The 1,153,433-nt window shown below is 45.0% G+C and overlaps 6 protein-coding genes across 9 annotated transcripts; 3 read left to right on the top strand and 3 right to left on the bottom strand.

Annotated features, from left to right (window-relative positions):
- Positions 1 to 12,716: 12,716 nt before the first annotated feature.
- CACNA1S (calcium voltage-gated channel subunit alpha1 S) lies at positions 12,717 to 605,713 on the bottom strand. Of its 2 annotated transcripts, XM_069739077.1 has the most exons (43): positions 605,533 to 605,713; positions 531,635 to 531,843; positions 515,555 to 515,660; positions 453,090 to 453,229; positions 440,524 to 440,663; positions 401,683 to 401,835; positions 372,004 to 372,203; positions 365,339 to 365,442; positions 365,096 to 365,244; positions 363,872 to 363,953; positions 363,624 to 363,784; positions 348,126 to 348,351; positions 345,647 to 345,854; positions 327,855 to 327,975; positions 300,174 to 300,288; positions 297,233 to 297,326; positions 293,951 to 294,020; positions 268,783 to 268,915; positions 267,956 to 268,085; positions 240,363 to 240,422; positions 240,129 to 240,235; positions 228,940 to 229,027; positions 228,718 to 228,825; positions 204,122 to 204,174; positions 203,850 to 203,996; positions 203,085 to 203,286; positions 202,826 to 202,984; positions 174,400 to 174,510; positions 173,620 to 173,703; positions 161,868 to 162,020; positions 151,272 to 151,337; positions 122,773 to 122,864; positions 115,465 to 115,624; positions 115,260 to 115,387; positions 109,298 to 109,394; positions 108,226 to 108,328; positions 67,292 to 67,393; positions 64,142 to 64,266; positions 63,912 to 64,043; positions 45,401 to 45,600; positions 29,041 to 29,131; positions 17,493 to 17,598; positions 12,717 to 12,904 (listed from the first exon to the last, which is right to left on the bottom strand). In XM_069739077.1, the coding sequence occupies exons 2-43, from the start codon at positions 531,784 to 531,786 to the stop codon at positions 12,834 to 12,836; spliced, it is 5,229 nt and encodes a 1,742-aa protein (XP_069595178.1). In that variant the 5' UTR covers positions 531,787 to 531,843; positions 605,533 to 605,713; the 3' UTR covers positions 12,717 to 12,833. The 2 variants fall into 2 exon arrangements, with proteins under 2 accessions (XP_069595178.1, XP_069595187.1); XM_069739086.1 differs by lacking the exon at positions 17,493 to 17,598.
- A 35,803-nt stretch (positions 605,714 to 641,516) lies between these two features.
- On the bottom strand, positions 641,517 to 766,240 carry USHBP1 (USH1 protein network component harmonin binding protein 1). 2 transcript variants are annotated; one of them, XM_069739098.1, is made up of 14 exons: positions 766,182 to 766,240; positions 760,144 to 760,293; positions 734,106 to 734,275; positions 714,409 to 714,567; positions 691,578 to 691,718; positions 678,816 to 678,943; positions 678,545 to 678,685; positions 659,192 to 659,292; positions 658,157 to 658,289; positions 657,748 to 658,006; positions 653,493 to 653,675; positions 652,444 to 652,535; positions 645,565 to 645,687; positions 641,517 to 641,887 (listed from the first exon to the last, which is right to left on the bottom strand). In XM_069739098.1, exons 2-14 carry the CDS (start codon positions 760,205 to 760,207, stop codon positions 641,707 to 641,709), a joined length of 1,875 nt encoding a protein of 624 aa, XP_069595199.1. In that variant the 5' UTR covers positions 760,208 to 760,293; positions 766,182 to 766,240; the 3' UTR covers positions 641,517 to 641,706. The 2 variants fall into 2 exon arrangements, with proteins under 2 accessions (XP_069595199.1, XP_069595206.1); XM_069739105.1 differs by lacking the exon at positions 760,144 to 760,293 and having other exon boundaries at positions 766,182 to 766,222.
- Positions 766,241 to 817,428: 51,188 nt separating this feature from the next.
- On the top strand, positions 817,429 to 882,287 carry BABAM1 (BRISC and BRCA1 A complex member 1). Of its 2 annotated transcripts, XM_069739128.1 has the most exons (9): positions 817,429 to 817,534; positions 819,054 to 819,394; positions 820,060 to 820,118; positions 825,563 to 825,683; positions 846,529 to 846,607; positions 853,250 to 853,274; positions 855,127 to 855,256; positions 878,925 to 879,005; positions 882,000 to 882,287. In XM_069739128.1, the coding sequence occupies exons 2-9, from the start codon at positions 819,140 to 819,142 to the stop codon at positions 882,201 to 882,203; spliced, it is 954 nt and encodes a 317-aa protein (XP_069595229.1). In that variant the 5' UTR covers positions 817,429 to 817,534; positions 819,054 to 819,139; the 3' UTR covers positions 882,204 to 882,287. The 2 variants fall into 2 exon arrangements, with proteins under 2 accessions (XP_069595229.1, XP_069595237.1); XM_069739136.1 differs by lacking the exon at positions 878,925 to 879,005.
- On the top strand, positions 820,297 to 825,553 carry LOC138649033 (uncharacterized). The gene is made up of 4 exons (XM_069739115.1): positions 820,297 to 820,921; positions 822,654 to 822,774; positions 822,898 to 823,008; positions 823,456 to 825,553. The coding sequence occupies exons 1-4, from the start codon at positions 820,763 to 820,765 to the stop codon at positions 824,754 to 824,756; spliced, it is 1,692 nt and encodes a 563-aa protein (XP_069595216.1). The 5' UTR covers positions 820,297 to 820,762; the 3' UTR covers positions 824,757 to 825,553.
- On the top strand, positions 862,484 to 864,110 carry LOC138658139 (uncharacterized). The gene is made up of 2 exons (XM_069745676.1): positions 862,484 to 862,917; positions 863,070 to 864,110. Exons 1-2 carry the CDS (start codon positions 862,571 to 862,573, stop codon positions 863,953 to 863,955), a joined length of 1,233 nt encoding a protein of 410 aa, XP_069601777.1. The 5' UTR covers positions 862,484 to 862,570; the 3' UTR covers positions 863,956 to 864,110.
- A 50,174-nt stretch (positions 882,288 to 932,461) lies between the features above and the next one.
- INSR (insulin receptor) lies at positions 932,462 to 1,104,649 on the bottom strand. The gene is made up of 21 exons (XM_069739150.1): positions 1,103,990 to 1,104,649; positions 1,017,614 to 1,018,165; positions 994,302 to 994,623; positions 993,614 to 993,759; positions 979,677 to 979,821; positions 978,766 to 978,980; positions 951,692 to 951,818; positions 949,161 to 949,414; positions 948,878 to 949,045; positions 947,547 to 947,748; positions 946,485 to 946,759; positions 945,686 to 945,828; positions 945,441 to 945,600; positions 945,169 to 945,268; positions 943,452 to 943,519; positions 941,824 to 942,053; positions 936,183 to 936,293; positions 935,808 to 935,967; positions 934,984 to 935,113; positions 933,968 to 934,102; positions 932,462 to 933,358 (listed from the first exon to the last, which is right to left on the bottom strand). Exons 1-21 carry the CDS (start codon positions 1,104,117 to 1,104,119, stop codon positions 933,031 to 933,033), a joined length of 4,101 nt encoding a protein of 1,366 aa, XP_069595251.1. The 5' UTR covers positions 1,104,120 to 1,104,649; the 3' UTR covers positions 932,462 to 933,030.
- Positions 1,104,650 to 1,153,433: the final 48,784 nt, after the last annotated feature.

A 1,153,433-nucleotide genomic window follows, 5' to 3' on the forward strand; every position in this document is an offset into this window, starting at 1 on the left:
ATGCCCATCCTACCACAAAAGACTCGCCAGAACCTTGAAACAAACTGGGAACCTCTGTCAGAAACAATATTCTCAGGAATGCCATGCAACCGAACCACATGCTGAAAGAACAAAGGTACCAAATCAGAGGAGGAAGGCAATTTAGCCAAGGGCACCAGATGGACCATTTTAGAAAAGCGATCACAGACCACCCAAATGACTGACATCTTTTGAGAAACAGGAAGGTCAGAAATGAAATCCATCGAAATATGTGTCCAAGGCCTCTTTGGGACCGGCAAGGGCAAAAGCAACCCACTGGCACGAGAACAGCAGGGCTTAGCCCTAGCACAAATCCCACAGGACTGCACAAAAGTACGTACATCCCGTGACAGAGATGGCCACCAGAAGGATCTAGCCACTAACTCTCTGGTACCAAAGATTCCAGGATGACCAGCCAACACCGAACAATGAAGTTCAGAGATAAGTTTATTAGTCCACCTATCAGGGACGAACAGTTTCTCTGCTGGACAACGATCAGGTTTATTCGCCTGAAATTTTTGCAGCACCCGCCGCAAATCAGGGGAGATGGCAGACACAATGACTCCTTCCTTGAGGATACCCGCTGGCTCAGATAAACCCGGAGAGTCGGGCACAAAACTCCTAGACAGAGCATCCGCCTTCACATTTTTAGAGCCCGGAAGGTACGAAATCACAAAGTCGAAGCGGGCAAAAAATAACGACCAACGGGCCTGTCTAGGATTCAAGCGCTTGGCAGACTCGAGATAAGTCAAGTTCTTATGATCAGTCAATACCACCACACGATGCTTAGCTCCTTCAAGCCAATGACGCCACTCCTCGAATGCCCACTTCATGGCCAGCAACTCTCGATTGCCCACATCATAATTACGCTCAGCGGGCGAAAACTTCCTGGAAAAGAAAGCACATGGTTTCATCACTGAGCAATCAGAACCTCTCTGTGACAAAACCGCCCCTGCTCCAATCTCAGAAGCATCAACCTCGACCTGGAACGGAAGAGAAACATCAGGCTGACACAACACAGGGGCAGAACAAAAACGACGCTTCAACTCCTGAAGAAATAGAAATAATAATCAAAACCTGTTGAATAGGATTACCAGAAGAATGAGGTTTCAAGGCCAGAAATAGCTTACAATTATTTTTGAAACTTAGAAACTTAGTTCTATCTCCAAAAAACAAATCAGGAATAGGAATTCTTGGTTCTAACATAGATTTCTGATCAATAGTATCTTGAATTTTTTGTACATTTATAACGAGATTATCCATTGAAGAGCACAGACCCTGAATATCCATGTCCACACCTGTGTCCAGAATCACCCAAATGTCTAGGGGAAAAAAAAAGTGAACACAGAGCAGGAAGAAAAAAAAAATGATGTCAGAACTTTTTCTTTCCCTCTATTGAGAATCATTAGTTTGGCTCCTTGTACTGTAATGTTTGCTAATGACAGGTGTTATGAAGGCAATCCAGAAACACAGTGTGCTTAGCGATCAGAGCGCACACAGTGATCTGACAAATACCCAAAAATACAAGAACGAGCTCTGAGACGTGGAAACTCTGTAGACTGCACACCTGATCCTATCCTAAACACAACTAAAAGCGGCTGTGGATTGCGCCTAACAACTACCTAGGCAACTCGGCACAGCCTAAGAAACTAGCTAGCCTGAAGATAGAAAAATAGGCCTGACTTGCCCCAGAGAAATTCCCCAAAGGAAAAGGCAGCCCCCCACATATAATGACTGTGAGTAAGATGAAAAGACAAAACGTAGGGATGAAATAGATTCAGCAAAGTGGGGCCCGATATTCTAGGACAGAGCGAGAACAGTAAAGCGAACTTTGCAGTCTACAAAAAACCCTAAAGCAAAACCACGCAAAGGGGGCAAAAAAAAACCACCGTGCCGAACTAACGGCACGGCGGTACACCCTTTGCGTCTCAGAGCTTCCAGCAAAACAAAAGACAAGCTGGACAGAAAAAAAGCAACAAAAAAGCAAAAGGCACTTAGCTATACAGAGCAGCAGGTCACAGGAACAATCAGGAGAAGCTCAGATCCAACACTGAAACATTGACAAGGAGCAAGGATAGCAGCATCAGGCGGAGTTAAGTAATGAAGCAGTTAACGAGCTCACCAGAACACCTGAGGGAGGAAGCTCAGAAGCTGCAGTACAACTTGTGACCACAGGAGTGAATTCAGCCACAGAATTCACAACAGGTTCTGCTCCGTACACCTTGTACACACGCGGCTCTGCTCCGTACACCTTGTACACACGCGGCTCTGCTCCGTACACCTTGTACACACGCGGCTCTGCTCCCTACACCTTGCACACACGGCTTTGCTCCGAGAACCCCGTACACACGCGGCTCTGGTCCTTACACCTTATACACACGCGGCTCTGCTCCGTACACCTTGTACACACCCGGCTCTGCTCCTTACACCTTGTACACACGCGGCTCTGCTCCTTACACCTTGTGCACACGCGGCTCTGCTCCTTACACCTTGTACACATGCGGCTCTGCTCCTTACACCTTGTACACATGCGGCTCTGCTCCTTACACCTTGTACACACGCGGCTCTGCTCCTTACACCTTGTACACACGCGGCTCCGCTCCTTACACCTTCTACACACGCCGCTCCGCTCCATACACCTCACACACAGAGCTCCGCTTCATACACTCCATACACACGCTTCTCCACTCCGTCCACCCCGTACACACGCGGCTCCGCTCCATACACCTCTTAAACACGCAGCACCACTCCATACACCCCATACATACACAAATCCGCTCACCTCTTTCACCCTTGACTCAGCTTTGTAGACCTTTGTAGACCTCGTACACACCTGACTCCGCTCCGTACAACTCGTACACATTGCTCCACTACACACATACACGGCTCCGCTCTGTACACCTTGTACACACACGGTTCTGTTACATAAACATCCCCTCATTCAGCACCATGACAATCAAGCACAGCAGAGTCCTGCATAGTGCATACACTGAGGCCACTGATCATGTGACCCCCGACTCCTCCCCTCCTGTGACCTCATCACAGGTCCTGTGCGCACAGAAGAGGTGTGTGTCTGTGTGTGTGTGTGTGTCAGGTGTAAGCAGCACATCAGCACTTTACAGCTGCGACTGTACTTCACTCACCACCTGCTGCCTTCCATCTCTCAAGCTTCAGTCAGTGTCACGCCCAGCCCTTCTGCTAGGTCACATGTCCTTCACGGACACGCCCACTCGCCGCACACTGCTGAAAGTCTGGGGAAGCTGTGGACGTGGCCAGCAGGATGCGTGCGTGACTTGTCTCCTTTGTTTCCCCTGCTACTTGTTTGCTGGACTGGGCGGGCCCTGAAAACACTGCGGGCCCAGTCGCAGTCACGACCCCTGCGACCGCAGTTGTTACGCCCCTGATTGTATATTCCGGATGCCCACCGAGAAATCTATAGCTCATGGAAATTGCTAGGAGCTAAACCCAATGAGTGCAAGGAGTGGCTTTATCCATAAGTGGATCATGTAACTATGCCATGTTTACACTTAAAAGAATCCCCCTGATGTGGTGCACATCCTGATCATTGTGTAATTCGTATACGAGGTTCATACATGAGCTATGTATAAAAATGGTGTGTCATAACTTTCAGAAAGGGGAAGATCCAGCCTCTGAGTGAGGTCACCACAGGAGGAGTGGTTTGGGCTGGGAGATAACGGAGTGGGACACGAGTCTTCCAGTGTCTTTTGTCCAGGGTCTGGCTGCTAGACAGGTGTGTGATATGCATCTAGATGTGTCCCCTGAGCACATGGTCAGCCAGGAGATGAAATGATCTGAACGAAATGTAAGTGGTTTTTTTTTTTTACTTTAAACCCATTTTATTTGTAATTGTACTGTACATACGATACTTGTCTTCTTCATAATATCTTTTTATACTTCTGTAACCACTGCCTACCTTTTTTGGAGTAAAATATATAAAATTACTAGCTTTGTATCTCCTTGCTCTATAACGTACTGTCATGTCCTCTGAAGTGAATTATGCTACTAATTTGGGTGGGCTCTGGACCCTTTATTAATTAAGAAATCGGAGCTGGTGGTAGCAGATTTGTCCTGTGCATTTTGGAGAGTTTGTAGCGACTGGCAGTGTTGATAATTATTGTTCCCGCCTGAGTGGGTGTAGTTATATCGCCCTCGCTGCAATGTGCCCATTAGCCAGTACAAAGTAAGGCAGCCTTTCTGGCGACTAATTATCCTAGGTGCAGTACCCGGTCTGACATGAGGGTAAGGGGGCACCAGAGAGTCTTACCTTCCGGAACTGGGAAGTGGGTTATACATAAATTCCATTCAGAAAGAACCAGGGGCAACCAAACAACCCCGGTTCATGACAAATTGGTGTGGATGATAAGGGTATCCTCCCCGTGAACCATGACAGGTACCTACGTGTGTGAGCACCTTTCTTAGGGTACGTTCCCATATGTGAGAAAAAAAAGTTCCAATATCGTGCGATTGCTATCCGATTGCAATGCGATTTTAACATGAGCTTTTACATACAGCAGTTCTCTGTCATTTACACATCGTTTTCAAAGGAAATATTCGTCAAAATACATATATACAGTTAAGTCCACATATATTTGAACAGAGATAACATTTTTTTAATTTTGGTTATAGACATTACGACATTGAATTTTAAACAAAACAATTCAGATGCAGTTGAAGTTAAGACTTTCAGCTCTCATTTGAGTTTATCCACATTAAAATTGGATGAAGGGTTTAGAAGTTTCAGCTCCTTAACATGTGCTACCCTGTTTTTAAAGGAACCAAAAGTAATTGGACAGATTAAATAAAATGTTCATTTCTAGTACTTGGTTGAAACCCCTTTGTTGGCAATGACTGCCTGAAGTCTTGAACTCATGGACATCACCAGATGCTGTGTTTCCTCCTTTTTGATGCTCTGCCAGGCCTTCACTGTGGTGGTTTTGAGTTGCTGTTTGTTTGTGGGCCTTTCTGTCTGAAGTTTAGTCTTTAACAAGTGAAATGCATGCTCAGTTGGGTTGAGATCATGTGACTGACTTGGCCATTCAAGAATATTCCACTTCTTTGCTTTAATAAACTCCTGGGTTGCTTTGGCTTTATGTTTTGGGTCATTGTCCATCTGTAGTACGAAATGACGACCAATCTGTTTGGCTGCATTTGGATGGATCTGAGCACACAGTATGGCTCTGAATACCTCAGAATTCATTCGGCTGCTTCTGTCCTGTGTCACATCATCGATAAACACTAGTGACCCAGTGCCACTGGCAGCCATGCATGCCCAAGCCATCACACTGCCTCCACCGCGTTTTACAGATGATGTGGTATGCTTTGGCTCATGAGCTGTACCACGCCTTCGCCATACTTTTCTCTTTCCATCATTCTGGTAGAGGTTGATCTTGGTTTCATCTGTCCAAAGAATGTTCTTCCAGAACTGTGCTGGCTTTTTAAGATGTTTTTTTTAGCAAAGTCCAGTCTATCCTATTTATTCTTGATGCTTATGAGTGGTTTGCACCGTGCAGTGAACCCTCTGTATTTACTTTCATGCTTTCTTCTCTTTATGGTAGATTGGGATATTGATATGCCTACCTCCTGGAGAGTGTTGTTCACTTTGTTGGCTGTTGTGAAGGGGTTTCTCTTCACCATGGAGATTATTCTGCGATCATCCACCACTATTGTCTTCCGTTGGCGCCCAGGTCTTTTTGCATTGATGAGTTCACCAGTGCTTTCTTTCTTTCTCATGATGTACCAAACTGTAGTATTTGCCACTCCCAATATTGTAGCAATTTCTTGGATGGATTTTTTCTGTTTTCGCAGCTTAAGGATGGCATGTTTCACCTGCATGGAGAGCTCCTTTGACCGCATGTTTACTTCACAGCAAAACCTTCCAAATGCAAGCACCACACCTCAAATCAACTCCAGGCCTTTTATCTGCTTAATTGAGAATGACATAACGAAGGGATTGCTCACACCTGTCCATGAAATAGCTTTGGAGTCAATTGTCCAATTACTTCTGGTCCCTTTAAAAACAGGGTGGCACATGTTAAGGAGCTGAAACTCCTAAACCCTTCATCCAATTTTAATGTGGATACCCTCAAATGAAAGCTGAAAGTCTGAACTTCAACTGCATCTGAATTGTTTTGTTTAAAATTCATTGTGGTAATGTCTATAACCAAAATTAGAAAAATGTTGTCTCTGTCCAAATATATATGGATTTAACTGTATATAAATTATATATATACACACACACATTACTCAAAAAAATAAAGAGAACACTAAAATACCACATCCTAGATATCTCTGAATTAAATATTCCAGTTGCAAATTTTTATTCATTGCATACCGGAATGTATTCAGAAAAATAAAACAACAATTATCAATGTAAATCCAAATGAATATTCCATGGAGGTCTGGATTTGGAATGATGATCAAAATCAAAGTGGAAAATCAAATTACAGGCTTATCCAACTTCAGTGGAAATGCCTCATGACAAAGAAAACATGCTCCGTATTGTGTGTGGCCTCCACATGCCTGTATGACCTCCCTACTGTACAACAACTGGGCATGCTCCTGATGAGGCAGCAGATGGTCTTCTGAGGGATCTCGTCCCAGAGCTGGACCAAAAGTATCTGCCAACTCCTGGACAGTCTGTGGTGCAACGTGACGTTGGTGGATGGAGAGAGACATGATGTCCCAGATGTGCTCAATCAGATTCAGGTCTGTGGAACAGGCAGGCCAGTCCATAGCTTCATTACTTTCATCTTGCAGGAACTGCTGACACACTCCAGCCACATGGGGTCTGGCATTGTCCTGCATTAGGCTTCTTTCACACTTCCGTCTTTTGCAGACCGTCACAATGTGTTGTTCTGTGGAAAAAACGCATCCTGCAAAGTTGCCCGCAGGATGCGTTTTTTTCACATAGACTTGTATTACTGACGCATCGCGACGTATGGCCACACGTTCCATATGTCGTGCACTGGATGCGTCGTTATTTGGTGGGCCGTCGTTGCGAAAAAACGTTCATGGGAATGTTTTTTCATACATCCTCTCCTGCATTTTTTAATGCACATGCCCGGCCGGAACTCCACCCCCACCTCCCTGGGATTTTACAATGAGCAGCGGACGCATTGAAACACTGCGTCCGCTGCTCACATCACTCAAAATTTCATATGCTTCTGTCGGTACGTCCCGCCAATGCCTGATGACGGCCGAGTACTGACGGAAGTGTGAAAGAAGCCTTAGGAGGAACCCAGGGCCAACCGCACCAGCATATGGTCTCACAAGGGGTCTGAGGATCTCATCTCGGCACCTAATGGCAGTCTGGCTACCTCTTGCGAGCACATGGAGGGCTGTGCAGCCTGCCAAAGAGATGCCACCCCACACCATTACTGACCCACTGCCAAACCGATCATGCTGAAGGATGTCAGAAGGAGTTAATCAGCCGCACTCAAATGGATGCAAAGTGAAACATTTAATTCTTGTATGAAAAAAGTCACACCACGAAATAAAGTAATGTCAAAATTGATGAATGACAATATGTTAAGCAGCGAGCGTAACGTTTTCACCTAGTCCTGGTCTTTTTCAAACATCGCTAAACTTAACCTTGGGCTGGAGGGTATAGTTGTCAATCCCGGAGTGGAGGGAAAAATGGGGAGGGGAGGCTTAGACTCCTGTTCATTGAGTTACTGCCACTCTATTTTTCAGGCGGGGGGCTGAGGTATGTATCCGGTGGCTGAATAAGGCTATCCTGCAGAGTGATGCAGCGGTGGTGGTGCACAAACTGTGGCGAATTTGCTAATCCTGGTGTTCTGTGGCAAATGGCAAGCATCCTGCACTGTGTTGGGCTGTGAGCACAACCCCCATCTGTGGACTTCGGGCACTCAGACCATCCTCATGGAGTCGGTTTCTGTTTGTGCAGACCCATGCACATTTGTGGCCTCCTGGAGGTCATTCTGCAGGGCTCTGGCAGTGCTCCTCCTATTCCTCCTTGCACAAAGGCTGAGGTAGCATTCCTGCTGCTGGGTTTATTGCCCTCCTACGGCCCCCTCCACATGTACTGGCCTGCCTCCTGGTAGCACCTCCAGCCTGTGGACACTACACTGACAGACACAGCAAACCTTGCTACAGCTCGCATTGATGTGCCATCCTGGATGAGCTGCACTACCTGAGCCATTTGTGAGGGTTGTAGAGTCCGTCTCATGCTACCACGCGTGGGAAAGCACAACCAACATTCAAAAGTGACCAAAACATCAGCCAGAAAGCATTGATACTGAGATGTGGTCTGTGGTCCCCACCTGCAGAACCACTCCTTTATTGAGTGTCTTGATAATTGCCAATAATTTCTATCTGTTGTCTATTCCATATGCACAACAGCATGTGAAATTGATGGTCAACGAGGTCAAGCAAATAGTGTTGCTTCCTAATTGGATAGTTTGATTTCACAGAAGTTTGATTTACTTGGAGTTATATTCTGTTGTTTAAAGGGAACCTGTCACCTCAAATTGGCGAGATATTTAAATGACTTTTTACCAGTCCGATGGGCGGAGTTTCATCTTCTTTTCTCCAACCTGTCCGTCCCTGTTGTCCGCAATATGTTAGTGAATTAGAGTACGTGTGCTCCATAGTTGGCGCGTGCACAATGCAATTTTCATTCGCGCACGCGCAGTATGGGGGTGTCTTGATAATTGCCAATAATTTCCATCTATTCCATTTGCACAACAGCATGTGAAATTTATTGTCAGTGTTGCTTCCTAAGTGGACAGTTTGACTTCACAGAAATTTGAGTTACTTGGAGTGTTCCCTTTTTTGAGCAGTGTACTAAAACATTAGGCAAAGGAATACACAAAAGATCTTCATGCTCACACTAGAAATTGCTTATATACATAGAGGTGAGTTTCATAGATCCTCCAACAACACATATATATGGTCTATATGCTCCACTAAATTAACAGGTGATGCTTGCTGTTTCTACTAAAGTGCTTTTGTGCAAATATACAATGATAATGTGCCAATGTATCCTGGTAGGTTCAGCCCAGTGTAATGACCTCACCTAGGATATCAGCCAGTTATGCTTAGTGGCAGTAAAGGCAATGATAAGGGTAAGTCCAGTTACTGTCATTAGGATGAACCTCCTTTCCTTTCCTTGGGAGTTCATCAAGGGACTGTACATTCAGGAAAACCTTGATAGGTCTATGAGCTGATAGACTGTGTAAATCCAAACCTTACAGATAGTCTCTGTGCCAAGGGTCTCAAGTCCCTGTGCTTATTTATACCAGGGCCCTGTTCAAATTACCCACATGATTGTGTCCGGAAATGCAAACCCTGGAACGCACGCTGACTATAGAGCGGAGTATGGTGCCATTTCCCGCTCTAAAGAGCACTTCCGGCCAAATCGTGACGTCACATCTGTCACGTCTGGAGCGATGGAGCACATATGCATTCCAGCCAGCTCCTCAATCATACTTCCGGTTCGCTGCATGTCTGGGTGATGACATAATATCTTTCATGTCCAGAGTGCTGGAACGCACATGCTCTCTAACCACCTCCCTGCTGACACTACACAAAATCAGCCTCTGTATGCTGCATCATTGTTTAGTCTTATAAGTAGTTGTGGTGCGCTTCACAGTCCATATGTCACATCAATGTCATGTTGTTTTAACAATATCATAAGGTGGCTCATGGTTGGCCATCATCTCAATCTGCTATGTTGAGGCTGATTAGATACAGGGTAATCACCCCATATATTATTATACATACACAAAAGAAGAAAGCGTGGGGGGATATTCGAATATGACCCAGACGACCACTTCATTCATGTAATAATAATAATAATCTTTATATAGCGCTAACATATTCCTCAGAGCTTTACATTTTGCACACATTATCATCGCTGTTCCCAATGGGGCTCACAATCTAAATTCCCTATCAGTATGTCTTTTGGAATGTGGGAGGAAACCAGAGAACCCGGAGGGAACCCACGTAAACATGGGGAGAACATACAAACTCCTTGCAGATGTTTTCCTTGGTGGGATTTGAACCCAGGACTTCAGCTCTGCAAGGCTGCAGTGCTATCCAATAAGCCACCAGTAACATGTGGTAATAAAGCATGATTTTACTCAAATGAAGTTCAATAAAGAAATTTCAATGTGTATGTAACTCAAAGGATATGTTATGTACATATGTACATAAACACTGTCAGACATACAATACATCTCATAGTAATATCCAATAATATGACTCATGGGTCCCCCCTCCCCACCCCAGGGTGTCATCTTCCCAATATCAAAGATGTGCTCAGGAGTTTGTGTATTATTGCAAAGTTGTTACGGTAACAATAACCCCAATCACTATTAAGGTATGACTATCACTGGGGCTCACAGACATACTTGATCAAATTCCATAGGTCGAAGTTAATCTGTATCTTTGTTATTTTCTGTGTATACTGTATATACATACAGTTTTGGGATTGGCAGGTATTGAAGGGATTGCCATTGTTGAGGGCACCAGATCGCAAATTTAGGGTGCCAACCTCCACTGACAGGTAGGCCATCAGATTCTAGGGCCTACGAGGGGTTGATAGAACTAACCCAGTGTTATACGCATTGACAGACCTCTACCCTGATTCCCTGCTATTACCCTCAGTTTGATTTGTTTTTGAACACTTGTTCTTTTTAAGTAATTATTAATAAAATTTATTTTTTAGTTGTTTATTTTTTTCTTTGGTTGAATTTGTAATGATTATGGCCTGGATCTTCCCGACTCTCCTTGCAGTTGTTATGGCTGCTAAGAAAGCTGCTTTCCAGGATAATCCATCCATCTGAGTTTGGTTTATTGGTTCAAAATATAGCATAGTCAGACCTTTAACCACCACATTCAGGTCCCAATATGGAATTATATTAGATTTCCTAGAGGCTGCTGACATGAATCTTTTTATCCATTGGTGATCTTTTTTCTTTGGTTGAATTGGTCTTTGGACCCCTTCTTAGTTCATTCATTGTGTAGTTCTATGCTTATCCATTATGGAACCCTATCTGAGAATCATGGAAGACAGGGTAGTACTCTGCCTAGAAATATTTTTCTTGCCCAAGGTGGCAACAAATTTTCAGATGTCCCAGAAAATAATCCTTCTTCTTGCCAAAATCCAAAGGACAACAGAGAAATAGAGTTTCATTCATCAGACGTCCAGAGAACTACTCTCTATCTGGAGTAAACAGAAGCTTGTTAGAAGGATCTGAACCTTTGTACAGTACTATAGATCAAATAAGGGGAAAAAAGCTTCAAAAAGTTCTCTGGCAAATTGGACAAAGAAAGCGATCATAGTCTTATAGAAGTCAAGACCTGTCTCCTACTAAATCACTGAAAGCTCATTCCAGCAGGGGTATGTCTGTCTCCTGGTCAGAGAAGGCTAGTGCATCCATTGAGCAGATTTACAAAGCCGCCACCAGAGCCTCAGTCGATACCTTTACTAGTCATTTTAGATTATATTTAATGTCTATAAAAGATTTAGCCTTTGGTAGGAAAGTCCTCCTGGCAATTGTCCCTCCATAGCATTATTCTTTGGTATTTATCCTGTGGTGCTGTCGTGAAATGGATTCGAGAAATCAGAATTAGACTTACTGGTAATTCGGTTTCTAACAACCCTCCATGACAACACGGGTAGTCCCTCCCCCCCCCCCCCTCCCTATTTTTGTTCTTTATAATCATTTGATTCCTTTGTGTTAAATAAATACTGGAATCATACTGGTGTGGTCCTTTAGAAAAATAAAAAGGAAGGAGTGAGGGAAGAGGCTATTTAAACATCTTTGTGTTTCCTGTCCCTAATTAGGATGGGGAGACAGCCTCATGTGGTGCTGTCCTGGAGGGTTCTTAGTAGGGTTGAGCGACTTTTACTTTTTTAGGGTCGAATCGGGTTTCGCGAAACCCGACTATCTCAAAAGTTGAGTCGAGTGAAATCGGCCGATTATGGCGAAAAGTCGGGAATCGACTGAAACACGAAACCCAATGCAAAGTCAATTGGAAATCTATCTTTTTTTTTTTCTTTTCTCTCTCTCTCTCTTTGCAAATCACTACAGTGCACAAGCGAGAAGATGGCGATAGGCGTCAACGCCCCTAAGACCTATGTCATCACTCTGCCCACGGTCCTTCATTGGCTGAAAAAATGGCGCCAAACGTGTCATACGAAACGCGACTTTGGCGCGAAGATCGCCGACCGCATGGCCAATCCCACACTAGGATCGGGTTGGGTTTCATGAAACCCGACTTTGCCAAAAGTCGGCGACTTTTGAATTTGTCCGATCCGTTTCGCTCAAGCCTAGTTCTTAGAATTAGACTTACCGGTAATTTGGTTTCTATTTTTCTGTTTTCGTAAGATGCAATCCATCTCCACCAAGGAAACCATCATACAGGTAATTCAGTCCACAGTCAAGAAACACAAAACGCTGCTAGTCATACTCTGGGCATGGTGAACATACAGCCCAAAGTACAACAACCAAACCGTCATCTGTCATTATTGCAACCCTCTGATGCTAACGTGGTTTTATTTACATACTGCAAAATAGCCTCCAGAACCCCTTCGACAAGCATGCATCATGTATTGCATGTATCATAGATTAAATCCCATCACTGTATCTATTATTCTTTATCTACAGTCAAAAGCAATTTTAACAGTAGCAAAATTAAAACACTACATATAAAATTAAATTGCTTTATTTTACTTAATGAGTACTGGATCGAAAAGGCATGGAAACAATTCACTGTGTGATATTAAATCCAGTATTGTGAAATTGTAAAATGTCCTTTTGTAAATCTCAAGCTCCCTTTATCGTGATGTAGTTAGCTTGCTGTATTTTCACATTTTCAAGGAATGATGATTCAGCTCCTAAGGAAAAAGAAGATTTGTATTAGTGTTCAATAATTCCTTTTATCAATTTCCATATCCACAGTGATTATAGAAAGGGAATATTGCCATACAAATAACTGTGATACTGCAGGAGGTTAACGATTTATACAACAAGCATTCACAACACTTTCAGGGCATTAAAAAAAGATATGTATCATGGCATTATGTTTTCTAAGGAAAAATGTTTACATGGGGAATAATGTGTTGTTATGGCAGTTAATGAGGTGCTTTATTTTGCAGAACCCGGGCGATTATGCTAATGACACTTGGCTCAAACTCTGTTAGATTCTGATCTGAGTGTTATATGAGTGTTATATGATTTTCTTGCATTAGAGAATTGCATCACAGGGTGTGGAGAAGATTGAGAATTTAATTTCTCCATCTTCTCCATTATCTCTGTGAATGTACATCAGGCTCCATTCGGATGACATCCAATAGCAGTGCAATGTTTCACATGCGCTCATAGACTAGTATGGGTGCACATTGTTATGATTCTACTCCTCAGTGTATCTTGGAAGCAGTTACTGACAGCTCAGCCATCAAAATATCGTGCAGGGGCAGGCTGAAGCTGTCAGTACTTTGACAGCTCAGTTGGTCAGTTTGGTGCAGGGGCGTGCTGAGCTCTCGGTGTTTTGATTGACAGCTCTGCCATCCAACCTGAGACTAGGAAGTGCTGGATTGCCTTCATTGCCTGTTCCCTGTCCCAGGTGATTGCTCAGCTCCTCCTTCCAGATCTCTGCCAGACGTAGATTCAGCTCTGCGTAGTTTGTTTCTCTGTGCCCTGTGCTTTGCTACAGATCATTTGCTACCTGACCTTGGACCTTGTCCTGACCATCCGTTTTGACTAGCCCCTTTGCTTTGATCTGCTATCATTCTGGTATTCTGACCTTGGACCACTACCTGACTACGTCTTTGTCTCTTCCCTCTGTTTATGATGTACTCTTCTGGCTCTTGACCTCTGACTCCTTGACTTCTCTGACTCATGGCTTGTTTATGAAAAGTGAATCAGCATCACACATGATCCAAATATCAAAGCCACCCACAGCACACTGTTATTGTTTTTCATGCCCCATAGTATAAAACATCGGAGAGAACGTGGCCATGTTATATGCCAGTGTGAGTGTACCCAACTGAAATGTCTGCAGGTGTTCTCTCCTAGCGCTTCAGATTCCATCTCACAGCCAGCCAGTGTTGCAATACAGCAGAGTTAAAAGAGATACAGAAAATGTGTTTGTAATAATACAAATTTCAGTTCTACTGTTCTGTTTTAGTGACTTTTCTCACACTGGTAACTCCACCTTCTATTTGCTGTAATCTCTGGAGGCAGATTCTAATGCAGATCAGTGTCTTGCCCATACCCGGAAGCAGCGCATTTACATACAGTCATGGCTGAAAGTTGTTCCAGAAGATTAAGAATTTCTCCCAAAAAATGATTGCAATTACACGTTTTGTTATACACGTTTATTTCCGTTGTGTGTATTGGAACACAAAAAAAGATTTAAAAAAAGACAATTTGAATATATCACATAAAACCCCTGACACCCTCAACTTAATATTTGGTTGCACACCCTTTGGAATAAGTATCTGCAATCAATCTCTTGCAATAACCATCAACAAGCTCCTTACACGTCTCAACTGAAAATTTGTACCACTTTCTTTTGCAAACTGAAGGTACCGTCACACTAAGCGACGCTGCAGCGATACCGACAACGATCCGGATCGCTGCAGCGTCGCTGTTTGGTCGCTGGAGAGCTGTCACACAGACAGCTCTCCAGCGACCAACGATGCCGGTAACCAGGGTAAACATCGGGTTACTAAGCGCAGGGCCGCGCTTAGTAACCCGATGTTTACCCTGGTTACCATTGTTAAAGTAAAAAAAACAACCACTACATACTTACCTACCGCTGTCTGTCCTCGGCGCTGTGCTTCTCTGCTCTGGCTGTGAGCACAGCGGCCGGAAAGCAGAGTGGTGACGTCACCGCTCTGCTTTCCGGCTTGCCCGATGCTCACAGCCAGAGCAGAGAAGCAGAGCGCCGAGGACAGACAGCGGTAGGTAAGTATGTAGTGGTTGTTTTTTTTTATTTAACGATGGTAACCAGGGTAAACATCGGGTTACTAAGCGCGGCCCTGCGCTTAGTAACCCGATGTTTACCCTGGTTACCAGCGAAGACATCGCTGAATCGGCGTCACACACGCCGATTCAGCGATGTCAGCGGGAGAGCCAGCGACGAAATAAAGTCCTGGCCTTTCTGCCCCGACCAGCGATATCACAGCAGGGGCCTGATCGCTGCTGCCTGTCACACTGGACGATATCGCTAGCCAGGACGCTGCAACGTCACGGATCGCTAGCGATATTGTCCAGTGTGACGGTACCTTTAGATCTGGACTCATTGTGTCACAGGGATATCGTGACAGCGAGGGGCCAGAAGATTGCGGCATCTGGTTTCAAGAACCGCTGCACTTGTTAGACGTACTTCACCATCTTATTAAACAGTGCAGGTTTTTTTCTTTGATAGCAGTGCAATGGTTAATCTGTTCAGTTGAAGTTCCTGGAGCTTTCCTATCTGCATTGTCTCAGCTTGTCTCTGGCACTTAGGATTTGCCAGTGTTCTTACTGCCTGGCTTGGAGCTGTAGTTGTATTTTGCGGTTTGAGTAGGTGTTTAGAGATTTTGTTCAGGAGATTGTTGCTTGGAGTTTTGTTACTGTGCACAGTCCCATCCTCTCCTATTTGGTTTCTACTTCATTTATCTCTCCTGTGTTCCACTCTGTTTGGTGAGTGTATTTTGTATGATTGTTATTTTAATTTATCTCTGTCTGTCTTCCATTGTTTGCCTGTTAGTGTATTTCTAGACACTTTGGCTTCCCATCTTCCTGGGAGGTGGGGACAGATAATGGTTTATTTAGGAGCTTAGTAAGGCACGTGAACCTGGCATCTTCAGGAGTAATCCAGGGCACAGGGATAGACCAGAGCGCCCCTAGTTCCATGGACCTGGTTAACACCACAGTTCCAAGGTACTGCGTGGCACAGCCCCAGCTTCATGTCAGATGTGTGCATGCGTCGGAGCTACTCTGACTCAGTGTCTACATGAAGTATGAGCTCGCACGATATGCGCATCACTGTGTCCCCCTCTACTCTGGTCTCTGGCACATGCGTGCAACTGATATAATTCTGGGGCTGTACACTCAGATTCCGTGCACATAATCGAGGAGCGGATGGGCAGTGCGCACACTCGGGATTTGTTATATGGTTGCCGTGACTTCAGGCCGGTCATGGCAATCAAATGCAATGCTGTGGGCGTGCTTAATTTCAAAAGTACGCTGAATGATCCGTGACTGAAAAGAAAAGTCACTACCCTATGACTGAAATAAAAGGTATGTGAGAGATTCCCCTAATGATCAAAATTATTTTTTTTTAAGCATGGAGATTTTCTTTGACAAAACATGTTAGCGATGCACAGTGCAGGTTCCTTTTAATATATTGCAATCATCATATTAACACTGTGTACTTACAATTGAGAAGAATTAACTGAGTAGAAAGGCAAAATGAGCAATTGTAAGTACACAGTGCTATATAATGTGATGATTGCAATATATTAACCCTGCTGTTCTGTTGGTCAAAAATGACCGACTTTGAACTTCAATATTCTTTAAAATATTCAAGATGCGGCTCTGAAACCCGTGGCCGACCGACCCATCCTCATTTAAGTCAATCAACCACAAGTTTCAGAACCGCATCTTGAACACCCCAAAAAATACCAAAGTTCAAAATAGGTCTCCCCAGACCGAACAGAACAGCAGGGTTAAGAGGATAAAACTTTGATGGGGGTGCTTCTTTTAGGATCAGGCTATTTTGAGCCTTCAGAGCATAGTGACTTTTTTGTTATTGTCATTTTCTGAAAGCTGTAACTTTTATTTTTTTGTGTATGTACCCATTTTTGGGGGAAACAAATTGTAGTTTTCAATATAATTATTTTAAGAAACATAAAACTTATTGATTGCATTTTACTTATAGTGATGAGAGAAGACATTCAGCATAATTTGTTACTCGCACAAATAGTACGTCTGTACCAGATTGACAAGTCCCACACCACATCGTACCACTCTCAAGGTAATGGTGCTTGTGAACGATTCAACCGTACATTGATTCAGATGTTAAGAACTCTAGAGGAAGATCGGAAGGCCCGTGGCCAGACGATGTGTCTGACCTGGTGTGGGTATACAATAATTGGATACATCGAACCACGGGGTATACACCTTACTCGCTTCTGTTTGGCGGAGAAGGAAAAGGAATCACCGAGTTGGCATTGGACCCAGAAGAGGACTACCCACGAACGGGGGTGTCCTCCTGGGTTCGAGAACATTGACACCGCCTGCAGACCTTACACCGGTTGGTTTAAAAGAGATTACAGGAGCTAGAGCATGCAGAGAGGACCGGGTTTCAAGCTGGAGACCTAGTCTTAGTGCAGGAGAAGCGCCCTCGAGACAAGCTGGAAAATTGTTGGGAGAAAGATCCGTATCGGGTGAAGAGAAGAGTTGGTCCAGAGAGACCTGTCTACGAAGTCCAACCTGAAGGAAAAGAAGAATTCTTCATTGGAATGTGCTCCGACGCTGCTTGTCTAAGAATCCTGTTCGAGTAGAAGAGGAGCCCGAGGTGCCTGAGATGATCCATACCCTGGTAGAAGCGGAGAACGAAGAAGTGGGTTAAGGATTAAGCTCCGAGAGGTTAGAACCAGAGGATGCAAGCTCCCCCATAGCTCCTCCCGCACAGCTGGATTCGGCCCCACAAGAGAGCTCCACCACGTTTCCTGATCTGAGACGCTCCGAACGAACAATAGCTGGCAAGCCCCCCAATCGCTATGACCAAGAGAATTTCATCTGGCAACAATTCACACAGAGAAAGAGAAGACGGCCATACACTTCTCGAAGAGTCTCGCCCATGGAATGGCGAGGAAAAAGAGCGGGGGAGTGTAAGGAGGAGAGCCAAGCTAACCGTCTCTCCTGTGTGTCTGGACAGGAACCGTCTGCGTTGTCACCAGTGTTGCAGAGGAAGAGGTTGCTGACCAGTGCAGTTCAGGGGACCTGACTCATGGGGGCGAATCCGACATAAATAGCAGTTTGGGAGGGAAGACTGGACACTTTGCAGGGACCGAGCTTGTGAGTAGTAAGATGGTTAACTTCCTCTTCACGGACCCATGCCTGCTAGTTGTGCCTTTACCCCAGCTAGCCAGACTGCCGACACAACCTACACTCGGCTCAGAAAGACTTCCGCATCGGGTAGTGACCAGCATAGGTACTTTGGCTCCGCTCACCACCGCGGAGGCACTGCTTAGTCCCATCCTTGTGGTGCCTGCTGAGGACCGGCCCATGCCTGTTCAGGACCGGCCCGTGCCTGTGGGCTGTCTCTGCTGGACTGTGTGCTTCTACTGTGGCCTTGCTCACTGAACTCTGTGCTTACCATAACTTCTACCCCACCATGCCATAACCTCTACCCCACCGTGCCTACGGATCAGAAGATCGCGTGCCGAAGAACCCGGAGGATTCGTCGTCACAAGGAGAAAGTGCATCGCTCATCTGTGGGACCGGATCGCCGCCGAGGGATCTTCCAGCCACCTTCCTTCAGCACACAGAGACTGATAAGTTAACCTGTTATATTTTTGGGCATTTGACTTTCCCCCATTATATCACATCCTTCACCCCCTTGCTTGCATCATTACTGCTCCTATACATAAAGAAACTGTTAACCCTTGCTCTGCCTCCTGTGTGTCACTGCATTCTACACCATACCTCCAAACTTTTGATAAGGCAAAGAGGGACAAAGGTAGCAGTGTGCGCGTAGTGAATTTTAAGCCACGCCCTGACCACATCCATTTCTAACTAGTCACACCCATATCCAAGCCCCAACTACACTCATTTAGCACTGTTGATCACACTGTTTCATAAACAATAATTATAAGCAGTAAAAAAATATGGCCACACAGTGTTCCATACTGTATAATGGCCACACATGATGGTCAATACTGTATAATGGCCACCAGGGCTGGACTGGCCATCTGGCACTTCTGGCAAATGCCCAAAGGGCCTGTCTGGTCATGGGCTGCCTTGTCTGCTACGTTGTTAACAGAATTTGTGTTCTCACAATACCCATACTGTTAAGAGTTGTGATGGATCACAAAGTTACTGACTCCGTCACTTACCCCAGCAGGCCATGGGTATCATAAGAAATATTGGTCTTGTAGAAAATCTTCCTTTCCTCCATCCAGGGTAATATTATTAATATATCCCATCTGGTACATGGGGAAAGGGACAACATGGGCCTGTGTGATTTCAAATGCCAGGACTGAATTTCAGCCCCAGTCCATACCTGATGGCCACACATGATGCTTCATACAGTACAATGGCCACACATGATGCTCCATACTGTATAATGGCCACACAGTGCTCCATACTGTATAATGGCCCCACATGATGCTCAATACTGTATAATGGCCCCACATGATGCCCAATACTATATAATGGCCACACAGTGCTCCATACTGTATAATGGCCACACATGATGCTCAATACTGTATAATGCCCACACAGTGCTCTATAGTGTATAATAGCCCCACATGATGCTCAATACTGTATAATGGCCACAAAGCCCTCCATACTGTATAATGGCCCCACATGATGCCAAATCTACTATATAATTGTCTAAGGGTCACTTTCATCTGTCTGTCACAGAAATCCCAAGTCACTGATTGGTCGCGGTCAAACCTACTCTACTCCCCTGCCGTCAGTGCCCACTCCATACTCCCCTCCAGTCAGCGCTCACACAGGGTTAACCGCAGTGTTAACGGAACGCGATTTGCCGCGGTGTAACGCACTCCGTTAACGCTGCTATTAACCCTGTGTGACCAACTTTTTACTATTGATGCTGCCTATGCAGCATCAATAGTAAAAAGATCTAATGTTAAAAATAATAAAAAAAATTAAAAAATAATTATATACTCACCTTCTGTCGGCCCCCGGATCCAGCCCAGGCCTTTTCCGCTCCTCGTGACGGTCCGGTCCATGCATTGCGGTCTCGTGAGATGATGACGTAGCAGTCTCACGAGACCACTACGTCATCATCTCGCGAGACCGCAATGCACTCTTAGGACTGGAGCATCGCGAGGAGCATCGGTAAATGCCTGGGCTGGTTCCGGGGACCGATGGAAGGTGAGTATATAACTATTTTTTATTTTAATTCTTTTTTTAACAGGGATATGGTGCCCACATTGCTAAATACTACGTGGGCTGTGTTTATACTACATCTCTGTGCTATATACTATGTGGGCTGTGCTATATACTGCATGGCTGTGGTATATATTACGTGGCTGGGCGATATACTACATTGCTGTGCTCTATACTATGTGGCCTGGGTTATATACTGCATGGGCAGTGTTATATACTATGTCTCTGTGCTATATACTACGTGGCTCTGCTATATACTACGTGGCTGTGCAATATACTACGTGGCTGTGCAATATACTATGTGGCTGGGCAATATACTATGTGTCTGTGCTATATACTACGTGGATGTGCGATATACTACGTGGCTGGGCAACATACTATGTGGCTGGGCAATATACTACGTGTCTGTGCTGTATACTACGTGTCTGCTATATACTACGAGTCTGTGCTATATACTTCGTGGCTGCGAAATATACTATGTGTCTGTGCTATTCACAATGTGCGCTGTGCTATATACTACGTGGCTGTGCTATATACTATGTGGCTGTGTCATATACTACGTGGGCTGTGTTATATACTACGTGGCTGTGCTATGTACTATGTGGCTGTGCTATGTACTACGTGGCTGTGCTATATACTACGTGGCTGTGCTATATACTACGGGGCTGTGCTATATACTATGTGGGCTGTGCTATATACTACGTGGGCTGTGCTATATATTACGTGGCTGTGCAATATACTACCTGGCTGTGCAATATATTAGGTGGCTGGGCAATATACTTTGTGTCTGGGCAGTATACTGCATGGCTGGGCAATATACTACGTGGCTGGGTAATATACTACGTGTCTGTGCTATATACTACGTGTATGGGCAATATACTACGTGGCTGGGCAATATACTACGTGGCTTGGAAATATACTACGTGGCTGGGCAATATAAAACGTGTCTGTGCTATTTACTATGTGTGCTGTCCTATATACTATGTGGCTGTGCTATATACTATGTGGCTGTGCTATGTACTACGTGGCTGTGTTATATACTACGTGAGCTGTGTTATACGCTACTTGGCTGTGCTATATTTCTCTTCTGTATCTGTGCATCATGAATCATGGTATGTGTTAAAGAGGGGGGCCCACTGAGACTCTTTCACCTAGGGCCCTCAAAAACCTGGAGCCGGTCCTGGCTTCACTCATTGGTCATGCCCGGCCGCGAACAATCAGCGACAGTCGCAGTCTGTCCGCGAATTGGCGCGGAATTTGAACCACGCTTCGCTAATTGGTCACGCCCGGCTGGCCAAATCCTTTGTTTAAATTGCATTATTCTGAAAACTTCATAAATAAACTACATACATATTCTAGAATACCCGATGCGTTAGAATCGGGCCACCATCTAGTACTGTATAATGGCCACACATAATGCTCCATACTTTATAATGGCCACACAGTGCTCCATACTGTATAATGGCCCCACATGATGCTCAATACTGTATAATGACCACACAGTGCTCCATACTGTATAATGGCCCCACATGATGCTCAATACTGTATAGTGACCACACAGTGCTCCATACTGTATAATGGCCCCACATGATGCTCAATGCTGTATAATGGCCACACATGATGCTCAATACTGTATAATGGGCACACGGTGCTCCATACTGTATAATGGCCACACATGATGCTCAATACTGTTTAATGGCCACACATGATGCTCAATACTGTATAATGACCACACTGTACTCCATACTGTATAATGGGCCCACATGATGCTCAATGCTGTATAATGGCCAATCATGGACCACAATGCACAAACTGGCCGTGCATCTCCCGACCAGAGCATGACAGACTCACAGAAATATCTGAAGCGGTTATGGTCCATTTGGGAGACCAGAGGGCATTCCGTGATTAGACAGATATCCATGGATGTCTCCATGAGTCCTAATATTATGGGTTAGTGTGATTATAGCAATACCACATTTATTATCTTTTATTGCACAATAAATATACTTAAAATGTTTTTTTGTGTGTTTTTTTTCTAAGGCCTGGAACCTTTTCAAATGACAAAGATGTTTAAAGGGACACTGTCACCTGAATTTGGAGGGAAGAATCTTCAGCCATGGAGGCGGGGTTTTTGGGTTTTTGATTCACCCTTTCCTTACCCACTGGCTGCATGCTGGCTGCAATATTGGATTGAAGTTCATTCTCTGTCCTCCGTAGTACATGCCTGCACAAGCCAAGCAAAAAACCAGTGTGGGATTGCACTTTTTTGCAATTTCACCGCACTTGGAATTTTTTTCCCATTTTCTAGTACATGACATAGTAAAACCAATGATGTCGTTCAAAAGTACAACTCGTCCCGCAAAAAATAAGCCCTCACATGGCCAAATTGACGGAAAAATAAAAAAGTTATGGCTCTGGGAAGGAGGGGAGCGAAAAACGAACACGGAAAAACGGAAAATCCCAAGGTCATGAAGGGGTAAAGAGTTCTGGCTCCTACTGACCAGTTAGATGCTCCTAATCAACTCGTTACCTGCATTAAAGACAGCTGTCTTACATCGTCACCTTTATAAAAGACTCCTGTCCACAGACTCAATCAGTCAGACTCTAACATCTACAACATGGGCAAGACCAAAAAGCTTCACATGGATGACAGAGACAAGATCATAGACCTGCACAAAGCTGGAATGGGCTACAAAACCATAAGTAAGACGCTGGGTGAGAAGGAGAACTGTTAGTGCAACAGTAATTAAATGGAAGAAATACAAAATGACTGTCAATCGACATCAATCTGGGGCACCATGCAAAATCTCACCTCATGGGGTATCCTTGATCATGAGGAAGGTGAGAGATGAGCATAAAACTACACAGGAAACTATTTAATGATCTCAAGGCAGCTGGGACCACAGTCACCAAGAAAGCCATTGGTAGCACATTATGCCGTAAAGGTTTAAAATTCAGCAGTGCCTGCAAGACCCCCTGCTCAAGAAGGCACATGTGCAGGCCAGTCTGAAGTTTGCCAATGAACACCTGGATGATTCTGTGAGTGATTGGGAGAAGGTGCTGTGGTCAGATGAGACAAAAACTAAGCTCTTTGGCATTAACTCAACTCACCGTGCTTGGAGGAAGAGAAATGCTGCCTATGACCCAAAGAACACCATCCCCACTGTCAAGCATGGAGGTGTAAACATTATGCTTTGGGGTGTTTCTCTGCTAAGAACACAGGACTACTTCACCACATCAATGGGAGGATGGATGGAGCCATGTCCCATAAAATCCTGAGTAACAACTTCCTTCTTTCCGCCAGGACATTAAAAATGGGTCGTGGCTGGGTCTTCCAGCAAGACAATGATCCAAAACATACAGACAATGCAACAAAGGAGTGGCTCAAAAAGAAGCACACTAAGGTCATGCAGTGCCCTAACCAGTCTCCAGACCTTAAACCGATAGAAAACTTATGGTGGGAGTTGAAGCCCTGAGTTGCCAAGCGACAGCCTCAAAATATTAATGATTTAGAGATGATCTGCAAAGAGGAGTGACCAAAATTGCTCCGGACATGTGCAAACCTCCTCATCAACTACAAAAAATATCTGACTGCTGTGCTTGCCAACAAGGGTTTTGCCACCAAGTACTAAGTATTGTTTGCCAGAGGGATCAAATACTTATTTCTCACTGCAAGATGAAAATAAATTTATATAATTTAGACAATGCGATTTTCTGAATTTTATTTTTGATATTCTATCTCTCAATGTTAAAATTAACCTACCTTTAAAGTTATAGACTGTTCTTGTCTTTGTCAGTGGGCAAACTTACAAAATCAGTAAGGGATCAAATACTTATTTCCCCCACTGTATATGTACAACCCCTGGCAAAAATTATGGAATCACCGGCCTTGGAGGATGTTCATTCAGTTATTTAATTTTGTAGAAAAAAAAGCAGATCACATTTTTGTTCTTGATTTCTTTTAGTGTTTCTTAAAGCCAGAAAGTTGCCATTTGAAATGACTTTTGTTTTGTGCCATGTCTGTGATCTGCTTTTTTTCTGCAAAATTAAACAACTGAATGAACATCCTCCAAGGCCGGTGATTCCATAATTTTTGCCAGGGGTTGTATATAAGAAAAAATGGAACAGCACTGTATAGATTAATTCAGGGTGCAAGGCCCTCCTCGCAAATATAGGCTGTGACCAGCTTGAGAAAGGCTGATCACAGCTGAAACATTGCCACACCATATGGGCTAATAAAGTCCACTTTTTTTTAATCATTTATTGGAGTGCTGCCTCCTTTATATTTATAATGTATATCAGAGGCTGGGTTCCCATTGCGTTATGGGACCGCGTTAAACGGACAGCGTTGCACGGCGAAATTAACGCCGTGCAACGCGGCCGTTAACGTGCCCATTCACGCTAATGGGAACGCGCTACACTAGCGCGTGCCATGTTCGGCACGCGCTAGCGCCGCGCCGGAGATTCCTGGCGCGCCGCGGACGCTGCTTGCAGCGTCCAAGGCGCGCCCGCGGTCCGTTCCCCGCTCTCGCAGATCGGGGATCTGCGAGAGCGGGGACGTTACCGCGACCCCGAACGCGGCCCCATAAAAAACATTGCGTTAGCGCAATCCGCTAGCGCTAAACGGATTGCACTAACGCAATGTGACCCTAGCCTTACATATGCACACATACAGGAAAATAAGTGTTTGATACACTGCAGATTTTGCAAGTTTTCCCACCTACACATAATTGAGAGGTCTGTAATTTTTATGTTAGGTACACTTCAGCTGTGAGAGACAGAATCTAAAAAATAAATAAATCAGAAAATCACATTGTATGATTTTTTTTACATAATTAGTTTGCATTTTTTTTGCATGAAATAAGTATTTGATACAATAGATAAACAGAGCTTTATATTTTGTACAGAAACCTTTGTTTGCAATTACAGAGATCAGACGTTTCTTGCAATTCTTGATCAGGTTTGCCCACACTGCAGCAGGGATTGTGGCCCACTCCTCCATACAAATCTTCTTCAGATCTTTCAGGTTTCGTGTCTATAACCTGGTAATTTTGACATTCAGCTCCCTCCAATGATTTTCTATTGGGTTCAGGTCTGGACACTGGTTAGGCCATTCCAGGACCTTGAAATGCTTATTACAGAGTTACTCCTTAGTTGCCCTTGCTGGGTGTTTTGAATCATTGTCAGGCGGGAAGAGCCAGCGATGACCCATCTCCAATGCTCTTATTGTGGGAAGGAGTTTGTTGGACAAAATCTTGCGATACATAACCCCATCTATCCTCCCTTCAATACTGTACAGTTGTCCTGTTCCTTTTGCAGAAAAACAACCCCAAATTATGATGTTTCCCCCCAACCATGCTTCACGGTTGGGATGGGGTTCCTGGGGTTGTACTCATCCTTCTTCTTCATCCAAACACAGAGAGTGGAGTTGATACCAAAACATTCTATTTTGATCTCCTCTGACCACATGACCTTCTCCCATGCCTCCTCTGGATCATCCAGATGGTCATTGGCGAACTTCAAATGGCCCTGGACATGTGCTGGCGGGAACAGGGGGACCATGCATGTCCTGTTGGATTTTAATCCATGACGGTGTAGTGTTACTAATGGTAATGTTTGCGACTGTGGTCCCAGCTCTCTTCAGGTCATTGACAAGGTCCTTGCATGTAGTTATGGGCTGATTCCTGACCTTTCTCAGAATCATCCTTATCCCACGAGGTGAGATCTTGCATAGACTGTGTAACATATTGTCCCCTTAAAAAATATAATTTTAATTAGATTACCATAAAAATACCAATACCCAGTGAAACACAAAAAATACTCAAAGAATCTAGTAATGCACCTAGCCTAGTACAATGACCCTACGCTTAGCTGCTATCCCTTCCTAACAGTGGAGGTTGGCACCCTGATAGAGTTTTTGGCGCCCCCACTCTGTGGCGGCTCTCACCTGCTCACCCTGTTAAATAACTAGCAAACTGTAGGTGGGAAAACAATGAGCATATAAAAGAAATGAAAGAAAGCGTAAGGTAAGAAAAACTAAGGTGCACAGAAAGTATATATAACAACCCCCTGCAATCAAATCCCGTATAGAACAGTCAAAAATGCTGAAAAGATTAGCAAGACATATAGATCTATATGCTCTTAACGTTTATGCTCCAGTCCTACTGCATATCACATAATGATAGAGCTGTATGCATAATAAACGGGAAGATAGTAGCAAGGGGGAAATACACTAACAAATGACCTGGTTCAGTATAGGATAAAGCTGTGCATTAATGTACATTCAAAAACATTCAGCGATGTTAGCATAATTCAGCATAACAGCCAGCCTCTATAGTCTCATAGAGATTCATAACACTGCACAAAAGGTGAAAAATAACAAAGTGCACTCAGCTGAAACCTGATAGATAAGATATTAATGGCTGAGATAATGAGTGAATACTGATGGCTTCAGGGCACCTGCATCTTTGGCCTCTGGTTCGACATCTTTGCCCCCTGAGGAACCGTATGACGGGGAAACCTCCACTGTTAGGAAGGGATAGCAGCTAAGCGTAGGGTCATTGTACTAGGCTAGGTGCATTACTAGATTTTTTGAGTATTTTTTTTTGTGTGTTTCACTGGGTATTGGTATTTTTATGGTAATCTAATTAAAATTATATTTTTTAAGGGGACAATATGTTACACAGTTTATAATTTCCCTATTACATATCTGATTTTCTTTGACATTTATAGAGATCTTGCATAGAGCCACAGACCGAGGAAGATTGACCGTCATCTTATGTTTCTTCTATTTTCTAATAATTGTGCCAATAGTATGCTGCCAAGCTGCTTGCCTATTGTCCTGTAGCCCATCCCAGCCTTGTTAAAGTCTACAATTTAAAAAAATAGAAAAAGAGATTGGAGCGCACTTACCCTGGTGTGGTACACATCACTTTATTAGGACATTAAAAACGAACAGCAGGGAGGGACGGGATCAGCTACGGACAACGGCCGTTTCGTGCTTACTGGCACTTCAACGGGTCCTAACGCTAAGTGAGTCGGGGGAGTGTTGAAGTGCCAGTAAGCACGAAACGGCCATTGTCCGTAGCTGATCCTGTCCCTCCCTGCTGTTCGTTTTTAATGTCCTAATAAAGTGATGTGTACCACACCAGGGTAAGTGCGCTCCAATCTCTTTTTCTATTTTTTCATTGGACTCCATGTGTATTTTCTGGAAGCGGCACCCCTAAAGCTTAGTGTGGAGGATATATACAGCCGCTACTATTGTCACAGGTGCCAGACCGGTAGCTGTATACGGTCAATGGGTTCGACATATTAGTGGTGCGGATGTGTGTTTTCTTATTGAAAGTCTACAATTTTGTCGATAGTGTCCTTAGACAGATCTTTGGTATTGGCCTTGGTGGAGAGGTTGGAGTGTAATTGATTGTGTATGGATAGGTGTCTTTTATACAGGTAATAAGTTCAGACAGGTGCAATTAATACAGGTAATGAGTACAGAGGGCTTCTTAAAGAAAAACTAACAGATCTGTGAGAGCCAGAATTCTTGCTGGTAGGTAGGCGATCAAATACTTATTTCATGCAATAAATTGAAATTTAATTATTAAAAAATTTATACAATGTGATTTTCTCCATTTTTTGAAGGTGGGAAAACATGCAAAATCGGCAATGTATAAAATATTTATTTTCCTCACTGTGTGTGTGTTTTCAAAATTGTAATCAACAGTAACACAACGTGTTTTAATTATACATTTTAATTATTGATTGCAACAGAGTGACATCATAAAACAAAAAAATGGACGCTCGTGTTTAGACATTTACTTCTTAAATATACTATTTAAAGCTGATAAAAAGAAAAAAACACTAATGTCCCAGCATAACCTGACAGAAAATAAATGTAAAAAATACTTACACCCATTCGCAAAACTCAATGCCATCATTATTCACTATATCACTAAAAGTACATATAGAGAAAACTGGACCCATGAACACACGCACATACACGAGAAAAGGGACAGCTGTGATTAAGGGAACTGCTCCAGAAACTGCCAGTGGTGGGGTTTAGGGTGGAAAAGGGGTAGGTAGGGAATTGTGTTTCTGCAGGACTGATATAGGTCAGGAACTGATAGCGAGGGGGAGGGAGGTGAGCAGCTAACTGCTGTCTAGAAATAAATGAGATAGAGAGAGGTGGCTGGTTTCTCATGAGTTAACTCCTCAGCTTGGAATTCAGCTACTGTGCATACTGGCCAGCCTCTGGTTGTTTATCTCCATCACACTAAGTAAGGTAAAAGCTCTAGTCACAGGAGAACAACAGCAGATAGAAAAAGAAAGTCAATTGCAAGCTTGTTTATTTTCATGCTAACTGAAACAATTTAATAAATGGTATACATCTTTAAGCTTAGCAAAAATTGAACACTATATATAGCACACTGTGTTGGCTGAGCTTTCAAGATTGCTAAGTTTATTAAAGGTACGTGTCCACGTTCAGGATGGCCGGCGCTTTGGACGGAGCGGAAAACTCACTCCGCCCAAAGCTCCGCCCCTTCTGTAGGCGCGATGATGCCGGATGTGTTCATTGCACACATCCGAAATCATCGCACCCCACACATAGGGCCCTGTGTTATACCTTGCGGCGCAGCGTCGCCGCAAGGTAAACGGACATGCTGCGTTCTAAAAAGACGCACCGCATGTCCGGAATCGCAGGGCCGCCGGATGCGTGTTACCACACATAGTGGAGACGGGATGTCATAAAATCCCCTCCACTATGCTGTAACATCTGGACGCTGCGGATTGAACGTTGCGGCTCCACGCAGGGTTCAATCCGCAGCTATTCCGGGTGTAATACGGCCCGTGGACACATACCCTTATAATCTCAACAGACTCTTTTTATGTAGTATTTGTTTACCTCTTGACTGCTGGTACTGACAGAGTTCCACTGTTCTTCTTTCTGTTGTGCTTTTGCAGCATTTAAAGTAGTAAAGCTAAGTTCAATTTCACTAGAAAATAAGAATCAATGTTATTATACAATGTTATTAATAAATATATATATACATATATATATACAGTAATTTGTGGACTATTATACACACGTTTTTCCCCCCAAAATTTAGGAGGAAAATGAGGGTGTGTCTCATAGTCCAAAAATAGCTTACTAGGGGGCTGGTGGCGCCAGGTCACGGAAGGCAGGGTCGCTGCTGCAAGAAGCTGGTAGGAGTGGGGCGATGCGGAGCCGAGATCTCAATTTGCACATGCGCCACCTCTGGCTGCCATTTTCCTGAAGGCCACTGCTGGAAGGGTAATGTGCAGAGCAAGGATTCCGCTTCTGTCTGCCCTGCCAACAATTTATTGACACCCCCTCCTCCCAGCCCAGGGTCCACAGCATGGACCCACTCCTGCCACAGCTGACTTTCAGCAGTGGAGACCCTGCCTTCGGTGACCACGCTCCACCGCCACCACACCCCTTCCCCCCTGAAGCTAAATTTGGACTATAACACAGACCCATTTGACAAATTAAAATATTTTTTCCTCTTTTGGGGTGCATCTTATGGTCCAGTGCGTCTTACAGTCCACAAAATACGATGTATAAGATGAAATGATCTCTAAAAGGCCAAAAGTTAAAGATGACACATTTTCGTTTGTATTTTAGGCAAAAAAATTGTCATTTTTTTTTACATTTTAACCCCATTCTGACATTAGTCGTAATGATCCGTTCATGTGCCTTGGACCTATTAAACCAGGGACGGATCATTACATCATAGCAATCGACCGCGCACACGGGGGGTGTGCTGGCGATCGCCACCGGGTGTCAGCTGAATCTGACAGCTGACACCCAGCACTAAGTGCAAGGAGCAGTAACAGACCCCTGTTTTTAAAAAAATAATAATAAAAAAAAAGAAAAAAAAGTCAAAGTACACATATTTGGTATCCGCAACAACCCAACCTATAAAACTGTCCCACTAAGTTAACCCGTTTAGTGAACACCATAAAAATAAAAAAACAAGGCAAAAAAATAATGCTTTATCATCATACCGCCGAACAAAAAGTGGAATAAAATGCGATCAAAAAGACGGATATAGATAAACATGGTACCACTGAAAACATCATCTTGTCCTGCAAAAAATAAGCCACCATACAGCTCCATCAGCAGAAAAATAAAAAAGTTATAGCTCTCAGAATAAAGCAATGCAAAAGTAATTTTTTCTTTAAAATAGTTTTATTGTATAAAAGCGCCAAAACATTAAAAAAAAGATATAACTGAGATCGCTGTAATCGTACTGATAAAACTGCCTTATCAATTTTACCATACACGGAATGGCATAAACCCCCCCCCCCCCAAAAGAAATTCTTGAATTGCTGGTTTTTATTCATTCTGCCTCACAAAAATCAAAATAGAAAGTGATCAAAAAATGTCATTGGCGCGAAAATGGTACCAAGAAAAACGTCAACTCGGTCCACAAAAAACAAGCCGTCACATGACTCTTTGAGCCAAAATCGGGAAAAATTACAGCTCTCAAAATGTGGTGATGTAAAAACTATTTTTTTGCAATAAAAAGCGTAATTTAGTGTGTGACAGCAGCCAAACAAAAATACTTGATATAAATCTGGCATCGCTGTAATCGCACCAACCTGAAGGATAAAGTCGCCTAATCACTTATACTATACGAAGGACGGCGTAAAAAGTAAATAAAACCAATTCTTCATATGCTGTTGAGTTTTTTAATTCTGCCTCCCAAAGATCGCAGTAAGGCTTGGCACTAGTGATGTTCGGGATCGGCGAGTTTTTTGTAAAGTTCAAGTTCTGGGCTGGACATGACACAAACTTGCGTTCGAATCCCGAACTAGGACTTTACATATATAGGATGGAGAGGGGGAGCTGTAAAAAAAAGCAGACAATTAATAATAAACATTAGAATTACACTTATCTGTCCAGCGACGCGTCCTCCCGTTCTGCTGTCTCCCGGCTGCATCTGCTTCTGGGGCCGCTCATTAACTGCCGGTGTATTCATTGCAGTCGGCAGTCTTCGGCATTTTCGGCAGTGTTTGTGTGGTGACGTTACCGCCCAAACACTGCCAGAAAAAGCCGAAGACTGCCGAGTGCAGTGAATACCCGCAAAAGGTAATGAGCGGCCCCGGAAGCAGATTGGCTGTGAGACAGTGGGACCGGAGTATGTGTCGCTGGACAGGTAAGTGTAATTCTAATGTTTATTATTAATTGTCAGCTTTTTTTTACAGCCCGAACTGGTCCATGTTTGGCATTTTTGATGAGATGAGAGCCCGTCTATCTTTCAGGAGCATGCCTCCAGAAGCATGGGCTGGGCATAACGTACTGGTGACTGCAACGTGCTGGTCACCACAGCGTACTGGTCACTACACTGGCAGTTTGCAATTTTCAAAGTCGTCACTACACCTGTAGATAAATTCCCCAAGGGGTATAGTTTCCCAAATGGGGTCACTTGGGGTGGGGGGGGGGGAATTCTGCTCTTCTAGCAATTAGTGGCTCTGTTTATGGAGTCCGCAAACTGTTCTAGGAAAATCTGCCAGGGGGCAAAGAGTGCTCCGTTCCTCTTGAGTCTCTCCGTATGGCTAAGTAGCACTGTACAGCCACATATAGGGTATTGCCACGCTCAGTAAAAATTTTGGGACACATTTTGCTGCCATTTTTACCCACTTCTTGTGTGAAAATGTAAAATCTGGGGCTAAAACTAAATTTTGGTGGTAAAAATGTAGTTAATTTTTCTTCACTGCCCAATGGTATAAAATTCTGTGACACATCCGTGGTGTCAATATGATCACTGCATCCCTAGATGAATTAATTGAAAAGTGTAGTTTGTAAAATGGGGCCACTTATGGGGAGCTAAGCTGTTTTGGCACCTCATGGGCTCTCCCAATGGGTCATGGCACCTGCAAACCATAAGGCTATGTGCACACGTTGCGGTTTTTACCGCGGAACCGCGGCGATTTTGATGCAGTTTCCATTGCGTTTACAGTAAACATGTAAACCAATGGGAAACCGCAAACCGCTGTGCACATGCTGCGGGAAAAACCGCGCAGAAACGCAGCGGTTTACAATCCGCAGCATGTCACTTCTTTGTGCAGAATCGCAGCGATTCTGCACACATAGAAATGCATTGATCCGCTTACTTCCAGCATGGGGCTGTGCCCACCATGCGGGAAGTAAGCGGATAATTTACGGTTGCTACCAGGGGTGGAGGAGAGTAGACTCTCCTCCAGGCCCTGGGAACCATTTTTGTGGTAAAAAAAAAAAAAGAATTAAAATAAAAAATAATGATATACTCACCTCTCAGCGCTGTACGCGGCCGTCCGGTCTCAGGTTGCTATGCGAGCAGGGCCTGCGGTGACGTCGCGGTCACATGACTGTGACGTCACGAAGGTCCTGCTTGCATAGCATCTTTGGAACCGGACCGCCGCGTGCAGCGCCGAGGAGATCGGGACTTCAGAGAGTGAGTATAACCATTTTTTTTTTTATTATTTTTAACATTACTATTGATGCTGCATATGCAGCATCAATAGTAAAACAAGTGCAGGAGTAAAACCCGCAGCGGAAACCGCAAAAAAAAACGGGATAAATCTGCAGGGATAACCGCAGCGGTTTTGCCCTGCAGATTTATCAAATCCACTGCGGGAGAACCCGCAGAGGACCGGCCTACGTGTGCACATAGCCTAACAGTAAAATCTCCTTGCCTTCTGAGCTTTGTACTGTGCCTGAAACAAATGTATCAATTGTATGTAGGGTAAAGGCGCACTCAGGAAAAAATGGAATTCAGTTTGTTTAAAAAAAAATCCTATTAGCCCTTAGAAAAATTAAAAACTTGGGGCTAAAACAACATTTTAGTCTTAAAAATGTAATTCATTCTTTCTTCACCGCTCAGTGGTATAAAATTCTGTGAGGCACATGTGGTGTCAATACGATCACTGCACCATTAGATGAATTCAATGGGGAGCGTAGTTTGTAAAATGAGTTTACATTTGGGGGTTTCTGTTGTTCTGACACCTCAGGGGTACTGCCAATGTGACGTGTCACCCTCAAACCATTCCAGCAAAATAAGAACTCCAATATGGCGCCTCTTCCCTTCTGGGCTTTGAACTGTCTGTTCCTCAAAAGTAGTATTCCCCCACATATGGGATATCGGTGTACTCAGGAGAAATTACACAACAATTGTATGTTGCAATTTTTCCTGTTGCCCTTATGAAAATTCAATATTTTGTGCTGAAAACATATTCGTGGTGATTTTTATTTTTACGGCTCAACGTTATGAACTTCAGTGAAGCACCTAAGGGTTCAAAGTGCTCAACACACATCTAGATCAGTTCCCTGAGGGGTCTAGTTTCCAAAATGCTGTCACTTGTGGGGGATTTTCACTGTTTAGGCACATCAGGGGCTCTCCAAATGTAACATTGAATCCGCCTAATTGTTCCAGCAAATTTTGCATTCAAAAAGTCAAACTGTGCTTGTTCCCTTTTGAGCTCTGTAGTGCTCCCAAACAGTGGTTTTCTTCCTCATATGGGGCATCAGTGTACCTAGGAGGAATTGCAAAACAAATTTTGGAGTCCATTTTTTCCTGTTATCCTTGTGAAAATTGGATCTGAAGTCATTTTTTTGTGAAACAAAGTTAAATGTTCATTTTTTGGGGGGGAAATTCCTGTGAAGCATATGAAGAGTTAATTAACTTCTTGAATGTGGCTTTGAGTACCTTGAGGGGTGCAGCTTTTAGAATGATGTCACTTTTGGGTATATTCTTTCATATAGAACCCTCAAAATGACTTCAAATGTGATGTGGTCCCTAAAAAAGTTTTTAGTATCTCAATTCGCAGACACGGTGTTTTGGGCTGTTGGCAGAGGCAATTTGCATATTATATTTCCCAGAGGAGCATTGTACTGCAAATAAGCCTCCTTACCTTGACAAGCCAGAGATGGTATGTCACTCTCCATAAGGAGAAACGATACCCCTTAGACCCCAGTCCAGAGCCTCTCACCTAGCCAAATTAGTTCTCATGCTTCGCACTGACGAGGGCCAACAGCCCGAAACACCGTGTCTGCGAATAGAGATACTAATTTGGCTTTTATCCTAAGTCATATTGCATGACTCGTTAAAGAGTTGATTGTGACTTGTAGGATCGCTACTTCCAACAGGTGGCGCTATAGAGTTTAAGTCCTCTTTTTCTCAGAAGAGGCAATTTGCATATTATATTTCCCAGAGGAGCATTGTACGGCAAATAAGCCTCCTTACCCTGACAAGCCAGAGATGGTATGTCACTCTCCATAAGGAGAAACGATACCCCTTAGACACCATTCAAAAGCACTTTCAAGAAGTTTATTAACCCTTTGGGTGCTTCACAGGAATTTTTGGAATGTTTTAAAAAAATGAACGTTTAATTTTTTTTTCACAAAAAATTTACTTCAGATCCAATTTGTTTTATTTTACCAATGGTAACAGGATCATTGAACCACAAAAGTTGTTGTACACTTGGAAGGGAAGGAGCGCCGTTTGTCTTTTCAGTGCAAAATTGGCTAGAATTGAGATTGGATGCCATGTCGCGCTTGGAGAGCCCCTGATGTGCCTAAACAGTGGAAACCCCCCCAAGTGACACAACTTTGGAAAGTAGACACCCTAAGGAACTTATCTAGATGTGTGGTGAGCACTTTGAACCTCCAAGTGCTTCACAGAAGTTTATAATGTAGAGCCGTAAAAATAAAAAAAAATCATATTTTTTTTCACAAAAATGATCTTTTTACCCCCAATTTTGTATTTTTCCAAGGGTAACAGGCGACATTGGACCCCAAAAGTTGTTGTACAATTTGTCCTGAGTATGCTGATACCCCATATGTGGGAGAAAACTACTGTTTGGGCACACGTTCGTTAGAGCTCGGAAGGGAAGTAGTGATGTTTGGAATGCAGACTTTGATGGAATGGTCTGCGGGCGTCATGTTCCATTTGCAGAGCCTCTGATGTGCCTAAGTAGTAAAAAAAAACCTTACAAGTGACATTACTTTGGAAACTACACCCCCAATGAATTTATTAGATGTGTTGTGAGAACTTTGAACCCCCTGTTAGGGCTGGCGGAACGCACCGAGTAAATATAGAGATGTTATTTGGTGCGTTCGCAGCCCGGGGAAAAGAACCTGCTGCTGGCAAACGGCAGCACTATATGGCGGTAGAAGTGATCTCTATAGCGACTCTGTGAAGCAACAAAGAAAGGACTGTGTCCTGTTAAACTCCACAGGAATACACACTAACTGCTGAGCAGATAGCAGCTTGTGGTCCCTGAATCCACACAAGTGTGACCACATTGGCGCAAAACTCATAACATGCATTGATACTAGCTGTGCGGCCATGCGAACCTTATATAGCTGCAGCAAGTACAAGACCTTCCTAGAAGGACCAATGAGAGGCTGCCACAGAGCCTGAGCACCTTCAGGACCTTCCTGGAGAACCAATGGGCTTTGCTGCAGTATCCAAGCATGTGACACTCGATCTCCAATGAGAGATCGTACCCTGGGCATGCTCAGAAGGAGAAAAGCAGGACTTAGTCCCAAAAGCATCTGCTCGCTGCTGCCCAGCACTGGGTTCAATGGCAGAAGCTGGAAAAGCAGCAGTAACCCTTTGCACAGAGTCAGACTGAGCGAGACGCTGGGACCGACGTCTCCGCTGAGCAGGCTCCACTGCGGCAGGAGAAGAATGGGAGACCGCAGCGGAGATGGCCTGAGATTCCCCCTGTGCAGAGGAGGGAACTTGACCCCTAACATTACCCCCCCTAGGGCCCCCCCTCCCTGGACCTCGCTACGCTCGAAGGCAGCAATGAGCTGCGGAGCCTGAATGTGCTCAGCAGGCTCCCAGGACCTCTCCTCAGGACCTCATAACCTTTCCTCATAACCCTTCCAGTCCACCAAATAATTTTTTTTGCCACGTACCACCTTGCACCCCAAAATAGCGTTCACCTCGTAATTGTCCGTAGACTAACCCGATGTCCCGGCAGATGACTCGGAAAACCGAGACATTTATATGGGTTTCAAGAGGGACACATGAAAGGTGTCGGTGATACCCAGGCGTGGTGGAAGGACTAAATGGTAGACCACAGGGTTAACCTGTTCGAGGACCTTGACAGGGCCCAAGTAGAGATGTGCACACTTAGTGGACTCAACTCGCAGCCTGATGTTACAGGCGGAGAGCCACACCAAGTCAGGAGCAAAGGTCGGAGCGGGGCGCCGATGTGCATCAGCGGAGGACCTCATTCTCTCCTTGGAGGCCCGAATGGCATCCTGAGTGCGGTCCCAAATATCCCGTGCCTCCACAACCTAGTCTGCCACCCTGGAGTCAGCGGAAGACACGGGCATAGGCACAGGTACCCGCGGATGCTGACCATAGTTAAGGAGGAATGGGGTTTGTCCAGTGGAGTCGGCTACGGCGTTGTTCAGCGCAAACTCCGCCCACGGTAGCAAGGATGCCCAGTCATCCTGCCTGGCTGAGACAAAATGTCTCAGATATGTGACCAAGGTATGGTTGGCCCTCTCTACCAACCCATTCGTCTCGGGATGATATGCGGAAGAGAGATTCAACTCAATGCTGAGAAGACGACAAAGCTCTCTCCAGAACCGAGACGCAAACTGGGGACCCCGGTCACTGACAATTTTGTCCGGCATACCATGTAGACGGAAGATGTGTTTTATGAACAACGCTGCCAAGGCCCGTGCAGAAGGTAGCTGTGGAAGGGGCACCAAATGCACCATTTTAGAAAAATGATCGGTGATAACCCAAATGATGGTACAGGCACGAGACTTGGGCAAACCCACCACAAAGTCCATCCCGACCATCTCCCAGGGCCTGTCTGCCACTGGCAAGGGATAGAGTAACCCTGCTGGCCATTGTCGAGGTGACTTATTTTTGGCGCAGTAGACACACGCCCAAATATAATCTCCGACGTCACGGACCATATGTGACCACCAGTATGTCCTCGCCAGCAGCTCAGATGTCCTCTTTGTCCCAAAGTGTCCACCCACCCTGGACGAATGAGCCCAAGAGAGAACCTCCGGTCGCAAATTAATGGGTACAAAAGTTTTGCCCGGAGGTACAGACTCTAGCAAAACCAGAGCTACGATTCTCAAGCTTTCAGAAGGGACAATAAGCCGAGGCTCCCCTTCCTCCTCCTCACATGACACAACGGAGCGAGAAAGGGCGCCAGCATGAATGTTCTTCTCCCTAGCAAGATAATGGAGGGTGAAGTGGAAACGGGAGAAGAACAAGGACCATCTGGCCTGATGAGAATTTAGCCGCTGGGCTGTTTGTAAATAAACCAAATTTTTGTGGTCCGTGAAGACCTGGAAGGGAAAGCGAGCCCCCTCCAAAAGATGTCTCCACTCCGAGAAGGCTAACTTCATTGCTAGCAACTCCCTGTCCCCGATGGAATAATTCCTCTCCGCTGGTGTGAAGGTCTTGGAGAAGAAGAAGCAAGGATGCTTCCAACCTTGAGCATCCTTTTGGAACAGGACTGCTCCTGCACCAGCGGATGAGGCATTCACCTCCATTATAAACGGCTTACCAACATCGGGACGATGTAGGATGGGAGCACTAGCAAAATGAGACTTAATAGAAGAAAAAGCCTTGGAGACCTCTTCAGACCACAATTTGGGATTTGCTCCCTTCTTGGTGAGGGCTACCAAGGGAGCTACCAAAGTTGAGAAGTGGGGAATGAACTGACGATAGTAATTTATGAACCCCATAAAGCACTGCACCGCTTTAAGAGAATAGGGTTCTTGCCAGTCCATCACAGCCTGTAGTTTGGCAGGATCCATAGCCAATCCCTGGGCGGAGATGATATAGCCCAGGAAAGGTAAAGACTCCTGCTCAAACATACACTTCTCCAACTTTGCATAGAGGGAGTTTGCTCGTAAGAGGTCGAAGACTCTGCCAACATCTCTCCGGTGGGAGTCAATATCTGGAGAGAAGATGACAATATCATCCAGATAGACTACGACCGAGGTGGAGAGCATATCCCGGAAGATATCATTGACAAAGTCTTGGAATACGGCTGGGGCATTACAGAGCCCGAAGGGCATCACCAGATACTCATAGTGCCCATCCCTGGTATTAAACGCCGTCTTCCACTCGTCGCCCTCATGGATGCGAATCAGGTTATAAGCACCCCGCAGATCTAATTTGGTAAATACCCTTGCTCCCTGTAGCCTATCAAAGAGCTCAGAAATCAGGGGCAATGGGTATTTATTCTTAACGGTGATGGCGTTAAGACCCCTGTAATCTATGCAAGGACGTACTTCTCCGTTCTTCTTTTGCACGAAGAAGAACCCCACCCCTGCAGGTGACACTGACTTCCTAATGAACCCTCTTGCCAAATTCTCCTGGATGTATTGGGACGTAGCCTCCGTTTCCGGGAGAGAGAGGGATAGACCTGTCCCCGAGGAGGTTCTGCTCCAGGCAAGAAATTGATGGGACGGTGAGGCGGAAGGGTCTCCGCAGCCTTTTTTGGAGAAGACGTCTGAATAGGACCAATAGCATTTGGGAAGGGAAGAGAGATCTGCGGGTATCTCAGTAGAGAAAACCTGAACGCACTCCCTCACACATCTGCCCTTACATGAATCACTCCAACCCAATATCCTCCCAGAGGTCCACTCAATATGTGGGGAGTGGAAACGGAGCCAGGGTATTCCCAGCAGAATCTTGTCCATTCCCTCGGGAAGAACAAGAAGGGAAATAATCTCCTTGTGGGAAGGGGGCATAGATAACATGAAAGGGACAGTCTGGTGTGTGATTTGTGAGGGAAGTGTCGACCCATTCACTACTCTAACAGTCACCGGTTTGGCGAGCATCACCAGAGGTATTGCATGGCGCAGAGAAAAAGCAGAGGACATGAAATTCCCCTCTGCTGCAGAGTCCACACAAAGCTCGACTGTTAGAGAGGATGAGCCTAACATGATTGTCCCTTTCAAGGATAGCTTGGAGGAAAACGCCGCTGTGTCTAGTGAACCTCCTCCAATGGTTACTAGATGCGATCTTTTACCCGATCGCCGTGGACATTTATTTGCATAATGTCCTTGTTGGCAATTTCTACAAACCATGGGGTACTCGAGCGGTCCGAGACTTAGGTCCCGCTCGAGAAACCTCCATGGCCTCATGAAAGTCGGACGCCTGAACGGAAGATTCTAGAGGTCTGGCGAAGGTGGGAGCCAGCCGAAACCTCTGCCTACACTGGGTCCGCTCTAACCTCCGCTCGTTAAAACGGAGGTCGATGCGGGTAGATATAATAATGAGCTCCTTCAGTGTGGCGGGAATCTCCCTGGTGGCCAAGGCGTCCTTCACATGGTCTGCCAGTCCTTTGTAGAACACCGGAATAAGGACTTTATCCGGCCACTCCAGCTCAGAGACCAGAGTCCGGAATTGGACGGCTTACTGGCTGACCATGGACGAACCCTGTGCTATTGCCAACAATTGGAGCGCGGTATCGTGAGTGACACGAGGTCCCAAAAAGACCTGTTTCAGAGCGTCCAGGAAGAGAGGAGCACTCTGCACCACACTATCATTACGCTCCCATAGCGGCGTTGCCCACTCCAACACCCTGCCCAACAAAAGGGATAAAATAAATCCCACTTTCGCCCGTTCCTTAGGAAAACGTGCAGCCAGGAGCTCAAGATGTATGGAGCACTGACTCACGAATATCGGACATTGCTTACTGTCACCAGCAAACTTGTCTGGAAGCGGGAGATGGGATAAAGTCGGAGCAGGGGTGGCAGAGGACAAACTGGCTGCAGCTACACTGGCAGCCTGAGCGGCGACTACGGTAACATCCACAGCTGAGGTTGTGCGCTCAAGAGCCGCCAACCTACCCTCCAGCTGCTGGATGTACCACTGTAGATGCTGATCGTCCACCATTTACTAGCCAGACGGTGGCGCTAGTATACTGTTAGGGCTTGCAGAACGCACTGAGTAAATATAGAGATGTTATTTGGTGCGTTCGCAGCCCGGGGTCCACCGTGCAGGAAAAGAACCTGCTGCTGGCAAACGGCGGCACTATATGGCGGTAGAAGCGATCTCTGTTGCTTCACAGAGTCGCTATAAAAAAAGGACTGTGTCCTGTTAAACTCCACAGGAATACACAGTAACTGCTGAGCAGATAGCAGCTTGTGGTCACGCAGTCAAGGAGGCAAACATACAATCTCCTCACCGGAGGAGCCGGTATTCTAGGTGGCTTATTTCAGCTGGGGCCCTGAAACCATACACTCAATCTCCTCACCGGAGGTGCCGGTATTCTAAGTGGCTTATTTCAGCCGGGTCCCTGAATCCACACAAGCGTGACCACATTGGCACAAAACTCATAACATGCATTGATACTAGCGCATGGCCGTGCGGCCATGCGAACCTTATATAGCTGCAGCAAGTACAAGACTTTCCTAGAAGGACCAATGAGAGGCTGCCACAGAGCCTGAGCACCTTCAGGACCTTCCTGGAGAACCAATGGGCTTTGCTGCAGTATCTAAGCATGTGACCCTCGATCTTCAATGAGAGATCTTACTCTGGGCATGCTCAGAAGGAGAAAAGCAGGACTTAGTCCCAAAAGCACCTGCTCGCCGCTGCCCAGCACTGGCTTCAATGGCAGAAGCTGGAAAAGCAGCAGTAACCCTTTGCACAGAGTCAGACTGAGCGAGACGCTGGGACCGACGTCTCCGCTGAGCAGGCTCCAGTGTGGCAGGAGAAGAATGGGAGACCGCAGCGGAGATGGCCCGAGATTCCCCCTGTGCAGAGGCGGGAACTCGACCCCCAACACCCCCAAGTGTTTCACAAAAGTTTATAATGCAGAGCCGTGAAAATAAAAAATATTTTTTTCCCCACAAAAATGATTTTTCAGCCTCGAAATTTTTATTTTCCCAAGGATAACAGGAGAAATTGGACAACAAAAATTGTTGTCTTATTTATCCTGAGTATGCTGATACCCGATATGTGGGGGTAAACCACTGTTTGGGCGCACGGCAGAACTCGGAATGGAAGGAGCACCGTTTTACTTTTTCAAAGCAGAATTGGCTGGAATTGAGATCGGACACATGTCGCGTTTTGAGAGCCCCTGATGTGCCATAACAGTAGAAACCCCCCAATTCTAACTCCAACCCTAACCCCAAAACACCCGCAACTCTAATCCCAACCCTAACCATAACAACACCCCTAATCTTAACACACCCTTAACCTTAATCCTATCCCTAACCACAACCCTAACCCCAATACACCCCTAACCCTAATCCCAACCCTAACCACAACCCTAACCCAAACACACCCCTAACCCCAATACACCCCTAACCCTAATCCCAACCCTAACAATAACCCTAACCACACCCCTAACCCCAACCCTAAACCTAATCCCAGCGGGAAACATAATCCAAAGTCTAACTTCAACTCTAGCCCCAACCCTAACTTTAGCCCCAACTCTAACCCTATCTTTAGCCCCAACCCTAACCCTAACTTTAGCCCCAAAACTAACCCTAACCCTATTGGGAAAATGGAAATAAAAACTTTTTTTATTTTATTAGTTTTCCCTAACTAAGGGGGTGAAAAAGGGGGGTTTGATTTACTATTTATAGCGGGTTTTTATATCGGGTTTTCATGTTTGGCAGCTGTCACACACAAAAAGACGCTTTTTATTGCAAAAAATAGTTTTTGCATCACTGCATTTTGAGAGCTATAATTTTTCCATATTTTGGCCCACTGAGTCATGTGAGGTCTTGTTTCTTGCAGGACGAGTTGACATTTTTATTGGTACCATTTTCGGGCACATAATATTTTTTGATTTTTTTATTACGATTTTTGGGAGGCAGAATGAACAAAACCCAGCAATTCATGAATTTCTTTTGGGTGGGGCATTTATACCATTCCACGTGTGGTAAAATTGATAAGGCAGTTTTATTCTTTGGGTCAGTACGATTACAGCGATTCCTCATTTATATCATTTTTTTATTTTTTGCCGCTTTTATTCAATAAAAGCTATTTTATATAAAAATAATTGTTTCTGCATCACTTTATTCTGAAAGCTATAACTTTTTTAATTTTTCACTGATGGCACTGTGTGGTGGCTCATTTTTTGCGGGACAAGATGATGTTTTCAGTGGTACTATGGTTATTTATATCTATCTTTTTGATCGCGTGTTATTCCGCTTTTTGTTCAGCGGTATGATGATAAAGCATTGTTTTTTGCTTCTTTTTTATTTTTACGGTGTTCATTGAAGGGGTTAACTAGTGGGACAGTTTTATTTATAGGTTGGGTCATTACGGACGTGGCAATACTAAATATGTGTACTTTTATTTATTTTTTTTATTTACATATAGAAATGTATTTATTGGAACAATATTTATTTATTTTTTTATTTAATTATGCATTTTTTAAAAATATTTTTACACAGTATAATATATTTTGTTATTTACTTTTTTACATTGTCCCAGGGTGGGACATCTCTATATAGTGTCAGATCACTGATGTGACACTTTGCACAGCACTGTGTCAGATCAGCGATCTGACACGCATTGTAGGTGGCATCTCAGTGCCTGCTCTCAGAAGGCACTGAGAAGCCACCTCCCTGCAGGACCCCGCGGCCATCTTGGATTCGGGGGCCTACAGGGAGGAGACCGCAGGAGACCCTTGGAACAACGTGATCGCATTTCGTTGTTCTGAGGGTCTCAGGGAAGCACGCAGGGAGCCCCCTCCCCGCGCAACACTTCCCTATGCCACCGGAACGCTGCGATCTTGTTTGATTGCTGTGTTCCGGGGTTAAAGTGCCGGGGGTGGTCCATGTGCCGGGTGTCAGCTGTGATAATCAGCTGACACCCGGCCGCGATCTGCCGCGCTCCCCCCGTGAGTGCGGCTGATCTCGTATGACGTACTATCCCATCGATGGTCATACGGGCCCAGGTTACCTTGATGGGATAGTACGTCTGATGTCAGAAAGGGGTTAATTAGCCTTTTAGGATTATGGCTTGTTCACTATCATTGTTAGGAAAGGCCAGGTGATGCAATTTTCCCACCTTTATAAAGACCCAGCCTTTTGTAACCTTGTGGCAATAATCTGCAGCCATGGGTTCTTTTAAGCAGCTGCCTAGCACTGTGAAAATGAAAATGGCGAAGGCTATAAGAAGATAGCAAAGTATTTTCAAGTTGCCCTTTCCTCAGTTCGAAAAATAATTAAGAAATGGCACTTAACAGGATTAGTGGAGGTCAAGATAAGGTCTGGAAGACTAAAGGTACCGTCACATTAAGTGACGCTGCAGCGATATAGGCAACGATGCCGATCGCTGCATCGTCGCTGTTTCGTCGTTGTGTGGTCGCTGTCTGTGTGACAGCTCTCCAGCGACCAACGATGCCGAAGTCCCCTGGTAACCAGGGTAAACATCGGGTTACTAAGTGCAGGGCCGCGCTTAGTAACCCGATGTTTACCCTGGTTACCATTGTAAATGTAAAAAAAACCAAACACTACATACTTACATTCCGGTGTCTGTCGCGTCCCTCGCCGTCACCTTCCCTGCACTGTGTAAGCGCTGGCCGTAAAGCAGAGCGGTGACATCACCGCTGTGCTCTGCTTTACGGCCGGCCGGCGCTGACACAGGATGCAGGAGGAGTGCAGGGAAGCGGACGCCGGGGGACGCGACAGACACCGGAATGTAAGTATGTAGCGTTTGTTTGTTTTTTTTACATTTACAATGGTAACCAGGGTAAACATCGGGTTACTAAGCGCAGCCCTGCGCTTAGTAACCCGATGTTTACCCTGGTTATCAGTGAAGACATCGCTGAATCGGCGTCACACATGCCGATTCAGCGATGTCAGCGGGTGATCCAGCGACGAAATAAAGTTCTGGCCTTCTAGCTCCGACCAACGATCTCACAGCAGGATCCTGATCACTGCTGCGTGTCAAACACAACAATATCGCTATCCAGGATGCTGCAACGTCACGGATCGCTATCGTTATCGTTCTAAAGTCACTCAGTGTGAAGGTACCTTAAGCTAAATTTCAGTGAGCGCAGCTTGTAGGATTGATAGTAAGGCAAATCAGAACCCCTGATTAACTGCAAAAGACCTTCAAAAATATTTAGCAGGAGTTGTGCTACATTGTTCTAGTGTTCAGAGACACCTGCACAAATATGGCTTGATGGAAGAGTCATCTGAAGAAAACCTATCCTGTGTCCTTGCAATAACATTCAGCACCAGAAGTATGCAAAAGAAAATCTAAACAAGTTTGATGCGTTTTGGAAACAAGTGCCGTGGACCAATGGGGCTAAAATAGAACTGTTTGGCCACAATAATCAAAAGCTATGTGTGGAGAAAAAAAGGCACAGAATTTCAGGAAAAGAACATCTCGTCAACCATTAAGCTTGGGGGTGGATCATTCATGCTTTGGGATTGTGTTGCAGTCAATGGCACAGGGAACATTTCACGAGTAGAGAGAAGAATAGATTCAATTAAATTTCAACAAATTCTTGATGCAAACAACACCATCTGAATTCAATAGAAAACTTAAGGAAGGAACTAAAGCTCAGAGTTCATAAAATGAGTCAACCGAACCTTTAGGATTTGAAGAATGTTTGTGTGGAATAATGGGACGTAATCACCTGAGCAATGCATGTGGCTAATTTCTACATAAGGGAGGCATCTTGAAGCTGTCATTACCAACAAAGGATTTTATACAAAGTATTATATACATTTCAGTAAGCATGTTCAATATATTTTCACTGGGTCATTTCTCTTTATTACACATACGGTAACTTAATTTATGGACACCGAAGGTTTGATTTCTTTGCCTATGTGGATTGAATGGGATGCTACCGACATCTGGTGAGAATTTCATGTTAATTGCACCTTTTTAGAAATGGATGATGTGTTAAATACTTATATCAATCACTGCATGTGTGTGTGTATGCATATATATGCGTGTGTACGTATGTATGTTTATGTATATACACACATACATGATCAAAGGGGATGCTATATACTGGGTGAAGACCAGGTCCGAAGACCCCCATTGATTGGTCAAAATACTACTTTGAAATAAGCTGCTTGGAGAGCGATGTGTGGACTCACAGAGCACTGTTTTATTCTATCTAGTGGGGTATCTGCAGCCTGGAAACCCACTGAAAGCACTTAATTTCCCTTTGACATGAAATTTTTGTTTTATAATGACAGTTACCTTTTGACTTATTCTTGCACCACTGAAGAACAAAGGATAGGTATTATTTACACCAAACTATGAGCCACTAGTACTTGCCTTACAATTTTGCTATTATTTGTGTTGCGGTTTTTCCTTGGTGGTGGGAAAAATACAGGATCTGGTAGAAAAACGGGAGATTCTAGGTCATCACTAGCTTCAGAAAAACGTAGAGGTCGCTGGCTGGTAATAGTAGTGTGCATAGGGCTGACAAGCTCAGTGTGAAAACCGTCTTCTTGCCCAAATAGTCCACCCGTCCTCTGGAATACAAAATTTAAGCAAAGGAATTAAAAGTCAAATAAAATTATATATGATTATGTTATATGATAAATATCAGAATGCGCTAAGGCATAATAACGTACATTTTTATTTCATTTGATGCAAAAATAAAAAAGGGAAATGTTTTCTTTTGTTTTTATGAGGCATAGCTATTTGTATCCTTAACTCTATCCTGTCACAGTATTGCCTTTTCATCTTCACCCAGTATCACAATCCCAGGGTCCTTGCTCCTCCCCCCCCCCTTGCTTTTTGACCATGCTTCCTTCCTAATGTTAGCAGAAGCAGCAGCAGGGAGAGAGCAATGTCAGAGATTGCTGCCTTTGCCACTACACTGACTCCCAGCAATGCAATTGTGGGGAGCCGATGATTGCTATGGCAACTGGAGGCCTAACAAAAGCTTCTGGGTCTGCAATAGATCAATGCCTAATGAATTGTGCCAGAGGCACAATCTTTTAGACCAGAGGTCCCCAACTCCAGTCCTCAAGGCCCACCAACATGTCATGTTTTCAGGATTTCCTTAGTCTTGCCCAGGTAATAATTGCATCACTTGTGCAATGCAAAGGAAATCCTGAAAACATGACCTGTTGGTGGGCCTTGAGGACTGGAGTTGGGGACCTCTGTTTTAGACTACCTGTCAGGATAAGGCCAGCTACAGATGAGCATAAGAAAAATTGTTGTTTATGCTCTCGTCTGCATGAGCCCAAACACTGACGGGCTGGATAAGCAAAGCAGAGTATTATCTATGCGATCCAAGGATTCCATGTTTAAGTCCTCTTGTGGGACTAATAATTGTTTCAAAAAGTAAAAATGTTTTAAAGTGTTTAAAAAAAATTCTGAAAAAATATTTTAAAATAAACTGTAGTTTAACAAAAAAAAGTCCCCGACATGACACATATCTGGTGTCACTGCGTCTCTAACGACCCATGCTATAAAACTATATATTTATTCCACATGGTGAACGCTGCAAAAAATGAAAAACTATGACAGAATTGTCAATCTTGTTCCTACCAATTCACACTAAATTATCAAAAAGTCTTATATATCCCAAAATGGTACCAATAAATACTACAACTCATTATACCATAAACACACTCGGACAGTAAAAAAATGAAATAAAAAAGTTATGGACCTGAATATGATGACCAAAATGAAAAAAAAAAGTTTTTTAACCCCTTCATGACATATGACGTACATGTATGGCATTTTACGTACATGTACGTTATATGTTGTGTCACTGCCTGCACAATACAGCTGATTTAATCAGCCACAGTTCTGATGAGCAAGTCTCTCTACCTGCTCAGTCCTGTTTCTTCCAATAATGGGACCCAGGATCTACCGCTCGGTACCCCGCTAGTCCCACAAACTCAGTCCTGTTTAGGTCGGTTACCTTTGGAGTTTAGCAAGCTCAGGCTTTCTCGTGACACGTCATCCTATCCAAGGACCCCTTAAAGGTGGAAGTCTACTCTGCCTCTTCTTTAGTCAGTTTAAGGTTGTGCTACTCCCTTGTCGCTTAATCTCCATTTTTTTAGTAGCTCACCGGCATTGGCAACAATGCTCACAGACACTTCCTACTTATCTAACTGTCATTAAGCAGTCACTTGTCATAACACTAACACGCTCCCACTATGGGTTAGTCCTATTCATTAACTCCTAACTTACTCTAACATCATTATCCACCTTAGGCTATGTGCACACGTTGCAGATTTGCCTGCGGATTTTTCTGCACTAAAGCCGCACCTCTTGGCAGAAAACGCAATTGTGCTTTTTTATGCGTTTTTGGTGCGTTTTTTGTTGCATTTTTTGCGCGGTTTTGATGCTTTTTTTTCATGCGGATTTGTATGCGTTTTTGAAAGCTTAACAAAGATCTCTTATTGAACAAAAAAAAAGATTTGTGATGTAATTTCTTGTCCAACCTCCTCTTTTACATTTGTCCAACCCACACTCCATTACACACAGACAGATAGATAAAAGGAATGAGATAGAATAGATAGAAGGAATTAGACAGATCGCTAGATAGATAGATAATGGATGGATGATGGATAGATAGATAGATCGATCTATGGATAGATGTAGATAGATATATGGATAGATAGAGCTATAGTTAGATAGATATAGCTACAGATATATATATTCATATATATCTCTATAGATATATTCATAGATATATAATAGCAAGGCTTATGTTTATTAAAAATTTTTGGAAAAAAAATGGCATGGGCTCCCTCACAATTTTCTGCACCAGAGGGGGAAAGCTGATGGCCGGGGGCATTATATCTGTAGGCTGGGAATGGGGTAATACCCATGGCCCCTTCCCAGGCTATGAATATCAATATATGCAATTGTTTTATTGCCATATTTATGATTCTCACATGCATAAGATTAAGCATTGTACAACTGTTGTTAAATAGTTTATGCTCCTTGATATCTTTGTCTTTTTTCTTCTTGTTAAATAATGCAGGCTGACATTAATAGCCTAAGAAGGGGCCATGGATATTGTCCCCCCTGGCTAAAAACATCAGCACTCAGCCACCCCAGAAAAGGCGCATCTCTAAGGCCTCTTTCACACTTCCGTCTTTCATTTTCCGTCATAATGCGTCATTTTGTGAAAAAAAAATGGATCCTGCGAATTTGCCCGCAGGATGCGTTTTTTGTCATAGACTTGTATTAGCGATGGATCGCAACGCATGGCCACACGTTTCGTGAAATGAAACGTTTTTTGTCTGCGTCGGAAAAACGTGCCACGACGGATCATGCGGCATATGTCGTTGACTAGAATGGAAGCCTATGGGTGCAGGATCTGTCGTGGTACATCACATGATGGAATCCAGCGCTGGATTCCGTTTTTTTACACTGTGCATGCTCCAAATCAGTATTTAGTAGCCAATTGGCCAGACAGACCCAAATTTATATAAACCTGCCATGTGGCTTAATTCCTCAATGTGCCAGCAAGAAGCATACAAGCAACAAGAAGCCTGCCAGCAATCTGCCTGATGGATAAATGCATAGATGGGCACAATATTTGCTATTACTCCTTCCATTTCTGCCACTTGCTCTAAACTCTCACAAAGATGGTGTGTTAAAACACTCAATATATAGGTTTCCATTATTTTCCAGTAGCCAGTCACATTTGAGAGCCTCCCATTTGGAGGTATGGAAAACGGATCCGTCAAAAAACGAATGGAAAAAACAGATCAGACCGATCCGTTGCATCCGTTTTACACTATTTTTGATGCATCCATCAATACGTCGCGCCATCGGATTGTGTTGGCAGCCAGATGACAGAAGTGTGAAAGAGACCTAAGATGCGCCAATTTTGGCATTTAGCCTTGCTCTTCCCACTTGCCCTGTAGCGGTGGCAAGTGGGGTAATAGTTGTGGGGTTAATGTCACATTTGTATTGTAAGGTGACATCAAGCCCGGCTTAGTAATGGAGAGGTGTCAATAAGACACCTATCCATTACTAATCCTGTAGTAGTTATAGGTTAAATAAAAACACAGCCAGAATAAAGTATTTTAATGAAAACAAAAGACTAAACACAGTTTGCCATTTTTATTATCCAGATAATCCATGCAACGCCCTTAATCTCCTGTAATAAAAATGAAATAATAAACCAACAATATACCATACCTGTCCATCGTTTTGTCCCACGCCGTAATCCATATCTGGGGTATATACAGTTTTCATCCAGGATGGTGTGAAGATGCGACCGCCCCGGCTGAACGGTGCCGTCACTGATGCTGCGCTGCCTCACATCCTGACCTGAACTGAACTCTGGAGCGTGGGAAAATGAACTGTTATTTTCCCACGCTACAGAGTTCAGCACAGGTCAGGCTGTTTGAAGCTGCGCTGCCTGTGACAGCACTGCTAGTCACTGAAGCTGCACTGGCAGAATCTCCTCATTCACCGGTAGTTTTCAGCTGGGGCGGTCACATCTTGGCACCGTTCTGGTTGAAAACTGTATACACCCCACACACTGCTCAAAAAAAATTAAGGGAACACTAGAATCCCACATCTAGATATCACTGAATGAAATTTTCCAGTTGTAAATCTTTATTCATTACATAGTGGAATGAATTTATATCTATGTATAGTGAAAATCACTATATGGCTGGAGTCACACCAGCGATTTTAAAATCGGTCCGAATTTGATGCAGGAGAGTTGGACGAATGTAGTCCAAGTATCATGCGAGTGTAATGCGTTTTGATACGAGTACAATCTGATTTTTCACATGTAGCATCCGATTTACATCAGAATGCAGTGCGATTGCTATCTGATTGCAATGTGATCTTAACATCAGCTTTTACATACAGCAATTCTCTGTGATTTACACATCGTTTTCAAACTAAATATTTTTCAAAACACACATGTGTATATATATATATATTGTAGTGTGGCTAAAGGTCGTATAGTCGACGGTAGGTATGAGTCGCAGAGATGGCTTATCTCTGTGATGTAACCCGCAGTGTTTTCTTTAATGTACATAAGCACTAAGGGATCATTTAGTACACTTGGGTCCAGGTTATGGGTAGCGGTGAGAGATGGGAGGGTCTGGCTACCCATATACCTTACCCCTGGGTAGGGGCATCACCATACCTCTATATGTGTTTAAGGACCTGCGGTGATGTCACAACCACGTGATTAATCGTGATGGGTTCCTGGGTGTGGTTAGAGCTATATAATGTAGCCTAATGCTTAACACAGGACCTGTATGTGGGGCGGTGAAAGCCCCCAATGTGTGTTGAGGCTCCAGGACTGAGCCTGAAGTACTGGACACTTGTATTTTCTTTTGCCTAAGCTAAAGGCTATTTGCTTTTCTGTTTTGTTATGTGGGTTTGTTGAGCAATAAACCCTGTGAATTTTTAAAGGAACGTGCCTCATGTTTGCCACCCACTGCACCTGAGCTACAATATACTGTATATACTGCTCAAAAAAATAAAGGGAACACTTAAACAACAGAATATAACTCCAAGTAAATCAAACTTCTGTGAAATCAAACTGTCCACTTAGGAAGCAACACTGTTTGACAATCATTTTCACATGCTGTTGTGCAAATGAAATAGACAACAGATGGAAATTATTGGCAATTATCAAGACACACTCAATAAAGGAGTGGTCCTGCAGGTGGGGACCACAGACCACATCTCAGTACCAATGCTTTCTGGCTGATGTTTTGGTCACTTTTGAATGTTGGTTGTGCTTTCACACTTGTGGTAGCATGAGACGGACTCTACAACCCATTCAAGTGACTCAGGTAGTGCAGCTCATCCAGGATGGCACATCAATGCGAGTTGTGGCAAGAAGGTTTGCTGTGTCTGTCAACTTAGTGTCCAGTGGCTGTAGGCACTACCAGGAGACAGGCCAGTACACCAGGAGACATGTAGGGGACCATAGGAAGACAACAACCTAGCGGCAGGACTGCTACCTCAACCTTTGTGCAAGGAGGAACAGGAGGTGCACTGCCAGAGCCCTGCAAAATGACCTCCAACAGGCCACAAATGTGCAGGTGTCTGCACAAACAGTTAGAAACTGACTCCTTGAGGATGGTCTGAGTGCCCGACGTCTACAGATGGGGGTTGTGCTTACAGCCCAGCACCATGCAGTACGCTTGGCACTTTCCACAGAACACCAGAATTGGCAAATTCGCCACTGGTGCCCTGTGCTTTTCACAGATGAAAACAGATTCACACTGAGCACATGTGACAGATGTGACGGAGTCTGGAGATGATGTGGAGAGCGATCTGCTGCCTGCAACATCCTTCAGCATGACCGGTTTGGCAGTGGGTCAGTAATGGTGTGGGGTGGCATTTCTTTGGAGGGCCACACAGACCTCCATGTGCTTGCCAGAGGTAGCCTGACTGCCATTAGGTATCGTGATGAGATCCTTAGACCCCTTGTGAGACCATATGCTGGTGTGGTTGGCCCTGGGTTCCTCCTAATGCAGGACAATGCCAGACCTTATGGGGCTGCAATGTCAGCAGTTTCTGCGAGATGAATGCATTAAAGCTATGGACTGGCCTGCCCCATCCCCAGACCTGAATCCGATTGAACACATCTGGGACATCATGTCTCACACCATCTACCAACGTCATGTTGCACCACAGTTTGCATACTCTGCTTCAGGAAAATGGCCGCAGCAATCTCTTCTGCGCACGCGCGGCATCCCGCGGCCATTTTCCTGAAGCCCCGTGCAGATGGCCGCCCCCACCGAAGACAGTAATAGCGCAGATCGCGCGCTGTTTCTTAACGTGTGCGCAAGTGGATTCGGCACTGGGACATGCGCACACCACTACGCCACCAACGTAAAGCTGGGGAAGAAACAGCGCTGTGACCACGCCCACCCGACCTGACCAGCCTGATTTGACCACGCCCACCCGACCTGACCAGCCTGATTGACAGGCGAAAACGGCGACTTTGGTAATGTATTTCACAGCATAGGTGGGGAATCAGGGTACACTACATACACTATTGTAACGCACAGTGCAGGCCCTATTTAACAGTATTTTTATCTCAATCTGAAAAAACGGGGTGACAGGTTCCCTTTAAGACAAATTAAATGAAGATAATACCAAATAATTTGTGATTGCAATCATTTTCAGGAAGAAACTGAGTATTATCTGACAGAATTGCAGGGGTGTGAATACTTTTGGCCATGACTGTATTATCATTGCTGTCTTCTGATTCTTGTCTACTATCACAATGTCGGGTTGGTGAGCCAACACCTGCTTATCTGTCTGGATCTTAAAGTCACACAGTATTTTAGCCCTTTCATTCTCCACCACTTTCTCTGGGGCCTCCCACCTGGACTTAGGGGGACTTAGCCCATATGCTGTGCAGATGTTCCTGTATACAATTCCCGCTACTTGTTTGAGGTGTTCAGTTTACACTGTTCCTGCTTGCAGTTTGCATCCTGCCACTATATGTTGGACTGTTTCTGAGGTTTGTTTGCACAGTTTGCATCTTGGGTCTTGTGTGGTTGATTCCTGCCACTGGACTTTGGGGACTTATTGGGGATTTATGAGTGTGATACAATAGCGGCGAGCGATCAGAGGTAGTTGGACTATGTTAGCGGCTAGTATATATAGGGGGCTGGCAATGTGGGACTGTTTTTATATGTGTATATGTATGTTGCACTATGATGTATTTTTTCCAGGTATATGGAGCCATACCATTGGTTGCTTGTTAATTAATGGGTTTGGCCTAAGGGTATATAATGGTGGTTGTATTGTCTTTTCACTATGCTTGAAAAAGGTCCACGGACCGAAACGTTACAGATGGCAGAATAAATACGGGAGCTGTTTTTTCACAATTGCTGTGGTGCTGTCCTTCTCTTCATGCGCTTCTGGATTTACCTACTGGGATGGATCCCCTGGTGAGGACGTGCACTCTGCTGTCCATAGAGACATTGCCATTATAGGGTGCGGCTTTAATATTAATATCTGATAGTGCCTCTGTACTGTCTTGGTGTCCAGCTTTCTCCAGCCATTGGTAGGATTTCTCCATGTCAGCCACCTCCATTATCTGTCAATGGTACGTCCCATGCCGCGGCTTGTTCTGCCATGGCGCTTCATGTGCCTGTTCTTCCTGCCAGATCTGTTGTTGTTGCTGCCCTAGGCTTTCTCTCAGCATCTCATATTTTGGTGCAATTTTTCTGATGTATTCCTGGATACTCCTGGTTTCATCCATGATGGTGGTTTGATGCTTATCAAGCATCGACCACCCTCCTTTCTGTTGGTATACAATCTTTGGGTGTTAGACTTAGGGTGGGCACCTCCTTGCATTGTGAGGAGCTTTCATGTCTTCACATCTGCAGCTTCCATCTCTTCTTTTGGCCAGCACACTACGCCAGCAGGGTATCTGATAACTGGCAGGGCATGTGTATTGATGGCGCAGATTTTATTCTACCCATTGAGCTGGCTCTTCAGGACCTGTCTTACCCTTTGATGGTATTTGGATGTTGCTGCTTTCCGTGCCTCCTCATCATGGCTTCCGTATCCCTGTGGGATGCCGATGTACTTGTAGCATGCCTTTACATCTGCTATGTTCCCTGCTGGTAATTTCACTCCATCAGTCTTGACTACCTTCCCTCTCTTTACTACCAACCGGCTGCACTTCTCCAGTCCAAAAAACATCCCGATGTCTTCGCTGTAGATACTTGTAAGGTGGATCAGAAGGTAGCTGATGGAGCTTCCACTCTTGAACTTGTATCCATAGCCAGATTCTGTAATTATCTGACTGAGGGGGTTCAAGCCTATGCAGAACAGCAATGGGGGCAATGCATCACCTTGGTATATTCCGCATTTGATAGTCACTTGTGCTAGTTGTCTTGAGTTGACTTTCAATGTTCTCCATAGCCCCACTGAGTTTCTGAGGAAGGTTCTTATTTTCCTGTTGACATTGTAGAGAGCCAAGCGTTCACAGATCCATGTGTGAGGCATTGAGTCATAGGCTTACCTCTAGTCAATCCAGGCTGTGCTGAGATTGGTTTGTCTGGATCTTGAATGACTGCTCTATCAACTAGGAGCTGGTGCTTAGAGCCTCTGGTGTTGGTCCCAATGCCTTTCTGAGCTGGATTCATGTACTGGTTCATATAGTTCTGTAGCTTGGTGGCTATGATGCCTGACAGTAGTTTCCATGTTGTTGTAAGGCAGGTTATTGGGCGGTAGTTGGATGGAACTGTTCCTTTGTGAGGATCCTTCATGATCAGAACTGTTCTTCCTTGTAGTGGCCTGGTTCTAGCAGTTGGGTTATCTGCTTTGCCATGCGTTCATGTACCGCTGTTAATTTCTTTAACCACTGGATCATGTCTGGGCCAGATGCTGTTCAGCTCTTCATGTTCTTGATCCACTCTTGGATGTCTGCTTCTGTAATGGTGACTGGTTCTTGCTCTAGGTGGTTGCTGTGTTTCCTTCTCAGATCTTGTAGCCACATTGCACTGGTGTTATGTTTTTTTCCTTCTCCCATATGTTCCTCCAATATTATTCAGTCTCTGATATTGGTCGAGTTTCTGCCTTTGTGCTATTACTCTGTACAGTGGGTAAAAAGAGTATTTACTCAGTCACCAATTGTGCAAGATCTCCCACTTAAAAAGATGAGAGAGGCCTGTAATTGACATAATAGGTAGACCACATCTATGAGAGTCAAAATGAGAAAACAAATCCAGAAAATCACTTTATCTGATTTGGCAAGATTTATTTAGTATATTATGGTGGAAATTAAGTATTTGGTCATTAACAAAAGTTAATTTCAATATTTTGTATATATCCTTTGTTGGCAATGACAGAGTTCAAACGTTTTCTGTAAGTCTTCACAAGGTTGGAACACACTGTTGGTGGTATGTTGGCCCATGAGGCTTAAATGCTCTGGGTGTGATCAGAGCACTTTTCAAACCTCTGCCTCCCTGGTGCTATTCCATACCAAGCCCCACCTTCCTCTGCTTGACTGACAGCTCACTGACTGTGAAGGTGTGGCTGGGTGTCAAATGGAACCAGGGAGGAAGAGGCTTGGGAAGTGCTTTGATTTAAGCAGCACAATTTATTGGAACCTGTGGGAAACGCTATTTATCTATTTCTAAAGGGGTTAATCTGGGTTAATAGCGTTATAATTATGCTTTACTGGAAGCAGCGGCTGCATGGAGAAAATTTAATTTGTAACCTCTATGAAGCTGCTGATTTTCAGTGATAGGGGAGTGCACTGAGTGGTGACTGTAATGACTTCCCAGCACTTTGACTGACTGTCCTCTCTGGACACAAACGCTGAAAAGCAGGCTATCAATCAAAGTGTTGGGAGTAATTACAGTCACTGCTCACAGTATAGAGAGCAGTGACTAACCACTACATGCATAGCGGAAAGTGAGCAACTACAGGAAGGATATGAATTAACTAGATGGTAGCCAGATTCTAACGCATCGGGTATTCTAGAATATGTATGTAGTTTATTTATGAAGATTTTAGAATAATACATTGAATACATAGGATTCGGCCGACCGCGACAAATTAGCGAAGCGTGGTTCAAATCGCGCACCAATTCGCGGCCAGACTGCGCCTGTCGCTGATTGTTCGTGGCCAGCCATGAAGTATATAGCACAGCCACGTAGTATGTAACAGCCCACGTAGTAAATAGCACAGCCACGTAGTATATAGCACAGCCACGTAGTATATAGCACAGCCCAAGGAGTATATTGCACAGCCCACGGAGTATATAACAGCCCACATAGCATATAACAGCTCACGTAGTATATAACAGCCCACGCACGCAGTATATAACACAGCCCACGTAGTGTATAACACAGCCCACGTAGTGTACAACACAGCCAACGTAGTGTATAACACAGCCCACGTAGTATATAACAGCCCATGTAGTGTGTAACACAGCCCACGTAGTATATAGCACAGCCCACGTAGTATATAGCACAGCCCACGTAGTATATAACAGCCCATGTAGTGTATAACACAGCCACATAGTATATAGCACAGCACACATAGTATATTGCACAGCCACATAGTATATTGGACAGCCCACGTAGTATATTGCACAGCCCACGTAGTATATAGCAATGTGGGCATCATATCCCTGTTAAAAAAAATAATTAAGTTAAAAAATAGTTATATACTCACCTTCCATTGGCCCTGGATGCAGGCGAAGCATTTACCGATGCTCCTCACGCGCTCCGGTCCCAAGAGTGCATTGCGGTCTCGCGAGATGATGACGTAGCGGTCTCGCGAGACCGCTACGTCATCATCTTGCGAAATCGCAATGCATGGAGCAGTCACCGGAATGTCGCGAGGAGCGGGAAAGGCCTGTTCTGGATCCGAGGGGCCAACGGACAATGAGTATATAACTATTTTTTATTTTTTTTATTATTTTTAACATTAGATCTTTTTACTATTGATGCTGCATAGGCAGCATCAATATTAAAAAGTTGATCACACAGGGTTAATAGCAGCATTAACGGAGTGTGTTACCCCGCGGCATAACGCGGTCCGTTAACGCTGCCATTAACCGTGTGTGAGCGGTGACTGGAGGGGAGTATGGAGCGGGTGCTGGGCACTGACTGTGGGGAGTAAGAAGCAGCCATTTTGCCGCCGGACTGTGCCCGTCGCTGATTGGTCGCAGCAAAACAGCCACGACCAATCAGCGACTTGGGATTTCCGTTACAGACAGAAAGACAGACAGACAGAAAGACGGAAGTGACCCTTAGACAATTATATGCTGTAGTAGATATTTTCCCTGTAGCCATGCTTTCAGTAAGGCAGCGCGCGTAATTTTAATGTTATGTAAAGATTAGCCCTATATTTACAGGAAAACCCTAACCCTGTATATACAGTGACCGCTCTGCACTACCTCATTCAGGCTTAGGGATATTGCAGAGCAGTCAGACAGACTGATCTGTCTCGCTGTGCTGGGCCTTGTAGTGCCACATACTTTTTGAAGCATATGCATCACTGCTGTTCGTGCTCCTGCTGCTTCTAAACAAAGAAGAAAGATTCCTGATTCCTCCCTGATCCTTCCTAGTCCACAACAATTCCCTTGTCCCCACCTCCCCCCTTTTCCTCTTCCCCCTTATGCCACCGTGCACGGATTAGTACTTGATTGCTCATTTTTTGGTAGGTGAGTATATTCCTATTAGGTATATACTCACCCTCAGACGCGCCCTGCTTCTTTCCGGCAGCCTTCCTTCCTAAGAATCAGCGCTTCCAGGACCTTCGGTGACGTCGCGGTGACGTCACGGCTTCTGATTGGTCGCGCGGCGGTCACATGGGCGGTCGCGTGACCAATCACAAGCCGCGACGTCACCGCAAGGTCCTGAAAGCGCTGATTCGAAGGAAGGAAGGTTCCCGGTTAGTACCAGGGCGTGTCAGAGGGTAAGTATAGCGATATTTTTTATTTTTATTCTTTATTTTACACTTAAATCTGAATTCCGATACCAATTCCCGATATCTTAAACATATATCGGGAATCGGTATCGGAATTCCGATTCCAGATTCAGAAGATCGCCGACTTCATGGCCGACCCCACGCAGGGGTCGGGTCGGGTTTCATGAAACCCGACTTTGCCAAAAGTCGGCGACTTCTGAAAGTGGCTGACCCGTTTCGCTCAACCCTAGTAGACACTCCTGGTTGGGTGTCCATCTGCTGGATTGGGTGTAGTGGAAGACCTGTGAATCCCTATTATACTATCTATACTGTGGAGAAATTGATGCCACTTTGGTATTGCCTGTCAATAATTTTGGGAAATGTGAACACTCCTGGTTGGGTCTCCTTCATGCATGTTGCCTGTAGCAGTAGGCCTCCAAGAACATCAGGCCTCCACTTCCTTGGACTTATCTACCCATGTTAATATCCTTAAATTTTTCTGAAAATGGTAGTCTACAAAACTGATATTTGTGCCACCTGAGCGTAGCTCAGCATAAAAGCAGATAGACGTATTGCATGTGGTATCAGGGCTCCCAGCAAAGGAGGCCTACACTGATCTTTCACCCACCTCATCTTACTGTGACATTCAATTTAAAGCAGTAAATGCTGTCCCAGACCCCGATACCTCATGCATGGCTGATTGCTACCGTGCCATGCTACAATTAGTATTGTGGGTGGATTGAGGCCACTTTCCTGGTTTCTCCCCATAATTTGATGTGTCAGCAGCATTTGGGGCCATTATAAAGTGCTGTGCATGTATTTGTTTTTGCCTCCCATTGAAATGAATGGTGTTCGGCGAATATTTGACGAATTAATAGGCGAATATTGCAAACTTGGCGATCGTAATCCGAACTGAACATTGAAATATTCGCTCATCTCTAGTCATAAGACTTGCCTATTAGAGCCCCTGTCACATGACTGCAGGGCGCCGATGGATTGGCATGACAACTCGGGGTCTGTAGGAGACCCCTGTTGTTATCATTGCCGATCTGCTATTAACGTCGCCCCGTGGCCGGCATTCATAGCATATTAGCATTTTTCTACACATAGCAGGGCTGAAGCTTTGCTATGTGTAGCATAGGTGATCAGGTGACTATTGAAACATGTAAAAAGTTTACAAAAAAATAAGTTTTTAAGGAAATTAAAAAGATATAAAAGTTCAAACCAGACCCTTTTGCCCCATTCAAAATAAAACAATAAAAAATTCAAAACTACACATATTTGGTATCACGTTCAGAAACTACCGATCTATCAAAATATAAAAATAACTAATCCATTTAGTAAACAGTGTAATGAGAAAAAAATCAAAAAGCCAGAATTACGCTTTTTGGTGACTGCAACATTGCAATAAAATGCAATAACAGGCGATCAAAACATTGTATATATCCCCCCCAAAAAAATAAGCCCTCAATCAGCCCCAGATCATGAAACATAGCGTTTTTCCAAAATTTGATTTTTTTTTTCACCACGTAAATAAAAAAAGAACCTATACACGTTTGGTATCTGCGAACTCGCACTGACCTGGAGAATCATGGCAGGTCACTTTTAGCATTTGGTGAACATGGTAAAAAACAAACACAAAAACCATTGTGAAATTGCTCTTTTTTTGCAATTTCACTGCACTTGGGTTTTTTTTCCGTTTGATATATGGTAAAAATCAATGATGTTGTACAAAAGTACAACTCGTCCTGCAAAAATCAAGCCCTCGCATGGTTATATTGACAGAAAAATTTAAAAAGTTATGGCTCTGGGAGGAAAGAGAGCAAAAAATTACAAGGCAAAAAAACAGTAAATCTCCAGGTGGTAAAAGGGTTACATGTAGAGATGAGTGAACTTGTTCAGAAAATGTTTGCCAATCTCAAATTCAGCACAAATGTAGGACATTTGGATTAGTGTTTGGACATTTTTACTAAAAATCGTTAAAATTCGGCCAAAGTTAGTTACATGATCGCTTTTCCACTCATGCTATTGCTAGGACTTTGGCTAGAATAGTGGTGCTGTATGATGAGCAGGGGGCAAGTGTTTGATGAGGAGAAGGTGTGGGGAGAGGATAGAGAAGCAGCGGACTGTTATTGTTAATTTTTAACTTATTTTTTCTTAAATTAATGTGTGGAGATTCCAGCAGCCAATCAAGGCACAGAAACCATATACAACGTTCAGACACAATGGCTTGTGTCATTGGCTGCAGAAGTCACATTTCCCTCTCCATAAAAAGAGCGGACATGTTGTTTTGGTGCCATTTTGTCAGTGCCGTTTGGTTTGGCATTGCATTGAATGTAATGGGGTTCGGGTTCGTTCGTCTAAATGTTTGTCGAATCGAACCACACCGAACCTTGAAGGGTTCGATCATCTGTATCTGTGACCTAGTCCCCTGGTACTTACCTACACGCAACCTCTGATCCTCATAAGATCTCCTTCTCTACTTCCCTTTTATCTCCTCTTCCCACGGTTGCATACAAGATTTGCCCCATGTATCATACCTACTCTGGAACGCTGTTCCCCAACATACAATTAGGGCCAGAAATATTTGGACAGTGACACAAGTTTTGTTATTTTAGCTGTTTACAAAAACATGTTCAGAAATACAATTATATATATAATATGGGCTGAAAGTGCACACTCCCAGCTGCAATATGATAGTTTCCACATCCAAATCAGAGAAAGGGTTTAGGAATCATAGCTCTGTAATGCATAGCGTCCTCTTTTTCAAGGGACCAAAAGTAATTGGACAATGGACTCTAAGGGCTGCAATTAACTCTGAAGGCATCTCCCTCATTAACCTGTAATCAATGAAGTAGTTAAAAGGTCAGGGGTGGATTCCAGGTGTGTGGTTTTGCATTTGGAAGCTGTTGCTGTGAGCAGACAACATGCGGTCAAAGGAACTCTCAATTGAAGTGAAGCAGAACATCCTGAGGCTGAAAAAAAAGAAAAAATCCATCAGAGAGATAGCAGACATGCTTGGAGTAGCAAAATCAACAGTTGGGTACATTCTGAGAAAAAAGGAATTGACTGGTGAGCTTGGGAACTCAAAAAGGCCTGGGCGTTCACGGATGACAACAGTGGTGGATGATCGCCGCATACTTAATTTGGTGAAGAAGAACCCGTTCACAACATCAACTGAAGTCCAGAACACTCTCAGTGAAGTAGGTGTATCTGTCTCTAAGTCAACAGTAAAGAGAAGACTCCATGACAGTAAATACAAAGGGTTCACATCTAGATGCAAACCATTCATCAATACCAAAAATAGACAGGCCAGAGTTAAATTTGCAGAAAAACACCTCAAGAAGCCAGCTCAGTTCTGGAAAAGTATTCTATGGACAGATGAGACAAAGATCAACCTGTACCAGAATGATGGGAAGAAAAAAGTTTGGAGAAGAAAGGGAACGGCACATGATCCAAGGCACACCACATCCTCTGTAAAACATGGTGGAGGCAACGTGATGGCATGGGCATGCATGGCTTTCAATGGCACTGGGTCACTTGTGTTTATTGATGACATAAGAGCAGACAAGAGTAGCCGGATGAATTCTGAAGTGTACCGGGATATACTTTCAGCCCAGATTCAGCCAAATGCTGCAAAGTTGATTGGACGGCGCTTCATAGTACAGATGGACAATGACCCCAAGCATACAGCCAAAGCTACCCAGGAGTTCATGAGTGCCAAAAAGTGGAACATTCTGCAATGGCCAAGTCAATCTCCAGATCTAAACCCAATTGAGCATGCATTTCACTTGCTCAAATCCAGACTTAAGACGGAAAGACCCACAAACAAGCAAGACCTGAAGGCTGCGGCTGTAAAGGCCTGGCAAAGCATTAAGAAGGAGGAAACCCAGCGTTTGGTGATGTCCATGGGTTCCAGACTTAAGGCAGTGATTGCCTCCAAAGGATTTGCAACAAAATATTGAAAATAAAAATATTTTGTTTGGGTTATGTTTATTTGTCCAATTACTTTTGACCTCCTAAAATGTGGAGTGTTTGTAAAGAAATGTGTACAATTCCTACATTTTCTATCAGATATTTTTGTTCAACCCTTCAAATTAAACGTTACAATCTGCACTTGAATTCTGTTGTAGAGGTTTCATTTCAAATCCAATGTGGTGGCATTCAGAGCCCAACTCGCGAAAATTGTGTCACTGTCCAAATATTTCTGGCCCTAACTGTATCAGACTCTCACTTACTGTGGAAACCTTCAAAAGGAACCTGAAGACCTACCTCTACCGACAAGCGTACTGCATTATGGTTGATTATCAACAGAATGGTTAGTGTCTTATAAAAAAGTCTGTTTAAGGGTATGAGTACACAACCTCTTTTTTCCACTCTGAAAACCACCTGAAAAAAGTGCTAAATAAATGCTCAAAACAATCAGCAAATGCATTTCTATGTAAAGCAGCAGTTTAAAAAAATGGCAGTTAAAAGATACACAGAACCCTGATGGAAAAATGCTCCCCCCTTCAAAAAAATACATACCAGCAGTTAAACATGTTAAAAAGTGCTCAGAAAACAACCCAAAAAACACTGTCAACATTTACTGAAGTATCTTCCTCTAGGAAAACTCAGTGGGTTTGTCCACCTGAAAAATACATCATGTGCAGATACCCTAAGTGAATCTGTCACAAGTGTTTTCTGCCTCTTCTGAGCAGTATAAAGTCCCTACTTGATTCTTGATATAACTTTGCTAGTCTTCTCATTCTGCTTCATCTACAAGGGCTTGTCACAAAATTAGAATATCATCAAAAAGTTAATTTATTTCAGTTCTTCAATACAAAAAGTGAAACTCATATTATATTCCAGTAACTGGCACACTGCTGCAATCATTGTCTTTTTCCCTATATTATACTGTGCTCAGATTAAGGGGCAGATTCCTTTTAAGCAGCTCATAGACTACAGGAGTCAATTTCCCATTTATACACATTTCCGCCCCAAAACCCAGAGCCCCCTATTACATTTTTAAAATCGATGTATACAATGTAGTGTTTGTATTTGAATTTCATTGAAGTTTCCAAATTAACCCTAGGGTATGTGCAAACCGTGAAACGGTTAAAAGAAGTAATGTCCATTCTTCAATATTCACTATTCACTAGCTATAGTTTAAAGGGAACCTGTCACCCCGTTTTTTCAGATTGAGCTATAAATACTGTTAAATAGGGCCTGCGCTGTGTGTTACTATAGTGTATGTAGTGTACCCTGATTCCCCATGTATGCTGAGAAATACATTACCAAAGTCGCCGTTTTCGCCTGTCAATCAGGCTGGTCAGGTCGGGTGGGCGTGTTCACAGCGCTCTTTTCTTCCCCAGCTTTCCGTTGGTGGCGTAGTGGTGTGCGCATGTCCAATTTCCGAATTCCCTGCGCCCACGTGAAGACACAGCGCGCGATCTGCGCTGTCATCCCTTTCATCGGTGGGGGCGGCCATCTTCCTGGGGCCGCGCGTGCGCAGATGGAGTGCTCTGCTGCACGGGGCTTCAGGAAAATGGCCGCGGGATGCCGCGCGTGCGCACAAGAGATCGCGGCGGCCATTTTCCCAAAGCCGAGTTTGCATCTCGGCTTTGGGAAAATGGCCGCCGCGATCTCTTCTGCGCACGCGCGGCATCCCGCGGCCATTTTCCTGAAGCCCCGTGCAGCAGAGCACTCCATCTGCGCACGCGTGGCCCCAGGAAGATGGCCGCCCCCACCGATGAAAGGGATGACAGCGCAGATCGCGCGCTGTGTCTTCACGTGGGCGCAGGGAATTCGGAAATTGAACATGCGCACACCACTACGCCACCAACGGAAAGCTGGGGAAGAAAAGAGCGCTGTGAACACGCCCACCCGACCTGACCAGCCTGATTGACAGGCGAAAACGGCGACTTTGGTAATGTATTTCTCAGCATACATGGGGAATCAGGGTATACTACATACACTATAGTAACACACAGCGCAGGCCCTATTTAACAGTATTTATAGCTCAATCTGAAAAAACGGGGTGACAGGTTCCCTTTAAGTTACAGGAAAAAAAGATGCCAGCAGCAGAAAAAAGCATTGGCAAAATCACCAGTAAAGCCTCTTCAGAAAAAAAGACAGTCTGCTTTTTTTCTGAATTGGCTTTGCCTTGGAAAACTTTGTCAGGTCCGCCGGCATCTTAAAAATTCCGTGTGCACATACCCCTAGTTTAGAAACCTACCACATTAAAACTGCATGCATTCATAAGTTACATAGCAGCAGCTCCCAAATCTGTATTAACAAAAAACTGAACCACTTCTAACACTTATGAATATAGATGCAGATTTTTTATTTTTCTTATATATTTTTTTTTGTTCCAGTAGATTCCTTACAATATAAAATAAAGATTACTTTTCACTTGTTTTTCTAACTGTAAAAAAAAATTGATTTAGGTAATTCTTACCCGATATATTCCTTCCTCAATGGCTGCTTCAACCATGGCCCTCTCTAATTCCTCCTCAGGTGTCAAATCACCAGATATTGCACGTTTTAGTTCACCTTCCGCGCCATCTTCATTTGCATTGCGCAAACCAGCCTGTAGCAAATCACTCAGGTTACACAGGTATTGCCACTCGATTATTTGTCATATTGTATAATTAAGAAGTGTATAATTTCATACAATTATCCCATTACCTGAATCTCTACATCACTTCTTTTAGGGCGATATCCATAATATTCCTCCTGACGTTTCTTAAACTTTCTGAAATGTTCTTGTATCAGGAAGATGGCATAAAACTTTCCAACTGTCACTTCATCATCTTTTAGAGAAAAAGAACAAAGAAACAGAGTTAAACATATGGAAAAAGAGTAAAAACAAAACATTGACATGCATCTAAACTAATTCATGACCAAATCAAAGTTCAATTTTGATTTGGTCATGAATTGGCTAAGAAGATCATTTAGGGAAGTCAAGACATGGGTTTACAGAACCAGTAGTTAGATAACCTGACAGATTTCGATGTTAACTCACTCTGCTGCCTTACTGCAAAAACTGGCTTTATGCATCTATATGATTGTAAAGTTGCCACTGTTGGACCCTATACAGCGTGAAGTGTGGTTCATCTGGAGGATGTCATCCCACTGTGGAGAACAGCCACAGAACTGAGGTAACCCACTGTGACCCAGGGCAGGGATGAGAACTGTCTATTTCATGTGCAAGGGGCCGGGGTGCTCACAGACTGTGACCTAGTGTATTCGGCTATGACTACCACCTTGTTACATTTTGGCGTAGTCGGCAGGATGGACCCCTGCAACCCTGAGAATAAGGAAAGAAATGTCTGGAACCTGTGATTTTGAACTTGGGACTTGTGTTTTGTTGCCCGCCGTGACAGCATTGCAGACGGTGGCTGGCAGAGACTTTGAAATGTTGACTGCTATGGAAAAGAGAACTAAGATGGCGCTGACTGCTGCTGAAAAAATGATGGGCCTTGGCCCTGAGGAATGGGGCTGCCTGTCGTGGGCATCAAAGAAGCATCTTGGTGCCAAAAAGAAGAAAGCCACGTCCCTTTGTAAAGAATGCCCACCCTAAATGGGTACAGGCGAAGAAGGAGCTGCTGCCCTCCCTGTTTGACCAGATGAAACGGGTGGATGAGCAGGAAGTGACCCCACCCACGAATGGGTGGAACCCAGGAGGAAAGACGCCATTACCTGCTGAGGAGAGAGAGGAACCCGCGAGACTGTAGGAGCCAAAACCGTAAGGAGTCTGGAGGACATTACAGGCTGCGCTGAGGGGAATTGTTGCAGCTGCCATCCCTGGTTCCGGCGACGGCACAGGAGAACTGTCACCGGAGGCAGCGGTGGAAAGTAGGAAGTGTCCAACTAAATGACCTACCACCCCGGCTGCTGCTGTTTACCCTCCTGTGATCCCAACAACATCTCCGTCTCGGGGGCCCCATTTTGAGGCAATCACTTCAATCAAATGATTCCTGTAATTGTCAATGAGACTTCTGCACCTCTCAACATGTATTTTGGCCGACTCCACAAGAGCAAACTGCTCCAGTGGTCTCGTGTTTGAAGATTGCCTTTTCCAAACGGCATTTTTCAGCTCTTTCCAAAGATGCTCAATAAGATCTAGGTCAGGGCTCATAGACGGCCACTTCAGAATAGTTCAACGTTTTCCTCTTAGCCATTCTTGGGTGTTTTTAACTGTGTATTTTGTGTCATTATCCTGTTGCAAGACCAATGACCTGCGACTGAGACCAAGCTTTCTGACACTGGGCAGCACATTTCTCTCTAGAATCCCTTAATAGTCTTGAGATTTCATTGTACCCTGCAAAGATTCTAGACACCCTGTGCCAGATGCAGCAAAGCAGCCCCATAACATAACAGAGCCTCCTCCATGTTTCACAGTAGAGACAGTGTTCTTTTTTTGATGCGCTTCATTTTTCCGCTGATGTTCCTTGCCAAAAAGTTCCATTTGTGTCTCATCTGTCCATAGGACATTCTCCTAGAAGCTTTGTGGCTTGTCAACATGTATTTTGTCAAATTCCAGTCTGGCTTTTTTATGATTTTTTTTCAACAATGGTGTCCTCCTTGGTCATCTCCCATGAAGCTCATACAATGACTGATGGTGCAATCTGACACTGATGTTCCTTGAGCTTGAAGTCCACCTTTAATCTGTTTAGAAGTTTTTCTGGGCTCTTTTGTTACCATTCGTATTATCCATCTCTTTGATTTCTCATAAATTTTCCTCCTGCGGCCACGTCCAAGGATGTTGGCTAAAGTCCCATGGATCTTACATTTCTGAATAATATGTGCAACTGTAGTCACAGGAACATCAAGCTGCTTGGAGATGGTCATATAACTTTTACCTTTAACATGTGTGTCTATAATTTTCTTTCTAATCTCCTGAGACAACTCTTTCCTTCACTTCCTCTGGTCCATGTTGAGTGTGATACACACCATGTCACCAAACAGCACAATGAGTATCTGTAGCCCTATACACAGGCCCACTCACTGATTCTAAGAACCTGTGATGCTAGTTAGTGGACACACCTTGATTTAACATGTCCCTTTAGTCACATTATTTTTAGGGGTACCATCATTTCTGTCCAGGCCTATTTTATGAGTTTTATTTTTTTTTTATTCTTTGGAAGCATGGTTGAAAAGCAATGTCTGACTTTCATTTGTTCATTTTCATAGATCTTTTATTTATTATTACTTTTGTCAGATTCAAGTTATTTCTCAGACCATTGTGGGTTTTTCTGTCATTAAACGAGGGGTACCAACAATTTTGACCACGTGTGTATGTGAAGGAACCCTGGACACTTGCTCAAGCTTTTTAGTGAGGTTAGTGTGCCAGAGTTGTCTATTGATTCATCACACCCTGTCATGCACGAGAGGGCCAACCAAGTCAATAGATACTGCAAGTGTGGTGTTGTAGAAAATGGTGGCACTCTCTGTTTAATGGAGTGAAGGTCCAGAGGACATTGGTAGAATAGAGTCAGAGAGTGTGTGAATGTCTAGGTGTGCGAGGTTTCTGCAGGGGTGTGCTAGTTGCTGGACATAGAGGGCATATGTGTAGGACAGAGTGGAGAAAGTGAGTAGATGGTGGTCAGAGAGTGGGAGAGGTGAGGTTGTGAGGTCAAATGGTGAACAGAGGTAGGTGAAGATAAGGTCTAATGTTGGTCCGGTAGATGTGGAGGACCACTGCATTTTGGAAGTTTGGAAGTTGCCTTATCTTTATAAATAATTTGAATGAGGATCTAATATTAATACTTAAAAAAATGACGTAAAATTTTACATGAGAATAAATAAACTACATGCTGATATAAGCATACTTGCCTCCAATTGGTGGAATAACCTGATCAAGGAGTTTCATGCTTGTTCTTTTCCAAATCTTCTTTATAATCATTCGCAGTTCTTCATTGCTTTGTTCAAAGTTACCTAAAAGGAATGTAAAGCCAAATAAAATGAGTATCTGTTTTTATTTTCATGTACTAGTTTAAATGTTAAGGCTTACTTCAAACTAGTTTTACTCAATCATTGTGTTCTATCATAATAGAGAAGAGAGAATGGGATCAAGGCAAACTGAATTTACCAAAAAACTTGGAGTCAAATGAATCAAATTTTTTTGTGGTTAGCATTTTTCTGATTTGAAGAGGGCCAGAAAAAGGAGTGAAAAAATGATCACTTGCTCTGCTGCTGCAGCTCCTCTGTCTTGTCGTCTGCACTAGGGTTGAGCGACCTTGACCTTTTTAGAGTCGAGCCGTGTTTCGCGAAACCCGACTATCTTAGAAGTCGAGTCGAGTGGAATCGGCCGATTATCGCGAAAAGTCGGGTATCGCCCGAAACACGAAACCCAATGCAAGTCAATGGGGGAGCATAGTCGGCAGTGAGTGGAGGCCAGGAAAACACCTACACTGCCCATTTTAATGGCAAAAACATCCATTCTTGTTAAAGAAGCTTGTCAATCGTAATTTACCTTATAATAATTGGAAGGCATTTGAAATTGGGGGTCATTTGGCTAAAGTTGTGGGGGGTAGGGCTGGTTCAAGTAATTAGTGGGCCCAGTAAATCTGGACCACGTCACGGCAGTGGAGCAGGGAGAGGTAAGTATTTCAACTTTGCAAGTGCTGTGATCCTGAGCAAGCAGGGGGGGCCCACTCGTTGGCATTGGCACTGGCACAGGGCCCCTCAAAGTACAGCGGTGTGTTTGCACGGCGGGGGCGCCTCCCACCGGCAGCAACACTTTTGCGTACTATGAGAGGCCCTGTGCCAGTGACGTTGCCAACTAGTATTCCTCCCCCCACCTGATGAAGGAACCTGCACTTTCATCTGCACCTTCCTCTTTGTCCCCGTGTAAGGTGGTATGGTATGCGGGAAGAGGAACCTGACTTTCAGCAGGGTCACAATCTTGCTGTGTAGCGTGCACGGGGAATTTTGCGTTATGGGTCAATGTACCAGCAGATTCATCTATCACTGGCTGGGCAATGGGCAGGATGAGGAGGAAACACAGATATAGGCCCAAAGAATAAAGTTGGCTAAATGCAGTTCAAAATTGGTAACACAGGACTAACCAGGGGGCATTGCAGTGGAGGACAACTGGAATGAGAGGCTGACACAGAGAGTAGGCCCAAATCAGTAAGTAGTCGAAATGCAGTTCAAAATTGGCAACCGTAATAAACAGGCGGCACAGCTTTGTTCAGTGGAGGAGAACAGCAAGGAGTGGCAGACACCGATAGTAGGCCCCAACCCAACTAGTAGGCCAAATGCAGTCTAACATTAACAACTACTTAACGAGAGCCTGAAAATGGAATTTCAGGACAGGAAACCAGGAGAACAGCAAGGAGTGGCAGACACCGATAGTAGGCCCCAAACCATTTAGTACGCCAAATGCAGTTGTTCCATTTAACCACAATTTAATGAGAGCCTGAAGATAGAAGTTCAGGAAAGGCAACCTGGAGAACACCTTGGAGTGTAACACACCATCTCTCTACACCCCATACCCAATTTGTAGGCCTAATGCAGCGTAGTTTCCAACAACTACTAAACGAGAGCCGGAAGATCGAAGCTCAGGAAAGGCAACCTGGAGAACACCTTGGAGTGGAACACACCATCTCTCTACACCCCATACCCAATTTGTAGGCCTAATGCAGTGTAGTTTCCAACAACTACTAAACGAGAGCATGAAGATCGAAGCATTGGCGAGGAAACCTGGGGAACACCTTGGAGTGGAACACACCATCTCTCTACACCCCATACCCAATTTGTAGGCCTAATGCAGCGTAGTTTCCAACAACTACTAAACGAGAGCCAGAAGATTGAAGCTCAGGAAAGACAACCTGGAGAACACCTTGGAGTGGAACACACCATCTCTCTACACCCCATACCCAATTTGTAGGCCTAATGCAGTGTAGTTTCCAAGAACTACTAAACGAGAGCCGGAAGATCGAAGCTCAGGAAAGGCAACCTGGAGAACACCTTGGAGTGGAACACACCATCTCTCTACACCCCATACCCAATTTGTAGGCCTAATGCAGCGTAGTTTCCAACAACTACTAAACGAGAGCATGAAGATCGAAGCAATGGAGAGGAAACCTGGGGAACACCTTGGAGTGGAACACACCATCTCTCTACACCCCATACCCAATTTGTAGGCCTAATGCAGTGTAGTTTCCAACAACTACTAAACGAGAGCATGAAGATCGAAGCATTGGCGAGGAAACCTGGGGAACACCTTGGAGTGGAACACACCATCTCTCTACACCCCATACCCAATTTGTAGGCCTAATGCAGCGTAGTTTCCAACAACTACTAAACGAGAGCCAGAAGATTGAAGCTCAGGAAAGGCAACCTGGAGAACACCTTGGAGTGGAACAAACCATCTCTCTACACCCCATACCCAATTTGTAGGCCTAATGCAGCGTAGTTTCCAACAACTACTAAACGAGAGCCAGAAGATTGAAGCTCAGGAAAGACAACCTGGAGAACACCTTGGAGTGGAACACACCATCTCTCTACACCCCATACCCAATTTGTAGGCCTAATGCAGTGTAGTTTCCAAGAACTACTAAACGAGAGCCGGAAGATCGAAGCTCAGGAAAGGCAACCTGGAGAACACCTTGGAGTGGAACACACCATCTCTCTACACCCCATACCCAATTTGTAGGCCTAATGCAGCGTAGTTTCCAACAACTACTAAACGAGAGCATGAAGATTGAAGCAATGGAGAGGAAACCTGGGGAACACCTTGGAGTGGAACACACCATCTCTCTACACCCCATACCCAATTTGTAGGCCTAATGCAGTGTAGTTTCCAACAACTACTAAACGAGAGCATGAAGATCGAAGCATTGGCGAGGAAACCTGGGGAACACCTTGGAGTGGAACACACCATCTCTCTACACCCCATACCCAATTTGTAGGCCTAATGCAGCGTAGTTTCCAACAACTACTAAACGAGAGCCAGAAGATTGAAGCTCAGGAAAGGCAACCTGGAGAACACCTTGGAGTGGAACACACCATCTCTCTACACCCCATACCCAATTTGTAGGCCTAATGCAGCATAGTTTCCAACAACTACTAAACGAGAGCCGGAAGATCGAAGCTCAGGAAAGGCAACCTGGAGAACACCTTGGAGTGGAACACACCATCTCTCTACACCCCATACCCAATTTGTAGGCCTAATGCAGCGTAGTTTCCAACAACTACTAAACGAGAGCCGGAAGATCGAAGCTCAGGAAAGGCAACCTGGAGAACACCTTGGAGTGGAACACACCATCTCTCTGCACCCCATACCCAATTTGTAGGCCTAATGCAGTGTAGTTTCCAACAACTACTAAACGAGAGCATGAAGATCGAAGCATTGGCGAGGAAACCTGGGGAACACCTTGGAGTGGAACACACCATCTCTCTACACCCCATACCCAATTTGTAGGCCTAATGCAGCGTAGTTTCCAACAACTACTAAACGAGAGCCGGAAGATCGAAGCTCAGGAAAGGCAACCTGGAGAACACCTTGGAGTGGAACACACCAGCTCTCTACACCCCATACCCAATTTGTAGGCCTAATGCAGCGTAGTTTCCAACAACTACTAAACGAGAGCATGAAGATCGAAGCATTGGCGAGGAAACCTGGGGAACACCTTGGAGTGGAACACACCATCTCTCTACACCCCATACCCAATTTGTAGGCCTAATGCAGCGTAGTTTCCAACAACTACTAAACGAGAGCCGGAAGATCGAAGCTCAGGAAAGGCAACCTGGAGAACATCTTGGAGTGGAATACACCATCTCTCTACACCCCATACCCAATTTGTAGGCCTAATGCAGTGTAGTTTCCAACAACTACTAAACGAGAGCATTAAGATCGAAGCAATGGCGAGGAAACCTGGGGCACACCTTGGGGAGGCAGACACCGTTAGTAGGCCCTACCAAAGTTGTACCCCCAATGCAGTTTTAAAATTCCTAGAGGCTGAAAACAAGACTATTGACGCTCAGCTTTTTTCAAAGGAACACAGCTGAATTGAGTGGCGCAGACAGACACAGGTAGTAGGACTTAACCCAAAAATGTGGCTCACTGCAGCTTAAAAAAGTTACAGGGGTACACAAGCAGCAGTGCTCTGGGCAGTGGAGGACAATTTCAATAGTGGACCGCAGACAGACTTTGTACGCCTACTATTAAAAAAAGGATGCTCTATGCAATTAAAAATAGGTTCCAGGGGTCCACGGGCAGCAGTGGTGTGGTCAGTGGACGAGTATTGGAAGGAGGGACCGCAGACAGGCGTAGTAGGCCTAACATAACAAAATTAGTCTGTAGACACTAAAATTGGTTCCAGGGGTACACGGGCAGCAGTGGTGTGGTCAGCGGAGGAAAATTGGAATTAGGCACTGCAGACAGACTTTGTAGGCTGTCCCCTGTGGACCATGCATCCAACACATTAACCCAGTGCGCCGTAATGGACACGTAACTTTTTGTGGACATGCCTACTGGTCCATGCGTCTCTTGTCAGGTGCACCTTTCTACTGTTTGATTGCCTGAGTGCTATGACAATGCAGACTTTTTCATGCCGGTGGAGGGCTGGGATGGCTTTTCTCGCAAAAGAAATGTCGACTGGGTAGCTTGAACCGTTGCACAGCGTAGTTCATCTGGGCTTTCTAAATATAAAACAAAGAAAAAAAGGAGGCTACATGCACTTTCAGCTGGGTTCCAGGGGTACACGGCCACCTTTTTTCTGGTCAGTGGAGAACTATTGGAAGGAGTGACCGCAAACAGGCATCGAAGGCCTAACATAATAACACATTGCTGTTGGCAATTTTAAATTGGTTCCAGGGGAACACGGGCAGCAGTGGCCTGGTCAGTGTAGTAGTAGTAGAAAGAACGGACCGCAGACAGGCATCGAAGGCCTAAAATAAAAAAATTGGGCTGGCTGTAGGCAATTTTAAATTGGTTCCAGGGGTACACGGGCAGCAGTGGTGTGGTCAGTGGAGGCATAGTGGAAGGAGTGACCGCAGACAGGCTTCGAAGGCCTAACATAACAAAAATGTCAATACAATGGTATTGTCAGTGGCAGGCATTGAAGGATGTCAGTGCATAGACTAAACATTGGTGGAGCTGTGAGATAATTTTGCAAGTGGTAGAGCACTGTTTGAGCTGGGGGGGGGGGAACTGTCTTGTGGCCGGCGGTACAGGCCCAGGGCCCCTCATATTACAACGGTGTGTCTGACGTTGGGTGCGCACCACCACCGCCAGAGACACTTTATTGTACTAGGAGGGACCCAGTGGCAGTGCCGTCGACCAAAAGCGGGCACACCCACCTCTTCAGACAAACAGCACTCTCACGGGTGCTGTCGCCAAGTGTCGATACCACGGCCCCGTGTGGGGAGTTTGGCCATTTAGTGAGGTGTAAACATGTCGTATGCTGGACAATCAGGTGCAGAAAATTACGAGATTGGAAAAGGCATTCAGAATAGTCCACAGGCAAGACCTTTTCATAGGAAAGCTAGGTGTCAGCCGGGCAAGGTGGGGCAAAAGATTTCGAAATCCAGTTGTGGTTCATTTTAATGAAGGTTAGATCATCTACATTTTGGGTAGCCAGACGAGTCCTTTTTTCTGTTAGTATTGAACCTGCAGCACTGAATACTCTTTCTGATAGGACACTAGCTGCCGGGCAAGCAAGCTCCTGCAATGCATATTCTGCCAATTCTGGCCAGGTGTCTAATTTTGATGCCCAGTAATCAAATGGGAATGACGGTTGAGGGAGAACATCGATAAGGGATGAAAAATAGTTTGTAACCATACTGGACAAATGTTGTCTCCTGTCACTTTGAATTGATGCTGCAGTACCTGTCCTGTCTGCGGTCATAGCAAAATCACTCCACAACCTGGTCAGAAAACCCCTCTGGCCAACGCCACTTCTGATTTCTGCCCCTCTAACTCCTCTGGTCTGCTGACCCCTGCAGCTCGTGTGAGAACGATCATGGGCGCTGTGTGCAGGGAATGCCAGAAGCAAACGGTCAACAAGAGTTGATTGTTTGGTTGCTAATATTAGTTCCAAGTTCTCATGTGGCATTATATTTTGCAATTTGCCTTTATAGCGAGGATCAAGGAGGCAGGCCAACCAGTAATCGTCATCGTTCATCATTTTAGTTATGCGTGTGTCCCTTTTGAGGATACGTAAGGCATAATCCGCCATGTGGGCCAAAGTTCCAGTTCTCAAATCTGCGGTTGTGCTTGGTTGAGGGGCAGTTTCAGGCAAATCCACGTCACTTGTGTCCCTCCAAAAACCAGAACCCGGCCTTGCCGCGCCACCAATTTCCAGTGGCCCCGGAAAAGCTTCCTCATTAAAAATATAATCATCCCCATCATCCTCCTCGTTCTCCTCCTCCTCTTCGCCCGCTAACTCGTCCTGTACACTGCCCTGGCCAGACAATGGCTGACTGTCATCAAGGCTTTCCTCTTCCTCAGCTGCAGACGCCTGATCCTTTATGTGCGTCAAACTTTGCATCAGCAGACGCATTAGGGGGATGCTCATGCTTATTATGGCGTTGTCTGCACTAACCAGCCGTGTGCATTCCTCAAAACACTGAAGGACTTGACACATGTCTTGAATCTTCGACCACTGCACACCTGACAACTCCATGTCTGCCATCCTACTGCCTGCCCGTGTATGTGTATCCTCCCACAAAAACATAACAGCCCGCCTCTGTTCGCACAGTCTCTGAAGCATGTGCAGTGTTGAGTTCCACCTTGTTGCAACGTCTATGATTAGGCGATGCTGGGGAAGGTTCAAAGAACGCTGATAGGTCTGCATACGGCTGGAGTGTACGGGCGAACGGCGGATATGTGAGCAAAGTCCACGCACTTTGAGGAGCAGGTCGGATAACCCCGGATAACTTTTCAGGAAGCACTGCACCACCAGGTTCAAGGTGTGAGCCAGGCAAGGAATGTGTTTCAGTTGGGAAAGGGAGATGGCAGCCATGAAATTCCTTCCGTTATCACTCACTACCTTGCCTGCCTCAAGATCTACAGTGCCCAGCCACGACTGCGTTTCTTTCTGCAAGAACTCGGACAGAACTTCCGCGGTGTGTCTGTTGTCGCCCAAACACTTCATAGCCAATACAGCCTGCTGACGTTTGCCAGTAGCTGCCCCATAATGGGAGACCTGGTGTGCAACAGTGGCAGCTGCGGATGGAGTGGTTGTGCGACTGCGGTCTGTGGACGAGCTCTCGCTTCTGCAGGAGGACGAAGAGGAGGAGGAGGGGGTGCGAACGGCTACAGCCAACTGTTTCCTAGACCGTGGGCTAGGCAGAACTGTCCCAAACTTGCTGTCCCCTGTGGACCCTGCATCCACAACATTCACCCAGTGTGCCGTGATGGACACGTAACGTCCCTGGCCATGCCTACTGGTCCATGCATCTGTTGTCAGGTGCACCTTTGTGCTCACAGATTGCCTGAGTGCATGGACGATGCGCTCTTTAACATGCTGGTGGAGGGCTGGGATGGCTTTTCTGGAAAAAAAGTGTTGACTGGGTAGCTCGTAGCGTGGTACAGCGTAGTCCATCAGGGCTTTGAAAGCTTCGCTTTCAACTAACCGGTAGGGCATCATCTCTAACGAGATTAGTCTAGCTATGTGGGCGTTCAAACCCTGTGTACGCGGATGCGAGGCTAAGTACTTCCTTTTTCTAACCATAGTCTCATGTAGTGTGAGCTGGACTGGAGAGCTGGAGATCGTGGAACTAGCGGGGGTGCCGGTGGACATGGCAGACTGAGAGACGGTGGGAGATGGTATTGTTGCCGCCGGTGCCCTAGATGCAGTGTTTCCTACTACGAAACTGGTGATTCCCTGACCCTGACTGCTTTGGCCTGGCAAAGAAACCTGCACAGATACTGCAGGTGGTGCGGAAAATGGTGGCCCTACACTGCCGGAAGGGATGTTGCGTTGCTGACTAGCTTCATTGGCCAAGGGTGCTACAACCTTAAGGGACGTTTGGTAGTTAGTCCAGGCTTGCAAATGCATGGTGGTTAAATGTCTATGCATGCAACTTGTATTGAGACTTTTCAGATTCTGTCCTCTGCTTAACGTAGTTGAACATTTTTGACAGATGACTTTGCGCTGATCAATTGGATGTTGTTTAAAAAAATGCCAGACTGCACTCTTTCTAGCATCGGATACCTTTTCAGGCATTGCAGACTGAGCTTTAACCGGATGGCCACGCTGTCCTCCAACAGGTTTTGGCTTTGCCACGCGTTTTGGGCAAGATACGGGCCCGGCAGATGGAACCTGTTGCGATGTTGATGCCTGCTGCGGCCCCTCCTCCTCCGCTTCAGAACTGCTGCCGCCTGCACCCTGTTCCCCCAATGGCTGCCAATCGGGGTCAAGAACTGGGTCATCTATTACCTCTTCTTGTAGCTCGTGTGCAACTTCGTCTGTGTCACCGTGTCGGTCGGTGGTATAGCGTTCGTGATGGGGCAACATAGTCTCATCAGGGTCTGATTCTTGATCATTACCCTGCGAGGGCAATGTTGTGGTCTGAGTCAAAGGACCAGCATAGTAGTCTGGCTGTGGCTGTGCATCAGTGCACTCCATGTCAGATTCAACTTGTAATGGGCATGGACTGTTAACTGCTTCACTTTCTAAGCCAGGGACGGTATGTGTAAAGAGCTCCATGGAGTAACCCGTTGTGTCGCCTGCTGCATTCTTCTCTGTTGTTGTTTTTGCTGAAGAGGACAAGGAAGCGACTTGTCCCTGACCGTGAACATCCACTAACGACGCGATGCTTTGACATTTACCAGTTTCACGAGAGGAGGCAAAAGAGCTAGAGGCTGAGTCAGCAAGATAAGCCAAAACTCTTGCTGCTCCGGCTTTAAAAGCGGTTTTCCTACTCCCAGAAAAGGGAGCGTTCGAGGCCTTGTGTAGCCAGACGACGAACCTGGCTCCACAGCTCCAGACTTAGGTGCAATATTTTTTTTCCCACGACCAGATGATGCTCCACCACTACCACTACCCTCATTACCAGCTGACAATGAACGCCCCCGGCCACGACCTCTTCCACCAGACTTCCTCATTGTTTTAAAAACGTAAACAAACTAACGGTATTTGTTGCTGTCACACAACTTACACGGTGAGCTATAACTTCAGTATGATTTAGCTACCCCTTTACAGGTGAGTGAGACCACAACGAAAATCAGGCACAATGTTACACACTCTGTTGTTGGTGGCAACAAATGAGAGAGATGCCACACACGCAGGACTGTCACTGAAGCACAAATGTAAATGTTAATCTCCCACTGATTTGATTTTTTTTTTTTTTCAGGGAGACTTTAGGAAAAAAAAAAATAGAATGAAATGATTTTTTCAGGAAGAATTTAGAAACCAAATAAAATAAAATGATTTTTTCAGGGAGAATTTAGAAAACAAATAAAACAAAAAAAGGCTTTCTATGGCCCACTGAGTGAGAGATGACGCACACAGGAGTCAGGAGTGGCACACAAGCCCAGAGGCCAATATTTATCTCCCACTGATTGATGTAGTGATTTTTTCAGGTAGATTTTGGAACCCAAATCAAGCTAAAAAAATAATAGGCTTTCTATGGCCCACAATTGGAGAGAGAGAGAGAGATGGCACACCCAGGAGTCAAGACTGGCACACAAGCAGAAAGGGCAATATTAATCTCCCACTGATTTGTTTTTTTGTTTTTTTTCAGGGAGACTTTAGGAAAAAAAAATAATAGAATAAAATGATTTTTTCAGGAAGAATTTAGAAACCAAATAAAATAAAATGATTTTTTCAGGGAGAATTTAGAAAACAAATAAAACAAAAAAAGGCTTTCTATGGCCCACTGAGTGAGAGATGACGCACACAGGAGTCAGGAGTGGCACACAAGCCCAGAGGCCAATATTTATCTCCCACTGATTGATTTATTGATTTTTTCAGGTAGAATTTAGAACCCAAATAAAGCAAAAAAAAAAAAAAAGGGCTTTCTATGGCCCACTGAGTGAGTGATGATGCACACAGGAGTCAGGAGTGGCACACAAGCCCTGAGGCCAATATTTTTCTCCCACTGATTGATGTAGTGATTTTTTCAGGTAGATTTTAGAACCCAAATCAAGCAAAAAATAAATAGGCTTTCTATGGCCCACTGACTGAGAGATGGCACACTCAGGAGTCAAGAGTGGCACACAAGCCCTGAGGCCAATATTTTTCTCCCACTGATTGATGTAGTGATTTTTTCAGGTAGATTTTAGAACCCAAATCAAGCAAAAAAATAAATAGGCTTTCTATGGCCCACTGACTGAGAGATGGCACACACAGGAGTCAAGAGTGGCACACAAGCCCTGAGGCCAATATTTTTCTCCCACTGATTGATGTAGTGATTTTTTCAGGTAGATTTTATAACCCAAATCAAGCAAAAAAAATAAATAGGCTTTCTATGGCCCACTGAGTGAGAGATGGCACACACAGGGATGGCACTCTAGCAGAAATGTCAATCTTAATCTCCCACAAAAAAAAAAAAAACAGGGAGTGTCCAACAATTACTATCTCCCTGCAGTAATCTCAGCCAGGTATGGCAGGCAGCAATAAGGAGTGGACTGATGCACAAATTAGATAAAAAGTGTGGACAAACAAAAAAGATAGCTGTGCAGAAAGGAAGGAACAAGAGGATTTGTGCTTTGAAAAAAGCAGTTGGTTTGCACAGCGGCGTACACACAGCAATGCAGCTATCAGGGAGCCTTCTAGGGCAGCCCAATGAGCTACAGCGCTGAGGGGAAAAAAAAAAAAATGTAGCTTCCACTGTCCCTGCACACCGAAGGTGGTGTTGGGCAGTGGAAATCGCTACAGCACAAGCGGTTTGGTGGTTAATGGACCCTGCCTAACGCTATCCCTGCTTCTGACGAAGCGGCAGCAACCTCTCCCTAAGCTCAGATCAGCAGCAGTAACATGGCGGTCGGCGGGAACGCCCCTTTATAGCCCCTGTGACGCCGCAGACAGCAAGCCAATCACTGCAATGCCCTTCTCTAAGATGGTGGGGACCAGGACCTATGTCATCACGCTGCCCACACTCTGCGTTTACCTTCATTGGCTGAGAAATGGCGCTTTTCGCGTCATTGAAACGCGACTTTGGCGCGAAAGTCGCGTACCGCATGGCCGACCCCGCACAGGAGTCGGATCGGGTTTCATGAAACCCGACTTTGCCAAAAGTCGGCGACTTTTGAAAATGAACCCTAGTCTGCACAGTTCCCTCCAGCATTGCTCACAAGATGTCCCCTGCAACTCTTTGGGCATCTTCATTTTGCGCTGGAGCTTCTGGTGCCATCTAAACCATTTTCTATCATCACAACATAAGCTCTTGAAGGTATTAACTAGGTCGGAGCAAACACATGTCATAATATCATAAGGAAATAAATCTACTCGATGCTTGAAACCCAGAGGCTGAGTGAAGATACTGGAAGAGTCACAGAGGACTTTGTGTGCACCGTGCCAAAGGGAGCTTTATAGACATATTTTTTGAACATTTTTTCGTTTGAGTCAAAAGAACTGCCAAATTCACTCTTCACTATGTCATAATTTTAAACGGAAAACATGAAGATATGTTTCTATTGACATCAATACCTTTTATTAATATGAATTTTCCGATGTCAAATAACATCAGTTGAAATGTAGTTGTTTAATGTTTTGGTAGCCACAAAACTCTGACATCCTATTTTACGCAGTAACTTGTAATCTGATGGATACAGTAGTCCTGCAAAGCTTGATTCACTGTTTAGTTGCTGTTCTTGCTTGAATGTGAGCTGAGCTGCACCACTTGAGAGCAGCAACTACATAGGGTCATATTTTCCACTAGGCACAGGAGGTCCAGCTCATATCTAAAACTCAGTGGTCTAGTTCCCTACATTTGATTGTAGATGCATCTTTAAAACGCAAATGCAATAAAAGCAACAACTGTAGGGGCAGTAGAGCACTAATCAGCTCCCTTCCCCAAAGCGCAGCGGCGTAATGAGACTTCATTACATTGATGACGTGGCTGCAGTACAGCAAAGTTGGCAAATGGTAAGTGCACCATAGTACTCAAGCTCAAGATACAAGGGACTTTTATAGTAGACTTCATGAGGGCGAGTTGTCAGTATAACAGGGGTAGGGACAGTCTGGGGCACAGTATTGGAGGGAGGATAAGTCTACAAGGGCACAGTATGGAGAGGGGGTACAGTGGGGTGGACAATGTGAGGAATGCACAGAATGGGGAGGGTACAATGTAGACAGGTGGCACAGTATGGAAAGGGGCTTTGTGATAATGGAGAATGGGTGTTATAGTTCATAAGGGAAGACAGTGTGGCACTGTAGTTCATAACCAATGACAGTGTGGTGGTTATAGTTTATAAGGTGATGATAAGCCAGTCATAGTTCTTAGAGATGGATGGTGTGATATTATTCATAAGAGTCAACAGTGTGGCAGCCATAGTTCATAAGAGAGGAAACCGGCATGGTATAAAAAAAATGTTGTTATACCATTCCTGAGTAAGGTACCTAATAAGTCTCAAAGCTTGCTTTGTAACATCATTTATTTTATTTTTGTTAGCCATTAAGGCATTCTTTTTTTCAATTGGCTAACATGGCACCAAACCGCTTTTTTCTTTTTTGTTCTATTTACAAGTACAATTTGCCTTAAATGTCCCCTGAATTCCTCAAACCGCCACCATGAGTTTATTCTTATGTCAACACACTGCCTAACAAGCTTATTGTACAGTATAAATGATTGCAAAAAAGAAAGGTAAAAATCCATTTCCAATATGCTAATTAGTTTGACTAGTAGAGGGGGCATTGGTTTCCCCAGACTATTCGCCTAGTAATAATGTTACTGCTTCCCTGTGGGCATGAGTGCAGTAAAGCTGAGTGTACATTCCTCTGCTTCATAGCACGTCCACAGCAGTGTGAATGACATCCCAGCTTGTGCAGGGTGGAAAAAAAGAGGAAAAACCTAGTTTTTAAACACATGTATACACACTGCTCAAAAAAAATAAAGGGAACACTAAAATCCAACATCCTAGATATCACTGAATTAAATATTCCGGTTTTAAATCTTTATTCATTATATAGTGGAATGCATTGAGAACAGTAAAACCTAAAAATGATCAATGTAAATCACAACTAATATCCCATGGACGTCTGGAGTTGGAATGATGCTCAAAATCAAAGTGGAAAATCAAATTACAGGCTGCTCCAACTTCAGTGGAAATGCCTCAAGACAAGAAAATGATGCTCAGTAGTGTGTGTGGCCTCCACGTGCCTGTATGACCTCCCTACAATGCCTGGGCATGCTTCTGATAGGGCAGCGGATAATCTCCTGAGGGATCGCCTCCCAGACCTGGACTAAATTATCCGCCAACTCCTGGACAGTCTGTGGTGCAACGTGACATTGGTGGATGGTGTAACACATGATGTCCCAGATGTGTTCAATGCCTTCATCTTGCAGGAACTGCTGACACACTCCAGCCACATGAGGTCTGGCATTGTCCTGCATTAAAAGGAACCCAGTGCCAACCGCACCAGCATATGGTCTCACAAGGGGTATGAGGATCTCATCTCGGTGCTTAATGGCTGTCAGGCTTCCTTTGGTAAGCACATGGAGGACTGTGCGGCCCTCCAAAGAAATGCCACCCCACACCATTACTGACCCACTGCCAAACCGGTCATGCTGAAGGATGTTGCAGGCAGCAGATCGCTCTCCACGGTGTCTCCAGACTATCACATTTGTCACATGTGCTCAGTGTGAACCTGCTTTCATCTATGAAGAGCACAGGGCACCAGTGGGCAATTTGCCAATCCTGGTGTTCTGTGGCAAATGCCAAGCGTTCTGCACGGTGTTGGGCTGTGAGCACAACCCCCATCTATGGACGTCGGGCACTCAGACCATCCTCATGGAGTTGGTTTCTAACTGTTTGTGCAGACCCATTCACATTTGTGGCCTCTTGGAGGTCATTTTGCTCCTCCTATTCCACAAAGGCTGAGGTAGCAGTCCTGCTGCTGCGTTGTTGCCCTCCTACGGGCTCCTCTACATCTCCTGGTGTGCTGGCCTATCTCCTGGTAGCACCTCCAGCCTACACTGACAGACACAGAAAACCTTCTTGCCAAAGCTCGCATTGATGTGCCATCCTGGAAGAGCTGCACTACCTGAGCTACTTGTGTGGGTTGTAGAGTCCATCTCATGCTACCACGGGTATGAAAGCACAACCACCATTCAAAAGTGACCAAAACATCAGCCGGAAAGTATTGGTACTAAGATGTGGTCTGTGGTCCCCACCTGCAGAACGACTCTTTATTGAGTGTGTCTTGATAATTGCCAATAGTTTCCATCTGTTGTCTATTCCATTTTCAGAACAGCACATGAAATTGATTGTCAGTGTTGCTTCCTAAGTGGACAATTTGACTTCACAGAAGTTTGATTTACTTGGAGTTATATTCTGTTGTTCAAGTGTTCACTTTATTTTTTTGAGCAGTGTATAAGAGTTAGGGATAATACAGGAATAATTATAGAGGTTATTAGAAGGCTGATGAAGTGCTCCTTTTAGTGTTAAACCATGATGTTAGGTTCCATTACGTTAGTGAAAAAAATGGGAATAGGCCATAGGTTGGACTTCATCTATGAAGAGCACAGGGTGCCAGTGGGAAATTTGCCAATCCTGGTGTTCTGTGGCAAATGCCAAGCATTCTGCACAGTGTTGGGCTGTGAGCACAACCCACATCTATGGACGTCAGGCACTCAGACCATCCTCATGGAGTCAAGTTTCTGTTTGTGCAGACCCATACACATTTTTGGCCTCCTGGAGGTCATTTTGCAGTGCTCTGGCGGTGCTCCTCCTATTCCTCCTTGCACAAAGGCTGAGGTAGCGGTCCTGCTGCTGCATTGTTGCCCTCCTATGGCCCCCTCCACATCTCCTGGTGTGCTGGCCTGTCTCTTGGTAGTGCCTCCAGCCTTTGGACACTATGCTAACAGACACAGAAAACCTTCTTGTCAAAGCTCGCATTGATGTGCCATCCTGGAAGAGCTGCACTACGTGAGCTATTTGTGTGGGTTGTAGAGTCCGTCTCATGCTACCACTGGTATGAAAGCACAACCACCATTCAAAAGTGACCAAAACATCAGCCGGAAAGTACTGGTACTGAGATGTGGTCTGTGGTCCCCACCTGCAGAACCACTCTTTATTGAGTGTGTCTTGATAATTGCCAATAGTTTCCATCTGTTGTCTATTCCATTTTCAGAACAGCATGTGAAATTGATTGTCAAACAGTGTTGCTTCCTAAGTGGACAATTTGATTTCACAAAAGTTTTATTGACTTGGAGTTATATTCTGTTGTTCAAGTGTTCACTTTATTTTATTGAGCAGTGTATAACAGTTAGGGATAATACAGGAATAATTAAAGAGGTTATTAGAAGGCTGATGAAGTGCTCCTTTTAGTGTTAAACCATGATGTCAGGTTCCATTACATTAGTGAAAAAAATGGGAATAGGCCATAGGTTGGACTTCACAGGAGGACAAAGAAGGCAGCATTTAGCAGGCACCTGTCTACCATGATAAATCATTGGCACCCTGCAATCTCAGGGGGAAATGGAAGCTGATGCACATTTGAATTGGCAATCAGATCATTTAAAGGGAAAAATCGCATATGAGCTAAGGCCACCGGCATCAGGGCCTTATCTACAGCATTCTGTAATGCTGTAGATAAGCCCCCGATGTAACCTGAAAGATAAGAAAAACATGGTATATAATACTCACCCATGGGCGGTCCCGCTGTGGTTCGGGTTTGATGGGTGTAGAGGTCCGCCTCCCATCTTCATACGATGACGTCCTCTTCTTGTTTTCCTGCCGCGGCTCCGGCGTACTTTGTCTGCCCTGTTGGGGGCAGAGCAAAATACTGCAGTGCGCAGGCCTCGGGAAGGTCAGAGACAGGGCAGATAAAGGGCAACAGGGCAGATAAAGTACGCCTGTGCCGGAGCCACGGCAGGAAGACAATAAGAGGACGTCATCGTATGAAGCTAGGAGGGGCCGGACACAGACCGCGACGCCCATCGGACCCGCAGCACAGCGGGACCGCCCCTGGGTGAGTATAATATAACCTGTTTTTCTTACCTTTCAGGTTACATCAGCGGCTTATCTACAGCATTACAGAATGCTGTAGATAAGCCCCTAATGCCGGTGGCCTTAACTCATATACGATTTTTGGGGTGACAGATTCCCTTGAAATAGTTTTGTCAGTATTTGACAGCAATATTTAATTGGTAAGACAGCAGTAATCAGGGTAAGGTACAGTTGCTAGTGTTATGGGCAGATGTCAGCTGTGTATTGATGGCTTGTGCTGCTGGATATGGTGCAGGCTCAGCTCCTGAGCCTCCTCTGTACATGAAGACCCAACCTAGGACATAATATCATCCACTAGGTTGCAAAAGGGTTACATTTATATAAAGAGTTTTAACAGTTCTGGCTATCTCATTCTCATTCAGATGATTGTATATTCGGTCTATGAGCTGTGCGTTGACAATAATACCATTAACAGACGACGGACCTGAGTGGGGATTTGTTTTTTTGTGGATTGAGTTGAAGCTTTTGATGGGAACGTTTTACATAACATTTGGAATCATATTTATTCAGCGCTCCACGATGAGCACTTACATTAGGGTTTCCTTTTAAATCTCCAAGTGACATAATTCAGATGAAACCCCTGAGGAATTCATTCACTATAATGAGGCAGCAGAGTTACTTTGGACTCTGTTTGGCCTACGTTCAACAGTGTCCTTTTTTTCAGAGGTGCACAAAACTGTGGCTTTTTATGCACTCCTAATAAAAAGATTTACACCGCCAGATCACAGGCCAGACAGAGTCCACAGTGCCTCCAACTGCCTCATTTTTGTCAGGAGTTCCATCTGAATCACATATTTCAGATATTTTCACAGAAACCCTGGTGTAAGTGCTCAGCCTAGAGCACAGGATAAATATACGCCAAGTCTTACTGAGAGATTTGTGAGGCAGTATGAACAAATCAACAACAGGTGAAAAATTGTTTATTTATTTCTTACACTGTTCCTCGTGCGATATAAGTGATTAGATAACTTTATTCTTTGGGACGGTGCGATTAGAGAAATACCAGATTTATATAGTTTCTTTATGTTTGGCTGCTCTCACACACTAAAAGACGCTTTTATTTTCAAAAACTAATTTTTGCATCACCATATTTTGAGAGTTATAATTTTTCCATATTTCGGCCAACAGAATCATGTGAGGGCTTATTTTTTGAGGGACGAGTTGGTGTTTTCTGTTATGGACCTGGTGGTTAAGAGCACCCGGAACGACCTGATGGTTAAACTCACACAGGACAAGCTCTGGGAAGTGGGAACTCTGCTGACCGCAACCCCTAATCCTGTCACACAACTAGAAATAGCCGTGGAGCGTACCTAACACGACCTAGACGCCTCTTCACAGCCTAAGAGCTAACTAGCCCTAGAGATAGAAAATAAAGCCTACCTTGCCTCAGAGAAATTCCCCAAAGGAAAAGGCAGCTCACCACATATATTGACTGAGTTAAGATGAAAGTCACAAACACAGAGATGAAACAGGTTTCAGCAAAGGGAGGCCAGACTTACTAAACAGATTGAGGATAGAAAAGGTATCTTTGCGGTCAGCACAAAAAACTACAAAAAAACCACGCAGAGTGTGCAAAAAGACCTCCGCACTGACTCACGGTGCGGAGGTGCCACTCTGCATCCCAGAGCTTCCCGCTAGCAAGACAAAATCATGATAGCCAACTGGACAAGGAAACAATGAACAAATAATTAGCCAGCAGGGACTTAGCTTCTGCTGCAGTAGACAGGTCACCAGAAAGATCCAAGAGCGAACTGAACCAGTACAAGAACATTGACAGCTGGCATGGAGTAACGATCTGAGTGGAGTTAAATAGAACAGCCAGCCAAAGAATAAACTACGTCACCTGTGGAAGGAACCTCAGAAGCAGCAGCTCCACTCACAGCCACCAGAGGGAGTCCATGGACAGAACTCGCCGAAGTACCATTCATGACCACAGGAGGGAGTTCGAAAACAGAATTCATAACAGTACCCCCCCTTGAGGAGGGGTCACCGAACCCTCACCAGAGCCCCCAGGCCGATCAGGATGAGCCAAATGAAAGGCACGAACTAGATCGGCAGCATGAACATCAGAGGCAAAAACCCAGGAATTATCTTTCTGACCATAACCCTTCCACTTGACCAGGTACTGGAGTTTCCGTCTCGAAATATGAGAATCCAAAATCTTCACCACATACTCCAACTCCCCCTCGACCAACACCGGGGCAGGAGGATCAACGGAGGGAACCATAGGCGCCACGTATCTCCGCAATAACGACCTATGGAGCACATTATGGATGGCAAAAGAAGCTGGAAGGTCCAAACGAAATGACACAGGATTAAGAACTTCAGAAATCTTATATGGCCAAATGAAACGAGGCTTAAACTTAGGAGAGGAAACCTTCATAGGAACATGACGAGATGACAACCAAACCAAATCCCCAACACGAAGTCGGGGGCCAACACAGCGCCGGCGGTTAGCGAAACGTTGAGCCTTCTCCTGGGACAATGTCAAATTGTACACCACATGAGTCCAAATCTGCTGCAACCTGTCCACCACAGTATCCACACCAGGACAGTCCGAAGGCTCAACCTGCCCTGAAGAGAAACGAGGATGGAAACCAGAATTACAGAAAAAAGGCGAAACCAATGTAGCCGAGCTGGCCCGATTATTAAGGGTGAACTCAGCCAAAGGCAAGAAGGACACCCAATCATCCTGATCAGCAGAAACAAAGCATCTCAGATATGTCTCCAAAGTCTGATTAGTTTGTTCGGTTTGGCCATTAGTCTGAGGATGGAAAGCCGAAGAAAAAGATAAATCAATGTCCATCTTAGCACAAAAGGACCGCCAAAACCTCGAAACAAACTGAGAACCTCTGTCCGAGACGATGTTCTCCGGAATGCCATGAAAACGAACCACATGCTGGAAAAACAATGGCACCAAATCAGAGGAGGAAGGCAATTTAGACAAGGGTACCAAATGGACCATCTTAGAGAAGCGATCACAAACCACCCAAATGACCGACATCCTTTGAGAGACAGGGAGATCTGAAATAAAATCCATGGAAATATGCGTCCAGGGCCTCTTCGGGACCGGCAAGGGCAAAAGCAACCCACTGGCACGAGAACAGCAGGGCTTAGCCCGAGCACAAATCCCACAGGACTGCACAAAAGAACGCACATCCCGTGACAAAGAAGGCCACCAAAAGGATCTAGCCACCAAATCTCTGGTACTAAAGATTCCAGGATGACCCGCCAACACCGAACAATGAACTTCAGAGATAACTCTACTAGTCCATCTATCAGGGACAAACAATTTCTCCGCTGGACAACGGTCAGGTCTATCAGCCTGAAACTTCTGCAGCACGCGTCGCAAATCAGGGGAGATGGCAGACAAAATTACCCCCTCTTTGAGAATACCCGCCGGCTCAGGAACACCCGGAGAGTCAGGCACAAAACTCCTTGACAGGGCATCAGCCTTCACATTCTTAGAGCCCGGAAGGTACGAAACCACAAAATCAAAACGGGAGAAAAACAGCGACCATCGAGCCTGTCTAGGATTCAACCGTTTGGCAGATTCGAGATAACTCAAATTCTTGTGATCCGTCAAGACCACCACGCGATGCTTGGCTCCTTCAAGCCAATGTCGCCACTCCTCAAATGCCCACTTCATGGCCAACAACTCTCGATTGCCAACATCATAATTGCGCTCAGCAGGTGAGAATTTTCTAGAGAAGAAAGCACATGGTTTCATCACCGAGCCATCAGAACTTCTTTGCGACAAAACAGCCCCTGCACCAATCTCAGAAGCATCAACCTCGACCTGAAACGGGAGCGAAACATCTGGCTGTCACAACACAGGGGCAGAAGAAAAACGACGCTTCAACTCCTGAAAAGCCTCTACAGCCGCCGAGGACCAATTGACCACATCAGCACCTTTTTTGGTCAAATCAGTCAATGGTTTAACAACACTAGAAAAATTAGCGATGAAGCGACGGTAAAAATTAGCAAAGCCCAGGAACTTCTGCAGGCTCTTCACAGATGTCGGCTGAGTCCAATCATAAATGGCCTGAACTTTAACAGGGTCCATCTCGATAGTAGAAGGGGAAAAAATGAAACCCAAAAATGAAACCTTCTGAACCCCAAAGAGACATTTCGACCCCTTCACAAACAAGGAATTTGCACGAAGGACCTGGAACACCATTCTGACCTGCTTCACATGAGACTCCCAATCATCCGAAAAGACCAAAATATCATCCAAATATACAATCATGAATCTATCCAGGTACTCTCGGAAGATGTCATGCATAAAGGACTGAAACACAGATGGAGCATTAAAAAGCCCGAATGGCATAACCAGGTACTCAAAATGGCCCTCGGGCATATTAAATGCTGTTTTCCATTCATCGCCCTGTTTAATTCGCACAAGATTATACGCCCCTCAAAGATCTATCTTGGTGAACCAACTAGCCCCCTTAATCCGAGCAAACAAATCAGACAGCAGCGGCAAAGGGTACTGAAATTTAACTGTGATCTTATTAAGAAGGCGGTAATCAATACAAGGTCTCAAAGAGCCATCCTTCTTGGCCACAAAAAAGAACCCTACTCCCAACGGTGATGACGACGGGCGAATATGACCTTTCTCCAAGGATTCCTTTATATAACTCCGCATAGCGGCGTGCTCTGGCACAGATAAATTAAACAGTCGGCCCTTAGGAAACTTACTACCAGGAATCAAATTAATAGCACAATCGCAATCCCTATGAGGAGGTAAGGCACCGGATTTGGGCTCTTCAAATACATCCCGGTAATTTGACAAAAACTCAGGGACTTCAGAAGGAGTGGAAGGCGAAATTGACAGCAATGGAACATCACCATGTACCCCCTGACAACCCCAGCCGGACACAGACATAGATTTCCAATCCAATACTGGATTATGGACCTGTAGCCATGGCAACCCCAAAACGACCACATCATGCAGATTATGCAACACCAAAAGCGAATATCCTCCTGATGTGCAGGAGCCACGCACATGGTCAATTGAGTCCAGTATTGAGGCTTATTCTTGGCCAAAGGCGTAGCATCAATTCCTCTCAATGGAATAGGATACTGCAAGGGCTCCAAGAAAAAACCACAGCGCCTGGCAAACTCCAAGTCCATCAAATTCAGGGCAGCGCCTGAATCCACAAATGCCATAACAGAATAGGACGACAGAGAGCAAATCAGAGTAACGGACAAAAGAAATTTAGACTGTACCGTACCAATGGTGGCAGACCTAGTGAACCGCTTAGTGCGCTTAGGACAATCGGAGATAGCATGAGTGGAATCACCACAGTAATAACACAGCCCATTCCGACGTCTGTGTTCTTGCCGTTCCGCTCTGGTCAAAGTCCTATCACATTGCATAGGCTCAGGCCTATGCTCAGAGAATACCGCCAAATGGTGCACAGCTTTGCGCTCACGCAAGCGCCGATCGATCTGAATGGCCAAGGACATAGACTCATTTAGACTAGCAGGCGTGGGAAATCCCACCATGACATCCTTAAGGGCTTCAGAAAGACCCTTTCTGAAAATTGCCACCAGGGCACACTCATTCCACTGAGTAAGCACAGACCACTTTCTAAACTTCTGACAGTACACCTCCGCTTCATCCTGACCCTGACAGCAAGATTTTCTCTGCCTGATCCACTGAATTTGGTTCATCATAAAGCAATCCAAGCACCAGAAAAAACGCATTAACATCACGCAATGCAGGATCTCCTGGCGCAAGGGAAAATGCCCAGTCTTGAGGGTCACCACGCAACAAAGAAATAATGATTTTTACCTGTTGAACGGGGTCACCAGAGGAGCGGGGTTTCAAAGCTAGAAACAGTTTACAATTATTTTTGAAATTCAAGAACCTAGGTCTATCCCCAGAAAACAAATCAGGAACTGGAATTCTAGGCTCTAACATCGGATTCTGAACCACAAAATCTTGAATGTTTTGTACCCTTGCCGTGAGATGATCCACACAAGAGGACAGACCCTGAATGTCCATATCTACACCTGTGTTCTGAACCACCCAGAGGTTAAGGGGAAAAGAAAGACAAAAAGCACTGCAGAGAAAAAAAAATGGTCTCAGAACTTCTCTTATCCCTCTATTGAGATGCATTAATACTTTGGGCCAGCTGTACTGTTATGGACCTGGTGGTTAAGAGCACCTGGAACGACCTGATGGTTAAACTCACACAGGACAAGCTCTGGGAAGTGGGAACTCTGCTGACTGCAACCCCTAATCCTGTCACACAACTAGAAATAGCCGTGGAGCGTACCTAACACGACCTAGACGCCTCTTCACAGCCTAGGAGCTAACTAGCCCTAGAGATAGAAAATAAAGCCTACCTTGCCTCAGAGAAATTCCCCAAAGGAAAAGGCAGCCCCCCACATATATTGACTGTGAGTTAAGATGAAAGTCATAAACACAGAGATGAAACAGGTTTCAGCAAAGGGAGGCCATACTTACTAAACAGACTGAGGATAGAAAAGGTATCTTTGCTACAAAAAAACCACGCAGAATGTGCAAAAAGACCTCCGCACCGACTCACGGTGCCGAGGTGCCACTCTGCATCCCAGAGCTTCCAGCTAGCAAGACAAAATCATGATAGCCAACTGGACAAGGAATCAATGAACAAATAATTAGCCAGCAGGGACTTAGCTTCTGCTGGAGTAGACAGGTCACCAGTAAGATCCAAGAGCGAACTGAACCAGTACAAGAACATTGACAGCTGGCATGGAGAAACGATCTGAGTGGAGTTAAATAGAACAGCCAGCCAAAGAATAAACTACGTCACCTGTGGAAGGAACCTCAGAAGCAGCAGCTCCACTCACAGCCACCAGAGGGAGTCCATGGACAGATCTCGCCGAAGTACCATTCATGACCACAGGAGGGAGTTCGAAAACAGAATTCACAGCAGTTTTCATTGGTACCATTTCTGGGCTAATAACTTTTTTTGATCGCTTTCTATTCTGATTTTTTGGAAGCAGAATACACAAAAACCAACAATTCAGGATTTTTTAAATGCCAAAATTGATAAGGCAGCTTATTCTTCAGGGCAGTACAATTATAGTGATACCCCATTTATACAATTTTTTTGTGTTTTAGTGCTTTAACACAATAAAAACAATTTCATTAAAAAAAATCATTATTTTTGCATCAATTTATTCTGAGAGCTACAACTTTTGTATTTTTTGGCTGATGGAGCGGTATGGTGGTTAGTTTTTTTGCAGGACAGCTATACCAGTTTTATTTACATTTGTCTTTTTGATCGTGTTTTGTTCCACTTTTTGTTTAGCAATATGATGATAAAACATCTTTTTTTGCCTTGTTTTTTGTTTTTTTATTTTAACCCCTTTCTGCCATTGGGCGGTGTTTCATCTTTATTTCTCCACCCCATCCATCCCTGTTGTCAGCAATATGTTAGTGAATTAGAGTACATGTGCTCCATAGTTGGCGCGTGCGCAATGCAATCTTCGGTCGCGCACGCGCAGTATGCTTTGCCCAACTACGGGCAAAGCCGGAAATCATTACTGCGCATGTGCCCGCGCACTATTTCCCGGAAGTATTTCATTGTGTTGTGGGACATAGTGCGTGGGCGCATGCGCAGTAATGCTTTTCGGCTTTGCCCGCAGTTGGGCAGAGCATACTGCGTGTGCGCGAATGAAAATTGCATTGTGCACGCGCCAACTATGGAGCACACGTACTCTAATTCACTAACATATTGCGGGCAACAGGGACGGACGGGTTGGAGAAATGAAGATGAAACGCCGCCCATCGGACTGGTAAAAAGTCATTTAAATATCTCACCAATTTGAGGTGACAGGTTCCCTTTAAACAACAGAATATAACTCCAACTAAATCAAACTTCTGTGAAATCAAACTGTCCAATTAGGAAGCAACACTATTTGCTTGACCTCATTGACCATCAATTTCACATGCTGTTGTGCATATGGAATAGACAACGGATAGAAATTATTGGCAATTATCAAGACACACTCAATAGAGGAGTGGTTCTGCAGGTGGGGACCACAGACCAGATTTCAGTACCAATGCTTTCTGGCTAATGTTTTGGTCACTTTTAAATGTTGGTTGAGCTTTCACACTCATGGTAGCATGAGATGGACTTTACAACCCACACAAGTGGCTCAGGTAGTACAGCTCATCCAGGATAGCACATCAATGCGAGCTTTGGCAAGAAGGTTTGCTGTGTCTGTCAGCGTAGTGTCCAGAGGCTGGAGGTGCTACCAGGAGACAGGCCAGAACAACAGGAGACATGAAGGGGGCCATTGGAGGGTAACAACCCAGCAGCAGGACCGCTACATCAGACTTTGTTCAAGGAGGTACAGGAGGAGGACTGCCAGAGCGCTGCAAAATGACCTCCAGCAGGCCGCAAATGTGCATGTGTCTGCACAAATGCTTAGAAACAGACTCCTTGAGGATGGTCTGAATGCCCGACTTCGACAGATGGGGTTGTGCTCAAAGCCCAACACTGTGCAGGAAGCTTGGTATTTGCCACAGAACACCAGGATTGGCAAATTCACCATTGGTGCCCTGTCCTCTTCCGTGGAGCCGTGGCAAGAAGAGGACGTCATCGCATGAAGATGAGAGGCAGACCTCTACACCCATCGGACCCGAACCGCAGCGGGACCGCCCCTGGGTGAGTATAATATAACCTGTTTTTCTTACCTTTCAGGTTACATCGGGAGATTATCTACAGCAATACAGAATGCTGTAGATAAGCCCCTGATGCCGATGGCCTTAGCTCATATACGATTTTTGGGGTGACAGATTCCCTTTAAATGATCTGATTGCCAATTCAAAGGTGCATTAGCTTCAATTTCCCCCTGAGATTGTAGGGTGCCAATGATTTATCATGGTAGACAGGTGCCTTCTAAAGGCTGCCTTCTTTGTCCTCCTGTGAAGTCCAACCTATTGCCTGTTCCCATTTTTTTCACTAACGTAATGGAACCTGACATCATGGTTTAACACTAAAAGGAGCACTTCATCAGCCTTCTAATAACCTCTTTAATTATTTCTGTATTATTCCTAAATGTTATACACTGCTCAAAAAAATAAAGTGAACACTTAAACAACAGAATATAACTCCAAGTAAATCAAACTTCTGTGAAATTAAATTGTCCACTTAGGAAGCAACACTGTTTGACAATCAATTTCACATGCTGTTCTGAAAATGGAATAGACAACAGATGGAAACTATTAGCAATTATCAAGACACACTCAATAAAGAGTCGTTCTGCAGGTGGGGACCACAGACCACATCTCAGTACCAATGCTTTCTGGCTGATGTTTTGGTCACTTTTGAATGGTGGTTGTGCATCATACTCATGGTAGCATGAGACGGACTCTACAACCCACACAAGTGGCTCAGGTAGTGCGGCTCATCCAGAATGGCACATCAATGCGAGCTTTGGCAAGAAGGTTTTCTGTGTCTGTCAGCGTAGTGTCCAGAGACTGGAGGCGCTACCAGGAGACAGGCCAGCACACCAGGAGATGTAGAGGCAGCCATAGGAGGGCAACAATGCAGCAGCAGGACCACTACCTCAGGCTTTGTGCAAGGAGGAATAGTAGGAGCACTGCCATAGCACTGCAAAATGACCTCTAGCAGGCCACAAATGTGAATGAGTCTGCACAAACAGTTAGAAACCGACTCAATGAGGATGGTCTGAGTGCCCGACGTCCACAGATGGGGGTTGTGGTCACAGCCCAACACTGTGTAGGATGCTTGGTATTTGCCACAGAACACCAGGATTGGCAAATTTGCCATTGGCACCCTGTGCTCTTTCCAGATGAAAGCAGGTTCACACTGAGAACATGTGACAGACGTGACAGAGTCTAGAGACGCCGTGGAGAGTGATCTGCTGCCTGCAACATCCTTCAGCATGACCGGTTTGGCAGTGGGTCAGTAATGGTGTGGGGTGACACAGCCCTCCATGTGCTCGCCAGAAGTAGACTGACTGCCATTAGGTACTGAGATGAGATCCTGAGACCACTTGTGTGACCATATGCTGGTACGGTTGGCCCTGGGTTCCTTCTAATGCAGGACAATGCCAGACCTCATGTGGCTGGAGTGTGTCAGCAGTTCCTTCAAGATGAAGGCATTGAAGCTATGGACTGGCCCGCTCATTCCTCAGACCTGAATCCGATTGAACACATCTGGGACATCATGTCTCGCACCATCCACCAACGTCACCTTGCACCACAGACTTTCCAGGAGTTGGAGGTTGCTTTAGTCCAGGTGTGGGAGAAGATCCCTCAGGAGAACATCCGCCGCCTCATCAGGAGCATGCCCAGGCATTGTAGGGAGGTCATACAGGCACGTGGAGCACGCACACTACTGAGCATCATTTCCTTGTCTTGAGGCATTCCTACTGAAGTTGGATCAGCCTGTAACTTCATTTTCCACTTTGATTTTGAGCATCATTGCAACTCTAGACCTCCATGGGATATTAGTTGTGATGTACGTTGATCATTTTTAGGTTTTATTGTTCTCAACACATTCCACTATGTAATGAATAAAGATTTACATCTAGAATATTTCATTCAGTGATATCTAGAATGTGGGATTTTGGTGTTCCCTTTATTTTTTTGAGCAGTGTATATTTTTACTTTGTGATTTTCAAAAAACAATTTTTACAAGTTTTGTTGACTTTTTTCAGTTGATCATGCACTGCACATGATCTAACTGACTTGCTAGTGTCTGGTGATCCGGATGTCGTCAAAACATCAGGTTACTATGACATCGATCGGGATTCCACGATGACGTTGTGGGGTCTCTGATCCAAAGGCTTTCTTCCCTCTGCCTGATTGATAAATGCTGCAATCGCAGCATTTAGGGGTTAAACTGCAAGAAGTCGCCCAAGGTCGTTACCAGTCGACCTGGACGTATGGATATGTCTAAGGTCATTTTTATGGTGAAAAATCACAATCTCCTGTGAATGCCTACTACAGGCTGGCTTTCAGAGGAGAATTGTCATGAAAAGCATGGAGGTCTTCAGCAGACACCTGCCTGTCATGGTGACCCATCAGCACCTCGCAATCACATCACAGGCGCGTCGATGGGAGCGTGTAATGATGTGCCCTCCCTGCCGGTACATTTAAATGCAGCTGTCAGAGAGCAGCATTTAACAGGTTAACACGTTAGCAGCCATGGGTGGAACCCTGCTGCACCCGCTACTGTTAGACGCACATGATGGCTGATTAAATCAGTCTTCATCTGCTGGAAATGATGCAGACTCTTCATGAGAGCCGTAAGTCATACGTCAGGAAGGGGTCACAATCAGTGAAGTTTTATTTTGTTATAGAACATTTATAAGAATTTTATTTAAGAGAAACTAAAATTGTCCTCCATCAGACTTGTCCACAGTCCTCTTCTACAGCTTCCTGATCTAGGTTGTGACTCTAAGGAAAGTGGAGTTTGGGATTGGCTGATAGAGGATGAGATTTCTGTGCCACTGTACAGTGCCTGTAACTATAAGGGGCCCTCTCCAGATTCCTTATAGTGGCTGTAGGTAGTGTTCATTTCACACTGAGGCACTAAGCACAATTATCTCTCCTTCCTTATCAGCCCCCCTCTCACCCACCTTGTTCAGATCGTTATGAGGGCAAATTGCATGCTGTGAAGGCTAGCATCCAGGGCACACCCAACACGTCCCACCCATCTGCAAATGACTAAGGTTCGGCCCCATCCTCTTCACTTAATTTTGATGCTGCTGCTTGCTCTAGGATGGATTGTGAAGTTGCAGCAGCTGATCGGGGCCCTCAGCTTCATGGTCAGTGCAGCTGCACCAGCGGTATGTCCGCCTCGGTGGAGGAAAATGTGACAGTCATAGTACATAAGGTGGCGTTCAACGTACTTAAGGGGGGATGGTAAAGAGACAATATTTTATTGGATAAGATAATTTGGAGGCCTTGTATTATAATAGGGACAGTTTAGGAGTCATTTTTTGTACAGAGTGAGGGGCAATAATTTATGCAAGAGCACAACGTTGGGGTACAGAATGGGTGAGTATTTTTATTCATGGGGATATTTTTATTCATTTTATTCAATAATGACAATGTTATGACAATTGGAGCTTTAACTCTACTTTGGGTAAATGTACTGCAAAATTAAACTAAATGACTAAATTAAACACCACATATTATATTATCCCTACCATTAAAAAAATTAATATGATAGAAAAAGGACACTTAAAAATTAGAAATCTGAAAGGGAAACGCTAGCCATTGAAATGTTTTAAAGAGCTTAAGCACTCCCAGAAAAGTTTTTATCCTCTTAATATGCAAGTACTTACAACTGCTCATTTTGCCTTTCTACCCAGTTAATTCTTCTGTTTTCTTGTGTAGAAATAGGAAGCCTCTTTTGCCTACATTTAATATTGCCCTTTTCAATTCTGTGATTAGAGTCTATCACAGTGATCAAAAGGAACTAATAGGTAAAATTCCCTATTGTTGCTGGGTACCGGCTGGCAGATCTCGGCGGGCATACTGTGCATGTGCCCGCCATTTTGTTTCCATGAAGATGACGCGGAGGGCCGGGGAACAGATCAGGAGGGCCGGGGATGGCAGAGATATAAGGGGGTATAATTTCTCTCTCCTTTGACCTTCGCCACCGTCATTTTAATGTGTATTGGCGGTCGTTAAGGGGTTACTCTTTCAATGTGTAAAATAGCTAGGTAATGTAGGTAGTATCAGTGCTTTTAATACATCAAATAAAGTGAACATCTATGCTGCCTGAACCAGGCAATATAAATCAGACTGGCTGTGTTATGGCAGTTATGCAGGTGTTAGTTTGAAATGATGCAGCGTTTCAGAGAGAACATATTGTGAAAAGCCAGAAAGGGATCATGAATAGTGTTGAGCGATACCATCCGATACTTGAAAGTATCGGTATCGGATAGTATCGGCCGATACCCGAAAAATATCGGATATCGCCGATACCGATATCCGATACCAATACAAGTCAATGGGACATCAAGTATCGGAAGGTATTCTCATGGTTCCCAGGGTCTGAAGGAGAGGAAACTCTCCTTCAGGCCCTGGGATCCATAGGGATGTGTAAAATAAAGAATTAAAATAAAAAATATTGATATGCTCACCTCTCCGGCGGCCCCTGGACTTCACACTGCTAACCGGGAGGCTTCTTTGTTTAAAAAGCGCGCCTTTCGGACCTGTGAATGACGTCGCGGCTTCTGATTGGCCGCGTGCCGGTCACATGGGCGGCACGCGGCCAATCAGAAGCCGCGACGTCATTCTCATTCACAAAACTGCTAATTCTAGGAATTGAGGACCTGCGAATGACGTCGCGGCCTCTGATTGGTCGCGTGCCGGTCACATGGGCGGCACGCGACCAATCAGAAGCCGGGACGTCATTCACCGGTCCGAAAGGCGCACTTTTTAAACAAAGAAGCCTCCCGGATAGCAGCGTGAAGTCCAGGGGCCGCCGGAGAGGTGAGCATATCAATATTTTTTATTTTAATTCTTTATTTTCCATATCCCTATTGATTCGATACCGAAACCCGATATCACAAAAATATCGGATCTCGGTATCGGAATTCCGATACCGCAAATATCGGCCGATACCCGATACTTGCGGTATCGGAATGCTCAACACTAATCATGAATCTTGGATGAATAGTCTGCCTCTGAGGCATGTCCTCGGCAGGGCCGGATTTAAAAGGTGGGTGGCCCGGGGCCCATTTTGGAGGGAGGCCCATTTTTCAAGGTGTTGCAATATGTAATGCAAAAACATAAAATGAAACGAACGCAAGTTTATTTACAGAATCATTTACACAGAATAATTGAGGTAAAATCATTCATTTTTTACAATCCAGGCACTTTCCTTGATTTTCGAGCTGCAAAATGATGTCTAATGATGTCACTAAAGTCCAATTCACGCAGTATATCTGACTCGATGCTCATGATAGCCAAATTTACAAGTCGTTCCTGCTTCATGGATGTCCTTAATCGGTTTTCAACTAATTTGAGTTTTGAGAAGGAACGCTCACCACTGCAGTTTGTTACCATCAAAATTAGATATATCCTTAGAGCTATCTCAATGTTTGGGAAAGTTTCCTGCACACCCTTTTCCATGATAAGCTTGTACATGAAAAGTTCAGTGCTGATATCTTTTGGCTCCTCGTCTGTGAATCAATTGGAAAATGTTACAAACTGATACAGTTCATCGATAAATGTAATGTCCAAGTCATCTGAATAAGACCTGACGACTTGCTCTGCTGTGGCCTTAAGCTCTTCTGAAGACAGTTCTTTCATATGGCTAAAAAAGCTTAATTTGCTTGATATATATATACGTTTCGGCGCCTGTGTTGAGTTATCGCCTGAACATACTCAGATGAACCAGACAGCTCTTCGCCTTGCTTCTCATAAATTTTCAAGGAGTCACGCATTGATGCGACATAGTTTTTTAAGCTGGTCAGTGACGCCACAGGAGTGTTTAGATTGAGTATTGTGTGTTGAATATTTTTACTAGTAGCATCTGTTCTTTGCAGGATATCATTCCAGAAGGTCGTGTTAATACCAATTTCAAGCTGATTCATTTGTCTTAACAGTCCTTCTGCTTCACACCGTACACAGCTTTTTTCTTCAAAATCTTCAGCAATCTGTGTAAGTACATCTTTAATTTGCTGATAGTCATGCCTAAGGGCCTTAGTAGCGTCAGCTCTGCAGGACCAACGCGTTGTTGTGACATGTTTGAGCGTCAATGCTGTTGCTGAGTCAATATTTTTCAAAACCTCAGTCAGGAGCTGATGCCGATGCGTTGAAACTGTGAAGAAGAGGAACAGCTTTTCAAGGAAGTCAAAAAAATGTACAGCACTCAAACAGCTTTCTACAGCATTTTTAGCAGCCAGATGTAAAGAATGTGCCGTACAAAGAATCCAGGATGCAAGATTGTTCTTCTCTCTCACTTTGGCTTGCAGGCCGTTGTATTTGCCACTCATTGCAGATGCATTGTCATAACTTTGACCGTGGCAATTTCCCAGGTCTAGGTCATGTCTCTTCAAAAATTCCAACAAGGCATGGAACATGTCTTGAGCGCCATGGCCTTTGTTTGCCATGAATGTTACAAAACGTTCCACAGGGCCATCTTTCTCCATATACCTCAATACAAGGGTTAGTTGGTCAAAGTGAGCTGCATCGGGTGTGGAGTCCAAACAGATGGAGTAGTATTTTTATTTGTTAACTCGAGAAATAATTTCTTTGAGGACTTGTTTGACCATTACATTGATAATTTCTTCCAGAATTGTAGATGACAGGTAGTTTCTATGACCCTTGCTGCGAACGATTGGCTTGCGTTTTGATATGCTGTGCAAGAAAGTCGTCCTAGTGGCTGATGAGTTCAAGAATGCCCAGAAAGTTTCCATTTCTAGGTGATGCAACCAATTTGTTATCTCTTCTAAATGCAAAGCCACGCTCGGCAATAAACTGAATAACATTTACTACTCGTTTCAATACTGACCTCCAATAATGCTCTTGAGCCTCGATCTGTTGTGTTAGCTCCATATCAATTCGCCGAATTGCTTTTAACCTCATATTGAAAGCAATTGTAGAGTACAGATGTTCCGCTGACTGCCCATGACTTTTTATACGTTCTTGTGAATGTTTTCAATCACAGAATCGATTAGACGAAAGCTGAGAAGACTCAGATGCTGTAATAGAGCACATCAATCTGCACGTGAAGCACTAAATGCATCCTTTAGAGGGAGAGAAGCATAACCGATTCCTCATTATAACTTCTCCATTATGATTTTGACAATGGAAAAGACCAAGTGTGCACATTCTTGGAATATTGCGGTCCTTTCTAGGTTGCAGAACCGAGTGTGCAATGAACGAACTTTCACCACAGTGCTGGATTGTTGCTACACCCCTTTTCAGCCAGTAATCTTGCATCTGTTTCAAAATAATGGATGGCCAAAGTCCAATGTTATCGCCCCTGGTGGGCCCACAACTTCACCTTCTTCATAAGATGTGCCACTATCAGTCTCCTTTTCTTTGTGTTCTTCAGTTGTACACGTTACTACTTCAGCCTTTTCTTTGCCAGGATCAACAACCATTTCCACTGAAGCATTGTCAGGTTGATCAGATTCTACAAGGTCATTACTCCTTTCCGACACTTGCCTTGAATGAACAGTGAAGAACTCGTCCAATTTTCTTGTCTTCACTATCTCTTCTGTTGATTTCAATTTTTGCTTCTTTTGCCTTAAGGTACCTTCACACATAACGATATCGTTAACGATATCGTTGCTTTTTGTGACGTAGCAACGATATCGTTAAGGAAATCGTTATGTGTGACAGCGACCAACGATCAGGCCCCTGCTGGGAGATCGTTGGTCGCTGAACAAAGTCCAGAACTTTATTTCGTCGCTGGATCTCCCGTGGACATCGCTGGATCGGCGTGTGTGACACCGATCCAGCGATATCTTCACTGGTAACCAGGGTAAACATCGGGTAACTAAGCGCAGGGCCGCGCTTAGTAACCCGATGTTTACCCTGGTTACCAGCGTAAAAGTAAAAAAAAACAAACACTACATACTTACCTACCGCTGTCTGTCCCCGGCGCTGTGCTCTGCACTCCTCCTGTACTGGCTGTGAGCGTCGGTCAGCCGGAAAGCAGAGCGGTGACGTCACCGCTCTGCTTTCCGGCCGCTGTGCTCACAGCCAGTACAGGAGGAGTGCAGAGAAGCAGAGCGCCGGGGACAGACAGCGGTAGGTAAGTATGTAGTGGCTGTTTTTTTTTACTTTTACGCTGGTAACCAGGGTAAACATCGGGTTACTAAGCGCGGCCCTGCGCTTAGTAACCCGATGTTTACCCTGGTTACCCGGGGACTTCGGGATCGTTGGTCGCTGGAGAGCTGTCTGTGTGACAGCTCTCCAGCGACCAAACAGCGACGCTGCAGCGATCTGGATCGTTGTCGGTATCGCTGCAGCATCGCTTAATGTGAAGGGGCCTTTACGTCTTTTAGAAGCCCCAGACTCCCAAATTTTTGTGCGATGTCTTTGCCTATCTCCCTCACGATTGTCCATTATGGTAATCTAAAAGCAACAAAATGACCTTGTCAACCCTTGAAGTCCTGAAAGGGAATTAAAGATTAAAATATGTACATATGTATGTTTGTATATGGTAGAAATTTGGGCTGTCCATATCAAAGACTGTTGCTGGGCTCTATATATCAGAGGCTGCTGCTGGGCTGTATATGTATGAGAGGCTTCTACTGGGCTGTATATATATGAGGGGCTGCTTCTGGGCTGTATATATGAGAAGCTGCTGCTGGGCTGTATATATATGAGGGGCTGCTGCCAGGCTGTATATATCAGAGGCTGTTTACCTGTATATCAGAGGCTGTTGCTGTGCTGAGGGGCTGTATAAAGTGTATGCACAGCACTATACTGTAAACAATTTCACCTTATATACATACAGTATACACAGACACACTGTAATGCAGGATACAGTGTGGACCTATATATACAGTATAGTACTGTGTAGGACAGGAGCTACAAGAAAGATACACAAATAGACAGACTGACACACACAGACATACACACACACAGACAGAGATCATACTCACCCACCGCGACACTGTGAAGACTGATCCACTTCAGCTCTGGATCTTCTGTGACTGAAGATCCAGAGTGAAGTCCGGCCGCACTCCGCGGTGGAGAATCCTCCTCTCGCGCTGACATCGTGGCTCTGCCACCTTCCTCGAAGGTAGCTGAACAAACTCTCATCTGATCTAATCCAAGGGAGCGATCATATAGCTGAATAGGTAATAATAATAATAATCTTTATTTTTATATAGCGCTAACATATTCCGCAGCGCTTTACACACATTATCATTGCTGTCCCCATTGGGGCTCACAATCTAAATTCCCTGTCAGTATGTCTTTGGAATGTGGGAGGAAACCGGAGTGCCCGGAGGAAACCCACGCAAACACGGAGAGAACATACAAACTCTTTGCAGATGTTGTCCTTAGTGGGGCTTGAACCCAGGACTCCAGCGCTGCAAGGCTGCAGTGCTAACCACTGCGCCACCGTGCTGCCCAAAAGCGCCTAAAAGCTTCTGTTGGGATCAGAGAAGGCTGCCGCATGCCATTAGCTAAGCATTAGGTACTGGGAGGGAACTAAGGAAGTCTGGCTAGGCTAGCCAGGTCAGTGGATGCTGTCGCAGGTCAGGTGCCATGACTCTGCCGCTCTGCACCAGCCACTGAGATGTAGGACCATAGCCAGGTCCCTACACTTTCAATAGTTTCTCTTTTGTTAAATGTTCCTTATCATTAGAAAGGGTTCACAGCAAAAGAGACGTGTATTTTACATATTTTGAGATATTTATCCCTATATTGGTGGGAGGCCCCTGCTTGGTGGGTAAATAAATAACTTGGCACTCAACTTGGTGAATAGTGGTAGTCAAGAAAAAATTTTTATTACTTAGGGTAGCAGTCCAGCAAATTAGACGTTTCGGTCAAACATTAAGACCTTCTTCAGTAAACCGACTGCTGTGATGTATGAGTATAAACGGCACTTTATGTGTATGATAGAATGGTCCTATGATAGATCCAGTAGGACCTAAATGATGGCGGCAGAAAGCCGAACAAAAGGATATCTGTTCCTATCCACAGAAGATATATGCAAGGGATAACCTAGAAGAAGGAGTAAGGATAACTGTGGCTACGGAAGTAATGTCACTCTCATAGGGACCGATAGTGTCCAAAGGGTAACTATAATATAAAGTATTCAGGAAAAATCCATATAAAGATGCAGATATCAAGCAGCTCCGAAAGGACGTGGGCAGGAGGAGAACATCAACGCGGTGTCCACCGCTGATTCAACTAGCGGTGGACACCGCGTTGATGTTCTCCTCCTGCCCACGTCCTTTCGGAGCTGCTTGATATCTGCATCTTTATATGGATTTTTCCTGAATACTTTATATTATAGTTACCCTTTGGACACTATCGGTCCCTATGAGAGTGACATTACTTCCGTAGCCACAGTTATCCTTACTCCTTCTTCTAGGTTATCCCTTGCATATATCTTCTGTGGATAGGAACAGATATCCTTTTGTTCGGCTTTCTGCCGCCATCATTTAGGTCCTACTGGATCTATCATAGGACCATTCTATCATACACATAAAGTGCCGTTTATACTCATACATCACAACAGTCGGTTTACTGAAGAAGGTCTTAATGTTTGACCGAAACGTCTAATTTGCTGGACTGCTACCCTAAGTAATAAAAATTTTTTCTTGACTACCACTATTCACCAAGTTGAGTGCCAAGTTATTTATTTACTATATTTACTGGTGTGGGAAACCTCACTTGAGCACCGACACAGCTGTGCCACGCTATACCTTACTCCTGCTTGGTGGGTGGCCCAGGGCCCACCCCCAAATCTGGGCCTGGTCCTCGGGGGCATCTCCCTCACCACACCCTTTGATTTACAAGTTTCTCCCTATGTGTGAGTGTCATAGAAAACATTAAGATCCATAAGTCAACTAAAGAAGAAGAAAGAGCTCATAATCTAAAACCCTCTATGAAATAGACCTCATTGGACATATGGGGCAGAAAATAAATTAGTGGTAGCTAAGAAGTGACTAAACTAATTAAAACTCCTTTTGAACCTCCCCAGACATTGTGTTTCCAATGTACAATTATGAATATTGGGGTTAGTATTGATCAGATATTGATGGGGCATTCATTTTCAGCTTCAGGACTAATAGGGGAAGAATATGCATATTTTCATCATAACTTTGAGTCATGCCAATCAGCCCCAAATTAATAGTGGCTAGATAAGAAACATGTCATGGCTGTTGTCAGCTATCTATGGCGAGATAAAAATCCTGATAAAAATGACGGCGATATTGAATGTCTGTGATCATCAGGAGTGAAGATATCGAGAATCTTGGCAATCTCATAATTTTCTGAAACTGAAGCCACATCCAATGACCAGCCCTGTTATAATTCAACAAGGGGAGGTGCGTCGATGTAACTTTTCAATTACATTACTTCCATCCTCTCAGATCTGAAGCCATTGCAGTGATGTCAGGATTTGTTATTTTTTTATCATTTCATTTTATGTAACTGTTTATGCTGTATTGTTTTGTCCTCTTTGTAAAATCTTTTGTATATTTTTTGTAAACACTGCCTATCTTTCTGCATTAAATTTAATAGTTCTGTTCCTTTTGTTCTGTAAACTGCACACCTGAAAGCCATATACTACCTGTAAATGATTGGTGGTGGCAGTGAGTAGTTAGTTTTGTTATTGCAGAGCTGGCAGTGACCATACTTGGGGAATAAAGATACATTCCATGATTTGGAATCATTAGGTATATATACCATATGTTCACTGTTAGTTCTCCAATAACCGGCCTATTAGTGGAAACAGGCCTGCGACCTCCTCCATTAATCGTCAGTCAATTGTGTAATTGTCCTGACGATAAGGGGCAACAGAGGGCTGACAAAAAGGTAACAGACAGGGTGATTCAGCATGACCCCACCGGCTGTGATCTTTGACAATTTGTAGCAAGTGGTGGGATATTACAGATCATCAGTAACTGGATTAAGCAATCATTCCTGTCACTGAAAACGTGCACGGTTCTTGTGAAGATTCTGTGCAAAGTTGTAAGCAATCAGTGTTTTTATTATTTTTTTTTTATCTGGGACAATACTGTACGTGTAGCAGTTATATCCGTCTCCCTTCTCTTGTTTTTCTGTCCTATCTTTTGTTTGGCAATTATGACTTCAGTTAGAGAGCCATGGTACAACCAGCAGACTAATGATGTTCTTATTGCCATCTATATGATGAAACAGATTGACTCCACTGGCAAAACCAGGCAACAAATGATTGCTGAACTGTTGCAATGTGACATAGAGCAAGTCCGCCATCTGAGCCCTGTTGAAGGTGAGGCCAACCAAGGCGTAGGCGGCACTGCTGCAGAGGTCCCACCTGGGAATGCCAGCCAGGGTAGCGTGCACCCCCACTTGCAGATGGCCTTACAGCAACTTCATGCAGATGATCATGAGGGACGTCTAAACCTGATTCAGCGATACCAAGAGGCTGAGAGAGCTAAGCGAGAGCGACAAGCCAAGCAAGAGTGCCATCTGATGTTACCAGAATCCAGAAGGAGCCATCCACCCCACTGAGCAGTGAGTCATTAAACCTCATCCTGAGCATTTTCCTGTCATGGACAGTGACTTGGACATATTTCTGCAGGGGTTTGAAAAGACCTGCGGACATTATAAGCTGCCTGAGACCAGTGGGTATGATATTTAACCCCAGGGCTCCAAGGCAAAGCTTTGGAGCTGTTTGCCTCTCTCCCTCACGACCAATACAGAGACTATGAGGCCACCAAATGGGCCCTGATAAAGTATCAGCTGACTCTTGAGAAAAAATTCTGGGCCCTCCAGTGTGGACCACACAACAGCTATAGTGATGTGCTGGAACGGCTCAAAACCAATTTTGAGTGGTGGGTTTGTAAGGGGTTGAGTGTTTTACCCCTTTAAACCCTCCTGCTGCTGTTGATATTTATTTATAAATATATATACTGTAGTTACATTGTTTACATATATCTCATGCTGCTGTATTGTATTGTATGTTACACTACATGTTGATAGGGACAAGGCAGTTTGGGAAAAGGACACTAGATGGGGCACTGAGCTCACTCAATAGCAGGTTTAGCTGTAAGACACTGAAGGGTTAAATTGTAGGAGGGGATGGTTGGGGAATAAGGCAGGGATATATTCCTGGTTAGACCCAATCGGGGCTAGACCCCTGTGTGCTCGGGTAGCCTATGGCCCGAGCTGCTTAACTACCCCCGCAATGTTTAAAGTAGATGCCCAGCCATCCTAGGAGAGGATTTGGAGAGTAGAGTGAAGAAGAGAACACATTATGAACAGCAGGAGAGAAGAGATTGAGGAAGCTTAAATAAGTGGTTACCGTAAAAGTGTACAGGCAGGTCATCCCAGTAAGTGGTGGAAAGCTATGGAAGTAGTATATTTGATGTCTGGTGCGAAACAGGCAGAAGATTGCTATATTTAGTGACGTTCTACTGGGGAGACACTGAGGGGTTGCAAGAGGCACTCCGACCTGTGGAAACACTTTGTGACGTAGAGAAGAGAGAAGGGACAGATAAGGAGATGTGCTGTCTTAACTGAGAAGATAATGTTGGAAGTCACGTGGATGTGCTGTGTCCTGAAGTGAGTAAATCCGTTTTGTTAGAAGCTGCTTTGGACTGTGCCAATATTCCTTAAAAACCGAGGAAGGCTGTCAGTCAGAGCATTGGAGAAGAAGCTGACAGCACCGTGAGTACTGTATATGCTGGGTCAAAGAAGGGACCCTGTTATCTAATAGGGAAAAGCTTGGGTGAGCCATACCCTAAATGTTCAGCCACAGCTGCTAGCCTGCCCGTTTATTACAGGTCCAAGGACAGTCACCACCTATGATGCTCTGAAGGACCTGTTGGTGAAGAACCAATATTTTCATCTTTACACTGTGGAATAGTGAGAAACTGTCTCACAATTGGTCAGAATGATGGGAACGTAGATTCCACAGCCTGTCAGGAGAGTAGGAATGTGGTAATCACAGCCTATTGGGGGGACTGGAAAGTAGGCTACCCAGTCCGTCAGGGTAGTGGGAAATTTGGGTCTGCAGCCTGTCAGACAAATGGGAAAACTTTGTTCACCTGGGGAGACAGCCTACATAACCTCTGTCCCTAAAGTCAGAGTGCCCAGAATGCAAGAAATGCACTGCCTTCTGGACCCTCATCAGCCAGCAGGATAACAGGACAAGTTACTGGCACAGAGCAGGTCCCAAAGGGTTCCTGTGAGTATGGGACCATAGTGTCACTTCTGGCTACCTCTAGCCAGGAATCTCAGACCTGTCTGGTGGCACTGAGTAACTTCTCAGAGAAGCCCATCTTTGAATCTCAGAAGAAGAGGGTACTGTGGGATCCAGGAAGGGGATCCAGAGACGGTAGGCTTGGGAGATTATCTGTCTCCCACGTAACCTCAAAAAGGGGAGGTGTCATAGAAAACATGAAAATCCATAAGTTAATTCCAGAAGGAGAAAGAGCTTAAAATCTAAAACCCTTTTTGAAAAATAGAGATCCCCCATGTTTTTTTATTATAGGAAGAGATTGTGATTATCTCAGTGCTCATATATTTGTGATTAATTATGCACTCCCACTGTGTCCATAAAAGTCTTAGAAATGTGATTTTTTTTTAATCATAGTCAAAAACAAAGAAAAAAAATGTCAGGTTGGCAACCCTGCTTTACTTCTTGTAATATTTTGAGATTCTCTAGTGACTGGTATAGTTGTAAGGGTCTATCACAAGGCAAACCTTGATGTCTACTGGTGCTTTGTCTACACCCTCAGCTGAAGAATGTTGACTGTGGCAATGGAAATATAAAATACTAGATGGCAGCCCGATTCTAAAGAATCGGGAGTCTAGAATCCATATATACTTTATTTATTCAAATGTAAGAATAATACAATTAATAAATAATAGTAAGAAAGAACAAAAAATGGCTGCACTTACCAGCTCTTGACAATTCTTGTTATTTAAGAAATTGCTGGGCAATAATGGACAATGTCCTTATGTGGCAAATAATAGAGCAATATACCCAATGTGGCAAAGAAGAGGTTAATAAACGGCAGCCTCTCAGTATAACAGTCAGTGAATAATAGGCAGTATATGGAGAAAACACCAAACAAAAGTTCAAAATTGGTGTGAAAATGTCACTGAACCACTTCACAACTAAATATATATAGTTTTGGTAAATGGTATTATCATTTTTTTGACGAAATTCGGCAGGAGCTTGAAGAGCAACGTCACTGGGCCCGCCTCCACGCAGTAGAAACTTGCTGTGAGGTAAAAATTCAAAAATCACACCAAAATGGCGGGCGGAGTGTGTCACAGTACGGCACGTTTCTGATTGGTCGCTCGCAGCAGGCGGCAACCAATCAGACACTGGACACTGTTGACGTCACTTATCTCCGGACATTAGCTCCGGACATTAGCTCCGGACATTAGCTCCGGACAGGAAGTTGGCACAAATTGCAGGAAGTAGTATTCTAGGCAATTATATATTAGAAAATATAGCATGGGCAAAATGTACTGTGAAAATATGAAGACAAAAAATAAATAAAGCGAACTTCAGTTGTACTGTTTAGTGCAGTATGTTTTCAACTATCTAAGAATGTGTTAGGCAGAAAATCCCTTTATAGTGTAACTACAATTTCAGTTGAACTTGCAACAACATATCCTCCTGCAGCAAATGTAATCTGATCCCATGGTAATTGCATAAAATCTGCCATATTTTAGACATTGAATTGAGAAACAATTATCAGTCCAGGAGGCAGAAGAATAAAAACAGCAATTTTTGGAGTCAAAAGAAAATGTTACAAAGCTTATTATTTACACTTGTGACATTACTTTTAAACTACATGTGTTATTTTTTTTTTATAATGTAATCTCCACTACTTTTAGGTAACAAATTTGTTAAGGGAAGGAAACAATATTACCTTTCCAATGCAAATTAGATCACAGTCCCTAAAGAAGCAGAACAGTAATACAATAAGAAACGTTGAACAAGTATCTTACCTTCAGTTTTTATTTTTAAAGCTGTCCTCACAAGTGAAAATAGCGTAGCATTGAATGTAACAGTCCCATCACTATTTAATGGCATGTTCATACTGACTAACCTCTACAAAAAAAACAAACAGAAAATTAAAGATAGTTGTACTTCAAAAATAATTTACTAAAGCATCACAAGCCGAAATGTTGGTGAAATGTCTGTCACTGTCCTTAATAAGAAAGAAAAGCTGCCTATTGAATGTACCATCTGTTGAAGGTATCTACTTGGTACATCATTTAATGATTTCCAACCCAAGAGCCTTGAAGGGCTTCAAGCCACGTCAGAGCGTTAATTAAAGTTAAGTTCCCACAATAAGTTTATGGTGTGTTTTTGACGCTGAATATTTTCACTGAGCATAAAAATGCTGCGCCCTAAAGTTACAGCAAAGCAGATGGGATATTATAGAGATCTCATGCACAATGTGCTTTTTTTTATAACTCCGCATAAGCTGGCATGCGATACATGTTTGAGATCCAAAAAAAAAACAATTTCTCTTGTTGGTATGCTGAACATTATCTGTGGATTTTTGCACATAGAACCTCATTAGATGCGGAAAACCACAGGTAAAGCATAGTTTCCATTGTGGATGGGAAAGCACTAAAATCACATATAAACCACTTGTGACTGTATCAATAAAGATTTTTCAAAGCCAAATGCCAGGAAGTATCAAACATAACGCAGCTGTATTTAAAATATGGCATACCAACAGGAGACAAAATCGAGGTGTCAAAAATGAGATTCAAAAGCGAAAAAAAAAACCCCGAAAACACAGGCAACCTAATTTATCTAATAGGTACAGAAATGCTGTAGAAAACCAAAAAATAAAGAAATACTCATTTTGTGAATGAACAAAATTACAAAAAACAAATCTCATCTGTCTACACCCATTTTGTGGTTTTGGTATCTTGTCAGTAAGTAGCATGGTACTTACGGTTTGGATAAGAAAATATTGACTTGGTTTATTATTACCTTAAAACCAACCATGCATATATTTTTAATTTCACGGTCTGAGAACCCCTTTACAAAATGAAGTCTTACCTTGCAAGCCACACGATGAGGACAGAATTTTCCAAAGCCTAGAGGTGGCTGAATTCTTCTCAGAAGAGTGACAACATCTAAATGTTTGATTCTTCCCCTTAGTGAAGGATTAAAAAGAAAATCATTTTATGTTGACTTACTGGTTTAAACCCATTTCCATGAAAGCCAATTTTTATTTTTGCACTTTCGTTTTTTCCTCCCCTTCTTTCAAAAGCTATATCTTATTTTCCATCAACCATATGATGATTTCCATTTTGTGGGACAAGTTGAATTTCTGAATGACGCCATACATTTTACTATACAATATACAGGAAAACAGAAAAGAAATTCTAAAATGTGATGAAACTGAATCCTCCCCCACAATTAATCAATAGCTGATTAAAAAGATTATCCAAGTCAGAATAATTACAGAGTTACCAAGCTTTTATGTATATATATATATATATATATATATATATATATATATATATATATATACAGTTAGGTCCTTATATATTTGGACAGAGACAACATTTTTCTAATTTTGGTTATAGACATTACCATAATGAATTTTAAACAAAACAATTCAGATGCAGTTGAAGTTCAGACTTTCAACTTTCATTTGAGGGTATCCACAATAAAATTGGATGAAGGGTTTAGGAGTTTCAGCTCCTTAACATGTGCCACCCTGTTTTTAAAGGGATCAAAAGTACTTGGACAATTGACTCCAAGGCTATTTCATGGACAGGTGTGGGCAATCCCTTCGTTATGTCATTCTCAATTAAGCAGATAAAAGGCCTGAAGTTGATTTGAGGTGTGGCGCTTGCATTTGGATGGTTTTGCTGTGAAGTAAACATGCGGTCAAAGGAGCTCTCCATGCAGGTGAAACAAGCCATCCTTAAGCTGCGAAAACAGAAAAAACACATCCAAGAAAATGCTACAATATTAGGAGTGGCAAAATCTACAGTTTGGTACATCCTGAGAAAGAAAGCACTGGTGAACTCATCAGTGCAAAAAGACCTGGGCTCCCATGGAAGACAACAGTGGTGGATGATCGCCGAATAATCTCCATGGTGAAGAGAAACCCCTTCACAACAGCCAACCAAGTGAATAACACTCTCCAGGAGGTCGACGTATCAATATCCAAATCTACCATAAAGAGATGACTGCATGAAAGTAAATACAGAGGGTTCACTGCACGGTGCAAGCCACTCATAAGCATCAAGAATAAAAAGGCTAGACTGGACTTTGCGAAAAAACATCTAAAAAAGCCAGCACAGTTCTGGAAGAACATTCTTTGGACAGATAAAACCAAGATCAACCTGTACCAGAATGATGGTAAGAGAAAAGTATGGCGAAGGTGTGGTACAGCTCATGATCCAAAGCATACCACATCATCTGTAAAACACGGCGGAGGCAGTGTGATGGCTTGGGCATGCATGGCTGCCAGTGGCACTGGGTCACTAGTGTTTATTGACGATGTGACACGGGACAGAAGCAGCCGAATGTATTCTTAGGTATTCAGAGACATACTGTGTGCTCAGATCCAGCCAAATGCAGTAAAACTAATTGGTCGTCGTTTCATACTACAGATGGACAATGACCCAAAACATAAAACCAAAGCAATCCAGGAGTTTATTAAAGCAAAGAAGTGGAAAATTCTTGAATGGCCAAGTCAGTCACCTGATCTCATCCCAATTGAGCATGCATTTCACTTGTTAAAGACTAAACTTCAGACAGAAAGGCCCACAAACAAACAACAACTGAAAACCACCGCAGTGAAGGCCTGGCAGAGCATCAAAAAGGAGGAAACACAGCGTCTGGTGATGTCCATGAGTTCAAGACTTCAGGCAGTCATTCCCAACAAAGGGTTTTCAACCAAGTACTAAAAATGAACATTTTATTTAAAATTATTGAATCTGTCCAATTACTTTTGGTCCCTTTAAAAACAGGGTGGCACATGTTAAGGAGCTACAACTCCTAAACCCTTCATCCAATTTTAATGTGGATACCCTCAAATGAAAGATGAAAGTTTGAACTTCAACTGCATCTGAATTGATTTGTTTAAAATTTATTGTGGTAATGTCTATAACCAAAATTAGAAAAATGTTGTCTCTGTCCAAATATATATGGACCTAACTGTATATATATACATATATATAATTTATTTTATTTTTTTTACTTACCGGTAAGTGGTTTTTACAATTTTTTTAATTTGTAAAAAAAAAACACTTTGGTTTGTGAAGCTAATTTCTGAGACTTGTAACTTTGTTATTTTTCCATTGATGGGTCTTGTTTTTAGCTTGGTGCACTAAAGGTTTTTGTAGTAACCATTTTGGTTTGTATTTTGGGGGTACAGGACGTACGGCAGCAATACAAACGGTAATTCTGGCATTTCCATTCTTTACTGTTCATGTTTATCGTAAAGGTAAAATAATTTTAGATTTTGATAAACAGGACTTTTGTGGCCATAGTGATACCAAATATATATTATTTCTTTACTTTTAAAGAATAATAAGGAGACGGTAATTAGAATTTTTTCTTAAAAACATTTTGCCCTCATGGTCCCTTACAGCAGCAATGGTATGGCAATTTGCATGCCTTGCAAGAAAATAAGACATTAAATGTTTTAATTAACTTTGCTTAAACTCCATGCCTTTGTGATTTTCAGTTGAACAGGTGTTCTCACCCCAAACTTTAAAGTGTAACCGTTGTTTTCATTTTTATCTAATAAATCAATAATACGCATAAAAATAAGCAACTTTGGAATGTATCTTATCAGAGAAAGCTGCATCTTTCTCCACCATGGTTAATCGGTCATTATCAAGATTCTCAATTCTGAGATTAAATCTCTATTAAGTGAAGACATTGTTACATTACTAAGATAGAATTGTATCCATAGCAAAAACTATCTCCTATGTAGACGGGAAGAGGGAGAAGCAAGAGGCAGAGCTCTCCTATCGTAACCTCTGAATACAGATTTTACCAGTGAACAGAGAATTCTGAGAATGAATGATGGGCCTGGATAAAATCTGATAAGATATACTACAAAGTGTCTTATTTTCATGTGTAGTATTGGTTTATTCAATAAAAATCAAAAGTTACTCTTTAAGCCCATCACAATCTTGGACGTACCCAGTACGTCATGGTCAGCTGGTACTTACTGACCTTGGATGTGCTGGTTACGTACAGGCAATTTTGACCTGGGCGCGTGCGATCACCACCCGGTGATCAGCTGATATCACAGCTGACACCTGGCTCTCATTGTCAGGAGCGGTGCCCTCACCGCTCCAGGAACTGCAACCCCAAAAATGCTGCCGTCGATATCCATCACAGAATTTATAAGACAGGCAGAGGGAAGGAGATCCCACTGCCCTCCGATCGGCGCCCCCCGACTTCATCATGGGGACCCGATCGTTGACATGTTGACCTGATGTCATCATGGTGACATCTGGGTCACCAGGCTATGGCAAGCCCCTCAAACCATGCGCAGAACACAAAGTAAAAACAAAAAAAATATTTTTTTTATAAAAAAGAAAAAATATATTGTACCGATAAATTTCTATTTTTATGTAAAAAAAAAAAATAAGCAAATAAAGTACATGTTTTGCATCGCTGTGTCTGGGACACTACTTGTTAAAACCTTCACTGTACACAGTAAAAACGGGGCAAAAATATGCTTTTTCATCATATCGCAAACAAAAAGTGAAATAAAACCCTATCAAAAAGACAAATTTAAATAAAAACGGTATAGCTAAAAACATAATCTTGTACAGCAAAAAACAAGCCACTATACAGCTCTGTCAATGGAAAAATAAAAAAGTTATAGCTCTCAGAATAAAACGATGCAAAAATAATTATTTTTTCTATAATATAGTTTTTATTGTGTAAAAACACCAAAACATAAAACAAGATATAAATGTGATATCGCTGTAATCGTACTGACCTGAGGAATAAAGCTGCCTTATCAATTTTACCACACGCGGAACATTTTTTAAAAAAAACCAAAACTATTTCTAAATTGCTGGTTTTTGTTCATTCTCCCTCCCAAAAATCATAATAGAAAGCCTGTAAATTAGGCGGGCTGTCATCGCTACAGAAATGCCAAACATGTGGATGCTAAGGGTATGTGCACACGTTGTGGATTTCCTGCGGATCCGCAGCGCTTTTTACAATGCAGAAATGCTGCAGATCCGCAAGTGTTTTACAGTACAATGTAAATCAATGTGAAAAAAAAAAACGCTGTGCTGATGGTGCGGAAAATTCTGTGCGGAAACGCTGCGGATTAAAAGAAGTAGAATGTCACTTCTTTTTTCGGATCTGCAGCGTTTTTGTTCCCATTCCATTATAGAAATCCACAGGGGTAAAAAACGCAATAAATCCGCAAAAAATCCACAGCAAATCCGCACCAAAAACGCACAAAATCCGCACAAAAAACGCGACAAATCCGCACCTGCGTTTTCTGCCAAGAGATGCAGATTCCGCACCAGAAATTCCTAAGCCTAATCCGCAACATGTGCACATAGCCTAAATGTGGTTTAGGCACACTGGGGCTCAGAATGGAGGGGGACATTTGGATTTGGGAGCCCAGAATTTGCTGAATTTCTTTTGGCGGGTGGGGAGCAATTTCGCTTTTCCAGATCCTTTGTGCTACCAGTAACATGGAAGCCCCTATATTTCTTTTAACACATGATGGACCTGAGTGGGAACTTGCTTTTTTGTGGATTGATTTGAAGCTTTTTTGGGACATTTTACATAATACTTAGGAACACATTTTTCAGGCGCTCTACGCTGAGCACTTACTTTGGGGTTTCCATCTAAATCTCCGAGTGATGTGATTCAGATGAAATCCCCGAGGGATCCATTTGCTATAATGAGGCAGAAGAGTTACTCTGGAGTCCGTCTGGCCTCAGTTCAGTATTTTTCAGAAGTGCACAACACTGTAGTGAAGCGCGCTTTTATGCACACCAAAAAATACGGACATCGCCGGATCGCAGGCCAGACAACATCCACAGTGCCTCCTTCTGCCTCATTATAGGGAATCTTTTGCAGGGGGTTCCATCTCAATTACATATTTCAGAGATTTACGTGGAAATTCATGTGTAAGTACTCAGCGCAGGATAAATATGAGCAAGCCTTACTGTGATCTTTGGGAGGCAGAAGGAACAAATCAAAAGCAGGTAAAGAAATGGATTTATTTATTTTTTACGCCATTCCTCTTGCGGTACAAGTGATTAGTTAACTTTATTTTATGGATTGGTGCAATTAAAACAATACCAGATTTATATTGCGTTTTTATGTTTGGCTGCGGTCACACTAAAAGACACTTTTTATTGCAAAAACAAGTTTTTGCACCGCCATATTTTGAGAGCTATAATTTTCCTATATATCTGCCGACAGTCATGTGAGGGCTTGTTTTTTCCGGCATAAGTTGAAGTTTTTATTGGTATCATTTTCGGTCACATAACATTTTTTGATCACTTTAGAAAACATGGAACTAAGGGTATGTGCACACGTTGTGGATTTGACTGCGGATCCGCAGCAGATTTGACGCTGCGGATTCGCAGCAGTTTTCCATTCGGTTTACAGTACCATGTAAACCTATGGAAACCCAAATCCGCAGTGCACATGCTGCTGAAAATACAGCGCGGAAACGCTGCAGTTTATTTTTCGCAGCATGTCAATGCTTTGTGAGTTTTACACCTGCTCCATAATTGGAATCCATAGGTGTAAAAACGCATGTGAAAACCCCACAAAAAACGCGGTAAATCCGCAGGTAAAACGCAGGGTGTTTTACCTGCGGATTTTTCAGAATCCAGAATCTGCACGGAAAAATCTGCACACGAATCCACAACGTGTGCACATACCCTAATAAGAAAAAAGAAGGGTGTCATTAGCCTTTATAAGTGCATATGTAATAGTTTTTCACACGTCATACCACTGTACACAGGTTAGAAGTATGTATACAGATATAAGTACATACTTTGCCTCTGGATCATACTCAGCCCATATCCTTTTAAATTCATCCAAGTGATGTGGACCAAGAATTGACCAATCACGGGTAAGGTAGTCAAAATTATCCATGATGACAGCAACAAAGAGATTGATAATCTGCAAAACAGTACGATTTTTATAATTATCTTCACCACTCATATAGTGGTAAAATGGGAAAAAAAATGTTTACTTACCAAAAATGCGCACAACATGTAGAAACTTATAAAATAGAAGTATGCAAAGCCTGTTCCACATGTATATTCCTCACCCGGCAAGAAATCTGACTCTGGGTCACACATTTTACCATAAGAACAGGCCAAAAGGATCTCATGCCAGGCCTCTCCAGTAGCACACCTGAAACACAAGTTGCAACGTAAAACAGTAGCCCAGTATATTTTTGGCAATATTTATAGATGTAGTTAAATGGCTACAAGTGACTTTTAGCTCATATCTCCCCTTTCACTGACCTATCCAGAATAGAGATGGGCGAACCCGAACAGTAAAGTATCATACTGTGACACCATTCTAAAAACTGCACCCGTCAAACTACCTTGAAGAAGTTTATTAATCCTTCAGATGCTTCATAGGAAATGAAGCAATGTAGAAGGAAAAAATTAACATTTAACTTTTTAAAAACATTTTTTTTACTTTAGCCCCAAATTTTTTATTTTCACAAGGGTAACAGGAGAAAATGAACACAAAATTTGTTGTGCAATTTCTCCTGAGTACTCCAATACCCCATATGCGGGGTAAAAGTCTATTTGGGAGCACGGCGAGGCTCAGAAGGTAAGGAGCACCATTTGACTTTTTGAATGCAAAAATGGATAGAATTGAGAGTGGATGTCATGTTGCGTTTGGAGAGCTCCTAATGTGCCTAAACAGTGGAAACCCCCCACAAGTGACCCCATTTTCAAAACTGGAGCCCCCAAGGAATGTATCTAGATGTGTGGTAAGCACCTTGGACCCCCAGGTGCTTCACAGAAGTTTATAACTTATTCAATAATCACATTTTTCCAACAAAAATATATTTTAACCCCAAATTTTTAGGGTAACAGGAGAAAATGGACCATAAAATGTGTTCAGTGAATTCTCCTGAGTACGTCAATACCCCATATGTGGGGGAACAGTACAGTTTTGGTGTACAGAATGGCTCGAAAGGGAAGGAGTGATGTTTTGAAATGAAGATTTTGATGGAATGGTCTGAGGGTGTCATGTCGTGTTTGGAGAGCCCCTCATGTGCCTAAACAGTGGAAAAACCCCACAACTGACACCATTTTGGAAACTAGACCCCCTCAAGGAATGTATCTAGATGTGTGGTGAGCACCTTAAACTCACAGGTGCTTCACAGAATTTTACAACGTTGATCTGTGAAAATAAAAAATACATTTTCCCTACCAAAATGTTGTTTTACCCCCAATTTTTTTTTAATTTTCACAAAAATAACAGGAGAAAATGGACCTCAACATTTTTTGTGCCATTTCTCCCGAGTACGCCGACACCTTATAATTGTTAGAAGCTACTTTTCAGGCACAGTGCAAACTTCTGAAAGGAAGACGAGCCGCATTGGAGTTCAGATTTTGCTGGATTGGTTTGAGAGTGCCATGTCACATTAGCAGAGCCCCTGACGTGCCAGAACAGCAGAAAGCCCCCATAAGAGACCCCATTATGCAAACTACACATCTCAATGAATTCATCTACACCACTCAATGAATTCATCAATGTGTTCATTTCTTTCAGTTTAGCTTCGGGTTTCTGCATTTAGTACAGGTAAAGGTATGGCCTCTTTTCTTTTGAGCTGGATATCAAATTTAGCAATCATACCCATCTGCGAGAAAAAAAATGGTCCGATTAGCGGCGCCGTCACTGAAGCTGCGCTCCCTCACAGCCTGAACTGGGATGACCTCTGTAGCATGGGAAAATGCTAGTTCATTTTCCCATGTTCAAGAGTTCACCGCTGGTCAAGCTGTGAGGCAGCACAGCATCAGTGACGTCAGCGCTAATCACTAATGCTGCCGCCGGCAACTTCTCATTCATTCACCAGTAGTTTACAGCCGGGACGGTTGCATTAGCACCGCTCCCAGTTGTAAACTGTATATCCCCTAGATATGGATTATGGGGTGGGAGTGACTGTATGCTGGACAGGTATGGGTATATTGTTGGTTTGTTATTTTTTCATTTATTACATGAGATCGAGGGCGTCGCATATAGAAGCAGTGACAATAAAATGGTCAAACTGTGTTCAGTGTTTTATTTAATTAAAATACTTTAGTCTGGCTGTGTCTTTATTTAACCATTTACCAACTATAGGATTAGTAATGGATAAGTGTCTTATTGACACCTCTCCATTACTAAGCCGTCTTGATGTCACCTTACAATACAAAGGTGACATCAACCCCACTACTATTATCCTACTTGCCACTGCTACAGGCAGGTACAGATTGGGGCTGAAATTCAGCCCTGGCATTTGAAATCACACAGGCCCATGTTGTCCCCGTCCCCAATCACCAGATGGAATATATTACTAATATTACCCTGGATGGAGGAAAGGATGATTTTGTATTAGACCAATATTTCTAATGAGACCCACGGCCTGTTGGGGTAAGTGACAGAGTCAGCGACTTTGTGCTCCGTCACAACTCTTAACAGTATGGGTATCTTGAGAACACCGATTCTGTTAACAACATAGCAGACAAGGCAGCTCATGACCAGAAATGCCAGATGACCAGTCCGGCCCTGACTACAGGGCAAGTGGGAAGAGCGAGGCTAAGGGCTATTTGACCAAGAAGGAGAGTGATGGGGTGCTACGCCAGATGACCTGGCCTCCACAGTCTGCAGACCTGAACCTAATCAAGATGGTTTGAGGTGAGCTTGACCGCAGAGTGAAGGCAAAAGGGCCAACAAGTGTTAAGCATCTCTGGGAATTCCTTCAAGATTGTTGGAAGACCATTTCCAGTGACTACCTCTTGAAGCTCATCAAGAGAATGCCAAGAGTGTGCAAAGCAGTCATTAAAGCAAAAGGTGGCTACTTTGAAGAATCTAGAGTATAAGACATATTTTCAGTTGTTTCACACTTTTTTGTTAAGCATATAATTCCACATGTGTTAATTCATAGTTTTGATGCCTTCAGTGTGAATGTACAATTTTCCTAGTCATGAAAATACAGAAAAATCTTGAAATGAGAAGGTGTGTCCAAACTTTTGGTCTGTACTGTATATCTATTCCATCTTTTCTACTTTTCTAGTATAACCTGTAAGTGTGATTTTTACAGTAGCGGCATATGAATTACCGGCTTTTCAAAGGACACCGGTGCGTAAAACACGGACAGCACTTGCATGGTGCGAGTGTTGTGCGTTTTTTTCTCGAATCTATTGACTTGCATTGGCGAGTCTCGTTCGAGATACGCAGCAAATCGCAGCATGATGCCATTTTTTTCTCAGTCCAATTTCAGATGAGAAAAAAATCGCAGATGAGATGTCACCCATTGAATAACATTGGTCCAAGTGCAATCCGATTTTTTATCAGATTGCACTAGTCCGTTTTTCTCGCAATTAAGTATGAGCCCTTAAAATGCTCCCCCTCTAGCTGCGTGTCCATGATTGGGACCAGGTCCTGCTCAGCCCTTATTCACACAGGATGTCACTATGATGCAAGGTAAGGTTTTAATGTTACAGGTTAGGACCATCCTGAACTTGGGTACATCTTGACGTTGGTGGGATGGCTTTTATGCTTTTTTGATCAAAAACAGTGTTTACGAAGTATCCAATGCTACAGTGTATTTATATGCACTACTGCTTTTACTTATTTACTTAGTTTAGTCAAATTTACAAAATAAGTGCAAAAATGGTGCAAGAAATTTGCAATGTCAAAAGCTCATTGTGGGTATGTAGCCTTAATGGCACCCACAGACGTCCATGAAACTCAGTCCAAACACAGACCACAATGCACAGACTGTCCACGGGTCTCCCACCCCGAACTCGACAGCCTCATATATGCCTATGAAACTTTTGAGTTCAGGTCAGGAAACCCCCAGCCATTCCGTGCATTATGGTCCGTTCATGAACAGAGTTTCATAGATGCCTGAATGGTGTACTTAATTTGGTGATCAATTTCATTTCTTTCTTTCTTTTTTCATGTGAGCTTTCAATGGTCATGTAAATATAACAAAAAACGGTGTGATCAAAGAAAAACATTTAGCGAATGAGATTGGTGATACATTTTAAAGCAAATACAGCTGAATAGAATTAACTAACATGTCTGAATGCAACACTGGATAAATCCAAATGAATCCCCATGTCATAGTCATGGGAAGATTGGCAAGATTGCTCTCATGTGTAGTGGGCAGAGAGAGATCCCTGTAGCTCCGCTACCTACAAGAGAAAATGGCAGTGGAGCTGCAGCAATCCGTCCTGCTTCCTGCCCAGGCTTCCTGCCTCACACAGCAGTCAGCGGCAAGGCTGGATGACATCATCATTCAGTGCCGTGGCCGCTGTGGCAGTAAGAGGAAGCTGACGGTGACTGTGATGCTGTGGCTGCGGGAGAGCGTGTGGAGAGGTGAGAGGTCTGCTGTGTGTGTGTGTACGTACGTGTGTGCATGTAGAGATGAGTAGTGGTGTGTGTGCGTGCGTATCGCTGCGGGGGAATGTGCAGAGAGCTGAATGGTGCTGTGTGTGTTTGTGTGTGTAGGTGGCGGAGGGGGCAATGATGGGGGTGATGGGGAGAAGGCAATGATGGTGGTAGTGGAAAGGACAATGATGGTGGAAAGGGCAATGATGGGGTGATAAGCAAGGAGGACATGATGGAGGTGGTGGAATGGGCAATGATGGGGTGGTGAGGGAGAAGGCAATGATGGGGTGGTGGGGAGAAAGTAATGATAGAGGTGGTGGAAAGGGCAATGATGGGGGTGCTGGGGGAGAAGGCAATGATGGGGGTGGAAGAGGACAATAATTGCATGCAGGGGGGAGGGGGACAATGATGGGTGGGGGTTGGGAAGGGAGGAAGGGGGATTTATAATGGATTTAGGAACAGGGGGAGGTGGAGGAAGACATTATTATTGCTTATTATGTTTAACACAGTCCCTTAGTATATAGTGAGCTCATTTATTATACATAGCACAGCCCATTTGTATATAGTGTACTCACTTATGTATAGCACAGTCCCTTAGTATATAGTGTACTCGCTTATTATATATAGCGCCATCCCTCAGTATATAGTGTAGTCACTTTTTATGTATAGCACAGTGCCTTAGTACAGTATATAGTGTACTCACTTATGTATAGCACAGTCTCTTAGTATATAGTGTACTCACTTATTATGTCTAACACATTCCCTTTAGTATGTAGTGTACTTGCTTATTATGTATAACACCATCCTTAGTTACATAGTTTCCTCTTTTATCATGTATAACCCTGTCCCTTATTACATACCATCCTCTCTAGTTATATATGGTGCCATCCCTTATTATATAGCTTCCTCTGCTGTTATGTACAGTGCTGTCTATTACATAGTGTATTCTTGTTTTTTTTGTTATTCACAGCGCCCTCTTTTATTACATAATCCACTCTCTTGTTAGATATAAAATGACTGCTGATGGTGGGGCTGGTGACCAGACTACCAGTCCATCATTTCCTCCATTAGAAAAGAAGCTTTCCCATGCTCCATCAGCCATCATTGCATTATATATTTAAAAAGAGAGGACGGTATTTAATAAAAAACAGGGTATATAATCCAATATGTAAAGGACAGTGCTGTACATAGCAAGAGAGGGCACAGCAATATGCATAATAAAGGAGACTATGCAATATACAGGGTGGGCCATTTATATGGATACACCTAAAAAAAAGGGAATGGTTGGTGATATCATTTTCCTGTTTGTGGCACACTAGTTTATGGGAGGGGGAAAACTTTTCAAGATGGCTGATGACCATAGCGGCCATTTTGAAGGTGGCCATTTTGGATCCAACTTTATTTTTTCCAATGGGAAGAGGGTCATGTGATATCAAACTTATTGAGAATTTCACAAGAAAAACAATGGTGTGCTTGGTTTTAATGTAACTATATTCTTTCATGAGCTATTTACAAGTTAAATATCAGTGTGCAAAGAGTGGGAGAAGAAGGTTGCATTGACAATCCAACACAATGGGCAGCACTTTGAACACATTTTATAAGTGGTCATAAACTTGTAAATAACTCATGAAAGAATAAAGTTACATTAAAACCAAGCACATCATTGTTTTTTCTTGTGAAATTCTCAATAAGTTTGATGTGTCACATGACCCTCTTCTCATTGGAAAAAATAAAGTTGGATCCAAAATGGCCAACTTCAAAATGGTCGCCATGGTCACCACCCATCTTGAGAAGTTTTTCCCCTCCCATATACTAATGTGCCACAAACAGGAAGTTGATATCAACAACCATTCCCATTTTATTTAGATGCATCCATAAACATGGCCCACCCTGTATATACACATGTATGTGTGTGTATATATATATATATATATATATATATATATATATGTATATACATATATATATACATATTTATAGATACGTAGCTTTGTTGCCATAAAAGGAGGGGACCAGACACATTTCTTGCATAGGGGCCCCAAGTTGTCAGTGTCCGCCCCTGACTGAACTCTATTACTCATGTGTCAACAACTCAGGTTGGTGGAGGTGGAATAATGGCATGGGCTATGTTTTGTTTGCATGACTTGGGTCCTCTGAATCCTGTGAGTAGATATTTTGAATAGTAGAGCTTACCTGAGCATTGTGACTAACCAAGTTCATACCTTCATGGCAGCTGTTTAATCAACATAATACGAACACTTTGAGCAGGACAATGAATGATGGCGCAAGGGTCAAATTGTCATGGATTCGCTCCAATAACAAAACAGAAAGTTTTCCTTGATTCCCTATCTTTCACAGTCTCCAGATATATTCCTATAGAGTATTTGTAGAATGAGGTAGAACTGGCTGCTCAAAGAATGTCAGTTCCTTCATCATACATTCAGTTCTGAAAGCCAAAGGAGACTCAATGCACTACTAGATGGGTATATCTAATAAAATGGCTATTCAGTGTACATTGTCTGGGTTTGTTATAGATACTGATAAAGTTCCTATGGTCTACTTGTATTAACTTTTAACAGGGTTTCCACTTTTAGAAAATGGGACCTCAAGTGGTGACATCGTATGAACAGATCACATCACCACTGCAGCCAATCGCAGAGCTTAGTGACTTGGTATAGTGATGTTAGCTGTCACCATTATGTCAATGCTGCAGACAAAACACTGAGACATGAGCAGCAGGGAGAGTGAGCACTATCTGTTTCCGTTATTTTACATGACAGGTAACCTTTGGGGTCCACTTTTTCTAAATGTGGAAAATTCCTATAAAGGACATCATGTTACAGAAGCACTTTAGCATTTACACAAAACTTTGGGAGATGTACAGGAATCCAATGCAATATGCCGTATAATTTACTGATAGATGACAAAATGAAAATCACCTGAAAAGTAGTAATACTGCCTGTGGAAAGGTCTGGAAGTTATTGTTTCGATTTATTTGGGTTCCATCAACCATGGCAATTTTACCAAAGACCTGAAAAATAAAACATTATCATGTTACAAATTTATAATCAGCATCAAGACTGGCTGTGAACGATTATTTCTTAATGCAAAGGCAAAGTGTAATTTACTTTTTAAGTTAAAAGTAGTTATCAAAACATGATATGTAAAAATGTAAAACATGAACTGCTGTAATTGCTTTTATTTTTCAATTTCATTTTTAAGCAGCCACCGAGGGCTACCATTTTGAGTGATGTGTCGCACCCCAACACTCACACAAGGCAAATACGGCACACACCGCATAGGTGAAGCTATGTTGAAGTGAAGCCATGGACTTTTCAGAATTGTGCATCCATTGGATCACTCATGTATGAACCCCGAGTGTGTTAGCCCTGCAACATAGGCATGAAGCTTGCGGTAATCTAATGAGAGATTAACTCATACCATGATCCTATCCGGTTATAGGATGTTTCGCCCCCAGCAGTTCGCCCCCAGCAGTTTGCCCTGGGTACATTTCCCCCTGCACATTTTGTCCCCAGCATTTAGCCCCCAGGATGTTTCGCCCCTGCACATTTCACCCTCACACAGTTCGCCCATTTCGCCCCCAGCAGTTCGCCTCCGGATGTTTCGCCCCCGGATGTTTCACCTACAGCATTTTGTCCTTGGATGTGTCACCATCTGATGTTTCGCACCTAGCATTTTGACCCCAGATGTTTCACTCTCAGCTTTTGAGGTCAATATGCAGGAACAAAACATCTAGGGCTGAACATACCTGGGGGTAAAATATACAGGACCAAAATTGCTGTGTATTCCTGTGGCTGCCTTTTCAGTAGCTTACCCAGTGTCTCTTCTGGCTGGCCTTAAAGGAGTATTATCACCCTAGAACACAAAAAAACTGACATACTTAGCTGTCGCAGCTGCAGCTCCTTGGGTCATGGAGTGCAGTCTAGCGGTTCCCGGTGACGTCTTCTCCTGCTTCTGGCTGTCTTTTCATCTTGCCTTGATCACTGATCCATGAAGCATGATAAATGCCGCGGCAGTGAGGCCGAATATCTCCTGACCGCTCATTGACATGACGTCACTCCTGCCCCATTCATCAGTCAATCCAGGGGGCAGGATGCCTCTCCTGTCACCAAAACACTGCTGCGCATGCGCAGTGCCGTGATGAGATCAGGCAGAAGAAGAGGATGCTGGGAAGAAGGAGAGGACTTGTGGTGGCCTCCGGATCCAGCATGGCAATCGCCAGCCCATACTGAATTCTTACTTATAGAAAGTGAATTTCTGTGGAAGCTGACTGATTTTTTGTCTAGTACACCTATCTCTTTGTAGAGATTTTAGACACTGCTATATTCTGATGTAAAGATGGAATAAGAGCTAGTCTAATGTAACTTGCAGGACACCTGACATGAAAATTGCAACACACTTCCCACCCCCTAACAAATGTCCTGCTGTACTATTCTTTAAATATTGTGCTTTTTTTCTTATTAATCTATTTGTAATCTTGCCTGAAGAAAGAGCCTCTGTGCTCTGAAAACTTGCAAACATATTATTTTCTGGTTAGCCAATAAAGGTATCACTTCTAGAATACTTCTGTCATCATTGGGCAGAAAAGTATTCACATTACATCTGCAACAAAACTTGCAAACAAGCAGACCAGTGCTGGGTCAGGTAAAAGTTCACAAAATGTTTTGATTTTAGAGTGGTTTACATTCCCCACCTAAATCAGGCCTCATTCACAGTACATTTTTTTAATCCATTTATTTTTTCGTGTTATGTTTTTGTAACACAAAAACGTTTTAGAAACGTTTTGGAAAAGGTCTTGTTAACCCCTTTACCCCCAAGGGTGGTTTGCACGTTAATGACCGGGCCAATTTTTACAATTCTGACCACTGTCCCTTTGTGAGGTTATAACTCTGGAACGCTTCAACGGATCCCAGTGATTCTGACATTGTTTTCTCATGACATATTGTACTTCATGACAATGGTAAAATTTCTTTGATATTACCTGCGTTTATTTGTGAAAAAAACGGAAATATGGCGAAAATTTTGAAAATTTCGCAATTTTCCAACTTTGAATTTTTATGCAATTAAATCACAGAGATATGTCACACAAAATACTTAATAAGTAACATTTCCCACATGTCTACTTTACATCAGCACAATTTTGGAACCAAAATTTTTTTTTGTTAGGGAGTTATAAGGGTTAAAAGTTGACCAGCAATTTCTCATTTCTATTTTATTTTAGGGACCACATCTCATTTGAAGTCATTTTGAGGGGTCTATATGATAAAAAATACCCAAGTGTGACACCATTCTAAAAACTACACCCCTCAAGGTGCTCAAAACCATATTCAAGAAGTTTATTAACCCTTCTGGTTCTTCACAGGAATTTTTTGAATGTTTAAATAAAAATGAACATTTAACTTTTTTTCACAAAAAATTTAATTCAGCTCCAATTTGTTTAATTTTACCAAGGGTAACAGGAGAAAATAGACCCCGAACATTGTTGTACAATTTGTCCTGAGCACGACAATACCCCACATGTGGGGGTAAACCACTGTTTGGGCGCATGGCAGAGCTCGGAAGCGAAGGAGCGCCATTTGACTTTTCAATGCAAACTTGACAGGAATTGAGATGGGACGCCATGTTTCGTTTGGAGAGCCCCTGATGTGCCTAAACATTGAAACCCCCCACAAGTGACACCATTTTGGAAAGTAGACCCCTTAAGGAACTTATCTAGATGTGTGGTGAGCACTTTGACCCACCAAGTGCTTCACAGAAGTTTATAATGTAGAACCGTAAAAATAAAAAATCATATTTTTTCACAAAAATTAACTTTCCGCCCCCCATTTTTTATTTTCCCAAGGGTAAGAGAAGAAATTGGACCCCAAAAGTTGTTATACAATTTGTCCTGAGTACGCTGATACCCCATATGTGGGGGTAAACCACTGTTTGGGCGGATGGGAGAGCTCGGAAGGGAAGGAGCGCCGTTTGACTTTTCAATGCAAAATTGACAGGAATTGAGATGGGACGCCATGTTGCGTTTGGAGAGCCCCTGATGTGCCTAAACATTGAAACCCCCAAGTGACACCATTTTGGAAAGTAGACCCCTTAAGGAACTTATCTAGATGTGTGGTGAGCACTTTGACCCACCAAGTGCTTCACAGAAGTTTATAATGCAGAGCCGTAAAAATAAAACAAAAAATTTTTCCCACAAAAATTATTTTTTTAGCCCCCAGTTTTGTATTTTCCCGAGGGTAACAGGAGAAAGTGGACCCCAAAATTTGTTGCCCAATTTGTCCTGAGTACGCTGATACCCCATATGTTGGGGGGAACCACCGTTTGGGCGCATGGGAGGGCTCGGAAGGGAAGGAGTGCCATTTGGAATGCAGACTTAGATGGAATGGTCTGCAGGCGTCACATTGCGTTTGCAGAACCCCTAATGTACCTAAACAGTAGAAATCCCCCACAAGTGACCCCATATTGGAAACTAGACCCCCATGGAACTTATCTAGATGTGTTGTGAGAACTTTGAACCCCCAAGTGTTTCACTACAGTTTATAACGCAGAGCCGTGAAAATAAAAAAAAAAAATTTCCCACAAAAAATATTTTTTAGCCCCCAGTTTTGTATTTTCCCAAGGGTAAAAGGAGAAATTGGACCCCAAAAGTTGTTGTCCTATTTGTCCTGAGTACGCTGATACCCCATATGTTGGGGTAAACCCCTGTTTGGGCACACGGGAGAGCTCGGAAGGGAAGGAGCACTGTTTTACTTTTTCAACGCAGAATTGGCTGGAATTGAGATCGGACGCCATGTCGCGTTTGGAGAGCCCCTGATGTGCCTAAACAGTGGAAACCCCCCAATTATAACTGAAACCCTAATCCAAACACACCCCTAACCCTAATCCCAACAGTAACCCTAACCACACCTCTAACCCTGACACACACCTAACCCTAATCCCAACCCTATTCCCAACTGTAAATGTAATCTAAACCCTAACCGTAACTTTAGCCCCAACCCTAACTGTAGCCTTAACCCTAGCCCCAACCCTAACTTTAGCCCCAACCCAAACTGTAGCCCTAACCATAGCCCTAACCCTAACTTTAGCCCCAACCCTAACTGTAGCCTTAACCCTAGCCCTAACCATAGCCCTAACCCTAGCCATAGCCCTAACCCTAGCCCTAACCCTAGCCCTAACCCTAACCCTAGCCCTAACCCTAGCCCTAACCCTAGCCCTAACCCTAGCCCTAACCCTAGCCCTAACCCTAACCCTAACCCTAGCCCTAACCCTAGCCCTAACCCTAGCCCTAACCCTAGCCCTAACCCTAGCCCAAACCCTAACCCTAGCCCTAACCCTAGCCCTAGCCCTAACCCTAGCCCTAGCCCTAACCCTAATGGAAAAATGGAAATAAATACATTTTTTTAATTTTTCCCTAACTAAGGGGGTGATGAAGGGGGGTTTGATTTACTTTTATAGCGGGTTTTTTAGCGGATTTTTATGATTGGCAGCCGTCACACACTGAAAGACGCTTTTTATTGCAAAAAATGTTTTTTGCGTTACCACATTTTGAGAGCTATAATTTTTCCATATTTTGGTTCACAGAGTCATGTGAGGTCTTGTTTTTTGCGGGACGAGTTGACGTTTTTATTGGTAACATTTTCGGGCACGTTACATTTTTTGATCGCTTTTTATTCCGATTTTTGCGAGGCAGAATGACCAAAAACCAGCTATTCATGAATTTCTTTTGGGGGAGGCGTTTATACCGTTCCGCGTTTGGTAAAATTGATAAAGCAGTTTTATTCTTCGGGTCAGTACGATTACAGCGACACCTCATTTATATCATTTTTTTATGTTTTGGCGCTTATATTATTTTTTATAGAAGAAATAATTATTTTTGCATCGCTTTATTCTCAGGACTATAACTTTTTTTTTTTTTTGCTGATGATGCTGTATGGTGGCTCTTTTTTTGCGGGACAAGATGACGCTTTCAGCGGTATCATGGTTATTTATATCTGTCTTTTTGATCGCGTGTTATTCCACTTTTTGTTCGGCGGTATGATAATACAGCGTTGTTTTTTGCCTCGGTTTTTTTTTTTTCTTACGGTGTTTACTGAAGGGGTTAACTAGTGGGCCAGTTTTATAGGTCGGGTCGTTACGGACGCGGCGATACTAAATATGTGTACTTTTATTGTTTTTTTTTTATTTAGATAAAGAAATGTATTTAGGGGAATAATATATATATTTTTTTTTTCATTATTTAGGAATATTTTTTTTTATTTTTTTTTACACATTTTGAAATTTTTTTTAAAACTTTTTTACATTGTCCCAGGGGGGGACATCACAGATCAGTGATCTGACAGTTTGCACAGCACTCTGTCAGATCACTGATCTGACATGCAGCGCTGCAGCCTTCACAGTGCCTGCTCTAAGCAGGCTCTGTGAAGCCACCTCCCTCCCTGCAGGACCCGGATCCGCGGCCATCTTGGATCCGGGGCTGGAGGAAGCAGGGAGGGAGGTGAGACCCTCGCAGCAACGCGATCACATCGCGTTGCTGCGGGGGGCTCAGGGAAGCCCGCAGGGAGCCCCCTCCCTGCGGGAAGCTTCCCTATACCGCCGGCACATCGCGATCATCTTTGATTGCGGTGTGCCAGGGGTTAATGTGCCGGGGGCGGTCCGTGACCGCTCCTGGCACATAGTGCCGGATGTCAGCTGCGATAAACAGCTGACACCCGGCCGCGATCGGCGGCGCTCCCCCCGTGAGCGCCGCCGATCGCGCTGGACATACTATCCCGTCCGTGGTCATGGGGGCCCACCCCACCTCGACGGGATAGTACGTCCCATGTCAGAAAGAGGTTAAAATTGCAGGCAAAATGCTCTGACACTATAATGCAATACGTTGTGAGGTTTATAGATGATAACAGTTGATTTAACATGTCACAAAAGTGCAGCACTCTGTACAGTACTTTTGTGACATGTGGATTGATGACGGATGGGAATTCATGAACCACAAGGATAAACTGGCCAATCATCCAAACACAAAATTTTGGGGGCAAAACAGGGTACAAACATCCGGGGGTGAACTGCTGGGGGCGAACCATTGATGACGGATGGGAATTCATGAACCACAAGGGTACAAACATCCGGGGGCGAACTGCTGGGGGCGAAACATTGATGACGGACGGGAATTCATGAACCACAAGGGTACAAACATCCGGGGGCGAACTGCCAGGGGTGAACTGTTGGGGGTGAAACATTGATGGACAGGAATTCATGAACCACAAGGGTACAAACATCCAGGGGCAAACTGCTGGGGGTGAAAAATTGATGATGGACGTGAATTCATGAACCACAAGGATAGAAACATCCGGGGGCGAACTGCTGGGGATGAAACATTGATGACGGACAGGAATTCATGAACCACAAGGGTACAAACATCCGGAGGCGAACTGCTGGGGGCGGAACATCTGAGGGCGAACTGTTGGAGCAAAATGGGCGAACTGGGGGGAGCAAAATGTGCGGGGGTGAAATGTGTAGGGGCAAAACATCCTGGGGGCCAAATGCTGGGGAAGAAATGTGCGGTGCGAAATGTACCCGGGGCGAACTGCGGGGGCGAGCTGCTGGGGGCGAAACATCCAAATCCCCAGGAGCCTAGTATCAACTACATAATACTTTCTATGGAATTTCCTTGCACATACAGTAATTGAACCTTAATTCACACCAGTGAACTTAACCTGGATACAATGAAATTGCTGGCAGCATGCATATATAGCTACCTTAACTACTTAAAGGCAATTTGTGAACAGGTTTCTGCTACATCATCTGAGAGCACCATAATTTAGGCAAGGAGAAGCTCATTCCAATGATGTATCACTTAGACTACTGGGTGCAGCCGTTCTGATACAATCAGAGCTTTGAGCTTTAGCAATGAAGCAGAGCTGAAAAGCAGTCCGCCGCCCTCTACAAATACAATATCCATAGACAGTGAGCTGCTAATCACAGCAGGAGGCGTTGTCAGACCAGGAGGCACAGCTGCTGTTTCACAGCAATGATAAGCTTCTGGGGACAAAACAATCATTTTAGGCAAACAAAAGCCAAGTTTAATAAGAGAGGCATTGCTGAAATCTGTGTTTTAACCCCTGCAGCATGCTGTCTGCAGCTTACATACCAAAAACCTGTTGACAGATTCCCTTTAAATTAAAGAAATTACGATAGTTATCTTGCTACTTCATAAAGATGTGTGGTCTACCTGTGTAAAAGTAAAAGAGGTTGAAAACAGAGTAAGCACATTGCAAAACGAAGCTACATCTTTGACTGACAAAATAACACAAATATCTTGACCAGGAGAACCGACTTCGCTGGTCTAACCTCTATTGTCAGACTCCCTGAAAAGCCTGACAATTGGAAGTCTTCAAATAGAGGCTGGACAGACAACTGAGATGGTTTAGTGAATCCTGCATTGAGCAGGGGGTTGGACACGATGACCCGGAGGTCCCTTCCAACTCTAACATTACGATTCTATGACTCTTTATCTTGGTCATCACAACAGAACCAGACCCCAATCAGAGGACAATAAAACATTCCTTATCTAAGAACTGGCCCAATATTTATGGACATAATTGTTTATCACTCATGGTAATTCTGCTTCATGTCACCTGTCTTATCCCTGGTTTTTTTTTCTGTGCTGTGTTGTGCATAAATATGTGATTCTTCAGAATTTGTTTTAGTCTTTGCCTGATGAAGAGACCTCTGTAGTCTCGAAAGCTTACAATTTGTTACCATCTTTTCAGTTAGCCATTAAAAGGTATCAACTACTAAGGACTCTCAATTCTAAATATTTTTCTATCTACTGGCTAACACGGTACCAAGATATATATATATCTTTCCTGTATTTATCTTGGTGTTTACTTAATATAACAGCTATTAGTTGTCTTCTTGCATCTCTGCTAAATGTCCGTGGTTTAACTCCAGGCACCACTTTATAGATAGGTAATATAGAACAAAAGGGTTTCTTCAAGACTGCCTGAGAAGATATATGGCAACATATATACAGGAGGTACAGCCCCAGCTCATACTGACCACGGTAAATGCTATGTAAAAATGGTCCCCATGATTACACAGACAATAAAGATGAATTGAGGACAATACCTTGAGACATTGTATATGAGAACCGTACAGAGGAGCACAGATTGGGGCACACAGGCACCTCGACATGCGTTTCATAGTAACATAGTAACATAGTTAGTAAGGCGAAAAAAGACATTTGTCCATCCAGTTCAGCCTATATTCCATCATAATAAATCCCCAGATCTACGTCCTTCTACAGAACCTAATAATTGTATGATACAATATTGTTCTGCTCCAGGAAGACATCCAGGCCTCCCTTGAACCCCTCGACTGAGTTCGCCATCACCACCTCCTCAGGCAAGCAATTCCAGATTCTCACTGCCCTAACAGTAAAGAATCCTCTTCTATGTTGGTGGAAAAACCTTCTCTCCTCCAGACGCAAAGAATGCCCCCTTGTGCGCGTCACCTTCCTTGGTATAAACAGATCCTCAGCGAGATATTTGTATTGTCCCCTTATATACTTATACATGGTTATTAGATCGCCCCTCAGTCGTCTTTTTTCTAGACTAAATAATCCTAATTTCGCTAATCTATCTGGGTATTGTAGTTCTCCCATCCCCTTTATTAATTTTGTTGCCCTCCTTTGTACTCTCTCTAGTTCCATTATATCCTTCCTGAGCACCGGTGCCCAAAACTGGACACAGTACTCCATGTGCGGTCTAACTAGGGATTTGTACAGAGGCAGTATAATGCTCTCATCATGTGTATCCAGACCTCTTTTAATGCACCCCATGATCCTGTTTGCCTTAGCAGCTGCTGCCTGGCACTGGCTGCTTCAGGTAAGTTTATCATTAACTAGGATCCCCAAGTCCTTCTCCCTGTCAGATTTGCCCAGTGGTTTCCCGTTCAGTGTGTAATGGTGATATTGATTCCTTCTTCCCATGTGTATAACCTTACATTTATCATTGTTAAACCTCATCTGCCACCTTTCAGCCCAAGTTTCCAACATATCCAGATCCATCTGTAGCAGAATACTATCTTCTCTTGTATTAACTGCTTTACATAGTTTTGTATCACCTGCAAATATCGATATTTTACTGTGTAAACCTTCTACCAGATCATTAATGAATATGTTGAAGAGAACAGGTCCCAATACCGACCCCTGCGGTACCCCACTGGTCATAGCGACCCAGTCAGAGACTATACCATTTATAACCACCCTCTGCTTTCTATCACTAAGCCAGTTACTAACCCATTTACACACATTTTCCCCCAGACCAAGCATTCTCATTTTGTGTACCAACCTCTTGTGCGGCACGGTGTCAAACGCTTTGGAAAAATCGAGATATACCACGTCCAATGACTCACCGTGGTCCAGCCTATAGCTTACCTCTTCATAAAAACTGATTAGATTGGTTTGACAGGAGCTATTTCTCATAAACCCATGCTGATATGGAGTTAAACAGTTATTCTCATTGAGATAATCCAGAATAACATCCCTCAGAAACCCTTCAAATATTTTACCAACAATAGAGGTTAGACTTACTGGCCTATAATTTCCAGGTTCACTTTTAGAGCCCTTTTTGAATATTGGCACCACATTTGCTATGCGCCAGTCCTGCGGAACAGACCCCGTCGCTATAGAGTCCCTAAAAATAAGAAATAATGGTTTATCTATTACATTACCTAGTTCTCTTAGTACTCGTGGGCGTATGCCATCCGGACCCGGAGATTTATCTATTTTAATCTTATTTAGCCGGTTTCACACCTCTTCTTGGGTTAGATTGGTGACCTTTAATATAGGGTTTTCATTGTTTCTTGGGATTTCACCTAGCATTTCATTTTCCACCGTGAATACCGTGGAGAAGAAGGTGTTTAATAGCTTTTTCCTCGTCATCTACAACCATTCTTTCCTCACTATTTTTTAAGGGGCCTACATTTTCAGTTTTTATTCTTTTACTATTGATATAGTTGAAGAACAGTTTGGGATTAGTTTTACTCTCCTTAGCAATGTGCTTCTCTGTTTCCTTTTTGGCAGCTTTAATTAGTTTTTTAGATAAAGTATTTTTCTCCCTATAGTTTTTTAGAGCTTCAATGGTGCCATCCTGCTTTAGTAGTGCAAATGCTTTCTTTTTACTGTTAATTGCCTGTCTTCTTTGTTTAGCCACATTGGGTTTTTCCTATTTCTAGTCCTTTTATTCCCACAAGGTATAAACCGCTTACAGTGCCTATTTAGGATGTTCTTAAACATTTTCCATTTATTATCTGTATTCTAATTTCGGAGGATATTGTCCCAGTCTACCAGATTAAGGGCATATCTCAGCTGGTCAAACTTTGCCTTCCTAAAGTTCAGTGTTTTTGTGACTCCCAGACAAGTCCCCCTAGTGAAAGACAGGTGAAACTGTACAATATTGTGGTCGCTATTTCCTAGATGCCCGACCACCTGCAGATTTGTTATTCTGTCAGGTCTATTAGATAGTATTAGGTCTAAAAGTGCTGCTCCTCTGGTTGGATTCTGCACCAATTGTGAAAGATAATTTTTCTTGGTTATTAGCAGAAACCTGTTGCCTTTATGGGTTTCACAGGTTTCTGTTTCCCAGTTAATATCCGGGTAGTTAAAGTCCCCCATAACCTGGACCTCATTATGGGTTGCAGCTTCATCTATCTGCTTTAGAAGTAGACTTTCCATGGTTTCTGTTATATTTGGGGGTTTGTAACAAACCCCAATGAGAATTTTGTTACCATTTTTCCCTCCATGAATTTCGACCCATATGGACTCGACATCCTCATTCCCTTCGATAATATCCTCCCTTAAAGTGGACTTTAGACAAGACTTTACATAGAGACAAACCCCTCCACCTCTCCGATTTTTACAATCTTTTCTAAACAGACTGTAACCCTGTAAGTTAACTGCCCAGTCATAGCTTTCATCTAACCATGTCTCGGTAATTCCCACTATGTCAAAGTTACCTGTAGATATTTCTGCTTCTAGTTTTTCCATCTTGTTTGTCAGGCTTCTGGCGTTTGCGAGCATGCAGTTTAGAGGATTTTGTTTTGTTCCAATCTCCTCGCTGTGGATTGTTTTAGAAATGTTCTTACCTCCCTTCTGAGTATGTTTTCCTGGGTCTTCTTTGTTCGAGTCTAATGTTTTTCTTCCCGTCCCCTCTTCTTCTAGTTTAACGCCCTCCTGATGAGTGTAGCGAGTCTTCTGGCGAATGTGTGTTTCCCAGGTTTGTTGAGGTGTAGTCCGTCTCTGGCGAGGAGTCCATCGTACAAGTAATTCACACCGTGGTCCAGGAATCCAAATCTTTGTTGTCTGCACCATCGTCTTAGCCAGTTGTTCGCATCAAGGATCCTGTTCCATCTCCTGGTGCCATGCCCGTCTACTGGAAGGATAGAAGAAAAAACTACCTGTGCATCCAGCTCCTTTACTTTCTTCCCCAACTCTTCAAAGTCCTTGCAGATTGTCGGTAGGTCCTTCCTTGCCGTGTCATTGGTGCCAACATGTATCAGAAGAAATGGGTGGACGTCCTTGGAGCTGAAGAGCTTTGGTATCCTATCGGTCACATCCTTGATCATCGCACCATGTCACGGTGCCACCTGCCGCCGTGCCTGCCGCTCACTCACTTGCCGACATACTTACCCGTCCCGGCGCTTCCGGTCTCTTCTCCTGACTCGCCGCCGGTCCCAGGCTCTTGTCGCGTGCGCACCTCTCACTGCGCACGCGCACTTCCTCTCTCTGGTCTGCAGATGCTCCGTTCCTCCACTCTATGATTCTGGAGGATCTTGACCCGGAAGTTCTGCAGCACTCGGTCTATTTAACCCTCCGTCACATACAACTGATCTGACAGGCGCTTCTCTTTTACTTTCATTTCTCCTTCCTCACCAGATTGTGAGGAAACCCCCTCCCTCCAGGTAGTCTCCTGTCTCTTGAAGGTCTGTGAAACCTGATATCACAGTTGAATTTCAGAGCTTCAGGGGAGAGGATATGGCTGCACAGATCTCTCAGGCTCATTGTATGTGAATCCGTCACATTCAGTAAGGTTGGTATTTTATGTTTTTATTCATCACAACAGTTTATTTAGCTTGTTTTATGAATGTATAGCACAAAATGTGAGGATATTTCATAGAAATAAGGGAGATTTTATAAAAGAAAGTGTGCTGCTCAGGCATATACAGTAGTTCCCTAACATATTCCTTCTCTTGCTTCAGATTAACTGCTGAAATGGAGAGGAAAATGTACAATTTATCCAAACAGCTTGATGTTGAGGAAGTAACAAACATGCTGTTAGATGATAGAGACCTCACACTGAATGAGGATTTAGGAGAGGAAAGTGAGATTGATTCTCATGATGAGGTGGAAGAATGTGTCCTGGATTCTGAAACAGAGCAAGATGGTGACAGTGGTGAGGATGAAGAAGTTGGATCATATTATATTGGAAAAGATAAAAATACTAAATGGAACAAGAAGCCATTCCATAAAAAACGTAGGGAACCTTTAAACATTATTACTCACCTTCCTGCAGTAATAGGAACTGCACGTAATGCAAAAACTGCAGTTGAATGCTGGAACAGTATATTTACAGATGACATTCTGGACTCTATTGTCACATATACCAACCAATATATAGACATTATAAAGGACAAGTACATCTGCAACAGAACCATCAAGCCCACAGATGAAATAGAACTGCGTGCTTTTTTTGGATTACTGTACCTTGCAGGAGCTTATAGGGCAAATAGACAAAGTTTGGAGGAACTTTGGGGTAAAGATGGGGATGGAGTTGAAAAATTTAGCCTTGTTATGTCCATAAACAGATTCAAGATTCTAATTCGTTGCCTTCGGTTTGACGACAGAACTACCCGAACCGAACGCAAAACACATGACCGACTTGCTCCAATTCGTGATATATTTCAAAGATTTGTTGTAAACTGTAAACAAAGTTATTACCCTGGAGAGAATCTCACTATTGACGAAATGCTCCCTGGTTTTCGTGGTAGATGTGCCTTTTGTCAATATATTCCATCAAAGCCAAACAAATATGGAATAAAAATTTATGCCCTTGTTGATGCCAGTAAGACCTACACTTACAACCTGGAAGTTTATGCAGGAAAACAACCAGAAGGTCCTTACTGTGTGAGCAACAAACCCATTGATGTTGTAAAAAGACTGGCTGAACCCTTATTTGGATCGGGTCGCAATATTACAGCTGACAATTGGTTTACAAGTTGTGATCTGATTGATTATCTGAAAATTCAGAAGCTGTCATATGTGGGAACTGTAAGAAAAAACAAAAGGGAATTGCCGCCACAGTTTGTAAGTGTGAAAGAGAGACAACAGTACAGCAGTATGTTTGCATTCCATAATGGAAAGGCTTTAGTTTCCTATGTACCACATGCCAAAAAAATCGTACTTCTTCTATCAACACTTCATGATGATGCTGCCATCGATCCTGGGACTGGGGCAGAAAAAAAACCGGAGATAATTACATTTTACAATGCCACCAAAGGGGGTGTGGATACAGCAGATCAGATGTGCTCCACTTTCAACGTCAGCAGAAACATCAAACGCTGGCCAATGGTCATATTTTTTGCTATGTTGAATTTGGGTGGTATAAATTCACAAGTAATTTATCTTGAAAACAAGCTTGAACCACTCCGTAGACGATTGTATCTGAAAAAATTGGCCCATGAACTACTACTTGGAGAGCTACGCAGGAGAAGCGTGAAAACAATCGGTATCCCCTCTCGCCTTCAAGTTCAGCTCAAAAGGTTCCGCCCAGAAGATGATGGTGAAAAGTCACCATCTGCACCACCTCACAAAAGAAGGAGATGCACCACCTGCCAAACGGAAAGCAGAACCAGAAGGCTTTCAAATTATGAATGTCTCAAATGTCATAAAGCAATTTGCCTGACACATGCAAAAATGGTGTGTAATTCTTGCTATTTGCTCTGCAAGTGTGACTTTTCTGGGGAAACCTCAGCATCTACTTCTGATTGAATATGTTTTTAATAGTACTTAAGGTACCTTAAAATTAAGTTTGTGTTCAAAAATTTTCTTTGTACATTTTTTTGAGAGAGTCGAACTGGGGACTATTTGGCGGGAGTTTTGAAAAGTTTGTATTTCATAGTTATTAGTTTTATGTTAAGTAAATGTTTTTTTTGCAACTGATTATGTGTAGTCTCTTTTATTACATCCCTATGAAGGTCACTGATCACTTTTAGAGCACTGAAATTGCAAACATTAGATATTATAGGTATTTTTCCAGCAGGCGCCTGACAGGCACATTGTATGTGAACTCGTTAGTCCGAATATTGTATGTGATGGAGGGTTAAGGTAACTCCTTCCTCTGCTCCATGTCTGATTGTCATTTGTCCTCATTTGACCCAGGTCCCTCTGTGCCTTGCTCTGTCCTGTGCGTCCGCCATATCCTACCTGTCCTGTGTTTCCGCCATACCCTGCCTGTCTTGTGTTTCCGCTATATCCAGTCTGTCCTGGGAGTCCACCATATCCTGCCCATGCTGTGTCTCAGTCATTGCCAGTTTGTCCTGTGTTTCCGCCATATCCAGTTTGTCTTGGCCATTCGCCATAACCTGCCTGTCCTGTGTTTCCACCATATCCAGTCTGTCCTGGACGTCCGCCATATCCTGCCTATTCTTAGTCTCAGTCATTGCCTGTCTGTCCTGTGTGTCCATCATAGCCAGTTCTGCGTCTTTCTGCTCCTACTTCCTGTCCCTGGGTATCAGCTTCTGCGGCAATAGTCTCCCTTGGGCCTGCCCCTAACACTCCCTGTATTGGGGGTGGTCCACCAGGCCAGCTCACCCTTGGGAGGTTCGTTGTCATGGTTCTGCTGGTTCACTTTAGGAGTTCCAAAAGATCTGACACACCACGCTGGGCTTTGTCAGGATATACTACTTTAAAGATCGGTATCTGTATAATTATTTATATCTTGCAATGCTGAATGTCAGTTATAGGGATGAACAGAGCCGTAGATGTTACAGTTCGGCTGAATTGTAGTTCAAAGTTCGGTTTAACATCTGAACTTGACGCGGACCTGAACCTAATAGAAATCAATTCTATTAGGAGTAGTATACTGCACCAGAGTATCCTGAAGCATAGTTGACATACCCTGACAAAAATGGCTCCTAAGGGCAGGGTCGTTCAACTGTGTGACAGTGGCCCACCTCCTAAACTCTGAGCAGTACTCCTCAGCCAGCCGGCCCCCCTGCTTGAGTTTTCGGAGTCTAGACTCAGACAGGGAGACGCCATCAGGATCCCGATACACAGGTGCCAATGCCGTAAAAAACTTGTCCACTGACCGCAAAGATGGTGAATCAGTCTTCAGGGAGAAGGCCCAGGATTGGGGATCACCCTTGAGAAGGGAGACTGTAATTCCCACACGTTGTTCCTCACTCCTTGAAGAAAGAGGGTGAAGTCTTAAATATAACTTACAGGCTTCTTTAAATACAATAAATGTATCTCTCCCTACAGAGAACCTGTCAGAGAGAGATATCTTTGGTTCCGGTTGAGCCAAGACATGGGCCGAGACCATTAACCCAGACACATGCTGAAGCTGCTGCACCACCTGGGACCGCAGCTTCATTTACTCATCCGTGAGAGTCTGGATCAGGTGAGCCAAAGCCTCTGCTTGCACCTTAAGTTTACCAGAAAAAATATGTATCGGTGATAATGTCATGAAATGTAACGACCCAACGGGGGTCGGTAGGCAGACGGCACAACATACACACAAAGGGATGGAAATGGGGAGAGGAAGGCCCTACCGATAGGGAATGAGAGATGGACACCTCCTAAGCTCCAACCTGAGCCTGTCCCTGCACACCCCTAACGTCCTAAGCACCCTAAAATGGATCGTGACACCAGCCTTGGTTCTACCTCTTCTACCTCATACAGTGGGGAAAAAAGTATTTAGTCAGCCACCAATTGCGCAAAAAATACTTTCACCCTAGATCCCAGAATCTAAAGGCTCTTGCCTGACTTTAAACCACTTTGAACTTAGGAACTCTCAAACGGTTGAAGGGTGCTATTGATTCTACCTGCGCTTCTTCTTTTGAATCAAGATAAAGGAGTACATGCAACTAGCCTAGTGTTAAGTGCCTACTAGTTTTGTTTTGAAATGATAACAGCCATAATGTGCATTTAATTATTCTTCTTTGATGGTATCCATAAATTCATTAAAAAAAATCTGTTTAAAAATGGCGCTGGCTGCGCCTGCGCAGTAGCAGCTATTGGCGATCTGATAACTGCTACTGTGCAGGGGTTGGTGGTGCATATTGCTAGATAAAAAAAACCCTCTTCCAAGATGGTGTGATGGAAATATATATATATATATATATATATATATATATATGTATATGTATATGTATATATATATATATATATATATATATATATATATATATATATCATATAGATCTCACTTGCATATAAACTCATATATACTCACACCTAATATATACACTATAATCAATTGCTTAAAATGGCTGACATAAACTGATATAAGCCAGATAGACTGGGGCTTTCCAGGAAAAAGCAGAACAGCACTAGATGTACTAAGTGATGATCAGATGTCTCAACTTTGTCCTAGATGCAGAAAAAGGAAACAGCAACACTTTAGTTGCTTAATCAGCATTTATGTGTGCATTAATCACAATATTCCATATATATTTAGATAACCAATAACAGAGGAGCTTGACAATATGGTAATTAACTAACCATCCCTAACCACCCCCTTTCTGTATGCAATTATGAAACCATGTATGTACAATAAACCTTCAGTATTGGTGGAATGTTATTCTGTCACCATGGCGTACAGTCTCATTCTTGATGAGCGCTCAAAATACTCAGTCTTATTGGGAATGGCCACAGCACACACAGGGATAGATTTATCTAAACCAAATTTCCATTACATCGGCACCACCGGAGCTGGTGAAGTGAGTAAAATATAGGCATAAATTATTTTTATGGAATCAAATAACTAAAAATTGGCATGTGGACATAAATTTACCCTTTTTGCGATGAAGTACTTAAAAATTTCTGGTGCAAGCAATTACCTTCATAAGTCACATGCTTAGTGAAAGGAAGTCCAACTGTGTACAATCTAAGTGTCACATGGTCGGTCACTATATACAAACACTTTCTGAAAGTCCACAGAGGCTGCAACACCATTAAGCAAGAGGCACCAATAACCAGACAACACCATGAAGGCCAAGGATATCTACAAACAAGTGAGGGACAAAGTTGAGAAGTACAAGTCAGGATTGGGTTATAAATAATATCCCAATGTCTGATGATCCCCCAGAGCACTTTCAAATCCATTATTATCAAATAGAAAAAACATGGTACCATAACAAACCTGCAAAGAGAGGGTCGCCCACCAAAACAGCAGCACAAAGACCTAAGGGCCGCAGCACAAAGACCTAAAGTAACCCTGAATAAGCTGTAGAATTGCCAAGCAAGACTGGAGTATCTGACCATAAGACCACAATAAGCCGTAAACTCCATAGAGGTGGCCTTTATGAAAGAGTGGGTATAAAAAAGCTTTTGCTTACACCTAAAAATTGTAAGCCACTTCAAAGGTTTGCAAAAATACATGTGGGAGACTCACCAAATGTATGGAGGAAGGCGCTGTAGTCAGGTAAGATCAAAATTGAACTTTTGGCCATCAAGGTAAACGCTATGTCTGGCGCCAAACCAACACAGCTCATCACCCGAAGAACACCACCCCCAGAGGGAAATATGGTGGTGGCAGAATCATGCTGTGGGTATGTTTTTTAGCAGCAAGGATAAGGAAAATAGTCCAAGTCAAAGAGAAGATGCATGGCATGAAATACAGAGATATTGAGCAAAACCTGTTTCAGTTTGTCAGTGATTTGAGACTTGGATGAGGGTTATCCAAAGGGACTTGCAGCTGTAATTGCTTCAAAAGGAGGCTCTTCAAAGTACTGAATTTAGTGGGGGTGAATAATTAAATGCACTGAAGTTTTCAGTTATTTTGTCCTATTTGTTAATTAGTTCACATTAAAAAGAAAACCAAATGATCACAGTTCTAGACATCTTCTTTAAATTAACTGATGCAAACACTCCAGGTGGTGAGGTAGAGAAACTTGAAAAATGCCACGGTGAATACTTTTCTTATAATGTTCTTAAAACTTTTGCACAATACTGAAGTCAGGTTTACCAGACGATAGTTGTCTGGATCCACCTTCTTATCTTTCTTGAATATTGGTACCACAGAAGCTATCCTTCAATCCTGTGGCACCACCCCTGTTACAAGAGAGTCTAAGAATATGAGATACAGTCGTCTGTCAATTATTGAGCTCAATTCCTTCAGTATCCGTAGATGAATGGCATCTGAGCCTGGGGATTTGTCAATGTTTAAATTGCTCAGACGTAGATGTGTTAAACTAGTTATATCAGGTTGTAAATTTTCATTTTTGCCTTGTTGAATGATCCCTGTAACACACAGTTCATTGGTGAACACGGATGAAAAGTGCCTGTTTAATATCTTAGCCTTTTTTTTGTCCTCTGTAATTATGTTGTTATTGTCATCTTATAAGGAGCCGATGTTATCTGTTTTTTTTCTTTTTGACATTGATGTATTTATAAAAATAGTTGCAATTTATTTTAATGTCGGTGATTTTTTCTATGTAGATAACTTTGCTAGCTTGATTTTTGTTTTACATTTCTTATTTAGATCTTTATACTCCTGAAATGCAATTTCAGTATTCTCGGTTTTCAAGATTTTGATTGCCCTTTGATTTTGTCTTATTAAACTTTGCACTGTCTTATTTATCCATAATGGTTTCTTTTTATTACTTGACATTTTATTACCAGAGGGTATAAGTTTTCTGCAGGATTCTAGTAGTATTTCCTTAAAAATGCCCCATTTACGTTCGGTATCCCAGTTACCATGACATGGTCTCAGTCTACACGATTAAGTTCTTCCCTTAATTTGTTGAAATCAGCTTTCTTTAAGTTCCAGGTTTTGGCATTTCCCCTTTCGAATTTTTGATTGAAAATTACATTGAAACTTACCATGTTATGATCACTACATCCCAAATGCTCCCTGACCTGTAATCTGAAATTGTATCTGGTCTATTTGACAGGAGTAGATCCAGCAGATTACCTCCTCTGGTTGGTTCATCAACCAGATGAGAGAGGTAATTGTCCTGAACTGTGGATAAGAAATTGTAGCTTTTAGTACATCCAGAAGATGATATGTCCCATTGAATGTCTGGATGGTTAAAATCCCCCATTAAAAGAACCTTATTAGTTTGCTGCCTGTTTGCTGTTCAGCTGTATTAGGAGGCTTGTAGCAAAATCCCAATTAGCCGCTTTCCATTATTACCATCCCCATGTACATTTACCCATAGTGACTATACATTGGTGTAACCCCCTTCAATGTCTTCATTGAGCACAGGTTTTAATGTGGATTTAATGAAGATTCACACCCCTCCACCTTTTTTTTATCTTTCCTGTCAGTTTGTAAATGTAGTGTAACCCTCTATGTTTGTTACCCAGTCATGGCTTTCATAAAGCTAGGTTTCCGTAATGCCCACCACATCGTATTCTGTGACCGTCATAAGAGTCTCCAGTTCATTCATTTTGTTTGCTAGACTTCTTGCATTTGCCAGCAGACATTTAATATTATTAGCACATTTGTTACTCTTACTCAGCTCCCTGCTTTCCTTACATATCCCATCCCCCCTTAAATCCTCATTTACCCCTACTGCAGCCCTCTCTCTGTCTACTCTATCTATCCCCTTATTAGCACAACTATCCTCCCTCCCCTCAGATACTAGTTTAAGTGCTCCTCCATCCGTCTTACCATTTTTTCCCCAAGCACAGCTGTACTCTTCCCACTGAGGTGCAACCTGTCTCTATCATAGAGCCTGTAGCCAACAGAGAAGTCGGCCCAGTTCTCTAGGAACCCATCCCCTTCCTACCTGCACCAATTTCTAAGCCACTTATTTATCTCCCTAAACTCCAGCTGCCTATCTAGCAACGCTCGTGGCATTGGCAGTAATTCTGAAAACACCACCTTGGAGATCCTATCCTTCAGCTTCTCTCCCAGGTCCCTGTAATCATTCTTAAGGACCTTCCACTTACCCCTAAATTTGTCATTGGTACCGATGTGTACCATGACCGCTGGGTTTTCTCCGGCAATCTGTCTGTCCGATTCGCAATATGTCGAACCCGAGCCCCGGGCAGACAACACACTGTTCGGCATTCACCGTCTCGACGGAATATTACTCTGTCTGTCCCCCTAATTATAGAGCCCCCACCACCAATATCTGTCTGGCATTTCTTGCACTTCTATTTCCATCCTTCCTACAGCAGTCATTTTCCTGGTTGCTAGGAGCAACATCCTGCTGCAGTGATCCCAGTCTTGGGCTTGCATTCCTAATATCAGCCAAACAGGCATATTTACTAGGTTGTGCCAGATCAGGACTGGGCTCCCTGGGACTTTCCCCCCTACCCCTTCTTTTAACATTTACCCAGCTGTGCACTTCGCTGTTCTGATCTTCCCCACCTCCATATCACTGGCCCCAGCTAGCGCAAGCTCGGGGAGCTCTAAACTTGTCTCCAGGTTTTCAATGCTCCTAAGTGTTGTAAGCTGCACATTTAGAGCCAGTATCTGGGCTTCCGAACATGTAACTCGCTGGCATCGAGTGCAGACATATTCACCCTTAAACTGTTGCTCAAAGCATGCATACATCTCACAAGATGCAGACCTGGTTGTCCAGATCTTCCACACCTCCATATCACTGGCTCCAGATAGTGCAAGCTCGGTGAGCTCTAAACTCGTCTCCAGGTTTTCAGTGCTCCTAAGTGTTGTAATCATTCCGACACATATATATATGTATATTTATATTAACTTCAGCGCAATATAGCAGAAAAGCCGGTAATTCAATTACCGGCTTTTCATTTCTCCTGCCAAAACCCGACATGATTTGAGACATGGTTTACATACAGTAAACCATGTCATATCTCCCTTTTTTTTGCATATTCCACACTACTAATGTTAGTAGTGTGTATGTGCAAAATTTCAGCGCTCTAGCTCTTAAATTTAAGGGTTAAATCGCGGAAAGAATTGGCATGGGCTCCCGCGCAATTTTCTCCGCCAGAGTAGTAAAGCCAGTGACTGAGGGCAGATATTAATAGCCTGGAGAGGGTCCACGGTTATTGCACCCCCCTGGCTAACAACATCTGCCCCCAGCCACCCCAGAAAAGGCACATCTGTAAGATGCGCCTATTCTGGCACTTGGCCACTCTCTTCCCATTCCCGTGAAGCGGTGGGATATGGGGTAATGAAGGGTTAATGTCACCTTGCTATTGTAAGGTGACATTAAGCCTGATTAATAATGGAGAGGCGTCAATTCTGACACCTATCCATTATTAATCCATTTGCATTAAATGGTTAAAAAAAACACACACACATTATTAAAAAGTATTTTAATGAAATTAAAACACAGGTTGTTTTAATATTTTATTGTATGCTCAATCCACTCAATGAAGACCCTCGCTCTGTAACAAATAAAAAATAATAAACCAACAATATCCATACCTTCCGTAGATCTGTAACGTCCCACGTTGTAAATCCATCTGAAGGGGTTAAAATATTTTACAGCCACAAGCTCTGCTAATGCAGCTGTGATTGTGGCTGTAAACCCCAGCGAATGAAGGTAATGAAGGTCAATGACCTATAATTACCTTCATTCGCGGTGATGCACCCCCTGCTGGATGTCCTCATATGACCTCGAGCCTGGGAAATTTTCCCACTCTCCAGGGACATCCAGCAGGGGGCGCATCACCGCGAATGAAGGTAAGTACAGGTCATTGACCTACATTACCTTCATTCGCTGGGGTTTACAGCCACGAGCAGTGCTGCATTAGCAGAGCTCCTGGCTGTAAAATATTTTAACCCCTTCAGATGGATTTACAACGTGGGACGTTACAGATCTACGGAAGGTATGTATATTGTTGGTTTATTATTTTTTATTTGTTACAGAGCGAGGGTCTTCAGCGAGTGGATTGAGCATACAATAAAATATTACAACAAATGGTGTGTTTATTTAATTAAAATACTTTTTAATATTGTGTGTGTTTTTTTTAACTCTTTCATATAATTGGATTAATAATGGATAGGTGTCATAATTGACGCCTCTCCATTACTAATCTGGCTTAATGTCACCTTACAATAGCAAGGTGGCATTAACCCTTCATAACCCCATATCCCACCGCTACACGGGAATGGGAAGAGAGTGGCCAAGTGCCAGAATAGGCGCATCTTACAGATGTGCCTTTTCTGGGGTGGCTGGGGGCCAATCACCGTGGACCCTCTCCAGGCTATTAATATCTGCCCTCAGTCACTGGCTTTACTACTCTGGCGGAGAAAATTGCGTGGGAGCCCACGCCAATTTTTTCCGCGATTTAACCCTTAAATTTAAGAGCTAGAGCGCCGAAATTTTGCATATACACACTACTAACATTAGTAGTGTGGAATATGCAAAAAAAAGGGGGATATGACATGGTTTACTGTATGTAAACCATGTCTCATATCATGTCGGGTTTTGGCAGGAGAAATGAAAAGCCGGTAATTGAATTACCGGCTTTTCTGCTATATCGCCCTGAAGGAAATGTAAAAAAAAAAAAAACCCATAGACTTACATTGGGTTTCGAGTTTCGGCCGATCACCAACCCCGACTTTTCAATAGGATCTGCCGATTTCACTCGACCCGACTTTTGAGAAAGTCGGGTTTCGTGAAACCCGACTCGACCCTGAAAAACTAAAAGTCGCTCAACCCTACTCCTAAGTGTTGTAAGCTGCACATTTAGAGCCACTACCTGGGCTTCCAAACATGTAAGTCGCTGGCATTAAGTGCAGACATATTCACCTTTAAACTGTTGCTCAAGGCATGCATACATCTCACAAGATGCACACCTGGTTGTTCTGATCTTCCACACCTCCATATCGCTGGCCCCAGCTAGCGCAAGCTCGGTGAGCTCTAAACTCGTTTCCAGGTTTTCAATGCTCCTAAGTTTTGTAAGCTGCACATTTAGAGCCACTACCTGGGTTTCCGAACATGTAACTCGCTGGCATCGAGTGCAGACATATTCACCCTTAAACTGTTGCTCAAAGCATGCATACATCTCACAAGATGCAGACCTGGTTGTCCAGACCTTCCACACCTCCATATCACTGGCTCCAGATAGCGCAAGCTCGGTGAGCTCTAAACTCGTCTCCAGGTTTTCAGTGCTCCTAAGTGTTGTAAGCTGCACATTTAGAGCCACTACCTGGGCTTCCAAACATGTAACTCGCTGGCATCGAGTGCAGACATATTCACCCTCAAACTGTTGCTCAAGGCATGTATACATCTTACAAGCTGAACACCTGGTAGCATTTTCCATGGAGCACATATTCAATGGGGATAAACCGTCGGGAAGGAATTTTTTTCCCCAAAGTGGAGCTTACTATTTGCTACATGGTTTTTTTTTGCCTTCCTCTGGATCAACATGTTAGGGCATGTTAGGTTAGGCTATGAGTTGAACTACATGGACTTAAAGTCTTCCTTCAACCTTAATAACTATGTAACTATGTACAGATAAAAGTAGAACAAAAACAATGGAAAGAAAACACCAAATTATGCTCTTGTGTTAAACTATGATATTTAACTATGGACTTATGGACTTATTTGCAGCCCTGGACTTGAAGACAGACCCCTCTCTGATCAGCAGCCATCGCTTAGAGTGTCTGAAATTTGTTGTCCACCCAACAGCACAGACAGGTCTTTCTGCTAGTAGGTTCTGGAACAAACACTTACCTCACAGATACTCGATTATATGCACCAATCACAGCCTTTCTTTTTGTTTTCTTTAACCCCTTCAAGCCGCAACCCTTTTTCGTTTTTACGTTTCTGTTTTTTGCTCCCCTTCTTCCCAGAGCCATAACTTTTTAATTATTTCATCAATATGGGCATGTGAGGGTTTGCTTTTTGTGGGACAAGTTGTTTTGTTGAATGACACCATTGGTTTTACCATGTCGTGTACTCGAAAATGGGAATAAATTCCAAGTGCGATGAAATTTCAAAAAAAGTTAAATTCCACCACTGTTTTTTGGATTTTTGCTTACCATGTTCACCAAATTCTAAAACTGACATGTCATTATGATTCTCCAGGTCATTACGAGTTTGTAGATACCAAACATGTATAGATTGGATTTTTTTCACCATTTAAATAAAAAACAAAGTTTGTTAAAAAAAAATAAAAAATTGCTTCATTTTCCAAGACCCATAGTATCTCCATTTTTCGTGGTCTGAGGCTGGTTGAGAGCTTATATTTTGCTTGCTTAGCTGACGTTTTTAATGATACCATTTTGGTGTGGATATGATTATTTGATCAGCCGTTATTGTCTTTTAATGCAATTTTGTGGCGACAAAAAAAAGTAATTCTGGCATTTTGACCTTTTCTTTGCTACGCCGTTTACAGTATTTTTTTTACCTTTCACTTGCTTCAATAGTCTCCACAGGAGACTAGAAGCTGCAATAACCCGATTGCCTCTGCTACACACAGGCGATGATCAAATTGCCTGTGTGTAGCAGAAATGCTCACTTGCCATTAGCGCTGACCACCGGGTGGTGCTCATAGCATTCTGACTATGGCATCCATAGACGTCTGCTGGAAACCTCTGGTTGTCATGCCGACCCATCGGTTGCTTGTGATCATGCGATGGGGTCACCGATGGGCGGGATTAGTTAACGGGTTAACAGCAGCATGTGGATCGCAATTCCATTAGGGGCACATGTCACTTGTTCAAAACAGCTGACATGTGCCTGGAAAGATGTGAGCTCAGTGCTGAAGCCCACATCAAAGGGAGAGACAAGACATGCGCAGTACATGTACGGTGCAAGTAGTGAAGGGGTTAAACAAGCATTTACCCGCCCCCAGACAGACAACAATTACAGATCATTCCCCAACAATACCACAGTTGCAAGGTTATCACAGCTATGATATTGTATTTAACTATTTGACACTCCACTCTACTCTCAAGATTGCATCTCACCACATGTGCACTTGACCCGATCCCATCCCACTTCATCGCAAACCTCGCCACAGTCTTCATCCTAACCCTAAGCCATCTCTTCAACCTATCACTAACAACTGGTGTTTTCCCCTCAAGCTTTAAACATGCCTCAATCACACCTATCCTCAAAAAGCCCTATCTTGACCCATCCTCTGTATCTAGCTATCGCCCTATATCACTTCTCCCCTATGCCTCAAAACTACTGGAACAACACGTCCATCTTGAACTGTCCTCCCATCTCTCTTCCTGCTCTCTCTTCGACCACTTACAATCTGGTTTCCGGTCACACCACTCCACTGAAACTGCCCTAACTAAGGTCACCAATGACCCATTTACTGCCAAGAGCAAGCGACACTACTCTGTCCTCCTCCTCCTGGACCTGTCCTCTGCCTTTGACACAGTGGACCATTCCCTATTACTACAGACCCTCTCATCCCTTGGCATCACAGACTTGGACCTATCCTGGATCTCATCATACTTAACAGACTGGACATTCAGTGTCTCCCACTCACATACCACCTCCTCATCTCGCCCCCTATCTGTCAGAGTCCCGCAAAGTACAGTTCTAGGGCCCCTGCTCTTCTCCATTTACACCTTTGGCTTGGGACAGCTCATAGAATCTCACGGTTTTCAGTATCATCTCTATGCTGATGACACGCAGATCTACATCTCTGTCCGCTATTTCATGCTTCTTCTCCGCTAGATTTCTAAAACTTAACATGGACAAAACAGAATTCATCGTCTTTCCCCCATCTCACGCGACCCCCCCAACAAACCTATCCATTACAATAAACGACTGCCCACTCTTCCAAGTCCCACAAGCTCGCTGTCTCAGGGTAATCCTTGACACTGATCTCTCCTTCAAACCACATATCCAAGCCCTTTCCACTACCTGCTGCCTTCAACTCAAAAATATTTAATGGATCCGTACATTCCTCAACCAAAAATCTGCAAAATCCCTAGTCTATGCCCTCATCATCTCCCGCCTCGACTACTGCAACCTCCTGCTCTGTGGCCTCCCCTCTAACACTCTCGCACCCCTCCAATCTATTCTAAACTCTGCTGCCCGACTAATCCACCTGTCCCCCCGCTATTCCCCGGCCTCTCCCCTCTGTCAATCCCTTCTCTGGCTCCCCATTACCCAGAGACACCAGTACAAAACCTAACCATGACATACAAAGCCATCCACAACCTGTCTCCTCCATACATCTGTGACCTCGTCTCCCAGTACTTTCCTGCACGCAACCTCTGATCCTCACAAGATCTCCTTCTCTACTCCCCTCTTATCTCCTCTTCCCACAATCGCATAAAAGATTTTTCTCGCGCATCACCCCTACTCTGGAACTCTCTACCACAACATATCAGACTCTCGCCTACCATCGAAACGTTCAAAAAGAACCTGAAGACCCACCTCTTCCGACAAGCCTACAACCTGCAGTAACCCTTTTTCCACCAAACCACTGCACGACCAGCTCTACCCTCGCCTACTGTATCCTCACCCATCCTTTGTAGATTGTGAGCCCTAACGGGCAGGGTCCTCTCTCCTCCTGTACCAGTTGTGACCTGTATTGTTTAAGATTATTGTACTTGTTTTTATTATGTATACCCCTCCTCACATGTAAAGCGCCATGGAATAAATGGCGCTATAATAATAAATAATAATAATAACTATGGACTTATTTGCAGCTGCGGACTTAAAGACAGCCCTCTCTCCACTCAGCAGCCCTCACTTAGAGTCTCTGGAACTTGTAGTCCACCCAACAGCACAGACAGGTGCTTAGAGGCCAGGATCTTGCAATACCCATCAGTGGCCAAGTTACCATTACTGTATTAATATGTATGCCCCCAATCAAAACTGGGCCAAATTTAATACCAATTTGGTCGACAATGCCATCCTTTTGATCTGAGGAACTGTACTATCATATTTAAAAGCCATTCTTAATACAGTTTTAGATAATTCTAAAGGTTGTTCCCATCTTTCATAAAGCATTACTACAACTTCAAGTGTGTGATACTTTTTCAACAAATCCGATCCCCAATAATGCGGGGTGAAATAACAACGAGATCCATAACATTAAAATATACAATTTTTATTAGATCATAAATACATAAAAAAGAATCTGAAAAGCAGGAATGCCAAATAGGATCATGTTGCGCATGCATTGAATCGCGGTGTGCGCACGCGCGGTCCTTATCATGGACGCTATGTACACTTCCGCTCTAGGACACATTCATGCTGATGGCGCGCCTTCCTTTTCTCTTGCTCCATTTCATTCCGGACACAGCAGTATGTGGTTTACATGATTTTCTCTGATATTTAACCCGGACATACTCACCTCCAGGCCCCTTCCCTGACAAAGCTGCTGCGGCAGCGATACGCATGGGGCCTGTCCTTCACTCGCCCCTCTTCTTAGGGTTATTATACCCTGCACTCTCTATATGGAATCTTACTTCCTTGAGCCCTTTATCAGATGACTCTGGTGTGCGCTCATTCAGTGGTCTTAGGAACACGGGACTCTGGACCATGACTTTGTGATCCGGAAAAATTCAGGTTGTATTCAGCTGAACAACATTTTGGGGTTTTTGTGATACCTAGAGGATACTCTAGAAGATATTTATCCAGAGTGCTCTTTTTGTTCCAGCAATTAGGGGTATTATACATTCATGGGCCCATGACATACAGGTTCTTCCTGGGCCAAATATTGATACTATTTTGGTGCACACAGCGTCTAGTATGATATTGTATATACAGTATTGTTTGTGATATTCACCCTCTCATTGTAACTTTAGTGGACTCATGTTTTGATTCAAACCCGTGAGTGGGGGTGTGACTTTTTGTATTGTATATTTTTTAATGTTTTTATGTATTTTGTGAGGTGGCAATAAAGGTTTTTCGATACTTTTATATATGATGTGGTTGTGCATACCCTAAATAGTCTAACTTTCTTCTTGTTGTCAGATATTGCTATATGTAGACTAGGTAGTGCACCCCCTTTTTCGATTATTGTTTTTATACCAACGAGTAGTGCACCCCTTTCCATTTATCTATGATTACACTAAAAATGAGCCATGGTTAAGACTATAAATATTACAGCTAAATAAAAAGGTTTATAAACCGTATGGTAGATTTAACAAAATAAACAGAAACACACACAAAAAAACTGAATATTCAGTGGAGCATGGGGAATAAAATAACAGCAAAAACAGATTCTTTTGACCTATTGACAGGTCCACCTTAATGACAAAAATGTGTTGCAAACCTTCATACATACCTGCATTCCAATGACAGCATAGATAAAAAACAGCATTACAATAAGCAGAGCCACATATGGTAGAGCCTGTAAAAGACAACAAAAATAAAAGTGAACAAAACTTTTACATTTCTAAGAAAGGAAATACTGCACTCTGTACAAATTATAAGGTAAAAATTTGGCAGCGATTTTAATCGCTAATCCTAATAGAAAAGTACAGAAAAGTACCAGTTACTTTTTAGAATAAAACCAAATTCAAGGTGCATAATCTTCTTTCATTCAAGGACCACAATGCTAAATTGTAATACTTTGACACCATAATAAAAAAAAGCCCAATTAGTGGGGAGCGAACATGCTCCGATTACGTATTATCTGAACCTGCTTAGGTGTTATCTGGGTGTGCTCATATTATGGAAAATAGAAAAAATTGGAGTCCGGCTCAACAGGACTGGATTTGCCTTTTTTTTTTTTTTTTCAAAAGAACATATGGTGCATACAAAAGAAAAATTGACATGGTCGACATGACCCAGTCTAGGCGTTTCGACTGCACTAGGCAGTCTACCTAGTGCAGTCGAAATGCGTCAACTGGAAAGAGTCATAAGTAAGACTGCCTAGTGCAGTCGAAACGTGTCAACTGGGTCTTGTTGAGCCAAACTCCAATTTTTTCTATTTTCCTTCATGTGAGGCCAGAGCGAGGCTAACGTCTGAGCCCCAGGTGGATGAGCATAGAGTAACTGGATGAGCTGGAATCAAGTTTCTATAAGTGGTCATATTATGTTCGAGTCCATCCCCACCACTAATCCCACCTGCGTCTACAATCCCCACATGTGTGCAGGCTGCCAACAGTCGCAAATCATGGGACTCAAACATAATTAAACATAATAAATGAGCACTCCCAGATTCACGTTCGCTGATCTTTCTTCTTAATTTAAAATATGCAATGTAAAAGTTAAGGATCAATTTATCATGAAAACCTGCACTCATGTAATAACCACAGACAGGATACAGATCCATAATGCACAGCAGGACTAAAAGATTCCCGGGACATTCAAATGTTGTTCTTCCAATGTGGTGTACTTAAATCTGTGCACTATATGTCCTCTTGGGGGGCCTCTATGTGGGAAAAACAGGACCGAAACTGAGAGCAAGGATGAGGTCACATCGCCACACAATTACTGAAAAAAACCAAACCATTTACCAGTGGCCAAACATTTCTGTAGTCCAGAACACAGCATAAACCATTTGAATGTTATCATATTAACCTCTTAAGGACCGAACCACTTTGTACATTAATTTCCGAGCCTCGTTTTCCAAATCTGACCAGTGTAGTTTTGAGGTAATAACGCTGGAACGCATCAATTTTTTTATGCTCTTAAATCAGATAGTTATACCACATAAAATAGTTAATAAATAACATTTCCGACATGTCTACTTTACATTTTCATAATTTTTTAAACATAACTTTTTTTTTAGGAAGTTAGAAGAGTTAAAAATTTATCAGCAATTTCTCATTTTTCAAACAAAATGTACAAAACCCTTTTTTATGGACTACATCACATTTGAAGAGACATTGAGGGCCCTATATGACAGAAAATACAGTGACACCATTATAAAAACTGCACCACTCAAGGTGCTCAAAACCACATTCAAGAAGTTTATTAACCCTTATAGTTCTTCACGGGATTTAAAGGAATGTGGAAGGAAATAATGAACATTTTACTCTTAGTCACAAAAATGTTACTTTAGCTAATTTTTTTTATTTTCAAAAGGGTAACAGGAGAAAATTGACCTAAACATTTGTTGTGCAATTTCTCTCGTACGTCGATACCCCATAAATGGGGAGAAACTACTCTGTGGGAGCACAACAGGGCTCAGCAGGGAAGGATCACAGTTTGAGTTTTATGCAAAATTGTCTGGAAGCCAGAACAGGAGCCATGTAGCTTTTGGCGAGCCCCTGGTGTGCCTATAGAGTAGAAACCCCCAACAACTGAACCCATTTTGGAAACTAGACTCTTCAAGGAATTTAACTAGATGTGTTGTTAGCACCTTGAGCCCACAAAATTTTATAACATTGGGGAGTAAAAATAAAAGATCACATTTTCACAAAAAAAATGTAGTTTTAGCTCACAAATTTTTCATTTTCACAATGGTAACAGGAGAAAACGAACCATGCAATGTGTTGTGCAATTTCTCTTGAGTAGGCCAACACCCCATACGTGGTGGAAACTACTGTCTGTGCGCACGGCAGGGCTCAGAAGGGAAGGAGTGCTATTTGACTTTTGGAATACACAATTGTCTGGAAATGATAGCTGATGTCATGTCGCAATTGCAAAGCCCCTGATGTACTTAAATAGTGGAAATTTCTAAAACAGCGAAGAGCATAAAAGAAGTGACCTGACCATTGTTCTAGAGTTTGTTGCTTGGAAGATGCTAAGTTGCTTTACAATACAAGTCAATGATAAATCTCAGATACCCAGAAGACAATTGGAAATTTTTGGGAGCGTTTTGTTGTAGTTTTTGCTTAAAAAAATGCTAGTGATTTCTGTAGTATTCAATAGAGTGAAAAAAATTTACTTTAGCGTGACAGTAAGGCCAGGATCTCACTGGCATATGTTGTCTCATGCGAGAGAACTGGGCCGATTATGCTAATTTCACTCAGATCAAAAACTCTGTCAGAGTTTGAGCTGAGTGTGAGGGCACTGTGCTCCGATCCTCTGACATCAGAGAATCACAGCACAGGTGCGGAGAAGACAGTGAAAGTAATTTCTCCATCTTCTCCATTGCTGGCGGCAATCAGACTTCACTAGGATGACATCTGAGTGCAGTCCGGTGTTTCATAAGCACCCATAGACTTGTATGGATGAGTGCAATCTGATTCTTGACATTAGAAAATAATCACAGATCTTAGCTGCCCCATAGAATAACACTGGGCCGAGTGCTGTCCGAATATCGCATGGCCGTGTTTTAAGCTTGTGTGAGGGAGCCCTAAAAAAAAACAAAAAATCCTCCCAAAAAACGCCAACACCCAAAACCTTTCAAAAAATGCTCAGGGAACGAATGAAAAAATGACACAAAAGATGCTTCAGAAAACCCTCTGTATTGAAGTAATTGACTTCTAGGGATCCTTGTGGCTCTAACGATCTGATCATCAATGGAGGTGGGGTGGTAGCCTTGGTTTAAAACTGTCTTTTTAAGAGGAGTTAAGTATTCATCCCTGTATGTCGGGCTTTAACATATACGATTATAACAAAAGGCCTGGCTGTAGACTATGGACTGTTTAATGTTTTTCGAGTGGAAGCTGTCCCATCTGAAGTATGTATGACAGTCAATTTGGTTTCCGAAACACCGATGTCTGGATTGAACCATTTTGACATTTTATGGTGGTATCCAGAAAGTTGATTTCTGTTTTTGAGAGGTCCATTGTTAAATTTATGGAGGGATGAAATGTATTGAATTTGTTATGGAATCTTAGACGTTCTTGTTCAGACTCCGTCCAGATTATTAAGATGTCACAGATGTAATGGAAATAGACCACAGTGTGATGGAGCATGATGCGAAAAAGTCATTTTCCAGTTTAGTTATTAAAAGGTTGGCATACTGCTCTAGATCCTTGCCGAAAGCGAAAAAGTTGTGTGAGGATAAATGTCAGGACTCTGAACATTTTTTATTACCTTTTTGTGCATTACTTCCCTATTCCAAGATGGCGTGTTTGGTCTCATGTGCACTGTGTCTTCCTGCTATAAAACTCCTCCCCAGCCTTCAGTCTGTGCTAGAGTATTCTGCCTTGCATCCAGCTCCTGACCTCTGGTGACTCCCTGGCTATATACCTGCTCCTGTGAACCTGTGTGGTGATCCTGCTACTCTGCTCTGAGTTCCTGCTGCATACACCAGGTCCAGTAATCCTCCTTCATCGGCTGCTCGTGTTTACTTCCATCTGCATTTGCTGGACATGTAAGCTGTTTCTGCTTTGCAAGAACCTGAGACTATTACCCAGACCTCCCTGATTGAGCTAAGATATTATTTGAACTGCCTTATAAGCATATCTATCTGTGTTTTGGACTAAGCAAGGACTTATTCGTGTCAAGTATCTTCAGGAATAATTGTGCTTCATAGACTTTCTGCATGATTGTATTTTCCTCTGAAGTTTCCTATAGACTGCTGAGCTGCATTTGATATTTGCACCAAGTGTTGTGGACTTGAGTTTCTCTCTGCACCTGTTTGAATCACCGTGTGATAATAGGGTTACCTGGCTTATGAATCTTGGGAGGCATATAGAAAATTCCTATCTTGGGATTCTCAGGTGTAAAGTCCAGAAGTCAAGAAGGCTTGCGGAATCTGTACATAGACCTCTGACTCTTTTCAGCTCCCCCATATATTTCAGAGTTGGAATTTGGTGTAGTGTTTAGTGTTGAGCGATACCTTCCAATATTCAAAGGTATTGGTATCGGATGGTATCAGCCGATATCCAAAAAATATCGGCCATCGCCGATACCAATACCCGATACCAATGCAAGTCAATGGGACACAAATATCGGAAGCTATCCTGGATGGTTCCCAGGGTCTGAAGGAGAAGAAACTCTCCTTCAGGCCCTGGTATCCATATTCATGTAAAAAATAAAGAATAAAAATAAAAAATATGGATATACTCACCCCTCGGACGAACCCTGGCTGTCACCGCAGGAGGCAGACGCTCGCAGCGGTGACAGCCAGGGTTCGCCGGAGGGGTGAGTATATCCATATTTTTTATTTTTATTCTTTATTTTTTACATGAATATGGATACCAGGGCCCGAAGGAGAGTTTCCTCTCCTCCAGACCCTGGGAATCATACGCACCGCACACGCCGAAGATGACTGGGAACACTTCCGATTCCAATTTCCGATATTGCAAAAATATCAGAACTCGGTATTGGAATTCCGATACAGCAAATATCGGCCGATACCCGATACTTGCAGTATCGGAATGCTCAACACTAGTAGTGTTGTATGTCCGTCAGATTTCTGTGTGCTTCTTTAATGTAGTCAGTAGAGATGAGTCAACTTGTTTTTTTTAAAACGTTTGTCAATCTCAAATTCGGCATGAATGTTGCTCATTCGGATTCGCGTTCGGATTCCAAAGCATTTTTCCCAAAAATCTGCAAAATTTGGCCAAAGTTTGGTAAATGTTTGGCCGGACTATAAGATGCACCGGACCATAAGCACCTAGATTTTAGAGGAGGAAAACGGCAAAACAAATTGAAGCAAAAAATGTGGTCATAACGCACTGTTATGGTGGGGGATCTGCAGCTGACACTGTTATAAGTGTAATATTCCCCATCTGGGTGAATATATGGTATATATCCCCATCCTGATACATATGCACCCCTCACGCTGATATATATTATCTGATCCCCATCTTGGTATATATTGCCCACAATCCTGGTATATGTGGCCCACAATCCAGTATACATGGTGCCCCATCCTGGTATACATAGCCCCCCATTCAGGTATAAATGGCCCCCATACTGGTTTACATGACCCCCATCCCCATCCTGCTGTATATGATCCCCCATCCCATCCTGGTCTACATTGTCCCTCACCCCCATCCCGGTATACATGTCACCCCATTCTGGTATACATAGCCCTCCATCATGGTAAACATGGCCCCATCGCCATCCTGGTATACATGGTCCCATCATCCCCATTCTGGTATGCATGGCCCCTTCATCCCCATCCTAGTATACATGGTACCCTTATCTCCATCCTGGTATACATAGTCCCCATCATGCTGCACACATAAAAAAATAAACAATTCTACTTGCCTTTCCTCTGCTCCCTCGTGGCGTCTTGTTCTGATGCCAGCAGCTGATCTCCACATGTAAGCAGCACATGACGTGACTGTCATGTGCTCCCAGAAGCTGAGGTCAGCTGCCATAATATTCACTCCCCACCCCTGAGACTCTGGGAGTGGAGAGCAGTGAATATTCATTCTCTTTAATAGCGGGCACACTGTTAGACGCAGTCGCCGGCTCCTGCAGCAGCTGGGCGATTACGTGTGACTGCTATTAAAGAGAATTAATATTCATTGCTCTCCACTCCCATGGTGTGGGGAGTAGTGAATATTCAATTTCTTTAATAGCGGGCATATGTGACCACCAAGCAGCTGCAGAAAGCCCGTGGCTGCGGCTAACAGTGTTAAAGAAAATGATTATTCACTGCTTCACATGCCCTTTGTCTCTCTCACCGTTAGTTGGCAGCTTCAGTGCATAGAAGTGGGAGGGACTATGGGCGTGGGGAGCAGTAAATATTCATTTTCTGTAACAGCGGGCACACGTGTTAGCCGCCGGCTCCTGCATCCTGTGAGCCATTCCTTCGCCACGCTACCCTTCCCATCCACAGCCACAGGAGACATAAATATAAAAGCCATAAGGTACATCCGGACTATAAGACGACCTCCCACTTTTCTCCAAAATTTTGGAGGAAAAAAGTGTGTCTTATAGTCCGAAAAATACAGTATATATTAGGATTAAAGATATTTAAAATTATGCATATCGCACTGCTATGAATGAAAATTGCATTGAGAAATTTAATCTCATTTGGTCCACTTGGGATACTTTCTGGTAACCCCTGAATATTTGAACATTGATTCAGGCATTCCTCTCTCCATTTTTCTATCCTAAATTTTGTATTCACCCCTTCCCTTCTCTTGTCCATTGTAAAGGTACCTTTACACTAAACGATTTACCAATGATCACGACCATCGATACGACCTGGCCGTGATCGTTGGTAAGTCGTTGTGTGGTCGCTGGAGAGCTGTCACACAGACAGCTCTCCAGCGACCAACGATGCCGAAGTCCCCGGGTAACCAAGGTAAACATCGGGTTACTAAGCGCAGGGCCGCGCTTATTAACCCGATATTTACCCTGGGTACCATTGTAAATGTAAAAAAAAAAAACAGTAGCTGACGGCGAGGGACGTGACAGACACCGGAATGTGAGTATGTACTGTTTTGGTTTTTTTTTACATTTACAATGGTAACCAGGGTAAATATCGGGTTACTAAGCGCAGCCCTGCGCTTAGTAACCCGATATTTACCCTGGTTACCAGTGAACACATCGCTGGATCGGCGTCACACACGCCGATTCAGTGATGACAGCGGGTGATCAGCGACCAAAAAAAAGGTCCTGATCATTCCCAGCGACCAACGATCTCCCAGCAGGGGCTTGATCGTTGGTCGCTGTCACACATAACGATTTCGTTAACGATATCGTTGCTACGTCACAAAAAGCAATGATATTGTTAAAGAAATCGTTATGTGTGACGGTACCTTAAGTCCTGTATGTCTTTCCCCCGCTTTCAGAACTTTAAAAATGTAGAATCTTTGAAGAATTCCATAAACCAATGCATATCTGTTAAGTATCAGGTTTAATATGTTTTTTATTTATTGAAACCTTGTTATATGTTCGTACATGTGCTTCTCTTAAAAAATTATATTTTGTGAAAATGAAAATTTCCCCCAAAAAATACAATCCTAAAAAAATAAGTTATCCATCCTCAGCCTCTTCCTGTAATAATATAATAATATCCCCTGTCCTGAGCCCCTTTTTATAATAATGTCCCTTGTCCTAGCCATTTCTTGTAATATTGTCCTCTGTCCCCCATTTTGCAACAATGTCACCAGTCCTGAACCCCTATTCTGTAATAATGTCCCCCATCCCTGTCACATGCTGCAATAATGTCCCGCATTCTGTAATAGTGTCCATCGTCCTAGGCCCCACCCTGTAATAATATCCCCTCCATGCTGGTGATTTTCTCCAACATATCTTCTTTTTTTTTTAAACTGATTCTTTTTACCTCTCCTCTGTGCTATGGTGAGAAAAGTCCTGTTCCTCCTCCATAGCTATTGCAAGGTCTGGGACATGGCAGTAATATCACATGCCCGACCTCAATGGGCATGCCAAAGTCAGACACCGGCCCCTAAAGGGCTTGTGGCTTGTATAGCTATTGTGGTGCAGGGAGTCGATGGATCTCTGTGTCACAATACATTTCAGCAGAATAAATAATAATTTTATTTGTATAGCAACAACATATTCACAGCACTTTATAATTAAAGACACTTACAGAGAATGAAAACAATGCAACATAACAAATGGTTCAGTTACAGGAGTGAGGGCCCTACTTACAGTCTATAAACAAATAGGGGTGACACAATAGGTAAAAAATCCTTGTTATGTATGGTCCATCCATCATTATAATAAATAAAGGTTTTCATATAAAGCTGCATGATCCGGTCATCAGCCAGTCTCTAAGTGCAGTTACCGTGTGCTATTGGGTGCATGGAGGATGTGGAAGCAGATAAATAGGAGGGAGCAGATTATCATTAACATTTAGAAGGAGGGAAAGGGAGATTTAGGTTAGTGAAGTGAGGTGATAAAAAGACCTGTCTAAAGACATGTGTATTTAAAGCATGCTTGAAAACATGGGGGCTAGCTGTTAGATTGTTTAGGGTAGTGCATTCCAGAACACTGGCGCAACACGAGAGAAGTCTTGGAGACACAGGTGCGAGGTTCAGATTATGGTGGATGTTAGTCATAGATCACTTGCAGAACGGAGGGCATGGGTAGGGCGATAGACAGAGATGAGGGAGGAGATACAGGGTGGTGCAAAACTGTGGAGGGCTTTGTGGATGAGAGATAAGTTTGTATTGTATTCTGTAGCGAATGCGCAACCAGTGCAATGACTAGCACAAAATGGAGGCATTGGTGAAGTGGCTGGACAGAAATATGACCCTAGCTGCCACATTCAGGACAGATTGGAGAGGAGAGAGTTTAGTAAGAGGGAGACCTATTAGTAGACAGTTGCAGCAGTCCAGACGAGAATGAATAAGAGCGCCAGTAAGTGTATTTGCCATTTCAAAAGTGAGAAAAGGTTAGATTCTGGAGATATTTTTAAGATGCAGGTAACATGAGCGAGTGAGTAATCAGATATACGGAATAAAGGAAAGTTATGTGTTAAATATAACCCCAATCAGCAGGCGTGCTGATTGGGAGTTATTATTGAACCATGCAAGGCAATTCTAATATCGGGTATAGGTAGTTTAGTAGACAGAGGAAACACGAGAAGGACACACATTTGGCCATGTTTAGACATTCAGTATTTGGTCACTTTTTTACATCAGTATTTGTAAGCCAAAATCAGGTGTAGAACAGTCAGAGGAAAAGTATAATAGAAACCCGTCACCACTTCTGTATTTATCACCCACTCCTGGTTTTAGCAGAGAAATACTGATGTAACATACTGACCAATTACTGAACGCGCGAACGTTGCCTTCAACTGTAAATGGCATACAAGAGCTCCCTGACTCCACGGGTGTGGTCGCACCCTTTGCAAATTTGGTTGTTACACCCCTGGTGATAAGTGAAAGATAAATTTGAATGGGCATTGTTTTGTACAGATGTAATGTGAATCAGTATTACTAGTAGGCTTTTTGCTTCTGCTAGCTGAGAGTAGTGTCAGAATGGGGTGCAAAGTCCCATTTCCTCATTCTGTGACCCTTCTCTGTTTCTCTGTTAAAGGATTTGACCTAAGAAGAGACAGTGGACAGCAAGTTACAGAGGACAAATACACCTAGTGACCATACTTTTTTAAAGGAATAAGACAATATTTTCTGTAAATAAAGTGTCATGATCCAGGCTGGGATTTTGTTTCATGTTATTGTCTCCCCGATCTGGTCATGCTGGGGTTAACCTTCTCTGTCTTGTTTTTGGGTCCGGTGTGGCTATTTCAGTCTGCTGTGCATGCAGATCAATGTCAGTGATAGATCGTGCTCCCAGGCTAGAGCACCTGACCCCTTGATACCATGTTTTTGTCATCTACCCATTTACTCTGTTCCCGTGACTTCCCTTTCCTACCACCCCGCTTGTCTTATTCGCTGCCTGTGCTTGGACCTCTTGGCATGTGACCCGGCTTGTCTTCTGACCTGTTTGACTGTCTCTCATCTCTGTTATCTCTGCTCCCTTCTGGCTCTGACTTCTAGATTGTGTTTGACCACGTGTATTGCTGTGACCTCTGGTACTTCTTGTCCTGACTGTTTCTGACTCGTCCCGTCTACCACTCTCTCTCTCAGTGGTGTTTCGCTGTGTGTGCGCAACCTCTCTTCCCTCACCAACATCCCCTGGTAGAGGTTGCACTACACTGCACTACAGCAACATTACATAAAGTAATTTACAATGTAGCTATTTGTACACTTGCTTTCAAATAGGGATACGCCTATTGAAATGACAGTGACAGCCAAAATCCCAAAACATAAAAATCTAATAAGAGTTGTGTTTTGACTCTACACAAGTCTTTCTCAAATGTACATTGCATTCAATATACAACATTCATTTAAACAGTCCATTTGGCATACACTTGTGACATCACTTCTCCATAGTTACAACTGATTAACAATTAATTTTTTATGTGAGAAACAAACAAAACTGCAATTGAAATTAACACCAAATAATCAAAAGTGTAATGTGTGTTTAGTGACCCATTTACCAACAATTGAATACTGTGTAGGATTAAGAAAGGCTCAGGCAGAGTTGATATATTTCATGTTTTTGATGTTTATTAATTAAACTAATGTGGCAGACTTTTTACCTGAAAGGATTTGATAAAGGTCCAGAGCAGAGTTCTTACTCCCTCACCACGACTCAGCAGCTTTACTAAGCGCAAGACCCGAAACAATCGGAAAAATGTAATAGAGATCCTGGAAGAATCGTCAGCTCCTGGTGTAGCTGGGATGACCGGTGTCTGTCACAAAAAAATTAAGGTGAAACACTTAGGATCCCATCACAAGATGTTAACACAACATTGCTTCTTTCCAAAGAAAAATTAACATTAACATGCTGCTTTAGTTAAAATATATATATATGTATAATATAAAATATATGTATATTTGCAAATACAGCAATAGGGTGTGATACAGTTTGCTAGCCACAGAAACTCAGGAAATCCATTTATGATTAAAAAAAAGTTTACCACAAAATGACCCTTCCTCATTTGATTTGAAATTTATCAAGCACCTTAGGACTGAAGGAGCTCAGGAGCAGCAGGAAGTAAAGTCTAAACTTCTCCCCTCTACTTTTGTAGCAGTAACAAAACTTCTCCTACCCCATTCCATTGGTAAGAAATTAGTCAGGAGGATAAAAAAGACAAGTTTAAACAAAGTTTTTTTGTTTTAGCAGATGCTGCGTCAGAAGGGCTAAAAAAGAATCGCATTGTTAGGTGACCAGTAGATCTATATAGCATCAGAATCCTACCTCCCAACTTCTGAAAAATAGAAAGAGGGACAAAAGTTGCGATGCACGTAGCACACTGCGGAAAATTTTGGCCCCTTCCCTGGCAACACTCCAATCCACGCCCATTTATGATTTCGTTCTACCCCGGCAGGATTTATAATTGTCACACAGCACTAAAATAGCAGAAATTTCCACAGAGTAGAAATAGTATAATAGACCTCTGACACACCTTCCACCACAGGCAACCCACCAGATGGAGACCCAATTTTGAGTCTCCACATTTCAAAATACAGTTTGTAATGTGAGATGTGTGTCGGCTCACCAGGGCAGTATAATTGAGATGAAATGAAATTGTACTCATGCCTGAAAAATCTTTATACGTATTGTCAATAGATTTGTTTCTTTATAGTTAATGTTGTTAACTCGCCACAAAATGTCGCTCTTTGAGCATGGTTAAGAGACTGTAATATGCCTGTATGATGTAAAAGGGAGGATTTTATAAAAGTGAAAGACAGGAAGAGGAAGGACGGCCATCTTGGGGAGAGTCTGCAGCAATGTGGAGTGCATGAGGTTGTGCTGGAGGGGAATATTATGACATCCCCTTGTGACAGCACCCAACTGAGTAAAGAGCAGCAGCAGATTGAAACTGAACTGAACCAGTATCCAAACCTGTCCAGATGTGAGGGAATTAGAGCTGTAAAAGCTGTTAAATAACAGAAGAGACCCGGGACATGTGAAGTGAAAGGTGCTGCATCAAGCACAAGCCTTCTCGGCATTGCTCACCGGCTGGAAGAAGCATCCACCTAAGTGTCCTGATTGTATCATCGTAATATTCTCCATACGGTCAAGGATGGACTTTTCCTCTAGTTTCTTGAGTTTATGTGGGGAAGGGAGGGGAACATTTGGTTTGGAAATAGGAATAGAAATATATATGTATATATATATATATATATATATATATATATATGTGTATATATAAATTCTTAAGATTGTGAATCACTGTGCAAGACCTCAGGCGAGCCTGTGCTTTGCACTCACTTAATTAAACCAGTTTTCTCTCAGGCTGTAATATGGTAATGGCAGCTGGCGCATACAGGTATGCCAACAGGTAAATTCCCATAAAGAAAATAGCAGAAACAGTTCTCTTGGGTGCCGAGCTGTCCACCACAGTGGATATAACCTTCAGGAAAAATGTTTGTTTGATGTGTTTTCTTTGTGGGTTTATCAAAATAGTTACTAACATTGGACTGCGTGGAAATTAGTTATTTTCTCATCTATGACTCTGTTGTATCATGAACAACTCCATCGGTTCATGATTTACAGTAACATCAGCAGCAGTAGCAACAGCAGGCACAGTAGACACTACAAAGATGGCACAAACTGCAATAACGCAAGATCAATACATGACACTAAAAATGACACCATCGCTTAGTCGGCCTCTAGGGGTGCAAAAATCATCGGAGATCCATGAGCTGAAGGCTAGGTGGTCTACACTTTGAGGGGACAGCCGGATGTAATAACGTGTGAGGACACCACCAGCAGCGCTGAAGACGTTCTGAGAGAATGCTGGCTGCTGGGCATGAAAAAACCTCCCCAAGGCATGACAAGCTAGCTCAGGCCACTCTTCCATTTTTGAAGACCAAATTGTAAAAGAATCCAAACCCCCCCGATGGCATTGATATGGAGTTCCAGATACTCTTGCATCATCCTCTCCAGAGGTTCACAATGTATCAGACTTGTATTCTGTTCTGCTGATGCACAGGCTGGTCTAAAAAATGTGTGAAACGGGAATTCAAATTATAAGAAAAAGTTGGAGAAAGGGCGACTTCATAAAACAGATGTCCCGCGGTGAGAGCCAATGGATCTTCAATCTGGATTCCCTAGCATCAAAAGGGTTAAATTGCGAAGTTAAATAGCTTGCATTCAATTAAAACTGGCGTTAAGGGTTAAAGCTGTAATATAAGAAGAGACCAATTCCCTCTACGGACCATCCCTGATGAAGGAAACCGTGTTCTTTCCAAAACTATTTGGAAGGTATGGGTCCAATACACGCCCCAGGTATACAACGTGACCGCTGACTTCACGGAAGGTCCTGCAGCAATTGCAGACCGAGTGAGTCTGTATCACACAACTGAATGCTAGCTTAACATGGGAACCAGGAGCAGTGGAGCGTCTGTCACCGGCCGGGGCAGCGCTCAGGAAGATTTACAAACAGATGGCTGCTGCAACCAGACGGCTTTTCCTCTCTCATTACAACTGTCATGCCACTCAGTGAGCTGTTCCAGAGCTACGGATGCCTATTCAGCAGTAAGGTAAAACTACTGGACTTTTTACTCATTATTAAGGCACATTTGTGGCATGATTTATAATCACTGTTCTGAGTGGCTAGTCATGTGAGGGGTTTGGATTTTTGGTACTTTAGGGATACTATTTGCGTAAATAATTAAACATTTATATAGACTCACAGAAATTGCTTATGCTACATACACTACTGATGCTCTGATGACTTTTGCACCCCAGTCACAGATTGGACAGACTAGGGGTTAATATCAGTTTCCCTCACTGGCAATCTGTTAAAACTGCAGAGTTGTTGGGTCAGCTGATGTTGGTGGTGACCCCTCCCACCATCCTTTAAATGGTCACCTGAAGCATCAGCTGACTGTCGGTGATACAGCAGTCTACAGTGACCAAGCCTGGAGTAAGGAGCTTGCTGGCTGCTGTGGTTTATCAGCTGGTTTCATGAGTTTGTGATCCTGTTGCCTTTATTGCTGCTGTGCTGTGCTTTGCAGCAGAGGAAGTTGTAAAGCTAAGTTGTGTTATTACCCCGTCTGTCTCGTGTTTTTTACTGTCCCTTGTGTTGTACTATCTGCAGTGGTGAGACTAGTGCCATTGCCGGCCAATGCACTAGCTAGGGCAGTGTGAGGCAACAGCGAAGGACGAGGTTCCTGACGGCAGTGAGAGGAAGGACCCACTTAGGGCATTGGGGGAGTGCAGGGTAAGGCTCAGGTATGATCAGGAGGTGACCATTTCTCATTTCGCTATTGGTAGGGCCTTCCTCACCTCTTTATCATCCCATTGTGTGCCGTGCTGTCTGCCAACCGACCCCCCCATAGGGTTGCTATATATGTACAGTATTTTGACACTACTGCTGCTGATGTTACAAACTATTTTTTTGAAATGTGAGGACTCCAATTTGGGTCTCCATCTGGTGGGTTGCCTGTAGTAGAAGGCGTATCAGAGGCCAATTATACCGTTTCCACTCTGTGGAAATTGAAGCCAATGTAGTGTTGTGTGACAATTTTGTTTTTTAACTGTGCAGACTCCGAGTTGGGTCTCCATCTGGTGGGTTGCTTGTGGTTGAAGCTGTGTCAGAGGCCTATTATACAGTTTTTACTCTGTGGAAATTGATGCCACTTTAGTGCTGTGTGACAATTATTTTTTTGAAATGTGGAGACTCCAAGTTGGGTCTCCATCTGGTGGGTTGCTCATGTAAGTAGGGCACCCAGACAGGCAGGCCTGCATTTACTTTTACTCAACTACCTGTGTTACTTTTCTTACATTTTCTACCAATATTACTGTATGAAACTGATGTTTGTGCCATCTGAGTGTGGCTGGAATAAAGAAAAAAATTGGAGGTGTTGCATGAGGTATCAGGTCTCCCAGCTAAGAAGGCTTAAACTGTTCTCTTAACCATCAGGTCCTCATTGAAACTTCAATTTCAAGCTGGTAATGCTGGCCTGGACCCTGATACCACATGCATGGCCTATTGCTGACATCTGCTGTTTTGTTATAAAATGTTCTACTGTGGGTCAATTGATCAGTCCTATCCTGCTACTATCCTTACATCCTAACATTTACCGATAGTAGTCTGTGAAACTGATGTTTGTGCCACCTGAGTGTGGCTGACAAACTTAAAAAAAATTGAGCTGTTGCAAGAGGTATCTGGGCTCCCAGGTAAAAAGGCTTACACTGCTCCCTTAACCATCAGGTCCTCATTGAAACTTCAATTTAATGTTGCAAATGCTAGGCCAGACCCTGATACTTCATGTGTAAGGTTGTGTCTGGATTAAGCCATGCCCTGCATCCCTTCCTGGTAAAGTGGGTGTGTTACATGTAAGATGGTGTATTATGTGTTAATGCTTTATTGTGTAGTAAGATGCTTTAGAATGTAATGATGTATGTGTAATGTATAGTTTTGCATCTTTATAGTCTAGGTATAGAGCTTGGGAAATGCAGTATAAGTGTAGGATTTAGTGAGAGTAATAGTAACAGTAAAATATGGTTTAGTACAGTGGGTGGCACTGTAGATTAGGAGATTAGGTAATGTTAGGATGAGAACTGGTTAAGGAAATAGGGGATTTCCAGGTTAGGTATGGTCAGGGTAGTGATATTTGAGACACTTCCTGGGTTTAGTCAGTTAGAGAGTGGGATGAAGAACAGTAATGTTGTTTCAAGAACAAGTTTAAGAAGAGGAGGCCAACAGTTCAGGGCCTTGGGGCTGGAAGTCACATGAGCACGAGGGAACAAGAGCAGCATGTGAGTGGCAGCGACTAAGTTCAGTGGGAAATCCTGGACCATCTGAGACCTACGGTCTAGAAAAGGTTGGGAAGCACCATCCTTTCTTTCACCCTCAGAGGGGAAAAAGGGCAGGGAGCCCCAAGCATTAGTCTGGCTAGTCAGGAGGCTATGGTACCTGAGAGGGTACATTACCGGAACAAAGATTACCAGGATAGCAAGGGACAGCACAGAGGAAAAGATCTATGATCAGTGAGAATTACTGGGCAATGTCGGTGACTGAACTAAACTTGCTGAGTAAAGTTGTTGTGTTAGAAATGGACTTGGAGTCTGTCAATCAGTGTGTGATGATATCTGCAATCGGGACTGTGCAACTTGAGGAGAACGCCAACCTAAAAGTGAGTGACTTGCATTGCACACAAATCACACAACACATGGGAAATTGTATTTTCTTTACGGGGTGCCAGGGTGTGCCGGAGCAGCAACCTCTCACTATGACTACCACCCTGTCCACCTCACACATGCATGACCCATGGCTGACTGCTGCTGTGCCATTTGCAAATTTCTACTGTGGGTCAATTGATGCCACTTTTAATGGTGTCTGCCCCTAATTTTAGCTGTTTAGGAAACTTTTTGCACCCCTTAAAGTGTTGTCTATGCATTTGGTTTTGCCTCCCATTGAATCTAATAAGGTTCCGATACGTTCGGTGTATTGTACGACGAATAGAGGGCCATTTGGCGAATCTGAACCGAACCTTGAAAGGTTCGTTCGTCTCTTGTCACCACCGGTCACAGGCAGGCAATGCAGTCTTATAGGCACTTCTCAATTACTATTCTGCGGGTTTGATGTCAGCTGACATTACAAAGCTGACATCAACCCCACAAAGCAAAAATAGTCTAAATTGTTTTTTTTAATTTATGCATTGCACAGGTGCCGGCTGATGAATACGCTCATCAGCCTTGCCTGCTCTCGCTGCTAATAAACTTACTGCTGATCAATGCTGGTGTTTCTCATGGTCACACAGATGACAGTGTGGGATACGCAGGATGTTTGGGTTGCCAAATCTGAACAGTAACATGCACTTCCTGGGGCTCTGTTCACGAACACTAGGTGTTTGGTACGGACCTTGAACTTTACCGTTTGGGTTTACCCACCACTAGTATCCAGTGAAGCACTTTAAAAAAAAAAAAGAAATAGGAAATTCCTGCTTAGTCTGTGTAGTTGAGCACAACTTTACTTTTAAGGTACCGTCACACTCAGCAACTTTGCCACGAGAACGACAACGATCCGTGACGTTGCAGCGTCCTGGATAGCGATCTCGTTGTGCTTGACACGCAGCAGCGATCTGGATCCCGCTGTGCCATCGCTGGTCGGAGCTAGAAGTCCAGAACTTTATTTTGTCGTCAGGTCGGTGTGTATCGTCATGTTTGACATCAAAAGCAACGATGCCAGCAACATTTTACATGGAGCTAACAACCAGCGAGAACGATTAGGCTACGTTCACATTTGCGTTGTTGTGTGCTGCGTTGGCAACGCAACGCACAACGCATGCAAAAACGCATGCAAAACGCAGCAAAACGCTGCGTTTTGTGACACATGCGTTAATTTTTATAGCGCAAAAAAGTGCAACAAGCAGCGTCCTCTGCGCCCTGACGCTTGCGCCCAAAAAACGCATGCATCACAAAACGCAACAAAACGCATGTCCATGCGCCCCCCATGTTAAATATAGGGGCGCATGGCGTATGCGTCGCCGCGGTTGCGCCCGACGCACCGCAAATGTGAACGTAGCCTTAGTGAGTCGCCGTTACCTCACTGGATCGCTCCTGCATCACTCAGCTGTTGCCATGTTTGACGTCTCTACAGTGACCTAAACAGCGACACTCCAGCGATCGGTTCGTTGTCTATATCGCTGCAGCGTCGCTGAGTGTGTCGGTACCCTTAGTTTGAAAGCTGACAGACAAGATGCTAAGATCCTTCCTAAGGTATAAGAACTACTACTTGTAAGCTGTTCTCTTTGTTCCTGAATAAATATATATTCATTGTTGAACGGCTAGACAGTACAGAGATTAATCTGCTGCCAACAGGTTATGGGCCCATACACCCAGAAACCCAAAGAAACAGAGAGATCAACAGTGTACTACAAAGAAGAAGCTAAGATGGCCACCAGCAGCAACTTTCCGAAGTTCACAGTGCCAAATCTGACTAATTAGAATTACCAATCCTGTAAATTCAAGGTAAAGGTGCTGCTGATAACAGAAGGTATGTGAAAATACATAGAGGAGTCTAGGCCTGACCTGAAGACTGGGTAGAAAAGGATCAAAAAAGCACAAAGTACTACTATCTCAGTATAGATGATGATCAGATTTTGTATGTATGTAAATGTTAAACTTCAAAAGAAATGAGGGAACAGCTGCAGAAAGTGCATCAGTTTAAGCTAAATAAGGGCCAAGATATGCAAGATTACATAAGACATACTCTAAAATTGTGGAGCATTGTGAAGATATAAAGGATCTCCATGTTGCTGCACTACTACTAAGCCGTCTCCCAGAAAGCTATGATAAACTTTTTACTGCACTAAATGTGCGCCCAGATTATGAGATTGGAGTATATTAGAGGAAAGCTTGTAGATGAGTATAAGTGAAAGACAGAAGGTGAAAGCAGAATCCACTTTAAAAAAACAAGATCTACCCAAAAATAAAAGTACGGTAATTTGAAAGAAGCACATGTGTTGTGTCTGCAAGAAATCAGAGCACCTAAGGCTGACTGCAGTATTGCGAGATTTTGGCCAACAACCTCCTTCCCGCAGTAAGTGCATTGAAGATGGGTCGTGTGTGAGTCTTCCAGGGCAACTAAGGAGTGGTTCCGTAAGAAGCATTTTAAGGTCCTGGACTGGCCTAGCCGGTCTCCAGACCTGAACCCAATAGAAAATCTTTGGAGAGAGCTGAAACTCAATGTTGTCCAGTGACAGCCTCAAAACCTGAACAATCTGGAGAATATCCATATGGAGGAGGGGACAAAGTCATTGCTGCAGTGTGTGCAAACTTGGTGAAGAACTACAGGAAACATCTAACCTCTGTAATTGCAAACTAAGGTTTCTGTACCAAATATTAGGTTCTGTTTTTCTATTATATCAAATACTTATTTAATGCAATAAAATGCTAATTAATTATGTAAAAATGATACAATGATTTTCTGGATTTGTTTTAGATTCTGTCTCTAACAGTTGAAGTGTGCTGCCGATAAAATTACAGTCCTCTCCATTGTTTGTAGGTGGGAAAATGTGCAAAATCGGCAGTGTATCAAATACTTATTTTCCCCACGGTAGTCTGCCTAACCGTATATTGTGGCTGGATGGTGTTTTTTTTAACCCTGCTGTTCTGTTCGGTCTGGGGAGACCTATTTTGAACTTTGGTATTTTTGGGGGTATTCAAGATGCGGTTCTGAAACTTGTGGTTGATTGACTTAAATGAGGATGGGTCGGTCGGCCACGGGTTTCAGAGCCGCATCTTGAATATTTTAAAGAATATTGAAGTTCAAAGTCGGTCATTTTTGACCAACAGAACAGCAGGGTTAATGTAGGATAATGGCTCCTGTTACATTTTGTAGGCTGATATTGTGTTAGAGTGTACCCGGTCTTTTTGACTAGGTGTCCAGTCATTTTTTAGATGTTTGTATTTATATTTATACTATATAATAAAAATATTATTATGCTTGGATTACACTCTATTTGGTCTTTTTTGTACCAGATTTTTGTCGTTAGTTCATTTCACAACTGTGCAGAAGGCTTCAGAGGTCCTTCATCTTTCCTCACTCCGCAATCATGATTTGCACCACGTCCGGACTGCGTTGGCCCAGGCTATGCAAAAGGAATACTGCATCAGATGGCCTGTTTGCACAGCAAGTGCATGCAGCTAATATTTCCAATATGGGCTTGCAACCACCACCAAGATAGAATAGCCCACCACTGGAAGCATGTACAGTCTGTGATCAGAAAAACACAGCAAGACTTAACAGATAAAGTTATGTAGCAACAGAATGGCTTGGGAGGGGCAGGAATAACTTTAGGCAATATTGAAACTGTGTGAGAGAAGGTTAAAAATGTCTTGCTGTAATGTAGCAGGAGGTAAAAATAGAAAATGCCACCATGGACATGTGCACAAATGGGAGCCACATGCTTGCTATTGCTGAAACTCATGATCTCCTATCATGTTCTGAACTTTGCAGAGAAAAAAAAATGAAGAAAAACACTAATTAACATACAACATTTAAAAAATGTGACATATACTTTCTATTGCAATTGGAATTCCAAAACTTGTCAGGCATGTTTGGTTCTAAAAGCCTATGATATAAAGACTTGGCATTCAAAATAGGGCTAAATGATATAACAATCAAGCAAAAAATAAAGAATGTCAAACATTGAAGAGAATCATTGGTGTCAGAGGGGGTCCACAATAATATTAGTCAACATTAGATATGTGGTATCAAGGTCAAACACATCAGCTCTATAGGGATAACCTCAAAACCATCCATAAATAAATATATAGAACTAACCTACCTGACTGCTCAGGTAAGGAGAAGAGAAGAAATAAGAGAGGACACAGTGGTTCTAAAAGCCTTAACTACTAACATTGGAATGCAAGACTTAGAACGTGGTCTCTTTGAATTTGGAAGTGCTTTACATATAATTATGATTTACTGCACACTGAAAAGATACCAAGGATAAGAGTTGTCAGCAATCAATGACGAGCTAGCCGACTATATTAGTATTCAATCATGCAGCTTCTTTTATTGTAAGGACAATGATTAATTACTACAGCTTTAAATACTTTATCAATCTACTATATAATTGTCTAAGGGTCACTTCCGTCTTTCTGTCCTTCTGTGTTTCTGTCTGTCACGGATATTCATTGGTCACGGCCTCTGTCTGTCATGGAATCCAAGTCGCTGATTGGTCTCACCAGCTACCTGTTATGGCTGCCGCGACCAATCAGCGACGGCCACAGTCCGATTAGTCCCTCCCCTGCAGTCGGCACCCGCTCCATACTCCCCGCAGTCACTGTTCACACAGGGTTAATGCCAGCAGTAATGGACCGCGCAATGCCGCGGGTAACTCACTCCGTTACCGCCGCTATTAACCCTGTGTGACCAAGTTTTTACTATTGATGGTGCCTATGCAGCGTCAATAGTAAAAACATCTAATGTTAAAAATAATTAAAAAAATAACAAATCATTATATACTCACCTTTTGCGATGCTCCGGTGACCTCCGGCAGGTTCCGGTGCCAAGGATGGTATGGGAGAAGAACCTGCCATGATGTCACGGTCATGTGACTGCGACGTCATCACAGGCCCTGCACGCCTGCGCAAGAAGGACCTGCCATGACGTCACGGTCATGTGACCGCGACGTCATCACAGGTCCTGCGCGAGAAGGACCTGCCATGATGTCACGGTCATGTGACCACGACGTCATCACAGGCCCTGCGCGCCTGCGCAAGAACGACCTGCCGTGACGTCACGGTCATGTGACCGCGATGTCATCACAGTGCCTGCGCGAGAATGATCTGCCATGACGTCACGGTCATGTGACCGAACTACAAGGGGCCCTCGGAAGGTGAGTATATGTTTATTTTTTATTTTTTAACCTGTGACATACGTGGCTGGGCAATATACTACGTAGCTGGGCAATATACTACGTGGCTGGGCAATATACAATGTGGCTCTGTGCTGTATACTACGTCGCTGTGCAATATACTACGTGGCTCTGTGCTGTATACGTCACTGGGCAATATACTATGTAACTGGGCAACATACTAAGTGGCTGGGCAATATACTACATCGCTGGGCAATATACTACGTCGCTGGGCAATATACTACGTCGCTGGGCAATATACTACGTGGCTGGGCAATATACTACGTGGCAGGGCAATATACTACGTGGCTGGGCAATATACTACGTGGCTGGGCAATATACTACGTGGCTGGGCAGTATACTACGTGGCTGGGCAATATACTACATGGCTGGGCAATATACTATGTGGCTGGGCAATATACTACGTAGCTGGGCAATATACTACGTGGCTGGGCAATATACAATGTGGCTCTGTGCTGTATACTACGTCGCTGTGCAATATACTACGTGGCTCTGTGCTGTATACGTCACTGGGCAATATACTATGTAACTGGGCAACATACTATGTGGCTGGGCAATATACTACATCACTGGGCAATATACTACGTGACTGGGCAATATACTATGTGGCTGGGCAATATACTACGTGGCTGGGCAATATACTATGTGGCTGGGCTATATACTACGTGGCTGGGCAATATACTAAGTGGCATGGCAATATACTACGTGACTGGGCAATATACTGTGTGACTGGGCAATATACTACGTGGGCTGTGCAATATACTATGTGGCTGGGCAATATACTATGTGGCTGGGCAATATACTACGTGGACATGCATATTCTAAAATACCCGATGCGTTAGAATCGGGCCACCATCTAGTCTTATCTATAATGAACTTTAAAGCTGGAAGTACTTGGCCCTTATGATAGACCAAACTAGATCAGTTGTTGAAGAGGTTACTTACATCAATCTCACTCAGGATTACATCTATTACACTGCCTATAACAATTAGAAAGTCAAAGACATTCCAAGGGTCCCCGAAGTATCCCTAAAATAAAAAGAAAGAAAATTGTGACTTAATACATTGTGTTTAATTTAATATAAATGTAATAAAGCTTACTTTTACAGACATATTCGAAAGCCATAATAAGTCATTAAAGAAGCAAAATATTTATTCACTTATTCTTTCTAAACATGTATGTGACGTAATGTAGTTGTAATAAAATGCTAATCGATTGTTGTCTTTCCTGGTTTCCAGTGTTGCTCTGGTCCACTTCTGGATCATGTAACCTCTCCTTATCATGACTGTTGGGTGGAGCGATGCTACTTCCACTAATGTAAGCCTAGTAAGCCTCAGAACAAATCTCCATAGAGTTAAAGAGTTGTGAAAGTGACTTCTGGTCCACACATAACCCTGTGTGATCTGGCTAGTCTGGTTTGAAGTCACAAGACCCAGAAGGGGACCGGGTGGACTTCAGACCAGAGCATGACAGCTTCATCTATTTCTAATAGATTATCAGGCTCAGATCAAAAGGACCCTGGTCACTCTGTCCCTTGAGGTCTGTGATTGAACAGATGTGTGCATGAGCCCTTACAGTCATATTACTCTGTGCAAGTTTCTCCAGCTTTCAAAAAGTCAGTTGTTTTTATGGACGAGGCATGCCCTATTTTTATGTACTGTCAAATAATGTCTGGGAGATAGGTCAGCAATATAAAAGTACTGGAAAACTCTGTACACACTCACCTTGGCTTTAAATGCTGCTAATTTTAATAGCATTTCCACAGTAAATATTCCAGTAAAAGCTACATTGAGGATATCTGACAAATGAATAAATTCAGCAGTCTGGCCATAATGCTAAAAAAAATGAGACAGATGAAATCCAGTTTGCATATTAAGTATGGTTAAATATTACATGCCTGCATAGATGCCATTTCCTGCTCACCAGTTTCTTTCAATTTTTTAAAAGAATTTGCGAACTGTACTTTAAAAACTCACACAGATTTTTCCATGCAGGTGAGATTTGAGGTGAAACTGCACATGCATACAAGTGCTTCTCTGTAAACTACAATGTCATCAAAAAGTTCATTTATTTCAGTTCTTCAATACAACAGATTGATCTATTTCAAGTGTTCATTTCCGTTAATGTTGATGATTGTGGCTTACAGCCAATGAAAACCCAAAAGTCATTATCTCAGTAAATTAGAATACGGTACTTTATAACACCAGCTTGAAAAATGATTACTGCATCAATGCGGCATGACATGGAGGCGATCAGCCTGTGGCACTACTGAGGTGTTATGGAAGCCCAGGTTGCTTTGATAGCAGCCTTCAGTTCATCTGCATTGTTGAGTATTTTATCTCTCATCTTCTTCTTGACAATACCCTTATAGATTCTCTATGGGGTTAAGGTCAGGCGAGTTTGCTGGCCAATCAAGCACGGTGATACTGTTGTTTTTAAACCAGGTATTGGTACGTTTGGCAGTGTGGACAGGTGCCAAATCCTGCTGGAGAATGAAATTTCCATCTCCAAAAAGCTTGTCGGCAGAGGGAAGCATGAAGTGCTGTAAAATTTCCTGGTAGATGGCTGCGCTGACTTTGGTCTTGATAAAACACAGTGGACCTACACCAGCAGATGACATGGCTCTCCAAACCATCACTGATTGTGAAAACTTCACAAAAGACCTCAAGCAGCTTGGATTGTGTGCCTCTACACCCTTCCCAGACTCTGGGACCTTGATTTCCAAATGAAATCAAAATTTATTTTAATCTGCAAATAACAGCACCTTGGACCAGTGAGCAACAGTCCAGTTCTTTTTCTCCTTGGCCCAGGTAAGACGCTTCAGGCATTGTCTATTGGTCATGAGTGGCTTTACACAAGGAAAGCGACACTTGTAGCCCATGTCCTTGAAACATCTGTGGGTGGTGGCTCTTGAAGCAATGACTCCAGCAGCAGGCCACTCCTTTTGAATCTCCCCCAAATTTTATAATGGGCTTTTCTTAACAATCCTTTCAAGGCTTTTTCTACCACACTTTTTCCTTCCACTCATCTCTCCATGGACATCTGTCAAGTCAGCAGTCTTCCCCATGATTGTGAAGCCTACTGAGACAGACTTGTTAATTATTCTATATAATCTGAGATAATGACTTTTAGGTTTTCATTGACTGTAAGCGATAATCATCGACATTAACAGAAATAAACACTTGAAATAGATCACTCTGTTTGTAATAGTATAATATATGGGTTTCCCTTTTTGTATTGAAGAACTGAAATAAATTAACTTTTTGATGATATTCTAATTTAGTGAGAAGCACTTGTGAACTGTTCTTTAACTGTGCAAGCAAACAGTTCATTTAAATGTGAAAACAGCTTGGTGAAGATTGCTGAAGACTTGTAGGAGAGTGTAGATTATTGCAGATGTGCTGCGCCTCTCTCTGACTTGCCTGTTGCTAGAGAGACTCCTTTGTGAGATGCAGCTGCGCTCTGGTGTGCAGGCATAAATCAGACACATTCACTGGACTCTAATACAATTTCTGACTGTTCTATCTCCACATTAGGCAAATGGAGATATAGCTGACTGATAAAGGAGTTATAATATTCAAATTGCCTCTTCAGAGAGAAAGAAGACTTGAACTCTATAGCCCCACCTGTTGGAAGTAGCGATCCTACAAGTTACAATCAACCCTTTAATCTTGTAATATGACTTAGGATAAAAGCCAAATCAGAATCTCAATTTGCAGACACGGTGTTTCGGGCTGTTGGCCCTCATCAGCGCAAAGTATGAGAACTAATTTGGCTAGATGAAAGGCTCTGGACTGGAGTCTAAGGGTAAGGTTTCTCCTTGTGGAGAGTGACATACAGGCTCTGACTTATCAAGGTAAGGAGGCTTATTTGCCGTGCAATGCTCCTCTGGGAAATTTAATATGCAAATTTCCTCTTCAGAGAGAAAGAGGACTTGAACTCTATAGCGCCACCTGTTGGAAGTAGCAAACCTACAAGTCACAATCAACCCTTTAACGAGTCTTGTAATATGACTTAGGATAAAAGCCAAATCAGAAACTCAATGTGCAAGGTGTTTTGGGCTATTGGCCCTTGTCAGTGTAAAGTATGAGAACTGATTTGGCTAGGTGAGAGGTTCTGGACTGGCGTCTAAAAGGTAAGGTTTCTCCTTGTGGAAAGTGACATACCAGCTCTGGCTGGTCAAGGTAAGCAGGCTTAGTCACCGTGCAATGCTCCGTTTGAAAATGTAATATGCAAATTGCCTATTCAGAGAGAAAGATGACTTGAACTCTATATCCCCACCTGTTGGAAGTATCGATCCTACAAGTCACAATGAACCTTTTTAACGAGTCTTGTAATATGGCTTACGATAAAGGAGCTGTGAGGTTTTCCTACCACCATATCCAAAATGAGAGCTGACAGACTCAAATGTAGAACCACAATTCAAGATTTGGTTTATTTAACCCCTTAGCGATCGCCGATACGCCTTTTAACGGCGGCCGCTAAGGGTACTTAAACCACAGCGCCGTTAATTAACGGCGCTGTGGAAAAAGTAAATAGCGCCCCCCAGAGTCAGATTTTCTCCGGGGTCTCAGCTGCCGGGGGTAGCCGAGACCCCAGAGAACATGATTCGGGTTTTTTTTTACCCACCCCGCATTTGCGATCGCCGGTAATTAACCGTTTACCGGCGATCGCAAAAAAAAAGCGATCTCTTTTTAATTTCTCTGTCCTCCGATGTGATCGCACATCAGAGGACAGAGAAAAGGGGTCCCAGGTGGCCCCCCAATACTTACCTATCTCCCCCGATGCTTTGGGGACCCTACAATACTCACCTGTGTCCCTGGATCCTCCTGCTGCTCCTCCTGGCCGCCGGCAAAAGAAAATGGCGGGCGCATGCGCAGTGCGCCCGCCATCTGTCTCCATCTGCTGGCCGGCAGGAGAACAGCAGTTGGGGCTAAAATTAGGGTTAGGGGTAGGGTTAGGGGTAGGGGTAGGGTTAGGGCTAGGGTTAGGGTTAGGGCTAGGGTTAGGGCTAGGGTTAGGGTTAGGGTTAGGGCTAGGGTTAGGGCTAGGGTTGGGGCTAAATTTAGGGTTAGGGTTGGGGCTAAATTTAGGGTTAGGCTTCTTTCACACTTACATCGGTACGGGGCCGTCGCAATGCGTCGGCCCGACATACCGACGCACGTTGTGAAAATTGTGCACAACGTGGGCAGCGGCTGTAGTTTTTCAACGCATCCGCTGCCCAATCTATGTCCTGGGGAGGAGGGGGCGGAGTTACGGCCACGCATGTGCGGTCAGAAATGGCGGATGCGACGTACAAAAAAAGTTTCATTGAACTTTTTTTGTGCCGACGGTCCGCCAAAACACAACTGATCCAGTGCACGACGGATGCGACGTGTGGCCATCCGTCACGATCCGTCGGCAATACAAGTCTATGGGCAAAAAACGCATCCTGCGGGCACATTTGCAGGATCCGTTTCTTGTCCAAAACGACGGATTGCGACGGATGCCAAACGACGCAAGTGTGAAAGTAGCCTTAGGGCTAGGGTTAGGGCTGGGGCTAAAGTTAGGGCTAGGGTTGGGGCTAAAGTTAGGGTTAGAGTTGGGATTAGGGTTAGGGTTTGGATTAGGGTTGGTATTAGGGTTAAGGTTGGCATTAGGGTTACGCTTGGGATTAGGGTTAGGTTTGGGATTAGGGTTAAGGTTAGGGTTGTGATTAGGGTTAGGGTTAGGGTTGTGATTAGGGGTGTATTGTGATTAGGGTTAGGTTTGAGGTTAGGGTTGAGATTAGGATTAGGGGTGTGTTGGATTTAGGGTTTTGATTAGGGTTATGGTTAGGGTTGACATTAGGGTTGTTTTGGGGTAAGGGTTGTGATTATGGTTAGGGTTAGTGATTAGGATTATGGATAAGGTTGGGATTAGGGTTAGGGGTGTGTTGGGGTTAGGGTTGGAGCTAGAATTGGGGGGTTTCCACTGTTTAGTTACATCAGGGGGTCTCCAAACATGACAGCCAATTTTGCGCTCAAAAAGTCAAATGGTGCTCCCTCCCTTCTGAGCTCTGCCGTGCGCCCAAACAGTGGGTTACCCCCACATATGGGGCATCAGCGTACTCGGGATAAATTGGACAACAACTTCTGGGGTCCAATTTCTCTTGTTACCCTTGTGAAAATAAAAACTTGGGGGCTACAAAATCTTTTTTGTGGAAAAAAAATAAATATATATATATATATATATATATATATATATATATATATTTTATGACTCTGCATTATAAATTTCTGTGAAGCACTTGGGCATTCAAAGTTCTCACCATACATCTATATAATTTCCTTGGTGGGTCTAGTTTCCAAAACGGGGTCACTTGTGGGGGGTTACTACTGTTTAGGTACATCAGGAGCTCTGCAAACGCAACATAACGCCCACAGACCATTCTATCTAAGTCTGCATTCCAAAACGGCGCTCCTTCCCTTCTGAGCTCTGCCGTGCGCCCAAACAGTGGTTTACCTCCACATATGGGGCATCAGCATACGCAGGATAAATTGGACAACAACTTTAGTGGTCCAATTTCTCCTGTTACCCTTGTGAAAATAAAAACTTGGGGGCTACAATATCTTTTTTGTGAAAAAAAAAATATTTTTTATTTTCACGACTCTGCATTCTAAACTTCTGTGAAGCACTTGGGCATTCAAAGTTCTCACCACACATCTAGATAAGTTCCTTGGGGGGTCTAGTTTCCAAAATGGGTTCTCTTGTGGGGGGTTACTACAGTTTAGGTACATCAGGGGCTCTGCAATCGCAACATAATGCCCACAGACCATTCTATCAAAGTCTGCATTCCAAAAAGGCGCTCCTTCCCTTCTGAGCTCTGCCGTGCGCCCAAACAGTGGTTTACCCCCACATATGGCACATCAGCGTACTCGGGATAAATTGGACAACAACTATTGCAGTCCAATTTCTCCTGTTACCCTTGTGAAAATAAAAACTTGGGGGCTACAATATCTTTTTTGTGGAAAAAATTTTTTTATTTTATTTTCACGACTCATTCAAAGTTCTCACCACAAATCTAGATAAGTTCCATGGGGGGTCTAGTTTCCAAAATGGGGTCACTTGTGGGGAATTTCTACTGTTTAGGTACATCAGGGGCTCTCCAAACGCGACATGGCGTCCGATCTCAATTCCAGCCAATTCTACATTGAAAAAGTAAAACGGCACTCTTTTTCTTCCAAGCTCTGCGGTGCGCCCAAACAGTGGTTTACCCCCACATATTGGGTATCAGCGTACTCAGGAGAAATTGCACAACAACTTTTGTGGTCTAATTTCTCCTGTTACCCTTGTGAAAATAAAAATTTGTGGGCAAAAAGATCATTTTTGTAGAAAAAATGCGATTTTTTTTTTTTTTTTTCACGGCTCTACATTATAAGCTTCTGTGAAGCACATGGGGGTTCAAAGTGCTCACCACACATCTAGATAAGTTCCTTAAGGGGTCTAGTTTCCAAAATGGGGTCACTTGTGGGGGGTTTCCACTGTTTAGGCACATCAGGGGCTCTCCAAACGCGACATGGCGTCCAATCTCAATTCCAGCCAATTCTACATTGAAAAAGTAAAACGGCGTTCCTTTACTTCCAAGCTCTGCGGTGCGCCCAAACAGTGGTTTACCCTCACATATGGGGTATCAACGTATTCAGGAGAAATCGCACAACAACTTTTGTGGTCTAATTTCTCCTGTTACCCTTGTGAAAATAAGAATTTGTGGGCGAAAAGATCATTTTTGTGTAAACAAAAGCGATTTTTTATTTTCACGGCTCTACGTTATAAACTTCTGTGAAGCACTTGGGGGTTCAAAGTGCTCACCACACATCTAGATAAGTTCCTTAAGGGGTCTAGTTTCCAAAATGGTGTCACTTGTGGGGAGTTTCCACTGTTTAGGCACATCAGGGGCTCTCTAAACGTGACATGGCTTCCGATCTCAATTCCAGCCAATTCTGCATTGAAAAAGTCAAACGGCGCTCCTTCACTTCTAAGTGGTTTACCCCCATATATGGAGTATTGGCGTATTCAGGAGAAATTGCATAACAAAATTTATGGTTACATTTCTGTTTTTACACTTGTGAAAATAAAAAAAATGGTTCTGAATTAAGATGTTTGCAAAAAAAAGTTAAATGTTCCTTTTTCCTTCCACATTGTTTCAGTTCCTGTGAAGCACGTAAAGGGTTAATAAACTTCTTGAATGTGGTTTTGAGAACCTTGAAGGGTGTAGTTTTTAGAATGGTGTCACACTTGGGTATTTTCTATCATATAGACCCCTCAAAATGACTTCAAATGTGATGTGGTCCCTAAAAAAAATGGTGTTGTAAAAATGAGAAATTGCTGGTCAAATTTTAACCCTTATGACTCCCTAACAAAAAAAAATTTTGTTTCCAAAATTGTGCTGATGTAAAGTAGACATGTGGGAAATGTTATTATTATTAACTATTTTTCGTGACATATTTTTCTGATTTAAGGGCATAAAAATACAAAGTTTGAAAATTGCAAAATTTTAAAAATTTTCGCCATATTTCCGTTTTTTTCATACATAATCGCAAATAATATCGAAGAAATGTTACCACTAACATGAAGTACAATATGTCACGAAAAAACAATCTCAGAATCAGCGGGATCCGTTGAAGCGTTCCAGAGTTATAACCTCATAAAGTGACAGTGGTCAGAATTGCAAAAATTGGCTCGGTCATTAAGTACCAAATTGGCTCTGTCACTAAGGGGTTAAACCCAGATACAGAAATAATACTTGTTGGCATGATAATAATACATTTAGCAAGTAACAAACAAATGCAGAACTTATTTTCTACGATATGCAAAAAGAACAGCGGAATAGTAATTCTATCTGGGGGAACAGCATACTCTGGGGGCTCGTCTGGGATGTTTTCTGTGAGAACTTGACACTGCTGGGAACGCACTGCAGTCCGCACCAGCACCGAGGACACAGCGAATCTATGAAGGGTCAAACAAGCATGCCATGATGGAGACTGCCATGACTGAGCCTGCGGACACTGTGTCTACACTAGTGCTGTCTGCTCCTCATCTTGGATTCAGAGGTAGGAAAATCTTAGAGCACCTTATCAGTCAGCTACATCTCCATTCCATGTGGCGACAGAACACTAAATTTCAATACCATGCATCAAAAATTCACCAAACAGTAAGCCAAGTTATAGATGGTGCAAACTTAGGCTATACAGTATAAAGGTGCATCAGACTTATCAAACAGCATGAACTTATTTTAATAAATCTGGCATATTGTAATCCTTTAAGGAAGATGTCCCCAACCTGCAGCTCGAGAGTCACATGTGGCTTGCGTGACTGTGATGTGTGGTTCGTGGCTGTCTGCCAGCTTGGTGCATTAGCACCAGGTGTAGCAAAAAGCTATTAAAGCGAATCTGTCAGCAGGATTTTGATAAGTAACATACAGACACTGTCAGGTTGGCAGTGTTAAAATGATTAAAATGATACCTGAGGTGAAGAAATCCATCTTGTGGTTCCTGTGTAATCAGTGTTAGAAGTTTGCAGCTATTGAGATGCTCATGCTCCGGGGCAGGACTGTAGGCAGAATCTTATCTTCCTGCCCTAAGCCACAGAAACCAAGGAAAGACCAGCCCAAAGGCCGCCCGAAGCACAAACACGTTCCTCATTATAGAGACAGACTGTTTGTGCTTCAGGCTGGGCATGTGGGCAGGTTTCTCTGGCTTAGGGTACTTTCACACATCAGGTTTTCAGTGTCAGGCTAAATCCGGCAAATGTTGGAAAAACTGGATCTGGCGCAGATTGTAAAAAACTGATGCGACGGATCCGTTTTTTTGACGGATCCAGCTAGCATATCTAGATTATTGGCTAAAAAATTTTTTGGAGCATGCTCAGTTTAAAAAACCGGATCAGGCCGCCGGATCCACCTTTTTCCGGATCCGGCACCTTCCGGCTCCCATAGGCTTCCATTCTAGCAAACAGCCGGAAGCGCCGGATCCAGCGCTTCCGGCTTTTTCGCTGGAGACAAAAAACGTTGCTATGGACGTTTTTTCAAGAAACCAGAAGCGGCAGATTTGCCGAATCTGGCGGAAACCGGACAAAACTCAATGTCATCCGGTGCAATCCGGCACTAATACAAGTCTATGGGAAAAAAACCTGATCCAGCAGCAACATTCGCCTGATCCGTTTTTTTGAAAATTAGCCGGATTTAGCCTGACACTGAAAACCTGATGGGTGAAAGTAGCCTTAGAGCAGGATGTAGCAGGAAAATAAGACTCTGCCTAAAGTTCCGCCCTGGAGCACGAACATATAATTAACTGCAAACTTCTAACACTGATTACAGAAGAATCACAAGATGGATTTCTTCACTCGAGGTGTCATTTTAATCAGTATAACAGTGCCAACCTGACAATGCCTGTAGGTTACTTAGCAAACTCCTGCTGACAGGTTCACTTTAATAGTAGATCTCTAGATGTAGATCTAAATGGGGGTAAAATAGGAAACCCTGGAGCTTGGAATACTGCTATGGTGTTTTTTCAGTGGAAAAGCTTTGCCTATCATTATACCAGTAATAGGGGGCTTTGGGTGTTACTACTGTGTGGGGCAGAAGCTGGATGTGGCTTGTGCCCCTCTTTCATAGCTGAATATGGTTCTCAATGTCAGAAAGGTTGGGGACCTTTGCTTTAAGAACGAGAATATTTTTGGTTTTTGCGCATTTATTTTTCTCCTTTTCTTTTTCCATTGCTATAGCCAAGAAAAGTTGTGGTTTTGAATTAAACCATTCATTTTACCATATAATGTACTGAAAAATTGGAAAAATGTAGGTGAAATGGTTAAAAAGTAATGAAATTCAGCCATTATTTGGGATTTTATTTTTACATCGTTCTTTGTGGGGTGAAAATTACCTGGCAATATAATTTTTCAGGTCAGTATGATTACAGCTATGCCAAACATAGATGTGAAAAACTGTCACATTCCTGATTTCCAATTCTTTTGAATGTTTGTCACACTCAAATGTTTCAGATCACCAATCAAATATTAAACAAAGATAACACAAGTAAGCACAAAATGCAGTTTTTAAATGAAGGTCTTTATTATTAAGAGAAAAATAAATCCATACCTACAGCTCCCTGTGTGAACATGTGATTGCCCCCTCCCTAAAATATAAATTGACAGTGGTTTATCACATCTTTGGATAGCTGAATTCAAATTCCCTAGCCATACCCAGGCCAGATTACTGCCACACCTGTTCTCAATCAAGAAATCACTTAAAGGGACACTGTCACCTGGATTTGGAGGGAACAATCTTCAGCCATGGAGGCGGGGTTTTGGGGTTTTTGATTCACCCTTTCCTTACCCGCTGGCTGCAATATTGGATTGAAGTTCATTCTCTGTCCTCCGTAGTACACGCCTGCACAAGGCAAGGCATGTACTACGGAGGACAGAGAATGAACTTCAATCCAATATTGCAGCCAGCATGCAGCCAGCGGGTAAGGAAAGGGTGAATCAAAAACCCCGCCTCCATGGCTGAAGATTGTTCCCTCCAAATTCAGGTGACAGTGTCCCTTTAAATAGGATCTGCATAAGGCTGGTTTCACATTTGCGTTTTTTTGGGTGCGTTTTTGCGGTAAAAAACGCAAAAAAACGCATGGTGAAAAAACACATGTAAATGCGTGCAAACGCTGCGTTTTTTTGACGCATGCGTTTTTGCATGTGGTGAAAAAAATGCTGCGTTTTGACGCGTTTACATGCGTTTTTTCATGCGTTTGCATTTTTTAAACGCATGCTGAGAAATGTGTGACAGCTGCCAATCATCAAAATAAAGTAAAAAACACACTATAAACAGAAATAGTTAGGGTTAGGGTTAGGGGTAGGGGTAGGGTTATGGTTAGGATCCCTTAGGGTTAGGGGTAGGGTTAGGGTTAGGGGTAGGGGTAGGGTTAGGGGTAGGGTTAGGGTTAGGATCCCTTTATCACCTTTATGTTGGGGGGTGGCATATCAGTGTGTTTTCTGGTTTTTTAATATAAAAACGCATGCGTTTTTAACGCAAAAAAACGCATGCACAAAAAAAGCATGCATCCCCATTGACTCCAATGTATTTTTTGACCAAAAAAAACCGCATGAAAACGCATGCGTTTTATTTGGTCCAAAAAACGCCTCTCAAAAATACTACAAGTTGCATTTCTGAAAATGAACGCATGCAGTAAAAAAACGCATGCGTTGCAAAACGCGACCAAACGCGTACAAACAAAAACGCATGCGTTTTCAATGTTAAATATAGGGGAAAAATGCATGCGTTTTTTTGAAAAAAAAAACCGCTGCAGACAAAAACGCAAGTGTGAAACCACCCTAACAAAGTGAAGTAGACCAAAATAACAAAATATCCTCAAAAGCTAGATATCATGCCGCAATCCAAAGAAATTCTGGAACAAATGAGAAACAGAGTAACTGAGATCTATCAGTTTGGAAAGGGTTATAAAGCCATTTCTCAAGCTTTGAGAATCCCGCGAACCACAATGAGAGTCTTTATCCACAAATGGCGAAAACATGGAACAGTGGTGAACCTTCCCAGGAGTGGCCTGCCGACTAAAATTACCCCAAGAGTGCAGAGACGACTCACCAAAGAGGTCACAAAAGACCCCACAACAACATCCAAGGAACTGCAGACCTAACTTGCCTCAGTTAAGGTCAGTGTTCATGACTCTACCATAAGAAAGAGACTGGGGAGGAATGGCCAGCATAGCAGTGTTCAGAGACGAAAACCACTGCTGAGCAATAAGAACAGAAAGGCTTGTCTCAGTTTCGCCAGAAAACATCTTGATGATCCCCAAGACTTTTGGAAGAATACTCAGTGGATTGACGAGACAAAAGTTGAACTTTTTGGAAGGAGTATGTCCCATTCAGGGCCGTATTTGCCACTAGGCACTTGAGGGCACGTGCCTAGGGTGGGGCGATGTGAGGGGGCAGCACCTGAGCAAGTTTTAAAAAAAAAAAAAATTTTTTTTTAGGACCGGTGTCACCCCACCCACCCACCTACCTCAGCCCCGGCTGCTGCGGGGGGAGGGGGTCTTGGGCGCATGGCCGCCCGCTATCAGGGCATTACTTGTTAGTGTGCATCTGGCATCCAGAAATGGGTGCTGTACCTTTAAGCAGCAGCAGGCAGGCCCAAGTGGGGGGAGGATATGAGAGGCTGGAGAGATGAGAGGGGAGGCTTCAGGAAAATGGCCTCAAGAAAATGCAAACTCGGCTTCAGGAAAATGGCCGCCGCGATCTCTTCTGCGCATGTGCGGCATCCCGCGGCCATTTTCCTGAAGCCCCGTGCAGCAGAGCACTCCATCTGCGCACGCGCAACCCCAGGAAGATGGCCGCCCCCACCGAAGACAGTAATAGCGCAGATCATGGCGCTGTTTCTTCACGTGCGCGCAAGTGGATTCGGCACTGGGACATGCGCACACCACTACGCCACCAACGTAAAGCTGGGGAAGAAAAGAGCGATGTCACCACGCCCACCTGACCTGACCAGCCTGATTGACAGGCGAAAATGGCGACTTTGGTAATGTATTTCGCAGCATAGGTGGGGAATCAGGGAACACTACATACACTATTGTAACGCACAGCGCAGGCCCTTTTTAACAGTATTTTTATCTCTTACCTAGAAAGCTCCCTTGCTCGAGATCATAAGAGGCGCCCTCTGCTGGTTGTCCTCATATGAACTCGAGCAAGGGAGCTTTCTAGGAAAGTTCCCATGATCTAGGAACAGCCAGCAGAGGGCGCCTCACCGCAAATGAAGCTAAATATATGTCATTGACCTATATTTAGCTTCATTCACCGGGGTAATGCAGACATGAGCAGCCTGCATTAGCGGAGCTCGTGTCTGCAAAATATTTTAACCCCTTCAGATGGATCTACATCGTTGGACCTTACAGATCCTCGGAAGGTATGTATATTGTTGGTTTATTATTTTTTTTTAATTTACAGATCGAGGGTCTTCAGTGACTGGATTGAGAGTAGAATAAATGAATACAACAGCCTTTGTGATTTTTTCAATAAATTATTTTTTAATAATGTGTGTGTTTTTTTTTAACCCTTTACTAGTATTGAATTAATAATGGATAGGTGTCATAATTGACGCCTCTCCATTATTAATTAGGCTTAATGTCACCTTACAACAGCAAGGTGGCATTAACCCTTCATTACCCCATATCCCACCGCTACACGGGAATGAGAAGAGAGTGGCCAAGTGCCAGAATAGGCGCATCTTCCAGATGTGCCTGTTCTGGGGTGGCTGGGGGCAGATGTTTTTAGCCGGAGGGGGGGGGCCAATAACCGTGGACCCTCTCCAGGCTATTAATATCTGCCCTCAGTCACTGGCTTTACTACTCTGGCGGAGAAAATGGTGCGGGAGCCCACGCCAATTTTTTCCGCCATTTAGCCCCTTATTTTACTAGCTAGAACGGCCAAACAGTGGCGTAGCTAGAGCTTTTGCCGTTCCCGAGTTTGGCGCCCCCCCCCCCCCCCCCCCGCTGACTCAATACACACAAATGTTACCAAAAATAGTCAGGACAACACGCACAGAAAAAAAACTCTTTATTGTTTAACTGAAACTTTAAATTGTCACTTTGGGAGTAAAGTTGATTTCAAATATTTTAGAATTTTACTTTTCTTGCCTTTCTGTTTGCAAAATCGTTGATAACATCATCAAAGTCTATTTCTTCACTCAGCTGATGTTCAATAGACAGAATGGCCATATTTCCTAAACGCATGGCGCTCATTGTGGATCTTAGGTAATTTTTAATCAGCTTTAACTTGGAAAAACTCCTCTCACAAGTAGCAACACTTACAGCAATAGTAAGAAAAATGCGAAGGAGTATGACAATATTTGGAACTGAGTTCTCTAGACTGTATTTTACAATAAACTGCAACAACGGACTGTCCTCCTTCCATGTCTCTTTTTTGTCTTGTGTAACAGCAACATAAAGAAAACTTTTAAGCCTTTTTCTCTCAATGAGGAACTCTTCCTTATTAATATCATCGTGATCTTGATTTAGCTGACACTCATACTTATCGTCCAAAAGGTGTGATGGAGTAAAGAAGGCATATTTTTCAGCAAGAGCATGAAGCTGTTGAAATCTTGTGATTTCTTGGATCACTCTCTCCAACGAAAGGTACATTTCTCTCATCAACTCCGTTTCATATGGCAATGCAACGTCTTGCGATTCTTCACCTGCCATCTTTTTCTTCTTTCTAGAGCGGCGATCCATATCTATTACCAAATCTTCACAAATTTCTTTTGCATAAGCTACTGAATGCTTAACTAATTCCTCTCTGTTTTCTGTTAAAAATGCTTTTAATGCTCCAAGTTTTGTGTCACATTGTTGGATATTTAATCCTTTGGTCTGTAGGTAGACCTGTGTGTCATTAATTTCTTTAAGCACAGATTCCCACAGGCCAAGAAAGCACAGGAAGGAAAAAGATTGTAATGCAACAAGCAACACGCCAGCATCTGACCTGGTAACTCTATTTTCTTCTTCACCAGTTAAATGTTCTACAGCCTGTAAAATTTTGGAGTAATTTTTTTTCACTGCACTCACAGCATCTCCCCGTGCACTCCACCGAGTTTCTAATACACGCTTGACACTTTGACCAGTGACTGAAATCAGAACATCCCAGCGATGGGTAGAAGAAGAAAAAAATGTGAACAAACGCTCCACAGTTCCAAAAAATGTAACCGAACTCAGTGCAACAAAGCTGCATGTACACCTGCCAAATTCAGAGAGTGATTTGTACATGCAACAAATTCAGCTTTTTTGTTTATTTCCTTAATGCGTCTCTGAACGCCAGTATGTTGACCAGCCATTACAGCAGCATTATCATATGCTTGTCCTCTACAATTTTGGATGTCAATTCCGTATTTTTCTAATTGTTGCAAAATCACAGTTGAAATACTCTCTGAAGTTTTACCTTTTATTTCAATAAAATCAACAAATGATTCCACAACCTTAACTTCATTTCCATTTATCATAACGTAGCGTAAAACTTGGCACATTTGATCCTTATGAGAAATATCAGGGGTGCTGTCAAATATCATAGAAAAATACTTTGCTATTTTTACTTGCTCCACAACTTTGCTTCTTACTTTCCCTCCCAAAATTTCTATAAACTCATTCTGAATTGTAGGAGAGAAATATGATGTAGCAAACTTTTTTCCAAACTTGATTCTTAGAATATGTTCACGTAGCACTGGATCATATTTCGCCAACAAATGAACTAATTCTAAAAAATTTCCCTTTTTTCCAGTTGATTCAGGTTCGTAATCAGTCTCATGATGGATTACTTCTCTGTGACCCCGTAAAGCCAAATTTTGTTTAGCAAGGAATCTAATGATATCCAACAATCTTGAAAGTATCTCCCTCCACTTCTTCACATTATTTTCTACTTCTTCCTGTACTTTTTTATCAATTGTTACGCCACGTTGGAGTCCAATTTCTAACTCCTTCCATTTTGTGAAACATTCTACATGGGCCACACTAGATTCATGGTTGTATACTTTAGGATTAAGTTTCCACCATGTGTTGAATCCATTCACTGAATCAAAATTAGACTGACTTGTTTCTGCATCTGCAAATAGTCTGCAACAAAAGCAGTAAAGGGCTTTTTTGGAAGGAGAGTACAGCAACCATGACCTCAACATTTTTTCATTATTTGGCAGAGTTTTAAAAAACCAGTTGCAAGTTTTCTGTTTTGTCCTTTGATTGATGCTCCCTCACGAACCACTTCAGCAAAGTCTGAGTCTAGATGCTGAACCACTGATGCACCTTGACGTACCAGTAAGATCCTTGTATCATCATTAATTTTACTTGGCCAAAGACCAACATCCTTTAAATCAATAGCAGGAATATTTTGATCGTCACACTCCTCATTGCTTCTTGAAGTTGAAGGAGCACTTGGGTCAATGTCTTGGTCATCACACTGCTCATTGGTTCCTGAAGTTGAAGGAGCACTTGGGTCAATGTCTTGGTCATCACACTGCTCATTGGTTCCTGAAGTTGAAGGAGCACTTGGGTCAATGTCTTGGTCATCACACTGCTCATTGGTTCCTGAAGTTGAAGGAGCACTTGTGTCTGATGCTGTGAATTTAGGAATCTCCTCAGCAACAGGAGTAGTAGTATCGTGGCTGAGATATTTTAGTAGTGCACCTTCATTTTTTTTCAATTCTTCCTCCTTAGCCTTTTTCTTTTTTCTAAACATTGCACCACTTTCTTTTCTTCGCTTCATTTTATCTAAGCCTAACAAAATAACAAAAAAATAAAGTTAGGTCAGACCAGGGCCCGGGCCACCAGGATGGCACTCCTGTAGCCGGCATAAGAGCGGGACTGGTTGCAGACACTCCAGCATTCCCAGAATGACATCACTTTCTGCCTACGTCTGGGTGCTGCTACACACAGTCCCGTCCTCCCACCAAATGACCAATCGGCCCGGCAGCGGAGTAAGTTGGTAAAGCCTGTACGCTGAATTTGAATTGTCTATGATGCATTTTTTAGAATAAAAAAAAATGCAACAGAAATAAGACCTCAGATGGACAAGTTAAATTCTTTCGCCGGTGAATGTTACCATCACATGATCGGGACTGCAAAAAAAAAAAAAAAGTTCTGCTTACCACCAATGTGACCGCTGGGACCACAACGCGATTGCTGGGACCACCAACGTGATCGCTGGAACAACTAAGACCTCTGGGACCACCAACGTGACTGCTGAGACCTACAAAGCTTTTTTTGCTCAACTCTTTTTTTTTTTGCTCACACAGGGTTAATGCTGGCGGTAAGGGACCGTGTTATGCCGCGGGTAACGCACTCCGTTACCGCTGCTATTAACCCTGTGTGACCAAGTTTTTTACAATTTACAACAATAGTTAAAACATCTAATGTTAAAAATAATAATAAAAAAAAAAACCATTATATACTCAACTACGCCGCTTTTACCGCACCTCGCGAGACAACCGCCACGTTCCGTTGGCATAGATCGTCTGGCAGAAGGACCTGCCGTGACGTCACGGTCATGTGACCGCGACGTCATCACAGGCCCTGCGTGCCTAAAGTATAAAGTATAAAGTATAATGGGGAACACCTCGTCCCCCCCCCCAAAAAAAAAAAAGTATAAATAGATAAGAAAGTCTGAAGGACCCTAAAAGTGGTGTGTAAAGAGAAACTGCAAATACATAAATAAAGTGCATAAATGCGGCCTCCCCCTTATCACCACACCGGGCGGCTGCTGTCCGGCGGTTGCTCACCTCAGCCCGGTGCGATCCTCTCTGCCTCTGATCTGATGTGATCTGCTGCTGTGCGGACGCTCAGAAATCCCCGGTGCTTCCTGGAATCGCTGCAGTGACACTGACAGGAGATCGAAAGTGAAAGTTACGGGTAATATAATAAAAGATGCGAACTCGGCTTCAGGAAAATGGCCACCGCGATCTCCATCTGCGCACGCGCGGCATCCCGCGGCCATTTTCCTGAAGCCCCGGGAAGCCGAGCACTACCATCTGTGCATGCGCGGCCTCCAGAAGATGGCCGCCGCCAGCGATAATCCGTGGTATAGCGCAGATCGCGCTCGTTTTCTTCAGCCAGCGCCGGCTGCGGCCCAGTGACCCACTCCCGCATTGTGCCGCCCGGGGCGGCCTGCCCCCCCTGCACCCTCCTTCCTATGCCACTGGGAGTATAATAGGGAACCTGAGTGTTAGCTTTCGGCAGATTATGGCAGGACCCAGTTTTAAAGTCATAATCACAAGCATTTTATCTGGAACTCAATCTAGACCCAAAAATATTAAATTAATGTACACCGTATTTATTTTCTCTTAAAAAAAAACAGAAAATGCAAGCTAGGTTGTTATAAGTAGAACTAAGGGTACCGTCACACAGTGGCATTTTGATCGCTACGACGGCACGATTCGTGACGTTCCAGCGATATATCTGTGACGTTCCAGCAATCTCGCTGTGTCTGACACGCTACTGCGATCAGGGACCCCGCTGAGAATCGTACGTCGTAGCAGATCGTTTGAAACTTTCTTTCGTCGTCTAGTGTCCCGCTGTGGCGGCATGATCGCATGGTGTAACAAAGGTGTGCACGATATTGTATACGATGTGCGCATAGTAACCAACGGCTTCTACATCGCACATACGTCATGAAATTATCGCTCCAGCGTCGTACATTGCAAAGTGTGACAGCAGTCTACGACACTGGAGCGATATTGTTACGATGCTGGAGCGTCACGGATCGTGGCGTCGTAGCGATCAAAATGCCACTGTGTGACGGTACCCTAAGGGTAAAAAGATAATACCCCGCACTGCTGTTGTAGTTAGATCCTATTATCCAAACAACCCTTTGTTCAAGAGAGGACCGACAAAATTCCTTTATATAACAACGGGGTGCAGCTTCTGCAGAACAACATGAAAGTCCAAGAGAAAAAGCCAAAAAAAGTGCACTTACCCGAGTGTGGTGGTCACAATTTTTATTCGGACATTTTTCAAAATATGCAGGGAGGGATGTGAACAAAGCGGACAACGGCCGTTTCGTGCCTCAGCACTTCAACGGGTCCTACCAATATCTGGAACTCAATCTAGACCCAAAATATTAAATTAATGTACACCGTATTTATTTTCTCTTAAAAACAAAAAAAACAGAAAATGCAAGCTAGGTTGTTATAAGTAGAACTGTTGTGAATTCTGTGGCTGAATTCACTCCTGTGGTCACAAGTGGTACTGCAGCTTCTGAGCTTCCTCCCTCAGGTGTTCTGGTGAGCTCGTTAACTGCTTCATTACTTAACTCCGCCTGATGCTGCTATCCTTGCTCCTTGTCAATGTTTCAGTGTTGGATTTGAGCTTCTCCTGATTGTTCCTGTGACCTGCTGGTCTGTATAGCTAAGTGCTTTTTGTTTTTTTTTGTTGCTTTTTTTATGTCCAGCTTGTCTTTTGTTTTGCTGGAAGCTCTGAGACGCAAAGGGTGTACCGCCGTGCCGTTAGTTCGGCATGGTGGTTTTTTTTTGCCCCCTTTGCGTGGTTTTGCTTTAGGGTTTTTTGTAGACTGCAAAGTTCGCTTTACTGTCCTCGCTCTGTCCTAGAATATCGGGCCCCACTTTGCTGAATCTATTTCATCCCTACGTTTTGTCTTTTCATCTTACTCACAGTCATTATACGTGGGGGGCTGCCTTTTCCTTTGGGGAATTTCTCTGGGGCAAGTCAGGCCTATTTTTCTATCTTCAGGCTAGCTAGTTTCTTAGGCTGTGCCGAGTTGCCTAGGTAGTTGTTAGGCGCAATCCACAGCCGCTTTTAGTTGTGTTTAGGATAGGATCAGGTGTGCAGTCTACAGAGTTTCCACGTCTCAGAGCTCGTTCTTGTATTTTTGGGTATTTGTCAGATCACTGTGTGCGCTCTGATCGCTAAGCACACTGTGTTTCTGGATTGCCTTCATAACACCTGTCATTAGCAAACACAACAGTACAAGGAGCCCCACTAATGATTCTCAATAGAGGGAAAGAAAAAGTTCTGACATCATTTTTTTTTTTTTCTGCTCTGTGTTCACTTTTTTTTTTCCCCTAGACATTTGGGTGATTCTGGACACAGGTGTGGACATGGATATTCAGGGTCTGTGCTCTTCAATGGATAATCTCGTTATAAATGTACAAAAAATTCAAGATACTATTGATCAGAAATCTAGAATTCCTATTCCTGATTTGTTTTTTGGAGATAGAACTAAGTTTCTAAGTTTCAAAAATAATTGTAAGCTATTTCTGGCCTTGAAACCTCATTCTTCTGGTAATCCTATTCAACAGGTTTTGATTATTATTTCTTTTTTGCGCGGCGACCCTCAAGACTGGGCATTTTCTCTTGCGCCAGGAGACCCTGCATTGAGTAGTGTCGATGCGTTTTTCCTGGCGCTCGGATTGCTGTACGATGAGCCTAATTCAGTGGATCAGGCTGAGAAAAATTTGCTGGCTTTGTGCCAGGGTCAGGATGATATAGAAGTATATTGTCAGAAATTTAGGAAATGGTCAGTACTCACTCAGTGGAATGAATCTGCGCTGGCAGCTTTGTTCAGAAAGGGTCTCTCTGAGGCTCTTAAGGATGTCATGGTGGGATTTCCTATGCCTGCTGGTTTGAATGAGTCTTTGTCTTTGGCCATTCAGATCGGTCGACGCTTGCGCGAGCGTAAATCTGTGCACCATTTGGCGGTACTGCCTGAGGTTAAACCTGAGCCTATGCAGTGCGATAGGACTATGACTAGAGTTGAACGGCAGGAATACAGACGTCTGAATGGTCTGTGTTTCTACTGTGGTGATTCCACTCATGCTATTTGTGATTGTCCTAAGCGCACTAAGCGGTCCGCTAGGTCTGCCGTCATTGGTACTGTACAGTCCAAATTCCTTCTGTCCATTACCTTGATATGCTCTTTGTCGTCGTTTTCTGTCATGGCGTTTGTGGATTCGGGCGCTGCCCTGAATCTGATGGATTTGGATTATGCTAAACGTTGTGGGTTTTTCTTGGAGCCTTTGCGGTGTCCTATTCCATTGAGAGGAATTGATGCTACACCTTTGGCCAAGAATAAACCTCAATACTGGGCCCAGCTGACCATGTGCATATCTCCTGCACATCAGGAAGTTATTCGCTTTCTGGTGTTGCATAATCTGCATGATGTGGTCGTGTTGGGGTTGCCATGGCTACAAACCCATAATCCAGTATTGGATTGGAATTCCATGTCGGTATCCAGCTGGGGTTGTCAGGGGGTACATGGTGATGTTCCATTTTTGTCGATTTCGTCATCCACCCCTTCTGAGGTCCCAGAGTTCTTGTCTGATTATCAGGATGTATTTGAAGAGCCCAAGTCCGATGCTCTACCTCCGCATAGGGATTGTGATTGTGCTATCAATTTGATTCCTGGTAGTAAATTCCCTAAAGGTCGATTATTTAATTTATCCGTGCCCGAACACGCCGCTATGCGCAGTTATGTGAAGGAATCCCTGGAGAAGGGACATATTCGCCCATCGTCATCACCACTGGGAGCAGGGTTCTTCTTTGTAGCCAAGAAGGATGGTTCGCTGAGACCGTGTATTGATTACCGCCTTCTTAATAAGATCACTGTTAAATTTCAGTATCCCTTGCCATTGTTATCTGACTTGTTTGCTCGGATTAAGGGGGCTAGTTGGTTCACTAAGATAGATCTTCGTGGTGCGTATAATCTGGTGAGAATCAGGCAAGGAGATGAATGGAAAACTGCATTCAATACGCCCGAGGGTCATTTTGAGTATCTAGTGATGCCGTTCGGACTTGCCAATGCTCCATCTGTGTTTCAGTCTTTTATGCATGACATCTTCCGTGAGTATCTGGATAAATTCCTGATTGTTTACTTGGATGACATTTTGATCTTCTCAGATGATTGGGAGTCTCATGTGAAGCAGGTCAGAATGGTTTTTCAGGTCCTGCGTGCTAACTCTTTGTTTGTGAAGGGATCAAAGTGTCTCTTCGGTGTGCAGAAAGTTTCATTTTTGGGGTTCATCTTTACCCCTTCTACTATCGAGATGGATCCAGTTAAGGTCCAAGCCATCCAGGATTGGATTCAGCCGACATCTCTGAAAAGTCTGCAAAAGTTCCTGGGCTTTGCTAATTTTTATCGTCGCTTCATCTGTAATTTTTCTAGCATTGCCAAACCATTGACCGATTTGACCAAGAAGGGTGCTGATTTGGTTAATTGGTCTTCTGCTGCTGTGGAAGCTTTTCAGGAGTTGAAGCATCGTTTTTGTTCTGCCCCTGTGTTGTGTCAGCCAGATGTTTCTCTTCCGTTCCAGGTCGAGGTTGATGCTTCTGAGATTGGAGCAGGGGCGGTTTTGTCACAGAGAGGTTCTGATTGCTCAGTGATGAAACCATGTGCTTTCTTTTCCAGGAAGTTTTCGCCCGCTGAGCGTAATTATGATGTGGGCAATCGAGAGTTGCTGGCCATGAAGTGGGCATTCGAGGAGTGGCGTCATTGGCTTGAAGGAGCTAAGCATCGCGTGGTGGTATTGACTGATCATAAGAACTTGACTTATCTCGAGTCTGCCAAGCGCTTGAATCCTAGACAGGCCCGTTGGTCGTTATTTTTTGCCCGCTTCGACTTTATGATTTCGTACCTTCCGGGCTCTAAAAATGTGAAGGCGGATGCTCTGTCTAGGAGTTTTGTGCCCGACTCTCCGGGTTTATCTGAGCCAGCGGGTATCCTCAAGGAAGGAGTCATTGTGTCTGCCATCTCCCCTGATTTGCGGCGGGTGCTGCAAAAATTTCAGGCGAATAAACCTGATCGTTGTCCAGCAGAGAAACTGTTCGTCCCTGATAGGTGGACTAATAAACTTATCTCTGAACTTCATTGTTCGGTGTTGGCTGGTCATCCTGGAATCTTTGGTACCAGAGAGTTAGTGGCTAGATCCTTCTGGTGGCCATCTCTGTCACGGGATGTACGTACTTTTGTGCAGTCCTGTGGGATTTGTGCTAGGGCTAAGCCCTGCTGTTCTCGTGCCAGTGGGTTGCTTTTGCCCTTGCCGGTCCCAAAGAGGCCTTGGACACATATTTCGATGGATTTCATTTCTGACCTTCCCGTTTCTCAAAAGATGTCAGTCATTTGGGTGGTCTGTGATCGCTTTTCTAAAATGGTCCATCTGGTGCCCTTGGCTAAATTGCCTTCCTCCTCTGATTTGGTACCTTTGTTCTTTCAGCATGTGGTTCGGTTGCATGGCATTCCTGAGAATATTGTTTCTGACAGAGGTTCCCAGTTTGTTTCAAGGTTTTGGCGAGCCTTTTGTGGTAGGATGGGCATTGACCTATCCTTTTCCTCGGCTTTCCATCCTCAGACTAATGGCCAGACCGAACGAACCAATCAGACCTTGGAAACATATCTGAGATGTTTTGTTTCTGCAGACCAGGATGATTGGGTGTCCTTTTTGCCGTTGGCTGAGTTCGCCCTTAATAATCGGGCCAGCTCGGCTACCTTGGTTTCTCCATTTTTTTGCAATTCTGGGTTCCATCCTCGTTTCTCTTCAGGACAGGTTGAGTCTTCGGACTGTCCTGGTGTGGATTCTGTGGTGGATAGGTTGCAGCAGATCTGGACTCAGGTAGTGGACAATTTGATCTTGTCCCAGGAGAAAGCTCAACTTTTCGCTAATCGCAGACGCCGTGTGGGTCCCCGACTTCGTGTTGGGGATCTGGTTTGGTTATCTTCTCGTCATATTCCTATGAAGGTTTCCTCTCCTAAATTTAAACCTCGTTTTATTGGTCCGTATAGGATTTCTGAGGTTCTCAATCCTGTGTCTTTTCGTTTGACCCTCCCAGACTCCTTTTCCATACATAATGTATTCCATAGGTCGTTGTTGCGGAGATACGTGGCACCTATGGTTCCATCTGTTGAGCCTCCTGCCCCGGTTTTGGTGGAGGGGGAATTGGAGTATATTGTGGAGAAGATTTTGGATTCTCGTGTTTCTAGACGGAAACTCCAGTATCTGGTTAAATGGAAGGGTTATGCTCAGGAAGATAATTCCTGGGTTTTTGCCTCTGATGTTCATGCTTCCGATCTTGTTCGTGCCTTTCATGCGGCTCATCCTGGTCGGCCTGGGGGCTCTGGTGAGGGTTCGGTGACCCCTCCTCAAGGGGGGGGTACTGTTGTGAATTCTGTGGCTGAATTCACTCCTGTGGTCACAAGTGGTACTGCAGCTTCTGAGCTTCCTCCCTCAGGTGTTCTGGTGAGCTCGTTAACTGCTTCATTACTTAACTCCGCCTGATGCTGCTATCCTTGCTCCTTGTCAATGTTTCAGTGTTGGATCTGAGCTTCTCCTGATTGTTCCTGTGACCTGCTGCTCTGTATAGCTAAGTGCTTTTTGTTTTTTTTTTTGTTGCTTTTTTTCTGTCCAGCTTGTCTTTTGTTTTGCTGGAAGCTCTGAGACGCAAAGGGTGTACCGCCGTGCCGTTAGTTCGGCACGGTGGGTTTTTTTTGCCCCCTTTGCGTGGTTTTGCTTTAGGGTTTTTTGTAGACTGCAAAGTTCGCTTTACTGTCCTCGCTCTGTCCTAGAATATCTGGCCCCACTTTGCTGAATCTATTTCATCCCTACGTTTTGTCTTTTCATCTTACTCACAGTCATTATATGTGGGGGGCTGCCTTTTCCTTTGGGGAATTTCTCTGGGGCAAGTCAGGCCTATTTTTCTATCTTCAGGCTAGCTAGTTTCTTAGGCTGTGCCGAGTTGCCTAGGTAGTTGTTAGGCGCAATCCACAGCCGCTTTTAGTTGTGTTTAGGATAGGATCAGGTGTGCAGTCTACAGAGTTTCCACGTCTCAGAGCTCGTTCTTGTATTTTTGGGTATTTGTCAGATCACTGTGTGCGCTCTGATCGCTAAGCACACTGTGTTTCTGGATTGCCTTCATAACACCTGTCATTAGCAAACACAACATAGAACTAAGGGTATGTTCACACTATGCGGTTTTTACTGCGGAACCGCCGCGATTTTGCCGCTGCGGGTCCGCAGCTGTTTTCCATGCAGGGTACAGTACAATGTTACCCTATGGAAAACAAAAACCGCAGTGCACATGATGCGGAAAATCCCGAAAAAAACCGCGCTGAATTGCTGCGGAAAAAAAGAAGGACCATGTCACTTCTTTGTGCAGAATCGCAGCGATTCTGCATCCATACAAATGCATTGATCCGCTTACTTCCCGCATGGGGCTGTGCACACCATGCAGGAAGTAAGCGGATAATGTGCGGGTGGTACCCGGGGTGGAGGAGAGGAGACTCTCCTCCAGGCCCCAGGAACCATATTTGTGGTAAAAAAAAAAAAAAGAATTAAAATTAAAAATAAGCTATACTCACCTCTGAAGTCTCAGCGCTGCACGCGGCAGTCCGGTCTCAGGTTTGCTATGCGACCAGGACCTGCAGTGACGTCGCGGTCACATGACCGTGACGTCACGAAGGTCCTGGTCGCACAGCATCTTTGGAGCAGCGCCGCGGAGATCGGGACGTCAGAGGGTGAGTATATAATTATTTTATTATTTTTAACATTACTATTGATGCTGCATATTGCTGCATATGCAGCATCAATAGTAGGGGTAAAATCCCGCAGCGGAACCCGCAGGACAAACCGCGATAAATCTGCAGGGATAACCGCAGCGGGTTTGCCCTGCAGATTTATCAAATCCGCTGCGGGAGAACCCGCAGGACAGAACACAACGTGTGAATGTGGCCTAAGGCTACTTTCACTCTGGCGTTTTTTTGAATACGTCGCAATGCGTCGTTTAGGGGAAAAAACGCATCCTGCAAAGTGGTTTGCAGGATGCGTTTTTGCCCCATAGAGTAACATTACCGACGCATTGCGACGTATTGGCACACGTCGCAACCGTCGTGCGACGGTTGTGCCGTGTTGTGGCGGACCGCCGGGAGCAAAAAACGTTAAATGTAACATTTTTTGCTGCCGACGGACCGCTTTTTCCGACCGTGCATGCGTGGCCAGAACTCCGCCCCTACCTCCCCGCACCTCACAATGGGGCAGCGGATGCGCTGGAGAAATGCATCCGCTGCACCCGTTGTGCGGCGCATCAAACGCTAGCGTCAGAATCTCGGCCCGACGCAATGCGACGGGCCGAATCCGATGCTAGTGTGAAAGTAGCCTAACTGCCTTAGTGTTGCACTGGTCACAACAAAATACAGTACCATAAGGAAGTGGTACATAAACCCTAGATGCCTCTCAGTCTCTAAAGTCACAAACCAATATTACCTAACATTCCATATAAACTGTGCTTAAATACCTGCTAGGAGTAGGGACTGCAGTCTGCAGTGCAGCGCAGCATGCCTGAGAGGGTGAGAGAGTCTGCCTCTGATCTGATCCGACCGATTCCGATGTGAATGTGATCCATCTGAGTGACTCAGTCAGACTGACTGTCTGCAGCTGCTGTGCACTGCAGTGCAGAGATCCCCGGCGGCGGCGCTTCCTGGAATCGCCTCAGGAGATCGAAAGTGAAAGTTACGCCGGGTAATGCGAACAGGGCTTCAAGAAAATGGCCGTCGCGATCTCCATCTGCATCCCGCGGCCATTTTCCTGAAGCCCCGGGAAGCGCTACCATCTGCGCACGCGCGGCCTCCGTAAGATGGCCACCACCCGGTCCCCACCAGCAATAATGGTATAGCGCAGATAGCGCCGCTCTCCTCTTCTTCTTCAGCCAGCGCCGGCCCAGCCCCCGCATTGTGCCGCCCCCCGCTTTGTGCCGCCCCCCCCCCCCCCCCGCACTCCCCTTCCTACGCCACTGCGGCCAAATTTTGCACATACACACTACTAACATTAGTAGTGTGGAATATGCAAAAAAAATGGTGATATGAGATGGTGTACTGTATGTAAACCAGGTCTCATATCATGTCGGGTTTTAGGAAGGAGAAAGCAAAAGCCGGTAATTGAATTGCCGGCTTTCTGCTATCTCGCGCTGTATGAAGTAATAATATATATACATTATCATATATGTGTCTCCCTGACATATATATATATATATATATATATATATATAGAGAGAGAGAGAGAGACAGTATATATGTTTTTTTTTAATTTTTAATACATGGATCCCTTGTATAGCCGTATGTCGGTTTTGCAAGCCTGCAGTAAAAACACGCATTACGGCTGACATACGGATTACATACGGAGGATGCCATGCGCAAAAAACGCTGACACACCCTGCCTACGGAGGAGCTACGGACCACTATTTTCGGGACTTTTCAGCGTATTACGGCCGTAATATACGGACCGTATTTTCATACGCTGTGTGTGACGCCGGCCTAAGTGTGACAAACATACAAAAGAATAGGAAATCAGAAAGGGGCAAACACTTTTTTCACACAACTGTACAGTATGTAGTTTTTTATATTGTTGTGGTTAAAAAAAAATCAGAACATTGTAAAAAACAATTAGTTGGTGCAGTTATATTCTGCGACCCCTAACTTTTATATTAATTTGTCACAGGAATACCACAACAGAAGGGTGTCTGATTACCTAAACTCCAGCACTGGTTAAAACTGCTTCACCATCATAATAAACACTGCAGGTTTTCTTTTCTATGGCATTGCTAGGGTTAATCAGTTGAGTTGATCTCCTGGAGCTCTCCATCATGGATTGCCTCAGCTGATCTGTGTTGGACACTCTCCTCTGGTATATATACTTGCCACTGGCATTTGTGAATTGTCAATGATAGTTCATTCTGCCTGGTTTGGAGTTGGAGGAGTTGTTCGGTGTTTGGAGTTGGTGGCTGGAGATTTGTTCCAGAGATTTCTGTATGGAGTTTGTTTGCGTGTTCACCCTCATTGTCTCCTATTTGTTTTCACCTTCCAATACCTCCCATCTATTTCACTCTGTTGTTTAGTGAGTATATTTTGTATGATTGCTGTTTTCAGTTCCCTTCCCTTGTCTGTCTGGTTAGTGTATTCCTATACTATTCGGCCTCACACCATCCTGGGTGGGGAAGGGAACAAATAAGGTTAAGTCAGGAACATAGCAAGGCACGTGACCCTGACGTGTCCACCTTCCCGGGTTATCAAGGTGACAGGGATAGACTAAGGGGCCCCCAAGCATGATAGGGAAGAAAACCCTTGCCCTGAGAAATCCTGCAAAAGTACTGTGACAGCTGCTGTTTTATTGATACCTCTTTGGGGTACCTGTGACAGTTCAATAATTTTTATTGCATCATATAGTGTGGAAAACAAAAAACATCAATTCTGGCATTTCCATTTTTTTTTATTTTGGCATACAACTTATGGGATTAATACTTAGAAATGTTATTACTTCACGAAACTATACAGTCGGCAATGCTAAAATGCCATTATATTTTTTTTACATTTTGCTATTTATATTTTGCGAAAAGGGGCGACGATTTAAACTTATATTTATTTATTTTCATTTGTTTTTCATCTCTTTACAATTTTTTATGTAAAAAACATTAGGCTTGATCACCTATTCAATATTGTAATGTGAAATTGCTCATCCGATATGAATCCCAACAGTCGGTTGGGCTTCATACGATTGCTATCATGGCAGATATGGGGGCCTTCAGGAGGCGCTTGACTGCCATGGCAACTGATTAGTGTGCAGAGGGCTGCCAGAAGTGAAGGCTTCAATTTTGGAAGTTTTTTTAATGATGCTGTCGTGCTTGACAGCAAGATCTAAGAGATTCATCTGTTACGATCAGTTCCTGAGCCCGATTCATAGAATGATTGTGCCATTCCTAAGAGGTTAAGACTGTATAGTCTAAGGGTACCGTCACACTATACGATTTACCTACGATCACGACCAGCGATATGACCTGGCCGTGATCGTAGGTAAATCGTAGTGTGGTCGCTGGGGAGCTGTCACACAGACAGCTCTCCAGCGACCAACTATGCCGAGGTCCCTGGGTAACCAGGGTAAACATCGGGTAACTAAGCGCAGGACCGCGCTTAGTTACCCGATGTTTACCCTGGTTACAAGCGTTAAACTAAAAAAAAAAAAACAGCACATACTTACATCTGGTGTCCGTCAGGTCCCTTGCCGTCTGCTTCCCGCACTCAGTGACTGCCGGCCGTAAAGTGAAAGTGAAAGCACAGCTGCTGTGCTTTCACTTTCACTTTACGGCCGGCAGTCACAGTGCGGGAAGCAGAGACGGCAAGGGACCTGACGGACACCAGAATGTAAGTATGTGCTGTTTGTTTTTTTTTAGTTTAACGCTTGTAACCAGGGTAAACATCGGGTAACTAAGCGCGGTCCTGCGCTTAGTTACCCGATGTTTACCCTGGTTACAAGCGAACGCATCGCTGGATCGCATCGCTAGATCGCTAGATCGGTGTCACACACACCGATCTAGCGATGACAGCGGGAGATCCAGCGATGAAAGAAAGTTCCATACGATCTGCTACGACGTACGATTCTCAGCAGGATCCCTGATCGCTGCGGCGTGTCAGACACAGCGATATCGTAACGATATCGCTGGAACGTCACGAATCGTACCGTCGTAGCGATCAAAATGTTATAGTGTGACGGTACCCTAAGTTTGCACCATTTAAGAATTAGACAATAGATAAATATGTCCCATTGTGTTTAAAAGTAAATAGTATATTCAAATAAAAATGTGCTAATAGATTAAGTATTACCTGCATTCCGAGGCTAATGGTATTCAGCATGATGAGAAAAAACATCAAGTATTCAAAATAAGAAGATGTAACCAAATACCAGACTTTATATTGGTAAGGGTTTTTTGGGATGTACCGTCGTAAAGGACGGGCCTTCAGGGCATATTGTACACACTGTCTCTGTTGGACAAAAAAGATGCAAGTATGTCACATCGGTGATCAATGTATATAGAACAGGAATTGTAAAAAAAAATACTGAAAACATATTTCTCTTTCTTACTTGATTTTTGTTTAATTCACAATTTTTATACTCCTGCTCTCCCTGCTCTTGAAAGGTTACAATGACAAATCCCACAAAAATATTCATCATGAAGAAAGCAATGAGAATTATGTAGACAATGAAATAGACGGCAATTTCAATGCGGTAATTGTAAATAGGTCCCATATCCTCTTTGTGTGAGTCTATAGCTCTATACAGTAACCTGTGTGGATAAAAATATAGAAATATCAATTTTAACCATTTAAATGTGACAACACATAATAGAAGCAAATAAATGCATTAAACAAAAGTTATGTATAAATGATCTAAAACGATCAGCAAAATGTGTAGCATAAGTACACCAAAACTTCAGATTTAAAAATGCTAACTAAATTTATACTCATTTTATTTACAGAAACCCTCCACCCTGGAAACAAGAAGTGACTTTCCATTTTTCATATAATCACCCACCCTGGTGTCCTCCATTTGCCAACCTAAGGCTGCCGTCACACTATCGGTATTTGGTCAGTATTTTACATCAGTATTTGTAAGCCAAAACCAGGAGTGGGTGATAAATACAGAAGTGGTGCCATGTGTCTATTATCCATAGATAAGAGCAGTAACTTACAACTCATGTCAGGGAACTGAGAAAAATGAATAAAGAATAATGCTGCATTTTGAATATATATCTACTGTATATATTTGTGTGTGGCAAGAAAAGGTGTGCACCATGATATTATGACTATAACATCAATATAAGGCATATACAAAATTTAAATTTCTTACTGTGGCCAGCCCTCAAAGGTGGAGATGGTAAAAAGAGACATCATTCCTGAGAGTACATTATCAAAATGAAAATCACTATGCATCCACATTCTGGATTTTAATTGCAACTGAGTTGGGTCGCTATCATCAGCATCAATATAATAACCCCTAAGGATGAAAAAGCCAATGTTAAAACATATTAGCAGAGTTAAATGTATAGGAAGAATTTCTTCCTATTAAATGAAAAAAAAAAAAGCTCAGACACTTAGAAATCACCAGTACAAGGAGCATACCTGCACTCTTGGTGTGTCAGCTTTGTTTTATCAGTACAGCTGAAGAATTTTCCCTAAAGATAGATAAGTACAACAGTCATACACTTTACTGTTAAAGATTCAGATTTACAGACAGAAAGAGAAACCTCCAGGGAGCTCACTTTAATGCTATGAAACAATATTACATATCTCCAAATGTTGACTACCTATGATCCATGGAAGCAGCGTCAAACTGGGCTGCCAAAACCACACCAATAGCATTGACTCTGGAGGCCCTCTGTTCAACTACACATGTAGGAGAGGTGGAGGTGATGTTCCACTCCTTGACACCCCAAATGGTTAAATGTGGCTAAATGTATTTTATATTGATGTATGTTATCTGAGAGTAAAACCCTGAGGAGCTGCAGTCTAGCCTAGATCGGGTTATCTGTTATCTGTAACGACCAGCCCAGATTAGGAAGGGGGAGCTAGAGTTAAGGTACCTTCACACATAACGATATCGTTGCTTTTTGTGACGTAGCAACGATATCGTTAAGGAAATCGTTCTGTGTGACAGCGACCAACGATCAGGCCCCTGCTGGGAGATCGCTGGTCACTGAGGAAAGTCCAGAACTTTATTTCGTCGCTGGACTCCCTGCAGACATCGGTGGATCGGCGTGTGTGACACCGATCCAGCGATGTCTTCACTGGTAACCAGGGTAAACATCGGGTTACTAAGCGCAGGGCCGCGCTTAGTAACCCGATGTTTACCCTAGTTACCAGCGTAAAAGTAAAAAAAACAAACAGTACATACTTACCTACCGCTGTCTGTCCCCGGCGCTCAGCTTCTCTGCACTCCTCCTGCACTGGCTGTGAGCGTCGGTCAGCCGGAAAGCAGAGCGGTGACGTCACCGCTCTGCTTTCCGGCCGCTGTGCTCAGTCAGTGCAGGAGGAGTGCAGAGAAGCTGAGCGCCGGGGACAGACAGCGGTAGGTAAGTATGTACTGTTTGTTTTTTTACTTTTACGCTGGTAACCAGGGTAAACATCGGGTTACTAAACGTGGCCCTGCGCTTAGTAACCCAATGTTTACCCTGGTTACCCGGGGACCTCGGGATCGTTGGTCGCTGGAGAGCTGTCTGTGTGACAGCTCTCCAGCGACCAAACAGCGACGCTGCAGCGATCGACATCGTTGTCGGTATCGCTGCAGCGTCGCTGAGTGTGAAGGTACCTTTAGTGCCAAGTTCAGGAAGTATCAAGGTCAGTTGGGATAAGTAGTGAAAAGTGACAGCAGCAGTCACAGGCAAAAGGCTGCTAGGGACAATGTGGGCCTAATAATTAGAGCAGTGGATTGACAAAAAATGTGAATCTGTCTGTCGGCCTGAGAACCTCGAGATGAACATAGGGGCCCTTGGGCGCACTCAGCCTGCGAAGCTACAGGGAAAGATGGACTCAAACTCTAAGAGGTTGGAGGTGATGCACTGCGGGTGCACTGCTAATGGAGGTGAAGAATTCCTAGTGCTGGATAAGTTAGCAGGAGGGATACTCTACCCACACCAAGAACCAGGACTGAAGTTGTATCTTGATTGCTGCTGTAGATTGATTGCTGCCAAGGTTCCAGAAGAGGAAAATATGGAGCCAAATGAGTCCTGCGGACCAGAATTAAGTGTGATGTACCCCACACACAGCAGCACACAGGGACGAGGGCACATGTTGCCTGTAGAGTGCCGGAGCGAGTGGGAGCAGCAGCTCGCCTACAACTACCTCGCTTTGGCACTTTACACATGAACACATTACATTACTATTATTCACAAATTTACCTACGTTTCTATATATACTAATAAACTGGTAGCTTGTACATTTAGTGATCAGATGCTCCTTTTGTCTGTATGTAGTGAATCAAGTGTATTGGGCCATTTACTGTTCCTAGGGATTGGAGGTAGACTCCTGCACAGGGGCAAACATGGGGATTCACCTGTTCCCCTGTGGGCCAGTGTGATCATGCATTGATAGACACAGGGTTGTCTGTTTAGGATGCCAGTAGCAAAATTACATATATAATAAATAAACAATATGCATTCAACAAGTATGTTAATGGATCGCCCCATCAGGGCAGCGGGGTACTCGGTACCAGGTCCTTCGGTTCACAGGGGGATGTCACGGTGGCTGACCCGGTCCGTGGCCCTGGGACGTCGGTGTAAAAGGGAAAGGTCTTTAAAGGGGAAATGTTCGTGATGCCACCTGTGGTATTCGGTCAGGGTGACCAACGCTGCTTTAAGGGGTCCGCTGGGGTGACGTTATGGCAGCTAGATGGTATACCTTCCCACAGGTGACGTATGTCCCCAGGGCTTCCCAGTGTGTAGATGGTGGTATGGTGAGAGGCGCAGAGAAGAACAAAGACAAAAGTTTGCAGTCTCTTTACCAGGGCTGTGGAGTCGGAAAGCCACAGTTGCGACTCCGACTCCTGGATTTTATCAGGTTCCGACTCCGACTCCGGCTCCGACTCCGACTCCTTCATAAATGGCCAATTCGTAACAATAAATTTACTGTTGTCAAATATTAACATTGTGCTTATTCAGTTTCTCACCATCATATAAGTAATCAGACCACGTAGAGCAAAAACTATATTTATTAGAATACAATTAGAATATAGCAAATAACTTTTATAAACTTTTATAAACTCTTGTAAGTAAATATGCAATAAACACTGTTATGCAGTTAATAAGAAGAAATCTATAAATTTGTCCTCAGAAAAAGTATTGCCTCTGTCAGATCCTCCTTCATGGATGCCCTCAAATTTGATCTAATTATTTTGAGAGCAGAGAACAACCTCTCTACACTAACTTGGGTTGGTGGCAAAGCAGTAACCACTCGGGCAACATCTCTGACAATGTCAGGATACAGAGGAATCGCTTGTTGCACTGTTATTTTTGATGAACGGTCAAATTTCTCAATTTCTTTTAGTGCACATGAAAAATTCTGCTGAAATGTACTGGCTGTGTTCTTTGATGGGGATGACTCTTCTATGCGGGAACGCTTTGCACGGTCCTTGTGATCCAAATATTTTTCTAAATTAAATTCTTCATCAGTTGATGAGGCTGAAGATGTGGCAGTACGACCAAATTCTTCTTGTTCCTCCTGACTGTTCTGCAACCCTTTCATCCTTACTGCTATTTCAAACAGAGCTTCTTTTCCTTTAGTTAGCTGTTGATCATCTAGAAGAATCCGATGCATTGGGTCTACATAAACAGGTGCCAAAAGAATGTTATTTTGTAATAGTAGCTCCTCTCTTCGTTTCATTAATGTAGCAATGCCACTTGCAATTAACCCTCCTCTTTGGGACAGGCGAAACATCAGGTTCTTCCACTCCTTTAAGAAAATACCTGGAGTTAAGTCCTCTGCTTGTAATTTTTTAGTCACTGTAAATGGGTGCTCTAGCAATTTTTCCAGCTCAGTCACCTGATTCCACTGACTTTCATTTAGCGTCAGTTGAGAGCCATGTCTACAAGAAAGGTTTTCAGTTCAACCAAGCGCTGAATCATTAAGTAAGTACTGCCCCATCGTGTGGCTTGATCAATAATTGCCCCTTTTCCAGCACGTCTCTTCAAAATTGAGTCAACTTTAGGAGTTCTGGCAACAGTAGCCAATTTTCTCACCTTGCCAATCAGTGCAGCAGCATGTCCTTCTTGCAGACTGTCTCTTATAGCCAGCTGTAGTGTATGCAAAACACAGCGCATGTGATGAATGAAAGAACGTATTGACACAGTTTCAACAAGATCATCTAAACTATCATGTTGCTGTTCATCTGAAGCAACTTCAGTTTGCTCCTCAGTTACAATACTGTGTTCCTCTATTTCAAACATTTCTGTGTCTGTGGACCCAGAATGTTCTTCTAGCTGCTGGTCACCATCATTACTCTCATTCATTAGCTTAATAGTACTTATCATATTTGAAGCATTGTCAGTTATGACAGAAAGAACTTGCTCTTTTTTAAGTTCATAGTTTTGCAGAACCTTTTCCACCAAGACCTGGAGAAACTCACTGGTGTGATGAGCTTTGGTGTCTTTTACTGCCAATGTCTTGGTAACTATTTCATTTTTGTCACAAACAAATCGGACATTGATGGCAAAATAGTTCACTCTGTGACGTGTGCAGGCATCCATTTTAAGAAACAGAAAGCGTCCTTTGAGAGTTTTTTTAAGTTCTTCCTTTTGTTTAAAAGCTTCTTCGATTACTAATTTTCTAATACTCTCTCTCTCCAGAGAAACACCAAGCTTGCGGGCCATTTCCCCATTCAGACACATAAAAGCTGGTTGTGAAATTAATGAAATAGGCACACTATCCTTTACAACAAGCTCTATGAACTGTTTTTTAAATGTATCTATTGTCAATGTCACAGTAACTTTGTCACTGACAAAATATCTTGCAACTGATGGCTGCAAAGTTCTCTGCTCCTTTTGTTTGGCTGGAAGAGCTGGGCACTGGTTCATTGGTTTGGATGCAGTCTTTCTCATCCACTGCTTTCAGTACTTCTGGATGAAAGTGCTGTAAATGTCTCTTTAGATTAGAAGCTCTGGTAGGAGCATTTTTATCTTTGCCTGAATATGCACTGATCTTGGCTTCACAGCATTTGTTTTCGCCTGCATCATTTGTCATACACTGACAGACATAATGTTTTCTATCTTGAGTGATGGTGAAATGTTCAAATACAGCTGATTTAATGTGACACTTCTTTGACATTCTCAGGTTTTTAATTCTGCATTCACAATCCAAATGACAATTGTTTTTCCTAAAAACAATTGTACAAAATTATTGCCAGGTCGTACAACTGATATAGTGGTCAGTACTGTTATTCCTCATGTACTCACAGTTAACTGATGCAAAGTTTATTGAAAGGATAATACTTCTTACAGTCTTCCTCTTCTGAGTAGCAGCTGTGAGATGCTTGGAAGAAGCACACCAAACATCTAGTCTAGAGGAGGAGCTTTACTACTAAGAATTTGCAACACATTTTCACTTTCAGTTTCATACATTGTAAGTAAGGGGGTTGGGGCAGCATGAGGTTAACCAAGTATAAGATTAGATAACGGCAGTGGAGAACAGTGAAACACAAGAAGTAAGAAATGTCTCTATCTCCAGCAGAACTGCTTATTACTGTTGTTCATAGTTTGATAGAACATATATATTTGAGTAACATTTATAAAATTCATATGAAAGTTCTATTATGAAATATTAATACATTTTTTTAAAGCTGGAGTCGGAGTCGGTACATTTCTACCGACTCCGACTCCAACCAAAACTAACTCAGACTCCGACTCCACGACTCCGACTCCACAGCCCTGCTCTTTACCTTTACTGAAGGCTTCAGCATCCACAATCCAGAGCACTAGACCACAGGGCAGGCAGAGTCCAGCTGGTTTGGAGGCAAGTCCAGAGTTCCCTTTGTCCAGGTGGAAATCAGTAGCCTTCCCTTGCACTGCAGTGTTGTAGTTCCTTACTGCTAAGCTTCTCATAAGGTCCTCACAACCGTTGTAGATGTTATGTCTCTCTCTCTGTCCCCCGGATAGGATAGGACAAACCCATATGACTGGTGGCTTGAGGCGGTTTATAGGGACTCTATCATGCCCCAGCCTCTAAGGGGTGCCACCGTGCCTCTTGGGTGTAGGGCGGACAGGTAACGTGAAATTAGCTGTCCTGCCGGTCTCTGGAGCAAGGCATAAAGGTCGTTACTCCCTCGGTGTTCCAGCTACTGGGCTTCTGCACCTCAGAAGGAGGCAGCCTGTGTAGGGCTGGTCCCCTTCCAATATCCACTCCTTTGCCATGACTTCTTTGCACGCTCGCTGAAATACATTTCTGCCTTCGATGTCTCTTTCTAGGAGCTGCAGCTCTGAGGGCATGCACAGCTCCATGTCCTTCTCCCTCGATCTCTGACAGTATCCCACTCCTGCCAGGGACCAGCTGAGCGCAGCTCAGCCAGCAACTGACTAACTTTCCCTACAGCTGACCAGTTTTACCAATGTGGGCAGTGACCTAATAAATAGGAGCAAGAGCTCCCCCTGATGGCATGGAGTGTGAAATGTGTTGCATGTTTGTGATACCTGGATGCAGTTATCCTTCATTGCCTCCAAACGTAATATCACTCTCCCTGAGAGGAAAGCAATACCACTGCGATGACCAGGACCCTTGGGCGCCGCATTAACCCTTAACTGGGACCTGTCACATGATTCATGTTGCCCAAAGAATAAATTGCTGTTTTAGTAGACTGTAGTTTTGCTTATCAAGCACAGATTTTGCTGGAATGCTGCCTGCTGCATAAAGGAACCCAAATAACCTTATTTCAATTCATTTCATGACTTCTCTTGCCTCTGTGCTCATGAACTCCCAGTTAGTACATAACATACCGTATATACTCAAGTATAAACCGAGATTTTCAGCCCAAATTTTTGGGCTGAAAGTGCCCCTCTCGGTTTATACTCGAGTCATGGTCGGCGGTGGGGTCGGCGGTGGGGTCGGCGGGCGAGGGGGACAGAGGTCTGAGGCATACTTACCTAGTCCCGGCGCTCCTGGCGCTCCCCCTGCCATCCCACGGTCTTCGGGTGCCGCAGTTCTTCCCCTGTTCAGCGGTCATGTGGGACCACTCATTAGAGAAATGAATATGGACTCCACTCCCATAGGGGTGGAGCCGCATATTCATTTCTCTAATGAGCGGTAACGGTGACCGCTGATAGAGGAAGAAGCTGCGGCACCCGGAGACCAGCTGTCCTGGGGAAGGAGCGGGACGCCGGGAGCAGGTAAGTATCGCATATTCACCTGTCCCCGTTCCACACGCCGGGCGCCGCTCCATCTTCCCGGTGTCTCTCCGCTCTGACTGTGCAGGTCAGAGGGCGCGATGACGCATATAGTGTGCGCGGCGCCCTCTGCCTGAACAGTCAGTGCGGAGAGACGCCGGGTCCGGACGCTGAGGAGCTGCAAGCAAGAAAGGTGAGTATGTGTGTTTTTCTTTTTATTGCAGCAGCCGCAGCATTATACCAGTAGCACAGCTTTCTATGGCACATCTATGGGGCAATAATGAACGGTGCAGAGCACTATATGGCACAGCTTTATATGGCACAGCTTTCTATGGGGCAATAATGAATGGTGCAGAGCACTATATGTCACAGCTTTATATGGCACAGCTTTCTATGGGGCAATAATGAACGGTGCAGAGCACTATTTGGCACAGTTTTATATGGCAGAGCTTTCTATGGGGCAATAATGAACGGTGCAGAGCACTATATGGCACAGCTTTCTATTGCACATCTATGGGGCAATAATGAACGGTGCAGAGCACTATATGGCACAGTTTTATATGGCACAGCTTTCTATGGGGCAATGATGAACGGTGCAGAGCACTATATGGCACAGCTTTATATGGCACAGCTTTCTATGGGGCAATAATGAACGGTGCAGAGCACTATATGGCACAGCTTTATATGGAGCATATATGGGGCCATAATGAACAGTGCAAAGCATTATATATGGCACAGCTTTATATGGAGCATCTATGGGACCATAATGAACGGTGCAGAGAACTATATGGCAGAGCTTTCTATGGCACATCTATGGGGCAATAATGAACAATATGGAGCATTATATGTGGCACAGCTTTATACAGAGCATCTATGGGGCAATAAAGAATGGTATGCAGCATTATATGTGGCACAGCTTTATATGGAGCATATTATGGGGCAATAATGAACGGTATGGAGCATCTATTTTTATTTTTTAAATTAACCGGTAGCTGCTGCATTTCCTACCCTAGGCTTATACTCGAGTCAATAAGTTTTCCCAGTTTTTTGTGGCAAAATTAGGGGGGTCGGCTTATACTCGGGTCGGCTTATACACGAGTATATACGGTACTCGATTATATTCACAACTTCTTCCTTTCATATGATCTTTATTACCCCATTATAAATCATTGGTGAGGCCACATCTAGAATATGGGATCCAGTTTTGGCCTCCACATTTTAAAAAGGATATTCAGAAGTTAGAATCAGTTCAACGACAGGCAACTAGATTATTACAAGGGATGGAAGGCCTCTCATATGAGGAGAGGTTGGAAAAGTTGGGATTGGAGCACTCAATACGGGTGGAAGAAAGGCGATTCTGACAGCTAAACAGGAAAGGGTTCTTTACAGTTAGAGCTGTCAGACTGTGGAATGCCCGAACACAAGAGGTAGTAATGGCAGACACTATTACAGATTTTAAAAAAAGGGTTTGACGATTTCCTCGATACACATAACATTGCGGGTTATAGCTAGATTAGTGACGAAATGTACAGTTGGTGGAGAAAGGTTGAAATTTGATGGACCTAGGTCTTTATTCAACCAACATAACTTTGTAACTATGTAATTATGACGCCAACCCAAACACACTCCAGTTTGCAGATTTAGAAAAAGTAAAATATCCTATACAAGGTGATGATTATAACCCCTATCTGACCTCGGATGGGATAGTACGTCCGAGGTCAGATCCCCTGCTTTGATGCAGGGCTCCGCGGTGAGCCCGCATCAAAGCCGGGACATGTCAGCTGTTTTGAACAGCTGACATGTGCCCGTAATAGGCGCGGGCAGAATCGCGATCTGCCCGCACCTATTAACTAGTTAAATGCCGCTGTCAAACGCAGACAGCGGCATTTAACTACCGCTTCCGGCCGGGCGGCCGGAAATGACGTCATCGCCGACCCCCGTCACATGATCGGGGGTCGGCGATGCGTCAGGATGGTAACCATAGAGGTCCTAGAGACCAAATGCTATCATTAAAAACATCATCTCGGCACGTAAAAAATAAGCCCTCAACCGACCCCAGATCACGAAAAATAGAGACGCTACGAGTATCGGAAAATGGCGCAATTTTTTTTCTTTTAGCAAGTTTGGAATTTTTTTTCACCACTTAGGTAAAAAATAACCTAGTCATGTTAGGTGTCTATGAACTCGTAATGACCTGGAGAATCATAATGGCAGGTCTGTTTTAGCATTTAGTGAACCTAGCAAAAAAAAGCCAAACAAAAAACAAGTGTGGGATTGCACTTTTTTTGCAATTTCACCGCACTTGGAATTTTTTTCCCGTTTTCTAGTACACGACATGCTAAAACCAATGATGTCGTTCAAAAGTACAACTAGTCCCACAAAAAATAAGCCCTCACATGGCCAAATTGACGGAAAAAGAAAAAATTTATGGCTCTAGGAAGGAGGGGAGTGAAAAACGAACACGGAAAAACGAAAAATCCCAAGGTCATGAAGGGGTTAATAGACTGTTACTAAAATGAGAAGCCAAATGAATTTTAGATGTAGATAAACAAGGTCCCATAGGTTTAAATGAAAAAGTTCATTTGTTTTGTAGAATTGTGTTTTATATGTCTACTTATGTGCATGAAGTGACCCCCTATTAAGGAAGGGTAGAAACGTTGTGGAGACACAAAACATCCATCATCCTCAGTTCTCCCTCTCCCAGCAATCTGATGGATTAAAGGATTTAAGAAAAAGGATTCAATGAGTGACGCTTTTCTTCTTGTTGCTTCAGATTGGTTCATGAATTTTCAAATCCTCGGGGCTGCCTGATGCCCAGAGACGGCATAGGAGGAACTGCCGCCAAGCTTAGCTAGAGCAACATTGGAGTTGGATGCCAGAAGGTCCTTGTTGCGCCAGTTGTAATCTGAGTAGTCTCCTCAAATCCGGGACTCCTTCTTGTTGGCCACAGAGGTTCCACTCCTAATAGTAAATGTTTTCTGAGGCGCTACTGTACGTGTTCCAGGGTGTATTGGAGTGCATATGCTTTACCAGTCTAGTAGTCCCACTCATTCCAGATGGGGAAAATGTTTTCTGAGGCCCTCCTCTATGTGTATTCTAGGGTGTTTTGCAATGCCTACTTTCAATTGTTGATAGGCTTCACCAGTCTAGGAGTCCCATTCCTTACATGTGGGAACAAATTTCAGAAATCTCATGCACACGATTTCTTTTTTATCTCTTACTGAAATGGAAAACTGCTGAATTTATGATAGACGGAGCCTGTCATTTTTGCAGCATTTCTTCACCATTGAAAGCAATGAAAATGCAAAAATTATATGTGTGAACATAGCCTAAGGGGTGGAGGAGGCAGGTTTTCTCTCTTTTTTAATTTTCCATATATACAAATCATTGTAGAGGAAAGAATGTTTCCTAACATTCTTTCTTGTAAAATCAGTTTTATCTTCAGTTTGGTATGTTTAATTGTTCCTAGCAGCAACCATGTAGTCAGACATGCATCCACGCATCTTCCCAGTGCTGTTCCTATTCCATTTGAGCACTTTCCCCAACCATTTCAGAGATTTTATTGCCCCTGAGACCTCTTGGGAGTATCTGCCAGAAAAATGCTCAAGTTTCACATTGACTTCCATTATACTCGTTACTAGAGATGAGCGGTGTTCGAGTCGAACTGTTCGCCAATTTCAAATTCGAGCTGTTTTGGGCAGTGTTTGAGTCGTTCGATGAACTCAAACAATTTGCTTAAAATTCGGCTGTTCGAGTTTCTGTTCGATAACTGTTCGTTCACCAAAAGCTTAACTTGATTTGCACATTAAAATTGTTTATCATTGTTAATAGACTGTTTCAGTGTATAGTGGGCGAGGGGGCGGGGGATAGATCTGTGCTGAAATAATGCCGATCTCCATTTTATTTTTCTTTCCCGTTTTTTTTTTTTGGAGCGAATTTTCAGAGAGATAGGTTTAGGGAGTCGGGAGGAGTCGGGACTAGTTGTAATATCAGCCCTTTTCAGGATGGGTTACAGCAGTTCATAGCACTGTTTGCCAGGCAGGTCTGTGCCAGTGCTGTGCAAGTGTTTGTCACAGCATTTGGTGTAATCTAGCTCAGCCAATCCTTTTGGGCTAGTAGCATTGTCTGATAGTCATCTGAGTAGCCCCCTGTGAAGCTAGCTACAACGCCTATGTATCTCAATTTTTACTGCATCTAACCCAGTTAATAGTTTTGGGCCTAGGAGCAGTGTCTGCACGTCAGCAGAGTAGCCCGCCTGTGAAACTAACTACACCGCCTGTGTATCTCAATTTTTACTGCATCTAATCCAGTTAATAGTTTTGGGCCTAGGAGCAGTGTCTGCACGTCAGCAGAGTAGCCCGCCTGTGAAGCTAACTACACCGCCCGTGTAGCTCAATTTTTACTGCATCTAATCCAGTCAATATTTTTGGGCATACGAGCAGTGTCTGCACGTCAGCAGAGTAGCCCGCCTGTGAAACTAACTATACCGCCTGTGTATCTCTATTTTTACTGCATCTAATCCAGTTAGTAGTTTTGGGCCTAGGAGCAGTGTCTGCACGTCAACAGTTTGCCCGCCTGTGAAACTAACTATACCGCCTGTGTATCTCTATTTTTACTGCATCTAATCCAGTTAATAGTTTTGGGCCTAGAAGCAGTGTCTGCACGTCAGCAGAGTAGCCCGCCTGTGAAACTAACTATACCGCCTGTGTATCTAAATTTTTACTGCATCTAACCCAGTTAATAGTTTTGGGCCTAGTACCCAGGGCCGGCGTCAGCACCCGGCGCACCTGGGCAAATGCCGGGGCCCTGGGGAGAGAGGGGGGCCCACTCAAGCTGTCATAGATACAGCTGGGAGAGCAGAGCAGGAGAACTCTCCGCCCACAAAGTCACACTGGCTGCGTTCTCTTAACCCCTATGTGCCAGCTCTGACACAAGCATCTTCTCATTCAGTCAGTGCAGCCAGGCAGGCACACATAGGGGTTAAGAGAAGGCAGCCAGTGTGACATTGTGGGTGGAGAGAGCAGTTCTCTGCTCTGGCCCCTGGCTGGCTGCAGTGCTGAAGTTTATCAGGCAGATTCCGGAGCTCCTACCAGTGACTGAGTGAGTACTATGGTATCCAGCAGAGCAGTGGTTGCAGTTGGTCTTGTGGCTCAGTCTGCTGCTGTCTGTCTCCGCTGCCTAAAAATGTGGGTGATGTCTGGAGGAGCAGCTGGTGGGGTGCAGCCTGCAACCTGCAGCCACCCAGCTCTCCCAGAATACATGCATGCTGCACCAAACCTGCACCAGTGGGGTAGGAAGAAGCTTAACCCCTTCCCATCTGTATGAAGGTTATTGCTGAACCTTAAAGATAACAATCCGACCCGCATAAATGGGGTTAACCAGATGCCAGGAGGAAGGGGAGCTGCTGCCATGGATAAAACTGAGCTGTGGGCTGTACGTTGGGGCCCCGTGGCCCCAGGCTGGTGACTGGAGGGACTCTGCCCAGTGCTGGCATGTGGGTGATTTCTGCTCCGGAGTCTCCGCTTCTCTCCTCCAGGTCACACTGTGCAGTCACAGCAACATTGGTTGTGTCTGTCCAGGTCCCAGCAGCTGCCACTGCTCCCACCAAGGACATGGCATCACTTAACCCTTCCCCTGCGGCCACCGGCAACAAATCCACATTATTCCTTGATTAAATCAGGTTCCAACCCAATAGAGGAGCAGACATTTCCTGCTGCCATTAGGGTCCGGGAGGGGGTGACATTGGCTGCCCGGCTACTCTGTAGTGGGGGTGACAAGTGTAACATGGGGTAACGATGAAGGAGAAATGCACAGGATAATAGTGAGAGCGACAGAGGGCAGTGTATGGTATGGAGCAGTCAGGGGGTGGGCTGCAGGATCCCCTCGTACTGTACATGACTACTCAGGACAAGGAGGTGTTTAATGAGGTTCTAATGACGGGGCACTAATTGGGTCATTAGGGTTTGTGGAAAGGATTCAGCATCAGGTCCCTCATTAATGCCCGAGCCGCCTGTTACTTTGTAGCACAGATCTGTTGGGGCCGCAAAACCAAACAACGTTGTTTATGTAGAAAAGTCTTTGTTTCATAGAAAAACTCAAAACAGAAAAGATTTTCTGATACAACAACGCCCTGCTCACGACACTGCACAGCACCTCTCCCCCTGTATATATACACTGCACAGCACCTCTCCCCCTGTATATATACACTGCACAGCACCTCTCCCCCTGTATATATACACTGCACAGCACCTCTCCCCCTGTATATATACACTGCACAGCACCTCTCCCCCTGTATATATACACTGCACAGCACCTTTCCTCCTGTATATATACACTGCACAGTATCACTCCTCCTGTCCTGTATATATGCACTGCAGAATTTACAATAGCTGTCACTCATGTAAGAAGTTAAATCTGGCATTGTACTATACATTTCTCTGCCGTATCTGTGCATCATAAATCGGGGTATGTGTTAAAGTGGGGGGCCCACTGAGACTCTTTCGCCCGGGGCCCTCGAAAACCTGGAGCCGGCCCTGCTAGTACCACAGTTTGGCCACTCAGTTCTGCTCGGTTTTCATCCATCGGTTGTTGTGCCAACAACTACAGATACAGAGTTGCCAATTAGTTAAGCACTAAAATGAGTGGCAAAAGTGTTGTGAATTCTGCTTTTGGGCTCCCTCCGGTGGTTGTAGGTGGTAATGCAGTTGTCCCTGGGTTGCAGTCCTGGTCAGGTGTATCTGCTGATTGCAGTTCTGACTGGGGTATTTAGGTGTGCAGGATTCATTAGTTCTTGCCAGTTGTCCATGGTTGTTGGGAGGTGTTGGACCTCTGTCTGGTTCCTCCTGCCTTGCTGCCAAATCAGCAAAGATAAGTGTCTGGTTTTGTTTCTGTGGCACACATGCTGTGTGCTTGATAATTCAGTGCTATTCATTTGTTTTTTCTTGTCCAGCTTAGATTGTGTCAGTATTTTCTCAGTCTTGTTGGATTCTCAGGAGTTGCAGATATACGTTCCACGTCTTTAGTTAGATGGTGGAATTTTTTGTATTATCTGCTGTGGATATTTTTGGAAAGGTTTTAATACTGACCGCTTAGTATTCTGTCCTATCCTTTCCTATTTAGCTAGAGTGGCCTCTTTTGCTAAATCCTGCTTTCTGCCTGCGTGTGTCTTTCCTCTCCTACTCAGTCAATATTCGTGGGGGGCTGCCTATCCTTTGGGGTTCTGCTCTGAGGCAAGGTAGAATTCCTATTTCCATCTATAGGGGTATTTAGTCCTCCGGCTGTGTCGAAGTGTCTAGGGTTTGTTAGGCACACCCCACGGCTACTTATAGTTGCGGTGTTAGTTCAGGATTTGCGGTCAGTACAGTTTCCACCTACTCCAGAGAAAGTTTCATGCGGCTCCAAGGTCACCGGATCATAACAGTACAACTGGCCAATAATCAGATAAATGCATCTCAGAAGAAGGGAAGAAAGGTGTTGGGCCATTTTTTTTTCTGCAGTCTGCTTTGTCTTCTCTTCCCTCTTTTTCTCTGGGTGGCTGAGGAGTCTTGTGCTAGCATGGATGTTCAGGAATTAGCTTCTCGTGTAGACCAGCTTGCTGCTAGGGTGCAGGGTATTTCTGATTATATTGTTCAGACTCCTGTTTTAGAGCTGAAGATTCCTACTCCTGATTTGTTTTTTGGTGACAGGTCCAAATTTTTGAGTTTTAAAAACAACTGTAAACTGTTTTTTGCTCTGAGACCTCGATCCTCCGGTGATTCCATTCAGCAGGTTAAAATCGTCATCTCCCTGCTGCGTGGCGATCCACAGGATTGGGCATTTTCCCTGGAATCTGGGAATCCGGCTTTGCTTAATGTAGACTCCTTTTTTCAGGCTTTAGGATTATTATATGACGAACCGAATTCTGTGGATCAAGCGGAGAAGACCTTGTTGGCCCTGTCTCAGGGTCAAGAGGCGGCAGAATTGTATTGTCAGAAATTTAGAAAATGGTCTGTGTTGACTAAATGGAATGATGATGCTTTGGCGGCAATTTTCAGAAAGGGTCTTTCTGAATCCGTTAAATATGTTATGGTGGGGTTTCCCACGCCTTTCGGTCTGAGTGATTCTATGTCTCTGGCCTTTCAGATTGACCGGCGCTTGCGGGAGCGCAGAACTGTGCGCTCTGTGGCGTTGTCCTCAGAGCAGATTCCTGAGCCAATGCAGTGTGATAGGATTCTGTCTAGAACAGAACGACAAGGATTCAGACTTCAGAATAGGTTGTGTTATTATTGTGGCGACGCTTCTCATGTCATTTCAGTCTGCCCTAAGCGGACAATGAGGATCGCTAGCTCATTTACTATCAGTACTGTACAACCTAAATTTCTGTTATCTGTGTCCTTGATCTGCTCACTGTCATCATTTTCTGTCATGGCGTTTGGATTCAGGTGCCGCCTTGAACTTAATGGACTTTGAGTTTGCCAGGCGTTGTGGTTTTCCCTTGCAGCCTTTGCAGAACCCTATTTCTTTAAGGGGCATTGATGCTACACCTTTGGCTAAAAATAAGCCCCAGTTTTGGACACAGGTGACCATGCGCATGGCGCCAGCCCATCAGGAAGATTGTTTATTTCTGGTGTTGCATAATTTGCATGATGCTATCGTGCTGGGTTTTCCGTGGTTGCAGGTACATAATCCTGTGTTGGATTGGAAGTCTATGTCTGTGACTAGTTGGGGTTGTCAGGGGTTTCATAATGATGTTCCTTTGATGTCAATCTCCTCTTCTTCATCTTCTGAAATTCCAGAGTTTTTGTCTGATTTTGAGGATGTATTCGATGAGCCCAAGTCCAGTTCCCTTCCACCGCACAGGGACTGTGATTGTGCGATTGACTTGATTCCAGGCTGTAAGTTTCCTAAGGGCCGACTTTTCAACCTGTCTGTGCCTGAACATACTGCCATGCGGAGTTATGTTAAGGAGTCTTTGGAGAAAGGGCATATTCGGCCATCTTCTTCACCGTTGGGAGCGGGATTTTTTTTTGTTGCTAAGAAGGATGGCTCCTTGAGACCCTGTATTGATTATCGCCTCTTGAATAAGATCACGGTCAAGTTTCAATACCCTTTACCTTTGCTTTACGATTTGTTTGCTAGGATTAAGGGGGCTAGTAGGTTTACGAAGATTGACCTTCGGCGGGCATATAATCTTGTTCATATTAAGCAGGGTGATGAATGGAAAACTGCGTTTAATACGCCCGAAGGCCATTTTGAATACCTTGTGATGCCATTCGGGCTCACTAATGCTCCATCTGTTTTTCAGTCCTTCATGCATGATATCTTCCGGATACTATATACTATATTGATAAATTCTTGATTGTATATTTGGACGATATTTTGATTTTTTCCGATGATTGGGAGTCTCATGTGGAACAGGTCAGGATGGTATTTCAGATCCTTCGTGACAATGCTTTGTTTGTGAAGGGGTCTAAGTGTCTCTTTGGGGTGCAGAAGGTTTCTTTTTTGGGCTTCATTTTTTCTCCCTCATCTATGGAGATGGATCCGGTTAAGGTTCAGGCCATTCATGATTGGATTCAACCCACATCCGTGAAGAGCCTTCAGAAATTTTTGGGTTTTGCAAATTTTTATCGCCGTTTCATTGCTAACTTTTCCAGCGTGATTAAACCCTTGACCGATTTGACGAAGAAAGGCGCTGATGTGGCGAATTGGTCCTCTGCGACTGTCTCTGTCTTTCAGGAGCTTAAACACCGATTTACTTCTGATCCGGTGTTGCGCCAACCGGATGTTTCTCTTCCGTTTCAGGTTGAGATTGACGCTTCTGAGATTGGGGCAGGGGCCGTTTTGCCACAGAGGGATCCTGTTGGTTCCTTGATGAAACCATGTGCCTTCTTTTCCCGTAAGTTTTCTCCTGCTGAACGCAATTATGATGTCGGCAATCGGGAGTTGTTGGCTATGAAGTGGGCGTTTGAGGAGTGGCGACATTGGCTTGAGGGAGCTAAGCACCGTATTGTGGTCTTGACCGATCATAAGAATCTGATTTACCTCGAATCTGTCAAACGGCTGAATCCTAGACAGGCTAGATGGTCCTTGTTTTTTTCCCATTTTGATTTCGTGGTCTCGTATCTTCCGGGTTCTAAGAATATTAAGGCTGATGCCCTCTCTAGGAGTTTTTTGCCTGATTCTCCTGAGGTCCTTGAACCGGTCGGCAGTCTGAAAGAAGGGGTGGTCCTTTCTGCCATTTCCCCTGATTTACGACGGGTTCTTCAAGAATTTCAGGCTGACAGACCTGACCGCTGTCCAGTGAAGAAACTGTTTGTTCCTGACAGATGGACTAGTAGAGTGATTTCTGAGGTTCACTGTTCTGTGTTGGCTGGTCATCCTGGTATTTTTGGTACCAGAGACTTGGTTGGTAGGTCCTTTGGTGGCCTTCTTTGTCACGTGATGTGCGTTCTTTTGTGCAGTCCTGTGGGACTTGTGCGCGGGCCAAGCCTTGTTGTTCCCGTGCTAGTGGGTTGCTTTTGCCATTGCCGGTCCCTGAGAGGCCCTGGACACATATTTCTATGGATTTTATTTCTGATCTTCCGGTTTCCCAGAGGATGTTGGTTATCTGGGTTGTTTGTGACCGGTTCTCTAAGATGGTTCAATTGGTGCCTTTGCCTAAATTGCCTTCCTCTTCAGATTTGGTTCCGTTGTTTTTTCACCATGTGGTTCGTTTGCATGGAATTCCGAAGAATATTGTGTCCGACAGAGGTTCCCAGTTTGTTTCTAGGTTTTGGCGGGCCTTTTGTGCTAGGCTGGGCATTGATTTGTCTTTTTCTTCTGCATTTCATCCTCAGACAAATGGCCAGACCGAGCGAACTAATCAGACTTTGGAGACTTATTTGAGATGCTTTGTGTCTGCTGATCAGGATGATTGGGTGGCCTTCTTGCCATTGGCCGAGTTTGCCCTTAATAATCGGGCTAGTTCGGCTACTTTGGTTTCGCCTTTCTTTTGTAATTTTGGTTTTCATCCTCGTTTTTCTTCTGGGCAGGTTGAGCCTTCTGACTGTCCTGGTGTGGATTCTGTGGTTGACAGGTTGAAGCAGATTTAGGCTCATGTGGTGGACAATTTGGTGTTGTCTCAGGAGGAGGCTCAACGTTTTGCTAACCGTCGTCGGTGTGTTGGTTCCCGGCTTCAGGTTGGGGATCTGGTCTGGTTGTCTTCCCGTCATGTTCCTATGAAGGTTTCTTCTCCTAAATTTAAGCCTCGGTTTATTGGTCCTTATAGGATTTCTGGGATTATTAATCCGGCCTCTTTTGCTATCCATAATGTCTTCCATAGATCTTTATTGTGGAAATATGTGGTGCCCGTTGTTCCCTCTGTTGATCCTCCGGCCCCTGTGTTGGTTGATGGGGAGTTGGAGTATGTGGTTGAGAAGATTTTGGATTCTTGTTTTTTGAGGCGGAGGCTTCAGTACCTTGTCAAATGGAAGGGTTATGGCCAGGAGGATAATTCTTGGGTTTTTGCCTCTGATGTCCATGCTGCTGATTTGGTTCGTGCCTTTCATCTGGCTCGTCCTGATCGGCCTGGGGGCTCTGGTGTGGGTTCGGTGACCCCTCCTCAAGGGGGGGGTACTGTTGTGAATTCTGCTTTTGGGCTCCCTCCGGTGGTTGTAGGTGGTAATGCAGTTGTCACTGGGTTGCAGTCCTGGTCAGGTGTATCTGCTGATTGCAGTTCTGACTGGGGTATTTAGGTTTGCAGGATTCATTAGTCCTTGCCAGTTGTCCATGGTTGTTGGGAGGTGTTGGACCTCTGTCTGGTTCCTCCTGCCTTGCTGCCAAATCAGCAAAGATAAGTGTCTGGTTTTGTTTCTGTGGCACACGTGTGCTTGATAATTCAGTGCTATTCATTTGTTTTTTCTTGTCCAGCTTAGATTGTGTCAGTATTTTCTCAGTCTTGTTGGATTCTCAGGAGTTGCAGATATACGTTCCACATCTTTAGTTAGATGGTGGAATTTTTTGTATTATCTGCTGTGGATACTTTTGGAAGGGTTTTAATACTGACCGCTTAGTATTCTGTCCTATCCTTTCCTATTTAGCTAGAGTGGCCTCTTTTGCTAAATCCTGTTTTCTGCCTGCGTGTGTCTTTCCTCTCCTACTCACAGTCAATATTCGTGGGGGGCTGCCTATCCTTTGGGGTTCTGCTCTGAGGCAAGGTAGAATTCCTATTTCCATCTATAGGGGTATTTAGTCCTCCGGCTGTGTCGAGGTGTTAGTTCAGGATTTGCGGTCACTACAGTTTCCACCTACTCCAGAGAAAGTTTCATGCGGCTCCAAGGTCATCGGATCATAACACAAAAGGCCTGCTGGTGGAAAGGGGAATAGGCATGTTAAAAAGGGAAAAAAAGGTTGTGTCCGTGGGATAGGTGGTAAAGCAACAGTAACATCTGCAGAAGAAAGACCATCTTTAAGCCAAAGTAAGATGTCTACTTCTTTTCGTGCACAATCTGATATGATCCCTTTCTTATGATCATCGCTACAAGCATCGCCAAAAATTCCAGATGAGGCACAAAAACAGCAGGTGCTTGAACGCATATCAAGTGCTCGTTCAAGTGGGCTCTCCTCCATGTCAACTTCAACATCACAACTACTCCAGTCCTCAGAGTTGTCACCCCAATCGCACTTGCTTCCTCACAGCTCCCAAGTCTCCAGCTGCCTGTCTGAGCATGGGGTAACACACATGGTTGAGTCTGTAGAGCTGTTTACGCATAATATAGCCTGGGAATCAGAGGTCTGTTCCAGAGCTTCTGTGAATCCAGACGAGGAAATGATCTGCACTAATGCCCAGAATTTTTGTGAGTCGGATCCAGGCCCAGATGAAGAAGGTTCTGAGCATAATGTAGACCCTCGTTCCCAAACTGTAACTCCTGTTGGTGGAGACAATGAGGAAGATGATGATTAGACTGAGATACCTGATTGGAACGAAAACTTGAGTTTTCGGTCAGGGCAGTAAGAGGTTGGCTCTGAGGATGACTGGTATGAGAACACACAGGATGATGATGACGAGGTTGTAGACCCCACTTACTGTCAAACCCCCAGTCCGCCAGTCCATGAGGTCAGCAGAGGAGGTGGAGGAGGATGCTAGTGACGGAGTCTGACGACGAGGTAACGTTGCGCCTTCCTGGACAGAGACGGAGTACTGGAAGCACGTCAACAACTGCATCCTCAACCTCAACTGTGCGTCAGACCAGAAATCGTGGTGGCTCTTCAGGTCACATGGGTTCTAACCCTTGCATAGCCTGGGCATTTTTTGACATTGTAAAGGATGACCCAACTCATGTTGTCTGTAAGATTTGTCAACAAAATCTCAGTAGAGAACAAAAAATGACTAGCTTGAGTACTTCATGCATGAACCGTCACATGGATATGAGGCATAAGTTGCAGTGGGAAGCTCACTGTGCTACAATGCGGCCTAGTGGGCCGGGTCAACCACCATCTGCCCCATCAAGTGCATCCGCGTCCTCTTCATCCTCTGTGACTGTGGGGACAGCAGTCGCACATGGTTTTGGACGCAGACCTTACACCTTTTTACCCGCAACAGCCAGTGTGATTGGCAGGTCATCAGGACATTTGCAAGTGGAAACACCTGCTGTTGTTGAGCGCTCTCTGACATCGACACCACATTTTGATCAAGGCAACATAACATCTCAGTCTGCACCTTCCTCACAGACCAGCAGTTTGCCGGGGACACCCTACTCAACTCCGTCTAAGCATAGCAGCCAGCCCTCAGTCCCTCAGATGTGGACAAGTAAAAGACCATTTCCTCCTAGCCATGAAAAAGCTAAGAGGTTGAATTTCTCCATCTGCAAGCTGTTGGCTATAGAAATGCTGCCTTTCCACCTGGTGGACACAGAGGATTTTCGAGACCTTATGTCCGTCGCAGTGCCCCAGTACCAGATGCCCAGTCACCACTACTTCTCAAAGAAAGCTGTGCCTGTGCTACACCAGCATGTCACACACAACATCACCGCTTCCTTGAGAAACTCTGTGTGTGACAGGGTGCATTTCACCACAGACACTTGGACGAGTAGACATGGACAGGGGCGTTACATGTCGATGACTGGGCACTGGGTAACTACGGCGACATCAGGAGAAGGGGCTGCTGTCCAAGTCTTGCCGTCCCCATGAGTTGCTCATCGATCCTCTGTATCTAGAAGTTCCTCCACTGCTTCTGCCTCCTCAACCTCCTCTCGGTCCTCCACCTGCACCCAAAGCCTGTCTGGTAATGCCACCCACGTTGTAACTGCTTAGAAGGAATCCTGCACACCTCCTCACTATGCTGTCACCAGCGCTCAACCGCATCAGGCAGTGTTTACATTGAAATGTCTGGGAAATGTGAGTCACACAGCTGAGGAGTTGTGGTCAGCTCTGGAGACCGAGTTCCATCAATGGTTGTCTCCACTCAATCTGTAGCCAGGGAAGGCTGTGTGCGACAATGCTGCAAACCTGGGTGCGGCCCTTCGCCGGGGCAATGTCACACACGTGCCTTGTATGGCTCACATTTTGAACCTGGTTGTCCAGCAATTTTTATCCCACTATCCCGGACTAGATGGGCTTCTGCAGAGGGCACGGTTGCTGTGTGCTCCCTTCCGCCATTCACATCCCGCAGCTCAACGACTTACATCTCTACAGAAGTCATTGGGCCTGCCAGTTCACCAGCTGAAATGCGATGTGCCCACATGGTGGAATTCAACTCTGCACATGTTGCAGCGACTGTGGCAGCAACGGCGAGCCCTGGTGCAATACTTTATGATGTATAGTCTGGGCCAATGAGATCAAGAAGTGGGGCAAATCACGCTGCAGGAGTGGTCTCAGATCAGGGACCTATGCACCCTTCTGCACAGTTTTGAAATAGCAACAAAGATGTTTAGTGCTGACGATGTCATTATCAGCATGACCATTCCGGTGATCTACATGCTGGAGCACACCTTACACAGAGTTCGGAGTCAGGTGGTGGAACAAGAGGAGGAAGAGGAGGAGGAACAGCAGGAGTCATATGCAGAAGGGATAATATCTCCAAGGTCAAGAAGGTTGGCCGCACCAAGGCGGCTGGCATTGGAGGCTTGGGGAGAGGGATTACCGAGGGCGCATGGTAGCAGCCAAACTGTTGAGGAAGGTGCAGGAGGCGAGGAAGAAGTGGAGGACAAAATGGCGCTGGGCATGGAAGACTCATCAGATGAGGGAGACTTGATCAAATATCTGTTTTCCAAGGTTGAGGGGAAAGGGCAGACGAAGGAAGCATGATTCTCACCTCGCCACCACCAAGACAACAAGGACTTGGTCCTCCTGGATGCGCAAGATACATGAATGCCTTCTTGCTGCACTACCTGCAACATGACCTTCGGATTGTCAGAATCCGAAGTAATGCCGACTACTGGGTTGCCACACTCTTAGCTCCCCGGTACAAAAGTAAATTTGGCGAAATAATTCCTGCCATAGAAAGGGATTCACGAATGCAGGAGTATCAGCAGAGACTGTTACAGAATCTAACATCTGCTTTTCCACAAAACACCATTGGCGCACGTAGTGAATCTCTGAGTTCTAACTTGCCGACCGTGGGACTATTAAGTCATCACTCATCACTCAAACCATAACAGTAACATCGTATCTGGTGGTAACAGCAATTTTTTCCAATCGTTTCAAGTTTTTTTTAGACCATCCTTTGCAAGGCCACAGGAGACAAGAAGTCTGATGGGTAGCCAACGCCTAGAGAGGATGGTACAAGAGTATCTCCAAGTTAACATCGATGCCATGACTGTGGAACTGGACCCTTGCTCATTTTGGGCTTCCAATCTTGAAAAATGGCCTGAGCTCACCACTCACGCCTTGGAGATCTTGTCGTGCCCCGCAGCCAGCGTTCTCTCTGAACGTGTGTTCAGCGCTGCTGGTGGTGTGCTGACAGATAAGCGCACGCTGCTGTCCAGTGACAATGTAGACAAACTAACGTTCATCAAGATGAACAAATCCTGGATCCGCAAGGACTTTTCTACCCCTGTGTTATCTTGGGGAGACTAAAAGCTTGATGATTTTTGAAAATCATCTCACCAACCATTTTAAAAAAACTCTGGTGAAATTGATGCCACTTAAGTGGTGTCTGTGGCGGAATTTTTGGAAAAAATGGAGACTCTTTTATTTAGTCCCCTTGCTGAGTTTTACATGATGTTGCCATCGTCAATTCCAGGTGGGTGAGGTCATCTGCAGAGTTGTTTCCTCATACTATGTCCTGGGATTCAGAGGTCTGCTCCAAAGCTTCAGTGTCTGCTAGTCAGCAGAGTAGCCCAGCCACCCACCGCCTGTTTACCTAAGTACTATTTTTAACAGCATCTGGCCCAGGAAATCCTTTTGGGCCTAGTAGCAATTTCTGCTACTCAGCAGAGTACCCCACCCATGAAGCAAGCTACACCGCCTGTTTACCTAACTACTATTTTGTAACGGCATCTAGCCCAGGAAATCCTTTTGGGCCTAGTAGACTTTGGTGCTACTCAGCAGTGTACTTCACCCACGAAGCAAGCTACACCGCCTGTTTACCTAAGTACTATTTTTTAATGGCATTTGGCCCAGGAAATCCTTTTGGGCCTAGTAGCAATTTCTGCTGCTCAGCAGAGTACCCCACCCATGAAGCAAGCTATACCGCCTTCTTTCTTTCTCAATCTAACCCCTCGGCTCTGGGGTGTCCACTCTCCCTCCAGCTCTCTCCTTCTCACAGGTGGACTGCCGCGTGTTTTCACACTGTGGCAAATCTTTTGGACCCAGGCATAAGAAGTCGTCTAGGTAATGGATAATATGCGCCGCCTTACAAACATCCATGACGACACATTCGAGGAAGCAACTAAACGCCTCAAATAGTGAGCAGGATATGGAGCACCCCATGGGCAAACAGCGATCTATGTAGTATGCTCCTTCACAGAAGCAGCCCAATGGGAGGACACTATTCGGAGGCACAGGTAGTAACTGGAACGCCCTTTCAATGTCTGTTTTGGCCATTACGGTGCCCCTTACCAACTTCTTGACCTGCCTGATTGCCTCGTCAAAGGAGGTACAGTACATAGTACTGTACTTGGTTCCGCGCCGATGTTGTCGTTTACTAACCTGCCCCTTGGATATGACAAAATGTGGATTAGTCTGAATGTATTGGGTTCATTTTTTGGCACAACACCCAACGGGGGTACCACTACGTCTTCTAAGGAAAGTGTTCTGAATGGACCCACCGCCATCCTACCTAAATATATTTCTTTTTATATTTTTTTGTCAAGACGTCTGGGTGTTGGTAGAGTGATTTTAGATTTTTACTCCAGCCTTTCTTGATTTTAGAAGGGCATGACATGCCTATATCTGTGTCTCCTCCTCCTTTCACTCCTCCACCTATTTTTTTTTCGCATGACTATATGTAGTTGTGACTTTTCCATGTGTTTGCTGTGTCTTCTGAGCAGTTTGTCAGCTTTTGGTCACCTTTTAAGGTGTTTTCTATGTGTTTTCTATCTGTTTGTATGTGTTTGTGTTTGCCTGCCATTGGATTCAATGGAGTTCGACAGTGTTCGTCGAACGTTCGACGAACATTTCGCTGAACACGTCCCAGTTCGACGAACCGAACCCGAACACTAGGGAGGTGGCTCAACACTACTCGTTACTCGATTCGAGCACTTGAGCATTTTAGTGCCTGCTTATACTGTAACTACTAGTGATACTAGGACCCTGGTCCTCACCCATCTACAGCACGTTTTATAGACTTCAAATGACAAGTAAAAACATAAATGAAAATAAAAGCTCTCAATTTATCATGGAAACTATAAGTAATTAAGATAAAAATAGAAGATGCATTTATAAATTGCATACCTTGAACAATTGTACACCAATGCAGGAAAACATGAACTGTAGAAGCGTTGTTACCAGGACAATGTTACCAATGGTTTTAATTGCTACAAATAAACACTGGACTACATGCTGTTGAAGGTTAAAAAAAAAGAAAAGAGAGATGTAAGTGTAAATGCAACTACAAAAAAATCAAATGTGGTGGAGAATCAAGCATAAAAAAAATGACTACTGCATTTTTCCTACCTTTAAACCTTTAGCACGATTTATGGCTCGAAGAGGACGTAAAACTCTGAGTACCCTAAGAATCTTTACTACAGAGATAGCACTGGACCTTGGATTAAAAAAGGCAAATTAAGAGAAATATTAAACATTCAAGCTATGCTCTTAAATATGTTGACAGCAAATCTTGTAAAAATGTAGAATTATAAGCTGTATATTTAAGTAACTGATATAACCACTTTGATAACATTCATTTTAAATACAGAATTTCCTAAAACAAAAAAAATATACATGTGTATGTATTAGGGTTGGTTTTAATGGATTTGCATGTACCATTCCATCGGCCACGACTGAGGCCCTGCATGGGAGTGGGTGTACCACCTGATACCTGCCAAAATCCTTAGCTCTTCTTTTGATTAGACAGCCTGATGCAACATCATTGCAGCATGACACACGTGTCTTTGCTGATGCTAGTATATATGCAGAAATGTCTCCACAGTAACCCAGGAGAAGTTTTTTAACATGATGCCAGACAACTTGTTGCCTGTGCTACTAGGAGCAGCCTGCATGACGTAAACTTGCTACCATGGCCTGCAGCATCTCTGGACTTATCTTCCATGACGCACATCTGCTACGTCATTGCTTGGCAATTGAAAAGGGAGCTGCCAGCAGTGAATCTTGATGTTTTGCGTGCTGGACATCGTGCTCATATTCAATACTGAATAAATTAATTAATTGGAATCCGATCCTGTAATTTTCATAATTACAAGACTTTTCTTTCTTGGTATTGCAATTTCAATGTTGAGGAGTGTATATACAGTTGAAATCAGAAGTTTACATACACTATATAAAAAGACACATATGCATGTTTTTCTCAATATCTGACATGAAATCAGAATAAACCTTTGCCATTTTAGGCCAATTAGGATTACCATAACTATTAATATTCGCCTAATGACAGAATAATGAGGCATTTTTATTACTCTCATTATTCCGGCATTTGGCAAATATTAATAATTATGGTAATTGACCTAAAACGGGAAAGGTTACATTAAAATTGCTATACTTGTTAACCCTTGCTCTGCCTCCTGCCCGTCACTGCATTCCACAACCTGCTTACATTAACTTCTGTTCGTGTTATCAGGCCAAGATCATCTGGCTTTGTGAACTTTTGATCAGGGTCATTTGGATGTTTTAGGTTGTCGTTATGATTTTAAAAGAGAAACCACTGTACTTTAATAAATGGATTTACCCAACCACTAACCATGAGTGGAGAAAAAGTTTTGGTTTTATCATTCATGATCTCTGAATAAAGGCCAAGAAAGCAAAAATTCTGCCGGGGTATGTAAACTTTTGAGCACAACTGTATCTGCATGCAACCTCTGATCGTTACAAGATCTTCTTCTCTACTGCCCTTTTATCTCCTCTTCCCACAATCGCATACTAGATTTCGCCCATAGATCTCCTCTACTTTGGAACAGTGTACCCCAACATATCATATTCTCGCCTACCATGGGAACCTTGAAATGGAACCTGAAGAAATACCTCTTCCAACAAGCCTACAACCCACACTAACCATCGCTACACCATACCATGCACAAGCAGGTCTACCCTCACCTATTGTACCCTCACCCATCCTTTGTAGACTGTGATCCCTCATGGGCAGGGTCCTCTCTCATCCAGTAGCAGTCAATGACTATTATTGCACTTGTTTCTATTATGCATACCCCTTTTCACATAAATGGTGCTATAATAATAAATAATAATAATAATAATAATACTGCTGTGGAGCTGCTAAAGAAAGGGAGTTAAGTAGACTGTACAGTAACTGAAGTTTTCAAAAAACTGCGCAATAATAAATATTTCTACTCTGGGAAAATGATGATACTTTAGAGGTGTGTATCAATAATTTGGGGAAATATTTGTACTCCTAGTTGGGTGTCCTTCACGTGTGTTGCCTGTGGCAATAGGGATCCCAGACTGGCTGGCCTGCAATAACTTTCAGTCAACTATCTGTGTTATTATCCTTAATTTTTAGAACATTTGTGGTATACCAAGCTGATATTTGTGCCACTTGAGTGTGGCTGATCAAAAATCACATTTAAGCTGTTGCATGAGGTATCAGGGCTCCTAGCACAGTAGGCTTACATCTGTCCCTCACCCACATTGTCTTAATTTAAACTTAAATTCAAAGCTGTAAATGCTGGCCCAGACCCTGATACCTCATGCATGGCCCATGGCTGACTGCTGCTGTGTCATTATTAAATTTGTACTGTGGGTCAGTTGATGCCACTTTTCCTGGTGCCTGCCACTAATTTGAACTTTTTGGGCAGCTTTTTGCCCCCCCCCCCCCCCCCCCCCGAAGGTGTTGTCTATGCATTTGGTTTTGCCTCCCATTGAATTCAATGATGTTCGGATAAGTTTGATGAACTCCTTGGTGAACAGCAGTTCGATCGCCGAGTCCGAACCAAACCAAACCTTGAAAGGTTCGCTCATCTCTAATTATTACAAGAATGGAAGACCTCTCTTATAATGGGTGGATGGAAAAGTTGGACTTGTTTTGCTTAGAAAAAAAGACACCTCAAATGAGATCTCATTTACATGTATTAATACAATGACGATCAAGAGAGTAACAATGTTTTAAACTTTTGACTTTCAGGTTCCATATCTCACCATCCACTACTGCTTCGAACGTGAGACTACCATAATTTTATAGACAATCAGCTTGGCTAACTCATACATAAATTTTACTTGCAACTATTCAACATATGATTAGTTATGCAAATTTGCATCATGTAACTGCATTATTACTCTTTTTGCTCCTAAAAATCTACATTTTAAGTTTTAATATTTTGTCAGTATTTTGTAAATTCACCCTTGGCTTTCAACACTGCTTGAATCCTTCTGGGCATGCTCTCGTTCAGATTCAAACATGTCTCCAATGAAATCTGATCCTAAATTTCTTCTGCACTTTTTTTTCTGTGTTCGATTGGGATGAGGTCTGGGGACTACATGGGCAATCCAGCTCCTCTACTTCAATGTAATTGAACCATTTTTTTGAGAATCTCGATGTATGTTTCGGGTCATTGTCCTGCTGGAACACTATGTCATCCTATGTTCTATTCATACCCATAGTACACGAGCGTACGAAGTAACTCATCTTGTGGGATACTCACATATAGCTCAGCATTGAAACTACCCGATCAAGTATTCAACACCTTTGGCTGTGAAAAAAAGCCATATTGTCGCCATCTTCACTCTGTTCTTGTCTGATACGTTACTTTGGGTAGGGCCTGTCAGTCTGTTTTGATTGTGCTGGGTCTGTGATGCAATTATCTGTGTTCACTTTCCTTGATTAGTCTTCTACTTAAGCATGCTAGCTCCTTCATCCAGTGTCAATCATACACTTGCTGCTGCCCGTGTAAGCCTAATCCCTCTGTGCTCTGTGCCTGCTCTGTGCCTAACCCAGCCTGACTTTATTCCCTTCCTGGTTTTAGACTCTTGGCTTGTGACCTGACTTCTCTTGTGCCTGATCCCTGTAATCAGTCTTGTCATTCTGGTTTTCCTGACCTCAGCTCGTGAATTGGATTTTGTCTCTAACTTCCCCTGGTTGTACTGCGCCATTTCCTGGACCTGACCTCGGATTGTTTGACCTCCCTTAACTTACTCTGTCAGTAGTATATATTTTTGCTATCTGTTATTGTAGTCCTTCTCTCTACTTCTGGGGTTAATATTTACTATAGTGACTCGTGTGACACTTATCATCAGGTTTCCTCCACCTTACTTAGCAGTTCCTTCAATTTCTTGATTTGTTAGCCCCTTTTCCCCATGTTTTTTCCAGACCCATTGCACCCATCATAGCTTAGTCCATTGACTTTGGTCTCATTACTCTAAATCACCTGCTTCCTAGCTTCTTCTACTTTCCACTGTAAACTCGAGTCGACACTTCTTATGACCATATTGAAGTTGAAGCTTTTCACTTTTTTTCGAACCATCATTCCTAACTTGTCTAACATGCATTGCATGATGCTTGCATGGACTGCTGAGATCTCACTATTATGAAGCATACGAGCCACCTCCACTGCTGTGTTTATCTCGTCCAGAACTGATAGACCTTGTGATGAGCCGACTTGCTGACTCCGATATTTTGCCTGGATGTCCACCTTTTGGCTTCTGAGTGGATGGACGGACTTCATTTTGTATTCTTCCAATTGGCATGGCACTCACATGATATAGTTTGGCAAACTGCCCGCTCCGAAACGCGCGTCGGGGTCAGGCCTGCCGTTCCTTGTACTTGTGCTGCCTGCCAGAGGTATGTCGCCCGCTATAGATATGCTGATATATGCATAAATCTTGCTGTGTATCCCCTATGTAAGGGCACTTGCCCTATATTCGTTAGATTACGTACCATTTACCCTGTCATGTGTGGAGATGCTGGCTAACACTGTATTAGCATAGCAGCACGGTCTATGGATCGGCTTTCTGGTCTGTTTTCCGCATTGCCATTTGGATGTACTTGCATCCCCTGCTGTACCCCTGTTCTATGTCTGGTGTTGTTTTATGTATTCTAATAAAGAGTTAATTTTATGGGACCATATGGCTGCCTAGTTCTCCTTTTTTCTTCTTTAGTTTATGTTGTTTGGCAGCTGGCCCCCATTTATCCATTTAGCATATTCTACTTTTCATGATATTTCACCTTACTCGATCATTATTGATTCTATAATATGCTGGCTTCAGTGTTATTATGCCATATCACATTCGAAACAGTAGTGGATGGTGAGATATGGAGCCAGAAAGTCAAAAGTCTAAAACATTGTTACCCTTTTGTTTGTCAGTGTACATGTGTTATCAGTACAAAGAATTAACATATGACTTATTAATTCCAAAAATTTTAAACAGGACCTGGGGGCATTCGCTATGTGTGGAGGAAAGGTGACCCCAGCAGCTAAATAGGAAAGGGTTCTTTACAGTTAGAGTACTCAGAATTCTTTACAGCAAGAGGTAGTTATGGCAGACTGTATAACGGCATTTCAAAAGGGCTGGATACCTTTGTCACAACAAATGGCTTTGTGTGTTATAAATAATTTTGCAGTAGAGAATGTATTACTGGTGGAGTAAGGTAGAACTTGAAGGACCTACAGTATGTATTTTTTCAACTTATATAACAATGTCTTATAGGAAGGCCTAGCATCTATCAATTAATTAAAAAGAACCTGTCACAGGTAGTGATGAGTGAGTATGTTTGGTACTCGGGTTTTCCCTAGCATGCTCGGGTGTTCTCTGAATATTTTGCCGTGCTTGGAGATTTAGTTTTTGTCACCGCAGCTGCATGATTTGCAGCTGCTAGACAGCCTGAACACGTGGCGATTTTCTAACAAACAGGCATTCCCCACATGTATTCAGGCTGTCCAGCAACTGCAAATAATAAATTCTCTCTCCTCATGTACTGTACAGTGGGCATGGAAAGTATTCATACACCTTTACATTTTTCACTCTTTGTTTCATTGCATTCATTTGGTAAATTCAAAAAAGTTATTTTTTTTCTCATTAACCCCTCTGTGACCTTAGACGTACTATCCCGTCGAGGTGCCCTGGGCCTATCTGACCCTGGACGGGATAGTACGTCATAGCGATCGGCAGCGCTCACGGGGGGAGCGCCGCCGATCGCGGCCGGGTGTCAGCTGCTTATCGCAGCTGACATCCGGCACTATGTGCCAGGAGCGGTCACGGACCGCCCCCGGCACATTAACCCCTGGCACACCGCAATCAAAGATGATCGCGGTGTGCCGGCGGTGCAGGGAAGCATCGCGCAGGGAGGGGGCTCCCTGCGGGCTTCCCTGAGCCCCCCGCAGCAACGCGATGTGATCGCGTTGCCGCGAGGGTCTTACCTCCCTCCCTGCTTGCTCCAGGCCCGGATCCAAGATGGCCGCGGATCCGGGTCCTGCGGTGAGGGAGGTGGCTTCACAGAGCCTGCTCAGAGCAGGCACTGTGAAGCCTGCAGCACTGTAAGTCAGATCAGTGATCTGACAGAGTGCTGTGCAAACTGTCAGATCATTGATCTGTGATGTCCCCCCCTGGGACAAAATAAAAAAGTTAAAAAAAAAATTTCCAAATGTGTAAAAAAAAATTAAAAAAATATTCCTAAATAATGAAAAAAAAAAAAATATTATTCCCATAAATACATTTCTTCATCTAAATAAAAAAAACAAAACAATGAAAGTGCACATATTTAGTATTGCCGCGTCCGTAACGACCCGACCTATAAAACTGGCCCACTAGTTAACTTCAGTAAACACCGTAAGAAAAAAAAAAAAAAACGAGGCAAAAAACAACGCTTTATTATCATACCGCCGAACAAAAAGTGGAATAACACGCGATCAAAAAGACAGATATAAATAACCATGGTACCGCTGAAAACGTCATCTTGTCCCGCAAAAAACGAACTGCCATACAGCATCATCAGCAAAAAAATAAAAAAGTTATAGTCCTGAGAATAAAGCGATGCAAAAATAATTATTTTTTCTGTAAAATAGTTTTTATCGTATAAAAGCGCCAAAACATAAAAAAATGATATAAATGAGGTGTCGTTGTAATCGTACTGAACCGAAGAATAAAACTGCTTTATCAATTTTACCAAACTCGGAACGGTATAATCGCCTCCCCCAAAAGAAATTCATGAATAGCTGGTTTTTGGTCATTCTTCCTCACAAAAATCGGAATAAAAAGCGATCAAAAAATGTCACGTGCCCGAAAATGTTACCAATAAAAACGTCAACTCGTCCCGCAAAAAACAAGACCTCACATGACTCTGTGGACCAAAATATGGAAAAATTATAGCTCTCAAAATGTGGTAACGCAAAAAATATTTTTTGCAATAAAAAGCGTCTTTCAGTGTGTGACGGCTGCCAATCATGAAAACCCGCTAAAAAACTCGCTATAAAAGTAAATCAAACCCCCCTTCATCACCCCCTTAGTTAGGGAAAAATAAAAAAAATGTATTTATTTCCATTTTCCCATTAGGGCTAGGGTTAGGGCTAGGGTTAGGGCTAGGGTTAGGATTAGGGCTAGGGTTAGGGCTAGGGTTAGGGTTAGGGCCAGGGTTAGGGTTAGGGCTAGGGTTAGGGCTAGGGTTAGGGCTAGGGTTAGGGCTAGGGTTAGGGTTAGGGCTAGGGTTGGGGCTACAGTTAGGGTTGGGGCTAAAGTTAGGGTTAGGGTTTAGATTACATTTACAGTTGGGAATAGGGTTGGGATTAGGGTTAGGGGTGTGTCAGGGTTAGATGTGTGGTTAGGGTTACCGTTGGAATTAGGGTTAGGGGTGTGTTTGGATTAGGGTTGCAGTTATAATTGGGGGGTTTCCACTGTTTAGGCACATCAGGGGCTCTCCAAACACGACATGGCATCCGATCTCAATTCCAGCCAATTCTGCGTTGAAAAAGTAAAACAGTGCTCCTTCCCTTCCGAGCTCTCCCATGCGCCCAAACGGTGGTTCCCCCCCACATATGGGGTATCAGCGTACTCAGGACAAATTGGACAACAACTTTGGGGTCCAATTTCTCCTGTTACCCTAGGGAAAATACAAAACTGGGGGCTAAAAAATAATTTTTGTGGGAAAAAAATTTTGTTTTATTTTTATGGCTCTGCATTATAAACTTCTGTGAAGCCCTTGGTGGGTCAAAGTGCTCACCACACATCCAGATAAGTTCCTTAGGGGGTCTACTTTCCAAAATGGTGTCACTTGTGGGGGGTTTCAATGTTTAGGCACATCAGTGGCTCTCCAAACGCAACATGGCATCCCATCTCAATTCCTGTCAATTTTGCATTGAAAAGTCAAATGGTGCTCCTTCCCTTCCGAGCTCTCCCATGCGCCCAAACAGTGGTTTACTGCCACATATGGGATATCAGCGTACTCAGGACAAATTGGACAACAACTTATGGTGTCCAATTTCTTCTCTTACCCTTTGGAAAATAAAAAATTGGGGCGAAAAAATAATTTTTGTGAAAAAATATGATTTTTTATTTTTACGGTTCTGCATTATAAACTTCTGTGAAGCACTTGGTGGGTCAAAGTGCTCACCACACCTCTAGATAAGTTCCTTAGGGGGTCTACTTTCCAAAATGGTGTCACTTGTGGGGGGTTTCAATGTTTAGGCACATCAGTGGCTCTCCAAAGGCAACATGGCGTCCCATCTCAATTCCTGTCAATTTTGCATTGAAAAGTCAAATTGCCCTCCTTCGCTTCCAAGCTCTGTCATGTGCCCAAACAGTGGTTTACCCCCACATATGGGGTATCGGCGTACTCAGGACAAATTGTACAACAATGTTTGGGGTCCATTTTCTCCTGTTACCCTTGGTAAAATAAAACAAATTGGAGCTGAAGTAAATTTATTTGTGAAAAAAAGTTAAATGTTCATTTTTATTTAAACATTCCAAAAATTCCTATGAAACACCTGAAGGGTTAATAAACTTTTTGAATGTGGTTTTGAGCACCTTGAGGGGTGCAGTTTTTAGAATGGTGTCACACTTGGGTATTTTCTATCATATAGACCCCTCAAAATGACTTCAAATGAGATGTGGTCCCTAAAAAAAATGGTGTTGTAAAAATGAGAAATTGCTGGTCAACTTTTAACCCTTATAACTCCCTAAAAAAAAAATATTTTGGTTCCAAAATTATGCTGATGTAAAGTAGACATGTGGGAAATGTTACTTATTAAGTATTTTGTGTCACATATCTCTGTGATTTAATTGCATAAAAATTCAAAGTTTGAAAATTGCGAAATTTTCAAAATTTTCGCTAAATTTCTGTTTTTTTTCACAAATAAACGCAGGTACTATCAAAGAAATTTTACCAGTATCATGAAGCACAATATGTCATGAGAAAACAGTGTCAGAATTACCAGGATCCCTTGAAGCGTTCCAGAGTTATAACCTCATAAAGGGACAGTGGTCAGAATTGTAAAAAGTGGCCTGGTCATTGACGTGCAAACCACCCTTGGGGGTAAAGGGGTTAATGTGTATTTTGCTCTCTTTACTTCCATATCTGCTTTTGTGTTATAATTGGTGCCTGTTATACTCCATGCATTTTGATGTTCATTATGCTCACCATTGCGGTGTTTTTCCTTTTCTTTATGTTACTTTGTGCTATGGTCATGATTTTGATTGACTCATTATTCAAACTGTATATTTATGTTCATTTTTTTTGTTTCATTCTAGCGATTATATGATTAAAGTGAACCTGTCACCTGAATTTGGCGGGACTGGTTTTGGGTCATATGGGTGGAGTTTTCGGGTGTTTGATTCACCCTTTCCTTACCTGCTGGCTGCATGCTGGCCGAAATATTGGATTGAAGTTCATTCTCTGTCCTCCGTAGTACACGCCTGCGCAAAGTAATCTTGCCTTGCGCAGGCGTGTACTATGGAATACAGAGAGTGAACTTCAATCCAATATTTCGGCCAGCATGCAGCCAGCAGGTAAGGAAAGGGTGAATCAAACACCCGAAAACTCCGCCCATATGACCCAAAACCGGTCCCGCCAAATTCAGGTGACAGGTTCCCTTTAAGGCTCGGGAAGAGCCGAAACGTCATTTTAAACTTCTGGTCGCTTTCAACGTATGGAATCCTATGTTTAATGTCCTTAATAAATTTCTCACTATTATTGCATTATTAATGTATAGAGAGTGCGGTGTATTCTCTTTTCATACAATGTGACTATGGGGTTAGTAATGGGGCTGTCTTATTGATGCCTCTCCATTACTAACCTCGGTGTTTGATGTTCCTGACAATACAAAGGTGACATCAACCCCTCCAACTATCTCCCCACTCACCACTGCTACTGGGCAAGTGTGAAGAACATGGCTAAGTGCCAGAATTGGCACATCTTAGAGATGTGCCTTTCCAGGGGCGGCTGAGAGCTGATGTTTTTAGCCTGTGAAGGCCAGTATCCATGGCCCCTTTCTAGGCTATTAATATCAACCCGCAGCTGTCTGCATAGCCTTTGCTCCTTATTACCGTAATTATAGAGGGACCCCACATCATTTTGGGGGGTCTGCCATTTTAGTAGCGAGTAAAGGTTAATTATACAGCTGTGAACTGATATTAATAGCCTGGTAAGCTCCATGGGTATTACCCCCTTCCTATGCTATAGGCATCTGCCCCCCAGCCATCTGCTTTCCCTCTGCTAGTTAACAAAATTATGCGGGAGGCCACACCACTTTTTCAGAAAAATAATCTTTTATGAATTAAATTAAATACATGTACAGTAAGCTGCACACACCACTGTAATAATTGTATATTTCACTGACATCTATGTACTGTATCTACCTATTCTATAAGTATTTACTGTATGTAATCCATCTCTTCTATCCTGTCGGCTCCTGCTATGATTTTACAGTATGTGGCTGCTGAATTGCCAGCTTTTATTCTGATGTGAAAATGATGTGTAAATGATTTAGAGAATTTCTCTATGTAAAAGCTTATGTTAAAATTGTATTGCAGTCGAATAGCAATCACACTGCATGGAAATTGGATGCTAGGTGTGAAAAATCAGATTGTACTTGTATGAAAAACGCATGACACTCGTATGACACTTGCATTACACTCATCCGACTCTCCTGCATCAAAATCGGACTGGTTTTAAAATCGCTAGTCTGACTCCAGCTAAAACCTTGAGGATCCTGGAATGAAGTTCATTTTCTCCTGGTTGCTATGCTTTGAATAAAGCAAAGAGTTTTGTAAAGCTATTAATTTGCAGATTAATCCTATATCTGCAGGTTAATAACGTTTGAGGACATGACATGTTTCCTTTAATGTGTTAAAAGACACAAAAGTTGTATAATTTAAAAAAGGAGGAGACATTTGAACATTCTACAAGTAAAAGTTAATCATAGAGATTGTACTTAGAGATGAGCCAATATGTTCGGAAAACAATTGCCAAATCCGAATATGCCATATTTGTGCCGTATTGGTAGACTATTCGTGCCAAATTCATGTTTGACGATCGTTTCCGAACATACTCGCTCATCTGTACTTCCGTTCGGCGAATATTGCAAATATGGAGATCGTAATCCGAACCGAATATTTAAAAATTCGCTCATTTCTACTTGTAATATAATGAATAAGAATGAATTGTACAGCTATGTTTTCACATAAACAGATATATACAAGGCTAAAATTGTACATATATTGGATAAAACAAGCCATTAATAATTATTGCTCACTGTATGCCACTTGAGATCAGAGAGACTCCAACAACCAGAAGATCAAGGATGTTAAAATAGTTTCTGCAGAATGAACCTTTATGCAGGAAAGCTCCATATACCGTCATCTATAATGAGAAAGTAAACATGATTAAAGAACTGTTAAAACACCAAACAAAATTGTAGGTACATAAAAAAATGAACATAAATAAAGTAAGGATAAGAATAGAAGAATATTTCTAAATATGTATTTACCTTAAGAACAATTTCTGTTGTAAAAATGACAGTAAAAACGATATCGAAGTACGAGAGAATCTGAAATGAATACACAAAAGATAAATGAAAATCAACATATTATAATTTTCCCTTAAAGCCAACTTGTAAGCAGAATTTTGCTCAGTAAACTACAGACAGTGCCAGGTCGGCGCCGTTATACTGATTAAAATGATACCTGAGTGATGAAATCTGTTTTGAGATTGTTTAATCTGCATTGGCAGTTAAAGGGCATGTGTGACCCCCTGGATGTTTTTTATCTATTACTATAGGCATACAGGTAATAGAATGGTTAAACCAGTCTTACCTGTGTGCCTCATAGCTGCGGTGTAGACATTAAGAAATTGATTTATAATCTTTTATGTTAATGATTTCTTCCAGGCTCTAGGGCGTGCAGTAGGGATATAGTCAGGGGTTTATTATTGCTATTGTATACCGCTGCTACACCGTTAAAACAACAGTCCTTGTCAGGGAAAAAGAACACAGAGACCCTATTATATAACCACAATTCTAACTCATACAGGAGTCCAATAATTTGGAATATATCTCATAGGAATAGGGTGCACTGTGAAAGCTACAGTGAATAAACCACTGAAATAGAGGGACCAGAACACCTAACCACCACAAGATAGGAAATCACCAGAAAGTCATACAGCGTTAGGATCAATAATATGCCTTTATTAAATAAAGTGGCAATTTATACATATAATATAAAAAAATGTGTGTTTTAAAAAAAAATAAAAATAAAAACAAAACAAAACGCAGGAACAATATTGTATGGTACCCAGAAACTCCTAAAAAATATAAAGACATATAATACAAATAACTCCTCAAAGAGAATGATGTATGATATCACTACTCACTGTGCCATATACATATGTAAAAAGATAATGACAAAAAAATAAAAATATAAAAGAATATAAGTCATATATGACCCACATAAAAAATGTGAAATATAATGTACGTTAAATACAAACACTAAACTGGTGAAAAAAAAAAAAAAAGGGAAAAATCCAATCAAACACAGCAAAAATGTGTACATAAAGATTCTTTTATAAAAAGTGGAAGCAGTGTATATCCCTTTAAGGGGATGTAAAATAAGGTGACCGTTGACAACAGTGGTGTAGACACAGCGAGGTATATGGTCTGAATAGGAGAGTTATAGTAGCACACTATATTTAAACGTGCCCTGGTACAAATGACCGTATAATAATGCCCCCACAGCGAGATAGATTTCCTGAATGAGGGATTTTTTACATCAGCTCACTGCGAGGTAAGTGCTCTACATATGGAAGTTATAGCAGCGTATTATATTCAAAAAAGTGCCCAGGTGCAAATAATCATATAGGTAATAGTGTTCACATAGCAAGGTAGATGTTATATAACAGCTTACTGCATAGAAAGGTGCCCGAATACAGCAGACTATTATGGGTTAATAACCATGCGGGCAGATAATTACAGCAGATAAGCTTGTGTCACTACCTGAAAGGAGAGACTGGGTCCGGGACCTGCGTGCGCCCGACGCGCGTTTCGAATGTATTACCTTCGTCAGGGGGTAGTGAATGGAGATCTCAGGGGAGTTTTTATAGGACTTTCACCGAGCGCTGCGGCCCGGGTATGTGCGGCGCATGCGCAGTCCGGAGGTCGGCAATTTCCGGTCCCCGCATCACATGGTCTGTCAGCACAGGAACGGAGTACCCGGCGTGACCTAGCAACCATGGACGCAGAGCGCCGGGACTCACAGACACGGGCCGGGCATGCGCACCACCAGGAACGCAGTGTGGGAGAAGCGGTCCCGAGTTGTAAGTAAAGTGGATCGCACAAAAAGAGTTGAGGTATAGATCCCTCTTAATATTAAGAGCAATATGCACCTTAGGCTGGATAAGCATGAGGGAAATTGTGTAGTACTACAGCAGTAATGTGTATAAATCCGCTGCACCATAGATATATATAGAACTACACTGAACTCGGTGTACTACATGTTAACAAATAAATATCCATGTGTGTAAAAGTATATATTGTACCATAATCTTGGACACATCTGCTCAATTAGTTCCTAAATAACAAATATACTGAACCATAAATATATAAAAATCCATTAAATTCTGTGTACCATAAAGGTAACAGATATTATATTAAGGCATGTATAGGTATATTACCCCACACATGCCATAATGGTAACAGATACTATCCAATGGTGAATATAGATCAATCGTGTAGATATGCCCGTTTTACGCCCATAGGCATATGCACAAAAATAAATAAGCCATGGGCATATGCACAATAGTATATAAAAACAAATCGCATAAAATAGCGGATATATATATGACAATACATAATACAGTTATACACATGAATGATACACCAAATTAAAGATATTAGCTGTTATTCTTTTCTTCTTTCTCTCACTGTCATATAATTGGTTGTAGATTCCATCAATATATCATATTCTGCAGTCCAACCGTCCGACACAGAGACAAGAAAACTCCGCACAGAGTCCCAATCCATCAGAGGTAAGTATATAAAAACTACAAGTATAAATGTAATAAAAATTAGGGATCATAAAATCACAATTTAAGAAATATAAAAATGTTAAAATATAATTAAAATATAAAAATTAAAAGGTTACAGAGTGGTTATAAAAAAGGAGCAAAACTGAGGTTTTCATTTAACCCTTTCGGTGACACCGTCCCCAAGGTCCATATCCATTTTGTTTCTTTCCTAGCTAGAGCCGTACTTATTTCGCCCCCTCTCTCATTTATTTGAATCATGTCTATGCCAGTTACTTTCAACAAGGAGGCATCACATCCATGGTGCAATTTAAAATGTTTAGGAATTGTCTTTAAAGACGATATATCCTCCACTTCTTTGGCAGCTAAAATTCCCAAGACATGTTCCCTGGTGCGTACTTTGAGTTGCCTGGTTGTCATCCCTATATACACCAGGGAGCATGGGCAAGTGGCATGATAAATAACAGCTTTTGAGGTGCAAGTAATGGTCTGTTTGATTTTATATATAATAGTACCATTATGATTACAAAAAATATTAGTTCTTTTAATATTAGTGCAAGCTACACATTGACCACATGGCTTGCATCCCAGTATAGCTTTTGTGTTTGTGAGAAAGGATTGGATTTCTGCTTTGTAGGGGTAATGGCTTCTGACCAATTGATCCTTTAAATTTTTGGATCTGCGATAGGTAATATTGCATGTTTCACCGATGTATTGCGTTAAAATTGGGTCAGTTTTTAAAATGGCCCATGATTTATTTATATATGTCCTCATTAGTTCGGTTTGGCCATGGTACTGGGTGATATATCTCACTACCTTGTTAGATTTATGGGGTTTCGTTCCGTATAAAGCTTGATGTCTAGTTGTGTGTTTAGCACGGTTATACCCCTTCTTCACTGACCGCTTACTATATCCTCTTTCCAAGAACCTTTCTTTAAGGTCCATAGCTTGATTTTCAAAGTCTACTTCGTTTGTACAGATCCTCCGTAAACGTAAGAATTGTCCTATTGGGATCGAATTAATCATGGTGGGAGGATGTGACGAAGAGGCATGTAATAGTGCGTTCACCGCCGTAGATTTGCGAAAGATATTGGTGTATAAGCAACCACTCTCATCCCTGTGTATACCCACATCCAAGAATTCCATAAATTCCATGTCACACTTGGGAGAGGGACCTTTTTCATGCCAGACTTGAATCATCAATGGACCGCATCCCTATTTGGGTGCGGTTCATTGATGACATATTCTTTGTCTAGCAGGGCACTAAGGACTCACTCCATACTTTTATGGAACATCTGAATCAGAATCAGCTGAATATCCATCTAACATACAAGTGTGACATGGAATTTATGGAATTCTTGGATGTGGGTATACACAGGGATGAGAGTGGTTGCTTATACACCAATATCTTTCGCAAATCTACGGCGGTGAACGCACTATTACATGCCTCTTCGTCACATCCTCCCACCATGATTAATTCGATCCCAATAGGACAATTCTTACGTTTACGGAGGATCTGTACAAACGAAGTAGACTTTGAAAATCAAGCTATGGACCTTAAAGAAAGGTTCTTGGAAAGAGGATATAGTAAGCGGTCAGTGAAGAAGGGGTATAACCGTGCTAAACACACAACTAGACATCAAGCTTTATACGGAACGAAACCCCATAAATCTAACAAGGTAGTGAGATATATCACCCAGTACCATGGCCAAGCCGAACTAATGAGGACATATATAAATAAATCATGGGCCATTTTAAAAACTGACCCAATTTTAACACAATACATCGGTGAAACATGCAATATTACCGATCGCAGATCCAAAAATTTAAAGAATCAATTGGTCAGAAGCCATTATTCCTACAAAGCAGAAATCCAATCCTTTCTCACAAACACAAAAGCTATACCGGGATGCAAGCCATGTGGTCAATGTGTAGCTTGCACTAATATTAAAAGAACTAATATTTTTTGTAATCATAATGGTACTATTATGTATAAAATCAAACAGACCATTACTTGCACCTCAAAAGCTGTTATTTATCATGCCACTTGCCCATGCTCCCTGGTGTTTATAGGGATGACAACCAGGCAACTCAAAGTACGCACCAGGGAACATGTCTTGGGAATTTTAGCTGCCAAAGAAGTGGAGGATATATCGTCTTTAAAGACAATTCCTAAACATTTTAAATTGCACCATGGATGTGATGCCTCCTTGTTGAAAGTAACTGGCATAGACATGATTCAAATAAATGAGAGAGGGGGCGAAATAAGTACGGCTCTAGCTAGGAAAGAAACGAAATGGATATGGACCTTGGGGACGGTGTCACCGAAAGGGTTAAATGAAAACCTCAGTTTTGCTCCTTTTTTATAACCACTCTGTAACCTTTTAATTTTTATATTTTAATTATATTTTAGCATTTTTATATTTCTTAAATTGTGATTTTATGATCCCTAATTTTTATTACATTTATACTTGTAGTTTTTATATACTTACCGCTGATGGATTGGGACTCTGTGCGGAGTTTTCTTGTCTCTGTGTCGGACGGTTGGACTGCAGAATATCATATATTGATGGAATCTACAACCAATTATATGACAGTGAGAGAAAGAAGAAAAGAATAACAGCTAATATCTTTAATTTGGTGTATCATTCATGTGTATAACTGTATTATGTATTGTCATATATATATCCGCTATTTTATGCGATTTGTTTTTATATACTATTGTGCATATGCCCATGGCTTATTTATTTTTGTGCATATGCCTATGGGCGTAAAACGGGCATATCTACACGATTGATCTATATTCACCATTGGATAGTATCTGTTACCATTATGGCATGTGTGGGGTAATATACCTATACATGCCTTAATATAATATCTGTTACCTTTATGGTACACAGAATTTAATGGATTTTTATATATTTATGGTTCAGTATATTTGTTATTTAGGAACTAATTGAGCAGATGTGTCCAAGATTATGGTACAATATATACTTTTACACACATGGATATTTATTTGTTAACATGTAGTACACCGAGTTCAGTGTAGTTCTATATATATCTATGGTGCAGTGGATTTATACACATTACTGCTGTAGTACTACACAATTTCCCTCATGCTTATCCAGCCTAAGGTGCATATTGCTCTTAATATTAAGAGGGATCTATACCTCAACTCTTTTTGTGCGATCCACTTTACTTACAACTCGGGACCGCTTCTCCCACACTGCGTTCCTGGTGGTGCGCATGCCCGGCCCGTGTCTGTGAGTCCCGGCGCTCTGCGTCCATGGTTGCTAGGTCACGCCGGGTACTCCGTTCCTGTGCTGACAGACCATGTGATGCGGGGACCGGAAATTGCCGACCTCCGGACTGCGCATGCGCCGCACATACCCGGGCCGCAGCGCTCGGTGAAAGTCCTATAAAAACCCCCCTGAGATCTCCATTCACTGCCCCCTGACGAAGGTAATACATCCGAAACGCGCGTCGGGCGCACGCAGGTCCCAGACCCAGTCTCTCCTTTCAGGTAGTGACACAAGCTTATCTGCTGTAATTATCTGCCCGCATGGTTATTAACCCATAATAGTCTGCTGTATTCGGGCACCTTTCTATGCAGTAAGCTGTTATATAACATCTACCTTGCTATGTGAACACTATTACCTATATGATTATTTGCACCTGGGCACTTTTTTTAATATAATACGCTGCTATAACTTCCATATGTAGAGCACTTACCTCGCAGTGAGCTGATGTAAAAAATCCCTCATTCAGGAAATCTATCTCGCTGTGGGGGCATTATTATACGGTCATTTGTACCAGGGCACGTTTAAATATAGTGTGCTACTATAACTCTCCTATTCAGACCATATACCTCGCTGTGTCTACACCACTGTTGTCAACGGTCACCTTATTTTACATCCCCTTAAAGGGATATACACTGCTTCCACTTTTTATAAAAGAATCTTTATGTACACATTTTTGCTGTGTTTGATTGGATTTTTCCCTTTTTTTTCCACCAGTTTAGTGTTTGTATTTAACGTACATTATATTTCACATTTTTTATATGGATCATATATGACTTATATTCTTTTATATTTTTATTTTTTTGTCATTATCTTTTTACATATGTATATGGCACAGTGAGTAGTGATATTATACATCATTCTCTTTGAGGAGTTATTTGTATTATATGTCTTTATATTTTTTAGGAGTTTCTGGGTACCATACAATATTGTTCCTGCGTTTTGTTTTTATTTTTATTTTTTTTTAAAACACACATTTTTTATATTATATGTATAAATTGCCACTTTATTTAATAAAGGCATATTATTGATCCTAACGCTGTATGACTTTCTGGTGATTTCCTATCTTGTGGTGGTTAGGTGTTCTAGTCCTTGTCAGGGCTAAATATTTTCCTTTCTGGAGTGGAGGGATAGTTTTGGATAAGAGGCATCAAGGCAGTACAAAATAACAGTAATAAAACAACAGTCTTTTTCAGGCATAAAAATGTTCTTCTCCCTTTTAATACTGGAAAGTTTACAGGCATATACATATATACTTAATTTAAAATGCGCAAAGTGTACGGTAAGGCACATGTAATTGGACGTGCTGCTGATGCTGCATGCAGAGGTCGAGGCTGTGGAATAGGAGAAACTGTGCCGGCTGTGGGAGCACAACAAACACACTTACTCAAAAGACCTAGCTTCCTATCCCACTTTGCAAGGGGCAGTGGGACAACACTCTTGAAGCCGAAGCCAGATCAGTGTGATCAGGTGGTCGATTGGATGGCAGATAATACTTCCAGTCTGTTTCCCAGCACCACCCTGTATTCCACACAGTTTACTTTCACTAGCCAAGAGTCTGGACCACATAATCCTAACACGGATCCTCCTTCCTTCCACCATAGTGAGCTCCAGGTGACAAGTAATCCCACACTCGGACAGACCGAGGAGCTATTTAAATTTCCATTTATAGATTCAGGCCTCTCGCCCTGCGTGTTTCAAGAGGGATATGGGGACATCATGTATAGTGATAGCCAAATATTTGAGCAGCCACAGCCAGTTGACGGTGGGGAATGGCCATTAGTGTCTTAAGAGGTAGACGATGATGAGACACAGTTGCCAACAAGTTATATGGTTAAGTCAATAAGTCAGGAGGACCAGAGTGTGGAAGAGGAGGACAAGGTGGTCGACGATGAAAGCATTAACCCAACCTGGGAAGGTGCCATGCAGAGCGAGGACATCAGCGTAGAGGGGGAGGGATCTGCAGCACTACAACAGGCAGGAAGAGGCAGTGGTGTGGCAAGAAGGCGGACAACTGTTCTTCAGAACACTCACAAGCGAAAAGTTGCGAAGTGATGGGTTTGGTCCCAGTTTGGCGCATTTTTAAAGAAAGTGCCCATGATAAAATAACAGTCATTTGCAACCTGTGGCATACCAAGATCAGCTGAATCTTTTGTTCCCAGTGTGACGTCCCCACCTTACATCAGCACGTGTCCCATAGCATCACCCATTCCCTGACCAACCGAGTTACTGGGAATGACCACTTAATGACCGACTTGTGGACAAGTACTTGTTGCCAGGGACACTACATTTCCCTGATAGTAGTAAGGCAAACTGGGAAAAGAAAGAGCGCACAATAGGGTTTTAAATGTTAAAACAACACATAAACCAACATGGATCTGCTCACCTGGTGTGTTGCAACAAAGCAACATGTAATAAACGCATATACCAGTAGGTGCAAGACACGAGTCCAAAGGACTTAGAGAAAGAGCATATCCATGTGAACTGTCACTGGATGCGCTGCTGATAATTGAATTTAGCGAATATTATCCTTAGAAACTTTATTTTTTCAGTTTTACGAAGTCAACGCGTTTTGAGGTCAGCACAGGACCTCTTCATCAGGACAAAAACCTAGGTTCACCATTGAACCCACAATCAGGCTGGTTTTGTGTGATAATGGCCGTAACCTGGTAGCGGCTCTGAAACTTGTCAACCTCGCAGAAGTACCATGCCTGGCCCACGTGTTCAACTTAGGGGTTCAGCGGTTTCTGAAATCCTACCCAGATTTGCCAGCTGCTGCTGGTCTGGCAGTGCTGCAACAGAGCTTGCAAGTGCCAGCTCACCGAGTGGTGAGTGACCTGACCATGCACTGGAACTCCAAACTACAAATGTTGGCAATGCTTTGTGAGCAGCAGAGGACAGTAGTTAATTACTAGCTACAATATGCCCATCGGTAATCCAGTCAGTCTCTGCACATAACAACCGAGGAGTGGCATGCATATCTGTCATCTGTAAGGTTCTACAAAACTTTGAGCAATCAACCAAGATGGTAAGCAGCAAGGTTGCCATAATCAGTGTAACCATGCTGCTTCTGTGTCTATTCGCTGCTCACAATTAACCTTTGTCAGGCTACATAATTTTACAACGTTAACAGGCTGCAGAGGTACAATTGTACCTTCATATATATTTTATTGAAATTTGGCCAATATATTCTGGACCAAAACTGCAGAGATGTCACGAAATTTCAGCCCTCTACGGCTTTTCGAAAAAAAAGGTTATTGCAATTTTAAAAAGGAATAGTTACAATTGTACCTACTCAGCCGGACGAAGGTTAAAGAGGAAGCTTTGCATGTGGACCAGGTGGAGATAGAGGAAGAAAGTACACATTGTGATACTACCCAGCTGTCACGGGGGTATTGGGTAGACTAAAGCTGATTACCCGGGCCCCTGCGATATCCCTCAGACTAGGGAAAACCCTGTCTGTCCCTCTCCCAGAGTTTACACTGATGGTGTGCTTGTCTGGGCCGCCAGGCCTGACCCTGACTCCTGTTTCAGCCCTATGCTGAAACCTCCACCCGCCACCCAGTGATAAGACCACACACCAACCTACACAGAAAGTACAGACAGGGAAAACTAAAAACGCACCATGCCGCAGACACACAGGAAAACACAATAATGTGCACAGGGCAAAAATAAACACAAATATAGGAAGGAGAAATATGACAAAGGATAATACACCACCAGATACGATACTTCAACTCCTAGACCACCAATCCAGACCGAGATCACCAGGCACAAGACACAAGCTATAATCGGCGACGCCCAAAGTCCAGAATGACTATTTAAAGGCCACGGGCGTGACCCAGCCTCCAACCAGATTACCAGCCAGATTAACCCTGGAAAACCTGGATACAATCTAGCCGGCGCCACTGAGCATATAGTGGACAAATGTGGAATTACCGCTGTCTGTCGGACGCCCTAGTGTGAACAGCGTCCGACATGACAGTACCCCGCCTTCTACAAGGGACCCCAGGGCCCTCACGACTTATAGGACCCGGCTTGTCTGTATGGCGGCGGTGAAACATACTGACCAGTTGGTCTGCATGTATGTCCGAAGCTGGTACCCAAGACCTCTCCTCTGGCACAAAACCACGCCAGTGTACCAGGTACTGTAATGTGCGGTGCACTATACGAGAGTCAACCACCTTGGAGACTTCAAACTCCAAATTGCCATCCACCAAGACTGGAGGTGGCATCGGCGCCGCGTCCACGGAACCCACCACCTTCTTTAACAGAGATCTGTGAAACACATTATGTATTTTATATACTGTAGGAAGCTCCAATCGGTAGGCTACCGGGTTAATGATGGCGGCGACCCTAAATGGACCAATAAACCTTGGACCCAATTTCAGGGATGGTACTTTGAGCTTTATGTTTTTTGTGGACAACCACACCCAATCACCCACACTCAGGTCCGGACCTGGCACACATCTACTGCCAGCCACTCGTTTGTACCTAGCACCCACGCTAAGCAAGCGCTGTTTCACTCTCCTCCAAACAGATGACATTTGTGCTCCTAGCTGGTCTTCCTCAAGAATGCCAGCAGAGCCACCCTGACGCAGATTACAAAATTGAGGATGGTACCCGTAAACACAAAAGAACGGGGACTCCCCAGACGATCCCTGGCGGTGATTGTTAATGGCAAACTCAGCCAAAGGAAGGAACTTCAACCATTCCTCCTGGTTGTCAGAAACAAAGCAGCGTAAGTACTGCTCCAAATTCTGGTTCATACGCTCGGTCTGACCATTTGACTGAGGATGAAACGCCGAAGAATGCGACAACTTGATCCCCAGCTGTGAGCAAAAAGCTTTCCAAAACTTTGCCACAAACTGAGTACCCCTATCAGACACTATGAGTCTTTGCATTAGGCAACGAAGGCAAGGACACAAAGTGCGACTTCTTTGAGAACCGATCAACAACCACCAAGATGACCGTGTTCCCAGCAGAGGAAGGTAGGTCTGTAATAAAATCCATGGAGATCTCCGTCCATGGCCTACTGGGTACCCCTAGAGGATGTAATGAGCCAGCAGGTTGGGAGCGAGGCGTCTTAGCCCTAGCACACGTGGTACATGCTGATACGTACGAGACCACGTCCTGTCGGATTTTGGGCCACCAAAACCGATGCGACACCAACTCCAAGGTACCCCTAACCCCTGGATGGCCAGCCAGAACAGCATCATGATGCTCACCCAACAGGCGAAGATGGAGCGGTACAAATGATTTGTTAACGGGAAGCTCTGGTGGTACTTCCTCCTGAGCCTCGGCAATCTCCGCCTCAACCTCTTTCGTGAGAGCCGAGACCACTACACCCTTTTGGAGGATGGGTACCGGATCTTCCCGAGGTTCTCCCCCCGGAAAACACCTGGATAAAGCATCTGCCTTAGTGTTTTTAGACCCCGGACGGTACGTGACAAAAAATTGAAACGCGTGAAAAACAATGCCCAGCGAGCCTGCCTGGGGGACAGATGCTTGGCTGACTCTAAATAAAGCAGATTTTTATGGTCGGTGATAACTGTAACCTGGAGGACCGCCCCCCTCCAAGAAGTGTCGCCATTCCTCAAAAGCCAACTTGATAGCCAACAACTCCCTGTTGCCGATATCGTAATTACGTTCGGCGGACGACAGCTTCTTGGAAAAGTAGGTGCATGGATGCAACTCGCCCAAGGATGAGCCTTGTGACAGCACCGCCCTCACTCCAACCTCAGACGCATCGACCTCCACGGTAAATGGGTTTGATACGTCCGGTTGCACCAGAATGGGGGCCGAAGCAAAACTGTTCTTCAGAAATTCGAATGTGCGCACAGCAGCCTCCGGCCAGGCGGAGATTTTGGTACCCTTTCTCGTCATGTCAGTAAGTGGTTTAGCAATGGTAGAAAAATCTTTGATAAATTTTCTATAATAATTAGAAAGTCCAAGAAACCGCTGGAGTGCTTTTAGGTTATCAGGCCGTTCCCAATACAGCACCGCTTGCACCTTAGCGGCGTCCATTTTAAACCCTGAAGCAGACACAATATAACCCAAGAAAGGCAACTCCTGAACCAAAAAAACACATTTCTCAAGTTTTGCATAGAGCTTATTTTCTCTGAGTAGCTGTAACTCCTGTCTCACATGCTCTAAATGAGTATCACAGTCGCATGAATAAATGAGAATGTCATCTAGGTACACAATAATGAATTTCCCCAGTACATGCGAGAATACATCATTTATGAAATGTTGGGATACAGCAGGCGCGTTTGTCAACCCAAATGGCATCAACAAATTTTCAAAAAGACCCTCAGGAGTATTAAAAGCCGTCTTCCACTCATCACCTTGACGGACTCTTATGAGGTTGTACGCCCCCCTGAGGTCAGGCTTGGAAAACCACTTAGCACCAGCCACCTGGTTGAACAAATCAGGTATTAGTGGCATAGGGTATGGATCACGAACCGTAATCTGGTTTAACTCCCTAAAATCCAGACACGGGCGTAGTCCGCCATCTTTCTTCTTAACTAAGAAGAACCCCGCTGCCACCGGCGAGAACGAAGGCCTGATGTGCCCTTTGCTCAGACTCTCAGCAATGTAGTCCTTTAGGGCTTGCTTCTCAGGACCAGAGATGTTAAACATCCTAGCTTTCGGCAACTTGGCCCCTGGTTTAAACCTAATAGTACAGTCATAGGGTTGATATGGTGGCAATTCAGAGCAACCCTTCTCAAAGAACACATCTGCGAAATTCAGCAGTGACTCAGGAATGCTGGAAGTCACAGCAGACACACATGTGGCCAGGCAATTCTCCTGGCAAGATCGACTCCACTGAATTATATCCTGAGTTTTCCAGTCAATCACCGGGTTGTGCATAGACAACCATGGAAAACCCAGAACCATTTGTGCAGGAAGATTACTGAGCACCCTACATGTAACTTGCTCAGAATGTAGGACCCCAATGTGGAGTTTAACCTCAGCCACAAACTCAGTAATCTCCCCCTGTGGGAGTGGAGTAGCATTGATGGTGACCTCCCGGATAGGATGCGGCAGTTTATCGACCGTGAACCCGGCCGTGCGCGCAAACTCTGCATCAATGAGATTAGTGGCCGACCCACTATCCACAAAAACAGTGATTGGCAGCTCTCTGCCAGCGACCGTAACTTTGGCAAGGAGCATACATAGAGAGACCCCCATGGAGGATATGCATAAGCTCAGATTGGCCTCCTCCACACCCTCTGAGCTTAGAAGTTTTCCGCCGTTGCGCTTTTCTTAGAAAACAGAGGAGAAGCATTTACATAATGCCCTTTTTTACCACAGCAAAAACAGGCTCCCTGCTTCCTGAGTGAGGAGGCAAGATGATGTGACACCCCTGCGATTTGCATAGGCTCCGTGGGCTCACCTGCAGCAACCACACGTGCACATACGCCCTCCCCCATAGGCGGCGTCTCTTGCGCCCCCTGACGCAAACGGCGATCAATGCAGATAACAAGAATCATGGCAGACTGTAGAGAAGCAGGAGTCTCATACATCAGGAGGGCTTGTTTAACCCTTCTCGAAACCCCATGTACAAATTGACTCCGCAGCGCAGGGTCATTCCATTGTGTGTCCACCGCCCAGCGGCGAAATTCAGAACAGTAATCCTCCGCCATTCGCTCTCCCTGGTGGAGAGCACGTATTTTAGACTCTGCTAGAGCCAGTCTGTCAGGATCATCATATATGAGTCCAAGAGCAGAAAAAAAAATCTCCACTGAGTTAAATGAAGCTGAATCAGATGGTAATGAAAATGTCCATGCTTGGGGGTCTCCGTTCAGTAATGACAATACCAGGCCCACACGCTGAGCCTCATTACCTGAGGAAACCAGGCGCATACGAAAATATAGTTTGCAAGCTTCACGAAAAACAACAAATTTACTGCGTTCCTCAGTAAACCTCTCAGGTAAAGGGATCTTTGCTCTGCAACTCTACCTGCAGTTTCAGCTTGCACATTAGATACTAAAAGACCTTGTTGCTGAACTGCCCCCTTCAACTCAGTGACCTGTCAGGAGAGCGCCTCCAACTGGCGGGTTATGGAAGTCATGGGATCCATGGCATCCGAAATTTATTTAGGCTGATTATAATGTCACGGGGGTATTGGGTAGACTAAAGCTGATTACCTGGGCCCCTGCGATATCCCTCAGACTAGGGAAAACCCTGTCTGTCCCTCTCCCAGAATTTACACTGATGGTGTGCTTGTCTGGGCCGCCAGGCCTGACCCTGACTCCTGTTTCAGCCCTATGCTGAAACCTCCACCCACCACCCAGTGATAAGACCACACACCATCCTACACAGAAAGTACAGACATGGAAAACTAAAAACGCACCACGCCGCAGACACACAGGAAAACACAATAATGTGCACAGGGCAAAAATAAACACAAATATAGGAAGGAGAAATATGACAAAGGATAATACACCACCAGATACGATACTTCAACTCCTAGACCACCACTCCAGACCGAGATCACCAGGCACAAGACACAAGCTATAATCGGCGACGCCCAAAGTCCAGAATGACTATTTAAAGGCCACGGGCGTGATCCAGCCTCCAACCAGATTACCAGCCAGATTAACCCTGGAAAACCTGGATACAATCTAGCCGGCGCCACTGAGCGTATAGTGGACAAATGTGGAATTACCGCTGTTTGTCGGACGCCCTAGTGTGAACAGCGTCCGACATGACACCTGCCCTGCCTCATCTCATTTTCTCAGTGTGGATTGAGTGATAATGAAAAGGAGACTGAGGAGGAAGATCAGTTAATGTTTGCCTGCGCTACAGAGGGTACTACATACACCAACTTCATACCGTTTGTTTAGCATGAATGGGCTGAAGAGGAGGAAGAGATGGAGAGTCATCCTCTTGGTGAAGACAGGGAAGTTTTGGCTGTTGGCAGACTGGCACACATGGCTGAGTTTATGTTCCGCTGCCTTTCTCGTGACTCTTGCATTATACACTGATAACTGGTTGTTCACCCTTCTCAATCCAGGCTACAAAGAGAAATTTTTTTCTGTCCTTCTTGCGGCGGAGAGGGATAGTGAAATGGTGCAATATCAGGAGGCCCTAGTCGAACAACTAGTACAAAATTCCTATTTGACAACGCTGGCAGCAGAGGTCAAAGTTTCATTAGATCCTACCAGCACCCAGGTCGTTTTGTGCACGGTAGTCTGACCAGGAGGGAAGCGTTTTGGAAAATGGTGAAGAAGTGCCTAGCTGACCATACCAACATCCTCTGTGCAATTATTCAGTTTCCAAGCTGGACACAAGGCATGAACTGTCCCTCTACGCCTTGGAGGTGTTGGCCTGCCCTTCTGCTAGCATTTTGTCTCATAAATTTTTAGGGCTGCAGGTGGAATATTAACTGATAGGCACATCTGACAGGCTAACTCTTGGCCTGGACAAGTGCAAAGCTTGGATTGGCCCAGACTACTCAGCTCAACTGGATGACAACAGTGTAACATAAAGCCAATTCAAGTGTCTTTTTTTCAAGTGTATTCTCATGCACCCCTTCCCACCCAAAAAGGGTATATGGTTCGTGCTTTTTTCTTTTTCTTCTCCTCATCCACCATATCAACAGGGTCATCATGCGGCCCTTGTTCCAAAATTTAAGAGGGTCACCATGTGTCACTATCTCCAAATCTTTAGAGGGTCATTATGTGTCATGCTCTCAATTTATAGAGGGTCATCATGTGGCCCTCACCTCAAATTTTTAGAGGGTCATCAGGTGGCCCTCACTCAAAATCTTTAGAGGGTCATGATGTGTCGCTAACCCCAAATTTTTAGAGGGTCATATTGCGACATTTGTTCAAACTATTTGTCTGCCAGGATATATTGCAGTCTTTCCTTCTAATTTTTGGCAACTCCTACATTTAGTGCATAAGCTTTATGAGTGTAGACGTCCCACCACCTAACAATTTTAACAGAATGTATATGAGGCCCTCCTTTACGTCTTATACAGGGTGTATCAGAGTCCCTCTTCCTTCTAATTTTTGGCAGTTCTTGCATTGTCTGCATAAGCTTTGCGAGTTTCAGACTCCCTCCTTCATAAATTAGGCTAGGGTCACATTGTGTTAGGGCAGTCCGTTTAGCGCATAGTGCTACGGACTGCGCTAACACAATGTCCCAAAAGGGATTGCGTTAGCCGATCCCACTAGCGCAGATCCCCGATCTGCGCTAGCGAGGAACGGACCGCGAACGCTGCTTGCATCACTCAAATGACGGCACATCGCTAGCGCACGCCCAATGTGGGCGTGTGCTAGCGATGCGTTCGCCATTACAGGCGGAGAGAGGTGAGGAGATTGTTTTTTTTTAAATATATCAATGGGTGATAACTGGATTGCTGGGGCTGAATTACATTCTATGGGGGCTGTGCTGTATTACATTCTATGGGGGGGATTTATTACATTCTATTGGGGCTGGCTGCATTACATTCTATGGGGGGCTGGCTGCATTACATTCTATGGGGGGCTGGCTGCATTACATTCTATGGGGGCTGTGCTGTATTTCATTCTATGGGGGCTGGCTGCATTACATTCTATGGAGGGTGGCTGCATTACATTCTATGGGGGCTGCCTGCATTACATTCTATGGGGCTGTGCTGTATTACATTCTATGATGGCTGGCTGCAGTACATTCTATGGGGGCTGGCTGGATTACATTCTACGGGGGCTGGCTGCATTACATTCTATGGGGGCTGACTGCATTACATTCTATGGGGGATGGCTGCATTACATTCTATGGGGGGGGCTGTATTACATTGTATGAGGGCTGTGCTGTATTACATTCTATGGGGGGCTGTATTGCATTCTATGGGGACTGTGCTGTATTACATTCTATGGGGGGCTGTATTACATTCTATGGGGGGCTGTATTACATTCTCTGGGGGCTACATTTTATTCTATGGGGGCTGTATTACATTCTATGGGGAGGTGGGCTGTATTACATTCTATGAGGGGGCTGTATTACATTCTATGGGGTGCTGTATTATAGTCTATGGGGGTTCTATTATATTCTAGGGGGGCTGTATTACATTCTCTGGGGGCTACATTATATTCTATGGGGGTGATTGCATCATACTCTATGAGGGGGCTACATTATATTGTATGGGGAGCTGCATTATACTATTTGAGGAGCGCTGCATTGTATTCTATGAGGGGCTACATTATATTCTATGGGGGGCTGCATTATGCTGTATGAGGGGGATACCATATATTACATATGCAGGGGCTGCATTATACTATATGAGGGGGCTGCATTATATTCTCTGGGGGGTTACATTATACTCAGGGCTACAATATATTCTGTGAAGTGGCTGCATTATACTCTGGGGTGGCATCATTATCCTATATGTGGGCTGCATTATACTGTATTGAGGACTATGGGGTGCATTATACTATGGGAAGTGAATTGTACAACATGGATGACAATGGCAGGGCATTATACTATATGGAGCACTATGAGGAATGTATTATACTATTTGGAGGACTGTGGCAGTACATTATACTATATGGAGGACTGAGAAGTGTATTATACTATATGCAAGAATTGCAGTGTATTTTAATACATGGAGGACTATAAGGAGTGTATTATAATATATGGAGGACTGAGAAGTGTATTATACTATATGCAAGAATTGCAGTGTATTTTAATACATGGAGGACTATGAGGAGTGTATTATAATATATGGAGGACTGAGGAGTGTATTATACTATATGGAGGACAGAGGAGTGTATTATACTATATGGAGGAGTGTATTATACTATATGGAGGACTGAGGTGCACATGGAGGACTGAGGAGGACTGAGGAGTGTATTATACTACATGAAGGACTATGAGGAGTATATTATACTATATGGAGGAGTGTATTATACTATATGGAGGACTGAGGTGCACATTATAATATATGGAGGACTATGGGGTGTGTTATGACCTGGTGGTTAGGAGCACCCGACCTGATAGTTAAACTCATACAGGACGTGCTCTGGGATGTGGGAGCTCTGCTGACCGCAAGCCCTAATCCTATCGCACACACTAAAAATAGCCGTGGAGCGCTCCTAACGCTCCCTAGGCACCTCGTCACAGCCTCAGAGCTAGCTAGCCCTAGAGATAGAAAATAAAGCCTACCTTGCCTCAGAGAAATTCCCCAAAGGAATAGGCAGCCCCCCACATATAATGACTGTGAGTAAAGATGAAAGTCACAAACGCAGAAATGAAATAGGTTTCAGCAAAGGGAGGCCAGACTTACTAAATAGACAGAGGATAGGAAAGGAATCTTTGCGGTCAGCACAAAAACCTACAAAAGACCACGCAGAGTGTGCAAAAGGGTCCTCCGCACCGACTCACGGTGCGGGGTGCCACTCTGCATTCCAGAGCTTCCAGCTAGCAAGACAAAATCAGGATAACCAGCTGGACAAAGAAACAATGAGCAAAAATAACAATAAGGAACTTAGCTTCTGCAGGAGAAGACAGGTCACCAGGCAGATTCAGGAGCGAACTGAACCAATGCTAAAACATTGACAGCTGGCATGGAGTAACGATCTGAGTGGAGTTAAATAGAGATGCCAACCAAAGGATAAACACGTCACCTGTGTACGGAACCTCAGAAGCAGCAGCTTCACTCATAGCCACCAGAGGGAGCCCATAGACAGAACTTGCCGAAGTACCATTCACGACCACAGGAGGGAGTTCGACAACAGAATTCACAACAGTACCCCCCCCTTGAGGAGGGGTCACCGAACCCTCACCAGAGCCCCCAGGCCGATCAGGATGAGCCAAATGAAAGGCACGAACAAGATCGGCAGCATGAACATCAGAGGCAAAAACCCAGGAATTATCTTCTTGACCATAACCCTTCCACTTGACCAGGTACTGGAGTTTCCGTCTCGAAACACGAGAATCCAAAATCTTCTCCACCACATACTCCAACTCCCCCTCGACCAACACCGGGGCAGGAGGATCAACGGAGGGAACCATAGGCGCCACGTATCTCCGCAACAACGACCTATGGAACACATTATGGATGGCAAAAGAAGCTGGAAGGTCCAAACGAAATGACACAGGATTAAGAACCTCAGAAATCTTATATGGTCCAATGAAACGAGGCTTAAACTTAGGAGAGGAAACCTTCATAGGAACGTGACGAGATGACAACCAAACCAAATCCCCAACACGAAGTCGGGGACCAACACAACGCCGGCGGTTAGCAAAACGTTGAGCCTTCTCCTGGGACAATGTCAAACTGTCCACCACAAGAGTCCAAATCTGCTGCAACCTGTCCACCACCGCATCCACACCAGGACAGTCCGAAGGCTCAACCTGCCCTGAAGAGAAACGAGGATGGAAACCAGAATTGCAGAAAAAAGGAGAAACTAAAGTAGCCGAGCTGGCCCGATTATTAAGGGCGAACTCAGCCAAAGGCAAGAAGGACACCCAATCATCCTGATCAGCAGAAACAAAGCATCTCAGATATGTCTCCAAAGTCTGATTAGTTCGTTCGGTTTGGCCATTAGTCTGAGGATGGAAAGCTGAAGAAAAAGACAAATCAATGCCCATCTTAGCGCAAAAGGACCGCCAAAACCTCGAAACAAACTGGGAACCTCTGTCCGAGACGATGTTCTCCGGAATGCCATGCAAACGAACCACATGCTGGAAAAACAATGGCACCAAATCAGAGGAGGAAGGCAGTTTAGATAAGGGTACCAAATGGACCATCTTAGAGAAGCGATCACAAACCACCCAAATGACCGACATCTTTTGAGAAACAGGGAGATCAGAAATAAAATCCATGGAAATATGCGTCCAGGGCCTCTTCGGAATCGGCAAGGGCAAAAGCAACCCACTGGCACGAGAACTGCAGGGCTTAGCCCGAGCACAAATCCCACAGGACTGCACAAAAGAACGCACATCCCGTGACAAAGAAGGCCACCAAAAAGATCTAGCCACCAAATCTCTGGTACCAAAGATTCCAGGATGACCAGCCAATACTGAACAATGAATCTCCGAGATAACTCTACCAGTCCATCTATCAGGGACAAACAGTTTCTCCGTAGGACAACGGTCAGGTCTATCAGCCTGAAACTTTTGCTGCACACGCCGCAAATCAGGGGAAATGGCAGACAAAATTACCCCTTCTTTAAGAATACCCGCCGTCTCCGGAACACCCGGAGAGTCAGGCACAAAACTCCTTGACAGGGCATCAGCCTTCACATTCTTAGATCCCGGAAGGTATGAAACCACAAAATCAAAACGGGAGAAAAAGAGCGACCATCGAGCCTGTCTAGGATTCAACCGTTTGGCAGACTCGAGATAAGTCAAATTCTTGTGATCCGTCAAGACCACCACGTGATGTTTAGCTCCTTCAAGCCAATGTCGCCACTCCTCGAATGCCCACTTCATGGCCAACAACTCCCGATTGCCCACATCATAATTGCGCTCAGCAGGCGAGAATTTTCTAGAAAAGAAGGCACAGGGTTTCATCACCGAGCCATCAGAACTTCTTTGCGACAAAACAGCCCCTGCTCCAATTTCAGAAGCATCAACCTCCACCTGAAAAGGGAGCGAAACATCTGGCTGGCACAACACAGGGGCAGAAGCAAAACGACGCTTCAACTCCTGAAAAGCCGCTACAGCCGCAGAGGACCAATTGACCACATCAGCACCTTTCTTCGTCAAATCAGTCAACGGTTTAGCAATACTGGAAAAGTTAGCGATGAAGCGACGATAAAAATTAGCAAAGCCCAGGAACTTCTGCAAGCTCTTCACAGATGTCGGCTGAGTCCAATCGTAAATGGCCTGAACTTTAACAGGGTCCATCTCGATAGTAGAAGGGGAAAAAATGAAACCCAAAAATGAAACCTTCTGAACTCCAAAGAGACACTTTGACCCCTTCACAAACAAGGAATTCGCACGAAGGACCTGGAACACCATTCTGACCTGCTTCACATGAGACTCCCAATCATCCGAAAAGACCAAAATGTCATCCAAATATACAATCATAAATCTATCCAGGTACTCTCGGAAGATGTCATGCATAAAGGACTGAAACACAGATGGAGCATTAGAAAGCCCGAATGGCATAACCAGGTACTCAAAATGGCCCTCGGGCGTATTAAATGCTGTTTTCCATTCATCACCCTGTTTAATTCACACAAGATTATACGCCCCTCGAAGATCTATCTTGGTGAACCAACTAGCCCCCTTAATCCAAGCAAATAAATCAGACAGCAGCGGCAAAGGATACTGAAATTTGACTGTGATCTTATTAAGAAGGCGGTAATCAATACAAGGTCTCAAAGAACCATCCTTCTTGGCCACAAAAAAGAACCCTGCTCCCAATGGTGACGACGACGGACGAATATGACCCTTCTCCAAGGATTCCTTTATATAACTTCACATAGCGGCGTGCTCTGGCACAAATAAATTAAACAGACGGCCCTTAGGAAACTTACTACCAGGAATCAAATTAATAGCACAGTCGCAATCCCTATGAGGAGGTAGGGCACCAGATTTGGGCTCTTCAAATACATCCCGGTAATCTGATAAAAACTCAGGGACTTCAGAAGGAGTGGAAGGCGAAATTGACAGCAATGGAACATCACCATGTACCCCCTGACAACCCCAGCTGGACACAGACATAGATTTCCAATCCAACACTGGATTATGGACCTGTAGCCATGGCAACCCCAAAACGACCACATCATGCAGATTATGCAACACCAAAAAGCGAATATCCTCCTGATGTGCAGGAGCCATGCACATGGTCAATTGAGTCCAGTACTGAGGCTTATTCTTGGCCAAAGGCGTAGCATCAATTCCTCTCAATGGAATAGGATACTGCAAGGGCTCCAAGAAAAAACCACAGCGCCTGGCAAACTCCAAGTCCATCAAATTCAGGGCAGCACCTGAATCCACAAATGCCATTACAGAATAGGACGACAGAGAGCAAATCAGAGTAACGGACAAAAGAAATTTCGACTGTACCGTACCAATGGTGGCAGACCTAGCGAACCGCTTAGTGCGCTTAGGACAATCGGAGATAGCATGAGTGGATTCACCACAGTAAAAACACAGCCCATTCCGACGTCTGTGTTCTTGCCGTTCAGCTCTAGTCAAAGTCCTATCACATTGCATAGGCTCAGGCCTATGCTCAGAGAACACCGCCAGATGGTGCACAGCTTTGCGCTCACGCATGCGCCGATCGATCTGAATGGCCAAGGACTTAGACTCATTCAGACCAGCAGGCGTGGGAAATCCCACCATGACATCCTTAAGGGCTTCAGAAAGACCCTTTCTGAAAATTGCCGCCAGGGCACATTTATTCCACTGAGTAAGCACAGACCACTTTCTAAACTTCTGACAGTACACCTCCGCTTCATCCTGACCCTGACACAAAGCCAGCAAGATTTTCTCTGACTGATCCACTGAATTTGGTTCATCATAAAGCAATCCAAGCGCCAGAAAAAACACATCTACATCTCGCAATGCAGGATCTCCTGGCGCAAGGGAAAATGCCCAGTCTTGAGGGTCACCACGCAACAAAGAAATTATGATTTTTACTTGTTGAACGGGGTCACCAGAGGAGCGGGGTTTCAAAGCTAGAAACAGATTACAATTATTTTTGAAATTCAAGAATCTAGATCTATCCCCAGAAAATAAATCAGGAATAGGAATTCTAGGCTCTAACATAGGATTCTGAACCACAAAATCTTGAATGTTTTGTACCCTTGCAGTGAGATGATCCACACAAGAGGATAGACCCTGAATGTCCATCTCTACACCTGTGTCCTGAACCACCCAAAGGTCTAGGGGAAAAGAAAGACAAAACACAGTGCAAGAAAAAAAAATGGTCTCAGAAGTCCTCTTATCCCTCTATTGAGATGCATTAATACTTTGGGCCAGCTGTACTGTTATGACCTGGTGGTTAGGAGCACCCGACCTGATAGTTAAACTCATACAGGACGAGCTCTGGGATGTGGGAGCTCTGCTGACCGCAAGCCCTAATCCTATCGCACACACTAAAAATAGCCGTGGAGCGCTCCTGACGCTCCCTAGGCGCCTCGTCACAGCCTCAGAGCTAGCTAGCCCTAGAGATAGAAAATAAAGCCTACCTTGCCTCAGAGAAATTCCCCAAAGGAATAGGCAGCCCCCCACATATAATGACTGTGAGTAAAGATGAAAGTCACAAACGCAGAAATGAAATAGGTTTCAGCAAAGGGAGGCCAGACTTACTAAATAGACAGAGGATAGGAAAGGAATCTTTGCGGTCAGCACAAAAACCTACAAAAGACCACGCAGAGTGTGCAAAAGGGTCCTCCGCACCGACTCACGGTGCGGGGTGCCACTCTGCATTCCAGAGCTTCCAGCTAGCAAGACAAAATCAGGATAACCAGCTGGACAAAGAAACAATGAGCAAAAATAACAATAAGGAACTTAGCTTCTGCAGGAGAAGACAGGTCACCAGGCAGATCCAGGAGCGAACTGAACCAATGCTAAAACATTGACAGCTGGCATGGAGTAACGATCTGAGTGGAGTTAAATAGAGAAGCCAACCAAAGGATAAACCACGTCACCTGTGTAAGGAACCTCAGAAGCAGCAGCTTCACTCATGGCCACCAGAGGGAGCCCATAGACAGAACTCGCCGAAGTACCATTCACGACCACAGGAGGGAGTTCGACAACAGAATTCACAACAGCGGTTTAATATACTAAACAAGCAAAATGCTGCCTATTCATCGAGTGATTGGATTGTTTATGTGAGAACAGAAATCCTTGTTCTCAGCAGCACATCGCCGCTGTAAACAGTAGTCTGCTGATAACATGATACTGTATGGGGACAGATTGATCTAATTGTGATTGTTCTGTTCCCTTCATTCTTTCTCAGTTGGTGTAAAAAGGCCGGGAAACAAGCGAACGACTTCACTATTGTCGATCACACTCGTTTAGAGATCAGCGCATGTAAATACAGCAGAAATGCTTCGCAGGGAGACTAGGCAAGGATGATGACAGTTGTAGTTAGCACCCAGTGCCTGGGAATAGCGCTAACTCTGCTGCTTTTCCCAGCCGCTAGAGCATTTAATTCTGGTATGTGTAATGATTTTTAGGGTTGTTGTCAGCTGCGTAATGTCAGCTGCTATCAATCCCTGGTGTAAGTAATGGAGAGGTGTCTATCAGACACCCCCACAACTAGCCCAGACCTGGCGAGACCCAGCAACTCTGAAGAGCGGTGACGGTAGTAACAATACCGCTCTTCACAGTCGCCGAGCTCAGCGCAAAACCCGGAATATCTGAAGAGCGGTGACGTTACTGATGTCACCGCTCTTCAGAGTCACTGGGTCTCATGCTGCGCAGCGGAACCAAAAGTGTCTGTAGACAAAGTGTATGGAGCATCAGAATGAGGTTCCATAGCCTTTGGTCGTCTCATCCCTTCATTATCTACGAGATGCAGTTATGTAAGTAAAGTAGCGGCTTTTCTTGGTACTGCAACTAAAAGCAATAAATAGGACTGAGCTGTGATGCTGGATACAGCTGTGATTATATATTATATAGTCGTGTTACACTCCTCTCACTTCTTGTAACCTACAAGTGTACAAAGATATTATACAGTCACCACGTGACAAGTGGGCCTGTGTAACTTCAAATGCCAGGGCTGAATTTTAGTTACAGTCCGGCCCTGGTTGGCGCTATATAAATAAAATTATTATTAGCATTTTTAACATTATTACTGATTAGGACACTATTCATAGCTCTATATAGTTTGTGTAGAGGTGGGGAAATGTAAGGAGGGGCAGGAAAGCAACAAGCCAAATATTTTTCTGTGTTTTATTTTGCAGAGACAAGTTATGGATAGAAGCAGTGTTCATTATAGTCTGGGTGGAAAGGAAAAGAAAAGGGAAAATGAATGACTACTCTCATCAAGAATGTCACTGGTGAATTTCTGTACAATATACACATTTATGGCCTGCAGAGCACAGGTTGAGAACTGATATTACCATTATGTGGTCACTATATTTTGATATTAGTCCTAGCACAGTGGTTTAGGTTAATGATCAGTATGATGGTATTAGCCCTACAGAATTTGTTGATGGTTTGACGGTATTTGTCTGTTATTTTGCAATATAATTATTGCGGTATCAATATCATTATTATTAAATCTTATATAGAGGTATTATTGAAAATCGTTTTGCTTGTAGACAATCTTGATTTCCTCCAGGAAGGGTAATATTAGTAATAGAGAGGCCAATTTGGGGAAAGTGACGGGGACAGCATAGACCTGTGTGCTTTCAAATGCCATCCTTCTGTCCGTCACTGTATAGAGAAAATAAATAAATCCCTATATCCTTCCAACAGATAGAGATGGTATTATCTCTCGCTGTTTATGTGATTCTATACTGATGCAATAAGGTTTGATAAGGTTTTTTTTAGCAGACTATAGTGGAACAATATGCAAGATGAAAGCTAGAAAACAAGAAGGAAGCATAAAGGGGTGGTCCGTTACCTAAAATATTTCTAAATATTTATCTTTACACCCTAACTCTACTTCTATCTCCGCCATATCTTGTAACTTTGAAACAAGACATTGTCATGGTGCAGAGATAGAAGCAGTGAGTGACAACAGCGCTGCCCCACAGCTTCTAGGACTGCCCTCAGAATTAGTGAGTGACACTAGCGCTTGCCCCTGATGACAACTTGGTTGAAGGTGATGCTTGTTGCTGTGAGGCAGCACTGGTGTCATCCACAGCTTCTATCAGTGCACCCAGGGCCGGCTCCAGGCTTTCGAAAGAGTCTCAGTGGGCCCCCCCCCCCCCTTTAACACATACCCCGATTTATGATGCACAGATACGGCAGAGAAATGTATAGTACAATGCCAGATTTCACTTCTTACATGAGTGATAGGTATTGTAAATTCTGCAGTGTATATACACAGGGGGAGAGGTGCTGTGCAGTGTATATATACAGGAGAGGTGCTGTGCAGTGTCGTGAGCAGGGCGTTGTTGTATCAGAAAATCTTTTCTGTTTTGAGTTTTTCTATGAAACAAAGATTTTTCTACATAAACAACGTTGTTTGGTATTGCGGCCCTAACAGATCTGTGCTACAAAGTAACAGGCGGCTCGGGCATTAATGAGGGACCTGATGCTGAATCCTTTCCACAAACCCTAATTAGAAGCTCATTAAACGCCTCCCTGTCCCAAGCAGTCATGTACAGTATGGGGGATCCTGCAGCCCACCCCCTGACTGCTCCATACCATACACTGCCCTCTGTCGCGCTCACTATTATCCTGTGCATTTCTCCTTCATCGTTACCCCATGTTACACTTGTCACCCCCCACTACAGAGTAGCAGGGCAGCCAATGTCACAGGTCACCCCCTCCCGGACCCTAATGGCAGCAGGAAATGTCTGCTCTATTGGGTTGGAACCTGATTTAATCAAGGAATAATGTGGATTTGTTGCCGGTGGCTGCAGGGGAAGGGTTAAGTGATGCCATGTCCTTGGTGGGAGCAGTGGCAGCTGCTGGGACCTGGACAGACACAACCAATGTTGCTGTGACTGCACAGTGTGACCTGGAGGAGAGAAGCTGAGACTCCGGAGCAGAAATCACCCACATGCCAGCACTGGGCAGAGTCCACGGGGCCACGGGGCCCCAACGTACAGCCCACAGCTCAGTTTTATCCATGGCAGCAGCTCCCCTTCCTCCTGGCATCTGGTTAACCCCATTTATGCGGGTCGGATTGTTATCTTTAAGGTTTAGCAATAACCTTCATACAGATCGGAAGGGGTTAAGCTTCTTCCTATTGCACTGGTGCAGGATTGGTGCAGCATGCATGTATTCTGGGAGAGCTGGGTGGCTGCAGGTTGCAGGCTGCACCCCACCAGCTGCTCCTCCAGACATCACCCACATTTTTAGGCAGCGGAGACAGACAGCAGCAGACTGAGCCATAAGACCAACTGCAATCACTGCTGGATACCTTTGCACTCACTCAGTCACTGGTAGGAGCTCCTCCGGAATCTGCCTGATAAGTTCAGCCAGGGGCGGAGATCAGAGCAGAGAACGTGCTCTCTCCGCCCACAAACAATGTCACACTGGCTGCCTTCTCTTAACCCCTATGTGTGCCTGCCTGGCTGCACTGACTGAGTGAGAAGATGCTTGTGTCAGAGCTGGCACATAGGGGTTAAGAGAACGCAGCCAGCAGTGACTTTGTGGGCGGAGAGAGCATGTTCTCCTACTCTGCTCTCCCAGCTGTATCTATGACAGCGTGAGTGGGCCCCCCTCTCTTCCCAGGGCCCCGGCATTTGCCCAGGTGCGCCGGGTGCTGACGCCGGCCCTGAGTGCACCCCTGATGATGGTTTGTTTGAAAGTGGTGATAGAAGCTGTTGGGGGGACAGCAGGTGCTGGTGTCACTGCTGCTATCTCCGTCCCCTGATGACTTCTTATTTCACGGTTAGAAACTGACAGCAGAGATAAATAGGAAGGCACATAAGGTATTTCATCACAAAGCTAATCACAAAAGAGGGCAGGGTGTAAATATAAATACTTAGAAAGGACATTTTAGGTGTCGGACCACCCCATTAACTACATGGAAATACACCATATAAAAGAAGTGCAAAGTGTGATAGAACTTCAGGTGGATATGCATTAATGCAAGGAACAAATTGAAATGGTTCTTTAAGGAAATTCATTATTTTATAATTTTTATATAAATGCACAATCAATTGTATTGCTTTGATATTTTTATCACCTGGTTACGGAAGGAATCTGTTCTAATCGGGTCTTCAGCAGCCAAAGAAATACTACTTAATAAAATGAAGAGCAGGATGAAATTGGTGAATGTTGTAGCATTGATTATGCGATGACATAATACTCGAATTCTGTAGATAACAAAAAGGAAAAATAGTAACATAGTTATTATTAAGGTTGAAGGAAGACTTTAAGTCCATTTAGTTCAACCCATATCCTAACCTAACTTTCCCTAACATGTTGATCCAGAGGAAGGCAAAAAAAAACATGTGGCAAAGAGTAAGCTCCACTTTGGGGAAAACCCCATAGAATGTAAGTCCACAAGGACAGGGTCCTCTCCCCTCTACACCAGTCTGTCATTGTAAATTTGTTTACTGTAAACATTATCTATAACCCTGTATGTAACCCCTTTTCTCATGTACAGCACCATGGATTTAATGGTGCTATATAAATAAATAATAATTCCTTCCCGACTCCACATACAGCAATCAGACTAGTTCCCTGGATCAACGCCCTATCAAGGAATCTAGTGTATATAACCTGTAACATTATACTTTTCAAGAAAGGTATCCAGTCCCCTCTTACATTTTAGTAGGAAATCACTCATTACAACATTATACGGCAGAGAGTTCCATAGTCTCACTGCTCTTACAGTAAAGAATTCCAGAAAACATATATGTATAAAAGCAAAAGTTAAACACAAATAGTTAAACAAAATATGCTCAATAAAAGTATGTACTGTACATTTCTCAATCAAGCAAAACAGTTGATGTACCAGTTGTAAAACATACAGTAACCAAATAGTTTATTTAAAAGTAAAGAACATACTTGTTTGTTGGACTAAAAATAAAGAAAGAGCTGGCCTCTGGCATGGGCACAGCTTTCTCCTTTAACTGCAGCTCTGCTAAAGGTCGAGGACGAGGACTCAGAGGGATATCAGGCTCTTCTTCTTCATCATCACCTAAAACAGAAACAAATGTTTATGTAAAATACCAAAAGGAATAAATAATCAAGGAAACCATGGTGTGGTCCAAAATACACAATTAGGTCACATTTACATGAGTGTACTATATGTACTGGTGAAGAGCGAATACATTCGACACTATTTGTTACTCACATGAATAGTACGGTATTTGGGTTATTCGTTACTCAGCGAGTAATTAGGTATTCACCTCCGTATATTCGAGTGACCCGCCCAGCATGTTTGGTGCTTTATTTGCAGCGAATGAACATGCTAGGCTGGCTTGCCAATCACAGTAATGCCGGCGCCATCTTTGGTGTGATATTGCAGTGACTGGCTGGCCTTCCAGCATCATAGGGACTGTTTAAACGTTGCCGGCACCATCTTGCGCACATTGCAGCCGTAAACAGCATAGTGAGAGCGTAGTGTGAGTGTAGGGAGAGTGAAAGGAGCATAGGGACAGTGATATAAAGTTATACAGTAGTGAGAATTATTTATTTCAAAAAGCTCTTTTAAGAGCTGAAGACTGTCTTGATTACTTGTTTTTTTTGTTAGGAGGGGATTTAATAGTGAGAGATTTAATAAGAGTGAGGGAGGATGAGTGAAAGGCAAGCACCTGAGTGTTCTGATCATTGCAAGTACATGCTGCAGCTCTTTGCTATTTTCCACATAAATATCTAATATTTGTTTAGCAGTTGTGCGACTGGTGCAATACGGGTACAAATAATTGTACGTGACAATTTAGCAGGGGCAATAATCTTCATTACTCCACATTTGCAGTGTGTCAGCAAGCTGATTAAAAAAAAGAAAATTCTATTGTTCTAAAAATAGCGTATCTTTATCTAGCAGTTGTGTGACTAGCGCAATACCGGTACAGATAATCGTACGTGACAATTTACCAGGGGCTATAATATTCATTACGCCACATTTGCAGTGTGTCAGCAAGGGAATCGATAGGGAGCACAAGTCTCACCATTGCACAATGTGCCAAGTTTTCACAAAGTACTAAACATTAACCACATGGGGTATACATACATGACTACTAAGCAGGGGTGAACCTAGCCTCTCTGCTGCCTGAGGCGAATGGAAAAATGGTGCCCCCCCACACACAGTCCCTGCTGGAGGGGGGCGTGAAGGAGGGAGGGAGGAGGGGGGGCGGACACTTGACCCCGGAGTTTTATAAAAATAAAAAAAAACCTAGCAGCGCAAATCCAGTTACCGTATAAACTCGAGTATAAGCCGACCCAAGTATAAGCCGACCCCCCTAATTTTGCCACAAAAAAAAGGGAAAACTTAATGACTCGAGTATAAGCCTAGGGTGAAAAATGCAGCAGCTACCAGTAAATTTCAATAGTAAAAATAGATACCAATAAAAGTAAAATTAATTGAGACATCAGTAGGTTAAGTGTTTTTGAATATCCATATTGAATCAGGAGCCTCATATAATGCTCCATAAAGTTCGATGGGCCCCATTAGATGCTCCATATTAAAATATGCCCCATATAATAATGCATAAAGGGTTATAAGGGCCCCATAAGATGCTCCATAGAGATATTTGCCCTATATAGTGCTGCACAAGCACTATGGCCCCATAAGATGCTCCGTACAGTCACTTGCCCCTTATAGTGCTGCACAAGTGTTATGGCCTCATAAGATGATCCATACAGTCACTGCCCCATATAGTGCTGCACAAGTGTTATGGCCCCATAAGATGATCCATACAGTCACTGCCCCATATAGTGCTGCACAAGTGTTATGGCCCCATAAGATGATCCATACAGTCACTGCCCCATATAGTGCTGCACAAACGTTATGGCCCCATAAGATGCTCCGTATAGCCACTTGCCCCTTATAGTGCTGCACAAGTGTTATGGCCCCATAAGATGCGCCGCACAGCCACTTGCCCCTTATAGTGCTGCACAAGTGGCATTGGCCCCATAAGATGCTCCACACAGCCACTTGCCCCTTATAGTGCTGCACAAGTGTTATGGCCCCATAAGATGCTCCATACAGCCACTTGCCCCTTATAGTGCTGCACAAGTGTTATGGCCCCATAAGATGCTCCATACAGTCACTTGCCCCTTATAGTGCTGCACAAGTGTTATGGCCCCAAAAGATGCTCCGCACAGCCACTTGCCCCTTACAGTGCTGCACAAGTGTTATGGCCCCATAAGATGCTCCGCACAGCCACTTGCCCCTTATAGTGCTGCACAAGTGTTATGGCCCCATAAGATGCCCCGTATAGTCACTTGCCCCATATAGTGCTGCACAAGTGTTATGGCCCCATAAGATGCTCCGTACAGCCACTTGCCCCATATGCTTTTGCTGCGATAAAAAAAAAAAATACGTACTCACCTCTCTTCGCTCAGGACCCCCGGCACTGGCAATATTTACCTGCTCCTCGTGCGGCTCCGTCTTCTGCACTGACGTTCAGCAGAGTGCGCGCACTGACTACGTCACCGCGCCCTCTGACCTGAGCGTCACTGCCAGAGGACGCTGAAGACGGAGCCGCACTGGAACGAGGAGAGGTAAATATCGCGCAGCGCAGCGCTCCCCCTCCCCGTATACTTACCTGCTCTTGGCGCTGCATCCCTGCTTCTTCCACCGCTGCATCTTCTTCCTGTATTGAACGGTCACAGTTACCGCTCATTACAGAAATGAATATGCAGCTCCACCTCTATGGGAGGGGGAGCCGCATATTCATTTCTGTAATGAGCGGTACCATGTGACCGCTCAGTGCAGGAAGAATCTGCAGCGCTGGAAGAAGCAGGGACCACGCCGGGAGTAGGTGAGTATAATTACATCCCCACCGCCCCCCCTCCCCTGCCGAACCCCGGGTATGACTCGAGTATAAGCCGATAGGGGGACAAGAAAAAAATGGGCTGAAAATCTCGGCTTATACTCGAGTATATACGCAGGGTTGGCGTTAGGGGCAGGCAGACAAGGCAGTTGCCTAGGGCCCCCTCTGCCCAAGGCAGGGCCGGTTTTAGGCAAAGTGGGGCCCTAGGCAAAAGTTTAAAATGGGGCCCCAAATGCTAACAAATTGCACCATCACACAGAAATATTTCGGTTGTAGTTACATGCGCCGATTTCAGGCCACTAAACGAGTGTGATTAACAATATTGAAGTAATTCGCTGCTTGTTTCCCGGCCTCTTTACATCGGCTGAGGAATAATGATGGGCTCAGAATAATCAATAGATCAATCTGTCCTCATACAGCATCATCTTAGCAGCAGCATATCTACAGTTTTCACTGGGCGATGTGCTGATGAGAACAATGATTTTTGTTCAGGCATAACCAATCCAATCACTTGATGAATATCTTGCATTTTACACTCCCCCTAGTTCTCCATATAGTATAATACACTCCCATAGTCCTCCATATAGTATAATGTACTCCCCCTAGTCCTCCATATAGTATAATGTACTTTCCCTAGTCCTCCATATAGTATAAGGTACTCCCCCTAGTCCTCCATATAGTATAATACACTCCCCATAGTCCTCTATATAGTATAATAGACTCCCCCTAGTCCTCCATATAGTATAATAGACTCCCCATAGTCCTCTATATAGTATAATAGACTCCCCATAGTCCTCCATAGTATAATAGACTCCCCATAGTCCTCCATATAGTATAATATATTCCCTCTAATCCTCCATATAGTATAACGCACTCCCCATAGTCCTCCATAGAGTATAATACACTCCCCATAGTCCTCCATAGAGTATAATACACTCCCATAGTCCTCCAGAGTATAATGCAGTCCCCATATAGAATATAATACTGACATATAGTATAACGCAACCCCCCATAGAATATAATGCAGCCCCCCCATAGAACATAATGCAGTCCCCAACAGAATATAATGCAGTCCTACAGCATTATGGCCACCATGTACTCACTCGCTCACTGATATATATCGTATTCATGGGTGTGGAGAGCAGTGAATATTCATTCCCTTTAGTAGCGGGCACATGTGATCGCCCCCATAGCAAAAGTTCTATTTTGGGCCCCAAACCTCTAAAAAATATATATATATTTATATTTTTTCACTGAGATGGATATATATATATATTTATTACAAACACACACTATATATATATATATATATATATATATATATATATATATATATATAGTGTGTGTTTGTAATAAATACATATGTTACACATAGATACACATACATATACCTTATATGCAAACACACATACTGCAGTGTACATACATACAGATACACATACATATACCATACATACATACACACCCTGTACATACATACACACCCATAAATATACCGTACATACATACACACAGATACACATACATATACTGTATATGCAAACACTCACACATACCGTACATACACACAGATACACATATATATACTGTCATACATACATGTACTATACATACACACACATACCGTACACACACATACCGTACACACACATACTGTACATACACACAGATACACATACCGTCATACATACACGCATATACCGTACATACTCATACATATACCGTACATGCATACAGGTACACATACTCGTACAGTACATACATATACAGTTGTATACACAAAGTAAACACATACCATACACACAGACATACACATATACTGTACATACATGCACATAAACATACATACCGTATATACATACAAATATATCGCACATACAGATACACACATATTATACACACAGACATACACATATACTGTACATGCATACACAGATACACACAGAAGCATACACATAGATACACACATACTGTACATACACAGATGCACATACATACTGTACATCTACAAGCATATACAGTACATACACACATACTAATCCTGTATAGGTGATCAGAGGAGCCTTGGAGGAGGGCAGTTCAGCTGGAGAGGGCTGCAGAACTCACTGTGGGGGATGGGGCACAGAGCAGACTGATAACAGCCCCCTGGTGCTGCTGTGCTGTCCCGTGCAGTGAGCTCCTCCCCCATCTCTTCACAGTGAGGACAGAGATGCTGCAGCCTGCTGGGGACAGAGCAGTGGAGGAAGAAGACACACTGTAAGTCCTGCTCTTCCTCCACTGCTGTTCCTGTGTGCTGTGTGGCGGGGCCCCTGACTGTACTGTAAGGGAGGGAGTACTCACCAGTCACCAGGGACGCTCCATGCAGGAGGACAGAGACAGCAGCCAGTGAGCGCTCTCCTCAGTCTGGTGAGAAAAGCGTTCATTGGCCAGCGTCTCTCCCTGCATGACACGCCCCCCTTTTGAACTCCTGCACTTCCCGCGCCGCTCTCTCCCCAGCTGAGGGTGTTGGCAGGATTACAGGAGCGAGTGACAGGGGCCTGATGCTACATAAGGGGCCTGCCTGCAGAGACAACCCTTCACCTCTCAGCCCCAGAGCAGTGGCATTGGCGGTATGTCCACTCCTGGCTGGGGGCCCCCAGGGGCCGGGTACTGCAGAATCTGCCGCCCCCTCTCTTCTGCCGCCTGAGCCAAAGAGCTCAAATTGCCTAATGGTAGCAGTGTCACTGCCACTAAGTACTTGTTACAGGAGGAGGAGATGGTGATTTCATGAACAAAATGGGTTTGGATGGTGAGCGATGGATGTTAAAACAACTTACCAACAAAAAAATTGGCCTGCTTTTACATTACATTGCTGTCATCCGTAGGGCTTACAAAGTTACCCAAAATCTAGCCCTTGTTCAATTTTAGAAGAGTCAGCCTGTCTGCATTTTATGTTGACAGGCGTGAGTGCCTATACGTTATGATTGCACCAGCCAAACTAAAAACCCACTCAGACAACACACTTGCAGATGGGCATGGCAGCACCTCCAAGGCGTAGAAGGAGAGGTTGGGCCAAATGTAGAGCTTGGACAACCAATAGTTAAAGGGCACTGAAGAATAAGGAAGGATGCTGGCATGGTCACTTAAGTAGTCCTTCACCATCTTGGTCAACTTCTCCATCATCCTCATAGTTACACCCAGAGATAGCCCTTAATGATGTGATGGTCTCATGAAAATGTGTCAGTTGATGGACATTCCCTTCCTCCTGAGTTGCACCTGGTGTGCGTTGCCCTCCCATGTAATTCTTGTGGGTGAATAAAGCCGGTACCTCTGCCAGCAGCTTTTGTCTGAGGGTAATCTTTTTAGCAAGTGTTCCACAATGGCCCTCTGGCATACATGTACTCAAAATCGCACATCTGCCTCCGACATGAGAGAAGCAAAATTCTCCTTGTACCGTAAGTCAAGAATGTTACATAGCCAGTATTTCATGTTGGACAAAATGTGTTTCACGCAAGGGTCTTTAGAAAAGCATCTGGACATGAACTCTGCCATGTGTGGCAGACTACAAAGAGTCAAACCTTCAGTGTCCTCACCAGGAAGAACAGTAACCATCCTCTCCTCCTCACAAAGCATAGCCTCCTCCACCTTCTCATCTTCAGGCCATCCATGCTCGACAGGCATGAAGCTGGGATTGGGAGCCCCTCTGTACCGCTGACCAAAACCTCCTGTTCCGCCTCCTCCTCTTTCTGTTCCACGTCATGACTCAATGTGGTTTGAAAATATTGTGTGAGGCTGGGCTATGTGGTGTCAGCCACTGTAAAATCTTGCTCCATAGCCACCTGCTTGGCATTCAAAGCTTCCTCTTTGAGAATCTGCAGCGAACGTTTTAATAGACAGAGCAGCGAGATGGTTACACTGACAAAAGCGTCATCAGCGCTCAACATCTTGGAGCAGTAGTCAAAGTTTTTAAGAACCTCAGAAATGTTATCGATCCACACACACTCGGCAGTTGCTATGTGTGCAACATACCACCAAAATCCTAGGAGCCTTCTGCACACACAACTGGGTCTCATCATTCTCTAGCTGTCCCAGATACTGAGCTATCAAGACTGACTCTCTATAACCATTTAGCCAACCCAAGTTTGGATTCTATATATCGGTCAATCCCCAATGAACCAGTTGAGACGTCGGTTGTCCCGTTTGGACCTCTCACTAGGAAATGATGACCCATCCTAGATATTGGGAATTATTTCAGTTAAGAAGTCAGGAGAGGAGATTTCAGTTTGGCCCAGAGGGGCAGTGGGAAATATGGGAGGGGGTGAGCTAAGGGTTCAAAACTAGCCACACACCTTTAGCAGTGTTATTGTTCTGCCACGGAAGCCACATCATGTCACGCGTGGAGACGGACCAGAAACTAAGAAAGTACCTGTGGACTCAAGTGTTTCCCTAGATTCACATGATAAAGACCGGTATGTAACCCGTACAGCTAACTGCAATCCCATACTTGTACACTACCTTTATATGTACTTCTGGCTGTAATATCTGTAGATTGCTCTGTATATATTTGTATTATCTACTGTGCCTTTTGGCAATCAAAACGTCATTTAATTTTGGGCTGCTCTTTTAAATTGAATCATGATTTCCCACGTCTGTGAGTCCGGGTAGTACTTATACGATACCATGGGTTGATTTCTGACCCGATATAAGCTTGTTAATGGACCAGGTTTATATCTAACGAGGAACTGGTGACAGCATACTGTTCTGGTGTTATTAGGGGATCCTGGCAGTGATGGACCGGAGGATTATATATATACTAGCTGAAGAGCCCGGCGTTGCCTGCGCATAGTAAATATCTGTGGTTAGTTATAGCACCTCACTTCTCTTATTTTCCCATCATGCCTCTCATTTTCCCCCTCACATCTCTCATTTTCTCCCTTACGCCTCTCATTTTCCCTCTCACTCCTCTCATTCCCCCTTAACACTTGTCATTTCGACCTCACATCTGTCATTTTCTGATCACTCCACTATTTTCCCTCACTCCTCTCATTTTGCACTCACACCTTTTCATTTTGACCTCACACCCCTAATTTTCACCTCACACCTCTCATTTTCCCCTCAGTATATACGTTTGTCATCTCCCTTATATATAGTATACACCTGTATGTCATCTCCCCTGTAAATAGTATATACCTGCTGTATGTCATCTCCTCCTGTATATTGTATATACCTATGTGTCATCTCCTCCTGTATATAGTATATACCTGTATGTCATCTCTTCTGTATATACTATATACCTGTATGTCATCTCCTCCTATATATAGTATATACCTGTATGTCATCTCCTGTATATAATATATACCTGTATGTCATCTCCCCTGTATATAGTATATACCTGCTGTATGTCATCTCCTTCTCTATATACCTATGTGTCATCTCCTCTTTTATATAGTATATACCTGTTTGTCATCTCCTTCTGTATGTAGTATATACCTGTGTATCATCTGCTCCTGTATATAGTATATACCTGTGTGTCATCTCCTCCTGTATATAGTATATACCTGTGTGTCATCTGCTCCTGTATATAGTATATATCTGTGTGTTATCTTCTCCTGTATATAGTATATGTTATGATCCGGTGACCTTGGAGCCGCATGGAACTTTCTCTGGAGTTGGTGTAACCTGTACTGACCGCAAATCCTGAACTTAACACCGCAACTAGAAGTAGCCGTGGGGTGTGCCTAACAAATCCTAGACACCTCGACACAGCCAGAGGACTAAATACCCCTATAGATGGAAATAGGAATTCTACCTTGCCTCAGAGCAGAACCCCAAAGGATAGGCAGCCCCCCACAAATATTGACTGTGAGTAGTAGAGGAAAAGACACACGCAGGCAGGAAACAGGATTTAGCAAAAGAGGCCACTCTAGCTAAAATAGGAAAGGATAGGACAGAATACTAAGCGGTCAGTATTAAAATCCTTCCAAAAATATCCACAGCAGAAAATACAAAAAATTCCACCATCTAACTAAAGATGTGGAGCGTATATCTGCAACTCCAGAGAATCCAACAAGACTGAGAAAACACTGACACAGTCTAAGCTGGACAAGAGAAAACAAAAGAATAGCACAGAATTATTAAGCACACAGCATGTGTGCCACAGAAACAAAAACCAGACACTTATCTTTGCTGAATAGGCAGGAAGGCAGGAGGAACCAGACAAAGATCCAAAACCTCCCAGAACCATGGACAACTGGCAAGGACTAATGAATCCTGCACACCTAAATACCCCAGTCAGAACTGCAATCAGCAGAAACACCTGACCAGGACTGCAACTCAGGGACAACTGCATTACCACCTACAACCACTGGAGGGAACCCAAAAGCAGAATTCACAACAAGTATATACGTGTGTCATCTCCCCTGTATATAGTATATACCTGTGTGTCATCTCCTCCTGTATATAGTATATACCTGTGTCATCTCCTGTATATAGTATATATCTGTGTGTCATCTCCCCTGTATATAGTATGTACCTGTATGTCATCTCCTCCTGTATATAGTATATACCTGTGTGTCATCTCCTCCTGTATATAGTATATACCTGTGTGTCATCTCCCCTGTATATAGTATGTACCTGTATGTCATCTCCCCTGCATATAGTATATACCAGTGTGTCATCTCCATAGTATATACCTGTGTGTCATCTCCCCTGTATATAGTATATATGTGTGTGTCATCTCCTCCTGTATATAGTATATACCTGTATGTCAGCTCCTCCTGTATATAGTATATAGCTGTGTGTCATCTCCCCTGTATATAGTATATATGTGTGTGTCATCTCCCCTGTATATAGTATATACCTGTGTGTCATCTCCTCCTGTATATAGTATATACCTGTGTGTCATCTCCTCCTGTATATAGTATATATCTGTGTGTCATCTCCTCCTGTATTAGACCTCGTTCACACGTTATTTGGTCAGTATTTTTACCTCAGTATTTGTAAGCTAAATTGGCAGCCTGATAAATCCCCAGCCAACAGGAAGCCCTCCCCCCTGGCAGTATATACTAGCTCACACATACACATAATTGACAGGTCATGTGACTGACAGCTGCCGTATTTCCTATATGGTTGCTCTTGTAGTTTGTCTGCTTCTTAATCAGATTTTAATTTTTGAAGGATAATACCAGACTTGTGTGTGTTTTAGGGCGAGTTTCATGTGTCAAGTTGTGTGTGTTGAGTTGCGTGTGGCGACATGCATGTAGTGACTTTTGTGAGATGAGTTTTGTGTGGCGACATGCGTGTAGCAATTTTTTGTGTCGAGGTGCATGTGACAGGTTAGTGTAGCAAGTTTTGCGCGTGGCGGGTTTTGAGCGGCGACTTTTGTGTTTCGACTTTTATGCGGCGAGGTTGGTGTATGTGTGGTGAAATGTGTGCTGAGGGTGATATGTGTTCAAGCATGTGGTAGTGTGTGGCGCATTTTGTGTGTGTGTTCATATCCCCATGTGTGGTGAGTATCCCATGTCGGGGCCCCACCTTAGCAACTGTACAGTATATACTCTTTGGTGCCATCGCTCTCACTCTTTAAGTCCCCCTTGTTCACATCTGTGTTATGAAAGGCAATTCAGTACCACAATGGACATAGCGGTCAGAGCACATACAGTGATCTGACAATAACCCAAAATCATAGAACGAGCTCTGAGACGTGGGAACTCTGCAGACCGCAATCCCTAATCCTCTCCAAACAACACTAGAGGCAGCCGTGGATTGCGCCTAACTCTGCCTATGCAACTCGGCACAGCCTGAGAAACTAACTAGCCTGAAGATAGAAAATAAGCCTACCTTGCCTCAGAGAAATACCCCAAAGGAAAAGGCAGCCTCCCACATATAATGACTGTGAGTTAAGATGAAAAGACAAACGTAGAGATGAAATAGATTCAGCAAAGTGAGGCCCGACTTTCTTAACAGAGCGAGGATAGAAAAGGTAACTTTGCGGTCTACACAAAACCCTAAAGAAAACCACGCAAAGGGGGCAAAAAGACCCTCCGTACCGAACTAACGGCACGGAGGTACACCCTATGCGTCCCAGAGCTTCCAGCAACAAAATAGACAAGCTGGACAGAAAAAATAGCAAACAAATAGCAAAGAAGAACTTAGCTATGCAGAGCAGCAGGCCACAGGAATGATCCAGGGAAAAGCAAGTCCAACACTGGAACATTGACAGGAAGCCAGGATCAAAGCATTAGGTGGAGTTAAGTAGAGAAGCACCTAACGACCTCACCAGATCACCTGAGGGAGGAAACTCAGAAGCCGCAGTACCACTTCCCTCCACCAACAGAAGCTCACAGAGAGAATCAGCCGAGTACCACTTGTGACCACAGGAGGGAGCTCTGCCACAGAATTCACAACAGTAGCCCCCCCTTGAGGAGGGGTCACCGAACCCTCACCAGAGCCCCCAGGCCGACCAGGATGAGCCACATGAAAGGCACGAACAAGATCGGGAGCATGGACATCAGAGGCAAAAACCCAGGAATTATCTTCCTGAGCATAACCCTTCCATTTAACCAGATACTGGAGTTTCCGTCTAGAAACACGAGAATCCAAAATCTTCTCCACAATATACTCCAATTCCCCCTCCACCAAAACCGGGGCAGGAGGATCAACAGATGGAACCATAGGTGCCACGTATCTCCGCAACAATGACCTATGGAATACGTTATGTATGGAAAAAGAATCTGGAAGGGTCAGACGAAAAGACACAGGATTAAGAACCTCAGAAATCCTATACGGACCAATGAAACGAGGTTTAAACTTAGGAGAGGAAACCTTCATAGGAATATGACGAGAAGATAACCAAACCAGATCCCCAACACGAAGTCGGGGACCCACACAGCGTCTGCGATTAGCGCAACGTTGAGCCTTCTCCTGGGACAAGGTCAAATTGTCCACTACATGAGTCCAAATCTGCTGCAACCTGTCCACCACAGTATCCACACCAGGACAGTCCGAAGACTCAACCTGTCCTGAAGAGAAACGAGGATGGAACCCAGAATTGCTGAAAAATGGCGAAACCAAGGTAGCCGAGCTGGCCCGATTATTAAGGGCGAACTCAGCCAAAGGCAAAAAGGACACCCAGTCATCCTGATCGGCAGAAACAAAGCATCTCAGATATGTTTCCAAGGTCTGATTGGTTCGTTCGGTCTGGCCATTAGTCTGAGGATGGAAAGCCGAGGAAAAAGACAAGTCAATGCCCATCCTACCACAAAAGGCTCACCAAAACCTTGAAACAAACTGGGAACCTCTGTCAGAAACGATATTCTCTGGAATGCCATGTAAACGAACCACATGCTGGAAGAACAATGGCACCAAATCAGAGGAGGAAGGCAATTTAGACAAGGGTACCAGATGGACCATATTAGAAAAGCGATCACAGACCACCCAAATGACTGACATCTTTTGAGAAACGGGAAGATCAGAAATAAAATCCATAGAGATATGTGTCCAAGGCCTCTTCGGGACCGGCAAGGGCAAAAGCAACCCACTGGCACGAGAACAGCAGGGCTTAGCCCGAGCACAAATCCCACAGGACTGCACAAAAGCACGCACATCCCGCGACAGAGACGGCCACCAAAAGGATCTAGCCACTAACTCTCTGGTACCAAAGATTCAGGATGACCAGCCAACACCGAACAATGAACCTCAGAGATAACTTTATTGGTCCACCTATCAGGGACATACAGTCTCTCCGCTGGACAACGATCAGGTTTATTAGCCTGAAATTTTTGCAGCACCCGCCGCAAATCAGGGGAGATGGCAGACACAATTACTCCTTCCTTGAGGATACCCGCCGGCTCAGACAAACCCGGAGAGTCGGGCACAAAACTCCTAGACAGAGCATCCGCCTTCACATTTTTAGAGCCCGGAAGGTACGAAATCACAAAGTCAAAACGGGCAAAAAACAGCGACCAACGAGCCTGTCTAGGATTCAACCGCTTAGCAGACTCAAGATAAGTCAAGTTCTTATGATCAGTCAATACCACCACGCGATGCTTAGCTCCTTCAAGCCAATGACGCCACTCCTCGAATGCCCACTTCATGGCCAGCAACTCTCGGTTGCCCACATCATAATTTCGCTCAGCAGGCGAAAACTTCCTGGAAAAAAAAGTGCATGGTTTCATCACTGAGCAATCAGAACCTCTCTGCGACAAAACAGCCCCTGCTCCAATCTCAGAAGCATCAACCTCGACCTGGAACGGAAGAGAAACATCTGGTTGACACAACACAGGGGCAGAAGAAAAACGACGCTTCAACTCCTGAAAAGCTTCCACAGCGGCAGAAGACCAATTGACCAAATCAGCACCCTTCTTGGTCAAATCGGTCAATGGTTTGGCAATACTAGAAAAATTGCAGATGAAGCGACGATAAAAATTAGCAATGCCCAGGAACTTTTGCAGACTTTTCAGAGATGTCTGCTGAGTCCAATCATGGATGGCTTGGACCTTAACAGGATCCATCTCGATAGTAGAAGGGGAAAAGATGAACCCCAAAAATGAAACCTTCTGCACACCAAAGAGACACTTTGATCCCTTCACAAACAAAGAATTAGCACGCAGGACCTGAAAAACTGTTCTGACCTGCTTCACATGAGACTCCCAATCATCCGAGAAGATCAAAATGTCATCCAAGTACACAATCAGGAATTTATCCAGGTACTCTCGGAAGATGTCATGCATAAAGGACTGAAACACTGATGGAGCATTGGCAAGTCCGAATGGCATCACTAGATACTCAAAATGACACTCGGGCGTATTAAATGCAGTTTTCCATTCATCTCCTCGCCTGATTCGCACCAGATTATACGCACCACGAAGATCTATCTTGGTGAACCAACTAGCCCCCTAAATCCGAGCAAACAAATCAGATAACAATGGCAAGGGGTACTGAAATTTAACCGTGATCTTATTTAGAAGGCGGTAATCTATACAAGGTCTCAGCGAACCATCCTTCTTGGCTACAAAAAAGAACCCTGCTCCTAATGGTGACGATGACGGGCGAATATGCCCCTTCTCCAGGGATTCCTTCACATAACTGCGCAAAGCGGCGTGCTCAGGCACGGATAAATTAAACAGTCGACCTTTTGGGAATTTACTACCAGGAATCAAATTGATAGCACAATCACAATCCCTATGCGGAGGTAGGGCATCTGACTTGGGCTCATCAAATACATCCCGGTAATCAGACAAGAACTCTGGAACCTCAGAAGGGGTGGATGACGAAATTGACAGAAATGGAACATCACCATGTACCCCCTGACAACCCCAGCTGGACACCGACATGGATTTCCAATCTAATACTGGATTATGGGTTTGTAGCCATGGCAACCCCAACACGACCACATCATGCAGATTATGCAACACCAGAAAGCGAATAACCTCCTGATGTGCAGGAGCCATGCACATGGTCAGCTGGGTCCAGTATTGAGGCTTATTCTTGGCCAAAGGCGTGGCATCAATTCCTCTCAATGGAATAGGACACTGCAAGGGCTCTAAGAGAAACCCACAACGCTTAGCAAACTCCAAGTCCATCAAATTCAGGGCAGTGCCTGAATCCACAAATGCCATGACAGAATACGATGACAAAGAACAGATCAAGGTAACGGACAGAAGAAATTTTGACTGTACCGTACCAATGGTGGCAGACCTAGCGAACCGCTTAGTGCGCTTAGGACAATCAGAGATAGCATGAGTGGAATCACCACAGTAGAAACACAGCCCATTCAGACGTCTGTGTTCTTGCCGTTCAAAGTCCTATCGCACTGCATAGGCTCAGGTTTAAGCTCAGGTAATACCGCCAAATGGTGCACAGATTTACGCTCACGCAAGCGTCGACCGATCTGAATGGCCAAAGACATAGACTCATTCAAACCAGCAGGCATAGGAAATCCCACCATGACATCCTTAAGGGCTTCAGAGAGACCCTTTCTGAACATAGCTGCCAGCGCAGATTCATTCCATTGAGTGAGCACGGACCACTTTCTAAATTTCTGACAATATACCTCTATCTCATCCTGACCCTGACAAAGAGCCAGCAAATTTTTCTCTGCCTGATCCACTGAATTAGGTTCATCGTACAGCAATCCGAGAGCCAGGAAAAACGCATCGATATTACTCAATGCAGGATCTCCTGGCGCAAGAGAAAATGCCCAGTCCTGAGGGTCGCCGCGCAAAAAAGAAATAACAATCAAAACCTGTTGAACTGGATCACCAGAGGAGCGAGGTTTCAAGGCCAGAAATAATTTACAATTATTTTTGAAACTCAGAAACTTAGTTCTATCTCCAAAAAACAAAACAGGAATAGGAATTCTTGGTTCCAACATAGCTTTCTGATCAATAGTGTCTTGAATCTTTTGTACTCTTGCCGAGAGCTGATCCACAAATGAAGACAGACTTCTAATGTCCATCGCTACACCTGTGTACTGAACCACCCAAATGTCTAGGGGAAAAAAAAGGCAAAACACAGTGCAAAGAAAAAAAAATGGTCTCAGAACTTCTTTTTTCCCTCTATTGAGAATCATTAGTACTTTTGGCTTCCTGCACTGTTATGAAAGGCAATTCAGTACCACAATGGACATAGCGGTCAGAGCACATACAGTGATCTGACAATAACCCAAAATCATAGAACGAGCTCTGAGACGTGGGAACTCTGCAGACCGCAATCCCTAATCCTCTGCAAACAACACTAGAGGCAGCCGTGGATTGCGCCTAATTCTGCCTATGCAACTCGGCACAGCCTGAGAAACTAACTAGCCTGAAGATAGAAAATAAGCCTACCTTGCCTCAAAGAAATACCCCAAAGGAAAAGGCAGCCCTCCACATATAATGACTGTGAGTTAAGATGAAAAGACAAACGTAGAGATGAAATAGATTCAGCAAAGTGAGGCCCGACTTTCTTAACAGAGCGAGGATAGAAAAGGTAACTTTGCGGTCTACACAAAACCCTAAAGAAAACCACGCAAAGGGGGCAAAAAGACCCTCCGTACCGAACTAACGGCACGGAGGTACACCCTTTGCGTCCCAGAGCTTCCAGCAAAAAATAAGACAAGCTGGACAGAAAAAATAGCAAACAAATAGCAAAGAAGAACTTAGCTATGCAGAGCAGCAGGCCACAGGAATGATCCAGGGAAAATCAAGTCCAACACTGGAACATTGACAGGAAGCCAGGATCAAAGCATTAGGTGGAGTTAAGTAGAGAAGCACCTAACGACCTCACCAGATCACCTGAGGGAGGAAACTCAGAAGCCGCAGTACCACTTCCCTCCACCAACAGAAGCTCACAGAGAGAATCAGCCGAAGTACCACTTGTGACCACAGGAGGGAGCTCTGCCACAGAATTCACAACACATCTGGCAGCTGTCAATTTGCCTCCAACACTTTTCCTTTCACTTTTTCCCCATTATGTGGATAGGGGCAAAATTGTTTGGTGGATTGAAACGCGTGGGGTTAAAATTTCGCCTCACAACATACCCTATGACGCTCTCAGGGTCCAGACGTGTGACTGTGCAAAATTTTGTGGCTGTAGCTGCGACGGTGCAGATGCCAATCCCGGACATACATACACACACACACACACATACACACACACATTCAGCTTAATATATTAGATTCCTGGCCTGGGACTGGTGATATATATACCGTCCTCACTGCAGAGATCCTCGATAACCAGTACGTAACATGGCAGCCTCTCTGGCAACTACTTATTTTAGGTGCACTTCCCTGACTGACCTGAGGGTAAGAGGGCACCAGAGAACTGTGACTGTGTAAGCTTCATCACAGATTGGTGTCGGCGGTGGGATATCTATATCCCTCCGGCTCTCGTTCGTCACACCTGGCGTTCCGCCCACCTACTGGGGTGCTTAGCTGCCATGTGCTTTTGCATGCTGGTAGTGCTCTGCTCAGGTTTGCAGTGTTCTTGCCTCTCCTTAGCGTGGTTTGGCAGATGATGCAGATTACAGTTCTTTTGTCTGAAGGAATTTCAGAAAAAAACTGCCATATAGGGGAACAACACACCCTTGGCCTGTTATCTAGCCTAGTGCGTGGGGGTGTAATGTAAGCCCGTAAGGGCAGGGTCCTCTCCCCTTTGTATCATTCTGTCATTGTTTGTGTACTGCAAGTGATACATGTAATTTGTATACAGCCCCTTCTCATGTACAGCACTATGGAATCAATGGTACTATATAAATAAATCATAATAATAATAACAGTTGACCGAGTTCTCCCTCTGGTCAAACCACTACCTCTTCTTGCCTGTTTTTGTGCTACGGAACAATCCATGTCTGCACTGCTGTGATCACTAGGCGTGCCACTGTGCCAGGTTGGATCAGTGGCCTCATCTTCGACCATGTCATCTTCCAATTCCTCCTTCTGAGTTGCGATTTGAAGCTGCCCTAATGGCAACTGTGGCGGTGGGTGCTCAAATGTTTGGACATCACTGCACTCCACCTCCTCATGACCCTCTTTAATGGTGCACGTTGAGAGGCCTGACAAATTACAAGGGAACGTAAAAAGTTCCTCAGAGTGGCCAGCTTGGTGTCATATGCCTCCTGGGACTCTGGATGGTGGGAGGAAAGAGGACCAGGTTGAGTATGCTCAAGTGGAATGGGAATAGCATAGGGAAGATGCTTGGATGCATCTTTGACTCCTAGGCTGCTGCTGGTAAAAATGCGATCAGATTATTAAGCAACTTTTACGGACTGACAATAAAACATACAAAACCAAAGATAAAATGGATTATGCATAATGACTTCTATATAAGGAAAAATTAAAAGGAGAAAAAGTCTCCTCCACCTCTTAACCCCTTCATGACCAAAGGTATTTTCTTTTTTGCGTTTATGTTTTTCGCTCCCCTTCTTCAAAGAACCATAACTTTTTTATTTTTTCGGTAATATGGCCATGCCGGGCTTGTTTTTTGAGGGATGAGTTGTACTTTTGAACAACACTGTTGGTTTTAACATATCCAACACCATATTCCAACACCATTGGAAAACAGGGAAAAAAATTGAAGTGCGGTGAAATTGTAATTCACAATCATTTTTTGTTCACTAAATTCTAAAAATGACCTGCCATTATGATTCTCCACGGAGCAGGCTGTGACAGGGGATATCTGCTCTCCAATCCTCACCTCCAGTGTGCGGCTCAGTGCAGGACTGATGGCAGCGGGAGAGGCTGCAGCGCCCACTGCAGCACATTGTCAGCGAGGAGCAGTCACCTTCAATGTGACAGTGCAGCCAGATAGCAGGGCTCATCGGCTCCACTTGTTTGGAGTGAAGCAAACCAGGAAGTATCTGCTGACACAGGAATTGAGCCAGGAGAAGAGGAAGGGGCATCGTGAGGTGAACTCTTACCTGAGTGCGACATATCATGTCTTTCTAGGTGCCATGGCACGGGAGAATGGAGAAAATAGCATCTCTTGGAAAAAGCAAGTGGAGGACATAAAGAAGATTTTTTAATTCTAGAAGGTTCTTGGCTTGTAAGTACCGAATTAGGTGGTAGATGGTGTGCATGAGGCAATGATGTACATGGAGTACATGAGGGCAAGGATGGAGTACACAAGGGCAGAGATGGAGTACACGAGGGCAGGGATGTGGTGGATGAAGTACACGAGGGCAGGGATGGAGTACACAAGGACAGGGATGTGGTGGATGGAGTACACAAGGGCAGGGATGTGGTACATGAGGGCAGGGATGGAGTATATGAGGGCAGGGATGGAGTACACGAGGGGAGGGATGTGGTGGATGGAGTACACTAGGGCAGGGATGGAATACACGAGGGCAGGGATGTGGCGGATGGAGTACACGAGGGCAGGGATGGAGTACACGAGGGCAGGGATAGAGTACACGAGGGCAGGGATGTGATGGATGGAGTACATGAGGGCAGGGATGGAGTGCATGAGGGCAGGGATGTGGTACACGATGGCAGAGATGGAGTAACCGAGGGCAGGGATGTGGTGGATGAAGTACACGAGGGCAGAGATGGAGTACACGAGGGCTGGTATGTGATGGATGGAGTACACGAAGGCAGGGATGGAGTATATGAGGGCAGGTTTGGAGTACAGGCGGGCAGGGATGGAGTACAGGAGGGTAGGGATGGAGTACATGAGGACAGGGATGGAATACATGAGGGCAGAGATGGAGTACACAAGGGCAGGGATGTGATGGATGGAGTACATGAGGGCAGGGATGGAGTGCATGAGGGCAGGTTTGGAGTACAGGAGGGCAGGGATGGAGTACTTGAGGGTAGGGATGGAGTACATGAGGACAGGGATGGAATACATGAGGGCAGAGATGGAGTACACAAGGGCAGGGATGTAATACATGAGGGCAGGGAGGGAGTACATGAGGGCGTTGATGGAAAACACGAGGGCAGGGATGTGGTGGATGGAGTACCCAAGGGCAGGGATGGAGTACAGAGGGCAGGGATGTGGTACATGGAGTACTTGGGGAAGTAATGTGGTGCATGGAAAAAATGAGGGCAGTGATTTTGTACATGGCATACATGTGATCAGTGATGTGGTACATGGAGTACATGGGGTAGTGATGTGGTACATGAGGTACATGAAGTCGGTGATGTGGTACATGGAGTACATGGGGAAGTAATGTGGCACATGAAGTACATGAGGGCAATGATGTGGTACATGGGGTACATGTGGTCAGTGATGTGGCACATGGAGTACATGGGGAAGTGGTACATGGAATACATGAAGGCAGTGATATGGTACATGGGATTTGTGAGGCTAGTGATGCAATACATTGATTATATGATGGTTGGGATGCAGTACATGGAGAATATAAAGACATGAAGCGAGGAAGCACTATGGCCTCTACAGGACATAAAATGTGGGGACATAATTGCATGTATAGGACATGAAATGAGGGAGAACAGTTGTGCAGTACCTCAGGTGAGGGAGATCAGTAAGTCAGTAGTGTGGTACCTCTGGTGAGGGAGGTCAATAGTGTGGTCCTTAGGTGAGGGAGGTCAGTTTTGTGGTACCTCAGGTGAGGGAGGTCAGTAATGTGGTACCTCTTGGTGTGGAAGGTCAGTTGTGTGGTACCTCTGGTAAGTGCTTAAAAGTGCCTAGGGCAGCATAAACTCTACATATGGCCCTGATAATGCCCATTCACTGTATAGTACCACCCACACAGTATACTGACCCCTTAGTAGCCCCCAAACTTTTTGATGGCTCCAAGACTGTATGATGAATCCCTCACTGTAATCTCCACACTGTATGATAGCCCCTAGATAGCCTCCATATACAGTAGTATAATGCACCAGATAGTTCTCAATATAGTATAATGCACTCCCCATAAGCCTAGTCTACAGTATATTGTATAATGCACCCACATAAGCATACTCTATAGCATAAGGCAGCCCCCATATGCCGATTCTATAGCACAAGGCAGCACCCCATAGGCAGACCCTGTAGTATAAGGCAGCCCCCTATAGGCAGACTGTGTAGTATAAGGGAGACCCCCATAGGCAGACCCCATAGTATAAGGCAGCACCCCATAGGCAGACCCTGTAGTATAAGGTGGCCCCCATAGGCAGACTCTGTAGTATAAGAAAGCCCTCCATAGGCAGACTCTGTAGCATAAGGAAGGCCCCTCCTAGGCAGACTCTGTAGTGTAAGGAAGCCCCCATAGGCAGACTCTGTAGTATAAGGAAGCCCCCATAGGCAGACTCTGTAGTATAAGGTAGCCCCCCATAGACAGACTCTAGTTTAAGGAAGGCCCCACCATAGGCAGACTGTGTAGTATAAGGCAGCCCCCATAGGCAGACTCTGTAGTATAAGGCAGCCCCCATAGGCAGACTTTGTAGTATAAGGCAGCCCCCATACAATTAAATAAATACTCACCTCTCTTCTCCTCCTTTCTCCGCTGCTCTGATCTCCCACTGTGGGCGCAGTGACGTTATCGCGCCCCCTGTCAGTGTCAGCATCAGCATCAGTGTCAGCATCGGTGATGTCAGACACTGACAGGTGGATGATGGGAGAAAGAGCGTAACGCTCCCTCTCATGAGTGCGGTCAGCTGTATCGGCATGACCTTGCGATGATGGACGGGGGTCCACTGTGGATGGGTGGGGTCCCCCCGCCTGTTCAGGGGCCCCCTAGCGGCCGGGCAGCAGAGCAGGGAGAGCGATTGATCGATCGATTCTCCCTGCTCTGCTGCAGAATGTAACTGTATCGGCATGCTGTGCACATGTCGATACAGTTACAGTAGTGTAGCTCTGGGTGGGCCCCCTCAGAGTGCAGGGCCTGGGACAATGGCCCCCTCTGCTTTCCCGGTAGCTACGCTACTGGCTTAGGGTTATTGTCTTGTTGGAAGGTGAACCTTCGGCCAAGTTTGAGGTCCAGAGTACTCTGGAAGAGGTTTTCATCCAGGATATCTCTGTACTTGTCCGCATTCATGTTTCCTGCAATGATAACCAGCCGTCCTGTCCCTGAAGTTGAAAAACACCCCATAGCATGATGCTGCCACCACCATGTTTCACTGTAGATCTGAAATTGTATCTGGTTTATTTGACAGAACCAGATACAATTCCACCATTGTATTGGGCAGGTGATGAGCAGTGCCTGATTTTCTCCACACATACCGCTTAGAATTATTGCCAAAAAGGTCTATCTTCATTTCATCAGACCAGAGAATCTTATTTCTCATAGTCTGGGAGTCCTTCACGTGTTTTTTTTTTTTTAACAAACTCTATGCAGGCTTTCATATTTCTTGCACTGGGGAGAGGCTTCCGTCAGGCCACTCCGCCATAAAGCTCCGACTGGTGGAGGGCTGCAGTGATAGTTGACTTTGTGGAACTTTCTGCCATCTCCCTACTCCATTTCTGGAGCTCAGCCACAGTGATCTTGGGGTTCTTCTTTACCTCTCTCACCAAGGCTCTTCTCCCACGATTGCTCAGTTTGGCTGGACAGCCAGGTCTAGGAAGACTTCTGGTGGTCCCAAACTTCTTCCATTCAAGGATTATGGAGGCCACTGTGCGTTTATGGAACCTTGAGTACTGCAGAAATTCTGTTGTAACCTTGTCTAGATCTGTGCCTTGCCACAATTCTGTCCCTGAGCTACTTGGCCAGTTCCTTTGACCTCATGACTCTCATTTGGTCTGACATGCACTGTGAGCGGTGAGGTCTTATATAGACAGGTGTGTGCCTTTCCAAATCAAGTCCTATCAGTTTAATTAAACACAGCTGAACTCCAATAAAGGAGTAGAACCATCTCAAGGAGGATCACAAGGAAATGGACAGTATGTGACTTAAATATGAGTGTCTGAGCAAAGGGTCTGAATACTTATGTGATATTTCAGTTTTTCTTTTTTATAAAATTTTCAAAAATTTCAACATTTCTGTTTTTTCATTCAAGATGGGCTGCAGAGTGTACATTAATGTGAAAAAATGAACTTACCAAATGGCTGCAATGAAAGAAAGAGTGAAACCTTTAAAGGGGTCTAAATACTTTCCGTACCCACTGTGTGTATATACACTACATACTTCTATGTTCTGTTGTAAATAAAATATGGCTATAAGAGATTTCTACATCATTGCATTTGTGTATTTTTTACACTTTACATAGCATCCCAACTTTTTTTTAAAATTGAGGTTGTATATTGATTTCTCTTAAAAAAAAAACCCTGGGAAGCCCTTTTATATTTGTAAACAACCAGAGTTACAACTTCCCAAGTCGCACGTCTTTCCCATGTATTTTTAGCTACTAAACAAGTGATCGCTAAAGCATAGAAGAAACTCCTTGTCCCTTTCCAAGTGAAATTCAGACTGGGTGGATTTTCAATCAATGAAAAGATAATCAGTATTCTTAGAGATACCCTCGACACATTCACCATGATCTGGTCGATACGAGTAACATAATTCTCATGCATAATTTACAGCTGAGGCCTTGGTTTACCCCTGCCCCGCCCCCCCCCTCTTCATTTGCGCTAATCAACCCACTCTTGCTTGTTCCTAGTTTTCTCTTTTCCCTTGTATTCTTTTCCCCGTTACTTGTCATGAGTCATTCTCATTAGACCTCATTGATATCCAATGATTGTAATTTTACTATATCATTTACTTCTATGTTCAAAACCAAAGCAAATTTTGTTAAAGCAAAATGATGGTGAAACATGTTCAATAAAAGCATAAAAATAGTCACTGTATTTCTCTCTTTTCCTTACACACTAAATGTTCAGTATTAGATTTCATCCTATCTCTATGCGTAAACTGTGAGCTTGTCAGCCTTTCAGTGTCCAGATTCACTAGAAAATGGCTGTCCCCTCCTACTGAATTGTGATGTGATTTCTGCAAGGCATTATTGAGAAGCCTGCTCAGCCATGCCCAAGGTTATGTGTCATTTTCAGGCTGTTTCAATGTACTGCAATGTGCAAAATGGTGATGAACATTTTAGGCAATTTGTGAAAAGCAAATCGTACATTGTTCAAATTATTTGGATTTAGCAAATTCTTAAAAGCTGAACACAAATTAGATTGCCATCGAATCGGTTCGTTCATCTCTACTAATATATGGAATTCATATCCAGCATGCAATACCATCAGTGATGGCTTTAATCAGACACATCTATTCTGCAGCCACTAGAAGGATACAACCAATCTCATTAAGAACTATGTCAGGCCATGTGCACACGTACAGTATTTTTCACGTTTTTCGCTAAAAAACCGTGATAAAAACGCGAAAAAACGCAAAAAAAACGCTTACATATGCCTCCTATTATTTACAATGTATTCCGCATTTCTTGTGCAAATGTTGCATTTTTTTCCGCGAAAAAATCGCATCGCGGAAAAAAAAGCAACATGTTCATTAAATTTGCAGAATTGCGGTGACTCCGCACACCTAGGAATGCATTGATCTGCATACTTTCCACATGGGGCTGTGCACACCATGCGGGAAGTAAGCAGATTATATGCGGTTGGTACCCAGGGTGGAGGAGAGGAGACTCTCCTCCACGGACTGGGCACCATATAATTGGTAAAAAAAAAAAAGAATTAAAATAAAAAATAGTGATATACTCACCTTCGATGTCTTCCCGCCTCTCAGCGGTGCACGTTGCCGGTTCCGTTCCTATAGATGCTCTGTGTGAAGGACCTGCAATGACGTTGCGGTCCTGTGATTGGTCGCGCGACCGCTCATGTGACCGCTCACATGACCGCTCACGTGACCGCGACGTCATCGAAGGTCCTGCGTGCACCATCTATAGGAACGGACACCGCTGAGGACATCGTGAGTATAACCATTTTTTTTATTTTTTTTATTATTTTTAACATGATATCCTTTACTATTGATGCTGCTTAGGCAGCATCTATAGTAAAAAGTTGGTCACACTTGTCAAACACTATGTTTGACAAGTGTGACCAACCTGTCAGTCAGTTTTCCAAGCGATGCTACAAATCGCTTGGAAAACTTTAGCATTCTGCAAGCTAATTACGCTTGCAAAATGCTAAGAAAACCGCAAAAAAAAACAGGAAAAAAACGCAAAAAAAAATGCGGATTTCTTGCAGAAAATTTCCGGTTTTCTTCAGGAAATTTCTGCAAGAAATCCTGACGTGTGCACATACCCTCAAACTTAAAGAGGAACATTGGATGCGCGGATATGGTCTCAATAGAGCCCTAATCTCAGCATCATCATGTCTGTCTTTGATCACATAAAGAGATAGAAGGATTTCCACAACCCTACATCCACATAAGATCTGTGGTCAGTAATCCAAGATGTTTGGAACAACTTCCCTGCTGAGTTCTTTTAAAAACTGTGTGCAAGTGTAGTTACAAGAATGGATGCTCATTTGATAATAGAGGCTGGTCACACCAAATATTGATTTCATTTAGATTTCTCTTTTGTTCATTCATTCTTAATGTTGTTAATTGACAAAAATAAACTACTATTAACACTTCTATTTTTGAAAGCATTCTTACTTTTCAACATTTTTTCAAAACTTGCATTAAACTTTTGCATAGTGCTGTATCTCTCATTGTACCTAAAGCTGAGTAAAAAGATTTGCAGTCCATAGATGCTGTACCAGAGCGTTTCAGACCTCAACTTTTTCGGGTTAGAATGACCCTGCAATATCATAAATTTCTTCTGTTCATCATATCCTATCTGAGTGCCAAGTTTTCATCTATTCCTAGTTTTATTCATTCCTTGAAAGTTTCATGACTGTCCACTAGAGATGTTTTAACACGTTCAAAAAAAGTATCTTACCCGGGAAGTCTGCAGAAGGATAAGGATCCTTAACTTCATTTACATTAGATTCGAATTCATCTATCTTTAGCTGCAAATAAGAACGGAATAAATAAGAATGAAAGACAACTTTAGAAGTACAATAGCAGGCATATAATTCAAATGAAAGAGAATCTGTCACTACATTTTACAATATTAACTGTGCACATTATTAAACAGATTGGTTAGACCTGACGGGGAAGGCATAATTATTTAGAAAATCTAGCAAAATTGAACTTATAATTCTGATCGAAAATGACCATTTTATGAGTCCAGCTGAGAGCTCAAGAGTTTTTGTCTAATTTCTGCGGAAAAGTGGAAGGCACCTTGGTCCATTTTTTGTACTCCAAAATGCCAGAGGAAATGTTAGTGTAGTGTCAATGAGTTAAGGTACCGTCACACTGAACGATATTGCTAGCGATCCGTGAAGTTGCAGCATCCTGGCTAGCGATATCGTTCAGTTTGACAGGCAGCAGCGATGAGGATCCTGCTGTGCCATCGTTGGTTGGTGCAGAAAGTACAGAACTTTATTTCAGAAATGAAAAAGAAAATATAATCTCCAGCATGGATCTTCTAAAGAGTCAATTTATTGGAAACACTTTAAAATACAAACATTTGCAAAAAAGAGATGGGGGTCCCAGTTGGTCAACGCCGACGCGTTTCAACCATCAGGTCTTAGTCATGGCATGGCATGAATAAGACCTGATGGTCGAAACGTGTCGGCGTTGACCACCTGGGACCCCCATCTCTTTTTTGCAAATGTTTGCATTTTAAAGTGTTTCCAATAAATTGACTTTTTAGAAGATCCATGCTGGAGATTATTTTTTCTTTTTCATTTCTGGCTCTGGACTACGCCCTTGACCAAGGCGGCTCCGTGCATGGACATCATTGCACTGTTGAGGGATTGGTGAGCTGACTTATTTTCTTCCCATTTTTTCCTTTTTCCCTATTTTTGTATTTTTAGAACTTTATTTCGTCGCTGGACCTCCCGCAGACATCACTGAATCGGTGTGTGTGACGCCGATTCAGCGATGTCTTCACTGGTAACCAGGGTAAACATCAGGTTACTAAGCGCAGGGCCGGGCTTAGTAACACGATGTTTACCCTGGTTACCAGTGTAAATGTAAAAAAAAAAAACACTACATACTTACATTCCGGCGTCTGTCCTCTCCAGCGCTCTGCTTCTCTGCACTGTGTAAGCGCAGCGACCGGAAAGCACAGCCGTGACGTCACCGCTGCTGTGCTCTGCTTTCCGGCCGGAGCTTCGTGCAGAGAAGCAGAGGGCCGGAGAGGACAGATGCCGGAATGTAAGTATGTAGTGTTTGTTTTATTTTACGTTTACGCTGGTAACCAGGGTAAACATCGGGTTACTAAGCGCGGCCCTGCGCTTAGTAACCCGATGTTTACCCTGGTTACCAGGGGACTTCGGCATCGTTGGTCGCTGGAGAGCTGTCTGTGTGACAGCTCTCCAGCGACCAAACAGCGATGCTGCAGCGATCGGGATCGTCTAGATCGCTGCAGCGTCGCCTAATGTGACGGTACCTTTAACATATTCATCGATTGTTATCTCTTTGGTTTTCAGAGCTGTTTCTCTCCTGTCTCAATCTTGTGACTGTGATTAAGGGCTCCTTCTCACTTGCGAGAAATATGTGTGAGTCTCGCATGTTAAAACCAAGCTCTGGCGCTGCCACTCCAGAGCAGAGCGTGCAGCTCCATGTATTGCTATGCAGCTGCACGCTCCGCTCCCAAGTGCCGGCGCCAGAGCTTGGTTTTAACATGCGAGACTCGCACGTATTTCTCGAAAGTGAGAAAGAGCCATAAGACTCTCCAGATCACGCTGCACTCTATCTGACCTGGAAGTGGCTTTTACAATGTAAGACTATGGAGCGTCACAAGGGGTAACTTCCAGTTCATCCAGTGCAAAGTGTGATTCAGGGTGTCTTAATTACTGTCATGTTTTTTCAGAAGAGGAACAGAATGTCACTGAATACTGGAGAACCTATGAATTGGGAGTGAATGATCAGTCCTGGTGGAAAAAAGGCACATTTTTCTGATAAGACATAATACAGTTTCTTATTTTCTTGTGTGCTTTTGTACTATGAAAAAAATACAAAAGGACAGATTGCAATGAGTTTGTCTCGAAACACACTCCATAGTGTTCTCCATAGTGTGCTGTATATTACAGAATTGCTCTCTAGCAGCTAAAGTATGGTAATTCCATAATAGAGTACAGCACTTATAGGAATAACACATGGTTCATTGACAGCCCAACAACATAGGGCATCAGACGGCAACCAAAATGGTTGCTAGTGTGCACTACAATTTGTAAACGGCAACAACCAAGAAGTATCGTTTCTCCTTGCGAAGATTGACATGCTAAGCATGCGGAGATGAGGAGACGTAAAGCCGCAATGCTCCTCTGGGAAATATGCTAATTATGCAAATTGTCTCTTCAGAGAGGAATCCGACTGGTATCCAAGAAGTATTGTTTCTCCGTGCGGAGATTGACATGCTATGTATGCTGAGATGAGGAGACTTAAAGAGATGAATTATTGGTCATTTAGAGGTTTGTAACTCGCAAACTAGCACATTCACAGCTTTTCCAGTAGTGAAACTGCAAAAAAAAAAGCTACACAAACAAAGCACCTTTTTCCCTAGTGAGTACTAGATGCACCAAGCACCACACACATGTCCTACACCAGCTACTGATGCACAGAACCATGGACCTGAGCTGTATAGAAAGTGTGGCATGGGACCAGAGGAAAGAATTTCTGGGAGGGTGCAGTAGTCAATTGATTAAGCACTGCTCAAATTAACATCAAAGGCTTAACTGCCGGCTGTCAGATTGAATGGAAGAGTAGAAGCATGGAAGCACTTTTTATCTTAAAGACCACAATGATCAAACTCAGAAGGACCCCGTTATGAGTCACTGAGGTCCTTTGAGCACCTTTGGTGACCACCATGAAATGGAATTGGCACTTTGCCATGGTTTTGGTTAATATATAATAGTATTGTGACCACAGCTATAGACATATGCTACACTTGCGTGCTACCCTCACTATGCGGAGTCACACTGTTAAATGCTCAAGGCTAGGTTTACATATTGCAGCCAACACAACAAATCTGAAGATTGCTGCCTGATGAGAGGTACTCAAGTCTCATATTAAATGTTGTCCTGCATATTACATGTACAGTATGTGTAAGTTCATGGAAGTCGTGATCTTATTTTTAAATCTGGAGATACGTTTGATAACATTTTCTTACCTTAGCTGTCGTTGGTATTCCTTCCAGTTTGGCTTTTTGTTCTAATTTCTTTGCTAATAACAACTTTTCTTCTTCTGACTTATCTGGTTGTGTTCTGTAAAGAACTGCAGCTGATTAATGTCACCCAGAAATTGTAGATAAAATGAGATAAAAATGTGCTTGAAATTCAATATAGAAAAGAGAGTGTTGTAGTATACGGTAGTTAAGTAGAAAAAGCTTTTGGGCTTTTTCATTCTCACCTTTTCCTTCAGAATTGTAATTGAAATGCTCTAAAAAGACTCATCCTGGATTTTGAACAGTTTTAATGTAATGTTTTAGGTCGTGCTTTTATGTAATGTTTTAGAAAGGTTGTCCACTATTTAGACAACTCCTTTTATTTGCAGCAGTGCCTGATATAAACTAAAAACACCATATACTCGCCTTCAGTCCAGGCGATGTCCGGGCTGTCTCCCGGCACTCGCTAGACACTGCTATGTCATGTAAGCTCTACAACCTATCAAGCAAATGGACGACGTTTTCAGACGAAACACATGTTGAGAAAAGCACCATTCCCTAGGTTGAAGACAGCTTTGTGATACATTTTACTTGTGTCTTTCATGGTAGCGCACTAAATATACTGTATATACATTACTTTGCAAATTTATACTATTGTAAACTTTTGGTCATAATTTATATGTATTTATTCTACTATTCTGTATGGACCATTTGTTCTTAATTTTTGACACCTTAATAATGGTTTCAGTTGCTGATAATAATTAGATGTTATATTATTATTATTATTTATTGTTATAGCGCCATTTATTCCATGGTGCTTTACATGTGAGGAGGGGTGTACATAATAAAAACAAGTACAATAATCTTAAACAATACAAGTCATCATAACTAGTACAGGAGGAGAGAGGACCCTGCCCGCGAAGGCTCACAATCTACAAGATATACTTTATGCTTTATATTAATATGAACTTTTGCACATACAGTACATAACACATTTTATACATTTTGATTCCGCCATTGCATATTGCATATTTTGTTTCTAATTATTCACCTTAATAATGGTCTCACATTATTTATTTTTCAAATTAGTTCTTGTAGCTTTATAAATCTTATGTCTGCTTTTATTTTATGCTTCCAATAAAGATTGAGTTCATTTTTAAACAAACCGGGGTATGATACTTTCTGAATGTCATTCTTTTTGACAAGGTATTTATTTTCGAAGAACAATGGCAGACAATGTTACACTGTACAATATATTACAAATCTTCAGTGCACATTTAGGGTACCGTCACACAGTGGCATTTTGATCGCTACGACGGCACGATTTGTGACGTTCCAGCGATATATCCGTGACGTTCCAGCGATCTCGCTGTGTCTGACACGCTCCAGCGATCAGGGACCCCGCTGAGAATCGTACATCGTAGCAGATCGTTTGAAACTTTCTTTCATCGTCTAGTGTCCCGCTGTGGCGGCATGATCGCATGGTGTAACAAAGGTGTGCACGATATTGTATACGATGTGCGCATAGTAACCAACGGCTTCTACATCGCACATACGTCATGAAATTATCGCTCCAGCGTCGTACATTGCAAAGTGTGACAGCAGTCTACGACGCTGGAGCGATATTGTTACGATGCTGGAGCATCACGGATCGTGCCGTCGTAGCGATCAAAATGCCACTGTGTGACGGTACCCTAAGGGTGGGCTACCTGTGCAATCTATAGGATCATCAAGTGGAGAACCAATCAAAACAATCAAGTGGTACATTGTGATTACTTGATCATAATCTACCACTTTACTTTCTAGTGTCAATTCTCAAGAAAAGATAATGGCATGAGTTTGTTTTTCTGGGTTAGGAATAAGCTGCAACATTATTTCTCCTTGCTTTTCCATACATAAAAGTGTTCTTGGATTTGTAAGCCAAAAGCAACAGCGCAACAATCAGAGGAAAGTAACACGTCACCTCTTCTGTATTATCACCCACTCCTGGTTTTGGCTTAGAAATACGAAGGTAAAAAAATCACCACATACTTAATGTGTGCACGTGGCCTTAGAATTGCTGCCAGAATCTCAGAGATCAAAAGGATAGGTCATTGGAAATTTAACATGCTGGAGCCTTCTCTCCCCCAATATGGCTCCCATACAAACAACCACAGAAATAATGGTGGAAACCGTCCACAATTAACTTAAAGTAGAAACAACTTTATTGATAAAACATACATACAAGGGTATAAGACAGGGACAAGACTGAAACAGGCAGTAAAACCACATCACCACATCACCAGCGAGAGCTTCCCCTGAGGAAGGAAGTCCCGTACTTCCGAAACGCGTGTCGGGGAGGGCGGGAGCCCACACGTGCCGGGTCTATACACTTGGTAGGTCACACTAATGTCTCCATTTTACTGTGCTGCACACTTGTGCCTGTGACCGATCTTTACCCCTAAGTGTGGGCTCTCGCTGGTGATGTGGTGATGTGGTTTTACTGCCTGTTTTAGTCTTGTCCCTGTCTTATACCCTTGTATGTATGTTTTATCAATAAAGTTGTTTCTACTTTAAGTTAATTGTGGACGGTTTCCACCATTATTTCTGTGGTTGTTTGTAGTAGTTTCTGGTGGGTCCTTATTGTCCTAGTATATGGGTGTGTATGCCTCTTATCCACTACATTGGTAGTTACGCAGGTCTAATATGAGGTATTCCTCCCATTGTGTGCGTTTATCTGTTTATTATTATGGCTCCCATACACTCTAGACTGTCAGCCGATATTTGTGTAGTCTAATGTGTTTGGAGGCCTTACCATTGATGGTTTTAAACATACTGGCTTGTAGGATTGAGTATAGTTAGTTCATAGGTAACCCAGACTGTCTCACAACAAGTTCTAAAAAAGTAGTAATTAGTAAAAAAAAAAATAGTAGCAAAGTAACAAAAAGCTTGTATATGAATATCTTACCTTGCCATTTTTTTTCTTTTCCGTTCCTCTGCCTTGGCCTTCTGTGCCGATGTAAGGTTTTCAGCCTCAGCGAGGTTATCAACAGCAATAGCAAGGAAAACATTTAATAAAATATCTGTATTTTGTCAAAGAAGTATTGCATAGATAAAAAAATTGTAAAAACAAAATTAATCATTTACATCCAGCAAAGACTTCATGATAATACTGTACTGATAATGATCGTACTCCAGCCTGAATGAAAAATAAATCAGAATTGAACATCTGGTTTTACATGCTACAATCTCTCAGAGAGGAGTTAGGCCACATTCACATGTTGAGTATTTGGTCAGTATTTTACCTCAGTATTTCTCCGCCAAAACCAGGAGTGGGTGATAAATGCAGAAGTGGTGACGTGTTTCTATTATACTTTTCCTCTGACTGGTTCACTCCTGGTTTTTGCTTTTAAAAACTGGTGGAAAATACTGACCAAATATTCAACATGTGAACGTGGCCTTATGGATTACAGAGGGTGAACTCTGTAGTAAAAAATCTTTAGCCTAAGTTGTCAGGCTGCAGATGTCAGACCCCTTAATAAATGCTACAGAACCTTCTTCCAGGTGAATGAGATTTATTACACCATCTTATCCTTTAGGGCTCTTTTCCATTTGCGAGAAACACGTCCGTGTCTCGCATGTGAAAACAAAGCTGTGGCGCTGGCACTCCAGAGCGGAGCGTGCGGCCGCATAGCAACACATGGAGCTGCACGCTCCGCTCCCAAGTGCCGGCGCCAGAGCTTGGTTTTCACATGCGAGACACGGACGTGTTTCTCACAAATGGAAAAGAGCCCTTATAGTAATTACTGGATGCCCTATCACTGCATTGCTGCGGCCCCTGTAAGCATTCCAAAATTAGCTCTTGAATGACAGGTTTCTCACAGCCTCTGGTGAGCAGTGCCACTATCCAGCACTGCGGCCCTTCTATGACTAACTCCCTGTAGTGCCAGAAGCTGGCGCTACGAAAAATGCTCCCAGTTACAAGTCCTATGCAAAGTGAGTGGAGTCCAGCAAATTGTGCTGGGATTTACAAACATGGTGCCAAGCTCCTCCACTAAAATTCAGGCTGTGACCTGCACATACCATGGAACATGCATAGTGCCCAGCTGATAAAGCCACAGCATAGATGATAGGAGAGTAGGGACAGTCTGTATTTGGTTTGTGTAAATGTGAAGGATGACACCAGAGAGATCACGCAATATCCTATCGCTGCCACCACATGTGAAGGATACGCATCTGGCCACCCTGCCTGACGTCAATATTACGTCAGCAGGATCACGTGGTAAGGTTTCCTCACTTGTACCACACCCTTGGGGACACGTAAGGTCAGATTGGTACAGTTTTATATAGACACCCTATGTTCACATGGGCCCAGGGAGGCACGGGGAGTGAAAGGAAGTCGCCCACGCAGTCACTGGCATGGCACCACACTCGCCCACAACCCTGACAGGCTGAGAGGGACCTTTCACTAGCACCAGTGAAACAGCGCCTGGTCAGCCCGGTAGGATTGCCCACCAGTTCTTCATTCGGTATATGCCTGGTCAGTTAACAGGGCTTTATCGGGCAAAGGAACCAGCCTTGTAGCATGGAGAATTAAACCAAGAAATGGATGTGTGGATTCGTGGAACAAGATAAAAGAGTAGCCCAAGGTTAAATTATATCACCTTAAGGGTACACTAGACATTACACTATATACACAATGGATATACATATACAATGGTCAGATACAAAATATCGATATTTGCAGATGATACAAAACTATGTAAAGCAGTTAATACAAGAGAAGATAGTATTCTGCTACAGATGGATCTGGATAAGTTGGAAACTTGGGCTGAAAGGTGGCAGATGAGGTTTAACAATGATAAATGTAAGGTTATACACATGGGAAGAGGGAATCAATATCACCATTACACACTGAACGGGAAACCACTGGGTAAATCTGACAGGGAGAAGGACTTGGGGATCCTAGTTAATGATAAACTTACCTGGAGCAGCCAGTGCCAGGCAGCAGCTGCCAAGGCAAACAGGATCATGGGGTGCATTAAAAGAGGTCTGGATACACATGATGAGAGCATTATACTGCCTCTGTACAAATCCCTAGTTAGACCGCACATGGAGTACTGTGTCCAGTTTTGGGCACCGGTGCTCAGGAAGGATATAATGGAACTAGAGAGAGTACAAAGGAGGGCAACAAAATTAATAAAGGGGATGGGAGAACTACAATACCCAGATAGATTAGCGAAATTAGGATTATTTAGTCTAGAAAAAAGACGACTGAGGGGCGATCTAATAACCATGTATAAGTATATAAGGGGACAATACAAATATCTCGCTGAGGATCTGTTTATACCAAGGAAGGTGACGGGCACAAGGGGGCATTCTTTGCGTCTGGAGGAGAGAAGGTTTTTCCACCAACATAGAAGAGGATTCTTTACTGTTAGGGCAGTGAGAATCTGGAATTGCTTGCCTGAGGAGGTGGTGATGGCGAACTCAGTCGAGGGGTTCAAGAGAGGCCTGGATGTCTTCCTGGAGCAGAACAATATTGTATCATACAATTATTAGGTTCTGTAGAAGGACGTAGATCTGGGTATTTATTATGATGGAATATAGGCTGAACTGGATGGACAAATGTCTTTTTTCGGCCTTACTAACTATGTTACTATGTTACTATGTTACTATATGCAAATACAAATTGTGGTACGGCAAAAGATATAAGAAGAATATATGGGTCAGTTACCAGTAGATGAAAGGCCTGGCTTTTGGGCAAGGGGCTCACACATGGAAGGCTTGTGGTCCCCTCTGGTCCTTGACTTCCCCCCACACAATATGTTGTCACAACCTCCCCAGAGAAAAAAAAGCATTAAGGCTACTTTCACACTAGCGTTAACTGCAATGCGTCGTTTTGCCGAAAAAACGCATCCTGCAAAAGTGCTTGCAGGATGCGTTTTTTCCCCATAGACTTGTATTGGCGACGCATTGCAACAGATTGTTATACGTCGTATACGTCGTACGACGGATGCGTCGAAATTTGGCGACACGTCGTCTGGAAAAAACGTAGATTGTAACGTTTTTTGGCTCCGACAAAAACAGTGTTGCGACGCATCCTGCGGCATGCGTTGTTGGCTACAATGAAAGTCTATGAGCGACGGATCCGCCAAGACACGTCGTACGACGCAATGCAGCGCTGCAATACGTTTTTTTCTACTGAGCATGCTCAGAACCAGGATTTTGTAGCCAATTGGCCAGACATCCCCAAATCTATATAAACCTGGCCTGGGCCTTGAACCCCACATATGCCAGCAAGACACAGAGACAAGAAGCCTGCAAGACTGCCAGCAAGACACAGAGACAAGACCCCAGCCTGACATCAAGACCCCAGCCTTCCATCAAGACCCCAGCCTTCCATCAAGACCCCAGCCTTCCATCTTGACCCCAGCCTGGCAGCAAGAACCTAGCCCTCCTGCCACACCAGACTCCAGCCACCATAGAAACAGTGTGAGTATTGCCATTTTTGTGTGCGTCTGTGTGCATGTGTCTGCATGTCTGTGTGTGTGCATTTGTGTCTGTATGACGTACTGACTACAGCAAGAACTTAAAACCTGAATACAACCTGAGGCCTGCCATCGTCCTGCAACAGCCAGTGCCCTGCTAGAGTCCAAATCCACCCTGAGGCCTGGCACTGTGAAGACATCCAGCTCCAGCCGGAGGACTGATGGCCTTTTGTGTGTGTGTGTGCGTATGCGTTTCGTGTTTGGGTCCGCCTGTGTGCTTTTGTGCATCTGTGTGTCTTTGCATAGCCCTATGTGCTCTTGTGTGTGTGTGTGTGTGTATTTTTGTACTGCTGTGTGCTTTTGTATGTATGTCTTCACGTGCCTTCACCTTATTATGCCTTCGCCAATATTATGCCTGTTCATGTGTTATGCTTGTGTTATGACTGCGCCTGTATGCTTGCAGGCATGTTTGTGTGCGTCTTGTTGATTGCATGTGCATTTGTCCATGCCATATTGGTTAATGTCCTTTTCCGATGTATTTACTAAGTATAGTGGTTTGTGCAGCCTGCTTTACACAAGCATTTAACCCCTCTGAGTCACACCCCTCCTGCCCTCTGGGCTGAACCTAATTCCCCTCCCCTTGCCTCTTCAGCTGCAAACTCCCAAACATATGAAAGATCATAACACCTTTCTGGTCGGTCCTAGGGCAGTGGTTCTGGCACCATTGGATCTGGCTGGGCCCCTGCTATGCAATAAGACGAAACACAAATTTAATATCTATTTCCTACTAGCTATTCTGCATATGTCCCCACCCTGTGAGGCTAGAACTGATCGAGACCCTGGAGGATGTTCAGTCTGGTCTGGGGATCTCAGAAATATACACAATGTATGGCTAGGACATATAGTATCTCCATAAATCCTTATGGAACTATAGCTGCCTTAACAAAGCAATTCAGTGGCAAGCAAGTCTTTTGTTCTGCCCTGAGCTGGTCCAAGCTGTGAGATCTGTCACTCAAAGCCCTTTGACTCTAGACCCCCACTGCTGCTAGGTGTTACAACTCCACACTTTGAGTGAGTGAGTGAGTTTTTATAACCCCATGCCAAATAGGATACAAATGATTAACATGGAATTATATCTCCAAGATTCTTCACAGCTTCTTCTTTTAGAGGGCGCTAGCGGGGAGCACTTTACAGTGTGCCCTCGCGCACCCATCAACAACAACCACAAGACAGATTTCATCAGCCAAGACATAATTTTAATCAGTGTAAGGGCGTCAACCTGACTGCTGACAGGCTCACTTTAAGATTCTTTAATTTAAAACAGCCCTTTTTAACTTTTGCCCACAAAAGTGACATTCAGGCTCTTTCTATAGCTTCACCATGTACTCAAATCCTAGAAAACAGAGAAATTTTTGTGGCCCAATCCAGCCTACCTACCCAAAGTAGCTTCCCGATTTCACAGATTTCAGGAGGTTGTCCTTCCTTTCTTTTGCTGTAATCCCAAAAAACAGAAGGAGGAAAAATATCATACGCTGGATGTTAAAAGATGTATAGTCAGATACCGGTCCTCTACGGAAAACTGGCTGGATGTGGGTTCTTCTTCCGACCTCACATAGTTACATTGATTGAAAAAAGACCTAGGTCCATCAAATTCAACTTTCCTCCACTAATTGTACATTTTGTCACTAATTGAACTATAATCCACAAAGTTATGTGCATCAAGGAAATCGTCCAGCCTTTTTCAAAAGCTGTTAAAGTGTCTGCCATTACTACTTCTAGCGATAGTGCGTTCTGTCGTCTGACTACTCTAACTGTAAAGAACTCTTTCCTATTTAGCTGCCAGAATCGCCTGTTTTCCACCCGTAATGAGTGCCCCCTAGTCCTTAGTAAGGTCTTTGGAAGGAATTAGTCATGTGCCAGTTTTTTGTACTGGCCACACATACATTTAGATGAAAGGAGGGGTTGATCTAGCTTCCAGAATGTTCCTTTGCCAAAATGTTTTTTATTTCATAGGAGAAGGTGCAAAAAATATGTACAAAAATCAACAAAAGGACAGAATGTCAGCAAAGCATTTCAAACGCACATGGTGCTCTCTGACAGAGCTGCAATCTAACTGATCACACGACACATGGCACATAGTGAGTGCCCCTGGTCCATAGTATGGTCCTTGGAAGGAATAAGTCATGCGCCCATCTTTTGTACTGACCACACATATATTTATACATATAAATGAGATCCTCTCTGAGTTGTCTTTTTTCTAAGCCAATCAAGCCCAACTTTTTCAACCTCTCATCATATGAGAGGTCTTCCATCCTTTGTAATAATCTAGCTGCCCGCCTTTGAAGTGACTCTAATTTCTGAATGTCCTATTTTAAATGTGGGGCCCAAAACTGGATCGCATATTCTAGATGTGGCCTCACAAGTGATTTATAAAGAGGTAACAATATGTTGGAATCGCTGGATTTTATCTCTCTTTTTATACACCCTAACATCATGTTTGCTTTGGCAGCTGCTGCTTGACATTGAGTACTGCTGCTCAGCTTACTTGCAACAAAAATACCCAAGTTCTGGGCAGCAGTACTCAATGTCAAGCAGCAGCTGCCAAAGCAAACATGATGTTAGGGTGTATAAAAAGAGAGATAAAATCTAGCGATTCCAACATATAAATAATAGGCTTTCTATGGCCCACAACAACGGGTCGTTCATTTTCAAAAGTCGCCGACTTTTGGCAAAGTCGGGTTTCATGAAACCCGATCCGACCCCTGTGCGGGGTCGGCCATGCGGTAAGCGACTTTCGCGCCAAAGTCGCGTTTCAATGACGCGAAAAGCGCAATTTCTCAGCCAATGAAGGTAAACGCAGAGTGTGGGCAGCGTGATGATATAGGTCCTGGTCCCCACCATCTTAGAGAAGAGCATTGCAGTGATTGGCTTGCTGTCTGCGGCGTCACAGGGGCTATAAAGGGGCGTTCCCGCCGACCGCCATGTTACTGCTGTTGATCTGAGCTTAGGGAGAGATTGCTGCCGCTTCGTCAGAAGCAGGGATAGCGTTAGGCAGGGTCCATTAACCACCAAACCGCTTGTGCTGTAGCGATTTCCACTGCCCAACACCACCTTCGGTGTGCAGGGACAGTGGAAGCTAGATTTTTTTTTTTTTCCCCTCAGCGCTGTAGCTCATTGGGCTGCCCTAGAAGGCTCCCTGATAGCTGCATTGCTGTGTGTACGCCGCTGTGCAAACCAACTGCTCTTGTTCCTTCCTTTCTGCACAGCTATCTTTTTGGTTTGTACACACTTTTTATTTAATTTGTGCATCAGTCCACTCCTTATTGCTGCCTGCCATACCTGGCTGAGATTACTGCAGGGAGATAGTAATTGTTGGACACTCCCTGTTTTTTTTTTTTTTGTGGGAGATTAAGATTGACATTTCTGCTAGAGTGCCATCCCTGTGTGTGCCATCTCTCACTCAGTGGGCCATAGAAAGCCTATTTATTTTTTTGCTTGATTTGGGTTCTAAAATGTACCTGAAAAAATCACTACATCAATCAGTGGGAGAAAAATATTGGCCTCAGGGCTTGTGTGCCACTCCTGACTCCTGTGTGCATCATCACTCACTCAGTGGGCCATAGAAAGCCCATTTTTTTTTTTTTTTGCTTTATTTGGGTTCTAAATTCTACCTGAAAAAATCAATAAATCAATCAGTGGGAGATTAATATTGGCCTTTGGGCTTGTGTGCCAGTCCTAAGCGTGCCATCTCTCTCTCTCAGATAGTGGGCCATAGAAAGCCTATTTATTATTTTTTTTTTATTGGGTTTATAAATTTTCCCTGGAACAAAAAAAAAAAAGTGGGAGATTAATATTGGCCTCTGGGCTTGTGTGCCAGTCCTGAGCGTGCCATCTCTCTCACAAATAGTGGGCCATAGAAAGCCTATTTATTTATTTTTTTTGGGTTTTATAAATTCTCCATGAAAAAAAGAAGGAGATTAATATTGGCCTTTGGGCTTGTGTGCCAGTCCTAAGCGTGCCATCTCTCTCTCTCTCTCAGATAGTGGGCCATAGAAAGCCTATTTATTATTTTTTTTATTGGGTTTATAAATTTTCCTTGGAACAAAAAAAAAAAAGTGGGAGATAAATATTGGCCTCTGGGCTTGTGTGCCACTCCTGACTCCTGTGTGCGTCATCTCTCACTCAGTGGGCCATAGAAAGCCTTTTTTTGTTTTATTTGTTTTCTAAATTCTCCCTGAAAAAATCATTTAATTTTATTTGGTTTCTAAATTCTTCCTGAAAAAATCATTTTATTCTATTATTTTTTTTTCCTAAAGTCTCCCTAAAAAAAACAAACAAAAACAAATCAGTGGGAGATTAATATTGCCCTTTCTGCTTGTGTGCCAGTCTTGACTCCTGGGTGTGCCATCTCTCTCTCTCTCTCCAATTGTGGGCCATAGAAAGCCTATTATTTTTTTAGCTTGATTTGGGTTCCAAAATCTACCTGAAAAAATCACTACATCAATCAGTGGGAGATAAATATTGGCCTCTGGGCTTGTGTGCCACTCCTGACTCCTGTGTGCGTCATCTCTCACTCAGTGGGCCATAGAAAGCCTTTTTTTGTTTTATTTGTTTTCTAAATTCTCCCTGAAAAAATCATTTTATTTTATTTGGTTTCTAAATTCTTCCTGAAAAAATCATTTTATTCTATTATTTTTTTTTCCTAAAGTCTCCCTGAAAAAACAAACAAAAACAAATCAGTGGGAGATTAATATTGCCCTTTCTGCTTGTGTGCCAGTCTTGACTCCTGGGTGTGCCATCTCTCTCTCTCTCTCTCCAATTGTGGGCCATAGAAAGCCTATTATTTTTTTAGCTTGATTTGGGTTCCAAAATCTACCTGAAAAAATCACTACATCAATCAGTGGGAGATAAATATTGGCGTCTGGGCTTGTGTGCCACTCCTGACTCCTGTGTGCGTCATCTCTCACTCAGTGGGCCATAGAAAGCCTTTTTTTGTTTTATTTGTTTTCTAAATTCTCCCTGAAAAAATCATTTTATTGTATTTGGTTTCTAAATTCTTCCTGAAAAAATCATTTTATTCTATTTTTTTTTTTCCTAAAGTCTCCCTGAAAAAAAAAAAAAAATCAAATCAGTGGGAGATTAATATTTACATTTGTGCTTCAGTGACAGTCCTGCGTGTGTGGCATCTCTCTCATTTGTTGCCACCAACAACAGAGTGTGTAACATTGTGCCTGATTTTCGTTGTGGTCTCACTCACCTGTAAAGGGGTAGCTAAATCATACTGAAGTTATAGCTCACCGTGTAATTTGTGTGACAGCAACAAATACCGTTAGTTTGTTTACGTTTTTAAAACAATGAGGAAGTCTGGTGGAAGAGGTCGTGGCCGGGGGCGTTCATTGTCAGCTGGTAATGAGGGTAGTGGTAGTGGTGGAGCATCAGCTGGTCGTGGGAAAAAAATATTGCACCTAAGTCTGGAGCTGTGGAGCCAGGTTCGTCGTCTGGCTACACAAGGCCTCGAACGCTCCCTTTTCTGGGAGTAGGAAAACCGCTTTTAAAGCCGGAGCAGCAAGAGCAAGTTTTGGCTTATCTTGCTGACTCAGCCTCTAGCTCTTTTGCCTCCTCTCGTGAAACTGGTAAATGTCAAAGCAGCGCGTCGTTAGTGGATGTTCACGGTCAGGGACAAGTCGCTTCCTTGTCCTCTTCAGCAAAAACAACAACAGAGAAGAATGCAGCAGGCGACACAACGGGTTACTCCATGGAGCTCTTTACACATACCGTCCCTGGCTTAGAAAGTGAAGCAGTTAACAGTCCATGCCCATTACAAGTTGAATCTGACATGGAGTGCACTGATGCACAGCCACAGCCAGACTACTATGCTGGTCCTTTGACTCAGACCACAACATTGCCCTCGCAGGGTAATGATCAAGAATCAGACCCTGATGAGACTATGTTGCCCCATCACGAACGCTATACCACCGACCGACACGGTCACGGTCACCGACACGGTGACACAGACGAAGTTGCACACGAGCTACAAGAAGAGGTAATAGATGACCCAGTTCTTGACCCCGATTGGCAGCCATTGGGGGAACAGGGTGCAGGCGGCAGCAGTTCTGAAGCGGAGGAGGAGGGGCCGCAGCAGGCATCAACATCGCAACAGGTTCCATCTGCCGGGCCCGTATCTTGCCCAAAACGCGTGGCAAAGCCAAAATCTGTTGGAGGACAGCGTGGCCATCCGGTTAAAGCTCAGTCTGCAATGCCTGAAAAGGTATCCGATGCTAGAAAGAGTGCAGTCTGGCATTTTTTTAAACAACATCCAATTGATCAGCGCAAAGTCATCTGTCAAAAATGTTCAACTACCTTAAGCAGAGGACAGAATCTGAAAAGTCTCAATACAAGTTGCATGCATAGACATTTAACCACCATGCATTTGCAAGCCTGGACTAACTACCAATCGTCCCTTAAGGTTGTAGCACCCTCGGCCAATGAAGCTAGTCAGCAACGCAACATCCCTTCCGGCAGTGTAGGGCCACCATTTTCCGCACCACCTGCAGTATCTGTGCAGGTTTCTTTGCCAGGCCAAAGCAGTCAGGGTCAGGGAATCACCAGTTTCGTAGTAGGAAACACTGCATCTAGGACACCGGCGGCAACAATACCATCTCCCACCGTCTCTCAGTCTGCCATGTCCACCTGCACCCCCGCTAGTTCCACGATCTCCAGCTCACCCTACATGAGACTATGGTTAGAAAAAGGAAGTACTTAGCCTCGCATCCGCGTACACAGGGTTTGAACGCCCACATAGCTAGACTAATCTCGTTAGAGATGATGCCCTACCGGTTAGTTGAAAGCGAAGCTTTCAAAGCCCTGATGGACTACGCTGTACCACGCTATGAGCTACCCAGTCGACACTTTTTTTCCAGAAAAGCCATCCCAGCCCTCCACCAGCATGTTAAAGAGCGCATCGTCCATGCACTCAGGCAATCTGTGAGCACAAAGGTGCACCTGACAACAGATGCATGGACCAGTAGGCATGGCCAGGGACGTACGTATCCATCACGGCACACTGGGTAAATGTGGTGGATGCAGGGTCCACAGGGGACAGCAAGTTTGGGACAGTTCTGCCTAGCCCACGGTCTAGGAAACAGTTGGCTGTAGCCGTTCGCACCCCCTCCTCCTCCTCTTCGTCCTCCTGCAGAAGCGAGAGCTCGTCCACAGACCGCAGTCGCACAACCACTCCATCCGCAGCTGCCACTGTTGCACACCAGGTCTCCCATTATGGGGAAGCTACTGGCAAACGTCAGCAGGCTGTATTGGCTATGAAGTGTTTGGGCGACAACAGACACACCGCGGAAGTTCTGTCCGAGTTCTTGCAGAAAGAAACGCAGTCGTGGCTGGGCACTGTAGATCTTGAGGCAGGCAAGGTAGTGAGTGATAACGGAAGGAATTTCATGGCTGCCATCTCCCTTTCCCAACTGAAACACATTCCTTGCCTGGCTCACACCTTAAACCTGGTGGTGCAGTGCTTCCTGAAAAGTTATCCGGGGTTATCCGACCTGCTCCTCAAAGTGCGTGGACTTTGCTCACATATCCGCCGTTCGCCCGTACACTCCAGCCGTATGCAGACCTATCAGCGTTCTTTGAACCTTCCCCAGCATCGCCTAATCATAGACGTTGCAACAAGGTGGAACTCAACACTGCACATGCTTCAGAGACTGTGCGAACAGAGGCGGGCTGTTATGTTTTTGTGGGAGGATACACATACACGGGCAGGCAGTAGGATGGCAGACATGGAGTTGTCAGGTGTGCAGTGGTCGAAGATTCAAGACATGTGTCAAGTCCTTCAGTGTTTTGAGGAATGCACACGGCTGGTTAGTGCAGACAACGCCATAATAAGCATGAGCATCCCCCTAATGCGTCTGCTGATGCAAAGTTTGACGCACATAAAGGATCAGGCGTCTGCAGCTGAGGAAGAGGAAAGCCTTGATGACAGTCAGCCATTGTCTGGCCAGGGCAGTGTACAGGACGAGTTAGCGGGCGAAGAGGAGGAGGAGGACGAGGAGGATGATGGGGATGATTATATTTGTAATGAGGAAGCTTTTCCGGGGCCACTGGAAATTGGTGGCGCGGCAAGGCCGGGTTCTGGTTTTTGGAGGGACACAAGTGACGTGGATTTGCCTGAAACTGCCCCTCAACCAAGCACAACCGGAGATTTGAGAACTGGAACTTTGGCCCACATGGCGGATTATGCCTTACGTATCCTCAAAAGGGACACACGCATAACTAAAATGATGAACGATGACGATTACTGGTTGGCCTGCCTCCTTGATCCTCGCTATAAAGGCAAATTGCAAAATATAATGCCACATGAGAACTTGGAACTAATATTAGCAACCAAACAATCAACTCTTGTTGACCGTTTGCTTCTGGCATTCCCTGCACACAGCGCCCGTGATCGTTCTCACACGAGCTGCAGGGGCCAGCAGACCAGAGGAGTTAGAGGGGCAGAAATCAGAAGTGGCGTTGGCCAGAGGGGTTTTCTGACCAGGTTGTGGAGTGATTGTGCTATGACCGCAGACAGGACAGGTACTGCAGCATCAATTCAAAGTGACAGGAGACAACATTTGTCCAGTATGGTTACAAACTATTTTTCATCCCTTATCGATGTTCTCCCTCAACCGTCATTCCCATTTGATTACTGGGCATCAAAATTAGACACCTGGCCAGAATTGGCAGAATATGCATTGCAGGAGCTTGCTTGCCCGGCAGCTAGTGTCCTATCAGAAAGAGTATTCAGTGCTGCAGGTTCAATACTAACAGAAAAAAGGACTCGTCTGGCTACCCAAAATGTAGATGATCTAACCTTCATTAAAATGAACCACAACTGGATTTCGAAATCTTTTGCCCCACCTTGCCCGGCTGACACCTAGCTTTCCTATGTAAAGGTCTTGCCTGTGGACTATTCTGAACGACTTTTCCAATCTCGTAATTTGCAGCACCTGATTGTCCAGCATCCGACATGTTAACACCTCCCTAAATGGCCAAAGTCCCCACACGGGGCCGTGGTATCGCCACTTGGCGCCAGCACCCGTGAGAGTACTGTTTGTCTGAAGAGGTGGGTGTGCCCGCTTTTGGTCGACGGCACTGCCACTAGGTCCCTCATAGTACAATAAAGTGTCTGGCGGTGGTGGTGCGCACCCAACGTCAGACACACCGTTGTAATATGAGGGGCCCTGGGCCTGTACCGCCGGCCACAAGACAGTCCCCCCCCCCAGGTCAAACAGTGCTCTACGACTTGCAAAATTTTCTCTCACAGCTCCACCAATGTTTAGTCTATGCGCTGACATCCTTCAATGCCTGGCACTGTCAATACCATTGTATTGACATTTTTCTTATGTTAGGCCTTCGAAGCCTGTCTGCGCTCCCTCCTTCCACTAGGCCTCCACTGACCTGTCTACTGCTGCCCGTGTTCCCCTGGAACCAATTTTAAATTGCCTACAGCCAGCCCAATTTATTATGTTAGGGCTTCGAAGCCTGTCTGCGGTCCCTCCTTCCACTAGGCCTCCACTGACCTGTCTACTGCCGCCCGTGTTCCCCTGGAACCAATTTTAAATTGCCTACAGCCAGCCCAATTTATTATGTTAGGGCTTCGAAGCCTGTCTGCGGTCCCTCCTTCCACTAGGCCTCCACTGACCTGTCTACTGCTGCCCGTGTTCCCCTGGAACCAATTTTAAATTGCCTACAGCTAGCCCAATTTATTATGTTAGGGCTTCGAAGCCTGTCTGCGGTCCCTCCTTCCACTAGGCCTCCACTGACCTGTCTACTGCTGCCCGTGTTCCCCTGGAACCAATTTTAAATTGCCTACAGCCAGCCCAATTTATTATGTTAGGGCTTCGAAGCCTGTCTGCGGTCCCTCCTTCCACTAGGCCTCCACTGACCTGTCTACTGCCGCCCGTGTTCCCCTGGAACCAATTTTAAATTGCCTACAGCCAGCCCAATTTATTATGTTAGGGCTTCGAAGCCTGTCTGCGGTCCCTCCTTCCACTAGGCCTCCACTGACCTGTCTACTGCTGCCCGTGTTCCCCTGGAACCAATTTTAAATTGCCTACAGCCAGCCCAATCTATTATGTTAGGGCTTCGAAGCCTGTCTGCGGTCCCTCCTTCCACTAGGCCTCCACTGACCTGTCTACTGCTGCCCGTGTTCCCCTGGAACCAATTTTAAATTGCCTACAGCCAGCCCAATTTATTATGTTAGGGCTTCGAAGCCTGTCTGCGGTCCCTCCTTCCACTAGGCCTCCACTGACCTGTCTACTGCTGCCCGTGTTCCCCTGGAACCAATTTTAAATTGCCTACAGCCAGCCCAATTTATTATGTTAGGGCTTCGAAGCCTGTCTGCGGTCCCTCCTCCCACTAGGCCTCCACTGACCTGTCTACTGCTGCCCGTGTTCCCCTGGAACCAATTTTAAATTGCCTACAGCCAGCCCAATTTATTATGTTAGGGCTTCGAAGCCTGTCTGCGGTCCCTCCTTCCACTAGGCCTCCACTGACCTGTCTACTGCTGCCCGTGTTCCCCTGGAACCAATTTTAAATTGCCTACAGCCAGCCCAATTTATTATGTTAGGGCTTCGAAGCCTGTCTGCGGTCCCTCCTTCCACTAGGCCTCCACTGACCTGTCTACTGCTGCCCGTGTTCCCCTGGAACCAATTTTAAATTGCCTACAGCCAGCCCAATTTATTATGTTAGGGCTTCGAAGCCTGTCTGCGGTCCCTCCTTCCACTAGGCCTCCACTGACCTGTCTACTGCTGCCCGTGTTCCCCTGGAACCAATTTTAAATTGCCTACAGCCAGCCCAATTTATTATGTTAGGGCTTCGAAGCCTGTCTGCGGTCCCTCCTTCCACTAGGCCTCCACTGACCTGTCTACTGCCGCCCGTGTTCCCCTGGAACCAATTTTAAATTGCCTACAGCCCAATTTTTGTTATGTTAGGCCTTCGAAGCCTGTCTGCGGCCCGTTCTTTCCACTACTACTACACTGACCTGGCTACTTCCGCCCGTGTTCCCCTGGAACCAATTTTAAATTGCCTACAGCCCAATTTTTGTTATGTTAGGCCTTCGAAGCCTGTCTGCGGCCCGTTCTTTCCACTACTACTACACTGACCTGGCTACTGCCGCCCGTGTTCCCCTGGAACCAATTTTAAATTGCCTACAGCCAGCCCAATTTATTATGTTAGGGCTTCGAAGCCTGTCTGCGGTCCCTCCTTCCACTAGGCCTCCACTGACCTGTCTACTGCTGCCCGTGTTCCCCTGGAACCAATTTTAAATTGCCTACAGCCAGCCCAATTTATTATGTTAGGGCTTCGAAGCCTGTCTGCGGTCCCTCCTTCCACTAGGCCTCCACTGACCTGTCTACTGCTGCCCGTGTTCCCCTGGAACCAATTTTAAATTGCCTACAGCCAGCCCAATTTATTATGTTAGGGCTTCGAAGCCTGTCTGCGGTCCCTCCTCCCACTAGGCCTCCACTGACCTGTCTACTGCTGCCCGTGTTCCCCTGGAACCAATTTTAAATTGCCTACAGCCAGCCCAATTTATTATGTTAGGGCTTCGAAGCCTGTCTGCGGTCCCTCCTTCCACTAGGCCTCCACTGACCTGTCTACTGCTGCCCGTGTTCCCCTGGAACCAATTTTAAATTGCCTACAGCCAGCCCAATTTATTATGTTAGGGCTTCGAAGCCTGTCTGCGGTCCCTCCTTCCACTAGGCCTCCACTGACCTGTCTACTGCTGCCCGTGTTCCCCTGGAACCAATTTTAAATTGCCTACAGCCAGCCCAATTTATTATGTTAGGGCTTCGAAGCCTGTCTGCGGTCCCTCCTTCCACTAGGCCTCCACTGACCTGTCTACTGCTGCCCGTGTTCCCCTGGAACCAATTTTAAATTGCCTACAGCCAGCCCAATTTATTATGTTAGGGCTTCGAAGCCTGTCTGCGGTCCCTCCTTCCACTAGGCCTCCACTGACCTGTCTACTGCCGCCCGTGTTCCCCTGGAACCAATTTTATATTGCCTACAGCCCAATTTTTGTTATGTTAGGCCTTTGAAGCCTGTCTGCGGCCCATTCTTTCCACTACTACTACACTGACCTGGCTACTGCCGCCCGTGTTCCCCTGGAACCAATTTTAAATTGCCTACAGCCCAATTTTTGTTATGTTAGGCCTTTGAAGCCTGTCTGCGGCCCGTTCTTTCCACTACTACTACACTGACCTGGCTACTGCCGCCCGTGTTCCCCTGGAACCAATTTTAAATTGCCTACAGCCCAATTTTTGTTATGTTAGGCCTTCGAAGCCTGTCTGCGGCCCGTTCTTTCCACTACTACTACACTGACCTGGCTACTTCCGCCCGTGTTCCCCTGGAACCAATTTTAAATTGCCTACAGCCCAATTTTTGTTATGTTAGGCCTTCGAAGCCTGTCTGCGGCCCGTTCTTTCCACTACTACTACACTGACCTGGCTACTGCCGCCCGTGTTCCCCTGGAACCAATTTTAAATTGCCTACAGCCCAATTTTTGTTATGTTAGGCCTTCGAAGCCTGTCTGCGGCCCGTTCTTTCCACTACTACTACACTGACCTGGCTACTTCCGCCCGTGTTCCCCTGGAACCAATTTTAAATTGCCTACAGCCCAATTTTTGTTATGTTAGGCCTTCGAAGCCTGTCTGCGGCCCGTTCTTTCCACTACTACTACACTGACCTGGCTACTGCCGCCCGTGTTCCCCTGGAACCAATTTTAAATTGCCTACAGCCAGCCCAATTTATTATGTTAGGGCTTCGAAGCCTGTCTGCGGTCCCTCCTTCCACTAGGCCTCCACTGACCTGTCTACTGCTGCCCGTGTACCCCTTGAACCAACATCAGAAAATATAAAAATAAGTATTTTGCTTATAAAAAAGAAAATACTGGAGAGATATCAAATGCAGACATTTTAACATTAAAAACAAACACATACAACAAAAATCTGGTACAGTACTAAAAATGGCCACCAGCTACAATAACTTTCTCCTGCAAGTAGTTAACTGAAAGTTTTTTTCAATTTAAAACACAGATATGGCATCCACCGAGTGTTGTCCTGTCGCGTCTTCTTTATATTATTGCCAAGAAGATGCAAAACAATGAAAATAATAAAATCATTATTTACCAAAAAAATAGAGTAAGTCAAAACCACATTGCAAATAAACATTCATTACAAATAAAGAAGCAGGGCGCGTCCGAGGGTGAGTATATACCTAATAAGAATATAATCACCCTCGGACGCGCCCTGCTTCTTTCCGACAGCCTTCCTTCCTAAGAATCAGCCCTTCCGTGGTGTAGAGCGAGGGTTTGTTACACTCCAAGGTGTTCCCCAGGTTGCCTTTCCTGAGCTTCGATCTTCATGCTCTCGTTTAGTAGTTGTCGGAAAGTAGGCTGCATTAGGCCTACAAATTGGGTATGGGGTGGAGAGAGATGGTGTGTTACACTCCAAGGTGTTCCCCAGGTTTCCTTGCCATTGCTTCGGTCTTCCGACTCTCGTTTAGTAGTTGTTGAAAACTACACTGCATTAGGCCTACAAAATGGGTATCGGGTGGAGAGAGATGGTGTGTTACACTCCAAGGTGTTCCCCAGGTTGCCTTTCCTGAGCTTCGATCTTCCGGCTCTCGTTTAGTAGTTGTTGGAAACTACACTGCATTAGGCCTACAAATTGGGTATGGGGTGTAGAGAGATGGTGTGTTCCACTCCATGGTGTTCTCCAGGTTGCCTTTCCTGAGCTTCGATCTTCCGGCTCTCGTTTAGTAGTTGTTGGAAACTACGCTGCATTAGGCCTACAAATTGGGTATGGGGTGTAGAGAGATGGTGTGTTCCACTCCAAGGTGTTCCCCAGGTTTCCTCGCCAATGCTTCGATCTTCATGCTCTCGTTTAGTAGTTGTTGGAAACTACACTGCATTAGGCCTACAAATTGGATATGGGGTGTAGAGAGATGGTGTGTTCCACTCCAAGGTGTTCTCCAGGTTGCCTTTCCTGAGCTTCGATCTTCCGGCTCTCGTTTAGTAGTTCTTGGAAACTACACTGCATTAGGCCTACAAATTGGGTATGGGGTGTAGAGAGATGGTGTGTTCCACTCCAAGGTGTTCTCCAGGTTGCCTTTCCTGAGCTTCGATCTTCCGGCTCTCGTTTAGTAGTTGTTGGAAACTACGCTGCATTAGGCCTACAAATTGGGTATGGGGTGTAGAGAGATGGTGTGTTCCACTCCAAGGTGTTCCCCAGGTTTCCTCGCCAATGCTTCGATCTTCATGCTCTCGTTTAGTAGTTGTTGGAAACTACGCTGCATTAGGCCTACAAATTGGGTATGGGGTGTAGAGAGATGGTGTGTTCCACTCCAAGGTGTTCTCCAGGTTGCCTTTCCTGAGCTTCGATCTTCCGGCTCTCGTTTAGTAGTTGTTGGAAACTACACTGCATTAGGCCTACAAATTGGGTATGGGGTGTAGAGAGATGGTGTGTTCCACTCCAAGGTGTTCTCCAGGTTGCCTTTCCTGAGCTTCGATCTTCCGGCTCTCGTTTAGTAGTTCTTGGAAACTACACGCCTACAAATTGGGTATGGGGTGTAGAGAGATGGTGTGTTCCACTCCAAGGTGTTCTCCAGGTTGCCTTTCCTGAACTTCTATCTTCAGGCTCTCATTAAATTGTGGTTAAACGGAACAACTGCATTTGGCGTACTAGTTGGTTTGGGGCCTACTATCGGTGTCTGCCACTCCTTGCTGTTCTCCTGGTTTCCTGTCCTGAAATTCCGTTTTCAGGCGCTCGTTAAGTAGTTGTTAATGTTAGACTGCATTTGGCCTACTAGTTGGGTTGGGGCCTACTATCGGTGTCTGCCACTCCTTGTTGTTCTCCTCCACTGAACAAAGCTGTGCCGCCTGTTTACTACGGTTGCCAATTTTGAACTGCATTTCGACTACTTACTGATTTGGGCCTACTCTCTGTGTCAGCCTCTCATTCCAGTTGTCCTCCACTGCAATGCCCCCTGGTTATTCCTGTGTTACCAATTTTGAACTGCATTTAGCCAACTTTATTCTTTGGGCCTATATCTGTGTTTCCTCCTCATCCTGCCCATTGCCCAGCCAGTGATAGATGAGTCTGCTGGTACATTGACCCATAACGCAACATTCCCCGTGCACGCTACACAACAACATTGTGACCCTGCTGAAAGTCAGGTTGCTCTTCCCGCATACCATACCACCTTACACGGGGACAAAGAGGAAGGTGCAGATGAAAGTGCAGGTTCCTTCATCAGGTGGGGGGAGGAATACTAGTTGGCGACGTCACTGGCACAGGGCCTCTCATAGTACGCAAAAGTGTTGCTGCCGGTGGGAGGCGCCCCCGCCGTGCAAACACACCGCTGTACTTTGAGGGGCCCTGTGCCAGTGCCAATGCCAACGAGTGGGCCCCCCCTGCTTGCTCAGGTTCACAGCACTTGCAAAGTTGAAATGTAACTTTGACATAGTGGGAATAACCGAAACATGGTTAGATGAAAGCTATGACTGGGCAGTTAACTTACAGGGTTACAGTCTGTTTAGAAAGGATCGTAAAAATCGGAGAGGAGGAGGGGTTTGTCTCTATGTAAAGTCTTGTCTAAAGTCCACTTTAAGGGAGGATATTAGCGAAGGAAATGAGGATGTCGAGTCCATATGGGTCGAAATTCATGGAGGGAAAAATGGTAACAAAATTCTCATTGGGGTCTGTTACAAACCCCCAAATATAACAGAAACCATGGAAAGTCTACTTCTAAAGCAGATAGATGAAGCTGCAACCCATAATGAGGTCCTGGTTATGGGGGACTTTAACTACCCGGATATTAACTGGGAAACAGAAACCTGTGAAACCCATAAAGGCAACAGGTTTCTGCTAATAACCAAGAACAATTATCTTTCACAATTGGTGCAGAATCCAACCAGAGGAGCAGCACTTTTAGACCTAATACTATCTAATAGACCTGACAGAATAACAAATCTGCAGGTGGTCGGGCATCTAGGAAATAGCGACCACAATATTGTACAGTTTCACCTGTCTTTCACTAGGGGGACTTGTCAGGGAGTCACAAAAACACTGAACTTTAGGAAGGCAAAGTTTGACCAGCTTAGAGATGCCCTTAATCTGGTAGACTGGGACAATATCCTCAGAAATAAGAATACAGATAATAAATGGGAAATGTTTAAGAACATCCTAAATAGGCAGTGTAAGCGGTTTATACCTTGTAGGAATAAAAGGACTAGAAATAGGAAAAACCCAATGTGGCTAAACAAAGAAGTAAGACAGGCAATTAACAGTAAAAAGAAAGCATTTGCACTACTAAAGCAGGATGGCACCATTGAAGCTCTAAAAAACTATAGGGAGAAAAATACTTTATCTAAAAAACTAATTAAAGCTGCCAAAAAGGAAACAGAGAAGCACATTGCTAAGGAGAGTAAAACTAATCCCAAACTGTTCTTCAACTATATCAATAGTAAAAGAATAAAAACTGAAAATGTAGGCCCCTTAAAAAATAGTGAGGAAAGAATGGTTGTAGATGACGAGGAAAAAGCTAACATATTAAACACCTTCTTCTCCACGGTATTCACGGTGGAAAATGAAATGCTAGGTGAAATCCCAAGAAACAATGAAAACCCTATATTAAGGGTCACCAATCTAACCCAAGAAGAGGTGCGAAACCGGCTAAATAAGATTAAAATAGATAAATCTCCGGGTCCGGATGGCATACACCCACGAGTACTAAGAGAACTAAGTAATGTAATAGATAAACCATTATTTCTTATTTTTAGGGACTCTATAGCGACAGGGTCTGTTCCGCAGGATTGGCGCATAGCAAATGTGGTGCCAATATTCAAAAAGGGCTCTAAAAGTGAACCTGGAAATTATAGGCCAGTAAGTCTAACCTCTATTGTTGGTAAAATATTTGAAGGGTTTCTGAGGGATGTTATTCTGGATTATCTCAATGAGAATAACTGTTTAACTCCATATCAGCATGGGTTTATGAGAAATCGCTCCTGTCAAACCAATCTAATCAGTTTTTATGAAGAGGTAAGCTATAGGCTGGACAACGGTGAGTCATTGGACGTGGTATATCTCGATTTTTCCAAAGCGTTTGATACCGTGCCGCACAAGAGGTTGGTACACAAAATGAGAATGCTTGGTCTGGGGGAAAATGTGTGTAAATGGGTTAGTAACTGGCTTAGTGATAGAAAGCAGAGGGTGGTTATAAATGGTATAGTCTCTAACTGGGTCGCTGTGACCAGTGGGGTACCGCAGGGGTCAGTATTGGGACCTGTTCTCTTCAACATATTCATTAATGATCTGGCAGAAGGTTTACACAGTAAAATATCGATATTTGCAGATGATACAAAACTATGTAAAGCAGTTAATACAAGAGAAGATAGTATTCTGCTACAGATGGATCTGGATAAGTTGGAAACTTGGGCTGAAAGGTGGCAGATGAGGTTTAACAATGATAAATGTAAGGTTATACACATGGGAAGAAGGAATCAATGTCACCATTACACACTGAATGGGAAACCACTGGGTAAATCTGACAGGGAGAAGGACTTGGGGATCCTAGTTAATGATAAACTTACCTGGAGCAGCCAGTGCCAGGCAGCAGCTGCCAAGGCAAACAGGATCATGGGGTGCATTAAAAGAGGTCTGGATACACATGATGAGAGCATTATACTGCCTCTGTACAAATCCCTAGTTAGACCGCACATGGAGTACTGTGTCCAGTTTTGGGCACCGGTGCTCAGGAAGGATATAATGGAACTAGAAAGAGTACAAAGGAGGGCAACAAAATTAATAAAGGGGATGGGAGAACTACAATACCCAGATAGATTAGCGAAATTAGGATTATTTAGTCTAGAAAAAAGACGACTGAGGGGCGATCTAATAACCATGTATAAGTATATAAGGGGACGATACAAATATCTCGCTGAGGATCTGTTTATACCAAGGAAGGTGACGGGCACAAGGGGGCATTCTTTGCGTCTGGAGGAGAGAAGGTTTTTCCACCAACATAGAAGAGGATTCTTTACTGTTAGGGCAGTGAGAATCTGGAATTGCTTGCCTGAGGAGGTGGTGATGGCGAACTCAGTCGAGGGGTTCAAGAGAGGCCTGGATGTCTTCCTGGAGCAGAACAATATTGTATCATACAATTATTAGGTTCTGTAGAAGGACGTAGATCTGGGGATTTATTATGATGGAATATAGGCTGAACTGGATGGACAAATGTCTTTTTTTGGCCTTACTAACTATGTATGTTACTATGTTACTATGTTACCTCTCCCTGCTCCACTGCCGTGACGTGGTCCAGATTTCCTGGGCCCACTAATTACTTGAACCAGCCCTACCCACCACAACTTTAGCCAAATGACCCCCAATTTCAAATGCCTTCCAATTATTATAAGGTAAATTACGCTTGACAAGCTTCATTAAGAAGAATGGATGGTTTTGACATTAAAATGGGCACTCTAGGTGTTTTCCTGGCCCCCACTCACTGCCGACTATGCTGCCCCATTGACTTGCATTGGGTTTCGTGTTTCGGTCGATCCCGACTTTACGTCATAATCGGCCGATTTCACTCGACCCGACTTTTGAGATAGTCGGGTTTCGCGAAACCTGGCTCGACTCTAAAAAGGTCAAGGTCGCTCAACTCTAGTCCTGAGTATAGTCCCATTTAATGTATATGCAGCAAAAAGATAACTCCGTCCTAGATGCATTACTCTACTTTTATCTACACATTAAACCTCATTTGCCAAGTGTTTGTCCATTCAGACATCTTATCCAGATTGTTTTGCCAAATTGTAATGACAAGGTCAGATTTTAATATCCTACATAGTTTGGTGTCGTCAGCAAAGACTCACACTTTACTCTCAATCCCATCAATAAGATCATTAATAAAGAGGTCAATAAGAATTGGTCCTATCACAGATCCCTGCGTTACCCCACTGCTGACAATATCCCATTTAGAGAACTTACCATTTATGACATCTCTGTTTTCTGTCATTTAGCCAATTCCTTATCCATCTGCATATAGTTTCTCCCAGTCCCTGCATATGGAGTTTCAGTATAAGGCTGTTCTCTATTCTCGCCTTTCAGGATTTTGAATGCCCTTTGTTTTACTCTGATTAAACTTTGTAGTGCCTTATTTATCCGTAATGGTTTTATTTTATTCCTGGACATTATATTACCAGATGGAATACGTTTTCTACAGAATTCTATTAGTATATCCTTAACCCCTTTCTGACATTAGACATACTATCCCGTCGAGGTGGGGTGGGCACGTATGACCACCGACGGGATAGTACGTCATATGCGATCGGCCGCGCTCAGGCCGGGTGTCAGCTGCCTATCACAGCTGACATCCGGCACTATGTGCCAGGAGCAGTCACGTACCGCCCCCAGCACATTAACCCCTGGCACACCGCGATCAAACATGATTGCGGTGTGGCGGTGGTACAGGGAAGCATCGCGCAGGGAGGGGGCTCCCTGCGTGCTTCCCTGAGACCCCCGCAGCAACGCGATGTGATCGCGTTGCTGCGAGGGTCTCCTTACCTCCCTCCCTGTAGCAGGCCCGGATCCAAGATGGCCGCGGCATCCGGGTCCTGCAGGGAGGTGGCTTACCAAGTGCCTACTCAGAGCAGGCGCTTGGTAAGCCTGCAGTGTTCTAACTCAGATCGCTGATCTGACAGAGTGCTGTGCAATCTGTCAGATCAACGATCTGTGATGTCCCCCCCGGGACAAAGTAAAAAAGTTAAAAAAAAATGTTCCAAATGTGTAAAAAAAAAAAAAAAAAAAAATTCCTAAATAATGAAAAAAATATATATATTATTCCCATAAATACATTTCTTTATCTAAATAAAAAAAAACAATAAAAGTACACATACTTAGTATCTCCGCGTCCGTAACGGCCCGACCTATAAAACTGGCCCACTAGTTAACCCCTTCAGTAAACACCGTAAGAAAAAAGAAAACCGAGGCAAAAAACAACGCTTTATTATCATACCGCTGAACAAAAAGTGGAATAACACTCGATCAAAAAGACAGATATAAATAACCATGGTACCGCTGAAAACGTAATCTTGTCCCGCAAAAAACGAGCTGCCATACAGCATCATGAGCAAAAAAATTAAAAAGTTATAGTCCTGAGAATAAAGTGATGCAAAAATAATTATTTTTTCTATAAAATAGTTTTTATCGTATAAAAGCGCTAAAACATAAAAAAATTATATAAATGAGGTGTCACTGTAATCGTACTGACCCGAAGAATAAAACTGCTTTATCAATTTTACCAAACGCGGAACGGTATAAACGCCTCCCCAAAAAGAAATTCAAGAATAGCTGGTTTTTGGTCATTCTGCCTCACAAAAATCGGAATAAAAAGCGATCAAAAAATGTCACGTGCCCGAAAATGTTACCAATAAAAACGTCAACTCGTCCCGCAAAAAACAAGACCTCACATGACTCTGTGGACCAAAATATGGAAAAATTATAGCTCTCAAAATGTGGTAATGCAAAAAATAGTTTTTGCAATAAAAAGCGTCTTTCAGTGTCACGGCTGCCAATCATAAAAATCCTCTAAAAAACCCGCTATGAAAGTAAATCAAACCCCCCTTCATCACCCCCTTAGTTAGGGAAAAATTAAAAAAATGTATTTATTTCCATTTTCCCATTGGGGCTAGGGTTAGGGTTAGGGTTAGAGTTAGGGTTAGGGCTAGGGCTAGGGCTAGGGTTAGGGTTAGGGCTAGGGTCAGGGTTAGGGTTAGGGTTAGGGCTAGGGTTAGGGCTAGGGTTGGGGCTAGGGGTAAGGCTACAGTTAGGGTTGGGGCTAAAGTTAGGGTTAGGGTTGGGGCTAAAGTTACGGTTAGGGTTTAGATTACATTTACGGTTGGGAATAAGGTTGGGATTAGGGTTAGGGGTGTGTCAGGGTTAGAGGTGTGGTTAGGGTTACTGTTAGGATTAGGGTTAGGGGTGTGTTTGGATTAGGATTTCAGTTATAATTGGGCGGTTTCCACTGTTTAGGCACATCAGGGGCTCTCCAAACGCGACATGGTGTCCGATCTCAATTCCAGCCAATTCTGCGTTGAAAAAGTAAAACAGTGCTCCTTCCATTCCGAGCTCTCCCATGTGCCCAAACAGGGGTTTATCCCAACATATGGGGTATCAGCGTACTCAGGACAAATAGGACAACCACCTTTGGGGTCCAATTTCTCCTGTTACCCTTGGGAAAATACAAAACTGGGGGCTAAAAAATAATTTATGTGGAAAAAAAAGGATTTTTTATTTTCACGGCTCTGCATTATAAACTGTAGTGAAACACTTGGGGGCTCAAAGTTCTCACAGCACATCTAGATAAGTTCTTTGGGGGGTCCAGTTTCCAATATGGGGTCACTTGTGGGGGGTTTCTATGGTTTGGGTACAATAGGGGCTCTGCAAACGCAATGTGACACCTGCAGAACATTCCATCTAAGTCTGCATTCCAAATGGCGCTCCTTCCCTTCCGAGCCCTCCCATGCATCCAAATGGTGGTTCCCCCCCACATATGGGGTATCAGCGCACTCAGGACAAATTGGACAACAACTTTTGGGGTCCAATTTCTCCTGTTACCCTCAGGAAAATACAAAACTGGGGACTAAAATATAATTATTGTGGGAAAAAAATTTTGGTTTATTTTTACGGCTCTGCATTATAATCTTCTGTGAAGCCCTTGGTGGGTCGAAGCGCTCACCACACATCTAGATAAGTTCCTTACGGGGTCTAGTTTCCAAAATGGTGTCACTTGTGGGGGGTTTCTACTGTTTAGGTACATTAGGGGCTCTGCAAATGCAATGTGACACCTGCAGACCATTCCATCTAAGTCTGCATTCCAAATGGCGCTCCTTCCCTTCCGAGCCCTCCCATGTGCCCAAACAGTGGTTCCCTCCCACATATGGGGTATCAGCGCACTCAGGACAAATTGGACAACAAATTTTGGGGTCCAATTTCTCCTGTTACCCTCGGGAAAATACAAAACAGGGGGCTAAAAAATAATTTTTGTGGGAAAAAATTTTTGTTTTATTTTTACGGCTCTGCATTATAATCTTCTGTGAAGCCCTTGGTGGGTCAAAGTGCTCACCTCACTTCTAGATAAGTTCCTTAGGGGGTCTACTTTCCAAAATGGTGTCACTTGTGGGGGGGTTTCAATGTTTAGGCACATCAGTGGCTCTCCAAACGCAACATGGCGTCCCATCTCAATTCCTGTCAATTTTGCATTGAAAAGTCAAACGGCGCTCCTTCCCTTCCGAGCTCTCCCATGTGCCCAAACAGTGGTTTACCCCCACATATGGGGTATCAGCGTACTCAGGACAAATTGTACAACAACTTTTGTGGTCCAATTTCTTCTCTTACCCTTGGGAAAATAAAAAATTGGGGGCAAAAAGATAATTTTTGTGAAAAAATATGATTTTTATTTTTACGGTTCTGCATTATAAACTTCTGTGAAGCACTTGGTGGGTCAAAGTGCTCACCACACCTCTAGATACGTTCCTTAGGGGGTCTACTTTCCAAAATGTTGTCACTTGTGGGGGGTTTCAATGTTTAGGCACATCAGGGGCTCTCCAAACGCAACATGGTGTCCCATCTCGATTCCAGTAAATTTTGCATTGAAAAGTCAAATGGCGCTCCTTCGCTTCCGAGCTCTGTCATGCGCCCAAACAGTGGTTTACCCCCACATATGGGGTATCGGTGTACTCAGGACAAATTGTAAAACAACTTTTGGGGTCCATTTTCTCCTGTTACCCTTGGTAAAATAAAACAAATTGGAGCTGAACTAAATTTTTTGTGAAAAAAAGTTAAATGTTCATTTTTATTTAAACATTCCAAAAATTCCTGTGAAGCACCAGAAGGGTTAATAAACTTCTTGAATATGGTTTTGAGCACCTTGAGGGGTGTAGTTTTTAGAATGGTGTCACACTTGGGTATTTTCTAATATATAGACCCCTCAAAATGACTTCAAATGAGATGTGATCCCTAAAAAAAATGGTGTTGTAAAAATAAGACATTGCTGGTCAACTTTTAACCCTTATAACTCCCTAACAAAAACAAATTTTGGTTCCAAAATTGTGCTGATATAAAGTAGACATGTGGGAAATGTAACTTATTAAGTATTTTTGTGACATATCTCTGTGATTTAATTGCATAAAAATTCAAAGTTGGAAAATTGCGAAATTTTCAAAGTTTTCACCAAATTTCTGTTTTTTTTCACAAATAAACACAGGTAATATCAAAGAAATTTTACCACTATCATGAAGTACAATATGTCACAAGAAAACAATGTCAGAATCACTGGGATCCATTGAAGCGTTCCAGAGTTATAACCTCATAAAGGGACAGTGGTCAGAATTGTAAAAATTGGCCCGGTCATTAATGTGCAAACCACCCTTTGGGATAAAGGGGTTAAACATGCCACATTTATGGTCGGTATCCCCAGTTACCATGAGATGGTCCCAAGTCTACATGATTAAGTTCATCTCTTAATTTGCTGAAATCAGCATTCCTAAAGCTACAGGTCTTTTTATTTCCCCTTTTGAATGTTTGAAAATTACTTTGAAACTTACCATAATATGTTCACTGCATCCTAAATGCTCCCTGACCTGTAGATCTGAAATTGTATCTGGTTTATTTGACAGAACCAGATACAATTCCACCATTGTATTGGGCAAGTGATGAGCAGTGCCTGGTTTTCTCCACACATACCGTTTAGAATTATCCCCAAAAAGGTCTATCTTCATCTTATCAGACCAGAGAATCTTATTTCTCATAGTCTGGGAGTCCTTCATGTGTTTTTAGCAAACTCTATGCGGGCTTTCATATGTCTTGCACTGAGGAGAGGCTTCATTTCGGGCCACTCTGCCATAAAGGCCCGACTGGTGGAGGGCTGCAGTGATAGTTGGCTTTGTGGAATTTTCTCCCATCTCCCTACTGGTGGCAGGGAAAAGAGTTGCATTTTAAACATTTCAAAAGCATAATTATACGTATATGCTGCTAAACAATAAATAACAAAAAATTAATACCTGGCTTCAGATGCAATACCAAAACATATGGTACTTTGGCTTTTTAAAAGGATACAATTTCCACAAACAAATAGGATGATAAAGTAAATGCAGACAAACATTCCTGGGAAAGAAGGGCCACCATATGCCATAATTCCATTATACATCACAGAATTCCAGTCCTCTCCAGTTAAAATCTGTAATAACCAAAGTAACGAGAAGAATTAGATATATTGTACCTTCCAATAAAAAGGTACTGCACATAGAATCTTTTAGACATGCATAATGCAAAATGTGTTTTTGAAAAGTACAATGATCTTAGAAATCTTTTTCTCATACCTCTTATTAATATGTAGATCTCGTCTGTATTAATTGATAGACCATTTAAGGTAACGACAGGACACATAGTTGATCAGAGGTATGTATCACTGAGGTGGTTGTCATCTGTGATGTGAACCTGGAGTAATGCTCTAGTGTACATAGTACTTAGAGGCTTGTTTTTTGTGCATATGGGTCAGGTTTTTGGGCAGCCTGAGATATGAGCGGGTATAGCTGCCCACATACCCCACCTGTGGGTGTGGTTCACATGTTAAAATGGAGTTTGTTTGACACATGTATGTGGAGGTAAGAAGAGGAGGTGTGATGTCTCCAGATTGAGCCAGTACGCTAGATACTATCCAGCCTATGCGTCCTGGACTGTCTCTAAAGTGACTTTGTGGGAACTGTTTACTTTGCTTTGCTTGCACTGAAAGGACATTTATTTTCTTTTGCTTGTGTCATGGTTTCCAAAGCACCAATAAAGCAGTCTAAACATTTAAATGGAAACGTTATCTATGTTATCTCACTATGCACCCAAGTAAGTAGCATTCCTACAATTGGTGTTAGAAGTGTAAGCAGCGTTTCCAGGGAACACATGTGACTGCTACAAAAGTACTGCATGTCTTGGGCAAAGTCGGCTATGAGCCAGGCAGCAACGTCACACAGCAAGGAGGACCTGATTAAACACCTGCTGCAGCAGCAGCAAGAACAACACCTGGCACAACAAGACAAATAAGCTGTTTATGCAACAGCTCCAGCACCAGCAATACCAGTAAAGGTACCTTCACACATAACGATATCGTTAACGATATCGTTGCTTTTTGTGACGTAGCAACGATATCGTTAAGGAAATCGTTCTGTGTGACAGCGACCAACGATCAGGCCCCTGCTGAGAGATCGTTGGTCGCTGAGGAAAGTCCAGAACTTTATTTCGTCGCTGGACTCCCTGCAGACATCGCTGAATCGGCGTGTGTGACACCGATCCAGCGATGTCTTCACTGGTAACCAGGGTAAACATCGGGTTACTAAGCGCAGGGCCGCACTTAGTAACCAGATGTTTACCCTGGTTACCAGCGTAAAAGTAAAAAAAACAAACACTACATACTTACCTACCGCTGTCTGTCCCCGGCGCTGTACTCTGTACTCCTCCTGCACTGGCTGTGAGCGTCGGTCAGCCGGAAAGCAGAGCGGTTACGTCACTGCTCTGCTTTCCGGCCGCTGTGCTCACAGTCAGTGCAGGAGTGCAGAGAAGCACAGCGCCGGGGACAGACAGCGGTAGGTAAGTATGTAGTGTTTGTTTTTTTTACTTTTACGCTGGTAACCAGGGTAAACATCGGGTTACTAAGCGCGGCCCTGCGCTTAGTAACCCGATGTTTACCCTGGTTACCCGGGGACCTCGGGATCGTTGGTCGCTGGAGAGCTGTCTGTGTGACAGCTCTCCAGCGACCAAACAGCGACGCTGCAGCGATCGACATCGTTGTCGGTATCGCTGCAGCGTCGCTGAGTGTGAAGGTACCTTAACAGATTCAGTAACAGCAGCAGCACCAACAGTAACAGCAGATTGACATATTCATAGAGGTAATCCATGGCCTGAAGGGAGCTCCGACTCCAAGGTCAGCTGATCATTTCTGTGCCTGGAAGCCAGCAAGGAGAGCCTTGCAGAAAATGAGCCTGGGTGATGATATGGAGGCCTCTCCCAAGAAGGAGAAACTCCTGCAAGAGCAGTGGGTGGAAGTCCTGGTGCCATACTTAACAGAGGAGCCACAATAAACCTACTATGATTTAGCCTTACAAGACACCAAAAATATGCAAAATTGACAACAGAAATTTTGGCGTGCTTGGAGGTGACAATGCCTGTCAGGGCACAAAGGGTCCACCACTGGGCATATCGCTGTGACAATGCCCTTCGCTCCCAAATGTTTGATCTGCTGCAGCTCGTCCAAAAGTGGTTTCAGCCAGAGTTCTCTACCCCAGCGCAGATAGTAGAGCAAGTGGTAATGGACTGGTTTGTGCACTCTCTTTCAAGGCCAATGAAAACTTGGGTTTCCCATGGAGATCCAAAGCTTCTCCCGTAAAGGTGAATGCTCTGCTAGACTGCTAGACATGAGGGCCACAAAACCTCTCCAGCTGATCCCTGGAAAGGAGGTTGGCATCCACTGCCTTCACGGGGATGCTAAAGACTATCCAGCAGCCAGAGTGGACATTGAAATGGCCCAAAGTACTGATTTCCATGAGGTTGGAGTGGTCCAGGACTTATTGCACCCCATTATCATAAGCCGGGACTTTTGTTTGTTTTGGGTCTTGGGGGAATTTGACAGGGCTCAGTTGCTTGGATAAGAGACTGGTCATCCCTAAGGAAGTGTCACCACATCCAGAGTCTTATGTGTTTCCCTTCTGCCCTCTTGCAGAGGATGAGGAGGTAGTGTCTTCCGAGGCAGAGATTCCAGAGTTATGGGGGACCGGTGAAAATTTTGGGTCCACCCAATATAGGAACCTAACTCTAAAGGAAACATTCAATAATGTAAGCAACATAAACTGCATAGTTAAAACAGAAACACATGAGCCGTGCACACAGTGAACAAGCCCGTAGGGACATTGTTCACACTACCAAGAGAGGTTTTTAAATACAGATAGGGATTACATACATTAGTCAGGACTGCTCTAATACGGGTATACCTTGACGTTTCGTAGAGCGGCTTAAAATACATTTCTTGCAAAAAAACCTAGTAACAAAATACCCTGTGTTTTTCCATCTTTTTATTAGCACTGTTTACTGTTATTTTTTTTTTACAACAGAGTATTTTTTGGTTTTACTGTGCCATTTTTTGTGTGGTTTCATAAACGGCAAAGTGCAGGAGCCAGGGGCTGACACCAGGAAAAAAGGAGCTTTTATTTAGCTCATGACAGCGACGTTTCAGTTAGGACAAATGAACCTTTTTTAAGCAGCGTACAGGTGACAAATACAGAGTATTTAAGGAGTATACATAATTACATAATTTAACAATAATCATAAAAAAGGGCATAATCCCTCTTGATATGGAGTATACATCAAGTGTCAGATATAATTAATTTGTGCATATATCCCATAAAGTGCAGTGCAATAATAAATATATGAGGAGCTTCGTACAGTGCGCATTCTTGCGCTAATTAATAATCAACATGCAGGTGTATAATTTTGAGAAATCACAGTTAAATCGGTTCCATGGCTTACCTCATATGATACCAACTAAACCATGCGCCTGCTGGCGTCCTGAATCCTCTAGTGCGCATGTCAGGAGAGGCAGAGTTCAATGCAGGATGAAAGTGCTTGTTGGCGCATGCGCAATGGCGATGTCTATGATTCAGGTGCCATTTTGGTAAGTGGCAGTGAGCGCATAAACACAAATGTAGCGCTGGCTCTGGCAAGAGCAAAGTACATGTCATACATGCTGAAGAAGCATGTAAATAGAGCAACCATATGACAATATAGGACTCACTGTTATAAACAAATACAGAACATGAAAATAACATGCCATTTAGAGAGGAGTATTGAAATGCCGGACAATCCAGATAAAATAAAAATAATGATACTTAATAGTGGTGAATAGATAGGATTGATTACGGGTGCAGCTAATAAGGTGAGAATACCCCCCCCATTAGCACTAGTGGATACAGGATGCCAGCAGGCGCATAGTTTATTTTGTATCATATGGGGTAAGCCATGGAACCGATTTAACTATGATTTCTCAATATTATACACCAGCATGTTGATTATTAATTAGTGCAAGAATGCGCACTGTTTGAAGCACCTCATTTTTATTATTGCACTGCACTTTATGGGATATATGCACAAATGAATGATTTCTGACACTTGATGTATACTCCATATCAAGAGGGATTATGCCCTTATTTTTATGATTATTGTTAAATTATGTAATTATGTATACTCCTTTTTGCTTGTTGTGCTGCTATGCCTTTCTTTTTCTATATAGGATATTTAGTAAGTAGAGGCGAGATCAAACCTCAGATCAGTAAAGTGGACGCAATCCAAAACTGGCTGAGACAAAGAAGCACGTTTGAGCTTTTCTGGAAATCGTGGGGTACTACAGGAGGTTCCTCCCAAACTTTGCCATTATGAAGGCATTTATACTGCAGACAGAAGCCTGAGAAGTCGGATTAGGAGTGGTCCTAAATCTTTCTCAGGAGATGCACAAGGAGGAGCATCCATTTCTCTACCTGAGTAGGAAGCTGTTGGCACGTGAGAACAATTATTCCATGCTTGGCCATAAAGTGGGAGGTGGAAACATTACGATACTATCAGACCAAGCCCCACTCAGGTGGATGAAGGAGAAAAAGGGGAAAAATGTTCGGGGTACCCGTTTCTAGTCCTACAGGATTTCAGCTTCCATGCGGAACATAGATATGGGAAGCTACACAGTAATGCTGATGCCCTCTTGAGAATCCTGTATCTAGTGGTAGAAAGTGCCAAGCCCCACGGCTTTAGGGAGAGACTAGCTGAAGAGCCCGGCGTTGCCTGGGCATAGTAAATATCTGTGGTTAGTTATAGCACCTCACTTCTCTTATTTTCCCATCACACCTCTCATTTTCCCAATCACATCTTTCATTTTCCCCCTCACATCTCTCATTTTCTCCCTCACACCTCTCATTTTCCCAATCACATCTTTCATTTTCCCCCTCACATCTCTCATTTTCTCCCTCACACCTCTCATTTTCTCCCTCACTCCTCTCATTCCCCCCTAACACTTGTCATTTCGACCTCACATCTGTCATTTTCCGATCACTCCACTATTTTCCCTCACTCCTCTCATTTTGCACTCACACCTTTTCATTTTCATCTCACACCTCTCATTTTCACCTCAGTATATACATGTTTGTCATCTCCCTTATATATAGTATACACCTGTATGTCATCTCCTGTATATAGTATATACCTGTATGTAATCTCCCCTGTATATAGTGTATATACCTGCTGTGTGTCATCTCCCCTGTATATAGTATATACCTGTATGTCATCTCCTCCCATATATAGTATATACCTGTATGTCATCTCCTTCTATATATAGTATATACCTGTATGTCATCTCCTCCTGTATATAGTATATACCTGTGTGTCATCTCCCCTGTATATAGTATATATCTGTGTGTAAAGTCCTCCTGTATATAGTATATACCTGTATGTCATCTTCTATATATAGCATATACCTGTATGTCATCTCCTCCTGTATATAGTATATACCTGTAGGTCATCTGCTCCTGTATATAGTATATACCTGTGTGTCACCTCCTCCTGTATATAGTATATAACGGTAGGTCATCTCCTCCTGTATATAGTATGTACCTGTATGTCATCTACTCCTCTATATAGTATATACCTGTGTGTCATCTCCCCTGTATATAGTATATACCTGTGTGTCATCTCCTCCTGTATTAGACCTCGTTCACACGTTATTTGCTCAGTATTTTTACCTCAGTATTTATAAGCTAAATTGGCAGCCTGATAAATCCCCAGCCAACAGGAAGCCCTCCCCCTGGCAGTATATATTAGCTCACACATACACATAATAGACATGTCATGTGACTGACAGCTGCCGTATTTCCTATATGGTACATTTGTTGCTCTTGTAGCTTGTCTGCTTATTAATCAGATTTTTATTTTTGAAGGATAATACCAGACTTGTGTGTGTTTTAGGGCGAGTTTCGTTTGTCAAGTTGTGTGTGTTGAGTTGCGTGTGGCAACATGCATGTAGCGACTTTTGTGAGATGAGTTTTGTGTGGCAACATGCGTGTAGCAACTTTTTGTGTGTCGAGTTGCATGTGACAGGTTAGTGTAGCAAGTTGTGTGCAGCAAGTTTTGCGCATGGCGAGTTTTGCGCGTGGCGAGTTTTATGTGTGGTGCCTTTTGAGTATGTGCAAGTTTTGTGTGAGGCAACTTTTGCATGTGTTGCAACTTTTGTGCATGTGGCAATTTTTCCGCGTGTGCAAGTTTTGCGTGTGGCGAGTTTTCCATGAGGTGAGTTTTGCACTTGTGGCGAGTTTTGCAAGAGCCTAGTTTTTGCATGTGGCGAGTTCTGCGCGTGGCGAGTTTTGAGCGGCGACTTTTGTGTTTCGACTTTTATGTGGCGAGGTTGGTGTATTTGTGGTGAAATGTGTGCTGAGAGTAATATGTGTTCAAGCACGTGGTAGTGTGTGGCGCATTTTGTGTGTGTGCTCATATCCCTGTGTGTGGTGAGTATCCCATGTCGGGGCCCCACCTTAGCAACTGTACGGTATATACTCTTTGGTGCCATCCCTCTCATTCTTTAAGTCCCCCTTGTTCACATCTGGCAGCTGTCAACTTGCCTCCTACACTTTTCCTTTCATTTTTTCCCATTATGTAGATAGGGGCAAAATTGTTTGGTGAATTGGAAAGCGCGGGGTTAAAATTTCACCTCACAACATAGCCTATGACGCTCTCGGGGTCCAGACGTGTGACTGTGCAAAATTTTGTGGCTGTAGCTGCGACGCCTCCAACACTTTTCCTTTCACTTTTTCCCCATTATGTAGATAGGGGCAAAATTGTTTGGTGAATTGGAAAGCACGGGGTTAAAATTTCACCTCACAACATAGCCTATGACGCTCTCAGGGTCCAGACGTGTGACTGTGCAAAATTTTGTGGCTGTATCTGCGACGGTGCAGATGCCAATCCCGGACATACACACATACACACACACACACACATACACACACACATTCAGCTTTATATATTAGATTGGAAGTAAGGTGGCTACCGGACACATGGTTGATGGAAGGAATGGATCATGAAAGTGTTCTGTAATGTAAATCTGGAGTAATGCTTTAGTGCAAATAGTACTAAGAGGGTAGTTTTTGTGCATCCGGGTGATGTTTACGGGCAGCCTGAGAGATGGGTGGGTCTGACTGCCCACAAACCACACCTGTGGTTTTTTTTGCCTGCACTGAAAGGTCGTTTATTTTGTTTTGCTTGTGGCATGGTTTATGAAGCACCAATAAAGCAGCCTGGAAATTTAAATGGAAAGGGTTCCTGTGTTACCTTACCATACATCCAAGTGAGTGAGTAGCATTCCCACAACCTGCAGGAAATATATATAGTCGTGAAAATAAGTATGTCATATACTTCTGATCTTGCAAGTTTTCCCACCTTCAAAGAATGGAGAGGTCTGTAATTTTTATTGTAGGTATACTTCAACTGTGAGAGACAGAATCTTAAAAAAACTAGAACATCACATTGTATGATTTTTAAACAATTAAATTGCATTTTATCGCATGAAATAAGTATCTGATCACCTACCAACCTGTAAGAATTCTGACTCTCACAAACCTGTTAGTTTTTCTTTAAGCCCTGCTACTCTACTCTCATTACTTGTATTAATTGCACCTGTTTGAACTCATTACCTGTAGAAAAGACACCTGTCTGAACACTCACTCAATCTGTCACACTCCAACATGGCAAGACCAAAGATGTGTCTAAGGACACCAGGGACAAAAATTGTAGACCTGCAAAAGGCTGGGATGGGCCACGGGACAGTAGGCAAGCAACTTGGTGAAAAGGCAACAACTGTTGGCACAATTGTTAGAAAATTGAAAAAGCACAAGATGACTGTCAATCTTCCTCGGTCTGTGGCTTCTTGCAAAATCTCACCTCGTGGGGTAAGGATGATTCTGAGAAGGGTCAGGAATCAGCCCAGAACTACATGGGAGGACCTGGTCAATAGAGAGCTAGGACAACAGTATCAAATATTTACATTAGTAACACACTTCACCGTCATGAATTTAAATCCTGCATAGCATGCAAACTCCCCCTGCTTACTCAAGCACATGTCAAGGCCCATTTTAAGGTTGCCAATGGCCATCCGGATGATGCAGAGGAGGCATGGGAGAAGGTCATGTAGTCAGAGAAGAGCAAAATAGAACTTTTTGGTATCCACTCCACTCTCCGTGATTACATAGTTACATAGTTACATAGTTATTAAGGTTGAAGGAAGACTATATGTCCATCTAGTTCAACCCATAGCCTAACCTAACATGTTGATCCAGAGGAAGGCAAAAAAAACCCCATGTGCAAAGAGTAAGCTCCACATTGGGGAAAAAAATTCCTTCCCGACTCCACATACGGCAATCAGACTAGTTCCTTGGATCAACGCCCTATCAAGGAATCTAGTGTATATACCCTGTAACATTATACTTTTCCAGAAAGGTATCCAGTCCCCTCTTAAATTTAAGTAATGAATCACTCATTACAACATCATACGGCAGAGAGTTCCATAGTCTCACTGCTCTTACAGTAAAGAATCCGCGTCTGTTATTATGCTTAAACCTTTTTTCCTCCAACCGCAGAGGATGCCCCCTTGTCCCTGTTTCAGGTCTATGATTAAAAAGATCATCAGAAAGGTCTTTGTACTGTCCCCTCATATATTTATACATTAAAATAAGATCACCCCTTAGTCTTCGTTTTTCCAAACTAAATAGCCCCAAGTGTAATAACCTATCTTGGTATTGCAGACCCCCCAGTCCTCTAATAACCTTGGTCGCTCTTCTCTGCACCCGCTCCAGTTCAGCTATGTCTTTCTTAAACACCGGAGACCAGAACTGTGCACAGTATTCTAAGTGTGGTCGAACTAGTGACTTGTATAGAGGTAACATTATGTTCTCCTCATGAGCATCTATGCCTCTTTTAATGCATCCCATTATTTTATTTGCCTTTGTAGCAGCTGCCTGACACTGGCCACTGAATTTAAGTTTGTCATCCACCCATACACCCAGGTCTTTTTCATTGACGGTTTTGCCCAGAGTTTTAGAATTAAGCACATAATTATACATCTTATTACTTCTACCCAAGTGCATGACCTTACATTTATCCCCATTAAAGCTCATTTGCCATTTATCAGCCCAAGCTTCTAGTTTACATAAATCATCCTGTAATATAAAATTGTCCTCCTCTGTATTGATTACCCTGCAGAGTTTAGTGTCATCTGCAAATATTGAAATTCTACTCTGAATGCCCCCTACAAGGTCATTAATAAATATGTTAAAAAGAAGAGGGCCCAATACTGACCCCTGTGGTACCCCACTGCTAACCGCTACCCAGTCCGAGTGTGCTCCATTAATAACCACCCTTTGTTTCCTATCCCTGAGCCAGCTCTCAACCCACTTGCACATATTTTCCCCTATCCCCATTATTCTCATTTTATGTATCAACCTTTTGTGTGGCACCGTATCAAAAGCTTTTGAAAAGTCCATATACACTACATCCACTGGGTTCCCTTGGTCCAATCTGGAACTTACCTCTTCATAGAAACTGATCAAATTAGTCTGACATGAACGGTCCCTAGTAAACCCGTGCTGATACTGGGTCATGAGGTTATTCCTCTTCAGATACTCCAGTATAGCATCCCTTAGAATGCCCTCCAGTATTTTACCCACAGTAGAGGTTAAGCTTACTGGCCTATAATTTCCGAGTTCAGTTTTTGTCCCCTTTTTGAATATTGGCACCACATTTGCTATACGCCAGTCCTGTGGCACAGACCCTGTTATTATGGAGTCTTTAAAGATTAAAAATAATGGTCTATCAATGACTGTACTTAATTCCTGCAGTACTCGAGGGTGTATCCCATCCGGGCCCGGAGATTTGTCAATTTTAGTGATTTTTAGACGCCGCCGCACTTCCTGCTGGGTTAAGCAGGTGACATTTAATTGGGAATTTTTATCACTAGACATTTTGTCTGCCATGGGATTTTCTTGTGTAAATACTGATGAAAAAAAGTCATTTAGCATATTGGCTTTTTCCTCATCCTCATCCACCATCTCACCCAGACTATTTTTAAGGGGGCCAACACTATCATTTTTTAGTTTCTTACTATTTATGTAGTTAAAGAATATTTTAGGATTATTTTTACTCTCTCTGGCAATGAGTCTCTCTGTCTCAATCTTTGCTGCCTTGATTTGCTTTTTACAGAATTTATTTAATTTTCTGTATTTATTTAATGCCTCCTCACTACCTACTTCCTTTAATTCTCTAAATGCTTTCTTTTTGTCACTTATTGCGCCCCTTACAGCTCTATTTAGCCATATTGGTTTCCTCCTATTTCTAGTATGTTTATTCCCATACGGTATATACTGTGCACAGGTCCTATCCAGGATGCTAATAAACGTCTCCCATTTTCTTTGTGTATTTTTGTGTCTCAGGATATCGTCCCAGTTAATTGCACCAAGATCCTCTCTCATCCGTTGGAAATTTGCCCTCCTGAAGTTTAGTGTCCTTGTAACCCCTCTACTACACATCTTTTTAAAGGATACTTGAAAACTTATTATTTTGTGATCGCTATTTCCCAAGTGACCCCCAACCCTTATATTTGATATGCGGTCTGGCCTGTTGGTTAATATTAGGTCTAGCAGTGCCCCCCTTCTTGTTGGGTCCTGAACCTGATTGGAGAAAGAAAATGGATGAGTGCAACCCCAAAAACACCATCCCAACTGTGAAGCATGGTGGGGGAAATATCATACTTTGGGGAACAGAATGCAAAGGTGACAGGATGGCTGTCATGTATCGGGTCATGTATAGGGTCATGTATCGCAATATTTTGGCCAACAACCTCCTTCTGTGAGTAAGAACATTGAAGAGATTGTGGCTGAGTCTTTTAGCATGACAATGACCCAAAACACACAGCCAAGGCAACTAAGGAGTGACTCCGTAAGAAACATTTCAAGGTCCTGAAGTGGCCTAACCAGTCTCCAGACCAGAACCCAACAGAAAGTCTTTGGAGGGAGCTGAAACTCAATGTTGCCCAGCGACAGGGCCGAACTCTGAAAGATCTGGAGAAGATCTGTATGGAGGAGTGGACAAAAATACCTTCTGCAGTGTGTGCAAACTTGGTCAAGAACGACAGGAAACGTCTAACTTTTGTAATTGCAAACAAAGGTTTCTATACCAAATATTAACCCCTTAATCCCAATTGACATACTATCCCGTCAAGGTGACCTGGGACTTAATTCCCAGGGACGGGATAGTACGTCATAGCGATCGGCCGCGCTCACGGGGGGGAAGGCGGCCGATCGCGGCCGGGTGTCAGCTGACTTTTGCAGCTGACCTCCGGCACTATGTGCCAGAAGTGGTCACAGACCACCCCCAGCACATTAACCCCCAGCACACTGCGATCAAACATGAGTGCAGTGTTCCAGCAGTATAGGGAAGCATTGCGCAGGGAGGGGGCTCCCTGCGTGCTTCCCTGAGACCCTTGGAGCAATGCGATGTGATTGCGTTGCTCCAAGGATCTCCTACCTTCTTCTCCCTGCAGGCCCCGGATCCAAAATGGCCACGGGGCTGCATCCGGGTCCTGCAGGGAGGTAGCTTACCAAGCGCCTGCTCAGAGCAGGCGCTGGTACGCCAGGAGCAGTGCACGTCAGATCGCTGATCTGACACAGTGCTCTGCAAAGTGTCAGATCAGCAATCTGACCTTATAACATCATGCCCCCCCCCCCCCCCCCCGGGGCAATGTTAAAAAGTAAAAATAAAATATTTAGTTGTGTAAAAAGAAAAAAAAATTCCTAAATAAAGAAAAAAATATATATATCTTATTCCCATAAATACATTTCTTTATCTAAATACAAAAAAAACAATAAAAGTACACATATTTAGTATCGCCGCGTCCGTAACGACCCGACCTATAAAACTGTCCCACTAGTAAATCCCTTCAGTGAACACCGTAAAAGAAAAAAAAACGAGGCAAAAAACAACGCATTATTATCATACCGCCGAACAAAAAGTGGAATAGCACGTGATCAAAAAAACTGATATAAATAACCATGGTACCACTGAAAACGTCATCTTGTCCCACAAAAAACGAGCTGCCATACAGTGTCATCAGCGAAAAAATAAAAAAAGGTATAGTCCTCACAATAAAGCGATGCAAAAATAATTATTTTTTCTATAAAATAGTTTTTATCGTGTAAAAGCGCCAAAACATAAAAAAAGATATAAATGAGGTATCGCTGTAATCATACTGACCCAAAGAATAAAACTGCTTTATCCATTTTACCAAACGCAGAATGGTATAAACGCCCCCCCAAAAAAGAAATTCATGAATAGCTGTTTTTTGGTCATACTGCCTCACAAAAATCGGAATAAAAAGCGATCAAAAAATGTCACGTGCTTGAAAATGTTACCAATAAAAACGACAACTTGTCCCGCAAAAAACAAGACCTCACATGACTCTGTGAACCAAAATATGGAAAAATTATAGCTCTCAAAATGTGGTAACGCAAAAAAATATTTTTTGCAATAAAAGCTCTTTTAGTGTGTGACGGCTGCCAGTCATAAAAATCAGCTAGAAAACCCGCTATAAAAGTAAGTCAAAACCCCCTTTATCACCCCCTTAGTTAGGGAAAAATAAAAAAAAATAAAAAATGTATTTATTTCCATTTTTCTATTAGGGCTAGGGTTAGGGATAGGGTTAGGGCTAGGGTTAGGGCTAGAGTAAGGGCTAGGGTAAGGGCTAGGGTTAGGGTTAGGGTTATTGATAGGGTTAGGGTTGGCGCTAGGGTTAGGGCTAGAGTTAGGGTTAGGGCTAGGGTTAGGGTTTGCATAACATTTACGGTTGGGATTAGGGTTAGGGTTGTGTCAGGGTTAGGGGTGCGGTTAGGATTATGGTTGGGATTAGGGTTTGGGGTGTGTTGGAGTTGGGATTAGGGGTGTGGTTGGGATTAGGGTTAAGGGTGTGTTTGGGTTAGGGTTTCAGTTAGAATTGGGGGTTTCCACTGTTTAGGCACATCAGGGCTCTGCAAACGCGACATGGCGTCCGATCTCAATTCCAGCCAATTCTGCGTTGAAAAAGTAAAACAGTGCTCCTTCCCTTCCGAGCTCTCCCGTGTGCCCAAACAGGGGTTTACCCCAACATATGGGATATCAGTGTACTTAAGACAAATTGGACAACAACTTTTGTGGTCCAATTTCTCTTGCTATCCTTGGAAAAATAAAAGTTTGGGGGGCTAAAAAAACATTTTTGTTGGAAATAAAATGATTTTTTATTTTCACGGCTCTGCGTTATAAACTGTAGTGAAATACTTGGGGGTTCAAAGTTCTCACAACACATCTAGATAAGTTCCTTGGGGGGTCTAGGTTCCAATATGGGGTCACTTGTAGGGGGTTTCTACTGATTAGGTACATCAGGGGCTCTGCAAATGTAACGTGATGCCTGCAGACCATTCCATCTAAGTCTCCATTCCAAATGGTGCTTCCTCTCTTCCGAGCTCTGCCATGTGTCCTTGGGGGGTCTAGGTTCCAATATGGGGTCACTTGTAGGGGGTTTCTACTGATTAGGTACATCAGGGGCTCTGCAAATGCAACGTGACGCCTGCAGACCAATCCATCTAAGTCTGCATTCCAAATGGTGCTTCTTCCCTTCCGAGCTCTGCCATGCGCCCAAACGGTGGTTCCCCCCACATATGGGGTATCAGCGTACTCAGAACAAGTTGGACAACAACTTCTGGGGTCCAATTTCTCTTGTTACCCCTGGGAAAATAAAAATTTGGGGGCCTAAAAAAACATTTTTGTAGGAAAAAAATGATTATAAACTGTAGTGAAATACTTGGGGGTTCAAAGTTCTCACAACACATCTAGATAAGTTCCTTGGGGGGTCTAGGCTCCAATATGGGGTCACTTGTGGGGGGTTCCTACTGTTTAGGTTCATCAGGGGCTCTGCAAATGGAACGTGACGCCTGCAGACCATTCCATCTAAGTCTCCATTCCAAATGGCGCTCCCTCTCTTCCGAGCTCTGCCATGTGCCCAAATGGTGGTTCCCGCCACATATGGGGTATCAGCGTACTCAGGACAAATTGGACAACAAGTTTTGGGTCCAATATCTCCTGTTACCCTAGGGAAAATACAAAACGGTGGGCTAAAAAATAATTTTTGTGGAAATTTTTTTTTTAAATTTTCACGTCTCTGCGTAATAAACTGTAGTGAAACACTTGGGGATTCAAAGCTCTCACAACACATCTAGATAAGTTCCTTAGGGGGTCTACTTTCCAAAATGGTCTCACTTGTGGGGGGTTTCAATGTTTAGGCACATCAGGGGCTCCCCAACGCAACATGGCGTCCCATCTCAATTCCAGCCAATTTTGCATTGAAAAGTCAAACGGCGCTCCTTCCCTTCCGAGCTCTACCATGCACCCAAACAGTGGTTTACCCCCACATATGGGGCATCAGCGTACACAGGACAAATTGCACAACAATGTTTGGAGTACAATTTCTACTGGTAACCTTGGGAAAATAAAACAAATTGGAGCTGAAGTAAATTTTTTGTGAAACAAAATTAAATGTTCTTTTTTTTTTAAACATTCCAAAAATTCCTGTGAAGCACCAGAAGGGTTAATAAACTTATTGAATGTGGTTTTGAGCACCTTGAGGGGTGCAGTTTTTAGAATGGCGTCACACTTGGTTATTTTCTATCATATAGACCCCTCAAAATGTCTTCAAATGTGATGTGGTCCCTAAAAAAAGAAGGTGATGTAAAAATGAGAAATTGCTGGTCAACTTTTAACCCTTATAACTCCCTAACAAAAAAAAATTTTGTTTCCAAAATTGTGCTGATGTAAAGTAGACATGTGGGAAATGTTACGTATTAAGTATTTTGTGTGACATATCTCTGTGATTTAAGGGCATAAAAATTCAAATTTGGAAAATTGCGAAATTTTCAAAATCTTTGCCAAATTTAATTTTTTTCACAGTTAAACGCAATATCAAAGAAATTTTACCACTATCATGAAGTACAATATGTCTCGAGAAATGTCAGAATCACCGGGATCCGTTGAAGCATTCCAGAGTTATAACCTTCTTAAAGGACAGTGGTCAGAATTGTAAAAATTGGCCCGGTCATTAACGTGCAAACCACCCTCCGGGCTTAAAGGGTTAAGCTCTGTTTTTCTATTGTAACAAATACTTATTTCATGCAATAAAATGCAAATTAATTATTTCAAAAATCATTTTATTTTGTGCTTTTTTTTTTTTTTAGATTCTGTCTCTCATAGTTCAAGTGTACCTATGATAAAAATTACAGACCTCTTCATTCTTTGTAGGTGGGAAACTGCAAAATCGGCAGTGTATAAAATACTTATTTTCCCTACTGTACCTGCCGGGAAAGCTGTTGAATAGGTAGGTATCAGGCAAGTAGCCTACAGTATTTTAATGAACAAGGCAGGGCCACGATACAGCAATCGCTTGTACTAGTTTCATTTTTGTCTATAGTTATCAAGTATCCACAGACATACCGCACTCCTGTTTAACCCCTTTCCGACATCGGGCGTAATAGTATGCCAATGTCGGACTCCCTCCCTTTGATGTGGGCTCCTGCACTGAGCCCACATCTATTCCGGCACATGTCAGCTGTTTTGAACAGCTAACATGTGCCTCTAACAGCCGCCGCTGTTAACTAGATAAATGTCACTGTCAAACTCTGACAGCCACATTTAACGGGCACTTCCGGCAAGCATGCCGGAAAGCCCACCCATCGGTGACCCCGAAATGTGATTGCAGGTCACCAATGGGTTGGTATGACAACCAGAGGTCTCCAGCAGACCTCTATGGTTGTCACTGCCGGGGTGCCAGTGGTCGTTGCTCATAGGCTCATAGCAAATCAGCAATTCTGCTACATACAGGTGATCTGGTCATCGCCTGTATGTAGCAGAGCCGATCAGGTTATGGCAGCTTCTACCACTGAAGCATGCCAAAGGTAAAAAAAAAAGTTTTTAAAATGTAAAAAAAAAAAAAAAGTTCAAATCATCCCCACTCACCCCATTTAAAATAAAACAATAAAAAACAAATATACACACACATATATATATATATATATATATATATATATATATATATATATATATTAATAACCTGATGGCTAAATGGCGTAACGAGAAAAAAATCAAAACGCCAGAATTACGTTGGTCCCCGCAACATTGCATTAAAATGCAATAACGAGCAATGAATAGATTGTATCTACACCAAATTTATTTCATTAAAAATTTCAGCTCGGCATACAAAAAATAAGCCCTCAACCCACTCGAGATCATGAAAAATGGAGATGTTACTGGTATCGGAAAATGGTGCCATTTTTTTTTTTTTAACAAACTTTGGAATATTTTTCACCATGAGTCTGTCACCCCAAAATTCGAGTACGAGCTGCGGCCACCGGCATCAGGGGCATTCTGTAATGCTGTAGGCAAGCCCCCCGATATACCCTGAAAGATAACAAAAACAGGTTAGATTATACTCACCGAGGGGCGGTCGCGGTTCAGTTCGGGTCCGATGGGTGCTGCGGTCCGGGTCCGGCGCCTCCCATCTTCATGCGATGATGTCCTCTTCTTTTCTTCCTGCTGCGGCTCCTGCGCAGGTGTACATTGTCTTCCCTGTTGAGGGCAGAGCAAAGTACTGTAGTGTGCAGGCGCCGGGAAAGGTCAGAGAGGCCCGGCACCTGCGCACTGCAGTACTTTGCTCTGCCCTCAACAGGGCAGATAAAGTACGCCTGCGCTGCAGCCGCAGCAGGAATTATTATTATTTATTTATATAGCACCATTAATTCCATGGTGCTGTACATGAGAAGGGGTTGCATCAAAATATAAATATCACTTACAGTAAACAAAACTAACAATGACAGACTGATACAGAGGGGCGAGGACCCTGCCCTTGCGGGCTTACATTCTACAGGATTATGGGGAAGGAGACAGTAGGTTGAGGGTTGCAGTAGCTCCAATGGTGTTGAGGAAGAAAAGGAAGAAAAGAAGATGACGTCATCGCATGAAGATGGGAGGTGCCGGACCCAGACCGCGACACCCATCGGACCCGAACCGAACCGGACCGTCCCTGGGTGAGAATAATCTAACTCACTTTTCTTATCTTTCAGGGTACATCGGGGGCTTACCTACAGCATTACAGAATGATGTAGATAAACCCCTGATGCCGGTGGCCGCAGCTCATTCTCAAATTTTGGGGTGACAGATTCCCATTAAATAAAAAAGAACCTAGGCACATTTGGTGTCTATGAACTTGTAATGACCTGGAGAATCATAATGGCAGGTCAGTTTTAGCATTTAGTGAACATGGTAAAAAAAAAACTGTTGGATTGTGCTTTTTTGAATTTCACAGCAGTTGGAATTTTTTTTCCATTTTGAGTACACGCCATGGTAAAACTAATGGTTTTGTTCAAATATACAACTCATACCGCAAAAAACAAGCCCTCACATGGACATTTTTGCCAAAAAATAAAAAAGTTATGTCTCTAGGAAGAAGGGGAACAAAAAATGAATATGAAAAACCCAAAATACCTCTGGTCTTTAAGGGGTTAAATGAAAATAGCACAATATAAAACCTTTACCAATGTATAATATTTTGCTTCAATACAGTCTCCCAAGATTTTATGTCCTGTGCAATGAAAAAAGTCTGAAGTTGGTGACATCTCTTTTTGCCTACAATATTGCCAAAAGAAGACATATCTTAACATAGCTATTCAGCCCCATTATATTTTACTTCGCTTATATCTGAAAAATACCTGGAAAACTGTGATCAATGCTTGTGGGAAGGTATCAAAAGTGCTTCTCCTTATTTCTGTGTCTTCAAAATCAAACTTTCCACCAAACATCTGCATGCCGAGAAGGGCAAAGATGATCATGAAGAGAAAAAGCAAAAGTAGAAGTGATGCAATGGAGCGGACAGAGTTGAGCAGTGAAGCCACAAGATTGTTTAGTGATGTCCAATATCTGAAGTATAAAGAAAGCAGAATATAAACATGGGAAAGAGAAAATACAACTAATGGTCAAGATTAAATCTAAATTTTAAATATCATACCATACATTGTGGTATAATATCTTAAAAATGTAAAAAGCTTTCAAACCATTTAACATTTAACTTGTTATTATTAGTAATTATTTGTGCCAAATGATGCTTGTCAGTGCCTACCCAGGTTTAGTCCTGATGAAGAGGTCCTGCGTGACCTTGAAACGTGTTGACTTTTAAACGTGTCTAAATAAATATTTTAATTTTACCGATATTTGGATATCAGCAGCGCATGAGTGATACCTTCGTCTTCCCCTCTATATCTTTGTTCGTCCTCTTGACCAGTATCTGTACATCAGCTGTTTTATATGCTTTTTATGTCTTGCCATTCGGCAACCTAGATAGGTGAGTGTATCTCTCCTTTCCCTGATACTCCATTGTCATCGGATAAGACCCTTCTGTGCTTTTTCTTTCCCAGTTTCTTACTTCCGTAAATGAGCAGTGGTAGCAGACGCTGCTCAGTGTCTGCTGAATGACAGGCTGTATAGTGGCATCATGCAACAATGCAGCCTGCCATCTAGATGTAGCAGAGCTAGACCCGTCGTGGACAAATGGAATATTATTTTCTCAGTGGACAGGTGAGGAATATTGTTGTTTGATATTTTAATTCTCTTGCAGGGGACAATGGTGTCCCTGGAATAGGCGATGACGTGAGTATGGTTTAATTAAGATTGATTAAAGGAGTCTGTGTCAGTCTTTCAATTAATGGACTATGGGATTAGTAATAGGGTCGTCTTATAGATGCCTCTCCAATACTAACATCTGGGCTTGATGTCAAAATAAAGGTGATATCAAACCCCAAATATCACCCCACTTGCCAACGCACCAGGGTAAGTGGGAAAAGCGAGGCTAAGTGCCAGAATTAGCACATCTTACCTTTTCTGGGGCAGCTGAGTACTGTTGTTTTTAGCCATAGGCGGGCAAGATCCATGGCCCCTTCCTAGGCTATTAATATCAGCTTGTAGCCACCTGCCCAGCCTTTGCTGGTTATTAATTCTAAAGGCACCCTATGTCATTTTTTGGGTCCCCCATTTTAATAACCAGCAAAGGCTAAGTATACAGCTGTGAGCTGATATTAATAACCTAGGAAGCTCCATGGGTATTACCCCCTTTCCTATCTATAAACATCTGACCCCAGCTGTCTGCTTTCCCTCTGCTGGTTAATAAAATGTTGGGGATCCCATGCAATTTTTTTTAGAAAATAATTTAGTAAGTAAAGAAATACATGTACAGTAAGCTGCACACGCACTGTACTAATTATATATGTGACTGACATCTTTATATATCTATTCTATTTTGTCGGGTAAGATGTGATTTTACTGTACGCGTCTGCTGAAGTGCCAGCTTTTCAAAGGACATGGGTGTGTAAAAATCAGACGACACTCGCGTGGTCCGAGTGTCGTTCAATTTATTTATCACACCCATTGACTTGCATTGGCGAGTCTCATCCGATATTCGAGGCAAACTGTAGCATGCTGTGATTTTTTTTCTCAGTCCAATTTCAGCTGAGAAAAAAATTGCAGATTAGCTGTAACTCATAGATTAAGATTTGTTAGAGTGCATTTTGATTTTTTATCAGATTGCACTCGTATGTTTTTTTGGCAGATGAGTATGACCCCTTAGGTAAAATTGTGAGTGAGCCAACTCTCTTGCATGAGAAGCCACCACACACATGAATGGTCTCAGGATGCTCTACTGTTAGTGTGATACAGGATTCACGTTAGCGCACACCTTTTCCTTTGCTTCCACTCATTATTCCAAAAATTTGGAAGGGGCTTCAACAGAGAAAATGAGAAAATAACTTTACCACAGTTTTTTGCAGTCCAGATGGATTTTCTTTTCATCCAAGAGAATATGCTCACCTACAATTTTGCCTAAAATTACTGCAATTAATAAAGCACAGTATCTAAGCATCCCCAGAGAGCAACTTCTCCCAGTTATCCAGGAGCAAATTGGTAGTTGCTTTTTCAAGTAGAATAGAACAAATGGATGAGTGAAATTTTGGGTCTATAGTTGGGAAAAACACAGATCTCAATCCCATTGAAAAACTATTGTCAGACTGCAAAAAGTAGATGAAAAAACAAAAACTTGGAACTCCAAGCACTAATTACCTTCAAAAGCCATTATATTTAATTTCAAATAATTTTTCAATGAATAATACTGATATTAATTTAGTTATACACATACATGCTTACCGTGTAATCTTAAATATTCGAAGAAGTCGGATACACCGCAAGACAGATATTCCAAGTGGAGACATGATGTTGCTGGCAACTAACAGGATTTCGAGAAGTCCTGTGCATACCACAAAGCAGTCAAATCGGTTGAAAAGAGACATAAAATATGACTGGAAACCAAGTGCATAGATCTTCAAGATCATCTCCATTGTGAACAAAGCAAGTAATACCTGGTTCGCAATATCTGAAAAGTAAATAGAATTAGTATATTCCTCAAACTCCACAATAAAACTATATGACCAATGTTACTCCTAGTGCTGGAGTTGCATTTTAATTAATGATTAAACTCTATATGTATGCAGAGTATTATTAGTGTGGTAGAAAAACTGGTTTAAAGAAACATAAAAATGACCTATTTATGATGACCAATATACATTTTTCAAGCATAATCAATAAGGGATCCTAAGCCATAGTGCCAATTTGTAGCCCCTTAGCGACTACCAATATGCACTAAAGTGGTGGCCGTTAAGGGGTCTTACTCCATCGCAGTTTTAAAACGCCGATTGGGAATAAGTGGATACTACCACAACCCCCCTTGAAGGCAACTGACACACTGCAACACTGGCTCTGGTGAGTTTTGGAACTGATCGTGGCAGATTAACCCCTTAAATATTGCTTTCAATTGTGACAATGGCATCTAAGTGGTTAAACTGGGGTTAAAAGACCCCTTTTGGCAGGATTGACTGCCCCTGTGCCCCATTTGCTAATCATGTCCATGGTACGCCGAGGTCATTACATGACGCCAGGGTACGGTGATCTGTTTGATCCTGCTATGAGCAGAGTCTAAAGGCCCCTTCACATTAAGCGACGCTGCAGCAATACCGACAACGATCCGGATCGCTGCAACGTCGCTGTTTGGTCGCTGGAAAGCTGTCACACAGATCGCTCTCCAGCGACCAACGATGCCGGTAACCAGGGTAAACATCGGGTAACTAAGCGCAGGGCCGCGCTTAGTAACCCGATGTTTACCCTGGTTACCATCGTTAAAGTAAAAAAAAAAAAACACTACATACTTACCTACAGCCGTCTGTCCTCCAGCGCTGTGCTCTGCACTCCTCCTGTACTGGCTGTGAGCACAGCGGCCGGAAAGCAGAGCGGTGACGTCACCGCTCTGCTTTCCGGCTGACCGACGCTCACAGCCAGTACAGGAGGAGTGCAGAGCACAGCGCTGGAGGACAGACGGCTGTAGGTAAGTATGTAGTGTTTGTTTTTTTTACTTTTAGGATGGTAACCAGGGTAAACATCGGGTTACTAAGCGCGGCCCTGCGCTTAGTTACCCGATGTTTACCCTGGTTACCAGTGAAGACATCGCTGAATCGGTGTCACACACGCCGATTCAGCGCTGTCTACGGGGAGTCCAGCGACCAAATAAAGTTCTGGACTTTCTTCCCCGACCAGCGACAGCACAGCAGGGGCCTGATCGCTGCTGCCTGTCACACTGGACGATATCGCTAGCGAGGACGCTGCAACATCACTGATCGCTAGCGATATCGTCTAGTGTGACGGGGCCTTTACAGGCACAGTCCGTGAATCAATGGCAGGTCTCATGCACTGCAATACATGAGTACTTCAATGTGTGAAACCAGCAATCAAAGTAAAAATATACATATCTCACAGTGGGACTAACTGAAAAAAGTTTAAAAAAATATGTAAAAAAAGTAAAAAATGTAATACAAAAAAGCACACACATATCACAAAAAGCCGTTTCACCACTTAAAGCTTAGCATTTGTGTTAAAAAATTTTTTTTAAAGTACTGTACATATAATTGGTAATTGGCATTGACGTGTTCAGAATGACCTGAATATATAGCAAACACCGTAAAAAAAAAAAAATATATATATATATATATTGCTTTTTCATCATACTGACAAACAAAAAATTGACCAAAAAGATCAAAAAGTCATATTTAAAAAGAAAAATGGTATAAATAAACGTGCCAAATATTTGTCAATTGTACTGATCTGAAGAACAACATGGTTATATTACTTTTACCGCACAGCGAGCTGCACCCAAAAAATATAAAACTTGTAAGTGAATTGCTGGGTTTTGTTCATACTATGTCTGAATAAAAACTGAATAAAAAGGTATCAAAAAAATTATGTGCCCCAAAATGGTACCAAACAAATCTGCAACTTGTCCTACAAAAAATAAGCCCTCATACAGCGCGGTTTGCTAAAAAATAAAAAAGTTACAGCTCTTAGAATATGGCGACAAAAAAGCTATTTTTCTAGAAAGACATTTTTACTGCGTAAAAGCAGAAAAATATAAAACAAATATAGAAATCGGATATCGCTGACATCGCATTGACCCTAAGAATAAAGTCGACAAATTACTTATACAGCAAAGTGAACCGTGTAAAAAACAAAAATAAAAATTACCCTTGTACTGCTATCTATTTGTTCATTCTACCTCTCAAAAATTGGAATAAGGCTTGGATCACATTTATCCTTCGCTCTACACTGAGTACTTACATCAGGGTCTCCGTCTAAATACCAAAAAACACTATTCAGACAAAATCCTTGATGGAACCAATTACTATAATGAGGCAGATCGAGACACTTTGAACTCCATCTGGGATCTGTTTGGCGATATCCCATCATTTTAGCCATCTTGTTAGAGCCCAAGTTTGCTTGACCACAGTTCTGTGGACGGCTAAAAAGATGAATACCAGCAAAACAGATGCCAGAGTCCAAAGTGTCTCCATCTGCCTCATTACAATGAGTGGTTCAGTTGGAGGTTTCGTCTGAATCGCATTCTTGTGGAATTAACACGGAATGTGATGCAGCTTCATACTGAAAGCGATCAAAAAATGTTTTGTATCCCAAAATGTTACCAATAAAAACTCCCACTTATCCTGCACAAAAGCAGCCCCTATTCAGGCCCGTCATCTGTCATTAGAAATATAGGGGTTTCCATGTTACTGGTAGAACAAAAACTGGAAAAGCAACACATCTCCAAAACCCCTTCAAATAAAATCCAGTGAATTTTTCGGTTTGGAGATAAGGCACTTAATTTACGGGTGGGTATCGCTAGAAGCATAAGCTGGGCACAATGTATGGGGGTGCCACAATACATGGGGGCTCTACGCTGTATGGGGGAAGAATCCATGGGCACTAAACTGGCATATTTGCAATTCTCAGTAGATAAATTCATTTAGACGCAATATCTAGAAAGGGGTAATTTTTTTTTTGCTGTTCTGGTACCATAGGAGCTCCATAAATATTGTCTTTAAACTATTCTAGCAAAATCTGTCATCCAAAAGCAAAATAGCACTCCTGCCTTCTCAGGCCTGACATGTGGCCTAACAGTAGTTTATCACACCAGACATTATGGGGCATCACTAAGTTCAGCAGAAATTACTCCATAAATTGTGAGGGCCAGTTTCACATTTTAACTCTTGCGTAACTGAAATATTTGCAAATAATATAAAAATTACATTTTTACTACTAAAATATCATATTTCAATGTTCTAATATTATAAAATTCTGTGACGCACCTGTAGGTTCAAAATACTCACTATAACTCCCTTATAGGAGTTGTCCACTACTAGGACAACCCCTTCTTGATATAAAATTTTGTCCCCAATAAAATAATAAAGCTTGCACCCACCTATCGTGCGTTGGCGCTGTGGGGATGCTTTAACAAGTAGAATTATTTTTATGTACCATAAGTACAAGCTTCGACACTTACATTTATTTTGTATAAACTGTTGGGGATGTTTACCCCTAGTTCTGCTGCACATGTAGATTTATAAGTTATAACAAGCCTAACATCTTATGTCATCTGTACTCTATAGCGTCTGCATTTAGTCTATTCAGCAGCTTCTTTGTTTCCATTCTAACTTTTTAACACATTTAATAAAAATCTAATTTTTTAATGGTATACAGCTGTGCTTAAAAATTTACATACCCTGGCCGAATTTTTACTTTCTTGGCCTTTTTTCAGAGAATATGAATGATAATACCAAACCTTTTTCTCCACTCATGATTAGTGGTTGAGTGAACCCATTTATTGTCAAACTACTGTGTTTTCTCTTTTTAAATCATAATGACAACCTAAAACATCCAAATAATCCTGATCAAAAGTTTACATACTCCATTTCTTAATACTGTGTATTGCCCCCTCTAACATCAATGACAGCTTGAAGTGTTTTGTGGTAGTTGTGGATGAGGTTCTTTATTTTCTCAGATGGTAAAGCTGCCCACTATTCTTGGCAAAAAGCTTCCTGTAAATTCCTGGGCTGTCTAGCATGAACTGCACACTTGAGATACTCCCATTGTGGCTCAATGATATTCAGGTCAGGAGACTGAGATGGCCACTCCAGAACCTTTGCTTTGTTTTGCTGTAGCCAGTGACAGGTCAACTTGGCCTTGTGTTTTGGATCGTTGTCATGTTGGAACGTTCAAGTACGTCCCATGCGCAGCTTCTGGGCTGATGATTGCATATTTGCCTCCAGCATTTGCTGATAACGTACTGCATTCATCTTTCCTTCAAATTTGACCAAGTTTCCTATGCCTTTGTAGCTCACACATCCCCAAAACATCAGCGATCCACCTCCGTGCTTAACAGTAGGAATGATATTCCTTTCATCATAGGCCTTGTTGATCTCTCTCCAAATGTACAGTTTATGGCTGTGGCCAAAAAGTTAAATTTTGGTGTCACCACTCCAAATTACCTTGTTCCAGAAGTTTTGAGGCTTGTTTTTGTGCTGTTTTGCGTATTGTAGGTGAGATACTTTGTGGCATTTGTGCAGTAATGGCTTTCTTCTGGCAACCCAACCATGCAGCCCATTTTTGTGCAAGTGTCTCCTTTATGTGCCTGGACCCTGGGCCTTGTGTTAGATGACCCCAACACGCGTTTCGCATGTTCAATGCACCGCTTTTTCAAGGGGAGTAAAAAATAAATATAGCATCAAGGACCTTTTATGGTCACATGTGGATCACATGGTGTATTGGAAGCCAATGACAGCGGTTATAGGTGGCGCATGCGCTCCGCACATCTCAGGTCCTGGAAGGTACAACGGAGCATTGTGCATTACTGCGCATGTGCGGGGAGGGGGAAAGTCTCCGGGCGTGTCAGCAAGACAAAAAGGCGTGCCACTGTCCACTAGAGATCAAGAGCCGCGGCACGCATTAGCACAACCACTATATCACCGATGCAAAATCTGAATGGCCATTCTTCTACCATTAGCATCATATTCAAGTGGCATATAGGACAATGTTATACATAGTCACCACATCAATAATATCAAACGTATAACATTATGGGCATGGAGACAGATATACAGTACATAAATAAAGCATATTGCAATTCCAAAATGCACCAATCCCATAAGTCATCGCATGATTGTTTATAACGTGATTGGCAGGTTGAATAGATGATCAGACAGATAATAAGTTTGTGGTTCCAATGTCCATCATAGATGTAAAAGAGACCACAATTTTTGTCCCACTGTAAAGATTATAGAAAAATCAGAAAATTAAAACCAAATAATTATAAAATAAAATTAATTAAAAGAAAATTAACACCCTAGGCAAAGGAGTGTGGGAAAATGACCGGAACAGAGATGCATTAGGTTAGATGATGGTCCAATGTTACAAATGGATCTGTTGTGAGTTCTGTTTTTGGGCTCCCTCTGGTGGTTACTGATGGTACTGGGTGACTTGTCTTTCCTGGGTTTCTGGGTTCCACCTGTTCCATCAGCATATGGGAGTTTCCTATTTAACCTGGCTTTGCTGGCATTTCCTCGCCGGTTATCAATGTATCCAGTGTGTCTTGTTACCTCTGCTCCCTGCTCCTAGTACCTTCTGGACAAGCTAAGTTTGGATTTTCCTGTTTTGTGTTTTGCTTAATTTGGTTTTTAGTCCAGCCTGCAGATATGTGATTCTCTGCTGCTGGTTGCTCTAGTGGGCTGAAATTGCTTTTCATGTACCATGAGTTGGCACATGAGTTCAAGTAATTTCAGGATGGATTTTTGAAGGGTTTTTCGCTGACCGCGCAGTTCACTTTTGTATCCTCTGCTATCTAGCTTTAGCGGGCCTCATTTTGCTGAAACTGTTTTCATACTACGTATGTGCCTTCCTCTCATTTCACCGTCATTATATGTGGGGGGCTGCTATTGCTGTGGGGTATTTCTCTGGAGGCAAGAGAGGTCTGTGTTTCTTCTAATAGGGGAAGTTAGATCTTCGGCTGGAGCGAGACGTCTAGGATCATCGTAGGCACGTTCCCCGGCTACTTTTATTTGTGTGTTAGGTTCAGGGTCGCGGTCAGCTTAGGTTCCATCGCCCTAGAGCTTGTTTGTATCTGTGCTTGTCCTTTTTGTGATCCCCTGCCATTGGGATCATGACAGTATAACCGGCCCACAAAGTGTTAATTGTATTGGCTGAAGTAGGAGGATAAGTAGTCTGAGGAAGTTTTTTTTTTTTTTTTTTTTCCCTTTCCCTCAGAGTTTGCTGCCTAGCCTTATTGCAGCCTGGCTACTTCCTCCTCCTCTTAATCTTTGAATGGCTCTGATCTCAGCTGTTTATCATGGACGTCCAGAGTTTGGCTTCCAGCCTGAATAATCTTGCCACTAAGGTTCAAAATATACAGGATTTTGTTGTACATGCTCCTATGTCTGAACCTAGAATTCCTGTCCCAGAGTTTTTTTCTGGAGATAGATCTCGTTTTCTGAATTTTAGGAACAATTGCAAGTTGTTTCTTTCTCTGAAATCTCGCTCCTCTGGAGACCCTGCTCAGCAAGTCAAGATAATTATATCTTTCCTGCGGGGTGACCCTCAGGATTGGGCATTTGCATTGGCACCAGGGGACCCTGCGTTGCTTAATGCGGATGCGTTTTTTCTGGCATTGGGTTTGCTCTATGAGGAACCTAACGAAGAGATTCAGGCTGAAAAAGCTTTGTTGGCCCTTTCTCAGGGGCAAGATGAAGCAGAAATTTATTGTCAAAAATTTCGGAAGTGGTCGGTACTTACTCAGTGGAATGAGTGCGCTCTGGCTGCAAAGTTTAGAGATGGCCTTTCTGAGGCCATTAAAGATGTTATGGTGGGGTTCCCTGCGCCTGCTGGTCTGAATGAGTCTATGACTATGGCTGTTCAGATTGATCGGCGTTTACGGGAGCGCAAACCTGTGCATCATTTGGCGGTGTCGTCTGAACCGTCACCTGAGATAATGCAATGTGATAGAATTCAGTCCAGAAGTGAACGGCAAAAGTATAGGCGGAAAAAAGGGTTGTGCTTTTATTGTGGTGATTCAGCTCATGTTATATCAGCATGCTCTAAACGCACAAAAAAGGTTGATAAGTCTGTTGCCATTAGTACTTTACAGTCTAAGTTCATTCTGTCTGTGACTCTGATTTGTTCATTATCATCCATTTCCGTCGATGCCTATGTGGATTCAGGCGCTGCCCTGAGTCTTATGGATTGGTCATTTGCCAATCGCTGTGGGTTTAGTCTGGAGCCTCTGGAAGTCCCTATTCCTTTGAAGGGAATTGACTCTACACCTTTGGCTATGAATAAACCTCAGTATTGGACACAAGTGACCATGCGTATGACTCCCGTTCATCAGGAGGTGATTCGCTTCCTGGTACTGTATAATTTGCATGATGTTCTAGTACTTGGTCTGCCATGGTTACAAACTCATAATCCAGTCCTTGACTGGAAATCAATGTCTGTGTTAAACTGGGGTTGTCAGGGGGTTCATGATGATGCACCTCCGATTTCTATCGCTTCATCTACTCCTTCTGAGATTCCTGTGTTTTTGTCTGACTATCGGGATGTTTTTGAGGAGCCTAAGCTCAGTTCGCTTCCTCCTCACAGGGATTGCGATTGTGCTATAAATTTAATTCCAGGCAGTAAATTTCCTAAAGGTCGTTTGTTCAATCTGTCAGTGCCAGAGCATACTGCTATGCGGGATTATGTTAAGGAGTCCTTGGAAAAGGGACATATCCGTCCATCTTTGTCCCCTTTGGGAGCAGGTTTTTTTTTTGTGGCCAAAAAAGATGGTTCCTTGAGGCCTTGTATAGATTATCGTCTTTTGAATAAGATTACCGTAAAATATCAGTATCCTTTGCCATTGTTGACTGATTTGTTTGCTCGCATTAAGGGGGCTAGGTGGTTCACTAAGATTGATCTTCGGGGTGCGTATAATCTTATACGAATAAAGCAAGGTGATGAGTGGAAAACCGCATTTAATATGCCTGAGGGCCATTTTGAGTATTTGGTAATGCCTTTTGGACTTTCTAATGCTCCTTCAGTCTTCCAGTCCTTTATGCACGATATTTTCCGTGAATATCTGGATAAATTTATGATTGTGTATTTGGATGATATTTTGTTTTTTTCTGATGACTGGGAGTCTCATGTTCAGCAGGTCAGGAAGGTGTTTCAGGTCCTGCGGGCCAATTCCTTGTTTGTAAAAGGCTCAAAGTGTCTCTTTGGAGTCCAGAAGATTTCTTTCTTGGGGTATATTTTTTCCCCTTCTACTATTGAGATGGATCCCGCCAAGGTTCAGGCTATTTGTGACTGGACGCAGCCTACATCTCTTAAGAGTCTACAGAAGTTCTTGGGCTTTGCTAATTTCTATCGTCGTTTTATAACTAATTTTTCTAGTGTTGTTAAGCCTTTGACGGATTTGACTAAGAAGGGTGCTGATGTTGCTAATTGGTCTCCTGCGGCTGTGGAGGCCTTTCAGGAACTTAAGCGCCGGTTTTCTTCTGCTCCTGTGTTGCGTCAGCCAGATGTTTCGCTCCCTTTTCAGGTTGAGGTTGATGCTTCCGAGATTGGAGCGGGGGCGGTTTTGTCACAGAGAAGCTCCGATGGCTCAGTGATGAAGCCATGCGCGTTTTTTTCTAGAAAGTTTTCGCCGGCTGAGCGGAATTATGATGTTGGTAATCGGGAACTTTTGGCCATGAAGTGGGCATTTGAGGAGTGGCGTCATTGGCTAGAGGGTGCTAGACATCGTGTGGTGGTCTTGACTGATCACAAAAATTTGATTTACCTTGAGTCTGCCAGGCGTCTGAATCCTAGACAGGCTCGTTGGTCACTGTTTTTCTCTCGTTTCAATTTTGTGGTTTCATACCTGCCAGGTTCAAAGAATGTGAAGGCGGATGCTCTTTCTAGGAGTTTTGTGCCTGACTCCCTTGGAAATTCTGAGCCCTCTGGTATCCTTAGGGATGGGGTGATTTTGTCTGCTGTCTCCCCAGACTTGCGACGTGCTTTGCAGGAGTTTCAGGCGGCTAAACCTGATCGTTGTCCGCCTGAGAGACTGTTTGTTCCGGATAATTGGACCAGTAGAGTCATCTCCGAGGTCCATTCTTCTGCGTTGGCAGGTCATCCTGGAATATTTGGTACTAGAGACTTGGTGGCCAGGTCTTTTTGGTGGCCTTCCTTGTCGAGGGATGTGCGTTCTTTTGTGCAGTCTTGTGAGGTTTGTGCTCGGGCTAAGCCTTGCTGTTCTCGGGCCAGTGGATTGTTGTCACCTTTGCCTATCCCGAAGAGGCCTTGGACGCACATTTCCATGGACTTTATTTCGGATCTCCCTGTCTCTCAAAAAATGTCCGTCATCTGGGTTGTGTGTGATCGCTTTTCTAAAATGGTTCATCTGGTACCCTTGCCTAAGTTGCCTTCCTCCTCTGAGTTGGTTCCTCTGTTTTTTCAGAATGTGGTTCGTTTGCATGGGATTCCTGAGAACATCGTTTCTGACAGGGGATCCCAGTTTGTGTCTAGATTTTGGCGGACGTTCTGTGCTAAGATGGGCATTGATTTGTCCTTTTCGTCTGCATTCCATCCTCAGACGAATGGCCAGACTGAACGAACTAATCAGACCTTGGAAACTTATTTAAGGTGTTTTGTTTCTGCTGATCAGGATGACTGGGTTACCTTTTTGCCGCTGGCCGAGTTTGCCCTTAATAATCGGGCTAGTTCTGCTACCTTGGTTTCTCCTTTCTTTTGTAATTTGGGGTTTCATCCTCGTTTTTCCTCTGGTCAGGTGGAACCTTCTGATTGTCCTGGAGTGGACATGGTGGTGGATAGGTTGCATCGGATTTGGAGTCATGTGGTGGACAATTTTGAAGTTGTCCCAGGAGAAGGCTCAGCAGTTTGCTAATCGCCGTCGCCGCGTGGGTCCTCGACTTCTTGTTGGTGACTTGAGTGTGGTTGTCTTCTCGTTTTGTTCCTATGAAGGTCTCTTCTCCTAAGTTCAAGCCTCGGTTCATCGGTCCCTATAGGATCTTGGAAATTCTTAACCCTGTGTCGTTTCGTTTGGATCTCCCGGCATCGTTTGCTATTCATAATGTGTTTCATCGGTCGTTGTTGCGGAAGTATGAGGTACCTGTTGTTCCTTCTCTTGAGCCTCCTGCTCCAGTGCTGGTGGAGGGAGAATTGGAGTATGTTGTGGAGAAGATCTTGGATTCTCGTGTTTCCAGACGGAAACTCCAGTATTTGGTCAAGTGGAAGGGTTATGGTCAGGAGGATAATTCTTGGGTGGTTGCCTCGGATGTTCATGCTGATGATTTGGTTCGCGCTTTTCATAGGGCTCATCCTGGTCGCCCTGGTGGTTCTCGTGAGGGTTCGGTGACCCCTCCTCAAGGGGGGGGTACTGTTGTGAGTTCTGTTTTTGGGCTCCCTCTGGTGGTTACTGATGGTACTGGGTGACTTGTCTTTCCTGGGTTTCTGGGTTCCACCTGTTCCATCAGCATATGGGAGTTTCCTATTTAACCTGGCTTTGCTGGCATTTCCTCGCCGGTTATCAATGTATCCAGTGTGTCTTGTTACCTCTGCTCCCTGCTCCTAGTACCTTCTGGACAAGCTAAGTTTGGATTTTCCTGTTTTGTGTTTTGCTTAATTTGGTTTTTAGTCCAGCCTGCAGATATGTGATTCTCTGCTGCTGGTTGCTCTAGTGGGCTGAAATTGCTTTTCATGTACCATGAGTTGGCACATGAGTTCAAGTAATTTCAGGATGGTTTTTTGAAGGGTTTTTCGCTGACCGCGCAGTTCACTTTTGTATCCTCTGCTATCTAGCTTTAGCGGGCCTCATTTTGCTGAAACTGTTTTCATACTACGTATGTGCCTTCCTCTCATTTCACCGTCATTATATGTGGGGGGCTGCTATTGCTGTGGGGTATTTCTCTGGAGGCAAGAGAGGTCTGTGTTTCTTCTAATAGGGGAAGTTAGATCTTCGGCTGGAGCGAGACGTCTAGGATCATCGTAGGCACGTTCCCGGCTACTTTTATTTGTGTGTTAGGTTCAGGGTCGCGGTCAGCTTAGGTTCCATCGCCCTAGAGCTTGTTTGTATCTGTGCTTGTCCTTTTTGTGATCCCCTGCCATTGGGATCATGACATGGATCATAGGAAAGATGAAAAAGATAATGACTCATTTAGACCCCTAGGGGTCAGAGTGTCTAGTAGTACGATCCATTTAGCTTCCACCTGGGCCAGGATTTTTTTTATAATCACCCCCTCTAATCCCTAGGTGAATGATGTCGATCCCTCTCACTTTTAAAGGAGGATGGTTCACTGTTATGATGTTGTCTAAAATGATGCGGGATAGTCTTGAGAAGAGTGATGTCGGTCTCTGTCTTGGCCGCACAAATGTCCCGCACATGCTCCCGCACACGTACTCTAAGTTCTCTCGACGTAAGTCCTATATAGATTTTTGAGCAGCCGCATGTGGTATAGTAAATGACATTTGTGCTACTGCATGATATCCGATGTCTGATGTCAAATTGTTTTTTGCCATTGGAAGAGCAAAACGTGGTGCAGCGCAGGACATTTGTGCAGGCAAGACAGCGGCCGCATGGTATGGAACCAGGTGTTGGACCTCTAGAATTAAATGGGTGATTCAAAGTAGGAACATAGTGACTGCTCACCAAGAGATCCTTGAGATTTTTGGACCTCCTTGCAGTCATAGAGGGGCAGTCACCAAGGCTTGTTCCCAGGAAGGGCTTAGCGTTCAAAATTCGACCAATGTTTTTTAAGGATCTGCTCGTATCCTCCCATTCATGGTTGAATGTGGATATAAATCTAATAGGTCCATTCTTAGTGGTATATGGTAGAGCCCTAGAAGGTTTAAGGAGATCACCTTGTGGAGTCGTCCTTGCTCTCTGATATCCCCGCCTGATGCACCGGTTAGAATAACCGCGTGCAGCAAACCGGGATTTTAAATCAGAGGCCTGTGTTTCAAATTTGGCATCAGATGAACAGATCCGCCTCATTCGGAGGAACTGTCCGACCGGGACGGCCCTAATCGTAGATGGATTATGAGCAGAGGACACATGAATCAGTGCATTCACAGATGTCAGTTTACGGTATACATCTGGATACATCTGGATGAGCCCAACCTGATCAACTTCAAAACTGACATCCTCTGGGTTCTTTCTCTCTCGATCTCCAAGGCATTTTGGTTAGAGCTCTGGATAAAGGTGTGATTACTAAGCAGGTACTTGATGGTCTAACTGTGAAATTTCCTAAGATCCCGACGTTGTACCTGCTGCCTAAGATACACAAGAATGCCTTTGACCCTCTGGGGCACCACATTGTGTCTGGCAAAGGGGGGGCCTTTGTAACCCAATTTGCCAATTTATTGACTTCTACTTAAAACCTATGGTTGAAATTCTACCATCATATGTGCATGACACTATGGACGCCCTGGCTAGGGTCGACGGCATTGTTGTGGATCACGACACCTTGATGGTGACAGCCAACATGGAGAGCCTTTATACTTGTATTGATCACCAACATGGCATCGATGCGGTCTGCCTCTTCCTGGGGGCCTCCAACCGTGACAGCCCTTTATGTGAATTCATCCTCGAGCTGCTGCACTATGTTCTTACCCACAATTTTTTTGTCTATAAAGATCACTTCTATCTACAGAAGTGTGGCACAGCCATGGGCGCGGCCTCTGTGCCCTCGTATGCTAATCTCGTCCTGGGGTCCTGGGAGAGATTCCTTTTAAAAGACGGGGACCCACTGGCCGCCTCCCATGTGCTGTGCTGGCATAGATACATAGACAACATTTTTTTTGTGGGATGGGACGGTGTGGCAGCTCGAGGATTTTATGAATCATAATTCCTTAAATATTCATCTTACATATACATACAATGTTAAAAAAGTGAACTTTCTGGTTGGGCTCATCCAGTCGGATGTATACTGTAAACCGACATCTGTGAATGCACCGATTCATGCGTCTTCTGCTCATAATCCATCTACGATTAGGGATTCAAACCCAGCAGCTCCTGTGCACCAGAGAGCAGCTCTTCCCACTGAGCTATTCAGCTTACTGGACAGTTCTGTGCTAACCCAAATACTTGTACCTGTGTTGTTTCTGAAGGTCTCCACCCTGGGTTCCTGTTGGTCACCACCCTGTGTTTCTGATTGGCTCCATCCTGATTGAACACCCTATTTAAAACCTGGCATAGCACTCCATTCCTTGTGAGATTATTGAGCTACCAGCTCTAGTCAAGCTTCCTTTCACTTGCTGCTTTTCCTCAAGATACCACATTGCTGTTCCTGTGTACCAACTTCTGGCTATCCCTGACTACGATTCCTGCTTATCCTTCAAATTACATTGCTGTTTCTGTGTACTGACTTCTGGCTATCCCTGACTACGCTACCTGCAGCTGCTGTCCCTAGTGGTTGCAATATCACTGCTCCAAACCAGGTCAGTCCATAACAGCTGTGCTTGCAGCAACTCATTACCCAGTTGTTGTGAGCCTGGATGGTCGCATCTTGGAACCATCCAGGTTGAAAACTGTTTATCCCCAGAAAATGATTACGCCATGGGACAGAAGGTTGGACAGGTGAGGGATATGATAGTTTTGTATTTTCTATCTATTTATTACAGGAGACGAGGGCTTCAATGGAATGGGCACTACGTGGTGTGTTTGTTATTTTGAAATAAAAATGGAAAAGTGTGTTTTGTTTTTATTTCAAATAAAAAAAAAAGATGACTGAGGGGCGATCCAATAACCATGTAGAGAATATAGGCTGTGATATGAGGAGGTTAAAAATTATTGAAATACCAACATTTTATATATGCTACAAACAATGCAAATCTGGCTAAGGCCATTAGACATTTTGTTTTTCCTTCTTTTGGAGAGACAAAAAAATTTAAGGTTGCTCTCCATATTCTCAAGCACATTGTTTACTTGGAGGTCTTAACTTTCCTGATATTAACCCCTTGGCATCACAGACAGTTTTGGCCTTTATGACCTGCGGTCGATCCAGACATTACAATCCCAACTCACATCACAAAGGTCAGATTTGTGAAATGAGGTTTATTCTGATTTTTACGAGGCAAGGTGGTCAAACGTGACCAATTTTGGGTAATAAGCATGTTTCTATTTATGTTTTACCATATCCTATAAAAGTCACACATAATTAATAGTGATATATATATATTTTTAGCGATCCTAGTAATCCCGAACTCTGCATTACTCAGGAATTACTGAATAGTATAAGAATAGTCTTCTCTACTCGGGAACATACTCGATGTGCCGAGTATGTTCCCGAGTAGAGAAGACTATTCTTATACATATGACCGTGTATGGAGCAGTTTAATCTTGTACATAATTTTATTTATTTTTTTTAAATATTTTTTATGTTTTTCATATTCTGTACAGTAATTCCTGAGTAATGCAGAGTTCGGGATTACTAGGATCGCTACTGTATTTTTTATATTGCTATTGCAATAGTTATGTGGTTTCGTCCTCCGTGTGGGCAAAGCCGCCCCTAGCTAACATGGCGCCATGGTCCTCGGAAGGCTCTGAGCAGCTGCAGGGCAGAGCATTGTGGGTCCCTGACTGTGATGTCACGGACATGTGCAGTAGGCACTTGGGAACGCCGTGATCATGGCTGCCATTACTGAGCTGTGTATGTAAGTGTACTTGGATTATAATATCGTTAGTAAGGACACCTGATTTGTTTTTAATAACAATTGGCCATTAAGCTATTTTTAATTATTTTCACGCAGTATGTTATTCATAATACCCGTCAATAGCTGAGGTTTGATGGGCTGAGTAACTTGCACAATTGCACTGTTACACTGATGATGCACAATAACACTGTTTAATATTATTGACTTTATTATATTTAATGATTTTCTAATGAGATATGTATGTGTTGGATATAAAATGTGGTCTCACTCTTGTATTCATTGCTTGACAAAGGATAACACATCCGAAACGTTGCCACGCCGTTCAGGCATTAAAGTCCACTTTTTTTCAATTACTTTGTGCTGCTTTTCCTTTTTTTGAGTTTATTACTTTTTGACCATTGGATTGCTGGTCGGAAGAGCTCTGCATGCCTTGTAAGGTAGTAATTTGATGCTCTTCCAATTTTTTCACTATATATATATATATATATATATATATATATATATATACACATAGTTTAATTATCACATTTTCCACAACCTGCTAGTTCTACCATTGCATAAAGTAAAATCACAATGTGGATTGCTACTTACCTTGTGCCCTTGTTAGTGAGTCTGGTTGATCGTGATGTTCAGTTGCAATGGTGATAGTGTTTACGAGAATAACTATGATAACAAGCCAGTAGAAGAATCTAGATTTCACAAGAGCACGACTTTTTCGTCGAAGTAGGCGATGCCACTGGCGCCACTGCCGACTAAATACAAGTGTCAACATATTATGCACATGTAGTATAGTTATAGTTTTTAATTGCTTAGTTTGTCTAACACTAGAGTTCACTTACAAAAAGGAGATAACTTTATTGATTCCCTCCATTTCATACAGACTTTCGGTTTCAGAGCCATCCTCTTCTAACTGTAGAAGCCCTAAAATACAGATAAAAAGAAACATTAATGTAACACCCCAGGAAACCATCTGTTTCAGTGGTGTCGCTTTCCTTTCTGGGAGGGTAATGCCATGCCTGGAAGCAAGGAGGATCCCTTTAACAGGTGGCACATACACGCAACATGTTCTGATTCCAGGCCAGAAGGGGGAGCTCTGAAACCCGGTTTCAGGGGAGCTTCCCTAGATAAATATTCTGGCTTGGAGGAGGAGTTAGGCAGTTTGAGAAGGAAGTCTGTAGCAGACAATGAAGGTGTGAAGCCTGGAGATTGTGAGACTGAGAGAAGTGAGCAGGAGCTGGGGCGGTGCAGCCACGTGGTACTGCAGCGTTGCACCTGTAATATACCAGAGGGAATAAGCACAGGAGAATCAAGGAGCTGGAAGGGAGCTGTGACTGAGCTCCTTCTATGCTGAAGCGCAGAAATCGGGCACCGGGAGCCTGAGGCTGTGTGGAACTGAAGGTACAGCAACATACAGAGCCCGGAGTCATCTGAGAGACACCTGTAAAAAGGCTTGTGTTGCCTACCATGCGGGTACTGCCTTAGGATGGGAAAGAGAGAACCTTGAAAGAAGCAATAGGCAGCAAGGGACTCGCCTTACAGCACTAGAAGGAAGGCTTATAACCTCACCTGGAAAAAGGGATCCATAATCGCTTCCAGGCTGACCGGACCACACCAACAACTGTTACCGGTACCCTGGACTGTGGCCATGTACCGGTAAACAGGTAAAGAGACTGCAACCCTGTGTCCTCTGATTATTTCTGGCACCAAACTATCTTTGCCAAATGTACCAGGAGCCCTGGGGACCCAGCTTCACCTGTAGAAAGCCATACCATCCTTGCTGCAGTGCCATCACTCCCCAGAGGACTCATTTACGCAGCCTCGGTCACCCTTGACCGAATACCACAGGTGGTGTCATGAACACTCTTTATTCTAATAACCCCTTTAAAGTCCTTCCCTTTAATTTGGATGCCCAGGGCCACAGACTTGGTCGCTGCCACCGTGACTTCCCCTTTAATGACCACTGGACCCGGTACTGAGTAACCCCTAGGCCCTGGCGGGCGCTTCATTAACAGTGCAGACACACAAAACAACTCAGTGACTAAGAGTCATTTCTTTTCCCTTACCATCTCTTGGTTCCATATCTGGATCCATTACTTCTGCATGAGTGATCCAGTCTAAATAACCTCGTAAATCTTCATCCATAGCCTGCTGTTCTCGCAGTTTTTGGAAAGCGCCACGAGATTTGGCTTTTTCTCGTTCTTTTGTAAACTCACTGCAAAGAGAAAGAAGAAAATACTGATATAAACATAACAAACATCTGACTAAAGATATATTAACATGCTGAGGTAAAAGGTTGAAAGTCATACCCACTCAAGACGCCAAGCACCAAGTTTAGCACAAAGAAGGACCCCAATAGAATAAGGCTTACAAAGTAAATCCAAGGCCATTCATTTCCAATTGCATCATTTACCTAAACAGAAAAGAGTATTCTCCATTTAATATTCATAATTCTTGTTTAAAAGCACCAAATCAGTAAAAAAGTCATGAAGCTAAGAAAACAAAATGTTAGGTCTCATTCCGATGGCCGTAAGACAGTTATATTTAGCATCTGTATTACAGTTGCAAGTTCCTGCCCAATCAAGTCTTTTATGAACAGATTTGACAACAAAATAGACTGGAAATAAAGACATGCAGTTGTAATCTGGATGCTAACATATGTCTCCATTATGGCTGACTGAGGCATAAGTCCAGACGTAGCAGATATTTTCCCCTGTGGGTTTTCCTGCAAATCCTGATTGAATATGAAAAATAATCCCACGCAGGCCTTGAATTGGCTCACAGCAGAACAGGAGAATCCTCTGGTGGTCCCCTGCGGAAGAGTGGGCCACCGGCCTCTTATATGAGCAGTATTTGGTGCAATATACATTAATCACTATGTACAGACAAAGGCAGCATCTTATTGAATTTAACAATCTACCCAGTTCATTGTTACATAAATTTGTGATTGAGGATAATGTCACGTTTGTGTGAAGCAAAGTGGGGCCCGAAGTTGTTTACTGGTGAGTCCTTGGCTCCCCAGTTCGACACTGAACCCACATATAGTAGTTGTAGCTTTTGAAGTAAATAATAGAACTGAGAGTCCTCAATGGTTGATACCTTTTCAAAACTAACTGAAAAGATGGTAATAAAAAGCAAGCTTTCGAGACTAATGAAGTATGTTCATCAAGCAGGATTTCACACAAAATTTGTAGTCACATATTTATACACAACAGCACAGGATAATGCAGTAAAGTTACATGACGCAGAACTATCAAAGTGTGAAGGCGCGAAAACAGTTGTGGCATTAAATATTATAGCAGTCCATGGATAAGTTGTCATCTGACTGAGGTCTGGTCCATGGTTGAGATTCCCAACGAGGTTTGAGCAGCACAATCCTTCATTGACGTAGACTGACAATAATCCACAGGACACATTCATTTCTGCTTTAATTGTGTCAACAGTTGTCATGTGTTTGTTATCTAAAACTTTTCTTGGATTGTAAGTTAAACTTACCCTTCAATATTAATATTTTAATGTCCATAATGCTGTGATCAGGGCTGCAAAACTACTTTGACACAGGTAAAGCTCTTCCTTTTACACTTAGCCACTAAAATGTAGCAACCACTGAGGACTCTCAATATTATTATTTTTTTATATCTACTGAATAACCCCTTAATGACCGGAAGTTTTTTCGTTTTTGCAGACAAGTTTTAGTTTTGAAAGACATGATTGTTTTTAACATACGGTATTAAATACTGGAAAATGGGAAAAAAAATTCCAAGTGTGGTGAAGTTGCAAAAAAGTGCAATTAAACACTTGTTTTTTATTTTGTTTTTTACCATGTTCACTAAATGCTAAAACTGACCTGCCATTATGATTCTCCAGGTCATTACGAGTTCATAGACACCAAATATGTATAGGTTCTTTAAGTGGTGAAAAAAAAAAATCCAAACTTTGTTAAAAAAAAAAAAAAGCATAATTTTGCAAGACCTGTAGCGTTTCCATTTTTTGTGATTTGGGGCTGGGTGAGTGCTTATTTTTTGAGCATCGGTCTGATGATTTTATTGATACAATTTTGGTGTAGATGCGATCTTTTTATTACCCATTATTGGATTTTATTGCAACAAAAAAAACGTAATTCTGTCGGTTTTAATTTTTTTCTCATGGGATAATTCTTTTTTTTTATATTGGTAGATCTGGCGATTCTGAAAGTGTATGTTAGATTTTTTTTACTGTTATATTTTGAATGGAGCAAAAGGGGAGTGATTCTAACTTTTGTATTTCATTTTTTTTTTAATGTTTTTTTAAAAAAATTTTTTTTATTTTTTGCATGCTTCAGTAGTCTCCATGGGAGAGTAGAAGCTGCAGTTGTCTGATCAGCTCCGCTACATACGATCATCAGATTCAGCAGAAATGCTCATTTGCTATGAGCGCCAACCACTGGGCGGCGCTCACAATAATCTGGCTATGACAACCATAGAGGTCTGCTAGAGACCTCTGGTTGTCATGCCAACCCATCAGTGACCCACGATCATGTGATGGGGTCACCGATGGGTGGGATTTGTGGAGCACTTACCGGAAGCGCAAGTTAAATGCCACTGTCAGAGATTGACAGCAGCATTTAACAGGTTAACAGCCACGGGAGGATCGCTGCTGCCAAAACACATCAAATGGGGGACAGACACCAGGAAAGTGGCCTCAATTCACTCACATTACAAATTGTAGCATGGCAATGCAGCAATCAGCCAGGCATGTGGTATCGAAGTCAGGGACAGTATTTACAGTCACAGTAAGATGAGGTGGGTGAGGGATCTGTGTAGGTCTCCTTTGCTGGGAGCCCTAATACCACATGCAACACCTCTACCTGCATTCATGCTGAGCTACACTCAGGTGGCACAAATATCAGTTTTGTAGACTACCATTGTCACAAAAATTTAAGGATAGTAACACGGGCAGTTGAGTCCAAGGATTGTTCACATTTCCAAAAATTATTGGCAGACAGTCCAAAGTGGAATCAATTTCACCACAGTAGAAATAGAACAATAGGGACTGACAGGTCTTCCAATGCACCCAATCCAGCAGATGGACATCCAACCTGGAGTGTTCACATTAAAAAAAAAATGAGGGCCTGACACCACCGAACTGGTATAAATGTGATGAGACTAGAAATGGTATAATTGGGACCGACATGTCTTCCACTACAGCTAACCCATCAGATATAGACCAACCATGACTGTTCACATTTGCAAAAATTTGTGTAAACATCAGCAGCAGCAGGCACAGAAGCCACACTAAAGATATCACAGAGTGCAGTTACATGACATTAATGCATCATGCTGAAACAAAAATGCAATATCACCAAGTCTGTACAGTCTGCGATTGGGGGGCAAAAGTCCTTGAAGATCCATGACTTGTTTATCTTGATGAAAGTTTGGTGGTCTACACTTTCAGGGGACAGCCGGCTGCGTTAGTCCATCAGGACACCACCAACAGCATTGAAGACACATTCTGAGAGAATGCTGGCTGCCGGCCACCTTTCGCTGTATCGGGGCAGCACAGTCGCTCAGTGGTTAGCACTGCAGCTTTGCAGCGCTGGGGTCCTAGGTTCAAATCTCACCTAGGGCAACATCTGCAAGGAGTTTGTATGTTCTCCCTGTGTTTGTGTGGGTTTCCTCCGGGTAGTCCGGTGTCCTCCCACATTCCAAAAACATACTGATAGGGAATTTAGATTGTGAGCCTCATCGGGGACAGTGATGATAATGTGTGCAAACTGTAAAGCGCTGCGGAATATGTTAGCGCTATATAAAAATAGAGATTATTATTATGCGAACATGCCTGCTGTTTTTGACCAATTTGAGAGACCGAGCACACCACAACTTTCTCAATCCACCATAACATCTCCGCCTGCTCCTCGCTCATGGTCCAGCAGTTTGCCAAGTTCACCATACTCTGCCCTATCTCAACACTGCAGCCAGCCCATGGTCCTGCAGTTGTGGTCGTGTAAAAGATTGTTTCCTTCTACGCATGACAAAGCTAAGAGGTTGAACTCCACCATCTCCAATCTGTTGGCCATGGAAATGCTGCCTTTTCGCCTGGTAGATACAGACAGTTTCCAAAAGTTGATGGTCTTAGCAGTCCCTCAGTAACATTTACCCAGTCTCCATTACTTTTCTAAGAAAGCTGTGCCTGCGCTACACCAGCATGTCAGACATCACCCATTCCTTGGCAAAATCTCTGTCTGCAAGGGTCATTTCACCACAGACATTTGGACGAGTAAGCATTTACAAGGGCGTTATATCCTGCTGACTGGGCACTGGGTGACTCTGGTGGCTGTCGGGACAGGCGCTGCTCCACAAGTCTTGGAAGTTTTGAAATAGCTACTAAGATGGTTAGTGCTGATGATGCAGTCATCACCATTACTATTCTGATCATCTATATGCGGGAGGAGGTGGTGATCCCAGAGGAAGAGGAGGAAGCAGAGGAGGAGGCGGAAGGGATAACATTGTCTCAAAGTTCCAGACTGTCATCACGCAGGCAGGTGCCAAGGGAGGGTGGATTACTGCGATCGAGGGGGGCTGGTGATAGCAGACAAACTGTTAGTGAAGGTGAAAAATCTGAAGAACAAATGGAGGAGGAAAAGGTGATGGACGTGCAACTGTCAGGTGAAGAGGATAATCCTCCCCTCTCAGTTGTTTGTGGATGGAGCAAACGAGCCTCATTGTTACCCAGCCAGCCACCAACACAGCAAGGGCTTGGACCTCATGGTAGAGTCCGACATAATGGTGTCTTGTTGCTGCACTATCTGCAACATGATCCCCGTATAGTTATGATTAGGAATAATGCTGACTACTGGGTTGCCACTCTGTTAGATCCACATTATAAGACCAAATTTTGGCAGATGCTTCCCGCTCTGGAAAGAGACCCGCAAATGCTGGAGTATCGAAACACGCCTTTACACAACCTTAAGAGAGGTTTTCCCCAAGATAGCAGTGAGGCACACAGTGTGCATCGCAGGATTACACTTCCAACCTCACGCATGTCAATTCTTTAACTCCAAAAATATTAGCAGTGGCACCAACAGTAGCAGTAGTGTAAGTGGAAGAAGCAATTTCTGTGAGTCCTTTGACCCTTTTTTTCTTACCAGTTTGTGCAGCACCACAACAGAGTCCAAGTCTGACACGTGGTAAATGAATGGAGAGGATGGTGCAGGAGTATCTAGAACTGAATATGAATACCATGAGGGATGGTTTTCACACTTTTACATTTTGGTCTTCAAAAATGGATGAGTGGTCTGAGCTCGCCTCTCATGCCTTGGTGGTTTTATCATGCCCAGCATCCACCGTTCTCTCAGAATGTGTCTTCAGCACTGCTTGCGGTGTCCTGACGAATAAGCGCAGCCGGCTCTCCCCTGAAAGTGTAGACCACCTAACTTTCATCAAGATAAAGTCATGGATCTTCAAGGACTTTTGCACTCCAATCGCAGACTGTACAGACTAGGCAATGTTTAAGTTTTTACTGTGCTGTATTGATCTAACTTAATTACATTCTGTGATATTTTTAGTGTGGCTCCTGTGTCGGCTTTTGCTGCTGCTGCAGATGTTAACACCAATTTGTGCAAATCTAAACAGTCATGGTTGGTCTCCAGCTGCTGGGTTGGCTGTAGTGGAAGATGTGTCGGTCCATAGTATACTATTTTTACTCTGGTAAAATTGATGCCACGTCAGTGTTCTCAGGCCCTAATTTTTGGAAATGTGAACTTCTGATTGGGTGTCCATGTGCTGCATTGGGTTTAGTTTATACTATTTCTACCTTGGTGAAATTGATGCCACCTTTTTGGTGTCTGCCAAAATTTTTTGGAAATGTAGAGAGTCCTGATTGGGTCTCTCCATGTGCTGGGTTGGCTGTAGTGAAAGAGATATCATTCTCCATTATACTATTTCTACTCTTGTGAAATTGATGCCACTTCAGTGGTGTCAGGCCCCAATTTTTAAAAATGTCAACACTCCTGGTTGGGTGTCCATGTGATGGGTTGGCTGTAGTGGAAGACATATCAATCACTATTATACTATTTCTACTCTTGTGAAATTGATGCCACTTTGGTGGTGTCTGCCACTAGTTGTTTGAAATGTGAAGACTCTTCATTGGGTCTCTCCATCTGCTGGGTTGGCTTGGAAGAGATGTCGATCCCTATTATGCTATTTCTACTCTTGTGAAATTGATGCCACTTTATTGGTGTTTGCCACTAAGTTTTGTAATTGTGTAGACTCCTGGTTGGGTCTCCTTCATGCGTGTTGCCTGTAGCAGTAGACCTCTGAGACCGGCAGGCCTCCACTTCCTTGTGTCAACTACCCGTGTTACTATCCTTAGATTTTTCTGACAATAGTAGTATACCAAACTGATATTTGTGCCACCTGAGTGTGGCTGAGTATCAAAGCAGGTTAAGCTGTTGCATGTGGTATCAGGGCTCCAAGCACAGCAGGCCTACACCGATCCTTCACCCACCTCTTCTTACTTTGACGTTCAATTCAAAGCTGTAAATGCTGGCCAAGACCCTGATACCTCATGCATGGCTGATTGCTGCGTGCCATGCTACAATTTGTACTGTGGGTGATTTGAGGGCACTTTCCTGTTTTGGCAGCTTTTGGGCCCGTTTGAAGGTGTTGTGTATCTGTTTGTTTTTGCCTTTCATTAACTTGAATGGCATTCGGCTATGTTCAGCAAATATTCGATGAATAAATCGGCGAAAATTGCAAATTCGATGATCGTAGTCCGAACCGAACATTGAAATATTCGCTCATCTCTACTCGTTAGCATTGACAAAGTTGAAAACACAGAACTTTTTTGTTTTGCCTGACCCTGTCAGAGTTTAAGATGGCCAGAAAAGATCATGCCAAATACAAAGAAATTATTCTAGAATAAAACAAAAAATGTGTATCTATATATTGTTTATATTGTTTAGGAAACTAAATCCAAAAACAACAGTGCAACTTACCCAGTAAAGTACTTCTGTCCACCCCTCCATAGTTATACATTGGTATACTGTCAGCATAGCAAAACCAAAATTGTCGAAATGAGTAATGCCATTGTTGGGACCTGGCCACCACCCTCTGCACTCTGATCCATTGATTGAGCACTGACGACCTTGACCTGTAGCGCTACAGGGAGCAGGTTTTTCAATAGTGGCTAAAACATCTGCAAACAGAATTAATAGAATCAATTTAAAAATGCATATCCAGACATCATTATCATGTAAACTATATACCTTTAATTTAAATACATACAAGTGTTTTAACACCTTCCTGTTTGGCTCATTTTTATTTTTGCAGTTACATTTTTTCCTCACCTTCTTCCAAGAGACATAATGGTTTTGTTTTTTTTCTCCTTCAGTTTAGGGCTCTTTCACACATCAGTGTGTTCAGTATATATGGTGACAGTTTTCACATGTATTGGAGACACTTTCACAGGTAGACCCATTCGCTTCTGTGCACAAGTAAGTGTGTTTCCCTGTGGCGGTGGCAAGTGGGGTAATATTTGTGGGGTTGAAGTCATCTTTGTATTGTCTGGTGACATCAAGCCCACAGATTAGTAATGTCTAAAAGACACTTATCAGTACTAATCCTATAGTTATATGGTAAATAAAGACACAGCCAGAATAAAGTCTTTTATTTGAAGTAAAGCAAAACACTGTTCCATTTTATTTAAAAATAACAAACACAGTTGTACTAATCTAAACCATTCCTTTGAAGCCCTTGTCTTCAGTAATAAAAAACAACAACAAAATCACTCTCCTGTCCGTCGTTCTGTTCCTCACCATAATCCATGTCTGGAGATAACTAGTTTTCAACCTGGACGGTGCCAAGATGCGACCATCCAGACTGAGAACCACTAGTGAATGAGCTGCTGTGAGTGCAGCATCAGTGAAGTCACCGAGGTTACTGCTGATCACTGACGCTGGATTTCCAGGTGGCCAAGGAGCTGCAGTGACCTTAACATTGTGAGAAGTCAGCAAGTTTACTGCAGTTCAGCTCAGTGAGTTCACCGCAGATCACCTTGAAAGTGGTACCGGAAATAACAGGATGTGTGAGAGAGGCCTTAGTCAGATGATGGCTTATTTCAATATGGCATGAATTGTAGGTTTGAATTAAATCATTCACTTTACTACATAATGCATACCTCCCAACTTTTGAAGAACAGAAAGAGAGACAAATAATGCAGCAAATTTTGGTCACTCCCCTGGTCACACCCAAATCCATTTGCCATTTCTTTCTACCCTGGTAGGAGGATATGTTAGGGGTGATGGCTTTTGGGTTGAAGAAAGCCCCCCCTGTCTTTCAACATTTTATAAATTACATCTTTAGTCACCTGGTAGGCAGTTTCTTGGCTATCTATCTGGATGACATATTACTTTATTCACCTGACCTTGAGTCACATCAGGTACATGTCAGGCAGGTGTTAAATATACTCAGAGACAATAGATTAAATGTCAAACCTGAAAAGTGTATTTTCTCGGTTAAGGAGATCCCTTTCGTAGGATACGCACTGTCATCCACCAGTTTTCGCATGGGTCCAGAGAAAGTCTGGGTGGTATTGGATTGAGATTGGCATGAGGATTTGAAGGCATTACAAAGGTTTTAAGGTTTCACCAACTACTAGCATAAGTTCATAAACATCTTTTGTGTAGTAATCAAACCTCTTACGGATATGACCAGGAAGGGGATAGACTTCTCCAAGTTATCCTGTCCTGCCAGGGAGGCATTTGATATGTTGAAGAGGTGTTTTCTTCTTCGTCGATTTTTATACAGCCTGATGTCTCTCAGCCTTTTATCGTTGAGGTCGATGCATCTGAGGTGGGAGTGGGGGCTGTATTGTTGCAGGGTGCATCTCCTGGTAAATGGCAACCATGTGGTTATTTTTCTAAGAAACTGTCACCAGCTGAGCAAAAAATTCTGACATTGGTAACAGGGAACCCTTAGCAATCAATGGGGTTTTGAAGAGTGGCATCATTTTTGGATGGAGCGGTTCACCCAGTTATGGTTGTCATAAATCATAAGAATCTGGTATATTTGGAATCGGCAAAACGTCAAACACCTCGACAGGCAAAATGAGCATTGTTCTTTACCAGGTTTAACTTTTTTGTCACACATAGGCTGAGGAACAAAAACATTAAGGCAGATGCCTTATCTGGTTGCTTTCCGGGAGAGGAAATAGGTGTGAACTGGTACTTTTTTTAAAAAAAGGGGTAGTTTTGTGCTCAAAGGTTTACATACCCCGCCAGAATTTTTGCTTTCTTGGCCTTTTTTCAGAGAATATGAATGATAACACCAAAACTTTTTCTCCATTCATGGGTAGTAGTTGGGTGAAGCCATTTTTTGTCAAACTACTGTGTTTTCTCTTTTTAAATCATAATGACAACCCAAAACATCCAAATGACCCTGATCAAAAGTTCACATCTCTACCACCATCTCCTGTCATTGTCGATGGAAACTTGGAGTTTCAGATTATGAAGATCTTGGACGCTCATGTTGTTCATTAGTCGCTTCAGTATCTGGTACATTGGAGGGTGTATGGTCCTGAGAAGAGGATGTGGGTACGAGCATGTGATGTTCATGCGGCCAGACTGGTCTGAGATTTTGATGTGGCTCACCCCGATAAGCCTGGTTCTGAGGTTCTGGAGGTCCCTCGTAGAAGGGGGGTACTGTCACGAGGTTACCGTGACAGTGTTGAGCCAGAAGAAGAAGACCACAGCACCTGATTGCTCCTACTCTAACACTAAGAAGAAGCACTTCTCCTTCATTTTAATGGTGTTTATTCCTTCTGGCAGAACAGGGTTTAATCGGCCATGTTGGAAATCTCTGTGATCGCAGATGAGCCCAGTTAGCCACTCCTTTCCCCATTATTATCTGGGCTCTGATACAAATCCTTGTCAGAGCTAGCCTTTGCTGCATGGCTTAAGGAGGGAGAGGTGTTCATTTGAGAAGGAGTGTTGGGGGAAGTTTTCTGTGACTGTTGATCGGTTTGTAAGTGTGGTAATCCCCTATCCTTCTCTATTTTGGTTTATTCCCCTACCTACACTCCCCGATGCATTCCTCTTTATATGTGAGTGAATATTTTGTATGCCTTTAGTTTTCTGTTAACCCTTGTGTGTGTTGTCTTGACTGTTGAGTTGGTGTACTACGGTGAACAGTAGCGCCCCTCTTCCTTCGGTGGGGAAGAGAACAGATGGAGGGCTAACTCAGGAGTAGTGTTGAGCATTCCGATACCGCAAGTATCGGGTATCGGCCGATATTTGCGGTATCGGAATTCCGATACCGAATTCCGAAACTTCCCGCGTATCGGATACCGGAATCGGAAGTTCCCAGAATTCAAACAGAACGCAGCAGCCAATGAGGAATGATTGGAAGTGTGGGCACATCCTGTTTAGCATGGTGGGCATGTAAGTACTGGCAAGGCTGTGATTGGCTGCTGAAATGATGTCACTCTGCACTATAAAAAAAGCTGCCGCCATTTTGCGCTCACTCTGCTGTGATTTCAGTTAGGGACAGGACGCTGTGTTCTAACTGAGGGCCAGTTGAGCTAGCTAATTGCTTTATTTTCCTTTCCAAAGGCTAATTTAGCAAAACGCTGTGTGTTCTTCACTGTTCACCTTGCTCTTGCCTTGCAGCGCTGTTTTAACAGCGTTCTGCAAGGTCTCTGTGTGTGTGTGTGTGTGCAGCTCACTCTGTAGTCTGTGTGCAGCCATATACCCGGTTGTATTCAGCTCAGGGGGGGTTCACACTGCCTCACACAGTTGTCCTTTTTTGCTCATAGTGCAGCCTGCTGCACATTTTTTCTCAAATTTCCTATTAGTGTTTTTCCACCCGTCTCCAGCTAAATTGTGGAAAAACACTACATAGGATAACCTAGAGGGGGTTTTTTGGGCCTTGCAGCGCCGTTTACGGCTGTCTGCACGGTCTCCGTGTGAGCCCAGCTCGCCCTGTAGTCTGTGTGCAGCCATAGCCGGTTGGATTCAGCTCAGGGTTCGTTACTGGCTCATACCTTGAGAAAAATTTTCCTTTTTTTCAAATAGTGCAGCCTGTTTAAAAATTTTAAAAAAATTTCCCTATTAGTGTTTTTCCACCCATCTCCAGCTAAATTGTGGAAAAACACTACATAGGATAACCTAGAGGGGGGTTTTTGGGCCTTGCAGCGCCGTTTACGGCTGTCTGCACGGTCTCCGTGTGAGCCCAGCTCGCCCTGTAGTCTGTGTGCAGCCATAGCCGGTTGGATTCAGCTCAGGGTTCGTTACTGGCTCATACCTTGAGAAAAATTTTCCTTTTTTTCAAATAGTGCAGCCTGTTTAAAAATTTAAACAAAAAATTCCCTATTAGTGTTTTTCCACCCGTCTCCAGCTAAATTGTGGAAAAACACTACATAGGATAACCTAGAGGGGGGTTTTTGGGCCTTGCAGCGCCGTTTACGGCTGTCTGCACGGTCTCCGTGTGAGCCCAGCTCGCCCTGTAGTCTGTGTGCAGCCATAGCCGGTTGGATTCAGCTCAGGGTTCGTTACTGGCTCATACCTTGAGAAAAATTTTCCTTTTTTTCAAATAGTGCAGCCTGTTTAAAAATTTTAAAAAAAATTCCCTATTAGTGTTTTTCCACCCGTCTCCAGCTAAATTGTGGAAAAACACTACATAGGATAACCTAGAGGGGGGTTTTTGGGCCTTGCAGCGCCGTTTACGGCTGTCTGCACGGTCTCCATGTGAGCCCAGCTCGCCCTGTAGTCTGTGTGCAGCCATAGCCGGTTGGATTCAGCTCAGGGTTCGTTACTGGCTCATACCTTGAGAAAAATTTTCCTTTTTTTCAAATAGTGCAGCCTGTTTAAAATTTAAAAAAAAAAATTCCTATAAGTGTTTTTCCACCCGTCTCCAGCTAAATAGTGGAAAAACACTACATAGGATAACCTAGAGGGGGTTTATTGGGCCTTGCAGCGCCGTTTACGGCTGTCTGCACGGTCTCTGTGTGAGCGCAGCTCGCCCTGTAGTCTGTGTGCAGCTATAGCCGGTTGGATTCAGCTCAGGGTGCGTTACTGCCTCATACCTTGAAAAACAATTTACTTTTTTTCAAATAGTGCAGCCTGTTTAAAATTTAAAAAAAAAAATTCCTATTAGTGTCTTTCCACCCGTCTCCAGCTAAATAGTGGAAAAACACTACATAGGATAACCTAGAGGAGGTTTTTTGGCCTTGCAGCGCCGTTTACGGCTGTCTGCATGGTCTCCGTGTGATTTAAACTAGCTCTGTAGCCCGATCTGCACAAAAAAAAAGTAAAGTTCACCAAACACAACTTAACACTTGTGTAGGCCACATTTGAAAAATAATAAAGTTTAGTCCACACTTTACAACATTAGTGTTTCTTACACCTGTTAGGAGGAGCATTTCAGGAATAAGCACACTAAGGCCTTAGTACTTTTCTGCTTATCTTTATCTGTCAACCAAGATGAAGAGGGCAGGGAGTAAGGCACGTGGGCGTGGGCGCGGAGCAGGGAGAGGAGCAGGGAGAGGACGTGGTGATTCTGTGCCTGCTGCGGGCGCCGGTGACTTGTCGTCACTCAGTTTCAGCAGGGAACAGTCCTTCATGCGCAGCTTTGTCGGAGAGCGCCGTGCACCGCTGCTGCGTGAAGACCAAATTGAAGCCGTTGTCGGGTGGATGGCAGCTAACGCCTCGGCATCGACTTCAGTTAGTGCCACATCCTCTCAGGCACAGAGCACTGGAGAGCAGCCATCTGTCTCTTCACCACCTGCCAAATTGGCCAGGCAGTCAGAGAGCCCAGGACAGGAGCCGTCTCTACTTCTGTTCTCTGAATCTCTTGGCTTGGAAACAGGGGGCCAGCCAAGCAGCATTGGAGAAATGGAAGAAGAGGCAGTGTGCAGTGATGCCCAACAGCTTTTTCTCTCTGACTCTGAAGAGGCAGGTGGGCCAGTGCCTCCGGTGACCACAGCGCAGTACGCATCTGATGATGAAACTCAGGTGCCGCTTTCTGATGCGTACTGTGCTGCCGAGACTACCCAGGAGGAGCAGTTGGTGGCAGAGGGTAGTGGAGATGATGAGGTCCTTGACCCATCGTGGCGTGAGGAACAGGAAGGTGGTGGGAGCAGCTCTGAGGAAGAGCTTCCCCTTATGGGCCAAAGAGGGAGAGGGAGGGGGAAGACTGCGGAGCCTGTAGCCTCCACTTTGGCACCCGTTAGGAGCCTGTCTCTTTCCAAAGCCAAAAAGGGCGCTCCCAAGACTTGCAGTGCCTGGTCCTTTTTTGACACAGTTGCAGATGACATTTGTTTTGTCAAATGCAAGCTGTGTCATCAGAAAGTAAAAAGAGGGAAAAATGTCAGCAACCTCAATACCACAAATATGTGGAAACATGTGCGGACCAGGCACGCGGTGGAGTTACAGAAACAGACTGAAGATGTAGGCCAACCAACAGCGGCAGCTACCACCTCTTCAGCTCGTGTTGCCTCTTCCTCCAGCTCACGCACAGCTGGTTTGGCTTCCTCCCAGGATCGCCATGGAAGAACCTCTGGCACTGTTGTCCAGAGACCTTGTGTAATTCCACCCACAGCACCACCTTCCCAGTCATCCTCACACTCCCAGTCTACTCTACAGCCATCGGTAGTACAGGCATGGGAGAAAAGGCGGGCATTCTCGGCCAACCACCCCCGAGCACAGGCTCTGAATGCAGGCATTGCCAAACTGTTGTCCCTGGAAATGCTCTCGTTCAGGCTGGTGGAGACTGACAGCTTCTGTGACTTGATGGCATTGGCAGTCCCACAGTACAAGGTGCCCAGCCGCTTTTACTTCAGCAGGCAGGCTGTCCCTGCCCTGCACAGGCATGTTGAGGCAAACATAAAACATGCGCTACTGAACGCCGTCAGTAGCAAGGTCCACCTCACCACCGATGCGTGGACCAGTCAGCATGGACAGGGGCGATATGTTTCCCTCACTGCCCATTGGGTTAATGTTGTTGAGCCAGGTACAGATCGTGCGAGTGGCGCAGGACGTGTCCTGCCCACTCCAAGGATTGCAGGAATCCAGTCTGTACGCATCGACTCCTCCTCTTACACCAGTTCCTCAGATTCCTCTCTGCAGGATCCGTCACAGTCCACCTCCACATGGACCCGTGAACGTTTACCTATGACCGACATGAGCACAGCCGTGGCCAAACGTCAGCAGGCCGTCTTGAAACTAGTTTCATTGGGGCATCGAAGCCACACAGCGCAGGAGCTCTGGAATGCCATCAAGCAGGAGAGCGATGTGTGGTTACTGCCAGCGAATCTCCAGCCAGGCATGGTAGTGTGTGACAATGGCCGAAATCTGGTGGCAGCTTTGGCCCTTGGCAACCTCACTCACATCCCATGTCTGGCACATGTGCTCAATTTGGTTGTGCAGAGTTTTCTGAGGGACTATCTGGATCTTGATGCCCTGCTGCACAAGGTCAGCCTAGAGTGTGCTCACTTGCGGCGTTCCAGCTTGGCCAGATCCCGCATTGCTGCTCTGCAGCGCCGATTCCGCCTTCCGGAACACCGCATCATATGTGACCTACCTACCCGGTGGAATTCCACGTTACATATGTTGGAGCGGTTGTGTGAGCAGCAGCAAGCAGTTATGGAGTACCAGCTGCATCAGGCGCAAAGAAGTCGCAGTCAGCGCCGATCAGACTTCACAACCACAGAGTGGGCCACTATGAAGGACGTCTGCCAGGTTTTGCGTCCTTTTGATTATTCCACGCGGATGGCAAGTGCAGATGATGCACTAGTCAGCATGACTGTCCCCCTTATCTGCCTGCTTCAGCAAACTTTGCAAGGGTTAAGGGATGATGTTGTGGAAGAGGTGGAGGATGAGGAGTCACCTTTTCCATCAGCTTCTGGAGAGTCAGCGCCACATGGTTCCTCACAAAGGGGTACGCAGGGGCCTATTTGTGAGGAGGATGAGGAGGAGTCAATGGAGGAGGAAGAGCTCCGTCCAGAGGAGGGAGCGACACAATTGTCCAGTGGTCAGTGTGTACAGCGAGGGTGGGGTGATGACGAGCGGGCAGAGATCATGTCTCAAGCAGGGGACAGCGTTTCTGGGCCAGTTGGCACTCTGCAGCACATGGTGGATTTCATGCTGCAGTGCCTGAGAAACGACCGCCGCATCGACCACATTCTCAACATGCCTGATTATTGGGTGTTCACCCTCCTCGATCTTTGCTACCGGGACAACGTCCAAAACCTCATCCCTGCGTTGACCCGGGAGCGTAAATTGCGGGAGTACCACGACACACTGGTGAATTCCATCATCTTCTCCTGTCCAACTGAGAGGAGTGCTGCTAGTGCTTTACAAAGCAGCTCAGTGCGTCGAGGCAGTGGGGGAGGCTCTGCCCAAAGAGGGAGCAGAAGCAGTGCCTCTGCCCAAGGCAAGCCCAGTATGGCACAACTCTGGCACACTTTTGTGTGCCCGCCCCAAATGTCTACACCATCACCGGCGGCTCCAGTCAGCAGGAGGCAACGGTTCCGTCAGATGGTGACAGACTACATGGCTTGCCCTCTTACTGTACTCCCAGACGGCTCTTCCCCGTTCAAGTTTTGGGTCTCTAAGCTGGATACATGGCCAGAGCTAAGCCAGTATGCATTGGAGGTGCTGGCTTGCCCTGCGGCTAGTGTCTTATCGGAACGTGTCTTTAGTGCCACAGGTGGTGTACTAACAGACCGTCACATGCGACTATCCTCCGATAACGTTGACCGGCTTACTTTCCTGAAAATGAACCAGGCCTGGATCTCGCAGGAATTTGCCACTCCTCTGCCTGATTAAGTAATTGGGTGTCATCCAGGTCTCCTGCTGTGTTCATCTTTCTACCACCTGAACTGCAATTCCTGGGCTCCAACACCGCCAGTTGCGGCTCAGAAGTGCAGGCTGCAGAGTAAAAACATACGACCCAGTGTTATTGGGTTTCAGTAATGTCAGCTGATCCCCAGCTGTGTAGCCGGCAATGTGTCCTGCGACCGCCACGCTGGCACAACAACCTAAATGTAAGGGAACCTGTCCCACCCCCCTCCCCCTGTCGTTTGTTACTGAAAGAGCCATCTTGTGCAGCAGTAATGCTGCACAAGGAAAAGGTAGCTCTTTTTTTTTAGCTCCTTGCACACGCAGAACTTAACACTTATAAAATGTGTTCACTGATACCGTTATACTGTCCCGGAGCTGGGACTTTCCTTCGTAATGTGACGCAGCACAGCCGTCATTCCTACCCCCTTGGTGCCATGCGCTGCCTCCTCAGCGTTGTTTTAAGCTGTCACAGAGCCTGCGCTGTTCTGTTATCCCTTGGGCATGCCCTATTTGCGCTGCCTGTCTTCTGACATAATTTGGTGTCAGGCTGGCTGCGCCTGTGCGGCCGCGCTGCCCGAGATCCCGCCTCGCAGTGTCTTCTGATTGAGTCACACTGCGGGCCTGGGATCCATGGGCATGCGCAGTGCATATCTTCCCCTCGGGCTCTCGCTCATTTCCCTCCGCCTTCTTTAGACTGTGCGCCGTCAGCTGATCCCTAATAGCATGCCACGGCCGTGACACCGCATAGTCTGAAGAAGAGGGAAGGAGGGGAGTGAGAGTCGAGGATATGCACTGTGCATGCCCATGGTTCCAAGGCCCGCAGTGGGATTACGTTAGACGAGACTGCGAGGTGGGATCTGGAGCAGCGTGGACGCACAGGCACTGACAGCCTGACACCAAATTATGTCAGAAGACAGGCAGCGCTAATTGGGCATGGCCAAGGGCTAACAGAACAGCGCAGGCTCCGTGACAGCTTAAAACAACGCTGAGGAGGCAGCGCACGGCACCAAGGGAATAGGAATGACAGCTGTGCTGTGTCCCATTACGAAGGAAATTCGCACCTCCGGGATGGTTTAACGGTATAAGGGGACACATTTTTAGTGTTTACTTCGGTGTTTGCAAGGAGCATAATTAAAAGAACCACCTTTTCCTTTTGCATCCTTAGTGCTGCACAAGATGGCTCTTTCAGCTACAAACGTCTTGGGGGGGGGGGTTAAAGGTTCCCTTTCAACTTGCTCCAATCAGGCTTCGGCCTACACTCTGTTCCTCTGCTCCTCCTGCTGTCCCTGGGCTCTAACACCGCCAGTTGGTGCCTGGAAGTGCTGTGTGCACAGTCAACAGTCGCTCCTCTGTTATTGGGGTTCAGTAACGTCAGCTGATCCCCAGCTGTATGTGCGGCAATACCTCCAATCTGCTCCTCCTGCTGTCCCTGGGCTCTAACACCGCCAGTTGGTGCCTGGAAGTGCTGTGTGCACAGTCAACAGTCGCTCCTCTGTTATTGGGGTTCAGTAACGTCAGCTGATCCCCAGCTGTGTATCCGGCAACGTGTCATGTGACCGCCACGCTGGCACAACTAAAATGTAAGGGGACCTGTCCCCCCCCCCCCTAGGCGTTTGTTACTGAAAGAGCCACCATGTGCAGCACTAATACTGCACAAGGGAAAGGTCGCTCTTGAAATTATGCTCTTGCAAACGCTGAACTACACACTCATGTAATGTGTCCCCTCACACCGTCCAACCGTCCCGGAGGTGGGACTTTCCTTTGTAATGTGACGCAGCACAGCCGTCATTGCTACCCCCTTGGCACCGTGCGCTGCCTCCTTAGCGTTGTTTGATTCCGTCATGGACCCTGCGCTGTTATGTTATCCCTTGGCCATGCACAGTTTGCGCTGCCCGTCCTCTGACATCATTTGTTGTCGTCCTGGCTGCGCCTGTGCGTCCACGCTGCCCGAAATCACACCTCGCAGTGTCGTCTAATGTGATCCCACAGTGGGCCTGGTATCCATGGCCATGCGCAGTGCATATACTAGCCTCTCACTCCCCTTCTTCACGCTTCTTCAGACTAGGCGGCGTCAGCTGATCCCTAATAGCATGCCACGGCCGTGACGCCGCACAGTCTGAAGAAGCAGGAAGGAGGTGAGTGAGAGGCGATGATATGCACTGCGCATGCCCATGGATCCCTGGCCCGCAGTGGGACTACATTAGATTACACTGCAAGGTTGGATCTCGGGCAGCTTGGACGCACAGGCACTGCCAGCCTGACACCTACATGATGTCAGAAGACAGGCACCGCTAACTGTGCATGGCCAAGGGATAACATTACAGCGCGGGCTCCGTGACAGAACCAAACAACGTTGAGGAGGTGGTGCACTGCACCAAGGGGGTTGGAATGACGGCTGTGCTGTGTCACATTACAAAGGAAAGTCCCACTTCTGGGATGGTTTGACGGTGTGAGGGGACACATTATATGAGTGTGTACTTCAGCGTTTGCAAGGAGCATAATTTTCGGAGCCACCATTTTCCATGTGCAGTATTACTGCTGTACAAGATGGCTCTTTCAGCAACAAATGCCTGGGGGGGGGGGGGGGTTAAAGGTTCCCTTTCAATTTGCTCCACTGCAGGCTTCGGCCTACACTCTGCTCCTCTTTGATTCCCTGGGTTTCAACACTGTCAGTTGCCACCTGGAAGTGTTGTCTACACAGAAAAAACACTAGGTGATGTGTCAGTGGGGTTCAGCACCGCCAGCTGTTCCCCTGCTGTGTAGTCGGCAACGTGTCTAGCACAAGCCACGCTGGCACAACAGAACAAAAGCTGCCACCAGTGCAGGCTTCGGCCTACACTCTGCTCCTCTCCTCCTCCTGCTGACCCTGGGCTCAAACACCGCTAGTTTTTGCCCGGAAGTGCTAGCTGCACAGAGAAAAACACCAGCCAATGTGTTAGTGGGGTTCAGCAACGCCAGCTGTTCCCCTGCTGTGTAGCCGGCAACGTGACCTGCAAACGCCACGCAGGCACATGAACTGAAATTAAAGGGAACCTGGCCCCACCCCCCCAGGTGTTTCTATGTATAACAGCCACCTAGTACAGCAGTACTGCTGCATTTGTACAAGGTGGCTGTTTTTTTATCCTTGCCCACGTAGAATTAAACACGTAAAATATGTGTCTCATTACAGACCATTACAATGTCCCTGAGGTGTGACTTTCCTTTTTAATGACACGCACCACCCCCCTTGGTAGCGCTGCCCGTCTTCTGACATCATTGGTTGGCTGCCTGTGCCTGTGCGTCCGCCCTGCCCGACACAACCCCCCTCGTTTCATATATTTTGGCTGCGAGGGTGTGATTGATGGGCATGTGCAGTGCATATGTTCGTCTGTCTTAACTCATCTCCTTCCGCCTTCTTCAGACTGTGCGGCCTCCTGGCCGTGGTAGGCGATAAGGGATCAGCTGAGGCCGCCCAGTCTGAAGCAGGTGTAAGGACATGTGTGAGCGGCAAACATATTTACTGCACAAGGCCACGAATCCCAGCCACGCAGTGTGATTTTTTGAAAACACACTGTGGGCCTGGGATTCATATCCATTGCTAACCGCAACGGCCAACATGAAATGAGTTGAGAAGACAGGCATCGCTCACAGCGCATGGCCAAGGGATAACAAGAGCGCAGACTCCTGTACAGCTAATACAAGGCTCAGGAATCTGCGCCCACCACCTAGGTGTAAATTTTGACACCTGTGCTGCGTCTCCTTAAAAAGACAAGTCACGCCTCCACTACTGTTTGACAGTATAATGGGCTAAATAGTGTACGTGTTTTATTCAGCGTGTGCAAGGAGCAAACTAAATAGAGCAACCTTTTACTTGTGCAGCATTAATGCTGCAGAAAGTGTGGCTCTTGTACCTTGCAACACCTGAGGGGGGGTTAAAGGTTACCTTTGAAATTGGTTCAACTAGGCTTCGGCCTACACTCTGCTCCTCTCCTCCTCCTGCTGACCCTGGGCTCTAACACCGCTAGTTTTTGCCCGGAAATGCGAGCTTCACAGAGAAAAAACAACAGCCAATGTGTTAGTGGGGTTCAGCACCGCCAGCTGTTCCCCTGCTGTGTAGCTGGCATCGTGTCCAGCACAAGCCACGCCGGCACAACCGACCAAAAGCTGCCACCAGTGCAGGCTTCGGCCTACACTTTGCTCCTCTCCTCCTCCTGCTGACCCTGGGCTCTAACACCGCCAGTTTTTGCTCGGAAATGCGAGCTGCACAGAGAAAAACACCAGTCAATGTGTTAGTGGGGTTCAGCAACGCCAGCTGTTCCCCTGCTGTGTAGCCGGCATCGTGTCCAGCACAAGCCACGCTGGCACAACCGACCAAAAGCTGCCACCAGTGCAGGCTTCGGCCTACACTTTGCTCCTCTCCTCCTCCTGCTGACCCTGGGCTCTAACACCGCCAGTTTTTGCCCGGACATGCGAGCTGCACAGAAAAAACACCAGTCAATGTGTCAGTGGGGTTCAGCAACGCCAGCTGTTCCCCTGCTGTGTAGCTGGCAACGTGTCCTGCAAACGCCACGCAGGCACATGAACTGAAATTGAAGGAAGCCTGCCCCCCACCCCCAGGTGTTTCTATGTATAACAGCCACCTTGTACAGCAGTACTGCTGCATTTGTACAAGGTGGCAGACTTTTTCTCCTTGCCCACGTTTAATTAAACACGTACTAAATGTGTCTTATTGAGACCATTCCACTGTCCCTGAGGTGTGACTTTCCTTTCTAATGATACGCAGCACCACCCTTGTTAGCGCTGCCCGTCTTTTGGCATCATTGGTTAGCTGGCTGCGCCTGTGCGTCTGCCCTGCTCGAAACAACGCCCCTCGGTGTCTTATTTTTTTGGACAACGAGGATGTGATTGATGGGCATGTGCAGTGCATATGTTTGCCTGTGTTCACTCATCTCCTTCCGCCTTCTTCAGACTGGGTGGCCTCATGACCGCGGCATGCGATAAGGGATCAGATGAGGCCGCCCAGTCTGAAGCAGGTGTAAGGACATGTGTGAGCGGCAAACATATTTACTGCACAAGGCCACGAATCCCAGCCACGCAGTGTGATTTTTAGAAAACACACTGTGGGTCTGGGATTCATGTCCATCGCTAACCGCAACGGCCGACATGAAATGAGGTCAGAAGACAGGAAGCGCTCACAGCGCATGGCCAAGGGATAACAAGAGCGCAGACTCCTGTACAGCAAATAACAACGCTCAGGAAGCTGCGCCCATGCACCAAGGTGTTATTTTCGACACCTGTGCTGCTTTTCTTTAAAAAGACAAGTCACGCCTCCACTACTGTTCTACAGTAGAATGGGCTAAATAGTGTACGTGTTTTATTCAGCGTGTGCAAGGAGCAAAATTAAGAGAGCAACCTTTTACTTGTGCAGCATTAATGATGCACAAGGTGTGGCTCTTGTACCTTGCAACACCTGAGGGGGGGTTAAAAGTTACCTTTGAAATTGGTTCAACTAGGCTTCGGCCTACACTCTGCTCTTCTCCTCCTCCTGCTGACCCTGGGCTCTAACACCGCTAGTTTTTGCCCGGAAATGCGAGCTTCACAGAGAAAAACAACAGCCAATGTGTTAGTGGGGTTCAGCACCGCCAGCTGTTCCCCTGCTGTGTAGCCGGCATCGTGTCCAGCACAAGCCACGCTTGCACAACTGACCAAAAGCTGCCACCAGTGCAGGCTTTGGCCTACACTCTGCTCCTCTCCTCCTCCTGCTGCCCCTGGGCTCAAACACCGCTAGTTTTTGCCCGGAAATGCGAGCTGCACAGAGAAAAAAAACAGCCAATGTGTTACTGGGGTTCAGCACCGCCAGCTGTTCCCCTGCTGTGTAGCCTGCATCGTGTCCAGCACAAGCCACGCTGGCACAACTGACCAAAAGCTGCCACCAGTGCTGGCTTCGGCCTACACTCTGCTCCTCTCCTCCTCCTGCTGACCCTGGGCTCTAACAACGCTAGTTTTTGCCCGGAATTGCTAGCTGCACAGAGAAAAACACCAGCCAATGTGTTAGTGGGGTTCAGCACCGCCAGCTGTTCCCCTGCTGTGTAGCTGGCAACGTGACCTGCAAACGCCACGCAGGCACATGAACTGAAATTGAAGTGAGCCTGCCCCCCACCCCCATGTGTTTCTATGTATAACAGCCACCTTGTACAGCAGTACTGCTGCATTTGTACAAGGTGGCTGACTTTTTCTCCTTGCCCACGTGGAACTCAACACGTACAAAATGTGTCTCATTAGAGACCATTACAATGTCCCTGAGGTGTGACTTTCCTTTTTAATGACACGCAGCACCCCCATTGTTAGCGCTGCCCGTCTTCAGACATCATTGGTTGGCTGGCTGTGCCTGTGCGTCCGCCCTGCCCGACACAACGCCCCTCGTTGTCTCATATATTTTGACTGCGAGGGTGTGATTGATGGGCACGAGCAGTGCATATGTTCGCCTGTCTTCATTCCCCTCCTTCCGCCTTCTTCAGACTGTGCGGCCTCATGGCCGTGGCAGGCAATAAGGGATCAGCTGAGGCCGCCCAGTCTGAAGCAGGTGTAAGGACATGTGTGAGCGGCGAACATATTTACTGCACAAGGCCACGAATCCCAGCACCGCAGTGTGACTTTATGGAAAGGCACTGTGGGTCTGGGATTTATGGCCATCGTTAACCGCACCGGCCAACATGAAATGAGGTCATAAGACGGCCTGCACTAACGGGGTATTGCCAAGGGATAACACAAGAGCGCACTCTCCTGTACTGCAAATAACAACGGTAAGGAGTCTGCGCCCAGCACCTAGGTGTAAATTTTGACACCTGTGCTGCGTCTTCTTCAAAAGAAAAGTCACGCCTCCACTACTGTTTGACAGTATAATGGGCTAAATAGTGTACGTGTTTTATTCAGCGTGTGCAAGGAGCAAAATGAAGAGAGCAACCTTAGACTTGTGCAGCATTAATGCTGTTCAAGGTGTTGCTCTTGTACCTTGAAACACCTGAGGGGGGGTTAAAGGTTTCATTTGAAATTGGTCAACTAGGCTTCGGCCTACACTCTGCTCCTCTCCTCTTCCTGCTGACCCTGGGCTCTAACACCGCCAGTTTTTGCCCGGACGTGCTAGCTGCACAGAGAAAAACACCAGCCAATGTGTTAGTGGGGTTCAGCACCGCCAGCTGTTCCCCAGCTGTGTAGCCGGCAACGTGACCTGCAAACGCAACGCAGGCACAACAGAACAAAAGCTGCCACCAGTGCAGGCTTTGGCCTACACTCTGCTCCTCTCCTCCTCCTGCTGACCCTGGGCTCTAACCCCGCTAGTTTTTGCCCGGAAATGCGAGCTTCACAGAGAAAAACACCAGCCAATGTGTTAGTGGGGTACAGCACCGCCAGCTGTTCCCCTGCTGTGTAGCCGGCATCGTGTCCAGCACAAGCCACGCTGGCACAACCGACCAAAAGCTGCCACCAGTGCAGGCTTCGGCCTACACTTTGCTCCTCTCCTCCTCCTGCTGACCCTGGGCTCTAACACCGCTAGTTTTTGCCCGGAAATGCGAGCTTCACAGAGAAAAACAACAGCCAATGTGTTAGTGGGGTTCAGCACCGCCAGCTGTTCCCCTGCTGTGTAGCTGGCAACGTGTCCTGCAAACGCCACGCAGGCACATGAACTGAAATTGAAGGAAGCCTGCCCCCCACCCCCAGGTGTTTCTATGTATAACAGCCACCTTGTACAGCAGTACTGCTGCATTTGTACAAGGTGGCTGACTTTTTCTCCTTGCCCACGTGGAACTCAACACGTACAAAATGTGTCTCATTGAGACCATTCAACTGTCCCTGAGGTGTGACTTTCCTTTCTAATGATACGCAGCACCACCCTTGGTAGCGCTGCCCGTTTTCTGACATCATTGGTTGGCTGCCTGTGCCTGTGCGTCCGCCCTGCCCAACACAACGCCCCTCATTGTCTCATATATTTTGGCAGCGAGGGTGTTATTGATGGGCATGTGCAGTGCATATGTTCGCCTGTCTTAACTCATCTCCTTCCGCCTTCTTCAGACTGTGCGGCCTCATGGCCGCGGCATGCGATAAGGGATCAGATGAGGCCGCCCAGTCTGAAGTAGGTGTAAGAACATGTGTGAGCGGCAAACATATTAACTGCACAAGGGCAGGAATCCCAGCCACGCAGTGTGATTTTTTCCAAACACACTGTGGGTCTGGGATTCATGTCCACCGCTAACCGCATCGGCCAACATGAAATGAGGTCAGAAGACAGGAAGCGCTCACAGCGCATGGCCAAGGGATAACAAGAGCGCAGACTCCTGTACAGCAAATAACAACGCTCAGGAAGCTGCGCCCATGCACCAAGGTGTTATTTTCGACACCTGTGCTGCTTTTCTTTAAAAAGACAAGTCACGCCTCCACTACTGTTTTACAGTAGAATGGGCTAAATAGTGTACATGTTTTATTCAGCGTGTGCAAGGAGCAAAATTAAGAGAGCAACCTTTTACTTGTGCAGCATTAATGCTGCACGAGGTGTGGCTCTTGTACCTTGCAACACCTGAGGGGGGTTAAAGGTTACCTTTGAAATTGGTTCAACTAGGCTTCGGCCTACACTCTGCTCCTCTCCTCCTCCTGCTGACCCTGGGCTCTAACACCGCCAGTTTTTGCCCGGACGTGCTAGCTGCACAGAGAAAAACACCAGCCAATGTGTTAGAGGGGTTCAGCACCGCCAGCTGTTCCCCAGCTGTGTAGCCGGCAACGTGACCTGCAAACGCCACGCAGGCACAACAGAACAAAAGCTGCCACCAGTGCAGGCTTCGGCCTACACTCTGCTCCTCTCCTCCTCCTGCTGACCCTGGGCTCTAACACCGCCAGTTTTTGCCCGGACGTGCTAGCTGCACAGAGAAAAACACCAGCCAATGTGTTAGTGGGGTTCAGCACCGCCAGCTGTTCCCCTGCTGTGTAGCCGGCAACGTGACCTGCAAAAGCCACGCAGGCACATGAACTGAAATTAAAGGGACCCTGCCACCCACCCCAAGGTGTTTCTATGTATAACAGCCACCTTGTACAGCAGTACTGCTGCATTTGTACAAGGTGGCTGACTTTGTCTACTTGCCCACGTTTAATTAAACACGGAAAAAATGTGTCTCATTACAGACCATTACAATGTCCCTGAGGTGTGACTTTCCTTTTTAATGACACGCAGCACCCCCCTTGTTAGCGCTGCCCATCTTCTGACATCTTTGGTTGGCTGGCTGCGGCTGTGCGTCCGCCCTGCCTGAAACCACGCTCCTCGTTGTCTTGCTTATTTTGACTGCGAGGGTGTGATTGATGGGCACGAGCAGTGGATATCTTCGCCTGTCTTTACTCATCTCCTTCCGCCTTCTTCAGAATGTGCGGCCTCATGGCCGCGGCATGCGAGAAGGGATCAGATGAGGCCGCCCAGTCTGATGCAGGTGTAAGGACATGAGGGACAGGCGACAAAATTTACTGCGCAAGGTCACGAATCCCAGCTCTGCAGTGTGACTTTATTAAAAGACACTGCGGGTCTGGGTTTCATGGCCATCGCTAACCGCACTGGCCAACATGAAATGAGGTGAGAAGACAGGCATCGCTCACAGCGCATGGCCAAGGGATAACAAGAGCGCAGACTCCTGTACAGCAAATAACTACGCTCAGGAATCTTCGCCCAGCACCTAGGTGTAAATTTTGACACCTGTGCTGCATCTCCTTAAAAAGAAAAGTCACGCCTCCACTACTGTTTGACAGTATAATGGGCTAAATAGTGTACGTGTTTTATTCAGCGTGTGCAAGGAGCAAAATGAAGAGAGCAACCTTAGACTTGTGCAGCATTAATGCTGTTCAAGGTGTTGCTCTTGTACCTTGAAACACCTGAGGGGGGGTTAAAGGTTTCCTTTGAAATTGGTTCAACTAGGCTTCGGCCTACACTCTGCTCCTCTCCTCCTCCTGCTGACCCTGGGCTCTAACACCGCCAGTTTGTGCCCGGACGTGCTAGCTGCACAGAGAAAAACACCAGCCAATGTGTTAGTGGGGTTCAGCACCGCCAGCTGTTCCCCAGCTGTGTAGCCGGCAACGTGACCTGCAAATGCCACGCAGGCACAACAGAACAAAAGCTGCCACCAGTGCAGGCTTCGGCCTACACTCTGCTCCTCTCCTCCTCCTGCTGACCCTGGGCTCATAACACCGCCAGTTTTAGCCTGGAAGTGCTAGCTGCACAGAGAAAAACACCAGCCAATGTGTTAGTGGGGTTCAGCACCGCCTGCTGTTCCCCCACTGTGTAGCCGGCAAAGTGTCCTGCAAACGCAACGCAGACACAAAGCTGACTCCAGTGCAGGCTTCGGCCTACACTCTGCTCCCCCTGCTTACCCTTTGCTCCAACACCGCTAGTTGGGGCTGTAGGAAGACAATGTTTGATAGGCAAAGCATCCGGGTTCCAGCACCGCCAGCTGGTTCTCGGCAGTGTTTTTGTCACAGGTACTCCCTCGTGCCAAACCTGGTTTCAGCACCGTCAGCTGTTTCCGGGTTGTGTCAAGCTCACTGAGACGCCTATGCTTGCCCCGTCGTGGTGCGGTCGGGTTAGCCAACTCCAGGGTGCCTCCAGTTTAGGAGCTTCCTATGTGGGCTGCGTGAACTGGTAGTCAAGGCTGGTTCTGTAGTGCCAGTAGGCCCAGCTCCCCCTGTAGGACTGTTGGGGTTCGGTAACTGCGGCTGCCTCGCGGCCTAGCTGTTCTCTCCTCTCCTGTGGGCCTTCGGGTCCACCACCTGGTTCCAGCACCGTCAGCTGGTTCCGGGCCGAGCCTTTGGCTTAGGTGCCTCCTCCTGGGTATCCGAGTTCCGCCAACGTCAGGCGGTCCTTGGTAGTGCTTTTAAGCGCGGGCACCTACAGCTTAGTAACCGGGTTTCAGCACCGTCAGCTGGTCCTCGGTCGTGCCATTGGCTCTTGCACACTGGGGCAACGCATCTGGGTTCCAGCACCGCCAGCTGGTTCTCGGCAGTGTTTTTGTCACAGGTACTCCCTCGTGCCAAACCTGGTTTCAGCACCGTCAGCTGTTTCCGGGTTGTGTCAAGCTCACTGAGACGCCTATGCTTGCCCCGTCGTGGTGCGGTCGGGTTAGCCAACTCCAGGGTGCCTCCAGTTTAGGAGCTTCCTATGTGGGCTGCGTGAACTGGTAGTCAAGGCTGGTTCTGTAGTGCCAGTAGGCCCAGCTCCCCCTGTAGGACTGTTGGGGTTCGGTAACTGCGGCTGCCTCGCGGCCTAGCTGTTCTCTCCTCTCCTGTGGACCTTCGGGTCCACCACCTGGTTCCAGCACTGTCAGCTGGTTCCGGGCCGAGCCTTTGGCTTAGGTGCCTCCTCCTGGGTATCCGAGTTCCGCCAACGCCAGGCGGTCCTTGGTAGTGCTTTTAAGCGCGGGCACCTACAGCTTAGTAATTGGGTTCCAGCACCGTCAGCTGGTCCTCGGTGCCATTGGCTCTTGCACACTGGGGCAACGCATCCGGGTTCCAGCACCGCCAGCTGGTTCTCGGCAGTGTTCTTGTCACAGGTACTCCCTCGTGCCAAGCCTGGTTTCAGCACCGTCAGCTGTTTCCGGGTTGTGTCAACTTCACTGAGACGCCTATGCTTGTCCCGTCGTGGTGCGGTCGGGTTAGCCAACTCCAGGGTGCCTCCAGTTTTGGAGCTTCCTATGTGGGCTGAGTGAACTGGTAGTCAAGGCTGGTTCTGTAGTGCCAGTAGGCCCAGCTCCCCCTGTAGGACTGTTGGGGTTCGGTAACTGCGGCTGCCTCGCGGCCTAGCTGTTCTCTCCTCTCCTGTGGACCTTCGGGTCCACCACCTGGTTCCAGCACTGTCAGCTGGTTCCGGGCCGAGCCTTTCGCTTAGGTGCCTCCTCCTGGGTATCCGAGTTCCGCCAACGCCAGGCGGTCCTTGGTAGTGCTTTTAAGCGCGGGCACCTACAGCTTAGTAACCGGGTTCCAGCACCGTCAGCTGGTCCTCGGTGCCATTGGCTCTTGCACACTGGGGCAACGCATCCGGGTTCCAGCACCGCCAGCTGGTTCTCAGCAGTGTTCTTGTCACAGGTACTCCCTCGTGCCAAGCCTGGTTTCAGCACCGTCAGCTGTTTCCGGGTTGTGTCAAGTTCACTGAGACGACTATGCTTGCCCCGTCATGGTGCGGTCGGGTTAGCCAACTCCAGGGTGCCTCCAGTTTTGGAGCTTCCTATGTGGGCTGCGTGAACTGGTAGTCAAGGCTGGTTCTGTAGTGCCAGTAGGCCCAGCTCCCCCTGTAGGACTGTTGGGGTTCGGTAACTGCGGCTGCCTCGCGGCCTAGCTGTTCTCTCCTCTCCTGTGGGCCTTCGGGTCCACCACCTGGTTCCAGCACCGTCAGCTGGTTCCGGGCCGAGCCTTTGGCTTAGGTGCCTCCTCCTGGGTATCCGAGTTCCGCCAACGCCAGGCGGTCCTTGGTAGTGCTTTTAAGCGCGGGCACCTACAGCTTAGTAACCGGGTTCCAGCACCGCCAGCTGGTCCTCGGTGCTATTGGCTCTTGCACACTGGGGCAACGCATCCGGGTTCCAGCACCGCCAGCTGGTTCTCGGCAGTGTTTTTGTCACAGGTACTCCCTCGTGCCAAACCTGGTTTCAGCACCGTCAGCTGTTTCCGGGTTGTGTCAAGCTCACTGAGACACCTATGCTTGCCCCGTCGTGGTGCGGTCGGGTTAGCCAACTCCAGGGTGCCTCCAGTTTAGGAGCTTCCTATGTGGGCTGCGTGAACTGGTAGTCAAGGCTGGTTCTGTAGTGCCAGTAGGCCCAGCTCCCCCTGTAGGACTGTTGGGGTTCGTTAACTGCGGCTGCCTCGCGGCCTAGCTGTTCTCTCCTCTCCTGTAGGCCTTCGGGTCCACCTCCTGGTTCGAGCACCGTCAGCTGGTTCCGGGCCGAGCCTTTGGCTTAGGTGCCTCCTCCTGGGTATCCGAGTTCCGCCAACGTCAGGCGGTCCTTGGTAGTGCTTTTAAGCGCGGGCACCTACAGCTTAGTAACCGGGTTCCAGCACCGTCAGCTGGTCCTCGGTCGTGCCATTGGCTCTTGCACACTGGGGCAACGCATCTGGGTTCCAGCAACGCCAGCTGGTTCTCGGCAGTGCTTTTGACACAAGTACTCCCTCGTGCCAAGCCTGGTTTCAGCACCGTCAGCTGTTTCCGGGTTGTGTCAAGTTCACTGAGACGCCTATGCTTGCCCCGTCGTGGTGCTGTCGGGTTAGCCAACTCCAGGGTGCCTCCAGTTTAGGAGCTTCCTATGTGGGCTGCGTGAACTGGTAGTCAAGGCTGGTTCTGTAGTGCCAGTAGGCCCAGCTCCCCCTGTAGGACTGTTGGGGTTCGGTAACTGCGGCTGCCTCGCGGCCTAGCTGTTCTCTCCTCTCCTGTGGGCCTTCAGGTCCACCACCTGGTTCTAGCACCGTCAGCTGGTTCTCGGCAGTGTCTTTTGCTCTTGTACCTTCTGCTCCCCATCCTGGTTCCAGTACCGTCAGCTGGTTCCGGGCAGAGCCTTTGGCTTAGGTGCCTCCTTCTGGGTATCCAAGTTCCACCAACGTCAGGTGGTCCTTGGTAGTGCTTTCAGGCACGGGTACCTCCTGCTTAGTAACCGGGTTCCAGTAACGTCAGCTGGTCCTCGGTAGTTCCATTGGCTCTTGGACCTTCGGCTACCCATCCGGGTTCCAGTACCGTCAGCTGGTTCTCGGCAGTGTCTTTTGCTCTTGTACCTTCTGCTCCCCATCCTGGTTCCAGTACCGTCAGCTGGTTCCGGGCAGAGCCTTTGGCTTAGGTGCCTCCTTCTGGGTATCCGAGTTCCGCCAACGTCAGGCGGTCCTTGGTAGTGCTTTTTAGCACGGGTACCTCCTGCTTAGTAACCGGGTTCCAGTAACGTCAGCTGGTCCTCGGTAGTTCCATAGGCTCTTGAACCTTCGGGTAGCCATCCGAGTTCCAGTTCCATCAGCTGGTTCTTGGCATTTTCTCAGCTTTCTTGTACCTTCTGCTACATTTCCAAGTTGAAGACCCTAAAGTCGACGACCCGGAAGACCACCCCGATGACGACGACGACGACCCGGAAGACCACCCCGATGACGACGACGATGACGGCGGAGACGACGATGGCGGAGACGACGGCGGAGACGACGACGGCTGAGACGACGACGGCGGAGATGACGACACTGGAGACGACGACCCTGGAGACGACGACATGGAAGACCGAGAAGCAGAAGAACAAGAGGCTGCAGAACAAAGAGCAGAAGAACATTAAGCATAAGACTTAATATCAGAGCAAAAGATATTATCTAAATTATATGCAGAAGAAGACTAAGCAGTGTATGGGGGTGAGTCCGTTCCTCCTCGTGGTGCCCCTGGATAAAGCCTGATGCTGCAGGCCAAACTGAACGCGGACAAATATAACTTTTGTGACTGGCAGAACGGAAGGTGTAATCTTCCAACTTTTATAGATAACAACTACGGGAATGCCTGTCACAAATGAGAATATGATGAAGAAGTAGAATAGGAAGAATAATAACAGTGGAATAAAAAGAATATGTAGAATAGGAAGAATAATAATAGTTGAATAAAATGAATATGAAGAATGTAATCAAAAAAAAAAAAAAGGTAAAGGATGAAGAAGAAGATGAATAAGGTGAAGAAGAAGTTGATGTCAAAGATGCTGATGATGATGAAGATGAAAGTGTGGGAAAAGAAAAAAAAAAAAGAAAAAAAAGAAGGGGAAGGGCGTGGAATAGTGAAACATCAATATCTGACAAAATAAAAAAAAAAATTTACATAGTCAATATCTTTGTCACTCCGAACGTCTTAAAAAAAAAACAAAAAACATGCTATTCTATTTGATTGGGATAAACCTCTATGACTTTAATGTCTCCGCCACCTCCCCAAATACATCCGGCATTATTCTTAGTTGTTTTCCTTCATGTAGAATGAACCTACAAGGCAAGAAAGGGTTTATTTTAATTCCGATATTTTGGTCCCATTGACTTGCATTGGGATCGGGTATCGGTATCGGCGATATCCGATATTTTTTGAATATCGGCCGATCCTATCCGATACCGATACTTTCCGATATCGGAAGGTATCGCTCAACACTACTCAGGAGATAAGGCAAGCGTGGAGGCCCCAGCATCTTCACCTTCAGAAGTATCCCTGGGATTAGAGCAAGCTAGAGTGTCCCCTAGTGTTAAGGACAAGGATGGAGCCCCTGGTCCTGGGACATCCGACAGCTGTGTCGTTGACACAGGGACACCAAATATGTCTGTGTTATTTGCTGATTTGTGATATTCATTTTTTTTTTATAAAACGCATTGAAAATTACATTATTTTTTTCATTATCAAGTGTTTTTCATTATTATTTTTTAGTCATTTTATAGGATGAAAAAAATCACAGCAGTGTATTTTGTTGCTCAGTAGATTAAGTGCCATATCTGTAATGTGTTTAGGTTATCGCTTCGAGACCTGGAATACTCACAAAAAAATTAAATACATTTGTAATTGCTTGAACAACACAATTGAACTCCAAGTGAATCACACTTCTGTGAAAACAACCTGTCCAGTTATGAACCAACACTGATTATGAATCAATTTCTCTTGCTGTTGTGCAAGCGAAGAGACAACAGGTAGAAATGATAGGCAATTAGCAAGACAATCCCTATAAAAGGCATAGTTCTACAGGTGGCAACCACAGACCATTTCTCTGTTCTCATCCTTTTTGGCTGTTGTTTTGGTCACTTTTGCATTGTATCATTGCTCTCATCCCTAGAGCTACAGTAGCATGAGGTGTTGTCTACCGTACAACCAACAGAAGTTGCTCAGGTGTTGCAGCCCATCCAGGATGGCACATCAATGCAAGTTCTGGCAAGAAGGGTAGCCGTGTCTGTCATCACAATGTCCAGAGCATGGAGCAGATACCAGGAGACAGGCCAGTACACCAGGAGACATGTAGAGGGCCATAGGAGGGCAACAAGCCAGCAGTAGGACCACTACCTCCTCCTTTGTGCCAGAGCCCTGCAAAATGACCCCCAAAAGTCAACTAACATTGATGTGTCTGTTAGGGCTGGTGGAACGCACAGAGTAAATAGATGTTATTTGGCGCGTTCACAGCCCAGGGTCCACCGTGCAGGAGAGAACCTGCTGCTGGCAAATGGCAGCCCTATATGGCGGTAGAAGCTAACTCTGTTACTTCACAAAGTCACCTAAAGAAAGCACTGTGTCCTGTTAACCTCACAGGAGTACACATCGACTGCTGAGCAGATAGCAGTTGGTGGTTACGCAAACATACAATCTCCTCACCGGAGGAGCTGGTATTCTATGGGCTTATTTCAGCCGGGCCCTGAATCCATACACACAATCTCCTCACCAGAGGTGCCGGTATCCTAGGAGCTTATTTCAGCTGGGTCCCTGAACACATACAAACGTCACCAGACTGGCGCAAAGCACATAACTTAGATTTGATACTAGCGCATGGTCGTGCGGCCATGCGAACCTTTTATAGCTGCAGCAAGTACAGTACCTTCCTAGCAGGACCAATGAGAGGCTGCCACAGAGCCTGAGGAACTTCAGGACCTTCCTGGAGAACCAATGGGTTTTGCTGCAGTATCTAAGCATGTGACCCTCGATCTCCAATGAGAGATCTTACCCTGGGCATGCTTAGAAGGGAAAAAGCAGGACTGAGTCACAAAAGCGACTGCTCGCCGCTGCCCAGCACTGGCTTCAATGGCAGAAGCTGGAAAACCAGCAGTAACCCTTTGCACAGAGTCAGACTGAGCGAGACGCTGGGACCGATGTCTCCGCTGAGCAGGCTCCAATGCGACAGGAGAAGAATGGGAGACCGCAGTGGAGATGGCACGAGATTCCCCCTGTGCAGAGGCAGGAACTCGACACCTAACAGTGTCTGCTCAAACTGTCAGAAACAGACTCCATGAGGGTGGTATGAGGGCCCGACATCCACAAATGGGTGTTATGCTTACAGCCCAACACCATGCAGGGTGATTGGCATTTTCCAGAGAATACTAAGATTGGCAGATTCGACATTGACGCCCTGTTTTCTTCATGAATGAGAGTAGGTTCACACTGAGCACATGTGACAGAGTCTGCAGACGCCGTGGAGAATGTTCTGCTGCCTGCAACATCCTCCAGCATGACCGGTTTGGCAGTGGGTCAGTAATGGTATAGAGAGGCATTTCTTTAGATGATCGCTCAGCCCTCCATGTGCTAGCCAATGGTACCCTGACTGTCATTAGGTACCGGGATGAGATCCTCAGACACATTGTGAAACCATGTGCAGATGTAGTGGGTCCTGGGTTCCTTCTGATTCATGATAATGTTAGGCCTCATGTGGCTGAAGTGTGTCACCAGTTGCTGCATGATGAATGCATTGATACTATGAACTGGCCTGCGTGTTCCCCAGACCTGAATCTAATCAAGCACCTCTGGGGCATCATTTCTTGTTCCATCCACTAACTCCACATTACACCACATACTGTCCAGGAGTTAACTGATTCTTTAATCCTGGTGTGGGAAGAGATCCCTTAGAACAATGGTGATGAACCTATGGCACATGTGCCAGAGAGGGCACGCAGAGCCCTTCCTGTGGACATGCGCAGCATTTCCTCAGCACGAGCAGGTGGTGCTCTGTGCTGGGGGGTGGGGTAGCAGTTCAGAACGACAGTGCAGTGTGCAGTATAGACCCCGCATGATTCCCCCTCCAGCCAGGCGTACATGGAGCAGCAGCCACAGCTTGGCACCCACACCAGCTGCACACAGGCAGGATGGGAGAAGGCTGCGGGGAGGGTGCACTGCAGGCAGCATAACAGGACCTCCGAGTAGGATGTGGTGACCAATGAGGCCAAGAAGAGCAGCAGGTGCCCGGGGAGATATATGCTGCAGCGCACACAGAGACCACTGCTTGGCAGCAACCTAACATGATCTGCACTGGGGATCCCACTACGGCCCCTCTCCCTGCCTGACTCTTGGTTCTGCTTGTTACCCCTCTGCTCTTCTCTATCTCTGCTCTTCCGTCCTCTCCATACTCTCTACTTTGCTTTCTGCTTTCTCTGCTCTTTCTTGATTCTGCAATTTGTCACTGTCTCTCCTCTGCCTGCAGTCTGTTGCCTGTACTTTATTCCTGCTTTATATCTGCAGTCTGCTACCCCTGCTCCTGTCTGTGGCTGTATTTTGTTGTCCCTGCCTGTTCTCTGATACCCCTGCCTGATCTGTGTTGTCCCTGACTGCTCAGATCCCCCTACCTGTACACTGATATCCCTGCCTGATCTCTGTTGCCCTGTATGTTCTTTATTGCCCCTCAGTTCTCTGTTGCCACTGTCTACTCTGTTGCTACTGTCTGTTCTCTGTTGCCCCTGCCTCCTCTGTGCTATGCCTGTTTGGTCTATTTTTCCCTTGCCTGTTCTCTGTTGCCCTTGCCTGTTCTGTGATGCCCCTGTCTGCTCCCTGATGCTCCTGTCTGCTCTATGATGCCCCTGTCTTCTTTGTTGCCCCGCCTGCTCAGATACGCCTGCTTGCTCTCTGTTGCCCCTGCCTGATCTGTTTCCCCTGCCTGCTCTCTTACCCCTGCCTGCTCTCTGTTGCCCCTGCCTGCTCTCTGATATGCCTGCTTACTCTGTCACCTGCTCTCTTACCCCTGCATGCTCTCTGTTGCCCATGCCTGCTCTCTGATATGTCTGCTTACTCTCTATTACCTGCTCTCTCTTACCCCTGCCTGCTCTCTCTTACCCCTGCCTGCTCTCTGTTGCCTCTGCCTGCTCTCTGATATGCCTGCTTACTCTCTGTTACCTGCTCTCTTACCCCGGCCTGCTCTCTGATGCCCCTGTCTGCTCTGTTGCCCCTGCCTGTTCTGATACACTTTCTTGCTCTCTGTTGCCCCTGCCTGATCTGTTTCCCCTGCCTGCTCTCTCTTACCCCTGCCTGCACTCTCTTGCCCATGCCTGCTCTGATATGCCTGCTTACTGTTACCTGCTCTCTCTTACCCCTGCCTGCTCTCTGTTGCCCCTGCCTGCCCTCTGATATGCCTGTTTACGCTGTTAAAGGGAACCTGTCACCCCGTTTTTTGAGATTGAGCTATAAATACTGTTAAATAGGGCCTGCGCTGTGTGTTCCTATAGTGTATGTAGTGTACCCCGATTCCCCATGTATGCTGAGAAATAACTTACCAAAGTCGCCGTTTTCGCCTGTCAATCAGGCTGGTCAGGTCGGGAGGGCGTGGTGACATCGCTGGTTCTTCCTCAGCTTTACGTTGGTGGCGTAGTGGCGTAGTGGTGAAGACACAGCGCGCGATCTGCGCTGTCATCCCTTTCGTCGGTGGGGGCGGCCATCTTCCTGGGGCCGCGCGTGCGCAGATCGAGTGCTCTGCTGCACGGGGCTTCAGGAAAATGGCCGCGGGATGCCGCGCGTGCGCATTAGAGATCGCGGCGGCCATTTTCCCAAAGCCGAGATGCAAACTCGGCTTTGGGAAAATGGCCGCCGCGATCTCTAATGCGCACGCGCGGCATCCCGCGGCCATTTTCCTGAAGCCCCGTGCAGCAGAGCACTCGATCTGCGCACGCGCGGCCCCAGGAAGATGGCCGCCCCCACCGACGAAAGGGATGACAGCGCAGATCGCGCGCTGTGTCTTCACCACTACGCCACCAACGTAAAGCTGAGGAAGAACCAGCGATGTCACCACGCCCTCCCGACCTGACCAGCCTGATTGACAGGCGAAAACGGCGACTTTGGTAAGTTATTTCTCAGCATACATGGGGAATCGGGGTACACTACATACACTATAGGAACACACAGCGCAGGCCCTATTTAACAGTATTTATAGCTCAATCTCCAAAAACGGGGTGACAGGTTCCCTTTAACTGCTCTCTCTTACCCCTGCCTGTGGTCTGTATGAGCTGTTTTTTCTAAAGTAAAACTTCAATATTCGGGTTAAATTGCCGTGTTGGCACTTTGCAATAAGTAGGTGGGTTTTGGGTTGCATTTTGGGCACTTGGTCTCTAAAAGGTTTGACATCACTGCCTTAGGATAACATCCATTGCCTCATGAGGAGCATGCCCAAGCATTGTAAGGAGGTCATACTGGAATGTGGAGGCCACAAACACTACTGAGCATAATGTCCTTGTCTTTAGGCATTTCCACTGAAGTTGGATCAGCCTGTAATTTGATTTTCCACTTTTATTTTGAGTATTATTCCAAATCCAGGCCTCCATGGGATAATAAGTTTGATTTACATTGATAATTTTTTATGTTTTATTTTTCTCATTCCACTATGTAATGAATAAAGATTTGCACCTGGAGTATTCAGAGATATCTAGGATGTGGGATTTTATTGCTCCCTTTTTTTTTGTTCAGTGTTTATTGTATGTCTCATAAATTACTTTGTTAGCACAGCACTTTACTCTGCAGTAGTAGCTTATAGACGTTATCTAGCCACTTAAAAATGCTCAGAATGGCATAAAATAAAAGAATCTAAAGTAATATTCACTTTATGGATTACCCCCACTCCAGTGCGAGAGTTTTTGTGGGTCGCCTAAAGCTCTCTTTACTATCTTCTCTCATCAAGTGCTTTCTTCATCTCCTCTTTTTTCTCCTCCAGACATCTTTTAAGACTTTCATACACATTAGATGACAATTGATGTATGGACAATTTTTATACAAATGTATCAAAATCTATTTCTAAAAACAAGCTGGCAAACTTATTGTAGTTCTAGAACTCTTCTTCTGTTTATAAAGAAAAACATGTAAAACTAAACATCAGACATATTTTATACTAACGATATATTAATTTTGATTATTACCTGTTCCTTTATAATAACAAGTCTTATGCATCTTCCCAGAAAACAGCTCCTTTCCGACAATAGCATATATAATTATCATAAAAAGAACCAGCAATCCTATATGCAGAAGGGGAACCATTGCTTTAATTATGGAGTTTAGCACCACTTGAAGACCTTAGGAAATAAAAAAAAATGTTTAACATTAGTAAATGATTATTGCTACACTTATACTGTTGTAGGAATTCTGGCTACTGCAAAGAATGTAAAAATTGACAAGAAAATCTTAGAGTGCTTAATTCATCAAGTCTTGTGTTTTGTACACCGTTCTTAATTAATTGTCTACTGTAATAATATTAGGGGCTGACTGGCCAACTTTAGCTTGGTGGTGGTGGTGGGGCAAACACAAAGCACTGGCTCAGGACTAGTGGCCAATAGAGATGGGTGGACCCGTGGATGTCCAGTTTCATTTGAAATGTCATCCAAAGCCCGTTTTGGTGTCCAAACTTGACCCTGAACTTGACCTTGCTCCCGAACCCAATAGAAGTCAATGTTAACCCGAATGTCTGTGCATTAAATAGGCTATAGAGGGCTGCAAAAGGAAGCAAAATGGGGGTAAGAGCAGGACAATTGCCCTGCAAACCAATGTGGATAGGGAAATGACTTACAGTGGCATGTAAAAGCTTGGGCACCCCTGTCAAAATTACTGTTATTATGAACAAGCAAGTTGAAGATTACCGTATATACTCGAGTATAAGCCGACCCGAGTATAAGCTGAGGCACCTAATTTTACCACAAAAAACTATTTTGAGCACCGATTATTTTACATTTGTAGCGCTGCAGTGTTACCGCTCCGTATTGTGTATAGTTACATCTAGGTTGCCGGGTTACGGACACTTCCGGTTAGCGCTCCACTCCGCATCAAAGTCCTCTGTATACGGCGGGTTTATTTTATGTTGTACGACACTAGGGATGATATATCGTTCCCCAGAAGTGACCGCACTCTTCTGAGCAATGATTTGCTCTTTGTTGTGGGCTACACTGTTACAGCGTGTAGTCCTGGTCACTAGGCAGCGGCAACTTCCTGCTACAGAGCGCATGACAGGAAGTGCCTCCATTGTTTATGGAGTTATGTACTCCACATGGAGTCTGGCGTGTGACATCATCCACACCATAAGTTTTACTGCTTTGCTGCATCTTTATGTTTTTACAACGCTATATGTGCACGCATTATGTAGTATACAGCGCACAACCATAGCGCCGATATTAGCTCTCACATTACATCTAAATTACTTACAGCTGCCATGTCATTTTGAGTGCCCTATGGGAGTGTGATACGTTTTTTTTTTCACATTTTGGTTCCTATTTAACAACGGCCCTTGCCTGGACCACTCTCTGCAGGACAGCATAGAGGGTGGCAGGACTTTTTATCCCTCTTTTCCTAGCACATAGCATCATCTCCTCACACAAGCAAGTCCCCTGATGACTTTAGCTTGGAAGAAACGCGTCGGGATGACAAGATAGGCAGAGTGCAGGGCATGTGTATACAGGGGTAGATGTGGACTGCCCTTGTAAGGGCAGGAGCTTTGGGGATAGCTTACTGGTAGCCCCATAGGGATTGACATAGGGATTGTCATCTCTTCGTTTCCCGGATGTCTACCTGACAAACGAACATCCGGTGCTCCGATGCCTGTCTTATGGAATTGGTGAGACCGTTCCTTTTACTATGTGTAAAAGTTTCAGTAAGCATCTCTCACAGTATATGCTATAACTGTTTATTGTTCCTATATGCGACTGAGTGTATGGGAATTGCTGCTGTCTTATAAAAACAATTTTCGTACAGCCTCTTCATTAACCCTACCTCAGAAAGATTGATTTTGCAAGCATAAATATAGTCGGAATCTTTTTAATCCTGTCCAGGGCTTATTAGTCTCTAAAATCAATTACATATGGTTGAGACTCTGCCTCATTCTATGTGTTCACTTGGGTGACTAGTTTTTTATTGACTATAGTGTATTAAAAGTTACCTTTTATCTTCCACTTTTTGCTTTATTATTATCACAAAAAACTGGGAAAACCTATTGACTCAAGTATAAGTCGGGTACGCGTGGCTTCTCATCCCTATCCTTGTATGCATGGCTCCTCATCCCCATCCTTGTATGCATGGCTCCTCATCCCCATCCTTGTATGCATGGCTCCTCATCCCCATCCTTGTATGCATGGCTCCTCATCCCTATCCTTCTGTGCGTGGCTCCTCATCCCCATCCTTGTATGTATGGCTCCTCATTTCCATTCTGGTATGCATGGCTCCTCATCCCTATCCTGGTGTGCATGGTTCCTCATCCCTATCCTTCTGTGCATGGTTCCTCATCCCCATCCTTGTATGCATGGTTTCTCATCCCTATCCTGGTATGCATGGCTTCTCATCCCTATCCTTGTATGCATGGCTCCTCATCCCCATCCTTGTATGCATGGCCCCCTCATCCCTATCCTGGTATGCATGGCTCCTCATTCCCATCCTTGTATGCATGGCTCCTCATCCCCATCCTTGTATGCATGGCTCCTCATTTCCATTCTGGTATGCATGGCTCCTCATCCCTATCCTTATATGCATGGATCCTCATCCCTATCCTTCTGTGCATGGCTCCTCATCTCCATCCTGGTATGCATTTAAAAATTACAAAAAGGGCTGATGCAAAAGTTTGGGCACCCTTGAAGATTTACGTGCGCAGATCATTTTAACCAAGGTTTCAGACCTTAATTAGCATGTTAGGGTTATGGATTATTCACTATCTTTGGTAAGAAAGGCCTGTATCACCTAGATAAAAAATTTCCCAGCTTTATAAAACCCAGCCTTCTCTAACCTTGTACCAAAAAACTGCAACCATGAGTTCTTCTAAGCAGCTGCCTATCACTTTGAAAATGAAAATGGTGGAGATCCACAAAGGCTATGAGAAAATAGCAAGTTGCCATTTCAAGTATTTAAGACAAGGCAGTTAACAGTGGGCGTCAAGATAAGGTCTGAAAGACCAAGCAAAATGTCAATAATAGCTACCGTACTTGCAGTATTGCTAGAGAGGCACATCAAAACCTCTGCTTGACTGCAAAAGATCTTCAGAAATATTTAGCAGACTCTGGAGCTGTGGTACATTGTTCTAGTTTTCAGAGACACCCGCACAAATATGGCCTTCATGGAAGAGTCATCAGAAGAAAATTTCTGTTGCATTTTGAAAACAGGTCCTGTGGACCGATGTTGTTAAAATAAAGCTCTTTGGCCACAATGATCAAAGGGGTATGTGTGGAAAAAAAGAGCACAGAATTTCAGGAAAAGCACATCTCGCCAACTATTAAGCATGGGGGTGGATTAATCATGCTTTATGGTTGTGTTGCAGTCAATGGAACGGGGAACATTTCACGGGTAGATGGAAGAATGGATTCAATTAAATTTCAACAAATTCTTGATGCAAACACAACACCATCTGTAAAAAAAAGCTGAAATGGAAAAGAGGATGGCTTCTACAAATGGATAATGGTCTTAAACACAAGTCAAAATTCACAATAGACTACCTCAAAAGGCACAAGCTCAAGGTTTTATAATAGTTCTCACAGTCTCCAGATATAAAGATCATTGAAAATCTGTGGCTAGACCTCAAAATAGCAGTGCATGCAAGACGACCCAGGAATTTCACAAAACTGGAAGAATTTTCCAAGGAATAATGGATGAAAATCCCTTAAACAAGAATTGAAAGACTCTTGACTGTATCGAAAAAGCATTTACAAGCTGTGATACTTGCAGAAAGGGATGCTACTAGATACTAACCATGTAGGGTGCCCAAACTTTTGTATTGGCCCATTTTCCTTTTTGAAATTTATAAAATGTAAAAAATGAGAATATATTGTAGGGTTTTTTACTCACTCAGCTGCGGTTGAGGTAGGCACAGGAAGCGGTTTTATTAAAATGTCCAGGCTGATTTATTTAAGATTTTATAATCCACTCTGCATAAGCAAACAAAAAGACAGCCTTTTCCAGCACAGTGAAAAAATAAAAAAGTAAAAGTAAATAAACCATACTGTAGTGCTGGTTCACTGGCTCAGGTCACTGTCCATTATCAAAGAAACTGGAGGTTTCCACATCTCCAATCACAGACATCGAATGAGAAACCTGGCCTCCATTTTATCTGCCATACCATGACCCTGGGGTGACATATGTGAGCAGTTAGTCCCACCCATCTCTATAACTGCTTGTAAAATCCAGCCCTGATATTCCCTATAAACTCAGCACTATACACGCTGGAGCCTGTTTTCCCAGGCTTACATAATCAAAACTCACAACCTCGATGATACATATCTTCCCCTCAAGGACCTGTCCGGGGCCATCTTACATACCAATCTCCCTCTGCCCAAAGCTGGGGGCTTGGCACCTTCCGCCATAAAACAGTAGACCCTCAACAGTGCGTCAACATTGCCATGCAATTTCCCATTTCACATGGAAACTAAAATCTTGAATTGCTAGGAACCACTTGATCACTTAGGCATTGTTTCCTTCTACCTCATCCACCTCTGCGGGGCATGGTCTCATATGAGCCTGAATATCCTGCCTAAGAGGTGGTACCTTAGCATGTTCAATTCCCACTTGATGGCCAAACATTTCTTCCCCACTATGGAGTAATTCTCGCAGGATGACTTAGATACATTAAGGGATGCTCTGTCCTATTCACCTCTTGTGATAGCACGCAGCTTTACATGACACGTTCGTCTGGACAACAAACTTTTTAGAGTAATCCGGTGCCACCAACAAAGGTTGTTTACACAGGGTTAGCTTCAGTTCCTGGAAGGTCATCTCAGCTTCTGGAGACCACTTAGCCATAGATGACTTTGTTCCTTTCAGGAGGTCAACCAAAGGGGCAGCTATCATGGTGAAGTTAGGGATAAACCTGCGGTAATAGCCCACTGAATGAGAAAACTGGCCTCCATTTTATCAGCCATACCACGACCCTGGGGTGGTATATGCAAGCAGTCAGTCCCAACAATATCTATGACTGCTTGTAAAATCTGGCCCTGATACACCCTGTTAACTCAGTGCTATATGTGCTGGAGAATGCTTTCCCGGGCTTACATCACTGAAGCTACCAACCTCGATGATACATATCTTCCCTCAAGAACGTGTCTGGCGGCCATCTTACAATATATATATATTTTAGCATAAAAGACACAGGAGATGCGTCATCTTATTTTAATCCCTTTTAGAGAACATTTAATCTTCAATTTGCTTAACTGTTCACAATAACAGTAATTTTGACCAGGGGTGCCCAAACTTTTACATTCCACTGTAAAAAAAAACATAAGAAGAAAAGGACCCCTGTGGTGGAGGCAGGTCTAAGCTTGACAGAGTCACCGCCTAGTCGCCTTGGGTGTGATGGATAACAAGGCCAGCTGACCATAGTGTCCTCTGGAGGACTGTCACCTCATCCTTCCTTTGCCATGAGTATTTTCCATAGGCCTACAGCTTTGAGACACAGCAAGGCCTTTTCCCTTCCGAACACCCCCATCTCATACTGGCTGTGTTCCATGTTGGGGTGAAAACCGGTAACGGATAATCAGAGTTTGAAAAATGAGACCCTCTCCTACGACTACCGTGTACACATGGATGGTACAGTGAAACTGCGAATGGTCATTGAATCTGTAAATGTTGCCTTCTTTTGGGAATTTCTGTCTACAAATGATCAGAAACAGTCTGAATTTGTCAATGAATGCATGGACAGAAACAAGCATGTTGTGGACTGTGGAAGAGATGTATGTGTTGGCAGATATGTAACAGTTACACACTTATTTGTGTGCAGGAGAAGTTTACACTTTTCTCACAGTAGATGGCGATGTTGTTACTGTTATATGCTTAGTTGAATGTAATGCATATACTTGTTATACTTTGATTTCATTTTCTCTCTAGTAAAAGGTCCTTTCAGACTTCCTGTTATGCTGTATTGAGAAACTGATGCATGTACCTCATGTTCTGTGGAGATAATAGTTGAATTACCCTATATAATCTACTCTCACAAGTTTCTTCTGCGACCAAACTATGCAACCCTATGTAACCACAAGGAAAGCTCATTTTCATCACATGCAGAATAAAATAAGTGATTTTTAGGCACAGTACTCTGAAAGACACTGGTGCACAGTAAAAAAAGGGTTTTAAGACAGTTCTCCACACACGGCTGAAGCGTAAAAACAAGTGGCTTAAAAGCACATTGAGCCAAGACTAGGAGTAAGTAAAAAATGCAGAAGTGGTGCATATGTTTCCATTATACTTTTCTCTGATTCTTCCTCACCTGGTTTTGGCTTACAAATACTAAGGTAATATACTGACCATATGCTGATAGTGTGACCGTAGCCTTTAAAGCACACTACCCCCACACACATGGCTGCAGAGTAAAAAAAAGTGACTTAAAGGCACACCACTTCCACACATTCAGCTACTGAATTAAAAAAAGTGACTAAGAAGCAGGTGTCAGTTCTCGCATTGTGTTCCACTGTTTAGGCACATCAGGAGCTCTCCAAATGCGACATGGTGTCTGTTTGCGTTCAAAAAGTCAAACGGTGCTCTTTCCCTTCCAGGCCCTGCAATGCACCCAAACAGTATATCTATAATATAACGCTGGGAGCGTCACTCTGTCCGAAGCCTTTATAGACTGCGTAAGCGCAAGCGCCGGCGCAGTTTGGACCCCACAGAGTGACGCTCCCAGGAGATCGCGGTATGCGTAAACACTGAACGCACACCGTGATCTCCAACGGAGAGGCAGGGACCGTGGACGTGCCAGGAGGGTGAGTATTATATTCACCTGTCCCCCGTTCCAGCGCTGTGCGCCGCTCCATCTTTCAGGTCCTCTGCCTGTGACGTTCACAGTTCACAGGGTGCGATGACACACTTAATGCGCGCTGCCCTCTGACTGAACAGTCACAGCCAGAGGAGCCGGAACACAGAGCGGCGTGCAACGCTGGATCACGGCCAGGTGAATATAGCAAGTGCTGGGGGGCCTGAGCTAGCGGCGATACCGGCACCTGACCCCCACAGCGCGCCAGTGTCCCCGCCTGCTCAGTCCCCCCAGCACTCGGCGCCCAGCGACGATAGGTGAGTATGGTATTTTTTTTATATATCGCAGCAGCATATGGGGCATATACAATGGAGCATCTTATGGGGGCCATCAACCATAATGGAGCAGTGTACGGGGGCATATACAATGGAGCATCCTATGGGGGCCATCAACCATAATGGAGCAGTGTACGGGGGCATATACAATGGAGCATCTTATGGGGGCCATCAACCATAATGGAGCAGTGTACGGGGGCATATACAATGGAGCATCTTATGGGGGCCATCAACCATAATGGAGCAGTGTACGGGGGCATATACAATGGAGCATCTTATGGGGGCCATAAACCCTAATGGAGCAGTGTACGGGGGCATATACTATGGAGCATCTTATGGGGGCCATCAACCATAATGGAGCAGTGTACGGGGGCATATAATATGGAGCATCTTATGGGGGCCATAAACCATAATGGAGCAGTGTACGGGGGCATATACTATGGAGCATCTTATGGGGCCATAAACCTTTATGGAGCAGTGTACGGGGCATATACTATGGAGCATCTTATGGGGCCATAAACCTTTATGGAGCAGTGTACGGGGCATATACTATGGGGCATCTTATGGGGGCCATAAACCTTTATGGAGCAGTGTACGGGGCATATACTATGGAGCATCTTATGGGGCCATAAACCTTTATGGAGCAGTGTACGGGGCATATACTATGGAGCATCTTATGGGGGCCATCAACCTTTATGGAGCAGTGTACGGGCATATACTATGGAGCATCTTATGGGGGCCATAAACCTTTATGGAGCAGTGTACGGGGCATATACTATGTAGCATCTTATGGGGGCCATAAACCTTTATGGAGCAGCCTATGGGGCATATGGATGGGAGCAGCAAATTACAGAACGGTGGCGCAGGATGGGAGCAGCACATGACAGAACGGGGGCGCAGGATGGGAGCAGCACATGATAGAATAGGGCAGCACATGACAGAACGGGGACGCAGGATGGCAGCAGCACATGACAGAACGGGGGTGCAGGATGGGAGCAGCACATGACAGAACGGGGGTGCAGGATGGAAGCAGCACATGAAAGAATGGGACGCAGGATGGGAGCAGCACATGACAGATCGGGGGTGCAGGATGGAAGCAGCACATGACAGAACAGGGGCACAGGATGGGAGCAGCACATGACTGGATGGGGGCGCAGGATGGGAGCAGCAAAAGACAGAATGGAGGCGCAGGATGGGTGCAGCACATGTCAGAATAGAGGCGCAGGATGGCTGTAGCACATGTCAGAATGGGGGCGCAGGATGGGAGCAGCGCATGCCAGAATGGGGGCGCAGGATGGGAGCAGCACATGACAGGATGGGGGCGCAGGATAGGAGCAGCACATGACAGAATGAGGGCGCAGGATGGAGCAGCACATGACAGGATGGGGACGCAGGATGGAGCAGCACATGACAGGATGGGGACGCAGGATGGAGCAGCACATGACAGGATGGGGACGCAGGATGGAGCAGCACATGACAGGATGGGGACGCAGGATGGAGCAGCACATGACAGGATGGGGACGCAGGATGGAGCAGCACATACCAGGATGGAGACCATATACCAATATAAATGCTCGGTACCCGGGCGTAGAATGGGTTCAATAGCTAGTAAAAATATAAACAAAAATGAAATAAAAAATTGAGGCTAAAGTAAAATTTCTGTGAAAAAAAGTGAAGCACCTCAAGGGCTAGCAAACTTCATGAATATGGTTTTGACTCTCTTAAAGTACTTTGAGGGGTGATTTTTTTAAATGGTGTCACTTTTGGGTTTTCAGACATATAGGCCTCCCAAAGTTCAAATGCAAGGTGGTCCCTAAAAAAAATGGTTTTATACATTTTGTTTGAAAAATTAGAAATTTCTGGTCAACTTTTAACGCTTGTAATTTCCTAGCAAAAATAATTATGTTTCAAAAACTGCTGATGTAAGGTAGACAGTGACAGTATTTTGGGTGACATAACTATCTGGTTAAGGGCATAAGAATTAAAAGTAAAATTGTGAATATGTCACAAAGAAACAATCTCCGAATCACTGGGATCCGTTGAAGCATTCCAGAGTTGTTATTACCTCATAAAGTGTCACTTGTCAGATTTTAAATATGAGGCTTGGTCATTAACATACAAAGTGGCTCAGTCCTTAAGGGGTTAAAAGAACAGTGAATTAACATTATAAAAAAAATAATCAAGAACCAGGAGGCGGAGGTCCAAGTGGAGGAGGTGGATGTGGCGGTGTAGATGTAAGAGGCACGGGAGGAGTAATTCAATACTGTTTTCGTGTTTTTTTGCTTGTTTTATTCTGTGTGTTTTTTTCATAGGGAACTGATTTAAAAGAACATAGGATTAACAGAAAAAATAATCTATAACCAGGAGCCAGAGGTCCAAGTGGAGGAGCAGGTGGATGTAGCGATGTAGGTTTAAGAGTCAAGGCAGAATTAATCCAATACTGTTTTTGCTGGGGGGATTGCGGGGGTGGTTTGTTTTATTTTTTTTTGTTAGGACTTTTTTAGGGATCTAATTTAAAAGAGCCTATAATTAACTGAAAAAAATAACAATTTAGAACCAGGAGGCCGAGGTCCAAGTTGGGGAGGAGATTGACGTGGCGGTGTAGCTGTAAGATGCTAGGGAGGAGTAATACAACACTGTTTTTGTGGGGGGGTTTATGTTTGTTTTTTTCTTAAAAAACCTAGAAAAAATCGCACCAGAGACTCTAATCCACCCTAGATCCGATATGGATAGCATAGGGAAAGGTAATTAACCATAGGTCTGAGCAAAAATAGAGGTACAAGACAGAAGTATATAACAATAATCTTTAAAGACGTGCTATAAAGACGTGCACTGGTAAAGTGATCCCATGTGTGCACTATAAGGTAATAAATAGCACCCTGACGAAGCCATTCAGGTGAAACGCGCGTTGAGGCTTCCCTCCCTGCCTGCAGTACCTTGGTCTTTATCGCCACTATGTCTCAAGGTAACGGTATATCTACCTAATACATCCTTTTTATTTATTCATGCTGCCTCTACTTTGTTGCATATCCGCTGCCACCCAATATATTTTCCGTGGACTGTTTGCAGCGGTGCTATTTATTACCTTATAGTTGTGAAGAGCAGAACAAAAATGATTACCTCAATGAACAAAAATAAAAAAAAAGAATTTGTGATAAATATTGACCTGTCCATTCAAGGACATTTTAGCTATAGTATGAAATCCTGTTTTTCTTGTCTGTGGAATTGCCTTTGTACTGTTTGTTGTGAAACTGCCGCCCACGAAACTGTTTTCTTTTCTTTTCTTTCTTTCCTGTTTTGTCTCTTTGTTTAAACATGCAAAACTTGTATAACCACTAACAACTATATAAAGAAGGGATAGCACTTTGAAGGCAGGCGTGCTTCAGAGACTTCCCAGTGATACACTATACAAGACGTGTCTTGTGTATTATTTCTGGTGATTCTCCACTTCCAAAGGCTGCTCCGACTGAGTGTGATCCCGACATTTCCTGGCGCCTGAACAGGGACCCGAGGTCTGTGTATTCCTTCAAGAACACCGGCAGAATACGAACGAAAAGAGAATCTGGGATAATGGACGGCAGATGAACAAAAACCTGGCCAGGTAAGAGACACTGTTAGATCTCTTATATCTGCCCTGCACTGTCCGTAAGATTTTCTGTGTCGTGTTCTTTAGCGGGTAGTTCTAGTAGAGGAGGATACCTATAGCTCGGGTTCTTGAACTATTTAGGAATTGATCACCTCACGGAGTACGGCATTGAATGAGAGTGAATGTGAATAGAAGGTGTGTGGAAGTTGGGAATAGCCCTATAAGCCGCCCAGGGGGTTGAAACAGAAGAAGTGACTGTCCCACTGGGCAACGTGGTTGCGTCCTTTCGGGGAGACCTCCGCGCCTATGTTCAATCTCTGATCCTGTCTTTGACAAAAACCTGGTGACGGATAAGTGTATGATAGTATGAGCCCAGGACAGATAAATTAGCCTGGGACAAGAATACGTTGTATGTGATAGTATAAGCCCAGGACAGATAAATTAGCCTGGGACAAGATACGTTGTATGTTCTTTTTCTTTTTCTGTCTGGTTGCATTTGTGTTGTTTGCTATAGGTGTAGGAATCAGGATTTTCTTACATCAACACAGTTTAAACATCCTAGCTCCTTAGGAAGAAGGTAACGAGGTATTCTCATACCCAAACGCCACCTAGGGCAAGAAAAAGACATCCTAGCTCCTTAGGAAGAAGGTAACGAGGTATTCTCATACCCAAACGCCACCTAGGGCAAGAAAGCTCAGGATAAGAAAATGGGGAATAAGCAAACAAAGTCGGAACCAGAAGAATTAGATATCTATACTATCATAAAGGAGAGAAGTGGTGAAGATGCCACTAAGGGGCTGAAAAAGATTTTTAGTAAGTTTGGAGTTACTAGGGCAGAAGCTTTTAGTAGAAAACTATGGGAAGGAATTCAGGAAAGGAAAAAAGGCATAATCAGAGACAAGAAATGGATAGATCAGATCCAAGCATTGATTGATGTCTCTAGGGTAGCAGAAAATGAGGGATGGACATATAATCAACAGAGTAAAAAGTGGTGTATTAGACCCACAGGCTGTGGAGAAAAACAAAATGTGGAATCTAAAAATACCCCACCCCCATACCTTAACCCACATGCCCCATCTTTTCTCCAAACACCACCTCAAAGTTTAGCCGGACCAGGAGGATGGGTATGTCCGCACTGTGGACAACAAAATCCAGACTGGAGAAATGATTGCCTAGCCTGTGGTACACCTAGACATGGCGCTGTACTTGCCCCCTGTTAGGGTAGTACCAAGACCCTTTAGGGAACCTGGTGCTGACGGAGTAATGGGAACTAGATATCACCAAACTCGACAATATTTCCCTTGGTCCCCCGCTGAAGGCATGTCTCTCTTGCATAACGCACCAGATCCCACCCAGTGTCCAGTTAGATTTGCACAATATATACAGCAAATTATGCAGACTCACGCTGGAGTTTGGGCACATGGAGAAGAATTATGTAGAATGAAAATGACTCCTGGACTCTTCCAGGAGCTATTAGCAAATCTACAGGTACATAGGCCCCAAGGAGGAGATGGTGCCTTACAAACGATAGAATCAGGTACACAATTTGTAGATCACTTAATGGTTTTCATGAGGGAGAGACAGAGGCAGAGAGGAACAACGGGAGTGGTGGCTCAGAAATCTGGACAATCAGTAGACGAATATTATCTAAGTGTAGAAAATAATTTCAGAGATGAAGGCATGGATCTAACCGCTCCAGGAATGATGAGGTTAGTTACAAAAACCTTTATAGATGGATTGTCTCCAAAAGTGAAGGAAAAGCTTAAGGCCGCAACCCCTGATTGGAGAACCTTGGAAGACCCACACCTGGCTAGACAGAAAGCTGTAGGGATAGAAATGGACTTAAGAGAAAATTCTAAGCCAGTAAGAATTGCACAGGCTAATACTGGCTCTGCTAATCAAAAGTTTACTTGTCATTACTGTAAGAAGCCAGGACATTTCCAAAGGGAATGTAGGAAGAGAAAAGCAGATATAGATTCAGGAACCTTTGTACCCAAAAATAGGATAAATAACCCAGTGCCTGATCAAACAGACAGCTCAGAATGACTGAAAGTTATGCAGGTCTCTCTTCCTTCTAGAAGACCAATAATACAAGTTGAAGTTGAGGGTAAAAATGTACCTTTTCTGATAGATACGGGAGCAACATCCTCCATTTTAAATCAGGACTTTTTACCATATCCTGACAATATATCCTCAAAGGTTACATATGCAGAAGGGTATGATGGTAAAATTCAGGCGTTGCCCTTTACAAAACCTTTAAATGTGAGCTTTGGCCCTAAAACTTTTGTATCCAAATTTTTATTTGCTAAAGGTGCACCTACCTGCTTGTTGGGTACTGATGTCTTAAGTAAAATGCATGCAAACATCCATTTTAGAGAAGATGGCACAGTTATGCTGACCATCCCTGAAGATGCAGAAACTCTGGAACCATATGTTAGAATACAGGCAATGGAGGATTTTCCCGAAATTTACACTCAACAAGCAAAAATTGACTTGTCTCGGGTTCCTGACAGCCTATGGGCAAAAAGGAGACACTGATGTAGGACTTTTATCAGTAGCTCCTATACTGTTAGAAACTGCCCCGGGAACCATATTACCTCAGCTTAGGCAATACCCCATCAGCGCCCAGCAAGAACAGGCGATTTCTCAACAAATTCAGGATTATGTGTTACAAGGTGTTTTGGTAGAAATCAGGTCACCCGCCAATACACCCTTATATCCTGTTAAAAAGAAAGTGTCCTCCAAAGAAACTATGGTGAAATATCGCATGGTGCACGACTTACGGGAAATCAATAAGGTTTTGGCACCGGTCACCCCTGTGGTACCGAATCCTCATACCTTACTGTCTCAAATTCCCAGCACTGCTGCATATTTTACGGTAATTGACTTATCAAACGCATTTTTTTCTGTGCCACTACATAAGAACTGTTGGCATTTGTTTGCCTTTACATTCAAGGGTAAACAATTAGCATGGACAAGATTGCCACAAGGTATGGTACACTCACCAACTTTGTACTCTGAAGCAATGCAGACCGTGCTAAAAAATTTCATCCCAGAACCAGGAGTAGTCATTCTACAGTATGTAGATGACTTACTTAATTGTTGCCCTGATGAGCAGACGGCAGTTACCTCAACTGCTAATTTCTTAATTTTCCTAGCGCAAGAAGGCTGTAAAGTAAATAGACAGAAACTCCAGGCTTGTCAACAAACAGTCGTATTTTTAGGTCACTGCATATCACAGGGCATCAGACACCTCACACCTCAACGTACGGAAGCCATACGTAACATGCTTGAACCCAGGAATCACAAACAGCTGCGTGCTTTCCTAGGTATTGTTTCACACTGTAGACGGTGGATCATACATGCAAGTCAACTCATGCAGCCTCTATATGACTGTATTGCCAACACACCATATTCACTCAGTGAAGAGGCTAAACAGTCATTTTCCTCTTTGAAAACAGCACTGGTATCAGCTCCGGCTTTGGGACTCCCAGACTACACTAAACCTTTTCAATTGATGGCAGCTGAGATATCCTCACATGCTACAGGGGTGCTCACACAAAAACATGGAAACAAACAGAGACCTGTGGCATACATATCAGCTCATCTGGACCCTGTAGCTAGAGCCGCACCTTCTTGTGTAAGAGTAGTAGCCGCAATTTCACTGTTATTAGATAAAGCTTCTGAGATTGTTCTTGATCACCCACTTCTAGTTCAGACCACTCATGATGTACATGGCATTCTTAACCAGGTCCAACCTAAACATATTTCAATGGCCAGACACCTCCGTCTCCAATGTTCCCTACTACTGCCGCCCAACATTTCCTTTGCCAGGATTCAGACTCTTAATCTCGCGTCTCTGCTCCCTTTAGAGTCTGAGGGGGGTACCATACCTGGGGAAACTGCAACTGCACTCTCCAACTCCTTTGACCCATCAAAGTCAATGCATGATTGTGTACAATTAATGGAACAAGAGACTCAGGGCTTATGTAATGTACGTGACAAGCCACTCTGTAATGCTACATTTGAACTTTTCATAGATGGCAGTAGATATGCAGATATGAATGGACAATTTCATACAGGTTATGCGGTAGTAACTCAGCATGAAGTGCTGAAAGCAGAACCTCTCCCTGCTAATCAGTCTGCACAAGAAGCAGAACTTACGGCATTAGTTGAAGCTCTAAAAATAGCCAAAGATCAGACAGCAAACATATACACTGATTCTAGATATGCACATGGCATTATTTTCGATTTTGGCGTAATATGGAGAGCCAGAGGTTATATGACTGCTTCAGGCCAACCTGTTAAACATGCCTCCCTCATTAGACAGATTCTGGAGGCAGCACAAGAAACTAAAGAAATAGCGGTGATAAAGGTAGCTGCACATGTGAGACTCGACACCGAGGAAGCCAGGGGTAACGATAAAGCCGATAAGGCAGCAAAACAGGCAGCACGTAAACCCTTACATCATGCCCACACACTAGATAGCTCTGAAGATGATGAGGAAAGATTGAAGGAAGCTCAGAAACAGGTAGACGACGAAGAACGAGGGCAGTGGCAGAAAAAAGGGGCAGAAGATCAGCAAGGATTATGGAAAAAAGGAACTTTGTTGTGTTTACCCAGAGCCTGGTACCCCGCAGTGGCAAGTGACCTCCACCTACCCATGCATGTGTCGGCAAATGGTATGACGCTCAAGGTAAAAGAAAGGTGGTTGGCTCCAGGCTTTGGTAATTTTGCTCGGAACATGTGTGCTGCATGCGCTATATGCCTGGCACACAATCCAGGTCAGGCCATTAAAACCCCAACCAAGCATCATGTAAGACCACTGTATCCCTTTCAAAGACTCCAGATCGACTACATCCAACTTCCTAGGTACAATGGATACGAATATGTGCTTGTGTGTGTGGACATGTTCTCAGGGTGGCCAGAGGCTTATCCAGTTCGTAAAGCCTCAGCAAAAACTACTGCCATTAAAATAGCACATGAACTGATACCCCGTTACGGCATGCCTGAGGTGATCGAGTCAGATAGAGGTACCCATTTTACTGGGGAAATATTCCAGAATGTTATGAAAATGTTGGGAGTAGAAAACCAGTTTCACACTCCATGTCATCCACAGAGTTCAGGTAAAGTGGAAAGATTAAATGGGACAATAAAATTAAAAATCCAGAAGGCTATGGCAGAAACAGGAAAGCCTTGGACCGAGTGTCTACCACTTGCCCTGTATTCCATCCGAAACACCCCAAGGGGGAAGGCTAAGCTGTCACCACATGAGATTCTTTTTGGTAGAGCAGCAAATTTGGGTTGTTATTTTCCACAACAACTGATGTTGAATACTGAGACTTTAACTGCTTATGTACAAGAATTACAAAAACGTTTAACTAAAGTGCATTCGCAAGTTTTTGCTTCCCTTCCAGATCCAGAAAATCTCGAAGGAGGCCACAAGTTGGAACCTGGTGATCAAGTCTACGTGAAAAGACACACCAGAAAGACTCTGGAACCGAGATTTGACGGACCTTTCCAAGTCCTGTTAACAACTCCAACAGCAGTCAAGCTTGAAGGAAAGGCATCATGGATACATGCAAGCCATTGCAAAAAAGCAGTATAAGACTCATGATATTGATGTTAATAATGTTAACCTCAACGGAGGCATGGGAAAGACTGAATTCTCTAGCCCCTTTGAACAATAGATTCGTACAACATCATAGAAAATTAGTGCATGACTTGTTAAATAATACGCAACCCCTGGCAGATTGTTGGATCTGTACCCATTCACCAGTATCAGCCACAAGTATACCTTTTCTAGCAGTTCCCGTGTCAGCTGAAGAAATATTCGCTTGGCCTAATTGTTCAGACAACCTGGCCAACAACCAACCTGGCAATACTAGACTATGGAATACTACAATCGCCATACCAATTGTGGGATGGGTAGAATTTCCTTGGTGGCAGGGCAATCTTACAGGAAAAATAGACAACTTACAATATTTAGCATGCAAGGGAGGAAAATGGGTACCTAGGAATAAGACTGGATTAACTGATTTAGGACAGGTCCCCACTGAAAATCTACAGCTCAGTTTCAGTACAACCACCCCTTCCTCTGATGCTTTCAAACCTACAGTATTGGAAAGATACATACATAATAGAAAATGGGAACATTCTGAGTTGTTCCCCCAAGGTGATGCAAACAGTTGTACAAGTAAGCCGGGGAACCTGGTTTGTAATGAATCCAATGAGTATGTCAACGGAATGCATGTATGTGGGAATCCCGCAGCCGGGTACTGTAGCTCCTTGGGACAAAAACCCTCTTGGTGTATGCTTCAGAATGTATCTAGTTTTGTGGATTTGGCTCACAGATTGGTATTGCAGCACTCAGCTTTGTGGGATCTGCCTGAGGGTACATTTTGGATATGCGGAGAAGGAGCATATAAATGGCTTCCCGTAGGTATAAAGGGTACTTGTACATTAGGACGCCTAACCCCGGCTACTTTCATAATTTCAAATAAACAAGTGAATATGCAAGCCGTGCCCAAGCACACACTGTATAAAAGAGCTGCAGATAACTCACCACGTCCCTCGGGGAGGCCGCATATAGTACAAATGGGAATTCCCAACAAAATTGCTAGTACCATTTTTAGTTATCCTATGTTAACACAAATGTGGGATAAATTAGTTAGAGCCACGGATTATCTAGATGATCAGATTTGGGATATATTGGACATATTAAATACTAGTATAGCTGTACAGAATCAGCTTATAATAGTCACTAACCAACATACCCTGGTATTGGATTACCTAACTGCCTCACAAGGGGGTATGTGTCAAATCATCGGACCCACCTGCTGTCATTATATAGACCCGAATAGTACTATGAGTATGAGATTTAAATTAAAAGACGTACAACGACTCAGGGATCAGTATGACAAAGACAATGACCAAAATAAGGATAGCTGGTGGTCAGATACCTTTTCTTTTCTTAACCCGGCCAATTGGTTCAGAGGGATCGGTGGGTGGGTTACCGGGATTATGCAAAGCCTAATACATACAGTTATGGTTATTGTAATTATATATGTATTATTCAAGGTTGTACTCAAGGGTATCTCGGTATGCACAAATAAATTTTGTGTAATGGATGCGAGAATATAAAGTTTTTTTTTTTGTAATATCACAAAAAGAATGACTAAAATGATCGACAAGGTTTTGAATGGAATATGTCAAAGGGGGGATTGTGAAGAGCAGAACAAAAATGATTACCTCAATGAACAAAAATAAAAAAAAAAGAATTTGTGATAAATATTGACCTGTCCATTCAAGGACATTTTAGCTATAGTATGAAATCCTGTTTTTCTTGTCTGTGGAATTGCCTTTGTACTGTTTGTTGTGAAACTGCCGCCCACGAAACTGTTTTCTTTTCTTTTCTTTCTTTCCTGTTTTGTCTCTTTGTTTAAACATGCAAAACTTGTATAACCACTAACAACTATATAAAGAAGGGATAGCACTTTGAAGGCAGGCGTGCTTCAGAGACTTCCCAGTGATACACTATACAAGACGTGTCTTGTGTATTATTTCTGGTGATTCTCCACTTCCAAAGGCTGCCCCGACTGAGTGTGATCCCGACATTTCGCACACATGGGATCACTTTACCAGTGCACGTCTTTATAGCCCTTGGTCTGCAGTCAGGGAAGGGTGCTCAATTTTCTTTTCATGTTGTTTCTAGCATTGTATTTTGCCATCTCGTACATGCTCTCTTTTAGCTGCTTCTTTCCTGTTACCCGCTTTTGTCTTTGTACTGTTATTTTGTATTATTACATTTTTGTGTATATTTGATACTCTAATAAAGATTATGGTTATATACTTCTGTCTTGTACCTCTATTTTTGCTCAGACCTATGGTTAATTACCTTTCCCTATGCTATCCATATCGGATCTAGGGTGGATTAGAGTGTCTGGTGCGATTTTTTCTAGGTTTTTTCAGATTTTGGCTTAGAGGTATGCCCCCTGTTGGCTGTGAGGGCATTGTTATGTAGGTGTTTTTGTTTTTTTCTTGTTTATTTTTTTAAGTTTTATTTTTATTTTTTTTAGGGAAATGACTTAAAAGAACAAAGAATTAACAATGAGAAAATAACATCTATAACCAGGAGGCTGAAGTCCTAGTGAGGAGGAGGTGGATGTGTAGGTGGAAGAGGGAAAAGAGGAGCAATCCAACACTGTTTTTGTTTTTTCCTTGCTTTATTCATGTTTTTATCTGCATATTTTATATGCAATTTCGTTTTTAGCAACCCTTGCTTATTTATTCATTTGTTCAAATCTATTTGGGAGATCGTTTTCTTCTTCTTTTCTATTTTGATATGGAGATTGTGATTCTCGCAAAAAGTAATCCCCCTACTTTTTTTTTTTCAATTGATTTTGTTATTTGTGACCATGCACTTTGAAGATTCAAATAAAGTATTATTTATTTATTTATTTATTTTTAATTACATCATTCATTTATTCTGGGTCACTGGTGCCAGATATACACCTATTCTAACCCCACACATTCACACACACGTCACAACGTACAAGGACTCACACATACACTAAAATGCACTCATACACATGTCTCTATGTAGACATCACCATGTACATGGATACACACACATCTCCACCACATACAGTCATGACCAAAAGTGTTGGCAACCTTGAAATTGTTCTAGAATATGAAGTATTTCTCCCAGAAAATTATTGAAATTGCAAATGTGTTGTTATACACATGTTTATCACCTTTGTGTGTATTGGAACAACACAAAGAAGGTGGAAAAAAGGCAAATTAGACATGACTTCACGCAAAATCCCAATAATGGGTCGGACAAAATTGTTGGCACCCTGAACTTAATATTTGTTTGTACACCTTCTGGAATAAATAACTGCAATCAATAACTTTCTATAACCATCAATAATCTTCTTACACCTCTAAACTGGAATTTTAGATCACTGTTCTTTTGCAGACTGCTCCATGTGTCTCATATTTGAAGGGTGCCTTCTCCAAACAGCAATTTAAAATCTCCCCACAGATGTTCGATAAATTTAGATCCAAACTCATTGCTGGCACTTCAGAACTCTCCGGCGCTTTGTTTCCTTTCAGTTCTGGGTGCTTCTTTGAAATATGTTTGGGGTCATTGAGCTGCTGGAAGATACATGACTTAGGACACAAACTCAGCTTTCTGACACTGTGCGCTACATTGTGACCCAAAATACTTTGTTAACCATCAGATTTCATGATGCCTTGCACACAGTCAAGGCACCCAGTGCCAGAAGCAGTAAAACAACTCCAAAACATCTTTAAACCTCCTCTATATTTGACAATAGGTTCTGTGTTCTTTGTAGGCCTCATTCCATTTTTGCTAAACAGTAGAATGATGTGCTTTAACAAGAAGTTCTATCTTGATCTCATCTGTCCGTAAGACAGCTTTCCAGAAGGATTTTGGCTTTGTCACGAACATTTTGGCAAACTGTTATCTACCCTTTTATGTCTCTGTGTCAGCAGTGGAGTCCTTCTGGGTCTCCTGCCATGAAGTTTAATTTCATTCAAACATCGATCGATGATTCGCGCTGACATATCCAACATCTGGACTATCCTTTGTTGCAACCTTTCATCAATTTTTCTTTGCTGTCCATGTCCAGGGAAATTAGCTACAGTGCCATGGGTTGTAAATTTATTGATTATGTTGTGCACCATGGACAAAGGAACATCAAGATCTCTGGAGTTCAACTTGCAACCTTAAAATTGTTGATATTGCTCAATAACTTTGTTTCTGTAGTCTCAAACAGTTCTTTTCTCCTCTTTCAGTTCTCCATGCTTAGTGTAGTACACACAGACACACAATGCAAAGACTAAGTCAACTTCTCCCCTTTTTATCTGGTTTCAGTTTTGATTTTCCTGTTGCTCACATCTGTTACTTGTCACAGGAGAGTTTGAACAAGCATCACATGCTTGAAACAAAGTTGTTTACCCACATTTTTGGGATTTTGTGGGAAATTATGTCTAATTTTCCTTTTTTCCTCAGTTTTTTTTGTGTTGTTCCAATAAGCACAGAGGAAATAGACATGTGCATAACAAAACATGGAAATGCAATAATTTTCTGGGAGAAATACTTTATTTCATGGAACAATTTCAAGGGTGACAACACTTTTGACCATGACTTTCTGTGCCCCACCTGTTCCCCTATAGCTGAGTTTTGCCCTTTGCTCCCCCCAAACATCTAATGAACAGCTAGATACCTTATGAAAAGCCTCCCTGATTATATTTAGCTACTCAAACTTCAGTATGAAGATCCTTCAACATGGTGTGAGGCAGCCTGCTGCATCTTCCTCGGCAGTGCATCACTGCCTGCTCCCTCCTCTCCGATTGATGGAGCATTAGTTACTAGAGGCATCACACTGCAGCCTCTAGAGAAAGCTGTCCATCAATTGAGGAGGAAGCAGATAATGCTGCCTGTAGCCCTAACCCACCAATCAGAGATCACGTGGCGCACTGCAGCGTCAAGTGACAGTCTACAATCAGAGAGCTGGAACCACACAGCCGACTCTGGTGACTTCTGCTGCACCAATCAGTGGAAAGTGACTCTGTAGGAAGAGCATGTAAAGGTACTGTGGTCTGCCAATGTAATTTGTCGCTGGGCAGCCCTAATATGCAGCTAGGAGACCGACCCATGGGGCATATTCCCTTTTGTCCCCCGGCCAAACTCACCCCTGAGTAATGTGCACCAAATTAATTTAAGAGTCAGGAGCCTCTTAATGAATTTGTGCATCTTTCAACTGGTGTGCTACCACCAGAAAGATTGCTTCAGTTAGGGACTGGAGTGAATTTATGGTGCAAAGTATTATGACTTAGTCAGGTCCACTTAGTCACACCTTATCCCACTTCAGCTCCACACATTTTTCTTAATGTTAATGGAGCTATCTGGGAATGGAGTAAAAGCACAAAGAGTCAAAAAATGTTGCAAAATGTTGAGATGTGCAAAAAATTGCAACATTTCAAGGTATTTTACCACAGAATTCTGGTGAAAACACCTTGATGAATCAGGTTCAAAGGTTCATTCTCAAAATCATAATGTGCTATCATTTTCTGTACATATACAGGGTGGGCAATGTATATGGATACACCTAAATAAAATGGGAATGGCTGGTGATATCAACTTCCTGTTTGTGGCACATTAGTCAATGGGAGGGGAAAAACTTTTCAAGATCGGTGGTGACCATGGCGGCCATTTTGAAGTCGGCCATTTTGGATCCAACTTTATTTTTTCCAATGGGAAGAGGGTCATGTGACACATCAAAGTTATTGAGAATTTCACAAGAAAAACAATGGTGTGCTTGGTTTAACATAACTTTATTCTTCCTGGAGTTATTTACAAGTTTCTCTTTGTTTACAACCATTGACTTTTGCAGAGGTTAACACGTGAGGAGCAGAAAGAAATTGTGTTGATGTCTGGTGAACGCAGTGCCCGGGTCATTGCAGCAGATTTCAATGCAAGACACCTTATGCAAGAAAACTCACCATTCCCATTTCATTTAGGTGTATACATATAAATGGCCCACGCAAAAAAGTTTGCCTCATCACTGAACATAATGTTCTGTGTATACTGAGGGTCCTGTTCCAATTTTTGTTTTGCCCATTCTGCAAATTCAGCGTGCCACTCTGGCATCAGTTGAACATACCTTCGGCGGATATTAGCTATTCACAAATGGCACCCTTACAAAATCCAGCTGCTGCAGCATCTCAGCGAGGATGACCCAGATTGGCACGTATATGTATATATAAGCTTAGGCTTTTATATATATATATATATATATATATATATATATATATATATAGCGCAGGATGGAAGCAGCACATGACAGAACGGGGGCGCAGGATGGGAGCAGCACATGATAGAATAAGGCAGCACATGACAGAACGGGGGTGCAGGATGGCAGCAGCACATGATAGAATAGGGCAGCACATGACAGAACGGGGGTGCAGGATGGCAGCAGCACATGACAGAACGGGGGTGCAGGATGGGAGCAGCACATGAAAGAACGGGGGCGCAGGATGCGAGCAGCACATGACAGATCGGGGGTGCAGGATGGAAGCAGCACATGACAGAACGGGGGCGCAGGATGGGAGCAGCACATGACAGGATGGGGGCGCAGGATGCGAGCAGCAAATGACAGAATGGAGGCGCAGGATGGGTGTAGCACATGTCAGAATAGAGGCGCAGGATGGGTGTAGCACATGTCAGAATGGGGGCGCAGGATGGGAGCAGCGCATGTCAGAATGGGGGCGTAGGATGGGAGCAGCACATGACAGGATGGGGGCTGTTATGATAAGGTAATTCAGTACCACAATGGACATAGAGGTCAGAGCACATACAGTGACCTGACAATAACCCAAAAACATAGAACGAGCTCTGATACGTGGGAACTCTGCTGACCGCAATCCCTAATCCTCTCCAACCACACTAGAGGCAGCCGTGGATTGCGCCTAACGCTCCCTATGCAACTCGGCACAGCCTGAGAAACTAGCTTGCCTGAATATAGAAAATAAGCCTACCTTGCCTCAGAGAAATACCCCAAAGGAAAAGGCAGCCCCACATATAATGACTGTGAGTTAAGATGAAAAGACAAACGTAGAGATGAAATAGATTTAGCAAAGTGAGGCCCGACTTTCTGAACAGAGCGAGGATAGGAAAGGTAACTTTGCGGTCAACACAAAACCCTACAAAAACCACGCAAAGGGGGCAAAAAGACCCTCCGTACCGAACTAACGGCACGGAGGTACACCCTCTGCGTCCCAGAGCTTCCAGCAAGCAAGAAAAAACAAATAGACAAGCTGGACAGAAAAAAACAGCAAACAAAATAGCAAAGCAGAACTTAGCTATGCAGAGCAGCAGGCCACAGGAACGATCCAGGAGGAAACAGGTCCAATACTAGAACATTGACTGGAGGCCAGGATCAAAGCACCAGGTGGAGTTAAATAGAACAGCACCTAACGACTTCACCACATCACCTGAGGAAGGAAACTCAGAAGCCGCAGTACCACTCTCCTCCACCAACGGAAGCTCACAGAGAGAATCAGCCGAAGTACCACTTGTGACCACAGGAGGGAGCTCTGCCACAGAATTCACAACAGTACCCCCCCTTGAGGAGGGGTCACCGAACCCTCACCAGAGCCCCCAGGACGACCAGGATGAGCCATATGAAAAGCACGAACAAGATCGGGAGCATGGACATCAGAGGCAAAGACCCAGGAATTATCTTCCTGAGCATAACCCTTCCACTTAAACAGATACTGGAGTTTCCGTCTTGAAACACGAGAATCCAATATCTTCTCCACAATATACTCCAACTCCCCCTCCACCAAAACTGGGGCAGGAGGATCAACAGATGGAGCCATAGGTGCCACGTATCTCCGCAACAATGACCTATGGAATACGTTATGTATGGAAAAAGAATCTGGAAGGGTCAGACGAAAAGACACAGGATTAAGAACCTCAGAAATCCTATACGGACCAATGAAACGAGGTTTAAACTTAGGAGAGGAAACCTTCATAGGAATATGACGAGAAGATAACCAAACCAAATCCCCAACACGAAGTCGGGGACCCACACAGCATCTGCGATTAGCAAAACGTTGAGCCTTCTCCTGGGACAAGGTCAAATTGTCCACTACATGAGTCCAAATCTGCTGCAACCTGTCCACCACAGTATCCACACCAGGACAGTCCGAAGACTGAACCTGCCCTGAAGAGAAACGAGGATGGAACCCAGAGTTGCAGAAAAACGGCGAAACCAAGGTAGCCGAGCTGGCCCGATTATTAAGGGCGAACTCAGCCAAAGGCAAAAAGGACACCCAGTCATCCTGATCAGCAGAAACAAAGCATCTCAGATATGTTTCCAAGGTCTGATTGGTTCGTTCGGTCTGGCCATTAGTCTGAGGATGGAAAGCCGAGGAAAAAGACAAGTCAATGTCCATCCTACCACAAAAGGCTCGCCAAAACCTCGAAACAAACTGGGAACCTCTGTCAGAAACGATATTCTCTGGAATGCCATGTAAACGAACCACATGCTGGAAGAACAATGGCACCAAATCAGAGGAGGAAGGTAATTTAGACAAGGGTACCAAATGGACCATCTTAGAGAAGCGATCACAGACCACCCAAATGACTGACATCTTTTGAGAGACGGGAAGATCTGAAATAAAATCCATAGAGATATGTGTCCAAGGCCTCTTCGGGACCGGCAAGGGCAAAAGCAACCCACTGGCACGAGAACAGCAGGGCTTAGCCCGAGCACAAATCCCACAGGACTGCACAAAAGAACGCACATCCCGCGACAGAGATGGCCACCAAAAGGATCTAGCCACTAACTCTCTGGTACCAAAGATTCCAGGATGACCAGCCAACACTGAACAATGAACCTCAGAGATAACTTTATTCGTCCACCTATCAGGGACAAACAGTTTCTCCGCTGGGCAACGATCAGGTTTATTAGCCTGAAATTTTTGCAGCACCCGCCGCAAATCAGGGGAGATCGCAGACACAATTACTCCCTCTTTGAGGATACCCGCCGGCTAAGATAAACCCGGAGAGTCGGGCACAAAACTCCTAGACAGAGCATCCGCCTTCACATTTTTAGAGCCCGGAAGGTACGAAATCACAAAGTCAAAACTGGCAAAAAACAACGACCAACGAGCCTGTCTAGGATTCAACCGCTTGGCAGACTCGAGATAAGTCAAGTTCTTATGATCAGTCAAGACCACCACGCGATGCTTAGCTCCTTCAAGCCAATTACGCCACTCCTCGAATGCCCACTTCATGGCCAGCAACTCTCGATTGCCCACATCATAATTTTGCTCAGCAGGCGAAAACTTCCTGGAATAGAAGGCGCATGGTTTCATCACCGAGCAATCATAACTTCTCTGCGACAAAACAGCCCCTGCTCCAATCTCAGAAGCATCAACCTCGACCTGGAATGGAAGCGAAACATCTGGTTGACACAACACAGGGGCAGAAGAAAAACGACGCTTCAACTCTTGAAAAGCTTCCACAGCAGCAGAAGACCAATTGACCACATCAGCACCCTTCTTGGTCAAATCGGTCAATGGTTTAGCAATACTAGAAAAATTGCAGATGAAGCGACGATAAAAATTAGCAAAGCCCAGGAACTTTTGCAGACTTTTCAGAGATGTCGGCTGAGTCCAATCATGGATGGCTTGGACCTTAACAGGGTCCATCTCGATAGTAGAAGGGGAAAAGATGAACCCCAAAAATGAAACCTTCTGAACACCAAAGAGACACTTTGATCCCTTCACAAACAAAGAATTAGCACGCAGGACCTGAAACACCGTTCTGACCTGCTTCACATGAGACTCCCAATCATCCGAGAAGATCAAAATGTCATCCAAGTACACAATCAGGAATTTATCCAGGTACTCTCGGAAGATGTCATGCATAAAGGACTGAAACACTGATGGAGCATTGGCAAGTCCGAATGGCATTACTAGATACTCAAAATGGCCCTCGGGCATATTAAATGCAGTTTTCCATTCATCGCCTCGCTTAATACGCACAAGATTATACGCACCACGAAGATCTATCTTGGTGAACCAACTAGCCCCCTTAATCCGAGCAAACAAATCAGATAACAACGGCAAGGGGTACAGAAATTTAACCGTGATCTTATTTAGAAGGCGGTAATCTATACAAGGTCTCAGCGAACCATCCTTCTTGGCTACAAAAAAGAACCCTGCTCCTAATGGCGACGATGACGGGCGAATATGCCCCTTCTCCAAGGACTCCTTCACATAACTCCGCATAGCGGCGTGCTCAGGCACAGATAAATTAAACAGTCGACCTTTTGGGAATTTACTACCAGGAATCAAATCGATAGCACAATCACAATCCCTATGCGGAGGTAGGGTATCGGACTTGGGCTCATCAAATACATCCCGGTAATCAGACAAGAACTCTGGAACCTCAGAAGGGGTGGATGACGAAATTGACAGAAATGGGACATCACCATGTACCCCCTGACAACCCCAGCTGGACACAGACATGGATTTCCAATCTAATACTGGATTATGGACTTGTAGCCATGGCAACCCCAACACGACCACATCATGCAGATTATGCAACACCAGAAAGCGAATAACCTCCTGATGTGCAGGAGCCATGCACATGGTCAGCTGGGTCCAGTACTGAGGCTTATTCTTGGCCAAAGGCGTAGCATCAATTCCTCTCAATGGAATAGGACACTGCAAGGGCTCCAAGAAAAACCCACAATGCCTAGCATACTCCAAGTCCATCAAATTCAGGGCAGCGCCTGAATCCACAAATGCCATGACAGAATACGATGACAAAGAGCAGATCAAGGTAACAGACAGAAGAAATTTTGACTGTACCGTACCAATGGTGGCAGACCTAGCGAACCGCTTAGTGCGCTTAGGACAATCAGAGATAGCATGAGTGGAATCACCACAGTAGAAACACAGCCCATTCAGACGTCTGTGTTCTTGCCGTTCAACTCTGGTCAAAGTCCTATCGCACTGCATAGGCTCAGGTTTAAGCTCAGGTAATACCGCCAAATGGTGCACAGATTTACGCTCACGCAAGCGTCGACCGATCTGAATAGCCAAAGACATAGACTCATTCAGACCAGCAGGCATAGGAAATCGCACCATGACATCCTTAAGGGCTTCAGAGAGACCCTTTCTGAAAATAGCTGCGAGCGCACCTTCATTCCATTGAGTGAGTACGGACCACTTTCTAAATTTCTGACAATATACCTCTATCTCATCCTGACCCTGACACAGAGCCAGCAAATTTTTCTCTGCCTGATCCACTGAATTAGGTTCATCGTACAGCAATCCGAGCGCCAGGAAAAACGCATCGATATTACTTAATGCAGGATCTCCTGACGCAAGAGAAAATGCCCAGTCCTGAGGGTCGCCACGTAAAAAAGAAATAATGATCCTAACTTGTTGAACTGGGTCACCAGAGGAGCGAGGTTTCAAAGCCAGAAATAGTTTACAATTATTTTTGAAACTCAGAAATTTAGTTCTATCTCCAAAAAACAAATCAGGAATAGGAATTCTCGGTTCTAACATAGAATTCTGAACCACAAAGTCTTGAATATTTTGTACTCCTGCCGTGAGCTGATCCACACATGAAGACAGACCTTTAATGTCCATCGCTACACCTGTGTCCTGAACCACCCAAATGTCTAGGGGAAAAAAAAGGCAAAACACAGTGCAGAGAAAAAAAAATGGTCTCAGAACTTCTTTTTTCCCTCTATTGAGAATCATTAGTACTTTGGGCCTGCAGTACTGTTATGATAAGGTAATTCAGTACCACAATGGACATAGAGGTCAGAGCACATACAGTGACCTGACAATAACCCAAAAACATAGAACGAGCTCTGAGACGTGGGAACTCTGCTGACCGCAATCCCTAATCCTCTCCAACCACACTAAAGGCAGCCGTGGATTGCGTCTAACGCTCCCTATGCAACTCGGCACAGCCTGAGAAACTAGCTAGCCTGAAGATAGAAAATAAGCCTACCTTGCCTCAGAGAAATACCCCAAAGGAAAAGGCAGCCCCACATATAATGACTGTGAGTTAAGATGAAAAGACAAACGTAGAGATGAAATAGATTTAGCAAAGTGAGGCCCGACTTTCTGAACAGAGCGAGGATAGGAAAGGTAACTTTGCGGTCAACACAAAACCCTACAAAAACCACGCAAAGGGGGCAAAAAGACCCTCCGTACCGAACTAACGGCACGGAGGTACACCCTCTGCGTCCCAGAGCTTCCAGCAAGCAAGAAAAAAACAAATAGACAAGCTGGACAGAAAAAAACAGCAAACAAAATAGCAAAGCAGAACTTAGCTATGCAGAGCAGCAGGCCACAGGAACGATCCAGGAGGAAACAGGTCCAATACTAGAACATTGACTGGAGGCCAGGATCAAAGCACCAGGTGGAGTTAAATAGAACAGCACCTAACGGCTTCACCACATCACCTGAGGAAGGAAACTCAGAAGCCGCAGTACCACTCTCCTCCACCAACGGAAGCTCACAGAGAGAATCAGCCGAAGTACCACTTGTGACCACAGGAGGGACCTCTGCCACAGAATTCACAACAGGGGCGCAGGATAGGAGCAGCACATGACAGATTGGGGGCGCAGGATGGAGCAGCACATGATAGGATGGGGACGCAGGATAGAGCAGCACATGACAGGATGAGGACGCAGGATGGAGCAGCACATGACAGGATGGGGACGCAGGATGGAGCAGCACATGACAGGATGGGGACGCAGGATGGAGCAGCACATGACAGGATGGGGACGCAGGATGGAGCAGCACATACCAGGATGGAGACCATATACCAGGCACCAGGGCATAGAACGGGTTCAATAGCTAGTAAAAATATAAACAAAAATGAAATAAAAAATTGAGGCTAAAGTAAAATTTCTGTGAAAAAAAGTGAACCACCTCAAGGGCTAGTAAACTTCATGAATATGGTTTTGACTCTTTTAAAGTACTTTGAGGGGTGATTTTTTTTAAATGGTGTCACTTTTGGGTTTTCAGACATATAGGCCTCCCAAAGTTCAAATGCAAGGTGGTCCCTAAAAAAATGGTTTTATAAATTTTGTTTGAAAAATTAGAAATTGCTGGTCAACTTTTAACGCTTGTAATTTCCTAACAAAAAAAATTATGTTTCAAAAACTGTGCTGATGTAAGGTAGACAGTGACAGTATTTTGGGTGACATAACTATCTGGTTTAAGGGCATAAGAATTAAAAGTAAAATTGTGAATATGTCACAAAGAAACAATCTCCGAATCACTGGGATCCGTTGAAGCATTCCAGAGTTGTTATTACCTCATAAAGTGTCACTTGTCAGATTTTAAATATGAGGCTTGGTCATTAACATACAAAGTGGCTCAGTCCTTAAGGGGTTAAAAGAACAGTGAATTAACATTATAAAAAAAATAATCAAGAACCAGGAGGCGGAGGTCCAAGTGGAGGAGGTGGATGTGGCGGTGTAGATGTAAGAGGCACGGGAGGAGTAATTCAATACTGTTTTCGTGTTTTTTTGCTTGTTTTATTCTGTGTGTTTTTTTCATAGGGAACTGATTTAAAAGAACATAGGATTAACAGAAAAAATAATCTATAACCAGGAGCCAGAGGTCCAAGTGGAGGAGCAGGTGGATGTAGCGATGTAGGTTTAAGAGTCAAGGCAGAATTAATCCAATACTGTTTTTGCTGGGGGGATTGCGGGGGTGGTTTGTTTTATTTTTTTTTTGTTAGGACTTTTTTAGGGATCTAATTTAAAAGAGCCTATAATTAACTGAAAAAAATAACAATTTAGAACCAGGAGGCCGAGGTCCAAGTTGGGGAGGAGATTGACGTGGCGGTGTAGCTGTAAGATGCTAGGGAGGAGTAATACAACACTGTTTTTGTGGGGGGGTTTATGTTTGTTTTTTTCTTAAAAAACCTAGAAAAAATCGCACCAGAGACTCTAATCCACCCTAGATCCGATATGGATAGCATAGGGAAAGGTAATTAACCATAGGTCTGAGCAAAAATAGAGGTACAAGACAGAAGTATATAACCATAATCTTTAAAGACATGCTATAAAGACGTGCACTGGTAAAGTGATCCCATGTGTGCACTATAAGGTAATAAATAGCACCCTGACGAAGCCATTCAGGTGAAACGCGCGTTGAGGCTTCCCTCCCTGCCTGCAGTACCTTGGTCTTTATCGCCACTATGTCTCAAGGTAACGGTATATCTACCTAATACATCCTTTTTATTTATTCATGCTGCCTCTACTTTGTTGCATATCCGCTGCCACCCAATATATTTTCCGTGGATTGTTTGCAGCGGTGCTATTTATTACCTTATAGTTGTGAAGAGCAGAACAAAAATGATTACCTCAATGAACAAAAATAAAAAAAAAGAATTTGTGATAAATATTGACCTGTCCATTCAAGGACATTTTAGCTATAGTATGAAATCCTGTTTTTCTTGTCTGTGGAATTGCCTTTGTACTGTTTGTTGTGAAACTGCCGCCCACGAAACTGTTTTCTTTTCTTTTCTTTCTTTCCTGTTTTGTCTCTTTGTTTAAACATGCAAAACTTGTATAACCACTAACAACTATATAAAGAAGGGATAGCACTTTGAAGGCAGGCGTGCTTCAGAGACTTCCCAGTGATACACTATACAAGACGTGTCTTGTGTATTATTTCTGGTGATTCTCCACTTCCAAAGGCTGCTCCGACTGAGTGTGATCCCGACATTTCCTGGCGCCTGAACAGGGACCCGAGGTCTGTGTATTCCTTCAAGAACACCGGCAGAATACGAACGAAAAGAGAATCTGGGATAATGGACGGCAGATGAACAAAAACCTGGCCAGGTAAGAGACACTGTTAGATCTCTTATATCTGCCCTGTACTGTCCGTAAGATTTTCTGTGTCGTGTTCTTTAGCGGGTAGTTCTAGTAGAGGAGGATACCTATAGCTCGGGTTCTTGAACTATTTAGGAATTGATCACCTCACGGAGTACGGCATTGAATGAGAGTGAATGTGAATAGAAGGTGTGTGGAAGTTGGGAATAGCCCTATAAGCCGCCCAGGGGGTTGAAACAGAAGAAGTGACTGTCCCACTGGGCAACGTGGTTGCGTCCTTTCGGGGAGACCTCCGCGCCTATGTTCAATCTCTGATCCTGTCTTTGACAAAAACCTGGTGACGGATAAGTGTATGATAGTATGAGCCCAGGACAGATAAATTAGCCTGGGACAAGAATACGTTGTATGTGATAGTATAAGCCCAGGACAGATAAATTAGCCTGGGACAAGATACGTTGTATGTTCTTTTTCTTTTTCTGTCTGGTTGCATTTGTGTTGTTTGCTATAGGTGTAGGAATCAGGATTTTCTTACATCAACACAGTTTAAACATCCTAGCTCCTTAGGAAGAAGGTAACGAGGTATTCTCATACCCAAACGCCACCTAGGGCAAGAAAAAGACGGCACGGGAGGAGTAATTCAATACTGTTTTCGTGTTTTTTTGCTTGTTTTATTCTGTGTGTTTTTTTCATAGGGAACTGATTTAAAAGAACATAGGATTAACAGAAAAAATAATCTATAACCAGGAGCCAGAGGTCCAAGTGGAGGAGCAGGTGAATGTAGCGATGTAGGTTTAAGAGTCAAGGCAGAATTAATCCAATACTGTTTTTGCTGGGGGGGATTGCGGGGGTGGTTTGTTTTATTTTTTTTTTGTTAGGACTTTTTTTAGGGATCTAATTTAAAAGAGCCTATAATTAACTGAAAAAAATAACAATTTAGAACCAGGAGGCCGAGGTCCAATTTGGGGAGGAGATGGACGTGGCGGTTTAGCTGTAAGATGCTAGGGAGGAGTAATACAACACTGTTTTTGTGGGGGGGGGGTTATGTTTGTTTTTTTCTTGTTTATTTTTTTAAGTTTTATTTTTATTTTTTTTAGGGAAATGACTTAAAAGAACAAAGAATTAACAATGAGAAAATAACATCTATAACCAGGAGGCTGAAGTCCTAGTGAGGAGGTGGATGTGTAGGTGGAAGAGGGAAAAGAGGAGCAATCCAACACTGTTTTTGTTTTTTCCTTGCTTTATTCATGTTTTTATCTGCATATTTTATATGCAATTTCGTTTTTAGCAACCCTTGCTTATTTATTCATTTGTTCAAATCTATTTGGGAGATCGTTTTCTTCTTCTTTTCTATTTTGATATGGAGATTGTTATTCTCGCAAAAAGTAATCCCCCTACTTTTTTTTCAATTGATTTTGTTATTTGTGACCATGCACTTTGAAGATTCAAATAAAGTATTATTTATTTATTTATTTATTTTTAATTACATCATTCATTTATTCTGGGTCACTGGTGCCAGATATACACCTATTCTAACCCCACACATTCACACACACGTCACAACGTACAAGGACTCACACATACACAAAAATGCACTCATACACATGTCTCTACGTAGACATCACTATGTACATGGATACACACACATCTCCACCACATACAGTCATGACCAAAAGTGTTGGCAACCTAGAAATTGTTCTAGAATATGAAGTATTTCTCCCAGAAAATTATTGAAATTGCAAATGTGTTGTTATACACATGTTTATCACCTTTGTGTGTATTGGAACAACACAAAAAAGGTGGAAAAAAGGCAAATTAGACATGACTTCACGCAAAATCCCAAAAATGGGTCGGACAAAATTGTTGGCACCCTGAACTTAATATTTGTTTGCACACCTTCTGGAATAAATAACTGCAATCAATAACTTTCTTTAACCATCAATAATCTTCTTACACCTCTAAACTGGAATTTTAGATCACTGCTCTTTTGCAGACTGCTCCAGGTGTCTCATATTTGAAGGGTGCCTTCTCCAAACAGCAATTTAAAATCTCCCCGCAGATGTTCGATAAATTTAGATCCAAACTCATTGCTGGCACTTCAGAACTCTCCGGCGCTTTGTTTCCTTTCAGTTCTGGGTGCTTCTTTGAAATATGTTTGGGGTCATTGAGCTGCTGGAAGATACATGACTTAGGACACAAACTCAGCTTTCTGACACTGTGCGCTACATTGTGACCCAAAATACTTTGTTAACCATCAGATTTCATGATGCCTTGCACACAGTCAAGGCACCCAGTGCCAGAAGCAGTAAAACAACTCCAAAACATCTTTAAACCTCCTCTATATTTGACGATAGGTTCTGTGTTCTTTGTAGGCCTCATTCCATTTTTGCTAAACAGTAGAATGATGTGCTTTAACAAGAAGTTCTATCTTGATCTCATCTGTCCGTAAGACAGCTTTCCAGAAGGATTTTGGCTTTGTCACGAACATTTTGGCAAACTGTTATCTACCCTTTTATGTCTCTGTGTCAGCAGTGGAGTCCTTCTGGGTCTCCTGCCATGAAGTTTAATTTCATTCAAACATCGATGGATGATTCGCGCTGACATATCCAACATCTGGACTATCCTTTGTTGCAACCCTTCATCAATTTTTCTTTGCTGTCCATGTCCAGGAAAATTAGCTACAGTGCCATGGGTTGTAAACTTATTGATTATGTTGTGCACCATGGACAAAGGAACATCAAGATCTCTGGAGTTCAACTTGCAACCTTAAAATTGTTGATATTGCTCAATAACTTTGTTTCTGAAGTCTCAAACAGTTCTTTTCTCCTCTTTCAGTTCTCCATGCTTAGTGTGGTACACACAGACACACAATGCAAAGGCTAAGTCAACTTCTCCCCTTTTTATCTGGTTTCAGTTTTGATTTTCCTATTGCTCACATCTGTTACTTGTCATAGGAGAGTTTGAACAAGCATCACATGCTTGAAACAAAGTTGTTTACCCACATTTTGGGGATTTTGTGGGAAATTATGTCTAATTTCCTTTTTTCCTCAGTTTTTTTTTGTGTTGTTCTAATAAGCACAGAGGAAATAGACATGTGCATAACAAAACATGGAAATGAAATAATTTTCTGGGAGAAATACTTTATTTCATGGAACAATTTCAAGGGTGACAACACTTTTGACCATGACTTTCTGTGCCCCACCTGTTCCCCTATAGCTGAGTTTTGCCCTTTGCTCCCCCCAAACATCTAATGAACAGCTAGATACCTTATGAAAAGCCTCCCTGATTATATTTAGCTACTCAAACTTCAGTATGAAGATCCTTCAACATGGTGTGAGGCAGCCTGCTTCATCTTCCTCGGCAGTGCATCACTGCCTGCTCCCTCCTCTCCGATTGATGGAGCATTAGTTACTAGAGGCATCACACTGCAGCCTCTAGAGAAAGCTGTCCATCAATTGAGGAGGAAGCAGATAATGCTGCCTGTAGCCCTAACCCACCAATCAGAGATCACGTGGCGCACTGCAGCGTCAAGTGACAGTTAGTCTACAATCAGAGAGCTGGAACCACACAGCCGACTTTGGTGACTTCTGCTGCACCAATCAGTGGAAAGTGACTCTGTAGGAAGAGCATGTAAAGGTACTGTGGTCTGCCAATGTAATTTGTCGCTGGGCAGCCCTAATATGCAGCTAGGAGACCGACCCATGGGGCATATTCCCTTTCGTCCCCCGGCCAAACTCACCCCTGAGTAATGTGCACCAAATTAATTTAAGAGTCAGGAGCCTCTTAATGAATTTGTGTATCTTTCAACTGGTGTGCTACCACCAGAAAGATTGCTTCAGTTAGGGACTGGAGTGAATTTATGGTGCAAAGTATTATGAATTAGTCAGGTCCACTTAGTCACACCTTATCCCACTTCAGCTCCACACATTTTTCTTAATGTTAATGGAGCTATCTGGGAATGGAGTAAAAGCACAAAGAGTCAAAAAAATGTTGCAAAATGTTGAGATGTGCAAAAAATTGCAACATTTCAAGGTATTTTACCACAGAATTCTGGTGAAAACACCTTGATGAATCAGGTTCAAAGGTTAATTCTCAAAATCATAATGTGCTATCATTTTCTGTACATATACAGGGTGGGCAATGTATATGGATACACCTAAATAAAATGGGAATGGATGGTGATATCAACTTCCTGTTTGTGGCACATTAGTCAATGGGAGGGGAAAAACTTTTCAAGATCGGTGGTGACCATGGCGGCCATTTTGAAGTCGGCCATTTTGGATCCAACTTTATTTTTTCCAATGGGAAGAGGGTCATGTGACACATCAAAGTTATTGAGTTTTTCACAAGAAATACAATGGTGTGCTTGGTTTAACCTAACTTTATTCTTTCTGGAGTTATTTACAAGTTTCTCTTTGTTTACAACCATTGACTTTTGCAGAGGTTAACACGTGAGGAGCAGAAAGAAATTGTGTTGATGTCTGGTGAACGCAGTGCCCGGGTCATTGCAGCAGATTTCAATGCAAGACACCTTATGCAAGAAAACTCACCATTCCCATTTGATTTAGGTGTATACATATAAATGGCCCACGCAAAAAAGTTTGCCTCATCACTGAACATAATGTTCTGTGTATACTGAGGGTCCTGTTCCAATTTTTGTTTTGCCCATTCTGCAAATTCAGCGTGCCACTCTGGCATCAGTCGAACATACCTTCGGCGGATATTAGCTATTCACAAATGGCACCCTTACAAAATCCAGCTGCTGCAGCATCTCAACGAGGATGACCCAGATTGGCACGTATGTGTATATATAAGCTTAGGCTTATATATATATATATATATATATATATGTATATATATATATATATACAGTTAGGTCCATATATATTTGGACAGAGACAACATTTTTCTAATTTTGGTTATAGACATTACCACAATGAATTTTAAACAAAACAATTCAGATGCAGTTGAAGTTCAGACTTTCAGCTTCCATTTGAGTTAAAATTGGATGAAGGGTTTAGGAGTTTCAGCTCCTTAACATGTACCACCCTGTTTTTAAAGGGACCAAAAGTAATTGGACAATTGACTCCGAGGCTATTTCATGGACAGGTGTGGGCAATCCCTTCATTATGTCATTCTCAATTAAGCAGATAAAAGGCCTGGAGTTGATTTGAGGTGTCGTGCTTGCATTTGGAAGGTTTTGCTGTGAAGTAAACATGCGGTCAAAGGAGCTCTCCATGCAGGTGAAACAAACCATCCTTAAGCTGCGAAAACAGAAAAAAAAATCCGAGAAATTGCTACAATATTAGGAGTGGCAAAATCTACAGTTTGGTACATCCTGAGAAAGAAAGAAAGCACTGGCGAACTCATCAATGCAAAAAGACCTGGGCGCCCACGGAAGATAACAGTGGTGGATGATCACAGAATAATCTCCATGGTGAAGAGAAACCCCTTCACAACAGCCAACCAAGTGAACAACACTCTCCAGGAGGTAGGTATATCAATATCTAAATCTACCATAAAGAGAAGACTGCATAAAAGTAAATACAGAGGGTTCACTGCACGGTGCAAGCCACTCATAAGCATCAAGAAGAAAAAGGCTAGACTGGACTTTGCTAAAAAACATCTAAAAAAGCCAGCACAGTTCTGGAAGAACATTCTTTGGACAGATGAAACCAAGATCAACCTCTACCAGAATGATGGAAAGAGAAAAGTATGGCGAAGGCGTGGTACAGCTCATGATCCAAAGCATACCACATCATCTGTAAAACACGGCAGAGGGAGTGTGATGGTTTGGGCATCCATGGCTGCCAGTGGCACTGGGTCACTAGTGTTTATTGATGATGTGACACAGGACAGAAGCAGCCGAATGAATTCTGAGGTATTCAGGACATACTGTGTGCTCAGATCCAGCCAAATGCAGCCAAACGGATTGGTCGGCGTTTCATACTACAGATGGACAGTGACCCAAAACATAAAGCCAAAGCAACCCAGGAGTTTATTAAAGCAAAGAAGTGGAATATTCTTGAATGGCCAAGTCAGTTACCTGATCTCAACCCAATTGAGCATGCATTTCACTTGTTAAAGACTAAACTTCAGACAGAAAGGCCCACAAACAAACAGCAACTGAAAACCACCTGGCAGAGCATCAAAAATGAGGAAACACAGCATCTGGTAATGTCCATGAGTTCAAGACTTCAGGCAGTTATTGCCAACAAAGGGTTTTCAACCAAGTACTAAAAACGAACATTTTATTTAAAATTATTGAATCTGTCCAATTACTTTTGGCCCCTTTAAAAACAGGGTGGCACATGTTAAGGAGCTGAAACTCCTAAATCCTTCATACAATTTTAATGTGGATACCCTCAAATGAAAGCTGAAAGTCTGAACTTCAACTGCATCTGAATTGTTTTGTTTAAAATTCATTGTGGTAATGTCTATAACCAAAATTAGAAAAATATTGTCTCTGTCCAAATATATATGGACCTAACTGTATATATATATATTCATATATATATATTTATATATATAGCTTGGGCTTAAGGGTGTTCGGAATGAGGTGTACTATAGCCTGCACTGTAACTTTTCAGAAATGTGTGAAATTGCGTCGGGTTTCAGGAAATTTGACTCAAAGTTAATTCTCTGTAGATCGATTCAGTCATCTCTAATTTTGTTATTTTTAACTTGGGCAAGCCTATGGAATATAAAAGACTTAAAGAGTGTCTATTTTTTCAACAAAGACTTCAATAAGAACGAAGACTTCTTTGTTTAGATCTTCCATGCCATTCTTACCTTTTTTGAGTGCTACCACAGCCTATTTTTAATCTGAGACTACTGCATTACTTTTACTTCCTTTCCCATACATCCCAGGATGCACTGCAGAAATCAATCCCCTGAGATCCAAATTATGAATGCCTTAGGGCACAGTCAGACTGCCATATAAAAAGGACCGCAATGCACAGACTGACCCAAGCGTGACAGCTTCATATATTTCTATGCAGCTGTCTCGCTCGGGTCAGAAGAGCTAGGGCCAGTCTGATCTCCGTCCGATTTATGAGGCCGTTTGTTCCCTAAGAGTGAATTTTCAGGAGGGATACAGATAATTTTTTAAATAAAGTAATCTACAATTTTCATCGCTTTTCTAATACTTTTTCAATGAGAACTAGTTGTTTGAAATGACAGTGACCATTTAAAGGAGTTGTCCACTACTAGGACAACCACTTTTAAACTAAATGTTATGCCCCGATAACATAATAAAGCCTATACTTACCTCTCGTTTCGACCAGTGGTGTCGGTGCTCACGGTCCCAGGGCTGTGATGCGGTGGACATGTGATGCCTTTGCCCAATCAGCGTTGACGTCACTGTCTCCACCTTCGGACAAACTGAACATGAAGAGGAAGTTTGGCTGTGATTGATCCCTCGAATCCTCTTCATGTTCAGTTCATATGAAGGCGAAGACAGTGACACCAGCGCTGATTGAGAACCGGCATCATGTGTCACAACACCGCATCACAGGCCCGGAGAGCGTGAGCGTCAACACCGTGGGAATGGCGGAGGCACGAGAGGTGAGTATAGACTTTAGTATTTTAGGCCAAACATTTACGTTAAGAAGGGTTTGCCCTAGTAGTGGACAACTCCTTTAATCTTTGAAAAAAACTCTTTAACAAATGTTACACACTGAAATATCTGAATAGATTTGAATGTTATAATTACTTACTGGGAACTCCAGATACAAGACGAAGCGGCCGCAAAACACGAAATGCTCTTAAAGCCTTGACATTAAATCCAGTTCCTTTTCCTCCAGGGGCTGTTATACCTTGCAGCTTATTAATTTGCTCTAAGACTACCGAGAATACCCTGTAAGTTGAGAATTGCAATTAATTGAAAAAAAATTATGCTAAACTGTTTTTCTTAAATAAAAAAAACAACAACAACAAAAAAAACATACTATTACAAGTTTCTATATGTTGGCAATACTTTGGGTGTCCCTTCATTCCCCACACACACTGCAATATGATCTAAAACATCAGGATCAGCTTCTAGGGGATTTTTGCTGTACAGCCAATGTAGAAGCAATGAGTACCCAGCAAGCACTTGCTTCATTCAGAATAAAGCTGTCTTCAGCCAGGCATATGTCACATTCCTTATATAGACTGCAATACTTGGACTGACTCAGGTCTCATATGGCTGTAAGTTTGGAATCCATATATACGGTCCGTGGGTCCGTGAAATACACTCTTCTGAATCCGGCCTAATGCAGCATGCTTCTTACCGCCTGCAGTACCTATGCAAAGTGCAGCATAAAATATAAGTTTACCATCGGATGCTGCATAGATAACCAAGATGACAAAGTACTCAGTATAGCTATTGTACCAACCACTTTGTCATTTTGTTCACTGACTATGCAGAGCACAGAAGCATGACAAAGTCTTTTAGACTGCTGAGCTCTGCTGTACTCTGCTGTGCTGCTTCATAGGCAGAAAATGAGATATGACAGGCTGTGAAGCTCTCAGTGAATAAGAACTAAGGTCAAGATTCATCATGGGGTTTACACCAGAATACTCAAGTAAAACATTTTCAAATGTCACAGAATTTTTGTCCAACACAAAGTTACAAATAAATGTAACTTTTGCAATTTTTATACCAGATCCAGAAAACTCCGCCAAAATGGGTGGAGCTGCAGAAAACCAGAAGAAGTTGTAGCAGCACCCACCTCACAAATTCATTCAAGGGTGGAGGCATTCCTTATAGCAAATATGTTATTTCAGTCCTGCTCCCTGACCGGAGTAACATTTCTGGAGACGTACACACTACTGATAAGATGCATCTAATTCATTAAGTGTTGCTTGCCTCTTAATTAATTAGATGTGTCTTATTCCTGCATGCGCATCATAAAGACTGATATACGAAATGTCAATCTTAGTGAGTCAGGGCTTTAAAGTCTGATTCATCAAGACTAGTGTTGAACGTGTGACAAATTAATTATGAGGCATGCACTTCTTAATGACTTTGTCACATTTTCAGCTATCATGTGCCATCAGCACCATAATCAGTGACTGACTGTAATACATTTCTGTCTTTGATCTAAATTATGATGCATTTGACAGATGTGTTTGGCTCTATGCCCAGCTAAACCCCATCCACTTGGCAAAGCTGGCCAGTACTTGCATAAAACCATTAAAATGAAGACTGTATAAACAATATTGAATGGGGCAGTCGGCACAATTCTCATGGCACCCTATAGTAGGCAGCAGTGTTTTACTCACTCATAAACACATGGCGCCAAAACCTGATTTAAACAAAATTTAATTTTCTGGTGATAGATCCCTTTAAAATACAGAGCATAGGCTGAGGAAATAAAGGGTTCAAATACTGGACTTGTAAAGGAGTGAGAAGATACAGTATTATGTGCTCCATACAGTATTATGGCCACCACATAGTGCTCCATACCGAATAATGAGCCCCATATATTGCTCCATGCAGAATAATGGACCCCATATATTGCTCCATACAGTATAATGAGCCCCATATATTGTTCCATACAGTATATAGTAGGCCCCATATATTGCTCCATGCAGAATAATGAGCCCAATATATTTCTATACAGTATATAATAGGTGCCATATATTGCTCTATACAGAATAATGGACCCTATATAATGCTCCATACAGTATAATGAGCCCCATATATTGTTCCATACAGTATATAGTAGGGCCCATATATTGCTCCATACAGAATAATGAGCCCCATATATTGCTCCATACAGTATGAGCCACATATTGCTCCATACAGAATAATGAGCCCAATAGATTGCTCCATACAGTATATAATAGCCTCCATGTATTTCTCCACACAGTACAACGAGGCCCATATATTGCTCCATACTGTATAATGAGCCCCATATAATGATCCATAATGAATAATAAGCTCCATATATTGCTCCATACAGTATAATGAGCCCCATATAACGCTCCATACATTTTAATGAGCTGCATAAATAATGGGTCCCATATAATGTTCCATACAGTATATGATGGATACCATATATTGCTCCATACAGAATAGGCCCCATATAATACTCCATATATAATGGACCCCATATAATGCTCCATATATAATGGGCCCCATATAATGTTCCATATGTAATGGGCCCCATATATGATGCTCCAGTGTATGATGAGCCCCATATAATGCTCCATATATAATGGGCCCCATATACGATGCTCCAGTGTATGATGGCCCCATATAATGCTCCATATATAAAGGGCCCATATATGATCCTCCAGTGTATAATGGGCCCATATAATGCTCCATATATAATGGGCCCCATATATGATGCTTCAGTGAATAATGGACCCCAAATATGATGCTCCAATGTATAATGGACCCCAAATATGATGCTCCATTGTATAATGGGTCCCAAATATGATGTTCCAGTGTATAATGGGTCCCATCTATGATGCTCCAGTGTATAATAGGCCCCATATATGATGCACCAGTGTATGATGAGCCCATATATGATGCTCCAGTGTATAATGGGCCGCATATATGATGCTCCAGTATATGATGGACCCATATATGATGCTCTAGTATATAATAGGCCCTATATATGATGCGCCGTGTATAATGGGCCCCATATATGATGCTCTGTGCATAATGGGCCCCATATATGATGCTCCATTGCATGATGGTCCCCAAAAATAATGCTCAAAAAAAATGCTGGCCGTTGCTCTGCTCTGGACTCCTCACCATCGGTGTCTTCCGACTCTCCACACTGTGACTGTTCAGGCAGAGGGTGCACAGACGTAACGTCACCATGCCTTCTGACCTAAACATCACATTCAGAAGACTCGGAAGATGCAGCAGGGAATATTCATGTATCTATATCAGCGGTCACAGGCTTTAGCCGCAGCAGCCGGAATCTGCTTCCTGTCACTTGCTGCTCCACCGCTGCTGCTCTGCTAGCTCCAGGTGGGTCCCCCCTGACTCATAGGCCACGTAGCAGCCACGTGGTGTGCCACTATTAATGAAACCACACTCGCTGAGAGCCTCTGGTGCAACCAGGGCCCTACTCAGCTTCCCGCTCTGTGCACCAACAGATGTCAGTGCCTGGGCCCACCGGAGAAGCGTCCGGTTCTCTGGTGGGCCAGTCCGACACTAGACCTGAGTGCCATGCGCAGGCCTTGGGAGGAGGCAGAGATAGCGGGGAGGTACGTAAACATGCTGACGTAACTGCTGAGAAGAGGAGGGAGACATGCTCAGGTGTGCCAGTTCTGCTATAACAGTACCATCCCCTTATGCCCCCTCTTCTTCAAGGCCTTGAGGAATTTCTGTAAAAGAAGTGGAGCATGAATATTTTCTTTGTGCTCCCAAGACCTTTCTTCATGGCCAATCCATTCCAGTCAACAAAGAAAAAGTTTTTTCCTCTCACCTTCTACAAGGCTAGGATACTCTTCACCTCGAAGACATCCTCTGAGCTGGTGAAAGCAGGTGTAAAACCAGGATCCTTGTAGGAACTCAAGACAAGCAGAGGTTGGCAGCTTCAATTTATAAAATGCAGCATTAATTTGCTTGATGACTTCAAGGGGACCAATGAAGCGATGGCCCAGCTTGTACAATGGGGTCTTGAGATGGATGTACTTAGAAGATAGCCACACCTTGTAACCTGGACTATAACAAGGTGGATTTAAGCGTCTCTTGTCGGCATGTTTCTTCATACACTCAGACGATCTCTTGAGAATAGCTTTGGTGTCCTCCCATATCATAGAGAAATTCCTAGTGAGAGCATTGCCTGCTAGTACACCAAAAGCAGCTGACACAGGAAAAGGAATTCCTTGTTGTTGCCCAAAGACAAAGAATAATGGAAAGTTTGCAGAAGACTCACTTCCATGCTTGTTATAGGAAAACTTCATCCATGGTAAGAGCTTGACCCAGTTGTCATGATGCACGTTCGTGAAGTGCCACAGGAAGTTGGCCAGAGTCTTGTTCACTCTCTCTGCCTTACCATTGGATTGAGGGTGGTACACAAAAGAGAAGTCCAGCACTACGTTAAGAAATCTATACAAAGCTCACCAGAATCTGGATGAGAACTGGACACCCCTTTCAGACACAATGTGGAGAGGAAATCCATGAAGATGGAAGATGTGCTGGATGAATCTCTCTGCAAGCTTTGGACGGGAGATGCAGCTATGGGGTAAAATGAGCCATTTTAGAGAATCAATCCACCACTACCCAGATGACAGAGCAGCAAGAGGACACAGGGAGATGAAGTCCATGGTGATTTGCTGCCAAGGTGCCAAGTACACATGAAGTGGTAGGAGTTGCAAAGACGTAAGTTGTCTGGGAGTTTTGTTGCAGGCACCGGAGGTACAGGCGGAAACAAACTCATGGTAGACCACCAGTAGTGACGTGAGAGGAGATGCAACATCTTTCTCTGCCCGGCATTGCTGGCCATGTTGGAAGAGTGCTCCCATTGCAATACTCACCTCTTATCCGATTCTGACACCAAGATTTTTTCTTGAGCAATTTGTGACATGCTTACTATTGCTATATTAACCATCTTGGATGGCTGAATGATGCGTTGAGGTTCCTCTTCTTGGTCAGTGAGCAGGAAGGAGCAAGAAAATGCATCAGCCTTGATGTTTTCGTCAGCTGGCCAAAAAACGCAGACCAATGTCAGAATGCACAAAAAATAGAGATCACCTAGCCTGGCATGGGTTTCATTCTTTATGCAGACTGCAGATAAGCCAGATTCTTATGGTCTGTATTAATGACGACTGGATGAACTGCTCCCTCGAGGAGGTACCCCTGCTACCCTAGAGCCATTTTAATTGCCAACAACTCTCGGTCGCCAATTGAGTAGTTGTGCTCCGGGACAGAGAAGGCTTTGGAGAAAAAAATCGCAGGTCATCATACGATCAAAAGAAGACTTTTGGATGTGAACTGCTCCAGCCCCAAAAGATGAAGCATCTACCTCCAGAAAGAATTGTTTGTTCACTTCTGGTCAATGTTATACTCGAGTGGAGGAAAGGCCTGTTTCAGGGAGAGAAAAGCGTCTTCAGCCTCTGGATTTTGGATTGGCACCCTTAACGATCATAGTAGAGATTAGAGGGGTCCGAGAAGAGAAATTACAAATGAATTGTTGGTAGTAATTGGCAGACCCAAGGAATCACTGGACTGCCTTTATGCCAACAGGTTGCAGACACTCAAGGATGGAAGACACTATGGATCCATCTTCAAGCACGTGACAGAGATGATATACCCCAGGAAAGGCAGAAATTTTTGTTCAAAAATGCATATTTCAAATTTAGCGTACAGCCGATTCTCCCTGTGCTGCTGCAGGACTTGGCAAACTTTCCTCCTATTAGAGGGCAGATCTGGAGAGAAGACCAGGATAAAAAAGTACAGAAGTATAAAAAAGGTGTAGAAATATGTCGTTCACAAATTCTTGGAAGCATTGATGAGCCCAAACGGCATGACTCGGTACTCATAATAAACACCTCAGTTGTTGAAAGCCATCTTCCATTCATCACTTTGGCATATATCCGAACTAGATTGTATGCTCCACTCAGATCCAGCTTAGTGAAAATCCTAGCAACCCTGAGGCGATTGGACAATTCCGGAATCAACGGCAACTGATACTTGTTCTTATCCATGATCTGATTAAGACCACTGTAGTCTATGCAAGACCAGAGGGTTCCATTCTTTTTCTTGACAAAGAAGCCGGTTCCTGCCGGAGAAGAGGACTGTCAGGGAATAGGAAGAATGTCTTGCCCCAATTACACTTCCAGAACTTTCAAATGCATTTGCTGGTCTAAACACAAAGCACTTCTGCAGACACACAGCTGCATGGCCCCCTCAGTCTGCCTGTGTAATTCTAAACCACTCATCCCCCTCCCTCAAAAATGTGTTGGTGATTAGGAATCAGCCTTTGTTCCATGCACATGGGACTTCTTTGTTCTTGAAAATGGCACCGATTATTGATAGAGGTGTGAATCTTACATTTTTATAATGTGCCCCAGCAGAGCCATCACACAGTGGCTTTTCTAAGCACCAACACCAGCAGAATAAGAGAAATAGATTTCTGCTTAACCGGGTCATTCTTCCACTTCATGTTTACACTTAATAGAAAGCTAATTTTAAAACAATATCAATGATAGTCTTGTCATCGCGCCACGAGGCCATCCCCCCCCCCCCCACTGAGTTATGAAATTAACAAAGTTTTGATGGCTTTGAAAAGGGATGTGCATTCCAGGGCACAGCCCACTCAGTGAGGTCACAGAGCAGAGGATATGATATTGATGAGCTCAGTTGGGAAGTGGTCTTTGCCCAGGAAGTCAGCTAACAGAAGCTCTGTAATCTGCTCTGATGAATTGTGATGTGTTGCCCTTCGCCCCACCACATGGCTTGTTATGATCTGAGATGACTAAGTGTTTTTTCATCTTTAATCCCTTTTATTTTGTAATCATTCTGTACATATTGTATTTGTCTCATTTTTGTAATATCTTTTTAGACTTTTGTAAACACTGCCTATTTCTTTTTGGAGTAAAGGTTATAATATTTACTAGTTTCGTTTTCCTTGCTCTTAAATGTACCTCCAATGTCCTTTGAAGTAAATTATTCCTGATCATAGTAATAGAAGCTGTCCTGAACTTTTGGGGAAACTGGCAGCGACAGACGGCGTTGTTAATTATATTTCCCACCTGAGCGGGAGTAGTTACATCTCCCTCACTGCAGTGTGCCCAATAGCCAGTACATAGCAAGGCAGCCTTTCTGATGACTAATTACCCTAGATTCTATTCCTTGACTGACCTGAGGGTAAGGGGGACGCCAGAGATCTGTCAGTTCCAAACCAGAATCGGGAAGTTAGACATAAATAAATCCCTGATGAAGAACTGGGGGCAACCAAACACCCCCGGTTCATGACAAGGACATATGAATGAATCCCCTTGCCAGATTCACTATACATATTCAGACATGGCTAGCATCTCCACCTTAGACAGGGGGTAGATACGGCCTTGAGGAAGAGAGAATCTCAGAATTGGGTCTATAGGACAGTCGTACGGCCAATGTGGAGGTAGGATCTAAGCCTCCTTGTCGAAGATGTCAGCAGACAACCAGTAGGCAGATGGTAATCCTGAGAGAGAAGATGGTGCTAACAGCAGCCGAACAGGTCATACATGACATTTCTCATGACAAAACAGTCTCCAACTAAACACCTCTTCGGATCTCCAGTCAATGACAGGTTCATGCACGTGGAGCCACGCAAGCCCCAGGAGAAGTGGATGAGACTAGGTAGCACTTAGAACACAATATTCTCAGTGTGCAGTATTCCTATCCAAAGCTCTACGTGCTCGGTGATCACCTGGACAGCTTCGGATAACGGCCTCCCATCAACACATGACACCAACAACAGATTCTAGAGTCGTTGAACTAGGATCTGATAATCATCTACCACAGCTCGTTGGATAAAATTTCCAGCCGCTTCAGAATCCAGGTGCACCATCTCCACCAACTGGGAACCTACACATGTCCCAGATACGGTCAGGATCAATAGTGGGGAGATATTGTTCTCTCTCAGGGTAGCCTCTCCTACTGGCCTTAAGTTTTGAAGTTTCCTGACTTCATGGGACATAAGCAGATGAGGTTTCTTGTGCTTCCACAATAGAAGCACAAGCCCTTGGTTCACCTGATCTCCTGCTGTTCCTCTGCCAGCCCTAAGCTATCAACCTGCATAGGTTTAAGTGGGGTTGTGGCCATGGAAGGCTGCATATGAGCAGTCTTTGGAAGGACGCAGCCAGAGGAGGCTGTTTTCTTTGACGAGCTGTCTCTCGGGAGAGATTCTGGAACCGGAGGTCCATTCGGATGGACAGGGAAACTAGATCGTAGGGGGAATGCCTCGACCTGCTAGCTCATCTTTGATCCTTCTGGACAATCCCTCCCAGATGGCATTTACCAGTGCTTCATTGTTCCAGCCGAGTTTAGAAGTCAGACTGATAGGGTCTGCTCTCTCCCACAAGGGCTTGAGCCATGGCAGGAATGCTCTCCTTCCAGAAGGAACATGAGGAATGCTACCCCCACAGCCTCACTGACCGGCTGTAACCTGGGTGATGTCACTTCCAGTCACTGATGCTGCACTCGCAGCAGCTCATTCACCAGTGGTTCTCAGCCTGGACGGTCGCATTTTGGCACTGTCCATCTTGAAAACTGTTTTTCCCCCAGACATGGTTTACAGCATGGGACAGAATGACGGACAGGTGAGAGATATGTTGCTTTATTTTATTTTTTTCATTACAGGAGACAAGGGATTCAGTGGAATTAAGCGTTACGTGAGTATCACCTTGTTTGCTATTTTTAAATGAAAATAGAAAAGTGTGCTTTGTTTTATTTATAATAAAGGACTTTAGAATTGCTGTGTCTTTATTTACAATACAGTTAGGTCCATATATATTTGGACAGAGACAACATTTTTCTAATTTTGGTTATAGACATTACCACAATGAATTTTAAACAAAACAATTCAGATGCAGTTGAAGTTCAGACTTTCAGCTTCCATTTGAGGATATCCACATTAAAATTGGATGAAGGGTTTAGGAGTTTCAGCTCCTTGACATGTACCACCCTGTTTTTAAAGGGACCAAAAGTAATTGGACAATTGACTCCGAGGCTTTTTCATGGACAGGTGTGGGCAGTCCCTTCATTATGTCATTCTCAATTAAGCAGATAAAAGGCCTGGAGTTGATTTGAGGTGTCGTGCTTGCATTTGGAAGGTTTTGCTGTGAAGTAAACATGCGGTCTAAGGAGCTCTCCATGCAGGTGAAACAAACCATCCTTAAGCTGCGAAAACAGAAAAAAAACATCCGAGAAATTGCTACAATATTAGGAGTGGCAAAATCTACAGTTTGGTACATCCTGAGAAAGAAAGAAAGCACTGGCGAACTCATCATTGTAAAAAGACCTGGGCGCCCACGGAAGATAACAGTGGTGGATGATCACAGAATAATCTCCATGGTGAAGAGAAACCCCTTCATAACAGCCAACCAAGTGAACAACACTCTCCAGGAGGTAGGTATATCAATATCTAAATCTACCATAAAAAGAAGACTGCATAAAAGTAAATACAGAGGGTTCACTGCACGGTGCAAGCCACTCATAAGCATCAAGAAGAAAAAGGCTAGACTGGACTTTGCTAAAAAACATCTAAAAAAGCCAGCACAGTTCTGGAAGAACATTCTTTGGACAGATGAAACCAAGATCAACCTCTACCAGAATGATGGAAAGAGAAAAGTATGGCGAAGGCGTGGTACAGCTCATGATCCAAAGCATACCACATCATCTGTAAAACACGGCGGAGGGAGTGTGATGGTTTGGGCATCCATGGCTGCCAGTGGCACTGGGTCACTAGTGTTTATTGATGATGTGACACAGGACAGAAGCAGCCGAATGAATTCTGAGGTATTCAGGACATACTGTGTGCTCAGATCCAGCCAAATGCAGCCAAACGGATTGGTCGGCGTTTCATACTACAGATGGACAGTGACCCAAAACATAAAGCCAAAGCAACCCAGGAGTTTATTAAAGCAAAGTAGTGGAATATTCTTGAATGGCCAAGTCAGTCACCTGATCTCAACCCAATTGAGCATGCATTTCACTTGTTAAAGACTAAACTTCAGACAGAAAGGCCCACAAACAAACAGCAACTGAAAACCACCTGGCAGAGCATCAAAAAGGAGGAAACACAGCGTCTGGTAATGTCCATGAGTTCAAGACTTCAGGCAGTTATTGCCAACAAAGGGTTTTCAACCAAGTACTAAAAACGAACATTTTATTTAAAATTATTGAATCTGTCCAATTACTTTTGGCCCCTTTAAAAACAGGGTGGCACATGTTAAGGAGCTGAAACTCCTAAATCCTTCATACAATTTTAATGTGGATACCCTCAAATGAAAGCTGAAAGTCTGAACTTCAACTGCATCTGAATTGTTTTGTTTAAAATTCATTGTGGTAATGTCTATAACCAAAATTAGAAAAATATTGTCTCTGTCCAAATATATATGGACCTAACTGTATATCTATAGGATTAGTAATGGATAAGTGTTTTATAGACTCCTCTCCATTGCTAAGTCATGAGCTTGATTTCACCAGAAAATACAAAGGTGACATCAACCCCACTTGCCACTGTTACAAGGCAAGTAGAAAGAGCCGGACAAAGCATCAGAATCTAATAGATTTGCCTTCTCTGTGCGGTTGCGGGCTGCTATTTGTAGGCCAGGGGAAGGGGGTCAATATCCATGGCCCCTTACCAGCCTGAGAATATTAGCCCCCAGCTGTCATCTTTAGCATGGCTGGATGTCAAAAACGTAGGGACCCCACATCGTTTTTTTCATTATTTATTTAAATAATTTAAAACAAACAGCCTGGGACCCCTCTATTCTTAATAACCAGACTTGCTGTAGCTGCTGAAGCTCCCAGCTGACGGTTGCAGCCCCCCAGCTGTCAGTTTTGCCTAACTGGTTATAGAAAATGCAGGGGAATGCCGGATTTTACATTTATTTATTTATTAATAGCGCAAGCGCCAGCTGATGAATACTCCAATCAGCCGCTCCTGTTCTTGCTGTTATTAGCGGCAGCAGGTGTAGGCTGATAGTTCCATCATCAGACACCGCCTGCTCTCATTGTTCTCACTTGAATATAACTCTCATCATTCTCCTCTTCTCACGCTAATCACCGGCAGAGCAGGACTTCAGCACTTAATGTACCGCTGCTTTTCAGGCGCAGGTACATGTCACACGAATAACATCCCTGTGTGTATCTGTGTGCACAGGTGCGGGACATTTTGTAGCATTCTACAAGGGAGGTCCGGTGCCTGCGCACTGCAGTACTTTGCTCAGCCCTCAACAGGGCAGACAAAGTACGCCTGCACCGGAACCGCAGTGTAAAGACAAGAAGAGGACGTCATCCTATGAAGATGGGAGGCCGGACCATGATGCCCTTCGGATCGGACTGCCCTTACAGGTGAGTATAATCTGACCTCTTTTTCTCATCTTTCAGGTGACATCAGGGACTTATCTACAGCATTACAGAATGCTGTAGATAAGCCCCTGATGCCGGTGGGCTTAGCTCATCTTCAAATTTGAGGGTGACAGGTTCCCTTTAAGTCGGGCAAAACAGAATTCATCATCTTTCCCCCATCTCACCCGACTCCCCCAATAGACCTATCCATTAAAGTAAGTGGCTGCTCACTCTCCCCAGCCTCACAAGCTTGCTGCCTCAGGGTAATCCTTGACTCTGATCTCTCCTTCAAACCACATATCCAAGCCCTTTCCACTTCCTGCCGACTTCAACTCAAAAATATTTCCTGGATCCGTACATTTCTCAACCTAGAATCTGCAAAAACTCTATTGCATGCCCTCATCATCTCCCAACTTGACTACTGCAATGTCCTGCTATGTGGCCTACCCTCTAACACTCTCACACCCCTTCAATCTATCCTAAAGTCTGCTGCCTGACTAATCCACCTGTCCCCCCGCCTCTACCTCTCTGTTAAATCCCTTCCCATTACCCAGAGATTCCAGTTCAAAACCCTAACCATGACATACAGAGCCATCCACAAGTTGTCTCCTCCATACATCTGTGACCTTGTCTACCGGTACTTACCTGCTTGCAATCTCCGATCCTCACAAGATCTCCTTCTCTACTCCTCTCTTATTTCCTCTTCCCACAATCACATATAAGCTTTCTCCCGCACATTCCCCCTACTCTGGAACTCTCTACCCCAACATATCAGACTCTCGCCTACTCTGGAAACCTTCAAAAGGAACCTGAAGACCTACCTCTTCTGACAAGCCAATAACCTGCAGTAACCACAGATCTACCAAACTGCTGCACGACCAGCTCTGCCCTCACCTACTGTATCCTCACCCATCCCTTGTAGATTGTGAGCCCTCACAGACAGGATCCTTGCTCCTCCTGTACCAGTCGTGATTTGTATTGCTTACGATTATTGTACTTATTTTTTATTATATATACCGCTTTTCAAATTTAAATCGCCATGGAATAAACCGCGCTATAATAAAAAATAATAATATTACGTCCAGATCCCTGTACAGGGGTTAAAAGATGAAGGCAAGGTCAAACCCTGGGTTCTGGCTAGCACAAAACATGTTTATGGTAGCCATTTTGGAGCTTCCAGGTGACCATGAACAGTGACCACATGACATTACCACTGTTATGTAACATAGGAAACTTAAAATTACGAAATCCAAAATATGGTACATCACTTACCCTACAGACACAATTGTGAAGTCAAGGATGTTCCAGCCATTGCGCAGATAAGCATCTGTATGTAATATTAATCCATATGCTACAATCTTCAAAAAGGCTTCAATTGTGAAAATAAACAGAAATATATATTCAACCTTTTCCTGTAAAATAAGGGCAAATAACATAAGTAAGACTTAAAAGGTATTATGATTAAAATACCTATTGTTTAAATAAAGTTTTCACATTACATAACAATGGATACATTTTCCATGTCACTACTATGTCATTATTTATTCTGAACATTTTAAATACCTTAAAAATGGTTTAAATCCCATCTCTATTTCCAAAAATTATTGTATAAGGTTTGACCGAGAGGCTATTCAAGTTAATGTTGTTCACAAGGAATGTTTGATTAGACAGTACTCTGATTGAACAATTACCTATTAATGGGTTTGTAATGTACGATAATATCTGCTAAATGGCCTTAATCAATCATGAAAATGAGACCCTTGCACGTATTCTCAGGAATACAGAGAAGGCTGTGTTATTTCCAACATTTGTATTGCACTTTTCTCACAATGGGCTCTAAGTGCATCCATCCATGAGAGTGTGCATTGGTGTTGTGCAGAGAAAAGTACAGCATGCACTACTTTCTTCTAACTCTAGGTCCAGGTTCTCCTATATCCAAATCAATGGGTCATTAAAAAGCAGGAATTACTTGGACACAATCTGGTTCAACTCAGACAGAAAATCAACCCGGTTTTTCAGAAGTGAAACACAGACAAGTTTTATCTTGTTGTAAGAAAGCCAAAGATTTTTTAAAGGACTAGACTCCAAACTGCATAAAAATTGCAAGATACAATCAGAGAAAGACTTGGCCCACAGCACCCAATGCCCCTCTTAGCTGCTCAACCCTGTTCCTCCAAAACCAGCTTCTCCACCATGGCAGGATCACACCTCACCACTTGCACGCTCGACCCGCTCCAGTCCCACCTCATCCCTAACCTTGTCACGGTCTTCATCCCAACCCTAACACACCTCTTAAACCTCTCACTCACAACAGGTGTCTTCCCCTCATCCTTCAAGCATGCCAAGATCACACCAATCCTCAACCTTCCTCGACCCATCCTCTGTGTCTAGCTATCACCCGATATCTCTTCTCCCTTATGCCTCCAAATGACTGGAACAGCATGTCCATCTTGAACTGTCCTCCCACCTCTCCTCCTGCTCCCTCTTTGACCAGTTAAGATCTGGTTTCCGACCCCATCACTCAACTGAAACTGCCCTAACTAAAGTCACCAATGACCTACTGACTGCCAAGAGCAAGCGACACTACTCTGTCCTCCTTCTCCTGGACCTGTATTCTGCCTTTGACACTGTGGATCACTCCCTCCTGCTACAGATTCTCTTATCTCTTGGTATCATAGACTTGGCCCTATCCTGGATCTCGTCATATCTGACAGACCGAACATTCAGTGTCTCCCTTCCCCACGCCACCTCCTCACTTCGCCCCTTGTTCCTCAAAGCTCTGTTCTAGGGCCCCTACTCTTCTCCATCTACACCTTTGGCCTGGGACAACTCATAGAATCCCACGGTATGCAGTACCATCTCTACGTCGATGACACGCAGATCTACCTATCCGGACCTGACCTCACCTCCTTACTTACCAAAATTCCCACACTGTCTGTCTGCTATTTCAGCCTTCTTCTCCACTCGCTTTCTAAAACTGAACATGGACAAAACAGAATTCACCATCTTTCCCCCATCTCACTCTACCCCTCCACCAGACCTATCCATCAATGTCAATGGCTGCTCACTTTCCCCAGTCCCACACGCCCAGTGCCTCGGGGAGATCCTAGACTCTGCCCTCTCTTTCAAGCCGCATATCCAAGCCCTTGTCTCCTCCTGCCATCTCAAACTCAAAATTATTTCCCAGATGTGTGCATTCCTTGACCGCGACATCACAAAAACACTAGTGCATGCCCTTATCATCTCCCGCCTCGACTACTGCAACCTCCTACTTTCTGGCCTCCCCTCTAGCACTCTGGCACCACTCCAATCCATCCTACACTCTACTGCCCGACTAATCTACCTGTCTCCCCGCTACTCCCCAGCCTCTCCCCTATGCCAAGCCCTTCACTGGCTTCCTATCGCCCAGAGACTCCAGTTCAAAACCCTCACAATGACATACAAAGCCATCCACAACCTATCTCCTCAATACATCTGTGACATGGTCTCACGTTACTTACCTTAACGCAACCTCCGGTCCTCTCAAGATCTCCTTTTCTACTCCCCTCTCATCTCTTCTTCCCACAACCGCATCCAAGACTTCTCCCGTGCTTCCCCCATTCTCTGGAACTCTCTACCCGAACACATCAGACTCTCACCTACCATAGAAACCTTCAAAAAGAACCTAAAGACTCACCTCTTCCGACAAGCCTACAGCCTGCAGTGATCCTCAACCTACTGAACCACCGTCCAACCAGCTCTATCCTCTCCTAGTGTATCCTCACCCATCTCTGCAGACTGTGTGCCCTCACGGGCAGGGTCCTCCCTCCTTAAGTACCTGTGTGCTTTGTTTTTACTCATGTTTAATGTACTTGTCTATATTTTTCCCCTATTCACATATAAAGCGCCATGGAATAAATGGCGCTATATAAATGTATAATAATAATAAAAAATAAATAAAAGATGGAATCCCTCTTGTAAAACTGACTTGGTTACTGTTTAGGCTATGTGCACATGTTGCAGATTTGCCTGCGGATCCGCAGTGGACTGGCCGCTGCGGATTCGCAGCAGTTTTCCATCCGGTTTACAGTACCATGTAAACCTACTGTGACAAAACACTCCGGGATCGCCTTTGCTGGGGTCAAAGGTCACGTGGTTTGTGCATTGAATTTCTGAGGCGTACAGCAGGTTTCCAAGTAGGCTGACCTCAGGTCAGATTTATTAAAGTGAAAGCAACACAGAAAAACAAAACATAAAAATAAATCCTAGCCTGTCCGGCACTAACTAAACAAACACGTTGCTAACTTAACAACTGGGGGGGCTTCTCCCACCCAGCTAACATCACACAATTCATGAGCAGAGCTCTCACTCACGTTTGTCTCACACAGACAGGCAATCTGTGTGCCCCAGGCTGACGCTGGAAACCCCCAGCTGGTCATCTTTTATACCTGCACTTATTAACCCATTAGCACCCTGAAGATACTGAGTGGCCTAATTCACATAGGACAAACACCTGGGCGAGATATACCTGCCTCCAACTACCACACCAGCATGAGTCTTACATATCCCCCCCCCCCCTTGCTCAGACCACTCCGGTCGAGCAAGAACACTCTTGAAACAGTGCAGTCGGGATAGGGAATCGGCGTTCCCCATCTGCACCCCAGGTCGGTGCTCCACCGTAAAAGAGTAAGCCTGCAGGGCAAGGAACCACCGGGTTACCCGACTATTACGGTCTTTGTGGAGGTGCATCCACTTGAGAGGGGCATGGTCTGTGACCATGACCAGGTAATACTTGAGGGAGTCGAGAGCCCATTTAATGGCTAGGCACTCTTTTTCAACCACCGCATACCTCTGCTCATGTACATTCAGTTTCCGACTGAGGTAGAGGACCGGGTGTTCGACTCCGTCCCTCACCTGGGAAAGTACAGCTCCGACACCAGTATCAGAGGCATCAGTTTGCACCACAAACTCGCTGCTGAAATCAGGAGTCACTAGTACGGGCTGAGAGCACAAAGCCCGTTTCAGGCTGTGGAAGGCCTCTTCAGCAGCTGAGGTCCATTTTACCATGACGGAACCCTTCCCCTTGGTAAGATCCGTCAAGGGAGTAGCCATGGCTGCAAAATTGGGTATGAACCGGCGATAATAGCCAGCCATCCCCAGGAAAGCCTGTACTTGTTTTTTGTTCACTCGTTGTGGCCAGCCCTGAATTGCCTGTATTTTGTCGATCTGGGGTTTAACCACTCCTCGGCCAATCACGTAGCCCAAGTATCGGGCTTCTTTAAGCCCGATGTGGCATTTCTTGGGGTTTGCCGTTAAACCTGCATCTTGCAGGTCATCAATCACCGCTTGTACCTTCTGGAGATGAGTTTCCCAGTCCATGCTGTAAATTACGATGTCATCCAGGTAGGCAGAAGCGTACTGTCTGTGAGGCCTCAAGACTCGATCCATCAATCTTTGGAACGTTGCGGGAGCTCCGTGAAGTCCAAACGGCATATAGACATACTGGAACAGACCTTCCGGTGTAGCAAATGCCGTCTGCTCTCTGGCCGCCTCGGCCAGAGGAATCTGCCAGTACCCCTTTGTTAAATCCAGGGTCGTAATGTATCTGGCTTTACCAAGCCGGTCGATCAACTCATCGACCCGGGGCATAGGGTACGCATCAAATTTAGAAACTGCATTCAGTTTCCTAAAGTCATTACAAAACCGGATGGAGCCATCCGGTTTAGGTATCAACACAATTGGCGGGCTTCCGGAATCCGGTAGGGCTTCACATGAACAGTGACGCCAGGCTCTGTGACAATCTCATGTTTCACCAACTTAGTCCGGCCAGGTTTTTCGGAGAAAAACTGTCGGTTCTGTAACAGAAATTGCTTAACCTCAGATTTTTGTCATTCTGAGAGAGTCTCGGCAACCTGCACCTCCGGTACGGTAGGTGAACAAACCGGACGGGGCAGATCCGCCGTCAGGGCAGAGCGGTCTTTCCAGGATTTTATCAGATTCACATGATAAATCTGTTCCGGTTTTCTCTTACCCGGCTGGTACACTTTATAGTTTACTTCACCAACTCTTTTTCGGACCTCAAATGGGCCCTGCCATTTCGCCAGGAATTTGCTATCCACCGTAGGGATTAGGACCAACACCCTATCGCCGGGTGCAAATGTACGGACCTTAGCGCCTCTATCATAACTTTGCCTCTGGGCTTCCTGGGCCTGTAACATATGGTCCCTAACAATGGGCATGACAGCGGCAATACGATCCTGCATTTGTGTTACATGGTCGATCACCGTTTTAAAGGGAGTGACTTGACCTTCCCAGGTTTCTTTTGCGACGTCCAGCAGTCCCCGGGGACGACGGGCGTACAACAGTTCGAAAGGCGAAAACCCTGTGGAAGACTGGGGAACTTCCCTAATGGCAAACAGCAAATAGGGTAACAAGTAATCCAAGTTCTTCCCATCTTTGTCTATCGCCTTCCGGAGCATCTGTTTTAAGGTTTTGTTGAAGCGCTCAACCAGGCCATCTGTTTGAGGGTGATAGACAGACGTACGCAACGGGTCTATTTGTAAGAGCCTGCAGAACTCCTTCATTACCCTCGACATAAAGGGAGTCCCCTGGTCGGTGAGTATCTGTTTTGGAATTCCCACCCGACTAAACACTTGTACCAATTCCTTGGCGATCGTCTTGGTAGCTGTGTTACGCAAAGGGACGGCTTCCGGGTAACGAGTGGCATAGTCCACGATGACGAGGATATGTTGGTGCCCACGTGCGGATCGGGGAAGGGGCCCAACCAAATCCATCCCAATTCTCTCAAAAGGGACCCCAATGATAGGAAGGGGCACCAAAGGGCTACGGAACCGAGATTTAGGGGCCGCGATTTGGCACTCTGGACAGGACTCACAATAGTTACGCACATCATAATGTATTCCAGGCCACACAAAACAATGCAATATCCTTTCTGTGGTTTTCTGTACCCCCAGATGTCCCCCCATTATATGTCCGTGGGCCAAATCCAGTACCTTCCGCCGATAAGGTTTGGGTACCACTAACCGTTGCACTGTGTCTTCCCCTTTTTTTTCTACCTGGTAGAGCAAATCATTTTCAAGAACCATATACGGGTACGCTAGCCTAGTGTCAGGTTCTACGGGTACCCCATCTATCATTTTTACATTTTTCCTAGCCGGAGTCAGGGTAGGATCTTTCATTTGCTCGCTGTGGAAGTCATCCACCTGGACTCCCAAATCTGGCAGGCAGGGTGCCGGATGGCTGTCTGCCTCCGCCTCTCGCTGAGGTTCCTCAGTTTCCTCCGTTTCCCCCGCCATGACGGAGAAGGGGTACTGAAGGTTAGATTCACTAACCTCCCTAGCAACATCTTCCTGTGGGGTCTCCTCTAGGGACTCGGGACCTCCAGATGGCATGGGAGAAGATTCACGGGTACAGCTACCGTGAAGGAGCAACTGATTCTCCCACAACTGCCAGAAATAGGGAAAATCCCTTCCCAGGATTACATCCTGTAAAAATGCGGGAACGAGTCCCACTTTGTGCTGCACTGACCCATAGGGAGTGGAAATCCATATGACCGCTGTTAAGTACGAGCAGGTGTCACCATGCACACACGTCACAGAAAACTTGTCAGACGGACCAGATGGAAGTGCCACCAGACTAGCTTTCACCAGAGTCACCACACTTCCAGAGTCTAGTAATGCCACAACATTTTTCCCATCAACAGATAATTCACACAGGTGTTTCGCTGTATCATTTTGACCCGCATTCACACTCACTAGCTGTGTAACCAAAGACATGCGTTTTTTAGAGTCTATAACGTCGCACTGCATGGGTTCAGCGGTAACAGGACAGTTCGCAGAAACATGACCCTTCTCATGGCAGCGGAAACACCTAACAGGTCCCCTACTGAGACCACCGTCCAATACTCTTGGTCTCGGAGTGCGAGCAGTCCCGGACTCCTCCACCACAGTTTTAAGCGATTTTCCTTCACCCGTGGTCCCTGGAAAAGTCTTACCGGTTCCACGAGGAGGAGGCACAGACCGGGAGTTGGCGGTGTCGTCGGGAAGTCCTTCTGCCACGGAATAACGCTCGACCAACTCCACAAGTTGATCCGCTGTCGTGGGATTTCCTTGGCTTACCCACCTTTTCAGCGCTGGGGGTAGTACTCTCAGGTACTTGTCCAGGACAACCCGCTGGATTATTTCGGGTATTGTCAGTACGCTAGCCTAGTGTCAGGTTCTACGGGTACCCCATCTATCATTTTTACATTTTTCCTAGCCAGAGTCAGGGTAGGATCTTTCATTTGCTCGCTGTGGAAGTCATCCACCTGGACTCCCAAATCTGGCAGGCAGGGTGCCGGATGGCTGTCTGCCTCCGCCTCTCGCTGAGGTTCCTCAGTTTCCTCCGTTTCCCCCGCCATGACGGAGAAGGGGTACTGAAGGTTAGATTCACTAACCTCCCTAGCAACATCTTCCTGTGGGGTCTCCTCTAGGGACTCGGGACCTCCAGATGGCATGGGAGAAGATTCACGGGTACAGCTACCGTGAAGGAGCAACTGATTCTCCCACAACTGCCAGAAATAGGGAAAATCCCTTCCCAGGATTACATCCTGTAAAAATGCGGGAACGAGTCCCACTTTGTGCTGCACTGACCCATAGGGAGTGGAAATCCATATGACCGCTGTTAAGTACGAGCAGGTGTCACCATGCACACACGTCACAGAAAACTTGTCAGACGGACCAGATGGAAGTGCCACCAGACTAGCTTTCACCAGAGTCACCACACTTCCAGAGTCTAGTAATGCCACAACATTTTTCCCATCAACAGATAATTCACACAGGTGTTTCGCTGTATCATTTTGACCCGCATTCACACTCACTAGCTGTGTAACCAAAGACATGCGTTTTTTAGAGTCTATAACGTCGCACTGCATGGGTTCAGCGGTAACAGGACAGTTCGCAGAAACATGACCCTTCTCATGGCAGCGGAAACACCTAACAGGTCCCCTACTGAGACCACCGTCCAATACTCTTGGTCTCGGAGTGCGAGCAGTCCCGGACTCCTCCCCCACAGTTTTAAGCGATTTTCCTTCACCCGTGGTCCCTGGAAAAGTCTTACCGGTTCCACGAGGAGGAGGCACAGACCGGGAGTTGGCGGTGTCGTCGGGAAGTCCTTCTGCCACGGAATAACGACTCGACCAACTCCACAAGTTGATCCGCTGTCGTGGGATTTCCTTGGCTTACCCACCTTTTCAGCGCTGGGGGTAGTACTCTCAGGTACTTGTCCAGGACAACCCGCTGGATTATTTCGGGTATTGTCAGTACGCTAGCCTAGTGTCAGGTTCTACGGGTACCCCATCTATCATTTTTACATTTTTCCTAGCCGGAGTCAGGGTAGGATCTTTCATTTGCTCGCTGTGGAAGTCATCCACCTGGACTCCCAAATCTGGCAGGCAGGGTGCCGGATGGCTGTCTGCCTCCGCTTCTCGCTGAGGTTCCTCAGTTTCCTCCGTTTCCCCCGCCATGACGGAGAAGGGGTACTGAAGGTTAGATTCACTAACCTCCCTAGCAACATCTTCCTGTGGGGTCTCCTCTAGGGACTCGGGACCTCCGGATGGCATGGGAGAAGATTCACGGGTACAGCTACCGTGAAGGAGCAACTGATTCTCCCACAACTGCCAGAAATAGGGAAAATCCCTGCCCAGGATTACATCCTGTAAAAATGCGGGAACGAGTCCCACTTTGTGCTGCACTGACCCATAGGGAGTGGAAATCCATATGACCGCTGTTAAGTACGAGCAGGTGTCACCATGCACACACGTCACAGAAAACTTGTCAGACGGACCAGATGGAAGTGCCACCAGACTAGCTATCACCAGAGTCACCACACTTCCAGAGTCTAGTAATGCCACAACATTTTTCCCATCAACAGATAATTCACACAGGTGTTTCGCTGTATCATTTTGACCCGCATTCACACTCACTAGCTGTGTAACCAAAGACATGCGTTTTTTAGAGTCTATAACGTCGCACTGCATGGGTTCAGTGGTAACAGGACAGTTCGCAGAAACATGACCCTTCTCATGGCAGCGGAAACACCTAACAGGTCCCCTACTGAGACCACCGTCCAATACTCTTGGTCTCGGAGTGCGAGCAGTCCCGGACTCCTCCCCCACAGTTTTAAGCGATTTTCCTTCACCCGTGGTCCCTGGAAAAGTCTTACCGGTTCCACGAGGAGGAGGCACAGACCGGGAGTTGGCGGTGTCGTCGGGAAGTCCTTCTGCCACGGAATAACGCTCGACCAACTCCACAAGTTGATCCGCTGTCGTGGGATTTCCTTGGCTTACCCACCTTTTCAGCGCTGGGGGTAGTACTCTCAGGTACTTGTCCAGGACAACCCGCTGGATTATTTCGGGTATTGTCAGTACCTCGGGTTGCAGCCATTTCTTTGTCAAGTAGATCAGGTCGAACATCTGAGACCGCGCCGGTTTATCTTGCTGGTATGTCCACTGATGTACCCTCTGTGCCCGGACAGCCGTCGTCACACCTAGCCAGGCCAGGATCTCAGCTTTCAGTTTCTCAAAGTCCTGAGTGACCTCCGGGTCCAAATCATGGTAAGCTTTTTGGGCCTCGCCGGAGAGAAATCGGGCAATCAAATCGGCCCATCGTGCCTTCGGCCACTTCTCTCTCAATGCCGTCCGCTCAAACGTTGTCAGGTATGCCTCGACGTCATCTTCTGCAGTCAGCTTTTGCCAGTATCGACTCACATGGATCCTTCTGGACTCTGCTTTCGGGTCAGCGTCAGGCATGCTCACCAGGCGCTGCGCCACCTGTTGGAGAAGTTGGCGGTCTGCAACCGTCATGTCCACTAACTCCTTCAGCTGTGCGGCCATCAAGCGATTAGTTTTGTGCTGTGCGGCAGTGGCCTGCTGCTGTACGGCAGTGGACTGTACTAAGGCTTTCACCGCGTCTTCCATGCTGTCGCCTGTGCCACGGTATGCCCGCATTCTCCACCACAATGTGACAAAACACTCCGGGATCGCCTTTGCTGGGGTCAAAGGTCACGTGGTTTGTGCATTGAATTTCTGAGGTGTACAGCAGGTTTCCAAGTAGGCTGACCTCAGGTCAGATTTATTAAAGTGAAAGCAACACAGAAAAACAAAACATAAAAATAAATCCTAGCCTGTCCGGCACTAACTAAACAAACACGTTGCTAACTTAACAACTGGGGGGCTTCTCCCACCCAGCTAACATCACACAATTCTTGAGCAGAGCTCTCACTCACGTTTGTCTCACACAGACAGGCAATCTGTGTGCCCCAGGCTGACGCTGGAAACCCCCAGCTGGTCATCTTTTATACCTGCACTTATTAACCCATTAGCACCCTGAAGATACTGAGTGGCCTAATTCACATAGGACAAACACCTGGGCGAGATATACCTGCCTCCAACTACCACACCAGCATGAGTCTTACACTATGGAAAACAAAATCCGTAGTGCACATGCTGTGGAAAACACAGCACGGAAACGCTGCAGTTTATTTTCCACAGCATGTCAATTCTTTGTGCGGATTCCGCAGCGTTTTGCACCTGCTCCTCAATAGGAATCCACAGGTGTTAAAATGCAAGTGAAATCCGCACAAAAAACACTGGAAATCTTTGGTAAATCCGCGGGTAATGTGCAGGTAAAACACAGTGCGTATTTTTCTAAAACTGAGTGGAAAAAAACGCACAGTAACGTGGGCACATAGCCTTAAGCAGTCTTCTCGGTGCTGCTAACTGGTTTCCAAGTACCTCAGGATTCCATAAAAATCTGGATGGCAATCAATACATACACTAATTTTTCTAAATACTACAGTTTTCATGTTGGCTTGGAACAGATTTGAAAGCAAACATGAGTGAGAAGTAGTAATCCCGGAACCCATGGATATTTTGGTTTCGCCGGGGTTCAGCCTGACTTTTTAAAAAGTTCAGTTCGGTAGCCAAAACTGACCCGAACACCGAACCCCTAACCCATGTAAGTTGACGGTGACCCGAACTTCAGTGCTGTGAAATGGCTCTAAAATGGTCGGAGTTAGGGTTGAGGAGCTGCAAAAGTAAGAAAAATGAGGAATACAGCAGTACCATTGCCCTGCAAACAAATGTGGGTAGGAAAATGACTTAAAGGGGTTATTTCACCATAGCAAAATAGGAAGTAAATGAATAACAAACAGTGTGGGTTTTCTTAGTAGTCTGGGAAATAAATAATTGGCACCAGCTGTGTTGTCGCCATTTCCCACTCACCTTTGTTTCATAAGACCTATTTTGTCCACCATAAACACTTATTCCTGATCTTTCGCTATTCCCAATTACTGCAGAAATTGCTTTTTTAATATTGGACTTACTCATAGATCGTGGCTTCCCTGTTTCAATTCATTTTTTGTAATTTCTTATCACTTGAACACTACTGAGCCTCATACTACCCCACTTGATGAGGGCTATATCCATTTCCATGACTATACTCATACTTTCATAAAAAAGATCCTATTCACTTTCATTGCATTACAACATGCATTCTCTATATTCTTTGTGGTTCATAACACATAATATTACATCATTTGATGGAGACTATATTCATGTTCATGATTATATTCATTTTCTACAAAAAGATTGTAATCACTTTTACCGCTTTTGGTGGTTCCTCACACACCTTGAGGAGGCAGAGTGAAATGTGCGTTGGAGCTCAGCACATATGGGTCAGCAAAACGATAAAGTAAGGTTTTCTTTTCATCATCTTCATCCTCCATTCTAATAGCTACTATTTTTTGTTACACAGAATGACTATGATCATTGGTATTTAGAGAATATAGGCACTTGCATATTCTTCTATCATCATTACATGTTGCAATTAATTAGGTAGTTTTTAGAGGCACTTCTTTTTACCATTTAATTTGGTATATACTATTTAATACGGACACCACAGTGCATTAAGTTTTATGAGGTATTGTTGCTTAGCTTTAATTTTATTGTTGACTTTGTGTATTTTAATTTATTCATTAAATACACATTTTATTCTTTTTATTGGAGTTGTATTGCACCTTTCTGGCCCATTGTTTAATTTCTCAAATAAATAAATATACTCTTCAGCCATCTCTTTGCGAATTTTATGCTAACAAACCACTTCCAAAAATGAGGAGAGCATCAAATAAGGCATGTGGATGTGGCCGTGGTGGTGGTGATATAGCTGATGCCGGGAGAGGATGTGGTCATTCTGTACTTGGTACATGCCCAAATACAACACCTTCCTATGGTGTACTTTGGCAACAGGATGTTATGCCTCCTTTCGTAGGCCTGAAAATCGCTGCAGGAATGGTGAAGCCATAAGATGTTGAAAAGGTGTTCGATTGGATGGCTGAGAGTGGCTTCAGTTCCTTCACATTATCTTCCACCCAGTCCACTGCAGAAATGCAGAAAAAGTACAGTTTGCACTCGAGGACCATGGTCATCCGGCTTCAACCTCACCCCCTTGCAAATCAGCCAAACATTCTGAGCTCCAAGTCATGCAGTAATTTCTTCTGCTTTTTGATGACTCTGGAAGGATGAGTACACGGGAGGGCTAGCGCACACAGTCAGTGAACTACAGCAGGACATGTGCAGATGATAATGAAACACAGTTGCCAACTACAATGTCTTTCTGCAGTGTGCAGACCAGCAAGGAGAGCAGGGTTGAGGAGTCAATGGAAGAAAATGCCAAGTTTCAGTGTTTCCAATTACATCATATTTCTTTTCCTGCATTAGTAGTTCCACTTCTCCCTCTTTGTTGCCCATGCTTTGTGCATTCATATAGAAACATTTTAGTTTGTGATTGGTTTCTCTTTCTCCAATATTTTTATTATTTAGATTTTGTTGTCTTTGTTCTTCCCTTCCACTGCTAATAGCAGAGTTCTCAATAGTATTTGTCATGTGTATGGCTTTTTCTGGCCTTTTGCTTCCCTTCCCATATTGTTCTAGTTTAAAGCTCTCCTGAAGGTGACTTCCAAATGCATGTTTTCCAGTCTTTGCAAGGTGCACCCCATCTCTAGCAACCAGTCCGTCATATAGGTAATTCACTCTGTGATCCAGAAATCCAAATCCTTGCTGACGGCACCATCAACGTAGCCAGTTGTTCACCTGCAGAATCTTATTTCACCTCCTTGTTCCATGGCCATCCACTGGAAGGATGGAAGAGAAGACCACCTGCGCTCCCAGTTCTTTCACTTTCTTATCTAAGTTTTCAAAGTCACTGCACATGGTTTCCAGGTCTTTACTTGCGGTGTCATTTGTCCCCACAAGTATTAGCAGGAATCGGTAGTCATCTGTAGGTCTGAAGAGTCCTGTGTTACAGAACCCCCAGCACCAAGAATATGTTATGCAGTATATATTATGTATAATAGGTTCCATGTGAAATGCATCAGTCCACAGGCTGCGCCCCTGGGCAGAGAGGACAAGATATCCCCCTTCTGTCCTCCCCCACCTTTGTAATTCCCCCAGTAAATATCAGCAGGCTCCGGCCCCCTGCGGCTATTGTAATGTATGTCTGGCCTGCTTTTTCTATTGGCCTGCCCTGTGTATCTGTGTTATATATTCTGTGTGCTGTAAATAAAGGGAGTTCTTTTAGACTGGAAATACGTGGGGTAGCAGTCAGCTTTTATATGCTCTCACGTAACCAAGGAATTCCAGCCAGCGTCCTTCATTCAGAATCCAGCAAAAGCAGAGTGGACCTCCTGAAACATGGGGTGGTACTGAAAGAGGTACCCCAGCTTGGTAGACCCCGTTACACTGGTGGCAGACAGCAGGATCTGATACCCCTTCTACAGGACGAAAGGAATGAATGGAAGACAACTACCAGAAGTTAAAGAGGACTACATTAAAAGATCTGGTGGAAGCCCGAGGGTTAATCGCCAGCAACAAAACAAAAGCGGATTTGATAGCAGCCATCATGGAACACGACAGTGCAGCGCCCCCCAATGTGAACGTGGAGGAGACTGAATTCCAGAGGGAGGTAAAGAACAGACTGGCGTTCTATGGCCCAAACCCTGCAGTAGAGATCATATGAGAGGTGATGGCTGATGTGCGTACTGATCTGAAGGAAAAGATGGCCGAGCGGACCAGGATAGAGCTAGCCAAGATGGAGATGGCAGAGCGGACCAAAGTGGAGCTGGCCAAGATGGAGATGGCAGAGCGGAGAGAGGAGAGTCAGCGAGCAGGGGGAGCTCTGGCTTCCGCCCAGGTATCTTCAACAGTGAGCCACAAAAAGATCCAGTATAATGCCTTCCGACAGTTGGGGGAGGCAGAGAAAGACATTGATGGCTTTCTGCAGGACTTTGAGCGGCAGTGTGCCCTTTATCAAGTGAAGCCGGAGGAACGGGTTCAGATTCTGGCCAGCAAGCTGACAGGCCGGGCAGCGGAAGTGATCAAAGAAGTGATCTTGGCCCGGTATGTGCTGACACCAGAGGCATACCGCCAAAGTTCAGCGGACTTATAAAACGAGTAACCGATACCCACGCTGAATGGGCCTGTAAATTACGGCGGTCACTGCTACAGTGGGTACAAGGGAGCCAAGCAACCACTAAGGAGGACGTCCTCCAGCTCTTCTTGTTAGAAAGATTCTTTAATGGACTAAACCCCGAGACACAGGAATGGCTTCGGGACAGGCGGCCAATGACTCTTGAGGAAGCCGCTCGTCTGCCCAATGAACATCGGCACATTCCCTGAGGAAGCCCGGTTCGCCGGGCGATACGCGTGGGACATTGGGTTACACCAGGTTGTATGCTCATCTGGATCTCACTATGAGCTTTTCTTGTGCCGTTTTAATGGTTGACTATTTCTACCTTATTAAAAGAAAAATGAGCAGCGTCCATACCAGATGAAGTCGTGTCCAAAAAGGTCTTTATTCAGCCATACAGAAAAATACAACGTTTCAGCCGGGTTGGCCTTTGTCAAGTATACAAAACATCCACAGTGGCCATCTTAAATAGTGTGGAACCAATAAAGGAACCAATCACTATCAAGGGGCGGCCTTTATTAAATCCCAGTAAAATCGCATTTGAGACATGCATATTACATATAACATTATAAAATCAAGCAGTTAACAACCAATCACCGCCTCATCATATAGAAATCTATAATAATATTAAAAGAAACACACAGGGAGCATAATAACAAATCGAACGTCCAATCCTGACTGTAGCTGTTTCGTTGTCATGACGATGGTTCACCCAATCGCACGGTCCCATATAAGTCCATATATCAATCATCAAATCACCATTTGTTAAACAATAGGGGCACAGATGCTGCTCACCAATAGTCAACACCTACCCATGTAGAGGTATCCATCCACCGTCGGACGCCGGCGCATGCGCAGAGCGCACACCAGGAGAGCGGTCATGTGATCGCAACCTGGTGTGACACACCGCGCCCACGCCCAGCGTCGCAGGAGGAGCGTCATCACCCAGACCATCAGGCAGAGGGCGCAACCACATGATCGGCAGGGAGGAGCAAGGCGCATCAGCGCCAACACCCCCGCACGCCCATATGCCGCACCACATCAGCACCGATAGGGATGATATACACTTAGCCAAATCCATGGCAACCGCCCTATACTCACAAGGGATGCCCTGTTAGTAAGGTGATTTGGCAGACAAGGATCAAAAGGAGGAGAAACTGAAAGTCAGCCGGAAAAAAGGGGAAAAGGGAAAAAAATCCCCAATGTCCTCCGTATGTTCCTTGGATATCAAATCCTAAATACACAAAAAAAAGACAAAAGAGAAAAAGAGAAGAAAAAACAATTAAAAGCATGTACAACACAAAATTAAAAATACACGGGGGATGCCACATGAGGATTAAGGCACAGGATATACATATTGATCTTATTAATAATATGGACCATCCAGTCCTCACATATAATAGCTAAATTAAACCATGCATATTTGTAGATTGTAATCTACATTTAGCCCTCTTGGCTGTAACGTCTCTAGTATTGAGATCCACCTTAGCTCCTTTTGTTTAAGTTTCAATGTCCTATCACCCCCTCTCCTCAAAGCAGGGACCCCATCAATGACCCTAAAACGCAGCTGGTTAATGGAATGTCTACACTCACTTAAGTGTTTGGGAATAGGTAACTCATGTAAATTAGTCCTTATTGTGCTCTTGTGTTTACTTATTCGTGCTTTGACTTCCATCGTTGTCTCACCAACGTACATGAGTCCACATGGACATACTATTAAGTAGATGACAAATTTCGAAGAACATGTGTACCGATCTCTAATCATAAATTTTTTACCAGTTCGAGGGTGATAAAAACTATCGCCCTTAAGCATATTGCCGCAGCAGGCACAATTGAGACAGGGAAAATTGCCCATCCGAGGAGGACATAAAGTCTTCTGGATGGCAACCTTGCCTGTCCCCACATCTGACTTAACCAATTGATCCTTAAGATTACGTCCCCGTCTATAGGAGAGAATGGGGCGAGAACAAAAATCCTGAATGTGAGGCAAACCCTTCTGTAATAGCCCCCAATGTCTATTCAAAATATTAGAAATACCATTACTTGCTGGGCAATAGGTGGAAACAAATGGTATACGTTTTTGTTTCATTTTTGTTCTATTGGTCTGTAAATCATCATCAGATAGTCTAATTAACCTATCCTTGTGCCCTAATACTCGCTCCTTCGGATACCCTCTCCGCATGAATTTCTCACACATTTCGTCCAATCTTTTATCACAAACCTCATTGTCCGTGACTATCCTCCGTACACGGACTAACTGACTCCAAGGTAGTGAATCCATCATTCTTTTCGGATGGTAACTGTCATAATTTAAAAGGCTATTCCTATCTGTTGCCTTTATGAACAAATCAGTCCACAGAGTATCACCTTGCTTATAAACAATGGTATCTAAAAATTGTATCCTATCAAGTGAGTATGTCATGGTAAATTTCAACTCTGGGTGTATACCATTAATTTCGGCCAGAAAATCAAAAAGGTCCTCCTGGGTCCCCTCCCACACACAAAAGATGTCATCAATGTAGCGCCACCAGGCCCGGACGTGACGCCAGAAGATGGATCTGTACACGTGTTGGTCCTCGAGTACCGCCATGTAGATGTTAGCCCTATTGTGTCGGGGAGGGGATCTATGTGTAATAAGGTGGCTATTTTTTTGGATAAGATCTTGCGTGGTTTTGCTACCTCTGCCCAGTCCTATGTTAGAGATACGAACGATTTTTTGGAAAAGTTAAGTACCATTTCTGTAAATGCCTCTACTATTTTGGTATCCTTCGATGTAGTGTCGTTGTACACTTCGATTGAGCATGCAAGGGGTCTGGATGCTGTCGATGTGGCGCTATCAGGCTCGGACGTGGCCCCGGATTGTGCACGGTTGGTCCTCACGCTGCTGGAGTTCATCCTCGGGAGGAATTTTTTCCTCTTCGGGGATGATTACTACCAGCAGCTAAGGGGTACCGCCATGGGGTCCAATGTGGCCCCTACTTATGCTAACATCTACATGGCGGTACTCGAGGACCAACACGTGTACAGATCCATCTTCTGGCGTCACGTCCGGGCCTGGTGGCGCTACATTGATGACATCTTTTGTGTGTGGGAGGGGACCCAGGAGGACCTTTTTGATTTTCTGGCCGAAATTAATGGTATACACCCGGAGTTGAAATTTACCATGACATACTCACTTGATAGGATACAATATTTAGATACCATGGTTTATAAGCAAGGTGATACTCTGTGGACTGATTTGTTCATAAAGGCAACAGATAGGAATAGCCTTTTAAATTATGACAGTTACCATCCGAAAAGAATGATGGATTCACTACCTTGGAGTCAGTTAGTCCGTGTACGGAGGATAGTCACGGACAATGAGGTTTGTGATAAAAGATTGGACGAAATGTGTGAGAAATTCATGCGGAGAGGGTATCCGAAGGAGCGAGTATTAGGGCACAAGGATAGGTTAATTAGACTATCTGATGATGATTTACAGACCAATAGAACAAAAATGAAACAAAAACGTATACCATTTGTTTCCACCTATTGCCCAGCAAGTAATGGTATTTCTAATATTTTGAATAGACATTGGGGGCTATTACAGAAGGGTTTGCCTCACATTCAGGATTTTTGTTCTCGCCCCATTCTCTCCTATAGACGGGGACGTAATCTTAAGGATCAATTGGTTAAGTCAGATGTGGGGACAGGCAAGGTTGCCATTCAGAAGACTTTATGTCCTCCTCGGATGGGCAATTTTCCCTGTCTCAATTGTGCCTGCTGCGGCAATAGGCTTAAGGGCGATAGTTTTTATCACCCTCGAACTGGTAAAAAATTTATGATTAGAGATCGGTACACATGTTCTTCGAAATTTGTCATCTACTTAATAGTATGTCCATGTGGACTCATGTACGTTGGTGAGACAACGATGGAAGTCAAAGCACGAATAAGTAAACACAAGAGCACAATAAGGACTAATTTACATGAGTTACCTATTCCCAAACACTTTAGTGAGTGTAGACATTCCATTAACCAGCTGCGTTTTAGGGTCATTGATGGGGTCCCTGCTTTGAGGAGAGGGGGTGATAGGACATTGAAACTTAAACAAAAGGAGCTAAGGTGGATCTCAATACTAGAGACGTTACAGCCAAGAGGGCTAAATGTAGATTACAATCTACAAATATGCATGGTTTAATATAGCTATTATATGTGAGGACTGGATGGTCCATATTATTAATAAGATCAATATGTATATCCTGTGCCATAATCCTCATGTGGCATCCCCCGTGTATTTTTAATTTTGTGTTGTACATGCTTTTAATTGTTTTTTCTTCTCTTTTTCTCTTTTGTCTTTTTTTTGTGTATTTAGGATTTGATATCCAAGGAACATACAGAGGACATTGGGGATTTTTTTCCCTTTTCCCCTTTTTTCCGGCTGACTTTCAGTTTCTCCTCCTTTTGATCCTTGTCTGCCAAATCACCTTACTAACAGGGCATCCCTTGTGAGTATAGGGCGGTTGCCATGGATTTGGCTAAGTGTATATCATCCCTATCGGTGCTGATGTGGTGCGGCATATGGGCATGCAGGGGGTGTTGGCGCTGATGCGCCTTGCTCCTCCCTGCCAATCATGTGGTTGCGCCCTCTGCCTGATGGTCTGGGTGATGACGCTCCTCCTGCGATGCTGGGCGCGGGCGCGGTGTGTCACACCAGGTTGCGATCACATGACCGCTCTCCTGGTGTGCGCTCTGCGCATGCGCCGGCGTCCGACGGTGGATGGATACCTCTACATGGGTAGGTGTTGACTATTGGTGAGCAGCATCTGTGCCCCTATTGTTTAACAGATGGTGATTTGATGATTGATATATGGACTTATATGGGACCATGCGATTGGGTGAACCATCGTCATGACAACGAAACAGCTACAGTCAGGATTGGACATTCGATTTGTTATTATGCTCCCTGTGTGTTTCTTTTAATATTATTATAGATTTCTATATGATGAGGCGGTGATTGGTTGTTAACTGCTTGATTTTATAATGTTATATGTAATATGCATGTCTCAAATGCGATTTTACTGGGATTTAATAAAGGCCGCCCCTTGATAGTGATTGGTTCCTTTATTGGTTCCACACTATTTAAGATGGCCACTGTGGATGTTTTGTATACTTGACAAAGGCCAACCCGGCCGAAACGTTGTATTTTTCTGTATGGCTGAATAAAGACCTTTTTGGACACGACTTCACCTGGTATGGACGCTGCTCTTTTTTCTTTTTATGCTATTATGGGTCTGATTGGATCCTCGGACTCTTGAGCGTGCATCCTTTATCCGAGTGCTGGTGGTGAACTTTTTCTAGTATTTCTACCTTATGTCCTGCTTATAATTAGGACTTTGGTCACCAATCCGGCTATGGCCATTTATTTGTGGGGATAGATTTATTTTCCCTTGCTTCCCCTACTGGATCCGTATTAGTGGCTGGCTTATTCTGCTATAGCCACGTGGGATATTATAATATGAGCCAGTTAGGTTAGGTATTGGTGCTTACCTTATTTTGTACGGCTATTCAACCTGTGATGTATTGCTTTTGGTGTTTTTTAAGTATGTTTTAATATTGTTGGTGTGTTTTAGATGTATTAATAAACTATACTATTTTCTATATATTTGTTATTATTTGGATGGTGTGCATGTGGTGCAGTGATGCTTTTTTCTACATATTTTTTCTGCCCAATGAACATCATGACACCAGGAGGCCTCAGTTGTCCGGATCAAAGATGGTCACTAGGGGTCCACCCATGGACCTGGAGGGCCCCAAACCACCGAAGATTGTAGGGGGACCAGCTAGAAACCCGGCCTACCACAGTTTCCCTGGGGCGCGATGCCACACCTGCCGTCAGCTGGGCCACCTGCAAAGACAATGTCCCAACCAGACTCAGCATACCCAGTGGCCAAAGGCGGGAACAGCTACCTTCCGCCGGGCCGCTGTACACTGCTACCAAGGCAAAGCTGACCCGGCAATGGGGGCTACAACTAACCAAGGGGTGGAAGACATGGAGGAAGTGCTGCATGAAGTAGAGGCAGCACGGGCAGATAATCGACAACAGCATCGACACGTCGTGTGGGTTAATGGGAAATGCATGCAGGGACTAAGAGATTCCAGAGCAACTTTGACCCTTGTGAAGCCTCATCTCGTCCAGGACCAAGAGAAGACGGACCGGACAGTGGCAGTCCATGTAGCAGGGGGAGCCATACATCGACTGCCCACTGCCAGGATGCACCTGAACTGGGGAGTTGGGGATGGCCTTGTTGAGGTCGGCTTGATGGAGGATTTGCCTGCAGACGTTTTGCTGGGAAATGACTTGGGGCCCATGTTGTCTGCCTTCTCGGTTGCCCCTCTGGCTGAGACATATCCTGTGACCACCCGGAGACAAGCTCGAGCTGCGGAGGCGGAATCACACTCAGAGGAGGCCCAGGTAAGATATCCCAGCCCTACACGTATTCCCATAGCCAGACACATTTCTTGGGCCACCCCAGATAAATTTAAGAGGGAGTTACTTGAGGATCCTTCATTGGAGGGATATTGTGGGAAGGCACAGGAGGGGAGAGGGGTACTGGAAGGGGAACAGTTTATATGGCAGCAAGGACTCCTCTACCGGATCACAGAGCAGCACCACACAGGGACGAGCCCCACTATAAAACGACAGCTGGTAGTTCCCGAGAAGTATAGGCAGGAGTTACTGCGAATCTCTCATGACATACCCTTGGCCGGGCACTTTGGCGTCAGTCGCACCAGGCATCGTCTGACACAAAACTTCTTTTGGCCGGGGGTAACCTATGATGTTCGTCAATACTGCCAGACCTGTGACAGTTGCCAGCGCATTGGCAAGAGGGGAGATCGATGCAAGGCCAAATTACACCCCCTCCCCATTGTGGAGGAACCATTTAGCCGAGTAGCGGCCGATCTGATAGGGCCGTTAGCCAAACCCAGTCCGTCAGGGAAAAGGTATATATTGACAGTGGTAGATTATGCCACACGGTATCCAGAGGCGGTTGCATTACCTAACATACTGGCAGAGACAGTGGCGGCTGCCCTGCTCCAGGTTTTCTCATGGGTTGGATTTCCCCGGGAGATTATCTCAGACCAGGGTACCCAGTTTACAGCAGAGGTGACCAACCAACTGTGGAAGCTGTGCGGCGTAAAGTCCATTAGAAGCGCCCCGTACCACCCGCAAACCAATGGGTTGTGTGAACGCTTTAACGGGACGTTAAAACAACTCATTGGGACTTTTACCAGGACCTACAGGGACTGGGAGAAATTCTTGCCTCATCTCCTGTTTGCCTATCGAGAGGTGCCCCAAGAATCCATGGGGTTCTCCCCATTCGAACTGGTATATGGGAGATGGGTAAGGGGACCCCTAGACTTAGTGCTAGAACACTGGGAAGGGGAGGGCATCATAGAAGGGGTACCTATTGTACCCTATGTGCTGGAATTCCGGGACCACCTACAGGAGCTGACCCAGGCTGTACAGCGGCGCCAGCGCATATGGTATGATCGGAGGGCCAGAGAGCGCACCTTGGGAATAGGGCAGAAGGTCCTGGTGTTAGAGCCCACTAGGCAGAACAAGTTCCAAGCTGCATGGCAGGGGCCCTACCAGGTAGTGGGGAAAATAGCCGACACCACCTATAATGTCGCCGATTGTGACGACCCCAGGGTTATCCGCATGTTCCACGTGAATATGCTGAAGCCCTATCGGGAGCGCCATGAAGAGGTAGTGGCCATCTGTGCACCTGAAGCAGAGGATTTAGCCGGACTTCCCTTGCCTGATGTCTTAGGGGAGAGGACTCAGTCTAAAACATGGGACCAGGTACACTAGGGTGAAGACTTAGGTCCCCGGGAGAGACAGCAGGTGGAGGAGTTGTTGAGGCAGCGACAGAGGATGTTTTCGGGGAAACCCGGGTACACTCACCTGGCACAACACAAGATTGAGACCCAGGATCAGACCCCCCCCCCGCGACAACCCCCCTTCCGCGTCCCTGAGTCTGTACGAGAAGGAATGCGACAAGAGATACAAGAGATGTTGCGTTTAGGGGTCATTGAAGAGTCAGATAGTCCCTGGGCATCCCCCGTAGTGTTAGTGCCCAAAAAGGATGGGACTACACGGTTTTGTGTAGACTATCGTAAGCTCAATGAGAAAACAGTGACGGATGCGTATCCCATGCCACGTGTGGATGACTTGTTAGACCGGCTGGCAGGGGCAAAGTATTTGACCACCATCGATCTATGCAAAGGCTACTGGCAGATTCCCCTTAGTCCTGATGCTATTCCCAAGTCGGCATTTGTCACCCCGTTTGGCTTATTCCAGTTTCGAGTTATGCCATTCGGGATGAAGACTGCCCCAGCGACCTTCCAGAGGCTGGCTGACCGGCTTCTGGATGGTCTCCAGGACTATGCGTGTGCCTACCTGGATGACATTGCCATCTACAGCGCCACATGGGAAGAGCATCTAAGTCACCTAGAGACAGTATTAGACAGGATCCACAAAGCCGGAATCACCCTGAACCCAAACAAGTGTCACGTGGGCAAAGCAGAGGTTCAGTATTTAGGGCATTGGGTGGGAAGCAGGAAACAGAGACCAGAACCAGCCAAGATTAAGGCCATAGCCAAATGGCCCACCCCACGCACTAAAACCCAGGTCATGACATTTCTAGGGACTGTGGGGTATTACAGGAAATTCGTTCCCAATTACAGCAGCATGGCCAAGCCCCTCACTGATCTGACCCGTAAGAACCAACCCCGCCAGGTAACCTGGACCCCAGAGTGTGAGGAAGCCTTCCGCCAGCTAAAGGACGCCCTCACCAATACCCCTGTATTGGCCGCACCTGATCCAACTAAACGTTTCCTTGTTCACACAGACGCTTCTATGTTTGGATTGGGGGCAGTACTAAGCCAAGTCAGGCCGGACGGCCAAGAACACCCGGTAGCTTACCTGAGTCGGAAACTACTGCCCCGTGAAGTGAGCTATGCGGCCATCGAGAAGGAGTGCCTGGCAATAGTATGGGCACTCAAAAAGTTACAACCATATTTGTATGGACGACAGTTTTCCCTCCTAACGGACCATAATCCCCTAGTCTGGCTTAATCGGGTCTCCGGAGACAACGCCAGATTACTGCGGTGGAGTTTAGCGCTACAACCTCTGAACTTCACCATCCACTACAGACCCGGCAAACAAAACGGTAATGCCGATGGACTAAGTCGACAAACGGAACTTGTACCAACCCCATAAACTTCGGTCATCCCCAAACCGATCCGTTAAGGATCAGACTGTGTATGCTGATCACGTCGCTGAAAAGGGGAGCCGTGTTACAGAACCCCCAGCACCAAGAATATGTTATGCAGTATATATTATGTATAATAGGTTCCATGTGAAATGCATCAGTCCACAGGCTGCGCCCCTGGGCAGAGAGGACAAGATATCCCCCTTCTGTCCTCCCCCACCTTTGTAATTCCCCCAGTAAATATCAGCAGGCTCCGGCCCCCTGCGGCTATTGTAATGTATGTCTGGCCTGCTTTTTCTATTGGCCTGCCCTGTGTATCTGTGTTATATATTCTGTGTGCTGTAAATAAAGTGAGTTCTTTTAGACTGGAAATACGTGGGGTAGCATTCAGCTTTTATATGCTCTCACGTAACCAAGGAATTCCAGCCAGCGTCCTTCATTCAGAATCCAGCAAAAGCAGAGTGGACCTCCTGAAACACGGGGTGGTACTGAAAGAGGTACCCCAGCTTGGTAGACCCCGTTACATCCTGATATCCTGTCAGACACATCTTTAATTTTTGCACCTGGAAGACAGCACATTTCTCTTGAGGTTATATTCGGTGTAGCATGGCTAAAGGTTGTGGAGTCGATGTAGGTATGTGTCAAATAGGTGGCTTGTCGCTGTGATGTAACCCGGAGTGTTTTCTTTGATGCACATAACCATGCCTATCTATGTGTGTTTCAGGACCTGTGGTGATGTCATAACCACATGTCAAATCATGTGATGGGTTCCTGGGTGTAGTTAGATCCATAAAAGACAGGCTAATGCTTAACACAGGAGGTGTGTGTGGAGGTGAAAGCCTCCAGAGTGTATTAAGGCTCCAGGACTGAGCCTGAAGGACTGGACACTTGTATTTTCTGTTCCTGAGCTAATGGCTACTTGATTTCTGTTATCTACTATGTGGTTTATGGAGCAATAAACCCTGTGAACTTTTAATGGAAGGTGCCTCCTGAGTGTCAGCCGTGGCACCTGAGCGAGTGTAACCCCTACACCGGTCTGCAGATTGTGTGATCTGTTCCTCTCAACAGGGAATCGCACATGATCAAACTCTCCGTTTCTTCTTCGCAACATTTTTCTATCTCCATCCAGGAGGACTCTGGGGGCATCCAAGGTTGTTCTTTTTTGGCAAAGTCTTATCTTCATGTATTTCTTCGTTGTTCTCCTGCTTGAGAGCCTGATACTAGTTCCTGAGCAGTATGGGTGCTGACTGCCTCTTGATCCTCCTGCTTCTCTGGGTCATATGCTTCCATTCCTGTTTCTTCAGGTCCACTTCGAATTTCTTCTCTTTCTGTAACATGAAGAGATAATTCTGCTCTGTCTAAGAACTCTTCATCTTCCTTAATGATTTTCAATGTAGCTAACCTTTCTTCTAAATTTTGCAACTTTTTCTCCAACAGGGACACAAGCTTGCATTTCTGGTATGTGAAGTTTGGCTTTTCCTCTGGTAAGTCTCTAATCATGTAGCAAGAAATGCAGCTCACCAAATGGCTCCTGGCCTCTCCCATTTCTTATTGTTAAAAAGATATCAAAATGGATATCAGTTGCAATTTCCAAAATCCAGTGTTCTTTGAACTCACGGAGACTCTTCACTTATCCCAGAAGGCACTGGGAATATGCAAATTCTCTCCTCGGGACTCTTCCCCTGGTTTACCGATGTCCTCCTTTCAGCTGCAATGGCCAAAATCCAGTGTTCTTTGAGCTTACAGAGACTCCTCACTTATCCCAGAAGGCACAAGGAATATGCAAATTCTCTCCTCGGGACTCTTCCCCGTCACATCATTTATGTTAATACCATGGTGCAGGCAGGAGGCCACATTTCAAAATCTAACTCATTTGTGCTAATAATGTGGTACAGGCAGGAGGCCACATTTCATAATGTAAATTGTTTGTGCTAATTTTGTGGTGAAGGCAGGAGACCACATTTACTAATCTAAATAGTTTGTGCTAATATTGTGTTGCAGGCAAGAGGAATCATTTCAGAAATAGAGATGGTCAGACACCCCGAACAGTTCCAAAAAGTTTGGGTTCAGGTACTAGAACAGTACCCAGACCGCATTCACTTGAATGGGGGGCCCAAACATCCAGTGTTTGCTGCGCTGTCATGTGCATGACAGCGTGGCAAACACTGCTTCTGATCAGCTGTGAAATCATCCCCGCCGGTCAGAGAGCTGCGGTTCCCACGCTGTCAAAAGACAATGTGAGCGCTCAGCTGTGAGCGGAGGTATAAAGTTTATCTCCGGTCACTGGTGTCAGCTGATGCGACAACTGCTCCCATGATCCGACACCTGCGTGTAACATCGAGAGCAGGAGCGGCGGATGGGAGTATTCATCAGCCGCTCCTGAGCTGTAAATAAATAATTTAAATAAACGGCGTCGGTTCCCCTGTATTTTTGTTAACCAGCCAGTCAAAACTCACAGCTGGGGGCTGCAACCCTCAGCTGTCAGATTCAGCAAGGCTAGTTATCAAGAATAGAGGGGTTCCCACGCTGCATGTTTTAATTATTTTAAAAAAATCATTTAAAAAACGGCGTGGGTTACCCCCTATTTTTGACAACCAACCTTGCTAAAGCAGACAGCCGGGGGCTGGTATTTTCAGGCTGGCAAGGGGCCATGGATATTGGCCCCCAGCCTAAAAATAGCAGCCAGCAGCTGCCCAGAAAATGCACATCTATTAGATGCGCCAATTCTGGCGCTTTGCCTGGCTCTTCCCACTTGCCCTGAGCGGTGGCAAGTGGAGTTCGTATTTGTGGGATTGATGTCGCCTTTGCATTGTCAAGTAACATCAAGCCCATGGCTTAGTAATGTTAGGCATCTGTAAGACGTCTACAGTTGTATTGTAAATAAAGACACAGACAAAATAAAGTTCTTTATGAGAAACAAAACAAAATACAGTTTTTCTTTTTTATTTAAAAATAACAAACACAGTTATACTCACCGAAGCCCTCGTTCTCCTGTAATAAAGCTAAAATTAAAAAAACAGCAATGTCCCTCACTTCTCTGTAATTCTGTTCCATGCCATAATCCATGTCTGGGGGAAAATCAGCTTTCAACCTGGACGCTGCCAAGATGCGGTCATCCAGGCTGAGAACCACTGGTGATTGAACTGCTGCGAGCGCATCCTCAGTGACTGGCGGTGACGTCCTCGAGGTTACCTCCGGTCACAGAAGCTCCATTCCTAGCCAGAACGCAGGTAATGATAGTTAGGGTTGATGACAGCCCTGATTTGTCAAAGATCACAACTGGCATCAACCCCTGGGGTTATACTAACCCAGTAATAATGCAAAAATAAATAAATAAATCCAATGCAGGTCTGTAGTAATCCAATGAATCCTTAGAAGTCCAGGAAATAATACCTGAAATACATAAAAATACATAAATAAAGACAAGAGACAGTCCCTCGTTCATCAGTTTATTTGTAAAAATGTTCCCATGATGCGCCTTCATAATCCACATTCTCCAAATTTTACTCTAGCGATTGTGAATAGCAATAAAGTGACCGCTATTCACAGGCGCTGGGTAGTGACTATAACAAGTTGCCGAATCTTGCTGTGCTCAGTGAGACTTGGCGACGATGGTGAGGGTTGACACCACTACCCGTCAACTATGAATTAGCGGTCACTTTACTGCTATTCACAGATGCCAAAGATAGATTCTGGGAACATGGACTACATCAGACCTACGTGGCAACATTTTGAGCAATAAATTGGTGTACAAGGCAATGTCTCTTCTTTTTATTTCTGTCTTTTTATACGTCTTTCAGGTATCCTTTTCTGGACTGCTTTGGATTTGTCAGATTAGTTCAGACCTGCATGGGATTTTTTTTATTTTTTTCAATAAATTGGAGAAAGACGGATAGTGTGTGGAGTAGGGTTGAGCGAAACGGATTGGTCAATTTCATAAGTCGCCAACTTTCGGCAAAGTCAGGTTTCGTGAAACCTGACCCGATCCCAATGTGGGATCGGCCACGCGGTCGGCGATCTTCGCGCCAAAGTTGCGTTTCATATGACGCGTTCAGCGCCATTTCTCAGCCAATGAAGTTGGGCAGCGTGATGACATAGGTCTCAGTCCCCAACATTTTAGAGAAGGGCATTACAGTGATTGGCTTGCTTTATGTGGCGTCACAGGGGCTATAAAGGGGCGTGCACGTCGACCGCCATCTTACTTCTGCCGATCTGAGCATAGGGAGAGGTTGCTGTAGCTTCATCTGAAGCAGGGATATTGTTAGGAAGGGAATATTAACCCCCAAACAGCTTGTGCTGTAGCGATTTCCACTGTCCAACACCACCTTTTCTTTGCAGGGACAGTGGAGGCTAGATTTCTGTGCATCAGCTCTGTAGCTTATAAGGCTCCCTGATAGCTGCATTGCTGTTTGTATGCCGCTGTGCAAACCAAATGCTTTTTTCAAAACAAAAATCCTGATGCTCCTTCTTTTCTGCACAGTTCTCTTGTTTCTTTGTCCACACTCTTGTGTGCAGCAGTCCTTTTTATTGCTGCCATACTTGTCCTTTGATCACTGTAGGGAGATTGAAATTCTTCTACAGCCCTTGTATTTTTTGATATATCTGCCAACCACTTTCTGCCACTCAAACTGTGTAGTGTAATACAGTGGGCCTGATTTTTTCCTGTTGTCTCCCACACATATAAGAGGGAGATTTATATTGCCACTGAGTGCATCTGCGTCAGTCCTGCTTGTGGCATCTGTCATCCACTTTCTGCCACTCAAACTGTGCAGTGTAATACAGTGGCCCTGATTTTTTTCCTGCATTCTCCCACACATAAAAAAGGGAGATTTGTATTGCCACTGAGTGCATCTGCGTCAGTCCTGTTTGTGGCATCTGTCATCCACTTTCTGCCACTCAAACTGTGTAGTGTAATACAGTGGGCCTGATTTTTTTCCTGCATTCTCCCACACATAAAAAAGGGAGATTTATATTGCCACTGAGTGCATCTGCGTCAATCCTGTTTGTGGCATCTGTCATCAAATTTCTGCCACTCAAACTGTGTAGTGTAATACAGTGGCCCTGATTTTTTTCCTGCATTCTCCCACACATAAAAAAGGGAGATTTGTATTGCCACTGAGTGCATCTGCATCAGTCCTGTTTGTGGCATCTGTCATCCACTTTCTGCCACTCAAACTGTGTAGTGTAATACAGTGGCCCTGATTTTTTTTTCCTGCATTCTCCCACATATAAAAAAGGAGATTTATATTGCCATTGAGTGCATCTGCGTCAGTCCTGTTTGTGGCATCTGTCATCCACTTTCTGCCACTCAAACTGTGTAGTGTAATACAGTGGGCCTGATTTTTTCCTGTTGTCTCCCACACATAAAAAAGGGAGATTTGTATTGCCACTGAGTGCATCTGCATCAGTCCTGTTTGTGGCATCTGTCATCCACTTTCTGCCACTTAAACTGTGTAGTGTTATACAGTTGGCCTGATTTTTTCCTGCATTCTCCCACACATAAAAAGGGAGATCTATATTGCCACTGAGTACATCTGCATCAGTCCTGTTTGTGGCATCTGTCATCCACTTTCTGCCACTCAAACTGTGTAGTGTAATACAGTGGCCCTGATTTTTTCCTGCATTTTCCCACACATAAAAAAGGGAGATTTATATTGCCACTGAGTGCATCTGCATCAGTCCTGTTTGTGGCATCTGTCATACACTTTCTGCCACTCAAACTGTGTAGTGTAATACAGTGGGCCTGATTTTCCCAGCAGTCTCACACACTTATAAAGGGAGATTTAAACTCGCAACAAGTTTATGTCCACCTTCTAACTGGTTTTACAGTACCATATAATGTTTGTTAGTTTGGTTACATTTTTCCAAGAATGAGGAAGTCTGGTGGAAGAGGTCGTGGCTGTGGGAAAAGCAATATAGCACCTAAGTCTCGAGTTATTGAGCCAGCGTCATCATCTGGCTACACAAGGCCTCGAACGCTCCCTTTTCTGGGAGTAGGAAAACCGCTTTTAAAGCCGGAGCAGCAGGAACAAGTTTTGGCTTTCCTTGCTGACTCTGCCTCTAGCTCTTTCGCCTCCTCTTCGGAAAGTGCAGAATTTAAAAGCAGCGCGTCATCAGTGGATGCTACCGGTCAGGAACAAGTCGCTTCCTTGTGTCCTTCACCCAGAACAACAGAGAAGGATGCGTCAGGTGGCACAACAGGTTACTCCATGGAGCTCTTTACACATACTGTGCCTGGGTTAGAAAGGGAAAATGTTAACAGGCCATGCCCATTACAAGATGAATCGGACATGGAGTGCACAGATGCACAGCCACAGCTAGATTATTATGCTGTTCCATTGACTCAGATCACAACATTGCCCTCGCAGTGTACTGAGCCAGAATCTGACCCTGATGAGACTATGGTGCCCCGTCTCGAACGCTGTAGCACCGGCTTACACAGTGACACAGAGGAAGGTGCACAGGACATAGAAGAGGAGGTGATAGATGACCCAGTTGTTGACCCTGATTGGCAACCATTGGGGGAACAGGGTGCCGCCGGCAGGAGCTCTGAAGTGGAGGAGGAGGAGGAGCCACAGCAGGCATCAATATCGCAACAGCTTTCATCTGGCAGGCCCGTATCTGGCCAAAAACGTGTGTCAAAACCAAAAACAGTTGTAGGACAGCGTGGCCATCCGGTTAAAGTAGCTCAGTGTGCAATGCCTGAAAAGGTATCCGATAGAAGGAAGAGTGCAGTCTGGCAATTTTTTAACCAAGATCCAAATGATCAGTGCAAAGTCATCTGTAAGAAATGCTCAAGGACCTTCAGCAGAGGTCAGAATGTGAAAAATCTAAATACAAGTTGCATGCGTAGACATTTAACCACCATGCACTTGCAAGCCTGGACTAACTACCAAATGTCCCGTAACATTGTTGCACCCTCTCACAATGAAGCTAGTCAGCAATGCTACATTCCTTCCCTCACTGTAAGCCCACCGTTTACGACATCACCTGCAGCAAATGTGGAGGTTTCGTCACAAGGCCAAAGCAATCAGGGAATCACCAGGTTCGTGGTAGGAAACACTGTATGTAGGCCAACTGCAAGAATACCATCACCAACCCTCTCTCAGTCTGCCATGTCCACCATCACCCCCGCTAGTTCCACCATATACAGCTCTCCAGTCCAGCTCACCCTACAAGAGACTCTCGTTAGGAAAAGGAAGTACTCATCCTCTCATCTGCGTACACAGGGTTTGAACGCCCACATTGCTAGACTAATCTCGTTAGAGATGATGCCCTACCGGTTAGTTGAAAACAAAGCTTTCAAAGCCCTGATGGACTACGCAGTACCACGCTACGTCCTACCCAGTCAACACTTCTTTGCGAGAAAAGCCATCCCAGCCCTCCACCAGCATGTAAAAGACCGCATTGTCCATGCACTCAGGCAATCTGTCAGTAGAAAGGTGCACCTCACAACAGATGCATGGACCAGTAGGCATGGCCAGGGACGTTACGTGTCCATCACGGCACACTGGGTTAATGTGGTGGATGCAGGGTCCACAGGGGACAGCCATATTGGGACAGTTCTGCCTAGCCCACGGTCTAGGAAACAGTTGGCTGTAGGTGTTCGCCCCCCTCCTCCTCCTCATCCTCCAGCAGAAGCGAGAGCTCGTCCACAGACCGCAGTCGCTCGACCACTCCATCCGCAGCTGCCACTGTTGCACACGAGGTGTCCCATTATGGAACAGCTAGTGGTAAGCATCAGCAGGCTGTGTTGGAAATGAAGTGTTTGGGTGACAACAGACACACCGCAGAAGTTCTGTCCGAGTTCTTGCAGCAAGAAACTCAGTCATGGCTGGGCAGTGTACATCTTGAGGCAGGCAAGGTAGTCAGTGATAACGGAAGGAATTTTATGGCTGCCATAGCCTTTTCACAACTGAAACACATTCCTTGCCTGGCTCACACCTTGAACCTGGTGGTGAAGTGCTTCCTGAAAAGTTATCCAGGGTTACCCGACCTGCTCCTGAAGGTGCGCAGACTTTGCTCGCCCATCCTCCGTTCGCCCGTACACTCCAGCCGTATGCAGAACCATCAGCGATCTTTGAAGCTTCCCCAGCACTGCCTAATAATTGATGTTGCAACAAGGTGGAACTCCACACTGCACATGCTTCAGAGGGTGTGCGAACAGAGGCGTGCTGTTATGTATTTGTGGGACGATATACATACATGGGCAGGCAGTTGGATGGCAGACATGGAGTTGTCAGGTGTGCAGTGGTCGAAACTACAAGACCTGTGTCAAGTCCTTCAGTGTTTTGAGGAATGCACATGCCTGGTTAGTGCAGACGACGCCATCATAAGCATGAGCATCCCCCTAATGCGTCTGCTGATGCAAAGTTTGACGCACATAAAGGAGCAGGCGTCTGCAGCCGAGGACGAGGGAAGCCTTGATGACAGTCAGCCATTGTCTGGTCAGGGAAGACTACTGGACAAGGTGGTGGGCGAAGAGGAGGAGGACAAGGAGGATGATGGGGATGAATATTTTTTGGATGAGGAAGCTTCTCAGGGGTCAATAGAAACTGATGGCGTTGCAAGGTCAGGTTCAGGGTTTTTGAGGGAGACAAGTGAAGTTGATTTGCCAGAAAGTGCTCCTCAACCCAGCACAAGCAGTGAATTGACACCTGGAACATTGGCCCACATGGTGGATTATGCCTTGCGTATCCTAAAAAGGGACCTCCGCATTATAAAAATGATGACCGATGACGATTACTGGTTGGCCTGCCTCCTGGATCCACGCTATAAAGGGAAATTGCAAAATAGCATGCCACATGAGAACCTTGAGCAAATATTGGCAACCAAACAAGCAACTCTTGTAGACCGTTTGATTCAGGCTTTCCCAGCACACAGCGGCGGTGATGGTTCTCACACAAGCTGCAGGGGGCAACATGGCAGAGGTGTTAGAGGTGCACAAATCAGAAGTGGCGTTGGACAGAGGGGTTTTCTGACCCGGTGGTGGAGTGATTTCGCAATGACCGCAGACATGACAGGTACTGCAGCATCAATTCAAAGTGACAGGAGACAACATTTGTCCAGTATGGTTACTAACTATTTTTCATCCCTTATCGATGTTCTCCCTCAACCGTCATTCCCATTTGATTACTGGGCATCCAAAATAGACACCTGGCCTGAATTGGCAGAATATGCATTGCAGGAGCTTGCTTGCCCAGCAGCTAGTGTGCTATCAGAAAGAGTATTCAGTGCTGCTGGTTCAATACTGACCAAAAAAAGGAGTCATCTGGCTACCCAAAATGTTGGTGATCTAACCTTCGTTAAAATGAACCAATCATGGATTTCTAATTATTTTGCCCCACCTTTCCCGGCTGACACAGATTTCCTGTAAAAAGGTCTTGCTTTTGGATTGGTCTTACTGACTGTTCCAATTTCTCCATTTGCAGCTGCTGTATGTCCAACATATGACATTTTTACCCCTCCCTAAATGGGCTGACTCCCCCCACGGGGCCGTGGTCACCACTTGGCACAAGCACCCGTGAGAGTGCCGTTTGTCTGAAGAGGTGGGTGTGCCCACTTTTGGGCGACGGCACTGGCACAGGGTCCCTCATAGTACAATGAAGTGTCTCTGGCGGTGGTGGTGCACACTCAACGTCAGACACAAAGTTGTAACATGAGGGGCCCTGGGCCAGTACCGCCAGCCACAAGAGAGTGTTCCCCCCCCTCAAGCTCAAACAGTGCTCTACCACTTGCAAAATTATCTCTCACTGCTCCACCACTGTTTAGTCTATGCGGTTAAATCCTTCAATGGCACTGCCAATACCAATTTGTTGACATATATGATGCTAGTAAAAATATTCAGGGGCCCTGTCCTATATTTACACCAGTTTGCGCCAAATACCACTGTCTGCAAGTCAGCAGAGGAGCCCACCCTGTACCTAGGTATGCCACCTGTTTATTTGTTAATTTTTTTTTTCACAGACATTAACCGCAATTTATTATTTTGGCCTACTAACTGTGTCAGACACTCCTTCCAATTGTCTTCCGCTGACCACACCAATGCTGCCTGTGTACCCCTGGAACCTATTTAAAAGTGCATAGAGCCTACTTTTTTATTTTAGGCCTAGTAAGTCTGTCTGTGGTCCCTCCTTCCAATTGTCCTCCACTGACCACACCAATGCTGCCTGTGTACACCTGGAACCTATTTAAAAGTGCATAGAGCCTACTTTTTTATTTTAGGCCTAGTAAGTCTGTCTGCGGTCCCTCCTTCCAATTGTCCTCCACTGACCACACCAATGCTGCCGGTGTACCCCTGGATCCTATTTAAAAGTGCATAGAGCCTACTTTGTTTATTTTAGGCCTAGTAAGTCTGTCTGCGGTCCCTCCTTCCAATTGTCCTCCGCTGACCACACCAATGCTGCCCGTGCACCCCTGTAACCTTTTTTAAACTGCTTTGAGCCAACTTTTTGGTTTAAAGCCTACTACCTGTTTCTGTCTGCGCCACTCAATGCAGCTGTCCTTCTCTTAAAAAAGCTGAGCTTCAATTGTCAGGTTTTTCGGAATTTGAAAACTTCATTGGGACTACTAGTTTGGTTGGGGCCTACTAACGGTGTCTGCCGCTCCTTGGTGTTCTCCTGGTTTTTTTTCATTAGCTTCAATCTTCAGGCTTTCGTCCTATGTTTTTTAAAATATTAAACAGCATTTGGCCTACTAGTTTAGTTGGGGCCTACTAACAGTGTCTGCCGCTCCTAGGTGTTCTCCTGGTTTACTTTCCTGAGCTTCAATCTTCAGGCTTTCGTTAAGTAGTTTTAATATTGAAATGCATTTGGCCTACTACTTTGGTTGGGGCCTACTAACGGTGTCTGCCGCTCCTAGGTGTTCTCCTGGTTTCCTTTCCAGAGCTTCTATCTTCAAGCTTTCATTAAGTAGTTTTTAGATTACACTGCATTTGGCCTACTAGTTTGGTTGGGGCCTACTAACGGTGTCTGCAGCTCCAAGGTTTTCTCCTGGTTTCCTTTCCTGAGCTTCTATCTTCAGCAGGCTTTCATTAAGTAGTTTTAATATTACACTGCATTTGGCCTACTAGTTTGGTTGGGGCCTACTAGCGGTGTCTGCCGCTCCTTGCTGTTCTCCTCCACTGAACAAAGCAGTGCCGCCTGTTTACTACTGTTACCAATTTTGAACTGCATTTAGCCTACTTACTGATTTGGGCCTACTCACTGTGTCAACCTCTCATTACAGTTGTCCTCCACTGAGCAAAGCAATGCCGCCTGGTTAGTCCTGTTACCAATTTTGAAATGCATTTAGCCCACTTTATTATTTCTGTGTTTCCTCCTCATCCTGCCCATTGCCCAGCCAGTGCTAGATGAGTCTGTTGGTACATTGACCCAGACCACTACATTCCAGTTGCACGCTACACAGCCAGAATCTGACCCTGCTGAAAGTCAGGTTCCCCTTCCCGCATACTATACCACCTTACATGGGGACAAAGAGGAAGGTGCAGATGAAAGTGCAGGTTCCTTCATCAGGTGGGGGGGAATACTCGTTGGCGACGTCACTGGCACAGGGCCCCTCATAGTACGCGAAAGTGTCGCTGCCGGTGGGAGGCACCCCCGCCGTGCAAACACACCGCCATACTTTGAGGGGCGCTATGCCAGTGCCAATGCGAATGAGTGGGCCCCCTGCTTGCTCAGGATCACAGCACTTGCAAAGTTGAAATACTTACCTCTCCCTGCTCCACTGCCGTGACGTGGTCCACGTTTCCTGCGCCCACTAAATACTTGAACCAGCCATACCCCCCACAACTTTAGCCAAATGACCCCCAATTTCCAATGCCTAACTATTATTATAAGGTAAATTAAGATTGGCAAGCTTCAGTAACAAGAATGGATGTTTTTGCCATTAAAATGGACACTGTAGGTGTTTTCCTGGCCTCCACTCACTGCCGACTATGCTTCCCCATTGACTTGCATTGGGTTTCGCGTTTCGGTCGATCCCCGACTTTTCGCGATAATCAGCTGATTTCACTCGACTCGACTTTTGAGATAGTCGGGTTTCGCGAAACCCGACTCGATCCTAAAAAAGTAAAAGTCGCTCAACCCTAGTGTGGAGTCTTTATTCAAATAAAGTGTTTTTTTTCTGTGTGTGTTTTTATTTTGTATTACCGGGTTAGTAATGGGGGTGTCTGAAAAACACCTTTCTATTACTAACCCCAGGGTTTGATGGCAGCTGTGTTTTTGGACACTACCCATCTGACATCAAACCCAACTACCATTACCTCGATTGCAACCCACCAGGGCATTTGAGCAAAGCAGTCTTACCAAAACCAAGTCAGATCACAAATGCACAAGCAGGATACATCAGACTCCCATTATTTTCTTCTGGCATGTTTTTTGAATTTATGTCCTTTAGGTGAGGATCCTTGACGTGGGTTGCGATCTTGTCTATTTTGGCCAAAATATCAACTAACCTCATTTAATGTATTCATCATATACATTATTTTTCATTTTTTCATCTTTTATTGCACATTTTACCATTTTTGCAGAATGCAGCCAGGCCCTTTTTTGTTTGTTGTGTGCACTGGGGCATCTGTCCTTGTGGGGTGCACTTGTATCGTGCTGGGCAGCCCACCTGACATAATATTATGGACATTGTCAGGGAAGCCAATTTAGTTTCAGCTCAGTTCTTGAACTTGCAGCTCTCTGGCGCCCCTTTACCCTCAGGTCAGCCAGGGAACTCAACCTAGGATAATTAGTTGCTGGAAAGGCTGCCCTGTCACGTACTGGCTATCGGGTACGCTGCAGTGAGAGCAGTATGTATATCACCAGTCCCAGGACGGGAATACACATATGAACCTCCGATCCGTCACTGCCAGGATTCCCTAAAAACACCAGAACGCTAAGCTGCCACCAGTTCCTCATTTTATATAAGAAAAGTCCGTTACCAAGCCAATATCAGGTCAGAAACCAACCCCAGGTAGCGGGAATTTGCGAACATGCTGGTTCAGTCATAGAGCAAAGAATGAAGCTAGTAAATTTATAAGTTTACTCCAGACAATATCAGCAGTGTTTACAAAAATACAAAAGATATTACAAAAAGAGACAAAGTATAATATTTACAACAGTTAGAAAATAAGAGATGAACATATGAGCTTACTACTGTATATCTCAGTCACAGGTATGACGTGTCCATAAAAGGGGAAGAGAGGTCCCAAGGAAATGGTTCAGCAGCACAGCATGGTGTTATTGGCTGTCTCTCCGGCTGTGAACGCTTCCCAAAATGTACATTTCTGTTTTATGTTTTGCCCACAAACCTAGAGACTCCTTCTTTTGCTGACCTCACTGGTTGGCAGTGTTCAAGAAGATACACCTTTTTGGGGAAGTTATCAAAAGTCCTATTCTCTATATCTTTGGCTTGGGAGATCACAGGGTGACGATATGGGCATTATATTTTCCCCTGAGAATTTACCATTCTTTTGAGACCAAACATGGCATGTCTGTGTGTTACTGGGGAGCAGATAATAATTTCCCAGGTTTCTGATGGCCCTAACGGCCACAGAACGCCACCATGCGTAGCCCTATGTGCCCAGATCCTGGAAATCCTATTCCACGTTTCTAGGATTACTGGGAGTTATTAAATCTTACTTTTAGTATTTTGGGATAGGAACAAAGGAATCTCCGGTGGAAAAAACTTTCACTCTTGCTAGAGCTGGCCAGAGCAATAAACTCACATTCCCGAGGGAGGGGTGAGAGAGTAGAATTTCACAGAGGATTACATAGGGGGCTTGAGGGGGCTTGAGGGGGATTGTAGCTGAAGGCAGGATTTTGGGTCCTTACAGAAACAAAAAAGGGGGAAGGGCAATAAGTCAGCTTTGATTGTGTAACACAGACAATGGAAAATTATTCATATTTTCCTGACAGGCATCATTAATAGGCTGTAAGCTGGACACTGTGCATCACATATACCTGTGTGACTGGCATTTTGTTCAAGCCTCATTTGTGTGTATTTTTTACTAGGCAGCCACCCCCTCCATAAATTAGTAGGTTTGAGAGTGGCTTCTTTCATCAGTAGTTTGCACCTGTGCTGCCCCGCCTTTAAAATGGGGTCTGCTGCATCCTCCTTGTGCATTTATGATCTGACTTGGTGTTGATAAAGCAGTTTTTTCTGGTTTGTTTTTTGAATTTATATATTTTACATTCGAGAAAAGCGCCAGAATTGGCACATCTAATGTGATCTGCCAATTCTGAGGCAGCTGCAGGCTTGAATTTTAGGCTAGGAAGAGAAAAATAACCATGGACCTTCCCAGCCTGATTATATAAGCCCGCAACTGTCTGCTTTACCTTGGCTGGTTAGCAAAAAATAGTAGTGACTTCGTGTCATTTTTTCAATTATTTATTAGGGTAAACCACGCTAAAAACAACTGTGTAAATTGCTCTTACAACACATTTTTTATTTTCTACTGTGGATTTACCACATCTAATGCAAGTTTATAGGGAAATTCCGCAAAGATTGAGCATTTCTGCAAGCAAAAATGACATGCTGCGGCTTGGAAACCCAGTGGATCTGGGGGAGTTACCGGGGACTGGTGTTCTTGACACTGTCCAGGAGCTCAACAAGAAGGGAGGTATATAGACAGTTCCATCAGACTATAGGTGATGCATACATAGCAGATTTCAGACGCCACTATGTCCAACCCCACAGCTCAGTCTTGAGAAGAGGACTGGAGTGGAAATACAGCCTCAACAGTAAATGACAACTAAAGGAATTGTACCAGCTTTGACAGATGGAATACACCAATTGGTCATTTGGGATACCTGAAACGTCACGGAGGATGATGAGTTTGACAAAGAGGAATTAAACTGCCTGCTAAATCAAGGATCTAGTGGCTGTTTGGAATCAAATACTCACTCCCAAGTAGCCAGAATGCAGAAGTTGTTTGTGCATTGGGATCCGGAGCCTCAAGCAGGAGCTGGAGTAGTTGTTCTGTTGGTATGGGCAGAACCGTACCATTGAGCTGAAGAATCATGGGGGAGGTGTTGCCACACCGTTCCTCTTCATCAGCTTCCAGGAACCATGGAATGCTGAGGACGCCATATGTGGACTTAGGCCATAGTTTATATGAGCCTAAATGTTGACTCTTAAATTGATTATTGTGTTGTTATCCTTGGAGGACGGGGATGCTGGGTAATTGAACAAGTTAGGTTTGCTAATATGTTTATTACCCAGTGTACTAGGTCATGCAGTTTGTTCATGTGCAAACATTAAAGGATAAAGTATACAAATTAATTAAATACTGAAACAATGAGAGTTGACCCCATCCTACATTTCCCCTGCCCTGTGGATGATGTTTAGATGGATAGAAGTGGGTATGAAAAGAGATCTTTTTTCTTCTGCAGAGAGACTCTACAGAACAGCAGCCAGCACACCATGACTCCAACTGGAAACATACAGATTTGAGACATTCTACAGGGACCACGACCCCAGCTGGAGGAATAGAGATCTGTTCCATTTACCATCACTGAACCCATGGAGATGTTTGAGGAAGCCAAGTTGGGACAATCCATTCACCTGCTCCATGGAGACGTTCAGAGAAGCCAGGTTAGGACAATCAGATCACTTGGCCATAAACCTCAATGGGCTATCATCTTCCTAAGCTTGTCGTTACTTTCTCTTTGTGGTGCCTGCCAAAAGTGGGCTGCCACTGGTGAGGGTAGTTGGCCCTGGATGCCCCGAAGTTGCAGCTGCTCTAATCCTGGTGAGACTCTGTAATTTGCACCATCTGATGTAGATGAGCACTGGCAGCTGGACAGGCTGACGTAGAGTTGAGCTCTGGCATGTGCAGGCTGGACTGGCTGGTAAGAGGGCACAGCTAATAGACAGGCAGAAGGGCACGGTTGATAGACCAGCAGACAGGCATGGTTGATAGACAGGCTGATGGACACAGCTGATAGCCAGGCAGGTATTCAGGAATACAAGCACTAGGACCTGACAACTAGCAACAGTGTTTAGGAACAAACTTACAATGTTGCACAGGCACCTCCATGCTGGAGGAGGTGCCTTAAGTAGTAAGTGTCCTCCAGCAATTGGCTGGGGACACTTCAAGATGACACGCCCAGCCCCTTCAAGAAAGGGGAAGTTTGCGCTCACCCTATGCACAGTGCATGGGGACCTGCACACAGTGAGCACATCCCAAGCAGCTGCAGACCTGGAAAGAGGAGACAGAGCAGAATGGAGGCCACAGTGTTGAGTACACTGGCATCTCTGCCTAAGAAGAGGAGCAAAGGGCAGAGATGTCAGTGCTACACTTACAGGGACTGTTCTATTTGTTATTGTCTGTCAGTGATTCAATAAAATATTGCCACACTGATTTACCCTCATCCTGTGTTGTCTGAGTAGTATTCTGACCATGGACAAGGAGTACAGGCATTCAGTGGGATAGGCACTGGTCCATGTGGTCTTTTTAAAGACAGCCAGGCCAGTGGACGAGAGCACTTACTGACCCTTAGGTCTCCACAGCACCACAGGCGATTTTATGCTGCGCGAAAAAGCACAGTGTGCATGGGATTTCTATTCATTCCATCCAGTGTGCTTGTACTGTACAACACAGCATTTTGGATGCTAGTATTCCTGATCGTGGGCACACAGTCTAAGCGTACAGTCACATTGAAACAAATGAGGGCCTTACACCACAGAAGTGGCATCAATTTCACCACAGCAGAAATAGTATAATACGGACCGACATGTGATCCACTACACCCAATCCAGCAAATGGACACCTAACCAGGAGTGTTCACATTTCCAAAAATTACTGGCAGGTTTCACAAAAGAAGCATCAATTTCACCACAGTAGTAATAGTATAATAGGGACTGACAGGTCTTCCACTACACCCAATCCAGCAGATGGACACCCAACCAGGAGCATTCACATTTAGAAAAATCACTGGCAGACACCACAAAAGTGTCATCAATTTCATCACAAAAGAAATAGTATAATAGAGACCGACAGGTCTTCCACTACGACCAATCCATCAGATGGACACCCAACCTGGAGTTTTCACATTTTAAAACATGAGGGCTTGACACCATCAAAGTGGAATAACTGTCATGAGAATAGAAATAGTATAATTGGGATCAACACGTCTTCCACTATAGCTAACCCAGCAGATGTAGACCAACCATGATTGTTCACATTTCCAAAAATTTGTGTTAACATCATCATCAGCAGCAGCCAAAGAAGCCAAAAGTTGTTGTACAGTTTGTCCTGAGTACGCTGATACCCCATATGTGGGGGTAAACCACTATTTGGGGCATGGCAGAGCTCGGAAGGGAAGTAGTGAAGTTTTGGAATGCAGACTTTAATGGAATGGTCTGCGGGCGTCATGTTACGTTTGCAGAGCCCCTGATGTGCCTAAACAGTACAGTAGAAACCCCCCACAATTGACCCCATTTTGGAAACTAGAGCCCCCAAGGAACTTATCTAGATGTGTGGTGAGCACTTTGAACCCCCAAGTGCTTCACAGAAGTTAATAACGCAGAGCCGTGAAAATAAAAAAATCATTTTTCTTTCCTCAAAAATTATTTTTAACCCCACAATTTTTTTTACAAGGGTAACAGGAGAAATTGGACTTCAAAAGTTGTTTTCCAGTTTGTGCTGAGTATGCTTATATCCCATATGTGGGGGTAAACCACTGTTTGCGTGTATGGCAGAGTTCGGAAGGGAAGTAGTGACGTTTTGAAATGCAGACTTTGATGGAATGGTCTGCGGGTATCATGTTACGTTTGCAAAGCCCCTGATGTGCCTAAACAGTAGAAACCTACCACAAGTGACCCCATTTTGGAAACTAGACCCCACAAGGAACTTATCTAGATGTGTGGTGAGCACTTTTAAGCAGCAAGTGCTTCACAAAAGTTTATAACACAGAGCTGTGAAAAAAAAATCATTTTTTTCCTCAAAAATCATTTTTTTAGCCCGCAATTTTTTATTTTCACAAGGGTAACAGGAGAAACTGAACCCCAATAGTTGTTGTCCAGTTTGTCCTCAGTATGCTGATACCCTGTATGTGGGGGTAAACGACTGATTGGGCACATGTCAGGGCTCGGAAAGGAAGTGTCGTTTTGAAATGCAGACTTTGATGGAATGGTCTGTGAGCGTCACATTGCGTTTGCAGAGCCCCTGATGCACCTAAACAGTAAAAAAACCCATAAGTGACCCTATTTTGGAAATAAGACCCCCGAAGGAACTTATCTAGATGTGTGGTGAGCACTTTGAACCCCCAAGTGCTTCACAGAAATTTATAATGCAGAGCCGGGAAAATAAAAAATCATTTTTTTCCCCACAAAAATAATTTTTTAGCCCCCAATTTTTTATTTTTCCAAGGGTAACAGGAGAAATTAGACCCCCAAAATTGTTGTACAATTTTTCCTGAGTACGCCGATACCTCATATGTTTGGGTAAACCACTGTTTGGGCGCATGTTGGGGCTCGGAAGGGAGGGAGCACCATTTGACTTTTTGAATGCAAGATTGGCTGGAATCAATGGTGGTGCCATGTCGTGATTGGAGACCCCCTGAAGTGACTAAACAGTGGAAACCCCTCAATTCTAACTCCAACACTAACCCCAACACACCCCTAACCCTAATCCTAACTCTGACCATAACCATAATCACAACCCTAACCCCAACACACCCCTAACCACAATCCTAACCCCAACACACAACCAACCCTAATCTCAACCCTAACCATAACCCTAACCACAAGCCTAACCCTAACCTCAACACACCCCTAACCTTAATCTTAACCCTAATTCCAACCCTAAACCTAATTCCAACCCTAACTCTAGTTCCAGCTCTAACCCCAAGGCTATGTGCCCACGTGGTGGATTCGTTTGTGGATTTTTCCGCACCGCTTTTGAAAAATCCGCAGGTAAAACACACTGCATTTTACTTGCGGATTTACCGCGGATTTCCAGTGTCTTTTGTGCGGATTCCTATTGAGGAACAGGTGTAAAACGCTGTGGATTCCACACAAAGAATTGATATGCTGCGGAAAATACAATGCAGCGTTTCCGCACTGTATTTTCCGCACCATGGGCACAGCGGATTTGCTTTTCCATAGGTTTACATGGTACTGTAAACGTGATGGAAAACTAACATGAATCTGCAGCGGCCAATCCGCTGCGGATCCACAGCCAAATCCGCACCGTGTGCACATAGCCTAATTCTAACCCTAACTGTTATGATCTGGTGGTTTAGGAGCAACATGGGACGAGCTCTGAAGGAAGTGGTATCTGTACTGACCGCAGTCCCTAAGCTCAACACAACACTAGAAGTAGCCGTGGGATGCTCCTGACACTCCCTAGGCACCTCGTCACAGCCTGAGAACTAATTACCCCTAAAGATAGAAACAGGAAAACTATCTTGCCTCAGAGAAAATCCCCAAAGGATAGATAGCCCCCCCACAAGTAATGACTGTGAGTGGAGAGGGAAAAGACATACACAGAATGAAACCAGGATGAGCACAGGAGGCCAGTCTAGCTAGATAGATAGGACAGGATGGAATACTGTGCGGTCAGTATAAAACACTACAAAAAATCCACACAGAGTTTACAAAAATCTCGACACCTGACTAAGGCTGGTTTCACATTGGCGTTTTTTGGGGTGCGCTTTTGCGGTAAAAAACGCAAAAAAATGCATGGTGAAAAAACGCATGTAAACGCGTGTAAACGCTGCGTTTTTTTGACGCATGCGTTTTTGCATGTGGTGAAAAAACGCGGCATTTTGACCCGTTTACATGCGTTTTTACATGCGTTTGCGTTTTTTAAACGCATGCTGAGAAATGTGTGACAGCTGCCAATCATCAAAATAAAGTAAAAAACCCACTATAAGCAGAAATAGTTAGGGTTAGGGGTAGGGGTAGGGTTAGGGGTAGGGATCATAACCCTAACCCTAACCCTAAAGGGATCCTACCCCTAACCCTACCCCTAAGGGATCCTAACCTAACCCTACCCCTAACCCTAAGGGATCCTAACCCTACCCCTAACCCTACCGCTAACCCTAACCCTAACCCTAAGGGATCCTAACCCTAACCCTAACCCTAACCATAACCCTACCCTTAACCCTAACCCTAACCATAAAGGGATTAGGGTTAGGGTTAGGATCCCTTAGGGTTAGGGGTAGGGTTAGGGTTAGGGGTAGGGTTAGGGGTAGGGTTAGTGGTAGGGTTAGGGGTAGGGTTAGGGTTAGGATCCCTTAGGGTTAGGGTTAGGGGTAGGGTTAGGGGTAGGGTTAGGGTTAGGATCCCTTAGGGTTAGGGGTAGGGTTAGGGTTAGGGGTAGGGTTAGGGGTAGGATTAGGGGTAGGGTTAGGTTCCCTTTATCACCTTTATGTTGGGGGGTGGCATATCAGTGTGTTTTCTGGGTTTTAATTAAAAAACGCATGCATTTTTTACCGCAAAAAATGCATGCACCAAAAAACGCATGCGTCCCCATTGACTCCAATGTATTTTTTGACCAAAAAAAAACGCATGAAAATGCATGCTTTTTTTTTTTGGTCCAAAAAACGCTTTTAAAAATACTACAAGTAGCATTTCAGAAAATGAACGCATGCAGTAAAAAAACGCATGCGTCACAAAACGCGACCAAACGCGTACACAAAAAAATGCATGCGTTTTCAATGTTAAATATAGGAAAAAAAAACGCTGCAGACAAAAACGCAAGTGTGAAACCACCCTTAAGGTGTGGAGGGTAAATCTGCTTCCCAGAGCTTCCAGCTTCACTGAATTAATTCATACTGACAAGCTGGACAAACATAGAAAGCACAGAACGGATAAGTCCACAACCTGTGGACAGAAAAGAGCAAGCAAGGACTTAACTTTGCTGAACTGGTCAGGATAACAGGGAAATCCAAAGAGATGTGAATCCAAGCAGGAACCATTGACAAGTGGCACAAGCTGAAGGAAAGAGCCAGGCTAAATAGCCGAGCAGAATAGACAATCAGTGGAAGCAGCTGCTGACTACTAAATCCAAGGAGCAGCCATTCCACTTAAAACCACCGGAGGGAGCCCAAGAGCAGAACTCACAAAAGTGCCACTTAAAACCACCGGAGGGAGCCCAAGAGCGGAATTCACAACAGTACCCCCCCCCTTGAGGAGGGGTCACCGAACCCTCACCAGAGCCCCCAGGCCGATCAGGACAAACCAAGTGAAAAGCACGAACCAAATCGGCGGCATGGACATCGGAGGCAACAACCCAAGAATTATCCTCCTGGCCATTACCCTTCCACTTGACAAGATACTGAAGCCTCCGCCTCGAAAAACGAGAATCCAAAATTTTCTCAACCTCATATTCCAACGCTCCCTCAACCAACACCAGGGCAGGAGGATCAACCGAGGGAACAACGGGCACCACATATCTCCGCAACAAAGATCTATGGAAAACATTATGAATGGCAAAAGAGGCTGGAAGAGCCAAACGAAAAGACACCGGATTGATAGTTTCAGAAATCTTATAAGGACCAATAAACCAAGGCTTAAACTTAGGGGAAGAAACCTTCATAGGAACATGACGAGAAGACAACCAAACCAAATCCCTCACACGAAGCCGGGGACCAACACACCGACGGCGGTTAGCAAAACGTTGAGCCCTTTCCTGAGACAACGTCAAATTGTCCACCACATGAGTCCAAATCTGCTGCAGCCTGTCCACCACAGAATCCACACCAGGACAATCAGAAGGCTGAACCTGACCAGAAGAAAAACGAGGATGAAAACCAAAATTACAAAAGAAAGGTGAAACCAAAGTAGCCGAACTAGCCCGATTATTAAGGGCAAACTTGGCCAACGGCAAGAAAGCCATCCAATCATCCTGATCAGCAGACACAAATCATCTCAAATAGGTCTCCAAGGTCTGATTAGTTCGCTCAGTTTGGCCATTATTCTGAGGATGAAACGCCGAAGAAAAAGACAAATCAATGCCCATCCTAGCACAAAAGGCCCCCAAAACCTAGAGACAAACTGAGAACCTCTGTCAGACACAGTATTCTCCGGAATGCCATGCAAACGAACCACATGCTGAAAAAACAATGGAACCAAATCTGAGGAGGAAGGCAACTTAGGCAAAGGTACCAGATGGACCATTTTAGAGAACCGGTCACAAACAACCCAGATAACAGACATCTTCTGGGAAACAGGAAGATCCGAAATAAAATCCATGGAAATATGCGTCCAGGGCCTCTCAGGGACCGGCAAAGGCAAAAGCAACCCACTAGCGCAGGAACAGCAAGGCTTGGCCCGGGCGCAAGTCCCACAGGACTGCACAAAAGCACGCACATCGCGCGACAAGGAAGGCCAACAAAAGGACCTAGCAACCAAATCTCTGGTACCAAAAATCCCAGGATGACCAGCCAACACTGAACAATGAACCTCAGAAATCACTTTACTTGTCCATCCATCAGAAACAAACAGCCTCCCTACTGGACAGCGGTCAGGCCTATCAGCCTGAAATTCCCGAAGCACCCACCGCAAATCAGGGGAGATGGCAGAAAGAATCACCCCTTCCTTAAGAATGCCAACCGACTCAAGGACTCCAGGAGAATCAGTCGAAAAACTCCTAGAGAGGGCATCAGCCTTAACATTCTTAGATCCCGGAAGATACGAGACCACAAAATCAAAACGGGAGAAAAACAGGGACCATCGAGCCTGTCTAGGATTCAGCCGCTTGGCCGACTCGAGGTAAATCAGATTCTTATGATCAGTCAAGACCACAACGCGGTGCTTAGCTCCCTCAAGCCAATGTCGCCACTCCTCAAACACCCACTTCATAGCCAACAACTCCCGATTGCCGACATCATAATTGCGTTCCGCAGGCGAAAACTTTCTGGAAAAAAAAGCACACGGTTTCATCAAAGAACCATCAGAATCCCTCTGAGACAAAACGGCCCCTGCCCCAATCTCAGAAGCGTCAACCTCAACCTGAAAAGGAAGAGAAACATCCGGCTGACGCAACACAACAACAGAGGCAACAGGGGCAGAAGTAAATCGGCGTTTAAGCTCCCGAAAGGCCTCAACAGCTGCAGAGGACCAATTCGTCACATCAGCGCCTTTCTTCGTCAAATCAGTAAGGGGCTTAACCACACTGGAAAAGTTGGCAATTAAACGGCGATAGAAATTAGCAAAGCCCAAAAATTTTTGAAGGCTCTTCACAGATGTGGGTTGAATCCAGTCATAAATAGCTTGGACCTTAACAGGATCCATTTGCATAGACGAGGGAGAAAAAATAAAACCCAAAAAAGAGACCTTCTGAACTCCGAATAGGCACTTAGACCCCTTCACAAATAAAGCATTATCACGAAGGATCTGGAATACCATCCTGACCTGCTTCACATGAGACTCCCAATCACTGGAAAAAATCAAAATATCATCCAAATATACAACCATGAATTTATCAAGATAATTGCGGAAAATATCATGCATGAAGGACTGGAACACAGATGGAACATTAGAGAGCCCGAATGGCATCACAAGGTATTCAAAATGGCCTTCGGGCGTATTAAATGCAGTTTTCCATTCGTCACCCTGTTTAATACGAACAAGATTATATGCCCCTCGGAGGTCAATCTTAGTAAACCAACTAGCCCCCTTAATCTGAGCAAACAAATCAGAAAGCAAAGGCAAGGGGTATTGGAATTTGACCATGATCTTATTAAGAAGACGATAATCTATACAGGGTCTCAAGGAGCCATCCTTCTTAGCAACAAAAAAGAAACCCGCTCCCAATGGTGACGAAGACGGACGAATATGCCCCTTCTCCAAAGATTCCTTAACATAGCTCCGCATGGCGGCATGCTCTGGCACAGACAGATTGAAAAGTCGGCCCTTAGGGAACTTACAACCAGGAATAAAGTTAATAGCACAATCACAGTCCCTATGTGGAGGAAGGGAACTGGACTTGGGCTCCTCAAATACATCCTGGAAATCCGACAAAAACTCAGGGACCTCAGAAGAGGGGGAAGAGGAAATTGACATCAAAGGAACATCACTATGTACCCCTTGACAACCCCAACTAGTCACAGACATAGTTTTCCAATCCAGCACCGGATTATGTTCCTGTAGCCATGGAAAACCCAGTGCAACAACATCATGCAGGTTATGCAACACCAGAAAACGGCAATTTTCCTGATGTGCTGGAGCCATGTACATGGTCATCTGCGTCCAGTTCTGAGGTTTATCCTTGGCCAATGGTGTAGCATCAATGCCCCTCAAAGGAATAGGGCTCTGCAAAGGCTGCAAGGAAAAACCACAGCGCCTGGCGAATTCTAAGTCCATTAAGTTCAGGGCAGCGCCTGAATCCACAAATGCCATGAAAGAAAAGGACGACAATGAGCAAATCAGGGTCACAGATAAAAGAAATTTAGGCTGTACAGTACTAATGGTAACAGACCTAGCGACCCTCCTAGTACGTTTAGGGCAATCAGAAATAACATGAGCAGAATCACCACAGTAAAAACACAGCCTATTCTGACGTCTGAATTCCTGCCGTTCTGTACTAGTCAAAATCCTATCACATTGCATAGGTTCAGGACTCTGCTCAGAGGACACTGCCATATGGTGCACAGCTTTGCGCTCGTGCAGATGCCGATCAATCTGAATGGCTAGAGACATAGATTTGCTCAAACCAGTAGGCGTAGGGAAGCCCACCATAACATCTTTAAGGGCTTCAGAAAGACCTTTTCTGAAAATAGCAGCCAGAGCATCCTCATTCCATTTAGTGAGCACAGACCATTTCCTAAATTTCTGGCAGTATAATTCTGCTGCTTCCTGACCTGGACACAGGGCCAACAGGGTTTTTTCTGCATGATCCACAGAATTAGGTTCGTCATACAATAATCCGAGCGCTTGAAAAAATGCGTCTACATTCAGCAATGCCGGATCCCCTGATTCAAGGGAGAATGCCCAGTCCTGAGGGTCACCACGCAGCAAGGATATGATGATTTTAACTTGCTGAATGGGATCACCAGAAGAACGGGGTTTCAAAGCAAAAAACAATTTGAAGTTATTTTTAAAGTTCAAAAACTTGGATCTGTCCCCAAAAAACAAATCAGGAGTAGGAATTCTAGGCTCCAAAGCCGGAGTCTGGACAACATAATCTTGGATACTCTGTACTCTTGCAGCAAGTTGATCCACACGAGAAAACAAACCCTGAACATCCATGCCAGAGCATAAATCCTGAACCACCCAGAGATCAAGAGGAAAAATAAGACAAAACAGAGCACAGAAAAAAAATGGCTCAGAATTTTTTCCTTCTTTTGAGATGCATTTAATTCATTTTTGGCCACTTGTACTGTTATGATCTGGTGGTTTAGGAGCAACATGGGACGAGCTCTGAAGAAAGTGGTACCTGTACTGACCGCAGTCCCTAAGCTCAACACAACACTAGAAGTAGCCGTGGGATGCTCCTGACACTCCCTAGGCACCTCGTCACAGCCTGAGAACTAACTACCCCTAAAGATAGAAACAGGAAAACTATCTTGCCTCAGAGAAAATCCCCAAAGGATAGATAGCCCCCCACAAGTAATGATTGTGAGTGGAGAGGGAAAAGACATACTGTTATGAATAGGTAATTCAGAACCACAAATGACCTTGAAGTTTCGGAGCACACAAGTGACCTGACAAAAACCACAAAACATAGGACGAGCTCTGAGACGTGGAAACTCTGCTGACCGCAATCCCTAAACCTATCAAACCACACTAGAGGTAGCCGTGGATTGCGCCTAACGCTCCCTATGCAACTCGGCACAGCCTGGGAAACTAGCTAGTCCTGAAGATAGAAAAATAAGCCTACCTTGCCTCAGAGAAATTCCCCAAAGGAAAAGGCAGCCCCCCACATATAATGACTGTGAGTTAAGATGAAAATACAAACACAGAGATGAAATAGATTTAGCAAAGTGAGGCCCGACTTACTGAATAGACCGAGGATAGGAAAGATAGCTTTGCGGTCAACACAAAAACCTACAAACAACCACGCAGAGGGGCAAAAAGGCCGACTAACCGACTAACGGTACGGAGGTGCTCCCTCTGCGTCTCAGAGCTTCCAGCAAGCAAGCAAAACCAAAAAAGCAAGCTGGACAGAAAATATAGCAACAAAAGAAACACAAGCAGAACTTAGCTTATGCTGAGCAGACAGGCCACAGGAACGATCCAGGAGGAAGCAAGACCAATACTAAAACATTGACTGGAGGCCAGGATCAAAGCACTAGGTGGAGTTAAATAGAGCAGCACCTAACGACTTAACCTCATCACCTGAGGAAGGAAACTCAGAAGCCGCAGTACCACTCGTGACCACAGGAGGGAGCTTGATCACAGAATTCACAACAACATTCACAGAATGAAACCAGGATGAGCACAGGAGGCCAGTCTAGCTAGATAGATAGGACAGGATGGAATACTGTGCGGTCAGTATAAAACACTACAAAAAATCCACACAGAGTTTACAAAAATCTCGACACCTGACTAAAGGTGTGGAGGGTAAATGTGCTTCCCAGAGCTTCCAGCTTCACTGAATTAATTCATACTGACAAGCTGGACAAACATAGAAAGCACAGAACGGATAAGTCCACAACCTGTGGACAGAAAAGAGCAAGCAAGGACTTAACTTTGCTGAACTGGTCAGGATAACAGGGAAATCCAAAGAGATGTGAATCCAACCAGGAACCATTGACAAGTGGCACAAGCTGAAGGAAAGAGCCAGGCTAAATAGCCGAGCAGAATAGACAATCAGTGGAAGCAGCTGCTGACTACTAAATCCAAGGAGCAGCCATTCCACTTAAAACCACCGGAGGGAGCCCAAGAGCAGAACTCACAAAAGTGCCACTTACAACCACCGGAGGGAGCCCAAGAGCGGAATTCACAACACCTAACCCTAATTGCAATCCTAACCCTAATTGCAACCCTATCCCAATTCGAACCCAGCCCTAGCCCTAACCCTAGCCCTAACCCTAACCCTAGCCCTAACCCTAGATCTAACCCTAACCCTAGTGGAAAAATTAAAATAAATATATTTTATTTATTTCATTATTTTCCCTACCTATGGGGGTGTTAAGGGGGGCTTTATTTACTATTTTTTTTATTTTGATCACTGTGATATAACCTATCACAGTGATCAAAATGTACCTGGAATGAATCTGCAGGCCAGCAGATGCACTGTGCATGCGCCCGCCATTTTGTAAGATGGCGGCGTCCATCGCTAAAGACGGACGGACATCGGGAGGGACACCGGGACTTGGTAAGTATGGGGGGTGGTATCGGACAGGAGGGGGCAGAGGGGAAGCCGGGGGCAGGCGGAGAGGAGGGCAACGGAGCACAGAACGGAGGGGAGGAAAGACTGACAGCGGCAGCAGATCGCCGCTGTCAGCCGGTGGAGGGGTCAGATCGCAGTCTCTAGCCATGGCCGATAATATTGCAGCATCAGCCATGGCTGGATTGTAATATTTCACCAAGTTTCATCTCCTCCGACCCTCCCACCAACCACGAACAACAGAAAGGGGAGGATTATCCTCTTCATCTGACAGTTGCTCGCCCATCATTTCTTCCTCCCCATTTGTTCCTTGGATCATGCACCTTCGATAACAGTTCATCTGTTATCACCAGCCCCCCTCAATCTCAGTAATCCACTCTCCCTTGGCCCCCGCCTGTGTGACGACAGTCTTGAACTTAGAGACAATGTTATCCCTTCCGCATCCTCCTCTGCTTCCTCCTCTTCTTCTGGGACCACCATCTCCTTCCGCAGGCTATGCAAAGTCTGCTCCAGCAAATGACAGCATCATCAGCACTAACCACCATAGTAGCCATTTTGAAACTGTGCAGAAGGGTGCAGAGGTCCTTAATCTGTGCCCACTCTGTAAACGTGATATGCACCACATCTGTACTGCATTGGCCCAGGCTACACAACATGACATACTGCATCAGGGCTTGTTGCTGCTGCCACAGTCGCTGCAACATGCGCAGAGTTGAATTCCACAGTGTCGGCACATCGCATATCAACCTATTAACTTGCATGGACAAAGACTCCTGTATCGATGCAAGTCGATATGACCTGAGGGCTGCGAACAGCAAAAATGAGCACACAGCTTACGTGCTTTCTGGAGCAGCTCACCCAGGCCAGGATAGTGGTGGAGAAAATGGAGACAGCCATTGATCAAACTCAGCCCGGAGAGCTGTCCACAACTCTTCAGCTGTATGACTGCAATCTCCAAGACATATCAATTTTAATACTGCCTGATTGTGGCTGTGCAGTACGCAGGTGGTGGGGATTCGCTCTGCACTGTTGGAACGTGTGTCTCATTAAAGCAGAGGTTGAGGGCACAGGTGGAGGCACTAGAGGAGGTAAAGGAGGAGGCAGAAGCAGTGGAGAAAGTGTTAAATATAGAGGTTTGTCATCCAAGCCTTGAGGATTCCAAGACTTGTGTTGCAGCGCCTGCCCCCACAGCCACCAGAGTAGCCCAGTGCCCACTCAGCGAGATGTAACACCCTTGGTCATGCTTACTCGTCCAAGTGTCTGTGGTGAAATGCACCCTGGGAGACAGAGATTTAGTCAAGGAACAAATGATGTTGTCTGCAACATGCTGGTGTAGTGCAGGCACAGCTTTCTGAAAAGTAATGGCGACTTGGCAATTGGTACTGGGGGACTGCAACGGCTATCTGCTCTCAGAAACCATCTGCATCTACCAGGCAGAAAGGCAGCATTTCCGTGGCCAACAAATTCGAGATGGTGGAGTTCAACCTCTTAGCATTATCATGCATAGGAGGAAACAGTCTTTTACGAGACCACAACTGCAGAATCGTGGGCTGGCTGTAGTGGTGAGAGAGGGTGGAGTACAGTGAACAGGAGAAACTGCTGTACCGTGAGAGAGGTGCAGGCAGAGATGTTACGGTGGATTGAGAAAGTTATGGTGTGCTCATTCTCTGAGATGGGTCAAAAACAGCAGGCATGTCCGCTTCCGTTATATCTGACTAAGTGCTCTCAGTCAGCATGACTGGAGTGGGTAAAGAACCCGCGGTTCTGTGGTCGGAAATGACACGGTAAGAGAGGAGGAGGAAGAAGCAGAAGATACAATTGATGGGGCAGCTGATGGTTGTTGAGTTCCACTGGTCTGCATTTTAGCGCAGTGGAATTGCAAGAGTAACGCATGTTGATTGCACATGTGAAGCTTCATACACGTAGTAGTCAAATTATTGCACTTTTTACCTCTACTCAGTTTTTTTGCTCAGTTGGCAGATTAAGTGAGTTGGCTCCTTTGCAGTGTCAAAAAAGGCCCAGGCTAGGCAACCCTTGCCACCCCTATGAGCTGCAGACCCGCGGACACTGCTGGTCACAGCCACAGTTGTGGTTGAGGATGCATTGCTCGTCATGGCTGCATCACTACGTGCCTGTGAGGTACGGTGCAACGTAACCTCCTCAGATGACCTACTCAGCTGTCTGCCTATATGTTCATGCCAACTGGGATCTAACACCTCATCATCATCATCCTCTTTGTTATCACATTCCTCGCCCTTGGAGTCATCCTCCCCTTCTTCCTGCCCTGACAGCACAGTACAGTCTGCTTGAGCCTCAGATATCTAAGTATCATCAGGATCACCTTCCCCCCAGGGGGTAATGCCTGATGATGAGGGTCTGGATGTTGTTCAGACCCTATTTCATCTTGCCCCGGATCCAAGTTAAAAAAAAATTGGGCATTGGTGCAGATTTCCTCCTCTAGACTCTGTGAAGCTTTTGAGTACACTTCTGATGACCATTTCATAGAATGCGTGAACATCTCTTCAGACTCACCCATTTGTGGTTCCGTACAGTCAGTTGTACAGTTTAAGAGTTGGTACGCGGGAGGAAGCAAGGAGAATTTGGATGCCACCTTTGTGGACTGTATTGGGGTGTGATGTTAAGGTGGAGGAAGAGGAGGAGAGGCTACTTGAAGCTGTGCTTGCCATCCACTTGAGCACATGCTCTTTCTGGGCCTCATCAACAAGGTGTACCGCTGTGTGTCTGCCAAAGAAAGGTAATGCAATAGCCCGTCCAGTAACAGAATTTCTCAGTTGTCTTTGCATAGGACATGACATTGGTTCAGTAGTCCTTTCACAAACATCACCACCTACCCCACGTACACTTTGAACACGCCTAATTCCCCTTCCACCACGGCCTCGCTTTTCCCCAGTCATGTTGCTCAGATAGTGTGGTAGGAGCACAGTACTAGCAACAGAAAAATAGATTTTAAACTCTGCACCACCTCTGCAAATAGCTGAATTTCAGCGACAGTAAGTTCAAAGATGAAATATGGCATGCTGTATCGTGTTAGTCACAGAAGAAAGAATTGTTTGAGTGTGGATGAGGCCTGTATGACAAAGAAGACATCCTGCAAACAGTTTGAAGGTCAGATGTCCCCTACTGTATGATGCTAGGAACACAATAATTTGTTGGTGGCCTCTGGATAAGGCATCTATAACACACTGGATGATATAAACTATTTTAAAGTCAGGTCCCCTACTGTATGATGTTAGGAACACAAGAATTTTTGGATGGCCTCTGTATCAGTCCTCTACAGCTTAATTTCAACCCAACAAAATTACAAAGTGTGATACAGCGGGCTTATGATTCCGAATAAATGTATTAAGCTTTTTCAAATTTATGATTGTTCTGAATGAACCATCGGGCTTGGGAATTAGGAAATGAGTCGTGGGGAATCTGAAGGAACTCTATTTTAATTTCTTCTCTGATAATATTCAAGATCCACGAGCTAGCTGTTATTTTTTCCCACTGTGGGAAGAATAATTTTAGTCTACCCCCTACTGAGGTGACCAGTTCTTTAGTACTTGTTCTCTTTGCGGAAGACAGGTCCTCTAAACTTAGTACCCCTCTGTTTTTCTTCATTTGTGGCCCATCTCGTTATTCTTTCTGCTTGTCTTCTTTTACCGAATGGCCTCTTTTTAAATGTTCTCCTATAGAAAGGAATTGAGGGGTCAGGAAAAGCCTTTTTTCTGTCTTTTGCCTTGAATAGTATGTCATCTAGGTTTTTCCCAAAGAGAAACTCACCCTCACATGGGATAGCGCAGATTTTTTATTTCGACTGCGTGTCCCCTTTCCAACTCTTCATCCACAAAGCCTGCCTGGCATTATTTACTAAACCCGCTGACCTTGCTGCTAGGCGTAGTGTGTCAGCTGATGCATCGGCCATAAAGGCTGTTGCCCCTCTAATTAAAGGAATAGCATCCCGCAGCTTGTCTCTAGAGACCGTCTGTTCAATTTGCTGGTCTAGTTGATCAATCCATATTAGCATTGATCTGGTGGTGCATGTACTAGCTACTGCTGGTTTATATATGCTGTAGAAGCTTCCCATGACCTTTTTAATGATGACTCTGCCTTGCAGTCAATAGGATCAGAAAGCAGGCCTGCATCTTCCACCGGTAGTGTGGATTGTTTAGAGGTAGAGGCAACGGCTGCGTCCACCTTAGGGCCTTTAGCCAATGTTATTAACTCCTCATCGCTGAAGGGGTATTTTCTTTTAGAGGCTGATGGGAAGAAGCTTCTCTGGTCTTGCTTCTCCCATTCCCTTTTTATCAAGGTCTTAACTGCCGGAATTACTGGGAAAGCTCTCCTTTTCCTCTCTGCCAACCCCACAAACATTATATCCTGCGTGGTTTGAGCATCTTTTGTCTCCTCATATCCCATAGGGTTTCTTATTCATTTTACTAAATAATCCACACCATCTAAGGGGAAGCATGTTCGTCCTTCAATATCTGATGATGTTGATGATGAAGATGATGCATGTGAGGAGTCCGAGGCTACCACTTGGTCATTATTGGATTCTGAGCTAGAAGCTACTTTTTTCCTGCTTTTGCTCTCTAGGGGTGTACTGGCATGTGTAATCGCTTGTAACTCCTCTCTATTTATAGCACGTATGTCCATGACTGACATCGTTGCCCCATGCATTGTCTCACTGATGCATTCTTTACATAGCTTCTTAGGGTAGGAATCAGGGAGAGGTTCACTGTATAATGCACACTGCTTATGTTTTGATTTTTGCTTCTTTTTGGCCTGGAGGGGTAATATGGTGAGACAGAAAAGAGTTGTCAGCTTAATAGGTAGAGTTTATACACTCACCCAGTGAAGCTATCGGATCAGGAGGCCAAGGTACAGTCCTGGAGTCCACTGTGTCACTCTTGCGACTGGCATCTGTAGACCCTCTGCCGGAGTGGTTCCTGCCTGCTGAGTCTTCTGGATTCGTAATCTGGCCTGGGGATGACATAATTGCATCGCCAACTACTAGCGATACTCTGCTTTTATAGAACATGAAACACATTTTCCCCCTCTTTTTTTTTTTGGAGACCCAGAAGTTGTCCTCCAGTTCCAGGTTAGTGGCCGCGGTATACTGTGAATGTACCGGTTAGCGCTTCCCACACCGCTGCCTTGGTCTGTGTGCCCTGGAAGTCCTATCCTTACTTCTGGGGCAGGAGCCTCTGCACTGGTCGGCGCACTTGCGGACCCAGCTTCTTGCACCAGGCCACGTTCGGGAACGCTGCTTCTCCCTTCAGCGACCGCTGTGCCCCACAACCTGCTCAATACCTCGGGATGCCGCTGGAGTAACCAGACTTATTCCACACACCAACTGTGCGCCTCCTGAGTGAGACCGGGCAGCCCTCCCTGGACCCGGTCCTCACTGTATCCACCAGACGAGGAGGGAGCCATCAAACGGAACTCCTCTGACGCTGCTTCTGAGCCGCAGCCCCTAGCATTCCCGCAGACACCACATAGGCGGCATGCATTGGCCCAGGTATGACTTCTTGTAGGATAGTCCTGCGGTTCCCTTATGAACAGGAAACCAACCAAGGAGGAAAGGCAGATCGCCCCCTTTTATTTTCTGTAGGTTTCCTGTTCCTATGGGGCGGATCCCTCTCTCCAGTGGGTGCTGTTGTGGCGAAGAGTAAAAAAATATTATTTAGAATGCTATACTTGTGCATGGAACACCTTGAAGTAGGGCATAACACAGTTGTAGGACATGCGCCCTGCTGGCTTTCTCTGTAGACCTCAGTAATGGCAAAAAAAAAATGCTGGAAGGTAAAATTAACAGGCACCCTAGACACTAGCTAACTACGATATCTGACTGATGTACAACCGCCTAGCAATCTTGCTTTGCGCAGGCGTGTACTATGGAAGACAGAGAATGAACTTCAATCCAATATTGCGGCCAGCATGCAGCCAGCAGGTAAGGAAAGGGTGAATCAAACACCTGAAAACTCCGCCCATATGACCAAAAACCGGTCCCGCTAAATTCAGGTGACAGGTTCCCTTTAATTCCTGCAGTACTTGGGGGTGTATCCCATCCGGGCCCGGAAATTTGTCAATTTTAGTGATTTTTAGACACCGCCGTACTTCCTGCTGGGTTAAGCAGGTGACACTTAATCGGGATTTTTTGTTATCACTAGTCATTTTGTCTGCCATGGAATTTTCTTGTGTAAATACTGATGAAAAAAAGTCATTTAGCATATTGGCTTTTTCCTCATCCTCATCCACCATCTCACCCAGACTATTTTTAAGGGGGCCAACACTATCATTTTTTAGTTTCTTACTATTTATGTAGTTAAAGAATATTTTAGGATTATTTTTACTCTCTCTGGCAATGAGTCTCTCTGTCTCAATCTTTGCTGCCTTGATTTGCTTTTTACAGAATTTATTTAATTTTCTGTATTTATTTAATTCCTCATCACTACCTACTTGCTTTAATTCTCTAAATGCTTTCTTTTTGTCCCTTATTGCGCCCCTTACAGCTCTATTTAGCCATATTGGTTTCCTTCTATTTCTAGTATGTTTATTCCCACACGGTATATACTGTGCACAGGTCCTATCCAGGATGCTAATAAACGTCTCCCATTTTCTTTGTGTATTTTTATGTCTCAGGATATCGCCCCAGTTAATTGCACCAAGATCCTCTCTCATCAGGATGATGAGGATACATGAAAACTTGTTATTTTGTGATCATTATTACCCAAGTGACCCCCAACCCTTATATTTGATATGCGGTCTGGCCTGTTGGTTAATATTAGGTATAGCAGTGCCCCCCTTCTTGTTGGGTCCTGAACCAGTTGTGAAAGGTAATTGTCTCTCATAGTTGTCAAAAACCAATTACCTTTGCTGGAACTGCAGATTTCTGTTCCCCAATGTATCTCATGGTAGTTGAAGTCCTCCATAATAATGACTTCTCCTTGAGTCGCAGCTTCATCTATTTGCTTTATGAAGATATTCTCCGTTGCTTCCATTGTTTTTGGAGACTTATAACTAACCCCTATCAGTAATTTATTATTTTTTCCCCTCCCCTTATCTCCACCCACATGGACTCTACATTTTCATTAGATTCACCTATATTATCACGCAGGATGGGTTTTAAGGATGATTTTACATACAGACACACCCCTCCCCCTCGCCTATCCATTCGGTCATTTCTGAACAGACTATAACCCTGCAAGTTAACAGCCCAGTCATGGCTCTCATGCAGCCATGTCTCAGATATCCCCACTATGTCATAATTAGGCTCCAACACCATTAATTCTAATTCCTCCATTTTGTTGGCGAGGCTTCTGGCATTAGTATACATGAACTTTATGTATCTCTCTGTATCTCTATTGTTTTTTAAATTATTATCTGCTCTATCCCCACCCTCCATGCCACCGCCACCCCCAACTTTATTCCTGCCCAGGTCACTCTACACTATCTTCCCCTCCTATAAAAAGAATACCCTCCCCCCAATCCCTAGTTTAAGCACTCATCCAACCTTCTAGCCATTTTCTCCCCCAGCACAGCTGCACCTTCCCCATTGAAATGCAGCCCGTCTCTAGCGTAGAACCTGTAGCCAACTGAGAAGTCGACCCAGTTCTGCAGGAACCCAAACCCCTCATTCCTACACCAATTCTTGAGCCACTAATTAACCTCCTTAATCTCCCATTGCCTCTCTGGCGTGGCACGTGGTACAGGCAGTATTTCGGAAAATACCACCTTGGAGGTCCTTTAAGGACCTTCCACCTACCTCTAACTTTGTCATTTGTGCCAATGTGCACCATGACCGCTGGGTCCTCACCAGCCCCTCCCAGTAATCTGTCAACCCAATCAGCAATCTGTTGGACTCGAACGTCAGATAGGCAGCACACCGTTCGACGATCTCTGTCTTTGTGACAGATTTCCCTATCTGTTCCCCTAATAATTGAGTCCCCCACTACCAGCACCTGTCTGGCCTGCCCTACTCTCCTATTTCCCTCCTTATTGGAGCAGTCACTCCTCCAGCTTTTAGAGGACATGCCTTGCGGCAGCAGTGCTACCCCTGTACTGGCACCCCACTCATGTGCCAACTTAGCAAACTTGGGGTGAGCCAGATCAGGACTAGCCTCCCTGGCACTCTTTCCTCTACCCCGCTTTCTAACTGTCACCCAGCTGCTCCACTGTCCTGCAGCTCCATCCTACCATCCCCCACCTCATCTATTCCATTGAGCGTCTGCTCAGTGAGCAGAAGACTCCTTTCCATATTGTCTATGTATCTCAGTGTTGCCAGCTGCACATTTAGATCCAGTATCTGGGCTTCCAAATGCACAACGTGCTCACATCTCGTACAGCAGTATGCACCCTCGACTGGCTGCTCAAGGATTGCATACATGTGGCAAGATGTACACTGGATGGCATTAACAATAGTGGAGCACATTTCCTAATGGGGATTGCACCACACAGAAACGTTAAATACAAATAAATGCAAAGTATTAATAAAATACAGATAGCAATTCAGTAATTCCTCCCTTGGAAACTCCCTGAATCCAAAGTCACTGATTCACAAGTCACACTAAGGCTGTGTGCACATGTTGCGGATTAGCCTTAGGAATTTCTGGTGCGGATTCTGCCTCTCCTGGCAGAAAACGCACCTGCGGATTTGTCGCGATTTTTTCTGCAGATTCGCAGCGTTTTTTGTGCGTTTTTGCTGCGGTTTTACCCCTGCGGTTTTCTATAATGGAATGGGTACAAAAACGTTGCAGATTCACAAAAAAGAAGTGACATGCTACTTCTTCTAAACCCCAGTGGATTTTCTGCAAAGTGTGCACAGCATTTTTTTTTTCTTACTGATTTAGATTGTACTGTAAATCAATTGCGGATCTGCAGCGTTTCTGCACCGCAAAAAACGCTTCGGATCCGCAACGTGTGTTAGGGGTCGAGTTCCCGCCTCTGCACAGGGGGAATCTCGGGCCATCTCCGCTGCGGTCTCCCATTCTTCTCCTGCCGCAGTGGAGCCTGCTCAGTGGAGACGTCAGCCCGAGCGTCTCGCTCAGTCTGACTCTGTACAAAGAGTTACTGCTTCTTTTCCTGCTTCTGCCATTGAAGTCAGTGCTGGGCAGCGGCGAGTAGACGCTTCTGGGACTAAGTCCTGCTTTTCTCGTTCTCAGCATGCCCAGAGTAAGATCTCTCAGTGCAGATCGAGGGTCACATGATCAGATAGTGCAGCTAAAGCCATTGTTCCTTCAGGAAGGCCCTGTAGGTGCTCACGCTCTGTGGCAGCCTATCATTGGTCCTTCTGGGAAGGTCCTGTACGTGCTGCAACTATTTAAGGTTTGCATGGCCGAACGGCCATGCGCTAGTATCGTTCTATATTATGTGCTTTGCGCCAGTGTGGTCATGTGAGTTTGTGTTCAGGGACCCAGCTGAAATAAGCCCCTAGAATGCTGGCATCTCCGGCGAGGAGATTTTGTGTGAATGTATTCAGGGCCCTGGCTGAAATAAGCCCCTAGAATGCTGGCACCTCCGGCAAGGAGTTTTGTGTGCATGCATGACCACTGACTGCTCTGAGTTGGGTTGTTAGCCTGTGCCACTGTGAAGTCAAACAGGGCGCAGTGCTTTGAGTTCATGGCTACTCTGTGAAGTAACAGAATTAGCTCATACCGCCATATAGTTCCGCTGTTTACTAGCAGCAGGTTCTCATGCACGGTGGACCCCGGGCTGCGAATGCATCTATTATAATTAAACCTCTATATTTACTCGGTGCGTTCCTCTAGCCCTAACAACGTGTGCACATAGCCTTACCGCCATTCGCACTAACGCTCAGGTCACACTCAGCTTGTTCACTCTCGCTAAGCAGAAGTTTTAAAGAGATTTTTTTTCCCTTAGTAGCAATCCACCCTGCTGTTCAATGCACTTCCAAAAGGACTTGAGCCCCAACCAGCTGCCCCTTATAAACCCTTAATTATGAGCCCCCACCCTAAATTAACCCCTTATGAATATAGCTACTCCTCAAGATTTAAAATAAGATTAATCCTGTAGAGAGAAAAAATAGGTTAAGAAAGCTCCCCAAAATTTGAACAGGTAGAAAAGCACTCAGCAATTCACAATTCATCAACTCACACCAATTCACACAGGTATTTGTTAAAGGTTTTCCAAATGCTTCTTCACTGAATCACAAGTCACACACTTACCGCCATTCGCACTTACGCTCCGGTTACACTCAGCTCGTTCACACTCGCTAAGCAGAAGATTTAAAGACATTTTTTTTCCCCTTTGGGTACCGTCGCTGCAGCGATACCGACAACTATGTCGATCGCTGCAGCGTCGCTGTTTGGTCGCTGGAGAGCTGTCACACAGACAGCTCTCCAGCGACCAACGATCCCGAGGTCCCCGGTAACCAGGGTAAACATCGGGTTACTAAGCGCAGGGCCGCGCTTAGTAACCCGATGTTTACCCTGGTTACCAGCGTAAACGTTAAAAAAAGAAACACTACATACTTACCTTCAGCTGTCTGTCCTCCGGCGCTCTGCTTTCCTCTGCACTGTCAGCGCCGGTCAGCCGGAAAGCAGAGCGGTGACGTCACCGCTGTGCTTTCCGGCTGGCCGGCGCTGACACAGGATGCAGGAGGAGTGCAGAGAAGCACAGTGCCGGGGACAGACAGCTGAAGGTAAGTATGTAGTGTTTGTTTTTTTAACTTTTACGTTGGTAACCAGGGTAAACATCGGGTTACTAAGCGCGGCCCTGCGCTTATAACCCGATGTTTACCCTGGTTACCAGTGAATCCAGCGATGTCAGCGGGAGATCCAGCGACGAAATAAAGTGCTGGACTTTCCTCAGCGACCAACGATCTCCCAGCAGGGGCCTGATCGTTGGTCACTGTCACACACAACGATTTCCTTAACTATATCGTTGCTACGTCACAAAAAGCAACAATATCGTTAGCGATATCGTTATGTGTGACGGTACCTTTAGCAGCAATCCACCCTGCTGTTCAATGCACTTCCAAAAATTAAGAGACCACCACTTCAAATCCCTGTCATGGGCAGCCCAATCTCCAGACCTGAACCCCACTGAAAACCTCTGGAATGTAATCAAGAGGAGGATGGATAGTCACAAGCCATCAAACAAAGAAGAACTGCTTACATTTTTGCACCAGGAGCAGTGTGAAAGACTGGTGGAAAGCATGCCAAGACGCATGAAAGCTGTGATTAAAAATCATGGTAATTCCACAAAATATTGATTTCTGAACTCTTCCTGAATTAAAACATTAGTATTGTTGTATCTAAATGATTATGAACTTGTTTTCTTTGCATTATTTGAGGTCTGAAAGCACTGGGTTGTTTTTTTTTTTGAACATTTCTCCTTTTTAGAAAACAAAACAAAACAAAATATATTGCTTGGAAATTCAGAGACATGTTGTTAGAAGTTTATAGATTAAAAGAACAATTTACATTTAACTCAACAATATACCTATAAAGAGAAAAATCAGACAAACTGAATAATTTGCAGTGGTCTCTTAATTTTTTGCCAGAGCTGTATGTAACCATTTTCACATGTTCCGCACCTGGAAATTAATGGTACATTAAAAAATAGTATTATTATTATTATTATACAAACTCTGTAAGTAGATCCATGGAAATCAAAATATACCGCCTCCAAAAAACAAACAAAAGTACATTATACAATACAATAAAAACAGAAAAGGATAATTACCAACACCACATTGGTCGCATTGGTATCGTCTTCTGGCATTGGTAAAAAGACTGCTAGTGCCACGCAATTTGCAAAAATTGTAAGAAGAATAATAATTTCAAATGGTCTAGAGTCAAAGAAGTCAAAGGAAATAAGTTATTGAATATGTAAATAGAATTTACAACCTACAAAAAAACAACAAAGACAATTCCATATACTATATGAAAATCAAGAAAAGCACATCCAGCCTATGAATGGCAGTGCTTCCCTGGACTCACATCCTCCTTGAGGATTTGTTCTGTGTTTTTATGATACCTGAAGGATATATACTGCATCCAAAAAGTGTTGTATCTCCTATATTTTAACTTATCAAAAAAAAAAAAAAGAAATATCATTTTTGGATATGAGTACTAGGAAGCGCTGCCATTCATGGGCTGGATGCGCTTTTCTTGATTTACTCATCCTGCGTGAGCCCGAATCTGGATCTTTCACTTGGATCCACCCAGGCAAGCTGCAAACCCTGTCTATTGAAAAGTATCCCAGAGGGATTTTTGAGGATACACAATCTAAAGCCGTATTATGAGTGCATACAATTGTGCACCCTTTAAAGACTATAATATTGTGTTTACTCACTTAAGGTGCCGCGGTTTGTCTGTTCTTTTTTTGTATACTATGTTATATGAAGTACAGAATACAATTGGTTGTTATAGCAAAAGAAGCAAAGAATGCTATTATTTGTTTACAGTGAGTAAATTTAATTACATACAAATATCTAAATTTTAAGGCTATGTGCACACGTTCAGGGTTTCTCGCAGAAAATTCCTGAGAAAAACCGGACAAAAAAACCGCATGCGTTTTTGCCGCGGTTTTGACGCGTTTTTACCTCGGTTTTTTCCGGACACTTCCCAATGCATTTTGTAGTGGGAAATCTGCAAAAAAAAAACGCAAAATTAATGAACATGCTGCTTTTTTTACCACGATGCGTTTTTTTCACGGAAAAAAACGCATCATGTGCACAAAACATGCGGAATTCATTCTAAATGATGGGATGCTTATTGTATGCGGTTTTATAGCATTTTTATCAGGAAAAAGCGCGAAAAAAACGCAACGTGTGCACACAGCCTAAAGGTAGCATAATAGATGTATGTGGATATTGCATCCCTGGTATTTATAATACTCATACTGAATGTAAAAAAGTATTATCGAGTGTACTATTCAAAATTCATGCTCAAAGTGTTTACTTTGGTTTCAGAAAATCTTCTTAGGGGGGAGAAAATTAAAATTGCCTTTTTTTTTTTTTTTTTTTTTTTTTAAATGCAATGTTTTTTCATTCGGTTGGCCTGATAAAGATTTTTCTTATTTCACTGACCCATTTTCCATAGTATATACAGTCTTTTCACGAAACTTATACTAATTTATAATATGCCGTAGTTTTATAGTAACCGTGTCGAAATCATCATGAGCAGGTGACACTGAATCCATTGATGCTGACTTTTCGTGTCTGAAAAATAATCCTTTTTGGTATCTATCTATGTTAGGACAATGATAGGTGAACAGTCTTGGATTTGGAAGGAGTTGAGTGTTATTTTAAGGAGGTTGCGAACTACTGGAGATCCCCAAATTAATCATTTCAGTGCCCCATTTAAAATGTAAACAATAGGGACTCACCTCCCACATAGGCACCCTTCTAGCTACGTCAGTGCTGCTATTCCCAGGGGTCACATCACAATGTAATGTCACCGGTCTACTGTAGTCAATCAGTGTCTGCTGACCAGAGCCCTCAGATTGTCTGACACAACAATGCCATGTAACTCCTGGGAATAGTGGTGATGGCATAGCTGTAATGATGCTGCTCCCAGAGGTACCCGTTGTTTTTATTCCAAATGGGACCCTGAAGTGAATTAGCTGGGGTTGTTCAATAGTAGACAACCCCTTTTAATTTGACAATAACATTTGTCCTATACTAATAAAGATAGTGCAGGCTAGGGAAGTGTTAACGTGAACCTGTCAGCAGGATTTTGCTAAGTAAACTACAGACAATGTCAGGTTGGCACTATTAAACTGATTAAAATGATACCTGGGGTGATGAAATCCGTCTTGTGGTTCTTGTGCAATCAGTGTTGAATGTTTTCAGCTAACGATATGTTCTTGCTCTTGCTCTTGAGCAGAACTGTAGGCAGAGTCTTATTTTCTTGATCTAAGCCAGAGAAACCAAGGAAAGAACTGCCCAAAGGTCGCCCTGAAGCACAAAGAGTCTGTCTCTATAATGAGGATCATGTTTGTGCTTCAGGGCAGCCTGTAGGCAGGTCTTTCTTTGGTTTTAAAGTCAGTCATCATTTTAATCAGTATAACGGCACCAACCTGACAGTGTCTGTAGGTTACTTCGCAAAATCCTTCAGGTTCACTTTAAACACTCCCATGCGTACCCATTTTGCTACTATCTTGTGTCCCCTTGTGCAGAGATTTGTACTTTAATCATATGCAAATTAGGCTCAAGTGCACCGGTGGTTTTGTCGATGCACATGTAGTCCTTGTCTTTTCTGTTCTTCTTTCTGCGGTATCAGCCATCCATTACTTGATTGACAGTGGAGAGTAGAAGTGACATTTTGCAGCAGAGTCTTTGTCTGCACTGTCAGCAAAGCAGCAGATGGTGGCAGTGGTATGGAGAAGCTAGGAGAAACCAAGAACTGTAAGTGCAATAATATATCCACCAGTGCTCTTGAGTAGAGTTTAGTGAATTTGATCAGGTCCCTGCTTATATCGCAAGCTATAGTGCTTACCGAATAAGCTGCAGAGGGAACCCGGCTTCCTGGATCGTTCCAGCTGATCAACTGTTCGGCTCCGCAGCTGCATATGTCGCGGCTGTGTGACAGTCACAACACATACATGGAGAGTGAGCCAAACAAACAGGCTATCCATGCATGTGTCCTGACTGTCACACAGCCGCAACACATGTAGAGGGAGCTGAACAGCTGATCAGCCAGCGAGATCCAGGAAGCAGGTTCCCTCTGCAGCTTATTCGGTAAGTGCTATAGCTTGCCAAATAAGAGGGAACCCGAGCAAATTTGCTCATCTCTACTCTTGAGCTTTATTTTCATATGAATAACAGGGCACCAGCTACTACGGAGAAAGGTACCCAAGGAAATGCTTGATACTGCCCTATCCTGCACTACCTTTGCTAGCCAAAAGAAAATGTTACTGACAGATTCCTTTAATATAGTATGTCCTACATTGGTGAGAACACACTTCGAGTAAATTTTTTCCTATTACCCTGCAAATAACAGCACAATTTCTGCCAACCACATGCAAGAAGATTCAGGCTGTGTGCCCGAGTTCTTCTGGCAATGGAGGTGAATATTCTGAGCAGCAATCAAATAACATCATGGGGGATGGGGAAGCAGGGCTGGGATGAGGGGTAGGCAGGACAGTCACCTGCCTAGGGCACCACCTCCCTGAATGCCTACAGCTTTTCTCCGGCCACATGCATTCAGCAAAGTGATGGCCGTGGTGCAGGCACAGTTGCAATGTCAGTCACTGACACCGGTCTCCCCTCCATCTGTCTGTGCTCTGGCCGTGGTTCCCTTCCCACACTCATTCATGTCTGTCAGACCCAAAAACAATTGATGTGAGCATTACCCGGGACCGGAGCAGAGGAGCTGCAATTAGTTCCCTGCACCCTTTTGGAGATGGCACACACAGGGGACGTCACATGGCCATCCAACGCCCACTGCTGTACCAGACAGAAGAGGAGACTGAGACTGCGAGGGACAGGAGTAAGGATGAGGTGAGTGTAAGCTGTTTTTTATTTATCTTATATTAGTTTGACAAAGAATTGGTGTCATATGTGGGGCTCACTGTGGGGCCTATTTAATGTTGGCTGTGTGTACATTTGTGGGGTTGGCTCTGGGGACACACATGAGGCTGGTTGTGGAGGAAAACATGGGATTGGCTGTGGAGCTGACTGTGGAGACATACGTGGGGCTGACTGTGGAGACATTACAAGAGGGGCTGACTGTGGGGACATAACAAGAGGGGCTGTGGGGGACATCATATTATATGGGAGACTGTAGAGAACATTATAATGGGAGCTATGGGGGACATTATTTCTGGGCATGTGGGCCATAATACTATACACAATATGTTGGGCGCATCATAATGTATAGGGATTTGTGGGGGACATTATACCTGAGGCTGTGGATACATCATACCGTAAAGTGGGCTGTGGTGACCATATTGTATAGGGGTGGCTGTTGTGTACATCATACTGTATATTGGGAGCTGTAGTGGGCATTATACTGCATGGGGGGCTGTGGTGTAGATCATAGTGTATATTGGGGGGCTGTGGTTTACATTATAGTGTATATTGGGGAGCATACATTTTTTAATTTTTCAAATAATATATATTGGGTTTACATTAAATAACGTTAATCCCGGTTTTATGGGAAATATTTATGATTACCATGCATATTGGGGAGCAATTGTGGATATCATACTGTTTGGGCTGCTATGGTGATCATCATTGTGGTGAGCAGTATGAGGGCATAGTGTGGAAAGGAAGCACAAAATGGATATGGAGAAAGGGGCAGAGTGAAATGGGGCACAGTATGGATAAAAGTTAGTATGGTAGGGAGACACTGTGGATGTCCTGTTAGTTAAATGTTTTGCAAAGACTGTCAGTCATTATAGGACATTATGCAATGTATACAGTTTAAGTCCATCTATTGTATTTGTTGTGCTTTGCTGCCTTCTACTGGCCGTTGTTATACTATGTTGTTCATGTATTATTACTGTGCTTTACCCATAATACCTTTCTTTCTGCAACTCCTACTATCTTTATCTCACTTCCTTCTTCTTGGTCAGTGCCATCTTGGACAACACATGCTTCAGGACTAGAGAAAGTGCTTCTAATATCGACTTTAGCTCCTACCTCATCTTCATCCCTTCATCTTCCCTGATATCTCCCCTCATCTCATCAAGGTACTGTAAATAAAACCTGTTGAATTCATCAGTGCATCATCCTTAATAATAATAATCTTTATATAGCGCTAACATATTCCGCAGCGCTTTACAGGTTGCACACATTATCGTTACTGTCCCCGTTGGGGCTCACAATCTAATTTCCCTATCAGTATGTCTTTGGAATGAGGGAGGAAACTGGAGTACCCGGAGGAAACCCACACAAACACGGAGAGAACATACAAACTCTTTGCAGATGTTGTCCTTAGTGGGATTAGAACCCAGAACTCCAGCGCTGCAAGGCTGCTGTGCTAACCACTGCGCCTCCGTGCTGCCCATGCAGACTAATCATGTGCAGCTCATCAGGATTAGAGGCACAAATTAGCGAGTTAATGCTAATGCTTATACAGAGAACCGTACATCTCACATCATATTACTGAGTTCACACTTACTGCAGAGCAGGACATACGACCCAAACATGTAACCAAACCAAGACAAAAGGTCAGAGAAAACTTTAAGACAACTAGAGATGAGTTCTTAGATAACCTTGATCATTTATGGAGCAGAGTTGATCATAATTTAGCAGCTCTTTCATGCTCTAACAATGACGCAGCAGATTTAACTTCAACATTGAATCGTTTATCTGCTGCCTATGATAGCTACCAGAGACTGTCTTCAAAGTACATCACGTTCCTGAGTAACTGTGACATGGAAGAAGCCCCAGCAGAGCTAGCTGAAAGGGAAAATTATCAGAAAAAGACCTCATTAGTGCAAGATGCCCTGGATAAGGCAGAACCCCGCATCGCACACCTCCAAGAGGTTAGGTCACATCGCACAACATCGACCAAAATCACATCACGATCTTCCAGATCATCTCAATCCAGGAAGTCAACAATGCCTGACAAGCTACTGGAAATCCGTGCGTCTGCAGAGGAAGCTAAAGTAAGAAGTTCATTTGCTAGGAAGGGGGCCAAGATGGAGGCCCAATTACAAAGGAAGGAGACTAAGACTTTACCACAAACTTCAGCAGCATCCAATCCTGCTCAAAAGCATGGCGGGTAGCCACAAGTTCCTGATCCTAATGCAACTGCTGTTTCCTCCTGAAGTATTGAAGTTTGAGGAGAAGGAACTGGTCCTAAATGGTGTGCCAAGGTATCTCTGCTCAATGTCTATCCAGAAGGCCAACCCGACAAGGCCTCCAGAATGTATGCCATAATAGATGAGCAGAGCAACAGGTCTCTAGCAAATCCAAAACTTTTTGAGATCTTCAATATAAAGGGACAAACGACTCCATATACCCTCAACACCTGCTCTGGTCATATTGAGACTTCAGGCAGCAGTGCCTCTGAGTACATTGTCTCTTCAATCAAAGGAAATGTGCACATACTCTTGCCAACTTTAATTGAATGTGACCACATATCTGATAACAGGGAAGAAATTCCCACTCCGGAAGCCGCGCTTCATCATCCCTACTTGATGCACCTAAAGGTACCGTCACATTTAGCGACGCTGCAGCGATCTAGACAACGATCCCGATCGCTGCAGCGTCGCTGTGTGGTCGCTGGAGAGCTGTCACACAGACATCTCTCCAGCGACCAACTATGCGAAGTCCCCTGGTAACCAAGGTAAGCATCGGGTTACTAAGCCACGCTTAGTAACCCGATGTTTACCCTGGTTACCAGCGTAAACGTAAAAAAAATAAACACTATATACTTACATTCCGGTGTCTGTCCCCCGGCGCTGTGCTTCTCTGCACTGACTGTGCAGAGCGGTAGTAACCCGATGTTCACCCTGGTTACCAGGGGACCGGCATCGTTGGTCGCTGGAGAGCTGTCTGTGTGACAGCTCTCCAGCGACCACACAGCGACGCTGCAGCGATCGGGATCGTTGTCTAGATCGCTGCAGCGTCGCTTATGTGACGGTACCTTAAATCTACTGTTACATATAGAGCTTGCAGAGATTCAACATGTTATCAGAGTATATATGCAAGTATTAGTCAACAAGCAGGTATAAAACCAGATTGTGCAAGTTGTGTCCATGTAGACGATACCCTCTTCAATACGGGAAAAAGAGAATCAGGAAAGAGGATAATGGAACAAAGATAAGGTCAAGCACAATTAGTTAGGAAAGACATGCAGGTATGCTGAGCAGCTGCATCTTCCTCTACTTAGAACTTGGAGCCTAGAATGCCCATAAGTGGTGATCAGTTTCCATTGCCATTTTGGAACTGTTGGATCATCTGTCTACGAGCCAGTGGCTGTCCAGAGGAGGGTCACCCTTCAGAACTTGAAACGGGTACCTGCAAAAGACATCGCTGAATCGGTGTCACACACGCCGATTCAGCAATGTCTGCGGGAGTCCAGCGACGAAATAAAGTTCTGGACTTTATGCTCCGACCAACGATGGCACAGCAGGATCCTGACCGCTGCTGCCTGTCAAACTCAACGATATCGCTAGCCAGGACGCTGCAACGTCACGGATCGCTAGCGATATCGTTCAGTGTGACGGTACCTTAAGTAACCAGATTCCTCCTCTGGACACAAATGCTGATATTCTAATCCTACTCAGGAGAGACATCCTGAAGGCCAACAAGGTGTGTCAACAATGCAACGGCCCAGATCATACTCCATATGCCCAAAGACTCGATATAGGCTGGGTAATCGTGAGCTATGTATGTCTGGATAAGAGTCACAAAGCATCTGAAGTTAACTCCTTTAAAATGTATGCACTCCAAAATGGTCGCACAACTCACTTCAAACCATGCTCCCTTCACTATGAAGTGAAAGAAAGGTTCTCAGACTTCATCCAAGAGCCTCACATAATTCCAACTCCATATGGTGATGACTTAGGAAGAACATTGTTTCACACAACACAAGAGGACAACAAAATCGCCTTATCCATAGAAGACAAGGAATTTGTTAAAATAATGGACAGTGGATTCTTCAAGAATGAATTTGACCGTTCGGTTGCTCCCTTACCCTTCAAGGTTACAAGAACCAAGCTTCCTAACAATCGAAAACAGGCTTTATCCAGGTTCACCTCATTGCAGAGAACATTAAGAAATAAGCCTGAAATGAAGGACCATTTTGTAACCTTTAGGGACAAGATATTTCGCAATGACCATGCAGAGCCAGCTCCACCTTTGCAAGAGAATGAGGAATGCTGGTATCTACCTTCTTTTGGAGTTAATCATCAGAGAAAACCTAAACAAATCAGAGTGGTGTTCGATTCAAGCGCCAAGCATCATGGTGTATCTCTGAACGAACTTCTCCTCACTGGTCCCAAAATTACTAATAACCTGGTGGGAGTACTTATGAGATTCAGAAAAGAGCCAGTCGCTATTACTGCTGAGTGCTGACATTGAACAAATGTTCCATTGTTTCATCGTGCGACAAGACCACAGAAATTATCTCAGTTTTCTATGGCACCAAGACAACAACACCAACCAGGAAATGGTTGAATACCACATGAAGGTGCACGTGTTCGGAAACAGTCCTTCTCCTGCAGTTGCTACATACGGCCTACATAGGACTGCCTCTGATGGTGAATCAGAGTTCAGGAAGGATGCCCAACTGTTCAATGAAAAGGACTTCAGATGACGGTCTCAAATCCTTGCCCACACTGGAAGAAGCCATAGATCTGCTCAAACGGACACAAGGAATGCTTTCTAAAGCTCATTTAAGATTGCATAAAATTGCCACCAATAGTGCTGCTGTCATGAAAGCCTTTCACCCTAATGTTCATGCTGCAGAATTCAGGGACTTGAATCTAGGCTCAGACAATTCTCCAGTACAGAGAAGTCTGGACTTGAGATGGAACTTGTTAAAGGACTCCTTCAGCTTTCATATTAGTGGTGCAGAAAAAACATTTACTAAGCGAGGAGTTCTGTCAGTGGTGAACAGTCTATACAATCCTCTTGGGTTTGTTGCACCCTTGACTATACACACAAGCTTCTCTTAAGACAACTCTCATTCTATTAATGACTGGGATGTACCACTCCCTGCACACAAACAACTAAGGTGGAAGTCATGGAGGGAATCTCTTTGTGCCTTGGATAAGATCCTCATACCACGTTTTTACACTCCAGCATCCCTTGTTACGAGTCAAAGGAAAGAGATCCATATATTTTCTGATGCTTCTACTGAAGGCATTGCAGCTGTTGCCTATTTGAAGATTATAGACTCTAACAATAAAGCTCATGTTGGATTTCTATTTGGGAAGGCTAAATTGGCTCCTAAACCTGAATACACCACACTGAGACTTCAGCTCTGTGGGGCTGTGCTAGCCACAGAGATTGCAGATTTCAAACAGAACGAACTAGCTACTCACGTTGATGACACAAGATTCTACACAGACAGCAAGGTTGTTCTGGGCTACATATACAACCAGACTAAAAGCTTCTACGTCTATATCAGTAACTGCGTTGAAAGGATCAGGAAATCTTCCAAACCTGAACAATGGCAGTATGTTCCATCACATCTTAACCCTGCAGAAATATCCAATTCTGGGCACAGCTTTCTAAACTTCTTATTCTTTTTATCCTTATTACCAACCCCTTGGGTCAGGAATTTAAAAGAATTCTTGTCCTTCATTCTAAAAATAGATCTTAATTAGACATTAGCGAATTTGATCTGGTCTCTTCTTATTCTGCAAGCTATAGCGCTTACCGAATAAGCTACAGCGGGAACCCAGATATATGGAGCCCGCTGGCTGATCAACTTGTGATGGTGGGATATGGTATGTGTGTATCATTTTGTTTCTATTAATATTTTAGATTTTCATGGTGTTTCTTTTGTAGGATGAGTTGTTATTTGTTAATTGATGAATGGCTCCTGTTTGCTAATATGCTAATGACATATTGACCTAGCTTGTTGAAACAATGAGCCCCTGGGACCTTACCACCTGACCTGTGAAAAAGGAGGGGGGGGGGGGGGGTTAAAAATATCAGGGAGCTGTGCACACGTACAGTGTTTTTCGCGTTTTTTTCGCGTTTTTTCACTATAAAAACGTGATAAAAATGCGAAAAAACTACTTATATGCCTCCTATTATTTACAATGTATTCCGCATTTCTTGTGCAAATGTTGCCTTTTTTCCGCGAAAAAATCGCATCGTGGAAAAAAAAGCAACATGTTCATTAAATTTGCGGAATTGCGGTGACTCCTCACACCTAGGAATGCATTGATCTGCATACTTTCCACATGGGGCTGTGCACACCATGCAGGAAGTAAGCAGATTATGTGCGGTTGGTACCCAGGGTGGAGGAGAGGAGACTCTCCTCCACGGACTGGGCACCATATAATTGGTTAAAAAAAAAAGAATTAAAAAAAAAACAGTAGTATACTCACCTTCGATGTCTTCCTGCCTCTCAGCGGTGCACGCTGCCGCTTCCGTTCCTATAGATACTCTGTGTGAAGGACCTGCGATGACGTCGTGGTCTTGTGATTGGTCACGTGACCGCTCACGTGACCGCTCACGTGACCGCGACGTCATGGAAGGTCCTGCACACACACACCATCTATAGCAACGGACGCCGCTGAGGAGATCGGCTCTCTGCGGGTGAGTATAACCATTTTTTTAATTTTATTTTATTATTTTTAAACATTCTATCCTTTACTATTGATGCTGCATAGGCAGCATCTATAGTAAAAAGTTGTTCACACTTGTCAAACACTATGTTTGACAAGTGTGACCAACCTGTCAGTCAGTTTTCCAAGCGATGCTACAGATCGCTTGAAAAACTTTAGCATTCTGCAAGCTAATTATGCTTGCAAAATGCTAAGAAAACCGGGAGAAAAACGCAAAAAAAAAAATGCGGATTTCTTGCAGAAAATTTCTGGTTTTCTTCAGGAAATTTCTGCAAGAAATCCTGACGGGTGCACATACCCTAAGGCACAAGATCAGATCCTGTGTGGAACCATGATGTGAATGAACACAAACTGTAAAGCGCTGCAGAATATGTTAGCGCTATATAAAAATAAAGATTATTAATGAACACAGCACCTCAGAGAAAAAGAGAGAATATGGACTATGTTATCCTCTCTCTGCTGGATTGTTGGACTCTCATCTCCCAGGACTTTTATCCTGTCACTGAACTGCATTCAGGTTCTGCACTATCTTATCCTCTGTGTGGTGGATTGTATATGGACCTTTTTTATTTTTGCCTAAATAAAGGTCTTGGAATTGTTCACTATTCTCTTGCTCTGTTGATTGTGTGATACCGGAGAAGGACTCCGTGACACAACTGTTCAGCTCTGCAGCTGCATGTGTCGTGGCTGTGTGACAGGCACAACACATGCTTGGACAGCCCAACACACAGGCTCTCCATGCATGTGTTGTGACTGTGAAACAGCCACTACACATGCAGCTGCGGAGCCAAACAGCTGATCAGCCGTCACGCTCCATGTATCCAGGTTTCCACTGTAGCTTATTCGGTAAGCGACATAGCTTGCCGAATAAGCAGGGACCCGATCAAATTTGCTCATCTCTAATCTTAGGTGAAGTTAGGGGTCTCTCCACATAATATCTGTTCAATACATAACTGACAGAGCTTTATCTCCTAGGTAACAGGCAACTCTTCATCACAGAGCGCACAATCCCTGTGCTTGACCTTTGCTACACACTTTTGTCCCGGATTTGGAGGAGGGATCATATGAGTTGATAGAGCTCCTCTGGAGGCCGCAGATTCGTCCACCTTGCTGGAGTCTCTGATCTGCTGCATAAACCTGCTGCTTCTTCCCTCCGAACATCCACTGCTGCCGCTGCCACGCTCAGGACGCCCTGAAGTTGTTTGGGAATCTTCATGCTGCCGCACATTTTGCTGCTACTTGTGTGGCTTCTGCTGCAGCTGCTGCTGTTGTTCTGGCTCCTGTGACTCGACCTACATTTTACCTGAAAGGATCGCTGGAGTTATGGTAGAATGATCTCCTGGTGGTCTAAACATTTTAAAACGGGACTAGCCAACAGTGTGTCCCTTCCAGCTTCCTCTGGCTCCATCACCAGAAATTACTTACGGTCAGGGCCGGACAGGCCATCTGGCAATTCTGGCAAATGCCAGAAGAGCCTGTCTGGTCATGGGCCGCCTGGTCTGCTATGTTGTTAACAGATTTGGTGTTCTCAAGACACCCATACTGTTAAGAGTTGTGATGGAGCACAAAGTCACCCACTCCATTTCTTATCCCAGCAGGCCACAGGAATGATTAGAAATATTGGTCTTGTAGTAAATCTTCATCCAGAGTAACATTAGCAATATATTCCATCTAGTGCTCGGGGACGGGGACAGCATTGGCCAGTATGATTTCCATTGCCAGGGCTGAATTTCGTTCCCAGTCCATACCTGCCCCTGGTGCTTGCCTGACCCTGGTGCTTGCGTCATAAGGAAGCACCGTCCAGCACGTCCCCATGCATGCGCAGGAAGGGACGTGGAAGCCAGCAAGCCACCGATTGTGACGCTGCGGCTGGGTTCCTTTCACTCACCCAAAAAGGCCCCCTGGACCCAGCAATGGCCCTTCAGGATCCTGCACCAGCTGAGGCAGGACCAGGCCTAGAACATTTCCGAAGTCCATCTTCTTCTTTTCAGGTATGCCCAAAGAATGATTCCCTCATCAAGGACAGGAAACCAACTGATGCGAGGGAAAGGCATTTCCCTTTCATTCTGTAGATTTCCTGTCCTTAAAGGGTGGGTCCCCTCTCTCCCTGGTGCTGTCTTACATAAGAGAAAAAAGAAAGAAACAACTCAAAGAGGATGTTGCCTATAAGGTACCTTGGTGTAAACGTTTACTTGATGATATTTACTATGTCTCATCAACATTGTGGTTCCTGTATGGCCTGCAGTCTGATAAATACTGATAGCAAAAACTCCCAACATCTCCTTACCATTGTTAAGAGTTCATGAGATACCTATGTATATGGGTCTGACTTGACATTACAATTGATTGCTGTACTAAGTTTGGTTATGAATTCATGTAGCGATGGTAGTTCTGATGATGTATACATGTACTTATGATGGTGCTGGTGGTGTATTTATTTACTTACAGTGGTTCTCATGATGTATTCATGTACTGATTGAGGTTCTGTTGAAGTATTAATGTACTAATGGTAGATCTGATGAGTCATTCATGTACTGATGGTGGTTCTGGTGACATATACATATGCTGGTGTTAGAAAACAGCACCAGAACAACCATTACTTCGTCAATACATCACCAGAACTGCCATCAGAACAGGAATATGGCATCAGTACCACCATCAGTTTTATTGCAAACTGTATTTGTCGCATACCAGATGTAAAAACCATCAGACATATCTCTTTATCTATTTAGTCTGTTTAGTTTCCATTAGGGTATTTGTCAAATGCTGGACACCTTAATTGAAACCAATTGTCACTCTTTATAATTAAGTTATATTAGTTTCCATAACTGTCCTTTTGTCTGACATATAAAATATAGGATGTCAGGGATGAATATCACTATTTGTCCCTGATAGTGTGTAAATGGTTCCCAAACAGTGAATGATTCTATATTTAAGCTTGAATAATCATTCTCTGTTGAGCCTCACCCTAAAGTACATCATTTTTTTAACTTTTGATGGTGTTATTAGGTGAAAAAAGTAACAATTCTAATGGAAGTGGTCATCAGAGCTTGTAGCCTGACCCATCAGAGTGGGAGGGGGTGCATTAGGGCTTCTTTTACTTTGCTCTGTGACCCATGGCTTACTTAGGGGCTAAGGGTTAATTGTGGGTGGGAAGGGGATGTCATTAGCTGAATTGCCTAGAACAACAAAATACCCTGTCCTGCCCTTGGGGGTCAGTAACAATGTAACAGCAGCATTTTTCAAAATACTGCAAATGACTGTCATATAACTCAGCAAAGTAATAGGCTTGCTGTTTCTGTAAATCCCAGGGTAGCTTCAAATCCCAGAGAGACAGAAGAGTCTGGGAATATAAACTGATGACGACCTTTGACACTCACACTGCAGGAATGAATGTGTCGCATGAATTTATGTCTTTTTACATCATCTAAGGAACTTGCCCCTTGGACCATGTGGGGTCATCACAACAGAGACCCTAATCACAGGACAATAAAACAATCCTTATCTATGAATTGGCCCAATATTTATGGACGTAACTGTTTATCACCCATGGTAATTCTGCTGCATGTCACCTGTCTTATCCATGGTGTTTCCCCTTTTTTTTTTCTATGCCATGTTGTGCATAAATATGTGATTCTTCAGAATTTGTTTTAGTCATAGCCTGATGAAGAGACCTGTGTAGTCTCGAAAGCTTGCAATTTACCATCTTTTTAGTTAGCCATTAAAAGGTATCAATCACTGAGGACTCTCAATTCTAAATATTTTTCTATCTACTGGCTAACACGGTACCAAGATATATTTCTTTTATGTAAATCCCACTAAGGTGAGTAGAGAGAGAGATAGTCACCTCTCCATTGTTTCTCCACCTGGCTTCTGGGGGTTGATGACCCACATTTTGGAGATTTATGTGGGTTCCTTTGGTGAATAAATGATAAATGTGTTAAGTAGAAATATCCCTTAAATTATTTCTCATGGAGATTGTGGCTGTCTTGGAGAAATACTTACCCGCAGGTGCACTCTTTTCAGTACCCCAGAGAGGAAAATCTTGTTTTTGGTGCATGTTATGATGGTTTAGAATGGTTGGAACATCTGTCTCTTAAGGTACCTTCACACTAAGCGACGCTGCAGCGATACCGACAACAATGTCGATCGCTGCAGCGTCGCTGTTTGGTCGCTGGAGAGCTGTCACACAGACAGCTCTCCAGCGACCAACGATGCCGGTAACCAGGGTAAACATCGGGTTACTAAGCGCAGGGCCGCGCTTAGTAACCCGATGTTTACCATGGTTACCATCGTAAAAGTAAAAAAAACAAACACTACAACATACTTACCTTCAGCTGTCTGTCCCCGGCGCTGTGCTTTCCTGCACTGACTGTGAGCACAGCGGCCGGAAAGTAGAGCGGTGACGTCACCGCTCTGCTTTCCGGCTGGCCGTCGCTGACACAGGATGCAGGAGGAGTGCAGAGAAGCACAGCGCCGGGGACAGACAGCTGAAGGTAAGTATGTAGTGTTTGTTTTTTTTACGCTGGTAACCAGGGTAAACATCGGGTTACTAAGCGTGGCCCTGCGCTTAGTAACCCGATGTTTACCCTGGTTACCGGTGAAGACATCGCTGAATCGGCGTCACACACGCCGATTCAGCGATGTCTGCAGGGAGTCTAGCGACGAAATAAAGTTCTGGACTTTCTGCAGCGACCAACGATGGCACAGCAGGGGCCTGATCGCTGCTGCCTGTCAAACACAACGATATCGCTAGCCAGGACGCTGCAACGTCACGGATTGCTAGCGATATCGTTGTGAAGTTGTTTAGTGTGAAGGTACCTTTAGACTACAATGAAGATAGTTGAGCTTATGCATGGCCACCTTGATTTTTTATGAAGAATCAATGGGGAGCAGGAGCTCCAGATATGACTAAAATACAGAAGTTGAAAGTCCACAATATTTAAAGGGTTTTCTAGCCCAAGTTTAACATTGAAATTCTCAAAGTGTATAAACCAGGATTATGCCCCATTTCAATGTGCTGGTGGCAGTCATGCCCACTTTTTTCAGCTTCCCTTGAGATAACTGAAAAAGAAAGGCAATGCACGTGTTTTCACAGCCAAACTTCTTGGCTCTATACCTTAGCTTGCTTAAAAATTATCCCCTCATGGCTTCTTTATTCTACTGTACTACTTGGAATATGTCAGTGCACTAGAACCTGCATTAATCTGTGCATCATTTATTAAAGCATTTAATTTTTACTTGCCTCAATAGTGTTTTAACTGGTTTTATGACTAACCACTATGCTAACATTTCTGCACTTCTTAGTTTGTCCCTATTCCTTCTCTTTATATTGTCAGTGAAGGTGATAGTAATATATGTTCAGATATAAACATTTTTTTCTGAAATGTTTGTAAAATAGCTTGCTTAGTTTATTGCATGCATGCATCTTCGTTGCACAAATTAATTGTCTCTAGTATTAAAATACCCTAATGAAAAATGAAAGCCAACAACATATTTGCTCTAACAAAAATAGGCCTGCATTATTAATCACTCAATATTTAACTTGTTAAAGGATACTTCCATTCTACAATGTTTATGCAGCCTTTTCTGAATGGGTTCTGAAGGCTCAAACAAAACAATGAGCGAAGAGGACGTGGAGATGGTGGTACTAAAGGTTTCCTCTTTTTCTTCTGTTGTCCCTCTTCGGCAGCTGCTCCCTTAAGATCCATATTTTCTGCAGTACCTTTAGGCTCTCTTGCTGTTCTTATCCCTTATACAGCCAGAATCTAGAACACATAAAAATCAAATTCTATTAAAGGTCTGCGGCAACATTTATATCAATATCAACAAGCAATCAAAATAATTGTATTTACATCAACATCATCTGATTTATTGGAGGTAATGTTTTTTATATTGCAAGCTTTTTTCCTTCCCCTTTATTAAATATGTTAATTGTGGGTGAATAGAGGAGCCCTACAATAATCTCATCAACAAATTTGTGTTAACCATTATCCCATCAAATATTTGTTAGCCAGTCTAGAAGTTGGCAAGACTAGAGATGCTGGAAGCTAAGAAATAAGCACAAGTTTTCCTATGTGATTACAATAGAAAAGAGAGCTAGCATTGGGAGGGAGCACAGCTGTAGTACATATAGTTTGACATATAGACATTTTGTGGATTTTGTTGCTACACTTTTCATTGCAGTGAAAATTTTGAAATTTAAAAAAATATTACAAAGAGTACCAAAAGAATCCAAAAAGCAGTAATGTATGACCCCTATATTATGCCAGAATGGCATCTTATTTGTAGCTGGACTGCCCATCCAGTAATCTTGGCATTAACACTGTAAATGAATGTGCTTACACAAAAATTAATTCTCACTTTATCATGTTTGTGCCACTGCGAGATTAAATATATCTTAACCAATCAGAATTCTTAAAAGAGGTTATCCACTATGATGTGTGCGCTGAGCACTCTGGGACTCATGTGATATTGCTATGTCACGTGACCCCTGCAGCCAATCAGCAGCCACTTATCTGTCACTTCCTTCAGACAAAACTAACAGCTGGAAGTGAAAGCTGCTGCTGCTGCTCTCTGACATCTTAATAACATGCATCCCACTGATTTTGAGATTTTTTTTTAGTGATATATTGTACTTCATGATAGTGGTAAAATTTGTTTGATATGACTTGGGTTTATTTCTGAAAAGATCAGAAATTTGGCGAAAATGTGAAAAAATTTGCAATTTTCAAACTTTTAATTTTTATGCCCTAAAATCAGAGAGTTATATCACATAAATTAGGCTACTTTCACACTAGCGTCGGAATCTCCCCGTCGCAATGCGTCGGACCGAGATTCCGACGCTAGCGTTTAACGCACTGCACAACGGAGGCAGCGGATGCATTTCTCCGGCACATCCGCTGCCCCATTATGAGGTGCGGGGAGGTGGGGGCGGAGTTCCGGCCACGCATGCGCGGTCAGAAAAAGCGGTCCGTCAGGAGCAAAAAACGTTACATGTAGCGTTTTTTGCTCCCGACGGTCTGCCAAAGCACGACGCATCCGTCGCACGACGGATGCGACGTGTGGCAATCCGTCGCAATGCGTCGTCAATACAAGTCTATGGGGAAAAAACGCATCCTGCAAGCACTTTTGCAGGATGCGTTTTTTCTGCAAAATGACGTATTGTGATGGATTGCAGATAACGCTAGTGTGAAAGTAGCCTTAGTTAAAGTGGTTGTCCAGTCAAAACCGATAAGTCTGCAATCACTCTGTGTGACTGCAGACTTATGAATTTACTTTTTCAGACCTGGGAACAGAGGGCATGTATGAGCGGCCTCACTTCAAATAATTGTATAGAGCCGAGGCCGCGCCCCGTCTAGTTATGTGGATTGCCAGTGGGAGCATCTGTCTAGTGGGTGTGGCCTCGCTCAATACAAGTGTAAGGAGAGTGAGGCCGCGGTAACTGTTTGGGAGAATGTATAACTCATATATACAATCCATTACAGGGTCTGATACCTGCGAATCCCCGCAGCACATAGTTTGAGCGCTGGGTGGATTCAACAGTAAAGAGGACGGAGGATACCACTAGATAGATGGCATCCACACATTTACTATTCAAAATCATTTGGGATAATATTGGGGTACAGGCATCAGGCCCTATTTCCTAATCCAAATAGTTTGGGCTAATACTGTGTTGCAGGCAGGACTCAGGAGGCCAGATTTACTAATCATAATTGTTTGGGCTAATAATCTGGAGGAGGCATAAGGCCTCATTTCATAGTCAAAATAGTATTGGATAATACTCGGGTGCAGGCACCAGCCCACATTTCATAATATAAATCCTTTGTGCTAATACTGGGCTGCAGGAACCAGGCCTCATTTCATAACCCAAACTGTTTGGGATAAAACTCTGGTGCAGGAACCAGGCCTGAATTTATAATCCAAATAATTTGGGATAATAGTCTGTTGCAGGCACCAGATCACATATCATGATGCAAATCATTATAAAATGTTCTACTGTGAGTCAATTGATCAGTCAACAACCTGTGCTACTTTCCTTACATTTTTCTACCAATAGTACTCTATGAAACTCTTTATTTGTGGCATCTGAGTGTGGCTGGGAAAAATAAACAAAACATGTTGCATGAGGTATCAGGGCTCCCAGCAAAGAAGGCATACACTGCTCCCTTAGCCACCAGGAAATGGAGAATGAAGAGGAGCAGGAGGGGGTGCAGGAACTGCTGTAGGAGGTGGAGGAAACCCTGATAGGAATAGGGCTTGCAGTCCTTGGCGTCGGGAGCACATGCACCGTGGTTTAGCAGTGTCAGCCACAGATCTGCCTGCTCTTTCAGAGCTGTCCACAACTCTTCAGCATTGTGCTTTTTGTCACCTAAGCATACTAGCTTCAGCACAACCTGTTGCCGCTTGGCTGAGGCAGTGCTGCAGTGCTTCCTGCTTGTGACTGATGTGGTCATTTTGGAGATGAAGGCTGAAGAGGAGGAGGAGGTGCAGGAGCTGTAGACTGTGGGGGCAACCCTGATTGACCTAGCACCCGCAATCCTCGGGGACAGGAGGACATGTTCCATCCCAAGGTCTGACTGGGTCCCGGCTTCCACTATGTTAACCCAGTGTGACGTCAGCGAGATGTACCGTCCCTGCCCACAAACACTTGTCCACATGTCCGTGGTTAGGTAGACTTTTCCAGTATTGAGGGCACGGCTAATGTTGTGGGACACAAGCTTGTGTAATCCGGGGATGGCACACCAGAAGAAATAGTGGCGGCTGGGGATCGAGTACCGAGGGACAGTCGCTGCCATCAGGTAACGGAAAGCTTCCATCTCCATGAGCCTGAAAGGCAACATTTCGAATGCAAGCAGTCGAGAAATGTTTGAATTTAGTAGCGTGGCCTGTGGGGCGTTGGCTGCATATTTGTGCTTGCGTTCCAACGACTGCAGTGTTGACAACTGAACGCTGCGCTGGGACAAGGACGTGGACGTGCTTGATGATGGTGCTAGTTGAGTGTGTGCAACAACAGGAGCAGGGCAGGAGGCGTCTTTGTATTCACCATGGACAGGGGATTGACTTGCAGGCACAACAGCAGGAGAAGCAGTGGTGTCATCCGCAGACACTGTTCCTGGACCCTGGGGTTTGGCCAACAAGGTCGGGTGCTTTGATGCCATGTGCCTGATCATGCTGGTGGTGTCAGGCTGGTAGTTTTGCTACCTCTGCCGATGCTGACCTGGCAGGTGGTGCAAATGGCCTTTTTGGGGTTATCGGCAGAGTCTTTAAAAAACAACCAGACTCGGGAAGACCTAACAGTTCTACTGCCAAATTTCATCATGTTGGTGTTACAGCCCGGTTACCCACCTTCTGTCTGCGGCCACCACACTGCTTCTTGCCTGTTGGGGTGCTTTGACTCCCTCCCCCTGTGTGCTGCTGTCCTTGCTCTGCATGTCCTCCTGCCAGCTTTGGTCAGTTACTATATCATCCACCCCCTTATCTTCCACTTATGCACCCTTGTCCTCCTCCTGACTTTCTGGCAATTGTGTCTCATTATCGTCCACCTCTTGTGACACGTTCTCACCTTCGCCTTTGTGTGACCGTGGCTGTGCAAATGTTGGGGCATTGCTACATGCTAACCCCTCTTGCCCCATTTCAAGTGTACTGGGCGAGAGGCCTTGAAACTATAAATGGAAAAATGAACAGATCTTCAGAGTGTCCAAGTGTGGGATCAGTTGTCTCCGGGCACTCCGCATGGTGGAACGAGGATCAGAGTGGGGAATATACGCTCTAGACTCACAGCGGTGGTGGTGGCAAACTGACTGGAAACATTATCCGCTATCCAACCAACAACCTTTTGACACTGATCTGGGTTCAATACTGGTGGGCTACTGCGGTCCCCTTGTAATTGGGACAGGAAGGTCAGGCGGGAAGATGTGGGTGTTTGTTGTGGCACAATTTCAGCTTGCCCACGGCCTCAGCCTCTGCATACATCATCACAATCACGCCCAGTTCCCCGTCCCTTGCCACGTGCCTTGCCCATTTTAAATGGAGGACAATATTTTGGACGGTCACTACAAATGGCTGAGTTTAAAATAGGTGGCCTGTAGGTAACTATTTTTATTTTTCAGCCAACTGGTGTCAATAACTTGTTTAAGACACTCCAAAAAAATTTTCCAGCAGCCCAGAAATGACAGAATTTTCTGCACATTCAGATGTGATCGCTGTGACGGCCAAACCCCTGTTTAAAATAAATGCCCTGCAGGTAACTATTTTTTTCAACAAACTGGTGTCAATAACTTGTATAAGACACTCCAACAAAATTTTACAGTAGCCCAGAAATGGCAGAATTTGCTGTACACTCAGATGTGATCGCTCTGACAGCCAAACCCCTGTTTAAAATAGCTGGAATTTTACATTTGTAATACGGAAAGGATCTGGATGTATTCTGCAGTGCCAACAAATGGAGCAAAAATACAGTGTGCTCTGGATTGCTTTTGAAGAAAATAATCAGGATTAAGATGCAAAAAAAATTATTCCTGGCCCCTGATACCAGGGGCTATGTAAATACGGTAAATATCTGTAATAGGCAGCAGCAAACAGTACTGCAATGAAGTCTGCCACATACACTGCCTGCCTACCTAGCAGTGATATCTATGGCTCTATGCACTTTGATTAATCCTCAGAAAGACTGTTTGTTTAGATGGATTTGTGTAGTAAAGATGGTATACTCACACTAATTAAAACAACACCAAATCTGTCCCTATCTCTGCAGCAACTGTCCCTACACTGCCTAAGTCCGGAGTTGACTGTGACGAGCAGGGCAGTGCCAGGTCTGATATACAGCCTGATGTCGCTGTGCAGCCAGTCAATCACTGTAATGCCACAACTAACATGGTTGCGGGATTACAGTGTGTGGCAGACAATTCCTGCATGTGGATGGGCTCTGTAAAGAGCGCCAAACATTCAAGGCAGTGACCCAAACTCCTGCCGAGCAACCCCGGAAATGCTCGCCGTTCGCCGAACATCTCGAGCACTGAGATGCTCGGGTGAGCACTGAGCACTTCTGGGCATGCTCGCTCATCACTACTTCTGATCTTTTATAAAGCATAGCAATGCAGGAGCCACTCGACAACAGAGTTGTGACATTAGCTCTGACTTGACTGAAACCGTTTTTGATTCATTATGGATCCTATCACTGCTCTGAAAGGGCAACTGCAGCAGCTCAGCATGGAGGTGGCAGACCTAGGTGTTTTTAGGGAGCTCATCTGTTTAGGGCGGCCATCACATTCCCTAATTGAAGTCCTTTTTAGAGATGAGCGAATATTTCAATGTTCAGTTTGGATTACAATCACCCAATTTGCAATATTCACCAATTAATTCATTGAATATTCACCGAACATAACCAAACGCCATTCAGGTCAATGGGAGGCAAAAATGCACAACACCTTATAACGGCCTCAAATGTTGCCAAAATACATCAAATGAGGGGCAGACACCAGGAAAGTGGCCTCAATTCACCCACAGTATTAATTGTAGCATGGCATGGCAGCAATCAGCCAGGCATGAGGTATCAGGGTCTGGGACAGCATTTACAGCTTTCAATTGAATGTCACAGTAAGACGAGGTGGGTGAGGGATCTGTGTAGGCTTCCTGTGCTGGGAGCCCTGATACCACATGCAACAGCTCAACCTGCTTTCATACTCAGCCACACTCAGGTGGCACAAATATCATATAAATTTTGTAGACTACTATTGTCAGAAAAATCTAAGGATAGTACCATGAGCAGTTGACTCCAAGGAAGTGGAGGCCTACTGCTACAGGCAACACGCATGTGGCATCATGTGGCAAAGTGGCATCAATTGCAATAGAGTAGAACTATTATAGCGGGGACCTACACCTCTTCCACTACAACCAGATGGTTGTACAGATGGAGACTGTAACGGGCAAGGTGGTGGAATCACTGTTCTGTATCCCTCTGAAAGCCTGGAAGGTGCATAATTAGATGACCTACCAAATCCCTACTCGGAAAAGTGGCTGCAGGTGAAAACTGCAACCCAAGGAGGGACAAAGAGGTGGCACCAGGTGCTACTCTATGGCTGACCTATGGAAGGTGGCAGCTGACCCCCTACAGCAGGTAAGCTGCTACAGTCCGAAGGAGAGATGAAAAATGCAGGCAGGCACTGTAGGGACTCTGGAACCATGGGTGCAGATGGGACCAGCGGAGGAACAGTAAAGCACTGGCAGGTGCGATACTGGACCGACTGATGGAGAGAAGAGCACAGACAGGTATGAGCGGATAGGTGCAGACAGGTAAGAGCAGACAGGTACAGGGTAGACAAGCAGACAGGGGGACCTGGGGAACCTGACAACTACACTGCGTGCAGAATTATTAGGCAACTTGTATTTTAGAGGATTATTTTTTTTATTGATCAACAACTATGTTCTCAATCAACCCAAAAGACTCACAAATAAAAGCTTAAATATTTTGGGAAGTTGGAGTGGTTTTTTTTTATTTGGTTATCTTAGGAGGATATCTGTTTGTGCAGGTAACTATTACTGTGCAGAATTATTAGACAACTTAATAAAAACCAAATATAATCCCATCTCACTTGTTTATTTTCACTCGGTAAACCAATATAACTGCACAAAGTTTAGAAATAAACATTTCTGACATGCAAAAACAAAACAAAAAAAAATTAGTGACCTATATAGCCACCTTTATTTATGATGACACTCAACAGCCTTCCATCCATAGAGTCTGTCAGTTGCTTGATCTGTTTACGATCAACATTGCGTGCAGCAGCCACCACAGCTTCCCAGACACAGTTCCGAGAGGTGGACTGTTTTCCCTCCCTGTAGATCTCACATTTTATGAGGGACCACAGGTTCTCTATGGGGTTCAGATCAGGTGAACAAGGGGGCCATATTATTATTCTTTCTTCTTTGAGACCTTTACTGGCTAGCTACGCTGTGGAGTAGTTGGAGGCATGTGATGGAGCATTGTCCGGCATGAAAATCATGTTTTTCTTGAAAGATACTGACTTTTTCCTGTATCCCTGTATCACTGCTTGAAGAAGTTGTCTTCCAGAAACTGGCAGTAGGTCTGGGAGTTGAGCTTCACTCCATTCTCAACCCGAAAAGGTCCCACAAGTTCATGTTTGATGATACCAGCCCATACCAGTACCCCACCTCCACCTTGATGGCGTCTGAGTCAGAGTCGAGCTCTCTGCCCTTTACTGATCCAGCCTCTGGCCCATCCATCTGGCCCATCAAGAGTCACTCTCATTTCATCAGTCCATAAAACCTTTGAAAAGTCAGTCTTAAGATATTTCTTGGCCCAGTCTTGACATTTTATCTTATGTTTCTTGTTCAAAGGTGGTCGTTTTTCAACCTTCCTTAACTTGGCCATGTCCCTGAGTATCGCACGCCTTGTGCTTTTTGATACTCCACTAACGTTGCAGCTCTGAAATATGGCAAAACTGGTGGCAAATGGCATCTTGGCAGCTTCACGTTTGATTTTCCTCAATTCATGGGCAGTTATTTTGCTGTTGTGAATTCTGTGGCAGAGCTCCCTCCTGTGGTCACAAGTGGTACTTCGGCTGGTTCTCTCTGTGAGCTTCCGTTGGTGGAGGAAAGTGGTACTGCGGCTTCTGAGTTTCCTTCCTCAGGTGATGTGGTGAAGTCGTTAGGTGCTGCTCTATTTAACTCCACCTAGTGCTTTGATCCTGGCCTCCAGTCAATGTTCTAGTATTGGACCTGTTTCCTCCTGGATCGTTCCTGTGGCCTGCTGCTCTGCATAGCTAAGTTCCTCTTTGCTATTTGTTTGCTGTTTTTTTCTGTCCAGCTGGTCAATTTGTTTTTTTCTGCTTGCTGGAAGCTCTGGGACGCAGAGGGTGTACCTCCGTGCCGTTAGTTCGGTACGGAGGGTCTTTTTGCCCCCTTTGCGTGGTTTTTGTAGGGCTTTGTGTTGACCGCAAAGTTACCTTTCCTATCCTCGCTCTGTTCAGAAAGTTGGGCCTCACTTTGCTAAATCTATTTCATCTCTACGTTTGTCTTTTCATCTTAACTCACAGTTATTATATGTGGGGGCTGCCTTTTCCTTTGGGGTATTTCTCTGAGGCAAGGTAGGCTTATTTTCTATCTTCAGGCTAGCTAGTTTCTCAGGCCGTGCCGAGTTGCATAGGGAGCGTTAGGCGCAATCTACGGCTGCCTTTAGTGTGGTTGGAGAGGATTAGGGATTGCGGTCAACAGAGTTCCCACGTCTCAGAGCTCGTTCTTGTTTTTTGGGTTATTGCCAGGTCACTGTATGTGCGCTGACCTCTATGTCCATTGTGGTACTGAATTACCTTTCATAACATTTTGCGCCTTTTTTGCCCAACACGCTTCTTGCGACCCTGTTGGCTATTTGCCATGATTGTTCGGTGATCACGCTTCAAAAGTTTGGCAATTTCAACACTGCTGTATCCCTCTGCAAGACATCTCACAATTTTGGACTTTTCAGAGCCCGTCAAATCTCACTTCTGATCCATTTTGCCAAAGGAAAGAACGTTGCCTTATAATTAAGCACAATTTATATAGGGATTTGATGTCATTAGACAACACCCCTCCTCATTACAGAGATGAACATCACCTGATTTACTTAATTGGTGTTTGGCTCTCAAGTCTGAACAGCTTGGAGTAGGACAACATGTATAAAATGTATCATGCGATCCAAAAAACAACTTGCCTAATAAATCTGCACGCAGTGTAGCAAGCATGCAAGGCAAACTAACAATGTAGCTCATGCACCTCAATATTGGAGGAGAAGCCTTAAATAGAAGGTATCACCCAGCTATAGGCTGGGAATACCTTAAGTTGATCCCTTTAAGAGGGAGGGTGCATGCACGTGCACTCTCTAAGCATAGTTGCCGGTCCTACAACTGAGCCTTGGTTGACATGACACATAGGGGGCAAGATGAGGAGGTGTTGTGTGAGTGGGAGACACTGAATGTCCGGTCTGTCTGGTAGGAGGAAAGCCAACAAAGGGTCAAGTCTGTAATGTCAACAGATCAGAAAGTCTGTAGTAAGAGGGAATGGTACACTGTGTCAGACAGATACCAGGTCAAGGAGAAGGACAAACTCATGTCACTTTCATTTCGCGGATAGTAGGTCGTTGGTGACTTTAGTAAAGGCAGTTTATCCTCCAGGACTCCCGATTAAGCAATTTCCTATGGTGGTCTATGCCACATCTGGTGGTCTGTGTACTTTTTCAATAACCGTGACTCTACACTGTAAGGTATCCCCATTGTGATGAACTGAGAAATGTTTAGATGCTGCAGAGCATTTAAAGATCAGCTTGTCAGCAGAGTCAGATACAAGTGATTCTCACTAAATTAGAATATCATCAAAAGTTAATTTATTTCACTTCTTCAATGCAAAAAGTGAAACTCACATATTACAGTGGGTACGGAAAGTATTCAGGCCCCTTTAAATTCTTCACTCTTTGTTTCATTGCAGCCATTTGGTAAGTTCAAAAAAGTTCATTTTTTCACATTAATGTACACTCTGCACCCCATCTTGACTTAAAAAAACAGAAATGTAGACATTTTTGAAAATTTAATAAAAACGAAAAACTGAAATATCACATGGTCATAAGTATTCAGACTCTTTGCTCAGACACTAATATTTAAGTCACATGCTGCACATTTCCTTGCAATCCTCCTTGAGATGCTTCTCCTCCTTCATTGGTTTCCAGCTGTGCTTAATTAAACTGATAGGACTTGATTTGGAAAGGCACACACCTGTCTATATAAGACCTCACAGCTCACAGTGCATGTCGGACCAAATGAGAATCATGAGGTGAAAGGAACTGGCCAAGGAGCTCAGAGACAGAATTGTGGCAAGGCAGAGATCTGGCCAAGGAACAACAGAATTTCTGCAGTACTCAAGGTTCCTAAGAGCACAGTGGCCTCTATAATTCTTAAATGGAAGAAGTTTGAGACCACCAGAAGTCTTCCGAGACCTGGCCGTCCAGCCAAACCGAGCAATCGTGGGAGAAGAGCCTTGGTGAGAGAGGTAAAGAAGAACCCCAAGATCACTTTGGCTGACCTCCTGAGATGCAGTAGGGAGATGGGAGAAAGTTCCACAAAGTCAACTATCACTGCAGCCCTCCACCAGTCGAGCCTTTATGACAGAGTGGCCCGACGGAAGCCTCTCCTCAGTGCAAGACATATGAAAGCCTGCATAGACTTTGCTAAAAAACACATGAAGGACTCCCAGACTATGAGAACTAAGATTCTCTGGTCTGATGAGACAAAGATAGACCTTTTTGGTGATAATTCTAAGCGGTATGTGTGGAGAAAACCAGGCACTGCTCATCACCTACCCAATACAATTCCAACATTGAAGCATGGTGGTGTGTTATGACCTGGTGGTTAAGAGGCCACACTGATATGACGTGGTGGCTAAAACGCAACATGGAACGAGCTCTGAGAAGGTGGTATCTCTACTGACCGCAGTCCCTAATCCTAACAACACAACTAGAAATAGCCGTGGGATGTTCCTGACACTCCCTAGACACCTCGTTACAGCCTCAGATATAACTACCCCTAAAGAAGGAAACAGAAAGCTATCTTGCCTCAGAGAAACCCCCAAAAGGAAAGACAGCCCCCCACAAATATTGACTGTGTAAGGAGAGGGAAATGACGTACATAGAAATGAAATCAGAATTCAGCAAAGGGAGGCCAATACTAAACTAGATAGACAGAAAGCAAAGGATACTGTGCGGTCAATATTAAACACTAGAAAATCCATGCAGAGTTTACAAAAATGAACTCCACACCGACTCACGGTGTGGAGGGGCAAATCTGCTTTCCCAGAGCTTCCAGCTAGCCTGAATAAGACATAGTGACAAGCTGGACAAAAAAGAGACAAATATGCAGAGCAATGGAGTCCAAACAAATGGACAAATACTAGCAAAAACTTATCTTTTGCAGACAAGGACTGGCCATATGAGAAATCCAAGGAAAGAATCAAGTCCAACCAAGAACATTGACAGCAGGCATGAACTAAAGCCCAGAGCAGGTTTAAATAGCAAACCCAGGCTAGGCAATTAGTGAAGGCAGCTGCTACAGCCACCTAACAGAGCAGCAGTTCCACTCGAAACCACCAGAGGGAGCCCAAGGGCAGAACCCACAAAAATACCATTAGCAACCACAGGAGGGAGCTCCAGAACGGAACTCACAACAGTACCCCCCCCCCCCTTGAGGAGGGGTCACCAAACCCTCACCAGAGCTCCCAGGCCGATCAGGACGAGCCAAATGGAAAGCACGAACCAAATCGGGAGCATGAACATCGGAGGCAACAACCCAAGAATTATCCTCCTGGCCATAACCCTTCCACTTGACCAGATACTGAAGCTTCCGCCTTGAAAAATGAGAATCCAAAATCTTCTCTACCACATATTCCAATTCCCCCTCAACCAACACCGGGGCAGGAGGATCAACGGAGGGAACCATAGGTACCACATATCTCCGCAACAAGGATCTATGGAACACATTATGAATGGAAAAGGAAGCTGGAAGGGCCAAACGAAAAGACACTGGATTGATAATTTCAGAAATCTTATAAGGCCCAATAAAGCGAGGCTTGAACTTAGGGGAAGAAACCTTCATAGGAACATGACGAGAAGACAACCAGACCAAATCCCCAACACGAAGCCGGGGACCAACACACCGACGACGGTTAGCAAAACGCTGAGCTTTCTCCTGAGACAACGTCAAATTGTCCACCACATGAGTCCAAATTTGCTGCAACCTGTCCACCACGGAATCCACACCAGGACAGTCAGAAGGCTCAAGCTGCCCTGAAGAAAAACGAGGATGAAAACCAAAGTTACAAAAAAAAGGCGAAACCAAGGTATCAGAACTAGCCCGATTATTAAGGGCAAACTCGGCCAACGGCAAAAAGGTCACCCAATCATCCTGATCAGCAGACACGAAGCATCTCAAATAGGTTTCCAAGGTCTGATTGGTTCGCTCAGTTTGGCCATTTGTCTGAGGATGGAATGCAGAAGAAACAGACAAATCAATGCCCATTCTAGCACAAAAGGACCGCCAAAACCTAGAAACGAACTTGGAACCTCTGTCAGACACAATATTCTCCGGAATACCATGCAAACGAACCACATGCTGAAAAAATAATGGAACCAAATCAGAAGAGGAAGGCAACTTAGGCAACGACACCAAATGGACCATCTTAGAAAACCGGTCACAAACCACCCAGATGACAGACAGCTTCTGAGAAACAGGAAGATCAGAAATAAAATCCATGGAAATATGCGTCCAGGGCCTCTCAGGAATAGGCAAAGGCAAAAGCAACCCGCTGGCACGGGAGCAGCAAGGCTTAGCCCGAGCACAGGTCCCATAGGACTGCACAAACGAACACACATCCCGCGACAAGGAAGGCCACCAAAAGGACCTAGCCACCAAATCTCTGGTACCAAAAATCCCAGGGTGACCAGCCAACACCGAACAATGAACCTCAGAAATTACCTTACTAGTCCATCTATCAGGAACAAACAATTTCCCCACAGGACAGCGGTCAGGTTTATCAGCCTGAAACTCCTGAAGTACCCGCTGCAAATCAGGGGAGATGGCAGAAAGAATCACCCCCTCCTTGAGGATCCCAACCGGCTCAAGAACTCCTGGAGAATCAGGCAAAAAACTCCTAGAAAGGGCATCAGCCTTCACATTCTTAGATCCCGGAATATACGAGACCACAAAATCAAAACGTGAGAAAATCAGAGACCACCGAGCCTGTCTAGGATTCAACCGCTTAGCAGACTCGAGGTAAATCAGATTCTTGTGATCAGTCAAGACCACCACGCAATGCTTGGCTCCCTCAAGCCAGTGTCGCCACCCCTCAAATGCCCACTTCATCGCCAACAACTCCCGATTGCCGACATCATAATTACGCTCAGAAGACGAAAACTTTCTGGAGAAGAAAGCACATGGTTTCATCAAAGAGCCATCAGAATTTCTCTGAGACAAAACGGCCCCTGCCCCAATCTCAGAAGCATCCACCTCAACCTGAAAAGGGAAACATCTGGCTGACGCAACACAGGGGCAGAAGTAAAATGACGTTTAAGCTCCTGAAAGGCCTCAACAGCCGCAGAGGACCAATTCACCACATTAGCGCCCTTCCTCGTCAAATCGGTCAGAGGCTTCACCACACTAGAAAAATTAGCAATAAAGCGGCGATAAAAATTGTCAAAGCCCAAAAATTTCTGAAGGCTCTTTACCGATGTAGGTTGAGTCCAATCATGAATGGCCTGAACTTTAACAGGGTCCATTTCAATAGCCAAGGGAGAAAAAATGAAACCCAAAAAAGAAACCTTCTGAACTCCAAAGAGGCACTTAGACCCCTTCACAAACAACGCATTAGCACGAAGGACCTGAAATACCATCCTAACCTGCTTCACATGAGACTCCCAATCATCAGAGAAAACCAAAATATCATCCAAATACACAATCATGAATTTATCCAGATAATTCCGGAAGATATCATGCATAAAGGACTGAAATACCGATGGAGCATTAGAGAGCCCGAATGGCATCACAAGATATTCAAAATGGCCTTCAGGCGTATTAAATGCTGTTTTCCATTCATCACCTTTTTTAATACGCACAAGATTATACGCCCCTCGAAGGTCGATTTTAGTAAACCAACTGGCACCCTTAATCCATGCAAACAAATCAGAAAGTAAAGGTAAAGGATACTGGAATTTGACAGTGATCTTATTGAGTTGGCGATAATCTATACAGGGTCTCAAGGAGCCATCCTTCTTGGCAACAAAAAAAAATCCTGCTCCCAATGGTGACGAAGACGGGCGAATATGCCCCTTCTCCAAGGACTCCTTTACATAACTCCGCATAGCGGCATGCTCTGGCACAGACAGATTGAAAAGTCGGCCCTTAGGGAACTTACAGCCAGGAATCAAATTAATGGCACAATCGCAGTCCCTATGAGGAGGCAGGGAACTGGACCTGGGCTCATCAAACACATCCCGGAAATCCAACAAAAACTCAGGGACCTCAGAAGAAGGGGACGAGGAAATGGACATCAAAGGAATATCACTATGTATCCCCTGACAACCCCAACCAGTCACAGACATGGATCTCCAATCCAGCAACCATGGAAAACCCAGCACAACAACATCATGCAAATTATGCAACACCAAAAAACGAATATTTTCCTGATGTGCTGGAGCCATGCACATGGTTAACTGTGTCCAATACTGAGGTTTATTCTTGGCCAATGGCGTAGCATCAATCCCCCTTAAGGGAATAGGACTCTGCAAAGGTTCCAAGGAAAAACCACAGCACCTGGCAAACTCTAAGTCCATTAAGTTCAGGGCAGCGCCAGAATCCACAAATGCCATAACAGAAAAGGACGATAATGAGCAAATCAGGGTAACAGACAAGAGAAATTTAGGCTGTACACTACTAATAGTAACAGACCCAGGGACCCTCCTTGTACGCTTAGGACAATCAGAAATAGCATGAGCTGAATCACCACAGTAAAAACACAGGCCATTCTGACGTCTGAATTTCTGCCTTTCTGCTCTAGTCAAAATCCTATCACATTGCATAGGTTCAGGACTTTGCTCAGAGGACACTGCCATATGGTGCACCTCCTTGCGCTCACGCAAACGCCGATCAATCTGAATGGCCAGGGACATAGATTCGCTCAAACCGGTAGGCGTAGGAAAGCCCACCATAACATCTTTAAGGGTTTCAGAAAGACCTTTTCTGAAAATAGCAGCCAGAGCCTCTTCATTCCATTTAGTGAGCACAGACCATTTTCTAAATTTCTGGCAGTATAACTCTGCCGCTTCCTGACCCTGACACAGGGCCAACAGTGTTTTCTCAGCATGCTCTACAGAGTTAGGTTCGTCATACAACAATCTGAGCGCCTGAAAAAATGCATCTACATTCAACAATGCCGGATCCCCTGTTTCAAGAGCAAATGCCCAGTCTTGAGGATCACCACGCAGCAAGGATATGATGATTCTCACTCGCTGAATGGGATCACCAGAAGAACGGGGTTTCAAAGCAAAAAACAATTTGCAGCTATTTTTAAAGTTCAAAAACTTGGACCTGTCCCCAAAAAACAAATCAGGAGTAGGAATTCTAGGCTCTAGAGCTGGAGTCTGGACAACATAATCTTGGATACTCTGGACTCTTGCAGCAAGTTGATCCACACGAGAAAACAAACTCTGAACCTCCATACCAGAGCATATATCCAGCACCACCCAGATATCAAGAGGAAAAAAAAGACAGAACAGAGCACAGAAAAAAAAAATGGTTCAGAACTCTTTTTTCTTCCTTCTTTTGAGATGCATTCAATTCATTTTTGGCCTGCTGTACTGTTATGACCTGGTGGTTAAGAGGCCACACTGATATGACCTGGTGGCCAAAACGCAACATGGAACGAGCTCTGAGAAGGTGGTATCTCTACTGACCGCAGTCCCTAATCCTAACAACACAACTAGAAATAGCCGTGGGATGTTCCTGACACTCCCTAGACACCTTGTCACAGCCTCAGATATAACTACCCCTAAAGAAGGAAACAGAAAGCTATCTTGCCTCAGAGAAACCCCCAAAAGGAAAGACAGCCCCCCACAAATATTCACTGTGAAAGGAGAGAGAAATGACGTACATAGAAATGAAATCAGAATTCAGCAAAGGGAGGCCAATACTAAACTAGATAGACAGAAAGCAAAGGATACTGTGCGGTCAGTATTAAAAACTAGAAAATCCACGCAGAGTTTACAAAAATGAACTCCACACCGACTCACGGTGTGGAGGGGCAAATCTGCTTTCCCAGAGCTTCCAGCTAGCCTGAATAAGACATAGTGACAAGCTGGACAAAAAAGAGACAAATATGCAGAGCAATGGAGTCCAAACAAATGGACAAACAAATACTAGCAAAAACTTATCTTTTGCAGACAAGGACTGGCCATATGAGAAATCCAAGGAAAGAATCAAGTCCAACCAAGAACATTGACAGCAGGCATGAAATAAAGCCCAGAGCAGGTTTAAATAGCAAACCCAGGCTAGGCAATTAGTGAAGGCAGCTGCTGCAGCCACCTAACAGAGCAGCAGCTCCACTCGAAACCACCAGAGGGAGCCCAAGGGCATAACCCACAAAAATACCATTAGCAACCACAGGAGGGAGCTCCAGAACGGAACTCACAACAGTAGTGGCAGCATCATGCTATGGGTGTGTTTTTCAGCTGCAGGGACAGGATGACTGGTTGTCATTGAAGGAAACATGAATGCGGCCAAGTATGGAGATATCCTGGATGAAAACCTCTTCCAGAGTGCTCTGGACCTCAGACTTGACCGAAGGTTCACCATCCAACTAGACAATGACGCTAAGCACACAGCTAAACTAACAAAGGGGTGGCTTCAGAAAAACTCTATGACCATACTTGACTGGCCCAGCCAGAGCCCTGACCTAAACCCAATTGAGCATCTCTGGATAGACCTGAAAATGGCTGTCCACCAATGTTCACCATCCAACCTGATGGAACTGGAGATGATGTGAAAAATATATTGCATCATACTCAATACTGAGCAAAGGCTCTGAATACTTATGACCATGTGATATTTCAGTTTATCTTTTTAAATACATTTGCAAAAATGACTGCATTTCTGTTTTTTTTTCAGTCAAGATGGAGTGCAAAGTGTACATTAACGAGAAAAAAATTAACTTTTTTGAATTTACCAAGTGTCTGCAATGAAACAAAGAGTGTAAAATGTAAAGGGGTATGAATACTTTCCCTACCCACTGTATATAGAATCATTAAAAACAGAATGATCTATTTCTGTTAATGTTGATGATTATGGCTTACAGCCAATGAAAATCCAAAAGTAATTATCTCAGTAAATTACAATACTTTATACTACAAAATGTTGGCCTACTGAAATGTATCTTCAGTAAAAGCACTCAATACTTGGTCGTGGCTCCACTTGCATCAATAACTGCATTAATGCGGTGTGGCAAGGAGGCGATCAGCCTGTGGCACTGCTGAGGTGTTATGGAAGCCCAGGTTTCTTTGATAACAGACTTCAGCAGGTCTGCGTTATTGAGTCTGGTGTCTCTCATCTTCCCCTTGACAATACCCCATAGATTATGGGGTTAAAGTCAGGCGAGTTTGCTGGCAAATCAAGCACAGTGATACTTATGTTTTTAAACCAGGTATTGGTACTTTTAGCAGTGTAGACAGGTGCCAAGTCCTTTAGTCATGACTGGCTTGACACAAGGAATGCAACACTTGTAGCCTATGTCCTGAATACTTCTGTGTGGTGGCTCTTGAAGCAATGACTCCAGCAGCAGTCCAACTACTTGTGAATCTCCCCCAAAATTTTGAATGGCCTTTTCTTAACAATCCTTTCAAGGAGACGGTTATCCCGGTCGCTTGTGCACCATTTTCTACTACACTTTTAACTCTTATAATTTTTTTTTAGGAAGTTATGTTTAAAACATTGTGCTGATGTAAAGTAGACATGTGGAAATGTTATTTATTAACTATTTTGTGTGACATATCGCTCTATGATTTAAGGGCATAAATATTTTTTTGAAAATTGCAAAATTATCACTAAATTTCTGTTTTTTCACAAATAAACGCAAGTCATATGGAAGAAATTTTATCACTATTATGAAGTATAAGATGTCACAAAAAACAGTCTCAGAACCAGTGGGATCCGTTGAAGCATTCCAGTTACTACCACATAAAGTGACAATGGTCAGAATTGTAAAATTTGGCCTGGTCATGAAGATACAAACAGCCTTGGGGGGTAAAGTGGTTAAAGGACTTTTAAGGATAGGATTTGGTGTGTGCCATTGTTCTTCTTTTTGGTACACATTCATTATTTTAGTAAACATTGTTACTGAACTATGCCTTTACTTTCCTGATGCATTGGTGTCAAGTTTCTTGAGACTAGATATATTTTCTTGTTTTTTATAGTCAAAATTTCCTGCTTCAGTGTAGAAGTCAGAATCCAGGCCTCATTGTTGTATTGAAAACAGTGCATAGTTGCTAAATTACGGTATGCTTACACAAACCACCTCCCATTGATTTGATTTTGTAAATCCCCATGGCTGTACGGCGCTGGATTCTTGGTATAATTTTGTATTATTTATCTGACAATTAACCACATACCTGTAGAATTGGCTCATTTAAAAATAGTCTTCTAAATTAAGAAATTGCATCTTGTAAATTACCAAGTTAAATCCCTTTAGCATGTGGTTACGCACAATGTCATCACTTCTATTATTAGTCAAGCATTACAGATACACTACTTTATTCTGTATTGCACTATATGCACATCCTTTTATGACTTTTAAAAATATTCATTTTTTTGCAAGGTACTCAACAAGTGGGGCTGCCTCAATATCATATGTTCAGTCAAAAAGCGCAATCAGAAGTCCATTTAACATGAATGACGATCACATCGCAATGCTCAGACTGGCCGGCAACTCCCCTGACCTGAATGTCACAGCATATATTTCTATGCAGTGTCATCAAGTTTTATATAGTGCGAGGGATTGACTCACTCAGCGACTTTCAGAAAGAGACATAGGAACGCTTCTTGGGTAAATCACTTGCTGGTTTATTATAGCACAGCAAAAACCGTGGCAGGGTTTAACAAAATAAACATGGCCTTTCTGGAATAATGACAAAACATAAGATAAAGTATAGTAAAGTCCTTATCTTTGTGAGATTTGCCCGCTCAGACCACCATTTGTCTTCAGCTCCTACTAACTTCATATGTCTTCAGCTCCTTTCTACTAACCCCCCTAATCCCTACACCTAAAAAGGAACTGGTCATCTCTCCCTCCATCCTCCCCATCCATATCATCTCCTCCTCAGATTTGTTCCTCAACATACAATCCTCTGTCTCCAAACACAGACACCTCATGCCCACACCTGCCCCCACCTGCTAACACTTTCTCTGCTCCTCCTGATGATGAGATTTCTCCAAATTTTGGTCCTCCTCACCACATTCCCACAGTCATTTCTACCTCCCACACACATACCTCCCAACTGTCCCAGATCAAGCAGGACAATCCCAATTTTGAGACTCTGTCCCGCTATCCTGGCCGGAATCTTACTTTTCCCGCACTGCACCAAGAATCAGCCACCTTTTGATGCATCCATGCACCCCATCCTCGCCCTCCCAGAGAGACCCACTGCAGCCCCTCACTGCTAATAAATCCCAGCAATTGCTCCGTTTCCCAAAAACAAGCCGCCTGTGAGTCCTGGACCATGTGACTGGCACTGTCATGTGATCTCCTGACGTCAGGAGGTGATCGCCGAGCAGAACTGCTGGAGCTGCCTGCGATAAAACTGCCTGTAACCAGGTGGCGCCTGTCAGCTCTGCTGATTGGAGGGCCCGGGAGTCTCCGCAGCGCACGGACAAGTGAGGAGCAAGCGGGGCAGCTCTATGCACTATTCTGTGCCTGCAGCTCAGTGCTGACAGTGGGGTCACACTGAACAGACCTCAGCCTCCTCATGCCGAGATGCAGTGCCGAGCTGCGGTGTCCTTGACATCATGCAGGAGGAGCAGGTATGTGAGGTGCAGGGCATTACTGGTCCCAGCAATGCCGCAGATGGGGATGGGTGTATGATTGTGTATGTGTGTCTGGACCCCAGTCATTGCAAAGGATGTGCTACCTAATCATGTACAGAGGCAGGCTTAGGGGGTTACAGTCACAGAATATAGGTCCTGCCCATTGTGATGATGATGATGGCACAGAGCCCAGTTTTTGTCCAATGTGATGATGATGATGGTGATTGCACAGAACCCAGGTCCTGTCCAATGTGATGATGATGATGACTACACAAAGCCCAAGTCCTGTCCAATGTGATGATGATGACTGCACAGAGCCCAGGTCCTGTCCAATGTGATGATGATGACTGCACAGAGCCCAGGTCCTGTCCAATGTGATGATGATGACTGCACAGAGCCCAGGTCCTGTCCAATGTGATGATGATGATGACTTCACAGAGCACAGGTTCTGTCCAATGTGATGATGATGATGACTACACAGAGCCCAGGTCCTGTCTAATGTGATGATGATGACTGCACAGAGCCCAGGTCCTGTCCAATGTGATGATGATGACTGCACAGAGCCCAGGTCCTGTCCAATGTGATGATGATAATGACTGCAAAGAGCCCAGGTCCTGTCCAATGTGATGATAATGATGATGAAGACTGCACAGAGCCCAGGTCCTGTCCAACGTGATGATGATGATGACTGCACAGAGCCCAGGTCCTGTCCAATGTGATGATGATAATGACTGCAAAGAGCCCAGGTCCTGTCCAATGTGATGATGATGATGATGATGATGACTGCACAGAGCCCAGGTCCTGTCCAATGTGATGATGATGATGACTGCAAAGATCCCAGGTCTTGTCCAATGTGATGATGACAATGACTGCACAAATCCCAGGTCCTGTCCAATGTGATGATGATGACTGCACAGAGCCCAGGTCCTGTCCAATATGATGATCATGATGACTGCACAGAGTCCAGGTCCCAACAGATGTGATGATGATGACTGCACAGAGCCCAGGTCCTGTCCAATGTGATGATGATGATAATGATGATGACTGCACAGAGCCCAGGTCCTGTCCAATATGATGACGATGGCTGCAGAGCCCAGGTCCTGTCCAATGTGAAGATGATGATGATGATGACTGCACAGAGCCCAGGTCCTGTCCAATGTGATGATGATGACTGCACAGAGCCCAGGTCCTGTCCAATGTGATGATGATGACTGCACAGAGCCCAGGTCCTGTCCAATGTGATGATGATGATGACTGCACAGAGCCCAAGTCCTGTCCAACGTGATGATGATAATGACTATAAAGAGCCCAGGTCCTGTCCAATGTGATGATGATGATGACTGCACAGAGCTCAGGTCGTGTCCAATGTGATGACGATGACTGCACAGAGCCCAGGTCCTGTCCAATGTGATGATGATGATGACTGCACAGAGTCCGGGTCCCAACAGACGTGACGATGATGACTGCACAGAGCCCAAGTCCCAACATATGTGAGGATGATGGCTGCAAAGAGCCCAGGTCCTGTCCAATGTGATGATGATGACTGCACAGAGCCCAGGTTCTGTCCAATGTGAGGATGATGATGACTGCACAGAGCCCAGGTCCTGTCCAATGTAATGATGATGATGATGATGACTGCACAGATCCCAGGTCCTGTCCAATGTGATGATGATGACTGCACAGAGCCCAGGTCCTGTCCAATGTGATGATGATGACTGCACAGAGCCCAGGTTCTGTCCAATGTGAGGATGATGATGACTGCACAGAGCCCAGGTCCTGTCCAATGTGATGATGATGATGACTGCATAGAGTCCAGGTCCCAACAGATGTGATGATGATTGTTGTGAGTTCTGTTTTTGGGCTCCCTCTGGTGGTTACTGATGGTACTGGGTGACTTGTGTTCTCTGCGGTCTCTGGTGTCCACCTGTTCCATCAGGTTATGGGAGTTTCCTATTTAACCTGGCTTTTTTGTCATTTCCTCGCCGGCTATCAATGTAATCAGCATGTCTTTTTACCTTTGCTCCCTGCGTCTGTTATCTTCAGGACAAGCTAAGTTTTGATTTTCCTGTTCCACGTTTTGCTTAATTTTTGTCTTAGTCCAGCTTGCAGATATGTGATTCCTTGCTGCTGGTTGCTCTAGTGGGCTGAAATTACTCCTCATGTTCCATGAGTTGGCACATGAGTTCAAGTAATTTCAGGATGGTTTTTTGAAGGGTTTTTCGCTGACCGCGCAGTTCACTTTTGTATCCTCTGCTATCTAGCTTTAGCGGGCCTCATTTTTGCTGATTCTATTTTCATAACTACGTATGTGCTTTCCTCTCATTTCACCGTTATTACATGTGGGGGGCTGCTATTTCTGTTGGGTGTTTCTCTGGAGGCAAGTGAGGTCTGTGTTTCTTCTGATAGGGGAAGTTAATCCTTCGGCTGGCGCGAGACGTCTAGGAATCATCGTAGGCACGTTCCCTGGCTACTGCTAGTTGTGTGTTTAGGTTCAGGATCGCGGTCAGCTCAGGTTCCATCACCCTAGAGCTTGTTTTGTTTTTGTGCTTGTCCTTTTGTGATCCCCTGCCATTGGGATCATGACAGATGATGACTGCACAGAGCCCTGGTCCCAACAGATGTAATGATGATGACTGCACAGAGCCTAGGTCATGTCCAATGTGATGATGACTGCACACAGCCCATGTCCTGTCCAATGTGATGATGTTGATGACTACACAGAGCCCAGGTCCTGTCCAATATGATGATCATGATGACTGCACAGAGTCCAGGTCCCAACAGATGTGATGATGATGACTGCACAGAGCCCAGGTCCTGTCCAATGTGATGATGATAATAATGATGATGACTGCACAGAGCCCAGGTCCTGTCCAATATGATGACGATGACTGCAGAGCCCAGGTCCTGTCCAATGTGAAGATGATGATGATCATGACTGCACAGAGCCCAGGTCCTGTCCAATGTGATGATGATGACTGCACAGAGCCCAGGTCCTGTCCAATGTGATGATGATGACTGCACAGAGCCCAGGTCCTGTCCAATGTGATGATGATGATGACTGCACAGAGCCCAAGTCCTGTCCAACGTGATGATGATAATGACTATAAAGAACCCAGGTCCTGTCCAATGTGATGATGATGATGACTGCACAGAGCTCAGGTCGTGTCCAATGTGATGACGATGACTGCACAGAGCCCAGGTCCTGTCCAATGTGATGATGATGATGACTGCACAGAGTCCAGGTCCCAACAGACGTGACGATGATGACTGCACAGAGCCCAAGTCCCAACATATGTGAGGATGATGGCTGCAAAGAGCCCAGGTCCTGTCCAATGTGATGATGATGACTGCACAGAGCCCAGGTTCTGTCCAATGTGAGGATGATGATGACTGCACAGAGCCCAGGTCCTGTCCAATGTAATGATGATGATGATGATGACTGCACAGATCCCAGGTCCTGTCCAATGTGATGATGATGACTGCACAGAGCCCAGGTCCTGTCCAATGTGATGATGATGACTGCACAGAGCCCAGTTTCTGTCCAATGTGAGGATGATGATGACTGCACAGAGCCCAGGTCCTGTCCAATGTGATGATGATGATGACTGCATAGAGTCCAGGTCCCAACAGATGTGATGATGATGACTGCACAGAGCCCTGGTCCCAACAGATGTAATGATGATGACTGCACAGAGCCTAGGTCATGTCCAATGTGATGATGACTGCACACAACCCATGTCCTGTCCAATGTGATGATGTTGATGACTACACAGAACCCAAGTCCTGTCCAATATGATGATGATGACTGCACAGAGACCAGGTCCTGTCCAATGTGATGATGATGACTGTACAGAGCCCAGGTCCTGTCCAATTTGATGATGATGATGATGACTGCACAGAGCCTAGGTCCTGTCTAATTTGATGATGATGATGACTGCACAGAATCCAGGTCCAAACATATGTGATGATGACTGCACAGAGCCCCAGGTCCCAACAGACGTGATGATGATGACTGCACAGAGCCCAAGTCCCAACAGATGTGATGATGGTGATTGCACAGAGCCCAGGTCCCATCCAATGTGATGATGATGATGACTGCATAGAGCCCAAATCCTGTCCAATGTGATGATGATGATGGCTGCACAGAGCCCAGGTCCTGTCCAATGTGAGGATGACTGCACAGAGCCCAGGTCCTGTCCAATGTGATGATGATGATGACTGCACAGGGCCCAGGTCCTGTCCAATGTGATGATGATGACTGCACAGAGCCCAGATCCTGTCCAATGTGATGATGATGATGATGACTGCACAGAGCCCAGGTCCTGTCGAATGTGATGATAATGATTACACAGAGCCGAGGTCCTGTCCAATGTGATGATGATGACTGCACAGAGCCCAGGTCCTGTCCAATGTGATGATGATGACTGCACAGAGCCCAGGTCTTGTCCAATGTGATGATGAGGATGACTGCACAGGGCCCAGGTCCTGTCCAATGTGATGATGATGACTGCACAGAGCCCAGATCCTGTCCAATGTGATGATGATAATGATGATGACTGCACAGAGCCCAGGTCCTGTCCAATGTGATGATGATGATGATGACTGCACAGAGCCCAGGTCCTGTCCAATGTGATGATGATAATAATAATAATAATAATTTTTATTTATATAGCGCCAACAAATTCCGCAGCACTTTACAATTAAGGGGGGACATGTACAGACAATAAATTCAGTACAAGTTAAAACAATTTAAACAGTGACATTAGGGGTGAGGTCCCTGCTCGCAAGCTTACAACCTACAATCAACAAGATGATGATGATTACACAGAGCTGAGGTCCTGTCCAATGTGATGATGACTGCACAGAGCCCAGGTCCCAACAGATGTGATGATGATGACTGCACAGAGCCTAGGTCATGTCCAATGTGATGATGATGACTGCACACAGCCCATGTCCTGTCCAATATGATGATGATGATGACTGCACAGAGACCAGGTCCTGCCCAATTTGATGATGATGATGACTGCACAGAGCCCAGGTCCTGTCCAATGTGATGATGATGATGACTGCATAGATTCCAGGTCCCAGCAGATGTGATGATGATGACTGCACAGAGCCCAGGTCCCAACAGATGTAATGATGATGACTGCACAGAGCCTAGGTCATGTCCAATGTGATGATGATGACTGCACACAGCCCATGTCCTGTCCAATGTGATGATGTTGATGACTACACAGAACCCAAGTCCTGTCCAATATGATGATGATGATGACTGCACAGAGACCAGGTCCTGTCCAATGTAATGATGATGACTGTACAGAGCCCAGGTCCTGCCCAATTTGATGATGATGATGATGATGACTGCACAGAGCCCAGGTCCTGTCTAATTAGATGATGATGATGACTGCACAGAATCCAGGTCCAAACAGATGTGATGATGACTGCACAGAGCCCCAGGTCCCAACAGACGTGATGATGATGACTGCACAGAGCCCAAGTCCCAACAGATGTGATGATGGTGATTGCACAGAGCCCAGGTCCCATCCAATGTGATGATGATGATTGCATAGAGCCCAAATCCTGTCAAATGTGATGATGATGGCTGCACAGAGCCTAGGTCCTGTCCAATGTGATGATGACTGCACAGAGCCTAGGTCCCAACAGATGTGATGATGATGACTGCACAGAGCCTAGGTCATGTCCAATGTGATGATGATGACTGCACACAGCCCATGTCCTGTCCAATGTGATGATGATGATGATGATGATGATGACTGCACAGAGCCCAGGTCCTGTCAAATGTGATGATGATGATGATGATTACACAGAGCCGAGGTCCTGTCCAATGTGATGATGATGACTGCACAGAGCCCAGGTCCTGTCCAATGTGATGATCATGATGACTGCACAGAGCCCAGGTCCTGTCCAATGTGATGATGATGACTGCACAGAGCCCAGGTCCTGTCCAATGTGATGACGATGATGACTGCACAGGGCCCAGGTCCTGTCCAATGTGATGATGATGACTGCACAGAGCCCAGATCCTGTCCAATGTGATGATGATGATGATGACTGCACAGAGCCCAGGTCCTGTCCAATGTGATGATGATGATGATGACTGCACAGAGCCCAGGTCCTGTCCAATGTGATGATGATAATAATAAAAACAACAACAATAATTGCCAACAAATTCCGCAGCACTTTACAATTAAGCGGGGACATGTACAGACAATAAATTCAGTACAAGTTAAAACAATTAAAACAGTGACATTAGGGGTGAGGTCCCTGCTCTAAAGCTTACAATCTACAATCAACAAGATGATGATGATTACACAGAGCCGAGGTCCTGTCCAATGTGATGATGACTGCACAGAGCCCAGGTGCTGTCCAATGTGATGATGATGATGACTGCACAGAGCCCAGGTCTTGTCCAATGTGACGATGATGATGACTGCAAAGAGCCCAGGTCCTGTCCAATGTGATGATGATGATGACTGCACAGATCCCAGGTCCTATCCAATGTGATGATGATGATGATGACGACTGCAAAGATACCAGGTCCCGTCCAATGTGATGATGATGATGACTGCACAGAGTCCAGTTCCCAACAGATGTGATGATGATGACTGCACAGAGCCTCAGGTCCCAACAGATGTGATGATGATGACTGCACAGAGGCCAAGTCCCAACAGATGTAATGATGCTGACTGCACAGGGCCCAGGTCCTGTCCAATGTGATGATGATGATGACTGCATAGAGCCCAGATCCTGTCCAATGTGATGATGATGATAGCAGAGAGTCCATGTCCCAACAGATGTGATGATGATGACTGCACAGAGCCTAGGTCATGTCCAATGTGATGATGATGATGACTACACAGAACCCAAGTCCTGTCCAATGTGATGATGATGGTGACTGCACAGAGCCAGGTCCTGTCCAATGTGATGATGATGACTGCACAGAGCCAGGTCCTGTCCAATGTGATGATGATGACTGCAAAGAGCCCAGGTCCTGTCCATTGTGATGATGATGATGATGACTGCAAAGAGCCCAGGTCCTGTCCAATGTGATGATGATGATGACTGCACAGATCCCAGGTCCTGTCCAATGTGATGATGATGATGACGACTGCAAAGATACCAGGTCCCGTCCAATGTGATGATGATGATGACTGCACAGAGTCCAGTTCCCAACAGATGTGATGATGATGACTGCACAGAGCCTCAGGTCCCAACAGATGTGATGATGATGACTGCACAGAGGCCAAGTCCCAACAGATGTAATGATGCTGACTGCACAGGGCCCAGGTCCTGTCCAATGTGATGATGATGATGACTGCATAGAGCCCAGATCCTGTCCAATGTGATGATGATGATGATGATGATAGCAGAGAGTCCATGTCCCAACAGATGTGATGATGATGACTGCACAGAGCCTAGGTCATGTCCAATGTGATGATGATGATGACTACACAGAACCCAAGTCCTGTCCAATGTGATGATGATGGTGACTGCACAGAGCCAGGTCCTGTCCAATGTGATGATGATGACTGCACAGAGCCAGGTCCTGTCCAATGTGATGATGATGACTGCAAAGAGCCCAGGTCCTGTCCATTGTGATGATGATGATGATGACTGCAAAGAGCCCAGGTCCTGTCCAATGTGATGATGATGATGACTGCACAGAGCCCAGGTCCTGTCCAATGTGATGATGATAATAATAAAAACAACAACAATAATTGCCAACAAATTCCGCAGCACTTTACAATTAAGCGGGGACATGTACAGACAATAAATTCAGTACAAGTTAAAACAATTAAAACAGTGACATTAGGGGTGAGGTCCCTGCTCTAAAGCTTACAATCTACAATCAACAAGATGATGATGATTACACAGAGCCGAGGTCCTGTCCAATGTGATGATGACTGCACAGAGCCCAGGTGCTGTCCAATGTGATGATGATGATGACTGCACAGAGCCCAGGTCTTGTCCAATGTGACGATGATGATGACTGCAAAGAGCCCAGGTCCTGTCCAATGTGATGATGATGATGACTGCACAGATCCCAGGTCCTATCCAATGTGATGATGATGATGATGACGACTGCAAAGATACCAGGTCCCGTCCAATGTGATGATGATGATGACTGCACAGAGTCCAGTTCCCAACAGATGTGATGATGATGACTGCACAGAGCCTCAGGTCCCAACAGATGTGATGATGATGACTGCACAGAGGCCAAGTCCCAACAGATGTAATGATGCTGACTGCACAGGGCCCAGGTCCTGTCCAATGTGATGATGATGATGACTGCATAGAGCCCAGATCCTGTCCAATGTGATGATGATGATGATGATAGCAGAGAGTCCATGTCCCAACAGATGTGATGATGATGACTGCACAGAGCCTAGGTCATGTCCAATGTGATGATGATGATGACTACACAGAACCCAAGTCCTGTCCAATGTGATGATGATGGTGACTGCACAGAGCCAGGTCCTGTCCAATGTGATGATGATGACAGCACAGAGCCAGGTCCTGTCCAATGTGATGATGATGACTGCAAAGAGCCCAGGTCCTGTCCATTGTGATGATGATGATGATGACTGCAAAGAGCCCAGGTCCTGTCCAATGTGATGATGATGATGACTGCACAGATCCCAGGTCCTGTCCAATGTGATGATGATGATGACGACTGCAAAGATACCAGGTCCCGTCCAATGTGATGATGATGATGACTGCACAGAGTCCAGTTCCCAACAGATGTGATGATGATGACTGCAGAGAGCCTCAGGTCCCAACAGATGTGATGATGATGACTGCACAGAGGCCAAGTCCCAACAGATGTAATGATGCTGACTGCACAGGGCCCAGGTCCTGTCCAATGTGATGATGATGATGACTGCATAGAGCCCAGATCCTGTCCAATGTGATGATGATGATGATGATGATAGCAGAGAGTCCATGTCCCAACAGATGTGATGATGATGACTGCACAGAGCCTAGGTCATGTCCAATGTGATGATGATGATGACTACACAGAACCCAAGTCCTGTCCAATGTGATGATGATGGTGACTGCACAGAGCCAGGTCCTGTCCAATGTGATGATGATGACTGCAAAGAGCCCAGGTCCTGTTCATTGTGATGATGATGATGACTACACAGAGCCCAGGTCCTGTCAAATGTGATGATGATGATGACTGCACAGAGCCAGTTCCTGTCCAATGTGATGATGATGACTGCAAAGAGCCCAGGTCCTGTCCATTGTGATGATGATGACTGCACAGAGCCCAGGTCCTGTCCAATTTGACGACTGTTGTGGATCCTTTATCCCATGACTGTGTGAGAAGACAGGAGTTTAGCACCATACTATGTTCTGTGTGGCACCCGGGAAATCCTCATGATGACATGTGCCTACAGTGCCCTGTGGTGCCTGGTATGATGTGTACATGGAGCCCAGTTGCATTTGCCATTTTACAGCCAGATGTGGTTTTCTGTCTTCTATGCCAGTGAGACCCCTTTTCTTTCAGCCTGACAGTACAAGCGTGACCCTGTAAGCACACCACCAATCTGTACTTGGTGCTGGGCAGTGGATTAGGAATCAGAAACCTGGCGCCATGTTGTGCTTGGCAGTGGGGCATATCCAGAGCCTGGCCATGCTTCCCTATGGTGCACTAGATAGTATTTTTGGTGCAGAGCCCGACTGGCAATGAGAGGTCAAATATTGAAAACTAGATAACCTTGTTTGGAATGAGCTCCGGTTTGAAGCCACTAGTGATGAGTGAGCGTGCTCGGGTAAGGCGTTATCCGCGGCTGCATGTCTCTCGGCTGTTAGACAGCAGCAACACATGCGGGGAATTGCCTATCAAACAGGAATCCCTGCATATGTTGTTGCTGTCTAACAGCCGTGAGACATGCAGCTGCAGGGATTGAACATACTATTTGAGCACACCCGATATACTCGGATAATGCCTTACCTGAGCATGTTTGCTTATCACTAGAAGCCACTTCACGGGTCGTTTAGTACAGGGCATAAAACAAATGTAGAACATCTGTGACTAAAACTCTGCAAAATCTGCATGAGAATCTGCACTGGAGGGCAATTTGTGTTTAGATGCTGTGTGGAATTTTTTTGCTGCACATGGGTGAGATTTAATACAATCACATCCACGTTGTTACTGTTACACCCCATGGACTTTCTACCTAGAATATCGGATGTTATCACCAGTGTACAGATCAGAACAGCACAATGCCGTGCACTGTATAGAGCTGCTCCGCTTTACTGAAGTGAATAGGAGCTGATCTGCAGGACCTGAGAACGGTCACTACACAGTGTGAGGCGCTGTGCTGTTTGGCCTCTGCGCACTGATTACAGCTGATTGGTTGGAGTGTCGGCTTTTGGATCCCCACCAATCTTATAATGATGACCTGCCCACAGGATAATCTTTATATCTGAGTAAGGAAACCCCACTTTATTAAAAGAAGAATCAAAATGCTGTCTTTATATGTCACTCACTATGGAAAAAATCCAAATGTGAACTTGGCTTCTGGAATGTGTCCATCCGAGTACTGTACTAGGATCATTACCTGTTAGGGTATGGTCCACGTTCAGGATTGCATCAGGATTTGGTCAGGATTTTATGCAGGTAAAATCTTTGAACAAAATCTGCACCTGAGGTCACTGGCAGGTCACCTGCGTTGTCCTTGCGTTTTTTCTGCAATGTAAGGACATGCTGCCTTCTTAAAACACGCGCCGCATGTGTGTTTTCGCGGGTATGCCGCATGCGTCTTTTACTGCATAGTGGAGACGGGATTTCATTAAATCCCCTCCACTATGCTGTAACATCTGGACGCTACGTTTTTGATGCTGCGGCTCAAGGCTGCATCAAAAACGCAGCGTTTCCTGAACGTGGAAACATACCCTTACAAGCAGGATTCAGGAGTAAATCTGAGCAACAATGGAGAAGCAAAATACATCCACCATGTCCTGCCTTCTGTAATCTGTCCCCTCAGTGTTGCTGTATATTGTCCCCCCCACCAAATCTATCCTTCACCTTCAGGGGGCGAGTTCAGATGTCTGTATGTGCTCCGCAATACAAGGACTAACCGCAGAACTCATGACCAGAATGTGACATCCTCCTAGGAGTATATGATGTTGTATTCAGGTCAGGTCCATTTGGTCAGGTCAGTTTGGGCAGTCCATGCACAGTGTTCCATCACCTTTCTATCCTATCATCTATCGCAAACGCAATATAATGCAATGCTGCAGATTTGTACAAATCTGTAGTATGACGTTATATTGCATTTGTTTGCTAATCGGACATAAAATCACTGCAGTCAGCGTGTGCCTGTGCATTGCAACAAACACATACTTGCCTATTTTGACATGCATTTGGATGCGTTTGTTGAATGCAAGCCTATGGAGGCGTTAATGTCTCCGTTATATTGCGTTTTTCCTGCTGTCAAACGGATGCGTTAAACAGACAGCAGAAACGCAATGTGAACCTACCCTTGAAGTGACAGGTATTATCTCCTTTAAGGAAAAAATAGCACAAATAATAATGTGATCTTGGTTAATTGGGTTATCCATCCAGGACCTTTGTATTTTTTTTCTTAAGGGGCTAAGAATTCACAGGCAAGTAGTTAACTTCCTGCCTGTTCTGCTCGGTGCCGATTTGTGGTCACAGACGCTCCTGTCGGTCATTCTGCTTAAGTTGACCTCACTGTTGAGAGAGGTGAGGGTAATGCTTCTCATGATTTCAGCAGATATGCAGAACAATAAGTCAATATTCTCTAGTTCCTCATATCAACCAAAAGCACAATATTGGTAAAGATATTTTATCTAATAGAGTGGATCTGTTCTGTCGGTTTTTACAGACCCCTGTTTAGCGATCGCCGTTACTAAATGTGTAACGGCGGCCTCAAAAAAAAAAAAGCCTGATGTGCCATTTCATTTCTCTCCTCTGATTTGATCACACATCAGTGGAGAGAGAAATAGAGTCCCCGATCCTCCCCTGTACCTCCGTTGTCCCTCCATGGCCCCCTGAAGTCCCCCGTGCCTCCGGCTTCTTCTTTCGGGAGAAAATGGCTGAAGCATGCGCAGTGCGCCTGCCAAGATCTGCCGGCCGGCTCCCGCCAAAAATAGGAAGATTTTTCCTATTGGTTCATTTTGGTCACCATGATAGACTCTATCACAGTGATCAAAATAAAAAAATAGTGAATAAACCCCCCCTTTATCACCCCCTTATTTAGAAAAAAATAACAAAATAAAGAAAATGTATTTATTTCCATTTTCCAATTAGGGTTACAGTTGGGCTAAAGTGAATTGGGCTAAAGTTAGGGTTAGGGTTGGGGCTAAAGTTAGGGTTAGGGTTAGGGCTAAAGTTAGGGTTAGGGCCAGGGTTGGGGCTAAAGTTAAGGTTAGAGTTGGGATTAGGGTTAGGTTTGGGTTAGGGTTATGGTTAGGGTTGGCATTAGGGTTAGGGGTGTATTGGGATTAGGGCTGGGATTAGGGTTAGGTTTGTGGTTAGGGTTATGGTTAGGGTTGTGATTAGGGTTAGGGGTGTGTTAGGGTTGGGGTTGTGATTAGGATTACGGATAGGGATGGGATTAGGGTTAGGGGTGTGTTGGGGTTAGGGTTAGAGTTAGAATTGGGGGGTTTCCACTGTTTAGGTACATCAGGCGGTCTCCAAATGCAACATGGCTCCACCACTGATTCCAGCCAATTTTGCATTCAAAAAGTCAAATGGTGCTCCCTCCATTCTGACCTCTGCCGTGCACCTAAACAGTGATTTACCCCCACATATGGGGCATCAGCCTACTCAGGATAAATTGGACAACAACTTTCGGGGTCCAGTTTCTCCTGTTACCCTTGGGAAAATAAAAATTTAGGTGCTAAAACTCATTTTTGTGGAAAAAAAGATTTTTTATTTTCACGGCTCTGCCTCAAACTTCTGTGAAGCACTTGGGCGTTCAAAGTGCTCACCACACGTTTAGATAAGCTCCTTGGGGGGGGGGATCTAGTTTCTAAAATTAGGTCACTTTTGGGGTGTTTCTACTGTTTAGGCACATCAGGGGCTCTGTAAACGCAACATGACGCCCGCAGACCATTCCATTAAAGTCTGCATTCCAAAACATCACTACTTCCCTTCCGAGCCACGACGTGAACCCAAACAGTAGTTTTCTCCCACATAAGGAGCATCATCATACTCAAGAAAAATTGTACAACAACTTTTGTGGTTCAATTTTTCCTGTTACCCATGGGAAAATAAAAAATTGGGGGCTAAAAAATCATTTTTGTGGAAAAAAAATGATTTTTTATTTTTACGGCTCCGCATTATAAACTTCTGTGAAGCACTTGTGAATTCAAAGTGCTCACCACACATCTAGATAAGTTCCTTGGGGGGTCTAGTTTCCAAAATGGGGTCACTTGTGGGGGGTTTCTACTGTTTAGGCACATCAGGGATTCTGCAAACACAACATGATGCCCGCAGACCATTCTATCAAAGTCTGCATTCCAAAACGGCACTCCTTTACTTCCGAGCACTACCATGCATCCAAACAGAGGTCCCCCCCACATATGGGGTATCAGCGTACTCAGGACAAATTACACAATAACTTGTGCAGTCCAATTTCTCCTGTTACCCTTGTGAAAGTAAAAATTTGGGGGTGAAAAGATCAATTTTGTGGAAAAATATGATTTTTTATTTTCACGGCTTTAGGTTATAAACTTCTGTGAAGCACTTGGGGGTTCAAAGTGCTCACCACACATTTAGATAAGCTCCTTGGGGGGCCTAGTTTCCAAAATGGGGTCACTTGTGGGGGTTTCTATTGTTTAGGTACATCAGGAGCTCTGCAAATGCAACATGACGCCCACTGACCATTCCATCAAAGTCTGCATTTTAAAACATCACTACTTCCTTTCCGAGCCCCAATGTGTGCCCAAACAGTGGACCCCCACATGTGGGGTATTGGCATACTCAGAACAAATTGGACAACAACTTTTGGGGTCCAATTTCTCCTGTTACCCGGCTAAAAAAAATCATTTTTGTGGAGATTTTTTATTTTCACGGCACTGCGTTAAAAACTTCTGTGAAGCATTTGGGGTTCAAAGCGCTCACCACACATCTAGTAAAGTTCCTTAAGTCTAGTTTCCAAAATGGTGTCACTTGTAGTGATTTTAACCTGGTTAAGGCACATCAGGGCTCTCCAAACGGCTCTCCAAACGCGACATGGTGTCCGATCTCAATTCCAGTCAATTCTGCATTGAAAAATCAAACAGTGCTGCTTCCCTTCCGAGCTTTGTTGTGCACCCAAACAGTGGTTTACCCCCACAATGTACTCAGGACAAATTGCACAACAACTTTCGTGGTCTAATTTCTCAAGTTACCTTTATGAAAATAAAATTTTTGGGGTGAAAAGATATTTTTGTGGCAATAATACGATTTTTTATTCTCACAGCTCTACGTTATCAACTTCTGTGAAGCACTTGGGGGTTCAAAGTGCTCACCACATGTCTAGATAAGTTCCTTAAGGGGTCTAATTTCCAAAATGCTATCACTTGTGGGGGATTTCCACTGTTTAGGCACATCAGGGGCTCTCCAAATGCGACATGGCGTCCGATCTCAATTCCAGTCAATTCTGCATTGAAAAAGTCAAACAGCGCTGCTTACCTTCCGAGCTCTGTTGTGCGCCCAAACAGTGGTTTACCCCCACATATGGGGTATCTGCATACTCAGGACAAATTCCATAATAACTTTCATGGTCTAATTCCTCCTGTTACCCTTGTGAAAATAAAAATTTGGGGGCAAAAATATCATTTTTGTGGAAAATATATGATTTTTCATTTTCAAGGCTCTACATTGTAAACTTCTGTGAAGCACTTGGGGGTTTAAAGTGCTCACCACATATCTACCTAAGTTCCATAAGGGGTCTAGCTTTCAAAATGGTGTCACTTGTGGGGGTTCTCCACTGTTTAGGCACATCAGGGGCTCTCCAAACGCAACATGGCGTCCGATCTCAATTCCAGCCAATTCTGCATTGAAAAAGTTAAACGGCACTCCTTCTCTTCCAAGCTCTGCTGTGCGCCCAAACAGTGGTTTACCCCCACATATGGGGTATTGGCTTATTCAGAAGAAATTGCAAAACAAATTTTGTGGTTCATTTTCTCTTTTTACACTTGTGAAAATAAAAAACAAAATTAGTTCTCAATTAAAATGTTTGCAAAAAAAAGTTAAATGTTAATTTTTTCCTTCCACATTGCTTCACTTCCTGTGAAGCACGTAAAGGGTTAATAAACTTCTTGAATGTTGTTTTGAGCACCTTGAGAGGTGTAATTTTTAGAATGGTGTCAATTTGGGGTATTTTCTGTCATGTACACCCCTCAATTTGACTCTAAATTTGAGATGGTCCCTAAAAAAAATGGTTTTGTAAATTTTGTTGTAAAATGCAAAATTGCTGGTCAGCTTTTAACCCTTATAACTTCCTAACAAAAAAAAAGTATTTCTAAAATTGTGCCGATGTAAAGTGGACTTGTGGGAAATGTTATTTATTAACTATTTTGTGTGAAATATCTCTCTGGTTTAACGGCATAAAAATTAAAATTTTGAAAAATGTTACATTTTTTTGCCATATTTCCATTTTTTCATAAAAAAAAGCAAGTAATATCGAAGAAATGTTACCACTAACATAAAGTACACTATGTCATCAAAAAACTTTCTCAGAATCAGCGGGATCCGTTGAAGTGTTCCAGAATTATAACCTCATAAAGTGACAGTGGTCAGAATTGTAAAAATTGGCTTGGTCATTAAGTACCAAATTGGCTCTATCACTAACGGGTTAAAAGAAATATTATTACCAAGGTTGCGTTAATACTTTAATTCATTACTTGTAAATAAATTTATTTTTTTCTGTTTATAAGTATTGTTTATGAAACAGTGTGATCAGCAGTGCTAAATGGGTAAAACCACCTCATGAGAACAACATACATCACAGTAATTACCGTATATACTCGAGTATAAGCTGAGATTTTCAACCCTTTTTTTGGGCTGAAAGTCCCTCTCTCGGCTTATACTCAAGTCATACCCGGGGGGTCGGCAGGTGAGGGGGGGCCGGGCTGTCTAATAATACTCACCTACTGCTGGCGCGGTCCCTGCACGTCCCTGCTTCTTCCAGCGCTGCAGATTCTTCCTGTGCTGAGCGGTCACATGATACCGCTCATTACAGTAATGAATATGCGGCCCCACCTCCCATAGAGGTGGAGCCGCATATTCATTACTGTAATGAGCGGTAACTGTGACCGCTCAATACAGAAAGAAGATGCATTTTCCACCCTAGGTAGTCATTAAGTTTTCCCAGTTTTTTGTGGCAAAATTAGGGGGGTCTGCTTATACTCGGGTTGGCTTATACTCGAGTATATACAGTATATCGATAGATCTAATATTTATATGCTGTGATCGTATATTTATGGAAATTATAAGGAAAAGTCGCAATAGTCATAATAACCAACCAAAAAAAACAACGACAAAAAATTCCATGAATAATTTAAATAACCAAAAAGTAAATTTATTAAATAGCCAGGTACTGATGGGAAAAGGAGGAGGGGGTTACACCCACTGGCATATACAAAGAATTGGATGCTTCGGGGACATTGTATGAACTATCAAACAGGCTGAAGGGTCATATTCAATGTTATAAAATGTGATCACGCATATTGCACATTTCCCATATAGCCTAATCACACTTCATCATAAATGCTGCAGTATATATCAATGTTGCAAGTATATCAACTGATGCCATTACCCGAAATCGGCTAGGAGTAGGTCCACGAGCGTCCTCCCCTACTCCTGGCCGATTACGGGTAATGGCATCAGAGGTACAGAGAGATACATAAAGTGCATGTATACTAATTCCAGAAGCCTCCCCAACAAAATGGAGGAATTAGAATTAATGTTGTGGGAGCATAATTATGACATGGTAAAGATATCTGAAACATGGCTGGATGAGAGCCATGACTGGGCTGTTAACTTGCAGGGCTATAGTCTGTTCAGAAATAACCGAACGGATAAGCGAGAGGGAGGTTTGTGTCTATATGTAAAATCATCCTTAACCCCTTCAAGACGCGGTCATTTTTATTTTTTGCGTTTTGGTTTTTCGCTCCCCTCCTTCCCAGAGCCATAACTTTTTTATTTTTCCATCAATATGGTCATGTAAGGGCTTATTTTTTGCAGGACGAGTTGTACTTTTGAATGACACCATTAGTTTTACCATGTCTTGTACTAGAAAACGGGAAAAAAAATTCCAAATGCGGTGAAATTGCAAAAAAAAGTGCAATCCCACACTTGTTTGTGGTTTGGCTTTTTTGCTAGGTTCACTACATGCTAAAACTGACCTGTCATTGTGATTTTCTAGGTCTTTACGAGTTCATAGACACCAAACATGTCTAGGTTATTTTTTATCTAAGTGGTGAAAAAAAATTCAAAACTTTGCTAAAAAAAAAAATTGCGCCATTTTCCGATACCCGTAACATCTCCATTTTTCGTGATCTGGGGTCAGGTGAGGGCTTATTTTTTGCATGCTGAGCTGGCATTTTTAACTATACCACTTTTGTGCAGATACGTTCTTTTGATCACCCGTTATTGCATTTTAATAATGTCGTGGCGACCAAAAAAACGTAATTCTGGCGTTTTGAATTTTTTTCTAGCTACGCTGTTTAGTGATCAGGTTAATGCTTTTTTTTTATTGATAGATCGGGCGATTCTGAAAGCGGCGATACCAAATATGTGCATGTTTGATTTTTTTTTTATTGTTTTATTTTGTATGGGGCGAAAGGGGGGTGATTTAAACTTTTATTTATTTATTTTTTTATCATATTTTTTAAAACATTTTTTTTAACTTTTGCCATGCTTCAATAGCCTCCATGGGAGGCTAGAAGCTGACATAGCTTGATCGGCTCTGCTATATTGCAGCGATCATCAGATCGTTGCTATGTAGCTGAATTGCAGGCTTGCTATGAGCGCCCACCACAGGATGGCGCTCACAGCAAGTCGGCATCAGTAACCATAGAGGTCTCAAGGAGACCTCTGGTTACTATGCCGACACATCGCTGACCCCCGTTCATGTGACGGGGGTCGGCGATGTGCGCATTTCCGGATGCACGGCCGAAAGCGGTAGTTAAATGCCGCTGTCAGTGTTTGACAGCGGCATTTAACTGGTTAATAGCAGCAGGTGGATAACGATTCCACCTGCCGGTATTGCGCGCACATGTCAGCTGTACATAACAGCTGATATGTCGCGACTTTGATGTGGGCTCAGCGCCGGAGTCCACATCAAAGGGGAGACACAACATGCGCCGTACTAGTATGGGGCATTTCGTGAAGGGGTTAAAACCCATCCTGCGTGAAAATATAGGTGAATTTAATGAAAATGTTGAGTCCCTGTGGGTGGAGATAAGGGGAGGGGGAAAAAATAATAAATTACTGATAGGGGTTAGTTATAAGTCTCCAAAAACAATGGAAGCAATGGAGAATATCCTCATAAAGCAAATAGATGAAGCTGCGACTCAAGGAGAAGTCATTATTATGGGTGACTTCAACTACCCTGAAATAGATTGGGGAACAGAAACCTGCAGGTCCAGCAAAGGTAATCATTTTTTGACAACTATGAGAGACAATTACCTTTTACAACTGGTTCAGGACCCAACATTAAGGGGGGTACTGCTAGACCTAATATTAACCAACAGGCCAGACCGCATAGCAAATATAAGGGTTGGGGGTCACTTGAGTAATAGTGATCACAAAATAATAAGTTTTCATGTATCCTTTAATAAGATGTGTAGTAGAAGGGTTACACGGACACTAAACTTCAGGAGGGCAAATTTCCAACGGATGAGAGATGATCTTGGTGCAATTAACTGGGACGATATCCCGAGACATAAAAATACACAAAGAAAATGGGAGACGTTTATTAGCATCTTGGATGAGACCTGTGCACAATATATACCGTATGGAAATAAACATACTAGAAATAGGAGGAAACCAATATGGCTAAATAGAGCTGTAAAGGCCCCTTCACATTAAGCGACGCTGCAGCGATACCGACAACGATCCGGATCCCTGCAGTGTCGCTGTTTGGTCGCTGGAGAGCTGTCACACAGACCGCTCTCCAGCGACCAACGATGCCGGTAACCAGGGTAAACATCGGGTAACTAAGCGCAGGGCCGCGCTTAGTAACCCGATGTTTACCCTGGTTACCATCCTAAAAGTAAAAAAAAACAAACAGTACATACTTACCTACCGCTGTCTGTCCTCCAGCGCTGTGCTCTGCACTCCTCCTGTACTGTCTGTGAGCACAGCGGCCGGAAAGCAGAGCGGTGACGTCACCGCTCTGCTTTCCGGCTGACCGACGCTCACAGCCAGTACAGGAGGAGAGCAGAGCACAGCGCTGGAGGACAGACAGCGGTAGGTAAGTATGTACTGTTTGTTTTTTTTACTTTTAGGATGGTAACCAGGGTAAACATTGGGTTACTAAGCGCGGCCCTGCGCTTAGTAACCCGATGTTTACCCTGGTTACCAGTGAAGACATCGCTGGATCGGTGTCACACACGCCGATCCAGCGATGTCAGCAGGAGTCCAGCGACGAAATAAAGTTCTGGACTTTCTTCAGCGACCAACGATCTCCCAGCAGGGGCCTGATCGTTGGTCGCTGTCACACATAACGATTTTATTAACGATATCGTTGCTACGTCACAAAAAGCAACGATATCGTTAACAATATCGTTATGTGTGAAGGTACCTTAAGGGGCGCAATAAGTGACAAAAAGAAAGCATTTAGAGAATTAAAGGAAGTAGGTAGTGATGAGGCATTAAATAAATACAGAAAATTAAATAAAGTATGTAAAAAGCAAATCAGAGAGTAAAAATAATCCCAAAATATTCTTTAACTACGTAAATAGTAAGAGACTAAAAATGATAGTGTTGGCCACCTTAAAAATAGTCTAGGTGAAATGGTGGATGAGGATGAGGAAAAAGCCAATATGCTACATTACTTTTTTTCATCAGTACTTACACAAGAAAATCCCATGGCAGACAATATGATCAGTGATAACAAAAATTCCCCATTAAATGTCACCTGCTTAACCCAGCAGGAAGTACGGCGGTGTCTAAAAATCACTAAAATTGACAAATCTCGGCCCGGATGGGATACACCCCCGAGTACTGCAGGAATTAAGTACAGTCATTGATAGACCATTACTTTTAATCTTTAAGGACTCCATAATAACAGGGTCTGTACCACAGGACTGACGTATAGCAAATGTGGTGCCAATATTCAAAAAGGGGACAAAAACTGAACTCGGAAATTATAGGCCAGTAAGCTTAACCGCTACTGTGGGTAAAATCCTAGAGGGCATTCTAAGGGATGCTATACTGGAGTATCTGAAGAGGAATAACCTCATGACCCAGTATCAGCACGGGTTTACTAGGGACCATTCCTGTCAGACTAATCTGATCAATTTCTATGAAGAGGCAAGTTCTGGACTGGACCAAGGGAACGCAGTGGATGTACTATATATGGACTTTTCAAAAGCTTTTGATACGGTGCCACACAAAAGGTTGATACCTAAAATGAGAACAATGGGGATAGGGGAAAGTATGTGTAAGTGGGATAAGAGCTGGCTCAGGGATAGGAAACAAAGGGTGGTTATTAATGGAGCACACTCGGACTGGGTCGCGGTTAGCAGTGGGGTACCACAGGGGTCAGTATTGCGCCTTCTTCTTTTTAACATATTTATTAATGACCTTGTAGGGGGCAGGAAAGATATATATCTTGGTACCGTGTTAGCCAGTAGATGTAGGAGGCATACAGAGCAGAATTTCAATATTTGCAGATGACACTCTGCAGGGTAATTAATACAGAGGAGGACAATTTTATATTACAGGAGGACCACAAGGTGAAGTATGTACTGTCCCAGTTGTTGAACATAACAGGGACTGAACATGGCTGTGGAGAATTACCATAGATCGCCCAAACACAAATGTTCAGGACCGACAGCCATCTGGAAGACAGGGTCATCTTTGTTGATGGCTCTCGATTTTTTCTGGATGGCACCTATGTGACAGGGTTTGCGGTGCTGGATGAGACCACAGGCACCCTGAGTCTCAATAGGTTGCTACGTCTCATGTCAGCAAACGGGCTGAACTGGAGGCTGTCAAGGTGGATCTCCTTCTTCAACCTTCAGGGAATCAAACTTTATATAGCGACAGTTCATATGTAGTTCGATCCCTCACCATGCATCTGGACACATGGAAGAGACGATGATTCATGGACAGCCAGAATAAACCTCTGGCCCAAGAAATGGTCCTGAAGGAATTGTGGGAATGGGGCATGGCACATCAGGCAGAGGCTGCAATTATTAAAGTCCCAGCACACCAGAGAGAACAGCCTTTGACCTTGGGGAATAACAAGGCTAACAAATTGGCCAAATTTGCAGCAGTATCTGGGGTCCTTCGGGAACCAGGTACTGAAGAGATCCCGGCATTCCAGATTGCAGTGAGACAGGTCAGACTCAAAGATGGACCTGTGTCATTTGAAGAGGAACAGGGTAAAGATCCTCTTCTAATGACACACATCACAGATCCAAGGCATCCCTGGACAATACATCAGGGGATCCTGTGTTATGATACCGGTACACAGCAACTTCTTCTACCAGTAGTCCTTCAGCATCTGCAGACAGAGCTGACAAGAATAAACCACCAATTGTTTTGACACGTTGGCCATGACAAGCTACTGTCCCTCCTGAGGGATAAACTATAATGGTCTTGTATGTCCAACATGGTAGAGGAAGTCACTCAACAATGCCTGGAGTGTGCTTAGGTGAATCCTAGGGCGTCAGCCCTGAAGCCAGTGCTGCAGCAAGTTCCACCAGCAGAGGGTCCATGGTCCACAATCCAAATTGATTAGATTAGACCATTACAAGCAGGAAGTCGTAACTGCCGTTATGCGCTGGTGGTGGATGTCTTCTCCAAATGGGTAGAAGCCATCCCCACAGTTAATGATTCGGCTACCACCACTGCTCGGGTTTTCTGGGAACAGGTTCTATCATGATGGGGAATCCCCAGAGTGATAGAATCAGACAGAGGGACACATTTCACGAGTAAGTTCATGAAAGCTCTTTGTGGACTTCTAGACATAAAGCAGAGGTTTCATGTCCCTTACCACCCTCAGTCAGTGGGCATTGTTGAGAGTATGAATTGTACCCTCAAAACATGGCTTTCTAAAGCACTGTTGGAGAGGGGTTCCTCATGGGTAATGTAGCTTCCAGCAGTGCTGATGGGTATCCGGGCAACAGTATTAATATCACTCCATTCGAACTGATGACTGGACGTAAAATGCCACTGTGTCTATCCAACAAGCCCCCAGTGTCTGAGACCATGAAAAATGCCATTACCAGAGACACATTCCTCCAACAGGTTCAACAGAACATCAAGGAGTTGCTGGCCCATGCTGCTTTACAATTGCACAAACCATACCTACAGTGGGAGACACCAATGCCCTTTGTAGGTGAAAATGTAATGGTGAAAATTTTTCGCCGATCTGGACCTTGGGATGCAAACTGGGAAGGATCTTACCAGGTCCTGGAAGTAATGGGTGACACCATGCTACAGGTACAGAGACTGATGACAACAAAAAATAAACTTGTAGATGACAGGAAGCCTTTTGGATCCACATCGACCAAGCAAAAGCCACCCGAGCCTCCTCAACTCAATAATAGCTTCACAAATAGAGTTGGGTGAAGGGGGGGGTTGGTAGGTCAAAGGTGGATCCCTAAGTCATCATACAATTCACATACATATAATATTATATTCATTCTACAGATCACTGGATGACGGACCACCATGATGCCAAGTAGCCAAAGCAATAGGGATCACCTGACCGAAGGTCTTCAACCTGCCAAACCGCACCTGGACTCTTGCAATGTTTCTACTCATCAATTGGCAGATCCCATAGCTCCTCAACTGTCATCCCCATGGAAGATTATCACGGGAACAAAATTTGTCCTTGAATTTCCATAGATGATTTCAGAGTAGATCATTGGGATCACAGATGTGAGGAGTTTGTGAGGAACCAAACTGACATGATGAGAGGATGGGTAGAGGCAGGGCAAGAGGTGAGAAAAGATGATCCCCGACATAGGAAATTCAGGGGGAAGAGAGACACAATAGCCATGGAATTGGTTGGGTTTGCACTGGGAGTGGGTGTCCTGAACACTATAGATATGGAAGTCCTGAGACGTAAACTTGTAAACTTGGGGACATTGGTCGACATGTTGGGAAAGGATTTAGAACTCAGCTTGATGTAAACCATGTTTTATAGGGTTTACAGCATTCACACATTGAAGCCACTACCTCTCTATCTTCGGCTCTTTGAGAGAAGTTTAACCCCTTACCGGCATCGGACGTACTATACCGTCCGATGCCGGCTCCCCTGCTTTGATGCAGGGCTCCGCGGTGAGCCCGCACCAAAGCCGGGACATGTCAGCTGTTTTGAACAGCTGACATGTGCCCGTAATAGGCGCGGGCAGAATCGCGATCTGCCCGCACCTATTAACTAGTTAAATGCCGCTGTCAAACGCAGACAGCGGCATTTAACTACCGCTTCCGGCCAGGCGGCCGGAAATGACGTCATCGCCGACCCCCGTCACATGATCGGGGGTCGGCGATGCTTGTATATTGTAACCATAGAGGTCCTTGAGACCTCTATGGTTACTGATTGCCCGTCGCTGTGAGCGCCACCCTGTGGTCGGCGCTCACAGCACACGTGCAATTCTGCTACATAGCAGCGATCAGCAGATCGCTGCTATGTAGCAGAGCCGATCGGGTTGTGCCTGCTTCTAGCCTCTCATGGAGGCTATTGAAGCATGGCAAAAGTTAAAAAAAAAAGTTTAAAAAAATGTGAAAAAAATAAAAAAAAATAAAAGTTTAAATCACCCCCCTTTCGCCCCAATCAAAATAAATCAATAAAAAAAATATCAAATCTACGCATATTTGGTATCGCTGCGCTCAGAATCGCTCGATCTATCAAATAAAAAAAAGTATTAACCTGATCGCTAAACAGCGTAGCGGGAAAAAAACTCGAAACGCCAGAATTACGTTTTTTTGGTCGCCGCGACATTGCATTAAAATGCAATAACGGGCGATCAAAAGAACGTATCTGCACCGAAATGCTATCATTAAAAACGTCATCTCGGCACGCAAAAAATAAGCCCTCAACCGACCCCAGAGCACGAAAAATGGAGACGCTACGAGTATCGGAAAATGGCGCAATTTTTTTTTTTTTTTTTTTTTTAGCAAAGTTTGGAATTTTTTTTCACCACTTAGATAAAAAATAACCTAGTCATTTTTGGTGTCTATGAACTTATAATGACCTGGAGAATCATAATGGCAGGTCATTTTTAGCATTTAGTGAACCTAGCAAAAAAGCCAAACAAAAAACCAATGTGGGATTGCACTTTTTTTGCAATTTCACCGCACTTGGAATTTTTTTCCCGTTTTCTAGTACACAACATGCTAAAACCAATGATGTCGTTCAAAAGTACAACTCGTCCCGCAAAAAATATGCCCTCACATGGCCAAATTGACGGAAAAATAAAAAAGTTATGGCTCTGGGAAGGAGGGGAGCGAAAAACGAACACGGAAAAACGAAAAATCCCCCGGTCATAAAGGGGTTAAAAGGTTAATTGCAGGCCTCATGGAGGTTCAAGACAGAGTTCAGTTTACCCTAGTATGTACACAAGTCCAGTGTGAACTCTCGGACAACCTGAAACATATTGTGCCCTCTTTATACAGGGGCCACTACCCATTTAACCTCCGACAAAGAGTATGCTCCCTGATCTCCGCTTTTGCAGCCAACCATGCCAACTGGTGGATGGTTCAGTGGCATGAGTGTCAGAATCTCACCTGCACTGCGTCTTCATTGGCACCTGTATCAGGTATAGCAATCTAAGACGAAAACGCCGCACAGCTGTTCCTCAATCAATAGCGGTATCTTCAGTGCATAGTAACTTCTCAGGGATCCGACTGCCAGGTAGAGGTGCACGCATGAAACAAGTAGAATACCACTGGCAATGCGTAGAAAGAAGCGGCAACACTCACCGGTCCTGTGTGGTCTGAATCATTTATTAGAAGAGTGCACACAACCGCATCTTCACGGCATCGGGATACAAGCAAGGAGGGAGGTGAGCAGGATGTGACGATGGCCGTTTCGCGCCGACAATAGCGCTTCCACGGGTCTCTCAGACAGGGGTACAGTGCCATTAATCTGGGAATTGTGGTGAACAACCGGACGGTACTTCATCTACAGCTCCCCTCGGACATTCTAACGTATGAGGGAGGCCATCCTTATCTGTTTAATACAGATGGATGTTGGAGGAAAGAGGATGCTATCCTCTGCCAAGGTAGTCAAGATCGGGTGCTAAGACACCAGTGTTGGGACTCCAAAGGATCCAGTGAGATGAAAGCTAACCCAATACCCTCCTCCCGCCTCAAATAAATGGGTCAAGGGTATTGGTGTTGGTACCAAGGGCAAAATATTGTACTAAAAGAGGAAAACTCCTACAAGGAGCATATTGTACCTATAGTCCCATCCCAGGTCTAGACATCGCAGAATAGCAGGGAAGAACCCCAATAATGCCGGAGAAGAGTCATGACATCTGCCCTGACACTTCCGTGAGGCTACAGAAGAATCCCCTTGGTTTTGGTTGTGAGCTCAAGCGTCTCTTCAAGCGATTTCAGTCAAGAGGATGATATACTCAGAAATCTTCAAGAGGCTGAGGATCAAGCCATCATCCAACTTGAGCATGATAGGACAAAGATCATAGGGATTACCAACTCTTTAGCTAAAGACTTAAAAGTGTCCTGATGGGAGAGTTTATTTGGCTACAGCCAGACAGCCACCTCATTTTTCAACTTTCTTATCCATCTGGTTATACAGTAGTCCTTCTGATACTGGTTATTAGACCTGACATGACATGACCTCAACTCTGTACTAAGCACCCAGAGCATTGTAAATATTGTTCACTGTAGATGTGTTGGGTGGGGAGGGATGAAGATTTATTTTTGGGTTTTCTTGTGTGAATGGGAAAAAGAGTATGGTTCCCTAGGGACAGGTCTCCTCCTTGTCCAAGGTATTTATCACTTCAACCCTGGCAATGGTAAAGTTCACAAGGGATGGATTGAATGTCTGGTAGCGTCAGACGGTGTTCCTTCCCGCAGTCAACTTAGGTATTGTGACATCACTCCCTAATCAAAAAATTCTGACCTGCCTAATAAAGATCTGTGTATCTATCCATGGAAAAAAATCAACAATGATCTTCAATCAAGTCGTTTCCAGTGTTGTGAATTCTGTGGCTGAATTCACTCCTGTGGTCACAAGTGGTACTGCAGCTTCTGAGCTTCCTCCCTCAGGTGTTCTGGTGAGCTCGTTAATTGCTTCATTACTTAACTCCGCCTGATGCTGCTATCCTTGCTCCTTGTCAATGTTTCAGTGTTGGATCTGAGCTTCTCCTGATTGTTCCTGTGACCTGCTGCTCTGTATAGCTAAGTGCTTTTTGTTTTTTTTGTTGCTTTTTTTCTGTCCAGCTTGTCTTTTGTTTTGCTGGAAGCTCTGAGACGCAAAGGGTGTACCGCCGTGCCGTTAGTTCGGCACGGTGGGGTTTTTTTTGCCCCCTTTGCGTGGTTTTGCTTTAGGGTTTTTTGTAGACTGCAAAGTTCGCTTTACTGTCCTCGCTCTGTCCTAGAATATCGGGCCCCACTTTGCTGAATCTATTTCATCCCTACGTTTTGTCTTTTCATCTTACTCACAGTCATTATATGTGGGGGGCTGCCTTTTCCTTTGGGGAATTTCTCTGGGGCAAGTCAGGCCTATTTTTCTATCTTCAGGCTAGCTAGTTTCTTAGGCTGTGCCGAGTTGCCTAGGTAGTTGTTAGGCGCAATCCACAGCCGCTTTTAGTTGTGTTTAGGATAGGATCAGGTGTGCAGTCTACAGAGTTTCCACGTCTCAGAGCTCGTTCTTGTATTTTTGGGTATTTGTCAGATCACTGTGTGCGCTCTGATCGCTAAGCACACTGTGTTTCTGGATTGCCTTCATAACACCTGTCATTAGCAAACATAACAGTACAAGGAGCCAAACTAATGATTCTCAATAGAGGGAAAGAAAAAGTTCTGACATCATTTTTTTTTTTTTTCTGCTCTGTGTTCACTTTTTTTTTTTCCCCTAGACATTTGGGTGATTCTGGACACAGGTGTGGACATGGATATTCAGGGTCTGTGCTCTTCAATGGATAATCTCGTTATAAATGTACAAAAAATTCAAGATACTATTGATCAGAAATCTATGTTAGAACCAAGAATTCCTATTCCTGATTTGTTTTTTGGAGATAGAACTAAGTTTCTAAGTTTGAAAAATAATTGTAAGCTATTTCTGGCCTTGAAACCTCATTCTTCTGGTAATCCTATTCAACAGGTTTTGATTATTATTTCTTTTTTGCGCGGCGACCCTCAAGACTGGGCATTTTCTCTTGCGCCAGGAGACCCTGCATTGAGTAGTGTCGATGCGTTTTTCCTGGCGCTCGGATTGCTGTACGATGAGCCTAATTCAGTGGATCAGGCTGAGAAAAATTTGCTGGCTTTGTGCCAGGGTCAGGATGATATAGAAGTATATTGTCAGAAATTTAGGAAATGGTCAGTACTCACTCAGTGGAATGAATCTGCGCTGGCAGCTTTGTTCAGAAAGGGTCTCTCTGAGGCTCTTAAGGATGTCATGGTGGGATTTCCTATGCCTGCTGGTTTGAATGAGTCTTTGTCTTTGGCCATTCAGATCGGTCGACGCTTGCGCGAGCGTAAATCTGTGCACCATTTGGCGGTACTGCCTGAGGTTAAACCTGAGCCTATGCAGTGCGATAGGACTATGACTAGAGTTGAACTGCAGGAATACAGACGTCTGAATGGTCTGTGTTTCTACTGTGGTGATTCCACTCATGCTATTTCTGATTGTCCTAAGCGCACTAAGCGGTCCGCTAGGTCTGCCGTCATTGGTACTGTACAGTCCAAATTCCTTCTGTCCATTACCTTGATATGCTCTTTGTCGTCGTTTTCTGTCATGGCGTTTGTGGATTCGGGCGCTGCCCTGAATCTGATGGATTTGGATTATGCTAAACGTTGTGGGTTTTTCTTGGAGCCTTTGCGGTGTCCTATTCCATTGAGAGGAATTGATGCTACACCTTTGGCCAAGAATAAACCTCAATACTGGGCCCAGCTGACCATGTGCATGGCTCCTGCCCATCAGGAAGTTATTCGCTTTCTGGTGTTGCATAATCTGCATGATGTGGTCGTGTTGGGGTTGCCATGGCTACAAACCCATAATCCAGTATTGGATTGGAATTCCATGTCGGTATCCAGCTGGGGTTGTCAGGGGGTACATGGTGATGTTCCATTTTTGTCGATTTCGTCATCCACCCCTTCTGAGGTCCCAGAGTTCTTGTCTGATTATCAGGATGTATTTGAAGAGCCCAAGTCCGATGCTCTACCTCCGCATAGGGATTGTGATTGTGCTATCAATTTGATTCCTGGTAGTAAATTCCCTAAAGGTCGATTATTTAATTTATCCGTGCCCGAACACGCCGCTATGCGCAGTTATGTGAAGGAATCCCTGGAGAAGGGACATATTCGCCCATCGTCATCACCACTGGGAGCAGGGTTCTTCTTTGTAGCCAAGAAGGATGGTTCGCTGAGACCGTGTATTGATTACCGCCTTCTTAATAAGATCACTGTTAAATTTCAGTATCCCTTGCCATTGTTATCTGACTTGTTTGCTCGGATTAAGGGGGCTAGTTGGTTCACTAAGATAGATCTTCGTGGTGCGTATAATCTGGTGAGAATCAGGCAAGGAGATGAATGGAAAACTGCATTCAATACGCCCGAGGGTCATTTTGAGTATCTAGTGATGCCGTTCGGACTTGCCAATGCTCCATCTGTGTTTCAGTCTTTTATGCATGACATCTTCCGTGAGTATCTGGATAAATTCCTGATTGTTTACTTGGATGACATTTTGATCTTCTCAGATGATTGGGAGTCTCATGTGAAGCAGGTCAGAATGGTTTTTCAGGTCCTGCGTGCTAACTCTTTGTTTGTGAAGGGATCAAAGTGTCTCTTCGGTGTGCAGAAAGTTTCATTTTTGGGGTTCATCTTTACCCCTTCTACTATCGAGATGGATCCAGTTAAGGTCCAAGCCATCCAGGATTGGATTCAGCCGACATCTCTGAAAAGTCTGCAAAAGTTCCTGGGCTTTGCTAATTTTTATCGTCGCTTCATCTGTAATTTTTCTAGCATTGCCAAACCATTGACCGATTTGACCAAGAAGGGTGCTGATTTGGTTAATTGGTCTTCTGCTGCTGTGGAAGCTTTTCAGGAGTTGAAGCGTCGTTTTTGTTCTGCCCCTGTGTTGTGTCAGCCAGATGTTTCTCTTCCGTTCCAGGTCGAGGTTGATGCTTCTGAGATTGGAGCAGGGGCGGTTTTGTCACAGAGAGGTTCTGATTGCTCAGTGATGAAACCATGTGCTTTCTTTTCCAGGAAGTTTTCGCCCGCTGAGCGTAATTATGATGTGGGCAATCGAGAGTTGCTGGCCATGAAGTGGGCATTCGAGGAGTGGCGTCATTGGCTTGAAGGAGCTAAGCATCGCGTGGTGGTATTGACTGATCATAAGAACTTGACTTATCTCGAGTCTGCCAAGCGCTTGAATCCTAGACAGGCCCGTTGGTCGTTATTTTTTGCCCGCTTCGACTTTGTGATTTCGTACCTTCCGGGCTCTAAAAATGTGAAGGCGGATGCTCTGTCTAGGAGTTTTGTGCCCGACTCTCCGGGTTTATCTGAGCCAGCGGGTATCCTCAAGGAAGGAGTCATTGTGTCTGCCATCTCCCCTGATTTGCGGCGGGTGCTGCAAAAATTTCAGGCGAATAAACCTGATCGTTGTCCAGCAGAGAAACTGTTCGTCCCTGATAGGTGGACTAATAAACTTATCTCTGAACTTCATTGTTCGGTGTTGGCTGGTCATCCTGGAATCTTTGGTACCAGAGAGTTAGTGGCTAGATCCTTCTGGTGGCCATCTCTGTCACGGGATGTACGTACTTTTGTGCAGTCCTGTGGGATTTGTGCTAGGGCTAAGCCCTGCTGTTCTCGTGCCAGTGGGTTGCTTTTGCCCTTGCCGGTCCCAAAGAGGCCTTGGACACATATTTCGATGGATTTCATTTCTGACCTTCCCGTTTCTCAAAAGATGTCAGTCATTTGGGTGGTCTGTGATCGCTTTTCTAAAATGGTCCATCTGGTGCCCTTGGCTAAATTGCCTTCCTCCTCTGATTTGGTACCTTTGTTCTTTCAGCATGTGGTTCGGTTGCATGGCATTCCTGAGAATATTGTTTCTGACAGAGGTTCCCAGTTTGTTTCAAGGTTTTGGCGAGCCTTTTGTGGTAGGATGGGCATTGACCTATCCTTTTCCTCGGCTTTCCATCCTCAGACTAATGGCCAGACCGAACGAACCAATCAGACCTTGGAAACATATCTGAGATGTTTTGTTTCTGCAGACCAGGATGATTGGGTGTCCTTTTTGCCGTTGGCTGAGTTCGCCCTTAATAATCGGGCCAGCTCGGCTACCTTGGTTTCTCCATTTTTTTGCAATTCTGGGTTCCATCCTCGTTTCTCTTCAGGACAGGTTGAGTCTTCGGACTGTCCTGGTGTGGATTCTGTGGTGGATAGGTTGCAGCAGATCTGGACTCAGGTAGTGGACAATTTGATCTTGTCCCAGGAGAAAGCTCAACTTTTCGCTAATCGCAGACGCCGTGTGGGTCCCCGACTTCGTGTTGGGGATCTGGTTTGGTTATCTTCTCGTCATATTCCTATGAAGGTTTCCTCTCCTAAATTTAAACCTCGTTTTATTGGTCCGTATAGGATTTCTGAGGTTCTCAATCCTGTGTCTTTTCGTTTGACCCTCCCAGACTCCTTTTCCATACATAATGTATTCCATAGGTCGTTGTTGCGGAGATACGTGGCACCTATGGTTCCATCTGTTGAGCCTCCTGCCCCGGTTTTGGTGGAGGGGGAATTGGAGTATATTGTGGAGAAGATTTTGGATTCTCGTGTTTCTAGACGGAAACTCCAGTATCTGGTTAAATGGAAGGGTTATGCTCAGGAAGATAATTCCTGGGTTTTTGCCTCTGATGTTCATGCTTCCGATCTTGTTCGTGCCTTTCATGCGGCTCATCCTGGTCGGCCTGGGGGCTCTGGTGAGGGTTCGGTGACCCCTCCTCAAGGGGGGGTACTGTTGTGAATTCTGTGGCTGAATTCACTCCTGTGGTCACAAGTGGTACTGCAGCTTCTGAGCTTCCTCCCTCAGGTGTTCTGGTGAGCTCGTTAACTGCTTCATTACTTAACTCCGCCTGATGCTGCTATCCTTGCTCCTTGTCAATGTTTCAGTGTTGGATCTGAGCTTCTCCTGATTGTTCCTGTGACCTGCTGCTCTGTATAGCTAAGTGCTTTTTGTTTTTTTTGTTGCTTTTTTTCTGTCCAGCTTGTCTTTTGTTTTGCTGGAAGCTCTGAGACGCAAAGGGTGTACCGCCGTGCCGTTAGTTCGGCACGGTGGGGTTTTTTTTGCCCCCTTTGCGTGGTTTTGCTTTAGGGTTTTTTGTAGGCTGCAAAGTTCGCTTTACTGTCCTCGCTCTGTCCTAGAATATCGGGCCCCACTTTGCTGAATCTATTTCATCCCTACGTTTTGTCTTTTCATCTTACTCACAGTCATTATATGTGGGGGGCTGCCTTTTCCTTTGGGGAATTTCTCTGGGGCAAGTCAGGCCTATTTTTCTATCTTCAGGCTAGCTAGTTTCTTAGGCTGTGCCGAGTTGCCTAGGTAGTTGTTAGGCGCAATCCACAGCCGCTTTTAGTTGTGTTTAGGATAGGATCAGGTGTGCAGTCTACAGAGTTTCCACGTCTCAGAGCTCGTTCTTGTATTTTTGGGTATTTGTCAGATCACTGTGTGCGCTCTGATCGCTAAGCACACTGTGTTTCTGGATTGCCTTCATAACACCTGTCATTAGCAAACATAACATTCCAGTGCCTGAGTCAAGTCATTTCCAGTGCCTGAGTCAAGTCTTTTCCAGTGCCTGAGTCAAGTTGTGCCGTGATGCCCAACTCCAAACTGTGACACCCAGCAGGCTCATCATGCCAGACATACTCAAAATCCTGCTGTAGGAGAGTAACGTGAAGTCTGGCAGGGTGAGGGGTGTACACAGGATGATGTTGACCGACCTATGGACTGTGAGGGTAAAGCCTTTTCAGAGTATGACCAGTCACAACTGGAGTAAGATGGCTTTGGGATAGGCGGATACCTGAAGATTGACAGTGATATGAATGCAGAAAAGACCGGAACAAAGACTGAAGACTGCAATAAGACTCCAAGAAAGAAGAAGCAGGGTGTATTCTGTGGATGGAGATGTTGGGTTACGGTGAATGGCAGGGAAAAGCTGATGGCTGCTTGGATGATGTCTAGATACCTAAGTGTGGAATTATACTTCATGCCATCCTGAACTGTTGTCAATTATAATTAGGGTTGAGTACGCAAATATATCCTTGCACAACGCTTCCCTCAAATTTCATTGTCACGTTCTCGACAACAGGGGGAATGTAGAGGAAGTTCCCCAATACATTTATTTATTGTATATTTGAAATATATACAAAACATACATGCACATATAATATACAACTCTTGCAAAAATTAAGAGACCACTGCAAAACGTTCAGTTTGGCTGATTTTTCTCTTCATAGGTATATTTTTCAGTAAAATGTAAATTGTTCATTTATTCTATAAACTTCTGACAACATGTCTCTGAATTTCCAAGCAATACATTTTATATTTTTTTTCTGAAAAGGAGAAATGGTCAAAATTTAAAAAAATCACCAGTGCTTTCAGACCTCAAATAATGCAAAGAAAACAAGTTCATAATTATTTAGAAACAACAATACTACTGTAATGTTTTAACTCAGGAACAGTTCAGAAATCAATATTTTGTGGAATAACCAAGATTTTTAATCACAGCTTTCATGCATCTTGGCATGATTTCCACCAGTCTTTCGCTCTGCTCCTGGCACAAAAAAATAAGCAATTCTGGCAAATGCCAGAAGGGTCTTTGTGGTCATGGGCTGCCTTGTCTGCTACATTGTTAACAGAATTGGTGTTCTCAAGACACCCATACTGTTAGGCCATGTTCACACGTTGCGGTTTTTACCGCAGAACCGCAGCGATTTTGCCGCTGTGGGTCCGCTGCAGTTTCCATTGCGTTTACAGTAACATGTAAACTCTATGGAAACCGCAAACCACTGTGCACATGCTGCGGGAAAAACCGCGCAGGAACGCAGCGGTTTACAACCCGCAGCATGTCACTTCTTTGTGCAGAATCGCAGCGATTCTGCACCCATATGAATGCATTGATCCGCTTACGTCCCGCATGGGGCTGTGCCCACCATACGGGAAGTAAGCGGATAATGTGCAGATGGTACACGGGGTGGGGGAGAGGATACTCTCCTCCAGGCCCTGGGAACCATATTTGTGTAAAAAAAAGAATTAAAATAAAAAATAATGATATACTCACCTCCCAGCGCTGTACGCGGCCGTCCGGTCTCAGGTTGCTATGCGAGCAGGACCTGCGGTGACGTCGCGGTCACATGACCGTGACATCGCGGTGATATGACCGTGACGTCACAAAGGTCCTTCTCGCACAGCATCTTTGGAACCGGAACGCCGCCTGCAGCGCCGAGGAGATTGGGACGTCAGAGGGTGAGTATATCATTATTTTTTATTATTTTTAACATTACTATTGATGCTGCATATGCAGCATCAATAGTAAAACAAGTGCAGGATTAAACCCGCAGCGGAACCCGCAACACAAACCGCGATAAATCTGCAGGGATAACTGCAGCGGGTTTGTCCTGCAGATTTATCAAATCCGCTGCGGGAAAACGTGCGGGAGAACCCACAGCCCCCTTCCTACGTGTGCACATAGCCTTAAGAGTTGTGATGGAGCACAAAGTCGCTGACTCGTCACTTACCCCAGCAAGCCACAGATAATCATTAGAAATATTGGCGTTGTAGAAAATCTTCGTTTCCTCTATCCAGAGTAATATTAATAATATATTTCATCTGGTGCTTGGGGACGGGGACAACATGAACCTGTGTGATTTCAAATGCCAGTCCGTACCTGCTATCCATCATCCTCTTGATTATATTCCAGAGGTTTTCAATGGGGTACAGGTCTGGAGATTGGGCTGGCCATGACAGGGTTTTGACGTGGTGGTCTCTTAATTTTTGCCAGAGCTGTATATCCCTCCAACAAACCAACAGAATGTTTTTCCCTCCACACAAATAAAGGTCCTCATATCTATATCGTTCCCTAAACCAGAATGTCCAGTCTGGGCATATCAAAGAAGATGGACAGTTGTCCATCTGATAGCATCTTGCATGTTAATCAACTATGCCAGATTAGGCAGTTACATAGCATCTCCTCAAAACAACTGTTCTGAGAGATTCATTGTTAGGACAAAAGCTGCTTGCTGGATATTTGAGATTATCAACCAAAATAGTCCAAATAGGGTTGTGGTTACTTACAAATATATAGAATCCAGCACTATGACCCAGCACAATCACAATACCAGGATCATACAGCAATAACTACTGATATCAATGTGTTCATTTAGAAGTTACAATATTTTATTAAACATTTTTTAAAAAACACATATAAACTATATTACAAATACCAACAAGGTGCCTTTCGCATGAGGGGAGACGTACCAGTCACCGCATATATTATATTGTCACAGATGCCCACATAATTTCAACTGGACAATAGCCTATTTATACATCAAGAGGCTTGTCTACCATATAAAAAACCTGTATAGGAATCCTAAATTGGATTCATTGTGCTAAGTACTTTCGTTTCACAGTAATGACAGAGCACAAAAGGTACAAGTGCCCATGTGGTGTCATTAGTATAAGCTAAAGTGACCTATGATGTAACACAATGCAAAATGTGAACAATGGAAGGAAAAGGTAGATTTACCTATGACAATGAGAGTCCAAGTGTGAGTCCAGTCAGTGTGTAAAGGTACCATCACACTCAGCGACGCTGCAGCGATACCGACAACGATGTCGATCGCTGCAGCGTCGCTGTTTGGTCGCTGGAGAGCTGTCACACAGACAGCTCTCCAGCGACCAACGATGCTGGTAACCAAGGTAAACATCGGGTTACTAAGCGCAGGGCCGCGCTTAGTAACCCGATGTTTACCCTGGTTACCAGCGTAAAAGTAAAAAAAACAAACACTACATACTTACCTACCGCTGTCTGTCCCCGGCGCTCTGCTTCTCTGCACTCCTCCTGCACTGGCTGTGAGCGCCGGTCAGCTGGAAAGCAGAGCGGTGACGTCACCGCTCTGCTTTCCGGCCGCTGTGCTCACAGTCAGTGCAGGAGGAGTGCAGAGAAGCAGAGCGCCGGGGACAGACAGCGGTAGGTAAGTATGTAGTGTTTGTTTTTTTTACTTTTACGCTGGTAACCAGGGTAAACATCGGGTTACTAAGCGCGGCCCTGCGCTTAGTAACCCGACGTTTACCCTGGTTACCAGTGAAGACATCGCTGGATCAGTGTCACACACGCCGATCCAGCGATGTCTGCAGGGAGTCCAGCGACGAAATAAAGTTCTGGACTTTCCTCAGCGACCAACGATCTCCCAGCAGGGGCCTGATCGTTGGTCGCTGTCACACATAACGATTTCCTTAACGATATCGTTGCTACGTCACAAAAAGCAACGATATCGTTAACCATATCGTTATGTGTGAAGGTACCTTTAGTGCGAGATCTGGCAGTACTTCCCTCCACCCCAACGCATGTTTCGTGGATTCTTCTTCAGGGATCATGGGTACATCTACCTTTTCCTTCCATTGTTCACATTTTGCATTGCGCGGGTGCCACGCTGCGAGGAAAGCAGGAGGTGAAGACGCGTGCAGCAACACCACAAGTGAGAACGTCGCAAAGCACTAGACGGAGGACCGGGAGACGCACCCGACCGTGCAGAAGAGGAACCGCTGCAAACTCCGGAGGCAAGACGTTGGGCCTCTGCAGGGTTAGCATGGGGAAAGGGACATGTCTGCCCTGGGAGGAGAATTGGCATCGGTCGCAATCGCAGGCCCCGTGATGCCCCCGGACCTCATGGTGGATGCAGCCATGGGTCCAGTAATGCCACCAGGCCCTACACTGCACAAAGCTCCTACAAGCCGGCCGGACCCCGCCGCAGTGACCGCTCCCATAATGCCGCTATCCATGCCCTATATTCCAGGAGCGGCCTGGCTTCCACAATATTCCGGGGAGTCCCATACACTAAGTGACTTTAAAGAAGCCTATTTGAAGTTTGTCCCCTGACAGACCACCAAAAGGTCAGCATCCTAACTGGCCAACTAATTGGCACAGCCCTAAGAGAAGTAAAATCTTGACCAGATATGGAAAAAGGAACTGTTCAGCAGATATTTGCCAAACTTAAAACCACTTTTGACACCCGCACCGCTGCAGAAATAAAAATGAGGTATATTGGGTGCAAACAACGAACACAGGATAGTTGGAGCGCCCCCAGACACAGGGCCACAGGTTACTCGGTACCGGTCCTTTCTGTCTCAGTTCTGGGGTTGTCACGGTGGCTGGACCCGGTCCGTGACCCTGCTAAGGGGCGTCCAATAAAAGGTGATAGGAGTCTGTCAAGGTTTCGTGACGTCACCTGTGGTGTTTGGTCAGGATGACCGACGCTGCTTGGGGTCCGCTGGGGTGATGGAATGGCAGCTAGATGGTATACCTTCCCACAGGTGAAGTATGTCCCCAGGGCTTCCCAGTGATGTAGATGGCGATGGTGTGAGGTGCAGACAATAACGAGGACACAAGTTTGCAGTCTCTTTACCTCTTTACTGAAGACTTCAGGATCCACAATCCAGAGCACAGTTAACAGGGCTGTCTGAGACCGGCCGGTCCGATGGCACATCCAGAATTCCCTTTACAGGTGGAAATCGTTGCCTACCAATAGTGTCTGTGTGTTGTAGTGCTACCCTGCTGAGCATTCGGTATAGTCCTCACAACTTCTGTTCTAGTTCGTTCGTTCATTCTTTCTAGTTCTTTCTCTTTCTTTCTATTTCGTTCCAGATGTTACTAGTTTCTCGTCCCCCAGGTATGTTATGGCTAGGACGCACTCGTATGACGGGAAGGCTCGGAGCTCTTCCGGGACCCTAGAGACGCCCCTCTCCACGCGTTGCCCCCTATGTCTTCGTAGGAAATTTAAGGTAGACAGCCAACCTGTAATTAACTGTCCTGCGGAGTTTGAAGTAAGGCATAGAGTCAGTTACTTCCTCGGTGTTTCGGCCACCGGCTACGCGCCTCAGTAGGATGTTGCTGTTCTCGGGGCACGACTCCTACTGGCTCTCCTTTGTGCTTGATCTCGTTTCTTACTGTTCCACGATATCCTTCGCTTCGTGTCTCTTTCTTAGGATACCGCCGCAAGGTAGTGCAGGCGCGGTTCCGTAACGTTCTGTTCTGTTCGCTAGGTACCTGCCAGGTTCCCACGCCTGACAAGCACCCCCTGAATCTTCTCCCTGCAACACCCCCTGCCACGGGATGTTGCCTGAATCCAACCCAGTCAGCTTCTGACTAACTTCCTAGCCAACCCCTAGTTTTTCATATTTTTATATTTTCCCAATAAAGTTTGTTTATTTTACCTTTTGGAGCTGGAACATCGTGGTTTTTTTTTTCCAACCCTTAGTTTTACCAGTGTGAGGAGTGGCCCAATAAATAAAGCCTTTTTCTCCCCCTTGTGGCCGGAGTGTGAAGTGTAATGTGTGCTGGTGATACCTGGTCAGTAGAATTCCTTCAGTGCCATCAGACGTACCATCACTCCCCTTAGCGGCAGAGTGTCATACTGCAATGACCAGATCTCTGGGGCGCTGCAATGGCATACGGGACTATGCGCTTAATCTGCAAGAGGCACTACGGGCCATCAAACAGATTGACTCTGACAGCGTGCATGATGGAGGGCTCATGTCCAACAACCACAGGACTCAACTACGCATCCTGGGCTTGCAAAACCCTGACCTGGACTATGCATAATTTAAAGACAGGGCCATGAACCTCAACTCAGCTGCACAGTGCCCCCAGGCGTCCAGCCCTCATGTACCACCAGGAGGTGGAATCCTGCCTTCAATTCCCCGTTGAGGCCGACACACAGATTCTGGATGATGACCCCTCCACAGGACTACACCTCGAGGTGCAGGAACTGACTAGAAGCGTAGATGCACTAGCCAGTACCGTGCAGCCCCTACAGGAACCCCCAAAGGAGAAGATCACACTGGCTTCCAGACTGGAGGACGTCCCTTGGCGACGACAGAAGAGGATCCTGCAGACCAGAGGAAGAGACAACGACCGCTATCATCAGGACGGATGACCCATCTGCCGCCGCTGCAACCAGGCAGGACACATCGCAAGGTTCTGCCATTTAAATGAGCGACCCCTGGGGCAGAGGGCCAACCCCCAGGAATAGGACTACCAGGCCCACAAAACTGGAGAGCCAAATACGTTGGAGGACGACCGATCCTCCCCATTGTGATCGACGGCATCCCGATGAACGCTTTATTGGACACTGGCTCTAAAAGCTGCCATAGCGCGATCGCCTCTGCTACATAGAAGTGATGCCCAGATCACCTCTATGCAGCAGAATTACAGGCTGCGTCAACCACAGGATGGCATTCATAGCAATCTGCTATCAACAACCATAGCGTTCTCGAGGAGACCTCTGGTTGTGATGGCAATGCAGCTGTGACCCCCGATCACATGACATGGGTCGTCGCTGCGCGTATCTCCGGACCGGCATCCGGAAGTGCATTTAAATGCCAGCTGTCAGAGTTTGACAGCGGCATTTAACTACTTAATAGGCGCGGGTGGATAGCGATTCCACTCGCTCCTATTGCGGGCACATGCCAGCTGTTAAAAACAGCTGACATGTCACAGCTTTGAGGCGGGCTCACCACTGGAGCCCACCTCAAAGCGGGGGATACTGCCAGCTGACATACTATTCCATGAACTGGTAGTAGGAGTAAGAAACAGCAGTTTATAGTCTACATTATGACGTCCGAGACACTACATACATGTGCATCGATGTCAGTAGCAAAAGCAATTGTTCAAAAGTGTTTTGCAGCCGACTTTCATTTCACTGTGTTGCAAAGGTTTTGTCCCTCGGACAATTTTGAGTGTTCATGAAAAAAGCTCCGCTCATGAAGGGGTTAAAAACCTTATGTGATAGAGACTTTTGGAGCACATATTCATGTTCCGCATATCAAAATCCCTAAGATACAATCAATTTTCTCAGGGGACAAGAACTTCCCTGAAATTTGTTGCGCATTATAATCCGTGTTTTTTAGAATTATAACAATATTATAATGTTTCGTATCTGATGTTATAGGAAAAATCTGAAGTCTTTTCTTAAATCTGCATGAAAAAATCTATCAGGAACACTCAAAATTGTCCAAGGGACAAAACCTCAGTGTAATTAATATATGATATACCGCCCTGTAACAACTTTCCCCGCATAACTCTTGTCAAGAGCAGAGCATTACTCCCTCCTTTAGAATAACTACATGGGAAAAACATCCCATTCTTTTGCAGGTACCCGTTTCAAGTTCTGAAGGGTGACCCTCCTCTGGACAGCCACTGGCTCGTAGACAGATGATCCAACAGCTCCAAAATGGCAATGGAAACTGATCACCACTTATGGGCATTCTAGGCTCCAAGTTCTAAGTAGAGGAAGATGCAGCTGCTCGGCATACCTGCATGTCTTTCCTAACTAATTGTGCTTGACCTTATCTTTGTTCCATTATCCTCTTTCCTGATTCTCTTTTTCCCGTATTGAAGAGGGTATCGTCTACAAGGACACAACTTGCACAATCTGGTTTTATACCTGCTTGTTTAATACTTGCATATATACTCTGATAATATGTTGAATCTCTGCAAGCTCTATATGTAACAGTAGATTTAAGGTACCGTCACATAAGCGACGCTGCAGCGATCTAGACAACGATCCCGATCGCTGCAGCGTCGCTGTGTGGTCGCTGGAGAGCTGTCACACAGACAGCTCTCCAGCGACCAACGATGCCGGTCCCCTGGTAACCAGGGTAAACATCGGGTTACTAAGCGCAGGGCCGCGCTTAGTAACCCGATGTTTACCCTGGTTACCAGCGTAAACGTAAAAAAAACCAAACACTACATACTTACATTCCGGCGTCTGTCCTCTCCAGTGCTGTGCTTCTCTGCACTAAGAGACGTCACCGCTGTGCTTTCCGGCCGCTGCGCTTACACAGTGCAGAGAAGCACAGCGCCGGGGGACAGACACCGGAATGTAAGTATGTAGTGTTTGTTTTTTTTTACATTTACGCTGGTAACCAGGGTAAACATCGGGTTACTAAGCGCGGCCCTGCGCTTAGTAACCCGATGTTTACCCTGGTTATCAGTGAAGACATCGCTGAATCGGCGTCACACACGCCGATTCAGCAATGTCTGCGGGAGGTCCAGCGACGAAATAAAGTTCTGGAATCTCTGCGCCGACCAACGATGTCACAGCAGGATCCTGATCGCTGCTGCCTGTCAAACTGAACGATATCGCTAGCCAGGACGCTGCAACGTCACGGATCGCTAGCGATATCGTTCAGTGTGACGGTACCTTTACTTATGTTTTGCTGTTCTCTTCCTGTGAAATTAGAATTTAGTCCTCGTACTTCTTCCCCTTACCCCATTAGGTCTCTTTTACTATTCCTGGGGCAGTTGACATTTAGCTGTGGGAAAAGATTTAGGCCATGTTCACACATTCCTGATTTCCCTGCTGTTTTTTCTGCACTAAAAACCGCAGCTCTTGGCAGAAAACGCAGGTGCGTTTTTTGGTGCGTTTTTGGTGCGTTTTTTGATGCATTTTTTTATGCGGTTTTTAGTGCGTTTTTTATGCAGTTTTCTCTGCAGAGTCTGTGTGTTTTCTAGGAAGTTATTTTAGGGTTAAAATGGCTGAAAATACCCTAACCCTAACCCTAACCCTACCCCTACCCTTAACCCTAACCCTAGTTCTAACTGTAGTGGGGGGGGGGGGAAAAATTCTTTATTTTATTATTGCTACTACCTATGGGGGTGATAAAGGGGGGAGGGTCATTTACTTTTTTTTTATTTTGATCACTGTGAGGTTATCACAGTGATCAAAATGTGCCTGGAACGAATCTGCCGGCCGGCAGATTCGGCGGGCGCACTGCGCATGCGCCCGCCATTTTGGAAGATGGCGGCGCCCAGGGAGAAGACGGGCGGACGGACACCGGGAGGCCCGGTAAGTATAAGGGGGGGAGATGAGGGCACGGGGGGGGCGTCGGAGCACGGGGGGGTGGCATCGGAGCATGGGGGGTGGGATTGGGGCACGGGGGACAGCCACACTCCGCCCACGCACTTCCTGCTGCAGCGGTTCTGCACCACAAACCGCAGAAAACCCGCAGATATTTTTTTCATCTGCGGGTTTTACTGCGGGTTTGACCCTCACAATGGAGGTCAATGGGTGCAGAACCGCTGCAGTTCCGCACAAAGAAGTGACATGGTCCTTCTTTTTTACCGCAGCTATTCAACGCGGCTTTTTTAGTGAATTTCCGCATCATGTGCACAGCGGTTCCTGTTTTCCATAGGGTACATTGTACTGTACCCTGCATGGAAAACAGCTGCGGACCCGCAGCGGCAAAATCGCGGCGGTTCCGCAGTAAAAAACGCATTGTGTGAACATGGCCTTATACTTCCAGCCAAATCTCTCACTAGGGTATATTCTTGGAACAATTAATACAGCAAGAGAAATGCACATATAACCCAACCTATGTAGTAATAGATACACATGTGGTCAAAATTGTTGGTACCCCTCGTCTAATGACAGAAAAACACACAATGGTCACAGAAATAACTTGAATCTGACAAAAGTAATAATAAATAAAAGATCTGTGAAAATGAACAAATGAAAGTCAGACATCGCTTTTCAACCATGCTTCCACAGAATTTAAAAAAAATAAATAAAACTCATGAAATAGGTCTGGACAAAAATGATGGTACCCCTGAAAATAATGTGACAAAAAGGACATGTCAAGGTGTGTCCACTAACTAGCATCACGGGTGTCTACAATCTTGGAATCAGTGAGCGGGCCTCTATATAGGTCTACAGATACTCACTGTGCTGTTTGGTGACATGGTGTGTATCACACTCAACATGGACCAGAGGAAGCGAAGGAAAGAGTTGTCTCAGGAGATTAGAAAGAAAATTATAGACAAACATGTTTAAGGTAAAAGTTATAAGACCATCTCCAAGCAGCTTGATGTTCCTGTGACTACAATTGCACATATTATTCAGAAATTTAAGATCCATGGGACTGTAACCAATCTCCCTGGACGTGGCTACAGGAGGAAAATTGATGACAAATCAAAGAGACAGATAATATGAATGGTAACAAAAGAGTCCAGAAAAACTTCTAAATAGATTAAAGGTGAACTTCAAACTCAAGGAACATCAGGGTCAGATCGCACCATCCGTCGTTGTGTAAACCAAAGTGGGAGATGATCAAGGAGGACACCATTGTTGAAAAAAAATCATAAAAAGCCAGACTGGAAATTGTTAAACTAGATGTTGACAAGCCTTAAAGCTTCTGCGAGAATGTCCTATAGACAGATGAGACAAAAATGAGATGCGACAACTGGAGCAGTTGGCTCTTGAGTAGTGGGCCAAAAAAACTGTTGAGAGGTGCAGAATAGAGTTAAACGACTTTAACTTTTTTCGGATCGAGTCGGGTTTCGCAAAACCCAACTTTGTCAAAAGTCGGGTCGGGTGAAATCGGCCGATTATTGCGAAAAGTCGGGCGCCGACTGAAACGCGAAACCCAATGCAAGTCAATGGGGACTCAAAGTCGGCAGTGAGTGGAGGACAGGAAAACACATACAGTGCTCATTTTAATGCCAAAAACATCAATTCTTATTACTTAAGCTTGTTAATCTTAATTTACTTTACAATAATAATTAGGCATTGAAAACTGCGGGTTGTGTTTGACGGCGGGTGGTGCCTCCCACTGGCAGAGACACTTTTGCGTACTATTAGGGGCCCTGTGCCAGTGACGTTGCCAACGAGTATGCTCCCCCACCTGATGAAGGAACCTGCACTTTCATCTGCACCTTCCTCTTTGCCCCTGTGTAAGATGGTATAGTATGTGGGAAGGGGAACCTGACTTTCAGCAGGGTCAGATTCTGGCTGTGTAGAGTGCAAGGGAAATGTAGTGGTCTGGGTCAATGTACCAGCAGACTCATCTAGCAGTGGCCGGGCAATGGGCAGGATGAGGAGGAAACACAGATATAGGCCCAAATAATAAAGTAGGCTAAATGCAGTTCAAAATTGGTAACAGGACTAAACGGGCGGCATTGCTTTGTTCAGTGGAGGACAACTGTAATGAGTGGCAGATACAGTTAGTAGGCCCAAATAATAAAGTAGGCTAAATGCAGTTCAAAATTGGTAACAGGACTAAACGGGTGGCATTGCTTTGTTCAGTGGAGGACAACTGTAATAAGTGGCAGATACAGTTAGTAGGCCCAAATAATAAAGTAGGCTAAATGCAGTTCAAAATTGGTAACAGGACTAAACAGGTGGCATAGCTACAGTAGGTACAGGGGTGGGCTCCTCTGCTGAGTAGCAGACAGTGGTAGTAGGCGCAAAATATTAACTGGTCTAAATGGAGGCCAGGGCCCCTGTATATTTTAACTATCATCTATCATTTCAACAAATTTGTATTGGCAGTGCCATTGAAGGATTTAACAGCACAGAATACACAGTGGTGGAGCAGGGAGAGGTAAGTAGTGCAAGTGGTAGAGCACTGTTCGAGCTGGGGGGTGCCGTCGCCAGTGCCAGTGCCAGTGCCGTCGCCAAAGAGTGGGCCCACCCACCTGTCCAGGCAAACGGCACTCACATGGTGGCTCAACACCTCCAGCCTTAGGTGCTATTGTGCTTTTGCCACTACCACCAGATGCACCACCACCACCATCAGTACCAGCTGACAACCACCGCCAACGGGCTCTTCCACCAGACTTCCTCATTTTTTGGAAAATCTAACCAAAATAACAACCGTTATATGGTACTTAAAACAAGGTAGAAGGTGTATATAAACTTGTTGAGAATTTGAAACTCCCTTTTTTGGGGGGAGACTGAACCAAAACTCAGGCCCAGTGTATATAACAATGCAATCTAAGTGGCAGAAAGTGGCTGGCTGACATACGACAAACTAACAGGACTGCAGTATATCCACTTTGTGAGAAATTGAATCTCCCTTTTTTGGGGGAGACTGAACCAAACCTCAGGCCCTGTGCATAAAACAACACAATGTAAGTGACAGAAAGTGGCTAGCTGATATACAACAAACTAACAGGACTGCAGTATATCCACTTTGTGAGAATTTGAATCTCACTTTTTTGGGGGGGAGACTGAACCAAAACTCAGGCCCAGTGTATAAAACAACACAATGTAAGAGGCAGAAAGTGGCTGGAAAATATATGAAAAAATACAAGGACTGTAGTACAATTTCAATCTCCCTACAATGATCTCAGGAAAAGTATGGCAGCAATAAAAAGGACTGCTGCAAACAAAAGTGTGGACAAATAAACAAGATAACTGTGCAGAAAGGAGCAACAGGATTTTTGCTTTTAAAAAAGCAGTTGGTTTGCACAGCAGCATGCAAACAGCAATGCAGCTATCAGGGAGCCTTATGAGGCAGCCTAATAAGCTACAGAGCTGATGCACAAAAATATAGCCTCCACTTTCCCTGCAAAAAAATGGTGGCGTTGGACAGAGGAAATCGCTACAGCACAAGCAGTTTGGGGGTTAATCTTCCCTCCCTAACTATATCCCTTCTTCTGATGAAGCTGCAGCAACCTCTCCCTATGCTAAGATCGGCAGGAGTAAGATGGCGGCCGGTGTGCACACCCCTTTATAGCCCCTGTGACGCCGCAGAAAGCAAGCCAATCACTGTCATGCCCTTCTCTAAGATGGTGGGAACCGAGACCTATGTCATCACGCTGCCTACAGTACACTCTGCGTCCTCCTTCATTGGCTGAAAAATGGCGCTGAAAGCATCATAAGAAATGCAACTATTGAGCACAGATCGTCGACCTCATGGCCGATCCCACACTAGGATCGGGTTTCATGAAACCCGACTTTGCCGAAAGTCAGCGATTTTTGAATTTGTCCGATCCGTTTCGCTCAATCCTAGTGCAGAAGTCTCATTGACAGTTACAGGAATCGTTTGATTGCAGTGATTGTCTCAAAAGATTGTGCAACAAAATATTAAGTTAAGGGTGCCATCTTTTTTGTCCAGGGCTATTTCATGAGTTTTATTTTTTGTTTAATTCTGTGGAAGCATGGTTGAAAAGAAGCATTGTCTGACTTTTATTTGTTCATTTTCATAGATGTTTTACTTATTATTACTTTTGTCATACTCAAGTTATTTCTGTGACCATTGTGGGTTTTTCTATCATTAAACGAGGGGTACCAACAATTTTGACCACGTGTGTATAGTGAAAAGTGGGGTAGTTAAAAATGTACTTTTAATCGAAAATCATTAAAAATGTTTTAAAGGTGCAAATCAGTGCTCTGAACAGACAGCTAGTAAGATATATAAAGTATCTACATGCACATGAATACGAGACCACCAAAACTCAGCAGTTGATCACAGAGGTCTATTACACCTAGTTCATTTAGTAGACATGCTAATTGGCACTGACGTATCCTATGTAAAGGGATCAATACATGCACCTCATGTAGATCCAGATAGTGACTCATTACCTCACTGAATTCACCCAACGTTTGGTGAGATACTGTGGTATGTTTTATATAGAGTAATGCTCAGCAGGGCATCTGTGAACTTATCAAATGATCAAAAAGCATCTAGCTCAGTCTTTATGTAAGGATATTATACTCATTTGATTCTAGTGCTGTGCCAAAAAATCAAGGGTATATTTATCTGAGTATGTATGAGTCCAGAGGGGTGTCAAGTGTAAGTGGCCATCCTATTAATCAGAAACCCCCTTTTTCATGACATTAGGTACAGAACGTTAATGGGCTGTATGTGCCCACAGAGAATGCAGCCTACACATTTATAGCACAAACTATGCCCTCAGAAGACAGAGATATTCAAACAAACTACAGTCTCTTAATCTGTCACACAGGGAAAGCACCCAGTCAGATACCATTGACTACACCATATGGATATCTAAATGTAGAAAACTGGATTGATCTCACCCATTTAGTCAAAGTTTCTTCTAACAGCCTTATTCCAAAAGGTACCTCTGTCACTATTATACAGGGTATCAGCCCTTCAAAGATCTCACAACACGTTTCATCTATAAGGATTCATCAGAGGAGCTTATAATAATTCACAAAACATGGTAACACAAGACGCAATATTTTTCTAATTGTTAAAATAAATACACATGAGAAAGAAATATGGATTGAAAATAGGCCGTGATGTATTTTTTAAGAGTTACCATAAATATTAAGATAAAATATTATGCAACTAAAAATTATCATAGAAATCCAATGACAATAATCTCTAACGACCAACTCCACCCAGCAAAAGCTGGGCGATTATCCATCTAATAAATCAACACGACAAAACAATAAAAAGGAATAAGATAAAAAAGGGGAAGCTGGGAGGGTGTCTTCTGTCTTGATCTGATGATGAATGACAACCGATCCAAGAACTCTAGCTGCACCGGACCAACAGCCTGGTTAGCCATCCCGGATGCAATAGAGGAGAAGAGAATGTTCCCCCCAACACCTTTTTTTGGGACCATCCTGTCCCACAATCAAGCAGCTATACATAAAACTGAAGTGAATCTTGCTTAGGATGGTAAATAGCTAACTGAAAGGACAATAGTTAATATTCCTACATCTGTCCTGTAAGTCCCTTGAAACATGGTACAGGAATTATCAACACAGCATACTAAGACAATCAATGGTTTGTGTAAAGGTATGCTCGGATGACAAGTGTGTAATGTACTGTATATAGATATGCAATAGACCCGCAACATATTGTGGGGCAATCAACAGATGCAAGAGAGTCCATCCAGGTTGTAAAATTCAACACAGGACACCACCGATCATGGGAGAAAGGGGGGCCAGAAACAACTTTTTCCCTACTCAACCACTATTTTGTGTATTTCCTACCTAACACGGAGGTTGGCACCCTAGGACCTGCGCGAATGGTGCCGCCACTCGATAGAAGCTGTCCATAGGGTACCTGGCCCTATGTAGTACCTACACTAAAGGAATGAACTAATGTACATTTGTTCATTCAGTCCTTTGGGATGTACCATCCCGAGTCTGTAAATCCATTAGGTTTCTCTTTGTAGGATTTGCCTATCCCAATCTCCACACCTTATGGGTGGTGAAATCTTATCCATTCCTGTAAACCAGATCTTATTAGTGTCCCCGTATGCCTCTGGTTAAGATGATTGGCTACAGGTGTGTCCCTTTTGTTGGCTATATTCCGTAGAGGCTGCCCAACCCTTTTGTGAAATTCTCTCCTGGTCTTTCCCACGTACTCCATACCACATTCATATGTGGCTTTGTATATTATGACTTTTGTGCGGCAATTAATGAAATGTCTGATGGAGTACATGGTTCCCATGATGTTGCTCTTGAATTCCTTCCCAGGTACGATTGCCCTACATGCCTTGCAACCGGTGCATCTAAAACATCCCTTGGCTTTCTACATCAAGCCAAAACTATTGGCCTGTGGATCAATAATGGCTGTAGACCAGACTATCCCAAAGCGACTTTCTCCTTCTGTAAGTTATTTATGGGAAAAGGGAAATTTTTTCTTTGACATCAGAGTCCATTAATTAAATAGACAAGTGTTTTTGAAGAACTGCTCTAATATCATTAGCTCTATTGGAGTACTTTGTGATGAACCGAATAGTTGTTTCATCATCTTTATTTGGTTTTGGGACCAATAGTGGTCTCCGATACTTTACTTGTTCTTGGAACACAATACTACAATTTTATTTTCTCCAATTCTTATTTTCCATGTGTAGTCAGGGAATAGAGGATACTTTCTTTAATTATTTTTCTTCTCTTTCCCTTTTCCTCTCTTTCTTTTTCTCTCTCCTCATCTCTCTCCTCAACTTTTCTCTCTCCATTTTCCATCACTTTCTTTTTTAAGACTCTAGACCCCCCAAGTGGCCCTCTTAAACCTGTGTGCCTTAAATGTTAGAGGTTTTAACCTTCCTGAAAAAAAAAAAATCACAGATTCTTTACCATATGCACAAAGAACGTGTGCATATCCTTCTCCAGGAAACGCATTTTAGGTCTAATCACATTCCCGTACTTAGCACAGATATTATACCCAATAGTTTCATAGTGCCAACCCCAATTCTAAAGTCTAAAAATGTGGGTATCACTCTACACAAATCTTTACCAGTAAGAGCAATTGTATTTGAGGCCGACCCTGGCGGTCGTTTTCTCTTTAGCAAAATTCGCATCTCTTTTCACAATTGTGAACTTTTATCTTCCCAACCAGGACTAGGTTAGTGTTTGTAGGTCATACCTTACCACTCTTGCCAACTTTGCTGACGGCTCGGCCATTATCAGAGGGGATTTCAACTTCCCTCTGGATCGTGTGGTGGACTCTTCCTTGGCAAATCCCCTGTTCCTTTGTCACAAATCTCAGCTCTAAAATCTAAACTACTGGATATGAAGTTACTTGATATCTGGCGTCTCCTCAATCCAAGGCACGAGATTACACTTACTACTCTACTGTAAATAACTCGTATAGCAGAATAGACCTTTTTCTACTCAGCCATCTCTTTCAGTTTGGTCACCAACATTGGCTCTATGGTCTGGTCTGATCACACTCCATTTTTTTTGTCTCTGACTATACGTAATTCCACAATTAAGCCACCCTCAGGAGACTCCCTCCATAATTCCCAGGAAATTGTCAATTCCTTCCATGATTATTATTTATTTATTATGCATTGCTTATATAGCTCTATCTTATTCCGCAGCACTTTACAGACATTATCATCGCTGTCCCCAATGGGGCTCACAATCTGAATTCCCTATCAGTATGTCTTTGGAGTGTAGGAGGAAACCGGAAAACCCGGAGGAAACACATGCAAACATGGGGAGAACATACAAACTTCTTGCAGATGTTGTACTTGGTGGGATTTGAACCCAGGACCCAAGCATTGCAAGGCTGCACTGCTAACCACTGATACATAATTCTTTATACAACCTGAAGGGACCCTTGGCTGGTATGCTCCCTTCACACTTAAAGACAAGAATCGACTCATACGTGGCAAGAAAAAAAACCTTTCTCCCTTGACTGAAGAGGAAACTACCTCTCTAGATGACTCCTTTACAGAAAAAGAAGTCTTAGTGAAAGGCTTTGCTTACCGGAAAAAGCCTTGGCCCTGATGGCTTCCCTACCAATTTTATTTGTGACTAAAACTTTCAAATCACCTATAATTGTCCATTTACCCCTCAAACGCTATCCGCTACTATCTCAGTTATCCCAAAACCTGGGCAAGATGTAATTGTATGTTCTAATTATTGGCCCAGTTCCCTAATTAATGTAGATGTAAAGGTTTCTGCCAAACTACTGGGTCCTCTCATTCCCAAATCTATCCACACTTGCCAAACAGGGTTCGTTCAATACAGAGAGGCCCGCAACAACACTAACAAGACCCTTCTTCTTACTTCTTAAATGTATAGACTTAAAACACCTAGTTGAGTCCTCTCAATCAGCGCTGAAAAAACGTTCGATTGGGTTAACTGGACCTTTTACTTACAACCTTGAAACAACCAGGCATTAAGGATTGTATGATGGGGAGAATTTTTTCACTCTACCACAAAACCACAGCCCGTGTACCCATGAATGGTGTGCTTTCTGCATTCTTCAAAATCGCAATGGGACAAGACAAGGTGGTCCCTTGTCTCCACTACTATGCCTCTTGGTCATGGAGTACTTAGCAGTTGCACTTCATAAATCTCCTGATACCACAGGTCCTCAGAGTGGCCTGAAATACTTTAAACTAGCTCTATACATGGATGACCTACTATTGTACCTGACCAATTCTAGCATTTCTTTCCCGGTCTTAACTAAAAAGTTCAAACGTTGTAGTGCGGTCTCAAATTTTAAAGTGAATTACACGCCCTTGTTAATAACCTTCAATCCTCATTTCAAATGGCAACACAAAACGATTAAATATTCAAGAATTCAAGTCTCGACTAATCCAGGGGGCCCTTTTTCTTCTAACTATGCAGCACTGCTCCAACAGAATCTCAATTGATATGTTACCACATTTTTTCTACCTTTTCCAAAGATTACCAATACACATAGAACCCTAAGTACTTCTTCAAAAACCATTAACCAAGTTTGGAGATCATTCAAACCGCAGATTATCTTTAATACTCTAACAAGGCCTAAACTGAAAGGAGGAGCAGGAATGCTTAAAATGTAATGTTATTATCAAGGGGTCCTTCTCTCATGAATCATAGATTGGATATTTAATGAAATCAATAAACAATGGGTAATAATTTAAAGACTTGCCTCTCCCATTTCCTTAAACTCCCTGCAATGGGTCCCTCCTTCCCTGAGACCACCAATCTCTGAATTCCCACTTTTGACTCAAGCTCTACTCTCATTTTGGGACAAATCACATGAAAGACTGAAACTCTCCCATAGACCAGGCCTAATGAGTCCCCTTTTTTGATAACCCAACATTTCCCCCCAGCTACAGGGAAATATTCTTTTTTGAGCTGGCATTCTTCTGACTGGGTCGGATTGGGACGAATGTAAGCTGATTTGTCCAAGCTTCCCTCTTTTGCTGCCCTCCAGAGGGCCAGTCCGGTGTTGTCTTTTTCCTGGTTTGAGTATTGTAGCTTAAGGCCTTCCTTTGAACCACTTTCCCTCGTGGCCTAACCTCCACTATCCCGTCCTCCTTTGAATCTCTTCTGCTATTATCTGCCCCTTCTTCGCATCTCATTTCTCTCTTGTATTACATCCTCTCTGATGACCTTTCAGATAATGTGTATTGGTACCTTGACAATTGGCAAAAGGAACTTCAGATTACTCTGCCAGAGATGGAACATCTTAAAATATTTACTCTCACTCATAAGAAGTCAACTTCCCGTCTGGCTCTAGAAAAAACAACAACTTTAAGCTGGTACAGATGGCCAGAGCTTCTGCATAAAATCTTCCCAACATCTTCCAAGTTGTGCTGGAGATGCGGGATCAAAGTTGGCACTATGATCCATGCCTGGTGGTCATGTCACCTCCTACAGCCATTTTGGCAGGAAATGTTTCAGATCTACTGTATTCCAGGTGACAGGTACTAGATTGAGCCCCTCTCCTCAGATTGTACTTCTCTCCTTACTTCCTGGATCCATTTCCCCAATCGAGAGAGGCATACTGTGGTTCTTACTCACTGCTGCTTGCTGCATCATCCCTAGACATTGAAAATCTTCCATAATTTCCACTACTAGAAAATGGATAAACAAGCTTAATCTTATAGAATTTATTCCCTATGGCACATGACCATGACAGCTGGGACCTATACTCTAAAATTTGGTTTCCATGGTCATCCTTTAAAGAAGGCCCCCCGATTTTACCATTGCTTCACTATATTGCTGCATGACCAGATCTACCCTCACCTACTCTATCCCCACCCATCCCTTGAAGACTGTGAGCTCTCGCGGGCAGGTTCCTCTCATCTCCTGCACCAGTCGCTGTCTTGTATTGTTTAAGATTATTGTACTTGTTTGTTTATTATGTATATCCCTTTTCACATGTAAAGCGCCATGGACTAAATGGCACTATAATAATAAATAATAATAATAATGATTTGCATCATGGCTCTCGTAACTGTTTTTTTCTACGCCATATTATCTGTATAAATTTGGTTATACCTGTTTGTCCCCTTCTCTTCCATCTCTGCCCTTTTCCTTCCCTCCTTTTCTCTCTTTCCTCTTTTGTTTTGTTTCAAGTCACTATTTCTTTCCTTTTGATAATTATACCAATTCATGTCTAAGCTTAATGTCATTTTGACATTTTACGACTCACAAAATACTACTTTATATTGTAGATTTTATTTTTTGAGAAGATATTCATGTTTGCGACCTTTGTTTATGCATCATGTAAACTGAACGTTTTCCCTATTTGCATGACTGTAGTGTATATCAATACCTAAAAACATAATAAAAAATGTTCTTCTGAAAAAAAAAAAACAAAAACACATATATATATATATATATATATATATATATATATATATATATATACGGCATATTGAATTTAAAAATATATAACATGAATTCACCGCTACAGTGAAAGTCGTAACGAGAAATAAAATTTATACTATAAAATTGTGGTTTTTCTGGTTGCTGTAACTCCACCAAAAATGCAAAGTGATCAAGATGTACTTTGCATCCCAAAATGGTACCAATAAAAAAGTCAGCTCACTCTGAAAAAAAAAAGCCCTTATACATTTCAATCGATGGGGGAAAAAAAGAGTCTGGGCCTCAGAAAAAAAGAGACACAAAACAAACTTGCGTTGTGTTTTTTTTTTCTTCAAATTTCTGAATTTCTCACCACTTATAAGGAAACCTTAAGTTTAGCTTTCCCATAATTGTACTGACCTAAAGAATCATGCTTTTTGGATCGTTTATTGGTAAATAACAAACAAAGTAAAAGCTATTTTTTTTTCACATTGCAAAAAAAATCGCCCCAGTCACAAAGTGATTAATAAAAACTTATTTAAACATGAAAACCACATTGCAAATTTCAGTTTAAAACACTTGTTTTTCATGTACAAAAAATGGATTAATATCTCAATTAAAACTCCCTGTGAAAACCCAGCCTGAGGACACTATCACATGTGAGTTTCAGTATATTTGTGCTGACAAATAGGATTATAACAGAAATTCTGCCACAAATGTGTTTGTGAATATTTTACAGCAACCAGATATTCCTAGTAGGTACAATATCAGTAGGTACAAAGTGGGCCACCGGTAGGCAATGTTGTAGACAGGTGTAAATCTTGATGGTAGAATGAGTTAGAAACTCTTAAGGGTCAAAGCATCTTTTAACGCAGTCATAGTACTGAATTTGTTAAGCATCTGCAGATAACCACAGAAACCATTTAAATAACAGTTTCAGTCCACTGATCCCGAGAACACGTAAGCAAGGAGCACTCGATTTATTCTCTATAGACCTGCTGGAGATGGATAAAAACTTTGGGGGACATCTAGAATATAATTTATTTCAGAAGTGAGTAACTGACGAAGAAGATAGTTGAACAGTAGTAAAAGGAATGGTCTTGTGCTCCCCATGATACATGCTGAAAACCACAAATTGAACAATACAGTTCACTGTGAACAGCCTGGGCACCTCTTAGGTATCAAAATGATTGCAACTTTACCAGTGGATACCGGCCAATTACATGTACATTCGGCATCGAGGATTATTTCTAGAAGGTTAAATATAATCTGCGTAGTAGGTATCTAATATTCACGAGGGATTTGTAAGCTACGCACCATGAATTCAACTAGCATTTGTATTGTAAGTATTTTCTACCTACAGATCCCAAAGAAAAATTCATTAGTTCCTACTGACATGGGAACGTGCACAACAGGCGAACAGTTACCTCGTTCTCTTATAAGGTGCTCCTATGTGTCCGTCTTCGTTGCAGAAAGCTCTTAAAGGTAAATCAAATCCCATCAAAATTCAGTACATTGTATTGATAGATACACGTTATAAAAACTGAGAATGGGAGGTTTGGAAGTGGCAACAGGTGGCCTTGCCTGAGCGCCTGTGGCTCTAGAGTGACATTCCTCACACACAAACCACGCTTAAATTTAGACCCGAAAACGTCTTGCGACAGCTGCAAAGCTCAATTTCACCCGGGATGGGGGAGGAGAGGAGACGTGGGAAACTTTTGGTAAGTGTGCTCAGTGTCCACCTTATCCACAAAGATTTATAAGACAATATGTAGACAGACAGCACCCGCTTGGGTGAGAAAAACTAAACTGATTGGAAGTATCTCAAGTGTCTCTTATCATACATAAAAGAGCTAAAAATAGAGACCCAAACACCATTTAGTATGTACAGGTGCACATATTCGTTATGTGGCCAATATAAAACATGTACATACACTAGGTGTCAGCACAGTGCATTTAATGAATACATGAACTCTTATTATTATTAATAATAATAATAATAATCTTTATTTTTATTTATTTATTTATTTAATTTTTTTATTTATTTTTATATAGCACTAACATATTCCGCAGCGCTTTACAAGTTGCACACATTATCATCGCTGTCCCCGTTGGGGCTCACAATCTAATCTCCCTATCAGTATGTCTTTGGAACTCTTATATTGTTGTACATGTTAAAAACGTTCCCATGAACAAAGTACATTTTAATAAATAGATACTGGAATAAAAACAAGTTCATATTTAGATGTGTTAAATGAAAATGTTCTTGTGCCGAGAGTCTTATAAATGTGCCCCTGCTGTGTAGTGTGTAATGGCCGTGTGACCATACAGAAACATGGTCTGATAATACCACATCTCCTGGCAAGGGGAGAAAAACGTATACCGACATTACAGCATGGGATCACAGATGATTCTTTTTATGAGGCAAAACATTTCACTGGCTGCAGAGGCGTAGCTAGCATTTTGGTTCTGGGAGGAGAAACTTCTGAGTGGGCCTCTGAAGCTGGAGTCACACACATAACCTAGTAATATAGTAACATAGTTATTAAGGTCGAAGGAAGACTTTAAGTCCATCTAGTTCAACCCATAGCCTAACCTAACATGCCCTAACATGTTGATCCAGAGGAAGGCAAAAAAAAAACCCCATGTAGCAAAGAGTAAGCTCCACATTGGGGAAAAAAATTCCTTCCTGACTCCACATACGGCAATCAGACAAGTTCCCTGGATCAACGCTCTATCAAGGAATCTAGTATATATAACCACACAACGTATAAAAAAAGCTCCATTTTACATGGACGAGAATCGCAGAAATGTTCCCTGAACAGTGATCCGTATGCCATCCATGTGCAGTGCGAGCATGCGATTTTCTCGCATGTAAGCAACCGTGTGGCGAGATTTTCTCGCCGGCTTGCAAAATGGACGTAAATGGATCCATGGGCTTAAATATTCGTGAAAACATATATACAGTCTATATACACTGCTCAAAAAAATAAAGGGAACATTAAAATACCACATCCTAGATATCTCTGAATGAAATACTCCAGTTGCAAATTTGTATTTATGGATAGTGGAATGTGTTCAGAACAATAACACATAACAATTATTAATGTAAATAAAAATGAATATCCCATGAAGGTCTGGATTTGAAATGATGCTCAAAATCAAAGTGGAAAATCAAATTACAGGCTGATCCTACTTCAGTGGAAATGCTTCATGATAAGGAAAATATGCTCAGTATTGTGTGTGGCCTCCACGTACCTGTGTGTCCTCCCTACTGCACAACGCCTGGGCATGCTCCTGATGAGGTGGCGGATGGTCTCCTGAGGGATCTCCTCCCAGACCTGGACTAAAGCATCCACCAACTCCTGGACATTCTGTGGTGCAACGTGACGTTGGTGGATGCTGCGAGACATGATGTTGCAGATGTGTTCAATTGGATTCAGGTCTGGGGAACGGGCGGGCCAATCCATAGCTTCAATGCAGGAACTGCTGACACACTCCAGCCGCATGAGGTCTGGCATTGTCCTGCATTAGGAGGAACCCAGAGCCAACCACACCAGCATATGGTCTCACAAGGGGTCTGAGGATCTCATCTCAGTACCTAATGGCAGTCAGGCTACCTCTGGCGAGCACATGGAGGGCTGTGCGGCCCTCCAAGGAAATGCCACCCCCACCATTATTGACCCGTTGCCAAACCGGTCATGCTGAAGATGTTGCAGGCAGCAGATCGCTCTCCACGGCGTCTCCAGACTCCGTAACGTCTGTCATATGTGCTCAGTGTGAACCTGCTTTCATCTGTGAAGAGCACAGGGTGCCAGTGGTGAATTTGCCAATCCTGGTGTTCTGTGGCAAATGCCAAGCGTCCTGCACTGTGTTGGACTGTGAGCACACCCCGATCTGTGGACGTCAGGTACTCAGACCATCCTCATGGAGCTGGTTTCTAACAGTTTGTGCTGACACATGCACATTTGTGGCCTGCTGGAGGTAATTTTGCAGGGCTCTGGCAGTGCTTCTCCTGTTCCTCCTTGCACAAAGGCAGATGTAGCGGTCCTGCTGCTGGGTTGTTTCCCTCCAACAGTCCCCTCCACATCTCCTGGTGTACTGACCTGTCTCCTAGTAGCACCCCCAGCCTCTGGACACTACGGTGACAGACACAGCAAACTTTCTTGCCACAGCTCGCATTGATGTGCCATCCTGGATGAGCTGCACTACCTGAGCCACTTGTGTGGGTTGTAGAGTCCATCTCATGCTACCACGAGTGTGAAAGCATAACCTGTCCCCCATACCACACCTTCAATATAAAATTTGCTATCCCCATCCCCCACCCTCAATTCATCGTTTGTTGTCCCCGTCCCCATCTTCAAAACATAATTTGCTTTCGTCAGGGCTGGACTGGGACTAAAATTCAGCCCTGGCATTTAAAGTTACACAGGCCCACTTGTCATATGGTGACTGTATAATATCTTTGTACACTTGTAGGTTACAAGAAGTGAGGGGAGTGTAACACAACTATATAACATATAATCACAGCTGTATCCAGCATTACAGCTCAGTCCTATTTATTGCTTTTAGTTGCAGTACAAAGAAAAGCCGCTACTTTACCTACATAACTGGATCTCGTAGATAATGAAGGGATTGAGACGACCAAAGGCTATGAAACCTCATTCTGATTCTCCATACACTTTGCCTACAACCACTTTTGGTTCCGTTGCGCAGCATGAGACCCAGTGACTCTGAAGAGCAGTGACATCAGTAACGTCACCGCTCTTCAGATATTCCGGGTCTTGCGCTGAGCTCGGTGACTGTGAAGAGCGGTATTGTTTCTACCATCACCGATCTTCAGAGTTGCTGGGTCTCGCCAGGTCTGGGCTAGTAGTGGGGGTGTCTGATAGACACCTCTCCATTACTTACACCAGGGATTGATAGCAGCTGACATTACGCAGCTGACATCAACCCTAAAAATCATTACACATAGCAGAATTAAATGCTTTGGCGGCTGGGAAAAGCAGTAGAGTTAGGCTAGGTTCAGATTGCATTAGTGCAATACAATGTGTTGTAAAGGGGTCGCGTTAAACGTCCCGCAGGCGTGCCTCGGACGCTGCAAGCAGCGTCCGCGGTGCACCACAAAACACCGGCACATCGCTAGCGCGTGCCGAAAATGTCACGCGCTAGTGATGCGCGTCCCCATTGCTGTTAATGGGCGCTCTAACGGACGCGTTGCACGGCGTTAATTTAGCCGTGCAACGCTGTCCGTTAGCGCGGTCCCATTAACGCAATGGGAACCTAGCCTTAGCGCTATTCCCAGGCGCCGGGTGCTAACTACAACTGTCATCATCCTTGCCTTGTCTCCCTGTGAAGCATTTCTGTTGTATTTACATGCTCTGATCTCAGGCCGCTAAACGAGTGTGATCGACAATACTGAAGTCGTTCGCTTGTTTCCCGGACTCTTTACACCAACTGAGGAAGAATGAAGGGAACAGAACAATCACAATTAGGTCAATCTGTCCCCAGAGAGTATCATGTTATCAGCAGCACATCTACAGTTTACACCGGCGATGTGCTGCTGAGAACAAGGATTTCTGTTCCCACATAAACAATCCAATCACTCGAAGAATAGGCAGCATTATGATTGTTTAGTATAATACACCCCATAGTCCTCCATATATTATAATGTGCACCTCAGTCCTCCATATAGTATAATACACTTCTCAGTCCTCCATATAGTATAATACACTCTTCATAGTCCTTTATGCAGTATAATACACTCCTCAGACCTACATATAGTATAATATACTCCTCATAGTCCTTCATGTAGTATAATACACTCCTCAGTCCTCCATATAGTATAATATACTCCTCATAGTCCTCCGTATAGTATAAAACATTCCTCAGTCCTCCATATAGTATAATACACTCTTCATAGTCCTTTATGTAGTATAATACACTTCTCAGTCCTCCATATAGTATAATACACTCCTCAGTCCTCCATATAGTATAATACACTCCTCATAGTCCTCCATATAGAATAAAACACTCCTCAGTCCTCCATATAGTATAATACACTTCTCATATTCCTTCATGTAGTATAATACACTCCTCAGTCCTCCATTTAATATATGTAACCAACTGAGATAGTGAAGTCACAACACGATCCACATTATATAAAAGAATACAACTCTTTATTAACACGTAACATAGCAATATTACATAAGTAACAATATAATCATAATAACTTACAAATATCTGTAAATATACTAAGCAGCAGTGTCAAAACCACTGCTGCACATGGACTCTGCAATAAGAATGAGCAACAAAGAACAAAGACAGAGAGTGACCTATCCGAATATCATAAATCCACACAGATAAAGAGAAGATATAATATCATAATGATCTATACTTGGTGGACCTATGTAGCCGCTTATACTGCAAAGGCCTGATGGATTATACCTTATGTAGTAACTAGATGGATAGTTAGCCCATAGAAACCATAGTAAATATAAATGGGGTGAGCTTAATAGCAAATATATAAATGGGCCAACTCCACAGTGTAGATATATAACCACCAAAAGGCATATTAGGATAAAGTGAACCCAGTACCTGCGGCCATGTCAGCAGAGGATAGCGGTCACACTGACACCTCGACGCGCGTTTCGCTGGCTCCGCAGCTTTGTCAGAGAAGAGCGACAAAGGTTATTAGAGGACTGGGGGGTCTGCAATACCAAGATAGGTTATTACACTTGGGGCTATTTAGTTTGGAAAAATGAAGACTAAGGGGTGATCTTATTTTAATGTATAAATATATGAGGGGACAGTACAAAGACCTTTCTGATGATCTTTTTAATCATAGACCTGAAACAGGGACAAGGGGGCATCCTCTACGTTTGGAGGAAAAAAGGTTTAAGCATAATAACAGACGCGGATTCTTTACTGTAAGAGCAGTGAGACTATGGAACTCTCTGCCGTATGATGTTGTAATGAGTGATTCATTACTTAAATTTAAGAGGGGACTGGATACCTTTCTGGAAAAGTAGAATGTTACAGGGTATATACACTAGATTCCTTGATAGGGCGTTGATCCAGGGAACTAGTCTGATTGCCGTATGTGGAGTCAGGAAGGAATTTTTTTCCCCAATGTGGAGCTTACTTTTTGCCACATGGGTTTTTTTTGCCTTCCTCTGGATCAACATGTTAGGGCATGTTAGGTTAGGCTATGGGTTGAACTAGATGGACTTATAGTCTTCCTTCAACCTTAATAACTATGTAACTATATAGTATAATACACTCCTCAGTCCTCCATATAGTATAATACACTCCTCATAGTCCTCCATATAGTATAATGTACTGCCACAGTCCTCCATATAGTATAATACACTCCTCAGCAGGGCCGTATTTAGAGTTTCTGCTGCCCTAGGCACTTTTAGTGCTGCCTCCCCCATTGGTGAGTATGACACTATCGGCATAGACTTTGGCAAGCATCGCTGATGTGAAAGTAGCCTTTTTCTGCATCTGCCGTGTAACGGATCACTTACAGCAACACTGTTTGGCCTCATTCATTCCCCATAGGATTTGAGGCACTTGCCGTGATCTGGCAAATGTGGTACCATACCTCCCAACTTTTGAAGAAGGGAAAGAGGTATAAAGTTTGAGGCCATGACAAATTTTAGGCCACACCTCTAACCACACCCATTTTACAACTAGTCACACCCATATCCACGCCCCAACCACACCCATTTAGCACTGCTGATCACACTGTTTCATATTCAATAATTATAAACAAAAATAAATATGGCCACACAGTGCTCCATACTGTATAATGGCCATACATGATGCTCCATACTGTATAATGGCCACACATGATGCTCTATACTGTATAATGACCCCACATGATGCTCCCCTCCCATCTTGTATGCGTGGCTCATCTCCCTCCCATCCCATATGCATGGCTCATATTCCCCCCCCTCCTCCTGTATGCATGTACCACTCTCATCCACCAAAGGAAGCTTATAGACAGAACCAGCCGCAGTACCACTCATGACCACAGGAGGGAGCTTGGCCACAGAATTCACAACAGTACCCCTTCCTTGAGGAGGGGTCACCGAACCCTCACCAGAGCCCCCAGGCCGACCAGGATGAGCCACATGAAAGGCACGAACCAGATCGGCAGCATGGACATCAGAGGCAAAGACCCAGGAATTATGTTCCTGACCATAACCTTTCCACTTAACCAGATACTGGAGTTTCCGTCTCGAAACACGAGAATCCAAAATCTTCTCCACAATATACTCCAATTCCCCCTCCACCAAAACCGGGGCAGGAGGCTCAACAGATGGAACCATAGGTGCCACGTATCTCCGCAACAACGACCTATGGAATACATTATGTATGGAAAAGGAGTCTGGGAGGGTCAAACGAAAAGACACAGGATTGAGAACCTCAGAAATCCTATACGGACCAATAAAACGAGGTTTAAATTTAGGAGAGGAAACCTTCATAGGAATATGACGAGAAGATAACCAAACCAGATCCCCAACACGAAGTCGGGGACCCACACGGCGTCTGCGATTAGCGAAAAGTTGAGCTTTCTCCTGGGACAAGATCAAATTGTCCACTACCTGACTCCAGATCTGCTGCAACCTATCCACCACAGAATCCACACCAGGACAGTCCGAAGACTCAACCTGTCCTGAAGAGAAACGAGGATGGAACCCAGAATTGCAAAAAAATGGAGAAACCAAGGTAGCCGAGCTGGCCCGATTATTAAGGGCGAACTCAGCCAACGGCAAAAAGGACACCCAATCATCCTGGTCTGCAGAAACAAAACATCTCAGATATGTTTCCAAGGTCTGATTGGTTCGTTCAGTCTGGCCATTTGTCTGAGGATGGAAAGTCGAGGAAAAAGACAAATCAATGCCCATCCTAGCACAAAAGGCTCGCCAAAACCTCGAAACAAACTGGGAACCTCTGTCAGAAACGATGTTCTCTGGAATGCCATGTAAACGAACCACATGCTGAAAAAACAATGGCACCAAATCAGAGGAGGAAGGCAATTTAGACAAGGGCACCAAATGGACCATCTTAGACAAGCGATCACAAACCACCCAAATGACCGACATTCTTTGAGAGACGGGGAGATCCGAAATAAAATCCATAGAGATATGCGTCCAAGGCCTCTTCGGGACCGGCAAGGGCAAAAGCAACCCACTGGCACGAGAACAGCAGGGCTTAGCCCGAGCACAAATCCCACAGGACTGCACAAAAGAACGCACATCCCGCGACAGAGACGGCCACCAAAAGGATCTAGCCACCAACTCTCTGGTACCAAAGATTCCAGGATGACCAGCCAACACCGAACAATGAACCTCAGAGATAACTTTATTTGTCCACCTATCAGGGACAAACAGTTTCTCCGCTGGGCAACGGTCAGGTCTATTAGCCTGAAATTTTTGCAGCACCCGCCGCAAATCAGGGGAGATGGCAGACAAAATTACCCCCTCTTTGAGAATACCCGCCGGCTCAGACAAACCCGGAGAATCGGGCACAAAACTCCTAGACAGGGCATCCGCCTTCACATTTTTAGAGCCCGGAAGGTACGAAACCACAAAGTCAAAACGGGAGAAAAACAGCGACCAACGAGCCTGTCTAGGATTCAACCGTTTGGCAGACTCGAGATAAGTCAAGTTTTTGTGATCAGTCAAGACCACCATGCGATGCTTAGCTCCTTCAAGCCAATGACGCCACTCCTCGAATGCCCACTTCATGGCTAGCAACTCTCGATTGCCAACATCATAATTTCGCTCAGCAGGCGAAAATTTCCTGGAAAAGAAGGCGCATGGTTTCATCACCGAGCAATCAGAACCTCTCTGCGACAAAACAGCCCCTGCTCCAATTTCGGAAGCATCAACCTCGACCTGGAACGGAAGCGAAACATCTGGTTGGCACAACACAGGGGCAGAAGAAAAACGTCGCTTCAACTCCTGAAAAGCTTCCACAGCAGCAGAAGACCAATTTACCACATCAGCACCCTTCTTGGTTAAATCAGTCAACGGTTTAGCAATGCTAGAAAAATTAGCGATGAAGCGACGATAAAAATTAGCAAAGCCCAGGAACTTCTGCAGACTCTTCAGAGATGTTGGCTGAGTCCAATCATAAATGGCCTGAACTTTAACAGGGTCCATCTCGATAGTAGAAGGAGAAAAAATGAACCCCAAAAATGAAATCTTCTGAACACCAAAGAGACACTTTGACCCCTTCACAAACAAAGAATTAGCACGCAGGACCTGGAACACCATTCTGACCTGCTTCACGTGAGACTCCCAATCATCCGAGAAGACCAAAATATCATCCAAGTATACAATCAGGAATTTATCCAGGTACTCTCGGAAGATGTCATGCATAAAGGACTGAAACACTGATGGAGCATTAGAAAGCCCGAATGGCATAACCAGGTACTCAAAATGGCCTTCGGGCGTATTAAATGCTGTTTTCCATTCATCGCCCCGTTTGATACGCACAAGATTATACGCACCACGAAGATCTATCTTGGTGAACCAACTAGCCCCCCTTAATCCGAGCAAACAAATCAGACAGCAGCGGCAAGGGGTACTGAAATTTGACCGTAATTTTATTTAGAAGGCGGTAATCAATACAAGGTCTCAGTGAACCATCCTTCTTGGCCACAAAAAAGAAACCCGCTCCCAATGGTGACGATGACGGGCGAATATGACCCTTCTCCAAAGACTCCTTCACGTAACACCGCATAGCGGCGTGCTCAGGTACAGATAAATTAAACAGTCGACCCTTAGGAAACTTACTACCAGGAATCAAATCGATAGCACAATCACAATCCCTATGCGGAGGTAGGGCATTGGACTTGGGCTCATCGAATACATCCCGGTAATCAGACAAGAACTCTGGGACCTCAGAAGGGGTGGATGATGAGATAGACAGAAATGGAACATCACCATGTACCCCCTGACAACCCCAGCTGGACACAGACATTGATTTCCAATCTAATACTGGATTATGGACTTGTAGCCATGGCAACCCCAACATGACCACATCAGGCAGATTATGCAACACCAGAAAGCGAATATCCTCCTGGTGCGCAGGAGCCATGCACATGGTCAGCTGGGTCCAATACTGAGGCTTATTCTTGGCCAAAGGCGTAGCATCAATTCCTCTCAATGGAATAGGACACTGCAAGGGCTCCAAGACAAACCCACAGCGCCTAGCATACTCCAAGTCCATCAAATTCAGGGCAGCGCCTGAATCCACAAATGCCATGACAGAATAGGAAGACAAAGAGCAGATCAAAGTAACGGACAAAAGAAATTTCGACTGTACCGTACCAATGGTGGCAGACCTAGCGAACCACTTAGTGCGCTTAGGACAATCGGAGATAGCATGAGTGGAATCACCACAGTAGAAAAACAGCCCATTCCGACGTCTGTGTTCTTGCCTTTCAGCTCTGGTCAAAGTCCTATCGCACTGCATAGGCTCAGGTTCATGCTCAGATAATACCGCCAAATGGTGCACAGATTTACGCTCGCGCAAGCGTCGACCGATCTGAATGGCCAAAGACATAGACTCATTCAGACCAGCAGGCATAGGAAATCCCACCATGACATCCTTAAGGGCTTCAGAGAGACCGTTTCAGAAAATAGCTGCCAGCGCACTTTCATTCCATTGAGTGAGCACGGACCACTTTCTAAACTTCTGACAATAAATCTCTATCTCATCCTGACCCTGACACAGAGCCAGCAAATTTTTCTCTGCCTGATCCACTGAATTGGGTTCGTCGTACAGCAATCCGAGCGCCAGAAAAAACGCATCAATATTACATAATGCCGGATCTCCTGGCGCAAGGGAAAATGCCCAGTCTTGAGGGTCGCCACGTAATAAAGAAATAATGATCTTAACTTGTTGAACTGGATCACCAGAGGAGCGGCGTTTTAGAGCCAGAAATAGTTTACAATTATTTTTAAAATTCAAAAACTTTGCTCTATTGCCAGAAAATAACTCAGGAATAGGAATCTTAGGTTCCAACATAGGATTCTGAACCACTAAATCTTGAATATTCTGTACATTTATAGCGAGATTATCCATCAAAGAGAACAGACCTTGAATGTCCATGTCCACACCTGTGTTCTGAACCACCCTGATGTAAAGGGGAATAGAGAGACAGAACACAGTGCAAAGAAAAAAAATGGTCTCAGAACTTCTCTTTTCCCTCTATTGAGAAGCATTAGTACTTTGGGCCTCCAGTACTGTTATGAACAGGTAATTCAGAACCACAATGGACATAGAGGTACTGAGCACACAAAGTGACCTGACAATTACCAAAAACAAAGGACGAGCTCTGAGACGTGGGAACTCTGCTGACCGCAATCCCTAATCCTAACACACCACACTAGAGGTAGCCGTGGATTGCGCCTAACGCTCCCTATGCAACTCGGCACAGCCTGAGAAACTAACTAGCCCTGAAGATAGAAAAAAAAAGCCTACCTTGCCTCAGAGAAATTCCCCAAAGGAAAAGGCAGCCCCCCACAAATAATGACTGTGAGTAAAGATGAAATACAAACACAGAGATGAAATAGATTTAGCAAAGTGAGGCCCGACTTACTGAATAGACCAAGGATAGGAAAGATAGCTTTGCGGTCAACACAAAAACCTACAAACAACCACGCAGAGGGGCAAAAAGACCCTCCGCACCGACTAACGGTACGGAGGTGCTCCCTCTGTGTCTCAGAGCTTCCAGCAAGCAAGAAAAACCAAAATAGCAAACTGGACAGAAAATATAGCAAACAAAAAATAACACAAGCAGAACTTAGCTTATGCAGGATAGAGAGGCCACAGGAACGATCCAAGAGGAAGCAAGACCAATACTAGAACATTGACTGGAGGCCAGGATCAAAGCACCAGGTGGAGTTAAATAGAGCAGCACCTAACGACCTAACCTCATCACCTGAGGAAGGAAACTCAGAAGCCGCAGTACCACTCTCATCCACCAAAGGAAGCTTATAGACAGAACCAGCCGCAGTACCACTCATGACCACAGGAGGGAGCTTGGCCACAGAATTCACAACAGGTACCACAGGGTTCAGTATTGGGCCCTCTTCTTTTTAACATATTTATTAACCCCTTCATGACCCAGCCTATTTTGACCTTAAAGACCTTGCCGTTTTTTGCAATTCTGACCAGTGTCCCTTTATGAGGTAATAACTCAGGAACGCTTCAACGGATCCTAGCGGTTCTGAGATTGTTTTTTCGTGACATATTGGGCTTCATGCTAGTGGTAAATTTAGGTCAATAAATTCTGCGTTTATTTGTGATAAAAACGGAAATTTGGCGAAAATTTTGAAAATTTCGCAATTTTCACATTTTGAACTTTTATTCTGTTAAACCAGAGAGATATGTGACACAAAATAGTTAATAAATAACATTTCCCACATGTTTACTTTACATCAGCACAATTTTGGAAACAAAATTTTTTTTTGTTAGGAAGTTATAAGGGTTAAAATTTGACCAGCGATTTGTCATTTTTACAACGAAATTTACAAAACCATTTTTTTTAGGGACCACCTCACATTTGAAGTCAGTTTGAGGGGTCTATATGGCTGAAAATACCGAAAAGTGACACCATTCTAAAAACTGCACCCCTCAAGGTGCTCAAAACCACATTCCAGAAGTTTATTAACCCTTCAGGTGCTTCACAGCAGCAGAAGCAACATGGAAGGAAAAAATGAACATTTAACTTTTTAGTCACAAAAATTATCTTTTAGTAACATTTTTTTTATTTTCCCAATGGTAAAAGGAGAAACTGAACCACGAAAGTTGTTGTCCAATTTGTCCTGAGTACGCTGATACCTCATATGTGGGGGTAAACCACTGTTTGGGTGCACGGCAGGGCTTGGAATGGAAGGAGCGCCATTTGACTTTTTGAATCAAAAATTGGCTCCACTCTTTAGCGGACACCATGTCACGTTTGGAGAGCCCCCGTGTGCCTAAAAATTGGAGCTCCCCCACAAGTGACCCCATTTTGGAAACTAGACGCCAAAAGGAACTTATCTAGATGCATAGTGAGCACTTTGAACCCCCAGGTGCTTCACAAATTGATCCGTAAAAATGAAAAAGTACTTTTTTTTTCACAAAAAAATTCTTTTAGCCTCAATTCTCTCATTTTCACATAGGCAACAGGATAAAATGGATCCTAAAATGTGTTGGGAAATTTCTCCTGAGTACGCCGATACCTCATATGTGGGGGTAAACCACTGTTTGGGCACATGGTAAGGCTCGGAAGGGAAGGAGCGCCATTTGACTTTTTGAATGAAAAATTATTTCCATCGTTAGCGGACACCATGTCGCGTTTGGAGAGCTCCTGTGTGCCTAAACATTGGCGCTCCCCCACAAGTGACCCCATTTTGGAAACTAGACGCCCCAAGGAACTTATCTAGATGCATAGTGAGCACTTTGAACCCCCAGGTGCTTCACAAATTGATCCGTAAAAATGAAAAAGTACTTTTTTTCACACAAAAATTCTTTTAGCCTCAATTTTTTCATTTTCACATGCGCAACAGGATAAAATGGATCCTAAAATGTGTTGGGCAATTTCTCCCGAGTACGGCGATACCTCATATGTGGGGGTAAACCACTGTTTGGGCACACGGCAGGGCTCGGAAGGGAAGGCGCGCCATTTGACTTTTTGAATGGAAAATTAGCTCCAATTGTTAGCGGACACCATGTCGCATTTGGAGAGCCCCTGTGTGCCTATGCATTGGAGCTCCCCCACAAGTGACCCCATTTTGGAAACTAGACCCCCCAAGGAACTTATCTAGATGCATATTGAGCACTTTAAACCCCCAGGTGCTTCACAGAAGTTTATAACGCAGAGCCATGAAAATAAAAAATAATTTTTCTTTCCTCAAAAATGATTTTTTAGCCTGGAATTTCCTATTTTGCCAAGGATAATAGGAGAAATTGGACCCCAAATATTGTTGTCCAGTTTGTCCTGAGTACGCTGATACCCCATATGTGGAGGTAAACCACTGTTTGGGCGCACGGCAGGGCTCGGAAGGGATGGCACGCCATTTGGCTTTTTAAATGGAAAATTAGCTCCAATCATTAGCGGACACCATGTCACGTTTGGAGAGCCCCTGTGTGCCTAAACATTGGAGATCCCCCAGAAATGACCCCATTTTAGAAACTAGACCCCCCAAGGAACTTATCTAGATATGTGGTGAGCACTTTGAACCCCCAAGTGCTTCACAGACGTTTACAACGCAGAGCCGTGAAAATAAAAAATCATTTTTCTTTCCTCAAAAATGATGTTTTAGCAAGCATTTCTTTATTTTCACAAGGGTAACAGGAGAAATTGGACCCCAGTAATTGTTGCGCAGTTTGTCCTGAGTATGCTGGTACCCCATATGTGGGGGTAAACCACTGTTTGGGTGCACGTCGGGGCTCGGAAGTGAGGGAGCACCATTTGACTTTTTGAATACAAGATTGGCTGGAATCAATGGTGGCGCCATGTTGCGTTTGGAGACCCCCTGATGTGCCTAAACAGTGGAAACCCCTCAATTCTAACTCCAACACACCCCTAACCCTTATCCCAACTGTAGCCGTAACCCTATTCACAACCCTAACCCCAACACACCCGTAACCCCAACACACCCCTAACCCTAACCACAACCCTAATTCCAACCCAACCCTAGCCCTAAGGCTATGTGCCAACGTTGCGGATTCGTATGAGATTTTTCAGCACCATTTTTGAAAAATCCGCGGGTAAAAGGCACTGCGTTTTACCTGCGGATTTACCGCGGATTTCCAGTGTTTTTTGTCCGGATTTCACCTGCGGATTCCTATTGAGGAACAGGTGTAAAACGCTGCGGAATCCGCACAAAGAATTGACATGCTGCGGAAAATACAACGCAGCGTTCCCGCGCGGTATTTTCCGCACCATGGGCACAGCGGATTTGGCTTTCCATATGTTTACATGGTCTGTAAACCTGATGGAACACTGCTGCGGATCCGCAGCGGCCAATCCGCACCGTGTGCACATAGCCTAATTCTAAAGGTATGTGCACACGCTGCGGAAAACGCTGCGGATCCGCAGCAGTTTCCCATGAGTTTACAGTTCAATGCAAACCTATGGGAAACAAAAATCGCTGTACACATGCTGCGGAAAAACTGCACGGAAACGCAGCGGTTTACATTCCGCAGCATGTCACTTCTTTCTGCGGATTCCGCAGCGGTTTTACAACTGCTCAAATAGAAAATCGCTGTTGTAAAACCGCATTGAAATGCGCAGAAAAAACATGGTAAATCCGCCATAAATCCGCAGCGGTTTAGCACTGCGGATTTATCAAATCCGCAGCGGAAAAAATCCGCAGAGGACCAGAATACGTGTGCACATACCGAAACCCTAACCCTACCCCTAACCCTAACCCTACCCCTAACCCTACCCCTAACCCTAACCCTACCCCTAACCCTACCCCTAACCCTAACCCTAGTTCTTACCCCAACCTTAGTGGGAAAAAAAAAATTTATTTTTTTTATTGTCCCTACCTATGGGGGTGACAAAGGGGGGGGGTCATTTACTTTTTTTTTTATTTTGATCACTGAGATAGGTTATATCTCAGTGATCAAAATTCACTCTGGAACGAATCTGCCGGCCGGCAGATTCGGCGGGCGCACTGCACATGCGCCCGCCATTTTGGAAGATGGCGGCGCCCAGGAAAGAAGACGGACGGTCCCCGGGAGGCCAGGTAAGTATAAGGGGGGGGCGTCGGAGCACGGGGGGGTGGATCGGAACACGGGGGGGTGGATTGGAGCACGGAGTGGGGGATCGCTGTGCGGGCGGGTGGATCGGAGCACGGGGGGGGGAATCGCTGTGCGGGGGGGATCGGAGTGCGGGGGGGTTTGATTGGAGCACGGGGGGTGTGATTGGAGCACGGGGGGAGCGCGCAGGAGGACGGGGGAGCGGAGCACAGGACCGAGGGGAGCGGACCACAGATCGGGGGGCTGGGGGGGCGATCGGTGGGGTGGGTGCACATTAGTGTGTCCAGCCATGGCCGATGATATTGCAGCATCGGCCATGGCTGGATTGTAATATTTCACCATTTTTTAGGTGAAATATTACAAATCGCTCTGATTGGCAGTTTCACTTTCAACAGCCAATCAGAGCGATCGTAGCCACGAGGGGGTGAAGCCACCCCCCCTGGGCTAAACTACCACTCCCCCTGTCCCTGCAGGCCGGGTGAAATGGGAGTTAACCCTTTCACCCGATCTGCAGGGACGCGATCTTTCCATGACGCATATGCTGCGTCATGGGTCGGAATGGCACCGACTTTCATGACGCAGCGTATGCGTCAAAGGTCGGGAAGGGGTTAATGACCTTGTAGGGGGCATTCAGAGTAGAATTTCAATATTTGCAGATGACACTAAACTCTGCAGGGTAATTAATACAGAGGAGGACAATTTTATATTACAGGATGATTTATGTAAACTAGAAGCTTGGGCTGATAAATGGCAAATGAGCTTTAATGGGGATAAATGTAAGGTCATGCACTTGGGTAGAAGTAATAAGATGTATAATTATGTGCTTAATTCTAAAACTCTGGGCAAAACCGTCAATGAAAAAGACCTGGGTGTATGGGTGGATGACAAACTCATATTCAGTGGCCAGTGTCAGGCAGTTGCTACAAAGGCAAATAAAATAATGGGGTGCATTAAAAGAGGCATAGATGCTCATGAGGAGAACATAATTTTACCTCTATACAAGTCACTAGTTCGACCACACTTAGAATACTGTGCACAGTTCTGGTCTCCGGTGTATAAGAAAGACATAGCTGAACTAGAGCGGGTGCAGAGAAGAGCGACAAAGGTTATTAGAGGACTGGGGGGTCTGCAATACCAAGATAGGTTATTACACTTGGGGCTATTTAGTTTGGAAAAATGAAGACTAATGGGTGATCTTATTTTAATGTATAAATATATGAGGGGACAGTACAAAGACCTTTCTGATTATCTTTTAATCTTTTTAATCATAGACCTGAAACAGGGACAAGGGGGCATCCTCTACGTTTGGAGGAAAAAAGGTTTAAGCATAATAACAGACGCGGATTCTTTACTGTAAGAGCAGTGAGACTATGGAACTCTCTGCCGTATGATGTTGTAATGAATGATTCATTACTTAAATTTAAGAGGGGACTGGATACCTTTCTGGAAAAGTAGAATGTTACAGGGTATATACACTAGATTCCTTGATAGGGCGTTGATCCAGGGAACTAGTCTGATTGCCGTATGTGGAGTCAGGAAGGAATTTTTTTCCCCAATGTGGAGCTTACTCTTTGCCACATGGGTTTTTTTTGCCTTCCTCTGGATCAACATGTTAGGGCATGTTAGGTTAGGCTATGGGTTGAACTAGATGGACTTATAGTCTTCCTTCAACCTTAATAACTATGTAACTATATAGTATAATACACTCCTCAGTCCTCCATATAGTATAATACACTCCTCATAGTCCTCCATATAGTATAATGTACTGCCACAGTCCTCCATATAGTATAATACACTCCTCAGCAGGGCCGTATTTAGAGTTTCTGCTGCCCTAGGCACTTTTAGTGCTGCCTCCCCCATTGGTGAGTATGACACTATCGGCATAGACTTTGGCAAGCATCGCTGATGTGAAAGTAGCCTTTTTCTGCATCTGCCGTGTAACGGATCACTTACGGCAACACTGTTTGGCCTCATTCATTCCCCATAGGATTTGAGGCACTTGCCGTGATCTGGCAAATGTGGTACCATACCTCCCAACTTTTGAAGAAGGGAAAGAGGTATAAAGTTTGAGGCCACGACAAATTTTAGGCCACACCTCTAACCACACCCATTTTACAACTAGTCACACCCATATCCACGCCCCAACCACACCCATTTAGCACTGCTGATCACACTGTTTCATATTCAATAATTATAAACAAAAATAAATATGGCCACACAGTGCTCCATATTGTATAATGGCCATACATGATGCTCCATACTGTATAATGGCCACACATGATGCTCTATACTGTATAATGACCCCACATGATGCTCCCCTCCCATCTTGTATGCGTGGCTCATCTCCCTCCCATCCCATATGCATGGCTCATATTCCCCCCCTCCTCCTGTATGCATGGCTCATATTCCCCCCCTCCTGTATGCATGGCTCATATTCCCCCCCTCCTGTATGATGGCTCATATCCCCCCTCCTGTATGCATGGCTCATAATCCCCCCTGTATGCATGGCTCATAATTCCCCCCCTCCTGTATGCATGGCTCATATTGCACCCCCCCTCCTGTATGCATGGCTCATAATCCCCCCCTCCTGTGTGCATGGCTTATAATTCCCCCCTCCTGTATGCATAGCTCATATTGCACCCCCTTCCTGTATGCATGGCTCATATCCCCCTCCTGTATGATGGCTCATATCCCCCCTCCTGTATGCATGGCTCATAATCCCCCCTGTATGCATGGCTCATAATTCCCCCCCCCCTCCTGTATGCATGGCTCATATTGCACCCCCCCTCCTGTATGCATGGCTCATAATCCCCTCCCTCCTGTATGCATGGCTCATAATCCCCCCCTGTATGCATGGCTCATAATTCCCCCCCCCTCCTGTATGCATAGCTCATATTGCACCCCCCCCTCCTGTATGCATGGCTCATATTCCACCCTCCCTCCTGTATGCATGGCTCATAATTCCCCCCCTGTATGCATGGCTCATATCTCCCCCTCCTGTATGCACGGCTCATAATTCCCCCCCTGTATGCATGGCTCATATCCCCCCTCCTGTATGCATGGCTCATATTCCTCCCCCCCCCTCCTGTATGCATGGCTCATAATCCCCAAGGATGCATGGCTCATCTCTTCACCCCCCCGATCCTTCACCCATGGCTCTGCTCCGGGCTCCCCATCCTCTTTCTTCCCCCCGTCCCTCATACTCACCTGTCCCACACTGCGCGGCCACGCCAAGATCCCTCTGGCTCTGTCCCGACTCCCGGCGCAGCACCTTCTTCCTGAGTGAGCGGGCAATGTGGTACCGCTCATTAAGGTCAAGAATATGCGCATATTCATGACCTTAATGAGCGGTACCATGTGACCGCTCACTCAGGACGCGCTACAGACGCTGAGACCAGGCATCGCTGGAGCAGGGTGAGTATCGTCTTCAAGGAGGGTGGGTGGGAGGCAGGCGGGCAGGCGGGCGGGGGGCGAGGGGGGCAGTCGGTCGGAAGGTGACCCAGGACTTTAAAAAAATAAAACCTTGCTCAGGTGCCGCCCCCCGCATCGTGCCCGCTTTAGGCACGTGCCCTCAAGTGCCTAGTGGCAAATACGGCCCTGCTCCTCAGTCCTCTAAATAGTATAATACATTCCTCATAGTGCTCCGTATAGTATAATGCCCCACCATTGTCATCCATTTAGTACAATTCACTTCCCATAGTATAATGCACCCTATAGTTCGTCATATAGTATAATGCATTCCCCATAGTCCTCAATACAGTATAATGCAACCCACATATAGTATAATGATGCCACCCCAGAGTATAATGCAGCCACCCCACAGAATATATTGTAGTCCCTGAGTATAATGTAACCTCCCAGAAATATAATGCAGCCCCATCATATAGTATAATGCAGCCCCTGCATATATAATATATGGTAGCCCACCTCATAGAATATAATGCAGCCCCCTTAGAATATAATGTAGCCCCTCCATAGAATATAATACAGCACCCCATAGAATGTAATACAGCCCCCATAGAATGTAATACAGCCCACCTCCCCATAGAATATAATTCAGCCCCCCATAGAATATAATGTAGCCCCCAGAGAATGAAAAACAGCCCTCCCCCAATGAATGTAATGCAGCCAGCCCCATAGAATGTAATGCAGCCAGCCCCCCATAGAATGAAATGCAGCCAGCCCCCATAGAATGTAATGCAGCCAGCCCCCAGAGAATGTATTATAGCACAGCCCCCATAGAATGTAATGCAGCCAGCCCCCATAGAATGTAATGCAGCCAGCCCCCATAGAATGTAATGCAGCACAGCCCCCATAGAATGTAATGCAGCACAGCCCCCATAGAATGTAATACAACCAGCCCCCCATAGAACGAAATGCAGCCAGCCCCCATAAAATGTAATAAATCCCCCCAGAGAGTGTAATACAGCACAGCCCCCCATAGAATGTAATACAGCACAGCCCCCATAGAATGTAATGCAGCCAGCCCCCCATAGAATGTAATAAATCCCCCGGTAGAATGTAATACAGCACAGCCCCCATAGAATGTAATACAGCCCCCCAATAGCCCCACAATCCAGTTATCTCTCATTGATATATTTAAAAAAGAACACTCTCGTCACCTCTCCTCGTGCCCCACGCTGCTCCCAGCTCCAGTCTCAGCAGCTGCATTCTGCCCCGCGCCCCACCCACAGCAGGTGCGCGATGATATGACGTCATCGCGCACCCGCAGTGTCAGAGGCAGAGCGGGGAATGATGGGAGAGGGACGCCGGCATAGTTGAATGTGGTGCCACTGGCAGGGGGGGGGAGTCAGCGGTGGGGGGCGGAAGTCGGCGCTGGCGAGCAGCCCACTACTGCCACCAGCCCTTCTGGCATTTGCTAGAAATGCCCGATGGCCATTCCGGCCCTGGCTTTCCTCATCCCCAGCCTCATTTCATAATTTGCTGTCTCCCACTCTTAATTCCTCATACCCCACCTTCAATTCATCATTTTCTGTCCCCTTCTCCCACCTTCAATACATAATTTTCTGTCTCCCCTCCCTCACCCTCAGTTCTTCATTTGCTGTCCATCACCTTCAATACATCATTTGCTGTCTCCGTCCCACATATTCAATACAGCATTTGCTGTTCCCAGGGCTATCACCAGGAATTTCAGGGCCCCATACTGGCAAACATTTTTGGAGCCCCATTGAGACCCCGACCAGGCTCCATCCCAGACCCACCTCCACCCCTCGAACTGTCCACAGTCCCACCGCTCTCTCTTGGAAAAAATCCACTTCTCACCAATCACACATTAACAGTTCCCATCACCAGATCATACATATAACCAGCAGCTTTTGCTTTGGCCAAAAGATTTTTTAAGCCGCCAAAAGGATAAGGTAGACTCTTTTGATTGAGCTCTACTCAACTCTAACCTATTAAATATTTGTTAAAACATCCTATACAATTTAGGTATATTTTTATTTATTTTTAAATTTTTAAAATGACAAATAATATCACATACAAAGGACAAATACCACCTCACCATGACCAGACACCATATTACCACCACATACTGACCTATAATACCACATACAAGGAACAAATACCGCCACACCATGGCCCATCGGGCCCCATACGCCAGTCAGGGCAGTAATGCCCTGATGGCGGCCATAATAGTTGTGTTACCCCTATAGTAAACTCCGTAAAAAGAAACAAACTGAAAAGTCAGAATTCTGTTTTTTTGATTTGGCGTAAAAACCTATGCGTTCCATGTAAAAAAAAAAAAAAGTTTTCTCACTGCTGTGGATGGGTTTCATAGGAAAATGACATTTTAACTATATAATCCAATACTTCAGTATTGCATGATATAGAACGGGCTAAAAAATAAAGTAAAAAAAAGTTTAAAATATAAAAATGATACTCAAATCACCCCCCTTTTTTAATTTTAAAGAAATTGCAAAAAAAAGTATATTTAGTATCACATGAGGCCTAAAACTTTGATATACGAAAATGTACAGTTGATTAAATAGTTTGGTAGACTCTGTAAAGGCAAAAACCTAATGTCAGAGTTGTGATTTTTTTGTATGGCTTTAATAAAAACGTCAACTTGCCACACAGGAAACAGGCCCGCACACTGCCACTGCTGCACTGTAATTCAAAACTACAACTCGTCCAGATGTCACATAACTTTATTGATAGAAAAATAAAAGAGCTGTGGTTCTTGGAAGAAGGGGAGAAACAAAATTAAAAGTGGATAAATGGCCACAGTGGGAAATGGTTACATGTCAAATGTCATTGTTTTGATTGGTCCGTAAATACACAGCTAAGCTTAGGCAAAGATAGCACAGGTCTGCAAAAAAAATTTTTTTTGAGCTGTTTTGGTTATTCCACATAATCTTTATGTTTTTAAGTGCACTGAATACGAAAATGATCTCCATTTTGTCATGGGACATCACGTTTTCTGACAATTTAAGTAACTATATTAAATAAGACAATACCTCAAAATAAATGAAAATAGACTCATAAAATTAATTTTTTATTACAAATGTTTCAAGAAAATCATTTTTTAACTGCAATGAACTCACTAACACACACTAAAATCGATTCTTCTTCCCTGTGAGGCTTCTCTTGGTACATTTACGCTTGTGAGTAGCATCTGGAATATCTCTCTGAAGCGCCCAACAGTAGTCTGCCATCATTGTAATGTTCCATCTTCCCTGGTATCTTCTTTCCATCTCTTTAATGTCCTGGTGGAATCGTTCACCTTGCTCTTCACTCACAGCTCCCAAATTTTCAGGAAAGTTGTCAAGGTGGGAATGGAGGAAATGCACTTTCAAACTCATCAGGCAACCTAAAGCTTAAAATGCTTTCAGCATTCGTCCAACGATTTTTTTGTAGTCAGGGTCTTTGTTATTGCCTAAAAATTTCTCTACGACCTTTTTAAATGCAAACCACACTTCTTTTTGAGGATATTCACCACAAGTGTAGCAGAAACTGTTAGGCGAATTAATACACTTCCGCTGAGCCATAATGCTAATTTTCGGAAATACGGTTGAATATGACAAGCTAACACGAACTGAGATGAAAAAGTGTGAACAGGCGCGAACCAAGATAAAACAATTGAATCAAGCCCGAGCATGTCAGAGCCTGCTCGTTCAGCTTGCAACATGTTGATGCTGGTTTCAGTAGCTCACACTGAAAGTTCTTTTCTTTGAAATTTATATTTTTTTGGCATTGTATATCTTCAATGCATTGATGTGAATTAATTAATATTAATTTTGACTTTCAAAACCCTAAGAGAAAAAAAATACCAAAAATTGAGAAAAATATACTAAATTTGAAGAGAAATTTTGCATTTTGTGGCAAATCCTGACGTCGAGGATTTTTTAAATATTTTTTTCGTTTTCAACACACCAAAATACATGGAAATTAGATGAAAATAATCAAACAGCTTTTTAGTCGCAGACATGTGTAAGCCCCCATCACAGCTGGTATGTTAGCTACTTAGGAAGATGCACCACTCAAATTAGAAATATTTATTAGAAAGCAGTATGTGTTCTATATAGTGTTGAGCATTCCGATACTGCAAATATCGGGTATCGGCCGATATTCGCGGTATCGGAATTCCGATACTGAGTTCCGATACTTTCTCAATATCGGATACCGGAATCGGAAGTTCCCATAATGCAAAGAGCCAGTTTCATTTAATTCGGCCAATGAGGAATCCTAAGAAGTGTGGGCACATCCTGTTATGCATGTAAGGCCGGGATCACACATGCGAGAAACACGTCCGTGTCTCGCATGTGAAATCCAAGCTCTGGCGCCGGCACTCCAGAGCGGAGCATGCGGCCGCATAGGAACACATGGAGCCGCAGGCTCCGCTCCCAAGTGCCGGCGCCAGAGCTTGGATTTCACATGCGAGACAACGGACGTGCTTCTCACATGTGTGATCCCGGCCTTAGTCATGTAACTACTGGCATGGCTGTGATTGGCTGCTGAAATGATGCCATGATGCACTATAAAAGTCGCCGCCGCCATTTTGGGTTCACTCTGCTGTGAATTCAGTTAGGGACATGTTGTGAGTTCCGTTCTGGAGCTACCTCCTGTGGTTGCTGGTGGTATTTTTGCGGGTTCTGCCCTTGGGCTCCCTCTGGTGGTTTCGAGTGGAGCTGCTGCTCCGTTGGGTGGCTGTGGCAGCTGCCTTCACTAATCGCCTTGCCTGGGTTTGTTATTTAAACCTGCTCTGGGCTTCAGTCCATGCCTGCTGTCAATGTTCTTGGTTGGATTTGATTCTTCCCTTGGATTTCTCATATGGCCAGTGCTTGTCTGCAAAAGATAAGTTTTGCTAGTTTTGTTTGTCCATTTGTTTGGACTCTATTGCTTTGCATTTTGTCTCTTTTTGTCCAGCTTGTCACTATGTCTTATTCAGGCTAGCTGGAAGCTCTGGGTAAGCAGATTTGCCCCTCCACACCGTGAGTCGGTGTGGAGTTCATTTTTGTAAACTCTGCGTGGATTTTGTAGTTTTTAATACTGACCGCACAGTATCCTTTGCTCTCTGTCTGTCTAGTTTAGTTTTGGCCTCCCTTTGCTGAATTCTAATTTCATTACTGTGTTCGTCATTTCCCTCTCCTTTCACAGTCAATATTTGTGGGGGGCTGTCTTTCCTTTTGGGGGTTTCTCTGAGGCAAGATAGCTTTCTATTTCCTTCTTTAGGGGTAGTTATATCTTAGGCTGTTACAAGGTGTCTAGGGAGTGTCAGGAACATCCTACGGCTATTTCTAGTTGTGTTGTTAGGATTAGGGACTGCGGTCAGTAGAGATACCACCTTCTCAGAGCTCGTTCCATGTTGCGTTTTAGCCACCAGGTCATTTCAGTGTGGCCTCTTAACCACCAGGTCATAACAGGGACAGTATGCTGTGTTCTGACTGAGGGCTAGTTTGAGATAGCGATTTGCTTCTGTAACAGGGTGTTAGGGCTAGCGGAACGCACCAAATAATAAGACAGATAGAGTATGGTGCGTTCGCAGCCCGGGGTCCACCGTGCAGAGATGGAACCTGCTGCCAAGTAATGACGGACTATATGGCGGTACTCATAAGTATACACACGTGGGTTAAACTTCACCCAGCGTGAAGGAAGCGATCCTGTTGCGTCACAGGACCGCGGTACCGCACATAGAGCGCAAGCAAGTAGTCAGCGAACTCAACCTCAACTAGGATTGAAGTCCGATTAGACCCTTGCTGGCACAACACCGCAACTGGGTGTGTAAGGAAACCAAATAACAATATTAAGGCACAAGAGTGCATGCGGTGCCGCACTGACGAACGCCACTAACCACCCAGGCTTGGGTAAGGAAAGCACAGAGGAAGTGCACGGTGCCATACTGGCGGTCACAGCAACTGGACGCTGTAATGTGTGATTCGTGCTGTAGGATAAGTCGGGCGCTAGATAGCAACCATACACCTTCCGCGAACAGACATTCAATAGGGTAGGGGTATCCAAGGACGACTTGCAATCACAACATACACACATAAACAATTGTACACTAGCGCATGGCCGTGCGGTCATGCGCAGTTTATATAGTTGCAGCACAGGAAGTGGCCACAGAAACTTTGCCCTTCCAAGACCTGCCAAGAGGACCAATGGAATGTGCTGCAGAGCCTGAGCACATGACCCTCGATCTCCAACGGGAGATCTTGCCCTGGGCATGCTCAGTGTGTGCAGACAAGGACTTAGTCCCAGAGAAGTCCGCTCGCTGCTGACCAGCACTGGCTTTAATGGCAGAAGCTGAAGAAGCAGCAGTAACTCTCTGTACAGAGTGAGACTGAGCAAGATGCTGGGACCGACGTCCATGCTGAGCAGACTCCACTGCGGCTGGATAAGAATGGGAGACCGCAGCGGAGATGGCTCGAGATTCCCCCTGTGCAGAAGCGGGAACTCGAGACCTAACACAGGGTCTACCAAGCTGGGGTACCTCTTTCAGTACCACCCCGTGTTTCAGGAGGTCCACTTTGCTTTGGCTGGAGTCTGAATGAAGGGCGCTCGCTGGAATTGCTTGATTACATGGGCGCATATAAAAGATCACTGCTTCTCCACGTATTTCCAGTCTGACAACACTTTACTCACAGGACACAGAATATATCACACAGATACAGAGGGCAGGCCAATAGAAAAGCGGCAGGCCAGACATACATTACAATAGCCGCAGGTGGCCGGAGCTTGCCAATATTTACTGTGGGAATTACAAAGGTAGGGGGCGGACAAAAGGGGAATATTGTGTCCCCTCTGCCCAGAGGCGCAGCCTGTGGGCTCATGCATTAGGGACATGCATCTCACATGGAACCTATTATACATACAAGGTCTCTGTGTAAGTGCAGCTCACTCTGTAGTCTGTTCTGCAGCCACAGCCGGTTGTAGTCAGCTCAGCGTGCGTCACTGCCTCATACTGTTCCATTGTCCTTTTTTCAATTAGTGCTGCCTGCTGCACATTTTGTCCAGATTTATCCTATTAGTGGGTTTCCATCCATATCCTGCTAGATTGTGGAAAAACACTATATAGGAGTACATAGAGGAGCTTTTTTAGACCGTGCAGCGCTGTTCACGGCTGTCTGCAAGGTCTCTGTGTGAGTGCAGCTCACTCTGTAGTCTGTTCTGCAGCCACAGCCGGTTGTACTCAGCTCAGCATGCGTCACTGCCTCATACTGTTCCATTGTCCTTTTTTAAATTAGTGCTGCCTGCTGCACATTTTTTCCAAAATTATCCTATTAGTAGGTTTCCATCCGTATCCTGCTAGATTGTGGAAAAACACTATATAGGAGTACATAGAGGAGCTTTTTGTGGCCTTGCAGCGCCATTCACGACTGTCTGCAAGGTCTCTGTGTGAGTGCAGCTCACGCTGTAGTCTGTTCTGCGAAAAAAACAAAAAGTAAATAAAGTTCACCAAACACTCCACACTTTATAAAATTAGTGTTTCTTATACAGTGGGGCAAAAAAGTATTTAGTCAGTCAGCAATAGTGCAAGTTCCACCACTTAAAAAGATGAGAGGCGTCTGTAATTTACATCATAGGTAGACCTCAACTATGGGAGACAAACTGAGAAAAAAAAATCCAGAAAATCACATTGTCTGTTTTTTTAACATTTAATTTGCATATTATGGTGGAAAATAAGTATTTGGTCAGAAACAAAATTTCATCTCAATACTTTGTAATATATCCTTTGTTGGCAATGACAGAGGTCAAACGTTTTCTGTAAGTCTTCACAAGGTTGCCACACACTGTTGTTGGTATGTTGGCCCATTCCTCCATGCAGATCTCCTCTAGAGCAGTGATGTTTTTGGCTTTTCGCTTGGCAACACGGACTTTCAACTCCCTCCAAAGGTTTTCTATAGGGTTGAGATCTGGAGACTGGTTAGGCCACTCCAGGACCTTGAAATGCTTCCTACGGAGCCACTCCTTCGTTGCCCTGGTGGTGTGCTTTGGATCATTGTCATGTTGAAAGACCCAGCCACGTTTCATCTTCAATGCCCTTGCTGATGGAAGGAGGTTTACACTCAAAATCTCACGATACATGGCCCCATTCATTCTTTCATGTACCCGGATCAGTCGTCCTGGCCCCTTTGCAGAGAAACAGCCCCAAAGCATGATGTTTCCACCACCATGCTTTACAGTAGGTATGGTGTTTGATGGATGCAACTCAGTATTCTTTTTCCTCCAAACACGGCAAGTTGTGTTTCTACCAAACAGTTCCAGTTTGGTTTCATCAGACCATAGGACATTCTCCCAAAACTCCTCTGGATCATCCAAATGCTCTCTAGCAAACTTCAGACGGGCCCGGACATGTACTGGCTTAAGCAGTGGGACACGTCTGGCACTGCAGGATCTGAGTCCATGGTGGCGCAGTGTGTTACTTATGGTAGGCCTTGTTACATTGGTCCCAGCTCTCTGCAGTTCATTCACTAGGTCCCCCCGCGTGGTTCTGGGATTTTTGCTCACCGTTCTTGTGATCATTCTGACCCCACGGGGTGGGATTTTGTGTGGAGCCCCAGATCGAGGGAGATTATCAGTGGTCTTGTATGTCTTCCATTTTCTAATTATTGCTCCCACTGTTGATTTCTTCACTCCAAGCTGGTTGGCTATTGCAGATTCAGTCTTCCCAGCCTGGTGCAGGGCTATAATTTTGTTTCTGGTGTCCTTTGACAGCTCTTTGGTCTTCACCATAGTGGAGTTTGGAGTCAGACTGTTTGAGCGTGTGCACAGGTGTCTTTTTATACTGATAACAAGTTTAAACAGGTGCCATTACTACAGGTAATGAGTGGAGGAAAGAGGAGACTCTTAAAGAAGAAGTTACAGGTCTGTGAGAGCCAGAAATCTTGATTGTTTGTTTCTGACCAAATACTTATTTTCCACCATAATATGCAAAAAAAATTATAAAAAAACAGACAATGTGATTTTCTGGATTTTTTTTTCTCAGTTTGTCTCCCATAGTTGAGGTCTACCTATGATGTAAATTACAGACACCTCTCATCTTTTTAAGTGGTGGAACTTGCACTATTGCTGACTGACTAAATACTTTTTTGCCCCACTGTACTTGTTAGCAGCTGTTCAGGAATAAGCGCACTAAGCCCTTAGTACTTTTCTGCTTATCTTTATCAGTCTACCAAGATGAAGGCAGGGAGTAAGGCACGTGGTCATGGGCATGGAGGTGGAGCAGGGAGAGGACGTGGGGATTCTGTGCCTGCTGCGGTCACCGGTGACTCATCATCCCCCAGTTTTAGCAGGGAACAGTCCTTCATGCGCAGCTTTGTAGGAGCTCGCCGTACCCCGCTACTGTGTGACTAACAAATTCAAGCCATTGTCGGATAGATGGCAGCAAACGCATCGACTTCAATTAGTGCCACATCCTCTCAGGCACAGAGCACTGAAGAGCACCCATCTGTCTCTTCACCACCTGCCAAATTGCCCAGGCAGTTAGAGAGCCCAGCACAGGAGCAATCTCTACTTCTGTTCTCTGAATCTCTTGGCTTGGAAAGAGGGGGCTAGCCAAGCAGCATACGAGAAACTGAAGAAGAGGCAGTATGCTGTGATGTGCAACTGCTTTGTCTCTCTCAATCTGAAGAGGTGGGTGGACCAGTGCCTACGGTCAGCACACCTCAGTACGCATCTAATGATGAGACTCAGGTGCCACTTTCTGGTGCGTACTGTGCTGCCGAGACTACCCAGGAGAAGCAGTTGTTGGAAGAGGGTAGTGTAGATGATGAGGTCCTTGACCCATCATGGCGTGAGGTACAGGAAGGTGGTGGGAGCAGCTCTGAGGAAGAGATTCCCCGAATGGCCCAAAGAAGGAGAGGGAGGGGGAAGACTGCGTTGCCTGTAGCCTCCACTTCGGCACCCATTAGGAGCATGCCTCTTCCAAAAGCCAAAACGGGTGCTCCCAAGACTTGCAGTGCCTGGTCCTTTTTTGACACAGTTGCAGATGACATTTGCTTTGTCAAATGGAAGCTGTGGAATCAGAAAGTCAAAAGAGGGAAAAGTGTCAGCAACCTCAATACCACAAATATGTGGAAACATGTGCGGACCAAGCACATGGTGGAGTTACAAAAATACACTGAAGACCTAGGCCAACCTACAGTGGCACCTACCACCTCTTCAGCTCGTTTTGTAGCCTCTTCCTCCAGTTCACACACAGCTGGTTCGGCTTCCTCACAGGATCGCCATGGAAAAACGTCTGGCACTGTTGTACAGAGATCCAGTGTAATTCCACCCACAGCACCACGTTCCCTGTCATCCTCACACTCCCAGCCCAGTCTACAGGCATTGGTAGCACAGGCATGGGAGAAAAGGTGGCCATTCTCGGCAAACCACCCTTGAGCACAGGCTCTGAATGCTGGCATTGCAAAAGTACTGTCCCTTGAAATGCTGTCATTCAGGCTGGTGGAGACTGACACCTTGATGGCATTGGCAGTCCCACAATACAACATGCCCAGCCGCTTTTATTTCAGCAGGCAAGCCGTCCCTGCCCTGAAAAAGCATGTGGAGGGAAACATTAAACATGCGCTACTAAACGCTATCAGTAGCAAGGTCTACCTCACCACTGATGCGTGGACCAGTAAGCATGGACAGGGACGATACCTTTCCCTCACTGCTCATTGGGTAAATATTGTGGAGCCAGGTACAGATCTTGCGAGTGGCGCTGTACGTGTTCTGCCAACTCCAAGGATTGCAGGAATCCAGTCTGTACACATTGACTCCTCATACTCCAGTTCCTCTGAATCAGCGCTGCAGGAGCCGTCACAGTCCACCTCAACATGGACCCGTGAACGCTTACCTGTTACGTCCGATATGAGCACAGCTGTGGCCAAATGTCAACAGGCCGTATTGAAATTAATTTCTTTGGGGAATCGAAACCACACAACGCAGGAGCTCTGGAATGCCATCAAGCAGGAGAGTGACGTGTGGTTTGTGCCAGCAAATCTCCAGCCAGGCATGGCAGTGTGTGACAATGGCCGAAATCTGGTGGCAGCTCTGGGCCTAGGCAACCTCACTCACATCCCATGTCTGGCACATGTGCTCAATTTGGTCGTGCAGAGTTTTTTGAGGGACTATCCGGATCTTGATGCACTGCTGCACAAGGTCCGCCTAGAGTGTGCTCACTTGCGGCATTCCAGCATGGCAAGATCGCGCATTGCAGCTCTGCAGCACCGATTCCGCCTTCCGGAACATCGCATCATATGTGACCTACCCACCAGGTGGAATTCAACGTTACATATGTTGGAGCGGTTGTGTGAGCAGCAGCCAGCAGTAATGGAGTACCAGCTGCATCAGGCGCAAAGAAGTCGCACTGCGCGCCGTTCAGACTGAGTGGGCCACTATGAAGGACATCTGCCAGGTTTTGCGTGCCTTCGATGATTCCACGCAGATGGCGAGTGCAGATGATGCACTAGTCAGCATGACTATCCCCCTTATGTGCCTGCTTGAAAAAACACTGCAAGTGCTAAGGGATGAGGTTGTGGAAGAGGTGGAGGATGAGGAGTCAGAAATGCCATCTGCTTCTGGACAGTCTGCACGACGTGGTTCCTCACAAAGGCCTAGGCAGGGGACACTTTGTGAGGAGGATGAGGAGGAGTCAATGGAGAAGGAAGACATCTGTCCAGAGGAGGGAGTTTACACAATTCTCCAGTAGTCACTATGTAGAGCGAGGGTGGGGTGATGCAGAGCAGGCAGAGATCACGCCTCAAGCAGGGGACAGCGTTTCTTGGCCAGTTGGCAGTCTGCAGCACATGGTTGATTTCATGCTGCAGTGCCTGAGAAACGACCGCCGCATTGCCCACATTCTCAACACGGCTGATTATTGGGTGTACACCCTCCTAGATTCTCGCTACCGGGACAACTTTCAAAGCCTCATAACACCGTTGAACCGGAAGCGTAAAATGCAGGAGTACCAAGACACACTGGTGCAGTCCATCATCTTCTCCAGTCCAATCGAGAGCAGCGCTGCTAGTGCTTTACAAAGCAGCTCAGTGCATCGAGGCAGTGGAGAAAGCTCTGCACTAAGAGGGAGCAGAAGCAGTGCCTCAGCACAAGGCAAGACCAGTATGGGCAAAGTTTTGTGTGCCCGCCACAAATGTCTACAATATCACAAACGGCTCCAGTCAGCAGGAGGCAACGTTTCAGTCAGATGGTGACAGACTACATGTCTTGCCCTCTCAGTGTACTCCCAGACGGCTCTTCCCCCTTCAAGTTTTGGGTCTCTAAGCTGGATACATAGCCAGAGCTTAGCCAGTATGCAGTGGAGGTGCTGGCTTGCCCTGCTGCTAGTGTATTATCAGAACGCGTCTTTAGTGCCGCAGGTGGTGTACTAACAGACCGTCGCATGCGACTATCCTCCGATAACGTTGACCGGCTTACTTTTCTGAAAATGAACAAGGCCTGGATCTCGCAGGAATTTGCCAGTCCTCTTCCAGAGTAAATAATTAGTTGGCAACAGTATCCAGGATTCCTGTTGTGTTCATGTTTCTACCACCTGAACTGTAATCTCTGGGCTCCAACACCACCAGTTGCTGCTGAGAAGTGCTGTCTGCACAGTCAACACATGACCCAGTGTTATAGAGTTTCAGTAACGTCAGCTGATCCCCAGCTGTGTATCTGGCAATTTGTCCTGCTACCTCCACACTCACACTACTTCAGATATTAAACTTGCTCCAATTAGGCCTCGGCCTACACTCTGCTTCTCCTGGTTTCCCTGGGCTCCAACACCGCCAGTTGCTGCTTGGAAGTGCCGTCTGCACAGAGAAAAACACTAGCTCCTGTGTTAGTGGGGTTCAGTAACGTCAGCTGCTCCCCTGCTGTGTGTCCGGCAATTGCTTCTGCTCCCTCCACATTCACATTACATCAGATATTAAACTTGCTCCAATTAGGCCTCGGCCTACACCCTGATTGACCCTGGGCACCAACACCGCCAGCTGCTGCTCGGAAGTGCCATCTGCACAGAGAAAAACACTAGCTCCTGTGTTAGCGGGTTTCAGTAACGTCAGCTGCTCCCTCCTGTGTGTCCGGCAATTGCTCCTGCTCCCTCCACATTCACATTACATCAGATATTAAATGTGCTCCAATTAGGCCTCGGCCTACACCCTGATTGACCCTGGGCTCCAACACCGCCAGTTGCTGCTCGGAAGTGCTGTCTGCACAGTCAACAGTTGCTCCTCTGTTATTGGGGTTCAGTAACGCCAGCTGCTCCCCTGCTGTGTGTGCGGCAATGTCTCCTGCTCCCTCCACACTAAGACTCCAACAGATATAAAACTTGCTCCAATTAGGCCTCGGCCTACACTCTGCTTCTAGCATTGACCCTGGACTCCAACACCGCCAGTTGTTGCCCGAAAGTACTGTCTGCACAGTCAACAGTTGCTCCTCTGTTATTGGGGTTCAGTAATGCCAGCTGCTCCCCTGCTGTGTGTGGGGCAATTTCTCCACTCAGTTTCTAGCATTGACCCTGGGCTCCAACACCGCCAGTTGCTGCCCGGAAGTGCCGTCTACACAGTCAACACTTGCTGCCGTGTTATTGGGGTTCAGTAATGTCAGCTGATCCCCTGCTGTGTATCCGGCAATTTCTCCTGCTCCCTCCACACTCACACTACTACAGAAATTAAAGGGAACCTGTCCCCCCCAGGCGTTTGTAACTAAAAGAGCCACCTTGTGCAGCACTAATGCTGCACAAGGAAAAGTTGCCTCTTTTAGTTATGCTCCTTGCACACGCTGAACTAAACACTTAAAAATGTGTCCCCTCATACCAAAAAAAGTCCCGGAGGCGGGACTTTCCTTCCTAATCAGACGCAGCACAGCTGTCATTCATACCCCCTTGGCACCGTGCGCCGCCTCCTGAGCGTTGTTTGAATCTGTCCCAGAGCCTGCGCTGTTATGTTATCCCTTGGCCATGCGCAGTTAGCGCTGCCCATCTTCTGACATCATTTGATGTCAGGCTGACTGCACCTGTGTGGCCACGCTGCCCGAGATCCCGCCCCGCAGTGTCTTCTGATTTATTCACACTGTGGGGCTGGGATTCCTGGGCATTCGCAGTGCATATGTTCGCCTCTCACTCATCTCCCTCCGCCTTCTTCAGACTGTGCGGCGTCAGCTGATCCCTAATCGCCGTGGCATGCGCTTAGGGATCAGCTGAAGCCGCACAGTCTGAAGAAGGCAGAAGGAGATGAGTGAGAGGCGAAGATATGCACTGCGCATGCCCATGCATGAATCCCAGCCCCGCAGTGTGAACAAATCAGAAGACACTGCGGGGCGGGATCTCGGGCAGCGCGGCCGCACAGGTGCAGTCAAATGATGTCAGAAGACGGGCAGCGCTAACTGCGCAAGGCCAAGGGATAACATAACAGCGCAGGCTCTGGGACAGATTCAAACAACGCTGAGGAGGCGGCGCCCGGCGCCAAAGGGGGTATGAATGACGGCTGTGCTGCATCTCATTACGAAGGAAAGTCCCACCTCTGTGACGATTTCACAGTATGAGGGGGCACATTTTATAAGTGTTAACTTCAGCGTGTGCAAGGAGCATAAGTAAAAGAGCCACCTTTTCCTTGTGCAACATTAGTGCTGCACAAGATGGCTCTTTTAGTTACAAATGCCTGGAAGGGTTACAGGTTCCCTTTCAACTTGCTCCAGTTAGGCCTCGGCCTACACTCTGTTTTTCCTGTAATCCCTGGGCTCCAACACCGCCAGTTGCTGCTCGGAAGTGCTGTCTGCACAGTCAACACCTGCTCCAGTGTTATTGGGGTTCAGTTACGTTAGCTGATCCCCAGCTGTGCATACAGCAATTGCTCCTGCTCCCTCCACATTCACACAACTACAGATTAAACTTGCTCCAATTAGGCCTCGGCCTACACTCTGTTTATCCTGTAATCCCTGGGCACCAACACCGCCAGTTGCTGCTCAGAAGTGTCTTTGGCATGGGTACTCCCTCTTGCCCAGCCTGGTTCCAGCAGCTGTTTCCAGGTAGTGTCAAGGTCACTTGGCCTCCAATACATTGTCCTGTCGGGTTAGGGTCGGGTTAGCCAACTCTACGGTGCCTGCAGTTTAGGTGCTTCCTATGTGGGCTGCGGGAACTGGCAATCAAGGCTGGTTCCGTAGTGCCAATAGGACAAGCTCCCCCTGTAGGACTGTGGGTTTTCGGTAACTACGGCTGGCTCGCGGCCTAGCAATTTTTTTTCTTGTGGACCTTCTGCTGCCTTTGAGTTCCAGCACCATTGGCTAGTTCTTTGGAAGACAATCTTGAATAGGTCCCCCTGGTTCCAGTACCGTCAGCTGGTTCCAGGCAGAGCCTTTGGCTTAGGTGTCTACTTCTGGGTATCCGAGTTCCACCAACGTCTGGTGGTCCTTGGTAGTGCTTTCTGGCACGGGTACCTCCTGCTTAGTAACCGGGTTCCAGTACCGTCAGCTGGTCCTCGGTAGTTCAATTGACTCTTGTACATTCTGCTACCCATCCTGGTTCCAGTACCGTCAGCTGGTTCTCGGCAGTGTTTTTTGCTCTTTTAGCTTCTGCTCCCCATCCTGGTTCCAGTACCATCAGCTGGTTCCAGGCAGAGCCTTTGGCTTAGGTGCCTCCTTCTGGGCATCCGAGTTCCACCAATGTCTGGTGGTCCTTGGTAGTGCTTTCTGGCACGGGTACCTCCTGCTTAGTAACCGGGTTACAGTACCATCAGCTGGTCCTCGGTAGTTCCATTGGCTCTTGTACCTTCGGCTACCCATCCAGGTTCCAGTACCGTCAGCTGGTTCTCGGCAGTGTCTTTGGCTCTTGTACCTTCTGCTCCCCATCCTGGTTCCAGTACCGTCAGCTGGTTCCAGGCAGAGCCTTTGGCTTAGCTGCCTCCTTCTGGGTATCCGAGTTCCACCAACGTCTGTGGTCCTTGGTAGTGCTTTCTGGCACAGGTACCTCCTGCTTAGTAACAGGGTTCCAGTACCGTCAGCTGGTCCTCAGTAGTTCCATTGGCTCTTGTACCTTCGGGTAGCAATCCGGGTTCCAGTACCGTCAGCTGGTTCTCGGCATTTCCTCAGCCTTCTTGTACCTTCTGCTACATTTCCAAGTTCAAGACCCTAAAGACGACGACCCTGAAGACCACCCCGAAGAAGGTGACGACTCCGGAGACGATGACCCCGGAGACGATGACCCTGGAGACCACCCCGAAGAAGACGACGACCCCGGAGACGACGACCCTGGAGACGACAACCCTGGAGACGGAGAAGCAGAAGAACAAGAAGCTGCAGAACAAAAAGCAGAAGAACATTAAGCATAAGACTAAAAATCAGAGCAAAAGATATTATCTAAATTATAAGCAGGAGAAGAATAAGCAGTCTATGGGTGGTGACTTCGTTTCTCCTCATGGTGCCCCTGGAAAAAACCTGCTGCTGCAGGCCAAACTGAACACGGACAAATCCTGTTGTAAATCTTTTGTGACAGGCAGAACGGAAGTTGTAATCTTCAAACTTTTATAGATAACAACTACAGGAATGCCTGTCACAAATAAGAATATGATGAAGAAGAAGAAGATGAAGAAGATGAAGAAGTAGAATATGAAGAAGAATAATAGTTGAATAAAAAGAATATGAAGAATGTAAAAAAAAAAGAATAATAGGAAGAAGGTGAAGAAGATGAATAAGGTGAAGGAGAAGTTGATGAAAAAGATGCTGCTGCTGAGGATGATGAAGAAGAAAGTGTGGGAGAAGTAAAAAAGAAGGTAAAGAGCATGGAAGTAGCGAAACATAAATATCTGAGAAAATATAAAAAATCTTAACATAGTCAATATCTTTGTAACTCCGAACGTCTTAAAAAAAAATAATTCCTGCTATTCCATTTGATTGGGCTAAACCTCTATGCCTTTAATGTCTCCTCCACCTCCCCCAATACATCCTACATTATTCTTAGTTGTTTGCCTTCATGTAGAATTAACCTACAAGGAAAGAAAGGGTTTATTTTAATTCCGATATTTTTGTCCCATTGACTTGCATTGGTATTGGGTATCGGTATCGGCGATATCCGATATTTTTTGGATATCGGCCGATCCACTCCGATACCGATATTTCCGAATATCGAAAGGCATCGCTCAACACTAGTTCTATAACAACATGTTTTAAAAGAAAAAAATACATAAAATAGTTGACATAAAGAGTTGTGTTACTTTATTAAAGAGGCAAATTAACGACACAATTAAACACTGCACGGCAGAGGTAAGTCAATCTTCAGTACTATGTAAGTGTTTTAAGTGTTATTGTTTCTACTTTATAATAGAGTGTTAATTATAATGTCATCCAATAATTCCCTTTACAGGAAGCACAAAATGTATTTTTTTCTTTTACAGGGATGTTTCCCCCTTGTCCTTGTCAATCTTTTTCTTTTGCAGACTTTGGATACTTTGCCCAAGTTTTTGTAGCTGTCGTTGTTGCTGTTGCGAAATTAGATCAGCCTGAGACTCCAGTTTGTGCTGTTGCTCATGGTACTTCCTGCAAGCATTCTGATATGTCAGAAAAAGATTCCTGCAATGAAGTGGAAGACAGCTAAGTACAGACATAGTAAAGAATAGACTAGGACCTCCTAATGCTATTAGTTAATTCCCCCTTTAATTAGTTGTCAAAAGATCTACCTCTCAAAATGTTCTAATACTAGTTATGCAAATTGCCACTTCAAGCGACTCTGTCACCCCCTCCAGCAGTTAGAAACTAAAAGAGCCACCTTGTGCAGCAGTAATGCTGCATTCTGACAAGGTGGCTCTTTTAGTTATTGGTGCAGTTAAAGCCAAAATAAAGCGTTTTATAATTTCGCCAAAATACCTCTCTTTAGTCTTGGAGGCAGGTCTTAACCCCCCGGCTGCAAACGCCACACTTCAGTCACTCAAATTTTCTTCGGCGCCGGGCGCCGCCCCCTCTGCGCTGTTTTCCAATCAAATCCGGTGCCTGCGCTGTTTAGTACTGGCTGGGGCAGGCGCAGTGAGCTCTGGCCGTCTGACCTCAGATGCAGTCTTGCAGTGTGTTATGCATTATGCACAGTGCGGGGCTGGGATTCACAAGCAGGGCGCCACAGACCACCGGCAGCCCACACAGAGCCCCGGCAGGCTGTACAGACCCCCGGCAAGCTCGTACAAACCCCCGGCAGCCCGCACAGAGCCCCGGCAGGCCCGCACATACCCCCGACAGGCCTGTACAGACCCCGGCAGGCCCGCACAGACCCCCCGCAGGCCCGCACAGACCCCCGGCAGCCCGCACAGACCCCTGCAGGCCCGCACAGAGCCCCGGCAGGCCCGCACAGAGCCCCGGCAGGCCCGCACAGAGCCCCAGCAGGCACGCACAGAGCCCCAGCAGCCCGCACAGACCCCCGGCAGCCTACAGAGCCCCAGCAGGCCCGCACAGACCCCCGGCAGGCACGCACAGACCCCTGGCAGCCCGCACAGACCCCCGGCAGACACGCACAGACCTCCGAGAGGCCCGTACAGACCCCCGGCAGGCCCGCACAGACCCCCCACGGTCACGCACAGTCCCCGCCCGCACACACACACACACGCAGTCTCCGCCCACGCACCACCCACACTCCATTATAGTGCATCATTGCACTATGGGAACTTCCGATTCCAGTATCCGATATCGCAAAAGTATCGGAATTCCGATACAGCGAATATCGGCTGATACCCGATATTTGCAGTATCGGAATGCTAAACACTATTCACAAGACAACGAGCTTCTCTTCCTGCTTCTCTGTTTTTCACTGAACATTGATATAGGGAGAGCAGTTCGTTGGCACATGAATAAGTGTGCAGCTCGCATATGCGCTGGGGGGGTGTTCTTGCCCCGGGTGCCAGAAAACGTAAACACACCTCTGCTGTCATGTCAGCTGCCTCTGATTGGCCGGCGGCTTTCATTGGTATTACTGGGCAGAGAGTATCTGCGCGGCATTACATTTCAATTGAACATACGTCCAAGGGCACACATTTTACTGAAATAATGTGTTGCCGGCGTAAAAATGTCACTTTGTCCTTCAAAGAATGCGGGCCCCCAAATTCAAATTTTTTCTATAAGCGGCCCATATAGCCAGCCGAGTTTGAGACCCCTGATCTAAACCTTTCCTTTGTAGTTCTGGCAGTATGTTTAGGGTCATTATAAGAAAAGAGAAAAGAAGTGTGTATATAGGCTAGGATCACCTTAAATTAGTTCATGGTATATATTATTTTTAGTGAGTATTACCTTGCTATAGCCTGGTGCACATAGTGGAGGAGTCTGGATGGAACTTACATGGCCTTCCAGTTGTTGCTTATGCTTAGCCTTTTTTTGGCTTTTTAATTGTTTTGAAATGTGGGTCTTTTTCCTTGCTTATTTTGTATTATAATAAAAGTCTATTTGCTTGTCAATTTAAGGTGATCCTAGCCCAGTGGTGGCGAACCTATGGAATGCGTGCCAGAGGGGGCACGCAGAGCCCTCCCGGTGGGCACGCGCCGGATCTCCTCAAAACTAGCACGTCACCACTCTCCTCAGCCCGCTCGTAATCTCCCTCATCACTAGTGCCGCAGCCACTCTCCTCTGCTACTAACTCTCCCATCAGGCCGTGCGCCGCTCCATCAATCTGCGAATGTGCTGAGGACTGGGATCTCATGTGGGCTGAGGACGGTGATGGCGCGTGGGCTGAGGAGAGTGGTGGCGTTATTGCCGAGATGGCATATGTGCTCACAGATAGGACTGATATATGAAGAGACCAGATCAGCTTTGGAATGGGCAGAGGTGAGTAGGTTTTTTTTTCTTTTTTTAATGTGAGGCCATTATACAGTATGGAGCAGTATATGGGGCCATTATACAGTATGGAGCATAATGTGGGGTCATTATACATTATGCAGCATCATATGGTGACATTATACAGTATGCAGCATCATTTGTGGCCATTATACAGTATGGAGCATCATGTGGGGCCATTATACAGTATGGAGCATCATATGGGGCCATTGCACAGTATGCAGCATGTGTTGCTATTATACATTATGGAGCACTATGTGTGGTCATTATGCAGAATGGAGAATCATGTGGGGCTATTATACAGTATGGAGCACTATGTGGCCATTATACAGTATGGAACATCATGTGGGACCATTATACAGTATGGAGCACTATGTGTGGCCATTATACTGTATGGAGCATCATATGTGGCCATTATACAGTATGGAGTACTGTGTGGCCATTATACAGTATTGAGCATCATGTGGGACCATTATACAGTATGATGAATCATTTAAAACCATTATACAGTATGGAGCATCATGTGGGGACATTATACAGTATGGAGCATACTATGGGGCCATTATATAGAATGAAGCATCATGTGGGACCATTATACAGAATGGAGCATCATATGGGACCATTATACAGTATGGAGCATAATGTGGGGTCATTATAAAGTATGAAGCACTACAACTTGACAATTTTACTTTTGAATAAAAATCCCCTTCATTCTCAAGTACAAACCTCCACTGCAATCGGTGGCTAGTATCTTAAGCTTGGAGTGCAGCGCTTACAAGCTCTTTGGTCTACATAGCGCTCTAATGTAGGAGTTGTTTTTCTAATCTAAAACCTCAGTATTCCAGTTAAATTGCTGTGTTGGCACTTTGCGATAAATAAGTGGGCTTTAAATTGCAGTTTTGGCACTCGGTCTCTAAAAGGTTCACCATCACTGTCCTAGCCTATATACACACACTTCTTTTCTCTTTTCTTATACAGCAATTTTTAAGTGTGTGGCCAGTGATCTTACTTATATATTGTTCAGTAACGCCCTCAGTTTGTTCCCATTTACCATGTTTAGGGTCATTGTCCTACTGGAAGGTGAACCTACTCCCCAGTCTGAAGTCTTCTGCAGCCTCTTACGTTGTTGCCCTGTATTTAGCTTCATTCATCTTTTTATCAACTCTGACTAGCTTCCCTATCCCTACTAAAGAAAAGCATTCCCATAGCATGATGCTTTCACCACCATATTCGTCTCTAGTTAGTGCTCTCTTTGCTTGGGCAGTCCGCTTAGTTGGATGGCCATTTCTGGTATGTGTGCACCTGTGCCATACTCCTTCCATTTTTGGAGGATGGATTGAACAGTGAAGTGTAATATGAAAAAAATGCGGAAAAGTTCAAAAGCATAAATACTTTTTCAAAGCAATGTGTGTATGCTAAAAACTCTATGATCTGTATACCTATGAGCCTTGAAGAAATCTTTGATCATCTGTGCAGATATCACATTATCTGCACAGACTTTAGAAGATAATTGGTCCACTTCTGAAATGAGACCTTCAATTCTTACTTTCATTTCACTGCTCCTAAAATTAAAAGAAATAAAGAATATCACTTTGCAAAAGATGGCATTTACTTATCTAATGAAAACCCTATTTAAATACACAATCATTAACTACCTACAAACAATTCTTGAATGAAGTTCTGTAGGACTTGAACATGTGAACCTTTGATCACTTATTTAAATACTGCAACACTCCAATATGTAAAATAGACACTAGTGGTGAGTGAGTATTCTCGTTGCTCAGGTTTTCCCGAGCATTGTCGGGTGGTCTCTGAGTATTTGTGAGTGCTCAGAGTTTTAGTATTTGTCGAAGCAGCTGCATTTACGGCTACTAGCCAGCCTGAGTACATGTGGGGGTTAACTGGTTGCTAGGGAATCCCAACATGTATTCAAGCTGTCTAGCAGCCGCAAATCATCCAGCTGCGTCAACAAAAAATAAATCTCCGAGCACTCACAAATACTCGGAGAACACTCGAGCATGCTCGGGAAAACCCGAGCAACGATTATACTCACGTATTACTAATAGACACCCATTAGCAGAAAATGATTATAAATTGGGCAAAGACTCAAAGAAACATATTAGACCAACAAAAAGGTGTAAATAAACACAAACTATATAAGCCTTAAATAACAATTTTATTTTAATTCACAAATAACAGCAGACATGGTAAAAACTGCATGCAAAAACAGAAGCTGTCAAGAAATGCTGCAGGGATCAAATGAAAACAATAACAATAAACAATGCTTTTAGAAGATGTGCTCTCTAAGGCTGGTTTCACATTTGCATATATGTGCACAGCATTTGATCCTCATATGACGCGCCCACAGGGCAGTGGGGTACTCGCTACCGGGTCCGGTCGCAAAGAGGGATGTCACGGTGGCTGCAACCCGGTCCGTGGCTGCAACCCGGTCCGTGGCCCTGGGCATCAACGTTAAAAGGGGTTAAATGTTCAAAGTTTGTCGTGACGCCACCTGTGGAGTTCGGTGAATAGGGGGACCGACGCTGCATTAGAGGGGTCCCCTGGGGGATGTTGAGGCAGCCCAGATGTTACACTTCCCACAGGGGAAGCGGGGTCCCCAGGGGTCCTATGATGTGTGACTAAGATGATATGTGTCGGTGAATAGAGGAGACAAGTTGTAAGTCTATACCTGGTTTACTGCAAGTTGCTGGCCACAGTCCAGGGTACCAGGCACGAGTGAGGGTGGTCCGGCCGGCTCAGAGGCAATTGAGAGTTCTCCTGTACCAGTAGAGGTCCATGAGCCTTTCCAACTAGCGCCTTTCAAGTTGAGGTCCCTGCTGCCTGAAGCTTCCTACAGGGTCCTCGAGTTTCCCCCTGCCCTAGGACAGGTACCTGCACGACGGGCTGCTTGAGCCTTTTTACAGGGACTCTAACATGCCCCGGACTCCTCGGGTGCTGCTGTGTCTCAGGCGTGGTGTGGGCAGGTAACGTGTAACGTGTAGTGTCCTGCCCTCTGGATCTGCCCTGTGTCCTAGGTTCCCTGCTACTGTGCTTCAGCTCTGAGGGTGCCCTGCCACAGTTCCCCTCTGAGCTCTGTTCCACTCCTGTGCTCCTTCATTTCTGACTACTCCACATACAACAACCCTTCAGGTTCTTCCTCGTTCCAGAGGCTGCAGCTCCCTCGTGGCTGCCAGGTCTCTCTGTCTGCACTCAGTTCCAGACTTCCATCTACTTTTGTGTCTCTCCCAGACTAAACTAGCTTCTCCTCCAGGTCAGAATACATAAAGCCTAGGGAAGCTCCCCTGAATCCGGGTCTTTAGCTCCCCCTCCTGGCCTGGATTCAGAATGTGTTGCATGTGTGTGCCTTAGGCTACTTTCACACATCAGGTTTTCAGTGTCAGGCTAAATCCGGCTAATTTTCAAAAAACCAGATCAGGCGAATGTTGCCGCCGGATCAGGTTTTTTTCCCATAGGCTTGTATTAGTGCTGGATTGCGCCGGATGTCATTGCGTTTCATCCGGTTTTCGCAGGATCCGGAAAATCTGCCGCTTCCAGTTTCTTGAAAAAACAGCCATAGCAACATTTTTTGTCTCCGGCGATAAAGCCTGAAGCGCCGATCCGGCGCTTCCGGCTGTTTGCTAGAATGGAAGCCTATGGGAGCCGGAAGGTACCGGATCCGAAAAAAGGCGGATCCGGCGGCCTGATCCGGTTTTTTAAACAGCATGCTCCAAATTTTTTTTTATCTAATAATCTAGATATGCTAGCCGGATCCGTCAAAAAAACCGATCCGTTGCATCAGTTTTTCACAATCTGCGCCAGATCCAGTTCTTCCAACATTCACCGGACGTAGCCTGACACTGAAAACCTGATGTGTGAAAGTAGGGTTTGCACGCAGCTCTGTATACAAAGAGTGGTAGGCTCCTTGGCTCTCTCGGAGTTCAAGAATGAGGTGTTGCCAATAGCGACAACGATGTCTTCTCTGTCTTTCTCTTCTTCTTTGTTCTTGACAAGCCACAGCAAAGGCAGCAGCCAATTTAAATTGTAAATCCAGATCTTCATAAAAGCTGTCCATGTCAAGATCCATCTTGCAGCTTGATATAGCAGCCAAAGACGAGGATTTCATCTGTTCAGTGGGTCTCTATATATAGAAATCCCATGAGACTCGCCTACTGGGTGTCTGATGTCAAGGAAAAGCTACTGTGTAGCATTGGAAATATCTAACGCATACGCATAAACAGCGCAAACGCATGCCAAAATGCATACAAATGCATGCACACGCAGCTTTTTTTGGCGTCATGCGTAAGATGATGCGGATAAAAACGCTGCGTAAGCATGTGTTTGCATGCATTTGCGCATGCAGATGATACACTGCGCACATTTACGCAAATGTGAACTTAGCCTAAGTAATAACAAAGTACCATAAGTAAACTTATTCTAAACTAAGCCAATGAAAATCACATACAATAGATTTATAAATAGGTAAACATACAAGTAAGCTAAGACTGTAGAGTTGATCCCTGCCACCCCAACGCATGTTTCATGGCAACTACTTCAGGAGGCGTATTGTATTGTATACAGTATTGCAATATACAGTATAGTGTAAATGATGGATTCATAACCAAGATGGTAGCCATGGGGTCTTTGAGTAGGCCCCCCGTCTTTTATGTTAACACATCAGGACCCCATTACATGTAAATGGCGCCGTCACAAATCAGAGCAGTGTAAGTGTATTACACAACTGGCATAGGTTGCATGTAGAGCAGGCTCAACTTATGAGCTACCTACACACATGCAGCCCAGACAGACGTACTGTACTATCCATTAACACCAAGGAGCTAAAGGCTACAGACAAATCAGCAGCGCATACACATGGAATCTGAATTTTTCCTCGTTGCCGTACTGTGTTTTTCTTATATCTAACATGAGCAATTCAATAAATAATAATACTGTATTAAAGAATTGCTATTTAGATAATCCTCTGATTAAAATGCTCTCATTTATTTCTTGCAGAATATATCGAATTTTTTTTTTTGCAATTTACGGAATGATGCTCAATTCAAAAGGCAGAAGTCTTGACTTTTTATTTTTAAGTGGAAGCTGTCATCTGAAAAAAACACTATCATTTGCAGACATGGGGTTAATCTTCAGGTTAATAATGTTAACGTGTGTTATTTAAATGCACTTTTGCTTTTTTACTTAGTTACATCAGGGTTTTTGCTTACTTTTTTCTCTTGTAGGTTTCAATGTTTTGTGGCCAATGTGAACATGCGTTTAACCTCTGCATGTGTACCAACTCAAGTTAAGCTCAATTTTTAGGTTAATAATGTTGTAAACCTGCCAGACACCTGTTTTAGACCCACGCTGTTAGAAGGAAATTAACTTTATTCCCTGGCAGTGTTTCAGTTTTAGTCATGGGGTGGCGTTGGTGCAGGTTCAGCCATGGCTCTGTGTATAGAGAGTGGGGGGCTGTAACTGCGTTCCTGGCACTGACTGAAAGCCACCTACCATTAGGACCGGCAGCGTTGGTCTAAGTGTCGGCACTGGTCAGGTTCACAACACTATATCCCTGAAGATTAATCCCATATCTGCAGGTTAATTGTGCAGGTTAATAACGTTTTTTCAGGTGACAGGTTCCCTTTCAACTATTTTTCCTTACTACTTACAGCAACATAGTCATGGGGTACTTATGACCCTATGAACTGGTAGGACAGATTTAATAAGTAAACAAAAAGAAACATCCTCTTCCCACACTATAAAGACCCCTCAAGTCCCACACACTCGGAGTTACATTATGAGATATAAAAAAAGAACAAAAGGGTAGTGAAGCTTGTGCTGCTGTTGCGACTAAGGGAAAACAGATTTCCAATAAGAAAAAAGCTTTCCATATAAACAAACTAGCAGCACAATCGGTTGACAATGAAAGGCTATGTGCACACGTTCAGGATTTTTCGTGGTTTTTTTTTGCGGTTTTTCAGCCGTTTTCCGTGGAAAAAAACGCTTAAAAATGCATACATAAGCATCCCATCATTTTTAATGCATTCTGCAATTTTTCTGCACATGATGCGTTTTTTTTCCACCAAAAAAATGCATCGTGGTAAAAAACGCAGCATGTTAATTAATTTTGCAGATTTTTCATGTTTTTGCCGCTATTTAAACCATTGGGAAGCTCCGGAAAAAAACGCGCAAAAAAAGGCACATAAAATGCGAAAAAAAATGCATGCTGATTTCCTGCAGAAAAAGTCCGGTTTTGTTCAGGAAAATTCTGCAGAAAATCCTGACGTGTGCACATAGCCAAAAAGTAACTTATAAATTGTCACGCTGGTAACTCGCACTCCTCCTCAGCATTGTCCTACTCACTGTGTGTGCAGCTCTGCTCCTCCCAGTGTATGACCATCTCGCCAAGTTGTCGTTACAAACACTTCCAGCTCTGCTACATCTCCTGTTGCTGGAGAGCCTCCACCCGGCTATAGGAAGACATGGCCAAACTCTGCAGGGATTTATAACAACTGCGTGCTGCAAAGTTTGCCTTCCCTGGCCTATCTCCTGCCAGCAGTGCATACAGTATATCCATAAATTATATTTTTAATGTAGGTTTTTATTCTATATGTTAGCTTATTTTTATCCCTACACATTGTTCCTTCTTTAGGTCATCTGCAGTGCCTACATAAAAATATCTATAATGCTTCTATAATGAAAGCCACAGTGCCCACATAATAAGTTTAAATTTTACTTCTGATCCTAGTCTGAACTCTATCAGAGATCAATCCAGGAAAGTGGTAATATATCAACCTAATTTTATGAGACTCCCAGACATTTCAGATGAAAAAACAAGTTTTTCTTTAAAGAGAATTTGTCGGCAGGTTTTTGCTATATGATCTGAAGACAGTAGGGGATAGAGGCTGAAACACAGAATTCAAGGATGTGTCACTTGTCAAAGTGTGCGCTGTTTGCTGTGAAGCATTTATCACTAAGGCCTCTTTTCCATTTGCGAGATAAACGTCCGTGTCTCGCATGTGAAAACCAAGCTGTGGCGCTGGCACTTCAGAGCGGAGCGTGCGGCCGCATAGCAACACATGGAGCTGCACGCACCGCTCCGCAGTACCGGCGCCAGAGCTTGGTTTTCACATGCGAGACACGGATGTGTTTCTCGCAAATGGAAAAGAGGCCTAAGAGATTAACACTGCCGGACTAGTCCAGCAACTAAGAACTTTGTACATGGAGAGCCTAGTATGGGCGGGGGCAGCTTTCTCAGCTCTTGTTCATTCTAAATCTAAAAGCTCTGATTGTATCAGAACAGCTGCACCCAGTAAACTAAGTGATGCATCATTGGATTCAGCTTCTCTTTGCCTACATCATAAAGCTGTCAGATGAGGTAGCAAAGACCTGTTGACAGATTTTCTTTTAGGCTGTGTGCCCACGTTGCGTTTTTTATGCGTTTCCGCCGCGTTTTTTGCCACAGCGGAAACGCTTAAAAAAACACTTAAACGCATTCCCATGCAATCCAATGGGATTCCGCAGTGGCTGTGCCCACGCTGCGGATTTTCCTGCTGCGGAATCGCATAGTGGTAAAATTCGCAGCATGTTCATTATGTCTGCGGAATCGTGGCGATTTTGCCGCCATAGGATTGCATAGGCTATGCCCACCATGCTTGGATGTGCGGATGGTACCCAGGGTTTGGAGGAGAAGAGACTGTCCTTCAGGCCCTGGGTACAATATTCCTGTAAAAAAAAGAATTAAAATAAAAAATAGGGATATACCGTACTTACATTCTGATGGCCCCAGGAGTCCTCCCGCCTCTCAGCGGTGCACGTGGCGGCTTCCGTTCCCAGGGATGTATTGCGCGAATCACCTGAGATGACGTCGTGGTCACGCAACTGTGATGTCGCAAAGGTCCTTTGCGCAAAGGATCCCTGGGAACGGAACGTACCGGGAGCGCCGCTGAGGAGATCGGGGGCCGTCGGAAGGTGAGAATGATCATATTTTTTATTTTTTTATTATTTTTAACATTCTATCTTTTACTATTGATTCTGCATAGGCAGCATCAATAGTAAAAAGTTGGTCACACTTGTCAAGCACATAGCCTAAGAGCATATTTTTAAGGAATGACTGATCAAAATATATTTATTACTATTATTCATGCATCTGTTATTTCACTTAAAAGCTCTCAACAATGCACGACTGTGGTATAAAAGGTAAATCAATGGCTTTATTGTAGAATTAGCTACTTTCATAGTCATAGGCCTTTGGAATATAAAAAAAATATAGACAGGCATTACCTGTTCCTTCTAAACTATGCAGATAAAGAAAGAACACCTACGTTTTCAAGGAATCTAGCAGTCTCTGCATGGTAGGAGATGAAGTGGATTTCTTACTTTGGCTAAGAGACTCTCTTTCGCCATCTGGTGATTTCTTGGTAAAATGGATAAAAAGAAAATATATAATATTTAATACCGACTAAGCAAATTGCAAAAAAAAATGAAATTAGGGTTTCAAATGTTAATATGGCCTGTGGTACGCCGGCAGGTGAATGCAGTAATAGATTGTTTTCCAGCTCTTTGGAGACAAATTGTATTGGCTTTGAAATTATTCAGTATATTGGTCACGGGTTTACCAAAGCACAGGGGGGCCAGAAGACCGCAGCGTCTGATTTTATGTACTCCTGCAAAGATTAGAAGCACTTCTTCATATTAAACGGTGCAAGTTTCTGTTAGCAGTGCAGGGGTTAAACTGTTCAACTTAGGGTCTCTGAAGCCTTCCTGCTTGGATGATCTCCGCTGTTCAGTATTGGCCACTCCTCTCTGCTATATATACTCGCCTATGGCAATCTGGATTGCCATTGTTAGTATTGTACTGCCTGGTATGGAGTGGAGGAATCAATTGTTGGTAGAGGCATTTGGAGTGTTTATCTGTGACTGTTACTTGGTGTTTCTGCTGTGTGTTTAAATCCTAATCCTCTCCTATTATAGAAACTGGTAATATTTAAAGCAAACTGGACAGACTTCTGGATGTGTTTCTCACAATAAGAAGGAATGATAACAAACACATTTTAATAGGGAAATGTTCAAATTCTGATGTGATATTTTAATCAGATATGTTTTAAGTGTCAAATTAATAAGAGGCCCAAAGCTGTGGTACTTCGTTGAACTCTACAGCGGTGAGGATACAGTCTAGGTTTTCACTGCAGAGGTGGTTTTACATTAGAAATCATTATGAGTTAAAAAAAAATCTTGGTGTAAAACCACAGACCAGAACCCCATCATTGAGAGTGGTGGTGTTCCCAAATGTAGTACCCAAACTAATTTTTTTGATATGTCACAAGTGTCACGTTTGACGGAACACCATTAACTAGATAGAGGTGTGCATTACCTGTTTGTCTGCTTTATATTTTCCAGATCCTTCCTTTGTCCAATCGTTCTGCTCCATCTGCAGGTGGTCTCTGATAAGCATGTAGGCTTTCTCTTGCTCTTGCTGAGTTAAACATTGCAACTCTAAGGCACGTTTCTCAATCTGAAGTAGTTGCAGACTGGCTTTCAGTTCAAGTAGCTTTTTCTAAAGGAGAAAAATGAATGTAAAGTTTTTTCTGTGAATTAACTGTTTTAACTGATAGAAGTCAGTCAGTGCTGTGTGTTCTGTCTCCACATAAGGTGAATGAAGGCGAATGAAGGTATAGCTGACTGAATAGGTCCTGTGAGACCTTTTTCCTACATCCGTATCCAAGATGAGGAGCAGACAGGACTAGCGCAGACCCAGCATACCTAGACTCGAAAATAGAACCATAGCGTGGGTACAATTCAAGACTTGGTTTATTTAAATCCAGATACAAAACTAATACTTGCCAGTACAATACTGGAACTATCGCTGATGTCAGTTGTCCAGCACAAGTGGTCCCTGTCTCACAGCAACTCAAGCTATAAAATTGCTGCAAAAAGCAGAACGGTACCCAGGGATTGGCAGTTTCATTATGAGGAAGAACGCCTTTCCTTACTAATAACACTGGCAACATGCCACTGGGGCATTACTCCAGAAATCCTGTTGTAGGTTAAGTCAACTATATACGATGAGCCTTTTTCTCTGTGTAGTCATTTTGAAGCTGTGTACAGGAGAGTAAGTAGCTGCAAAGGCTGTATGTTACTCCTTTGAATTGTGAAAAACTGGAAAGGGGGTCTGTACAGGAAAAAGCAGCAATTGACTAAGCAGTGTACCAAGAGAAAATTGCATTCATTTTGTGGGGTCCAGGAGAGTCAAGGCATCAGTTATTCTATGTGAACTTACTGGGCACTTCAGGAAAGGTTAACAGGAGGAGGTCATCCTGAAGGAGCAACGTAAAGAATGAGTGAGTACGGTGGGACAGGGAAGCCCTAAAATAAGGGAGGTTATCCAGTGCCAGGATGTTAATTAACTACAGAAGAACTCCCAGGAGTGTATTGTTCCCTTAATCTCATTTTAGGTATCAATGTAGAAGAACACCTATCACTCCAGAGAGAAGACTTGATATTCTCCCAGATACCCCTGAGAGACACCAGAAGATCCCTTTTGCGCTTGGCACTGAGCTGAAACCTCTCCTCTCAAATTTCAGCCATGAGGAGGAGACTGTAATAAAGGCCCAAAGCTACCTCTTCCTGTCATTGCCCTCCTGGTCGTAATCATATATATTGGTCCGTTTCTCATTTGCAGGAGGATCAAGAGACGTTCTGCTCAACTGAGCATCAAGAATTTAGCCGGAGACGAGGGTTAAGGACATAAGACAAAAACAGTCCTTTACCCCAAATTCAATATATCGTGTATATATGAAAATATTATATTTTATGTAAATGGACATACTCAGTACACAGTGAAACAAAAATAAACTTTGTAAAAACAATCCAGCTCACCGCAGTAGAATCCAGAAGTTTGTGTTAGCAGCAAATGAGCAGTATCAAAGAAGAAAAGGAATCCAGCAACAGATTCATCAGTGAATAATTGCAACTGGCAGCAATATAAAACTATTACTGAAACACCCAAATCAATTTAAAAAAAACGCACCAACATAAGGACATATGTGGATCGGGATTCTAATACCAAAAATGTCAGATCGTGATTCTACTGACATTAATACAGATTTTTCAGACTTTAATTCAGAATCCTCCTGTGCACAAGCAAGTGGGTCAAAAAAACAACAAGGATCATAAAAAATGCAAAAGAAAATTTTTTTCCACTAAAATACTGTTTTAGCACGAAATGTATAATTTCCACTACGGGTAATAGGAGAAAATGGCCCCCATAATTTCTTATGCAATTTTTACTGAACATAGCAGTACCCCATATGTGGTTGTACACTACTGTTTGAACACACGGCAGTGATCAGATGGGAAGGAGGGCTACTTGGCTTTTAGAACGCAGATCCCAGGTCACACCATATTGGAAACTTCACTGCTTAAGGATTTTGTTTGGGGGCGTCGTCAGTACTTTGAACCCATCGGTACCTTGCAGAATTTTATAACTTTAGGAAGTGTAAATATAATATTTTAGTGGTCAAAACATATTTTTTTATTTGATGCAAATTTCTCAGCTACACAAGGGTTAATAGGTGAAACTGAACTCCACAATTTATTGCACAATTTCTCCTGAATGCAGTGATGCCCCATATGTCCTTAGAAACAACGTATAGGCCGCATGTCAGGGATGAGAAGGAAGGAGTGCTATTTGGCTTTTGGAGCACAGATTTTGGTAGAATAGTTTACAGGCGACATTTGCAGAGCCTCTTAGTTGGCAGGACAACAGAGCCATAACAGGAATCCGCAGTTGTAAAACAGCATGTGAAATCCACATAAAAACCACAAAAAAACAGCAGTAAATCCACGGTAATTCCGCAGGTAATCCGCAGTGCAGTTTACCTGCGGATTTACAAAAATCAGTCCGGAAAAATCCACAGGACTTTCCTCAACGTGTGCACATACCCTAAAGGTACCGTCACATTTAGCGACGATGCAGCGATCTAGACAACGATGCCGATCGCTGCAGCGTCGCTGTGTGGTCGCTGGAGAGCTGTCACACAGACAGCTCTCCAGCGACCAACGATGCCGAAGTCCCCGGGTAACCAGGGTAAACATTGGGTTACTAAGCGCAGGGCCGCGCTTAGTAACCCGATGTTTACCCTGGTTACCAGTGTAAATGTAATTTAAAAAAAACACTACATACTTACATTCCGGTGTCTGTCGCGTCCCCCGGCGTTCTGCTTCCCTGCACTGTGTAAGCGCCGGCCGTAAAGCACAGCGGTGATGTCACCTCTGTGCTCTGCTTTACGGCCGACCGGTGCTGACACAGTGCAGGGAAGCAGACGGACGCGACGGACACTGGAATGTAAGTATGTAGTGTTTGTTTTTTTTTACATTTATACTGGTAACCAGGGTAAATATCAGGTTACTAAGCGCAGCCCTGCGCTTAGTAACCTGATGTTCACCCTGGTTACCAGTGAAGACATCGCTGAATCGGCATCACACACGCCGATTCAGCGATGTCTGCGGGAGATCCAGCGATGAAATAAAGTTCTGGCCTTTCTGCTCCGACCAACGATGTCACAGCAGGATCCAGATCGCTGCTGCGTGTCAAACACAACGATATCGCTATCCAGGACGCTGCAACGTCATGGATCGCTAGCGATATCGTTGTTAAGTTGTTCAGTGTGAAGGTACCTTTAGACTTTGCTCATAGCAGGATCTAATAGGCCACCATATGCTAGGGTTATCAGACGACCTTACGGTATCATGGCAACCATTGAAACCTGAGATTACGATGCAGGGTGGTCAATCTTGTCAAATGGGGTCTTTTAACCCACTTTTAACCACTTTGATGCCACTGTCACGATTGACAGTGGTATTTAAGGGGGTAATTGGCTCCAGTTCCATCACCATCCGAGGTCAATGCCGCAGGGTGTCACCTGTCCTGTACAGCTCTCACCCATGGGAATTTCACCTGTGGGGGGGGGGAGGGACACTATTCACTTATTCCAGATCCGAGGAGGGAACAAAGCCCATTCATAGCTGCTGTTTTAATGCGTATTTGTGGTCTGCATGATAGATCATCAATAGCAGAACAATCGGATTCTGAAACCCAACACCTCCACCAATCAGCTTTTTTGTTGCTGTTTTTGCAGCTCTAGTCACAGCTTAGCAGCCGCTGTTGACTTCTACAGCACAGCTTCAATTTAGAAAAAGTAGGAGCTTTTCAGCAGTAGCCAGTAATGGTTGCCCTTAGCAGATCAATGCAAAGTTATTACATCCACCGGCCAGAGAAACAAAAGCCAGCTGATTGGTTGCGGCGACGGGAGTCAGACCCCAAGCGATCTGCTATTGAGCGAGGACATATTCTGTAGGTATAGCAGGTCATCATACATCAATGCCCGGACAACCCTTTTAAGCAAAGGCAACTAAGCATATAGAGTGAAATGCTATTTAGATCGGTATAGGTCAGATTCTTTTGGCTCCACATGTGCACTGCCTATATGGTTAATCTATCTAATTACTTGTGCTAAATTTATCATGCAGTATTTATCATACAGAAAAAAATGACATAATTAACCATACATCGTTTTCACAAATTTGACAGCTGATAAATCTCCTCCCACAAGGAAAGTTTACATTACCTTAGTGTACATCAGATCCTGCATGATTTGCGCTCTAGCAGGTTTCTCTGGGAGACAAGATGAAGCGTCTGTAGAATTTTTAATGGCACCATCCACTTTAGCTTTGATCTCTTCAGCACACTGAGTTACTTCCTCTGCATGTGATATACCAGGTATGAAGTGATCTGACATTGTAACGGAAGATAAGTCCCACTTTAGCGACTGAATGTAATCTTTTAGCATCTGCTCTTCTTCGTCGCTGAGCCACGGGGCATAGGGGCTGTTAAAATCACATGAAATGAGAATTTTTTTAACTACCGTAAGTTTATAAGTCTAAGTCTAGGAACCTTCTAGCAAAGAAAACAGACCGTCTACAGTAACGCTGACAATCTCATAAAGCATAGTATGGAAACCGATATTATTTTCTTACCTGTTTAGTGTTTGCCCAGCCATTTTCTTTGATTCTAATTCTGATCTATTTTCTTCTCTCCTAAATATCTTTTTTACCTCCATCAGGAACAGTTTGGTTTGAATCTCCAAGTCTTTTGGCAGCAGCCTCCAGCCTTATTTTATAAGATATAAAACAATATACGGTAGTTATAGTCAAGTAAAAGTTCCAAGCATATACATTCAGTACATAACACTTGAAATAATATTTTTTAAGTTGTGTAGTCGCATAAAAAGATGTACACAATGTAATAATGCAGGTGCAGTGGAGAGACAACTGTTTTAAAAGCCATGCTATTAAAGATGACATCAGAATCATCAGCTGCAAGACTGCTTGTTGCCATTACATTTGTTGGCTATTGTTCCACCACCATGTTTTCTATATGGTATGTAAACCGTAAAACACAGTATTGTCAGATGACATATTTCCTATTAAAGTCTATAGGGACACACTGGTTGGGTTTGCTATTGCATATGATATCTATGTAACAGACTCATCCCTGCAACAAATCACAAATTACACCCTCCATTTTTTTTTTTATTAACATTGCTAATCAAGTTGAATTTTTATTTCTTTTTCGGCCAGGTTCCCACAATCTTCTACAAAATCATCTGAGTTTCATCCCGAAAACTAATACTGTTTTCTCTTGTCATCCACATGGAATCCATTTTTATAAAGCAGCACCTATCAATAATTTACAAGATCATTTACAGTTTCCTATGTCAAAGAATTGCAATGTATCCAAATAACTAAAATGGTAAACTGTGGCACTGTATGAATTCTTTGCACACTCAGATTAGAATAGGCGAGTCTCATCTGATTTGCAGAAACAATGCATGCTGTGATTTTTTTTAACATGCAGATTCGGTCTGTCAAAACAATTTGCACTGCCCCTTTGAATAAATTGGTCCGAGTGCTGTCCATTTTTTCCAGGACGGAAAATAAGGTTGTGTGAACCTGCTCTTATCTTATGAGGATAGAACTAACTTAAGGCAAAAAGCATTACTGAATTAGTACCCGAGTTCAAAATGTCCCCCGATGACACCTGACCAAGCATGATTTCCTGCTTTGCTTCTGCAAGAGCCAACAACACACTGTATGTCTTCAGACATTTCTCACTATAAAAGACAAGAAGTAGGAATCACAACATACAAGTCAGTCTTTAACCACTTAACTTATTTTCAGCACCATTTAGGGCTACCTAATAATCATTTAAATAATTTCTATACATTTATTTCAAAAAGTGCAAGACCTGCATGAGAACACCTGTATAATAAAGTGCATGTAGTGGACCGGTGCTTTCATGTGAAATCTGTGATCATGTCCCCCGGCCTGCCTCCCCTACGCGCATTTCGCCGCTACTACGTCACGCCTCCTGATGAAGTCGCAGCGAAACGCGAGTAGGGGTGGCATACGGGGGACTTGATCACAGAATTCACATATACTGTATATACTCGAGTATAAGCCGAGATTTTCAGCCCATTTTTTTAGGCTGAAACTGCCCTTCTCGGCTTATACTCGAGTCATTGTCCCAGGGGGTCGGCGGGGGAGGAGCGGCGGCTGTGACATACTCACCTGCTTCTGGAATGGTCCCTGCATCTCCGATGGCCTCCGGGTGCTGACAGCTTCTTCCAGTGTGGAGCGGTCACATGGTACCACTCATTACAGTAATTAATATGGGCGCGGCACCACTCCCATAGGGGTGGAGCTGCATATTCATTACTGTAATGAGCGGTACCGGTGACCGCTCAATGCTGGAAGAAGCTGTCAGCGCCCGGAGAAGACCATTAGCCAGGGGCCACGCCGGGAGCTGGTGAGTATAATGGGGAGGGTGAGCATTATTGTGCGATATTCACCTGTCCTCATTCCACCGCCGGGCTCTGTCTGCCGCGTCCTCTGCTGTGACGCTCAGGTCAGAGGGCGCGATGAAATCAGTGCAGAGGACGCTGAAGACGGAGCGGCGCACTTCGGTGGAACGAGGACAGGTGAATATTGCAAGTGCTGGGGGCCTGAGCGGCGAGAGGTGAGTATGTCATGTTTTTTTTAATCACAGCAACAGCATATGGGGCAAATATCTCTATGGAGCATCTTATGGGGCCATAATCAGTATTTGTGCTGCATTATATGGGGCAAATATCTCTATGGAGCATCTTATAGGGCCATACTCAGCATTTGTGCAGCATTATATGGGGTAAATATCTCTATGGAGCATCTTATGGGGCCATAGTCAGCATTTGTGCTGCATTATATGGGGCCAATATCTCTATGGAGCATCTTATGGGGCCATACTCAGCATTTGTGCTGCATTATATGGGGCAAATATCTCTATGGAGCATCTTATGGGGCCATAATCAGCATTTGTGCAGCATTATATGGGGTAAATATCTCTATGGAGCATCTTATGGGGCCCTTATTAACCATTATGCAGCACTGTATGGGGCAAATGTGTCTATGGAGCATCTTATGGGGCTATTATTAACCTTTGTGCGGCATTATATGGGGCATATTTTAATATGTAGCATCTTATGGGACCCATCATAAACTTTATAGAGCATTATATGGGGCGTATTTTGTATGGAGCATCTTATGGGACCATCATGAACTTTATGGACCATGATATGGGGCTCCTGATTCAATATGGATATTCAAAAACACCTACTGATGTCTCAATTAATTTCACTTTTATTGGTATCTATTTTTATTTTTGAAATGTACCGGTAGCTGCTGCATTTTCCACCCTAGGCTTATACTCAAGTCATTAAGTTTTCTCAGTTTTTTGTGGCAAAGTTAGGGGTCTCAGCTTATACTCGGGTTGGCTTATACTCAAGTATATACGGTAAGTACCAGTCCTCTACATGCACTTTATTATACAGGTGTTCTCATGCAGGTCTTGCACTCTATGCACTTTATATTGCTTTTGCCATATTGGTATTTTTTCTTGACTATAATCCACACCCTCACATGAGAAAAAATTTCCCTATCTGGGATAATGGAATAGTTGCTCTAGGGTTATTTGTGTATTTCAATGGGCATTATTTCAGCTGTATTGTGCAGCCTTAGGCTATGTTCACACTTTGCGTCCTGTCCCTGCGGGTTCTCCCGCAGCGGATTTGATAAATCTGCAGGGCAAAACAACTGCGGTTCTCCCTGCAGATTTATCGCGGTTTGTTCCGCGGTTTCCGCTGCGGGTTTCCGCCTATACTATTGATGCTGCATATGCAGCAATATGCAGCATCAATAGTAATGTTAAAAATAATAAAAATCGGTATACTCACCCTCTGATGTCCGGATCTCCTCGGCGCTGCAGGCGGCGGTCCGGTTCCAAAGATGCTGTGCGCGAAGGACCCTTCGTGACGTCACGGTCATGTGACCGCGACGTCACCGAAGGTCCTGGTCGCACAGCAACTCTGACCGGAGGGCCGCGTGCAGCGCTGAGACTTCAGAGGGTGAGTATACATGATTTTTTTTTTTTTTTTATTTTTTTTTTTAACCACAAATATGGTTCCCAGGGCCTGGAGGAGAGTCTCCTCTCCTCCACCCCGGGTACCATCCGCACATTATCCGCTTACTTCCCGCAACGTGGGCACAGCCCCATGCGGGAAGTAAGCGGTTCAATGTATTCCTATGGGTGCAGAATCGCAGCGATTCTGCACAAAGAAGTGACATGCTGCGGGTTGTAAACCGCTGCGTTCCCGCGCGGTTTTTCCCGCAGCATGTGCACAGCGGTTTGCGGTTTCCATAGGGTTTACATGTTACTGTAAACGCTATGGAAACTGCTGCGGACCCGCAGCGGCAAAATCGCTGCGGTTCCGCGGTAAAAACCGCAACGTGTGAATATAGCCTTACACCTGCCTTATACTATAATAACTTCTTTGCTTAATCATGTATAGTGGCCTTTATGAATACATTTTATTCTTTGAATCCCCCCTTTTTGAGCCTGCTTAGTGAGTTTTGCTCTGCTTTGTAATTTATGAAATTTATTTGCTTAATAAAATTTATTAATATTGTCTAAATACACTCTCTGATCCCCTTCTTGCTAAAATCAGCCTACTGGGGTTTTTGTTGATATTTATATTGTGGTTTGAGTTTTTTGACTTTTTACCAATCCCATTTCTCAGGGAAGTTTTGGTGTTTAATATATTTCAAAGCAAATATAAAACGATGTTTTGTGCCAATCACATTATACACTAAATAACCTATGGTACTAGTAGTCACCAAATATTGTGTGGATTTTTTGTTTTTGGATAATGTATGTGGAATAAAATTAAAGGGGTTGTCTGGTCACAACATATTGACCTATCCACTGCATAGTTCATCAATATCAGATCAGTGGGGTTCAACACCAGGCACCCTTACAGATCAGCTGTTATTTCCTCTGGCCACGGTCACATTAATAAATTGGGTGCTCCTTTTTTCTTGTTCCGTTGTCGGCCGGAGCAAAAAGCATATAATCAGTGTGAGTATCGAGTGTTAGACCCCTATCAATCTGGTATTGATGCCCTTTTTTATTTTTAACTCAATTACAATATTACAATAATTATAACATCACCAATAACCCTTCCTGCCTATCCCAGCCTCATGAAGATAACATCCATCAAAGAAATGCATGTATAACAACATGCTATACTAATAATAACGTGTACTAATTGTACTGTATATATTAACCACTTCCTGAAATGGCCAATATGAGGGCTTGGTGTTTGAGGGATGAGTTGTACTTTTGAAAGACAACATTCATTTAACTACATAGTGTACTGAAAAACAATTAAAGTGCGTTGAAATTGAGATGAAAACATGCAATCTGACGTTGTTTTTTAGGCATTGTTTTGATGGGAGAGACTCGCATGTGTGATATCTGCCTAAGGTTGCCATCACACTAGCAGTATTTGGTCAGTATTTTTCATCAGTATTTCTCAGCCAAAACCAGAAGTGGAACAATTAGATGAAAAGTATAATAGAAACATATGCACCACTTCTGTATTTATCAACCACTCCTGGTTTTGGCTTACAAATACTGATGTAAAATACTGAACAAATACTGATAGGGTATGTGTCCACGTTCAGGATTTGATCAGGATTTGACGCAGGTAAAATCTGCACCAAATCTGCACCTGAGGTCACTGGCAGGTCACCTGCGTTTTTCATGCGTTTTTGACGCATTTTTGACACGTTTTTCATGCGTTTTTTTAATGCGTTTTTTCATGCGGATTTGTGTATGTTTTTGTAAGCTCAATAAAGATATACCAAAAAAAGGGTGATGTAATTTCTTGTCCATCCTCTTCATTTACATAATCCATTGATGAATAATGTTTACACACACAGACAGATAGATGATAGATAACAGATAGATCGATAGATAGATGATAGATATGGGATGGATAGATAGATAATAGACAGATAATAGATCTATCGCATCTATCGTATCTATTATCTTTCTATAAATATATCTATCGATAGACATATCTGTAGATAGCTAGATATATCGATAGATAGATAATAGATAGATGATACATAGATAATAGATAGATAGATAGATAATACCAAGCCCGATGTTCAGTATATCTATGTATCTATAGATATATCTATCTATAAATATATCTATAGATAGATTATCCATCTATCTATATAATCATCCAAGGGGTACTTCCGTCTGTTTGTCTGTCTTTCTGTCTGTAACGGAAATCCCGAGTCGCTGATTGGTCGCGGCCGGCAGTCCGGCCACGAATTGGCCCCTCCCTACTCCCCATCCAGGCTGGCTATGCAGCATCAATAGTAAAAAGATACAATAGTAAAAGTAATAAAAAAAATAAAAAAAATCATGCTATTCTGACCTGCCGTCGCCTCCGCAGCTTTCCCGCTCCTCCCGATGCTCTCGGTAGATTCTGTTCCCAGAGATGCATTGCAAAGTTACACAGATGATTTAGCGGTCTCTGGCAAAAACCGCTAAGTCATCTGGGTAATTTTGCAATGCATCTCTGGGAACGGAAGCTGCCGGCCGCATCACGAGGAGCGGGACAGCTTCGGTGGATGATGGAAGGTGAGTATATAACTATTTTTCTATTTTAATTCTACGTGGCTGTGCTATCTACTGCGTTGGCTGTGCTATATACTTTGTGGGCTGTGTTATATACTACATCACTGTGCTATATACTACATGGCTGTGCTATATACTACGTGGCTGTGCTATATACTATGTGGCTGCGCTATCTACTGTGTTGGCTGTACTATATACTACGTGGCTGTGTTATATACTAAGTGGGCTGTGCTATATACTACATCGCTGTGCTATATACTACGTGACTGTTATATACTAGATGGCTGTGCTATAAACACATTTGTTCAGAGCGGCCTATCACGTTCACTAATCAAAGTTATGTTGTGTTTGTGTGTAGCCCATTCACTATCCCCATCTATTCCCCAACCCCTGAAGATGGCTGGACCATGATTGTAAATACATCATTGTAAATACACACCTGTACTTTGTATCTCCCCCACCTCATTGTAGATTGTAAGCTCTCACGAGCAGGGTCGTCTTATTTTGCTTTAATTATTGTATTGTTAACGTTGTTACTTATGACTTTTGTGTTTGAAACTGTTAAACTGTAAAGCGCTGCGGAATATGTTGGCGCTATATAAATAAAGATTATTATTATTATTATTATTATACTACGTGGCTGTGCTACAGTTGTGGCCAAAAGTATTGACACCCCTGCAATTATGTCAGATAATACTCAGTTTCTTCCTGAAAATGATTTCAATCACAACTTCTTTGGTATTATTATCTTCATTTAATTTGTCTTAAATGAAAAAACACAAAAGAGAATGAAGCAAAAGCAAAACATTGATCATTTCACACAAAACTCCAAAAATGAGCCAGACAAAAGTATTGGCATCTTCAGCCTAATACTTGGTTGCACAACCTTTAGCCAAAATAACTGCGACCAACCGCTTCCGGTAACCATCAATGAGTTTCTTACAATGCTCTGCTGGAATTTTAGACCATTCTTCTTTGGCAAACTGCTCCAGGTCCCTGATATTTGAAGGGTGCCTTCTCCAAACTGCCATTTTTAGATCTCTCCACAGGTGTTCTATGGGATTCAGGTCTGGACTCATTGCTGGCCACCTTAGAAGTCTCCGGTGCTTTCTCTCAAACCATTTTCTAGTGCTTTTTGAAGTGTGTTTTGGGTTATTGTCTTGCTGGAAGACCCATGACCTCTGAGGGAGACCCAGCTTTCTCACACTGGGCCCTACATTATGATGCTAAATTTGTTGGTAGTCTTCAGACTTCATAATGCCATGCACACGGTCAAGCAGTCCAGTGCCAGAGGCAGCAAAGCAACCTCAAAACATCAGGGAACCTCCGCCATGTTTCACTGTAGGGACTGTGTTCTTTTCTTTGAATGCCTTTTTTTTCTCCTGTAAACTCTATGTTGATGCCTTTGCCCAAAAAGCTCTACTTTTGTTTCATCTGACCAGAGAACATTCTTCCAAAACGTTTTAGGCTTTTTCAGGTAAGTTTTGGCAAACTCCAGCCTTGCTTTTTTATGTCTTGGGGTAAGAAGTGGGGTCTTCCTGGGTCTCCTACCATACAGTCCCTTTTCATTCAGACGCCGATGGATAGCACGGGTTGACACTGTTGTACCCTTGGACTGCAGGGCAGCTGGAACTTGTTTGGATGTTAGTCGAGGTTCTTTATCCAACATCCGCACAATCTTGCGTTGAAATCTCTTGTCAATTTTTCTTTTCCGTCCACATCTAGGGAGGTTAGCCACAGTGCCATGGGCTTCTTGATGACACTGCGCACGTTAGACACAGGAACATTCAGGTCTTTGGAGATGGACTTGTAACCTTGAGATTGCTCATGCTTCCTCACAATTTGGTTTCTCAAGTCCTCAGACAGTTTTTTGGTCTTCTTTCTTTTCTCCATGCTCAATGTGGTACACACGAGGACACAGGACAGAGGTTGAGTCAACTTTAATCCATGTCAACTGGCTGCAAGTGTGATTTAGTTATTGCCAACACCTGTTAGGTGTAAGTTACAGGTGCTGTTAATTACACAAATTAGAGAAGCATCACATGATTTTTCGAACAGTGCCAATACTTTTGTCCACCCCCTTTTTTATGTTTGGTGTGGAATTATATCCAATTTGGCTTTAGGACAATTCTTTTTGTGTTTTTTTTCATTTAAGACAAATTAAATGAAGATAATAACAAATAATTTGTGTTTGCAATCATTTTCAGGAAGAAACTGAGTATTATCTGACAGAATTGCAGGGGTGTCAATAATTTTGGCCACAACTGTATCTACTGCATGGGCTGTGTTATATACTACGTGGGCTGTGTTATATACTACGTGGCTGTGCTACATACTACGTGGCTGTGCTATATACTATGTGACTGTGCTATATACTACGTGGCTAATTATAGTCTATGGTAAATTTACGGCGCGGCGACGGAGCGTCGCCGCTTTGTAAACAGACATGCTGCGTTCTGAAAAGACGAGGCGCATGTCTGTTTATGCGGGTCTGCCACCTGCGTGTTTTACTTCATAGTGGAGACGGGATTTCATGAAATCCCCTCCACTATGCTGTAACATCTGGATGCTGCGTGTTTGATGCAGTATTTCCTGAACGTGGAAACATACCCATAGTGTGACGGCAGCCTTAGGCTATGTGCACAAGTTCAGGATTTCTTGCAGAAATTTCCTGAGCAAAACCGGACATTTTCTGCAAGAAATCCGCATGCGTTTTTTTTCGCGTTTTTGACACGTTTTTTGTGCATTTTTTATGCATTTTTTTCTGGAGCTTCCCAATGCATTAAATAGCGGGAAAAATGCGAAAAATCCGCAAAATTAATGAACATGCTGCGTTTTTTACCGCTATGCATTTTTTTCGCGGAAAAAACGCATCATGTGCACAAAAATTGCGGAATGCATTCTAAGTGAGGGGATGCATAATGTATGCGTTTTTATAGTGAAAAAACGCAGGGAAAAAAACGCAACGTGTGCACACAGCCTTACAGTGTTGTATTAAAAAAAAAAGCAATCTAGGCATTTTTATATTTTTGGTTTTATTTAACCGATATGGTTAATTGTTTTCATATTTTGATAAATTGGACTGTTCTTAACACGGCAATGCCAGATGTGTACACTTTTACAAATGTTTTATTATCTTTACTTTTAATGCAGGAAAAGGGAGTTTTTTTTCATTTTTTTAAACTTTTTTTTCAATCTTTTCACTGTATTTCTCAGTCTCCTTAAGTAGCTAGAACATCTCATCGCTTGTACTACAGTATATACTGCAATACCAAAGTATTGCTGCATGTAGTAAAATTCCGGGTCTTGTTTGAAGCCAGCCACAGGGATTTTAGTAAATGGTAAAACACTGGTTACAATAAAATGATGTGATGAATTAAAAGAGGAATAGATGCTCATGACAACAACAGTTTCTATACAAGTCATTAGTGTGCCACACTTAGAATGCTGTGTACAATTTTTGTCTCCTGTGTATAAGGACATAGATGAATTAGAGCAACAGCAACCAAGGTTGTGAAGAGCAGAACAAAAATGATTACCTCAATGAACAAAAATAAAAAAAAAGAATTTGTGATAAATATTGACCTGTCCATTCAAGGACATTTTAGCTATAGTATGAAATCCCGTTTTTCTTGTCTGTGGAATTGCCTTTGTACTGTTTGTTGTGAAACTGCCGCCCACAAAACTGTTTTCTTTTCTTTTCTTTCTTTCCTGTTTTGTCTCTTTGTTTAAACATGCAAAACTTGTATAACCACTAAACCTACTGAAACAGCTATATAAAGAAGGGATAGCACATTGAAGGCAGGCGTGCTTCAGAGACTTCCCAGTGATACACTATACAAGACGTGTCTTGTGTATTATTTCTGGTGATTCACCACTTCCAAAGGCTGCTCCGACTGAGTGTGATCCCGACATTTCCTGGCGCCTGAACAGGGACCCGAGGTCTGTGTATTCCTTCAAGAACACCGGCAGAATACGAACGAAAAGAGAATCTGGGATAATGGATGGCAGATGAACAAAAACCTGGCCAGGTAAGAGACACTGTTAGATCTCTTATATCTGCCCTGCACTGTCCGTAAGATTTTCTGTGTCGTGTTCTTTAGCGGGTAGTTCTAGTAGAGGAGGATACCTATAGCTCGGGTTCTTGAACTATTTAGGAATTGATCACCTCACGGAGTACGGCATTGAATGAGAGTGAATGTGAATAGAAGGTGTGTGGAAGTTGGGAATAGCCCTATAAGCCGCCCAGGGGGTTGAAACAGAAGAAGTGACTGTCCCACTGGGCAACGTGGTTGCGTCCTTTCGGGGAGACCTCCGCGCCTATGTTCAATCTCTGATCCTGTCTTTGACAAAAATCTGGTGACGGATAAGTGTATGATAGTATGAGCCCAGGACAGATAAATTAGCCTGGGACAAGAATACGTTGTATGTGATAGTATAAGCCCAGGACAGATAAATTAGCCTGGGACAAGATACGTTGTATGTTCTTTTTCTTTTTCTGTCTGGTTGCATTTGTGTTGTTTGCTATAGGTGTAGGAATCAGGATTTTCTTACATCAACACAGTTTAAACATCCTAGCTCCTTAGAAAGAAGGTAACGAGGTATTCTCATACCCAAACGCCACCTAGGGCAAGAAAAAAACATCCTAGCTCCTTAGGAAGAAGGTAACGAGGTATTCTCATACCCAAACGCCACCTAGGGCAAGAAAAAGACATCCTAGCTCCTTAGGAAGAAGGTAACGAGGTATTCTCATACCCAAACGCCACCTAGGGCAAGAAAGCTCAGGATAAGAAAATGGGGAATAAGCAAACAAAGTCGGAACCAGAAGAATTAGATATCTATACTATCATAAAGGAGAGAAGTGTTGAAGATGCCACTAAGGGGCTGAAAAAGATTTTTAGTAAGTTTGGAGTTACTAGGGCAGAAGCTTTTAGTAGAAAACTATGGGAAGGAATTCAGGAAAGGAAAAAAGGCATAATCAGAGACAAGAAATGGATAGATCAGATCCAAGCATTGATTGATGTCTCTAGGGTAGCAGAAAATGAGGGATGGACATATAATCAACAGAGTAAAAAGTGGTGTATTAGACCCACAGGCTGTGGAGAAAAACAAAATGTGGAATCTAAAAATACCCCACCCCCATACCTTAACCCACATGCCCCATCTTTTCTCCAAACACCACCTCAAAGTTTTGTCGGACCAGGAGGATGGGTATGTCCGCACTGTGGACAACAAAATCCAGACTGGAGAAATGATTGCCTAGCCTGTGGTACACCTAGACATGGCGCTGTACTTGCCCCTGTTAGGGTAGTACCAAGACCCTTTAGGGAACCTGGTGCTGACGGAGTAATGGGAACTAGATATCACCAAACTCGACAATATTTCCCTTGGTCCCCCGCTGAAGGCATGTCTCTCTTGCATAACGCACCAGATCCCACCCAGTGTCCAGTTAGATTTGCACAATATATACAGCAAATTATGCAGACTCACGCTGGAGTTTGGGCAGATGGAGAAGAATTATGTAGAATGAAAATGACTCCTGGACTCTTCCAGGAGCTATTAGCGAATCTACAGGTACATAGGCCCCAAGCAGGAGATGGTGCCTTACAAACGATAGAATCAGGTACACAATTTGTAGATCACTTAATGGTTTTCATGAGGGAGAGACAGAGGCAGAGAGGAACAACGGGAGTGGTGGCTCAGAAATCTGGACAATCAGTAGACGAATATTATCTAAGTGTAGAAAATAATTTCAGAGATGAAGGCATGGATCTAACCGCTCCAGGAATGATGAGGTTAGTTACAAAAACCTATATAGATGAATTGTCTCCAAAAGTGAAGGAAAAGCTTAAGGCCGCAACCCCTGATTGGAGAACCTTGGAAGACCCACACCTGGCTAGACAGAAAGCTGTAGGGATAGAAATGGACTTAAGAGAAAATTCTAAGCCAGTAAGAATTGCACAGGCTAATACTGGCTCTGCTAATCAAAAGTTTACTTGTCATTACTGTAAGAAGCCAGGACATTTCCAAAGGGAATGTAGGAAGAGAAAAGCAGATATAGATTCAGGAACCTTTGTACCCAAAAATAGGATAAATAACCCAGTGCCTGATCAAACAGACAGCTCAGAATGACTGAAAGTTATGCAGGTCTCTCTTCCTTCTAGAAGACCAATAATACAAGTTGAAGTTGAGGGTAAAAATGTACCTTTTCTGATAGATACGGGAGCAACATCCTCCATTTTAAATCAGGACTTTTTACCATATCCTGACAATATATCCTCAAAGGTTACATATGCAGAAGGGTATGATGGTAAAATTCAGGCGTTGCCCTTTACAAAACCTTTAAATGTGAGCTTTGGCCCTAAAACTTTTGTATCCAAATTTTTATTTGCTAAAGGTGCACCTACCTGCTTGTTGGGTACTGATGTCTTAAGTAAAATGCATGCAAACATCCATTTTAGAGAAGATGGCACAGTTATGCTGACCATCCCTGAAGATGCAGAAACTCTGGAACCATATGTTAGAATACAGGCAATGGAGGATTTTCCCGAAATTTACACTCAACAAGCAAAAATTGACTTGTCCCGGGTTCCTGACAGCCTATGGGCAAAAGGAGACACTGATGTAGGATTTTTATCAGTAGCTCCTATACTGTTAGAAACTGCCCCGGGAACCATATTACCTCAGCTTAGGCAATACCCCATCAGCGCCCAGCAAGAACAGGTGATTTCTCAACAAATTCAGGATTATGTGTTACAAGGTGTTTTGGTAGAAATCAGGTCACCCGCCAACACACCCTTATATCCTGTTAAAAAGAAAGTGTCCTCCAAAGAAACTATGGTGAAATATCGCATGGTGCACGACTTACGGGAAATCAATAAGGTTTTGGCACCGGTCACCCCTGTGGTACCGAATCCTCATACCTTACTGTCTCAAATTCCCAGCACTGCTGCATATTTTACGGTAATTGACTTATCAAACGCATTTTTTTCTGTGCCACTACATAAGAACTGTTGGCATTTGTTTGCCTTTACATTCAAGGGTAAACAATTAGCATGGACAAGATTGCCACAAGGTATGGTACACTCACCAACTTTGTACTCTGAAGCAATGCAGACCGTGCTAAAAAATTTCATCCCAGAACCAGGAGTAGTCATTCTACAGTATGTAGATGACTTACTTATTTGTTGCCCTGATGAACAGACGGCAGTTACCTCAACTGTTAATTTCTTAATTTTCCTAGCGCAAGAAGGCTGTAAAGTAAATAGACAGAAACTCCAGGCTTGTCAACAAACAGTCGTGTTTTTAGGTCACTGCATATCACAGGGCATCAGACACCTCACACCTCAACGTACGGAAGCCATACGTAACATGCTTGAACCCAGGAATCACAAACAGCTGCGTGCTTTCCTAGGTATTGTTTCACACTGTAGACAGTGGATCATACATGCAAGTCAACTCATGCAGCCTTTATATGACTGTATTGCCAACACACCATATTCACTCAGTGAAGAGGCTAAACAGTCATTTTCCTCTTTGAAAACAGCACTGGTATCAGCTCCGGCTTTGGGACTCCCAGACTACACTAAACCTTTTCAATTGATGGCAGCTGAGATATCCTCACATGCTACAGGGGTGCTCACACAAAAACATGGAAACAAACAGAGACCTGTGGCATACATATCAGCTCATCTGGACCCTGTAGCTAGAGCCGCACCTTCTTGTGTAAGAGTAGTAGCCGCAATTTCACTGTTATTAGATAAAGCTTCTGAGATTGTTCTTGATCACCCACTTCTAGTTCAGACCACTCATGATGTACATGGCATTCTTAACCAGGTCCAACCTAAACATATTTCAATGGCCAGACACCTCCGTCTCCAATGTTCCCTACTACTGCTGCCCAACATTTCCTTTGCCAGGATTCAGACTCTTAATCTCGCGTCTTTGCTCCCTTTAGAGTCTGAGGGGGGTACCATACCTGAGGAAACTGCACTCTCCAACTCCTTTGAAACTGCACTCTCCAACTCCTTTGACCCATCAAAGTCAATGCATGATTGTGTACAATTAATGGAACAAGAGACTCAGGGCTTATGTAATGTACGTGACAAGCCACTCTGTAATGCTACATTTGAACTTTTCATAGATGGCAGTAGATATGCAGATATGAATGGACAATTTCATACAGGTTATGCGGTAGTAACTCAGCATGAAGTGCTGAAAGCAGAACCTCTCCCTGCTAATCAGTCTGCACAAGAAGCAGAACTTACGGCATTAGTTGAAGCTCTAAAAATAGCCAAAGATCAGACAGCAAACATATACACTGATTCTAGATATGCACATGGCATTATTTTCGATTTTGGCGTAATATGGAGAGCCAGAGGTTATATGACTGCTTCAGGCCAACCTGTTAAACATGCCTCCCTCATTAGACAGATTCTGGAGGCAGCACAAGAAACTAAAGAAATAGCGGTGATAAAGGTAGCTGCACATGTGAGACTCGACACCGAGGAAGCCAGGGGTAACGATAAAGCCGATAAGGCAGCAAAACAGGCAGCACGTAAACCCTTACATCATGCCCACACACTAGATAGCTCTGAAGATGATGAGGAAAGATTGAAGGAAGCTCAGAAACAGGTAGACGACGAAGAACGAGGGCAGTGGCAGAAAAAAAGGGGCAGAAGATCAGCAAGGATTATGGAAAAAAGGAACTTTGTTGTGTTTACCCAGAGCCTGGTACCCCGCAGTGGCAAGTGACCTCCACCTACCCACGCATGTGTCGGCAAATGGTATGACGCTCAAGGTAAAAGAAAGGTGGTTGGCTCCAGGCTTTGGTAATTTTGCTCGGAACATGTGTGCTGCATGCGCTATATGCCTGGCACACAATCCAGGTCAGGCCATTAAAACCCCAACCAAGCATCATGTAAGACCACTGTATCCCTTTCAAAGACTCCAGATCGACTACATCCAACTTCCTAGGTACAATGGATACGAATATGTGCTTGTGTGTGTGGACATGTTCTCAGGGTGGCCAGAGGCTTATCCAGTTCGTAAAGCCTCAGCAAAAACTACTGCCATTAAAATAGCACATGAACTGATACCCCGTTACGGCATGCCTGAGGTGATCGAGTCAGATAGGGGTACCCATTTTACTGGGGAATATTCCAGAATGTTATGAAAATGTTGGGAGTAGAAAACCAGTTTCACACTCCATATCATCCACAGAGTTCAGGTAAAGTGGAAAGATTAAATGGGACAATAAAATTAAAAATTCAGAAGGCCATGGCAGAAACAGGAAAGCCTTGGACCGAGTGTCTACCACTTGCCCTGTATTCCATCCGAAACACCCCAAGGGGGAAGGCTAAGCTGTCACCACATGAGATTCTTTTTGGTAGAGCAGCAAATTTGGGTTGTTATTTTCCACAACAACTGATGTTGAATACTGAGACTTTAACTGCTTATGTACAAGAATTACAAAAACGTTTAACTAAAGTGCATTCGCAAGTTTTTGCTTCCCTTCCAGATCCAGAAAATCTCGAAGGAGGCCACAAGTTGGAACCTGGTGATCAAGTCTACGTGAAAAGACACACCAGAAAGACTCTGGAACCGAGATTTGACGGACCTTTCCAAGTCCTGTTAACAACTCCAACAGCAGTCAAGCTTGAAGGAAAGGCATCATGGATACATGCAAGCCATTGCAAAAAAGCAGTATAAGACTCATGATATTGATGTTAATAATGTTAACCTCAACGGAGGCATGGGAAAGACTGAATTCTCTAGCCCCTTTGAACAATAGATTCGTACAACATCATAGAAAATTAGTGCATGACTTGTTAAATAATACGCAACCCCTGGCAGATTGTTGGATCTGTACCCATTCACCAGTATCAGCCACAAGTATACCTTTTCTAGCAGTTCCCGTGTCAGCTGAAGAAATATTCGCTTGGCCTAATTGTTCAGACAACCTGGCCAACAACCAACCTGGCAATACTAGACTATGGAATACTACAATCGCCATACCAATTGTGGGATGGGTAGAATTTCCTTGGTGGCAGGGCAATCTTACAGGAAAAATAGACAACTTACAATATTTAGCATTCAAGGGAGGAAAATGGGTACCTAGGAATAAGACTGGATTAACTTATTCAGGACAGGTCCCCACTGAAAATCTACAGCTCAGTTTCAGTACAACCACCCCTTCCTCTGATGCTTTCAAACCTACAGTATTGGAAAGATACATACATAATAGAAAATGGGAACATTCTGAGTTGTTCCCCCAAGGTGATGCAAACAGTTGTACAAGTAAGCCGGGGAACCTGGTTTGTAATGAATCCAATGAGTATGTCAACGGAATGCATGTATGTGGGAATCCCGCAGCCGGGTACTGTAGCCCCTTGGGACAAAAACCCTCTTGGTGTATGCTTCAGAATGTATCTAGTTTTGTGGATTTGGCTCACAGATTGGTATTGCAGCACTCAGCTTTGTGGGATCTGCCTGAGGGTACATTTTGGATATGCGGAGAAGGAGCATATAAATGGCTTCCCGTAGGTAAAAGGGTACTTGTACATTAGGACGCCTAACCCCGGCTACTTTCATAATTTCAAATAAACAAGTGAATATGCAAGCCGTGCCCAAGCACACACTGTATAAAAGAGCTGCAGATAACTCACCACGTCCCTCGGGGAGGCCGCATATAGTACAAATGGGAATTCCCAACAAAATTGCTAGTACCATTTTTATTTATCCTATGTTAACACAGATGTGGGATAAATTAGTTAGAGCCACGGATTATCTAGATGATCAGATTTGGGATATATTGGACATATTAAATACTAGTATAGCTGTACAGAATCAGCTTATAATAGTCACTAACCAACATACCCTGGTATTGGATTACCTAACTGCCTCACAAGGGGGTATGTGTCAAATCATCGGACCCACCTGCTGTCATTATATAGACCCGAATAGTACTATGAGTATGAGATTTAAATTAAAAGACGTACAACGACTCAGGGATCAGTATGACAAAGACAATGACCAAAATAAGGATAGCTGGTGGTCAGATACCTTTTCTTTTCTTAACCCGGCCAATTGGTTCAGAGGGATCGGTGGGTGGGTTACCGGGATTATGCAAAGCCTAATACATACAGTTATGGTTATTGTAATTATATATGTATTATTCAAGGTTGTACTCAAGGGTATCTCGGTATGCACAAATAAATTTTGTGTAATGGATGCGAGAATATAAAGTTTTTTTTTGTAATATCACAAAAAGAATGACTAAAATGATCGACAAGGTTTTGAATGGAATATGTCAAAGGGGGGATTGTGAAGAGCAGAACAAAAATGATTACCTCAATGAACAAAAATAAAAAAAAAGAATTTGTGATAAATATTGACCTGTCCATTCAAGGACATTTTAGCTATAGTATGAAATCCTGTTTTTCTTGTCTGTGGAATTGCCTTTGTACTGTTTGTTGTGAAACTGCCGCCCACGAAACTGTTTTCTTTTCTTTTCTTTCTTTCCTGTTTTGTCTCTTTGTTTAAACATGCAAAACTTGTATAACCACTAAACCTACTGAAACAGCTATATAAAGAAGGGATAGCACATTGAAGGCAGGCGTGCTTCAGAGACTTCCCAGTGATACACTATACAAGACGTGTCTTGTGTATTATTTCTGGTGATTCACCACTTCCAAAGGCTGCTCCGACTGAGTGTGATCCCGACAAAGGTTATTAAGGGAATGAGTAGACTGCAATGCCAGGACAAGTTATGAAACATAGCGTTGTTCAGTTTGGAAAAACTAAGGCTTAGGGGTCATGTTATTACAATTTGCAAAAATACTGTGTGAGGGAACAGTACAGAGATATTTTGTCACGCACAGTGTGGGAAGACTAAGTGCAAAATGAGGGGATGAGAGAAAGGAAGCTGTCTATTGCCTCTGACACACCCATGATATCTTTCTAATGATAATTTCACAACTAGGCCTGCAATGTCAAGGAGGCATCCTCTACATCTAAAGAAGGAGCCTCAGGACCGCAGGTAATTTATGGGCCTTGATGACTTTTTAACCTGCCCCGGACAGATTCTCAGGGATTACAGTGCTTGGGCCGGCAGCTGTATTTAGGCAGTTGCTGGCCCATTAATTTCTTCTTGCTCTGTGAGCACGCTCACACAGCGTTCACTACTGAACTGAATGTAAGATTACATCCTTAAAGCAGTGCCAGCATCAAGACGTACTTTGTGGACAACGTTAGAGAGCAATTTGTAGGGCCCCTGAAGGATGTTATAAATATCCAAATTGCCATTGGCAGAAAAAGAATTCCCCAGCCCTGATCTACAAGAAAGAAGGTTAAATCATAATCACAGGAGGCGATTCTTTACTTGAAGAGCAATGAGACTATGGAGCTCTCTGCCACATGATATTGTAAGGGTTTATTCACTACAAAAGTACAAGGAGGGCATAGATGACTTTCTTCAAAGACATAATATTACAGGTTATGGAAACTAGACTCTGTGATGGGATGATAATCTCTAGGCCAAAGTGGGAGTCAAAACAAGCCACCACCCTCATCAGAAAAGAATTTTTCTCCAAATAGTAATTGTGACGCTAAGTCAGTTCTCACGAACAAGCTGTGAGTCAGGATAGCAGAGCAGTCCGAGGTCAATAGCCAGGAGGGTGTGTCATAAACAGAAGGAAGAAATAAAGGCGATCAGGTAACTGTCCAAGGTCAAAATACCAGGAGAATAGGGGATCAGAGTAAAGGGGTTAAACAGTTGTAAGGGCAAAACGAGGTCCAATTTCAGGCAGCAATAGATCAATGAGAAAAATACGATGCATAGAGTAAAAGTCTGACAACTATATGGGACTGCCAGGTCAGTTAAATAGCTGAGCAATTATGGGAACTGATAGCACCTGACAAGAGCTAAGTATCAAATTATCATAATCAGTATCAGTGTCAAATTGGATGGCAGAGCTGTCAATCAAAACACAGACAGCTCAGCATGCCCCTGCACCAGATTGGACAACTGAGTTGTAAATCACTGAACAGACAACTCAGCACTGAGGGGTGGATTTGTTACAGTAATATTTTATTCCCAACTTCTGAACAGCCAAAGACCATAAAACTGTCATCATGTCTTATACTACTAATGGCAAGAGGTTCTATAATCATGGAAGATAGCAGTGGGAAGAGGGGGCATCCTTGCAGTGTGCCTCTTGTGAGATTGATAACATCAGATAGTATTTCATACAGTTCCACCCTGACCCTAGGAGAGTCATTCAGTTACACCTACAGGAAGAAAGAACACACAAAACCAAATCTTTCCATAACCTTCCAGATTAATATCAACTCCACCATGTCAAACACCTTAGTTGGGTCAACCGACATGATGAACTGGTGACCCGCATCACCCACGAGAACGCTTGCAATAGTCACGTTCAATCTTGTCCCTCTTATTTAGAATAAACCCATTTTGATCATGAGGTTTGATTGTATCCACTAATTTCTTTAATCTCTCAACCAGTACTTGGTTAATATCTCAACCAGTACCTTGGTTAATACTTTTACATCTGTATTCAATAATGTAATAGGTCTATAAGCCTCTTACCCACCGGGTTGTTTCCCTTTTTAAAACAGAAGATGATTTGACTCAAATGATTTATTAAATACTTCCAAATGTAAGGGCGGAAGAACCCTTCCTTTATCTTTCTATAAACTGGAAATGGAATTCTATCTGCTTCAAGAGCGGAGTTTCCAGACTTAACTGTATTTCTACGGTTCTCCTTTGAAATAAGGGCTTCAAGCAGAGCTCAATGCCTCAGATAATCCTGGGATTCCTCACAGAAAGGCTTCTATCTCTAAAACAGTAATCTCATGAGCAGAGCAATAAACCTCCAATCTAGGTTCAAATTCTCTCCTAATTCATTCTTCATCCAGCGTAATGCCAACTTGCGGTGATGAGAGGTATGTTCCTGTTGTGAGGACATCATATTTCTCGGTTTACTTGCTTCACAAAAATATCTTTTGCCAGTGAAAAAATTCTTATACTGAGTCTTGTGAATTAGGATCTGTTATGCATTCCCCATTTTACTGCTATTTTCCACCATTTTTTTTATCTGTACATTTTTTTCCCTTGACACGTTTCTTTTTCCCTAAGACAGCCTTCATCTGTTGGTAAGGTGCAGGTTTAGCTCCTGAGCCTGTTCCATAAATGGGGGCCTGACTTAGGATGAACTATTACGTCTTAAATTGGGAAGGGGTTGTTGAATTAATCTCAATATTAATTTCTAGTAAAATGTGGCTTTTTATAATTCTTATAGTAAATAAACTGTTACCTGGATTGCAAGGCGAGACGCAGTGCTGTGCAGGTAGATTCCAGTTTTCCAAGGTGCATACTGAGTTTTTCAGAATCAGTCTTACACTCTTCAAGGGTTACACTGAGCTGTTCATTCAACTGTTTTACACGATCAAGTTGCCTGAAATACATATGGAACAAAGCATTGGATCTTAGAAATCAGAAAGGTAATGTAATATTTCTTACTCTGCGAAGAATGACCACGCAATCATGCACAAGCTTGATTTTCTGATGCGCATTTTTCTACTTACACTTTTAACCACTTTATCTCAGACTCCATGTTGCTTGGATGTATCTCAGGAAGACATGACACTGAAGTCTGGCATCCAGGGAGACTCTGGATGTATTTTATGATACCTTGTATTGCTGGAATAGGAGTCTATCGGCAAGGAAAAAATTTACAAATCCCAATCATACAAAAATGTAAAAGAAGACATTATCAACAAAGTGTGTTTGAATCCATACTAGTAAAAGAAAACCCTTTGCCGTTGCCACCTGCGCTACCTGTCAGACTTACTTACATGAACAAACTTATGCTACTGTCTTCTGAGAGCACTAAGCTATATATAAACAATCAGTCTAACAATTTTGACTTGCGTTACTGCCACATAGACTATATTTATGAATCTAGTCTAGATCTTATGGATACAGCACACAGTAGTGTATGCTTAGAACCTCAAGTTTAAAGTATAGTCTAAATGGCAGTAATGCAATTCAATATTCATACATTAAAGGATTATTCCAAAAATAGTAAGCTATAGACAACTTACTGATTGCCAGGGTTTAAACCTGTGGTACCCCAGCTATCCAGAAAAGCCTTTGCATACATTTTAACATTGCCAGAGGGTTGTTGCATATGTTTGTATGCTAGTTCAATGCAGTCACAGCAACCTGCACCTGTACATTTATTTCATTTGCTAGGATAGGCTGATTTTTTTATTTTGTTGAATTAGACTTATTTTTGTTGTGCTTTTTTCTGATCTCAAATTTAGTACAATTGCACAGAATCACATTTAATATTGTAAATGAAGGTGAAGCCATTTATTGTCAAACTACTGGGTTTTCTCTTTTTAAATCATAATGACAACCCAAAACATCCAAATGACCCTGATCAAAAGTTCACATACCCTGGTGATTTTGACCTAATAACATGCATCTAAGATGACACAAATGGTTTGAATGGTTACTAAAGGTAACATACTCACATGTGACCTGTTTGCTTGTAATCAGTGTGTGTGCATAAAAGCTGAATGAGTTTCTGCGATACAGACAGACTCTTGCATCTCTCATCCAGCTACTGACATTTCTGGATTGTGAGTCATGGGGAAAGCAAAAGAATTGTCAACGGCTCAACGGCAAAAGGTAGTTGAACTGTAAAAAACAGGAAAGGGATACAAAAAGATATCCAAGGAATTGATAATGACAGTCAACATCGTTCAAACTGTGATTAACAATTGGAAAATGAGGGGCTCTGTAAAAACAAAACCACGGTCAGGTAGACCAACAAAAATGTTGTAAACAACTGCCAGGAAAATTGATCGGGATGCAAAGAAAAACCTACAAAAAACATCAGCTGAAAACTAGCTGTGTGGCTGTTTCAAGATGCACAATAACGAGGAACTTGAAGAAAAATGGGTTGCATGGTCGAGTCGCCAGAAGAAAGTCATTACTGCACAAATGTCACAAAGTATCTCACCTACAATGCACAAAACAGCACAAAGACAAGCCTCAAATCTTGTGTAACAAGGGAATTTGGAGTGATGAGACCCAAATTGAACTTTTTGGCCACAACCATAAACATTATATTTGGAGAGAAGAAAACAAGGCCTATGATGAAAGGAACACCATTCCTACTATAAAGCAAGAAGGTGGATCGCTGATCTTTTGGGGATGTGGGAGCTACAAAGGCACAGGAAACTTGTTCGTAGTGGAAGGAAAGATGAAGGCAGCACGTTATCAGCAAATACTGGAGGTAAATTTGCACTCATCAAGCCCGAATCTGCACATGGGACGTACTTGGATGTTCCAACATGACAACGATCCAAAACACAAGGCCAAGTCGACTTGTCATTGGCTACAGCAGAACAAAGTGAAGGTTCTGAAGTGGCCATCTCAGTCTCCTGACCTCAATATCTTTGAGCCACTCTGGGGAGATCTCAAGAGCGTAGTTCATGCTAAACAGCCCGCAAATTTACAGGAACTGGAGGCTTTTTGCCTAGAAGAATGGGCAGCTTTACCATCTGAGAAAATAAAGAACCTCATCCACAACTGCTACAAAAGACTTCAAGCTGTCATCGATGTTAGAAGGGGCAATACACAGTATTAAGAAATGGGGTATGTAAACTTTTAATCAGGGTCATTTGGATGTTTAGGTTGTCATTATGATTTAAAAAGAGAACACACAGTAGTTTGACAATAAATGACTTCACCCAACCATTAACCATGAGTGGAGAAAAAGTTTTGGTGTTATCATTGATATTCTCTGAAAAAAGGCCAAGAAAGCAAAATTTCTTCCGCGATATGTAAACTTTTGAGCACAACTGTATATCAGGATAGAGGACATATAAATCAGGATGTCCAGGATAGGGGACATACAGCTCTGGCACTGAGACCACTGCAAAATGTTCAGTTTGTCTGATTTTTCTCTTTATAGGTATATTTTTGAGTAAAATGTAAATTGTTCTTTTGTCTATAAACTTCTGACAACATGTCTCCGAATTTCCAAGCAATAAGTTTTGTATTTTTTCTGAAAAAGAAAAATGGTCAGAATAAAAAAAAAAAAAAAACAGTGCTTTCAGGCCTCAAATAATGCAAAGAAAATACGTTCATAATCATTTAGAGACAAACAATACTAATGTTGTAACTCAGGAAGAGTTCAGAAATCAATATTTTGTGGAACAACCATGATTTTTAATCACAGCTTTCATGCGTCTTGGCATGCTTTCCACCAGTCTTTCACACTGCTTGTGTGCGCAAAAAATTAAGCAGTTCTTCTTTGTTTGATGGCTTGTAACTATACATCATCCTCTTGATTACATTCCAGAGGTTTTCAATGGGGTTCAGGTCTGGACATTGGGCTGCCCATGACAGGGTTTTGATGTAGAAGTTACTTAATTTTTGCCAGGGCTGTATATACCAGAAAGGGGCATAGGATGGGGTAAGTATATACCAGGAGTGAGCCCAGGATAGAGGACATATCTACCAACAAGGGGCCCAGGATGGGGGAAATATATCAGGATGGGCCCAGGATGGGGGTACAAATATACAAGGATGGTCCCAGGATTTGAGGCATATAAAACAGGATGGTGAACATATATAACAGGTTAGGGGAAATATATACCAGTAAGGGGACCAGGACGGGGAACATATATACCAATATGAGCTCAGGATGGGAAACATATATACCAGAAAGAGGCAGAGGATGGGGCACATATATACAGCATCAGGAAGGGTCCCAGGATGGGGTGTATATATACCAGGATGGGGGAAGTATATCAAGATGAGCCCAGAATGGGAGACATATATACCAGGGTTGGAGACATAAATACCAGGATGGTCTCAGGATGGGGGACATGTAGACCAGGATGGTGAACATGTATACCAGGTTGGGGGACACATATACCAGTTAGGGGCCAAGGATAGGGGAAATATATCAGGATGAGCCCAGAATGGAGGACATATATACTAGGGCAGTGAATATATATATATCAGGATAGTCCAAGGATGGGGGAAATATAAACCAGAATGGTGAACATATACAGCAGGTTGTGGGACATATATAGCAGGAAGGGGCCCAGGATAGGGGAAATATATCAGGATGGGGGACATAAATACCAGGAAGGGGTCTAGGATGAGGGACACTTATAATAGGATGGGGGATATATATACCAGGTTGTGGGACATATACACCAGGAAGAGGCTCAGGATGAGAGATCTATATAAATATATATACACCATAGATATCAGAATGGGAAAACTATATACCAGGTTGGAGGACATACAGTATATACCAGGAAGGGATCCATGATTGGTGACAAATACACCAGGATGAGCTCATGAAGGAGGACATATATGCCAGGATAAGGGACACATAAACCGGAATGCCAGGATGGGGGACATATATACCTGGAAGGGGCTCAGGATGGAGGACAGTACCACATAAAGGGGGAGGGGGCAACACATATGTCCTTATAGGATTTACAGTGGGTACGGAAACTATTCACACCCCTTTAAATTTTTCACTCTTTTTTTCATTGCAGCCATTTTGTAAATTCAAAAAGGTTCTTTTTTTCTCATTAATGTACACTCTGCACCCCATCTTGACTGAAATAAAAACAGAAATGTAGAAATTTTTGCAAATTTATTAAAAAAGAAAAACTGAAATATCACACGGTCATAAGTTGAGAGTTTCGGGTTTCGCGAAACCCGACTTACTCAAAAGTTGGGTCGAGTGAAATCAGCCGATTATTGCGAAAAGTCGGGGGTCGGCCGAAACACGAAACCCAATGCAAGTCAATGGGGAATAAAAGTCGGCAGTGAGTGGAGGACAGGAAAATACCTACAGTGTCCATTTTAATGCCAAAAACATCAATTCGTATTACTGAAGCTTGTCAATCTTAATTTGCTTTATAATAATAGTTAGGCATTGAAAACAGGGGCTCATTTTGCTAAAGTTGTGAGGGTGTAGGGCTGGCTCAAGATTTTCGTGGGCCCGGGAAACGCGGAATATGTCACGGTGGTGGAGCAGGGAGAGGCCAAATGCAGTTTAATATCTGAAACAGGATGAAAATTGAGGTTCAGCTTTGTTCAGTGGAGGAGAACAACAAGCAGCGGCAGACATCGTTAGTAGGCCCAACCAAACAAGTAGGCCAAATGCAGTTTAATATTTGAAACAGGAGTAAACTGGCGGCTCAGCTTTGTTCAGTGGAGGACAACTGTAATGGGAGGCAGACACAGTTAGTAGGCCTAAATAAGTAAGTAGGCAAAATGCAATTCAAAATTGGTAACTGGAGTACACAGGCGGCATAGCTTTGTTCAGTGGAGAACAGCTGTAATGAGTGGCACAGACAGACTTAGTAGGCCTAAAATAAAAAAGTAGGCTCAAAGCAGTTCAAAATTGGTAACAGGAGTAAACAGGCGGCTTAGCTTTGTTCAATGGAGGGCAGCTGTAATGAGTGGCGCAGACAGACTTAGTAGGCCTAAAATAAAAAAGTAGGCTAAAACCAGTTCAAAATTGGTAACAGGACTAAACAGGTGGCATAGATAGGTACTGGGGTGGGCTCCTCTGGTAAGTAGCAGACAGTGGGGGAACACTCTCTCGTGGGCGGCGGTACTGGCACAGGGCCCCTCATATTACGACGGTGTGTCTGACGTTGGCACCACCACCGTCAGAGACACTTCATTGTACCATGAGGGACCCTGTGCCAGAGTCGTCGCCCAATAGTGGGCACATCCACCTGTCCAGGCAAACGGCACTCACATGGGTACTTGCGCCAAGTGGTGACCACGGCCCTGTGGGGGGAGTCAGACCATTTAGGGAGGTATAAAAATGGCTTATGATGGACATTCAGCAGCTGCAAATGGAGGAATTGGAGCAGTCAGTAAGAGGAGGCCAAAAGCAAGACATTTTTCAGGCAAGCTACGTGTCAGCAGGGGAAGGTGGGGCAAAATAATTTGAAATCCATGATTGGTTCATTTTAATGAAGGTTAGATCATCATTTCGGGTAGCCAGACGAGTCCTTTTTTCGGTCAGTATTGAACCAGCAGCACTGAAGACTCTTTCTGATAGCACACTAGCAGCTGGGCAAGCGAGCTCCTGTAATGCATATTCTGTCAATTCAGGCCAGGTGTCTATTTTTGATGCCCAGTAATCAAAGGGGAATGACCTGTGAGGGAGAACATCGATAAGGGAGGAAAAATAGTTTGTAACCATACTGGACAAATGCTGTCTCCTTTCACTTTGAATCGATGCAGCAGTACCTGTCGTGTCTGTGGTCATTGCGAAATTACTCCACAACCTGGTCATAAAACCCCTCTGTCCAACTCCATTTCTGATTTGTGCACCTCTAATACCTCTGCCATGTTGCCCCCTACAGCTTGTGTGAGAACCATCACTGCCGCTGTGTGCTGGGAATGCCTGAACCAAACGGTCTACAAGAGTTGCTTGTTTGGTAGCCAATATTTGCTCGAGGTTCTCATGTGGTATGATATTTTGTAATTTCCCTTTATATCGTGGATCCAGGAGGCAGGCCAAACAGTAATCCTCATCGGTCATCATTTTTATTATGCGGGGGTCCCTTTTTAGGATACGCAAGTCATAATCAGCCATGTGGGCCAATGTTCCAGGTGTCAATTCACTGCTTGTGCTGGGTTGAGGAGCACTTTCTTGCAAATCAACATCACTTGTCTTCCGCAAAAACCCTGTACCTGACCTTGCAACGCCACCAGTTTCTATTGCCCCCTGAGAAGCATCCTCCTCCCATAAATATTCATCCCCATCCTCCTCCTCCTCTTCGTCCGCCACCTCGTCCAGGAGAGTTCCCTGAGCAGACAATGGCTGACTGTCAACAAGGCTTCCCTCCTCCTCGGCCGCAGACGCCTGCTCCTTAATGTGCATCAAACTTTGCAGCAGCAGACGCATTAGTGGGATGCTCATGCTTATGATGGCTTCGTCTGCACTTACCAGCCGTGTGCATTCCTCAAAACACTGAAGGACTTGACAGAGGTCTTGTAGCTTCGACCACTGCACACCAGACAACTCAATGTCTGTCATCCAAATGCCTGCCCATGTATGTGTATCCTCCCACAAATACATTACAGCACGCCTCTGTTCGCACAGCCTCTGAAGCATGTGCAGTGTGGAGTTTCACCTTGTTGCAACGTCAATTATTAGGCGGTGCTGGGGAAGCTTCAGCGATCGCTGATGGTTCAGCATACAGCTGGAGTGTACAGGCGACCGGCGGATGTGCGAGCAAAGTCTTTGCACCTTCAGGAGCAGGGCTGGTAACCCCGGATAATTTTTCGGAAGCACTGCACCACCAGGTTCAAGATGTGAGCCAGGCAAGGTATGTGTTTCAGTTCTGAAATGGCTATGGCATAAAATTCCTTCCGTTATCACTGACTACCTTGCCTGCCTCAAGATGTACACTGCCCAGCCATGACTGAGTTTCTTGCCGCAAGTACTCGGCCAGTACTTCCGTGGTGTGTCTGTTGTCGCCCAAACACTTCATTTCCAACACAGCCTGCTGACGCTTACCACTAGCTGTTCCATAATGTGACACCTTGAGTGCAACACTGGCAGTTGCGGATGGTGTGGTCGGGCGACTGCGCTCTGTGGACGAGCTTTCGCTTCTGGAGGAGGAGGAGGAGGAGGAGGGGTGTCGAACGCCTACTGCCAACTGCTTCCTAGACCGTGGGCTAGGCAGAACTGTCCCACTATGGCTGTCCCCTGTGGACCCTGCATCCACCACATTAACCCAGTGCGCCGTGATGGACACGTAACATCCCTGGCCATGCCTACTGGTCCATGCATCTGTTGTGAGGTGCACCTTTCTACTGACTAATTGCCTGAGTGCATGGACAATGCGGTCTTTGACATGCTGGTGTCTGACCTTTTGACTGTTTGTTAACGCTAGGAATGTATATTGCACGGTGGCACTTTTTCATTAGCAAATGCTATACTAATCACTGCTGTTTATAATATTTTTATCAATATCACTGATATTTATTATATCATTTATTATGGCATATTGGGGATCATTAGATTTTATGTGAAGTATTATACTATAATTATTGTATTTATTATTGACTCATTATAATTTGGTATATACTCTCTTTCTCTATATATATATATACAGTATATATATATATATATATATATATATATATATATATATATTCCTTGCGCTATAAAAATATTATACAATAGTCTAGCTGTATTGGACAATGGGATATAATTTTCTAAAAACCCTTTTTAAATATTTAAACGTCACTGTTCCAATGTCACTTGCTAATCCTTGCTATATATATATATATATATATATATGTGTATATATATATATATATATATTTTGTACTTACTTGATGTAATTTATTATATGTAATTTCATGCCCTTGTGCTGATTCCAGCATCTTTATTGCCATCTGGTGGTTCTTTTTCCTTGTTAAATGTTCTCGTCATGATGTAAATAATAAAATATACATATTTTTTCAAACAATGAAGTGTGTATCATATGTATAGGTTTATAATATGCTGGTGGAGGGCTGGGATGGCGTTTCTCGCAAAGAAGTGTCGACTGGGTAGGTCATAGCGTGGTACTGTGTAGGCCATCAGGGCTTTGAAAGCTTCGCTTTCAACCAACCGGTAGCGCATCATCTCTAATGAGCTTAGCCTAGCAATGTGGGCGTTCAAACCCTGTGTACACTTATGAGAGGATGAGTACTTCCTTTTCCTAACGAGAGTCTCTTGTAGGGTGAGCTGGACTGGAGAGCTGCATATGGTGGAACTAGCGGGGTGGTGGTGGACATGGCAGATTGAGAGAGGGTTAGTGATGGTATTCTTGATGTTGGCCTACATACAGTGTTTCCTACCAAGAACCTTGTGATTCCCTGACTGCTTTGGCCTTGCGACGATACCTCCACATTTGCTGTTGGTGGTGTCCTAACCGGTGGGTTTACAGTGAGGGAAGCAATGTAGCGTTGCTGACTACCTTCATTCTGAGCGGGTTCACCAACGGTACGGGACGTCTGATAGTTAGTCCAGGCTTGCAAGTGCATTCTGGTTAAATGTCTACGTATGCATGTTGTATTTAAATTTTGGACATTCTTCCCTCTGCTAAAGGTCTTTGAGCATTTCTTACAGATAACTTTACACGGATCATTCGGATCTTGGTTAAAAAATTCCCACACTGCACTCTTCCTACTATCGAATACCTTTTCAGGCATTGCACGCTGTTCTCCTTTCACCGAATGGCCACGCTGTCCTAAAAGTGTTTTTGGTTTTGTCAAACATTTTTGGCCAGATATGGGCCTGCCAGAGCAAAGCTGTTGCGATGTAGATGCCTGCTGCAGATCATCCTCCTCCGCTTCAGAGCTACTGCCAGCAGCACCTTGTTCCCCAGTGGCTGCCAATCTGGGTTAACAACTGGGTCATCTATCACCTCCTCTTCAATGTCATGTGCACCTTCCTCTGTGTCACCATGTAAGGTGCTATAGCGTTCGGGACTGGGCACCATAGTCTCATCAGGGTCAGATTCTGGCTCAGTACACTGCGAGGGCAATGTAGTGATCTGAGTCAATGGAATGTTATTTCCCTTTCTAACCCTGGCACGGTATGTGTAAAGAGCTCCATGGAGTAAACTGTAGTGTCGCCTGCCGCATCCTTCACTTTTGCTTTGGGTGAAGGACACAAGGAAGCGACTTTTTCCTGAATGGGAGCATCCACTAACGACTCGCTGCTTTTATATTTTGAACTTTCTGAAGAGGAGGCGAAAGAGCTAGAGGCCGAGTCAGCAAGGAAAGCCAAAACTTTTTCCTGCTGCTCCGGCTTTAAAAGCTGTTTTCCTACTCCCAGATAAGGGAGCCTTCGAGGCCTTGTGTAGCCAGACAATGACGCTAGCTCAACACCTCCAGCCTTAGGTGCTATTTTGCTTTTCCCACTACCACCAGATGCTCCACCACCACCACCACCATCAGTACCAGCTGGGAACGACCGCCCACGGCCTCTTCCACCAGACTTCCTCATTTTTTGGGAAAATCTAACCAAAATAACAACCGCTATATGGTACTGTTAAACAAAGTAGAAGGTGTATAGAAACTTGTTGGCAATTTAAATCTCCCTTTTTTGGGGGTGAGACTGCAGCAAAAAAACAGGCCCTGTGTATTACACTACACAATGTAAGTGGCAGAACGTGGCTGGCAGATATACGACAAACAGAACTGACGTATAGAAACTTGTTGGCAATTTAAATCTCCCTTTTTTGGGGGGGAGAATGCAGCAAAAAACAGGCCCTGTGTATTACACTACACAATGTAAGTGGCACAACGTGGCTGGCAGATATACGACAAACAGAACTGACGTATAGAAACTTGTTGGCAATTTAAATCTCCCTTTTTTTGGGGGGAAGACTGCAGCAAAAAACAGGCCCTGTGAATTACACTACACAATGTAAGTGGCAGAATGTGGCTGGCAGATATACGAAAAACAGAACTGATGTACAGAAACTTGTTGGCAATTTAAATCTCCCTTTTTTTTTTGGGGGGGGGGGAGGGGAACTGCAGCAAAAAACTGGCCCTGTGTATAACACTACACAATGTAAGTGGCAGAATGTGGCTGGCAGATATATCAAAAAATACAAGGGCTGTAGTACAATTTGAATCTCCCTACAATGATCAAAGGACAAGTATGGCAGCAATAAAAAGGACTGCTGCACACAAAAGTGTGGACAAAGAAACAAGAGAACTGTGCAGAAAGGAGCAACAGGATTTTTGCTTTTAAAAAAGCAGTTGGTTTGCACAGGGGCGTACAAACAGCAATGCAGCTATCAGGGAGCCTTATACGGCTGCCTAATAAGCTACAGCGCTGATGCACAAAAAAAAACTTCACTGTCCCTGCAAAGAAAGGGTGGTGTTGGACAAAGGTGGTGTTTCACAATAAAGTTGGCATCGGCCCGTCGCAGTGCGTCGGGCCAAAGTACCGACGCATCCTGTGACAACGCAGCACAACGGGGCAGCGGATGCATTACTACAAAGCATCCGCTGCCCCATTGTGAGTTGCGGGGAGGAGGGGACGGAGTTCCGGCCGCGCATGCGGTTGGAAATGGCGGACACGACGCACAAAAAACGTTACATGTAACTTTTTTTGTTCCGACGGTCCGCCACAACACGACGCAACCATCGCACGATGGTTGCGACGTGTGGCAATGCGTTGCAATGCGACGCTAATGTTAGTCTCTGGGGAAAAAACGCATCCTGCAGCCAACTTTGCAGGATGCTTTTTTTCACCAAAACGATGCACTGCGATGTGCGTCGTACGATACTAGTGTGAAAGTAGCCTAAGATCGTGGGGACCGAGAGACCTATGTCATCACGCTGCCCACACTCTGCGTCCTCCTTCATTGGATGAGAAATGGCGCTGAAAGCGTCACACGAAACGCGACTTTGCCGCGAAGATCGCCGACCTCATGGCCGATCCCACACTAGGATCGGGTCGGGTTTCACGAAACCCGACTTTGCCAAAAGTCGGCGATTTTTGAAATAGTCCGATCCGTTTCGCTCAACCCTAGTCATAAGTATTCAGAACCTTTGCTCAGTATTGAGTAGAACTACTCTTTTGAGCTAGTACAGCCATGAGTCCTCTTGGGAATGATGCAACAAGTTTTCCACATCTGGATTTGGGGATCCCCTGCCATTCTTCCTTGCAGATCCTCTTCAGTTCCATCAGGTTGGATGGTAAACGTTCGTGGACAGTCATTTTCAGGTCTCTCCAGAGATGCTCAATTGGGTTTAGGTCAGGGTTCTGCCTGGGCCAGTCAAGAATGATCACAGAGTTGTTCTGAAGCCACTCCTTTGTTATTTTAGCTGTGTGCTTAGGGTCATTGTCTTGTTTGAAGGTAAATCTTCGGTCATGTCTGAGGTCCAGAGCTTTTCATCCAGGATATCTCTATACTTGGCCGCATTCATGTTTCCTTCAATGGCAACAAGTCTTCCTGTCCCTGCAGCTGAAAAACACCCCCATAGCATGATGCTGCCACCACCATGTTTCACTGTTGGGATTGTATTGGGCAGGTGATGAGCAGTGCCTGGTTTTCTGCACACATACCACTTAGAATTATTAGCAAAAAGTTCTATCTTCGTTTCATCAGACCAGAGAATCTTAGTTCTCATAGTCTGGGAGTCCTTCTTGTGTTTTTTAGCAAACTCTATCCAGGCTTTCGTATGTCTTGCAAGGAGGAAAGGCTTCCGTTGGGCCACTCTTCCATAAAGGCCCGACTGGTGGAGCGCTGCAGTGATATTGACTTTGTGGAACTTTCTCCCATCTCTCTACTGCATCTCTGGAGCTCAGCCACAGTCATCTTGGGGTTCTTCTTTACCTCTCTCACCAAGGTTCTTCTCCCATGATTGCTCAGTTTGGCTGGACAGCCAGGTCTAGGAAGACTTCTGGTGGTCCCAAACTTCTTCCATTTAAGGATTATGGAGGCTACTGTGCTCTTAGGAACCTTGAGTACTGCATAAATTCTTTTGTAACCTTGGCCAGATCTGTGCCTTGCCACAATTCTGTCTTTGACCTCATTGGCCTGTTCCTTCTTTGACCTCATGATTCTCATTTGGTCTGACATGCACTGTGAGCTGTGAAGTCTTATATAGACAGGTGTGTGCCTTTCCAAATCAAGTCCTATCAGTTTAATTAAACACAGCTGGGCTCCAATGAAAGAGTAGAACCATCTCAAGGAGGATCACAAGGAAATGGACAGTATGTGACTTAAATATGAGTGTCTGAGCAAAGGGTCTGAATAATTATGACCATGAGATATTTGTTTGTTTTCTTTTAAATAAATTTGCAAAAATGTCTACATTTCTGATTTTTTCAGTCAAGATGGGGTGCAGAGTGTACATTAATTAGAAAAAAATTAACTTTTTTGAATTTACCAAATGGCTGCAATGAAACAAAGAGTGAAAAATTTAAAGGGGTCTGAATACTTTCCGTACCCACTGTAGAATACTACAAGAGCCCATATATCTGACCAACATACAGAGTTGGGGGCCAGGTCCAAATTTAGCACTGGGACGCATCAGACTCTAGTTATGCCACTGAGTGCCAATACACAAGGAATTACCGGCTGCTAGAACGTGAGGAAGATGCAACTTTATATTATCTAATAAGATATATCACAAATGTTCATATATTCACATATGCTATTGATATATGTAAAACAATTATTTTAATTATTAAATGTCATACATTTTTATTTTTTTCTTTACTTATGTGTTGGGCTTCTTGGTTACAGTTCTCTTACCTGATGAAGCTTAAACTCATTCAGTATGTGATGATGCTCAGATGTAAAACTATTTAGATCTTCCAATTCAGGACTACCAGGGGACGACACAGTTACAGGAGAAAGACCTTTATCTTGCAAAATGTCTTGTAAATGATTTATCTAGAAAATAAAATAAAAAAATCCATGAAAGCTATATTATTTTCCTGTTCTAAAAAGTAAAGTAAATCTTCACCATTAATATTATCAACCCTTAACCCCTGGGCCATTTTCTGTTTTTAAGTTTTCGTTTTTTGATCCTCTTCTTCCCAGAGCCATAACTTTTTTATTTTTTGGTCAAAATAACCATGTGAGGGGTTGTTTTTTGCGGGACAAGTTGTACTTTTGAACAACACCATTGGTTTTAACATATCCTGTACTGGAAAACCATGTTCACTAAATGCTATAACAGACCTGCCATTATGATTCTCCAGGTCATTACCTGCCCTCAGTCACTGGTTTTACCATTCTGGCGGAGAAAATTGCGCGGGAGCCCACGCCATTTTAATAGCTAGAGTCACCAAATTTGGCACACATACACTTCAAACATTAGTAGTGAGGAATATGTAAAAAAATACGGGATATGAGATGGTTTACTGTATGTAAACCATGTCTCATATCCTGTCGGGTTTGGGAAGGAGATAGCAAAAGCCAGCAATTGAATTACCGGCTTTTCTGCTATCAAGCGCTGCATGAAATATATATATATATATATATATATATATATAATATAACGCTGGGAGCGTCACTCTGTCCGAAGCCTTTATACACTGCGCAGGCGCGACGCTCCTACCGTTACATTATAGAGTGTCAGGAAAAAAAATGGCGCCAGAAGGCGCAGACTGCCAGGAGCAGGGGGTCGGGAGCAGGGGGACACCGTGCACATATTTGCGCCCTGATTATGCTGTGGCACTTCATGCCACTGCAATTTGTTACTTACGCCATTCCTTTACGCCCATTTTCTTCGTCCTCCTGCTGCCGGAATCGGCGCCTGCGCAGTCCGCGCTTTCCAGTGCCATTTTCTTGAAGACACACTGCAATTTGTTACTTATGCCACCTGATTCCTTTGTCCTGCTGCCGGAATCAGCGCCTGCGCACTGCAGTGTATCTTCAAGAAAATGGCGCCGGAAAGCGCGGGCTGCGCAGGCGCCAATTCTGGCAGCAGGAGGACGAAGAAAATGGGCGGAAAGGAATGGCGTAAGTAACAAATTGCTGTGGCATGAAGCTGTGGCACTTCATGCCACAGCAATTTGTTACTTACGCCACCTGATTCCTTTGTCCTGCTGCCGGAATCGGTGCCTGCGCACTGCAGTGTGTCTTCAAGAAAATGGCGCCGGAAAGCGCGGACTGCGCAGGCGCCGATTCCGGCAGCAGGAGGACGAAGAAAATGGGCGGAAAGGAATGGTGTAAGTAACAAATTGCTGTGGCATGAAGCTGTGGCACTTCATGCCACAGCAATTTGTTACTTACGCCACCTGATTCCTTTCCGCCGCCATTTTCTTGGTCCTGCTGCCGGAATCGGCGCCTGCGCAGTCTGCGCTTTCCAGCACCATTTTCTTGAAGACTGCAGTGTGTCTTCAAGAAAATGGCGCCGGAAAGCGCAGACTGTGCATGCGCCGATTCCGCCAGCAGGAGGACCAAGAAAATGGCGGCGGAAAGGAATCAGGTGGCGCAAGTAACAAATTGCTGTGGCATGAGGCTGTGGCACTTCATGCCACAGCTATTTGTTACTTACGCCACCTGATACGGGGCATTTACTATGGAGCATCTTATGGAGCAGCGTATGGGGCATATGGATGGGAGCAGCAAATTAAAGAATGGTGGCGCAGGATGGGAGCAGCACATGACAGAACGGGGGCGCAGGATGGCAGCAGCACATGACAGAATTGGGGAGCAGGATGGGAGCAGCACATGACAGAACGGGGGCGCAGGATGGGAGCAGCACATGACAGAACGGGGCGCAGTATGGGAGCAGCACGTAACAGGATGGGGGCGCAGGATGGGAGCAGCAAATTACAGAATGGAGGCGCAGGATGGGAGCAGCACATGACAGGATGGGGACGCAGGATGGGAGCAGCACATGACAGAACGGGGGTGCAGGATGGGAACAGCACATGTCAGAATGGGGGCGCAGGATGGGTGCAGCACATGACAGGATGGGGGCGCAAGATGGAGCAGCACATGACAGGATGGGGACGCAGGATGGAGCAGCACATACCAGGATGGAGACCATATGCCAATATAAATGCTCGCCAGCCGGGCGTAGAACGGATTCAATAGCTAGTATATATATATATATATATATATATATATATATATATATATATGTGTATGTATGTGTGTCTCACTGACATATATATATATATATATATATATATATATCTATAATATAACGCTGGGAGCGTCACTCTGTCCGAAGCCTTTATACACTGCGCAGGTGCGACGCTCCTACCGTTACATTATAGAGTGTCAGGGAAAAAAAATGGCGCCGGAAGGCGCGAACTGCCGGGAGCAGGGGGTCGGGAGCAGGGGGACACCGTGCACATATATCTGCGCCCTGATTATGCTGTGGCACTTCATGCCACAGCAATTTGTTACTTACGCCATTCCTTTACGCCCATTTTCTTCGTCCTCCTGCTGCCGGAATCGGCGCCTGTGCACTGCAGGTGTGTCTTCAAGAAAATGGCGCCGGAAAGCGCGGACTGCGCAGGCGCCGATTCCGGCAGCAGGAGGACGAAGAAAATGGGCGGAAAGGAATGGCGTAAGTAACAAATTGCTGTGGCATGAAGCTGTGGCACTTCATGCCACAGCAATTTGTTACTTACGCCACTTGATTCCTTTGTCCTGCTGCCGGAATCGGCGCCTGTGCACTGCAGTGTGTCTTCAAGAAAATGGCGCCGGAAAGCGCGGACTGCGCAGGCGACGATTCCGGCAGCAGGAGGACGAAGAAAATGGGCGGAAAGGAATGGCGTAAGTAACAAATTGCTGTGGCATGAAGCTGTGGCACTTCATGCCACAGCAATTTGTTACTTACGCCACCTGATTCCTTTCCGCCGCCATTTTCTTGGTCCTGCTGCCGGAATCGGCGCCTGCGCAGTCTGCGCTTTCCAGCACCATTTTCTTGAAGACTGCAGTGTGTCTTCAAGAAAATGGCGCCGGAAAGCGCAGACTGTGCATGCGCCGATTCCGCCAGCAGGAGGACCAAGAAAATGGCGGCGGAAAGGAATCAGGTGGCGCAAGTAACAAATTGCTGTGGCATGAGGCTGTGGCACTTCATGCCACAGCTATTTGTTACTTACGCCACCTGATACGGGGCATTTACTATGGAGCATCTTATGGAGCAGCGTATGGGGCATATGGATGGGAGCAGCAAATTAAAGAATGGTGGCGCAGGATGGGAGCAGCACATGACAGAATTAGGGAGCAGGATGGGAGCAGCACATGACAGAACGGGGGCGCAGGATGGGAGCAGCACATGACAGAACGGGGCGCAGTATGTGAGCAGCACGTAACAGGATGGGGGCGCAGGATGGGAGCAGCAAATTACAGAATGGAGGCGCAGGATGGGAGCAGCACATGACAGGATGGGGACGCAGGATGGGAGCAGCACATGACAGAACGGGGGCGCAGGATGGGAACAGCACATGTCAGAATGGGGGCGCAGGATGGGTGCAGCACATGACAGGATGGGGGCGCAAGATGGAGCAGCACATGACAGGATGGGGACGCAGGATGGAGCAGCACATACCAGGATAGAGACCATATGCCAATATAAATGCTCGCAAGCCGGGCGTAGAACGGATTCAATAGCTAATATATATATATATATATATATGTGTATGTATGTGTGTCTCACTGACATATATATATATATATATATATAATATAACGCTGGGAGCGTCACTCTGTCCGAAGCCTTTATACACTGCGCAGGTGCGACGCTCCTACCGTTACATTATAGAGTGTCAGGGAAAAAAAATGGCGCCGGAATGCACGGACTGCCGGGAGCAGGGGGTCGGGAGCAGGGGGACACCGTGCACATATTTGCGCCCTGATTATGCTGTGGCACTTCATGCCACAGCAATTTGTTACTTACGCCATTCCTTTCCACCCATTTTCTTCGTCCTCCTGCTGCCGGAATCGGCGCCTGTGCACTGCAGGTGTGTCTTCAAGAAAATGGCGCTGGAAAGCGCGGACTGCGCAGGCGCCGATTCCGGCAGCAGGAGGACGAAGAAAATGGGCGGAAAGGAATGGCGTAAGTAACAAATCGCTGTGGCATGAAGCTGTAGCACTTCATGCCACAGCAATTTGTTACTTACGCCACCTGATTCCTTTGTCCTGCTGCCGGAATCGGCGCCTGTGCACTGCAGTGTGTCTTCAAGAAAATGGCGCCGGAAAGCGCGGACTGCGCAGGCGCCGATTCCGGCAGCAGGAGGACGAAGAAAATGGGCGGAAAGGAATGGCGTAAGTAACAAATTGCTGTGGCATGAAGCTGTGGCACTTCATGCCACAGCAATTTGTTACTTACGCCACCTGATTCCTTTCCGCCGCCATTTTCTTGGTCCTGCTGCCGGCAGTCTGCGCTTTCTGGCGCCATTTTCTTGAAGACTGCAGTGTGTCTTCAAGAAAATGGCGCCGGAAAGCGCGGACTGTGCAGCAAATGACAGAATGGAGGCGCAGGATGGGAGCAGCACATGACAGGATGGGGACACAGGATGGGAGCAGCACATGACAGAACGGGGGCGCAGGATGGGAACAGCACATGTCAGAATGGGGGCGCAGGATGGGGGCAGCACATGACAGGATGGGGGCGCAGGATGGAGCAGCACATGACAGGATGGGGACGCAGGATGGAGCAGCACATACCAGGATGGAGACCATATACCAATATAAATGCTCGCCAGCCGGGCGTAGAACGGATTCAATAGCTAGTATATATATATATATATATATATATATATATATGTATGTATGTGTGTCTCACTGACATATATATATATATATATATATATATATATATATATACACTGTATATATGTTTTAACGAATATTTGAGCCCATGGATCCATTGTATGTCCGTTTTGCAAGTCGGCGAGAAAATCACGCAGTACGGACCATATTTCTCTACGCTGAGTGTGACGCCGGCCTAACAAGTAAAGCAATAATAAGTAATACCAAGGGGTAGACCTTACCGGAGGTGGACCGGTGACCCTGTACCAGATGGTAGTACCCGGACGCGCATTTCGCCTTGATAAAGCAGGGTCTTGAACGTGCAAAATACATGTCGGGGTCCTGCCATCCAGTACAGGGTCACCCTTCCGCCTTGTTACTGTATTTTGTAAACCTTCTTAATTTGATGTTTAATAAAATGTACTGTATATTTGATTTTACTCTATTCACCTGCTACTCCTTATTCTCCTCTTGTTTTCAGACACCAAACATGTATAAGTTCTTTTCTATTTAAGTGACTGAAAAAAAATTCCAAAGTTTATTAAAAAAAAAAAAAAAATTGTGATTCCGATACCTGTAGTGTCTCCATTTTTCTTGATCTCGGGTTGGGTGAGGGCTTAGTTTTTGGTGCCGAGCTTACGTTTTTAATTATACCATTTTGGTGCAGATATGAACTTTTAATCGCCCAATATTGCATTTTAATGCAATGTTGCGGGCACCAACAAAACTTAATTCCGGCGTTTTAACTTTTTTCTCGTTACACCGTTTAATGATTGGGTTAATTATTTTTTTCATATTTATAGATCAGGCAATTCTGAACGCGGCGATACCAAATATGCATATGTTTGATTTTTTTTATTGTTTTATTTTGAATGGGGCGAGAGGGAAGTTATTTGATCTTTTAAATTTTTTTATTTTTTCATATTTTTAAAAACAATTTTTTTTTAACTTTTGGCATTCTTCAATAGTCTCTATTGGAGACTAGAAGCTGACATAATCCGATTGGCTCTGCTACATAGAGGCGATGATCAGATCGCCTGTATGCAGGGCCGGACTGGGACTAAAATTCAGCCGTGGCATTTGAAGTTACACAGGCCCACTTGTCACATGGTGACTGTATAATATCTTTGTACAATTGTAGGTTACAAGAAGCGAGGGGAGTGTAACATGACTATAGTAACATAGTAACATAGTTAGTAAGGCCGAAAAAAGACATTTGTCCATCCAGTTCAGCCTATATTCCATCATAATAAATCCCCAGATCTACGTCCTTCTACAGAACCTAATAATTGTATGATACAATATTGTTCTGCTCCAGGAAGACATCCAGGCCTCTCTTGAACCCCTCGACTGAGTTCGCCATCACCACCTCCTCAGGCAAGCAATTCCAGATTCTCACTGCCCTAACAGTAAAGAATCCTCTTCTATGTTGGTGGAAAAACCTTCTCTCCTCCAGACGCAAAGAATGCCCCCTTGTGCCCGTCACCTTCCTTGGTATAAACAGATCCTCAGCGAGATATTTGTATTGTCCCCTTATATACTTATACATGGTTATTAGATCGCCCCTCAGTCGTCTTTTTTCTAGACTAAATAATCCTAATTTCGCTAATCTATCTGGGTATTGTAGTTCTCCCATCCCCTTTATTAATTTTGTTGCCCTCCTTTGTACTCTCTCTAGTTCCATTATATCCTTCCTGAGCACCGGTGCCCAAAACTGGACACAGTACTCCATGTGCGGTCTAACTAGGGATTTGTACAGAGGCAGTATAATGCTCTCATCATGTGTATCCAGACCTCTTTTAATGCACCCCATGATCCTGTTTGCCTTGGCAGCTGCTGCCTGGCACTGGCTGCTCCAGGTAAGTTTATCATTAACTAGGATCCCCAAGTCCTTCTCCCTGTCAGATTTACCCAGTGGTTTCCCATTCAGTGTGTAATGGTGATATTGATTCCTTCTTCCCATGTGTATAACCTTACATTTATCATTGTTAAACCTCATCTGCCACCTTTCAGCCCAAGTTTCCAACTTATCCAGATCCATCTGTAGCAGAATACTATCTTCTCTTGTATTAACTGCTTTACATAGTTTTGTATCATCTGCAAATATCGATATTTTACTGTGTAAACCTTCTACCAGATCATTAATGAATATGTTGAAGAGAACAGGTCCCAATACTGACCCCTGCGGTACCCCACTGGTCACAGCGACCCAGTTAGAGACTATACCATTTATAACCACCCTCTGCTTTCTATCACTAAGCCAGTTACTAACCCATTTACACACATTTTCCCCCAGACCAAGCATTCTCATTTTGAGTACCAACCTCTTGTGCGGCACGGTATCAAACGCTTTGGAAAAATCGAGATATACCACGTCCAATGACTCACCGTGGTCCAGCCTATAGCTTACCTCTTCATAAAAACTGATTAGATTGGTTTGACAGGAGCGATTTCTCATAAACCCATGCTGATATGGAGTTAAACAGTTATTCTCATTGAGATAATCCAGAATAACATCCCTCAGAAACCCTTCAAATATTTTACCAACAATAGAGGTTAGACTTACTGGCCTATAATTTCCAGGTTCACTTTTAGAGCCCTTTTTGAATATTGGCACCACATTTGCTATGCGCCAGTCCTGCGGAACAGATCCTGTCGCTATAGAGTCCCTAAAAATAAGAAATAATGGTTTATCTATTACATTACTTAGTTCCCTTAGTACTCGTGGGTGTATGCCATCCGGACCCGGAGATTTATCTATTTTAATCTTATTTAGCCGATTTCGCACCTCTTCTTGGGTTAGATTGGTGACTCTTAATATAGGGTTTTCATTGTTTCTTGGGATTTCACCTAGCATTTCATTTTCCACCGTGAATACCGTGGAGAAGAAGGTGTTTAATATGTTAGCTTTTTCCTCGTCATCTAAAACCATTCTTTCCTCACTATTTTTTAAGGGGCCTACATTTTCAGTTTTTATTCTTTTACTATTGATATAGTTGAAGAACAGTTTGGGATTAGTTTTACTCTCCTTAGCAATGTGCTTCTCTGTTTCCTTTTTGGCAGCTTTAATTAGTTTTTTAGATAAAGTATTTTTCTCCCTATAGTTTTTTAGAGCTTCAATGGTGCCATCCTGCTTTAGTAGTGCAAATGCTTTCTTTTTACTGTTAATTGCCTGTCTTACTTCTTTGTTTAGCCACATTGGGTTTTTCCTATTTCTAGTCCTTTTATTCCCACAAGGTATAAACCGCTTACACTGCCTATTTAGGATGTTCTTAAACATTTCCCATTTATTATCTGTATTCTTATTTCTGAGGATATTGTCCCAGTCTACCAGATTAAGGGCATCTCTAAGCTGGTCAAACTTTGCCTTCCTAAAGTTCAGTGTTTTTGTGACTCCCTGACAAGTCCCCCTAGTGAAAGACAGGTGAAACTGTACAATATTGTGGTCGCCATTTCCTAGATGCCCGACCACCTGCAGATTTGTTATTCTGTCAGGTCTATTAGATAGTATTAGGTCTAAAAGTGCTGCTCCTCTGGTCGGATTCTGCACCAATTGTGAAAGATAATTTTTCTTGGTTATTAGCAGAAACCTGTTGCCTTTATGGGTTTCACAGGTTTCACTTTCCCAGTTAATATCCGGGTAGTTAAAGTCCCCCATAACCAGGACCTCATTATGGGTTGCAGCTTCATCTATCTGCTTTAGAAGTAGACTTTCCATGGTTTCTGTTATATTTGGGGGTTTGTAACAGACCCCAATGAGAATTTTGTTACCATTTTTCCCTCCATGAATTTCGACCCATATGGACTCGACATCCTCATTTCCTTCGCTAATATCCTCCCTTAAAGTGGACTTTAGACAAGACTTTACATAGAGACAAACCCCTCCTCCTCTCCGATTTTTACGATCCTTTCTAAACAGACTGTAACCCTGTAAGTTAACTGCCCAGTCATAGCTTTCATCTAACCATGTCTCGGTTATTCCCACTATGTCAAAGTTACCTGTAGATATTTCTGCTTCTAGTTCTTCCATCTTGTTTGTCAGGCTTCTGGCGTTTGCGAGCATGCAGTTTAGAGGATTTTGTTTTGTTCCAATCTCCTCGCTGTGGATTGCTTTAGAAATGTTCTTACCTCCCATCTGAGTATGTTTTCCTGGGTCTTCTTTGTTCAAGTCTAATGTTTTTCTTCCCGTCCCCTCTTCTTCTAGTTTAACGCCCTCCTGATGAGTGTAGCGAGTCTTCTGGCAAATATGTGTTTCCCAGGTATGTTGAGGTGTAGTCCATCTCTGGCGAGGAGTCCATCGTACCAGTAATTCACACCGTGGTCCAGGAATCCGAATCCTTGTTGTCTGCACCATCGTCTTAGCCAGTTGTTTGCATCAAGGATCCTGTTCCATCTCCTGGTGCCATGCCCGTCTACTGGAAGGATAGAAGAAAAAACTACCTGTGCATCCAGTTCCTTTACTTTCTTCCCCAACTCTTCAAAGTCTTTGCAGATTGTCGGTAGGTCTTTCCTTGCCGTGTCATTGGTGCCAACATGTATCAGAAGAAATGGGTGGACGTCCTTGGAGCTGAAGAGCTTTGGTATCCTATCGGTCACATCCTTGATCATCGCACCTGGAAGGCAGCATACTTCTCTTGCAGTTATGTCCGGTCTGCAGATGGCTGCTTCTGTGCCTCTCAGTAGTGAGTCTCCCACCACCACCACTCTTCGTTGCTTCTTGGCTGTACTTTTTGCTGTCACTTGTTGCTGTGTGCCCTTTTCTTTTTTGCTTGCTGGTATTGCTTCATCCTTAGGTGTGCCATCTTCATCCTCTACAAAGATTTGATATCGGTTCTTCAGTTGTGTGGTTGGTGATTTCTCCATGGTCTTCTTGCTTCTTTTGGTCACATGCTTCCACTCATCTGCTTTTGGAGGTTCTCTGACACTTTTTTCACCTTCTGTGACCAGTAGAGATGCTTCTGTTCTGTCTAGAAAGTCTTCATTCTCTTTGATGAGTTTCAAAGTTGCTATTCTTTCTTCCAGACCCCGCACCTTTTCTTCTAAAAGGGCCACTAGTCTACACTTCTGACAGGTGAAATTTGATTCTTCTTCTGGTCGGTCTGTGAACATGTAGCACATGCTGCAGCTCACCATCTACTATATAATTGTCTAAGGGTCACTTCCTTCTTTCTGTCTGTCTGTCCTTCTGTCTGTCACGGATATTCATTGGTCGCGGCCTTTGTCTGTCATGGAATCCAAGTCGCTGATTGGTCTCGCCAGCTGCCTGTCATAGCTGCCGCGACCAATCAGCGACGGCCACAATCCGATTAGTCCCTCCCTACTCCCCTGCAGTCGGCGCCCGCTCCATACTCCCCGCTCACACAGGGTTAATGCCAGCGGTAACGGACCGCGTTATGCCGCGGGTAACTCACTCCGTAACCGCAGCTATTAACCCTGTGTGACCAAGTTTTTACTATTGATGCTGCCTATGCAGCATCAATAGTAAAAAATCTAATGTTAAAAATAATAAATCATTATATACTCATCTTCTGCCGCCTTTCCCGCTCCTCGCTACGCTCCGGTAACCACTCCATGCAAGCGGCAAGTTCCGGTGGCAATGATGGTATGGGAGAAGGACCTGCCATGACATCACGGTCATGTGACCGCGACATCATCACAGGTCCTGCGTGCCTGTGCGAGAAGGACTTGCCATGACGTCACGGTCATGTGACCGCGACGTCATCACACCCTGGGACCGGAAGCTGCCGACAGAACTACAAGGGGCCCTTGGATCGGAAGGTGAGTATATGTTTATTTTTTATTTTTTAACCTGTGACATATGTGGCTGGGCAATATACTAAGTAGATGGGCAATATACTATGTGGCTCTGTGCTGTATACTACATCACTGTGCAATATACTATGTGGCTCTGTGCTGTATACTACGTCGCTCGGCAATATACTACGTAACTGGGCAATATACTATGTGGCTGGGCAATATACTACGTGCCTCCGTGCTGTATACTACGTCGCTGGGCAATATACTACGTCGCTGGGCAATATACTACGTGGCTGGGCAATATACTATGTGGACATACATATTCTAGAATACCACCATCTAGTATAACATATAATAACAGCTGTAGCCAACATTACAGCTCAGTCCCATTTATTGCTTTTAGTTGCATTACCAAGAAAAGCCGCTACTTTACCTACATAACTGGATCTCGTAGATAATGAAGGGACTGAGACGACCAAAGGTTATGGAACCTCATTCTGATGCTCCATACACTTTGCCTACAGCCACTTTTGGTTCCGCTGCGCAGCATGAGACCCGGTGACTCTGAAGAGCGGTGATATCAGTAACGTCACCGCTCTTCAGATATTCCGAGTTTTGCGCTGAGCTTGGCGACCGTGAAGAGCGGTACTGTTACTACCATCACCACTCTTCAGGGTCTCTGGGTCTCGCCAGGTCTGGACTAGTAGTGGGGGTGTCTGATAGACACCTCTCCATTACTTACACCAGGGATTGATAGTAGCTGACATTACGCAGCTGACATCAACCCTAGAAATCATTACACATAACAGAATTAAATGCTTTGGCGGCTGGGAAAAGCATTAGAGTTAGCACTATTCCCAGGCACCGGGTGCTAACTACAACTGTCATCATCCTTGCCTGGTCTCCCTGCGAAGCATTTCTGCTGTATTTACATGCACTGATCTCAGGCCGCTAAACGAGTGTGATCAACAATGCTGAAGTCGTTCGCTTGTTTCCCGGCCTCTTTACACCAACTGAGAAAGAATGATGGGGACAGAACAGTTACAGTTAGATCAATCTGTCCCCATTCAGTACCATGTTATCAGCAGCATAACTACAGTTTACACCGGCGATGTGCTGCTGAGAACAAGGATTTCTGTTCCCACATAAACAATCCAATCACTCGATGAATAGGCAGCATTTTGCTTGTTTAGTATAATACACCCCATAGTCCTCCATATATTATAATGTGCACCTTAGTCCTCCATATAGTATAATACACTCCTCAGTCCTCTATATAGTATAATACACTCCTCAGTTCTCCATATAGTATAATACACCTCTCAGTCCTCCATATAGTATAATACACTCCTCATAGTCCTCCATATATTAAAATATACTGCTCAGTCCTCCATATAGTATAATACACTCCTCAGTCCTCCATATAGTATAATGTACTGCCACAGTCCTCCAAATAGTATAATACACTCCTCATAGTGCTCCATATAGTATAATGCACTGCCATTGTCATCCATGTAGTACAATTCACTTCCCATAGTATAATGCACCCCAGAGTTTTTCATATAGTATAATGTATTCCCCATAGTCCTCGATACAGTATAATGCAGCCCACATATAGTATAATGATGCCACTTCAGAGTATAATGCAGCCACCCCACAGAATATATTGTAGCCCCTGAGTATAATGTAACCCCCCAGAGAATATAATGCAGCCCCCTCATATAGTATAATGCAGCCCCTGCATACATATGGTAGCCCCCTCATAGAGTATAATGCAACTCCCCCCATAGAATACAATGCAGCCCTCCTCATATAGTATAATGCAGCTCCCCATAGAATATAATGTAGCCCCCTCATAGAGTATGATGCAATCACACCTCATAGAACATAATACAGCCCCCCATAGAATATAATGTAGCCCCCAGAGAATGTAATACAGCAGCCCCACAGAATATAATACAGCCCCCATAGAATATAATAAAGCACCCCATAGAATGTAATACAGCCCACCTCCCCACAGAATATAATACAACCCCCATGGAATATAATGTAGCCCCCATAGAATGTAATACAGCCCCCCATAGAATGTAATACAGCCCCCCCATAGAATGTAATACAGCCCCCCCATAGAATGTAATACACACACCCCTCATAGAATGTAATACAGCCCAGCCCCCATAGAATGTAATACAGCACACCCCTCATAGAATGTAATACAGCCAGCCCCATAGAATGTAATAAAGCCCCCCCATAGAATGTAATGCAGCCAGTCCCATAGAATGTAATACAGCCAGCCCCAACAGAATGTAATAAAGCCCCAACAATAGAATGTAATACAGCCCAGCCCCCATAGAATGTAATACAGCACACCCCTCATAGAATGTAATACAGCCAGCCCCATAGAATGTAATAAAGCCCCCCCATAGAATGTAATGCAGCCAGCCCCATAGAATGTAATGCAGCCAGCCTCATAGAATGTAATGTAGCCAGCCCACCTAGAATGTAATGCAGCCAGCCCCCATAGAAAGTAATGCAGCCAGCCACCATAGAATGTAATGCAGTCAGCCCCCATAGAATGTAATGCAGCCAGCCCCCATAGAATGTAATAAAGCCCTCCCCATAGAATGTAATACAGCACAGCCCCCATAGAATGTAATACAGCCCCCCCCCCCATTGCCACAAAATCCAGTTATCACTCACTGATATATAAAAAAAAAAAAAAAAAACACTCTCCTCTCCTCGTGGCCCGCGCTGCTCCCGGCTCCGGTCTCAGCAGCTACAGTCTGCCTGCCCGACACACAGCAGGTACGCGATGATATGACGTAATCGCGCGCCCGCAGTGTCAGCACGAGGCAGAGCGGGGAATGATGGGAGAGGGAGCAACAGCAGACGCTCTCTCCTCCATCATTGCATTCAACTGTATATGTATGTATGTATAGTTGAATGCGAGGCGGGCGATCGGGGGGAGTGAGTCGGCACTGGCGGGAGGAGTCGGCCCTGGCGCTGCTGATAGCGGCAGCGGCCCACTCCTGGCATCGGCCCTTCTGGCATTTGCCAGAAGTGCCCGATGGCCAGTCCGGCCCAGCCTGTATGTAGTAGAAATGCTCACTTGCTGTGAGCGCCGACCACTGGGCAGCGCTCATAGGAATCCAGCAGTGACAACCACAGAAGTCTGCTGGAGACTTCTAGTTGTCATGCCAACCCATCGGTGACCCACGATCAAGTAACATGGTCACCAATGGGTGGAATTCCCAGCGCGCTTGCCGGAAGCGCAAGTTACATGCCGCTGTCAGAAATTAACAGCGGCATTAAACTAGTTAACAATCGCAGGTGGATCGCGATTTCACCCACTGCTGTTGCGGGCACAAGTCAGCTGTATATATCAGCTGACATGTGCCTGGAAAGGTGCGGACTCCGGCAGGGTGAGTCAAACATTGGCGTACTATCACGCCCGATGTCGGAAAGGAGTTAAAGCCCACCAAGGATCTACGGATACTGCTGTAATTATAGTAGCGTACATACACTGTTTTATCTTAAAGGGAATCTGTTAGCAGGTTTTTGCTATGCAATCCGAGGACAATATGGGGTAGGGGCCGAGACACAGATTTCAGGGATGTGTCACTTATTAGACTCAATGCTGTTGTTTCAATACAATGAATGGTTTATAACCAGGAGTTTATGCCTTGACTACAACTTGCGTGAGCCCTTGTACGACCATACCTCCTCCTCTGATAAGAAGTTTACTGTCGGATAGAAAATGTACACAGAAAGCTGTGCTGTGGGTGGCATTAGCGTTCTGAGCTCTGCAACATGCTACATCTAAAAACTGATTGTGTCATAACTGCTGCACCCAGTAAACTTAGTGATACATCGATGGAATCAGGGTCTCTCTTCCTACATTATGCAGATCAGGTAATAAAAACCTGATGACAGATTCCCTTTAATTACCATAAATCCATTAGACTCATTAATTCACTACATTTAACAGAAGCTATTTTACAGGGACTGCAAATGGATTCACTGGATTTTTTTTTTTATTTAAGCCGAGCACCTCCTCTTATCATCATTGCTCCACTAATTCTACAACAGATTTTCTCTTTTTTTCTATGCCCTTCTGTTCCATTGTCCCCTGGTAATAAAGTTTGCACAATATGCATATTTTCCCTTAACCCAACAGGCTTATTACACATAACTTCTCAGTGGACATTAGCTTTTTCTCCTCTATGACGCTGACCAATGAAAACACTCCACTCTTCTGTGCTCTGATGCTTCAATAGCAATAGGAGAAGAGGTGACTGTGGAGTTCTCAGCGTGTTGTTGTGAGACAGACCTCATCTCAGGAGAACAGGCAAAGCCAGACTGGTACCTTTTTTGTGGGTGTTTAGTTTATCTCTCTATGATATGACCATGTTTTGATTGACAAGCGTAATACAGGAGACAAAGCAAACACAGTCAGAAAGTCCTGTTGGATATGTCCAGTTGGTTGAAGGAAAAATTTGCAAATTGGGTGCTCTTTATTACTGGGGGGCATAAATTTAGAATTAATGCGCAAGGCAAAAAAAATAAAACTGGTCCAGAAAAAGTGGAGCAGCGACAAATAGAAGAGGTATTCAAATTTAAATTAACCCCATATTCCTACGAAGGTGATTTGCACCTTGACCAGGCCAATTTTTACAATTCTGACCACTGTCACTTTATTTCGCAATTTCCCAACTTTGAATTTTCATGCCCTTAAATCACAAAGATATGTCACACAAAATGGTTAAGGCCGGCGTCACACTAGAGAGTTTTACGGACGTATGAGAGGCGCAAAAACATTGCATTGCACATAGACCAATGATTCTTTATGGGGCAGCTCCTATCTGCCGTATATTTCGCAGCCGTATTTTACGGGTGTAGAAAATCGCAGCATGCTGCGTTTGTCAGCGTATTGCGCAAAAAATCCACCAATGAAAATCTTTGGGGGTGAGAAAAATACGGATTACACATGGACCATCAGTATAACTTGTGAGAAATACGCAGCGGTGTTCTATAGAAAAGCCGGCAATTCAGTGCGGTGTACAGTAAAATCACACTGACAGGTTAGAATAGAATAGATAGAATAAATGTCTACACGTAGAATATATATATAAATAAATATATTATATATATATACATATATATATATATATATATATATATATATATATATATATATATATAATTAACACAAAGCTAGATAGCTTAAAAGCCGGTAATTCAATTGCTGGCTTTTGCTATCTCCTTATCAAACCCGACAGGATATGAGACATGGTTTACATACAGTAAACCATTTCATATCCCTTTTTTTTTTTTTACATATTCCTCATTGCCCCCCCTCCCCCCACTGGCTAAAAACATCTGCCCCCAGCCACCCCAGAAAAGGCGCATCTGTAAGATGTCTACCTTACATCAGCACAATTTTGGAACCACATTTTTTTTGTTAGGAAGTTTTATAAGGGTTAAAAGTTGACCAGAAATTTTTCATTTTTACAATAAAATTTACAAAACCATTTTTTTAGGGAGCACATCAAATTTTAAGTCACTTTGAGGGGTCTATATGATAGAAGATACCCAAAAGTGACACCATTCTAAAAACCGCACCCCTCAAGGTACTCAAAACTACATTCATGAAGTTTATTAACCCTTCAGGTACGACACAGGAATTTTTGTAATGTGGAAAAAAAATTAACATTTAACATTTTTTCACAAAAAAAATTCCCACAAATTCAAATTTTGTATTTTCACAAGGGTAACAGCAAAAAATTGACCCCAAAATTTGTTGTGTAATTTCTCTTGAGTATGCCGATACCCCATATGAGGGAGAAAAACACTGTTTGAATGTTTGACTTTTTTAACGTAAAATTTGCATAATTAGCAGACGCCATTTCATGTTTGGAGAGCCCCTGATGTGCCTAAACAGTGGAAACCCCCAACAAGTGACACCATTTTAGAAACTAGATCCCTCAGAGAACTGATCTACGGTAGTTTACATTTTTACCACCAAAATTGTGTTAGCCCCAAATTTTACATTTTGATTCTGGGAAAACGGTAAAAAAAATGGCACCAAAATTTGTCCTACAATTTCTGCTAAATATAAACTATATGTGGCTGTACAGTACTGCTTAGCCTATATGGAAAGACTCGGGAGGGACGGAATGCTATTTGCTTCCTGCAGCAAAGCCCCTAAATGCTAGAAAAGCAGAATCCCCCCTCAAATGACCCCATTTTGGAAATTATACCCCTATGGGAATTTATCTACAGGCGTAGTGACAATTTTGACTCCATGGGTGTCTTCCAGAAACAAGCAACAGTGGATGTTGCTGAGTGAAAATTGCAAACTACCATTGTAGTGACCAGTACATTATGCCCAGCTCGTGCTTCTGGAGACACACACCTGTAAATTAGGCGGGCTCTCATCACTAGAAATGAGCGAATTTGTTCTGCTCCCTCTATTCTGCAAGCTATAGCGCTTACCGAATAAGCTGCAGAGGGAACCCGGATACCTGGATTGCATCTGCTGATCAACTGTCCAGCGCCGCAGCTGCATGTGTCGCGGCTGTTTCACTGTCACAATACATGCATGGAGAGTCTGTTTGTTGGGCTCTCCATACAAGTGCTGTAACAGTGAAACAGCCGCAACACATGCAGCTGCAGCACAGGACAGCTGATCAGCAGGAGCAAACCAGGTATACGGGATCCCTCTGCAGCTTATTCGGTAAGCACTATAGCTTGCAGAATAGTGGGACGTGTCGGGCGCGTTGGGGCAAAGAATTCCAGAGGATAGGGGATATTCGGGAGAAGTCTTGGAGGCGGTTGGGTGAGGAGCGAATAAGTGTGGAGGAGAGAAGGAAGTCTTGGGAGGACCAGAGATTACGTGAGGGAAGATATCGGGAGATTAGTTCAGAGATATATGGAGGAGACAGGTTATGGATGGCTTTGTAGGTTAGTACTAGTAATGTGAACTGGATACGCTGAGGGAATGAGAGCCAGTGAAGAGATATACAGAGGGGGGAAGTAGAGGAGTAGCAAGGAGAGAGATGAATTAGTCGGGCAGCAGAGTTAAGGATGGACTGGAGAGGTGAAAGGGTGTTAGCAGGGAGGACACAGAAAAGGATGTTGCAGTAGTCAAGGCGGGAGATGATGAGGGCATGCTCAAGCATTTTAGTAGATTGACGGTTGAGGAAAGGACAGATTCTGGAGATGTTTTTGAGCTGGAGGCGACAGGAGGTGGAAAGAGCTTGGATGTGCGGTTTGAAGGACAGGGCAGCATCAAAGGTTACTCCGAGGCAGCGGACTTCCGGTACGGGGGAAAGCTTGATGTCGTTAATTGCGACAGATAGGTCAGGTAAGGAAGATCTATGCGATGGAGGAAAGATGATGAGTTCAGATTTCTCCACATTGAGTTTGAGGAAGCGAGAGGAGAAGAAGGAGGATATGGCTGATAGACACTCCGGGATTTTGGACAGCAGAGAGGTGACGTCTGGGCTAGAAATGTAGATCTGAGTGTCATCAGCATAAAGGTGATACTGAAATCCATGAGACTTTATGAGTTGTGCCAGGCCAAGTGTATAGATTGAGAAGAGTAGGGGTCCTAGAACAAAGCCTTGGGGGACTCCAACAGAGAGAGCATGGGATGAAGAGGTAGTGTGGGAGTGGGAGACAATGAATGCGCAGTTGGAAAAGTATGAGGAGATTCAGGATAGGGCGAGGTCTTTGATGCCAAAGGAGGAGAGGATCTGTAGTAGGAGGCAGTGGTCAACTGTGTCGAAAGCAGAGGACAGGTCTAGAAGGAGGAGTACAGAGTATTGTCCGTTAGCTTTGGCTGTAAGAAGGTCGTTAATAATTTTGGTCAAGGCTGTCTCAGTTGAGTAATGGGGGCGGAAACCAGATTGTAGATTGTCAAAGAGCAAGATAGATGAGAGGTGAGAGGAAAGTTCAGTGTGGACGTGTTGCCCCAGGATTTTGGAAGCGAATGGGAGTATGATTACAGTGATACTCAATTTATAGCTTTTTTTATGTTTTGGCCCTTTTACACAATAAAAACTATTTTATAGAAAAAATATTTTATTTGCATCACTTTATTCTGAGAGCTATAACTTTTTATTTTTCTGCTGATGGAGCTGTATGATGGCTTGTTCTTTTGCGGGACAAGATGACGTTTTCGGCGGTATCATTTTTATTTACATTCATCTTTTTGATCTCGTTTTATTACACTTTTTGTTCAGTGGTATGATAATAAAGCATTGCTTTTTGCCTTGTTTTTTTTTTACAGTGTTCACTGAAGGGCTTAACTAGTGGCACAGTTTTATAGAGAAGGTCGTTACAGATGCGGAGATACCAAATATGTGTATTTTTATTGTATTTTTTTATTTACATAAATTAATGTATTTATTGGAATTTTTTTTCTTTATTTGGGGATTTTTTTTTTTTTTTTAAATATTTTAACACTTTTTAATACATATATATATATTTGGACATTGTCCCATCCTGGGGCATCAGGACATGTATGGTGTCAGATCGCTGATCTGATACTCGCACTGCACTGCGGGCAGTATTATATACTGCGTGGGCTGTACTATATATTATGTGGTCAGTATTGGGCCCTCTTCTTTTTAACATATTTATTAATGACCTTGTAGGGGGCATTCAGAGTAGAATTTCAATATTTGCAGATGACACTAAACTCTGCAGGGTAATCAATACAGAGGAGGACAATTTTATATTACAGGATGATTTATGTAAACTAGAAGCTTGGGCTGATAAATGGCAAATGAGCTTTAATGGGGATAAATGTAAGGTCATGCACTTGGGTAGAAGTAATAAGATGTATAATTATGTGCTTAATTCTAAAACTCTGGGCAAAACTGTCAATGAAAAAGACCTGGGTGTATGGGTGGATGACAAACTTAAATTCAGTGGCCAGTGTCAGGCAGCTGCTACAAAGGCAAATAAAATAATGGGATGCATTAAAAGAGGCATAGATGCTCATGAGGAGAACATAATTTTACCTCTATACAAGTCACTAGTTCGACCACACTTAGAATACTGTGCACAGTTCTGGTCTCCGGTGTTTAAGAAAGACATAGCTGAACTGGAGCGGGTGCAGAGAAGAGCGACCAAGGTTATTAGAGGACTGGGGGGTCTGCAATACCAAGATAGGTTATTACACTTGGGGCTATTTAGTTTGGAAAAACGAAGACTAAGGGGTGATCTTATTTTAATGTATAAATATATGAGGGGACAGTACAATGACCTTTCTGATGATCTTTTTAATCATAGACCTGAAACAGGGACAAGGGGGCATCCTCTGCGGTTGGAGGAAAAAAGGTTTAAGCATAATAACAGACGCGGATTCTTTACTGTAAGAGCAGTGAGACTATGGAACTCTCTGCCGTATGATGTTGTAATGAGTGATTCATTACTTAAATTTAAGAGGGGACTGGATACCTTTCTGGAAAAGTATAATGTTACAGGGTATTTACACTAGATTCCTTGATAGGGCGTTGATCCAGGGAACTAGTCTGATTGCCGTATGTGGAGTCGGGAAGGAATTTTTTTCCCCAATGTGGAGCTTACTCTTTGCACATGGGGTTTTTTTGCCTTCCTCTGGATCAACATGTTAGGTTAGGCTATGGGTTGAACTAGATGGACATATAGTCTTCCTTCAACCTTAATAACTATGTAACTATGTAACTATATACTGCGTGGCTGCTACATACTACGTGGGCAGTGTTATATACTACGTGGGCAGTGTTATATACTGGGTCGGCAGTGTTATATACTGCGTGGGCAGTGTTATATACTGCGTGGCCTGTGTTATATACTGCGTGGCCTGTGTTATATACTGCGTGCCTTGTGCTATATACTGTGTGGGCTGTGCTATATATTACGTGGGCTGTGTTATATACTGCGTGGTCTTTATTATATACTGCATAGGCTGTGTTATATACTGCGTGGGCTGTGTTATATACTGCGTGGGCTGTGTTATATACTGCGTAGGCTGTGCTATATATTACGTGGGCTGTGTTATATACTACGTGGGCAGTGTTATATACTACGTGGGCAGTGTTATATACTGCGTGGGCTGTGTTATAAAAATAATAAAAGAAAAAAAAATCGTTTTATACTCACCGTCCGTCGGCCCCTCGGATCCAAAACAGGCCTTTCCCGCTCCTCGCGACGCTCCGGTGACAGCTTCATGCATTGCGATCTCGCGAGATGATGACGTAGCGGTCTCGCGAGACCACTATGTCATCATCTCGCGAGACCGCAATGCACTCTTGAGATCGGAGCACGCGAGGAGCGTCGGTAACCGCTTCGCCTAGATGCGGGGGCCAACAGAAGGTGAGTATATAACTATTTTTTATTTTAAATTTTTTTTTTAACAGGGATATGATGCCCACATTGCTATATACTACGTGGGCTGTGCAATATACTACATGGGCTGTCCAATATACTTCGTGGGCTGGGCAATATACTGCGTGGGCTGTGCAATATACTACGTGGGCTGTGCAACATACTACGTGGGCTGGGCAATATACTACGTGGGCAGGGCAATATACTACGTGGGCAGGGCAATATACTACGTGGGCTGGGCAATACACTACGTGGGCTGGGCAATATGCTACGTGGGCTGTGCAATATACTGTGTGGGCTGTGCAATATACTACGTGGGTTGGCCAATATACTATGTGGGCTGTGCAATATACTACGTGGGCTGTGCAATATACTACGTGGGCTGTGAAATGTACTACGTGGGCTGTGCAATGTACTATGTTGGCTGCCAATATACTACATGGGCTGTGCAATGTACAGCATGGGCTGTGCAATATACTACGTGGCTGGCCAATATACTACATGGGCTGTGCAATATACTACGTGGGCTGTGCAATATACTACGTGGGCTGTGCAATATACTATGTGGGCTGTGCAATGTACTACGTGGGCTGTGCAATGTACTATGTGGGCTGTGCAATGTACTATGTGGTATGTGTAATGAACTACGTGGGCTGTGCAATGTACTACGTGGGCTGTGCAATGTACTACGTGGGCTGTGCAATGTAGTACGTGGGCTGTGCAATGTACTGTGTGGGCTGTGCAATATACTGCATGGGCTGTGCAATATACTACGTGGGCTGTGCAATATACTACGTGGGCTGTGCAATACACTACGTGGGCTGTGTAATATACTACGTGGCTGTGCAATATACTATGTGGCTGTGCAATATACTACGTTGGCAGTGTTATATACTGCGTGGGCTGTGTTATATACTGCGTGGGCTGTGTTATATACTGCGTGGCCTAAGTTATATACTGCGTGCCCTGTGCTATATACTGCGTGGCTGTGTTATATACCCCTATGGGAGGTGGAGCCGCATATTCATGACTGTAATGGGCGGCCCCACATGACCGCATACAGGAGAAGCTGCGGCGAGGACAGGACACTGCGAGGGAGCCGGGTGAGTATTTTATTAACAGCGGGCAGGCGCACAGGGGGAGGGAGGGGGGTGGGGACAGGGATCTTTATTTTAAACACGAGAAAAACAAAAAAAAAGGATTATTCATATCTTCTCTCCAGCGAACGCTGCTGGAAAGAAGATATGAATCGCGGCTTCAGCACCATGTGGGGGGGACAGCGCTTACTGTAGCGCTGTCTCCTGCATGGCACACGGACTGCACACGGACAACGTCCATGTGCGGTACGTGTTTTACACGGACCCATTGACTTTAATGGGTCCGTGTAATCCGTGCGCTCTCACGAACACTGACATGTCTCCGTGTTTTGCACACGGACACACGGTCTGTGAAAACACGCTGACATGTGCAGAAACACATTGATTTCAATGTGTCTACGTGAGTCAGTGTCTCCGGACGTTTGAAACCGGCCTAAGAAGCTGTTTGCATGAAGCAACTGAAAGTTATGAGTGAGATTTTCAGCATTGAATATGAACATAAAAATAGAAGAGTGAAGCAACAAATTGCTAAAACTACTATAGGGACATAGAGAGTCACCACTAGCACTGAGACAGTCTCATTGTGTTTCTTCTACGATCACAGCATTCTTATAATTATATTAAGTAATCACCTTGATTTGTAGTTTGTCCTTTTCCTCCTTGAAGGCACTGAGTGTGGCTCTTGACCTACTGAGCTCCTTGTCTGCAAGCCCCAGTTTGACCCTTAATGCTGCATTATTCTCCTGGAATTGTGTAATTTCAGACTGTAAAACCTTATCATCAACAGAACTCTGTAAGAAAAGAGTGTGTTATTAGTGCTAATAGCCTTTATATACTGATCTCACTGCTGATTGAACTACTGCTTAAATTCAAGTACAAGGCCTCATTCAGACTTGCATACTAAGATTCAAAGATGAACAAAAGCTAAGGCCGCTTTTAGGCAGTCATAATGTGTGTGCTTCCTATCACCATTATTATGAACACAACAACCGAATCTCCTAGAAGCCTTTAATGCAGTAAAGTTAGATACATATTGCTTTTGTGAACTACCATATACACTTGAAGGGTTGCGCCTGCACACCATTTCTTTAACTGTTTAATACCTACCCTTTCCTATACAGAAGTATACTTTTTTTTACAATGGATCCCTATGGTGGAAGTATGCTTTGGCATCCATCCTGACTGTAGCCACTGTTGGGCGCATATCAACTGAGCGTATGCACATGACAATGGCCACAAATGTTATGTGTATCTAGCCTAGTTCATGAAACACAGTTCTGGCTATTGTATCTGTAATATGAGCACAAAATAGAATAAAAATGTAAGCCATCTGAAAGCTGTATAAAGATTGTTATGTCAATATTGTGACATGCGATTTACTCCTAGACTTGGATTAAAATCACAAGTATTCTCTTTAGAATTGAGAGTCCTCAGTGGTTGATACCTTTTAATGGCTAACTGAAAAGATGGTAACAAAGTATTTTCTTTCAATTTGAAGTTACTAAAGCAGGTACTTAAATGGGTTGTCTCTCCTTGCTGTGTCACCTCACCTCCAGTTCCATTGCAGGCTATTTGCTTAATCAGGGAGTGCTGCAGAAGTTCTTGACTGAGTGCAGCTCCTGAGAACTGTGTGTTTTGGAGCTGTCCTATAGAACTCAATAGAGCAGATGACCGGTGATTTGGCAAGGGCCTAACATGCATGAGATAGAATGTGTGCTCCAGCGATCTCAGCCATCCTCAGTGGAAATTAGATGTGAGATACTCTGCAGGCAAGATAACCTACCGCTCCTTCTTCACAGTGGTGGCCATACCTCTTGATATTGTATAGCCACACATTGTTTTTAATAAAAAATTATGTAGAACATGGATTGCATACTAGAGACTTTTCCATGACTTCAGCAGCTGAATAAAAAAGAATACTTGAAGAGAACCAGTCAGCACGTTTTAGTTTGGAAGTAGTAGAATGGCTGTGCAGGTGCATGTCCTCCAATAAAAATGATACTCTTTTATTGTAGAGACCTGATGTGCCAGTCAAGAGGAATATATAGTGGAAGCCATATACAAATCAGACTGAAAGTGCACTGGTGGTGTATCAATCCAACTGATATGCTTCATATCCAATGACACACCCCCAGTGCATTCGCAGCCTGATTTCCATATTCTTCTAGACTAGAGTACACACAGCCATACCACCACTTCCATATTTAAAAATCTGCTGACCACTTCAATGTTCCAGAATAAACAATTATAAATTATACTTAAAACCACATGGATTTAAAGGGAACCTGTCACCTGAATTTTGCGGGACCGGATTGTGGTCATATGGGCGGGGTTTTCGGCTGTTTGATTCACCCTTTCTTTACCCGCTGGCTGCATGCTGGCCGCAATATTGGGTTGAAATTCATGCTGTGTCCTCTGAAGTACACGCCTGCGCAGGGCAATCTTGCCTTGCGCAGGCGTGTACTTCGGAGGACACAGCATAAACTTCAACCCAATAGTGAGGCCAGCATGCAGCCAGCGGGTAAAGAAAGGGTGAATCAAACAGCCGAAAACCCCGCCCATATGACCGCAAACCGGTCCCGCCAAATTCAGGTGACAGGTTCCCTTTAATAACCATACATTGGCATGTAAAAGTTTGGGCACCCCTGATCAAAATTACTGCTACTTTGAACAGTTAAGAAACTTGAAGATAGCAAGTGCTGGGGGGCCTGAGCTGGCGGCGATACCGGCACCTGGCCCCCACAGCGCGCCGGTGTCCCCGCCTGCTCAGGCCCCCCAGCACTCGGCGCCCAGCGACGATAGGTGAGTATGGTATTTTTTTTTTAATATATCGCAGCAGCATACGGGGCATATATTATGGAGCATCTTATGGGGGGCATATATTATAGAGCATCTTATGGGGGGCATATATTATGGAGCATCTTATGGGAGGCATATATTATAGAGCATCTTATGGGGGGCATATATTATGGAGCATCTTATGGGGGGCATATATTATGGAGCATCTTATGGGGGCCATAAACCATAATGGAGCAGTGTACGGGGGCATATATTATGGAGCATCTTATGGGGGCCATAAACCATAATGGAGCAGTGTACGGGGGCATATACAATGGAGCATCTTATGGGGGCCATCAACCATAATGGAGCAGTGTACGGGGCATATACCATGGAGCATCTTATGGGGGCCATAAACCTTTATGGAGCAGTGTACGGGGGCATATAATATGGAGTATCTTATGGGGGCCATCAACCATAATGGAGCAGTGTACGGGGGCATATACAATGGAGCATCTTATGGGGGCCATCAACCATAATGGAGCAGTGTACGGGGGCATATAATATGGAGTATCTTATGGGGGCCATCAACCATAATGGAGCAGTGTACGGGGGCATATATTATGGAGCATCTTATGGGGGCCATAAACCATAATGGAGCAGTGTACGGGGGCATATAATATGGAGCATCTTATGGGGGCCATCAACCATAATGGAGCAGTATACGGGGCATATACCATGGAACATCTTATGGGGGCCATAAACCTTTATGGAGCAGTGTACGGGGGCATATAATATGGAGCATCTTATGGGTGCCATCAACCATAATGGAGCAGTGTACGGGGGCATATACAATGGAGCATCTTATGGGGGCCATCAACCATAATGGAGCAGTGAACGGGGGCATACAATATGGAGCATCTTATGGGGGCCATTAACCATAATGGAGCAGTGTACGGGGGCATATAATATGGAGCATCTTATGGGGGCCATAAACCATAATGGAGCAGTGTACGGGGGCATATAATATGGAGCATCTTATGGGGGCCATCAACCATAATGGAGCAGTGTACGGGGGCATATACTATGGAGCATCTTATGGGGGCCATAAACCTTTATGGAGCAGTGTACCGGGCATATAATATGGAGCATCTTATGGGGGCCATAAACCTTTATGGAGCAGTGTATGGGGCATATGGATGGGAGCAGCAAATTACAGAACGGTGGCGCAGGATGGGAGCAGCACATGACAGAACGGGGGCGCAGGATGGGAGCAGCACATGACAGAACGGGGGTGCAGGATGGGAGCAGCACATGACAGAACGGGGGCGCAGGATGGCAGCAGCAGCACATGTCAGAATGGGGGCGCAGGATGGGAGCAGCACATGTCAGAATGGGGGCGCAGGATGGGAGCAGCACATGACAGGATGGGGGTGCAGGATGGGAGCAGCACATGACAGAATGGGGGAACAGGATGGGGGCGCAGGATGGGTGCAGCACATGACAGGATGGGGGCGCAGGATGGGAGCAGCATATGACAGAATGGGGGCGCAGGATGGGGGCGCAGGATGGGTGGAGCACATGACAGGATGGGGGCGCAGGATGGGAGCTGCACATGACAGAATAGGGGCGCAGGATGGCACCAGCAGCACATGTCAGAATGGGGGCACAGGATGGGTGCAGCACATGACAGAATGGGGGCGCAGGATGGGTGCAGCACATGACAGGATTGGGGTGCAGGATGGGAGCAGCACATACCAGGATGGAGACCATATACCAATATAAATGCTCACCACCCGGGCGTAGAACGGGTTCAATAGCTAGTATAAATATATATATGTGTGAGCAGGATGCAGGATGCAGTAACAGACCGGAGGCAGAGCACGGGTAAACATGGGATTTATTTTAACAGTGGATTTTCCACGCAGGGAGAAAAGTGGATTAAACTGATTTGAGCAGTAAATGTTAACTTGGAATAAAGCAGTTGCGGGCAATTTAAAGGGGAAATTCAGTAATGTTACACTTATCAGTCCGACGACGTCAGAATCTGGAATCCTGAATTCAAGCGGTGGCACCAAGGCTTTGGCGCATAAGGGGTCCGGTGGCGTCCTGAGGAAGATGGCATTTTGGTTCCTGGTGGCGACGGTGAATCTTTGTTGTCCTGACGGGGTCCTGGGAGTGGCGGTGTATCCTCGTTGTCCTGACAGGGGTCTTAGGTCCAGAAGGTAGAGTAGAGGTACCGTCACAGTCTCTTACTTCTTACGCTTAGCGTATACTTCGCTGGTCTCTGTCTGCAGTCCCTTTAGGCTTGGGCCTGCTCCCTCCCGTTGCACACTGGTCGGAGCCCTGACTATGTCCTCCTGCACGCTGCACGTTCCCACCATGTCTGCCCTGCTTCCCGCGCGCTGCAGCTTCTTTTGTATAGAAGCACCACCTAACACTGAGTGCAAAGGTCGGTCCGGGGTTTTAAGCTTTCCCCTGCGATGTACTTGGTTGTTATACTGTAGACCCACACCAACTTTGCTACGAATTCTGGCCACCGCACTTTGCGGTCCTCCTCTAGGGTTCTCAACATCTGAATGAGAGTCCGATTGAACAGCTCGCAAGCTCCATTGCCTTGAGGATGGTAGGGCGTCGTCCGAGACTTCCCGATTTGGTATGAGTGATGGAGTTCTGCTATTACTCGTCCAAGAAAACAGGCACCATGATCTGAGTGGATTCTCTTTGGACATCTGTACACTTGGATGAAGTTCTTGCAGATGGCATGTGCTGCGGATTCCGCTGTTTGGTTCCGAGTTGGGGTCACGACGGCAAATTTGGTGAAATGATCTGTCATTACCAAGCAATGTTCATACCCCTGATGAGCGAGGCCTATGGTCAAATATTCGATCAGCAACACTTCTAAAGGTGCCGAGGTCACAATCGTTTGTGTAGGGGCTCTCTGTTCTGGAGGTTTAGCCAACTCACAGCTGCTACAGAGCCGGCACACTTCTTCTACTACTGACTTCAGCAAGCGGTGGTAAAACAGCTTCTGTAGCCACTGAAAGGTCTTTTCCTGGCCAAAGTGAGGTCCTCTATCATGTGCCTCCGTTGCCACTTTATGCAACAGCGTCTCGAGAATTACCACTTGAAAAGTAATGGACAGGGCCCGTTGTAATTGGATCTTCCGATATAACAGTCCATTCTCCAATTGTATTCTCACCCATTGCCGAAGAATTTGTAATGACCCAGGAGATAGGGCCTCCCTCTATTTCAGGCAGGGCAGTTGTTTAAGTGCCACGCACTGTCGTATTTGTGCGAGCTCTCCATCTTCCTGTTGGATCCATACCCACTCATCTCAAGGCTGCCCTAATATATTTTCCTTGGGCAATGCTTGTACATGTTCCTGCACAGCTGCCAGCATCCTGGCAGAATCTTGAAACTCGGGAACTTCTTCAGCCTCTAACTCCTCATGTCGGTTGAGACTAGGCTTCTCATGTGGCACTCTAGAGAGTGCATCTGAGAGTGTTTTCAGCCCCCCTTCTGTGGACTATTTTATACCGATATTTGTCCATTTGCGCCACCCAGCGCTATTCCAAAGCCCCCAACTTTGCGTTCTCCAAGTGAGCCAGAGAGTTGTTATCGGTGCACACTAGGACTTCAGACCCAGACAAGTTTTTCCACGAACTTCTCTTTAAGGTTGGACTTCAAAAAGGCAGATTTTAATGGTCTCAGAAAGAGGGTAGGAAAGGTCCAATGGCTAGATGTTCTAAAGGACAGAAATTTCCAAGAAGGATGGGAGGGTCATGATCCAGTCCAGGGTTTGTTTCTGATCATTCTTTCCCCGGGATGGTCATGCGAGGGTTAATTTTATGTCTGGCTATTTAAGTCCGCTGTTATCTGCAAGCAGTGTCAGTTATAGTTCCCGTCTCTGGCTTGAGCAGCTGACCCCGTTATACCCTGATTTGTCCTCTGCCCATTTACCTAGGTCCCGTTCCTGTTTCCCCTGTGACTTCGCTCGTCATAAGACTTGGTCTCTGTGTTGTGACCTCCTGGTATTTGAGTCGGCTTGCCCCCCTACCTGTTCTTTTGTCTTCTGTCTCTGGCTTTCCTGATCTTGACTGGCTCTGACTTCTTAGGCTTGTTTCTGACCACGTGTATTGCTGTGACCTCTGGTACTTCATTCCCTCTCTGTTGCTGATCTGGCTCATCTGACTACTCTTCCGTTACCTAGTGGCTCCTGCCTGCTGCTCTGTGGTTTCTCTGTAACAATCCCGAAAAGAAAGAAGAATTGGAAGCATTTAAAGAGACCAGGATGGATTAACACAGAACTTAATCACTTGTTAAAAAGTAAAAAAGAAATGTATATTAAGTGGAAAGAGGGGGGCATATCTAAAGAATATAATGCTGTTTGGAGGGAATGCAGGGCATGCGTTAGAAGAGCTAATGCCAGTAATGAAGCTGAGGGAGGCTTGCAAGGGAGACCAAAAGCAGTAAAAAAGGATTTTGGGGTATGTCAACAGCAAAAGAAAAGTCAAAGATGCTATAGGATTTTTATAGAAAGAAAAGTATAAAGTGGTCAAAAATGATGTTGAGAAGGCCAAACTTTTAAATTTCTATTTTGCATCTGTGTTCCCTAAGAAAGCAATTGTAACATCAACTGATCTTCACAGTGCCATTGACAAAAATAAAATGATCCCCACTATCTATAAACAAAGAGATGGTGAGGGAACACTTAGCTAATTTAAATGAATTTAAATCTCCTAGTCCAGATGAATTACATCCTAGGCTACTCGAAATGCTTAACATGTTACTCTCCGCAAGGAGAAATTATACTTCTTGGATCCCGGTCAGACACCTCTCACTCAGCCAAACCAGATCTCCACTTTGCACTGACGAGGGGCAGTACCCTGAAACACAATGTCTGCAAATTGAGATTCTGATTTGGCTTTTACCCTAAGTCATGTGACAAGGCTCGTTAAAGGGTCGACATTGGCTGTTAGGATTGCTACTTCCAATAGGTGGCACTTGAGTTCTAGTCCTCTTCCTCTCTAAAGAGACAATTTACATATTTCCCAGAGGAGCTTTGTGGCTTTAAGTCTCTTCATCTTGACATGCTTAACATGTCACTCTCCGCAAGAAGAAACGATACTTCTTGGATCCTAGGGCACTGAAACAGTTGGCAGGGTAATTTCAGAACCACTAGCCAGAATCTTTGAAAAATTCTGGAGAACCGGAGAAGTCCCAGAAGATTGGAGAAGGGCAAATTTTGTCCCTATCTTCAAAAAAGTAAAGAAGATAGCACCAGGAAATTACACGCCAGCGAGCCTTACTTCTATACAGGAACAAATTATTAAGCAGCATGTATGTAAGTGCTTGGAAATGAAAACAGTAATTAACCAGAGCCTTCATGGGTTTGTAGCAAAGAAGTCATGTCAAACTAATCTAATTTCCTTCTATGATGGAATCACTGACTGGGTGGATTAGGGAAATGCGGTAGATATAGTATATCTCGACTTCAGCAAAGCATTTGATACAGTATCTCATACTATCCTTATTGAAAAAATGATCAAGTATGGGACTGACAAGGCTACCGTTAGGTGGATTCAAAACTGGCTCAGTGATCGTACTCAAAGAGTGGTAATAAATAGTTGCACATCCAATTGGAAGAGTGTTTCAAGTGGGGCACAACAAGGCTCTGTCCTGGCCCCTGTGTTGTTCACCAATTTTATAATTGATCTAGATAAGAGAACTGAAGGTAAACTGATCAAATTTGCAGACGATACAAAGCTAGGAGCGATAACTAACACTAGAAAAGAGAGAGAAAGGATTCAGAAGGATGTAGATAAGCTTAAAGAATTGACAGCAACTAATCAAATGGTATTTAACAGCGTGAAATGCAAGATTCTACATCTGGGCAAGAAAGACGAAAATTAATGGGAGGAATAGAACTAAGCAACAACACGTGTGAAAAAGACTTGGGTATACTAATAGATCACAGACTGCACAGTGTGATGCATCAGCAAAATAGGCAAACAGTTCTAGGATGTATTAAGAGAAGCATATTATTAGGGCTAGCAAAACGCACCAAATAATTACAGAAAAGGAATAAGGTGCGTTCGCAGCCCGGGGTCCACCGTGCAGAGATGGAACCTGCTGCTAAGCAATGATGGACTATATGGCGGTACAATGAGGATACACATGGGTTACCTTCACCCTGTGTGAAAGAAGGGAACCCTGTTGCGTCACAGGGCCGCAGTACCGCACGTAACAGAAATAATAAATAAATAGAACGAGAGTGCATGCGATGCCGCACTGGCGGATGCCACTAACCTCCCAGACTTGGGATTGGAAAGCACAGTGATAGCGCATGGCGCCGCACTGGCAGTCACTGCAATAGACGCTGTTTGTGTACCAGTATTGGTTACAAGTCGGGCGCTAGATTACAATCATCCTCCTTACGCGAGCATTCAAACACAAGGGAGGGGATGATTAAAGAGCGACTTTCACTGACAACACACACACATAAACAAGTGTATACTAGTGCATAGCCGTGCGGCCATGCAAACCTTTTATAGCTGCAGCAAGTTCAGGACCTTCCTAGAGGACCAATGAGGACTGCTACAGAAACTGAGCAGCTTCAGGACCTTCCTAGAAGACCAATAGGAGCTACTGCAGTACCTGATCATGTGACCCCAGACCTCCACTGAGAAGTCTTTCTTTGGGCATGCTCAGAAGGGAAAAAGCAGGACTTAGTCCCAGAGACGTCTGCTCGCCGCTGATCAGTACAGGCTACAATGGCAGAGCCTGGAAAGGCAGCAGTAACTCTTTGCACAGAATCATACTGAGCGAGACGCTGGGACCGATATCTCCGCTGAGCAGGCTCCACTGCGGCTGATGCAGAATGAGAGACCGCAGCAGACATGGTTCGAGATTCCCCCTGTGCAGTGGCGGGAACTCAACTCCTAACACATATAGCCTAGATCGTGTGAAGTAATTATCCCCCTCTACTCCTCCTTGGTCAGGCCTCATTTGGAATACTGTGTCCAGTTCTGGGAACCACATTTTAAAAAAGACATTGAAAAACTGGAGCAAGTTCAGAGAAGAGATACCAGAATGGTGAGCGGACTGGCAAGTATGTCCTACGAGGAACGGTTAAAGGGACACTGTCACCTGAATTTATAGTAACATAGTAACATAGTAACATAGTTAGTAAGGCCAAAAAAAGACATTTGTCCATCCAGTTCAATTTGGAGGGAACAATCTTCAGCCATGGAGGCGGGGTTTTTGGGTGTTTGATTCACCCTTTCCTTACCCGCTGGCTGCATGCTGGCTGCAATATTGGATTGAAGTTCATTCTCTGTCCTCCATAGTATACGCCTGCGCAAGGCAAGTCAGCCTTGTGCAGGCATGTACTACGGAGGACAGAGAATGAACTTCAATCCAATATTGCAGCCAGCATGCAGCCAGTGGGTAAGGAAAGGGTGAATCAAAAACCCCAAAACCCCACCTCCATGGCTGAAGATTGTTCCCTCCAAATTCAGGTGACAGTGTCCCTTTAAAGGATTTGGGAATGTTTAGCTTGCAAAAAAGAAGGCTATGAGGAGACTTAATAGCTGTGTACAAATAGCTGAAGGGACGCTGCATGTTATGGCCGGCAATCAGGCAACACAGCGTGCAGTAATCAGCGCACATACAGAGATCTGGCAATAACCAAAAACAATAGGACGAGCTCTGAGACGTGGAATCTCTGTAGACTGCAGTACCTGATCTATCCTCACACAACTATAAGCAGCAGTGGATTGCGCCTATCACTACCTATGCAACTCGGCACTGCCTGAGAAGCTGACTAGCCTGAAGACAGAAATACAAGCCTGACTTACCTCAGAGAAATACCCCAAAGGAATAGGCAGCCCCCCACATATAATGACTGTTAGCAAGATGAAAAGACAAACGTAGGAATGAAATAGATTCAGCAAAGTGAGGCCCGATATTCTAGACAGAGCGAGGATAGCAAAGAGAACTATGCAGTCTACAAAAAACCCTAAAACGAAAACCACGCAAAGGGGCAAAAAGACCCACCGTGCCGAACTAACAGCACGGCGGTGCACCCCTTTGCTTCTCAGAGCTTCCAGCAAAAGTTAATAGCAAGCTGGACAGAAAAAACAGAAAACAAACTAGAAGCACTTATCTAGCAGAGCAGCAGGCCCAAGGAAAGATGCAGTAGCTCAGATCCAACACTGGAACATTGACAAGGAGCAAGGAAGACAGACTCAGGTGGAGCTAAATAGCAAGGCAGCCAACGAGCTCACCAAAACACCTGAGGGAGGAAGCCCAGAGACTGCAATACCACTTGTGACCACAGAAGTGAACTCAGCCACAGAATTCACAACAGTACCCCCCCCCCTTGAGGAGGGGTCACCGAACCCTCACCAGAACCCCCAGGCCGACCAGGATGAGCCACATGAAAGGCACGAACAAGATCTGGGGCATGGACATCAGAGGCAAAAACCCAGGAATTATCTTCCTGAGCATAACCCTTCCATTTGACCAGATACTGGAGTTTCCGTCTAGAGACACGAGAATCCAAAATCTTCTCCACAATATACTCCAATTCCCCCTCCACCAAAACAGGGGCAGGAGGCTCCACAGATGGAACCATAGGTGCCACGTATCTCCTCAACAACGACCTATGGAATACATTATGTATGGAAAAGGAGTCTGGGAGGGTCAGACGAAAAGACACCGGATTGAGAATTTCAGAAATCCTATACGGACCAATAAAACGAGGTTTAAATTTAGGAGAGGAAACCTTCATAGGAATATGACGAGAAGATAACCAAACCAGATCCCCAACACGAAGTCGGGGTCCCACACGGCGTCTGCGATTAGCGAAAAGCTGAGCCTTCTCCTGGGACAAGGTCAAATTGTCCACTACCTGAGTCCAGATCTGCTGCAACCTGTCCACCACAGAATCCACACCAGGACAGTCCGAAGACTCAACCTGTCCTGAAGAGAAACGAGGATGGAACCCAGAATTGCAGAAAAATGGAGAGACCAAGGTAGCCGAGCTGGCCCGATTATTAAGGGCGAACTCAGCCAACGGCAAAAATGACACCCAATCATCCTGGTCAGCGGAAACAAAACATCTCAGATATGTTTCCAAGGTCTGATTGGTTCGTTCGGTCTGGCCATTAGTCTGAGGATGGAAGGCCGAGGAGAAAGATAGGTCAATGCCCATCCTACCACAAAAGGCTCGCCAGAACCTCGAGACAAACTGGGAACCTCTGTCAGAAACAATATTCTCAGGAATGCCATGTAAACGAACCACATGCTGGAAGAACAAAGGCACCAAATCAGAGGAGGAAGGCAATTTAACCAAGGGCACCAGATGGACCATTTTAGAAAAGCGATCACAGACCACCCAAATGACCGACATTTTTTGAGAAACGGGAAGGTCAGAAATGAAATCCATCGAAATATGTGTCCAAGGCCTCTTCGGGACCGGCAAGGGCAAAAGCAACCCACTGGCACGTGAACAGCAGGGCTTAGCCCTAGCACAAATTCCACAGGACTGCACAAAAGCACGCACATCCCGTGACAGAGATGGCCACCAGAAAGATCTAGCAACCAACTCCCTGGTACCAAAGATTCCTGGATGACCGGCCAGCACCGAACAATGAAGTTCAGAGATAACTTTACTAGTCCACCTATCAGGGACGAACAGTTTCTCGGCCGGACAACGATCAGGTTTATTAGCCTGAAATTTCTGCAACACTCTCCGCAAATCAGGGGAGATGGCAGACACAATGACTCCTTCCTTGAGGATACTCGCCGGCTCAGATAACCCCGGAGAGTCGGGCACAAAACTCCTAGACAGAGCATCCGCCTTCACATTTTTAGAGCCCGGAAGGTATGAAATCACAAAATCAAAACGAGCAAAAAATAACGACCAACGGGCCTGTCTAGGATTCAAGCGCTTGGCAGACTCAAGATAAGTAAGGTTCTTATGATCAGTCAATACCACCACGCGATGCTTAGCACCCTCAAGCCAATGACGCCACTCCTCGAATGCCCACTTCATGGCCAGCAACTCTCGGTTGCCCACATCATAATTACGCTCAGCAGCAGAAAATTTCCTGGAAAAGAAAGCACATGGTTTGAACACTGAGCAACCAGAACCTCTCTGTGACAAAACCGCCCCTGCACCAATCTCAGAAGCATCAACCTCGACCTGGAACGGAAGAGAAACATCAGGTTGACACAACACAGGGGCACAGCAAAAACGACGCTTCAACTCCTGAAAAGCTTCCACGGCAGCAGAAGACCAATTAACCAAATCAGCACCCTTCTTGGTCAAATCGGTCAATGGTCTGGCAATGCTAGAAAAATTACAGATGAAGCGACGATAAAAATTAGCAAAGCCCAGGAATTTCTGCAGACTTTTTAGAGATGTCGGCTGAGTCCAATCCTGGATGGCCTGAACCTTAACCGGATCCATCTCGATAGTAGAAGGGGAAAAGATGAACCCCAAAAATGAAACTTTCTGCACACCGAAGAGACACTTTGATCCCTTCACGAACAAGGAATTAGCACGCAGTACCTGGAAAACCATTCTGACTTGCTTCACATGAGACTCCCAATCATCTGAGAAGATCAAAATGTCATCCAAGTAAACAATCAAGAATTTATCCAGATACTCACGGAAAATGTCATGCATAAAAGACTGAAAAACAGATGGAGCATTGGCAAGTCCGAACGGCATCACCAGATACTCAAAATGACCCTCGGGCGTATTAAATGCCGTTTTCCATTCATCTCCCTGCCTGATTCTCACCAGATTATACGCACCACGAAGATCAATCTTAGTAAACCAACTAGCCCCCTTAATCCGAGCAAACAAGTCAGAAATCAATGGCAAGGGATACTGAAACTTAACAGTGATCTTATTAAGAAGGCGGTAATCAATACACGGTCTTAGCGAACCATCCTTCTTGGCTACAAAAAAGAACCCTGCTCCCAATGGTGACGACGATGGGCGAATATGTCCCTTCTCCAGGGACTCCTTCACATAACTGCGCATAGCGGTGTGTTCAGGTACGGACAAATTAAATAAACGACCCTTAGGGAATTTACTACCAGGAATCAAATCGATAGCACAATCACAATTCCTATGCGGAGGTAGGGCATCAGACTTGGACTCTTCAAATACATCCTGAAAGTCCGACAAGAACTCTGGGATGTCAGAAGGAATGGATGACGAAATAGACAAAAATGGAACATCACCATGTACTCCCTGACAACCCCAGCTGGTTACCGACATAGAGTTCCAATCCAATACTGGATTATGGGTTTGTAGCCATGGCAACCCCAACACGACCACATCATGCAAATTATGCAGTACCAGAAAGCGAATAACTTCCTGATGTGCAGGAGCCATGCACATGGTCAGCTGGGCCCAGTACTGAGGCTTATTCTTGGCCAAAGGTGTAGCATCAATTCTTCTCAACGGAATAGGACACCGCAAAGGCTCCAAGAAAAATCCACAACGTTTAGCATAATCCAAATCCATCAGATTCAGGGCAGCGCCTGAATCCACAAACGCCATGACAGAATACGATGACAAAGAGCATATTAAGGTAATGGACAAAAGGAATTTGGACTGTACAGTACCAATAACGGCAGAGCTATCGAACCGCCTAGTGCGTTTAGGACAATTAGAAATAGCATGAGTAGAATCACCACAATAGAAACACAGCCTGTTCAGACGTCTGTGTTCTTGCCGTTCTACTTTAGTCATAGTCCTGTCGCACTGCATAGGCTCAGGTTTACTCTCAGACAATACCGCCAGATGGTGCACAGATTTACGCTCGCGCAAGCGACGACCGATCTGAATGGCCAAGGACATAGACTCATTCAAACCAGCAGGCATAGGAAATCCCACCATTATATCCTTAAGAGCTTCAGAGAGACCCTTTCTGAACAAAGCCGCTAGTGCAGATTCATTCCACAGAGTGAGTACTGACCACTTCCTAAATTTCTGACAATATACTTCTACATCATCCTGACCCTGGCATAAAGCCAGCAGATTTTTCTCAGCCTGATCCACTGAATTAGGCTCATCGTAAAGCAATCCCAGCGCCTGGAAAAATGCATCAACATTACTCATGCAGAATCTCCTGGTGCAAGAGAAAACGCCCAGTCCTGTGGGTCGCCGCGCAAAAAAGAAATAATAATCAAAACCTGTTGAATAGGATTACCAGAAGAATGAGGTTTCAAGGCCAAAAATAGCTTACAATTATTTCTGAAGCTCAGGAACTTAGTTCTGTCACCAAAAAACAAATCAGGAATCGGAATTCTTGGTTCTAGCATCGATTTCTGATCAATAGTATCTTGAATCTTTTGTACATTTACAACGAGATTATCCATTGAGGAGCACAGAGCCTGAATATCCATGTCCACAGCTGTGTCCTGAAGCACTCTAATGTCTAGGGGAAAAAAAAGACTGAAGACAGAGCTAAGAAAAAAAAAATGATGTCAGGATTTCTTTTTTCCCTCTATTGGGAATCATTGGTGAGGCTCCTTGTACTGTTATGGCCGGCAATCAGGCAACACAGCGTGCAGTAATCAGCGCACATACAGAGATCTGGCAATAACCAAAAACAATAGGACGAGCTCTGAGACGTGGAATCTCTGTAGACTGCAGTACCTGATCTATCCTCACACAACTATAAGCAGCAGTGGATTGCGCCTATCACTACCTATGCAACTCGGCACTGCCTGAGGAGCTGACTAGCCTGAAGATAGAAATACAAGCCTGACTTACCTCAGAGAAATACCCCAAAGGAATAGGCAGCCCCCCACATATAATGACTGTTAGCAAGATGAAAAGACAAACGTAGGAATGAAATAGATTCAGCAAAGTGAGGCCCGATATTCTAGACAGAGCGAGGATAGCAAAGAGAACTATGCAGTCTACAAAAAACCCTAAAACGAAAACCACGCAAAGGGGCAAAAAGACCCACCGTGCCGAACTAACAGCACGGCGGTGCACCCCTTTGCTTCTCAGAGCTTCCAGCAAAAGTTAATAGCAAGCTGGACAGAAAAAACAGAAAACAAACTAGAAGCACTTATCTAGCAGAGCAGCAGGCCCAAGGAAAGATGCAGTAGCTCAGATCCAACACTGGAACATTGACAAGGAGCAAGGAAGACAGACTCAGGTGGAGCTAAATAGCAAGGCAGCCAACGAGCTCACCAAAACACCTGAGGGAGGAAGCCCAGAGACTGCAATACCACTTGTGACCACAGAAGTGAACTCAGCCACAGAATTCACAACAGCTGCAGTGTAGAGGGATCATACTTATTCTCATTTGCACATGGAAACATGAAAAGCAATAGAAATGAAACTGAAAGGGAGAAGATACAGATTAGATATTAGAAAACACTTTTTGACAGTGAGGGTGATCAATGAGTGGAACAGGCTGCCACGAGAGGTGGTGAGTTCTCCTTCAAAGGGAGTCTTCAAACAGAGGCTGAACAGACACCTGTCTGAGATGGTTTAGTGAATCCTACATTGAGCAGCAGGGGTTTGGATCCGTTGACCATTGAGGTCCCTTCTAAAATTCTATGATTCTATGATTTCTTAATGACATTTTGAAAAGAGAAAAGGGCAATTTGAAAATGCTTTGCTATCTTCTTATAGCCTTCTCCGGCTTTGTAGGTCTCCACCATTTTCACTTTCAGAATTCTAGGCAACTGCTTAGAAGAACTCATGGCTGCTGTTTTTGGCACAAGGTTAGAGCAGGCTGGGTTTTTATAAAACAGGGAAATTTGCATCACCTGGCCCTTCCTAATGACGATAGTGAAAAGGCAATAACTCTAAGAACTCTAAGTTCTGAAACTTTGATCAAAGTTATCTGACCACACAAATCTCCAAGGATGCTCAAACTTTTGCATTTGCCCATTTTCCTTTTTGCAATTTTTAAAATGTAAAAAAAAATATATACATACATACATATACTGTGTATATATATCAGGAGTTATATATATATACTAGATTGTGGCCCAATTCTAACGCATCGGGTATTCTAGAATATGCATGTCCCCGTAGTATATGGACAATGATGATTCCAGAATTCGCGGCAGACTGTGCCCGTCGCTGATTGGTCGAGGCAACCTTTATGACATCATCGTCGCCATGGCAACCATTATGACATCTACGTCGATACTGTGCCCATTGCTGAATCAGAAACGTGAGATTTCTACGTCCTTTATGACATCATCGTCGCTGTACCCGTTGCTGATTGGTCGAGGCCTGGCGGCCTCGACCAATCAGAGAGCCGGGATTTCCAGGACAGACAGACAGACAGACAGAAAGACAGACAGACAGAAAGACAGACAGACAGAAGGAAAAACCCTTAGACAATTATCAGGAGTTATATATATATATAACTCCTGATATGTGTATAAAACTCCTGGCAAAAATTATGGAATCACCGGCCTTGGAGGATGTTCATTTTGTCATTTCAAATGGCAACTTTCTGGCTTTAAAGGGACACTGTCACCTGAATTTGGAGGGAACAATCTTCAGCCATGGAGGCGGGGTTTTGGGGTTTTTGATTCACCCTTTCCTTACCCGCTAGCTGCATGCTGGCTGCAATATTGGATTGAAGTTCATTCTCTGTCCTCCGTAGTACATGCCTACACAAGGTAATCTTGCCTTGCACAGGCGTGTACTATGGAGGACAGAGAATGAACTTCAATCCAATATTGCAGCCAGCATGCAGCCAGCGGGTAAGGAAAGGGTGAATCAAAAACCCAAAAACCCCGCCTCCATGGCTGAAGATTGTTCCCTCCAAATTCAGGTGACAGTGTCCCTTTAAGAAGCTCTAAAGGAAATCAAGAACAAAAAAGTGGTAGTCAGTAATGGTTACTTTTTTAAACCAAGCATAGAGAAAAAAATATGGAGTCACTCAATACTGAGGAAAAAATTATGGAATCATGAAAAACAAAAACAAATAACACTCCAAAACATCACTAGTATTTTGTTGCACCACCTCTGGCTTTTATAACAGCTTGCTGTCTCTGAGGCATGGACTTAATGAGTATCAAACAGTACTCATCATCAATCTGGCTCCAACTTTCTCTGATTGCTGTTGCCAGATCAGCTTTGCAAGTTGGAGCCTTGTCATGGACCATTTTCTTCAACTTCCACCAAAGATTTTCAATTGGATTGAGATCCGGACTATTTGCAGGCCATGACATTGACCTTATGTGTCTTTTTTCAAGGAATGTTTGCACAGTTTTTGCTCTATGGCATCTTGAAAAATGATTTCATCATCCCCAAACGTCCTTTCAATTGATGGGATAAGAAAAGTGTCTGAAATATCAACATAAACTTGTGCATTTATTGAAGATGTAATAACAGCCATCTCCCCAGTGCCATTACCTGAGATGCAGCCACATATCATCAATGACTGTGGAAATTTGCATGTTCTCTTCAGGCAGTCATCTTTATAAATCTCATTGGAGCGGCACCAAATAAAAGTTCCAGCATCATCACCTTGCCCAATGCAGACTCGTGATTCATCACTCAATATGACTTTCATCCAGTGATCCACAGTCCACTATTGCTTTTCCTTAACCCATTGTAACCTTGCTTTTTTTCTGTTTAGGTGTTAATGATGGCTTTCGTTTAGCTTTTCTGTATGTAAATCCAATTTCCTTTAGGCGGTTTCTTACAGTTCGGTCACAGACGTTGACTCCAGTTTCCACCCATTCATTCCTCATTTGTTTTGTTGTGCACTTCCTGTTTTGGAGACATATTGCTTTAAGTTTCCGGTCTTGACGCTTTGATGGCTTCCTTGGTCTACCAGTATGTTTGCCTTTAACAACCTTCCCATGTTGTTTGTATTTGTTCCAGATTTTAGACACAGCTGACTGTGAACAACCAACATCTTTTGCAACATTGCGTGATGATTTACCCTCTTTTAAGAGTTTGATAATCCTCTCCTTTGTTTCAATTGTCATCTCTCATATTGGAGCCATGATTCATGTCAGTCCACTTGGTGCAACAGCTCTCCAAGGTGTGATCACTTCTTTTTAGATACAGACTAACAAGCAGATCTAATTTGCTGCAGGTGTTATTTTTGGGTATGAAAATTTACAGGGTGATTCCATAATTTTTTTCTCAAAATTGAATGACTCCATAATTTTTCCCCTATGCTTGGTTAAATTACGGTACTTTAGTTTTGTGCCATGTCTGTGATCTGCTTTTTTTCTACAAAATTAAACAACTGAATGAACATCCTCCAAGGCCAGTTTTCCATATTTTTTGCCAGAGGTTGTATATATATATATATATATATATATATATATATATATATATATATATATATATATATATATATAATCTTTAAGAGATCATTTGATCTTCAACTTCCTTAACAGTTCACAATAACAGTAATTTTGACCAGGGGTGCCCAAACTTTTACATGCCACTGTATATTCTTGCAAGACCAGAAGATCAACTATCAGTTATCCTGATATCTTTTCAAATATTACACCATTGTTTCACTTAAAGAAAACAATTCTTAGTTTACTACTTCGGCTGCCAAATGCAAGGTGTGCAGCAAAAATCTCATTGCACAAGATGCAGTGTAAAATAAGGTAGCTGTAAACGAGGCCTAATTCTGCTTCTTAATTTTGGTAAATCAGTGTAGACCAGAGGAAATCGTATCTATAAGTGATGAAGGCAATCAGAATGAAAATATCAATTGTTTGCACTGCTGACATCACGAGGGTGTCACGTCGCTCTGGGAGACCTGGAGTTAAAAAGTCACAACAGGTAATGAATCGCAGGTCCTCTTTAGAGACAGTGTGATTCGGGTCCTATTATAAATGGATTTCCTTTCCATAAGTGAAAGGGTTATGGACTCTTTCTGTGCTGGCTGAGAACATACAGTACAGCATTATTGCTCTCAGCTGCAGCTATTATTTCCTCTCTACAAATTCTAGCTCTGGGTGTTTCTTCCTTGTCAGTGAAAAAATCTTCTTCCTGGAAGTGATGAGCTGTGTAGTGTTGGAGTTAGAGTAGTTGCTTGAGTGTTTTGTGTGCAGTGTTTTTGTGAGTGTTTATCTCCTCATTCTTATTTCTATTCAGTTTGTTCCTTCGTCCCTTTCCATATGTTCCTCCCTATATTTTGGTGAGTGTTTTGCATGATAGTGGCTTTCAGTTACCCCTGCCTGTCTTTGTCTTTTATTTCCCTTACATTTCCGTCCCATGCCTCATGGGGTGGGGGAGGGGACAGTTTAGAAACAGGAGCATAGTAAGGTTGGAGACCCAGTCTACAGTACCATTAAGAGTATCCCTGGGACAAGGATAGTTAGGGTCCCAGTTCTATGGACAGTTTTAGGCCCTCTCCATCACATCATGAGAGCTGGCAGCATTCAGAAAAGTGGGAAATGATTGTCAACATGAATCAGGTTTATGTAATATAGTCAGTAGTCATTTATTTTTCGGTTTTATGGATAAAATTATAGAATTTATTTTAGATATATAATAATTTCATACCTGATTACATCCATGCATGATTTCTGTTTTTTCATGAGTACAGAGATCAGGGGGGAATGTCACACTTTCTTCCCTTGACCTGTTTCCAGGTGGATTTCTCCAGGAGAAGGCACATGTTTCCAGGGAAGAGATCACTTCCTGCAGCTGTAAGAACAAGTCATTCTGATATGCTGAAAAAAAACATTAAAAAAATAAACTAATATCAATGGATAAGTATATAACAACAAAAAATGCTACAAACTTAAAGCAGTTGCTCCATTGTTAGTGTAATGATTGCATCCCTCAGAGAGTCTTAGGAACCAGTGATTGACAGCTCAGTCATCCAGTCTGGTGCAGGGGTGTGCTGAGCTGTCTGTGCAGTGATTGACAGCTCCATTATCCAGTCTGGTGTAGGGGCATGCTGAGCTGTCTGTGTTTTTATTGACACCTCGGCCATCCAATCGGAGTCTAGAATGTGCTGAGCTTCTTTTTGTGCTCCCTGTTCCAGTGATTACTTAGCTACTTAACTGAGCTGTCTGGCCCAGATAGCTGCCGGTCGCAGCTTTCAGCTTTGTATGGCTTGTTCCTCTGTGCCTTTTTCTCAGCATTCTGATTTTCTGTTACTTTGTTGACAGACGCTGGATTTTAATATTGACTACCCTTTTGTATTACCCCTTTTGCTCTGATTCGCTTTCTGGTATTCTGACCTTGGACCGTTACCTGACTACAACTTCGTCTCTGCCCTCCTGGCTGTTGACATCGGACTACTTGACTTTCCCGACTCATGACTGGAATATTGTTTTTACATGGTTTTGAGTCTACATTTTGCTGCTTTCCTTTTTACTCACTCTCACAAATGTTTCACAAGTGTTGGGCTATATGGCCAGGCCCTACTCCCTTCCCCTATCTATGGCAACCACTCATTGCTGTGCTCTATATCAGGTTTCACAAGTTCAATGGAAAAAAGTCAACAGCATTATAAGCCAAGGCCTTTTAAGGCCAACTTAGATACTCAAGTGGATCTGAGTATTGAATACGTGCGCTTTGTGTTCAGTTACCATGTGCTTGATTTAAGTTTGCCACCATCTAGTACTCTCGGCTGCAATCATCTCTGCAAATTCTTGGTTTCTACAACCTACATATACTTCCTGGCTCAACCTGCTGATTAACCCTTTGTCTGCTGTAAGCATAAAGAACTGTTATCTGAATTTGTTCTCACTTCAGGCATGTGTTCACCCTGACCTGAGGGTTAAGGTACCTTCACACATAATGATTTCATTAACGATATCGTTGCTTTTTGTGACGTAGCAACGATATCGTTAACTAAATCGTTATGCGTGAGAGCGACCAACGATCAGGCCCCTGCTGGGAGATCGTTGGTCGCTGGGAATGATCAGGACCTTTTTTTTGGTCGCTGATCACCCGCTGACATCGCTGAATTGGCGTGTGTGATGCCGATCCAGCGATGTGTTCACTGGTAACCAGGGTAAATATCTGGTTACTAAGCGCAGGGCCGCGCTTAGTAACCCGATATTTACCCTGGTTACCATTGCAAAAGTAAAAAAAAACAAACAGTACATACTTACATTCCGGTGTCTGTCCCCCGGCCTCAGCTTCCCTGCACTGTGTCAGCACCGGCCCGCCATAAAGCAGAGCACAGCAGTGACGTCACCGCTGTGCTCTGCTTTACGGCCGGCCGGCGCTGACACAGTCCAGGGAAGCTGACGCCGGGGGACAGACATCGGAATGTAAGTATGTACTGTTTTTTTTTTTTTAACTTTTACAATGGTAACCAGGGTAAACATCGGGTTACTAAGCGCAGCCCTGCGCTTAGTAACCCGATGTTTACCCTGGTTACCCGGGGACTTTGACATCGTTGGTCGCTGGAGAGCTGTCTGTGTGACAGCTCTCCAGCGACCACACAACGACCTAAACAGTGAAGCTGCAGCGATCGGCATCGTTGTCTATATCGCTGTAGCGTCGCTAAATGTGGCGGTACCTTTAGTGAATTCACCTCACCAGATGAACCCTATTAACCCCTTTCTGACATGAGACATAATAATCCATCCATGTGACCTGGGCCTATTTGACCACGAACAGATTATTACGTCTGCTCGATCGCCCACACACACAGTTGGTGTGCGGGCAATCATCGCCAGGTGCCAGCTGATTCTGATAGCTGACACTTGGCACTAAGTGCCAGGAGCGGTCACACACCGCTCTTGGCACTTTAACCCCCGAAATGCTGCAATCGAACAGCCTCTCTGCCTTTGGATTGGAGACCCCGCTGCGTGACGCAGGATCCCGATCGTTGCCATGGTGACCGAATGCCGTCATGACGACATCCGAGTCACCAGAGCTAGGAAACACGCTGATCACGCGCAGTGCATGATCAGCAAGTCTCTCTGTCAGTGCAGAGCTGACAGTTTCTACAGCATGCTTGTGCATCCCCATGCTGTAGAAGCGATCAGCCTGAAAAAAATGATTGTCCCATAGTGGGACAAAGTAAAAAAGTTAAAAGAAGTAAAAAAAAAACCTTTTTTAAATAATTGTAAAAATATAAAATAATAATAATAATAATAATAATAAAAAAAGAAAAAATCTTGTATCTATAAAGAAATATTTGAATAGAAAAAAATATAAACAATAAAAGTACATATATTTGGCATCGTCGTGTCTGCAATGACCCAACCTATAAAAACTCTCCAACTAGTTAACCCCTTTAGTGAACACCATAAAAAAATAAATAAAAAACAAGGCAAAAAACAATGCTTTATCATCATACCGCCAAACAAAAAGTGGAATAAAAGGGGATCAAAAAGACAGATACAACTAGATGGGTATTTCCTGAAGGAACTACAGATAGTGCTTTGGAATGGTGCCCGGGCTGCCCCTGCAAGACTTTCACACTTGGGTGCCCCTCAGGTGCCGGTTTGGTGGGTGGGGTCCCTCAGGGTCTGATTTGGTGGGCGGGCCGCTCTAGGTCAGATTTGGTGGTCGGGGCCGCACGAGGGCCGATTTGGTGTTCGGGGCCGCTTGAGGGCCGATTTGGTGGTCGGGGCCGATTTGGTGGTCGGGGCCGCTCGGGGGCCGATTTGGTGGTCGGGGCCGCTCGGGGGCCGATTTGGTGGTCGGGGCCGCTCGGGGGCCGATTTGGTGGTCGGGGCCGCTCGGGGGCCGATTTGGTGGTTGGGGCCGCTTTGGTGGTCGGGGCCGATTTGGTGGTCGGGGCCGCTCGGGGTCAGATTTGGTGGTCGGGGCCGCACGAGGGCCGATTTGGTGGTCGGGGCCGCTCGGGGGCCGATTTGGTGGGCGGGGTCCCTCAGGGTCTGATTTGGTGGGCGGGCCGCTCTGGGTCAGATTTGGTGGTCGGGGCCGCACGAGGGCCGATTTGGTGGTCGGGGCCGCTCGGGGGCCGATTTGGTGGTCGGGGCCGCTCGGGGGCCGATTTGGTGGTCGGGGCCGCTCGGGGGCCGATTTGGTGGTCGGGGCCGCTCGGGGGCCGATTTGGTGGTCGGGGCCGCTCGGGGGCCGATTTGGTGGTCGGGGCCGCTTTGGTGGTCGGGGCCGATTTGGTGGTCGGGGCCGCTCGGGGGCCGATTGGGTGGTCAGGGCCGCTCGGGGGCCGATTTGCTGGTCGGGCCGCTCGGGGGCCGATTTGGTGTTCGGGGCCGCTCGGGGGCCGATTTGGTGTTCGGGGCCGCTCGGGGGCCGATTTGGTGATCGGGGCCGCTCGGGGGCCGATTTGGTGGGCGGGGCCGCTCGGGGGCCGATTTGGTGGTCGGGCCGCTCGGGGGCCGATTGGGTGGTCGGGGCCGCTCGGGGGCCAATTTGGTGGTCGGGGCCGCTCGGGGGCCGATTTGGTGGTCGGGGCCGCTCGGGAGCCGATTGGGTGGTCGGGGCCGCTCGGGGGCCGATTTGGTGGGCGGGGCCGCTCGGGGGCCGATTTGGTGGTCGGGGCCGCTCGGGGGCCGATTGGGTGGTCGGAGCCGCTCGGGGGCCGATTTGGTGGTCGGGGCCGCTCGGGGTCCGAATTGGTGGGCGGGGTCCCTCGGTGGGTGGGGGCACCTCAGGGAATGATTTGGTGGGCGGGGTCACTCTGTGTCCAATTTGGTGGGCGGGGCCACTCTGGGTCCGATTTGGTGGGCGGTGCCACTCTGGGTCCGATTTGGTGGGCGGGGCCACTCTGGGTCCGATTTGGTGGGCGGGGTCACTCTGGGTCCGATTTGGTGGACGGGGTCACTCTGGGTCCGATTTGGTGGGCGGGGTCACTCATGGTCCGATTTGGTGGGCGGGGCCACTCGGGGTCCGATTTGGTGGGCGGGGCCACTCGGGGTCCGATTTGGTGGGCGGTGCCAATCAGGGTCCGAATTGGGGGGCCGGGGGCGCACTTACTTTTGCACACCCGGGGCCGGGGTGCTCTTACTTTTCACACACGGGACCGGGAGTGCACTTACTTTTCACACACGGGATCGGGGGTGCACTTACTTTTAACACACGGGACCGAGGGTGCACTTACTTTTAACACACGGGACCGGGGGTGCACTTACTTTTCACACACGGGACCGAGGGTGCACTTACTTTTAACACACAGGATCGGGGGTGCACTTACTTTTCACCCACGGGAACGGGGGTGCACTTAATTTTCACCCACGGGAACGGGGGTGCACTTACTTTTTACACACGGGACAGGGGCTGCACTTACTTTTCACCCACAGTATCGGGGGTGCACTTACTTTTCACCCACGGGACCGGGGGTGCACTTACTTTTCACACACGGGACCGGGGGTGCACTTACTTTTCACACACGGCACCGAGGATGCACTTACTTTTCACCCATGGGACCGGGGGTGCACTTACTTTTCACACACGGGACCGGGGGTGCACTTACTTTTCACACACGGGACCCGGGGTGCACTTATTTTTCACACACGGGACCCGGGGGGCACTTACTTTTCACACATGGGGCCGGGGGTGCACTTACTTTTCACACTCGGGGCTGGGGGTGCACTTACTTTTCACACACGGGGCCGGGGGTGCACTTACTTTTCACCCATGGGACCGGGGGTGCACTTACTTTTCACCCACGGGACCGGGGGTGCACTTACTTTTCACACACGGGATCGGGGTGCACTTACTTTTCACATACGGGATAAGAGGGTGTCATAGTCACTTTATTCTGATGTTTGACTTTGATAAATGATCATGTCCTAAAATGGACACCGTACATTTGCATAGCTGCCATCTTTGGAAGGTCAAGTTGGGGGTAATGGAAAGTTCGCCATTATTTCCTATGGGAAATTTTTTTTTTTAAATGCGATTTTTAAAAAAACTACAAATCGGATCGACACGAAAAATACTTAGCACACCTCTCGTGGACGCTGGCTTCGAAATGACGCCTCACTGGAGTCTGTGCGTGCAGCGGTTCGGGCCGCATTAATTGCGGAAAAAAGCCTAATAATAATAATAAGAACTAGATGGGTATTTCCTGAAGGAACTACAGATAGTGCTTTGGAATGGTGCCCGGGCTGCCCCTGCAAGACTTTCACACTTGGGGGCCCCTCAGAGGCCGATTTGGTGGGCGGGGCCCCTCAGGGTCTGATTTGGTGGGCGGGGCCACTTTGGGTCCGATTTGGAGGTCGGGCCCCTCGGCCTCCGATTTGGAGGTCGGGGCCCCTCGGCCTCCGATTTGGTGGGCGGGGCCCCTCGGCCTCCGATTTGGTGGGCAGGGCCCCTCGGCCTCCGATTTGGTGGATGGGGCACCTCTGGGACCGATTTGGTGGGCGGGGCACCTCTGGGTCCGATTTGGTGGGGGGGCACCTCTGGTCCCATTTGGTGGGCGGGGCACCTCTGGGTCCGATTTGATGGGCGGGGCCCCTCAGGAGCCGATTTGATGGGCGGGGCCCCTCTAGGTTCGATTTGGTGGGCGGGGCACCTCTGGGACCGATTTGGTGGGCGGGGCACCTCTGGGACCGATTTGGTGGGCGGGGCACCTCTGGGTCCGATTTGGTGGGCGGGGCACCTCTGGGACCGATTTGGTGGGCGGGGTCACTCTGGGACCGATTTGGTGGGCGGGGTCACTCTGGGTCCGATTTGGTGGGCGGGGTCACTCTGGGTCCGATTTGGTGGGCGGGGTCACTCTGGGTCCGATTTGGTGGGCGGGGTCACTCTGGGTCCGATTTGGTGGGTGGGGTCACTCTGGGTCCGATTTGGTGGGCGGGGCACCTCTGGGTCCGATTTGGTGGGCGGGGCACCTCTGGGTCCGATTTGGTGGGCGGGGCACCTCTGGGTCCGATTTGGTGGGTGGGGTCACTCTGGGTCTGATTTGGTGGGCGGGGTCACTCTGGGTACGATTTGGTGGGCGGGGCACCTCTGGGTATGATTTGGTGGGCGGGGCACCTCTGGGTCCGATTTGGTGGGCGGGGCACCTCTGGGTCCGATTTGGTGGGCGGGGCACCTCTGGGTCCGATTTGGGGGGCGGGGCACCTCTGGGTCCGATTTGGTGGGCGGGGCACCTCTGGGTCCGATTTGGTGGGCGGGGCACCTCAGGAGCCGATTTGGTGGGCGGGGCACCTCAGGAGCCGATTTGGTGGGCGGGGCCCCTCTGGGTCCGATTTGGTGGGCGGGGCACCTCTGGGACCGTTTTGGTGGGCGGGGCACCTCTGGGTCCGATTTGGTGGGCGGGGTCACTCTGGGTCCGATTTGGTGGGCGGGGTCACTCTGGGTCCGATTTGGTGGGCGGGGTCACTCTGGGTCCGATTTGGTGGACGGGGTCACTCTGGGTCCAATTTGGTGGACGGGGCACCTCTGGGTCCGATTTGGTGGGCGGGGCACCTCTGGGTCCGATTTGGTGGGCGGGGTCACTCTGGGTCCGATTTGGTGGGCGGGCCACTCGGGGTCCGATTTGGTGGGCGGGCCACTCGGGGTCCGGTTTGGTGAGTGGGGCCACTCGGGGTCCGATTTGGTGGGCGGGCTACTCGGGGTCCGATTTGCTGAGCGGGGCCACTCGGGGTCTGATTTGGTGGGCGGGGCCACTCGGGGTCCAATTTGGTGGGCTGGGTACCTCAGGTCCCAATTTGGTGGATGGGTCACTTTAAGAGCTGATATTATCTGGCAAAACTGTGTCCTGGTGGGGTCATGTAGAGTTCGTAGGCGTTGGCATAGTAACTGGGTCTGACTGCGCATATCAATGAGCTGATCAGCCAGGTGGCAGTTGGCAGTTATTTTGAAATTGCCTCAGAAATCAGCCTTTATCCCTTATTGGAACAATTTCCCCATTGAAATGCATTGAGACAAAATTTTCAAACGCCAATTGCACCAAAACTACAAATCGGATCGACACGAAAAATACTTAGCACACCTCTCAGGAACGCTGGCTTCGAAACGACACCTCACTGGAGTCTGTGCGTGCAGTGGTTCGGGCCGCATTAATTGCGGACTGAATAATAATAATAAGAAGAAGAAGTTGACTACGGTGGAATAACAATATAGTGCTTTTTACAAAGCACTATAATAAGAAGTTGACTACGGTGGAATAACAATATAGTGCTTTTTACAAAGCACTATAATAAGAAGTTGACTACGGTGGAATAACAATATAGTGCTTTTTACAAAGCACTATAATAAGAAGTTGACTACGGTGGAATAACAATATAGTGCTTTTTACAAAGCACTATAACTAAACATGGTACAGCTGAAAATGTCATCTTGTCCCGCAAAAAACAATCCATCACACAGCTCCATCAGTGAAAAAATAAAAAGTTATAGCTCTCACAAGAAAGGGATGCAAAAATAATTATTTTTACAATAAAATAGTTTTTATTGTGTAAAAGCGCGAAAACATAAGAAAATGATATAAATGAGGTATCTCTGTAATCTTTCTGACTCGAAGAATAAAACTGCCTTATCAATTTTACCACAAACGGAATGGCATAAACCCCGTCCAAAATAGAAATTCCTGAATTGCTGGTTTTTGTTCATTCTGCCTCCCAAAAATCGGAATAGAAAACAATAAAAAAAAGTCATGTGCCCGAAAATGGTACCAATAAAAACGTAAAAAAAAAATTATAGCGCTCAAAATGTAGTGATGCAAAAACTATTTTTTGTAATAAAAAGCGTCTTTTTATGTGTGACAGCAGCCAAACATAAAAACCCAATATAAATCTGGTATTGCTGTAATTGCACCGACCAGTAGAATAAAGTCGCCTAATCACCTATACCACACGAGAAATGGCATAAAAAATAAATAAAACCAATTCCTCATCTATTGTAAATATTTTCATTCTGCCTTCCAAAGATCGCAGTAAGGCCGGGATCACACACAGCGAGATACGGCCGAGCCTCGCAGGTTAAAACCAAGCTCTGGCACCGGTACTCCAGAGCGGAGCGTGCGGCCGCATAGCAATACATGGAGCCGCACGCTCTGCTCCCGAGTGCCAGTGCCAGAGCTTAGTTTTAACCTGCGAGACTCAGCCCTATCTCGCCTAAGGCTCGGCACACATTTGTCCTGCGCTCTGCGTTGAGCGCTTATACCGGAGTTTCCATGTAAATCTCTGAAATACGTGATTCAGACGGAACCTCTGGTGGAATATTCCCTATAATGAGGCAGATGGAGGCAATGTGAACGCCGCCTGGCCTGTGATCCGGAAATGTCCATCTTTTTAGGATTACACAAAAATTCTGTTGGCGACAGTTTTATCCACTTCTGAAAAGTACTGTGCTAAACAGAGGCCAGATGGAGTCCAGAGTAACTCTGCTGCCTCATTATAGTGAATGGATCCCTCGAGGGTTTCATCTGAGTCATGTCACTGAAAGATTTAGATGGAAACCCCAAAGTAAGTGCTCAGCGTAGAACGCCAGATAAATGTGATCCCAAGCATTACGTAAAATGTTCCCAATAAAAGCTTCAACTCAACCCACAAAAAAAAATCCCACAGTGTACCTAAACCACATATAGCATCCACGTTTGGCATTTCTGAAGCAATGAGAGCCCACCTAACTTACGGGTGCATGACTCCAGAAGCATGGGCTGGGCATAACGCACTGGTGACTGCAGCGTACTGATCACTACAGTGGCAGTTTGCAATTTTATCAGCGTAATGATCACTACAGCGTACTGATCACTACAGCATACTGGTCACTACAGTGGCAGTTTGCAATTTTAACTTGGCAACATTCATTGATTGTTTCTGGACAATACCCATGGAGTCAAAATCAGCACTGCACCTGTAGATAATTTCCAAAAGGGGTATAATTTCCAAAACGGGGTAAATTTGACAGAAATATTGCTCTTATAGCAATTAGGGGCTCTGTATATGGAATCCGCAAACTCTTCTAGGAAAATCTGCGCTCCAGGAGGCAAATAGCGCTCCGTTACTCCCGAGTCTCTGCATATGGCTAAGCTGTACTGTACGGCCAAATATGGGGTATTGCCACGTTCAGTAGAAATTGTAGGACATATTTTGTTGCCATTTTTACCCACTTCTTGTGTGAAAATGTAAAATCTGGGGCTCAAACTAAATTTTGATGGTAAAAATGTAGTTATTTTTTCTTCACATGAATAGGCAAATACTGCTCCGTTCCTCCCGAGTCTCTCCGCATGGCTAAGTAGCACTGTACAGCCTCATATGGTGTATAGCCACATTCAGTAGAAATTGTGGGACATATTTTGTTGCCATTTTTACCTACTTCTTCTGTGAAAATGTAAAATCTTTGGCTAAAACAAAATTTTGGTGGTAAAAAGTTATTTTGTCCTCACTGCCCAATGGTAAAAAATTCTGTGACACACCCATGGTGTCAATATGATCGCTGCACCCCTAGATGAATTGATTGAGAGGTGTACTTTGTAAAATGGGGTTACTTACTGGGGGTGTTCTGCTGTTCTGCCACCTCATGGGCTCTCCCAGTGGGTCATAGCACCGGCAAACCTTAACAGTAAAAATCTGGCGCTCCTTGCCTTCTGAGCTTTGCACTGTGCCTGAAAAATATTTCCCAATTACATGTAGGGTATTGGCGCATTCAGGAAAAAATGGACCTCAGTTTGTTGTAAAAAAAAATTTCCTATTAGCTCTTAAAAAATTAAAAACGTGGGGCTAAAACAACATTTTTGTGAGGAAAATGTGATTTTATTATTTCCATGTCTCAACGTTATAAATGTCTGTGAAGCACCTGGGGGTTCAAGGTGCTCACCACGCATCTAAATACATTAATTTTAGGGTCTAGTTTCCAAAATGGTGTCACTTGTGGGGGGTTTTCACTGTTTTGGCACATCAGAGGCTCTCCAAATGGGACATAACATCCACTAATGATTCCAGGACATTTTACATTCAAAAAGTCAAATGACTCCATCTTTTCCGAGCCCTGCCGTGTGCCCAAACAGTAGTTTTCTCCTTCATTTTGGTTATCTGTGTACTCAGGAGAAATTGACCAACAAATTCTATAGTGCAATTTCTCCTATTACCCTTCTGAAAATGAAAAATTTGGGGCTAAAATAACATTTTTGTGAGGAAAATGTGATTTTATTATTTTCATGGCTCAACATTATAAACTTCTGTGAAGCACCTGGGGGTTAAAGGTGCACACCATGCATTTAAACGCATTCCTTGAGGGTTCTAGTTTAGAAAATGGTGTAACTTGTAGGGGCTCTCCAAATGGGACATAACGTCTGCTAATGATTCCAGGAAACTTTACATTCAAAAAGTCAAATGATGAACTTTCCCTTCCGAGCCCTGCCGTGCACCCAAACAGTGGTTTTCTCTCTCATATTGGGTATCCGTGTACTCAGGAGAAATTGCACAACAAATTGTATGGTGCAATTTCTCCTTATACCCTTATGAAAATGCAATATTTTGTGCTGAAAACATATTTGTTGGGAAAAGTGATTGTTTTTATTTTTATGGCTCAATGTTATAAACGTCTGTGAAGCACCAGAGGGTTCAATGTGTTCACCACACATCTAGATCAGTTCCCTGAGGGGTCTAGTTTCCAAAATGGTATCATTTGTGGGGAATTTCCACTGTTTAGGCACATCAGGGGATCTCCAAATTGCGTTCGCCAATTGTTCCATTAAATTTTGCATTCAAAAAGTCAAATGGCGCTTATTCCCTTCCGAGCTCTGCAGTGTGCCCAAATAGTGGTTTTCTCCCTCATATAGGGTATCGGCATACTCAGGAGAAATGGCACAACAAATTGTATGGTGCAATTTTCCTTGTTACCCTTATGAAAATGCAATATATTGTGCTGAAAACATATCTGTGGGGAAAATGTTTTTTTTTTTTTTTTTTTTTTACGGTTCAACGTTATAAACTTCTGTGAACCACCTGAGGGTTCAATGTGCTCACCACACATCTAGATCAGTTCCCTGAGGGGTCTAGTTTCCAAAATGGTTTCACTTCTTGGGGATTTTCACTGTTTAGGCACATCAGAGGCTCTCCAAATGTGACATGGCGTCCGCCAATTGTTCCAGAAATTTTTGCATTCAAAAAGTCAAATGGCGCTTCTTCCTTTCCGAGCTCTGCCGTGCACCCAAACAGTGGTTTTCTCCCTCAATATTTTGGGTATATTCTTTCATATAGACCCCTCAAAGTGACTTCAAATGTGATGTGGTCCCTAAAAAAAAATGGTTTTGGAAATTTTGTTGTAAAACTGAAAAATCGCTGGTCAACTTTTAAACCTTATAACTTCCTAACAAAAAAGTTTTGGTTCCAAAATTCTGCTGATGTAAAACTATTTTGTGTGACATGTATCTGTGATTTAAAGACATGAAAATTCAAATTTTGAAAATTGCTAAATTTTCCAAATTTTCGCCAAATTTCCTTTTTTTTCACAAATAAAAGCAAGTCGTGCCAAAGAAATTTTTACCTCTATCATGAAGTATAATATGTCACGAAAAAACAGTCTCAGAATCACTGGAATCCGTTGAAGCGTTCCAGAGTTATAACCTCAAAGTGACAGTGGTCAGAATTGTAAAAATTGGTAGGTCATTAACGTGCAAACCACCTTTGGGAGTAAAGGGGTTAAATAATCCATGAATTTACAAATAAATATCCATTTAATCTATTTCTTAAACAAGGGGTCAAGTTCCCAGATAGCAGATGCATATCTTGGTTTTAAGTGGTGATAACAATGAAAAAAAATGTATTTCAGAAGTAAATTAAGATATACTGGCTAGATGTTTTACAGTCACTAAATATGCACCCAGTGTTAGGAGTCGAGTTTCCTCTGCTGCACAGGGGGAATCTCGATCCGTGTCTGTTGCGGTCTCCCATTCGGTATCGGCCACAGTGGGCTCTGCTCAGCGGAGACGTTGCTCCCAGCGTCTCGCTGGGGCTGATTCGGTGCATAGGGTCACTACTTCCTTTTCTGGCTTTCCTATGGTACCCTGCACTGATCTGCGGCGAGCGAGCCTCTCTGGGACTAAGTCCTTGTTTACTCACACTGAGCATGCCCAGGGCAGGGTCTCCCATTGGAGGTCGAGGGCCACATGTTCGGTCACATGCTCAGGTGCTGCAGTACATTCCATTGGTCCTTCTGGAAGGTCCTGAAAGGGCAAAACATGCTCAGGTACTGCAGCACTTTCCATTGGTCCTTCTGGAAGGTCCTGAATGGGCAAAAACTTCAGTAGCAGCTTCCTGTGCTGCAACTATATAAACTGCGCATGACCGCACGGCCATGCGCTAGTATTGTCTTATGTTATGTGCTTTGCGCCAGTGTGGTCACATGTATGTGTGTTCAGGGACCCGGCTGAAATAAGCCCCTAGAATGCTGGCTCCTCCGGCGAGGAGATTGAGTCTGAGTGTATTCAGGGACCCGGCTGAAATAAGCCCCTAGAATGCTGGCTCCTCCGGCGAGGAGTTTTGTGTGTTTGTGTGACCACTGACTGCTCTCTGTTTGGGCAGTTAGCCTGTGCCTCTGTGGAGTCTAACAGGACACAGTGCTTTCCTTTCACGGCTACTCAGTGAATTAACTGAGTTAGTCTATACCGCCATATAGCTCCGCCGTTTGCTAGCAGCAGGTACTCCTGCACGGTGGACCCCGGGCTGCGAACGCACCAATATCAATAAACATCTCTATTTACTCGGTGCGTTCCGCTAGCCCTAACAGAATACTAGCGCCAGGGTCTGGCTAGTAAATGGCGGACATTCAGCAATCTTTCCGGTATATCCAGCAGCTGGAGGGTAGGTTGGCGGCTCTCGAGAGCTCAACCTCAGCTGTGGATGTTACCGCAGTTGCTGTACAGGCTGCTAGCGTGGCTGCAGCAACCTTGTCCAGTGCCACCCCTGTTCCGACGTTATCTCGCCTCCCGCTGCCAGAAAAATTTTCTGGAAATAGCAAAACTTGTAGGGGATTCGTGAGTCAGTGCTCTATTCACCTCGAGCTCCTGGCTGCATGTTTTCCTACAGAGCGGGCTAAGGTGGGATTTATTGTGTCTCTTTTGTCGGACAGGGCGTTGGAGTGGGCTACGCCGCTGTGGGAGCGTGGTGATCATGTGGTGCAGAGTGCTCCGTTGCTCCTGAGCACTCTGAAAAAGGTCTTTTTAGGACCTCAAGTCACCCATGACACAGCGCTCCAACTACTGGCATTAACTCAGGGTGAGTCCTTGGTCAGCCAATTTTCCGTCCGCTTCCGTACTTTAGCTTCCGAGCTGGAGTGGTCGGATAAAGCCCTTATCCCCATATTTTGGAGGGGCCTGGCTGACCACATTAAGGACGCTCTGGCCACTAGGGAGATTCCTGCCACACTGGAGGAGTTAATAACTGTCTCTACTCGTATCGACCTCCGTTTTAACGAGCGGCGGTTGGAGCGAGCCCAGTGTAGGCAGAGGTTTCGGCTGGCTCCCACCTTCGCCAAACCTTTGGAATCTCCAGTCCAGGCATCCGAGTCACATGAGGCCTTAGAGGTGACACGAGCGGGATCCAAGTCTCAGTCTGCCTGTGCACATAAGGTCCGTCATGTTTGCCAGCAGTCAGGACACCTTGCCTCCAAGGGTCCTCAGCGGTCGGGGAAACGTCAGCGTCTAGTGGCAGTTGGAGGAGGTACACTAGACACGGCGACGTCTGCCTCAAAGTTGTCCTTCAAGGGGACAATTACCATAGGCCCATCCACTCTTATGGTCGAGCTATGCATGGATTCTGGGGCAGAGGGTAACTTTATGTCTTCCGCTTTTGCCCAGCGTCACGCAATACCCTTGGTGATGCTCGCCAAGCCGGTAACCGTTCGAGTGGTAAATGGGTCAACACTACCTTCACAGATTACCCACCAAACCATTCCTTTCACGCTATCTGTGTCTCCATCACATCAGGAGATAATCTCCCTATTAGTCATTCCTGAGGGAATTGATGAGGTCCTGTTGGGGATACCATGGCTTCGCTACCATTCTCCTAATATTGAGTGGTCCTCTGGGAGAATTTTGGGATGGAGTAAATCTTGCGAGGGTAGATGTCTGAGGGAGTGCGTTCAGGTTGCTACTACACAGGTACCCGCAGATCTTTCCTCTCTCCCCAAGCACTATTGACCCTATGCAGACGTGTTCTCCAAAAGAGCTGCGGAGACCCTTCCGCCTCACCGCCCCTATGACTGTCCTATTGACCTCTTGCCTGGTGCTGAGCCTCCCCGGGGTCGAGTCTATCCGTTATCTCTCCCGGAGACGGAGGCAATGTCCCAGTACATCCAGGAGAATCTGGCAAGAGGATTCATTAGGAAGTCAGTGTCACCGGCAGTGGCAGGGTTCTTCTTCGTACAGAAGAAGACTGGAGACTTACGTCCATGCATAGACTACAGGGGTCTTAACGCCATCACCGTTAAGAACAAGTACCCACTACCCCTGATATCTGAGCTGTTTGATAGGCTACGGGGAGCGAGGGTATTTACAAAGTTAGATCTGCGGGGTGCTTACAACCTGATTCGCATCCGTGAGGGGGATGAATGGAAGACGGCTTTTAACACCAGGGATGGGCACTATGAATATCTGGTGATGCCCTTCGGGCTCTGTAATGCCCCAGCCGTTTTCCAAGACTTTGTGAACGACATCTTCCGGGATATGCTCACCACCTCGGTCGTAGTCTATCTGGATGATATTCTCATCTTCTCTCCAGATATTGACTCCCATCGGAGAGATGTTCGCAAAGTCTTCGACCTCTTACGGGCAAACTCCCTCTACGCCAAGTTGGAGAAGTGTGTGTTTGAGCAGGAGTCCTTGCCTTTCCTTGGTTATATCATCTCTGCCCAGGGTTTGGCTATGGATCCTGCCAAGCTACAGGCTGTAATGGACTGGCAGGAACCCCATTCTCTTAAAGCGGTGCAGCGCTTTATGGGGTTCATTAATTACTATCGCCAGTTCATTCCACACTTCTTGGTTGCCCTCACCAAGAAGGGAGCAAATCCCAAGTTGTGGTCAGAGGAGGTCTCCAAAGCCTTTCTCTCGATCAAGTCACACTTCGCTAGCGCTCCCATCCTACATCGCCCCGATGTTGATAAGCCATTTATCTTGGAGGTGGATGCCTCATCCGTTGGTGCTGGAGCAGTCCTTTTCCAAAAGGATGCTCAAGGTCGGAAGCATCCTTGCTTCTTCTTCTCCAAGACCTTCACACCAGCGGAGAGGAATTATTCCATCGGGGACAGGGAGTTGCTGGCCATGAAGTTGGCTTTTTCGGAGTGGAGACATCTCTTGGAGGGAGCTCGCTTTCCCTTCCAAGTCTTCACTGACCACAAGAACTTGGTGTATCTGCAAACGGCCCAGCGGCTGAATTCTCGCCAGGCTAGATGGTCCCTGTTCTTCTCCCGGTTCCATTTTACTCTCCATTTCCTCTCCGGGAAGAATAACATTCGTGCTGACGCTCTCTCCCGCTCCGTGGTGTCATCGGAGGAGGAGGAGCCTCGGCTTATTGTCCCTTCTGAGAGCCTGAGAACTGTACCTCCGGTTTCGCTAGAGTCTGTGCCCCCGGGCAAGACTTTCGTACCAGCTAACTTGCGACCGGAGGTTCTCTCTTGGGCTCACTCCTCCAGAGTGGGTGGGTATTTTGGGACCAAGAGGACATCTGAGCTTCTGGCTAGAACATACTGGTGGCCGCATATGGCACGAGATGTCAAGGACTATATTCAGGCGTGCGTTTCTTGCGCCCAGAATCGGTCTTCTCGGCAACGGCCTGCTGGGTTGCTTTTGTGGCACCCCTAGGGGTATTTGCCACAAAAAGAGTTACTGACACTGAATACAAATACTAAAATAGCAAGACTGCACTACCACCTCCGGCCAGAAGGGGGAGCTCCAGAGACTCCCCTTGATCCATTCTGGTCTGAGAGAAGAACTGGCAGTTGGGCTAAGGAGCTGAAAGTGAGAGGTCATACAGCTGAATTTCTAACAGCCCTATGACGGTTTCCAGGCCCAAATCACCGGCCTGAGGAGAAGAGGGACAGAGAAAAGGGACATTGTGAGAACCGGGTAGCATTAATCACTACCCAGAACAGGCGCAAAGACGGATACCGGATCCGTGGCTGTATTCATTATATATAATACAGCAACCGGAAAAATGTGAGGTGATATCAGCTTCACTAGGGCCGGACGCAGCAACAGACACAGAGTTCAGCGGTACTCCCGGAGGGGGTAAGCCGATAAAAGGACTCGGGTTGCCCGTCGAACCAGGACCCGGAGGGGACAGATTGGACCGGCAGCCAGTTCACATACAGCAGCAGGGCCACACAGAAATTGCGCACAATAAGAGGCGAAGACCCCGGCAGGGTCAAAGTAACTCAGAGTTCCCATACAGACTCCGGTGACAGGACTGGTTGTAAATCCTTTTATGTTAAAGTAAACTGGTTAAACGTTTCAGTGCCTCAGTCTTTCATTTGGACAATAGCCATCTATCCAGGATCGGGATCATCGCCGCTGGGAGAACCTGCTGCTGATCAAGTAAGTGCCTGTCCCCTCACGATACCCCTTACACTGTGCATTGCCTGAGGCCACAGCACCGGGTCAAGCCACCCGTGACATCCCCCTCAAGAGACAGACCCCATTGGTCCGGTGCTAGGTATCCCGGTCTCTTGGGCGTCACAATTGGCGTCACGAACAGGATCTAGCCAGCCCGTATACCGGGTATTGTGTGCCGTGATTGGAGCCCAAAACTGTGAAAACTTGGATGAAAAATCTTGAAAATTGACTTTATTAAAGAAAAATCCATTCCCCATTGAAAACTATTGAAAGTGACCTTTCCCCATTGGTTATAATGGAGTAAAGATGGCCGCCATCCCCTGAGGTAATCACTTCATAACCGTTAGGCACGAGACTGTTAATTGAGCTACGCCATCACCTGAGCCCCAGTCTAACTGAAAAACTTCAGAATCCGCCATTACAGAGCGCGGTGGGTGGGAGCAGCAGGGGGCGTGTCATTGTGGGCGGCACCAAGCTGAGCTCTCTGACATCAAAGCAAGGGGAAAATCGATCATGCTGCACAGCGGAACGAATCAACACTATCCCGACGGAAGCGGAGGACCGGAAGGGTCCGGATTGACTAAGGGGGCACAGTATGTCGCAGCACGGAGACGCCGCAGCACCCGGCGACGCTAATGCAGCTGAAAGACAGAGTGTCGATAGAGAGTCCGGTAGCGCAGCGGTGCAAGGAGTGGCGCCCATCATGCCGGTGCTGATGCCATATACCCCGGGTGGCCCATGGCTTCCAATGTATGAAGGTGAGCCTAATACCCTTGACGATTTCAGAGAAAAGATGCTGGCCCATTTTGACATGTTCCCTGTGGGTGAAGTTCAGCGTGTTAGTCTCCTGATGATGCAGTTAAGTGGCCATGCTAAGCGAGAAGTCACAGCATGGGCAGCTGATCTAAAAGGCACTGTTGAACGCATATTTGCTGGATTAAAAGCTACATTTGAAACCACTGCCAGCAGCAAAGCTAAAGTACGATTCTTTAATTGCAAACAAAAAGTTAATGAGGGCGTGAGAGACTTTGCCTTAAACCTGCAGGAAGCCCTTAAATCACTTACACTGGCTGAACCCATTTTTAACACCGGAGCGGATAAACTGCTAAGAGATCAATTTATTAAGGGACTCTACACCCCTTCTCACCGGGGGCATGTGAGCATGCTTGTTTTTAAGAACCCTGAATTGACATTTGCCCAATTAAAGGAGAGCGTTATACGTCTCCAGCTGGCAGAGGCACCTCGGGATCAGGAGCCTGCGCAACTCATGGCAGAGGCTCCTCAACAACATGGAGTACCTGTGACATCAGCTATGTCCGGGGCCATTGCTAAGCCCCTGGGGCCCAGTACTAATGAGGCTCTTCAACAAAAGCTTGACTCTTTAACTGATGTTGTTGCTTCAATGGCTAAAACCATGCAGGAGATGAGAGGACCCAAGATGGAGTTGTCAAACCGTAGAGAAGGTGTTCCATGGATGAGACCCCGGAGATACCCGACATGGCGAGGACGACCCCGCGACCGCTACCAACCGGATGGACAGCCCATTTGCCGCCGTTGCCAGCAGCCAGGCCACTTTGCACGAGATTGTGATTTAAACGGGAATCCCCTGGGAATGCGGGCCGCTTCGCAGGAATGAACTTTCAAGGCCCAACACCCTGGCACGACAGGTACATCGGAGGACGACCCATTATCCCTATCGTGCTGGACGGAATGCCCCTCAACGCTTTGCTGGACACAGGTTCCCAGATTTCATCTATACCGTATATCCTTTATATGAGGTACTGGGCTGATGCAGATATTGATAAAGGGCCCTCTGATGTTGAACTAGATATATGGGCCAGTAATGGTAAGTTGGTACCGAAACTAGGATTCAGGGAGATGACCATAAAGATTGGTAAAGTAGAATTGAAGAAACAGGGTATAATTGTTGTTGATGTTGACCGGCGGAACTGTGAACCAACTGTATTGATAGGAATGAATGTGTTAGAGAACTGCTTTTCCGAAGTCATTTCTGTCTTACAGCAAATTGCTGAAACTGCCCAATCCTGCCAGCAGAGAGTTCTCCGGAGGGAAATAAAAGTATTGATGTTAAGGCAACAGGTAGAAGTTGCAGGTGGAGAAATCGGCAGTGTGAGGGTAAGTGATTCAACGTCTATTGTAATCCCACCAAAAACAGAAATGCTGGTATGGTGTAGAGCAGCCATTGGTACTAAGGGACGAGATTATCAAGCCTTAATAGAACCAGTGTACACCGACAGCAGGCCCACTATACTCACAGCACGAGGGATAGTCGAGGTACACCGGGGACGAGTGCCGGTACGACTTTTGAACTGTGGAGAGGAAGAGGTCACTTTGCCAAGGTATGCTACAATGGCAAAGCTATATACTGTTGACAACAATGCCATCACAGCCATTGAGCCCTTAGAACCAACCTGTCAGGTGGAAGGCAATGGCTCAGATGGAGAAATGGGGGATTGGTGCCAACAGCTACACGTGGGCATAAATTCAACACCTACCCATCAAAAACAAGGGGTGTATAGGCTAGTGACGGAATATGAACAAGTCTTCAGTAAACACCCATTGGACTTCGGACGGATAGAAGGGGTAGAACACACAATCCCCACAGGTGACCATCCCCCAATAAAAGAAAGATATAGACCCATACCGCCCGCTCACTATCAATGTGCAAAAGATATGCTGAGGGAAATGAAACAGGCCGGGGTAATAAGAGACAGCTGTAGCCCCTGGGCGGCCCCTCTAGTGATTGTCAAAAAAAAAGATGGAACTATGAGAATGTGCGTAGACTACCGGCAGATTAATAACATCACCCATAAAGATGCCTACCCTTTGCCTAGGATAGAAGAGTCCTTGACTGCTTTGAAATCTGCTAATTATTTTTCCACCTTAGACTTAACAAGCGGGTATTGGCAAGTCCCTGTGGCTGAGAGAGATAAGGAAAAGACAGCATTCACCACACCAATGGGTCTAAGTTAATTTAATCGCATGCCGTTCGGACTCTGCAATGCATCCGGTACCTTCCAGCGGCTGATGGAATGCTGCCTCGGACACAAGAACTTCGAGACCGTCCTCCTGTACCTAGATGATGTGATCGTCTACTCAAAGACTTACGAACAACACTTAAAAGACTTGGCAGAAGTGTTCGAAGCCTTATCCAGGTATGGCATGAAAATCAAGCCATCCAAATGTCACCTTCTCAAGCCAAAGGTACAGTACCTGGGACACATCGTGAGTTCGGAGGGAGTAGCACCGGATCCTGAGAAAATAACCGCCATAAGGGATTGGCCGAGACCTACCAGCGCAAAAGAAGTGAGGCAATTCCTGGGATTGGTGGGTTACTATCGCAGATTTATAAAAGGATTTACCAAGTTGGCAGCATCTTTGCAAGACGCCTTGGTAGGGCAGACGAAGAAACCTTCAAACCGAAACCCTCCTTTCCAGTGGAACGACGAAAGGGAAGACTCCTTTGAACAACTAAAGAAGGCACTAACCGGAGAAGAGGTTCTGGCATACCCAGATTACCATCAACCTTTCATCCTCTACACCGATGCCAGTAATGTGGGACTAGGAGCGGTGCTGTCACAAAAGCAAGAAGGTCGGGAGAAAGTCATCGCCTTTGCAAGTAGAAAGCTCCGGCCTACTGAAAGAAATCCAGAAAATTATAGCTCCTTCAAATTGGAACTACTGGCAGTAGTTTGGGCTGTGACGGAACGTTTCAAACACTATCTGGCTGCTGCAGAATTTATTGTCTATACTGACAACAATCCGTTGACCCACCTGGACACAGCCAAATTAGGTGCGTTAGAACAGCGATGGATAGCCCGGTTATCTAATTACAACTTCAAGATCAAGTATCGAGCAGGTCGCAAGAATGGAAATGCCGATGCCCTATCCCGGATGCCACACTTGAGAGATGTAGAAGAAGAAATGGGGGAGCTTGAAGAAATTGAACTACCAGCCTTCCATCATCCCAAGGCAAAACATCATCAGTCAAGTACCTATCAGAAACAACAAGAGGTGAATTTTAATCCGTTAGCACACCATAGATGGGCTGACACCCAAGACAGCAATCCGGCTGTGAAGTTGGTGAAGGAACTGTTAACTGAGCAAAGTGCATATCCCGATGAGGATGCCCCAGAAGAGACGCATCAACTCTGGAAAGAGAGAGGCAAAATGTTCCTGTATCAAGGGAAGCTCTGTAGAAGGTACACCAATCCGAAAACACATGAATTGGTTTGGCAGATTATCGTGCCTAAACAAGATGTCAAGATGGTCCTCGAAGCTTACCATAATGGTGCTGGTCACTTTGGTTGGAAAAAGTTAGAAGTACTTCTAAGAGAAAGATTTTATTGGGTCGGGATGAGAAAATCAATCGAACAGTGGTGCAGAAATTGTGGCCCGTGCAACCTCAGAAGAAACGATCAAAAGAACCAAAGAGCACCACTGCAGCCCATAATCACCAAACAACCACTTGAACTTGTAGCCATAGACCACGTGAAGTTAATACCAAGCCGGTCCGGCTATGTCTATGCCTTGACCATCGTGGACCATTATTCACGCTTCTTGGTAGTAGTACCCGTAAAAGATCTGACAGCAAAAACAGCAGCCAAAGCGTTCCAAATGTACTTTTGTAGACCCCATGGATATCCGGAACAGGTTCTCACCGACCAAGGTACAGCCTTTGAATCAGAGATCTTCAGAGAATTCTGTAATATGTATGGTTGCAAAAAGATCAGGACGACGGCCTATCATCCACAAACAAACGGCTTATGCGAGAAGATGAACCATATTGTAATAGACCTACTAAAGACTTTACCTGAGACAGAAAGGAATCAATGGCCAGAGAAATTGCCTGACTTGGTGGATCTGTATAATCATGTCCCGGTGAGCTCCACCAACTGCACCCCAGCTTATCTTATGCGTGCAAGACCCGGCCAATTACCAATCGATCTAGAAATGGGAATTCTGAAACCAGACGCAGAAGTTCAAGACTCCAATTGGGATATCATACGGCAAAAGCAGTATCGCCAAGTGCAAGAGAGTGTGGAAAGAAGCCTTCAGCAAACTAGAGAAAGACAAGAGCGAACTTTCAACCAGAATGCTCTAGCGACCCCATTAAGACCGGGTGACCAAGTGCTCAAGAGAAATCGTCGAACCAATAAACTGGACAATCAGTGGGAAGCCGTACCCTACACAGTTTTACCAACAAGAGTGGATAATCCTAAAATGTGTCTCATTAGCAAAAACGGAGGCTTAACATCTGTACTAGTGTCAAGAGACAATCTTAAATTATGTCCGGAAGCATTGAAAGAGCCAGACGTTGTCCAGCCAGAACCAGAAGTTATTCAACCCATACAGGTTCAACCAGTAAAGGAAAAAGAAGAGGAAGTGTATCACACCTGTATAGGAGACTTTCCCAAAACCCTACTAACATACCATGGTGCAGTAGTGGTTCCCATAGTGGCCTTTTATCCAACACCGAACCCAATACCAGAAGTCCCAAGACAGGAAGAGGCTGACCCCGTACTACAGGAGGTTCCAGGCCAGGAAGAACAGATTCCTGAAAAGAGTAATCCCATTCACGGTGGACTTGCCAACTCCATAGTTATGGAATTATCTTTAGCAGAGCGGGCAGATACTACATCCGCAGTAGACAGTAGTACTCCACATGAAGAGATACCGCTATTACGTAGATCACAGCGTAGTACCCAGGGTCAATTACCGGCCAGGTATGCAGATTACCAACTATGAAGCTCATAATGTGAATTGTATATATGTTATGCCGTATATAGTTAAACAGAAAATGTAGTATAGTCATTGTTATCAGTCTGCAACGTTTAAGCCCAGTACCTACAGAGACTTGTCTGTATGAACTTCTTGCATATTCTTGAACTTGTTATCAGCCCGGAGGCACTAAATCAAAGCTCTGGAAAGACTGCTTTTTGAACTTTGCTTTTTGCTCTTTTTGAACTTTCTTTAGACTTTATATTGAGTACCTTCAAGGGTAGAACTGTATTAATGGACGCTATTTGAAGTGACTTTTTACAGAACTCTATTTTTGTTTCCTTGAGTGGTTTTTGTAACTTTTCATTTTTAAGACTCTGTACATATTAATTGTTATTTCAAAATGTTATCGTCCCACAGTCCCGGAGTACTGTTCTTAACTAAGGGGGAATGTGGCACCCCTAGGGGTATTTGCCACAAAAAGAGTTACTGACACTGAATACAAATACTAAAATAGCAAGACTGCACTACCACCTCCGGCCAGAAGGGGGAGCTCCAGAGACTCCCCTTGATCCATTCTGGTCTGAGAGAAGAACTGGCAGTTGGGCTAAGGAGCTGAAAGTGAGAGGTCATACAGCTGAATTTCTAACAGCCCTATGACGGTTTCCAGGCCCAAATCACCGGCCTGAGGAGAAGAGAGACAGAGAAAAGGGACATTGTGAGAACCGGGTAGCATTAATCACTACCCAGAACAGGCGCAAAGACGGATACCGGATCCGTGGCTGTATTCATTATATATAATACAGCAACCGGAAAAACGTGAGGTGATATCAGCTTCACTAGGACCGGACGCAGCAACAGACACAGAGTTCAGCGGTACTCCCGGAGGGGGTAAGCCGATAAAAGGACTCGGGTTGCCCGTCGAACCAGGACCCGGAGGGGACAGATTGGACCGGCAGCCAGTTCACATACAGCAGCAGGGCCACACAGAAATTGCGCACAATAAGAGGCGAAGACCCCGGCAGGGTCAAAGTAACTCAGAGTTCCCATACAGACTCCGGTGACAGGACTGGTTGTAAATCCTTTTATGTTAAAGTAAACTGGTTAAACGTTTCAGTGCCTCAGTCTTTCATTTGGACAATAGCCATCTATCCAGGATCGGGATCATCGCCGCTGGGAGAACCTGCTGCTGATCAAGTAAGTGCCTGTCCCCTCACGATACCCCTTACACTGTGCATTGCCTGAGGCCACAGCACCGGGTCAAGCCACCCGTGACATCCCCCTCAAGAGACAGACCCCATTGGTCCGGTGCTGGGTATCCCGGTCTCTTGGGCGTCACAATTTACTCTCTACCGGTGGCAGACAGGCCCTGGGAGATGGTCGGGATGGACTTTGTGGTGGGTCTACCCAAGTCGCGTGGCTGCTCTATTATTTGGGTTGTCACCGACCATTTCTCCAAGATGGTGCATTTGGTGCCGCTTCCTCGGTTACCCTCAGCACGGGCCTTGGCGGTGTTGTTCATTAAACATGTTTTCCGTTTGCATGGTATGCCTGATAAGATTGTCAGCGATCGGGGTCCCCAGTTCGCATCTCGGTTTTGGAGAGAGCTCTGCCGTTTACTCAGCATAGAGTTAAACCTCTCCTCTGCATACCATCCCGAGACGAATGGGTTGGTGGAGAGAACCAACCAGACTCTGGTGACATATTTGCGACATTTCGTCTCTGCTAGGCAGGAAGACTGGGCATCTTTGCTACCTTGGGCGGAATTTGCCCTGAACAACGCCGTAGCCGATTCCACTGGTCAAACTCCTTTTCTCCTTAATTACGGCCAGCATCCGCGTGTCCCTGTGCCCATGCCCGTGTCATCCACCGATTCTAGGGTGGCAGACTGGGCGGTGGAGGCACGTGACATCTGGGACCGCACACAGGATGCCATCCGGGCCTCCAAGGAGAGAATGAGGGTTTCGGCTGATACACACCGGCGCCCCGCTCCGGTCTTTGCTCCTGGCGACTTAGTGTGGCTCTCCGCCCGTAGCATCAGGCTGCGAGTTGAGTCCACTAAGTTTGCTCCTCGCTACATTGGCCCGTTTAAGGTTCTGGAACAGGTCAACCCTGTGGTCTACCGTTTGGCTATTCCTCCACGCCTTGGTATCACCGATACTTTCCACGTTTCCCTCTTAAAGCCCGTTCATTTGTCCCGGTTTTCCGAGTCATCTGCTGGGACATCGGGTTCATCCACGGATGAGTTTGAGGTGAATGCTATTGTGGGGTGCAAGGTGGTACGTGGCAAGAAATTTTATCTGGTGGACTGGAAGGGTCACAGCCCAGAGGATAGAACCTGGGAGCCTGTGGAGCACATTCGGGCTCCGCTGCTTATTGCAGCTTTTGAGCGTAGTGAGGCTCAAGGAGGGGGGGGCCCTAGGAGGGGGGGGTAATGTTAGGAGTCGAGTTTCCTCTGCTGCACAGGGGGAATCTCGATCCGTGTCTGCTGCGGTCTCCCATTCGGTATCGGCCACAGTGGGCTCTGCTCAGCGGAGACGTCGCTCCCAGCATCTCGCTGGGGCCTATTTCGGTGCATAGGGTCACTACTGCCTTTTCTGGCTTTCCTATGGTACCCTGAACTGATCTGCGGCGAGCGAGCCTCTCTGGGACTAAGTCCTTGTTTACTCACACTGAGCATGCCCAGGGCAGGGTCTCCCATTGGAGGTCGAGGGCCACATGTTCGGTCACATGCTCAGGTGCTGCAGTACATTCCATTGGTCCTTCTGGAAGGTCCTGAAAGGGCAAAACATGCTCAGGTACTGCAGCACTTTCCATTGGTCCTTCTGGAAGGTCCTGAAAGGGCAAAAACTTCAGTAGCAGCTTCCTGTGCTGCAACTATATAAACTGCGCATGACCGCACGGCCATGCGCTAGTATTGTCTTATGTTATGTGCTTTGCGCCAGTGTGGTCACATGTATGTGTGTTCAGGGACCCGGCTGAAATAAGCCCCTAGAATGCTGGCTCCTCCGGCGAGGAGATTGAGTCTGAGTGTATTCAGGGACCCGGCTGAAATAAGCCCCTAGAATGCTGGCTCCTCCGGCGAGGAGTTTTGTGTGTTTGTGTGACCACTGACTGCTCTCTGTTTGGGCAGTTAGCCTGTGCCTCTGTAACAGGACACAGTGCTTTCCTTTCACGGCTACTCAGTGAATTAACTGAGTTAGTCTATACCGCCATATAGCTCCGCCGTTTGCTAGCAGCAGGTACTCCTGCACGGTGGACCCCGGGCTGCGAACGCACCAATATCAATAAACATCTCTATTTACTCGGTGCGTTCCGCTAGCCCTAACACCCAGAAATCACTACTATCATTACATGACAGAAAAAATAAGTATGATTTGAATTTTATAGTGGTACCTTCATCGCAAGCATTTAACACTGGTGGCTGGCTTTCGTTTTCTGATTTGGAAGATTCCTCCATATCTTTATACTATATTGGTCACTTCTCATTCCATCACCGTCTACTTGCTGGCAAAAGTAATACAAATACTTTAGTTCTTCTACTTTCTGTAAAAGAAGCCATATCATCATGTATTTAATCAGTATAGCCCAAAAGATTATTTTATGGGGACAATGATGAGCCAATAACTTTCACAAACACACCATCTTTATAGAACTGATGAACCCTGAAGAGCCCTGAACAATAGCCCTATTATAAATTACTACTATAATTAGTTTTCCTGTGTCCTCTACAAGAGAACTGCTGCCAGACTGTCTGGGGAAGTCTTATCATCAGCAGAACAAGGAGCGGCTGGATATCTCTCTTCAGGACTGCCATACACAATACACTATCAGCGGATATCACCTATATCAGCATGTTTCTCCAAGTTTAGTCTAAAGGTACCGTCACAAGCGACACTGCAGCGATATAGGCAACGATGCCGATCGCTGCAGCGTCGCTGTTTCGTCGCTGTGTGATCGCTGGAGAGCTGTCCCTGCGCTTAGTAACCCGATGTTTACCCTGGTTACCAGTGAACACATCGCTGGATCGGCATCACACACGCCGATTCAGCGATGACAGCGGGGTGATCAGCGACCAAAAAAAGGTCCTGATCATTCCCAGCGACCAACGATCTCCCAGCAGGGGCCTGATCGTTGGTTGCTGTCACGCATAACGAGTTTGTTAACGATATCGTTGCTACGTCACAAAAAGCAACGATATCGTTAGCGAAATCGTTATGTGTGAAGGTACCTTAATATGTATGGCGGTCTTAAACGTTTTACATGAACTTTATGACTAACTGCCAGTGACATCACATGCATATATTTAGAAATCATTTTTATACACTTAGAAGTCATAACACCATTGCATCAACATCTTATTATAATTTTTCTTTGTAATGTAACGAGCCCTCAAGGTGATAATTCCAAGTATTATAGATATTAATATATATATAGATATATATACGGCGGCATGTAAACATTTGGGCACCCTTTGTCAAAATTACTGTTATTGTTAACAGTTAAGCAAGCTGAAGATTAAATGATCTCTAAAGGGGGTAAAGTTAAAGATGACACATTTCCTTTGTATTTTAGGCCAAAAAATATATATTTTCATCTTTTACATTTCAAAAATTACAAAAAGGAAAATGGGCCAATGCAAAAGTTTGGACACCCTGCAGAGTTAGTACCTAGTAGCACCCCCTTTTGCAAGTATCACAGCTTGTAACCACTTTTTCAATTCTTGTTTGAGGGATTTTCATCCATTCTTCCTTGGACAATTCTTCCAATTCTGTGAGATACCTGGGTCGTCTTGCATGCAATATTTTGAGGTCTATTTTTTTCAATGATGTTCACATCAAGGGATTGTGAGGGCCATTGCAAAACCTTCAGCTTGCACCTTTTGTGGTAGTCTATTGTGGATTTTGACGTGTGTCTAGTATCATTATCTATTTGTAGAAGCCGTCCTGTTTTCAAATTCAGCTTTTTTTTTACTAGTGTAATGTGTAGTGTAAATAGCGTTATGTTGCATCAAGAATTTGTTGAAATTTCATTGAATCCATTCTTTCCTCTACCCGTGAAATGTTCCCCATGCCTTTGGCTGAAAACACAACCCCAAAGCATGATTAATCCACTCCCGTGCTTAATGGTTGGCGAGATCTTCTTCTACTGAAATTATGTGCATTTTGTTCTCCACACATACGTTTGATCATTGTGGCCAAGAATTATAACCTCATCAGTCCACAGGACTTGTTTCTAAAATGCATCAGGCTTGTTTAGATGTTCTTGCATGCTTCTGACACTGAATTTTATAGTGAGGACTCAGGAGAAGTTTTTCATCTGATGACTTCCATGAAGGTCATATTTGTGCAGGTGTCTCTGATCAGAAGAACATTGTACCACAACTACAGAATCTGCAAAATCTTTCTGAAGGTCTTTTGCAGTCAAACGGGGGTTCATATTTGCCTCTCTAGCAATCCTACAAGCAGATCTTACTGAAATTTTGCTTGTTCTTCCAGACCTTATCTTGACCTCCACTGTTCCTGTTAACTGCCATTTTTTAATTCCATTTCAAACTGAGGAAAGGGCAACTTGAAAATGCTGTGCTAGCTTCTCATGGCCTTCTCCTGCTTCGGGGGCCTCCACCATTTTCATTTTCAGACTCCTAGGCAGCTGCTTAGAAGAATCCATGGCTACTGTTTTATGGCACAAGGCTAGAGGAAGCTGAGTTTTTTTAAAGCTGGTTAGTGAACGAACTATAACCCTAACAGGCTAATAAAGGTCTGAAACCTTGGTCAAAGTTATCTGACCACACAAATGCAGTGTATACAATGTATATGTGTGTATATATATATATATACATATACAGTGGGGCAAAAAAGTATTTAGTCAGTCAGCAATAGTGCAAGTTCCACCACTTAAAAAGATGAGAGGCGTCTGTAATTTACATCATAGGTAGACCTCAACTATGGGAGACAAACTGAGAAAAAAAAAATCCAGAAAATCACATTGTCAGTTTTTTTAACATTTTATTTGCATATTATGGTGGAAAATAAGTATTTGGTCAGAAACAAAATTTCATCTCAATACTTTGTAATATATCCTTTGTTGGCAATGACAGAGGTCAAACGTTTTCTGTAAGTCTTCACAAGGTTGCCACACACTGTTGTTGGTATGTTGGCCCATTCCTCCATGCAGATCTCCTCTAGAGTAGTGATGTTTTTGGCTTTTCGCTTGGCAACACGGACTTTCAACTTCCTCCAAAGGTTTTCTATAGGGTTGAGATCTGGAGACTGGCTAGGCCACTCCAGGAGCTTGAAATGCTTCTTACGAAGCCACTCCTTCGTTGCCCTGGCAGTGTGCTTTGGATCATTGTCATGTTGAAAGACCCAGCCACGTTTCATCTTCAATGCCCTTGCTGATGGAAGGAGGTTTGCACTCAAAATCTCACGATACATGGCCCCATTCATTCTTTCATGTACCCGGATCAGTCGTCCTGGCCCCTTTCCAGAGAAACAGCCCCAAAGCATGATGTTTCCACCACCATGCTTTACAGTAGGTATGGTATTTGATGGATGCAACTCAGTATTCTTTTTCCTCCAAACACGACAAGTTGTGTTTCTACCAAACAGTTCCAGTTTGGTTTCATCAGACCATAGGACATTCTCCCAAAACTCCTCTGGATCATCCAAATGCTCTCTAGCAAACTTCAGACGGGCCCGGACATGTACTGGCTTAAGCAGTGGGACACGTCTGGCACTGCAGGATCTGAGTCCATGGTGGCGTAGTGTGTTACTTATGGTAGGCCTTGTTACATTGGTCCCAGCTCTCTGCAGTTCATTCACTAGGTCCCCCCGCGTGGTTCTGGGATTTTTGCTCACCGTTCTTGTGATCATTCTGACCCCACGGGGTGGGATTTTGCGTGGAGCCCCAGATCGAGGGAGATTATCAGTGGTCTTGTATGTCTTCCATTTTCTAATTATTGCTCCCACTGTTGATTTCTTCACTCCAAGCTGGTTGGCTATTGCAGATTCAGTCTTCCCAGCCTGGTGCAGGGCTACTCCATAGTGGAGTTTGGAGTCAGACTGTTTGAGGGTGTGCACAGGTGTCTTTTTATACTGACAACAAGTTTAAACAGGTGCCATTACTACAGGTAATGAGTGGAGGAAAGAGGAGACTCTTAAAGAAGAAGTTACAGGTCTGTGAGAGCCAGAAATCTTGATTTGTTTGTTTCTGACCAAATACTTATTTTCCACCATAAAATGCAAAAAAAATGATAAAAAAACAGACAATGTGATTTTCTGGATTTTTTTTTTCTCAGTTTGTCTCCCATAGTTGAGGTCTACCTATGATGTAAATTACAGACGCTTCACATCTTTTTAAGTGGTGGAACTTGCACTATTGCTGACTGACTAAATACTTTTTTGCCCCACTGTATACACAAACAGTACCTTAACAAAGTGCACTCATCCCCAGCCAGCAATCTCAGAAGGCTCCTTGCATTAGTACTATGTAATTGTCTAAGGGTCACTTCCATCTGTCTGTCTGTCACGGATATTCATTGGTCACGGCCTCTGTCTGTCAAGGAAATACAAGTCGCTGATTGGTCGTGGCTGTTTTGCCGCGACCAATCAGCGACGGGCACAATCCGGAAGAAAATGGCCGCTCCTTACTCCCCGCAGTCAGTGCCCGGCGCCCGCATACTCCCCTCCAGTCACCGCTCACACAGGGTTAATGCCAGCGGTAACGGACCACGTTATGCCGCGGGTAACTCACTCCGTTACCGCCGCTATTAACGCTGTGTGACCAAGTTTTTACTATTGATGCTGCCTATGCAGTGTCAAAAGTAAAAGGATCTAATGTTAAAAATAATAAAAATAAAAATCATTAAAGGGACACTGTCACCTGAATTTGGAGGGAACAATCTTCAGCCATGGAGGCGGGGTTTTGGGGTTTTTGATTCACCCTTCCTTACCCGCTGGCTGCATGCTGGCTGCAATATTGGATTGAAGTTCATTCTCTGTCCTCCATAGTACACACCTGCACAAGGCAAGATTGCACTGTGCAGGCATGTACTACGGCATGTTTTTTAACCTGTGATATACGTGGCTGGGCAATATACTACGTGGCTCTGTGCTGTATACTACGTCGCTGCGCGTCCGCGCCTGCGCACTGCAGTACTTTGCTCTGCCCTCAACAGGGCAGACAAAGTACGCCTGCGCCGGAGCCGTGGCTGAAGATCAGAAGAGGTCTTGGAATGAAGATGGGAGGCGCCGCAGCGGACCAGAGACACCCATCCGACCGGACCAGCAGCGGGACCGCCCCTGGGTGAGTATAATCGAACGTCTTTTTCTCATCTTTCAGGTAACATCGGGGGCTTATCTACAGCATTACAGAATGCTGTAGATAAGCCCCTGATGCCGGTGGGCTTACCTCACCCGCGATTTTCGGGTTGACAAGTTCCCTTTAATTCTCCAGCAGGACTTGGCACCTGTCCACACTGCCAAAAGTACCAATACTTGGTTTAAAAACAACAGTATCACTGTGCTTGATTGGCCAGCAAACTCGCCTAACCTTAGCTCCATAGAGAATCTATGGGGTATTGTCACAAGGAAGATCACAGGCTGATCGCTTCCATGCCGCATTGATGCAGTAATTGATGGAAAAGGATCCCCGACCAAGTATTGAGTGCATTTACTGAACATACATTTCAGTAGGCCAACATTTTGGATTTTAATATCATTTTTCAAGCTGGTGTTATAAAGTATTGTAATTTACCGAGATAATGACCTTTGGTTTTACATTGGCTGTAAGCCATAATCATCAACATTAACAGAAATAAACACTTGAAATAGATCACTCTGTTTGTAATGACTCTACATTTAGTTTAACTTTTTGTATTGAAGAACTGAAATAGATTAACTTTTTGATGATATTCTAATTTTGTGAGAAGCACCTGTATTTTCACGTCATTAGTATTTATTCTTTTCTACGTTCAAGCTTTCTAAATAAAAACGACAGACAGAGCAGTGTGAGCATACGATTGTGAGGTCAAAATGAGGTTTGTAGGGAGTGGTTAAAGAATACAAGAAACAGGAAAATCAAATATCCTGCTTTGTTACAACAGAATTTACAGTGAGTCGGACAATCAACTTCATATAACCACACTGTTCTTCTATAATAGACAGAAATGAAACATAAAATCTAAAAACTGCAGTGTTTTACTATTATTTATGCACCAATAGGAAGCTTATAATAAATAAACAAAATAGTGTATCTGTATATGAAGACCTATAAAAAGGCATAGAGCTGTAAAAGTATTGCCATCCCAGACAAAGTTCTACCGCTACTATACCTACCATAGTCAAACAAAAAACAGTAGATAAGTGTTACAAGTTGACAACTGTCGATCTATTGAGCGTGTTTCAACAAGGTATATGAACGCATGCACTTACCACTACTACCCAGAGCATCCAACGTAGCCAGGAACATGTAACACACTGAAAGCTAAAAGAGGAAACAGGACGTGATATGGAGACAGGGACATTCATTTTATAGCCAGGGGCTTCCTGAGGGAGATGACAAGGTAAACTGTGGCAGTTTTTTTTTTTCATTTAAAATATTCTCACAAAAGTGTTTTTAGCAACAAGCAAATATATAATTAAATTATAAAGCTAAACTTCATAACAACCTCTTGCATCTTTTATTTTTTTAGGAGTTGTGACTATTTTTGTATTATTTTTTCTGAAGTCCTTAATTGATGTCCATTAAATAAGTGATAACTTGCTGTTTGCGTGGACTTCCAATGAACCTGAGAGTGGTTCTGTTAGGATTTGCAGATTGTGCTAAATAAAATAAATAATAAAGCGCAATGGTAACCCGGGGTCCACCGTGCATAGATGGAAAACTGCTGCTAGTAAACAATAATGAGAACACACGGCGAGCGATTGCCTGTACACACTGTGTTAACGCCACTCAGTATGAACAGGACACTGAGTTCCAACCTCTGTTATTAACCAGAGAGGAACAGTACAGAAATGAAAGAAAAGCTCTGCTACTGAGCTGTGTCACTTGCACACAGAAATGAAAGAGCTGCTCTATAACTGAGCTGTCATTCGCACACAGGAATGAAAGAACTGCTCTGCACTGAGCTGTGTCACTCGCACACAGAAATGAAAGAGCTGCTCTGCACTGAGTTGTGTCACTAGCACACAGAAATGAAAGAGAAGCTTTGCAACTGAGCTGTGTCACTAACACACAGAAACGGAACAGATGCACTTCAACTGAGCTGTGTCACTCACACACAGAAATGAAAGAGAAGCTCTGCAACTGAGCTTAAAACCCTGACTCAGGTTGTGCTTGCTCTGGAACTCTGCTGTGTTAACCGCACACATGTAGGTACCAGATGCTAAGTCAATGGCTAATTGCCCCCACTGACGCTAGCTGGGGCAATTGGCTACGTGAGTGGTAGAAACTCACGTAGCCATACATAAAATGATACTAACGCACCCTCGTGTGCTGCTGGAGGCATTTTATACATAAGGAACGGCCCCAAGCACGTCCAGTCGGGTGAGACCTCGCAAGCAGGCCAATCCAGAGTTGCCAAATCACCAAGAGGAAGATGCCACCTCATGGACATGCTCAGTAAGTGATTTCTGGACTTAGACTCCAGAGGGTTTGGTCACCGCTGCCTATCGCTGGTTACCATAGACTTGGCTGGAGAGTCAGCATTAACCAAACAAACAGCCAAGCCTGAGCAAGAGGTTGGGACCAACATCTATGCTCAGCAGCACCTGCAGCGGCTGAAGCTTAATGGGAGACCGCAGAGGCAGATAAAGCTTGGGATCAATCCCTTGCAGCAGGAGAATCCTGATGCCTATCAGGGTCTTAACCCCTTTACCCCCAAGGGTTGTTTGCAAAAAACACATTAATACAGTCTGTTAAGTCAGACTGAGTCCTGGTGTATCTGTTTTTGAAAAATCTAATTTCCTCAGTAGCTTAGTTCTGTGTGGTAGCCTTGTGCCACTCTTTTTTTTTTTTTTTAAATTCACCAATAAACAAAAAAGGCCTCATATATCAGCGTGCTCCAAGTTTGAGCATTTTAGGCCGGTTTTCCACTGTTTTTGCTGTCTGTGACTCTACTTATATGCAGTACTATTTTGCATTTTTAAAATACAGGCCACATATTTGGCAGTGTTGTATTGCCGTGACAGGCCTCATATATCTGCATGCTCCAAGTTTGGGCATTTTAGGCCAGTTTTCCACTGTTTTTGCTGTCTGTCACTATACTTATATACAGCACTATTTTGCATTTAAAAAAATACAGGCCACATATTTGTCAGTGTGGTATTTCCGTGACAGGCCTCATATATCTGTGTGCTCCAAGTTTGGGCATTTTAGGCCGGTTTTCCACTGTTTTTGCTGTCTGTTACTCTACTTATATACAGCAATATTTTGCATTTAAAAAAATACAGGCCACATATTTGGCAGTGTGGTATTTCTGTGACAGGCCTCATATATCTGTGTGCTCCAACTTTGGGTATGTTAGGCCGGTTTTCCACAGTTTTTTCTGTCTGTGACTCTACTTATATACAGCACTATTTTGCAGAAAAAAATAAAAAATACAGGCCACATATGGAACAGTGTGGTATTTCTTGAAAAATACTTCTCTTTCAAGTTGTTATGGCTGCTTCATGACTGTCATAAATGGTCCAACTACTACTACCACCATCATCATCTTCTGCCTAGAGGCAGTCACTGCGCATAGCAAGTCTGAGGAGCAGAGTGTGAACGCTTGGGCGGTGTTGTACTCTGTCTCTGTATTATGAAGGCGTTTTCTCCTGCCAATAAAAGCTGTACTGCCATAAAACGAGGAGCCATGTGCCCAGTGACCACCAGAGAAATAGGCGCCGTGCACTCCATGAACGTGAGTACAGTGCAAGTGCGCAGTAAATAGAGACAGTTCATGCTCCATGTTCAACTTTGCTAAACAATTAACGGGCACAGAGGACGTTGGTACTGTCAGCAAGGTACTCCCTCTGCATTTTCCCAAACTTTGCACTCCTTGTGAGAGTCCACCATGCCACAGAGCCAGTGCAATGGGAGGGTCTGAGAAAACTCTCCCCAAACTTTGCCAGTGTTCCACTGCCTGTGCTGGATTGGAGTTGTGTCTCTCTCACCTGTACTCCTTACTTTGCCAACAAACTGTGACCTCTTCTGCCAGCGTTTTCAGATGGGAATTTTTTAAATAATTCAGCAAGAAGGGCCCTTTGGTCCCCCAACATTGTAGTACACCTGTCTGCCTCTGGAATAATAGATATTAAGTTCTCCTTGTAGCATGGGTCTAGAAGTGTCAACAACAATCGATAATGCCTGTCACCCAAAATTTTGAGAACGCGAGGGTGTTGGGAAAGGCAGCATAGCATAAACTCAGCCATGCATCCAAGACGGCAAACAGTCGATACTTCTGTGTCCTCACCAAGAGGACAACTAACCATGGTCTCCCCCTCTTCCTTGTCCTCAGGCCTCCATGACATTCGACAAACCTCAGTAATATCATTGTAAATACATCATTGTAAATACATTCCCCTGTAGTTTTTATCTCCCCCACCTCATTGTAGATTGTAAGTTGTCACGAGCAGGATGGGGTTTTTCGGTTTAATTATTGTTATTATTATTACTTAGTGTAGATTGTAAGCTGTCATGAGCAGGGTAGTTTTATTTCTGTTTAATTATTGTATTGTTGTTATTGTTGTTACTTAGGACTGTTGTGTTTGAAACTGTAAATATGTTGACGCTATATAAATAACTATAAATATTAATATTTGAACACAGAGAAGCAGGATGGAGATGTTAATTATGGCGTCATTGCCGCTCACCATCTTGGTGAATTCCTCAAACTTTTGGAGGATGGTACATATGTCTGACATCCATGTCCACTCCTAAGATCCTATGTGTGAATTCAAAACTGAATACCGACGGCCTTGTTGATGCTGGTAGTCAACAACTGCCCTCTTCTGCTCACAAATCCTTTCCAAAATATGCAGTGTAGAGTTCCAATGCATGGAGAGGACATCACACACCAGTCGGTGAGACAGAAGCTGCAAGTGCTGCAGAAGCACGTCAAGGGCGGATGAAGCTCTAGCTGACTTTCTAAAATGGGTACGCAGAGCCTTGTACTTTTCCTAGCAGATCTGGCACCTCTGTGTCACTTTTCAGAAAATGTTGAACAATGAGATTAAGCACATGGACCAGGCATAGCACATGTGTGAGCACGCCTTGACACAGAGCAGCCACCAGTTTCTAGCCATTGTCACACACGACCATGGCTGGCTGTAGGTTCAGCGGTGTCAGCCACAGATCTGCTTGCTCTTTCAGAGCTGTCCACAAATCTTGATCATTGTGCGGCTTGTCACCTAAGCATATTAGCTTCAGCACAGCCTGTTGCCGCTTGGATGAGGCAGTGCTGCAGTGCTTCCAGCTTGTGACTGATGTGCTACTTGTGGAGATGGAGGCTGAAGAGGAGGAGATGCAGGAGCTGAAGACTATGGGGGCAACCCAGATTGACGTGGAACCCGCAATACTCGTGGTTGGTCGGACGTGCACCATCCCAAGATCAGACTGGGTCCCGGCTTCCACTATATTAACCCAGTGTGCTGTTAGTGTGATGTACTGTCCCTGACCACAAGCACTTGTCCACGTGTCTGTTGTTAGGTTGACCAATAACAGCATCTTGGAGGGCACAGGTAATATTTTGGGACACATGCCTGTATAATGCTGGGACGCCACACCGGTACAAAAAGTCCCACTTGTTAAGGGCCTCGGGGTGATCCTCGACTCTGCCCTCTCTTTCAAAATACATATCCAAGCCCTTGCCTTCTCCTGCCCACTACAACTCAAAAACAGTTCTAGGATCCGTACATTCCAAGAGACTGCAAAAATGTTTGTGCACGCTCTCATGATCTCCTGCCTCCACTATTGCAACCTTCTACTGTCTGGCTTCCCCTCTAGCACTCTTGCACCACTCCAATCTATCCTAAAGTCTGATGACCGAGTAATCCAAATGTCCCTCTGTTATTCCCCGGCCTCTCCTCTCTGCTAGGCCCTTCACTGACTTCCAATTGCCCAGAGGCTCCAGTTCAAAACCCTAACTATGACATGCAAAGCCTTCCACAACCTGTCTCCATACATCTGTAACATGGTCTCCCAATGTCCCACTAGGTTATGGCTTCTTCTACGCTAAAGACAATACACACGGCACTCAAGGTTCCTGTGTGGTGCACAAGTCAGGTTTCCAGCCCGTCAACTAGGTAATAACAAATCACTTGGCACTCAGAGGGTTTTTTTGCAAGATGAAAATGAACATTCCGTTTATTTGTGCATCCAGTCCAAAGATTTTTAAACGTTTTCGGTCAAATCACAAGACCTTCATCAGAAATATCTTTAACAAAAAACTGGATGCACAAATAAACGGAATGTTCATTTTCATCTTGCAAAAAAACCCTCTGAGTGCCAGGTGATTTGTTATTTCCTCTACGCTAAACCAGCGTGCCATCAGCGAGATGTACGATCCCTGCCCACAAGCACTTGTCCACGTGTCCGTGGTTAGGTGCCTGTAACAGCATTGTTGAGGGCCCGGGTAATGTTGTGGGACATGTCGTTGCTTGTGAAATGTCGTGACGGTATACCGGGCAAAATTGTGGCGGCTGGGTAATGAGTACTCATTGATGGTCACCGCCATCAGGTTGCTGAAAGCTTAGGTCTCACACTGGCCTAAAATGTAACATTTCGAGCGCAAGCAGATGAGAAATGTGTGAATTTAGTACTGTGGTGTTGGCTGCGTATTTCCGTTTGCGTTCCAAGGACTGGGGTATGGACAACTGAACAGTACACTGGGACAAGAATGTGGATATGCTTGTTGATGGTGCTAGTTGAGTTTGTGTGCAATTGCGGATGCAGGGTATGAGGCATCTTTGCATGCAGCATGGACAGGGGATTGGCTTGCATGCACAACATTGGAAGAAGCAGTGGTGTCACCCGCAGACATTGTTCATGGAGCCTTGTGTTCAACCAACAAAGTCGGGTGCTTTGCTGCCATGTGCCTGATCATGCTTGTGGTGGTTAGGATGGGAGTTTTGCTACCCCTGCTGATGCGGGCATGGCCGGTGGTGCAAATGGCCTTTTTGGGGTTATCGGCACAGTCTTTAAAAAACAACCAGGCTGTTACAGGGACATTCAGTGTTTCCCTCTCCCACACCACCTCCTCACCTCGACCCCGGTCTTTCGGTGTTCCCCAAGGCTCAGTTCTAGGACTCCTACTCTTCTCCATCTACACCTTCGGCCTGGGCCAGCTGATGTAATGGCACGTTTTGCAATATCATCTGTACGCTGATGACACGCAGATCTACCTATCTGTACCTGACCGACCAAAATCACACGTCTTCCCGCTAATTCATCCTTCTTTTCAGCTCGCTTTCAAAAAGTGGACATGGACAAAACAGAATACATCATCTTTCAACCATCTCAGGCTAAATAGACATGAGAGCTATGTATGCATCATTCGGTACCACTTTAGTAAGAGGGAAAGTTTGCCCAAGAGGAAATGATTTTCCAGACATTCACGGCCTTTTTTGCACATTTTTTGCAGCTTTCAAAGTGGTCATCAATACCATCATCGTCCATATCTCGTAAAGAGGAAATCTGGTGTTTCCCAGGGTTGTGGTTATCTACATTTTGTGGCATTCCTTTAACAGTGTTTGTTAAACTAGAAGACATAATTATGGACTGTGACATTTGGATATTATTGGTAATATGTATGGGTGAAGATGAAGAAGCTTGTGCCACGGGTGTGTTTATAGTTACGTACGGTGCACTGCTCTTTAAACTTTGTTTTTCACAAGCATCCATCATTTTGTTTGCTTTTCCTACAACACTGATCTGCTTTCTCTAATTCAGCATCTCTCGAACTTGTTGCACTTTGCCCTTTAGACAGATACGTGCGTCTTTGGCAACATATTTTTGACAGGCATTTTTTAGGCTGAGTCTGAGGCTAAGTGCACACGTTGCAGAATTGCAGCGGAAATTTCTGCGGCAATTCTGCGCCTCCTGCCACGGGTATATCGCATGCGGAATTGGCATGCATATTCCCGCAGAAAACTAGCGTTTTTGTAAGCATAATTAGCTTGCAGAATGCAAGCATTTCCAAGCGATCTGTAGCATCGACAGATCGCATCGCTTGGAAAACTGATTGACAGGTTGGTCACACTTGTCAAACAGTGTTTGACAAGTGTGACCAACTTTTTACTATTGATGCAGCCTATGCCGCATCAATAGTAAAAGATAGTATGTTAAAAATAATTTAAAAAAAATAAAAAATGGTTATACTCACCTACCGCAAACAGCCGATCTCCTCAGCGGCTTCCGTTCCTATAGATGGTGTGTGTACAGGACCTTCGATGACGCCACGGTCACGTGACCGCGACGTCATCGCAGGTCCTTCACACACCATCTACAGGAACGGAAGCGGCCGCGTGCAGCGCTGAGGGGCAGGAAGACTCCGGGGGCCATCGAAGGTGAGTATATCAAAATTTTTTAATTTTAATTCTATTTTGTTAACAATTATATGGTGCCCAGTCTGTGGAGGAGAGTCTCCTCTCTTCCACCCTGGGTACCAACCGCACATGATCTGCTTACTTCCCGCATGGTGGGCATAGCCCCATGCGGGAAGTAAGCAGATCAATGCATTCCTAGGTGTGCGGAATCCCTGCTATTCCGCAAATTTAATGAACATGCGGCGTTTTTTTCTGGAATGCAAATCCGCTCAGGAAAAAAATGCAGCATGTGCACAAAAAATGCCGATTGCATTCTATTAAATAGGATGCTTAATGTGAGCGTTTTTTTTTTCGCGGTTTTATAGCGAAAAAACGCGAAAAAAACGTGAAAAATCTGCTACATGTGCACACAGCCTGAGGCTACGTTCACACTTTTGTAGGTACGGGCCCGTCGCAATACGTTGGGCCCACGTACCGACGGACGTTGTGAAATAACTGCAAGACGTGGGCAGCGGATGCAGTTTTTCGACGCATCCACTGCCCATTCTGCAGTCCGGGGAGTAGGGGCGGAGTTTCGGCCGCACATGCGCGGGCGGAGTTTTGGCCGCGCATGCGCGATCGAAAATGACGGACACATCGCACAAAAAAAGTTACATTGAACTTTTTTTGTGCATCGCGTCCGCCAAAATACGACGGATCCGTCGCACGACGGATGTGACGTGTGCCCATCCGTCACTAATACAAGTGTATGGGCAAAAAACGCATCCTGCAAGTACATTTGCAGGATCCGTTTTTTGCCCAAAACGACGGATTGTGATGGAGGACAAAAGACGGAAGTGTGAAAGTAGCCTTACACGCGCATCTGTTACACAGATCTTTTGTAAAACATGAAAAGCAAAGAAAAAGCCAGCTCGTTTCCCGTTGTGCTCTGGAGAGCTTTAAAGCCCTTGCTTTTACAATGAAATAATAAAGTACCAAGTTTTGATTCAAGTGATTGGAGCTGGAACAAAGTTTTTTTTTGTCTTCCACACAGATCTTTTGACAGGCATGAAACACCTTCTGGTAATTGGTGGCTGCTAAACGACTAATCATTGTAGGCTGTATCCTAGATCTCATACCTCCCATAGCCACCGCTGTTATTAATCATGTACGCTCCCATTCCTGTCATCACCATGCCCCTTTTCCTGATGACTTCATCCAATGATTCGTCCGCCATATTTTTAGTAAAAACCTGCACCTTCCCAGCAGCAACTGTGTAGGAAACCAACTGTAAAGTTTGCAAGGTGTTTATGATGCCCGTTAACAAATTAAAAAAAAAAAAAAACTCCCCCCATGGGGAAATGTTTGACAGCCCATGCACTTAGTGTATGGGCATAACAAGTGTAGGAGACCAGCTCCTTTAAATTGGGAATAGGTTTTAATGAGGCCTTCCTCCACCTCTCATCATTCTCCACCACTAGATCACCAGGGTTCACGTGTTCCGTGCTGCTACAGACAGTCAATTTTTGGGCAAGGGTGTCTATGATCCCCATGAAATATTTTAACCCATGAGCAAATGCTTGTCAGGCTATGCACTCCATGACACGTCTCAGAGACCCACACCCCTACATTGGGCCTACTTCTTAACTCGTTTTCCTGCAACGTCTCTTCCTTATCTCCGACTACATGACCTGGGTGAACGTTTTCGGTACGGATATAGGCCGGTGAATGTTAGACAAGAGGGGCTGTGATGGCAATAGTATATTTTTAAAAAAGATACCCCCATTGGGGAATTGTTTGTCAGCTCATGCCCTCCATTACAAGTCTCTGAGACCCGCACCCCTACTTTGGGCCTACTTCTTAACTCGGTTTGCTGCAATGTCTCTTCCTTATCTCCGACGACATGACCTGGGTGAACGTGTTCTGTACTGTTATTGGCCACAGAATTTTCAGCAAGGGGGGCTGTGATAGCAATAGTATATATTTAAAAAAGGTACCCCCCACTGGTGAAACCACATTCTTGTTGGCAAAGACTTCATAACATTTGTGTACCTTAAAGAGCTCACTTGAAACGCTCCTTTTTGTGTTGCCTGGTTGCTCATTTTGGACACAATACACTTCATATAAATTTGATAAAGCAATGCTGTTAGTTTGGCTCAGTAGTTCATTACAAATATTTCTTTGTCCACTAGATTAGTTTCTCTCCTTGAGAGCCATAACTTTGGCTGCATCAAATGTACAAATGGTGAATATACAAATGGCGATTTGGAATCCAGATTAAAATACTGTACAGCAAATGCATTCAGAAAATTACATAGCTGCATTTCTTGTAAAACATTTACAGATGTGACAGACAATGCTCATAGTGACAGAATCTTGAGAAATGTTTGTTTATTCACTTCACAAACAGTTATAAGCCTCTATATGTCTGCTGTTTGTCATTGTAAAACATTAAGGTTTACTGAAACTCTGCCTGTGGTGGTTTGACCTAAATCCTTGTGGCTTTTATATTCAAGGGGTTTATGGCCCCTTGTCTGATGACTCCATGATATCTCAGTTTCATACAACCTTGAAAGCTGGCCACTTGAAGGGCTGGGTGAAAATAGAGTTACTACATAGTGTAAACCACTATATAAGACCAGAGAAACAAGACTAAGACAGATGCCAAAACTGGGGTACCTGTACATGTACAGTGTGCTCATACCTGCATAATTGGGGATGCCCATGCAGTGTAGGTAATCTCCCAGGGGTTCTCTGTCTTGGTGTTGCTTCTCTGATATTCCAGACGGATGATGTTTAAAAGCCTCTTGTTGATGATGTAAGTATACTGGGTGTAGTTAATCTTTAAATGTACGTAATCATTATATGTATTTAATCCTTGTATGTACTTATTTGTTATGTTTGCTAATGACAGGTGTTATGAAGGCAATCCAGAAACACAATGTGCTTAGCGATCAGAGCGCACACAGTGATCTGACAAATACCCAAAAATACAAGAACGAGCTCTGAGACGTGGAAACTCTGTAGACTGCACACCTGATCCTATCCTAAACACAACTAAAAGCGGCTGTGGATTGCGCCTAACAACTACCTAGGCAACTCGGCACAGCCTAAGAAACTAGCTAGCCTGAAGATAGAAAAATAGGCCTGACTTGCCCCAGAGAAATTCCCCAAAGGAAAAGGCAACCCCCCACATATAATGACTGTGAGTAAGATGAAAAGACAAAACGTAGGGATGAAATAGATTCAGCAAAGTGGGGCCCGATATTCTAGGACAGAGCGAGGACAGTAAAGCGAACTTTACAGTCTACAAAAAACCCTAAAGCAAAACCACGCAAAGGGGGCAAAAAAAACCCACCGTGCCGAACTAACGGCACGGCGGTACACCCTTTGCGTCTCAGAGCTTCCAGCAAAACAAAAGACAAGCTGGACAGAAAAAAAGCAACAAAAAAGCAAAAAGCATTTAGCTATACAGAGCAGCAGGTCACAGGAACAATCAGGAGAAGCTCAGATCCAACACTGAAACATTGACAAGGAGCAAGGATAGCAGCATCAGGCGGAGTTAAGTAATGAAGCAGTTAACGAGCTCACCAGAACACCTGAGGGAGGAAGCTCAGAAGCTGCAGTACCACTTGTGACCACAGGAGTGAATTCAGCCACCGAATTCACAACACTTATTATCCTTTGTATGTTAAGTACATATACAAAAGTGTACGCACTCATACTATTCAATCATACTATTCCTTAAATTTTGTACTTTGCAATAAAATTGTGTTGTATTGCAAGTATTAGCTGTTATGATCAGGTAACCTTGGAGCAGCATGAAAACTTTCACTGGAGTAGGTGGTAACTGTACTGACCGCAAACCCTGATCTTATCACCGCAACTAGAAGTAGCCGTGGGGTGTGCCTAACAAAACCTAGACACCTCGACACAGCCGGAGGACTAAATACCCCTATAGATGGAAATAGGAATTACTACCTTGCCTCAGAGCAGAGCCCCAAAGGATAGGCAGCCCCCCACAAATATCGACTGTGAGTAGTAGAGGAAAAGACACACGTAGGCAGAAAACAGGATTTAGCAAATGAGGCACACACTAGCTAAATAGGAAAGGATAGGACAGGATACTAAGCGGTCAGTATTAAAAATCCTTCCAAAAATATCCACAGCAGAAAATACAAAAACTCCACCATCTAACTAAAGATGTGGGGCGTATATCTGTATCTCCAGAGAATCCAACAAGACCGAGAAAACACTGACACAGTCTAAGTTGGACAAGAGAAAAACAAAAGAATAGCACAGAACATAAGCACACTGCATGTGTGCCACAGAAACAAAAACCAGACACTTATCTTTGCTGAATTGACAGCTGAGCAGGAGAAGCCAGAAAGTGATCCAACATTTCAGAAGAAACATTGACAACTGGCAAGGGCTAATGAATCCTGCACACTTAAATATCCCAGTCAGAACAGCAATCAGCAGATACACCTGGCCAGGACTGTGACTCAGAGACAACTGCATTCCCACCTACAACCACTGGAGGGAACCCAAGAGCAGAATTCACAACAGTACCCCCCCCCTTGAGGAGCGGTCACCTAACCCTTAACAGGGTCTCCAGGACGATCAGGGTGAGCCAGATGAAAGGCACAGACCAAATCAGCAGCATGGACATCAGAGGCAAAAACCCAAGAATTATCCTCCTGGCCATAACCCTTCCATTTGACAAGGTACTGAAGCCTCCGCCTCGAAAAACGAGAATCCAAAATCTTCTCAACCACATACTCCAACTCACCATCAACCAACACAGGGGCCGGAGGATCAACAGAGGGAACAACGGGCACCACATATTTCCGCAATAAAGATCTATGGAAGACATTATGGATATCAAAAGAGGCCGGAAGCGCCAAACAAAAAGACACTGGATTAATAATCTCAGAAATCTTATAAGGACCAATAAACCGAGGCTTAAACTTAGGGGAAGAAACCTTCATAGGAACATGACGGGAAGACAACCAGACCAGATCCCCAACCCGAAGCCGGGAACCAACACACCGACGACGGTTAGCAAAACGTTGAACCTCCTCCTGAGACAACACCAAATTGTCCACCACATGAGCCCAAATCTGCTGCAACCTGTCAACCACAGAATCCACACCAGGACAGTCAGAAGGCTAAACCTGCCCAGAAGAAAAACGAGGATGAAAACCAAAATTACAAAAGAAAGGCGAAACCAAAGTAGCCGAACTAGCCCGATTATTAAGGGCAAACTCGGCCAATGGCAAGAAGTCCACCCAATCATCCTGATCAGCAGACACAAAGCATCTCAAATAAGTTTCCAAAGTCTGATTAGTTCGCTCGGTCTGGCCATTTGTCTGAGGATGAAATGCAGAAGAAAAAGACAAATCAATGCCCAGCCTAGCACAAAAGACCCGCCAAAACCTAGAAACAAACTGGGAACCTCTGTCGGACACAATATTCTCCGGAATCCCATGCAAACGAACCACATGCTGAAAAAAACAATGGAACCAAATCTGAAGAGGAAGGCAATTTAGGCAAAGGCACCAAATGAACCATCTTAGAGAACCGGTCACAAACAACCCAGATAACAGACATTTTCTGGGAGACCGGAATATCAGAAATAAAATCCATCGAAATATGCGTCCAGGGCCTCTCAGGGACTGGCAATGGCAAAAGCAACCCACTAGCACGGGAACAACAAGGCTTGGCCCGCGCACAAGTCCCACAGGACTGCACAAAAGAACGCACATCACGCGACCTACCAACCAAGTCTCTGGTACCCAAAATGCCAGGATGACCAGTCAACACGGAACAGTGAACCTCAGAGATCACTCTACTAGTCCATCTGTCAGGAACAAACAGTTTCCCCACAGGACAGCGGTCAGGTTTGTCAGCCTGAAATTCCTGAAGAACCCGTCGTAAATCAGGGGAAATGGCAGAAAGGACCACCCCTTCTTTCAGAATTCCGACCGGTTCTAAGGCCTCAGGAGAATCAGGCAAAAAACTCCTAGAGAGGGCATCAGCCTTAATATTCTTAGAACCCGGAAGGTACGAGACCACGAAATCAAAACGGGAAAAAAACAAGGACCATCGAGCCTGTCTAGGATTCAGCCATTTGGCAGACTCGAGGTAAATAAGATTCTTATGATCAGTCAAGACCACAATACGGTGCTTAGCTCCCTCAAGCCAATGTCGCCACTCCTCAAACGCCCACTTCATAGCCAACAACTCCCAATTGCCGACATCATAATTGCGTTCAGCAGGCGAAAACTTACGGGAAAAGAAGGCACACGGTTTCAACAAGGAACCAACAGGATCCCTCTGAGACAAAACGGACCCTGCCCCAATCTCAGAAGCGTCAACCTCAACCTGAAATGGAAGAGAAACATCCGGTTGGCGCAACACCGGAGCAGAAGTAAATCGACGTTTAAGCTCCTGAAAGGCAGAGACAGCCGCAGAGGACCAATTCGCCACATCAGCGCCTTTCTTCGTCAAATTGGTCAAGGGTTTAACCACACTGGAAAAATTAGCAATGAAACGGACATAAAAATTTGCAAAACCCCAAAATTTCTGAAGGCTCTTCACGGATGTGGGCTGAATCCAATCATGAATGGCCTGAACCTTAACCGGATCCATCTCTATAGACGAGGGAGAGAAAATAAAGCCCAAAAAAGAAACCTTCTGCACCCCAAAGATACACTTAGACCCTTTCACAAACAAAGCATTGTCACGAAGGATCTGAAATACCATCCTGACCTGTTGCACATGAGACTCCCAATCATCTGAAAAAATCAATAATAATAATAATAATTTTTATTTATATAGCGCCAATATATTCCGCAGCGCTTTACAAATTATAGAGGGGACTTGTACAGACAATAGACATTACAGCATAACAGAGATCACAGTTCAAAATAGATACCAAGAGGAATGAGGGCCCTGCTCGCAAGCTTACAAACTATGAGGAAAAGGGGAGACACGAGAGGTGGATGGTAAAAATTGCTTTAGTTATTCGGACCGGCCATAGTGTAAGGCTCGGGTGTTCATGTAAAGCTGCATGAATCAAAATATCATCCAAATATATAATCAAGAATTTATCAAGATAAGTCCGGAAGATATCATGCATGAAGGACTAAAAAACAGATGGAGCATTAGAGAGTCCGAATGGCATCACAAGGTATTCAAAATGGCCCTCGGGCGTGTTAAACGCAGTTTTCCATTCATCACCCTGTTTAATACGAACAAGATTATATGCCCCCGAAGATCAATCTTAGTAAACCAACTAGCTCCCTTAATCCTAGCAAACAAATCGGAAAGCAAAGGTAAAGGGTATTGAAACTTGACCGTGATCTTATTCAAGAGGCGATAATCAATACAGGGTCTCAAGGAACCATCTTTTTTAGCAACAAAAAAGAACACCGCTCCCAACGGTGAAGTAGATGGCCGAATATGCCCTTTCTCCAAAGACTCCTTAACATAGCTCCGCATAGCGGTATGTTCAGGCACAGACAGGTTGAAAAGTCGACCCTTAGGAAACTTACAGCCTGGAATCAAGTCAATAGCACAATCGCAGTCCCTGTGCGGTGGAAGGAAACTGGACTTGGGCTCATCGAATACATCCTGAAAATCAGACAAAAACTCTGGAATTTCAGAAGAGGAAGAAGAGGAGATTGACATCAAAGGAACATCATTATGAACCCCCTGACAACCCCAACTAGTCACAGACATGGACTTCCAATCCAACACAGGTTTATGTACCTGCAACCACGAAAAACCCAGCACGATAGCATCATGCAAATTATGCAACACCAGAAATCGACAATCTTCCTGATGGACTGGTGCCATGCGCATGGTAACCTGTGTCCAAAACTGGGGTTTATTTTTAGCCAAGGGTGTAGCATCAATGCCCCTTAAAGGAATAGGGTTCTGCAAAGGCTGCAAGGGAAAACCACAACGCTTGGCAAACTCGAAGTCCATTAAGTTCAAGGCGGAGCCTGAATCCACAAACGCCATGACAGAAAATGATGACAATGAGCAGATCAAGGACACAGATAATAAAAATTTAGGTTGTACAGTACTGATGGTAATTGAACTGGCGATCCTCTTTGTCCGCTTAGGACAGACAGAAATGACATGAGAAGCGTCGCCACAATAATAACACAACCTATTCTGATGTCTGAAACCTTGTCGTTCCGTTCTAGACAAAATCCTATCACACTGCATTGGCTCAGGAATTTGCTCTGAGGATAACGCCACAGCGCGCACAGTTCTGCGCTCCCGCAAGCACCGGTCAATCTGAATGGCCAGAGACATAGAATCACTCAGACCGGAAGGCGTGGGAAACCCCACCATGACATCTTTTTTTTTTTTTCTTTTTTTTTTCTTTCTTAATATTTATTTTATTTTCAAAAAGTGACACATAACAACAAAAACATAAATTATTTCCATTACAAATTATAATTACATTAAAAAAAAATAAAAAAATTTTTTTTAACAGCTATGTTAAGACAAGTAATATTTACTCACAGTCCAGGTTTGCCAAATCTTTGCTACCTTTTTTCTCCTAATGCGAGACTGAGACAACATTAATTCATATTTACAGTTCAAATTCAGCTTTTCGGTCAACTCTTTTATGGTTGGAGGAGAGGTCTCCTACCATTTTCTAGCCAACAGTATCCGAGCCGCTATCAATATATGTGATATCAACCCTCTAATTTGTTTAGAAAATATTTCCAAACCGATGTGTAAAATCGCCATTGAGGGAGTAATTTGTACCACTACCCCCGTAATCTCCATAATCAGCTTCAGCACACCGCCCCAGAAGGATAAAAGCTTCGGGCACGAGTACCAGATATGTCTCTGGTTGCCTACTAGTCCACATCCTCGCCAACATAAATTGGAGGATTGCGGATTAAATTTTGCAATTCTCTCTGGGCATAGGTACCATCTCATTTGAGTTTTCTTTAATTGTTCCACGTGATTTATACAAAATGACACTCTCTTAACCTCCTTTATGCTATTTCCCCATAGTTTTAATTCCAATACCTCCCCTAACTCTAATTCCCATTTTTTCATATAGGGCAGTTTAATCTCTTCCACTGGATTAATTAAAGCTCTATAAAACACTGATATTCCTTTTATAATTGGACCTGCTGTTACTATAAGTTTTCCCATCTTTCCCTCTCCCGTAGTACCAGAGTGTCTCGCTATTACAATTTTATTTAGAAAATTCCTAATTTGTAAATACTGATAAAAATATTTTCGTATTCCAATATATTTATTAGCCAATTGATCAAAAGGGATAACTCCAGTGATTTCCATTATATCTGCTAAGGTTTGTATACCTGCCCCTCGCCATTGTTGGAGGTTTAAATAAGGAATATGGGGCTCAATGGCATATATTGATAATGTTTCACATGGTATCCCTAGCAGCGAGGGCAATAACAGTCTCCATAACCGGATTGCCGCCTGCATTGTTGGCAATAAGGGGGAGGTGGGTCCAGTTTGTATTAACTCTGCCTCTAGCGCCAGACGCGTGGAACCCCGTCTAGAATAAAAATTTTCAATCTGCATCCATCTGTGGTTTCCAGTCATCTGCCACCATTCTTTTAAACCCACTAATATTGAGGCTCTATGATATGCCATTAAATCCGGAACTCCCATCCCCCCTTCTTCCATAGGTAGATATAATAACGCCCTTGCTACGCGTGGTTTCTTATATGCCCATATATGCCCATATGTATTTACTAGCTAATAATTGTAGATCATAAATATATTTTTTTGGTATACTTAGGGGGAGGGTTCTGAAATAATACAAGATCTTTGGTAAGGCTATCATTTTGAAAGCATTAATACGGGCTATCCAAGAAGTGGTGATTTTATGCATATCTTCTAGTAAAATTTTAATTTGTGTATGTAGATTTGTAAAATTTAGTTGTATTATCTGATCTGTAGTTGTCAACATTATCCCTAAGTACTGAATTCCTTCTTTTAACCACTGGAATGAAAATAATTTCTTCATATCTTGTATGGACTCTATTGATATTGCCACCGGAAGGATTTATGATTTATTCAGGTTTAATTTATAGAACGATATCTCACTGAATTCCTTCAGCTCCTTTAAGACTGTCGATAAGGACTGTCTGATGTTCACACAAGAAATAATAATATCATCCGCATAAAGACTTATTTTATGAGCTTCCTTTCCTACCATTACCCCTGAAATTAAAGGCGAAATCCTAATCCTTTCCGCCAATGGTTCCATACATAGGACAAAAATTATTGGGGACAGGGGGCAGCCCTGTCGTGTCCCGTTTGTTATGTAAAAAGGTTCCGACAGAGCGCCCGCCGTCCACACTCTCGCCGAAGGGGCCGCATATATTGCTAAAATAGCTGCGAGAATTGCTCCTCCCAACCCAAATTTTTCCAGAACTGCCCGGACATAACCCCAGTGACATAACACCATGACATCTTTAACGGATTCAGAAAGACCCTTTCTGAAAATTGCCGCCAAAGCATCATTATTCCATTTAGTCAACACCGACCATTTTCTGAATTTCTGACAATACAATTCTGCGACCTCTTGACCCTGAGACAGGGCCAACAAAGTCTTTTCAGCTTGATCCACAGAATTAGGTTCATCATATAACAATCCCAAGGCCTGAAAAAAGGAGTCTACATCAAGCAAAGCCGGATTCCCAGATTCCAGGGAAAATGCCCAATCCTGCGGGTCGCCACGCAGCAGGGAAATGACAATTTTTACTCGCTGAATGGAATCACCGGAGGATCGAGGTCTCAAAGCAAAAAACAGTTTACAGTTGTATTTAAAACTCAAAAATTTGGACCTGTCACCAAAAAACAAATCAGGAGTAGGAATCTTCGGTTCTAAAACAGGAGTCTGAACAATATAATCAGAAATACCCTGTACCCAAGCAGCAAGCTGGTCTACACGAGAAGCTAATTCCTGAACATTCATGCTAGCACAAGGCTCTTCAGCCACCCAGAGATAAAGAGGGAGGAGAAGACAAGGTAGACTGAAGAAAAAAAAATGGCTCAAGACCTTTCTTCCCTTCTTCTGAGATGCATTTAACTCATTATTGGCCAGTTGTACTGTTATGATCAGGTGACCTTGGAGCAGCATGAAAACTTTCACTGGAGTAGGTGGTGACTGTACTGACCGCAAACCCTGATCTTATCACCGCAACTAGAAGCCAGAAAGTGATCCAACACTTCAGAAGAAACATTGACAACTGGCAAGGGCTAATGAATCCTGCACACTTAAATATCCCAGTCAGAACAGCAATCAGCAGATACACCTGGCCAGGACTGTGACTCAGAGACAACTGCATTCCCACCTACAACCACTGGAGGGAACCCAAGAGCAGAATTCACAACAATTAGCCTTCTTTAAAGCCATATCTGAACCTTAGTGTTAAAAACATGGCAAATAAAATTGCCAAATTCTCCTGTAAATAATTCTGCAAAGAGGGAACCATCATACCTTTAAAAAATACAAGTGGATTTTCATGGGCCTATCCAGTATGTGGGTTCAAAGGCGTAATGGGGTGCATATGACTATGCAGCAGGGCTGGCCTTGCTGCCAATGTGTAAAACAAAGGAGTACGGGAGTATAAAATGCATGTTGTGAAGTGGATTTTCATGGGCCCATCCAGTATGTAGGTTCAAAGGCATAATGGGGTGCATATGACTATGCAGCAGGGCTGGCCTTGCTGCCAATGTGTAAAACAAAGAAGTACAGGAGAACACAATGAATATTTTGAAGTGAATTTTGATGGGCCCATCCAGTATGTGGGTTCAAAGGCGTAATGGGGTGCATATGACTATGCAGCAGGGCTGGCCTTGCTGCCAATGTGTAAAACAAAGGAGTACGGGAGAAGATAATGAATATTGTGAAGTGGATTTTCATGGGCCCATCCAGTATGTGGGTTCCAAGGCGTAATGGGGTGCATATGACTATGCAGCAAGGCTGGCCTTAATGCCAATGTGTAAAACAAAGGAGTACGGTAGTACAAAATGAATATTGTGAAGTGAATTTTCATGGGCCCATCCAGTATGTGGATTCAAAGGCGTAATGGGGTGCATATGACTATGCAGCAGGGCTGGCCTTCCTGCCAATGTGTAAAACAAAGGAGTACCGGAGTACAAAATGCATATTGTGAAGTGGATTTTCATGGGCCCATCCAGTATGTGTGTTCCAAGGCGTAATGGGGTGCATATGACTATGCAGCAGGGCTGGCCTTCCTGCCAATGTGTAAAACAAAGGAGTACGGGAGTACAAAATGAATATTGTGAAGTGGATTTTCATGGGCCCATCCCATCCAGCATGTGGGTTCCAAGGCGTAATGGGGTGCATATGACTGACTATGCAGTAGGGCTGGCCTTGCTGCCAATGTGTAAAACAAAGGAGTACGAGAGTACAAAATGAATATTGTGAAGTGGATTTGCATGGGCCCATCCAGAATGTGGGTTCAAAGGCTTATTGGGGTGCATATGAATTGGTAGCAGGGCAGGCCTTGCATTTAATGCAACATTTTTTCAGGAGGCCTTCCTGGACATCTTATGAAAGGTGAATTGTGGTGCGTTGTAATTCTTGGCAGCTCATCCACTCACAGCGTAGGCTACAACAGTTTAGGAGACCCACTGTTTAATAATGGCCCTTTAAGAAGATTAATGCTGCCTAATGCACCAGTAAAAATAGGCTCTGTGACTTTAAGAGTCCCTCCTTCATAAATGAAACAAGATAGGTCTGCTTATGTGTCACACACCACATGACCAGCTAGGTGCGTTAAATGTTACAATGACATTTCCCAGCGAATGCATTTGTAGTGGTTGAAAGCAATGTTAAAGGGAAGGTGCCACCAGTTTTCTTGTATTTTGTTTTTTTTTGTGAAATTAAGCTTAAAATAGTAATTAAAATGTATTAATGCAATGTTTGCACTGTTTGCAAAAATTTCTATATGAAAAATATTATACATTTTTCTACAAATATACATATTTACCACTAGGGGGAGCATTTTCCGTTTTAGACCTCAAGCAGCTATAGTAAGATTTAGCAGATTTCCTGTTAGCAGCAAAATTGGGGCAGTAACTGCTGACATCACCATTTCCCTCCCCTTTTGGGTGGTCTAATATCCCTGGGGCAGAATGAAGAGCAGCATCACAGGGCAGCACCATTTTGTGTGTGACTGCCCTGTGACCTGCTATCACCAGCAGTTACTGCATCAGAGGCACAGCTTGTTTACAGAGGAACAGAACATTCTTGCCATCCCCCACCTTAATCCCTGTCCTGTCAGCTGCCCTGCTCTCTCTCTCCAGGTGTCACCTCCCTCTCTGCAGGCTGTGAGTGCAGCTTACCAGAGATCACAGGGACTGTGTGTGAGGGGGAGGCAGAGACACAGCAGGAGAAGCACACAGGGCAGCGTGTGAGGAGCAGAGGATGTGCCTGCTTGGAGTACAGAGGAGCAGTGAGGGCTTCTTCTGTCCTGCGATAGAGAGTAAGTGGAGCTCGGAAGATCGCACAGGGCTATAATAAAATGGCAGCTAGTCACACCTACAGCAGTGAGTTTTGCAGCCCACAGAGGTGTGCCCAGCTCACTGCTAATGCTGCTACAATGTTAGAGATAGGGTCAGCACCGGTCTATTATCTCCTATGTCCATGGGGTGCCGTAATCTGACACTGATAGTTCCCTGCTACTGCTGCAAAACCAAGATGTCAGCCCCCAGTGCATTCTTTAAACTCATATAACACATGAAATCTGTTTCACATGCATTTCAAACTTGCTTATAGCAGCGTCTCATGCTACATTACAGTGATTTATTAATGACCTACAAACGCAGTACCTTCCCTTTAAAGTTGAAAAACGCTTCAAAAACGCGGTGTCTGAACTAAGCCCAAGTGGGGGAGGAAATTTTCGGTCTGGGGTTAATTATTTGGCCTTAACAGGCAAGTCATTAACCTGTAAAGGATGTGCCTTAACATATTTCCCAGCAAAATCCGTTTTAGTTTAGTGTTAGGCTAGTTTCACATTTGCGTTTAAAAACGCAGCGTTTTAAACGCAAACGCAGGTGGTGAAAAAAACGCATGCAAACGCTGCGTTTTTTAGACGCATGCGTTTTTGCATGTGGTAAAAAAAAGTGGCATTTTGACCCGTTTACATGTTTTTTTTTCTGTGTTTGCGTTTTTGAAACGCATGATGAGAAGTGTGTGACAGCTGCCAATCATCAAAATCAACTAGAAAACCCACTATAAACAGAAATAGCTAGGGTTAGGGTTAGGATCCCTAGGGTTAGGGTTAGGATCCCTAGGGTTAGGGTTAGGATCCCTAGGGTTAGGGTTAGGAACCCTAGGGTTAGGGTTAGGATCCCTTTAGGGTTAGGGTTGGGGGGTGGCTTATCAGTGTGTATTCTTGTGTTTTTCTATTGAAACGCATGCGTTTAAAAACGCATGCGTTTACATAGACAGCAATACGTTTTTTTTGCGGCAAAAAAAAAGCCTCTAGAAATTACTACATGTTGCATTTCCGCAACAAAACGCAAGCATAGAAACGACGCATGCGTCATCAAAACGCGGCAAGACGCATGCAAAAAAACACATGCGTTTTTAATGTTAAGTATAGAAAAAAAAACGCATGCGGTTTTTTTGCGCTAAAACACAGCGGCAAAAAACGCAAATGTGAAATCAGCCTTAGTGTGTTTTTTGTGGCATCGGGAAAAATGGCATGAATCTCGGAAAAATTTTTTAAAGCTGTGAACTAGGAGCCAGGAATGCTTCCAGGGGAGATCCCCATGATGTTCCTGTGTCATTTGAGCAGTGTTTCCATCATTTTCAGACGTTTTTAGACCTTAAAAGGACCCCGAGGGGATTTCACGGTAAAAATACTCGGAAGTCCCATAGACTTACATTGGGCTTGTTGCTCAGGTCGAGTACCCGAGTATTCCAATTTGCTCGACCCGAGCAACGAGCATCTGAGCATTTTACTGCTCACTCATCACTAATCAAGGTAAATTAAATTATTTAAAAAAATCAACATCAAGAATGTTTTACCCATCAGATGGTAAGATTTTCTTGCCAGGGTATGGATCACTCAGGCGTCAGAAAGTAATCCGCAAGAAGTTCACGGACCCTGAGGCCTGAAAGATCCCTGCGTCTGGGCAAATGGACCAGGATTGTTAGCCACAGACGAATTGTGGTTATGGGTAAAATTGTGTAAGATTGCACAGGCCTTAATGATACAGTTGACATTTTGTTCACTTAACTGGAGGGCACTAAGCAGAACCCTACATTTGGCGATCAAAATGCCAAAGGCACAGATGCCGTGCCCGAGTAAGCCTGTAATTAAAGATTCAATGACGTCGGTCAAGACTATGCCGAGGATAAGGCCTCATGACGTGTTTTGTCAGCTGAAATGCCTCATCAGCTACAAGCTACAATCACAAAAGGCATTGGCTGGCCAGCTGAATCCGGAAGATTCCATGGGGTTGGCAAACATTTGTTGTTGTTTGTCCTGAAGCCGCCGATCCATTAAGGAACAGTTGAAGATCTTGGAATCTCCAGTTCTTCCATAGGCCCCAATATCTACAATTACATACCGTATATACTCGAGTATTTTCAAGCTGAGATTTTCAACCCAACTTTTTGGGCTGAAAGTGCCCCTCTCGGCTTATACTCAAGTCATGGTCGGTGGTGGGATCGGCAGGGGAGAGGACTGTCGCATACTCACCTGTTCCTGGCGCTGTCCCTGCCTGTATCATGGTCTTCGGGTGCCGCAGCTCTTCCTCTGTTCAGTGGTCACATGGTACCGCTCGTTAAAGTAATGAATATGGACTCCACTCCCATAGGGGTGGAGCCGCATATTCATTCCTGTAATGAGCGGTACCAGTGACCGCTGACAGAGGAAGAAGTTGCCGTGCCCGGAGACCATCTGTCCGGGAGAAGGAGCCAGGGACCGCACCGGAGCAGGTGAGTATTTCATATTTACTTGTCCGCGTTCCACCCGCTGGGAGCCGCTCCGTCTTCCCGTCCTCTTGCTGTGACTGTTCAGGTCAGAGGGCGCGATGACGTATTAGTGTGAGCACCGCCCTCTGCCTGAACAATCACTGCGGAGAGACGGGATGCTGAGGAGCAGCGGGCAGCGACGAGAGGTGAGTATGTCATTTTTTTTAATTCATAACTATGAACTCGGAGATATTGGAAATATGGATGAAACACCTATGACTTTTGATCTTCCAAGCAACAGAACTGTGGCAAATATGGGAGACAAAACTATTTTACTCAGAACCACAGGAAATGAAAAGAAAACATTTCACAGACGTTCTTTCATGTTTGGCTAATGGAACTAAGCTGCTGCCTGTCATTATTTTTAAAAGAAAGACCTTGCCTAAAAAGGTAAAATTTCCACCACGAATTACAGTTAAAGGCTGGATGGATGAAGACGGAACAAAAAAATGGCTGGAAGAAATTTGGAATGGACGACCTGGGGCAACCTTAAAGAAAAAACCATCATTACTAGTCTGGGATATGTTCAGAGCACACACATCTGATGACATAAAAAAAACTGGCAAAGTCTTCTCAAGTTACTTTGGCGGTTATTCCAGGTGGACTTACATCTGTATTGCAGCCCCTAGATGTGTGTTTAAATAAACCTTTCAAAGACTGTGTGCGAAGGATGTGGCATGAATGGATGTCATCTGGTCAAGCCCGACTGACAAAACTTGGAAATCTGATGAGGCTGGACATAGAATTAATAGCAAAGTAGGTTCGTGATGCATGGGAAGAGATTCCAGAGGACATGGTGCAACGGGCCTTCAAGAAGTGTGGAATTAGTAACGCTATGGATGACAGTGAAGACGCTTTGTATGAGAATGACAGCAGTGACGGTGATGACAAACTCAGTGATGATGACAACGTCTATGTTGATAACCTCTTACCAGCTGAATTTGAAGCTCTGTTTTGAGATACAGATGAGGAATCCAGTGAATTTGAAGGATTTTAACTCTTGTGTTTTAGCTTCGTTGTTGATTGAGCTACGGTTTTTATACTTTTAAAGTTATTGTTGTTACCGTATTGTTTTTGTTGAGCTTTTTTTCCACTTACAGTGCTAATTTAATGTTTTCTTTTAAATAAATATTCAAAAAAAACACTTAACCTACTGATGTCTCAATTAATTTTACTTTTATTGGTATCCATTTTTCTTTTTGAAATTTACCAGTAGCTGCTGCATTTCCTACCCTAAGCTTATACTCGAGTCAATAAGTTTTCCCAGTTTTTTGTGGCAAAATTAGGGGGGTCGGCTTATACTCGAGTATATACGGTAATTGTAGTTGCTGTCAACTAATGCCAACAGAACTACTGAAAAAACCCTGTTTATATTTGTAGTATTGGGACCCTGAGATCGGCGGCTTCTTGACACGGATTTGCTAACCATCTAAAGCCCCAGACAATTTGGGAAATTACATGTCTGATAGATCCCATTTGCAATGCGCTCCCAGTATTCCGGGTTGGCTCCGGCTTAACTTTTTCCTTCAGACGCTCCCAGATTTGGCCACAAGTTTGCTTAACTACATTTCATATATGGTAATACATACAAGGAGAAATTCCAAATGGAGTGAAGCATATAACTGTCCCGTGGCAACAAACCTACAAAGAAATAGAAGTTTTTTTGTTAGGTTACTTACACATTGCTTCAAAGTAATGGCAATCATTTAAATGTAGGTGTTGCTAATATTTTAAAGGTTATAGAGCTTAATATTCCATGCAAATATAGGCTTAGTGAAAAATAACATCAAAAACATTTTCAAACATTCATAACAAGTGAAATTACAATTTAATAAACATACCTCAGGGTAAGCAGGAGTTCTTCAGCAGAAATACATTTGCAGAAATTGAGGCCTGAAATATTATGTCTGGACGAAGCTCCGCAAGTAATATGCCATAGGTCTTCAGTGACATTCTGGTGTAGGCCATAAATTTGTCAGGATGGCTTCTTAGATGTTCATAGAGCCTTGCAAAATGGCAGGGCGCAGGGTGAGTAGTGGATGTACCCAAAATCTTCAATGCCTACTCGGAGCAAAAACAGGTGAATAGCCCAACCCATACTCCCAGGATAACACCCAGTTAAATAAAGGCTCCTCAGTAGTATTCAAACTGAGATTCCTAGCAGCCATACTTCCTTTTGGGGAGAAAAAAATTCCTCAAGAATATATGGATGTGCTCAGTATCACACATGTTGCTAAAGGGGTTTATATAGGGATTGCACAGTGCAATTCCCTACAAATCAAGGATAATTTTGCTTTTGTAACTCCTGAGAAAAACGCATCACATACAGATTGCATAGGCATGACATACCAATGTTACACGGATGTTGTGATTAAAAAAACGCATGGCACTCGCACACCAATCGCATGGCACACGTTTTTCCGGACCAGTTTACGACCGTTTTTTTTCACATATGGGTATGAGCCCTATGACTGAAAGCCTAAGGCTGCAGGGAGGATGAAAGTTCATTTTCTCCCCGCAACAGGGCTCTCTGTGTAGACATGGGCAGCTTCAGAACGCTATTAACCTGCAAATTAACCCCATATCTTCAAGTTAATAGCATTTATTTTATATGACAGGTTCCCTTTAACCCCTTCATGACCCAGCCTATTTTGACCTTAAAGACCTTGCAGTTTTTTGCAATTCTGACCAGTGTCCCTTTATGAGGTAATAACTCAGGAACGCTTCAACGGATCCTAGCGGTTCTGAGATTGTTTTTTCGTGACATATTGGGCTTCATGTTAGTGGTAAATTTAGGTCAATAAATTCTGCGTTTATTTGTGATAAAAACGGAAATTTGGCGAAAATTTTGAAAATTTCGCAATTTTCACATTTTGAATTTTTATTCTGTTAAACCAGAGAGTTATGTGACACAAAATAGTTAATAAATAACATTTCCCACATGTCTACTTTACATCAGCACAATTTTGGAAACAAAATTTTTTTTTGCTAGGAAGTTATAAGGGTTAAAATTTGACCAGCGATTTCTCATTTTTACAACGAAATTTACAAAACCATTTTTTTTAGGGACCACCTCACATTTGAAGTCAGTTAGAGGGGTCTATATGGCTGAAAATACCCAAAAATGACACCATTCTAAAAAATGCACCCCTCAAGGTACTCAAAACCACATTCAAGAAGTTTATTAACCCTTCAGGTACTTAACAGCAGCAGAAGCAACATGGAAGGAAAAAATGAACATTTAACTTTTTAGTCACAAAAATTATCTTTTAGCAGCAATTTTTTTATTTTCCCAATGGTAAAAGGAGAAACTGAACCATGAAAGTTGTTGTCCAATTTGTCCTGAGTACACTGATACCTCATATGTTGGGGTAAACCACTGTTTGGGCGCACGGCAGGGCTTGGAAGGGAAGGAGCGCCATTTGACTTTTTGAATGAAAAATTGGCTCCACTCTTTAGCGGACACCATGTCACGTTTGGAGAGCCCCCGTGTGCCTAAAAATTGGAGCTCCCCCAAAAGTGACCCCATTTTGGAAACTAGACGCCCCAAGGAACTTATCTAGATGCATAGTGAGCACTTTGAACCCCCAGGTGCTTCACAAATTGATCCGTAAAAATGAAAAAGTACTTTTTTTTCACAAAAAAATTCTTTTAGCCTCAATTTTTTCATTTTCACATGGGCAACAGGATAAAATGGATCCTAAAATTTGTTGGGCAATTTCTCCTGAGTACACCGATACCTCACATGTGGGGGTAAATTACTGTTTGGGCACATGGTAAGGCTTGGAAGGGAAGGAGCACCATTTGACTTTTTGAATGAAAAATTATCTCCATCATTAGCGGACACCATGTCGCGTTTGTAGAGCCCCTGTGTGCCTAAACATTGTAGCTCCCCCACAAGTGACCCCATTTTGGAAACTAGACCCCCCAAGAAACTTATCTAGATGCCTAGTGAGCACTTTAAACCCTCAGGTGCTTCACAAATTGATCTGTAAAAATGAAAAAGTACTTTTTTTTCACAAAAACATTATTTTCGCCTCAATTTTTTCATTTTCACATGGGCAATAGGATAAAATGGATCATAAAATTTGTTGGGCAATTTCTCCCGAGTACGCCGATACCTCATATGTGGGGGTAAACCACTGTTTGGGCACACGGCAGGGCTCGGAAGGGAAGGCGCGCCATTTGACTTTTTGAATGGAAAATTAGCTCCAATCGTTAGCGGACACCATGTCGCGTTTGCAGAGCCCCTGTATGCCTAAACATTGGAGATCCCCCACAAATGACCCCATTTTGGAAACTAGACCCCCAAAGGAACTTATCTAGATGTGTGGTGAGGACTTTGAACCCCCAAGTGCTTCACAGAAGTTTATAACACAGAGCCATGAAAATAAAAATTATTTTCTAAAAAATGATCTTTTAGCCTGCAATTTTTTATTTTCCCAAGGGTACAGGAGAAATTTCACCCCAAAAGTTGTTGTCCAGTTTCTCCTAAGTACGCTGATACCCCATATGTGGGGGTAAACCACTGTTTGGGCACACGCCGGGGCTCGGAAGTGAAGTAGTGACGTTTTGAAATGCAGACTTTGATGGAATGCTCTGCGGGCGTCACGTTGCGTTTGCAGAGCCCCTGATGTGGCTAAACAGTAGAAACCCCCCACAAGTGACCCCATTTTGGAAACTAGACCCCAAAAGGAACTTATCTAGATGTGTGGTGAGCACTTTGAACCACCAAGTGCTTCACAGAAGTTTATAATGCAGAGCCGTGAAAATAATAAATACGTTTTCTTTCCTCAAAAATAATTATTTAGCCCAGAATTTTTTATTTTCCCAAGGGTTACAGGAGAAATTGGACCCCAAAAGTTGTTGTCCAGTTTCTCCTGAGTACGCTGATACCCCATGTGTGGGGGTAAACCACTGTTTGGGCACACGTCGGGGCTCAGAAGGGAAGTAGTGACTTTTGAAATGCAGACTTTGATGGAATGGTCTGCGGGCGTCACGTTGCGTTTGCAGATCCCCTGGTGTGCCTAAACAGTAGAAACCCCCCTAAAGTGACCCCATTTTAGAAACTAGACCCCCCAAGGAACTTATCTAGATATGTGGTGAGCACTTTGAACCCCCAAGTGCTTCACAGACGTTTACAACGCAGAGCCGTGAAAATAAAAAATCATTTTTCCTTCCTCAAAAATGATGTTTTAGCAAGCATTTTTTTATTTTCCCAAGGGTAACAGGAGAAATTGGACCCCAGTAATTGCTGCGCAGTTTATCCTGAGTATGCTGGTACCCCATATGTGGGGGTAAACTGCTGTTTGGGCACACGTCGGGGCTCGGAAGTGAGGGAGCACCATTTGACTTTTTGAATACAAGATTGGCTGGAATCAATGGTGGCGCCATGTTTCGTTTGGAGACCCCTGATGTGCCTAAACAGTGGAAACCCCTCAATTCTACCTCCAACACTAACCCCAACACACCCCTAACCCCAATCCCAACTGTAGCCGTAACCCTAATCACAACCCTAACCACAACCCTAACCCTAAGGCTATGTGCCCACGTTGCGGATTCGTGTGAGATTTTTCAGCATCATTTTTGAAAAATCCGCGGGTAAAAGGCACTGCGTTTTACCTGCGAATTTTCCGCGGATTTCCAGTGTTTTTTGTGCGGATTTCACCTGCGAATTCCTATTGAGGAACAGGTGTAAAACGCTGCGGAATCCGCACAAAGAATTGACATGCTGCGGAAAATACAACGCAGCGTTTCCGCGCGGTATTTTCCGCACCATGGGCACAGCGGATTTGGTTTTCCATAGGTTTACATGGTACTGTAAACCTGATGGAACACTGCTGCGAATCCGCAGCGGCCAATCCGCACCGTGTGCACATAGCCCAATTCTAAAGGTATGTGCACACGCTGCGGAAAACACTGCGGATCCGCAGCAGTTTCCCATGAGTTTACAGTTCAATGTAAACCTATGGGAAACAAAAATCGCTGTACACATGCTGCAGAAAAACTGCACGGAAACGCAGCGGTTTACATTCCGCAGCATGTCGCTTCTTTCTGCGGATTCCGCAGCGGTTTTACAACTGCTCCAATAGAAAATCGCAGTTGTAAAACCGCAGTGAAAGGCGCAGAAAAAAACGCGGTAAATCCGGGATAAATCCGCAGCGGTTTAGCATTTATCAAATCCGCAGCGGAAAAATCCGCAGAGGACCAGAATACGTGTGCACATACCGAAACCCTAACCCTAGCCCTAACCCTACCCCTAACCCTAGCCCTACCCTAAACCCTAGCCCTAACCCTAGCCCTAACCCTACCCCTACCCCTAACCCTACCCCTAACCCTACCCCTACCCCTAACCCTAACCCTATTCTAACATTAGTGGAAAAAAAAATTCTTTATTTTTTTATTGTCCCTACCTATGGGGGTGACAAAGGGGGGGGGGGGGGGTCATTTATTATTTTTTTATTTTGATCACTGAGATATAATCTATCTCAGTGATCAAAATGCACTTTGAACGAATCTGCGTATGCGCCCGCCATTTTGGAAGATGGCGGCGCCCAGGGAGAAGACTGACGGACCCCGGCAGGACCGGTAAGTATGATGGGGGGGGGGATCGGAGCACGGGGGTGGTGGATCGGAACGCGGGAGGTGTGGAACGGAGCACTGGGGGGGTGGAACGGAGCATGGGGGGGTGGAACGGAGCACGGGGGGTGGAACGGAGCACGGGGGGGGTGGATCGGAGTGCAGGGGGGGTGATTGGAGCACGGGGGGGTGATTGGAGCACGGGGGTGAGCGGACAAGAGCACGGGGGGGAGCGGAGCACAGGACGGAGGGGAGCGGGGCAGTGTACCCGGCAGATCGGAGGGCTGGGGGGGCGATCGGTGGGGTGGGGTGGGGGCACATTAGTATTTCCAGCCATGGCCGATGATATTGCAGCATCGGCCATGGCTGGATTGTAATATTTCACCCGTTATAATGGGTGAAATATTACAAATCGCTCTGATTGACAGTTTCACTTTCAACAGCCTATCAGAGCGATCGTAGCCACGGGGGGGTGAAGCCACCCCCCCTGGGCTAAACTACCACTCCCCCTGTCCCTGCAGATCGGGTGAAATGGGAGTTAACCCTTTCACCCGGCCTGCAGGGACGCGATCTTTCCATGACGCCACATAGGTGTCATGGGTCGGATTGGCACCGACTTTCATGACGCCTACGTGGCGTCATGGGTCGGGAAGGGGTTAAAGACCCGCTCTCATGTCCATTGAAAGTCCACGTGAACAGCAAATTATCTAACAAATCAGCCCTTTTACACGCGCATTGTCGTTTTTTTTTTTTTTATTAATCTTTAAAGGGTACCAGTCATATTGTACATGCAATTACCAAAAATGTCCAAAATGAATGAAATATTTGGCACTTCAATCAACAATATAACAGCCCATTTTTCCCAGGTATATTTTTAATTCCCAGAAAGTAGAAGAGATTCATAAATATTTAAAAAGTGAATGCCTCAGTAAAGAGGGACACACCATACATGCCGGACGTTAATAGAATGAACATTATAGGAATAGCATAAAAATACAACAGAAGGGGAAATGAATCCAAAAAAACACAATGTGCAGAATTGCTTAACCTATAATAGTTCCCCTTCACAGACACTTCTTACAAACCAGGGGCATCAATATTCTTAATGCCAATAATGTGTGAAAAATAAGCACATATTACCTATTGTGGCAGTATTCGTTTGGGCATGAAGACTGTCAGGCACTGTGTCCCCATGCCCTAAGGGCCCTTTCACACGTGTGACAGTTTCCACACGTACCGAAGAAGTTTACAGACATAGACTCATTCAAGTGAATGTGTCTGTGCACAGGGCTGCCAGTAGGAATGTCAAAGCTTCATACTGGCCAAATTTCCGGGGCCCCCTTGAGACTTTGCCCAGGTTCCACCCCAGCTCCACCTCCACCCCTCACACCTTCTACTTTCCCACTACCCACTCTTGGAAAAACTCCACTTCCGCACCACATCCTCACCAGTCACACATTAACAGTTTCCATCACCAGATGACATATATAGCAGCTTTTGTTTTGGCCAAAATATTTTTTAATCCACCACCACGACAAGGTAGACTCCTCTGGCAGGGCATACTCTACTGTAACTTATGTAACTTATTAAACATTTGTTAAAATATCCAATACTTGTTAGGTATATTTGTATTTATTTTTCAATTTTTAAAATGACCAATATCATCAGATACAAGGAAAAAATACCACCACACCATGACTGGACCACACATTACCACCACATAGCAACCGAATAATACCACATACAGGGGACAGATACCGCCACACCATGGCCAGACCACATATTACCACCACAGTGACGAAGGCTCCGCCGAAACGCGCGTCGGGGTGATGTGGCGACCGCTGGCTCTCTTCTGTACCCCTCCGTTGCCACTCCGTGTGAATCTCTCCTCGGTCTGATTGAGGTATGCGCCATTAGGGTACTTGTATCCTGCTAGCACCTTCCATTTCAACTATTGTTTGTGGCAGACACATTTATATATTTTTGTGCCTTCCATCATACTATCCGTTGGGGTTACGGAATTAATTATATTCGCAGACTACGCATGTATGTCATGACCACTATGAAAAATATGTATTACTCCATTCCATGTATGGCATGACTCATAGGAATGTTATGTATTATTTCTAGCCGCGGATCTCCCATCCCATCCATTTTTGTTTATATGCACTTTGCTCTTCTCCACTGATCCACTCTGGTTTTATTTATATATATATTATGTGCTCCAATAAAGTTATATATTTTTATATCTAAATTCTTGGTCTTTTGATCGTCCTTTGTTCTTTTGGGTTTTTGTTTTACATTTTGACGATTGGCCATCTATATGTCCTATTGGGAGTGACAATATGATTCTTTATTTAATAGTTACTCTTTGATCTACATTATGTCACCCAGATTTTTGTTGGTGATTTCTTACATTGTTGTTACTGTGTCCTGCAGAGGTTATTCTTGTTCCAACAAAATGGACTACAAAGCCAAGGAGAAGGTTTGGCTTAACCAGATCGAACAAGTGTTTGGTGGTGAGACCACTGACTTGCAGCAATCCGGCATTCACAATTGGGACAATCAGTTTTTGGATCTTAAGACACTATTTGTTAAAAGAACTAAAATATGGTGGAATCGCGCATTTCTCGAAAAATATAAATCCCGCCAGATTATTCCTCGAGGTTTACGGATCAAAGTAATTCCTGCCTTTCCAGTGGAGGATGACATTTTCGTCTCGATGTGGGAGGAGGCGTGCACTAATTGTTCCACTACTTTTATTCAACTTTTGATTGATTTGAACTCCAAGTCTATTATTAAGTTGGACTCATCAATCGATATAGCTTTGACTGAGTTTAAATCCAAATGCCCAAATGAATTGTTTAAAAACTATGAGTCACAATTAGAAAAGACTTTGGATGCTGGTTAAAAACATAAACGAGACTCAAACTCAAAAATTTAATCGAGACACACAAGATTTCCAGAGCAACAATGTTTTTTTCTGGAAATCTGCATCATCTAGACCCAAGCGGACTAAACGCATTCCTTCAGTTTCATCTGTTTCCTCAATTAGCGAACATTCAGATTCGGCGTCCTCTTCATTTACTACTCGATCTGGGGCCAATTATAAGAGGACACGCGAACACAATTACCATCCATATAGAAGGAATGATCGTGGTTCGCCTGTTGGTCCCAAGAAGGACAATAAGGTAATTAATCTCAGTCACTATAATTTCTCTGCTACAGAGTTAGCTTTATTGAGTAAGGGCCTCACCTTTTCACCAGCTTCCAGATTTGACACGTTTCTGGCTATTAAGGACCTACATATTTTCGCCAGATCATTACTTTTCAAAAAACACTTTCATGATGGTAATTTACATACTTTATTTCCTACAGAGGAGGAACAATCTACCCTGAGAATCTTGGAGGAACTCTACGCTGAACATCATACACCAATTAATGGTAAGATACCTCCATCGATTCGCCCTAGGTCCAAGAAGTTCCCCCCTCTCTCCACTTGTGCCAATGTGGACTTATTTGTCCAAATGGTCACGAAAGACCTAATGGACATTCCAAGGTCTATTACTAAGGACAATTTATCCCGTCATGAGCGAGACTGTCTTCAAAAACTCCAACAACTACCTGATGTCGAATTTAAACCAGCTGATAAGGGTGGAAATATAGTCGTATGGCCAACATCCATGTACGAAAAAGAAGTCTATCGTCAGCTCAATGATAAAGTGTGCTACAAAAAACTGACTTATAATCCCTTATCCACATTCAAAACACAGTTGCAATCGATTTTGGACCGGGCAGTAGAGTCGGAGGTGATCACAAAAGAACTGTCAGCTGCTTTAGTTGTTCACGAACCTACCATTCCCACCCTCTACCTATTGCCCAAAATTCATAAGAATAGCACCTCACCACCCGGACGTCCTATAGTTTCCGGAGGGGGGAACTTCTTGGAACATGTTGGTCGATGGATAGATTCTATCTTGCAACCTTGCGTGGAGAGTCTTCCATCATTCCTTAAAGATACAGGTGCTTTCCTCAAACTAATTGATGGTATTGAAATTGACCCTGAGTCCGTCTTGGTGGTCGCTGATGTTGAATCATTGTACACTAGCATTAGGCACCAGGACGGCCTCAGGGCGACCAAATATTACCTCAATATGTCTAATTTTCCTATTTCTTTTCAAAATTTTGTTTTGGAGGTACTTGAATTTGCTTTGACCCATAATTTTTTTACTTTTAAGGGGTCCTTCTTCCTACAGCTCCAAGGAACAGCTATGGGGGCGGCCTTTGCGCCGTCCTACGCTAATCTGTTCCTTGGGCTGTGGGAGAGGGACCTCTCCCTGTCAGATCCTGCCTCGTCTATAGACCGTGTCCCTCTTTGGACGCGGTACATAGATGATGTTTTCATGATCTGGCAGGGCCCCACACATTCTTTACAGGAGTTTATGAGTTCTTTGAACAACAATTCAATCAATGTACGTATTATTTACCATCATGATAGTCATAGTGTCGAATTTTTAGATGTCTTAATTAAGCGTGATAGTGCCAACTTACTACAAACCGACATCTACAGGAAATCTACTTCTACTAATTCCCTTTTGCACGCCTCCTCTGCTCATCCTAGACATGTTGTTCAGTCCGTACCCACGGGACAGTTCCTCCGTCTCCGGAGGATCTGTTCTGATATCGGAGATTTCGAAAGGCAAGCAGATGATTTGAAAAAAAGATTTTACCAAAGGGGGTATAGCCATCGTATGGTCAAAAAGGCGTACAATCGAGCCAGGCATTCCTCCCGCCATGATTTGATTTACAAATCTAATGCTAAACTACCCGACGGGAAGATTCGATTTGTTACGGACTACCATAACCAATTTCCAGCCGTTCGAGCAATCCTTAATAAATCTTGGCCAATTTTACGTATGGATCCTATTCTGTCCCAATATTTACCGAGCAAACCTGCTATTACCACAAGAAGATCTAAAAATTTACGTGATCTTTTGGTGCACAGCCACTATGTGGGCAATATTAAAACTACTTTTTTGGACCAATATCCACTTAAATTAGGTTGTACCCCGTGTGGACATTGCGTTGCCTGCCCTAATGTGGAGAAATGCAATTCCTTTTTCAATTCCGACAGATCCAAAAATTTTGACATTAGGAAATCCATCAACTGTACTACACGCAATGTCATTTACTTTGCCATATGTCCCTGTGGACTAATCTATATCGGATTAACTACCCGCCCTTTCAAAATTCGCATTAGGGAACATGTCCTGGGGATAACAGCCGCAATTGGGACTACTGATCCCTCCGTATTAAAAACTATTCCCCGTCATTTTTTTCTCCATCATAATTGTGATGCCACCCTTTTAATGATTAGGGGTATTGATACACTGGCAACTAATATTCGTGGTGGCAGGGTATCACAGCGTCTTGCCCAGCTCGAGTCCCGCTGGATATGGAGGCTGGGTACACTACATCCCAAGGGACTAAATGAACAAATTAGTTTTGCCCCTTTTTTGTGATGCCGTCCTGTTGCATTGTTGTCTTTTCCATCTGTGCTATAACAATATGTGTGTTTTTATTTTATGTGTGTTTTTCTATTTTTAACTGTTTGTTATTTTCCTATTTTTTAGTCTGAGGTCCCGCTTTTCCCTTACGTTGTTGGGTTTATCATCCGTTTCGTCTGTTGGATCATGCATCTGGAAACCTTTTGATGCTTACATCGTCTACACACAGTTTTCTTCTACCATATAATATATGTGACTGTTCTATTCCACATATGCAGTGTCCTTGTCGGTGTGCCCATATTGTTGTTACATTTGCGCCATTTTCATATTTTCTGTGTCATATACTTACGCCATCTCTTGGGGTTGTTCGTGTGCGCATGCCCGCCCTGCCCGCCGCGCTACTCGGCTTTCTGCGTCTCCATGGTGATGTGGTTCTCGCTGTGCCTTTCCTGCACTGCGGCTCCGCCTCCCTCTGACGTAGACGCCGACGTGCGGGGTTGAGATTTGAGTGCGCATGCGCCGCCTCCGCAACATCCCCTTTTGGTTTCGTTATTTATTTTCTTGCTTTACGGATGTCGCATACACTAATATTTAGGATAATCATCTTATTACGGACTACTTTCATTATTTTATTATGTGTACGGCATCCGGCACCAGCTTCCTTGTTTGTACACACCGTATCATTTCCAGTCTCTGGTTATTGGTCGGGTCCCCTTTTTATACCGCACATCCTGTAGCATTACCACGCCCCCTGACGAAGGCTCCGCCGAAACGCGCGTCGGGGTGATGTGGCGACCGCTGGCTCTCTTCTGTACCCCTCCGTTGCCACTCCGTGTGAATCTCTCCTCGGTCTGATTGAGGTATGCGCCATTAGGGTACTTGTATCCTGCTAGCACCTTCCATTTCAACTATTGTTTGTGGCAGACACATTTATATATTTTTGTGCCTTCCATCATACTATCCGTTGGGGTTACGGAATTAATTATATTCGCAGACTACGCATGTATGTCATGACCACTATGAAAAATATGTATTACTCCATTCCATGTATGGCATGACTCATAGGAATGTTATGTATTATTTCTAGCCGCGGATCTCCCATCCCATCCATTTTTGTTTATATGCACTTTGGTCTTCTCCACTGATCCACTCTGGTTATATTTATATATATATTATGTGCTCCAATAAAGTTATATATTTTTATATCTAAATTCTTGGTCTTTTGATCGTCCTTTGTTCTTTTGGGTTTTTGTTTTACATTTTGACGATTGGCCATCTATATGTCCTATTGGGAGTGACAATATGATTCTTTATTTAATAGTTACTCTTTGATCTACATTATGTCACCCAGATTTTTGTTGGTGATTTCCCACATATTACCACAACATAGTGACTGAATAATACCACATACAAGGAACAAGTACCGCCACACCATGACCGGCCCGCACATTACCACCACATAGCGACCGAATAATACCACATACAGAGGACAAATACCACCACACCATGGCCAGATCACATATTACCACCACAGTGATGGAATAATACCACATGCAAGGAACAAATACCGCCACATCATAAACAGATCACATATTACAACCTCATAGTGACCAAATAATACCACACACATGGGACAAATAGCGCCACACCATGGTCAGACCACATATTATCACCACAGTGACCAAATAATACCACATACAATGAACAAATACCACAAAACCATGACCGAACCACATATTACCACCACATAGCAACCGAATAATTCCACATACAGGGGACAAATACCGACACACCATGGCCAGACCACATATTACCACCACAGTGACCGAATACTACAATACTGATAATTAACCCTTTCATGCCCGGCCTGTTTTTGCCTTTGTGACCGGGTCAATTTTTTTTACAATTCTGAACACTGTCACTTAATGAGGTCATAACGCTTCAACGGATCCCGGTGATTCTAGAATGTTTTCTCATGGCATACTTTATGATAGTTGCAAAAATTCTTCGATATGACTTGCGTTTATTTGTGAAAAAAATGGAAATTTGGGAAAATCTGGAAAATTTCGCAATTATCAAACTTTTAATTTTTATGCCCTTAAAGGGACTCTGTCAACTCAAATTGGCGGGATATTTAAATAACTTTTTACCTGTCCGATGGGCAGCGTTTCATTTTCATTTCTCCACCCTGTCCGTCCCTGTTGTCTGCAATATGCTAGTTAATTAGAGTACTTGTGCTCCATAGTTGGCGCGTGCGCAATGCAATCTTCGGTCGCGCACGCGCAATATGCTTTGCCCAATTGCGGGCAAAGCCGAAAAGCATTACTGCGCATGCGCCCGCGCACTATGTCCCGCTACACTGCAAAATACTTCCGGGACATTTGGAAACTAGACTCATCAAGGAATTTATCTAGATGTCTGGTGAGCATTTTGAACCTCCAGGGGCTTCGCAGAATTTTATTATATTGAGCCGTCAAAATAAAAAAAAAACATTTCTACCACAAAAATGCTAATTTAGCCCCCACTTTTCTATTTTCACAAGGGTAGCAAGAAAAAATGGACAAATTTGTTGTGTAATTTCTCCTGAGTATGCCAATACCCAATATGTGGTGGAAAACTACTGTCTGGGAGCATGGCAGGACATGAAGGAGCTCCATTACAGTGCAGGTTTTGCTGCATTGGTTTGAGTGGACCATGTCACATTGGCAGAGCCCCTGAGGTGCCAGGACAGCAGAAACCCCCGTAAGCGACAGCATTTTACAAACTACATCTCTCAATGAGTTCGTCTAGGGGTGCAGTGATCATATTTACACAAGTGTGCCACAGAATTTGATACAATTTCGCAGTGAATAAAAAATAATTACATTTTTACCACAAAAAAAATAGTTTTAGCCCCAGATTTTACATTTTCCCACTAGGAAATGGGTAAAAATGGTGCTCAAATGTATTGACACCATGGGTGTGTCACAGAATTTTATACCATTGGGCAGTGAGGACAAAATAACTTTTTACCACCAAAATTTTGTTTTAGCCAAAGATTTTACATTTTCACAGAAGTAGGTAAAAATGGCAGCAAAATATGTCCCACAATTTCTACTGAACGTGGCTATAACCCATATGTGGCTGTACAGTGCTACTTAGCCATGCGGAGAGACTCGGGAGGAACGGAGCACTATTTGCCCATTCATGTGAAGAAAAAATAACTACATTTTTACCATCAAACTTTAGTTTGAGCCCCAGATTTTACATTTTCACACAAGAAGTGGATAAAAATGGCAACAAAATTTGTCCCACAATTTCTTCAGAACTTGGCAATACCCCATATGTGGCCGTACAGTACTGCTTAGCCATACAGCAAGACTCTGGAGGGACAGAGCGCTATGTGACTCTTGGAGAACAAATTATTATTGAATAGTTTCCAGACTCTATATAAAGAGCCCCTAAATGTCATAAAAGCAGAATCCTCCTCAAGTGACCCCAGTTTGGAAATTATACCCCTTTAGGAATTTATCTACAAGTGTAGTGATGATTTTGACTCCATAAGTGTTTTCCAGAAACAGGCAGCAATGGATGTTGCTGAGTGAAAAATGCAAACTGCCGTTGTAGTGACCAGTATGCTGTAGTGACCAGTACGTTGGAGTCATCAGTAAGTTTTGCCCAGCCCGTGCTTCTGGATACATGCACCCATAAGTTAGGCGGGCTCTCATCACTGCAGAAATGCCAAACATGTGGATGATATATGTCGTTTAGGTACACAATGGGGCTCAGAAGGGAGGGGGATATTTGAATTTGGGAGTGCAGAATTTCTTTTAGGGGGGTGAGTAGCCATAATGCTTTTCAAGAGCCTTTGTACTAGCAGTAACGTGGAAGTCCCCTATATTTCTGTTAACAGATGATGGACCTGAGTGGGGTCTTGTTTTTTATATGGATTGAGTGGAAGCTTTTATTGGGAACATTTTACAAAACTTTTGGGATCACATTTATCCAGTGCTCTACACTGACCACTTAATTTGGGGTTTCTATCTAAATCTCTGAGTGACGTGACAGATGAAACCCCCGATCCATTCACTAAAATGAGGCAGCAGTTATTCTAGACACCGTCTGGCCTCTGTTCAGCGGTGTCCTTCTTTTCAGTGGTGCACAAAACTGGCTGACTTCGCTTTTATGTATAACTAAAAAGACAGACACCAACGGATCACAGGTCTCATGGCATCCACAGTGCCTCCATGTGCCTCATTATGGGGAATCTTCCACCGGGGGTTCAGTTTGAATCACGTATTTCAGAGATTTATATGGAAACTCCGATTTAAGCGCTCAGCGCAGGATAAATGTGCGCTGAGCCTTACTGCAATCTTTGGGAGGCAGAATGAAAAAATCAACAGCATGTGAAAAATTAGTTTTATTTATTTTTTACGACGTTCGTCATGCAGTATAAGTGATTAGGCGACTTTATTCTTCGGTTCGATGTGATTACAGCGATACCAGATTTATATCGGGTTTTTTATGCTTGGCTGCTGTTACACACTAAAAGACGCTTTTTATTGCAAACATTGCATCACCATATTTTGAGAGCTATAATCTTTTCATATTTCGGCCGACAGTCATGTGACAGTTTGTTTTTTGCGGGACGAGCTGACGTTTTTATTGGTACCATTTTTGGGAACATTACATTTTTTGATCGCTTTCTATTCTGATTTTTGGGAGACAGAATGATCAAACACTAGGAATTCAGGAATTGTTTTTTTTGTTGTTGTTTGTTAAACCCCTTTACCCCCAAGGGTGGTTTGCATGTTAATGATCAGGCTAATTTTTACAATTCTTACCAGTGTCCTTTAATGAGGTTATAACTCTGGAACGCTTCAACGGATCCCAGTGATGCTAACAATGTTTTCTCGTGACATATTGTACTTTATGACAGTGGTAAAATTTCTTTGCTATGACTTGTGTTTATTTGAGAAAAAAATTGAAATTTGGATACAATTTTGAAAATTTTGCAATTTTTCAATTTTGCCTTGCGCAGGCGTGTACTACGGAGGACATAGAATGAACTTCAAACCAATATTGCGGCCAGCATGCAGCCAGCGGGTAAGGAAAGGGTGAATCAAACACCCGAAAACTCCGCCCATATGACCGAAAACCGGTCCCGCCAAATTCAGGTGACAGGTTACCTTTAATATGTAACATTTCCCACATGTCTACTTTCCCTCAGCACAATTTTGGACCCAAAATTTTTTTGTGTTAGGGAGTTATAAGGTTTAAAGGTTGACCATTGATTTCTCATTTTTACAACACCATTTTTTTTATAGGGACCACATCACATTTGAAGTCACTTTGAGGGGTCTATATTATAGAAAATACCCAAAAGTGACACCATTCTAAAAACTGCACCCCTCACGGTGCCCAAAACCACATTCAAGAAGTTTATTAACCCTTCTGGTGCCTCACAGGAATTTTTCGAATGTTTGAAAAAGAAAAAGGAACATTTAACATTTTTTCACAAAAAATTACTTCAGATCCCAATTTTTTGATTTTCCCAAGGATAACAGGAGAAATTGGACCCCAAAAGTTATTGGCAATTTGTCCTGAGCACGCTGATACCCCATATGTGGGAGGGAACCACTGTTTGGGCGCAAGGCAGAGCTCGTAAAGGAAGGAGCGCCATTTGAATTTTTCAACGCAAAATTGGTTGGAATTGAGACCAGACGCCATGTCACATTTGGAGAGCCCATGATGTGCCTAAACAGTGGAAACTCCCCTATAAGTGACACCATTTTGGAAACTAAACCCCTCAAGGAACTTATCTAGATGTATGGTGAGAACTTTGAACCCCCAAGGGCTTCACAGCAGTACATTTCCACAAAAATGATCTTTCCACCCCCAATTTTAATTTTGCCCAGGGTGACAGGACCCTAAGCGTTATTGTGCAATTTGTCCTGAGTACACTGATGCCCTATATGTGGGGGTAAACCACTGTTTGGATGCATGGCAGAGCTCGGAAGGGAAGGTGCTTGACTTTTTCAATGCAAAATTGACTGGAATTGAGATTGGACGCTATGTCGCGTTTGGAGAGCCCCTGATGTGCCTAAACAGTGGAGACCCCCCACAAGTGACCCCATTTTGGAAACTACACCCCCCAAGCAATTTATCTAGATGTGTTGTGAGAACTTTGAACCCTCAGGTGTTTCATTAAAGTTTATAGCGCCCGGGCATGAAAATTAAAAAAAATCATATTTCTCTCACAAACATGATATTTTAGTCCCAAATTTTTTATTTTCCCAAGGGCAACAGGAGAAATTGGACACCTAAAGTTGTTGTGCAAATTGTCCTGAGTACGCTGATACCCCATATGTGGGGGTAAACCACTGTTTGGGTGCATGGCAGAGCTCAGAAGGGAAGGTGCGCAGTTTGACTTTTTCAATGCAAAATTGGCTGAAATTAAGATTGGACGCCATGTCGCATTTGGAGAGGTCCTGATGTGCCTTAACAGTGGAAACCCCACATATGACCTCATTTTAGAAACTACACCCCCCAAGGAACTTATCTAGATGTGTGGTGAGAACTTTGAACACCCAGGTGTTTCACTAAAGTTTATAACGCCCGGGAGTGAAAATAAAAAAATCATATTTTTTCCACAAACATGATCTTTTAGTCCCCAATTTTTTAATTTCCTAAGGGTAACACAAGAAATGAGACCCCATAAGTGGGAGAAAACTACTATATGGGCACACGTTGGGGCTCGAGAGGGAAGTAGTAACGTTTTGGAATGCAGATTTTGATGGAATGGTCTGCGGGTGTCATGTTGTGTTTGGAGAGCCCCTGATGTGCCTAAACAGTGTAAACCCCCACAAGTGACCCCATTTTGGAAATTACAGCCCCCAAGGAACTTATCAAGATAAGGGTTGAGAACTTTGAACCCCCCAGGTGTTTCACTAAAGCTTATAGAGCCCGGGCGTGAAAATAAAAAAAATCATATTTTTCAATGCAGACTTTGATGGAATGATCAGCTCCAACCTTAACCCCAACACACCCCTAACCCTAATCCCAACCCTAGCTATAACCCTAACCACAAACCAAACCCACCCTTAACCACAACCGTAACCGTAATCCTAACTTTAGCCCCAACCCTAATTTTTTTATTTTATTATTTTTCCCTAACTAAGGGAGTGACAAAGCGGGTTTGATTTACTATTTATAGAGGGCTTTTATAGCGGGCTTTTATGCTTGGCAGCTGTCACACACTAAAAAAATAGTTTTTGCATCACCACATTTTGAAAGCTATAATTTTTCCATATATTGGACCAGGGTCATGTGAGGTCTTGCTTATTGTGGGACGAGTTGACATTTTTATTGGTACCGCTTTCGGGCACATTTTTGATAGCTTATTCCGATTTTTGTGAGGTGGAATGAACAAAAACCAGCAATTCATGAATTTCTTTTGGGGGGGCCTTTATATCGTTCCAAGTGTGGTAAAATTGATAAAGCAGTTGTATTCTTCGGGTCAGTATGATGACAGCGATACCTCATTTATATAATTTTTTTATGTTTTGGTGCTTTTATACAATAAAAACTATTTTATATAAAAAATAATTATTTTTTGCATCACTTTAGTCTGACAGCTTGAACTTTTTTATTTTTCTGGTGATGGTGCTGTATGGTGGCTTGTTTTATGTGGGACAAGATGATGTTTTATATGTCTTTTTGATCGCGTGTTATTCTACTTTTTGTTCGGCTGTATGATGATAAAGCATTGTTTTATGCCTTGTTTTTTATGGTGTTCGCTAAAGGGGTTAACTAGTGGGACAGCTTTATAGGGTGGGTCGTTACGGATGCAGGGATACCAAATATGTGTACTTTTGTTGTTTAAAAAATTTTTCAGTCAAATATTTATTTATTGATAGAATAAATATTTTTTTATTATTATTTTTTACGAAATATTTTTACAATTAGATTAAAAAAAAAATAATTAATTAATTTTTTAATTAATTGTTAGTTTTACACGGTGTCCCACTATGAGACATTCATGTTTTGCAGGCTGATCGCTTTCTCTTCTATAGCATGCAGATCTGCATGCTATAGAAGCTGTCAGCGCTGCAGCTTCTGTGCACTAACCTTAGCGACTTCCTGACATGCACTGCGCATTACAGGAAGTCTCTAAGCTCTGGAGACCCGGATGTCACCATGACGACATCGGGTCCCCATGGCAGCGATCGGGACTCTGATCCAAAGGCAGAGGGGCTGTCAGCCCCTGTGCCGGCTCCGGAACGCTGCTGTCATGATCTGTTCAAGGGTTTAGTCCTGTCTGCCTTTTTTCCAGGCGGATCATGTCAAGGGTTAACTTTGCTCTGTCTCATTCTGGGTTCAGGTTTGCTATTTAGCTCCCATGCATCCTGCTGGCAGTGTCAGCTACAGTTCTGCCTTTGGCATGTGAACCTGAGTCTGGTAGCTCTTGATTTGTCCTGCTGGTATCCCTGACTTGCCCCGTGTATTTACTCCCTCTGTCTGCCCATTTCCCTGTTTGTCTGTTTGATTCTCTGGTTCCTCGTATTCGGACTCGCTTCTGCCTTCTGACTTTGTCTTATCCGCTTCTGACCGCTGCTTAACCTCCTGACTTGTTCCTGACCGTGTTTACTGCTTATCCCTTTTTGTGCTTCTGCCTCTGATTGTATTTTGACTTGGCTTCTTTGACTACTCTCTTGCCACTTGGTGGCGCCTGTGCTGCTGCTCTGTGGTGCTTCTCTGTGTACGCAGTCTCACTTTCCTCTCAAGATCCCTCTGGTGGAGGTTGCGTTATACTGCAGCAGTATGACATTATAGCTGACCTAATACATTTAAAGGGATTTCTGCATTTTTTTTTCTCTGCTGTTTGCTATGGATCCGCTCCATACCTTGGCGGATCAAATGGACAGTTTTACAGTGATGATACAAGACTTGTTTGTGGAACAGAGGGCCTTGGCCTCGTCTCATAACCATCTGCAAAGAGAGCAGACTGACTGTAAGCACTCTAACTCAATTGATGTCTCATTGCACTCTCCTGAACCTACAGTCAAGCTCCCAGATCCCTTCTCCGGGGAGAGGGAGAGATTCCATACTTTTAAAGAGAGTTGCAAGCTATTTTTTTCTCTTAGACCCCAATCTTCTGGAGGTGAGAGTCAGCGGGTGGGGATAATCATTTACTTACTGCGGGAGGGAACTCAGTCGTGGGCTTTCTCTTTACCTGCTGTTGCCCCTGAACGTGTGTCTGTGGACAGATTCTTTGAGGCTTTGGGACTGATTTATGACGAACGAGACTGGGTCAGGGTAGCAGAGGACATAATCATGGGTCTCTCCCAGAATTAACTCACTGCTGAAAAGTATTGTTCTGAGTTTAGGCGGTGGTCCGTTGAGGTGTCTTGGAGTGACTATGCTCTGAGATACCTGTTTGAGGACTTTCTGATCATCTCAAGTACGTGCACGCCCTTCATACACCACCCAGTTCCCCGGAGGAGACCATGACCCAGGCCATTCATATGGAACGGAGGTTGCAGGAGAGAGGAATTAGCCAGTATGAGATTCCTGTATTGTCTGCCAAGTCTGAGGTGATGTCGTTCAAGAAGACTATGGAAGTTGATGTCACCAACTTCAAGGAGAAAGAGAGGAAATGACGACGTGACGGGAAATTATGTTTTTATTATGGAGATCCGGGACATTGGAAGGACTGCCCCTCCTGTCCATCGATTAACAAGCTGCGGAGTCTGGGTGATGCTCTAGGAGGTCATCCAGACTCTCAGGTACCATTTTCATTTCAAAAAGTTTTTTTAGAGGTGGAACTGTGTTATGGAGGTGGTTTTGCATCCACTTCAGTGTATGTGGACTGTGGATCTTCCATGAACTTCATTGACTCTAGTCTGGTGTCCAAGTTAAAGTTAGGGACAGATAGGCTATAGACTCCCATCCATATCGTTGCCATTGGTTAATTCACCGTTGGCTCAAAATGTCCTTAAGTTTGTCTCTGAGGAGTTCCTCCTCAAGGTGTGTTCCTTGCACCAGGAACGAATTTCATGTTATGTTACGAATAATCTTCCTGCGGGACTGGTGTTGGGGTTCCCATGGTTGCAGAGGCATAATCCTGTTATAGACTGGGGATCTCGTGATATTGTTAAATGGGGTCCTAACTGTTCCAATGGTTGTCTTTCTGCTGTTTTTGTGTCTGCCATTAGTCCGGAGGGTATTCCGGAGTACCTAAAGGACTTTGGGGACGTGTTCTCTAAAAAAAAGGCTGAGGTCTTACCACCCCATTGTCCTTATGATTGCACCATTAATCTTATTCCGGGTTCTAAATTGCCCAAAGCCCGTTTGTACAATCTTTCTGGCCTGGAACGTACTGCTATGAAAAACTATATCTCTGATAGTCTACGCAAAGGTCACATCCGTCCCTCTGTCTCACCTGTGGCCGCGGGATTCTTTTTTGTCAAGAGAAAAGATGGTGGTTTATGCCTGTGCCTCGATTTCCGGGAACTACCGTATTTACTCGAGTATAAGCCGAGATTTTCAGCCCAAATTTTTGGGCTGAAAGTGCCCCTCTCGGCTTATACTCGAGTCACGGTAGCGGTGGGGTCGGCGGGTGAGGGAGCTGAGGTATACTTACCTAGTCCCAGCGATCCCGGTGCTCCCCCTGCCGTCCCATGGTCTTCTGTGCTGCAGCTTCTTCCCCTCTTCAGCGGTCACGTGGGACCGCTCATTAGAGAAATGAATAGGCGGCTCCACCTCCCATAGGGGTGGAGCCGCCTATTCATTTGTCTAATCAGCGGTGCCGGTGACCGCTGACAGGAAGAGCTGCAGCACAGAAGACCGTGTGACAGGCGGGGAGCGCCAGGATCGCTGGGACTAGGTAAGTATGTCATACTTACCTGTCCCCGTTCCAGCCGCCGGGCGCCGCTCCATCTTCCCGGCGTCTATCTCCGCTCTGACTGTTCAGGTCAGAGGGCGCGATGACGCATACAGTGTGCGCGGCGCCCTCTGCCTGATCAGTCAGAGCGGAGAGAGACGCCGGGAACTGCAATCAAGAGAGGTGAGTATGGCTTTTTTTTTAGGGGCACAGATATGGGGCAATATGAACGGTGCAGAGCATATAGGGCACAGATATGGGGCAATATGAACGGTGCAGAGCATATAGGGCACAGATATGGGGCAATATGAATGGTGCAGAGCATATAGGGCACAGATATGGGGCAATATGAACGGTGCAGAGCACTATATGGGGCACAGATATGGGGCAATATGAACGGTGCAGAGCATATAGGGCACAGATATGGGGCAATATGAACGGTGCAGAGCACTATATGGGGCACAGATATGGGGCAATATGAACGGTGCAGAGCATATAGGGCACAGATATGGGGCAATATGAACGGTGCAGAGCACTATATGGGGCACAGATATGGGGCAATATGAACGGTGCAGAGCACTATATGGCACAGCTATGGGGAAATAATGAACAGTGCAGAGCACTATATGGCACAGCTATGGGGAAATAATGATCTATTTTTATTTTTGAAATTCACCGGTAAATGCTGCATTTCCACCCTAGGCTTATACTCGAGTCAATAAGTTTTCCCAGTTTTTTTGTGGCAAAATTAGGGGGTCGGCTTATACTCGGGTCGGCTTATACTCGAGTATATACGGTAAATAAAATTACGGTGAGAAATACCTACCCTCTCCCACTCATTCCTGACCTCTATAACCAATTGTCTGGGGCTAAGTAGTTTTGCAAACTTGATCTCAGCCGCGGGATTCTTTTTTGTCAAGAGAAAAGATGGTGGTTTACGCCTGTGCCTCGATTTCCGGGAACTAAATAAAATTACGGTGAGAAATACCTACCTTCTCCCACTCATTCCTGACCTCTATAACCAATTGTCTGGGGCTAAGTAGTTTTGCAAACTTGATCTCAGGGGAGCATATAACCTTATCCGCATTCAGGAAGGGGATGAGTGGAAAACGGCATTTCTTACCTCCGATGGTCTGTTTGAACATTTGGTCATGCCTTTCGGTCTCACGAATGCGCCCACAGTGTTTCAGAACTTCATGAATGATGTTTTTTCTGATTTTATCGGGTGCTTTATGGTTGTATACCTGGATGAGATCCTTGTTTTCTCACCTGACAAGGAATCCCACAATGGTCATTCACGTGCTGTTCTTCACAGGTTACGGGGAAATTCTCTGTTAGCTAAACCCAAGAAATGTTTGTTTTGTGTCCAGGAGCTTTCTTTTCTGGGGATTATCCTTTGCCAGTGGGTTTTGGATGGATACCAGAAAGGTACAGGCCATTGTTGATTGGGTGCAACCCAGAGACCTCAAGGGGTTGCAGCGTTTTCTGGGTTTCGCTAATTATTATTGAAAATTCATCACGTGGTTTTCGCAGGTAGTCAAGCCAGTCACCGATCTTACTCGCAAGGGGGCTGATCTCACTGTTTGGTCACCCTTGGCAGTTGAAGCATTTGTTACATTAAAAAAGTGTTTTATATCTGCTCCTGTACTTGTTCAGCCCGATCCATCTGAACCGTTCATTGTAGAGGTGGATGCATCAGAGGTGGGAGTGGGGCGGTGTTGTCTCAGGGACCCATTACTTTGACCAATTTAAGATCATGTGCCTTTTTCTCCAGGAAATTTTCCTCTGTAGAGAGGAACTATAATGTTGGTATCCGGGAGTTATTGGCCATAAAATTGGCTTTTGAAGAATGGAGGCATTTTTTGGAGGGGGGCGGTTCATCGGATCATGGTGATTACGGACCACAAGAACTTGTCGTATATTGAATCTGCCAAACGGTTAACTCCTAGATGGGCTAGGTGGTCACTTTTTTTTTCTCGTTTTCATTTTTCAATCACTTTTCAGCCTGGTTCCAAGAATGTCAAGGCGGATGCCTTATCTGACAGTTTTAATCCGATATCACCCCCTGAACCTCCCTCCTCCATTCTTTAGTATGGGGTGGTTGTTGCAGGCGTATCTTCTGAATTGGAGCAGGAGATTTGGAAGGCTCAGTTTCTTGCTCCTTCCTCTTTGACTGACAATAAGCTCTTTGTCCCGGTTCAGTACTGGTTGAGGGTTCTCCGAGAGTTCCATGATTCTGCGGTCAATGGACACCCGGGGATCTCTGCCACTCGGAAAGCCATTGCTAGGCTGTTTTGGTGGCCCTCCATGACCTCTCATATCACTGTGTTTGAGTCTGCTTGTGATACCTGTGCCCGTGCTAAGAGCTCCCATAACTGAACGGCCGGAGAATTGGTGCCATTGCCAATTCCGGATAGACCTTGGACTCATTTGTCCATGGATTTTATCACTGATTTCCCTCCTTCTAATGGCAAAACTGTAATCAGGGTAGTGGTTGACAGATTCAGTAAACAAGCGCATTTTGTACCTTTGGCGGGATTGTCTAATGCTGAAACACTATCTAAGCTGTTTGTTGAGCACGTTGTACGGCTGCATGGCGTGCATTCGAATGTGGTTTCTGATAAAGAGGTGCAATTTGTGTCCAAATTTTGGAAGGCATTTTGTAAAAGATTGGGTGTTTGCTTGACCTTCTCCTCTGCTTACCATTCTGAGACCAACAGTCAGATGGAGAGGACGAATCAGTCACTTGAACAGATTTTGAGGTGTCTTGCTTCGTCTCAGCAGGATGATTGGTGTTCTTCGTTGCCCGTAGCTGAGTTTGCATTTAACAATTGGATTAACCAGTCCACGTGCACATCTCCATTCTTCTGTAACTATGGTTTTCACCCCCATTTTGGCGAATTTTCTAGGTTGGATTCAGGATGTCCAGGGGCTGATACGGCAGTGCAACGATTGGGGGGTCCAGAAGAACGTTGGGGAGGCTCAGGGCAAACATAAACTTTTTGCGGATACTCGACGGTTTGTAGGACCTATATTCCTGGTAGGAGATAAAGTGTGGTTGTCTACCAGGCACATTCGTCATAAGGTTCCTTCTGCTAAGCCAAGTCCCAGGTTTATTGGTCCTTACGAGATCATTGTGGTCAATCCAGTTGCCTTTTGGTTACAGCTTCCTCCGTCGCTTCGGATACTTAATGTGTTCCATAAGTCCCTTCTTAAGTCATTTGTACCATCCTCTGCTGGGCCTCCATCCCCTTCGCCTCCTGTCTATGTGGATGGTCAGACCGAGTATGAAGTGGAATGGATTGTTCCGCTCTGCACACACAGGGAAACCTTCTCTTGTCACTGGAGCCAAAGAGGAGTACAGGAAGCGGTGAGGAGCTCATAGCCAATCACAGACACGCACCATGGCATGATGGGCTGTGTTTATAGATCCTGTATGTGTGCGGGGCTGTGTTAGCAAATAAAGATTACTGATGCTGCCCCTGGGGCCCGGTGAGAAGCAAAAGAGGATGGTCTGGACAGGGTCAGACACTCTGCCAGGTGTCTCAGGCAGTCCAGCCGCCTCCTCCTTTGCTTCTGCTCTCCGGGCCCCTTACAACAGTAAAGGTAGTAATGCCCTGATGACGGCCCAGTCTCTGCACATCAGTGTGTTTCCAGGCACAGACTGAAAATTCTCGCTGTTATTAGTGTCCCATCAGCTGCTGTGTGCTCTCGCTGTTATCAGTTGAATACAACTCTCAACATTGATGTGAGCTGTCTTCAGAACCTGGCGCTGGGGAACAGAGCGAACATTACCGCTGCTTCCCAGGCGCTGGTATGTGTGGCACTGATGCGGCACATGGTTGCCACATGTATTACACACACAGACACTGATATCTCTGGTACTCGTTTTTCCAGTACCGGAAATATCAGGAGTCAGGACGTGTGATAGAGCCCTAACATTGTACATGCAATCCGATGTGTAGACAACATGTTATAAAGAAGGAGATGCTAAGCAGAATAAATAGGTTTGTAAAGATTCAATATGACTTGTATTTTATTAATTGAAATCCACAGTGTGTGTATGTATGAGGCCAGCTGGCAGTCCTACTAATGATTGACAGCTATCTCTACATGCATAGTCATACACAGAAGAGCGTCAGTCACTGGATAGGACCGCCAACTTAACTGATAGCATACAAACACCAGGGATTTAGGATACTTTCACACTAGCGTGGTTTGGCGTACGTTGCAATGCGTCGTTTTGGAGAAAAAAACGCATCCTACAAATGTGCCCACAGGATGCATTTTTCCTCCATAGACTTGCATTAGCGACGCATTGCCACACGTCGCATCCGTCGTGCGACAGATGCGTCGTGTTTTGGCGGAGTCAGCACAAAAAACGTTACATGTAACTTTTTTTTGTGCGTCGAATCCACCGTTTCCGACCGCGCATGGGCGGCCGGAACTCCGCCCCCTCCTCCCTTGACATTACAATGGGGCAGTGGATGCGTTGAAAAACTGCATCCGCTGCCCCCGTTGTGCTACATCAATCACACTGTCCGTCGGGCCGACACATGGCAACGGCCCCGTACCGACTCAAGTGTGAAAGTAGCCTAAATTGAAAGTTTTCTGACAAAAATGTCTGTCAATCTGCTCCTGGGCCATAACGTCCTGCCTGCAGACCAGATACCATTTTCTACATGACAGATTCCATTAATTCTTTTGCACATTTTTAATGAGATCATAAAGGTTTATAACTCATACTTATTATCGCCATATCGGGCTCTTACAATACCATACATTGTATGGGGTACCCAGCCTCTTCTTACAGGGGCGCTCCACCGACCCGCTGGCTGGCGTATACGTCATGTTACAGTGACCAGGAGGATGGCTGTACTTTTCTTACTAGAAGGTATTGCAGGCTTGTTTTATACTACACTGACAGCTTCCATGGAAAACCACATTGCAGTACAACATGGAAGAAAGTCACTCCACACTTGCACTCTCCCAGAATATCCAGGGCAGCTCCTAGTCTCCATGACGAGCAGGGAAAATTACCTCACAAATCTACTCAGCTCTGCCCATTCGGATAATGGGCTTCCCTATAGCTAGGCATTACATTACATGCCGACAATTACATTGCTCGTGTCTACTTCATGTCTCTCCACACGTCACATGATGTCAGGGAGCACTGAACTACACGTCCCATAATGCACCGCTCCGGCAAGCACTTCCTGGTCAGACATGTCTGCCTGGTGTATCAACTACTGAAGAGAGACAGGATCAGAAGAACCTCTGCCGCATCCGCAGTAAGGTGAGCCCGAAAAAGTAGTGCCGCGGAGGTGCACCATGTGTTACCAACGGGGACTGCTGCCTTGTGTTTAGGCTGCGGCACTACAAGTTCCAGCACTGGTCAGCCGGCCTTTGTAGTAGTCAATGTAAAAACAGTGATTATGTAAGAGGCCACAGATACGTGATGCAAAACAAACCACAGCCTGTCAATACACGTGTGTGGATGTAGGGGCTATGAAAATGTGGAACTGTCTTCAGTCGCTGGCTTCATGGGTGGTCCCTAGTCAGGGGCTTATACTACCTGTGCTCCTGGGCAAAATGGAAAGTAGGGTCCTAAGTCTGGAATATTGTACCATGCCTATAGTGTTCAGAAGGCGGTGTTCACAGTGCCGCCCCCTGGTGGTCTTCGCTTCATTAGGGTCTTGAAAGATGAGCTCAAGCACCTCTGCAGAGAACCTTACCAAATAATGCTGCCACCCCATGGCCACATATTCCCACCACACCGCGGCCATATCACATGTAGGCGCTCCGCAGCTTGTCAGCACACTGTGAGTGAGTACAGTACTTTCACATTGTGTTCGGTGGCCCCTCCGAGGCTTACGTCCAGACCCCCTCACAGATCGTATGCATCGGTGGAGCCATAGACTAAGGGTACTGAGAGAGTGAACGTGCGCTCTGTCATGCATCAGTTCCGGGAGTGTACGCCGACACTCGCACGTAGTAGACTCCTCTTCAGATGTCTTAGGCCGCTTTCACACGTCCGTGTCTCCAGTACGTGTAGTCACCGTTTTCACACGTACTGGAGGCTCTGACACACGTAGACCCATTGAAATCTATGTTGCTGTGCACGTCAGTGTGTTTCCACAGAGCGTGTTCATGTTTCCCAGCAGCACGGGCCTCAAAACTTCCCGCACATGGATGACACACTGGGATGTAATTGTGACACATCCAGGCGCCTGAGAAGCGCATTCGTACTTTGTCTGCCCTGTTGAGGGCAAAGTACTGAAGTGCGCAGGTGCTGGGCCTCTCTGACCTTTCCCAGCGCCTGCGCACTGCAGTACTTTGCTCTGCCCTGAACAGGGCAGACAAAGTACGCCTGCGCCAGAGCCACAGCGTGAAGACAAGAAGAGGATGTGATTGTAAGAAGATGGGAGGGACCGGACCGCGACGCCCATCGTACCGGGACCACCCCTGGGTGAGTATAATCTAACCTGCTTTTCTCATCTTTCAGGATCCATCGGGGGCTTATCTACAGCATTACAGAATGCTGTAGATAAGCCCCTGATGCCGGTGGGCTTTGCTCACCTTCCATTTTGGGGGGTGACAGGTTCCCATTAAAGGTCCTGCTCTTGCTTTGCGCTAGTGTAGTAAAATAAATATACAAATACAAAGAATGTGGATTTTTGCCTATTTCCTTTCATTGCTGATGAAAAACGATAGTAAGGCAGGGGGAAAGGTGTTGTCAAGTTTATCTGTAGTTACATGTGATTTATATTTTGTAGATTACACAATGAGTTAATGCAGTCATCATTACGTTACAGGATCAATATCTTAGCTTTTCTTCTATCCATTATTCGTTGGACACCCCACCATAAAGCTGGATAGCCCTACAGAGGAGACATGCAATATGGATATCTCCGAACCTGTGGAAGATGGCGAAAGAACGCTGGAACAGAGGCCTCATACACGTTCCAACCCGGAGGGTGCTGAAGACAGGGGAGTGCCACCACAGCCTATAGTGGGCAGCCGAAGTGAAGGAGAGGGTGAAGCAGCACAGGCAGAGGAGCCATCCCAACCAATCACTGCTCCCCCAAGTTGTGTCCTTCCTTCCCCTGTGGAATTCCAAGTTAAAACACCAAGGGTAAATTGCCCAGAAAAAGTGGTGCGTATTGTATATATAAAAAAAGGTCCATTATTTGGAGATTACTAGAGGATTGTTTGTGTCATGCCATGTAGTCCCACCACTGACTGTCAGCTTTTGACCAATGCCCAGTAAACATATAATGCTGTCAATTAGTGGTGTGGGCAGGGTTATACCGAGCTCAGCATTCAGAGAACTGTGTGACATGCAGCAGAGAAAAGCATGATTTTATCAAAACTGCACCAAGAGGACAAGTGTTGGAATCAGTGTCTCTCTGCCTACTTTATACTGCTCTCAGATTACATAGCAAAAGAATCCAATGATGGAATACCTTTAAGATACTGATCACGTACATATGGGGGTTAGAATTATCCTACTCTATATGTTGCCAATATGTCCTCCTCAATTGCTACAGAATATTTGGTAAAAATAAAGGGGGAACATAAGTGTTGCTTTTATAGGACTCCCCTTCTCAAGAAGGATTATTGACAGTTGTGGTTTGCATTGTAAGATTTAGTAAGACCAGGGAGCTTCATGTCTATTACCAGCAGGGTTCATGTGTACAGGGGAGTGTGGATTGGGCAGCGTGGAGGAGAATTTGCTGATATGCTTCACTCTCTCACTTTGTCCATTTCAGGATGGTATGTCATCCTACAGGAAACTATCACTATTTTTATCTCCTTCAGATAATTTGCCTGGATTTGTCAGAAGAAATGTCCTCTCAGAAGCTAGAATCGTTCAATGGGTAGGTATTCTGTGGAAAAGCACGCACCATATACAGTAGACATGGTCTCAGAATGTTGGAATTTGTGTTATTATTTTTTTCCCTTTCGCCACGACAGCACCCCACTGGAGAGGGATCCGCCCCGCAGGAACAGGAAACCTACCGAGAAATAAAAGGGGGCGGTCCGCCTCTCCTCCTCAGTTTAGGTTTCCTGTTCCTGCGGGAACAATCCAGGAACGACAGGACTACAGGACATACCTGGGCTAGCATGCCGCCTGCACGGTATCCTTGAGAACGGCAGGGGCTGCAGCTCAGAAGCAGCGTCGGGAGAGTTCCGTTAGACGGCTCCCTCCTCAGCTGGTGGATGGAGCAGACGGCCGGGTCCGGGGAGGGCCGCCCGGCGTCTTCTCCGGCGTGCGGTGCGGCAAGGAGCCGGGTAAGAGAACCTCCATTGCGGTCCGGCGCTGAATCCCGGACCGCGCATGCGCCGACCGCCGCAATACTGGCTACCCCGGAACTGAAGGAGTCACTTCCGGGGCGCCTAGGCCGGATCTGGGGCGGGGGAGCCAGCGGCAACCCGCGCATGCGCATTGCGCAGCGGGGAAAAAAAAAAAAGAGGAAAAAGGGCGCACTATTTAAAAACGCCCAGAAACAATAATGCGGCGATGCAGAGATGTCATCCCCAGGTGCCATGGACCCCACAGCTGGAGATCCAGTGCCCCCCACCAAAGATCACACCAAAGGATCCTCGGAGTCCGCTCGTAAGAGTGACGGTTCCAGAACAGGATCTCGGCCTTCTGATCCGGTACTATTCGCTTCACTGGGTGAGTGTTTAAACTCTGCCTATTAAGCTGACGCTGTCTCCCTATTTCTCTCTCTTTTCTCTCTCTCTCGCTACTTATTACGCCCAGTCTAAAAAACGACAAAAGTCCAAGCATAAGGAATGTGCCTTGTGTAGCCAGCCCCTTCCGGACTCATACCCCAAAAAACTGTGCAAAGACTGTTTTAAGGAAACAACTCAGGGAGCGACAGTGTCCGTTACGGACTTACGGGCCATTATTAGAGAGGAGCTTAAAAATATGACCCAGGAAAAACCGCGTAAAGCTAAGTCCAAAACACCAACACTTATGTCAGACTCCGAAAGTGACCAGACGGTACTGTCAGAAGCCTACCTATCATCATCATCATCATCATCTTCCTCAGAAATCGAGGGGCGTTCATGTTTCCCCTTAGACAGTGTGGACAACTTGGTAAAATCAATCCGCAATACCATGGGGTGTGAGGAGGTAAAGGGTGCGCAAACCACGCAGGAAATTATGTTTGCGGGTTTGGCAGAGAGAAAGAGGAGATGTTTTCCGGTTATACCAGCGGTGAAAGCATTAATTAAAAGAGAGTGGGAGAAGCAGGATCAAAGAAGCTTTTTGCCCTCCGCGTCTAAACGTAAATATCCGTTTAGTGATGAGGAGCTCCTTACATGGACCAAAGTGCCTAAGGTCGATGCAGCCGTAGCTTCTACCTCCAAGCAATCCACTCTGCCTGTGGAGGATGCGGGACTTCTGGTCGATCCATTAGATCGCAAAGCTGAATCATCCCTTAAGCGATCTTGGGAGGCGGCTACTGGAATTTTTAAACCTGCAGTAGCCAGCACCTGCGCTGCCCGGTCAATGATCATTTGGATTGATCAGTTGGACCAGCAGATCGAAAATAAAGTTTCGAGAGAGAAACTTCGAGCGGCCATCCCCTTAATATGTGGAGCAGCAGCTTTTATGGCGGACGCATCTGCCGACTCTCTTCGGTTAGCAGCGAGATCCGCAGGTCTTGTGAATAATGCAAGACGCGCACTTTGGATGAAAAGCTGGAAAGGGGACGCGCAGTCTAAATCCAAAATATGCGCAATCCCATGCGAGGGTGAGTACCTCTTTGGCAAGACCTTAGATGAGATACTCAAAAAGGCAAAGGACAGGAAGAAAGCTTTCCCTGATTCCTCTATTCCCTTTTACAGGAGAGCCTTTAAGAGGAGACCGGTCTACAACATGGACTACTAAAGAGGACAGGCAAAGAGGTACCATGTTTAGAAGACCCAACCCCCCAAAAGACAATAAATTCTGAGGATATACCAGTAGGGGGCAGACTGAAATTTTTCGCCACCCAATGGGAAAAAGTAACATCTAGCTCGTGGGTTTTAAACATCATCCGAGATGGAATTAAACTACAATTCTCTCGTGTTCCCCACGAGTCATATATTATAACATCCCTCAGCTCGCCCGCACAACAGCAGGCTCTAGAGCTAGAAATTCAAACCCTATTATCAAAGCGGGTTTTAGTCCAAGTCCCCGAGGGACAGGAAGGCAGAGGATTCTACTCTCCCTTATTCCTAATTTCTAAACCCGACGGTTCTTTCAGGACCATCATAAACCTTAAAAAGCTCAATTCATTTGTCAAAAACCATACATTTAAGATGGAATCCATTAGATCCACCATAAAACTCCTCTTTCCAAACTGTATGATGGGGGGCATTGATTTGAAAGATGCTTATTATCTCCCTATCCATGACAGATACCAAAAGTACCTCAGAGTAGCAGTGACAATCAACGGCGAGATTCATCATTTCCAATATACAGCCATGCCCTTCGGCCTTTCAACAGCACCGAGGATCTTTACCAAGATAATGCTAGAGGTGATGGCCTACCTTCGCCAAAAAGAAACCTTAATTGTTCCCTATCTGGATGACTTTTTGGTCATTGGAAATTCAGTTACTCAATGTGCTGATCGTTTGGCTCATGCAATTTCTTCTCTACAGGATTTAGGCTGGATAATCAATACCAACAAATCCAGACTCACTCCGCTATCCTGCCAGGCGTTCTTGGGGTTCCATCTAGACTCCGTATCTCAAAAGTGTCTCCTGCCTCAGGTAAAAATACTACTGATCAAACACAAGGTCCTAGCGGCGATAAACAATCCACGTATATCCCTAAGACAAGCTATGTCCTTACTAGGATCCCTTATCTCTTGTATACCTGCGGTAAAATGGGCTCAACAACATACCCGTACACTGCAACACCAGATTTTACAAGAAGATAGACGGTTATCTGGTCACCTAAATGTGAAAATAACCTTATCTCAGGAAGTTTTAACTTCCTTAACGTGGTGGCTGAATTCAGACCATTTAATGAGTGGTGTTCCATGGATAATAACGCCATCTCATACCATAACCACGGACGCCAGTCCTCATGGATGGGGCGCTCATATGGGGAATGATTTTTGCCAAGGGCTTTGGAACATGGAGGAAAGCTGCTATTCCTCTAATGTTAAAGAATTAAATGCAGTAAAATACGCCTTATGCCATTTTCTCCCACAGCTACGAGGGAAAGACGTCAGAATCCTTTCCGACAACACCACCACAGTGGCGTATCTAAACAGGCAAGGAGGCACGCGATCAGAGACTCTGATGTCTTCTGCTACAGAAATCCTGAACCTAGCAGAAAGTCGCCTAACATCCCTTACTGCACTGCACATAAGAGGGGAAAACAACCAGCAGGCAGACTTCTTAAGTCGACACACCGTGAAACAAGGAGAGTGGTGCCTAAACCAGCAGATTTTTCAAGATATAGTATCCCTATGGGGTCAACCTCAAGTAGATCTCTTCGCCACAAGGAGAAACAAAAAAGTCCGGAAATTTGCCTCCCTATCTCTAGCGGATCATCCGGACATTCTAGACGCTCTCCAAGCCCCTTGGCAGTTCAGTCTAGCATATGCTTTTCCGCCGATCATACTGCTGCCCCAAGTCATTCGCAAAATCAGAACCGAAGGAGCGAGGGTGATACTAATAGCTCCATTCTGGCCCAAGAGACCATGGTTCTCGTGGCTGCAAACCATGTCGGTCTCAGATCCTTGGGTCCTCCCCTCAACACCCAATCTTCTCTTCCAGGGTCCGTTTTTCCACCCTCAAGTGGACAGTCTACATCTCACGGCCTGGAATTTGAGAGGCAGATGCTAAAATCAAGGGGGTTCTCGGAGGGATTGATAAACACGCTCCTCCAGAGTAGAAAACCTTCCACTACAAAGATTTACACAAAAATATGGAAGAAATTCCTACAATTCCATACATCTTCAAACACGTCAGAAATTCCGATACAGTCTATCCTGGAATTTCTTCAAAAAGGGAGAGAACTAGGTTTAACTGCAAACACCTTAAAAGTTCATGTTTCAGCACTAGGAGCTCTCTATGGCCATAACATTGCGGGGAATAGATGGGTATCCCGATTTATTACAGCCTGTGAACGGATAAATCCAGTTAATATACCTAGAGTTCCTCCCTGGGATCTAAACTTAGTTTTACAAGCCCTAACAGACTCTCCATTTGAAACAATAGATTCAATACCAATCAAGATCCTATCACTAAAAACGGCCCTCTTGGTAGCACTGACTTCAGCCCGGAGAATCAGTGACATCCAAGCACTCTCTATAGATCCACCTTTCCTGTTAACCTTTCAGGATAAGTTGGTCCTTAAACCAGACCCTTCCTACCTTCCCAAAGTAGCTAAGACATTTCATAGGTCTCAGGAAATAATCTTGCCCACTTTCTTCAGTAATCCTTCCACTCCTGAAGAACAAAAGTACCACACTCTAGATGTTAAGAGTAGTGTTAAAGTACATTGAAAGAACCTGTAGCTGGCGACAGTGTAGGGCTCTGTTTATTTCCTTCCAGGGTCACAAGAAGGGTCATGGAATAACGAAAAGCACGTTATCCCGGTGGATCAGAGAGTCTATCAGACTGGCCTATTCCGCGAGTAAAGAAAACCCTCCGGAAGGCATAACAGCGCACTCTACCAGAGCTATGGCATCCTCCTGGGCAGAAAGGGGAGAGGTCCCAATTGAGACTATATGTAAGGCGGCAACTTGGTCAAATCCCTCTACATTCTATAATCACTATAGGCTTGACCTATCGTCAACTTCTGACCTAGACTTTGGCAGGACTGTCCTCAGCACGGTGGTCCCCCCCTAGGTGATGGTCTCTGTAAGATCTCCAGTGGGGTGCTGTCGTGGCGAAAGGGAAAAAGCCGGATTACTCACCGGTAATACTCTTTTAGTGAGTCCACGACAGCACCCTCTTATATCCCTCCCTATATTAATATAGTACTTACTATTGAGTAAAATTCTTTTAATCATATATGAGCAAATAAGTTTGAAAATGAAATAAATTATATTTGCCTAATACTGGCGGTCCTCCGGGTACTCGGAAATCAAAACTGAGGAGGAGAGGCGGACCGCCCCCTTTTATTTCTTGGTAGGTTTCCTGTTCCTGCGGGGCGGATCCCTCTCCAGTGGGGTGCTGTCGTGGACTCACTAAAAGAGTATTACCGGTGAGTAATCCGGCTTTTTTCTTTGCTTGTGTCTCTGTTAAGTAAAGACTTTTACATTTTTAGTAGCTGTAAATAAAATCATACTGTATTTCTTTTTCCTAGGTCTAAAACCAATGCCCTAAACTCTTCGCAGAAAATGATAGAAATGTTTGTACGCACCAAGCACAAGATTGACAAGAGACATGAGTTTGCACTTGTGGTTGCAAATAATGAAGCTATGTGGGTAAGTCAAAGCAAGGAAGACTAAGGGTTTGATTCATTAACCCCTTAACGACTGCCGATATGCCTTTTAACAGCGGCAGTTAAGGGTACTAATTCCACGGCACTGAGAAATAAAGGTATAGCGCCCCCCAGCATCAGAAAATCTCCGGGGTCTCGGCTACATGAAAACATGATTCGGGCCGGTTTTTACCATCCTCAGTGTTGTGATCCCCGCAAAAAAAAAAAGAATTTATTTCTCTCTCCTCTGATATGATCAAGCATACCAGAGGAGAGAGAAATGGGGTTCTCCAAGCCCCCCTCCGGTACCTCCAGCATCCCCCAGTCATTCCGGCTCTGTCCCTCGGCGCGTGGCGTCTTCTTCTGGGAAGAAAATGGTGGCGTATGCGCAGTACTCCCGTTGAGATTTGCCACCCGTCACCCGGCAACAATAGATTTTTCCTATTGGCTTATTTTGATCACTGTGATAGACCCGATCACCATAATCAAAATAAAAAAAATTGTAATAAATAGTAAATAAAAGTCCCCTTTATCACCCCCTTAGTTAGGGAAAAAAAAATAAAATAAAAAATTATTTTAGAATTGGGGGGTTTCCACTGTTTAGGTACATCAGGGGGTCTCCAAACGCGACATGGCGCCCGCCATTGATCCCAGCCAATTTTGCGTTCAAAAAGTCAAACAGTGCTCCCTCCCTTCTGAGCCCTACCATGTGCCCAGACAGTAGCTTTTCCCCACATACGGGGCATCGGTGTACTCAGGAGAAATTGCAAAACTAATTTTTTTAGTCCATTTTCTCTTGTTACCCTGTGAAAATAAAGAAGTGTGGGTCTCAATTAAATTTTTTTGTGAAAAAAGTAAAATGTTAATTTTTTTCCTTGCACATTGCTTTAGTTCTCGTGAAGCACCTGAAGGTAAATAAACTTCTTGAATGTGGTTTTGAGCACCTTAAGGGGAGCAGTTTTTAGAATGGTGTCACTTTTCGGTAATATCTGTCATATTGACCCCCTCCCCAACTCCAAATGTGATGTGGTCCCTAAAAAAAATGGCTCTGTAAATTTTGTTTGAAAACTGAAAAAGCGCTGATCAACTTTTAACCCTAATAATGTCCTAACAAAAAAAATAGTTTCTCTATCGCCTTTCATTGGGGGACACAGGAACCATGGTGTATGCTGCTGCCACTAGGAGGCTGACACTATGCAAATAAAAAAGTTAGCTCCTCCTCTGCAGTGTACACCCTACCGACAGGAAGTAGGATATTCAGTTTAGCTTAGTGTCAGTAGGAGGTGGACACGGGTCTTTCATTAGACCCTTATCTACCTTAATGTGCGTCCTTTCTTTTCAGGTTTTTCCGGAGGGATACAGGGTGAACAGTCACACCTGTAGTCCCACAGTGCGGACTATGAGTACGGCGTGTACTGCCACCCCGTATCCTCATAGATCCCTCACCAGGACCAAGATCCTAGCACACAAGCGTGCTTAGAAGTCCGGTCCTGGCTCCGTCCCCCACCCACTCGCCCACCAGAGCCTGTCGGTTGCGGAGACGAGGACGTCCATCAGCTCCCTGGACGTCTCATTCCTCTTCAGGTTAGTAACGACGTGGGATATTTAAGGTGAGTATTTTCCCCATTCCATCCCACCCCATACAGATCTTCTAAGGGGGGGATCCCACTGGTCGTCGCCCCGTTTGCACGGGCAGCTGCACGCAGTTGCAGGGGCCTTTTTATCCGCGCGCACGGGCCGAGATCCCTTTACCGCACGGCGGCCGTGCTTTTCTGTCTGCCGCGCCGCTTCCATAGCTGCGGCCGTTCTGCCTCCTGTTCTGGCCCCTGCGACCGTACGATTCCGGCCGCCCTTAGCGCCATCTGTGCCAGCGCGGCGGCTCCTCTGCCATCTGTGCCAGCGCGGCGGCGTTTGCAGGCCGCCGCGCCGCTTCTGGCCCCTGCGACCGTACGTTCCGGCCGCCCTTAGCGCCATCTGTGCCAGCGTGGCGGCTCCCCTGCCATCTTTGCCAGCGCGGCGGCATTTGCAGGCCGCTTCGGGCCCCTACAGCCACGCTTCTCCGGCCGCTCTCTGCGGCCGCGATGCCTTTGTCCCAGGCTGCCCCGCCGCTTCATACCCGCGGCGCACAGCTCCGGCGCCGCGGTCTTGCACCGGTGGACGCCGGCCTCTAATTTAGGCCCCGGCTTCCCCCGGGGCCTACTTCCGGCCGCGACTCCGCCACTTCCTCCTTACATCAGGCGGGCTTTTCTCCCGCCCGACTGGTTCAAGTCGGTGAGCCCCGCCCACCAGCGCCATCCTGGCGGTTAGCCCCGCCCACTTTCTCCTGCGCCCCTGAAGTGGTTTTTCGGCACCAGGACCGCTTTGCGCTGGCTCCTCAAAGCGCATAGCCTGGCGTCCTCATCCCTTGCGGCTCAGCATTGCAGCCGGTCCTGGACAGAAGAGTGTCCCAGAAGTCTGCTCTGTCTGCCTGCACCCCTGCGTTAAGGACCATCCACATCATGAGGTGCAGCTTTCCATCCATCACCTGTCGTGAGTACTAACCTTCTGGCTTCTTCATCGCCATGTCTAATCTTAAGGGAAGTCGCTTTTGTTCTCCCTCTTCTGCCTTAGTCTAACACTTTGCGTGTTCGCCTTATGCCCACCGCAGCGTCTGCCGTGAGTAGCTCTGCACCGCAGACTGATACTCTTCCCTTCTGAATTTTTGCTCGGACCCGTTCGGTATATTTTTACGGGAGTTCGCTTCCGGCCTCCTACCTTTTCTCAGGCAGGCCTGCAGCAATCCACATTATGCTCACCGCCCAGGACCCCCCCCCTGCCACTCTATCAGTAGCGGATCTCACACGGGTGTCCCAGACCCTTGTGTCCGTGCTAGATCGGTTGCCCCTACAGACTTCCGTAGTAGCCAGCGGGTCGCAAGAAGCTCCGTCCGAGACTTCTAATACAGGCCGCGAAAGATCCAGACAGGAACGCTGGTCTGAGTTCTCTTCTCGGTCCACTTCGCCCCACGGTCCTTCTCTGTGGTCGACTTCCCCCTGGCCTTTACCCCCGGAGTCAGGCGAGGTTTTCTCTGATGCGCCTTCGGAGGATAATTTGGGGCCGGGTTCGAACCAAATCGCTAACATGAGGGATATGGTTCAAAGCCTCATTGGAGCGACCAATCAGACCTGTGGCATCAAAGATTCCTCTACGAAACCCGCAGATCAGGCGGTTTCGTTTAGACGGTCTAAACTACCTCCCAAGGTATTGGCTCCTCATCCTGAATTCGAGGAGCTTCTGGCCAGAGAAAGAGCGAATTCGACCAGACGTTCTCAATGAGACAAGCGTCTTGGAGTCTCATAATCTCTTTCCTCCGGATCTCATTGCCAACCGGATTGAGAGGTGTTAGAGAACGACCTCTCCCCCTGTGGATCCGTCGGCTGCTAGACTTGCCACCAACACAGTCCTTATACTGTCCGGTGGGGCGGCTCTGAAAGATTCCATCGATTGGATCATGGAATCCTTCGTGAAGTCGGCTTTCGAAACCTGCCGCATCATCCCAATGCCCGACTTTGGCTTCCACTTGGGTTTCAAAGTCTGTATCTGAGGGGCTAAACAACTCCGTTGGGGCATTCAAGCTGGAGCTCCATCAGGCCGGCTGGCGGAACTTGCCACCCAGATTACTCACGCAGGGGAATAATTGGTTCCCTGGACGTCGCGTCTTCTGCCGCTCAGGCGCCCAGTGATGTTGTTGCCAGCCGTCGCACTGTTTGGCTCAAGAGTCATCAAAGAAGTCCCTTACGAGCCTGTCTTTTCAAGGTTCACGTCCTTTCGGTTCCAAGCTGGACCAAATTATTAAGGACGCCACTGGCGGCACCAGTCCCCTTCTCCAGACCTCGCCCACTTTCCCTTAGGCGGCTACTTCGGTCTTTTCGACCTTTTTCGTAGTTTCGCGGCATCAGATTCCTCTTCGCAACAGCAGAGGCCACAGGCACGTTAAGAGAAGAAGGTATTCTTCGTCTCACTCTTTCCTGGCGTGCCCGCTACTCCTAAGGCGGATTATCCAGGTCCAGGACTGGAAGTTCCACCTAGGCATGACCCACGACTAGACCCCAGCCCGTTTCTCAGGCTGGGCAACCATCTTCTGTTCCTCAGGGACGTCTGGGTCTCCTCAGTAGAGGACGCATGGGCCAGGGCACTTGTTCCCTCTAGATACAAAATCTTCATTTCACGGTCCTGGGATCGTTTTCTTCAAATCCCAACCTCCAAGAGACCCCGCTCTAGTCCCGGGTTTCTTTACTGCCATTGTTTCCCTCCTTAAATCCGGGGTAATCGTTCCCGTCCCAGAACTGGAACGGTTCAACGGTTCACAGGCTTCTCTTCGAATCTTTTTGTACTGACAGAGGACGACAAGGTTCGTCCCAGTCCGGATCTCAATCTGCTGAACAGGAAGTTTCGTCGGAGACACTTCAGGATGATATTCCCTCGTTCAGTAATCGCTTCCATGGAGGCTCAGGAATTTCGGTTTCAGGCTCCCGAAAGTCTATCCATCTTTCCCGACATTCTAGCCGTTGCGGGTGGCTCGTCAACAGGAAGAAGTTCCATCTTGTTCAGCACCTCGTATCTCCGGGCATGTTCTTCGATACTTGTCGGACCAGAGTCTTCCTTCCCGAAGACAGGATATCCCTCCTTTGTCAGGAAATTCGCTTGCTCCAGGGTTTTCGGCTCCCCTCTTCTCCGACGGGCCTTGAAAGCCCTAAGGAGGTTGGTTGCAACATCGGAAGCAATTTTCCCTTCGCCCGTTTCATTCAAGACTTCTTCGGCAGGCTATTCTATCACAGGGGACAGGTCTGTCTTTTCTCTGCATCGTCCGATCCGGCTTTCTCCCGGGTCAAACGGTTCCTCGACTGGTGGCCGAGGTCACTTCTCTTATCCCAGAGTAGATCCTTCACAGCCTTCCTTCCAGTTCCTGGCAGGTGGTGACGACGGACGCCAGCCCGCTCGGCGGAGGCGCGGGGCTTTGTTTCCTGTTCTTTCAGGGTTGTTGGTCGGCGCAGGAGTCCTCTTGGCCGATCAATGTCCTCGAGTTCCGGATCATCTTTCTGTCTTTCCTTCACTGGGTAAGGATTCTCAGCAGCCTGCCAATTCGAATCCAGACAGACAATGACACAGCAGTGGCATATGTCTACCACCAGGGGTGGACTCGGCGTTCCCTGGCCTCGGCTGAGATTCCAGGATCCTCCTTTGGACAGAGGCAACGGTCCTGGTGAGCTCCGCAGTGCATGTCCCCGGCATGGACTTTTAGGCCGCCGACTTCCTCGGCCGCGAGGGCCTCGCGGCGGGGGAAGGGTTCTTCAGGAGGTTTCCTTTCGGATTGCCCTTCAATGGGGGACTCCAGAGGTGGACCTCATGGCGTCCTGATTGAACAGGAAGGCCCCTCGGGTCGGCCCAGGGTCCTGTGATCCTCTCACAGTGGTGTTGTCACTCTGGCCATTCCTTGGTCGCAGTTCGTGCTCCCCTATCGGTTCCCACGCCTTCCCTTGCTTTTCCAAGCTGTCGAAAAAGATCAAGGCGGGATGGGTGCCGGTCATTCTGATCGTCCTGGATTGGCACAGGAGGTCTTGGTCTGCAGACATCGTCAATCTTCTCGCGGACACCCCTGGTGCCTTCCAAACGGACCCGATATGCTGTCTCAGGGTCCGATCTGCCACCCGAATTATCGGTCGCTCAGTTTAACGGTGTGGCTGTGGACTCCACAGTTCTAAGAGCGTCCGGCCTTTCGGCCCAGATGAGCCACTCTATAATTCAGGCTGGGAAGCCTTCGTCTTCTTGCAGGATTTACTATCCTACCTGGAGGGCATACTTTCGTTGATGCGAGTCCAACCGCTTTTCTCCTATGTCCTTTTTCCCTGCCTTCCATTTGGTTTTCCTTCAGGCAGGACTGGATTCGGGCTTCGCTCTCAGTTCCCTAAAGGGCCAGGTTTCTGCGCTCTTCTTCCCTTTTAAGAAGGCGTTATCTTCTCAGCCACAGGTTACGACCTTCCTTCAAGGAGTAGCCCACACTGTCCCTCCGTACAGGGCCTCTGTGGATTCATGGGATTTAAAGGTTGTGTTGGTTGTTCCCCCTTTGAGCCTCTCAGGGAGTTTTCCCTGTCAGTTCTATCTCGGAAGGTGGCCTTTCTCAGGTGCATCTCTTCGATCCGCCGTGTTTTCGACTTGGCGGCCATTTCTTGCCGACCTCCTTTCTTGATTTTCCACCAGGACAAGGTGGTCCCAGGCCTCCGCCTTCCTTCCTTCCTTCCTTCCTTTCTTGGGGTGGTTTTCATCTTTCCACCTCAACGAGGGCATCGTTCTAGCTTTCCTTTGTCCAGCTCCGACTCATCCTCTGGAGTGATCGTTGAACAGGCTGGGCCTCGTCAGGGCAGTGAGGATCTCCCTGGCTAGCACAGCCGCTTTCCGAAAGATGGATTCTCTTTTCGCCATCCCTGATGGCGTGCGTAGAGGCCTGCCGGTTTCCAAGGCGACTATTGCTCACTCTATCAGAACGGCAACTTTCGAAGCTTACCGGGTCAAGAACAAGAGTGCCTCCTCCTGAGATAAAGCTCACTCTACCCGGGCAGTCGGCGCTTACAGTGCGGTACGTCACGGGGCTTTTGCCGACGGCTTTGCAAAGCGGCAACCTGGTCTTCCATCCACACGTTTCGCCGAACTACGGCGGACTCCAGCCTGGGCAGAAGGATCCTGCAGGCGGCAGTGGTGAGTCCTCGGACCTGATGGAAGTCTGTTTTTCCCACCCCAGGGACTGCTTTGGGACGTCCCATGGTTCCTGTGTCCCCCAATGAAAGGCGATAGAGAAAACAGGATTTTTGGTTGCTTACCGTAAAATCTGTTTCTCGGAGCCTTCATTGGGGGACACAGCACCCTCCCAAGTTGAACAGCTCTGTTTACTGTATACGTTTGAGTTCTTTGAACACTCTTTGAGTGTTTGAAACTGTTAATCTATGGAGCGCCGTGGAATTTGTTGGCGCTATATAAAGTTTATTATTATTATATTATTCTTTCTCTTTTACATGTTGCTTCTCCTACTGCTTTCTCACTAACTGAATATCCTACTTCCTGTCGGTAGGGTGTACACTGCAGAGGAGGAGCTAACTTTTTTATTTGCATAGTGTCAGCCTCCTAGTGGCAGCAGCATACACCATGGTTCCTGTGTCCCCCAATGAAGGCTCCGAGAAACAGATTTTACGGTAAGCAACCAAAAATCCTGTTTTTTCTAAAATTGTGCTGATGTAAAGTAGACAAGTGGAAAATGTTATTTATTAACTATTTTGTGTGATATGACTCTCTGATTTAAGGGCACAAAAATTGAAATTTTTGCCAAATTTCCGTGTTTTTCATAAATAAATGCAAGTCATATCGAAGAAATGTTACCACTAATATGTAGTACAATATGTCACGAAAAAACATTCTCAGAATCAGTGGGATCTGTTGAATCGTTCCAGAGCTATAACCTAATAAAGTGACAGTGGTCAGAAAAATTGCAAAAATTGGCTTGGTCATTAAGTACAAAATTGGCTATGTCACTAAGGGGTTAAGAGTGGAGGTATGTACACTAGTCTTAATAATGGAGTTCCAGAAGTAAGATGCTCCTAATTCACTAAGAGGCCATGTAATGGATTACTCACATCACTGATGTGTTCCTCACCAGGAATGCAACTCCAGTTCAGGACTGGAGTAACATTTCTGGTGTAAGTTGGACTACAAATTTTGATTAATTTATTGGGTGGGCTTTGCCATGCCCTGTATCTTTCACCTTTTTGGCTGCGTTCGCTGAAACTGGCGTGAAAACTCCCAAATACTCAAGTTTGCTCAACACAAAGTTTGCAACATATGTTTTATACTAATATTCTGGCAAAAACCCCTTCAGGAATCGGGCAAAAAGTTTTATTAATGCCTTCGCCCCTAAGCCTGTTTTCACCTTCCTGACCAGGCCAATTTTTACAATTCTGACCAGTGTCACTTTATGACGTCATAGCTCTGGAAAGCTTCAATGGATTCCACTGATTCTGAGATTTTCTTGTGACATATTGTACTTAATGTTAGTGGTAACATTTCTTCTCTATGACTTGTTTATTTGTGAAAAAAGCACGGAAATTTGGTGAAAATTTAGGAATTTTCAAACTTTTAATTTTTATGCCCATAAATCAGTCATATCGCACAAAATAGTTAACAAATAACATTTCCCACATGTCTACTTTACATTAGCACAATTTTTGAAACATAATTTTTTTTTGTTAAGTTATAAGGGTTAAAAGTTGACAATCGATTTTTTTTTTTTTTTTTCATTTTTACAACAAAATTTGCAAAACCATTTTGTTTTAGGGACCACGTCATATTTGAAGTGACTTTGAGGGGTCTACATGACAGAAAATACCCAAAAGTGACACCATTCTAAAAACTGCACCCCCTCAAGGTGCTCAAAACCACATTCAAGAAGTTTATTAACCCTTCAGGTACTTCACAGGAATTTTTGGAATATGGAAGGAAAAATAAACTTAAAAAAAAATAAATTCCTTTATACCTATTTTTTTTTTTTTTTACTTTCGCAAGGGTAACAGGAGAAAATGGACCATACAATCTGTTGTGCAATTTCTCCTGAGCACGCCGATACCCCATATGTGGGGGAAATCTACTGTTTGGGCACACGACAGGGAAGGAAGAGCGCCGTTTCACTTTTTGAATGTAAAATTTGCTGACATAATTAGCAGACGCCATTTTATGTTTGGAGAGCCCCTGATGTGCCTAAACAGTGGAAACCACCAACAAGTGACACCATTTTGGAAACTAAACCCATTTGAGAACTTATCTAGATTTGTGTTGAGCACATTGAACCCACAGGTGCTTCACAGAAGTTTACAACCTAGATCCGTGAAAATTATTTAAAAAAAATCACATTTTTCCAGATAAATCTTTTCTAGCTCCATATTTTGCATTTTCATAAGGGTAAAAGGAGAAATTGCTCCATACAGTTTGTTGTGCAATTTCTCCTGAGTGCACAGATACCCAATATGTGGAGAAAGACAAGTGTTTGTGTGTACGGCAAGGCCTGGAAGGGAAGGAGCGCCATTTGACTTTTTGAATGTAAAATTTGCTGGAATAATTAGCGGATGCCATGTCAGAGTTGGAAAGCCCCTGATGTGTCTAACCAGTGGAAACCCCAAACAAGTGACACCATATTGGAAACTAGACCCCTTTGGCAACTTATCTAGATGTGTATAAGGCTAGTTTCACACTAGCGTTTTGAGGAGCTGAGGAGGGCTGCAGACTTCCTCCGTGAAGCCCCGCCCTCGACCGCACCTCCGCCGCTAGCTCCACCTACTTCAGCATGCGTCCGGCATGCGTCCTGCGTACCTATCTTTAACATTAGGTACGCAGGTCGTTCAGCTGTATGCGGATGCTTCCGCATGCATCGTTTTGACGATGCTGTGACCAGCGTAGAACGCAGCTTGTAGCAATTTTTTTTTCTCAGCATCGTCAAAACGATGCATGCGGAAGCATCCGCATACAGCCGCACGACCTAATGTTAACCCCTTCATGACCTTGGGATTTTCCGTTTTTCCGTGTTTGTTTTTCGCTCCCACCCTTCCCAGAGCCATAACTTTTTTTATTTTTCCGTCAATTTGGCCATGTGAGGGCTTATTTTTTGCAGGACGAGTTGTACTTTTGAACGACATCATTGGTTTTACCATGTTGTGTACTAGAAAACGGGAAAAACATTCCAAGTGCGGTGAAATTGCAAAAAAAAAAGTGCTATCACACACTTGTTTTTTGCTTGGCTTTTTTGGTAGGTTCACTAAATGCTAAAACTGACCTGTCATTGTGATTCTCCAGGTCATTACGAGTCCATAGACACCTAACATGACTAGGTTATTTTTTATCTAAGTGGTGAAAAAAAATTCCAAACTTTGCTGAAAAAAAAAAAAAATTTGCCATTTTCCGATACTCGTAGCGTCTCCATTTTTCGTGATCTGGGGTCTGTTGAGGGCTTATTTTTTGTGTGCCGAGCTGGCGTTTTTAGTGATAGCATTTTGATGCAGATACGTTCTTTTGATTGCCCGTTATTGCATTTTAATTCAATGTCGCGGAGACCCAAAAAATGTAATTCTGGCGTTTTTAATTTTTTTCTCGCTACGCTGTTTAGCGATCAGGTTAATACTTTTTTTTTTTTTATTGATCGGGCGATTCTGAACACGGCGATACCAAATATGTGTAGGTTGTTTTTTTTTTTATTGATTTATTTTGAATGGGGCGAAAGGGGGGTGATTTAAACTTTTATATTTTTTTATTTTTTTCACATTTTTTTTAAACTTTTTTTTTTAATACTTTTGCCATGCTTCAATAGCCTCCATGGGAGGCTAGAAGCAGGCACAACGCGCTCGCCTCTGCTACATAGCAGCGATCTTATGTTCCCTGCTATGTAGCAGAAAATCAGGTGTGCTGTGAGCGCCGACCACAGGGTGGCGCTCACAGCTACCGGCGATCAGTAACCATAGAGGTCTCAAGGACGTCTATGGTTACTATTCAGAAGCATCGCCGACCTCCGATCATGTGACGGGGGTCGGCGATGCGATCATTTCCGGTGCCCGGCCGGATGTGGTAGTTAAATGCCGCTGTCTGCGTTTGACAGCGGCATTTAACTAGTTAATAGGCGCGGGCACATCGCGATTCTGCCCCCGCCTATTACGGGCACATGTCAGCTGTTCAAAACAGCTGACATGTCCCGGCTTTGATGCGGGCTCACGGCCGGAGCCCGCATCAAAGCGGGGCTTCTGACCTCGGACGTACTATCCCGTCCGAGGTCAGAAAGGGGTTAAAGATGGGTACGCAGGCTGCATGCCGGCCGCATGCAGAAGTAGGCGGAGCTAGCGGCGGAGGTGTGGCCGAGGGCGGCACTTCACTGAGGAAGTCTGCAGCCCTCCGCAGCTCCTCAAAACGTTAGTGTGAAACTAGCCTTAAACAGCTTGAACCCCCAGGTGCTTCACAGAAGTTTATAACGCTAAAGGGACTGTCACCCCCTCCAGCCGTTAGAAACTAAAAGAGCCACCTTGTGCAGCAGTAATGCTGCATTCTGACAAGGTGGCTCTTTTAGTTATTGGTGCAGTCAAAGCAGAAATAAAGCATTTTATAATTTCGCAAAAATACCTGTCTTTAGTCGTGAAGGCAGGTCTTAACCCCCCTGCTGCACACGTCACACTGCCGTCACTCAAATCTTCTTTGGCGCCGGGCGCCGCCCCCTCCGCGCTGTTTTCAAATCAAACCCGGCGCCTGCGCTGTTTTGTTCTGCCTGGGGCAGGCGCAGTGAGCGCTGCCCGTCTGACCTCATATGTACTCTCGCAGACTGCGCCTGTGCGGCCGCCCTGCTTGTGAATCCCAGCCCCGCAGTGTGTTATGCATTATGCACAGTGCGGGGCTGGGATTCACAAGCTGGGTGGCTGCATAGGCGCAGTCTGCGAGACTGCATTTGAGGTAAGACGGGCAGCGCTCACTGCGCCTGCCCCAGGCAGAACAAAACAGCACAGGCGCCGGATTTGATTTGAAAACAGTGCGGAGGGGGCGGCGCCCGGCGCCGAAGAAGCCTTGAGTGACGGCAGTGTGGCGTGTGCAGCAGGGGGTTAAGACCTGCCTCCAGGACTAAAGACAGGTATTTTTGTGAAATTATAAAATGCTTTATTTCTGCTTTGACTGCACCAATAACTAAAAGAGCCACCTTGTCAGAATGCAGCATTACTGCTGCACAAGGTGGCTCTTTTAGTTTCGAACGGCTGGAGGGGGTGACAGAGTCCCTTAAGCTGTGAAAATAAAAAATCACATTTTTCCCGCAAAAATATTTTTTAGCTTCAAAGTTTGTATTTTTCAGAAGGGTAACAGGACAAAATGGACCCCAAAATTTGTTGTGTATTTTCTCCTGAATTCACCGATAGCCCATATGTTGTCAAAAACTACTTTTTGAGGCACAGTGCAAAGCTCAGAAGGGAAGAAACGTCCTATTATAGTGCAGATTTTGCTGCACTTGTTTGAGGGTGCCATGTTACATTGGCAGAACCCCCCACTAGTAACCCCATTTTACAAATTAAACATCTCAATGAATTCTTCTGGGGGTGTAGTTATTATATTGACACCACAGGTGTGTCACAGACTTTTATACCATTGAGCAGTGAAGATAAAATAATTTACATTTTTACTACTAAGATTGTGCGTTAGGGTACCGTCACACAGTGGCACTTTCGTAGCTACGACGGTACGATTCGTGACGTTCCAGCGATATCCATACGATATCGCTGTGTCTGACACGCAGCAGCGATCAGGGATACTGCTGAGAATCGTACGTCGTAGCAGATTGTTTGGAACTTTCTTTCGTCGCTGGATCTCCCGCTGTCATCGCTAGATCGGTGTGTGTGACACCGATCTAGCGATGCGTTCGCTTGTAACCAGGGTAAACATCGGGTTACTAAGTGCAGGGCCGCGCTTAGTAACCCGATGTTTACCCTGGTTACCAGCGTAAATGTAAAAAAAAACAAACAGTACATACTTACATTCCGGTGTCCGTCAGGTCCCTTGCCGTCTGCTTCCCGCACTCACTGACTGCCGGCCGTAAAGTGAAAGCAGAGCACAGCGGTGACGTCACCGCTGTGCTGTGCTTTCACTTTACGGCTGGCAGTCAGTGAGTGCGGGAAGCAGACGGCAAGGGACAGACACCGGAATGTAAGTATGTACTGTTTTTTTTTTTTTTTACGCTGGTAACCAGGGTAAACATCGGGTTACTAAGCGCGGCCCTGCGCTTAGTAACCCGATGTTTACCCTGGTTACCCGGGGACCTCGGCATCGTTGGTCGCTGGAGAGCTGTCTGTGTGACAGCTCTCCAGCGACCACACTACGACTTACCAACGATCACGGCCAGGTCGTATCGCTGGTCGTGATCGTTGGTAAATCGTATAGTGTGACGGTACCCTTATCCCCAAGTTTTACATTTTCCTACTGGAAAATGGGTAAAATGGCACCAAAATTTGTCCCACAACTTCTACTGAACGTAGCAATACCCCGTATGTGGCTGTACAGTACTACTGCGCTATACGGAGAGACTCTGGAGGGACGGAGCACTGTTTGCCTCCCGGAATGCAGATTTTCCTAGAATAGTTTGCGGATTCCATATAAAGAGCCCCTAAGTGCTAGAAAAGCCGAATCCCCCTTCCCCCGCCCCCTCAAGTGATCCCATCTTGGAAATTATACCCCTTTGGGAATCTATCTACAGATGTAGTGACTATTTTGACTCCATGGGCGCTTTCCAGAAACAAGCAGCAGCGGATGTTGCTGAGAGAAAATTGCAAACTGCCGTTGTAGTGACCAGTACATTTTGCCCAGCTCGTGCTTCTGGAGACACGCACTTGTAAATTAGGCGGGCTCTCATCACTACAGAAATGCCAAACATGTGGGCGCTAAATTTGTTTTAGGCACATTGGGGCTCAGAAGGTAGGGGGGCATTTGGATTTGGGAGAACAAAATTTGCTGAATTTCTGTTGGTGGGCCCGGAGCCATTTTGCTTTTCCAGTGCCATTGTGCTACTGGTAATGTGGAAGCCCCTATATTTCAGTTAACAGATGACAAACCTGAGTGGGGACTTGCTTTTTTGTGGATTGAGTTGAAGCTTTTTTTGGGAACATTTTACATAACATTTATGATCACATGTATCCAGCGCTCTACGCTGAGCACTTACTTTGGGGTTTCGATCTAAATCTCTGAGTGACATGATTCAGATGAATCCCCCGAGGGATCCATTCACTATAATGAGGAAGCAGAGTTACTGTGGACTCCGTCTGGTCTCTGTACAGCGGTGTCCTTCTTTTCAGAAATGCACAAAACTGTGGCCGACAGCACTTTTATGCAATCCTGAGAAGACGGACACCGCCGGATCACAGGTCAGACAGCATCCACGGTGCCTCCATCTGCCTCATTATAGGAAATTTACTTCGAAACCCCGGTGTAAGCGCTCCGCGCAGAGCGCAGGATAAATGTGCGCCGAGCCTTACTGCTATTTTTGGGAGGCAGAATAAATAAATCAACAGCATGTGAAGAATTGGTTTTATTTATTTTTTACGCCATTCCACGTGTGGTATAAGTGATTAGGAGAGTTTATTCTTCAGGTCTGTGCAATTACAGTCATACCATATTTATATCGACTTTTTATGTTTGGCTGCTGTCACAACCTAAAAGACGCTTTTTATTGCGAAAACTAGTTTTTGCATCAACATATTTTGCAAGCCATAATTTTTCCATATTTCGGCCGACATTCATGTGAGGGCTTGTTTTTTTTGCAGGATGAGCTGATGTTTTTATTGGTACCATTTTCCGGCACATGACATTTTTTGATCACTTTCTATTCTGATTTTTGGGAGACAGAATGAACAAAAACCAGCAATTCAAGAATTGCTTTTTGGGGTTTCTTTTTGTACCATTCCACATATGGTAAAATTAGTAAGGCAACTTTATTTTTTGGGTCAGTACGATTACAGCGATACCCAGTTTATATAGTTTTTTTTTTATGTTTTGGAGCTTTTACACAATAAAAACTATTTTATAGAAAACATAATTATTTTTGCATCGCTTTACTCTGAGAGCTGTAACATTTTTTATTTTTCTGCTGATGGAGCTGTATGCTGACTTGTTTTTTTGCAGGACAAGATGATGTATTTACATCTTTTTGATCGTGTTTTAATGCACTTTTTGGTCGGCGGAATGACAAAGCATTGTTCTGTGCCTCATTATTTTTTTTTTTTAGGCTGTGTTCACACGTTCCGTTTTTTTCGCGTTTTTTTCGCGGTTTTTCCCGATAAAAACGCTATAAAACCGCAAAAAAAACGCATACAATAAGCATTCCATCATTTAGAATGAATTCCGCATGTTTTGTGCACATGCGTTTTTTTCCGCAAAAAAAACGCATCAGGCACAAAATCCGGACATGCTCTATCTTTTTGCATTTTTTTTGCGGATTTCCCACTCCAAAATGCATTGGGAAGTGTCCGGAAAAAAACGCGTCAAAAACGCGTCAAAAACGCGTCAAAACCGCGGCAAAGTCGCGGCAAAAACGCACGCGGTTTTCTTGCAGATTTCATGCAGAAAATGTCCGGAATTGTCAGGAATTTTCTGCATGAATTCCTGAACGTGTGCACATAGCCTTACAGTGTGCTTTGAAGGGGTAACTAGTGCGACAGTTTTATAGGGCGGGTCGTTTTGAATGTGGCGATACCAAATATGTGAACTTATAGGCCATGTTCACACGTTCCTGATTTCCCTGCTGTTTTTTCTGCACTAAAAACCGCAGCTCTTGGCAGAAAACGCAGGTGCGTTTTTTGATGCGGTTTTTAGTGTGGTTTTTTATGCAGTTTTCCCTGCAGAGTCTGTGTGTTTTCTAGGAAGTTTTTTTTTAGGGTTAAAATGGCTGAAAATACCCTAACCCTACCCCTAACCCTAACCCTACCCCTAACCCTAACCCTAGTTCTAACTGTAGTGGGGGGAAAAAAATAAATAAATTCTTTATTTTATTATTGTTACTACCTATGGGGGTGATAAAGGGGGGGGGGGGTCATTTACTTTTTTTTATTTTGATCACTGTGAGGTTATCACAGTGATCAAAATGTGCCTGGAACGAATCTACCGGCCGGCAGATTCGGCGGGCGCACTGTGCATGCGCCCGCCATTTTGGAAGATGGCGGCGCCCAGGGAGAAGACGGACGGATGGACACCGGGAGGCCCGGTAAGTATAAGGGGGGAGATGAGGGCACGGGGGGGGCGTCGGAGCACGGGGGGGTGGGATTGGGGCACGGGGGGACAGCCACACTCCGCCCACGCACTTCCTGCTGCAGCAGTTCTGCACCACAAACTGCAGAAAACCCGCAGATATTTTTTTCGTCTGCGGGTTTTACTGCGGGTTTGACCCTCACAATGGAGGTCAATGGGTGCAGAACCGCTGCAGTTCCGCACAAAGAAGTGACATGGTCCTTCTTTTTTACCGCAGGTATTCAGCGCGGCTTTTTTAGTGAATTTCCGCAATGTGGGCACAGTGGTTCCTGTTTTCCATAGGGTACATTGTACTGTACCCTGCATGGAAAACAGCTGCGGACCCGCAGCGGCAAAATCGCCGCGGTTCCGCAGTAAAAAACGCATTGTGTGAACATGGCCTTATTGTTTATTTTTTTATTTACATAAATACCGGTAAGTGTATAGGAAAAATGTTTCTTTTTTTTCCTTTGGTGATTTTTTTTTTTTTTTAAATGGTTTTACTTTCTAATATTTTTTTTTTCTTTAATTTTTTACATTGTCCCAGTATGGAACATTACTGTATTACTTCATTGGAGCAGCGACTGACAGGCAGGGAAGGAGGTGTCTCAGTTAGAGATGAGCGAATTTGCTCTGGTTCCCTCTTATTTGGCAAGCTGCAGAGGAAACCTGGCTTCTTGGATCACGCTGGCTGATCGCCGCCGCAGCTGCATGTGTCGCGGCTGTGTCAGTCACAACACATGCACGGAAAGCCCAACACACAGGCGCTCCATGCATGTGCTGTAACTGACACAGCCATGACACATACAGCTGCGGCGCTGATCGGCCAGCAGGACTAGGAAGCCGGGTTCCCGCTGCAGCTTGCTGAATAAGAGGGAACCCGAGCAAATTCGCTCATCTGTAGTCTCAGGTCCTGCTCTCTGCAGGCACTGCGAAGCCACCTTCCCTGAATGACCCGCCACCATCTTGCAGCCAGGGGGTCTCCATGGAGACCATCAAGACAACGCGATCACAGGGGGGCTCCCTGCGTGATTCTCCTCTGTCGCTGTCACTACTGATAGCAGCATCAGAGGGGTTAAATGCCCGCGATCGGTGCTAGCACCGATTTTGGGCGTTGCTGTGGGGTGTCAGCTCTCACACAGAGCTGACACCTGCACCCGATCCCCTTGGTGCTCAGCGTGAGGCCGCGCTATCGGTGCGCCGTACCTGTGCTGCTGTTGGCGAGTACGCAGCTCCCTCAGAGCAGTACATGTACGAAGCATATCGGGAAGGGGTTAATAGAACGAAAAATAAAGTAATGGTCCAAAATTTTGATGGGTCATACTGTTACAACCCCCAGCGCCCCCCCCCCACCCCCCAAAAAAAAAACAAAAAAACAAAAACACATTGGAATTATGGAAACTAGAGGATGGATAGACATGTTAATAATACAAATTGAGGAAAAAATGTAAAAGCGTGTAGAGATACACACACTTTACACGTTTTGACTGCGATCAGTGAGGGTATTAACCCCTTTCTGACTATGGACGTAGTAATCTGTCCATGTGAGCTGCGCCTATTTGACCATTTCACAGGGGTCCATGGAAGCTTTCCAGAGTTATTGCCTCATAAAAGGACAGTGGTCAGAATTGTAAAAATTGGCCCGGTCATTAACGTGCAAACCACCCTCGGCGATAAAGGGGTTAATGGTTGTCAGGATTTTTATGCCATGCTAAATGTTCTTGCATAATCAGATCCTCAAGGTCCGCTGCTTTCAGCTCCCTTGGCAATTGCCAGACAGTGTCCTAGGTGTGCTCGATGAGATACAAGTCTGGAGGTGCTGCAGGCTCTGGTAGCAAGTTTAGGGCACTGTACGGACAGGCACGACTGGTACTCTGGTGGGCACGGCTGGCACTTTGGCGGGCATGCCTGGCACTCTGGCAGGCGGGCACGGCTGGCACTCTGGAGGAATCGGGGCCATAACGGGTTAGGACAGGAACACAGGCAGGTATGAGTAGGATAAGGAAGCCGCTAGGAACCAGTACAGACTGGAGGGACAGGAACTGTAAGGAACCAGTTCAGACTAGAAGGACACACAGGACACACAGAGCAAAGCTGCAGGATGTGGAGAGCAGGGCAGAGCCACAGGAGGCGAGACGGGAGGAGAGCAGAGCCGCAGAATGCGGCGAACAGAGCGAAACCGCAGGATGGGGCGAGCAGAACAGAGCTGCAGGTTGCAGCGAGGAGAGCAGAGCCACAGGATGCGGCGAGGAGAGCAGAGCACAAGGAGTGGACACAAGATACGCACAGCTGAATAGGAAAGGCAACAGACAAGGATACAACAGGTACAGGTATAGACTAGAGTTCATAAAGTCACAGATGATTGGCCTCGGGGAGACCAAAACATCTAACACCGCGGAGACACCATCACGTGTTTCTCAACGCAGTGATTCCAGAACACTGCCCCCATCCCTTATGGGAAATAATCAGATGCATGTAAAGAAGCTGCGGAGACACCATCACGTGTTTCTCGACGCAAGCAGTGAATAGCCAGGCCTTTCCCCGGGAAGGAACAACCACGGGAAGGGCAGCATCCTATGAAGGAAAGCCACCTATGCCAAGCATGGTATCCATCCACAGACAGCTGTTTCGGGGTTTTGCCCCTCATCAGTGTGGAGTAGGAATCTGGCTATTAGGAGCAGTGCCTAGTAAAAAGGCCAATCATCTGTGCCTTTATAGCCTTTTTACTAGGCACTGCTCCTAATAGCCAGATTCCTACTCCACACTGATGAGGGGCAAAACCCCGAAACAGCTGTCTGTGGATGGATACCATGCTTGGCATAGGTGGCTTTCCTTCATAGGATGCTGCCCTTCCCGTGGTTGTTCCTTCCCGGGGAAAGGCCTGGCTATTCACTGCTTGCGTCGAGAAACACGTGATGGTGTCTTCGCAGCTTCTTTACATGCATCTGCATATTTCCCATAAGGGATGGGAGCAGTGTTCCTTCCCGGGGAAAGGCCTGGCTATTCACTGCTTGCGTCGAGAAACACGTGATGGTGTCTCTGCAGCTTCTTTACATGCATCTGCATATTTCCCATAAGGAATGGGGGCAGTGTTCTGGAATCACTGCGTTGAGAAACACGTGATGGTGTCTCCGCGGTGTTGGATGTTTTGGTCTCCCCGAGGCCAATCATCTGTGCCTTTATAGCCTTTTTACTAGGCACTGCTCCTAATAGCCAGATTCCTACTCCACACTGATGAGGGGCAAGACCCCGAAACAGCTGTCTGTGGATGGATACCATGCTTGGCATAGGTGGCTTTCCTTCATAGGATGCTGCCCTTCCCGTGGTTGTTCCTTCCCGGGAAAAGGCCTGGCTATTCACTGCTTGCGTCGAGAAACACGTGATGGTGTCTCCGCAGCTTATTTACATGCATAGACTAGAGTTCAGACAGGGACATACAAGGGAACAAGTACAGGACAAAGATTCAGGCCTGGGAATACAGCCCCCAGGTTGGCAGAAACGAGACACAAGAACACAGAGACGGGCCTGGGTATGCAGCCCCCAGAGTGGCAGAGAAAGGACAGGACCTGGCAACTTAGTAGTAAGACAATGAGAAAGTTTGTTACTCAGGCATCCCCCTATGGTTGGATATGCTTAAGTACCTGATGCCTCTTGGCAATTGGCTTGGGACACCTTAGGAAGGTGCACACAGTCTCTATAAGTTCAGGGAGTGCCAGGGCCGCCGCCCTAAGCTTACAGCCAGGAAGTATGCAGCGAGCAAGGACATGAGGCCCAGAGCATGGAGCCGACAGAGGACAGAACTCACAGCATGGCCCTGAGTGGTGAGTAAGATGGGAGATGGGAAGCCATGTAGTGATGCCGGCAGGGATGTAACAGCCACTCAATCTGCTCACAGTAGGACAGCAACTTGAAGCCTGGTGAAATCATGTTGAAAAATACCTCTTTGGATAGTTTGGAGAAATGGCCATACTACTTGTTCTCTGATTAAATTAATGTAACCTTGAGCTGTTAGTGTAATTAAAATGAAGACTAGTAGGGTCCAGCTACTGTACATGCAACTCCACACCGTAATCTTGGGAATAAGAACATTGTGAGGTTTCCTTATAAAGACCTATTCATTGCATTGCCCATGTGATCTCCAGCTATCAAGACAAAAGCGTGACTCTTCGCAAAAGGAAAAACGTCCATTCCAGCCTCCATTACTGTCTTTTTGTGCACCATGATAGACTTGAGGTCAATGGAACAACTATAGCTGGACACCTCGCTTGCAGCCCAATGGCAAACAAATGGCTTCTGACGGTTTGCCTAGACACTGTTTGGCGCCTTAGGCTTGTTACGTGATGTCCAACTTCACTTGCAGTACTACCATTTCTCTAATGTGTCCTAGGAGCCATTTTTCATCATAAGAATGCCAGGCTTTATGTTGAGCAGCATGTGTGCCATTTCTATGACCGTAAATATCATAATGGCATCCATTAAAAAGGACATGGTGTGAAAAGGTTTTGAAAGCTCCTAACGTTTCTATTAAATGGATACCATTATAGCGTCTGTGTGATGGATGCCTCTGTCACAGCCTTACTTTAAGGTAAAGATCCGGATCCTTTCCCGGTGTGTACGTTTTACAAAGGCCATAATCGGTATTTGAAAATGCTTTGGTACAAAAAAAGAATAACTAGCGTTCCTTTATCTTGTGCCAAAAATAATTTTTTGTGAAATGTAAGTGCCTTATGTAATTTTTACTTGAATCCTCCTGTCTTCTTTTTTTTTAACTATTCACTATTGTCAAGAGATTTAAAAGTGACTTTCCAGTTGTCATAGTGATCTGTTACTCATCTCCTAATTTATTATTTATTTTTTAACTTAAAATAAAACTTATAGTAGTATTTTTAACATCTATGTGACTCCAGAGTAAAATAACACAAAATTTGCATTTTGTTTCACTGACTCTCATGGTTGGTAAAATATGTCTGTGTTCCTAGATTTAGCATTCAGTTTTATTATTTTCTATTGCTAAACAATTTCTAAACTTTAATATCTTTAAGCTGTCAGGATTTACATCAGATCCCCGGGAAGTCTGTAGCTGTCTTTATGATCTGGAGACCAACGTCTGTGAATCATTCAGTATCCTTTCCATTTTCATGAATGACTTGGTGGTTAATGCAGATGCTCTAAAGAAACACCTTAAAGGGAAGTGATCATCAGAAAATACTGCATTTTCCTGCTGTTATAGTGCTAGTTTGCAGTTATATTTTCTCTGCAACCGCTTGCTTCCAGCCAACTGGTCCATGATGGGGCTGTGAACAGTCAGTGCTCTACACGCAGTGACAGCGATGCAACTACACCCACTGATCATTGACTGACATCCTTCTATGCACACACGCTTCGAAGCAGGATGTCAGTTAAGAATTAGTGGATATGATTACAGCCGTGTGTAGAGAGCAATAATTGCTCATTGCCACTGGGTCAACCTCAATGATACCAGCCGAGCTGCTAAGGGGAGAATATAGCACCATTTTCCCTGGACATCCTTCCTGACAGTAGCATAAAGGTCGTCCTTCTCATCCTTGTAGGAACATGTAACACACGGAGAGGTTAAAAGGCTCCTCCCACCCACCTCCCTCAGTCTTTTTCCTGTCCCTGCATGAAGGGACGCATGAGAGAGAGCGCAGCAGAGCTTAATGGATCAGGGCCCAGGGGGATTGTGCGGCTCGGCTTCTCTTTTCCCCTGTCAAGAAGCCCGCGGCCGACACTCCCCAAATGAAGGTCCCTCTGCCACAGAGACTAGTTGAGGGGATGAGCTCCTAGGTAGAGCCGCTTCCCTTCGATGGGGGGAGGCCTGCGATGTGCATCCTCTTCCGGGCAGATGCGTGGAATGAGGGACAGGCACACATCCGGTGATGTCATGGATGCAACGGCATCTGACTTCTGGATTTGGTGTGCGTCTCACGATGGAATGCGGAAGATTGAAGACTATTTAAGATAAGGATTACCTTTGTCTATGGGGCTCAAACTCTATGCGGTTAGATAGCAGTAGAGGACGCTGGCAGAGAGCATGACTGCGTTGTGAGTGTTGTCTGCCCAGTCTCACTGTTAATGCAGGATCCTGAATATGCTTCCCCTTCTATAGGATAAGGGAAACCCCGGAAACGGAACTCCCTACCCTTAAGAGGTCAGGCAAGGCCAATATGAAATCCAAGCGGTGCCCTGTCTGTAATATGAAATTACCGGAGGCTTATGGGAAACTGCTTAGTGAAGGTTGCACCACTAAGATTGTTAGAGACGAGCAGTTGTCCTTTCTTTTGGAAATGTGGTCCATGATACGAGAAGAGGTCCAGGCCTCCATCTCTAACCTCACCCCACTCCAGACTACCAACCCATGCCCTCGAGCTAAGAGACCACGTTGGGGAATGGAGCTGAGCTTGGAGGAAGATCTCCATTTCTTAGGATCGGATCAGGGCAAGGAAGGAGAGGCTGTTGCAGAGAGTCTGGATGGGAGCAAGAGACATCTTTTTACCTCGGAGGACACTGACAAGCTTATCCAGGCAATAAGAAGCACAATGCAGGTTGAAGAAACCACAAGATCACAGTCTATCAAGGATGAGATGTTTGGGGGTCTCAGATCCCAGTGAACAGTCATATCCGGGCTATGATTCTGGAGGAATGGGAAGATGCGGAGAAATGAGTGGTATACCCCGGGTATTCAGGTTGCAGGATTCGGGATGCGGTTGCCCTTTTGAACCTGAAGATATCAAACTGTGGGAAGAAGTCCCCAAGATTGAAGTTCCTGTGGCTAAGGTGGCCAAAAGACTTCCCTACTCTTTGAGAACTCCACGAGCTTGAGAGAGCCAATGGATAAGAAGGCAGATAACCTTCTTAAGAGGGCCTGGGAAGCATCACAGCAATAATGAAGGCCAATATAGCTCCCACCTCATTTGCTAGATCCATGTTTTTGTGGATCAGGCAACTAGAGGAACATCTAAATAACAAAACGCCTAGGAAAGACATCTTAGCGTCCCTTTCCCTTAATGAAGTCGGCCATGGGTTTATGACAGATGCCTCCACCAAGTTGGTTGGGTTCGTGGCCAGGAACAGTTCATCTAATTCGGCCCACAGGGCCATTTGGATGAAGACTTTGTCAGGGGATAATTCCTCTAAAAATAAGTTATACTCTATTCCCTTCTCAGGGCTGAGAATATTCTGGCTGGCCCTAAATGAAATTCTGGAGAAAGCGTCGGATAAAAAGATGTGGTTCCCTGAGGATAGTACTGGAGGTTTCAATCCTTTCAGAGACCTAGGCCATTCCAGAGGCAGGATTATAGAACCAAAGGGAAGTCGAGTAAGTGGAGTTACCCCCATGGAGGGAGGGGTAGAGGCTTTCTTTTTGGATCAGGCTCAGGACCAAGGCTCAAGCAGTTTGCGGAAAATTGGCGACACATTACCCAGAACCAATGGACACTGAGAACTATTGCAGAACGGTACTTAATAGTTTTCGTGGGCTCCTCCCGAAAGGTTCACAGCTACTTGTTCCCTGCCCACCAGTTCCGTTGTGTGCACAGACATAGAACTGGTGGATACAGCAGTAATAATTCCAGTTCCTCGGCCAGAGAAAGGCTGAGGCCACTACTCAAACTTATTCACTGTCAGGAATCCTTCAGGCGAAGCTTGCACTATAGTAAACCGAAAACCATTTAATTTCTGGGTAAAATACAAGAGGTCCAGGATGGAATCTATAATCTAACATTTCCCTGATAAACAAAGAGGCAGTCATGTGCACACTAGATTTGAAAATTATCAGGTGCCTGGTAATTCCTGGGGATTCGTGGTTCAATCAGAACGGAAATGAAGATTCTAGGTCTATTAACATCCTGCATTCATTGCGTCTGGTTGGCCCAATTCCACTCCAGGAGTTTACAGAGGGCTATCCTATCCTGCTGGGACAGACGCCAAGTTACACTTGACAGAAGTATCTGCTTATTCCTTGCGGTAAAAAAGTCGCTCTGGTGGACGGTTCTCAAGAATCTTTGGCAGGGCATCCCGTGGATTACCTCTCCCTGTGTAGTACCACAGACGCCAGCAAGGAAGGTTGGGGAGCGCACCTGGAAGGAAAGATATTCCAGGGATGTTGGCTTCCGAACATTCAGTCCCAGTCATTAAACTACAGGGAGTTTTACGCCATGTGGAAAGCCCTAAAACAAAATCGCTCAGTGTTAAAAGGACAGCATGTGAAGATCATGTCAGACAACGTGACTACAGTGTCCTTCCTGCGCCACCTGGGAGGCCTGAAACATTGAGCAGTCCAATATCTGTCCTCAATCATCTTCGCCTGGGCAGAAAGAACAGTTTTATCAGTGTCAGCGGTTCTGGAAGGATCCCAGAACAATGTGGCAGATTAGTAGATGGAAGATCTGGCCTAGAGAATGGGAGGTATTCCAACAGTTCTGCCAACTTTGGTGTACTCCCCAGATAGATCTGTTTGCAACAAGGAAAAATGCAAAGGTCATCAGGTTTTACTCCCTGAGCCCCACAGACAATCCGGAAGAAATCGACATGTTAAGCCAGAGGTGGAATTGGAAGCTGTCATACACCTTTCCTCCAGTAGTGCTTATTCTAAGAGTGTTCAGGAAAACTAAGGAGGATCTGGAGAAGGTATTTCTAATCGCTCCATTCTGGCCAAGAAAAAGTTGGTTCCCTCTGCTAAAGACCATGGCCCTGGAAGAACCTATGCTACTTTCTCTGAGAAAAGAATTAATACATCCAGTCTTTCACCACGACCTGGAAAGACTCCATCTGTAGTGTAGATCGTAAAAGGAACACCTTAAGGGCCCGGGGTCTATGTGGCCAAGTCATAACTACGATCCAGGCATGTAGGAAGCCGGTCACCTCAGCAATTTATAATAAAATTTGGAAGAGATTTTGTTTGGAGTGTGGCAGTTCAAATATAGACTCGGCCAGCCGGACATCCCAAAGATTTTGGATTTCTTTCAGGCAGGGTTTAACAAAGGTCTTGAACGTTTTCTTCGATCATCCCCTGGCATCTAACCCGTGGGTATCTAGATTTATTTAAGTGATACAGAGGTTAAGACCTACTATAAGACGATCTATGCCACCTTAGGATTTAAACATGGTCCTTTAAAGCCCTTTGTAAGACCCCTTACGTGCCCGTAGAACACGTAATTATATCCAGACTCCCCTTCAAAACAGCATACTTAGTGGCCATTACCTCCGCTAAGAAAGTAGAGGAGATCAAGGCCCTGCCTATTCGGGATCCATATCTCCACATTCTGGACAACCAGATAATCCTTAAATAAGGCCCGACTTTTCTGCCAAAGGTAATGTTATGCCAGATCCTAAAACAGGAGATATTGCTACCCTCCTTTTATGAACATCTAGCAAATCAGAAGGAATCCCTCTTCAATGTCCTGGATGTTAGGCAGGCCGTCATACTCTACCTAGAGGCCACTCGCAGTTGGAGGCAGGATTCTAATCTTTTTGTTCAGTACAAAGGGCAAAAATAGGGGAAAGAAAGCTTCCAAGCCCTCTATAGCAAGGTGGATCATTTCAGCAGTATCCCTAGCATACAATTCAGAAGGGATTTCCCCTCCAGAAAAGCTGAAGGCTCACTTAACGAGAGCATTCTCCACCTCCTTGGCTGAGAGGGCGGGGGCATCAGTCAAGCAGATCTGTATGGCCGCAACCTAGGCTAGAGTGAACATGTTTTGTAAGCATTATAAGTTGGACGTGTTGTCAAATTATCACGCTGCTTTTGGAAGTCCCACCCTAAGGTGGTACTTTGGTATTCTCTATGGTGCTGTCAGGAGGGATGTCCTGGGAAACTGGTATTAGACCTACCGTCAATTATGTTTCCAGGAGTCCATCCTGACAGCATGGGTCCCCTCCCTGATATAGTACCTATTGCTATTGTGTCTTAAAATTGCGTGGGAATTTAATAAAATTTAGCTGCATCAATCCTGGTGTGGTACTTGGAAAATCACTGAAGGAGGTGGGTGGGAGTGGCCTTTTAACCTCTCTGTGTGTTTCCTGTCCCTGTAAGGATGAGAAAGATGGACTCCTGGAAACATAATTACCGTAGGTCTAATACCAATTTCTCCCAAACATCCAATCCAAGTGCTGCATGTGTTTTGAAATAGTGTTTACCTGCAATAGCACTAAGGGCCCCTCCTCACCCTCCAAACACTTTATATGACTGTCAGCCAAACAATGGTTCACCCAATCGATTGGTCAGTAACTGTAACCTGCTACTGCTAATACATGTTACAATATGGCTGATCCGATAGCTGCTACTGCGCATGCGTCGGCGGCGCACTCTTACTGGAGAAGAAGAAAAAACCTCGGCGGTGGCGCCTGCACAGTATTAGCTCTCGAATCACAGCTATAGACACCGATAGCTGCTACTGCGCAGGTGCCATTTTCAAATAGTTTTTTTTTCCCCTAGCTCTTAACATCAAGAAAATGTATTATTGCCACACTAAACATGCGATTATGCTGTAGAACAGATGCCACTGCTGACACCTGCCTGCAGAAGCGTTTTTTATTGTCTCTTTCTCCAGAAGGTTAGGTAATTATGTAAACTAGGGGTTGGGTGACTAAGGGATCAGTGACCTGTCAGCAGTTTGCATTATGAATATATAATCAGACCACCACATACACCAGCCCTGCCTTAGGGCATGAGAATCTCATTCACTACAAACTGAAAATAAAGAATAAAGAAACAACCAGAAGACTGATTTAATCAACCAAGGTATCATTTTATTCAGCATAACGGCGCCGACCTGATGCTGTCTGTAGCTAACTATGCACCATCCTGTTGAAAGGTTACCGTTAATAGCTCTCAACACAATATGATGCCCCCTCATAGTATGATGTCTTCACACAGTAAAGCCCCCTCAAACAGTAAGCTGCTATCACACAGCCTCCCATTCAGAATGACGTCCCCGCACAGCACCCCATGCAGATTGATGTCCCCACACAGCCCCCCAGAATGCAATAAAGAAAAAACTACTCGCTTCAACCTGTTCCCCCTCATCTGCATTCTGTGCTGTGTATTGAGGAACAACTGGCGCAATGTAGTGACGTCATCGTGCCTGCTCCGCTCTTAGGCTGAATGATGGAAGAGGAAGCTGTCCGTTCCCTGTTCCATTATTGTTTTCACCAGTATCTGAATCACAAGGATACAGATGCCAGTGAAATTGACAGACCGGGCAGAGGGCCCCTTGGCTTTCCCAGGTCACAGGCCTCACCAGAACAGCCAAAGGGCTGTATATGTCCCGCGGCTCCACTTTGCCCATGTCTGCCATAGAGTACTAGAAAATCTGTTTACATGTGCAGCCATTTCCCCCCCATCAAATCTTGAGGTCTGCTATGGGAAAACTTCTACTTTAAAAAATTTGTAAAACTCTTCTTGTACTATACGATCTGAATATGTTGATCAATCTAAAAGAAATGTCAGTGGAATGTTTTGTTTTTAATTGTTAGAGATTCTACACTTTTGGGTAAGGAATTGTTCTAAAAATTACATTTAGAAATTGCATCTTTGTTCACATCTGCACAACAGTCTCCATTGCAGGCTCCTCCATTTTTTTTTTTTTCAAGCTGGTCTTATTTTCCTATGAAAACAGATGCATCTGTTGGGTGGTGTCCATTCTGTGAAGTCTATGGCCGAGCATCATTGTAGCTTCCGTTAGAACTAGTATCCACAGTATGGACGTGAGCAGATATATCCTTTTCCTTAATGCAATTGTACAGACCTTGAAGGCCTTTTTAACTTGATGTAAGTTATTAAATTGATACAAAATTATTAATATGGCTCTCGAGATAAGTTAACACTAACAAACCTTCAACAACTGGATTGAGGCTAGGCTAGTTCTGACCAATATGCATGTACAGGTCCTTCTCAAAAAATTAGCATATAGTGTTAAATTTCATTATTTACCATAATGTAATGATTACAATTAAACTTTCATATATTATAGATTCATTATCCACCAACTGAAATTTGTCAGGTCTTTTATTGTTTTAATACTGATGATTTTGGCATACAACTCCTGATAACCCAAAAAACCTGTCTCAATAAATTAGCATATTTCACCCATCCAATCAAATAAAAGTGTTTTTTAATAACAAACAAAAAAACCAACAAATAATAATGTTCAGTTATGCACTCAATACTTGGTCGGGAATCCTTTGGCAGAAATGACTGCTTCAATGCGGCGTGGCATGGAGGCAATCAGCCTGTGACACTGCTGAGATGTTATGGAGGCCCAGGATGCTTCAATAGCGGCCTTAAGCTCATCCAGAGTGTTGGGTCTTGCGTCTCTCAACTTTCTCTTCACAATATCCCACAGATTCTCTATGGGGTTCAGGTCAGGAGAGTTGGCAGGCCAATTGAGCACAGTAATACCATGGTCAGTAAACCATTTACCAGTGGTTTTGGCACTGTGAGCAGGTGCCAGGTCGTGCTGAAAAATGAAATCTTCATCTCCATAAAGCATTTCAGCCGATGGAAGCATGAAGTGCTCCAAAATCTCCTGATAGCTAGCTGCATTGACCCTGCCCTTGATGAAACACAGTGGACCAACACCAGCAGCTGACATGGCACCCCACACCATCACTGACTGTGGGTACTTGACACTGGACTTCAGGCATTTTGGCATTTCCTTCTCCCCAGTCTTCCTCCAGACTCTGGCACCTTGATTTCCGAATGACATGCAAAATTTGCTTTCATCAGAAAAAAGTACTTGGGACCACTTAGCAACAGTCCAGTGCTGCTTCTCTGTAGCTCAAAAGTGGCTTTACCTGGGGAATGCGGCACCTGTAGCCCATTTCCTGCACACGCCTGTGCACGGTGGCTCTGGATGTTTCCACACCAGACTCAGTCCACTGCTTCCTCAGGTTCCCCAAGGTCTGGAATCGGTCCTTCTCCACAATCTTCCTCAGGGTCCGGTCTCCTCTTCTCGTTGTACAGCGTTTTCTGCCACATTGTTTCCTTCCAACAGACTTACCATTGAGGTGCCTTGATACAGCACTCTGGGAACAGCCTATTTGTTGAGAAATTTCTTTCTGGGTCTTACCCTCTTGCTTGACGGTGTCAATGATGGCCTTCTTGACATCTGTCAGGTCGCTAGTCTTACCCATGATGGGGGTTTTGAGTAATGAACAAGGCAGGGAGTTTATAAAAGCCTCAGGTATCTTTTGCATGTGTTTAGAGTTAATTAGTTGATTCAGAAGATTAGGGTAATAGGTCGTTTAGAGAACCTTTTCTTGATATGCTAATTTATTGAGACAGGTTTTTTGGGTTATCAGGAGTTGTATGCCAAAATCATCAGTATTAAAACAATAAAAGACCTGACAAATTTCAGTTGGTGGATAATGAATCTATAATATATGAAAGTTTAATTGTAATCATTACATTATGGTAAATAATGAAATTTAACACTATATGCTAATTTTTTGAGACGGACCTGTAATGTGCAAGGTCATCTTAAGCAATAGACAAATGAATTATTTTTATGTTGTTTTTTTCTTATAGCTTAGTTTGGCCTGTACTACTGTGATCTGAAGGTGCTTGGGATGTGTCTTGATTACATTTTTATGACTGTAACCTTGTCTAATTTTTAATGCAGACAACAGAGAACGGAATTCCCAGTTACAGAAAATGTGCAGACTATTCCTCCTCCTTATGTTGTAAGGATAATCTTGATCTACAGCCGGCCAGCTTCTCAACCATCACTTACTCTAACAGAGACCATGAAGGTAACGATATGTGCACTAGATGAAAATTGTCAATTGAGAAGAAAAAGGGAAGAAAATGTATGCACACCCAATAAATAGAAAATATTTGATTTTAGGGACAGTATAGAGAAAACAAACAATAAAAATAAGGTTAAAAATGTACATGCATAACAAGGCTAGACAAAATTTGCATAAAATAGTTCAAAAATAGTCACTCAGACAAGGCATACTTTAAATAATGAAGAGATAAAAAGGAGCAACACTTCGTTCTTTCGTGGCATATAAACCTTAGTCCTTTATTGCAGCAAGTTTTTCATGGACATGGCTTTACGGGCAGGACAAGTGCAGATAAAACAGGCAAAAGGATAGGACAACGGCCGTTTCGCGTTAAGATATGCCTCCACGGGTCCTGGTATTTAACTGGGGACCCTTGTGTGTGTCTGTGGTGTATGAGCAGGATAGCTTAAAGGCCTCTTTCACACGTCCAGATAATTCCGATACCGGAGAAATCGGTACCGGAATTATCCGTGTCCGTGTGCTCACATAGCACATCTTTTTTTTTTTTTTTTTTTCCCCTTAAAAATAAAGTTTGTGCGATTTCCCCTCCTGTGTGAGCGGTCACATGGTCCCGCTCATTACAGTGAGGAATATGCGCATATTCCTCACTGTAATGAGCGGTAACACGTGACCCCTCACACAGGGCCTGCTGCAGCCGATGAGAGGAGACATCGCTGGAGCTGGGTGAGTATTTCCTGGCAAGCGGAGGGGGGGCGCACAGGGGTTGGGAGGCGGGAGGGGACGCACAAACTTTATTTTTAAGGGAAAAGAAAAAAAAAAAAAAAGATTTTTCATTCCTTCTCTCCAGCGAACGCTGCTGGGAAGAAGGAATGAATTTCGGCTTCAGCACCACACGCAGGGGGGACAGCGCTTACTGTAGCGCTGTCTCTCCTGTGGGCGGTACGTGCACACGGATTAGAGTGCACACTGTTCTCCGTGTGCACGTGTGCGGGACGCTTTGCGGACCGTGCTGCCGGAGAAAAACGGACATGTCTCCGTGTTTTCAACACGGACACACGGTCCGTGAAAACACGGAGACATGTGCATAGACCCATTCATTTGAATGGTTCTACATGTGTCAGTGTCTCCGGTACGTGAGAAAACTGTCAGTACACGTACTGGAGACACTGACATGTGAAAGAGGCCAAACTCAAGGCCTTTCCTGCTTTTTTTTCTAGGCCTCTGCCCCCTCTTCCCCCTCCTTCTCTCCCCTATCTTAGCATTATAGCGCAGGCTCTGTGCCCGTCCATCATGGACACACCCTCCCCACCCCCTTTCACACACACATACATAAGCACCTCCTCATCTGGCACAAACTCTGTGTGCCCTTCCTTACGTGAGGCTCACCTCTTTCTCTCTAGTCTCCATTTTCCAGTATTCAAACATTGCTGCATCAGGACAAGTGCCTTCCCAGCCCAGCAGCTTCTCCAACCATTCCTCCTGTGTCCTCTTCTCTCTGGCAGCAGACTTCAGGACATCCTCTCTCCTGTGGGTAAGCTCTGCTCTGCAGTCAGACACTCTCCCCAGCAATTCTCCTAACTGTCCCCTAACCTTTGGCATTTATTAGTGAATTTGCATAGCCTCTGTCTCATGTCTAATTTTAAAGGAGAGCGCTCTCGCCCTCCAGCCTCTACTACACTTGTCAACACTTTGTTTGCTTCTTTTCTAAATGCAGACTTCCTTCAGGTCAGTCTTCTTTCCTTCTGTCAGGACTGCAGTAAGCCCCCTGTTCTTACTACCTAGGAGTCCTCTACCTCTTCTGAGAAGAGCACCCCCATTGTCCCAGCGTGGGCGACTTCCCTGTCATAATCCGTTGCAGATCTTATCAAAATGCCTCATTCCCTGGTATCCGTGCGTTACCTATCCTTCCCTCTGCAGATGCAGGCGTGTCCCAGGATAAACTGTCTAACTTTACCAACAATGGCCGGAGAATTAGGCAGAAGAGTCGCTCCAGGTCTTCTTCCTGGTCCCCCTTGGCAGGGAACTTCTTCCTGCTTGTCCTCCCCAGACTTGCCAGCAGAGCCAGATGTGGTTTCCAAGTCTGGCTTGGACCTGGATTCTGATCAAGCCTCTGTCATGAGTGACATGGTCCAGAGTCTTATTATGGCGGTCAACCAGACCTTTAATATCAAAGATACTTCTATGGAACCCGCAGGACAGGTGTGTCCTTCAGAAGATCTAGGCCAACCTCTAGGGTTTTTTGCGCCCATAAGCAATTTTACGAGGTCCTCTCCTGAGTGCGGGAAAACCCTACCAGACGTTTCCAGAGAGGGAAGCGACTCGGTGTCTTGTATCCCTTCGCTTCTGGTAAATTGGGCAGTTTCCCCTGGATCAGCTAGTTTCAAAGATAACCACCAATACATTCTTTCCCCTTAGGGATGGTGCATGCATCAAGCACTCCAACATCAGACTCATAGTCGTTTGCCAAGTCGGCCTTTGAAGCAGCAGGTTCCACATTATGCCCTGCCTTTGCCACCACATGGGTGTCAAAGTCGATATCTGCTGGGCTAAGCAACTTCAGCAAGTCATCCTCGCTGGAGCTCCTGCTGAGTTGGCTGATTTAGCGAACCAGATATCTCGTGGGGGGAAAGTACGAGGGGCGATCCAAAAGTAATGATAATCAATACTAAACACAATGAATATAGTCAAAAAATAAATTTATTTTTCTACATAGTCTCCTAACAAGTCTATACATTTAGTCCATCTCTTTTCTAAACTTAGAATTCCCTTCGAAAAAAATTCTTGATCTTGACCCTCAAAAAAATCCCCAACAGCGGTTATCACGTCGCTACTGTCGTCAAATTTCTTGCCCCGAAGGTGTTCCTTGAGCCGAGGAAAGAGAAAGAAGTCACTGGGGGCTAGATCTGGTGAATGGGGGGGTATTCCACCAGTTCAAAGCCGGCTTCTTGAATGGTAGTCATGGCAACAGCAGCTTTGTGAGCCGGCGCGTTATCTTGGTGAAACAACACTCCAGCCCGCAGTTTGCCGCGCCTTTTCTCCTTGATAGCCTCCTGCAATCTTCTTATTTGTTCTGCGTAGTAGGAGCCCGTAATAGTGGCTCCCTTCTCCAAATAGTCCACCATACTAATTCCTTCAGCGTCCCAAAAAACGGACGCCATAACCTTCCCTGCTGAGCTTGACACTTTGAATTTCTTCGGCGTCGGCTCGTTTCCATGTCATCGATTGTTGTTTAGTTTCGGAATCAAAGTGGTGGATCCAGGTCTCGTCCATGGTCAAAAAACGTGACACAAAATTTTCCTTGTCTGCTTGGAACTTTTCAAGATTTGCTATTGAAATGTCAACTCGTTTCTTCTTTTGTTCGTCGGTTAACATTTTTGGCACCCAACGCGCGGAGACCTTTCTCTTATGCAATACTTTTGCAAGGATTCTTTGAATACTGCCATATGAGATCCCTGTGACCTCAGCTATATGCCTGATAGTCACTCTTCGATCTGCCAATACAACTTCTTCAACTTTTTTCACGTTTTCTTCATTGAAGGACGTGGATGGGCGTCCTTCACGATGTTCATTTTCCGTCGATGTTCTTCCCAGCTTAAATTCCTTGGCCCAGCGTGCAACTGTGGAATATGGAGGAGAAGAGTCCCCCAATGTTTCCACCAAGTCGCTGTGTATGTCTTTGGTAGTCATTTTTTTCAAGCAGAGGTATTTGATGACAGCTCTGAGCTTGTTTTTTTCCATTTTGATGTTCACTCCTCGGCAGTTCATATTTAAATGAATGTAGCTCCCGGGAATCGTGGTCTATTTAAGTAATTTTTTTTTCCTGGACTAGTGGGTACCTAAGAGAGAAGAAAACATTTTATTTTAATTTCTGTGTGCAATAGAAATAACCGATTATCATTACTTTTGGATCGCCCCTCGTATGTAGTATCTGTCTCTCGATAGCACCTCATGTGCTGCTCAGACATCCAGTGGCCATCCGCAGAACCATCTGGCTGAAGGCGTGGCAGGCGGATCTGTCTTCTAAGAAATCCCTCACCAATTTGCCCCTCCAAGGATAAAGACTGTTTGGAACCAGGCTGGCCCAAATGATAAAAGAGGCCACCGGAGGGACGAGTTCTCTCTTTCCTCAGGCGAAACCACGGTGCCCTCACCTGAAAAGTAAGTTTTGACCTTTTCGTCTCTTCACATCTGCGGAAGATTTCTCATGCCATGAGAGGCCGCAGAATCAACAGGGAAGAGAAAGGGCCTCTTTTAAAATGATACCCTCCTCCTGGTTCTTTTAAACGCATGACGTTTTTCCACCACCCAGGGATTTTCCCTGGGTGGACGTCGTCTTCTGTCTTTCAGGGATGCTTGACTCACCTTTGTCGACAACGCCTGGTTCAAAGAGGTATTATCTTCAGGATACAAAATAGAATTCATCTCGCGGCCCCGAAATTGGTTCTTGAAATCCCACCCTTCCAGGGACCTCTCCCTGGTTCTGGATTTTTTCGCAGCCATCATCTCTCTCCTCCATTCAGGTGTCCTAGTAACAGTTCCACCTCTGGAACATTCTGCAGGTTTCTGTTCAAACCTCTTTGTGGTTCCAAAGAAGGATGGGTCAGTTTGGCCCATCCTTGATCTCAAGTTACTGAACAAAAGGGTTCAACTACACCTTTTCAGGATGGAATTGCTGCATTCAGTAATAGCTTCCATGGAATCACAGGAGTTCCTGTGCTCAGTGAATATTCAAGACTCCTATCTCCATGTCCCGATTTTTTTCAGGACACCAGAGATTCCTGCGTTTTGCCGTATGGCAAGACCGCATTGCATTTCGGTCTCGCAACCGTTCCCAGGATCTTCGCAAAGGTAATGGCGGCGGTGATGGCCATCCTACGGATCAGAGGTCAAGTGATCATACCTTACCTCGATGATATCCTCGTCAAAGCTCCTTTCCAGCGTCCGATATTCCTGGGCATGCCTTTCAACACCTGCTTAGCAAGGATCTTTCTCCCCATTGGGAAGAGAGAAGCTCTTCAATGGGGGTTCACTCTTCAGGCCCTGCAGTCTCCTTCCCTCAACTCGGATATGGCGGTTCTGAGCAGAATGGTGGTGGCTGCAAAGACAATCCCATTTGCTCAGTTATGCTCCGGTGGAACAGATCTCCTCTTTCTCTGGACCGCCCAGTCCAGATCTCCTCTCTAATCAAAGTGTCCCTAAACTGGTGGCTGCTCTCCCCTCATTCTTCAGTGTTGGTCCTTCCTTCCCATTCACTGGCTATTGGTAACAGACACCAGCCTCGTCTGGGGAGCTGTTTACCGCAAGCTCATGGTCCAGGGGTGATGGTCAGCAGAAGAGACCTCCCTGCTAATCTGTTTCCTCAAGATCAGAGCCATCCTTCTTTCTCTTCTTCACTGGCAGAACCTCCTCAAGGGCCTTCCAGTACGAATTCAGAAAGACAACTCCACGGCGGTGGCATGTGTCAACCAGCAGGGATGAACCTGGAGCCCTTTAGATTCTTCTCTGGGCAGTGAACATGGTTGCGGCAGTGCATATTCCCGGCGTAGACAACTGGGCTGCCAACTTTCTCAGCCTTGAGGGCCTTGCGGCGGAAGAATGGTCCCTACATCAGGATGTCTTCCATTTGATTTGCCTTCAGTGGGGCACTCCAGACGTGGATCTCATGGCGTCCCGATTAGAACAGAAAGGTCAGTTTCCAGGTCCCGCAACCCTAGTGGTGGACACTGACTCTTTGGGAATTCCCTGGTCACAGTTCGCTCTTCTGTATCTGTTCCCTCCTCTTGCCCTACTCCCCAGGATGTTGAAGAAGATCAAAGCAGAAGGTGTAGCGGTCATCCTAATAACACCGGTTTGGCCCAGGAGGTTCTGGTATGCAAAGGTCATCAATCTGCTCGCAGACGCCCCTTGGGGGCTTCCAGACAGACCACACCTGCTTTCCCAGGGTCCCATCTTCCACAGGAATTCTCGGTTTCTCAATTTGATGGCGTGGCTGTTAAGACCACAGTTCTAAGAGAGTCTGAGTTCTTATGGCCAGTGATTCAGACAATGATTCAGGCCCAGAAGCTGACATCGTCTCCAGTTTATTATCGTAGTTGGAAAGCTTTTTTCTATTGGTGTAAGGCTAATCACACCGCATCTATGACTTTCTCCCTTCTATTCTTCTATTAAATTTCTGCGCTGTCAATCCTTTTCTTTTTAAAATCAGATAATTTTTATTGATTTTATAAAATCAAATAAACAATTACATACATTGTACATTATAGCACAAACACGATAAACTTAATAAACAAGTTTAACCCTTAGGGTATGTGCACACGTTGTAGATTCCATTGTGGACTTTTTCTCGCAGATTCTGCAGAATCCGCAGGTAAAACACCCTGTGGATTTACTGCGGATTTTGTGCAGTTTTTACACCTGCGGATTCCAATTATGGAACAGGTGTAAAACGCTGTGGAATCCGCACAAAGAATTTTCCGCAGCATGTGCACTGCGGATTTGGTTTTCCATGCGTTTACATGGTACTGTACAACGCATGGATCCGCAGCCAAATTTGCAAGTGTGCACATACCCGTAAAGTTTATATACTACTATACCTGCCAAGGTAGTCCATGCCAAACTAAGTTATCAATTTTGTCCCGAGTGAAGATTTTCCCAAAGATTGGTTACACTTTATTAAATACACGGATTATACCAAAACTAGTATTGGTTGTATGTTCACTAACAGCATGTTTACGGAAAGAAAATAATTGGTATTTATATGTCCTCAACATACAATATTTAAAAAGCCAAAATAGCTAAATGGTTTAGTACAATTATTCTGAGTAAGTCCACAGATGTCACCTCAGGGATGACAAGTCACCGTTCCCATATATTTATAAATTTTATTGAGTTCCTTTTAATGTAAGTACTTCTCTCCAGGCAAATGGTCTTAATTAATTTTAACTTTCAATTCCTCTAATGTTGGGGGATTACGGTCTAAGGCTACGTTCACATTAGCGTCATGCGACGCAGCGTCGTCGACGCAACGCATGACGCATTGGCAACGCACACAAAAACGCACCCTTTTAGACGCATGCGTTGAACGGATGCGTCGTAAAACGCTGCGTTTTTTGTGCGTTTTTGTAGCGTTTTTTCGAAAAACGCAGCGTTTTTCAACGCATGCGTTGTCAAACAATGATGTCATTTTTCAACCCAATTTAGTGTCTAGACACTAGATAATACCACCAATGGATAGAAGAGGGTGGGTATAATGGAATTGTGGTATATATACCCCGGCATAGATAAATTCCTACCATTGCGTGGTTTTACAGCATCAAGATGGAGCGTCCCATGGAGAGTATCTACCTCAATATGGAGCTGGATTTTGCCATTGCTATTGCTTACGCTATTGCCTGTCATGAACAGAGGAAAAGAGATAAACTACGGAGAAGGAGTCGTCGGCGTTTTTGGCTACACCCTATAGTGGAAGTCCGAGAGAGTCGTGGAGCCTACCATTGTTTGTTTGGCGAGTTAAATGACAACCAGGATAAATACTTTGAGTACACCAGGATGTCTCAAAACAGCTTCCGCTATCTGCTGCGTCTGGTGGAAGGAGCCATTTCCAGGCAGGACACGCAGCTCCGTAAATCAATTTCCCCCGAGGAACGTCTGCTGGTGACTCTACGGTACGTAATGCAATGTGAAGGATTTATATGTTCTTGCCATTTTTTAAAGTAACGTGTTTTGTTTTTGTGGGGTGGGGGATTGGAATTAAAAATGAAAATTTATTCTATAACAATGTAATTAAATTAAATTTATTTATTTTTCTTCTTGTCAGTTTCCTGGCTACCGGAGAGACCTTGAGATCACTGCATTTCCAGTTTCGGATTGGAGTCTCCACACTTTCGGGTATTATTGCCGACACATGCCGCGCATTGTGGGACAACCTCCGGGAGGAATTTTTACCAATACCAACGACAGTGTTATGGGAGGCCAACGCCAAAAAATTTGAACAACTGTGTTCTTTCCCTAACTGTATTGGAGCAGTGGATGGGAAGCACATTAGGATTACAAAGCCTGCAAGAAGTGGATCTCTGTTTTTCAATTATAAAAAATACTTTTCCACCGTGCTCATGGCAATTTCAGGTGCGGACTGCAGGTTTCTCGCCGTGGACATTGGAGCGTTTGGCCGTGCAAATGATTCACGGACATTTAAGGAGTCTGACATGGGCCGAAGATTATACGAGAACAATTTTAATTTCCCCCAGCCACGACCTCTTCCCAACACCGAAGGCCCGGCCATGCCATTTGTTGTGGTTGGGGATGAGGCTTTTCAAATGAGTGCCAACCTACTGAAACCGTACTCCAGTCGGGGCTTGGACCGCACAAAAAGTATTTTTAATTATAGACTGTCCAGGGCCAGAAGAACTGTGGAGTGCGCCTTTAGAATCCTTGTCTCCAAATGGTGTATCTTAGGATCCGCAATAAATTTGAAAATTGAGACAGTGGATGAGGTGGTGAAGGCTTGTGTGGTTCTCCACAATTATATTATTGATAAAGAGAGAGTCAACGTGGAACTAGATGAACCCATACCAAATCCATTGCCTGATTATCAAGATCATCCTCTGAGGACAACTTTGGAAATTGCTCATATGAGGGATCGATTTGCTGCATACTTTGTTTCAGATGTTGGGCGTGTTTCATGGCAAGATGAAATGGTTTAATTTATATTTCATCTTGGTTTTACTGATAAAATCAAAACACTGTCATGTAAACACTGTTGAGTCCATGACATTTTACCAGCCTATGTAATGTTATTTAAATGTTGTAATGTCCCCTGAATTTCTACTGTGTTGTGTTTTGAAATAAAGTTCTTTATTGTGCCTTTCCGTTTTAACAAAACAAATCTCCCATATGTTTTTCCAAATTAAACAAAATTTAAAATCCAATGTTCTAGAAACTAATGTGTGTCCCACAAAATTTAGTAATGTGAGCACCAGTACCCAAATTGACTGTGACAAAACAAACAAATTGTTCAGCCGTATGTTCCATAGTTTTAAAATATAACATGATCGGCTCCCACCTTGTCAACCATTTTTAATCTTGCAGACTATTTGCATATGGAACCTGGCTTGACAAGGAGGGAGACAATCATGTTTGCTAAACTCTACTGAGTTTACACTATTGGACTCATGATGCTGGAATACGTCCAGAGTCAAATAGTGGCGACACTGTGAACATTGCTACCACCTCACCTGACCAATAACCTTAAGGGTACCATTATAAAACGATTAACCAACGATCCCGACCAGTGATACGACCTGACCGTGATCGTTGTTAAGTCGTCGTGTGGTTGCTGGAGAGCTGTCACACAGACAGCTCTCCAGCGACCAAAAAAGACCAAGTCCCCGTGTAATCTGGGTAAACATTGTGTTATGAAGCGCAGGGCCGCACTCACGATGTTTCCCCTGTTTACCATTGTAAATGTAAAACAAAAAACCCTTACATTCCGGTGTGTGACACGTCCATCGCCGTCAGCTTTCCGCACTGTGCCAGCCCTAAAGCACAGCACAGCGTTTAAGTCAACGGTGTGCTCTGCTTTTACTTTACGGCCGGGAATGACAGTGTCATTCACTGCGGGAAGATGACGGCGAGGGACGTGGTAGACACCGTAATGTAAGTGTGTAGTATTTTTTGGTATTTTTCAATTTTTTGAGTGGGTAAAACACTGCGCTAGTAACCCTGGATATCGATCGCTGGATCGGTGTCAAACACGCCGATCCAACAATGACAGCGTGTGATCAGTGACCCAATAAAGGTCCTGATCATTCGCAGAGACCTACAATCTCCCAGCAGGGGCCTGATCGTTGGTCGCTGTCACGCATAACGATTTCAGAAAAGATAACGTTGCTACGTAACAAAAAACAACTATATCGTTAATGAAATCGTTGTGTGATGGTACCTTTACGGTAGGTTTTAAAATTGATATATTGTGAAATGCTCTTTGTGTTTGTAACATCTCATAGTACAATGAAAGCCAGCCCTAAAAAAATTTGAACAAAAAATTGATAAAATTGTGTCAGACATTGCACATCAGGTGTTACAAACACAAGATTTGTTTATACGGCGCAAGGTGTGATTTGGTGCAAACTTTATTTTAGACAAAGAAACTCCGTATTTTTTTTGATCAAATTAACAATTTTATTACTGGGGACACAAAAAGAAAAAATGGGTAAAGGTTAAGGGGTATTAACGTCAGCGACAAAGGGGGATTGATATCCTCCAGTTTGGGTGTGGGTTGAGGAGAACGAAGAGGAGACGAGGGGGAGGAACCACCATATTTTAACACACTGGACGGGATGCCGACGTCAGTCCAGCCTGTTGAGGGTGGCGATAATGCCAATGCAGGAAGTGAGGGAGGAGGGACGACCAGTGTCCTAGCCAATGTGGACTGGCTATGGCTACTCCTGCTCCGGGTAGACCCAGGCTGGGTACTGGGTGTGCTAGTTCTTGGAGCAGCCATAGCCGACGTTGTAGTTCTGGTCTTTCTTTTTCTCCTCTCTCCCTCTGGGTGTGGTTCGGCTTCCCGTCTTTGTGCCCTTGAAGGCCTGGCAGGAGCAGAACTTTGGGGCTCTGTTCTATGGTGGCGGCGGCGGTGGCCCTCGGCACGCGGAGCTCTGTGTTGGTGCTCTGCAGCAGGAGTCGGAGCCATGGTAGCCAGCGATGGTACTGCGGGCATTGTAGTCGCTGACTGCATGACCCGAGCCTGCTGCAGAGCAGTCACGTATGCATTGTTGCAGGCCTGCATCACCGAAATCTGGAGTTCCGGCGTAAGATGTTCCACCATGCCCTTCTCAATGGCACTAAAAAAATGTTTGGCCGGCCTCGAGAGCTCCGATTCCATTGTTTGAAGACGCCGGTCGATATTGGACAGAGCTGTGTCCATTCTATCGCCCAGCGCCTTGAAACAATTCTGGAAGACCGTGCTCAAATGCAAAAATTCGGGCAGTAGCGGCCTGTCCTTGGCCCGCTGATGCTGTCGGGAAGACCCGAAGGAAGGAGCGACAGAGGCCTCGGCCAGGGGAACATCTGATGGACCGGCTGCCGGTTCGCCAGATTGTGGTGGTGCAGACCTGCTCTCGCTGTGGGATTGCTGTGACGGGTCAGATGGCGATTCACGAAGGACCGCTCCAGAGGGTCGGACAGGCTCGCGGGTGCTGCTGTGTGTTCTGTGAAAACATAAGGAAACCATTAGTATACAAAATATAACATTTCACATTCGTCACCACCTGTGTAAAAGTTAACATTGCATCACACATTATAATTTAACATAATTGTTAAGGGTTAGTTCAGTCTGTCAGTCGTAACGGTTTGCTGATTGAACCGGCCAGCTGCCTGACATGGCTGATGCGACTAATCAGCGCGGGTCACAGGCCTGATTAAAATGCCCGCTCCTTACTCCCCGCAGTGAATGCCTGTCGCCCGCATACTCCCCTGTCATTAATTAACTTTACCGGCGGTATCCATTGCCGCCGTTAATGTTAACCAATTTTTAATATTGACACTGCATATGCCGCATCAGTATTAAAAATAGAATACATTTATTTTTTTCTAAATAGTCACCCATGTTTGGCGTTTGTAACGCCCGACAATTACGCTTATCGTCGGAACTGCCATGACGTCACGGTCATGTGACCGAGACGTCATCACAGGTCCTGCGAGCTGAGCAACCCTGGGAACATAACCTGCCTTGGAGTAGAAGGTATGCCGTGTCTATTATATTTTTCCTTTTTTTTTTAAATCTGGGATAAACCTGGATGGGCAATATACTACTCCACTATGAAATATTGCCCGGGCCTGGCCAATCTACTATCTGTCTGTGTGCTGTATACTTCGTACTTGCCAAAATAAATGGCTGGGCAATAAACTACGTGGCTGGGAAATATACTACGTGAATATGCATGTTTTCCAAACGAGGTGTGGGAATAGGTACTATACTTACTCTCGGCTTTCAAGGACCGGTCGCAGGAATTGCAAAATACGATTGTATTTATATATTGAGGTCCTTAATGCTGCAGCACCACTACGACTCTGTCCCTCCTTTTTCATGACCCTCTTGAAACAGTCCTTCATGGAGCGCCATCTGGTCTTCATATGTTTAACCCCTTCATGACCGGGGGATTTTTCGTTTTTCCGTGTTCGTTTTTCGCTCCCCTCCTTCCCAGAGCCATAACTTTTTTATTTTTCTGTCGATTTGGCCATATGAGGGCTTATTTTTTGCGGGACGAGTTGTACTTTTGAACGACATCATTGGTTTTAGCATGTCGTGTACTAGAAAACGGGAAAAAAATTCCAAGTGCGGTGAAATTGCAAAAAAAGTGCAATCACACACTTGTATTTTGTTTGGCTTTTTTGCTAGGTTCACTAAATGCTAAAACTGACCTGCCATTATGATTCTCCAGGTCATTACGAGTTCATAGACACCAAACATGACTAGGTTATTTTTTATCTAAGTGGTGAAAAAAAATTCCAAACTTTGCTAAAAAAAAAAAAAATTGCGCCATTTTCCGATACTCGTAGCGTCTCTATTTTTCATGATCTGGGGTCGGTTGAGGGCTTATTTTTTGCGTGCCGAGATGACGTTTTTAATGATAGCATTTCGGTGCAGATACGTTCTTTTGATCGCCCGTTATTGCATTTTAATGCAATGTCGCAGCGACCAAAAAAACGTAATTCTGGCGTTTTGAATTTTTTTCCCGCTACGCTGTTTAGCGATCAGGTTAATACTTTTTTTTAATTGATAGATCGGGCGATTCTGAGTGCGGCGATACCAAATATGCGTAGATTTGATATTTTTTTTATTGATTTATTTTGATTGGGGCGAAAGGGGGGTGATTTAAACTTTTATGTTTTTTTTATTTTTTTCACATTTTTTTTAAACTTTTTTTTTTTTACTTTTGCCATGCTTCAATAGCCTCCATGGGAGGCTAGAAGCAGGCACAGCACGATCGGCTCTGCTACATAGCAGCGATCTGCTGATCGCTGCTATGTAGCAGAATTGCACGTGTGCTGTGAGCGCCGACCACAGGGTGGCGCTCACAGCGACGGGCAATCAGTAACCATAGAGGTCTCTAGGACCTCTATGGTTACAATGGAGACGCATCGCCGACCCCCGATCATGTGACGGGGGTCGGCGATGACGTCATTTCCCGCCGCCCGGCCGGAAGCGGTGGTTAAATGCCGCTGTCTGCGTTTGACAGCGGCATTTAACTAGTTAATAGGTGCGGGCAGATCGCGATTCTGCCCGCACCTATTACGGGCACATGTCAGCTGTTCAAAACAGCTGACATGTCCCGGCTTTGGTGCGGGCTCACCGCGGAGCCCTGCATCAAAGCAGGGGAGCCGGCATCGGACGGTATAGTACGTCCGATGCCGGTAAGGGGTTAACTGTGTTTAAAGTAAAAAAAAAAAAATTAGGTTGAGAGAAAATATTGAAATTGATAACGCAACCGTGTGCAATCCCAATAGAAGACATCATAGACGGTTGTGTATCCTGGCATGATGGGTCAGAGCAGCATTTCGGCAATACTTACGAAATTTATCTTTGACCGCGGGGGAAGCGCTGTCGAAGCCATCCCACAGCGATTTTGCCACCTCAAGCCACAAACGGCGCAACACGCCCTGGTCCGCGTGCCGGGGGTCACGGCTGTCCCACAACGGGCCTCGCTCCTGTATGGATGCAACCATGAGGTCGATGTCCAGTGGTTCATCATGGGCCCGTTGTGAAACCTAGAATAATTGGAAAATATTAATGTTTGCAAGATAAAAATTGTTCTCCCAACCTCCTCCACCACCCCCCATACCCAAAAAAAAAAGTTAAAGAAAAAAAAGGAATAGGTTGTTTGAAATAAAAACTTACTCGCCGTCCTGCCACCACAGCTTGGTCCCGTGGTCTCTGCTCCTGCGGGCTATGTTCCTCCTGGCTCTCCTCCTCACTTGAAGAAGCCTGGAAAATAGTTTAAAAAAAGTTGAGTGACCCGTCTACAAATGACACCGAATAGTAAGCAACAGTAGATCATGTACACACCGGACTCCTAAGCGGTGGGGTGATGCTTGACTCGCTGGCCATTTTTACTAGATGAAATTCTGAAATAAAAAACAAAATAAAATTTATCCTATGCACAATACAGCGGAACATAGGAAAATATATAAAAAAAACAATACATTTACATTTCAACCACAAAGAACATTGCACTTAAGGCCCCTTCACATTAAGCGACGCTGCAGCGATACCGACAACGATCCGGATCGCTGCAGCGTCACTGTTTGGTCGCTGGAGAGCTGTCACACAGACCTCTCTCCAGCGACCAACGATGCCGGTAACCAGGGTAAACATCGGGTAACTAAGCGCAGGGCCGCGCTTAGTAACCCGATGTTTACCCTGGTTACCATCCTAAAAGTAAAAAAAACAAACAGTACATACTTACCTACCGCTATCTGTCCCCGGCGCTCTGCTTCTCTGCACTCCTCCTGTACTGTCTGTGTGAGCACAGCGGCCGGAAAGCAGAGCGGTGACGTCACCGCTCTGCTTTCCGGCTGACCGACGCTCACAGCCAGTACAGGAGGAGTGCAGAGCACAGCGCCAGGGACAGACAGCGGTAGGTAAGTATGTACTGTTTGTTTTTTTTTACTTTTAGGATGGTAACCAGAGTAAATATCGGGTTACTAAGCGCGGCCCTGCGCTTAGTTACCCGATGTTTACCCTGGTTACCAGTGAAGACATCGCTGGATCGGTGTCACACACGCCGATCCAGCGATGTCCGCGGGAGATCCAGCGACGAAATAAAGTTCTGGACTTTCTTCAGCGACCAACGATCTCCCAGCAGGGGCCTGATCGTTGGTCGCTGTCACACATAACGATTTCATTAACGATATCGTTGCTACGTCACAAAATGCAACGATATCGTTAACAATAGCGTTATGTGTGAAGGTACCTTTATTGTACAATGCCAACTGAACTAACGCTGAGCAAACAACACTGCCACATTGAAACAAAAAACAATGGCATAGACAACACAATGGCAGAGTAAACAAAAGCCTAAAGATAACAAAACAAATACACAACAGACCCTATGTCGTAATCCAAAAAGACAGTTTTTTTTAACACAATTTTTACTACATTGATTGCCAAAAGTCAAAAGAAAAGCCAAACCATACCGCCATACGTGACAATTCAAAAAAAAAAAACAAAAAAAAAAAGAAAACGGCAAACAAAAAAAAAAAGAAAACGGCTAAATATAAAGACCTTAAATACCTCAGAATCTGATTAAAAAAAGCAAACATTTCTATTTAAAAAAAAAAATAAAAATTTGGAACAGCATGCACGGAGCAACCCAAAAAACACAATAGATTTTTGAAACAAAAAAATTAACAACCCCCAAAAATTAAGGACAGAAACGGCAATCCTGGATACACCACCATACTTTACAATAAAACCTACATGGCCGGAGACAATAAAAGGCCATACAACGCCATACATCACAACCAGAAACATACAACAATGTCTTTACACAACCACAGTGCAGAACATAATACACAACTTGCAATAAAAATAATTACATTTAAAACATGTAGAAAAGGCGCAGAATCATTCTATACTACCATACTTTACAATAAAACCAACATGGCCGGAGACAATGAAACGCCATCATATAACGCAAGAAAAATACATCACAACAGAATAAAAAAACACCCCCAAACCAATAAATGGAAAAGAAAAGTCAATCCTGGAAAGAACAATAATCATGGCCGGAGACAATTAAACGCCATTCTATACAACGCCATACATCACAACCAGACTAAAAATACAACAATGTCTTTACACAACCACAGTGCAGAATATAATACACAACTTGCAATAAAACAATTTAAAAATAAAACATGTAGAAAATGCGCAGAATCATTCTATACTTACATCTCTGGACAGCAGATGATGACGTCTGGTGTGTTGGCTATGCTGCAGCAGAAGTGACAAACAATCCAAACATTCTCTTTATATATGGGGGATGTTTATCACTGTCTAGACACTGTCTAGACACTTTTTTGTGTAATTTTATTTAACGACGCATGCGTCGCACAACGCACGCACGACGCACGCACTTGCATCACGTGCGTTGTCAATTGGTTTCAATGGGAGATTGTAACGCAATGACGACGCACGAGCGACGCAAGTGCGACGCATGCGTTTTATCGACGCTACAAAAATGCAACATGTAGCGTCTCCGACGCCACCCCAGGTGCAGTAAAACGACGCATGCGTCGTGCGTTTTCACAAAAACGCATGACAACGCAATGCATGCGTCCCCAATGTTAAAGATAGGGGCGCATGACGCATGCGTCGTTGTGCGTCGACGACGCTGCGTCGCATGACGCTAATGTGAACGTAGCCTTACAAGTGCAATGTTAACACTTTCCTGGCCTGAAAGTGTTCTCAGAATGGTGGTAGTCACAGGGGATCTTAAATCTACCCCCACCCCCAGAAGTCCCAGCATGCACACCCTAGGATCAAGTTGTATCTGTATCCCGAATACTCGTTTAATCAGGGAGGTCACCCCCACCCTGTATCAACACATTCCCATAGCATATGCATCAGATGGGCCCATTCATGCTGCATCTTGGGCATGAGTTTTCAGTCCGAGCCCCAATTTTAACCCCTCTGTGACCTTAGACGTACTATCCCGTCGAGGTGCCCTGGGCTTATCTGACCCTGGACGGGATAGTACGTCATAGCCGATCGGCCGCGCTCACGGGGGGAGCGCGGCCGATCGCGGCCGGGTGTCAGCTGCTTATCGCAGCTGACATCCGGCACTATGTGCCAGGAGCGGTCACGGACCGCCCCCGGCACATTAACCCCTGGCACACCGCGATCAAAGATGATCGCGATGTGCCGGCGGTGCAGGGAAGCACCGCGCAGGGAGGGGGCTCCCTGCGGGCTTCCCTGAGACCCCCGGAGCAACGCGATGTGATCGCGTTGCTGCGAGGGTCTCACCTCCCTCCCTGCTCCCTCCAGCCCCGGATCCAAGATGGCCGCGGATCCGGGTCCTGCAGGGAGGGAGGTGGCTTCACAGAGCCTGCTCAGAGCAGGCACTGTGAAGGCTGCAGCGCTGCATGTCAGATCAGTGATCTGACAGAGTGCTGTGCAAACTGTCAGATCACTGATCTGTGATGTCCCCCCCTGGGACAAAGTAAAAAAGCAAAAAAAAAATTTTCCAAATGTGTAAAAAAAATTAAAAAAAATATTCCAAAATAATGAAAAAAAAAATAAAAAATATTATTCCCATAAATACATTTCTTCATCTAAATAAAAAAAAACCCAATAAAAGTACACATATTTAGTATCGCCGCGTCCGTAATGACCCGACCTATAAAACTGGCCCACTAGTTAACCCCTTCAGTAAACACCGTAAGAAAAAAAAAAAAAAAACGAGGCAAAAAACAACGCTTTATTATCATACCGCCAAACAAAAAGTGGAATAACACGCGATCAAAAAGACAGATATAAATAACCATGGTACCGCTGAAAGCGTCATATTGTCCCGCAAAAAACGAGCCGCCATACAGCATCATCAGCAAAAAAATAAAAAAGTTATAGTCCTGAGAATAAAGCGATGCAAAAATAATTATTTTTTTCTGTAAAATAGTTTTTATCGTATAAAAGCGCCAAACCATAAAAAAATGATATAAATGAGGTATCGCTGTAATCGTACTGACCCGAAGAATAAAACTGCTTTATCAATTTTACCAAACGCGGAACGGTATAAACACCTCCCCCAAAAGAAATTCATGAATAGCTGGTTTTTGGTCATTCTTCCTCACAAAAATCGGAATAAAAAGCGATCAAAAAATGTCACGTGCCCGAAAATGTTTTCAATAAAAACGTCAACTCGTCCCGCAAAAAACAAGACCTCACATGACTCTGTGGACCAAAATATGGAAAAATTATAGCTCTCAAAATGTGGTATTGCAAAAATATTTTTTGCAATAAAAAGGGTCTTTCAGTGTGTGACGGCTGCCAATCATAAAAATCTGCTAAAAAACTCGCTATAAAAGTAAATCAAACCCCCCTTCATCACCCCCTTAGTTAGGGAAAAATAAAAAAAAATGTATTTATTTCCATTTTCCCATTAGGGCTAGGGTTAGGGCTAGGGCTAGGGTTAGGGTTAGGGCTAGGGTTAGGGTTAGGGCTAGGGTTAGGGTTAGGGCTAGGGTTAGGGTTGGGGCTACAGTTAGGGTTGGGGCTAAAGTTAGGGTTAGGGTTTAGATTACATTTACAGTTGAGAATAGGGTTGGGATTAGGGTTAGGGGTGTGTCAGGGTTAGAGGTGTGGTTAGGGTTACCGTTGGAATTAGGGTTAGGGGTGTGTTTAGATTAGGGTTTCAGTTATAATTGGGGGGTTTCCACTGTTTCGGCACATCAGGGGCTCTCCAAACACGACATGGCGTCCGATCTCAATTCCAGCCAATTCTGCGTTGAAAAAGTAAAACAGTGCTCCTTCCCTTCCGAGCTCTCCTGTGTGCCCAAACAGGGGTTTACCCTCACATATGGGGTATCAGCGTACTCAGGACAAATTGGACAACAACTTTTGTGGACCAATTTCTCCTGTTACCCTTGGGAAAATACAAAACTGGGGGCTAAAAAATAATTTTTGTGGGAAAACAAAAAGATTTTTTATTTTCACGGCTCTGCGTTATAAACTGTAGTGAAACACTTGGGGGTTCAAAGTTCTCACAACACATCTACATAAGTTCCTTGTGGGGTCTAGTTTCCAATATGGGGTCACTTGTGGGGGGTTTCTACTGTTTAGGTACATTAGGGGCTCTGCAAACGCAATGTGACGCCTGCAGACCATTCCATCTAAGTCTGCATTCCAAATGGCGCTCCTTCCCTTCCGAGCCCTCCCATGCGCCCAAACGGTGGTCCCCCCCCACATATGGGGTATCAGCGTACTCAGGACAAATTGGACAACAACTTTTGGGGTCCAATTTCTCCTGTTACCCTAGGGAAAATACAAAACTGGGGGCTAAAATATAATTTTTGTGGGAAAAAAATTTTGTTTTATTTTTATGGCTCTGCATTATAAACTTCTGTGAAGCCCTTGGTGGGTCAAAGTGCTCACCACACATCCAGATAAGTTCCTTAGGGGGTCTACTTTCCAAAATGGTGTCACTTGTGGGGGGTTTCAATGTTTAGGCACATCAGTGGCTCTCCAAACGCAACATGGCGTCCCATCTCAATTCCTGTCAATTTTGCATTGAAAAGTCAAACGGCGCTCCTTCCCTTTTGAGCTCTCCCATGCGCCCAAACAGTGGTTTACTGCCACATATGGGGTATCAGCGTACTCAGGACAAATTGGACAACAACTTTTGAGGTCCAATTTCTTCTCTTACCCTTGGAAAAATAAAAAATTGGGGGCAAAAATATAATTTTTGTGAAAAAATATGATTTTTTATTTTTACGGTTCTGCATTATAAACTTCTGTGAAGCACTTGGTGGGTCAAAGTGCTCACCACACATCCAGATAAGTTCCTTAGGGGGTCTACTTTCCAAAATGGTGTCACTTGTGGGGGGTTTCAATGTATAGGCACATCAGTGGCTCTCCAAACGCAACATGGCGTCCCATCTCAATTCCTGTCAATTTTGCATTGAAAAGTCAAACGGCGCTCCTTCCCTTCCGAGCTCTCCCATGTGCCCAAACAGTGGTTTACTGCCACATATGGGGTATCAGCATACTCAGGACAAATTGGACAACAACTTTTGGGGTCCATTTTCTCCTGTTACCCTTGGTAAAATAAAACAAATTGGAGCTGAAGTAAATTTTTTGTGTAAAAAAGTTAAATGTTCATTTTTATTTAAACATTCCAAAAATTCCTATTAAACACCTGAAGGGTTAATAAACTTCTTGAATGTGGTTTTGAGCACCTTGAGGGGTGCAGTTTTTAGAATGGTGTCACACTTGGGCATTTTCTATCATATAGACCCCTCAAAATGACTTCAAATGAGACGTGGTCCCTAAAAAAAAATGGTGTTGTAAAAATGAGAAATTGCTGGTCAACTTTTAACCCTTATAACTCCCTAACAAAAAAAAAAATTGGTTCCAAAATTATGCTGATGTAAAGGAGACATGTGGGAAATGTTACTTATTAAGTATTTTGTGTGACATATCTCTGTGATTTAATTGCATAAAAATTCAAAGTTTGAAAATTGCGAAATTTTCAAAATTTTCGCCAAATTTCCGTTTTTTTCAGAAATAAACGCAGGTACTATCAAAGAAATTTTACCACTATCATGAAGTACAATATGTCACGAGAAAACAGTGTCAGAATCACCAGGATCCGTTGAAGCGTTTCGGAGTTATAACCTCATAAAGGGACAGTGGTCAGAATTGTAAAAATTGGCCTGGTCATTGACATGCAAACCACCCTTGGGGGTAAAGGGGTTAAACAATATATTAGGTGTCTTATATACCCTGTGGATAAGGGAAATTTGGGACATTCTTTGGGACTCAGATAAAGATAGTGTAGGTGTTGTTTCTAGTATTTAATTCTATTGTTCTTCAGATATGGGGCCAACATCCTCGTCCCACTTTGATCTGACCATCATGGGATGCTTATCTCAATAAAAGGGTAATATCCTGTAAATGGAGGAAATAAGGCCCTTCGTATTAGATGCTGTAGCTAATAAATCTAAGATATAGTGATTAGATATATCTACCTTAGTAGTCTTAATTTGTGTCTGGGAGGCATGACGAAGCTGCAAATACTGATAGAAAATTCTATGTGGAATGCCAAACCCAGAGCGAATCAGATCAAAACTTTGGATTGATCCGTCACGTATTATTTGGGTCACTATCAAAATCCCTCTGCGTTTCCTTTCACCAAAGTCATCTAGTTTAGCTATTTCGTTTAGTTTAAAATTGTGCCACAGAGGGGAATAATTTGTGAAACCCTTGCCCCTATCCCAGATTTTATAGATCAAATTTAGAGTGTGAACCGTTAACTCATTTTCCCTGAGAAAACCAGCCTCAATAGCTAATAGTGGTTTCTCCTGTTTTAGTGCCCTCCTTTATTAGCTGACCCGAAGCTCCAGAGTGGTCAGTTGTACCCCAGCTGTGAAACTTCTGTAGCTGCGAGGCTATGAAGTATAACCAAGCGTTTGGAACTGCTAGGCCCCCATTATCCTTTCCCCTTTGCAGGGTTTCAAATCAAATTTAATTCTGGGTTACTGTTTTATCCAGATGAGTTCCTGAAACAACCCATGTATTTTTTGAAAGAAAGACCTAGGAATCCAAATTGGAGTATTACGAAGAAGATAAAGGAGATGTGGCATTAGGATAATTTTCAAAAGATTACTTCTTCCCACTTGAGACATTGGGAGGCGACACCATATATCCACCTTAGACCTACATTTTAACACCAGGGGGGCTAAGTTATGTGAATGAAAGTCCTGAGGGTTAGCAGAGACCATTAACCATAAATATTTAAGAGTATACTATTTGAATTTGTGTATACTTCGATGACTATTCCTCTGGAAGAGGATCAACAGGCATAAGTACCGATTTGCTCCTGTTCTAATGTCCATTACTGGTCCTACAGAAGTGTCTAGGTCCACCCAAAAAAAGAAGCATATCCACGTATAGAGAGATTTTCATCTCTATTGACCCACACCGAAAGCCAGAGATTGCAGGATTATTTCGTATCAAACAGGCAAATGGGCTCTATGGCTATTGCAAAAAGAAGGGTTGACAGGGGACATCCCTGCCGTGTTAACCTTTCCAGATCAAACAATCCGATATATGACCGTTACCCTGGAGTTTTGCCCTAGGAGAACTATATAATAACTGGATAATTGAAATAAATGTAACCTCTGAATTTCATGCCCTTTAACACAGCCCACAAAAAGTTCCATTTGACGCTGTCAAATGCCTTGGTGGTGTCTAAGGAAAGGATCGCCCTTGTTCCCGTGGATTTTGAACTAAGCTGTATCCGCATATATAATCGCCTTATATTATTTGAGGTGGTCTTGTTTGGTATAAATCCAGTTTGATTATCTTGTATTATCCTTGTAATCACCTTGGATAATCCATTTGCAAGAATCTTAGCCAGCAGTTTGATGTCACTTTGCAGGAGGGAGATGGGTCTGTAAGAATCAGGCAAGGATGGATCCTTTCCAGGTTTCAATATTAAAACTGTCGATCCTCTTCTAAAAAAAACTTGGCTACTCGTTCTCAGGTCAGAACTTTTCTTCATGGAGTGGCCTATGCAGCCCCTTTTAACCAAATGCCAGCGGATCCCTGGGACCTCAACTTGGTTCTGGAGGCCCTCAGGAGCTCCCCCTTTGATCCGCTGCAAAAAGTCTCTCTACTTTTTTTTGTGGAAGTAGTTTTTATCGTGGCCATTACTTCCATCAGGCATGTTTTGCATCTGGCCTCTATTTCTTGTCACTCACCTTTCCTTGTTCTCCATCATGACAAGGTGGTTTTGCGACTAGTGCCTCCTTTCATCTCAATGAGGACATTGTCCTCTCTTTCTGTCCATCTCCAGTGCACCCTGTGGAGCGTTCACTGTACAGGTTGGACCTAGTAAGGGAGATTCACATTTACCTCGCTAGAACCGCCCCCTTCCGGAGGACGGATTCTCTCTGTTGTCCCTGAGGGTGCGCATAGAGGTCTCTCGGCTTCTAAGGCTACGATTGTTCGCTGGATCCGGTCGGCATGCCAGATTAAGAACAGAGCTCCTCCCCCTGGGATTAAGGCCCACTCTACCTGAGTGATGGGTGCTTCCTGGGCTGTTCATCAAAGGGCATCCCCTCTACAACTTTGCAAAGCGGCAACCTGGTCTTCAAGTCACACATTTTTACAGGGTCTATACCTACGCTTAAGCTGATGCCAACCTAGGCAGGAGAATTTTGAAGGCGGCGGTGGTTAATTCCCCTGCATGAATGGAGTCTGTGCTGTTTGCCTCCCTTGGAACTTCTTTGGGACGTCCCATGATTTCCTGTATCCCCCAATGAAGGGATAAAGAAAACAGGATTTTTGGTTACTCACCATAAAATCTGTTTCTTGGAGCCTTCACTGGGGACATGGCACATGTTTGACAGCTTTGTTAATGGTTTTTATACTGTTACAGTTTGAATTTGTGTATTCTTCTTTTACTTCTGCTACTGCTTTCTCTATAACTGATTATGTTAGTGCCAGTTGGTGGGGAATATACTGTTGGGGAGGAGCTATTTTTTTGTGCATATTGTCAGCCACCTAGTGTCAGCAGCACACACCCTATGATTTCTTGTGTCCCCGAATGAAGGCTCTGAGAAACAGATTTTGCGGCGAGTAACCAAAAATCTTGTTTTGTTTTTGTTTTTTGTCTGTTGTTTTTGCTATATATTGTCCCTAATAAAATCAAATATTTTCATTTTATTGGGTGTGCACACGTTTTCTTCCCTGTCTTTTTCTTCTCAATTGACAGTTATTTTTACAGGGTTTTTGTAGCACCCCACTCTACATATATTCTAGCAGTGTCCATTTTTTTGTGTTTTCCACTAGATGAAAACTATTTTATTTTTGTTGTTGTTGCTTATGTTCCATGATTCTCAGTTAAAAGCCATTATATATAATTGTAATCTTGCATTTTATCTACAGAAAATGCTGCAGTCCCCTTATTTTTTCTTTGATGTCATTTACATCCATAATGGGTCCGATGAGGAAGATATAACCTGGAAAGTAAGTGTGTAATCAGCACATTGCTAATTTCATAATTTGATCGCAATTAACTAATTACCCTCTTTAACCCCTTTTTGCCAGCTGACGGAATAGTACGTCAGCTGGCAGTATCCCCCACTTTGACATGGGCTTCGGCGGTGAGCCCACCTCAAAGCCGCGACATGTCAGCTGTTTTCAACAGCTGACATTTGCGCACAATAGGTGCAGGTGGAATCGCGATCTGCCCGCACCCATTAACTAGTTAAATATAGCTGTCAAACTCTGACAGCGGCATTTAACAAGCGCTGCCGACCACGCTGCCGGAACTACTCGCATCGCTGATCCCCGTCACGTGATCGGGGGTCATCGGTGCATTGCCATCACAACCAGAGGTCTCCTTGAGACCTCTATGGTTGTTTTGTTTTTTAAATTTGTTTATTAACCCCTTCCCGACCTCCGCCGTACTATTACGGCGGAGGTCGGGTCCCCTGCTTTGATGTGGGCTCCACCTCAAAGCCGGGACATGTCAGCTGTTTTGAACAGCTGACATGTGCCCACAATAGCGGCGGGTGAAATCGCGATTCACCCGCCACTATTAACCAGTTAAATGCCGCTGTCAAACAGGCATTTCCCGACACCCGGCCGGAAATGATCGCAACGCCGACCCCCGTCACATGATTGGGGGTCGGTAATGCGTCAGGATGGTAACCATAGAGGTACTAGAGACCTCTATGGTTACTGATGCCAGCCTGCTGTGAGCGCCACCCTGTGGTCGGCGCTCATAGCAAGCCTGCAATTCAGCTAAATAGCAGCGATCTGATGATCCAGTTGTGCCAGCTTCAAGCCTCCCATGGAGGCTATTGAAGCATGGCAAAAGTTAAAAAAAAATGTTTTAAAAAAATATGAAAAAAAAAAAAAAGCAAAAGTTTAAATCACCCCCATTTGCCCCACTCAAAATAAAACAATAAAAAAATCAAACCAACAAATATTTGGTATCGCCGCGTTCAGAATCGCCCGATTTATCATTAAAAAAAGGATTAACTTGTTCGCTAAACGGCGTAGCGAGAAAAAAATTCGAAACGCCGGAATTACGTTGTTTTTAGTTGCCACGACATTGCATTAAAATGTAATAACGGGCGATCAAAAGAACGTATCTGCACCAAAATGGTATCATTAAAAACGCCAGCTCGGCAGGCAAAAAATAAACCCTCACCTGACCCCAGATCACAAAAAATGGAGACGCTACCGTTATCGGAAGATTGCGCAAATTATTTTTTTTTACCACTTAGATAAGAGAGCCTAGAGATGTTTGGTGTCTATGAACTCGTAATGACCTGGAGAATCATAATGGCAGGTCAGTTTGAGCATTTAGTGAACCTAGCAAAAAAGCCAAACAAAAAACAAGTGTGGGATTGCACATTTTTTGCAATTTCATCGCACTTGGAATTTTTTTCCCGTTTTCTGTTATACGACATGGTAAAACCAATGGTATTGTTCAAAAGTACAACTCGTCCCGCAAAAAATAAGCCCCCATATGGCGATATTGACTGAAAAATAAAAAAGTTATGGCTCTGGAAGGGGAGGGGAGCGAAAAAATGAAAAAAGCATCGGGGGTGAAGGCGTTAATATATTTAATCTTTCACAAATTTGTAAAATCTACACTTAACTATTTGTAAGGCCTGGTGCACTTGGCCATGTTTTGACTCTGTTTAAAGTTATATATGTAGCTGTAATAAGGCACCCTTCCACTTATAGTGTCATTTTCTGTGGAGTGTTTTCTTTCCCTGCTGATTTCTGTGTAAATCTAATGAAAAATAAAATATGGAATGTTTTTATGCCAATTATTTTTTCCTAGAAGCATTGTTCCTGTCATAAACCCATTGGTTCATAATTCATACCACATACAATGCCCAATGAACATGCTAAGTCCAAAATGCAATTATTTGTCAAAAATGTATATTTTAATTAATACAAAAAGCTGATACATAGCTAAAAACATATAGGGCACAACTGGAGGTGGGGAGACAGTACATGGAACAGTAATTCATAATAGCACCATGATCGGTGCATTGAGTAAAATGCAAGCAAAAACTGTATGTCAGGAGAAGACTGTCCTCTGGGAGGATATCAGCCTGTCTACAAAAGCATAGCCAGATTCATAGGTATATACTGTATGCTCATGGTAAGTTCATGTCTGAAGATGAAGTCTTTATGCCCACCAGCTCGCTCTCCTTCTAAGACTGTCTGTCCTACGGTATTTTATCATTTTGTGGTGTCTATGTTCGGTTGGGTCCTGGGAATATTGCTTTGACATGTCCCACCTAGCTAAACATTGTTGTACATCAAGTATACCTTGCCTTCATGGCAGACACATTTTTTTTAGGGCAGTGTACTTTCTCTGTACAATAATGGGTCTTGTCACACTACATAAATAGATCAGGAACACAGAAAAGTATTCAAGTTGTTGACTTCGCCTCCAAACTCCATAGATCTTAATCTGATTGAGCATCTTTGGTATGCGCTGAAAAATAATTCTGAACCTATGGAGTCATATAACACACCAACATGCATATCTGCTTTAAAACTCTTGGTGTCCGATACCACAGGAAACTTTGTAAAGGTATGTTCACACTGATGGGTTTTCAGGATTTTTTTAGAGCAGAAACTCTCCCCCAAAAAATTAGGCATTCAAAATCCACTAGTTTTGATTGTCGAGTTGGAGAGTTATGGCTCCAAAATCTCTGAGTCAGTGTGAACATACCCTCTCACAAAGATTTTTTTTTTTTTTTAATGTTAGTTGATTGTATATATTCATATGCTAAGAGTTTTTAATGTCGATGTATTGTTACCCTATAGTGTCCTAGAGCTATACATGTACAATACAAAAATACATCTTCTTATGCTGACCGCTTTTAAATTTAGTAAATTACAATGTTTACACCTAATATGTCTTATACCTTTTTTATTTTTACCTTGCAAATATCAATGTCTTCTTTTCTTTTCTCTATTGAACAGGATGCTTTTGACTTCTTTAGCATTTTGGATACTAAAGGCACAAGTTATAAATATGAGGTATCAATATCAGGACCTGCTCTGGAACTTCACAACTGTATGGCCAGGCTCCTAGCCCACCCTCTTCAGCGCCCGTTTCAGAGTCATGCTTCTTACAGCCTTCTAGATGAAGAAGAGGAGTCCGCAGAGAGTGATCTGACAGTCTAAAACAAATTGATTTATATCATTTTAGTGGTAATATTAAAGTGACACATTTTTACATAAACTACATAATGGTTGCACTATGTATAATTGTTGCTGACTTGTATAATTTTATTATTTCCTTGTTGGCTTGTTTTCTAAACATAAAATACAAAATCAAACCTTTTTTTTTTTTAAACCGCTTTCACTATGGGTTAAATAATTTATACCTTATTTTTTTAAATGCTGCTTTATTAAGTGTGTGTGTGGGCTAAGGATAGAGTACTTAAAATATTAGGCTAAAAGACATACCTGACCATAGACCTTCCCGTAGCTTTAGACTATAGTAAATATGAAACAAAAATATTACATACTATCTGAGGCTATGTGCACACGTTGCGGATTAGCCTTAGGAATTTCTGGTGTGGATTTTGCCTCTCCTGGCAGAAAACGCAGCTGCGGATTTGTCGCTGTTTTTGTGCGGATCCACAGCGGTTTTTTTTTTTTTTGCGGATTTGCTGCGTTTTTTACCCCTGCGGATTTCTATAATAGAATGGGTACAAAACCGCTGCAGATTCTCAAAAAAGAAGTGACATGGTACTTCTTTTAAACCGCAGCGTTTCCGCAGCGAATTTTCCACAACTTGTGCACAGGTTTTTTTTTTCTCATTGATTTACATTGTACTGTAAATCAATTGCGGATCTGCAGCGTTTCTGCACCCCAAAAAACGCTGCGGATCCGCAGAGAATCCGCAACGTGTGCACATAGCCTAAAACATATTTAGTGGTCTAAGAAAGTGAATTTCCTTGAATGAGTGTGGAGACCCAGTCTGCTAGCCGAAACTGCGTGGACCAGGGATCGTCCCACCGAACACCCGCTCACCTTTTAACGTGGGCATAACGCTACTCAGACAACACAGGGTGTGGTTAAACAGTGTGGCAGTGCTTTATTGAACCACAAAATAGCACGTAGAACAGTCCCAGCGAAATACCCCAAGATGGTGCACTTTACAGAGTCTCATCCTTCCGCTGACTCGCTGGGATAATGGCATCTGTACTTCAGAGCTCCCAGGGTCGGCTACCCCACCTGTGGCACGTACACAGAGAGTCGGTAACAACAAGCTTAGGGAAATGACAGTCCATTCAGGTACAAGGCCAGTTGACCCAAAAGTCACAACTTGACCTCTCTGAACATCTACATGGAGCCAGGCGACCAGCAGGTCCCAATCCTGGCTTTCTCCAAACGTATCCATGGTTCAGCAATGGTAAATGGAGCAGATCTGTATTCTTCCAACCGGAGCCGAAATCCCTTAGGTTGTTTCCTGCAGAATGATAGATCTGTGTCCCTCGTGATGGTGCCATGATGAGTTGGCTACTGTCGTGTTTCTGATCCATTGGATATCTTGGCAGAAACTGTTGCTGTCTCTCTCTGAGTCTCTTATACAGAAGCATGTAACCTATTTTTAGATCTAACAAGGGTCCTTCAGTCCAGCATCACAGATTAGAGGAATAATAGTGATTAGATCAAGTAGCATTACTTGATTATTTAATCTACTAGATGGCAGCCCGATTCTAAAGAATCGGGAGTCTAGAATCCATATATACTTTATTCAAATGTAAGAATAATACAATTAATAAATAATAGTAAGAAAGAACAAAAATAATAGTCAGTATATGGAGAAAACACCAAACAAAAGTTCAAAATTGGTGTGAAAATGTCACTGAACCACTTCACAACTAAATATATATAGTTTTGGTAAATGGTATTATCATTTTTTTGACGAAATTCGGCAGGAGCTTGAAGAGCAACGTCACTGGGCCCGCCTCCACGCAGTAGAAACTTGCTGTGAGGTAAAAATTCAAAAATCACACCAAAATGGCGGGCGGAGTGTGTCACAGTACGGCACGTTTCTGATTGGTCACTCGCAGCAGGCGGCAACCAATCAGACACTGGACACTGTTGACGTCACTTATCTCCGGACATTAGCTCCGGACATTATCTCCGCACATTAGCTCCAGACATTAGCTCCGGACAAAGCCACGGAAGTTGGCACAAATTGCAGGAAGTAGTATTCTAGGCAATTAATCTCCGGACATTAGCTCTGGACAAAGCCACGGAAGTTGGCACAAATTGCAGGAAGTAGTATTCTAGGCAATTATATATTAGATTTGCATAGTTTCTCCCTCTCTGCTTTCGAAGTCAACAAAGTGACTCTATATCACAGTGCATAATTAGCATATCTGCAAACATCATTGTTCAGTGGCCATGTATTACTTTCAAAGATAAATAGAAAATTAAACTGTAGGAGATAATATTAGAGGTAAATATTCCTAAAATAAGAGTCAATACTTCAGACAACAGTTTATGACTCTGGGCCTATTCAACTTACATCTGGCATAATTAAGAAGAAATGTTGTATTGTCACAATAAGTAACAACAAAAGGATTAAATTCAAAACGCCTAATATCAATGAGTGACAGACCTATGATTCCCCACTGTCATATTCAATCTCTGAGAGGCACACTAGAGCTGTCTCAAGATCTTTGATCAGTAGTATATTGCATCCATCCTCCCTGCTTCATGCTTGCCTGTGGGTGGTGTGCTCTTGATGTCTGACATTTAACCCCTTAAAGGGAACCCGTCACCTCAAATTGGCAGGATATTTAAATGAGTATTTACCGTGGGATGGGCGGCGTTTCCCCTTCATTTTTCCACCCCGTTCGCCCCTGTTGTCTGCAATATGTTAGTGAATTAGAGTATGTGTTCCATAGTTGGCGCATGCGCAATTCAATCTTTGGTGGCTCACGTGCAGTATGCTTTGCCCAACTGCTGGCAAAGCCGAAAAGCATTACTGCACATGCACCCTATGTCCCGCAACACAGCGAAATACTTCCGGGACCTAGTGAGCATGTGCAGTAACGCTTTTCGGCTTTGCCCGCAGCTGGGTAAAGCATACTGCGCGTGCGCCACCGAAGATTGCATTGCGCACGCACAAACTATGGCGCACACGTACCCTAATTCACTAACATTGCGGAGAACATGGACGGACGGGGTGGAGACATGAAGGGGAAGCGCCGCCCATCGGACCGGTAAAAACTCATTTAAATATCCCACCAATTTGAGGTGACAGGTTCCCTTTAACGACCACTGATACGCCTTTTAACAGTGGCAGTTAAGGGTACTTATTAGTGATGAGTGAGCATGCTCGCGCCTACTCGGTACTCGCTCGAGCATCTCACTGCTTAAGATGCTCGGAGCTAGCTGAGTATTTCGGAGGTGGCTCGGCGGAAGCTCGGGTCCCCGCCCTGCATGTCTGATGCTCTTTAGAGAGCTAATGAACATGCAGGGATTGTCTGCAACACACTGTAATTTCTGCAGCCATGTTGGTTATGGCAGTACAGTGATTGGCTGGCCGCACAGCGTCATCAGGTCTATATCAGACCTGACGCCGCCAAGCTCATCACAGTCTACTCCAGAATCGGGCAGTGTAGGGAGAGTTGCTGAGCTAGGGAGAGATTTGCTTGGTTCTTACTTAGTGTGGTTATACCATATATTCTACACATATTCATCTCAACTAACAGTCTTTGGCTACGTTCACATTAGCGTTTCCCGACGCAGCGTCGGGAAACGCAGCGGTGACGCATGCGTCATGCGCCCCTATATTTAACATGGGGGACGCATGGACATGCGTTGTGCTGCGTTGTGCGACGCATGCGTTTTGTTTTTTTTGCCGCAAGCGTCCGGCAAAGAAAGCGCAACAAGTTGCACTTTTTTTGCATCCAAATTCCGGCAAAAAACGACGCATGCGTCGCAAAACGCAGCGTTTTTGCGTGCCTTTTGGTGCGTTTTTATTTGCGTTGTGCGTTGCGTCGCCGACGCAGCGGCACACAACACAAATGTGAACGTAGCCTTTCTGAGGACTAATAAAGCTGCATAGAGAACAGTGCTAGGCAGCCAGGCAGTGTATGTGGAGGACTGCAGTGCATATAGCAAGATAATACATCCCTGTTCTGTCTGCTGCTATTACAGATATTTCTAGACATAGCCCAAGGTATCAGGGGCCAGGAATATTTTTTTTTTTTACAGGCCAGCTATTTAAAACTGTGGTTTGTCTGTCACACATGGATCAGAGATAAAGTGTGCTCCAAACTCTGCCATTTCTAGCCTCCCTTTAAATTTTGTTGCAGTGTGTTAGTGAAGTTATTGACGCCAGTTTTCTGTTCAAAATAGTTACCTACAGGCCAGCTATTTCAAACTGGTCTGTCCGACACAGATCGCATAAACGTGCGCTCAAAATTCTGCCATTTCTGGCCTCCCTTTAAATTTTGTTGCAGTGTGTTAGCGAAGTGATTGACATCAGTTTGCTGTTCAAAAGTTACCTACAGGCCAGCTATTTCAAACTGTGGTTTGTTCTTCACGCGGATCACATACAAGTGGGCTCCAAATTCAGCCATTTGTAGTGAACGTGGAAAATATTGTCCTCCATTTAAAATGGGCAAGGCGCGTGGCAAGGGACAGGGAACTGGACATGATGGTGCATGCAGAGGCCAAGGCTGTGGGCAAGCTGAAATTGTGCCACAACAAACACCCACATCTTCTCGCTTGACCTTCCTGTCCCAATTACTAGGGCACCGCAGCACCCCACTATTGAACCCAGAGCAGTGTCAAAAGGTAGTTGGCTGAATAGCGGATAATGCTTCCAGTCACTTTGCTGCCGCCACCACCACTTTGTCTTACACACGGTCAAGTCTCAGTAGCCTTGAGTTTGGACCGCATCTTCCTCACCCTGATCCTTCTTCCACCATGTTGGGTGCCTGGAGACAATTGATCCCACACTTGGACACTCCAAAGAGCTTTTCACTTCCATTTGCAAATTCGTGCATCTTGCCCAGTCCAATTGAAGCGTGGCAAGAGGAGATCGCATGTAGTGATGCCCAAATATTTGAGTAGCCACGGTCACACGAAGGCCACAAGAGGTGGATGATGATGAGACACAATTGTCAGGAAGAGGACCAGGGTGAGGAAGTGAAAGACGAGGTGGTGGATGATATAGTAACTCACCTAACCTGGCAGGAGGACATGCAGAGCAAGGACAGCAGCACACGGGGAGGGAGGAGTTGCACCCCAACAGGCAGGAAGAAGCAATGTGGTGGCCGCAGACAGAAGGTGGGCAACCGTTGCCCGTAACACCTATATGATTGAAATTGCCAGTCCAACTGTTAGGTCTTCCCGAGTCTGGTTGGTTTTTAAAGGCTCTGCCGATAACCCCAAAAAGGCCATTTGCACCACCTACCACTCCAGCATCAGCAGGGGTAGCAAAACTACCAGCCTGACCCCCACCAGCATGATCAGGCACATGGCAGCAAAGCACCCGACTTTGTGGGCCGAACCCCAGGGTCCAGGAACTGTCGGCGGGTGACACCAATGCTACCGCAGTAGTGCGTGCAAACCAATCCACTGTCCATGGTGCATGCAAAGATGCCTCCTGCCCTGCACCTGTCGTTGTACACCCTCAACTAGCACCATCAGCATGCACATCCTTGTCCCAGAGCAGCATTCAGTTGTACATACCTCAGTCCTTGGAACGCAAGCGAAAATACGCAGCCAACGCCCCACAGGCCACACTACTAAATTCACACATTTCACGACTGCGCTCGAAATGTTGCCTTTTAGATGGAAGCTTTCCGCAGCCTGATGGCGGCGGACGTCCCTTGTTACTCGGTCCCCAGCCACCACTTTCTCCCAGTGTGTCGTCCCCGCATTACACAAGCACGCGTCCCACAACATTAGTTGTGCCCTAAACAATGCAGTTACTGGTAATGTCCACCTAACCACGGACACATGGAAAAGTGCTTTTGGGCAGGAACGGTACATCTCATTGACTGCACACTGGGTTAACAGTGGAAGCTGGGACACAGATGGACCTTGGAATGGAACACATCCTCCCAACGCCTAGGTCAATTAGGGTTGACCCCACAGTCTACAGCTCCTGCACCTCATCCTCCTCTTCAGCCTCCATCTCCGATCTGACCACCTCAGTCATAAGCTGGAAACACTGTCTCAGCCAAGTGGCAACAGGCTGTGCTGAAGCTAATATGCTTAGATGACAAACTGCACAATGCTGAAGAGTTGTGGGCAGCTCTGAAAGAGCAGGCAGATCTGTGGCTGACACCGCTGAGCCTACAGCCAGGCATGGTCATGTGTGACAATGGCCGGAACCTGGTGGCGGCTCTGAGGCAAGGCGAGCTCACACACACCTGTTGTTGATTCTGTTTTTGGGCTCCCTCTGGTGGTTACAGATGGTACTGAGTGACTTGTGTTCTCTGCGGTCTCTGGTGTCCACCTGTTCTATCAGGATATGGGAGTTTCCTATTTAACCTGGCTTTCTTGTCATTTCCTCGCCGGCTATCAATGTAATCAGTGTGTCTTGTTACCTCTGCTTCCCGCTTCTGTATTCTTCAGGACAAGCTAAGTTTTTGATTTTCCTGTTCCACGTTTTGCTTAATTTTTGTCTTAGTCCAGCTTGCAGATATGTGATTCCTTTTTGCTGGTTGCTCTAGTGGGCTGATATTACTCCTCATGTTCCATGAGTTGGAACATGAGTTCAAGTAATTTCAGGATGGTTTTTTGTAGGGTTTTTCGCTGACCGCGCAGTTCACTTTTGTATCCTCTGCTATCTAGCTTTAGCGGGCCTCATTTTGCTGAATCTGTTTTCATAACTACGTATGTGCTTTCCTCTCATTTCACCGTCATTACATGTGGGGGGCTGCTATTTCTGTGGGGTGTTTCTCTGGAGGCAAGAGAGGTCTGTGTTTCTTCTAATAGGGAAAGTTAGTTCTTCGGCTGGCGCGAGACGTCTAGAATCATCGTAGGCACGTTCCCCGGCTACAGCTAGTTGTGTGTTGAGGTTCAGGATCGCGGTCAGCTCAGTTTCCATCACCCTAGAGCTTGTTTTGTTTTTTGTGCTTGTCCTTTTGTGATCCCCTGCCATTGGGATCATGACAGTATAGCCGGCCAAAAAGTGGTAATCGTATTGGCTGAAGTTTTTTTTTTTTTTTTTCCCCCCTCAGAGTTTGCTGCATAGCCTTAATTGCAGCCTGGCTGCGTCTTACCTCCTCTTAATCCTTGAATGGCTCTGACCTCAGCTGTTTATCATGGACGTCCAGAGTTTGGCTTCCAGCCTGAATAATCTTGCTGCTAAGGTTCAAAATATACAAGATTTTGTTGTACATGCTCCTATGTCTGAACCTAGAATTCCTATCCCAGAGTTTTTTTCTGGAGATAGATCTAGTTTTCTGAATTTTAGGAACAATTGCAAGTTGTTTCTTTCTTTGAAATCTCGCTCTTCTGGAGACCCTGCTCAGCAAGTCAAGATTGTTATATCTTTCCTGCGGGGTGACCCTCAGAATTGGGCATTTGCATTGGCACCAGGGGATCCTGCGTTGCTCAATGTGGATGCGTTTTTTCTGGCATTGGGTTTGCTCTATGAGGAACCTAACCTAGAGATTCAGGCTGAAAAAGCTTTATTGGCTCTCTCTCAGGGGCAAGATGAAGCAGAAATATATTGTCAGAAATTTCGGAAATGGTCGGTGCTTACTCAGTGGAATGAGTGCGCCCTGGCTGCAAGATTCAGAGATGGCCTTTCTGAGGCCATTAAAGATGTCATGGTGGGGTTCCCTGCGCCTACAGGTCTGAATGAGTCTATGACTATGGCTATTCAGATTGATCGGCGTTTATGGGAGCGCAAACCTGTGCACCATTTGGCGGTGTCTTCTGAACAGGCACCTGAGACAATGCAATGTGATAGAATTCAGTCCAGAAGTGAACGGCAAAACTATAGGCGGAAAAATGGGTTGTGTTTTTATTGTGGTGATTCAGCTCATGTTATATCAGCATGCTCTAAACGCACAAAAAAGGTTGATAAGTCTGTTGCCATTAGTACTTTACAGTCTAAGTTCATTCTGTCTGTGACTCTGATTTGTTCATTATCAGCCATTTCCGTCGATGCCTATGTGGATTCAGGCGCTGCCCTGAGTCTTATGGATTGGTCATTTGCCAACCGCTGTGGGTTTAGTCTGGAGCCTCTGGAAGTCCCTATTCCTTTGAAAGGAATTGACTCTACACCTTTGGCTATGAATAAACCTCAGTACTGGACACAAGTGACCATGCGTATGACTCCCGTTCATCAGGAGGTAATTCGCTTCCTGGTACTGTATAATTTACATGATGTCTTAGTGCTTGGTCTGCCATGGTTACAAACTCATAACCCAGTCTTGGACTGGAAAACGATGTCTGTGTTAAGCTGGGGATGTCAGGGGGTTCATGATGATGCACCTCCGATTTCTATCGCTTCATCTACTCCTTCTGAGGTTCCGGTATTTTTGTCTGATTATCGGGATGTTTTTGAGGAGCCTAAGCTCAATTCGCTTCCTCCTCACAGGGATTGCGATTGTGCTATAGATTTGATTCCTGGCAGTAAATTTCGTTTGTTCAATCTGTCAGTGCCAGAGCATACTGCTATGCGGGATTATGTTAAGGAGTCCTTGGAAAAGGGACATATCCATCCATCTTCGTCCCCTTTGGGAGCAGGTTTTTTTTTTTGTGGCCAAAAAAGATGGTTCCTTGAGGCCTTGTATAGATTACCGTCTTTTGAATAAGATTACAGTTAAATATCAGTATCCTTTGCCATTGTTGACTGATTTGTTCGCTTGCATTAAGGGGGCTAAATGGTTCACTAAGATTGATCTTCGGGGTGCGTATAATCTTGTGCGGATAAAGCAGGGTGATGAGTGGAAAACCGCATTTAATACGCCTGAGGGCCATTTTGAGTATTTGGTGATGCCTTTTGGACTTTCTAATGCTCCTTCTGTCTTCCAGTCCTTTATGCACGATATTTTCCGTGAATATCTGGATAAATTTATGATTGTGTATTTGGATGATGTTTTGGTTTTTTTCGGATGACTGGGAGTCCCATGTTCAGCAGGTCAGGAAGGTGTTTCAGGTCCTGCGGGCCAATTCTTTGTTTGTGAAAGGTTCAAAGTGTCTCTTTGGAGTCCAGAAGATTTCTTTTTTGGGGTATATTTTTTCCCCTTCTACTATTGAGATGGATCCCGTCAAGGTTCAGGCTATTTGTGACTGGACGCAGCCTACATCTCTTAAGAGTCTACAGAAGTTCTTGGGCTTTGCTAATTTTTATCGTCGTTTCATAACTAATTTTTCTAGTGTTGTTAAGCCTTTGACGGATTTGACTAAGAAGGGTGCTGATGTTGCTGATTGGTCTCCTGCGGCTGTGGAGGCCTTTCAGGAACTTAAGCGCCGGTTTTCTTCTGCTCCTGTGTTGCGTCTGCCAGATGTTTCGCTTCCTTTTCAGGTTGAGGTTGATGCTTCCGAGATTGGAGCGGGGGCGGTTTTGTCACAGAGAAGCTCCGATTGCTCAGTGATGAAGCCATGTGCGTTCTTTTCTAGAAAGTTTTCGCCCACTGAGCGGAATTATGATGTTGGTAATCGGGAGCTTTTGGCCATGAAGTGGGCATTTGAGGAGTGGCGTCATTGGCTTGAGGGTGCTAGACATCGTGTGGTGGTCTTGACTGATCACAAAAATCTGATTTACCTTGAGTCTGCCAAGCGTCTGAATCCTAGACAGGCTCGTTGGTCACTGTTTTTCTCCCGTTTCGATTTTGTGGTTTCATACCTGCCAGGTTCAAAGAATGTGAAGGCGGATGCTCTTTCTAGGAGTTTTGTGCCTGACTCCCCTGGAAATTCTGAGCCCACTGGTATCCTTAGGGATGGGGTGATTTTGTCGGCTGTCTCCCCAGACTTGCGACGTGCTTTGCAGGAGTTTCAGGCGGATAAACCTGATCGTTGTCCGCCTGAAAGACTGTTTGTTCCGGATAATTGGACCAGTAGAGTCATCTCCGAGGTCCATTCTTCTGCGCTGGCAGGTCATCCTGGAATATTTGGTACTAGAGACTTGGTGGCCAGGTCTTTTTGGTGGCCTTCCTTGTCGAGGGATGTGCGTTCTTTTGTGCAGTCTTGTGAAGTTTGCGCTCGGGCTAAGCCTTGCTGTTCTCGGGCCAGTGGATTGTTGCCACCTTTGCCTATTCCGAAGAGGCCTTGGACGCACATTTCCATGGACTTTATTTCGGATCTCCCTGTCTCTCAAAAAATGTCCGTCATCTGGGTTGTGTGTGACCGCTTTTCTAAGATGGTTCATCTGGTACCCTTGCCTAAGTTGCCTTCCTCCTCTGAGTTGGTCCCTCTGTTTTTTCAGAACGTGATTCGTTTGCATGGGATTCCGGAGAACATCGTTTCTGACAGGGGATCCCAGTTTGTGTCTAGATTTTGGCGGACGTTCTGTGCTAAGATGGGCATTGATTTGTCCTTTTCGTCTGCATTCCATCCTCAGACGAATGGCCAGACGGAACGAACTAATCAGACCTTGGAAACTTATTTAAGGTGTTTTGTTTCTGCTGATCAAGATGACTGGGTTACCTTTTTGCCGCTTGCCGAATTTGCCTTTAATAATCGGGCTAGTTCTGCTACCTTGGTTTCTCCTTTCTTTTGTAATTCGGGGTTTCATCCTCGTTTTTCCTCTGGTCAGGTGGAGCCTTCTGATTGTCCTGGAGTGGACATGGTGGTGGATAGGTTGCATCAGATTTGGAGTCATGTGGTGGACAATTTGAAGTTGTCCCAGGAGAGGGCTCAGCAGTTTGCTAATCGCCGTCGCCGCGTGGGTCCTCGACTTCGTGTTGGGGACTTGGTGTGGTTGTCTTCTCGTTTTGTTCCTATGAAGGTCTCTTCTCCTAAGTTCAAGCCTCGGTTCATCGGTCCCTATAGGATCTTGGAAATTCTTAACCCTGTGTCGTTTCGTTTGGATCTCCCGGCATCGTTTGCTATTCATAATGTGTTCCATCGGTCGTTGTTGCGGAAGTATGAGGTACCTGTTGTTCCTTCGCTTGAGCCTCCTGCTCCGGTGCTGGTGGAGGGAGAATTGGAGTATGTTGTGGAGAAGATCTTGGATTCTCGTGTTTCCAGACGGAAACTCCAATATTTGGTCAAGTGGAAGGGTTATGGTCAGGAGGATAATTCTTGGGTGGTTGCCTCTGATGTTCATGCTGCTGATTTGGTCCGTGCATTTCATAGGGCTCATCCTGGTCGCCCTGGTGGTTCTCGTGAGGGTTCGGTGACCCCTCCTCAAGGGGGGGGTACTGTTGTGGATTCTGTTTTTGGGCTCCCTCTGGTGGTTACAGATGGTACTGAGTGACTTGTGTTCTCTCCGGTCTCTGGTGTCCACCTGTTCTATCAGGATATGGGAGTTTCCTATTTAACCTGGCTTTCTTGTCATTTCCTCGCCGGCTATCAATGTAATCAGTGTGTCTTGTTACCTCTGCTTCCCGCTTCTGTATTCTTCAGGACAAGCTAAGTTTTTGATTTTCCTGTTCCACGTTTTGCTTAATTTTTGTCTTAGTCCAGCTTGCAGATATGTGATTCCTTTTTGCTGGTTGCTCTAGTGGGCTGATATTACTCCTCATGTTCCATGAGTTGGAACATGAGTTCAAGTAATTTCAGGATGGTTTTTTGTAGGGTTTTTCGCTGACCGCGCAGTTCACTTTTGTATCCTCTGCTATCTAGCTTTAGCGGGCCTCATTTTGCTGAATCTGTTTTCATAACTACGTATGTGCTTTCCTCTCATTTCACCGTCATTACATGTGGGGGGCTGCTATTTCTGTGGGGTGTTTCTCTGGAGGCAAGAGAGGTCTGTGTTTCTTCTAATAGGGAAAGTTAGTTCTTCGGCTGGCGCGAGACGTCTAGAATCATCGTAGGCACGTTCCCCGGCTACAGCTAGTTGTGTGTTGAGGTTCAGGATCGCGGTCAGCTCAGTTTCCATCACCCTAGAGCTTGTTTTGTTTTTTGTGCTTGTCCTTTTGTGATCCCCTGCCATTGGGATCATGACACACACCATGCCTGGCCCATGTGCCTAAACTCGTGGTTCAACAGTTTCTCAATAACTACCCGGAGCTGCCGGATCTGCTTGTCAAAGTACGCTACCTGGGTGCCCATTTTAGAAAGTCAGCTACAGTTTCCGCTGCCCTTGCCGTGCTTCATGGAAACAGGAACACATGGGCTACTTGCACAGTGAACAAGTCTGTAAGAACATGTTCACACACCACCAAGAAACCTGAAGACACAAAAGAGAATGGTAAAACCAAAAACACTCAGTTTGAAAAAATGTTTGCAGTAATCCGCAAGTGCTAGTAAAAGATGTAAATAACAGGGTATTTGGTTGATGCGTTTTTTGGAAAAAATGTATACTAAGCTGCTCTACCAATCTTCACGGTATACCCATATGCTTCAGCAGCATTTGCAGCTTCCGGCTCACCGACTGGTGTGTGATGACCCCACGCGTTGGAACTTTACACTGCAGGTGTTGGAAAGGATTTGTGAGCAGAAGAGGGCAGTTGTTGACTACCAGCATCAACAATGCTGTCGGTATTCAGTTCAAACTCCACACATAAGACCTCAGGAGTGGATATGGATGTCAGACATGTACCATCCTACAAAACTTTTGAGGACTCCACCAAAATGGTGAGCGGTGGTTACACCATACTTAGTGTCACCATCCTGCTTCTCTGTGTTCTGAAATGTTCTCTGCTTACAATCAAAGAGGATGCATTGCAGGCGGAGCATGATGAGATGGAGCAAGGGTGATTACACACAGCCCAGCCTCATCTCATCCCAACGTGGATTGAGTGACAATGAAGAACAGGAGCTAGTTTCATGCACTATAGATGGTACTACCTGCACAACTGTCATACTGTCTGTTCAGCGTGGAGAGCATGGTCAGTCGTCCTCTTGGTAAGGACACGGAAGTCTTGCCTGTTAGCAGTCTGACACGCATGACAGAGTTTATGTCACGCTGCCTTTCGCATTCTCCAAATTTTGGGTGACAGTCATTACTGGTTGGTGACACTTCTAGACCCACGCTACAAGAAGAACTTTCTATCTCTTATTCCCGAGGCGGACAGGTCTACTAAAATAGGGCAGTACCAGGAGACCCTTGTTGCAGAATTATTAAAAAAATTCCCATTTGAAAATGCTGGCGGCAGAGGTCACAGTTCATTGGACAACCAAGGAGTACAGACAAGCGAGACACAACTCCAATTCAGCAGAGGCAGGGGAACACTGTCAAAGTTCTGGGAGTTTTCTCAGCCCCTTCCAACGCACAGGCCCTGAGGCGCGGGGTACTCTCACAAGAAGTGCAAAGTTTGGGAGGATGCTGAGGAAGTACCTTGCTGACCGTACCAATGTCCTGTGTGACTCCTCTGTGCCTTATAATTATTGGGTATCCAAGCTGGACATGTGGCATGAACTGGCTCTCTACACCTTGGAAGTCCTGGCCTGCCCTGCCGCTAGCGTTTTGTCAGAGCGGGTTTTTAGTGCAACTATAACTGATAAGCGCATCAACCTGTCAACTGAAAATTCTGACAGGCTGACTCTTATAAAAATGAACAAGGGCTGGATTGGGCCAGACTTCTCAACACCACCGAATGATAGCAGCGTAGCATAAACACTATGCGAGACCCACTTCCTAATAATGGGAACATTTTTTTTCAGGAGGTCCTCTGACCTGTACGTACATCTCTTCCAAGGGGCATTGGAGTAGGTCCAAATTTTTGGCAGTCCTTGCATTTACTGCATAGGCAAACAGTATGGGAGACCCATTTCCTAATAGTGGGAACATTTTTTCATGAGGCCCTCTACGTTTCTTTAAAGGGGTATTGGAGTGACTCCAAATTTTTGGCAGCCCTTGTATTCACTGCATAGGAAAACACTATGGGACACCCACTGACTGCAATCTCCATGGCATATCAATTTTAACACTCCCTGATTGCGGTGAGCCCTGGCTTTGCAGTGCGGAGATGGTTGGGATTCACTCTGCACTGTTGGAACGCGTGTCTCATTAAGGAAAAGGTTGAGGGTGCAGGTGGAGGACCTATGGGAGGAGGCAGAAGCAGTGGAGGAAATGTGAAATATAGATGTTTGTTCTGCAAACCTTGGGGATTCCAAGACATGTGGAGCAGCACCTTGCCCGACTACCCTCACAGCCACCAGTCATCCAGTGCCCAGTCAGCGAGATGCAACGCCCTTGGCCACACTTACTCGTGCAAGTGTCTGGTGAAATGCACTCTGGCAGACATAGATTTAGTCAAGGAAAAGGTGATGTTGTCTGCAACATGCTGGTATAGCGTAGGCACAACTTTCTTATGGAAGTAATGGCGACTGGGCAACTGGTCCTGGGGGACTGCGATGACCATCAGCTTTCAGAAACCATCTGTATCTACCAGGCAGAAAGACAGCATTTCCGTGGCCAACAGATTGGAGATGGTGGAGTTCAACCTCTTAGCTTTGTCATGTGTAGGAGGAAACAATCTTTTATGTGAACACAACTGCGGGACCATGGGTTGGCTGCAGTGCTGAGATGGCGGAGTACGGTGAACTGGACAAACTGCTGGATCGTGAGGCAGGTGTGGGCAGAGATGTTACGTTGGATTGATAAAGTTGTGGTATGCTCATTCTCTCAGATCGAAAACAGCAGGCATGGCCACTTCTGTTACAGCTGACAGGCTTTCACTCAGTCTGACTGGAGCAGGTAAAGAACTCGAGGTTCTGTGGTCAGAGACCTGTGTCACAATACTTGGCAAGGTAACAGAGGAGGAAGATGGGGCGGTTGACGGTAACGCATGTTGAGTGCGCATGTGAAGGTTCATGCATGTAGCAGTCAAATTATTGCACTTTTTCCCTCTACTCAGTTTTTTTTTGCAAAGTTTGCAGATTACGTGAGTTGGCTCATCCTTTGTGTCAGAAAAACATAGGCTAGGCAACCCTTGCCTCCCCAGCAAGCTGCAGACCCGCAAATGCTGCTGGCCACAGTTGTGGCTGAGGATGCATTGCTCATCGTGGCTGCATCACTACGTGTCTGCATCGTATTGCGCAACGTAACCTCATCTTCCTCCTCAGATGACCTACTCAGCTGCGTGCCTCTGTGTTCAGGGAGCTACGACCTCATCATCATCCTCTTATCACATTCCTTGCCCTGAGAGTTACCCTCTTCCTTTTCCTGCCAGCACATTACAGTCCGTGTGAGCCTCAGATATCGGAGTCTCATCAGGATCTCCTCCCCCCCAGGGGTTAACATCTGGTGATGAGGGGCAGGATGCTGCTTGGACCCTACTTCGTCCTGCCCCGTATCCAAGCTAAAAACATTTTGGGCATTGGTGCAGATGATTTCCTCCTCTGTGAAGCTTTTGAGAACACTTCTGATGCCCATGGCATAGAATGCATGAACAGCTCTGCAGACTCACCCATCTGTGGTTCCCTCATCAGTTGGAGAGTCGTGACATGGGGGGAGGGTAATTGGGGTGCCACCTCTGTGGACTTTACTGCGTGTGATTTTGAGGTGGAGGAAGAGGAGAGGCCACTTGAAGCTGCGCTTGCCATCCATTCGAGCACATGCTCTTTCTGAGCCTCAACAAGGCATACTGCTATGCGTCTGCCAAAGAAAGGAATTGGAGTAGCCCGTCCTGTTACAGAAGTTGTCAGTTGTCTTTGTATAGGACGTGACTTTGTTGGTTCACTAGTGCTTTCACAAACATTACAGGTTATATACACTAGATTGCTTGATAGGGCGTTGATCCAGGGAACTAGTCTGATTGCCATATATGGAGTCGGGAAGGAATTTTATTTTGGACTATGCACCAGCTCTGCACACAGCTGAATTTCAGCAGCACTAAATGACAAGGTGAAATATGGCTTGCTGAATCGCTTTAGTCACAGAAGAAATAATTGTTTGAATGGGGATGAGGCCTGTATGACAAAGATGATATGTGCCAAACAATTTCAAAATGCAATCTCTCCTACTGTATGATGTTAGTAACATTAGAATTTTTTTTGTGTGGTTAAAGCCTGTATAACTTAGACTAGATGCTCCAAACAATTTCAAAGTGAGATCTACTCTACTATATGAGGTTAGTAACAAAAAGCCGGATTACGTACCGGTAATGCCCTTTTAATGAGCCACGACAGCACCCACAATGAGAGAGGGATCCGCCCATAGGAACAGGAAACCTACAGAGATAAAAGGGCAGTCCCCCTCTCCTCCTCAGTTGTTTTTCAGAGTACAAGAGGAACCGCCGTTGTTAAATTAGTATAAATATATCCACAATTTGTTCGTATATTATCTATATTCACCCATGAGAATATCTTGTATTAATATCTATTAGGGTGGGAAGTGACAGGGTGCTGTCGTGGCTCATTAAAAGGGCATTACCGGTACGTAATCCGGCTTTTTACCCTTCGCCACGACAGCACCCACAATGAGAGATTTTCAGAGAACCTTCACCTGGGTGGGATCACCGTACTAAGGACGGCTCTCCCGAATGCCAAGTCAGATGTAGAAGACAGATCAAGTCTATAATGTCTATAGAAGGTAGAAGGCGACGACCAGGTTGCGGCCTTACATATGAGCTCGATGGAGATGTCTTTATTCTCCGCCCACGAGGATGATACGGCTCGAGCTGAATGCGCTTTTACTCCCTCTGGAGGATCTTTGCCCTTTGACAAGTATGCAAGATGGATAGCCTCTCTGATCCACCGGGACAAGGTAGCTTTCGTGACACCGTGGCCTTTTCGGTGACCCTGAAAAGATACAAACAGAGCCCTACTCTGTCTGCAGGACTGGGTTCTCTCTATGTAGCTTAGGACTGCTCTTTTAACGTCTAACATATGCAGTTTCTCTTCCTCTGGATTTAGTGGATTATCGAAAAAGGAAGGTAAGAAAATTTCCTGAGATCTATGGTATTTTGATGCTACTTTATGGAGATATGATGGATCTGGTTTGAGAACCACCCTGTCCTGATAAGTCATTAAGAATGGAGGGTCTATGGAGAGGGCTTGGATGTCTCCTACTCGTCTGGCCGATGTTAAGGCTATCAATAAAGCTACCTTGTATGTGACATTTTTTAGAGGGATAGAATCTAAGGGCTCAAAGGGAGGTCCAGTTAAGGCGTCTAGAACTAGATTCAAGTCCCAGGGTGGTAAACGTGGGACATGAACCGGAGTACATCGTTCACATGCCCTAACAAATCTTGCTATCCATCTATTACCGGCTACGTTAGCACTATAGAGGGCTCCTAAGGCAGACACTTGAACTCTCAAGGTATTAACAGATAATCCCATCTCATGACCTTTTTGTAAAAATTCAAGGATGGCTCTAATAGGAACCTTGTTAGAGAAGGGTTCCGTATGAAAGTTGAGAAATTTCCTCCACACTCTGCTATATATAAGAGTCGTGGATCTCTTCCTACTTAACAGTAAAGTACTAATCAGTTCTTGTGAGAACCCTCTTAATGTTAGAATCTGCCTCTCAAGTTCCACGCCGTGAGGTGGAGGCCCTTCACTTGTGGATGGTAGAATGGACCCTGAGACAGTAGGTCTGGTGACATTGGCAGAATCCAGGGATCGCAGACTGACATCGCTTGAAGACAGGAGAACCAGGGTCTCTTTGGCCAAAAAAGGTGCTATCAATATTACTCTCGCTTTCTCCTCCCTTATCTTTTTGATGACTAATGGGATTAGCATCATTGGTGGGAAAGCATATGCCAGATTGTAGTTCCACGGATACTGGAGCGAGTCTATCATGTCTGGATTGTCTGCGACATTCAAGGAAGCGAATGCTCGTACCTGTCTGTTGTTCCTGGTTGCAAATAAATCTATCTGCGGAAGACCCCACATGTCCACTATGTTTTTGGATATTTGAGGGTTGAGGGTCCATTCTCCCTGACGTAGCGTGTGGCGACTTAGAAAGTCGGCCCTTGTATTTTCTATACCTCTGATGTGGAGAGCTGTGAGTGATAGAAAATTGAGCTCTGCTAAGTCGAAGATGTTTGCCGCTGAAGACATCAGACTTTTTGATCGAGTTCTGCCTTGATGATTTAAATATGCGACGACCGTCGTGTTGTCTGACAGGATTTTGATATGAGATCCTCGGAGCTGAGGAAGGAAAAAATTTAAGGCATAATGAACTGCGTTCAACTCTTTCCAGTTGGAGGACTGCTGGATCTCTGATGAATTCCAGCGACCTTGAGCTACATACTTATCCAGATGGGCCCCCCACCCTTCTGGTCCTGCGTCAGTAGTGACTAATTTAGATGGTGTTATTGACCATGAGACTCCTCTGGACAAATGGGTTCTATTTAACCACCAGTGAAGTGACTGCAGCTCATCTTTAGATAGAGTAATTTTCGTATTTAAATGACCATGGCAGCGAGATTGCGCATGGAGTGTCTGGTGCTGTAGGGCTCTGGTATGGTATTGAGCCCATTGTACGGCAGGAATGCAGGAGGAAAGTGAGCCCAAGAGAGACATGGCATCTCTAAGGGACATTTGAGGTTTTGTCCTTGCCATAGAGATTTTTGAAATTATTGTTAATTTTTTGGATTCTGGTAAAAAGCATTTTTGACTTACAGAGTCCAAAACTAGTCCTAGGAAGGACTGACGGGTTTCCGGATGTAGTCTGGACTTTTTGAAGTTCACTATCCAACCCAAAGCCTGTAACGATGAAATAGCATTAGTCAATCGCTCTTTACACTGAGAGGCTGAATTTCCAATTATTAAAAAATTATCTAGATAAGGTACAATTAGCGTCTCCTGATGACGCAAATAAGCCATCACCTCGAGCATAACTTTTGTAAAAACCCGAGGAGCCATGGACAGGCCAAACGGCATGGCTGTAAATTGAAAGTGACGGATCCGGCCTTGTAGGACTACCGCCACTCTGAGGTACTGTTGATGCTCCGCATAAATGGGAAGATGGTAGTACGCATCCTTCAAATCTAGACCTGCCATAAAGCACCTAGGAAACAAAAGTTTAATCGTAGATCTTATTGATTCCATTTTAAACGTATGATTGTACAGAAAGGAATTTAGTCTTTTTAGATTAATTATAGTACGAAAAGTACCGTCTGGTTTTGGAACCAGAAATAAAGGGGAATAAAATCCCCTCCCTTCCTGATTTTATGGTACTTCTACAAGAACATTCTTAGCCAGAAGGCTTAGAATTTCTAATTGAAGCGCTTTTTGCTGTTCCGGCGCTTTCAGTGATGTGATAATGAAAGTATCCTGTGGGAATTTAAAGAATTCTAATTTTAATCCGGATTTTACTAGGCGGAGAATCCACTGATTTGAAGTTACATGTTTTCATTGATGGTAAAAAAAACTTCAGTCTTCCACCCACCGGAATTTCATCATTGATGGTATCTGCCACGTTTAGATGTTTCGGGATTACCGAATAAGGCACCTTTCGTTTCTCCTTCGTTTCCCAACGCTCTCTTTGCGGCTCGTACGGCCTTCTCCTATTAAATGGCCGTCTCCTAAATGCTCTCCTATAAGAAGGAAGAAACTGTTTAGGGAATCCCTTCCTTCTTTCTCCTGCTTTATTAAGGAGGTCATCAAGAACCTTCCCAAACAGGAACTCACCCTGGCACGGGATTGTACATAATCTTGATTTAGATTGTGCATCGCCTTTCCATCCCTTTAACCAAAGGGCACGTCGGGCTGCATTGAGAAGGCACGCTGATCTTGCTGCCAGCCGCAACGAGTCCACTGAAGCATCTGTCAAGAATGCTGTAGCGCTCTTAATTAAAGGAATTGCTTGTAAGATCTTTTCTCTTGCCACTTTACCCTTAATCTGCTGCTCCAGCTGGTCAATCCATACCAATAGTGACCTAGCTGTGCAAGTACCCGATATGGCGGGTTTAAAGGCCCCTGTATTTGTCTCCCATGACCTTTTAAGAAGAGCTTCAGTCTTGCGGTCCAATGGGTCGAGTAAGATTCCTGCATCTTCCACAGGGAGGGACGATTGTTTTAAGGTGGATGCCACCGCTGCGTCCACTTTTGGCACCTTGGACCAGATCTCTAACTCTTCGTCACTGAAAGGGTAACACCTTTTTGAAGAGGAGGGAAGGAACCCTTTCCCCTGCTTGTCCCATTCTTTTTTCACAAGATCTTACACGGCGGAGACCACTGGGAAAGTTCGCCGTTTTTTATGACCTAGGTCTGCGAACATGATTTCCTGGGCTGATTTGACCCCCTTAGTGTCTGGACAACCCATGGTATTCCTTACTGATTTTATAAGGTTATTTATGCTGTCTAGCGGAAAACATGCTCCGCTCTCATCCTCAGAAGAACCAGATGATGATTCCGAGGTGTTGAAGGACCGGATTAACCCCTCTTCTGACTCTGAACTAGAAGGAAGAAGACGGCTTTTACTCCCATGTTTTTTCTGGGATTTCGATCCTAGAGACTGAATCTCTTGTCTAATTATGGCCCTGATGTTAGTGGTGGTAACTGCAGCCTCATCCTTTAGGGTTTGCTGTATGCAATCTTGACACAACCTCTTTGGATATGAATCCGGTAAGGGTTGTATACACAGGGCACATTCTTTATGTTTTGTTTTACTGGTCCTTTTAGCCTATGGGGAGAGGGTAGAGAAGGAAGGGATCAGCTTATAGGTAGAGGATTAAATACACTCACCCAGTGAAGCATTCATTGTACCGGTCTTGGAGGAGGGGACGCTGTGCGGCTTCTAAGTAGATCTGATTCTCTACTCCTTCTAACATGAGTGTCAGACTCCATAACAGGGCGACCACTCTTCTTTGCTGTGGACTTTGAGGCTTTAGCGCTGCTGTCTTTTCCAGCGTTCACCTGCTCCACCGCTGGTGGATGCTCCTCATGCGTTGGGGACGACATTCCGAGCACAATCGCTCTGTGTCCCGGCTCCATTTTAAAAGGGCGGTGATTTCCGCGCTCCAGGCCGCAAACCGGAAGTGCTTTCACTACCTCCGGTTCAAGCAGGGCCGAGCGCACTTACCAGGAGATGCTGCCGCCGCCGGCCTCTACAAGCGCTGCTCCTGCGTCCTCCTCACGCTCCTGGGTCCTCCTCACCATAGGCCGGGCTTAGCGCCCGGAACCTGCCGGGAACGCAATCAGACGAGGGGGGGGGGGCTGGATACAGTGGCTCCCCCGACGCTGCTACTGACGCCGCAGCCCCTGCCGCTCACCAGGAGACCAAACAGGCGGGTGCATGGGTCAGGTATGATGGAGGTGCTCCAACCACCTCGTGCTGTAGGTTATCCAGGGATTTCCGATAGGAACAGGAAACCAACTGAGGAGGAGAGGGGGACCGCCCTTTTATCTCTGTAGGTTTCCTGTTCCTATGGGCGGATCCCCCTCTCATTGTGGGTGCTGTCGTGGCGAAGGGTAAAATATTTTTTTTTGCCTGTAGATGAGGCCTGTATAATAGACTAGATGCTCCAAACAATTTCAAAGTGAAATCTACCCTACTATATGACGTTAGTAACAGAATAATTTTTTTTTCTGCCTGTAGATGAGGCCTGTATAACAGACTAGAGGCTCCAAGCAAATTCAAATGGAGATCTACCCTACTGTATAATGTTAGTAACTGAACAAATTTGTTTTAGTGTGGATGAGCCCTGAATAATCTAGAGTATGTTCCAAACAATTTCTAACTCAGATTTAGCCGGCTGGATCACAATTGCAATTTTTTTTTCATGTGCAACAGATCTGCACACACAATAATTTCACCCACACTAAATGACATAGTGGGATGCGGCAGGCTGTATCATGTTTAGCAACAGAAAAATTGTTTTTTTTAATGTGCATGAGCTCTGCAGACAGCTTAATTTCACCACCACAAAATTACAACATGGGATATGGTGGGCTATATCACATTTAGCAACAGAATTTTTTTTTAAAAATCTGCATGAGCTACGCAGACAGTTGAATTTCACCATCACTAAATGAAAAGGTGAAATATGGTGAGCTGAATCACAGTAGCAACTGCCAAAAAAATAATTTTTTCCGGACCAACAGCTCAAATCAGAACAACGTCACCACACCACTAAATGACAAGGTGACATATGCCTTGCTGTATCACATTTAGCAACTAAAAAAATAAAATTTAGAAAGGTGTACTTGTGCATGGAGCACAATAGAAGCATTGCACAACACACTTCTATGAAATGTGTCCTGCTCTTTGTCTGTAGACCTCAATAATGGCACAAAAAAAATCTGCTGGAAGGTCGATTTCACAGCCACACAGGACACTAAACTATCTGACTAAGGCTACGGTCACACTATCAGTATTTGGTCAGTATTTCACATCAGTATTTGTAAGCCAAAACCAGGATTGGGTCAAAAATACAGACTTGGTGATGTGTTTCTATTATAGCTTTCCCCTATTTGTTCCACTCCTGGTTTTGGTTTACAAATACTGATGTAAAATACTGACCACATACTGATAGTGTGACCGTAGCCTAACAAACAACCGCTTAGCTAACTAGCTAAAATCTATCAGCAAACAGGCCCAACGTCAGGAGCAGTCTATCTGTGCTGTTACATTGTCAAAATGGTGTTAAAACAAGATGTCTGCTCTTTATTTGGATAGGGGCATGTGATTTCAGCAGCCAATAACACAAGCTGTTGAGTCAGGACATTGTGGATGTTTCCTGCACTCGGATTGGCTAGTCCCAATATGCAAAGTTAGAGGAAAAAAAAAACATTTACAAGCACGTAGCTCCTCTGAGCTCTGCCAACCCCCTACCCTGATCAAGCATGTGCCTCATTGCTCATCATACACCACCATTATTGTAACAAAAGTGCTCAAAATTATTTAATGGCATTGCAAATATTTTGCCGCATTTCTTACCGAATGTTTCCGATTTTATAAAATTTGCGCCGATTTTATGTTTGGCAATAATTTTACAAACAAATTTGCTTATCACTAGTCAGGAGCAACTCTCTGCGCTGTTATACTGACAAAACTGGCGCTAAAACAATATGTCCTTTATTCATATAAAGAAGGACATGCAATTTCAGCAATGGCACAAGCCGTTGTGTCTGGACATTGTGGATGTTTCCTGCACCCCAATTATGTATGCACATTGTGGCTAGCCAAAGTGAGAAAATTTTATTTATTTTTACAACCATGCAGCTCCTCTGAGCTTCCCCCACTCCCCTCATCAAACATGTCCCCCCTCCCGCTCATCATTACACCACCACTATTCTAGCCAAAGTGCTAAAAATTAGTTATGAGCGAGTATACTCGGTACTCAAGATTTCCCGAGCACGCTTGGGTGTCCTCTGAGTATTTGTAAGTACTCGGAGATTTAGTTTTCAGCGCCGCAGCTGAATGATTTACATCTGTTAGCCAGCATAAGTACATGTGGGGGTTGCCTGGTTGCTAGGGAATCCCCACATATAATCAAGCTGGCTAACAGATGTAAATCATTCCACTGCGACGATAAAAACTAAATCTCCGAGTACTTACAAATGCTCGGAGGACACCCGAGCGTGCTCGGGAAATCTCGAGTACTGAGTATACTCGCTCATCACTACTTAAAATACTTTAGTGGCAACAAAAATATTTTCCAGCACTTTTACCAAATGTTACCGTTTCTGCCTGATTTTAAGAAAATTTGCTTGTGTTTCTGATCACGAATCCGAATGTGCCAGAGTCGTGACAAATTTAAGTTAGGTGATCGTTTTCCGAACATTCGCTCATCTCTAATTGTAAATATAAATGATGTAATATTGAAAATACAATAAAAACAAAACTATTGGCATTTAAAAAGCAATAAAAAGAACGCTGTGAAACAACCCTAGGAGCACAGTCAGACAGCGTTACAAAATCGGACAGTGCATAGGCTGGCCAGTGGTTCTCCCACCCCGAGCATTACAGCTTCATGTACACTGCTCAAACAAATAAAGAGAACACAAACAACACAATGTAACTCCAAGTCAATCACACTTCTGTGAAATCAACCAGTCCAGTTATGAAGCAACACTGATTGTGAATTAATTTATCCTGCTGTTGTGCAAATAGAACAAACCACAGGTAGAAATGATAGGCATTTAGCATGACAACCCCAATAAAGGAGTGGTTCTGCAGGTGGTGACCACAGTCCATTTCTCTGTTCTCATCCTTTTGCCTGTTTTGGTCAATTTTGCATTTTGTCATTGCTCTCACCCCTAGAGGTACAGTAGCACTCCACAAAATTTGGTCAGGTAGTGCATCTTATCCAGGATGGCACATCAATGCAAGCTGCAGCAAGAAGGGTAGCTGTGTGTCAGCAGTGTCCAGATCATGGAGCAGATGCGAAGAGACCGGCCAGTACACCAGGAGATGTGGAGGAGGTCATAGGAGAGCAACAACTCTGCAGCATAACCTCTATCTCCTCTTTTGTGCAAGGAGGAACACGGGAAGCAGTGCAAAATGACCTCCAGCAGGCCACTAACATCCATGTGTCTGCTCAAACTGTCAGAAACAGACTACATGAGGGTGGTGTGAGGGCTCAATATCCACAAGTGGGTGTTGTGCTTAGAGAGAAAAAAACGTTCCAGCTCCAGGATGAGTTGAAGGACTTCTTTGTTTATTTAGTATATGCTAAAATAGCACGGCAGTAGGCATAGTAAGAGAAAAAAGATGCGTTCCAGTGGTAACTGCAATGTTTATCTGAACTGAGCAAAAGACTGCAGTTGAAACACATCACTTTTTTTGTACTAAATAAACAATGAAATCCTTTTAACCCATCCTGGAGCTGGAAAGTTTTTTTTTTTCTTTTGTTGTTACATGGAGTTCCCTGCAACTGGAGGATTCAAGTTGGTGAGCTTACTTCTCTCTCCTTACATTACAGTTAGGTCCATATATATTTGGACAGAGACAACATTTTTCTAATTTTGGTTATAGACATTACCACAATGAATTTTAAAAAAACAATGCAGATGGAGTTGAAGTTCAGACTTTCAGCTTTCATTTGAGAGTATCCACATTAAAATTGGATGAAGGGTTTGGAATTGAGATCGGACGCCATGTCGTGTTTGACGAGCCCCTGATGTGCCAAAACAGTGGAACCCCCCCACATTTGGCCCCATTTTGGAAACTAGACCCCCTAAGGAACTTATCTAGGTGTGTGTTGAGCACTTTGAACCCCCAAGTGCTTCACTAAAGTTTATGACGCCTGGCGTGAAAATAAAAAATTATATTTTTTTCCCACAAAAATGATCTTTCAGTCTCCAATTTTTATTTTCCCAAGGGTAACAGGAGAAATTGGATCCCAAAAGTGGTTGTCCAATTTGTCCTGAGTACGCTGGTACCCCATATGTGGGAGAAAACTACTGTTTGGGCACACTTCGGGGCTCGGAAGGGAAGTAGTAACGTTTTGGAATGCAGACTTTGATGGAATGGTCTGCGGGCATCATGTTCCATTTGGTGAGCCCCTGATGTGCCTAAACAGTAGAAACTCCCCACAAGTGACCCTATTTTGGAAACTTGACCCCCTAAGGAACTTATCTAGGTGTGTGGTGCGAATTTTGAACCCCCAAGTGCTTCACTAGAGTTTATGACGCCCGGCGTGAAAATAAATTCTATTTTTTTTCCCACAAAAATGATCTTTCGGTCCCCAATTTTTTATTTTCCCAAGGGTAACAAGAGAAATTGGACCCCAAAAGTTGCTCTCCAATTTGTTCTGAGTACGCTGGTACCCCATATGTGGGAAAAAACTGGGCACTTCGGGACTCAGAAGGGAAGCAGTGACGATTTGGAATGCAGACTTTGATGGACTGGTCTGATGTGCCGAAACAGTAAAAAAAAAAAAAAAACACAAGTGACATCATTTTGGAACCTAGACCCCCAAGGAACTTAATTAAATGTGCCCCCTCTTGGGAACTAATCTAATGGTTCCTGTTAAGTAAATTAGTAGTGCATGGAGGTGTGGTACAATTTGAAGCAATCCTTCATACACGGGACAGGTTTGTCGGGGCAGGTGTCGCATTGATAGATGGTGTCCTTGCATATTCCTCTTTTGTAGCACACTCGACCACCCCCGGAAAATGCTGACCTGGTACAATACGAGAACACTCAGTTCCGGAAGTACTGGGGCCCACTCCTTCCCTGGACGTATCAGTGCATCATGCACATCGTGACAGCAGGAAAGCATTGAGCATTGCCATTTGTACAATATACACGGACAGCTTTTTGTACCACACCTTGGCCTTTCTCAAAGCACTGTACGGTTGGAGGAGTTGATCGGAGAGATCAACGCCCCCATGTTTTTGTTGTACCCCAGTACACAGTCTGGTTTGCTGACCTGTGTAGAGGTACCCCGTACACTGCCGAGGGCACTGCCATCACCGTGTATGGTGGTCAAGAGAAGGACATCCCTCATGTCCTTGTACTTGACCACCAGCAGGTGGTCGCTACATTGGGCTTTGCTCTCACCTTTTCTGAGCATCTTCCCAAGTAGCATCTTTGGGAGGCCTCTGATTTTTGCGAACAGTACTGCAGGCTATGGTACCTCACGCAGAGAGGGATTTGTAGAGTGGGATGCTGGAATAAAAGTTATCGGTGTAGAGGTGATAACCTTTATCCAGCAGTGGGTGCACCAAATCCCACACAATATTCCCACTCACTCCCAGGATAGGACACTCAGGCGGTTCAATCCTGGTGTCCTTCCCTTCGTAGATTCTAAAGCTGTAGGTGTACCCTGAGGTACTCTCACACAGCTTGTAGAGTTTGATTCCATACCTGGCCCTCTGGTTGGGCAGGTATTGACGGAATCTGAGCCGCCCCTTAAAATGAACCAAGGACTCATCCATGCAGATGTCCCTTTGGGGCACGTACACTTTAGCAAACTTTTTGCTGAAGTGTTCGATGACCGGCCGAACTTTGAACAGACGGTCAAAATTGGGGTAATCTCGTGCGGGACACCATGCATTATCGTTGTAATGCAGGAGCTTATGAATGGCCTCAAAACGCGTCCGAACAATGACCATTCGGAACACTGGAGTGTTATATAAAATATCAACACTCCAATATTGCAGAGTTTCTGGCTTCTTCAGGATCCCCATGTGGAGGACCAGGCCCCAAAACTGCATAATTTCAACTGCGTCTACAGGAGACCAGTTAGAAAATCATGAACCGGGGTTTTACTCCAAAAATTGCTGAGCATACAAATTAGTTTGCTCCACCATGAGGTTAACAAAATCATCAGAGAAAAAGACTTTAAAAAAAGTCTATTTCTGTGAGGCCGGTGGTGTCAAACTTGATTCCTGATTCTGCCACAAAATCAGGAATCAGTGGCTCGTAATTTTTGGGGGGCAAGGTCCATATGGGGTCCGAAGAAGGGCACGCTGGTTCATCTTCAGGAGTGGGCGCTGCCTCATCTTCTGTCCTGGGGCGTCTGCATGGCGGCTCCGCAGGACCCGAGGAGGAGGAAGAGGATGAAGAATCTGAAGAGTAAAGGAATGTGGGATCCTCTCCCTCGCTATCAGTGTCAGAGGCAAGGAAAGAATATGCCTCCTCCGCTGAATAGCGCTGCTGGGACGAACGGGACTTTTTAGGTGAGTATGGTGCTTGGGTGTAATTTATTGGTAACTATGTGTACGTGTGGGGGGGATAGTGTTTGGTGCAAACTATTCTGAAAAGAAAAAACTAAAGGAAAAAAAAGCAAATAGGGAGAAAAAAAAATACGTGTGAAAGGAAAAGTCTAAAACAGCAGGCCCTAGCTCTGATAAGTGAACTGCGTCACTTATCAAAGTTCGGCGGCTGCTAGGTGTGTGAACAGGGATGTGAAAAAAAAAACGGCAGGCACGAGAGCTCTGATAAGTGAACTGCGTCACTTATCGAAGTTTGGCGGCGGTGTCTGGGTGTGCGCACGGGATGTGGAGGAAAAAAGAAAAGAAACGAAAGGCACGGGTTTAGACGCAGTGGCTGCGTGCGCCCAAGGGGATGTGGAAAAAAAAAGAAAAGAAAGGCACAAGTTTAGACGGAGCGGCTGGGTGCGTGCAAGGGGATGTGGGAAAAAAACGAAAGGCACGGGTTTAGACGCAGCCGCTGGGTGCGTGCACAGGGATGTCGAAAAAAAAAGAAAAGAAATGCACGGGTTTAGACGCGGCGGCTGGGTGTGCGCAAGGGGATGTGAAAAAAAAAAAAAATGAAAGGCACGGTTTAGACGCAGCGGCTGGGTGCGTGCACGGGGATGTGGAAAAAAAAGAAAAGAAAGGCACGGGTTTAGACGCGGCGGCTGGGTGCGCGCAAGGGGATGTGGAAAAAAAAAAAAGAAACGAAAGGCACGGGTTTAGACAGCGGCTGGGTGCGTGCACGGGGATGTGGAAAAAAAAGAAAAGGCACGGGTTTAGATGCAGCGGCTGGGTGCGCGCAAGGGGATGTGGAAAAAAACCCTGAAAGGCACGGGTTTAGACGCGGCGGCTGGGTGCACGGACGGGGATGTGGAAAAGAAAAGTGAGCACGAGTGTTGATCGGTGAACTGCGTCACCAATCAACGCTTGGCGGCTGCTAAATTTGGGCACGGACGGACGCTGCGCAAAGTGGGGGTGGAGGGGGAAAGGGGGTGAAGAAAGATGAGGCCGGGATCGGGGATGAACACTTATGTTTGTAGTCTCTCTTCTTTCTTTTTTTTAGCAAGAACTGTGGTGTCACAGGCTACTGTGGCACCACAAGTCTCAGCACAGGAGGGGGATCTGTCAGCGTGACCACTCTGCAGGAACCGTCAACAAGTGTGAGGATTCCTGCAGAGCAGTCAAACAGGTCAGGGAGAGGTGAGATAGGTCACAGAGCGGTCATACCGCTGCTGTGGCCTGTCATTGGTGGGATCGAATGATCACATCAATCCCTCCAATCAGAGGCCCTTTTGACGCCGGTGTTGCTAGGCACCAGCCTATGATCGGAGCTGTGAGCTCCAATCATAGGCAGGTCACCGGCAGATCACCAGCAGGTGACCGGCAGGTCACCATCAGGGCACAGCGTGGTCACACCGCTGCTGTGCCCTGTGATTGGCACGATCAACGATCACATCGATCGCACCAATCAGAGCTGCAGGTTCCGGAACAGGGCACAGGAGGCAGGCACTAAAGGCTCCGGAGCAGGTAGTCGCAGGCAGGGCACAGCGCGGTAACACCGCCGCGATTGGCGCAATCGATGTGATCATCAATCGCGCCAATCCGGAGGGTTGTGGCAGATGCCTGGCGTTGTCAGGCACCGGCCCCAGGATCGGTACTCGATCCTAGCCTGGGACCTCACTGTTTCAGCCAATCTGATTGGGTGAAACAATGAGAAAGGCTGATTGGCTGTTCAGAATTGAACAGCCAATCACAGTGATCGGGGGGGCGGCGCCATACCCCCAAGATGCCGAGACCATCTTCCGTAAGGTAAGATGGCGTCGCAATTTTAATGCCATCACCGCGACTTAAGTCGCGGTGTCACATTAAACGGCATGACGTACTATCCTGTCGGTGGTCATACGGGCCAACCCCACCTTGACGGGATAATACATCTAATGTCAGAAAGGGGTTAACATGTGCCACCCTGTTTTTAAAGGGACCAAAAGTAATTGGACAATTGACTCCAAGGCTATTTCATGGACAGGTGTGGGCAATCCCTTTGTTATGTCATTCTCAATTAAGCAGATAAAAGGCCTGGAGTTGATTTGAGGTGTGGTGCTTGTATTTGGAAGGTTTTGCTGTGAAGTAAACATGCGGTCAAAGGAGCTCTCCATGCAGGTGAAACAAGCCATCCTTAACCCCTTAGTGACCGAGCCAAATTTTTGAAATCTGACCAGTGTCACTTTATGTGATAATAACTCTGCAACGCTTCAACAAATTTGATTTTGAGATTGTTTTTTCGTGACACATTATACTTTATGATAATGGTAAATTTAGTTCAACATTTTTTGTGTTTATTTATAAAAAATATAAAAAATTTGAGAAAAATGTTAAAAAATTAGCAATTTTCTAAATTTGAATGATTATCCCTTTAATCCAGATAGTCATACAACAGCAAACCATTAATAAATAACATTTCCCACATGTTGGCTTTACATCAGCACCATTTGTAAATAGTTATTTTATTTTGTTAGCATTTTAGGAGGTTTAAAAATGTAGCAGCAATTTTTCATTTTTTCAAAGAAATTTACCACATTTATTTTTTTAGGGACTTATCCATGTTTGAAGTGACTTTAGGGGTCCCATATATTGGGAAACCCCCAAACGTGATACCATTTTAAAAACAGCACCCCTAAACATATTGAAAACTGCTGTCAGGTAGTTTATTAACCCATCAGGTGCTTTACAGGAATTAATGCAAAGTGACATGACAGAAATGAAAATGTGTATTTTTACCACCTAAATGTTGCTAACTTCTAAACAGATTACTATAGCCGTCAGACTCTAAGGCCACTATTTGGTCATGAATTGCCATCGCAAACATCAGGACAACAAAATCATGATCTGAGGGCACCAATTGGGATAAAGAAGAAGCCCCCACACTCTGTTAACCATTTATAATGATGTAGTCACTATTGACAGCAGCATCTAAGGGGTTAAACAGATTTAGAAGGTGCAAATACTGATCATGGCTGATACAGCAAGTTGTCAGCTATAGTGTACAACCAACAGATGCTGGATTGTCATCTGTATGGGGAGGCTATTCTCTTATATGTCAGGTCAGTTAAAAGGCGTATTGGCGGTCATTAAGGGGTTAAGCTGCGAAAACAGAAAAAACCCATCCAAGAAATTGCTACAATATTAGGAGTGGCAAAATCTACAGTTTGGTTCATCCGGAGAAAGAAAAAGCACTGGTGAACTCATCAATGCATAAAGACCTGGGCGCCCACGGAAGACAACAGTGGTGGATGATCGCAGAATAATCTCCATGGTGAAGAGAAACCCCTTCACAACAGCCAACCAAGTGAACAACACTCTCCAGGAGGTAGGCGTATCAATATCCAAATCTACCATAAAGAGAAGACTGCATGAAAGTAAATACAGAGGGTTCATTGCACGGTGCAAGCCACTCATAAGCATCAAGAATAAAAAGGCTAGACTGGACTTTGCTAAAAAACATCTAAAGAAGCCAGCACAGTTCTGGAATAACATTCTTTGGACAGACGAAACCAAGATCAACCTCTACCAGAATGATGGAAAGAGAAAAGTATGGCGAAGGCGTGGTACAGCTCATGATCCAAAGCAGACCACATCATCTGTAAAACACGGCGGAGGCAGTGTGATGGCTTGAGCCTGCATGGCTGCCAGTGGCACTGGGTGAATAGTGTTTATTGATGATGTGACACAGGACAGAAGCAGCCAAATGAATTCTGAGGTATTCAGAGAAATATTGTGTGCTCAGATCCAGCCAAATGCAGCCAAACTGATACGTCGTCGTTCCATACTACAGATGAACAATGACCCAAAACATAAAGCCAAAGCAACCCAGGAGTTTATTAAAGCAAAGAAGTGGAATATTCCTGAATGGTCAAGTCAGTTACCTTATCTCAACCCAATTGAGCATGCATTTCACTTGTTAAAGACTAAACTTCAGACAGAAAGGCCCACAAACAAACATCAACTGAAAACCACCGCAGTGAAGGCCTGGCAGAGCATCAAAAAGGAGGAAACACAGCGTCTGGCGATGTCCATGAGTTCAAGACTTCAGGCAGTCATTGCCGACAAAGGGTTTTCAACCAAGTACAAGAAATGAACATTTTATCTCATTTTTTTGGGTGGTGGAGCTTGCACTATTGCTGACTGACTAGGTGCTTTTTTGCCCCACTGTATACCAGGAGTGAGCCCAGGATAGAGGACATATCTACCAACAAGGAGCCCAGGATGGGGAAAATATATCAGGATGGGCCCAGGATGGGGGACACATATACCAGGATGGCCCCAGGATGTGGGTACAAACATACAAGGATGGTCCCAGGATTTGAGACATATAAAACAGGATGGTGAACATATACAGGTCCTTCTCAAAAAATTAGCATATAGTGTTAAATTTCATTATTTACCATAATGTAATGATTACAATTAAACTTTCATATATTATAGATTCATTATCCACCAACTGAAATTTGTCAGGTCTTTTATTGTTTTAATACTGATGATTTTGGCATACAACTCCTGATAACCCAAAAAACCTCTCAATAAATTAGCATATCAAGAAAAGGTTCTCTAAACGACCTATTACCCTAATCTTCTGAATCAACTAATTAACTCTAAACACATGCAAAAGATACCTGAGGCTTTTATAAACTCCCTGCCTGGTTCATTACTCAAAACCCCCATCATGGGTAAGACTAGCGACCTGACAGATGTCAAGAAGGCCATCATTGACACCCTCAAGCAAGAGGGTAAGACCCAGAAAGAAATTTCTCAACAAATAGGCTGTTCCCAGAGTGCTGTATCAAGGCACCTCAATGGTAAGTCTGTTGGAAGGAAACAATGTGGCAGAAAACGCTGTACAACGAGAAGAGGAGACCGGACCCTGAGGAAGATTGTGGAGAAGGACCGATTCCAGACCTTGGGGAACCTGAGGAAGCAGTGGACTGAGTCTGGTGTGGAAACATCCAGAGCCACCGTGCACAGGCGTGTGCAGGAAATGGGCTACAGGTGCCGCATTCCCCAGGTAAAGCCACTTTTGAACCATAAACAGCGGCAGAGGCGCCTGACCTGGGCTACAGAGAAGCAGCACTGGACTGTTGCTAAGTGGTCCCAAGTACTTTTTTCTGATGAAAGCAAATTTTGCATGTCATTCGGAAATCAAGGTGCCAGAGTCTGGAGGAAGACTGGGGAGAAGGAAATGCCAAAATGCCTGAAGTCCAGTGTCAAGTACCCACAGTCAGTGATGGTGTGGGGTGCCATGTCAGCTGCTGGTGTTGGTCCACTGTGTTTCATCAAGGGCAGGGTCAATGCAGCTAGCTATCAGGAGATTTTGGAGCACTTCATGCTTCCATCGGCTGAAATGCTTTATGGAGATGAAGATTTCATTTTTCAGCACGACCTGGCACCTGCTCACAGTGCCAAAACCACTGGTAAATGGTTTACTGACCATGGTATTACTGTGCTCAATTGGCCTGCCAACTCTCCTGACCTGAACCCCATAGAGAATCTGTGGGATATTGTGAAGAGAAAGTTGAGAGACGCAAGACCCAACACTCTGGATGAGCTTAAGGCCGCTATTGAAGCATCCTGGGCCTCCATAACATCTCAGCAGTGTCACAGGCTGATTGCCTCCATGCCACGCCGCATTGAAGCAGTCATTTCTGCCAAAGGATTCCCGACCAAGTATTGAGTGCATAACTGAACATTATTATTTGTTGGTTTTTTTGTTTGTTATTAAAAAACACTTATTTGATTGGATGGGTGAAATATGCTAATTTATTGAGACAGGTTTTTTGGGTTATCAGGAGTTATATGCCAAAATCATCAGTATTAAAACAATAAAAGACCTGACAAATTTCAGTTGGTGGATAATGAATCTATAATATATGAAAGTTTAATTGTAATCATTACATTATGGTAAATAATGAAATTTAACACTATATGCTAATTTTTTGAGAAGGACCTGTATAACAGGCTAGGGGAAATATATACCAGGAAGGGGACCAGGATGGGGAACATAAATACCAATATGAGCTCAGGATGGGAAACATATATACCAGAAAGGGGCAGAGGATGGGGCACATATATACAGTATCAGGAAGGGTCCCAGGATGGGGTGCATATATACCAGGATGGGGGAAATATACCAAGATGAGCCCAGAATAGGAGACATATATACCAGGATGGTCTCAGGATGGGGGACATGTAGATCAGGATGGTGAACATGTATACCAGGTTGGGGGGACACATACCAGTTAGGGGCCAAGGATGGGGGAAATATATCAGGATGAGTCCAGAATGGTGGACATACAGTATATACTAGGGCAGTGAATATATACACTGTGTGCAGAATTATTAGGCAAGTTGTATTTTGATCACATGATACTTTTTTATACATGTTGTCCTACTCCAAGCTGTTCAGGCTGGAGAGCCAACTACCAATTAAGTAAGTCAGGTGATGTGCATCTCTGTAATGAGGAGGGGTGTTGTCTAATGACATGAAAACCCTATATAAAGGTGTGATTATTAATTAGGCAACTTCCCTTCCTTTGGCAAAATGGGTCAGAAGAGAGATTTGACGGGCTCTGAAAAGTCCAAAATTGTGAGATTTCTTGCAGAGGGATGCAGCAGTCTTGAAATTGCCAAACTTTGAAGCGTGATCACCGAACAATCAAGCGTTTCATGGAAAATAACCAACAGGGTCGCAAGAAGCGTGTTGGGCAAAAAAAGGCCCAGGATAGGGGAAATATCAGGATGGGGGACATAAATACCAGGAAGGGGTCCAGGATGAGGGACATTTATAATAGGATGGGGGAATATATATACCAGGATGTGGGACATATACACCAGGAAGAGGCTCAGGATGAGAGATCTATATAAATATACTGTATATACCATAGATATCAGGATGGGAAAACTATATACCAGGACGGAGGACATATATACTTGTGCATGCCCTCATCATCTCCCGCCTTGACTACTGCAACATCCTTTTCTGCGGCCTCCCTGCTAACACCCTTGCACCTCTCCAGTCCATCCTTAACTCTGCTGCCTGACTAATTCATCTCTCTCCTCACTACTGCTCAGCTTCCCCCCTCCGCAAATCTCTTCACTGGCTCCCATTCCTTCAGCGTATCCAGTTAAAATTACTAATACTGAGAAAAAAAAAGAAAAAAAAACACAAAATTGAGCTTAAATTGAGTTGGTACACATGCAGAGGTTAAGCGCATGTTCACATTGGCCACAAAACATTGAAACCTACAAGAGAAAAAAGTAAAAGAAAACCCTGATGTAAAATTACTAATACTGACCTACAAAGCCATCCACAACCTGTCTCCTCCATATATCTCTGAACTAATCTCCTGATATCTTCCCTCACGTGATCTCCGGTCCTCCCAAGACCTCCTTTTCTCCTCCACACTTATTCGCTTCTCATCCAACCGCCTCCAAGACTTCTCCCAAATATCCCCCATCCTCTGGAATTCTTTGCCCCAACACGTCCGACTATCAACCACATTCGGATCCTTCAGACGGAACCTGAAAACCCATCTCTTCAGGAAAGCCTACAGCCTGCACTGACCCCCGCTGCCTCCTCATCACTACTGAAGCTACCGCCTCACCAACACCGGAGCTCCTGCAACCCTTAATCTACTGTCTCTTTCCCCATGGTCCTGTAGAATGTAAGCCCGCAAGGGCAGGGTCCTCGCCCCTCTGTATCAGTCTGTCATTGTTAGTTTGTTTACTGTAAGCGATATCTGTAACCCCTTCTCATGTACAGCACCATGGAATCAATGGTGCTATATAAATAAGGAATAATAATAATTTAAAATTATTGAATCTGTCCAATTACTTTTGGTCCCTTTAAAAACAGGGTGGCATATGTTAAGGAGCTGAAACTCCTAAACCATTCATCCAATTTTAATGTGGATACCCTCAAATGAAAGCTGAAAGTCTGAACTTCAACTGCATCTGAATTGTTTTTTTTTTTTTAAATTCATTGTGGTAAGGTCTATAACCAAAATTAGAAAAATGTTGTCTCTGTCCAAATATATATGGACCTAACTGTATATGCTGCTGTGCTTAGAGCCCAACACGGCGCAGGGCAATTGGCATTTGCCAGAGAACATTAAGATTGGAAGATTGGACATTAGCGCCCTGTGCTCTTCACGGATGAGAGCAGGTTCACACAGAGCACATGTGAGTCTGGAAACGCCATGGAGAATGTTCTGCTGGCAGCAAAATCCTCTAGCATGACCGGTTTGGCATTGGGTCAGTAATGGTGTGGGAAGGCATTGCTTTGCAGGGCAACACATCCCTCCATGTGCTAGCCAGAGGTACCCCGATTGCCATTAGGTACCAAGGGGAGATCCTCGGACCCATTGTGAGACCATATGCAGGTGCACTGGGCCATGGGTTCCTTCTGATGCATGACAATGCTACGTCTCATGTGGCTGAAGTGTGTCAGCAGTTCCTGCATGATGAAGGCATTGATGCTATGGACTAGCCTGCCTGTTTTCTAGACCTGAATCCAATTGAGCACATCTGGGACATCAAAAAGAAAAAGAAAGCCAATGCATATAAATGTGCACACCTGCTATATGATGCCCGAAAAATAGTATAAATTTTATTGCAATAGCGAAGACAAATACAAAATATAAAATCAATTAAAAACATATACCAAAACACAACACCCCTACCAAACAGCCTGTATAAAGTGATATATAATCGATAGTACACACGCTGCTAATGCTATAACCATAACACAAGGCACTATGAGAATTTAGCATATGGTACAATAATCACAAGTGAAACCAACATTATATATATAACAACCATAAATGCTAAACCATGACCTGAGAATGACAATATGGGCGTCCCCAATTATGTCAAATTATACCAGTGAGCATATAGCGTGCAAATGTATGAAATAAAGCAATGGCCCGATTGAGATCAAAGGAGGACTGCAAGAAAGATAGACCCAGCTGTGTGCAAACATGCAAATGTAGACTGAGAAATGCTCCAGATGAAGAAACAAGGTCTAGTATACCGAATGATGATGGTAATAATGCATGAAGACCAGCCAAAAGGATGGCATGAATGATCAGACCTCGGGGGAAGCAGGGTCTGCTCAGTGCATGGAGATAAACGCGGCTGGGGTGCAAGTCCAAAAAGTGGTAGGGCAAAGCATGGCAAAAGGCGGGGTGTGGGACATCATGTCTCGTTCTGTCCACAAATGCCACGTTGCAGCTCAGATTTTCCAGGAGTCGACTCATGCTTTAATCCAGATCTGTGAGGAGATCCCTTAGAACACCTGCCCCCTCATCAGGACCATGCACAGGCGTTGTAGGCAGGTCATACAGGCACATGGAGGTCACACACACTACTGAGCATCATATCCTTGTCTAGAGGCATTTCCACTCAAATTGGATCAGTCTGTTATTTGATTTTTCACTTTTCAGTATCATTCCAAATCCAGAACTCGATGGGACATTAATTTTGATTTACGTTGAACATTTTTAGGTTTTATTGTTCTCAAAGTATTCCACTATATAATGAATAAAGATTTGCAACTGGTATATTTCATTCAGTGATACCTAGGATGTGGTATTTTAGTGTTCCTTTAATTTTTGTGAGCAGTGTATTTTTATGCAGCTATCACGCTCAGGTACGGAGAGCTGCTGGCCAGTCCAGCAGTCTTACTTCATCCCAACGAGTATTGTTTGATTTTGCAGTTTTAGAAGCATGTGAGTTCAGTAAATATCACAAGCAATAAGTCACATCAGACAAAGTTACTCTTGGATAAATTTATTTCATAATTTTTATATAAACAGTTAATTGTTGAATAATTTACACTCAGCACATTTCTTTTTAATAGTCAAAGATATTTTCTGTACATGACGGTTTTAGCTCTAATATGAAAACATTGAAAAAATAAACCGCTTTTTTATTTTCCTTTTTTATTTTTATATTTTTTAAACTTTTTTTTATATTATGCTTTACGTCTAGATTTTTTTTTTCAATTTCCTTTTCATAAACCATGGCACATAGACATACTTTTTTTTTTTTGATCCTTACATTGAATTTTAACTACTCCCCTACAAGAGAGAGAAAGGTTAGACCTGACAAGTCTCCTCTTGTAGCTTAGGAAGAGTTAAAATGAGGTATTTGATGAGGGTGGGTAGGGAGGAATAGAAGGTAAAAAAAAAAAAAAAACATTTTCTCAGAGTTTAAGCACAAACAAGCAGCAAACAAAAACAATTTACTAGAAAATTAGTGACCAGGCTAAACAAAAAGTGACAATACATTAAATGTGATTGGCAGGAACATTGCAGAGTCAAGCTGGTTTCACACTTTTGTAATACAGTTGTATTTGGCATCTGCACCACATCAAATCCAATCATCAGGTTTCCAAAAAAAACAACATTTCAAGGTAATAAAATTTCATTAGACCCATAGGGATGCAAGGGTAGCAACTTTAATACAAATGCCAAAATGCAGCTGCATTACAGCCATGCAAAACCTGTCTTAGAACACCAAATTCCAAGTCAAATGCTACAGGCCTTTGACATGAAAAGTTAAATAACAAAAAATCCCCAATGCCTAATTTACACAGATCACATTAATAGGCATTAAAGATACAGAATTAAGAAAGGCAGTGAGTGAGATGAGGCCGAAAGCCATTAATTCACAAGACAAGATTTCTAGTTAACATCCAAGGATAATTATAAATAATATCAAAGTGTCCACGGTTTATAGGTACTTGGACTGATAGCAGCACACAGATAAATAGTAGTGATGATTCAGTGAAGCACAATGAGAATTAAGCCAAAGGAAACTCATGGGAGATCAGAGCTACATCCACACTAGGTCATTCCGCCTTATACCTTTGTTCCCCTCGTTTTAAAGTTTTATTGATTATAAAGAAAATGCAATAAAAATAAAATAATTCAATGGATCTTTTCTTACACTTTAATATCACAAAGTTCTTATGACAAAGTAAAATTAGTAAGATCTGGTTGATTTTTTTATGATGCTAAAAATAAAGAAAACTATATTTTTATATAAATAAAACAGGGAACGGAGACATCCGTGCTTGAACAATGTAATGTAAATGAACCCTATGGTACCCACAGGCATTAAACGAGATATAGCCAAATAATACACAAATTCGACCTTAAGGTACTGTCACACTAGACGATATCGCTAGCGATCCGTGACGTTGCAGCGTCCTCGCTAGCGATATCGTCCAGTGTGACAGGCAGCAGCGATCAGGCCCCTGCTGTGCTGTCGCTGGTCGGGGAAGAAAGTCCAGAACTTTATTTCGTCGCTGGACTCCCCGTAGACATCGCTGAATCGGCGTGTGTGACACCGATTCAGCGATGTCTTCGCTGGTAACCAGGGTAAACATCGGGTAACTAAGCGCAGGGCCGCGCTTAGTAACCCGATGTTTACCCTGGTTACCATCCTAAAAGTAAAAAAAACAAACACTACATACTTACCTACAGCCGTCTGTCCTCCAGCGCTGTGCTCTGCTCTCCTCCTGCTCTGGCTGTGAGCGTCGGTCAGCCGGAAAGCAGAGCGGTGACGTCACCGCTCTGCTTTCTGGCTGCCCGGCGCTCACAGCCAGACCAGAGAAGCAGAGCGCCGAGGACAGACGGCTGTAGGTAAGTATGTAGCGTTTGTTTTTTTACTTTTTAGGATGGTAACCAGGGTAAACATCGGGTTACTAAGCGCGGCCCTGCGCTTAGTTACCCGATGTTTACCCTGGTTACCGGGGACCTCGGGATCGTTGGTCGCTGGAGAGCTGTCTGTGTGACAGCTCTCCAGCGACCAAACAGCGACGCTGCAGCGATCCGGATCGTTGTCGGTATCGCTGCAGCGTCGCTATGTGTGACGGTACCTTTAGCAATTCTCATTCAGAATGCTGGAGGCTCCTCATAATTGGAACATTTTGTCGCACAGGTGAGCATAATCTGTGGCGTTACACAAAATATCCAAAAATGGCACATATTTGGTCTTTTGGAAGATGTACTTAGGAACAATTTGAGGGAAAAAAACAAAAATAAAAGGTACATAATTAAAAACATGTCTGTGGAGACCCTTATATAATTGAGATCTGGTTTGCGTGAAATAGAAGGGATTATTTAATAGGTAGTATGTGTCCTTAATGGTATTCAAAAATCGTCAACAAATTTAAATAATACATGTTAACAAACAAACATCAGTTGTCCATGTGACAGAAAGGGAGGCTATGAAGACAAGTGTATTTTGGCTAGCGTTCAACTTTATAGGGCACAATTGGCACATTACGCCCTACAGAGTTTTACATTATTCCGAATTGACCATTGTTTTTCCCCTTTGTGACCAGTAGTTTTACAGATTTTAAGGAATCCAAGTCTAATATAATTTCGCTATCCTCAAAATCTTGGCAAATGCAGTCTATTCTTCATGATCAATTTACCGATAGCGTGGAAGTGGGGGCCCGTCCTGTTCCCATTTTTCAAACAATTTACATCTGGTTTTACCACAACCTCCTTAAACGATGTAACTCCTTTCCAGTAAGACGGTGAAAAAAAAAGTTAATTTAATCTCCCTGGTGGAAGATTGGTGTAAGAGAGAAGGCGGAATATTTCTCATAAGGCGCAACATTAAATAAACAGAATTATGGCAGAAAGGGGAATACATTTAAAAACACAAAATGTTGCATTACACGTTATGATGATGTTTAAAGGAAACGGATACACTACTGATGACCAGTGCAAGACCAGACGGGCAAAGCAATATAAGGATTTAGAGGACACCAAAAAGAATTCCTGAGTCATGCACCAACCCCTCAGGCCCTGCACTAGTAACACATTGGATCAGTTTGCTCAGAGTTTTCCTTGAACACAGATATAATAGATATACATTAGAAACAAGGTATTCATCACACTGACAGATATTCAGAGCTCTCCTTTTAGGGAATGGGGGGGTAGAAACCCAGTCTAAAGCCAAATTTTCCATATAAGTCTTAGGAAAGGATAGTTAAGGCCTACTTCAAAAGGCAACACAAATGTAAAATATTAACGTACTCTGATAGCGTATATAAAGTGAGCGTGAACAGATTAAATCAGCCACATGCCTCACTTTCACAAGAACATACGGGAAGTAGAGGTGAATTCGGCTACACTACAAAAAAAAAATGCACAACTAACAACTTGCTAAAGTTCAATTAAAGATCCAAGAGGTAATCTGTATTTTTTTTCTGTTTTCTAAAAAGCTAATATCAATTGGCGGAAAAAAACCCCATTAAAAATAATTTTAATTACATTCACATTAATTATACTGCAACAATACAAGCACTTAATACAACTTTGCAAGAAAGACGCTCCCGGATTCCACATGCAATCGGTCAAAAAGCTGCAGTACTGCGAAGGAAAAACTCTTCACACCCAATACAACAACATTGTGGATTGTGACGTACACCATAACAAAAGAAAAAAAAAGCAAATGCTTTAAACAATTCAGACTGTGCTCATTGGTTAGCTCATCTTTTCATCCTGGTTGACTTGCAAAGAAACAGATAAATGCATAAAAAGTTGGTATAGACAATTCCCATAGGTGTTTTAGGTAATCACTGGTGTTATTTTTTTTTTCAAAGTAAAAACTAATATCTGATATTATCTTCGCTATGATAAAATAATGTGACAGTACTGCTGCTTGGCAAAGAATATTTCTTATAATTAAAACCCATGATTTGGGTCTTCAGCTACACCCAACTTATTTCCTGTTCTTACCGTAAAACTGGTGTGCTTACGGAATTATGGCAACGAGCTTAAAAAAGGTACACAGCATGTAATACATAATACTCATTAAAAAATGAAGAAAAATTAGGGGGGAAAAAATAGCATACCATGGTTGTAAGAAAACAATAGTAAAAATGAGGAACCAATTTCTGATCACAGCAACTGTAAAACATTTAGAGGGAATGTAACATGCATCTTATTTTAATTGCCCTCCCATAATGTAGCAATTTCAAAAAACATTATAGACGGTAATTGCCACATTTATACAATATGGCCACCTATGTGATCAAAAAACATTACAGATTTCTCTCAGCAAGAACAAGTCAATTTGAGTATGCACCTCATGAACTTAAAACCATAGACGGAAAGTATAGGGGATAAAAAAAAAACAACAAAACTTGACTTTCCCTTAAAGTTTTATGTTCTGCTGCATCGGGACATCCAGTAGCAACTAAAGAGTCAATTATAAAAGGGACTGCTAGTTGTTTTTCCTTTGTTGTATATATATAAAAAAAATGATCTTTTTACATCTGTCATGGGCAACTCACTTGAACTATTTGATATAGTCCTATCACCGGAACGGTGAACGTGTGGCTATAACGCCACAGTGCCAATTCATAGGCCTGCAGTGTATATGTCTCATAAACCGTTTATCGGCACTGTATCTTCAACAACAATAGACCACTCTGGAAGAGTCAGGCTTGGTACACATATATGCTAATACTGGTGCAAAAATATTAAAATATATTTGAATATCAATTATCTGTCAAAAATCTGACCATTGGCAATTATGTGGACTGCTTTTTAGAAAAGAATCCGAAGCTAGGCATGCAGAATTCTAGCAGACTCCAATCCATTCATGATCAAAAAGATCATCTGTAATTTAAAGTGACCATGCGGATTTAAGTGCAGTACTCCCTGTTTATTTCCATGTAATAAGGAAAGAAGTGGAATAGACTTATTTGTAGGGGGCGGGGGTGGCAGGTTTAAAGGTAAGATGTACAGTGGCATGTAAAAGTTTGTGCACCCATCGTCAAAATTACCGTTACTGTGAACAGTTAAGCAAGTTAAAGATGAAATGACTGCTAAAAGGCCTAAAGTTAATGTTGACACATTTCCTTTGTATTTTAAGTACAAAAAAAAAAAAATATATATATATATCTTACATTTTAAAAAGTATCACAGCTTATAAATGCTTTTTGTAGCCAGACAAGACTCTTCCAATTCTTTTTTGAGGGTTTTTTATCCATTCTTCCTTGGAAAATTCTTCCTTGGAAGGATTCCTGGGTCATCTTGCATGCACTGCTATTTTGAGGTCTAACCACAGATTTTGAAAGATGTTCAGCTCAGGGGACTGTCAGACCATTGTAAAACCTTCAGCTTGCGCCTTTTGAGGTAGTCTATTGTGAATTTAGACGTTTGTTTAAAATCCTCGTCAACTTGTAGAAGCCATCCTCTCTTCATCTTCAGTTTTTTTTTAACAGAGGTATAGGTTTGCATAAACAATTTGTTGAAAGTTCATTGAATCAATTCTTCCCTCTACCCATAATTGATCCACCCCCCATGCTTAATGGTCGGCGAGATGTTCTTCTCCTGAAATAATGTGCCCTTTTTTCTCCAATCATATCTTTGAGCATTGTGGACAAAAAGTTCTATTTCTATTTGTTTCCAAAATGCAACAGGTTTATTCAGAAGTTCTTTTGTATAATTCTGACACTGAATTTTATGGTGACGACTGTGATGACTCTTCCATGAAGGCCATATTTGTGTATGTGTCTCTGAAGAGTAGAACAATGTACCACAACTCCACAGTCTGCTAAATCTTTCTAAAGGATTTTTTGCAGTCAAGTGGGGGTTCCGATTTGCCTCTCTAGCAATACTACGAGCAGCTCAGACTGAAATTTGCTTGGTCTTCTAGACCTCATCTTGGCCTCCACTGTTTCTGTTAAATGCTCTGTGTCAATTACGTTTCGAATTGGGATAAGGGCAACTTGAAAACGTTTTGCCAGCCTTCTCCTGCTTTGTGGGCCTCCACCATTTCATTTTCAGAGTGCTAGGCAGCTGCTTAGAAAAACCCTTGGCTGCTGTTTGTTTGCACAAGGGTAGAGGAGACTGGGTTTTTATAAAGCTGGGTTTTACATAACATGGCCTTTCCTAGCGATGATGGTTAGCAAGCCAGAACCCTAAAGGGCTAATGAAGGTCTGAAACGTTGGTCAAAGTTATCCGAGTACACAAATCTCCAAGGGCGTTTTTCTCTTCCGGCGGGACCCCCCTCCTGTGCCCTCCACTGGTAAGCCTATCTATGATACCTATAACGCTATTATGCATTACATACTATCATTAGCATAGCCTGTTCCTTGGCTATTGTACTGGCCTAGATACATTTAGGCTTGCCTGCCACCCTATTTTCTATGTGGGGCTTTTTTCTATTCCCCCTTTGTTATGGTTTATGTATGGACATATGGGGGTAACGGGGGGTAGTCCTCCTTTCTGTGCTTGACTGGGTTATGCCCATTAATGGAATGTATTACTATTTTAACATTTTGTACTAATAAAGACACATATTTAAATAAATCTATACTGTATGCTCCTTTTTCCTCCGGCTCATATATAAATCTCCAAGGGTGTCCAAACTTTTGCATTGCCTCATTTACCTTTGTGCTATTCCCAAAATGTAAAAAATGTTAATTTTTTTGCCTAAAATATAAAAGAGAGGTGTCATATTTATATTTAGGCCTTTTAGAGATCATTTCATCTTCAACTTACTTAATTGTTCACAATACCAGTAGTGTTGACCAGGGGTGCCCAAACTTTTACAAGTCTTTGTACTTTATTACTAAAGGGGAGGAGGGGGGTAAGTTGTTCTAGGCCACACGCAATACAAAAAAAAGGTCAAGATAAGTGCCTTCTAGTAAATTTGCCATGCAACCCAACAAGTTTTTTTATACTATAAATGATTTGTCTTTATTATGGATCTGACTTAAGTGAAAAACAATGACTAATATCTTACATCATGGGACAGTAACCTTGAAAATCAAGTAGGAATCACACTCTTTAGCTGTGGGAGGGTTGTGAGATTAGCATGAAGGACCATGAAAAATGTCTAATGCCTTATGTTATGCTCTGAAGACAGGTCATTAGATGGCTAAGGGGGACAAAATTGCATAAGTGGAATCTGTAGGCTCAGATCACCACCAAGTTCCAGAATAAATACGTTGCTCACTGAAGTGCAGTTACGCCCCTTAAAAGGGTTTGTCCACTTCTTGGACAACCCTTTCATAAATGCTATATTCCTCATTTAAAAAAAAAAATAATTAAAAACAAAACACCACAACAGGTACTTACCTCCCCCTCCGGCATGGTATTAGAGTTTCTGGCACTGGGTTTCCCCCACCAGCACTATTCCAGAAATGTTGTCTCCAGGGTCTCCCGATGCTCATTTGACATTGCTGCAACAAGTACATCTCTCTTGACGTACAAGTTTCATCAGAGGAAAATATGTGCAAAGTAATCCATTTGTGGCCGCTGATCGGCTACAGTACTCATAACTAGAGATGAGCAAATATTTCAACATTGTGTTTGGATTACGATCGCCGTATTTGCAATATTCAAACGCCATTGGAGTCAATGGAAGTACAGATGAGCAAATATGTTCGGAAACGATTATCAAACAAATTCGGCACAAATATGGTACAAATATGGCAAATTTGGATTCGGTGATCATTTCCCAAACATATTCGCTCATCTCTAGACATAACCATTGTCAAGTGAGCACGGATGACCGTGGAGCCATCATTTCTAGAATGGTGCTGGTGGGAAGGAGAGTGCCTGCTTTTTTTTTTTTTTCTTTACTTTAAAAAAGGGCAATACAACATTTAAGAAGGGATTGCACAAGTAGTACACAGCCATTTTAAAATATAACCTCTGGGGAATGTCAGCTCAGAATGTGAAATTGTGACATGCATCTATGGGTGGCTTTTCGATTTAGACAATTCAGAAAGAATGAAACACAAAGAAGAAAAAAACAGCACTGCTGCATACACTTTTTTTAGTGAATTCAAGATAGAAAAAAACCTGCAAGGTGAAAACCTCAGTTAAAACACTATGGGCTCGATTCATTAATGCACTTGCAAATTTTTTTTAATCTATATTTTTTTGTGTGTTTTTCGCCTGTTTTCTTCTTTTGCGCCTTATTCTTCTTTTACTTTGTGCCTTTGTGTTCACCTACTTTTTCTTAACGTTCATTATGGACATAGCTTGGTGTTTCGGATGGTTTTCCATCATTTTAGTTGAACATGTAACTTTGTTGTAAAGAGGCAAAATGAAGAGCATTTTTACTTTGCACAAAATTAATGAACCAAGTGTGCCGTTTTGAAATGCCTCAAGAAAAAACAAATTAAGACCCGCCCTCCCCCCATAAAAGATGAATTGGTCTCCCCAGGTCTCCATGTTATCTAGAATCTAAAGTCATGTAAAGACTTTATAGCTAAACTTATTATTAGTAGTAGAAGTACTTGTCTTCCTAAAATGTTCAAAAACACAAGAACATGGATTTTGCCCAGCACCAGTTTAACATTAGGGGCCATAGTAATAACCTTAAATTATTGGTAAGCAGCCAATGCAGGACCGATACAATTTGCCACCCGTCTCAATTTGATTCCAAGACTATAAGGCGAATTGGGTAATGTGTTCCGTCATAGAAAACTACACAACAGCAAAAAAAAAAAAAAAGTAGAATGCATTTGCAAAAATTGACGCGCATACTGGTTCACACTGGCAAATAGAAGCATGGTAATCTCCACCGGCCCCCCAAAAAATTAACAAACAAGCTAAAAACTATATATAACTTCTGCCTGAGGGGATTTGTCGTGTACAGAGATAACATCTTGACATTTCCTTTTTAGCAAACCAAATCAATATATTAGATTTTCAAAATCAATTTACAAACTTATCATTGAAATGTTTAAGTTATTCATCCATAAAAGAGACATCTTCAAGATTGCCAAATCCTAGAAGGTGTTGCATGCTGGAGTGCTCACAACCTAGACTGATTCTTTCAACCATTTTAGTCCCTCTGACTACAGGGTTGTTAATGTGGAAGAAAAAAAAAGCAAAAAAAAACTTGAGGTGCTTTAATAAATACCCTTGTCTTCCAGCATAACAGGGGTTAACTTTATCGATGTACAATATATTGAGGTAGATAATGTGCTAACACAAACACAGATTAAAAATAAAATTATGCTCCTCCAGCCTCTCACATCCATTAATAAAAAGATGTACATGCGCTTATCATATATATATGTATAGAGAGAAAACGAGATATTTTTTTCTTTTTTTTTACTATCAAAGCTAATTAATTTCTGTACAGTGATCTTCATTATATTAAAATAAATACAATTTTCTCATAAGAAAAATCTGTAGAATTACAAAAAGGAACTTGACAATATATACTAATATTTCTGCCATTTCCACTAAAAGTGTAGTGTATTTTTTTTTGTAATTTTTATTTTACCTTTTAATTTTTTTTTTTTAATTTTATTTTTTACTACAATGATTTTTTTTCTGTTTCATTTTTGATAGGGCGGGGGATGGATTCTTACATAAATAAGGGCTTAATGTAGAATTTATAGGCACTGTAAAATAGGCTGAATGTTACAATGAAATCTTGGGACTTTTAGAATAAAGGAACGACAGACAGCGGTAGAAAAACTGATTTCACGCAAGACATAATTTAAGTAGGACTACAGGTCAGCTCTAGCAAAGTTGAATACGATTTCTTGAGAATTAACTGTAAGATTGTCTAGTAGGCGACCCGTTAAGTATATATCGGCTGCAACGTGCAGTGTGGTAGTGTTAAAGAACAGTTGGGAGATTTCTTATTTTTGTACATTTGTGGAAAATATACCGTTATTCCTCACAAAAGTCACTACAAAAGACAAGACAATGTTGTAAATCACATTATACAACTTTGAACAGAAAGCAGCATACTTCAGCCACCTACTTACAGATAGATTTGTCTTCCACTGTTGGAAGGAGCACAAACGTAGTTTACGGAGAGTATGACAAATGGCACACAGCTCAATTTTTAACACTCCTAACAATTGGTGGTGCCAAGTTCAACCTGATGGTGAAGTTCTGTTCTATGTACCCGTTCTCCCGTGATTTCCACAACTGGACTGTAAGTAGACTGAGGTACCAGCATTTATAAGTCAGGATAAGGTAAGGTTAGGCCCTGCTCACGCAGTGTTTTCTGCGGGGCTTCCACCTGAACTCAATTCCATCCAAAGACTGCGATAGCTTGAATGGAGTTCAATTTCTAAAAAGTGTCCGATTGCTGAGACTCTCACGAAAAGTGGTGGTCTTCTACGTTCCTGTGCTGTCTGAACAAAGTTGAGCTCCGTTTGTGTCACTGTTGTTTATGACCCCAATGGAGGTTTGTCTAAATTACTTTTCTAGGGGAATTCAGGTGGAACAGCAAAACACAGTCTTACACTACACAGTATTCAAAAACTGTAGGGGGGGGTTAATGGACATACAATATCCTGTAAATGCTTCAAGCAGATCAAAAGTACAACATGACAGCATTAATACTAGGAGTAAGCAAACATACAGAGAATAGAATACATACAAGTTTAAAGAGAGAGATCTAAGGATGAAGTAGAGCCCTAGAGGACTTTTAAAACCAAAGGTTGGATTGCGCAAAAAGCCATAGGTGAACGATTAAGAGGACATGACCAAATTCAGGTGAGTGCACGTCATGACTACTACTAAAGACTATACACAGTGATGTGACAATGGACGAATACAAAGTCTGCTCTAGTACTACAGAAGAAGCGATGAGAAGTGGCTTTCTAATAAACTGTGCTACACTGCTAGCACTGGCATGCTTACAATCCCATTATTTCAAACTGTGTTTTTTTTTTTAAATATGTGACAAAGGTGCTTATATAGCCTCAAAAGCTTTTCTTCCCACCTCCCCCCCAAAACACATACACTCAGTTAAGGCCCCTTCACATTAAGCGACGCTGCAGCGATACCGACAATGATCCGGATCGCTGCAGCGTCGCTGTTTGGTCGCTGGAGAGCTGTCACACAGACCGCTCTCCAGCGACCAACGATGCCAGTAACCAGGGTAAACATCGGGTAACTAAGCGCAGGGCGGCGCTTAGTAACCCGATGTTTACCCTGGTTACCATGCTAAAAGTAAAAAAAAACAAACACTAGATACTTACCTACCGCTGTCTGTCCTCCAGCGCTGCGCTCTGCTTCTCTGCTCTCCTCCTGTACTGTCTGTGAGCCGGAAAGCAGAGCGGTGACGTCACCGCTCTGCTTTCCGGCTCACAGCCAGTACAGGAGGAGTGCAGAGCACAGCGCTGGAGGACAGACAGCGGTAGGTAAGTATCTAGTGTTTGTTTTTTTTTACTTTTAGCATGGTAACCAGGGTAAACATCGGGTTACTAAGCGCGGCCCTGCGCTTAGTTACCCGATGTTTACCCTGGTTACCAGTGAAGACATCGCTGGATCGGTGTCACACACGCCGATCCAGCGATGTCTGCAGGAGTCCAGCGACGAAATAAAGTTCTGGACTTTATTCAGCGACCAACGATCTCCCAGCAGGGGCCTGATCGTTGGTCGCTGTCACACATAACGATTTCATTAACGATATCGTTGCTACGTCACAAATAGCAACGATATCGTTAACAATATCGTTATGTGTGAAGGTACCTTTAGACGAAGTGAATGTGTATTCAGCTGGTAGAGGGGAGCTAGCCATGGCCAGACACCTCCATCGGCAGCTTCTCTCCCGTGAAAGCAAAGGATCGCCATTAAAATTTAACATGCCTGATCCTTATTTCCCTTGACACCTTGAGGTAAAAAGGAGAGCCAGACGGTTTTGCCGAATTCGCTGTGTTTGGTCAACTTTGCTCTAATGTGTACAGGCACATTTTTCACACAGCATAGTAATTACGTTAGTAAACCTGAGGAGCTATGACAATAAAGGAGCTAAAGAGTGTATATTATGACTGCACTTGTGTCTCACATTAATAGACGGTGCAGCTCTTATCGATAAACACAATATTGTGTTAAAAACATTCCCAATAAATTCCAGAGTGCCTAAAATAAAAATCTCCAGGAACAGCTCAAAAGTGTAGAATGTATTGTGTAAAAGTTTCAGTTCCAAATTTTTGTCTTTGAAAATAAGACATAAAAAAAATAATATATACCTTGTGGTCTGATCATAAATTTAGACTTTGAAATCAATTTAACCTATAATTAGAGCTTGTAATAGGGATTTTTTTTTTCACCATCAGAGGTTATATATAAAAAAGAAATACACATATGTATCGCGTATACATGAAAATAAGCAACTGCTATATATTACTTGTAGTTCACATCAGGCAAGAGCTGATTTATGAAGCTTTTACACAAACCACAGAAGTTGTGACCAGTTACCTTGCTTACTGGTATAAATAAAACCCTTACATTAAATTATGAAGATCGGTCGGCTGCAAAATGGCGAGTACGAAAAACTTGGATTCTTATTTTCGGGTTAATGCAATGACTATCCAATCTTTGTTGTGTGTGCTTAATATGTGGCACACCAACAATTAAGGCTGTGATGCAGAGGAAAAGGGATGGTAAGAGACTGCTCCCTTTTTGGTCTGATTAACAACGTATCGGACGTACAAATCACAACCATCCCAAAAGGTTTGTTTCAGCCATACAAGCAAAAATCACCCCATCAGCATCTTCCAGATTCTTGACTACAAGGTGAACAACAAGAAGGTAGACGTGTTCTTAGCAGAAAGAACATGGGTGCAGGAGCACAGTTTACGCAGCTCATGAACAAGTGATATGTTTACTGTAGTGACAATTCAGCAGGTCAGGAAAATGAGTAGATGGGGTAACATCTTAGGTACATGAACTTCACCATATTAGAGGTTTCGTGTGAAATAAAACTGGCTGGTCTATATCCAGAACATCTTTACTTCTTTCTGAATGTTATTTCCCATTCATTTGTATGGGAAACCTGAATTAGAGACTCCCAATGTCGAGACCTGGGTTTAAATACCTCCACTGAGGTTCTGCTACCCTTAATCCAGAACAGGTAAAGATATAGATTAAACGTTGCCTTCTTCTAGAGAATCCGTTATATTATGTTAGGTGTGGGTGTGTTTTAGTCCTCCAAAAGCATTTACTTCTCTCCCACTTGTTAGCATTGCACACATTTACCGTGGTTGTATAAGAAGCCAACGGAAATAAATAGGCAATGAATAGTTGAAAAGAATGGAGTTTCCTTCTGTTAGGTCTGTTCACAGTTTCGGTTTCGCCCAATAATCAGCCTGTCAAGTGATTTAAAGAAAAAAATGGGGAAAAAAGCACACAGGAACATACAGTCAAGAACCCAATGGTATGATGAAACATTCAAAACCTGAAGAGGGCGTTGGTGTTTTGCTGTTCTAGCCATGGGCACAGTTCTGTCCTGAGATTAGACATTTGACGGAGGGTAGTTAACTTTCAGAGGGCAGAGCTCTGTGTGTTAGGAGGGGCTGGAACGTGGGAGGGAGAGAATGCGTCCATTTTTCCTACTCCCATTCATGTGGGTGTAGGGTATGTGTTCCTCATAGAGGTTTCCTCGCTGTCCCTCATCCCGTAGTGAGCATGAAGATGGGTCCAGAGGGGTGCTTTCCATATTTTCAAAATCAATCTCAAGGTCATCGGTCTCCGGTGGCTTGTTCTCTTCACTGTAGTAAAAGGACACTTCTTGGAAACTAGAATGAAGGTCGTCTTTCAGCATTTGAATGATCTCCAAGAAAGTGGGGCGCATCTTGGGGTTATATTGCCAGCACATCTGCATCAGACTGTGACTGAAAAACAAAAGTCAGACTTAAAATGAAAAACATGTTTGAGTTCTGTTCAGGTCATGTAGAAGACCAGAGTCTATTCTCTACAGGTTACCCATGCTAATATTTTACATGACTGACAATTTGACTAATTGGTGATCTATAACTTCAGCTTTATTACAGAGACCTTTACGTGAAGGGTTTACCTTTACCTATATACGTTTGAAGGAAAGGGGGAAGAAAGCATACCGTACTTTAATTTCTATTTCTGACCTGTGCAGCCAGCATTTTTTTATATGGGCAAGAATCTCCATTCATACGTACAGTTGTATCCTCCCTCCTTCTCTTGAATATTCTGTGTCTAGCTGTACGACAACTGACTGCAGCAGAAACACCTCTCTGCTCTCAGCAGCAAGATAAAAGGATCATCATGCCCCATCCCCTTGACCGAGTTCCACCTCCTTAGTCATTCACCAGGCAAAAATGGAACAGGTCAGCAAAAGAACCTATTTTATCTGCATGATTTTTAACAGGACAGTATTAATAGGAACGAGCTGAAAATTCTGCAAGTTGACAAATGGTAAGTGTGAATCTGTTGCACAAGTACTTTAACAGCCTGTCTTTAAAACTTACAGTCTAGGGTGACAATTTTCTGGCTGTTCAAGGGAGCCTCCATCCATAACAAATTTGAGCACTTGCTCATTGGATAACCCCTGATATGGCTGCTCAGCCAAACTTGTTATTTCCCAGAGTACTACACCAAACGACCTGAAAGAAAGGCAAATGGTTGTGATTAGTCATAAACATGTTATTTTTTATGTGCCAGTGGCTCTACATCTATAGAGAAAAATGCAAAAAAATTGTTATTAGGGACTAGGGCATTACTAGCAATATCAACTTTTAATGAACATGGGCCACATTGCATTGTAAAAGCATGTAAGAAAAACTAAAAAATAAGTAAAATATCAAAATATGTACCGTATTTTCTGACTACTTTTTAACCCCTGAAAATCTTCTCAAAAGTCAGGGGTCGTCCTATACGCCGGGTACGGCATATGCAGAGCTCTGAAGTCGCCGCATATGGTGCAGGGAGCGGTCCCAGATGGTTTCCAGGGTCTGGAGGAGACTCTCCTTCAGGCCCAGGGATCCATATTCGTGTAAAAAAAAAAAAAAGAATAAAAATAAAAAATATGGATATACTTACCGCGACGTCACAAAGTTCCTTCGCGGCGCGCAATGCATCCTTGGGAACGGAAGCCACCGCATGCATCGCGGAGAGCCGGGAGAACTCCGGTGGCCGTCGGAAGGTAAGTATATCCATATTTTTTATTTTTATTTTTATTTTTTTACACGAATATGGATCTCAGGGCCTTAAGGAGAGTCTCCTCTCCTCCAGACCCTGGGAACCATCTGGGACCGCTCTCTGCACACGCCGTATAAGACGACACCCGGTATATAAGATGACCCCAGAAAAGTTGGGGGTCGTCTTATACGCCCAGTCGTCTTATACACCGAAAAATACGGTAATAAATATATGATTATACAGCACAACACTATATAAAATTAGTGACATACGGAATATCCCAAAACCTTAGAAAGACAAAAAAAAAACAATAGAAGAAACAAAGTGCTGACTGTGAGATTCATACCAGACATCTGAAAATGTGGTGAATACGCCATCTTTGAGAGACTCCGGGGACATCCACCTCACCGGTAGCAGACCCTTTCCTCCTTTACGGTAATAATCAGTTTCATAGATATCACGGGTCATCCCAAAATCTAACAAGAATTGACAAAAAAAATTACAATAATTAGCAAGCTAGACAATTACCAACCAAAAATGCATTATGAAAAAAGGAGCAGGAAAAAAAAGTCAAGAAATTTTAAAATATCTTTATTTTATCTTCTTATATAGCGCTATTGTATTCTACAGTGCTCCACTGTCACTACTGAGGCTCAATATCTAAATTCCTTTTCAGGAAGTCTTGGTGGGAGGAAAGCCGCACAAATATGCAAAACTGATTTAGAATTTCTAATTGACTTTCTACCACAGTGGTCTCCAACCAGTAGCTCCTGCTGTTCAGCTGACAACAGGATCTGACAACTGTAGGCAGCTCACATTGAGATATGGAGCATCAGCTGCAGATAAGGAGCAGTTCAAAGGACTACTGCCCTAATATTCCTATCATTAGAATATAAGTAAGTAGAAAAATGATTGGTTATCTTAATGCACTGAAATTAGCTTCTTTTTATAGATTTTTTTTGCCCAGTCTCCCTTTATTAAATCTCTCTACATTTTTGCCCATTGCACAATGCAAATATTCAATATGTACCGTATTTTCGTATTAGTCCTTAACTTTTTTTTCTCCAACAATTTGTATAGATCATATGTTCACAATAACACTTGTAATTCTTTTACTCCATTCACAAAGTGAAGATTAAATGAAACATAAAGATATGATAGATAATATACCTCCAATTTTGACTGTGAAATCCTCAGCAACCATGCAATTGCGGGCAGCTAAATCACGGTGTACAAATTTCTTGGCATTGAGGTAAGCCATCCCATCAGAAATCTCTGCTGCCATCTGAATCATTTCCTGAATTGTTGGGGCTGGCCGACCAGGATTATTCTGGAAGGAAGAAAGGTGAAATCAGATAATATTCCGTCAAATAGTGCTTCTGCTGCTACTGCATAAAGGAAAAATGCATGGGCAGAATTGGAGGAGAAATGAGTTCAAACTCTTGCTTTTTAGTGGAAAGCCTTTGAGATTTATTTTTTCTGGATAGGTAAAAGTTTGCCTTATTTATTACTGTATTTTCACAAGTAAAGCAAAGACAAACCCACCTCTGCATCGGGTCGCAGTGAGCGCAAGTAGCTCTTCAGGTCACCGTGTCCCATTAGCTCCATAACAACCAATGTAGGTTGCCCTTTCGAGACAACACCTATCAACCGAACCTGAAAAAGTCAATAATATCTGATCTAACAGCAATCAGACAACAAAAACAATACCTTTGTTTCAATAACTGCTCATAAATGCTTAACAGGAAATGCCATAGTATAATATTTTCAGAAATTGGATATATTGAATAAAATTTTACTATCTCAAGATCTGATGTCTTAAAGTGTACCTAAGGTGTGTGTTCTTCCCAGTGCACAAGCAGTTCAGCCAGCACGAGCTCATGGACACCGCGGTATGCACATCCAAAAACGTAAGGGTATGTGCACACTATGCGGAAAACGCTGCAAATCTGCAGCGTTTCCACAGCTGTGGGTCCGCAGCAGTTTCCCATGAGTTTACATTACAATGTAAACCTATGGGAAACGAAAAACGCTGTGCACATGCTGTGGAAAAAAACGTGCGGAAAAGCAGCGGTTTACATTCCGCAGCATGTCACTTCTTTCTGCGAATTCCACAGCGGTTTTACAGCTGCACCTATAGAAAACCACAGTTGTAAAACCGCAGTGAAAACAGCAAAAAAAAAAAAAAAGCGGTAAATCTGCAGCAAAAATGCAGCGTTTTTGCCCTGAAGATTTATCAAATCTGCTGCGGAAAAATTCGCAGTGGACAAGAATACGTGTGCACATAGCCTCAAGCTGCAGCGGACAACCAGACATATTGGTCCGAGCACGGACTGCGCCACAGCTCTCCCAACCAGAGCACGACAGCCTCATACAAATTTATAAAGTTGTCATGCTTGAGTCATGAGACCCTTAGCCAGTCCGCGCACTGGGGTCTGAGATCTACAGACATCTGCATGAGCTCTTACTATTGAGCTTGTACTGATCTACAAAATTTCGAGGATAATAACAGAAAAAATATGCTGGTGGGTACACTTTACCATAAAAAAACAAGAAGGAACTTATCAAGGTTCACTCTTGGGGGTGAAAACCCAGGTCGACAAATGGCATATGACTATGTGATGTGACCGGAATGAATTTTCAGCCTAATTCTGGAACAAAACAAGATCCAGGTAGATCCCTTTAACCCCTTTACCCCCAAGGGTGGTTTGCACGTTATGGACCGGGCCAATTCTTACAATTCTGACCACTGTCCCTTTATGAGGTTATAACTCTGGAACGCTTCAATGGCTCCTGGTGATTCTGACATTTTCTCGTGACATATTGTACTTCATGATCGTGGTAAAATTTCTTTGATATTACCTGCGTTTATTTGTGAAAAAAAAAACGGAAATTTGGCGAAAATTTAGAAAATTTCGCAATTTTCCAACTTTTAATTTTTATCCAATTAAATCACAGAGATGTCACAAAAAATACTTAATAAGTAACATTTCCCACATGTCACCTTTACATCAACACAATTTTGGAACCAAATTTTTTTTTGTTAGGGAGTTATAAGGGTTAAAAGTTGACCAGCAATTTCTCATTTTTACACCATTTTTTTTTTTTTTTTTTTTTTTTTTTTTTAAAAGGAACCACATCTCATTTGAAGTCATTTTGAGGGGTCTATATGATAGAAAATACCCAAGTGTGACACCATTCTAAAACTGCACTCCTCAAGGTGCTCAAAACCACATTCAAGAAGTTTATTAACCCTTCAGGTGTTTTACAGGAATTTTTGGAATGTTTAAATAAAAATGAACATTTACCTTTTTTTCAGAAAAAATTTACTTCAGCTCCAATTTGTTTTATTTTACCAAGGGTAACAGGAGAAAATGGACCCCAAAAGTTGTTGTACAATTTGTCCTCAGTACGCTGATACCCCATATCTGGGGGTAAACCACTGTTTGGGCGCATGACAGAGCTCGGAAGCGAAGGAGCGCCATTTGACTTTTCAATGCAAAATTGACTGGAATTGAGATGGGACGCCATGTCGCGTTTGGAGAGCCACTGATGTGCCTAAACATTGAAACCCCCACAATGACACCATTTTGGAAAGCAGACCCCATAAGGAACTTATCTAGAGGTGTGGTGAGCACTTTGACCCACCAAGTGCTTCACAGAAGTTTAAAATGCAGAGCCGTACAAAAAAAAAAAAATTTTCTCACAAAAATGATCTTTCACCCCCAATTTTTTATTTTTCCAAGGGTAAGAGAAGAAATTGGACCCCAAAAGTTGTTGTCCAATTTGTCCTGAGTACGCCGATACCCCATATGTTGGGGTAAACCCCTGTTTGGGCGCACGGGAGAGCTCGGAAGGGAAGGAGAACTGTTTTACTTTTTCAATGCAGAATTGGCTGGAAATGAGATCAGACGCCATGTCGCGTTTGGAGAGCCCCTGATGTGCCTAAACAGTGGAAACCCCCAATTGTAACTGAAACCCTAACCCAAACACATCCCTAACCCTAATCCCAATGGTAACCCTAACCACACCCCTAATCCTGACACACCCCTAACCCTAATCCCATCCCTATTCCCAACCGTAAATGTAATCCAAACCCCAACCGTAACTTTAGCCCCAACCCTAACCCCAACCCTAGCCCTAACCCTAACATTGGCCCCAACCCTAACCCCAACCCTAGCCCTAACCCTAATGGGAAAATGGAAATACATTTTTTTTTTTTTCCCCCTAACTAAGGGGGTGATGAAGGGGGGTTTGATTTACTATTTATAGTGGGTTTTCTAGCGGATTTTTATGATTGACAGCAGTCACACACTAAAAGAAGCTTTTTATTGCAAAAAATATTTTTGAGTTACCACATTTTGAGAGCTATAATTTTTCCATATTTTGGTCCACAGAGTCTTTGCGGGACGAGTTGACGTTTTTATTAGTAACATTTTCGGGCATGTGATTTATTGATCGCTTTTTATTCCGATTTTTGTGAGGCAGTATGACCAAAAAACAGCTATTCATGAATTTCTTTTGTGGGGGCTTTTATACCGTTCCGCGTTTGGTAAAATTGATAAAGCAGTTTTATTCTTCGGGTCAGTACGATTACAGCGATACCTCATTTAGGTAATTTTTTTAGGTTTTGGCACTTTTATACGATAAAAACTATTTTATAGAAAAAATTATTTTTGCATCGCTTTATTCTGAGGACTATAACTTTTTTATTTTTTTCGCTGATAATGCTGTATGGCAGCTCGTTCTTTGCGGGACAGGATGACGTTTTCAGCGGTACCATGGTTATTTATATCCGTCTTTTTGATCGCGTGTTATTCCACTTTTTGTTCGGCGGTATGATAATAAAGCATTGTTTTTTGCTTCGTTTTTTTTTTTTTTTTTTACGGTGTTCACTTAAGGGGTTAACTAGTGTGATAGTTTTACAGGTCAAGTCGTTACGGACGCTGCGATACTAATACTATATATATATATATATATATATATATATATATATATTTTCCAAAAAATGAAGGCAGCACTCCAATAGGAAAAAAGAAAGTGATTTATTGGCCCATGTGCGAAGTTTCAGTCCAGGATGTGGACCTTTCTCAAGCCTCATTTTTTGGACTATAGTATGAGGTTTGGTATTTATCTGGAAGGATTTTTTGCACCCCTTGTTTTCTTTTGGTGCTGCTTTTTGTCTTCTTTTTCTATATATATCTACTATATAATTGTCTAAGGGTCACTTCCGTCTGTCCTTCTTTCTTTCTTTCTGTCACGGTTATTCATTCGCTGATTGGTCTCGCCAGCTGCCTGTCATGGCTGCCGCGACCAATCAGCGACGAGCACAGTCCGGAAGAAAATGGCCGCTCCTTTCTCCCCACAGTCAGTGCCCGGCGCCCGCTCCATACTCCCCTCCGGTCACCGCTAACACAGGGTTAATGCCGCGGGTAACGCACTCCGTTACCGCCGCTAATAACCCTGTGTCCCCAACCTTTTACTACTGATGCTGCCTATGCGGCATCAATAGTAAAAAAAAGTAATGTTAAAAATAGTAAAAAAAACAAAAAACCTGCTATACTCACCCTCCGTTGTCCGCTGAGCCGCTCGTGCCTGCCGCCATCTTCCTTTCCCAGTGATGCATTGCGAAATTACCCAGAAGACCTAGCGGTATCGCAAGACCGTTAAGTCATCTGGGTAATTTCAAAATGCATCCTGGGAACGCAAGATGGAGGCAGCCGCGCGCCCATCGGCACAGCGCCGTTGGATCCCAGGAGGCGGAGAGACGGGACGTGGAGCAGCGACCAGAATGGTGAGTATGTTAAACTACAAGGGGCCCTCGGATCGTTAGGTGAGTATGTTTATTTTTTAACCTGTGACATACGTGGCTGGGTAATATACTACGTAGCTGAGCAATATACTATGTCACTGGGCAATATACTACGTGGCTTTGTGCTCTATACTACATCACTGGGCAATATACTACGTGGCTCTGTGCTGTATACGATGTAATTGGGCAATATACTACGTCATTGGGCAATATACTACGTGGCTGGACAATATACTACGTGGCTGGGCTATATACTACGTGGCTGGGCTATATATTACGTCGCTGGGCAATATACTACGTCGCTGGGCAATATACTACGTCGCTGGGCAATATACTACGTCGCTGGGCAATATACTACGTGGACATGCATATTCTAGAATACCCGATGTGTGTGTATATATATATATATATATATATATATATATATATTTATATATATATTTTACACATCTGAATATTTTTTTTACACTATAAAATGCCCGAGGGTCTCAGGGAAGCCCGCAGGGAGTCCCCTCCCTGCATGATGCTTCCCTATACCGTGTCAGCTGACACCCGGCCGCGATCCACCCAACCACCGCCCACCCCCCCCGAGAGTGCAGCCGATCGCTATGCTGTACTATCCAGTCGATGGGCATACGGGCCCACCCCACCTCGATGGATAGTACGTGTAATGTCAGAAAGGGGTTAAATTCTGGCCACAGTTATTGAATATTAAGGGGAACCTGTCACCCCCAAAATGGAAGTTGAGCTAAGCTCACCAGCATCAGGGGCTTATGTACAGCATTCTGTAATGCTTTAGATAAGCCCCCGATGTATTCTTAAAAGATGAGAAAAAGTGGTTAGATTATACTCACCCAGGAGCGGTCCCGGTACGATGGGCGTCGCGGTCCGGGGACTCCCATCTTCTTACGATGACGTCCTCTTCTTGTCTTCACGCTGGGGCTCCGGCGCAGGTGTACTTTGTCTGCCCTGTTGAGGGCAGAGCAAAGTACTGCAGTGCACAGGCGTCGGGCCTCACTGACCTTTCTCAGCACCTGCGCACTGCAGTACTTTGCTCTGCCCTCAACAGGGCAGACAAAGTACACCTGCGCCGGAGCCCCATGAAGACAAGAAGAGCACGTCATCGTAAGAAGATGGGAGGCCCCAGACCGGACCGCGACGCCCATCGGATCGGACCGCCCCCCCAGGTGAGTATAATCTAACCTCTTTTTCTCATCTTTCAGGACACATCGGGGGCTTACCTGAAGCATTACAGAATACTATAGATAAGCCCCTGATGCCGGTGGCCTTAGCTCATCTTTCATTTTGGGGGTGACAGGTTCCCTTTAATATAAAGCAATGACAAATAGTTTGTGAATTGATAGAAATTCTTACCACATGGTGGCAGCTAAATCCCTTCATGACGGAAGCCTCGTTCAGGAACTCTATCCTCTCTCGCAGACTTGCTGACTCGTTGACAGTTTTCACAGCCACGCGAACTTCGGCCTCTCCTTTTATGATGTCCTTGGCAATTCCCTCATAAACCATTCCAAAGGAACCCTGCCCCAGTTCTCGGAGCAGGTTGATCTTATCTCTTGGTACTTCCCACTCATCTGGAATGTACACTAGAACCAAAAAAAGGACATACAGTGATTTAGAGGTCACAAATACATAAGAGAAGCCAAATGTTTATCATTCTCCAAAATGTCATAACAGAAAAGGTACTCGTTTGCAGCATTCTGGGTTTTTGTTTGCCCCAATGCATAAAGTAAGAAAAAATGATAACACGATAACACTGTGGGATGCACAATGATCCTGAATGAAGAGAGCAGGGGCTAAGCATGCACAACTCCACATCATCCACTGTCTGCAAAACTGCCAGAAAAAGCCGAGCAGAGAGCTCTGCTATCTCCCAAAGTCCCAGAGGGGAAGATGGAATGGAAGTGCACAGGTTCTAGACAGCCCCGTTCTTGGGATCGGAGGAGGTCACAGTTGTCAGACCCCAGGTGATAAGTTTTACTATCTCCTACTCTATGGACTGGAGATCATTTCTTAATTTGGCACAAACTTTATAAACATTTTGTCTCAAACGTTACATTATGGTTCATAAAGGAATGATATTTTTCCTACATCAATTGCCTATCCAAAGGCAAGGTGATCAGTGTAATGCAATCTCTCTTTAAACCGATTACTGGAAAAGCCTGCAACTTTTTACCATTCAAATAAGGCTCCTTATGGTGCGCTTACATTAGCCGACCTTATGGTGTTACAGGTAATCTGTCAGCAAGATTTCACCCCACATACCATTTATATGTGCATGGAGCGCTTTCAAAGATAAGCCCAGTCTGTTCCTCCATTACAGAGAAATCAGCATTTGAACTGGTGTGCAAATGAGGCTGTAGATCGGAAGCCTCTGTCACTCCAGCTCTATTCCCTGCCCAGCACTGACTCCTCCTGCATGACTGATAGCCTCTATAATGTGACATGTCAGGCACATGTGTGGTCAGTCAAGCAGGAGGAGACGGCACTGGACGGGGAATAAAGCTGTAATGAAAGAGGCTTCAGTGGAATAGTCCTTCAGTCTCATTAGCACAGCATAGAACGCTGATTTCTCAATAATGGAGGAACAGACCGGCCATGTAACGTTACTCCTGAACTTGTCTTTAAAAGAGCTACATGCTCATACAAATTGTTTGGGGTGAGAAATCCTAATGACAGATTCCATTTCAATGACTGGCCGATAATTACCAATCAGCGGTGCTTGCACAGGAAGGCACTCTTCAGATCTGTAGAAAATCATTCAAGCACATAGGCTACCATTCCTCTTTGCAGCATAGGTCCTGTTTACATTGGACGATGTGCTGCTCAAAACGATGATCTTTTGTGAAAACCAAAAGATCCTTCCACCCAACTAACGAGCATTGCTTAATGGTTAAAATGCATGTTTATCTTGAAACGAGCGTTCCTAGGAATGCAGAGTAAATGCACCCTAACAAGGCGCCATTGTCATCAGCGCAACTCACCTTCACTAGCACTTAAATACTCAGGATTGGAGGATGCATACAATGGTCCTGTGGGGCCTTCTGCTTCCCTGTGTAAAAATAATTTACAGATTATAGGAAGTGATCTACTGTAATTTTATAACATATTGAATAAGATGAACAGTATCTTCATATCACAGGCAAAGAACATTAGAAGTTTATTTTCCGATGATACCAGCTATCGTATTGTACATCTGCTTTTTCTGAGATTTTCGGTCCAGTGAGTGATAGCTCTGTACGCACACTTATACAAAAAATAGCTGGCAATCACTAATAGGACCGCCCACTGGACCTGAAATTCCAAAAAAAGGCAGATGGTAAAATTATGAAGCCACCATGTGTGGAGTAACGCGTGGGGTGTAATACCTTCTCCTATCTCTACTGAGCGGTGTCCTATGGTCATACATCAGTTTCTTAATCGGACCTGGATTTTAGGTATATTTTTAGGTGTATATTTTTTTGACAGGTTCCCTTTAATGATGTGGATAGTGGTAGTAAAGTTTTAGGAGGTCCAACATTTTCAAACATCTCCATACAAAGATTGTGAATTAAAAAAAAAAAACACCACATTTTTGTATGGGCTTTAATTACTCAATAGCATCCCCTTTAAGAAATGCACCTTGTAAAAGGTACAAGTTTTGATGTGCTAATAATTTAGCAAATATTCTGGAAAAAATGAATGGTGTATAATTTAGTAAGCAAATATTTTAGGAAACGCTGCTGTAATTTTATATATATAAATATTTTTTATACTGAGAGACGTGGCAAAGGATCCATAAAAATGTGCTCTGAACAGACGAACACCAGAATGCATCACAGTGTTCATATTCAGTGGTCCGGGAAGGACATGCTCTGAACAAGATAGCAGCTGTCCCCAATTGGCTTTCCATTCAAGATGACTAATGCTGCTAACCAGGGCATCCAAGCAAAATTGGACAAAATTGTTGGCTCCCTTCTGTTAAAGGAAATCTATCAGTAGGCTCAACCATCCTAAGCCAACTATATGGGCAAGTATGTCATAGGAAGCGAATAAAATGACACCTTGGTATCTGTAACTAGACGCCTTATTCCAGAAAAATCCATGTTTTTCTTATTATGTAAATGAGCTGTACAGATCTATGGGCCGGACATAGATCTCCCTGATAATCTGCCTCCAGAGATTATTTTGAATGCAAGGGGGAGTTACCAGTTTGAGACATGTAATGACTGACAGCCTGCCCTCCTCATCTACATGTTAACGCCCCCTTTCATCTAAAATAAGCTCTGGAGGCAGATTCCCAGGGACATCAGTGTCTTACCCATAGATTTAAACAGAGAGGAAGGGGAGGAGGCAAACAGACATACTGTTGCAAATTATGCTGAAATGACAAGTCACATAGGCAAGGTTTGCATTGTTTGCATGCGCTATGATACAGAGCTTGCGAGTGCTGCTCTGAAGCTGTCTGAATCGCTGGATCTGGCTAGCTTTAGTGCCCCTGCACTCTTCTAATGCTGCAGAGGCAGAACTTTGCTTGCAGCATGGGAAACACTCAGCTTTAGCCATGCCAACATCCCAAACTGTCAATCTTCACTAGGGCAGTCCACCAAAACCACATCGCTGCAAGCAGGAAGCTGGGAGCAAAACGGTGAGCTCCTGAGGATCAATAATGAGAATGACTCTTTAAAAATTGATGTACTTAGAATCTTCAGAGCCACTCACTTCTTTTTCTGGATCATGCATACTATCAAAATGATGAGGAAAGCAAACAGTAGGATGACTGGACCAATGACAATGTTCAAGATGTTTTTTTGGGAGATATCTGAAAAAGATTAAAAAAAAATTATATAGGAACAGAGACCTTTGCAAATATAAAATAAGCAAAATGGTGTAAACGTAAAATGATTAAATGTTTATTTTTTACCTTGAAGTTACTAGGATGTTGCCAAACTACTGCAAAGTCTCTTTTTGCCTACAAATAAGTGAACACTCACCTACATCTCGTACATAAAAATAAGTAGTCGGAGTCCAAGAACCATTTCCAGCCAAAGAAGAGGCCCGAACCCTCACACTGTAGTTTCCTGGGGGAAGAGATCGCAGCTTTGCTCCTTTATCCTGGAGATACTGTTTCTGGGAAACACAGATATTGTTCTCCTGGAATATGATAACAATATGATCAATTGCTACAAGATGTAATATGTCATCAGGAAAATAATCTAAAAATGTACAGAGCAATTACCTGCGAGTCTCCAAGCCGGGAGTACTGGACCTCGTACAATATAGTTAAGCCATTGGGTTCACTTGGCTCCTTCCACATGAGGTGGATGATGTAAGGTGGCTCATACTCATAAGTGACTGGTCCCTCAATATTATCGGCTTTAGCTGTGAATAGTCAATTATTTAGAAATTCAGCAACTAGGTTTACAATACTGAAATGTGATTTTTTTTAAATGTCTATAAACATGCTATGGTAGAGAAAAAAGAGGCAACTTAATATTAAGGGTATGTTTCCACCGTCAGTAAACGCTTCGGGTTGGACACTGCGTACCTCTGCAGAGTCCACCTCGCAGTGTCCAAATGTTACAGCATAGTGGATGAGATTTCAAGAAATCCCATGCCCACTATGTGTTCAGAGACACCTGCGGAGATGGACACACGGCACGTCTTTCCTGACAGCGGCATGTCAATTTATCTTGCGGAGACGTGAGTTTGCGCAAAGATAAATGTCACCCGTACAATGTATTGGACGCGGTGATTCCGCACGGTTCAGTGAACACATGCGGATTCACCTGTGTTCAAAAGCCGGCAGCGCTTTGGATGTAGCGGACATATGCAGTGTCCAAAGCGCTGACAATTACTGACCATGTGCTCCCGGCCTAAGAAGTGCAGCCATCTTTGTATGGTGGTTTTCCATCATCTATCTAGTAAATATGCAACAAATTCAATGCCGATTTAATTTGTTATGTAAAAATAGCATTACTTTTTTGGATTTGTACAATCTGACAAACAACAACTGTACCCTGTATGGGTGGGCTCACCTTCTGGCATGGTTCTGGCACTGACATATGCAGCTACACTACAGCCAAGTGAAACTTCATGGTTGCAGGCATGGATTTCAATTCGATATGCAGTGAAATGCTTCAGGCCAGAAATGACAAAAGACTCCTTGAACCAAACCTTCTGAGAAAACTTCTTTGGCTCGAGGTCATCAATTGCTCCAGTTGAAGTCGCATTGGATAAAGGATTGGGTGTTACTTGATTTGACACTGTACCATTTGCAACACCAAATGTATCTCTGCGTTTTCTAGAAGGTCTACAGAAAAAAGTAAAACAGAAGTTCTGTCAAATTTATTTTGCTCCCTAAACTTAAGCTTGCACAGATCTTACATCTTACACAGATGACTGACGGACGATCGTTTGGCAGCCAACCATCTCAGCTGACACTCCCATACACAGAACTACTCACCTGGCCAAGAACTCCAGTTTCTCTACGAGAAAGCTGCTGGCTGACATATTGTCTGGCTGCTTATCTCCAAGAAAACAATGTTATTGTCAGTCAGGAATCCAACACGCCTGAGTGACATCTCACCCGATCATCAGTCAGCCATTAGACAATTAGACAATTGGCTAAACCGGTTGAGATCGACGAGTTCGTCTGACATTAGTCTAATGTTTATAGGGGCCTTTATATCTTTCAGACAAAGCTTTATCAAAGGGTTTAAACCTAAATATGCATTCAAACTCTATCCACAATGTACGTTGGACCATCCACTGATTACTAAAGGAGGAGTCCTCAGCCCTTCCTCACTAAGCAACAAAGGTGAGGAGCTTGCCGTTAAGCTTGCACCACCTGCAGTGAGATTTATTAATTTTTGGGATGCATATTCACATGGCCACAGAGCCAGAAATAATGTGGCAAAACAAAATACAGCTTAGTTGAAAGTGGCTTGTTCACGTGAAACACATTCCAACAATGTGCTTCATATAAGCAGCAATGCTGAAATCCACATCACAAAGCACATGCCCTGTTGTCTCACAGTATATGAACTCATGGACCACTTATGCACCCAAACACCAAGCTGGTTCCAATCAGTTCTTACCTTGGTATGAAGACTACATTGTGAAGATAATTCTCAAATGTTTTCCGGAATGCCAGCTCAGTGTGCTCGTTCATAATCTGAGCTTCACTTTTTGGGCAAGAACAGCAAGCTTCATTAGAATCTTCAGTGTCTGTTCCATTGGGTTTCACAGCATCATCTGCTTCTTGTGGAGGTGACCACGTCCTGGTGGGCAACTTTATTCCTGTGAAGGCATGGGTTAGTTGAAAAGCAGTCATTAAATTATAATGTCACAGTCCCAACAAAGATATTAGGAATTTTTTTGTTTGCTTTTTTGCACAAATTTGATTTCTATTTCTAATAGTAACATTTAAGAAAATCTGTTACCATGAAAAAAAATTGTCCTGAACCGTTTTGAATGGTGTAATTATTGTGTCTGAACGCACTTTCTAACCTTAGCTCTGCATTGTATTGCATCCCTTGACACCTAAAACTCAAGAGACATCTTAACTTTGGACATCAAAGCCTTCTCCAGCTGCTAGTGCATATAAGAACACCCATAGAATAGGTTCTCTTGTACTTTATTTCATCCTATTTCTCACATCTTCTTTCTGATTTTGTTCATTCATGTCATTTGCCTCTATTGACTTATACTTGTCTATACCTATTCTTTTCTCCTCATTCACCCTCTCAACATCATTCCATATTATTGTGACGTCTGATGAACACCGTTCTTAGTTCTAACCGATGCACCTGCAGAGGTTAATTACATACAGATGATGTCTCATTAGGTATTTTCTTGATGATTTATGTTTTTATTTTCTGATGTCATACCATATAAGTCATCCGCGACTGTTTTTCAACATATTGTAACTCTCCTAATGTCATGCATGGCGCTAATCATCTGGAATCGCAGAAAAAGGACCATTTGTCACTCTTGAATCTAATGCATTTCTGTTGACAATGCAGTTCCCTTAACACTATATGGAGTTTTTATGTATATTATGTATACATTAATTGTACAAATTATGTATGTGTTTTTCACATATTAGATTGTACAGCACACCCCTTATTATTCTCCTTTATCTTTTTAGCAACTCTACGATAAAGCTCTGGGACAGGACGGAACATCAACAATTCTGTCAATTTTCCAACCTTTATCTCACGTTACATTTTTGTGTGTTTTTACCATAAAATAAAACACTTGCAATGTTGCCTCTTGAGAGTGCAGTGGATTCTTCTTAGTCACATAGAGCGACTGAAAACTTGAAGTTTAAGATCGGATAACCCTTTAAGTTCTATGGATCAATCAGCATGTAGAAATAGAAAGGGCGGCCAACACTTTGGTCTGTCCCAGACCTTGCAACACTTACCCTTCATACAGTAATCTAGTTCAACTAGTTCACTGTCCTCGGGTTGTTCCTGCCAGTACACCAAGTAATGAGTGACATTCCCATTGGGTTCTGATGGAGCCTTCCATTTCAGTATAATCTGAGATGATGCATTGGATATAGAAAATGGGTCGAGTGGAACAGAAGGTGCTGAAATTAAAGAAAGCATTATATGCTTCTACCCATAGCTAAACAGAGCATTGCTACATGTTAAAGAGTTTAAAGGCAAATTAAAGGAATCAATATCCTATAGGCCAGAACTTACTGGTTTCATTTGTTCTTATGTAGATGATCTCACTCTTTGCTCCGTACGGTCGCGCTCTTTCATCTGATGAAGACACTAAAGTCTTCACAAATACAGCGTACTGTGTCCAAGGCTTCAAATTACGCAAGAGGTGTCCTGGAGGACTCGGGGTCTTGCCATCTGTAGTACGTTGCGGAGGATCCACATCCACTACTGTCCAGCTATTGGATCCACATGCATCTTGACCATCAAACTCTGTGACATTCTGGTAGGGTCTTGACAATGGAGGAAGCACAGATCCATATGTAAATCATTTAGATGTTGCTGCTCTTAATCTACTACAGTACAGAGGTGCAGACTGATCTAGTAACTGAGAAATAGTGATTGGTATCTAACATTTACACTTTCATACAAAATGTGTAGGGAAAACTTGACAATTGGCAATTTGCTTGTTTTAGTATATGTCTACTTGCAGCTATTGGCAATCATATCTGCACCAGTTAAAGGGAACCTGTCCACAGGTATAACACTGTCAACCTGCAGATATGGGGTAAATCTGCAGGTTAATAGCATTATTATGCTGCCCGGCGCCTGAACATAGCTGAATGCAGCAGGGAGAAAATTAATTTATTCCCCCCGCCGCCTCAGTCACCGCTCTGAATATACAGAGAAGCCGCTGTACCTGACCCCTGGCCCTGACTGACACTGGCTCTACATTGTGGCCGTCTGTCAGTCATGGCCGGGAGCGCAGTTACAGCGGCTTCTCTGTATACTCAGAGCGGTGACTGAGCCGGGGCGCCCTCGCCTCCATAACTGAATACCGAATGCTGGCGTGGAGAATTAAGTTAATTTTCTCCCCGCTGTGTTAGAATAATAATGCTGCTAGCCTGCAGATTAAATGCATATCTGCAGGTTAACAGCGTTGTTCCTGGTGACAGGATCACTTTAAGTACGACCCTATCTGGTATAGCAAACTACAGGATCTTTTAAGGAGAATTATTATTATTATTATTATTATTTTTATTGTTATAGCGCCATTTATTCCATGGCGCTTTACATATGAGGAGGGGTATACACAAGAATTCAAATTCAGCAGCTGTTGCCAATGCCACATTCAAAAAAGGGCGAGTTAAAATTAATACAATAAATTCTACTTTGCCCAGTGATCCACTGCATGTCCCATTACGGTAATTACTCAGTCCCACTGGGGTGCGCTTCCTGTTCCTGTCCTTAACAATTAAGAAATGGCTGAAAATGTCTTTTCAGCCAATCAATAATGACACTCGGCATGTCACAGTTGAGACGAGGAAGCATACACCAGCCCTGGAATGAGGCCTGTGCGGGATCACTGACGGTATGTTATTATTTTTAACCACTCTTCACACTTTCAAAATGGAAAGTCCCTTTCATATATCGCCAAAGTGAGCATGACACTTCCTTTAAAAAGCTTTATATATCTACACTGTGACAACCCAGATATACTCTACAGGTTAAGAATCCAGGCTGTGATGTCCAACCATGTATTCCTTAAAGGGGTTGTCTGATCTTCTGCTAAAAGTTTAAATCATTTTAAATGACTGCAGACTTCTTACAGCGTGCGCACTGCATACTGTCAGGATTCTCCAGTGTTGCTGCCAAGAATGATCAGCGATGTGCATACTTCCGGCCGGCCACATTCCTAGTCGATGGGCTTGACTGCATGTCAAACTGCGTACTTGCTGTCATATGCTCACCTGATTTCAGCAGCAACACCAAAGAATCCAGACAGCAGGAGGATTCCAAAGTTTGCAGTCACATAGAGCAGGGGTCCCCAACTCCAGTCCTCAAGGCCCACCAACAGGTCATGTTTTCAGGATTTCCTTTGCATTGCACAGGTGATGCAATTATTACCTAGGCAAGACTAAGGAAATCCTGAAAACATGACATGTTGGTGGGTCTTGAGGATTGGAGTTGGGGACCCCTGACATAGAGGACCGGACAACCCTTAAAACGGTCTATACATATTACATGACTTCTAGCTGAACAATGTTCTGGCAGTCAGGCACCTCTACAACAATCTTATATAATGTCTGAAATCGGACATGTACAATCAACATCTCTCACAACCATCAGTCAGCTGGTGCTCCCATACACATTACATTGTTGGCCAAACCCATACATAAAGGCGGTATTCATTGGCTATGGGACTGATGAAAACTGCCGAGCGCAGTACTCGCCATCTCGGTCAGTCTTATAGCCAAATAGCTGAATGGAAGCACATGCATGTTAAACGTTTCTTGCAAGGTTCTCTTTCTAAACTCTAGCAGGAAAACATCTAGATTAGGTGCAGTCTTCCAGGAGACCTTTTTTGTTACCCAGTCACCCATCACGCACTGCACCGTCATACTGATGTGTACATAGCAACGTTCCCGCTTCAGTGAAGCAAAGAAGTGTTACGTTCCCTCCTAAAAACAAACAAAGCTGCTGGAAACCGCCTGCAATCGTAAGCAAATTACGTACTATGGATTTTAGAAAAATAACAATGGCCTTCAGGAGGACAAAACACGACTTACGCTTCCTTGTAATGAAACATGAATCCCAGCAAATCTCGAAAGTCAGGAGGCCAGTATGGGTCCCATTTAATCAGCACCTTATCGTAGCTTGACTTTATAAAGTTGAAGCGCAGCATATCAGTTTCACCTGTAAAAGGATCGGTAAATTCATAAGAACTGATGAACTACTGTAGAAGCGTGAGCCCCCCAATGCCACAACCATAAGGATCACAAGATGATATTCGCTCCATGGCTACGTAGGGCCTTCATCACACCCACCTAACATGCATGGTGCCAATTCCATACTGCCCTGGCATTCAGCACTTACGGTGGCACCAACATTTAATTACCGCTATGGACAATTAACTACACCATTCTGAAGGGAGACTTTAACCCCCTTGTGTAACATGTAGATCAGATGTCAGGATGAAATGAGGGGTCGCGAAATAACTCAGAAATGGTAGTGAGAACTTAGCGTAATAGTAGATTAAATTTCGATTTCATAAATCAATAGTACGGTACATATTAAAATTAGCAACTTTGTAATATATCAGGGAAATCTGCTTCTTTCACCTCATGTTAGAGATCATAAAAGGTTTATTTTGACAGTAATGTGTTTCCTGCAGGAAAGTCTATCTTCCTCTTATAGAGGAGATTTAATAAAATGGACCTTTTCTAAGAACTGTAAAACCCTTTAACATTTAAGCAGCCCACCGTAAGTTCTGAGCAGTAAAAGTAAACACCAAGAGAATAGACAGAAATAACAGAAAAGAGAGCAAAGCTAGCACAAAGCCACCCAAAAACCCAATCACTCCCATTCCCAAACTAGGATTATCTTATAAGGGGTAGAAGGGGGCATATTCATTACACAGACAATTAGCAGTGTATTTTAGTTAACATAATATAAACTGGAAAAACCAATCGATAACCTGCAGAGGAATAGTACCTAGAATCAGAGAAAAATAACCACATGTAAATTCAAATTTATACCTGGTATATAGTATTCCCTCCTCTCCCTTACTTCCACCCACCTACTTCCTCTGCTGCCTTTATCTACTAGTTAGGACTAGAGTTGAGCGACCTTGACCTTTTTAGAGTCGAGCCGGGTTTCGCGAAACCCGACTATCTCAAAAGTCGGGTCGAGTGAAATCGGCCGATTATGACGTAAAGTCGGGATCGACCGAAACACGAAACCCAATGCAAGTCAATGGGGCAGCATAGTCGGCAGTGAGTGGGGGCCAGGAAAACACCTAGAGTGCCCATTTTAATGTCAAAACCATCCATTCTTCTTAATGAAGCTTGTCAAGCGTAATTTACCTTATAATAATTGGAAGGCATTTGAAATTGGGGGTCATTTGGCTAAAGTTGTGGTGGGTAGGGCTGGTTCAAGTAATTAGTGGGCCCAGGAAATCTGGACCACGTCACGGCAGTGGAGCAGGGAGAGGTAAGTATTTAAACTTTGCAAGTGCTGTGAACCTGAGCAAGCAGGGGGGGCCCACTCGTTGGCATTGGCACTGGCACAGGGCCCCTCAAAGTACAGCGGTGGGTTTGCACGGCGGGGGCGCCTCCCACCGGCAGCAACACTTTTGCGTACTATGAGAGGCCCTGTGCCAGTGACGTCGCCAACTAGTATTCCTCCCCCCACCTGATGAAGGAACCTGCACTTTCATCTGCACCTTCCTCTTTGTCCCCGTGTAAGGTGGTATGGTATGCGGGAAGAGCAACCTGACTTTCAGCAGGGTCACAATGTTGTTGTGTAGCGTGCACGGGGAATGTTGCGTTATGGGTCAATGTACCAGCAGACTCATCTATCACTGGCTGGTCAATGGGCAGGATGAGGAGGAAACACAGATATAGGCCCAAAGAATAAAGTTGGCTAAATGCAGTTCAAAATTGGTAACACAGGAATAACCAGGGGGCATTGCAGTGGAGGACAACTGGAATGAGAGGCTGACACAGAGAGTAGGCCCAAATCAGTAAGTAGTCGAAATGCAGTTCAAAATTGGCAACCGTAGTAAACAGGCGGCACAGCTTTGTTCAGTGAAGGAGAACAGCAAGGAGTGGCAGACACCAATAGTAGGCCCCAACCCAACTAGTAGGCCAAATGCAGTCTAACATTAACAACTACTTAACGAGCGCCTGAAAACGGAATTTCAGGACAGGAAACCAGGAGAACAGCAAGGAGCGGCAGACACTGTTAGTAGGCCCCAAACCAACTAGTACGCCAAATGCAGTTGTTCCATTTAACCACAATTTAACGAGAGCCTGAAGATAGAAGCTCAGGAAAGGCAACCTGGAGAACACCTTGGAGTGGAACATACCATCTCTCTCCACCCCATACCCATTTTGTAGGCCTAATGCAGAGTAGTTTTCTACAACTACTAAACGAGAGTCGGAAGACCGAAGCAATGGCAAGGAAACCTGGGGAACACCTTGGAGTGTAACACACCATCTCTCTCCACCCGATACCCATTTTGTAGGCCTAATGCAGTGTAGTTTTCTACAACTACTAAACGAGAGTCGGAAGACCGAAGCAATGGCAAGGAAACCTGGGGAACACCTTGGAGTGTAACACACCATCTCTCTCCACCCGATACCCATTTTGTAGGCCTAATGCAGTGTAGTTTTCTACAACTACTAAACGAGAGTCGGAAGACCGAAGCAATGGCAAGGAAACCTGGGGAACACCTTGGAGTGTAACACACCATCTCTCTCCACCCGATACCCATTTTGTAGGCCTAATGCAGTGTAGTTTTCTACAACTACTAAACGAGAGTCTGAAGACCGAAGCAATGGCAAGGAAACCTGGGGAACACCTTGGAGTGTAACACACCATCTCTCTCCACCCGATACCCATTTTGTAGGCCTAATGCAGTGTAGTTTTCTACAACTACTAAACGAGAGTCGGAAGACCGAAGCAATGGCAAGGAAACCTGGGGAACACCTTGGAGTGTAACACACCATCTCTCTCCACCCCATACCCAATTTGTAGGCCTAATGCAGCCTACTTTCCGACAACTACTAAACGAGAGCATGAAGATCGAAGCTCAGGAAAGGCAACCTGGGGAACACCTTGGAGTGTAACACACCCTCTCTCTACACCACGGAAGGGCTGATTCTTAGGAAGGAAGGCTGTCGGAAAGAAGCAGGGCGCGTCCGAGGGTGATTATATTCTTATTAGGTATATACTCACCCTCGGACGCGCCCTGCTTCTTTATTTGTAATGAATGTTTATTTGCAATGTGGTTTTGACTTACTCTATTTTTTTGGTAAATAATGATTTTATTATTTTCATTGTTTTGCATCTTCTTGGCAATAATATAAAGAAGACGCGACAGCACAACACTCTGTGGATGCCATATCTGTGTTTTAAATTGAAAAAAACTTTCAGTTAACTACTTGCAGGAGAAAGTTATTGTAGCTGGTGGCCATTTTTAGTACTGTACCAGATTTTTGTTGTATGTGTTTGTTTTTAATGTTAAAATGTCTGCATTTGATATCTCTCCAGTATTTTCTTTTTTATAAGCAAAATACTTATTTTTATATTTTCTGATGTTGGTTCAAGGGGTACACGGGCAGCAGTAGACAGGTCAGTGGAGGCCTAGTGGAAGGAGGGACCGCAGACAGGCTTTGAAGGCCTAACATAATAAATTGGGCTGGCTGTAGGCAATTTAAAATTGGTTCCAGGGGAACACGGGCAGCAGTGGCCTGGTCAGTGTAGTAGTAGTGGAAAGAACAGGCCGCAGACAGGCTTCGAAGGCCTAACATAACAAAAATTGGGATGTAGGCAATTTACAATTGGTTCCAGGGGAACACGGACAGCAGTAGACAGGTCAGTGGAGGCCTAGTGGAAGGAGGGACTGCAGACAGGCTTCGAAGCCCTAGCATAATAAATTGGGCTGGCTGTAGGCAATTTAAAATTGGTTCCAGGGGAACACGGGCGGCAGTAGACAGGTCAGTGGAGGCCTAGTGGAAGGAGGGACCGCAGACAGGCTTCGAAGCCCTAACATAATAAATTGGGCTGGCTGTAGGCAATTTAAAATTGGTTCCAGGGGAACACGGGCGGCAGTAGACAGGTCAGTGGAGGCCTAGTGGAAGGAGGGACCGCAGACAGGCTTCGAAGCCCTAACATAATAAATTGGGCTGGCTGTAGGCAATTTAAAATTGGTTCCAGGGGAACACGGGCAGCAGTAGACAGGTCAGTGGAGGCCTAGTGGAAGGAGGGACCGCAGACAGGCTTCGAAGCCCTAACATAATAAATTGGGCTGGCTGTAGGCAATTTAAAATTGGTTCCAGGGGAACACGGGCGGCAGTAGACAGGTCAGTGGAGGCCTAGTGGAAGGAGGGACCGCAGACAGGCTTCGAAGCCCTAACATAATAAATTGGGCTGGCTGTAGGCAATTTAAAATTGGTTCCAGGGGAACACGGGCGGCAGTAGACAGGTCAGTGGAGGCCTAGTGGAAGGAGGGACCGCAGACAGGCTTCGAAGCCCTAACATAATAAATTGGGCTGGCTGTAGGCAATTTAAAATTGGTTCCAGGGGAACACGGGCAGCAGTAGACAGGTCAGTGGAGGCCTAGTGGAAGGAGGGACCGCAGACAGGCTTCGAAGCCCTAACATAATAAATTGGGCTGGCTGTAGGCAATTTAAAATTGGTTCCAGGGGAACACGGGCAGCAGTAGACAGGTCAGTGGAGGCCTAGTGGAAGGAGGGACCGCAGACAGGCTTCGAAGCCCTAACATAATAAATTGGGCTGGCTGTAGGCAATTTAAAATTGGTTCCAGGGGAACACGGGCGGCAGTAGACAGGTCAGTGGAGGCCTAGTGGAAGGAGGGACCGCAGACAGGCTTCGAAGCCCTAACATAATAAATTGGGCTGGCTGTAGGCAATTTAAAATTGGTTCCAGGGGAACACGGGCAGCAGTAGACAGGTCAGTGGAGGCCTAGTGGAAGGAGTGACCGCAGACAGGCTTCGAAGGCCTAACATAAGAAAAATGTCAATACAATGGTATTGACAGTGCCAGGCATTGAAGGATGTCAGTGCATAGACTAAACATTGGTGGAGCTGTGAGAGAAAATTTTGCAAGTCGTAGAGCACTGTTTGACCTGGGGGGGGGGGACTGTCTTGTAGCCGGCGGTACAGGCCCAGGGCCCCTCATATTACAACGGTGTGTCTGACGTTGGGTGCGCACCACCACCGCCAGACACTTTATTGTACTATGAGGGACCTAGTGGCAGTGCCGTCGACCAAAAGCGGGCACACCCACCTCTTCAGACAAACAGTACTCTCACGGGTGCTGGCGCCAAGTGGCGATACCACGGCCCCGTGTGGGGACTTTGGCCATTTAGGGAGGTGTTAACATGTCGGATGCTGGACAATCAGGTGCTGCAAATTACGAGATTGGAAAAGTCGTTCAGAATAGTCCACAGGCAAGACCTTTACATAGGAAAGCTAGGTGTCAGCCGGGCAAGGTGGGGCAAAAGATTTCGAAATCCAGTTGTGGTTCATTTTAATGAAGGTTAGATCATCTACATTTTGGGTAGCCAGACGAGTCCTTTTTTCTGTTAGTATTGAACCTGCAGCACTGAATACTCTTTCTGATAGGACACTAGCTGCCGGGCAAGCAAGCTCCTGCAATGCATATTCTGCCAATTCTGGCCAGGTGTCTAATTTTGATGCCCAGTAATCAAATGGGAATGACGGTTGAGGGAGAACGTCGATAAGGGATGAAAAATAGTTAGTAACCATACTGGACAAATTTTGTCTCCTGTCACTTTGAATTGATGCTGCAGTACCTGTCCTGTCTGCGGTCATAGCAAAATCACTCCACAACCTGGTCAGAAAACCCCTCTGGCCAACGCCACTTCTGATTTCTGCCCCTCTAACACCTCTGGTCTGCTGGCCCCTGCAGCTTGTGTTAGAACGATCACGGGCCCTGTGTGCAGGGAATGCCAGAAGCAAACGGTCAATAAGAGTTGATTGTTTGGTTGCTAATATTAGTTCCAAGTTCTCATGTGGCATTATATTTTGCAATTTGCCTTTATAGCGAGGATCAAGGAGGCAGGCCAACCAGTAATCGTCATCGTTCATCATTTTTGTTATGCGTGTGTCCTTTTTGAGGATACGTAAGGCATAATCCGCCATGTGGCCCAAAGTTCCAGTTCTCAAATCTGTGGTTGTGCTTGGTTGAGGGGCAGTTTCAGGCAAATCCACGTCACTTGTGTCCCTCCAAAAACCAGAACCCGGCCTTGCCGCGCCAACAATTTCGTTCTCGTCCTGTACACTGCCCTGGCCAGACAATGGCTGACTGTCATCAAGGCTTTCCTCTTCCTCAGCTGCAGACGCCTGATCCTTTATGTGCGTCAAACTTTGCATCAGCAGACGCATTAGGGGGATGCTCATGCTTATTATGGCGTTGTCTGCACTAACCAGCCGTGTGCATTCCTCAAAACACTGAAGGACTTGACACATGTCTTGAATCTTCGACCACTGCACACCTGACAACTCCATGTCTGCCATCCTACTGCCTGCCCGTGTATGTGTATCCTCCCACAAAAACATAACAGCCCGCCTCTGTTCACACAGTCTCTGAAGCATGTGCAGTGTTGAGTTCCACCTTGTTGCAACGTCTATGATTAGGCGATGCTGGGGAAGGTTCAAAGAACGCTGATAGGTCTGCATACGGCTGGAGTGTACGGGCGAACGGCGGATATGTGAGCAAAGTCCACGCACTTTGAGGAGCAGGTCGGATAACCCCGGATAACTTTTCAGGAAGCACTGCACCACCAGGTTTAAGGTGTGAGCCAGGCAAGGAATGTGTTTCAGTTGGGAAAGGGAGATGGCAGCCATGAAATTCCTTCCGTTATCACTCACTACCTTGCCTGCCTCAAGATCTACAGTGCCCAGCCACGACTGCGTTTCTTTCTGCAAGAACTCGGACAGAACTTCAGCGGTGTGTCTGTTGTCGCCCAAACACTTCATAGCCAATACAGCCTGCTGACATTTGCCAGTAGCTGCCCCATAATGGGAGACCTGGTGTGCAACAGTGGCAGCTGCGGATGGAGTGGTTGTGCGACTGCGGTCTGTGGACGAGGTCTCGCTTCTGCAGGAGGACGAGGAGGAGGAGGAGGGGGTGCGAACGGCTACAGCCAACTGTTTCCTAGACCGTGGGCTAGGCAGAACTGTCCCAAACTTGCTGTCCCCTGTGGACCCTGCATCCACCACATTTACCCAGTGTGCCGTGATGGACACGTAACGTCCCTGGCCATGCCTACTGGTCCATGCATCTGTTGTCAGGTGCACCTTTGTGCTCACAGATTGCCTGAGTGCATGGACGATGCGCTCTTTAACATGCTGGTGGAGGGCTGGGATGGCTTTTCTGGAAAAAAGTGTCGACTGGGTAGCTCGTAGCGTGGTACAGAGTAGTCCATCAGGGCTTTGAAAGCTTCGCTTTCAACTAACCGGTAGGGCATCATCTCTAACGAGATTAGTCTAGCTATGTGGGCGTTCAAACCCTGTGTACGCGGATGCGAGGCTAAGTACTTCCTTTTTCTAACCATAGTCTCATGTAGGGTGAGCTGGACTGGAGAGCTGGAGATCGTGGAACTAGCGGGGGTGCCGGTGGACATGGCAGACTGAGAGACGGTGGGAGATGGTATTGTTGCCGCCGGTGCCCTAGATGCAGTGTTTCCTACTACGAAACTGGTGATTCCCTGACCCTGACTGCTTTGGCCTGGCAAAGAAACCTGCACAGATACTGCAGGTGGTGCAGAAAATGGTGGCCCTACACTGCCGGAAGGGATGTTGCGTTGATGACTAGCTTCATTGGCCGAGGGTGCTACAACCTTAAGGGACGTTTGGTAGTTAGTCCAAGCTTGCAAATGCATGGTGGTTAAATGTCTATGCATGCAACTTGTATTGAGACTTTTCAGATTCTGCCCTCTGCTTAAGATAGTTGAACATTTTTGACAGATGACTTTGCGCTGATCAATTGGATGTTGTTTAAAAAAATGCCAGACTGCACTCTTTCTAGCATCGGATACCTTTTCAGGCATTGCAGACTGAGCTTTAACCGGATGGCCACGCTGTCCTCCAACAGGTTTTGACTTTGCCACGCGTTTTGGGCAAGATACGGGCCCGGCAGATGGAACCTGTTGCGATGTTGATGCCTGCTGCGGCCCCTCCTCCTCCGCTTCAGAACTGCTGCCGCCTGCACCCTGTTCCCCCAATGGCTGCCAATCGGGGTCAAGAACTGGGTCATCTATTACCTCTTCTTGAAGCTCGTGTGCAACTTCGTCTGTGTCACCGTGTCGGTCGGTGGTATAGCGTTCGTGATGGGGCAACATAGTCTCATCAGGGTCTGATTCTTGATCAGCACCCTGCGAGGGCAATGTTGTGGTCTGAGTCAAAGGACCAGCATAGTAGTCTGGCTGTGGCTGTGCATCAGTGCACTCCATGTCAGATTCAACTTGTAATGGGCATGGACTGTTAACTGCTTCACTTTCTAAGCCAGGGACGGTATGTGTAAAGAGCTCCATGGAGTAACCCGTTGTGTCGCCTGCTGCATTCTTCTCTGTTGTTGTTTTTGCTGAAGAGGACAAGGAAGCGACTTGTCCCTGACCGTGAACATCCACTAACGACGCGCTGCTTTTACTTTTACCAGTTTCACGAGAGGAGGCAAAAGAGCTAGAGGCTGAGTCAGCAAGATAAGTCAAAACTTGCTCTTGCTGCTCCGGCTTTAAAAGCGGTTTTCCTACTCCCAGAAAAGGGAGCGTTCGAGGCCTTGTGTAGCCAGACGACGAACCTGGCTCCACAGCTCCAGACTTAGGTGCAATATTTTTTTTCCCACGACCACCTGATGCTCCACCACTACCACTACCCTCATTACCAGCTGACAATGAACGCCCCCGGCCACGACCTCTTCCACCAGACTTCCTCATTGTTTTAAAAACGTAAACAAACTAACGGTATTTGTTGCTGTCACACAACTTACACGGTGAGCTATAACTTCAGTATGATTTAGCTACCCCTTTACAGGTGGGTGAGACCACAACGAAAATCAGGCACAATGTTACACACTCTGTTGTTGGTGGCAACAAATGAGAGAGATGCCACACACGCAGGACTGTCACTGAAGCGCAAATGTAAATATTAATCTCCCACTGATTTGTTTTTTTGTTTTTTTTTTTAAAGGGAGACTTTAGAAAAAAAAATATAATAAAAAAATGATTTTTTCAGGAATAATTTAGAAACTAAATAAAATAAAATGATTTTTTCAGGGAGAATTTAGAAAACAAATAAAACAAAAAATAGGCTTTCTAGGGCCCACTGAGTGAGAGATGACGCACACAGGAGTCAGGAGTGGCACACAAGCCCAGAGGCCAATATTTATCTCCCACTGATTGATGTAGTGATTTTTTCAGGTAGATTTTGGAACCCAAATCAAGCAAAAAAATAAATAGGCTTTCTATGGCCCACAATTGGAGAGAGAGAGAGAGAGATGGCACACCCAGGAGTCAAGACTGGCACACAAGCAGAAAGGGCAATATTAATCTCCCACTGATTTGATTTTTTTTTTTTTTTTTTTTTTTAAAGGGAGACTTTAGAAAAAAAAAATACAAAAAAGTGAATTTTTCAGGAAGAATTTAGAAACAAAATAAAATAAAATGATTGTTTCAGGGAGAATTTAGAAAACAAATAAAACAAAAAATAGGCTTTGTAGGGCCCACTGAGTGAGAGATGACGCACACAGGAGTCAGGAGTGGCACACAAGCCCAGAGGCCAATATTTATCTCCCACCGATTGATTTATTCATTTTTTCAGGTAGAATTTAGAACCCAAATCAACCCAAAAAATAAATAGGCTTTCTATGGCCCACTATCTGAGAGAGAGAGATGGCACGCTTAGGACTGGCACACAAGCCCAAAGGCCAATATTAATCTCCCACTGATTGATTTATTGATTTTTTCAGGTAGAATTTAGAACCCAAATCAAGCAAAAAAATTAATAGGCTTTCTATGGCCCACTGAGTGAGAGATGGCACACACAGGAGTCAGGAGTGGCACACAAGCCCTGAGGCCAATATTTTTCTCCCACTGATTGATGTTGTGATTTTTTCAGGTAGATTTTGGAACCCAAATCAAGCAAAAAAATAAATAGGCTTTCTATGGCCCACTGAGTGAGAGATGACACAGACAGGGATGGCACTCTAGCAGAAATGCCAATCTTAATCTCCCACAAAAAAAAAAAAAAAAAGGAACTGTCCTTCAATTTCTATCTCCCTGCAGTAATCTCAGCCAGGTATGGCAGGCAGCAATAAGGAGTGGACTGATGCACAAATTAAATAAAAAGTGTGGACAAACAAACAAGATAGCTGTGCAGAAAGGAAGGAACAAGAGGATTTGTGCTTTGAAAAAAGCAGTTGGTTTGCACAGCGGCGTACACACAGCAATGCAGCTATCAGGGAGCCTTCTAGGGCAGCCCAATGAGCTACAGCGCTGAGGAAAAAAAAAAAAAAAATGTAGCTTCCACTGTCCCTGCACACCGAAGGTGGTGTTGGGCTGTGGAAATCGCTACAGCACAAGCGGTTTGGTGGTTAATGGACCCTGCCTAACGCTATCCCTGCTTCTGACGAAGCGGCAGCAACCTCTCCCTAAGCTCAGATCAGCAGCAGTAACATGGCGGTCGGCGGGAACGCCCCTTTATAGCCCCTGTGACGCCGCGGACGGCAAGCCAATCACTGCAATGCCCTTCTCTAAGATGGTGGGGACCAGGACCTATGTCATCACGCTGCCCACACTCTGCGTTTACCTTCATTGGCTGAGAAATGGCGCTTTTCGCGTCATTGAAACGCGACTTTGGCGCGAAAGTCGCGTACCGCATGGCCGACCCCGCACAGGGGTCGGATCGGGTTTCATGAAACCCGACTTTGCCAAAAGTCGGCGACTTTTGAAAATGAACGACCCATTTCGCTCAACCCTAGTTAGGACCATTTTGAGAGTTTAGGTCTGGAAGTACACACAGCAAGAGAATGATCATCCAGAATCTCAGTATGCCAGTCCATTAGGCGATAAAAGCAGATAAAAACGAAAGAACAACTTGAACATTACAGATGGGTTGGAGGGTGCTTTAAAAAAGTGCATCGAGTGAAGGATCATTGGGTACGTTGGTTGAGAAGAAGGACCAGGATCAAAACAGGTAGGATCTTGTGTTGGGCGATCATGCTTTCTCTGGTGTGAGTTTTGCAGCAGAGGAGGATATCCTTCTACTTAGAGCAAGTTAGGAATAGGAATTGAGTCTTGGCCCAGGAATTTAAAGAGAGCAGGTAGATCTTTGTGTTGCTTGAGGAAAAACGTAGCGTTCTCTTTTTTACTATGAGGTGGAAGAGACAACCTCACCTAGGCATCAGTCTCACGAATCTTTGCCAGCAGTAGATGTAGGAGACGTCTCATGTAGACAGTAGGATCTTGTACTCCTGACAAGAGCTTGATCACAGCTCAGTCTATGGCTATAGGGTTAAGGTACCGTCACACTAAGCGACGCTGCAACGATACCGACAACGATCCGGATCGCTGCAGCGTCGCTGTTTGGTCGCTGGAGAGCTGTCACACAGACAGCTCTCCAGCGACCAACGATCCCGAGGTCCCCGGTGACCAGGGTAAACATCGGGTTACTAAGCGCAGGGCCGCACTTAGTAACCCGATGTTTACCCTGGTTACCATCCTAAAAGTAAAAAAAACAAACAGTACATACTTACCTACCGCTGTCTGTCCTCGGCGCTCTGCTTCTCTGGTCTGGCTGTGAGCGCCGGGCAGCCGGAAAGCAGAGCGGTGACGTCACCGCTCTGCTTTCCGGCCGCTGTGCTCACAGCCAGACCAGAGAAGCAGAGCGCCGAGGACAGACAGCGGTAAGTATGTAGTGGTTGTTTTTTTTTACTTTAACGATGGTAACCAGGGTAAACATCGGGTTACTAAGCGCGGCCCTGCGCTTAGTAACCTGATGTTTACCCTGGTTACCAGCGAAGACATCGCTGAATCGGTGTCACACACGCCGATTCAGCGATGTCTACGGGGAGTCCAGCGACGAAATAAAGTTCTGGACTTTCTTCCCCGACCAGCGACAGCACAGCAGGGGCCTGATCGCTGCTGCCTGTCACACTGGACGATATCGCTAGCCAGGACGCTGCAACGTCACGGATCGCTAGCGATATCGTCTAGTGTGACGGTACCTTTAGTGAGCCTGGTGCTTCAGAGAATGTCCTCCTTGTCCTTAAAGTAGTGGAGTCTGCATAAGATATCTCTTGGATTGATAATATAATTCTAGCGACACTGTGTGCTGTGTCAATGACAAAGGTGGCATTTGGGGTCTTTGTGCGACCTTGCTGAATATGGTGGTTACCAGTGATTTGAGGTCTTCCCGGCTTCTACCTACTGGCAATACCTTAATATGAATATTATCTCTTCTTCCCCTATTTTCTTGGTCGTCGAGAAGAAGGGTCATGTGTTGTACCTGGGAGTTGAAGGTTTAGTGTTTACTTTGAAACGTTTGGATCAGATCCGAGAGGTCCCTTGAGATACCCTCCATAACTGGTGCCCTGGAGGCCAGATGGCTGATTTCCTCTCGTAAAGAGTCAATGGCCTGTTGGTGTGAGGCTTCAATCCTCTGTGCCAAGGAAGCAATGTCTTGTTTTGTTGGTAAAGCCAGTAATGGTTCCCGTAACGCTTGAAGGTCCTGAAGTATTGAAGATGGAGATGTGTGTACATGTTAAGTTGTATGGTATTGCTGACTCGTTTGCACAGACTGTGATGTCTCTAGGCCCTCGGTGTCATAGGGGTGTCCAGAGTCATCCAGAGATGGAGAGACGGAGGGCGACTCCTTGTGAAACTCATTCGAAGCCTTGCCGTGAGTGTCCCTGGGATGCTTGGTGGTTCCCCGTGAGTTGATTGATGGGTTGTCATTTTATATAGAGATGGGCTGGCACGTATGAAAAAAAACACCCAATGGTATTGTTCTGTGCTTCTTAATGGAATGTGATTAATGTATGAGATCTTATGTCTTATCCTCTGCGTTTTCCAGGCATCTTCGGAAGTGTAAATACAAGAATTAGTCCTTGTCAGGTGCCTGGGGCTTTTGGGCATAGGTGGTTTATGTTTGCATTTCATTATGCTTAGTTTGCATCAGCCCAATTATTTACAAGTTAGATGCAGTTGGGCTGAGACTGATAACTCATATGCATAGGCACACAGCAGTTGTGGCTATCACCTTTAGGTATCAGTTGCATCGGAATTCCACAAAACCTTTTTATTTAATAATGTTAACTGGAGGCATTAGGATTCTAGAGCCTGTTCTATTCTGAAATGACCATTAGATGATGATGGAGGACTTAAAATGCTTGTTTTATGGCGAGTCTCGTGTACTACAGGAACCCGCCACCAGACGTCAGTAGAAGGTTATGAATAAAATAGCTGGAAGTTAAAACGATACATATGTAAAGATGGATAGTGACCCACTATTGCAGTATTACAGAAGAGTAAAAATTGCGAAAGGAGGCTTTGCTGAGCTTGTACCATTATAAAAAGAGAAATAGGTCTGTGTCTCTAGCAGGTGAAGACATCCTCAGCTACTATCAGGCCGGGGTGCCTGCAAGATGCCTGACCAAGGCAGGAAAACACTGAAGGACAAAGTCCAGGCTCCCAGCCATTCCCCTTGATCTCTCCGGTGGAGTGAAGGGGGCAACCACCGTTCAGAACGTGGGAAACCCTCCCACCCCCCGACAAAGTGGTGAGGACACAAAGAAGAGAGAAGTCGCTCATAGGCGAGATGTGATGAGCCTGCCGACAGTCACTTGGGTCTCCACGCGCGATGCTGTGCTGGCACTGAGAAACAGGGGCTCAAAGACTCACTCAGCTGAGATGTCATGGGGTCTCCTACCTCCGGAGCTACGCACAGCTTGTCAGGGTTGTAAGGGTTTCGTACTCACTCAGGTGCAACAGGAGGAAGACAGGAGATACATTCTCTTAAAAGTCCAAGTGGGTTTATAAACCCAGCAGCAACAACAAAAGGTTCACGGCCTTTACAGCAGGCAAAACAACACAGCCAGATTCTGATCCCTCAGGCCTGGGGGCACACAGGCTCGGTCTGGAGCCCCACACACAGGAAGGCTTCTCCCTCTCTGCACACAGACCATGTTCCAAACAACAGCCTTCATTATGTAGGCTGTAACCACATCCACAGGTGAGGTATGTGGGTAGCCAGACCCACCCACCTCTCATAGCTACCCGTAAACCGGACTCAGGTGCACTAAACGACATCTTAGTGCTCACGTGCACTAAAGCAAAATACTCTGGGTTGCATCGCAGGGAGCAGCCATCTCTGCAACACATACCTCCCATTAACTACACGGCCATTAGGCCTCCTTACAGGGTTTAACCGCCTGAGAAGCCAGAAGACCATCTCAGTTTATGAGGTACGCGTCAGCCCTCAGGAAAGGCCGCAACTTCGGGCCTTCGGGTAAGCCGCAATCGAGATTGGTGGTGTGGCGTTGCTGCAGCCGACTCAAAGGGCTCCTCTTTATATAATATGGCAAGCAGAAGTGTTCTGGGTGACGGATGGCCAGTTAAACTGGGTGGATTGATGAGATCTAGTATGTTGAGATCAAAGTGCTCTCAAGCATGTCCAGCTCCTCCGGCCACCGGCCACACCCCCTCCATATGACTTTATGAGCACCAACTGTCCTCTCTCTCAGTAATGGGAAAATCTGTATTTACTGAAGACAGATTTTACCTGTGACTTCAGAATTTAATAATGACTGACCAGACAAGGAGGAGAAAGAGAATTTCTCTAATAATATAGATTACAAAATGTTTTATTTCATGTATACTATTGATTTATGAAATAAAGTAAAAATAAGGTTACTCTTTAATTGCTGACTGAGCAGTACATTTTTTATAATGTGCACATTAGCGGAGACCAAAAAGGAGATTCTCTTCAAGTCAATGAGGTCCTGTGGCTAAATTTGGTATAAAAAGGTGTAGGCTAAAATTGTTCCCAGATGCCAAGAAAATGTAAGCAGCAGCATAATGCACCGCGGCATGGAAACTGTTCACAAGACACAACTACAAAATAGAGTTTTAGGCATTTTACAATTACGACTGTTTATTTTTATAGTATTGATACTTTATCCATTATTTTGACTACGATACTTTTTTTTAGATGATGGCTTATTATGTATTATGCTTTGCTTATATAGTGCTATCATTTTCCGTAGCACTTTACAGACATTATCAGCACTGTCCCCATAGGGACTCACAATCTAAATTCCGAGGGGTGAAAAACCAACACAGGGAGAACATACAAACTCCTTGCTTGTCTGAAGTGAGAGGAAAAAATAGATTTCACAGTGGGTGTGAATAAAGGCCAATGTATATTCGAATGAAAGACAGAGCTGCAGCCAAACCCTTTCATAAGACAGAAGTGTGCCTCAGACTAACTTTTACTGTTTTTACAGCTTACATTGCTGTGACACTAAGAAAAAGCCCCTTAAAGAAGCACTCACATCAAAGTATTTTTCAATCATATTACATAGCACTGTGTACTTACAATTGCTCATTCTGCCTTTCTACCCAGTAATTCTGCTCGTTTCTCTGCTCTATGCAAGAGAAAGAAGTCTCTTGTCCCTGCAGAAATCATTCCCCTCTTAACCCCTTAAGCCCCAAGGGTGGTTTGCACATTAATGACGGGCCAATTTTTACAATTCTGACCACTGTCCCTTTATGAGGTTATAGCTCTGGAACGCTTCAACGGATCCCGGTGATTCTGACATTGGTTTCTCGTGACATATTGTACTTCATGATAGTGGTAAAATTTCTTTGATAAGACTTGCGTTAATTTGAGAAAAAAATGGAAATTTGGCAAAAATTTTGAAAATTTTGCAATTTTCCAACTTTGAATTTTTATGCCCTTAAATTACAGAGATACCGTATATACTTGAGTATAAGCTGAGACCCCTAATTTTGCCACAAAAACTGGGAAAACTTAATGACTCGAGTATAAGCCTAGGGTGGGAAATGCAGCAGCTACCGGTAAATGTCAAAAGTAAAAATAGATACCAATAAAAGTAAAATTGAGACATCAGTAGGTTAAATGTTTTTGAATATCCATATTGAATCAGGAGCCCCATATAATGCTCCATAAAGTTTATGATGGGCCCATTAAGATGCTCCATATTAAAATATGCCCCATATAATCCTGCATAAAGGTTAATAATGGCCCCATAAGATGCTCCATAGACACATTTGCCCAATATAATGCTGCACAAATGGTATGGCCCCATATAGTCCTGCACAAACGTTATGGCCTCACAGATGCTCCGTACAAACACTTGCCCCATATAGTGCTGCACAAACATTATGGCCCCATAGATGCTCCATACAGACACTTGCCCCATTATAGTGCTGCACAAACGTTATGGCCCCATAGATGCTCCACACAAACACTTGCCCCATATAGTGCTGCACAAACGTTATGGCCCCATACAGTGCTACACAAACGTTATGGCCCCATACAGTGCTGCACAAATGTTATGGCCTCATATAGTGCTGCACAAACATTATGGCCCCATATAGTGCTGCACAAACGTTATGGCCTCACAGATGCCCCGTACAAACACTTGCCCCATATAGTGCTGCACAAACATTATGGCCCCATAGATGCTCCATACAGACACTTGCCCCCATTTGCTGTTGCTGCGATAAAAAAAAATAAATCACATACTCACCTCTCCGTCGCTCAGGCCCCCGGCACTTTCAATAGTCACCTGCTCCTTGTTCCGGCGCCACTCCATCTTCTTCGGCACTGACGTTCAGGCAGAGGGCGCGCACTAACCACGTCATCGCGCCCTCTGACCTGAGCGTCACTGCTGAAGACAGAGCAGCGCCCGGAACGAGGAGCAGGTGAATATCGCGCAGCGCTCCCCTCCCCGTTATACTCACCTGCTCCTGTCGCTGTGCAGTCCCTGCTTCCCCGACGCCGCAGCTTCATCCTGTACTGAGCTGTTACCGTTCCCGCTCATTACAGTAATGAATATGCGGCTCCACCTCTACGGGAGGTGGAGCCGCATATTCATTACTGTAATGAGCAGTACCATGTGACCGCTCAGTACAGGAAGAAGCTACCGGCGCCGGGGAAGCCAGGGACCGCACCAGGAGTAGGTGAGTATAATTACACAGCTGCCGCTCCCCCTTTCCTGCCGACCCCTGGGTATGACTCGAGTATAAGCCGAGAGGGGGACTTTCAGCCCAAAAAAGTGGGCTGAAAATCTCAGCTTATACTCGAGTATATACGGTATGTCACACAAAATACTTAATAAGTAACATTTCCCACATGTCTACTATACATCAGCACAATTTTGGGACCAAAATTTTTTTCTGTTAGGGAGTTATAAGGGTTAAATTTGACCAGCAATTTCTCATTTTTACAACACCATTTTTTTTTTAGGGACCACATCTCATTTGAAGTCATTTTGAGGGGTCTATATGATAGAAAATAACCAAGTGTGACACCATTCTAAAAAGTGCACCCCTCAAGGTGCTGAAAACCCCATTAAAGAAGTTTATTAACCCTTCAGGTGTTTCACAGGAATTTTTGGAATGTTTAAATAAAAATGAACATTTAATTTTTTTTTCACACAAAATTTACTTCAGCTCCAATTTGTTTTATTTTACCAAGGGTAACAGGAGAAAATGGACCCCAAAAGTTGTTGTACAATTTGTCCTGAGTACGCCGATACCCCATATGTGGGGGTAAACCACTGTTTGGGCGCATGGCAGAGCTCGGAAGGGAAGGAGCGCTATTTGACTTTTCAATGCAAAATTGACTGGAATTGAGATGGGACTCCATGTTGCGTTTGGAGAGCCACTGATGTGCCTAAACATTGAAACCCCCCAAAAGTGACACAATTTTGGAAAGTAGACCCCCTAAGGAACTTATCTAGATGTGTTGTGAGAGCTTTGAACCCCCAAGTGTTTCACTACAGTTTATAACGCAGAGCCGTGAAAATAAAAATTCATTTTTTTTCCACAAAAAATATATTTTAGCCCTCAGTTTTGTATTTTCCCAAGGGTAACAGGAGAAATTGGACCGCAAAAGTTGTGGTCCAATTTGTCCTGAGTACACTGATACCCCATATGTGGGGGGGAACCACCGTTTGGGCGCATGGCAGAGCACGGAAGGGAAGGAGCGTCATTTGGAATGCAGACTTAGATGGAATGGTCTGCAGGCGTCACGTTGCGTTTACAGAGCCCCTAATGTACCTAAAAAGTAGAAACTCCCCACAAGTGACCCCATATTAGAAACTAGACCCCCCCCAAGGAACTTATCTAGATGTGTTGTGAGAACTTTGAACCCCCAAGTGTTTCACTACAGTTTATAACGCAGAGCTGTGAAAATAAAAAATATTTTTTTTCCCACAAAAATGTTTTTTTAGCCCCCCAAATTTTTATTTTCCCAAGGGTAACAAGAGAAATTGGACCCCAAAAGTTGTTGTCCAAATTGTCCTGAGTATGCTGATATGTTGGGGAGCGCACGGGAGAGCTCGGAAGGGAAGGAGCACTGTTTTACTTTTTCAACGCAGAATTGGCTGGAATTGAGATCGGACGCCATGTCGCATTTGGAGAGCCCCTGATGTGCCTAAACAGTGGAAACCACCAATTCTAACTGAAACCCTAACCCCAACCCTAGCTCTAACCCCAACCCTAGCCCCAACCCTAGCCTTAGCCCTAACCCTAGCCTTAACCCTAACCCTAGCCTTAACCCCTACCCCTAACCCTAGTCTTAACCCTATCCCTAACCCTAGCTCTAACCCTAAACCTAGCGGGAAATTGGAAATAAATACATTTTTTTAATTTTATTATTTTTCCCTACTAAGTGGGTGATGAAGGGGGGTTTGGTTTACTATTTATAGCTTTTTTTAGCGGATTTTTATGATTGGCAGCCATCACACACTAAAAGACGCTTTTTGCTTTTTATTGCAAAAAACAGTTTTTGCGACTGCACATTTTGAGAGCTATAATTTTTCCATATTTTGGTCCACAGAGTCATGTGAGGTTTTGTTTTTTGCAGGACGAGTTGACGTTTTTAGTGGTACAATTTTCGGGCACGTGACATTTTTTGATCGCTTTTTATTCCGATTTTTGTGAGGCAGAATGACCAAAAACCAGCTATTCATGAAATTCTTTGGGGGGGGGGCGTTTATACCGTTCCACATTTGGTAAACTTGATAAAGCAGTTTTTTGCTGGACAAGATGACATTATCAGCGGTACCATCTGAATATTTTTTTTTTTTACTTTATAACATTGCCCCGGGGGGGCATCATGTTATAGGGTCAGATCGCTGATCTGACACTTTGCTGAGCACTGTGTCAGATCAGCGATCTGACATGCAGGGCTGCAGGCTTACCAGAGCTTGCTCTGAGCAGGCGCTGGTAAGCCACCTCCCTGCAGGACCCGGATGTAGCCCCGCAGCCATTTTGAATCCGGGACCTGCAGGGAGGAGACGCTCGGTACAAGGTGAGCACATCGCCTTGTACCGAGGGTCTCAGGGAAGCACGCAGGGAGCTATACTGGTTAATGCGCCAGGGGCGATAGTGCCGGATGTCAGCTGCGATAGTGGGTTGACACCTGGCCGCGCTCCCCCCGCGAGCAAGGCCGATCGCATATGACAAACTATCCCGTCGGTGGTCATATGGGATTAAGGGGTTAAACTCCTGACCCAGCTGCTCCCTCCTCCTCCGGGCCATTTTCGTTTTTTGTTCCACTTCTTCCCAGAGCCATAACTTTTCTAGTTTTTTGTGAAAATGGCCATGTGAGGGCTTGTTTTTTGCGGGACAAGTTGTCCTTTTGAACAACACAATTGGTTTTAACATATCAAGCACTGGAAAACAGGAAAAAAAATTCCAAGTGTGGTGAAATTGCAAACAAAAGTGCAATTCCACAGGTTTTTTTTACCATGTTGACTAAATGGTAAACTGACCTGCCATTATGATTCTATAGGTCACTACGAGTTCATAGACACCAAACATGTCTAGGTTCTGGTTTTTTTTTTTTTTTTTTTTTAAGTGGTGAAAAAAAAATCCAAAATGTGTTTATTAAAAAAAAAAAAAAAAAAAAGCACCATTTTCCGAGATCTGTAGCGTCTCCATTTTTCGTGATCTTAGGCTGGGTGAGGTTTTATTTTTTGCGCGCCGAGCCGTCTTTTATATATGCCATTTTGGTGCAGATACAATCTTTTGATCTCCCGTTATTGCATTTTATTGCAGTGTAGCGGCGATCAAAAAAACGTTGCGTTTTGAATTTTTTTTTTCTCGGTACGTCATTCAGCGATCAGGTAAATAATTTTTTTTATATTGATAGATCAGGTGATGCTGAACACGGCAATACCAAATATGTGTATATTTGAATTTTTTTTTTAATTGTTTAATTTTGAATGGGACGATTTAAGCTTTTATACATTTTTTAAAACTTTTTTTTTTCTACTTTTTGCATGCTTTATTAGTCTGCATGGGAGACTAGAAGTTGCAGTTGTTTGATCGCCTCTGCTACATACAGGCGATGATCAGCCCGCCTGTATGGAGCAGAAATGCTCACTTGCTATCAGTGCTGACCACAGGGCGGCGCGCATAGCAATCTGGCAATGACAACCATAGAGGTCTGCTACATGTGACGAGGTTACCAATGGGAAGGATTAGCGACGCGCTTCTTGTAAGCGCGAGTTAAATGCTGCTGTCAGAGATTGACTGTGGCATTTAACTAGTTAACCACAGGTGTATCACGCTTCCACCCACGGCTGTTGCGGGCACGTCAGCTGTATAGATCAGCGGTCATGTGCCCGGAAAGGTGCGGGCTCAGCGCCGGAGCCTGCACCAAACAGGGGAAATCTGACATGTGCGTATTATTACAGCACATGTCAGAAAGGGGTTAATGGAAAAAACAGGATTTTTGGTTGCTTACCGTAAAATCTGTTTCTCGGAGCCTTCATTGGAGGACACAGGAACCATGGGTGTATGCTGCTGCCACTAGGAGGCTGACACTATGCAAATAAAAAAAGTTGGCTCCTCCTCTGCAGTGTACACCCCACCGACAGGAAGTAGGATATTCAGTTAGTGAGAAAGCAGTAGGAGAAGCAACATGTTAAAGATAGAAAGTCAAACTCTGACAATATAACACAATAAAACAGAGCTGTTCAACTTGGGAGGGTGCTGTGTCCCCCAATGAAGGCTCCGAGAAACAGATTTTACGGTAAGCAACCAAAAATCCTGTTTTCTCTATCGCCTCATTGGGGGACACAGGAACCATGGGATGTCCCAAAGCAGTCCCTGGGGTGGGAACAGCAGAAAAAAACTCCATTCAGGTCGGAGAACTTACCACTGCTGCCTGCAAGATCCTTCCGCCTAGGCTGGCAACTGCCGAAGCGTAGGTATGGAGCTTATAACATTTGGCAAATGAGTGAATGGAACACCAGGTTGCCTTGTAAAGTTGTATGGGCGGATGCCCCATGGTGTACCGCCCAGGAGGCGCCCACTGCCCGGGGCAGAGTGAGTCTTAATACCAGGAGGAGTCACTCTGTTCCTGACCCGGTAAGCCTCCAGAATAGCAGGTCTGATCCAGAGAACAATCATAACCTTGGAGGCTGGCAGGCTTCTTGGCGCACCGTCTGGAATGACAAATAGACGGTCCGTCTTCCTAAAGAAGGTGGTCCTAGACAAATAGATCCTCACCGCCCTGACCAGGTCTGGCCTGTTCAGCGAACACTCCAGAGAATAGGTCGGAGCAGAACAAAAAGGTGGGAAGGACGATCTTATTGAAGTAACAAGGAGGACACCATCCTGGGAAGAAAAGGCGACGATGGCCGTAAAACTACCTTATCTTGGTGAAGAACCAAGAAATGGGGCGACAGGAGAGAGCCACCAACTCCGAGATGCGCCTAATGGAGGTGATGGCCACCAGAAACGACACCTTGCAGGACAGAACAGACAGTGAGGCCTCATGGGGAGGTTCAAGGGGGGGGGGGGAACCCCACTGAGCCTCCAGAACAAGATTAAGGTCCTTGGGATCCACGAGAGTCCAGTACAAGAGAGCTGCATGCACCACTCCTTGAAGAAAAGTTCTGACCTGAGAACGGGACGGATATATATCCTTGTACCGTGATAGACAAATATTTGGAATTGAATTAGTCTATGCCTGATGATGCCTGAGAAGTCTCGAAGGTTTGCAATTTACTACCATCTTTTCAGTTAGCCATTAAGGGGCATCAACCACCGAGGTCTCTCAGATCTAAATATCTGACCTGAGAACGGGAAGTCAAGGACTTCTGAAATGGGACTTCAGAAAGAGAATGGAAAGCGTTGCTACCTGACCCTTTAGAGGACTAAGGGCAAGGCCAGCATCAAGTCCCGCCTTGAGAAAAGGCCAAATGGAAGGATTCAACAGCCAAGATGTTAAATTGAGCAACCAAGATCTCTGGTGGCAGATCGGTCCTTGGGACAGAAGATCTGGCCTGTCTGGGGCCTCCAGTGGAAGTCCGTGAGGAGATTGACGATCTCAGCGAACCAGAACCTTCTGGGCCAATCTGGTGCGATCAGAAAGACCGGCACCCCCTCCGCAATGATCTTCAACAGCCTGGGAAGAAGGGAAGGGGAGGAAACAGATAGGGAAATACAAACTGCGACCCAGGAATGGCCAAAGCATCGGTCTCCACTACAAGAGGATCGCGGAACTGGAAACAAACGGTGGAACCTTCCTAAGCAGTCGCGACGCTAAGAGATCCGCGTCCGGAGATCCCCATCAAAGGCAAATTTGAAGGAAGACCTCCCGATGCAGGGACCACTCTCCTGCCGAAAGGCCCTCGTGGCAGAGAAAAACACCGCGGCCTAGTTACCAACGCCGGGAATATGCACTGCGGATAGTGCCGGAACCGTCGCCTCTGCCCAGAAGAGGATCTTGGATACCTCCGCCATTTCCAAGAGACTGATTCCCTCCCTGGTGTTTGACATATGCCACAGCCGTGGCATTGGACGTCTGGATTCTGACTGGCAGACCTCTGAGAACCTTTTCCCAGTGACTCAGGGACAGAAGAATGGCCGCTATCTCAAGGATGTCGATCGGCAGAGGAGAATCTTGCTCCGACCAACGCCCCTTTAACTGACGGATTGCGGGAAACCGCGCCCCAGCCGGGAAGGCTGGCGACCGTCGTCACCACCTGCCATGGGCGAGAAGGAACTACCGGACCTGGGGAATGAGAGGGGATGACAGCCACCAGCTGAGAGACCATTAGAATCGGACGGAAGGCCGAATCGGACGATCCAGAGACAGCACAGACCTGCCCCACTGAGAAAGGATGGCCTGCTGAAGTGGAACAGCGCAAAAGGGAACGCTTCCGATGCTGCCACCATTCGTCCCAGGACCTTCATTGCTGAACGGAAGGAAGGCAGCCGAGGGCCTTGCAGAGAACTCCGTCCTGGAGAATTGCCCGTTTCTCCTTGAGAAGAAAAAAATAACAAAAACCCTTGACTGACAGGTGTTGAACAGCATGCCTTAGAAGACGAGTCACTGACTCGGAACAAGACAAGACTTTGTTCTGCTGACCAGCCACCAGAAACGGGACAGGGAGTCGAGGACGATTGTCACTCTCCTGGGCCTGAGAGAGGGGCGGAACCTTGTTGATGTCTTCGAGGTACGGAATGAGCACTAGGCCCCTGATCCTCAAAATGGCCATAAATGTAGCCATGATCTTTATGAAGACACTGGGTGCGGTCGCAAGACCGAGTGGCAGGGCGATGAACTGGAAATGACTCTTCTGCGCCACAAAACGCAGGAGACACAGGTGTGCTGGGAAAATCAGAACATCAAGATAGGCTTCTTGGATATCTATGGAGCACAGGAATTCCTGTGGTTCCATGCAAGCCAATACTGAACAGAGGGACTCCATCCTGAAATGCCGCAGGCGGAACCTTTTGTTCACTAACTTAGGAACCAGATGGGTCGAACTGTGCCGTTCTTCTTCGGCACTACAAGCAGGTTTGAATAGAAACCTGTGAAGCGTTCCTACTCTGAGATGGAAACGATAACCTCCGAACAAAGAAGAAAGGCATTAGGCGCAAAGAAACCTGGGATCAGATTAGGATCCTTTAGAGGGTGGGATTCGAAGAAGCGATTCCGGGGCCGCGAAGCGAACCCCATCTTGTATCCAGAGGATACCACCTCCCTGACCTCGACCGAGGCAAGCCAAACGTCCCTGCAAAAAAGAAAAACAGACGCCCGCCCAAACTGGGAGGAACGCTGGGCCCTTAGCACGAGTTATGCCAAGGAAGATCTGCCAGGTCTGGGCCTGGTGGACCTACCATGGGAATTGAGGGAACGCCAGGAAGGGGTAGGCTTGAAGGAAGCCTTATCTCTAGCCAGGCGAGACCGCGGTCTGTGCTAGCCAGAGGAATATTCTGACGCCGCGAACCAGCGAAAGGACAAAAAGGGAGCTGAACTGCCATATCCTTAATTATTTGTTCCAGCATGTAGTCAAAGACTGGCCCCCTGGAAAGGGAGGCTGGTAAGGGACTTCTTTGAAAACAAGTCCACCTGCCATGTCTTGAGCCAAATATTCCGCCAGATGGTCACCATATTGCTGGATACCTGAGCTGCACAAGACGCGCATCTAGGGAGACAGCTACCAAATATTTCCCTGCATAGGAAATCTGGTCCGTCAGGTCGGCCAGCTCCCCCGGAAGAGGTCCAGCCGTGGTACCCTTACAAGGCTGTTTGGTCCATCTAGCTGTGGCCCTTGAGACCCAGGTAGAGGCAATGGCCGAGGCACAAAGCAGAAGCAGCCACTTCAAAAGGCTGATTTTCCCAGCGATTCTATAATTGTATCCTTGGAATCCATGAGGGATGCTGCATTAGAAAGTGGAAGGATCATGTTGGCGGACAGTCTGGGGACTGACGAGTCCGCTGCCGAGGAATCAGTCCAGTTAGCGATGAGCTCAGGGGAGAAGGGATATAGGATGCCGAGACGCTTCCCTGTCTGAAAGCATCTGGTATGGTTCACCTTTCCCCTGGCAAGTACCACAACAAATTCAGTGTGTGGAGCAAAGACCTTGGAAGTTGGTTTTGACCGTCTAAACAAAACCGCCTTTTCTGCGGGTTCCGTAGAGGTATCCATGATGCTTAAGGTCTGGTTGACTGCAACAATAAGGCTTTGCACTTTATCACTCATGCTAGAGGCCTGTAGTGAAAAAGTCTGAATCTTCCTCTTAAAACATGACCGAGGACGCCCGTCTGCCTCGGAAGAGGAGGATCTGGAAGAGGGATCTCACCGTGCCAGACCGGAGGGCGAGATGGATCGGGAAAAGGACAGAATTTCGCTCCTGTCTGGATCTCTTGTGACCTGTGTTGAAAAGGCCGGATGGAGAATCCTGTGACCCACTGGCAACTGCGGGGGGCTGGGAGGGACAATCTGTCAAGCACGGACACCAGGGACGAAACATCCTGGTGAGGTCCACCACAGACCGAGACAGAAGGAAAGCCCACCCAGGGATAGGGGCCTCGGTCTCACCCGGGGTAGGAACTCCTCGGCGGTGGGTTCATGATGAGCAGACCCATTAACTGATGCCAGAACATTAGGGGATAGGAGAGCCGAGGAGAGTGTCGGGCTGCAGAGCAGCTACTCACAGTAGGTGCAGTTATCCTGTATTCAGCTCCAGACTGCAGGGCTGCTGTGCCAGGAAGAGAAGGCTCCACAGGAAACAAGTACAATCTGGATCAATAGGAAAAATGGCAGTCACAAGAGGGTGTCCAGGTCCAGGAGTGAAAAAGCGCACACTGCAGGGACACATGCTGAAAAGCCTGCTCTGAGACAGGAAAAAGGGGCGGAGCTAAATCGCGGGACCAGGGGGCGGAGCCAAGTGAAGGGGCGGAGCTAAGTCCCGGCAGGAAGGAGCTGACTAAGAGCTAGGTGGGAAAAAAGCCCCCCGAAAAGCAGGAAGAGGGGCTAGGCCCGAGTGAAGCCGGGACCTAAATTAGAGCTGGTGACCGCCGGAGGATGGGGGAGCGGCGCAGAGGATTGAAAAACGCTGCAAAACAATGCCTGCAGCCCCAAATACCCGCAAAATTAAAGGGGAAAAGACCCCCGATGCCCCACTCTGCAGCTAGGCCTGGAAGAGGCCGGGACCTAGATTACATCCCATGACCACCGGAGCACGGGGGAAGTGTTGAGGAGAGCCCTAAAACTGCTGCAAAGGTAACCTGAATTAAGGGGCCCACTATTAAAATAAAGGAATTTTTCTTTTTTTTTTTTTTCTTCCCCTCTTCTTTCTTCTGTGATCTTCTTATCTCTGTACCTGGGGGGAGAGAGAGAGAGAGTACCTCCCCATCCAAGATCGGACGTCCGATAATCCAGCATAGTGGGACGTCCGTGTCTCCTCGAACCGACAGGCTCTGGTGGGCGAGTGGGTGGGAGACGGAGGCAGGCCCGGGTCTGAATCACCTCAACACGCTTCTGTGTTAGGGGCTGGGGTCCTGCCGACCAGACATATGAGGATACGGGGTGGCAGTACACGCCGTACTCAGTCTCTTTGTGGGACTACAGGTGTGACTGACCACCCTGTATCCCTCCGTGGTACCTGAAAAGGAACGACGCACATTGAGGTAGATAGGGGTCTAATGAAAGACCCGTGTCCACCTCCTACTGACACTAAGCTAAACTGGATATCCTACTTCCTGTCGGTGGGGTGTACACTGCAGAGGAGGAGCCAACTTTTTTTATTTGCATAGTGTCAGCCTCCTAGTGGCAGCAGCATACACCCATGGTTCCTGTGTCCCCCAATGAGGCGATAGAGAAAGAGAAGAATTAAATGGGTAGAAGGGTGAAATGAGCAACTCTAAGTACACAGTGCTACATAATATGACGATTAAAATATATTAAAGAGATAACAATTTTGATGGGAATGCTTGTTTAAGGTGCAGAGCAGCAATAAATTGATTGTGCACCTATTATACCTATGTGTTCCTTGTACATGTTAGATTTGCTCATTTTTTCTCCAAATAATACTTACAAGATGCCTGGTCCCCATTAGTCTTGGTCGCAACGTCACTTTTGTCCTGGCGATTTTCTGCTCCCACTATCTTCACCATTTCACGAATTTCTTTCAGGCAAAGCCTTGGGTTGTAATGAAAAAAGAGCCTCCCTTTCGCAATTGTTAAATTGTGCTTATGCCAGTCCCATAGTTGGCGCAGATTGGCATTATCCAGGGCATAAAAGGCGTAGTCACTGCAATTAAAAAGATAATCAGGTTTATCGAAAAATACAAAATATTGCATTTTTAACAAGGTTACAGCACCGGCTTCCAATAAAGGTTTTGTAGTTTTTTTCTTCACCACTGGATAGGTTATCAGTAATGTGTGTTCCCCATCTGTAGGGAAATACTTGCCGGTTGCCACGGGTAACTAATGTTAAGCTACTGCACTAGGCAAGGAAAAGCATGGAGTTATGGAAATCATCACTAGCACTTAAAGGGCTATTCTCAAGAGTAGAGTGTAAGTCCCCGATTGCTGGGGGGTCTGACTTTTGGGACCACCACTGATCCAGGGCTCTTCAGAATGGAGTGGTAATAGATTATGCGCACTGCCATTCATTCTTAAGAAACCGCCAAAAAGAGCGCTGTGCTTGGCCTATAAGAATGAATGGAGCGGCAATGCGCATGATCTACTGTCACTCCATCCACACAGTGCTCTTCAGAGTCCCGGTCCATGGAATCAGTGGAGGTCTCAGAGGTTGGAAAATGATCTCCTTTCTGATAGATAGGACATAACTTCCAAACTTGAGAGTACCCCTTTAAAACTACCCCTGGTCCCTGAGCAACATGGCCAGGATAGCACCATAGATGCATAGCATATCCCGGCTAACCTATATGTTTTTCAGTAAAAGAGTGTGTAATGACACCACTGATCTTCAGGGCGCACTTACTTTGCTTCAAGGACATCTCCACGAATTAGACGCAGCTTCCGGAAAAATGACAGAGATACCAAAGCATAAGATCGCCTTATCTTGAGATATCCGGTTATCTCTTCTATGAGACCAAGGTTTGCCTCTAGCTCAGCGGCAATATTATCTGAAGAAAAAAAAATACAGCCATAAGTGGATTACACAAGCAGAAAAACAGACATACCCACTAGTAAAACGCTGACTTTAGTTTCAGTTGGTGGTGGATTATTTTCTCTGTGACAAGCTGTAGTTTTTTATTAATACCATTTTGAGGTCCATATGATGTTTTGATTGCTTTTACTGCTTTTTTGGCTAAAAAAAAAAAAAAAAATAGCAATTCTGACGATTCTATTTTTATTTTCTTTTAGCCATTTACCTTATGGCATCGTTTTAGATTCTTATAGATTAGACTTGTATGAACGTGGCGATATCAAATGTCATTTATTGTAGGATGGGGAAAAGAAAGGCAACATCAGCTTTTACATATTCTTACATTACATTTGACTAGGGGACGGGAATCTGCAATCGACTGCTTAAAATACATACTGTAATACTTCAGTATGGCAGAACATAGGCTGTGGCAACATTCATGAGGTGGTGAGAATGGGGGTGCTCAGAAAGCCCCCTAAGAGGAGGGATGGGGGGGGGTTTGGGGGTACCACTTAATCACTGACAGCAGCAGCAGTTGGTGGCCGGAGGTGACATTTACATGAACAATCTTTCTGGAAATATTCTAACCAAAGGAAATTGTACATTGACAAATGATCTTTTCATTAACTGTTGGCAGAAAAAAAAACAAAAAAAAAAAACGGAAACTTCATGTCTGTGATCGATCATTCGGCTGAATTGATCTTTCCTTCTTATGTTTTTACATAACAAATAATCATTTTGGTTTAAATTGTTAATTTTCATCAACTTTAACCTAATGCGTATGAGGCCTTATAATTAAACACTTCTCAGCTTTATGCAAACTCAACATTTGTGGAAAATACAACAGAAAAGGTAGCAACTGTGCAAGTGTTCCTTAACCCCTTTACCCCCAAGGGTGGTTTGCACGTTAATGACCAGGCCAATTTTTACAATTCTGACCACTGTCCCTTTATGAGGTTATAACTCCGAAACGCTTCAACGGATCTTAGCGATTCTGAGATTGTTTTCTTGTAACATATTGTACTTCATGATAGTGCTAAAATTTCTTCGATATAACTTGCGTTTATTTGTGAAAAAAACGGAAATTTGGCGAAAATTTTGAAAATTTCACAATTTTCCAACTTTGAATTTATATTCTGTTAAACCAGAGAGTTATGTGACACAATATAGTTAATAAATAACATTTCCCACATGTCTACTTTACATCAGCACAATTTTTGAAACAAACTTTTTTTTTTCAAGGAAGTTATAAGGGTTAAAATTTGACCAGCAATTTCTCATTTTTACAACCAAATTTACAAAACCATTTTTTTTAGGGACCACCTCACATTTGAAGTCATTTTGAAGGGTCTATATGGCAGAAAATACCCAAAAGCGACACCATTCTAAAAACTGCACCCCTCAAGGTGCTCAAAACCACATTCAAGAAGTTTATTAACCCTTCAGGTGATTCACAGCAGCAGAAGCAACATGGAAGGAAAAAATTAACATTTTACTTTTTAGTCACAAAAATGATCTTTCAGCAATAATCTTTTTAATTTCCCAAGGGTAAAAAGAGAAAATGGACCTCAAAAGTTGTTGTCCAATTTATCCTGAGTACGCTGATATCCCACATGTGAGGGGGAACCACTTTTTGGGCGCATGGCAGGGCTCAGAAGGAAAGGAGCGCCGTTTGACTTTTTCAAGCTAAATTTGGCTGGAATTGAGATCGGACGCCATGTCGCGTTTGGCGACCCCCTGATGTGCCTAAACAGTGGAAACCCCCCACAAGTGACCCTATTTTGGAAACTAGACCCCCTAAGGCAGAGGTCCCCAACTCCAGTCCTCAAGGCCCACCAACAGGTCATGTTTTCAGGATTTCCTTTGCATTGCACAGGTGATGCAATTATTACCTGGGCAAGACTAAGGAAATCCTGAAAACATGACCTGTTGGTGGGCCTTGAGGACTGGAGTTGGGGACCTCTGCCCTAAGGAACTTATCTAGATGTGTCATGATCACTTTTATCCCCCAAGTGCTTCACGAAAGTTTATAACGCCCGGGCGTGAAAAAAAAAAATCCTATTTTTTCCACAAACATGATCGTTTAGTCCCCAATTTTTTATTTTCTCAAGGGTAAAAGGAGAAATTGGACCCCAAAAGTTGTTGTCCAATTTGTCCTGAGTACGCTGATACCCCATATGTGGGGGGGACCACTGTTTGGGCGCATGGCAGGGCTCAGAAGGAAAGGAGCGCCGTTTGACTTTTTCAAGCTAAATTTGGCTGGAATTGAGATCGGACGCCATGTCGCGTTTGGCGACCCCCTGATGTGCCTAAACAGTGGAAACCCCCCACAAATGACCCCATTTTGGAAACTAGACCCCCTAAGGAACTTATCTAGATGTGTCATGAGCACTTTTATCCCCCAAGTTATTCACGAAAGTTTATAACGCCCGGGCGTGAAAAAAAAAATTCCTATTTTTTCCACAAACATGATCGTTTAGTCCCCAATTTTTTATTTTCTCAAGGGTAAAAGGAGAAATTGGACCCCAAAAGTTGTTGTCCAATTTGTCCTGAGTACGCTGATACCCCATATGTGGGGGGGGACCACTGTTTGGGCGCATGGCAGGGCTCAGAAGGAAAGGAGCGCCGTTTGACTTTTTCAAGCTAAATTTGGCTGGAATTGAGATCGGACGCCATGTCGCGTTTGGCGACCCCCTGATGTGCCTAAACAGTGGAAACCCCCCACAAATGACCCCATTTTGGAAACTAGACCCCCTAAGGAACTTATCTAGATGTGTCATGAGCACTTTTATCCCCCAAGTGCTTCACGAAAGTTTATAACGCCCGGGCGTGAAAAAAAAAAATCCTATTTTTTCCACAAACATGATCGTTTAGTCCCCAATTTTTTATTTTCTCAAGGGTAAAAGGAGAAATTGGACCCCAAAAGTTGTTGTCCAATTTGTCCTGAGTACGCTGATACCCCATATGTGGGGGGGGACCACTGTTTGGGCGCATGGCAGGGCTCAGAAGGAAAGGAGCGCCGTTTGACTTTTTCAAGCTAAATTTGGCTGGAATTGAGATCGGACGCCATGTCGCGTTTGGCGACCCCCTGATGTGCCTAAACAGTGGAAACCCACCACAAATGACCCCATTTTGGAAACTAGACCCCCTAAGGAACTTATCTAGATGTGTCATGAGCACTTTTATCCCCCAAGTGCTTCACGAAAGTTTATAACGCCCTGGCGTGAAAAAAAAAATTCCTATTTTTTTCCACAAACATGATCGTTTAGTCCCCAATTTTTTATTTTCTCAAGGGTAAAAGGAGAAATTGGACCCCAAAAGTTGTTGTCCAATTTGTCCTGAGTACGCTGATACCCCATAATTGGGGGGAACCACTGTTTGGGCGCATGGCAGGGCTCAGAAGGAAAGGAGCGCCGTTTGACTTTTTCAAGCTAACTTTGACTGGAATTGAGATCGGACGCCATGTCGCGTTTGGAGAGCCCATGATGTGCCTAAACAGTGGAAACCCCCCACAAGTGACCCCATTTTGGAAACTAGACCCTCTAAGGAACTTATCTAGTTGTGTGGTGAGAATTTTGAACCCCCACGTGCTTCACTAAAGTATATAATGCCCAGGCGTGAAAATAAAAAATCCTATTTTTTCCTACAAAAATGATATTTTAGTCCGCAATTTTTAATTTTCCCAAGGGTACCAGGAGAAATTGGACCCCAAAAGTTGTTGTCCAATTTGTCCTGAGTACGCTGATACCCCATATGTGGGGAGGAACTACTGTTTGGGCACACGTTGGGGCTCGAAAGGGAAGTAGTGACGTTTTGGAATGCAGACTTTGATGGAATGTTCTGCTGGCATCATGTTCCATTTGCAGAGCCCCTGATGTGACTAAACAGTAGAAACCCCCCACAAGTGACCCCATTTTGGAAACTGTACCCCCTAAGGAACTTATCTAGGTGTTTGGTGAGAAATTTGAACCCCCACGTGCTTCACTAAAGTTTATAATGCCCAGGCGTGAAAATAAAAAATCCTATTTTTTCCCACAAAAATGATATTTTAGTCCCCAATTTTTAATTTTCCCAAAGGTAACAGGAGAAATTGGACATCAAAAGTTGTTGTCCAAATTGTCCTGATTACGCTGGTACGCCATATGTGGGAAAAAACTGTTTAGGCACACGTTGGGGCTCGAAAGGGAAGTTGTGACGTTTTGGAATGCAGAAATTGTCTGCGGTCGTCATGTTCCGTTTGCAGAGCCCCTGATGTGCCTAAACAGTAAAAAAAACCCACAAGTGACATCATTTTGGAACCTAGACCCCCCCCCCAAGGAACTTATCTAGATGTGCCCCCTTTTTGGAACTAATGTACGCTTTCTTGTAAAGTAAATTAGTAGTGCATGGAGGTGTGGTACAATCTGAAGCAATCCTTCATACACAGGCCAGGTTTTTCGGGGCAGGTGTCGCATTGATAAATGGTGTCCTTGCGTATTCCCCTTTTGTAACACACTCGGCACCTTTTTTGCGGCTTACCTTTTCTGCCGGTTGGCGGGACCACCCCCGGAAAATGCTGGCCTGGTACGATACGAGCACCTTCAGTTCCGGAAGTACTGGGGCCCTCTCCTTCCGGAGTACCAAATATCAGGGCCTTAACCACTACCTCCTGGAACTGAAGGTACGACGTATCGGTGTGGCGTGCACATCGTAACAGCAGGAAAGCGTTGAGCATTGCCATTTGTACGATGTGGACGGCCAACTTTTTGTACCACACCTTGGCCTTTCTCAAAGCACTGTATGGTTGGAGGAGTTGATCAGAGAGATCAACCCCCCCCATGCTTTTGTTGTAGCCCAGTACACAGTCCGGTTTGCAGACCTGTGTAGAGGTACCCCGTACAGTGCTGAGGGCTCTGCCATCACCATGTATGGTGGTCAAGAGAAGGACATCCCTCTTGTCCTTGTACTTGACCACCAGCAGGTGGTCGCTACATTGGGCCTTGCTCTCACCTTTTCTGAGCATCTGCCGAAGTAGCGTCTTTGGGAGGCCTCTCTGATTTTTGCGCACAGTACCGCAGGCTGCGGTACCTCGCGCAGAGAGGGATTTGTAGAGTGGGATGCTGGTATAAAAGTTATCAGTATAGAGGTGATAACCTTTATCCAGCAGTGGGTGCACCAAATCCCACACGATCTTCCCACTCACTCCCAGGACAGGAGGACACTCAGGGGGTTCAATCCTGCTGTCCTTCCCTTCATACACTCTAAACCTGTGGATGTACCCTGAGGCACTCTCACACAGCTTGTAGAGTTTGATTCCGTACCTGGCCCTTTTGTTGGGCAGGTATTGACGGAATCCGAGCCGCCCCTTAAAATGGACCAAGGACTCATCCACGCAGATGTCCCTTTTGGGCACGTACACTTCAGAAAACTTTTTGTTGAAGTGTTCGATGACCGGCCGAACTTTGAACAGACGGTCAAAGTTGGGGTCATCTCGTGCGGGACACTGTGCATTATCGGAATAATGCAGGAATTTATGGATGGCCTCAAAACGTCTCCAAACCATGGCCATTCGGAATACTGGAGTGTTATATAAAACATCTACACTCCAATATTGCCGCATTTCTGGCTTCTTCACGATCCCCATGTGGAGGACCAGGCCCCAAAACTGCATCATTTCAACTGCGTCTACAGGAGACCAGTTGGAAAATGATGTACCGGGGTTTTGCTCCAAAAATTGACGAGCATACAAATTAGTTTGCTCCACCATGAGGTTAATAAAATCCTCAGAGAAAAAGACTTTGAAAAAGTCTGTTTCTGTGAGGCCCGTGGTGTCAAACTTGATTCCTGATTCTGCCACAAAATCAGGAATCAGTGGCTCGTAATTTTCGGGGGGCGAGGTCCATGTGGGTTCCGCAGTGGGGAGCGCTGGTTCAGGAGTGGTGGGGGCTGCCTCATCTTCTGTCCTGGGGCGTCTGCGTGGTGGTTCCGCAGGACCCGAGGAGGAAGAGGAGGAGGAGGAGGAAGAGGAGGAGGAGGAGGAGGAGGAAGAGTATGAAGAATCAGAAAAGTGAAGAAAAGTGGGATCCTCTCCCTCGCTATCAGTGTCGGAGGCAAGGAAAGCATATGCCTCCTCCAATGAATAGCGCTGTTGGGACGAACGGGACGAGCGGGACATTTTTGTGTGAATATGGTGATTGGGTGCACTTTATTGATAACTGTATGTGTATGTGTGGGGGGATAGTGATTTGTGCAAACTTATCTGAAAAGAAAATGCTAAAAGGAGAAGAAAAACCTGTAAAAAAAAAAAAAAAGGCAGGCACAAACTCTGATAAGAGAACTGCGTCACTTATCAAAGTTTGGCGGCTGCGGGATGTGTGTACGGAGGTTGCGCAAAAAGGCTGAAGGGAAAAAAGCGAGCGCGAGAGTTGATCGGTGAACTGCGTCACCAATCAACGCTCGGCGGCTGTTAAATGGGCGCACGGAAGGAGGTGCAAAGGGGGGTAAAAAGAGGGGGAAGGGAGATGGGGGTGGAAGTGGGGATTGGGCAGGGATCAGTGATCAAAACGTACGGTTGTAGTCAGGTGGCGCAAAAGGGGGGTGAAAAAAAAAAAAAGGAAAACGGCAGGCACAAACTCTGATAAGTGAACTGCGTCACTTATCAAACTTTGGCGGCTGCGGAATGTGTGTACGGAGTTGGCGCAACGGGGGTGAGGGAAAAAAAGCGAGCGCGAGCGTTGATCGGTGAACTGCGTCACCAATCAACGTTCGGCGGCTGTTAAATGGGCGCACGGAAGGAGGTGCAAAGGGGGGTAAAAAGAGGGGGAAGGGAGATGGGGGTGGAAGTGGGGATTGGGCAGGGATCAGTGATCAAAACGTACGGTTGTAGTCAGGTGGCGCAAAAGGGGGGTGAAAAAAAAAAAAGGAAAACGGCAGGCACAAACTCTGATAAGTGAACTGCGTCACTTATCAAACTTTGGCGGCTGCGGAATGTGTGTACGGAGTTGGCGCAACGGGGGTGAGGGAAAAAAGCGAGCGCGAGCGTTGATCGGTGAACTACGTCACCAATCAACGTTCGGGGGCTGTTAAATGGGCGCACGGAAGGAGGTGCAAAGGGGGGTAAAAAGAGGGGGAAGGGAGATGGGGGTGGAAGTGGGGATTGGGCAGGGATCAGTGATCAAAACGTACGGTTGTAGTCAGGTGGCGCAAAAGGGGGGTGAAAAAAAAAAAAGGAAAACGGCAGGCACAAACTCTGATAAGTGAACTGCGTCACTTATCAAACTTTGGCGGCTGCGGAATGTGTGTACGGAGTTGGCGCAACGGGGGCGAGGGAAAAAAAGCGAGCGCGAGCGTTGATCGGTGAACTGCGTCACCAATCAACGCTCGGCGGCTACTAAATGTGCGCACGGAGGCGGCACAAATGGGGGTGGAGGGGGTAAAAAGAGGGGGAAGGGGAGATTGGGGTGGATGAACGGGGATTGGGGTGGATGAACGGGGATTGGGGTGGATGAACGGGGATTGGGCAGGGATCAGGGATAAAACTTACGTTTAGTTGTCTTCTTTCTTTAGCAGGGATTGTGGTGCTACAGGCTGCTGTGGCACCACAATACCCAGCACGGCAGGGAGATCCAGGCACAAAATCCAGCAGGGAGATCCAGCAGTATGACCGCTCTGTAGGAATCCTCAGCTAGAATGAGGACCCTGCAGAGCGGTCATACACAGGTCAGGCAGGTGACACAGACAGGTCACAGAGCGGTCATGCTGCTGCTGTGACCTGTCATTGGTGGGATCGACCATAACATCGATCCCACCAATCAGAGCTTTCCTGGTGACCTGGCTGTGACCTGCCTAGGATCGGATCTGTTCGCGCCATCCTAGGCAGGTCACAGCCAGGTCACCTGCAGGGCACAGAGCGGTCACAGAGTGATCGCCGCTGCGCCCTGTGATTGGCGCGATCGACGATGACATCGATCGCGCCAATCGGCTCCTGCAGGCCCTGCTGGGCCTGCACTGTGTCCTATCCTAGGATCGGTGCTATTAGAGCACCGATCCACGCAGGTTCCGGCAGGGCACAGCGCGGTAATACCGCGCGGTGCCCTGCGATTGGCGCGATCGATGCGATCGGCGATCGCGCCAATCCGGGGTGTTCTTGCCGGTGCCTGGCGTTGCCAGGCACCGGACCTAGGATCGAGTACATCGGTACTCGATCCTAGCCTGTGACCTCATTGTTTCAGCCGCTCCGATTGGCTGAAACAATGAGAATGGCTGTGATTGGCTGTTCAGAATTGAACAGCCAATCACAGCGATCGAGAGGGCGGGTGGGCGGCGACAATGCCCTGGATGCCGAGGCCATCTCCCCCCAGGTGAGATGGCGTCGGAATTTTAATGCGATCACCGCGACTTAAGTCGCGGTATCGCATTAAAGGGCAGGACGTACTATCCCGTCAAGGGTCAGATAGGCCCAGGGCACCTCGACGGGATAGTACGTCCAAGGTCACAGAGGGGTTAAAGAGAATCTGCCATGAAAGAAAAATGATTTTTTCTTCAATGTAAAAAATGTAAAAGTACTGATAGATTTTTTTTAATGGTATAAAATAGGATTTATTTTTTTTTAAATTTGACATTTTTCACTTCTAAACACTAGGGGGAGCAGCTGATTATATTTGCAATAAAAACCTGGAATTAGATACGCAAAGTGTATCACACAATGGGATTCGATACGCATAGTGTATCACACAAAACGGGATTAGATATGCAGAACGTATCACGCAGGATAGGATTCGATATACAGAGTATCCCATGATGGGATTAGATACACAGAGCATATCACACAGGATTGGATTCAATACGCAGTGTATAACGCGTTGAGATTAGATGCACGTGGTGCATCACACACTGGGAATGGATGCATGGAATATCACGTGCTGGGATTAGATATAGGGATCAGTGAGCTGTATCACACATGATGAGCATTAGATACTCAGCACTGCGAGCTGTATCACACATGATGAGCATTAGATACTCAGCACTGCGAGCTGTATCACACATGATGAGCATTAGATACTCAGCACTGCGAGCTGTATCACACATGATGAGCATTAGATACTCAGCACTGCGAGCTGTATCACACATGATGAGCATTAGATACTCAGCACTGCGGGCTGTATCACACATGATGAGCATTAGATACTCAGCACTGCGAGCTGTATCACAGCATTAGCTATGAGGCCCTGTGGGTCGTATCATACATGATGGAGATTACATACACGGCACTGTGTGCTGTATCACACATGATGGGATTACATACACGGCACTGTGTGCTGTATCACACATGATGGGATTACATACACGGCACTGAGTGCTGTATCACAGATGGGATTACATACACGGCACTGTGTGCTGTATCATACATGATGGAGATTATATACACGGCACTGTGTGCTGTATCACACATGATGGGATTACATACACGGCACTGTGTGCTGTATCACACATGATGGAGATTATATACACGGCACTGTGTGCTGTATCACACATGATGGGATTACATACACGGCACTGTGTGCTGTATCATACATGATGGAGATTATATACACGGCACTGTGTGCTGTATCACACATGATGGGATTACATACACGGCACTGTGTGCTGTATCACACATGATGGGATTAGATACACGGCACTGTGTGCTGTATCACAGATGGGATTACATACACGGCACTGTGTGCTGTATCATACATGATGGAGATTATATACACGGCACTGTGTGCTGTATCACACATGAAGGAGATTATATACACGGCACTGTGTGCTGTATCACACATGATGGGATTATATACACGGCACTGTGTGCTGTATCACACATGATGGGATTACATACACGGCACTGAGTGCTGTATCACACATGATGGGATTACATACACGGCACTGTGTGCTGTATCACACATGATGGGATTACATACACGGCACTGTGTGCTGTATCACACATGATGGGATTACATACACGGCACTGTGTGCTGTATCATACATGATGGAGATTATATACACGGTACTGTGTGCTGTATCACACATGATGGGATTATATACACGGCACTGTGTGCTGTATCACAGATGGGATTACATACACGGCACTGTGTGCTGTATCATACATGATGGAGATTATATACACGGCACTGTGTGCTGTATCACACATGATGGGATTACATACACGGCACTGTGTGCTGTATCACACATGATGGGATTACATACACGGCACTGTGTGCTGTATCACACATGATGGGATTATATACACGGCACTGTGTGCTGTATCACACATGATGGGATTATATACACGGCACTGTGTGCTGTATCACAGATGGGATTACATACACGGCACTGTGTGCTGTATCATACATGATGGAGATTATATACACGGCACTGTGTGCTGTATCACACATGATGGGATTACATACACGGCACTGTGTGCTGTATCACACATGATGGGATTACATACACGGCACTGTGTGCTGTATCACACATGATGGGATTATATACACGGCACTGTGTGCTGTATCACACATGATGGGATTATATACACGGCACTGTGTGCTGTATCACACATGATGGGATTACATACACGGCACTGTGTGCTGTATCATACATGATGGAGATTATATACACGGCACTGTGTGCTGTATCACACATGATGGAGATTATATACACGGCACTGTGTGATGTATCACACATGATGGGATTACATACACGGCACTGTGTGCTGTATCACACATGATGGGATTAGATACACGGCACTGTGTGCTGTATCACACATGATGGGATTAGATACACGGCACTGTGTGCTGTATCACACATGATGGGATTACATACACGGCACTGTGTGCTGTATCATACATGATGGAGATTACATGCATGGCACTGTGTGCTGTATCACACATGATGGGATTACATACACGGCACTGAGTGCTGTATCATACATGATGGAGATTATATACACGACACTGTGTGCTGTATCACACATGATGGGATTACATACACGGCACTGTGTGCTGTATCACACATGATGGGATTACATACACGGCACTGTGTGCTGTATCACACATGATGGGATTACATACACGGCACTGAGTGCTGTATCACACATGATGGGATTACATACACGGCACTGTGTGCTGTATCACACATGATGGAGATTATATACACGGCACTGTGTGCTGTATCACACATGATGGGATTATATACACGGCACTGTGTGCTGTATCACACATGATGGGATTACATACACGGCACTGTGTGCTGTATCACACATGAAGGAGATTATATACACGGCACTGTGTGCTGTATCACACATGATGGGATTATATACACGGCACTGTGTGCTGTATCACACATGATGGGATTACATACACGGCACTGTGTGCTGTATCACACATGATGGGATTACATACACGGCACTGTGTGCTGTATCATACATGATGGAGATTATATACACGGCACTGTGTGCTGTATCACACATGATGGGATTACATACACGGCACTGTGTGCTGTATCACACATGATGGGATTACATACACGGCACTGTGTGCTGTATCACACATGATGGGATTACATACACGGCACTGTGTGCTGTATCATACATGATGGGATTACATACACGGCACTGTGTGCTGTATCACACATGATGGGATTATATACACGGCACTGTGTGCTGTATCATACATGATGGAGATTATATACACGGCACTGTGTGCTGTATCACACATGATGGGATTACATACACGGCACTGTGTGCTGTATCACACATGATGGGATTACATACACGGCACTGTGTGCTGTATCACACATGATGGGATTACATACACGGCACTGTGTGCTGTATCATACATGATGGGATTATATACACGGCACTGTGTGCTGTATCACACATGATGGGATTAGATACACGGCACTGTGCTGTATCACACATGATGGGATTACATACACGGCACTGTGTGCTGTATCACACATGATGGGATTACATACACGGCACTGTGTGCTGTATCACACATGATGGGATTACATACACGGCACTGTGTGCTGTATCATACATGATGGGATTATATACACGGCACTGTGCTGTATCACACATGATGGGATTACATACACGGCACTGTGTGCTGTATCATACATGATGGAGATTATATACACGGCACTGTGTGCTGTATCACACATGATGGGATTAGATACACGGCACTGTGTGCTGTATCACACATGATGGGATTAGATACACGGCACTGTGTGCTGTATCACACATGATGGGATTAGATACACGGCACTGTGCTGTATCACACATGATGGGATTACATACACGGCACTGTGTGCTGTATCACACATGATGGGATTACATACACGGCACTGTGTGCTGTATCACACATGATGGGATTACATACACGGCACTGTGTGCTGTATCACACATGATGGGATTACATACACGGCACTGTGTGCTGTATCATACATGATGGGATTATATACACGGCACTGTGTGCTGTATCACACATGATAGGATTAGATACACGGCACTGTGCTGTATCACACATGATGGGATTACATACACGGCACTGTGAGCTGTATCACACATGATGGGATTATATACACGGCACTGTGTGCTGTATCACACATGATGGGATTACATACACGGCACTGAGTGCTGTATCATACATGATGGAGATTATATACACGGCACTGTGTGCTGTATCACACATGATGGGATTACATACACGGCACTGAGTGCTGTATCATACATGATGGAGATTATATACACGGCACTGTGTGCTGTATCACACATGATGGGATTACATACACGGCACTGTGTGCTGTATCACACATGATGGGATTACATACACGGCACTGAGTGCTGTATCACACATGATGGGATTACATACACGGCACTGTGTGCTGTATCACACATGATGGGATTACATACACGGCACTGTGTGCTGTATCACACATGTTGGGATTACATACACGGCACTGTGTGCTGTATCACACATGATGGGATTAGATACACGGCACTGTGTGCTGTATCATACATGATGGAGATTATATACACGGCACTGTGTGCTGTATCACACATGATGGGATTAGATACACGGCACTGTGTGCTGTATCACACATGATGGGATTACATACACGGCACTGTGTGCTGTATCACACATGTTGGGATTACATACACGGCACTGTGTGCTGTATCACACATGATGGGATTATATACACGGCACTGTGTGCTGTATCATACATGATGGAGATTATATACACGGCACTGTGTGCTGTATCACACATGATGGGATTAGATACACGGCACTGTGTGCTGTATCACACATGATGGGATTACATACACGGCACTGTGTGCTGTATCATACATGATGGGATTACATACACGGCACTGTGTGCTGTATCACACATGATGGGATTAGATACACGGCACTGTGTGCTGTATCACACATGATGGGATTACATACACGGCACTGTGTGCTGTATCATACATGATGGAGATTATATACACGGCACTGTGTGCTGTATCACACATGATGGGATTAGATACACGGCACTGTGTGCTGTATCACACATGATGGGATTAGATACACGGCACTGTGTGCTGTATCACACATGATGGGATTACATACACGGCACTGTGTGCTGTATCACACATGTTGGGATTACATACACAGCACTGCGTGTCCACAGCAAGCCCATAATATAACATATGCTAGGAGAATCCCAGGGAAATCTGGCCCTATTTGACATCATGAATAAATACTTACTGCCACCACGGATATTGATGGCTAAACTCCCACTGATAACGGTGCATCCTCTGAGATCTTGAGCAGAAGTCACAGAATCTATCACTTTCTCCTCGTTCACGATGCAAACCTTCGGACAAGGACCTTCACATGGTTCACAAGTCAGACTGTATAAACAAGAATTAAGGATTACACGTACAAATCTGTCTCGAGGTAAGAAAAGCTTTACAAAAGTTGGCCATGAGAATTAATATACAATATCGCCATATATTAAATATTTTCTGATCAAAACTCAATGATTATAGCACAAATGAACCTAAATAAATGTGACCCTGTCCAACACACTTCTGTTTGGGGGGCATCTAACTGGATTCATATGCAGTCATTTATCCCCTTCACAACCAATGACGGACATGTACATCTTCGTCCGAGCTGACTTTGATGCAGGCTCACACAACCCGTCCCGCAGACAGGCCCTCCTATGGCTATGTGGGTGGAAAAATAAAAAGGTTATGGCTCTTTGAAGAAGGGGAGGAAAATATGAAAAGGAGGTGAAGGTGTTATTTATCCTATAGATGCTGCCCCGGGCAGATTACAATGTATACATTTGGCCGGTGTGCTTTATACACATCTTCACCTTACATCTTCACCGTAGACACTGTAGCAATCATCTAGAAACCCCAAATAACGCAGAGAATGAGGTACTCACGTGGTAGAGTTGGAGGTGTACCCAGACGGGCACTCCGCTATGCACTCGCCCTTGTGAACGACATACCGCGGGCAGGTGCTATCTGTGGAATTCTGACATTTATTGTGGAGTATCCGGCATTCATTGAAACTGATGCAGCGCCATCCTAGCAAACTGTAGGAGCCTGGTGGGCAAGACTCGACACACCTTCCCTCGTGAAGGAAATTACGACATGCCACACACTTGGTGGGATCGTTCGGTTCCAGGCAGCTCCCCAGGCATTCGCTGTGACAGCATCGATCATCAGATGTACAACCATGGTACTTGCATGCAGCTGGACAAACTGTCAAAAGAAGGAAAAAGAAGGATCGTAAGAAAGGAAAAGGCTCCGATGGCTGATGATGCGTCTGTTCCGTCCTAAGAGTATGAAAGTATCAGGCTAATTGGATGCAAGTGATGGCACTAATGGCCCTGAGCATGAATCACACACACGCGTGGCGGACACATCCATCGTAAACCGTGCGCACGGTCCCCATCCGCCAATAATCCGATCACAGGCTCGTCAGATAGGCGCCCCAAACACTGGGCTTTCAGCTTCTATAGCTTGTCTTATTGAACTCGCAGTTTAGGGATAGCCTTCACCTTTTTGCATTGTATGCTCTCATGTTCAGCAGTGATCCATTAGGAAGGATCCAGCAGTGATCTGTTTTTTTGGTCTGCTCTCGGCTGGATCCGATCTTTAGCACTGAAGCCTAAGAAAAACGGATCCGTTAATCAGCCGTATGTTTTTCTTTTCATTTGTAAAGGATCCGTTTCTGTATCGCTTACTGGATTTGTTCTAATGGATCACAAGGCCTAAGAATATACAAAGTGTGATTTGTAAGACAAGTATATGTACTCCCAAGTGGGTGGCTACTGTGGTTTTTTTAAGATTTAATACAAATAGTCTATGGACGCAGATTCCTGCTGAAGGCACGGAGGACATCCTCATTATTAGGCAGAAAAGCAGAGGCGGTTCTGTTAGTGCTGACAGTGCACATCAGGTCAGTGAGCACAGCAGAGCACAGCGCTGCGCTGCATCTGCTCCAGCTCCTGCCACACTCCACTCCAGGACTCCACGTCCACCACAGTGCCGCCCTTACACGCCACCAATCACCAGGCTGCTGGAAACAGCCCAGCCTGGGATCTGCCCTTCTTCTTTCTCCTCCAAAGCTTCCCTCTACCAGAAAACCTTGATATGCTTGTGGAAAAAGGAACTGCAGGACTTGAATAACCCTTTCAATGCTAGGTGTGGCTAACAAGTGAATGGGGAAGTGCCCAGCACAAATGTTAGTGTACATTGCTGCAGGGCAATAAGGAGCAAGCAATGCCATACAGGAAGGAGCGGCCTGAGAGAAAAGGAAGGCGATACACTAGATTAGGAAGATAGAGGCCCAATGGGGACAGTGAGGGCGAGGCTGTGTGATAGAAGAAATAAATAAGCAGATTTGTACACAGCACGACAAATATGTCAGAATATGGCAGCTCCGCAGCCTGGCACACGTCATCGGATACATTTCTACATACAGATAACACAATGGGGAGGTTTATCAATAGTGTCTAGATACTAGACAAGGAGCAAAATGGACAAGATGCACACGGAGAGATCACGGCAGGCATAAATGTGGGCACACAATACTGTGCACCACGTCTGGAATATTAGTCTGCCACACTACCAGTCCTGGGCACACCAGAAGCCACAGTCCTTTACGCTACGTTCACACGTCGCATTTTGCCGAGTGTATTTTTTATGAACATTAGAAGCTATGAAATATCAGATCGCTCATGGTTGAATTGGAAAACTGAAGCATATCACTTCTTTCAGCATTTTTTTCACCAAAGAAAGCAAAGAGTAGGAACAAAACCCTGCGCTGCTTTATTTATTCATTAATCACGTACTGTAGACAAATGATACATAAAGTCAGCACCAAAAACAGAACACTTTGTAAGCAGCTTTCTTTACTGGCAAAAGAGCAGAAAAAAAGGCCTCCTGTAGGCTGTGCGCACACGAAGGAAAAGAGGTGCAGAATTTTCTGCACAAAATCCACAGCTGCGGAATTGATGCGGATTTTCTGCGGTTTTTGCCACTGCGGATTTTTAACATGGAGGGGTGCAGAAACGCTGCAGATCCGCACAAAAGAAGTGACATGCACTTCTTTGAAATCCGCAGCAATTCCGCAGCTATTTTTTTATCCCATCGATTTACATTATACTATACATCACAGTGTGGATCTGCAGTGTTTCTGCGCAGAAAAATCAGCTGCGGATCCGCAGCAAATCCGCATCGTGTACACATAGCCTAAAGGTACCTTCACACTGGCCAACTTAACAACGATATCGCTAGTGATCCATGACGTTGCAGCGTCCTGGCTAGCGATATCGTCCAGTGTGACAGGCAGCAGCGATCAGGCCCCTGCTGTGCCATCGTTGGTCGGAGCAGAAAGGCCAGAACTTTATTTCGTCGCTGGACTCCCGCAGACATCGCTGAATCGGCGTGTGTGACGCCGATTCAGCGATGTCTTCACTGGTAACCAGGGTAAACATTGGGTTACTAAGCGCAGGACCGCGCTTAGTAACCAGATGTTTACCCTGGTTACCAGCGTAAACGTAAAAAAAAAAAAAAAAAACTACATACTTACATTCCGGTGTCTGTCCCCCGGCGCTGTGCTTCTCTGCACTGTGAGCGCCAGCCAGCCGTAAAGCAGAGCACAGCGGTGACGTCACCGCTGTGCTTTCCGGCCGGCGCTTACACAGTGCAGAGAAGCAGAGCGCCGGAGGACAGACACCGGAATGTAAGTATGTAGTGTTTGGGTTTTTTTACGTTTACACTGGTAACCAGGGTAAACATCGGGTTACTAAGCGCGGCCCTGCGCTTAGTAACCCGATGTTTACCCTGGTTACCAGGGGACTTCGCATAGTTGGTCGCTGGAGAGATGTCTGTGTGACAGCTCTCCAGAGACCACACAGCGACGCTGCAGCGATCGGGATCGTTGTCTAGATCGCTGCAGCGTCGCTAAATGTGACGGTACCTTAACACATCATTTTTGTGGGTTTTGTTTGGCTTGTAAGCAAACTATATGCACTGATAGCCTACTGATGAGCTGCAGTCGGAGTGGCCACTCACTGTCCGTAAGTCACGTCTCTCTCCGAGAGTATGGTCTGATGAACTAAGCTTGGGTGGTACAGTAGTGGACCACCCTTAACGCCAACATCTGGCTGCGGCAGAAAAATACGTTATGGCTAGAGGTCACAATTGGACTTTGTGAGACTTCCCTGCTGCTTTCACACATCAGTTTTTTGCAGTCAGTCACAATCCGGCGAATTTTGAAAAAAAAAAAAAAAAAGGATCCGGCAAACATTGCCGCCGGATCCGTTTATTTTTCATAGACTTGTATTAGGGATGGATTGCGACGGATGGCCTCACGTTTCATCCGTTTTTCGCCGGATCCGTCGAAAATTGTTTTTCCAGCGGCTGGAAAAAACGGACATAGTAACGTTTGTGTCCATCGAAAAATGGACAGCGATGGATCCATCACCGTATGTCTTTTGCTAGACGGATTCAGTTTTTTTTAACTGCTCCGATTTTTTTTTTTTTTTTTAAGATCCAATTAGCTGGATCAGCTAGTCGGATCCGTCGAAAAAATTGTTTTTCACAAACTGCAACGAATCCGGTTTTTTTTTTCAACATTCGACGGATTGTGACTGATGGCAAAAAACTGATGTGTGAAAGCAGCCTAAACAGAAAACTTGGATATAGAGCTCCAACAATGCCATAAACCATAGGTCGTCCATTAGCCATGAAGGTGAGACAAGAAAAAAACTGTATGCCACCCCAACAGAGGCCAGTGACAAGTGACTGGGTCTATATGGCTACATTTGGGAAATGCCCGGCCTTGACCTGTGTGATTGTATTTCACTTTTACAATTATTTCGGATTTACATCCAAATCATAGCGTGAACACAGCTTTAAAATGGGAGTCTTTACTGAAACTGCAGGTAATTTTTGCAAAAAGATTAGAACCATGAGGGTTTTTTCTTCTTTTTATTGCTACAGGTTTATCAAAATTGCAGCAAATGTGTGGCATTAAGACACCACTGGCACAATGGAAGAGGCGATGCAGCAGCACCCAACAGACCTATAGCTAGAAGCTGCTCTGCCTTTGCGCAGAAGGAAAAGAAGAAGAAACCCTGGTTTTCCAGTAATCTGATCGAGGGGCCTCTGACAAGGCTGGTAATTCCAGCCATACTGCATACCAAAGACATGGGTGTCTGACTGTCAATTACAAGATGGAGCCCTCGCTGCAAAGCTCTAAGAAATGAAGCTATTTTACACATGTAGGTTATGGCTACCTGGCTTGTATTTCTACAGAAATGTCAGCGCAATTAGGAGAGGGAAGCCTAACACTGCGGCTCCCGAGCGGCGGGGTGGTCTACTGTTACCGTCCAGCAGCTGGTGGCAGAATGACAGACGGCGGGGTGACCCTAGCGTTGGACTGGTGCTGTTCCTGCTTTATTTCTCCTGGCAGATGATGGTTCCTAGTTGGCGTGGGAGTTTACACAGACGCCATCCCGTCAGTATCAGTCCGCACTGTTTTGACAAGAGGCATGCTAACTCCTACTTTTCCAGGAGGAATAACAGAGGGGCACAAGACAGATTTTTCCCAAAATATTATTTGGAATGGTTATAGGATTTCAAATACAGGTATTTACTTAAAGGGAATCTGTCACCAGGTTTTTGCCACCTTATCGGAGAGCACCATTGTGCAGGGGCTTAGACCATGATTCCAGCAATAGGTCTCTTACAGGCTTGCTTGCTGTGGTTTTGATCAAACTGCTGCCATGTAATCCTGCATCCTTAAAAACTCTTTCTAGCCACACCCCACCACCTGCCTATGCAGAGTGCACACAGAAAACTGCCATTCAGTGATGTGGGCGGGGTTACGCGGAGCTCAGCATTCAGAGAACTGCTAGATCTGCAGCAGAGAAAACACGGATTTTATCAAAACGGCAGCAGGCAGTCCAGTCAGGTACACATTGCAGGAATCAGGGTCTCTGTCCCTACACAACACTGCTCTCAGATGGGGCTTCCTGTATGGCATTCAGAGTTACTGAGGTGCCTTTGTACTGATATATAGGATTTTTGGAGTTCAAGTGCTGAAGCGACCAGTGCTCACCGTCATCAATAGTACACATAAAAGCGCAGTATGTAGGTATATTCACACGGTGCACTCAGAAAAAGGTTTTGGGGGAGAAGGCGGGGGCCTGCAATTTAGCAAAAAATGCATAGTGTGAATTTACCAGCTGAGATGGGATGAAGCATGCGGTAACTTGTTTTCTGTACGATCACTCGGGGGCACTCTCCCTAGAAATATACACTTGTGGGGAACTATGGGAAGGACCTGCCATTATCTATAGGACGGAGAATAGGCACCTTATGGCAGCCTGTCCAGTCCTCCTTCCATCACAGCACATCAGGAAGAGCCAGAGGTCAGTGACAACCTGAAGGAGAACACAGAGGTTCCCTAATGGAGAGACACCAGAAATGGAGGGAGGAGGAAAGAACTTATCACAGCTGCAAACATTCCATGCTTAGAATTGTTGCTTTCTGAAAGGCCAGTAACCCTTTCAGTGTCAGAAGATTGCATGTTTTACAGTAAAGGCTGCTCTCCATTTACTGTATTTTCCTATGCACACTATTGCTCCCTTTTATCAGCCACTTCAGAAGAGGCTCACTGTAGAGAACAGGGACATTACTTTTTCTAGTTCAGAGAAAAGACTGAAGAATTACTTGCTATAGATCACATATGTCAAACTCTGGCCCACAGGGTGACTATATTTGGACCCCCTGTCCCATCCCCAGGCATGCCCTCCGACCTCCATCGCACTCATGTATCGGCATTCTGGAGGCATCATTATCCCTCTGCATCTGACGTCTCAGCGCAGCGGACGCGATGACGTCATTACAATGCGCCAGCTGTACCGTGAGGAGCTTCAGAGCGCTCCCTGATGAGACTGCAAACGAGGAGGGCGAGTATTTTTTTTTCTTTTTACTGTAGAGAAAATTATATATTGTATGGAGGATAATGCAGGGCCCAGTTATACTGTATGGAGGACTTTGTGGGGCCCATTAAACTGTGGGAAAACTATGTTAATCATACAAACAGTATAAAAGGCTAGCAGTCTTCCCACAATTTAATGGGCCGCACAAAGTCTTCCATACAGTATAATAGGCTATGTGGGGTCCCATCATACTGTATGAAGCACTATGTGGTGCCTATTATACTGTATGAAGCACTACATGGGGTACATTATACTGTATGGATGACTATATGGGGCCATTATACTGTATGGAGCACTGTGCGGTGCCTATTATACTGTATGGAACACTGAGCGGTGCCTATTATACTGTATGGAACACTGAGCGGTGCCTATTATACTGTATGGAGCACATACTGTATGGAACCATTATACTGTATAGAGGACTATATGGGGCCATTATACTATATGGAGCACTGTGCGGTGCCTATTATACTGTATGGAGCACTAGGTGGGGCACATACTGTATGGAGGACTATATGGGACCATTATACTGTATGGAGCACTGTGCGGTGCCTATTATACTGTATAGAGCACTATGCGGGGCCCATTATACTGTACGGAGCACTATGCGGTGCCCATTATACTGTATGGCATAGCTCCAAACTGTCCCAGATTCAGTAGAACTGTTGGCAAGTCCCATGTCCCATCACGTCAGAGCTTTTCTCCCACTTCCATAATGTCCTCTCCGACGTCTTCATCACTTCGTAGCACCTCCTCCTCAGGACGGGCCGCTCTCTGCTCAGTGCATAAATTAAATTGTATTATTCACTTCTGCTCCCTTCTGTGATCAAGTCTCCCAGGGACTCGAACTCGCATCTCCATCTCCTAACTAGAGATGAGCAGGACGCACAGATGACGTTGCATCAGCTCTAAGTAATCAAAAGCTGTGGTGGGGATGCTATAAGACATTCACAGCCTCCGGTCCAGATGCCAAGTAGCACTGACTTTCGCGCTGGACCAGAGACCCGTGAATCCATCCACTCATCTCTAGCCCCAACTGTCCCGAATACAGCAGACAATCCCCGATTTGGGTCTACGCCCTGAAGGCTCAGCATCTGCTGAATTTCCCTCACTACCACCACCTCTCTGACATCTCCTCCTGCCGGGGAAGAAATGATAAATGGGCGTGAATTGGGGTGTGACCAGGGGCGTGGATGCATGATCTGTCTCTCAAAAGTTGTGAGGTCTGCTGTATAGAGCACTATGCAGGGCCCATTATACTGTATGAAGCACTATGTGGGGCAATTACACAGTATAGAGCACTATGTGGGGCTATTATATTGTATGAAGCACTATGTGGGGCAATTACACAGTATAGAGCACTATGTGGGGCTATTATATTGTATGGAGCACTATGTGGGGCCATTGTACTGTATGGAGCATTATGTGGGGCCATTATACAGTATGGAGCACTATGTGGAGCCCATTATACAGATTTGAGTACTATGTGGGGTCATTATATTGTATGGAGCACTATGTGGGGCCATTATACTGTAAGGAGGACTGAGGCCTATTATACTTTATGGAGCACTATATCGGGCCTACACTATTACAGTTGGAGAATCACTGATGGGTCAAAATACTTTGCAGGGGGGATTGAGGGAGGGGGGTATAGCAATTTAATCATATCGTTCTTGTGGAGGGTACTCTGGAGGAATTCACTGTGGGGGTATCATACTGTGTTTAGGAGCACTTTTGTTGACATCATACTTTCTCATCTGTATTCAAGGTTTTTTAGCCTTTGTTAGTAAATATCTAAAATAGGCTAATTTTCCATATGCTTTTTACTGCTCCTACATAACATTTTTGCAATATTTTATTCTAAAATTTTGGACGCGAGGACGGGAAGGGGGAAGGATTTTTCGTGTCTTCTTTCCGGCGGGCGCTGCTGGAGAGAGGATGTGAATGGCTGCTTTAGCACCAGATGCAGGGGACAGCGCTTATCTCTAGCGCTGTCTCCTGCACGCTCCGTGTGGTACCCAGTCAGCACACGTGTGCCACACTGATGTACCACGGGAGCACACTGACAATTCCGGTACCGATTTTTCAGGTACCGGAATTATCTGGACGTGTGAGACTGGCCTTAGGCAGTGAACTGGTTCATGCAGCTTTACATGAACACCCGAGCCTTACACTATGGCTGGTCTGAATAACTAAAGCAATTGTTACCATCCACCTCTCGTCTCTCCCCTTTTCCTCATAGTTTGTAAGCTTGCGAGCAGGGCCCTCACTCCTCCTGGTATCCGTTTTAAACTGTGATCTCTGTTATAAGTTGTAAAGCGCTGCAGAATATGTTGGCGCTATATAAATAAAAATTATTATTATTATTATTAAAATCTGTTAATTAAAATGTACTTTGTTCATGGGACAACCCCATTAAGTTTGTTAATTGATTGGCAACACACATTGGAGCAGTGTGCTGTACAGCCAAACAGTTGTGAAACCTAGTCAGGGTTGCCAACTTGACTTTATTTTTTTCTGGACATCCTATTTTTAAAAAAAAAATCACTGACAGACAATATTTTTTTATGGACACATTGGAAAATCATCATAAATCATTATGATTACCAGTGATCCATGCCTGCAATCCATATCTCTGATATGAAGGCATCCGCTGCATTCACTGTAAACTGCAAAATTACTGTTATTGTGAAGTTAAGCAAGCTGATGAAATGATCTCTAAAGGGCCTAAAGTTAAAGAGGCAGATTTCCTTTGTATTTTTAGTAAAAAAAAAAAAAAAAAAAAAAAATAAAAAAATATAATAATAATAATAATAATATATATATTTATTTATTTATTTATTTATTTTTTTTTTTTCATCTTTTACATTCTAAAAAATTACAAAAAGGAAAATGAGCCAATGCAAAAGTTTGGACACCCTTGGAGATTTGTGTGCTCAGATACGTTAACTTTGACCAAGGTTTCTGACCAAGGTTTCTGACCTTAATTAGCTTGTTAGGGTTATGGCTTGTTCATAAAAATGTTTTTTGCAGACTGGGCAAAAAAAGTGGCCTATTTTTACGGACTGTCCTGGAATTTCTGGACAGTTGTCAACCCAGATCCTGGTTCTTGGCTGCAGGGTGGAAAATTTTCTTTTTTTGTTCAGTTTCAGCTGTAAAAAAAAACATTCTGCTAAATACCACAATCCAAAGCTGCTGGAAAATGTGCAAGCCCAGCCTAATTGAAGCTATTAAGGCACCTGTAACTGGGTGCAATGTACACTGCTCAAAAAAATAAAGGGAACATTCAAATAACACATCCTAGATATCTCTGAATGGAATATTCCAGTTGCAAATCTTTATTCATTACATAGTGGAATGTGTTGAGAACAATAAGACATAAAAATGATCACTGTTAATCAAAATGAATATCCCATTGAGGTCTGGATTTGGAATGATGCTCAAAATCAAAGTGGAAAATAAAATTACAGGCTGATCCAACTTCAGTGGAAATGCCTCAAGACAAGGAAAATGATGGTCAGTAGTGTGTGTGGCCCCCACGTGCCTGTATGAACTATGACCAATTCTGAGGCATGGTCCTGATGAGGCGGCGGATGATCTCCTCCAAGTCCTGGACTAAAGCATCCGCCAACTTCTGGACAGTCTGTGGTGCAACATGACATTGGTGGATGGTGCGAGACATGATGTCCCAGATGTGTTCAATCGGATTCAGGTCTGGAGAACGGGTGGGCCAGTCCATAGCTTCAATGCCTTCATCTTGCAGGAACTGCTGACACACCCCACCCACATGAGGTCTGTCATTGTCCTGCATTAGGAGGAACCCAGGGCCACCAGCATATGGTCTCACAAGGGGTCTGAAGATCTCATCTCGGTACTTAATAGCAGTCAGGCTACCTCTGGCGAGCACATGGAGGGCTGTGCGGCCCTCCAAAGAAATACCACCCCACACGATTACTGACCCACTGCCAAACCGATCATGGTGAAGGATGTTGAAGGCAGCAGATGGCTCTCCACGGCGTCTCCAGACTGTCACGTCTGTCACATGTGCTCAGTGTGAACCTGCTTTCATCTGTGAAGAGCACTGGGCGCAAGTGGCAAATTTGCCAATCCTGGTGTTCTGTGGCAAATGCCAAGCGTCCTGCACAGTGTTGGGCTGTGAGCACAAGCCCCATGTTGGTGTATTTTAGTGGTATATACAATAAAGGTTACGTTTTATGCTTAAGCCTAACATTGATACTTGGGAGGAACAGTTCTGTGATTGATATTTTAAATAATCAGTCAGTCAACCCCCTCCATACATTGCTCCAGTCACATACCGCCATAGAAAACACTGCCACACAATACGAAAAAACGTCCAGACCGGTCGTGACCTGGGTTGGAGAGGTTAGCAGAGGATCTGGGCACCTGAATATTGTTGACATACTACATAGTAACATAGTTAGTAAGGCCGAAAAAAGACATTTGTCCATCCAGTTCAGCCTATATTCCATCATAAAAAATACCCAGATCTACGTCCTTCTACAGAACCTAATAATTGTATGATACAATATTGTTCTGCTCCAGGAAGACATCCAGGCCTCTCTTGAACCCCTCGACTGAGTTCGCCATCACCACCTCCTCAGGCAAGCAATTCCAGATTCTCACTGCCCTAACAGTAAAGAATCCTCTTCTATGTTGGTGGAAAAACCTTCTCTCCTCCAGACGCAAAGAATGCCCCCTTGTGCCCGTCACCTTCCTTGGTATAAACAGATCCTCAGCGAGATATTTGTATTGTCCCCTTATATACTTATACATGGTTATTAGATCGCCCCTCAGTCGTCTTTTTTCTAGACTAAATAATCCTAATTTCGCTAATCTATCTGGGTATTGTAGTTCTCCCATCCCCTTTATTAATTTTGTTGCCCTCCTTTGTACTCTCTCTAGTTCCATTATATCCTTCCTGAGCACCGGTGCCCAAAACTGGACACAGTACTCCATGTGCGGTCTAACTAGGGATTTGTACAGAGGCAGTATAATGCTCTCATCATGTGTATCCAGACCTCTTTTAATGCACCCCATGATCCTGTTTGCCTTGGCAGCTGCTGCCTGGCACTGGCTGCTCCAGGTAAGTTTATCATTAACTAGGATCCCCAAGTCCTTCTCCCTGTCAGATTTACCCAGTGGTTTCCCGTTCAGTGTGTAATGGTGATATTGATTCCCTCTTCCCATGTGTATAACCTTACATTTATCATTGTTAAACCTCATCTGCCACCTTTCAGCCCAAGTTTCCAACTTATCCAGATCCATCTGTAGCAGAATACTATCTTCTCTTGTATTAACTGCTTTACATAGTTTTGTATCATCTGCAAATATCGATATTTTACTGTGTAAACCTTCTACCAGATCATTAATGAATATGTTGAAGAGAACAGGTCCCAATACTGACCCCTGCGGTACCCCACTGGTCACAGCGACCCAGTTAGAGACTATACCATTTATAACCACCCTCTGCTTTCTATCACTAAGCCAGTTACTAACCCATTTACACACATTTTCCCCCAGACCAAGCATTCTCATTTTGTGTACCAACCTCTTGTGCGGCACGGTATCAAACGCTTTGGAAAAATCGAGATATACCACGTCCAATGACTCACCGTGGTCCAGTCTATAGCTTACCTCTTCATAAAAACTGATTAGATTGGTTTGACAGGAGCGATTTCTCATAAACCCATGCTGATATGGAGTTAAACAGTTATTCTCATTGATTACTATCTTGCTCACTATTGAGATATTACTGTAGCAAGTACTGAAACGATCAGTACAGCCATGACTGATTAAAAAGGCACCAAAGAGATCAAAACTGGGTATCTATGTCAAATAAGGCAAATTACCTCTACCTGCCTAACCGTCTTATACTGTTCTTAACGATTTGTATGTCAAGCATACCATATACCCAGCTTTCTAATGTTCCCTGAAGACCCGTGGAAAGTGAAATATCTCAAAATACTGTTTATCATCTAGTCCAGTAGGTTGCACTGCTATTGTTTCTCTATACTTTCCCTAAATAGTCTCTCCCTCTGAAGATGTCCTAGATCTATTGTGACAGAAGCTATTGGAGAAGTGAGTGCAGCGCCTGCTCTTCTGCTTCTGAGAAACAAGCCGTCTTAGGGCAGAGATAGAAGTAGTGAGTGACGCAAGTGCCATTACAACATTACAATTCGTTATAATATGGCGCTAGGAGCTGTGGGGAGGTGCTGTTGTCACTCACTGCTTCTATTTCTGCCCCTGCCCCAGATGTAAAACATCTTGTTTTACAGTTAGAAGCAGTGGTGGCAAAGATAGAAGCCGGCGCTGCACTCACCACTCCAACAGATTCTCCATAGATCCAGGCCATCTTCAGAGGGTTGCAATGCAAGAAACTGTAGCCCCCTGATGGCATCCTGTTCCAAGAGGGGCGATAGACGCTGAAGATAAGCGAGTGCAGCCACAGCCTCCTGTGGCGTCCTGTTTGAGACTCTTCTTTTTGAGAAGAGAAATTTAAAAAAAAAAAAAACACACATGTAGGGATTAACTAGAAAGGTAGATGGGAAAGCTCAGAATAAGGCTCACGTACAGTGAGGTGCCGAACAGAAGGAATCCAGCAAGTGAAGTTGGAAAGTGTAAACCCGACTACAGAGGAGCACCGACGCTGCCGGAATGAGCTGCGCACATGCGTGAGATTTGCAGGAGCAGGGGCTGACACTGGCTCATGCAAACTATGTTATGCACGGTGGCGCAGTGGTTAGCACAGCAGCCTTGCAGCGCTGGAGTCCTGGGTTCTAATCCCATCCAGGACAACATCTGCAAAGAGTTTGTATGTTCTCCCCGTGTTTGCGTGGGTTTCCTCCGGGCACTCCGGTTTCCTCCCACATTCCAAAGACATACTGATAGGGATTCTAGATTGTGAGCCCCATCGGGGACAGTGATGATAATGTGTGCAAAACTGTAAAGCGCTGCGGAATATGTTAGCGCTATATAAAAATAAAGATTATTATTATTATTATCACGCCCACAAGGGCCTGATAACATGGAAAGAGGTCTGACTAGTCTGGGGCAACCATCAACTAGTCAATGCCCTCATTAGCATAGATACAGGGGACATTATAAATGCTTTTTTTATACACTGATATAACTCAATATCTTTATACAGGGCTGGTTGGGCACGGAATTTAGTCATACATAGGTAAGTGCTGTTGGGTTGGAGGGCATGGGGGACCTGACAGGTTCCCTGTAAAGGGAATCTGCCACCACATTTGAGTTATCTAACCTATTAATATGGCATACAGGCCATGGACTGCTGAAGACAGTCCTCCTTGTGTGTCTCATATCTGATGTCTTGTGGAAAAATTCAGCTTTCATTGCTTTATGTAAATGCGCTGCTTGCTTTATTATCCTATCTTTTTCCTCCCACATCGTCACTCTGTCCCTGTGACTTCAGGTACGCAGCCAGAAATCACTCGCCTGCGCATTATGACTGCCATCGCTCCTCTTCAGTGCCCCGCCCTTCCATGGGCATTGGAAATGGCATTTTTACTCTGCAGAGGGGGAGGAAGGAAGTCGGAAGTGTACCTTTTTGGGAGATCACTGGGAGCGGAAGTACCAACGACCCATGCAGAAGCTGAATGGAACACTGAAGAGGGGAGATGGGCCTATCAGCTCGGGATTGGATCCCAGTGATGCGCAATCATCACCGATGCTTTGGATTGGTGATTATTTGCATTTATGGCATATCCCCATTGAGGCCCATTACTGTATATTAGGGTTCTAATCATTTAAAATGGATATATAAAAGTACACACACGACAAAATGTAAATACATCCTTTTAAGCAAGTGCCAGGTAAGCTGTGGGAAAAGGTTGAAAATAGGTGGAGTATACCTTAGAAGTATGTTGTAAATTGTGAGTCACCTCTGCATTCCTGTTCACTTAACCCCTCAAGCATTAGCACAAAGGGTAAACTGTACAAAGAGATTACAACAAAATTCTGGGGCATTTATTTATTAAAAAAAAAAAAAAAGAGAGAAGATAATTGGAGTAAACTGCACAAAAAAGGTGCACACCTCTTAATAAATTTGGAGATGTTTTAAACTGTCCTGGAATCACAAAATGAAATCTATACCTGAGCAGGTGCAGATTTATGGCAAAAACAAGCTCAAAGAGGCCATTTCACCAAATTTTCATGTTGCACTGGACACAATGTGTAATAGTGGCTACAAAGCACAATAAGGCCTCTTTCACACTTGCGCCGTTTAGCGTCCGTTGCAATGCATCGTTTTGGGGAAAAACGCATCCGCAAATGTGCCCGCAGGATGCGGTTTTTTTCCCCATAGACTTGTATTGCCGATGGATGGCGACGTATGGCTATACGTCGCGTCCATCATGCACTGGATGCGTTGTGTTTTGGCGGACCGTCGTCATGAAAAAACGATCAAAGGAACGTTTTGTCGTACGTCGCATCCTGCACTTTGGAGTGCGCATGCCCGGGCGGAGATCTCTAGCTCCTCCCCGGGACTTTAGAATGGGCAGCGGGTGCGTTGAAAAACTGCCTCCGCTGCCCACGTTGTGCCGAATTTTAACAACGTCTGTCGGTACGTCGCGCCGACGCTTAGCGACGGCCACGTACCGACGGCCACGTACCGACGGAAGTGTGAAAGAAGCCTAAGTTCAGCTGCAGATAAATGTGGATCCAGTCACGGACTGCAATGCACAGACTGTCCGCCGGTCTCCCAACCAAAGCATGACAGCCTCATAGAAATATATGAACCAGCCACGCTCAGGTCGGGAGACCCGCGGCCAGTCCGTACACTGCGGGGATTAGACCGAGAACAATGGACATCGGCATGGGCCTGAAAACTTTAGTTTTTTTTACTTCACCCCTCTGTTCACCAATATTCCTGCAATGAAGCGTTTGGCATCTCCCCCTAAAAACACCACCATCAAAGTATAGAGCAGGTTTCTCAGTGGCAGTCAGCCAGAGTTCCTGGTCTAACTTCCTGCATGATTAGAAAGCACAGATGACTAACACCTCTCAGATAATATCCCAGTGTGGAGAGGAGTAGTGCAACTGAATTTAGCTCTGCCACATTACAAAGCCCTTCTTTGTTCTACCAGCTCTCCTCCTCTATTAGCATTTTCAGCTCCCCCACATAGCCTGTCTGGAGAGGTATCAGTAATCACACTTGTCTGTTGTGCTCAACTTTTCATAGTTCTGCAGTGAGATCAGAGCAGTTATTCCTTTTGCTGTTAAAGGGGTTGTCTACCACTCCGACAAGTCCTTCTTAAATGCTACACTCCCCAGTGTGAAATAAACTGAACAGATACTCACCTCCTACACCAGTGCCATTCTAGCTAGGTCGGCGCCGAGTCTGGCAGCATTCGCATGACATTATTATGCCATGTGATCTCTGCAGCCAGTGTCAGCTAATGAACTACAATTTTAAAGCTTCCCACAAAGGAAACGTGAATGTAAAAAAGGAAGTGTGAGCAAATTAGCCCATTAGCCGACACGGATTGTTATGTTATTGTGGAGTACAGCATTGAAGAAGAGTTTTTCAGAGTTGTGGACAAGCCCTTTAAATGCATCCTGTTCCCTGTTATCAGCCATCTTAGTGCCAATACAGATAGGAAGTGATGAAAAATATCACTGCTTTATCTATACAGCAAATATATTTCAGTACACAATTGTTAATGGTATTAGACATTTCCTGAGCACAAGCCTCCTATTAAGAGAACTGTGAGATGACTCAATTGCCCTATAGAGACACATGTACATGTCGGCTGGTAGCACGTGTGAATGTACAGACTGACATGAACATCTGCCACTACCCATCTCCCAGGGAAAAGGAAGGCTCAGGTGCCTTAAACCATGCTCCAATGTAGTAGAACTTTCCACAGTGGAGAATGAGACAGTAAAAAAGAATCTCTGGTGCCTGAACGCATTATTAAATTCAAACTTATCTCATATTAATGAGGGGTTTCTTTCCATTGAAATGAAGGTACTGACAAATGACCCCCTTACACATTACATGGTCAGTGTGCTACCAAGTCTCTATTGAACATGGCTTAAAGAGTACAAGTGTTTTTGTTTCTAGATTTTTTTTGTATTTTCTTTTTTTTAGTTTTGTCCAGCATGAAACTTTCTAATTACTTTATTAGGGAAATTATCTTCATTTTTGTTAGAAAATTTTTTGTACGTGTCTTTCAAACCCCTTCCACGCCCCACCACTCAAGTCTATTTGCATGTCTGCCTGAATGTACTCATTTGGAGTACAGATGATGGCAGTTAAAGGAGAAGTTCAGCACCCGTGTTTCACTAAGGCTACAGTCACACGATCGTTTGAAATGGCAGTGTGTGAACTGATTTTTTTTTTATAGAGTTTATATACTATAATTGATCTATTCATACATACATAAAAATCACAGATCCCCATGAGAGATCTGCAAGACTCGGAGCAGGTCCTACTCTGATTCAATTTTGAAGATCAGCATAGGAGATATTCAATGAGTCTGTAAATAATAATAATACAGCACACCAACACTTCACAGGGATGTATGACTGTAGCTCTGGGGATTGTACTGATTAACACAACACTTAGAGGTGGACACAGATGCTGACAATATCACTGCCATCATCTGTACTCCAAGGCAGTGTGTTCTGATACACTAGAGGAAAATCATGAGGGTGAGAGCCACTTACATGCAATATTAACAAGAGTATAGATCAATTTGCAAAGTTTAATAACTTTCCATGCTGGACAAAGATGGTTTTTGGTGCAGCTTTTGATACGGTTTCGTATATAGGGAGTTTCTTTTTCTGCTTCCAATTCAATCAGTGGTTAAATTTGGGCCTTTTTCAGGCAAGAATCCCAAAAGAATTTTCCACACAAAAAAAAAAATTAAATAAAAAAAAAGCACCATATGTACATTACGAGTTTTTTTTTTTCTCATTGAAATCAGTAGAAAGGTTAAGTCAAGATCCATATATTAAAAGCGGCTGGAGGAGGTGGTGGTGGATTTTCCTTACCTTAGCTTGTACTATTTGGTAGACTAAAGATTACTGGACATGTACAGTTAAATACACATATAGTTTACTCGATAATGCAAGGAATTGGAGTTTAGAAACACACAAAATAAAAATTGGGTGAATCGGAGGACATGCAGTGACTTTAAAACCCACAGCGTGCCCTTGAATAAGACACTGAAACCCTGCTCAAAAATTAAAGCATAACCACTGCTTAGTGAAAGATGTTTTGTTGCCAAAGGTGAACTGCTCAAATAGGAAGTCATTAATAGGATATCACAAAACCCAAACAGGAAACTGCCCAGCACATACTACGCAGCTCCATTGAACGAGGCTATATCTATAGGCTACAGTCTCCTGGAGACCAGTGTAGATAGAGATGTGATCACAATAGAGGAAGTTCAAAGGTTCACACTGCAGAGGTCCTCAGGGAGGACGATATGGCACAGGGTTAGTCATTTCGAGAAAAACATCTAATTTAGGGGCATTCAGACGTCATGGTTGTCTCAAGGTTTCCACTTTTTGCGCTATCAATAAGCTGTGAATTAATCCCAATTTATTTTTGCTCAGGGTAGGTGCACACAATCAGTAAATGCTGCGGGTTGGACGCTGCGTACCTCCGCAGTGTCCAGATGTTACAGCATCAAGAAATCCCATGTCCACTATGTGTACACAGATGCCTGCAGATCACCCGCGGAGACGGACATGTGTCACATCTTTCCAGACCTCAGCGTGTCTATTTCTCTTGCCAATTTCAACCGTGCAATGTATTGGACGCGGTGATTTGGTTCAATAAACACATAAGGATTCACCTACATTCTTAAGCCGATGCTTTGGATGTAGCTGACATGTGCTGCGTCCACAGTGCTGCCAATTACTGACTGTGTGCACCTAACCTAAAACTTTGCTTTGGCTATATCTTCCACCATACTGTATGAACTGGGAGTTCACCACTTCTGCACATGCCAGCTGTCACCAAATTTTTCAAATCCGATGTGGATTCAGCCTGAGAAAGAGCTGCAAAAGCGCCCCATAAAATGAACATAATGCACAGCAATGTCAAAACGACATTGCTGTGCACATGTTCCATCTTCAGTCACGTCCTTTAATGGCTTTCAAGTTCAGAGACCCTGAAGAGGTTAGCAGAAGTGACTTGCTCATTGCTTGGGTGGCTGAGAAGCCGTCCAATCTATACTTCTCTGTATAGGAGTAAAAGATGGCGGCAGTGGAGCCGCCGTAAGAACGACAGGACAGTAATATCGCCTATGAAGCCACTTTAGGAAAATGACTCCTGGCATTTTCCTATAGTGGCTTTGCCTGGGAAAAATTTGGCGGCAATGAGCAGATAGTCACACCACACAGAATAGATAAATAACATTTAGGGTATGTGCACACGTAGAATGGAGCTCTGCGGATTTTTCCGCAGCAGATTTTAGAAATCCGCAGGTAAAAAGGCACTGTGTTTTACCTGCGGATTTACCGCGGATTTTGTGCGGATTCCCCTGTGGTTTTACACCTGCGGATTCCTATTGTGGAGCAGGTTTAAACCGCTGTGGATTCCGCACAAAGAATTGACATGCTGCGGAATGTAACCCACAACGTTTCCGAGCGTTTTTTGTCCGCAGCATGTGCACTGCGGATTGCTTTTTCCATAGGTTTACATTGTACTGTAAACGCATGGGAAACTGCTGCGGATCCGCAGCAAAATCCGCAACGTGTGTACATAGCCTTAATGTGTGCCTACTTTACAGCAGCATCATTTTTGAAGCTATTATTTGTATTTGAATGTTAGAAGGGTTTAAATTTTAGCTGCAATTTTTTTTTTTTTTCAATTAAATTTGTAGAACCCGATTTTTTTTTTTTTGTTTGTTTAAGGGACCTTCTTCACTTTTGAAGTGACTCTGCGGGTTTTAGGGTATGTGCACACGTCAGGATTTCTTGCAGAAATTTTCCTGACAAAAAACTAACATTTATGCCAGAAATCCGCAAGCGTTTTTTTCATGCGTTTTTGGTGCGTTTTTTTCCAAATGCATAGAATAGCGGGAAAACCGCCAAAAATCCGCAAAATTAATGAACATGCTGCTTTTTTTACCGCGATGCGTTTTTTTCACGAAAAAAAAAAACGCATCATGTGCATAAATTCTAAATGATAGGATGCATAATGTATGCATTTTTAATGAGTTTTTATAGCGTTTTTATCGCGAAATAACCTGAACGAGTGCACATACCCTCATTGACGTTTTTTGGAGATTATATTCCAACAAAAAGAAGAATGCATCTAGGAATGTAGGGGGCATCTCGTACCCACAGGTGCTATATAAAATTTTCTAACACTGTAATGTGAAACAGAATCCCCCCCCCCCCAGTAAAAATGTTGCTTTAGCCCCAATTGTTTCATTTTCACAGGGGGTAATGGGAGGAAATAGGACTCCATAGGTGGTTGAAAAGTGCTGTCTGAGCACACAGCAGAGCTCAGAAGTTACAGTAATACTGGAGTGCAAATTTTGCTGGAATAGTTTACAGGTGCCAGATCACATTGGGAGAGCCCCTGAGGTGCCAGAACTGCTAAACAAACCAAAGTATCCCCATTTTACAACCTACACCTCTCAATGAATTCATCAAGGAGGTGTAGCGAGCTTGTTAAGAACACAGACTTTTCTATCATTGGGTTGTTATGGGTCGTTACGGAACGATTGCGTATTTATTGGCAAAACCTTTCTCCGTTATTCTTTTGTAAATATTTGTATTTTTTTTATTGATGCTTTATGGGACGTGAAGGTTTATAATCTGATCACTGCCAAGCTCCTATGGAGATTGTGCGGGCACAAGCTCCGGTGCGTGAATGATCCGAATCACATATCTGTACATCATAACGCTGGATCACATTTCCCCAATTACGGCATACTTGTACGGTACATCAAATGTTGAGGAGGGGTGGATGCTGATCTCTTTGGGTGTGGTAGCCAAAGTCTGTGATGTCATTTGTTTTTACGGTAAATCAGCAGGATTTTGCGCATAACAGGGCACTGTAGATTATCAATTTTGAAACCACACATTGGAGTGAATTTGTCACTTGGTGGCCACTGCTCTATCAGTGAATGATAAACCCCCTATATGAATAAGGAAGGAGTTTTAACTATGCATTATACATTTACCATATTGTGTCATTTTCATTGTAAATTGGATGAGTGCAATACTGATTGGTTAGGGTGTTTATAAAAACTTCTACCAAGTTATTGAGAGAACCATGCAGTTGTTCACAGCTGCACAGTTCTCCCTCGCCGACCCGCTACTGATCAGATCACAGCTGTAAGAATAGATGAACAGTCGACCCTCATGGACAGAACTGTAAGGGGATTCATAGCTTCCCAGTTCTGGATTCCCCCGACATACACTGAACAGCTAGTACTCTAGGAATCTATACGGAAGCTTCTATTCTAACCCTACACCATAGACAGAAATACACGATGCTGATCATTACAAAATCTTTAGTTAAACAACAGAAAATGGGGAAAAATATTTTCTGTATTAACGCTGGCTGCATCCTATAGTGAATTTAATTATATTACAGAACTAAATTACCACATTTTATTTATTTATTTTTTATATATAACTATAGGATGCACTTTACTTTAAAGTGCTTAGGATGTGCAGCTCCCGGGCATATTTCTTTCCTTCCCTGAACCAATCAGATAGATCATTGTCCGGCAGGAGGAGAGAGAAGAGCTCTCTCAGTGATCAGGAAGGACGAAAAAAGCTGCCTATGGATAGATATATATACTAGCTGAAGAGCCCGGCGTTGCCTGGGCATAGTAAATATCTGTGGTTAGTTATAGCACCTCACGTCTCTTATTTCCCATCACACCTCTCATTTTCCCCCTCACTCCTCTCATTCCCCCCTAACACTTGTCATTTCGACCTCACATCTGTCATTTTCCGATCACTCCACTATTTCCCCTCACTCCTCTCATTTTGCACGCACACCCCTCATTTTCACCTCACACCTCTCATTTTCCCCCTCAGTATATACATGTTTGTCATCTCCTCCTGTATATAGTATACACCTGTATGTCATCTCCTGTATATAGTATACACCTGTATGTCATCTCCTGTATATAGTATATACCTGTATGTCATCTCCCCTGTAAATAGTATATACCTGCTGTATGTCATCTCCTCCTGTATATTGTATATACCTGTATGTCATGTCTTCTGTATATAGTATATACCTGTATGTCATCTCCTCCTATATATAGTATATACCTGTATGTCATCTCCTCCTGTATATAGTATATACTCCTGTATATAGTATATACCTGTGTGTCATCTCTCCTGTATATAGTATATATCTGTGTGTCATCTCCCCTGTATATAGTATATACCTGTGTGTCATCTCCTCCTGTATTAGACCTCGTTCACACGTTATTTGGTCAGTATTTTTACCTCAGTATTTGTAAGCTAAATTGGCAGCCTGATAAATCCCCAGCCAACAGGAAGCCCTCCTCCCTGGCAGTATTATATTAGCTCACACATACACAAAATAGACAGGTCATGTGACTGACAGCTGCCGTATTTCCTATAAGTAACATTTGTTGCTCTTGTAGTATGTCTGCTTATTAAATCAGATTTTTATTTTTGAAGGATAATACCAGACTTGTGTGTGTTTTAGGGCGAGTTTCATGTGTAAAGTTGTGTATGTTGAGTTGCGTGTGGCGACATGCATGTAGCGACTTGTGAGATGAATTTTGTGTGTCGACATGCGAGTAGCAATTTTTTTTGTGTCGAGTTGCATGTGACAGGTTAGTGTAGCAAGTTGTGTGCAGCAATTTTTGCGCATGCAGAGTTTTGCGCGTGGCGAGTTTTATGTGTGGTGCGTTTTGAGTATGTGCAAGTTTTGTGTGAGGCAACTTTTGCATGTGTTGCAACTTTTGTGCATGTGGCAATTTTTCCGCGCGTGCAAGTTTTGCGTGTGGCGAGTTTTCCATGAGGTGAGTTTTGCACGTGTGGCGAGTTTTGCGTGAGCCTAGTTTTGCATGTGGCGAGTTTTGCGCGTGGCGAGTTTTGAGCGGTGACTTTTGCGTTTCGACTTTTATGTGGCGAGGTTGGTGTATGTGTGGTGAAATGTGTGCTGAGGGTGGTATATGTGTTCAAGCACGTGGTAGTGTGTGGCGCATTTTGTGTGTGTGTGTTCATATCCCCGTGTGTGGTGAGTATCCTATGTCGGGGCCCCACCTTAGCAATTGTACGGTATATACTCTTTGGCACCATCGCTCTCATTCTTTAAGTCCCCCTTGTTCACATCTGGCAGCTGTCAATTTGCCTCCTACACTTTTCCTTTCACTTTTTCCCCCATTATGTAGATGGGGGCAAAATTGTTTTTTGAATTGGAAAGCGCGGGGTTAAAATTTCGCCTCACAACCTAGCCTAGGACGCTCTCGGGGTCCAGACATGCGACTGTGCAAAATTTTGTGGCTGTAGCTGCGATGGTGCAGATGCCAATCCCGGACATACACATTCAGCTGTATATATTAGATAGATAGATATATTTTTATATAGATCACGTCTATGTGTATATGTAATAAATATACATATATTTTTTTTTTTTTACCGAAGTTTGAATTTTTTTTCACCACCTAAATAAAACAGAGCCTAGACATGTTTGGTGTCTGCGAACTTGTAATGACCTGGAGAATCATAATGGTAGGTTAATTTTAGCATTTAGTGAACATGGTTAAAAAAAACCAAAACTTTAGAATTGCACTTTTTTGCAGTTTCACTGTACTTGGAATTTTTTCCCCCGTTTTACAGTACATGATATGTTAAAACCAATAGGGGCGTTCAAAAGTACAACTTGTCCCGCAAAAATTAAAAAAATATGGCTCTGGGAAGAAGGGGAGCAAAAAACGAAAATGCAAAAATGGAAAATGGCCCGGGGGTTAAGGGATTTCTAATGACGGCCATACATAAATTTTTCCATGTGTGAAATGTAAAGTCTCTCAATGGAGCATATATAAAAAACAAAAACAAATGGATACTCTTAAAAACATGAAAATGTTGATCCAGAATGTCCATGCTAAACAAGTAGAGGAAAAACATCAGAGTACTAAAGTTCTACCTACAGTTTAAACCATGGCGCAAAAGAAAAACATCAAATGGTCAATATAACTTTCAATTATTAAAACAAAGAAAAATCTTACTTTTCTGACAATGATCCTGTGTCCAGCACCGGGCACCAAAAACAGAATTTATTACAGTAGACTGGCAGCTGTTCTTTCCTTTTAAAGCACCTGGGCATGCATCCCCACATTCTTCTTTGTCATCTTTATTAAGTTGGATGTAGTTGTCCTCAACAGAGTCGAGAATTTTTGACCAGTCAATAGTAGAGAGGTAACATAGTTCATTGTTCTTTTCAATTCTTACCGAGCCCCTGTTTATATGCATCAGGCTGTGTAGCCCAATCTCCTTCAAATGAACCATCTCAAAAATAACAAGGGCATAGTTGAAAAACAGTCGCCTACCTCGGATGACAGTGAGGTTTGGAAAGAGGTCTTTGAGGCTTTCCAGACCGGTAACCCGAAAGAGAAGGAGGTAGTCCGTTATCATTGTAAGTTTGGGAAAACTCAATCCTTTAAAGTTTTCGCGTTGGGTGTTGAACATAAGCAAAATTTGAAGATGACCTTCGATAACAGTGCAGTCTTCTAGCTCGTCCAATCTTGTCAAGTTATTTCGGAAATCCATACTTGGACAAACTAAGGAATAAAAAAAATATATATATAAATAAAATTGTACATAAAATTTCAATACATCATACAATTTCAACCTTTTTCAGTTTACCATACTACATGGTAAAAAAGCAGAGTGTTTTTGTGGCAAAACTCAATGTGGATTTGTGACAGAAATCCAACGCAAATTGCTGGATTTGTGGAGCAGATGTGCAGTTCCACTGTAGGTGAACACATGGATGGGGCTAATCTGAAAGTGGCTTCACAAGTCCCACATAAAAACCCACCGGAAATGACACTAGGGAGAAATCCAGGGCTGTGGAGCTGATAAGCCAAACCTCCGACTCAGAGATCCTTAGATCAGGAACAGAACAGAGATTTATAGGACATTTTATAACTTTACAAAATTATTATGAGAACATGTACAGCGCATTCTGTATTGTATAACTGAACCCAATTTATTATATGTTTTAGGAATCGCTGTCTGTCTATTTTATGTATACCATCACTGAAGCACTTCATATGGTGGTAGTGGAGTGGTGAAAAAAAGGGGACAGAAACTCTTATCACAGATACTAATGATTATTTGACAGCTCCTGTGACAAAATTATAGTGCAGAAAAGGACAGTTCAGATGTATAACTGTACACCTCTTTTCTTATTTCTCTAGAAAAGTATATATACTAGATCGCTCGCTACACATAAGCTGCCATAGTTCTTGACAGAGCGAGTCCTGCTTACACAAGACGATGCATTGCTGAGAAAGATTATCTCTTACACTTTGCAAAAGATTAATTTACCTGATGAACAAGCGTTTCGCTCATTTATCAGCCTGTTTTGAACTGCAAGATAATCAGAAAAACAGTTTGTTCAAAATGATCTTGCAGTGTTAGTACCTCTTAACTCTAGCTGGGCAAGTGATGCTGTACAGAGGCATCATGAGATATATAGCAGAGAGTACTAGAATAAAATGAAGTGTGCAATCTAGGAATCGAGATGGAAGCTGAAGAAGAAAAGAAAAAAAAAGCCTGAATACAGGGGAGTACACCATGTATAACAAGTTCAGAGGGTAACAGACTATTGGGTGGGGGGTGCAGGGAAGGACTGCTTCTTTAACTTTTGACTTTACTTTAAGACAGGACAAGAAGTACATGTGGTGGTCCTTTTTGACTATGGGAATTAGCAAAACATAAGACAAGCTCATGGGCTGCTTTATAAGAAATGGTAATAGCTTTGTATATTCTTATAAATGTTTTATGCTCACTGCATGCATCCGCTCACCCCACAAATGGGTGTTCAGGGGCAATTAGGTACGTGGTCCTGAATGCTCTTGGGGCTTAAAAGTGGTCGTTCTGGCTCACTTCACTTTTGTATTCAGCCGCCAGAGGCAAAACCAGCTGATCGGTGGGGGTACAACTGGGTGTCGGACTTCCACTGATTACATTTTCTTTTATTTGGTCTAATATAAATAGGTCACCTTTGTTCTAAAAGCTAGAATCCTTTTGGAACGATTATAGGCATAATGTTGAAATCCAATCACCAGTTGCGTAACTTAAAAGTACGCAGACCCCCAATACAAAATGTCGAATAGGGTCCCAACTATCCTTTTGAGCCCCTCAGGCTCCAGTGCCTGGCTGCAAAAGCAACTCCTGCAACCTTTATAGCTATGCCTCACAGGTCACAAAGCTTATATATTGCTTAGGGTATGTGCACATGGTCAGTAATCGGCAGCGCTTTGGACAGCACATGTCCGCTGTGTCCCATCTCCGCAAGAGAAATTGACATGCTGCGGTCTGGAAAGGCGCGCCGCATGTCTGTCTCCGTGAGTGATCCGCGGACGTCTATATGCAGTGTTCAACCCGCAGCATTTACTGACCATGGGAACGTACCCTAAGACATCATCATAGGGGCAAGGTTTATTCTCTTATGTCCAACGATCCAAACTAAGTATTTAGGACTATATACAAAAACAAACAAGGAACTGTACTGTGCATCTTAAAGGGAACCCGTCATTAACCTGTAGGTGTCTGCTGGATACAACACAAAACAAACATGCAGAGGCCTTACCAGAGGTCAACCATTTCTCCTGTACTCCCCAAAACTATAACATCTCACTTTGTTAGAATTGACAGCAGACTACGGATTGACCAACACACTGCGTAATATCACATTTACCATGTTGTAAATTTCAAGGGAATGCGTCGTCATATATTTATACATTTATCATACATTTTTAACAATTTTTAGTGATGATTTTCAATTCCCTATCACTAGCTATTCTTTACTACAAATTCTAAAACCTTGCTGTTCTCATGCAATTTACTCAGGGGCTCACATTAGGCTAAGATTTAATATTCTGCAGAGAGAAGGTCTCATTGGTCATCTCATCTTTAGCACAGGCAAAATTACGCCGAGTTTATTTGATACTTTTTGTGTCAGTTCTCTGTTCAGAATAAGCGATCATGACTGACCTCATGTTCAGAGGCAGCAGCAAGATGGACAGAACACAGCAGCAGCAGTACTGAGCAGTGTTGCTGTAAATCCAGATATTTTTTTTTAGGAGGAGGGGGGGAAAAAAAAAAAAAACACATTTCTCTAAGATCTCTTACTTTGATTTATATAAAGTTTATTAAAATTACAGATTATTTAAGTTCATAAATATAAGAATGTAAATGCATGCACTTTTTTTTTTTTAACCACAAATTGCTTTGGATTTACTACGGTGCAGACTGTCACACCCAATAACACACAATGTGACCCTGTATGACCTACTAATAGTTCAAAGCTGATCCAATAGCCATAGCTAGCACAAAACATCAATTACAATGGGCAGCCTCATTCATATTACTCATGTAACATTTCTCCAATAATGTATGCAATTGTCGTTAAACATATAAAACCAGGAAGTGTGGGGGTTAATCCATGCGGTTCAGGAGCAAGAATGTTATTCCAAGAATAAAGGCAAAAAACAGAACAGAAAAGTCTTGGGTTTCCTTCCCACAAACGAGGGGGGCCGGGTGGAAGCGTGTCTGTTATTCAGACATTTGCCACGTATGCTCAGCCTTTTTTTTGCTTTGCTACCCCCTTGTCCACAACCCTGTGTCACACACATTTCTACACCAACCACCATATATTGCAAGTTTCAGCATCTGTCTGAAAATCTGGCCCATGTCGCCTTTGTAATGTTCTTTTCTTAAGTCCTTTGGTGTCTGCCTGCAGATTTCTCCATGATAAATTATGGCTATGTAGTACACTTACAAACTTGGGAAAACGACCCCTTAATCTTTATGATAATTTATGATGGTTGCAGTTTTCATATGCAATTCCTTTTCAGCTACCCTAGCAGTCCTAAGAGTTGCTAAGGACATTCTGGGTAAGCCGCCGTCGAGTGGAGGCGCCATGGTGTTACCTTAGGGTGCCAACCTCCGCGGTCAGGCAGGGACAAACTAGAGTCAGAGAAGGGCATTTCCTAGTGCGAACAGGGACCTGTCAGGTTCAGCCATTTATGCCTTCCTGGTTTGTACATTATCAGTGTGAATGTGCTTCGGCAGTCAAAACACCTATGCACATTAGATAATGTTCAGCTAAACCCATCATTTTTGGCATGTGGGGGCCAACAAAGATTGGGCAGTTGTAATTCAATTATATATTTATTATGCTTTGCTTATATAGCACTATCTTATTCCGCAGCACTTTACATACAGTGGGGGAACTAAGTATTTGATCCCTTGCAGATTTTGTACGTTTGCCCACTGACAACGTCATGAACAGTCTATAATTTTAAGGGTAGGTTTAATTTTAACATTGAGAGATAGAATATCAAAAATAAAATCCAGAAAATCACATTGTATAAATTATATAAATGTATTTGCATTTTGCAGTGAGAAATAAGTATTTGATCCCTCTAGCAAACAAGACTTAATAATTGGTGGCAAAACCCTTGTTGGCAAGCACAGCAGTCAGACGTTTTTTATAGGTGATGATGAGGTTTGCGCACATGTCAGGAGGAATTTTGGTCCACTCCCCTTTGCAGATCATCTCTAAATCATTAAGATTGAGGCTGCCACATGGCAACTCGGAGCTTCAACTCCCTCCATAAGTTTTCTATGGGATTAAGATCTACAAAGCTACTTTGTTGACCTGGCTGCATGTTTTGGGTCATTTTGGCAGAGGGAAGGAGGTTGTCACTCAGGATTTTATGGTACATGGCTTCATCCATTCTCCCACTGATGTGGTGAAGTAGTCCTGTGCTCTTAGCAGAGAAACACCCCCAAAACATAATGGTTCCACCTCCATGTTTGACAGTGGGGACGGTGTACGTTGGGTCATAGGCAACATTTCTCTTCCTCCAAACACGGCGAGTTGAGTTAATGCCAAAGAGCTCAATTTTTGTCTCATCTGACCACAGCACCTTCTCCCAATCACTCAGAATCATCCAGTTGTTCATTGGAAAACTTTAGACAGACCTGCACATGTGCCTTCTTGAGCAGGGGGACGTTGCGGGCACGGCAGGATTTTAAACCTTTATGGCATAATGTGTTACCAATGATTTTCTTGGTGACTGTAGTCCCAGCTGCCTTGAGATCATTAACAAGTTCCCCCCCCCCTCCCCCCCCCCCCGTGTAGTTTTAGGCTGATCTCTCACCTTCCTCATGATCAAAGATACCCCAGGAGGTGAGATCTTGGATGGAGCCCCAGATCGATGGTGATGGACAGTCAGATGAATGATTGTCGGCTGACACCTATCTAATGTGTATGTCAGTTTCCAGTGTTCCCTTTGCACAAAAAAAAAAACACACACACACACACACACACACACACTTGATAGAGCTGAGGATACATATTTAGGGAGGATTAGTGGTTAGTCAAACTATAGTTTGGCTGACAGCTTAGATGTACACAGCTCACCTCATTCTACCTCCGTGTTCACTCAGTGACCACTGCACACTTTCATCATGAAGATTACCTGTTTTCTGTGAAATAGATTATTTATTTTGTAAACCAGGATTGCAACACTACACTTTTTTCGAAGGTGCTTGTTACTGGACCACATTTAGCCTAACTTAAACTGTGCGTATGTCCCCATGCAGGCCAATGTCCCCATGCAGGCCAATGTCCCCATGCAGGCCAATGTCCCCATGCAGGCCAATGTCCTCATGCTGGCCAATGTCCTCATGCTGGCCAATGTCCTCATGCTGGCCAATGTCCTCATGCTGGCCAATGTCCTCATGCTGGCTAATGTCCTCATGCTGGCCAATGTCCTCATGCTGGCTAATGTCCTCATGCTGGCCAATGTCCTCATGCTGGCCAATGTCCTCATGCTGGCCAATGTCCTCATGCTGGCCAATGTCCTCATGCTGGCCAATGTCCTCATGCTGGCCAATGTCCTCATGCTGGCCAATGTCCTCATGCTGGCCAATGTCCTCATGCTGGCTAATGTCCTCATGCAGGCCAATGTCCTCATGTAGGCCAATGTCCTCATGCTGGCTAATGTCCTCATGCTGGCTAATGTCCTCATGTTGGCTAAACCAAAGTCGTCACAATTGTTGGAGACTAACTGCAACCTGGGGTGCCAAGTGGGTACTGGTAGGTGTGAGGCATGGCAAGTCACTTCCTCTAACCAGGATACCCTACAGAAAGATTTTGACAGTGAAACTATTTACAGAATTGACAGCAATTACAGCTCTTCAAATGCTGTATGATACCACAGAAGCACACCCTATGTTACTAATCACGACCCCATCAGCGTTTTCCACTATATCCAGCATGGTCTACACTTGCAGTGGGATTTTAGGTCAGCAGCTAAAGCCGTTAGTAGTCCATCAGAGTATGGCCAGGTGAGTCATAAAACCAGTTGATTTGTCGAATACAAGACACTGATTCACTCAACATCGTGACAATCTAATAAAAATCATGCAGAGAGACGTCCCGTACCTAGTCACAAACTCCAGATTGTGACTTAGAGTATGTTCCCATGGTCAGTAAAGGCTGCGGGTTGGACGTGGAGTACATCCGCGGCGTCCAACCTGCAGCGTCCAGATGTAACAGCATAGTGGATAGGATTTCAAGAAATCCCATCTCCACTATGCGTGCACAGACACCCGCGGAAATGGACACGCAGTGCGTCTTTCCAGACCGCAGTATGTCCAATTATCTTGCGGAGACGCTTAGTCTCCGTAAGACAAATATCACCCATACAATGTATTGGGCGAGGTGGTTCTGCATGGTTCAATGAACACATGCGGATTCACCTGTGTTCAAAAGCCGGCAGCTTTGGACGGAGCGAACATGTGCTGCGTCCAAAGTGCTGCCGATTACTGACCGTGGGGATGTAGCCTTACAGTCAAGTGATGTCATGACATGCGCCATGACCTTATGACACACTATAGGCAGGGACTCCAGCCAAAACAAGCGCAGGCATATCCAAAGCCTAACGGGGCTGAACGTCCCAGCCCAGAAGGAAGATGTCGGGGTTTCCAGCACGCAACGGTAAGAAGAGGCGAGGAGGACCATATGGGGATTCCTTGTGCAGTGGAGGTTACCACTCGGCTTTTTTTTTTTTCTTAACCTCTTCCTAGCCCTCTACCGTCACCAGTTTGCAGAATTTACACAGAATATGAATTACAGAAGATCCACATTTTGGAGCATATGACTTGTAAAATTTTACATATTATGTTAATAAATTCATGACCACTACTAAAAGATTAACAATGCAAAGCAGGCTGAAGGAAGACCCGCAGAGGATCCAGTCAGCCAAGCAAACAAGGCTTATTTCCCTGGAACCGTATGGTGGATTTAAAAAAAAAAAAAAAAAAAAAAAAGCATAGTGGGAAAACTCATGAGCAGCACGCCTAAAGTAAAACAAAAAACTTGCCATTTTTGCACTGGTGACAGATCCTCCTTAACCCATTCACGACATGCGGCGTATATATACACCACATATCGGAAGCCTGCCCCATACCAGGCAGAGGATGGCTGTGTATTACAGCCAGGATCTGCCGCTAACTTGTTAACTGCTGCTGTCAATCTCTGACAGCAGCATTTAACTTCCGCCCATTGTAGCACCCATGATGTGATCGCGAGTCGCCGATGGGTTGTCATGACAGCCTGGGGTCAGATGACGACCCCGTGCTTGTCAATACAGAACTCCTTTGAATCCCTGCCTGTGGATGGGCTGCAATAGGAGACTGAGATTTCTGCTGTATGCAGCGCTGCTGAAGCATCACTGCATACAGCACAAGCGATCGCATGAGCGCTAACAATCAGTAAAAGGTTAAAAAAAAAAAATACAAGTTCAAATCACCTCACTCCCCCCCACCCCCACCCCCTTCCCCAGTGAAAATAAGGATATTAAAAAATACATCAGATCAAAATATAAAATGATTAATCAAATCAGTAAACACCGTAAATTACGGGTTTTTTGGTTGCCACAATTCCACAAAAAATACTGTAACAAGCAATCAAAAATTCACATCTGTCCCAAAATGGCACTAATAAAAACGTTGTCACGCCCTGCAAAAAATAAGCTATCATACAGCTCCATCGGGCGAAAAATAAAAATGTTACAGTCTTAAAAAATGTTTTGGCAAACTTCATAGTTGTCGCCATTTTCCCAGATTTTTGTTTCACCGCTAAAATAATTAAAAAAAAACTGGACATGTTTCACACCAACGTAATCGTACTGATAAGCAGAATCATATTGCATGGTCATTTTTACCACTAAATGTACATCGTAAAAATTTCCAAAAAACAATGTAAGAACGGTGGGAATGAGTAATACACACAACTGTAACCTTTGACTCCTGATCACAGTAAATGACACAAATAGTGTCCACTACTCATTCTCAATCCTCATGTTTCCTCCCAGAAAAAAATAACACCTGTACTCCCCTCTGGTGCCAGTGCCATCCCAGTGGTGGTGACACTTGCTCCCCGCAGATGGCGTGACATTGTTATTTCCTTGTGGCCATGGCCAATCAGCAATTTCCTTCTTCGGACAAAGTCAGACACCAGGAGTGTGAGCGGTGGCTTCTCTCCAATTTCCTCCTGATGTGTGATTTGTCCTTAGAAGAGGAGAGGGCTGCCAACGCAAAGAGACCGCAGGGATCACATGACAATGCCATGCAATCCCCGGGAGCACCAGTGCAGACACAGCTGGAACAAGGACGGGCCAAAGGTGAGTAGAAGTGTTATTATTTTACAGGGGGGAACATAGGGACTAAGCTGGGGTTGTCTGAGTAGTGAACAATCCCTTTAACGTGAGAGAAGCAACGAGTGGAGTGGAACATTTATTGGAATTTGGATAGCTTCAAAAGTGAAAAAAAAGCAAAATACAAAAAGTATCTATGTAGGGTTAGTATGTTGGAATGAGCCAATTTTACTAGTCCCCTTTATATGTGATGCCTTTATAAGCTACTTAACAGCTTATTGTATAATGTGGTAGCGCAGCCAGCGTCTATTCCCCACCACGAATTATGCCAACCTTGTTGGGGAACATAAATTAAAATAGGTTTAAAAACAAACAAAAAACCACAAACAAATTCAAGGGCACCTTTTTCCAGTAGCGGAGACTCATATTACAGATTTTACAGAACATAAAATGCTTTTTACATGGCGCAGACCAGGCCATTAAACAAATGCCAATTTGCCACATTTAAGCCTACTGGTAGTCCTCTAATGGTCCGCTTACACAGGCTAACATTGTGAATGTGGATTATTCTGTCTCCACAAAATGTTATGATATATTGACAGCACACCTTACACAGGAGAATGTGCTGCAAACAGTGATTTTTCCTAAGCCAGTTTGGAACTCATTGCATCCAACAAATGGGAGTTCTGCTCATATGTAGTGTGATTGCTGGCCTGTTAAGGGCCGATAGTTGGGAACAATCATTCCTACGAGCACTTGTCTCACATTGGCCCATCTAAATGGGCCGTAACAAATAGTGTTCCCATAAATGCACGTTCACACTTATATTGTCAAACACACACGGAATTATCAAAGCCTTTTACATTAAAACTGGGTTTTAAAAATTCGATCCAGTGTTTTCTACTGTAAACTGCTTGGGGCTCAAGGTATGCAAAAGCCACATAACAAATCTACGGCAGTACAGCCCTGTCTGGCCATACCCCTATAAACAATAAAATTAAAACGTGCACATGTATGTATGTGTATCTCAAGAATCAGTTAAGAAAATAAGAAGTGTATCGCTTTGTAATTTTTATAACTCATATCCATAGGCACTCAGCCACATGTATTACAGCTATGGGCACACACTGTAAATTGGTGCATCTCCAAATGGGCACAAATGCACATTTTTAACTTGAGTTTTCCACTAAGACAATAAATCATGGCATACACCACTGCATGCCATATTACTGAGACTTTCTCCATAACTGTAGGTACATGGCTTCCGATTCCAAATGCAGGCACCATACATGGAAGGCACCAGCACATGCACCATACATGGAAGGCACCAGCACATGCACCATACATGGAAGGCACCAGCACATGGACCATACATGGAAGGCACCAGCATATGGACCATACATGGAAGGCACCAGCACATGGACCATACATGGAAGGCACCAGCACATGCACCATACATGGAAGGCACCAGCATATGGACCATACATGGAAGGCACCAGCACATGGACCATACATGTAAGGCACCAGCACATGGACCATTCGTGGAAGGCACCATACATGGAAGGCACCAGCACATGCACCATACATGGAAGGCACCAGCACATGCACCATACATGGAAGGCACCAGCACATGCACCATACAGGGAAGGCACCAGCACATGCACCATACATGGAAGGCACCATACATGGAAGGCACCAGCACATGCACCATACATGGAAGGCACCAGCATATGCACCATACATGGAAGGCACCAGCACATGCACCATACATGGAAGGCACCAGCACATGCACCATACATGGAAGGCACCAGCACATGCACCATACATGGAAGGCACCAGCACATGGACCATTCATGGAAGGCACCATACATGGAAGGCACCAGCACATGCACCATACATGGAAGGCACCAGCACATGCACCATACATGGAGGGCACCAGCACATGGACCATACATGGAAGGCACCAGCACATGGACCATTCATGGAAGGCACCATACATGGAAGGCACCAGCACATAGCACATACACCATACATGGAAGGCACCAGCATATGCACCATACATGGAAGGCACCAGCACATGCACCATACATGGAAGGCACCAGCACATGCACCATACAGGGAAGGCACCAGCACATGCACCATACATGGAAGGCACCATACATGGAAGGCACCAGCACATGCACCATACATGGAAGGCACCAGCACATGGACCATACATGGAAGGCACCAGCACATGGAAGGCTCCAGCACACGCACCATACATGGAAGGCACCAGCACATGCACCATACATGGAAGGCACCAGCACATGGACCATACATGGAAGGCACCAGCACATGCACCATACATGGAAGGCACCAGCACATGCACCATACAGGGAAGGCACCAGCACATGCACCATACATGGAAGGCACCATACATGGAAGGCACCAGCACATGCACCATACATGGAAGGCACCAGCACATGGACCATACATGGAAGGCACCAGCACATGGAAGGCTCCAGCACACGCACCATACATGGAAGGCACCAGCACATGCACCATACATGGAAGGCACCAGCATATGCACCATACATGGAAGGCACCAGCACATGCACCATACATGGAAGGCACCAGCACATGCACCATACATTGAGGGCACCAGCACATGGACCATACATGGAAGGCACCATACATGGAAGGCACCATACATGGAAGGCTCCAGCACACGCATCATACATGGAAGGCACCAGCACATGCACCATACATGGAAGGCACCAGCACATGGACCATACATGGAAGGCACCAGCACATGGAAGGCTCCAGCACACGCACCATACATGGAAGGCACCAGCACATGCACCATACATGGAAGGCACCAGCATATGCACCATACATGGAAGGCACCAGCACATGCACCATACATGGAAGGCACCAGCACATGCACCATACATTGAGGGCACCAGCACATGGACCATACATGGAAGGCACCATACATGGAAGGCACCATACATGGAAGGCTCCAGCACACGCATCATACATGGAAGGCACCAGCACATGCACCATACATGGAAGGCACCAGCACATGCACCATACATGGAAGGCACCAGCACATGGACCATACATGGAAGGCACCATACATGGAAGGCACCAGCACATGCACCATACATGGAAGGCACCATACATGGAAGGCTCCAGCACATGCACCATACATGGAAGGCACCAGCACATGCACCATACATGGAAGGCACCAAACATGGAAGGCTCCAGCACATGCACCATACATGGAAGGCACCAGCACATGCACCATACATGGGAGGCACCAGCACAGGCACCAAACATGGAAGGCTCCAGCACATGCACCATACATGGAAGGCACCAGCACATGCACCATACATGGAAGGCACCAGCACATGCACCATACATGGAAGGCACCAAACATGGAAGGCTCCAGCACATGGACCATACATGGAAGGCACCAGCACATGCACCATACATGGAAGGCACCAAACATGGAAGGCTCCAGCACATGCACCATACATGGAAGGCACCAGCACATGCACCATACATGGGAGGCACCAGCACATGCACCAAACATGGAAGGCTCCAGCACATGCACCATACATAGAAGGCACCAGCACATGCACCATACATGGAAGGCACCAGCACATGCACCATACATGGAAGGCACCAGCACATGGACCATACATGGAAGGCACCAGCACATGGACCATACATGGAAGGCACCAGCACATGGACCATACATGGAAGGCACCAGCACATGCACCATACATGGAAGGCACCAGCACATGCACCATACATGGAAGGCTCCAGCACATGGACCATACATGGAAGGCACCAGCACATGCACCATACATGGAAGGCTCCAGCACATGCACCATACATGGAAGGCACCAGCACATGGACCATACATGGAAGGCACCAGCACATGGACCATACATGGAAGGCACCAGCACATGGACCATACATGGAAGGCACCAGCACATGCACCATACATGGAAGGCACCAGCACATGCACCATACATGGAAGGCACCAGCACATGGACCATACATGGAAGGCACCAGCACATGGACCATACATGGAAGGCACCAGCACATGGACCATACATGGAAGGCACCAGCACATGCACCATACATGGAAGGCACCAGCACATGCACCATACATGGAAGGCTCCAGCACATGCACCATACATGGAAGACACCAGCACATGGAATGCCTGCACGCCTTACACATAAGCCCAAAATTTAAAACCAGCAGTCAATACAGAAGTGAAATGTTTAGGAACATAAGGCCGCCCTTCAGATGTGCCTGGCACTCAGCGTCACTGTGTACATTTCTACTGGTTTATTTGTTCTAACAAGGAAAGTGCACAAGTACACAGCGTTCCTCCAAACACAAAGACACCGTGGCACAGAAGCACAATGGTATACGCAGGAGGATTTTTTTCACAATGGTTAAAAAATAAATACAACAATTTATTATAAACAGTCCTTTATCCTATCAATATGGACATTAGAGCATTCGGCTTTTTCCGGTGCTCCCATTCATTTCTATACTGAGTGCTGTACACCGGCACTCACCTCACTGAACAGAAACTGGGACCCCTTGTTCTCTTAGGCTACTTTCACATTAGCGTCGTGCACTGCACGTCGCTATGCGTCGTTTTGTTGAAAAACGCATCCTGCAAAAGTGCTTGCAAAATGCGTTTTTTCTCCATTGACTTGCATTAGCGTCGCATTGCGACGCTTTGCCACACGTGGCAACCGTCATGCGACGGTTGCGCTGTGTTGTGGCGGACCGTCGGCTGCAAAAAAACGTTACATATAACGGAAAAATGCATCCGCTGCCCCCGTTGTGCGGCGCATTCACTGCTAGCGTCGGTACGATGCACTGCGACGGGCCGAGTACGATGCTAGTGTGAAAGTAGCCTTAAGTAAAATTCCAATTCCGCCCTCACCACAATTACTATACAAGCAAATATACAATGTGTGGTCTTCTAATAATTCCCTAAATTACGGGTTTTGCGGTACAAGAAATACAGATACTTGATTCGTCTCATCTGAAGAAACACCCAGGTTTCTCCAACTTGATATGAGTTTTTATTTTAATTTTAAAAAGGGAATCTGTTACCCCCCGGGAGGTTTTCATCTATTACTATGGGCATACAGGTAATAAAATGGTTAAACCAGTCTTACCTGTGTGCTACATAGCTGCGGTGTAGATCTCCAGAAATGCAGTTATAATGTTATATGCTAATGACTTTTTCCAGGCTCCTGGGCGTGCGGTGCCTGGAAGAAATACCTGCCTCCTGACCTCATTATAGTGGTAATCCCGCACATGCCCAATGCACCCGCAGGCAAGTCTCTGCTACTGCACAGTGACTCACCGCACCTGCGCAGAAGATCAATGCAGACACTGCCGATAGGTGGGCAGACATGGCCCACGTAACCGCGCAGGTGCACTCTGCTGGCACCATTAGTCTATGGCTCCGTCAGCGCATACGTCCAAATCCTGTTTTGTTGTGGGTTCAGATGTAAGCCTCACTGGGTCACTGAATGAAAGACAAAGCGCAGTGTCAATGGGCCCTTACTCAATGATCTATCTGCCAATGTAGGCTGAATCTGATTTATGCCATTTTTCACCTTTGTGGAAGACTGTCAGGTTGTCAGAAGTACGCAGTAACTCCACATACACACAAGGTCTCTTAGGCGATGATCAGACTGTAGACTCTCTTCCATGAAATTCGGGCAGAGTATGTAAATGACACTCTAATCAGAGTTTGAGCTGAGTGTCAGTATAGCGTAATCGTATGCTCTCGGATGAGAAGATGGAGAACAAAATTTCTCCATCTTCTCCATTCTGTGAGAAAATTGGACTGTACTCAAATGTCATCTGGGTGCAGACGGTTTTCCACATTCCTTTAGACTTGAATTGGCGAGTGGCATCTGATTTCAAAGTGAAATTGCAGCATGCTTTGATTTCTTTCACAGGCAGATTGTCAGTGAAAAAAAGTTGTCTATTAGCACTGCCCCACTGAATAACATTGGTCAGATAGGATAGCACTCGGCCAACGTATACGGTGGTGTGAGATAGCTCTAAGGCTACGTTCACATTAGCGTTGCGCGCCGGTGCGTCGGCGACGCAACGGTGACGCAACGCACGACGCACCAAAAAACGCGCGCAAACGCACGCAAAAACGCTGCGTTTTGCGACGCGTGCGTCGTCTTTTGACGAAAATCGGACGCACGAAAAATGCAACTTGTTGCATTTTCTTGCGTCCGACGCTAGCGTCGAAAACGACGCACGTGTCGGAAAACGCAACAAAAAAAACGCACGCGTCCCCCATGTTAAACATAGGGGCGCGTCGCCGCTGCGTCGCCGACGCAACAGCGACGCACATTAGCGGAACGCTAATGTGAACGTAGCCTTAAAGAGAATCATAGCAAGACACTGATTTGCATGAGAATCTGCCTCCAAAGCTTATTTTAAACTAAAGGGGGGAGTTACCTGTGTGAGACATGTAGCAACTGAATCTAATCTACAGATCTCACACTGGCAACACTGCCATTCATGTAAAGGAAGCTCTGGGGGCAGATTCTCCTGCAGATCAGTGTCCAGCCCATAGTCCTGAACAGCTCATTAATACAAGACAAACATGGATATTTCTGGAATAAGACATTGGATTGCAGGTATGAAGGTATCATTCCGTTCAGCTTCCTATGACCTACATGCCCATATAGCCGGATTATAGGTGTTGTCCACTAATACGACAACCCCTTCTGTTCGGCCCCAATAAAATAACAAAGCCCATACTCCCCTCCAGCGCTGGCTCCTTTCCAGCAGTGTCGGCACTCGCGATCCCAGGGCTGTGATGCGGTGGGATGACATGTGATGCCCGATGCCCAATCAGCACTGGCATCACTGCCTTTGGACAAACTAAACATGGAGAGCTAGTCCAGGATGAGCTGCAGCCCTGTCTTCCTTTTCATATTCACTTTGTCCAAAGGTGGAGATTGGGACGCCAGCGCTGATTAGGCGCCATCGTCACATGTCAACACTGCATCACAGGCCCAAGGAGACTGAGTGCTGACACCTCGGGAACGGCGCCGACACGGGAGAGGAGTATAGGCTTTATTATTTTATCAAGGCCGAACATTTCGTTTTAAAGAGGTTGTCCGCTACTAGGACAATCACTTTTTAAAGGGTCAATCCTACTGACAGATTCCCTTTAATGATGAGCCACTATTAACACCATTCCTGGACCTGATCATCACACTGTAGAAATGTACCATTTCCATTACAGCTTAAAGATAACCTGTCACGTGAAAAAAAACTCTCTGCGCCCACACTTAGACCCTTGCCGTTAGGAGGAAAATAACTTTATTCCTCAAGGCGTTGTTTGGGTTTCAGTCATGTGGCGACGCCGATTCGGGTTCAGTTACCGCTCTGTGTATATAGAGTGTCAGCTGTAACCACGCCCCCGGTACTGACTGACAGCCGACTAATCCTGTGCTGCTGTCAGTCAGTGCCGGGGGCGTGGTTACAGCCGCTGCTCTCTATTCGCAGACTGGTGACTGAACCTGCATCGGTGCCGCCTCCATGACTGAAGACTAAACACTACCAGGAGGACTAGGCTCAGACTAGGCTATTAACCTGCAGATTAACCCCGTATCTGCAGGTCAATAGCGTTTTTTTTTTCTTCACGTAACTGGTTCCCTTAAACTCTGACAAGGATAGTATTTACAAATCACCAGACTGCAGCATTTCCACATAGCAACAGGCTGTCTAGGATCCGCTGTCATGGACAAAATACAAATCCAGGCAATTCCATATTAATTAGATCACTTTGGCATAATTTCTCTCCCGGAAGGGGCGGGTGGCTGCATTTACGTGTGCAGGCATCTGACCAGCATATCAATAGCATTGTGTGATCGGTCTCGCAGCATCCAGAACAGTGTGCATGCCAAACTAGAAATCTGCCACGGCACTTCCCTGCAGACAGTCTCCAACTCAATGCGGCTGATCTACAGAAAGAGTACTTCAATTTAAGGAAGAAAAAAAATACATAAAAGAGTTGAGCCTCGAAATTTATACTGGGGACACAGCAATTTTGTGCTGCTATAAAAACGCATCTGGCCCTGCTAAAATCCAGAAGGTTTGGATTTCGGATTAGTTCTGTTGGTCGCAATGTGACCGTACTCACCAGTTGGCATGTAGCCCTAGCCATATTTTGCACTGATCAAACCTTTAAATTTAACAAAACTGAATGAAATTCTAAGTGGACATGTACATTAAATTGCATGTTTAACTATGGACATCAAGTTACATATGATATCATCTACATCACAATTGGACCCCTTTGTAAATAGAATGCTTTACTTATCATTGTGTGGAACAGAGATGCAACAAACGTTTTAGCGGCATTTTTCGTGAAAAAAAAAACAAAACTTTATTAAACATGTACTGTAGACAAAAACGCACATGTAATCCAAACCCCAAAAATAATATAGGAAGGCAGCTAATTTTATTGCCAAGAGAGAGCGGGTTTTGGCTGCAGATAAAAACGCTGCATGTGAACAAAGCCTTCAAGTCAGGGGGAAAAAAACAAACGCATGTGCAACAGTCATATCAGCAAATAGTCATTTCTACCAAAACTGCCATCCCAGCCTTGGGATGAGGGAACAGGAGGGTCTCACTTTGGAGCCAATCTCTCACTTTAAGGAAGCAGTTGGCCAGCCATATAAATCGCCAGGAGTAAAACAAAGCGTATGGAACAGTCGGCGTCTCTCCCAAACTGAGCTGGAGAGCTGCCAGCCAATCCGTGCACTGCGTTCCAATCTTGGCCGATTTATATGGCCGTCTGACTGGGTCCTTAGAGTATGTTTCGGGATCTTTCCAATGCAAATTCCAGTGTTCATTGCAAAATTGAAGCGGCATTTGCATTTAGAAACTGAAGCACTGGTCAATACACTTTGCTAATTTTTCTCCACTGCCCGTGGATTCGATTTGAGGAAATCTCTGCCTCTGTATTACACAAAGGATATTCTGTATGCAATTCCAGGGTTTATGTGGCTCGCTGGCCTCTACACCACTTCTGCACAGATTTTCGGCACTTATTCAGGAGTTCTTATTCCATTTTCTATTGCAAAAACAACAAAATAGCAAAAAAAAATGATTCTAGGCCAGCAGTTTAATCGAATTATATCCTAGCAAGATCCAAAAAATAGTGGTTTAATCTGCAGATGAGTGGGTAAAATCTGCATCAGATCAGTGTCTTTCAGCAAAATAAGTTGCCATGCTGCAGAAGATGCTGCAGATTGTACATGTTTTGCACGTGTGAGGCCAGCCGCATGGCAACACTACCTCAGATCCTGGTTCAGACCTGGGGGTTATTTGGTGCATTATATATTATATATAATAAAAAAAAAATATGATATATATATATATCTATATCTATATAGATATAGATATATATATAGATATAGATATATAATATATAATTGCCTAGAATACTACTTCCTGCAATTTGTGCCAACTTCCGTGGCTTTGTCCGGAGCTAATGTCCGGAGCTAATGTCCGGAGATAAGTGACGTCAACAGTGTCCAGTGTCTGATTGGTTGCCGCCTGCTGCGAGCGACCAATCAGAAACGTGCCGTACTGTGACACACTCCGCCCGCCATTTTGGTGTGATTTTTGAATTTTTACCTCACAGCAAGTTTCTACTGCGTGGAGGCGGGCCCAGTGACGTTGCTCTTCAAGCTCCTGCCGAATTTCGTCAAAAAAATGATAATACCATTTACCAAAACTATATATATTTAGTTGTGAAGTGGTTCAGTGACATTTTCACACCAATTTTGAACTTTTGTTTGGTGTTTTCTCCATATACTGCCTATTATTTTTGTTCTTTCTTACTATTATTTATTAATTGTATTATTCTTACATTTGAATAAATAAAGTATATATGGATTCTAGACTCCCGATTCTTTAGAATCGGGCTGCCATCTAGTATACACATAAAATGATTTTTGTATTAAATAAAATAAAGCCAAAGTTCTAAGCCAGATAACCCTATATGCACATACACGCACACACACAATAATATAATGTACAGAAGAGACACGTGTGCGTCCAGTGCATTAGGAGAAAGATGTGACCAGATGAAAGGAAAGGATAGAGAATGGACTTTACATAAGTAGGGAGGGAATGAATGTGTGGGTGGATGGCAGGAGTGTTGGGAGGGGGATGGGAGTGGAGAAGCCCAAGAACAACATGTTTGCTACACAGAATGATAAAGCAAAATGTAACCCCATTTCCTTCTGGAAGAGGCGGGTGAAATTCTTTCCTGTTGGCCAACCTTTGACACAGCAAGGCTGTAGTTCATTTAGGGGGAAGTAAAAAAAAAAATTAATACGTAATTATACAGAATGTTTTTTTCTTTCTTAGGTTTCATATCCAGGAGGAAATCTTTCCACGCTTGGCATGTTCCCACTTTAATCCCTAACAGTAGGCAATGGGCTACTGTAAGGCTATGTGCGCACGTTGCAGAAATTTCTGCAAGCAAATACTCAGCTCTTGGCAGGAAAAATAAAAAAAAAAAAACGCATTTTTGTATGCGTTTTGAGATAAAGATATTTTTTTTTTAAAAAAAGAAATTTTGTTATGTAATTTCTTGGTTCAACACCACCTTTTTCATGCGGATGCAGTATCATCAGGGTAAAGGGATTAGGGCTTGGTGTCAGCAGCTGTCACGGACACCAAGCCCTAGGCTTGGTAATGAAAAGGTTTCAACCCAACACCCTCATTAGGCTGGGGTCACACTGCGTTATGGCCATTAACCCCTATTATCAAGTGCATCGCCAACGCATGCCATAAATCGGCATGCACTAGCGATGGTGCTGTCATTCAGTGACGGAGCCTCGGACGCAGGCTGCAGCGTCTAAGGCCACGTGCACAGGTTGCGGAAAGTGATGCGGATTTTTCAGGACTGATTTTGGTAAATCCGCAGGTAATCCACACTGCGGAATTACGGCAGATTTACCACGATTTTTTTGCGGATTCCACCTGCGGTTTTACACCTGCGGATTCCTAATATGGAGCAGGTGTAAACTGCTGCAGAATCCGCACAAAGAATTGACATGCTGCGGAATAAACAACGCTACGTTTCCGCACGTTTTTTTCCGCAGCATGTGCACTGCAGATTTTGCTTTTCATAGGTGTACATGGTACTGTAAACTCAGGGAAAACTGCTGCGAATCCGCAGCAAAATCCGCAACGTGTGCACATACCCTGAGGCTCCGTCACCACTAGCACAGATGAATCATCTGCGCTAGCGGTATAGCATAACGTGATGGCGTGTATGCTATAGCGTTAACGCAGCCCGTCAATGCTATGCGTTGAACGGGCTGCTTTAACGCAGTATGAACCTGGCCTTACTAAGTTGGTAAGTAAACACAATCACACACACACAGTCACCAGCTATGTAGGAGCATTTACAGAACGAATGTACATAGGCTGTCACCAGACAGGAAATGTTAATTTTAAAGAAGAAAAAAATTTGTGTGGGCTCCTGCGTATTTTTAATAACCAGCAGAGGGAAAGCCGACGGCTGAGGGCTGTTAACATTCTGGGAAGGAGCCAACAGCCATAAAGGTTCCTGGGCTATTAATATCAGCTGACAGCTGTTTGCTTAGACTTTACTGGCTAGTTTACAGGGGGACCACAGAAAAAAAAACTGACATAGGGTCCCCCTATAAAATCTAACCAGCAAAGGCTAGATAGACAACTGCGAGCTGTTCTTAATAGCCTAGGAAGGGGCCATGGATACTGGCCCCACACAGACTAAAAACATCAGCTCTCAGCAGCCCCAAAAAAACCTTTGTATTGTCAGGTGACATCAAGCCCACAGGTTAGTAATGGAGAGGCGTCTATATGACACCTATCCATTACTAACCCCACAGTGATATTGTATAAAACCACAGACACCCAGAATAATGTCCTTTATTTGAAATAATGACACAGACTCCTTTAATAATCTTCATTAAACCATACTTACCGAACGCCTAATCCACAGACGCCGTCTGCAACAAAAATGAAATAATAAAACCACAATATTCCTCACCTATCCACCAAGAAGATAATCCATAATGTCCCACGACGATCCTGATGTTATCAGTGACAGCACACGTAGCCCGATGAGAGCAGTAGTCTCATCAGCCAATGCCTGCGGGTCACAGTCACAGCTGCGGGGTCACGCGGACATCTGACATCCTAAGAAACTGCATTTGATCATGTACATTTTTTAATCCAGATGCAAGAAAACAGACCACATGCGGATACAAAAAATGGACACATGGTTGGCACATGGATGAAAACCATATGAAAATGAATGCTCATCTGCAGCCAGCCGTACAAATATTTGCAGCTGCACTGCATTTTAGGCGTCATTCGGACATTACCGATATTGTTACTACAGAAAACACGGTCCAGTTTTCATCTGTCAGGTTTTTTTTTTTTTTTTTGGTTTTTTTTAAAGCGATGTTCTCATTCCAATGTTAAAAAACAGACAGCATATGTATGGCATCAGAGTGCTGATCATAATTTTCATGGACCCATAAAGAATGGATGATTTTGATGTAAGACTCAAACACATACACATTTCCGTGATTATTATTCTTTTTTTTTCCCAGGTCAAGATCCGTGAAAAAACAGAAATGTAAATGGCCCCATTCAATATAGGGTCACCTATTCGCCATTATTGGCACCCCTTCATTTTTTCATAGACTGTACAATATTTTCAGAAATAAATGGAAATGTACCATAGTTATGTCCCCAGGAGTTTTTAATTAGTGGTCCAAAGTAATACAACAATAAAACATTCAACCAAATACGGGCTTACGTAATAACACAGCAGAAAGAAAATAACCATATATGATATTAAAACATATTTTTCCAAACTTTATTATAAATCAATAAAATGCAAATAAAAGGATGGCACAAAAACAAAATATAGCAAAGTGTCCAGTAGCGGGGATCCTAGTCCTATCAAAGGCGATTATAAACACCCAAAAATTGTGTGAATAACAGTATTAGCAGGGTTATAATAAGGGTATAAATTTCTTCCAAAATGAATATATACAACAATGGTATTAAATAGGGATAATACAATAAGATACATGGGTTAAATACACGTTGCCCAAATGCTGAAGCATACCTAAAGTGGTCAGGGTGATGTGCAGGGGTATTATGCAGATAAACTATACAGATGTACCGAAACAGTAGCTTCATATAGATCTAATTAGATGGGTGCTTAAATCATCCCACATTACCACAGGGAATGCACAAATTATACACAGCAGTGTGGTATACATAGATTATAAGGTGGTTAAATGGCTCCATGCAATGATACTGAGTATATACAGCACTGTACCTTAGCACAAATCAACCACTGGACCAAGGAGTAAGGATAGGTAAGGCGTCACCCCTCACCTCGACGCACGTTTCTCCCCGAGTTTCTTCCGGGGTCGAAACACCAAAACACTGTTTATCAACTTACATGTTACAATTTGAAAGAACAGCATGTGCAGCAATAAAAGCACCCCTAATTAATATTTATCAATCGTTGTCATGGTGACACGTCGTCAGTCATGACAACATCTGGATCACCAGAGCTAGGAAAGTGGCTGATCATGAGCAGTGCATGACCAGCACCTTTATCTGTCAGTGTAGTGATGGCAGTTTGCATAGCATAGGGTTTCTGCTGCATCCCCATGGTATATGAGCGATCAGCCTGCAAAAAATGTAAATCCCATAGTGGGACAAAGTAAAAAATATTTTTTTTTTTTTAAATGGTAAAAATTCAAATAAAAGATCCAAATATATTGTACACAAGAAAGAATATTTTTATGAGAAAAAAACAAAAACAATAAAAAGTACACATATTTGGTATTGACCAGTCCGAACCACCCGACCTATGTGCACACGTTGCGGATTGGTGTGCGGATTTTTCCGCACTGTTTTTGCAAAATCAGCAGGTAAACCACACTGCGGATTAACCGCGGTTTTTGCGCGGATTCCACCTGCGGTTTTACACCTGCGGATTCCTATTAAGGAGCAGGTGTGAACTGCTGTAGAATCCGCACCAAGAATTGACATGCTGCGGAAAATACAGCGCTGCATTTCCGTGCAGTTTTTTTCTGTAGCATGTGCACTGCTGATTCGGTTTTCCATACAATTAGGGTATTGCACACGTTCAGGTTTTTTCACGATAAAAACGCTATAAAAACCTCAAACATTATGCATCCTATCATTTAGCATGCAGTCTGCATGTTTTGTGCACATGATGTGTTTTTTTTTCCGTGAAAAAAGCGCATCGCGGTAAAAAAAAGCAGCATGTTCATTAATTTTGCGGAATTTCTGAGTTTTTCCCGCTATTCTATGCATTTGGAAATAAACGCACAAAAAAACGCACCAAAAACGCGTAAAAAAAATATGAAAAAACGCAAAAAAAAACGCATGCGGATTTCTGGCAGAAATGTCCGTTTTTTGTCAGGAAAATTTCTGCAAGAAATCCTGACGTGTGCACATACCCTTACATGGTACTGTGCAATGCATGGAAAGGAAAACAGCTGCAGATCCGCAGAAAAATCCGCAACGTGTGCACATAGCCTAAAACTGTCCCACTAGTTAAAGGGCCACTGTCACCCCCCTCCAGCCGTTATAAACTAAAAGAGCCACCTTGTGCAGCAGTAATGCTGCATTCTAACAAGGTGGCTCTTTTAGTTTTAGGTTCAAGTATACCTCAAATAAAGCGTTTTTATACTTAGCAACAATTCCTGTCTCTAGCCAGGGAGGTGGGTCCTCACTCCCCAGCTCTAACCGCTCCTCTGCCGTCACTCCAATCTTCCTGCACTTTCGGCGCCGCCCCCTCAGCGCTGTGTACGTTTCAAAACCGGCGCCTGCGCAGTGTACTGCTGTGCTGCGCAGACGCAGTAAGCTCTGGCCGTCAGACTTCCCAGCCAAGCTTGCAGACTGCGCGGGCATTGCAGCCAGCCACCTTTGGAATCCCCGCCCCGCACTGTGCATAATGCATAACACGTTGTGGATTCATGTGCGGATTTTTCCTCACCGTTTTTGAAAAATCCGCAGGCAAAACGCACTGCCATTTACTGCAGTTTTCCTGCCTTTTTTTGTGCGGATTTGACCTGCGGATTCCTATTGAGGAGCAGGTGTAAAACACTGCCGAATCCGCACAAAGAATTGACATGCTGCGGAAAATACAACGCAGCGTTTCCGCGCGGTATTTTCCGCACCATGGGCACAGCGGATTTGGTTTTCCATAGGTTTACATGGTACTGTAATTGCTGCGAATCCGCAGTGGCCAATCCGCTGTTTATCCGCAGGCAAATCCACATTGTGTGCACATAGCCTAACTCTGCTGCCTCATTATAGCGATTGGATCCCTCAGGGGTTTCATCTGAATCACATCTCTCAGAGATTTAGATGGAAATGCTCAGCGTAGAGCACAGGATAAATGTGATCCCAAACGTTATGTAAAATGTTACACCAATAAAATCTTCAAATCAATCCACACAAAAAAGCAAACCCTCACTCTGGTCTGTCATCTGTTAATGGAAATATAGGGGGTTTCCACATAATTGGTAGTACAAAGGCTCTGGAAAAGCAAAATGACTCTGCGCCTCTCAAAAGAAATTCAGCAACTTCTGCGCTCCCAAATCCCCCCCCCTCCCTTCTGAGCCCCAGAGTGTACCTAACCCACATTTAGAATCCACATGTTTGGCATTTCTGTAGTGATGAGAGTCCACCTTAGGCTACGTTCACATTTGCGTTGTTGTGTGTTGCGTCGGCAACGCATGCAAAACGCATGCAAAAATGCATTGTTTTGTGACGCATGCGTCCATTTTTGGCTTGATTTTGGACGCAAAAAAAATGCAACTTGCTGCGTCCTGACGCTTGCGCCAAAAATGGCGCATGCGTCACAAAACACAAGACAATGCATGTCCATGCGCCCCCATGTTAAATATAGGGGCGCATGATGCATGCGTCGCCGCGGCTGCGCCCGACGCAACGCTAATGTGAACGTAACCTTACTGGTGCATGCCTCCAGAAGCACAAGCTGGGCAAAATGTACTGGTCACTACAGCGTACTGGTCACTACATTGGCAGTTTGCAATTTTCACTCTACAAAATTCATTGCTGCTTGTTTCTGGAAAACATCCATGGAGTCAAAATCGTCACTACATCTGTAGATAAATTCCCAAAGAGTATAATTTCCAAATTGGAGTCACATGAGGGGGGATTCTGCTCTTCTAGCAATTAGGGGCTCTGTATATGGAGTCTACAAACTATTCTTGGAAAATCTGCGCTCTCTGTCCCCAACCCCCAAATTCTGTGAGGTACATGGGGTGTCAATATGATCAATGCAGCCCTTGATGAATTCCTTGGGTTAGGCTAGGTTCACACTGCGTTCAGATGTGCCGTCATTGAGTGACGGACCCGAGACGCGGGCTGCAGAGTTTCCCGGTCCGTCACTGCTAGCGCAGATGGAGCTAGCAGATGCTCCATCTGCGCTAGCACTATGCCAAAGTCAGCACTTGCGTTAGCGTAGTCGGTTCAACGTATGCATGGAATGGACTGCACTAACGCAATGTGAACCTAGTCTTAGTTTAATTTGTAAAATGCGTTCACATATGGGGAGTTTCTGCTGTTCTGGCACGTCAGGGCCTCTGCCAAATGTGACATGGTACCCTCAAACCATTCCAGCAAAATCTGAACTCCAATATGGCGCCTCTTCCCTTCTGAGCACTGCACTGTGCCTCAAAAGAAAGTAGTATTCCCCCACATATGGGTTTTCTGTGTACTCCGATGAAATTGCACAACAAATTGTATGGTGCAATTTCTCCTGTTACTTTTGTGAAAATAAAAAAATTGGGGCTAAAATAACATTTTTGTGGGGAAAATATTTTATTTTCACAGCTCAAAGTTCTAAACGTTTGATGCACCTGGGGGTTCAAGGTGCTCAACACATATATAGATCAACAGTTCCCGGTGGGATCTAGTTTCCAAAATGGGGTCACTTGTGGGGGATTTTCACCGGTTAGGCACAGAAGAGCAAGTTGCTATGTTCATGTGAGGAAAAAAAAAACAGTAAAAATGTACCTAGAATCATAAAAGTCAGGGGCCAAGGTAAGACAAAACACACATGGAAGGTTATAAAAACGTCTCTACATAATTTCTGCTTATAGCAAGATGACAAGGTCTTTGATATACAGTCACTGGATGCCAAAAACCATCTAAGGCTAGGTTCACACTGTTCAGAGCCGCCATCACAAATTCCGGCATTTCTACTAGAAGCATGCTGCACTAGTCTTTTTTCTTTAAGAAAAATCATCAATGTCAGATCGGTGGGAGCATGACACGTCCACCGATCATCTGCTGTCAACTCTGCTGGCGGTCAGTTGTAAACCGTGTACGGAGCCAGACCATCACAGTTCGGCTCACGGCTTAGGGACTGCTCATGGGTACAGCAGCCTCAATAGGGGCTGAACTGCCTTACCCAAGAGTGCCATTAACCAGTGTTTAGAGCTGATCTGGTTTGGTTCCGAGACCTTAACACCGGCAGTGGCTGGACGCAAAGAACCAATGGTTGGAAGGGGGGGGGGGGGATTGCTGGAGTTGGACCACCAATCTGACATTGATAACCTATCTAATGGATAGACCATCAATATTGACATAATGGACAACCCATTCAAAATGATGGCCACTGAAACAAAAGAACCCAGCAGTGTCAGTCAGTGTCCATATCTCCAGATATCAGCTCCACTTCTGATTTGTGATTGACATTACAGTGCCAAGATAATTTTTATACTTTTTGAGTGGGGTGGGGAGGGAGTGGAATCAGGTTGTAGATTAGATCCTCTTAAAGGTACCGTCACACTAGACGATATCGCTAGCGATCCGTGACGTTGCAGCGTCCTCGCTAGCGATATCGTCCAGTGTGACAGGCAGCAGCGATCAGGCCCCTGCTGTGCTGTCGCTGGTCGGGGAAGAAAGGCCAGAACTTTATTTGGTCGCTGGACTCCCCGCAGACATCGCTGAATCGGCGTGCGTGACACCGATTCAGCGATGTCTTCACTGGTAACCAGGGTAAACATCGGGTAACTAAGCGCAGGGCCGCGCTTAGTAACCCGATGTTTATCCTGGTTACCATCCTAAAAGTAAAAAAAAAACAAATACTACATACTTACCTACAGCCGTCTGTCCTCCTCCTGTACTGGCTGTGAGCGTCGGTCAGCCGGAAAGCAGAGCGGTGACGTCACCGCTCTGCTTTCCGGCCGCTGTGCTCACAGTCAGTACAGGAGGAGTGCAGAGAAGCACAGCGCTGGAGGACAGACGGCTGTAGGTAAGTATGTAGTGGTTGTTTTTTTTTACTTTTAGGATGGTAACCAGGATAAACATCGGGTTACTAAGCGCGGCCCTGCGCTTAGTTACCCGATGTTTACCCTGGTTACCGGCATCGTTGGTCGCTGGAGAGCGGTCTGTGTGACAGCTCTCCAGCGACCAAACAGCGACGCTGCAGCGATCCGGATCGTTGTCGGTATCGCTGCAGCGTCGCTAAGTGTGACGGTACCTTAAGGCCCCTTCACATTAAGCGACGCTGCAGCGATACCGACAACGATCCGGATCGCTGCAGCGTCGCTGTTTGGTCGCTGGAGAGCTGTCATACAGACCGCTCTACAGCGACCAACGATGCCGGTAACCAGGGTAAACATCGGGTAACTAAGCGCAGGGCCACGCTTAGTAACCCGATGTTTACCCTGGTTACCTTCCTAAAAGTAAAAAAAAAAAACAGTACATACTTACCTAACGCTGTCTGTCCTCCAGCGCTGTGCTCTGCTCTCCTCCTGTACTGTCTGTGTGAGCACAGCGGCCGGAAAGGAGAGCGGTGACTTCACCGCTCTGCTTTCCGGCTGACCGACGCTCACAGCCAGTACAGGAGGAGTGCAGAGCGCCGGGGACAGACAGCGTTAGGTAAGTATGTACTGTTTGTTTTTTTTTACTTTTAGGATGGTAACCAGGGTAAACATCGGGTTACTAAGCGCGGCCCTGCGCTTAGTTACCCGATGTTTACCCTGGTTACCAGTGAAGACATCGCTGGATCGGTGTCACACATGCCGATCCAGCGATATCCACGGGAGATCCAGCGACGAAATAAAGTTCTGGACTTTCTTCAGCGACCAACGATCTCCCAGCAGGGGCCTGATCGTTGGTCGCTGTCACACATAGCGATTTTATTAACGATATCGTTGCTACGTCACAAAAAGCAACGATATCGTTAACAATATCGTTATGTGTGAAGGTACCTTTAATGTGGCCTTTAATTGAATATCTAATTGAATATCTTAACTCCTCATTAACTTTAAATCAATTAGCAAGAAATGTGTCAGCAGGCCTTTGCTGCCCTTTCTGCCCTTGGATCGAATAGTACGCCTGATGGCAGAACCCCCGCCTTGATGTGGGCACCGGTGGTGAGCCCGCATCAAAGCCGGGACATGTCAGCTGTCTTGAACAGCTGACATGTGCCCGCAATAGGCGAGGGTGGAATCGAAATCCACCCGCACCTATTAACTAGGGTTTACAGGTTGTGGATCCCATAAATAGAGCGCTCTTTATTTCCGGATACACCTCGATTCAAACAGCGGCTGTATCCGTATTCCTTTATTTCTCACCGACCAGGTAATATATGTTAGACACCGGTATTTTTCCGTTACCTCTAGTTACTTATGTGGTGTTTACGGTCATTTTGTTTTTATTGCATCCCCTGTAGTTCCTTTGCTGCCATCATACAGGTAATGCTGTGTTCACATACTAGGGACTGCTTTCTTTAACCTACTGTTTTTCACACTGGTTACCTCTGGTATCTGCTCTACTTTTCTTCCTCTATTTTTTTCCCCCCTTTCTTTGTTTTCTTTTGGGACCCTGGACTAATGTCATTTATTTTTGGTGAACTCTGGATGTCATAGGAACGGTTACCTTATGCTTTGCATCATAAATGATGGGCGGATCTTTTGGTCCTTTCTTATTTGTTTTTTTGTGTGATACTGTTACACTTATTGTTATACAGCTGATGTGATATAGCATGATTTATTTTATGTATTCTCTTCTGTTTTATTTGTAACCGGTATACATTTAGTCAATTTGTATTTTCTGTATGGTTTATGATCCTTTAGATAATGAGCCTTGAAAAAGGCTTTAGGCCGAAACGTTGGCATCTGGCATCTTGTATGACTGGTTATTATTTAAATAAAATCAATTTTTTGAATCATCATCTGAGTTCTCGGATTAATCTATCAAGATAGCATGGACAATGTCAGCCCCAACCGCCGACTTCCAGCAGCGGCCGGGCGATCACGGGTGCCAGCTACTTAAGAGAAATAAATACGGTATTCACCTCTCTCCACTCCCATAGGCGTGGAGGGCAGTGAACAGTCATTCCCTTAAGTAGTGGGGACACATGATTACCCGGCCACTGCAACTGCGAACACCAGAAAAACATGCTGCGAGGGCGTGTAGGGAAGGCAAGTAGGATGTTTTATTTTGTTTTTTTAATGCTTTTCTGATGGGGGCCATACACACAAGGATAAGGATGAGGAACCATGCACACCAGGATAGGGATGAGGAACCATGCATACCAGGATAGGGATGAGGAGCCATGCATGCAAGAGGATAGGGATGAGGAGCCATGCATACAAGGATAGGGATGAGGAACCATGCATACAAGGTTAGACATGAGGAGCCAAGCATACAAGGATAGGGATGAGGAACCATGCATACCAGGATAGGGATGAGGAACCATGCATACCAGGATAGGGATGAGGAACCATGCATACCAGGATAGGGATGAGGAAGCATGCACACCAGGATAGGGATGAGGAGCCAAGCATGCAGGGCCGCGCTTAGTAACCCGATGTTTACCCTGATTACCATTGTAAAAGTAAAAAAAAAAAAAACACTACATACTTACATTCCTGTCGCGTCCCCCGGCCTCAGCTTCCCTGCACTGTGTAAGCGCGCTGGCCGGAAAGCAGAGCGGTGACGTCACCGCTGTGCTTTGCTTTACGGCCGGCCGGCGCTGACACTCGGAGACGCAGGGAAGCGGACGCTGAGGAACGTGACAGGAATGTAAGTAAGTATGTAGTGTTTTTTTTTTTTTTTTTTTACTTTTACAATGGTAAACAGGGTAAACATCGGGTTGCTAAGCGCGGCCCTGCGCTTAGTAACCCGATGTTTACCCTGGTTACCAGTGAAGACATCGCTAAATCAGCTTCACACACGCCGATTCAGCGATGTCAGCGGGTGATCCAGCGACGAAATAAAGTCCTGGACTTTCCCCAGCGACCAACGATCTCCCAGCAGGGGCCTGATCGTTGGTCGCTGTCACGCATAACGATTTCGTTAACGATATCTTTGCTACATCACAAAAAGCAACGATATCGTTATGTGTGACGGTACCTTTAAACACATCCAATTATGGAAATTACTATTCTGATATCACACCTGGCTTCAGAGACGCAGTAACGCTACTGGAATGAGAGGCGCGCATGTGCTAGATTTACATAAGCTGCCATAACAGGGGGGCGTGATAACCAGGTCTATGGCGTCTGAGTTGTGGAGTCGATGTCCATTTTGGTGGAGTTGGAGTCAGTATAAAATGGACCAAATCAGACTCCTAAAATATATAATACATTGGGTACAATGCAGGATGTGCTGTATGTACGTTTTCATTATAATTTGGGAAAGTTATGAAATGTCCTATAAATGTCTGTTCTGTTCCTGATCTAAGGATCTCTGCTTTTAGCCGAGATGAATCTGTGTTGCACTTTATGTACAGGCTCAGTAGTGAGGCAGTGCTGTGGGGTCGGAGTGGAGATTAATCTGTTCTGCACATTATGTACAGGCTCATTAGTGAGGCAGTGCTGTGGGGTCAGAGTGGAGATGAATCTGTGCTGCACCTTATGTACAGGCTCAGTAGTGAGGCAGTGCTGTGGGGTTGGAGTCAGGGAAATGTCCTATAAATGTCTGTTCTGTTCCTGATCTAAGGATCTCTGCTTGTAGCCGAGAAGAATCTATGGTGCACTTTATGTACAGGCTCAGTAGTGAGGCAGTGCTGTGGGGTCGGAGTGGAGATGAATCTGTGCTGCACTTTATGTACATGCTCAGCAGTGAGGCAGTGCTGTGGGGTCGGAGTCAGGGAAATGTCCTATAAATGTCTGTTCTGTTCCTGATCTAAGGATCTCTGCTTGTAGCCGAGATGAATCTGTGATGCTCTTTATGTACATGTGAGACAGTGCTGTGGGGTCTGAGTCGTGGAATCAGAGCTGGAGTCAAGAGTCGGAAGTCAGGGAAATTGAGGAGCCAGAGTTGGAGTCGGTGATTTGCCATACATGGTGATAACATGGAAAGAGGGCTAACTAGTATGGGACAACAAACACTCGACTAGTCAAAGCCTTCGTTAGTATAGGAAAAGGGGCCATTATAAATTATTTTTTTATACTTTCTTTCACTCAATAACCTTATACAGGGCTGGTTAGGCAGGGAATTTACTCATATACCCCATTAATGTTCAATTCCAGGCCCATTAACAGCTCTGCCCTACATTATTATGTTGTGGAAACAGAGGAATGGCCGTTTCTCCAAAGTGTCTCAGGAACCGTTTATCAACACAACAACATCAGGGCACATGTTACTCGTACTACTGTGAGCAGCCTGCATGGCTTAAACATGTTACCATGCCTGCAGCATCTCCAAACTTGGCTCCTATTGAGCACATCTGGAACATGATTGGTCAGCAATTATAAACAGAGCTGCCAGCAGCGGATCTTGATGATTTGCATTCCCAAGAATATTCATTGTGGCAGAACATTCTTCAACCATTAACCCCCTAAACAACCTTGGGATTTTCCATTTCCATTTTTTTTGCTCCCCTTCTTCCCAGAGCCATATTTTTTTTTCTATTTTTGTGTCAATATGGCCATGCGAGGGCTTATTTTTTGCGGGACGAGTTGTACTTTTGAACAACACTATTGGTTTTACCATACAGTGTACTGAAAAATGGGAAAACAATTTCAAAGCGCAGTGAAATTGCAAAAAATGGTGCAATTCCACAATTCTTTTTTTTTTTTAGGTCACTAAATGCTAAAACTGACCTGCCATTATGATTCTCCAGGTTATTACGAGATTCACAGATATAGGTTTTTATTTAAGTGGTGGAAAAAAAATCCCCCCTCCCCCCCAAAAAAAAAAGTCACCATTTTCCGAGAACCATTCCGAGTGTCTCCATTTTTCAGAAGCGGAGGCTGGGTGTAGGCTTATTTTTTGAATGTCAAGCTGAAGTTTTTATTTATACCATTACTATTTTGGAGTAGATAAGATGTTTTGATAGCCCGTTATTGCGTAGTTGTGGCAACCAAAAAAAAACTAGTTCTGGGATTTTGATTTGTTTTTTCGTTATGCTGTTTGCCAATCAGACTAATTCTTATGTTTTCATAGATCGGGAGTTTCTGAACGTGGTGATATCAAAATGTGTGCATTTTTGATTTTTTTTATGGTTTTATTTTGAATGGGGCAAAAGTGGGGTGATTTGAACTTTTATATTTTTTTTAACTTTTCTAATATTTTTAAAAATATATACCGTATATGCTCGTGTATAAGACAAGTTTTTCAGCACTTTTTTTGTGCTGAACATGCCCCCCTCGGCTTGTACACGACTCAATTGTCCCAGAAGCTGGTGGGGGAGGGGAAGCGGCGGGTGACAGAGGCAGGAGCCGGCAGCTGTGGCTAAAGCCTGTACCGCTGCTGTAATAGCACACAGTGTCAGCTGCAGCCACGGGCTTCCAGCACACATCCTACTCACCTACCGACGCGCCCTCGCTGGCACTGCATCTCCTTTGTTCCAGCGCCAGCAGCTCTTACTGTGCCAAGCGATCACATGGTCCTGCTCATTAAGGTAATGCATATGCACGTATCTCCACTCCCATAGGCGTGGAGTGCATATTCATTACCTTAATGAACGGGGCCACGTGATCGCTCGGCCGAAACGACATGGATCAGGGCGCGCAGGAAGGTGAGTAGGATGTTTGTTTGTTTTTAATATGAAACATGCATACAAGGATAGGGGAGCCATGCAGACAATGATAAGGACCAGGGAGCCATGCATACAACAACAGGGACGGGGCGCCATGCATACCAGGATGGGGATCAGGGGACAATGCATAACCGGCTTATACTCGGGTCAATAAGCTTACCCAGTATTTCGTGGCAAAATAAGGTGCCTCAGCTTATATTCGAGTATATACAGTATAATTTCTTTTTTACTTCAATAGTCTCCATGGGCTTCAGCCACAGGCCTGCACTCATAGTAGATTGACAATGTCAACCACAGGAGTTTCCTGCATGCCCCGGGTTGTCATGCCAACCCATCGGCGCCCAACAGTCATGCGACACAGGCGCCGATAGATGAGATTAATGATGTGCTTCCAGCGCGGCCATGTTAAAATGCCGCTGTCAGATTGACAATGGCATTTAACATGTCACCACCTGCGGGTGGATTGCGATTCCACCCGTGGCTGTTAGGGGCACATGTCAGCTGATGAAATCAGCTGACATGTGCCGGAAAACATGTGGGCTCAGCGCCGAAGCCCGCATGGAATGCAGGGACGCTACCTTTGACGTATATATACACGTCATAGGTCATGAAGAGGTTAATAAACTCACTGATATTATACCAAGACGTGAAAGTGTATAAGTGCATGTATTTCTACACAGGAGGCTCATACTTTATACTGAAAAAAGATGCTTTGGAAATGTTGTTCCATTTTCTACATAATTTGCATATCATCATGTCTACCCACCCTATGATTTCCATAAGGCCACGACTTTTCCTTCTTGGTGTTGCAATTTCAAATTTTGAAGAGTGTAAACCACAACCAATAGAGAAGTTTTAGAAGTAAGCAGCCATGTTTTTGTAATCCCAGGGAACCTTTTTAAATGACTAATTTTCAGATAAAATATTTTCTTTAGGCTCCCATATTATATGGTCCCCAAGATCACTGCTTGGGGAATTGAGAGAAAGCTCGTTTCGAGGTTTAATATGTTAGATATCAAAAGTCATTGAAAAAAAAATTAATTAACAGTAGTATCCCAGGAGTGTTCCAGAATAGTTCAGTAAATATATGGTGTAGTCGTATATTAAAAAACCTGTCTGGCTCCAGAGTGTGACATTTTTTTGCAGTAGTAACACTTCAGTATCAGTGAGGAAGGCTTCAGTCTAGGTTCCCCTGTCTGATGGCAAGTAAGTTTGAGGGGAAAGGAGTATTCCAAAAAATACAGCTTTTGCAAAACCGAACTCTGATCACAGAGAAGCACTGGTAGGCTATGTTCACATATTGCGTATTTGCTGTAGCCAAAACCTGATCTCTTGCTAATAAAAGAGCTGCAGCCAAAAACACAGATTTTGCTGGGGTTTGCTTCCATATCCCAAGCATAAAAAAGTACAAAGTGTTCCACTCCATTATAATAAATCTAGGTACTTGACACTCAAAAAGAAAGTACATGCAGACTTTTATTTTAGGAAATTCAAAAAACAAATAATGTTTTGGTCCCAAAGCCTGAAAAAAAAAAAAAAGTCACTCGGGTACCACCTCTTGTCAATGGTAAAGGTCATTGCATAAATGTGTAACAGACAATATTTCTATAGCATACATCACATTACAAGGGGTGCGATAATAGCACATAGATTCTGGGGAGCCAGGCAACTCGTGGCAATTTTTTGCAGTATGCCCAATAGAAGATTTTCAGGTAAGTATATCTAGAGCATAGTAGTGCTGTACATATAAATAAGAAAAGTCAACATAGCAGACCCCAATCAATTACTGCTCAAAATGTCCTAATTAGGCCGGGGTCACACTTGCGAGTGTGATGCGCGAATCTCGCGCATAAATACCCGGCACTGCCTCCGGCACTCGGACTGGAGCATGCGGTTGCATGTATTTCTATGCATCGGCACACTCCGGTTCCGGGTGCCGGCGGCAGTGGCGGGTACTGATGCGACCCCAGGCTAAGTCAGATTCTAGGCAGATGTAGGTCAGGGGTCTATGCTCACTGGATTACTGCAACCTTACACAGATCTTACAGTAATCCGGTGAGCTTGCCTTCTAATACTTTATCTTTATATGCCCTTTTTTCATAGACTGGATTTCCCCTCCTACTTCTGGATTCACTATACCACCAAGCATAGTCCCTGACCTACATCTTCACAAAATCTGACTTATTAGGACATTTGAGCAGTAATTGGTGGTTATGTTGACTTTTATTTGTTATTTATATATACAGCTTTGCTATGATCTAGACATACTTACTGGAAAATCCAGCATTGATCTTCAATAAAACACAATTATACGATAGACACCGCCTGCCAACGGTAAATGCTGACTATATGCTGTGTGTGCACAAAGTTTTTATAAGCACAAGCCCCAGACGAATAAAAATGTATTCTGATATTTCCAGGTCTGTAGAATGAGATAATATACTGTACATGATAGAAAAGCACAAATGGTTTCAAAATAAATGGGTACAATAAATATTTCACGCATAGGTAGCCAAGAATGCCAATTTTTAACAATGAAATCTTAGGCTAGGGCTCCGTATCCAGGTGTTACATGCAAGATCACAAGGTAGACCATGGTCCTCACTTGGTTTTACATAAAAAAAAATAATTAAAAATCAGAAGGGGTATTTTTTTCCAACACAAAATTGCAGACACATGATGTTGAACATTTCTATCTTTCACAGACTTGAGTTTGGTGCAATGCTGCACTATACCTGAACTTCTAAATAGACTTGTGGAATTATCTGTAGTATTTTGCCTACAAAAGAATCAGTTTATCAAAGGAGAAGTAAATATGCAACTTTCAAAGTCTTTATAATGCTATACAGCAAGTTACTTATTGCTCTTGCCATAAAGCAAGTGACCTGTGATTACAGCATGCAGATCTCTAACTAACGGCTCATACTCATCTGCGAGGAAAATGGAGAGAAAGCAAAAATAAAAATAAAAAATTGGATTGCACACTGACCAATGTTAATCTGAGTCTCAGCTAAAATCGGACTGAGAAAAAAACCTCAGCATGCTGCGACTGTCCTCGTATCTCGGATGAGACTCGCCAATGCAAGTCAATGGGGGTGATAAAAAAAAAATTTTTTTAAATTTGCGCGGCACCTGAACAATGCGAGTGCAGTCATATTTTTACACATCGATGTCCTCTCAAAACCCAACATTTCCTCTGCCGCGTACACAGCATGACAAGTTAGAATGGAATAGACAGAATACATACATATACCGGTACATAGAATATAAATGTCAGTGACATATAATTAGTACAGTGTGTGCAGCTTACTGTAAATGTACTTTTTTACATAAATTATTTTTTGAAAAAATAGCATGGGGTCCCCCAAAATTTTTTCTTAACCAGCAGAAGTAAAGCATACAGCTGGGGCCAGATGTTTATAGCCTGGGAAGGGGGTAATTCCCATGGAGCTTCCCAGGCTATTAATGTCAGCTCTCAGATGTATACTTAGCCTTTACTGGCAATTAAAATGGGGACCCCCTCTATGTTTAAATGACAGAGAATTACTCTATGTAAAAATGTAATTGCAATTGCATAGCATGCATTCGGATGTCAATCAGATGCGAACGTGTATTTAAAAAAAAAAAGAAAAGGGAGAAAAAAAAATTGCAAGACACTAGTCCTACTTTTATGGCCAGATATCAGGACTTTTTTCCATGGTGATGGGTACAAGCCCTTACTGGAAAACATTTGCTACTCTCGCTATGGAGGACCCATCCTGCCATGTATTACCATGGACAAGTCACTGATTTGAATGGGACCTGTGCAATACTTACATTTCCCTGGGTAGTGAGAGCCTCGTTTTATTGTGGAACTAACTGAGGGCTTATTGGTTCATTTTGGGGTACATATTTTATTGTTTTGTATTCAGTTTTTTGGAAGGCAGGATAAGCAAAGACAGCAATTCTAAAATATTTTATTTTTATGTATCAGCTTACTCAGAGTCTGATAATACTAAGATGTCAGTGGTAGGGGGCCACAGTTAGACCAGTGATCACTTGTACGCAGTGGGTGATGAATGGAGCCCTCACCCTCTGTCTTACCACCTAGATGCCCGGGGGTCACTATTGATTGCGGCATCGGTTGAGGTAGATCCCAACTGGTGCAGCTACGCCTCTGTGGGCAGTTATAGATACTGGACATGTATGCAATCATAAGGACATACCTGCATGTCGATTTCCGATATTTATATGCTGCTGATGAAAGCAGTACTTGCAAGCCCTACTATACAGCTTGGAAGCTTTGCTTTGAAGATACCGTAGTTGGATCACTGGACCGGCCAATATCAATGAAAAGCAAAACAGCCTCTACTTGCAACACCAGAGAGCGCACACTTTGGATCAGTGGTGCAGCCATGCTATTGGTCCGAATAGTCAATCATCAGTTGCTCACCATTCTCACAAATGCAGGGAGGAGCAAGGCTCTTGATATCACACGAGACAACCTGTTTAACTCCTTCCTACATGCACCGTATTAATACTGCGCATGTCGTGTCTCCCCCTTTGATGTGGGCTCCGGCGGTGAACCCACATCAAAGTCGCACATGTCAGCTGTTTTGTACACCTGACATGTGCACGCAATAGCAGCAGGTGGAATCGCGATCCACCTGCCGCTATTAACTAGTTAAATGCCTCTGTCAAATGCTGACAGCGGCATTTAACTACTGCTTCCGGCCATTGGGCCGGAAACGCGCGCATCGCCGACCCAGTCACATGATCGGGGGTCAGCGATACGTTGGCATAACAACCAGAGGTCTCCTTGAGACCTCTATGGTTGTTGATGCCGGCTTGCTGTGAGCGCCAACCTGTGGTCGCCGCTCATAGCAAGCCTGTAATTCTACTACATAGGGGCGATCTGAGGATCGCTCCTATGTAGCAGAGCCGATCAGGCTATGCTAGCTTCTAGCCTACCATGGAGGCTATTAAAGCATTGCAAAAGTAAAAAGAAAAGGTTTTAAAAAATATGAAAAAAATATAAAAAAAAAAAAAAAAGTTTAAATCACCCCCTTTCGCCCCATTCAAAATAAAACCATAAAAAAGAAAAAAAAAAAAAAAAAATCAAACCTACACATATTTGATATCGAAGAATTAACCTGATCGCTAAACGGCGTAGCGAGAAAAAAAATTCAAAATGCCAGAATTACGTTTTTTGGTCGCTGCGACATAGAACGGGCAATCAAAAGAACGTATCTGTACAAAAGTGGTATCATTAAAAACGACAGCTCAGCATGCAAAAAATAAGCCCCACCCAACCCCAGATCACGAAAAATGGAAGCGCTACGGGTATCGAAAAGTTGCACAATTTTTTTTTATTTTTTTTTTTTTAAGCAAAGTTTGGATTTTTTTTTTCACCACTTAGATAAAGAATAACCCAGAAATGTTTGGTGTCTATGAACTCGTAATGACCTGGAGAATCATAACAGGTCAGTTTTAGCATTTAGTGAACCTAGCAAAAAAGCCAAACAAAAAACAAGTCTGGCATTGCCCTTTTTTTTGCAATTTCACCACACTTTTTTCCCATTTTCAAGTACAAGACATGGTAAAACCAATGATGTCGTTCAAAAGTACAACTCGTCCCGCAAACAATAAGCCCTCACATGGCCATATTGACAAAGTTATGGCTCTGGAAAGGAGTTGAGAGAAAAACGAAAACACAAAAACGAAAAAGGGCTGCGTCGTAAAAATTGTAGAGTTGGGCAAAAAGATCAGCAGGAACATGGTCCAGCAGCCACATCAGTAGTTCGTGGCAACAAAATTATAACTCCTAGTTGCTACCAGTGCTGGCGCCTCTTCTGATGAGCAGGCCTGAAGCAATGATGACATCATGCTGGATCTACTAATCAGAAGAGGTGCCAGGAGCCAACAAGTAGGAGGCTGTCCGCAGAGGTCCTGTTCGGCAGCCACAAGCTAGCAAAGTGGCTGCTGTACCAGAGTCCTGTGAATTTCTTCACTCGACTATAGTTGATTGACCACGAATGATCTTTCGGTGAAAGAACATTCCCTGAAAGACTGATCGCGCTTTGACTGATGAAACTTAGCTTGTATGTCCAGGTAGACTGGATGTTACAGTGAAAGATTGGTTTAAAGGTTGCTCCACCATCAGCTTGCTAGATATTCACCCTTGCTATGTATTCAATTTTGTAAGAGGGTTGCTCCACCATCAACCTGTGTGTATCCCAATGTGTATGGCCACCTTGTGTTTGCTGGAACCACTCAACAATAATCCGAAGCATATTTCCAGCTCTAGTATGATTGCTATATAATCTAATGATCCTATTAAAGGCTGAACAATCCCCAGCAGCCAGGTAACCACTGTAGAAATAAAGAGTTGAGTGGTTTATTGGGGGTATTAAAAAGAAATTGTTCTCATGGAGGCATCACATTAGAAGATTCTGATCATTTTTGATACCACAACTCAGTAAGCACAGCAAGTAGTCACTTGGTAATTTTCCACGCTATACATATACACACACACTGTAACCTAAAAATGCTCTCAGGAATGGTCCCCGTATTAATCTCCCCACTACATATTGGATTCCACGTTGCAGTAACTCATGACCTCATCGCAGAAGTCACACAAGCATCAAACATGAGATGCACATGCACGTAACCACACATGGCTCCTCTTACAGGCCCCCATGCCTGAGTGGGGGAAGCACAAGGGAAGTTCAGCTATCCTATTCCAATTTAAGAGAGACCAAGATTGCCTCTAGGGAAAAATAAAGTGTATGATCAATGGAACATTTCATATTAATTTGGTGCCATTAGAGGGGAATACCTCCCATAGGAGCAGGGTGCGGAGGCACGCAGAGACCCTGTAGTTCCACTCTGCGTGCCCCTATAACCTCCCGCACATGATTACTGTATATGGGAGCCTGCAGGCTGAGCAGCACATGTGAAGTTCAGTATGGATTCCACCCACTTCATTGCTATGGCTGGAATGCAGGGCAAAGCTCCACCGCAGATCGGAACATTGACAGCTTGTGTAGATTGCCTAGATCCCATAGCAGGTTATCTTTCCATGCAGAATGTGAATATTGTAGGTCTATACAGAACCAGGTTCCAAAGCCTAATCCTGCAGGGCCATGCGGGAATAACATCCACTGTGGTAACGTGCTGGTGGCCATTTCTCCATGTCCTATTACCACACAGTTCACAACAGAAGGGCTACCGTAACCCATGCCAGTAATGACCTTACAAGGCCTGCCGAGTCGCAGCCCAGTCGTTGTTTCTCTGCAGACACAAAGTGGAACCTATGGAGATAACTTTACAAGATCCATCATGGCTTTCGCTTTTACATCTAGTGTGAACAGAGCCTAATCCACTTATTCTCCATAAAATGCTAGTGCACCAGCAGGAAATATTTATTAAAGGCATACAGAAGATTAAAAGCAACTAAATGCTTCTGCGCTAATGCCTCCTTTAATCTTGTATGAATGGTGTGTGACTTTAATAAGGATTATCTATATTTTGATACATCCACCTGGTGTGCTGACTTTTTGTAGCATACTTGGGTTTTTTCAGATGTTACATAAGCGACCTTTTGTTATATACCCATTATAAACAGGTTAAGGTGCATTCCTGTCCTTCATACATACCACTGCTTTGCAGCATGAATATTACCCCCATGGTCCCAAAACCTCGCAACGTTCAGTGCAGAGACTTATTAAAATCAAAACCCTGTAAGACTCATGCTTTCCTACGGACAGCTTACTTGTACAGAACATGCGGGGTATCGGGCTTTTACTGTAGTTGTCAAAAGCTGACGAAACGCTCCTGGAGGTTTGCGGCCAGAGAAGGATAGGACAGGTTGGACCTCTGAGATAAGTAACTCCATCGCTCTCCAAAATCTTTTTACATTTTTATTCTTTTTATCAAATTGATTAAAAAAAATAAATAAATAGTGCAAGACCATACTAATCGCATAGGAGGTCGGCAGGTCATGAATGCAGCACCTAAGCCATATCTGGGAAAATCTAGGTTCATTTGGGAAGAGACTGTTGACATTCAGGTCTACTCATCAAGCCCAAGTCAGTGGTCTACACATGGCCAGCTTAGGTTCACACATATGTCATGCTCTAGGCTGCGCACCGTGTTGTTTTCCCTCCCCAAATAACAGGATTCTGATGGAAACCCCAACAGAACCCAGACAGAGCCATTGGCCATTTTGAGGCTAAGTCACTTTGGACTTTGTCTGGTCTTTCTCCCAGCTCTGGTCGTCTTTTTGAGATTAGCACAGAAAATTTATCCTAAATGCATATACTACAGGGTGGGCCATGTATATGGATACACCTAAATAAAATGGGAATGGTTGGTGATATCAACTTCCTGTTTGTGGCACATTAGTAAATGGGAGGGGGAAAACTTTCAAGATGGCTGGTGACCATAGCGGCCATTTTTAAAGTAGGCCATTTTGGATCCAACTTTATTTTTTCCAATGGGAAGAGGGTCATGTGACACATCAAACTTATTGAGAATTTCACAAGAAAAACAATGGTGTGCTTGGTTTTAAAGTATCTTTATTCTTTCATGAGTTATTTACAAGTTTCTCTTTGCTTACCGCCATTGACATGTCGCAGAGGTTAACATGTGAAAAGCGGATAGAAATTGTGTTGATGTTTGGTGAACGCAGTACCCGGGTCATTGCAGCAGATTTCAATGCAAGACACCCTACACAAGAAAACGGTCACCATTCCCATGTTATTTAGGTGTATCCATATAAATGGCCCACCCAAAAAAGTTTGCCTCATCACTGAACATAATGTTCTGTGTAAACTGAGGGTCCTGTTCCAATTTTTGTTTTGCCCATTCTGCAAATTCAGCGCGCCGATCTGGGTCACCAACCATTCCCATTTCATTTAGATGTATCCATATAAATGACCCACCCTGTACAATGGAAGGATACTCTGTAACAGGGAACTTGTAATGCAATGTCAACTTCCAATATAGTAATTAGTGCAATCTCGATTCAAGACTTGCGAAATTCCATGTAGCCGCTACAACTGGGCAGATAAGTACGCCTGCAGGAGCGCAATGCTGGAGAGCCTGTGAAGCAAGCAGGAGGGCATCATCACAAGAAGAAGGGAGGCACCGGACCCAAACCTGCAACACCCATCGGACCGAATCGCCCCCCTGTGTGAGTATAATAAAACTTATTTTTCTTATCTTTCAGGTCAGATTGGGGGCTTATCTATAACATTAAAGAATGCTGTAGATAAACCCTGAAAGGGGGTGGCCGCATCTTATATTGGCCAAAACAGCTGACAGGTTAACTTTAAAAAGTCTATCATCGGAGCATGCAGCACTGTAAAAAAGGTAATCACAGCTGCAACTGCAGAAAAAAAAAAAAGATAAGAAAAAGAACCCCACACTGGGAAAGAGCTACTAATGTGGTCTACAATTTAGAAGGGATAAAACAAAATCCGGAAGTAAAAGCGCGTCAAAATATAATCACAGTGGTGCAACAAATTTCCCGTATCTTGTACAGTGGCAATGAAATTACCGGTACCCAAAATAAGCACTGATTGACGACGTAGCAAGGCCGTCTGTTTAGTAACATGTTGCAGTTATTGAGAGGGTTCACATGAAACGCCTTACATTATTGTTGGCAGCACACCTCTGGTTTACACAACACAAAAGGGTGTGCTGCCAACAAATTTTTTATGGCTGTATAAAAAAAAAATGCAGACAAGGACAAACGTGGTTTCTAATCATACTGTTTGATTGCAGGGCTGGTTTACACTTTTTATTGACAGGGTACGTATGATCATCGGGGCGTCTAAAAAAAAAAAAAAATCCTTCCTCCCGTATGCCAGCTCCAGTCTGGCTTACCTTACATCATTGAAATGCTACTTTGCATTACTAATAAATGTGGCACTTTAAAAGGTTTTCCCATGCAGAAAATACATCATCAATAGATCTTGGATTAATAATAAGTTCCGCAGGTGGAACCTGTGCCGAGATAATCTTGTAAATGTGTCCCTGAAACGTATTGTGTAAGGAGTGCAGCACCAGCTTCCTGTCATGTCCTGTTTGTGACTACTCTCAAATTAAATGCCACAGGAAGGGCGGTCAAAAAAACACATTTAGGGATTAGCTAGATAGGGGCAAGTGTAGGGTATAATATCATACAGAAAATTGCAAAAGTGACGACTGTATAAAGATGGATATTTAGAAAGAGCATTTTAGGTGCTGGACCACAATTTTAAATCTTAAAATAATGTGTTTCGCAGATCATGTGCACCATCCTTAAAGGGAACCTGTCACCCCGTTTTTTCAGATTGAGCTATAAAAACTGTTAAATAGGGCCTGCGCTGTGCGTTACTATAGTGTATGTAGTGTACCCCGATTCCCCATGTATGCTGAGAAATACATTACCAAAGTCGCCGTTTTCGCCTGTCAATCAGGCTGGTCTGGTCAGGTGGGCGTGTTCACAGTGCTCTTTTCTTCCCCAGCTTTCCGTTGGTGGCGTAGTGGTGTGCGCATGTCCAAGGTCCGAATTCCCTGCGCCCACGTGAAAACACAGCGCGCGATCTGCGCTGTCATCCCTTGCATCGGTGGGGGCGGCCATCTTCCTGGGGCCGCGCGTGCGCAGATGGAATGCTCTGCCGCACGGGGCTTCAGGAAAATGGCCGTGGGATGCCGCGCGTGCGCATTAGAGATCGCGGCGGCCATTTTCCCAAAACCGAGATGCAAACTCGGCTTTGGGAAAATGGCCGCCACGATCTCTTGTGCGCACGCGCGGCATCCCGCGGCCATTTTCCTGAAGCCCCGTGCGGCAGAGCATTCCATCTGCGCACGCGCGGCCCCAGGAAGATGGCCGCCCCCACCGATGCAAGGGATGACAGCGCAGATCGCGCACTGTGTCTTCACGTGGGCGCAGGGAATTCGGACCTTGGACATGCGCACACCACTACGCCACCAACGGAAAGCTGGGGAAGAAAAGAGCGCTGTGAACACGCCCACCTGACCAGACCAGCCTGATTGACAGGCGAAAACGGCGACTTTGGTAATGTATTTCTCAGCATACATGGGGAATCAGGGTACACTACATACACTATAGTAACGCACAGCGCAGGCCCTATTTAACAGTATTTATATCTCAATCTGAAAAAACGGGGTGACAGGTTCCCTTTAAGGCTCAACTTGAGATTTTAAATTAGGAAATCAGCTCCACTGTGTAGAGAACCTTATATTCAGATATTAAAACACCACTAAAAGGTAATGTGTGAATTCAATGAGTAAAATGGAGTTTAATTCAAAATAAATAAAAATTGATTCAGTCTACGACCATGCTTTTATATAGTTTTAATAAAAAATTACAGGAGTTACGATAATTTCTCTGATCTAGAAAATGAAAAAAAAAAAAGACAATGATGGCATCATAAGAGAGTTGAAGTATACTGGAGCTGGTGAGCAGATGATAGCTGCAGGTCTTCTGATGAGAAGATTTAGGGAACCAGTTTGTCGTTGACCTCAGAGGCTTTTCTGACTCTGTACTCCATACACCCCACAGTTCAGTTCCAGGGAGTTAACACATACAAACTCATCGACCTTTGTAGGAGTCCAATTTTCATACAACTCCAACAAAAACATTAAACCACAAGAGGTCATAAATCAAAAGGTGTTAATTGATACTTCTCCCTAATCTGTTAATGCTAAAACAGCATGACCCCAATCTGCAGATTTGCAGTTAATCTTTTTTTTTTTTTTTTGTAATATTTTACCAAGCTTTTTCCCTGCCTCTCACCAGCACCGTGAGTGTGCATTTTCCTACTGTTTGTTGACAGCAGGGAACAGAAGAACTTTGGACTTCAAGCCGAGATGAACTTTACTTGTTTTTTTGGGGCACTTTCCCCTTGTTAAATTAAAATAATAGCCGAAAAGACAAGGAACAGGTCATTCTTTTAAATCTACAGCTGTCTCACAAGATAAAACATGGTAAGCAAAGAATAAGTGGAAAAAAATATATACCGTATATATTGTCTGGCCCTGACCAATCAGACATTGATGACCTATATTTAGTATAGGTCATCAATGTAAATGTAGTGGACAACCTCTTTAACTCATATACCTATACAATTTGGATGCATCTCAAACTTTTCCTGGGGAACAAAAAAAAAAAAACATTTTTCTTTTATATTTCAATTTTAAAGTGTAGAAGACTTTCAATACAGTGGAAGCAAAGTCATACCAGTGAGAGATATGTGAACACAACACAAGTTTGTCATACATGGCTTATGACACCCTTTACAATGGGAGAATGTTTAACCCCTTAACGACAGAGCTTTTTTCGGTTTTGCGTTTTCCCTTTTCGCTCCCCTCCTTCCCAGAGACATAACTTTTTTATTATTCCGTCAATATGGCCATGTGAGGGCTTATTTTTTGCGGGACGAGTTGTACTTTTGTACGACACCTTTGGTTTTAGCATGTCATGTACCAGAAAACGGAAAAACAATTCCAAGTGTGGTGAAATTGCAAACAAAAAGTGCAATCCCATACTGGTTTTTTGTTTGGCTTTTTTGCCAGGTTCACTAAATGCTAAAACTGGCCTGCCATTATGATTCTCCAGTTCATTACGAGTTCATAGACACCAAACATGTCTAGGTTATTTTTTATATAAGTGGTAAAAAAAATTCCAAACTTTGCTAAAAAAAAAAAAAAAAAATTAGCAATTTTCCGATACTCTTAGTGTCTCCATTTTTTTGTGATCTGGGGTTGGGTGCAGGCTTATCTTTTGTGTGCCGAGCTGTTGTTGTTAGGCTACTTTCACATTAGCGTCGGTACGGGGCCGTTGCGCTGCGTCAGCCCGACATACTGACGCATACTGTGCAAGCGCCGTACAACGGGGGCAGCGCATTCATTTTTTCCAGCGCATCCGCTGCCCCATTGTGAGTTGCGAAGAAATGGGGGCGGAGTTCCGGCCACGCATGCGCGGTCGGAAATGGCGGACACAACGCAGCAGAAAAAGTTACATGTAACGTTTTTTGCTGCCGACGGTTGCGACGTGTGGCAAAGCACCGCAATGCGTCGCTAATGTTAGTCAATGGAGAAAAAACGCATCCTGCAAGCAATTTTGCAGGATGTGTTTTTTTCTCCTAAACGACGCATTGCAACGTGCAGTGCACGACACTAGTGTGAAAGTAGCCTTAATGCTACCATTTCGGTGCATATACGTTCTTTTGATCGCCCGTTATGGCATTTTAATGCAATGTTGCAGCGACCAAAAAATATAATTCTGGCATTTTGAATTTTTTTTTCTCGCTACGCTGTTTAGCGATCAGGTTAATTCTTTTTATTGCTAGATCGGGCGATTCTGAATGCAGCGATACCAAATATGTGTATATTTTGGTTTTTTTTGTTTTTTTATGGCTTTATTTTGAATGGGGCCAAAGGGGGGTGATTTGAACTGTTATATATATTTTTTTCATACTTTTAAAACTTTTTTTTTTTTTTTTTTTTTAACTTTTGGCATGTTTCAATAGCCTCCATATATGGCTAGAAGCTGGCATAGCCTGACCGGCTTTGCTACATAGGGGCGATGCTCAGATCGCCCCTATGTAGCTGAATTACAGCATTGCTATGAGCACCGACCACAGGGTGGTGCTCCCAGCAATCTGGCATCAACAACCATAGAGGTCTACAGGAGACCTCTGGTTGTCATGTTGACGCACTGCTGACCCCCGATCTTGTGATGGGAGTCAGCGGTGCGTGCATTTACGGCCGGACGTGCTTGCTAAATGCCGCTGTCAGTTTGATAGGGGCATATAACTTGTTAATAGGAGCGGGTGGATCGCGATTCCGTCCGTGGCTATTGCGGGCACATGTCAGCTGTTCAAAACAGCGGACATGTCCCGGCTTTGATGCGGGCTCACTGCCGGAGCCTGCATCAAAGCGGAGGTTCTGCCATTGGACGTACTATTCTGTCCGATGGCAGAAAGGGGTTAAGTATGTAGGCTTACCATAGAACTAAATGCCTTAAAAGATACCTAGCTCAAAATATGGTCTCAGACAGAGAATGTTTATCTTCTAGTTCAGTTTCCAAATTTTCAAAAATAAGCAAATCAATAGTTCTGTGGAAATGTCCCAGAGAATAGGTGATAAATTCTAAATCAGTAGGGGGCTTGACCACCAAGATCCCACCCAAGACTGGAAGAGGGGTTTTCAGTACCTTGGTTGAATGGAACGGCAGTGCTAGTGCTCAACTCCTACCTGTTAAATTCTCTAATTCTAAATGGGTTTCCTGAAGATAGAGTGCCATTCATACAAAGCAGCTGTTCTGATGCTCCGTCTCAGCAGCTGGAAGTGTAAATAGGTGGTAACTTATCACCTTTTTTGTAACAGATACAGTGTAAGGGCTTGTTTCCACATGCGAAGAACACGTCCGTGTCTCGCATGTGGAAACGAAGTTCTGGCGCCAGCACTCCGGAGTGGAGCGTGCGGCTCCATGTGTTGCTATGCGGCCGCACGCTCCGCTCCACAGTGCCGGCGCCAGAGCTTCGTTTCCACATGCGAGACACGGACGTGTTCCTCGCAAGTGAAAACAAGCCCTTAGGCTATGTATATGCAGCACATTTTTCTGCTGCAAAAACCAGGTGGTGGCAGGAGAACCGCTGCGTAAAATACTCAGTTTTGCGTGCATTTGTTCCCCCATGCATGAAAAATGCTGAAAGAATTGACATGCTGCCGATTGAGACAACACTATGAAGGTTCAAGTCTGCCTGGAAAATATAAGCATGTGCATATTTCAGAAAGCGCATTAACTTTGCTGGTACTGTAAAATGCTGTGTTTTTTAGCTCAGGAAAAATGTAGCAAAAGGGTAACGTCATCCACATGAAGCAAGCAGTAGGACGGCATTACAAGAAGATGGGAGGTGCTGTACCAAGAAGAGCGACAGTCATCGGACCTGACTGTCCCGCAGTTGAGCATAATAAAAGTTATTTTTATTCTCTAAGGCTATGTGCACACGTTGCGGATTGGTGTGCGGATTTTTCCACACTGTTTTTGCAAAATCCGCAGGTAAACCGCACTGCGGATTACCCGCAGTTTTTGTGCGGATTCCACCTGTGGATTGCTATTGAGGAGCAGGTGTAAACCGCCGCAGACTCCGCACAAAGAATTGCCATGATGAGGAATATAAACCGCTGCTTTTCCGCAGCAAGTGCACTGCGGATTTTGTTTTCCATACGTTTACATGGTACAGTACAACGCATGGAAAACTGCTGCAGATCCGCAGTGTCAAATCCACTGCGGATCCGCAGCAAAATCCGCAGCGTGTGCACATAGCCTTACAAGTCAGATCTGGGGCTTAGGGCTCATACTCAACTGCGAGAAACTCGGATGTCTCGCACGTCAATGCCCGGCACTCAGCAGCGGAGCGTGCGGCCCCATAGCAATACATGCTGCCTCACGTTCCGCTCCTGAGTGCTGGGTATTGACATGCAAGACTCATCCGAGTTTCTCACAGGTAAGTATGAGCCCTAATATACAGCATTACAGAATTATGTATACAAGCCCTGAAAGGGGTGGCCATATTGGTGATAGGTTCCATTTAAATGAGTGATGTGTGTAAACAGTGGCAGACCAAGGTGTGAAATTGAACAATACCTGATCAACTCAAGGGCTAACCAAGGTGTGAAAGTAAACTGTGTCCTACAAACTAAATGCTCTGCTAAGGTCTTAAGTAAGCTATATCTGAACAATTCACCTCCACCCGGAGTTACACTTGTAATTGTATATTTTTTCATGAACTTCTATGAACTTTTTTGTTCAGAATAGACACTGACTGTTTCTTCAGACATAAAAATCTTTTTCCACTATGATTTGATCAAATTACCCTTTTTCTAATAATGGTAATATGGTTTCACATATGTCTCGCATTGCTATCTGTGTTCATGCTTCAGTGTTGGAAGCAAAGCTGAACTTCGGTATCCTGAAAAAACCTGGTTGTTGTAAGCAGCTTCTTTACTGCCAAGAGTGCAGGTTTTGGCTACAGAAAAAAATACAGCAAAAATGTGACATGTGAATATAGCCTTAGGTGCGATAGTATTTTCAAGGACTGACAGCATGAAGAAACTTTTTTCCTCCATCTCGGAGAAAATCAGATCCCACTAGGATCAAAATGTGATTAGCATAATCGGACCAATTTTATCAAAAGGGGGAGGGAGAAAAAGCAATAGTCTTTACCTGACCTTAAGCCTCGTGCACACGTTCAGTATTTTACAGCAGCATTTGTAAAATAAAACCAGGAATGTAACAATCAGAGAAAAAGTACACTGCTCAAAAAAAATAAAGGGAACACTTAAAACAACACAATGTAACTCCAGGTCAAATCACACTTCTGTGAAATCAACCTGTCCAATTATGAAGCTGTCACACCGTTAACGGCGATAAAGGGGCAGGACGGCATACTGGGACCCGCACCTGTCCCTGCCACTATAATGGGGCCCTGACTTTCCCTTATCTCAGGGGTACCTATAATGGTTAGGAGGCCTGAGCCGCCAGCGTATCCCTGTCTTCAGTGTAGGCCCTATCAGTGGCCCCCTCTCCCCCCCCCAAGGGGGTGGACTGTACCAGTGTATAAATACAAATCTCAAACTCACCAAATGCTCACACAACCACAGAGGAAACACAGAGAAGGGAAGAGAAGAAAAAACTAGGAAGAAAAATGGGTTTAACAAGCAACCAAAACAGCAGACACCAATCTCTGTAAATAAACCTCCAAGCTCCTAATACCACGCTCCTTCCCACTTCAAGCCAGGCAGCAGAACTGATCACTGACAACAGTTGTAGTCAAAGCTGAGTCTATATAGGAGCTGAGATTACAAAAACCAAATCAGCTGAGAGACTAAGCTCTCAGTAACTTCAGTAACAAGGTTTAACTCCTGCCCTGTTGGCACAAGACAGCCAGGTCAGAATTCAGGAGAAGAGCTTCTGTTCATCGTGTGAACGAGGCCCAGAGCGCTGCGGTTCTCTGGGACCTCTCTGTCGCGGTAGCCCCGTGACAGAAGCAACACAGATTATGAATTTCTCCTGCTGTTGGGCAAATAGAACAGACAACCGGTAGAAATGATAGGCAATTAGCAAGATAGCCCCTATAAAAGAAGTGGCCCTATAAAAAAAAAAAAAAGTGGTCCTGCAGGCGGTGACCACAGACCGTTTCTCTGTTCTCTTCCTTTTTAGCTGCTGTTTTGGTCAGTTTTGCATTTTGTCATTGCTCTCACCCCTAGAAACACTGTACAATAGCATGAGGCGCTGTCTACAACCCACAGTAGTTGCTCAATTAGTGCAGCTCATCCAGGGTAGCACATTAGTGCGATCTGTATCAAGAAGGGTAGCCGTGTCTGTCAGCGTAGTGTCCAGAGCATGGAACGGATACCAGGAGGGGGCCGTAGGAGGACAACAACTCAGCAGCAAGCTACTTCCACCTTTGTGCAAGGAGGAACAGGAGGAGCAATGCCAGATTACCTCTGACAAAGCCACCATGAGTGGCGACACGCGTCGGGTCCCTACTGCCTCCCCTGACTCCATGTGTGCTGAGCATTTTGGTGGTATGATAGGTGCATGGTACGGTATTTTCCATAGGTACCCAAGTAGGTAAAATATCCCTCATGGGCACCCCTCTACAAACATTTGGATTTAACCTATTTCCCCCCCCCCCCCCCCCCAATCTCCTCTCTGTATAGTCTTCTTGTTCCATTATGTTTGGGGCTTGCAATTCTTACAGCTGCTTATTCCTTTGTGCAGGAGAAGTTTAGTTTAAGTAAGGGCTAAGGCTACTTTCACACTTCCGTCTTCTGGTGGCCGTCACAATGCGTCGTTTTGTGAAAAAAAACGCATCCTGCAAATTTTCCCGCAGGATGCGTTTTTTTCCCATACACTTGTATTAGCGACGGATCGCAACGGATTGCAACACGTCATGTTTTGGTGGACCGTCGGCACAAAAAAAAGTTCCATGTAACGTTTTTATATGCATCGCGTCTGCCATTTTCGACCGCACATGCACAGCCGAAACTCCGCCCCCTCCTCCCCGGACTGCAGAATGGGCAGCAGATGCGTTGAAAAACTGCATCCGCTGCCCACGTCGTGCAGTTATTTCACAACATCCTTCGGTACGTCGGCCCGACGGAAGTGTGAGGCTATATGCACACGTAAGTAAAGAGGTGCAGAATTTTCTGCACAAAATCCACATCTCCTGGCAGAATCCGCAGCTGCAGATTTGCCGCGGTTTTTGTGCGGAATTTATGCTGATTTTGTGCGGATTTTCTGCAGTTTTTACCACTGCGGATTTCTATTAATGGAGGGGTGCAGAAACGCTGCAGAACTGCACAAAAGAAGTGGCATGCACTTCTTTGAAATCCGCAGCGTTTCTGCGCTGATTTTCTGCACCATGTGCACAGCTTTTTTTTCACATTGATTTACATTGTACTGTAAATCTCAGTGCAGATCTGCAGCGTTTCTGCGCGGAAAAAAAACGCAGCAGATCTGCACTAAATCTGCATCGTGTGCACACAGCCTGAAAGTAGCCTAAGGCTATGTGCACACGTTCAGGATTTCTTGCAGAAAATTCCTGAGAAAAACTTTTCTGCAAGAAAACCGCATGCGTTTTTGCCGCGGTTTTGACGCGTTTTGCCACGGTTCTTTCCGGACACTTCCCAATGAATTTTGTAGTGGGAAATCCGCAAAAAAAACGCAAAATTAATGAACATGTTGCGGTTTTTCCCGCGATGTGGTTTTTTCGTGGAAAAAACGCATCATGTGCACAAAACATGCGGAATTCATTCTAAATGATGGGATGCTTATTGTATGCGTTTTTTATAGCGTTTTTAATCGGGAAAAACCGCGGAAAAACCACATCGTGTGCACACAGCCTAAAGCTGGTTTCACATTTGCGTTTAAAAACGCAGCGTTTTAAACGCAAACGCATGTGGTGAAAAAACGCGTTTAAACGCTGCGTTTTTGCATGTTTTAACCCCTTAATCCCATATGATGTACTATCCCGTCCAGGTGACCTGGGACTTAATTCCCAGTGACGGGATAGTACGTCATATGCAATCGGCCGCGCTCACGGGGGGAGCGCGGCCGATTGCAGCCGGGTGTCAGCTGCCTATCGCAGCTGACATCCGGCACTATGTGCCAGGAGCGGTCACGGACCGCTCCCGGCACATTAACCCCCGGCACACCGCGATCAAAGATGATCGCGTTGTGCCGGCGGTGCAGGGAAGCATCGCGCAGGGAGGGGGCTCCCTGCGGGCTTCCCTGAGACGATCGGTACACGGTGATGTACTCACCGTGTACCGGGCGTCTTCTCCCTGCAGTCCCCGGATCCAAAATGGCCGCGGGGCTGCATCCGGGTCCAGCAGGGAGCACTTCCGGGTCAGGCTCAGGCTGCAGCTACAGCTCTAATCCTGCCCGGCTGTATGTCAGATCACCGATCTGACAGAGTGCTATGCACACTGTCAGATCGGTGATCTGTGATGTCCCCCCCTGGGACAAAGTGAAAAAGTAAAAAAAAAAATTTCCACACGTGTAAAAAATAAATAAATAAAAATTCCTAAATAAAGAAGAAAAAAAAATATATATTATTCCCATAAATACATTTCTTTATCTAAAAAAAAAACAAAAAAAACAATAAAAGTACACATTTAGTATCGCCGTGTCCGTAACGACCCGACCTATAAAACTGGCCCACTAGTTAACCCCTTCAGTGAACACCGTAAGAAAAAAAAAAAAAAAACAAGCCAAAAAACAACGCTTTATTATCATAACGCTGAACAAAAAGTGGAATAACACGCGATCAAAAAGACGGATATAAATAACCATGGTACCTCTGAAAACGTCATCTTGTCCCGCAAAAAACGAGCCGCCATATAGCATCATAACCAAAAAAATAAAAAAGTTATAGTCCTCAGAATAAAGCGATGCCAAAATAATTATTTTTTTCTATAAAATAGCTTTTATCGTATAAAAGCGCCAAAACATAAAAAAAGATATAAATGAGGTATCGCTGTAATCGTACTGACCCGAAGAATAAAACTGCTTCATCAATTTTATCAAACGCGGAACGGTATAAACGCCTCCCCCAAAAGAAATTCATGAATAGCTGGTTTTTGGTCATTCTGCCTCACAAAAAAAATCGGAATAAAAAGCGATCAAAAACTGTCACATGTCCGAAAATGTAACCGATAAAAACGTCAACTCGTCCCGCAAAAAACAAGACCTCACATGACTCTCTGGACCAAAATATGGAAAAATTATAGGTCTCAAAATGTGGAGACGCTAAAACTTTTTTGCTATAAAAAGCGTCTTTTAGTGTGTGACGGCTGCCAATCATAAAAATCCGATATAAAAAACGCTATAAAAGTAAATCAAACCCCCCTTCATCACCCCCTTAGTTAGGCTAGGTTCACATTGCGTTAATGGGTTAACGCTAACGAACAGCGTTGCACGGCGAAAATGTCACAATTAACGCCGTGCAATGGGTCCGTTAGCACACCCATTGACAGCAATGTGATTTTCGGCTCGCGCTAGCAAGGTGCCGTTCTTTTGTGGCGCGCCTCGGACGCTGCTTGCAGCGTCCGCGGCGCGCCCGAGGTCCGATCCCCGATCTTCCAGAGCGGGGACGTTAACGCGACCACTAAACACGACACCTAAAAAGACATTGCGTTAGCGCAATCCGCTAGCGCTAAACGGATTTCCCTAACGCAATGTGAACCTAGCCTTAGGGAAAAATAATTAAAAAAAAAAAAAAAAAAATGTATTTATTTCCATTTTCCCATTAGGGTTAGGGCTAGGGTTAGGGTTAGGGCTAGGGTTAGGGCTAGGGTTAGGGCTAGGGCTAGGGTTAGGGTTTGGATTACATTTACGGTTGGGATTAGAATTAGGGGTGTGTCAGGGTTAGGTATGTGGTTAGGGTTACAGTTGGGATTAGGGTTAGGGGTACGTTTGGATTAGGGTTTAATTTATAGTTGGGGGGTTTCCACTGTTTAGGCACATCAGGGGCTCTCCAAACGCGACATGGCGTCCGATCTCAATTCCAGTCAATTCTGCATTGAAAAAGTAAAACAGTGCTCCTTCACTTCCGAGCTCTCCCGTGCGCCCAAACAGGGGTTTACCCCAACATATGGGGTATCATCGTACTCGAGACAAATTGGACAACAACTTTTTGGGTCCAAGTTCTCTTGTTATCCTTGGGAAAATAAAAAATTTGGGGGGCTAAAAATCATTTTTGTGGGGAAAAAAAAAGGATTTTTTATTTTCACGGTTCTGCGTTGTAAACTGTAGTGAAACACTTAGGGGTTCAAAGTTCTCACAACACATCTAGATAAGTTCCTTGGGAGGTCTAGTTTCTAATATGGGGTCACTTGTGGGGGGTTTGTACTGTTTGGGTACATCAGGGGCTCTGCAAATGCAACGTGACTCCTGCAGACCAATCCATCTAAGTCTGCATTCCAAATGGCGCTCCTTCCCTTCCGAGCTCTGCCATGCGCCCAAACAGTGGTTCCCCCCCACATATTGGGTTTCAGCGTACTCAGGACAAATTGGACAACAACTTTTGGGGTCCAATTTATTCTGTTACCCTTGTGAAAATACAAAACTGGGGGCTAAAAAATATTTTTTGCGGAAAAAAAAAAATTATTTTAACGGCTCTGCGTTATAAACTGTAGTGAAACATTTGAGGGTTCAAAGCTCTCAAAACACATCTAGATAAGTTCCTTAGGGGGTCTAGTTTCCAAAATGGTGTCACTTGTGGGGGGTTTTAAGGTTTAGGCACATCAGGGGCTCTCCAAACCAACATGGCGTCCCATCTTAATTCCAGTCAATTTTGCATTGAAAAGTCAAATGGCGCTCCTTCCCTTCTGAGCTCTGCAAAGCGCCCAAAAAGTGGTTTACCCCCACATATGGAATATCGTCGCACTCAGGACAAATTGCACAACAACTTTTGTGGTATAATTTCTTCTCTTACCCTTGGGAAAATAAAAAATTGGGGGCGAAAAATCATTTTTGTGAAAAAATAAGATTTTTTATTTTTACGGCTCTGCATTATAAACTTCTGTGAAGCACTTGTTGGGTCAAAGTGCTCACCACACATCTAGATAAGTTCCTTAAGGGGTCTACTTTTCAAAATGGTGTCACTTGTGAGGGGTTCCAATGTTTAGGCACATCAGGGGCTCTCCAAACGCAACATGGCGTCCCATCTCAATTCCAGTTAATTTTGCATTGAAAAGTCAAATGGCGCTCCTTTCCTTCCGAGCTCTGCCATGCGCCCAAACAGTGGTTTACCCCCACATATGGGGTATCAGCGTACTCAGTACAGATTGTACAACAACGTTTGGCATCCATTTTATCCTGTTACCCTTGGTAAAATAAAACAAATTGGAGCTGAAATAAATTTTGTGTGAAAAAGTTAAATATTCATTTTTATTTAAACATTCCAAAAATTCCTGTGAAACCCCTGAAGGGTTAATAAACTTCTTGAATGTGGTTTTGAGCACCTTGAGGGGTGCAGTTTTTAGAATGGTGTCACACTTGAGTATTTTCTATCATATAGACCCCTCAAAATGACTTCAAATGAGATGTGGTCCCTAAAAAAAAATGGTGTTGTAAAAATGAGAAATTGCTGGTCAACTTTTAACCCTTATAACTCCCTAACAAAAATGTAAAGTAGACATGTGGGAAATGTTACTTATTAAGTATTTTGCGTGACATATCTCTGTGATTTAAGGGCATAAAAATTTAAAGTTGGAAAATTGCGAAATTTTCTAAATTTTCGCCAAATTTCCGTTTTTTTCACAAATAAACGCAAGTTATATCGAGTAAATGTTACCACTAAAATGAAGTACAATATGTCACGAGAAAACAATGTCAGAATCGCCAAGATCCGTTGAAGCGTTCCAGAGTTATAACCTCATAAAGGGACAGTGGTCAGAATTGTAAAAATTGGCCCGGTCATTAACGTGCAAACCACCCTCGGGGCTTAAGGGGTTAAAACAAACGTGGCGTTTTGACGCGTTTACATGCGTTTTTTCCTGCGTTTGCGTTTTTGAAACGCATGATGGGAAGTGTGGGACAGCTGCCAATCATCAAAATCAACTAGAAAACCCACTATAAACAGAAATAGCTAGGGTTAGGGTTAGGATCCCTAGGGATCCTAACCCTAACCCTAGGGATCCTAACCCTAACCCTAGGGATCCTAACCCTAACCCTAGGGATCCTAACCCTAACCGTTAGGGTTAGGATCCCTTAGGGTTAGGGTTGGGGGGTGGCTTATTAGTGTGTATTCTTGTGTTTTTCTATTAAAACGCATGCAAACGCATGCGCTTAAAAACGCATGTGTTTACATAGACAGCAATACGTTTTTTTGCCGCAAAAAAAACGCATGCGGTTTTTTTTGCGGCAAAAAAAAAAAAAAAAAAAACACTGCTAGAAATTACTACATGTTGCATTTCTGCAACAAAACGCATGCATAGAAACGGCGCATGCGTTGTCAAAACGCGGCAAAAAGCATGCAAAAAAAGCATGCGTTTTTAATGTTAAGTATAGGGGGAAAAAACGCATGCTTTTTTTGCGCTAAAACGCAGAGGCAAAAAACGCAAATGTGAAACCAGCCTAAGTCCACCGCATATTTCTAGTGTGTGAGGGATTTTGCCATGCATTGGTGAGGGTATGCTCTTTATTATTAACCTACATATATATTCTTGCACACATTTGTAGTCTGGTGTTAGGGTTAAAGCTTTATTATGAGCTTATGTTATGCTTTGGTAATGACATGTGTGACTGTTTTCATGTTTTTAATGTCTTTTGTATCTAGTATCTAATAAAATTTCTATGAATGTTCATATCTCGTGGTCATCCCCTCTTTATGGCCTACATCTTTTGCCTGGAGGGGTTGGTTTCAGGCTCCTCACGTACCGGAGCCACTGACACACGTAGACACATTAAAATCAATGCATCTGTGCAGATGTCATTGATTTTTTGCGGACCGTGTCTCCGTATGCCAAACACGGAGACATGTCAGTGTTCGTGGGAGCGCACGTATTACACGGACCCGTTAAAGTCAATGGGTCCGTGTAAAACACGTACCGCACACGGACGTTGTCCGTGTGCCGTGCAGGAGACAGCGCTCCAGTAAGCGCTGTCCCCCCCCACATGTCCCTATGGGAGGTGGAGCCGCATATTCATGACTGTAATCGGCGGCCCCACGTGACCGCATACAGTAGAAGGTTCGGCCAGGAGAGGAAGCAGCGACAGCCAACGAGGGAGCCGGGTGAGTATTTTCAGAACAGCGGGGGGGGAGGGGAGGGCGCACAGGGGGTGGGGACATGGACCTTTATTTTATACACAAAAAACCACAAAAAAGAGGATTATTCATATCTTCTTTACAGCAAACGCTGCTGCACAGAAGATATGAATCGCGGTTTCAGCACGATGCAGGGGACAGCGCTAAACTTTAGCGCTGTCTCCTGCGCGCTCCGTGTGGTACCCAGTGGGCACACGGGCGGTACACGTGTGCCACACTGATGTGCCACAGAAACGCACCGGCACACGGACACATAATAATAATTTTTTATTTATATAGCGCCAACATATTCCGCAGCGCTTTACAAATTATAGAGGGGACTTGCACAGACAATAGACATACAGCATAAGGCTAGGTTCAGATTGCGTTAGAGCAATCCGTTTAGCGCTAAGCGCTAGCGGGTTGCGCTAACGCAATGTGATTTTCGGGGTCGCATTTAACGTCCCCGCTCTCGCAGATCCCTGATCTGCGAGAGCGGGGAACGGACCTCGGGCGCGCTACAAAACACCGGCACATCGCTAGCGCGTGCCGAGAATGGCACGCGCTAGCGATGCGCGTTCCCATTGCCTTGAATGGGAGCGCTAACGGACGCGTTGCACGGCGTTAATTTCTCCGTGCAACGCTGTCCGTTAAACGCGATCCCATAACGCAATGGCAACCCAGCCTAACAGAAATACAGTTCAAAACAGATACCAGGAGGAATGAGGGCCCTGCTCGCAAGCTTACAAACTATGAGGAAAAGGGGAGACACGAGAGGTGGATGGTAACAAATGCTATAGTTATTCGGACCAGCCATAGTGTAAGGCTCGGATGTTCATGTAAAGCTGCATGAACCAGTTAACTGCCTAAGTATGTAACAGTACAGACACAGAGGGCTATTAACTGCATTAAGTGAATGAGTTCATTTTTTTTTTTTTTTTTTTTTTAAATAGGCCACACAGGGATCGTTACGTTAATGCATTGAGGCGGTAGGCCAGTCTGAACAAATGAGTTTTTAGGGCACGCTTAAAACTGTGGGGATTGGGGATTAATCACATTAACTTAGGTAGTGCATTCCAAAGAATCGGCGCAGCACGTGTAAAGTCTTGGAGACGGGAGTGGGAGGTTCTGATTATTGAGGATGCTAACCTGAGGTCATTAGTGGAGCGGAGGGCACGGGTAGGGTGGTAGACTGAGACCAGGGAGGAGATGTAGGGTGGTGCTAAGCCATGGAGTGCTTTGTGGATGAGGGTAATAGTTTTGTACTGGATTCTGGAGTGGATGGGTAGCCAGTGTAATGACTGGCACAAGGTAGAGGCATCGGTGTAACGGTTGGTGAGGAATATGATCCTGGCAGCAGCATTCAGGACAGATTGGAGAGGGGAGAGTTTGGTAAGAGGGAGGCCGATTAGTAGAGAGTTACAATAGTCCAGACAAGAATGAATAAGTGAAACAGTAAGAGTTTTTGCAGAGTCAAAAGTAAGAAAAGGGCGAATTCTAGAAATGTTTTTGAGATGAAGATAAGAAGAGCGAGCCAGTGATCGAATGTGGGGGGTGAATGAAAGGTCAAAATCAAGGATGACCCCAAGGCAGCGGGCATGTTGCTTTGGAGTAATGGTGGAACCGCACACGGAGATGGCAATGTCAGGCAAAGGTAGGTTAGTAGAAGGAGAGAACACGAGGAGTTCAGTTTTTGACAGGTTTAGTTTCAGATAGAGGGAGGACATGATGCTAGAGACAGCGGTAAGACAATCACTGGTGTTTTCTAATAAGGCAGGCGAGATATCAGGAGCAGAAGTGTATAATTGGGTGTCATCAGCATAGAGATGGTACTGGAAACCAAATCTACTGATTGTTTGTCCAATAGGGGCAGTATACAACGAGAAGAGGAGGGGGCCTAGGACTGATCCTTGAGGAACCCCAACAGTAAGGGGAAGGTGAGAGGAGGAGGAACCAGCAAAACATACAGTGAAGGATCGGTCAGAGAGATAGGAGGAGAACCAAGAGAGAACGGTGTCCTTGAGGCCGATGGAGCGGAGCATAGTGAGGAGGAGCTGATGATCCACAGTATCGAATGCTGCGGAGAGACCCAAGAGAATTAGCATGGAGTAGTGACCATTAGATTTAGCTGTTAGTAGGTCATTAGAGACTTTAGTGAGGGCAGTTTCAGATAATTCCGGTACCGATTTTTCCGTTACCGGAATTATCTGGACATGTGAGACTGCCTTCATACTCAGCCTCCTGGTGCTGGATTTCCGTCCTGGCGGCTCTTCCTGTGCTGAGTGGTCACGTGGTATCGCTCATTAAGGTAATGAATATGAACGCGTCTCCTCTCCCATAGGCGTGGATCGCATATTCATTACCTTAATAAGCGGTACCACATGACCACTCAGCACAGGAGAGCTGCTGCGCTGGGACAACGCAGATGCGGCAACGGCGCAAGGAGGGTGAGTAGCACGGGGGGCAAAGCGAGCCATACATACGATGGGACAGGGGTGAGCCTTGCGGGATCGGAGGAAGCCATGCATGCAACAGGGGGAGCCACACAACAGGACGGGGGGGAGGGACAATGCATACCCAGCTTATACTCCAGTCAATAAGCTTACCCAGTTTTCTGTGGCAACATTAGGTGTCTCGGCTTATACTCAGGTTGGCTTATCCTCTACTATATACGGTAATTTAACCTCTTCCCGACCTCCGCAGTACTATTACTATTACAAAAAGTCGGCTGCTGGGAGCTGCCCCATAGCTTAACATTGGTCAGAGTGCAATGCGATTTTTTATCGCATTGCACTCGGCCGTTTAAAACGCCAGTGTTACGCCGACCTTAGGGTTTTGAACTGTAGCCTCTGGACAATAGGAAGCCAGTGAAGGGCTTGACAAAGAGAGGCTGGGGAATAATGTGGAGACAGGTGGATTAGTCGGGCAGCAGAGTGTAGGATGGATTGGAGTGTCGCCAGAGTGCTAGAGGGGAGGCCAGAGAGTAGGAGGTTGCAGTAATCAAGGTGGGAGATAAGGGCATGCACTAGTGTTTTTGTGGTTTCATGGTCAAGGAATGCACAGATCCGGGAAATATTTTGAGTTTGAGTTGGCAGGAGGAGGCAAGGGCTTGGATATGTGGCTTGAAAGAGAGGGCAGAGTCTAGGATCACTCCGAGGCACCGAGCATGCGGGACTGGGGAAAGTGAGCAGCCATTGACATTGATGTATAGGTCTCGTGGAGGGGCAGAGTGAGATGGGGGGGGAAAGATGATGAATTCTGTTTTGTCCATGTTCAGATTTAGAAAGCGAGCAGAAAGCTGAAATAGCAAACAGACATTGTGGGAGTTTGGTCAGTAAGGGTCATGAGGTTGGGCCCAGATAGGTAGCTCTGTGTGTCATCAGCGTAGAGATGATACTGCAAACCGTGGGATTCTATGAGCTGTCCCAGGCCAAAGGTGTAGATGGAGAAGAGCAGGGGCCGTAGGACTGAGCCTTGGAGAACACTGACAGACGGGGTGCGAGGTGAGGAGGTGGTGTGGGAGAGGGAGACACTGAATATTCGGTCTGTTAGATACGACGAGATCCAGGATAGGGCCAAGTCTGTGATGCCAAGGGATGAGAGTGTCTGTAGCAGAAGGGAATGGTTGACAGTGTCTTGACGCCAATTCTGTGTTTTGGAGACACTCATAGCTTTGATACACAAATACAAATGAAATTCTGATTAAAAAAAAAATACAGATTTGTGTGAATAAAGCCTAAGGGAGGGGGGGACAAGGATTCAGTGTACTTTCTGTGAGGAAGCTTTGGTTGTCATTTGATTGGGGCTGGTTGGCTCCTGTTTTCATTATAGTGCACGTGGGAGGGGGAATGTAGACCATTGCGATTTAACTGTCCCGAATGTGGCTCTTAGGTAAGAAAGGTCGGGAATCACTGGTATAGATAACAGCACATATGCTTATGACACAGCTAATTGTATAAGGCCCAGTGCACACGGTCAGTATTTGGAAGCCAAAATGAGGAGTGGGTAAAAAATACAGAAGTGGGGTCGTATTTCTATTATACTTTTCCTCTGATTGTAAGCCAAAACCAGGAGTGGAACAAATACGGACGTAAAAAACTGACCAAATACTCAACATGTGACCTAATACCATAGATTGTCCTCATTCTCTGTAGTTTGTTTTCCTTTTAAGGCCAAGTTCACACTAGGCATTTTTGCTGATTTATGCTTTTTTTGCTATATTTTCAGCTGTCTTTTTACAGTACCAGCTACACTAAATTAGAATATCATCAAAAATTAATTTCAGTTCTTCAATACAAAAAGTGAAACTCATATTATATAGAGTCATTACAAACAGAGTGATCCATTTCAAATGTTTATTTCTGTTATTGTTGAGGATTATGGCTTACAGCCAATGAAAACCCAAAAGTCATTATCTCAGTAAATTAGAATACTTTAGAACACCAGTTTGAAAAATGATTTTAAAATCCAAAATGTTGGCCTACTGAAATGTATGGTATGTTCAGTGAATGCACTCAATATTTGGTCGGGGCTCCTTCTGATGATAATCTACAATTTGTGAGAAGCACCTGTTCATAAAGATTTCAGATATCTCACACACTTTTTTGTCTTCATTATTTTGTGCTTTGCGTGTTTTTTTGGACAAAGAGCATCACACTTCTTTCAGCGTTTTTCACTCTGACTTGAAAGGATGGTGAAAAAACGCAGGTATCAGGTTTATGAATTAGGAGGTTTTTTTTTCCCCAACACTGAACTTTAGCAGCATGCAGAAGAGAAATCTAGCATGCCAAAACCGCAGGAAAAACAATGCACAAAAAACACAGCAAAAACTCCGCAAAAAAAATGCAAGAAAAACCATGCTTGCTCTCTGCAGCTTCTTTCCTGCCAAGAGATCGTGTTTTTGCTGCAGAAAAAAAAAAAATGCTGAAAAAACACCTATTGTGAAGTTACCCTTATATGTCAATTACGAGGTTTTCTATGTGATGGCAACTGCCTGTGTTCCTATTCAAAATTTTGTCCAGTTGTTGTAGCAGTCTGCCATATAGCCCAGTGATAGGTCAACACAGAAGTTGACAGTGACAATATGTCAAGTGACAGCAATGTTTCAAATGTCACATGTAGCAGTCCTACCCTTATATTAGGAACTGAGCCACTAGCATCTGAATGTGCTCCTGGTATGTATGACTTCGAGAAACATTACCGCTGTTTTAACACATATCAATGTATTACTATGAAGAAAAAAAAAAAAAGAGTAAAATACTTTGCACCAGTTTTTTTTGCCGAATAACAATTTGCTTTTAAACCCCTTCACCCCTAAGCCTGTTTTCATATTTATAAGGTAATAACTCTGGAACGCTTCAACGTATCCCATTGATTATGAGACTTTTCTCGAAAAATATGGTACGTCATGATAGTGGTAAAATTTGTTAGATGTGACTTGTGTTCAAGTTGTGGGAAAAAATTTTTTATACATTTGGAAATTGAATTTTTGGCAAAATTTTGAAAATTTTGCAATTTTGAAACGTAATTCTTATGCCCTTAAATCAGAGTTAGGTCCCACAAAATATTTAATAAATGAAACTTCCCACATATCTACCTTAAATCAGCACAAGTTTTGAAAAAAAGTAAGTTAGAATGGTTAAAAGTAGACCAACGACTTCTCATTTTTCCAATAAAATTTTTAAAACCTTTTTTGTTTGTTTTTTAGGGTCCACAACAAATTTGAATCGACTGAGGGGTCTATTTGACAGAACATACCCAAAACTGACATCATTCTAAAAACTGCACCCCTCAAAACCACATTCAAGAAGTTTATTAACCCTTCGTGTGCTTCACAGGAACTGGAACAATGTGTAACGAAAAAAGTGAACATTTAACGTTAGGCCCAAAGTTTTTCATTTTCACAAGAGTAACGGGGAAAAAAAAAAAAGGACCCCAAAATTTGTTGTGCAACTTCTCTTCTGAGCACACAGATACCCCATATGTTGGGGAAGTCTACTGTTTGGGTGCCCAGCAGAACTCAAAAGGGAGGGAGCACAGTTTGACTTTTTTAAAACTCAAAATTGGCTGGAATCGAGAGCAGACGTTATGTTTGTAGAGCCCCTGATGTACCTAAACAGTGGAAACCCCCAACAAGTTACCCCATTTTGGAAACTAGACCCCACAAGGAATGAATCTAGATGCGTGGTGAGCACCTTGGAGCACCTCCAGGTGCTTCACAGAAATTTATAATGTTGAGCTGTGAAAATTTAAACAAACAAAAAAAAATCTACATTTTTTTTTCCACAAAAGTGTTTTTAGCCCCAATTTTTTTTTGTTTTTTTTCACACCAGTAACAGGAGAAAATGGACCCAAAAATTGTTGTGTAATTTCACCTGAGTACGCAGGGAGAAATCTACTGTTTTGGAGCACGGCAGTGCTTGGAAGGGAAGGAGTGACATTTTGAAATGCAGACTTTGATGGAATGGTTTGCCAGCGTCCTGTTGCATTTGAAGAGCCCCTGATGTGCCTAAAGAATAGAAACTCACCCACACGTGACCCTATGATGGAATTGATCTAGTGTTTCCTGGAATGTTTATTTCATAATACTGGCATATGTGAGTAGTGTAGAGTGCATAAAGTTGGCACACGCGAGCTGTGTAGTGTACGTCAGGTTGGAATATGCAAGTCAGAAATGAATTTAGTAGTCCATGGATGTATCGTTTGGTGCATTCTTTTATACGCAAGCCAGGTTTGTCAAGCCAGGTGTCTCATTGATAAGTCATGTACTTGTGCATCCCCCTTCTGTTAGGCTAGGGTCACATTGCGTTAGCGCAGTCCGTTTAGCGCATAGCGCTACGGACTGCGCTAACGCAATGTCCCAAAAGGGATCGCGTTAGCCGATCCCGCTAGCGCAGATCCCCGATCTGCGCTAGCGAGGAACGGACCGCGAACGCTGCAAGCACTCAAATGATGGCACATCACTAGCGCACGCCCAATGTGGGCGTTCGCCATTACAGGCAATGGCGGCGTTAACGGACTACGTTACACCGCGTTATGCCGCGGTGTAACGTAGTCCGTTAAACGCGGTCACAACGCAATGTGACCCTAGCCTAACACACCTGGCACCTCTTTCACGACCTTCCTTTGTTTGACGTATGAAGAACCTCACCGGGGAAATGTTGGTCCGGTACCATACAAGCACTTTCAGTTCCAGAAGTACTGGATTATGGACTTGATTACCTCCTGGAACTGAAGGTATGCATTTCTGGCCCGCACATCATGAGAACATGAAAGCAGTGTACATTGCCATCTGTACGATGTGCACGGCCAGCTTCTTGTACGACACCTTGGCTTTTCTCATGGCACTCACTGTACGACTGGAGGACATGATCAGAAACATCAACTATCCCCATGTTCTTTTTTTTTTTTACCCCAGTACACAGTCTGGTTTGGTGACCTGTGTAGAGGAACCTTGTACAGCGGTGGGGGTGCTGCCATTACCATGTATAGTGGTCAAGGACATCCCACTTGTCCTTGTACTTGACCACCAGCAAGATGCCACTACATTGTGCTCTGCTCTCACCCTTTCTGAGCAGATACCAAATTAGCTTCTTAGGGAAGCAGCTCTGATTTTGCAGACGGCACCACATGCTGCGGCAGCTCAAGCAGGGAGAGACCTGAAGAGTGGAACGCTGGTATAATACTTGTCTACATAGAGGTGAACCTTGATACAGCAGTGGGTGCACCAAATCCCACACAACATTCCAACTCACTGCCAGATCAGGGGTTTCAATTCGTGTGTCCTTACCTTCATAAACTCTGAACTTATCCATGTACCTCTAGGTACTTTCACAGTTTGTAGAGCTCAATTCTGTACCTGGCCCTCTTACTGGGCAGGTTTTGCTGGAATTTGAGCCTCCATCTGAAATGTATTGGCGACTCATCCACTCAAATGTCCCTTTGGGGAACGTACACCTCTGCAAACTTCTTGCTTATGTGATTAATGACCGGTCGAACTTTGAAAAGTCAGTCAAAGTTTGGGTCATCTTGGGGAAGATATTGTGCATTATCACCGTAATGCAAAAATGTATGGATTGCCTCAAATCATTTACGGGTCATGGCCATGCGGAACTGCAGTGCTATACAAAATGTCAAAACTCCAATATTGCCAAAGCTCTGGCTTCTTCCCTAACCCCATGTGAAGGACAGGGCCCCATATAGTCATAATTTTTACTGCATCTACAGGGGCCCAGTTAGAAAATGATGAAGGGTAGTTTTGTGCCAAAATTTGCTGGGAGTACAAATTTGTGTGGGCCACCATGAGGTTTAGAAAATCCTCAGAGAAAAAGACATTGAAACAGTATTTCTGTGAGGACGGTGGAGTCGCATTGAATTCCTGATTGTGCCACAAAATAAGGAATCAGTGGCTCAATCTTCAGGAGGTGAGGGCCATACGGGGTCCGTAACAGTGGGCGCTGGTTTATTTTCTGTCCTGGGGTATCTGCGTGGCAGTTCAGTGTCACTTGAGGAAGAGGAGGATGAAAAATAAAAGGTGGCATCCCCTCCATCCCTATCAGTGTCGGAGGCAAGGAAAATGTATGCCTCCTCTGCCAAATACCGTAATTGGCAAGAGCGGTACACTTTTCACACATGCGGTGCTTGTGTGTGCCAATTTTTTTCAGATTTGAGTTTTTGGTGTAAACATTTTTTATGTAGAAGAGAAAAAAAAATAAGGAAAGAATCTAAAAATAAAAAAATAAAATAAAGATATAAAAGTTTGGCAAAAAAAAAAAACTTCCGAAAGTTTAAAAAAAAAAAAAAAATTACCCGCAACTATCTGACACTAACCAATTATATTCAGTAAAAAAAATACTGTAGTTGCCAATTACTACAGTATATTTTTACTGTCCCTAATCTAGTCATATCAACTATTCAATGATGTACGTCACCGAACAGCACTCCACGGCTATAAGACACACACACAGTGCAAAATTGGAATAAAATAAATAAATAAAAGCGCACAAACAAAAATAAACTGCCAAAAGTCAAGCAATCAAGTATTGATCACTGTTCGGCGGCAGAGGTGGGGGTGGGGAAAAAGCTACAGCAGCAGCACCAGCAGAAGTGACGGCACAGACTTCAAAAAGTCTGTGCCACCATAAGTCCCAGTACAGAGAGACAGAACAGCAGTATGACCGCTCTGCACACATCCAAAGCTAGGATGAGGAAGTGCAGGGCGATCATTCTGAGGTTAGATGGCCTCTGTGCGCTCTGACTGGTACAATCGACGTCATTGTACGATTGTACTAAATCAGAGCTGGCCCTGGTGACACAGTCGTTACTCGGCTTCAGCCTATGATCGGTGCTGTTACAGTGCACATCAGTGTTTCAGGCAATTTCATTGGCTGTTCAGAATTGAACAGCCAATCACAGCGATTGTAGTTGTGGGGGGCAGCACCACCCCCCTGGGATGATGACTGCCCAGATGCCCTGCTGTAAGATTCAACGGGCACCTTAAGGCAATCACCGCGACTGCGGGGCCGCATGAAAGATGATGTATGGATACATTCTAGGTCGGTAAGTACTTACCAACCTGGACGTATGGCTACGTCCAAGGTCGTGAAGGGGTTAAAGATTTATTTTTTTCCTTCCGTCTAGTAAACAACACTTACAGCCGATGCCGTTCCAGCGGTGCCAACCCTGGCTCTCCCAGGGATCACATAAGATCATTTTGTCACACGGTTATGTCACTATGCCCTACTTTGGACTCAATTGACATACAGACAGTGCCGTATTTGCCACTAGGCACTTGAGGGCACGTGCCTAGGGCGGCAGGATGCGGGGGGGGGGGGGGGCGCACTTGAGCAAGGTTTTTTTTTTATAAAGTCCGGGGTCAAGCGCCCACCCGCCCCCTCCCTGAAGACTTCATACTCACCCTCCTCCAGCGGTGCCTCCTGCAACTCCATCTCAGCGCCGGCAGCTCGTCCTGTCCTCAGCGATCACGCGGTACCGCTCATTAAGGTGATGAATATGGACGCATATTCATCACCTTAATGAGCGGTACCACGTGACTGCTCATACAGGAAGGAAAATGCTGCGGGGACAGAGATGCTGGGAAGTTCAGTGCTACACGCTGAGAGAAAGGTGAGTATGACAGGGGAGGATAGAGGAAGACGGAGGAGGACAGGGGAGGATGATGGAGGAGTCATGTTTACAGGGTGGGAGGATGGGAGAGCCATGCATACAGGATGGGGGAACCATGCATACAGGGTGGGAGGATCGGATGGGAGAGCCATGCATACAGGGTGGGAGGATGCGGGAGCCATGCATACAGTGTGGGAGGATGGGGGAGCCATGCATAGTGTGGGAGGATGGGGGAGCTATGCATACAGGGATGGGAGGATGAGGGAGCCATGCATACAGGGATGGGAGGATGAGGGAGCCATGCATACAGGGATGGGAGGATGAGGGAGCCAAGTATACAGGGATGGGAGGATGAGGGAGCCATGCATACAGGGTGGAAGGGTGGGGGAGCCATGCATACAGGATGGGGGAACCATGCATACAGGGTGGGAGGATCGGATGGGAGAGCCATGCATACAGGGTGGGAGAATGGGGGAGCCATGCATACAGGATGGGGGAACCATCCATACAGGGTGGGAGGAAGGGTGAGCCGAGCCATGCATACAGCATGGGAGGATGGGGGACCCGAGCCATGCATACAAGATGGGAGGATGGGGGAACCTAGCCATTCGTACAAGATGGGAGGATGGGTGAGCCGAGCCATGAATACAGGATGGGGGGTGGGGGACATGTATGAGGAAACAGTACTGGGGAATGGGGGGCTTGTATGAGGAAACAGTATGGTGGAATGGGGGGCATATGTGAGGAAACAATATGGGGGGATCGGTGCAGACAGTATGGGGAGCGAACGAGGGAATGTGTGTGGACACAGTAATGAGTAGCGATGTGAAAAATGGATGTGGACAGAGTACGAGGAGTGAGGGTGATGGGATGTGTGAAGACAAAGTATGGGGAGTCAGGTGAGCAGGCAGTACAGAAAGTGAGGGTGTAAATATATGAGACATGATGTTGAACAGGGGGATGTGAGAGGAGACAGTATGAGGAGGGAGGGGAATAGTGTGAGGAGACAGTATGGGGGCAGAAAAGTCAGTGGGCACAGAACAGAAATTGAGTAGTGGGGGCGTAGCATGGAGGGACAGTGTAAGGGCACAGCCAGGAGGGGACAGTATACCAAGGAGGGGGAGTGTGATGAGAGAGTACAGTATAAATACTGAGCCCTATGGGGGGGGACACAGTGTGAGAGGACAATGTGAAGAGGGGGGGGGGGGGTCGGTATGGAAAGGAGAGGTCAGTGTGAAGAGCATGTACCATAAGAGGGACAATGTGGGGGTCATATTTTGTGCAGACAATATAGTGAGGGGCAATTTTTTATTCAGGAGCATTATAATGACACTTGTATCTTTAAGGGCGTCATGTGGAGATTTTCTGCAAAAGAGCGGAGAAGATGGAAGTCTGCAGAGACGGCTGTGGATGAGAAAACGCATCATGGGATCTGGACAAGATGAAGAAAAGAAGAACAGCTCCAGAGGCGACGTCATCTATAAGGTACCTGGATGTAAATGTTATTTGTGATACTAACTAACTCATGTTGGGGCGTGGCCTGAACGTCCATGTAAGCGGACGCGTGACAGAGCGCTCCCGCTGCTAACGCTGAGTTTATCCTGATAAGCCGCAGCTGAGCGGCGATTCAAAGCGCTTACCGGCTGCAGGAGAGTCCCGGGAGTGCGGCGGTGAATAGCGGCGGCCCCGAGATCGGCAAACATGACCAGGAGGAGACAAAGAGACGCCGGAGCCGGCGAGGCAGGGACCGGCCAAGATGGCGCCGACGCCAGGGAGAAGGCGGAGAAGGACAACGCGGCATGCCAGAAGAGAATGTCGGCGGCGGCAAAGCTCCAGCAGTTTGCTAGAGTGGAAGCCGCAGGGAACACAGGAAAAGCAGAGGAGGACGCCGGAGGGGACACAGACACAGAAGGAGAGGAGGAAAGCCCAGCAGAGGAGCAGGAGGTACAACAGGAGAGTGGGGATGGTGACATGGCGGTGGTAGCGGGGGGACCTGAAGATAAGGAGTCAGGAGCAGAGCCCACCCTTAGAGATGTCTTTGCACTGGTATCATCCTGCAAACAATCCCTGACCCAGCAGCTACAGGAGGTTAAAGGGGATACAGCCCAGATAAATGCAGCCCTGCAAAAGATTGACAAACGTGTGGGGGCTGTGGAGGAAAGAGTGAGCACGGCAGAAGACCATATAGTGCAGCTGCAGAAAGCGGAGAGGAAGTTTGCTCAAACAATATCGGAGCTAGCTGCAAAAAATGAGGATCTGGAGAATAGGTCCAGAAGAAATAACATTCGTATAGTGGGTGTCCCTGAAAAAACTGAGGGGAGGAATCCCACGGAGTATATTGAAAGCTGGCTCCTTGAGACCTTTGGTGATGCAGCACTGACAAAAGTATTTGCGGTAGAGAGAGCCCACAGGGTCCCACCGAAACCACCTGTCCCTGGAGTAAGTCCCCGTACCGTGCTTGCCAAAATCCTAAACTACAGAGACAGAGACATTATCCTGAGGAAGGCTAGAGACATGACGGATCTGACAATTGGAGGTCAAAGAATTGCTATTTACCCTGACTATTCCGCCCTGGTACAGAAACAACGGATGATGTTCACGGGTATCAAGAGACGGCTGAGAGAACTGGGAGTGCAATACTCCATGATGTTTCCGGCACGACTGAGAGTGGTAGCGTTGGATAAGATTCATTTTTTCCAGACGCCGGAGGACGCTACCCAGTGGATAGATCTTAACGCTAAAAAACTTAAAGGGAAAGGAGATTGAAAATGTGAGGCGGGTTGGTCGGGAGATATCTTAAATCTTTCAAAAAGGGGGGAAAAAAAGAGATTGATTGACAGTACACTGGTAATTGAAATGTGAAGGTTGGAGGGTGGAGTTGGATATTACTCAGGGAAAGCACTGGGAGTGCTGATGCGGCGGAGAAGTACGAGGGAGGAAGGGTGTGCAGCGTACTAAAAGTTTATTTAGTTTCTTGCAGTTGTAATACAATACAGGTTCAATTATATTGTTCTTCTAAGAATTGCGCCGAATTCTGTTATAAACGGTAGCGGGAGGCGGAAGGAGAAGGTTACGTTAACAAGAGTGTTCGCAATGGGTGATGGTGCCCCACTCTTGATAAGAGGCAGAATGTATAGTATTGGGGGGTGTGGGGGAGGGGGGAGTGGGGTGAGGGTGGGAAGGGAAGTTAGACAGCTCAGAACCGGGAGTAACGACACAACTAAAGATGATGAGTCACATAATAGGGGACCGCTTTAAGATATTGAGCTGGAATGTGAGAGGCCTGGCGGATAAGTCTAGGAGAGCTGCGAGCTTGCAGTATGCGAAGGATCAACGGGCTTCTATGATATGCTTGCTAGAGACGCACTTGATACAGGAGAAAGTGGACGTACTGAATAGACGTTGGATACAGAAGGGGTATCATTCTACCTTTTCGACGTACTCAAGAGGTGTGTCAGTGTTGGTGCCGGTGGGAGTGCAATATGAAGAGGTGAAAGTATGCGTGGATGCTGAGGGTCAGTATGTGGTGATACAATGTATATTGTATGGAGTGAGATTGTGTGTTGCGGCAATGTATATTCCACCTCCATATTCAAGTAAGAAGATCAGGGAGGTATTGGAGAGGGTGGGACGATGGGAACCACTGCCAATCTTAATTATTGGGGATTTGAACAATATATGTGATGACTTTTGGGATAAAAATAAGAACACCCAGAATAGGTCGGAGGGGCACACTACAACATTTGGAACCTATGTGCGTGAATTAGGCATGATTGATCTATGGAGAGTCAGACATGTTGGGGAGAGAGGATACTCGTGCTATTCACCGGCTCATGCTACGCTATCCAGAATTGATATGGCACTGGGTAATCGCCTGTTGGACACAATGGTGGGGGAGGTGCGTTATCTGCCGAGGGCCCTTTCGGATCATAGTCCAATTGAGGTAGAGGTTAGGTTGTTGGGGACACAGACCGCAAGCGGGAGAGAATGGAAGATCCATCCTAACTGGTTACAGAGCATTGACTTGGACGGTATAGGGAAGGAGGTGACGGAATTCTTTGCGTTAAATGATGGGAGTACAGATGCTCTAACCGTTTGGGATGCAATGAAAGCGTACCTGAGAGGGTTACTATTTAGAGACATTAGTAGGTGTAAGAGGAAGACGAGGGAAGCGGAGAGAGTGGCGTTGGAGGAGCTGAAAGCCGCGGAGGACGAGATGGTTGTGCTGGGGACTTCCGAGGCAGAGAAAAGATTGAGAACAGCGCAAAATTGTATGGAAAAGATTCTGCTGGGGAAAGCTGAAAGGAAGCGGGAGTTTCAGAGGGTGGCTTATTTTCAGGAGGGAGAGACAGTTGGACACATGCTATCGGTGGTAGCCGCGGCTCAGCGTAGTACCTCGTATGTACACTCGTTGGTTTCGGATGGGGGGAGCAGGGTATCTGAAACACCGGATATTATAAAGGTCTTTGCGGACTTTTACGCGGACTTATATTCCTCCAAGGTCAATGAGTCAGCCGGAGAAACGGAGACTTTCCTTGAGAGTCTGGGTCTTCCGAAATTGAGTGAGGAGGATAGGGTGAGCCTCGATGCCCCTATCACCGAGGAGGAACTGAGTCGGGCGCTGAAGTCTATGGCCAATGGGAAGGCACCTGGGGTTGATGGGTTACCAGCCGAAATCTATAAAAGTTTGGAGGAAGTGCTGATTCCCAGATTAAAGTTAGTACTGGAGGAGGCTGGATGCCAAGGGTTTCTCCCAGCATCTATGAGGGAGGCTAATATAGTGGTTATTCCGAAGGAGGATAAGGATCTGGGGAAGCCTGAGTCATATCGGCCAATCTCTCTGTTAACCATCGATGTCAAGCTCTTGGCCAAGGTGTTAGCTACCCGTTTGTCCAGCGTCATTGCTAACCTTGTACATCCGGATCAATCTGGTTTTATGCCTGACAGATCTACAGCGGTTAATCTGCGGAGGCTGCATATGAACCTGCAGCTGAAGTCTGACAATTGTGGCCGAAGGGTTATTGCATCCTTGGATGCCCATAAGGCGTTTGACAGTGTGGAGTGGGGATATCTCTGGCGGGTGTTGAAATGTATGGGTATTGGCCCGCAATTTGTGGCGTGGACTCAACTGTTATACTCACTACCAACAGCTAGAATTAGAGTGAATGGGGAGCTTTCTCAGCCTATAAAGCTGGCCAGAGGTACGAGGCAGGGTTGCCCACTGTCGCCCCTTCTGTTTGCCTTAGCTGTGGAGCCACTGGCCGCCAAGATCCGGCAATCGGATGAGGTCCCTGGGTTCAGATATGGGAGTGTGGAGGAGAAGATTGCATTATATGCAGATGACATCTTACTGTTCCTGGCGGACCCGGATGAAGCCTTGAAGGGGGCTATCGAGATCGTTGGGAAATTTGGAGACTTATCGGGATTGAGGATAAACTGGGATAAATCGGTCCTCTTTGAGGTGGATGAGGTGGAGGAGAGTAGAAGTGAGCCATTGGGAAAGGGGCGGCTTAAGGTAGTATCCCTTTTCAAATACCTGGGAATATGGATCTCGATGCCAGTTACAGAGTTTTTATATAGGAATTTGACACCTCTCATGGGCGTTCTTAAAGCAAAAGTGGATGCGTGGAATAAATTACACTTATCGGTGGTAGGTAGGGTTAATCTCATTAAAATGGTTGTGATGCCCAAATTACTCTACGTCCTACATAATGCGCCAGTTTGGATTCCACGTGGGAAATTCCGGCAGATTAATGCTCTATTTAGAAGTCTGATATGGGGGAGGCGGTGCCCACGTATTCGCCTGGAGACGCTTCAGCGACCCAAGGAAGATGGAGGATTGGCTTTACCTAATCCTGAGTTATATTTTCTTGCAGCCCAGAGCCAACATTTGAAGGGCTGGGCGCGGGAGGCGTCTTCCAGTGCGGTACAGCACTTGATGGAGGGGATGACGGACCGACGACCGGTAGCGCAGTGTCTGGAGGATGGTTCCTTGGATGCATTGGGGAAATTATACCCAACTATGTTTTTGATATATAAATTATGGACCAGACTGCGACAGATTCGGGGGGTCACGGGGCTGACTAAATTTACACCGATATGGTTTAATAATAATTTGGTTGAGTTTGCGGCCCTTGGAGTGCTGGCGGAGTGGCAGGCCAAAGGAATCCACTTGGTGGCTCAGATAATTCAACAACAAGGATTAAAGTCCTTTTCGCAGCTGCAAGGGGAGTTTGGACTGAGACCGACTGGGGAATATCAATATGTTCAGATGAAACATGCTTTTAAAGCTCAGAACAAGGGTGGTGGAATTGAGATCCAGGAGGACATAGTTCTGGAATACGTGTGTGGGGAAGGGTCCACAAGGGGAGTCATTACCACCCTTTATAAGGACCTTCTACATGCACATCTGCTAGACTTCCCTTTAAAAGCGAGAGCGAAATGGGAAAGAGATTTAGGCCCAATGGAGGATGAAACCTGGGAGTCGGTGTTGGAGTGGGTTCCACGAGTGTCACTGAGTGAGCCGTACAGACTATCGCAGCTGTACATCTTACACAGAGTCTATAAATCACCGGAAGTGTTGCACAGAGCGGGGTTGCGTGCTGACTCCGAATGCCCGAGATGTGGGACTGAGAATGCAGGAATATACCACATGATGTGGACATGTCCAAGACTGGTTGCTTTCTGGTTGGTGGTAATGAGCCGTGTGGAAGGGGCGTATAAATGCAGAGTGCCGAGGGATCCGATAGTGTGTATACTGGGACATGTAGAGGAAATCAGAGTGGATAACACCTGGAAGATAGCAATAGCTAGGCTATTATATATGGCAAGGAAGGTAATAGCAAGGAACTGGATCAAAGAGGAACCGCCTACAAGGGGTGAATTCCTGAATTATGTTAAATATGGTCTCAATTTGGAAAAGGGGGTCTATAAAAGACGTGGGAAAATAGAAACATTTGACAAAATGTGGTCTCCGTGGCTCGAGCTGGGATGAGTAGTTATGGGAAATGGGAGGATGAGGGCCTCTGAAAGGAAGAGAGTGCTAGAGGAACAAGCGGACATAAGTGAGTCAAATGGCTCAAAGAACCATCAATACTGGTAACAAAAGTATAACTGGGTATGAGCTGTCAGGGGAGGGGGGGGTTGGGTTTTGTTGGGATTGTTGGGGGCTTGGAAAATGTTAACATTTTGCAAAATACTGGAAAATGCATAAATTGTATTGTTCACATTTGCTTTCAATAAAAAACTATTTAAACAAAAAAAAAACTAACTCATGTTTTTATTTATATTAGGAGCATTAAAGGGAATGTCCATGTTTGTGATGAGTCTGCAGTCATTCTTTGAGACTGCAGACTTCTGAATTCTCACAGTGCGCACTGCACGCTGTCAGGATTCTCTTGTGCTGGAGATTTACATTAATGCGGTCACATGCTGACTAGACATATGTGACCTCAGTCAATGAAAATGAACTGAGCGAGGCCGGGGACGTCTAGTCAGAATGTGGTCAGAAGTATACAAATCACATGCTTGTGCAGACATGACTGTCCACCGGCAAGGGAGAATCCTAAAACTGTGCAGTGCATTAGTTGTGAGAATTCAGAAGCTGCGATGTCAGGATTCAGCTCTGCAGGTTCCAGTAGTCGTCACATGGACACCTCACTCATATGTGATTCTCATACTTGTGGTCCTGTGACAAGAAGCTTCTCTTCTGCTTCAATGTTTTTCACTGAACATTGAGAGCATTAGGGAGAGGAGCTCGTCAGTACATGACTAAGTGTGCAAACCGCATGTGTCCTGGAAGGGGGGGGGGGGGGCGCCAAAATGAATTCTTGCCCCTGGTGCCAGAAGCCCTAGATACACCTCTGCCGGTATGCCACTGCGAGCAGTGGCTACCGGATCCGGTGGAGGGATGTCTGTGCACAGGCAGTGAGGCAGGGACTGAGGGTGTGCACAGAGAGAATGGAGACCCGGAGACTGCCCGTCCCAGTGTACGCCATAGCCTGGAGCCCTCATTATCATAGGAATATGGCAGTTAATGAATTGTTTTCCTAAAGCTTTATAGTGTAGTTTTAGGTCAGAGAGGGATGGTTCGGGATGAGCTAGCAAGGTGCAGGGACAGGTAGTGATGGCTACTTGCGGACATGTGCGGCACTTGCGGTTTTGCACTTGCAGTGATACAAAAAACACTGCTAGCAGTGTTTTTTTCCATTGCTGCAAGTACCGTATTTGCCGGATCGCGGCAAAGCCGCACATGTCCGCAAGTCCCATGGGGAATGAATGAGGCCAAACGCAGTGTTGCCGTAAGTGATCCGTTACACGGCAGATGTGGAAAAACTGCCGCATCTGCTGTAAAAGGCTACTTTCACATCAGCGATTTATGGCAAAGTCACTGCCGATAGTGTCATACTCACCAATGGGGGAGGCAAAACTAAAAGTGCCTAGGGCAGCAGAAACTCTAAATATGGCCCAGCATAGAGAGGAAGCGAGAGCTGTAACTTCCCTCTCATTTCCACTGAATGTCAGATTTGTCTAAGGCAGATGTCCCCAACCTGTAGCTCGGGAGCCACATGTGGCTCGCGGTCGCATGAATTGTGACTCTCGACTGTCTGCCAGCTTGGTGCATTAGCTCCATGTCTAGCAAACTGGTATGAAGAAAACATCTCAAAATGGTGACTTTTGTGAGTAGCCCTGCACAGTAGTGCAGATCTGGATGCCCATTTACTGGTCTTAGGGGTTTAGAGATGTTTTAGTTATGGTACGCAAGAAGATGATACTACCTGGAGGTGCTCACAGCTGGATGTGACAGTGTGTTTGGAGTCATTGATGGGAGAATACTGAATGGGGGTATTGTGGTAACCCCTGGATCTCAGTTTACTGCTTTGGAGTGATTTCTGTGCAAAAGCTTTGGTTATCATTATACCTGTAATGGGGGCTTTGGATGACACTACTTTGAAGGGGGTGGGAGCTGGATGTGGCTCGCGACCCTCTCTGTGCTGAATGTGGCTCACAACCCTCTCTCTAAGCTGAATGTGTCTCAAGGTCAGAAAGATTGGGGACCACTGGTCTAATGGCTCATACTCACTTGCGCGAAACTCGGATGAGTCTCACATGTTAGGCTGCCGTCACACTAGCAGTATTTGGTCAGTATTTTACATCAGTATTTGTAGCCAAAAACAGGAGTGGAACAAATAGAGGAAAAGTAGAACAGAAACATATGCACCACTTCTGCATTTATCACCCACTCCTGGTTTTGGCTTACAAATACGGATGTAAAATACTGACCAAATACTGCTAGTGTGACGGCAGCCTAATACCCGGCGCTGCTGCTGGCACTCAGGAGCGGAGCGTGCGGCCGCATAGCAATACATGCAGCCGCACGCTCCGATCCTCTGTGCCAGGTGCAGTGCCGGGTATTGCCGTGTGAGACTCATCCGAGTTTCGCGCAAGTGAGTATAAGGCCGGCGTCACACTGGCGTTATAAACGGCCGAGTGCAATGCGATAAAAAATAAAAAATAAATTAAAAAAAAACCGCATTGCACTCGGACCAATGTTAACATATGGGGCAGTTCCCAGCAGCCGACTTTTTGTCGGCCGTTTTCCTCAGTCCGAGACAATCGCAGCATGCTGCGATTGTCTCGGACCGAGGAAAACTCTCGGCTCACTCGCACCCATATAAGCCTATGGGTGCGAGTGAGACAGCGCACACCACTCGGATATCATCCGAGTGAGGTGCGCTATAAGCGGACCCCAGCAATGGAGGAGATGGAGAAATTCATTTCTCCGCCTCCTCCTCCACAGCTGTGCTCCGATCCTCCCTGTGCGAGAGAATCGGAGCACAGACGCATGACACTCGGCTCCTGCTCTGCTGCGAGCAGGAGCCGAGGGTCATTAGCATATCTCGTCCGATGATCTCGCATCGGATGCAATACGCCAGTGTGACGCCAGCCTAAGCCCTAAAGGAGCAAGAGCGAAGCCAGTGATGACTGGCGGCTGGGAGAGCCAACGCCAACACCTCTGGAATAGCACCAATGAAAGGTGGACTAGGGACGACCACAGGACGAGGGGTACAGCAGCAATCAGACACGCACAAAGATTAGATAATATAATATGAATATTTACTAACAAGTTTATTAAACAAAAGAAAGGATGGGAGGTAAACAGTGTATAAATAAATACATACAATGACACCATATACCATCACGAATACCAACTAAGCCCAACTTTTCCAACCTCTCCTCATATGAGAGGCCTTCCATCCCTTGTATTAATCCAGTTGTCCACCTTTAAACTGACTAATTTCTGAATGTACGGTACTTTTTAAAATGTGGAGACCAAAACTGGATCCCATATTCTAGGTGTAGTCTCACATATCTTGAGGGGAAAAAAAAAAGCTTTACAAGGGAATTGGGTACATCCAAAAACACCTTGAGAAATATTGGTAGTTTAGTGGTAAATAGAATTTTAATCATATCAGGCCATGTGCACACGTGGCAGATTTGACTGTGGAATTTTCTGTGCAGATTCTGCATTTCTTGGCAGAAAACGCAGGTCAGAATCTGCGCCTTTTTTAGTATGTGCACCTGTTGCAGATTTTTGTGCGGATTTCTTACCTTTTTAACCCCTGCAGATATCTATTATGGAATGGGTGCAGAAACGCAGCAGATCTGCACAAAGTAGTGACATGGTCCTTTTTTTTTTTTTTGAATCTGCTGCGTTTTTTGTGCACATTTTTCCACACCACTAATACAGCATTTTTTTTTGCCATTGATTTACATTGTACTGTAAAACACTTGCGGATCTGCAGCATTTCTGCATGGAAAAAAACGCTGCAGATCTGCAACGTGTGCACATAGCCTAAGGTGGGCTTACTGTAACAACGTTTTTTTTTTTCTCCATGCAACTGCTCACCTTCCAATATCAGGGCGATGGTGCAGTCTCCACTCACTACACAGTCTAAAAGGGGTCCTGGGCGTTATACAAGAACCCCCCCTCCCCCCCCCCAAAAAAAAACAACATTTTTTAAATTAACATTCTTCATTGATGCAAGTTTACAACAAAACAATACGTGAACACAAAATGAACAGTGCCGGTACGCTGGCTACACAGGATTTAAACGTCATTTCCATGCAGCTGAACCTCACATCCACAGGTAATTCATATTTCTTGAGATGACAGGTTCCCTTTAAAGCAGAACTGTCACCAGATAATATAAACCGCATACGTTATTAAATAGATCCTGTGGACTTAATGACACTGGTGTACTTACTTTGTATGTAACTGTCAGAAAGGCTATGTATAATCATTTCTGAATGTTTACCTCTCGGATATTAAAAAGACCAATTAATGAGTCCAGAGAGAAATTGACTGGTTACAGATCTTTGATTTCCAGCTACTATTAACAGATCACTTACTACAAAAGTGGTGGGAAAAAAAAGCAGGAAAAAAAAAATACAAAATACTTCCTGAAGTATCTACCGTACTTGTGGCTTTGGCTCAAAAAGCTGCAAGAAAAGGTGCATGTGTGATTCCAGCCTTACACAAGCCACAGCAAATTTAAGGCAATGAAGAAATGATTGCCTCAATAACATTGGTCTCATATGACAATGTGTTGAAATAATTTATCAACAAGTTGGGAAATCATCTCTGCAGATATCTGCTATATTTGTTGTTTGTACACGGCTCTTGGCAGGGCTTGGAGCCCATGAACACTAATCACTATGATGGAATTTTCTGGGACTGTCCATGCCCTGGACATAATTTTGTGTGAGCGCGTAAGTAAATGATGACTTTAGTACAGGGGAGGGCAATTAATTTTCCCGAGGGGCCACTGACTGTTGTGGAGGGCCAAACTAATAGGCTGAAGATATTTGTACCCAATATTATTTTTAATAATTTTGCATTAATATTAATTGTATCACTTAACCCCTTCATGACCCAGCCTATTTTGACCTTAATGACCTGGCCGTTTTTTTTGCAATTCTAAATAGTGTCCCTTTATGAGGTAATAACTCAGGAACGCTTCAACGGATCCTAGCGGTTCCGAGAATGTTTTTTCGTGACATATTGGGCTTCATGTTAGTGGTAAGTTTAGGTAGATAATATTTGCGTTTATTTGTGAAAAAAATGGAAATTTGGCGAAAATTTTGAAAATTTTGCAATTTTCAAATTTTGAATTTTTATTCTGTTAAACGAGAGAGTTATGTGACACAAAATAGTTAATAAATAACATTACCCACATGTCTACTTTACATCAGCACAATTTTGGAAACAAAATTTTTTTTGCTAGGGAGTTATAAGGGTTCAAATTTGACCAGCGATTTCTCATTTTTACAGCAAAATTTACAAAACCATTTTTTTTAGGGACCACCTCACATTTGAAGGCAGTTTGAGGGGTCTGTATGGCTGAAAATACCCAAAAGTGACACCATTCTAAAAACTGCACCCCTCAAAGTGCTCAAAACCACATTCAAGAAGTTTATTAACCCTTCAGGTGCTTCACAGGAGCAGAAGCAACATGGAAGGAAAAAATGAACATTTAACTTTTTAGTCACAAAAATTATCTTTTAGCAACAATTTTTTTATTTTCCCAAGGGTAAAAACAGAAACTGGACCCCAAAAGTTATTGTACAATTTGTCCTGAGTATGCCGGTACCCCATATGTGGGGGGGAACCACTGTTTGGGCCCACGACAGGGCTCGGAAGGGAAGGAGCGCCATTTGACTTTTTCAATGAAAAATTGGCTCCAATCTTTAGCGAACACCATGTCGCATTTGGAGAGCCCCTGTGTGCCTAAACATTGGAGCTCCCCCCACAAGTGACCACATTTTGGAAACTAGACGCCCCAAGGAACTTATCTAGATGCATAGTGAGCACTTTAAACCCCCAGGTGCTTCACAAATTGATCCGTAAAAATGAAAAAGTACTTTTTTTTTTTTCACATAAAAATTTCTTTTAGCCTCAATTTTTTCATTTTCACATGGGCAACAGGATAAAATGGATCCTAAAATTTATTGGGCAATTTCTGCTGAGTACACCGATACCTCACATGTGGGGGTAAACCACTGTTTGGGCACACGGCAAGGCTCGGAAGGGAAGGAGCGCCATTTGACTTTTTGAATGAAAAATTAGCTCCATCGTTAGCAGACACCATGTCGCGTTTGGAGAGCCCCTATGTGCCTAAACATTGGAGCTCCCCCACATGTGACCCCATTTTGGAAACTAGACGTCCCATGGAACTAACCTAGATGTGCGGTGACCACTTTAAACCCTCAAGTGCTTCACAGAAGTTTATAACGCAGAGCTGGGAAAATAAAAAAAATAAATTATTTTTTAGCCTGCAATTTTTTATTTTCACAAGAGTAACAGGAGAAATTGGACCCCAAAAGTTGTTTTCCAGTTTGTCCTGAGTACGCTGATACCCCATATGTGGGGGGGGGACCACTGTTTGGGCACACGTTGGGGCTCGATGTTTTGAAAAACAGACTTTGATGGAATGGTCTGCGGGCGTCACGTTGCATTTGCAGAGCCCCTGATGTGGCTAAACAGTAGAAACCCCCCACAAGTGACCCCATTTTGGAAACTAGACCCCCCAAGGAACTTATCTAGATATGTGGTGATCACTTTGAACCCCCAAGTGCTTCACAGAAGTTTACAACACAGAGCCGTGAAAATAAAAAATCATTTTTATTTCCTCAAAAATGATGTTTTAGCAAGCAATTTTTTTATTTTCGCAAGGGTAACAGGAGAAATTGGACCCCAGTAATTGTTGCGCAGTTTGTCCTGAGTATGCTCGTACCCCATATGTGGGGGTAAACCACTGTTTTGGCGCACGTCAGGGCTCGGAAGGGAGGGAGCACCATTTCACTTTTTGAACGCAACATTGGCTGGAATCAATGGTGGCGCCATGTTGCGTATGGAGAGCCCTGATGTGCCTAAACAGTGGAAACCCCTCAATTCTACCTCCAACACTAACCCCAACACACCCCTAACCCTAATCCCAACTCTAGCCATAACCCTAATCCCAACCCTAACCCCAACACACACCTAACCACAACCCTAACCCCAACACACACCTAACCACAACCCCTAACCCCAACACACCCGTAACCCCAATCCCAACCCTAACCCCAACCCTAACCTTAACCCTATTTCCAACCCTAGCCCTAAGGCTATGTGCCCACGTTGCGGATTCGTGAGATTTTTCCGCACGATTTTTGAAAAATCCGCAGGTAAAAAGGCACTGCATTTTACCTGCGGATTTACCGGGGATTTCCAGTGTTTTTTGTGCGGATTTCACCTGCGGATTCCTATTGAGGAACAGGTGGAAAACGCTGCGGAATCCGCACAAAGAATTGACATGCTGCCGAAAATACAAAGCAGCATTTCTGTGCGGTATTTTCCGCACCATGGGCACAGCGAATTTGGTTTTCCATAGGTTTACATGGTACTGTAAAGCTGATGGAAAACTGCTACGAATCCGCGGCCAAATCCGCACCGTGTGCACATAGTTTAATTCTAACCCTAACCGAAAAAAATATATATATTTTTTCTTTATTTTATTATTGTCCCTATCTATGGGGGTGATTTACTATTTTTTTCATATTTGTTCACTGTGATAAGTTTTATCACAGTGATCAAAATATACCTGGAACGAATCTGCCGGCTGGCAGATTCAGCAGGCGCACTGCGCATGCGTCCGCCATTTTGGAAGATGGGGGCAACCATGGAGAAGACTGACGGACGGACATCGGGAGGCTCGGTAAGTATGAGGGGGGCGAGATCGGAGCACGAGGGGGGAGAGATCGGAGCACGGGGGGGAGGGGGGGAGGGCCCCCCTGGGCTGAATTACCACTCTCCCTGTCCCTGCAGATCGGGTGAAATTGGAGTTAACCCTATCACCCGACCTGCAGGGACGCGATCCCTCCATGATGCCACAGACGTCACAGGTCGGATCGGCACCGACTTTCATGACGCCTACGTGGCATCACAGGTCGGGAAGGGGTTAATATTGAGCAAAACTAAAGGGGTTGTCCACTACTAGGGACACCCCTTCTTCATCTAAATAATAGAGGCCGATAAGCTTTTTTATGTTATACTCACCTCTCGTGCTGGCTCTCGTGTGGCTGTTGTGACACGTGACCCTGGCGCCCAATCAGCGCTGACGTCACTGTCCCCGCATTCTGATAAATCAAAAATGAAGAGGAAACCAGGGCTGCAGCTCTTCCTCTTCATGTTCAATTCAACAGGAGGCGGGGACAGTGACGTCAGTGCTGATTGGGCGCCGGGGTCACGTGTCACAACAGCACGGCTGCCCCGGGGATAGCAAGTGCCAACACCACAGGGAACGGCGCCAGGAGGGGAGGGGAGTATAACCTTTTTTTATTTTATTGGGCCAAGTGCGGGGTAGGAGAAGAAGTTGTCCAAGAAGTGGACGAAGTATGTTGACATCCCCTATATACACACACCGTATAATCCACCAAAAACACCCTCTATATACCGTATGATCCCCCATATAGTCCCATGTATACAATATGAGCATCCACATATCCTCATAGACAATATGAGCCATCATATAGTCTCCCTATACAATATGAGCCCCACATCAGCTCCTTTTTTTAGCTACTACTGGTCATAGGACTAAGTGACTGAAAGCACTTATGCATGACCACAGGCTGGCAGTGACAGCCTTCCATTACTGACTGGGCAGTGACACGCATGAGCACAGGCTGGCAGTGACAGCACTCCATTACTGCCTGGTCAGTAACACGCATGACCAATTGGGCATCAACACGCATGAGCGCAGGCTGACAGTGACAGCGCTCCATTACTGACTGGGAAGTGACACGCATGACCACAGGATGGCATTGACAGAGCTCTGCCCTCCATTACTGACTGGGCAGCGACAAGCATGAGCAGAGGCTGGCAGTGACAGCGCTCCACTACTGACTGGGCAGTAACACGCATGAGTAGAGGCTGGCAGCGACAACGCTCCATTACCGACTGGGCAGCGACATGTATGAGCACAGGCTGGCAGTGACAGCACTCCATTACTGACTGGGAAATGATACGCATGACCACAGGATGGCAGTGACAGCGCTACTGCCCTCCATTACTGACTGGGCAGCGACAAGCATGAGCACAGGCTGGCAGTGACAGCACTCCATTACTGACTGGGCAGTGACACGCATGAGCAGAGGCTGGCAGTGAGAGCGCTCCATTACTGAGTGGGCAGTGACACGCTTGACCACAGGCTGGCAGTGACTACGCTACTGCCCTCCATTACTGACTGGCAGCGACATGTATGAGCACAGGCTGGCAGCGACAATGCTCCATTACTGACTGGGGAGCGACATGTATGAGCACAGGCTGGCAGCAAAAGCGCTCCATTACTGGGCAGCGACAGAGCTCTATTACTGGCTGAGCAGAGACACACATGACCACAGGCTGGCAGTGACAGGGCTCCATTACTGACTGGGCAGTGACAAGCATGACCACAGGCTGGCAGTGACAGGGCTCCATTACTGACTGGGCAGTGACAAGCATGACCAAAGGCTGGCAGTGACAGAGCTCCATTACTGACTGGGCAGTGACAGCGCTCCATTACTGACTGGGCAGTGACACACATGACCACAGGCTGGCAGTGACAGGGCTCCATTACTGACTGGGCAGTGACACACATGACCACAGGCTGGCAGTGACAGGGCTCCATTACTGACTGGGCAGTGACAAGCATGACCACAGGCTGGCAGTGACAGGGCTCCATTACTGACTGGGCAGTGACAAGCATGACCAAAGGCTGGCAGTGACAGAGCTCCATTACTGACTGGGCAGTGACAGCGCTCCATTACTGACTGGGCAGTGACACACATGACCACAGGCTGGCAGTGACAGCGCTCCATTACTGACTGGGCATTGACACACATGACCACAGGCTGGCAATGACAGCGCTCCATTACTAACTGGGCAGTGACAGCGCTCCATTACTGACTGGGCAGTGACACACACGACCACAGGCTGGCAGTGACTGGGCATTGACACACATGACCACAGGCTGGCAATGACAGCGCTCCATTACTAACTGGGCAGTGACAGCGCTCCATTACTGACTGGGAAGTGACACACATGACCACAGGATGGCAGTGACAGCGCTACTGCCCTCCATTACTGACTGAGCAGCGACAAGCATGAGCACAGGCTGGCAGTGACATGCATTAGCAGAGGCTGGCAGTGACAGCGCTCCATTACTGACTGGGCATCAACACACATGAGCACAGCCTGGCAGAGACAGCGCTCCATTACTGACTGGGATATGACACGCATGACCACAGGATGGCAGTGACAGCGCTACTGCCCTCCATTACTGACTGGGCAGTGACAGCGCTCCATTACTGACTGGGCAGTGACACACATGACCACAGGCTGGCAGTGACAGCGCTCCATTACTGACTGGGCATTGACACACATGACCACAGGCTGGCAATGACAGCGCTCCATTACTAACTGGGCAGTGACAGCGCTCCATTACTGACTGGGCAGTGACACACACGACCACAGGCTGGCAGTGACTGGGCATTGACACACATGACCACAGGCTGGCAATGACAGCGCTCCATTACTAACTGGGCAGTGACAGCGCTCCATTACTGACTGGGAAGTGACACACATGACCACAGGATGGCAGTGACAGCGCTACTGCCCTCCATTACTGACTGAGCAGCGACAAGCATGAGCACAGGCTGGCAGTGACATGCATTAGCAGAGGCTGGCAGTGACAGCGCTCCATTACTGACTGGGCATCAACACACATGAGCACAGCCTGGCAGAGACAGCGCTCCATTACTGACTGGGATATGACACGCATGACCACAGGATGGCAGTGACAGCGCTACTGCCCTCCATTACTGACTGGGCAGCGACAAGCATGAGCACAGTCTGGTAGTGACAGCGCACCATTACTGACTGGGCAGTGACACACATGACCACAGGCTGGCAGCGACAGCGCTCCATTACTGACTGGGCAGTGACAGCGCTCCATTACTGGCTGGGCAGTGACAAGCATGACCACAGGCTGGCAGTGACTACGCTACTGCCCTCCATTACTGACTGTGGAGCATGTATGAGCACAGGCTGGCAGCGACAGCGCTCCATTACTGACTGGGCAGCGACAGAGCTCTATTACTGACTGGGCAGTGACACATATGACCACAGGCTGGCAGTGACACATATGACCACAGGCTGGCAGCGACAGAGCTCTATTACTGACTGGGCAGTGACACATATGACCACAGGCTGGCAGTGACACATATGACCACAGGCTGGCAGTGACAGCGCTCCATACTGACTGGGCAGTGGCACACATGACCACAGGCTGGCTCCATTACTGACTGGGCAGCGACAGCGCTCCATTACTGACTGGGCAGCGACAGCGCTCCATTACTGACTGGGCAGCGACAGAGCTCCATTACTGACTGGGCAGCGACACACATGACCACAGGCTGGCAGTGACAGCGCTCCATACTGACTGGGCAGTGGCACACATGACCACAGGCTGGCAGTGACAGCGCTCCATACTGACTGGGCAGCGACACACATGACCACAGGCTGGCAGTGACAGCGCTCCATTACTGACTGGGCAGTGGCACACATGACCACAGGCTGGCTCCATTACTGACTGGGCAATGACACATGACCACAGGCTGGCTCCATTACTGAGTGGGCAGCGTTCTCAGTCATGCACATAGCGCAATGTAATCATTAACGAGGCCAGGCGAGTAAACAAGCCGTGTCCGTCCGCGGTGACTGTCGGCAGCGGAGCAGCGTCCCTCCCGGCGGCAGCAGGGCCCCGACCCCTCCCCCGCTGTTTACCATCTCGACCGAAACTAGCATCGCGGCCTGGTGCCGAGCGCCTCACCCGCAGCCTCCATGTTGGCCGCGCCGCCTGTGTGTATGCGGCGTGCAACCAGGCAGCAGCAGCGAAATAAAAGCTCAGAGCAACAGTAAATGTATTGCATCAAGGCTCGGCCATTGCGCTCCACATGAGGGAGCCCCGCCATACGCGTCCCTCACCGCACAGGCACATGACAGCTCACATCGTACTCACTTTTTCCACTGCTTTGACCGCAAAGAATCAGAATGACGGTGAAGCCTGCCAAGAGAATGCAGTAGCTTGGTTTTCTCCGCGCGGGGTTATTATTGGGGTGCCCCACACCCCCCATGACATCCTGTCCCATGCCAATCCTTCTCCCAGCGATCACTGTGCCCCGGATAGCTGCTCCGAGGGGGGCTCTACAATGTGCTGCTCCGCATGATGTGGCAGCACGTCAGCCCCGGGCCCCGCTTATATCGCCTTCCCCTCGGCAGCGATCAGTCACGTTGTTTTATTTCCTTCCTGAAAAATACAGGTTTCCAACAATCCAGAATATACGGCAGAAAATGATTTCCTGGAGCAGGAAAGAGAAATGCAGCGTTTATTAGTATTCGCCGCCCAGGCTGAAATTAGCGGAGGGGGTGAGGGAAAAGACGGCCATCAACAATGCGGGGGCTGCGTGTGAATTCTGGCCTGGTGCGGGGTCCTGAAGGCACGGTCTCCAGAGGGTCCCCGCCAGATAGGACGTCCCCCACCCTGCGCTCCGGCGTGTCCTCTTCTCGCCCTGGAGCAGGCAAAACACCAGAAAAACGCGTCCGAGCCGAGGAAATTGGCTCCCGAGCTAGACATGTATTACTAGTTCTTGCAAAGTCTCTCGCCCCCCTCCTTCCAACCAGTATCCAACCAGTAAACAAGAGCTGCTAGTCAGCTGGGAAAGAAGGGAGCTGGTGGAACATGTGGCGTGGAGCCGCCCCTGCTGGAATGGCTGCTGTCCTCTCTCACTGTACACATAGCCTGGAATGGCTGCTGTCCTCTCACTGTACACACACAGGCTGGAATGGCTGCTGTCCTCTCTCACTGTACACATAGCCTGGAATGGCTGCTGTCCTCTCACTGTACACACACAGGCTGGAATGGCTGCTGTCCTCTCACTGTACACATAGGCTGGAATGGCTGCTGTCCTCTCACACTGTACACATAGGCTGGAATGGCTGCTGTCCCCTCACTGTACACACAGGCTGGAATGGCTGCTGTCCTCTCACACTGTACACACAGGCTGGAATGGCTGCTGTCCTCTCACTGTACACATAGCCTGGAATGGCTGCTGTCCTCTCACTGTACACACATAGGCTGGAATGGCTGCTGTCCTCTCACACTGTACACACAGGCTGGAATGGCTGCTGTCCTCTCACACTGTACACACAGGCTGGAATGGCTGCTGTCCTCTCACACTGTACACACAGGCTGGAATGGCTGCTGTCCTCTCACACTGTACACACAGGCTGGAATGGCTGCTGTCCTCTCACTGTACACATAGCCTGGAATGGCTGCTGTCCTCTCACACTGTACACACAGGCTGGAATGGCTGCTGTCCCCTCACTATACACACAGGCTGGAATGGCTGCTGTCCTCTCACACTGTACACACAGGCTGGAATGGCTGCTGTCCTCTCACACTGTACACACAGGCTGGAATGGCTGCTGTCCTCTCACTGTACACACAGGCTGGAATGGCTGCTGTCCCCTCACTATACACACAGGCTGGAATGGCTGCTGTCCTCTCACACTGTACACACAGGCAGGAATGGCTGCTGTCCTCTCACACTGTACACATAGGCTGGAATGGCTGCTGTCCCCTCACACTGTACACATAGCCTAGAATGGCTGCTGTCCTCTCACTGTACACACACAGGCTGGAATGGCTGCTGTCCTCTCACTGTACACATAGGCTGGAATGGCTGCTGTCCTCTCACACTGTACACATAGGCTGGAATGGCTGCTGTCCTCTCACACTGTACACACAGGCTGGAATGGCTGCTGTCCCCTCACTGTACACACAGGCTGGAATGGCTGCTGTCCTCTCACACTGTACACACAGGCTGGAATGGCTGCTGTCCTCTCACTGTACACATAGCCTGGAATGGCTGCTGTCCTCTCTCACTGTACACACATAGGCTGGAATGGCTGCTGTCCTCTCACACTGTACACATAGGCTGGAATGGCTGCTGTCCTCTCACACTGTACACACAGGCTGGAATGGCTGCTGTCCTCTCACACTGTACACACAGGCTGGAATGGCTGCTGTCCTCTCACACTGTACACACAGGCTGGAATGGCTGCTGTCCTCTCACACTGTACACACAGGCTGGAATGGCTGCTGTCCTCTCACTGTACACATAGCCTGGAATGGCTGCTGTCCTCTCACACTGTACACACAGGCTGGAATGGCTGCTGTCCCCTCACTATACACACAGGCTGGAATGGCTGCTGTCCTCTCACACTGTACACACAGGCTGGAATGGCTGCTGTCCCCTCACTATACACACAGGCTGGAATGGCTGCTGTCCTCTCACACTGTACACACAGGCTGGAATGGCTGCTGTCCTCTCACACTGTACACACAGGCTGGAATGGCTGCTGTCCTCTCACTGTACACACAGGCTGGAATGGCTGCTGTCCCCTCACTATACACACAGGCTGGAATGGCTGCTGTCCTCTCACACTGTACACACAGGCAGGAATGGCTGCTGTCCTCTCACACTGTACACATAGGCTGGAATGGCTGCTGTCCCCTCACACTGTACACATAGCCTAGAATGGCTGCTGTCCTCTCACTGTACACACACAGGCTGGAATGGCTGCTGTCCTCTCACTGTACACATAGGCTGGAATGGCTGCTGTCCTCTCACACTGTACACATAGGCTGGAATGGCTGCTGTCCTCTCACACTGTACACACAGGCTGGAATGGCTGCTGTCCCCTCACTGTACACACAGGCTGGAATGGCTGCTGTCCTCTCACACTGTACACACAGGCTGGAATGGCTGCTGTCCTCTCACTGTACACATAGCCTGGAATGGCTGCTGTCCTCTCTCACTGTACACACATAGGCTGGAATGGCTGCTGTCCTCTCACACTGTACACATAGGCTGGAATGGCTGCTGTCCTCTCACACTGTACACACAGGCTGGAATGGCTGCTGTCCTCTCACACTGTACACACAGGCTGGAATGGCTGCTGTCCTCTCACACTGTACACACAGGCTGGAATGGCTGCTGTCCTCTCACACTGTACACACAGGCTGGAATGGCTGCTGTCCTCTCACTGTACACATAGCCTGGAATGGCTGCTGTCCTCTCACACTGTACACACAGGCTGGAATGGCTGCTGTCCCCTCACTATACACACAGGCTGGAATGGCTGCTGTCCTCTCACACTGTACACACAGGCTGGAATGGCTGCTGTCCTCTCACACTGTACACACAGGCTGGAATGGCTGCTGTCCTCTCACTGTACACACAGGCTGGAATGGCTGCTGTCCCCTCACTATACACACAGGCTGGAATGGCTGCTGTCCTCTCACACTGTACACACAGGCAGGAATGGCTGCTGTCCTCTCACACTGTACACATAGGCTGGAATGGCTGCTGTCCCCTCACACTGTACACATAGCCTAGAATGGCTGCTGTCCTCTCACTGTACACACACAGGCTGGAATGGCTGCTGTCCTCTCACTGTACACATAGGCTGGAATGGCTGCTGTCCTCTCACACTGTACACATAGGCTGGAATGGCTGCTGTCCTCTCACACTGTACACACAGGCAGGAATGGCTGCTGTCCTCTCACACTGTACACATAGGCTGGAATGGCTGCTGTCCCCTCACACTGTACACATAGCCTAGAATGGCTGCTGTCCTCTCACTGTACACACACAGGCTGGAATGGCTGCTGTCCTCTCACTGTACACATAGGCTGGAATGGCTGCTGTCCTCTCACACTGTACACATAGGCTGGAATGGCTGCTGTCCCCTCACTGTACACACAGGCTGGAATGGCTGCTGTCCTCTCACACTGTACACACAGGCTGGAATGGCTGCTGTCCTCTCACTGTACACATAGCCTGGAATGGCTGCTGTCCTCTCTCACTGTACACACATAGGCTGGAATGGCTGCTGTCCTCTCACACTGTACACACAGGCTGGAATGGCTGCTGTCCTCTCACACTGTACACACAGGCTGGAATGGCTGCTGTCCTCTCACACTGTACACACAGGCTGGAATGGCTGCTGTCCTCTCACACTGTACACACAGGCTGGAATGGCTGCTGTCCTCTCACTGTACACATAGCCTGGAATGGCTGCTGTCCTCTCACACTGTACACACAGGCTGGAATGGCTGCTGTCCCCTCACTATACACACAGGCTGGAATGGCTGCTGTCCTCTCACACTGTACACACAGGCTGGAATGGCTGCTGTCCTCTCACACTGTACACACAGGCTGGAATGGCTGCTGTCCTCTCACTGTACACACAGGCTGGAATGGCTGCTGTCCCCTCACTATACACACAGGCTGGAATGGCTGCTGTCCTCTCACACTGTACACACAGGCAGGAATGGCTGCTGTCCTCTCACACTGTACACATAGGCTGGAATGGCTGCTGTCCCCTCACACTGTACACATAGCCTAGAATGGCTGCTGTCCTCTCACTGTACACACACAGGCTGGAATGGCTGCTGTCCTCTCACTGTACACATAGGCTGGAATGGCTGCTGTCCTCTCACACTGTACACATATGCTGGAATGGCTGCTGTCCTCTCACACTGTACACACAGGCTGGAATGGCTGCTGTCCCCTCACTGTACACACAGGCTGGAATGGCTGCTGTCCTCTCACACTGTACACACAGGCTGGAATGGCTGCTGTCCTCTCACTGTACACATAGCCTGGAATGGCTGCTGTCCTCTCTCACTGTACACACATAGGCTGGAATGGCTGCTGTCCTCTCACACTGTACACACAGGCTGGAATGGCTGCTGTCCTCTCACACTGTACACACAGGCTGGAATGGCTGCTGTCCTCTCACACTGTACACACAGGCTGGAATGGCTGCTGTCCTCTCACACTGTACACACAGGCTGGAATGGCTGCTATCCTCTCACTGTACACATAGCCTGGAATGGCTGCTGTCCTCTCACACTGTACACACAGGCTGGAATGGCTGCTGTCCCCTCACTATACACACAGGCTGGAATGGCTGCTGTCCTCTCACACTGTACACACAGGCTGGAATGGCTGCTGTCCTCTCACACTGTACACACAGGCTGGAATGGCTGCTGTCCTCTCACTGTACACACAGGCTGGAATGGCTGCTGTCCCCTCACTATACACACAGGCTGGAATGGCTGCTGTCCTCTCACACTGTACACACAGGCAGGAATGGCTGCTGTCCTCTCACACTGTACACATAGGCTGGAATGGCTGCTGTCCCCTCACACTGTACACATAGCCTAGAATGGCTGCTGTCCTCTCACTGTACACACACAGGCTGGAATGGCTGCTGTCCTCTCACTGTACACATAGGCTGGAATGGCTGCTGTCCTCTCACACTGTACACATAGGCTGGAATGGCTGCTGTCCTCTCACACTGTACACACAGGCTGGAATGGCTGCTGTCCCCTCACTGTACACACAGGCTGGAATGGCTGCTGTCCTCTCACACTGTACACACAGGCTGGAATGGCTGCTGTCCTCTCACTGTACACATAGCCTGGAATGGCTGCTGTCCTCTCTCACTGTACACACATAGGCTGGAATGGCTGCTGTCCTCTCACACTGTACACACAGGCTGGAATGGCTGCTGTCCTCTCACACTGTACACACAGGCTGGAATGGCTGCTGTCCTCTCACACTGTACACACAGGCTGGAATGGCTGCTGTCCTCTCACACTGTACACACAGGCTGGAATGGCTGCTGTCCTCTCACTGTACACATAGCCTGGAATGGCTGCTGTCCTCTCACACTGTACACACAGGCTGGAATGGCTGCTGTCCCCTCACTATACACACAGGCTGGAATGGCTGCTGTCCTCTCACACTGTACACACAGGCTGGAATGGCTGCTGTCCTCTCACACTGTACACACAGGCTGGAATGGCTGCTGTCCTCTCACTGTACACACAGGCTGGAATGGCTGCTGTCCCCTCACTATACACACAGGCTGGAATGGCTGCTGTCCTCTCACACTGTACACACAGGCAGGAATGGCTGCTGTCCTCTCACACTGTACACATAGGCTGGAATGGCTGCTGTCCCCTCACACTGTACACATAGCCTAGAATGGCTGCTGTCCTCTCACTGTACACACACAGGCTGGAATGGCTGCTGTCCTCTCACTGTACACATAGGCTGGAATGGCTGCTGTCCTCTCACACTGTACACATAGGCTGGAATGGCTGCTGTCCTCTCACACTGTACACACAGGCTGGAATGGCTGCTGTCCCCTCACTGTACACACAGGCTGGAATGGCTGCTGTCCTCTCACACTGTACACACAGGCTGGAATGGCTGCTGTCCTCTCACTGTACACATAGCCTGGAATGGCTGCTGTCCTCTCTCACTGTACACACATAGGCTGGAATGGCTGCTGTCCTCTCACACTGTACACACAGGCTGGAATGGCTGCTGTCCTCTCACACTGTACACACAGGCTGGAATGGCTGCTGTCCTCTCACACTGTACACACAGGCTGGAATGGCTGCTGTCCTCTCACACTGTACACACAGGCTGGAATGGCTGCTGTCCTCTCACTGTACACATAGCCTGGAATGGCTGCTGTCCTCTCACACTGTACACACAGGCTGGAATGGCTGCTGTCCCCTCACTATACACACAGGCTGGAATGGCTGCTGTCCTCTCACACTGTACACACAGGCTGGAATGGCTGCTGTCCTCTCACACTGTACACACAGGCTGGAATGGCTGCTGTCCTCTCACTGTACACACAGGCTGGAATGGCTGCTGTCCCCTCACTATACACACAGGCTGGAATGGCTGCTGTCCTCTCACACTGTACACACAGGCAGGAATGGCTGCTGTCCTCTCACACTGTACACATAGGCTGGAATGGCTGCTGTCCCCTCACACTGTACACATAGCCTAGAATGGCTGCTGTCCTCTCACTGTACACACACAGGCTGGAATGGCTGCTGTCCTCTCACTGTACACATAGGCTGGAATGGCTGCTGTCCTCTCACACTGTACACATAGGCTGGAATGGCTGCTGTCCTCTCACACTGTACACACAGGCTGGAATGGCTGCTGTCCCCTCACTGTACACACAGGCTGGAATGGCTGCTGTCCTCTCACACTGTACACACAGGCTGGAATGGCTGCTGTCCTCTCACTGTACACATAGCCTGGAATGGCTGCTGTCCTCTCTCACTGTACACACATAGGCTGGAATGGCTGCTGTCCTCTCACACTGTACACACAGGCTGGAATGGCTGCTGTCCTCTCACACTGTACACACAGGCTGGAATGGCTGCTGTCCTCTCACACTGTACACACAGGCTGGAATGGCTGCTGTCCTCTCACACTGTACACACAGGCTGAAATGGCTGCTGTCCTCTCACTGTACACATAGCCTGGAATGGCTGCTGTCCTCTCACACTGTACACACAGGCTGGAATGGCTGCTGTCCCCTCACTATACACACAGGTTGGAATGGCTGCTGTCCTCTCACACTGTACACACAGGCTGGAATGGCTGCTGTCCTCTCACACTGTACACACAGGCTGGAATGGCTGCTGTCCTCTCACTGTACACACAGGCTGGAATGGCTGCTGTCCCCTCACTATACACACAGGCTGGAATGGCTGCTGTCCTCTCACACTGTACACACAGGCAGGAATGGCTGCTGTCCTCTCACACTGTACACATAGGCTGGAATGGCTGCTGTCCCCTCACACTGTACACATAGGCTGGAATGGCTGCTGTCCTCTCACTGTACACACAGGCTGGAATGGCTGCTGTCCTCTCACACTGTACACACAGGCTGGAATGGCTGCTGTCCTCTCACTGTACACATAGCCTGGAATGGCTGCTGTCCTCTCACACTGTACACATAGGCTGGAATGGCTGCTGTCCTCTCACTGTACACATAGGCTGGAATGGCTGCTGTCCTCTCACACTGTACACACAGGCTGGAATGGCTGCTGTCCTCTCACACTGTACACATAGGCTGGAATGGCTGCTGTCCTCTCACACTGTACACATAGGCTGGAATGGCTGCTGTCCTCTCACACTGTACACACATAGGCTGGAATGGCTGCTGTCCTCTCACTGTACACATAGCCTGGAATGGCTGCTGTCCTCTCACACTGTACACACAGGCTGGAATGGCTGCTGTCCCCTCACTATACACACAGGCTGGAATGGCTGCTGTCCTCTCACACTGTACACACAGGCTGGAATGGCTGCTGTCCTCTCACACTGTACACACAGGCTGGAATGGCTGCTGTCCTCTCACTGTACACACAGGCTGGAATGGCTGCTGTCCCCTCACTATACACACAGGCTGGAATGGCTGCTGTCCTCTCACACTGTACACACAGGCAGGAATGGCTGCTGTCCTCTCACACTGTACACATAGGCTGGAATGGCTGCTGTCCCCTCACACTGTACACATAGCCTAGAATGGCTGCTGTCCTCTCACTGTACACACACAGGCTGGAATGGCTGCTGTCCTCTCACTGTACACATAGGCTGGAATGGCTGCTGTCCTCTCACACTGTACACATATGCTGGAATGGCTGCTGTCCTCTCACACTGTACACACAGGCTGGAATGGCTGCTGTCCCCTCACTGTACACACAGGCTGGAATGGCTGCTGTCCTCTCACACTGTACACACAGGCTGGAATGGCTGCTGTCCTCTCACTGTACACATAGCCTGGAATGGCTGCTGTCCTCTCTCACTGTACACACATAGGCTGGAATGGCTGCTGTCCTCTCACACTGTACACACAGGCTGGAATGGCTGCTGTCCTCTCACACTGTACACACAGGCTGGAATGGCTGCTGTCCTCTCACACTGTACACACAGGCTGGAATGGCTGCTGTCCTCTCACACTGTACACACAGGCTGGAATGGCTGCTGTCCTCTCACTGTACACATAGCCTGGAATGGCTGCTGTCCTCTCACACTGTACACACAGGCTGGAATGGCTGCTGTCCCCTCACTATACACACAGGCTGGAATGGCTGCTGTCCTCTCACACTGTACACACAGGCTGGAATGGCTGCTGTCCTCTCACACTGTACACACAGGCTGGAATGGCTGCTGTCCTCTCACTGTACACACAGGCTGGAATGGCTGCTGTCCCCTCACTATACACACAGGCTGGAATGGCTGCTGTCCTCTCACACTGTACACACAGGCAGGAATGGCTGCTGTCCTCTCACACTGTACACATAGGCTGGAATGGCTGCTGTCCCCTCACACTGTACACATAGCCTAGAATGGCTGCTGTCCTCTCACTGTACACACACAGGCTGGAATGGCTGCTGTCCTCTCACTGTACACATAGGCTGGAATGGCTGCTGTCCTCTCACACTGTACACATAGGCTGGAATGGCTGCTGTCCTCTCACACTGTACACACAGGCTGGAATGGCTGCTGTCCCCTCACTGTACACACAGGCTGGAATGGCTGCTGTCCTCTCACACTGTACACACAGGCTGGAATGGCTGCTGTCCTCTCACTGTACACATAGCCTGGAATGGCTGCTGTCCTCTCTCACTGTACACACATAGGCTGGAATGGCTGCTGTCCTCTCACACTGTACACACAGGCTGGAATGGCTGCTGTCCTCTCACACTGTACACACAGGCTGGAATGGCTGCTGTCCTCTCACACTGTACACACAGGCTGGAATGGCTGCTGTCCTCTCACACTGTACACACAGGCTGGAATGGCTGCTGTCTTCTCACTGTACACATAGCCTGGAATGGCTGCTGTCCTCTCACACTGTACACACAGGCTGGAATGGCTGCTGTCCCCTCACTATACACACAGGCTGGAATGGCTGCTGTCCTCTCACACTGTACACACAGGCTGGAATGGCTGCTGTCCTCTCACACTGTACACACAGGCTGGAATGGCTGCTGTCCTCTCACTGTACACACAGGCTGGAATGGCTGCTGTCCCCTCACTATACACACAGGCTGGAATGGCTGCTGTCCTCTCACACTGTACACACAGGCAGGAATGGCTGCTGTCCTCTCACACTGTACACATAGGCTGGAATGGCTGCTGTCCCCTCACACTGTACACATAGCCTAGAATGGCTGCTGTCCTCTCACTGTACACACACAGGCTGGAATGGCTGCTGTCCTCTCACTGTACACATAGGCTGGAATGGCTGCTGTCCTCTCACACTGTACACATAGGCTGGAATGGCTGCTGTCCTCTCACACTGTACACACAGGCTGGAATGGCTGCTGTCCCCTCACTGTACACACAGGCTGGAATGGCTGCTGTCCTCTCACACTGTACACACAGGCTGGAATGGCTGCTGTCCTCTCACTGTACACATAGCCTGGAATGGCTGCTGTCCTCTCTCACTGTACACACATAGGCTGGAATGGCTGCTGTCCTCTCACACTGTACACACAGGCTGGAATGGCTGCTGTCCTCTCACACTGTACACACAGGCTGGAATGGCTGCTGTCCTCTCACACTGTACACACAGGCTGGAATGGCTGCTGTCCTCTCACACTGTACACACAGGCTGGAATGGCTGCTGTCCTCTCACTGTACACATAGCCTGGAATGGCTGCTGTCCTCTCACACTGTACACACAGGCTGGAATGGCTGCTGTCCCCTCACTATACACACAGGCTGGAATGGCTGCTGTCCTCTCACACTGTACACACAGGCTGGAATGGCTGCTGTCCTCTCACACTGTACACACAGGCTGGAATGGCTGCTGTCCTCTCACTGTACACACAGGCTGGAATGGCTGCTGTCCCCTCACTATACACACAGGCTGGAATGGCTGCTGTCCTCTCACACTGTACACACAGGCAGGAATGGCTGCTGTCCTCTCACACTGTACACATAGGCTGGAATGGCTGCTGTCCCCTCACACTGTACACATAGCCTAGAATGGCTGCTGTCCTCTCACTGTACACACACAGGCTGGAATGGCTGCTGTCCTCTCACTGTACACATAGGCTGGAATGGCTGCTGTCCTCTCACACTGTACACATAGGCTGGAATGGCTGCTGTCCTCTCACACTGTACACACAGGCTGGAATGGCTGCTGTCCCCTCACTGTACACACAGGCTGGAATGGCTGCTGTCCTCTCACACTGTACACACAGGCTGGAATGGCTGCTGTCCTCTCACTGTACACATAGCCTGGAATGGCTGCTGTCCTCTCTCACTGTACACACATAGGCTGGAATGGCTGCTGTCCTCTCACACTGTACACACAGGCTGGAATGGCTGCTGTCCTCTCACACTGTACACACAGGCTGGAATGGCTGCTGTCCTCTCACACTGTACACACAGGCTGGAATGGCTGCTGTCCTCTCACACTGTACACACAGGCTGGAATGGCTGCTGTCCTCTCACTGTACACATAGCCTGGAATGGCTGCTGTCCTCTCACACTGTACACACAGGCTGGAATGGCTGCTGTCCCCTCACTATACACACAGGCTGGAATGGCTGCTGTCCTCTCACACTGTACACACAGGCTGGAATGGCTGCTGTCCCCTCACACTGTACACATAGCCTAGAATGGCTGCTGTCCTCTCACTGTACACACACAGGCTGGAATGGCTGCTGTCCTCTCACTGTACACATAGGCTGGAATGGCTGCTGTCCTCTCACACTGTACACATAGGCTGGAATGGCTGCTGTCCTCTCACACTGTACACACAGGCTGGAATGGCTGCTGTCCCCTCACTGTACACACAGGCTGGAATGGCTGCTGTCCTCTCACACTGTACACACAGGCAGGAATGGCTGCTGTCCTCTCACACTGTACACATAGGCTGGAATGGCTGCTGTCCCCTCACACTGTACACATAGCCTAGAATGGCTGCTGTCCTCTCACTGTACACACACAGGCTGGAATGGCTGCTGTCCTCTCACTGTACACATAGGCTGGAATGGCTGCTGTCCTCTCACACTGTACACATAGGCTGGAATGGCTGCTGTCCCCTCACTGTACACACAGGCTGGAATGGCTGCTGTCCTCTCACACTGTACACACAGGCTGGAATGGCTGCTGTCCTCTCACTGTACACATAGCCTGGAATGGCTGCTGTCCTCTCTCACTGTACACACATAGGCTGGAATGGCTGCTGTCCTCTCACACTGTACACACAGGCTGGAATGGCTGCTGTCCTCTCACACTGTACACACAGGCTGGAATGGCTGCTGTCCTCTCACACTGTACACACAGGCTGGAATGGCTGCTGTCCTCTCACACTGTACACACAGGCTGGAATGGCTGCTGTCCTCTCACTGTACACATAGCCTGGAATGGCTGCTGTCCTCTCACACTGTACACACAGGCTGGAATGGCTGCTGTCCCCTCACTATACACACAGGCTGGAATGGCTGCTGTCCTCTCACACTGTACACACAGGCTGGAATGGCTGCTGTCCTCTCACACTGTACACACAGGCTGGAATGGCTGCTGTCCTCTCACTGTACACACAGGCTGGAATGGCTGCTGTCCCCTCACTATACACACAGGCTGGAATGGCTGCTGTCCTCTCACACTGTACACACAGGCAGGAATGGCTGCTGTCCTCTCACACTGTACACATAGGCTGGAATGGCTGCTGTCCCCTCACACTGTACACATAGCCTAGAATGGCTGCTGTCCTCTCACTGTACACACACAGGCTGGAATGGCTGCTGTCCTCTCACTGTACACATAGGCTGGAATGGCTGCTGTCCTCTCACACTGTACACATATGCTGGAATGGCTGCTGTCCTCTCACACTGTACACACAGGCTGGAATGGCTGCTGTCCCCTCACTGTACACACAGGCTGGAATGGCTGCTGTCCTCTCACACTGTACACACAGGCTGGAATGGCCTGCTGTCCTCTCACTGTACACATAGCCTGGAATGGCTGCTGTCCTCTCTCACTGTACACACATAGGCTGGAATGGCTGCTGTCCTCTCACACTGTACACACAGGCTGGAATGGCTGCTGTCCTCTCACACTGTACACACAGGCTGGAATGGCTGCTGTCCTCTCACACTGTACACACAGGCTGGAATGGCTGCTGTCCTCTCACACTGTACACACAGGCTGGAATGGCTGCTGTCCTCTCACTGTACACATAGCCTGGAATGGCTGCTGTCCTCTCACACTGTACACACAGGCTGGAATGGCTGCTGTCCCCTCACTATACACACAGGCTGGAATGGCTGCTGTCCTCTCACACTGTACACACAGGCTGGAATGGCTGCTGTCCTCTCACACTGTACACACAGGCTGGAATGGCTGCTGTCCTCTCACTGTACACACAGGCTGGAATGGCTGCTGTCCCCTCACTATACACACAGGCTGGAATGGCTGCTGTCCTCTCACACTGTACACACAGGCAGGAATGGCTGCTGTCCTCTCACACTGTACACATAGGCTGGAATGGCTGCTGTCCCCTCACACTGTACACATAGCCTAGAATGGCTGCTGTCCTCTCACTGTACACACACAGGCTGGAATGGCTGCTGTCCTCTCACTGTACACATAGGCTGGAATGGCTGCTGTCCTCTCACACTGTACACATAGGCTGGAATGGCTGCTGTCCTCTCACACTGTACACACAGGCTGGAATGGCTGCTGTCCCCTCACTGTACACACAGGCTGGAATGGCTGCTGTCCTCTCACACTGTACACACAGGCTGGAATGGCTGCTGTCCTCTCACTGTACACATAGCCTGGAATGGCTGCTGTCCTCTCTCACTGTACACACATAGGCTGGAATGGCTGCTGTCCTCTCACACTGTACACACAGGCTGGAATGGCTGCTGTCCTCTCACACTGTACACACAGGCTGGAATGGCTGCTGTCCTCTCACACTGTACACACAGGCTGGAATGGCTGCTGTCCTCTCACACTGTACACACAGGCTGGAATGGCTGCTGTCCTCTCACTGTACACATAGCCTGGAATGGCTGCTGTCCTCTCACACTGTACACACAGGCTGGAATGGCTGCTGTCCCCTCACTATACACACAGGCTGGAATGGCTGCTGTCCTCTCACACTGTACACACAGGCTGGAATGGCTGCTGTCCTCTCACACTGTACACACAGGCTGGAATGGCTGCTGTCCTCTCACTGTACACACAGGCTGGAATGGCTGCTGTCCCCTCACTATACACACAGGCTGGAATGGCTGCTGTCCTCTCACACTGTACACACAGGCAGGAATGGCTGCTGTCCTCTCACACTGTACACATAGGCTGGAATGGCTGCTGTCCCCTCACACTGTACACATAGCCTAGAATGGCTGCTGTCCTCTCACTGTACACACACAGGCTGGAATGGCTGCTGTCCTCTCACTGTACACATAGGCTGGAATGGCTGCTGTCCTCTCACACTGTACACATAGGCTGGAATGGCTGCTGTCCTCTCACACTGTACACACAGGCTGGAATGGCTGCTGTCCCCTCACTGTACACACAGGCTGGAATGGCTGCTGTCCTCTCACACTGTACACACAGGCTGGAATGGCTGCTGTCCTCTCACTGTACACATAGCCTGGAATGGCTGCTGTCCTCTCTCACTGTACACACATAGGCTGGAATGGCTGCTGTCCTCTCACACTGTACACACAGGCTGGAATGGCTGCTGTCCTCTCACACTGTACACACAGGCTGGAATGGCTGCTGTCCTCTCACACTGTACACACAGGCTGGAATGGCTGCTGTCCTCTCACACTGTACACACAGGCTGGAATGGCTGCTGTCCTCTCACTGTACACATAGCCTGGAATGGCTGCTGTCCTCTCACACTGTACACACAGGCTGGAATGGCTGCTGTCCCCTCACTATACACACAGGCTGGAATGGCTGCTGTCCTCTCACACTGTACACACAGGCTGGAATGGCTGCTGTCCTCTCACACTGTACACACAGGCTGGAATGGCTGCTGTCCTCTCACTGTACACACAGGCTGGAATGGCTGCTGTCCCCTCACTATACACACAGGCTGGAATGGCTGCTGTCCTCTCACACTGTACACACAGGCAGGAATGGCTGCTGTCCTCTCACACTGTACACATAGGCTGGAATGGCTGCTGTCCCCTCACACTGTACACATAGCCTAGAATGGCTGCTGTCCTCTCACTGTACACACACAGGCTGGAATGGCTGCTGTCCTCTCACTGTACACATAGGCTGGAATGGCTGCTGTCCTCTCACACTGTACACATAGGCTGGAATGGCTGCTGTCCTCTCACACTGTACACACAGGCTGGAATGGCTGCTGTCCCCTCACTGTACACACAGGCTGGAATGGCTGCTGTCCTCTCACACTGTACACACAGGCTGGAATGGCTGCTGTCCTCTCACTGTACACATAGCCTGGAATGGCTGCTGTCCTCTCTCACTGTACACACATAGGCTGGAATGGCTGCTGTCCTCTCACACTGTACACACAGGCTGGAATGGCTGCTGTCCTCTCACACTGTACACACAGGCTGGAATGGCTGCTGTCCTCTCACACTGTACACACAGGCTGGAATGGCTGCTGTCCTCTCACACTGTACACACAGGCTGGAATGGCTGCTGTCCTCTCACTGTACACATAGCCTGGAATGGCTGCTGTCCTCTCACACTGTACACACAGGCTGGAATGGCTGCTGTCCCCTCACTATACACACAGGCTGGAATGGCTGCTGTCCTCTCACACTGTACACACAGGCTGGAATGGCTGCTGTCCTCTCACACTGTACACACAGGCTGGAATGGCTGCTGTCCTCTCACTGTACACACAGGCTGGAATGGCTGCTGTCCCCTCACTATACACACAGGCTGGAATGGCTGCTGTCCTCTCACACTGTACACACAGGCAGGAATGGCTGCTGTCCTCTCACACTGTACACATAGGCTGGAATGGCTGCTGTCCCCTCACACTGTACACATAGGCTGGAATGGCTGCTGTCCTCTCACTGTACACACAGGCTGGAATGGCTGCTGTCCTCTCACACTGTACACACAGGCTGGAATGGCTGCTGTCCTCTCACTGTACACATAGCCTGGAATGGCTGCTGTCCTCTCACACTGTACACATAGGCTGGAATGGCTGCTGTCCTCTCACTGTACACATAGGCTGGAATGGCTGCTGTCCTCTCACACTGTACACACAGGCTGGAATGGCTGCTGTCCTCTCACACTGTACACATAGGCTGGAATGGCTGCTGTCCTCTCACACTGTACACATAGGCTGGAATGGCTGCTGTCCTCTCACACTGTACACACATAGGCTGGAATGGCTGCTGTCCTCTCACTGTACACATAGCCTGGAATGGCTGCTGTCCTCTCACACTGTACACACAGGCTGGAATGGCTGCTGTCCCCTCACTATACACACAGGCTGGAATGGCTGCTGTCCTCTCACACTGTACACACAGGCTGGAATGGCTGCTGTCCTCTCACACTGTACACACAGGCTGGAATGGCTGCTGTCCTCTCACTGTACACACAGGCTGGAATGGCTGCTGTCCCCTCACTATACACACAGGCTGGAATGGCTGCTGTCCTCTCACACTGTACACACAGGCAGGAATGGCTGCTGTCCTCTCACACTGTACACATAGGCTGGAATGGCTGCTGTCCCCTCACACTGTACACATAGCCTAGAATGGCTGCTGTCCTCTCACTGTACACACACAGGCTGGAATGGCTGCTGTCCTCTCACTGTACACATAGGCTGGAATGGCTGCTGTCCTCTCACACTGTACACATATGCTGGAATGGCTGCTGTCCTCTCACACTGTACACACAGGCTGGAATGGCTGCTGTCCCCTCACTGTACACACAGGCTGGAATGGCTGCTGTCCTCTCACACTGTACACACAGGCTGGAATGGCTGCTGTCCTCTCACTGTACACATAGCCTGGAATGGCTGCTGTCCTCTCTCACTGTACACACATAGGCTGGAATGGCTGCTGTCCTCTCACACTGTACACACAGGCTGGAATGGCTGCTGTCCTCTCACACTGTACACACAGGCTGGAATGGCTGCTGTCCTCTCACACTGTACACACAGGCTGGAATGGCTGCTGTCCTCTCACACTGTACACACAGGCTGGAATGGCTGCTGTCCTCTCACTGTACACATAGCCTGGAATGGCTGCTGTCCTCTCACACTGTACACACAGGCTGGAATGGCTGCTGTCCCCTCACTATACACACAGGCTGGAATGGCTGCTGTCCTCTCACACTGTACACACAGGCTGGAATGGCTGCTGTCCTCTCACACTGTACACACAGGCTGGAATGGCTGCTGTCCTCTCACTGTACACACAGGCTGGAATGGCTGCTGTCCCCTCACTATACACACAGGCTGGAATGGCTGCTGTCCTCTCACACTGTACACACAGGCTGGAATGGCTGCTGTCCTCTCACACTGTACACACAGGCTGGAATGGCTGCTGTCCTCTCACACTGTACACACAGGCTGGAATGGCTGCTGTCCTCTCACACTGTACACACAGGCTGGAATGGCTGCTGTCCTCTCACTGTACACATAGCCTGGAATGGCTGCTGTCCTCTCACACTGTACACACAGGCTGGAATGGCTGCTGTCCCCTCACTATACACACAGGCTGGAATGGCTGCTGTCCTCTCACACTGTACACACAGGCTGGAATGGCTGCTGTCCTCTCACACTGTACACACAGGCTGGAATGGCTGCTGTCCTCTCACTGTACACACAGGCTGGAATGGCTGCTGTCCCCTCACTATACACACAGGCTGGAATGGCTGCTGTCCTCTCACACTGTACACACAGGCAGGAATGGCTGCTGTCCTCTCACACTGTACACATAGGCTGGAATGGCTGCTGTCCCCTCACACTGTACACATAGCCTAGAATGGCTGCTGTCCTCTCACTGTACACACACAGGCTGGAATGGCTGCTGTCCTCTCACTGTACACATAGGCTGGAATGGCTGCTGTCCTCTCACACTGTACACATAGGCTGGAATGGCTGCTGTCCTCTCACACTGTACACACAGGCTGGAATGGCTGCTGTCCCCTCACTGTACACACAGGCTGGAATGGCTGCTGTCCTCTCACACTGTACACACAGGCTGGAATGGCTGCTGTCCTCTCACTGTACACATAGCCTGGAATGGCTGCTGTCCTCTCTCACTGTACACACATAGGCTGGAATGGCTGCTGTCCTCTCACACTGTACACACAGGCTGGAATGGCTGCTGTCCTCTCACACTGTACACACAGGCTGGAATGGCTGCTGTCCTCTCACACTGTACACACAGGCTGGAATGGCTGCTGTCCTCTCACACTGTACACACAGGCTGGAATGGCTGCTGTCCTCTCACTGTACACATAGCCTGGAATGGCTGCTGTCCTCTCACACTGTACACACAGGCTGGAATGGCTGCTGTCCCCTCACTATACACACAGGCTGGAATGGCTGCTGTCCTCTCACACTGTACACACAGGCTGGAATGGCTGCTGTCCTCTCACACTGTACACACAGGCTGGAATGGCTGCTGTCCTCTCACTGTACACACAGGCTGGAATGGCTGCTGTCCCCTCACTATACACACAGGCTGGAATGGCTGCTGTCCTCTCACACTGTACACACAGGCAGGAATGGCTGCTGTCCTCTCACACTGTACACATAGGCTGGAATGGCTGCTGTCCCCTCACACTGTACACATAGGCTGGAATGGCTGCTGTCCTCTCACTGTACACACAGGCTGGAATGGCTGCTGTCCTCTCACACTGTACACACAGGCTGGAATGGCTGCTGTCCTCTCACTGTACACATAGCCTGGAATGGCTGCTGTCCTCTCACACTGTACACATAGGCTGGAATGGCTGCTGTCCTCTCACTGTACACATAGGCTGGAATGGCTGCTGTCCTCTCACACTGTACACACAGGCTGGAATGGCTGCTGTCCTCTCACACTGTACACATAGGCTGGAATGGCTGCTGTCCTCTCACACTGTACACATAGGCTGGAATGGCTGCTGTCCTCTCACACTGTACACACATAGGCTGGAATGGCTGCTGTCCTCTCACTGTACACATAGCCTGGAATGGCTGCTGTCCTCTCACACTGTACACACAGGCTGGAATGGCTGCTGTCCCCTCACTATACACACAGGCTGGAATGGCTGCTGTCCTCTCACACTGTACACACAGGCTGGAATGGCTGCTGTCCTCTCACACTGTACACACAGGCTGGAATGGCTGCTGTCCTCTCACTGTACACACAGGCTGGAATGGCTGCTGTCCCCTCACTATACACACAGGCTGGAATGGCTGCTGTCCTCTCACACTGTACACACAGGCAGGAATGGCTGCTGTCCTCTCACACTGTACACATAGGCTGGAATGGCTGCTGTCCCCTCACACTGTACACATAGCCTAGAATGGCTGCTGTCCTCTCACTGTACACACACAGGCTGGAATGGCTGCTGTCCTCTCACTGTACACATAGGCTGGAATGGCTGCTGTCCTCTCACACTGTACACATATGCTGGAATGGCTGCTGTCCTCTCACACTGTACACACAGGCTGGAATGGCTGCTGTCCCCTCACTGTACACACAGGCTGGAATGGCTGCTGTCCTCTCACACTGTACACACAGGCTGGAATGGCTGCTGTCCTCTCACTGTACACATAGCCTGGAATGGCTGCTGTCCTCTCTCACTGTACACACATAGGCTGGAATGGCTGCTGTCCTCTCACACTGTACACACAGGCTGGAATGGCTGCTGTCCTCTCACACTGTACACACAGGCTGGAATGGCTGCTGTCCTCTCACACTGTACACACAGGCTGGAATGGCTGCTGTCCTCTCACACTGTACACACAGGCTGGAATGGCTGCTGTCCTCTCACTGTACACATAGCCTGGAATGGCTGCTGTCCTCTCACACTGTACACACAGGCTGGAATGGCTGCTGTCCCCTCACTATACACACAGGCTGGAATGGCTGCTGTCCTCTCACACTGTACACACAGGCTGGAATGGCTGCTGTCCTCTCACACTGTACACACAGGCTGGAATGGCTGCTGTCCTCTCACTGTACACACAGGCTGGAATGGCTGCTGTCCCCTCACTATACACACAGGCTGGAATGGCTGCTGTCCTCTCACACTGTACACACAGGCAGGAATGGCTGCTGTCCTCTCACACTGTACACATAGGCTGGAATGGCTGCTGTCCCCTCACACTGTACACATAGCCTAGAATGGCTGCTGTCCTCTCACTGTACACACACAGGCTGGAATGGCTGCTGTCCTCTCACTGTACACATAGGCTGGAATGGCTGCTGTCCTCTCACACTGTACACATAGGCTGGAATGGCTGCTGTCCTCTCACACTGTACACACAGGCTGGAATGGCTGCTGTCCCCTCACTGTACACACAGGCTGGAATGGCTGCTGTCCTCTCACACTGTACACACAGGCTGGAATGGCTGCTGTCCTCTCACTGTACACATAGCCTGGAATGGCTGCTGTCCTCTCTCACTGTACACACATAGGCTGGAATGGCTGCTGTCCTCTCACACTGTACACACAGGCTGGAATGGCTGCTGTCCTCTCACACTGTACACACAGGCTGGAATGGCTGCTGTCCTCTCACACTGTACACATAGGCTGGAATGGCTGCTGTCCTCTCACTGTACACATAGGCTGGAATGGCTGCTGTCCTCTCACTGTACACATAGGCTGGAATGGCTGCTGTCCTCTCACTGTACACACATAGGCTGGAATGGCTGCTGTCCTCTCACACTGTACACACAGGCTGGAATGGCTGCTGTCCTCTCACTGTACACACATAGGCTGGAATGGCTGCTGTCCTCTCACACTGTACACACATAGGCAGGAATGGCTGCTGTCCTCTCACTGTACACACATAGGCTGGAATGGCTGCTGTCCTCTCTCACTGTACACACAGGCTGGAATGGCTGCTGTCCTCTCACTGTACACACATAGGCTGGAATGGCTGCTGTCCTCTCACACTGTACACACATAGGCTGGAATGGCTGCTGTCCTCTCACTGTACACATAGGCTGGAATGGCTGCTGTCCCCTCACTGTACACATAGGCTGGAATGGCTGCTGTCCTCTCACTGTACACATAGGCTGGAATGGCTGCTGTCCTCTCACTGTACACATAGGCTGGAATGGCTGCTGTCCTCTCACTGTACACACATAGGCTGGAATGGCTGCTGTCCTCTCACACTGTACACATAGGCTGGAATGGCTGCTGTCCTCTCAATGTACACATAGGCTGGAATGGCTGCTGTCCCCTCACTGTACACACATAGGCTGGAATGGCTGCTGTCCTCTCACTGTATACATAGGCTGGAATGGCTGCTGTCCTCACACTGTACACATAGGCTGGAATGGCTGCTGTCCTCTCACTGTACACACATAGGCTGGAATGGCTGCTGTCCTCTCACACTGTACACACAGGCTGGAATGGCTGCTGTCCTCTCACTGTACACACATAGGCTGGAATGGCTGCTGTCCTCTCACACTGTACACACATAGGCAGGAATGGCTGCTGTCCTCTCACTGTACACACATAGGCTGGAATGGCTGCTGTCCTCTCTCACTGTACACACAGGCTGGAATGGCTGCTGTCCTCTCACTGTACACACATAGGCTGGAATGGCTGCTGTCCCCTCACACTGTACACACAGGCTGGAATGGCTGCTGTCCTCTCACACTGTACACACATAGGCTGGAATGACTGCTGTCCTCTCACACTGTACACATAGGCTGGAATGGCTGCTGTCCTCTCACACTGTACACATAGGCTGGAATGGCTGCTGTCCTCTCACTGTACACATAGGCTGGAATGGCTGCTGTCCTCTCACTGTACACACAGGCTGGAATGGCTGCTGTCCCCTCACACTGTACACACAGGCTGGAATGGCTGCTGTCCTCTCACTGTACACACATAGGCTGGAATGGCTGCTGTCCTCTCACACTGTACACACATAGGCAGGAATGGCTGCTGTCCTCTCTCACTGTACACACAGGCTGGAATGGCTGCTGTCCCCTCACACTGTACACACATAGGCTGGAATGGCTGCTGTCCCCTCACACTGTACACACAGGCTGGAATGGCTGCTGTCCTCTCACACTGTACACACATAGGCTGGAATGACTGCTGTCCTCTCACACTGTACACACAGGCTGGAATGGCTGCTGTCCCCTCACACTGTACACACATAGGCTGGAATGGCTGCTGTCCTCTCACTGTACACATAGGCTGGAATGGCTGCTGTCCCCTCACTGTACACACATAGGCTGGAATGGCTGCTGTCCTCTCACACTGTACACATAGGCTGGAATGGCTGCTGTCCTCTCACTGTACACATAGGCTGGAATGGCTGCTGTCCTCTCACTGTACACATAGGCTGGAATGGCTGCTGTCCTCTCACTGTACACACAGGCTGGAATGGCTGCTGTCCTCTCACTGTACACACATAGGCTGGAATGGCTGCTGTCCTCTCACACTGTACACATAGGCTGGAATGGCTGCTGTCCTCTCACACTGTACACATAGGCTGGAATGGCTGCTGTCCCCTCACACTGTACACACACAGGCTGGAATGGCTGCTGTCCCCTCACACTGTACACACAGGCTGGAATGGCTGCTGTCCCCTCACACTGTACACACATAGGCTGGAATGGCTGCTGTCCCCTCACACTGTACACACAGGCTGGAATGGCTGCTGTCCTCTCACACTGTACACACAGGCTGGAATGGCTGCTGTCCCCTCACACTGTACACATAGGCTGGAATGGCTGCTGTCCCCTCACACTGTACACACATAGGCTGGAATGGCTGCTGTCCTCTCACTGTACACATAGGCTGGAATGGCTGCTGTCCCCTCACTGTACACACATAGGCTGGAATGGCTGCTGTCCTCTCACACTGTACACATAGGCTGGAATGGCTGCTGTCCTCTCACTGTACACATAGGCTGGAATGGCTGCTGTCCTCTCACTGTACACATAGGCTGGAATGGCTGCTGTCCTCTCACTGTACACATAGGCTGGAATGGCTGCTGTCCTCTCACTGTACACACATAGGCTGGAATGGCTGCTGTCCCCTCACACTGTACACATAGGCTGGAATGGCTGCTGTCCCCTCACACTGTACACACATAGGCTGGAATGGCTGCTGTCCTCTCACTGTACACATAGGCTGGAATGGCTGCTGTCCCCTCACTGTACACACATAGGCTGGAATGGCTGCTGTCCTCTCACACTGTACACATAGGCTGGAATGGCTGCTGTCCTCTCACTGTACACATAGGCTGGAATGGCTGCTGTCCCCTCACTGTACACATAGGCTGGAATGGCTGCTGTCCTCTCACTGTACACATAGGCTGGAATGGCTGCTGTCCTCTCACTGTACACATAGGCTGGAATGGCTGCTGTCCTCTCACTGTACACACATAGGCTGGAATGGCTGCTGTCCTCTCACACTGTACACATAGGCTGGAATGGCTGCTGTCCTCTCAATGTACACATAGGCTGGAATGGCTGCTGTCCCCTCACTGTACACACATAGGCTGGAATGGCTGCTGTCCTCTCACTGTATACATAGGCTGGAATGGCTGCTGTCCTCACACTGTACACATAGGCTGGAATGGCTGCTGTCCTCTCACTGTACACACATAGGCTGGAATGGCTGCTGTCCTCTCACACTGTACACACAGGCTGGAATGGCTGCTGTCCTCTCACTGTACACACATAGGCTGGAATGGCTGCTGTCCTCTCACACTGTACACACATAGGCAGGAATGGCTGCTGTCCTCTCACTGTACACACATAGGCTGGAATGGCTGCTGTCCTCTCTCACTGTACACACAGGCTGGAATGGCTGCTGTCCTCTCACTGTACACACATAGGCTGGAATGGCTGCTGTCCTCTCACACTGTACACACATAGGCTGGAATGGCTGCTGTCCCCTCACACTGTACACACAGGCTGGAATGGCTGCTGTCCTCTCACACTGTACACATAGGCTGGAATGGCTGCTGTCCTCTCTCACTGTACACATAGGCTGGAATGGCTGCTGTCCCCTCACTGTACACATAGCCTGGAATGGCTGCTGTCCTCTCACACTGTACACATAGGCTGGAATGGCTGCTGTCCTCTCACACTGTACACACAGGCTGGAATGGCTGCTGTCCTCTCACACTGTACACACATAGGCTGGAATGGCTGCTGTCCTCTCACACTGTACACATAGGCTGGAATGGCTGCTGTCCCCTCACTGTACACATAGCCTGGAATGGCTGCTGTCCCCTCACTGTACACATAGCCTGGAATGGCTGCTGTCCTCTCACACTGTACACATAGGCTGGAATGGCTGCTGTCCTCTCACACTGTACACATAGGCTGGAATGGCTGCTGTCCCCTCACACTGTACACACACAGGCTGGAATGGCTGCTGTCCCCTCACACTGTACACACAGGCTGGAATGGCTGCTGTCCCCTCACACTGTACACACATAGGCTGGAATGGCTGCTGTCCCCTCACACTGTACACACAGGCTGGAATGGCTGCTGTCCTCTCACACTGTACACATAGGCTGGAATGGCTGCTGTCCCCTCACTGTACACATAGGCTGGAATGGCTGCTGTCCTCTCACACTGTACACATAGGCTGGAATGGCTGCTGTCCTCTCACACTGTACACATAGGCTGGAATGGCTGCTGTCCTCTCACACTGTACACATAGGCTGGAATGGCTGCTGTCCCCTCACACTGTACACACACAGGCTGGAATGGCTGCTGTCCCCTCACACTGTACACACAGGCTGGAATGGCTGCTGTCCCCTCACACTGTACACACATAGGCTGGAATGGCTGCTGTCCCCTCACACTGTACACACAGGCTGGAATGGCTGCTGTCCTCTCACACTGTACACATAGCCTGGAATGGCTGCTGTCCCCTCACTGTACACATAGGCTGGAATGGCTGCTGTCCTCTCACACTGTACACATAGGCTGGAATGGCTGCTGTCCTCTCACACTGTACACATAGGCTGGAATGGCTGCTGTCCTCTCACTGTACACATAGGCTGGAATGGCTGCTGTCCTCTCACTGTACACACAGGCTGGAATGGCTGCTGTCCCCTCACACTGTACACACAGGCTGGAATGGCTGCTGTCCTCTCACTGTACACACAGGCTGGAATGGCTGCTGTCCCCTCACACTGTACACACATAGGCTGGAATGGCTGCTGTCCTCTCACTGTACACATAGGCTGGAATGGCTGCTGTCCCCTCACTGTACACACATAGGCTGGAATGGCTGCTGTCCTCTCACACTGTACACATAGGCTGGAATGGCTGCTGTCCTCTCACTGTACACATAGGCTGGAATGGCTGCTGTCCTCTCACTGTACACATAGGCTGGAATGGCTGCTGTCCTCTCACTGTACACACAGGCTGGAATGGCTGCTGTCCTCTCACTGTACACACATAGGCTGGAATGGCTGCTGTCCTCTCACACTGTACACATAGGCTGGAATGGCTGCTGTCCTCTCACACTGTACACATAGGCTGGAATGGCTGCTGTCCCCTCACACTGTACACACACAGGCTGGAATGGCTGCTGTCCCCTCACACTGTACACACAGGCTGGAATGGCTGCTGTCCCCTCACACTGTACACACATAGGCTGGAATGGCTGCTGTCCCCTCACACTGTACACACAGGCTGGAATGGCTGCTGTCCTCTCACACTGTACACACAGGCTGGAATGGCTGCTGTCCCCTCACACTGTACACATAGGCTGGAATGGCTGCTGTCCCCTCACACTGTACACACATAGGCTGGAATGGCTGCTGTCCTCTCACTGTACACATAGGCTGGAATGGCTGCTGTCCCCTCACTGTACACACATAGGCTGGAATGGCTGCTGTCCTCTCACACTGTACACATAGGCTGGAATGGCTGCTGTCCTCTCACTGTACACATAGGCTGGAATGGCTGCTGTCCTCTCACTGTACACATAGGCTGGAATGGCTGCTGTCCTCTCACTGTACACATAGGCTGGAATGGCTGCTGTCCTCTCACTGTACACACATAGGCTGGAATGGCTGCTGTCCCCTCACACTGTACACATAGGCTGGAATGGCTGCTGTCCCCTCACACTGTACACACATAGGCTGGAATGGCTGCTGTCCTCTCACTGTACACATAGGCTGGAATGGCTGCTGTCCCCTCACTGTACACACATAGGCTGGAATGGCTGCTGTCCTCTCACACTGTACACATAGGCTGGAAAGGCTGCTGTCCTCTCACTGTACACATAGGCTGGAATGGCTGCTGTCCCCTCACTGTACACATAGGCTGGAATGGCTGCTGTCCTCTCACTGTACACATAGGCTGGAATGGCTGCTGTCCTCTCACTGTACACATAGGCTGGAATGGCTGCTGTCCTCTCACTGTACACACATAGGCTGGAATGGCTGCTGTCCTCTCACACTGTACACATAGGCTGGAATGGCTGCTGTCCTCTCAATGTACACATAGGCTGGAATGGCTGCTGTCCCCTCACTGTACACACATAGGCTGGAATGGCTGCTGACCTCTCACTGTATACATAGGCTGGAATGGCTGCTGTCCTCACACTGTACACATAGGCTGGAATGGCTGCTGTCCTCTCACTGTACACACATAGGCTGGAATGGCTGCTGTCCTCTCACACTGTACACACAGGCTGGAATGGCTGCTGTCCTCTCACTGTACACACATAGGCTGGAATGGCTGCTGTCCTCTCACACTGTACACACATAGGCAGGAATGGCTGCTGTCCTCTCACTGTACACACATAGGCTGGAATGGCTGCTGTCCTCTCTCACTGTACACACAGGCTGGAATGGCTGCTGTCCTCTCACTGTACACACATAGGCTGGAATGGCTGCTGTCCTCTCACACTGTACACACATAGGCTGGAATGGCTGCTGTCCCCTCACACTGTACACACAGGCTGGAATGGCTGCTGTCCTCTCACACTGTACACATAGGCTGGAATGGCTGCTGTCCTCTCTCACTGTACACATAGGCTGGAATGGCTGCTGTCCCCTCACTGTACACATAGCCTGGAATGGCTGCTGTCCTCTCACACTGTACACATAGGCTGGAATGGCTGCTGTCCTCTCACACTGTACACACAGGCTGGAATGGCTGCTGTCCTCTCACACTGTACACACATAGGCTGGAATGGCTGCTGTCCTCTCACACTGTACACACAGGCTGGAATGGCTGCTGTCCTCTCACACTGTACACATAGGCTGGAATGGCTGCTGTCCCCTCACTGTACACATAGCCTGGAATGGCTGCTGTCCCCTCACTGTACACATAGCCTGGAATGGCTGCTGTCCTCTCACACTGTACACATAGGCTGGAATGCCTGCTGTCCTCTCACACTGTACACATAGGCTGGAATGGCTGCTGTCCCCTCACACTGTACACACACAGGCTGGAATGGCTGCTGTCCCCTCACACTGTACACACAGGCTGGAATGGCTGCTGTCCCCTCACACTGTACACACATAGGCTGGAATGGCTGCTGTCCCCTCACACTGTACACACAGGCTGGAATGGCTGCTGTCCTCTCACACTGTACACATAGGCTGGAATGGCTGCTGTCCCCTCACTGTACACATAGGCTGGAATGGCTGCTGTCCTCTCACACTGTACACATAGGCTGGAATGGCTGCTGTCCTCTCACACTGTACACATAGGCTGGAATGGCTGCTGTCCTCTCACACTGTACACGTAGGCTGGAATGGCTGCTGTCCCCTCACACTGTACACACACAGGCTGGAATGGCTGCTGTCCCCTCACACTGTACACACAGGCTGGAATGGCTGCTGTCCCCTCACACTGTACACACATAGGCTGGAATGGCTGCTGTCCCCTCACACTGTACACACAGGCTGGAATGGCTGCTGTCCTCTCACACTGTACACATAGGCTGGAATGGCTGCTGTCCCCTCACTGTACACATAGGCTGGAATGGCTGCTGTCCTCTCACACTGTACACATAGGCTGGAATGGCTGCTGTCCTCTCACACTGTACACATAGGCTGGAATGGCTGCTGTCCTCTCACTGTACACATAGGCTGGAATGGCTGCTGTCCTCTCACTGTACACACAGGCTGGAATGGCTGCTGTCCCCTCACACTGTACACACAGGCTGGAATGGCTGCTGTCCTCTCACTGTACACACATAGGCTGGAATGGCTGCTGTCCTCTCACACTGTACACATAGGCTGGAATGGCTGCTGTCCCCTCACACTGTACACACACAGGCTGGAATGGCTGCTGTCCCCTCACACTGTACACACAGGCTGGAATGGCTGCTGTCCCCTCACACTGTACACACATAGGCTGGAATGGCTGCTGTCCCCTCACACTGTACACACAGGCTGGAATGGCTGCTGTCCTCTCACACTGTACACACATAGGCTGGAATGGCTGCTGTCCTCTCACACTTTACACACAGGCTGGAATGGCTGCTGTCCCCTCACACTGTACACACATAGGCTGGAATGGCTGCTGTCCTCTCACTGTACACATAGGCTGGAATGGCTGCTGTCCCCTCACTGTACACACATAGGCTGGAATGGCTGCTGTCCTCTCACACTGTACACATAGGCTGGAATGGCTGCTGTCCTCTCACTGTACACATAGGCTGGAATGGCTGCTGTCCTCTCACTGTACACATAGGCTGGAATGGCTGCTGTCCTCTCACTGTACACACAGGCTGGAATGGCTGCTGTCCTCTCACTGTACACACATAGGCTGGAATGGCTGCTGTCCTCTCACACTGTACACATAGGCTGGAATGGCTGCTGTCCTCTCACACTGTACACATAGGCTGGAATGGCTGCTGTCCCCTCACACTGTACACACACAGGCTGGAATGGCTGCTGTCCCCTCACACTGTACACACAGGCTGGAATGGCTGCTGTCCCCTCACACTGTACACACATAGGCTGGAATGGCTGCTGTCCCCTCACACTGTACACACAGGCTGGAATGGCTGCTGTCCTCTCACACTGTACATACAGGCTGGAATGGCTGCTGTCCCCTCACACTGTACACATAGGCTGGAATGGCTGCTGTCCCCTCACACTGTACACACATAGGCTGGAATGGCTGCTGTCCTCTCACTGTACACATAGGCTGGAATGGCTGCTGTCCCCTCACTGTACACACATAGGCTGGAATGGCTGCTGTCCTCTCACACTGTACACATAGGCTGGAATGGCTGCTGTCCTCTCACACTGTACACACAGGCTGGAATGGCTGCTGTCCTCTCACACTGTACACATAGGCTGGAATGGCTGCTGTCCCCTCACTGTACACATAGGCTGGAATGGCTGCTGTCCTCTCACACTGTACACATAGGCTGGAATGGCTGCTGTCCTCTCACACTGTACACATAGGCTGGAATGGCTGCTGTCCTCTCACACTGTACACATAGGCTGGAATGGCTGCTGTCCCCTCACACTGTACACACACAGGCTGGAATGGCTGCTGTCCCCTCACACTGTACACACAGGCTGGAATGGCTGCTGTCCCCTCACACTGTACACACATAGGCTGGAATGGCTGCTGTCCCCTCACACTGTACACACAGGCTGGAATGGCTGCTGTCCTCTCACACTGTACACATAGCCTGGAATGGCTGCTGTCCCCTCACTGTACACATAGGCTGGAATGGCTGCTGTCCTCTCACACTGTACACATAGGCTGGAATGGCTGCTGTCCTCTCACACTGTACACATAGGCTGGAATGGCTGCTGTCCTCTCACTGTACACATAGGCTGGAATGGCTGCTGTCCTCTCACTGTACACACAGGCTGGAATGGCTGCTGTCCCCTCACACTGTACACACAGGCTGGAATGGCTGCTGTCCTCTCACTGTACACACAGGCTGGAATGGCTGCTGTCCCCTCACACTGTACACACATAGGCTGGAATGGCTGCTGTCCTCTCACTGTACACATAGGCTGGAATGGCTGCTGTCCCCTCACTGTACACACATAGGCTGGAATGGCTGCTGTCCTCTCACACTGTACACATAGGCTGGAATGGCTGCTGTCCTCTCACTGTACACATAGGCTGGAATGGCTGCTGTCCTCTCACTGTACACATAGGCTGGAATGGCTGCTGTCCTCTCACTGTACACACAGGCTGGAATGGCTGCTGTCCTCTCACTGTACACACATAGGCTGGAATGGCTGCTGTCCTCTCACACTGTACACATAGGCTGGAATGGCTGCTGTCCTCTCACACTGTACACATAGGCTGGAATGGCTGCTGTCCCCTCACACTGTACACACACAGGCTGGAATGGCTGCTGTCCCCTCACACTGTACACACAGGCTGGAATGGCTGCTGTCCCCTCACACTGTACACACATAGGCTGGAATGGCTGCTGTCCCCTCACACTGTACACACAGGCTGGAATGGCTGCTGTCCTCTCACACTGTACACACAGGCTGGAATGGCTGCTGTCCCCTCACACTGTACACATAGGCTGGAATGGCTGCTGTCCCCTCACACTGTACACACATAGGCTGGAATGGCTGCTGTCCTCTCACTGTACACATAGGCTGGAATGGCTGCTGTCCCCTCACTGTACACACATAGGCTGGAATGGCTGCTGTCCTCTCACACTGTACACATAGGCTGGAATGGCTGCTGTCCTCTCACTGTACACATAGGCTGGAATGGCTGCTGTCCTCTCACTGTACACATAGGCTGGAATGGCTGCTGTCCTCTCACTGTACACATAGGCTGGAATGGCTGCTGTCCTCTCACTGTACACACATAGGCTGGAATGGCTGCTGTCCCCTCACACTGTACACATAGGCTGGAATGGCTGCTGTCCCCTCACACTGTACACACATAGGCTGGAATGGCTGCTGTCCTCTCACTGTACACATAGGCTGGAATGGCTGCTGTCCCCTCACTGTACACACATAGGCTGGAATGGCTGCTGTCCTCTCACACTGTACACATAGGCTGGAATGGCTGCTGTCCTCTCACTGTACACATAGGCTGGAATGGCTGCTGTCCCCTCACTGTACACATAGGCTGGAATGGCTGCTGTCCTCTCACTGTACACATAGGCTGGAATGGCTGCTGTCCTCTCACTGTACACATAGGCTGGAATGGCTGCTGTCCTCTCACTGTACACACATAGGCTGGAATGGCTGCTGTCCTCTCACACTGTACACATAGGCTGGAATGGCTGCTGTCCTCTCAATGTACACATAGGCTGGAATGGCTGCTGTCCCCTCACTGTACACACATAGGCTGGAATGGCTGCTGTCCTCTCACTGTATACATAGGCTGGAATGGCTGCTGTCCTCACACTGTACACATAGGCTGGAATGGCTGCTGTCCTCTCACTGTACACACATAGGCTGGAATGGCTGCTGTCCTCTCACACTGTACACACAGGCTGGAATGGCTGCTGTCCTCTCACTGTACACACATAGGCTGGAATGGCTGCTGTCCTCTCACACTGTACACACATAGGCAGGAATGGCTGCTGTCCTCTCACTGTACACACATAGGCTGGAATGGCTGCTGTCCTCTCTCACTGTACACACAGGCTGGAATGGCTGCTGTCCTCTCACTGTACACACATAGGCTGGAATGGCTGCTGTCCTCTCACACTGTACACACATAGGCTGGAATGGCTGCTGTCCCCTCACACTGTACACACAGGCTGGAATGGCTGCTGTCCTCTCACACTGTACACATAGGCTGGAATGGCTGCTGTCCTCTCTCACTGTACACATAGGCTGGAATGGCTGCTGTCCCCTCACTGTACACATAGCCTGGAATGGCTGCTGTCCTCTCACACTGTACACATAGGCTGGAATGGCTGCTGTCCTCTCACACTGTACACACAGGCTGGAATGGCTGCTGTCCTCTCACACTGTACACACATAGGCTGGAATGGCTGCTGTCCTCTCACACTGTACACACAGGCTGGAATGGCTGCTGTCCTCTCACACTGTACACATAGGCTGGAATGGCTGCTGTCCCCTCACTGTACACATAGCCTGGAATGGCTGCTGTCCCCTCACTGTACACATAGCCTGGAATGGCTGCTGTCCTCTCACACTGTACACATAGGCTGGAATGGCTGCTGTCCTCTCACACTGTACACATAGGCTGGAATGGCTGCTGTCCCCTCACACTGTACACACACAGGCTGGAATGGCTGCTGTCCCCTCACACTGTACACACAGGCTGGAATGGCTGCTGTCCCCTCACACTGTACACACATAGGCTGGAATGGCTGCTGTCCCCTCACACTGTACACACAGGCTGGAATGGCTGCTGTCCTCTCACACTGTACACATAGGCTGGAATGGCTGCTGTCCCCTCACTGTACACATAGGCTGGAATGGCTGCTGTCCTCTCACACTGTACACATAGGCTGGAATGGCTGCTGTCCTCTCACACTGTACACATAGGCTGGAATGGCTGCTGTCCTCTCACACTGTACACGTAGGCTGGAATGGCTGCTGTCCCCTCACACTGTACACACACAGGCTGGAATGGCTGCTGTCCCCTCACACTGTACACACAGGCTGGAATGGCTGCTGTCCCCTCACACTGTACACACATAGGCTGGAATGGCTGCTGTCCCCTCACACTGTACACACAGGCTGGAATGGCTGCTGTCCTCTCACACTGTACACATAGGCTGGAATGGCTGCTGTCCCCTCACTGTACACATAGGCTGGAATGGCTGCTGTCCTCTCACACTGTACACATAGGCTGGAATGGCTGCTGTCCTCTCACACTGTACACATAGGCTGGAATGGCTGCTGTCCTCTCACTGTACACATAGGCTGGAATGGCTGCTGTCCTCTCACTGTACACACAGGCTGGAATGGCTGCTGTCCCCTCACACTGTACACACAGGCTGGAATGGCTGCTGTCCTCTCACTGTACACACATAGGCTGGAATGGCTGCTGTCCTCTCACACTGTACACATAGGCTGGAATGGCTGCTGTCCCCTCACACTGTACACACACAGGCTGGAATGGCTGCTGTCCCCTCACACTGTACACACAGGCTGGAATGGCTGCTGTCCCCTCACACTGTACACACATAGGCTGGAATGGCTGCTGTCCCCTCACACTGTACACACAGGCTGGAATGGCTGCTGTCCTCTCACACTGTACACACATAGGCTGGAATGGCTGCTGTCCTCTCACACTGTACACACAGGCTGGAATGGCTGCTGTCCCCTCACACTGTACACACATAGGCTGGAATGGCTGCTGTCCTCTCACTGTACACATAGGCTGGAATGGCTGCTGTGCCCTCACTGTACACACATAGGCTGGAATGGCTGCTGTCCTCTCACACTGTACACATAGGCTGGAATGGCTGCTGTCCTCTCACTGTACACATAGGCTGGAATGGCTGCTGTCCTCTCACTGTACACATAGGCTGGAATGGCTGCTGTCCTCTCACTGTACACACAGGCTGGAATGGCTGCTGTCCTCTCACTGTACACACATAGGCTGGAATGGCTGCTGTCCTCTCACACTGTACACATAGGCTGGAATGGCTGCTGTCCTCTCACACTGTACACATAGGCTGGAATGGCTGCTGTCCCCTCACACTGTACACACACAGGCTGGAATGGCTGCTGTCCCCTCACACTGTACACACAGGCTGGAATGGCTGCTGTCCCCTCACACTGTACACACATAGGCTGGAATGGCTGCTGTCCCCTCACACTGTACACACAGGCTGGAATGGCTGCTGTCCTCTCACACTGTACATACAGGCTGGAATGGCTGCTGTCCCCTCACACTGTACACATAGGCTGGAATGGCTGCTGTCCCCTCACACTGTACACACATAGGCTGGAATGGCTGCTGTCCTCTCACTGTACACATAGGCTGGAATGGCTGCTGTCCCCTCACTGTACACACATAGGCTGGAATGGCTGCTGTCCTCTCACACTGTACACATAGGCTGGAATGGCTGCTGTCCTCTCACTGTACACATAGGCTGGAATGGCTGCTGTCCTCTCACTGTACACATAGGCTGGAATGGCTGCTGTCCTCTCACTGTACACATAGGCTGGAATGGCTGCTGTCCTCTCACTGTACACACATAGGCTGGAATGGCTGCTGTCCCCTCACACTGTACACATAGGCTGGAATGGCTGCTGTCCCCTCACACTGTACACACATAGGCTGGAATTGCTGCTGTCCTCTCACTGTACACATAGGCTGGAATGGCTGCTGTCCCCTCACTGTACACACATAGGCTGGAATGGCTGCTGTCCTCTCACACTGTACACATAGGCTGGAATGGCTGCTGTCCTCTCACTGTACACATAGGCTGGAATGGCTGCTGTCCCCTCACTGTACACATAGGCTGGAATGGCTGCTGTCCTCTCACTGTACACATAGGCTGGAATGGCTGCTGTCCTCTCACTGTACACATAGGCTGGAATGGCTGCTGTCCTCTCACTGTACACACATAGGCTGGAATGGCTGCTGTCCTCTCACACTGTACACATAGGCTGGAATGGCTGCTGTCCTCTCAATGTACACATAGGCTGGAATGGCTGCTGTCCCCTCACTGTACACACATAGGCTGGAATGGCTGCTGTCCTCTCACTGTATACATAGGCTGGAATGGCTGCTGTCCTCACACTGTACACATAGGCTGGAATGGCTGCTGTCCTCTCACTGTACACACATAGGCTGGAATGGCTGCTGTCCTCTCACACTGTACACACAGGCTGGAATGGCTGCTGTCCTCTCACTGTACACACATAGGCTGGAATGGCTGCTGTCCTCTCACACTGTACACACATAGGCAGGAATGGCTGCTGTCCTCTCACTGTACACACATAGGCTGGAATGGCTGCTGTCCTCTCTCACTGTACACACAGGCTGGAATGGCTGCTGTCCTCTCACTGTACACACATAGGCTGGAATGGCTGCTGTCCTCTCACACTGTACACATAGGCTGGAATGGCTGCTGTCCTCTCACACTGTACACATAGGCTGGAATGGCTGCTGTCCCCTCACACTGTACACACACAGGCTGGAATGGCTGCTGTCCCCTCACACTGTACACACAGGCTGGAATGGCTGCTGTCCCCTCACACTGTACACACATAGGCTGGAATGGCTGCTGTCCCCTCACACTGTACACACAGGCTGGAATGGCTGCTGTCCTCTCACACTGTACATACAGGCTGGAATGGCTGCTGTCCCCTCACACTGTACACATAGGCTGGAATGGCTGCTGTCCCCTCACACTATACACACATAGGCTGGAATGGCTGCTGTCCTCTCACTGTACACATAGGCTGGAATGGCTGCTGTCCCCTCACTGTACACACATAGGCTGGAATGGCTGCTGTCCTCTCACACTGTACACATAGGCTGGAATGGCTGCTGTCCTCTCACTGTACACATAGGCTGGAATGGCTGCTGTCCTCTCACTGTACACATAGGCTGGAATGGCTGCTGTCCTCTCACTGTACACATAGGCTGGAATGGCTGCTGTCCTCTCACTGTACACACATAGGCTGGAATGGCTGCTGTCCCCTCACACTGTACACATAGGCTGGAATGGCTGCTGTCCCCTCACACTGTACACACATAGGCTGGAATGGCTGCTGTCCTCTCACTGTACACATAGGCTGGAATGGCTGCTGTCCCCTCACTGTACACACATAGGCTGGAATGGCTGCTGTCCTCTCACACTGTACACATAGGCTGGAATGGCTGCTGTCCTCTCACTGTACACATAGGCTGGAATGGCTGCTGTCCCCTCACTGTACACATAGGCTGGAATGGCTGCTGTCCTCTCACTGTACACATAGGCTGGAATGGCTGCTGTCCTCTCACTGTACACATAGGCTGGAATGGCTGCTGTCCTCTCACTGTACACACATAGGCTGGAATGGCTGCTGTCCTCTCACACTGTACACATAGGCTGGAATGGCTGCTGTCCTCTCAATGTACACATAGGCTGGAATGGCTGCTGTCCCCTCACTGTACACACATAGGCTGGAATGGCTGCTGTCCTCTCACTGTATACATAGGCTGGAATGGCTGCTGTCCTCACACTGTACACATAGGCTGGAATGGCTGCTGTCCTCTCACTGTACACACATAGGCTGGAATGGCTGCTGTCCTCTCACACTGTACACACAGGCTGGAATGGCTGCTGTCCTCTCACTGTACACACATAGGCTGGAATGGCTGCTGTCCTCTCACACTGTACACACATAGGCAGGAATGGCTGCTGTCCTCTCACTGTACACACATAGGCTGGAATGGCTGCTGTCCTCTCTCACTGTACACACAGGCTGGAATGGCTGCTGTCCTCTCACTGTACACACATAGGCTGGAATGGCTGCTGTCCTCTCACACTGTACACACATAGGCTGGAATGGCTGCTGTCCCCTCACACTGTACACACAGGCTGGAATGGCTGCTGTCCTCTCACACTGTACACATAGGCTGGAATGGCTGCTGTCCTCTCTCACTGTACACATAGGCTGGAATGGCTGCTGTCCCCTCACTGTACACATAGCCTGGAATGGCTGCTGTCCTCTCACACTGTACACATAGGCTGGAATGGCTGCTGTCCTCTCACACTGTACACACAGGCTGGAATGGCTGCTGTCCACTAACACTGTACACACATAGGCTGGAATGGCTGCTGTCCTCTCACACTGTACACACAGGCTGGAATGGCTGCTGTCCTCTCACACTGTACACATAGGCTGGAATGGCTGCTGTCCCCTCACTGTACACATAGCCTGGAATGGCTGCTGTCCCCTCACTGTACACATAGCCTGGAATGGCTGCTGTCCTCTCACACTGTACACATAGGCTGGAATGGCTGCTGTCCTCTCACACTGTACACATAGGCTGGAATGGCTGCTGTCCCCTCACACTGTACACACACAGGCTGGAATGGCTGCTGTCCCCTCACACTGTACACACAGGCTGGAATGGCTGCTGTCCCCTCACACTGTACACACATAGGCTGGAATGGCTGCTGTCCCCTCACACTGTACACACAGGCTGGAATGGCTGCTGTCCTCTCACACTGTACACATAGGCTGGAATGGCTGCTGTCCCCTCACTGTACACATAGGCTGGAATGGCTGCTGTCCTCTCACACTGTACACATAGGCTGGAATGGCTGCTGTCCTCTCACACTGTACACATAGGCTGGAATGGCTGCTGTCCTCTCACACTGTACACATAGGCTGGAATGGCTGCTGTCCCCTCACACTGTACACACACAGGCTGGAATGGCTGCTGTCCCCTCACACTGTACACACAGGCTGGAATGGCTGCTGTCCCCTCACACTGTACACACATAGGCTGGAATGGCTGCTGTCCCCTCACACTGTACACACAGGCTGGAATGGCTGCTGTCCTCTCACACTGTACACATAGGCTGGAATGGCTGCTGTCCCCTCACTGTACACATAGGCTGGAATGGCTGCTGTCCTCTCACACTGTACACATAGGCTGGAATGGCTGCTGTCCTCTCACACTGTACACATAGGCTGGAATGGCTGCTGTCCTCTCACTGTACACATAGGCTGGAATGGCTGCTGTCCTCTCACTGTACACACAGGCTGGAATGGCTGCTGTCCCCTCACACTGTACACACAGGCTGGAATGGCTGCTGTCCTCTCACTGTACACACAGGCTGGAATGGCTGCTATCCCCTCACACTGTACACACATAGGCTGGAATGGCTGCTGTCCTCTCACTGTACACATAGGCTGGAATGGCTGCTGTCCCCTCACTGTACACACATAGGCTGGAATGGCTGCTGTCCTCTCACACTGTACACATAGGCTGGAATGGCTGCTGTCCTCTCACTGTACACATAGGCTGGAATGGCTGCTGTCCTCTCACTGTACACATAGGCTGGAATGGCTGCTGTCCTCTCACTGTACACACAGGCTGGAATGGCTGCTGTCCTCTCACTGTACACACATAGGCTGGAATGGCTGCTGTCCTCTCACACTGTACACATAGGCTGGAATGGCTGCTGTCCTCTCACACTGTACACATAGGCTGGAATGGCTGCTGTCCCCTCACACTGTACACACACAGGCTGGAATGGCTGCTGTCCCCTCACACTGTACACACAGGCTGGAATGGCTGCTGTCCCCTCACACTGTACACACATAGGCTGGAATGGCTGCTGTCCCCTCACACTGTACACACAGGCTGGAATGGCTGCTGTCCTCTCACACTGTACACACAGGCTGGAATGGCTGCTGTCCCCTCACATTGTACACATAGGCTGGAATGGCTGCTGTCCCCTCACACTGTACACACATAGGCTGGAATGGCTGCTGTCCTCTCACTGTACACATAGGCTGGAATGGCTGCTGTCCCCTCACTGTACACACATAGGCTGGAATGGCTGCTGTCCTCTCACACTGTACACATAGGCTGGAATGGCTGCTGTCCTCTCACTGTACACATAGGCTGGAATGGCTGCTGTCCTCTCACTGTACACATAGGCTGGAATGGCTGCTGTCCTCTCACTGTACACATAGACTGGAATGGCTGCTGTCCTCTCACTGTACACACATAGGCTGGAATGGCTGCTGTCCCCTCACACTGTACACATAGGCTGGAATGGCTGCTGTCCCCTCACACTGTACACACATAGGCTGGAATGGCTGCTGTCCTCTCACTGTACACATAGGCTGGAATGGCTGCTGTCCCCTCACTGTACACACATAGGCTGGAATGGCTGCTGTCCTCTCACACTGTACACATAGGCTGGAATGGCTGCTGTCCTCTCACTGTACACATAGGCTGGAATGGCTGCTGTCCCCTCACTGTACACATAGGCTGGAATGGCTGCTGTCCTCTCACTGTACACATAGGCTGGAATGGCTGCTGTCCTCTCACTGTACACATAGGCTGGAATGGCTGCTGTCCTCTCACTGTACACACATAGGCTGGAATGGCTGCTGTCCTCTCACACTGTACACATAGGCTGGAATGGCTGCTGTCCTCTCAATGTACACATAGGCTGGAATGGCTGCTGTCCCCTCACTGTACACACATAGGCTGGAATGGCTGCTGTCCTCTCACTGTATACATAGGCTGGAATGGCTGCTGTCCTCACACTGTACACATAGGCTGGAATGGCTGCTGTCCTCTCACTGTACACACATAGGCTGGAATGGCTGCTGTCCTCTCACACTGTACACACAGGCTGGAATGGCTGCTGTCCTCTCACTGTACACACATAGGCTGGAATGGCTGCTGTCCTCTCACACTGTACACACATAGGCAGGAATGGCTGCTGTCCTCTCACTGTACACACATAGGCTGGAATGGCTGCTGTCCTCTCTCACTGTACACACAGGCTGGAATGGCTGCTGTCCTCTCACTGTACACACATAGGCTGGAATGGCTGCTGTCCTCTCACACTGTACACACATAGGCTGGAATGGCTGCTGTCCCCTCACACTGTACACACAGGCTGGAATGGCTGCTGTCCTCTCACACTGTACACATAAGCTGGAATGGCTGCTGTCCTCTCTCACTGTACACATAGGCTGGAATGGCTGCTGTCCCCTCACTGTACACATAGCCTGGAATGGCTGCTGTCCTCTCACACTGTACACATAGGCTGGAATGGCTGCTGTCCTCTCACACTGTACACACAAGCTGGAATGGCTGCTGTCCTCTCACACTGTACACACATAGGCTGGAATGGCTGCTGTCCTCTCACACTGTACACACAGGCTGGAATGGCTGCTGTCCTCTCACACTGTACACATAGGCTGGAATGGCTGCTGTCCCTTCACTGTACACATAGCCTGGAATGGCTGCTGTCCCCTCACTGTACACATAGCCTGGAATGGCTGCTGTCCTCTCACACTGTACACATAGGCTGGAATGGCTGCTGTCCTCTCACACTGTACACATAGGCTGGAATGGCTGCTGTCCCCTCACACTGTACACACACAGGCTGGAATGGCTGCTGTCCCCTCACACTGTACACACAGGCTGGAATGGCTGCTGTCCCCTCACACTGTACACACATAGGCTGGAATGGCTGCTGTCCCCTCACACTGTACACACAGGCTGGAATGGCTGCTGTCCTCTCACACTGTACACATAGGCTGGAATGGCTGCTGTCCCCTCACTGTACACATAGGCTGGAATGGCTGCTGTCCTCTCACACTGTACACATAGGCTGGAATGGCTGCTGTCCTCTCACACTGTACACATAGGCTGGAATGGCTGCTGTCCTCTCACATTGTACACATAGGCTGGAATGGCTGCTGTCCCCTCACACTGTACACACACAGGCTGGAATGGCTGCTGTCCCCTCACACTGTACACACAGGCTGGAATGGCTGCTGTCCCCTCACACTGTACACACATAGGCTGGAATGGCTGCTGTCCCCTCACACTGTACACACAGGCTGGAATGGCTGCTGTCCTCTCACACTGTACACATAGGCTGGAATGGCTGCTGTCCCCTCACTGTACACATAGGCTGGAATGGCTGCTGTCCTCTCACACTGTACACATAGGCTGGAATGGCTGCTGTCCTCTCACACTGTACACATAGGCTGGAATGGCTGCTGTCCTCTCACTGTACACATAGGCTGGAATGGCTGCTGTCCTCTCACTGTACACACAGGCTGGAATGGCTGCTGTCCCCTCACACTGTACACACAGGCTGGAATGGCTGCTGTCCTCTCACTGTACACACATAGGCTGGAATGGCTGCTGTCCTCTCACACTGTACACATAGGCTGGAATGGCTGCTGTCCCCTCACACTGTACACACACAGGCTGGAATGGCTGCTGTCCCCTCACACTGTACACACAGGCTGGAATGGCTGCTGTCCCCTCACACTGTACACACATAGGCTGGAATGGCTGCTGTCCCCTCACACTGTACACACAGGCTGGAATGGCTGCTGTCCTCTCACACTGTACACACATAGGCTGGAATGGCTGCTGTCCTCTCACACTGTACACACAGGCTGGAATGGCTGCTGTCCCCTCACACTGTACACACATAGGCTGGAATGGCTGCTGTCCTCTCACTGTACACATAGGCTGGAATGGCTGCTGTCCCCTCACTGTACACACATAGGCTGGAATGGCTGCTGTCCTCTCACACTGTACACATAGGCTGGAATGGCTGCTGTCCTCTCACTGTACACATAGGCTGGAATGGCTGCTGTCCTCTCACTGTACACATAGGCTGGAATGGCTGCTGTCCTCTCACTGTACACACAGGCTGGAATGGCTGCTGTCCTCTCACTGTACACACATAGGCTGGAATGGCTGCTGTCCTCTCACACTGTACACATAGGCTGGAATGGCTGCTGTCCTCTCACACTGTACACATAGGCTGGAATGGCTGCTGTCCCCTCACACTGTACACACACAGGCTGGAATGGCTGCTGTCCCCTCACACTGTACACACAGGCTGGAATGGCTGCTGTTCCCTCACACTGTACACACATAGGCTGGAATGGCTGCTGTCCCCTCACACTGTACACACAGGCTGGAATGGCTGCTGTCCTCTCACACTGTACATACAGGCTGGAATGGCTGCTGTCCCCTCACACTGTACACATAGGCTGGAATGGCTGCTGTCCCCTCACACTGTACACACATAGGCTGGAATGGCTGCTGTCCTCTCACTGTACACATAGGCTGGAATGGCTGCTGTCCCCTCACTGTACACACATAGGCTGGAATGGCTGCTGTCCTCTCACACTGTACACATAGGCTGGAATGGCTGCTGTCCTCTCACTGTACACATAGGCTGGAATGGCTGCAGTCCTCTCACTGTACACATAGGCTGGAATGGCTGCTGTCCTCTCACTGTACACATAGGCTGGAATGGCTGCTGTCCTCTCACTGTACACACATAGGCTGGAATGGCTGCTGTCCCCTCACACTGTACACATAGGCTGGAATGGCTGCTGTCCCCTCACACTGTACACACATAGGCTGGAATGGCTGCTGTCCTCTCACTGTACACATAGGCTGGAATGGCTGCTGTCCCCTCACTGTACACACATAGGCTGGAATGGCTGCTGTCCTCTCACACTGTACACATAGGCTGGAATGGCTGCTGTCCTCTCACTGTACACATAGGCTGGAATGGCTGCTGTCCCCTCACTGTACACATAGGCTGGAATGGCTGCTGTCCTCTCACTGTACACATAGGCTGGAATGGCTGCTGTCCTCTCACTGTACACATAGGCTGGAATGGCTGCTGTCCTCTCACTGTACATACATAGGCTGGAATGGCTGCTGTCCTCTCACACTGTACACATAGGCTGGAATGGCTGCTGTCCTCTCAATGTACACATAGGCTGGAATGGCTGCTGTCCCCTCACTGTACACACATAGGCTGGAATGGCTGCTGTCCTCTCACTGTATAAATAGGCTGGAATGGCTGCTGTCCTCACACTGTACACATAGGCTGGAATGGCTGCTGTCCTCTCACTGTACACACATAGGCTGGAATGGCTGCTGTCCTCTCACACTGTACACACAGGCTGGAATGGCTGCTGTCCTCTCACTGTACACACATAGGCTGGAATGGCTGCTGTCCTCTCACACTGTACACACATAGGCAGGAATGGCTGCTGTCCTCTCACTGTACACACATAGGCTGGAATGGCTGCTGTCCTCTCTCACTGTACACACAGGCTGGAATGGCTGCTGTCCTCTCACTGTACACACATAGGCTGGAATGGCTGCTGTCCTCTCACACTGTACACACATAGGCTGGAATGGCTGCTGTCCCCTCACACTGTACACACAGGCTGGAATGGCTGCTGTCCTCTCACACTGTACACATAGGCTGGAATGGCTGCTGTCCTCTCTCACTGTACACATAGGCTGGAATGGCTGCTGTCCCCTCACTGTACACATAGCCTGGAATGGCTGCTGTCCTCTCACACTGTACACATAGGCTGGAATGGCTGCTGTCCTCTCACACTGTACACACAGGCTGGAATGGCTGCTGTCCTCTCACACTGTACACACATAGGCTGGAATGGCTGCTGTCCTCTCACACTGTACACACAGGCTGGAATGGCTGCTGTCCTCTCACACTGTACACATAGGCTGGAATGGCTGCTGTCCCCTCACTGTACACATAGCCTGGAATGGCTGCTGTCCCCTCACTGTACACATAGCCTGGAATGGCTGCTGTCCTCTCACACTGTACACATAGGCTGGAATGGCTGCTGTCCTCTCACACTGTACACATAGGCTGGAATGGCTGCTGTCCCCTCACACTGTACACACACAGGCTGGAATGGCTGCTGTCCCCTCACACTGTACACACAGGCTGGAATGGCTGCTGTCCCCTCACACTGTACACACATAGGCTGGAATGGCTGCTGTCCCCTCACACTGTACACACAGGCTGGAATGGCTGCTGTCCTCTCACACTGTACACATAGGCTGGAATGGCTGCTGTCCCCTCACTGTACACATAGGCTGGAATGGCTGCTGTCCTCTCACACTGTACACATAGGCTGGAATGGCTGCTGTCCTCTCACACTGTACACATAGGCTGGAATGGCTGCTGTCCTCTCACACTGTACACATAGGCTGGAATGGCTGCTGTCCCCTCACACTGTACACACACAGGCTGGAATGGCTGCTATCCCCTCACACTGTACACACAGGCTGGAATGGCTGCTGTCCCCTCACACTGTACACACATAGGCTGGAATGGCTGCTGTCCCCTCACACTGTACACACAGGCAGGAATGGCTGCTGTCCTCTCACACTGTACACATAGGCTGGAATGGCTGCTGTCCCCTCACTGTACACATAGGCTGGAATGGCTGCTGTCCTCTCACACTGTACACATAGGCTGGAATGGCTGCTGTCCTCTCACACTGTACACATAGGCTGGAATGGCTGCTGTCCTCTCACTGTACACATAGGCTGGAATGGCTGCTGTCCTCTCACTGTACACACAGGCTGGAATGGCTGCTGTCCTCTCACTGTACACATAGGCTGGAATGGCTGCTGTCCTCTCACTGTACACATAGGCTGGAATGGCTGCTGTCCCCTCACTGTACACACATAGGCTGGAATGGCTGCTGTCCTCTCACACTGTACACATAGGCTGGAATGGCTGCTGTCCTCTCACTGTACACATAGGCTGGAATGGCTGCTGTCCTCTCACTGTACACACAGGCTGGAATGGCTGCTGTCCTCTCACTGTACACACATAGGCTGGAATGGCTGCTGTCCTCTCACACTGTACACATAGGCTGGAATGGCTGCTGTCCTCTCACACTGTACACATAGGCTGGAATGGCTGCTGTCCCCTCACACTGTACACACACAGGCTGGAATGGCTGCTGTCCCCTCACACTGTACACACAGGCTGGAATGGCTGCTGTCCCCTCACACTGTACACACATAGGCTGGAATGGCTGCTGTCCCCTCACACTGTACACACAGGCTGGAATGGCTGCTGTCCTCTCACACTGTACACACAGGCTGGAATGGCTGCTGTCCCCTCACACTGTACACATAGGCTGGAATGGCTGCTGTCCCCTCACACTGTACACACATAGGCTGGAATGGCTGCTGTCCTCTCACTGTACACATAGGCTGGAATGGCTGCTGTCCCCTCACTGTACACACATAGGCTGGAATGGCTGCTGTCCTCTCACACTGTACACATAGGCTGGAATGGCTGCTGTCCTTTCACTGTACACATAGGCTGGAATGGCTGCTGTCCTCTCACTGTACACATAGGCTGGAATGGCTGCTGTCCTCTCACTGTACACATAGGCTGGAATGGCTGCTGTCCTCTCACTGTACACACATAGGCTGGAATGGCTGCTGTCCCCTCACACTGTACACATAGGCTGGAATGGCTGCTGTCCCCTCACACTGTACACACATAGGCTGAAATGGCTGCTGTCCTCTCACTGTACACATAGGCTGGAATGGCTGCTGTCCCCTCACTGTACACACATAGGCTGGAATGGCTGCTGTCCTCTCACACTGTACACATAGGCTGGAATGGCTGCTGTCCTCTCACTGTACACATAGGCTGGAATGGCTGCTGTCCCCTCACTGTACACATAGGCTGGAATGGCTGCTGTCCTCTCACTGTACACATAGGCTGGAATGGCTGCTGTCCTCTCACTGTACACATAGGCTGGAATGGCTGCTGTCCTCTCACTGTACACACATAGGCTGGAATGGCTGCTGTCCTCTCACACTGTACACATAGGCTGGAATGGCTGCTGTCCTCTCAATGTACACATAGGCTGGAATGGCTGCTGTCCCCTCACTGAACACACACATAGGCTGGAATGGCTGCTGTCCTCTCACTGTATACATAGGCTGGAATGGCTGCTGTCCTCTCACTGTACACATAGCCTGGAATGGCTGCTGTCCCCTCACTGTACACACATAGGCTGGAATGGCTGCTGTCCTCTCACTGTACACATAGGCTGGAATGGCTGCTGTCCTCTCACACTGTACACACATAGGCTGGAATGGCTGCTGTCCTCTCACACTGTACACATAAGCTGGAATGGCTGTTGTCCTCTCACTGTACACACATAGGCTGGAATGGCTGCTGTCCTCTCACTGTACACACATAGGCTGGAATGGCTGCTGTCCCCTCACTGTACACACACAGGCTGGAATGGCTGCTGTCCTCTCACTGTACACACATAGGCTGGAATGGCTGCTGTCCTCTCACACTGTACACATAGGCTGGAATGGCTGCTGTCATCTCACACTGTACACATAGGCTGGAATGGCTGCTGTCCTCTCACACTGTACACATAGGCTGGAATGGCTGCTGTCCTCTCACTGTACACACATAGGCTGGAATGGCTGCTGTCCTCTCACTGTACACATAGGCTGGAATGGCTGCTGTCCTCTCACTGTACACACATAGGCAGGAATGGCTGCTGTCCTCTCACACTGTACACACATAGGCTGGAATGGCTGCTGTCCTCTCACTGTACACATAGGCTGGAACGGCTGCTGTCCTCTCACTGTACACATAGGCTGGAATGGCTGCTGTCCCCTCACACTGTACACACACAGGCTGGAATGGCTGCTGTCCTCTCACACTGTACACACATAGGCTGGAATGGCTGCTGTCCTCTCACTGTACACATAGGCTGGAATGGCTGCTGTCCTCTCACACTGTACACATAGGCTGGAATGGCTGCTGTCCTCTCACTGTACACATAGGCTGGAATGGCTGCTGTCCTCTCACTGTACACACACAGGCTGGAATGGCTGCTGTCCTCTCACTGTACACATAGGCTGGAATGGCTGATGTCCTCTCACACTGTACACATAGGCTGGAATGGCTGCTGTCCTCTCACTGTACACATTGGCTTGAATGGCTGCTGTCCTCTCACTGTACACACACAGGCTGGAATGGCTGCTGTCCTCTCACACTGTACACACATAGGCTGGAATGGCTGCTGTCCCCTCACTGTACACACAGGCTGGAATGGCTGCTGTCCCCTCACTGTACACACAGGCTGGAATGGCTGCTGTCCTCTCACACTGTACACACACAGGCTGGAATGGCTGCTGTCCTCTCACACTGTACACATAGGCTGGAATGGCTGCTGTCCTCTCTCACTGTACACACAGGCTGGAATGGCTGCTGTCCTCTCACTGTACACACATAGGCTGGAATGGCTGCTGTCCTCTCACTGTACACATAGGCTGGAATGGCTGCTGTCCTCTCACACTGTACACATAGGCTGGAATGGCTGCTCTCCTCTCACTGTACACATAGGCTGGAATGGCTGCTGTCCTCTCACTGTACACACACAGGCTGGAATGGCTGCTGTCCTCTCACTGTACACATAGGCTGGAATGGCTGCTGTCCTCTCACACTGTACACATAGGCTGGAATGGCTGCTGTCCTCTCACTGTACACATAGGCTGGAATGGCTGCTGTCCTCTCACTGTACACACACAGGCTGGAATGGCTGCTGTCCTCTCACTGTACACATAGGCTGGAATGGCTGCTGTCCTCTCACACTGTACACATAGGCTGGAATGGCTGCTGTCCTCTCACTGTACACATAGGCTGGAATGGCTGCTGTCCTCTCACACTGTACACATAGGCTGGAATGGCTGCTGTCCTCTCACTGTACACATAGGCTGGAATGGCTGCTGTCCTCTCACACTGTACACACATAGGCTGGAATGGCTGCTGTCCCCTCACTGTACACACAGGCTGGAATGGCTGCTGTCCCCTCACTGTACACACAGGCTGGAATGGCTGCTGTCCTCTCTCACTGATACATGTTGGCACCAATGACACGGCAAGGAAGGACCTACCGACAATCTGCAAGGACTTTGAAGAGTTGGGGAAGAAAGTAAAGGAACTGGATGCACAGGTAGTTTTTTCTTCTATCCTTCCAGTAGATGGGCATGGCACCAGGAGATGGAACAGGATCCTTGATGCAAACAACTGGCTAAGACGATGGTGCAGACAACAAGGATTTGGATTCCTGGACCATGGTGTGAATTACTGGTATGATGGACTCCTCGCCAGAGACGGACTACACCTCAACAAACCTGGGAAACACACATTCGCCAGAAGACTCGCTACACTCATCAGGAGGGCGTTAAACTAGAAGAAGAGGGGACGGGAAGAAAAACATTAGACTCGAACAAAGACGACCCAGGAAAACATACTCAGAAGGGAGGTAAGAACATTTCTAAAACAATCCACAGTGAGGAGATTGGAACAAAACAAAATCCTCTAAACTGCATGCTCGCAAACGCCAGAAGCCTGACAAGCAAGATGGAAGAACTAGAAGCAGAAATATCTACAGGTAACTTTGACATAGTGGGAATAACCGAGACATGGTTAGATGAAAGCTATGACTGGGCAGTTAACTTACAGGGTTACAGTCTGTTTAGAAAGGATCGTAAAAATCGGAGAGGAGGAGGGGTTTGTCTCTATGTAAAGTCTTGTCTAAAGTCCACTTTAAGGGAGGATATTAGCGAAGGGAATGAGGATGTCGAGTCCATATGGGTTGAAATTCATGGAGGGAAAAATGGTAACAAAATTCTCATTGGGGTCTGTTACAAACCCCCAAATATAACAGAAAGCATGGAAAGTCTACTTCTAAAGCAGATAGATGAAGCTGCAACCCATAATGAGGTCCTGGTTATGGGGGACTTTAACTACCCGGATATTAACTGGGAAACAGAAACCTGTGAAACCCATAAAGGCAACAGGTTTCTGCTAATAACCAAGAAAAATTATCTTTCACAATTGGTGCAGAATCCAACCAGAGGAGCAGCACTTTTAGACCTAATACTATCTAATAGACCTGACAGAATAACAAATCTGCAGGTGGTCGGGCATCTAGGAAATAGCGACCACAATATTGTACAGTTTCACCTGTCTTTCACTAGGGGGACTTGTCAGGGAGTCACAAAAACACTGAACTTTAGGAAGGCAAAGTTTGACCAGCTTAGAGATGCCCTTAATCTGGTAGACTGGGACAATATCCTCAGAAATAAGAATACAGATAATAAATGGGAAATGTTTAAGAACATCCTAAATAGGCAGTGTAAGCGGTTTATACCTTGTGGGAATAAAAGGACTAGAAATAGGAAAAACCCAATGTGGCTAAACAAAGAAGTAAGACAGGCAATTAACAGTAAAAAGAAAGCATTTGCACTACTAAAGCAGGATGGCACCATTGAAGCTCTAAAAAACTATAGGGAGAAAAATACTTTATCTAAAAAACTAATTAAAGCTGCCAAAAAGGAAACAGAGAAGCACATTGCTAAGGAGAGTAAAACTAATCCCAAACTGTTCTTCAACTATATCAATAGTAAAAGAATAAAAACTGAAAATGTAGGCCCCTTAAAAAATAGTGAGGAAAGAATGGTTGTAGATGACGAGGAAAAAGCTAACATATTAAACACCTTCTTCTCCACGGTATTCACGGTGGAAAATGAAATGCTAGGTGAAATCCCAAGAAACAATGAAAACCCTATATTAAGGGTCACCAATCTAACCCAAGAAGAGGTGCGAAACCGGCTAAATAAGATTAAAATAGATAAATCTCCGGGTCCGGATGGCATACACCCACGAGTACTAAGAGAACTAAGTAATGTAATAGATAAACCATTATTTCTTATTTTTAGTGACTCTATAGCGACAGGGTCTGTTCCGCAGGACTGGCGCATAGCAAATGTGGTGCCAATATTCAAAAAGGGCTCTAAAAGTGAACCTGGAAATTATAGGCCAGTAAGTCTAACCTCTATTGTTGGTAAAATA

Source organism: Ranitomeya imitator, chromosome 1 (genome assembly GCF_032444005.1).
Source record: "Ranitomeya imitator isolate aRanImi1 chromosome 1, aRanImi1.pri, whole genome shotgun sequence".
NCBI classification, from domain to species: Eukaryota; Metazoa; Chordata; class Amphibia; order Anura; family Dendrobatidae; genus Ranitomeya; species Ranitomeya imitator.

What these genes read in the sequence shown, in the direction of transcription:
- CACNA1S (XM_069739077.1), bottom strand. Translation starts at nt 531,786, where the DNA reads ATGGATCTTAAGGGAGCAGCTGCCGAAGAGGGACAACAGAAGAAAAAG. An exon ending in CTCACTAACAAGGGCACAAG is followed by an intron (nt 348,352 to 363,623) that starts GTAAGTAGCAAT and finishes TTTACTTTTCAG; the next exon opens with ATATTGCGAACCAGGTATTA. An exon ending in CGAATATTTAAGATTACACG is followed by an intron (nt 345,855 to 348,125) that starts GTAAGCATGTAT and finishes TTTATACTTCAG; the next exon opens with ATATTGGACATCACTAAACA.
- INSR (XM_069739150.1), bottom strand. Translation starts at nt 1,104,119, where the DNA reads ATGGGACAGGATGTCATGGGGGGTGTGGGGCACCCCAATAATAACCCC. An exon ending in CACTGCGACCCGATGCAGAG is followed by an intron (nt 935,968 to 936,182) that starts GTGGGTTTGTCT and finishes TCTTCCTTCCAG; the next exon opens with AATAATCCTGGTCGGCCAGC. An exon ending in ACCACATTTTCAGATGTCTG is followed by an intron (nt 934,103 to 934,983) that starts GTATGAATCTCA and finishes CCTTTCTTTCAG; the next exon opens with GTCGTTTGGTGTAGTACTCT.
- USHBP1 (XM_069739098.1), bottom strand. Translation starts at nt 760,207, where the DNA reads ATGGAGGAATCTTCCAAATCAGAAAACGAAAGCCAGCCACCAGTGTTA. An exon ending in ATGAGTTTAAGCTTCATCAG is followed by an intron (nt 678,944 to 691,577) that starts GTAAGAGAACTG and finishes CCTTGCCGATAG; the next exon opens with ACTCCTATTCCAGCAATACA. An exon ending in GCTGGGCAAACACTAAACAG is followed by an intron (nt 658,007 to 658,156) that starts GTAAGAAAATAA and finishes TGATTTTAACAG; the next exon opens with CCCCTATGCCCCGTGGCTCA.
- BABAM1 (XM_069739128.1), top strand. Translation starts at nt 819,140, where the DNA reads ATGGATATCTCCGAACCTGTGGAAGATGGCGAAAGAACGCTGGAACAG. An exon ending in TAAATTGCCCAGAAAAAGTG is followed by an intron (nt 819,395 to 820,059) that starts GTGCGTATTGTA and finishes TATCTCCTTCAG; the next exon opens with ATAATTTGCCTGGATTTGTC. An exon ending in CAACGTCTGTGAATCATTCA is followed by an intron (nt 846,608 to 853,249) that starts GTATCCTTTCCA and finishes GCAATTGTACAG; the next exon opens with ACCTTGAAGGCCTTTTTAAC.
- LOC138649033 (XM_069739115.1), top strand. Translation starts at nt 820,763, where the DNA reads ATGCAGAGATGTCATCCCCAGGTGCCATGGACCCCACAGCTGGAGATC. An exon ending in GGTACTATTCGCTTCACTGG is followed by an intron (nt 820,922 to 822,653) that starts GTGAGTGTTTAA and finishes TATCCATGACAG; the next exon opens with ATACCAAAAGTACCTCAGAG. An exon ending in AAAAGTGTCTCCTGCCTCAG is followed by an intron (nt 823,009 to 823,455) that starts GTAAAAATACTA and finishes TTTCTCCCACAG; the next exon opens with CTACGAGGGAAAGACGTCAG.
- LOC138658139 (XM_069745676.1), top strand. Translation starts at nt 862,571, where the DNA reads ATGGAGCGTCCCATGGAGAGTATCTACCTCAATATGGAGCTGGATTTT. An exon ending in CGTCTGCTGGTGACTCTACG is followed by an intron (nt 862,918 to 863,069) that starts GTACGTAATGCA and finishes TCTTCTTGTCAG; the next exon opens with TTTCCTGGCTACCGGAGAGA.